Below are 1,097,834 nucleotides of genomic sequence, written 5' to 3'. Positions count from 1 at the left end.
CGCTCCGCTGCGTCATCTAAAACTATGTACATTTAGAAAAGCCCACTCGTCATTAAACACCGGCTGCTGCTGCTGCGCAGGAGCCAGCTGGGGATATTGCAGCCCAGACGACACCGCCGGCGAGGGAATCCCCATCACCAAGTCCAACTTGTTCCCAACCTTGTCGGCGTGGAAGTTGCCCCTCTTGTCGTTCAGCATGAACTCCAAGCCGCCGAAATCCGGCCCGGCGGCACCCATGCACTCTGCCGCCAAGGGCTGGTCGGGGCAGAAAATGTCATCGCAACAGTGACCCGCGTCTGGGAAGTTTTGACAGTTCTCCGACCAGGGGCACAACATGTCCCTTTGCTCGTACGTGGAGGAGAGGAAGAAACCCGAATCATTGTAGTGCGGCACCGGGTCAGGCTCGTACATGGCCTGTGAGGCCGGCCAGTTCTCCTTGTTGACGCAGTGCGACAGCTCCTTGGGCGGGCTAGGGTACTGCTCGGCCGTGGCCTCGTACGTCTGTGATATGAGATCCTCGGAGTCGCGCGACGTCTCCGTCGGGAACATCCAGCTGACTCGCGAGGACTGGGACTGGGCGTCCGGATCGCGATTCCTCCTCTGGGCGAGGGCGGGAGCGGGAGCGGGAGCGGTGGCCTCGTCGCTCATGTCGGAGGCGGCCGAGTTGGTGTCGGCTTGGGACGAGTGCGACACGAGTATGGTTGGGCGCTGGTAGGTAGTTTTGGAGCGGACCGAGTCGGTGGACTGGTTCATCTGCTTCCGGAGGCGACTTAGTTCCTGGGCTAGTTTCCGCTTGGAGCTCTGGCTGTCGCGGAGCTGCTTCTCCAGCTCCATGTTGCGCTTCTCGATAGCCTCAAACTCGAGCTTTTTCCGGTCCCGGAAGGATTGCGCTGCGCGGCGGTTCCGCAGGATGCGCTCGATGCGCCGTTGCTCCTTTTCATCCTCGGTCTTGGCTTGTTTTCTGGTGGAGATTAGCGGGATGGCCCCTTCTTCCTCTCTTTTACTATTTTAGGTTTTTTTTTTTTTTCCTTCTCCTGTTTTTGCTGTGTGATTTTATTGTTTTACTTACCTGGGAGGAAGTTGGGTGATTATTGTGGGAAGAGCCTGACCGCGCGATCCGCGCAACTTGGGAAGCGGCTGTCCCGTCATTGTTAGAGCTAGAGTAAGAGGCTGGTGTGAACATTGCTTCTTCTTCTGCTTACCTTGTGATCTTGATAATCTTGTGTGGAATGACTTGGGCTCTCGTCCCCGCCTGTTGATCCGCCGCTGGAGCCGGCCATGGCTTGGTGGCGATATGTAATGCAATCCGGCATCTAGAAGTAGCAGTAGATATCTCGGAAGGGGCGTCTGCTGGTTGCTGTATCCGTCGACTTGAATGTGGTGGGTGAAGCAGCAAAGTGAAGCAACGAGAATACTGGACCGGGTTAAAAGGTTTCAAGTGATGAACAACCGGTTGTGTAGGCAGCCAGACTCTGTGACTGACTGATTCGGATTTCAAACGTGATTTTATTCATCGAGGGCGGTCACCACATGTGGGCAGCGACCATTTAATAGAAGCTGCCTGGTAGCGCCAACACTGGCATCCAGCCCAAGATGAGGCTTCGATCAACAAGAGCGGAAAAAGTGGAAACTGATCAGGGCTCCCGTAGCCCGGAAGGGTCATGCGAGGCGATTGGTATTGACGAGATTTGAGCTAGTCAGGCGCTCGACGACCGCTAGCGGAAGCCATGGCAGTCAACTAGGACGGGTGCATGCTTACGCTTGCAGCAACGTGGGAATGCAGAGTAAATTGCTGCATGCCCCGACAACGGCCCAAGGAATTCTGGCTGATGAGCGCATCAAGGAGCGGGTTCTGGCCCTGGAGGAGGCGCCACTATTGGGCTGCAGAGCCGCAACCGCAAAGTCCGAATACCATACATACCAACCAGGGGGGGGGGGACGTGAAGCGGGCGTTGCAAGGGAATGCCAAGGGGGGCGAAAGCCACAGGCCGCTACGAGCTGGAAGCGTTGGGACCGGCTCCTCTGGCCAAAGGGGGCTGCGCTGGTGATGATGCTGATGGATGAAGGTGTAGATGCATCCTCTCGACAAACTCGACTCGACTTGGAGTTGGTTTGCGTTCAATGCGTCGGTTGCGTAGGTATTTCCGTGCACTGTGCGTGTTGCACCGTGGATCGGGAATGCTGGACACTGTTCTTGGCTCCGCCGCCTTCCTTCACCTTCCCTGCCGCCATTGCCATCATCAGTCGGGACAATAGCCAAAAAGAAAAAAAAAAAACAAAAACACAGGAATTCATTCATTCATCTGCACCCTGCGGCCCCGAAGCGTCGACAAGCAAGTCATGGCGTCGTCGCAACCGTGGGCCAGGAACAGCCGCCCGCCACAGCGCCATGTCAACAACGCTTCATTTTCCCCTCCTTTGTTTGTTGTGACTGATCAAGGGCTGCCGGCCGCTAACCGCCCTGGAGAAAACACACCTAGCGTCCAAGAACCAAACAAGAAAGGCATGCAATAGCCAAGGTTGGACGCTGGTGGAGCCTCTCGATGCCTCCGCCCGCCAGGCCTGCAGGATTGGCGTGTGCCGGAACAGGAAATAAACATCCGACTTGGCGAATGCAGCCGACATGGACAAGCTCGAGCATGCTTGTGGGGTACGAGACGGAAAGAGGGTTGGCTGGCTGGCACTGGAGGGAGAAGCCGAAAACATCAATGAAAACAAGTCCACCAGACGGCCCGGAAACCGCAGGGTGGAATGTGAAAGGGCTTCTAGGGAGCTGAAGCCTCCTTGAGTTGCTAACCTTGAACGACTTAATTCAGCTGCCGCCCCACCAGACACGATTTGCTTGCGCTGCCTGCCTGCAAGGGCTCACTTACTAGCTCGCAAGCCCAAGCCAAGCCCTCAAGCTCAAGGCACGACATGCCCTCGCTGGTAGTACCGGCGCCGCCGCATCCAGCTTAGTCGTTTGTCGGTACGATGAAATCAGATGAAACGCCCAGCCCAGGGGCTGTCGGTCGGGTCGGGAGTGAGTGAGTGAGTTACGGCATTCTTTGGCCATGACTGAGTTGAATGCTGGATTTCGCGTGGGTGAGTCGACTAAGATGACTCGTGATTCCTGCTTGATGCGTCTGCATCCGTCGCTATTCCCAGCGATGCAGCTGAACTGCCGTGGCGATGGGATGGCAAATACCAGGAAAATTTAGGCCAGAGTAGCCTCATTATTGACTGACATGACATGACCGACAGGGTTTGCTTTATACAGCGCTGCGATGAGCACCGGGTCTTCGACATGCATGCTTCGTGCGTCCACAAGATCATTGTCGAATACGCACATGTCACAGCGGCAAAGGCAGTCGAAACGCCATTCAATGTTCATTGTTTCGAGGCGTCAGCACACGGGGTTGAATTCTAAAACTCCAAGAATCAATTCGCTTTTAATATCACAACTCCAAGACAACAGCATTCATGGTCATTTGCGCCCCGTAACCTGCCATGCGCCAATCCGATTCCATACTTGTCTCCCGTACCCCAATGCCAAGGACAACCCTGTCACTGCAAATCCATCTGTGAGAGTGCAAAAAACATGTTCGATAGCATCTGGTTCCCCGCGTAGCCGACGCAGTTGAGCATCATCATGTTCATCAGGACGATACAAAAGTGGTCGCGCGGACAGGCCGTCTGGCCCCGACCAGCGAGCGTGATCAGGAGTGCCCACGAGTTGGGTTGCTGTCTTTGGTTAGTCATTATATCTAGGAGTAGAGAAGAAGAAGAAGCAGAATCCAGGGCAAATAAAACACACCTGTTCTTGCAGCAGCTTGCCCATGTCGATAAAGGCCCTTTTCAGCTCGACCGAGTGTGCTCCGGCCCCGCTGCCAATTTGCTCCATCAGAACATTGAACTTTGCGCGGACCACGTCCCGCGACTTGGCCTGCTCCTGCTCCAGGAGCTCTTCCGAGATTTTCAGAATCTCCTGCTGAATGCCGTGCTTCTCCCACGTCGTCCACTGGCTGGTGGCGGCGAAGATGTCGCCCAGGATCCTGGGCAGGCCCCTGTTGCGGCTGATGCGTTGCTGCGTGGCTAGGTGGGAGACGTCCTCAAAGGGGCGTATGTAGTACGCCGACACGAGATCATCAAACGAGTTGAAGCCCGCGGCCTCAACCTCTGTCATGATGCGGCGAAACTTGTCGTCAAAGGACGACGGGCCGCCGAGGCAGGGCGGCGGCGAGCCGGTGTGGTTGGCATGCGCGGCGTTTGATGGAACAGGGGCCACACCGGGGTCCTGGCCATCGTGCAAATCCGGGAAAGACGACAGACCGGACCCGATGGGCGTGGGCAGCGGCGTGGGCAGCGGCGTGGGCGCCGAATGGAAAGGCTGTGCTGCTGCCGTTGCTCTGTCAAGATCTGGTCCTGCGTGGGGGTCGTCGTAGTGCAAAACACCGTTGGCCAGGTTTTGACTGGGCCTCATTGGCAACGAAAATGTCTGATACCCTTTGCCTGGAGGTCAGCCATATAATCTCTCGAGACGATGGGATAATGGGATAGGATGGGACACAGGAAGGGGGGGGAGGCTGGACGCGAGAATCACTTACAGTGTGGCACATAGCCCTCGCAGTCGTTTGGGCCGCCATGCGCAGCTTTGACATTATCGCTTCCAACGTCAACACCGGTCTGCATCTGAGGATAGCAGTGTTCCATATCGTTGCTCTGGCCCTGCTCCAGCACGGGCGGGGAGTGACTCTGCTGAAAGGTATCGTGATGATAAGCCGAGGGGCTGGCGCTTTGCCTCGCGCTGTGAAGCTGCGAGCCATCGGCAGGAACAAAGACGTCACCACCAGGTGACGGTTGACCGCATATCTGGGACAGGTGGCCATCTTGGGCCATGGACTTTGACTGTCCGAGTGACAGATCCAGGAGCAGCGGATTCCTATTATACACCGCGTAGTTGTGGTCCTGCCCGTCTTCCTGCCGCATGGTGGCGTGGTCCCCTTCGTCCTTGACTCCATGCTCTGTCCTGGCGCTTTCGAAATACTGATAGCCCTCCACGCTGGGGACAATCCTCGGGTCTATCTGCTGCTGCAAGACCGACCTCTCCAGGCTCTGGCGCCGCAGTTCCTTTAGCCGCGCAAGCTCTGCCATGCGCATCTTCATCCGCTGGCCTGTGGGTTGTCAGCACTTGCATCAACATTGCAGGGCAGAAGTCCAAGGGGAAATGAAGGGGTGAAGGGTGGATTGCCCGGAGGAAGGGGGGGGGGGGGGGGGGGGTTCATTTACGGTACGATCTTTGAGCATTCCGGTTTTGAATCCGCTTCTTTGCCCGAGGATCTGTTGCTTGTGTCCAGTCGTCATCCTGGCCCAAGTACACAGTCCCTTCGTGGGAGAGGTTGGCAGTCTCTGATCCAATCGACATGATGATTGAGTGTGACAGTGCAAGAAATACCCTGGTGCTGAATTGAGATAGGGGTCATTGAAGTCCCGAGGAAGGAGTCATCTCGCGGGATATATATAAATCTCCACGGAGAAGCACAGCCCGGCGTGGGCAGCTGACGTCGGCGACGGCCACTCCAAAGTCGCATTAGCGGGAGGGGAAGTGCCGCCGTCGACGGGTTTTGCAGGAAATTAAACCGAGCCAAGAGAGGTTTGACGCCATTACGCCGCGCGGTAGTCCAATCCCGAGCAGAGCCATCTTTTCCAGAAAGTCAAGGCCCACGGGGCGGCGGACTTGTGGGATGCCAACTAGCTGGATTGGGCCTAGACTTGCAATCCACGCGATATTGACAGGCCACTGACCAAAGAAATGAGGAGAATGAAAAGAAAAGAAAAGAGACAAAAAAAAAAAAAAGAAAGAGAGACAGAGAAGAGGAAGAGGAGGGGGCGGACAGAGAGGCATGACCCCTGCCGGGCCTGAATTTTGCCCAGTTGCTAGCCACCCGCCCTGCCAGGTCCTTGCATCACCATTCTTAATGATAATGTTATTATTTTCCTCGAACCTATCATGGCACGAATCCGGCGATTTTGGTCCCGTTTCCCCAGTCTAGCTAGCCCGGAAAGGGGCTGGTGGTGACAGTCAGGGTCCTTTTGCTCTGCCCACGGCGGGTGGGTACAGCTGCCAACATCCAGAGTGGGCGATATCCAGTGCCAAGCAGTCAAGACTCGGGACATGGTAGAATTGGAAAGAAAAGAGAGAAATTCGGGGAGAAGGGGGGGGGGGAGGGGGGGGATAAGACGCGCGGGATACGAGTAATGGGGGCGTCTGTACGGTGCTGGCAAAAAGCGCCTCTTTGGAAACGAAGCCAGCCTCGACGCAATTCGAGCGGAACGTGCGCTTCTTCTCCCCCCCCTGCCTGCCTGCCCGACAGGAGTCGAGACTTTGGTCTTTTGGCCTCTGGCTGCTCCCGGGCCCCAGGCGGTTAGTAAAGGTTCCAGTAATACGGTTCAGTACGAGCCAACTGCCGCTGGAAACGCGGACGCGAAGCTGGCGAGACTAAAGTCCGCCGCCCCGACCAGCGCCAATGGTCCAAGACTCTACGCCAGCCTGGCTTTGCCGGCCCCCCCCCGCCGCAATGACTCGACTGGCTTGGAGGCTGGACGCGTGGCTTCGGCTCCGGTATCCAAGAGCCAGGCTGCCGGCACCGTCTGGCGGGATGTGATTGGACGGCCGGCCTCCCCTTTGGTTGTCATCTTCAGCACCGCCTCGCACAGGCGACCGGGATGGGATGGATTGCGCAACCTCTCCCCTTCGTTTCCCCCTGGCGACGGCGGCCTCCGCGCTGCTGTGAGGTCTGCGACTGTAAAACGGGGCGCGTCCATGATGCTTGGTGCTTGACGCATGCCATGTCGGTCCACGGTCCAGCATCCCATACAGCCCCCTGGGGAAAACATCCGCCCAGACCAGCGGGCCCAGTCTAGATTTCTCGAGCAGAGGAGAGGCCTCGGACGTGATGGGCCCCTTGGGTCGAAGCAGGTCCTGGGACGGCTTTTGCTGCGCTGTCGATTTGGGCGCGCGCCTGAATGACCTTTGCTACGGGGATACAGTCTGCTTCGTCCGTGGAATCCTCGCTCGAGACATTGTATCAGCCGGCTGCAGATGCGGGAAGGAAAAAAAAAAAAAAAAAAAAAAAAAAACCCGTGAGCGTTCGATTGCGAGCCTGCGCGGTCGTGACATCGTTCCAGTTCCTGCCATGCAGTCTGTTTCTGGGACAAGTCTCGACCTCTACACGAATCATGCCAAGGTCTGCCGATGGGCAACCCCTGCATTTGGAGGCCACCGAGCCTACGGCGGGCGCCTCGAGTCTCTCCAACTTTTAAGCAGGCCCAGCCAGGGATTACTGGGGAATCCTGCTATTTTTACCCGCCGGATCCCCGAGACCCGACAGACAGCCTACCGGGGATGTCGGATATTAGCTAGAGCCATCACATGAGGTCAAGGATGGCTAGCATTTTGATGCTCCTCAGTGGAGCCAACCCACGAGTTGCTTGGGTCCCATGATCCATCCATGATAAAAAAAAATCCCCAGAGTTTCACCTGGAAGACCAGGATTCGCTGCAGGTTCGCTGATGCTCTCTACCCACAACCCTTCCACCCCTTCCCTCCCCAAGCAGGACGGACATGCCGGTCAGGGATTGATAGAATTTGTTGGATTCTGCCCACAAATCCTCCCCCCTTCCCTCCCCAGAAAACATGGACGCACATGCCGGTCAGGAATTCACGTAAATTGTTTGGTTTCTACCCACAATCCTCCAATGGGCCAAGGCAACAGACAGCTCAGGGATTAACGCGAATTGTTGGTTTCTACCCACAAAAGCCCCAATAGGCCAAGACAACAGACAGGTCAGGGATTAACAAAATCTTGCTGATATCCATCCTACCCACAAATTCCCCAACAGGCCAAAGCAACAGAAGGGTCGGGGATTCACAAAATCTTGCTGATATCCTACCCACAAATTCCCCCAAGATTGCCTCGCATGTCAGGGGTACGGGCAGTTGTCAATGGCTTGCCCCCAACTCCCCACCTAGTGTAGTATACCGGTACACCACTCAGGGCTAAGCATCTCGATGCGTTGCCGCCGGCGTCCGTCTTGTTGATTGGTCCTTTCTCGCGTACTAGAACGCGGCGTAAGGGCAGCCACCACGTGCGGCGTAGCCTTAAAAGCATACTCTGAGATGAGGAACCCGTTCGAGAACGCTCGATTCGCTCTAGGCTAGGCCTGTTTAGGAAAGGCAGACCTGTCATGGCGCCAAAGTAGTGGCTCCAAGCCGGCGGTTCGGGTGTTCGCTGGCACCGAACGCTCGGGTTTCCGGCCCCCCCCTCTGCCCACTTCCTCTGCTAATTTTTTTTTTTTTGGATTTCTCCCCCCCTTTTTTCTTTGAATGCTTTGAATGAAAAGGAAGGGGATTAAAGTGGGAAAAGCCAAACCCAGCCTTTCAACCACTGAATCCTTCCCCAAAGCCGCGTCCTGCTGGCCACTCTGCCCGAGTCCGCTCCACCGGCGCATCTATGGTCCGCACGTCCGCGGATGCTGTCGCCGGGTCGCTCTCCCGAGCCCCGACCATTTCATCTGCTCAGAACGGTAGAGTATTGCCCCATTCCCCACTCGACAGGCCCGCTTGGCGCCATCATGGCACTCCCAAGCGGGGACTTCCTGGCCGAAACTGGCTTGACGCCAGTTCCGCAGCCGGGTTTCAGTCCCAGAAGCTAGAACAGACCGTGGGCACCTTGACACATGGCGTCATGCAGCCCATCCGTTTCACCTTACCCGTCTGGCAGATACGCCTCGCACCGGTCACGGGGACAGGCACGAGTAGCTCACCAAAGCACCTGCTAGCCGCCTCCGACGAGGCCGCTGCAGCTGCTTCCCTAAGCAATCCAAACCGGTGGCTTACGGGTTTACAGTCAGGAGTCGGGACTCAGGCCTAGGCCTTTGCAGAGGGTGAATACGACGACGGCATCTGGCTGCCGCGCGAATCCGTGGCGGCGGCCCATCCGCGAGCAACGCTCAAGTCCTCCCCACCCATCGTCAGCAATCTCATCACGCCCTGTCATTATCATTGCGTGTGGAGAGTCCAGCCAGCTATCTGCTGGATGCTACGTGTGATCCATAGCCAGGGGGAAAAGGTGGGGAGGGGGAGAAGGTAGGTGCCCAGGCGAGTTGTTGGGGTCTGGCATTCTTGTGATATACCCTGGCCGCTTCATGGCGCAGACGCATCCATGCGAGGTGCTGCAGAACCCCATCAAAGATTTTTCTCCACACACACTTTCGCCGGAGTTCGGATACTCAGAATCGCTTGCTACACAAGGTCCCAGGCAGGGATCAATGGGGGATCCATACGATGAATCGGCGGAGGTGGCCAGCATGCTGGGGCCCTGGCAGTTGGTTCTCTAACGGATCTGCTCACCATGGCAGGGATGGCATCTCTTTTTCTTCTGCCCGGTTTTGGCCCTCTCGCACGCTCGAATTTGTCTTCACCTGCTCTTCATCTCCATCTGGGGACATGGCTTGCAGCTTGTCGAAGGTTTCTGTGATGGCCCAGACGAAACTGTGGCATACCGTCGACGGCGCAGTGGTGAAGTACACGCGCGTGCAGTGGTCAACATTTGCAATGACGCCCAACTCGCGCCGGAGCAGCGCAAATTTCCCACGCTGAAGCGGGGGCCGCGTCCTGCGTCCTGGGCGTAATCGACCCTAATAGGATAAGCTTGAATAATGCGCAAAATTGTAGCCAGAGATACCCTACCATCGGTGCGGAAGAATCAAAAAAAAAAAAAAAAAAAAAAAAAAAAAAAAAAGAGCCCAGTCCGGGGAGCCGCCTTGTCAAAGAGGCATGCGATGCAACACTACCACAATGAGACGCACAGAAGATCCTGATGAATCGTCGTCGTCGTCATCGTCGTTTCCGTAACCATCGTCAGGCCTCTTGTGCCGGGAAAGTGACACGAGGCTTTTGACGGACGACGCTCTCTCTGACCCCAGAGGCGATCAGGTCGAATTAACGACCTGCGCAGGTGAGATCTTGTACTACGCCTCTTAGAAACGTCACTGACGCTGACTATAGCTGAACCCTTTCCCGATGATACCACAATCCCATAAAATTCTCCGGCCATTCACTTTGCCGCTACCCGCACTCACAACAGCAGTATAGACACAACCGAACGTGCTTGATGCTGGTAAGTCTCTCTTAGGAGCCATCTCGGACGCCACAGGACGTGCATTCTACGCAGACCTCTCAAGGGATGCCCCGAGATAGATGCGTGACCCCCTGGAGTGGGGGGTAACTGCAAAAAGAATTCGTCTGGCCCTTTTCTAGCAACTTTAACCACATGGCGGTGTGAGAATTTCGTCATGTTGATCAAACCTCACTCGGTCGAATATACTGGACCGATCTGTACTGTCCTTCGCTCCTGGCGTCTCAGATCCCCGTGCCCGTGTCTAGAGAATATATCTTATCAGCCAGCTCAAACGCAAATAGATTATAGTCCAATAGCAAACAAGTATCAAGCTCGATTCCAACGCAAAAACCGGTGGGTTGACCCTAAACCTTCGTTGCACCACCATGCGCCAGTATCCCTTGAACCTGCACTTTGTGACGGAGTGACTCCCATTCACCGTGACATGCTGCACATTCTCACAGGCCCAGAATGCAAAGGCTCTTCCCACCATCTGCGCAAGCCGTCACTCAGTCCGTCTGATGCCCAAGGAGTGCAGGGTAAGCTCTGCTTTTTGACGGGGCACATTGGCCTGAACATCCCGGACCCTGATGTATCCGTAAGTTTCTGCGAATTATTGCGGCGGCCTCTTGGAGATTATGTCAGGGCCAGGGACAAGCAGAATGGAGCTGTGTGGTCTCAGGGAATAGTGAAACATGCAGCGTGAAATGGAGCTAGTAGCCTCTCTGGCTGGGTGGTCACACCTTGCACATCGGTTCGTCGTGTGTGACGGGCTCTCGTGGTTTGCGTTTGGCGGCCCTGCTGTTTCATCATTTACAAGATGGCCTGGATTTCGGAACCACTGTCTCGTGGGGGGCGTTCCCGACGACCGGGTGGTCATCATGGTTCAGGGTCTCCTACCAAGCAAGCCAGCTCTGTGTGTGATATGCCTGGCGATCCGTATGGATAATCACTGCCCGAGAAGGAATAAATAAACACTATGCTCCAAAACTTACCGGCACCCCTCGCCATGGGAAAGCTTTAGAGCTTGCCATCACTATCATGTATGCGACTGTTGATCTTGAGACTGTTTCTGGACACCACCGCCGTTGTTGCTTTCCTCTTCGCTGTTCGGTGCTGCTATACCTACTTTTCTCGGCGAGAGTTCTCCGAGCTTCACCTAAAGGCCGATTACCTCATCTTCCTCTAGTCATCTTTACGGAACGGTCTAAATCGCCATCACGACCAAATAGCACCAGGCTTCGTAACCGGGACCACGCGACTGCCATTATGTTCGTATACTGGTGAAGCGGGAAGGTGATCCCCTCGCTGTAATCGCTGCCGGCCTGATTCTGAAATTTCGCATACTGTCGGGCTAGTTTCTGCCTCGTCGCCCAAATAACATTGTATACTGCGATACTGAGCTGCACCACTATCATGGGTTTCAGACTCCTTTCTGAACACAACTCTTTTCACTCCCCAAGAATCTCTGGGCATCAGCTTGACGCACAGGCTAATATACCCGAGTCTTTGCCTACACTCGGTTTGGCATGTTTTCAGATTTCTTCCCAGGAAACCATAGTTAACGCAAGGCTCTATTTAAATGGCGACACGGGCTCCATCGTTTCGACTGCCTTTTGTGGGCGTGCCGTTGGATTTACAGACATTGGCAAGGGTCTTGGCCACACGGTATCAATTAGCTGAAAGATGGCCTCTGGTCCTGCTATTAAATTTATTGGCTGGGTAGCCTTCGACCGGCCAACTCTCGGGTAGCATCAGGACGCCATGCGATTGCGAGGCTGGCCGGCTGAGCCGCTTCGGTGTCGGCTGCAGCAGAGCATATCTGCTTGTCAACCACTTTGCGACAGAGGGTGTAATGACGCAAATCTCGTTCCAATAGCTTGTTCTGCCTTGCTGCCTGAGCCCTGATTCTACTGCTGATGCTGCTACTGCTGATTGCCGGTGCTGTCCTTGCTATTCTGTTCAAGAGTCGACGCCTGCTCCTCAATGCAAGCGACGTAAATATGCTTTCATCAGCAACGAGCGTTTCAACCTTGTAAACCTGCACCTCTGAGTGATCCTAGAAGGCTAAATGGGAAACAGTAGCCGTGCAAAGGACTTTAAGGCTGGTTAGGTCTCGGCGCCTTTTTGCGTACAAGGTTTAGCAGTATTCAGATCGTCTCGATGGACTGCCTTGCATGCTTATTCTCTATTGGTAGCCAGACGGAATGGGAATGGCCATATAATCAACAAATATTGACTTTCAAACGAGGTCTTCTATAGCACGTGAAGAATGAAACCATATCCTAGCCATTCCGAGGTGTTTGCAAATCTCAGGCAAGCTCAGCTTTCCCTAATGACACATGCCGTCGCCAGCAGAGAAACTGCGTCTCGTTTGATTCCCCCAAAGGCAATTCACAATCGCTGTATGAAGGACTATGTTCCATTAACTGTCACCATTGGGCTAACGATCCTTGCCAAGTGTTTATTCCATACCCAACATGTGCGAGCCACCAGCTGCCAATGCACGATAGCACGCATTAGCCTTGAAAAATTCAGCCAGTCTTCCTACTTTCTCATGCTGACGAAAGCGGAATGCTCCAGTGTAACTCGTTTACTGGCGATAATGGATCACTCAATTACTGTAGTCTGCGCACTTTACTTCTTAGAACGACCCTGACAGGTGAACCGCTGAGTACCATTCAAGGACGGCCACGCATGATAATGGTCATTACTGCCTGGGATGACAAGATTAAAATAAAACACTACACGATGTGCTAGTATGGGTACAAAAACAGACACTCGACTCGCCTGGACAACTTCGAATCACGGCCTGTAACGTTTGGTATAATAACAACAGACATTCCTGCCAAGAGATGGTAAGTTTTGATTTCTGTCACTAAAAGCTCCGTTATATTCAAACAAAAGTCGTGACTCCGTTACCTCCTAAGGTAATTTAGAGTCATGCCATCCAATAAGTAGACTATTTACAGAAAAGAGCATTGATAATTACTGACAATGCTATTACGAGTCGAATCTTGAATGAGATACCATGAAGCCGCGTTATATCTCAATAAATTATGAGGCTCCATTTACTCTTGGATCCTGACCTAGGAACAGATCGCCCGTTGTTTTGTCTAGCTCTAGGGCTGAATTGGCAACGGAGCTTCCATCGCCACATCACTAGACAACAGCATGTTTGACAGGAATAGCTCCAAGTATAAATATTAGGTGACATATATCTTTTGATCGATCGGCAAGCTTCCTGGCCCTTTTTTCTTTCTTTTGTTTTTCTTTTCAAGGAAGCATTCCGTCGAGGGTTTTCTCATATACGTCGCGACTAGCTGCCACCTCGGAGACGAAGCTCCCACTGTTGAGATATAGGTCTCAATACGCTCTGGATGAATATTCATTTTTGCATCAACACCACCGACCCAGAGATTTTGCGGAGGTTTTTCTCCCGGCACTCGGGTTTACTCTTTAAATTAGCATCGAGCACTAAATATTGGCCCGGTAAGACGTATATAACTAGACCACCTAGCGTAATACACACACACACACATATATATACATATATACATATAAGTCGTCGAGTGCGATGGAGCATAGAGGTATGACGGGATACGCAAAAAGCGCAACCATGGAAATTCTACTGAATGAATAACAGCACAAGTGATTGCACTCGGATAAAGTAGCCCACCACAAGTGCCAGACTACCGGCTGGTGCCATGTACCGTATCAGTTGCTGCACGTTCAAAGAAGGTCTCATGCTCTTGATCGCCGCTATGCCAACTGTCACTTTAGTCTCGGCCGGCTTGACCAAGTTGGCCTGACCTGCCGCCCCTTGCTCGAATATCAGACAAACAAAGCGTGGATAATTCACCGGCGGTCTGCAGCAGAACCCAATGTTACTATCATGGCAGAGCCAGCAACACACAGGAAGCAAAAGCGCTTCAAAGGCCGGAAACGGCCCAGCCTCCCAATAGCCCGGTGTTCACAGCCAGCCCTCGCCACAGCCGTGGAGCCTGGCGCCTCCGAACCATCAAAGTCTAATGGGGTCCCGTGGAACCGGGACCACGGGTCTTTCGCGGGCTTTTCTTCGGCCCAAAAACGGAGGATTTTTGAGGCCGTCCCATCGTGACAGGGGACTAAAAACGCCTCCATGGAGTGGACGGACAAGACTTGCCAGAAAGTGGCGTCAGGATTCGAACCTACCCTTATGGCTGGCAGAACTACCGGGGAATAGTCGAGCAATGCCCATTCTCCACGGCTAGTGTACCCTCGACGGCGGACGTGTTGGGGCTCTGTTTACCGGGAGGCTTCAGTTCTGGTGTCGTCGCTTGTATGAACGTGCTCATTTTGACACTATTGATTTCGATCTACAGACGGGGACTTCTTACCAAGAGTCGAGGCCTGATCTCAATCAACAAATATCAGTTATCAACAAGGCTAGGGTTCTATAACATTCCAGACGGCGCAGTCCAAACATATGATTTCCTGGCCCCAGGCATTGTTCTAATTTCTGCACCGAGTCAAAAAAAAAAAAAGAAGAAGAAAGTGTTGACTCTTTTGATTGCTCAGGGATGGCTCACAGACTGCGCCCGAGAGGAAAGTTGTTGTAGCCTTGAGTTCCGTTGTTAGTGATGGCCCATCGCCCTCGTGGACAGCGGCGAGACAAAATGCATTCACAGCGAGAAGTTTCATTTATAGTAGTCAAATTATGGTTTTTTACTCTGTCGAGCAAGTGTCATGTTGAAACCTATGTACGAAAGCTGTCTCTCATGTCTAGTGATATAGTGAGATATGAGGCGCTGCGAGATCTATTCTCCGCCTCTTTTCGGCGAAAGTATATGTACACCACCTAGTTTCCAACAGAATCTCACGGTCTACGCTCGCCGCGGTACGAAGGCCAACACTCGTAGCACTGAGAATGGCGCATGGAATCGTCCACAATGCTGCTGTAGCCATGCGGGTAGCCGTAGCCCCGATCCTTCATCCAGAGCGCCTGCTCGCTGTGATTGTGCATTTGGGAAGACAGATGGTGGGGAGAAGGGTAAGAAGCGGTTCTGTATGGTGGGTTGGGGTTGTGACCGTGACTGTAATTGTGGTGTGGGTGTGGGTGTGGGTGTGATGGGTAGGGGCTTGATTCCAAGCTCGCCGGGTGGACGAGAGGGGCATCGGCTGGATCGTTGAACAGCCTATCCCAGTCAAAGTAGCTGAGTTCTGTGGCGGGCGTCGGCATATCGGACGCCAGGTCATAGTTTACACACATGGGATCAGCGTAGGAGCATGTTCTGCTGTCCGTAACCCGGGTGACAGGGGCGTCGTCAAGGCCATAGACGAACGGTGCTTCATGCAGGTCAGATGCCGGACGGGGAATCTTGGCTGGGGGTGTCCCGTACCAGTCATCCTTGGAGTCCGTCAGCATGTAGGGCATCTCAGAGGTGGTGTACTCTAGGGAGGTGGTTGTTGGCGGGCAGGCTTTGGAGGGCAGCGGCTCATACGATGACGAGCCATCCAATGATCGCAGCCAGTCGTTGAGCTTGGGGGGATGAGACGACTCGGAGTCGCTGCCGAAGCAGCTCTTTGGTGTGGCCAGGTCACTGGGAGGTTCCGGGACGCTGGAGGCGTTGTTGTTGCTTTTGCTGCTGCTGCTGTTGTTGCTGCTGTTGCTGTTTCTGTTGCTGTTGTTGTTTTTGTAGCGGTTGGCAGTTTCTGGGGCGAAAGATGGCCGCGGGGAAGCGTTGCTCTTGTCAGAGGCTGCGTCAGAGTGGATGAGAGAGTCGGCAGCCTGGATGGCCCGCTGCTGAAGCCGGCTGACCTCCTCGGCAAGCTGCTTCTTGGAGGTCTGGGCGTCAAGCAAGAGGCTTTCCAGCTCCTGGTTACGCTTCTCCGCGGCTTCGAGCTCCGACTTTTTCCTGTCTCGAAACATTTGCGCGGCGCGGCGGTTCCTCAAGATCCTCTCTATGCGGCGCTGTTCCTTTTCCTCCTCCGTCTTGGCTTGTTTCCTTTGGCTTGCTAGTTAGTCTCGAGGGGTCCCGTTTGAGTTGCGGACGAGGAAAAAACTCACCTGGGGGGCAGCTTGGTGGTTGGTTGGGGGAGAGGCTGCCCTCTTCCCTGCCGCCTGGGGATAACCTTGTCAACCATTGTGACGGGGATGTGATGTGACGAGAGGGATGAGTTGAGTTTAGTTGAGTTGAGGGAGTGTGAGTGGGAGTTTGAGTGTGTGAGCGACAGCGTGTGTATATTGGTCCTGTCTGCCTCCTTGTCGTGTCTGTGTACGGGAGTTGCTTGGGTTGGCTTTTTGTTTCGATTTTGAGTTTCAGTAGGGCATCAGGGGCAGCAGCCTGCAGTATTTATTTTCCATCAAGCAGGTTCCCGCGCGTGCAGGCTCGACCGGGCTGAGGTGTTGGGGGGTTATCCCGACAGTGTGGAACCATGGCGAAAACTCAAAGGCCGCCCAGACCAGCCAGAACTGGGCAAAGATGCCATGCCTGTTTGCGTTTCCTGCTGCTTACCGCATCCGATTATACGATAGTAAGGCTGTCAACGAGTTCCGTCTGGCAGCAGCAGAGGCCTTTTGGGCCCCATCCGCCACGGGGATAGAGCCAGGCTAAGGCTTGGAGCTAGCGCGAATCCGTCATGGGCTGAGACCGTAATAGAACCCAGAGGCTCAGGAGTGGCGTCAAGAGCGCATCGTTAGTGCCGGTCCTGGGGCAGCAAGAGCGGGCTAGCTGCAACGAGCTTTTATCCTGTGGGAATCGACTGATGGCGGCCACACAGTAATTTGGAGGGGGGGAGGGAGGGGGGGAAGCTGGGCCAGGCCCGGCGCAGAGCACGGGACTGGCGCCGATGATTAGAGCAGGGCCCAGGGCTATTGCAGATCAGGTGGATTAGAGTTTGCAGGGAATTCGGGCACGCGTTGGGGCATTTACGGGGAAATCCACGGGGGAGTGTACAGGGGCGTCGGGGCCATGAGCGGCCGGGACCAGCAGCAGGCGGCGGCGGGTTGTCGAGCGACAACACTGCGCGCCAGGAGGCAGGAAAGCAGGATGCCCGGCGGCGGTGCTGGCGCCGTGCTGGGATGGAGAAGAGGCGGCGGGAGCAAAAGAATTCTCCTGGAAGGCGGATTAGGCTCAGGGCAGCCTTCCATTTGCCCTGGGGAACGGTGCTTCCATGCAGGATGGCTTCGCGCGATGAAACAAACTTGCCTCTTTGGGACGGATCGGGATGGGTCGGGATGCAGGTACCGAGCAGCCCTGGACATGGCCGGACGCAGCCAAGCGGAGCAGCCGATAGACCCGAATCTCTCACCCTCTCTTTCTTTCTCTCTCTCTGTCTCTCCGTCTCTCTGACTCTCCGTCTCTACGTCTCTCCGTCTCTCCATCTCTCCATCTCTCTCCGTCTCTCTTTTTTTCTTTTCTTTTCTTTTTTTTTTTTTTTTTTTTCCCCTAAGTTTTCACCGTGGAATCGGAGTCGGGACTTGGAGCGCCACTCAGGGGTACTTCCACGGGGCCCCGGCCAATGGGATGGCCAGGCAGCCCCCCCCCCCACCAATCAGCCAAGCACGCAAAGCCTCGCCCGGCATGGAGAAACCCAGCAGCCCAGCCGGTCGGTGGGGCGGGGGGCAGTTGGGTCGGGGGCCTGCCCCACCGACCAGCTGCCAACCGCCAGGTGCCAACCGCCCAGGTGCCAACCGCCAGCTGCCAACAGGCGACAAGGATGCCAGGGCACCGCACAGTAACACGCGTTTGCGCCACTGCGTTTAAATCCTTGACCCCACCACGAACCTCTCCTCAGCCTTGACCATTCTGCGTTTTTCCTCTTTGTCCTTGCTTTTCCCCCTCTTTTTTCCTTATTTTTATCCCGCCGCCCGGTTTTCCCTCGAGCGTCATTGGTTGGAGTGACGTTGCCGGCGGCTGTCGGGCTCTGCCACGAGTCTTCCGACCAACATCGACTGCCAACCGCGAAGCGCCGCCCCCACCGCCTATGGCAGTGCCGATCATGCAAAACTTTGCAGAAACGCATGGTTTTCTGCTGGGCCGACGTCAAACTCGACAAATTTGAACCCTGTCAAGGCCGACAATGGGGCCGAAACACGACGGAGCGGGGGTCGCATGGGTGCTGTTTGTCTGGCGCTTCGAGTCTTGACGATGCCACACCGGAGGATTACGAGTGCAGATAGTACCTTTCATCACGGCGACTGCTGAGCAGCCCTTGCAGCGCCGGCTGTTTGCTTCCCATCGTTGCTCAGCAGCCTGGGTCGAGGCAGTGTGGGGGAAAGAGGGGAAGGGGGGAAATCCCGGGCACCGGCGTTACTGAAAGTGCCACCGCCCGCTCGCGTTGTTCCAGGTCGAAGCCAACTTTGTCGACGAGCTGCATGCGCGGCCGCGGAGGGCATTCACGGCCGTGGAGGAGGGCGACTATCCCGCTTGCCAGCCAATGGGACGTCATGGACGCCTTCGAAAGGGTAATCGAAACCCGACCCAGGTAGAGCCGCAAAGGGGCAAGGGGCATGCATGGAGACCCTGGGCCAGCAACGCATCTGGGTGGGAGGGGCGGGCTAACGGGCTGCTGCTGGAGTCAGCGTACGGCGATCTGCCCCGCCCAGCGCAGCGCTACAGTAATCGCCGAACTGGTGGGCTATCCCCCCGGAGCCAAGGCCGCGCGACCTCTCTCTCTCACTGATCGCTGCCGCCTTGTTGGTGGGCAAGGGGAGCTGAGCCCAAAGAAAACCCGGCGGGGGGGAGGGGAGGGGGCGACGTTCGGCCTCTTGACCTCTGGATCCAAGCAGCTTCGCAGCAAACCATGACGCCACGGCAGGGACTTGGACGAATAAAGCCAAGGCCGGGAAGAAGGGGGGAAGGCTTGCTGGCTGGCACCGTCGGACTCGACGGGGCTTACTGCTTTTGCCTCGTCCGACTTACGCATCCGGGTTGGAGCCGGGACGCGCAATAACATACGGAGCGTGCTCAGCGGAGAGCGTCTGGCTTCTGGCGTTGGCAGCAGGGGCGGTGGTCTAGACGCCCTTTGAGGATGCGGAAAAGGCGAATCCTGATGCTTCGTCCGGATCCGGATGGCACAAGCAGGCGTGCAGGGCTGACGGGCTAACTCGACACGGTTCAACCATCAATCAGCTGGCTGATTTTCGCTCCCAAAAGCCCAATGCAGAAACAGACGCACGAGAATGCTCGACTTGGACCAGGATCAGCAGGATCAGCAGCCAATTTGTCAGAGCAAACCCCAGTCTCCCCCTCCCCCGGGGGTCGCTGGCCCTCGTCCTCCTCCCGTCGCCTTTCCTTCCGGGGTTTTGTCGAGTCCGGTCAATCTCGGCCAGAATCACCCTCATCAGGCCAGTCGTACTCTACTAAGCTACCGACAGCTAAGGGATGCCCTGATCGAGCCCCTGTCCGATAGTAACTTACTGTTCCCATGGTATCGATCGCGATCGAGAGCAAGGCCCAAGGATCCCTCCTACCCCTCTCCCCTTCCCCCCCGCCCCGCGTGGGGAATTCCTGGCAAGAAAGAGATTGTCATGACAGCCTGCGGAAAAATCCGACGTCTTTCGGGTCGTATGCTAGAGCTTCGGGGACTGTTCGACTCAGTGCCCAGTCCACCAGGCAAGCACGCAATACGCAAGCTCGACGACGCTCCGGACCCTCCGTTACCCCCTCCCCTCCCCTCCTCCCCCCTCCCATCCAAGTCGGCACTGCCCCATCCGATCGCACGTGGAATAAGACCCTAGTGGTCGGGGGTTCAAGGCATTCAAAGTGTTCGTCAGAGGACTGCTGCCAACCTCGACCCTTGACTTATACCGCAGCCTCAGGTTAGTAATCCTGCGACATGAAACTCGCGCCCTTGTCTTTTGCAGGAACCAGCCCGGGCTGACCGGCCCCCTGGTGCGTCAAGTCCATGTTTTCGACTCGGTACTCCGTGCTGAACAGCAACAGTTCACTACATGGCAAGGGGGAGAGCATCAGACGCTTTCGCGGGCGGGCCAGCTGTGTTGTGTGTTGGAGTCAAGTCCGAGAAGAATGACTTGGTGGAGTCAGCTAGCCTTTGCCACGTTTCTCAACCACATTGGGTTTTGGGGTCTGCAGGGATTCCGCGCAAAACCCTACCCACGTACACGTGGGTGGGGGCATTTCCGTTCCAACGCGGTTTTTGCTTGAAGAGAACCAAAACGAGCGTGCTGATAGGTCGACCAGGGTTTTCCGTTTTCAATGGGCTTCCCCGGATCCAGCAGCCGGGCTAATGCACGGAGGAGACTACATATCAACCGACCTATGCCCCCCCCTTGTCATTCGACCCCCCCACAATAACTTAACTGACCTGACCAATGCTCTTTCCTAATATAGAGATACACTAATAAATCCTTTAATCTATAGTAGCCACTAGACTATAAGTATCTTTATATATACTTTTCTATAGTGAGTGACTTCCCTTATGTTTTTACTAGGTACCCCTACCTAAGAACCTAATATTAAAAGTAGATAAAGTACCTTTATATAGACTTTTCTATAGAAAGTGACTTCCTTTCTTTTATTAGGCAGGTACCTAGGTCCCTAGGTACTATACATAGAATAAGTACTTTTATATATATTTTTCTTTATAAAGTGACTTCTTATATTTCTACTAAGTACCTAGTACCTAGGTACTAGGTATAGAAAAAGAGGTACCTTTATATATATATTTCTATAGAAAGTGACTTCTTTAACTTTTTTTACTAGGTACCCCTACTATAGATCCTAAGAAATAGTAGAGAAAGTACTTTCCTATATTATTTTCTATATAAAGTGACTTCTTTAATATTTTTACTAGGTGCCCTTACGTAAGAACCTAATAAAATAGCAGAGAAAGTACTTCTCCTTATATTTTCTAAGGAAAGTGACTTCTTTAATTTCTTTTACTAGGTACCCCTACCTAAGAACCTAGTCAAATATCAGAGAAAGTACTTCTCCATATAGTTTTCTATATAAAGTGACCTGACCCACTATTCCCTAATAAACCAATTATATTAAGAGTATAGCCCACAGCAATGGTCAGGTCAGTTAAGTTATTATGGGGGGGTCGGATGACAAGGGGGGGACACAGGTCGGTTGACCTGTACCCTCTGCACGGAGGGTTTTTTCGCCTCGACGGCTTGGCTCAAGACGACAAACCAAGTGATGGGGTTGCTCCTCGTCGTCGTTTAAGCCCATTCGGTTGAAAGCTGCGATTGGACGGCTTGTTGGGCATGCTGAGCTGAGCTCCGGAAGCTGCTCTGGAATGCATTTTTCCATGTCGGAATCGCCAGAAGCTCCCCGATGCGGGCGCCGTGGCAAACCTGGCGCAAGACATGCCACCATCACAGCTGCACATGTCCAAACGTCCAAACGTCCAAACGTCTCCACAGAACACAATGCCTTCATTTAAGCCGCCGCGTCATGGAAACCACGGTGGGCGTATATTGTTTGAATTTTTTCTACCCGATGTCTCCGTTCAAGCCGCTGCGTCATGGAAGTCACGGTGGGTATGTTCCTTGCTTGAATTTCTTAATCCGGAATCCGGCGGCTTTTTGCTGCGGCCTCGACGATACAAGCAGGGGTAGTAGCGCGGCAAAATAACGAAACCGAAAAAAGGAGAAATCGTACAAAGCATCATCATCGTCGTCGTCGCACTTTGATGCATCTAGAAAAAAAAAACTAAGAACAAAGAAAAAAAAGGAAAAAAAAAAGAAAAACAAGAAAAATGGTTAAGCGATGCTCAAATCAGACTGCGCCCGTTGCCCCCCCCCCTTGTGCCTCTATGCCAGTCGCGCTGCACCCATCTCCCTCCCCCAAGACTGCCATTATCTCTCAAGGGTAGTCGGCAAAGCCAGACGAGTCCCCGTCCCGGCTCACCATGTAGGAAAACTTGTCCTTGTGCCGCGCAATGTGGTCCGGGATGTCGGCGTTGTCGTCGACGCGGTCAAAGATCTCGCTGTCCCGCTCGTACATGTCCTTGCCGGCGCGCACGTGGTCGGCAATCCACGCCGGGTCGCGGTACTTTTCGCCGCTGTACTCGGTGTGCGAGAATGACAGCAGCTTGGTCTGGAACTCCTTGACGGTGCGGAAGCACGACGAGCAGTGCCAGGAGGAGTTGCCGATGCCGCCCTGGGGTACGTCGTCGAGCCCCTTACCGCTGCGCAGGTCGTCGGGCCGCACCGTGTCGATGCCGTTGTAAAAGGTCGCGTGGGGGGCGTGCCAGTCGGTGCCGCGATGGCGGAACTGGAAGCTGTAGTAGAAGAACTGGCTCCAGAGGGTGACGCGCACGGGGATGTCGCAGGCGCGCAGGATCTCGAGCGTGCTGGGCCGCGGCACCTCGTCGGCGTCGGAGACGATGAGCACGTCGCCCAGGCGCGGCTTCTTGGCCGCGGGCAGCTGCTCGACGGCTTGGTCCAGCAGCGCGTTGCGCATGAAGCCCTCCGTCTCCCAGGCGCTCTGCGGCTGGAAGCTGGCCGGCACCTGCACCTGGTGGTAAACCATCTTCTTGTGGAACTTGGCCCACTCGGCCCAGCGGTCCTTGACAATCAGCGGCTTGTCCTTGCCGGTGAAGGTGCGGTTGGACTCGACCACGACGAAGTAGTCGACCTGGTCGTACATGGTGCCCAGGCGGACCTCGAGCCAGTCCGTCTCGGTGTTGATGAGGAACAGGTCGTAGATGCGGCGCCGTCCGCGCTTCGGCGACTCGGGATACACGCTCCACTCGAACTTTTTGCACAGCTCAACCGTATCCTGGGTTTCGAGCGCCGACGGGAACAGCCTGTCAAGCCCGGCGGTCGAGTATGCCACCCGGAGCGGCAGGTGGCCGAGATACCACAGCAGGTAGACGGCAGTCACTGCCGCAAAGGCCAGCAGCGCCGGTCGGCCGCGAAGCATCATGGTCGGTCGTGGGCGGGCGGGGGAGGATGGCGTTGGCGCTGGCGTTGGCAACGGCGTGGAGGAGATGGGATATGAAGCAAGGTCAATCGGCGCGAGGCAAGTAAGAGGCAAGATGGAAAGGCATTAAGTAGCAGCAACGTGGACGCGAGCCCGGGGTGCACGGAACGCCTCTGTTCCCTTGGGAAGGGCCTTGGGAAGGGGAATGCAACGCAATGTAATGCAATGTAATCTACTGTAGCGCAACGCAATCTAATGTAACGTAATGTAAGTCAAATGCAAAACCCACCTGCTGCGGTCCGTTACGTGTCAGATGGTGGTGCACCGTCGGGCTCGTTGTGCGAGCCGCCCTTGACTTGGCTGGCATGGCATGGCTCGAGCATTCCATACTGTGCCCCGTCGGAGCAGAGAGCGCCCATCCCTGGCGAGGGATGGGCAGAGGCAACCTTTGCGCAGACGGCTTCAAGGACCTAAAAAAGTTTGATGCCACCATGGCCCTGGCTCTGCCTCGAACGGACCCGGTTGCTGCCGCTGCTGGGCAGGTACAGGTGCAAGTGTGTATGTATGCCGTAGCGCGTGCCGACGGGGTTTGGTTTGGTTTGGGGTTTTTTTTTTTTTTTGGCTTGCTTTGGTTTGGTAATCTGTCTTGATTCCTTTTAAAAAAAAAACTAAAAAAACTGGGGGGGACGAGCCAGACTGACGGTTGTTGCCGGCGGCGTCGGCATTCCCGCAGCTGGATTCAAGGCTTCAGAACCTCGGGGATTTGGGACGACCCGAGCAAATCAGGGCATTCATCACGGAAAGGCGTGGTTTGCAAAGCTTGCGGCGGCCGTTCCGCTAGCCCAGCCGCTCTGGCTGGTCGCACGCAAAGGCGAAATCAACAAGGGGCCAAAGACGAACGAATCTGCTCAATTCATGTATTGGCCTCGGCGGTGCGTCTTCACCCACCCGCTACACTACTACTACAGAGTGACGACGACAAAAAGTCGCAGAAAGCCGTCCCAGCATCTATCGTCACGAGCCCCGGGGTCTGTAAGCAGGCACCCCCCCGGCCCGCCCCTTTTCCACCCCTTCCCCCTACTCAACGCCCGCGGCCTTCATGCGCGTAAAGCACGCCCGGTACGCCTCCTTGACCTCGGGCACGCTGTAGCCGTACTCCTTGAGCTTGTTGACCAGCTTGGTCGAGTCCAGCTCGCAGTTGCTGCGGCCCGCCTTGATCACCTTGGCCTGCTCCTCGAGGCTAAAGTTGGACCAGGTAAAGGCCGGGCGGACAATCTCCTTGAACAGGCGCAGCACCTCGTTGTGCGAGATGGCGCCCGGGTTGGTGAAGTTGTAGACGCCGACGTCGGCGTGCTCGGCCAGCAGGATAGACGCGGGCAGCAGGTCGTGCAGGATGGTGTTGCTGTTGGGGATGTCGACGACGTGCTTGTACGAGGCGATCTTGGTGACGAAGTTGCGCGGGTGCAGGTCGTCGCTGACGGGCATGCGCAGCCGCAGGATGAGGCAGTTGGGGTAGGAGCTCAGGACCTTTGTTGTGCCGCCACGGCGATGGGACGGATGAGCCACGGCTCGCTGGGCGCAAGGACAGGGCAGGGCAGGGCAGAGCAGGGCAGGTGCAGGTGCAGGTACAGGTACAGGACAGATTCATCTTGGGAAAAAGGGAAAACTCACCGGCTCGACGTGGGCCTTGGTCATGGAGTAGAAGCTGCTGAAAAAGTTGGGCGCGTCCTGCTCGGTGAAGCCCGGCCCGCCGATGGGATGGGCGTCGTCGTAGGCGTAGATGCAGCCCGTGGCGAAGAGGGTGCAGTGGATGCCCAGCCGGAAGCAGTGGTCGACGAGGTTGAGCGTGCCGATGACGTTGGACCGGACCGTGTCGGCCTTGTGGTCCTCGCACCAGTCGACGTTGGGCCGCCCGGTGCAGCCGGCGCTGATGAGCACCCGCGACGGCCGCACGGCCTGCAGCTCCCGGAGCACCTCGGCGCTGTCCTCCATGCGCACCGTCGTGGCGGACACCGTCTTGCCCTGCTGCTCGAGCAGCGTCTTGAGCTGGCCGGCTATCCAGCCGTTGCCGCCCCAGATGAGGAAACGCAGCGGTTCGCCAGCCATGATATGATGTATGATGGCTTCGGTCAAGGATTCGGTGGGGGCAGCCTGGTTCGCTTTTTTTTTGCAAGAACACGGATAAGGACGGGCTGGCCGGGGCTTGCAGGACGCGCGGGCTGGGGCAGCTTTGGGGAAGCAGGCGTGATGGGGGGGGGGGGGGGGGGGGGGGGAAGGAGAATGGGGATGGCAAAGAAGGAGAGCCGCCGCTCGACAACGGGCGTTGCTGACTGGTATTAATCAACGGAATTACACGCGCCCTTTTTGAGGACAAGACAAAGGGAATCGAACAACAAGGTAACCACAATAAAAAAAAAGTAAACAAAAAACCCAGGATGACCCCTAGGGGTCAAACGGGCCGAACAAGGGGAGCGACGCCGATGGAAGCCCGTCGCAAAAGCACGGCAGCATGTGCGAATTGGCCACGTAGCGCTGCGCCGCCCCGGGCCTCGCTGACGAATACAAGGCCAACGCCCTCCCTTGCCAGGCGTTGCAGCCCGCCCTCGCCCTGGGCTGGGCAGCTTTTCTCCCTGGCTTTGGCCTGGTCCGGGGGCGCGGGGGGGGGGGGCGGCGGCGGCGGCGGCGGCGGAGGGAGACGGGGCCGTTTTCAACTTAGCGCGGCGTCCGTCTGGCCCCTCGTCGTCTCCCTCGAGTTGACAGCTCGATGCCACGAGACTAACGCCCGCCACCTTTTTTTTTTTTTTTTTGTTTTTTTTTGTTTTTTTTTTTTTTCCTTTTTTCCGGGGCTCGCGTCTGGGAATCCCCGGCCGCAAGTCGCCGCGCCATGTATAAGCCGTTGAGGTGCCGGCCGCAGCTGATCCCGCGGACAAAGGTCGCCATTGCCGCAGTCAAACACCAAGCGACGCCCCGAGAACCCAGCTCTCTTGCATAAAACACGACCGGTCATCTCACCAAGCCGTCCAGCCGTCCAGCCGTCCAGTCGTCAAGTCGTCAAGTCGTCAAGTCGTCCACGCCGGCTGTGATCCAAGCCCGCCTCTCACGAGCGCAGCACGCAACCGCAGTCCCCCCCCCCCTTGGATTCCACGATTCCGCACAAACCATGAACGGCCAAGCAGGCAGCAGTGAGTGCGCGCACCCCTCGCCCCTGCTTCCCTCGTCTCGCTGACCAGCCGGTGCAGGATCGACGTCGTCCGGCGGACAGCGTCTCTTTGAAGACGTCGGTGTCTGGCAGGATGCGCCGCTGCTGACGGGCAGCACCAAGTTTGAGCCGCGCTCCGACGTCAAGAACATCATGATCACCGGAGGAGCCGGCTTCATGTGCGCAAACCTTTTCCCCCCTTTCCCCCGGCTCCCCCGTCCTCTGCGGACAAGAAGAGGACAACAAGCGGCTAACCTGTGTCAACCTCCAGTGCCTCGTGGGTGGTCCGGCACCTGACGCTGGCGTATCCCGAGGCGTACAACATTGTCTCGTTCGACAAGCTCGACTACTGCTCGTCGCTCAACAACACGCGCGCCATCAACAGCAACCGCAACTTCTTCTTCTACCAGGGCGACATCACGCACTCGGCCGAGGTCATGGACTGCATGGAGCGCTTCAACATCGACACGGTGCTGCACTTTGCCGCGCAGTCGCACGTCGACTTTAGCTTTGGCAACTCGTACAAGTTCACCTACGCCAACGTCTACGGCACCCACGTGGTGCTCGAGAGCGCCATCAACGCCGGCATCAAGCGCTTCATCCACGTCTCCACCGACGAGGTCTACGGCGAGGTCAACGACGACGACGACGACCTGGTCGAGACGAGCATCCTGGCCCCGACCAACCCCTACGCCGCCAGCAAGGCCGCCGCCGAGATGCTGGTGCACTCGTACCAGAAGAGCTTCAACCTGCCGGCCATCATTGTGCGCAGCAACAACGTCTACGGGCCGCACCAGTACCCCGAGAGTGAGTGCTGCCCAAACCCCCCCCCCCCCCCCCCTCCCTCCCCCCTCTTTCCTTCGACATGAACAACGTCTGACGCGGCGGGAGGGCAGAAATCATCCCCAAGTTCATCTGCCTGCTCAACCGCAAGCAGCCCGTGGTGCTCCACGGCGACGGCAGCCCAACCCGGCGCTACCTCTACGCCGGCGACGCCGCCGATGCCTTCGACACCATCTTGCACAAGGGCGAGGTCGGCCAGGTGTACAACGTGGGCTCGTACGACGAAATCTCCAACATGTCCCTGTGCGGCCACCTGCTCACCGAGATGGGCATCCCCCACGACGCGCCCGCCGACTTTGACCGATGGGTCAAGCACACGCGCGACCGGCCCTTCAACGACCACCGCTACGCCGTCGACGGCACCAAGCTGCGCCAGCTGGGGTGGGAGCAAAAGACGTCCTTTGCCAACGGCCTCCGGACGACGGTGGACTGGTACAAGCGCTTCGGCGAGGCCTGGTGGGGGGAGCTGACCAAGGTGCTGTGCCCGTTCCCCCTCGTCGACAAGGCCGATTCGGATTCTGGCTCCGTCGACGGCCGGCGCCAGGGCCAGAGCCAGGACACGGAAAGGCAGGGTCAGCGTGGCCATGGCCATGCGCCGCCGCCGCCGCGGAAGGACACCTGGCAGGCCTCCAAGCCCAAGGCGCTGCTGGCTGACGAGACGGAGACGGTGGCTGTCAACTAGTCGTTTTTCTAGCGTCCAAACTCTAATTTTTCCCTGCTACGTGCCCGTTTTCTCTCTTGCTCGAGCAAAACCCTTTTTGCTTGAGAGGAGGTTTTCCTGTGATTGTGTGTGTGTGCTTTGCCTACGCCCAAGTGTATTGCGCCTTTCGCCGTGATTGCCCGTATGCCCGCGATTGCGATTGTAGAGCGCCTGAACCGAGGGCAGGAAGCCGTGTCAGCCGCCGGGCCACACGTCGACTACGGCCGCCGCAGCCAACCCGCAAAAGGGCCCCCCCCGGTCCGCCCGTCAGGGCTGAGCAAGCCAGCCTCCACGGATTCCGGGACATGCCGGGGCGTTTGGTGACACGTTGGCGGCGCCCAGCTCTGCTAGGCTATGCAGGGGCACGCCACCCCAGACGAGCAAGCCCCTGCTCTTTCGCCTGCGCCAAGAACCAGCTACGCTACGCCGCCAAGGGAGAGACGCCAGGGTTGGCTATGCCGGGGGATGGCGCTGCATCAACCGCTTTGCTGCGGGAACGCTGGGGACGCCGACGCAGCCATAGTGCGCCAGGCGGAGGAGGCCAGGCAACTGTGAATATCATAATCTTGACTGGTTGCCGACCTGCATGGTCTGCATCGAGATCGAGGAACAGAGACACATCAAATGAGCGAATAGAGAGCCGTGTTGCGGTGCCGTGTCGCCCGGCGCGGGAGTCTCAAAGCCAAGTCTCGTAGCAGCATGCGCTGGGCCGTGCAAAGGCAGGCTGCGAGAGCTGGTTTTCCGTAGACGGAACTCGGGAAGGAAATGAAACGACGTGAGAATATCGTCCAAAGGAGTGCGGCAGAGGACGAACGACGAGGAAGAAAGACGCAACGCGCAAGAAACAGTCGTTTGATTTTTGTACTGTAGTCGCGACAATACACGACACTCTCCACTAAGGAGAATCACGAGTCCCGCCAGAACGAACAAGGAAAACGAAAAGAATAACCAGTAGGCGATTGTACTCTGGTAAAATAAAAAAAAAAAATGGAGAGGAATAATGAACTACAAGCACGCCGAGATCCATACTTGTGGTGTACGAGGCACGAGGCAAATGGCAAGACAAACCACTGCATGTTATACCGTCTGGCCATGACAGAAAAAAAAAGCCTCTTGATTTACCAGCTCCCTAAAATGCAAATGCGAATGCAAAAACAGCAGCACCCGCCTAGATAATCTCCCCCTCCTGGTTATCCCCCTGGCAGCGCTCGTTCTCCAGCTTCATGTCCATCACAATGGCCAGCTCCGGGCAGTAGTCAAAGATCTTCCTACGAGTCTCGGGCATCTTCCAGACATCCTTGTTGAGATCCCGGCCCGCCTTGGGCGCGTAGTATCCCATCGGCTTGTCCTTCAGCACGTCCTGAACCGCCAGGGCGCCCTCGCCTCCCTTGGGCACCTTTGCCCCCGGCGTGACCGCGAACCGCTTCCCGTACCACTCATCCTCGGGCTCCGAGTTGTTGTAGCGCTTCTGGAAGCCGAGAATGCTCTGGATGGCCGAGACGCGGCGCAGCGACAGGCCTCCGTATCCCGCAAACTTGTCGTCCTTGGGCCTGCACAACAATAAAAGTCAGCGGGCAAGTTGGAAGCAAAGAAGAAGAAGGGAAGAAAGAAAAAAAAAAAAAAAAACCAGGAAAAGATGCAGGCAAGGCCGCCAGACATACCGTGCGGCCCCGGTAAAGCTCCAGTCCAGCCACTCGTTCAGGCTCGTCTCCGAGTTGGCGCAGAGGATGCTGTCGCGGTCGAAGCGCAGCAGCCACTCGACGCCCGGCAGAAACTCGTCGTAGAAGCGCCTGTCGGTCAGCAGGCGGCTGCGGTGCTCGGCCGACTTGATGATCCACGGCCTGGGCAGCACCTGCAGGTCAATCTTGCCCAGCGACCGCTGGATCTGGACGCCGAAGCTGCGGCCGACGCTGAAGACGCTGTTCCGCGAGCCGATGAAGACGAAGCGCCAGTCCGAGGGGACCACGGCGATCATGTGCAGGATCAGCGGCACCAGGATGGGCAGCGGCTCCGGCTCGATGATGAGCGCGACCTTGGAGGCGTTGTACCGCGCGTGAGGCACCGCCAGGTGCTGCTGCCCCTTGGGCTTGAACGACGGGAGCATGCGGTGCGCGTCCTTGATGCGGGCGTGGAACAGAGACGGGTGCGCGAAGGCAGCTAGCCATCTGCATACGGTCAGCAAGAGGCAAGTTTCTTTGCCGCCGGGTTTTCCGGCTCCGGTTCCGGCTGCGGATGCGGTTCTGCGTCTGGACTTACACGATAAACAGGCCGGCGGCGATGAGGCATCGCGTTCGGGTAATGGCGGGTGACCACGCCGCGCCGTTGGATTTGCCAAACATGGCCAGAGCAGACATTGCTGGCGGCGGGTTTGAGTGACGCGGAGGTTGCAGATGAGCTGCAGCAAAATGTCGCCGACGAGCGCAAAACCAAGCAGGCAGACAAGGGGGAAGATTCCGCACCCGAACCTCGTCGACCAGCTCTTCTTTTTCTGTCCTCTTTTTTTTATTAAATCCCCGCGCCTGGCTTTGCCATCATGCCCTGCTCTATGTATATCCGAGCAGCAAAGGGCGAGCGGGCCAAATTAAAATGGAGAAGTCCATTCCGTTACACATCCCTTGGAATCCTTCCCCTCCCTTGGACGCGCGCCCCCAACCCTGCGCGCTAGCACGCTGGCCGGCCACGTATTCAACGTTTGGCGCCACAGCCGATCTGCTCCTATTTGTCTCAAGGGTTTCCCCCAACGGCAGATTGGATAAAGGGCTCCCTGCGAGCATGGGAAGGAGAAAAGAAAGAAAAGAAGGGGGAAAGCTAGGCTATCTAAGGGGTCTGGTTTCCGCCGGAACGCGTGAGCTAGAGACGGTCAGGCGTACTAGTAGCTTCATCGCTGTTTCGTTCCTGGCAAAAACCGGTCTCGGTTAAAAGAAAGGCGGCTTCATCCCGTTGCTGACGCGCTTCTTGGCCGCCCCCCCCCCCTCTTTCCGCCCAGGCCGTACACTTAACTCGTGGGCTTCCCTCCCCGTCAGGTCCTGACGACAAGCTGGTGGTAGCAAAAGGCGAGCGAACCATGATGAACCCTTTGCTGCGGCAGCCTCCTAACCGGCTGATGGCCGGAGGCGCCATTCTCTTCTTGTAAGTCTTGTCAAACGAGCCCGGATTGAAGAAAAGTAAAAAGAAGAAGAAAAAAAACAAAGGCAAAGCAAAAGCCGGGATGATGATTCCTGGACTGACAGCAACACACGCCCCAGCACCTTGTTCATGTTCTTCGTCTCCAAGTCGCACAACCTGTCCATGCCGGGCCTGTCTCGCACCGCCGCCGCCCCGTCCATGTACAACCAGTCCAAGGTCGCGCTGCTCGTCGAGGACCGGCCGCAGCCGCTCCTGGCCCCCCTCCTGCTGCACTTCATCTACTCCCTGCCGGCCGACTGGACGTTCCGCTTCATGGGGTCCTACAAGTCGGTTCGGCACCTCGCCAAGTCGGCCGCCATCCGCGAACACGTCCGCGCCGGCAAGCTCGACCTGACCTACACGCCCTTCAACATGAGCACCAAGGGCCAGGAGATGATCAGCCGGTTCCTCACGACGCTCTGGCTGTACGACACGGTGCTCCAGCCCGCCGAGCTGCTGCTCGTCTTCCAGTCCGACTCGATGGTCTGCTCCAACTGCAAGCACCACCTGGACGAGTACCTGGACTACGACTGGGTCGGCGCCCCGTGGAACGCCCAGGGCAACTGGGGCGGCAACGGCGGCCTCTCGCTCCGCCGCGTCAGCCGCATCGTCGACGTGCTGCAGAAGCAGAAGCGCAAGGAGGACTCGGATCCCGAGGACGTCTGGCTCTCGGAGCGCCTGGGCCACCACGCCACCGGCAAGGTGGCCAACGGCTCCGTCTCCCTCACCTTCTCGGGCGAGATCAACGGCGGCGAGGTGGAGAGGATCGATCCGGACAGCGACTACACCATCCACGGCGGCGAGCTGTCCCTCGAGGGCGCCGGCCCGGCCGACTTTGTCGCCGGCATCGACGACTGGCGCAACGGCTTCTACGAACCCATGGGCTACCACATTGGCGGCACCGGCTACATGCACGGCGGCATCTGGGGGACGCGCGACAAGCGCAAGCACATTTACCAGTACTGTCCCGAGGCCAAGATGATTTTGCAGATGGACATGGCCAACTATGTGCCGGGAGACTGCGGCAACGACTGGTGATGACGGTGACGGTGACGGTGATGGTGATGATGATGATGATGATGATGTGTTGCTGTTGTTGTCGTCGTTGTGTGGCGTTCAGTCGGTCATGTATTTCTACTTGCTAAAGGTCATAAATTGGGATTTCATCTTGCTTCCAGCTGTGCTGTTACTCTTGACATGTCGGGTAAACGGAATGCAAGCGATTATCCTTGTCGTGTGTCCAGCCCGCAGGCCTTTTCTGCACATGGTCAACGTGAGGAATAGTCAAGCACGTAAACACGGTGAGCAGCATTTCTGGCCCATTGCAAAATTGTGGGTGCAACGTTCTTCAAGGTCCAACGGTGGTTTAGGCATGGATGGAAAGTACCCTCGACTGTGATACAATGGTCAAGTGCAATCTTTTCGAGTCCTTCTGCTCGCGCACTTTGTCGGAAACAGTGCCGATTCAAAACTGCCTCAGGGCCTCTTAATAGATGACAGCCTACGTATAGCCAGGAGATGGACATCAACGCAGTGGATGCCGAGCTTGAATGTCTGCGTCAAACAAGACCAAGAGTCTACTATTACCTACCCTTCTCCCGCTGCATGGCCGAACATGAGGCCAGGTGACTGTGGCTATGAAGGAGATTCAATTGTTTCGTGCTGCAGCCATTCCAGGTTCCGTCTCTGCGCCCCATCGTTGCATGGCGGAAGCGCGATTCTAGCACATCCAATTTGGCTGGCGTTGGTGCTGTCCTGGCCTCGGAGTCGGGCAAATCTCTTAAAAGGTTGGAAACAGCCCAAGCTTCCCAGAGCTGGGCGCTATCCGAGCTTGTCGAGGCTCATGAAGCACAGATACACCATGATGAAAGACTCGGTTGCTTAGCGCATCTCTGTCAGGTGACGATTCTTCCGGCATTAGAAAGGGTACTGAATAGGAGGGGGGGATAGAATAGAGGAAGGCTGCCTCTTGTAGGAGCCTCGTGCTCTTCCGACAGGCCAAAGCTACAGAGCTTAGGCACGGAACACGCTCTCCAGAATTGATTCCCTGCAGCATTCTCCAGCATCACACGCCGCATCATCCTTCCCCCTATCAAAGGGGCTGATTCTGTGAGGAGGGAACAAACGCCCGCATGTCGCCTTTCCCCCGCACACTATGCTGACGTGCCGAGATTCTCGCAACGTGGTGAGCTGTGCATAGCCTTTGGTCTCGTGCTGCGCTTGGGGGGGGGGGGGTGGGGGGGGGTGCTGTGGCATAGACGATTCCAGCTGGAGAAGTAATGCACCTCTAAGCCCACCTGGTCGTGACCACCAGGCACCTTTGCTGCCATTTCGCACGTTGGCTAGGTTGTCGCGCGGGCTACATGGCCGTGGCAGTCTACCATGCAGCATTCGAGCAATATGCAATGTCACAAGCGCTCCAGCAGAAAACTACAAAGGAAGAACCGAGCTTTTTACCCCCGCACAAAGAAGAGATCTGCACGAATGTCCCTGGGAAGCTGGGCAGGTAAAGCTAGTATCTACGCGCGGCTTCTCCCGTTGACAGGAATTTCCAGTGGGCTTTTCTATACGTCTTGGGGTGCGCTATGGTCGCGTTGCAAAAGAGAGGGTCAAGAAGCAATCTCCAACTTGCAGCTTCACTGTCTAGCCTCGTGGTGCAATACGGACCCGGCCGTACGTACGGGCGGCGGCACAGAGATATGGCGCTGTTCATTCCCCGAAGACGAGGGAAAGGCGGCCTACATTTAAATACATCAGCCCGCGGCACACAACTTCACCAAAGCCAAGGCTGCCGTGACATAATAATGGAAGGTGTTGGGAGAAGAAGACTTTTCTGCAAAGCCGATAGAAAGTAATAGGCGCTGAGAACACTCCCGCCACACGCATATTTTCAGCAGACGTGTTCACAGACTGGACATGGCAACGAGTCGCAGAGGGTAAGAGGCGTATTAGCTATTCTGGTGGTTATTCTTGCTTCGACATATCCGCCCACTTAGCAGTCCACGAAGCACTACTTTCCGTGCTTGCTCTGCGCCAGGCTGTTCTTCTTGAGCGTAATGACCGAGTACCTGCATCGCAAACCTCTTGTCAGCATCAGTTCGTCTCTCGGAGGCAAGTCAAGACCTACGCTGCGCTCCCCCCCAGAGCCAGGACCAGCCCTATGGCCGACTTGTCGACAATCGACTTGTTGGAGTACGCCCAGCCAATGGACACAATGACGCAGTTCTTGACATGGCCGACAACCGTGCTGGACACGGGACCAGTCTGAGCAATGACGCAGAATTGGGAAATATTGATGGCCGCCGCAAACAGGCCCGACTGCTCGCTCCGCCGTCAGCATCTCAAAATCAGAAGAACCGAATGGCGGTCGGGAAGACGCGTAGGAGGAGAACCCACGACCAAGAGCACGTACCATGAGAATCAGCACCCAGCGGTTCGGCGTCAGCGTCTCCCACGCCGGCAGCACGTCCACAAAGGGCAGGAAGTAGAGCAGGAAAAAGGCCGAGACGGGGATCTGGTTGAGCAGCAGCTGCATGCTCGACATGTGCAGCTTGCGGTGGTAGCGCGCCACCCACACTGTGTAGATGGACGAGGCGAAGATGCCGCACACGGTGAAGATGATGCCCAGGCTGGAGGTGATGCTCGATTTGCCGTCGTCGGCGGCGGCGGCGGGCTGCTTCTCGTAGTACGACACGATGCCCACGCCGAGGCACGTGGGGATGAGGGCGAGCGCGGCGCTGCGCGGGAGGCCGGCCCGGTAGAAGAAGTAGTTCATGCCGGCGACGCAGGGCGTCAGCAGCGTCCTGGCCACCTGGTAGAAGGTGATGGTCGAGTACGTCAGCGACAGGTTGGTGAAGAGGACGCTGCACGACATGGCGACGGACAGCGGCGCGACCTCGCGGATGGACACGCGGCGCGGCGCAAAGACGGCGAACCGCGGCCGCGACAGCGTGTGCAGGATCAGCCAGGTGATGACGAAGTGGAAGCTCGCAAACGAGAGCTGGGCATTCTTGAGCGACGGGTGCGAAAAGATGGCCTTGTTGGTAAAGACCTGGCTCGGCATCAGCAACGCGCCTCACTCAAACTCACGCTCACCTCGATTTCGGGAAAAAGAAATAAAATAAATAAAATAAAAAATAAAGAAAGAAGGAAGGAAGGAAAGGCTTACAATGCCCACCGTGGCCAGGATATTCACCACGATGAAGAATAGCACCTTGGCCCGCGAGGCCTTTGGCAGTTCCGGCGCCTCCTTGTCCAGCAGGGGGGCTGTCGAGTCCCGTTCCGAGTCGGCTTCGCGGAGCAGGTCAAACTCATCCGGGGGGTCGATGCCGGCCTTTTCCACGTCCGGCCTCTTTTCCACGGGTAAAGGGCCGGACAGCACCGCCTCCTGCGTGAGGGACATGGCGACTAGTATGGGGGAATCAGCAATCGAGAATCAATCGACAAAGTCGAGGTCGAAGTCAAAATCAAGATCAAAATTGAGCAGACCAGCACAGGGGGAAATGCAGTGTTTATTCGGAGAGTAGTTTTTTTTTTTTTCATCCATCCAAACCGCTCGGCCGCTAGACCAGCTGAACTTAACACGTCTCTGACAATCTTCCAGCTCTTTTTTCTCAAATGCCTTGCCTCGAATTTGCCCACAGGCGCAAGGGGCGAATGCCATCCCGGTGCATCATGTTTGACGCCCTGGAATGAAACTTGAGTTTTGCCTGTTTTGTCCATTTTTCTAATTTGCAGGGCAGCGGCAGGCCTTTTTGGCTCTTTCGCTCCCCCTTTTTCAACCCAAGGGCGGCTTCGTTGTGTGAGTCTCCCTTTGCAAGGGCAAGAAAGCCCTTGGAGTTGCGGCTAGTCGCTAACGTCAAGGGCGATGATCTCTAGTTGGATCAGCGAGCGCCCTTAGCCTCCGAGACTTTGTTCGTGGCAGAAATGCATTGGCTCCGCGAGTCTTCGGGGTGCGCTAGTTGGGTGGCGCCGGCAGACGGCAACTGAAGACACGGTTGTCTTGCGCTTCGGGCTATGCGGCATCTTGTTGACGCAATCGTGTCTTGACTTACTTACAGTACTGCTTGTTTTAGTATCAAGACAGAGTCATGTTGGATGGGATTCTTGGACGCACACAACTACATGTATTGCATGTATGACGTGACGCTTTTACCCGGCAGGGGCAGACAATGTCTGGTTTGAGCAGCCGCCAGGACTTTAAGCAATTACGCATGGCAAGAGAGAATAGGGTCCTCGGCCGCTCTAGGACGAGCCACGGGGACAAGTCAAATATCGTGGTCCGCCTCCTCTCGGTCGCTGAATTGAATTGCCCGGACGCCAAACCAACGGCTTGAGCCTCCCAGCGTCAGGTCCGTGTCTCGAAACAAGTCTACAACGGCGCACCACGTGGCCAAATGTCGGCCTCCCAGACCTATTGGCTACTTGACTTGGCGTTTCGCAGCCCGATCCTTCTTGGGTCTAGCTTCGAAGACTTGCTGTTGCAAATGGTGGGCAGCATCGGTTTCCATAAGGCTTAAGACACCGGATATCTCCTTCGGGCTTGACCTTACTTGGGGGTCGCGGCATGACTCGTGGGATGTCGTTGACGTGCAGGAGCTGGCCAGGGCGATCCACGGGGTGGGGAGCGTTGGTGGCTTTATGCAGCATGGGATAAGCATGGGAGTCGCTGCCATGAACTTTGAAGTCAAGCCTGGGCCTCAGGGACAGGGTGGACGAGCTATGCTTGCAACTTGAATATCCAGGACATGTTTGATTTTGCTGTTCGAGTCGATGTAGTGCCGTGTACGGCAGCTGAAACCATAGGCAGATATATTCCCATGGCGTTTTATTGGGGAGAATGCCGAATGCCCCGGAGAACTAGCAGACAGGGAACCGGGATTGGGTTAGGAAAGCAAGACGGACGTGAGTACAGAGTACTCGTCTCGTCCACCCGCTGGAGCCGAATTTGTGTCATCAGAATGAACCTTCTGAAACGCACCGGTCCCAGTTTGCCAAGAAACTACGGCGGAGACTGGAAAGGGCGCGGCAGTAGCCAGCCTATAACACAGGTGAAAACAAGACTGGCTGAGCTAGGATCTCAGCAACAAGCTGGCATAGTGTCATCTTGGCAACTTGCGTACACGCCCCAAGTGGAGATGGCAGCAGGTTGCAAAAAGATGACGGACTGGTTCTGACTTCATTCCCATGTTCCTGTCCACCTTGGGATGGATCTTGGTGGAACTCTTCCAGCCATGCTCACAACCAACCAGAAAACCCTCCAGAGGGGCTTCGACGGGATTGGTAATCTCCAGATACGAGGAAAACCGCAAAACCTGCTGCCCTGGAATAATACCTGTTGGTGCTGAGGCGGTGATACCCCTTTGCCCTGAACTTGGCGCGCGCTTCCTCGGACAATGCTTGCCTCTCGAGTGGCACAAGCACGGCGGATATAGGTAGATAGTATGCAACCGCGGCTTACACCGGGATACACCCACAGCCAACGTGGGCTTGCAGGCTGGGCATTGGACATTGACAGTTGCAGAACCTCTCCATATGGCCCGATGAGCCATGAGATCCGTTTCCCCCCCTCGGCCCGGATCGTGGGTTTGGCTGCTAATCTGGCCAGAAGCATTGGCGGTGCTGTGAATAAGCTTTTCTAGAAGAAAACAGAGCAACTAGTCGGTACGTTAGCGCGCGAAGCCAACTGGGGAAAGGGGCTTCCAAACAAACAAACAAGCAAACACAAACCAGCACTAGACGTCCGAAAGGCCTAGAGCCGTTTCCCCTCTTGAGCAAGCGGTTCTAGAAGGGCAGGTTCACGACGGCCGTGTCCCAAGGTCAGAGGCACCCGAATGAATGAATCGCCCCTGCCACATGACTACATGACAGCGGGATCCTATCGACAGGCTGCCCCTGGGCCATGACTAGCAGGCATAAACCGGATACCGCGCTTCGCTTACTACTGCCGCCCAGGTTACTTTGCCACCAGAGTGGGCACAGCAGCGCTCTTGAAGCAGGCATGATGCAAGCCACCATGTGTCAGACCTTGCTCGATGCATGTCAATATCAGATACTAAATGGGCGTCCCCTTGGCGCGCCGCCTAGGGGACCTGACACGTACTCGCTTCCGTAATGGGAATCGATCCCCAGCTGGGAGAAAAAGGTCGATGGGGGGGGGGGGGGGTGTTCCGGTTGATGAGCAAGTTATATGTAAAGATCACAATGGCTTCTTCTTCGATCTTTTTTTTTCTCTTTTAAAAGGGGGGTTTGCTTGATGGTTTTTTTCTTTGTCCTGGAAAAGAAAGGGAAAGAAAAAAAAACAATCGTCTTTTCTGCCCACTGGATCGCTCCTTCCCGTGGCCATGGCTGGCGTGGTCCGCGGCTACACTCGCCGCAGGTTAGTTACATACCAACCCAACACCCCCCACTGACGACAACCACGCCGCACAGCGCACCATCAACATCAGATACACTGTACAGTATCGAGTGCGCAGTGGAATGCTGATCCCCTTTTGAAGCCTCACAACTGACAATCACAACCACCCAGTCACATCAAGTCTCGCAAGGGCTGCGAGACTTGCAAACGACGGCACATTCGCTGCGACGAAGACTACCCCCAATGGTGAGCTGCCTAACAAGCCCCTTTCACCCTCAACCGTCCGAACTGAGCCCAACCCTCCCTCAACCATCCGAAAGCGAAAGCTCCGTCTTTGGCAAAGCACGCAAAGCTGACCTGGCAAGCCGCAACTGCACAAAACACAAGGTCCGCTGCCCGTACAATGAAGCCCAGACAACCCAGACCACCTGCACGGCAAAGATCACCGAGGTCCAAGCGCCAGAGCAGCCCGCGATGCCCGAGAGTCCTGACTTCATGTGGACGCCGCAGGTGGAAGCCGCCATCATGAGGTGGCAGACGACGGGCGAGTTCCCCTTCCCGTCGCTCGCCATCGAGCCGCCTCCCCTGCCGCACATGTACTCTGTCCAAGAACTGCGTCTCATCTACCACTTTACCGATCTCTACTTCCAGCTATCCGCCGTTGACGCCGTCCATTTTACCTTGTGGACGCGGTACGTTCCCACGTGAGTCATGCGTGAACCTTGCTCCGGATGAGCCGTCCCCTCCCGGGCTGATGCTGAAACTTGCTGCAGCCTCGTTGCCCTCGGGAGCCAGTACTCCTTCGTAATGGACGCGGTGCTGGCCTTTTCTGCCACGCACATTGCCTTTCTCACCGGCTGTCCGCTCGTCGCCGGCATAGCCTGCGAGCATCGCTGCAAGGCTCTCCGCAGTCTTCATGTCGCCATCGGGGCCTTTCGACGCGAGACGTCGGATGGCATCCTGGGGGCTTCCTTGCTTCTTTCCTGGCAGACGACGGACTGGTAGGCCTCTCCGCTCACTTGGCACGCAGTGCAGGTTGCTGATGTTGACACTAGGTCGAACCTGACGCTGCTGCAACAGGGAATCTCGACGGTACGTGAAAAAGGCTAGGCCTTCTCTCTTGCTCGCCATGACCATCAGAAGCAGCTTCTTTTTTTTTTTCCTTCTGCCAGGTACATGGCTGACACGGCGTTCAGGTCGTCCAAGCCATGGAATCCTGGAAGCACGAATCCCAATTCGCCGACTTCTTCACCCACCACAGCGACACCATCTACGCCGCCTCTAAAACCACCACCTCCTCCTCCCACACCAGCCGAAAGTCCAAAAAGCTGCGGCGGGAAGGCATCCAAGCCCTCGAGCACATGTTCACCATGGTGCGCAAAATCGAAGCTCACCTCAAGTACCACGACGGAGACACCACCCAGGTCCGCTGCCTCATCGGCTTCCTCCGCATCTTCCGCACCATCAGCCCCAGCCTCCCCGTCAGCCAAAAGTACGAACGCCTCCAGCCCTTCATCACCTGGCTGTTCTGGATGCCCTCGGGCTACCTGCAGTCTCACCGCGGGTCGCCCGCCTCCCTCGTCGTCATTACCTACCTGTATATCATCGTCCTCCTCATGGAGCGGCTGTTCCCCGAGGTGAGCTCCGGCTACTTTGGCAGCCTGTGCGCCCTGCCCATCGAGGAACTTGCCAACCGCCTGACGTCGCTGAGCGCCATATGCGCCTCCTCGGGCGCCGACGCCCACTGGAAGGCGTGCGGCACCCTCATCGAGCTCACCCTCAATACCATAGACGAGACCAATGGTGGGGGAACCTGGGAGCGCGCCGCCAAGAACGCGTCGCTGCTGCTGCCGCCGCCGCACCAGGCCCCTGGGCTGCCGGCCCATAACGAATATCGCCCGTCGCCCGTGCTGTCGGGCACCTCGTCACCGCCCTACAGCGTGCCCGGCGGCGGCGGCGGCGATGACGGCTGCGGAAACCACTATGTAGGCGCCCCGACCTCGTACCCCGAGGCGTACAGCCCTGCTTGGTCGGCCTTTACGAGCTCCGAGTCGTACAAGGACCCGGAGGAAGGTGGACTGCGCGACGTGGGAGACGCCTCGCCTTACTACAAGATGGAGTAGCTGAGCCACGGCCTTTGCCTCGTACTTTTCTGCACGAGTCGGTGTATCGAAATCATCCGTCAGCAGACTACTATAATCGCATGACGAGACCCGCCGGGAAACGGCAGGCTGTCACAGCCCACCACACTGTCCTCTCTGGACATGACGTCTTGACGGCACGTAGGCCCCTGGAGAGTTTTTTCATTATCACATCAATGCCATTTTTTGCGATGAAGATCGCAAAGCCCGTAGGCACATTCAGCGCCATTATGGGCTGAGACGGAATGTTTGTTGATAAAAATTTGGGTGAAGAGCCGGACTGTGGATTGTTCATGGGCCCCCCTTTTTTTTTCCCCCTCCTTTTTACTGTTTGGTTGTCTGCATCACAAAGCATTGTTAGAAAAAGCATGTCTAGATTACAATCCATACTGTATTATTACCTTGGCCTTGACTAGCGCAAAAGCCGATGCTTGCATCTTGACGGTCTGGTCCTAATGACTTTGGTACTATGATTCTTTCGCGCTTGCGTCGCTGGTCGTGTTGCTACGGAGTCGGGCGTGACGTGCGTGGCCAGTTGCGGAGAGTTTGGATCAGGTTGGTTGTTTGTTGGTTTGTTGGTTTGTCGCCTGTCATGGGTGAGGGTACAGGTCAACCGACCTGTGTTCCCCCCTTGTCATCCGACCCCCCCATAATAACTTAACTGACCTGACCATTGCTGTGGGCTATACTCTTAATATAATTGGTTTATTAGGGAATAGTGGGTCAGGTCACTTTATATAGAAAACTATATAGAGAAGTACTTTCTCTGATATTTTACTAGGTTCTTAGGTAGGGGTACCTAGTAAAAGAAATTAAAGAAGTCACTTTCTTTAGAAAAATATAGGGAGAAGTACTTTCTCTGCTGTTTTATTAGGTTCTTACGTAAGGGTACCTAGTAAGAATATTAAAGAAGTCACTTTCTAAAGAAATATATATATAAAGGTACCTCTTTTTCTATCCCTAGTACCTAGATACTAGGTACCTAGGTACTTAGTAGAAATATAAGAAGTCACTTTATATAGAAAAATATATATAAAGGTACTTTTTCTACGTATAGTACCTAAGGACCTAGGTACCTACCTAATAAAAGAAAGGAAGTCACTTTCGATATAAAAGTCTATATAAAGGTACTTTATCTACTTTTAATATTAGGTTCTTAGGTAGGGATACCTAGTAAAAATATAAGGGAAGTCACTCACTATAGAAAAATATATATAAAGATACTTATAGTCTAGTGGCTACTATAGATTAAGGGATCTACTACTATTTATTAGCGTATCTCTATATTAGGAAAGAGCATTGGTCAGGTCTGTTAAGTTATTATGGGGGGGTCGAATGACTAGGGGGGGGCATAGGTCGGTTGATATGTAGTCTCGTCATGGGTAAACGTCTATCGGATCTGCACCGGGATTAGTGAAACGGGCTTTTTGGAAGTGTCAGCAAGGATCGTCATTGACAGGGACCAAATGTCGAAATATCCGTGGCGCACTATGTACCCCGGCCTGGAGCCCATGGCCCCTGCTTTTTCCAAGTCTATACATAGCTGCAATGGCCAAGAATACGTCGACCCCGTCTTGGCTCTTGAGATGCCAAATGAAAGCAACCGTATTGTCGGCGGAGCCAGAAACCCAAGGACCGGACCGACCGCATGTTTGGGCAATGCCGTGGGCCCCCGGCGGCGGAGTTGCTCATCAACGCGCCCGCCTGTGGAGGTGGGAGAGCGCACAGAGCACAGTTGACAGAGCACAGTTGACAGAGCACAGTTGACATGTGGGCTTTTTCTCCCGGGGGAGCATTCTCGGCACGGTTGATACTATTAATTGATTATTGCAGGTAAATTGATTATATATGTAAGATGGATGATGGCTAGGGCTGCCGTTACGCGGTCCGCAGCGCACTGGCACCCCGCTGTCGCTGCGCCGCGCCAACCAACCAGACAGGTTGCTGCAGGCGGCTGCCGGAACCGGATGGGTCCAGTCAAGTCAATTCATCTCCCCCCTGCCTACCCCGCTCGGTATAGAATCGACGCAAGTTACTCGCTGATACTGTAAGTTGATGGTCAAGGTGGGCAGGGCAGGGCCGGCGTGCTCCGGCATCGGGCCGTCTCGGCGCAAAGCGCGTCTTCCTTGCTCTTTACGGCTCTACATGTACGAGCAGTTTTTCCCGTTGCGCACACGCCTTGCCTGCATCTTTTCCTGTGCGTCCCTGTCGAAGTGATGTTGACTGAGCCGCCTTGGATGAATTGCTACCAGCTGCTTCGAGCGATAAGGCGTTTCCTTGGGGCGAGTTCTGCGAGCGGCCAACTCCGACGGGGCTCCAGCGGGTTGCGGACGGACCTGGACGACGGGGCAGCATTGGCCAGGTACTGTCTGTATATCTGCTCTGCCGTGCAAAGCGTAAAACGTCGCTGTCGCTCTACATTGAAGAATCCGGAAATTTGAACGTGGAGGGAAAAAAAAGGGATTCCTGCATGCTCGACTGCTTACGAAGCCTTAAAGAGTACTCCGTACGTGCGATGAATACAGAAAGAGTGGAATCATGGACCGGAAGTTGCGCTACAAGATCGTTCACAAGATATTGACTGTACCGTACCGTACACTACCGTACGGATTGAGTCGGGCTAGTTTTAGCTACCTAGGTACATACCTGCCAGCTCGGGTGATAAGCCCTCGGCTAATTTTTCGTGCAGTTTTTTAAGCTTTGCAGCTAAGCATGTACCTAACCTAGGAGGTAGTAGGTAGGTGGCGCCTTTTAAATTTTCAATGCGGCAGCGACAGCGTGAGCTTCGGACACAGCACCCCCCGACTCCAACAGTCCTGGTTGTTCGGGCTCAAGCATACTGATGTGACCATCTCGCGATGCATCATCATGTGCCAACCAGTGGCTGGCAGCAGCGGCCTCTGACCATCAGTTGTTTGCTGACAGCTGCTGGCCGACAGCTGCTGGCCGAACAGCTGCATCCAGCGCGAGCAGCCGGCTGATGCATGACGACGCCTGGACCTGCCAACGCCCTCAAATCCGCGGAAGGAACGCCCCCACCACCCCTGGTCCCCTGGCTGGTGGCGTTGTGCGATGTGCCATGATCTCTACGTAAACAACAGGTTGCTACGACTTTAGCATAGTCAAGCTTGGCACGGAATAGCAAGTACGGAGTACCTCGTACAGCAATGGTTGTTCTTATCTGGCTTACGGCCCCTCCCCCACCCTGCCGGTGCGGAAGTGCAAGTCCTGCAAAGGCTGGTCTTACTCGCACAGAGATACGGCCGCCGTAGATAACTCCATACCAGCCCCAGGATTTCTTCACGTTCCTTCCTTCCTTCCTTTTTACGGCTGGAGCGGCAAGATTTGCCGCTGGTCCTCGACCCCCTCGACCCCCGCATCTAGGCATCGTCACCTTGGCAAGACAAGGGCAAGTTCCATCGCGATAACGGCCTCGGCGGGGCTGAGCTTTGCCCGACGGCTGTCCGCTGGGCACGCCTCTTCTTCTTCCTCCCCAGCTACACTACACGTACACGAAACCGTACAACCTCTAGTCCGGCCAGCCCTGGCCACCCGCCGCCTTCGTTACCTCGTTCCCCCCCCCCCTGCTTCGTTTGTTCGCCCGTCAGACGTGCCTCTCGCGGCGCGGCGCTTCCACCCATCTTGAAACCCAGCCGATCTCCACCAGCCGCTCTCCAACCTTGTCCTGCGTCCGTAGGCCAAGTCGCACGTACGAAACGAAGCTGAGGGAACCAACTCTACACACACAGCTTGCAAAGAGAGTCTACAGCCTCCCTGCCAACTTTCACCAGTCAAAAAAAAAAAAAAAAAATAAAAGAATATTAAAAACACACATGTCAAAATTACACCATGATCCGTCCACCATACCGTTGATATCTCGTCATCAATCCTCTATCTACCTAACCGGGTAGGTATTCAGCTTCCGCCATCATCCATCCGTCTCGACTGGAAGGCGGAAGCTTATTTTCATTTTCCCGTCGTGTTCCCGTCTTGTTACGTCTTTTCGACGCCCCTTGAAACCAGACTTGCCCGAGTGGTCAATCTCCCAGGAGAATGACATGAGCCCTCGGGCGGAAAACAGCATGGATCGAGCCAGCCAGCTGTACCAGAAAGCTACCGACGACGTCAACGATCAAGACGCTCGCGATGCGCAAGATCTCGCAGCCCTGGGCCATGCCCAGACCCTTTCTCGCAAGTTCAGCCTGCAGAGCATGTTTGCCCTGGCCTTTTGCGTCCTGGGAACGTGGTCTACCATGGCCCAGGACTTGGCCACCGGTCTGGCCAACGGCGGCCCGGTCGGTATCCTCTGGGGCCTCGTTCTCGTCACCGTGTGCAATACCTGCGTCGCCATTTCCCTGGGGGAGCTGGTCAGCAGCATGCCCACGGCTCTCGGCCAAGGCTACTGGATCTCCCAGCTCTGGAACACGCGCTCGGGCCGTTTTGCGTCGTACATGTGCGCCTGGATCAACACGCTCGGCTGGTGGACTCTGGCGGCTTCTCAGATTGCCTTCATGACGCAGTTCCTGCTGTCGTTGAAGCTCATGTTCGACCCGGACTGGGAGGGTGCCAGCAAGGGATGGCTACAGTTCATCATCTACGTGGGCATCGCCGTCACTTGTACCCTCCTCAACTACTGTGCGTGTCGCAAGGACTGGATCCTCCCGGCCATCAACAACTTTGTCGGAATCACGTTCGCGGGCCTCTTTGTCTCCTTTTCCGTGACTCTCCTCATCTGCGTCGGGACGAGCAGCAGGCTCTCGTATCAGTCGGCTTCGTTCGTCTTTGGCCGCTGGATCAACCAGACGGGATGGGGCGACGGTGTCGTGTGGTTCCTCGGCCTGGTGCAAAGCGCCTACGGCCTCACCGCGTTCGACTCGGTTATACACCTGGTCGAGGAGATGCCAGCGCCCCGACGAAATGCCCCTAGAACAATGTGCCTCGCCGTGCTTTTCGGCGCTCTTTCCGGCTTCGTCTTCATGGTGGTTTGCCTCTTTTGCATCCAGAGCGTTGACGGAATGCTGCAGCCCGCCGCGGGCAATCCCTTTGTCGAGCTATTGCTGTCCACCGTGGGGCCGACTGGCGGCGCGGTCATGGTTGCGCTCTTCATCTTCAACGGCCTGGGCCAGGTGTCGAGCGTGCTCACGTCATCTTCCCGGCTGACGTGGAGCTTCGCCCGAGACGGCGGGTTCCCCTTCGGCCCCTGGATTTCCCAGGTCGACGAGACGTGGAAGGTCCCCGGCCGTGCTCTGTGGCTGCAGTGCTTCATCATCTGCTTCGTCGGCGTGCTCTACCTGTTTGCCAACGCCGTCCTGCAGGCCATTTTGAGCGTGAGCACCATTGCTCTGACCATCTCGTACGCGCTGCCGATTGGGGTGCTAATGGCGGTCGGGCGGGACAAGCTCCCCGCTGGCGGCGAGCTGAGGCTGGGCAGGCTCGGGCCCGTTCTGAACTGGGTCTCGGTCGTCTACTGCTCCATCACGACCGTCTTCTTCTTCTTCCCAAGCTCGCCAGAGCCCGCTCCAAGAGACATGAACTTTGCCATTGCCGTGTTTGGCGTCATGCTCGTGCTGTCGTTGGCCTTTTGGCTCGTCCAGGGCCACGAGACGTTCATGCAGCTGGGGCAAGGGGGAGAGCCAGTCTTGTACGCGCAGCACTGCGGATCGAGCCAGGATGGCACCTCTTCTGCCGAGCTGCGCCACTCATCAGCGTCGGTTCAGCCGCGCAAGCACACCACCAAGATGCGAGTTTCCGCTGGCGACTGAGACGCGATGCAAAAGCACGACGGATGGGCTGGTCCATGCAAGGTCTGGTGCTTGGTGCTTGGTGCTTGGTCTTGGTGCTTGGTTCTTGGTTTTTTTTTCTTTTTTTGTTCTTTTGAAGCCACAACCTTTTCAACCAGCGTTTTATTTTTATTCACGAGCCTTATTATGTGTGAGTGCGTTTTTGGGTTCCCGTGCGGTAGGGTGCTTTTTGGATGTGGATGTGGTGTGTTCTGGGCAACTCACACTTGGGACACTTGGACACGATGATTTTTTTTTTTTTTCTTACCGATGACGGGGTGTCTGTTTGGCATGGTTACGTTGCGTACGTGGCAGTGCTGGTTGGATGCACCGCTGGCTGGTCTGTCTTGGAAAATTTCACGTTGATGCAACCGCTCGGCATCACGCAGATTGGTCGAGATAGCGTGACATTAATCTACTCTGGCAAACTTTGCCAACACATGGCGTCTTTGCCCGACCTTACAGCTTGGACCCCAAATTGATATGCACAGCCTTTGTCTCGGTATAGGCGGCCAGTCCCGCCTCGCCCAGCTCCCTCCCAATGCCGCTCTGCTTGACGCCCCCAAAGGGCACCTGGATCTCGGAGTCGTTGGACGAGTTCACCCACACCATGCCGGCCTCGAGCGCGGCAGCAACTCTGTGCGCACGCTCAATGTTCTGGCTAAACACGGCGGCCCCCAGCCCGTAGATGGAATCGTTGGCCAAGGCGACCGCCTCGGTCTCGTCCTCAAAGGGCGTGATGGTGACCAGGGGGCCAAACACTTCCTCCTTGAAGACGCTCATGTCGGGCGTCACGTTGGAAAAGACGGTCGGCTCGATGAAGAAGCCGTTGCCCAGGCCGCTGCCGCTGCCGTCGTTGCCGCCGCCGCCGCTGCCGCCGACGGCGCTCCGCGCGGAAGAGCCGCCTGCTTCCAGCTTGGCGCCCTGGCTCTTGGCCGACTCGATATAGGCCAGGATCTTGTCGTACTGGGCCTGCGAAACCTGCGGGCCGTGCGTGGTGTCCTCGGCAAAGGGGTCGCCGATCTTGACCGACGACCGGAGGACGTCGAGGAACTCGCGCACAAAGTCGCCGACGACGGGCCGGTGCACCAGGAGGCGCGAGGTGGCGGTGCACACCTGGCCCTGGTTGCTCATGATGCCGACGTAGGCCCAGCGCGCGGCCTGCTGGACGTCGGCGTCGGCAAACACCAGCAGCGGCGACTTGCCGCCCGTCTCGAGGGTGACGTTCTTGAGCGACCCGGCGGCCGCCTTCATGATCTCCCTGCCGGTCGGGGTGGAGCCGGTGAAGGCGACCTTGCGGACGCCCGGGTGCGAGGCCAGCGCGGCGCCGGCCTCCCTGCCCAGCCCGTTGAGCACGTTGACCACGCCGGGCGGGAAGCCGGCCTGGCGGACCAGCGCGGCCAGGTACAGGATCGACAGGGGCGTCTGCTCGGCGGGCTTGAGCACGACGGTGTTGCCGGCCGCGAGGGCGGGGCCCAGCTTCCACGCGGCCATGGCGAGCGGGTAGTTCCACGGGATGATCTGGGCGCACACCCCGACGGGCTGCTTGAGCGTGTAGGCCAGCTTGGCCGCCGGCGCCGCGGTGGGGATGGTCTGCCCGTGGATCTTGTCGGCCCAGCCGGCGTAGTAGCGCAGGCAGCCGGCCACCTCGACGAGGTCCTCGCCCAGCGCCACCGCGTACGGCTTGCCGTTGTCCCACGTCTCGAGCGTGGCCAGCTCCCGGCGGTGCTGCTCGACCAGCTCGGCGAGGCGGAGCATGAGGGCGCCGCGCGCGCCGCCGGCCAGCCCGCGCCACGAGGCGTCGGCAAAGGCCGCCCGGGCCGCCGCCACGGCGCGGTCGACGTCGTCCGCCGACGCGGCCTCGACGGCGCAGATCTCGAGTCCGGAGCTAGTTACGCGGGTGCGGTGTGGTTATTCTTCCGCCTTTGTCTATCTCTCTCTCTGAGCACCCCCGACGGGACGGGACGGGACGGGACGGGACGGGACGGGCTTGATGACGGCGGTGTGTGGGTGCGCGCACCTTGGGCTGACGCTGGTGATTTTGTGCGCCGCCGACCCCTGCACAAACTCGTTGTTGATGAACAGCCCGGTGGGGAGGGTCAGCTGGACGCCGTTGGGCGCCGTGAGGTGCGCCTCCAGAGCCATGATGATGCTGGTGATGCTGGTGCTGGTGCGGATGTTGATGCTGATGCTGATGCTGATGCTGATGCTGATGCTGATGCTGATGATGATGCGGATGCGGGATGCGAGCTCGGCAGAATCAGGCGGGCGCGCGCAGGGCAAAAGCGCAAAGTTATAACGACGGGGGTTCTCGCCACGGCTTGCATGCTGCATGGCTGCATGGCTGCATAGCCCGGCTGGCTGCATGGCTGGCTGCATGGCTGGGGGCTGGGCTCGGGATCCGCGGGCTGCCGGGTGCCGGTGCCGAGCGCCGCGGGCAACCCCTCCCCTCCACCGGGCACGCACCCGCGCCCGAGGGGCGTGCTTGCTGCCCGACGCACCCGGCCGAGAAGCAAGCTCGACCTTTGGATGGGGTTCCTGCTCCTTCTCCCTCTTCTTCTGCGGCCGCGTCACCCGTGGCCGAAATCCGAGGTTTGCAGCCGCGTGTTGAGGAGGCTGGCGTCGTCGACGTCACCCATCCGCCAGGTTTTTCCCCGTTGGGATTGCACGCCCCCGGCGACGGCAGCACGACCAGAGCTGGGCTTTGTATGGGCGAGCGGGAAGAGAAAACCGGGCTGCCGTGCAACTTGGCCCGCTGGGCCCCTGCGATCCTAGGCGAGCCGGACCCGATGAGCGTCGGCGTGGGGGGGCGGCGGCGGCATGGCCATCCTGCAAGGCGTTTGAAAAAATCAGCTGTCGATGACGGGGGGGTACGGAGTATGCTACTGCTGCCTGGATATACAAGGACACGGATGCGCGGCTTCTCGTGCCGCCACACGCACGCCCGCCGCCCAAGCGAGCGGCATCAGATCAGGCCCCCCCGGTGCCGACTGCAGAAGCGCCCGACCTCGTCCACCATCTCCTGCAGCACGCCCTCCTCCTTCCAAAAGTGCCCCGCGCCGCGCACCTCTCGCGCCGCGAACAGCGACGCACCCCCCGAGAGCCTCGCGGCCCACGCCCGCAGCTTGCCCGCCGGCACGAAGACGTCCGCGTCCCCGTAGATGGCCACGGTGGGGTGCCGGACGAGCTTGTCCTCGGCGTCGTCGTCCTTGCGTCGCGTCCACGACATGGTGGCCAGGTGCGTGACCACGCCCTGCAGCGGCGACACCAGCAGATACGCCGGCCGGGGGGGCGGCACCACGTCTGCCGCGGCCAGCTTGGCCGGCGCGTCGCCGCAACCCGTGGCAGCGTCGGCGTCTTCCGTCCCGCCCGGCACCGGGGCCCCGCTTGCCCGTCGCCGCGGCCCGTGCTTCGCCTTCCTCGCCAGAAACTCGTGCACGCCCCGGCGGAACTTGTCCTCCCCGTCGAGCGAGAAGCGCAGGCTGTCGTGGCTCCTGCGTGACGACGACGACGCCGCCCCCGCCGCCGCTCCTCCTCCTCCTCCCTCGCTGCCTCCGACGCGCACCCCGCGTTGTTTTGTCGGGCTCTGCGGCAGCCTGGCCTGCATGGCGGCGCGCACGCTCCCGAGAATCAGGTTCTGCTGCTCAGCCAGGTGCTGGGCCCGGAGCCGGATCTGCGCGGCGGGCGAGTCGGGCTCGGGGCTCGCAAACGGCTGCAACAGAGCCTCCATCGGGGCCAGTTGCGCCGTCACCATCGCGCCGTACGAGTAGCCGCCCAGGATCAGCGCGGGGGGCTCCTCCTCCTCCTCCGCCGCTGCCGCCGGCTGCTGCTGCTTCTCAAACGGGTTTATAATGTGCGCGTAGTACACCATGAAGCCGACCATGCTCGCGTAGTCGTCTCTCTCCGGCTTGGCCGTCCACGAAGTCCGTCCCGCCGAGTGTCCTGCGCCTCTGTCATGTTTTCACGCCCACGCGCACACCGCCCTCTCCTCGTCAGTTTGGAAACTCGTCCTCCGTCCGGACCGCATGGGGGAGCTGAGCAAAAGCGTACCTGAAGTTGAACGTCCCGACCAGGTACCCCTCGGCCAGCAACCTCTTTGCCACGCTCTCCACCACGGAGTCGTCGTAGGAGCCCCCCATGGGCGCGTAGGGGTGCGCGACAATGGCGCCGTGCCGCTTCCACGGCGGGGCCTTGAGGTTCGTGGCCGCCAGCGACGGCGGGTGGTAGACGCGGCAGTCGAGGGGGAGGCCGTCGTGGAGGCTGGGGATGGTGAAGCTCAGCGTCGGCTCGGGGAGCATTTCGGGCGTGGCATGGCCGGGCTGGCCGGGCTGGCCGCGCGAGGGGGCGTGCGGATGGCGTGCCGACGGAAGCAGCGGATGCGGGCCGGCGATGCCTTGGATGAGCGTTGTCTTCAGAAGATGAAGTGAGCGGGAAACCACTCTTGAGAATATGTTGAGGGCTGTTGAGCGCATCGTGACTTTTTTTTTTATTCTTTAATTTTTTTTCCCTCCTTTCTTGGCGTCCTTACGTCATGACGTGGCAGGAGGACGGGCCTCGGGCTGCTCTTGCCTTGCCTGAATTCCCAGTCAGCCGGCTCCACTCTGCACTCCTTTGAAATAGAACACCAGTAGTGACAAAAATCAGCATCATGAAAATTAAAAAAAAAAAAAAAATAATAGGCCAGCGAAAGAACGAGACGAATGAAATACAAAAACATGGCCACATCACCCATCCCGCGTGTTGAAAACGGCAGATGATTTCTCGCACCATTCTTCCTCCCAATACCCAACCAAGCCGAGGCAAAGCAGGCATGCCGACCCAATGGCTGCAGAAGACACATGCACGCATATATTCACCTTCGTTTTTTATGGTCAGCGTGCTAGCCGTCATCTAAAGGACTGCGCCACCAAAGGTTTCATATGCAATGCCCCAGTATATTCAACCAGGCGGCAGAAGCATCATCTCTTGTTCGTGCAAACACGTGTCCATGTCCATTGTTATCCACGTACGGAGTATATACACACACACAAACTACTGGCTCTTTTTTTCTCTTGCCTCCTCTGCTCTTTGCTTCCGTCTCTTGACCCACCTCTTCAACTCGTCAATCAGTCCCAGAACAAGAGGGACTCCCACGGGCCCCAGCAAAGGCAGGTACACGGCAATCTTGTGCTCGTCAGGGAAATAGAGCTGCCCAACCATGCTCTTTTCAAAAAATGCCCTCTCTGCCTCCTTCTCGGCAATCCTGGCGTGCAGGAGGCCCTCCGGTCCTGCCAGGTTTGTGCACGCCTGCTCCAGGTGGTGCAGCGAGCTAGACACGCCGTCGGCGACGCTGGGAGGGATGGAGATGGACGGTAGACTGGGCGCCAGCCGAGCCAGTGAGCCCAGGGAAGACGCTGCCCGGAGCAGCAAGTCGGTCGTGCGGATGCGAGCGAGCGTCGACAGTCGCAGCGGAAGAGAACCAGACACCGGCGTGCCCAGCAGGGTGAGCAAGTGCCCGCCAAACATGAGCAGAGGCTTTTTGAGCGCCTGGACCGAGACGTGCTTCTCGGTCGGCGGCAGGTCCAAGAGGTACACGGAGCCCCATTGCGGGATCATCCAAGATTGCGAACTGCCAACTTGCGCGTCGTCGGAGACGATTGTCTGGTTCCCGACAAAGATGATGAAGTTGACGGTAGGAGCGCCGCCAATCGACGGCGAGAGAGGCCATTCTGCCGCGTTGATGAAGGAAGCCAAATGCTCCTTTCTGAGCACCCGAGACTGCACACCAGGCGTGGCATACAGCTGGACTTGGGTGTCCACGGTGAAGTCATGAATCGGGGCAAGCACGTCCAGCACGGGCTTCATGTACTCGCGGATGGCGCTGTCAATGTCCCACGTGCTGGGGATAGCACCATCTGTAAAGAGAGAGAAGCTCAGATGGTATGTTGGTGCGTAGCGGAGAGACCTTGTCGTGCGCTTCGACAGCGCTTCTGCCGTCTCTGCCGTCAGCCCGCCTTGCAGTCTCGAGGTGGGAGACATGGACGACGTGGACAGCAGGTACGAGATGATTGACCGCTCCTCGGCAAAGATGGACTGCAGTTCATTGGCCATGTAGGTAGCCAGAGCAGACGAGGCCGAGTTGAGCGACGGGGCCATGTTAGGCGCATACGTCATGTCGACGACGGCCGACTGCTCGCTCAACGAAGCCGAGTTGGCCGCGCCAGGAGTAAGATTGATGGTCAAGGTGGACTCGGAATCGGGCCTTGTCGATTCGCCGCCGTCCTTGGAATGCAGCCTGAGCCGCAAATGGTGGCCGGGAAAGTCGTTGAGGTCGTCGAGAGCATGTTGCGTGAGGCGAATGAGATGGCGGGCTTCAGGGTCGGGTATGGCATCGGCGCGAATGGAAATTTGCAGAGGGAAAGCAGGACGACAGGCCTGGAGCGGGTCAGCGATGCTCAAGCCTTGATTGTATTTTTCTTTTTCTTGTTTCTTTTTTTTTTTTGCTGCCCTTCTTCCCTTGCGCACGTCCAGCAAATATCCATGCGGTATGCACTGTTTGCGTGTCTTGCTCACCTTGCCGTCCGCCCACTGCAGCATACGCTCCAGAGGCAAATAGGCGCGGTATATCGACGTCGTCCTCCACCATATCGGCAGCCCGAGCAGTAGCACCAAGAGCCAAAACGAGAGAATGATGAATGTTCGCCGCCGCGCCTCGCTTGGCTTTTCGGGAGGAGGCTGTTTGGCGATGGGTTGCGAGGGCGAGGAAGGAGGCACCGTCGCCTCTGCTGCGGGTGAAGCCATCGCGCTCGGGGGCTGGCAAAGCGCCAAATCCTGCTCAGAACACCGGGTGGCCGCGGGGACGAGTCGACGCAAAGCGACGCGGCGACGCCCAGAATCGGTCGGTGGAATTCGTCGCGACGGGTCGAGGTGACGTGCTGCTCGAGGAGGCCAAGCAAGCGGCCAAGCAAGCGGCCAAGGAAGCAAGCAAGAAAGCAAGCTCCAAGCGGAGGTTTCTTCGTTTTGCCTCCCCGACACAACCCGGCTCGCGCTAGTCAATGACCAATCGCGCTGCCACCAGAAAGGTGGTTGTTAGGTAGGTTATTGATCAGGCTCGACACCCGTGAGTCGTGCCGTGGCATGGAGCACGGAGTTGAGCAAGCTACATACCATTGGTCCCATTGGACCCACCTAGAGTTTCGGCCTATCACAGCGCTCTGGATGGGAAATCATGGAAAATCATGGAAAATCCGCTTCGCAACGATTTACCGCCATGACAACAACAGTCCAACCCATGCAGAAGCAGACGAGGCTTGCAAGAGAGAAAATCACTTCCATGCCGAACTTACAACCGGCCCTGGCGGAGGATCAGCTATGAAACGCCGTCGAGAATGCCAATGCAGCTGCTCCTCAAGCTCACGCGCGCGCTGTGCCCGTACGCAAAAACCGAGTCCCCAGCCGATGCCCATTTCTCTTCTTTTTCATCCTAGAGCGATCCGATCCTGAGATTCGATCGGTGGTCCGCGATCCGAGCAGGTTGCCCTTTGTGGCAGATCTTCTAAAACCCGGTACCCAGTATCCGATCGCCCAGCGACCAATTCAGGCAGCACCATCGTCAATCACTCCAACCGAAGATGCCACAGACAAACCCACACCGACAAGACGACGCCAAAACCCCCATCACTTTGGAACCTTCATCGCCGCGGCACGCCGTACCCATCTCATCTTATCCTGCGCGAGCTTTGCCCCGCCCGTGTCACCGGCTTTCCGCCCTCTCACCCGGCCGCAGCCTCTCGCTCGACACGCGGCCCTCCCCCCCCGGGCAACTCGGCCGGCGCGGATGCAGCACCACCGCGGCCTTTGCGGGGGGCCTCTGCGCCGTGCTCGTGGCTCCCCAGCTCCGTGGGGCTCGTCGCTCGAGGCAGTTCCGCGAACTCGAGGCCGGGACCCCGCTGACCCTGCGCCTCCGTCGCATCCGCAAATGCCGCCGCGCTGTTGGCAGCCGTCGCGGGGCCGGCGGGCTTGCGTCGCTTCTTGGCCGCCAGAGCCCACAGCAAGATCACGAGCAAGCAGGCGAAGATGACGCTGCCCACTATGCCGGCCAGCGCAATCTTGTCGAGCGAGCCGGTTGCTGATTCGGAGTCGGCCGCTCTGGGGGGTGGTGCCGTCTGAGTCGACGTCGGCGGCGGCGGCGTCGGCGTCTCCAGACTGCTGCCCCGGGCGGTGGTCGTCGTCGAGCTCGTGGTCAGCGTCTCCGCACCGTCGTCAATGGTGATTGTGCTCATGGGCAAGTCCTCTTCAGGGCCGATCGGCCGCCTGCTACGACTCCCTCTCTGCAGGCGAATTTCCAGAGCTGGAGCCGAGAGAATGCCATGCCCGGCATGCGTCACGGCGCGTCGTTGATCCTCGTGCGGGTGGTTGTATTCGGTGCTTCTATGCCCTACTTAGCCTCTGGCACGGACCGTCTCACGAGGAGAAACAAAAAAAAAAGCCAAACGTCAACATTGGCAGTTTGCGCCGAAATCTTACTCAGGCACACATGTCACCGCTGCGCCGTCGTCGTCGTCGCCCTTTTGTGCTGGCTGGCCTTTTACTCGTTGCGTCGCCCGCGTACGCTGCGGCTTGTGTCCTTCCAAACACGGGCCCGGGCAGTCGAGCCCGCCGCTGGGCCCGGGCGACGAGCTGCCAGGCATGCTGGGCCGGTCCTGGTCGCGTTGGAGGGTCGGCGGTCGGCGGGCGATGATGTCGGTGGTCGTGGGCGTGCATTGCCCTTGGTCCGTCCGGCTGGTGAGGTTTTCGAAGCTCATTTCAAGGGCGTCTAGCATTCACTCGCTGCACTCCAACAGCAGCAGCAACAACAACAAAAACAACTCCAGGGGTTGTCGGGAAAACAAAGGGGACAGACAGTGCCGCCCTGTCGAAGAGGCGATTTCAAACTTGTCCACGTTCAAAGGCCAGAGTTTGGGATATGTTGCCTGTGTGACAGATAGCTTCACATACAAGCAACTAATGTGTGATCAAGTGATGCCCAAATCTAGTTCCATTCACGGCATGTCAGTATCTCTCCATTTTATTGGCTTTTGCCCTCGATGCAAGTTTCTCATTTCTACACAAAAAATGTGAATATACACCCGGCGATGCATTCCGCCCTTTGTCACGTATTCTGCCGTACCTGGTGTCAAGACAGCATAGCTTCAACGTCCGGCTTTACAGATGCAAAGCATGCCTGCATCATATACAAGATCGCAGCAGGAAAGAAACCCCGGCATGCCCTCCGGGCCGACGTGTAAACGTAAGCAAAATAATGCCTCTAATCCACATCATCCGGCCGTGTATCATCCGCTTCCGGCGCCATCTCCCCCCCAGCTCGCAGGAAAGCCTTTTCCTCGTCATGTTCACCAGGCACAACTGCGCCATCAACATCCTTGACGACCCGCTCCGTCGCACCGTCCTTGAGTGTGCCGTCCTCGTTGACGTCTTCCCGTAGATAAATGGTGAATACGACCACGAGGTACGTCTCCCCTGTTTGCTTGTTTCGTAGCACGTATCTAAGTTCGTGTGAGCGCCTACAAGAAAGACAACCCGGTTAAGCAAAAAAACAAAAAACGACATTATAGAGATGGAAGCAAAATAGCCAGGGTTTGTCTTTTGATGTTGCACGGGGAGGGGGCCGTGAATTCACCAAGTGACACGACAGGAGGCGGCAGCAGCACGGCAAACACTTTTGCCCGAAGAAGAATAAAACAAAAAAAAAAACACACACACAGGGTGGTACAAAACAAGGGGCCAAGTTTGCGCATACCTTAGGCCCTGGCCATCCCAATACTTGACAATAGGCAGATGAAACCCAGGCAGTTTCAACGACAGCTTGGCAAAGTCGAGATACGGGTTGAAAAAGTCCAGCCCGTACGTCTTGCCGTACTCAAACACCCACTTGCTCTTGCTGTCGTCGCGCAACGCCCACTTCATACGGGCCTTGCCATCAGCAGGCGCACCAACCGCCTCCCGCGCTTGCAGGCCTTGCTCGTCGCCGCCCTCGTCGAACCACAAGCCGCCCTTTTGCTCGTCGTACTCGCCGGCCCCGATGTGAACAAGGTTGAAGGAGCTCAGCGCAGGCCCGTACAGATACGGCCGGTCGGCGTAGGCATCTCCCTCCAGACCAGGGTCGATCCACCACCGGACGATGCTGAGGGCCGTGTTGAACCCCGGGGGCAGCCTGTCGCGGATGGGACGGTCAAAGTCGTTTCCGAACTGGAGATGGTGGCCGCTTATCCCCCTGGGCGCCGCCGACTCGCCGCGCACGCCGGTTCCGGGGCCCGGCGAAACGGCAGGCGCCTGGTCCCGGGGCGTGAAGCGGAAGCAGATGCTGTACTGGTCCTGGTTGTAGGCGTGGGGCTCGGTCGAGAAGTAGGGCGATGTGGCTGGCGAGGCCGGCGGCAGGCCGTTGTAGTTTTGGATCCGGACGTTGAGCTCGATGTGCGCGGCGAGGCTGCTGATGCGGACTGGCTGGGGCCTGTTGACGGGCACCTGGACGTGCGTCGACGCGTCGTAGCTTGGCCCTGCGGTGACGCGCAGCATGTACTTGTCTGTCATGCTGGCGTCTGGTGGCGGAGAAGAGAGAAAAAAACTCTGCTAGTTGGTCCTTGAATGAGTACGCGACTGGTCAAGGTGCTGGGGGACGAACGGGCAGGTGCTCAAGCTTCCTTCATCCTCCGTAGCACGCTCGAGGTCCTAGGTCCCGACCGCGCATTGGTTTTTGGGGGTTGTGCCGCTCACTATTATGAGTCCATGACGCCCAGGTGCTGGTTTGTTGGACCTGTGTACGTACGGAGTAAAGTAGTGTCCAGGCCTCTCTGGTTTTTGTGGAGAGGCACTGGGACTTATCCATGATGTCACTGTGCTGTGCTGTCCACTAACAGGCAGCAACTACTTTGGCTGGCTCTTGCCGATTTTAACAGTCTGCTGTATGTCAACTGCGTGGCAGCAGCTGAAAGCGCCGCGACACGACTGGAGCCTACAGATGCCCACCCCAACCCCCAGATAACCAAGCTGATATCCCTATCCCATCCCTATCCCTCTCTCAGGCAGGGGTCAAATTCAACACGTCGTGCCTGCATGTGGCATCTTGTCGCGAAAGGGTTCCTGGTCACGGCGAACCTCGACGACCACCTGAGCATCATCCTCACTAGCAACGTTGTGTTGTGGCAAACCGTTGTTCTCCACGCAAGCATCATTCACGGGTTTCAGCAGTCCAGAAGCCCAACAAACACCAGTTCACCCCCATCATGCTGTGAGCATACGCCGTGTTGAATTCCTTTAGCGATGGCTCTGCCAATGACAAGGCGTCGAGCCTCTCATAAACAGGCCACAAGCTGCTCCAGGTCTTGCTAGCGACTCATCTCACTTAACGACCCGGAATCATACTTAACCATCACTATGATTGCCATAACCGCCCGCAAACTAATTTCATCCTCCTCGTCATATCCTCGTCTTCCGCCACCTGCCCTTTCTACATCACCCATTACCGTCATCTTCTGCAGCACTCTCCTCGCCACATCTCTCATGAACGGAACCGCCAACAAAACTCTGCTGCCCTGACCTTGGCGTGGTGCCGTGTTCGGTCGACTTTTCTTCTAGAAGGAAACCGTTCTTGAAAAGAAGATTTGCTTGATGTTGAAGCTTCGAAAGCTAGCAGCGCCCAGCAACTTTCAAAGTCGACGTCGGAAAACTGCCATTTGCTTTTCCGGGCCGTATCTCATTGTAGACGCTGCTGCTGTTGCCACGTCTTTGACCTCCGAGCCAAAATGCAACACGTACGGGCTTCAATGATGATGTTGCAGAGAACAGTAAGACGGGTGCAGATGGGTGCAGATGGATTCGAGGTTGTGCCTGGCTTTCCCCAGGTTTTGACCATATACCAAAACAAAACCTAAGTCTGACGGTCTTACGGGAGTGACCAAGTAACCCGTCTCATTCAGTCATGTGGCTTAGAAGAAAAAGGCGGCGATGTGGAGAACAAAGGGAAGCATCAGAACAACACTGATGCTTCTTGTAACGTAATCAAGCAGGCTGCCGGATATGTCAAATATCATGACTTCTGGGCCTGGCTGGCTGGTGCTACTTCGTCGCCGCCCCAATCGGCAAGAATGGCACCAACAGGGCGCGGCCCGCCATGAACTACGACGCAAACAAGCTCCACGTCCTGACTATTGACCATCTGATGCTCAGTCCACGCAGGCACGTAGGCAAAGTCCCCGGGGCTAATGTCGTGACTCCGTAATTCAGCGTCAAAGCCTTCGTTTACTATGAGGGTCCCCGTTCCGGAGACGGTATACATGATGGCATCTGCATGAATTGCATTAGCTTCATGGGTCCCCAGTGGCGTTGGCTTGACGCCAAGTTGGTTCAAATAAGCAAAAAGCAACACGTCAAGTACAACGCTCGCTTGGGTTTGTAGAGGTCTGCCTCGACTTTAAGACGAGCCAGTCTTGTGAATTCCACGAACCTTGCTCACTATTATGTCGAACGGGTGTCTTTGATCGGGGTCGAATAGTCATGACTGCTTACAAAAGATTACCATGGAATGGTCAAAGCCTGGAAGAATGGTCTTCACCGAGGAAAAACAGGTGCAAGCAGTAGGAGGCCACGGCTCCAGATTGCACTTACCAGTCGTGCTCATCTTGTCACATTTGCCCACGACGGCAGGCCACACAGTTACGGGCCCGTCTACGCTAGGATTCTCGGGTTCCAACTCCTTGGCTCGCACGACATGGGCCGTGGCGGGCAAAATCATGGGCAGAATTTCCGAAATGAGGGGGAAGAATGATGCCATGGTTCCTGCTCTCCCCTGTGAACGAGGAACCACATCAGCCGGATCCATGACAGCTTCTTTTCTCGTTGAACGAGCATTGAGTTTTATGACTTTGCTTTATTTGGGTATGACAGACGCCTGTAATTGGCAGATTTGTGCCAAAGCGGTTCCAGGGACGGACAAAGAGTCCTGCGCCTGATCTGGTGTTGGGAGAAGGGGGTGGCTACAGGCGAAGATGACAGATGGACAGACGGCTGGGTATCGTTCTCGCTTCGCTCTGCTGGGATGCAACTCTTTGATGCTTCAGGAGCTTCGTCGTCGAGATGCTGCGTAACAGAGAAGCACAAGAACCACAAGAACCACACGAGGACCCTGCAAGAAGGTAAAATGGGGTTTCGCAGCGAGGGTGAGATGTCCAAGGCGGCCCCCACATCGTACGTGAGTACGAGGAAAAGACGGAGTTGACCCATTGAAAACGTTGTCCCAGCGTCACACAGTGCGTAGTGCGCGGAGGACAATATACGGGCAATTGACATGAACTGCCACACGTAATACATTAGGTATTGTAGATCCGTTCTGTCCACTCAGTACAGGTACCTACAGTGGGTGTAGGTACCTAACTCAAAAAACAGGCATAACGACAGCGGCAACCAAATCACTCTGCACTGGCACTGTGCAGTCTAAAAGGCGACGTCATTGGAATATAATTAATGACTGCAGATTCTTCAACAAGAGAGGCCTGGGATGCGGGCTCTACGTTATCTTTCCCCCGTACCTTAGGTACCTGGGCCTAGGCACCTGTTCAAGTCGAGGGATTTGAGCATCTTTGATTGCTGTGCGTCCGTGACCCAGCCAAGTCTCGCACTCACCACCGAAAACAAGAGTAAGCCTCGCTTCAAGACCTGTGCATCCCCCTTCTTTTCGCTTCCCACCCACTCACTCACGTTCTGCAGGTGCCGATAACTCACCAGCTTCGTCTCACTTGAGTCAAGTCCGCGCGTCGCCCCCGACAGCTTGTGTGGATCGGAAAAGGAGTCCGCCCTGCAGCGTGCGGCCGATACCAGTCAGACGCCACTTGTTGGAAGCATAAGGCGGAAGCAGACGGACAAGATACCCTGACCCGGCACAACCAAAGGCACACCCTGCAGATTCCCCTGCCATAGTACATGGAACTAGTATGGACTTTTGCCTTCCAAAAGATCAGCATCCACTTTCCACTTTGCTGCAAGGCAACCTTGACCTTGGCAGCTGAACCGTTGTCGGTTATATTTCATCGTTTCGCTTCGTCCTTTGGGGCTCGGCTCAATCTTCCTCCTCGGCCTGAAATCCCTTGCGTTTCTCCTCAGCGCGGAACACGCAGCTCGAGGACGGAGTGAACCTGGCATAAAGTCGCTCTGTGAGTTACAAGACTGGCGCCAGACTGCTGCCTTCTGAAGTATGCAATGACTGATTAAGCAAATCATAAAGGCAAATGTCCTGTGGAGCTAACCGATGATTGCCAAGCAAACTCAGATACAGCTTCAGCTTCAGTTCCAGCCCCATCTCTACCTTGGTCACACTCGGCGACCCTCAAAGCGTCAGGAGCTGTCTTCGGCCCCTTGGCGGTACAAGCAACAAAAAATAACTCGGGCATACACTTTTTGACCCCTTGGCCCAATTCACCAACAACAGTTACCACATCGCCTTCCAACTGCGTATGTATCAATGCGGAGAACGGAATCGATCCCAGTTTCACCCAAGCTGTCTCGAATGCAGTGAGTAGGTGTACGAATTCTGCTCGGCAAAAATGTCGAGTTGCGACTGGGTCAGCAAGGCCCATCGAAATGAACACATAGAACATGGTAAGCATGCAGATATGTCTCCATCGCTCGAAAAAAGCCTCACAGCCTTTGATCCCTCGGAATGCATGAATCAGCAGGGTTGACAGCAATACATTTAGCCTCGCAGGAGGCGTCACTGGGTGCTTCTCCTGGGGAAGAGATACCCAAACGGAAGGCAAACACGTGCCCTTTTCTCGCTCTACCTCCCGAGTTGATCGATGCTGTTCTGGCGTATTTACCTGCGATACAGCTATCTGCTATTGCAGCAACTTGCCGCAAGCTTTACCAGCAAACAACTGCCGACTTCCACTGGCTTCGTCTAGTGCAGCAGAACGTACCTGGTATCGCCCTGTCTGACCCTGGACCTTGCAAAAGTTTCCGGGAGCTCTACGCTGCACATGACCCAATTTGGTTCTTGCCCAAGTATAAGATCTGGTTTTGCGACAGGGATCTGATGGGTAAGCTGATTGTCGTACGGTTTGACCCGCGACGAGGTTGCATCGAAGGCCATCAACTGTTGGCTGTAAGCAACAGGGACACATTTGAGCACTGGCCGGCGGATAGCCACGTTTTAATTCACGGCTTTGAGCCGCAGGTCAAGTTACATTTGGACAAACCCGTCCTGCAGTTCAATATCCGAGACAAGAAGGAGGTCGGCAAGGCTAACCCAAGAGCCGTCGCTAACCGCTTCGCTGCCGAAGTACCCATGACGTTTGGAAATCGATCAGATCCCATGTTCAGCAATTTCTTGCTCACTCGCCCTTTGGATCCCGAAACGGCAGATGCGAGGCTAGCCCTCGCTTATCCATATGATGGTATTTGGCCGCCGCCAGCTATACCAGCTGGTCATCATGTGTCTGGTGCCAGATCCGGGCAAGCTGTTGCTTGCCTTTCGCCAAGTGACTTGCCTCGTTCCAGGGAGGAGATTTCGGACCAGACCTTCCGTATTCGGCAGTGGATGCAGTTGCCGGGGACACCATCCCCGCCGAGCCTCGTGGGCGGCCAAGCTGGCAATCTTGCGAGCATGGTCCGGGTTCTGAATGGGTTAAGCAACATGGCCAACGGCGTCACACCGTTGGCTGGCGCTGTTGGCGTTCACATTGGCGAGGAAATCACCACTTACTCGACACTAGAACCGGGTCTCTACACACCTACACCTACCAAGCCATGGCGGGGTATTTGGGTTGGGGATTATAGTGGGCATGGATGCGAATTCCTTCTCATCCACCAACCCGAAGATGCTGCCGCATCAGATGAGGAGCTAGGGTTGAGGCGAATCGACGACGAGCCGGATGAGGTTTGGGAAACGAGAAGAGAGGAAGCTCGCGTGTACCGCGGCCGCCTCGAGGCGATTAAACTGACTGGAGATCCGAATGTTCCACGGGGTGAATATACCTTTGTAGCAGAGGACCTTGGCCCAGGAGGTTACATTGGAGTAGCCACAGATGCTCCTTTCGCCGGGGCTAGAGTTGTGAAGAGCAGGGGACATATAGCCGCAACTGGCTTTGTACGAGGTAAGGCGGTCCGGTCCGTCTTCTTGTTGTCTGCGTCGTGGGTGTTTTCGACACATTGCTGTTCTGGCTCGTCACTGACTGTCTCGCGCGCTTGCATAGACAAGTATGTTGAAAGCCAGCTTTTACTTATTGGGCCCAATCGACTGGCCCAATATTGGGTCGGCTTTGGACACATTAGCTTCTTTGAGAGGGTCCAAGTCGATGACTTGCTCACACCGTGACCAGCGCTTAAGAGGGTCCGGTCAATCCGCGGACGAAGCAGGTTTGCCATTGCATGGAGTGAAACAAATTGCTTCATCATTGATATCGGCCTCAACTACAGTGGCCAAGAATTGTAAACGAAACTATTACAATACGGAATTTTTTTTTTTCCTTGGGAACGAAACGGCAAGATATGGCGTCGAAGAAACACTAATCTATGTTCCGAGCTCCCGCGAATGTTGCTCTCATGGCGGGCCTCTCGATCTCGTTTGCTTGCTGTTTTCGAGACGTCGGTGTAGCGTGTCGCCATCTTATGGTGCTGCCATTGCGGTGTCGTCTTTGCCGTTGCTTACCGGCTACGCAAATATACTGCTCTTGCATGAGGCAGTGATGATGCCCAATGAGAGTGTCGGTGCCGAGGCTGCTAGGGCGCTTTATGTCGAGTCTCGTGGTCTGTATTCAACTTGACCGTGTCTCATGCGAATGTCTTGCACTTTCTCTGAGACTTGGGTCGGTCTACAGTGCAGTGTATAAAGGGTATCAGCCCCGCCAGATGGAACAGCGTAGATGAACAAAGCATCCTAGTGTAGCCCTCATCACGTCGACAGATTCAATAGAATACTTTAATGTTGGCTTTGGACTGGACCAGTAGATAGGTGACCCGATGCCATTGAGGCTACGGAGTACATGCATTGACCATTACCGAATTGACGCGTTCCCCGTTTTGAGCGATGCCGATGTGGGGCGGCGCGTTGGTGAAAGGCACGGGCACCTGGTTACTGGCGGCTGCTGAGGGGTCGCGTGGAGCCGCCGCCGCCGCGGTCGGCAAGTAACTCGCTGGAGCCCGCCCGTCTGCGTTTTATCATCGCAAGTCGCAGTCTTTAAATACCCAACTTAGCCACGTCTCCTACCTACTATAAGGCCAGGCCGTCCATCAGCCGGCTTCTTGGTGCAATTTTCCCAACTCGTGGCTTTTGACAGCAGCAGTCTGGTCCAGTCAAGGCCTGGTAGCAGTCGCGTTGTCTCTGCCTCAGGCTGGATGGAGCCATCGAACCAACCACTGGCAACCACCCCTTTTGCTCTTGCCTCCACCCACCCCGACCCCGGCCTGTTTCCAAGTACCGAACCATGCAACTTTGCGTACCAGGTGACCACTTCCACTTCCTTGGCTCGGGCCACACGGCAACCGTCGGTCTTCTCGTGTTCCTTTTTTTTTTCTTTTCTTTTTTTTTCTTCGCCCTGGGTGCCCATCGCGCCTTCAAGTCTGTTAGCTGCATTGCAACTCATTGTTTCCTGGGACATTTTTCCTCTTCAACTCTCGTGGTCGTCTCGTCTGTTCGGCTTGCTACTTGCTGGCTGCGGGAAAGCGATTGGCGCTCATCAAGCTTTCAGCACCCCTGCCTCTCGCGTCGTCGGTTGTCGTCTGCTGTCGTCGTCGGTTGTCGTCGGTTGCTCGAGAAGGGTCATCATCCTCTGCATCACCTCTTGCGCCTATCCACCTCGCCGGCCCTCAACACTGCCAATCGTTCGGTGTTGCCGACTTACGACGACCCTGACAACCCTGACGACCCTGACGATTCGGCTGTTTCGAGCTTCATGCAACTCTCGCAGTCGGCTTGGGACGCGCGACGGGCAATTCCAACTCCCGGCGCGGTAGGAATAAGTCGGCCCGCCATAGTTTGAAGCGACAGGGCGCGCCAGATAGGAAACGCCGCCGTCGCATCCCGGGCTGCGTCCCGTCTCCGTCTTGTCTCTCCGACGGCGCAAAAGACAATGCGTATTGCGTGAAACTATCGCAAAGGAAACACTCCTCGCAAGGCTGCCATGTCCCTCGACTGAGAATTTTCCCCTTTACCTGGAAATCATTGGCGCGGGGTGTTTCACACTTGTTGCGGCAGTCATCTGGATTCTGGAATCTTCACCGTGTCCAGTTATGAATCCTCGCCAACCTTGCCAAGCTGCGCAACAACTTTTGCGCTTGCGCACAACAGCGCAGCTTCCCCTGACATGGCGCACCTTTTCAAAATGCCCTCGGCAACGCGCTTTTACGTCTTCGGTCCCCGGAGCAGCGAGGAATGGGCACAGCAGAGACGGCGGTCCGACCATCCGGGTGCCGGCGGAAACGCATCGGCGTTCGGTTCGGCCCCGTTCGCGGATCGCGGCTTTGGCGGCTTTGGCGGCTGGCGTCGGCCTGCTTTCCATCGCCTTCGCCTTTTATCCTGCTCCGCGCACAGCATTCGACGCTCATTACGCAACTGCACCGCCGGTCGCGGCATCTTCCGGCTTCGAATCCCAACCCTGTCCGTCGCCCCTTGGCCCTGCCGACAACCGGGATCCCAAGCTCCCTCGCTTCCGCATAACGGAGGTCCGTAAACACGGGGCCGACTCGGAGCATCCGTGGGTCATACACGCCGACAAGGTGTATGATATCACCGATTGGATACCGGCTCACCCCGGTGGCCAGGTCATTCTTCAGGCTGCCGGGGGCTCGATAGACCCGTACTGGGACATCTTCACCATCCACAAAAGCCAGTACGTCCATGATATCCTGTCGCAGTATCTCATTGGATACGTCGACCAAGCAGACCTCATCGACGGAAAGCCTGCGCAAGACCAAATCGAGGACCCCTTTCAACACGACCCGGAACGGCATCCCTCCCTCGTTACGCGTACGGCCAAGCCCAGGAACGCGGAGCCGCCCGGAGAAGCCCTCGGCGCCCATTTCTTGACCCCCGCCGACCTGTTTTATGTCCGTAACCACATGTGGGTGCCGCATGTCGAACAGGATCAGACAGATGACCATCGCTTGACCGTCGAACTCCTCGACGGAACCATCAAAGAGTACACACTAGGCGACTTGAAGACCAAGTTCCCGAGGCACAAAGTAACGGCAACGTTGCAGTGCTCCGGCAATCGCCGGAGCCACATGAGCCGAGATTCCGGACGCAAGGCAAACGGCCTTGCCTGGGACGCTGGGGCGATATCAAACGCGACATGGGAGGGCGTCCTCCTGTCCGACGTGCTCGCGCATGCAGGGCTCGACCTGGAAGAAGCTCGAAACGGCCTGAGCGAGACGCAGCACGTCCATTTCACGGGCCTCGAGGCATACGGCTCGTCCATCCCCATCAAGAAAGCCGTCGATCCGCTGGGCGACGTCCTGCTGGCGTACGGCATGAACGAGAAGCCCCTGCCGAGGGACCACGGGTCGCCCCTGAGGGCCATTGTCCCCGGCTACGTTGCGGCCCGGTCTGTCAAATGGCTGAACCGCATTGCCCTCAGCGACGAAGAAAGCACGAGCCAGTGGCAGCGCAAGGACTACAAGTGCTTCGGGCCCAACGAGACAAAGGTCGACTGGGACGCGGCCCCCGCCATCCAGGAACTGCCCGTGCAGAGCGCCATCACGACGCTGCAGCTCGGGAAACGGGTCGGTTCAAAGGCAGAGCCTGACGCGCTGGCAAACGACGAGCAAGACGGCGACGACGGCGACGACGGTTCGTCAGGCACGCCCGGACGGCGCGTAGCCCTGAGCGGCTATGCCTTCTCCGGCGGCGGCCGGTCCATCATCCGCGTCGACGTTTCCCTCGACGGCGGCGCCAGCTGGGACCAAGCACGTCTCCTGCCGGACTGCGTGTCCAAGAACGGGACGCCGTCGCCCTGCCACGGCCACGGCGCATGGTCCTGGAAGCGATGGACGTACGACGGCTCCATCCCGCTCGACAAGTTCACAGAGAACCCGGGCCCCGCGGCCCAGGACGCAGCCTCCGCGGCTGCCAACGCCCCATCCAGGCGCGCCAGGCAGCAGCGCTGCACGACCGTTCTCGTCAAGGCAACCGACGACGCGTACAACACGCAGCCGGAGAGCCACGCCGCCACCTGGAACCTGCGCGGCAACCTCGCCACGGCGTGGCACAAGGTCCAAGTCTGCGCGGACTGCTCGCGCGCGTCGGCAGGGGCAAAACACGCGCACGAGAAACCTTGATCTATTCAAATTTGACGGTCGCACACCCCACCAACACGCGCGCACACACACACACACACACACACACACACATATATATATATATATATGTATATATCTCCTGCAGAGCCGAAATCTCGGCCGCTAAAAATGTATATACTACGGGAACGTCCTTGGTTTTGCCTTGGGCGGCACTTTTCTTGTATTTTTTTTGGAGGGACAAAAAAAGACATGTTTGCTTATGCTCTAGCATATAATGAATGTGCGTATTGGTTTCCGATCATGAATGCATATACTAGTTTCCGATGATAAAATATACATTTAGTTTTCTAGCATTGCATATACACTTGGTCTCTACTGACTACATGTGTCGGTTTCCGATCGACTGCACATTTAGCTTCTGGTTATGAAGATGCATTTGGCTCCGATCCTGAATATATACATCTAGTTTCTAGTGATAGATATATTTATCAGTTTCCATTAAAGAGATATATATTGCTTTTCTGATGATGAATATGTATATTGCTTTCCTGATGTTGAACATGTACTGATTTCCTGGTAATCATATGTTTGGTTTCCGCTGATAAATATTCTTTTGGTATCCGCCAATGTCCCACTGTCGTCTTCATCTGGACTGTCCGTGGAATACCAACATTCCAATAGCGCAGCACGACCAACGCCGAATCCCTGGCTCCCATTCCCCTCTTGGCCGTGCCCGAGATCCAAAGCAGATTGGTGCTTTGACCTCCCTTTGGGTTGGCCGGCGTGACATCTCGCTTCTCCAATGCGGCGGCTAGTGTCGCGACGCTGTGCCGACGCATGTCCCGACGCATGTACGCTGGGCGGTCAAGTATAAATCATCTAGTATGAACAACCCGCGGCCTGTCTATACGTGCGAGCTTGCACCTGACCCCTCGTACTGATACATACCGAATACACGCCCCTGCGAGCCGAATCCCGCGATAGGGGCTCGGGAACGAATTACAAACACCCATCTACGCCCTCCTCCCCTTTGCTCTCCTACTCGTCGTTTGTCTCGCCATCCGACATGTACTCGAATTCTCCAGGGGTCTGCGCTTCCTCATCCCCCTCGCCGTCCTCATCAACCGCTGTCAGCACTCCCGCCGCAGCTGCCGCTCCCAGTCCCCCTTCAAGAGTTCTGGCATTTCCCGGAGTCTGCGGGTCAGCTGGACCATAGGGTGATCGTGCTTGGCTACGTAGCAATTGAGCCATCATCTGGTTTCCAGTGGAGCCTCGCGTTGGGTCGGCAAGTCCCTCCAGAAGAGATCCTCCACCAGACCTTCCGCCGGCGCTGCCTCTGCCTGGGCCAGCGACGGGAGCTCGTTCCGTGGTAGCCTTCTTCAACTTCTCTTCGATAAGCACCTTTGCTTCGTTGGGCTGGGTATCGTCAAGTAAGAGAGGGCCGCCGGTAGGCTGCAAGAAAACACGCACGCAAGTCAGCAAATTTAGCTCGCACGCAAAGCCAGACCGGTGTGGGAGTCAAGCGTTACCTTTTTGACAGGCTTGTAGCGGCCGCCGGCGAAGCTAACATACTTCAGCTGGCTCGGAAGAACCCTCGCCATGTTTTCAATCTCATAGCCCGTCTTCTCCTTTTCAGGCTTCTTCTTCGCATCGGATGGGCTGCTTTCTTTGTCATCGCCTTCCTTCTTCTCCTTTTGATCCTGGTCGTCCGTCTTCTTCTCGTCGTCCACCTCCATCTTGTCACCGGATTTGGAAGGCGCAGGGTCAAGGTCCATGCTTTCTCGGCGTTGAGCACGCTCCTTCTTCTGCGCTCGACGCTTAGCTTGGGCAGTGGTCGATAGGATAGCCGTGGCAATGAGGGCTGGGCCCTCTTCGACCTTGACTTCCTGCTCAGGTGGATAGTCGAACAAGCTTTGACGCGTGGCACAGTGGAACTTGATGTCGGGCATCTCAAGGTCATGGTCGAGGCCAATGATGGCCGTTGGGGAAAAGCTCAAGGACAAGAAATGCGTAAAAGGGAACCAGTACCAATACTGCGTGAAGACGGCCATGCCAACAATTCCAGCCATGTTCAAGTTTCCGGTTTGCGTCTGCAGACCAATGGTACAGTTGCGACCACCAGCGTCAATAATTCCAAGGGCTAGGGCAGCGCCAAACTTCGTCATGGCATCTTCGTGGCGATCACCGACAACCTTCTTTAGCGTCTTGCGAATCGACGGTACTTTGGGGTTCATCACGTCATTCTGCTGAATCATAATCATGGAAAGGGCAATGAGGGCTCCTTGTCTGACAAAGTCAGTAGGATCCTTCATCATAGGCTCGAGAAGGTCAATGGCCTCGTCGAGCCCAGTGCCAGCACAAGAAATTCCGAGTGCCATGGCTGATCCATAGCGAACGTGAGGGTTGTACGATTCGGAGAGCAATTCAACCATTCGCGGCACACTGCCTGGCTTGCGGAACAAAATGAAACCCAAGCTCATGACGGCGATTCGACGAACATCGTCGCTGACATCACTCACGGCGGTGTGCAGGAGCTTCCGAATGGCCTTGTTGCTCCCAGTTCCACAATACGCCATAGCCACGGTCATGATGCCGCCGTATCTCAGAGCGGGATCAGGATCGTGGAGCAGCCCTTCGATGAGGACGTCTGCGCCTTCCTGCCGGCCAAACATAATCAATGCCATGCCCAAGGCAAGTCCACGGACAATCTTCTCATGCGTTGTTTCATGGGCGTAGGTGATCATGTCCTCTAGAGCCTTCACGTTTCCAGTTCCCAACATGATGAGACCCATTGCGAGGCCAACCGCCTCGCCATTGAGCGCAGAATCTTGGAAAAGGATTTCCTTGAGCTTCTCGAAGATGTCAGTGTCGCCTGTGGCCATGCCGGCAATTCCCAGGCCAAGCGCTCCACCATGCTGCACCACCTCTTCCTCCGCTTGGCTAAACTGAGTCTTCAGATAGTCCAAGGCGTCTGCTCCGTGGTTGGCATGGATCAGTCCGTACGCATACAAAGCGCCACCTTGGCTGAAGATGGAGCCGCTGCTGAGGCCTCCTTGGCGGGGAAGGTAGGGCTCCAGGAGTTTCCTGGATTGCGACAGGTTGCCTCGATGAATGACTCCCAACGCTGCAGTTGCGGTAAACTTGGACCAGTTGACAGCCTTGCCTAGCCATTCCAAGTTGTCGCGGAAGAATTTGTCGCTAGTGGTGCCTTGGTTCATAAAAGCGTTGCAGAAAGTGACGGCAATATGGAAGATCGAGTTGCGTCCCTCGAGACTGTCGCGAACCTTGTTCAAGATGCTCAAGTCTGTATGGTTGTTGCGGTAGAGGAACTCGAGGTTAAGCCGAATGGTTTTGGATCCGTCCAGGATGGAGCGGATGTTTCGGTAAACCTTGGTGTCATCGGAGAGGTCGTCTCCAGAAGACGCTTCCTGATTTTCGAGGAGAGGTTTGTTTTCGTCCTGCTGCTCCGAGGTCTCGACTTCCTGTTCAGGCTCCTTGGGAGCGGGCAGAGAAGCAAGAATTTTCCCCAAGAACTCTTGCGTTCCGTTGTCATACAGGTCAAAGGCTATCTGGTACGCATTGGCTATAGATGTGCGGTCTCCGTTGGAAACGAGAGTGCGAAGCATGTGCGATGCTTCCTCATCGGAGTTCAAATAGACGACGCACCTTGCGATGGCGAAGTAATCAGGGTTGGGAATTTCGTTCAAAAGGTCGAGAATCAAGCGCAGAATATCGGTGCGGAAGCTTCGTTCTTGCACAACGTCCATGCAAATGCCCAGGATATAATCCATCAGTTCTTCAGCGGGTCCAGGAACACCGTCTTGAATTTTCGATTTGGCATTCTTCTCATCTTCGCTGGCCTGCTTGATGACGCGCCGAAGAACATGGAGATTTTTGGCTTCTACAGCAATACCAACGACTTGTCTGTAGCGACCTTGCTTCAGGCAGCTTGCGAATAGACGCTCGATGATGCGCTGCAACGAAGCCTCAGTGGCCTTGTCAGGAAGCTCAGTAATCGAGCCCGATCGACCGGGTTTGAAAACTGGCTGGAAAGTGGCGTCGAGTATAGTGTTGTCAAGGGAGGCGCGCGACAGCAGAGACTTTGGAGGCAGCGTCGTATGCGAGAAAGGGGTGGTGGGAGACAAGACAGCGGAGTCGGACGCGCTCGAAAAAGTTGTCGTAAGCTCGGGAAGATCGGTATTTTTGGCGGCTCGTGGCTTGGAGTTCTTTGCAGCGTTGGTAGCGATATACTGATCTACACACTTGGAGATAATGGTCTCTTCGAACTCGCCCGGCGCGTCCAACTTGAAGAGGTCTCCCGCAGCAAGTGCAAAAACCATGCTGTCATTGTACGCTTGGAGATGATAGTACACTTTGGCAAGGACAAGGGCGGCGAGCTGACGTTCAGGGAAGGAATCATCTTCGTACAAGGCCTCACTGGAGACGTAAGTCAGCCGTGATGATCCTTATCTTGGACAGAGTGTAGCAACTTGCATTTGAATCAGAGAGCCAGCAACTTCGGTCCAAACAGTATCAATGTCATCATTGAGGGTTTGCAGAGCGAAAATCTTCAGCTCTGGCTCCTCATCGGCCAGGAAAGCCAGAACGCCGGTGGCCGAGACAAGACCAGGCATAATGAATGTTCAAAGTGGATGAGAAACTAGGCTCGAGGAGGTTGCTTCTGTATGGCTGAGGGCAATACGGCTTCGGTCGGGCAGTATATGGTGACGCGGTGAAGAAGTTGGGTAGGTAGGGAGCTGAAGCAGCGACCAGGACGTACAAAGTCACAAATTATGGGTGGCGGGCGATACGGAGCAGGAGATTGAGTGGGTGGGAAGATGACGAGTTTCGCGCGCAGCAAAGGTCGCCGGTGAAAAAGCACGAGATGGTCCACGTCAGGCACGACCTGCCTGCCTGCCTTGAGCAACGGCGTGCACGGACAAATTTCGCTTTGGCATTCGAGAGCAAGCTGAACCAACGGCTGACAGCTGACGTGTCACGTGACTTGTTAGATTAGTAAGCGGGTAGTCCGCACACGTTTACGGAGTAAAGCTGTGAAGTCATGACGGCTATGCTGCATTAGGTGCACGTACCTACCTACACGACACCATGCCATTCATCAGTCCAAGAATGCGCCTGGCACTGTGAATAAAAAGAGACAAGGCGCTTTCTTATTGGAGGCTGTGAGAATTGATTGGGTACTGGTCCTCCTCTCGTACAAAACAGAAGGAACCCACGTCGACCGAACAGTGCCGTACCAGTTGCAACAGCACAGCTGCAAGGAGAATATAGAGCTTTCTAAGACATAGTCGCCTCTTTTTCTCTTTTTTTCCTGATAGCCAGGGTCCTACCCAGGGTCCTACGACGGTAATGGATTGTTGTCTCTCACACACAGAGGGCTTCGTGTCAGGTTGTTGTGTTTCCTGGACTTGGCGACTTGGCCACGTCGCGAGAAACTAGGCCCAATTGCAGCACTTGATGGGGAGACGATTATTGATTGGTTGGTTACCCAACTATAAGGTTGGCCGTCCTTCGGGTGGTTCCTTCCATCCATATGTACAGTACATACGCAGACGCTGTGACTTGCCTGTTTCCGCACAGTAGCCCAGGGGAGGGCAAAAAAAAAAAAAAAAAAAAAAAAAAGTGTCAACACAGAGGCGCATTCACGTTTGCCCGACTAACCCCCATCTGTTCCCCTTCATCCCTGGCCTTGACACCAACGCAACATCGCCGCCTTGGCGACTCTGACCAGCATTTGCCGACCGCCATGCTCCCGCCGCGGCTGAGATAACCATCCAGCACGATTACTCTTCTGCCTGCGCCAGCTCTCGCAAAACCATCACACAAACGGCGCCCTGCACCAAGCTTTGCCCTGCTCCTCATCACCCAGTCAATCCACAACGCCCGGTTTTGGCATCTCGAAGCCAACAGTTACAGGCACCCAAAACCCGCGACAGCGTCGACAATGTTTACTTGCGATTGCGATTGCGATTCACCGATATCGAACACCTACTTCGCGTCCGCAGTGCCAGTTTAGTCTGCAACCTGTTCGGTTTCCGACATCAATAGCGCATAGATAATATTGGACGAGACCAAGCCGTTGATGTAGCATCTGTTTGATGTGTATCGCGATCCTCCCGCTTCTCTTCCGCGATCCCCTGTCTCGCCCAAACAATAATAAATTCTAAAGGAGCCTTGGCTGCTGCCAGAAACGGCCATCATGGACCTTCGCTCGGTTCTCAACACATCGGATAACGGCGATCGCAGGCCGTCCAAAGCTCCGCCCACTCCTCAGCAGCAACCTCAATCCAGGCCGTCGCAAAGTCCCGCTCCATACGGCTACCGGGAATATGCACAAGCACCACCTCATCCATCTCCAGGCAAACCGGTAGGCCAAGAATATCCTGTCCATGTTCAACAACAGCAACAGCATCAGCCACCTAACCCGTATCTCCCTTCGCCGTACCAGAATGCCGGTCCGCAACATGCAGCGCGTCCTTCGCAGGTTCATCTTCCTCACCATCCCGGATCGTTTCATGACCCACGGTCTCCTGGAGGAATGCCTGCGCCAGCGCAGTCGCCCTACCGACTTGCACCTACCCCAAACCACAACCCTGATGGTTCCTCAGGACACCCGTTTCCTCCGACTCAGGCTTCCCAAATTATGACGAGCCCACATCAACGGCATCAGCATACCCCTGTATATTACGCTCAACAACCGCAAAATCCGGATGCGTATCCGCAAAGGGAGGCTTCTCTTCCGCCGGGCAATTATGTCCAGCAACACCAACTCCAAGTCCCACAAACACCCCCGATCAGCACTGCTACCGGTCCGTCGCAACAGTATTTGCATCAACGGTCTCAGTCTACACAATCAACACCGACGCCCAACTCGACGCACAGCCAGCACCAATTCGGTCCGCCGCATGCCCACGGCAGCCCTGTTCAACCAACACGTGCGAATTCTGAACACCGTCACCCTTCACAACCTCCCACTCCACTCGGTCCACCTCAATCAACTGCTACCCGCCCACATCCTGGACAACTGACGAGCTTGTCACAGCTTCCCAGTTCATATCAGCAAAGGATGGCGTCTGTCAGCAACGGTCAGCCGCCACAATCACCAGCGCAAGCAAATGCGTCTCTCCGTCGAGTATCGGGACCAACACATAGGGAGTTGCCCGCCGGCCAGGCTCACCAACGATCCAGATCGCTTCAATCGCGCGAACAAAGTCCCTCTGTCAGCCCCCGCACTCGAGTTACTTCGATTGCTAGTAGCTCTGACCGAGTAATGGTATCCCCGGTCGACAATGACAAAAAAGCACCTGCTCCTAATTTCCCTTTTGAAGTCGACCGCGTGGTAACACCAGCCAAACGCAAGCTGGGCGACCGCTATCTGAGCCCTAAAGAGCTGGAACATAAAGAACCACGGCCACCACCTGGCGACGTCAATGGCAGTGACGGTACCAATGCAAAATCGTCATCGTCATCGTCTTCCGCTTCTGCGTCGAAGAAGAAGCGTGTCTGCCGTTCACAACCCCCGATTTGGGCTCAGGATGCTGCTATACTTGGCATTAAAATGCCAAATCAAGCGAATTTTGTTCTTCAGAAAAGGGCACATTCGCACCTCAACGGCAGGATGGAGAGCACCGGCAACTGTGGTAAAACGGATCAGCCAAGCCGGCATGCCTCGCCAGACGTCTTTAGGGCGTCCACGTCGGCAACAGCCAAACCGGCTTCTCTTCCGACTGCAGAGCCTGGGCCGCAAAGCATTCTGGGACCATGGGAGGCCAGCATCACCGGTATCAAACCATATGAGGAGATGTCGAAGACGGTGGCCGACTTTATTTTTATTCACGTGGTTAACAACCCGGATATCAAGGAGATCATGAGCCGAGGTGTTCAGTTTGAAATTGAAGCGAAGCTTGGCACCTTGATTGATAAAGACACAAATTACAGAGTGGACAGGCTGCTAGACACGGAGTGCGTTCTTCATGATAATGGCCGAGTTGCCTTCAGAAGTAGCATGACAGAGGTACTGACCCCCTTTTCTTGCGCTGGACGCGTTGCGTCTCCTTTTTAGCGTCTGGGCTAACAGATGCACCATAGGCACATCACAAAGCATTCAACGACTTTCTAAACCAGGTAGTGATTCAGACGGACCCTCGAGCGCCTAATGGCGCAGGTCGAGTTCAAGTACATTATAAGCACAGACGTGAAATCGATCGATACTTTGAGCTCACACCGGAACTGCAGAGCCGACTTCCTGGGTGCGTGCGATCAAGGCTGGGCTCTCGGGTCAGAAACGTGAAGGCCCGAGTGACATATGACCAAAAAACTGGGCAGGTTCTCAACAAGATTGTCAAAGCAAGGGTGGCAGATATCGACATACACATGCCAACGAATCCCATGGATTGCCGATTAAGCATCAACCTAGAAATGGATTGGGATGGGCCATCAGAGGAGCTGGAACAACTTGGACCCCCCCAATTTGATAAATCAGGAGACAGACAAAAAGATCGGCTGAGTTACACGCAGGGGCATTACCAAATCGATCTGACTCAAGTGACTTTGTCGAATGCAGGTCCTGGAGTAAGCCAACACATACATACCTGACTTTTTCAATTTTTTTCCCCCCGTTCCGTAACTGACTTTTGGAAAAACTAGAACACACAAAGAACTGACAAGGAACACGAGCTCGAGATTGAACTAGCCTCCCCCATTGTACTTGATCAAGGTGCCAAGGCAATGAGTGGAGCGCCTCACAGATACCAGGAGCTGATTGAAGGCTTCCTGGACAATGTACGAGTGCTGGCGCGAAAAGCAAGGGAATTCGGGTGACAATGGGGGAGGGGGTGCTCTTGTATTAGTTTTTGCTCCCTTCTCCGTACATATATGTGGAGAGGTCTTCTTTCTTTTTTTTCTTTTTTTTTCCCTTTTTCCCTTTTAAATATCTTCTTTTCTCCTATATGGGATCATCACTTTGATGGCTATTGTGTCTTGATCTTCATCTCACCAGTCAAGTTTCAAGGGGGGGGGGGGGGGTAAAATTGCCCCATTTTAGCGACATGACTCGAATTGAAAAGGCGCCGGGGGACTGATTCAAGAACGGAAAGCTGTATTTAGACGGTTGAAACATTTTCCATCAGTAGCTGGAGAATGAGTGCTCTTGGAATCGGGCGACGGGAAATCGAGGGCTAGCATCTTCTGGGCTCAGATGGCTTCGCGGGCTGCAAAGTCAGCGGGGTGCTCATTGTCATCGCATCGCGACTTTGTTGGAACTTGATCTTGTCGTTAATTTTTGCCTGGTGGTTCCGTCTCCTGAATCGTGCACGGCGGGTTCGAGTTTCGGCTTCGTTCTTGACGGTTGCGGTTGCCAACGGGTCCGTCCTCGGCCACGCGGAAAGATTCGACCTGACAAACGGATCCTTTGGACGGATGATTCCAGTCCGTTCCCAAAACTACAGTAGCATATGTTGCAATCTCCGTGTGGGGGATGACATGGTTCACGTACCTGGTCCCTGCCAAACTTGTATGTGATTGGCCAGGCCGCTTCTGACGGTCTTGATTGTGGGTCGCTCCACCACGATTTGCTTGTTCTGTGGGCAAGTTGCTTGCTTGCTTATCAATGCCTTCCGTCTCTGTCAACAAAACAACATCGACGATAAAACTCTCCAGCAGCATGCAGATAATGCTCCGTCAACTAGACACGATGAGAGCTCGCCAGGAAGCGGAACCTGGCACACCGTCAAATGGCCATCCTGTCCGACGGCAATCCTGCCGACTTTGCCCGTTACGTCTCGAAAGCCAATGGCGTCCACGGCATATGCAGCTCCGTGCCAAACCACCCGCAGCCGACTGGGGCTAGATGCGCGCGGGTGCTCCGTAAACGTGTTATAATTGCCAGCCAGACAATGATTGTTGGCACCGTTGAATCATCAAATGCCACCGAAGCTCGCGCAGAGACTCATTGACAGGCATGTACCAGGTATGTAGATAACTAATCTACGGAGTACCTTGCCTCCTCACCTACCTCCTGTGAGGGTAGATACCTTATGTACTTGGTTCCAGCAGCCCCTCCCCCGCCTTTGCATCCGCCATTAATCTGGGAGGTTGGCGCTGATTGAGGCGCTGATAGCGGCGCTGCTTGCGACGCTGATGACGGCACCATCCTCAGTTCCACCGCACCTGTCGGCTTCCTTATCGCCTTCGGCACCAGCTGATATAGCTTCCTTCAATTACCGACGACACACCAGCTTGAGAGTCCACTCCTTTGCCCCTGCTGTTGCTAGTCTCCATCAAACTTTTGCTTCGCGGCCCCGGCCCCGGCTTCTCCAGATGCCCTCCTGCTACGTTGCATCTCCTTCTCTTCTTGTCCGCAACTGGACGGTTTGTTCAAGTTGAATGCGCGGGTCCCTTCACAAGTCAGAGGCGCCGCTTACCGGATTTCCGGCAATCTTCCACCCCGGCAAGAAAATACGACGACATGGTATAGACCAGACTTGGAAAAGGAGGACACAGGCAGGTACACAAGACATTCCGGCTTCAGCACGGTGTTGGCCATAAACCGCCAGGACTGATGATAACCGCCCGGCCACGACTTGTCCATCCGACCCCAAAATCTTTACATCCATCTCTTTCCTAGCGCAAACCAAACCTGCCCTCCTTTCCACGACAACACCAACATCAATGGACCAAGACCATGCCTCAGATACCATCGTCCCGCCCAATGCAGCAGTCAACCGAGGATATGCTCCGCGCGTCAAGGCTCGCCTTCGACGCGCCGGTCGAGCATTAACCACCCGAGATGGCCTGCTTGGCGACTACGACTATGCTTTTCTCTTCCGGCCCAATCTGCCTTTCATGACCAAGACCTCCCACCGCAGCCCTTTCTTCGGGCTCAACGATAGGATGCCCGTTTTACTCGGCATGCTGCTGGGCTTGCAGCATGCTTTGGCCATGTTGGCTGGTGTTATAGCTCCTCCTCTGATCCTTGGTGGAGCCGGAGGCGCAAACCTTGAGACAGCACAACTACAATATCTCGTCTCTACGGCTCTCATAGTATCAGGACTTTTGTCCAGCGTCCAAATAGCTCGAGTTCGGATCCCAAAGACAAAGTAAGTCTTCAACACTCAAGATCTTACCATGTTGGGAAAGTATTGTTATCAAAGGCCCTGGTCACGTAAAATGCCTCCCGTTGTAACTGGTTCGTTCTTGGCCCTTTTCGATTAACACTTGCCTTCTCTCCACCAATAGATACTTCATCGGCACCGGTGTTCTTTCTGTTGTCGGCATCTCCTTCAGCATCATTCCCATCGGTCAAGGGGCTTTTCGTCAAATGTACGCCAGCGGCTTCTGTCCTTCGGATGCCCGTGGAAATCTCCTCCCATGCCCGCAAGGCTATGGTGCTCTGATCGGCACCTCGGCCATTTGCGCCATCACCGAGATTCTCATCTCCTTCCTCCCGCCCAAGGTCCTCCTCAAAGTTTTCCCTCCCATCGTGACTGGGCCCACGGTGATGCTCATCGGCATCCATCTCGTCGAAGCCGGCTTCAAGGACTGGATGGGGGGCAGCGGACCATGCTCGAATCCTGCCGCATCAGGAGCCCAGGCCGGCTTATTCGCCTTGTGCCCCAACATCAACGCACCGCATGCCTTGCCATGGGGCTCACCCGAATACCTGGGCCTGGGCTTTGCCGTATTCATCACAATCATCATCTGCGAACGCTTCGGCTCTCCCATCGTCAAGTCCACCTCTGTCATCTGGGGGCTGCTTGTCGGATGCATCATCGCCGCAGCCTGCGGCTACTTCAACCGCGCAGGCATCGATTCCGCCCCCGTCGTATCCTTCATCTGGGTCCATACTTTCCCACTGAGCGTCTACGGACCCCTCGTGCTGCCCATAATGGCAGTGTTCGTCGTATGCGCCACCGAGGCGGTGGGTGACATCACCGCGACGTGCGACGTATCCCTCATCGAGCTCCAAGGACGTACGTACGAGTCCCGGATCCAGAGCGGTCTCCTCACGGATGGCATCAACGGCATCGCTGCCGCCCTGATGACCATGACGCCCATGAGCCGATTTGCCCAGAATAACGGCGTCATTGCACTGACTCGATGTGCGAATCGCAAAGCCGGTCTGGCATGCTGCCTCTTCCTCGTCATCATGGGCATCTTTGCCAAGTTCGCCGCTGCTCTCGTGGCTATCCCTTCCTCTGTCCTAGGCGGCATGACGACCTTCCTCTTCAGCGCTGTGGCAGTATCCGGCATGGCAATCATCAACCGCGGGACCACGTTCGACCGACGCACGCGGTTCATCCTTACTGCCGGCCTGGCCTTGGGCTACGGCGCAACACTTGTCCCTACCTACTTTGACCGCATCTTCACCTACTCGGGCGGAAACCACGCACTCAAGGGTCTCCTCGACGCCGTTGTTCTGGTCATGGAGACGGGCTTTGCAGTGACTGCAGCTGTCTGCATGGCTCTCAATCTAGCCCTGCCGGAGGAGTTGGACGACAATATCGACGCTCGAGCTGTGGACTTGACAGTGGCGAATATACCTTTGGCCAAGGAATCTGACGCGGACAAAGGGAAAGTCCCTCGCCATGGACACGAGCATGCTAGCTGAGTTGAGATACTTCGTCATTCGCGGAGCGATATTGTGATTGGCTATGACGGCAGCTCGGCAGCTTGGCCAGCAAGCTGCCATTATCGATATTTGCACGGTTCGAATCACAGTCCTGTTTAGTGCTGGCGCCTCCAGTCACTCGCGGCAGCCAGGTGGGACAGGCCTCGCAACGCTGGGCGACTGAGTAAGAAGCTGGAGACAAACGACCATCAAGTGCACAACCCACCTTCAGCATGGTCCAGATGACCGCTATACGAATTGCGCATTTGCACCTCAGAGATGCCGTCTGACGGATTTACGAAGGCTTTGGATACGCCAAACTTTACGCATTTCCGAGGCATGCTTAATTAAGTGGATAAGCGCAACACGGCTGCATGCCTATTTACAATTGCGACACAGCACATCCGAGCAGTCACTTCATGACACAGCTAGAGAGGGGCCGTCAAGATGTATCGGCCCGTAATGATATTGAACATGAGGGGCCCCCTCTCACAGCAAAGCGCTGCCCGAGGTAAACATGCGATATAAAGCAAAGAACGCCGTGACGCCAGATCGCCGACATCAACTAAACAAAGCGAAAAGAGCTATATCTTGGGCCCTTGTCTGGCTGTGCCATTAAGTGACTGCTCGGATGTGCTGCATCGCGATTACAAATATTCGGCTATACACGCATATATATGCTAACGCAAGCATGCCTCGAAAGTGCTTAAACTCTTGCCTATCCGATGCCTTTGTAAATCCATCTGCCGGCATCCCTGATGTGAAATGTATGCGGTTGGAAAGGTACTCCCCCGTGGGTGCTCCTGTTTCAACCACGTACCTATTTTGTACGTCTGCATGTCTCAACTTGGAATTTAGTCGCTCGTTTTCATCTGCGACCCAGTGGAATCGTCATAGCGGATGTCGCGTATGCAGCAGCGAAGCTGTGTCCATTCCTGACAAACCCGAGTTCTGAGCATCGCAAGGCTGTGGACCGCGCTACCAGATATCTCGTCGTAAGAAACATGTCGCCCTCTGCTACGGGGGAAGCCCAGAGATTCAACGTCAAATCACGAGTGATGCTCCCTGCGCAGATGATCAAGCTACGCGCTGATCCTCGTAAGGCTACTTTGTACCTGATTAAGCTATTCGGAGGGGCCTATTATTTGAAAAGCCACACGCCAGCCCACAATTACAACTTCAACAACAACAAAGTCAGAGGTGCTTGCTTTACAGCAAGCAGCAAAGGGAAACTATGGCTCTTGAGCGCCCTTTTCACCATCCGCGCTTTCGAATTGATGGAGATTGGACACTCCGTCTCGATTGCGTCCATGACCCATACCGGCTTCCTCGAGACCCGCAACGGGTAGAATGGCGTCATTGGAGAAACAAGCATTGCGTATGTTGTGGGCGGCAAATATTGATGCAAACGGGACACGCTTTTTCCATTCGCAACGCGGTGAGCCGTCGGTCTGCGAATAACGTGGAGTGACGGTCCCTCGATGAGCTTGCGCATGGCTGGGTGGCGGCATGTCCTCCTTAACGCCACTTGCACGCGTGCAACGCACGAAAAATCTGAACAAGCGTCGTGGGTATCCTACTTGCGAGCATGGGGGCTTGTTGAAGCTTGCCTCGACCCGCGTCGCCTTGCCAGTTCCTCGCCAGGAACATCCAGGGACATGGTGGATGGGACTGGACTCCCTTGCACAGCCTGCATCTGCAGCGGCATTGACTGCTGCCTTGCCATGCCGTCAGGGCAAGGCAGAGGGGGGGAGGGTATTTACTAGTAGGCCCAGCTGCTCACGGGAGTTGGTCAGTGCCTTGTGAAGCCATCTGCTACTATTATATTAGTGAGTGGGTACACAAGCAAGGTCGCATAATTCTACCGGCATCCTAGTCGTAACCAGCTATGAAACTATCGGCGTGCTTAAGAGCGGTCTTGATGCGCAGCCTATATAGGATAACCAGCCGTATAGTATAGTATAGTATAGTATGTGTATGTAGGTTGCCGCTCTCGAGTGATATTTTGCAATCTAGTTTTAGTCCGAGTCGATATATACGTCGATGTAATAGATGCAGCATTCTTGGCGGCAGAATATAGTGCTGGAAGCTATGCTTTGGTGGACGATGTGGTAAGCGTGTGCTGTTTAGTTGCTTCAGCCAATCGGTCCGCCGAATAGACTTGAGAAAGAGCCCCATGAGGTTCTGCGACTGGGATGCCTGGTTAGGTGGTGCCGTCACCCGTGCCAGTGTACTTATCCAGTGGTGGCACAGCATTCTAACGAAACCGAAAAAACGGGTGTCGCAGAAAACATCATGACACTCTAGAGGGGAGAAAAAGAACGGATACATGCCGCCTCCCAGCGATGCATTTCTCTCGACAACCCGGAGTCTGGCGACAAGTGCCATGGATTGATCGGCAGGGAAAAAGGCCATCATCGTCGTCGTCGTCGTCGTCACCGCAGGCACGCTTACGCTTTCGAGACAAGCCCGTGCATGAGAGCCAACGCACCGGGGCCGCGGCATGGGATGCCTGCCTACCTGGAGGCTGGAACGGAGGGCGGAGTATCTCGACCAGGAAATGGGTTGAGCCTCGTGTGTCCCGTCCCAGCACAAGGCTCAAGCCACCTTGCCACTTCCTGCTTTGGCACAAAAAAATGTGAATGACTCGAGAACTTGGATGGCTCGTCGTCTCCTCGCGCGTGCATTGGGTTGGTTTTTGCGACTTTCGACTTTTGATAGTGCCACTGCCAGGGCTTTGGTGTGGGGTGCGGAGGGGGGAGTTCCTGCAAGACATGGACGAATCAGAAGGCGGTCCAATCGCGCACCGACGAGGACAATTGGACATGGAGCCAAACAGACATTGGCCGTAAAGGTTCCCGCTTACTTGCAGTAGCACTTGACCCAAGCATGAGCACTCCGTACTCCGTACTCCCCAAGCATCTCTCGGGCTTTGCCGGTCTTTCATCACCCGTATCACCGTATCCCTGGTAGGTTAGGTCTGGTGCCTGCCTGTTGCCCAGGTACCTAGGTACTTACTTGCCTGCCTCAGTACCTGCTTGTCGACCATGTGTGGGGCGGGAACGGATCTGTTGGGTTTACCGGTGTGTAGGGATAAGTGGTGCGCCAGGGTGCCAGGGTGCCAGGGTGTTGCAGTACCCTGGAAAAATGTGGGCGTCGATGCTAAAATCCCACCGCAAAAGGATGGCGATTTTGGGAAAAGGTGGTGAATTCCACCAAGATGCCCGTCTTTTCCAGACCCTGATTTCGTACTCTTCCACCCCAGCGTGGCCGGACAGGAATCTCCGTCCTGGCTTTGCCGGCGCGGGACACCCTTGGGCAAGACCAAACCCCCGACCCACACGCCCCCCTGGAGACACCCCCCTCCAGGACACCCCCCTTTTTCCCCACCTCATCCCCTCCTCTAGCAAATCACTGGTCCAGCTTGTCCCACGTCTTGCCTCGCTCCCCCTCCTGCTGCCAACCAATGCAACGCAACGCAACGCCTGGTTTTGGCACTAAAAAATAAAACAACGACTTGTGATCCATTGGGATCCGTCGAGAGGGCGCAACGCCCAGCTTGACCAGCTTGACCATTTGACCCGACTAGAACCAGCTTACCGCAACACATGGGGCCAAAGGTTGGTCGCCAAACCCCCCTCCCCCCACCTTTTCCCCCTGCCAGGGATGGGAAACTGGCTGAAAGGCGACATTAGCACGGCCATCGAGGCCTCCTCAGTCCCTGACTGCTGCTGACCCTGAACGGGAGGAGGAGGGGGGATTGCATTCTGGGTTCCCGCCTTGCCTCTTTCCGTCGCTCCGATGCATTCTTTTTGCCGCTGGTGTGTCCGGTCCCCAGTGTGCCCACTTGGTGCCCATGTTTCTGTGCGCTGTTTCATGGCTCTTGCGGGCATGTCGAGCGACAGATGGATATCAGGGACAAACAAGGATGCCCGAAAATATATTGAGGAGGGGGAGGTGAGGGAGGTAAGGGAGGGAGGTTTCGATACCCGGCCCCATTCATCAGTGCCGACAGTCGCCAACCCGGCCCTCGTCAACCCTTCATACTCGTCAACCCCGACCCGACCAAGCCCCGTTGAGACGCCCGTGACTGCGAAGCCAGGAAAGGTTTTGCTTTGGTTTTGAATCGACACCCGCGGCATCGTCACAAAGGCGCTCGCCTCTTGTTCTGCGAGGGCTTGATGAACACAGACGCCAAACCCAACCCGTCTTCAGCCGGACCGTCGGGCGCAACAAGTGCCTGCTCAGCCGGCTCTGCTGCCCTCTCGCCGACTTCGAACCAGCTGCTGCCGCCCGGGAGCGCCGGCATAGCTGCTGGTGGTAGCTCATCTGCCACTCCTGCAGTTGCTGGCGCTGCTGGAGCCGAGACCAACCGCACCTCGTCCTCAGCACCACCAGCTGGTGGCTCGCGCTCCGGCTCCCAGGCCCGGAAACCGCACGTCAAGTCGCCGCGCTCCGAGTACGGCGCCTCGTCCAAGTCGACACGAACCGAAGGGTCCCACCGGTCCTCCCATCCGGAGACGCCTTCACCCCGGATAGTCTACGGCTCCGGCACGCTCGCGCGCCTGCCGACCGAGCTGGAGCGACTCGGCGTGACCTCGCCGCTCATCGTTTCCAGCCCGTCCAGAATCACGCTCGCCCGCCGGATCCAGGGCCTCATCCCCAGCCTCCACGCCCGGATCCTCGACTCGGCCGTCGTCAACGTGCCTGCGCGCGTCGTCGACGAAGCCGTGGCCCGCATAGACGACCGAGACGTCGTCATCAGCGTGGGCGGCGCCTCGGCCCTGGGCTTGGCCAAAGCCATTGGCTGTCGCAAGGGGATTCCTCACGTCTGCATCCCCACCACCTACAGCGCGTCGGAGATGATGCCTCTCCTCCTCGACGCATGCCCCGCAAGACACGGCAGCGTGTCCGGCAGCAGTGCCGTCGGGGATGCCAGCCGCAGCAGCAGCAGCAGCAGCAGCAGCAAGAGCAAATCAGACAGGCCTCAGCGCCGGGACTCGGCAACCCGGGGCGGCTCTCGTAAATCGCCTCGCACCACGTCCTTTCGCGACCCGAGAGTGCTTCCTGAAGTCATCATATACGACGAAGATTTGACCATGAGCATGCCGAAGCGCTTTTCCGCACCTTCTGGCGATGTAGCCATGGCGCGTTTGACCGAACGACGCGACCAAGATGACACGGCGCAATGGAGCTATCTTCATCTCCCTGGGGTTTGAACGTTCTTCGGCGGGCTTCATGGGCAAATGCAAATTTTACATCCAACAAGCTAGTACCTGGGTGGCATTTTCCCCTCCCCCGGGATATCAAACGGCCGTCCCTTTCTTTTCATCTGTTTTGAGGTCCCTCGGTATCCGAGAATATAACTTGCTTGGTTTTACGCCGCCGTGCGCTTTATTGATTTTATTTTATTTTATTTTATTTTATTTTATTTTATTTTATCTTATCTTCGGATCAAGCCGCCGTTCGAAGCCTCGAATGCCAAGTGCGACATTCCTTTTCTATTTACTAAACGGGGTATTCCACTTTCCATGAAAACGGGCGTTTTCCTACTTGCCATGAAAGTCGGGTGATCCTGGCAGCAACACCTATGCTACAGATACAGAGCAAGAGGCTTTATCAGAGGCAGCCTGAGCAGGTTCAGAATTCCTGTCAGGAGCACTTGTTCGGTGCAGGCCACACCGGAAAGATTCACAAAGCAACCACGACCCTATCCTTCGGGGGAACATACAGGCCGTGTCGTTTCAGGATGCTGTCTGTTCTGCCACATGGCTGCTGTCCACAACGACCCCCAGCTTTCATGCTACCGCCCCCCTTTTGCGACATCAGCGCACAGCATGTGCTTTGCGGCCCCGTCTAGCTACGTGCGAAGCCGAAGACTGTCCGTTCGCAGCACTTACAGCGTCGTTTTGGTTTTGCGCTCCCATGGGTTCAAACATGTCGCCATGGGCGGCATGTCTGTTTTGTGTCAGGGAACATGTTCCACGAAGAGCTTTGCTTGAACTGCATGCATGTATGGAGGGCCAGTGTAGGGAAGGATGCAAAACAGCAAACGCGCGGACTCTTGTTGTCTGCTGCATGGTTTCTCATTTTATTTTCTTTGAAAGAGACGAGATGGAGAGAAGAATAGCCCTTGCGACGTGTGGGAGCCTGTGCCCTTGTCTGTAGATAGCACCAACTATCAACGGTTGGAAACAGGACGGCAAGGAGCCGCATTGCATTTGCGCCAAACTATGCCATCAGGTCGCGGTCATCGGTGTAGAATGCTTTTCCCGTTTCTGCCTAGCAGCTCGTCATGTCATGCCGCAAACTCGATTCAACGCCCATAAACTCGAGACAGTTCCTCGTCCAACTAGTCAATCCCATCAAAGGCCATAATTCCATGAGCACCCATAGGCCCTAGTTTACGCTTTTGCGACTCCTTGCGCCTCTTGGCCCGCTGCTTCATCTCTTGTACGCCATCTCCCTCGCTGTCGTCGTCCTCGTCGTCCTCGTCATCATCATCGCCATCGCCATCGTCATCGTCATCCGATTCAGCCGCCCTTTTCGCATGGCCGCCTCGCTCCTCTTCCTTCTCGATTTTATCATCATCACCCTCGTCGTCACTTTCTTCCTCTTGCAACTCGGACAACTTCCCCCATACTTTGATCATCCTCCCACCGGCACTAATCAGTCTGTTATGACAGTCGAACCCGAGAGACACAACACCTTCCAAGTCATCATGTCGAAGGTTACCCGACCTGTTGACTTCCCGACGGACGAGATCAACGATGCGAAGACTTCCGTCACCAACCCCGCAAACAACCTTTTTCCCCAGCCCCATATCCTGGGGCACTGGGACTATAGCATCGATGCTCTCGCCGCCTCCCTTGCCGCCATCGACTATAACGCGCTCTTGCTGGTCGTCCCATGACCCTTTATCCCAGAGGGTCAGGACGCCGCTTCCGGACCCAATGGCTACGACACCGTTGTTCCGCTTGCTTTTGGGACCCATGCCCGGCATGAAGCACGCACTCAGGAGCTCGTCCTCCTGATCTTCGCTGCGGACTAGGACGCCGCGTCGCACATCAGTTACTGCCAGCGTTGTGCCCCCCGTGCTGACCCATTGCTTGGAGAATCCGCTGGTGCTTTCTTCCGAAGGGGGCAGAGGTGTGACGGACGAGACGTAGTCCGAATGAGGGAAGTGTGTTTGCGCTGGCTTTCTACCCGGGGCGCCATCCCGGAGATCAATTATGTGCAGAGCTCCAGAATCGGTTGCCAAGAGGAGGTGTTGCGGATTGAGGACGTGAAGTAGGGTCGGGGCGTCTGGGACCGACGTCGTGCTTGGAATGGCTACTTTCGAGGCGACTTTTCCGCTACTGGGATCAAAGTATTTCACCAGGGAGTCGGTTCCGGCAGAGTACATGGCTGGGCATATAACGTTAGAAGGCAAGCAACTTGGGGGTAATCGCGAATGTGCTCTCCCTATGTAACCTACCTGTGCCATCATGACCGTAGGCCAGACACCTGCAGCTTCCTTTATGCCTTCTAGTCTTCCAGACAGTGTCTACCATGCCTTTGCCATCGCTCATCACGCTTGTATCTGCGTCGTCATCTGCGTCGGAGCCATTGCTGGGTGGGAGCCGAAACGTCTCTACATGACCGCTCGAGAGACCGACCGTAAGCAGCGGCTCGGTAGGGTGTAAGGCGGTTGCAAACACGTCCGACTGCAAAGGCAGGGTGCAGAGGTTCTCAAACATGGTGCTGTCGCACAGGGCCGCTGGCGGACGGAGCGATGCTGCGGCAGAGGGACGATGCAGGGAAAATAAAAAAATAAAAAAAAACCAAATAACAATCAACTACTCGTGGCTCTCTGCACCTTTGTCATGACTCCTTGGGTTTTGGAGTGGCTGTACTCTGGCAGCCGGGGAATCAACAACTTTGTTGCCAGGGAATCGCGCTGGGCAATTTTTTTTTCTCCTTTTTTTTTTTTTTTTTTTTGCACTTCCGGGCTTGGGGGACTCTCTTTTTGCGATGCTTTGTTTTTTGTCAAACTTGATCAGGACAGTGTGAAAATGCTGGAAGCGGCATTGCGCACGGTGCTTTTCGGTTGGTTTCCAAAACTGCAAGAGTGAGCAAACGTCGGACCTGTGATATCATCAAATCTACGTATATAAAGTTGAGGAAAAGAAAGGGCTTCTGCGCAGAACCGCATATAGTCTTTCAAATCTTACCAACTTTCGAGTCTGTTATCTGCTCCTTTCGGATTTGAGTCAAGCGGCCATATTCGTCAAGCCAACATGAGATGCTCGAAAAGCTGCGCAGTATTTCTGCTTCTGTTTGCCCAGGCCACTATGGCCGTAGCTTCTGATTCTTCTCCTATCAGATGCATCATGTATCTTACAGGGTCAGTGGCAAACTTGCAGGCAAATTTGTACCAGGCCTAACCGTCACAAACAGACAGCACAATGTGGTTCCATCGAATAAGAGCCTGAGAGACCATATCACGCATGTCGCTCTAGCCTTTATGAGGTCTGATGTCTTCAACTCTGAAGATGAACACCCAGACTTTCCACTCTTTACCTCGGTGACGCAGGTACGCAATCAGTTCAATCCGGGAACCAAAATCATGGTGGCGGTTGGCGGGTGGGGTGATTCCCAAGGTTTTGAGACAGCGTGTCGCGACGAAGCTTCAAGATCAAGATGGTGTGGAAATGTGAGGAAAATGATTGACGGTGCTGGTGCTGATGGCGTGGACATTGACTGGGAGTATCCAGGGTGAGATGTCTTGTAGCCAACGATGCAACCTGTCATGCATGGCTGGCTAATCTAAGCTACTCCCACAGCGGCAATCGCGACGACTACAAGATCATTCCAAATGAAAAACGAGCGTGGGAAATTGAAGCTTTCGTGCAGCTGTTGATGGATCTACGCAGGGCGATTGGCCCAGACAAGATATTGTCCATCGCAGTTCCTGGCCTGAGTCGAGACATGATGGCGTTCACGGCGGACACCTTACCGCGCATTGTTGAACAGGTTGACTTTATCAACGTCATGACCTACGACTTGCTCAACAGGCGTGACACAGTCGTCAAACACCACAGCGGCGTTGCAGCATCGTTGGCATCTATCCAGACGTACAGAGAAAGAGGGGCCCCCCCGCAGATGCTGAACCTGGGACTCGCATACTACGTGAAGTGGGCGATGACGGAAGAATGCGATTACGGCGATCCTCTGGCATGTCCGACGCAGGTCCTCGAAGACCCGGACACGGGAGCAGACCTAGGCAGGACTGGTGCTTTTAGCTGGCACGATGCGGTACCCGAGGAACTCGCGCCGTCATTTGCGCGCGCCATGGCCGACGGCAGATACTTTGAAGACGGCAGTTACGGCTACCTGGACCCTGCGGAGAGACGTTGGTGGACATTTGACACGGAAAAGGTGATTCCGCGCAAATTCGACGATATTGTGCGGCCGCAGAGGCTGGGCGGCGTATTCGCTTGGGGGCTGGGAGAAGATGCACCGCAATTTTCCCTGCTTTCAGCCACGGTCGATGAATTGGAAAGGCTAGGGGATAATAATACGGACCGAGATGAGCTGTGACTCTCACTGATGGAGATTGCCGGGGAATAGGCCTACATCGCGAGATAGTCGTGTCAAAATGACGAGGATGACACAGGAGACAGGTCACGGCTTACTATGCAGCGCATTGCATTTGGCGTTTTTATCCATTTCGAAGTTGATGCTACGCTACGGAGTGCGCTGTCGTCGGATTAGGCAAGTGAGTGCTCTACAAGCGCCCGACCTTGCCGTCAATCGAGAAGTCGGATAATCTCTTCCATGCTCTATTATGGCCGTGTGGAAAACTCTCCTAGCCAACAAGAAACGCTCCCTCTCCTGTTCTCAACGGCAATGGAACTCCTGGAGTTCTGTCCCTCGTCGGCTCACACGGCGAACCCGTTACTGGAAGCGGAAGCTAGCTAGCACAGCTAAACATGCACAATAGTTCCCTGCTGTGACACGGTAGGTCTTTGGTACGTAATTCGCCTGGGAAAGTGAAGCTGATGGATAAAAGCCCTGATAAAGGCCAAGGTTCCGGTTGTCTCCCAATCCTGACGAATCACGCTGCTCAACTCGCCCACGCACGACGTCTGTACCACATGTTCGGCGACTTGCCCTTGAACCACAAACATGCGTTGCAGGCCGAGTTCTCTTAAAACCCCATCCCGAAAGCGGCAACTGTTATTGCAGGTGGTTTCAATGCCTCAGCTGGCGAGGTGAGGTGAGCACCCATCTCGTAGCGCGCGCACCCACCGGACACAAAAGCTCTCGCTCTTGTTTGAGGATGAATGTTGGGGCGGATAAAACGCTCTTACGGAATCAGACCCGGGCGTTTCGTGTCAGCCAGATAGATCTACCCAGTGGCGGCCATTTGGCGGAAGAGATCGGCAAGTCCACGTGGGCGGGCTTGGGAGGCCAGGCATCCAGCAGGCCTGCCCTACTACTAGACGAAAAGACTTGCAAAATAACAATCACCCCGGGATTCAAGATATTGGCGGGCGGCCCGTGGAGACTAGTTCACGTCATTCCTGGCTACAGCGCCATCCCGGGTGCATGCTTTTCTGCGGAACAAGCACTAGACGGTTCTGCTCAGGCTTCAATCTGCAAAGCAAACCGTGTGTGTCCAAAGCTCCGTCCGGCTAGGAATGCCTGTCAGATTCGGCGCCTTGGCGAACTCTATCCAAGGCTGGCGGCACGACCGGACTGAAGAAGAGTCGGTGAACTTGGCAGCATATTTTACATACGCGTCCCGCTCTGGGAGGGGGGACACCGGCACCCAAGGACGCATCATTGCTCATCCCTAGATGAAGCATCCGCAACACCATCGCAATGCATGCCGCCGTCTCGTCTCTGCTGGTCGGCGTCGCTGCCGTCAGCTGTGTCTCGGCGTCGCCTTGTCCAGGCCACCGCAACCCCATCGTCATCAGACGTATCGACCTGGGACCAAGACCATACTATCTGGTCAACAACATGACTGAGGGCCCGCTCAAGTCCAGGCTCATGTCCTGCCAAGAGCTGACCATGAGGCCGTCCATGTTCTCAATCGGCCACCGGGGCGGTGCTTGCCTGCAACTCCCCGAACATTCCAAAGAGTCCAACATGGCCGGGGCGCGCATGGGCGCCGGTGTGCTCGAATGCGACGTCACCTTCACCCGGGATCGCCAACTCGTCTGCCGCCACAGCCAGTGCGACTTGCACACGACGACCAACGTGGTAAGCATCCCTAGCCTGAACGCCAAGTGCGCAAAGCCCTTCGCCCCGGCAAGCGACGGCAAGCCAGCCTCGGCGCGATGCTGCACCAGCGACCTCACGCTCGCCGAGTACAAGTCTCTCTGCGCCAAGATGGACGGGTTCAACGCGAGCGCCACGACCCCCGGGGACTTTCTCGGCGGCACCCCCAGCTGGCGCACCGACTTGTACTCGACGTGCGGAAAGCTCCTCGACCTGGAGGAGCACATCGCCATGGTCGAATCGCTGGGCCTTCACCACACGCCCGAGCTCAAGGCTCCCGAGGTGCCCATGCCCTTTGCGGGCAACTACACCCACGACATGTTTGCCCAGCAAATGATTGACGCGTACAAGGGGGCCGGCGTCCCGGCGTCGAGAGTCATGGCTCAGAGCTTCGAACCCGCGTCCGTACGCTACTGGCTCGAGAAGGAGCCGGAATACGGCGCCCACGCCATCCTCCTTGACCAGTCGGGCAACGGGCCGGGCCGGATGGCCGAGGCCGTCGAGAACCTGACGCGCTATGCCAGGGAGGGCATCCGGACGATGGCTCCCCCGATGCACTACCTGGTGGAGGTTGACCGGGGCAGGATGGTGCCGAGTGCGTATGCGAAGAGGGCCAAGGAGCTGGGGCTCCGGCTCATCACCTGGAGCTTGGAGCGATCCGGTCCGCTCGCGGCGGTCCATGCCAAGGGCGACTACTACTACGGCGGCGTGGAGGGGCTGGTCAGCAAGGACGGCGACATGTACGAGTATGTCGACGCGCTGGCGAGGCAGGTGGGTGCGGCGGGCATGTTTTCCGACTGGAGCGGCACGGTGACGTTTTACGCGAACTGTTTCGGGCTGCAGCTGGTGTAGACGGGCGGTTCACATAAAGCAGGGTGAGTTGGTCCGCGACGAGCGGTAGGACTTTGTACGAAGCCATGATGTCGGGACCCGTGAGAACTAACGCTTGCTTGCTCTGTCTGTGTACACCAGCACAGACAGAGACGGGCCCAACCATGCACTGGCGACGAGCGTCAGCGATTGCTGCCAAAGACCGCCGCCCCGCTGGCCCGGCTGCGGTTTTTGTCATCTTTCATCCCGCGAGATTGACCGACTGCATCGACATGGCTGCGGCGCAACGCCGGTCGGGGCTCAAGACCTGCAGCGACACGCTCGCCACAGCAAGAGGCGGGAAAACAGCCTTCTTTTCCTCTTTGCTCCTTGCCGGCCTGCTGGGCACCTGGGCCAACGGGATTCTTGGTGAGCAGCATCTAGCAGCGGCCCGACCGCTTCCGCGGCGTGCAGCGCAAAACGGCATGTCAGCCGGGGCCTGTGGTTGCAGCCCCGACGCGGCAAAAATGGCGTCCTCAGGAAGAGCGCCGTGCCCCATCAACCACGCATCTGACTTGCCCCAAGGACACCAGTCGCCTTCCAACCGCAACACGGCGGGCTGTCCGCCAAAGGACCAGGTCTTGTCGTTCATGAACAGTATCTACTTCGGAATGCTACATGGCATCCTGTCGTCGGCCAGCAATCTTTGTCCTTTTTCGTTTGGTCTCTTGAAAATGCTCTTCGGTGCAGCTTGTAGATATCGCTTTATGTAGGTTGTTCATTGTCACGTTACTTATAGATGGATGGGTTTAGGTGCGCTGCCCGAGCCCACCAAGAACCTTTAGCAGTAAGCAAATCAAGAATACGCTGTCAAGGTGCACCCTCACAGTACATAGAATTCATCTCACAAAGTAAATCTAATCGGGATGCGCTCCCACCGCCTGTTCCAGCTCCTGCAACATCATCCAATGTCATCGCCTTCTATAGCAACTCCAAATGTGCTCGGCAACTCCTCCCCCTAGACTTCGCCGCTTCGCCGCCCCCAGCGACGGAATCATGTCCCAGCAATGCCCAGTCCCACGCGTTGTTGGCCGCTTGGCCCCTGCTGCTGGCCTGGCAAAAAGGCGGCGCCGCCCGTGCCGGTCCTCTCGCGCATCCGGCGTCCCTCCATCAGCCCTCGCAGGCCGCGCTTCTGCAGCCCGATGACGCTGCTGAGCTCGCCGTTCCACACAAAACTCATGTCGCCGTCACTGCCTCCCAGCTCGGAGCCCGGCTCGGAGCCTGGCTCGGACCCGCTCGCGCTCGGGGAAGCCGAGACCTCGCCGCTCAGCGGCCGCCCCGGCTTCTGCGCAGCGTTGTTGGGATTGATGCTCGGGCCAGACGCTGGGCCCCCGCTCGGGTCCGTCCTGGATCCGTCGGCAGTCGGGCCCCCCAGCGAAAAGTCCGAGATGGAGACTGCCGAGCTGACGGGGTCCGCGCTGCCGACGAAGAAGTTGGGGTTCAGGGACCCGTCAATACCGCGACCTCCGCCAGCAGCCATGGCCGTCGCGTTGAAAACCGCCGCCGCGTTCCGGCTGTCCAAGAGCCCGTGCAGACGCTCTACCACGGCCTCCAACAAGCCGTCGACGCGGTAGGGCCGCGCAATCTGTAGCAGAGAGCACAGGATCTGAGGTGTGCACAGCGGCGACGTCGGAGGGGGCAACGAGCTCGTGTACAGGAATTGCAGCAAAGCCTGCACGGTCAGGCACGTATGGGGCAGGTACAGGCATCGCGGCCTCGAGTTGGGCGGCAACGATCGAGGCGTGGGGGCGGCATTCACGGCCGCTGGGTCGAGGCCATCTGCCTGAGAACCGGAAGAGGCGTCCCCTGCGGCATCGGCTATGCTAGACGATCCGCCGCCACTCGGATTTGACCCTGACCCGTTGCTTCCGGCCATCAATGTCGGGAGCATGTCTGCGCCGCCCGACGAAGCAGGTGGTGGCTGAGCTGCGTCCTTGAAGCCGGGCGTAATGGTCACTGCCGAGGCCCGAAGTGGATTGCTCGCCAACCCAGCAGCTCTCAACGTGACTGCATCGCTCCCGTCCTGAGTTGCAGTTCCTTCCCGCAGCAGCTGCACGAAGTAGGGCCCCCACCTCCGCGACACGATCCGGGAGTTGACCGGTATTCTCTCCCCGCCAATGCACAAAATGTCCATGTCGGCAAGCTCGCGCATCGCGAGCGCCTTCTCGCCCAACTCCTCGCTGGCCTTCGAGTGGAAGCGGCCGCCAGCAGTATACCCAGCTTTGCGCGTCAAGCTCAACCCGGGGCCGGAATAAGGGCTGCTCGCGGATATGAATCCCGACATTGGGCTACTCTTGCGCGGATTGTCGTAGAACCCGAACGCTTCCAACTCCACCATGCAGACGTTTGAAAAGTTGATCCGTCGGTGGTTGTAGTCGTCCACGAGGCTCCGTTTTCGATTGCCGAGGATGACAAAGGTGTTCCGTCGGTTCCACAAGACGCCGCGATTCCAGCTGCCTTGGCTAAACACGCTGCCCCCGGCATCGATCCGACTCCAGGTCAGAGTCCGAAGATCGAGAGCCCACAGAGCGTACTCTTGCTTGGAGGACGTCAGGTATGTTCCGCTCACCACAAAGTGCGTGTCAATGACCCCCCCGTTGGGGAAGCGCAGCCCAGGAGGGGAGTACGTTCCCGACATGGGCCGTTCCGCCAACGTGCCACCTGGCGCGCGGATTTGCAGTTCGAGTCTGACGTCCAGAAAGTTGTAGTTGGAGTAGATCAGCATGGATGAGCCGGATTCGCGCGCTTCCTGGTGCATGCCGCCGCCGCCGCCGCCGCCGCCGCCGTCGTGGATCCCGCTTAGGCTTCCGTTGGTGTATACCTTGCCGACCTTTCCCGAGGCCGAGGGCGGTAAAGGCGCGGCGACGCTTCTGTAGGCGCCGCAGCTCTTGCCGAGCGGTTGAGTCGACGTCCACTTGAGGCTTCGAAGGTTGAAGACACTAATCTGTTCAATGTAATGATTGGAGCCATCCTGGCCTCCCACAATGACCATTTCGGCACCGCCGGTTCCGTCAATGTTGATGCCGATCCGGCCTTCGTTTGGGTTCGAGGATGATGGGTTATGTTGCAAGGCGGCAAGAGGAGCTCGACTCGACGAGAAGGAGGTTGATGAAGGAAGGATACAAGCACAGTGAGCATAGCGTCCCTGCGGTGCGTCTTGGGCGGGGAGATGGGTCCATTTTTGCGCTTCAACGTCGTATATGTAGACATCAGACATAACGGAAACCTCGGCTTGCTGCTGCTGCTGATCTTGCATTGACGGTGATGGTTGGTTTGGATTCAACGTTGGGGACATGCCGCCGTAACAAACCATTTTTGTATCACCGAGTGCACACATGGAGTGAAAATACCGCGGAGGGGGCACTTCCCCCCCGGTTTCTAGCTTAATCCAGTGGCGCGAGATGAGATCCAACTGGTAGAGGTCAGATGTCAAGGGAGCAGGACGACTCCTCGACAGAATCCTGCCCCCAAAGACATACAATTTGTCTCCGAGTATAGTCGTGGTGGCACCAACCAGGGGAGGCGGCTCCCGTCCTGTGGTACGATGTACGTTGCACATTAGTCCAGATAAATGTGTTGAAGAAGCCTGAGCCGCAGCCGCACCGACCAGCCTCTCTGCTGGCCCTACGGCTGGCGACGGCGCAGCGGAAGCTGGTCCAGTACCCCTTTGTGGTGGGCCTTCTCTTGCAGCGTCGCCATTCGGATCCTGCCTGACGGAGTTGGTCAGACTGGTCATGCTGCTATTCAAGGCCTGCGTGTTCCCATCTCGGCTGCCATATATCAAGCCTGCAGCAGCAGAGGAGCTGGAGGGGTCCATTGCGCTTGAGCCACGATTCATTCTCGGATGAGTGGATCGTGCCGGGGAAGTCGCAACCGAACCGTCGCATTCGACAGCTGACAAGACGGCAGAATTCGATGAAGCAAAGGGGGTTTGCGGAAGTCGCCTGGCAAGGCTCTGCCTCAGACTCGTTCTCCTTGCAGGCGTGGGCCCAGCTGTAGGCGGCGAGGACCCTTTGCCATCCGACAAATGCGGCTGCGACGGGGGCGAGGGCGAGGGCGACGACGGCGAAGGCGAGGGCGAGGGCAAGCTGGCCTTGGTGACACTTGAGCTGGAGCCAAAGCGGTTTTTCAGGCTTAGCAAAGACTTTTTCCGCAATAACCTCCTCGACGGGAGATTCGATGGATGAAGGGGTTCATGGGCGGCGGAAAAGCCGTCCTTGCTGTCGCGACCAGGTTTGGTGCCGCCGTCACTGCCTGCTTCAGGTTCGAACAAAGAAGAAAAACGGCTCTGGATGCGTGACGGAGACGGTTTCTGTGAGCCAGTCGAGGAGGCTGAAGCACCGCCTGGAGCCATTGTTTAGTCAAGTGCTACGCCACGACCGGGTCGGCAGGCCCCGAAGGCGGAGCGTGTGGCGCGTGGCGCACAAGACTGGAGCCTCTTGGCTGGCGACCTTGGTGCGTGCTGAAAAGAAGGACCGGGTATATAAAAGGGAAAATAAATTGAAAAAAAAAGGAATAAAAAAGGAATAAAAAAGATCGAAAGCGGCCCAGAATGGAACTTATTTCAGGCAATGGCTGTTTTTGAGCAAGAGGAACGCCTCGTTGTTGTTGTTGTTGTTGTTGTTGTTGTTGTTGTTGTTGTTGCAAGGGGTAAATCTCTCCCAAGGCGTTTGCAAATACGGTTCCATCCGCCGACCTTTGCTGTGCAAGGTTTCTCTGCCCTCAGAGCAGCCCAATGTCTTTTGTCAAACATGTGCTGAGTCTACCGGACCCTGACTAGCTAGGCCATCTACAGTAGCCAAAGTCGGGTAGCATGCAAGAGGGAACGGGAGGGGGGCAACTCTCGGCTTGCAGGACAGAGCGAACAGGAAACGTCTATGATGAGGACAGAGATTGGCCCGGCTTACAGAGTAGACTACTCGAGGCTCGCGAGTGCTAATGTATATACTAACTAAGCACAAGGTGCCGCCGCAAGGTATAAAGGAGCCGACGGGTTGGCACCGGGACTCGAATCATGAGCGACCGGTTGGGAACTGACCCTTGATCGCGGACAGAAGTCAGAATAATATGGCGCAAAGGAAGAACAGGCTAATGCAGAGAATTTCAAAGCCAAAGGGGCGGTGTCGTAGGATTATTGACCAGGACGAGGGATTGGCCCGCCTGGGCATCCGATCCGCATAGTACGAAGTTCTCGGTACGGAAATAGGTTTTTTTTCAGTTTTGCGAAGGGCTCAGATTCCAGACAAGAGTCCATGCACCACCATGCGCAGTCAGGAGATTCCATTGCCAACAATAAAGGCGACCAAGAATCCAAAGTGATGAAACAAACTTTGGGTTCCATCAGGCGGGCGGGAGGCTTGGCAGTTGGACCATTGATTGATTGATTGATTGATTGGGGGCAGAGATGACGACGAACCAGCCAGCATGAACAGAAGGAAAAGAAACCGCCAACGGACGCCCAACACCCACCTGGCGGAAAAACAGGAAGGTGGGCAGGCCAGACGGCGCCAGGGCCACGGTTGGAGAGAGAGAGAGAGAGAAGCTTGCGAACGATGGACCTGGCCGTCGGCGTGGCGGAATCCGTTTCTTTCAGCTGAAGCCGCTTCCGTTTTCAAGGGTCAACACCCACCGGAGGATCGGGATCGAGGAGAATGGCTGAACATCTGTACACCTACCTGTGCTGCAGTAACAATGTGACGTCGTGCGCAGATCATGTCTTTTCGCCGCAAGCGAGAGAGGCTGTGCCATGCAGGCTGCAAATGGCGGCGAACTGCATGAAAAGGCATGACACTCTCTGTTAGTCAAGAGTACATACACCATGTTGGAGAGGCAATGTCTGACAGGTGTTTTTGGGAGCTGAGAGGAGCAGGGAGGCCAGCCTTGCTTGACGGTGTTTCTGGCGCCGTCTTGGTGCCGACTTGTTTCCATCCGGCACAGAGAGCTCGAGCCTAGCCTCGAGCAGAGACACGGTGGCCGGAAAGCTGGTGGAAAACATACCTTGGCTTGTGTGGTGATTCCTGCATAAACTACAGTATGTAGTCCGGTGCCTAAGCACAGCACCTGGGGGCGGATGGGCTTAGCGAAGCTCTAAAGGGAGGCGAATCATTACTGCAGCGGCATGCAAGGAGCACAGTGGAGAGAAAGGTCGCCAGACTCGAGCCCGCAGGCCGTCTATCTAGTTTGGTCCTGGTGCCTCATGTGCGTCCGTGGAGTCTGGTCTGGTCTGGTCGTATGCGCAGGCCAGGATGCTGGAATCCAAAATCTGAAATCCGAAATCTATGCCATGTCAAGCAAAACAACACACCACACACCAGGGGGAACCAGACTTGAGCGACGGCCTACCCTGGACACGGCAAGAGCACCCAAGGTTCATTATTGACACTGCAGCAAGTAAGGTTAAGCAGTACGGGTTTGGGCTAGATTGCTCCAGTCCCGTATCTTCCGAAATACAGACGCAAGGATGTCTGACGCAAGGATGTCTGCCGCAAAATGCCATCCATGCGATGCAATGCTACACCACATTGGACATCTGAAACGCGGGGCGTGGGCTCAGGAAAGGGTCCGGTGGGAAGGAGGGGGCAATCGCGTCATTAGAACGCCTTCTCATCGCTGAAGCATGCGTCTTGACTGTCACGAAGCGTCGCGCACACAACGAGCACGTCACTAGAAAACCGGGAGAAAAAAAAACACACACATACACACACACACACACACACACAACAGAGAGCAAGGAAAAAGGGGGAAAACGCAATTTGGTATTTTTCAAGACTGTCCCATGGCAGGCTATCAGCGTCCTTTTTCGTGATTCATGCACGCAGAGATTCCCCTCTTCCGTGGCCCCGCGCAGTGACATTGTTTTGTGGCAGGGCTTGCCTCGTTCACCTGCGTCGAATGAGCAGGACACCATCACCGCCCCCCAAATTTCCCGTATTATTCGTGCTCCCTTTCCGTCCCAGCAGTACAGGCAGGGCATCTCAATTGGGAAAAGCAGTGTACCGAAGATACGGCTTGACGACGCGGAGGTTGGGGAACAAGGCACGGGCCTCGTCGTCCTTGACGCTGTTGGCAACAATGACGTCCTGGCCGGGCAGCCAGTCGATAGGCGTGGCAATCTTGTGCTTGTCCACAGCCTGGAGGGAGTCGACGATGCGAAGCACCTCGGCCGCGTTGCGGCCCGTGGAAGCAGGGTAGGAGAGGATAGTGCGGATCACCTTGCGAGGGTCGATGAAGAAGACGGATCGGATGGTCAGCGGCAGCGAGTTTCTGTCAATGTTCTGCGGGTCCTGATAGTCGATCCTGCCGAGAGAAAAACAAGTCAGCCCAAAGGAAAAGAAAGAAAATAAAAAAAAAAAAAAGAGTGGCATTGCTTTGCCGCCCGCACAATCGACTGACTGTCTCGGGGGTGGGGGGGGGGGGGGGGGGGGGCTTCCGAGCCCAAATACTCACATGTCGTACAGGTTGGCCACCTTGCGATCGGGATCGGCGACGATGGGGAACTTGACCTGGCCGCCCGTCACCTCGGCAATGTCCTTGATCCACGTCTCGTGGCTCTCGGTGGTGTCGGCCGACAAGCCGAGCAGCTTGACGCCGCGCTTGGTGAACTCGGGCTCCAGCTTGGCAAAGGCGCCCAGCTCGGTGGTGCAGACGGGCGTGAAGTCCTGCGGGTGGGAGAAGAGGATGGCCCAGCTGCCGTCAATGTGCTTGTGGAAGTCGATGGGGCCGACGTTGCTGTCGGCAGTGAAGCCGGGGGCTTGGGAGCCGAGACGAAGAGGGCTGGGCATGGTGAAGAGTCGTGCGGGCTTCTGGATTTGTCCGAGGGAGGTGGGAGTGGGTAGGGAGGGAGCGGAGGAGAGGGTTCGACGACTCCCGGCACCTCGCAATGGCGCTTATATATATATTATCTGTCTCGCTGGGAACACATCTGGGAGAATGCCGTCTTCGGGTGGTCAATGTCGCAATGCGGCTGCCATTAACCCGGTGCGGCATTCTAGATTGAGCAAAGGGCATCCACACTGTATCCGTACAATCCGCCCACCCACCCAACTAACCTCTTTTTCACCTGCATGCTGGAAGACTTTCTGCTCCGTCACTGCAAGCCCCCTTGTCCCCTCTTTCTGTCCATGAAACGAAGCCAGCCCGAGCCCGGTCTGGTCCATTGCTCTCTCCCTTTACTCCTTCCTCCCTTTTCTCATCCCAAAGCCCAGCCTTTTGAAAATCCCCAGACTCACCAACTTCCACTGCCGTGAAAAAGAAACTTGATCAACGCCGGCACCCCCCCCCCCCCCCCCGCCACAGCTCCATGCTCCCACCGCCACGGCCCAATGGCGTGCTTCTCCAACCACGTCATTGGCCCGCCCCCGCCTTCTGCCATCCAAGCCTAGCTGACGCAATGGAGGCTCGGGAGACCCTTTCTGTAAATATCGTTGATACAGTACATACTTTCCGCTGCACCGCGCTTTCATTCCCGGACCGTCGGCCAGGCAGCTCGACAGGGAGCACGCAATACAGGTCCGACCTACCGCGAGAGCCGGCAGATGTCTGTCTGTCCACGTGTAACATCTGGGTAGAATCGGTTGACACGTCAACGCCCTGTTTGTGGAACCGATTCAATATATGCATTATTATTACGTGCTGTTCCAGCTGATTATATGAAAATCTCGTCAGCGTCTTGTTCGTACGTTGTAACATGTCCGGTGTATTGTCAGATTTACGGCGACTGCGTCTTTCTCCCTGACGAAAAAGGCGGGCTCGCACTGTTGTTAACCCGCGTTACATTTCCGATTTCTCTTCCCCCACCAACTAGACTATAAGAAATTTTTCCATATGGAAGGAAGAAAGAAGCTTTCTAAAATGACTCGAGGGAGATTCAAAAAAAAAAAAATACCATATACGTCGCCGGAAGCAAAAATACAACTTCCATATGAGTCGACCACGCCAGGAGTCGAACCTGGAATCTCTAGAGAGCCGGAAGCTCGAGAACCGAAATCTAGCGCCTTAGCCATTAGGCCACGCGGCCGAGGTATATCCGTGTAGAAATTGTTCAACACTATAGAGGCTGCGTATTCGTACCAGTGATATACGCACCCAAATTATAGTCTAGAACCCCTCTGTTCCGTGCGACGCAATGCACGGAATAAAACCAGCCTCTGCACATTCAGTAGCGCACGTAAAGACAAGAATCCTGAAATCCTGGCGCTTACTATCCTCTGTCTACATATTTCAAATGCTCATTCCAACTCCAAAGCGATGCACATGTCCACCATGACGGACTGCACCGTATGCACGAGTAGTGTATTAGTGTACTCTTCAAGCCGTCAAATACCCAAAAACGGACTCCCCTCTTCACCACTGAGACATCGCATTGCTGTTCAATAGTGCAAGTGTTTAGGCATTTCTTGGCCTGGCCCCCCTACTCTCCTTCCGCCGTCCCTTGTCCATAAAGAGATCCCATGAGGATGTGTCGTATGGATCCGGGTCACTTTCCTCTGTTGCCAACTCTGCGTCCGCATCGCTCGAGTGACCTTGCTCGCTGGTTTCCACATCATCCGTAGGAGAGGTCGCTTCCCCTCGGACCAGGGCGGAAATCCGCTCCGCCCACACGGTTGGCGCTGCTGCTGCTGCTGCTGCTGCTGCTGCTTGCAGCCGGCCGTCCCTGCTTGTGCTGCGTCGCAGGGGCCCGATCTTGCTTCCGGCTCGTGAGAGCGGCCGCGAAAAGTTGAACTCCGGGACGGCGCGTATATCTTGCCCAGAAGCAGCTGTGGTGGGCAGCGCCTTGTGTTGGGACACGTTGATTACGCTCCTGCTTGATCGTTTTAGTCGTGGCTTGCGGTGAGACCCCGAGGAGGAGCCGCTGACTCCGGTTTGGCTTCGCGACAGCAACTCATCGCGCTCCTCGGCGGCAGTGTCCTCGTCTGTGACCGCCATGTCGAAGCCCAGCCGCGCGTCGCACAAGGCTTGCACGCTGCCACCGGACCGACGGCGCCTGCGGACTTGACCTGCACCAGCCACGGCGTACCCAGCAACAACAGGTGGTGACCGCAAGGTAATCGCAGGCATCATGTTGGTTTGCATGTATCCCATGCCCGTGCTCAGCGCGCGCAGGTTCCGCTGACTTTCGGAAAAGACGACGCGAGTTCGGAGACTATGGACGGCGCGGTCCAGGGCAAGCTCAATGGCACATCGGTCGCGAATGCGGCTTAGTCGCGGCCAGGTTGCCCTTTCACCCGCCACGCACGATCGCAACATGAAATCCACGGTAGGGTTGCTGAGAAGCTTCGGCAAATCATTCATGGCGATTTCGGGCAGGATGGTTATGTCCCCCGAATACTTTTGACTCAGTATTGCCCTACACTTGGTCATGAGGTTGGGAAATATGCCCAGCTCGGCCAGAAAGTGAAGTCGGTGCAGTGCTTCGTCCCTTGCCAAGGTACTCAGCGTGTACGCCCAGTCCAGATCGTCTGAGTGCGAAGCGGGGGATTTCTGCGTTCTGTGTTCTTGCGACAAGACGTCATCTTTCGACAAGAACGGGACAACGTGAGGATTGACTTGGCAGACGATGAAGTGATTCACGTTGAACATTTCAGCCAAGCGAGTCATGGGGAGATCGTTGTCGACAGAGCCGTCGATAAAGTGCTGCGGAGTTGGTGTCCATGGGTGATGCCCGCCAGTGATGGGGTCTTTGACCAGTAACGGCGAGGAGGTGTAGACCAGAGGAAGAGAGCACGACGCAGCGACTGCGGACCAAATCATGACGTTGGGCGCAGTAACATAGTTGAGCAGCCGGGGAAGCTCGTAGATGGACGACGTGGAAACGCAAATGTTGAGGATGCGGCGGGTTCGGTTGTACGCTTCCTGGAAAGTCATGTCTCCCATCATGCCGCGCATTACTCTGGTGAGATTTTCAATGTTTGACCAGCTGCCTTCGGTCAACAAGCGTCGCAGGTGGCCAAGCACGCCGACTTTGCTGTCCTCTGCTTCGAATACGGCCAGGTCGCCGTATGGAAAGTCCCTGATGAGCTCGGGTATCTCCTCGTCTGTTTTCGTGCACATGACGGCGCAGACAATACTGCCTGCACTGGCACCAGATATGATGCGCGGGAGGAGCTGGTGTTCGAACAGCGCCTTCAATACCCCGATGTGCGTCATGCCAAAGGTGCCGCCCCCCGAAAGCAACAAGGCACTGCGACCAAAACTCTGTCGCGAATACAACATGGCTTCCAGGAGGTCTCGGACGTGCAATGTGTGGTGGGTCTTGACTGCGCTCTGAGCGACCAGAGCATCGATGGTTTGAATAGCCGAGTCGACGTAGCGCTCTATGAGCTTCTTGGTGCCAACGTGGCAATGGCGGTACAAGTCAACGTTGTCCATGCCTCCTAGATCTCGACTCAGCTCTGTTCGAATAAGGTACATCATGGTCCGAACGTCGCCAGTCAGTCGGGCTTCGTCAAGCGCACGCAAGCGCTCCTGGATGAGAAGAAAGTCGTATGCGCCAGCTACTGCATCATTCTTCCACTTGTCGTTACCGTCCAGTGTATCAAGTTCCGAAGCAGCAGCTTTCCAATCTGCATATTTTTCGGCCTAGACGCAGAGGTTAGCATCTTGCTTTTGAAGCCCCTGGGCCATGATTGATGTCTTCTCCTCTTACAGTCTTCAAGCGCAGAGAAAGAACGCCCTTCCTCTGGTCCCGTAGAAACATGCACTCACGTTCCTCAGGGGTCAGACCGTCCTTCCAGTACAAAATGGCGTTGTTGACATCCCTCAAGGTTCTCGAGACAGCCTTTTGAAGTGTGCGACATCCGCATTGATAAGGTGACAGCTTCTCTGTTTTTTTTTCGGGAGTAGTTGACGCTTTGGTCTCTGCACCATAGAGGCTAGGAGCCTTGTGCGTCTGAAGGAGAAGATCCGCCATAACGAATCGTTGCGATACGCCAACGGGGCGAAAATCAAGTGTGACACAGCAATATCGGTGATGGCAAATTAATCCATCATCTGACGCGAAAACCGAGATCTGCTTTGTATCATCACGTTGGACGTGTTTCCAAGCCGGTTCTGCCACTTGGGCGTCGACCGCGTTGCGTTGGTGCCAATGTAGAGGTGGAAGCTATTATGATGCAACGTCTTTATGTGTCGGGGCGGCGGCTGTTTGGGCAACAAAGAAGTTTGTCCGTTCCTAAGGTCTTTGCAAGGAGCTGCTCCAACAAGATGTTTTCATGAATGTAGTATCCGGATGCGCGGAATCAATCTGCAACAGGTTCTAGGTGTCTGTAGTAAAAGAGTAGATATAATACAAGCTGCACAAGGTACAAGCCAGCTGAGAGGGCGACTGTTAGCAAATGCTGGAGCGAGTCGAGGAGCAGTGTAGGGACGCGTCTTGATTGAATCTGACGGTGGTGATTCAACGTGCCGGCTAGGTCGAGGTATGATATGATGCTAATTGGTTTGCAATTGCTGAGGAGAGTTTGATAGAAGGCACGATAGGTGCAGAGGGGCGTACGACTCTTAGCGGGGCATTTGGCAATTTTAGGGAAATACTCGAAGAAGAACTTGGGACGGGGCTGGATATTCTGACGCAGATGCAGACGGAGATGCAGAATCGCAACGGGCCAGTTAGAAACTGCTGGATAAGCTTTGGGTAGCGCATGTGAGCAAGAGGGATGCAGCCCACACGTCCTGCTGACCCTTTCCCACCGGCCTAAAGCGGCAAGGTTGACGAGAGACTGGGACCGGGCCTCGATGAAAATGGCGGGGTAATATTGATTTCCGGGGGGTGATGCCAGCGTTTCACCAGCCTTTCACGTATTTCACCGCATTGACACGAGGCCAGCTGTTTAAACTCTGCAGCTCTGTATGTAGAGAGAGGCACTGGCGCCGGCACCTGGCTGACACCTGGCTGACACCTGGCTGGCCCTTGCCCCAGCGCGGGATGCTCGAGTACCTAATGTACCATACAGTACGGAGCACCAGTACCGCGTTCTCGAGTCTTGACTTTCCCTCCTCACTATCCTGGCTGGCGCAACGAACACGTACGGAGCGCATCGCATCGACCACGTAATGACCGTAATGACATGACGGATTTTCCGTAACGTACTGAGAAGACGCCAGCCAGCGTCATCCTTCAATGACGCAGCCGAGTCACACCAGGCAAGGTACCCAAGCAAGCCAAGGCTGAGCGTCTCTGCTGTGCAACATCAGGCCGCGCAGCTGGTCCAAAACAACCAAGCCCGTGACGCCGTGTCTCACCAAAGCAGCCGCAAAGAAAACCGTCGCGCCTGACGCACCACTTGCCTTCTTGCAACACTTCCAGTCTCCCGAGTCCGTACACCGCCCACCCATCTCGAGCCTTAGTAAGCCGCAGGTGTCAGCTTTCGCGCCCAGGTCTGGTGGTGACAGGTCACAGGTCACAGGGCCCAGAGCACTGGTGAGCGGTGACGGAGTTGACGGAGACGCTCCGTTGCCGCCCCCCCTGACCTGCTGCTGCTTCCCTTACGACATAGGGAGCAAGCAGGTCGCTTCAACATCCCCCCCGGCCCAAACCTTCATCCATTGCTCCGTACTCCGTACATCAATGTCAACTATCCTGCCGCTGCGACGGGGGTTAGGGCCGCTGTCACGAATGGGCGGGGTTGCTGTCCGGAATCCAAAAAGGGAGCCCTTGAAAGTTGAGAGGATGCCAGCTTGCACATGCCAGAATCTTGTGCTCTCTGCGCATGAAATCTGGACGAAGCGTTTTTCGAGAGCCTGACGACATATCCCTTGCATCATACTGTACCATGACTCGCTATTATCCTGGATGAGCTAGTCATGCCGGCAGCCTGGTATTGTTCTCGGCTTCTTTCCTGCCCATAGCTTCACTTTTGTCATCACAAGACATTCCATGTCCTTCAACTGGCTCGACCAGACCGATGCTGCGTCGATTACCTCGTAGGCCCGTTGTCCTCTATCGATACTGCACCAGCAAGGGGGTGGTTCAGTCGCCTACCTTCGCATTGGCCAATTGTCCATGCCTCCATGCCTCGTTATAAACTCGCTTGGAGAAAATGACATGCAAAATTACATACACACCTACCTCATAGGTACCCATTTTATCAAGCACCTGTTTACCAACGGGTAGGTAGGTAGGTACCTCGGTATTTACAAAAGTTTGACTCCTATCAACACTGGCTCCCTCCCTGGCCCTGGTTCCCCCTTCCAAGCTCAGGACGTCAATCCCACCAAGTCATGCATACATCCGCCTCATTTCAACGAGTCTGCGCATTCAAGTCCACAGCGCCAACATTGCACGTCAACGGGCGGTACTTTGGCGCCACCAAGGCCCAAGCAAAACCGGGTGCCTGCCGCAACTGCACCTCAGTGCCCTGACATGCCGTTCCCGCGGCTTCTCGCCGTGCCCCTTCTGAAACTAGGCCCCCCAGCCACTTCCACGCCTACTGCCTCGCCAATATCAGTGCACAAGCCAAGCCAAGCCAGCCATCCTCATGGTGGGTGTGTTGAGGAGAATTGACCGAGACGCCTGTCGTTTAGAATTGCGCCTTGCACAGAGCGCCTGTGGCAGATGGTAGAGCAGATGTGCGGACCCGCGGCGAAAATGCCCCTGTCCAGAAACTCTCGTGACAGCCGTGACGTGGTGCGAACCCGGAAAGTCGCCACAGATTGATTGCTCAAGGTGTTGGAATACCACCAAGGGGTACCTAAATATACGTAGCGCGCGCACGGGGTACCGAGATACCGGGTGATCTCGGGTAACACTTTGTTGCATTACTATGATGATTGTTGCTATCTAAAGAGAGAAGGGCAGCGGGGGATTGAAGCTGACGATGTGGCCGCGAGGGTGCCCTTGCTATGGAAAGTGCCCGTGAGGATGCCCTTCATGATCGGCGGGCTCCTCGCTTGCCACTGAGGGGGGCAAAGTCGACGATCCTTAATTCCTCGCTCGTAAGGGCAATAGGGGCTAAAGCTTCCCTGCGAGGGTTAAGGCTTAAAATAAACACTCTTCAATTGTTCTATTCCGCGATCTCTTCCTCGGGCCAAATTGTCACAGATTCTTAGCAGAGGACTTCTGTAAGGGTTCCTATAAAGATTCCTAAAATGCGGCAATTGTTGTTCGTGATAGACAAAGGGGCAAGGTTAGTCTCTGCGATTTATTCCCTGGTAGGCCATGAATTGGCTGATTGGTAGGCGAGCTTCAGCGGGCCTATATGTGAGCGAGCCGGTCGCAGTCCCTTAGTAGCACGAGGTTGCTGTTCCACGTCGTCCCTTCTCAGTGCAATGTAGCCCCTTCAACTCGAGGCAATGTAGCCTTGTCAACAAATACTAAAAGCTTCGCATTACCAAGGTCCAGGGGGATGTATCGTAGGTCGCGGACTTGGTCATCCAGCTGCCACTTCAGAGGCGCTTGTTTAATCGTGCGATATCGACTAGTAGCATGATAACCAAGTCCGCGACCTATGATATATCCCTCTGCACCTTGATAACGCAACGGTCTGTCCGTATTTTCCGTCGTATAAGACCTTGCGGCAGAGTGAAAGGCAATATATATATATATATAAACTTCTGCATTGGCCCTGGAACCGAGAGTAGCTATGCCCTAAAAGAAACATATGACGCAAGTGTGAGAAACAATCATTTGCGACTGCCTAATCAAGGCGTCGAGGCAAGCCAAACTAAAACCGTACATATGAGATCCAAGAAGGGAAAAAAAAAAAAGAGACAAGAAAGGGGCAAAAGAAAGAGGAGAAGAAAAAAAAAAACACCAAGACTCACACCTGCATCCACACCATCGTATTTCGATAACTGGCTTGGCAACGACATCTACAACTTTACCCGACCAACCTCCAGGTCGCTCCATTCAGTATCCCGAAATGGGACGTACGTTTCCCCCCTGAGCCAGTACAAGTCCCCTGGGATAATTGCGTTATTTGGCTTGACCCCAGCAAGACGCAAGGCATGCTTCTGCTGCTTATTCGTACCGGTAGTTTGAGCTGCGCCGCCAACTTCCTTTAGGACGCGGAGGAACAAGGGGCGCGCGTATCCTGGCAGCGCGGCTTTGACGTGGTCAGCTAGACTGCGCAATACGTTCTTGTCCGGGTCCTTGTCAAAAGTGATGGCGACGCAGCCTGCGCGGCCGTCGTGATGAGGGAGCTGGACACCGTAGACGTTGGCTTCTTGAACCGAGGGGTGTCGGCCGACAGCCTCGCTGACTTCGGCGGTTGACACGTTTTCAGCCTTCCATCGGAAGGTGTCGCCGATACGGTCGATGAAGTATACGCGACCCTCCGAGTCCCACCGAGCTATGTCGCCTGTGCGGAACCAGGCATCGCCTTTTTCGAACACTCCTCGCATAATCTTGGAAGACGTGGCGGCTTCGTTTCCGTAGTAACCTTGGAACCGCTGGCTAATGTTGTCAGGGTCAAGTTTGTAGATGAGCTCGCCGGGCTGGTCGGGTTGCACCTTGTTGCAAAAGCCAGTCCTGAGGTTTCGTTTCGGAAGGTCCGTTTCCCAATCCAGCTCGACAAGATTGAGACTCAGGGACTGCAAGCCGCCGTAAATAAGACCGCTTCGGCCGATAGCACCGGCAGCGTAGTCGTTACGGCTAAGGTTCCACATGCCAAAGGGTCCTTCGGTGGCGGCGTAGAATTCGAGAATTGAGTCAATGCCGAATCGATCCTTGAAATCGTTCCAAATGTCAGGACGGAGACCGTTGCCGAACGCTGCTGTGACCCTGTGCTTCTTGTCCAGGCATTCACCAGTCACAGGGTCATGCTGCGGAGGGGCGGCGAGGAGATAGCGCAGCGTCTCGCCGACATATTGAATGATTGTGGCGTTGGACTCCCGCACCTCATTCCAGAACAACTTGGTGGAAAACTTGTGACCGATAGCTTGTGTGCTTCCGGCTAGGATTGTTGCGCAGAATGATAGCAGGGAAGCTGCTGAGTGGTAGAGAGGCATTGACTGCAGCAGCAGAATCTTCGATCAGTCGATAACCTTGACAGAATAAAATAAGGCATGAAGAGGTAAACGTTACAGTGTAGATGATATCATTACCACCACGAGCCAATAGAGTCTCTGCCACGGTGCCGCCCGCAATAACCTTGGCCCATGGGACAACAACTGGTTTCGGCAGTCCAGTCGTTCCCGACGTATAGATCAAAAGGGCCAAATTCGCGAAATCATGTTCCGCCAAATCTGGATCAGATACCCTTACGGGGGTGGTGGCTTCTGCCTGCGCTTGAACTTCTGGGGTGAAAATGACAAAGTTGACAGTGCTTAGTTCAGCTCGCACATCGTCTGCGACATTGGCGGAAACGTTAGGATCAACGAGACAAATCTTGGCTTTGACCGCACGGATGCAATGCGATAAGGGTTCGCCTGCCAGGTTGTAGTTGATGAAGGCGGGCTTCGCGCCAATGCTCCAGAGTCCGAGCCAGACGAGGATGAATTGATCAGAATTCTCAAAGTCCATGGCTACTACATCCTTTGGTCTGATACCGAGACGGTTACGCATCCACGTGCCATAGCGCAACGCCTTGTCGTAAACCTGGGCGTAGGTGAGACGGCGTCCTCGGAATATGAGAAGGTCCTTGTTGGTTGTGGAAGGGTGTTTTGCTCGCTCTTCCAGGTTGTAAAAGAGAGACAGGCGGCCATTTCTTTGCCGAAGGAGCACCCGAACGGCCGTTTTGGCGGTGGATTTGAAAAGCAGGTAGTCGTACCAAAGGGAAGTCTTGGCGTTGATATAGGCCAAGGCTGCGAGGGTAGCCGGAGCCGAAACTATGAGCGGGACTATGCCTCTCGTCAGTAACTCGGCCAGTACGAACGGATATGAAGTGTGAAGCCAAGATATGCAGGGATGTAGAGAAGCATCGGGGAGCAAGTACTTACTTGGCATTTTTGGTTTAGAAATGTGGTTCGTTGCTCGGTGATATCACGCTGAATCGAGAGATTTTCAGTGCATTGGGCGGAGGAACATGAGGCGTAGCAAATGCTAACTTGAGGGTTTTGTTATTATAGTACTGAAAAGAAGGACGGGTGGATGATGACGGTGACAAGCATGACATGAGTATTCGGTCTTTAGCAATAGCAAAAGCATGACAATGCGGTGCCAGCCAGAAAAGTAGCGCAGCTTGGTAAAGTGATATGGGTGATGAACAACTGCAACGACTCCGCAGCAAGCAATGGCCAGAAGGCGACACGAAGTCTTGGCCGCGGTTTGCCGTGTGCCTCCTCATCTGTCGACGAATGACAGGAAGAGGCAGGACCAGAAAGACGCCCTAAAGAGCCCTTGCAGGACGACATGGGTTTGTTGACCAAGCTTTTTCACCGAGGGACGAACTGTGTCGGACTCCAGAAAACGCAAGGTGGCCCAGACTCGCTGCACGTTTGACATGTTTGACACGTTTGATTGCTCGCTAGCCCGGTCTGACCGTCACAATCCCGGTCAAAGTGACAGGCCCCAGGCCGTCGATGTCGCCCTCATGGCAACCTATGTATTGACCCGAGGGATGCGTCCCGAGGAACATTTTCTAATAAAAATACGGGGCCCTGACGGGCTTTTGCCGCAAGGGACCGAGAACGGGGAGAACTCACTATTGATTTATAGTTGGTCCGTAGCATTACATGCACGCGGAGTTGAAACCCGGTGTTACTATGTACAGCTGTCCGAGGTCAGCTCAGGTGTAACTTCCCGCCATGTGGCGGTGGAAATGTACGGATAAAGCCCAAATGCAGTGAAAGTGAAGACTGCACTCCGTAATAAGAATGCAACGACTCTCGAGACGCCTATGGTGGAGAGAAGGGGGTTTATGGATGGAGCACGCGATTGGCTGGTAGATAGAGATGCCTCGGCTGGCGGTGACGTGTGGGCCGAGGAGTGTGGGGTTTGGATACGGTTGGACCTTGGCGCTGGTCAATGAGCGATGTTGATAGATAATGTATCAGGTAGGTAGTGCTGATGGTGATGCATGGGCTCTAATAGGAGTCATATCCGAGCAAGCGAAGGCGAACATTCAAAGTCAAGGCTGTTCGGGATTCCGTGCTTCTCCACGGCCTCCTTGGATGTAAAATTTGAAACGGCAGGAGCGGTTCTCTGGGGAAGAGGTAACCAAGGACAAAGCGACCAATTGCGGACTTCGTCCTCCAGATCTCACCAAACAGATTTTGTTGTTTCGGTAAATCCCGACTAGCAGGGACTACGGAGCCATTATATCAGGAGTAGCGTTCACCACAGCCGCACGCATCATGCAGCACTGTCTCCCTGCATCGTCCCCAGTGGCGTTTCTACAATGACCAACTCGAGGACACTGATTCCAGGTTGTGGCTTTTCCTTTGAAAGAGCTTCCTTCAGAGTCCCCAGAAGCTCGGGTGTACTTCGCCTGTGTCGCAGTATCGTTGCTCCCGCTCGCAAGTTAGGTGGGTTCTTGTGCCGAGTTCGAATCCGTGGTTTGGCGCGGGCTGTTGGGTAAGGCCTCGCTATATGTTGCTACATCTACCTTGCTACTTTCAACTACATGACAAACACATTGACACCACATTTATGCGTCATCGGCGTTAATGCACAGGAATCCATGTTCACCAACTCGGTGCTCACAAGGGTGCTGGGAGGCATGCTCGGGAGGCAGGCATTGCAATTGGTTTATCCGTTATTCCGTGGTTTCGCTGACTTTCTGAGAGGTGTAGACCCAGAAGTAACTCTGCAGTCGCAAGTGATGGTAACAGCTGCAAGATTGTGCGTGGTTGCTGGCGTAGCTTGCAGTCACCGTTTGATGCGCTTGATGGCAGATTTGTATATTCTTGCACAAAATAAATACCGTGAAATCTTGGTATCTGCAGTGTTGGTCGAGTACGATTGGAGGGAAATGACCGGAATATAGATGAGGCTAGAAAATAGCGCTGTTTCCTGGTCTATTTAGAGTACCGATCCTTTAGAATTTAGCATCTGCCAGAAATTATGAGCATATACAAGCATAATTGAAAGGCCTCAAAGGTGGAGGAGAAAGGAAGTTTCTTGGTTGGAATCGCAAATGGTTCGATAGACTTGGCGTTGCTTGCACGGCAGTCAAAGACCAATCCAAGATCACGTAAGATTTGGCCATTTCTTTTTTTTATAATTCCTCACCGACTCGGGAATGAAGACAGCATTGTTTTACTTTGCTTTGCCCTTCTCGGCTTGGTCAAAGATCCAGTCATTAAGTCCTTGTTTGTTTCTATGTCAAGTTAGATCCGAACCACTACACCTTATGGTGTGTAGAATGCCGACCAAATACTTACCTCGCAATCTCAATGGCATAGAATTGCATCCGCGGAACTGGAACACAAGCCTGATTAGACGCCGGTGGACAGAATGGGCAGCAACAACGCCAAAAAAAAAAAAAAAAAGAGTCATACCGAATATGGTAGTATCCTCCTCGTATTCAACCTTGGAATTGTTCCGCACCATGGTACCAAAGTTGTAATCGTCAATCTTCTTCTCGTAGGCCATCATGAAACTCCTCCAGCGTTGCTTGCCATCCTTGCTCTTCATTTCGTCCTCATCTATGGTTGCGGCGGGGTCGAACTCGGGGAATGCTTCTTTGAGGTGGTCGTAGATTTCGTCGTCCATTTTTGTCAAGCGCAGGGTTGATCCTTTGACTTTTTCAAGAATAGACCAATAAGTTTGCATGTGCTGTACGACTGCACTTAGACACTTAGCTGTCATGGGGAGGTTCATATTGGAGACGCGAGGCAGGAAGTACAAACCTTTGACAGCAAATTGTTTCTCCATCTACGATTTGATCAAAATCTTGGTTAGGTGGCGCATCTTAAATTGAGCACTAGGTCCAAATCAAATCTTGATTTTGGACTTACGTCTTCCATGTTTTGAGCGTTCTCGGCATCGAAATCGGTTGGCAAAGCGCCTCCCGACTTGGACATGCTCTCCATGGGATCCATCTTGAATGGTAAGCTCTTTTTCGCTTCTCTACTCGGAGGACTGGAAGCTGCTTGGGCTGTGAGATGTTTGTTTGCGGCCGAAATATGCGATTCCTGTCGTTGAAAGAAAACTGAGCAAGGGTACAAGGGGTTGTTGACGTGGGGTTAGTTTTGCGATTTTTTGGACTTGCAGGTGAAAGTATCTTTACACACATTTCATATACCTAAGATACTCCAGTCAGTTTTCAACAATATTTCTCTCAGTTTACTAAGCCTTACATGGAAATCAAAGCAGTTGACCCTTTCTGGCACAAGCCTTGCGCGACCTAAGAAGTGTCTTTGCCTAATTAAATCTTTGGCGAGGCGCGTTTCCTAAGCCGTCACTTTACATAGAAAGAATATTATTATAGAGACTAGAGGTATATCTTCTATAAAGGCATTATAAAAAGTCGCTTTAGATGGAAATTAGTATGGCGAGGTACAACTCTCACCGTATTTTGTGCCAAGTCTCTCACCAGGTACGGAGTACCTAGATGCCTTTATCTAACGTGTCTGGTAACTTATCCGCCCGTCCATCAGCACGGCTCCCTGCTTCTCTACTCTCGATCCGACTCTCTGGGTGACAATGTCCACCCACACGGCAGTAACAGTAAAGTCACGGCCAGTATGACGTCTGAATTGAATCATTTTTGCCAAGTCTCTTGCTCTCTGAAGCTTTGATCTCACGCTTCTCCGTACGCCGGTTGATTGAGTTACTAGTGAAGCACGGCTCAGCTGCTGCATATGAACAATACCAGACCTAAGCGCAGACAATAAGTGGCTTGGCATCACGGCCTCACATTATCGCATTGACCCGATCGATGGGTCTCGTCGTTCATATAGCAAACGCAAACCGCGTTCTCGGTCCGTCGACATGGCCATCCTCGTGAATGACACAAAGCAAACCTTGGAGACTTTGCCTGCCAGCGGGTTAGCAAAGCGAACTTATCCCTGGTTCAGGACATGACTCTTCCGCTGGAGGCTGACAGAGATGCCAGAGTCGGATACGACATCGGGAACCATTCCCGGCTCCTGTTTCGGTCGGCTTTCAAAGGCCTCTTCACCAGTCGGAAAAGAAAGAGCCGCATTTTCCTGGGTGCATCTCCTCGCTTTCACTCGAAAGAAACATCATGGGATTCTCACGGCAGCACTTGTCGCGACAGCTCTCGTTTCGGCTTCTAGAACTGTGCTGGCAGTGATTTTGGGTCGCATATTTGACATGCTCTCCCAACTCGGTCAAGGCATACAAGCAGGACAAGATCCTGCAACTGGTGTGTCCTTCTGGTGTTCCATTCTCCTAGGACTTGGCATTGGCAGCTGGTTAGCGAATACGTCGTTTCTTGGTTTATGGATTGTTGTCGGGGAACTCCAAGCTGGAGAGGCTCGCCAAAAGATCCACAACAGTTTCGCTTCCAAGCGGGTAGAGTGGCTAGGATCTCTGGATGATGGAGTTGAGGGTCTTCACACAAGAATACACACGTATGTATCACAACTTCTGGATTAGCGACAGCTCTGCCTTTTTCGCAGTCACTGAATGAGTCTAATAGACAAATTCGCGAGCTTCAATCAGCAACTTCCCAGGTTTTGGGATTTCTCATCTGTGACTTGATCACAGCATGTGCATCCATTGGCATCGCCCTTTATTTTTCCTGGAAGCTAGCCTTAGTTCTTCTTTCCACTCTGCCAATATCCTCTATAGTTCTTGGCCTTATTATGCGCAACCTGGACTCTGCGATAACATCGCAGAAACAGTTCTTACAGCAAGCATCTACTTTCGCTGCGGCTTCTCTCAGGGGCATTGATCTTGTCCGAGTCTTCACTGGTTTTGATATAGAAAAAGTTAAATACCGTTCGGCTCTAACGCTTGCTTCGAAGCACTTCTTCAAACAGGCGCGCAGCACGGCACTTCAAATGGGCTACGTTGCTTTCTGGTCGATTGCAATCTTCGTATTAGGCTTCTGGTATGGACTCGTTTTGGTAGAGGAGGGAACATCTCCGGGCCACATCGTAACAACGATTTACTCGGTATTGACAGCCTTTCATAGTGTCGAGGCCCTCGCTGGTCATTGGCTCGTGTTATCGAAAGGAAAGTCTGCTGCCGCCTTCCTGTTGGACCTAGTTCGGAACGAAGATTGGTTGGAAAGTTTCGCGCACAGGAACACGCCGCCTCCTCAAATCCTTGGTGATGTTTGGCTAGATCAGGCAAGTCTGAGCGTACCTACGCCAAGAAATCTCCTTCGACTGACTATATGTGAAGGTAAACTTTGCCTACGCATCTAACCCGGCTACCAATATCCTACAGAATGCCACGGTGCATTTCCCGGCGAAACAAATCACATTCCTCATTGGTCAAAGCGGGTCAGGTAAAAGCACAGTGGGTTGCTTGATCGCGGGTTTGCTCACGCCTGTTTCTGGTGAGGTATATATCGACGGATTCCCTCTTGAGGGTCTGCATTCAAATTGCCTTCGCAATCATGTCACCTTGATACACCAAGACAGCCCCGTTGTGCAAGATTCCTTCCTAAACAACGTGGCTCTCGGACATCGAAATCCCACGCAAGCAACTAGTGTCGACATTCTTCGTGCGTGCTCATTCGCTCAGTTGGAATCAACAATACAACTCCTTCAAGACGGACTGGGGACACTCCTCAGTCCAGACAGTCGACATCTGAGTGGTGGGCAGAGGCAAAGACTTGCGCTAGCTAGAGCTTGGTTACGGGACCCTGCCGTCTTGATACTGGATGAGCCTACAAGTGCGTTGGATCCTGTCACTCAAATCACAATGATGAGAGCCATAAGAGAGTGGCGGCAAGATAAGACCACTATCATCATCACGCATGACATGTCCAACATACAGGATGGCGACTTGGTATACACCATGATAAACGGATCAGTATGCCTCAGACGGTGTCCGGAAGAATTGAAGAGTGTTGCAGGCCTTGGCCCCGAAATAGATGATACTTGCTCGTTTTCCGAAGGAAGTTTGACGCCGAGATCAACCCAACAGGCTTCAGGAGTGAATGAAAAGGTCGACTCCACCAAAAATCGTCACAGCAACGGCCACAAGCGAGAAATATTGTTGCATTCTTCATTTTCAACAAACCCGCCCATCAGCCGACATGCAGACCTCGCGAGTTCTCAGGATGTCTTACGGAGGTCCGTGATTTCCGGATGGCGATTATCGAAAAATTTCAGCATCAATCCGGAGGATTTGTCACATCTCCTGGATAAACGTTTCCGCCTTTTTGAAGACACTTTCAATTTTAAAGAGCCTCAAGAATACCTTGAACCCAACCATTATCCAACGCATATAGCTTATGCAGTGAGAACTGATTGGGATAATGGAAATTCAGCTACCGTGAAAGATGGAGATGGCGAACAGTTGACTGAAAAGAGTCGTTCCGAATGCCAAAACTCAAAAGCTGACAATCCCGTCTCGCAGCGTCCCTCTATGAATTCTGTAGGCAGTATGCTAGGCACCGTGTGGCAGTCTCTTGGACATCGCGACCGTGTCGCGCTCGTGTCTGCCATTCTGCTCTGCCTTGCTGCTGCAGCTACAACGCCCGCCTTTGCCTTCTGTCTGGCTCAACTGCTCAGCGCAATGTGGTCAACCACAAACAAGAGGGAAAAGGGATTAAAGTGGGCACTGTATCTCATTGGCATTGCTTTCGCAGATGGAGTCTGCACGGCTGGTGGGCATTTTCTATTTGAAAAAGTCGGCCAAAGATGGATTGACCGCCTTAGGCAAGATGCTTTCAGTAACGCGCTGGAGCAGTCAAGCTCATGGTTTCGAAGACCCCAAGGTGCACCGGCTCTTCTCGTCCAATGTCTCGACAGGAACGGCCAGGAAATGCGCACCATCATGGGCAAGATAATGCCTATTTTGATAGTGGTGCTTTCAATCATGTGCATATCCATCATTTGGGCACTTGTCATCTGCTGGAAATTAACAATGGTAACGTTAGCCGCTCTGCCGGTCATTTTGCTTGCGATCAAGATGTACTCAACAGTCAGCTCGACATGGGAGAAGAGATGCAATGACAGCGCTTTGACCTCGAGCGCCGTGCTCAGAGAAGTCTTGTTGAACTTTGAATTTGTTCGAGCGTTTTCACTGCATACATATTTCCAGGAAAAGCAGTCGGAGGCTGTCAGACAAGGCCTTCAGATGGGACTGAAAAGAGCTCTGTTCACCAGCCCTACGTTCGGCCTCTATCAATCCATGACCTTGCCTCTTGTTGCCATGGTTTTCTATTACGGCACAACACTTGCCTCGAAGGAAAGCTCTGGTACAACTGTAAATGAGGTTCTCCAGGTCATCAATCTTTTGCTATTCTGCATAGGTAATTCCTTCGAGCTACTGAACAATCTCCCGCAACTCACAGCAGCCAAGGTCGCCGCTGTTGAACTTTTAGCTTATGCTAGGATGCCAAAAACGGTTTCCAGTCGAGGCGTATCAGCCATTCAGCTCAGCTGCCCGCTACCGATACGGCTTCGCAACGTAGACTTTTCACCCGAAGACTCTCCAAAAGTCCTGAAAGGGGTTTGTCTCGAAATCCAACCCGGCTCCTTCTTGGCTGTCGTAGGGTCATCCGGCAGCGGCAAGTCAACCTTGTTATCGCTCCTTCTTGGAACTAATATTCCCGACGGCCTTCCTGAGCATGGCATCGCGTCAGAATTCTCCTTTAACGGGGCTCCATTTTCCGTCGTAGATGTACAACATCTTCAGTCGATGATGGCGTACGTCCCTCAAGCGCCGTTCTTGTTTCCAGGCACCATCAGAGAGAACATTGCGTACGGGATCCAATCAACCTGCCCTGGCGCTTTGCAAAAGGCTGTTACTGAGGCTTCCAAAGCCGCAGGGATACATGACTTTATCGTATCGCTCCCCGACGGATACAGCACGGTGGTGGGAGATGGTGGACAAGCACTATCAGGGGGTCAGGCTCAACGAGTAAACATTGCGCGTGCCTTGGCCAGAAAGCCACGTCTTCTAGTTCTGGATGAGCCGACAAGCGCTCTGGATCCGGAAAGCACGTCTACTTTTCGCGAAATGATAGGATGTTTGATGCGGACGGGGCATGAAGAATGTGCGGGAATGGCGGTAGTTGTTGCGACGCACAGCGTAGAGATGATGCAGATGGTTGACGAAGTTGTGGTTCTAGAGGGAGGACGAAAGGTGGAACAGGGAAGATATGATGATCTGGTTGCCAGACAGGATCATCTATGGCGGCTTGTCAACAGCGAGACATGAGTCCAGAGGCATGAGTCCTTTTGTCGATTTCGCCAGGGTGTTTCGAAGCATATATAGTTACAGATATAGGCATGCTTCGAAGGATATACGACCTTGTTCGTCGCTTCCCCATTTAAAACCACAAAGACGCCAAGTTCAAACGGTAGTCACGAGGCCGTGCAAGCTAGAGCCGGGGGTGTAGCGACTGCAATTGCAGTAGCGCCAATTAGATGCATCATGAAAGGAATCCTGCCGAGAACACGTTCCCCCCGTTTGCACCAAGTGAAAAGGACGAGGTGAAGGACGTCCGTCGCCCTTTGGCCCTCCATAAGATGCCCGGTTGTCATGAGCTCGGATCGTCACCACGTCAAGTATCATATGAGTATTGCAGATGAAATTGAAAGCTCGATGTGACAGGGCAAAGGGAAACGTGGTCAAGGCCGATTGATTCCCGGTGGCTTTGGGTGAGGTTGTACGCAAGGCCGTGTCTGTTTATTATTATTCTTTCTCATCTCGTTGCTATATACGCCATCAGAAATATAATGCCACCAAGAGAAAAAAGCATAGAAATTGAATATTCTTTGTCCCAACATGGCAATGTTCATTTGGTCCTCTCCGGCATGAATTCTCAACAGTAATGGAAAATTGATCGTCTATGTATAATTTCATGGTCATGTCGTCGTTACCAACGTAATACAATTTTTGCGCGGCCGATTGATGCATTTTGTTGAGCTGGAACTTGCCCCAAATTTCTGTGAAGTAAGGGCAGTTGGCCCCCCCCCGCTCATTCTATTTCCATGCTTCGACAGCTCATCTTCGCTTGGATCGTAAGAAACCTTCCCAAGTCAAGCCATGTCTATTGGTTGCCGTGGCTGGTATTGGTCGAGGGGGGTCTACCCAGCCACGTGTTGCGGCTTGTCTTCGACGTGGGTAACGCTCTTGCTCGCGAGGCCGGACCATGTATCTCATGAACGCAGGGTCCTGACTCGGGGGAACGCTGATATTGGTCCTCGTTTGAAGGATAGGATCATCTTTGAGTGTGCTTGGATGGAGCTCTAGGATGTTCTTGCCGATGGAGCGACCAATTCGCGCAGCATCAACTAGTGCCTCGAGGTCTACCCCCTCTCCATCGATTTCGCCGGATCCTTGTGTCACCGCCTCTGATACGTTTCGTATGTGCGTCGAACCTTCGGTATGAGTTGAGCCACTGGTAGGGCGCTTGAAAACCACAGCCTCGGTACCTCTGCTTGTTTCGTCCTCTTTATTGGTAGCCATTTCTTGAGTTTCCTCATCCATGTTCTGTCGAGAGCGAATGTGTAATATAGAAAAGCAGCCACACCAAGTCCGGAAAGGCTGTGTTAGCAAGCGAAGTATTTGTCCGGCTTTTCGAAAGAATGAAGCTACATATTTGTCCGGGAATTGCCGGATCAGAGCACCAAGAGGAATGGTCAGTATGCCAAACAACATGCTCCATCCCCACTGCGCTCCTGTCAAGGGAACAGTGTCAAAAGCTTCGCCGCCCTTGAAGATGATGACAAATTGACCGGCAAGTGTGAGGATCTGGACGCCGATGAACCATGGGTTTCGCAGTACTCCTTGATACCATATATCCAATTTGTTGTCGACCCTGCGGCAGTTGTGTTGGTTGAAAAACTGCATCCAAACGTAAATGTTAAAAACAAGAGTCTGCAGTTTTTCAATCTCTTCGGGGGTATGGGGATCAAAAATGTCCCAGCCCGCATAGTGTACTACAAAAATAACAGCAAGCTGATAAATCGCTTGCCCAATAATCATTTTCCACATTGTGATTGTGATGATTGGAGCATTTCGTGGCTCGGGTTTACGCTTCAGAAAGTCAGGCGAGGGATGGTCCGTGGCAAGGCCCAGTGACGCAAAGATGTCCATGATGAGATTGATCCAAAGCAACTGAACAACCGAGAAGATGGAGTCACCCACGAGCTCTGAAACAATGGCGAGAATACTGGCGGTGATGTTGATGGTGAATTGAAACTATAAAGGGCATCTCACATTAGCTTAATGAGAAACATTGGCGCCAAAAGACGACCCTCCTCTCAGTCGGAACTTACTTGACAAAACTTTTTAACAGCATCGTTAATGGTTCTGCCCCAACCTAGTGACTTAACAATAGACGCAAAGTTGTCATCGAGTAAAATAATGGAGGCGGCTTCCTTGGCAACTTCGGTACCCTGAATCCCCATGGCAAATCCAACATCTGCCGCTTTCAGGGCTAGTGCATCATTGGTGCCATCTCCAGTAACGGCAACGGTCTCCTTCATAGCTCGTAGTTGGGTCACGAGAAGGACTTTGTCTTCTGGACTGGATCTCGCCAAGACTTGCAGCCGGGGAATAACGGCTTCGAGTTGCTCTGGAGAAAGCTTGCGGAATGTTGGTCCATCCATTGCGATGCCCCCTCTGGAGTAAATGCCACATTCAGTCGCAATAGCTTTCGCCGTTAAGAAGTTGTCTCCCGTGACCATACGAACAAAAACCCCAGCCTCTTGGCATTTTCTGACAGAATCAATCACTTCCAGGCGCAGTGGATCACGGATTCCGAAGAAACCAATGAATATCAGGCCCGATGCGAGCCATTCCAGGTTGACTGAAGCGGGATCATCGTCGGGGTTTTCAAAGACGTCGGTTTCGTCAAAGTCTTTGTACGCAATTGCAACCGGACGGAGCATATTTCTAGCATAGTCTTGACTTGTATTTCGAAAACTAATCCTGTCGTCTTCCGTGAGACGGGCAGTTGTCAGCTGATACGTGTGGTCTTCGACGACATACGCGCAGTACTCAAAGACAATCTCGGCTGCACCCTTGACTAAGAGTCTGTATTTTCCACATGGCAATCTGATCAGTGATGCCATCCACTTTCTCGAAGACTCAAAGGGCAGCATTGTAACGACTGGGGTGTTGGCCCTTTCGGTTCTCAAAAGGCCCATACCCAGGTGATCTCGGCTGAACTTTAGTAAAGCTGTTTCAGTACTAGAGCCAAAATATTCTGACGACTTGGAATCATCGCTCTCAAAGGCAGTTGAGTTCAGGGCAACGCTGTCTTTGATAAGATCCTTCACTTCGTGAGACATGGCCGCTGCGAGTTTGGTAGATCCTTCCACCGAGGATGATGGGGGGGCGGACATCGACTGTGGTCGTCCTGTGTCAAAACAGGGTTCCATATCGTGAAACACGCCATCGAGGGCGATGCGACCAGAGACCACAGTCATTTTGTTTTGGGTGAGTGTACCCGTCTTGTCGGAACACACACTCGTAGCATTACCCATAACTTCGCAAGAACGAATGAGTCGAACCAGATTATTGTCGCGGAGCATGCGTGTCGTGGCGAAAGCCAGGGCAACAGTGACATTGAGCGCGAGGCCTTCCGGTACAGTAATAATGACAACGGTGATGGACAAAATGAGGATATGGAAGAACGCCTCAGCTTTGTTTGACGGACCCTTGTTGGCCATCCCTGGCAAGCGAACCAAAAATCGAATGAACAGAATGACAAAGAAGATGGCGCCAGCAATGGCGCCAAACACGATAAGCTGCTTGCCAAGTCGTCCTAGTTTGGCTTGCAACGGAGTTTCTTCGACGTCCTGCCGCAAGGACATGAGGGTTCGACCATAGGTCGAGTTTGCACCTACTGAAACAACAAGGTATCTTCCCACTCCCTGAGTGACAGTGGTTCCGCTCATGATGAAAGGGTCAGCCAGTACGGCGTGAGACACAGGGTGGTCATCAGAAACGGTTTTGTGGACCAAACCAGATTCGCCAGAGATTGATGCCTCATTAATGCGAAGGCCAGAAGCTTGGATGAGAACACCATCGACCGCCACGACATCTCCAGCTTCAATGTGCATCACGTCTCCGACCATGACATCAGTAATGTCGACTTGCCTAGCTTTTCCGGATCGGAAGACTGTGACTTGACGATGCTTCTTGCGCTCATTCAATTTTTCGAATTTGTGGTTCTTTTGCCAGTCATTTGCGGCGCTTGCTAGGACGATGATGACAATGGCTACCACAACTGTTACACCATCGACCCATTCTATATTTGAGTAGCCGGCCTCGGCATTTACGGACTGGTAAATGCCAATAGCCAGGGAGATGCATGCCGATATTGTTAAAAGAATCAGCAGTTTGTCATTGAAAGCGATCCACATGAGTTTGAGGAATGATTTCTGTTTGCGCCGAGGAAGTCGATTGACCCCAAATATTCCTTTTCGGTCGGCGAAGAGGCCTTCAGGCGATTCGCTGAGTCGCAACGCATTGTGAATGCTATGGCTAGTCGGAGGCTGAAGACTCCGTAGTTGAGGTAGGCGTGCCTCGCGGCCTGCGGCTACAGCTTCGTCAAACGAAACTGAGCCGTCAAGTGTATTCTCATCGGCGCTGAGTCCAGAAGCAATGTCGGTTCGAAGACCAGCAGCAAGGCCACGGATGCCGCCAAAAAAATCGAGGGCTGCCAGGCTACGCAACGTTAGGAGCTTGTGCAGCTGTGAAGGGCTAAAGGCGAAATTGTTGGATGGTGCGCCTGAAGCTTCCCGCAGCTCGTCCGCCAAGGAACTGGCATTTTGGTCGGAGGAAGGGCCATGGTGGTCACGGCTCTGGATGGGTTCGACGACAAACGTATCCATCAAAGCCACGGCCCCGTCGGCAGCCGCTTGGGGAATTATGTAGGAACTCGAGTGAGGGGGTCCCGACGCTTCACGAAGTGAGACTGTACCGGCTGCGCATACCTAAGTCGGGAGAGTAGAAGCAATTCGAGGTCTGCCGAGGTTATTCGTCGAGGTATGCAAGTTCTGGGTTCTTTCCTTTCCTTTCCTTCCCTTTCCTTTATTTCTTTCTGCCTTTCTATCTTCTTTTTCTTTTCTTTTCTCCTCTATTCCTTATTTAGCGCTGTCTTGTCAATACTGAGGGCCGGCGGTCAACCATCAAGGGGCCTGCATTTAAACTTCGAAAGTTCAAATAGAACGGGGGTTTTGGAGGAGGGACTCATCGTCATGACCATGGGAACGTTGAGACGGAAATCAATTTACTACGTCGGTACTCCGGTACTCTGTACCTGTCAAGTTACATGGTGTCAAACGTTGTCTGGTTCAGCCCAGGGCAAGAATTCGGCAAAACCCACCTCCAAGAACGGTGTGAGGTGCCAAGAATAAAGCCCCCCTCTTTCCAACCTTGTACTTATACAATCTGACATTTTAGTCTCTGATTCGCTGCAACATCCTGATTCTGGAATCCAGATTGGGATCACGAGAAGGCGGAGAGGGCTTTATGGCCTGCCACATACAGCGGAGTAGACATATTCTTGTGTTTGGTACGGATAGCACGCACGCAGACTCTTCAAGTGTGCAATTTCGCAAATGATCAATCATGACAAAAAAGGTTGCCGAGTTCTTGCCCTCCTTGTTTAGAGAGTTCAATCAGCCGATATTGCTCCTTACCCCTGTGAGCTCTCTGAAAGTGAAGCAACGCAAGTCGGACGGTCTTGCCTCATAATCAGACTCGCCTTACCGCCCCTAGTTGACTGACTACCTCCTATCCTACTTACACCTTTAAAGCTTAGACTTCTCGATTCAGACTCTGCCAACCCCGTTATCGCTCGAATACTCACACCCTATTGTGTCTTGCATCAATGCATATTACTTTTTTTTTCTTTTCCATTTGTACATCTTAGAATGTGTGTTTACTTGTCAGCCATATCAACACACGAACATGTCTATCCGATACGGCTAGTTTATTACTTCGCCGCAATTCACACGACTGATCTTCCCAGACAGAACTAGAAAAACCATGTCATGATGGATGGTTTTCACCAGCCACTGAACTGATTTATGTCCTCGGAGCTGATCCTCGCGTTCCAGCTTCATCTTACCAGGGGGGGTGTAACTGGCTCGTGCTGGGCGGGCTGGTGGACGATGAACCATCAAGGTACATATCAATGCATATTCTACGGAGTAGCACGTACTTGTAGCGTCCAAGGAATGATTGATGCCCCATTTTCATTTGTTGTAAGATCCTCGCACCTCCTTTCGTGATGTCACAGATCGACAATTGACCGAGCCCAACACCTTTACATGTAATGAACAAATACAGCCCACGAAAAGTCCTACCAGTCTTGGGATGACCAATCATTGGTTACTTTAAATCGCGCTTCTATGGTATGGCGGGAGAATACTCCGTCCCGGCCCAAAGGATGTTGAAGACTCAGGCAGGGTATCGCTGTTAGAATGCACAGGGAAAATGCGATAAAATGCTTGATTAAAGGAACCAAGTCCTCTCTAAGAGACTTATGTTCCCAGCTATTTATAGTAGGATAGGGGGTACCCCTAAGGGCTTACTGATCTAGGAAGAACTTCAGCATATCCGACCTCAGATATAACCGATATCCACATTACAGACAAGCCAATTTCCATCCAATACACCCCCTCAGGATATGCTTTCTCTAGGATATCCTACCATATAGCTAAACTTAGTGCAAAGCAAGATAATAAGTAGAAATATCAATCCACTCAAAATAGTTATACGCAAAACATAACGGTGCCCTTATTGAATAGGCTACCTATTCAGGGGTAAATTCGCCTAATAGCACACATATAGCGTAAGAAAATAGCAATAAACCGTAGATTCCAATTTTCCATAGGAAACTAGTGTAGCTATTGAAAAGGCCCTTTTAATCTGATTTTTCAGGGCGTCTTTTAATCCTTATGAGGCTCTTCCTTACTACTAAAATCAATATTGTGAGACTGCGGTTTAGCGTCGTAAGATCCTTTCAAAATAATAAGCCTAAGCTGCCAGCAGAAGATTTCAAATTTCTGGCCTATTAGGGGCTTTATGAAACCGTCAGCAACTATATTGCCCGTTAGAACCTATATAATATCGATCGTTCTTTTTTAAACCTCCTAGCGCAACTAATAGTAATAAATATCTATATAATGAAGCCGTATCACGAGCTTAAAGAATTCCTCCTTTAATAGGCAAATAGTCTAGATATTATCGCATTAAATTGTAGGGATATTAGCACACAATTAAAGCCTAACTTTTTTGTATAATCTCTTAAAGGTGATAACCTCCTTTACTATATAAGATATTATAAGAAGCTCTACCTCTATTAACGATATCGTAATAATATCCTATTGACCCGATTTATATATAATCGGGCCACTAAAGAGCTTAATTATATAGCCCTAACTGCTTTATCGCATTGTAATATTGTTAGTATAAGAAGTATTAGAAAATGCCTCTATTTCTGCTATATTAGCCTGGAACTCTATCGCAGTATTCTTCTACGCGTAGCTATAGTCGAGTGCCTTCCTTATGGCTTATAAATAGTCTAGACCTGGGTTTTAAAGGAATCTTAATAGCTGCGATCTAATATAGCCTAATTTAGGCCTTATAATTATAATTAGATATACTAACGAGCTTACTATTAATTAGTATTGCTTCGTATCGTATGGTTTAGCTATCCTATCGAATGCCTTAAGTCTTACTGCATATAGTAGGTGCTCCAGAAAGCGGTCTTTAGCATTATTAAACGCAGTAAGGTTATATTTTATCGCCAGCTTATTAAAGTAAGCCCTCTATATAAGCTATAACTTTCTAGCCGTACGGTTGCAAATAACCTTAATTGCTAAGAACTACTATAGCTTGCCGAGATCCTTAATCTTAAATGCCTCTATTAATACTATATAAAATAATTCGAATGCCTCTATCCGTAACTTATAATAAAGCACGACTAAATTATCAATATAGAAGAATATAATAAGGAAGCTATTAATAAAGATATAGGGGTCCTTACAGACCTATTTAAAGCCTTATTGCAATAGGAATCGTAATAACTCTTTAAATTATAGTAGCAGAGACCTTTAAAGCCTATATAGGGTATAGAATAACCTAATAAATGTAAAACTATCGTAGAATCTATCGGGTTATTTATAGTAGATAGTCTCATTAAGTAGTATATTAAGAAAGGCCGTAACGAAATTATATTAGTGCGTTTCTAGGTTAAAGAAGTATATTAACGCTATAAGAAGCCGAAATATACATGCCGCAAGTACTACTGCCTAGGTATTACGAAGATTATAGGGTTATTAATCACTATAAATGTATAATTATGCCTTATAACCGGTGAGATACCTATTTTAGTCCTATTTATAGGCAAATACCTACTTTAGGTCTAATAGTTTGATCTAAAGGTCGATAGATAAATTATTTCATTAAATAATATATTTAATCTCCCTATTTATAACCTTTAAATATTCTTCTTTCGTAGTAGCGATAAATTCCTTATATTTAGGGTGCTTCTTAAGCTCCCTCTATATCGCCGGCTCTTTAGGTATATTCGTAATATATAGTGCCTCTATTATAGCTAAAGGCTTCGCGATAGAAGCTGTAAAAATATCATAAGTATTTCCTTCGAGCTTTATAAAGAATATATTATTGAAGGGAGTAATCGGCTTAAGTTTATTATTAGGCTTAGGCAAAAATAGTAGAGATAGCAGTATTACTTAAGCGATAGCTTCTTTAGGGTAGTTTATAACCTTAAGATTAATTTCTATTAATTAAGGGGCATTATTAGTAGCTTTATTTTTTGCCTCTAGTGCCTATTTAATAATAGGATCGTTAGTAAAGATATTTTTAATTAAATTCCTAGATAATATAAGTTCAAAATCGTCAATAATAGGTATTTCTTTAATATTACCGATAAGGCTATTTAGGGCCTCTTTCTATTATTTAGAAATCGGTAAATAGTATTTATCTTAATAGAATATAGTCTCATCGAATATAATATAGCTAGAATTAAACTAATAGCTTCTTTTTAACGAAAGCACCTAAATTAAGTACTAAATAGTCGAGATATAGCCTGCTAAATACCTAATATAAGCTTTTTAGTTAAGCTTCGGGCCTTTTTATAATATCCTATCGCGAGTCATTACAAAAGCCTTATATCTATAGGCGTAAAGGTAGTAAATTTATAGATAAATATCTACCGGTAGGTATTTCTAGGCGGGCTTATTATTACGGAGCTAAAGTTAAAGTATTTAAAAAGGTGATTTCTAATTATCGTAAGGTCTTTCCGACTTCCTAAGGCTTTAATTTAGTAAATATACCGCTGCTTCGGCTATAATAAGCTATAACTCCTTAGGAAAGCCTGCTTATATATTAAGAAAGGCTATCTTCGTCTTTAATACCCCCTTAGAACATTTAGTATAACTATTCTAATATTAGTAACTAGGGCTTGAATTTCGAATTATAATACCTTTCCGCTTAGCTTCTTCCCGATTATTACTAGTCTAAAGTGCTATTTCGTTATTAGAGATAATTATTGCGATTGTTATATTATATAGGCGTAAAACTTGATTCTTAAAAATTAGCTAGTATCTAGGTAGGTCGGTCTTTCTAGGTATCGTAAAAATATACTTTATTCCTATAAATTGGTAGGTAAATAACGCTATATATTTATTACTATTAAAAGTAGTAGCTTATAGAAATAGATCGAAAGAGACTACTTTAAAAGGTTCCTAAGGCATTAAAAGCTTATAAGATAACTATAATATCTACTTTACGATTTTTATACTACTATAAACCTTATAATTTGAAGCTTCTTTTTCCTTAGGCATCTATAATATATCCTTAAAGATATAATCTATTAAATCCCAACCTAAGTGCCTAAAACGCATATGCCAGATAGTATAAGGCGTTTTTATCGAAGTTTTAAGCTAGCGGCTATCTCTTCGAGCTAAATAGGTTTTATTAATAATTAAGGCTTTATTTTAAGCCTTTATGATGAATTTATCTATAGGCATATCGTTTTTACTACTTTAGTAGAGGATATAGGGCCTTTCTTCTACCTAAAAAACTTAAAAGATTACTTCTTATTAACTATTTTTCTGCAAATAAATTTCATCGACTTTATTATTCTAAAATAATCCTTTATTTCTTATCTTTTTTATAGTAAGAAGATTCGCTATAATCGTTAGATTATATAGAATATTAGTAAAGGTAATAGCCCTTCTATCCTATAATATAATTCGAATAGAGCTAATACTAAGAACTTTTAAAATACTATTATAAGCATTATAAATAAAGTACTTATTGATATTATAGTCGATATTAGTAAACTACTTTATATTGTTAAAAATATGCATTAAAGCGCCACTATCGAGTATAATATAAGACTTTAAAAGGCCTAAATTATCTAGGTAAGTTCCTATAGAAAGAATAGATATTATAAATACCTTATCTTCCTTTTCTTTCTCTATTAATCTATCTTCTTCCTTATTATTATTATTATTGCTTTTTTTTTTACCCTTACCCTTATATTTATCTTAAAAGGCTTTAAATACATTTTACACCTCTTTAGATTCCTTTTTTATCTTTTTATATATAGCTTCCTAGCTTTTCTTATTAATCTTATCTTTTAAATAGTTTAAAGCCATTAATAGAGTCAATATCTAATAATTCTTATAATAAGGCCCCTTTACCATATAGGGCTTGCTATAGTATTTACAGGTCTTTTTCTCTACTAAAGATAAAGCCGAAGTATCGCTAGAAGCGGCTTATAACGAAGGTTTAGTATTATTAGTTATAAATGCTATATAACTACTACTAACCTTCCCCTTCTTTTCTAGCTCCTATTTCTACCGAATATATTTAATAATTATTAGAAAATCGAGATATTTATTCCGTTTTTATGCTTTTACCATTCGATTAAGGATTTTTTCCTTAAAGGTAAGATACTTTTAATAAAGAGCTTCTACTAGCTATTTAGTAAGCGTATTCCTATTAATAAGGATCGAGTCTATTCGCACTAATCGCTTATATAATATAGAGATTTCGTTAAACTATTCCTCTATATTATATTTTGCGAGGTTACGCCATATAGCTTACTTGAATTTTTCTTCGAGGTATTCCTAGATAATAAGCTAAACCGGTCATATATATTCTATTAGGCATTAAATTTTTCTTCGAATATTCTAATCACCTACTATTAATATCTTATAGCTAAGGCTCAGTATTAATTCGAACCATACTGTATACGCTTAAAGATTCCGACTAAATATTATATAACGGTCGTTCTAAATATTATACTAAATATTAGCTTATTTTATCCATTCTGCAGTAGTAATACCACTAGGGCATTATATCGGCTTAAAATAGTAATTTTCTTTAATATTCTCGACTTACTGCAGCCGGATTATTCTTATTCTCACTATTAATGCTGCCGATAATGCCCTAACTGCCGATATAGCTCTAGTATTTACAGAAGGGGCACGATCTATAGCTTCTATTAATGAATCTGCTATTACTATAAATATTAGTATTGATGCTAATGCCTGCGTGGAATAGATAGGTTTATCCAATTCCTATGCTAGCAGAAGGGGCATATTTAGTATTTCCGAGCCCTTAGAATCAACGAATATCTAAATATTATTATCTAAAGCACGCTTTTAAATATAATTATACCAGATATCCTAGTCATATCGGGACATTAGCTTAACTGCTAGTTTAGAGCTATTATTAGTAATAGTACCCATTTTCGCTAATAACGATATTCAGGGCACGAATTGATCTGACGAAAATAGCGGTTAAAATGTCTATTGGTTAATTTTTAAAGGAAATATCGCGATTTTCCACCTAAATAGCCTCCTTTTTTGATTAATAAGGCCACACGAGTATATTAGCAACAAGGCTTTTAATAGATTCAATAGGGAATCCTAAGCTTGCTCAAATAGGATCCGGAAAACAGTAGCTTTTACAGCAAAATAAAGATAATAGTTGATCTTAAGGCTAGGCCACAAGGTAAGGGATAACAATAAGGTTTTTATTGTAATATTTACGCAATTGCTACCATATTAGAATGCATAGGGAAAATGCGATAAAATGCTTGATTGAAGGAACCAAGTCCTCTCCAAGAGACTTGTGTTCCCAGCTATTTATAGTGGGATAGGGGGTACCCCTAAGGGCTTACTGATCCAGGGAGAACTTCGGCACATCCGACCTCGGATATGACCGATATCCACATTACAGACAAGCCAATTTCCATCCAACAATCGCCCAGTGCTCACCATGCACCGCCGGGTGACATGAAACATCATGCGTGGTGCTGGATTACCAGGCAAGCAGACCGCCGCGTTCGTCAAAAAACGGAGAGGTCCAATGCTCATCCGCTTGAGTAAGCGAGGCTGCAAGTTAGATCACTCGTCCGAACATCAATGTTTGCTGACCGAAAGCGAATTTACTGATCCGTGTTCGCCCTCGGTGTCACATTCCGACCCGCCCAACAAAAAGAAGCTCGTTCTCAGAACCAGCAGATTGGCTGCCATGATGCTGTCGAAATCGGCGTAGCTTTTTCCTTCCATCTTTCCGAGTTTCTAGCTCGTCGTTTTGAAACAACTCACGTCACGTTGACAATAGCCACCGCACGGTTGTACAAATAATGTCTTCTTTTGTAATCCTGGTCCAAGGTCCCCTGATTGCATGTTTGCAATACGCCACTTCTCACACGATCCTTGCTTCTCCACTGTTGAGGATAGAAGACAGCATTGTCAAAAGGTGTTAAAGAGTACAACAGTTGAGCCTGACCAACTCCCATTATGCCAAAGTACATTATATCGAGATTGTTTCAAAACCATGGGTACGGCATCGCGGGCTGCATTGTAGACTGCATTGTCATGAATAAGCCTGTTACGAAGCCCTCATGCTTTCCCAGAAGAAGAAAACATAGCACGGACGCACTGAGATTATAAAGTAGGGAACCTTGATTACTTCCGGTTAACTCATTGGCTAGGTAGGAAAAGGGCCTTGTTGTATTTGCGTGCCCTTTTCCTTAGATTCGCGTACTGCGGAGCCAAGCAAGGGTCATCATCAGGTATGGCATCACCGAAATTCAAATGAAAACAGCCATGGCCATCCACATCCCTCGCGTAACCTCACACCGGTCGAATGCCAATGAACCAAGAAGAACGGGAACAATGTGCTTAATACCCTGTATTTGTTGGGGGAGAAATGCTACAACTTGATATGAATAGCATCGATCAAGCCATATCTACCTTTCGACCTCATCGTTCATCATGGAACTCTGCAAGATGAGCTTATGTCGAATCCTCTGCCTGATTGCACTCTATGCGCAATGCCAATCCTTAAACTTCGACGACAGTCTGGGAACAGTGGTGGCGCCACAGGTGGTAATAGTCTCAATGGTTAGTGTGCTTCAGTTCAGTAGGAGTATCCCTCTTCATGCTTCGAATTGCTAAACACGCACATTGAGGGAGAAGTGGCACCCAGAAGCACACATTTGGCATACTCGCTTCAATGAGTCGAACCTAGGCAACCTCACTGCAACTTTCGTATCTGTTCCGGGACTTTCCATGCTATACCCTCGTGTCTTTTGCACAAAAACGGGCCACGTCTGCCAGTTGACACTGGGAGAAGGAGAGATAAATTCCGCTGCCTCGATGATGGCATTCCTGATGTCTGCGGAATTCGACCTTCGCAGCGCGTATTTCCTGTTCGCGGGCATTGCCGGTGTCAACCCTCGTCACGGCACTATCGGAAGCGTTGCACTCGCTCGATATGCAGTTCAAGTTGCGCTCCAATACGAGATTGACCCTCGGTCGCTCCCTCAGGAATGGCCGACTGGCTATATTTCTTTTGGACGAGACTACCCTTTTGAATATCCCGCTGTCGCGTATGGCACAGAGGTGTTTGAGGTCAATGATAAATTGCGAGACGCAGCTTTCTCCCTGGCATCCAAGGCAACGCTCACAGACCTGAAAGAGCCTCAAGAGTATCGCTCAAAGTATTCGGGATCAGTCTACCAGCATGCCATGGCAGCAAAGGCTCCAAGTGTTGTCAGATGTGACATCGCCACGAGTGATGTCTACTACTCCGGGACAAAACTCGCTCTAGCGTTCGAAAATACGACCAAGATCTGGACTAACGGCACAGGCATTTACTGTATGAGTGCGCAAGAAGACAATGCAGCACTGGAAGTACTGGTTAGAGGCGCTGTCGAAGGTCTTGTCGACTTCGCAAGAGTTATCATCATGAGGACTGGTAAGCATGCCGGGCAATGAGAGGCTTGAAAACGGGCATTAGACCTCGCTTCCACTAACCACGTTCGCCCCTAGGGTCAAATTTTGATCGGCCCCCGCCTCATATGTCAGACTGGGAGCATCTAACCAGAACGGATCAGAATGGTTTCCAAATCGCCATTGATAACATTTATAATGCGGGGGTGGAGATTGTCAAAGGAATAATCTCGGGCTGGAACTGCACCTATCGGCGGGGGATAAAGCCCACGGGTTACATAGGTGACATTTTTGGCAGCCTCGGGGGCGAGCCGGATTTCGGGTTTGGGAGCTTGAGTCAAGGAAAACGTGTCGAGGGGGCTGGATTGAATCTTGGTTTGGCTACTGTTGAACTCAACAGGCGTCAATACTTCGGATCAAGAGCCATGGTCAGATAAGCTTAAACAGCCTACAGGATCGCAGCTATCTAGTCTTGACTGACTGATGATGAGCAAGTAAGTATGCACACCATCATTCTTACCAGCATTGAGACAGTTTATTCCATTGAGTTTCTGATACAACAGACTCATAAGCTGGTAATCCGGTTTGTGAAGTGATTGAGTTATTGATAGGGCCGTTCAAGGTTGTCAAGCTCGTACCATATGTTGCCTTGTGCCTGAGAAGTTCACATCCACATCGGATGAAGTTGAACACTCTGTCAGCAGAGAATGAAATAGTCTGTATGAGTGTGGCAATACCTCCTTCTGACGGTCGCGGCATCTGCGAAGGTGAAAGCTATCAGAGACAGAAATCAGGTGCTTCCGAACCTTGGTTGCTCTCGCCACTGGGCCCACTCCTCCTGTGGTATCCCAATGCACAATGCGTCCCACCGACGAGCTACCCAAAGGGCGCTGAGATGAAAACTCAGCAGTATTGCTTTGATTCCAATATTCAGCCGATCTCTTCTGCTTCCAAAAGATGATCTACAGTTTCTGTGAGTTTGATGCCGACCGGGTTCGGGATCTGAGCTTGACCAGCCCAGTTCCATAGCGGCAATAACGACCAAAGGTAAACCCACTTCCAGGGTAACCATGTAAGGCCAGCATGGCCGGGTGAGTGTGACTAGCTTGAAAATGAAGATAAGAGCCCGCAGAATGAACTCAGAAGTGGAAATGTTCACCCCAAGCCTGAATATTGTGTTCTGGGTCAGGATTTTCAGTTGATCCAAAAGCTCATCCCGTCGAGATCTGGGGGGTGCCATTAAGAGACGGGGGACATGCTGTTCAATTGACGAAGTAGCTTCTGATGTGCTCTCATGCAATCTTCCTGGGCCATGCCGTTCGGTCTGTTGATCAACTCCAAAGCTCTCATTGTGCCATTCATGACTCAGGCGGGTATCCTCTGGCGATGAAGGCGTGACATCCGGGGACGATCTCTCCATGTCCAGGAAGTGAGAAACAGTGCCAGATTGATCGGCTATCCGAGCTTGTCGCCCTCTGATCTTGTCCTTCTGTGCGTCTGTTCAGTGTCAGCTCGTTGAAAGGAAGAAAAAACAGTTACATGGAACCAACGACATGGTGGGCATTACCTGAAACAGGCGTTCCTGACGGCAAAGGAGCGTCCAAATTCTGAATTCGGTTGCCGCGAAGTGATGGTGAAGAGTTTGTCGTCCAGTCACCCTTGGTAATATTGTCGAAGTTAGTCTCGCTTCTCATTGCTAACAGAACTTCATTTGCACTTGGTCGTTCTGCTGAGTCCAGAGCCAGCAATTTCTTCAGTAGCTTATATAGTTTTGACGGTAAGTCTGGTCGCTCTTGTCGCTCATCCTGGAAGCCTTGCCAGTCCGTGATTTCGGCACGCAATTGGTCCATGTCTTCAAGTTCTTCCTGTATAGCGTTTGCTCCTTGGTACGGAAGCCTCCCAAAGCACATGAAATATAAGATCATGCCGAGCGAGAATATGTCCGACTTAGTTGTAAAGTTTCCGTATTGGCCGGATTTATCCATTCTTAGGACTTCCGGAGCGCAGTATGATATAGTGCCAGTCGACCCTGTGGATTTTCGAATAACATTCTCCGGCTGGACTTCACCGAAGTCACTGATAAGGCATATAACCTTTCCACCCTCGCGGTGGAGTAAACAGTTACTTGGCTTCAGGTCTCGGTGTATATAATTGGCTCCATGAAGGTAGGCCACGCCGGATGTGATGTCCTTGAAAAGCGAGTATATCTCTTCAAAGGAGAGCTGAGGCCGAGCAGAAGTGGATTCATGCGCCGTCTCAGCGTGACCTCTCGACCGTCGTATCATTTGTGCTTTTAATTCTTCCTTAGAAACCTCCTTCGGGGCTCCGCCGACAACATACTGGTGAAGATCGCCGCTATTGCAATACTGCTGAAGGATGAAAGCGCAAGCAACACTAGGGCCAAATCTCGTCAAGCGTACATCCTCAAGCCAAACGTGACGATAGGACACGAGATTTGGGTGGGAAAGTTTTGCAAGGAGTTCAACCTCGACGAGGACCTTTTCCAGCCACGAGTGATCATCTCCGACGGGTACTCTTTTGCATGCAAAGTGTCCTAGAGGGTATCCATCAATCTCGTGGCGTAACAGAAGTACGACGCCCTTGCCCCCTTTTCCGAGTATTCTTTCTTCCACAAAAAAGGTTTTGAGATAATTCGGACTAAAGGCTTCACGCCGGATTCTGCTTCTTTCCGGTTTGGGAACATCATGAACGTTGGCTATGAATCCTGAACCTTCCGGGCCATTCGCGGAGCCCGAAGGAGGAGAAGGATGAAGTTCTTCGTTGCCTACCAAGGCTGGTTCAACAAGCCTTCTTGCAGGACTGGGCGGTGCGCTTCCCTGCGGGAAACCGTGGTTTCCCGCCCTCAGCATTCGAAAATACTCCGGGTCGACAAATTCGTGGTTCAAGTCATATGAGCGTTCAAAAGAACGGTCGGGTGAAGATGCGCTACCCAGCGGTTGGTGGCATGTTGGGCATTCGGATCCTCGAATCTCGAGCCGCTGAGACTCACGATCACGCACTACAACAGCATTGCGATGACGTCTAGAATCGAAACATCTAAGCTAATTGTTCCCCAAAACAAGCCTATATTTTGAAGAGGCCAAGACCGTTGAGCATTAAGACGGGAAAATGGGGATGTGCTTACAAAACAATCTCACGGCCCTCCCTTGGATGATAGGGTATCAACGACATGACGATTCGGCTAGGGTGAGCATTTCGTAGTATCTATCAATGGATAAGCGCTTGCTGGTGTGAGCACAAATTGAATATGCTGTCATCCGCAATCGCCAATAGCAGGTACCTGCATGCCACAGCAACGTCGATCTGCCAGCCCGCAAACTAGAAGGTGAACTATGATCAGTCTGAAGTTTTATGGTTGCACAGGTGATGTAGTCAGAGTACGCAGCGGGCAGTTCTAGCCCCTGCGGAGCCCATAATTTGCCCAACTGTTGTAGCTTCCTATTGACAGGTCACGGCCCCAACGCCGTGACAAGTACAAACTTCGTCATATCAGCAATATTTGGCAGAAATAGAAATAATTTCTGGAGTACAGTACTTCAATGAAAGTCTTATGCATAAAATCATAATTAGGACTCAGAATATTAGGTCGCAACGATACCAGAGCCTCAGACTGACATCGGATAGCTAACGGCTCAAAGGAGTTGATGGCGACTTGCTGACTCAGCATATCAATGGTCAGCCAAGCTTCTGGCGACCGTTAATTCAGATGTTGGAATCTAAATCCACACATAACAGAAGAGGACGAGGTGATCTACATAGGTAGTCATCAGTGAACTCGCCAACTTGAATCGTATTACTATCAATACCTCTTGTTATCCAATTCGGTACCTTGCCTGGGTAGAAAATAATCATGGTGGTACGTTTTATCCGTTTCAAGCTGCGCCGGCTTTGATGACGCCAGACCTATTCTCAGACGAGCAACCTACTCTTTCTTTGAACCTCGGATCTAAGGGCGTTTCACAGCTTCTAAATCTGCTGACGTTTGGACTTTGGTTAAAGGTTGGACGATTAACACACTATGCTTTCGACGCTGTCCTTAGTAAGGATAAAGTGTAGCCCGCTCTGGTCTTGTCACTTGGCTAACGTAACATTTCTTTCGAAGTTTCTGCTTTCTTGGCAGGTATGAGGCGATCGACCGGTTTGACGTGAGTAATTCTTGGATTTCCTGCATGTACAGTGACTGAATTCGCGCTTACGCATGCCCTTCGTCTTGGGATATTCCAGACCCAGTTTCAAGCCAGAGAAAGTCGCCGGTGACAATAAAGAAGTCTCAAGGTGGATTGACAAGTATCTCGGTGTTGGCGAATGGGTGTTGGATCAATCCGTTGCTATCGCAGGCTCAAGCGGGTTCTTTGAACGGAGGCGATGAGATGCTGCTAGCCATGGAAATGCAAGTCACATATCAGTGCCATGTTGCACGACTCGTTTCGAAGCGGCTTGAACATCCATACTCAGGCTTTACATGCACCATAGGAAAACCCGGCCATAAAGTCAGTTCAGAATCGTCCCTCGCGTTCTTCAACCGCGTGTTTCATCTCCTCCTGACTCTCCACTACTGGGGCCAACCTTGACACATTGCAATCACACTTATCACAATGACAATAAACGCTTGTTCTAATCGCCCACTATTCTGCTCCCAATGAACGTGTTAGACTTTATTGGTGGTAAACTGTTTCGATCGCTGAACGGTCGACAATTGCTTCATATGAGCGCCAAGAGTTCCATATTCCATCCAGCTCGCCTTCCCAAAGTCATTCATGCTCGGCCAAAAATTCTAGTGGAACTTCATTCTCGCTATCTTGGCTTTGCGCTCTGTCTCGCCTCGTCTCGTCGCCTCTACTTTCCTCTACAGATACCTCGTCTCCCCGAGAATGACAATGGGTGTTGTTGAGGTGAGACATAAGCAAATCCAAAGGGACGTCATTATCACTTCCATCTGATGTGGAAGCTTGGCGGCCTATCGAACAGGCATTCTGTTTCTCATTCGAGAGCACCACATCTGTGCGTTCCCGCTCTTGTGTAGACTGGGGTAAGATAGCCATGAGCAAGTGGTGAGCTTCCCGGAAAGCTTCGAGTTCGGCACCAATTGCACATATGAGAAGATTCCACCCATTCGACTCAGCCAGGTTCATCGCATGCTCCAAGTCTATGAGAATATTCCTCATGTCGGTGAGTTGTTTTTGAATGACTTCGACTTCCGCTGTGACATTTTCCTTTCCCTTAATAGACATAGCCGACAGTGGTGAGGCGCGATCAGCTCTCATAAAATCTCGGAACTCATTCTCAAAACGTGAAATTATCGCAACAATACCATTCCAGACGGCAATTCCTTCTTCCAGTGCTTTTTGGTCTGCATCCACCCGCTCGATCCTTCTCTTTAAAGTAGCCATTTCGGCTTCCCACCAAGACTTGGCCATGTCCGGAGTCCGATGTTCAGGTACCAGGCTCAGAAACTCACCACCCCGTGACTGACTTTCGTTCATGGTGTCAAAACTTTGATCGTGTAGCCCTTGATCCAGAGGTAAGACGGGTGGTTGCCGCACAAGCAGGCTGACCTCTGAATCAACAACTCTGAGTGCTCCTCTGTAGCCGCTCAAGCCCGCTTCTCGTTTTCCTTCCACATCCTTCATCTTGGCCTCGAGCCACCGCCGTTGGTTTCGCAAGCCAACGAGCTTGTCTTCGAGTGCTTTAATGTCCTTATCCACCGAGGCATATTTTGCCTTCAGCTCGCGCAATTCTCGTCCCAATGGCTCTTCTCCATCAACGTCAAAGGCTTCCAACTCCGACTGGATGTGAAACCGTCTTGTGGATAGACTTTCGAGTTGATGGAGCGCTGCACGCCGTTCCTCCATGGCCCTCATGATATGCTTCCTTTCCTCGCGCCGCAACTCAACAAATGATTCCATAGCTTTTCGTAAGCCACTTCTAGCAGCCCGCAGCCCCGGGGGCCGACCTTCAGCGGGCTGCCGGACGGGAATCAGATCTCCGTTGGAGGTTGACTGGGGTGGCATATACAAGCTCTTCAGCATCTGAGATCTTGACGTTACCGTGGAATAGAACGTTCCAGTTGGGGTACTACTTCCAGTATCACTGTAGGCGCCATGGATATCGCTGGAAGCTTTAGCTTCAGGCTGACTACCAGCCACCAAGCCCTCGGCTTGAAAATCCAGCAATTGTTGAATATCAAGTTCTAGCGTCTGCTCACGCCGCTGCAAACTTCTCCAGATAGAGTCTGCTCTGTGATTATAGGGCTTGTTTCTACGCTGCGGCCGGTCGAAGATGACTTGGCTTATTGATCTCCCCATGATTCGCATGAGCCCAGATCCCTCCTGATTCCATGCATGTTTGTACGACGATGGGTTCGATGTGGACTCCATGGCCATCACGGATTCGGCTATGGGGGGCGGAGGGCCGTGGAAAAGAATTTTCGGCTTGCGCCTAGGGTATGAATCATCTAGATTCTCCCTTTCCTTTCGTTCCGGTTCTGGAGAACCTCCGGTTTGCGTCGCGACAGGTGCGAATGGAAGCTGGAAGCTTCGAGGGCTTTCAATACTGCACCGCTGCAGGGAGATCGGTCGTGGCTCCAGTTGTTGGAGCTGGAATTCCGCTGGTGGCTGCGCAGGAGACGTAGACAAAGACAGTCTTGAAGATCTTCCTGCAACATCATTGAATCGATGGACCAAAGACGGGGATGTATGCGCCATGGCAAAGCATCCCTAAGAGAAGTAAATCGCGGTATAACATGAAGACCAACAATGCAATTATATTTAAGACTTAGATCAAGAGTCCGCGTGCATAATGTATAGTTATTTATGTCAAAAAGGTTCGTCATGTTAAGGGTTGTTGTTCACAAGACCCTTCAGCGAACGGGGCGTGGATTCGGTTAGTCCAAGTCTGGTGCCTAAGGGTGTGTAGTTGCCAGTTGGGGCAGGTGAGCAAGCCCATGTGAACTTAATCTCTATAATTAAACACGCAGTAGCGATTTCTTTTTATCAAGCAACAGTAAGAGTTATAGTTACACAACTTCTTACATATATTCCTAGACTATTTCTCTTTCATTTACTAGGCCTAGAGTAGAAGACATACCTTCCAACGCCTTTCTTATGTACATATACCTACAAAAGCGCAACCCTTGCTCAATCTAAGAAGTTATACTTATAATATAACATATAGCGAGACACGTCTCGCATGATAAAATATCCCGAGTTGCTTTGTTATAGAAAATATCATTTAGGGGCACACCTTCTATTCGGAATAGTACTATAAGAAGCTGGTCACTTTGTACAGGAAATAAGAGAGGCGTAACTCCCACCAGACTTCTGCTTTAGGTTTAGATCCAATTGCATGTAGAGCATCTGGTACCTAACAGTTGACCTATCCTGCCCACCCTTAGGGGGCTGGGATAGTTGACTAGTGCCAAGTTCTAACAGCTACCTACCCCTCTGTACTCCATACTTGCGTCTGTGATAAAGCTGTAGTGCGCTGGGGAGATGCAGCGACACTGTACAGCGCTCAACGGGGAGAGCGGGTAGGTTATTCAGAAACGGCATGTAGATGCAGGAGGAGAGTTAAACAACCTGGTACTCTGCAGCGTATTCATGATTTCACCTTGGCAGGCTCATATCACTGGCGGTTTTGACTGAGGTTAAAGGCATTTCTATCGTGAAGGGAGAATCTGCATGCGGCTTATTCTCGTAATACAACTCCCGTTATTTTGCGGGTCCATCCATGATACCACCTGCCCTTTACCAGAGCAGGTTCCGTCACACCCCAGCAGCGTCTGTCTCAAGGCAGCCTGAAAATCACCTTCAAGGCGGACGCCCTAAGCAACCTCGATGCAAATGCACGTCTCCTCTTGACTTTCATTTACAAGAGCTTAAGATCACTTGGCTTCGCTCGACCCGACCGCAGTGCAAATCCGCCTGTTCCCGACTCTCCCAGCGGAACCGCCTTGTCTGGACCTGCCTGGTTGGCACAACATTGGTCCGCCTTATAGCATCTTCTGGCGTCTGACAAGTATCATCGAGTCAATCAACGAAAAAACACGAGATTACAAGCTGGCTCCCAGGGCCGAAGCCTGTCGATGAGCCAGCCACAGCAACTGCCTCACCCTCGAGGGCAGATTAGCTCAGGTTCATACGGAGGCCACGGAGGCCAGCAGGACGAATTGTACATGCCCAGCATGACCTCAAGCCCACACAGGCAGATTGCATCACACAGAGATTACGCGCCGCAAATCAAGCTTGATCACCCGCCGATGAGTGCCAACCCCACCCAATCTCAACATCACCACTTGCAACAGCCTACTGGTTCAGGTGTGCCGAACGTTCTACAGCCTGGTGGGTTGTCATCACGCCCATCAGTCATGTCCGCTAACACGGCTCCAACCGTTCCTACAATTCACGGTGCTATGCAGCCACTGATCTCAGGGACGTCTACGCAACAGAACCGACATGGTCGACAATCGCCAGCGTTCCACGACTATCAAACGCCGACAAAACCATCTCTTCCCATGTCGCATTCACATACATACTCACGCTCTAGCCCTGTTGCTGGATATGATGCTCCGGCAAATTACCATGCCTATACTCCGACCACACCAGGCGGTTCGTCTTCTCAGCTCACGGCACCTGCGGATGCCAGCAAATACAGTGCTCCTACTTTGCAGAGGACTTTTTCAACCACGCCGCTTGGCCTGGCCGACATAAGACCACGTGCCGATTCCAGTATATCGGACGGTGGACCAGGAGGCCACGGGCAGGATCTTGCGAATACGCAACCCGGACCGAGCAACTATCTTGCGCCATGGGCTGTATATGCATTTGACTGGTGCAAATGGCCCCCGCAGGGTAATGGGGCAGGTAAATTAGCATTGGGCAGCTATCTTGAAGATGGTCATAATTTTGTACGTCTTTTTCAAGACTCATAGCCTTCCCAGCTCACTGTCACCCCCAAAGACACTAACGTCACCAGATCCAAATACTCGACAGCCAAGCCGTAGCCACTGCGCAAGATGTTTTTCCATCGTCGACGTCCAAGTGCAGTCTGGAGTTTACTAAAATTGCCGAAGCAACACATTCGTATCCTGTCACTAGACTTCTCTGGGAGCCTCCCTCATCTCAAAAGCAGTCCACGGATCTGTTAGCTACATCTGGCGATCATTTACGACTCTGGTCTTTGCCTTCCGAGACACCAGCGACCCCGGGTAATAATATAACCGGAGGTGGTAGAGATGCGTCTTTTGTAACAAAGCTTACTCCTCTGGCGCTTCTGTCCAACTCAAAGACCCCAGATCATACGGCGCCTCTTACCTCTCTCGACTGGAATACAGTTTCGCCGAGTCTGATAATTACATCAAGCATTGACACCACGTGTACCATTTGGGACATCCCTTCGCTGACGGCCAAAACCCAGCTCATTGCTCATGACAAGGAAGTATACGACGTGCGATTCTGTGCAAATAGCGTAGATGTTTTCGTGAGTTGCGGCCAGGACGGAAGTGTTCGAATGTTCGACTTGCGCAGTTTGGAACATTCTACGATTATCTATGAGCCGACGGGTAAAGAGGAAAGAGGTAGTTATTCGATCTGTTTCTCATGTCTATTCCCTGCCCTATGCGATGTTCTTGAAGGCTGCCTTCTGGACTCGAGTGCTGATATCATGTACAGACGGCAGTGGGCGGTCAAGTCCTACGCATAGTCAACAGGCGGTTGGCAGCCCTCCACCCCTTTTACGCCTTGCAACATCACCTCATGATACCCACCTATTGGCGACCTTCGCACAAGACTCGAGCACTATCCGGATATTAGATGTTCGTCAACCAGGTCAAGCTCTTCTCGAGCTCAAGGGACATACTGGTCCGATCAACTGTGTGGAATGGTCGCCATCAAGACGGGGGACGCTCGCATCCGGGGGTGACGATTGCCAGGTGCTTATTTGGGATCTGATAAACTCAAACTCGTCTGGCGGACACCCTCTGAACGGGACGCCGCAGCATGAGAATCACAGGAATCCCGTGGCAAGCTGGGAGTGTGATTATGAGGTTGGAAACTTGAGCTGGGTGCCTCATCTTCAGAATGCCGATTACGGCGAGTGGCTTGGTGTCAGCGCTGGTCGAGGCATCTGGGGAACTCGATTGATCTAAGCAGGTGCAGGTGACTAAAAGCGTGCCCTGCTATATCACAAAGACATGTCATCCACGGGGAAGCCAGACGGACACTACGCGAACCTGGACACAGCTGCTATGATGAACCAAGCTCACATAAATTGTCATACGTGCTGCCTCCCTGGTGGCCACAAGCGGCTAACGTTGCTATCAGATTTATCTGGAGGCAAAGGGCTTTGTTTTTACTGGCAGTGCAGAAAGCCCCAGGCTAGCAGGTTATGCAAAAGAAAGGCTGTTTCACCAGAAATGATCAATCGAGACCCCCTGGAAAATCAACCCTTCGAACAGGTCAATTATGTAGAGCAAATTATAGTGTTCATATTACTGCAATAGACAGATTTTTGGGAATATACCTTCCGTCTACATCTAAGCGCTACTCATAATTATTAAATACTTCATTGGGGAAGGAACAGATCAATCATGGAAACGAAGACTTCAACGGCATGAGTGAGCGTTTTCGGAGCCACGAAATGCGAGATGGTGGGGGAGGGACTGTCGCTGAAACAACATCTCGTTCCTCGCTTTAGTGACATTATTTATAAAAAAAAAAAAATAATAATAATAATAATAATAATAAAAAAGGCCCTGCCCTGGTAAGAAGTCTGGACTGCTGATGAAGTGATACTGGGGAATCAAGAACAAACGAGTTACAGTGTGTTTATCGGAGATGGGGGGACAAAATCCACTCAACTATTTTATAGCTCATCACAAATCCCTCAAGGACCAGACCCGATCCGCGGATCATAGCCATAATAGACCATTCGCTTATAAAATCCTGCTCATTCTATTCGACCGCATTTGAATAGAGTGCTTCTATTTTATTCAAGGCTATAGTATAGGCTCTCGTACAAATTCGTCGCACCGTAGTACACACATGCTTAAGGTACTAAAGCCTGGCCCTGTGCCAAAAGACTCCAATTCCTGTTCAGGCAATTAAAGAGTGGTTTAAACAGGCATAGAATAGCAGATCAACTTTCCATGTCCGCAGTTCAAAGTACAAGGTGAATGGCCTGTTCGGGCTATGCATCCAGTTCACCTTTTTTTTTTGCCCCATCAAAAGATAACGAACCAAATATGTTGTGCTACCTTCTCCTCACCGCACCACCAAAGTGACATAACACAATCGAGCAAAGGCAAAGCTGCATTAATCCCCACCAACCCCACCAGCTTCCAATTTCCATTTCCTTTACTCTCTCACTTGATTTTCTTCAACAATTCGTTCAACTATCTGGATTTCCGCAGTCGTCAAGCTCTCTTCACGTCACTTTATCAGAGCTTTGTCGGGAAGCTCTTTTCCCAGGTTCGTTGGCTCATATTCCTGTGCTTCATGTACTACACTGGGGGTTTTGCTGCGCTTTTGTGATTTAATAATTGCTTTCTCACTCAATATAATCCCTCATTTTCACGCTTCTGTTTCGAAACTTTTACTGACAGCCTCCTGGTGATAGGACAAGGAATTGACTACAATGTCAGCGGGTCGCACTCGCTCACTTAGCACCATGGCTGCTACTCAGCAGGACCACCTCAACACTGGCGGGAGAGTCGCATGGCTTGCTTCTCTCGATACTTCTTACAGCCCTGAGCACAACTATCGTCGTTCATCCATTATCTGCACCATTGGTCCCAAAACCAACTCAGTCGAAGCGATCAACAAGCTTCGCGATGCTGGTCTCAACGTTGTTCGGATGAACTTCTCCCATGGGTCATACGATTACCACCAATCTGTTATCGACAACACGCGCAAGGCTGTCGAGTGCCACAATGGTCGGCCAGTTGCTATTGCTCTCGATACGAAGGGTCCCGAGATTCGCACTGGCAACACAGCAAACGATGAAGACATCCCCATCGCTGCTGGCGAAGTGATGAACTTCACTACGGATGAGAAATTTGCCACCAGTTGCAACACTAAGAATATGTGAGTCTATAAAATTATTTTTTCTCACTTTTGTTAGTGAATGCCACTCCTCGTTGGCGTTGCGCCTACTTTCATTGCGAGGCTGATTCATGATCAGTCATTGGGACTGAACTTGTACTAATTTGATGCAAACTAGGTATGTCGACTACAAGAACATTACCAAGGTTATTGAACCTGGCCGTGTTATCTACGTTGATGATGGTGTCCTGGCTTTCGATGTTCTGAGCATCAAGGACGACAAGACCATCGAGGTTCGGGCCAGAAATAATGGTTTCATCTCTTCTCGAAAGGGCGTCAACCTTCCCAACACAGATGTCGACCTTCCTGCCCTGTCCGAAAAGGACAAAGCCGACCTGAGATTTGGCGTTAAGAACAACGTAGACATGGTCTTCGCTTCGTTTATCCGTCGAGCACAAGATATAAAGGATATTCGTGCAGTTCTGGGAGAGGAGGGCAAGCAGATACAGATTATCGCCAAGATCGAGAACCGTCAAGGGCTCAACAACTTCAGGGAGATCCTGGAGGAGACTGATGGCGTCATGGTGGCTAGAGGTGATTTGGGTATCGAAATCCCGGCCGCTGAGGTATTTGCTGCGCAGAAAAAACTCATTGCCATGTGCAACATTGCCGGAAAACCAGTCATTTGCGCTACCCAGATGCTGGAGTCCATGATTAAGAACCCTCGGCCCACTCGCGCTGAAATCAGCGACGTTGGGAACGCGGTCACTGACGGAGCAGACTGTGTTATGCTGTCTGGTGAGACTGCAAAAGGAAGCTACCCTTGCGAGGCCGTTCAAGAAATGCACGAGGCATGCCTTAAGGCCGAGAATTCTATCCCCTATGTTTCTCAATTTGAGGAGATGTGTAACCTTGCGCAGCGACCAGTCAAGATCGCTGAATCTTGCGCCATGGCTGCGGTGCGAGCTTCTCTTGATTTGGCTGCTGGGGGTATCATAGTATTGTCTACTTCAGGCGAATCCGCCAGGCTACTTTCCAAGTACCGCCCAGTCTGCCCCATCTTCATGGTTACCCGAAATGCCACGACATCTCGCTTCAGTCACCTATTTCGCGGAGTTTACCCATTCTTATTTCCGGAAGCTAAGCCTGACTTTAACCAAGTTAATTGGCAGGAAGATGTCGACAAGCGTATCAAGTGGGCTGTCAATAAGGCACTGGAGCTTAATGTTCTGACCGCTGGAGATACTGTCGTTGTTGTACAGGGCTGGAAGGGAGGTATGGGCAACACCAATACTCTGCGAATTGTGCGAGCCGATCCAGACCATCTGGGCATTGGACAGGCCTGAAGCGCAAAAAAAGGTAGGGATTTTTTTTTCCGGTTGACGATGAACGGGCGCAACCCGAATAAAAAAAAAAGAGTGGTTGGGATTGCACAAGATGAATGATTTGATAGACCTCATATAACTACACGGGCATGGCTGGGATCCGCGGTAGTGGGCTTCAGAATAGTTTGCCTTTCCACCTTGTAGGGAGTCCACAGCTCAACTAAGCGTTTTCCCGTATATTGTAAACGGCACGGTACCGGCTTTCTGTGGCACTTATTAGGACAGCCGTTATCGGTTAATTCTACCTCCGCACGAGCTTTTTAAATACTTCACGTAAGTTACTGAAAAGGCTGCTGACCTAGGTAGGTTAGGTACCTAGGTAAGTACCTAGTTTGATGACGCCAGGCTTGCTATTATTGAAGGCTCCACTTAGCATGCCCAGAATTTCCGATACCGGCTGCGATGCTGATGCTTAATATCTGAACCAAAACCGAAAAATGTGACACATCCAGCCTCCAGCTAGGAGGTAGGTACTCCGAAGATATGTCCATTTTATCGGTTCTCCAGAAAAATTGTAGGTACTAGATAAGATTCTTACGTACCTTAGGTGCTTGAGATACTTAATGGAAGGATTTTCGCTTAGTGCGGGTAAAGAAATAGTCTAACTTGATTGTCGCAGCGCTTTAGCTAGGACAATCATTCTTCTAGGCTGTGAATTGCTGCATTCCAGTCGCGGGAAGTAATTTCACAAATGATGCATGTATGTTATTTGTATCGACCAACAATGCACCACTGCACTAGTAGAGCGCCACTTCAGATCCCCGATATCGCGCCTTATCAGAACATGGAATGAATCATCACAGGTACCTAATAAGGGTACTCTACTCCGTAGAGATGATCAAGTTTAGAAGCGCAGGAATCTGTGAGCAATTAGGGACGTACCAGGTTGGTTGGTACTTGTAAGTTCACGCCAATCGCAGAGCGCAGTGGGCTTGGTTGGAATTATCCGGGACTAATCTGTCCATGGTCCGTACATTAACAAGACTGGTGGTGTTCTTTATTAGCTGACACATAGCATGATTTGGCTCTTCCCGCAATAAAAGCGCTGCAAATCTCTTCACCTTTGTCGCATCACCGTCGCCTAATAGCCTGTACTTCCTGCTCCAGTTTTGAAAAGATTTATCATGACACCTTCAGTGGATATAAAGGGGACAGCCGTGCCGCAGAGGACTGTCTCCCATAGCTGGGATCCCAATAATTTGTCGACTTCTCCAACTGCAACGTTTGCATCCCCGCCGAGCGGCTGGAGAGGGGCATTGACCCAGCGTGGTGCACCGAAGCAGCTTAAGCCGTTCAAAACCCAAGATTTTAGAATTTTGCTGTTGGAAAATGTCAATGCAACCGGTCAAGATATTCTCAGGGGGCAGGGTTATCAAGTCGAAGCCCTCAAGACCTCGCTTCCCGAAGATCAGTTGATTGAAAAGATCCGGTCAGTTGCAGAAAAGCTGATTGGCTGCGCAGAGCTCTGGTCTAAATGATGAAAGAAGACTTCGATACTGACTAAGAAGACTTCCAGGGACGTTCAGGTTATCGGAATTCGATCCAAAACTAAACTGAACGAGCGTGTGCTGCGAGAAGCCAAGAACCTATTGGTGGTTGGGTGCTTCTGCATTGGAACGAACCAGGTTGATCTCGACTACGCCGCACGACATGGGATTGCCGTCTTCAACTCGCCTTTTGCCAACTCTCGCAGCGTCGCGGAGCTTGTGATTGCTGAGATTATCTCGCTTGCTCGCCAATTGGGCGATCGCTCGTCTGAAATGCACCGCGGAACTTGGAATAAAGTAAGTGCTAAATGTTGGGAGATTCGAGGTAAAACGCTAGGTAAGCTGCGGCTTCCCTCTCCTGCCATTTCTGCTGCGTCCATCGTGCCTTTACCTATTCATGGGCCAGCATGTCACTGGTAAACGAGTCCTGACGCTTTTTGTGGCAGGCATTGTCGGGTACGGACATATCGGCTCGCAACTGTCGGTCCTTGCAGAAGCTATGGGTATGAGTGTGATCTATTACGACGTGGTGGCCCTGATGGCTCTGGGCACTTCACGACAAGTTTCGTCCTTGGAAAGCCTCTTAGAAGAAGCCGACTTTGTCACCCTGCACGTGCCTGATCTTCCAGAGACAAGGGGCATGATCTCAACCGCTCAATTCGATCGAATGAAACATGGATCATATCTCATCAATGCCAGCAGAGGAACTGTTGTGGATATCCCAGCTCTTGTGAAGGCCATGCGATCCGGACGAATCGCAGGTGCAGCTCTAGATGTGTACCCCAACGAACCAGCGGCAAATGGCGATTACTTCACCAATAGCCTCAACCAGTGGGCTGAGGATCTTCGTTCCTTGACTAACATCATTCTTACGCCTCACATTGGCGGCAGCACCGAGGAGGCTCAGCGTGCAATCGGTATTGAAGGTGAGGACAGGACAAAGCCAGGATTCTCGAAATCATTCAACGGAAGCTCAGCTAATTGATATTTTTTTTTTAATTAGTGGCTGACTCTCTGGTTCGATACATAAACCAGGGAATTACACTGGGAAGTGTGAATTTGCCCGAAGCTCAGCTCCGATCGCTAACACTGGACGAGCCTAATCATGCAAGAGTACGGCCAACTACTCATTGCCAATGTTCTCATATCGCGGGATTAACTAACGTGCGACTTCTTGTAGGTTATTTACATCCATCACAATGTACCCGGAGTGCTTCGTAGAGGTAGGAACAGCAACTGTATCTGTCAATGGTGGTGGCTATTCAGCTTGGCTAATGCCTTTGAAGTCAACGAAATATTGGGAGATCACAATGTCGACAAGCAGATCAGCGATAGCAAAGGCGACGTAAGTCAGCAGGGCTTCTTACCACATAATTGCACAGAGCTGCTAACATATAAATAAACGCGCAGGTCGCCTATTTAATGGCTGACATTAGCAATGTTCGTTATGAAGAAATAAAGGACATAACCGAGAGTCTTGAATCCCTCAACTGTAAGCTGCGCTAAGCTATGCTAACCCAATATATACATGAGTACTGATTTTTCAAAACTTTTCAGCTTGCATCATGACCCGGGTGTTATATTAGCCACGCTTTTCGGCCATTTTTATTTTTTTGTTTTTATTTTTTTTTTAAAAAAAAAAATACCATATGTGTGGGTAATGCGTGGTGGGCTCGAGGCACTGGGCGTGCTTTGTTAAGAAGTGAAAATGGAACTGCTCTCATTTACCGGAGTCAAGATTAGCAGAGACGCGACGATATTTTACCGCCCGCGTTTCGAAAGTGTTGCGGCTAAACTCGTCGGGTGCACTGGGTGAGATTCCGTATTTTTAACCCTATATTAACTAGAACACATGATGTATGGGTTCAAACGATAGATAGATTGATAGAATGACACAGCAGCGGGAGGTAGAAGACGTTGATATTGATGATCATAATTATTGTATCCTCCCATTGCTAAGCGTGATGACCTGCCCCCTTGTACATGTTTGTAAGATGGTCTAAACATCCATAATGTCGATCATCTGGATTAGTTTTGCATTTGCTTGCAGACCTATGTCTGGCTACTCGATCGCATGTCTGGTCGCCATCAATCAAGGTCAAGAGTGAGATTGCTCGTAACAGGTAGGTATGTATGTACCTTAGGTAGGTGCCTAACCTAAGGCACCTAAGGACGAGTGTATACATAGTATCAATTGGTGTCGAGGGGACTACATCTGGCCTATCAGCTCCCCGGACGCCCACGGAAGGCCCGGTAAGTCCTTTCGGCAATGGTGCCGCCGTCGTGCTGCGGCCGGTTATTTAGACACGTCTGCAATTACGTCGGCGAATTCTCTTTGCATTTCCATGGACCATGGTCAGCATCCCCCGGTTTTGCTACCTTGGTTGCGTCTCAGTCACCACTACTCACCCACCACCAGCTTTGCGTCTCTTCCAGGTGACCAGAAAGCCTTCAATACCGCTCAGCTGATTTGGACCAAGCGCGCATTTTTGCGGACAAGTATTAGCCAGTAATTGATCCGGCAGCCGTTCCGTTACTCTTTATCTCAACCATGGCGGCGGCAAAGAATTTAACCTCCCAGCTGAGCTCCAAGTCGCCGACTATACGAAGGATCCGTGAGTGCTTGCTTGGCCACCGAGAAAACAAGTGCCATCGCCATGTTTCTGCCACGAAGCCCTCCGCTCTCCGTGGTTTTGTCCGACTGCTGCTGACAAGTGACAACGGCATCGACCAAGTGCGCGAGGCTGCCGAGATATCTAGCTCTCCTTCTGCAGATTACGCAGCGGAACCTCTCGAATCCGATTTTTTCGAATGGCACTTTACTCTTCGCGGTCCTCCCAACTCCGTCTATGGTGAAGGGCTCTATCATGGACGAATAGTCCTTCCGTCGACGTATCCTTTGCGACCCCCCAGTTTCCGCTTCATGACGCCGAATGGTCGGTTTGAGGCGAACCGGGAGATATGCCTAAGCATCAGTGGTCACCACGAGGAGACATGGCAGCCGGCATGGGGCATAAGGACCGCAATTGTAGCGTAAGTACCAGTTTGTCATGGTGTTTATGCCTTTTATTATCGAATTTTCTGCTAAGTACATATGTGTATATGTTTTATTTTCTGAACGTAGATTGAGGAGCTTCATGGAAACCGACGCTCGTGGACAACTGGGAGGCTTAGATACGACTGACGAAGTGCGGCGTCGTCTAGCTCGCGAATCCCGAGACTTCAGGTGCTCAACATGTGGTCGATCAAACCTTGAGATCATCACTTTATCTGAACAGCAAGTCAGTCAATTGGCTGTGCCTTCTGGAAAGGACATACAAGTTCCGACGGAGCTTAGCATGGCGTGGAAAGATGAAATGATAACGAAGCGTCCAGTTGGCGATGGTCATTCATTGCCCAGTGATCGGCTCGACAACGGGTCGCAAGATGGGGACTCGGATGCTGCTGAAACCACCGAAGTCTTCGCTCAAACATCTGCTAATCCACAAACACGTGGTAAATCCCAGGAGTCGTCGACCCATGGTAATGAGCCGTCGAGTTCTACATCTCCCAGACACGATGAGGGTCATGCGCCGACCACCAGCAGAGTAACTGAGGCAGCGGCGTCAGAACAAGCCTTGACTCGAAGGCCGCCACGTACATTGCAGCCACATGATGAAGGTGTTCCATTGTGGGTGGATCGAGCCATTGTAGCTTTGGTCATTGTCTTGATAGCACTGCTCCTCAAAGTATTAGTAGGTTTTTAACTTTAGCATCGGCGTTGGTGGACCGAATGGGAGCAACTGCTGCTTTCTTCCCTCTGATTCTTATTCTTTTCCTTCTCGTGTCCGCAATGCAAGAGAATCTTCAACTCTGTCAATTGCTGCTCTTTGGCACTCACTATCAGACTCGCCAATCAAGCATTGGTTAATAAAGCCGTGAAAAACCCTACTAGTAAGTTACAAGTCCCATAGCCACGTACGTTCTCGGACGCGCGGAGATATTACATATAAGTCACACAAAAATGGTAGGCTTTGATTCAACGGGATCTAGTAGTTGGGATTTAATTGCCCAGGGAACGAGGGCATTACGTACTGTGCAAGTTCTTTTCCAAACGTCAAAAGTTCTGCTTCGTCCTCTATAATTGGGCTTTGGAGTGTTTCCAGAATCATAACCCTCCTTCCTCATTTCAAGTCTTTGGCCGAAGTCGTTGTCCGTGTCCCATGTCTCTGTTGGCTCATAGCCACGGCACTACCAACCACCACCATTCCCCGACTGCAGAGCCTGTGCCATTGGGCAAATCAGTAAGCACGCCTGTTTTCTTACCCCAGGTGACAATGAGACTCGCCTCAAAGTCATCCAGTATAGGACATAAGGCACTGCAAATTCCCTCGATATCCATAGAGCCTCGGGTAGCCATTGCAAAGCAAACGGCACCGAGTATATCTCGCCAACGTGCCTTGTTTGGCTTGCTAAAAATATCCACCCATTGAGGGAGTTCCCCGTCTTGACTGTCAGATGGTGGCCCAGCATCCACAACAGCTTTTAGAACGTGAATTTGCTCGTTATACAGGTAGACATCTGTAGGCATAGCCTCTATACCAAAGTGGTAGTAAGATTTCGGATACTTGCGACTCTCGTAGTTCCCAGGTTCGAAGCCCAATGGAATGTTGGGCAAGTTTGTAGGCATCAGCCTTATTCGTCCGGCAGCGTTGAGGTTCGTGAGAGCCATCATTGCCCCGTCGTTCAACGTGTAAGGTACAGTCAGCTTTTTTCCCAGCCTGAACGTAGCGTCGAGCCTCATTTTGAACGCAGCAGCGTCACGATACTTCGAGCTTTGCGCCATTTTGCTTAGTGCAGACATGTATCCCTCGCTGAGCCTGTAGGGTCGGCCTCCTAAAGGCGGCTTTTTGCTTCTGCAAATAACTCTTTGCTTGGCCAAGAGCTCAATGGCCTCTTTGAAGAGCTCGGAAGTTTTGCGTTTGTTCCCAGGTAACAGAGTGAAGAACTTGTCTCGGATATCTTCCACGGAGTACTTGCCAATTGACATGCTACAAAGGGACTTGATCCAGGACCTCGCAATGTCCAGTTTGGTTATCTTGAATGATCGCTGCAGTTTGCGTAAATCTCTGTCGACAGGGAAAGCTCCTGGGGTAGAAGTCACCGCCTCGAAGCGTGTGAAAACGGAAGCTTGCACGTGGAAAAAGCGTTCTCGCCAATCATCCGTGGGACCCTTAACATCCTCCAGACTGAAGTGCCTATCCAATAATTTCCGAGATGCAGGAATCTGAAAACCCTCTAGCCGAGGAATTCCCATAGTCCAACGGACGAGATTATCCCAATCATAATCCTGGGGGTTATTGAAGTCGATCATTGGCAATTCATCATGCTTGAATGCTGTCACAACCCTCTCTTGAAATGCCCGCGTAAAATTGGCGATGCAAGGTCCTTGTCGTTTCCGTGTATCGACCCAGAATCTTCGTAACTGCATCAAATCCGCATCCGGAAAAATGATCATAAGAAGGCCCCAATCAATCGTTTTATCTGCGCCACCCAGCAAAGTACGTACTGCAATAAACGCCGCCAATAACTTATCAGGTATATCCATAGGATAGTTCTCGAACTCAATGTCATCTCTGTTAACAGAATTGCATTGCAAACCCTCTAGCGAAGTCAACGAGCGAGTTGCAAGCGCCACACGTTTAATCCTCAAAGTCGAGCTTGCGTGGGAAGCTATTCCAGTGTCTAGCTTTCCGTTCTCCGGGGTTGCGGGAAGGTCTTGCCCCGTTCCCAGTAGAGCACGGCCGTAGGATGTCGGAGTATGTTGCTCTTCTGGAGGCCAGCTTATTTCGCATAGATGTAGAGCTTCTGATTCGATGGGACCGCTGCAGAACCTCAAAAATATGTGATGAGGCCCCGCCGAAGCAAAGGGTGTGTTGGTAAATGTTGAACCCCAAGCCATTTCCGATTCGAGGCAAGCTCGAATCCTACAGTCAAAGAACTGCTCTGAGCTCGCGAGAGCATCGTCATTGTTTGCTTTTTCGGTGTGTAGTTGCGCATGTCTCCTATCCACCATTTGACTAAAAGACTCCCATTGAAACCACTGGGGAGCAGGCATCCAACCACGAACCGTGAAACTACCATCGTGACATTCAAAGAACTGAGTATCTAGCCAAGGCCATATACCATCCTCATCAGTTAGAACAGTCACAGTATTGAGATATTCTTCGGCCTCGAGGCTTTCTGCCCAGGCTTGACTTTCTGCAATCGTTTCATAACTGGCCGTTTGTGGACTCGGAGATCGCACGCTTATCAGGTAGTCGATATCTGGCTCTTCTTCAAGAAAGGTATTTGGCGATAGGAAAAGTATTTTCAAAGCCGGCGCCACTTCTTGCGTTTCGGAATGGAGTTTCTCATGGAGCGCTGCAGGGGCTTGGGATTGTATTACCTTCCGTCGCTTGGAAGGAAATGAAGCGATTTCTTCAACCCCATCTCTCGCTTCTGACTGCTTCGACCTTTTCGCTCGATCGCGTGTATCTGATCCCCGCTCCTTTTTCGCGGCTATTTGAGCCACATACACTGGTGCATGTAACAATGCTACCTCATTGGCCAGCAGCCTTCGCCCACGTCCACCAACTTGTAATTCTGTTGAGGAATTAGTACTTCCGTAGCTGCCGGTCACGGGTCTTGTTGTTGACTCCAATCGTAAAGTTTTGACCTTCTCAAGCAATTGTAGTGACTCGGTAGAAAACGCATCCACACCAGGCGAAGTCAAAAGTTGACATTTTGAAAAGGAACCAGTAGAATCCCGAAACGCATGCCAGTGTTCTGTGATGATGCCTTCCTCTAAAAGAATCCTTAAAGTTGATCGAAACTCATCCCTGTGAGGAACTATCTCTCCAGGATATTCTTGATCCCAAGTGGCCAGAATAGAATCCCAAAGTAACTCACCACCTAAAAGAACCCCGTGTTCCCTTTTCAGTCTTTTCTCGATCAAGTTACGTAAACGTTCGTCAGCTTGCTTAGGTTTTCTTCTGGGCACTTTTGCCTTAGGTTCTGGATCAAGTTTAGCGTTGCCGATGAGACTATGGTCGCGATTTTGATGAAGATCTCTCGAAAGTTTCTGCACTCGGTCATGGTGGTGTTGCACTTCACCTGCAGTCTCCCTCATAGGGTGTCTGGGGAAAGTGTTGGACACGGGCGTTGTGGGCAGAATCAATCCATCATAGTTGCAACGGCTTTCATCGCTGCGTAATTCCTTGACAAGAGAGCAATTTGCTGCGCGATTTCCTAGTCCTAAAACTGAAGTCTGTCTAATCTGATCTGCCAAAGACCGAGAAAGCAGTCCCTGGTCGATGTCAGATGTTGTTAACATGATTGGCCGATTCATCGCAGATGCAGGTCTTCTCCAGGATTTGACGATCCCCAGGGAGGAAGAGTCGATATCAGACTTCGCAGTTACAGGAACTGGGCCCAGAAGAAGGGAGTCAGGACTAGCATTCATTTGCTCCATCCTTGGAGAATCAGTGACAGAATTTCCAGCAACGTTTTGAGGTGTCTCTCTTTCCGGTGTCACCTTGGAAGATTCGTGACTTGACTTTTCGGCTCTAACGCCCTGTGATTTCGATCTAAAAAAGGTTGCTCGTCCACCTCGACGTGCTGTCTCCTGGGTTTCGTGGCTGAATTGGGGGTTGCAAGAGGTTTGCGATTTCTCGAGGTGATACTTTAGTCCAACGTCGTTTTTCCAGCTCCTTCCACAATTATGACATCTCCATGGTCGGGACTTAGGGTTGTCATCGTCGGATATTGTTCTTTCTTGACCTCGACCTCGACCTCGACCTCGACCTCGTCCACGTCCACGTCCAGGGCCAATAACAGGGCTTGATATTGTTCTCTCCAAGGCGGCCTCTCCTGCGAGATCTTGTCCTCTTCTGGAGATAGTCCTTTGGCCTGCTAGATCGATATTGAGAGAATCGGAATTTTCGATGCCCTCGGTTAGTATATTAGGCGGTACCCAGTCCCGAAGCTTTTCAGATGATATGTGCATTGTTACCAGTAGGCTTCGTTTTGTTCGAGAACCGGCATCATGGAATTCTACAGTCCCATCATTTGAGTCCGATCGCCCTGTTGACAACACTATTTCAGATTCAACGGCATGGGAGTGAAGATTCGTTGACTGTTTCTTAGGCTGCCCACGTCGCTTCGGGTTGGCAGCACTATTTAAGTGAGTCTCAGCGATGCCGCTTATGCTTGACAAGGTTGTACTTCTTCCTGTGAACTTTGGCTCAAAAGTACTAGGTGAGAATCCATACAAGTCGCTTGTGGATATCGTAGTGCTGGGTCTGTCTTCTCCCGAAAAATGAGACTCATTAATCGATGACTTCTGAGGTACGTAATACCTATAAGAAGCAATTTTTCCGGTCCTTATATGTTCACTCTCGAGTTGCAGGTATCGAAGTTGCGGCGGTTGGACGTTGGAACTGGCCATGCAGCTAGTCATGGACGAGATGTAGCGATTAAAGGAAGGTCCCAAGGTAAGTACGTAAATCTCGGGGTTTGTCAACCCTACTTCCCCGAATAATTGTGCAGACGTGGCGATTTTTTGTGGCAGCGGATGGTCAACCGACCAGGGAACATAATCTCCCAGTCTGCTTCCATAGATTTGTGAAAAATCTGCTTGCCAATATGAATCTGCTCCTTCAACCGCACCGAGCAAGACTGTCTTGATAGGTTTGCTAGTTCGCTTCCCCGTAGCCAGAAATGTGGACCAATCCTTCGCATTGAGGTCTCTGTTGTATTTGATGCAGTCCTTGAAGATTTTATTGTCCAATTTTGCAGCAACGTACTGGATGGCACCACAAGAGTTAAGAAATCTGCATATCTTTGACACAATCTTCATTTGCCAACGCATACCAAGTACGCCTAGCTTTGCTTTAAGATCCTGAAGACGTATGACCCGCCATTCCTTCGTGACGGCCATGATAGTCGTAGCCAATGCATAAAAATCCATCGACTCTCCTGTCCATCGTGTGTGCCATGGAACCTGATCAAGGTTGGCAGCCAGGGTTTGATATGAGAGATTAATCTCGGCAAGTCGCGATGTATCTGACTCGTCACCTTCTTTTGGGAGGGAAGGAGCAAATGACTTGAGCCATAACTTGCTCGTCTTCGTTCCCCTGACGAGTGTAGTCCTCTTCACAACGTAGCCTTTCTTGACTAGTGAATCCGTTCTCTTGGGCACAGATCGCTTGTCCTGTTCGACGAGACGTCCTAGGTCGCCTTGCAATATGCCCTGAGATCTTGTAGATGATATACCAAGAAGCAGAAGCCATTCAGAACGAGGTAATCTTTTGTAGTTCACTGCGTGGCCGGTGATAGATTCCCACATTAAATCTTCAGATGCGTAGACCCTGATAGCGGAGGAATTCCTTTGGCTGCTCGACTTGATTGATATTGAATTCGATTCAATCTGATCAGATGGGAAGCAATTCCTTTCATTGCCGACTGGAACCTCATGTGACATAGCCCCAGCTAACAATATAAATTCATGAAGAGGTACGCCATTGTATTTCCGGTTTGGTCCTACGGATAAGTTACCCTGGGCAACTAGCCAGTGCCAGATAGTAGCGATAGCATGATCGGAAAGTGGTTCTCCGGCTTTGCAAGTGAAAGACCCTGAAAAGTCAGATAGATGGCGAATTTCATTTATCAGCTCATTTATAGAGCATCCTGTGTCAGCCTGGTCAGTAGGGTGTATTATCTAAGCTTTTAATTGTTTACTTGGAAGCTTCAAGGTAGGAACAAATATCTTTTGTGACATGGAGGATTGTATAAGACAGAATGCCAACTAGAGGTTCGGTTTTCTTACCTTCCTCACCTGCACATGCCACGACCATCAATAGGTGAGAAATCAGGCCCTCGAGATCCCAAGCCATATTGATCGCTCTTTAAGTGTTCTCATGTTGAGAACGATATACAGGATAATTCGGACTAAAAAGTGCAGAAAAATTCTTTGCCTTTGACATCGGGAGTCGAACGTGCGATCAAGAGTTAACTGTACATCAATTGAAGTGGGGAGAGGTTGAGGAGTTTTTTTCCCCTACACACATGCGACGCCCCAGTTTTCTCGCCACCCCCCCCCCCCCCCCACCTCCCCCGGACCGACAATACTACATAGCAAACCGGGCCATAGATTTTCCAGTTTTTTTTAAATCTTCACTCGCGGTATTGTCAGGCAAAATACTAAGATGATAAGATGAACAATTCGGTAGAAGACCAAATATCGCGAGAATAGGAATATTTATCTTGTAGGATAGGGGAAGAGAATTGGGCTTACTATGTTCCGCAGGAGGCTACGAGGCTTTCCTTCGGAACAGCGCATTTACTTGGTATGATATCATATGTGGAGTTACCCTGCAAGTTTCCTATTACCAACACTTATCTACACTTCGATTTGCTGTGCCCGCCGACATGCTGGTGCTAATAGGGCGGTTGTTTGTGATTTAACCGTCGCCGATGCTTCGTGGCCGACATATCATGCAGGGTAGTACTAATGCCCTGGCACAGAATCGCGTATCTCTGATTCAGTCAGAGCTCCTGCAACACAGCACCAGGAGCTTTGCCAGCGCCCGAACCACGTCATCAAGCTCGGAAATAACATCCCGAAGACGACATCCAGCGGGGGAGGCTGATAGGGATATAAAATACAGAAACAGCCTTAAAGTTAAACCACTGAGACGTGAGACCGAGACCGAAATTGAACTCGACAAATCCAAGGATGAACAGAAAGATTATCAGAAACGATACGACCGAGCAGCGAGAAAATGGATGTTGAACATGATAGCCCTCCCGATTTTTCTCGTCACCGGCTATTGTCTATTCGAAAGACGTACGTGCTACCGGGCTAGAACCTCTCGAGCAAACTGGGGAACTTTCAAATGTCATCATTTACTAAATTCGGGTCTTAGTTATCATGGGACATGCTCCTAAAACTTCGCCAAGGATCACGGACAACCGTTGACTTACAGCATAGTCAATGTTCCACTGGTGCTGCGGGAAGTTCTTACTCACAGCACTTTAGGTGGTTAGAGACCAATGCATCCGTCAGAAAAAGGCTGGGCAATGCCGATTATGCTGTCTGTAGATCCTGCTTAGGACACAGCACTTTAGGTGGTTAGAGACCAATGCATCCGTCAGAAAAAGGCTGGGCAATGCCGATTATGCTGTCTGTAGATCCTGCTTAGGACACACGACGAACAAATTCTGCTAGGAACTAGATATCGACAATAGACTTGACCAATTTCACCCGAAATTCAAAGCAGTATTTAGATAGTAGACAAACCTCTGCCCGCAAACTCGATCATCACATAATATAATATATTCTTCTATGGCTTTGAAAGAGGGAGGGACCGCGGCTCTAATTCATATTCTACTGCGCTTTCTTTAGAAGGTATTTTGACTTGGTTGAAAAGGGGTAGACTGTAGCGAATGTTGTGTCTGCGTTGGGAAGCTGCTCCTCGGCACCTTTAACAATGATAACTGCGTGGGAGAACTGGAAATGACATGTGGATAGAGCGGGACAGACATCGACACATGACCAATATAACTTTGTGACCGTTAACGAAAGCAAACTGGTTGCTAGGAAAGTATGCGAGATATTATGCTCTTAATCTCTACACGGCCGTCATTTACCAATGACCTAAGGCACTAAGGTTAATCAGTACCTTAATATGGCCGCTTGCCCCTACCCTCTTCCATATTTCTTTAACAAAAGTTCTTCCCTGCTTATTTTTACTTAAAGCCACGTCGCGCTACGAACACAAGTCACCTAAGCAAGACTGGAGATGGGAGTAGTACTCGGCACTATTCACCTAATAGCATCAAAGGAAAGCATCACGTGAGAGTTACAATCATTATTGAGAACAATATTTATGTATAGCGAGTATTTATTCATAATGGTTATGGCTTAGGCCCTCCAAACTTGGCAATACCGTTCCTGATGCTTGAGTCAACTTTCTTTGCCACTTTCTCTAGTGGGAGACGGTCATCAACCCTCTGAATGGCCCTGGAAATTGGTGGCTCGATACGTTGCACAACGCGTTCGACAGGAGGAGTGAAATATGTAATATTGCGTTCCCATCTGGGTGCCCAGATTGCAGTCTGACGTGCCAGTCTCTCTTCGGCACCAGGCATAATCAGGTATAGTGGGGTCAGAACGCCGACACCAGCTGCACCAATGCATAGAACCTCCGAGGGCTTGGCTCGAGGCAATCTAGGAATTCGATGAGGCATGATGGTTGACCTGAGTTAAAGGGAGGATGAATTATACGACTGTTCTGCACAAGAGTTAGGAAAAGCCACATAGAGGCGTATATACGCTTACTTATTGTGGCCACGAAATTCTTTTAGGACTGGTCAGTTAACTTGAAAGCTTTATAATGCTTGTAGATAGTACGCTATAGTGAAGGATACAGAGTAAGAGTGCGGAGGAAGTGAAAAGAAGAAGAAAGAAGAAGAAATAAAGGTGAGTGCCAGGAGGGGGGTAGAACCTAAATACGTTTTGGTGAACGAATGCGGAGGAGGGAGAAGGGAGGAGGGATAGAGGGCTAAGTACCTACCAGTTTCCCCGCATTTCGGTTGCAAGAAATGGAAGCTGAAGATCCACCAATTAAAACTAATCAATAGTTTCATTACACAATCTATATAATATTCAGTCACGCTATTATCCCCTCGTAGTATATTTAATCAGGCATAGTTCAACTATAATCGTTTCTCTAACCCCAGATGATCGTTGGTTGACCCACTTCCCCAGACTGCCTGCGCCAGCCTGCCCCAGACTGACGTGGTCCATACTCCAGACTGCATACCTGGCCCCATATCAAAGTCCTACAGGGGTAAATACGCAGCTAGTGCGGTCGAATTGGCAAAGTCACTACGCCCCAATTGAGTCAAGTACAGGAATTCCGAGTCAGGACAATTTAATATGACTATCCGCAAAACGCGCGCGAATCTTCACGAAATCATTACGCTGCGGATTTAGGCCGTTATCCCAAGTACCTGCACTAGGCCGCCAAATTTAGCGTACTGGGCATAAATTCATCGCACCTTTATAGAATGGCTAAGCATATGTGGCACACGTTTGTAGAAGCATCCCCACCCCTGCTCACCATGTATCGCGCTAGCAAGGGCCGCTTACTTGCCATCCCTTTGACTGTGTTAAGGTGCAGCTTTTGTAACGGACCAGGGTTTGAGCCAATAGAAAACCGTAAATTAAAGGGTACATTAGCAGACTAGGAAATAGTATAATGATATAAGTACCAGCAATTTCCAGACTTACAAAGAGCTACGTCGCACTTATCGCAACTGTACGGCCCGGCACATAGCGCTGTGAGGCTATTCCCACTATATTAAGCTGCAATTTAGCAGTGATATAGGCAGATAGAAAAGGCGTTATCACTAACTCTTAAGATGTTACTTATTGGCTCTATTGGAAATGCCAGAATTCCTAGTATAAGGATTTTAGTGATAAAGGTTTGGTGACTAGGCCAGTTGCCAAGAGGGTACGGATTTCTAAAGACATATATAGCCTTTAACGCACCCGCAGGGCACATAGGGCGCTATAAGGCAGACGAAAACGCGTTATCTATTAATAGCATCAACGCTTAAGATGTCGCTTATTGGCTCCATTAGAAATGCCGGTATTCTTGATATAAGGGTTTTAGTTATCACGGTTTGGCGGCTGGGCTGGTAGCCAAGGAGGTACCTATAAGGTACATACTACTACTGCCGACAAAGCTATAGACAGCTGATGCTGTTTTATATAAAGCTACTACTCTATCCTTTTCACCTTCAGGCTTCGTATATCCAGGGTTTAGGCTACCTTTTATATTTAAAAAATGTATATATCAAAAGACCAATGAGCTATGTCGGTGCTTATCGTACCCGTCTGAAATTATGAGGTGATTCGGCATTATGAGGTGATTCCGGCCAATTTCAATCGGGCATCAGGGGCACTGACACTCGATACCTCACTTGTTGGCTCTATTACAATTGCCAGAATCACCAAGCCTGCCCTTTCGCACCTTTAAAGGATTTTTTTTTTATCGCACTATATATATATATGCCACTGCCAATACAATAACAATCGAGTCACACTACGATTGGGTGGTCTTCAGCGCTTCTGAATTTATAGGTTATACCACGGTTTTAATTAAAACATGAGGCATTTGTAAATAAAACTGGGCTTACCGCACGGAGTATTAAGCGCCCCTCGAAGCTGCACATATTTAATTAAATACTGTCTTTCTGATGGTAGGTACGTAGAGATCCGAATCTTTTGGGTTGGTCGGGTTCCGAATATAAAAATGCATCGCTGAGTAAAGAAAACCCAAAAAAAAAAAAAAAAAAACAAGCGGATTTGCATATTTCTTTTTCACCATGCTTTCAGAATAGCGCTAGAAAAAAATTTACAGTAAAAAAACCCCTAAAAAAAGGTCAATAAAAGAATAAATTAGCTGCATGCATTCGAGCGCTAAATCAGAAGAAAGCAAGCAAATCTATTTATTTCATGCTTAACATTTCTTTTTAATTACAGGCAGAGTAAATAGATTCCTGCAAACGCGCGAAAACAAAAACAATTAGCACAGTATAGTTTAGCAATAGACCGAATTGAAAAAACAACACTAACCTTGTTAAATTCTACCATTTTCTAATTCGGTCTATTGCTAAACTAGGCTGCTATGACAGACTACGAGCACACGCACACATTAAATAGTGCTAATGATATATTGTATATTGTTATCTTCTTTTATATCGTGTCCGCCTTAATCGCACCGTTATTTAGAAACCTTGCTCCTAGTTGGCAAAGACTTCATAGAGGTAGTACCTTCCTTCGGCAATTCTTTTGCGAAAGGGATAAAGTCTGGCGATCCTGGAAGGTACTTGCGAAGAGGGTCTGGTACTCGAAGACCCTATATATAATTTTGCACCTTTAGTAAAGAATGCGCCGATAATTCATAGCTTCGTAAAAGAATGACCTTACCTCTTCAGTTTGATAGTTCTCTAAAATACAACACATGGTTCTACTGGTAGCACATAAAGTGGAGTTTAGGCAATGAACATATTTCTTCTTAACATCAGTCTGTGTCTTGGTGCCGAAGCGTATTTCGAGGGCGCGCGACTGATAATCGGTGCAGTTGGAGCAAGAGACAAGCTCCTTATACTCCCCTTGAAAGGGAAACCATGCCTCCAAGTCGAACTTTTTGGATGCTGCATTATTTAATGCACCTGACACGATCGAGACAATCCGATATGGAATCTGAAGGGACTTGTAAAATTCTTCAGAAATGGCGATCATATCATTAAATGCTTCCCAAGACTTCTCCGGGTCCGTCAAAAGGAACTGCTCGATCTGAGATTTGAAGTTAGAGACGCTACGGTCACCCAGGAACCGAAAAGCCTTATATATCATACCTTCTCAAACTGGTGAACACGGTAAATTCCCCAAGCATCTCTGCCATGCGAGCCAGCTTCTCTTCGGTAGCAGGTACTATAGCCAGCATATCTGTTCCTGATATTAGCAAAGAGGATCAAAAAGTGAACCCCATATCTTACCGCTCGCATCAATAAATACTGACTTGATTGGAAGTTGTTTGGGAATAAGCCATTCGTCTGCGTGGAATGCCGAGATTGGTTGTTCCGACGTAGCAATTAGATACTTGTCATTTTTTGCTTCCCCGTCGATGACTTTATACAGCTCTTCATCGAATTGCTCCAGTTGAGCAGTCTTGGCCATGTAGTCCTTTAGCATAAATTGCGGCGTTTGCAGGGCACTATAACCGCGATTGCTTAGGAACTCGAGACCATAATTGATTAGGGCCTGGTTAAGAAACACGCCCCATCGATGCAAAAAATATCCTCGATGGCCAACCACCTTAACACCTCGGTCGGGGTCATACCCATCGAGCCTAAGGAGGACTTCATGGTGAGAGAGAATGTTATCGCGTTTCTCGACCGTAGTCCCCTCGGGAGCCCATATACGCTCTACTACATTATTTTCCTACACGACATGGTTAGAGCCTTATTGGAAGGTGTCAGACATGGATGAATGTCATCTGACAAGGATAACGGACTTCGTTATTGCTCACAGGCACGGATTCGTGCACATAATTTCCCACTGTCTTAATTTTAGTTTTCAATGCCGCGTCTTTTTCCAATGCCGATTCAACTAAAGCCTTTTTTTTTTTCTCGAGGTCGATCTTTTCTTTCAATAGCTCATCGGCAGTCTCTTTTGCCTGTACAGGAAGCGTTACGAAGTTAATATTGCACCACAATGTTACAAGCACAGGAGAGTGCACTGCCTCCCTACCTTCTTTCTAGCACCAATCTGCTTCTGGATATCATTTATCTTGCCATTGATCTGCGTAGCGTTGTACTGGGCTGCCCTCCAACAACGGTTATCAGCAACCTGCCTGGTGCGAATGTAGACACGCCCTGCCTTGCTCACTTTTGCGATGGTCATCAAAAAGGGAAATTATTTCATCGACAATGTCTGGATTGGCATATCGACGCCGCTGAGATTCTCGAATCCTTTCGGGATTGCCGCCACGCTCGGCGATAAAATCGAGAACGTCGAGCATTGCTCGGTCTAGTAAAGTTTCCGAAGCGCGTGCGACTCAACTTGATCTGCAAGGGCCAGCTTATAAGTTGCGTGTTAGTATATCCGTAATAACAGATGCGCAACTTGGAGACACACCAGATAATTCCAAAAATAATTCACGCAAAAAAAAATAATATCGTTTCGAGTCCCAGCACGACGAAAGCGAGAAGTCTCTCTCACCAAGTCAGCTGGCTTGTATCAGGTAATTTTTGTTCCCTTTTGGTAAGGTAAGAAAGGAGGGGTACTGGCGGGGTCACAATCGAAGTTCAAATTTGGAATGTGGCTGACTGACTGTAGGTACCTAACTTACTGGAGGGGCACACAGCTGACCTAGCACACTGCAGAGTATCCGTACATCACATAATGAACAACGTATTTGAATTAGCTAAGTTCTTTTAGTTCTTTTTTGGATATTTATCTTTAACTGTATGTTTAGGTATAGAGGGCTAGTTTCATACTAATAGAAGAGCTATATCATGAATTATGATCACCCTTAAGTATGTAACATCGATTGCTCTGATCCGAACTTATCAGCTATCGAGTTTGTCTCGAAGACGATGATTTCGCAAAATAACAGCAATAAAATGCTTAACAGACCGGATTAGCTTTTTCGATGAAGACGAAAACGTTCGACGAATTTCAGAGTAGTTGCCAGTATACGAGACAACCTGACAAATCAATTCAACCGAGTGCGCAAGACCGAGAAGGGCGCAGAGTATGAGTAAATTGCCATTAATAGCGCACTCTTCAACCGGCTATTTCTGCTCAAACGAATGCAAATAAAATCATGGAAATTGCAGTGATTGCGCATATGCGTGTGCTTAAGTTTCCCAAGGGTCGACGAACAAGCTGCCCGCAGCCAAGCCTCTGATGCGATTACATTAGAGCGCAGTTACTCTTTTCTGGAACTTCGCCAGGATTCTGTGATTTCTGGATCTGTGCAATCAGGAGCTCAAAGGCGCGCCCGACATTCTCGTTGTACCGCGCGCTCGCCTCGGTCCAGCCGCATTGGAACTTCTCTGAAAGCTTCCTCCCTTCTTCGGGGCTTACTTGACGTTGCTCGGGCCGTAGGTCGCTTTTATTGCCCACAATTACGATTGGGACCGATTCGCTTCCCTGGAAGAACGGTCAATGTTTAGGCTTCATTAGCCTTTTCCGCCTTGCGTAGCGCTGAGTTTTCATAACACTCACCAGGTGATTGAGGATCTTCTCCCTGATTACTTGGATCATCTCGAACGAAGGTAATGATGAAACAGAGTACACAAGCATATAACCATGTATGCCAATAAAATGCTTTGAGTTTAAGATGCTGTATTCATCCTGCCCAGCTGTATCGACAATCTCGGTAGCATAATCTTGGCTTCTATATCGAATCGTCTTGCTAAACGTGTTCTCGATCGTTGGATAGTAGCTATCAACAAAATGACCATCGACAAATTGCACAGCAAGAGAGGATTTTCCTAGCGAATCGTCAGTACGCTTTCGGGAAATATGCATTTGCAATCATTTGGACTTACCCACGGATCGACTGCCGACAATCGCGACCTTTCTCTGCTTTGGTGCTGCAGGCATCTTTAGGTCCAATATTTCCAACTGGCGGTCGGAGGCTTGGGAATATCAATCAGCTTTGCCACCTGATTCGTCAAAAGAAAAACTATAGCTATAGCGGTCGTCACTGCTGCTTTCGCGATTCGGCAAACACGTTTTCGTCGAATTCCTAGGATCAAGATGTCGTCTGTAACTTTCCCCATCAGCAATACGTAATGCAAGCTAGGAGGTACCTACCTCCTAGGTACCTTACCCACTTGGGCGTGCTAGGCTAGGTTCCTCATACCTTCTACTACCCGCTAGGAGGTACCTACCTCCTACTCAGGGAAGGAATGCGGGTTCCATAGCCGGGGGATCTTGCCGCGGTTCTTCTACCTAGAATTTGAATGCCGAAGTCGTCTGTGTCCTGTGCGACCCGGAGGAATATATGCGGTAGGACTTCCCATGCTAATGCGGGTGTTTCGGGTATGAGTGTCAGTTCAGCTGGGCGATTGTAAGGCTGTGTTTAAAAGGAAGCGAAGATTATCTGCATCAATGTTTGGGCAGAACAGATCAATTGGGGTCTTTTGACGGAGGGGTCGAGGTGACGCTCAAGTCTATTCAGTGATGAGATGTGCTTTGGTATTCGAATCAAAGTCATTGCAGCATAGAGATCCAATATTACCTGGTTGCAAATTGAGCTTTCTAGTACTTTTTAGCTGCATTAAACCACCGTCCATGCGACAACCAAGGCGTACTTCTTGGTTTCTTGGAAATTTTTTTACCCAAGCTGCCAAAGTTCATCCAGCAAAGTATCTAGGGAATAGGCCTTGCTATCCACTGCTTTATACATAGTGGCAAACTGTTGGATTGAACCCCTGAGGGTTTGTAGCCCGCCTGGTCCAAGATAATGCTCGACCTGCTTTCTGACCTGGTCAGAAAGACACATGTATCCGAGTAGCAAAGATAGGTACCCGATAACTACGCTAAGCTTTGACTTCTCAACAGAGTCCGCCTGTATAAAATCAGCCAAAAGAAAACAGAGAATAAGATTTCAAGGTGTCCGAGCACAAGACCTACCTCTCCAACAAATTGCTGATTTTCCTGCCAGAGTCTAATTAGATCATCTATCGCCTCCGCATCAACCATACTTCGTGCTGAAGGACAATACTCCATGATATTAATCATGACACCAAGCATCAGCAATAGCTCATCGTATTTCTCGCTCTTCAACTTCCCAGCCACTATAGCACCTTGAACATCGGTGAATAAATCGCCGATGCTGCAGGCTAGTCTCGTGGAGAGCTCAGGGTCCCCAAAAGCGGCGGCTTCAACTTCCGTGTTAGTGGTATTAAGAGCGAGTTTGAGAATCGCGGAGTCAAGCTCCGCGCGCCCGCTAGGCCATTGCAGGAAAGCCCTTGAAAGCAGTCGAGCGATTCTTGCAGGGTGACCACCGTCACCGTTCAGTCTTGGTGCGACTCCAGCACTAGATTGCGTCTCAAGTGTAAAGACGGTAAGGGCGTAGTCCACTTCACTGTAGGAGCCTTCTTCGCTCGCCCATGTTGCAACAGATATGATATCCTCTTGGGAATCTAGCAATATCTGATCTAGTAATCCTGCATCGACAGAACGGCTAAGCAACGCCATGAGCTGCAGCGACACAGTCCGTGGAGAAATTACGGCAGGTCGGTAGCCATGCCATATCGGTAGTCCTTGCAGGATAGCCTTGACCGCCCCAACCGATGATCGTGACACGCAAGATATGTTCAAGCTCTTCTGAGACGCCACAGTAACAATGTCGTCACCGACCCGGAGAAGAATCGCCAGTAATTTACCAATACCATCGCATGCGAGCTGACGGAGTAAATTGGGTGCTGGACTGGAGGTTAGGAACGAGAGAAGGGCAGACACGAGAGCAAAGCCACAAATAAGATCATCTTCCTTTCCGACACCCTGAGCAACCCTATCACGAGAAGTATGGTCTCGAAATTGGGCCATAAATTCTTTCCGCTGAAGCTTCTGCACGAGTTCACACAGAGCATTTCTTCTCATGAGAGATGAGTCCTTACTCGGTAAACTAATTCTCGAGATTAAGTCGTCCATTTCGTCTGCGAACCTATTCTTCGCGCCGGCACGGCGTAACTCGTGAACACTTTTGATGGCTGGTTGGGCGTTATTCTCTTGGGCGTCAGACTCATCAAGTACAAATGCATCTGTTGGCGGTATTGGCATCGCAAGTGGTTCCGACAGGACGGGATCCAGACCATCCTCAATACCCCGGCCCGCACTTTCAAATACATCCGTAGTTTGTGACTCATTGACAATCCTGCGAGACTGGCTATATGTGAATCGGACTTTTCTGTTGCTCGGTGTTGTACCCCTGCGGTCCACGGCTCTCGTGCGTACGTCTGGCATGGAAAAATTTGTGTGAACGTTTGTCAAATGTCCTTCCCCCCCCCAGACTTTTAGTGATTCTGATTCGTCGAAATTCGCATCTTCAGCTAGCAATGTCCTTTGCGCGGCTAGTGTATCAATCAAACGTCGTCGTTGCCGAGAACGAGAGATATTTGATCCTTCGCTCACTCCTTTCACTAGGAAATCTGAAGATGGGGGGTTCGTGATAGCTGGACCGTGTGTTTTCGAAAACTGTCTCAACCATGGTTGTTGTACCGTAGTATCGAGGTTTGTTTTCTGTTCCATATTATCTCTCTTGTCGCTTTCTGGCGAGTGCGAGGTATGAAGCTCTGTTGATATTGCGACGTCTTGATCATGATTCCACGTAAATGCCGTAGCATGATCCCTCTTGCGCAACTGTCCAGTAGTCAATGAGGAGCCAACGACAGATGATTTGAAAGTAGATCGAACAGCAGCATTCGGCGGATTGCCAGGAAGTGTTTTTGATGGGTTTGACGGCTCGTGTGTACTGTTGTGGTGATGTGGTCTAGAGTCATCGGGAGAGTGACCAAACTTAGATTTCGACCAACCTGGCTCAGCATCAAGGCCAGCTATCATGTTGGATGTTCGTTTACGTGCAAACGCGCCATATGTTATCAACTTTCTCTGGCCCGCACCGCTGATGGGGTTCGTTTTATGTCGCGATGCCATCGTCTGCAAAGAAGTAATCGTAGATATGGGGGATGAGTTGTGGCCGTGGCCAAATTGACAAGTAATCTAGGACATCGATCTTTCGTACAAGTACGAGATTCTTCAACAACTGAGAATGAAAACCGATATACAGCTATTTAGGAGTATGGGAGGTTAGATCATGCAAGGTGAGAATACAACTCAATGTCACAGCAACGGTCTCAAGTGTGGCACTAACTGAGGTCATGGTGGATCCAGGCGCTGCAACTCATTGTTGGACTCTGGAGGCCCTGGCATTGTTAGGGACAAATATTATATACACGAGCATATACCTGTAGGTACCTGTAATCTCCTCAGCTGTCCACTAAGATAGATACCTCTGAGGTACCTAGAGTACCTAAGCCATAATGCTCGCTGCATGTCCTTAAGTATGGGGCTGCGTTCGACAATCCCACCAATGAAAGCCAGGAGGTATGTAACAGCTTTTAACAAGTTTCGCCCCTATTACAAAAGAAGGCAAAATATACTCACATATAGGCCAGCACCTCCCACTAACAAGAGAAAGAAGGAAAATGTTCGTCATATAGATGATATGCTACGGAGACCTTGGCAAGCATTTCACCGAGATGGACGATGATAGGAGCGGAAGAAGAACTCATGAAGACGGAGCACGCAGCTCAGATGGGCCAGTAACTATGTACCGGCTCAATTCCAATCAAAGCATCCCAAGCGTCTTTGAAGATGTTGAAATGGCGCATGATGAGGTAGGCAACGGCTACCCACTTCTGCAAATCAGTAACATATCGACGCAAGTAGGCTAACTGAGCGGTGTGAAGCTTTTCTCCGGCCCCGTCGGCGAGAGTTTGCCGACCAGTGTATCCGCGTTCTCGCATCGCCGCGCGCGAACAGATTCTACAGCTAGCTTTACTTACTATGAGGAGCCCGAGCCATCTCCACAGGCAGAAGACGAGCAAGACATGTTTGCAGGGCTTCATGAAGCTTTCGTGCGACGGAGTGTGAGTGAGATTGGAGACCTGGAATTTGGTGTCGAGGATGACTCTGTCGACAATGAATATTCAGTCACGCCTGGTGATTACATGCTTCGACGTTGCTCATCGACAATTTCAAAAAGCTCCGTACACGCACGTCTTCTCCGAAGGGACAGTATGGCCACAGTCACCAGCGCTCCTCTGAATGGCCGTTCCAGCCAGAAGATTTATATGGCAAACGAAGATCTCACCATTGTCGTCGCAGGTTTTAGGACGAGTGCAATTGGTTTTCTATTGTACATAAGCTTATGTCTTTTGTCCGCAGGTCTAGCATATTTGCTTTTCCGCTGGCTGCCACGCTGGTATATCACCATAGTAGGACGATCTTGTCCGTTGAAAGATTGCCAATGGGCAGTCGTCGAGAACCAATGGAGCGAGCTGGTCATCATACAGGTAAAAATCCAGGAATATGGAAGACCCGTTTCTTCCGTGTTTGGAGTACCAGAAAAACCTTACCTATATGGTCTTGATGATGAGAACGATCCCCTTGTAGATCATTTGCGCTCTTTGGATTATCGCTATATTCGACTGTATTTCCATCCCACCAAAGACAAGTTTGTCATGTCTTCGGGATGGAAAGACCCTGAATGGACAGATGCCCGAATTGTCCGAGCCGGGCTGAGCAGTGATGAGAAGTTTGCGCGCGAAGTTGTATTTGGCTCTAACTTGATAGATATCGAACAGAAGACGGTTGCCCAGTTAATGGTGGAAGAGGTAATTCATGCCTTGGCTTTTACTGCGAATCTCGCCAGTTTTCTATGAGCTGACTCGTCTGACCCAGGTCCTTCACCCGTTCTACATATTTCAGATTGCTAGTTTGGTGCTTTGGTCATTGGATTCATACTACTATTATGCAGTATGCATATTTACAATGTCTGTTGCCAGTATAACGGCAACCTTAATTGAGACTCGAGCTGTAAGTTGGCGCATCAGGGCTATTCAGTCTGTTTGCTGATTCCATAAGACAATGAAACGTCTTCGCGAAATCTCCAGGTTTGAGTGTGATGTTCGAGTTCTTCGTAATGGATTCTGTATGTGTCACTCGCGTCCCGAGGGAGTCGTTCGATACCGTAACTAATTTTTCTGAAGGGAAGTCTGTGTCATCTACCGACTTGGTTCCTGGCGACATCTATGAACTGAGCGATCCGAATTTATTGCAGTTCCCAAGTGATAGCCTCCTGCTTACTGGAGACTGCATCGTGAACGAGAGTATGCTTACAGGTATGAGCTCGCCACATACCGAGCTTCAGAGAATCAACTGACAGAAAAAGGCGAGTCAGTACCTGTTTCCAAACTTCCTGCCACAGATGATACCTTCCGCATGATGGATCTTGCAGCGTCCTCCGTTGCCCCTGAGATTGCACGTCACTTCCTATATTGTGGCACAAAGATCATACGGACAAGACGACCTCAAGAAGATCAGGACGGTGACGCAGTAGCTCTCGCCCTCGTCGTCAGGACGGCGTTCAACACCACGAAGGGTGCTCTTGTACGGTCTATGCTTTTCCCCAAGCCGTCGGGCTTCAAATTTTATCGCGATTCCTTTCGATACATCAGCATCATGGCCCTCATCGCCGCGTTGGGCTTTATTGCATCCTTTGTGAATTTCCTGCGTATGGAACTTGCGTGGCATTTGATTATCACCCGGGCTCTCGATCTGATAACGATTGTTGTTCCCCCAGCTCTTCCAGCAACGCTCACTATCGGGACAAGCTTCGCACTTTCGCGATTGAAAAAGAAGCAGATCTTTTGCATCAGTCCACAGAGAGTCAATGTTGGAGGCAAGCTTGACATCATGTGCTTCGATAAAACAGGTACCCTGACAGAAGATGGACTTGACGTGCTTGGGTTACGTATTGTCTCAGAAACCGACAATACCTTCACTGATCTGCTGTCGAGAGCGCCCCTATCAGGAAGCAAACGTGTTGAGACTGGAAACAAAGGTGCCATGAAAGCCGCCCTCTACACCATGGCAACATGTCACTCTTTGAGAGCCGTCGATGGAGAGCTGGTTGGGGACCCACTCGATAAGAAAATGTTCGAGTTTACCGGCTGGTCCTTCGAGGAAGGAAGTCAAGGGGCAGGAGAAGGTGAAAGCAATGATCAAAGAGGCCTGACGCCATCCGTTGCTCGGCCACCAAACGTATGGACATTGTTGAACCAAGTATACCACTGCCATTAAAACGCTAATATTCGGAGATGCAGAACGTTGTTGAGTTAGGCATTTTGAAGTCATTCGAGTTTTTATCACAACTTCGACGAGCGAGCGTCATTACAAGACAGTTTGGTCAAAAAAATGGTGATATTTTCGTCAAGGGCGCACCCGAAGCGATGAAGGAGATCTGTCGTCCAGATAGCTGTAAGCTTCCATTCCTCTTTGTGAAATTTGACTTCTCGATGGATAAATGTGAAGAAATTTACTGACGTGCTCAAGTTCCCCACGACTACGATGAGTTGCTTTCATACTATACTCACAAAGGTTACAGGGTGATTGGTTGTGCTACGAAGCACCTACCCAAACTTAGCTGGGTCAAGGCGCAAAAGATGAACCGCGCTGACGTTGAAAGTAACCTTGATTTCATTGGCTTCGTTATTTTTGAAAACAAATTGAAGCCCACAACAACCGGCGTTTTGAAAGAGTTACTCAAAGCCAACATTGCCTCTGTAATGGTTACCGGAGACAATATCTTAACAGCTATCAGTGTGGCCCGTGAATGTGGGCTTCTAGATCGACAGGCACACTGTTTTGTGCCCCGTTTCAGTCGAGGTAAATTAGAAAATACTTTGGTACAATATTTTATTGGTTGAACAGTCATTCTAACTGTACTCAGGCGATGCTCGTGATCCACTGGCAGAACTGCAGTGGGAGAGTATTGACAACAGCCAGATGTGTCTAGATAACTCCACTTTGCTTGTAGGTTTCGATACAAACCATATAGTCCGGCAGAATGACCGATTGACATTCTTTTAGCCACGTCCAGCACCACCCGAGGAAGACGTGTCTCTTCCATATGATATATCTAACTTACGAAATTACTCTCTGGCAGTAAGCGGTGAAGCTTTTCGCTGGATCGTGGATTATGCCTCACCCGAAATTCTGCGACGGGTATGTTAAAAGGTTCCCTCTTAACTTCACCTGCGTAGCTGATGTGCTCCGTTGAACAGATTCTCGTCCAAGGAAAGGTTTTCGCCCGCATGTCTCCGGATGAGAAACACGAGCTTGTGGAGAAATTGCAGAGCATTGACTACTGCTGTGGCTTCTGTGGAGACGGAGCGAATGACTGCGGAGCTCTGAAAGCTGCGGATGTTGGCATATCTCTTTCAGAGGCCGAAGCCTCTGTTGCGGCCCCATTTACTTCTCGTGTTTTTGATGTTCGCTGTGTTATTGAAGTAATAAGGTTTGTTGCTCTTCGCCCATGGCAATCCACTTCTCAACTTGTGCTGACACATTTGACAGAGAAGGAAGAGCTGCCCTAGTGACAAGCTTCAGCTGTTTCAAGTACATGAGTTTGTACTCAGCGATACAGTTCACGTCTGTGAGCTTCCTATATGCGAAAGCATCTAACTTGGGGGACTTTCAGTTTCTCTTTATTGATATGCTACTGATATTACCTATCGCTGTCTTCATGGGCTGGGCTGGTCCTGCGCCATTCTTGTGTCGCAAAAGACCAACTGCTGATCTGATTTCCCGCAAGGTCTTGACCCCTCTCCTTGGACTTATGGCGCTCTGCGTATTTATCCAAGTGATTGCCTTACTAACTGTGAGAGAGCAATCATGGTATAAATCACCCAAAGTTGGTCATGACGAACCAAACATAAGAAATTCAGAGAACACGGCTCTCTTCATGTCTTCCTGCTTTGAATACATATTTTCTGGGATTGCGCTCAATGCCGGGCCACCATTTAGAGAGAACAATATGAACAATTGTAAGTTGTAACTTTTGCCATTCAAGGGCCACAAGCTTACTCGCGTGGCTAACATCTGCATAGGGCCATTCACTATAACGGTGGCAGTTGCTTTACTTGTCACGGTTTACATGATATTTTGGCCCGCTCAATGGGTCCAAAACTTAATGGAGCTCAGTCACATCGACTTGAACTTCAAACTATTTCTCATGTTGCTGGGTGTAGTATATTTTATTCTCGCCTGGACTTGTGAGAAGTACTTCGCCATTCCTATAGCAGTGACGGTTGGGCATGTGAAGCGACGAATCACGGGTAAGGCTAAGAAGCGCAAGCAGTATAAAGAGATACGAGAGAGAATGTGGGATTTGTAAATGACGAGGCTGACCCGTGGGCCATACCGGTGAAGTGTACGGAGTACTTGTGATGGCACTGACAGCTTGATGTTGCCCTCCTGTGCACCCTGTGACCGGTGTGAGTGGCTATGTTACATATGATACGAAGCATTTCAGCAACGTGGCTAGATTCCTTGGAGTTAGCAAGCTGTCAGGAAACTTGCAGAAGAACAACTATATTGTAAGAAGGTTAACAAGTACTGACTGATTAGTACTTGCAGCACCAGCTATTTATAGTAGGCACGGGGGTAGCTTTAAGGGGCTACTGGTCTCTCGGTTATATATGCCGCATCCTAGCCGAATATTCCTAATAATTATATAAATCCACTGATATCTCTGCTGACACACCACCCTAAGATATACGTTATTGAGCATATCCTACTATATAGCCAATTCCTATAAATAATAAGATAATAAATAGAACGATAAAAATCATTATTTAGGCCTAGTCTTAGCCCTAGCCTATCCTATAACTAATATAGTATAGCTATTATACTAGATAACTTATACTTTATATAAATAATTACTTACTAGATGTTTAATATTGACCAATTTAACTAATTTTAGCTTATTTAATCTCTTTGATATAATATAGCTAAAAGAGATACTAAATGCCCTCATATAGTCCCCGTATAATTCTTATAGCAATTCTAAAGCAGGAATAGGAAGTCCTAAGAATAAACAAATCTTTTAGGCCCTTTAGCCGAAACTAGTTAATAATTATTATATTAATGTTAAGAGCATTCTTTCCTTCTTTTTCTTCTCCTTCTCTCTCCCTTTTTTTGCTCTCTTTACTGCTTTTTCCCCCTTTATTTTTATCCTACTCCCCCTTTAGAACCTCCCCCTCCTACCTTTGGGCCAAAAGAATCTATAGCAATATAGTATTATTTTTTTTAAGCGCACGCTTAATATATATATATGTATTACTCTAGCTAAGCTATCTAGGGGGGGATAGGTCCTTATCTAGCCTAGTATTAATACCTCTATATCTAATCTATATAGGAAACCCGAGTGCCAGGAGGAAAACCTATATATTATCTACAGTCGATAGTATCCCTTTAAGTTTAAAGGGGATTTACTATATATTACAAGGAGGTATCCTATTGCGTAAGACTAGGTCTAGCAGTAGGGCTAGGAAAATATAGATAATAGGAACGCCTCGGTAGGCGCGGTAGCTTGCATTAGTGGTTATTGGTTTGGCTCTGGGGTGGGTATGCATTAGGTCCGGCGTAAGTAGTATTATTAGGTAGGGGTAATAATGGTGATATTAATATTAAGTAGGCAGCGGTAATATAGTAAGTCGCGCGTTTTATTATTATTAACTTTATCTAATATAGATTAGGGCAGCTGGCGGACGGTTAAGTAATCTAGTGTAGGTATATAGTGGTATAAAGTCTCTTTTACCTGCCCTACTTTTTTATTTCTTTTCCTCTTTCCTTTTTATTCCTTATTAAAAATTACTAAAAATTTTCCTTTACTCCCTTATATATAGCTCCGTCTCGATTGCGCTACTATAGCTTTTATATACCTTTTATACTTTAAAATGCCGAATATTCTAAAGTTAGGTCTTAGTCTAGCTTGAAAATAGCTATATTGTCTCTATATATGCTATAGTACCAATATAGCTGCTTATTATTATAACTAATAGGGTAAAAGGTTTTCTTTAATTATTATCTACTTTTTACTAATAGTAAGTAGGACTTAGGGGTGCCTATTTCGCTTATGATTTGAAGTAGAAGCCTTATTATATTTTTAAGTATAATATTACGAACTATAAACCGGTAGAGAGTATATTTATATTATAAAAGGCTTTTGCTTATAAGTAGGAAGTAAGTATAGCAGCTTATTAGTATCTTTTAACTTTATAGCTAACTTTAGTAGATAGATAAAGACGAGTACTATAAAGTCTAGTAGGCTATATACCGGTCTATTATACCAGTTACCTTAGTTCCCTAAAAAGGCTAAAACGATTCTGCCTTTATAATATAAATATCGGTACTTATAGTTCTAATCGTATTTTTAGCTAATTTCTTTAGTTTTATTAAGAAAGGGGTTTTAGCTTTAGAGTAAGCCTATAGCGGGGGGCTTTAGCCCTTTTTTTCGTTTAAAGAACCTTAGCCTCCTACTACTACTAGTAATATTACTATATATATATATATTACTCTAGCTAAGCTATCTAGAGGGGATGAGTCCCTGTCTGGCCTAGTGCTAATACCTCTATGCCTAATCTATATAGAAAACCCGAGTGCCGGGAGGAAAACCTATATACCGTTCTTAATCGGTAGTATCCCTTTAAATTCAAAGGGGATTTACTATATATTACGAGGAGGTATCCTATCGCGTAAGACTAGGTCTAGCGGCAGGGCTAGGAAAGTATAAATAGTAGGAATACCTTAATAGGCGTAGTAGTATGCGTTAGTGGGCATTAGGTTGGCTCTAGGGTGAGTATATATCGGGTTTGGCGTGGGCAGTATTATTAGGTAGGGGTAGTAGCGATAACGTTAATATTGGGTAGGCAGTAGTAATACGGTAAATCGCGCATTTTATTATTATTGACTTTATCTAATATAGGTTAGGGCAGCTAATAGACGGTCGAGTGATCTAGTGCGGGTATATAGCGGTATAAAGTCTCCCTTACTTGCCCTACCTTTTTATTTTTTTCCTCCTCCCTTTTTGCTCCTTATTAAAAGTTATTAAAAATTTTCCTTTACTCCCTTATATATAGCTCTGCCTTAATTATGCTACTAAAGCTTTTATATGCCCTTTATTCTTTAAAATGCTAAATATTTTAGAATTAGGTCTTAATCTAGCCCGAAAATAGCTGTATCGTCCCTATATATACTATAGTACTAATATAGCCGCTTATTATTATAACTAATAGGGTGAGAGGTTCTCTTTATTTATTATCTGCCTTTTGCTAATAGTAGGTAGGGCTTAAAGATGCTTATTTCGCTTATACTTTAAAGCGGAAGCCTTATTGTATTCTCGAATGTAATACTACAAACTGCAAACCGGTAGAAAGTATAATAATATTATAGAAGGCCTTTACTTACGATTAGGAAGTAAGTATAGCGGCTTACTAGTATTTTTTAACTTAATAGCTGACCTTAGTAGGTAGATAAAGATAAGTATTATAAGGTCTAATAGGCCGTATATCGGTCTATTACGCTAGTTACTTTAGTTCCCTAAAAAGGCTAAAATAATTTTACTATCGTAATATAAATAATAATGCCTATAGTCTTAATCGTATTTTTAGTCGATTTCTTTAGATTTATTAAAAAAGGAGTTTTAGCTCTAGAGCAAGCCTATAACGGGGGGCTTTTACCCTTCTCTATATTTAAAGAGCCTTAGCCTCTTACTACTATTAGTAATATTATTACTGTTACGGGCTCGGGCTACGCCCGCGCCACAATGTGGCTAGAACTCGGGCTGCGCCCGTGTCTAGCCTAAGAAGGGCAATAGACGGAGTCACGGGACTATACTAGGACTCCGATATATATTATAATCGGGATATAAATAGACTAAATAGAAGGTTCCTACTTAAATCCTTTTCCTTCCTCTTTAGTCTATTTAATATATATTATTAACGCCTATTCGCAGCCGCCCTAGGGCTAATCCTTTATATTTAAATAGACTCAGCCTTACTATTATAACTCTATATTATAGAACCAATAATATAAGCGTTATACAATATCGAAATAAGCATACCTAATAAGACGGGGGCAGACGGCACAGGGTAGTAGCGCCCCTAACGTAATATATATACCTAAATGCAGTAACTCTCTAAGGGAATGCAATAGATTTAATCGCAAATAAATTCTTTATAGGCTTATCTCGTAGAGCAGGCGAGTAAACCCTAACCGGAATACCAACCGGTCCTAGTAATATAATAGGGCAGACTTATCCCCCCTATTACTCTTAATGCGGCTTATACCTAACCTAAATATAAGCCGATCTCAATAGGGGACCCTTTTAATAGCAAAAAGATAATATTTACTGCCTAGCAAACTTTTATATAATATAAGCTTAAGGTTAATAAGGATTTTATTAGGGATAAAAAGATATAGTAGATATTTATCTTTTAGAACCTATTTTTTATAGTCTAATTATAAGTCGCAGCCGGAAAAACTTTCGCGATTTCGCCCGCACCTAGGTAGCGGCATAGAACCGCCTCTAAAATCAATTCTAATATTTTTAATCGCTTTTTCTCGTCCGTTTACCCCCCTCACCTATAGCATATCGCGTCCAAAGAGTAGGCGCGGCAGGCGCAAATAAAGTAATAGATATCGACAGAGGGAATAGGGGCGGCATAGCATATAGCCGCCATAACCTTAATACCATAATCGCAAATTATATATAGTGCAACCAGTCCGAGACCGAACCTGCCTAAGGGCGGAAGCAACTAGTAGCCGATATTATTATAGATTTTATAAAAGAGCTTTAGGATTATATTCCCCTAGCAGTACTAAGAAGAGTGCGAGAGGCTATAAACTTTATAGTAGAGACTGCTTAGCAAGAGGCCGACCTAGGCAATATCTATACCCCTATCGGAACCCTTATATAGATAATCGAGACTGTAGTTAATAAGGCTATATAGAATCTCCTAAAACCTACTATAGCCCCTACTATATAGGCATCTATCGCCGTATAAAGGCTTGCAGCCGCTATACTACCCTAATATAGCCTAACTCCCTTTATAATACCCCTTTATATTTACTGCGAAGTCCTTATTAAAGGAAATACTATTAGCGAAATCCTCTAGAATTATACCCTAATTGAAATCGTTAATGCAATCAATAGGGCTACTACTAAAAGAGTAGTAATTATAGCCTATAGGCTCTATAGTAGTAATATAATTATTACCTTTAAAGAAGAAAAAGCGAAGTATATTATAGATATAACCTAGGTATACCCTGCTTTCGGCTAAAAGGCAGAACCTAATTGATGCTTATTTAGTATTATTATTAAAAGCTTTCCGACCTACTATACTGCGAATGCTATAATAAAAGATATCCGGTTGAATCTTACTAAAGTTAATAGAGAGGGCTTTACTAGGGTCTCTCTTTACTGCCTTAAAGGGACTATAATATAGGCGCCCTTAATTATAGGGGTAGACTCTATCGACCTTATAAATAAGCTTTATAAAGCCGGTATTATATACTAAGTAGAGATATTTAAAGCTGAACCTTATAACGATACTATATACTCTTGTTAATACTATAATTGCTTCAAATTCAGCTATATTGCTATATACTATATAATAATAGCTCGCTACGGCTAGTGCGGCTCTAAATACTACCTAGATAGCAATTAAAGTTGCCTAGCTACTATATAGAACTAATGCGAATCCTATCTTAACTATTATAAATTATACCTAGCGTAGTCCCGCCTTTATAAAGTAGCGAATAAATAATAGGAAAAAACTAGAAATTCCTATAGCGATAGACTAAGGCTTTTTGCCTTATATATAGCATTAAACGCTAATACTATCCTAATTGCAGACTAGGGCTACTGCCGTATAGCTAGTAGATCTCCCCTATATAAGCCCTCCCCCTAAAAATAAGGCCAATCGGTCAGAAGCATTAATAGGACCCCCTGTATTAGGGCTAATAGTAGTATTACTGCCTTCCTCTAAGCCGCCCCTATATAAAACTATAGTATAACTATACCTACCCTAGATGCCTAACCTATAGCCACCTCTAATATACCGCTGCTACTAACCCTTTTGCAATTATCTATATAATAATAGTCCTCTATTAGAATATATAGAAAAAAACCACCCTTATAAGACTAGTACTTTATTACTAGTATAAGCCTAATATTATAGCGATTTAAAAACCTACTGCGCCTAGATAGACCCTATTAAGCCTTAGCTTTAGAAGATATATATTAGTAGCATATAGTAGGAGAATAGCGATATATATCTATAAGCGGTATAGGCCCGGTATATAGTCTAGTAATAAAAGAACCAACTAATATAAAATTTCCTTACTATATACTAATATCTACTCTATCTACTCTTTAGGCTATAAGCTAAACTAAATAACCCCCCTTATTGCGCTTGCTAAGCTCCTACCCCGCCCTTATAATACCTTTATTAGGGACTTTAATATATATTACCCTCTTTAGGATAGCCTAGACTAAACCTCGCCTAGTATTAATACTCTCTTTAAACTTACGATATAATAGTAGCTTAGGCTAATTACTCTTTACAGTAAAATAATAAAGAGGGCCCTAAAAAAGAGAAGTAGCACTATCGACTATATATAGGTCACACTAGATATTATAATTAAATATCTTAAAAATACTAACCTTATTAGGTCCGATTATATCCTTTAGCTTATATATATCGAGATCGATAACTATTATATAAAAGCCCCCCCCTTAAAGAATAGCTAAAAGTCCTTTAACCGATACCTTATTTAAACTAAAGCAAAAAACCGATTTACTACTTACTATATTAAGGCCCTACTCCGCTTCCCTACTAAAATAGATATATACGCCAAATAGCTTATTAGCTAACTCTAGAGTATTACCGATATTATAGCACTAAAAAGGGCACCTAAAGCTCCTAGTATAGAGCCCTAATAGAACTCCCGCGCTAAAATAGCCTAAATAGTAGCAAAAAAGGCCTATTGAAAATAGGTAGTATATTATACCCTAGAGAATCTTAGCGCCGCCTAAAAAGTAGGAGCGACTTAATCCTATATTATCTAAAAGGAATAGCGCTAGTTATAATAAGAGGCCCTTAATAAAGCAACCGTATAAAATACCAACCTATAGTCTCTAGAGAAATAGGCTCGCCTATATAGTAGCCTTTTGCCTAAATTAAAAGAGATCCCCCTATTAGAATAAAGCAGTCTAAGCCTAAAGGTAATAATACACGAAGAAAAAGCATAAGTACTCGCCTAATAATTCTTCCCTACCTCTTAGGCTATTTATAATAATATCCCTAACCTAATATTCCCCTAGCTTACTACTATTATATTCCCCCTTATAGACTTTTTTACCTATAAAGAGATATATATTATATTACGCAATATAGTAGGCTAGAAAGCATTAGGCCTTAATAGGCTCCTAATAGGATTCCTTAAAGTATATAGCCCTTTACTTATTTAAACCCTAATATACCTCCTTAATAAAATATACTGCATTAGGTATTACCCGGCCTAATTTTAGGAGGCTAAAATAGTAATACTATAAAAACCTAAGAAAAGGCCTAAGGAATACTTAAAGGCAGGAGGATAAAGACTAATATTATTACTTAACCTAATAGGGAAGGTTATAAAAGCTATAATCGTAAAGCGGCTTACTACTACCCTTAAAAAGGGCAACCTCCTTCCGGATTTTTAAATAGATAATAAAGCAAATTAATTAACTAATATAGCATTAAGTATACTAATAGAGATTATTTATATAATTTAGCACTATAGTAAGATCGCCTTACTCCTTTAATTAGATATATTAGTAGTATTCGATATAATTAACTATACCCGCCTTATCTATTTACTCTTTAATAAAAGGCTTTTACTATAGCTCGCAGTATAAATACGCAGCTTTACTAATTCGCAAATAGTATAAATTTACTTCGAGGGATAGCTTATAAAAAAATTGCTAATTACCGCTAAGGTACTATAAGGGTCCCCCCTCTCTTTTATCCTCTTCTTTATCTATATTATACTACTCTATAAGAGGCTATAAGAGGTAGCCTTAACTATTATACTAGGCTTCGCCAATAATATAAACATTATAGCCTATAGGAGAAATATAGGGAAGATAAAGGTATTATTTAAGAAAGTATGGCTTATCTATAATAGCTAGTTTAAATAAGCCAGACTTAATTTTAACCCTAGTAAAAGCGAGCTTATCTACTTTACCTATATATATAAGGCAGACGAGACTATAATATAGTTTAAGACTATAATAATCTAGCCGAAATAGTATACTAAATTCTTAGGAGTCGAAATCTACTATAAGTTAAAATAAAGGGAATATTATATTAAAATCATAAAGAAACTTAAGTAGTAGCAACTCGCGCTTATAGTAATAGCAGCCTTAATCTAGGGCTACTAATACTAGGAAGTACGCCTAATCTATATATAGGTTATCCAGACCTCTATTGCCTTTAGCGTAAAGGTATAATATACCCCTACCGCCCCTAGAGGGGTAGTAAAAGGTATTATAAAATCCCTAGCTATAAAATAGTCAGCCTACCTCTATATAATTACTAAGGCCTTTAAGGCTATACTATTAAATACCCTCGAGACCGAGGCAGCTATACCCCTAATTAACCTTTATCTTAATTATATCTACTAGTAATTCCTTAAAAGAATAGAAAAAATAGGTATAACCGATAGGATTAACTATATATTAGTAGTAGTAATAGTAATATTTTAATGCTATCGAAAGAAGGGTTACTAAAGACCCTTAGCCTATATATTATTCCCCGATCCTAACCCTAATTAGCTTTTAGCCGAAAAACGACTAATAAAAAATTAATATAACTAATAGTAGAGTAATCAGGCAATAGTAAAGGCAAAATGCCCCTAGTATAAGACCTTAGCGGCCGAAAGAGTATTAGACTTCTAATCTATAGCGAAAATAACCTAACTATATAAAGGTCTATAAAAGTATAAATCGGTAATATTTACCTAACTCTATATAGAAAAAATCGGCTTTAACTCCTTCCTCTACCTCTAATAAATTCCCTTAGTATTATTACCTCTCTGCCGCTATAGGGAAGGCCTAGAAGACCTCTACTATATTATCTTCTTTTATCTAAAGTACTATAGATAAAGGCATATACTCTTTAGGCCTAGTCCCGGCCCTAGCTTACTTTATAACCAATACGGTATATCTATTATACTCGATAAATTATACTTTATATAAATAATCGCTTATTAGATACTTAATATCGACCGACTTAACTAATTTTAACTCGCTTAATCCCTCTAATATAATATAGCTAAAAGCGCTACTAAATATCCCTATATAGCCCCCGCATAATATTTACGGTAATCCCATAGTAGGAACGAAATACACTAAAAACAAGCAAATCTCTTAGGCCCTATAGGCCGAAACTAGTTAATAGTTATTATATTAGCAATAGGGGTATTCTCCCCCTCTTCCTCCCCCTCGCCCTCCCTACTACTCTCCCCCCCTTTATCCCTAGTCTACTCCCCCTCTAAAGCCCCCTCCCCCTCCTCTTAGGCTAGGAAAACCTATAATAATATAGCGATATCCTCTTAGGCATAAGCCTATCATTCTAAAATAAAGACCTTCCTCTCTTTAAGGTCTAGCATCTCTTAGGTTACCCTGGGAGCGCTAAGGCCCCTTATCGCCGCCGCCGCCGCTACTACTACCGCCCGATTATACCCCTAAAAGGCAGATGCTTATTTAGCCCTCTACTAGAGGGCCTTATAGTCATCCACCTAAAGCCAAAGATAGTCAGCCGGTAGCCCGCGCTATATATAAATTAAAAATACACCTTTATCCCCTTAGCAATAGTCTCCTATGCATCTAAAAGCTTTTATATTAAGACCTAATTCCTAGGGGTCCTCTCTAGGGGTATATACGTCTTACCCGCTAAGGCATAGGGATAGTAGGCTATACCAGTCTCTACCTATATTAGCTTCGCTAAAGAGCGGGTACGACCCGGTCTATACCTTATTAACTATAGTATCAATACTTAGGATCCTCCAAGCGCATTAGATATAGCCTATAAAGCTATACGTATAGTTCTCCGGGCTATATCATAAGGGTTAGCTGCAGTCCCGCTATATATAAGACCTATACTTACCCCCTTATCTAATATTACCGACCGCTTAGGCATTTTCGCTATTATTATTTTTATTATTGCTAGTATTGTTATTATTGCTATTATCGATGCTGCTATTGCTGTACTGCTAATAGGGTTAGCACTAGCCCCATACCGCAATAGAGGGGTCATTATATACCTTAAAATTAGCGCTATAAAGGAAAAGAAGAAAAGAAGAAAAGGCACTAAATCAAAGGCATTACTAACCTATATACTAATATAGTGCCTAAGGCTGCCCGCTTTAACCTTTAGAATTAGCTTACGCTAATAGGGTTAGCACTAGCCCCATACCGCAATAGAGGGGTCATTATATACCTTAAAATTGGCGCTATAAAGGAAAAGAAGAAAAGAAGAAAAGGCACTAAATCAAAGGCATTACTAACCTATATACTAATATAGTGCCTAAGGCTGCCCGCTTTAACCTTTAGAATTAGCTTACTTCCTCTTCCGACCTAAAAAAATTAATATATACCGAGAAGCGCCTAGGCTACTATAGATACACGCCCAGCGAGAATACGCCTACCGCGAGTATGCTACTGGCCCTACCCCCCCGGCTTTACCCTCCTCTCATTTCTTACCCAATAAGATCACCAACCTAGACCTGATATTCTAGGATTTCTCGCTCGCACTCTTCCTATATAATACCGCTAGATATGGTCCTAAGCGGTTGCGTACCCTATTCTCTTACGCACTAGATACCTGCCGCCCCTAATGCGGGGCGATAAAAAGCAGAAATCAAGAAAGTAGGAAGGGTTTTCCTCCCAGCTACTAGGTTTTTCCCTTTCCGAATTATCTATATAGAAGTACTAGATAGGTTATTCAGCTTTAAATAGCCTCTAGCGTAATTTAATAATAATATAAGTCGCAGCCTTTTTTAAGAATAGCGAGGCCTACGATTATAATATAGTAAAGTTCTTTAAATACCTCTAATGTCTCTTTAAAGATCTATATCGATAGGATTATATAATTACTAAACTTAAATACTCTTTATACTAAAGCCTTAAAGAACCTTTTGCTGCTTTTTTCATCTAATTTAAGGAAAAATTAGCACTTATAGGAGGAATTAATTAGCCTAAGGAAGTAAAATTTAAATACCTCTGTTCTATATTAAATATTAAGATGGCCGATAAGATTATTAGACTTAAGGTCTCCTATAATAACTACTATATAGTAGTTAACCGCTATCGTTAAATTGTTATTAACCTTAAGATTAGCTTAATAATTAGGTATTACTTTAGTCCTCTTTGCGATCGATAAAATAATAACTAAAATGCAAAAGGTAATATATAGATAATAGGTATTAACTAACTTACTTTAAAGAGTAAGTAATATATAGCTAAATAGGTCTTATAGGAGGTTTTTAATAAGCGATAGGAGAAAGACCTTTACTTTTATTATAGTGCTTCTACCTATTATATATAGAAATACCGTTTATAAAGGACCCGCAGACTAGGAATAGTTAAGGTAGCTATAGTAGACTTTTAGGCTACTAAAAATAATAGTAGCGATAATTCTTAAGGAAAAGATTAGCTCTTAAGCCTAATCTTGCGAGAGGGCTTAAAGTATATACTTAGAACCTTAATTGATTACGAAAAGGATTTTATATAAAAGAGATAAAAAAGATTATAAAATATATAAATAAGCACCCCTTTTTAGTACCAATATTATATAAATCTTATACTTTTATTAATACCTTAATCGACTTAGGTTGTAATTGCTATAGCGCTATAAGCGAAAAAATAGTATAATAGTTAGGTCTCTAACCTATCTGCCTACTATAATATAAGAAAATTAGAATGGCAGTAGAGATTTAGAGCCGTTTAGGGGAATATAAAAAAGCGATTTCCTCTATTATATATATTATTTATATAGATATTAATATTAATAGCTAGCTTTTTATGGTTATACTGTCAAAAAAAGTTTTTCGCCTGCTAAGATAATGCAGTATGCGAAGGATAAAGGCAGTGGAATGGTAAAATTGCAGTAAGGTAAAAGGCACAGATAAGATACGAGACTAAGGCATAGGGACAATCTGATGTGCATTAATTCTGCATACTTGCTTGCATGCCTCCCTCCATACATTCCTTCCCACTATTTGGGTAGGAATATCTAGGGATTTAAATACATAATATTCCAACATAGAATATCCCTAGTGAAATCAATCTGACGTAAATATTCTGACCATACTGTGATATCATAGATATGTGGCGAAATGTGCATTTGTAGTGCATCGAGATTTGCGACGATAAAGTAGTGTGATCAATTTGTGATGCATCATACATTTGCGCGTAAGGGAATGTGTGTAAGTATTAGGTACTCAACTTTGCTAGCAGCCGCCATATAAATATAAGTACTGAATACTTAGTACCTTTTTCAATCTGATGATGCGGCGATACGTAAGAATTGTCGGCGATTAATATCCAAAAATAATAAAATAAAATAACAAATAATTTCATTCTGACATACCCCCCTAGATAGGCTAGAATATAGCTCTATCTAGCTAGTCGGTATCACTCTCGTCATCTTCTGTATTTCGTACTAGGTCCTCAATATCTACTAGGCCTAGTTGGTTGCGGAAGGTAGTAAATCGTTGGCCTATAAGAGCCTTTGTGAGCCCATCCGCTACTATATTATTAGTAGGGATATAAGCTAGGTCGAATAAACCCTGCTGATAAGCCTGTCGCAGCCAGCTGTTGTGGATATCAACATGCTTTAATGCAGTGTTAATACGGGGCATTGTTGTTGTTACTAGGCGTATAGCTTGTAGGTTATCGCACTCAATAGTGACCTTATGATCAAGCTTAAGTCCTAGTTGTTCCATGAGACGGGTTACAGATATAGTGGTCTTAGCAGTTGACGATAGTGCTAGTAGCTCTGCTTCGGTAGAAGATGTAGTAACGGTATGTTGTTTAATGGCTTCCCAATTAATAGGTCCGCCAAATAGGCTGAAGAAAGAGCCTTGGGTAGACTTCCGGGTCTCTTTATCATCGGCAAAAGCAGCATCAGAAGATATTAATAACTCTTTAGTAGAAGGTTGCTGCTGGATATCATCACTTAGTTGTTGTTGTATGGCAGTATATTGAATAGCTAAGTAACGTGTGATATAGAGGTACATTGTGACCCCTATGGCTAGTAGGTAATAGTGAGGGGAAGGGTTGTGTAGATGTTCTGAAAGGCGGGAGACTGCTATAGCAGTATCAGGTCGGGTCATAGTGGTTGGGTAATTTATAGAGCCTATGAGTTTTTGGTACTGGTATATCTCGTGTGCCGTAGCGATACCAGTATATTTATTAAGAGGCTGTTCTGGAATTGGATAGTCTTTATGTGTAATATTTCTTCCTTTTAAGAAATTGTATACAAGCTTTTCCATATAAGAGTCTTGCAATAGCCAGGTCTTAGTAGGCCGATGCCGTATAATTCGGATACCTAGGAACTATTTTAGAGTACTAAGGTCCTTCATTTTATAGGCTGCTTTTAATTTATTAACGAGGGATTCTGCTTTAGGACGATTCTTTAGTTAAAATAGTACTACTATATCATCCACAAAATAAAAGACTACTATAGTGGTAGTAATCATAATGCAAGGGTCTTTTGTGATAAGAGTAAGGTCGAGAGATTTAAGGGTTGATAAAAGCTCTTGTTGCCATAGGTAAGGGGACCTATGAAGACCATATAAGGCGCGTTGTAATAATAGTGCCTATCCAGGTCTTTTAAATCCATCTGGATAATCGATATAGACGACTTCGTCCTGTAGGCTGTTAGTAAATGCCGATATAGCATCCATTTGTATAGTATTAAGGTCGAACTTCGTTATAATAGCTACTAAGATTCGGAAGGATTTAGCAGCTAGTATAGCGGCATAGGTCTCTTTATTACTGTAAGGTTGAAGATCACCACGCACACAAATTCGGGCTTTAAATTTAGTGAGAAAGCCATGTTTATCACACTTATATTTAAACACCCACGTAAGTGGTATAGGCTTATAATTATTAGGAAGGTCTGATAGTTGTGTAGGCTTGAAGGTTCCTTTATTCTAATTATCGCAGAATTCACTCTTTACGGCCTCTTTAAATTCTGGTTCGAAACGGTGACCTTTTAGGTCTTTCCAAAACCTAGGTTTAGGCGGTAGGGATGATCGGTGTAGGCGTTCCTTAGTGCCTAGAAAAGAACTGCTAATAAAAGCCGTACTAGAAGCATTCTTACTAGCCAGCCTAGCTAACCTTCGTAGTATAGGACTAATCTTAGCGCTTGCTTCAGAAGGATGTATAGAAGCTGGGGTAGGTAGCTGGACTGTAAGATGTTGTTGTTTACTAGGAACAGCTTGTTCACTAGTAGGTATAGAAGTCGAAGGTAATGTTATGCTAGTAGAAGGCATGGTAGGACTAGGAATATAAGGCTGAGTAGTGCTAGGGGTAGAAGGAACAGGTATAATAGTAGTAGAAGGGTGAGATATATAGAGTTCGTCTATATCCTTATACTTAGATGCGTTGTCGATATATTGTGGCAGTTGTATCTTAATTCGTTGTGGTATAGTGGCAGTGGCTTTACCACTATAGAAGCTGTTTTTATCGAAAGTAATATCGCGAATTCGTCGTACTTCATAAGGGTCGGGAATCCACACACGGTAGATATTAGTAGAATCGTAACCTACTAAATATCCTATCTCAGCGTGTGGTGCTAGCTTTAATTCTCGTCGATTAGTGCCTTTTAATGCTGTTGTTATTAATGGATAGGCCTTGTAACCGTAAGCCTTGAGGAATGATATAGAAGGCCTAGGATCAGTATATTGGGTATCCCTAGCGTTATTAGCTAGCCAGGAATGAAGTCGTTGATGTGGTGTAATCCACTGAAGGCCTTATTGTGGTGTGCGATTATATAAGAAGGTTGCGGCTTTCTATAGTTCCGGCTATAGATCTTTAGGTAGGTTAGCAGCTAGTCGTAAGGTCCTAGCTTTAGTCCCTATAATACCCCCCGAGTGTTTAGCTGGGCCGTTTTAGGCTAAGGTATAAGGCGCTGTGACTTCATCCTCTATACCTAAGGATGTCTTCCAATTATGGTATTATTGCTAGAAAGCAGGGTTATTATCGCGATGAACAATAGAGATAGCAAGGTTCCACTGGCGCTGTAAATAGTTGTCAAGGTCTGCTAGCTTTCCTAGGATTTCCGACTGGGTCCTAGAATATAAAGGATAACAGAAGATAAATTTAGTATCATCATCCCGTAGTAATAGTACTGTAATAGCACCATTATAAGCTTGGTCTAGTATAAATATATCAATATATACCCGCCAGAAAGGTCTTGGGCTAGGTAGATGGGGCTGCCGGCTGATAATCCTAGTGGCCTTAGATAGTGAGCACTGCTTATAATTAATAGTAAGTAATCCCTTAATTTTAGCGCCGGTAGTCGACTGGACTATCCTTTCTAAGGCTTCCTTATTAGGGTGGCCTAGTCGCTTATGCCATATCGTAGCTGTAGCTTCCGAGGCAGATGCATTATAGGTATCCTTTGAGATAGCCACTGCTGTAGCGGGCGCTGTAGTGGTTGGAATGGGATGAGATGATGTGTATTGTATAGCCGCAGAATTGTTGATTGATGGAGGTATATTTTTATCTGATATAGTAGGGTCTTCCCTACTAATAATAGATGAAGGCGGCGTAGTATCCTTAGAGGTACTAGATGTGGAAGGGCAAGATACTGTAGTATCGTCAGAAGGGTAAGATACCATAGTATCCTCAGTAGTAGTAGTGGTGGCAGCAATAGCGACTTCGCTATACTCAATAACCTGCTGGCTAAACATCCGGTTAGTATAAAATAAACGGTTCTTATTGTGTGTAATCTAGCTAGTCTGTGAGTTCTAGTGGTAATTCGCATGCATAAATCGTTCCAAGCTTGCCACATTAGTATGAAATATCGGTATATATGCTATATATAGTAGCTCGAAGATGCCTTTATTAGTATTTAATCGCACTCTTCTATATCTTAGTATAGAAGGATTAGATTCACTAGCAAATGCTGTTTCGGGCTCGATATTTGGAACGTAATCTAGTAACCGGTCCTTATTATTGGTGATATAAGTGTTGGAGCCACTATCCAGTATCCAGGAATCTTTAAGTAGATAGGGTGTAGTTAAGAGAGATGCCTATAGGCTGGTAATAGATAGGGATGCCTATGGGCTTGCCTATGGGCTGGTAATAGTCATTAACGATATAGTCGGTTCGGGTTGCATAAGGTTGTATAACGTATTACTATCCTTACTAGCAAACGCAATTCCAAGTGATATAAAAGGAGAGGGTGGCTGTAACATAATAGGATTAATTGTGATTCCTTTCGCTTATAATGCTTTAACAACTATATCCTTAAAGCGCTGATCAGATGAAAACTTGGATTGGATTTTATTAAGTATAGTGGTATTAGGCTTCCAATCCTTGGGCGCCTTTTGCTGGTTTAAAACATAATAATCTTCCCAGCGATATAAAAGGCCACAAATGCATGGTTATTTTAGCTTAGTAATGTCAGTTGTTTTTTGTTGATTTTTATTGGTATCTATATCCTAGAAAGAGGCAAAGGCACCTTATGCTCTTTATTGTTATGAGGCAAACTCTTACTCGAATAAATCACTAATATAATGACCGTCGGGTATCTTCTTCTCCTATCCTTCTTTATTATTGCATTGCTTTTCCTTGATTCTATTCTTCTAATAATTAGAAAAGGCTAGTACAATAGATTCCACAGCGTCGATAAAATCCTGGGTTGGTCGGAGTCCTTGTGTATCTAGTATATTGATATTAATAGCTTCTGCAAGGACTTTCTTGTAGGAAGTAATCTAGCTGGATATCTTAGTCCTATTAGGACTTCGCAGTATAGCTGTATAGCGCTGGCGGATATCTTTTTCATAGTCCTAAGTGGTGGGCTGCAAGCATTATTTTAACAGGTATAGCTATGCGGCAACATCATTCTCCTGGCTTATAGTATCGTAGTAGTTGCCTATAGTTGCGATAATCCAGTGTTGGATATTAACGAGAGCTTTTTTCTTATCCTTATAATCCTGTAGGGCAGTCCTATAGACATTCGTTATATACTGCAATTTAGTAAAATCAGAATCGTCGAGGTTAAGGATAGAGGAAGTATGAGGCTTAATGGTAGAAGCGGTAGGCTTAACGGGCTGTTATAAGGTAGGCCTATTAGGTTCCTCCACAGAAAGGTTGATATAGGCCCAGATGTTTTCGTTGATAGCGAACTTCTTAATAATCGAGATCCATTTAAACCAGTCTTTACTGCCTAGCAGTTAGAAGTTTGCTGGGTTCCCTAGGTCGGTATTAGTAGCCATAATAGAATAGGTAGAAAAGGCAGGATAGGTAGGATAGGTAGGATAGGTAGGATAGGTAGGATAGGTAGGATAGGTAGGATAGGTAGGATAGGTAAGATAGATAGGAAAGAATAACAATAAGAAAGAATAATAACCTAGCTTTAGTTAAAGAAAATCTAATGGATAAAAGTCTAAGTAAATCCAAAAGGCAAAATAGTCCCGGTGAATAGTCCTAGGCAAAAGGGATCAATCCAGGTGGTTAATCCAGTCAATCCAGTCACAATATACCATACTTATGGTCTTCCGGTCTTAGTAGTTAAAAGTCGCTTGCCGGCTTCCTAAGTCAGAAGAAATGTTTCGCGCAGGCAAATATGTCGGCACTATTGCGTTCTTTTGGGCTGTGCCTTGTATTAGTAATTTGTATGGCGGCATGGGTGCCCTAGTAGAACTTTTGCCTAAGGCTGATTTCTTCGTCGGAAAGAATATTTAATCGTAGAAAATCGTCTGGTAAGATAGCGATGATATAATAGAAGGTGCGTAGGTAAGCAGTCGGTATGCCTATTGCACGTTATACAGCGAAGGTCGGATTAAGGTGACAGAATTGCAATGTGAAAATGCGCGATTGTGCTGGTTTGCACGCTATTTATCACGCGTTTATACGGTCCTAGTAATAATATTAGCACAGAGGTATAAGAAATATAGCAGCAAGAAAAGATTGATATTGCATAGAATGCGTAATTGCACTCTTGCAAACCTATGCACAGCTGCGTGCAGCTGGCTAAAGTCAGTACGCAGTTGTTTTGCGTATATAATAAAAGGGGGAAACAGCTGGTAATCCGTCGGACCAGCTAGTAATTTGTCGGCGTGCAGCTGGCAATAAATGCACGCGAATAATAGTCGGAAAGAAATCGAAAGGATAAAATAGATAGAATAAAGCGATTTACCGGGTGCAAACCGGGCTTATAACTGTCAAAAAAAGTTTTTCGCCTGCTAAGATAATGCAGTATGCGAAGGATAAAGGCAGTGGAATGGTAAAATCGCAGTAAGGTAAAAGGCACAGATAAGATACGAGACTAAGGCATAGGGACAATCTGATGTGCATTAATTCTGCATACTTGCTTGCATGCCTCCCTCCATACATTCCTTCCCACTATTTGGGTAGGAATATCTAGGGATTTAAATACATAATATTCCAACATAGAATATCCCTAGTGAAATCAATCTGACGTAAATATCCTGACCATACTGTGATATCATAGATATGTGGCGAAATGTGCATTTGTAGTGCATCGAGATTTGCGACGATAAAGTAGTGTGATCAATTTGTGATGCATCATACATTTGCGCGTAAGGGAATGTGTGTAAGTATTAGGTACTCAACTTTGCTAGCAGCCGCCATATAAATATAAGTACTGAATACTTAGTACCTTTTTCAATCTGATGATGCGGCGATGCGTAAGAATTGTCGGCGATTAATATCCAAAAATAATAAAATAAAATAACAAATAATTTCATTCTGACATATACTTTATATAATCTTAGGCCTTACCTATAATATTATCTTAGGTCTTTTTTAGATAGAATACTATAATATTATATTGCAAGCGAAATAATATTAAATATAAATCGGAGCAGTAGGTAATCTTATCGTCTAAAAATCAGTAGTATAATACTTTAGCCCTATTGCGGTTAATATTCTCGGTTTAGTCTTCTATAATATACTTTAGTAGGCGAAGTATTCTAAAGACTAATTGACCTCTTTTATTACTATAAGCCTATAAGAGATAATATATATCCTCTATATTATACTTTTACTATATTAAGACTTTATACTATCTCTATAAAAGCCACGGGTTCTACCCCTAAAGTTATAGGAATTTAGCGACCTATTTAATAAGGAAAAGGCCTCTGGCCTTCTTTTATACTAAGGTATATTAGATTATTATATTCGGCTTAAGAAGGCCTTAGATAGAAGTATACTAGACCTACTTTAGGGCCTATTATATAATATACTATAGGACTAGCTATTTAAGGTTTAGAGATAGGTAACCGACCTTATAAATAAAGGATAGATTTAGGCGAGCTTTTTATTAATAATAGTTTTAATCCTTTTAGTTAGGAAGGGGAATAAAAGGTAGCGTTTTTATATAGATTACCGAGCTCTAAATAAGGTTATAGCCTAAGATTAATACCCCTTTTTGCTAATTAAGGAGACCTTACGATCTTTATCTTAAGCAAAATAGTTTACTAAAATCGATATATATATAGCATTCTATAAAATCTATATTATAAAAGGCAATAAATACCTTACTATATTTTGTATGCGATTTAGCCTCTTTAATGGCTTATTATACCTTTTAGCCTTATTGGAGCCACCATAATATTCTAATAATATATTAATAGGGCCTTAGGAAATATACTTAGGGATTTTGCAATTATATACCTTAATAATATCTTTATTTATACCTTAAGATTAAAAGAGGACTATATAGAATATATTAAGAATATGCTTTAATAACTTTAAGCTGCCGGTCTTAACTTAAACTTAGAAAAGTATAATTTTGCTATAATAGAGGTCTAATATCTAGATTATATTATTATAGTAGGAAAAGAGATCCGCTTAAACCCCGAAAAGATTAAGGCTATTTAAAACTAAAAAGCCCCTATAAAACTAAAGGGGGTTTAAAGCTTCTTTAACTTTATAAATTTTTACTACGATTTTATCCTTAATTTCTCCCGATTTGCTAAACCCCTAATTAAGTTAATAAAGAAGGGGGTTCCTTTCTAATAGTTAGATAAAGAAGAGGCGGTATTCTAAGCGCTTAAATATTATTTTATTTTATACCTAGTTTTCGCCTAATAGGACCCTAATAAAGAGATGATTCTTAAAGTAGATAGCTTTAATACTACTTTTAGTAGCTACCTCTCTTAAATTAGGGAGAATAAAATCTTTTACCCTATCGTATACTACTCTATATGCCTTATAGATGCCGAATAGAACTATATAATTTATAATAAGGAGCTTTTTACTATTATCTCTTATCTTAAGATATAATTAGCTAAATTCCGATTAGTAGCCTCCCTATTTATTATTCTTATAGATTATAAGAATCTAAAGTATTTTATTTAACCCTATAAGATATTAGAACGGCAGGCCTAATAGGCCGAAATATTAGTGCTTTTTAATTTCTATTTTTAGTATAGGCTAAAGTCGTAGGCTTAATACCCTAATGCTTTATCTCGATAGGAATAAAAAGCCGGTAGCATAATACTAAAGATTAGCTAGATTTTAAAACTACTATCGATCTTAATACTCTATTTAGACTTAATTACCGAATTAGTTCCTATAGCTATACTTTTAGGGTTAAGCTTACCTAATAGTTTGTATATTTTCACTGATTCCTACCTTTAGGCACTTTAAGATTAGGCTATTACTAAGGATAAAATATATTAGGTATACTAGGTAGTAGTAGCGATAGGCGAAAGATGCTTCCTAACTAAGGCTTTAATAAGGGAATAAATTACAAATTATACCCTAAATGCATATAGTATGCTTTTCTACTAGAGGTAGATATAGCTCCCTTCTTTTAAACCCCTAACTACTATAGTTATATAGCACTACTATAAATTACCTACTGTAGGCTATCTAGGGAAGAATACTATATTCTAGTTATTATATCGCGATTATTATTTCGATAATATATCTTTAGCGGTAGCAAGATATATTTAGAATTGCCGATACTATAGGGCATATAAGAGCCGATAATTACACTAAGGCCTACTATAGCTATTGGCTATTTTAGACCGATTTTAATTATAGATTTCTATCGACTTTATAATAGATCTTCCCGCATATAATATATTTAACCTGTAATTCCTTATAGTTATTACCGATTGCCTATTAAAGTATATCCAGCTTAAGGCAATATACTCTATAAAAGCGGAAAACTATATAAAATAGTTCTAATAGTACTAATAGTATTTCTATAGGTTCCCTAAAGAAATTATTAGTAACTAAAGGTCTAACTAGGTAGGATAATTTTAGACTATATTTTGCAATTTAGTTAAGACCGAATAACTCCTTTCGATTATATATTACCTTTAGACCAATAGCGGTATAGAATAGATAAACTAAAAGGTCTAGGCTATCTTACGTATTATAGTCTTTTTTAACTAATATAATTAGCTAAAATACCTTACGGTATACTAATTAGCATTAAATAATTAGATATTATTAGTAATTAGTTTTAGTCTTAATCGGCTCCTTAATAGATTTAATATTCTAATAGTTATATTGCCTTTAGATATAATACTGAGTTTAATAACCCTAAAAGGGCAGGCCGCTTTATTTTTAGCTATCCTTTATAAGGGATAAGAAGTAGCCTAAGCTACTATCGCCTTTATATAATAGCGATAGTAGGATGCAACTAACCGTTCGCACTACTTAGCAGAACGTTTTTAAGTTAGGGATTAGGTATAGCTTACCTTATATAATATTAAGATAAACCGGCCTTATAAAAAGCTCGATTAGGTCTCGGTAAAGTATATAATTATAGCTATACTATCTCTGCTTAATATTCGACTTAATATCTTATAGGGTATTTACCTAATTTTTTATATTAATTTAGTCGAATAAGCGGCCTCTAATTTATTTCTAAATTAAAAGCTAACTAATATACGATTTAGTCCCCTATTTATACTATCTTAAGATTCTAATCGGCTATATAAGGAATATAAAGTAGAAGAAATTTTAGCTATAAGGAATACTTAAGGTTAAGGGCGGAATCGTAATATACTCATTAAATAGAAAAAATATAATTTACTTATATAGGAACCCCTAGAGAATTTTTTAGAGATAATGGTATAAGAGGCATTTAAGGCTAAATAGGGGGATATTTAGATATATAATAAACCTATATAGCCTTAGGATTGGATTTTAGACCTATAACTTTAATATCGTCTAATAATATAAAAAAAAAATTAATCCTTTTCTTTTCTAGTAAAGCAATCTAATAAGTTTTAGCATTTATCTTTTATTTCTTAGCAATTCTAGCCCTATTTTTATATTTTTAATTCCTATTGCTCCTACTACCTTTATCTTTGTTGAAATCAGCGCCTTTTTAGCTATATTTTGGTACTGGTCTCGCTACCGTACGACGTCTTTACGTTGAGATATCGCGGTGGCTATACCAGGCGCTATGGTGGGGCACAGCGCCCCACAACGCCGATTACAGTGGGCCACAGCGCCGGTCACGGCACCGGCACAGCGCCCCACAGCCGGCCATAGCGGCCGGTCACAGCGGGCCACAGGGCCCACAACAGGCGGCGCATTTCTACGGGATTACCAAATGGGCAAACCTTGCTAATACCAGCACTTTCGGCCTTCTACATACAGTCACCCGCTACACCGGTCATTTACGGCAGACCGATATAGGGCTTCCGGCCCGTACAGCAGGCTGTTATAGGGCATCCGGCACACCGCTATAAGCCACTGGGCTTGGTTGGGTATGCACTGGGTAGGATATTGGGCACAGACTGGGCACGGTTGGGCAGACCGACTTTTCGTCGAGTTTTTCGCTATTTTTGCGGTTTTTCATTATTTTCAACCACTTTTTCAAGATGGTAGAAATATGCCCAAAATTCCCTCTTTCTAGCTAGAATAACCACCAACAATTAGAATCAGATTTCCCTAACATCTTTGCTCTGGTCAACCTCTTGTGCGCTTTAAATCTTTAACCAGCTCTTATTTTATTCTGCAACGCCTTGTACGCCACTATCGGTATCCAGTATATTTCCAACAGTGTTCTGAATCACCATTTTGCAATAGGTTATGAGCCCGGTGTCTTAAGGCTTCCAGCTTAAGACTTTTTTACGCTAACTTAGGATTTTAACGCATTTGGCAGCTAACCTTCCAGAAATCTACTAACAAGGGACTGATCATCCCAGATTTAGGAACCCAGCTACCACACCAAGCTGCAACACATCCTTGCAACAGGATTTTCTAAGGTTATTCCTTAACGCAGCTTTCTTCTAGTTTTATCTAGATTTTCAGTCTTGATTTTCTTCGCATTTTTAAGACTTTCCAGCACCTTTTCTCTTCCTACAATAGCCAGTCAGAACGTTCCTACCGCCGATAACCCAAGCTATACGGCAGAGGTAGAAGAATCTGATAATAACTAGGAAATTGCCCAGCTCAGGGAAGACCAATAGGAAATGAGAAAAGAATTCAACCATAAATTTAATCGAATTAATTCTAAAATCGATTTTTTGGCTGATAAGGTGGGCACCTTAGTAAATAAACTAATCAAGCCTGCTACTAGCCCACCATCCCAAGATATAATGGATGTGGATACCTTCTAAACTCCTGTGGGTAAGGGAAATACCTCTCTACCCAAAGCCCAGCAACAACCCCTACCGGTCCCATCTAGTATTAGCAGCCAAGTCAGCGCTATAGCTATTAAGGAACTAGCCAAGACAGCCAATAGATTCCAGGAATCCCAAAAGCTAAGGGGGGCATCTAACTTCAACTAATGGAAATAGGCCCTTATGATTCAACTTAGGGCACTTAACATCGCCAAATTTATCGAAGAACCTTCTATTGCTAGCAAGTTCAACGATTCAGAGCAAGCACTTTTACTATTACTTATCAAGAATAGTTGCACAGAAGGACTAGCTGCCGCTATCAACTGGTGTACTAACCTAGAGTCAGCCTTTACGTTACTTACTAAATAGTATTCTCACTCATCAGACGTATAGCAGACCCACCTATACCTTGCCTTCCATCAACTAAATTTTACAGGCTACAAGGGTACCTTAGAATCTTTTAACGCCTCCTTTAATAGCTACCTATCTAGGCTGCAAATTTTAGGCTCCCACATATAACCTTTCGACCAAATCAGCCAGTATTTACATGCTATAGAAGGGGTCTTTTTTCAGTGGGCAGAACGGCACTATATAATGATGAGAATCGCCTATACTTAGGGAAATACATTAAATATTAACCTGCAATTTTATATGGTTGATTTACTGGAAGAATAACGCATTAAAGGGTCATTAGTAGTAAGGGCTACCACCCACCTTGCAAAGGTCAAGGGTGCCGCTACTAACAGCAACAGTAGCAAGCCAGCTAGTAATAACACTAGCAAGGGTAGTAAAAATACTACCACCAACGCCAATAAAAAGAAATAGGGGTCTTCTACCTAATAAGGGTCTTCTTCTGCCACATAAGGCAAGCCGGAAAATAAAAAGAAGAATAAAGAAAAGAAAGATTCAGCTAATAAAGCAGATACCCCACAAAAGACCGACGAAAAGACTATTGATTCCTTCGTATTAGGGAATTATAACACTCTAAGTCTTATACCTAGTGAGACAGCCTATTCTTCCTTCTAAGACCGCGAATGTATGCAATTTCTAGCTACCAGCTATAGTGCACAATCCGGTGGGAAAACGCCAACAGATTCTTTACTCTATAATACTAGTTCTACGGTGTATATCATCAACGATAAAAAGCACTTTACCTACTTCCAACACTATACCGGAAACAGACCAGTCATCAGCACAGGTGGTAGCCCAATTAAGCCCAGTAGGTAGGGCATAGCGCGTTTTATTATGCTATAGGCTACTAACCTACCTCAGTGGGGCACCTTAGAGCTGACCAACGCCCTCTTCATACCAGCTTTTGATATTAATATCTTTAGCGGCGTTAAACACTATTTGAATCGTGGTAGTATTTAGGGCTAAAGCCTAGTTAACAGCAATAATAAGTGCATTAGGCTTCTTAATTTTAAGAAGTATAGCTTCTTTTTACAACAAAAAGGGGTAGATTCGCCGTTTTTACACTATACCAGCCAACCGGCTTCACACAGTATCTCAGTCGAAATACCTGCCCTAGCCAACCCAGAAGAATATAAGGAATATCCCCTGCCAGAGGATTTACCTACCTCACCAGCTAACTCAGACCTTCCACTTCCACCAGCTAATTCGCAAGCTAACCCACTAGCTAGTCCTGGTTTTTCGGTGGTACCAATAGAGGCTGCTATTCCCAATACAGCCCAACTACTATAGAGGGCCCCGGTCGCCCTCAACCCAGCCCCAGTCACAATACCAGCTGCTGATACAGAATATCAAAAGCTGCTATTATTAGCCGGACTTTAGCATATCCGGCTTAGGCACATCGGAATCCAACTTTTAAAGAAAACCTATGCATCAACCACAGGGTTACCTAATCTCAGTAAGGTAAAAGATTCTGATTTTAACTGTATCGCCTATAAAAGGGCAAAGTCAGTTCGGCGTTTTACATCAGGGGCTATACCAGACCCTATGCATTGTTTGGATATTATAGAGGGTGATATCTTCCAAATTAACCCTCTACTATACAATAAACGCCCCATTTGCCTTATCTTAATTAACCGGAAATCACGCTTCCGTTAGGTACATTTACTACCTAATAAGGAGGGACCCACGGTATTCCCAGTATTACAGGGGTTCTTCTAAGGTCTTAGGAATCGCTACAGTAAATCAGCTATTAAATTCCACTATAATGGTAGTAAGGAAATTAACGACATCATTACAGCCTGGCTAGCTCTTAAGGGCATAGATTTTTTAACCTCTTCCCCTTATATTTATAAGCAAAATAGGTTAGCAGAACGCTCTATACGGGTCATCATTAACCGACTTAGAGCTACTATACTTTAGTCTCAATTACCTTCTTACCTTTAGTCTGTAGTAATTCTTAGTATTACTACCTTAGTAAATCTAACAGTAATCTTAAACTGTTCCTTATTACCTTTCGAGGAATTAAAGAAGGACTTTCCGGAAATTATGCACTACTACCTACCCGACCTTACTAGCTTTAGGGCTATTGGTGCGGCTATAGAGGTGCTAATCCCTCCAGAAAAACAGGTTATCAGCTATAAGCTAGCCCCCCGGACCGAATCAGGTAGGTTACTAGCTACGCTAGGTAATGGCACCTACCTCGTCTACATCCTATATCGCCAGGTCGTCACCAAGACCTCTTTCATTACCTTTACCTACCAAAATAAAGGTATAGGCCCTATTTTAAGTGGCCTAAAGGGCACTTTTAATTTCCAACCGCCTTCTAATTTAGAGGGGGTAAATATCGACCAAATTGCTCTAGAAGAGCCTATCTAGAAGTCGCCTCGCCTAAATATGCCTATTTCGTCTAAGACCGACGGTATAGGCCTAATCGAAGGCATAGGCCTACCACAGGCCACGGATCCAACACAGCCCACAGGCCCACTATAAATAGGCCTAATACAGCACACGGATCCACCACAACCAGCGGACCTACCATAACCAATAGGCCTGCTATAACCAGTGGGCCTACTAATTAGCCCGCTATAGCACTCTGCAATATTTCTTAGCAATTCGCCATCCTTCGATTCCAAATCGCTTCAGCCTAACTCAGTTTTTTAGCTTAGGTAAGACGGTCCGCTTTTACCGGCTAAGGAAAATGCGCCTTTTTCCCATACAAAAAGGCTGCAAATGCTAGGAAATATAGAAAGCTCTCATTACTAGGAATCTCAACTATAGAGATTTTCTAAATCCGTCATAAAAGTGGGCATACCCCGCACATATGAAAATTCTGACTCGCCCTATATAGAAAATTTTCAATAGTCCGAATCTTAAAGCCCCATATATACTGATTTTCTGCGACTTTCCGATACAATAGATTCTGCCTTTTCGCCCGGCTTCCTAATAAATACAGCATTTCGCTATAGTAAAACGCTGCCTACACTAGAACATCTAAAATTCGAGAGTCTAGATATCGCCTCAAATGAGAGACCGTAGGAAAAAATATTTCGAGTATTAGAAAAGGTACCTATTCAGCCATACCAGGTTAGGGCTACTAGGGGTAGAATTCGAGGAAGAATACCACAGATATAAGACGTACAAGGTATCCTAGGTTATGGATACTATAGGTCACTTTTGGACCTATAGGCTAACTAACAGCCTAACTTATAGACTGACCAACAGTCTGACTAATAGTCTGACCTACAGACTAACCAATAGGGTGCTTTCCCACCCACCCAGCCGAAAAACGACTAGATTTTCGGATACCTAGGTAGCCCCCCAGAGGCTCCCACATAGGATTTCCCCCCTTCCTATGCTTTTTACCAGCAAATATACGATATTTGCTGTGCAGCAAAGATTAAGGCTGCAAAACGGGCCCCAGAAGGTATGCCTAATAGCTGGAAGGAAGTCTTATATAGCCCACATAAGGATAGCTAGGTAAAAGCCTTATTTTTGGAATTCGAGCAATTAATCGATTTAAATATCTTCTAATTTATTCCTAAGACTAGTGTTCCTACTAATAGGAAAATATTGCGTAACCGGCCTATTTTTCGCGTTAAGAAAGATGCGAATAATAACCCGGTTAAATATAAGGCACGATTAGTTATTAAAGGCTTTATGCAGGTATCTAGGCAAGACTTTACGGAGACCTATGCCTCGACTTCGATCCCACTAATATAGAGGATTATCCTTGCTCTTGCTGCTGCAAATAACTGGGAAATAGAGCAGATCGACTTTATTAATGCCTTTCTAAATAGTAAACTACTGGAGACGATTTATATGGAAATTCTAGCTGGTTTTCTAGAATTTGCAGAAAGCCTACTCTCACCTAACCCAGCCTTATAGTCTGACTAGCAGCGTCGTCGACTTCTAGCCTTACTTACTAAGGTTAGATATAACCCCTCTGCATCACAGGTCATATTATTGAAGAAAGCCTTATATGGGCTAAAATAAGGCCCTCGCGAGTGGCAATTACGGTTAAAAGACCTTCTAGTGTAAGAGGGTTTTAAGCTATTACTTTCTAATGCTGCCGTCTTCTATAATAAAGGAACGCATACCTTTATTGTGACCTATATGGATGACTGCTTAATTATCGGTCTAGACCTTAGCTATATTGACCAGCTTAAGGCTAAGTTCCATAAGGTATATGCTATAGAAGACCGAGGACCTGCCTCCTTTTTTCTAGGAGTGCAAATTATTAGGGATAGAGAAAAGGGCCTGTTATAGCTGCACTAATCGCAATTTATTGCAGAAGTCCTTAAGAAATTCAACTTTAAGGACGCACAACCGCATCTAATCCCGCTATAGCCCGGTATACTTGCTGAGGCTAATGACGATACGCCGCTAGATACTAATAATCAATACTTATTCTAGCAGCTAGTAGGGACATCGATATAGTTGATAATGATGTCAAGACCTGACCTTGCCTTTCTAACGCAATACCTGTTACGATATATGCAATAGGCTTCTACTATACAGCTTAATGCTGCTAAGGGCGCCTTTCGCTACTTAGCTAGTACGGCAAATACAGCCATTTGTTACCGAGCCGCTAAAGCTACCGTAGTATTAGCTGCATTTTCTGATAGTGATTTTGCTAGGTGCCGGCTGACTTCGAAGTCTACTAGTGGTTATCTTACTACCTTGAATGGTGGGCCTATTAGCTAGAGGTCAAAACAGTCTTCGACTGTGGTTTTATCAACGCTTAAAGCCGAGTCTGATGCAATGCTTAAGGCAATTCGCGAAGTGGAGTGGATATCTAATTTATTTAAAGAAATCTAGGTCGATATTCAACGCCCGATACCACTATATTGCGATAACTAAGGGTCTATTTCTAATGCAAATGACCTAAATCAGCATGCCCGTACTAAGCATACCTTGCTTAAATTCCGGTATATACGTGAGAAGGCCCACGGTGGCCTAGTAAAAATATCTTATTTACCCACGATAGATATGCCTGCGGATGGACTTACCAAACCACTTCCAAGCCCGAAATTCCCCATATTTCGGCAGCTATTAGGGCTGCAATCCCTATAGCATCATCATCTTTTTTTCTGATTTTTTACAGGGTTTCTTTCTTTTATTCTAACACTAGGATTAGCCATATTGCTAATCAGAGGGGGTATTGAAATCAGCGCCTTTTTAGCTATATTTTGGTACTGGTCTCGCTACCGTACGACGTCTTTATGTTGAGATATCGCGGTGGCTATACCAGGCGCTATGGTGGGGCACAGCGCCCCACAACGCCGATTACAGTGGGCCACAGCGCCGGTCACGGCACCGGCACAGCGCCCCACAGCCGGCCATAGCGGCCGGTCACAGCGGGCCACAGGGCCCACAACAGGCGGCGCATTTCTACGGGATTACCAAATGGGCAAACCTTGCTAATACCAGCACTTTCGGCCTTCTACATATAGTCACCCGCTACACCGGTCATTTACGGCAGACCGATATAGGGCTTCCGGCCCGTACGGCAGGCTGTTATAGGGCATCCGGCACACCGCTATAAGCCACTGGGCTTGGTTGGGTATGCACTGGGTAGGATATTGGGCACAGACTGGGCACGGTTGGGCAGACCGACTTTTCGTCGGGTTTTTCGCTATTTTTGCGGTTTTTCATTATTTTCAACCACTTTTTCAAGATGGTAGAAATATGCCCAAAATTCCCTCTTTCTAGCTAGAATAACCACCAACAATTAGAATCAGATTTCCCTAACATCTTTGCTCTGGTCAACCTCTTGTGCGCTTTAAATCTTTAACCAGCTCTTGTTTTATTCTGCAACGCCTTGTACGCCACTGTCGGTATCCAGTACATTTCCAACAGTGTTCTGAATCACCATTTTGCAATAATCTTTATTGGCATTCCCTTACCCTCTTATAGGATTTAGTAGGGGGGCATATAGGGGAAAGGGGGGGACTATAGGATAATAAGGTAGGAAAGGTAGCAGCAGTATTAGCGGTATAGTTAGCAGATACTAACTCGGCCTAGTATAGCCTAGGTACCTATAATAAGGCGTAATAGGTTTAGGGGGATATACTTATAATATTAGGCCGGTAGTAATAAAACCGGCCTTAGTTAGTAGCGTGGTTATTAGTATAAGGGCCTAAGGCGAGGCTATACCGGCATATAGGGAAGATGCTAATTAAAAGGAAATAGGCGGAGTATAGGGCGCGGGTATAGTAAAGGTGACCTAATATGCGAAGCTAGTTATCGCTTCCGCTATAATCCGTATATCTTATTATTACTTTGTAAATAATTATATAATAGGCGCTATAGAGTTACCGCTAGCCTATTAAGATTTAGTAGTTAAGGTAGAGGGAATAATAGTCGTTATAGGCGTAATAGGAATCAACCTGCCAATATTAGCAGCCAGGGTATATACAGAAAGGGCCGTTATAGTATACTTTTACGCTATAGCCTATAGTTTATCCTATTGACGATATAGCGTATTAAACTTAGGGTAAAGATAGGTCTTTCGGCCTAAGATATCTCCTATCTTTAGACGGGCGGCCTCCTTAATGCTTTATTTTTTTTATGCTATACAGACGATACACTTTATTACCTACTATAGTTAGGGATTTATCGATATTATACACTTGCACTAAATATACGTCTTATATTTCTAATGGTATCGAATATAAGCCTAAGAGCGATTAAACTATATATAGACGATATATTCTCTGGTATCTATAGTATATTATATATAGGCGATATAGGCATACTCTACCTCTTTAATATCGTTAGTACTTAATCCTTTAAAATCCCTTTAGATAAAAAACTCTCTTATAGTACGCTTTTTTTATAACCGCTAATATAATAATCTAGTAGTAGGTAAGAGCGGCGTTTTCCTAATGCATAAAGGTATCTAGGGCATAATAGTAGATAAGGAGGGAGCTAATAGTACTTTAGATAGGGTCTTAGGGGTAATAGCTATTAAAGAAGAAGCTTTTATTAGTATTACCCCTACTAATAATAAGACTTTTATACAAAAAGGGGCGGGAGAATATAAAGGCGATAATAGGGCTCTTATATTAGGCGATAAAGGTTCTACCAGACTCTTATTATTATCGGAAATAATAATAAGCTTAGAGCTAGGGGGGGAAATATATAATTATCCTAAGGAAGGTATAGACTATAGCAGCTATAATAGTATTTTTAGCTAAAAACCTCTTTTATGCTTAATACTTCTAGAGCTTTTAATAGACGCTTAGGATAGACCTAATAGGGTTATAAAAGGGTCTTAGGCAATAGGTATATTCCTATCTATTAGTCCTCCAGATGATATAGTAATAAATCTAATATAATAGCAAATAAAGGGGGGATTTAAATACCTATTAGTACCAGACGATTTACTATATAGACTTAATACGAACGATTTAAGAACTTTCGATAGCGTAACTCTATTAATAGGGATAATTCTCACGATAGTAGTAATACCATAGATTTATTATTAGGAATAATAGCCTCGGTAATAGTAGGCATAAGAATAGAGAGAGGGAGAAAAAAGTATAAAAGAGAAGTAGATAAAGGAGGAAGCCTTAGTATAAATAGATTTCTAACCGACGGCTAGCAATAAAAATTTTTCTGCTTTACAATAGCTGCAATATAGTTCCTTCTAGCTGATGGCATTATAACCGGCTTCGATAGGATTCCCTTACATCTGCCTAAAGCATACCGATTCTAGCCCCTACTATATTCATATCGGTCATATATCGGTATATCTACACGCCCGATTATTATCCTATATATCTAATTAAAGTTATTTTTAAGGGCTATAAGAGGTTTTAATTGGGGGGCGATATATATAGGGGATAATATTAGATGGTTATTCTTCTGCCTCTAAGGCAGAGGAGGGGGGTATATTATAGGCTTAGGCTACGCCTACGCTATAATGTGGCTAGGACTCGGGCTGCGCCTGCGTCTAGCCTAAGAAGGGTAATAGACGGAGTTACGGGACTATATTAGGACTCTGATACGTATTATAATTAGGATATAAATAGACTAGATAGAAGGTTCCTATTTGGATCCTTTTCCTTCCTCTTTAGTCTATTTAATATATATTATTGACGTCTATTCGCAGCCGCCCTAGGGCTAGTCCTTTATAATTACTGGTAATAAAAGCCCTATTAGTTCTATTATTATTATTAATAACGAGCCTACTTTTAGGCCGGCTATTAAGGGAGAACTGCCTTATAGCGAAGGGGCTTTACTAACCTAATCGGAGAATCCTATATTACCTTTTTCTAGTAAATTATAGTAAATAATTACGTTTTTAAAGTTTATAAAATCTTAAGCGGAGTTATTGCTAGTGGCTTTTGCCTCTAGGGTGCTATCTATACTACTATTATTAAAGCTCCTCCCGCCCGCTATACTATCGCTACTTAAGTAAGCTAAACTGGTAGTTCTATTACTATCTTCCCTTTACCTTTAGGCTAATACCCCTACCCTTTCCCCTTTTAAGTAGAAAAAAGAGGGGTTAAAGGCAATAAAGCTGCCTATAAAGGGGATATTAGGTTTATATACTAGGGTTAAATAAAAGACTTGCTTAACTATAGTATCCCCCTCTTTAGGGGGGAAAAAGAAGGCAAAAAAGAAGGCAAAAATAACTCCTAATAATAGTTATAGTAATAATAAGGGTAATATAAAGTAAATAGAAAATTAGAGAATTAGAGGTATTAAGAAAGCTAAGGGTTTAAAGCTAATAATAGTATAGATAGCTTATATAGAAAGGATATATTTTCTTTATCCGAAAGGTTAGTCGTATTATTACCTATAATTATCTATATATATATATGCATTCTACTCCCCTCGCTCCCCCTACCGCTCTCCCCCCTCTCGTCCCCGGTCTACTCCCCCTCCAAAGCCCCCTTCCCCCCCTCCTAGGCTAGGAAAACCCACAACGATACGGCGATATCCTCTTAGGCGTAGGCCTATCGTTTTAAAGCGAAGACCTTCCTCTCTTCAAGGTCTAGCATCTCCCGGGTTACCCTAAGAGCGCTAAGGCCTCTTACCGCCGCCGCTGCCGCTACTGCCGCCGCCTATCTACGCCCCTAAAAGGCAGACGCCTATTTAGCCTTCTACTAGAGGGCCTTATAGTCATCTACTTAAAGGCAAAGATAGTTAGCCGGTGACCTATACCGTATACGAATCGAAAACACACTTCTACCCCCCCGGCAATTATTTCTTATGCGTCTAGGAGTTTTTATACTAGGACCCGGTTCCTAGGGGTCCTTTCCAAGGGCATATATATCTTGCCTGCTAAGGCGTAGGGATAGCAGGCCGCACTAATCCCTACCTATATTAGCCTCGCCAGCGAGCGGGTATAACCCGGTCTATACCTTATTAGCTGCAGTATCGATACTTAGGATCCTTTAAGCGTATTAGATATAGCCCGTAAGGCTATATGTGTAGTTCTCCGGGCTACTATATAAGGGTTAGCTGCAGTTCCGCCACGCGTAAGACCCGTACTTACCCCCTTATCTAGTATAGCCGACCGTTTAGGCATTTTTGCTATTATTGTTATTATTATTATTATTATCAGTGTAATTGCTATTATTATTGCTACTACTGCCGTACTGCTAATAAGGTCAGTACCGGCCTTATACCGCGATAGAGGGGTTATTATATACCTTAAAATTAGTATTATAAAGGAAAAGAAGAAAAGAAGAAAAGACATTAAATCGGGGGGTATTGCCGACCTATATACTAATATAATGCCTAAGGCTGCCTACTTTAACCTTTAGAATTAGCTTACTTTCTCTTCTAACTAAAAAATTAATATATACTAAGAAGCGCCCGGGCTACTATAGACGCGTGCCCGGCGAGAATATACCTATTGCGAGTGCGCTGTTAGCCCTACCCTCCCTAGCTTTACCCTCCCCTTACTTCTCACCCGATAAGACCACCAACCTAGACCCGATATTCTAAGACTTCTTACTCGCACTCTTCCTATATAATACCGCTAGATATAGTCTTAAGCGGTTGCGTATCCTACCCTCTTACGTACTAGATACCCGCCGCCCTTACTATAGGGCAATAAAAAGTAGAATTTAAAAATGTAGGAAGGGTTTTCCTCCCGGCTATTAGGTTTTTCTTTTCCGAATTATCTTTATAGAAGTACTAGATAGGTTATTTAGCTCTAAATAGCCTCTAGCGTAATTTAATAATAATAATATGTATTCTACTACCGATCAAGGACGGTATATAGGTTTTCCTCCCGGCACTCGGGTTTCTTATATAGATTAGGCATAGAGGTACTAGTACTAGGCTAGACGGGGACTTATCCCCCTAGATAGCTTAGCTAGAGTAATATATATATATATATGCATTCTAGGGTTAGGGTATAATTATATTAGGTTGCTATTAGAGCTGAAGTCTATATAGGCGGTAAATATAATAGCTAAGGTAAACTATTTAAGCCGGCGGGTATTAAAGACCTATTTAATAACCTATTTAGCTAAATCTTTATTTTTAAGTGCTTAGATAATACTATATTTATTTAATATAAGGCGGTTTTAGATATAAAGGAGAAGGTTTCTAAGATAATTACTATTATTATTATTATTATATTACTCTAGAGGCTATTTAAACCTAAATAACCTATCTAGTACTTCTATAAGATAAATCGGAAAGGAAAAACCTGGTGGCCGGGGGGAAAACCCTTCCTGCGTTCTTAATTCCTATTGTGTATCGCCCCGCGGCGGGGGCGACGGGTGTCCGGTGCATAGGAGAGTAGGGTGCGCAACCGCTTAGGACTATATCTGGCGGTATTGCTTGGGAAGAGTGCAAGTATAAGTTCCGGGAGTGTCGGGCCCGGGTCGGATTTCTATCGGGTGCGAAGTGATGGGAAGGTGAGGTTAGGGGGGTGGGGCTAGCGGTGGTCTCGCCGGGCGCGTGCCTAAGATAATTACTATACTTTAGGATTATATATTTAATATTTTCTATATTAGGTTTATATTAATAGTATAGGTGATGAATAGATAGGACCTTTATATTATCTAGGAACTTATTAAGGCCTATTTTTTCTATTTTAAATTAGGTAAAAAAGGAGGATTTATATTTATAGAGGTTTTTATAGAGGTTTAGTATCTTTTTTATAAAGGTAAAATTAAAGGTATATTCGGCAGTAGGGCGGCTTTTTAGTAGGTATTATATTTAGGCAAGTTGCTATTTAGATTACTATCTTTTTATCTATTTAAAAGCTAGAGTATAGGCAAGGGATGGTTTATTATCTTAGAGTAGAATTAAGTCTTTAAAGGCTATATAGTTTAGTATTCTATTTTTAGTTAATTGCCTTTATCTATAAATAGGTTTTTATTATAGCCGAGCCTAGATAATAGTATAAATATTAAAGATAAGGTTAGCTATATTACTTTTTTAGGTACTAATAAAGAATTATTATCGGGCTTAATTAAGGTAGAGGTTAAGTAGGGGGATTACTATTTTGGTTTCTATAATTGCATTAGGTATTACTTAATAGGCTTTTATAACTATATAGAGATATTTCAACTATTCAGCGGCTAGACTATATATAATACCTTTTACTATATCTCCCGGCTTAATAAGAGTATATTAAATTCTAGCTCTAAAGACGATTATAATTCTAATAACCTATATATATAGTAGTTAGGCTTCGCGGAACTAGCAACCCTATATAAAGGCTACTAAAGTAATAAAGGTAAGTTTCTACCTTTTTAGTTTCTTTATTATTTAGGCCTTATAGTTAGACTAATTAAGTTTATAGTTAATCTCTATTTTAAGGAATTAAGTATATTATATAGGCTAAATAGTTATATTATTGATTTGTATTATTATAATATTTAGTCGGTACTATTTAGTAAAGTATATTAGCTCGCTCTTTATTAGGTTAAATTTTAGTCTAGCCTTTACTAATTATTTTTTATAGATCTTTTATACTTTTAAAAGGATTACGATTATATCCTATATTATTTTACTATATATAATTATATTAATATCGTCTATAAATTCTAAGGTTAGCGAGTTATCTACTGCTTTAAGTCTATAGTATAAAAATATAATATAAAAAGGAAAAAGACTAAAGAGATTAGGGAGCCTTAAGGCACTCTTATTATAATTAAAAATTATTAGGTAGATTAGCCTTTAAAGAAGATTTTAGCTAAATATAATATAATAAAGCCTTAGACTTAGGCTATTATCTATCGGGGGATACCGCTTTAAAAGAGGAGGTATATAAGTCTAGTATAATTAATAATATTAAATACCATAGAGATATCCAATTATAGCAGTAATACTATTCTTTTATATTATTAAGTAGTCTTAACTACTTCTACTAAGGTATATAGTGCTATATCTATTAATCTATTTGCTTTATTGTCTATTTATATATCTAATAGTAATTTCTATTCTTCTATAATTATTATTAGTCTCTTTACTACTATTGTTAAAATCCTACAGTAGTCTACTAGACTGCTGGCCCTTCCACCGTCTCTTGGACTCACGACTGTCCCACCGGACTTACAGTGGTCTTACCAATCTTGTGCCGTTACCGTTTACCTTCCGGATTTTCAGTGGATTAGTACTGTATACCAAATAAGGTAGGCCTTTACCGGGCCTTATTTTTGGTAAGGCTTGATATGACGTATCGGGCCTTATTTTTAAAATATATGGTAAGGCGGCATATGACGTACCGGGCCTTATTTAAAATATTTAATACGGCCGGATATTATGTGGGCACACCGGGCCTTATTTAAAAATATTTAATACGGCCGGATATTACGTGGGCACATTGGGCCTTATTTAAAAATATTTAATACGGCTAGATATTACGTGGGCATACCGGGCCTTATTTAAAAAGATATTTAATACGGCTGGATATTACGTGGCACACCAGGCATTATTTAAAATATTTAATACGGCTGGATATTACATGGCACACCGGGCATTATTTTAAATATTTAATACGGCTGGATATTACGTGGCATACCGGGCATTATTTTAAATATTTGGTAAGGCTTGATATGGAGTATCAGACCTTATTTTTAAATATATGGTAAGGCTGGATATATTGTGGTATAATGGGTATTACGAGGAGCTCTCTTACTGGCTACCTTGGATGCCTGGGCCTACCCTCTCTCTTAGATATATTTAGGATAGCTTTTCCCCTTCTTTCTAGATAGTAAAAGGGTAGCACAATCGAACTTCTTAATGCACTATATGCCTCTTGACTCTTTTCACCTTTCCTGCGTTTCTGGTTATTTATATCTGTCTTGCCTTATACTGGCTTCACTTTATATTTACCCTTAGAATTGTAATAGGTTATGAGCCCGGGTTTTACTTCTTTGTTTCACCCTATCTTTTATCACGGGCTCGGGCTACGCCCGCGCCACAATATGGCTAGGACTCGGGCTGCGCCCGCGACTAGCCTAAGGAGTATCGGCACGGGGTCACAAGGGCTCGCTAAGGACTCGGCCCATACTATATACGGGCATAAATAGACTACTTAGAGGCCCCTATTCAGGTCCTCTTCCTTTCCTCCTTAGTCTATTTAATATATTTATTTAATGCCTATTCGCAATAGCCCTAGGGCCAGTCCTTTACATTTAAATAGACTCTCTCAGCCTTACTATTATAACCTCACATTATAGAGCCGATAATATAGGCTATATAAGATATCGAGATAAGTACTCCTAGAGAAACGGGTATAAATAACCCGAGACTATAATGCCCCCAATGTAATATATATACCCGAGTAAAGTAGCTTGCATTAGGGTTATAATAGATAGAGGCGTAGATACAGACTAATGCGTAATACTTTACTGCTATTACTGCCTCGCTATAGACCCTCCTTATAAACTAGTTAAATAGCTCTTAAGCTGCCCCCTAACCGGCCCCGGTCGTATAATAGAACGCCCCCCTCCCTACGGCTTAGGATACCTAGCTAAAACGCAAGCCAATCCCAATAGGGGACCCCTTTAATAGCAAAAAGGCTATATTTACAGCCTAATGGACCTTTATGCAATATAAGCTTAAGGTCGATAAGGATTTTATTAAGGATAAGAAGATTTAATAGATATTTATCTTTTAGAACCTTTCGTCTATAGTCTAATTATAGGTCGCGGCCTTCTTTAAGAATAATGCGGCTTACGATTATAATATAATAAAGTTCTTTAAATACCTCTAATATCTCTTTAAGGACCTATACTAATAGGATCGCGCTATTACTAAGCTTAAGCACTCTTTATGCTAAGGCCCTAAGGAACCTTTTGCTGTTTTTTTTATGCAATTCGAGGAAAAACTTATGCTTACTAGCGGTCTTAATTAGCCTAAGAAAGTTAAGCTTAAATACCTTTAATTGGCGTTTAATGCTCGTATAGCTAATAAGATTATTAGCCTTAGGGTTTCCTATTACGATTACTATTCGGCGGTAGACTATTACTAATAAATTGCTATCGATATTAAGACTAGCTTAACTATTAATTATTATATAGGTTCGATCCGTTCCTAACCGATATACGCCTAGGATTCTAAGGGCGATATATAAATATCGGGTATTAATAAGCTAGACTTAAAGGGTAATTAATATACGCCTAAGGCGATATAAGTCTTTAAAGAATAGTATAAAGATCGTAAGAAGAAAGGCCTTTATTTTTAGTATAGCTTTCTTAATTATTAGATATTTATATACTACCTACTGCTAATAATCCGACCTAATAGAGCTAAAATAGCTTTACTTAACTTATAAGTCGTAGAGGTCAAAAGTAGTAATAAAGATTAGGAAAAAGAATAGCCTTTAAACTTAATCTTATTAGAGGGCTTTAGATATACATATAGACCCTAGCTTAATTATAAAAGGAATTAAAAGAGATCGCAAAACGAATAGATAAATACCTTTTTTTAATACTAATCCTATATAAATTATATACCTTTATTAATATTTTAATCGACTCGGGATATAACTGCTATAATGCTATAAGCGAAAAGATAGTATAATAGTTAAGCCTCTAACCTATCTGCCTACTATAATATAGGGAAATCGGAATAGCAGTAAATATTTAGAGCCATTTAGGAGAATATAAGGTAATATATTCTTTTATTACCTATATTATTTATATAGCGATTAATATCGATAGATAGCTATCTATAGTTATACTTTATATTATCCTAGGCCTTACCTACGATATTATCTTTAGGATGCCTTAAATAGAGCACTATAATATTATACTATAGGCAAAATAGTATTAATTAAAGATTAGATCGGCAGATAGCTTTATCGTTAAAGAATCGATAAAAAGGCGATAGGATCTAACTATAGTAAATATCCTTAGCTTAATCTTTTATAGTATACTAAAGCGGGTGAAATACTTTAGGGACCGGTTGATTTCCTTTATTGCGATAAGCTTATAGGAGATAATACGCATCCTCTATATTATACTATTACCTTATTAAGATTCTACCCTACGATTATAAAAGCTATAGGTACTCCTAATAGAATTATAGGAATTTATCGACCTCTTTAATAAGGAGAAAGCTTCTAGTCTCCCTTTATACTAGGGTATATTAGATTACTATATCTAGCTTAAAAAGACTATAGATAGGAGCCAGCTAGACCTACCTTAGGGCCTATTATATAATATGCCACGAGACTAATTACTTAAGGTTTAGAGATAAGTAATTAACCTAATAGATAAAAGATAAATCTAAGCGAGCTCCTTATTGGTAGTAATACTAATCCTATTAGTTAGAAAGGGGAATAATAGGTAGTATTTTTGCATCGACTATTAGGCCCTTAATAAGGTTATAATCTAAAACCGATACCCTTTCCCTTTAATTAAAAAGACTTTACGATCCCTATCCTAGGCGAAATAGTTTACTAAGGTTAATATATATATAGCGTTCTATAAGATATATATTATAGAGGGCGATAAACACTTAATTATATTCTATATACGATTTAGACTATTTAAATGGCTTATTATACTATTTAGCCTAATTAGGGCCCTTACGATCTTTTAAAGATATATTAATAGGGCCTTAGGGAATATACTAAGAGACTTTATAACTACCTACCTTAATAACATTTTAATTTATACTAGGGGATTAAAGGCAGACTATATAGGGCGCATTAAGGAAGTCCTTCAATAACTATAAAAGGCCGGCTTAAATTTAGATTTTAATAAATACGACTTTATAGTAAAGGAGGTCTAGTATCTAAAATATATTATAATAACTAAAAAGGAAATCCGTTTAGACCCTAAAAAGATTAAGGCTATCTAGAATTAGGAAGCACTTATAAAATTAAAAGGCATTTATAATTTCCTTGGTTTTACTAACTTCTATTGCGATTTTATCCTAGACTTCTCCTATTTTATCGACCCTTTAATTAAATTAATAAAAAAAGGGGTCTTATTCTAATAGCTAAACGAAAAAGAGGCGGCATTTTAAGCGCTTAAATAGTATTTTATATCGTCTTTAGTTCTCGCCTAATAGGACCCTAATAAGGAGATAGTCCTTAAGGCAGATAATTTTAGTACGGCCCTTAGTAGCTATCTATCGTAAATTAGGGAGGATAATATACTCTACCCTATTATATATTATTCCGCTCGCTTATTAGATATAGAATAGAACTATACTATATATAATAAGGAACTCCTCGCTATTATCTTTTACCTTAAGGTATAGTTAATAGAACTTTACTTAATAGCCTCCCTTTTTACTATCCTTACCGACTATAAGAATCTAAAGTACTTCGCCTAATTATAAAAAATATCTAAGCGATAAGCCCGATAGGCTAAGACTCTAGTGCTTTTTAATTTCTATCTTTAGTATAGGCTAGGGTTATAAGCCTAACGCCCTAATATACTTTCTCGATAGGAATAAAAGGCAGATAGGGTAGAACTATAAATCGGCTAGATCCTAAAACTACTATTTATTTTAGTATTCGATATAGATAAAATAGAAGGCGAGATAATACCAACTTTAGCCCTATAGACCACCCTACCTTATGGCCTATATATCTTCGCTGATTCTTACCTTTAAGCTATTTAAAACTAAGCAATATCTAAAGATAGTATATATCGGGCCTAATAGATAATAATCGCAAATAGGAAATAACGATTTCTAGTAGAAGCGGCAATATAAGAATAAATTGCCGACTATATCTTAAATATATATAGCGTGCTCTTTTACCGGGTATAGGTATAACTTCTATCGTTTAAGCCTTTAACCACTATAGTAATCTAATACTACTATAACTCGCCTATTGTAGGCCACCTAGGGAAAAACACTACCTTCTAATTATTACGATAGGATTATTACTTCGATAATATATCGTCTAAAGTAGTAAGATATATTTAGAATTGCCGATGCTATAGGGTATATAAGAGCCGCTAATTGCGCTAGGGGTTATTATAACTGCTACTAATTATAGACTACTTCTAATTATAGATATCAATCGACTTTATAACCGACCTTCCTGCCTATAATGCCTTTAACCTATAATTCCTTATAGTTATTATAAATCGCTTATCGAAGTATATCTAGCTTAAGGCTATATACTTAATAAAAGCAGAAGATTATATAAAATGCTTCTAATAGTGCTAATAGCGCTTTTATAGCTTCTTTAAGGAGATTATTAGTAATTAAAGTTCAGATTAAGTAGGCTAATTTTAGTCTATACTATATAAATCAATTAGGATTAAGTAACTTTTATTAATAGTATACTACCCCTAAACCGATAGCAGTATAAAGCGAACGAACTAAGAGGTATAGGCAGTCCTTTATATTATAGTTTCCTTTAATTAGTATAATTGGCTATACTATCTTGCGGTATATTAACTCGCGTTAAATAACCGGATATTATTTATTATTAGGTTTAGCCTAAACCGGCTGCTTAATAGGTTTAATATTCCGATTATCGCCCTACCTTTAGAGGTAACCTTAAGCCTAATTACCCTAAAGAGGTATATAGCCCTTTTTTTTAATAACCTTAAAAAAGGATAAAAATTAGCTTAGGCTACTATTACCTTCGTATAATAATAATAGTAAGATACTATTAACTATTTATAATACCCGGCTAAGTGCTTTTAGGTTAGTAACTAAATATAATTAAACCTCTAGAATATTAAAACGAACTGCCTATATAAGAAGCTCGATTAAGTCTCTACTAAATATACTATTATTACTATCTTATTACCACTTAATATTTAGCTTAATATCCTATAAGGCATCTATTTAGTTTTCTATATTAATTTAATCGAATAAGCCGCTTTCGATCTATTATTTAGTTAGGTAATAACTAATATATAACCTAGGCCCCTATTTATCCTTCCTTAAGACTCTATAAACCCACATAAAGAGTATAAGGTTAAAAAGATACTTATAGCGAAAAATATATAGGGCTAGAGATAGAAACGCAATATACTCGTAAAATAGAAAGGGTATAATTTATTGATATAGGAACTCCTAAAAAACTTTAAGGATACTATCGCACGAGAAATATTCGAGGCCAAATAGGGAGATATTAGGACTTATAATAGGCCTAGCTAGGTCCCGAAATAGGGTCTATTAGACTAATAAATAACGCTAAACGCCTACTACTATAAGCAAAATATAAAATAATAAAAACACTTCAAAAAAAAAAATATAATAAATTAAACCGGGGCCGATATAGGCTTACCCCTAATATGCCCCCTCTTAGGGCTACTCTCTATCTCCCTAAGCCTCCTCTTATCCTTATAATAGCATATAGGCTAATAATAATAGGGGTCCTTATAGGGCAAGGCGCGTATATAGACTATATATTAGACGGGGATAGTTCCCTATATATCTATAACGTAATAGAGTCTATAGGCTACCGTAAGGCGAATATAGTAGGGGTATATTAAGAGACAATAAGACCTCTTAATAAGATAGGGCTAGGCGATATAGCATCTATAGTAGTAGCTGCGATAAAGACAACGAGGGTATAAGGGGCTATAGAGTAGGTTCTGCCTACTATTATAAAGATTGTAATAGATAACCTTATGCTAGTAGTAGCGGAGCCTCTATATAATACTAGCCGCCCTAGTCGTATAATAGTTCCCCCTCTATATAATATATAGGGAAGGCGGGATAAAATAGGGGCAGGGGCAGCCAAAGATATTAAGCTCTAACCTAATACTGCTTTATCCTAGTATAATATTCCCAGGCTTCTATTTATATTTCCCTTATAATATTTAGCATAAGGGCGAGATTTATAATAGACCTAGCCTAGCGCTAGGAGGGCATTAATACCGCAGATATAGTAGAAACTATACTGGAAGCATCTTATAGCCTAAATGCCAAATATAGGGCGCGGGGGGCCACCTATTCGGCAGCAAAAGCATAATGCTATTAATTATTTAAAGCCCGAAACTTAGGGGTTAGGATAATAATATACGCTTTCTGCGTATCTATTTTAGGATAGGCAGGCTTTATAACAGCCCTCCCTTCTTTTACTGCCTTAATCTAATTGCATAAAATACATTATAGTATAGGGTTCCCCGCGAGATATTAATCAAGCTATATATAGGATGCATAGGAATTAGTATAGCTTTTACACCCCTTTACTCTTCTATAACGCTTATAAATAGGTAGCTCTCCGGTCGCTTATATATATTTAGTATATCTATCGTATAGGAACTCTTTGTCTTTTATATATTAATACTTTTTATCTAAGGAGTCCCCCTCTAAAAGATAGTTACTAATAGTATAATATAGCTTCTAGGGATAAGTAGGACCTGATTCCCCCCCGGCAGGGGTACTACTAGCGGTAGATAAGGATATATTCGGGTTTTAAATAGGGTTAGCATAAGACGCTCGCGATATAGGTAGGGACTTAAGATTTACCAATAGGCTTCATATATAGGCTAAATCAGGTCTCGCTATAAAAGGAGTTAGTAGCTAATTGCAATAAAGACAGAATTTAGTAAGGAATACTAATGCAGAAAGGGCGGAAATAATACTTCAACCGATTAGCATATAATACGGGCTTAATGCGGGATAAAAACTTACGATAATAGGGACCTTTAATGCTTAGTAATAGCCTTAATAAGAAGAAGGGAAGAAGGAAAAGAGCCCTTAGCGAAAAATAATAAAGACTATAGGGAGATTTCCAGCCGGCAGCTAGCGAAAAATTTTTTATAATATTCCTAGCTATACCGGTTAACCTCTAACTAATAGCGCGATGATAAACTTCTATACGCTTCTACTATACTATTCCTAATTGACGACTATACGACTCCTATTAATTATATAGCTATATCTACTATACTTATAGACGAATCCTTCTTATACCTAGTAATTAGCCTATATATTGATTTGAGGATATTACGGTATAGTAATCGGCGATATGATTGGTCCCTAATAGAATACTAATTGATAATAGAAGGCGATTTTCCCGATTCTGAGGCGGAGGAGGGGGGTATATTATAGGCTCGGGCTATACCTGCGCTATAATATGGCTAGGACTCGGGCTGCGCCTGCGATTAGCTTAAGGAGTATCGGCACGGGGTTATAAAGGCTCGCTAAGGACTCGGCCCGTGCTACGTATAGGCATAAATAGACTATTTAGAGGCCCCTATTTGGGTCCTCTTCCTTTCCTCCTTAGTCTATTTAATATATTTATTCGATGCCTATTCGTAGTAGCCCTAGGGCCAGTCCTTTATATCTTTTATATTCAATCTTTAGTCTCTCTTGCTTATTAGTACTACTAATACAGCTAAATCTTTTAATACCTCTCGGCTTACCCTTTGGTATCTCTACTTACCTATTATCACCTTCGGCTAATCCTTTGGTAATCTATAGCGTTATCCTACGGTAATTAACGGTATAACCTTATATCAACCTTTGGCATAACCTTACGGCAACCTACGGCGTAACCTTACGGCACCCTTGGAGTAATCTATAGCACCTACAGATTTTATAAGTGTAATATCTATTATACTATACCACTATATAACACCTTTGCACCTAGTGCACGATACCTACTGCACTTTACGGCACCTGTTATATTATTTTATATATAATATTTGTAGTACGGCACTTACGGTACCCTTATATTAAGGCACTTGCGGCAGTGATAATATTTATATCACGTTACCTACGGCACCTACGGTACTTACGGGATTTACTTCACGGCACCTACGGCACCTACGCATCTGTGCTTTTTCTTATATACTAAGACCTACCGCTATATACTGCGGTTATTAATTATAGTAGGCTACTAGTCATTATATATATTAGTTATTTAATTACTTATTCAACCATTTTACTAGCCAGCAAGCTAGTTATTCCTCTGCTTTTACAACTATCGGCACTATTTTTCAACGACTTTTAACCACTGTAATAGCATAATCAGGGCCTTCCACTTATAAGGTCCCTATAGATTCCGGCTCTGAAGCCGATCCTAATATATAACTATAGTTAGATATGGACGATATGAAGTCTCAGATGAATACCCTAACTAATCTTATATAAGACCTAGTTACTAAGCAAAATAATAACCTATAGACCCCTTAGGCCACCCAGGCTATTAAAAAGGAGCGTACTAATATTACTGAAGCTAGACCTTCCACTAGGATGACCACTACTAAGGATACTGATGAGGATGATGTTATGGAAATAGACTAAGACCAACCTTCTACCCCTATAAGATATAAGGGTAAACAGCCTATTTATAATAACCCAGCACCTACTATTACTAACCAAATTAGTGATGGGGCTATTAAAGAATTAGCTAAGACTGCCAACCGCTTTAAGGAGTCACAGAAGCTAAAAAGTCACTATAATTTCGACCAGTGGAAGCAGGCCTTTATAATACAACTTAGGGCCTTTAAAATAGCTAACTTTATTAACGACCCCTCTATAGCTAGGCATTTTGATAAGTCTGAACAGGCCCTTCTACTACTAATATTAAGAAATAGCTGTGGTGAAGAGGCTGCAGAGGCTATAGACTAGTATAATGACCCAGAGGAAGCCTACCTTTTACTAGTGGCCCAATATTGCCACTCACTAGAAGTACAGCGGGCACACTTATACCCTACTTTTTATACCCTTATATTCACTAGTTATAAGGGCACCTTAGAGGCTTTTAATAGCGAATTTAATAGCTATATTTCTCGCCTTAAAATCCTAGGTTCCAAGATCGACTCTTTCAACTAAATTAACCAGTATTTATAGGCTGTAGAGGGGGTATTTACCTGCTGGACCGAACGCTAACGCTCTATGATTAGGGCTTATAGCGCCCAGGGCGTTATTAATAGCAGCAAATTTAACCTCCAGTATTTTATGGTTGACTTACTAAAAGAATAGCGTTCTAAGGGGTCTAGTAAAGTAGCTGCTAATAATAAAAATCATAAGGCTTCTAAGGACCCTAAGAATAAAGGGTCTGCTAATACCACTTCTACTAATAATAGTAAGAATAATTCTACTAAAAAGAAGCAGTAATAGAAGAAGAAATAAGACTCTAATAATAACTCTAATAATAATAGCTATCAGCAAGATGTTGAGTCCTTTATTATGGGCAATTATAATACCTAGGATACTAATATATCTTATTCTTCTTCCACTATATCACCTGATACCCAGCCCTTAGCTATAAGCTATAGTGCTAAATCAGGCGGCAGGACCCCTAAGGATGCCCTCCTTTACGATATAGGCTCTACTTGTTATATTGTTAATAATAAGAAACATTTCACCACTTTTCACTACTTTGAGAAGGGTGATAAGCCTATAATTACTACTGGTGGTGGCCCTATCTCTCCTACCGGCTGGGGCACAGCACGATTTACTGTGTTATAAGGCATTAATCCTACCAAATGGGGCACTATAGAGCTTAAAAATGCACTATATATTCCTGCTCTAGATATTAATATTATTAGTGGCGTAAAGCACTATGCCGCTAAAGGGGTATTAATTAAAAATCAGCTGTAGTCAGCTAGCCGTAAATGCATCGGCATTTTTAACTTCGAAAAATACGGCTTTTTCCTTCTATAAAAAAGAATAGACACACCACTACTGCATCAACCTTGCAGCCACTATACTAATAGTATAGTAGTGGAGGTCCCCAGCCCTACTAACCCTGCTGATTATAGTGATCCTCTGGATACTACTATTATCCCCGTTCCTACTAATATAAATAGTAAGGAACCTATAGAGGCTACTAGCCCTATTAACCCTCCCGCTATCACGACTAGCGAAGAGCCCGCTATTATAAATAGCGAAGATCCCGTAGAGGTTACTAACTCTACCACGCCTATACAGACTAGTACTACTAGTCCTCCTGCCCCTATAATAGCTAATATAGAATATCAGAAGCTGTTACAATTAGCCGGTATTTAGCATATACAGCTAGGGCATATAGGTATTCAGCTACTTAAAAAGACCTATGCTAATACCCCTAGTTTACCTAATCTTGATAAGGTTAAAGATGCTGATTTTCGCTGCCTAGCCTGTATTTAGGCCAAGAAGGTTAGGCGACCTTCTAAGGATGCGATACCTAATCCAGCTAAATGCCTAGATATTATAGAAGGTGATACTTTTGCTATATCACCCACACCATATAATAAACGACCTATTGCCCTTATATTAGTAGACAGAAAATCCCGATTCCATTGGCTTTATTTACTGCCTAATAGAGAAGGCACCACTGTATTTACAGCATTACAGGGCTTTATACAAAGCCTGCAGGTCAGATATGGTAAAACCCCTATTGAGTTCCACTATAATGGTGGTAACGAAATTAATAAAATGCTCAACAATTGGCTTACCTTATAAGGTATAACGTTTAATACCTCTTGCCCCTATATATACGAATAAAACGGCCTAGCTGAACGTTCTATTAGGGTTATAGCTGATAGGTTACGTGCCACTATGACCTGGTTAAGGTTACCTTCTAACCTTTGGTCCGCCGTAACTACTAGCGTTGTTATGCTGGTAAATATTACGATAGTTACTAATAGACCTTCTAGCCCTTATTTAGAGCTATTAAAAGATTACGACTAAATAACTCCTAAGCACTATCCTGATCTTATTAACCTTAGGGCTATTGGAGCTACTATTGAGGTGCTTATACCACACGAAAAGCGTGTAAAAAGCCGCAAATTAGCGCCCCGAACCGAGCCTAATAGGCTCCTTGCCACTCTAGGTAATAATACCTATTTAGTGTATCTTCTAAAAAAGAAGGTTATTACTAAAACAACCTTTATTATCTTCATCTACTAAAATGAAGGTATAGGCCCTATATCAAGTGGCCTAGAAGAAGACTTTTATAGAGGGCAAAATACAGGTTCAGATAAGGTATCTAGCAGTAAAGAACCTGCTATTTTACTGGATGACCTGGAAAGCATCCCTGACCCTACTAACCTTATTAACATTAATAATACTAATGTTATTCTGGATGACCTAAAAAGCATCCCTGACCCTACTAACATTACTAATAATAATGTTATACTGGATGACCTTAAAAGCGTCCCCGGTATTATTAATATTAATACCACTCCTATAGTTCAGTCCCCAGCTACTGCAAAGGATGACCTTATAGATATCCTTACTAGCCTTAACCCTACCGACCTTGCGGGCCCTACTAATCCTACGGGCCCTACCAACCCTATTGGCCTTACCGACTTATTCCCCCAGGAAGGTAATACCTTACACCACCTAATATGGGATTCCTGCTATACAGCTAAGCGTAAGCTAGCTAAAAAGGCCCCTGATGGTACGCCTAATAACTAGAAGGATATACTATAAAGCCCTGAAAAAGACCTTTGGATAAAAGCACTATTTAAGGAATTCGAGCAGCTTTTAGATACTAAAGTCTTCCAATTTATTCCTAAGTCTAGCGTTCCTATTAATAGGAAAATTATACGCAATAGGCCTGCTTTTCGGGTTAAAAAGGATGCCAATAATCAGCCTATAAAATATAAGGCTAGATTAGTGGTTAAGGGTTTTATGCAAGTCGAAGGAAAGGACTTCTAGCATACCTATGCTTCCACCTCTATCCCACCCACCTGGAGGGTTATACTAGCTTTAGCAGCTAGTAATAATTGGGAAATAGAATAAATCGACTTTATAGGCGTCTTCTTAAATAGCGAACTTTCTGAAACAATTTATATGGATATCCCTAATGGATTTCTTGAATTTATAGAGAGCCTGTTATTAACTGATAGCAAGCTTTGGTCTTATATATAGCGGCAATGGTTACTAACTCTGCTTAAAGAAGCTGGCTTTGACCCTTCTATAAAGCAAGCTATTTTATTGAAGAAGGCCTTATACGGACTAAAACAAGCTCTCCGCGAATAGCAATATCGGCTAAAAGATCTGATTTCTAATAAAGGATTTTTACTATTAGCTTCTGATGCTGCTGTATTTTATAATAAGCAAACCAGCACCTTCATTGTCACTTATGTTGACGACTGCCTTTTAGTTGGTCCAAATATAACTTATATTAACTAGCTAAAAAGGAAATTTCATAAGGTCTATGCTATAGAAGACCGCGGTCCGGCTTCCTTCTTCCTAGGCGTACAGATTATATGGAATAGGAAGGAAGGTTTATTATGGCTACATCAAGCCTAATTTATAGCAGAGGTCCTAGCTAAATTTGGCTTACAGGATGTTAAACCTCAGCTAATTCTACTACAACCAGGGGTTCTAAATGAATCTAGTGGAAAAGACCTTAACCCTACGGATTAAAGCCTTTATCAGAGCCTTACTGGCACTATAATATGGCTTATGATAATGACTAGGCCCGACCTAGCATTTTCTATACAATACCTCTCTCGGTTTATAACTAAGGCAACTACTGTGTATCTAAATGCTGCGAAGAGCGCTTTTAGCTATCTTAAAGGCACTAAGAATATAGCTATTTAATATTGTACTACTAATAGCAAGCAACAGCCTATTATAACCGCTTATTTAGATAGCGATTTTGCTAGCTATAAAGAGACTTCTAAATCAACTGGAGGTTTTCTTACTACTATTAATAGTAGTCCTATTAGCTGGCGTTCTAAGCGAGCCTCTTTAGTAGTACTATCTACTTTAAAAGCCGAATCAGATGCTTTACTTAAGACGATCCGTAAGGTACAGTGGCTATCTAACCTCTGCAAAGAGCTAGATATTAATATAGAACGCCCTATACCGCTATACTGCGATAACCAGGGCTCTATATTAAATTCTAATGACCTCAATCAGCATGCTCGCACCAAGCATACGCTATTAAAATTCCGGTATATTAGGGAGCAAGCCCAGCTGGGCTTGGTTAATATTACCTACTTACCTACTAATAGTATGCCTACTAACAATCTTACCAAACCACTGCCGGGCCCTAAATTTACCAGGTTCCATAAGTTACTAGGCCTTATGGCCTGCTAACTTATATTATTCTTACCAAGGTTTTTTATATATATTTTTCCTTGGTCCTTTTTAATGCATTTTCTTTCCCTATCCTTTATAAACAATTAGCTTGCTACTACAGTAGCTAATCAGAGGGGGTGTTAAAATCCTATAATAGTCTACTAGACTGCTGGCCCTTCTACCGTCTCTTGGACTCACGACTATCCCACCGGACTTACGGTGGTCTTACCAATCTTATGCCGTTACCGTTTACCTTTCGGATTTTCAGTGGATTAATACTGTATACCAAATAAGGTAGGCCTTTACCGGGCCTTATTTTTGGTAAGGCTTGATATGACGTATCGAGCCTTATTTTTAAAATATATGGTAAGGCGGCATATGACGTACCGGGCCTTATTTAAAATATTTAATATGGCCGGATATTATGTGGGCACACCGGGCCTTATTTAAAAAATATTTAATACGGCTGGATATTACGTGGGAACATCGGGCCTTATTTATACGGCTAGATATTACGTGGGCATACCGGGCCTTATTTAAAAAGATATTTAATACGGCTGGATATTACGTGGCACACCAGGCATTATTTAAAATATTTAATACGGCTGGATATTACGTGGCACACCGGGCATTATTTTAAATATTTAATACGGCTGGATATTACGTGGCATACCGGGCATTATTTTAAATATTTGGTAAGGCTTGATATAGAGTATCAGACCTTATTTTTAAATATATAGTAAGGCTGGATATATTGTGGTATAATGGATATTACGAGGAGCTCTCTTACTGGCTACCTTGGATGCCTGGGCCTACCCTCTCTCTTAGATATATTTAGGATAGCTTTTCCCCTTCTTTCTAGATAGTAAAAGGGTAGCACAATCGAACTTCTTAATGCACTATATGCCTCTTGACTCTTTTCACCTTTCCTACGTTTCTAGTTATTTATATCTATCTTGCCTTATACCGGCTTCACTTTATATTTACCCTTAGAATTGTAATAACTATAGCTTTAAATACTTTTCTAAAGAGGTTTAAGAGGGATATTAAGCGTTAGGCTTTAACTCTTTAGTATTCTTTAGGTATTTTACTAGGTTTTCTTAGTATTACGACTTTAGCTTTTTAGAATTATATTAAGTAATAACCGGTTCTATATATAGTATTAAGGAGTATTATTAGGGCTCTAATAATTAATTCTCTATAGGCTTTAAAAAATCCTACCGGTATACTATTAGGGCCTAATGCTTTCTAATTAACTATATATCAGAAGGCATTATAAATATCTATTTTTAAGAATTTATCGTTAAGGGCAAATATTATATTAGTAAGGTAGGGGAATTATAGGTCTAAGATATTATTAAGGATAGCTATTATTATTATTATTATTAAATTACGCTAGAGGCTATTTAGAGCTAAATAACCTATCTAGTACTTCTATAAAGATGATTCGGAAAAGAAAAACCTAATAGCCAAAAGGAAAACCCTTCTTACATTCTTAATTACTGCTTTTTATCGCCCTATAGTAGGGGCGGCAGGTATCTAATGCATAAGAGAGTAGGATGCGCAACCGCTTAAGACTATATCTAGCGGTATTATATAGGAAGAGTGCGAGTAAAAAGTCCTAGAATATCGGGTCTAGGTCGGTAGTTTTATCCGGATGAGAAGTAAGGGGAGGGTAAAGCTAGGGGGGTAGGGCCAGCAGCACGCTTGCGATAGACGTATTCTCGCCGAGCGCGTATCTATAGTGGCCCGGGCGCTTCTCGGTATATATTAATTTTTTAGTTAGAAGAGAAAGTAAGCTAACTCTAAAGGTAGAAGCGGGCGGCCTTAAGTACTATATTAATATATAAGTTAGTAATGCCCCCCAATTTAGTGCCTTTCCTTTTTTTCTTCTTTTCCTCTATAGCGCTAATTTTAAAATATATAATAACCCTTCTATTGCGGTATAGGGCCGGTGCTAACCCTATTAGTAGAACGGCAGCAGTAGTAGCAATAATAGCAGTAGCAATAATAACAATAATAAAAATAATAATAATAAGAATAAAGATACTAAAGCAGTTAGTAATATTAGATAAGGGGGTAAGTACGGATCTTGCGCGCAGTAGAACTATAGCTGACCCTTATATAGTAGCCTGGCGAACTATGCATATAGCTATACGGGCTATATCTAATGCACTTAGAGGATCCTAAATATAGATACTATAGCTAATAAGGTATAAACTAGGTTATACCCGCTCTTTAGCGAGGCTAATATAAGCAGGGACTAATATAGCCTGCTATCTTTATACCCTTACGGGCAAAATATATATACCCCTAGAAAGGACCCTTAGGAACCAGGTCCTAATATAAAAACTCCTAGATGTATAAGAGACTATTACCAGAGGGATAAAAGTGCATTTTCGATTTATATATAGTATAGGTTATCGGCTGACTATTTTTATCTTTAGATAGATAATTATAAGGCCTTTTAGTAGAGGGCTAAATAGGCGTCTACTTCTCGGGGGTATAGCTTGGCGGCAGTAATAGTAGCAGTAGTAGCAATAAGGGGCCTTAGTACTCCTAAGGTAACCCGGCAGATATTAAACTTCGAAAAGAAAAAGGTCTTTATCTTAGAATAATAAGCCTATACCTAAAAGAATATCGCTATATTATTATAGGTTTTTTTTAGCCTAGGAGGGGGGGGAGGGGGCTTTAGAGGGGGAATAAACTAAAAATAAAAGGGGGGAGAATAGTAAAAAGGGCGAGGGGGGGGGAAAAAGGGAGAGAGCCCCTATTACTAATATAATAACTATTAACTAGTTTCGGCCTATAGGGCTTAAGAGATTTACTTATTCTTAGTGCTTTTTGTTCCTATTACGGGATTACTATAAATATTATATAGGGGCTGCATAAGGGTGGTTAGTAGCTATTGCAATTCTCAAGGTTACTACAAAAGCAGAGCCTTACTAGCTAGCTAGATGGCACAAGACTGTCTGCGACCTGTGAACTAATTTTAGTATAATACTAGATTTTTCACTAAGTCTTAAGACTATACAAGTGCTATAAAGCAGGGCAAGTGTAAAGGCAAGGCAAATATAAGATAACCAGAAAACGCAGGGAAGGTAAGAAGTTAAGAGGTATATAGTGCATTAACAGACTCGATTGTGCTGCCCTTCTACTATCTAGAAAGAAGGGGGAAAGCTATCCTATATATATACGAAGGAGGGGTGGGCCTAGGCATCCAAGGTAGCCAGTAAGAAAGCTCCCCGTAATACTCACTTGCCACGTATACAATACGTCAGCAGCCCCGCTATATCCGGCCTTTCCAACCACCCTAACCACCGCACTAGTAATTAGCCACTACGCTAGTGGACTAACCACCACACTAGTGGACTAGCCACCACACTAGTGGACTAGCCACCATGCTAGTGACTAACCACCACACTAGTAGACTAGCCACCACACTAGTAGGCCGCCACCATGCTAGTAGGCCACCACGCTAATTTAGCAATGCCACACCTTTTTTAACAAGGCCTACCTTAAGGCCTACCTTACTTGATATACAGTAAATAATCCACTGAAAATCCTTAAGGTAAAAGGCAAGGGCCTGGGTTGGTAAGACTACCGTAAGTCAAAAAGGCGGTAAGAAGGCCAGCAGCCTAGTAGGCTACTATAGGATTTTAACACCCCCTCTGATTAGCTACTATAGTATCAAGCTAATCGTGTAAAGAATAGGGAAAGAAAATGCAATAAAGGTCCCAAGGAAAAACATAGGAAAAAAAAAAAACCTTAGTAAGTTAGTATAAGTTAGCAGGCCCTAAGGCCTAGTAACTCGCGGAACCTAGTAAATTTAGGGCCCGGTAGTGGCTTGGTAAGACCGTCAGCAGGCATGCTATTAGTAGGTAAGTAGGTAATTTTCACCAAGCCCAGCTGGGCTTGCTCCCTAATATACCGGAATTTTAATAGCGTATGCTTAGTGCGAGCATGCTGATTAGGGTCGTTAGAATTTGAAATAGAGCCCTTGTTATCGCAGTATAGCGGTATAGGGCGTAAGATATCAATTTCTAGCTCCTTAAAAAGGTTAGAAAGCCACTGTACCTCACGGATAGTCTCAAGTAAGGCATCAGATTCAGCTTCTAAAGTAGATAGCACTACTAAAGAGGCTCGTTTAGAACGCCAGCTAATAGGACCACTATTAATAGTAGTTAAGAAGCCTCCAGTATATTTAGAAGTTTCTTTACAGCCAGCAAAATCGCTATCAGAATAAGCGGTTATAATAGGCTGTTGGTTGCTTTTAGTAAAACAAATAGCTAGGTTCTCAGTGCCTTTAAGGTAACTAAAGCTGCCTTTTGCAGCATTTAGATGCACATTAGTTGCTTTCAACATAAACCGGGAGAGGTATTGTGTAGGAAATGCTAGGTCGGGTCTAGTCATCATCATAAGCCACATTATAGTGCCAGTAAGGCTCTGATAAAGGCTCTGATCAGTAGGGCTAAGGTCTTTTCCACTAGATTCATTTAGAATCCCTAGTTGAAGTGGAATAAGCTGAGGTTTAGTATCCTATAGACCGAATTTAGCTAGGACCTCTGCTATAAATTGGGCTTGGTATAGCCATAATAGACCTTCCTTCCTATTTCGTATAATCTGTACGCCTAGGAAGAAGGAAGCCGGACCGCGGTCTTCTATAGCATAGACCTTATGGAATTTCCTTTTTAGCTGGTTAATATAAGTTATATTTAGACCAACTAATAGGCAATCGTCAACATAGGTGACGATAAAGGTGCTGGTTTGCTTATTATAAAAGACGGCAGCATCAGATGCTAAAGGTAAGAAGCCTTCACTAGAAATCAGGTCTTTTAGCCGGTATTGCCATTCGCGGGGTGCTTGTTTTAGCCCGTATAGGGCCTTCTTTAGTAAAATAGCTTGCTTAATAGAGGAATTAAAGCCAGCTTCTTTAAGCAGAATTAGTAGCCGTTGACGCTATATATTAGACCAAAGCTTGCTATCAGTTAGTAGACTTTCCGTAAATTCAAGGAATCCGTCAGGGATATCCATATTGTTAAAATCCTATAGTAGCCTACTAGGCTGCTGGCCTAATGCCCTACTGACTTACTGACCTTCTAGCCCTTATACCGCCTCTTAGACTTACGGTAGTCTTACCAACCTTAGGCCCTTGCCTTTTACCTTAGGATTTTCAGTGGATTATTTACTGTATATCAAGTAAGGTAGGCCTTGTTAAAAAGGTGTGGCATTGCTAAATTAGCGTGGTGGGCCTACTAGTGTGGTGGCGGCCTACTAGCGTAGTGGCTAGTCCACTAGTGTGGTGGTTAGTCACTAGCATGGTGGTTAGTCACTAGCGTGGTGGCTAATTACTAGTGCGGTGGTTAGGGTGGTTGGAAAGGCCGGATATAGTGGGGCTGCTGACGTATCATATACGTGGCATAGTGAGCATTACGGGGAGCTATCTTACTGGCTACCCTGAATGCCTGGGCCCACCCCTCCTTCGTGTATATATAGGATAGCTTTCCCCCTTCTTTTTAGACAGTTGAAGGGCAGCACAATTGAGTCTGTTAATGCACTATATGCCTCTTAACTTCTTACCTTCCCTGCGTTTTCTGGTTATCTTATATTTGCCTTGCCTTTACACTTGCCCTGCTTTATAGCACTTGTATAGTCTTAGGACTTGGTGAAAAATCTAGTATTTATACTAAGATTAGTTCACAGGTCGCAGACAGTCTTGTACTATCTAGCTAGCTAGTAAGGCTCTGCTTTTATAGTGACCTTGAGAATTGCAATACATATAAATAGTCTCAGAAAGTTCGCTATTTAGGAAGGCGCCTATAAAGTCGATCTGCTTTATTTCCCAGTTATTACTAGCTGCCAAAGCCAGTATAACCCTCCAGGTAGGTGGGATAGAGGTGGAAGCATAGGTATGCTGGAAATCCTTTCCTTCGACTTGCATAAAGCCCTTAACAACTAATCTAGCCTTATATTTTATAGGCTGATTATTAGCATCCTTTTTAACCCGAAAAACAGGCCTATTGCGTATAATTTTCCTATCAATAGGAACGCTAGACTTAGGAATAAATTGGAAGACTTTAGTATCCAAAAGCTGCTCGAATTCCTTAAATAGTGCCTTTATCCAAAGGTCTTTTTCTTTTTCAGGGCATCGTAGCACATCCTTCCAGCTATTAGGCGTACCATCAGGGGCCTTTTTAGCTAGCTTACGCTTAGCTGCATAGCAGGAATCCCATATCAGGTGGCATAAATCCTGATTAGGGAATAAGTCAGTAAGGCCAATAGGGTCGGTAGGGCCCGTAGGATTAGTCGGGCCAGCAGGGCCAGTAGGACCAGTAGGGCCAGCAGGGCCAGCAGGGCCAGCAGGGCTAGTAGGGCCAGCAGAGCCAGCAAAGTCGGTAGGATTAAGGCTAGTAAGGATATCTATAAGGTCATCTTTTGCAGTAGCCGGGGACTGTAGTATAGTACGTTCTGACTTAGGAAGGTAATCCACGGTGGCATTAGTATTAGTAATATCATCCGGGGTAGCATTAGTAATGCTAGTAAAATTAGTAGGGTCCGGTATGCTTTCCAGGTCATCCGGTATAACATTAGTGTCAGTAATGTTAGTAAGGTTAGTAGAGTTAGTGGGGTCAGAAATGCTTTCTAGGTCATCCAGTAAAATAGCAGGTTTTCTGCTAGATACCCCCTCTAAACCTATATTTTGCCCTCTATAAAAGTCTCCTTCTGGGCCACTAGAAATAGGGCCTATACCTTCATTTTGGTGGATAAAGGTAATAAAGGTTGTTCTAGTAATATCCTTCTTCTTTAAAGGGTAAACCAGGTAGGTATTAGCACAGGTCTTTTTAAGTAGCTGAATACCTATATGCCCTAGCCGTATATGCCAAATGCCGGCTAATTGTAATAGCTTCTGATATTCTGTATCAGCTGCTATAAGGGCAGGAGTAGGGCTAGTAGCCACTACAGGATTTTCGCTAATCGTAATAGCGGGCTCTTTGCTAGTCGTAATAGCAGGAGGTTGGGTGGTAGGGCTAGTAGCCTCTACAGGTTCCTTACTAGTTGCAGTAGTAGGAACGGGGGTAATAGTGGTATCCTCAGGATCACTATAATCAGCAGGGTTAGTAGGGCTGGGGACCTCTACTGCTATACTATTAGTAACAGTATAATGGCTACAAGATTGATGTAGTAGTAGTGTGTCTATTCCTTTCTGTGGAAGGAAAAAGCCGTATTTATCAAAGTTAAAAATGCCGATGCATTTACGGCTTGCTAACCAAAGCTGATTTTTAATTAGTACCCCTTTAGCGGCATAGTGCTTTACACCGCTAATGATGTTAATATCCAAGGCAGGAATATATAGTGCATTCTTGAGCTCTATAATACCCCATTTCGTAGGATTAATGCCCTGTAGCACAGTAAATCGTGCCGTGCCCCAACTAATAGGGGAAATAGGGCAACCACCAGTAGTAATTACAGGCTTATCATCCTTCTCAAAATGGTGAAAAGTGGTGAAATGCTTTTTATCATTAATAATATGACAAGTGGATCCTGTATCGTAAAGGAGGGCATCCTTAGGGGTCCTACCGCATGATTTAGCACTATAGCTTATATCAGTGGATATAGTGGTAGAAGAAGAGGAATAGGATATATTAGTATCCTGGGTATTATAATTGCCTATAATAAAGGACTCGACATTTTGCTGTTTGCTGCTAGAGTCTTGTTTCTTCTTCTGTTGCTACTTCTTTTTCCTATTATTAGTAGAATTATTCTTGCTATTATTAGTAGAAGCGGCGTTAGTATTAGTAGGACTAGTAGCCTCTACAGGGTCCTTGCTGTTCATATTAGTAGGACCGGAGATAGTAGGGCTAGTAGCCTCTACTAGTTCCTTGCTAATTATAATAGTAGGAACGTTACTATTTCGCCTACTAACTAAGCCTTGTATAAGGATAGTTAGAGTGTTCATCTGGGACTTTATATAGTCTATATCTAGCTGTAGTTGTACAGTAAGATCAGCTTTAGAGTCGGAATCCAAAGTGGCCTTATAGGATCCTGACTCTGCCATAGTGGGCAAAAAGGGTTTGAAAATCCGTTGAAAAATGGTGCCGATAGTTATAATAACAGAGGAATAATTAGCAGAGGAATAACTAGCTAAATAGCTAGCAAAATAGTCGAGTAACTGGTAAAATAGCTAGTAAAATAGTCGAATAACTAGTCGGATTGCCAGTATATATAGTGGCTAGTAGCCTACTATAAAAATAGCCGCAGATTATAGCGGCCGGTCTCAGTATAAAAGCACAGATGCCGTAGGCGTTGTGCAAGTCCGTATTATAGCGTTGGTATTCAAGGTGCTTATATAGTGCCGTAATATAAAGGTGCCGTAAGTGCCGTAGCTGCCGTAGGTGCCGTGGGTGCTATAGGTGCCGTAATATAAAAGGTGCCGTAAATACCGTACCAAAAGTGCTATAAGTGGGAGAGTATAACAGGTGCCGTATAGTGCAGTGGGTGTCGTGCACTAGAGGCAAAAGTGTTATACAGTAGTATAGTGTAGTAGATATCACACTATAAAATCCGTAGGTGCCGTAGGTTACGCCGAAAGTAACGTAAGGTTACGCTAAAAGTGCCGTAAGGTTACGCCGTAAGTTGCCGTTAGGTACGCCGTTGAATGCCGTAGGGTAATACCGTAGGTAATAAGGGTAAGCCAAAGGTGATAATAGGTAAGCCGAAGTTAATAAGGGTAAGCCGAAGATACCAAAGGATAGCTATATTAGTAGTACTAATAAGCAAAAGAGACCAAGGGGTGAACACAAAAAGGTAGGGTTAAAACAAAGAAGTAAAACCCGGGCTCATAACCTATTGCAATTCTCAAGGTTACTACAAAAGCAGAGCCTTACTAGCTAGCTAGATGGCACAAGACTGTCTGCGACCTGTGAACTAATCTTAGTATAATACTAGATTTTTCACTAAGTCCTAAGACTATACAAGTGCTATAAAGCAGGGCAAGTGTAAAGGCAAGGCAAATATAAGATAACTAGAAAACGCAGGGAAGGTAAGAAGTTAAGAGGCATATAGTGCATTAACAGACTCGATTGTGCTGCCCTTCTACTATCTAGAAAGAAGGGGGAAAGCTATCCTATATATACACGAAGGAGGGGTGGGCCTAGGCATCCAAGGTAGCCAGTAAGAAAGCTCCCCGTAATACTCACTTGCCACATATACAATACGTCAGCAGCCCCGCTATATCCGGCCTTTCCAACCACCCTAACCACCGCACTAGTAATTAGCCACTACGCTAGTGGACTAACCACCACACTAGTGGACTAGCCACCACACTAGTGGACTAGCCACCACGCTAGTAACTAACCACCACACTAGTAGACTAGCCACCACACTAGTAGGCCGCCACCACGCTAGTAGGCTACTACGCTAATTTAGCAATGCCACACCTTTTTTAACAAGACCTACCTTAAGGCCTACCTTACTTGATATACAGTAAATAATCTACTGAAAATCCTTAAGGTAAAAGGCAAGGGCCTGGGTTGGTAAGACTACCGTAAGTCAAAAAGGCGGTAAGAAGGCCAGCAGCCTAGTAGGCTACTATAGGATTTTAACAGTAGCGCCTTTAGCTATACTAGCTTAAAGGGATTAAGTAAGCTAGAATTAGTTAAATCGATCGATATTAAGTATCTAATAAGCGATCGTTTATATAAGGCGTAGTTTATCTAGTATAATAGATATACTAAATCGGTTGCAAAATAGGCTAAGGCTAGGACTAGACCTAAAGAGTATATACTTTTACTTATAGTACTTTAGGTAGGAGAGGATAATATAATAGAGGTCTTCTAGACCTTCCTTATAATAATAGAAAGGTAATAACACTAAAGGAACTTATTAGAGGCAGAAAAAAGAGTTAAAGCCGATTTTTTCCGTATAAAGTTAAGTAAGTATTACCAATTTATACTTTTATAGGCCTTTATATAATCGAGTTATTTTCGCTATAGAATAAAAGTCTAATGCCCTTTTAGCCGCTAGGGTTTTATACTAAAGGCGTTTTGCTTTTACTATTATCCGATTATTTTACTATTAATTATATTAGTCTTTTACCAGTCTTTCTTCGGCTAAAAGCTAGTAAAAATTAAGGTCGGGAAATAGGATATAGGTTAGGGGTCTATAATTACCCTTCTTTTATTAGCATTAGAATATTACCGCTACTACTACTAATATACGGTTAATCTTATTAGTTATACCTATTTTAGCTATTCTTTTAAGGAATTACTAATAGATATAATTAAGATAGAGGTCAATTAGAGGTATAGCTGCCTTAATCTTAAGGGTATTTAGCGGTATAGCTTTAAAGGCCTTAGTGATTATATAGAGGTAGGCTGACTATTCTATAGCTAGGGATTTTGCAATACTTTTTGCTACCCCTTTAGAAGCGGTAGAGGTATGCTATACCCCTATACTAAAGGCGATAGAGGTTCGGATAACCTATATATAGATAAGGCATACTTTTTAATATTAGTAGCCCTAGGTAGAGGCCGCTATTACTATAAGCGCGAGTCGCTACCGCTTAAGTTTCTTTATAATTTTAATATAGTATTCCCTCTATTTTAACTTATAGTAGATTTCGACCCCTAAGAATCTAGTATACTATTTCGGCTGTATTATAGCAGTCTTAAGCTGTACTAAGGTCTTATCCGCCTTATGTATATAGGTAAAGTAGATAAGCTCGCTTTTACTAAAGTTGAAATTTAGTCTTACTTACTTAAACTAATTATTATAGATAGCCTATATTTTCTCTAGTAGTACTTTAGTCTCCCCTATATCTCTCCTATAGGCTATAATATTAGTATCATCGGCAAAGCCTAGCGTAATAATTAATATAACCTCCTATAGTCTCTTATAGAGTAGCATAATATAAATAAAAAAGAGGATAAAAAAAAAGGGGGACCCTTAAGGGACTTTAGCGGTAATTAGCAGTTTATTTATAAGTTGCCCCTTAAAGTAGATTCGCACTAAATGCGATTCGGTAAAGCTATATATCTATACCGCTAGCTAAAGTAAAAGCCCTTTCTCTAGTAGTAGGTAGATAAGGCAGGTATAATTAATAATATTAAATATAGCTAATATATTTAATTAAAGTAGTAAAGCGATCCCACTATAGTACTAGGTTATATATATAATTTCGACTAATATGCTTAGTATTATATTAGTTAATTAGTTTACCCTATTGCCTATTTAGAAGTTTAAAAGGAGGTTACCTTTTTCGAGAGTAGTAATAAGCTACTATATGATTATAGCTTCTATAATTTTTTCTATTAGGTTAAAGAGTAATATTAGTCTTTAGCCTCTTGCCTTAAAGTACTCCTCTAGCTTTTTCCTTAATTTCTATAATACTATTACTTTAGCCTCCTAATACTAAGCTAGGTAATACCTAATATAGTATATCTTATTTAGGAGATATATAAAAGTAGTAATAAGTAGGGGGCTATATACTTTAAGGAATCTTATTAGGAGCCTATCGGGGCCTAGTACTTTCTAGCCTGCTATATTGCATAATATAATATATACCTCTTTATGTAAAGGACTGGCCCTAGGGCTACTGCGAATAGGCGTCGAATGAATATATTAAATAGACTAAGGAGGAAAGGAAGAGGACCCGAATAGGGGCCTCTGAGTAGTCTATTTATGCCCGTACGTAGCACGGGCCGAGTCCTTAGCGAGCCCTCGTGACCCCGTGCCGATACTCCTTAGGCTAGTCGCGGGCGCAGCCCGAGTCCTAGCCACATTGTGGCGCGGGCGTAGCCCGAGCCCGTGACACTTTATAAGAAAAGGAATTAATAAAGGGGAATATAGCGGTAGTAAATTAAGGGAATATTGGGTCGGGGATATTATTATAAATAGCTTAAGAGGTAGGGAAGAACTATTTAGCGAGAACTTATGCTTTTTCCTTATATATTATAACTTTTAGGCTTAGGCTGCCTTATTTTAGCGGAGGGATCTTTCTTAATTTAGGCGGGAGGCTACTATATAAATAGACCTATTTCTCTAGGGACTATAGGTTAGTATTTTAAGCGGTAGCTTTATTAAAGGCTTCTCTCTATAATCGGTATTATTCCTTTTATATAATATAAGATTAAATTACCCCTACCTTTTGCGCGGCACTAAAATTCTCTAGGGTATAGCATACTACCTATTTTTAGTAGGCCTTTTTTGCGGTATTTTAGGCCATTTTAGTGCAAGAGTTCTACTAAGGCTCTACGCTAGGGGCTTTAGGTGCCTTCTTTAGGGCTATAATATTAGTAATACTCTAGAGTTAGCCGGTAAGCTATATGGCATATATATTTATCTCGGCAGGGGAATAAAATAGGGTTTTAGTATAAAAGATAGTAAATCGGTTTTTAGTTTCAACCTAAGTAAAGTAACGGTTAAGGGACTTTTAATTATTTTTTATAGGGGGGGCTTTTATATAATAATTGCCGGTCTTAATATATATAAGCTAGAAAAAAAAAATTTTCGCGATTTCGCCCGCACCTCGGTACCGGCGCGAATACACCCCTAAAACAGTTAAAAAGTTGCTAAATTAATCCCTTACCTCGTCTTACCCTATCCGCCGATAGTGTATCGGCACCGGGAGGAAGGCGCAATCGAAGCGGCGGAAATTATAGACTTAGATAGAGGAAATAGGGGTAGACTCAAATCGAGCCACTATAACCACTGTATTACTATCGCCAATAATAATCACAGACGAATTACCGGTAATATCGCACGAACTAATATAGGAACCCGAGAAGAAACCGAATTGCTTAAATAGTATTACTAAAAGATCGTAAATTATATCCCGGTAGCTATACTGGGAAATATATAGAATGTTATCACTAGCCTAGTCGATAGTATTAAATATATTAACCGAATTAATCCCGCCCTAAACCCGAACTCGAACCTTATTACGACTAATAATCTAGAAAAAGTAGTAGAGAGCGCTATAAATAAAGCTTTTGCCTTAAAGACCCCCTTTAGAACGACCTAGGCTAGTATTACTACTAAAGGCATACTAACGACTATACTACTTAAACCGACTACCTTATCTATACCGCCGAAAATCTACCGTAAAATAATAATTAAAGGAGATAGTATTATTAAAAACCTATAATAGAGAACCCCTATTAAGATTATAAAAGTGGTAAATACTACTACTAGAGGTATTAATGCTGTTACCGCTTGCCGACTCTATAGTAGAGATATAGTCGTCACCTTCGCAGAAGCTATATCCTATTTTACTATAGAAACTACCTAAATCCCCCTTATATTCGGTATAAAAGCTATACCAAATATCCGCACTTTTAGTATTATTATTAAAGGATTCTCCACCTAATTCTCTAAGAATATCCCTATTAAAGATATTAAACTAAACCTAGCCTAAGCTAATAGCCCCGGTATTAGTAGAATCGCTATAAGGAAACCCTACGAAGAAGCAATAAGAGCCCCCCTAATTATTAGAGTAACTAATATAAAAGTAGTAAACCGACTCTATAAGACTAGAATTATCTACTAAGTAGAAATCTTTAAGGCTAAACTATATAATAAAACTATCTACCTAAGATAGTACTATTAATACTTTAAATTTAGATATATCGCGAATTACTATATAAAGACCCCTTAATGCGGACGGTATAGTATGGAGAGATACCCTAATAGAGATAAAGACTGCCTTAATATTATTAGTAATAAAAGAGAGTACTACCTTAACTATTAGGGACTTTATCCGGTTTAGTCTCGATTCTACCCTATAGTAAATAGGCAATAAAATATCGCAAAATAGGCTTATAGCACTAGACTAATATAGTTCGCAATTACTAGCACCTTATTAATGCCTCCCCCCCCTATCCTAAAAGATAAAGGCCGTAAATATTTTGCTAGCAACTCCCTAAGGGAAGACTCCTTAAGAAAATAAATCGGCAGACTATATAAAGAAAGCTCTATCGCCTTTAAGAGGACTAATAGCAGTAGCAATATCGCTATATTCTTCTAACCTAACTTATTTAAGCCTACTGCTATTAACGCACTAAAAGCCCTAATCCTTTAGCCTTAATACTAATAATAGAGGTACTATATTAGAATATATAAAAGAAATTACTACTAGTATACCTCGCCTTTAACTATAAATCTAAACCGGATATTATCGCCTTCTAGGAATTTATAGCCTTAGATAGACTCCTTTTACACTCTAGCCTTAGTAGATACTAAATAGCCGCCTATAGCAGATATATAGCAATCTATATCTATAAAAGACACGCTTTTAGCTCTTAGGCAATAGACTTAGGCCTAGACTAGTACTATATTACACTCTAAAATACCGATATTTACTCTATTTACTCCCTAATCCCTTCCCTAAATTAGTCTATCCCCCTTTAGGAATTCGCCTAAACCACCCCTTACCCCTATAGCATCTTTACTAATAACTTTAATATCTACTACCCTATATAAGACCACTCTTATAAAACCTCCCTAAGCTATAATACCCTTCTCGAACTTATATTAAAATAGAAGCTAACCCTTATAATACTATAAGGAGAGATAACCAGATAAGCCCTAGGCAAATATAATAGCACTATCGACTATATATAGAGTATAGGAGACCTTAATATAGAATTTATAGGGGCGGCAGATATTACTAGATCTAACTATATCCCTTAGGTAATTTAAGTAAAAATAGGACTAAATAAGTTTCGTAAATTACTGCTAATATACTAATAGAAGAAACTTAATAAAATCCTCGCTTAAGCTAAAGCTAAAATCAGAATAGCTATCCTATATGCCTTGCACCTACCCTAATCCCCTATAGAGATCGATATTTTCGCCTAATAGCTTACGACCTAACTATAGGCTATTGCTAATATCGCTATGCCTAAAAGAGGAACCAAACCGCTAAAAAGGGCCCTATAGTAGACCTAAGAAGTATAGTCGGCCATAATAGCGGCCTATAAGGCTATAAGAAATTAAAGAAAAAACTATATTAGCCTCAACTAGTTAATAGTATAAAGAGCAGAAATAAATTAAACTAAGGTTATTCAATAGGAAAGGCGCTAGATATAAAGAGAAGCCATCAATAAGGCCATAATAAAAAATATAGACCTATAGTCCCTAGAGAAATAGGCCTAGATACGCAGTAGACTCCCCTTAGAATTAAAAGAAATCCCTATACTTCTCTAAGGCGAAAGAGCCTAAATATAAGAAATAAAAATATATTCCTCTAAAATAGAAGTACTAATAGAAAAATTCTTCCTAATATTAATAGCCACCCTTAATAATATCCTAAACCCGTAATTCCCCTATCTTATTAATATAATATTCGCCCTTAAAGATAAATTCTCTAAAGTAGATATCTATAATGCCCTCCGATATATAGCCAGTTAGAAAGTACTAGGCCCTAATAGTATACTAGTGGGATTTCTTAAAGCCTATAGAAAACCGGTTCTTAGAGCCCTAATAATACTCCTCAACGCTATATATAGAACTAATTACTACCTAATATAATTCTAAGAAGCTAAAGTTATAGTATTAAAAAAAACTTAGTAAAATACCTAAGGAATACTAAAGAGTAGGGAAAGAACTTTTCGCGATTTCGCCCGCACCTCGGTACCGGCGCGAATACACCCCTAAAATAGTTAAAAAGTTGCTAAATTAATCCCTCACCTCGTCTTACCCCGTCCGCTGATAGTATATTGGCACCAAGAGGAAGGCGCGGTCGAGGCAGCGGAAATTATAGACTTAGATAAAGGAAATAGGGGTGGACTCAAGTCGAGCCACTATAACCACCGTATCACTATCGCTAACGATAATCACAAATGAATCAGCGGCAATATCGTATAAACTAATATAGGAACCCAAGAAGAAACCGAATTGCTTAAATAGTATTACCAAAAGATTGCAGACTATATCCCGGCAGCCACGCTAGGAAATATATAGAATGCTGTTACTAGCCTAGTCGATAGCATTAAATGTATTAACCGAACTAATCCCGCCTTAAACCCGAATTTAAACCTTATTACGACTGATAATCTGGAAAAAGTAGTAGAGAGCGCTATAAATAAAGCTTTTGCCTTAAAGACCCCCTTTGGAACGACCTGGGCTAGTATTGCTGCTAAAGGCATACTAACGATTGCACCACCTAGACCGACTATTTTACCTATACTACTAAGAATCCACCGTAAAATAATAATTAAAAGAGATAGTATTGCTAAGAACTTACGATAGAGAACCCCCATTAAGATTATAAAAGCGGTAAATACTACTACTAGAGGTATTAATGCCGTTACTGCTTGCCGATTCTATAGCGGAGATATAGTTATTATTTTTGTAGAAGCCGTATCCCGTTTTACTATAGAAACCACCTAGATCCCCCTCGCATTCGGTATAGGAGCTATACTAAATATCCGTACCTTTAGTATTATTATTAAAGGATTCCCTACTTAATTCTCTAAGAATATCCCTATTAAAGATATTAAACTAAACCTAGCCTAAGCTAATAGCCCCGGCATTAGTAGAGTCGCTATAAGGAAACCCTATAAAGAAGTAATGAAAGCCCTTCCCTACGTGCCGGAAACCCGTCGGCCCCCCCGGGGGCCCGACTCCCCAGTCGTTGTAATTGTACTAGCAGGAAGGGTTTTCCCCCCGGACCTCGGGTTTTTCCCTTCCGGATTATTTGCCGGAGTACTAGATAGGCAATTCTAGCTTAGAATAGCCCCCTAGAGTAATTTAATAATAATAAAGAAGTAATGAAAGCCCCCCTAATTATTAAAGTAACTAATGTAAAAGCAGCAAACCGATTCTATAAGACTAGAGTTATCTACTAAACAGAAATCTTTAAGGCTAAACTATACGATAAAACTATCTACCTAAGATAGTACTACTAATACTTTAAATTCAGATATATTGCGAATTACTGTATAGAGACCCCTTAATGCGGATGGTATAGCGCGGAGAGATACCCTAATAGAGATAAAGACTGCCCTAGTATTATTAGCAATAAAAGAGAGTACTGCCTTAACTGCTAGGGACCCTATCCGGCCTAGTCTCGACTCTACCCTATAGCGAATAGGCAATAAGATATCATAAAACAGGCTTATAGTACTAGACTAATATAGTTCGCAACTATTAGCACCTTATCGATGCCTTCCCCCCCTATCCTAGAGGATAGGGGCTATAGATACCTTACTAGTAACTCCCTAAGGGAGGACTTCCTAAGAAAACGAATTAGTAGACTATATAAAGAAAGCTCTATCGCCCCTAAGAGGACTAATAGTAATAGTAATATCGCTATATTCTTTTAACCTGATTTATCCGAGCCTATTACTATTAATATACCGAGAGCCCCGACCCCCCAGCCCTAATACTAATAATAAAGGTACTATACTAGAATATATAAAAGAAATTACTACTAGCGCACCTTGCCTTTAACTATAAATCCGAACCGGATATTATCGCCTTTTAGGAATTTACAGCCCTAGATAGACTCCCCCTATACTTTAGCCTTAGTAGATACTAAGTAGCCGCCTACGGTAGATATATAGCGATTTATATCTATAAAAGATATACTCCCGGCTTTTAGGCAATAGACTTAGGTCTAAATTAGTGCCATATTATACTCTAAAATACCGATATCTACTCTATTTACTCCTTAATCCTTTCCCTAAATTAATCTACCCCCCTTTAGGAATTCGCCTAAACTACCCCTCGCCCCCATAGTATCTTTACTAGTGACTTTAATATCTACTACCCTATATAGGACCGCTTTTATAGAACCTCCCTAGGCTATAATACCCTCCTCGAACTCGTATTAAAATAAAAGCTAACCCTTATAATACTATAGGGAGAGATAATTAGATAAGCCCTAGGCAAATATAATAGCACTATCGACTATATATAGAGCATAAGAGACCTTAATATAGAGTTTATAGGGGCGGCAGATATTACTAGATCTAATTATATCCTTTAGGTAATCTAGGTAGAAATAGGACTAAACGAGTTTTACAAACTACTACTAATATACTAATAGAAGAAACTTAATAAAATCCTTATTTAAGCTAAAGCTAAAATTAGGATAGCTATCCTATATGCCTCGCATCTACCCTAGTCCCCTATAGAGATTAATGCTTTCGCCTAATAGCTTATAACCTAACTATAGGCTATCGCTAATATTACTATGCCTAAAAGAGGAACTAAACCGCTAAGAAGGGCCCTATAGTAGACCTAGGAAGTATAGTCGGCCATAATAGCGGCCTATAAGGCTATAAGGAATTAGAGAAAAAACCGTACTAGCCTTAATTAGTTAATAGCATAAAGAGTAGAGATAAACTAAACTAAGGTTATCTAATAGGAAAGGCGCTAGATATAGAGAGAAGCCGTTAATAAGGCTATAACGAAAAATGCAGACCTATAGTCCCTAGAGAAATAGGCCCGGATATATAGTAGACTCCCTTTAGAATTAAAAGAAATCCCTATACTTTTCTAAGGCGAAGGAGCCTAAATATAAGAAGCAAAAATATATTCCTCTAAAGCAGAAGTATTAATAGAAAGATTCTTCCCGATATTAATAGCCACCCTTAATAATATCCTAGACCCGCGATTCCCCTGCTTTACTAATGCGATATTCGCCCCTAAAGACGAATTCTCTAAAGTAGATATTTATAATGCCCTCTAATATATAGCTAGCTGGAAAGTACTAGGCCCCGATAGTATACCAATAGGATTCCTTAAAGCCTATAGAAAACCGGTTTTTAGAGCCCTAATAATACTCCTCAATACTATATATAAAACTAGTTACTATCTAATATAATTCTAGGAAGCTAAAGTCGTAGTATTAAGAAAACCCGGTAAAATACCTAAGGAATACTAAAGAATAGGAGCCTAGCGCTTAATATCCCTTTTAAACCTCCTTAGTAAAGTCCTTAAAGCTATAATAGTAAAGAGATTAATAATAATTGTGAAAAAACGGAAATTACTACTAGATATATAAATAGGCAATAGAGCGAATAGATTAATAGATATAGCGCTATATACCCTAGTAGAAGCAGTTAAGGCCACCTAGCAGTATAAAGGAATAGCATTGCTATTATAATTAGATATCTCTGTGGTATTTAATACTATTAACTATATTAGACTTATGCACCTCCTCCTCTAAAGTAGCGCCCCCCGATAGATAGTAGCCTAGGTCTAAAGCTTTACTATATCGTATTTAGCTAAAATCTTCTTTGAAGGCTAACCTACTTAAAGATTCTTAATTATAGTAAGAATACCCTAAGGCTCCTTAATCTCTCTAGTTATTTTCCTCTTCTATATCGCACCCCTATACCGCAGACTTAAAGCAGTAAATAACTCGCTAACCCTAGGATTCGCAGATAATACTAATATAATCGCATATAGTAAAATAATATAAGATATAGTTATAACCCTCTCAAAAGTATAGAAGATCTATAAAAAATAGTTAGTAGAGGCCGGACTAAAATTTAATTTAGTAAAGAGCGAGCTAATATACTTTACTAAATAGTACCGATCGGATACTATAATAATACGACTCGGTAATACGATTATCTAGCCTATATAATACGCCCGATTCCTTAGAGTAAAGATTAACTATAAATTTAGCTAGACTAACTATAGGGCCCGAATAGTAAAGAAGCTGGAAAGGCAGAAGCTCGCCCTTATTGCTCTAGCGGCCTCTATATAGGGATATTAGTTCTACGAAGCCTGACTACTATATATATAGGTCATTAAAACTATAATTGCCTTTAGCACTAGAATCTAGTATACTCCTATTAAGCCGGGAGAAATAATAAAAGGTATTATATATAGTCTAGCTACTAAATAGTCGAAGTGCCTTTATATAGTTATAAGAGCCTATCGAATAATACTTAATGCAATTATAGAAACTAAAGTAATAATCCCCTTACTCGACCTTTACCTTAATCTAGCTTAATAACGATTCCTTACTAAAACCTAAGAAAATAGTATAGCCGATCTTATCTCTAATGTATATACTATTATTTAGACTCGGCTATAATAAAGACCTACCTATAGATAAAGGCAACCGATTAAGAATAGAATACTAAATTATATAGCCCTTAAAGATTCGATTTTATTTTAGGATAATAAACTATCCCCTACTTACTCCCTAGCTTTTAAATAGATAAAAAGATAGCAATCGAAGTAACGATTCGCCTAAATACAATACCCGCTAAAGAACCGCCCTACTACTAAATATACTTTTAACTTTACCTCTATAAAGAAGATACTAGATCTCTATAAAAACCTTTATAAATATAAGTCCTCCCTCCTTACCTAATTTAGAATAGAAAAAATAAGCCTTAATGAGTTCCTATATAAGATAAAGGTCCTATCTATCTGCTACCTATATTGCTAATACGGTCCTAATATAGAAAATATCGAATATATAATCCTAGAGTATAGTAACTATTTTAGAAACCCTCCCCTCTATATCTAAAACCGCCCTATATTAGATAAGTATAATATTACCTAAGTATTTAAAAATAAAGACTTAGTTAAATAGGTTATTAAATAGGTCCTTAATATCCGCCGGCTTAAATAGTTCACCCTAGCTATTGCATTTACTGCCTATATAGACTTCGGCTCTAATAGCAACCCGATACGATTGCACCCCAACCCTAGACTATATATATATATATAGACAATTATAGATAAAAATACAATTGACTATATAGATAAAGGAAGAATATCCTTTTTATATAAGCTATCTATACGGTCGATAGACTTAGACCCCTAATCTTCTTAGTACCTCTAATCCCCTAGACCCCTACTTACTCTATACCACCCTCTCTATTACTATAGCTATTATTAGAAGCCACTTTTATTTTCCCTTTTCTCTTCCCCTTCCCCCCTAGGGAAGGGGAGACTATAGATCTCGAATGCGTTTTTTATTTAACCTTAGTGGCTAGACCTAGCATTCCCTTTATAGGCGACTTTATTATTTTTAACCCCTCTCTCTTCCTCTTAAAGGGGGAAAAGGCGGGGATATTAGCATAGGGACGAGGAGAAAATAACGATAGAACTACTAATTTAGCTTATTTAGGCTGTATTAACTAAATAGTAAATAGGGGAGGCTTCAATAACAGTATAGCTAACGCTCTAGAGGCAGATACTATTAGCTAAGACTCCGCTTAAGACTTTATAAACTTTAAAAATATAACCGTTTACTGTAACTCATTAGAAAATAGTATCGTAGGAGTCTTAGACTATATTAGCGAGACCCCCTCGCTGTGAGGTGGTTTCTTTATAGCAGTAGGCCTAAAAGCAGGCTTATTATCGATATCTAATATAATAACAGAACTAGTAGAGCTTCTATTGCCGGCAGTAGTAGTAGGAGGCTAAGTTCCCTCGACCGATAAAAGAGGCTAAGGCCTGCCGCTATAAGTGCATTCTAAAGCTAAAACCCCTCTCTTAATAAGCCTAAAGAAATCAGCCGGCAGCAAAATTAAAACTATAGGCACCATTATTCGCATTATAATAGCAGAGTCGTTTTAACCCTTTCGAGGTACTAAGGTAATTAGCGCAATAGACCGATATACAGCCTATTAGGCCTTATAGTAATCGTCTTTATCTACCTATTAAAGTTAACTATAAAGTTAAAGGATATCGGCAAACTGATATACTTACTTCTTACTTATAAGCGTAGGCTTTCTATAATATAAGCATACTCTCTATCGGTTCGCGGTTCGTAGTATTACACACTAGGATATAATAAGGCTTCCGCTTCGAAGTATAAGCGAAATAGGCACCCCCGAGCCCTATTTACTATTAAAAAAAAATAGATAACGATTAAAGAGAACCTCTCACTTTATTAGTTATAACAACGAGCGGCTATATTAGCATTGCGGCATATATAGGGATAATACAGCCATTTTCGAGCTAGGCTAAGACCTAACTCTAGAACGGTAGGTATATCGAAGGATAAAGGATGCATAAAAACTACTATAGCGCAATCGAGGCGGAGAAGTAAAGGAAAATTCTTAGTAATTTTCAATAAGGAATAAAAAGGGAAAAGGAAAGGAATTAAAAAAATAAGGCAGGTAAGGGAGACTTTATACCGCTATATGCCCGCACTAGATCACTCGACCGTCCGCCAGCTGCCCTAACCTATATCAGACGAAGCTAATAATAATAAAACGCGCAACTCACCGCGATACCGCCGCTCACCCGATACTAATATCACCGCCGCCTCCTATACCTAATAATATTGACTATATCAGTTCCGATTCATACCTACCCCAGAGCCTGACTAATGCCTAATAACTAATGACTAATAACTACTAAGGCAAATCACCGCGCCTATTAAGGCGCGCCTACTATCTATACTTTCCTAGCCCTGCCGCCAGACCTAGTCTCGCACGATAGGATACCTCTTCGCAATATATAGTAAACCCCTTTCGATTCCGAAGGGATACTATCGACCACGGATAGTATCTAGGTTTTCCTCCCGGCACTCGGGTTTCCTATATAGATTAGGCATAGAGGTACTAGCACTAGGCTAGATGGGGGCTTATCCCCCCCCTAGATAGCTTAGCTAGTGTAATATATATATATACTAAAGAGTAAGAGCCTAGCGCCTAATATCCCTCCTAAACCTCTTTAGTAAAATCCTTAAAGCTATAATAGCAAAAAGACTAATAATAATCGCAGAAAAACGGAAATTACTACTAGATATATAAATAGGCAATAGAGCAAATAGATTAATAGATATAGCACTATATACCCTAATAGAAGCAGTTAAGGCTATTTAGTAGTATAAAGGAATAGTATTGCTACTATAATTAGATATCTCTACGGCATTCGATACTATTAATTACACTAGGCTTATATACCTCCTCCTCTAAAGTAGCGCCCCCCGATAGATAGCAGCCTAAGTCTAAGGCTTTACTATATCGTGCTTAATTAAAATCTTCTTTAAAGGCTAACCTACCTAAAGATTCCTAATTATAATAGGAGTGCCCTAAGGCTTTTTAATCTCCCTAATCCTTTTCCTCTTCTATATTATACCCCTATACTATAGACTTAAAGTAGTAGATAATTTATTAACCTTAGGATTCACAGACGATACTAATATAATCGCATATAGCAAAATAACGCAAAATATAGTCGCAACCCTCTCGAAAGTATAAAAGATCTATAAAAAATAGTCGGCAAAAGCCAGACTAAAATTCAATCTAGCAAAAAGTAAGCTAATACACTTTACTAAATAATACCGACTGGATACTATAATAATACGATTTAGCAATGCGACTATCTAGCCTATATAATACGCCTAATTCCTTAGAGTAGAGATTAACTATAAACTTAGCTAGATTGACTATAGGGCCTAAATAGTAAAAAAGCTAAAAAGGTAGAAGCTTGCCTTTATCGCTCTAGCGGCCTCTATATAGGGATATTAATTCTGCGAAGCCTAATTACTATATATATAGGTTATTAGAACTATAATCGCTTTTAGCGCTAGAATCTAATATACTCCTACTAAGCTAAGAGAAATAGTAAGAGGCATTATATATAGTCTAGCCGCTAAATAGTCGAAGTGCCTCTATATACTTATAAGAGCCTATTAAGTAATACCTAATGCAATTATAGAAACTAAAGTAGTAGTCCCTTTATTCGACCTCTATTTTAACCTGGCCTAATAATAATTCCTTACTAGAACCTAAGAAAGTAGTATAGCCGACCTTATCTTTAATATATATGCTATTATCTAGACTCGGCTATAATAAAGACCTACCTATAGATAAAGGCAACCGACCGAGAATAGAATATTAAATTATATAGCCTTTAAAGATTTAATTCTACTCTAAGATAATAAACTATCCTTTACTTATTTTCTAGCTCTTAAATAGATAAAGAGATAGCAATCAAAGTAATAATTCGCCCGAATATAATACCTACTAAAGAACCACCCTACTACTAAATATACCCCTAATTTCACTTCTGTAAAGAAGATGCTAGATCTCTATAAAAACCTTTATAAATATAAGTCCTCCCTCCTTACCTAACTTAAAATAGAAAAAATAGGCCTTAATAAGTTCCTATATAAAATAAAGGTCCTATCTATCTACTACCTATACTATTAATGCAGTCCTAATATAGAAAACATTAAATATATAATCCTAGAGTATAGTAACTATTTTGGAAACCTTCCTTTCTGCATTTAAGACCGCCCTATACTAGATAAATATAGTATTACCTAAATACTCGAAAATAAAGATTTAGCTAAGCAGGTTATTAAATAGGTCCTTAATACCCGCCGGCTTAAATAGTTTACCTTAGCTATTGCACTTACTGCCTATATAGACTTCGGCTCTAATAGCAACCCGATATAATTATACCCTAACCCTAGACTATATATATATATATATAGATAATTATAGATAAAGATATAATTGACTATATAGATAGGGGAAGAATATCCTTTTTATATAAGCTACCTATATAGTCGATAGACTTAGACCCCTAATCTTCTTAGTACCCTTAACCCCTTAGACCCCTATTTACTCCGCACTACCCTCTCTATTACTATAACTATTATTAGGGGCTACCTTTGCTTTCCCTTTTCCTTTCCCCTTCCCCCCTAGGGAAGGGGATACTATAGATTTTAAACGCATCTTTCGTTTAATCTTAGCGGCTAGACCTAGTATTCCCTTTGTAGGCGACTCTATTATCTTTAACCCCTCCCTCTTCTTTTTAAAGGGGGAGGGGGCGGGGGTATTAGTATAAAGATGAGGAGAAAATAGTAATAGAACTACTAATTTAGCTTACTTAAGCTATACCGATTAAGTAGTAGGTAGGAGAGGCTTTAACGGCGGTATAAATAGCGCTCTAGAGGCAGATACTATTAGCTGAAACTCTACTTAGGGCTTACTATAACTTACTGGAAGATAGTATCGCAGGAGTCTTAAACTATATTAGTAAGACCCCCTCGCTGCAAGGCGGTTCCCCTATAGTAGCAGGCCCGGGAGCAGGCTTATTATCGATATCTAATACAATAATAGAATTAGTAGGGCTTCTATCGCTGGTAGTAATAGTAAGAGACTAAGGTCCCTCGACTAACGAGAGAGACTAAGGCTTACCGCTATAGGCGCACTCTAAAGCTAAAACCCCTCTCTTAATAAGCCTAAAGAAGTCAGCCGGCAGTAAGATTAGGACTATAGGCACCATTATTCGCATTATAATAGTAGAGTCGTCTTAACCCTTTCAAGGTACTAAGGTAACTAATATAATAGACTAATACGCAGCCTACTAGGCCTTATAGTAATTATCTTTATCTACCTACTAAGGTCAATTATAAAGTTAAGGGATACTAGTAAACTAATATACTTACTTCCTACTCGCAAGTATAGGCCTTCTGCAATATAAGTATACTCTCTACCGGTTCGCAGTTCGTAGTATTATGCATTAAGATATAATAAGGCTTCTGCTTTAAAGTATAAGCGAAATAGGCACCCCCGAGCCCTACCTACTATTAGAAAAAGATAGATAATAATTAAAGAGAACCTCTTACCTTATTAGTCATAATAATAAGCGGCTATATTGGCACCGCGGTATACATAGGGATGATACAGCTATTTTCGAGCTAGGCTAAGACCTAACTCTAGAATGGTAGGCATATCGAAGAATAAAGGATATATAAAAACTACTATAACGCAATCGAAGTAGAGAAGTAAAAGAAAATTCTTAATAATTTTCAATAAGGAATAAAAAGGGAAGAGGAAAAGAATTAAAAAGGTAGGGCAGGCAAGAGAGACTTTATACCGCTATATGCCCGCACTAGATTATTCGACCGTCCACTAGCTGCCCTAACCCACATCAGACGAAGTCAATAATAATAAAACGCGCGACTTACCGCGATACCGCCGCCCACCCGATACTAATATTACCGCCGCCTCCTATACCTAACAACATTAATCATATCGGTTCCGATTTATACCCACCCTAGAGCCTGACTAATGCCTAATAACTAATAACTAATGACCACTAAGGCAAATCACCGTGCCTATCGAGGCGTGCCTACTATCCATACTTTCCTAGCCCTGCCGCTAGACCTAGTCTCGTGCGATAGGATACCTCCTTGTAATGTATAGTAAACCCCCTTCGATTCCGAAGGGATACTATCGACCATAGATAGTATATAGGTTTTCCTCCCGGCACCAGGTTTCCTATATAGATTAGGCATAGAGGTACTAGTACTAGGCTAGATAGGGGCTTATCCCCCTCCTAGATAGCTTAGCTAGTGTAATATATATATATATATATATATATAAAGGTGCAATATAGAAGAGGAAAAGGATTAAAGAGATTAGGGCGCCTTAGGGCATTCCTACTATAATTAAGAATTATTAAGTGGGTTAGCTTTTAAAGAAGATTTTAGCTAAATATAATGCAGTAAAGCCTTAGACTTAGGCTGCTATTTATCGGGGGGTGCCGCTTTAAAGGAGGAAATATATAAGTCTAATATAGTTAATAGTATCAAATGCTATAGAGATATCTAATTATAGTAGTAATACTATTCCTTTATATTACTAGGTGGCCTTAACTGCTTTTTCTAGGGTATATAGCGCTATATCTATTAATCTATTTGCTTTATTATCTATTTGTATATCTAATAGCAATTTCTATTCTTTTGCGATTATTATTAGTCTCTTTACTACTATAGCTTTAAGTACTTTTCTAAAGAGGTTTAGAAGGGATATTAAGTGCTAAGCTCTAGCTTTTTAGTATTCTTTAGGTATTTTACTAGGTTTTCTTAATATTACGACTTTAGTTTCCTAAAACTATATTAGGTAGTAATTAGTTCTATATATAATATTAAGGAGTATTATTAAGGCTTTAATAATTAGTTCTCTATAGGCTTTAAAGAATCCCACCGGTATACTATTAAGGCCTAATACTTTCTAACTAGCTATATATCGGAGGGTATTATAAACGTCTGCTATTAAGAATTTATTATTAGGGGCGAATATTATATCGGTAAGGCAGGGGAATCGCAAGTCTAGGATATTATTAAGGATAGCTATTAATATTAGGAAGAATCTTTCTGCTAATACTTTTGCTTTAGAGGAGTATATTTTTAATTTCTATATTTATACTCCTTTGCCTTTAAGAAGTATAAGAATTTCTTTTAATTCTAAAGAGAGTCTACTATACAGCTAGGCCTATTTCTCTAGAGACTATAGGTCTATATTTTTTATTATAGCCTTATTAATAGCTTCTTTCTATATCTAGCGCTTTTCCTATTAGATAACTTTAGTTTAGTTTATCTCGACTCTTTATACTATTAACTAATTAAGGCTAGTATAGTCTTTTCTTTAATTTCTTATAGCCTTATAGGCCGCTATTATGGCCGATTATACTTCTTAGGTCCACTATAGGGCCTTCTAGCGGTTTAGTTCCTCTTTTAGGCATAGTAATATTAGCAATAGCCTATAGTTAGGTCGTAAGCTATTTGGTAAAAGTATCGATCTCTATAGGGGACTAAAATAGGTATAAGGTATATAGGATAGCTATCTTAACTTTAGCTTTATTATAGACGAGAATTTTATTAAGTTTTTTCTATTAGTATATCAATAGTAATTTATAAAACTTATTTAGTCCTATTTCTATTTAGATTACCTAAGGGATATAATTAGATCTAGTAATATCTGCCGCCTCTATAAACTCTATATTAAGGTTGCCTATACTCTATATATAGTCGATAATATTATTACATTTACTTAGGGCTTATCTAGTTATCTCTCCCTATAGTATTATAAGGGTTAGCTTTTATTTTAATATAAGTTTAAAAAGGGTGTTATAGCCTAAGGAGGTTCTATAAGAGCGGTCCTATATAGGGTAATAGATATTAAAGTTATTAGTAAAGATATTATAGGGATAAAGGGGGGTTTAAGCAAATTCCTAAAAGGGGGTAAATTAATTTAGAGAAGGGATTAAAAAGTAAATAGAATAGATATTAGTATTATAAAGCATAATATAGCACTAGTCTATATCTAAGTCTATTGCCTAAAAGCTAGGAGTATATCTTTTATAAATATAGATTGCTATGCGTCTACTATAGGCGGCTACTTAGTATCTACTAAGGCTAAAGTATAAAGGGAGTCTATTTAGAGCCGTAAATTCCTAAAAGGCGATAATATCTAATTTTAATTCGTAATTAAAGGCAAGGTATACTAATAGTAATATGGAAAAAAACTCTCGCGATTTCGCCCGCACCTAGGTAGCGGCACGGAACCGCCTCTAAAATTAATTCTAATATTTCCAATCGCTTTTTCTCGTCCGTTTACCCCCCTCACCTATAGCGCATTGCGTCTAGGGAGTGGGCGCGGCAGGCGCGGATAAAGTGATAGATATCGACGGAGGGAATAAGGGCGGCATAGCATATAGCCGCCACAACCCTAATACTACAATCGCGAATAGTATATAGTGCAACTAGTCCGAGACCGAACCTGCCTAAGGGCGGAAGCGACCAGTAGCTAATATTATTATAGATTTTATAAAAGAGCTTTAGGACTATATTCCCCTAGTGGTACTAGGAAGAGTGCGAGAGGCTATAAACTTTATAGTAGAGACTGCCCGGCAAAAGGCCAATCTAGGCAATATCTGCACCCCCATTAGAACCCTCATATAGACAATCGAGACCGCAATTAATAAGGCTATATAGAATCTCCTAAAACCTACTGTAGCCCCTACTATATGGGCATCTATCGCTGCATAAGGGCTTACAGCCGCTATATTACCCTAACGCAGCCTAGCTCCCCTTATGGTACCCCCTTATATCTACCGCGAAATCCTTATTAAAGGAAATATTATTAGCGAAATCCTCTAGAATTATACCCTAATCGAAATCGTTAATACAATCAATAGGGCTATCGTTAAGGGAGTAGCAGTTGCAGCCTATAGGCTCTATAGTAGTAATACAATCGTTACTTTTAAAAAAGAAAAAGCGAAATATACTATAAATACGACCTAGGTATGCCCCGCCTTCGGCTAAAAGGCAGAACCTAACCGATACTTATTTAGTATTATCGTTAAAAGCTTCCCGAACTACTATACTACGAATGCCGTAATAGAAGATATCTAGTTAAATCTTACTAAAGCTAATAGAGAGGGCTTTACTAGGGTCTCCCCTCGCCGCCCTAGGGGGACTATAATGCAGGCACCCCTAATTATAGGGGTAGACTCTATCAACCTTATAAATAAGCTTTATAAAGCCGGCATTATATACCAAGCAGAGATATTCGAAGCCGAACCTTATAACGATACTATACACCCTCGCTAATACTATAATTGCTTTAAATTCGGCTATATCGCTATATACTATATAACGGCAGCTCGCTATAGCTGGTGCGGCTCCGAATACTACCTAGATAGCAATTAAAGCTGCCTAGTTACTATATAAAACTAACGCGAATCCTGCCTTAACTATTACGGATTACACCTAGTATAGTCCTGCCTCTATAAAGTAGCGAACGAATAATAGGAAAAAGCTAGAAATTCTTATAGCAATAGACTAAGGCTCTTCGCCTCGCATATAGTATTAGATGCTAATGCTATCCTAATTGCGGACTAGGGCTGCTGCTATACAGCTAGTGGATCTCCCTTATGTAAGCCCTCCCCTTAGAAATGAGGCTAACCGGTTGGAAGCATTAATAAGACCCCCCGTATTAGGGCCGATAGTAATATCACTGCCTTCCTCTAAGCCGCCCCTATATAAGACTATAATGCGACCGCACCTGCCCTAAATGCCTAATCTATAGCTACCTCTAATATGCTACTGCTACTAACCCCCTTACGATTATCTATATAATAATAGTCCTCTACTAGAATATATAAAAGAAAACCACCCTCGTAAGACTAGCACTCTATTACTAGCGCGAGCCTAACGTTATAGCGATTTAAAAACCTACTACGCCCGGACAGACCCCATTAAGCCCTAGCCTTAGAAGATATATATTAATAGCATACAGCGGGAGAATAGCGATATATATCTATAAGCAGTACGGGCCCGGCATATAGTCCAGCGATAAAGGAACCGACTAGTGCAAAATATCCCTATTATATACTAATATCTACTCTATCTACTCCTTAGGCTATAAGCTAAACTAGATAACCTTCCTTACTACACTCGCCGAGCTCCTACCCCGCCTTTATAGTGCTTTTATTAGGGACTTTAATATATACCACCCTTTATAGGATAGCTTAGACCGGACCTTACTTAGTATCGATACTCTCTTTAAACTTATAATATAATAGCGGCTTAGGCTAGTTACTCCCCGCAGTAAGGTAATAAGGAGGGCCCTAGGAAAAAGAAATAGTACTATCGACTACGCATAAGTTACACTAGATATTATAATTAAATATTTTAGAAATACTAACCTTACCGGGTCCGACTATATCCCCTAGCTTATATACATTAAGACTAATAACTATTACATAAAAGCCCCCCCTTTAAAGAACGGCTAGAAGTCCCTTAACTAATACCTCGCCTAAGCTAAAGCAAAAAACCGACTTACTACCTACTATACTAAGGCCCTATTCTACTCCCCCGCTAAGATAGATATATACGCCGAATAGCTTACCAGCTAACTCTAGAGTATTATTAATATCGTAGCACTAAAGAGGGCACCTAAAGCTCCTAATATAGAGCCCTAGTAGAACTTTCGCACTAAGATAGCCCAAATAGTAGTAAAAAAGGCCTACTAAAAATAGGTAGTATACTATACCCCGGAGAACCTTAGCGCCGCCTAAAAAGCGGGAGCGACCTAGTCCTATATTATCTAGGAGGAATAGCGCCAGTTATAGCAAAAGGCCCTTAATAAAGTAACCGTATAAAATACCGACCTATAGTCTCTAGAGAAATAGGCTTGCCTATATAGCAGCCTCCTGCCTAAATTAAAAAAGATCCCCCTACTAGAATAAAACAATCTAGGCCTAAAGGCAATAACATATAAAGAAAAGGCATAAATACTCGCCTAACGGTTCTTCCCTACCTTTTAGGCTACTTATAATAATATCTCTAACCCGATATTCCCCTAGCTTACTACTACCGCATTCCCCTCTATAGACTCCTTTACTTATAAAGAGATACACACTATATTACATAATATAGTAGGCTAGAAAGCATTAGGCCTTAATAGGCTCCCGGCAGGATTCCTTAAAGTATATAGCCCTTTACTCGTTTAAGCCTTAATATACCTCCTCAACGAAATATACTGTATTAGGTACTACCCGGCCCAATTCTAGGAGGCTAAAGTAATAATACTATAGAAGCCTAGAAAAAGGCCTAGGAATACTCGAAAGTAGGAGGATAAAGACTAATATTATTACTTAACCTAATAGGGAAGGTTATAGAAGCCATAATCGCAAGGCGGCTTACTACTGCCCTTAAGGAGGGCAACCTCCTTCTAGATCTTTAAATAAATAATAAAGCAAACCAGTTAACTAATATAGTACTAAACACACCAGTAGAGATTATTCGTACGACCTAGCACTATAGCGGGATCGCCTCACTCTTTTAACTAAATATATTAGCAGCATTCGATATAGTTAACTATACCCGCTTTATCTACCTACTCCTTAATAAAGGGCTCCTACTATAGCTTATAGCATAGGTACGCGGCTTTACCGATTCGCGAATAGTATAAATCTACTTTAAGGGACAGCTTATAGAGAAATTACTAATTACCGCCGGGGTACTATAAGGGTCCCCCCTCTCCCTTATCCTCTTCTTTATCTATATCACGCTACTCTACGAGAGGCTATAAAAAGTAGCCTTAATTATTACACTAGGCTTTACTAACGATATAATTATTATAGCCTATAGGAGAGATATAGGGGAGATAAAAGCGCTACTTAAGAAAGCATAGCTTATCTATAATAGCTAGTCTAAATAAGCCAGACTTAACTTCAACCCTAGTAAAAGCAAGCTTATCTACTTTACCTATGCATATAAGGCAGACGAGACTATAGTATAGCTTAGGACCGTAATAATCTAGCCGAAGCAGTATACTAAATTCCTAGGAATCGAAATCTACTATAAGTTAAAATAGAGGGAATACTATATTAAGATCGCAAAGAAACTTAAGTAGTAGTAATTCGCGCTTATAGTAATAGCGGCCTTAACCTAGGGCTACTAATACCAGGAAGTATACCTAATCTATATACAGGTTATCCGGACCTCTATTGCCTTTAGCACGGGGATATAGCATACCCCTACCGCCCTTAGAGGGATAGCGAAAGGCATTATAAAATCCTTAGCTATAAAATAGTTAGCCTGCCTCTATATAATTACCAGGGCCTTTAAGGCTATACCGCTAAACACCCTCAAGACCGAGGCAATTACGCCCCTAATTGACCTCTATTTTAACTATATCTGCTAATAATTCCTTAAAAGAATAGAAAAAATAGGCATAACCAATAGGATTAACCGCGTATTAGTAGTAGTAGCGGTAATACTCCGACGCTATTAAAGGAAGGGTTACTAAAAACCCCTAGCTTATATACCGTTCCTTAATCCCGACCCTAACTAGCTCTCGGCCGAAAAGCAATTAGCAAAAGATTAGCACGACCAATAGTAAAGCAATTAAGTAGTAATAAAGGCAAGACGCCCCTAGTATAGGACCCTAGCAGCCGAAAGGGCACTAGACTTCCAATCTATAGCGAAAATAACCTAACTGCATAAAGGTCTATAGAAGTATAAATCGGCAATACTTATTTAACTCTATACGGAAAAAATCGGCCTTAATTCCTTCCTCTACCTCTAACGAGTTCCCTTAGTACTATTACCTTTCTGCTACTATAAGGAAGGCCTAGAAGACCTCTACTATATTATCCTCTCCTATCTAAAGTACTATAGATAAAAGCGTATACTCCTTAGGCCTAATCCCGGCCCTAATTTGCTTCGCAACTAATATAATATATCTATTATACTCGATAAACTATATTTTATATAAACGATCGCTCGCTAGATGCTTAATATCGGCCGACTTAACTAATTCCAGTTTGCCTAATCCCTCTAATATAGTATAGCTAAAGGCGCCACTAAATACCTCTGTATAGCCCCCGCATAATATTCATAGCAATCCCGCAGTAGGAATAAGGTATACTAGGAATAAGTAAATCTCTTAGGCCCCGCAGGCCGAAACTAATCAATAGTTATTATATTAGCAATAGGGGCACTCTCCCCCCCCTCCCCCCCCTTGCCCTCCCTACTATTCTCCCCCCCTTTATCCCTGGTCTACTCCCCCTCTAAAGCCCCCTCCCCCTCCTCCCAGGCTAAAAAAACCTATAATAATATAGCAATATCCTCTTAGGTATAGGCCTATTATTTTAAGGCAAGGACCTTCCTCTCTTCGAGGTCTAATATCTCCTAAGTTACCCTAGGAGCGCTAAGGCCCCCTACTGCTACTGCTACTACTATTACTGCCGCCCGACTACGCCCCTAAGAGGTAGACGCCTATTTAGCCTTCTGCTAGAAGGCCTTATAGTCGTCCACCTAAAGCCATAGATAATTAGCCGGTAGCCTATACCGCATACGAATCGAAAACACACCTTTATCCCCTTAGTAATAGTCTCCTATATATCTAAGAGCTCTTAGACCGGGATTTAGTTCCTAAGGGTCCTCTCTAGGGGCATACACATCTTACCCGTAAGGGCATAGGGATAGTAGGCCGCATTAATCCCTGCCTATATTAGCTTCGCCAGAAAGCGGGTACAACCCGGTCTATACCTTATTGACTATAGCATTAATACTTGGGATCCTCCGAGCGTATTAAATACAGCCCGTAAGGCTATATATATAGTTCTCCGGGCTATATTATAAGGGTCAGCTGCGGTCCCGCCGCACGTAAGACTTATACTCACCCCCTTATCTAGTATCGCCAACCACTTAGGCATTTTCGCTGCTATTATTTTTATTATTGCTAGTATTATTATTATTGCTATTATTGCTACTACTACTGCCGTACTGCTAATAGGGTTAGTACTGGCCCCGTACCGCGACAGAGGGGTCATTACATACCTTAAAATTAGCGCCATAAAGGAAAAGAAAAAAAGAAGAAAAAGCACTAAATCGGGGGGCATCGCTGACCTATATACTAATGTAGTGCCTAAAGCCGCCCGCTTTAACCTTTAGAATAGGCTCACTTCCTCTTCCGACCTAAAAATTAACGCATACCGAGAAGCGCCTAGGCTACTATAAATGCACGCCCAGCGAGAATATACCCGCCGTATACGCGCTACTGGCCCTACCCCCCCGGCTTTACCCTCCTCTCACTTCTCACCCGACAAGATTACCGACCCAGACTTAATATTCCGGGACTTCTCGCTCGCACTCTTCCTATGCAATACCGCTAGATATAGTCCTAAGCGGTTGCGCACCCTATCCTCTCACGCACTGGATACCCGCCGCCCCTAATGCGGGGCGACAAAAAGCAGAAATCAAGAAAGCAGGAAGGGTTTTCCTCCCGGCTACCGGGTTTTTCCCTTTCCGAATTATCTATATAGAAGTACTAGATAGGTTATTTAGCTTTAAATAGCCTCTAGCGTAATTTAATAATAATAATAATATACTAATAGTAATTTCTTTTATATATTCTAGTATAATACCTCTATTATTAGTATTAGGGCTAGGGGGTTAGGGCTTTTAGTATATTAGTAGTAGTAGGCTTAGATAAATTAGATTAGAAAAATATAGCGATATTGCTATTACTATTATTCCTCTTAGGGGCAATAAAGCTTTCTTTATATAATCTATTAATTCGTTTTCTTAAAGAATCCTTTTTTAGAGAATTATTAATAAAATATCTATAGCCTTTATCCTTTAGGATAAAGGGGGGAGGCATCGATAAGGTACTAATATTTACAAACTATATTAGCCTAGTGCTATAAGCCTATTTTATAATATCCTATTATTGGTTCGCTATAGGATAGAGTTAAGATTAAGCTAGATAGGGTCTTTAGTAGTTAAAGCAGTATTCTCTTTTATTACTAATAATGCTAAGGCAGTCTTTATCTCTATTAGGGTATCTTTTTATGCTATACCATCTGCATTAAGGGGTCTCCCTATAGTAATTTGCAATATATATAAATTTAAAGTATTAGTAGTACTATCTTAGATAAATAGTTTCATTATATAGTTTAGCCTTAAAGATTTCTACTTAATAAATAACTTTAGTCTTATAGAATCGGTTTGCTATTTCTATATTAGTTATTCTAATAATTAGGGGGGCTTTTATTACTTCTTCGTAAGGTTTTTTTATAGTAATTCTGACGATACTAAGGCTATTAGCTTAAGCTAGATTTAATTTAATATCTTTATTAAGGATATTCTTAGAGAATTAAATAGGAAATCCTTTAATAATAATACTAAAGGTATAGATATTTAGTGCGGCTCTTATGCTAAATACAAAGGGGATCTATATAGTTTCTATAATAAAATGGGATGCAGCTTCTATAAAGGTGATAATTATATTTCTACTATAGAGTCGGCGGGCTGCTATAGTATTAATACCTCTGGTAGTGGTATTTACTGCTTTTATAATCTTAATAGGGGTTCTCTATTGTAAGTTCTTAGCAATACTATCTCCTTTAATATTATTTTATAGTAGATTCTTAGCGGTATGAGTAGGGTGGTCAGTCTAGGTAGTATAGTTATTAGTATGCCTTTAGCAGTAATATTAGCCTAAGTCGTTCTAAAGGGGGTCTTTAAGATAAAAGCTTTATTTACGGCGCTTTCTACTACTTTTTCTAAATTATTAATCGTAATAAGGTTCGAGTTTAAATTCGAATTTAGGGCAGGGTTAGTTCGGTTAACATATTTAATACTATCGATTAGGCTAGTAATAGTATTCTATATATTTCCTAATATAGCTGCCGGGATATAGTCTATAATCTTTTAGTAATACTATTTAAGCAATTTAGTTTCTTCTTAGGTTTCTATATTAGTTTGTATAGCGTTGCCGCTAATGTATCTGTAGTTATCGTTAGCGATAGTAATACGGTAGTTATAGTGGCTCGATTTAAGTCTACTCCTATTTCCTCTATCTATATTTATAATTTCTACCGCCTCGACCGTGCCTTCCTCCCGGTGCTGATATGCTATCGGCGGATAAGGTAAGACGAGGTAAGGAATTGATCTAGTAACTTTTTGACTGTTTTAGGGGTGTATTCGCGCCAGTACTAAAGTATGGGCGAAATCACGAAAACTCGCCTATTCCTTTATTTTAGTAGGTGGCTAGATAGTTATATTATTAAGTCGTATTATTAAGGTATTTAATTAGTATTATTTAGTAAAGTATATTAGCTTACTCTTTACTAAATTAAATTTTAGTCTAGCCTCTACTAACTACTTTTTATAGATCTTTTATACTTTTAAGAGGGTTGTAATTATATCCTATATTATTTTGCTATATGCGATTATATTAGTATTATCTATAAATCCTAGGGTTAGTAAGTTATCTACTGCTTTGAGTCTATAGTATAAAGGTATAATATAAAAAAAAAGGACTAAAGAGATTAAAAAGTCTTAGGGAATTTTTATTATAATTAAGAATCATTAGGTAAATTAGCCTTTAAAGAAGATTTTAGCTAAATATAATATAGTAAAGCCTTCCACCTGGGGTTGCTAATATCGGGAAGCACGCCTTATCTATACGCAGGTTATCCAAACCTTTATCGCCTTCGGCGCGGGGGTATGGCATACCCCCACCGCCCCCGGAGGGGTATTAAAAGGCATCGCAAAATCCCTAGCTATAGAATAGTCAGCCTGCCTCCGCATAGTTACCGGGGCCTTTAAGGCTATACCGCTAAATACCCTTAAGACCGAGGCAGCTATACCTCTAATCTATCTCTACCTTAACTATATCTACTAGTAGTTCCTCGAAAGAATAGCTAAAATAGGTATAACTAATAGGATTAACTGTATATTAGTAGCGGTAGCGGCAATACTCTAATGCTGACGAAGGAAAAGTAACTATAGACCCTTAGCCTATACTCTATTTCCCGACCTTAACCCCTACCAGCTCCCGGCCGAAGAAAGACTAGCAAAAAACTAATATAATCGATAATAAAGCAATCAGGCAATAGTAAAGGCGAGATACCCTTAGCATAAAACCCTAGCGGCCGAAAGGGCATTAGACTTCTATTTTATAGCGAAAATAACTCGACTATATAAAGGCCTATAAAAGTATAAATCGGCAATACTTACCTAACTTTAGATAGAAAAAATCGGCTTTAACTCTTTCCTCTACCTCTAATAAGTTCCCTTAGTATTATTATCTTTCTACTACTATAGGGAAGGCCTAGAAGACCTCTATTATATTATCCTCTCTTGCCTAAAGTACTATAGATAAATGTATATACTCCTTAGGTCTAATCCCAGCCTTAGCCTATTTTGCGACCAATTTAGTATATCTATTACACTTGATAAACTCTACCTTATATAAACGATTGCTCGCTAGATACTTAATATTAACCGATTTAATTAATTCTGGCTCGCTTAATCCCTCTAATATAATATAGCTAAAAGCGCTACTAATACCCCTATATAGCCCCCGCATAATATTTATAGTAATCCTATAGTAGGAATAAAGAGCACTAAGAATAAGTAAATCTCTTAAGCCCTACGGGCCGAAACTAGTTAATAGTTATTATATTAGTAATAGGGGTATTCTCCCCCCCTCCCCCCTTTTGTTCTCCTTACTATTCTCCCCCCTTTTATCCCTAATCTATTCCCCCTCTGAAGCCCTTTCCCCCCCCTCTTAGCCTAAAAAAACCTATAATAATATAGTGATATCCTTTTAGGCATAGGCCTATTATTCTAAATTAAAGACCTTCCTTTCTTTAAGGTTTAGTATCTCCTAGGTTGCCTTAAGAGTACTAAAGCCCCCTACTGCTGCTACTACTGCTATTACCGCCGCCTAACTATATCCTTAAGAGGTAGATGCTTATTTAGCCCTCTATTAGAGGGCCTTATAATCGTCTACCTAAAGGTAAAAATAGTCAGCTAGTAACCTATACTATATACGAATCAAAAATATATTTCTACCCCCCTAGTAATTATCTTTTGTATATTTAAGAGTTCTTATATTAGGACCTAGTTCTTAGGGGTCTTTTCTAGGGGTATATATATCTTGCGCGCTAAGGCATAAGGATAATAAGCTATATTAGTCCCTGCTTATACTAGCCTCGCTAAAAAGCGGGTACAACTTAATCCTTACCTTATTAGCTGCGGCATTAATACTTAGGATCCTCTAAGCGTATTAGATATAGCCTATAAGGCTATATATATGATTCTCCGGGCTACTATATAAGGGTTAGCTATAGTTCCGCCGCGCGTAAGACCTATACTTACCCCTTTATCTAATATAGCCGACTATTTAGGCATTTTTGCTACTATTATTCTTATTATTGTTATTGGTATGGTTGCTATTATTATTGCTGCTACTGCTGTACTACTAATAGGGTTAGCACCGGCCTTATACCGCAATAGAGGGGTTATTATATACCTTAAAATTAGCGCTATAAAAGAAAAGAAGAAAAGAAGAAAAGGCATAAAGTCGGGGGGCATTACCGACCTATATACTAATATAATACCTAAGGCTGCCTACTTTAACCTTTAGAGCTGGCTCACTTTCTCTTCCGACTAAAAAATTAATATATACCGAGAAGCGCCTAGGCTACTATAGATATATGCTTAGTAAGAATATGCCTATCGCGAGTGCGCCGCTGGCCCTACCCCCCCGGCTTTACCCTCCCCTTACTTCTCACCCAATAAAACTACCGATTTAGACCTAATATTCCGGGACTTCTTACTCGTACTCTTCCTATACAATACCGCCAGATATAGTCCTAAGCGGTTATACACCTTACCTTCTTACGCACTAGATACCCGCCGCCCCTACTATAGAGCGATAAAAAGTAGAATTTAAGAATGCAGGAAGGGTTTTCCTCCCGGCTGCCGGGTTTTTCCTTTCCAAATTATCTTTATAGAAGTACTAGATAGGTTATTTAGCTCTAAATAGCCTCTAGTGTAATTTAATAATAATAATATAGTAAAGCCTTAGACCTAAGCTACTATCTATTGGGGGGTGCCGCTTTAGAGGAGGAGGTATATAAATTTAGTATAATTAACGGTATTAAATACTATAGAGATATCTAATTATAGTAGCAATACTATTCCTTTATATTACTAGATAGCTTTAACTACTTCTATTAAGGTATATAGAGCTATATCTATTAATCTATTTGCTTTACTACCTTTTTATATATTTAATAGTAGTTTCTATTCTTTTGCGATTATTATTAGTCTCTTTACTATTATAGTTTTAAGAATTTTTCTAAAGAAGTTTAAAAGGGATATTAGGCGCTAAGTTTTAGCTCTTTAATATTCTTTAAGTATTTTACCGGGTTTTTTTAATACTATAACTTTAGCTTTTTAGAACTATATTAGGTAATAATTAGTTTTATATATAGTATTAAGAAGTATTATTAAGGCTCTAATAATTAGTTTTCTATAGGCTTTAAGGAATCCTATTAATATACTATTAGAGCCTAATGCTTTTTAGCTAGCTATTATTATTATTATTATTAAATTACGCTAGAGGCTATTTAGAGCTAAATAATCTATCTAATACTTCTATAAAAATAATTCGGAAAGGAAAAACCTAGTAGCCAGGAGGAAAACCCTTTCTATATTCTTAAATTCTACTGTTTATCGCCCTACAGTAGGGGCAGCGGGTATCTAGTGCGTAAGAAGATAAGGTATATAACCGCTTAGGACTATATCTGGCGGTATTATATAGGAAGAGTACGAGTAAAAAGTCCCGGAATATTACGTCTAGGTTGGTAGTCTTATCGGGTGAGAAGTGAGGGGAGGGTAAAGCCGGGGGGGTAGGGCTAGCAGTGCGCTCGCGATAGGTATATTCTCGCCGTACACGCATCTATAGTAGCCTAGGCGCTTCTTAATATATATTAATTTTTTTTTAGTCGGAAGAGAAAGTAAGCTAACTCTAAAAGTTAAAGCGGGCAGCTTTAGGCACTATATTAGTATATAGGTCGGCGATACCCCCCGATTTAGTGCCTTTTCTTCTTTTCTTCTTTTCCTTTATAGCGCTAATTTTAAGATATATAATAACCCTTTTATTATAGTACGGGGCTAGTGCTAACCCTATTAGCAGTATAGCAGTAGTAGTAATAATAATAGTAACTATACCAATAATAATAATAATAAGAATAATAATAGCGAAAATGCCTAAACGGTCAGCTATACCAGATAAGGGGGTAAATACGGGTCTTACGCGCAGTAGAACTATAGCTAACCCTTATATAATAGCCCAGAGAATTATATATATAGCCTTACGGGCTATATCTAATGCACTTAGAGGATCCTAAGCATTAATGCCGCAGCTAATAAGGTATAGACCGGGTCGTACCTACTTTCTAGCGAGGCTAATATAGGTAGGGATTAATATAGCCTACTATCCTTATGCCTTAGTAGGTAAGATATATATACCCCTAAAAAGGACCCCTAGGAACTAAGTCCTAATATAAGAACTCCTAAACATATAAAAGATAATTATTAAAGGGGTAGAAGTATATTTTCGATTTATATATAGTACGGATTATCGGCTAATTATTTTTTCCTTTAGGTGGATAACTATAAGGCCCTTTAGTAGAGGGCTAAATAGGCGTCTACTTTTTAGGGGTATAATTAGGCAGTAGTAGTAGTAGTAGTAATAGCGGTAGGGGGCCTTAGTACTCCTAAGGCAACTTAGGAGATATTAGACCTTAAAGAAAGGAAGGTCTTTGCCTTAGAATAATAAGCCTATACCTAAAAGGATATTGCTATATTATTATAGGTTTTTTTGGCCTAAGAGGGGGGGAGGGAGCTTTAAAAGGGGAGTAAACTAAAGATAAAAGGGGGGAAAGCGGTAAAAAGAGCGAAAAAGGGGAGGGGGGGGAGAATACCCCTATTACTAATATAATAACTATTAACTAGTTTCGGCCTATAGGGCCTAAAAGATTTGCTTATTCCTAGTGCTTTTTATTCCTACTATAGGATTACCGTAAATATTATATAGGGGCTATATAGGGGTATTTAGTAGCGCCTCTAGCTATACTAAATTAAAGGGATTAGGTAAGCTGAAATTAGTTAAATCGGTTAATATTAAGCATCTAGCAAGTAATCGTCTATATAAAGTATAGTTTATTTAATATAATAGATATACCGAATCGGTCGTAAAGTAGGCTAAAGCTAGGATTAGACCTAAAGAGTATATACTTTTATCTATAGTACTTTAGGCAAAAGAAGATAATATAGTAAAGGTCTTTTAGGCCTTCCCTATAATAGTAGAGAAATAATAGCACTAAAGGAATTTAGTAGAGGTAGAAAAAGGAATTAAAGCCGATTTTTCTATATAGAATTAAATAAGTATTGCCGATTTATACTTTTATAGGCTTTTATATAATCGAATTATTTTTACTATAAAATAGAAGTTTAATACCCTTTTAGCCGCTAGGGTTTTATACTAAAGGCATTTTACCCTTACTGCTATCTAATTACTTTACTATTAGTTATATTAGTTATTTATTAGTCTTTCTTTAGCTAAGAGCTAATAGGAATTAAGGTTGGGAAATAAGGTATAAGCTAAAGGTCTATAGTTACCCTTCTTTTATCGGCATTAGAGTATTATTACTACCGCTATTAATATGCGATTAATCCTATTAGTTATACCTATTTTAGCTATTCTTTTAAGGAACCGCTAATAGATATAATTAAAATAGAAGTCGATTAGGTATATAATTGCCTTAATCTCGAGGGTATCTAGTAGTATAGCCTTAAAGGCCCTAGTAACTATATAAAGGCAGGCTAACTATTCTATAGCTAGGGATTTTATAATACCTTTTGCTATCCCTCTAGGGGCGGTAGGGGTATATTATACTCTTACGCTAAAGGCAATAGAGGTTCGGATAACCTATATATAGATAAGGCATACTTCCTAATATTAGCAGCCCTAAATAGAGGCCGCTATTACTATAAGTGTAAGTCGCTACCGCTTAAGTTTCTTTATAATCTTAATATAGTATTCCCTCTATTTTAGCTTATAGTAGATTTCGACCCCTAAAAATCTAATATATTATTTCGGCTATATCGTAGCGGTCTTAAGCTATACTAAGGTCTTATCCGCCTTATATATATAGGTAAAGTAGATAAGCTCGCTTTTACTAAGGTTAAAATTTAATCCTATTTATTTAGACTAATTATTATAGATAGCCTATACTTTCTTAAATAGCGCTTTAGTCTCCCCTATATCTCTCTTATAGGCTATAATAATAGTATTGTCGGCAAAACCTAGTATAATAATTAATATAACTTTTTATAGTCTCTTATAGAATAGTATAATATAAATAAGAAAGAGGATAAAAGAGAGGGAGGACCTTTAAGGGATCCTAGCGGTAATTAGTAGTTTATCTATAAATTGCCCCTTAAAGTAAATTTATACTAAATACGAGTTAGTAAAGCTATATACCTATACCGCTAGCTAAGGCGGGAGCCCTTTCTTTAGCAATAGGTAGATAAAGCAGGTATAATTAATAGTATCGAATATAGCTAAGATATCTAATTAAAATAGCAAGGCGATCCCACTATAGTGCTAGATCGTATATATAATTTCGATTAATATACTTAATACTATATTAGTTGACCGGTTTGCCTTATTGCCTATTTAGAGGTCTAGGAGGAGGTTACCCTCTTTAAAAGCAATAGTAAGCCGCTATATAATTATAGCTTCTATAACTTTTTCTATTAGGTTGAGGAGCAATATTAGTCTTTAGCCTCTTACCTTAGAATACTCTTTTAGCTTTTTCCCTAGTTTCTATAATACTATTACTTTAGCCTCCCGGTATTAAGCCAGGTAGTACCTAATATAATATATTTTAGTTAGGAGATATATAAAAGCAGTAACGAGTAGAGGGCTATATGCTTTAAAGAATCCTATTAAGAGCCCATTAGGGCCTAATACTTTCCAGCTTACTATATTACGTAATACGATATATACCTCTTTATAGGAAAAGGAATCGATAAGGGGGAATATAATAGTAGTAAGCTAAAGGAATATTAAGTCGGAGATATTATTATAAGTAGCTTAGGAGATAGGGAAGAACCATTTAGTAAAGACCTATACTTTTTCCTTATATATTATAGCTTTTAGGCCTAAGCCGCCTTATTCTAATAGAAGGATCTCTCTTAATTTAGGCGGGAAGCCGCTATATAAATAGGCCTATTTCTCTAGGGACTATAGGTCGGTATTCTAGGCAGTAGCTTTATTAAAGGCTTCTCTTTATAATCGGCACTATTCCTTTTATATAATATAGGGCTAAATCGCCCCTACTTTTTATATAGCACTAAAATTCTCTAGGGTATAATATACTACCCATTTTCGGTAGGCCTTTTTTATAGTATTTTAGGCCATCTTAATATAGGAGTTCTACTAAGGCTTTACGCTAGGAGCTTTAGGTGCCTTCTTTAGGGCTATAATATTAGTAATACTCTAGAATTAGCTGGTAAGCTACGCAGTATATATATCTATCTCAGCAGGGGAGTAGAGTAGGGCCTTAGCGTAAGAGGTAGTAAGTCGGTTTTTAGCTTTAACCTAAATAAGGTATTAATTAAAGGACTTATAACTATTCTTTATAAGGGGGGCTTTTGTATAATAATTACCGGTTTTAATATATATAAGCTAAGGGATATAATCGGATCTAATAAGGTCGGCATTTTTAAGATATTCTACTATAATATCCTATATAACCTATATATAATCGATAGTACTATTTCTCTTCTTAAGTGCCTGCTTTATTACTTTACTATAAAAGGTGGCTAATCTAAGCTGCTATTAAGTTATAAGTTTAAAGAAGGTATTAATCTTAGGCGAGGTCTAGTCTAAACTATCCTAAAGAGGATAGTATATATTAAAATCCCTAATAAAGGTACTATAGTGGTAAAATAAAAGCTTGGTAAGTATAATAAAAGGGGTTATCTAATTTAATTTATAGCCTAAAGAGTAAATCAAATAGATATTAATATATAATAAAGAGATTTTATATTAATTAGGTCCCTTTTCGCTAGATTATATATTAGGCTTATACCGCTTATAGATATATATTGCTACTCTCCCACTATGCGATATTAGTATATATCTTCCGAGGCTAAGGCTTAGCGGGGCCTATTTAAGCACAATAGGTTTTTAGATCGCTATAATATTAGGCTCGCGCTAATAGCAAAATGCTAATCTTATAAAGGTAGTTTTCTTCTATATATTCTAATAAAAGACTATTATTATATAGATAATTGCGAGGGGGTTAGTAGCAGCAGTATATTTAGGGTGGCTATAGGTTAGGTGCCTAAGGCAGGCGCGGTCACACTATAGTCTAGGGCGGGAGCGGCTTAAAGAAAAACAGTAATACTACTTCCGGCTCTAATATAGGGGGTCCTATTAATACTTCCAACTAGGCGACCTTATTTCTAAAAGGAGGGCTTACGCAGGGGAAACCTATTAGCTATACAGCGGTAGCCCTAGTCCGCAATAAGGATAGTATTAGCGGCTAGTATAATATATAAGGCGAAGAGCCTCGGTCTATTACTATAGGAATTTCTAGTATTTTCCTATTATTTATTTGCCACCTTATAGGGGCAGGACCATACTAGGTGAGGTCTATAACAGTTAAGGCAGGATTCGCATTAGTTCTGCATTATAGCTAGGCAACTTTATTCACCCTCTAGGTAGCATTTAGAGCCGCACTAGCTATAGCAGGCTGCTACTATGCAATATATAGCAATATAGCCGAATTTAAAGCAATTATAGCACTAGCAGGGGTATATAGCATTGTTATAGGGTTTAGCTTCGAATATCTCTACCTAGTATATAATATTAGCTTTATAAAGCTTATTCGTAAGGTTGATAGAGTCAACCCCTATAATTAGGGGCGCTTATATTATAGTCCCCCTAGGGCAATAAAAGGAGACTCTAATAAAACCCTCTCTATTAGCTTTAATAAAATTCGATTAGATATCTTCTATCGCAGTATTTATAGTATAATAGATCGGGAAACTCTTAACGATAATATTAAATAAGTATCGATTAAGTTCTACCTCTTAGCTAAAGGCGGGGCAGACCTAGGCCGTATCTATAATATAGCTTATCTTTTCTTCTTTAAAGGTAACGATTATATCGCCACTATAGAGCCTATAGGCCGCAATTGCTGCTCCCTTAGCGGTAACCTTATTAACTGTATTAATAATTTTAATTAGGGCATAGTTTTAAAGGATTCCGCTAATAGTATTTCCTTTAATAAGGACTTTACGGTAAATATAGGGGGGTACCACTAGGGGAGCTAGGCTGCATTAGGGTGGTATAGCAGTAGTATATCCTTATATAGCAATAAATACCTATATGGTAGGGGCTAGCGCAATCTTTAGGAGATTCTATATAGCCTTATTAACTATGGTTTTAATAGTCTGTATTAGGGTTTTTATTGAAATCAGCGCCTTTTTAGCTGTATTTTGGTACTGGTCTCGCTACTATACGACGTCTCTACGTTGAGATATCGCGGTGGCTATACCAGGCGCTATAGTGGGGCACAGCGCCCCACAAACGCCGATTACAGTGGGCCACAGCGCCGGTCACGGCACCGGCACAGCGCCCCACAGCCGGCTACAGCGGCCGGTCATAGCGGGCCACAGGGCCCACAATAGGCGGCGCATTTCTACGGGATTACCAAATGGGCAAATCTTGCTAATACCAGTACTTTCGGCCTTCTATATATAGACACCCGCTATATCGAGCCTTTACGGCACACCGATATAGGGATTCCGGCCCGTACGGCAGGCTGTTATAGGGCATCCGGCACACCGCTATAAGCCACTGGGCTTGGTTGGGTAGGCACTGGGTAGGATATTGGGCACAGACTGGGCACGGTTAGGCAGACCGACTTTTCGTCGGGTTTTTCGCTATTTTTACGGTTTTTCATTATTTTTAACCACTTTTTCAAGATGGTAGAAATATGCCCAAAATTCCCTCTTTCTAGCTAGAATAGTTACCAACAATTAGAATCAGATTTCCCTGACATTTTTGCTCTGGTTAACCTCTCGTGCGCTTTAAATCTTTAACCAGCTCTTTGTTTTATTTTGCAACGCCTTATACGCCACTGTCGGTATCCAGTACATTTCCAATAATGTTCTGAATCACCATTTTGCAATACTTATTATATTAAAATAGTCTTTATCTAAGATTAGGGTATCTTTTTACGCTATACTATCTATATTAAGGGGTCTCTATATAATAATTCGCAATATATCTGAATTTAAAATATTAGTAGTACTATTATAGATAGATAGTTTTATCGTATAATTTAGCCTTAACGATTTCTATTTAGTAGATAATTTTAGTCTTATAAAGATAGTTTACTACTTCTATATTAGTTACTCTAATAATTAAGGGAGCTCTTATTACGTTTTTATAGGGTTTCTTTATAATAACTCTACTAATACTAAAGCTATTAGCTTAGGCTAAGTTTAATTTAATATCTTTAATAGGGATATTCTTAGAGAATTAGGTAGGGAATCCTTTAATAATAATACTAAAAGTATAGATATTTAATACGGCTTTTATACTAAATATAAGGGGGATCTATATAATTTTTATAATAAAATAGGATATAGCTTCTATAAAGATAACGACTATATCGCTACTATAGAATCGGTAGGCTACTATAGCATTAATACCTTTAGTAGTAGTATTTACTGTTTTTATAATCTTAATAGGGGTTCTTTATTATAGGTTCTTAGCGATATTATCTTTTTTAATTATTATTTTACGATGGATTTTTAGCGGTATAGGTAGGGTAGTTGGTCTAAATAGTGTAATCATTAGTATGCTTTTAGTAGCAATATTAGCCTAAGTCATTCTAAGGGGGGTCTTTAAGGCAAAAGTTTTATTTATAGCGTTTTTTATAACTTTTTCTAGATTATTAATTATAATAAGGTTTAAGTTCGAGTTTAGGGTAAGGTTAGTTCGGTTAATATATTTAATATTATTGATTAAATTAATAATACTATTTGTCAGAATGAAATTATTTATTGTTATTTTATTTTATTATTTTTGGATATCTATCGCCGACAATCTCTACGCATCGCCGCATCATCAGATTGAGAAAGGTATTAAGTATTCAGTACTTATATGTATATGGCGGCTGCTAGTAAAGTTGAGTACCCAGTACTTACACACATTCCCTCACGCGCAAACATATAATACATCACAAATTGATCACACCACTTTATTATCGCAAATCTCGATGCACTACAAATGCACATTTCGCCACATATCTATGATATCACAGTATGGTCAGGATATTTACGTCAGATTGATTTCACTAGGGATATTCTATGTTGGAATATTATGTATTTAAATCCCTAGATATTCCTACCCAAATAGTGGGAAGGAATATATGGATGGAGGCACGCAAGCAAGTATGCACAATTAATTCACATCAGATTGTCCCTACGCCTTAGTCTCGTATCTTATCTATACCGTCACTTTGCAGCGATTTTACCATTCCACTGCCTTTATCTTTCGCATACTGTATTATCTTAGCAGGCGAAACCCGTTTGACAATTATAAGCCCGGTTTGCACCCGGTAAATCGCTTTATTCTATCTATTTTATCCTATCGATTTCTCTCCGACTATTATTCGCATGCATTTATTGCCAGCTGCACGCCAACAAATTACCAGCTGGTCCGACGGATTGCCAGCTGCTTCCCCCTTTTTATTGTGCACGCAAACAGCTGCACATTAACATTAGCCAGCTGCACGCAGCTGTGCCTTGGTTGCAAGAGTGCAATTACGCATTCTATGCAATATCAATCTTTTCTTGCTGCTATATTTCTTATACCTCTGTGCTAATATTATTATTAGGACCGTATATCACGCGTTTATATATTGCAATTCTGTCACCTTAATCCGACCTTCGCCGCGCGCCGCGCAATAGGCATACCGACTGCTTACCTGCGCACCTTCTATTATATCGTCGCTATCTTGCCAGACGATTTTCTATAATTAAATATTCTTTCCGACGAAAAAATCAGCCTCGGGCAAAAATTCTACTAGGGCACCCGTGCTGCCATATAAATTGCTAATGCAAAGTATAGCCTAAAAGAACGCAGTAGTGCCGACACATTTGCCTATGCGAAACATTTCTTCTGACTTAGGAAGCCGGCAAGCGACTTTTAACTACTAAAGCCGGAAGACTATAAGTGTGGTATATTGTGACTAGATTAACCACCTGGATTGATCCCTTTTGCCTAGGACTATTTACTGGGACTATTTTGCCCTTTGGATTTACTTAGACCTTTATCCGTTGGATTTTCTTTAACTAAGGCTAGGTTGTTATTCTTTCTTATTATTATTCTTTCCTATCTATCTTATCTATCCTACCTATCCTACCCATTCTACCTATCCTACCTATCCTGCCTTTCCTACCTATTCCATTATAGCTACCAATACCGACCTAGGGAACCCGGCAAACTTCCAACTGCTAGGCAGTAAAGACTAGTTTAAATAGATCTCGATTATTAAAAAGTTCGCTATCAACGAAAATATCTAGGCCTATATCAACCCTTCTGTGCAAGATAGGCCTACCTTATAACAGCCCGTTGAGCCTACTGCTTCTACTATCAAGCCTTATACTTCCTTTATCCTTAACCTCAACGATTCTGATTTTACTAGATTGCAGTATATAACAAATATCTATAGGACTGCCCTATAGGATTATAAGGATAAGAAAAAGGCTCTCATCAATATCCAACAGTAGATTATCGCAACTATAGGCAACTACTACGATACCATAAGCCAGGAGAATAATGTTGCTGCACAGCTATACCTATTAAAACAATGCTTACAGCCCACCACTTAGGACCATGAAAAAGATATCCGCTAGCGCTATATAGCTGTGCTGCGAAGTCCTAATAGGACTAAGATATCTAGTTGGATTACTTCCTATAAGAAAGTCCTTATAGAAGCTATTAAAATCAACCTACTAGATACACAAGGACTCCGACCAACCCAGGATTTTATTAACGCCGTAGAATCTATTGCACCAGCCTTTTCTAATTATTAGAAGAATAGAATCAAGGAAAAGCAATGCAATAATAAAGAAGGATGGGAGAAGAAGATACCTAATGGTCATTATATCAGTAATTTATTTAAGCAAGAGTTTGCTACACAATAAAGAGCATAAGGTGCCTTTGCCTCATTCCAAGATATAGATACCACTATGGATGCAACTAAAAATTAACAAAATCAACAAAAAATAACCAACATTACCAAGCCAAAACAACCATGCATTTGTGGCCTTTTTTACTGCTGGGAAGACTATTATATTTTAAACCAGCAAAAGGCGCCTAAGGATTAGAAGCCTAATACCACTATACTTAATAAATTCTAATCTAAGTTTTCATCTGATCAGCGCTTTAAGGATATAGTTATCAACACATTGCAAGCGAAAGGAATCACAATTAATCCTATTGTGTTACAACTACCCTCTCTTTCTATATCACTAGGAAGTGCGTTTGCTAGCAAAGATAATAATATATTATACAACCTTATGCAACCCAAACCGACTATATCGTTAATACCTATTACCAGCCTATAGGCAAGCCTATAGGCATCTCTATCTATTACCAGCCCATAGGCATCCCTTCTTATTACTAGCCTATAGGCATCTCTCTTAATTACACTCTATCCACTTAAAGATTCCTAGATACTAGATAGTGGTTCTAATATTCATATTACTAATAATAAGGACCGGTTGCTAAATTACATACCAAACATTGAGCCTAAAACAGTATTTGCAGGCGAATCTAATCCTTCTATATTAGGATATAAAAGAGTGCGATTAAATACTAATAAAGGCATCTTCGAGCTACTACACATAGTATATATACCGACATTTTATACTAATATGGCAAGCTTGGAACGATTTATGCATGCGAATTACTACTAGAACTCACAGACTGGCTAGATTATACACAATAAGGACCGTTTATTTTATACCAACCGGATGTTTGGCCAGTAGGTTATTAAGTATAGCGAAATCGCTGTTGCTGCCACTACTACTACTACTAGGGATACTACGGTATCTTACCCAACTGGCACTAGGGATACTACGGTATCTTACCTAACTCGCACCACTATTACTACTGGGGATACTACGGTATCTTACCCAACTGGCACTAGGGATACTATGGTATCTTACCCAACTGAGGATATTATGGTATCTTACCCTTCTGATGATACTATGGTATCTTGCCCTTCTATATCTACTACCTCTAAGGATACTATGCCGCCTTTATCTATTATTAGTAGGGAAGACCCTACTATACTAGATAAAATTATATCTCCATCAATTAATAACTCTGCGGCTACACAATACACATTATCTTATCCCACTCTAACCACTATAGCGCCCGCTGCAGCAGTGGCTATCTCGAAGGATACCTAAAATGCGTCTGCCTCGGAAGCTACGGCTACGATATAGTATAAACGACTAGGTCACCGCGATAAAACATCCTTAGGTATAGAGGATGAAGTCACAGCGCCTTATTCATCGGCATAAAATAGCCTAGCTGTACGCTCGGAGGGTATTACATAAAGTCGCAATATTACCATTAATGAGAACAACTACGATAGTAATAAAGCCGCCGCTATACCATAACGACACCCACCACAATATATCGATAATGCTTCTGAGTATGAGGATATAGATAAGCTCTATATATCTCACCCTTCTACTACTGTTATACCTATCTCTTCTACCCTTACCTAGCCTTATATTCCTAGCCCAACCTTACCTTCGACTCCTATACCTACTAGTAAACAAACTATTCCTAGTAAACAACAACATCTTACAGTTCAGCCACCTACTCTAGCTTCCACACAACCTTCTGAAGTAAGGACTAATAGTCTTATACTATAAAGGTCAGTTAGGCTGGCTAGTAAGAATGCCTCTAGTACGGCTTTTATTAGCAGCTTCTTTCTAGGTACCGAAAAGTGCCTATACCGACCACTTATACCACCTTAACTAGGTAATACCGACTTGCTAGATAGAGCTAGATCCTAGCCTATCTAGGGGGGTATATTAGAATGAAATTATTTATTGTTATTTTATTTTATTATTTTTGGATATCTATCGCCGATAATCTCTACGCATCGCCGCATCATCAGATTGAGAAAGGTATTAAGTATTCAGTACTTATATATATATGGCGGCTGCTAGTAAAGTTGAGTACCCAGTACTTACACACATTCCCTCACGCGCAAACATATAATGCATCACAAATTGATTACACCACTTTATCGTCGCAAATCTCGATGCACTACAAATGCATATTTCGCCACATATCTATGATATCACAGTATGGTCAGGATATTTACGTCAGATTGATTTCACTAGGGATATTCTATATTGGAATATTATGTATTTAAATCCCTAGATATTCCTACCCAAATAGTGGGAAGGAATATATAGATGGAGGCACGTAAGCAAGTATACACAATTAATTCACATCAGATTATCCCTACGCCTTAATCTCGTATCTTATCTATGCCGTCACTTTGCAGCGATTTTACCATTCCACTACCTTTATCTTTCGCATACTATATTATCTTAGCAGGCGAAACCCGTTTGACAGTTATAAGCCCGGTTTGCACCCAGTTAATCGCTTTATTCTATCTATTTTATCCTATCGATTTCTCTCCGACTATTATTCGCATGCATTTATTGCCAGCTGCACGCCAACAAATTACCAGCTGGTCCGACGGATTGCCAGCTACTTCCCCCTTTTTATTATACACGCAAACAGCTGCACATTAACATTAGCCAGCTGCACGCAGCTGTGCCTTAGTTGCAAGAGTGCAATTACGCATTCTATACAATATCAATCTTTTCTTGCTGCTATATTTCTTATACCTCTGTGCTAATATTATTACTAGGACCGTATATCACGCGTTTATATATTGCAATTCTATCACCTTAATCCGACCTTCGCCGCGCGCCGCGCAATAGGCATACCGACTGCTTACCTACGCACCTTCTATTATATCATCGCTATCTTGCCAGACGATTTTCTACGATTAAATATTCTTTCCAATAAAGAAATCAGCCTCAGGCAAAAGTTCTGCTAGGGCACCCGTGCTGCCATACAAATTGCTAGTATAAGGCACAGCCTAAAAGAACGCAGCAGTGCCGACACATTTGCCTACGCGAAACATTTCTTCTAACTTAGGAAGCCGGCAAGCGACTTTTAACTACTAAAGCCAGAAGACCATAAGTATAGTATATTATGACTGGATTAACCACCTAGATTGATCCCTTTTGCCTAGGACTATTTACTAGGACTATTTTGCCCTTTAGATTTACTTAGACCTTTATCCGTTAGATTTTCTTTAACTAAGGCTAGGTTGTTATTCTTTCTTATTATTATTCTTTCCTATCTATCTTATCTATCCTACCTATCCTACCTATCCTACCTATCCTACCTATCCTGCCTTTCCTACCTATTCCATTATAGCTACTAATACCGACCTAGGGAACCCAGCAAACTTCCAACTGCTAGGCAGTAAAGACTAGTTTAAATAGATCTCGATTATTAAGAAGTTCGCTATTAACGAAAATATCTAGGCCTATATCAACCCTTCTATATAAGATAGGCCTACCTTACAATAGCCCGTTAAGCCTACTGCTTCTACTATTAAGCCTTATACTTCCTCTATCCTTGACCTCAACGATTCTAATTTTACTAGGTTGCAGTATATAACGAATATCTATAGGACTGCCCTATAGGATTATAAGGATAAGAAAAAGGCTCTTATTAATATCCAACAGTAGATTATCGCAACTATAGGCAACTACTACGATACCATAAGCCAGGAGAATAATATTGCTGCACAGCTATACCTATTAAAACAACGCTTGCAGCCCACCACTTAGGACCATAAAAAAGATATCCGCCAGCGCTATACAGCTATACTGCAAAGTCCTAATAGGACTAAGATATCCAATTAGATTACTTCCTATAAGAAAGTCCTTACAGAAGCTATTAATATCAACCTACCAGATACACAAGGACTCCGACCAACCTAGGATTTTATCGACGCCATAGAATCTATTACACCAGCCTTTTCTAATTATTAGAAGAATAGAATCAAGGAAAAGCAACGCAATAATAAAGAAGGATAGGAGAAGAAGATACCCGACGGTTATTATATCAGTGATTTATTTAAGCAAGAGTTTGCTACACAACAAAGAGCACAAGGTGCCTTTGCCTCGTTCTAGGATATAGATACCACTATGGATGCAACTAAAAATCAACAAAATCAACAAAAAATAACCAACATTACTAAGCCAAAACAACCATACATTTATAGCCTTTTTCACCGCTAGGAAGACTATTATATTTTAAACCAGCAAAAGGCGCCTAAGGATTAGAAGCCCAATACCACTATACTTAATAAATTCCAATCCAAGTTTTCATCTAATCAGCGCTTTAAGGATATAGTTATCAACATATTATAAGCGAAAGGAATTATAATTAATCCTATTGTATTACAACCACCCTCTCCTTCTACATCACTAGGAAGTGCATTTGCTAGCAAGGATAATAATACGTTATACAACCTTATGCAATCTAAACCGACTATATCGTTAATACCTATTACCAGCCTACAGGCAAGCCTATAGGCATCTCTATCTATTACCAGCCTATAGGCATCCCTTCTTATTACTAGCCCACAGGCATCTCTCTTAATTACACTCTATCTACTCAAAGATTCCTGGATACTAGATAGTAGTTCTAATATTCACATCACTAACAATAAGGACCGGTTGCTAGATTATATACCAAACATCGAGCCTAAAATAGTATTTGCAGGCGAATCTAACCCTTCTATACTAGGATATAGAAGAGTGCGATTAAATACTAATAAAGGCATCTTCGAGCTACTATATATAGCATATATACCGACATTTCATACTAATATGGCAAGCTTAAAACGATTTATGCGTGCGAATTACTACTGGAACTCATAGACTGGCTGGATTACACACAATAAGGACCGTTTATTTTATACTAACCGGATGTTTAGCCAGCAGGTTATTGAGTATAGCGAAGTCGCTGTTGCTGCCACTACTACTACTACTAGGGATACTACGGTATTTTACCCAACTGGCACTAGGGATACTACGGTATCTTACCCAACTCGCACCACTATTACTACTGGGGATACTACGGTATCTTACCCAACTAGCACTAGGGATACTACGGTATCTTACCCAACTGAGGATACTACGGTATCTTACCCTTCTGACGATACTACGGTATCTTGCCCTTCTACATCTACTACCTCTAAGGATACTACGCCGCCTTCATCTATTATTAGTAGGGAAGACCCTACTATACTAGATAAAATTATATCTCCATCAATTAACAACTCTACGGCTATACAATACACATCATCTCATCCCACTCTAACCACTATAGCACCCGCTACAGCAGTGGCTATCTCGAAGGATACCCAAAATGCGTCTGCCTCGGAAGCTACGGCTACGATATGGCATAAACGACTAGGTTACCGCGATAAAACATCCTTAGGTATAGAGGATAAAGTCATAGCGCCTTATTCATCGGCACAAAATAGCCTAGCTGTACGCTCGGGGGGTATTACACAAAGTCGCAATATTACCATTAATGAGAACAACTACGATAGTGGTAAAGCCGCCGCTATACCACAACGACACCCACCACAATATATCGATAATGCTTCTGAGTATGAGGATATAGATAAGCTCTATATATCTCACCCTTCTACTACTGTTATACCTATCTCTTCTACCCTTACCCAGCCTTATATTCCTAGCCCAACCTTACCTTCGACTCCTATACCTACTAGTGAACAAACTATTCCTAGTAAACAACAACATCTTACAGTTCAGCCACCTACTCTAGCTTCCACACAACCTTCTGAAGTAAGGACTAGTAGTCCTATACTACAAAGGTTAGCTAGGCTGGCTAGTAAGAATGCCTCTAGTACGGCTTTTATTAGCAGCTTCTTTCTAGGTACCGAGAAGTGCCTATACCGACCACTTATACCACCTTAACTAAGTAATACCGACTTGCTAGATAGAGCTAGATCCTAGCCTATCTAGGGGGGTATGTCAGAATGAAATTATTTATTATTATTTTATTTTATTATTTTTGGATATCTATCGCCGACAATCTCTACGCATCGCCGCATCATCAGATTGAGAAAGGTATTAAGTATTCAGTACTTATATGTATATGGCGGCTGCTAATAAAGTTGAGTACCCAGTACTTACACACATTCCCTCACGCGCAAACATATAATGTATCACAAATTGATCACACCACTTTATCGTCGCAAATCTCGATGCACTACAAATGCACATTTCGCCACATATCTATGATATCACAGTATGGTCAGGATATTTACGTCAGATTGATTTCACTAGGGATATTCTATATTGGAATATTATGTATTTAAATCCCTAGATATTCCTACCCAAATAGTGGGAAGGAATGTATGGATGGAGGCACGCAAGCAAGTATGCACAATTAATTCACATCAGATTGTCCCTACGCCTTAGTCTCGTATTTTATCTGTGCCGTCACTTTGCAGCGATTTTACCATTCCACTGCCTTTATCTTTCGCATACTGTATTATCTTAGCAGGCGAAACCCGTTTGACAGTATTCTATATATTTTTTAGTATAGCTGCCGGGATATAGTCTGTAATCTTTTAGTAGCACTATTTAAGTAATTCGATTTCTTCTTAGGTTCCTATATTAGTTTATATAGTATTACCGCTAATTCGTCTATAGTTATCGTTAGCGATAGTAATATAGTAATTATAGTGGCTCGACTTAAGTCTACCTTTATTTCTTCTATCTATATCTATAATTTCTGCTGCTTCGACCGTGCCTTCCTCTTAGTGCCGATATACTATCAGCGGACGGAGTAAGATAAGGTAAGGAATTAATCTAGTAACTTTTTAACTGTTTTAGGGGTATATCCGCCATAATACCGAGGTGCGGGCAAAATCGCGAAAGTTTTTTTTTTCACTTGATAATATAATAAAATACTAAATTTTTAAGTTCTTATATGCAATTGAACCTGCTTAATAACTTTATTTTACGTAAGGCTAACTAGAAGATATATCGCACCACATTGGTGGCACTACTAACGCTCTATTAAAGCTAGTTCATTTATTTGTATAATGCATAGCAAATGCTATTTAAGACTTATACGTAAGTTTATACTAAATAAGTCTTAACTAAGTTCTTTTTATTTTATATGCACTATAATATATATATACTAAATATGCAATTAGAGCATTAATATATAAGAGTATAACTCGCTCTTATTTAGATAGTAATCAAGGACTGTTATGCACCTTTGCTAGTAAGCCCCGCATACCACGATACTATAGAAAGTTAACTTCGGTTAGAAGTAGTTAGTTACATGTAACTTCTTGCCATGACTACCTCTTCTTTTAATCTCTAGGTTCCGAAGCATATAGGACCGAACGAGGAATCATTCAGTCATATTAGTGAGTTGCATGCACATCCTATGATTCTAAGAACTGTGCAGCATATGCCGAGGTTAGAAATGGTGAAATCAGCATTATCAAGGCGGGTTTGGATGGGCCATTTGGATATTATGCTTATTGCGAGAACAGGCCTGGCAGAACGGAAAATCGTCAAAATTTAACATGAATTACGGTATGTCCAACCCGCAATTTCAGCTTAGCAGTATATTGAGCATCTGACTGTTTTTTTGGCATGAACAAGACTGGATCTTAGACGGCGGATATTTGCCGCATGCTATCATCAGGTTTGGTATCCGACAACAGCTTCGACATCGCTTGACGACTATTGCGAGCAAGTCTGCAAGCGTCGCTTATGACACAAAAATGTCTTTCATTGAGAGGCTCCGGACACGACCTATGGCGATTGAAACGGATGCGGCAAATAAGCAACATTATGAGGTCGGAACTGGTGTATTTGCTGCTTGCCTAGGGCCACGAATGAAATATTCTTGCTGCTTATATCCTCAGGGTGACGAGACACTTGCCCAGGCAGAAACTGCCATGCTCCGCTCTTATATCGACAAAGCTGATTTGAAAGACGGCATGAGCATCCTTGACCTCGGGTAAGTTGTACTTGCCAGCCGAATAAGACCTTGTCCTTCAAATTTTCGTACCTCTTTTGATAAAATACAACCCGTGAAGGAAAATCATCTGATATTATCGCTAGATGTGGCTGGGGTTCTGGTGCATTGTATTTTGCGGAAATGCTACCTGGATCAGAAATCACGGCATTTTCGAATTCTAGAACTCAAAAACGACACATAGAAACGGAGGCGGCTCGTCGAAATCTTAGCAACATAAAGGTTATTACTGGTGATGTAGTAGATTACGAATTCGAATCTGAGATGTATGATCGGATAGTCTCCATTGAGGCAGGTCTCTCTGATCAACATAACAATGGCTTGGAATGGTCCACTAACTGTGAGAACCAGCTTTTTGAGCACATGAAGAACTACGAGCTTCTAATGGCAAAGGTTTCCCGGGCATTAAGACCTCAAGGCAAGCTCTTTGTGCACATTTTCGCCCACCTCACCACACCGTATGACTATGAAGACGGCTGGATGACGACTCATTTCTTTACAGGAGGCACAATGCCTTCTGCGGATCTGCTGCTCTATTTTCAGAAAGATCTCAGGATCAAGAAGCAATGGTGGGTCAACGGGTTACACTACTCGAAGACTTGTGAGGTGAGTCGTCAGAGGAACGAACCAGAGTAACAGGACATGAAGAAACGAAGCTAAGCGGTGCTATTCAGGACTGGTTATCATCCATGACAGCGAATAAGGCAAGAATGTGGCCCCATTTGATAGAAACTTATGGAGAGAAAGATGCCGCAACTTGGTATTACCGGTGGCACATATTCTACATGGCTTGTTCTGAGTTGTTCGCATACAATGGAGGTGATACATGGGGCGTTTCACACTACTTGTTTGAGAAGCAGGCTTCTGCTTAGATTATGTGTTTAAATCTGAACGTGCACGGCAGCCATCCCGACTCCTCCAAAGATACAGTTGGTTGGATATGACGGAACCAACCTTAACAGGTTCTCCCGTGAATTTGCGAGTCAACGTCTAGTGATCCCAAGGATGCTTCCAACCCATCAAGACTGGGCCTGTTTATCGACGGTCAGTGATAATTCAGAGATAATTTGGAGGACATTGGATGATGATGCCAGGTCCAGCACTGAGGATATTATACAATATGAAGTCTGGATTCGATCGTACCGTCTTTTTTCGCTCTATACATCAACTAAGGTAGTCATGAAAATTGTGTTAGCCAATTAAAAGGACACCTCAGACTCTGCTGGTCAAAGCCTCTTGTATTCAAAAGCCCATCAATGACACGATAGTCCGAGAGGCAAGATTGAAATAATAAGAAGCAGGCGAGGCAACTCACCCAGAACCACATTCCGGCACCTAAAGCTGTAGCAGTCAAGCGGTAAATGGGTGCCACGTGAGGCACGGGAGGCTTGGGTGGTCCCATTTCAAGGAACTACGATCTTGCGCGTCTGATAGACGGTGTTTGTGCCTGGATCGAAAGACTTTCGCCTTTCATAGGAGTTTAGGAAGGAGGACTGGAGTAGCTTGGTCAGCAATTCCATAGTTCAACCGACTTGGGTAAGCGAGTTTCACTTGCAATATGAGCCGCCAAATGTGTTAGCGACTTGACGATGCTTTGAATTGGTATTGGTGTTTAATGTCAAATCACGAATGCAGCAGTATTTCAAAGGTCAAACACAATACCTAGTAGTCCTGGTCAGCAGACTGAGAGTGGCTTAGTCAGCCGAAAGATAAGTCTAACGGCTGCTCCTATCACTTCTATCCATCCCCTGCCACACTTAGTGATCCGGGCCACCCAGGAAAAAGGCCCAGCCGGCTGCCCTATAAGGCGATAAGATAAATAGCTGCCCAGACTAGGGCAATAAGGGGAGCAGTCAGTATTTCAACGACAATCGAAAACCCGAGGTCTAAGGAGATATCCTTTCCCGCTGCCGTTCTTTCTATTATTTTTAGTCTCCCGTCAGGGGCGCCCCTTACCCTGCCCGTGTTAGAACCCGAACACTATGTAAATAGTCAAGGGAAATCAAAATTACAAGTTTTATAAATGCACTTGATTGTCTAAAAGCGCCAATATTTCTTATTGCTTAATACACAGCAGCTTTCCGTAAATAAGTCATCTATTCATCATCGCCGTACCTCGGCCCGTTGGCTGCAGGAGTTTCTGGAGCTCCGGTGTAAGCAGCCGGAGTAGGGGCTTCATAGTAGCTAGTGGCACCAGGAGTTGGAGCGGCGGCGGGAGTTGGCGCAGAATCAACTCCCCAACCGCCTTGCCAACCGCCTCCAGGCGTCGGAGCGTTGGCCGCAGGTGTTGGAGCGGAATAGGCGCCTGGAGTTGGAGCGTTCATGGCACCTGGAGTCGGTGCTCCTGTGGCTGCGCCAGGCGTAGGGGCATCATATGCACCGGTATTGGCACCCGGTGTATAGCCCCAGGATTCATTGCCATGTGCCCCTGGTGTAGGCGCCGAGGCACCCCAAGCAGGTGTTTTCGACCCGGAGACCCAACTATCGGAACCACCACTGGCATATGCAGGTGTTCGTGAACCAGCAACGAAAGCGTCACCGGCTGCCGGGGTTCGGGCACCCGACTGCCACGCCGGAGTACGTGACCCAGAACCGTACGCGGTGCGACTACCGTCATAGGGGTTAACCGTTCTTGAGCCATCTGCCCACGCTGGTGTGCGGGAGCCCGAATAATCTTGTGCTTTCCAAGCCGGTGTTCTACCACCCACAGCAGGAGCTATTCGGAAGGTCAGGTTAAATTCACTCCAGCCCAATAACAAATAAAAGGCAGGTGATGGATACTTACTGCGTGAGCCCCAAGCTGGAACTCTGTCAAAGCCACCAGCGCCCGTGGGAGTTCTAGATCCCCCTTGCCAGGCTGGAACTCGTTCTCCCCCGCCTCGTCCACTCCCACCAGCAGCACCGCGACCTCTACCATTAATGTCAATGGTAGCACCGGTGGTCTTATCTTTAAAGCTCAGGGAGTCACGCGGAACTGTGATTGTTTTACCCTTTGTGTGTAGCTCCACACGAGCATGGGAATCTGTGGTGTCTTTCACAATACCCAGAAGACCTTTGTACGGCCCCTTTTTGATGATTGCCGTCTGGTTGATTGCTCGATCACGCCCGAACATCTTCACAGGTTGGGCAGGCTTATTTTCGAATCCATTCTTATGTATCTTGAGCGCGGGATTCATACTGCTTAAGTCGGGGCCGGTGGCCGCAGCGTTGACACGCCCTCCCTTAGCAGCAATCGTGTTGACCATGCTAGCCTTAGTTACGAACACACCAGCATTCTCGTTGCTATCATTGGTGTGCAAGAAAACATAGGACCGGTATATGTGAATTATTTTGCCCTGCCGATGTTGTCCAGTGAACTCCTTGACAACATCATCAAGACGAATCTCAGAACCATCTCGATCAGCAGCAACAGCCTGCTTTCTTTTGGGCAGCTTGTTGGAAATTTGAGATGGCATCACCTGCCTCGTGTCGCCGTACTGATCAAGGACGACAAGGGATTCGCGATCAATCTTGACAATACAGCCGACAGTGGTCGGGTCAAGCTGCACTAGATCATGCAGCGAAAATTGTCCCAGGGAGCCCTGACCACCGATATCGCTTGCTTCTCTCAAGTCCTTGCTGAAGACCGTTACTTCTGTGTTTGTTTGATCTGTAAGTAGAGTAACGCGATCTTCAGCTATTTTCACCACTGTTCCCACTTCATCACGGAATTTACTGCCACCGATGACTTTGACGTGGTCGCCAATTTTGAATCGTTTGCGTAAACCCTTGGTAGGTACCTCAATAGTTTGTCCTTGCAAATCACCTTCAGTCACAGACATTGTAACAATGTCCCCCTGAACATTTGTCGCTTTACCAACAACACCCTTTTGTTCGCCCGAGTAGACTTCGATTATATCACCCGGAAGATACGTCACAAGCGTATTGCTATCTTTCAGACTGGCGGCAAGAGCTTTCAGGTCCAAGTTTTCCGTGCCATCTTCGGCACCAGAGGCGAACCTTGTCACCTCCTCTAGGGATGGATTCACATCTGTAACAACAAGTTGTTGTATCTTCACATCCTTTACTTGAAAACCATTCTCGAACTCATCGCCCATGTACGACCATGTGTTCGTGGACGGATTGCCTTGAATATAACGAGGGTGTCGCTTTCGGGCCTCGATTTCACTGAAGAGCCTTTGCGGTGGCCGTGGACCTGCAGCGCCAGGCCGCTTCCGTTTACCGTCAGAGCCAATGCTAGATAGAGCATCATCGCGTACACCATAGTCCAATCGTGGAATAAACCGCACTCTCGCCTCGAGGCCATTCTCAGTAACATCAATTACTTGAGCCAGATCTCCGCTATGCTTTGCGGGTCGGCGTAGTCGCACCCAAGCACCCGGTTCCAATGTTGGTGTTTTTGTGATACGAAGTAGTTCTGGCATATCTTTGATATCCACGAGAGTCATTCTTGATCGAGGATAGACGTTCAGCATGCCATCTAGGGCAACGAGAATATCTGTTTGTCGTTGGGCTTCAACGTAGATGAAACCTTTCATGACAGACTGAACGCCGCCGCGCTCAAAGGCGGCAGTAATGGCGAGTTCATCTTTTGTTCCGATACGTTCCTCGATCCGTTTCATAATGGATAAGACGACCTCGCGTTCCTTGCCTTCCTTGCATTTGACAGCCCAAATACTTGGGTCATCGACACTGGGGAGCAATAAGCGCTTGGGTACGACTGCCGAGTCACCGAACCCCTTCGCAGGTCGTCTATTCCCATATCTTTGGCGAAGTATCTCCGCTTGTTTCTCCGCATCAAGACTGGATTCCATTTCACGGCGCCGATCCAGCTCCCGGTGCCTTCGATCATCGTCAAGTCGGGCGCTTTCGGCAACGTCATCTGGGTGCTCATTATCGATAAAATCTTCTATCTCTTCGCCGTCTTTCTCTTCATCTTCTGCCTCGTCTTCGTCGTCTACCTCGGCCTCGATATCGAGGAAAGCATTGCGGCGGTCTCGACGTCTCTTACGGCGATGACCCTGCAGAGAGTTTGAGTAAAGGGCTTAATGTCAATGTCTTCCGCTAGACCCACCTGCTGTATATCTTCGTCTTCGTCGTCTTCATCGTCGTCTTCGTCCTCACCGTCCTCTTCATCTCTTACTTCTTCACCATCTTCACCATTCTGATCATCATCGTAATCTGCGGCACGCCTTCGGCGACCTGTCATGTCGTCATTATCTTCATCGTAGCTTTCTCTAGAATCTGCTTGGCCTGATGATTGATGGGCCTCTCGTCCATTGTTGGTCTGATGACGCGATTTTGCTTTCGATGGTGGGCTGTTGTTGTTGTCGACTAGCTCCTCATCTGATATATCCGCAGGGGCAGGATTGAAATCCTCCTCGTCTTCAGATTCGTCAAACCGTGGTGGTTCGTTTGACGCCATGATGCACTTTCCGGGATAAAAAAAAAATGCACCGTATCTTGTTTATTCGTGAGGGATTCTCAAAAATCAAGCAGCATGGGAAAACAGAAAGAGTAATCAGTTCGACGAGCAGCCTGCCTTTGACAGGGGATGATTAAACCTGTGCTGAACCAACTTGATTAAATTACCCAAGTCAGTTAAGTTGCCTATCTCCTATAGAGGTAAATAAGAGGACTGTATTAGTAGGGCCATTCGGATCCACATAGGTGGGCCGTGATGTTGCCTTACAGCAATTTGTACTAATCGCACTATGTAAACACGTAACTATGGCTGGAATCCGGGCTTTATAGCTCCGGGGCACTGTAAAGCTACCTAAAAGGGGGACCCAAATTGTGGGTCCAAATTGCACCCCTACCTTAGGTGTAACTGGGTCGACAAAGGCCGGTTAATTATCGGTGGGGCCAGTGTTGGGGTAGATGCCTACATGAACCTAGGAGACCGAAAAAAATTTAAAAAGACCAAAACTTTAATGCTTTGAACACATGTAACACATACCCGATTACTACGCTAATACCGCCTAATGATCAAGTAATCAAAAATCGTCCAAATGCCTCATAAACACAAGAGAAAGCGCGGTAATGAGGATATGTGAGCCTTCCTATCCGAATACATGAACGTCTAAATGGAATTCGAACAAAGATCTAAAGGACTGACAAAACTCAGCTACGATCTCCCACCTTCACAAAACGCGCTTCCGCTTCCGATAACTTCCGGTAGGCAAGCCGACAAACGGACCCCCCATCAACCGAATCCAGAGCGACAGAGAAAATATCCCAAGAATGGCAATGATGCTCCTCGGGCTTTCCGAAGGCTCATGGCATATGCCCAAGGCAGAAAGACTCGTCCAGGGCTCGATGATGGAGAGGTTGTCAGCATTAGAAAGCAAACACAAGAGGCTGTTCTCGAAGTACCTCGGATTAAACCAGGTGAAGACTTGAGGTCTTTCTCCGCCCGTGTTGATGCGGCCTTGCCAGTTACAGGTCTGGCAACAAAAGTGAAGATAGTAGATGGTAAGGACTTGCTTGGTCTCAAAGTACAACGTACGCGCAAGGAAAGAAAAATGCATAAATTATATGATCAGTGGCGTGCTGAGGAACAGAAGATTCGGGCAAAGAGAGAAGAGCAGTGTGAGCTTGCAGCCGAAAGAGAAATGGACCCTGATACCACTAGCCTGTTCTCGGAAGCTGGGTTTGGAGATGTCGACGGAAGTAAAAAACGACGAAGACTAGGTAAAGAGCAGGACGACGATCCCTGGCTGGAGTTGATTCGTAAGAGAGGCGAGGCTAAGATTGGGCTGCACGATGTCGCTCAGGCTCCACCTGAAAATCTCCACAAACAAACACGGAAGCAGCTTCAAGTTGGTGGCGCTGTGGTTGATGTAGACAACGTCCCAAAGACAGCTGGAAGTTTACATCGTCGCGAGGAATTACGAGCAGCTCGGGACAATGCAGTTGAGGCGTACAAAAAAATTAAGCAGCACGAGCAAGCAAGGCTTAATTTAAAGAAAAAAATCAACTAGGAAAATTTTTTTCCAATATCCCACAACGTATTATTATCGCAAGAGCAATTCGTGCGTTTTCATGAGACAATGGCTTGCGCTGAGAGAATAGTGGTCTGGTGTAGATTCGGTACCTCCTGGCAATTGGGAGGTCGGCAGGTAAGGTAGGGGGGTGGGTACCTCAAACCTCCCGAGGTAGAGAGGTAGGTAGATGATACCAGCTTCTCTTCCTCAGGTCTGGTAGGGACGCTCGCCTTTCCTGCACATAAACACTTAATATTATACCGTTTACTATCCCCCCTTTCTATACCTATCATCACGGACTGGCCTTACGTCTTGTAGGGTGTAACCTATGTAAAAAGGGCAGCCCTCTTTCCAGAAACCGGCTAATACAGTAATGATGAAGAAGATGTTTCCCATTCAGCCACACTTCGAGGTTCGCTTTTTTCTCAGCTCGTGCAGTGTTTATTGAATGCTAACGTGGGTATTAGGCCAGCCACCTCGGAAAATATGCACATGAAAGCAAAATGCCCGACTGGCTCATTCAAAAATTACTCAGGGGAGGTCAAGTGTGTACAAAGGGTCAGAAGTTCCGTGGCGAACTGGCTGACATCCAGTTTGTTGATAAAGTTTCGCATGTGTCTTACTATCTCTCATATAGATGTTATTCCAGCCCTCAAACAACTTGCTGAAAAGGCCGAGTCAATTAAGTATGCGTATTTTTGTCATCCGGGCGTGCATCATATATCCAAACTGAGTCGAGAAGGTAAGCATGATGACGTCTACGGGGAGTAAGGACATCAATTTGCTCGAGTCGGGAAAAACTGTGCTAAGATTGTTGCTGCTTAGGAGCATTTTGCGGCTACCGGAACATTCAAACTTTGATAACTTACGTGATCGGGACAAGCATGGTGGGATTCGAACATTTTGAAGGCACCCTGCCATCTATCTTTCGAATTCAGGACCTCATCGAAGCCGCCTGGGACTTGGGCTACAACTCAAATGGTCGCGTGGAAACTGGTGGTATTAAGGGGACGAGGAAATACATTGGTACACCAGAGGTGAGGGCTTCTTACTATTTATAGTGCATGATTTGCTCTATTGTTAAGCAATTCGACCACAGGCTCAAGCCTTGTTTAACAGTCTATCAATTCCGTAAGATGCAGTCTACCGACAAGCTCGGGTCAGGAGCATACTGATAAAAAACACAGCTGCTCTGTGAAAGCTTTTCGTCCCATGACAAATGAAAGGGCATACGAAAGTCTGATACATACCATTGAGAATTACTTCGAGCAGGGAATTTTGATGGAACATGATGCCAAAATACGTCAGACCGATCTTCCGCCCGTCTACCTGCAACATCAAGGCATGTAATGTAATTTGGGACGGACCAAAGCCATCATATCAAGCTCCAAAGCTATTTACGACAGAGGTTCACTGACCCTCCGCATACAGGACATTCTCTCACAGTCGTGGGATTCGAAAAGAGTCAAAGGGACGGTTCCTGTCTCTATGTGTTTGATCCATCAAGTAGCAGACCGGATTCAGTAAAGAAGTGCATTGGAAAGAATTTGAGGCTTACAAGTTCAAAAGCTAATTCTGCCATACAACCCTATCGACGTGGAAAGGCTTACCTACGCAAACACAAGGAATTTGAGGTTCTATTGTAAGCTGATTCACTTCTAGTTTATCCATTTTCTTTCCCATGCTGCCTGACTCTTTTGACGAAATGAGCCACAGTCTGCGAAAAACTCCCCCAAGTGACGATAATGCAGTGTAACTACAGTGCTTCTCAGACTTTGTTGTGGAACCACGTCTGCAACTTCTCTAAAGCCCGACTTCGGTGGGAAATTCCATTCTTCTGGGCGCCATCCATTTCCGCAAATCTTTCCGTAAGGGTCAGCATCTTTCACCTACTTTCTTTCTCGAATGGATGTTTTCTCATCTTGTGTGGGAGAAAAAGAGAAAAAGAGAAAAAGAGGACAAGAAATGCAGGGCATTGGTCGCAGATAATGAAAGATATATTAGGGTAACTCACGTTTTACTTTCGTACTCAAAAATAGGATCCCATCCTATAATTTTGTTAATCAGCTTTCTTGACCGTTGCAGTGCGTGATACACCTTACCGAAATGATTGGGTCCTCTTGCAGGCACAATTCTCCCCTGGAAAACAATACCATATTAGGAACATCATCGTAACGCTAGAATAGCGGCCCAAACGAACTTTTGTATGAATTAACTCACTGGGCACCTTCCTTGGAAAATGATGGGTTCGTGTCCTGGTCCTTCGGAGTAGCCAAACGTGCAAACTGCTTCGGCGGATTTATCTGCATAGGCAGCAAGAAGGTTATTAAGGCCTTCATGGCCAATATCTGCCAGAAACCATTTGCTACGTTGAATTAGTGCGTTTGGAGGACATGGTATAAAGAGGGATAACTGCTGAGCTCACATGTACGGTCCAGGCAAGCCGGCTAAGGCGTTGAAGCATAGCGCAGTATCCTCTACAAGTACTGGACCTTTGACAAGTTCAGCAGCTCTACGGCACTTGGATTTGGTGACCTCTTCAATGGTACCCTGGGCCTCCTCGATGTCCAGTGGTCTGCTTCGAACTTCAATCCCAGGTTCCAGTATGGCCTTCACCTCCCGTAACTTGTTGGTGTTGCCAGTCACGAAATTCAAGCACAGCGACATTTTGCCGCCCCTTTCAAGTGGTATGAAGATGTTATAACCCTCACGTGGAGTAGGACAAGAGCAATTTAAGTCCAGTTCTTGGTACAGATTAGTCCAGGGGTAGTGATTTACTCTTGAAAGATTGGTCACACTAAGGCTCAGACAATCCTCTGAATAAAGTGATCGCGCAATTTTCAGAGGAAAACGGAGGCACTCACGCGTCAATTCGATGGCAACAGATACAAGGCGGAGCAGTCAACAGACTTGGCAGAGTACCTGATAAAAGGAAAAGTCAGTCCCTCTAGGACCTGATACTAGTAAACCTAGAACTTAGTACGGAGTACATAACTACATATGTACACCAGCCAGGGCGTGTGTAGGAAAAGATGTTGAGCCTTAGTGCCCCGTTAGTTGCACTGAACTCGGGGTTATGTCGCCCAAGGACTTAGCGAGGTTAATTGCGTGAAAAGGTTAAGCAACAGCGTGCATGCATCTTGTTGTACTAATGCTTTTGGGATCAAATTTTATCATTAAACCGTGTTTCTCTGTTTTTAAATCCGTCCCTTGTATCAGTTTTGATACGTCGATTTAGGCTGCATAGCACTGTTATACACCTTGAGTTGATGCATTGTCAAGTTTCCATTGCTTGACCCAACTCTCGATCCTGTCTAAATTAGACTCCATCTCGTCGGATTTATTGCTGGATAATTCGATGACAATTTCCTCATCAAACGCTTCGCGTGCTTCTTGAAGTAGAATGTCCATGATTTCTGAGTCTAAATTCTCCTGGAGCTTCCCTTCAGAGTAGTTTCTACTCAGCCAATTAATTAGTAAGACTGCCAGTGGGCGAATGCTCCGGAATAAGTGAACCAGAGAGAAGATATTTCTAAAAGTTTCCTGATTACCACCAACTCACCTGGCAGTCAATCTATCGTAAAGTGTGAATGAGTCCACTCTCAACACCACAACAAGGTCTATCCAGCTTCGTGGGAACAAATCACAAGCATGCCAGTCGATAAGACAACCACCAGATTTTACATCCTCTTCGATTGCATCCAGAAGCTGGCGATACAAAGATTAGTTTGCGAGGTATGTTTCATAAACTTATCGACTTGTCACTTAGGACAGAATCGATCAAGTCTTGTTCGCACCTTATCTTCATCCACAATCCAACTCTGGTATTCGTCACTCCAGCCTTCGTGACAGTCTTTATCTTTTACTATTCGGTTGACAGAGACGTGTCGAAGCCCTGTTCGCTCAGCTAGGCTCTCACAGTGAGTGGTCTTGCCTACACCGGGCGTCCCCGTGACAATGATGTTGGGTGATCGACGCATGTTTTTCGCGATTCTGAAATGGACTATACCTCAGTGTCGAAGTTCACTCTCCTCCCTTCCTGCTAACGGGGGGAAATTGAGGGGGAAAATTAAAAAAAAGGGCTAAAAACAAGGCAAAAAAAAAAGAAGGAGCGGTGCATAAGAGACGTTTGACGCTTATTAGTAAACGTTCGTCTAATATCCTCCTGCGCGCACACATACACACACACACTGTGATGAGGTGCAAAATTAATGGTTTGAATCATGCGTCTATGGGGGCACCGCCTCGCTTTGGTGAAACCTCTACATGCAGCCATATGACATGGATATGCAATGCAAGAATAATCGTTAATTTCTATTTTGTTTTTTAAATTTAATTTTAGTTTAAATTCTTGTATTGTTCCGGCAAAGAAGATACCATGATCGAATGATTTAAATTTCAGCCAAGCGTGGATTATGTAGGTACCTAGGTACCTGGTAACTAAGGGTAGTTTCCTGTACCACGAACTGGCCCACTCTTTGCTAGCGTTATGACACTAGCTCTACTCTACTTGCATACTACAGTGGGGTTCCAATAATGCACGAACAAAATCGCGTAGCGCGTAATCTTCACGCCTCAACCAATTTTACCCTTTACATTACAACACCCATAATATACCACAACAATGCCCGGAAATCGTATCTTTAGTACGGAAATATCCGGAAATCGTCAAAGGAATTATGAATTCTCGCCAGTACAAAAAGCTGCTATTGTGGCCGAATTATCGCAAGGTAAAACCCACCGCGCGGTAGCTGCCGCATTTAACACATCGCCATCAACCACGCATAGGATATTTAAACGCTGGAAAGAAGATGCAACCTTAGAAAATAAGCCTCGTTCTGGCCGGCCACCAAAGCTTACAGAGGCCGAAAAACGCTATATTGTTCTTCTTGTCAAAAGGAACCGCAGCATTACATATAGTGCCCTAATTGGCGCTATGGGTGGCCGAATAAGCCGCTCAACCATCCGACGGTGCCTTCGAGGCACCTGGCAACGCAAATGGAAAGCTATAAAAAGAATACCACTATCAAAAAAAACAGCAGCAAATAGGCTTCATTTTGCACGTTATTGGTTACCAAGAGTCGAAGAATTAATGGAGGTAAGTATGATTGAAAATGGCCCCTTTTAATAGCTATTTACTAATATAGTACCCTACTTAGGTTATCTTTTCTGACGAGACTTCTATAGCCAACTAAGTACTAAATATACCAATATGGGTATTCCGGAAGCCTTACGAACGATTTAATAAGGGTCTTATTAACCTTACTTGCCATGTCAAGTCACCATTATCTATTATGGCTTGGGGGGCTATTTATCGCACTGGCCGAAGCCCTATTATTATTATGGAACGCGATGAACAGTCTGCTAGAAAGGGATTTACAGCGCGAAGCTATCAGAAGGCTTTATCTGAAGGTCTTTTACCTATTTTTGACGGCATAAGGCTTTTCCAGCAAGATAACGCGAAAATTCACGTTTGCGCTAGTACGGCTCATTGGCTTTCTGAGCGTGCAATTATCCAGATTGAATGGCCTGCACATTCGCCTGATTTAAACCCTATTGAGTATGTATGGAAAGCTTTAAAGCAGGAATTGGTAACTGCTAACCCTCATCTATCTAATCTTAAAAAGAATGAGGCGCATAAGGCTGAATTGACTGAATGTATTAAAAAAGCGTGGGCAGTAATACCACAGGCCTTAATTACGAGGCTAATTGAGTCAATGCCATGGCGCTTACACGCTGTTATTCGCGCACGTGGTTGGTATACCAAATATTGATCGCAAAAAGCAGGGCTATTTGCCACATCTTGTTTTATTAGAATTAATGCATTACTACCTAAGTTGTGGCTATTTGAATTCTTCCGCGATAATATGGTGATAGTGTTGATGTGGGGTTGTTCGTGCATTAATGAACACCTACTGTACCTGGTATTGGAGAATTAGGAGTTTTGTACACAAAGTCAACCATCGCCTTTGCCATGATAAATCTCACCAACATACGGTCTCTACTGAGGATAAGGAACGTCATCTACATATACGACATGTCCAACGTCCTCATTTCGCTGCCTCAAGCGGCTCTTCTGCTTCAGGGATAGAACCGTTTTGACCCTCAAAATCTTCACCATCCCCGTATTCAAGCTTCTCCTGCTGCGCTAACGCTTGTGCGGATACAATTTCGGCCAGTCTCTTTAAGCGTGGAGTTTGTAGCCCTGAACTGGAGTCAGCCATTCACCTGAAGTTCTATACCAGACAGCAATGAGACATTCGACTTACAGGACGGCGTATATGTCTCAAGAGCGGTAATGGCGCGCGGCTCCGCAATTTCATACGGTCCACTGTCATCCATATCAACCGCTTGAAGAAGGAGGACATCACTTTTCTCTGTGACTCTGGACGCAACAGCTTTCATGATCTCTCCATTTATGGGTTGCTCATAGTCTGCGACAAGATACTGGTTTAACAGCTTTTGGATTTGATTGGGCGATAACCTTGGTCCATGTCAGCAAAAGATCTTTGACTTTTTCAAAAGCGGTCAGACGCATCACTTACATCCAACAGATGTCCTGGATGATCTCGATATCGTTCAGCGTGGCCTTCTTCAATTGAAGTAGTTTGGTCGCTTGCTACACAAGTAAACTTCTTAGCCACGCGCATCTTTGTCACTAAATTCCTGCAGAGAGCTTACCATTAAGTGTTCGAGTTGCAGGGTGCCTTCGGGCATGTCGTGACTTTTGCACCATTCCTCAATACGAGTGATGTTATAGTTAATTTGGAGTCCCCGCTTCCACGACAGGAAGTTGCGGCGCATCAGCAAATCATTGAAGGCAGTGACCCCGACGAGGCGAAGCAGCTCGGTGACGGTTTGAGTGATGATTGAGTCCTCCAAGTAAAAGGCCTTCATGGCGCGGAAGACACTGTTCAGAAGGCTGAGAAGATTATCCATGCTGTATGCTGGGGCAGAATTAGACTGCAAAAGTTTCCCTAAGAACCTGTTGCTCTCGTTTGTAATGAAACCTGGCAGCGACTGCGATTCAATGATGGCTGGAATAATCATCTTCTGTAACTTCTTTTTAAGGACCTTCATCCAAGTGTGGTAAATGTTGAACTCTAAGCTCTCAAGGTCGTGCTTGACAATCTCAAGTAACCGATCATACTCGTAATTGTCAGTTTTCTGCGTCTCGTACCAATCTTCGGCCAGAAAAACAAAGGACAGCATCTCGTGAACATTGGAAAGCCAAAAAGCGCCAGGATTGATTGCTTCATCACCATCATGCTGCATTACTTCCTGCTGAATGGATTGCATGACGTTCGCCAAGAAGCGTTCGGATTCTTTGACAAAGCCATTGTTCCACATTTCTGAAGTGACCAGATTGATGAGGTAAGACGGGAATAATACCTCCTTATCCGACGGAGGCGGTGTCGTGTTCGGTGAAGGAATTTTAAGGTTGCGTATCAATCCCATGGTGACTTCTTCATTAAGTCCGTCTTCATCAGCGAGAAGGGATTCTAATTCCATTTCAATATTATCAACGCCAGGTATGTAAGTTATGCCGGACAAATTTTGGCGATGAGCGGTGTTCGTAACGGCCATGGAGACGGGGCGAGGATTGTAGGCGCCGCTGAAGCGATCCGTATCTCTTGGCTCCGCTCCTGCGCTCCTGCGCTTTGGCTTCTTGGAAGCAACAAGATTAATGAGACCCGTCGCGGATGATATTGCAGCTGTGTTTCCATTAACGAGTTCTCCATTAACAGGGGCACTTCGCTTCGCCACCTCCAGCGCGTCTCGCAGTGCCTCAAGCTCTTGTCGGAGGTTAACGTTGTCCTTCTCTCGTTCGTTGTTTGTCTGCTTGGTAGATTCTAGCTCAGTCGTCGAAAGACGAAGAGATTCTCTCAATTCACGTTCTTCCTCTTGCATGCGTTTAATATTTGCTGTCGACTCATCAAATGCTTGTTGTAGCTTCCTCATTTCATCTTCCATTGCCTGAAGGCGTGCAACAGCAATACCGGCTTGATTTGCCTCCGTCTGAAGTTCCTTAGTTCTGGCCTCAAGAGCATTGTGCCGGTTCTTCCAGGACTTAATTTGGCTTTCATAGTTCTCGACCTGTGCTGCAAGGTTTTTATTTTTCTCTTTCATGGAGCCCAAAGATTGGGTAAGCTCGACAACCTTATTCTCCAGTTTATAGGAAATTTGCTTCAAGTCTCGAGCTTCTTCACGAATCTTCTTGTAACCTCGCCGAGCTCGTTTTCCGCGCCACAAACTTTGAATAAGTGTAATCTTTTTGCGATATTGTCGCCAGGACTGCAATTGCCGACGGGATCGCCAAGCTCGTTGAATTACTAGCGCCGCATTTCCCACTCTGGTTTCCATTATCTGCTTTCGTCGCAAATATCCCTTCGCGGCCGATTCAAACAGAATCATGTCCTTTCTGATGGCCAGGAATTTCTTGAGCTCTTTCTGACCGCGCCATATACGTTGAACTGTAGTGGCTGCTCGAATTTTGCGTAGTTCTTGCGCGTGCCTTCTAGAAATAAATGCCCTAGCTGCCGACTGTGAACGGACAACAGATATGCGGGCATCCAGATATCGTCGTCGATAGTACTTCGCTCGTAGATTCTTCTGTATGAGAATAGCACAATTGTTCAGTCGATTAGTGCGGAGATTCTCCAGAAACGCAAGCATGCCGGCACGGAAGAATATCTTTGTAAGCCCTAACTGATATTTGTCGAGTCCTTTGCCAGTGCTGGTACCCAAGGCTTTTGTTAAAATAGCATCAGCCATGTTGCGAATTTCCGAAGTCCATTGGTCAGAATGAACAAGCATGTAATATCGTAGAGCAAATTCTTCATATGTCCACCTAGTTGGATATCCGGCGCAAGAGATGCGTACGGTCTCCAGAACACCACAAGCACGTAACTGGCTCAAGACCATAGGTCCCTCAAACTGCCAAGCCTCCTTCGCCTCGTTGGGCTTAATGCACCGAATATAATGAACATCTGTGTTGTTGATTGTATTCATTAATTCAATGAGTGAGGATCGGAAGATGCCACCAAGAGTTGGCTTCCTGTTGACAGCCACGCCTATCTTCCTACCAGCAGCGGGCTTCACGGCGTTTGAAGAGGCGGAAGCAACATCCTTTTCCCTCACTGCAGAGGCAGCATCTAGAACTTGTTTCAAGAAGGAGTTTGTAGTCGCTCGAAGGACTGCCATATGTTCATCTGGGACAGTATCTCGGTTCTTTTCTATAAAGCCTTCTGATTCATATGTGACATCGATCGCATAATGGCAGACTGTAAAAGCCGATTTTCCAAATCGTGGTTTTTTGAAGAATCGATGCTGCTTGTCGGCTGTAAAATTGTGATGTAATTTTGTCACAAACTGCTCATCCGACCCCATAGGTAATCGAGATTCTTCGTCCAGTAGTGACAAGACACCAAGCTTGCCCTCGATGAGATCGATACACGGTTGATTATCCGAAAACTCAATGAAAGTCCAGTCGATTTGTTCCTTGAGATATTCCTCTTGCTCTAATTTGAACACATGCTGGTTGAACTCCTGTTGGAGCTTTTCGTTTGCATAATTGATACAGAATTGCTCAAACGAGTTTTTTGCAAAATGCTCGAATCCATAGATATCGAGAACACCGATGAAAGAACTAACACGGTTAAGAACCTCCTCGGTTGCCAAGCTACGGTTGATTATTTCCACAAGCCAGTCAAAGAGGCTAGAATAAACGAACTTTGCGACCGAGTCACGAACCACAATTGCCTGCGCTTGGCTTAAGTTAGAAGTGATTTTCTCTCCACGGGTAATCAACTGCTTTTTCACGATCCATTTAGCGAATTCAGGTGCGTCAACGCCTAAAATAGTACAAGCTTTCTCCAGAGATGGTTCTGTTGGCGCGAGAACACTGTCTGTTCTAGAGGCGGTAATCTTCACGTTACCAAGGTGAAGTAAGCCAGCTAAAAGCTTGAAGATGTCATTTTGTTGTGATTCAGACACACCAATCGTCTGTAGCGACTTTTTGGTGGCTTCAAACTCGGCTTTGTCATCAACGCCATCAATAGTTGGGCAGTTACCCTGATTAAGGTATTCAAACTGCTCGATGGGAAGAATGTTTAGCTCTAATCTTTGATTATCAGAAGCACCAGCCACAAGCTGGTAGAAAATGTGGTAGTTGCGTTCTTTAAGTGGTTGGAAGACAAGTCGTGATCGCTCTAGCAAATAAGTTCTGATCTTGGCGCCAATAATATTCGTATTCTCATCAAACATAATCTCAATGTATTTACCGAACCGTGAAGAATTGTCATTTCGAGTCGTCTTGGCATTACCGAAAGCCTCCATAATGGGGTTGGTAGCAAGAATCTGTTCTTCGGTTTCGCTCATCGACTCCATTCCACGTTTGGCACGAGCCCCTGGCTTCTCGGGTGACTCTCTGGTTGCAAAGTACCGCATAATATACTTCGCGCTCACAGTCTTTCCGGCACCCGACTCGCCAGAAACCACTATGGTTTGGTTTTTGTTGTCTCGGATCATATCCCTTTGCTTTATTAGCGAGTCAACAACACGGGCCAAGCATGACTAGCCCTACATAAATGCTTCCTCGGCAATGGCAAATAAATGCGGAGCTTGCGTTGCTCTCTGCTTCCCAGCATATACCTGGACCATACCTGGGACATATAGGGAGTCGACTCTAGCGAAAGGATTCGTCGCGATCAGAACAATGCCACTGTACGTATATATCTCTTTCTGCATGTATCGTAGCCTGATAGCTTGGAGAACTATATCTTGTCAGCACGACACATATTCGAAAGAATGCAAAACAGGGGGTAGACATAAGATCGCACCCGCCGGCTCGTTCAAGTGAGATAAATTCGTGAGGTCATCACTAGCTTCCAGCATCGTGGGATTCATCAGGGGCGGAAGTGACGGATCATTTCCGCTTTGCAAGGCTTCGACTGACACTTCGATCGCTTTGGTCTATAATCGACGCTGACTTTAGAACTGTTTCACTGACAAGAAACTGCAGTACCAAAAGACTAGTGTATTACCTCGCCGTTTTCAAGCTTGAAGACCAGCTTTGCCCTAGTTCCTTGCACATCTTTGCTGACCATCTCTGAGGCTACCCAGCCCTCAGCAGCGTCAGGCTGCCATGCCCTGGTGCCAACATCGTACGTCGATGCCATGGGTGGGAAACCACGAAGAGAGGATGAAGGCGACTCAGCGGGCTGTGGGAGAAAAGAATATTCTTTCACTTTCGTCGAAGTTGTTCATGGGAGAGGAGTGCTTTGAAGAAAACGTCGCTCCGGAGCAACCCGTCTGTGACGATATGTGGCCCCCAAACACGTTTAAAAAGGGGTGGGTTCGAAATACTGGGTCTGTCAAAGCCGCAAACAAAGGACGTAATGTCACAAGCCCACATGAGCGAGGAAAGAGAACAAACTATATGTTCACAGCAGAGGATGAATAGAAGATCAACAGAGCGAAACCTGTCTTCAACGAAAAGGTTGAACAAGGGGCTGGGTGAAGTTGCAGTCGGCGAATCAAACCATAACCACTGACCGCATGCGTTTCCACTTCTCCAAGACTCCAACCCAGGCCTAAAATAAATTGGCCAACCGCTATAAAGGAACTTGGTGTTGGGTTGGCATTGCCTGAGGAACGTATCAGCGTTTGTGGCGCGTACAATAGCTTAGCGTGTGATCTAGATAAAGGGGTCAGCATCCTTTCTTCAAGACCTTTTATATTACCACAATATATCGATAACGCATCTAAGTATAAGGATATAGACGAGCTCTATATATCTCACCCTTCTACTACTATTATACCTGTTCCTACTACCCAGCCTTCTATGCCTAGCCTAACCTTACCTTCGACTTCTATACCCACTAGTGAACAAGCTATTCCTAGTAAATAACAATATCTTATAGTCTAGCTACCTACCCCAGCTTCTATACATCTTTTTAAAGCAAATGCTAAGACTAGTCTTACACTACAAAGGTCAGCTAGGCTAGCTAGTAAGAATGCTTCTAGTACGGCTTTTATTAGCAGTTTTTTTCTAGGCACTAAGGAACGCCTATACTAATCATCTCTACCGCCTAAACCTAGGTTTTAGAAAGACCTAAAAGGTTACTATTTCGAATTAGAATTTAAAGAGGCCGTAAAGAGCGAATTCTACAATAATTAGAATAAAGGAACCTTTAAGCCTATATAACTATCAGACCTTCCTAATAATTATAAACCTATACCACTTACGTGGGTGATTAAATACAAGTATAATAAATACGGCTTTCTCACTAAATTTAAAGTCTGAATTTGTGTACGTGGTGATCTTCAACCTTATAGTGATAAAGAGACCTATACCGCTACACTAGCTGTTAAATCCTTCCAAATCTTAGTAGCTATTATAATGAAGTTCGACCTTAATATTATACAGATAGATACTATATCGGCATTTACTAATAGCCTATAGGACGAAGTCGTCTATATCGAATATCTAGATAGATTTAAAAGACCTAGATAGGCACTATTATTACAGCGCGCCTTATATAGTCTTCGCAGGTCCCCTTACCTTTGGCAATAAGAGCTTTTATTAACCCTTAAATCCCTCGACCTTACTCTTAATACAGAAGACCCTTGCATTATAATTACTACCACTATAGTAGTCTTTTATTTTGTGGATGATATAGTAGTATTATTTCAACCAAAGAATCGTCCCTAAGTAGAATTCCTCGTCAATAAATTAAAAGCAGCCTATAAAATGAAGGACCTTAGTAATCTAAAATAGTTCCTAGGTATCCAAATTATACGGCATTGGCCTACTAAGACCTGGCTATTATAAGACTCTTATATGGAAAAGCTTACGCACGACTTCTTAAAAGGAAGAAATATTACACATAAAGACTATCCAATTCTAGAATAGCCTCTTAATAAATATACTAGTATCGCTACGGCACACGAGATATACCAGTACTAAAAGCTTATAGGCTCTATAAATTACCTAACCACTATAACCCGACCTAATACTACTATAGCAGTCTCCCGCCTTTTAGAACATCTACACAACCCTTCTTCTTACTATTACCTACTAGCCATAGGAGTCACAATATACCTCTATATCACACGTTACTTAGCTATTTAATATACTGCCATACAACAACCAAGTGATAATATCCAGCAGCAACCGTCTACTAAAGAGCTATTAATATCTTCTAATGCTGCTTTTACCGATAATAAAGAGACCCAGAAGTCTATCTAGGGCTTTTTCTTTAGCCTATTTAGCGGACCTATTAGTTAGGAAGCCACTAAACAATATACCGTTACCACATCTTCCACCAAAGCAGAGCTACTAGCACTATCGTCAACTGCTAAGACTACTATATCTGTAACCCGTCTCATAAAACAATTAGGACTTAAGCTTGATCATAAGGTCACTATTGAGTGCGATAACTTACAAGCTATACGCCTAGTAACAATAACAATGCCCCGTATTAATACTATATTAAAGCATATTGATATCTATAACAGCTGGTTGCGATAGGCTTATCAGTAGGGTTTATTCGACTTTACTTATATTCCTACTAATAATATAGTAGCGGATGGGCTTATAAAGGCTCTTATAGATTAACGATTTACTACCTTCTGTAACTAACTAGGCCTAATAGATATTAAGGACCTAATACGAAAAACAGAAGATGACGAGAGTGATACCAATTAGCTAGATAGAGCTATATTATAGCCTATCTAGGGGGGTATGTCAGAATGAAATTATTTATTGTTATTTTATTTTATTATTTTTGGATATCTATTGCCGACAATCTCTATGCATTGCCGCATCATAGGATTGAAAAATATATTAAGTATTCAGTACTTATATTTATAAGACGGCTGCTAGTAAAGTTGAGTACCTAGTACTTATACATATTCCCTCACACGCAAATGTATAATGCATTACAAATTAATCACACCACTTTATCGTCGCAAATCTCGATGTACTATAAATGCACATTTCGCCATATATCTATAATATCACAGTATGGTCACGATATTTACATCAGATTGATTTCACTAGGGATGTTCTATATTGGAATATTATGTATTTAAATCCCTAGATATTCCTACCCAAATAGTGGGAAGGAAGTATAGATGTATGCATGCAAGCAAGTATGCAGAATTAATGCATATCAGATTGTCTCTACGCCTTAGTCTCGTATCTTATCTGTGCCTTTACCTTACTGCGATTTTACCATTCTACTGCCTTTATCCTTTGTATACTGCATTATCTTAGCAGGCGAAAACCGTTTGACAGCGATAGCTTATAGTTAGGTCGTAAGCTATTAGGCGAAAGTATCGATCTCTACAGGGGATTAGGGTAGGTATAAGGCATATAGAATAGCTATCCTAACTTTAGCTTTAGTATAAGTAAGAATTTTATTAAGTTTCTTCTATTAGTATATTAGTAGTAGTTTATGAAACTTATTTAGTCTTATTTTTATTTAGATTACCTAAAGAATATAATCGGATCCGGTAATATTTACCGCCCCTATAAATTCTGTATTAAGGTCGCCTATACTCTATATGTGGTTAATAATACTATTATATTTGCCTAAAGCTTATTTAGTTATCTCTTCCTATAGTATTATAAAGATTAGCTACTATTTTAACGCGAGTTTAAAGAGGGTATTATAGCCTAAAGAGGTTCTATAAAAGTAGTCCTATATAGGGTAATAGATATTAAAATTACTAGTAAAGATGCTATAGGGATAAAGGGGAGTTTAAGCGAATTCCTAAAAGGGGGTAGATTAATTTAGGGAAGGGATTAGGGAGTAAATAGAGTAGATATTAGTATTATAAAGTATAATACGGCACTAATCTATACCTAAGTCTATTGCCTAAGAGCTAGGAGTATATCTTTTATAGATATAAATTACTATGTATCTATTATATATAGCTATTTAATATCTACTAAGGCTAGGGTATAGAGGGAGTCTATTTAGGGCTGTAAATTCCTAAAAGGCGATAATATCTAGTTTTAATTTATAATTAAAGGCGAGGTATACTAATAGTAATTTCTTTTATTGTTAAAATTCTATGGTAGTCTACTAGACTGCTGGCCCTTCCACCGTCTCTTAGACTCACGACTGTCCCACCGGACATACGGTGGTCTTACCAACCTTAGGCTTTTACCGTTTACCTTCCGGATTTTCAGTGGATAAGTACTGTATACCAAATAAGGTAGGCCTTTATCGGGCCTTATTTTTGGTAAGGCTTGATATGACGTATCAGGCCTTATTTTTAAAATATATGGTAAGGCGGCATATGACGTACCAGGTCTTATTTAAAAGATATTTAATACGGCTGGATATTACGTGGCACACTAGATATTATTTAAAATATTTAATACGGCTGGATATTACGTGGCGCACCAGGCATTATTTAAAATATTTAATATGACTGGATATTACGTGGCACACCGGGCATTATTTAAAATATTTAATACGACTGGATATTACGTGGCACACCGGGCATTATTTAAAATATTTGGTAAGACTTAATATGACTTATCAGACCTTATTTTTTAAATATATGGTAAGGCTGGATATATCGTGGTATAATGGGTATTATGAGGAGCTCTTTTACTGGCTACCTTAGATGCCTAGGCCTACCCTCTCTCTTAGATATATTTATGATAGCTTTTCCCCTTCTTTCTAGATAGTAGAAGGGTAGCACAATCGAGTCTGTTAATGTACTATATGTCTCTTAACTCTTTTCACCTTTCCTGCGTTTCTGGTTATTTATATCTGTCTTGCCTTATACCGGCTTCACTTTATATTTACCCTCAGAATTGTAACATTTATATATTCTAGTATAGTATCTCTATTATTAGTATTAGGGCTAGGAGATTAGGGCTTTTGGTATATTAATAGCAATAAGCTTAGATAAGTTAGTTTAAAAGAATGTAATAATATTACTACTACTATTATTTCTTTTAGGGGCGATAAGGCTTTTTTTATATAATCTGCCGACTTATTTCCTTAGGAAGTCTTCTTTTAGGGAGTTACTAATAAGGTATCTATAGCCCTTATCCTTTAAAATAGGGGAGGAAGGTATTAATAAGGTACTAATATTTACGAACTATATTAGTCTAATACTATAAGCCTATCTTATAATATCCTATTACTAGTTCGCTATAGGGCAAAATTGAGATTATATTAAATAGGGTTTCTAGTAGTTAAAATAGTGCTCTCTTTTATTACTAATAATATTAAGGCAGTCTTTATCTCTATTAGGGTATCTCTTTATGCTATACTATCCGTATCGAGGGGTCTCTATATAGTAATTAGCAATATATCCGAATTTAAAATATTAGTAGTATTATCGTAGATAGATAGTTTCGTCGTATAGCTTAGCCTTAAAGATTTCTATTTAATAGATAACTCTAGTCTTAGAGTCGGTTTACTACTTCTATATTAGTTATTTTAATAATTAGGGGGGCTTTTATTACTTCTTTATAAGGTTTCCTTATAGCGACTCTATTAATGCTAGGGCTATTAGCTTAGGCTAGGTTTAATTTAATATCTTTAATAGGGATATTTTTAGAGAACCAGATAGGGAATCCTTTAATAATAATACTAAAGGTACGGACGTTTAATACGGCTCCTATGCCAAATGCGAGGGGGATCTATATAATTTCTATAATAAAACGGGATATAGCTTCTATGAAGGTAATAATTATATCGCTGCTATAGAGTCGATAGGCTGCTATAGTATTAATACCTCTAGTAGTAGTATTGACCGCTTTTATAATCTTAATAGGGGTTCTCTATCGTAAGTTTTTAGTAATACTATCTCCTTTAATTATTATTTTGCGGTAGATTCTTAGCGGTATAAATAAGGTAGTCGGTCTAGGTAGTATAGTCGTTAGTATGCCTTTAGTAGTAATGCTAGCCTAAGTTATTTTAGAGGGGGTCTTTAAGGCAAAAGCTTTATTTATAGCGTTTTCTATAACTTTTTCCAGATTATTAGTTATAATAAAGTTCGAATTTAAGTTTAAGATAGGGTTAGTTTAGTTAATATATTTAATACTATCAACCAGACCAATAATAGTATTTTATATATTTCCTAGCGTAGCTATTAGAATATAGTCTGCGATCTTTTAGTAATACTAATTAAGCAATTCGGTTTCTTCTTAGGTTTTTATATTAGTTTATTTGGTATTGCCGCTAATTCGTCTATAGTTATCGTTAGCAATAGTGATACAATAGTTATAGTGGCTCGACTTGAGTCTACCGCTATTTCTTCTGTCTATATCTATAATTTCCGCCGCCTTAACTACGCCTTCCTCTTAGTGCCGATGCGCTATCGGCGGATGGGATAAGACGAGGTAAGGAATAAATCTAGCAACTTTTTAACTATTTTAAGGGTGTATTCGCGCCGGTACTAAGGTGCGGGCAAAATCGCGAAAGTTTCCTTCTTATAACTATATTATAAATCTAAAGTATTATATAAAAATAATAATATATATGTATTTATAATATTATAATATTATAAATTATTAAAGCTTTTTAATTACTAATGTATCAATTTCTATACTATTATAATGGAATATTTCTTTGCTAAATAAATTTATTTTAAAAAAAATATTAAGTTAATTATATAATTACTATTATATTATAAATTGGGGAAGTATTATTATATTATTAAAGAATTATAAAAAAGCTATTAAAAGCTACTTTATATAAAAAAAATAGTAAGAGCCGCCCTTTATAGGCCTTGCTTAGTCCTATAGGTGTAATCTAGGATTGCGCTACCCTTTGTATAATATTTATAGCGCGAAAATACTACCTTGTGATACCCGCACCTTTTAACACCAACCGCCCAATTTTTTCCTTAATTGGCCCCACCGAAATTTGGCCAACAGCCATACAGCAGGTTCTCTTCTCAACCTATCTTCCCCATCCCTTCTCAACTGGTTTTACAAACTTACCTTTTCCATCAACCAAACCCCCTGCTTGCTATTCGCACTCGTCGCGCATCTAAAAAGCAAGCAAAATGGCTGAACCCATTCGAAGCAAGCGACCTGATTTGACGGCGCCGTAAGTGACTACTACTTACCATTTACGCGAACCTCGCAGGGCTAATTACCCCACCTCAAGCACGCCGCAGAATACGCCCGCCACCAATGCGCCAATCTCTTCTCATGCCCAACAACCTAGTGTAGCTAGTATTAAAGAAGGTAAAATCCAGACCAGATTCAACTGTAAGGGATAAATAAGTGTCTAATCCTAGCACAGAGGACATGGATCGCGTCGCTGCCGCGGCTATATTTGCTCAAAATCCCAAGCTTGTGCAAATGATTCAAGGTCGCCTAGGCTCCCTTATCGGTCGCTCTTCAGGCTATATCGAATCCCTCCCCCCTGTTGTTCGACGTCGTGTTGCTGGGCTTCGAGCCGTGCAGCAGGAGCACTCAAAACTCGAAGACGAATTCCAGAAAGAAGTCCTTGAACTTGAGAAGAAGTATTTCGCCAAGTTCACCCCTCTCTACGAAAAGCGTTCTGCTATCGTAAACGGCAAAGTAGAGCCTACTGAGGAAGAAGTTAAAGCTGGCGATAACGAACATGTGAAGCTCCATTCTGAAGACGTCTCTGACGTCACCGAGCAGAAGCAAGTTCAAGTCGCTGAGGACGTTGCTGGGATTCCTGAATTCTGGCTCTCCGCCATGAAAAACCAGACAACTTTAGCCGAAATGATCACCGACCGCGATGAAGCTGCTCTAAAGCACTTGACTGATGTTCGCATGGAGTATCTCGACAAACCTGGCTTCCGGCTTATTTTCGAATTTGCCGAGAACGAATTTTTCACAAACAAAATTGTTACCAAGACTTATTTTTACCAGAACGAGAGTGGCTATGGTGGCGATTTTATCTACGATCACGCAGAGGGTGATAAAATTGAATGGTACCCAGGCAGGGATCTGACCGTGCGGGTTGAAGCCAAGAAGCAGAGAAATAAGAGTACGCAACGTTCAACCTCTTACCACTTACAGATCAAGCGCTAATAGACGTATAGACACCAATCAGACTCGCATTGTCAAAAAAACTGTTCCTACCGAATCCTTTTTCAACTTCTTTTCACCACCTCAAGCTCCAGATGATGCGGTTGGAGATGATGAGGGCCTAGGCGATATTGAAGATCGTCTTGAGCTCGACTATCAGCTCGGAGAAGATATCAAGGAAAAGCTCATACCTCGCGCTATTGACTGGTTCACTGGTGAAGCCCTTGCCTTTGAAGACGAATTCGACGAGGATGATTTAGAGGGTGAAGACTTTGACGATGACGAGGATGAGGACGAGGATGATATTAGTGAGGATCATGATGAGGAAGATGAGTCCGATGAGGAGGTCAGTTACATTTCTGCAATCGGGCAGGCAAGGCTGCAATACACTGACCAAAGGTATAGGATGAATCTGGCAAACCTAAACAGGAAGCCGCTGAATGCAAGCAGAGCTGAGACTCCGATAGTTGTGCTACATTTTTTTTAATGTCTTCTTTGTCTTGAATCATAGTGTCGAACCCCAAGATGCAGCGTCTGGGCGAGCCAATTGCATGAAGATAACGTTCAGTAAGCCAGCACGCTATCTTTGGCTGTCTAAGTCCAGCTGCATCATGATGCTGGCAGAGCCAGGCGATTGAGGCACAATGCAGGTTTTAAAAGAGCTCCGGATCTGTTTATTTAAGACTATATGGGCGTGTGAAGATCGGCAGACATGGTTTTTTCCCAGCGGGACGGGAAAGTAAGGGTGGAAAAGTGTAAATTCGGGCTTTAACTGTCAGATAAAATTTGACATCATGAAATCATAAGTCTCTATTTATCACAAATAAATTTCAATAAGATTATTACTATAATAATACTTATAATTATTAATAACTTATTATAGCATATGTTACATCTAGTTTTTAATATAATATAATAAATATGATTTTTTTTAAAAAATAATAATATAAGCGGATTTCTATAGTTTTTATTAAAATTTTCTAATATTATTATTCTACGCCTTAAATTTAAAAAATAGAGATAATTAGGTAAGTAGTACTAAAAATTTTAAACTTATTTTCTTATTTTATTATAAAATAAAGTTTTTGTTAATTATTATTCTTATATTATTACGAAGGGATACCACCGATAATGGACAGTATATAGGTTTTCCTCCCGGCACTCAGGTTTCTTATATAGATTAGGCATAGAGGCACTAGCCCTAGGCTAGATGGGGACTCAATCCCCCCCTAGATAGCTTAGCTAGAGTAATATATATATTATCCTTATATTATTTTAAAAACTATTTTAAATCTAAGTAACCTATTTATAATCTTAAAAAATAATTTAAAAAGAAAAAACTCACGTATTATAAAGTTTATTATATTAGGAGGAGATATACTTTTAGTTTTTAAGCAATTATTTTTATTATTAAATATTTACTATGACTTATATATTATTATAAAACTATATTAAAAGCTGTATAAAGCTAAGTAGCTTATATATATTAATTACTCTAGCGAAGCTATCTGGGGAGAGTTGGGTCCCTGTGTAGCCTAGTACTAGTGCTTTTATACCTAATCTATATAGGAAATCCGAGTGCCGGGAGAAAAACCTATATACTATTCTTTATTAATAGTGTCAGAATGAAAAACATTAATTATTTATTTTATTCATTTATTTTATTATTTTTGGATATCTATCGCCGACAATTTCTACGCATCGCCAAATCATCAGATTGAAAAAGGTATTAAGTATTCAGTACTTATATTTATATGGCGTCTGCTAGTAAAATTGAGTACCTGGTACTTACACACATTTCCTCATGCGCAAATATATAATGCATCACAAATTGATTACACAACTTTATTATCGCAAATCTCGATATACTATAAATGCACATTTTGCCACATATCTATGATATCACAGTATGGTCACGATATTCACGTCAGATTGATTTTACTAGGGATGTTCTATGTTAGACTATTATATATTTAAATCCCTAGATATTCCTACCCAAATAGTGAGAGGAAAGTATGAATGCATGCAAGCAAGTATGCAGAATTAATGCACATCAGATTGTCCCTACGCCTTAGTCTTATATCTTATCTGTGCCGTTACTTTGCAGCAATTATACCATTCTACTGCTTTTATCTTTCGCATACTGCATTATCTTAGCAGGCGAAAACCGAGTGACAGTTATAAGCCTGGGAGGGAAAGTCTTACCAAAACCTATAACTTCCTAATATCTGTGCAAATTGCACGTGGGTTAAGGCTGTAGGTTCGAATCCTAGTCAGATTAATAGTAACCAACCACACCCAAACCCAGTAGCTAAGCTCCAAAAAGTGCTATAATGGGGTAATGCACTTCAAAAATATTCCCTTAATGTAGTGAAGTATATCAGCTTCTTACCTAATGACCTAGCTAGCAAAACTGGGGGATGTATTGCAGTATACAATACCCAATAAAGTCACACATTGTGTGGCGTCATTTTTTTGGTGCAATAAATAGTATCCTTTTGATCCTAAAGGGGATTTACTATGCGTTGTAAGGAGGTATCCTATTATGCAAGACTAGGTCTGGCGGCAGGGCTAGGAAAGTATAAATAATAGGAGCGCCTTAATAGGCATTATAGCTTATATCAGAGTCTTTATAATCATTAGTCTAGCTCTAAGATAGATACGCATTACATCCGGCGTAGGTAGTATTATTAAAGGCGTATATATCAAGGATTCGGGCTACGCCCGTATTATACTAAGAGGCAAGCTTAAGTGCGCGCGCAGTGCCAAAGGGATATAGGTGTCAATTGTACTAAGTATGGTAACTTGGTATAATACGTACTCTTTTGTCTGGCCTAACAGTTAGACAGAAGATTAGGTTTTTACCTGGCGATATACGCAGACACCCGCTTAGGGCCTTAGCTTCCCTCTCCGCAGCCGGCCATATTTAAATAGACTCTCTCAGCCTTGCTATTATAACTCCGTATTATGGAACTAATAATACAAGCGTTATATAACATCGAAATAAGCACGCCCAATAAGACGGGGGCAGACAGCATAGGGCAGTAGTGCCCCCGATATAATATACACACCTAAATACAGCAACTCTCCGAGGAAAAGCAATAGATTCAATCGCAAATAAATTCTTTATAAGCTTATCTTGCAGAATAGGCAAGCAAACCCTAACCGGAATACTAACTGGTCCTAGTAATATAATAGGGTAGACCTATCCCTCTTACTACTCTCGATGCAGCTTATACCCAACCTAAATATAAGCCGATCCCAATAGGGGACCCTTTTAATTGCAAAAAGATAATATTTACTATCTAACAAACCTTTATATAATATAAGCTTAAGATTAATAAAGACTTTATTAGGGACGAAAAGATATAGTAGATATTTATCTTTTAAAACCTATCTTCTATAGTCTAATTATAAATTATAGACTTTTTTAAGAATAGTAAGACCTATAATTATAATATAGTAAAGTTCTTTAAATACCTTTAATATCTCTTTAAGGATTTATATTAATAGGACTATATAATTACTAAACTTAAGTATTTTTTATACTAAGGCCCTAAAGAACTTTTTGCCGCTTTCTTTATTTAATTTAAAGAAAAACTAGCGCTTATAGGAGGAATTAATTAGCCTAAAGAAATAAAATTTAAATACCTTTATTCCATATTAAATACTAAAATAGCCAATAAGATTATTAGACTTAAAGTCTCCCGTAATAACTATTATATAGCAATCGACTGCTATCGTTAAATCGCTATTTACCTTAAGATTAGCCTAATAATTAAGTGCTACTTTAGTCCTCCTTACAATTAATAAAATAATAACTAAAACGCAGAAGATAATATATAGATAATAGGTATTAACTAGCTTACTTTAAAGAGTAAGCAATATATAGCTAAATAAGTCTTATAGAAGGTCTTTAATAAGCAATAAGAGAAAGACCTTTACCTATATTATAGTGCTTCTACCTATTATATATAGAAATACTATTTGCAAAAGGCCTATAGACCGGGAATAGTTAAGGTAGCTATAATAGACTCTTAGGCCATTAAGGATAATAATAGCGATAATTTTTAAGGAAAAGATTAGCCTTTAAGCTTAATCTTACAAAAGGGCTTAAAGTATATACCTAAAACCCTAATTAATTATAAAAAAGACCCTATATAAAAAAGATAAAAAAGATTATAGAATATATAGATAAGCACCCCATTTTAGTATCGATATTATATAAATCTTATACTTTTATTAATACCTTAATTGATTTAGGTTATAATTGCTATAGCACTATAAGCGAAAAAATAGTATAATAGTTAGGTCTCTAACCTATCTGCCTATTATAATATAGGAAAATCGGAATAATAATAGAGATTTAAAGCTATTTAAGGGAATATAAAAAAGCGACTTTCTTTATTATATATATTGTTCGCATGAATATTAATATTAATAATTAGCCTTCTACGGTTATATTTTATATAATCTTAGGCCTTATATTATCTTAAGTCTCCTTTAGATAGAATACTATAATATTATATTATAAGCGAAACGATATTAGATATAGATTAAAGTAGTAAGTAATTTTATTATCTTAGAATTAGTAATACGATACTTTAGCCCTATTATAGTTAATATTCTTAGTTTAATCTTTTATAATATACTCTAGTAAATAAAGTATTCTAAAGACTAATCGACCTTTTTTATTGCTATAAGCCTATAAAAGATAATATATATCCTCTATATTATACTTCTATTATATTAAGACCCTATACTATCTCTATAGAAGCTATAGGTACTACCCCTAGAGTTATAGGAATTTAGCGACTTATTTAATAAGGAAAAAGCCTTTAGCCTTCCTCTATACTAAAGTATATTAGACTATTATATTTAGCTTAAAAAGGCCCTAAATAAAAGTATACTAAACCTACCTTAGGGCCTATTATATAATATACTATAGGACTAACTATTTAAGGTTTAGAGATAAGTAATCGACCTTATAAATAAAAGATAAATTTAGGCGAGCTCCTTATTAGTAGTAGCTTTAGTCTTTTTAGCTAAAAAAGGGAATAAAAAGTAGCATTTTTATATAGATTATTAAGCCCTAAATAAGGTTATAGCCTAAAACTAATACCCCCTCCCGCTAATTAAAGAGACCCTATAATTTTTATCCTAAGCAAAATAGTTTACTAAAGTCGATATATATATAGCATTCCATAAAATCTATATTATAGAAGGCGATAAATACCTTACTATATTCTACATATAGTTTAGCCTCTTTAAGTAGCTTATTATATCTTTTAGCCTTACTAAAGCCCCTATAATATTCTAACGATATATTAATAAGGCTTTAGGAAATACACTTAGGGATTTTACGATTATATACCTTAATAATATCTTTATTTATATCTTGGGATCGAAAGAGGACTATATAGAATGCATTAAGGATATATTCTAATAATTTTAAAATACTAATTTTAATCTAAACTTAGAGAAGTATAATTTTACTATAATAGAGGTCTAGTATTTAGGTTATATTATAATAGTAGGAAAAGAGATCCGCTTAGACCCTAAAAAGATTAAGGCTATTTAAAACTAAAAAGCCCTTATAAAACTAAAGGGGGTCTAAAGCTTCCTTAGCTTTATAAGTTTTTACTATAATTTTATCTTTAATTTCTCCCGATTCGCTAAACCTTTAATTAAGTTAATAAAAAAGGGGTTTCTTTCTAATAATTAGATAAAAAAGAAGAGGCATTCTAAATACTTAAATATTACTTTATTTTATATCTAGTTCTTATTTAATAAGACCTTAATAAAAAGATAATTTTTAAAGTAAATAGCTTTAGTACTATTTTTAGTAGCTACTTTTCTTAAATTAGGGAGGATAAAGTCTTTTACCCTATTATATACTATTTTATACGCCTTATAGATACCGAATGGAATTATATAATTTATAATAAGGAGCTTCTTACTATTATCTCTTATCTTAAGGTATAGTTAACTAAACTTTAATCGGTAGCCTCCCTATTTACTATTCTTATAAACTATAAGAATCTAAAGTATTTTATTCGACCCTATAAGATATTAGAATAATAGGCTAAATAGGCCGAAATATTAGTACTCTTTAATTTCTATCTTTAGTATAGGCTAGGGTTATAAGCTTAACGCCCTAATACTTTATCTTGATAGGAATAAAAAGCTAGTAGTATAATACTAAAGATTAATTAGATCTTAAAATTACTATCGATTTTAGTACTCTCTTTAGACTTAATTATTAAACTAGTTCCTATAGCTATACCTTTAGGATTAAGCTTACCTAATAGCTTATATATTTTTGCTAACTCCTACTATTGCAATTCTCAAGGTCACTATAAAGCAAAGCCTTACTAGCTAGCTAGATGGCACGAGACTGTCTGCGACCTGTGAACTAATCTTAATATAATACTAGATTTTTCACTAAGTCCTAAGACTATACAAGTGCTATAAAGCAGGGCAAGTATAAAGGCAAGGCAAATATAAGATAACTAGAAAACGCAGAGAAGGTAAGAAGTTAAGAGGCATATAGTGCATTAACAGGTTTGATTGTGCTACCCTTCTACTATCTAGAAAGAAGGGGGAAAGCTATCCTATATATACACGAAGAGGGGTGGGCTCAGGCATCTAAGGTAGCCAGTAAGAAAGCTCCCCGTAATACTCACTTGCCACGTATACAATACGTCAGCAGCCCCACTATATCGGGCCTTTTCAACCACCCTAACTACCGTACTAGTAACTAGTCACCGCACTAGTAACTAGCCACCACGCTAGTGACTACCCACCACACTAGTAGACTAGCCACCACACTAGTAGGCCCACCACGCTAGTGACTACCCACTACACTAGTAGACTAGCCACCACACTAGTAGGCCCACCACGCTAATTTAGCAATGCCACACCTTTTTAACAAGGCCTACCTTAAGGCCTACCTTACTTGATATACAGTAAATAATCCACTGAAAATCCTTAAGGTAAAAGGCAAGGGCCTGGGTTGGTAAGACTACCGTAAGTCAAAAAGGCGGTAAGAAGGCCAGCAGCCTAGTAGGCTACTATAGGATTTTAACACCTACCTTTAAGCACTCTAGGATTAAGCTATTGCTAAAGATAAAATATATTAAGCACGCTAGGTAGTAATAGGGATAGGCAAAAGACGCTTCCTAACTAAAGCTTTAATAAAAAAATAGATTATAGATTATACCCTAAATATATATAGCGCGTTTTTCTACTAAGGGTAGATATAGCTCCCTTCTTTTAAACCCCTAACTACTATAGTTATATAGCGCTACTATAAATTACCTACTATAGGCTATCTAGGAAAGAATACTATATTTTAGTTATTATATCGCGATTATTACTTTAATAGTATATCTTTAGTAGTAGTAAGATATATTTAGAATTGCTAATGCTATAGGGTATATAAGAGCCGATAATTACGCTAAGGCTTACTATAGCTATTGCCTATCTTAGACCGATTTTAATCGCAGATTTCTATCGATTTTATAATAGATCTTTCTATATATAATACATCTAACCTATAATTCCTTATAGTTATTACTAATTGCCTATCGAAGTATATCTAGCTTAAGGCAATATACTCTATAAAAGCAGAAGACTATATAGAATAGTTCTAATAGTGCTAATAGCATTTCTATAGGTTCCCTAAAGAAATTATTAGTAACTAAGGGTCTAACTAGGTAGGATAATTTTAGATTATACTTTACAATTTAATTAGGACTAAATAACTCCTTTTAACTATATATTACCCCTAGACCGATAGCAGTATAGAACGGATAAACTAAAAGGTCTAGGCTATCTTACGTATTATAGTCTCTTTTAACTAATATAACTAGCTAAAATACCTTACAGTATACCAATTAGCATTAAATAACTAGATATTATTAGTAACTAGTTTTAGTCTTAATCGGCTCCTTAATAGATTTAATATTCTAATAGTTATATCGCCTCTAGATATGATACTAAATTTAATAACCCTAAAAGGGTAGGCCGCCCTATTTTTAATTACCTTTTATAAGGGATAGGAAGTAGCCTAGGCTGCTATCGCCTTTATATAATAGTACTAGTAAAATGCAATTAACTGTTTGTATTATCTAGTAGAACGTTTTTAAGTTGGGGATTAGATATAGCTTACCTTATATAATATTAAGATAAACCGGCCTTATAAGAAGCTTAATTAAGTCTTAGTAAAGTATATAGTTATAGCTATACTATCTCTACTTAATATTCGACTCGATATCTTATAGGGTATTTACCTAATTTTCTATATTAATCTAATTAAATAAATAGTTTTTAACCTACTATTAAATTAGGAGGTAACTAATATACGACCTAATCCCCTATTTATACTACCTTAGGACTCTAATTAGCTATATAAAGAATATAAAGTAAAAGAGATTTTAGCTATAAAGAATACTTAAGGTTAGAGGCAGAACCGCAATATATTTATTAAATAGAAAGGATATAATTTACCTATATAAGAACCCCTAGAGAACTTCTTAGAAATAGTAGTATAAAAGGCATTTAAGGCTAAATAGGGGGATATTTAGACGTATAATAGACCTATATAGCCTCGGGATTAGATTTTAAACCTATAACCTTAATATCGACTAATAATATATAAAAAAAAAAACTAATCCTTTTCTTTTTTTTTAGTAAAGTAATCTAATAAGTTTTAGCGTTTATTTTTTATTTCTTAGCAACTTTTAATAAATCTAGCCCTATTCCTATATTTTTTAATTCTTACTACCCTTATTACCCTCACCTTTATTAATATTCCCCTATCCCCCTATAGGATTTAATAGGGGGGCATATAGAGGAAAGGGGGGGACTATAGCATAATAAAGCAGGAAAAATAGTAGTAGTATTAGCGGTATAATTAGTAGATACTAATTAGGCATAGTATGGCTCGGGTACCTATAATAAGGCATAATAGGTCTAAGGGGATATACTTATAATACTAGGCCAATAATAATAGAACTAGCCTCGGCTTACAGTACGATTATTAGTATAAGGGCTTAACACGAGGCTATACCGGCATATAGGGAGGACGCTAACTAAAGGGAAGTAGGCAGAGTATAAAATATAGGTATAATAGGGGTAACCTAATATATAAAACTAGTTATTGCCTCTAGAATAATCTATATATCTTATCGTTACTCTGCAAGCAGTTATATAATAAGCGCTATAAAGTTGCCGCTAGCCTATCGGGACCTAGTAGTTAAGGCAGAAGGAATAATAGTTATTATAGGTATAATAAGAATCGACCTGCCGATATTAGTAGCTAAGGCATATATAGAAAGGGCCATTATAGTATACTCTTATGCTATAGCCTATAGTTTATCCCATTAATAATATAGCGTATTAAACTTAAGGCGAAAATAAGCCTTTCGATCTAAGATATCTCCTACCTTCAGATAGGCGGCCTCCTTAATACTTTATTTCTTTTATACTATACAGATGATATGCTTTATTACCTACTATAGTTAGGGATTTATCGATATTATATACTCGCACTAGATATATATCTTATATTTCTAATAGCATTAAATATAAGCCTAAAAGCGACTAAACTATATATAGACGATATATTCTCTGGTATCTATAGTATACTATATATAGGCGATATAAGTATACTCTACCTTTTTAATATTGTTAGCATTTAATCCCTTAAAGTCCCCTTAGATAAAGAACTCTCCTATAGTATACTTTTTTTATAACCGCTAATATAATAATCTAATAATAGGCAAGAGCGGTATTTTCTTTATGCGCAAAAGTATCTAGGGTATAATTATAGATAAGGAGGGAGCTAATAATACTCCTAACAGGATCTTAAGGGTAATAACTACCGAAAAAGAAGCTTTTATTAGTATTACCCCTATTGATAATAAGACTCCTATATAAGAAAGGGCAAAAGAATATAAAAGGGATGATAGGGCCCCTATACTAGGCGATAGGGGCTTTACTAAACTTTCGTTATTATTAGAAATAATAATAAGCTTAAAACTAGGGGGGGGAATATATAACCGTCCTAAAGAGGGTATAGATTATAGTAGCTATAATAGCATTTCTAGCTAGGGACCTCTTCTATACCTAGTACTTCTAAGGCCTTTAGTAGATATTTAGGATAGACCTAATAGGGTTATAAGAGGGTCCTAAGCGATAGGTATATTCCTATCTACTAATCTTATAGATAATATAGCAACAAATCTAATATAATAGCAAACAGGGGGGGACCTAAATACCTATTAGTACTAGACGATTCACTATATAGATGCGATATAAACGATTTAAAAACTTTCGATAGTATAACTCTATTAGTAGGGACGATTCTTACGATAGTAGTAATACTATAGACTTACTATTAGGAATAATGGCCTTAGTAACGGTAGGCATAGGGATAAAAAAAGGGAGAAAGAAGTATAAAAAAGAAGTAGATAAAAAAAGAAGCCTTAGTATAAATAGATTCCTAACCGATAACTAGCGATAAAATTTTTCTACTCCGCGATAGCTATAATACAGACAGCGATATTTTTTTTTTCGCCCGCACCTAGGTAGCGGCATGGAACCGCCTCTAAAATTAAGTCTGATATTTCTAATCGCTTTCTCTCGTCTGTTTACCCCCCTTACCTATAGCGTATTGCGTCTAAGGAGTAGATATAGCAGGCGTAGATAAAGTAATAGATATCGATAGAGGGAATAGGGGCGGCATAGTATACAGCCGCCATAACCCTAATACCACGATCGCGAATAGTATATAGTATAATTAGACTGAGACTGAACCTGCCTAAAAGTAAAAGCAACTAGTAGCCAATATTATTATAGATTTTATAAAAGAGCTATAGGACTATATTCCCTTAGTACTGCTAGGAAGAGTGCGAGAGGCTATAAACTTTATAGTAGAAACGGCCTAGTAAGAGGCCGACCTAGGCAATATCTATACCCCTATTAGAACCTTTATATAGACGATTGAGACTATAATTAATAAGGCTATATAGAATCTCCTAAAAACTACTATAGCCCCTGCTATATAGGCATCTATTACGGTATAAGGACTTGCAGCCGCTATACTACCCTAATATAGCTTAACTCCTTTTATAGTGCCCCCTTATATCTACTGCGAAGTCTTTATTAAAGGTAATATTATTAGTAAAATCCTCTAGAATTACATCCTAATCGAAATCATTAATACAGTTAATAGGGCTACTACTAAAGGAGTAGTAATCGCGGCCTATAGGCTCTATAGCGGCAATATAATTATTACCTTTAAAGAAGAAAAAGCAAAGTATATTATAGGTATAACCTAGGTATGCCCTGCCTTTAGCTAAAAGGCAGAACCTAACCGATACTTATTTAGTATTATTATTAAAAGCTTTCTAACCTATTATACTATAAATGCCGTAATAGAGGATATTTAATTGAATCTTATTAAAGCTAATAGAGAGGGCTTTACTAGGGTCTCTCCACGCCACCTTAAGGGGATTATAATATAGGCGCCCCTAATTATAAGGGTAGACTCTATTAACCTTATAAATAAGCTCTATAAAGCTAGTATTATATACTAAATAGAGATATTCGAAGCTAAACTTTATAACGATATTATATACCCTTACTAGTACTATAATTACTTTAAATTCGGCTATATTGCTATATACTATATAGCGGCAGCCCACTATAGCCGGTGCGGCTCTAAATGCTACCCGGATAGCAATTAAAGCTGCCTAACTATTATATAAAATTAATACGAATCCTGCCTTAACTATTATAAATCCTACCTAGTGTGGTCCCGCCTCTATAAGGTAGTAAATAAATAATAGGAAAAAGCTAGAAATTCCTATAGCGATAGACTAAAGCTTTTTACCTTATATATAGCATTAGACGCTAATACTATCCTAATCGCGGATTAGGGCTGCCGCTATATAGTAAGCGGATCTCCCTTATGCGAGCCCTCCCCTTAGAAATAAAGCCGCCTAATCGGAAGTATTAATAAGACTTCTCGCATTAGGGCCGATAATAGTATTACTACTTTCTTCTAAGCCGCCCCTATATAAAACCTTAGTATAACTATGCCTACCCTAGACGCCTAACCTATAGCCACCTCTAATATACTACTGCTACTAACCCTTTTGCGACTATCTATATAATAATAATCCTCTATTAGAATATATAGAAGAAAACTACCTTTATAAGATTAATACTCTATTACTAATATAAGCCTAACGTTATAGCGATCTAAAAACCTACCGCGCCTAAATAGGCCCTACTAAATCCTAGTCTTAAAAGATATATACTAGTAGTCTATAGCAGGAGAATAGCAATATATATCTATAAGCAGTATAGGCCCGGCATATAGTCTAGCGATAAAAGAATTAATTAATATAAGATTTCCCTATTATATATTAATATCTACTCTATTTACTCTTTAGGCTATAAGCTAAATTAAATAATCCTTTTTACTGCATTTGCTAAACTCTTATCCTGCCCCTGTAGTGCCTTTATTAGGGACTTTAATATATACTACCTTTTCTAAGATAGCCTAGATTAGACCTCGCTTAATATTAATACTCTCTTTAAACTTATAATATAATAGCAGCTTAGGCTAGCTACCCCCTATAGTAAAGTAATAAAGAGGGCTCCTAAAAATAGAAATAGTACTATTAACTATATATAGGTTATATTAGATATTAAAATTAAATATCTCAAAAACGTTAATCTTATTAGGTCCGATTATATCCCCTAGCTTATATATATTAAGACCCGCAATTATTACGTAAAAGCCCCCCCCTTTAAAGAATAGCTAAAAGTCCTTTAATTAATACCTTACCTAAGCTAAAGTAAAAAACCAGCTTACTACCTACTATACTAAAGCCCCGCTCTATTCCCCTACTAAGATAGATATATACGCTAAATAACATACTAATTAACTCTAGAGTATTACCGATATCGCGGCACTAAAGAGGGCACCTAAAGCTCTTAATATAGAGCCCTAGTGGAACTCCTATATAAAAATAGCCTAAATAGTAGCAAAAAAGGCCTACCGAAAATAGGTAGTATATTATATCCTAGAGAACTTTAATACTACCTCAGAAGCGAAAGCGACTTAATCCTATATTATTTAAAAGGAATAATACTAATTATAGTAAAAAGCCCTTAATAAAGCAACCGCTTAGAATGCCAACCTATAGTCCCTAGAGAAATAAGCCCGCCTATATAGTAGCCTCCCGCTTAAATTAAAAGAGATCCCCCTACTAGAATAAAGCAGTCTAAGCCTAAAAGTAATAATATATAAAGAGAAAATATAAGTACTTGCTTAATAGTTCTTCCCTACCTTTTAAGCTACTTATAAGGATATCCCTAACCTAATATTCCCCTAATTTACTATTGCTATATTCCCCCCTATAGACTCCTTTACTTACAAAAAGGTATATACCATATTATATAATATAGTAGGCTAGAAAGCATTAGGCCCCGATAGGCTCTTAATAGGATTCCTTAAAGTATATAGTTTTCTACTCATTTAAACCTTTATATACCTTTTTAATAAAATATACCGTATTAGGTATTACCTAGCTTAATTCTAAGAGGCTAAAGTAATAATATTATAAAAGCCTAAGAAAAGCCTAAGGAATACTTAAAAGTAGAAGGATAAAGATTAATATTATTATTTAACCTAATAAGGAAGGTTATAGAAGCTATAATCGTAAGGCGGCTTACTATTGCCCTTAAGGAGGGTAACCTCCTCCTAGATTTTTAAATAGGTAATAAGGCAAACCGGTCAACCGATATAGCACTAAATACGCTAATTAAGATTATATATATAATTTAGTACTATAGCGGGATCGCCTTACTCCTCTAACTAGATATATTAGTAGCATTTAATATAGTTAACTATACCTGCCTTATCTACCTATTTTTTAATAAAGGGCTCCCGCTATAGCTCGCAGTATAGATACGCGGCTTTACTAACTTATAAATGGCATAAATCTACTTTAAGGGATAGCTTATAGATAAACTGCTAATTACCACTAGAGTACTATAAAGGTCCCCTTTCTCCCCTATCCTCTTCCTTATCTATATTATACCGCTCTATAAGAGGCTGTAAAAAGTAGCTTTAACTATTATACTTAGCTTTACTAACGATATAAACATTACAGCCTATAGAAGAGATATAGGGGAGATAAAGGCGCTACTTAAGAAAGTATAGCTTATATATAATAGCTGGTCTAAGTAAGCTAGATTTAACTTGAATTCTAGTAAAAGTAAGCTTATCTACTTTACCTATATATATAAAGTAGATAAGACTAAGGTATAGCTTAGGACTATAATAATTTAGCCGAAGTAGTATATTAGATTCCTAAGAATCGAAATCTACTATAAGCTAAAATAGAAGGAATACTATATTAAGATCGCAAAAAAACTTAAGTAATAGTAATTCGCACTTATAGTAATTACGGCTTTAACTTAGGACTATTAATACTAGGAAGTATGCCTAGTCTATACGCAGGTTATCTAGACCTTTATAGCTTTTAGCGCAAAAGTATAGTATACCCCTACCGCCCCTAAAGGGGTAGTAAAAGGTATCGCGAAATCCCTAACTATAAAATAGTTAGCCTACCTTTATATAATTACTAAGGTTTTTAAAGCTATACCACTAGATACCCTCGAGATTAAAATAGCTATACCTTTAATTAACCTCTATTTTAACTATATCCGCTAATAGTTCCTAGAAAGAATAGCTAAAATAGGTATAACTAATAGGATTAACTATATATTAATAGCGGTAGCAGTAATACTTTAATACTAATAAAAGAAAGGCTACTAAATACCTTTAGCCTATATATTATTCCCCGATCCTAACCTTAGCTAGCTTTTAGCCGAAAAACGATTAGCAAAAAACTAATATAATTAATAGTAAAGCAATCGAATAGTAGTAAAGGCAAAACGCCCCTAATAGAGGACCTTAGCAGCTAAAAGGGCATTAGATTTCTAATCTATAGCGAAAATAATTTGACTATATAAAGGCCTATAAAAGTATAAATCGGTAATACTTACCTAACTCTATATAGAAAAAATCGGCCTTAACTCCTTTCTCTACCTCTAATAAGTACCCTTAATGCTATTACCTCTCTACTGCTATAAGGAAGGCCTAAAAGACCTCTATTATATTATCCTCTCCTACCTAAAGTACTATAGATAAAAGTATATACTCCTTAGATTTAGTCTTAGCTTTAGTCTATTTCGCAACCGATACAGTATATCTATTATATTTAATAAACTATACCTTATATAAATACTCGCCCGCTAAATGCTTAGTATTAACTAACTTAATTAATTCTGGCTCGCTTAATCCCTTTAATATAATATAGCTAAAAGAGCCACTAAATACCCCTATATAGCCCCTATATAATATTTATAGTAATCCTAAAGTACAAATAAAGAGCCCTAAGAATAAGTAAATCTTTTAGGCCCTATAGGCTAAAACTAATCAATAATTATTATCTTAGTATTAAAGGCATCTTCTTTCCTTTCCCCCCTTTTACTCCCCCTACTATTCTCCCCCCCCCTTTATCCCTATCGTCCCTATTTTACCCCCCCTCTAAAGCCTCCCCCCCCCCTCCTAGGCTAAAAATACCTTTAGTAATATAGCGATATCTTCTTATACTTAAGCCTACTACTCTAAAGCCTCTACTTAGTACTCCTCTAGGTTAAATATCTCTTAGGTCGCCTTAAGAGCGCCTAGGCCCCCTATCGCTATTACTGCTACTACTGCCGCCCGACCGCGCCCCTATAAGGCAGACGCCTATTTAGCCCTTTGCTAAAGGGCCTTATAGTTATCTACCTAAAGGCAAAGATAATCAGCCGGTAACCTACACTATATACAAATTAATAATGTACCTTAATCCCCCTGGTTATTATCTCCTGCATATTAAGGAGTTCCTATATAAAGACCCGATTCTTAAAGGTCCGTTCTAATAGTATATATATCTTACCCGCTAGGGCGTATAGGTAGTATGCCGTACCGGTCCCTACTTATATTAGCCTCGCTAGAGAGCGGGTACGACCTAATCTATACCTTATTAACTGCGGCATTAATACTTAGGGTCCTCTAAATATATTAGATATAGCCCGTATAGCTATATATATAGTTCTCTAGGCTACTATATAAGGGTTAGTAGCAGTTCCGCAGCATATAAGACCCATACTCACCCCCTTATCCAATATCGCCGACCGTTTAGGCAATTTTGCTTTTACTGCTGCTTGTGAAGGACTGGCCCTAGGGCGGCTGCGAATAGGCGTTAATAATATGTATTAAATAGACTAAAGAGGAAGGAAAAGGATCCAAGTAGGAACCTTCTATCTAGTCTATTTATATCCCGATTATGACACGTATCGGAGTCCTAGTATAGTCCCGTGACTCCGTCTGTTGCCCTTCTTAGGCTAGACGCGGGCGCAGCCCGAGTCCTAGCCACATTGTGGCGCGGGCGTAGCCCGAGCCCGTGACACTGCTATTCTTATTATTATTATTGTTATTATAGCTATTGCTATTACTATTATTGCTACTGCTGCCGTTCTACTAATAGGGTTAGTATCGGCCTTATACCGCAATAGAGGGGTCATTATATACCTTATAATTAGCGCTATAAAAGAAAAGAAGAAAAAGAAGAAAAAGCACTAAATCGGGGGGTATTACTGACCTATATACTAACGTAGTGCATAAGGCCAGCTGCTTTTATCTTTAAATCCGGCTCACTTTTGCCTATACACCACAGACTAATGCGCCCGAGATATATCCAGGCCCCTATAGGTATACACCCGGCGAGAATACTGCTGATCCTACCCCCCTAACCTCACCTTCCCCTCACTTTATACCTAATAGTACTCCGACCCGGGCCCAATACTCCCGGAACTTATACTTGTACTCTTCCTAAGCAATACCGCTAGATATAGTCTTAAGCGGTTACGCACCCTACTCTTTTACGCACTAGATACTCGCCGCCCCCGCTGCGGGGCGATATAAAGCAGAAATCAAGAATATAGGAAGGGTTTTCCTTCCGGCTACCGGGTTTTGCCTTTCCGAATCATCTCTATAGAAGTACTAAATAGGTTATTTAGCTCTAAATAGCCTCTAGCGTAATTTAATAATAATAATAGCTGCGATATAGTTCCTTCTAGCTAATAGCACTACGACCGGCTTTAATAAGATTCCATTATATCTACCTAAAGCATACCGACTCTAGCCCCCACTATATTTATATGGGTCACATATTAGTATATTTACACACCCGATTATTATCCTATATATCTAATTAAGGTTATTTTTAAAGGCTATAAGAGGTTTTAATTAGGGGGCGATATATAAAGGGGATGACTTCGGATGGCTTATTTCTCTGACACTAAGGAAGAAGAGGGGGATATATTACGGGCTCGGGCTACGCCCGCGCTATAATATAGCTAGGACTTAGGCTATGCCTACATCTAGCCTAAGAAGGGCAATAGACGGAGTCACGGGACTATACTAAGACTCTAATATATATTATAATCGGGATATAAATAGACTAGATAGAAGGTTTCTACTTAGATTCTTTTCCTTTCTTTTTAGTCTATTTAATATATATTATTGACGCCTACTCGCAGCCGCCCTAGGGCTAGTTCTTTACAGTATATATAGAAGTGGTAGTAGTAATATTAGTATTAAGTGGGCAGTAGTATTACAGTATATCGCGCGACTTATTATTATTGATGTTGTTTGATATAGATTAGAGCGTAAGCAGCTATTAGAATAGCTAGTAGATAGTCGAATAATCCTACGCGGTTATATAGCGGTATAAAGTCTCTCTTACCTACCCTACCTTTTATATTCTTTTTCTTTTTCTTATTATTACAATTCTGAGAGTAAATATAAAGTGAAGCCGGTATAAAGGCAAGACAAATATAAATAACCAAAAACGCAGGAAAGGTGAAAAGAGTTAAGAGGCATATAGTGCATTAACAGACTCGATTGTGCTGCCCTTCTACTATCTAGAAAGAAGGGGAAAAGCCATCCTAAATATATCTAAAGGAGGATAGGCCTAGGCATCCAAGGTAGCTAGTAAGAGAGCCCCTTATAATGCCTGTTATACCATGTTATATCCAGCCTTACCATATATTTTAAAAATAAGGCCCGGTGTGCCACGTAATATCCAGCCGTATTAAATATTTTTCAAATAATGCCCGGTGTGCCACGTAATATCCAGCCGTATTAAATATCTTTTAAATGAGGCCCGGTGTGCCACATAATATCCGGCCTTACTAAATATTTTTACATAAGGCCCGGTACGTTATACTCAGCCTTACTACATAAAAAAAAATAAGGCCCGATACGTCATATCAAGCCTTACCAAATATTTTTAAATAAGGCCTAAACAACGCTTAACTTATTTGGTATACAGTACTAATCCACTGAAAATCCGGAAGGTAAGTGGTAAAGGCTTAAAGTTGGTAAGACTACCGTAAGTCCAGTGAGACAGTCGTAAGTCCAAGAGACGGTGGAAGGGCCAGCAGTCTAGTAGACTACCATAGGATTTTAACAAGATTAATAATATTAAGGAATATATAGATAGATACCCCTTCTTAGTTCTAATATTATATAATAATTCTACCTTTATTGATACTTTAATTAATTTCAGTTATAATTGCTATAGTGCAATAAGCGAAAGAATTATCTAAAGGTTAGGACTCTAACCTATCTATTTATTATTTTAAAGAATACTTAAGACTATAGTAGATATAAAAAGCCGATTAGGGGAGCGCTAAAGTATTACCCTTTTAATTACTTATACTATCTATATTAATATTAATATTGATAGATAGCTATTAGCTATAATACTGTATATCGTCTCAGGCCTTACCTACGATATTATCTTAAGGTTGCCTTAGATAGAGTATTATAATATTAAACTATAAGCGAAATAGCGCTAACTAAAAATTAGAGCTATTAGTAGCCTATTTATTAAGGAATCGACTATTCGATCCTTTAGGCCTACTATAATTAATATTTTTAGATTAGTCTTTTATAATATATTACGATAAGCGGTATATACCTAAAATAATTCGACTTCTTTCTTCTCTATAAGCCTATAAGAGCTTATATATATTCTTTGTATTATACTCCCGTTTTATTAGAATTTAGTTTCCCTTTTAGCCTAGCTATAGACCTTACTACCTAAGCTTTAAGATTTTACTAACCTTTTAAATAAAGTAAAGGCCTCTGGCCTCCTACCGCACTAAGGTATACTTAACTACTATATTAAGCTTAAACCGACCCTAGATAGGGGGCTACCTGACCTTCTATAGGGACTACTATATAATATACCGCGGGACTAATTACTTAAAGTCCGAAGATAAATAACCAACTTTATAGATAAAGGATAGATCTATATAAATTCCTTATCGGCTATAGTATTAGTTTTACTAGCTAGGAAGGGGAATAGAGAGTAGTATTTCTATATCGACTATTAAGCCTTTAATAAGGTTATAGCCTAAGACTAATACCCCCTCCCCCTAATTAAGGAAATACTATAATCTCTATTCTAAGCAAGGTAGTTTACTAAGGTAGATATCTATATAGCATTCTATAAGATCTATATTACCGAAGGCAATAAATACCTAATTGCATTCTATACCTACTTTAGTCTTTTTAAGTGGTTAGTAACCCCCTTTAGCTTAACCGGGGCCCTTACGATATTCTAGTAATATATTAATAAAGTCTTAGGGGACTTATTAGGAGACTTTACTACTATTTATTTAGATAATATTTTAGTCTATACTAGAGGCTTATAAAAGGAATATATAGACCGCATTAGGATTATCTTTAAGCGCCTATAAGATACCGGCCTAAATCTAGATCTAAATAAATGCGATTTCATAGTGAAGGAGGTATACTACCTCGGCTATATTATAATAGTAGGAAAAAAGATCCGCCTAGACCCTAAGAAGATCAAGGCAATTTAAAAGTAGGAAGCCCCTATAAAGTTATAAGGCATTTAAAGCTTTTTAGGGTTTATAAACTTCTACTGTAATTTTATCCCAAATTTCTCCTACCTAATTAAGCCTTTAGTTCGACTAATAAAGAAGGGTATCCCCTTTTAATAGCTTAAAAAGGAAGAAAAGGCCTTTTAGGCACTTAAATAATATTTTATCTTATACCTAATTTTCGCCTAATAAGACCCTAAGAAGAAAATAATCCTTAAGGTAGATAGCTTTAATATAGCTATTAATAGCTGCCTCTTTTAGATTAGGGAGGATAGGATACTTTACCTAATTATATACTACTTAATATAGCTTATAAAGGCTAAATAAAATTATACTATCTACAATAAGGAGCTATTTGCTATTATTTTATGCCTTAAAGCTTAGTTAGCTAAATTCTGCTTTATTACTGCTCTATTTACGATCCTTATAGACTATAAAAACCTTAAGTATTTTACTTAACTAAAAGAGATATTAGAATATTAGGCATAATAGGCCGAGACTTTAGCCCTTGTTAACTTTTATCTTTAATACCGGCCTAGTTTTTAAGCTTAACGTCTTAATACTCTTTTGCAATAGGAATAGGAGGCAGATAATATAGCTCTAAGATTTAGCTAAATCCTTTAGCCGCTATCTATCTCTACTATAGAGGCAGACCTAATAGAAGCTTAATTAGACCTAATAAAGGATGCTAATTTAGGCAAAATAGAGGATATACTAAAAGCGGCCCCTTCGGCTAGTCTCTTTACTAGGTAGCTCCTAGATCTTTACCGATACTTATCTACAGGCACTTTAAAATTAAGCTATAGCTAAGAATAAATGTTACAATTCTGAGGGTAAATATAAAGTGAAGCCGGTATAAAGGCAGGACAAATATAAATAACCAGAAGCGTAGAAAAGGTGAAAAGAGTCAAGAGGCATATAGTGCATTAACAAGTTCAATTGTGCTACCCTTCTATTATTTAGAAAGAAGGGGAAAAGCTATCCTAAATATATCTAAGAGAGAAGGTAGGCCTAGGCATCCAAGATAGCCAGTAAAAGAGCTCCTTATAATACCCATTATACCACAATATATCCAGCCTTACCATATATTTAAAAATAAGGTTTGATACGTCATATCAAGCCTTATCAAATATTTTAAATAATGCCCGGTGTGCCATGTGATATCCAGCCGTATTAAATATCTTTTAAATAAGGCCCGGTGTGCCTACGTAATATCCGGCCGTATTAATTATTTTTAAATAAGACCCGGTGTGCCTACGTAATATCCGGCCGTATTAAATATTTTTTAAATAAGGCCCGGTGTGCCACATAATATCCGGCCGTATGAAATATTTTTTAAATAAGGCCCGGTGTGCCACATAATATCCGGCCGTATTAAATATTTTTTAAATAAGGCTCGGTGTGCTATATAATATCCGGCCTTACCAAATATCTTTTAAATCAGGCCCAGTACGTCATATCCCGCCTTACCATATATTTTAAAAATAAGGCCCAATACGTTATATCAAGCCTTACCAAATTTAAAATAAGGCCTAATAAAGGCCTACTTTATTTGGTATACAGTACTAATCCACTGAAAATCCGGAAGGTAAACGGTAAAGGCCCAAGGTTAGTAAGACCACCGTAAGTCCGGTGGAACAGTCGTGAGTCCAAGAGACGGTGGAAGGGCCAGTAGTCTAGTAGACTACCATAGGATTTTAACAATAAACTATACTATACCCGATAAAAGGCTATAGTAAATAGAGAGCGATAATTCCTAAAAGAGGTAAAAACTAAAGAATAGATTGCAAATTATACCTTAAACGCCTATAGGGCGCTACTCTACTAGGGCTAGATTTAGCTCCCCTTTTTCGAACCGCTAATAACTATGATAATTCAATAATACTATAACTCCCCTACTATAGGGCACCTAAGAAAGGATATAACTTTCTAGCTATTATAGTAGGACTATTACTTCGATAATATATCGTCTAAATTAGTTCAATTTATTTAGAATTACTAATACTATAGGGCGCATAAGAGCTGCTAATTACGTTAAGGCTTACTCTAGCCTTTACTAATCTTAAATCGTTTTTAATCTTAAATTTCTATTAATTTTATAACCAACCTCCTAGCCTATAATACCTCCGACTCATACTACCTAATAGTTATTACCGATTATTTATTAAAATACATTTAGCTTAAAGCGATATACTGAATGCGAGCGGAGGATTATACTAAATAGTTCCTAGACTATTAGTAGCAGCACTATAGGTTCCCCGCCTAGATTAGTAGTAATAGAGGCTTAGACTAGGTAGGCTAATTTTAGACTATAATATATAACGCCATTAGGACTAAATAACTCCTCTCAACTATATACCACCTATAGACTAATAGTAATATAGACCGTATAAACTAAGAGGTCTAGGTTATTTTATATATAAAAATAGTATTCGATTAATATAATTAGCCCTAATATCTCGCGATTGACCAATGTTAAAATCCTATAGTAGCCTACTAGGCTGCTGGGCTAATGCCCTACTAGCCTACTGACTTTCTGGCCCTCATACCACCTCTTAGACTTACGGTAGTCTTACTAACCTTAGGCCTTTGCCTTTTACCTTAAGGATTTTCAATGGATTATTTACTGTATATCAAGTAAGGTAGGCCTTGTTAAAAAAGGTGTGGCATTGCTAAATTAGCGTGGTGGCCTACTAGCGTGGTGGCGGCCTACTAGCGTGGTGGTTGCCTACTAGCGTAGTGGTTAGTCACTAGCGTGGTGGTTGGGGTGGCCGGACATAGCGGGGTTAGTCGGATATAGCGGAATTACTGACGAGCATTACGGGGAGCCTTCTTACTGGCTACCCTGGATGCCTGGGCCCACCCCTTCTTTGTGTATATATAGAATAGCTTTTCCCCTTCTTTCTAGATAGTGGAAGGGCAGCACAATTGAACCTATTAATACACTATATACCTCTTAACTCGCACCTTCCCTGCGTTATTCTGGTTATTCTATATTTGCCTTGCCTTTACACTTGCCTCGCTTTATAGCACTTGTATAGTCTTAGGACTTAATGACGAATCTAGTATTTATACTAAGATTAAGTCATAGGTCGCAGACAGTCTTGTGCCATCTAGCTAGCTAGTAAGGCTTTGCTTTATAGTGACCTTTAAAATTGCAATAACTAATATACTCTAAATAACCGCACTTCCTTAATTACTAAATATAGCCCGAACTATCTCCTAAATAGCTTTAATTCTCCTATTATAACCCTTCCCCCCGATATCTTGCTAAGTTCTATAACCCCTAAGGGGCAGGCAATACGTTTTTTAGCTATAATATAGGAGGAGGGCGAGCTCGCCTAAGCTGTTATCGCTTTTACTTAATAGAGGTAGTAGGATATAATAAACCGTTTCTAACGCCTAGTGGAGTATTACTAAATTAAGGACTAAGTTTAGCTAAGCCTATAGAATATTAAAACTAACCGGCCTTATAAGAAGCTCGATTAGGTATTTATAAAGTATACTATTATAGCTATTCTATCTCCGCTTAACGTCTAACTCGATATCTTTAATAGTATTTACCCGGTTTTTTATATTGATCTTATAAAATATACTGCTTCCGATCTACTGTCGAGCTAAATACTTATAGATATTAGGCCTTATCCCCTACTAGTCCTACTAGAGGACTCTAATACCCTGCATAAGGAATTTAAGGTTGAGGAGATATTAGCTGCGAAAAACGCTTAGGGTTATAGTGGAAAATATAACGTGCTAGTAAAATAGAAGGGATACGATTTACTAATTTAAGAGCCCTTTAAGAACTTTAAGGATATTATAGTATAGGAGGCATTTAAGAATAAATAAGGGGATATTTAGATATATAATAGACCCAGCCGAATCCTATAGCAACCCCGATATAGAAATGGATAAAATTTTTCCTAAAAGAGGGGGGTATATCACAGACTCAGGCTATGCCTATATTATAAGAGTGGCTGAGGCTTAGGCTGCGCCCGTGCCTAGCTCGGGACGGATTATATAAGGCAGACGCGCGGGCCGATAGGGCAATGCTAGGGCTTTAGCTTGCACTACATATAGATATATATAGACTTTAGAGAGACTCCTATTCGGGCCCCTTCTCTTGCTCTTTAGTTTATTAAATATATCCGATTGATGCCTATTCGCAGTCGCTCTAGGGCCAGTCCTTCATACCGGGCTTTAAATAAGGTTATAATATAGGATTAGTAACCCCTCCCCTTAATTAAGGAGATACTATATTCCCTATTATAGGCGAAGTAGTTTATAAAGATAGATATTTAAGTAGTATTCCATAAAATCTATATTACTAAGGGCGATAAGTACCTTACTGTATTCTAAATATACTTTAGCCTCTTTAAGTAACTAATAACCCCTTTTAGTCTGACTAAAGCCCCTATAATATTTTAATATTATATTAATAGGGCCTTAGAGGATATATTAGGGGATTTCGCTATAGCCTATCTAGATAATATTTTGGTCTATATAGGGGGCTTATAGAAGGAGTATTTAGACCGTATAAAGAAGGTCCTTAAGCGGCTATAAGATACCGGCCTAAATTTAGATGTAGATAAATACGAGTTCGCTATAAAAAAGGTATGCTATCTAAGCTATATTATAATAGCTAGTAAAGAGATCCGCCTAGACTCTAAAAAAATTAAAGCAATTTAGGAGTGGGAAGCCTTTATAAAGTTATAGGGTATTTAGAGCTTTTTAAGGTTTATAAACTTCTACTGCAATTTTAATTTAAATTTCTCCTATTTAGCTAAGCCTCTAGTCTAATTAATATAGAAAGATATCTCTTTTTAATAGCTTAAAAAGGAAGAAAAGGCCTTTTAGGCGCTTAAATAGTACTTTATTTTATACCTAGTCTTTGCTTAATAAGACCTTAAGAAGGAAATAATCCTTAAAGCAGATAACTCTAGTATAATTATTAGTAGCTATTATTAAGGAGTCGGGCTACGCCCGTCTCATACTAAGGTTATTAGCTTCAGTAAGTGCGCGCGGCGAAAGGGGATATAGGTGTCAATTGTACTAAGTATGGTAACTAAGTATAATATGTACTCTGTTGTCTGGCCTAATGGTCAGATAGAAGGTTGGTATTGGAATTGCTGTCGCAAGGTGCCCAATTGGGCACATTGCGACGGATGTGCCGCGCACACAATATGGCCCCTTTTGCCCCTTTACCCCTGTGCCCGGCAGGGCACGCGGGCAGCCCGGCCCGACCGCGCCGATGTACGTGACTACGGCACGCACAAAAAGGCCACATCGTGTAATTACTCTTTTGCTTCCTTTCTTTCCTCTTAGATAGTTAGTCATAATCAAAGAAGTAATCATACCTTTAACCGGTGACCTCACGGTACATGATACTACGCGCGCGACCCTACGAATAACTGGGTACCCCGAGTTTATATCAACATTTGGGCTAAAACCCAGACGATATGCGCAGACACCCGCTTAGGGCCCTTTAAGCCACTTCGTTATAGCTATTTCTTTTAAATCAGGGAGGATAAAATACTTTACCTAATTATATACTATTTAGTACGGCTTATAAAAGCTAAATAAAATTATACTATCTATAATAAAGAGCTACTTACTATTATCTTATGCTTTAAGGCATAGTTAGCTAAATTCCGCTTTATTACCGCCTTATTTACGATTTTTATAGATTATAAAAACCTTAAGTACTTTGCTCGACTAAAGGAGATATTAGAATACTAGGTGTAATAGGCTAAGACTTTAGCCCTTTTTAACTTCTACTTTTAGTACCAACCCGACTTATAGGCCTAGCATCTTAATATCCTCTTGCAATAGAAGTAAAAAGTAAATAACGTGGCACTAAGGTTTAGCTAAATTCTTTAATTACTATCTATCTCTATTATAGAGGTAGACCTAATAGAAGACTAGCCAGACCTAATAGGGGATTAGCCGATTATAAACCTAAGTATAATAGAGAATATACTAATAGTAGCTTCTTTAATTAGAGTCTTTTTACCTAATAGCTCCTAAATCTTTACCGATATAAATCTATAGGCACTTTAAGACTAGACTATAGCTAAAAATGAATTATATTAGGCCTAGTAGATGGCTATAGCAAATAAAGAATAATAATCCCTAGTAGAGGCGAAGACTAAGGAGTAGATTGCAAATTATATCCTAAATGCCTATAGAGCGCTATTCTACTAAGGCTAGATTTAGCTCCCCTCTTTTAAGCCACTAATAACTATAGTAATTTAACAATACTATAACTCCCCTATTGTAGGGCACTTAAAGAAGAATATAACCTTCTAATTATTATAATAGGACTACTACTTCAATAATATTTTATCTAAAGTAGCTTAATTCGTTCGAAATTACTAATACTATAAGGCATATAAGAATCGTTAGTTATACTAAGGCTTATTCTAGCCCCTACCGATCCTAGATTATTTTTAGTCTTAAATTTTTATAGACTTTATAACTAACTTTTTTGCCTATAATGCCTTTAACCTATATTACTAATGGTTATTACCAATCGCCTATTAAAGTATATTCAGCTAAAGGTAATATATTTAATATAAGCAGAGGATTATACGGAATATTTCTTAGATTATTAGTAATAGTACTATAGGTTTCCCGCCTAGATTATCTGCAATAAAGGCTTAAACTAAGTAGGCTAACTTTAGACTGTATTATATATAAGGCTATTAGGACTAAATAACTCCTCTCAATTATATACTACCTATAGACCAATAGTAGTATAAAATAGATAAATTAGTTTATATATAAAGGTAGCATTCGATTAATACAATTGGCTTTACTATCTCGCAATTTGCTAATATACTTTAAATAACCGCACCTCTTTTATTACTAGATATAGCCTAAACTGTCTTCTAAATAGCTTTAATTCTTTTATTATAGCCCCTCTCTTTAATATTTTACTAAGCTCTATAACCCTTAAGGGGCGTATTGCAATTCTCAAGGTCACTATAAAGCAGAGCCTTACTAGCTAGCTAGATGGCACAAGACTGTCTGCGACCTGTGAACTAATCTTAGTATAATACTAGATTTTTCACCAAGTCCTAAAACTATACAAGTGCTATAAAGCAGGGCAAGTGTAAAGGCAAGGCAAATATAAGATAACCAGAAAAACGCAGGGAAGGTAAGAAGTTAAGAGGCATATAGTGCATTAACAGACTCGATTGTGCTGCCCTTCTACTATCTAAAAAGAAGGGGGAAAGCTATCCTATATATACACGAAGGAGAGGTGGGCCTAGGCATCCAAGGTAGCCAGTAAGAAAGCTCCCCGTAATGCTCACTTGCCACGTATATAATACGTCAGCAAACCCACTACATCCGGCCTTTCTAACCACCCTAACCACCGCACTAGTAACTAGCCATTACACTAGTAGACTAACCACCACGCTAGTATACTAGCCACCACACTAGTGGACTAGCCACCACGCTAGTGACTAACCACTACATTAGTGGACTAGCCACCACACTAGTAGGCCGCCACCACGCTAGTAGGCCACCACGCTAATTTAGCAATGCCACACCTTTTTTAACAAGGCCTACCTTACTTGATATACAGTGAATAATCCACTGAAAATCCTTAAGGTAAAAGGCAAAGGCCTAAGGTAAGACTACCATAAGTCTAAGAGGCGGTATAATGGTCAGAAGGTTAGTAGGCCAGTAGAGCATTAGGCCAGCAGCCTAGTAGGCTACTATAGGATTTTAACAGAGCGGATAGTATAATTCCTTGCTATAGTATAAGAGGAGGGAGAATTTGTTTAGGCTACTATCGTTTTTACTTAATAAAGGCAGTAGGATATAATAAACTATTCCTAATGTCTAGTAGAGCATTATTAAATTAAAGATCGAATTTAGTTAAGCCTATAGAATATTAAGATTAACCGGCTTTATAAAAAGCTCGATTAGGTATCTACAAAATATACTATTATAGCTGTTTTATCCCCGCTTAATATCTAGCTCAATATCCTTAATAGTATTCACCCTGTCTTTTATATTAATTTTATAGAATAAGCTGCTTCTGGCTTACTACCGAGCTCAATGCTTATGGATACTAGGTCTAGCCCCCTATTAATCCTACTAGAGGACTTTAATACCCTGCATAAGGAATTTAAGGTCGAGGAGATATTAGCCGCGAAAAACGCTTAGAGCTATAGCAGAAAACGTAATATACTAGTAAAATAGAAGGGATATAATTTGCTGATTTAGGAGGTCTTTAAGAACTTTAAGGATACCACAGCGCAAAAGGCATTTAAGGCAAAATAGAGGGATATATAGATATATAATTGACCCGGCCGAACTCTATAGTAATCCTAATACGGTAAATAGGGGAATACTTAGATATATAACGGACTCAGTTAAACTTTATAGCAACCCTAATATAAGAATGGATAAAATTTTTCTTAGAGAAGGGGGGTATATTATAGACTTGGGCTATGCCTATATTATAAGATTGGCTAGGGCTCGGGTTGTACCTATATCTAGCTAGAATAGTTTAGATAGGGCAGATGCGCAGGACTAATAGGGTACTACTAGGGCCCCGTCCTATAAGTATATATAAATATATATGGACCACGGAAGGGACTCGGATCGGGCTCCCCTTCCTTCCTTCTTAGTTTTATTAATATATTCGATTGACGCCTATTCGCAGTCGCCCTAGGGCTAGTCCTTTATAGCGACCTCTGATATTGTCTTTGTCGGCTTTATATCTAAGATATATCCTAGGATCATTTGATTAATTATTAGAGTGCCGCTGAATTCTTTAGTATTAAAAGCAGAGGAAAAGCGGAGTAGCCAGGCGGGTAAATATTAGTCCGGCTTAGCTACTGCTTATTTGCTGTTTTTTTTACTACTCTTTTTACTGTTTTTTTTACTGCATTTTTTACTGCCTCATTTTACCGTCTTTTACTGTTTTTTTACTGCCTTATTTTACCATTTTTACTGCCGTATTTTACCGTCTTTACCTTGCCTTTTTTACTATCTTATTTTACTGTCGTTTTTACTACCCTTTTTACCGCCTTTTTACTTCCTCACTTCACTGCCTTTTACTGCCTTTTTTTACTGCTTTTTTCCTGCCATTTTTACAGTCTTATTTTACTATATTTTTACTGCTTTATTGTATTGTCTTTTTACTGCCTTTTTACTGCCGTATTTTACCGCCTTTACCCTACCTTTTTTACTATCTTATTTTACTGTCGTTTTTACTACCCTTTTTACCGCCTTTATACTACCTTCTTTTTACTTAAATATTTAAATATGATGCATTTTTTATTATTCCCCTCCGGGGGCCCTCCGGGGGCCCTGCCGGGGGCCGCCTGCGGCGGGCTTTTTCGCCTGCAGCAAGCAAGCCTTTGCTTAGGAAGCATGGCAGAATCTATCTCTTCACCGCCTTTTACATAGCAGAATCTCACCGCCTCTTTTGTAGTCTTATAGTATTCAACACTATTTTTTAGTAGAATAAAACATTGCAATACTTTAATGGCAGAATCTGTCTCTTCACCGCCTTTTACACAGCAGAATCTCACCGCCTTTTCTTTGTAGACATATGTTCTTTAGCACTAAGGCTAGCAGAAGTAGAACATTACAGTACTCTACCCGCTTTTTTCGTCTAATCCCCGGTTGATCTGAAAAAATGTCTCTATAGGACGGCCTCACTGTATTTTAAAGAGGGAAAGCGGGAAAGTACTTCCTGGCTTGCCTTCCGATTTCTTCGCAAATCTCCAGGCAAAGCTCCGCTTTCCCTGATAACTGCACATTTCTCGCTTTGCGTTAGGACATATTCGCTAGTATAGACTCGAGTATTCATTATTAACAAGTGGAATATCTGCGACACTACCCAAGGCTCTAAATAAGATCTCCCTTAAAACACATACACGTTGGAATATTGCATGTTGTCCAGCCGAGAGGGCGATTTCCCCAATAGAATCTTATTCATCCCTTACTAAACGTCCTTGGGGTTCGTTATACATACATCCGACCAGCGATGCCTCATCGCCGTCGAGAATTAGAGGTAGAAGAATTGAGCCGCCATTATAGCGCGTACACCACTTGGAAATATTCCACAATCCTCCTATTCCTTCTTTCCCGCTTCCTGGTAGTTTGCTTGTCGCTGCTTGTCTCGAAAGTAGTATTGGCTAGAAGTTCAAGCCGTCCCTTGGATATCAATTCCGGGTTGCGTGTCGAAGGGTATGTAGTGATGGTCTTTACATGACTGTGCAGCCCAGATAGCCTCCCCATCTAGCATTAGCCTCATCATCCTTGGTGATAGGCTTGGTGACGTTGGTCTTGTTCTCGATGGAAGGCATTTTGAGGTATTCGGAGAAATTTGGCACGAAAACTGCGATGTATTAATGACTCTCGGAAAAAGAAAGCTAACAATAAAGAGTAGACTGTGTTGGAGATGCAGAAGCCGATGAAGGGAGAGTCTCACCAACTTATACATTTCGGAGTCTCAAGATTTGCTTCACATGTCCGATACCCTCTACTCACCGAGTCGTGTTGGCAAATATCATTCTGTCTGATGAAAAGCTAGTCTGCTTGGCCAAGATAATTTCATCGTATTGTTACAAGTCATTGTTCTGCAAGAACTACCAGTAGATATTGTCAAGCTCGGGTTAGAAATTAGACACGAATGTCCAGTGTGGGGAGTTGATGGCTTGTGGGCAGACGAGCAGTTCGGACGGCCAGAGCTTGAAAGGGAGGGACCATCATCTTACCAATTTGCATTGAACTGCGCTTCCGAACCATATTGTTCGAAATGTCCACTACAATTTCCAGCCAAGCCCATAGCTCCTCGTTGGCGCAAAACTCCATTGTCTACTTGGTATTGTTCTGCCGCATCCCACACCACAATGTTACTCCCTAGCGGCTGGCGTCAGGTACATGATAACCGGTTGGAAACTGGATGGAAGCTGCACGGCCAAGCATCCAGATATTCTTACGCACACGAGGCAATCGGTTCCGATGTGGCTGTGGTGTATGTGGCATATTGTTCTTTGTCCCTGGCATTTGGGCATACCATACCCGTGTTGTGCTGCGTTGTACTCGGCCAGCCACGACTTCGAAACAAGACCGCAGCAGATGAGTGGGGATTTTTTATTTATTTCATTTAATTTAATTTAATTTTTTTTTTTTTTTTTCAAAACACAAAATTGAAAGTGCCAAGCACAGCAAGATGCGCCGGGAGGATACGGGAGAGGTTTGTCTGCAGCTTCAGCGGCAGTCGGAACTGACTGAACTACATACTCGTCCCTTCCGGCACCAGACCCGCTCCGGAGTACAAGGCCAGGTACCTCATGGTAGCCAAGACGTGATGCTCGTCAGGACACCGGCGGCACCACGCAAGTGGTAACATATCCGTGTAGTACTACTTTACTTGGTGTACATGTAGAATGGTGATGACATTTTCTTCACCGTTATAGCCCGTATATGCCCTGTTCAAAACTCTCCGCAAAATCTCCTGCCTGTCTAGCATTCTATACATCCCCACAGGGGAAAATGCAGTAGATTAGATACATGGGTCGGGAGGAGGGCGGTGTAAGACAATGCGGCAGAATTTCTAGAAGGTTTTTGGGAGTCGAAATATTTTATGTGGTAAACCGACTTGCTTGGTTGCTGCGACGTATGCACCCACCTTTCGTTTCTTCTTTAAACTGCCACCGACTTGCTATTTAGACAGGGGAGGAAATGGTCACTAAAAGCAAGCTTCGCATGGCGATAGCCGCAGAAAGGGGCGTCGATTTCAAGATATTAAAGCAACAGAAAAAACACAGGGAAACATTAAAGCGAAAAAGTTCAACACCCCAGAATGGACGGGCGCCCTTGACTGAAGATGCCCCGGACGAAAAGACGGAACAAGGCGAGGAGGATAGCCAACACATCGATTACAATCATGTACTGCCACCAGCGTCTCTTGAAGTGCAACTGTGTCGGGAAAGGCGGCAGCTAACCCAATCGCAGGTGAATCTTGGTGCTGTAGATGAGACCGACAGCTCCGATTCGGAAATCGAGATGGAAGTCAAGATTGAAAGACGCTCGTCCAAAAAGCCCGCGAGGGATAACAACAAAAATCCAAGTAGGAAAGAAGTTGTCGATGAGGATGAGGATGCTGTCGAGGACGTGGATGAAGAAGAGGAAGATGATGAGGAGGATGTTCCTCTCTCCGATCTCGAAGATCTCGATGACGAAGAAAAGGAGGATTTAATACCTCATACCCGCCTCACCATCAACAATACCTCTGCTCTTCAGTCCGCTCTCGATCGCATATCCATCCCCATCGATAAGACCGCAAAGTTTGCGACTCACCAGTCCGTTGCTTCATCGGTCAAGACCGCCGATTCTATACCTGATGTCTCTGATGACTTGCAGCGGGAGCTCGCTTTCTATTCACAGTGCCTCGAGGCTGCCAAGGAGGGACGCACAAGACTTCTGGCGGAAGGCGTTCCTTTTTCTCGGCCAAAGGACTACTTCGCTGAGATGGTCAAGGAGGATGCCCACATGGAAAAGGTCAAAGCCAAGTTGATTGAAGAAGCTTCAGCCAAGAAGGCCGCCACAGACGCGCGCAAGCTGCGCGACTTGAAAAAATTCGGCAAGCAGGTCCAGGTTGCCAAGCTTCAGGAGCGTCAGAAGGCTAAGCGCGAAACACTGGAAAAGATCAAGACACTCAAGCGAAGTAAGTCTCACCTGCTGTACAGCCGTCGTTACCAATCCCCATCAACATGGCATCACGCCCAGAAGGCCATAAGCTAAGACGTCTTCTTCCCTTGCAGAACGACAAGAGTCGGGTGGTGACATGACTACCAATGAGGCAGACCTTTTCGACGTCAGCGTCGACAATGAGCTTGCCAAGCACTCCCAACGTGCTGGACCTTCTGGGCGCGGCGGTCAATCTAATGGCCCCAACACAAAACGCCAAAAGAAGAACGAAAAGTACGGTTTTGGCGGCAAAAAGCGATATGCTAAATCTGGAGATGCCGCTAGCTCGGGGGACCTGTCAGCATTCAACACAAAGAAGATGAAGGCTGGCGGTGCAAAGGGAAAACCTAAAACGACACGGCCAGGTAAAAGTAGACGTAAGACCAAGGCATCGAGGTAGCCATGGCATATTCCATCTGTAAACCGGCTTGTTATCAACAAAGTTTTTCTGTTCATTCATGTGTACCTTTGCCAGATTGCCCAACTACCTACTACTTACTTACTAGGTAGTTGGACGAGTGATTTCTGTGGCAAGCAGTCCGGGACGCCCAAGAAGAGGTCTTCTATTGCAGAAGCGATGCCCTCAGCCCAAACCTGAAGATGATTGGAAAATACATCAACCAAATGCCAAATGTAGAAGGTAGACTACTCCGATAACATTGTCGTGCTCATCTGTTTGCACAACGCATATTAAATAGTTCCCGTAGCGTTTGTTCACTTCATCACCTTCACATCTGGTTTGTCACCACAGTCCCAAAGTTACGCCGAATAGACCTCGAAAATATCATAATGTCGTTGCGCATTCATCTATGAATCAAAGAAAGATATAAGAGATTCTGAATAGCCCTGTCTCGCTCCAGCTATGGTATAAAACTAATCACACTTAGGCCCACGCCGCCACATAATCCCTGGTGATTCCTCCTCGTGCCCCCCGTATATCATGTCTGCTCCCGCCAATCTTGATGCAGCTTCCCCTGTCCAAAGAGTGTAGAAAATCTGCTTACCTATTACTACCGGCACAGAAGTCCCTGAGTCATTGAGAGAGGTAGAAAATGGCTGAGATTAAGACTACCTGAAGAGACTGACATGAAAACCACAAAACAAACCACATGAATGGTTTATCGTGTCGTGATGTTTACGCTTATGTAATTTGTGTCATTGTTTGTCTCGTCGGGACTGACAAAGGTCCTCGTACATCAGGAGAGCGATGCATCGCAGGCTATGGCATAGCACTGCTCGATTGTCGGCCCCCATGATGAGCTACCTACAGCCTGCGAGCTCGAAACAAAAGAGCAAGTAAGGAAAGAGTAATAGGAAAGACAAGAAAGGTAATGACGAGTAAAGAAAATGGAAGAAAAGGTGGAAAGATGGTAAGTCCAAGGATGGAGTAATGCGCGAATGTCAACTGTTCGCCTGGACGCCGTTGAAACCCCCTGGTATCGAGATAAATGCCTTTCGCTGCTCAATCGCTTTGCTGTACTATGCAGTTGCAACCTTTCTGCAGACCATTGGTGGAGAGAAAGAGGGAAAAAACACGTTGAAAAGAGGAAGAAACCCGGTGCGGCGATCTGATGTGAATTGCCTTGAATTGGCCTCTTGTTTACTGCGACGCGGCTACGCACCAATGGCGATGGAAAGCCCATGCGCTCTTCTGGCATTCCTTACTGCAGTATTTGGTACGCCGACATCGCCGACACTTCGCGAACTGTCTTGTGTACTCTTCCCACTTTCCACATTGATAATAAGCACACTGTCTAATGCCGCCACGGGTATCATCTTTACGGCAGAGATTGCGCATCACAACCCCAGCCCAATACTGCATATCAGTGCTGTGATATCGAACCGTAAACTTTTCCACGAGGGGAAAAAGGTTGAAGTCATTCGGGAGGAGGTACTCTTCGTCAGACTCGTCCACGTCGTCTGCGTCCATGGCTTCGTCGTCCCCGTCCAGAAGAGCTAGGTTTGTACCAAGTGACAACTTCGGTACTAAGTGGCTCCTTTGGAAATAAGATCGTAAGCCACAGTATTTGGAGACATAGGCCAACAGCTGCAAAGACATCAACACATCTTCCTCTCGTGGCATCACGGCGAGCATTTGCGGGGTTGGGGAGAAATGACGGTCCAGGAGGTATCGTGGCACAGTTGTGCTTGGCACCTGCGGTTGAGGTGGTGTAACTATGGCAGGTCGATTTGGGGACAGTCCCGTGGGAGGCGCAGCGGCTGGATTAGCCGTGTTTCCAAGACTTCCGTCCATACCCGTGCGGTGTGTGATATTGAAAGCATCAGTATCTTGGTGCGTGTGTGATACGGTTGGCGTTGTGAGCTCAAGAGATGATCCGGGGAGCATGCTGTCTCCGTCCTCCATGGAAATATCTTGAATGCCTACTGTAGATTGAATCTCAGTATTCCCAGTCATATCGGCATCGGGAGACTCGTCCGACGGCATACTGTCAGCATTCATGTCGTCTGTCTCAACAGTTGAGTTTTGGTGCCGGATAGACGGCCGGCGACGGCTTCGTTCAGTAGCATCAAGCGCAGCAGCCGCGGCCGCCGCGGCCGCCGCCACCGCTGTGACTACGGCATCATTGGCAGCGGGCGAATGTCCCACGGAGGATGATTGGAGTTGGGGAGGGGGAAGTGGTGAAGTTGGTGAAGTTGGCTGAGACGCATTATCGATTTGATTGAAAAGAGACAAGGATGCTAAACGGTCCGAGTCACGAGCGGGTCGTACGAAAGTGTCAATACTATCCACTGCCAACATTGCTGTAGCGAGAGGTTGCATCGAGGAGCCACCTGATAGAGCACCAACACTGCGGCTGTCTGTGCCACGGAAACTGTATCGACGGTGGCTTCCTGTTGTTGCTCGAGGTCGATCTGGCGTGGTTGTGGTAGCCCGAGAGGAGAGGTTCGTAGGTTCGACGCTCGATAGAGCCGTAGTAGATGGGCCAGCATAGGTAGCCGAAACATCTATGGATGGAGGAGGCCCGTGACGGCGAAAGGACCGTTGATCTGGTTCCAGGCGAGTAGACCGACTAGGGAAAGATGCTGAGGTCTTGGAGGAGCTGCGGTGATCGTGGCCACGGTGACGGCGGTGATTGTGTTCGTGACCCTCCTTTTGGCTGGCTTCTTCAGCCTTTTCACGACACTTTTCAATTATTTTGATATAATTGTCAAGTATTGTGGCAATAACGGGAACCATGTCAGCCTCGACTACACGTGTTCGCACATTTTCCGTGCCACGGACGCCAATGTTGACTACACATTGGAAGGCAAGGTTCCACTTCCACATTCCCATCATATCTTTACTTCGGCCTTGTTTCAAAATGCACACAAGGCGCTCGATCCCTCCATCCACAGTCAATATATCGCGGATACGAGCGGATGAGGTTGTCAAGTAGGCAAGATGATTAAGAGAGTTGATGAGTGGTAGTGTAGATGTACAATCGAGGGCTCGTCGGTCATAAAGTGCGGTAGTAATGCCAACCGACGCCTTATTGACGTTCGGAATGCTGAAGTTGACTTCTCTCATGTTGATTGGATAAGCTCGTCCGAGGGAACAAATCGAGAGTAGATTGTAAATTGGCGGTTGTGACAGTAGGTAATGGAGAACGACGTCAAGCCCCTCGGCCGGAGGGGCTGAGCAAAATGGTTATCAACGCCAGGCTGCGTGCTAGAAAGAAGGCGGAGGCTGAATTCTTGATAGTCGAGGTTCTGGTGTTTCGTGTTGCCGATGATGGAATCTAACGATGTGGCTGATCGATGTGCGCAGGTGGCGGTTGCTACCGACCTTCTCGGACGGGAGAGTCGCAACTTGACCGTACAATAGCCGATGTCGAGCCAGGGAAGATCTTGATGGTTGAAGCTAATGAGCAGATGATGAGGAGAGGTCAGGTATGTTCGCTTCCGCCAGCGTCGTTCAGTGATGGTTCCGTAGGGATGGCGTTTCAGGCAAGGCTGGGTTGGGCCTAGCCCAAGAAGGGCTGAGGAGAGCGAAGAGGGAGGATGCAGGGCCACGGATAAATGGATGAACGAAGCCCAGCTAGCGACAGATCAAAGACCAAGATTTTACAGGTAGAGGGCGGATGGCGAAAAGAGTCGCCTTGGAATGGATGCCGAAGATGGGATGTGCAGCAAGAGAAATATGCGGTTCGTGGGCTGCCAACGGGAGAGGATGCGCCGTGCCTATGTTTGCGGCGGACAGGAGTAGAAGAGGTAAGCAGGCAAAGGCAGGGAAGGAGAAACTCGAGGGCTAAGTGAGTTGGGTGCCAGGTGGTGGAGGTTGGCATTAGGCCTTCAGCCAGGCGGGTCCCATCAACCGATGTCTATGTGGTCTGGTCTGCTGGTACATACCTACCTACATAACAACGGCCTAGGGCTTAACGGGGACCACATGCAGTCACCACAAGAGGCTGGCAGCCTACGTTTACAGCGGCTGGGCTGGTCGACGCACGCGCAGGCAAGCCTTAACCCGACGCAGCTTTGTTGGCGTCGTTCCATCACGGCGCCTTACCGTCTCGTCCGTCTTCGTCGTCGTTCCAATCTGCGGGCACTTGGACTCGGCAGTATTTGAACACTGTCTGAGCGCTCCATTAGCTACAACTATGCTAGGCTCCTATTCAATCCGTTCTTGGTTTTTTTTATTTATTTTTATTTATTTTTATTTATTTTTATTTATTTTTTTTTAAATATGCATGTTCATCGGCATTGGAGCCTACCTACCTCCTAGGATCCTAGGAGGTAGGTAGGTACCCAACCTGGTACCTAATCCGTACTACCTGTAGGGTACCTACCTAGTACGCTCTACCTACGCTCTCAAGTTCTGTTAGGCATGCTAGCCCAACCAGGTCGCGCTCTGTAATAGCACTCGAATTATAGGCAGCCAGCTACTAGATATTACCAGACATGATTGACCTATCCAGTTACCTTAACCCTTTATGCAATCATATAAATAAATGGGTGCATACATAACCAAGTCACACGTTGCCCAAATTTTTAATTTCACTCTTGATTTACACCTTACTTCATATATCGAATCCAAACTACCAGGTAGGTAGATATTCATGTTTTACTAATAATAGACCAAGGGCCGGCCATACTCCTGGCTTTCTTTTCTCATTACTCCTTTAGCATGAAAAAGACTTGGCTGTGAGGCACAGGGCTAAAGACGTTACCAGTTTATATTCATATAACATAATAATTATAAGCTCATGTTGAGTAGCTATGAACAGCTTGACGTTTCTATTCATGATGACTGCGTTGAGAAATTGGTAATCCGCCTATTATGTACACTTTGATTTCCAAAGTGACTTGTCTTTGCTACTGAATTATATGGTATTTTATGATGTTTTTATGAGGAGAGTACCGACTTACATAACTGGCTAGAGACATACTAAAGCACCAAAAGATTGACACTTCTCATAAAAGTTCATAATCTGCAGGTGCTTTCGAGTGTCTTCGCATACCAACAGCCCGGCTGATAAGGACTGGGGAGGATGCGGCAGCCTCTATACAGAGTTAGACAATTGAGTTTAGCGAATATCGGCACGCCCGTTGTGCGAGTCGAATTTCGCAAGTACATATCAGGGGAGATCGTCAATGAGCCCATGTGAAATTCCGTCGCAGACATGAGAGGCGGGACAGATGAATAACCTTTCGACAGTTGTGGATTATGATGGGAAACGGGCTTCGAGGTGCAAAGACTGACCGAAGCGGAAATCAGTCGCCGCTTATTTTGGCATGTCGAAAATATTTCATCCCTACCCAGGCAACAACGACCCAGACCCAAGCCATAACCCCCGTCAGAATCATGAGGGCTGGGTAATACCCAACTATAGGCAGAGTCGGGTCATCTTCAAGCTCCGGGGGTGCATATGGTGTCGTGCCCACATCCCATGCCCAGCTCCAGACGTTAAGGCAGGACCCCATTCCTACAACGAAGACAAACCATGTAACCGTCAGAACAACCCAGCCCCACCACTCAGTCTCTGAGTAATCCCAAGCAGTGTTCGAGGCCGGAAGGTTTGTGCTTGAGCTATACGACAGAGGAGACTTTGCCTGTTGGAAGGACCGAGGACGAGAACCTGCGGCGCAACTTGCAAAGTAAGAATCAGATCCAGGGGATGCAGAAATATTGGGCGCAGCCAATCTTTCGTTAGTGTGCATCTGCAAAACGTCCTCCTCGTCGGTAGTTGAGTTGTAAGAATCTTGGCGTATGGTTTCTGGCTCGATTTGGGAAGGAGGCGGAACAATTTTCTCTAAAAGCCGAACTGATTGATTTGAACTGGAGGGTGTGCTTTGATTTTTTGGAAGCGCGCGAGGTGCGAAATCGGATACTTTAAGACCCAAAGCGTTGTGTTCCGCGGTCATTGAGGAAGACGACGTAGTCGTTCCTTCTTCGAATGCGTTGGCGTGTAGAGTATCAATCATCAATGGTTTACTATCTCTCCGCTCTCGCTGCGCGCCGCGTCCAAGAAGTGCAGCCTTCCTAAGAGACCCTCTTCGACGCCGGGTTTTGTGTTGCTGTGTTGCTGCAGACATAGGTGGCGAAGAATCGGCCGTTGGCGTCGATTTACGTGTTTGGTTGACATTTTGCTGCGTTTGAGCGTCGGCTGGTGATTTTATGAAAGGGATTCGAGAGAGAAGCCTCGCATTTGCCGGGTGCAGAGGATGCCCTGAGGCTGGTCTGGGTTGATCGCATGGTCGCACGTCGTTAGCAACGTCGTCCATCGGGAAGGGGCAGCAAATAAAGACGGCGCTCGCGCATGTGAGTCCTAGATCTTTGCGCCTGTTGGTAATGATTAAAGGGTCGACTCCTCATACACGATGCTTGCCAAGTTACATGGAACTTGTGCTCCGTGAGAGCCGGTATGAGAGTCACGATTTGCGAAATACTATTATGACAGCACAAATATCCTTACATAAGTAGGTCATGTTTTGCAGTCCTGGGTGCCGATTTTGGCTAACCCCGACCCGCTGTTTTTGGCACCCTCGACCACCCTTCAGAAGTACCTCCAAGCCCAGGATCCGGGAGTCCGGCTACCCAGGAGATTTAAATCGAGATGCTGTCCTATCGCGCTCCTGTTTAGAAAATTCCAAGAAGAACAGTCAAGTCAGTTTGCCCCCATATTGTATTTGATTTCCTCTGGGACTTCCGCAAAGCATTCGTATTGGAGCTGTTGTGCTTGCGTTGATCGGGTATATCGTGCAACCCTGCCTGGTACTCCGCCTTAATATATGTATTTCGCCCTTTTGAGGGAGATCTCGTGGCGTGTTGTGGCTGGGTTCGCGGCTTGATTCGCCGACACGAGCGCGCTCTTGTGGCTGAAATGGACCCGCTGGACCCGTCCAGAATTGAGCGATATCGACAGGAAACTTCGCGACGAAGAGACTCCCGAACCCGAGCCCTTAGAGGCCCAGGAACTCCATGATGTCTGGCAACAGGGCAACCGGCGCCGCCCAGTGCCACCGAAGCTTTCGGACCGCCACAAGGCCTACCTCGTTCATCTCAAGCGCCGATGGATTACTTTCGCGGCGAAGATGGGGCGCCGAGACTGGAAGGGCCTCATCAAAATCCTCAGCTACGAGAACAAGGGGCTCGGCGAATCGTTCATGCGCTACCTCATGCGACAGGCAGAATTGCAGGGAAAACCGATTAGGAGCGAGAATGCCATCCGCGTGCACACGAGGAAGCTGGGCGGCTTGTACAGGAAGTACAACGCTCACCCGCCGGAGAGGTCGCTCATGGATCACCTTCGGAACGTCATCCGTTCTGAGATTACGCGCAAGTGGGCGCTGAGGCGCGAACCGAAGATCAAGCCTATCATGGGCCCCGACTTCTTCATGTATCACCTCTACTTCCTCTGGGTGCGCGACACCTCGGCGTTCCACATCGGGCTCGACCGGATCGACAATGCGTGCCTTCGGATGTTCTACATGTGGACCGGCTGTCGAAAACACGAGCTGATCTACGCGAAGCCGACAGACCTACCGGCAAAAGTGAAGGAGTATGACGAGGAATCGGATGCCTACGCAGACGTAGAATGCAGCACAGACAAGTACATCAAGCCACGCGTGAAGAGGTGCTAGGTGTGTGACCGTATGGACAACCGCAATAACGACCCGAGGCTCAAGGTCCTCTGCTGGGAGGACATCGACCTCTAGGTCCTCCGCGATCCAGAGGGAACCGGCGGCCAGGACCGCCTGGCCATGCAGGTTCTTCTCCGATACCACAAGGGCGAGAACAACAAGATCGTGCCGACCTAGTATATCTTCATCGAGGAGGCAATCCATGCCCTCTGTCCTATAACCCATATCCTGGCCAAGGCGCTGGCCAACGGCGTCATTGCGAACGAGGGGTACCAGACCAGGGCCGAGACATTCTTTACCACCAAGCTCAACAAACGCGCCCTAAAGATTCGGTGGAAGAAGGAGTGGCTGCATAAACCGGTGTTCCGCAAGACAGAATTGAGAAAGAGCGTAGAAAAGAAATTGGAGATGGAAATCCGGCCTGCCACTCAGCGCAATGCTTTATTTAGCGAGGAGGTTTAGGAGAAGGAAGTGCATAGGGAGGTGCTCAACTTCAGCGACAGCAGCGACTTGTGGGAGAAATCGGACGATGCCCTGACATTCGGCAGTCATTCGGAACGGCTCAGGATCGCCATGGGGCTGCTCGAGAAGTTGGCACAGTACTGTCAACAACGAGGGTATGCAGAATGCGTCGATAGTAAGTCATCGTCAATTATATAGTCTTTCTCGTAGGCATAGATTAGGAAGGCTAGGCGGTTATATAATGCCATAGTGGTAGTATCAGGGGTAATTAGCTCTATTGCAGTAGCCTAATTATTAAGCAAAGCTGTGCCGAAGGTGCAGCGTGCGCTACGTAAGTGCGTAAAGCGTGCCTTCCAGCTTTGCTTCTTTAATGAGAGGCCAGGGGTGCTAAGCCACCACAATCACTAGCCACATGTCATTCAAGCCAGCGATCTGATTGGTCTAGAGGGCACTAAAACGCCCCTATTGGCTGAAAAACCAGAGCCGGTATGTATCTTTGTGGATCCGGTACGTACTCTTAAGAGGCGTAAATGAGGCTGTTGCTACAGCATTTAGTATTGCAAGAGGTCGGGTCTATACTTAATTATGACGAGGTGGCGGAAAAGAAGCTAGCTCTAATAGACTACACAAAACACACATATCGTCGGCTTCATGCAATGCTTTCTAAGCAGCCCGCTGCAGGCGAAAAAGCCCGCTGCAGGCGGAAGCTCGCCGCAGGCGGCCCCCGGCAGGGCCCCCGGAGGGCCCCCGGAGGGGAATAATAAAAAATGCACTATGTTAAAATATTTAAGTAAAAAGAAGGTAGTATAAAGGCGGTAAAAAAAAGGCAGTAAAGGCGGTGAAGTGAGGCAGTAAAAAGGCGGTAAAAAGGGTAGTAAAAACAATAGTAGTAAAAAAAGGCAGAATAAAGGCGGCAAAATACGGCAGTAAAAAAGGCGGTAAAAAGACGGTAAAAAAAGGCAGTAAAAGGCGGTGAAGTGAGGCAGTAAAAAGGCGGTAAAAAGGGTAGTAAAAATAATAATAGTAAAAAAAGCAGGACAAAGGCGGTAAAATACGGCAGTAAAAGATAGTAAAATAAGGCAATAAATAGGCGGTAAAATAAGGCAGTAAAAGGCGGTGAATTAAGGTAGTAAAAAGGCGGTAAAAAGGGTAATAAAAATGATAGTAAAATAAAATAGTAAAAAAGGCAGGGCAAAGGCGGTAAAATACGGCAGTAAAAGATGGTAAAATAAGGCAGTAAAAAGGCAGTAAAAAGGCGGTAAAGGTAAAATAAAGTAGTAAAAAAAGCAGTAAAGAGTAGTGAAAAAGACAGTAAATAAAGCAGTAGCTAAGACGGACTAATATTTACCCGCCTAGCTACTCCGCCTTGGCACCTTAGGGCTACCGCAGCTTTGCGCCTCCTACGATGCCAATAAATTCGGCGCGTCGGCTTAGGTATCGAATAAGGGGGCAAATCAATATTGTTAAAATCCTATAGTAGCCTACTAGGCTGCTGGCCTAATACCCTACTGGCTTACTGACTTTTTGGCCCTTATGCCGCCTCTTAGACTTACGGTAGTCTTTCTTACCTTAGGCCTTTGCCTTTTACCTTAAGGATTTTCAGTGGATTATTTACTGTATATCAAGTAAGGTAGGCCTTGTTAAAAAGGTGTGGCATTGTTAAATTAGCGTGGTGGGCCTACTAGTGTGGTGGCGGCCTACTAGTGTGGTGGCTAGTCTACTAGTGTGGTGGGTAGTCACTAGCGTGGTGGCTAATTACTAGTGCGGTGGTTAGGGTGGTTAGAAAGGCCGGATATAGTGGGGCTGCTGACGTATCATATACGTGGCATAGTGAGCATTACGGGGAGCTATCTTACTGGCTACCCTGAATGCCTGGGCCCACCCCTCCTTCGTGTATATATAGGATAGCTTTCCCCCTTCTTTCTAGATAGTTGAAGGGCAGCATAATCGAGTCTGTTAATGCACTATATGCCTCTTAACTCCCACCTTCCCTGCGTTTCTGGTTATCTTATATTTGCCTTGCCTTTACACTTGCCCTGCTTTATAGCACTTGTATAGTCTTAGGACTTGGTGAAAAATCTAGTATTTATACTAAGATTAGTTCACAGGTCGCAGACAGTCTTGTGCCATCTAGCTAGCTAGTAAGGCTCTGCTTTTATAGTGACCTTGAGAATTGCAATAGGTTATGAGCCCGGGTTTTTACTTCTTTGTTTTTACCCTACCTTTTTGTGTTCACCCCTTGGTCTCTTTTGCTTATTAGTACTACTAATATAGCTATCCTTTGGTATCTTCGGCTTACCTTTATTAACTTTGGCTTACCTATTATTACCTTTGGCTTACCCTCTATTACCTACGGTATTACCCTGCGGCAATCAACGGCGTACCTAACGGCAACTTATGGCGTAACCTCACGGCACTTTTAGCGTAACCTTACGTTATTTTTGGAGTAACCTACGGCACCTACGGACTTTATAGTGTGATATCTATCACACTATACTACTGTATAACACCTTTTCCCCTAGTGCACGACTTGTACTGCACTATACGGCACCTGTTATACTCTCCCACTTATAGCACCTTTGGTATGGTACTTACGGCACCTTTTTATATTACGGCACCTACGGCTTCTACAGCACTTACGGCACCTTTATATTACGGCACAATATAAGCACCTTGAACACTAACGCTATAATACGGACTTGCATAACGCCTACGGCATCTGTGCTTTTATACTGAGACCGGCCGCTATAATCTGCGGCTATTTTTATAGTAGGCTACTAGCCACTATATATACTGGCAATCCGACTAGTTATTCAATTATTTTGCTAGCTATTTAGCTAGTTATTCCTCTGTTTTTACAACTATTGGCACTATTTTTCAACGGATTTTTAAACCCTTTTTGCCCACTATGGCAGAGTCAGGATCCTATAAGGTCCCTGAATCCGATACTGAAGTTGATACTAATGCACAGCTACAGCTAGATATGGACGATATGAAATCCCAGATGAATATACTAACTGACCTTATACAGGGCCTAGTTAGTAGGCAAAATAACGATTCCCAGGCTACCCAGGCTACCCAGGCTATTAATAAGAAGTCTACTAAAGCTACTGAAGCTGGACCTTCCACTAAGACTACCACAAAGGATGATAATAGTGAAGCTGACGTTATGGAAATCGACCAACCTTCCACCCCTATAAAATATAAGGGTAAAGAGCCTATTTACACCACAACAGCACCAACAACAACTATCACCAACCAAATTAGTGATGGGGCTATTAAAGAATTAGCTAAGACTGCCAACCGCTTTAAGGAGTCACAGAAGCTAAAAAGCCCCTATAATTTCGACCAGTGGAAGCAGGCCCTTACTATACAACTTAGGGCCTTTAAAATAGCTAATTTTGTCAACGACCCTTCTATAGTAAGGCACTTTGATGAGTCTGAGCAGGCACTTTTACTACTAATGCTAAAGAATAGCTGTGGTGAAGAAGCTGTAGAGGCTATAGACTGGTGTAACGACCCAGAGGAAGCCTACCTTTTACTGGTGGCCTAGTATTGCTACTCACCAGAAGTACAGCGGGCATACTTATACCCTACCTTTCACACCCTTACATTTACCGGTTATAAGGGCACCTTGGAGGCTTTTAATAGCGAATTTAATAGCTATATTTCTCGCCTTAGAATCCTAGGTTCCAAGATCGACTCTTTCGACTAAGTTAACCAGTATCTTTGGGCTGTAGAGGGGGTATTTACCCGCTGGATGGAACGCCAACGCTCTATGATTAGGGCTTATAGCGCCCAGGGTGTTATTAATAGCAGCAAATTTAACCTCCAGTATTTTATGGTTGACCTACTAGAAGAATAGCGTTCTAAAGGGTCTAATAAAGTAGCTGCTAATAATAACCCTAAGCAGCTTAAGGCTTCCAAAGACTCTAAGAATAAAGGGTCTACTAATACCGCTTCTACTAATAATAGCAAGAATAATTCTACTAATAATAGGAAAAAGAAGCAGCAACAGAAGAAGAAACAGGACTCTAGCAGCAATCAGCAAGACGTTAAGGCCTTTATTATAGGCAACTATAATACCCAGGATACTAATATATCTTATTCTTCTTCCACTATATCCACTGATATAAGCTATAGTGCTAAATCAGGCGGCAGGACCCCTAAGGATGCCCTCCTTTATGATACAGGCTCCACTTGTCATATTGTTAATGATAAGAAGCATTTCACCACTTTTCACCATTTTGAGAAGGATGATAAGCCGGTAATTACTACTGGTGGTGGCCCTATTTACCCTACTGGTTGGGGCACGGCACGATTTACTGTGCTATAGGGCGTTAATCCCACCAAATGGGGTATTATAGAGCTCAAGAATGCCCTATATATTCCTACCTTGGATATTAATATTATTAGCGGTGTAAAGCACTATGCCGCTAAAGGGGTATTAATTAAAAATCAGCTTTGGTCAGCAAGCCGTAAATGCATCGGCATTTTTAACTTTGAAAAATACGGCTTTTTCCTTCCACAGAAAGGAATAGACACACCACTACTGTATCAACCTTGCAGCCATTATACTGTTACTAATAGTATAACAGTAGAGGTCCCCAGCCCTACTAACCCTGCTGATTATAGTGATCCTGAGGATACCACTATTACCCCTGTTCCTACTACTGCAACTAGTAAGGAACCAGTAGAGGCTACTAGCCCTACTACTAACTCTCCCGCTATTACGACTAGCGAAGAGCCTGCTATTACGACTAGCGAAAATCCCGCTATTACGACTAGCGAAAATCCCGTAGTGGCTACTAGCCCTACTTCTGCCCCTATAGCTGCTGATACAGAATATTAGAAGCTATTACAATTAGCCGGCATTTGGCATGTACGGCTAGGGCATATAGGTATTCAGCTACTTAAAAAGACCTGTGCTAATACCCCTGGTCTTCCTAACCTTAATAAGGTTAAAGATGCTGATTTTCGCTGCCTAGCCTGTATCTAGGCTAAGAAGGTTAGAAGACCTTCTAAGGATGCGATACCTAATCCAGCTAAATGCCTGGATATTATAGAAGGTGATACTTTTGCTATATCACCTATGCCATATAACAAACGACCTGTTGCCCTTATATTAGTAGATAGAAAATCCCGATTCCGCTGGCTTTACTTGCTGCCTAATAGGGAAGGCACTATTGTTTTTAAAGCATTACAGAGCTTTATACAGAGCCTACAGGTCAGATATGGTAAAACGCCTGTTGAATTCCACTATGATGGTGGAAATGAAATCAACAAAATGCTTAGTGATTGGCTTGTTGAATAGGGTATAGCTTTTAATACCTTTTGCCCTTATATTCACGAATAAAACGGCCTAGCTGAGCGCTCCATTAGGGTTATAGCTGATAGGCTATGTGCTACTATGGCCTGGTCAAGGCTACCATCTAACCTCTGGTCCGCTGTAATTACTGGCGTTGTTATGCTAGTAAATATAACAGCTGTTACTAATAGACCTTCTAGCCCCTATTAGGAGCTATTAAAGGATTATGACCATATTACGCCGGAGCACTACCCTGATCTTATTAACCTTAGGGCCATTGGAGCAGCTATTGAAGTGCTTATACCATACGAAAAGCGTGTAAAAAGCCGCAAATTAGCGCCCCGTACCGAGCCTGGTAGGCTCCTTGCCACTCTAGGTAATAATATTTACCTAGTCTACCTTCTAAAGAAGAAGGTTGTTACTAAAATAACTTTTATCACCTTTATTTATTAAAATGAAGGTATAGGCCCTATTTCTACTGGCCTAGAAGGAGACTTTCACAGAGGGCAAAATACAGGTTTAGAGGGGGTATCTAGCAGAGAACCTGCTATTTTACTGGATGACCTTGAAAGCATGCCGGACCCTACTAACCTTACTAATATTACTAATACTAATGTTATACCGGATGACCTAGAAAGCATGCCGGACCCTACTAATACTAGCGTTATTAATACTAATGCTACCTTGGATAACCGTCCTATATTACAGTCCCTGGCTACTGCAAAGGATGACCTTATAGATATCCTTACTAGCCTTACTCCTGCCGACCTTGCTGGCCCTGCTGGCCCTACCGACCCTACTAGCCCTACCGACTTATTCCCTAATCAGGATTTATACCACCTGATATGGGATTCCTGCTATGCAGCTAAGCGTAAGCTAGCTAAAAAGGCCCCTGATGGTACGCCTAATAGCTGGAAGGATGTGCTATGAAGCCCTGAAAAAGACCTTTGGATAAAGGTATTATTTAAGGAATTTGAGCAGCTATTGGATACTAAAGTCTTCCAATTTATTCCTAAGTCTAGCGTTCCCATTGATAGGAAAATTATATGCAATAGGCCTGTTTTTCGGGTTAAAAAGGATGCCAATAATCAGCCTATAAAATATAAGGCTAGATTGGTTGTTAAGGGTTTTATGTAAGTCGAAGGAAAGGACTTTTAGTATACCTATGCTTCTACCTTTATCCCACCTACCTGGAGGGTTATACTGGCTTTGGCTGCTAGTAATAACTGGGAAATAGAGCAGATCGACTTTATAGGCGCCTTCCTAAATAGCGAACTTTCTGAGACCATTTATATGGATATTCCTGACGGATTTCTTGAATTTATAGAGAGCCTACTACTAACTAATAGCGATAGCAAGCTTTGGTCTGATATTCAACGGCAACGGCTACTAACTTTACTTAAAGAAGCCGGCTTTAATCCTTCTATTAAGCAAGCTATTTTACTAAAGAAGGCCCTATACGGGCTAAAATAAGCACCCCGCGAATGGCAACACCGGCTAAAAGACCTGATTTCTAGTGAAGGCTTCTTACCTTTAGCATCTGATGCTGCCGTCTTTTATAATAAGCAAACTAGCACCTTTATCGTCACTTATGTTGACGACTGCCTATTAGTTGGTCCAAATATAACTTATATTAACCAGCTAAAAAGGAAATTCCATAAGGTCTATGCTATAGAAGACCGCGGTCTGGCTTCCTTCTTCCTAGGCGTATAGATTATACGAAATAGGAAGGAAGGTCTATTGTGGCTATACCAAGCCCAATTTATAGTAGAGGTTTTAGCTAAATTCGGCTTACAGGATACTAAACCTTAGCTAATTCCACTTCAACCAGGGATTCTAAATGAATCTAGTGGAAAAGACCTCAGCCCTACTGATTAGAGCCTTTATTAGAGCCTTACTGGCACTATAATGTGGCTTATGATGATGACTAGGCCCGACCTAGCATTTCCTACCTAATACCTCTCTCGGTTCATGTCTAAGGCAACTAATGTGCATTTAAATGCTGCGAAAGGCAGCTTTAGCTACCTTAAAGGCACTGAGAACCTAGCTATTTGCTTTACTAAAAGCAATTAACAGCCTATTATAACCGCTTATTCTGATAGCGATTTTGCTGGCTGTAAAGAAACCTCTAAATCTACTGGAGGCTTCCTTACTACTATTAATAGTGGTCCTATTAGCTGGCGTTCTAAGCGAGCCTCTTTAGTAGTGCTATCTACTTTAGAAGCTGAATCTGATGCATTACTTGAGACTATCCGAGAGGTCCAGTGGCTTTCTAACCTTTTTAAGGAGCTGGAAATCGATATTCTACGCCCTATACCGTTATACTGCGATAATTAGGGCTCCATTTCGAATTCTAATGACCTTAATCAGCACGCTCGCACTAAGCATACGCTATTAAAATTCCGGTATATTAGGGAGCAAGCCCAGCTGGGCTTAGTTAAAATTACCTACTTACCTACTAATAGTATGCCTACTGATGGTCTTACGAAGCCACTGCCGGGCCCTAAATTTACTAGGTTCCGCGAGTTACTAGGTCTTAGGGCCTGCTAACTTATACTAACTTATATTAACTTACTAAGGTTTTTCCTATGTTTTTCCTTAGCACTTTTATTGCATTTTCTTTCACTATCCTTTATACGACGATTAGCTTGCTATTACAGTAGCTAATCAGAGGGGGTGTTAAAATCCTATAGTAGCCTACTAGGCTGCTGGCCTAATACCCTACTGGCTTACTGACTTTTTGGCCCTTATACCGCCTCTTAGACTTACGGTAGTCTTTCTTACCTTAGGCCTTTGCCTTTTACCTTAAGGATTTTCAGTGGATTATTTACTGTATATCAAGTAAGGTAGGCCTTGTTAAAAAGGTGTGGCATTGTTAAATTAGCGTGGTGGGCCTACTAGTGTGGTGGCGGCCTACTAGTGTGGTGGCTAGTCTACTAGTGTGGTGGGTAGTCACTAGCGTGGTGGCTAATTACTAGTGCGGTGGTTAGGGTGGTTAGAAAGGCCGGATATAGTGGGGCTGCTGACGTATCATATACGTGGCATAGTGAGCATTACGGGGAGCTATCTTACTGGCTACCCTGAATGCCTGGGCCCACCCCTCCTTCGTGTATATATAGGATAGCTTTCCCCCTTCTTTCTAGATAGTTGAAGGGCAGCACAATCGAGTCTGTTAATGCACTATATGCCTCTTAACTCCCACCTTCCCTGCGTTTCTGGTTATCTTATATTTGCCTTGCCTTTACACTTGCCCTGCTTTATAGCACTTGTATAGTCTTAGGACTTGGTGAAAAATCTAGTATTTATACTAAGATTAGTTCACAGGTCGCAGACAGTCTTGTGCCATCTAGCTAGCTAGTAAGGCTCTGCTTTTATAGTGACCTTGAGAATTGCAATAAATATAATCTTTCGGGTAATACTAGTTGTAATAATAGTAATAGGGCTACTAGGTCCGACGTACTGGTTTTATCGGCAACATAGGAGACGCAAAGCTGTGGTAGCCCTATGCAAGAAATGATTGGTCGGCCTAGCCCCACTTTAAAAAAAAACATAGGGCATATATAGGATTCGAATGCACAACCTTTTAAGGTGCGCGAGCTATTAACGCGCAATAATGATAGATTCCTTATTTTATATGCGATATATTGGAGATATTTTGCACTTATATTCGCAATAGAAAATCTATTCTCTACAGACTATCTATTTAGTCATTATTAAATACCGACCGTATGATTGAAGGGTTACTATATATTATAAAAAAAAGTGGCTACTAATCTAGGTTGTGTGATATATTAATTAGGCGGCTAGCCAGGACTCGATGCTGTATTGCTATAACCGCCTTAGGCACTAGTCTGACGACCCGAAAGCAATATATTATGCAACTTAGATTACTATATAACCGAAACCCCTAGTACACATAGAATATCAATTAGATTAGTAGAATAGTCTTAATTATTTCGGTCGATTAGTTCGGTCGGTCGGTCGGTCGGTCGGTTAGTAATAGTCGGTATAGGGCGTTAGGCATTAATTAGCATTTATTATCATTAGTCGTATCGTCGGTTATTATCAATCATCGTTGGTTATCGTCGGTTATTATTGGTTATTATCGGTTGTTATCGGTTGTTATCGGTCGTATTCTATTATATATTAGTATTACGGTAGAAGGCATATTCAATTACTATCTAAGCTAATCTAATTATATATAATACCCTACTATTACTAATCTAATCTATTATCTTTAACTTCTAACTATAGCAGGGGGGGGTTTCTTCTTTTTGAACTAGGTAAGGAAGCAGCCTTAATCCCTATGCACTTATAAAGAGGTTTACTACATAAAGGCCGGTCTTATATAGCGTTTATCAGCGAATTGGTAATGCCGGCCTTACTACTAACTGCATTAAAACACGACCTCTTTACTTATAGCTTGGGTTGAAATAATATATTAATACTAATTGGAATAGAGGGAGGGAAAGGGGGGGAGGGGGGGGGGATACAAATAAGGTTATCGCGATACTACACTACGTACGTATCACGATATATCGAGACATAATAATAATTATTTTAATTGAGCACTCTATAATTAACTATACAGCTTAATCCTATATCTTTTAATAATCCTGATTTTGACCGTCTTTTAGATACCTATTATCTGTCAAACAAAAACGGTGGTTTTTGCGCCTGCTAAGATAATGCAGTATGCGAAGGATAAAGGCAGTGGAATGGTAAAATCGCAGTAAGGTAAAAGTAACGGCACAGATGAGATACGAGACTAAGGCGTAAGGATAATCTGAATTAATTATGCACTCTTGCTTATATGCATACATCCATACATTCCTCCCACTATTTAGGTAGGAATATCTAGGGATTTAAATACATAATATTCCAACATAGAACATCCCTAGTGAAATCAATCTGACGTGAATGTCATGACTATACTGTGATATCATAGATATGTGGCGAAATGTGCATTTGTAGTGCATCGAGATTTGCAATAATAAAGTGGTGTGATCAATTTGTGATGCATCATATGTTTGCGCGTGAGAGAATGTATGTAAGTACTGGGTACTCAACTTTACTAGCAGCCGCCATATACATATAAGTACTGAATACTTAATACCTTTCTCAATCTAATAATGCGGCGATATATAGAGATTGTCGGCGATAGATATCCAAAAATAATAAACTAAAATAACAATAAATAATTTCATTCTGATATACCCCCCTAGATAGGCTAGGATCTAGCTCTATCTAGCTAGTCGGTATTACTCTCGTTATCTTCTGTTTTTCGTACTAGGTCTTCAATATCTACTAGGCCTAGTTAGTTACGGAAGGTAGTAAATCGTTAACCTATAAGAGCTTTTATAAGCCCATCCGCTACTATATTATTAGTAGGAATATAAGTAAGGTCGAATAAACCCTACTGATAAGCCTATCGCAACTAGCTATTGTGGATATCGATATGCTTTAATGCAGTATTAATACGGGGCATTATTGTTATTACTAGGCGTATAGCTTATAGGTTATCGCACTCAATAGTAACCTTATGATCAAGCTTAAGTCCTAGTTGTTCTATAAGACGGGTTATAGATATAGTGGTCTTAGTAGTTAACGATAGAGCTAGTAGCTCTACTTCGGTAGAAGATATAGTAATAGTATGTTATTTAGTGGCTTCCTAATTAATAGGGCCGCCAAATAGGCTGAAGAAAGATCCCTAGGTAGATTTCCGGGTCTCTTTATTATCGGCAAAAGCAGCATTAGAAGATATTAATAGCTCTCTAGTAGATAGTTACTGCTAGATATTATTATTTGGTTGTTATTATATGGTAGTATATTGAATAGCTAAGTAACGTGTGATATAGAGGTATATTGTGACCCCTATTGCTAGTAGGTAATAGTAAGGGGAAGGGTTGTATAGATATTTTAAAAGGCGGGAGACTGCAACAGCAATATCAGGTCGGGTCATAGTAGTTGGGTAATTTATAGAGCCCATAAGCTTTTAGTACTGGTATATCTCGTATGCCGTAGTAATGCTAGTATATTTATTAAGAGGCTGTTCTAGGATTAGATAGTCTTTATATATAATATTTCTTCTTTTTAAGAAGTCGTATATAAGCTTTTCTATATAAGAGTCTTATAATAGCTAGGTTTTAGTAGGTTGATGCCGTATAATTCGGATACCTAGGAACCATTTTAAAGTACTAAGGTCCTTTATTTTATAGGCTGCTTTTAATTTATTAATGATAGATTCTGCTTTGGGACGATTCTTTAGTTAGAATAGTACTACTATATCATCCACAAAATAAAAGACTACTATAGTAGTAGTAATCATAATATAAGGGTCTTCTGTAATGAGAGTAAGGTCAAAGGATTTAAGGGTTAATAAAAGCTCTTATTGCTATAGGTAAGGAGACCTACGAAGACCATATAAGGCGCGCTATAGTAATAGTGCCCATCTAGGTCTTTTAAATCCATCTGGATATTCTATATAGACGACTTCGTCCTATAGGCTGTTAGTAAATGCCGATATAGCATCTATTTGTATAGTATTAAGGTCGAACTTCGTTATAATAGCTATTAAGATTCGGAAGGACTTAGCAGCTAGTATAGCGGTATAAGTTTCTTTATCACTATAAGGTTAAAGATCACCACGTATACAAATTCGGGCTTTAAATTTGGTAAGAAAGCCGTATTTATTATACTTATATTTAAACACCTATGTAAGTGGTATAGGCTTATAATTATTAGGAAGGTCTAATAGTTGGGTAGGCTTAAAGGTTCCTTTATTCTAATTATTATAGAATTCGCTCTTTACGGCCTTTTTAAATTCTGGTTCAAAACGGTGACCTTTTAGGTCTTTCTAAAACCTTAGTTCAGGCGGTAGGGATGATTGGTATAGGCGTTCCTTAGTGCCTAGAAAAAAACTGCTAATAAAAGCCGTACTAGAAGCATTCTTACTAGCCAGCCTAACTGACCTTTATAGTATAGAACTAGTCTTAGCACTTGCTTCAGAAAGATATATAGAAGCTGAGGTAGGTAGCTAGACTGTAAGATATTATTGTTTACTAGGAATAGCTTGTTTACTAGTGGGTATAGAAGTCGAAGGTAAGGTTGGGCTAGGCATAGAAGGCTGGGTAGTAGGAATAGGTATAACAGTAGTAGAAGGGTAAGATATATAGAGCTCGTCTATATCTTTATACTTAGATGCATTATCGATATATTGTAGTAATTATATTTCAAGTCGTTATGGTATAGCGGCGGATTTACTACTATAGTAACTATTTTCATTAAAGGTAATATTGCGAATTCATCGTACTTTATAAGGGTCGGGAATCTATATATGGTAGATATTAGTAGAATCGTAACCTACTAAATATCCTATCTTAGCGTATAGTGCTAGCTTTAATTCTTATTGATCAGTGCCTTTTAATGCTATTATTATTAATGGATAGGCCTTACAACCGTAAGCCTTGAGGAATAATATAGAAGGCCTAGGGTTAGTATATTAGGTATCCCTAGCGTTATTAGCTAGCCAGGAATGAAGTTGTTAATATAGTATAATCTACTGAAGGCCTTATTATAGTATGCGATTATATAAGAAGGTTGCGGCTTTCTATAGCTCCGGCCATAGATCTTTAGGTAGGTTAGCAGCTAATCGTAAGGTCCTAGCTTTAGTCCCTATAATACCCCCTAAGCGTTCAGCTGGGCCATTTTATGCTAAGGTATAAGGCGCTATGACTTCATCCTCTATACCTAAGGATATCTTCCAATTATAGTATTATTGCTAGAAAGCAGGGTCGTTATCGCGATAAACAATAGAGATAGCAAAGTTCCACTAGCGCTATAAATAGTTATCAAGGTCTGCTAGCTTTCCTAGGATTTCCGATTAAGTCCTAGAATATAAAGGATAACAAAAGATAAATTTAGTATCGTTATCCCATAATAATAATACTGCAACAGCACCATTATAAGCTTAGTCCAGTATAAATATATCAATATATACCCGCCAGAAAGGTCTTAGGCTAGGTAAATGGGGCTGCCGGCTGATAATCCTAGTGGCCTTAGATAGTGAGTACTGCTTACAATCAATAGTAAGTAATCCCTTAATTTTAGCGCTAGTAATCGACTAGACTATCCTTTCTAAGGCTTCCTTATTAGGGTGGCCTAATCGCTTATGCCATATTATAGCCGTAGCTTCCGAGGCAGATGCATTATAGGTATCCTTCGAGATAACTACTGCTATAGCAGGTACTATAGTAGGTTGAGTAGGATGAAATAGTGTGGATTGTGTAGCTGCAGAATTGTTGATTGACGGAGATATATTTTTATCCGGTATAGTAGGGTCTTCCCTACTAATAATAAATGAAGGAGACGTAGTATCTACAGAGGTAGTAGATATAGAAGGGCAAGATACCGTAGTATCGTTAGAAAGGTAAAATACCGTAATATCCCCAGTGGTGGTAGTAGTAGTGGCAGTAGCAATAGCGACTTCGCTATACTCTATAACCTGCTGGCCAAATATCTGGTTAGTATAAAATAAATGGTCCTTATTATGTGTAATTTAGCCAGTCTATAAGTTCTAGTAGTAATTCGCACGCATAAATCGCTCTAGGCTTACCATATTAGTATAAAACGTCGGTATATATGCTATATGTAATAGCTCGAAGATGCCTTTATTAGTATTTAATCGCACTCTTTTATATCCTAATATAGAAGGATTAGATTCACTAGTAAATACTATTTCCGGTTCGATATTTAGAATATAATCTAATAACCGGTCTTTATTATTGGTGATGTGGGTATTGGAACTACTATCCAGTATCCAGGAATCTTTAAGTGGATAGGGTGTAGTCGAGAGAGATGCCTATAGGCTAGTAATAGATAGGAATGCCTATAGGCTGGTAATAGATAGAGATGCCTGTAGGCTTGCCTATAGGCTGGTAATAGTTATTAACGATATAGTCGGTTCGGGTTGCATAAGGTTGTATAACGTATTACTATCCTTACTAGCAAACGCATTTCCTAGTAATATAGAAAGAGAGGGTGGTTATAATACAATAGGATTAATTATGATTCCTTTCGCTTGTAATGCTTTAATAACTATATCCTTAAAGCGCTGATCAGATGAAAACTTAGATTAGATTTTATTAAGTATAGTGGTATTGGGCTTCCAATCCTTAGGCGCCTTTTACTGATTTAAAATATAATAATCCTCCTAGCGATAAAAAAGGCCACAAACGTATAGTTGTTTGGGCTTAATAATATCAGTTATTTTTTATTGATTATTTTATTAATTTTTATTAGTATCTATATCCTAGAAAGAAGCAAAGGCACCTTATGCTCTTTATTATATAGCAAACTCTTGCTTAAATAAATTACTGATATAATGACCGTCGGGTATCTTCTTCTCCTATCCTTCTTTATTATTATATTGCTTTTCCTTAATTCTATTGTTCTAATAATTAGAAAAGGCTGGTTCAATAGATTCCATAGCATCGATAAAATCCTAGGTTGGTCGGAGTCCTTATGTATCTAGTAGGTTGATATTAATAGCTTCTGCAAGGACTTTCTTATAGGAAGTAATCCAGCTAGATATCTTAGTCCTATTAGGACTTCGCAGTACAGCTGTATAGCGCTAGCAGATATCTTTTTCATAGTCCTAAGTGGTAGGCTGCAAGCGTTATTTTAATAGGTATAGCTATACGGCAATATCATTCTCCTGGCTTATAGTATCATAGTAGTTGCCTATAGTTGCGATAATCTAGCGTTGGATATTGATGAGAGCCTTTTTCTTATCCTTATAATCCTATAGGGCAGTCCTATAGATATTCGTTATATACTGCAACCTAGTAAAATCAGAATTATCGAGATCAAGGATAGAGGAAGCATAAGGCTTAATAGTAGAAGCAGTAGGCTCAACGGGCTATTATAAGGTAGGCCTATCTTGCATAGAAGGGTTGATATAGGCCCAGATATTTTCGTTAATAGCGAACTTCTTAATAATCGAGATCTATTTAAACTAATCTTTACTGCCTAGCAGTTAGAAGTTTGCCGGGTTTCCCAGGTCGGTATTAGTAGCTATAGTAGAATAAGTAGGAAGAATAAGTAGAAAGGAAGGATAGGTAGGATAAGTAAGATAGGTAAGATAGATAGGAAAGAATAATAATAGGAAAGAATAATAACCTAGCCTTAGTCAAAGAAAATCCAATAGAATAAAAAGTCCAAGTAAATCTAAAGGGCAAAATAGTCCTAGTAAATAGTCCTAGGCAAAAGGGGTCAATTATCCAGTCATAATATACCATACTTATAGTCTTCCGGCCTTAGTAGTCAAAAGTCGCTTGCCGGCTTCTTAAGTCAGAAGAAATATTTCGCGCAGGCAAATGTGTCGGTATTGCTGCGTTCTTTTGGGCTATGCCTTGCACTAGCAATTTATATAGCAGCACGGGTGCCATAGCAGAACTTTTGCTCGAGGCTGATTTCTTTATCAGAAAGAATATTTAATCGTAGAAAATCATCTAGTAAGATAGCGACGATATAATAGAAGGTGCGCAGGTAAGTAGTTGGTATGCCTATTGCGCGGCGAAGGTCGGAATATAGTGACAGAATTTGCGCGATTATGCAGGTTTGCACGCTATTTATCACGCGTTTATACGGTCCTAGTAATAATATTAGCACAGAGGTATAAGAAATATAGTAGCAAGAAAAGATTGATATTGCATAGAATGCGTAATTGCACTCTTGCAAACCTATGCACAGCTGCGTGCAGCTGGCTAAAGTCAGTACGCAGTTGTTTGCGTATATAATAAAAAGGGGAAAGCAGCTAGCAATCCGTCGGACCAGCTGGTAATTTGTCGGCGTGCAGCTGGCAATAAATGCACGCGAATAATAGTCTGAGAGAAATCGATAGGATAAAATAGATAGAATAAAGCGATTTACCGGGTGCAAACCGGGCTTATAACTGTTGCACTAAAAGTGTGACGCCACTCAATGTGTGACTTTATTGGGTATTATGTACTGCGATACACCCCTCAGTTTTGCTAGCTAGGTCAATAGGTAGTAAGCTGATACACTTCACTACATTAAGGGAATATTTCTTAAGTGCATAACCCCATTATAGCACTTTTTAGAGCTTAGCTACTGGGTTTGGGTGTGGTTGGTTACTAATGATCTGACCAGGATTCGAACCTACAGCCTTGACCCACATGCAATTTGCACAGATATTAGGAAGTTACAGGTTTTGGTAAGACTTTCCCTCCCGGGCTCATAACTGTCAAACAAAAACGGTGGTTTTTACGTCTGCTAAGATAATGCAGTATGCGAAGGATAAAGGCAGTAGAATGGTAAAATCGCAGTAAGGTAAAAGTAACGGCACAGATAAGATACGAGACTAAGGCGTAGGGACAATCTGAATTAATTGTGCACTCTTGCTTATGTGCATACATCTATACATTCCTCCCACTATTTAGGTAGGAATATCTAGGGATTTAAATACATAATATTCCAATATAGAACATCCCTAGTGAAATCAATCTGACGTGAATGTCATGACCATACTGTGATATCATAGATATGTGGCGAAATGTGCATTTGTAGTGCATCGAGATTTGCGACGATAAAGTGGTGTGATCAATTTGTGATGCATCATATGTTTGCGCGTGAGGGAATGTGTGTAAGTACTGGGTACTCAACTTTACTAGCAGCCGCCATATACATATAAGTACTGAATACTTAATACCTTTCTCAATCTGATGATGCGGCGATGTGTAGAGATTGTCGGCGATAGATATCCAAAAATAATAAACTAAAATAACAATAAATAATTTCATTCTGACATTATCTACCCCTTCTGTTAAAGAAGAAATAATATACCGCCTAGATGGCATAGTCGCTTATTAATATAATGCCCGAGCGATATACTATTATTTCTATTAAAGAAGAAATAATATACCGCCTAGTACCTTTTCTATTAAAGAAGAAATAATATACCGTCTATCTAGATGGTGTAGTCGCTTATTAGTATAATGCCTAAGCGATATACTACCTCTTCTATTGAAGAAGAAATAATATACCGCTTAGTACCTCTTCTATTGAAGAAAAAATAATATACCGTTTACCTAGATGGTGCAGTCGCTTATTAATATAATGCCCGAGCGATATACTACCTCTTCTGTTAAAGAAGAAATAATATACTGCATAATGTACTGCCTAAATAGCGCAGTCGCTTATCAATATAATGCCCGAGCGATATACTACCTTTTTTATTAAAGAAGAAATAATATACCGTATAATATACCGCCTAGATGGCGCAGTCGCTTACTGTAATATCTAATTAATATAACGCTCGTAATCCTTTTACCTATTGCTACTATAGGCGCTTCCTCTAATATTAGAATGATCGAAAGTAGCATTAAATATAATGCCCTAAAGAGATATAATGCATAAAATAGCGATATATAAGAGTCCGGCTTAGAAGTCCTATTGCGAGATATCGACTACTACTCTCTTAAGCGTAATACCCTATGATTTATATATAGTGATACTATATGTAATAGTTAAAGGGAACTATAAGCGTGAATATAGTACTGTACCCTTAAGGAAATCGCAAGTAGAATGAAAGATAGAAATTATATTAGTAAGACCTAGGTCTTTAAAGCATTAGGGTCTATTATATCACTTAAATTAGACTAGTATAAATATAGGCTGCTTTATATATAAATCGGTAATTGTAGTATCCTATATAATATTATGAATAGTGCTAATTGCTCTATTGACGAGACTAATAGCAGTCTAAATATTCTCTATCAGTATAATATAAGCTCTAATACATAAAGGAATACATTAATATAAATTGCTAGTAGTTATTAAATTAATATCGGCTGCACCTAGGCTAATATTAGTTACTATAGCTAGTATATATGACACGCGTAGTCGCTCCATATATTCGAGGTTATATTCCTTAACCTATATATTTATTAGATAGATGCGTATAGCCTTATTAAATTTAGCGATTTTATTATCCGGAAGAAGAGCTTGAATATAAATGCAGAGCAGCTTCTAATCTTTAGTAGTTAGACTATTATATTGGAGTCCTTCTAAGGCTTAATGAAAAGCAGCCTATTTATTTCCCTACTGCCGAATAACCTAATTTAGAATAATAGTCTTATCAAAGGCGCGATAAGTATTACGCCCTAGAAGCTTAGTCGGGCTCTTAAGTATAATTATGCTATAAAGTAGCTTTTCTATAATAGGCGGAAGCTAGTAAAAGTCGCTAAGAAGTAGTATACTAAGGCTACCGAAATGACGGTCCTAATAGTATAAAAAGACCTAATATAGTCGTGAATTAATATAGCTAAGAGTCTTAAAGCCGATTATTAACTTTTTATCGAGAATTAAATATTAAATATAGTAAAACTTAGCCTAAAGATCGGATAAATTACTATTTTATAGGAGCGATATAATCGAAGTGTTTCTTAAGATTAGCAGACGAAGAAGAGTATATATTATAGACCTATTAATAGCATTCGCAGCTATACTAGTTAGTGCTACTCGAATAATATACTTTAGCTTTAGTTATTCTAATCGTTAATATAGGGTATAAATTATAAACGACTTTCTAGTTCCTCCTTATCTATCAACCTATACTAATAGTTAAGTAGGAGTTAGTATTATTTCGTCTAAGGCATCTATAAAATAATTAATAAAGAGATCGAATACTAAGTACTATTTTATATTTAATTGATTATAAATATTATTAGATAAGTTATATTCTGAAATATTGTCAAGGATTCGGGCTACGCCCGTCTCATACTAAGGGCAAGCTTAAGTGCGCGTATCGCGCAGCATAGTGCCAAGGGGATATAGGTGTCAATTGTACCAAGTATGGTAACTTGGTACAATACGTACTCTTTTGTCTGGCCTAATGGTCAGACAGAAGGTTGGGCCAAAACCCAGACGATGTGCGCAGACACCCGCTTAGGGCCCAATTGGGCCACTTCGTTACATTTGTACCAAGTTACCTAAGGTCACAGGTTCGAATCCCGCTTGCGCGGAGCACGCACGGGCAATTCACCTGGGCTTACAGAGGATGGGACTAGCCTCTGGGGGGTGCGTGGTATCATATGGCCGGCTGCGGAGAGGGAAGCTATGTCAAGGATTCGGGCTACGCCCGTCTCATACTAAGGGCAAGCTTAAGTGCGCGTATCGCGCAGCATAGTGCCAAGGGGATATAGGTGTCAATTGTACCAAGTATGGTAACTTGGTACAATACGTACTCTTTTGTCTGGCCTAATGGTCAGACAGAAGGTTGGGCCAAAACCCAGACGATGTGCGCAGACACCCGCTTAGGGCCCAATTGGGCCACTTCGTTACAAATATCGATATAGTCTCGCTTTATAATACGCTAAAACTCGCGGCTAGTTGATATAATATTTGGATACCTTCTAATATGAGCAACCTAGGACGCTTATAGATTAATATTATAGTTTCCTAGTAGCTTAATATCTTTAGTTTTAGGACTATACTACGGAAGCTATATAGTAAGCTCTTCCCACTTAGCATTTATAATACTATAGTTATTATAAAGGCTATCTTTAAACTTATCTAGCTCTACCTTAGGAAGGTTTTAATAGTAATTATTAGGGTGAAGACTATTATATATAGCATAATAGTAACTATATGCATTAGTATATATATTAAATTTAGTACTTTTAACCTCCTTTAGCTTATCTAGATATTAATATTTATAGTAAAGGAGCAGCTTTACGCAATAAAAGTTTTTATAGTCTATATGATTAGGAATAGCCTTATATCGAGGGAAGTAGGCTAGCACCCGATTAAGCGCATTATTAAAATATCGCTAGGTTAAAAGAGTAAAATTAACTTTAGTTAAGAACTTAAAGTATATTAGATCCTCCCATTTAGTACCGCGATATAGATACTTCTAATATAGGTTTTTTATCGCTTAAACCTTATCGCTATTGATCTTTATACTATAAAATTATTTATTAAGAGGGTAATAGTCAATATTATATATAGTTCGAGTACTGATTTATAAAGGTAAGTTAAGCAGCAAATAATATACTTCTATTACTAGCTAATCTTTTTTAGCTATAAGCTTATTTATAAAGCGTGCTATAAATCCTTAAAGTCTTTACGATTAATTAACTAAAGGAAGTAATTCTCGAGCGATAGCTTAATAACTTTAACTTTAGGTTTCCGCCTTACTATAATACTTCGCAATATACTAAATAACTGTATGTATTAAGGTATATAGTGATATATTATAATTAGTAAGCCAGCCAACAGCTAATATATTATTATAGTTATTTAAGTGCGAGTTATTATACGCACTATTAAAGGTATAATAATTGACATTAAATAATCGATAAACTTAAGGGCTAGGATAATACTAATACGGGAAATAAAAGCGGCATTTAGGCTGGGCATTAGGACCAATACTATAGCGTTTTCGCAAGCAATAAGTTAAGTTATATTAGTAGCGTTAAACGCAATTAATAATATTAGAGAGAACTTTATATATTAGACCTTTAGTATAAAAGGATATTAATAGATCTCTATCGCCTTAATGACCGACTCGATAAGGCTTAGGATTAAAGGCTATTATAAACTAACCCTAAAAGTCTGTGAAGGCCTAGATTTTCTTAGCGTTAAATAGATTAAGTAATAGATTATCTTTTATCCAAAAGATACTATAAATATATATGCTTCTATGGGCCTGCCACTTATATCGAAACTAGCTATTATTAAAGTGGAACTTTTTAATTAGTACTTCCTTTAAGAATATAGTAAATCGATAGTAGAAGTAATAAGTAACAATATAAGGGTTATCGTATAAGTTTGCGCTTGAGATTTTAAGCTTACGATAAGAGTCTACCTTTAGCTAATCCTAATATAGCGGGAAGTATTTATAAAGACTTGCCTAGTGTAAATCCGTAGTAGAAAAGGTTAGGAAAAGTGCCGGATATCTAAGAGTATATACTTAAGCCTTTAATTAATATTATTTACTACTCTAGAAAGTATAAGTTCCTTATAAGCTCCTAGAGAATTATATAATAGAGTTTAATAGTATATAAGACTTAGGTGTATCTTCATTAAAAGCTTCTTATATAGCGCTAATATTAATAGGTTCTTAATAATTGGATTTCTTTATAAAAAACGAGCTGCGAGTATTAACCTATTATTGTATTAGTGTATTAAATACTATATATTGAAAACGCGGGTGCTGTGTGAAACGTCTGTTATGCCACTTTATAGTATACTTAAGATACTCGCTATATTCGATAGAGCGAGCCTAATGTATAATAAAGTCTGCCTTATTATAGGGATATAGCATAGGGAAAATAAGCGATAAAAGAGCTTATAATTTATTAAACTTATTGAGAGGCGTTAAGCGAATATTAGGCATCTTAATATAAAGCTGTATAGGGACTTACTCTGCTAGCTCCTGCCCTTAGAGCTGATTATAGAGGCATTTAAGATCTAATTAAGCTATAATAAATATTAGAATAGCTGCCTGATTATATATATGTGCGTTATCCTTAGTTGCATAAGCCTCTTCCTTATCTATAGGCTGCTTAAAGTTAATATCTTTAATATCTTAAATAGCTAATTGCGCTATAATATCGCTATCCTTAGGAAGTTTATCAATATAAGTATAGTTAATTATATGAAAAACTAAAACTTTCGCAATTTCGCCCGCACCTAGGTAGCGGCATAGAACCGCCTCTAAAATCAATTCTAATATTTCTAATCGCTTTTTCTCGTCCGTTTACCCCCCTCGCCTATAGTATATCGCATCTAGAGAGTAGGTATAATAGGCGCAAATAAAGTAATAGATATCGACAAAGGGAATAAGGGCGGCATTATATATAGCCGCTATAACCCGACTACTACGATCGCGAATAGCACGCAGTATCATTAGACTGAGGCCGAGCCTACCTAAAGGCGGATATAACTTATAGCCAATATTATTAAAGACTTTATAAAAGAGCTATAGGACTATATCCCCCTAGTAGTACTAGGAAGAATGCAAAAAGCTATAAATTTTATAGTAGAAACCACCTAGCAAAAGGCCGACCTAGGAAATATCTACACCTCTATTGGAACCCTAATGCAGACGATTAAAACCATAGTTAATAAGGCTATATAGAATCTCCTAAAGACTGTACTAGCCCTTACTATATGGGTATCCATCGCTATATAAAGATATACCGCTGCTATACTACCCTAATATAGCCTAGCTCCCCTAGCGGTACCTCCCTATATTTACCGTAAAGTCCTTATTAAAGGAAATACTATTAGCAGAATCCTCTAAAACCGCACCCTAATTAAAATCGTTAATATAATTAATAGGGCTACCGCTAAAAGAGCGGTAGTTATAGCCTATAGGCTCTATAATAGTAATATAATTATTACCTTTAAAGAAAAAAAGGCAAGCTATATTTTAGATACAGCCTAGGTCTATCCTACTTTCGGCTAAAAGGTAGAATTTAACTAATATATATATATATATATATATATTACGCTAGCTAAGCTATCTAGGGGGGGGATAAGCCCCCATCTAGCCTAGTGCTAGTACCTTTATGCCTAATCTATATAGGAAACCCGAGTGCTAGGAGGAAAACCTATATACTATCCGTGGTCGATAGTATCCCTTCGGAATCAAAGGGGGTTTACTATATATTGCGAGGAGGTGTCCTATCGCGCGAGACTAGGTCTGGCGGCAGGGCTAGGAAAGTGTGGATAGTAGGCACGCCTCAATAGGCGCGGTGATTTATATTAGTAGTTATTAGTCATTGGTTATTAGGCATTAGTTAGGCTCTAGGGTAGGTATAAATCGGAACCGACGTGATTAATATTATTAGGTATAAAGGGCGGCGGTAATATTAGTATTAGGTGGGCGGCGGTATCGCAGTAAGTCGCGCGTTTTATTGTTATTGACTTTGTCTAATGTAGGTTAGGGTAGCTAGCAGACGGTCGAGTGATCTAGTATAGGCATATAGCGGTATAAAGTCTCCTTTACCTGCCCTACCTTTTTAATTCCTTTCCTCTTCCCTTTTTATTCCTTATTGAAAATTACTAAGAATTTTCCTTTACTTCTCCGCCTTAATTACGCTATAGTAGTTTTTATGTATCCTTTATTCTTCAATATGCCTATCGTTCTAGAGTTGGGTTTTAGCCTAGCTCGAAAATGGCTATATCGTCCCTGCGTACGCTATAGTACCGATATAGCCGCTTATTATTATAATTAATAAGGTAAGAGGTTCTCTTTAATTGTTATCTATCTTTTTCTAATAATAGGTAGGGCTTAGGGGTGCCTATTTCGCTTATACTTCGAAGTAGAAGCCTTATTATATCCTAGTGTATAATACTATGAATTGCGAACCGATAGAAAGTATGCTTATATTGCAGAAGGCCTATACTTACGAGTAGGAAATAAGTATATTAATTTGCTAGTATCCTTTAATTTTATAGTTGATTTTAGTAGGTAGATGAAGACGATTACTATAAGGCCTAGTAGGCTATATATTGGTCTATTGCGCTAGTCACCTTAGTACCTTAAAAGGGTTAAAACGATTCTACTATTATAATATAAATAACGGTACCTATAGTCTTAATCTCGCTACCGGCCGACTTCTTTAGGCTTATTAAGAGAGGGGTTTTAGCTTTAGAGCGCGCCTATAGTAGCGAGCCCTAGCCTCTTTTATCGGTCGAGGGACTTTAGCCTTTTGCTACTACTGCTAGCGATAGAAGCCCTATTAGTTCTATTATTGCATTAGATATCGATAATAAGCCTACTCTTAGGCCTACTGCTATAGGGGAACCGCCTTATAGCGAGGGGGTCTTACTAATATAGTTTAAGACTCCTATAATACTATCTTCTAGTAAGTTGCAGTAAGTAGTTGCGTTTTTAAAGTTTATAAAGTCCTAAGCGGAGTCTTAGCTAATAGTATCTGCCTCTAGAGCGCTATCTATACTACTATTAAAGCCTTTCTTACCTACTGCTTAGTCGGTATAGCCTAAATAAGCTAAATTAGTAATTTTATTGCTATCCTCTCTTTATCTTTATGCTAATACCTTTACCCCCTCCCCTTTTAAAAAAAAGAGGAAAAGGTTAAAAACAATAAAATTACCTATAAAAGGAACGCTAGGTCTAGCCGCTAGGGTTAAATAAAAGATATATTCGAGATCTATAATATCCCCTTCCTTAGGGGGGAAGGAGAAGGGAAAAAGGAAAGTAAAGATAGCCCCTAATAATAGCTATAGTAATAGAAAGGGTAGTATAAAGTAAATAGGGGTCTAAAGGATTAGGGGTACTAAGAAGATTAAAGGTCTAAATCTATTAACCGTATAGATAGCTTATATAAAAAGGATATTCTTCCCCTATCTATATAATTAGTTATATCTTTATCTATAATTATCTATATATATATATATAGTCTAAGGTTAGGGTATAATTATATTGGGTTGCTATTAAAGCCGAAGTCTATATAGGCGGTAAGTATAATAGCTAAAGTAAACTATTCGAGCCGGTGGGTATTAAGGACCTATTTAATAACCTATTTAGCTAAGTCTTTATTTTCGAGTACTTAGGTAATACTATACTTATTTAGTATAGGGTAGTCTTAAATATAAAGGGGAGGGTTTTTAAAATAATTATTATACTTTAGGATTATATATTCGATATTTTCTATATCGGGACTATATTAGTAATATAGATGGCAGATAGATAGGACCTTTATCTTATATAGGAACTTATTAAAGCCTATTTTTTCTATTCTAAGTTAGGTAAAAAGGGAGGATTTATATTTATAGAGGTTTTTATAGAGATTTAGCATCTTCTTTACAAAGGTAAAATTAGGGGTATATTCGGCAGTAGGGCGGTTCTTTAGCGGGTATTATATTTAGGCGAGTCGTTATTTTAATTGCTATCTTTTTATTTATTTAAGAGCTAGGGAGTAAGTAGGGGATAATTTATCGTTTTAAAATAGAATTAAATCTTTAAGGGTTATATAATTTAGTATTTTATTCTCGGTTAATTGCCTTTATCTATAGGTAGGTCTTTATTGTAGCTAAGTCTAAATAATAGTATATATATTAGAGATAAGGTCGGCTATACTACTTTCTTAGGTTCTAATAAGGAATCGTTATTAGGCTAAATTAAGGTAAAGGTCGAGTAGGGGGACTACTACTTCGGTTTCTACGATTATATTAAGTATTATTTAATAGGCTCTTATGACTATATAAAGGCACTTTAATTATTTAGCGGCTAGACTATATATAATACCTTTTATTACTTCTCCCGGCTTAATAGGAGTATACTAGATTCTAGCGCTAAAGGCGATTATAATTCTAATAACCTATATATACAATAGTCAGGCTTCGCAGAACTAATATCCCTATATAGAGGCCGCTAGAGCGATAAGGGCGAGCTTCTACCTTTCTAGCTTTTTTACTATTTAGGCCCTATAATTAGTCTAATTAAATTTGTAGTTAATTTCTACTCTAAGGAATTAGGCGTATTATATAGGCTAAATAGTCGCATTATTAAATCGTATTATTATAGTGTCTAGTCGGTACTATTTAGTAAAGTATATTAGCTCGCTTTTTACTAGATTAAATTTTAGTCCGGCCTTTACCGACTATTTTTTATAGATCTTTTATACTTTCGAAAGGGTTGCGACTATATCCTATATTATTTTGCCATATATAATTATATTAGTATTATCTACGAATCCTAAGGTTAACGAGTTATCTACTACTTTAAGTCTATAATATAAGGGTATAATATAGAAGAGGAAAAGGACTAAAGAGATTAGGGAGCCTTAGGGCACTCTTATTATAATTAGGAATCTTTAGGTAGGTTAGCCTTTAAAAAAGATTTTAGCTAAATGCAATACAGTAAAGCCTTAGACCTAAGCTGCTATCTATCGGGGGGCGCCACTTTAGAGGAGGAGGTATATAAGCCTAGTATAGTTAATAGTATCAAATGCTATAGAGATATCTAGTTATAGTAGTAATACTATTCCTTTATGCTGCTAAGTAGCCTTAACTGCTTCTACTAGGGTATATAGCGCTATATCTATTAATCTATTTACTCTATTGCCTATTTGTATATCCGGTAGTAATTTCTATTCTTTTGCGATTATTATTAGTCTTTTTGCTATTATAGCTTTAAGGACTTTACCGAAGAGGTTTAGGAGGGATATTAGGCGCTAGGCTCCTACTCTTTAGTATTCCTTAAGTATTTTGCCGGGTTTTTTTAATATTATAACTTTAGCTTCTTAGAACTATATTAGGTAGTAACTAGTTCTATATATAGCGTTGAGGAGTATTATTAAGGCTCTAAGAACCGGTTCTCTATAGGCTTTAAGGAATCCCATTAGTATACTATTAGGGCCTAATATTTTCTAGCTAGCTATATATCGGAGGGTATTATGGATATCTATTTTAGAGAATTCGTCTTTAAGGGCGAATATTATATCGGTAAGGTAGGGGAATCATAGGTCTAGGATATTATTAAAAGTAGCTATTAATATTAGGAAGAATCTTTCTACTAATACTTCTGCTTTAAAGGAATATATTTTTACTTCCTATATTTAGGCTTTTTCGCCTTAGAGAAGTATAAGGATTTCTTTTAATTTTAAGGGGAGTCTACTATATATCTAGGCCTATTTCTCTAGGGACTATAGGTCTAAGTTTTTTATTATAGCCTTATTAATGGCTTCTCTTTATATCTAGCGCCTTTCCTATTAGATAACCTTAGTTTAGTTTATCTCTACTCTTTATGCTATTAACTAGTTAAGGCTAGTATAGTCTTTTCTCTAATTTCTTATAGCCTTACGGGCTGCTATTATAGCCGACTATACTTCTTAGGTCTACTATAGGGCCCTTTCTAGCGGTTTAGTTCCTCTCTTAAGTATAGTAATATTAGTAATAGCCTATAGTTAGGTTATAAGCTATTAGGCGAAAGCATTAATCTCTATAGGGGACTAAGGTGGGTATAAGGCGTATAAGATAGCTATCCTAACTTTAGCTTTAGCTTAAGCGAGGATTTTATTAAGTTTCTTCTATTAGTATATCGGTAGTAGTTTGTAAAACTTATTTAGTCTTATTTCTATTTAGATTACCTAAAGGATATAATTGGATCTAGTAATATCTGCTACTCCTATAAACTCTATATTAAGGTCTCTTATGCTCTATATATAGTCAATAGTGCTATTATATTTGCTTAGGGCTTATTTAGTTATCTCTCCCTATAGTATTATAAGGGTTAGCTTTTATTTTAATATAAGTTCGAAAAGGGTATTATAGCCTAAAGAGGTTCTATAAGAGCGGTCCTATATAAGGTAGTAAATATTAAAGTTACTAGTAAAGATACTATAGGGGCGAGGGGTAGTTTAAGCGAATTCCTAGAGGGGGATAAATTAATTTAAAAAAGGGATTAAAAAGTAAATAGAGTAGATATCGGTATTTTAGAGTATAATATAGCATTAGTCTAGACTTAAGTCTATTACCTAAGAGCCAGGAGTATATCTTTTATAGATATAGATCGCTATATTTCTACTATAGGCAGCTATTTAGTATTTACTAAGGCTGGAATATAGGGGGAGTCTATTTAGGGCTATAAATTCCTAAAGGGCAATAATATCCGGTTCGGATTTATAGTTAAAGGCAAGGTATACTAGTAGTGATTTCTTTTATATATTCTAGTATAATATCTCTATTATTAGTATTAGGGCTGGGGGGTCGGGGCTTTTAGTGCATTAGTAGCAGTAGGCTTAGATAAGTTAGGTTAGAAGAATATAGCGATATTACTACTATTATTAGTCCTCTTAGGGGTAATAGAGCTTTCTTTATATAATCTATCGATTTATTTTCTTAAGGAGTCCTCCTTTAGGGAGTTATTAGCGAGGCATCTACAGCCTTTATCCTCCAGGATAAAGGGGGGAGGCATTAATAAGGTGCCAGTATTTATAAACTATATTAGTCTAGTGCTATAAGCCTATCTTACGATATCTTATTACCTATTTGCTATAAGGTAGAATCGAAATTAAGCCGGATAAGGTCCCTAGTAGTTAAAGTAGTGCTCTCTTTTATTACTAATAATACTAAGGCAGTCTTTATCTCTATTAGGGTGTCTCTCCGCGCTATATTATCTGCATCGAGGGGTCTTTATATAGTAATTCGCAATATATCCGAATTTAAAGTATTAGTAGTACTATCTTAAGTAGATAGTTTTATTATATAGTTTAGCTTTAAAGATTTCTGCTTAGTAGATAACTCTAGTCTTATAGAATCGGTTTACTATTTCTATATTAATTACTCTAATAATTAGGGGGGCTTTTATTGCTTTTTTATAGGGTTTCCTTATAGCAACTCTGCTAATACTAAGGCCGTTAGCTTAGGCTAGGTTTAGTTTAATATCTTTAATAGGGATATTCTTAGAGAATCGGGTGGGGAATCCTTTAATAATAATACTAAAGGTATAGATATTCGGTATAGCTCCTATGCCGAATGCGAGGGGGATCTAGGTAGTTTCTATAGTAAAATAAGATACGGCTTTTATGAAGGTAATAATTATATCTCTACTATAGAGTCGGCGAGCGGCAATAGCGTTAATACCTTTAGTAGTAGTATTTACCGCTTTTATAATCTCGATAGGGGTTCTCTATTGTAGGTTCTTAGTAATACTATCTCCTTTAATTATTATTTTATAGTGGATTCTCGGCGGTATAGGTAAAGTGGTCGGTCTAGGTAGTGCAGTCGTTAGTATACCTTTAGTAGCGATACTAGCCTAAGTTGTTCTAGAGGGGGTCTTTAAGGCAAAAGCTTTTTTTATAGTGCTCTCTACTACTTTTTCTAGATTATTAGTTATAATAAGGTTTGAGTTCGGGTTTAGAGTAAGATTAGTTCGGTTAATGCATTTAATACTATCGACTAGGCTGGTAATAGCATTCTATATATTTCCTAGCGTGGCTACCGGGATATAGTCTGCGATCTTTTAGTAATACTATTTAAGTAATTTGGTTTCTTCTCGGGTTCCTATATTAGTTTATGCGATATTACCGCTAATTCGTCTGTGATTATCGTTAGCGATAGTGATATAGTGGTTATAGTGGCTTGACTTGAGTCTACCCCTATTTCCTCCGTTTAAGTCTATAATTTCCGCCGCCTCGACCGTGCCTTCCTTTTAGTGCTAATGCGCTATCGGCGGATAGGGTAAGACGAGGTAAGGGATTAATCTAGCAACTTTTTGACTGTTTTAGGGGTGTATTCGCGCCGGTACCGAGGTGCGGGCGAAATCGTTGGCAGTCTCGAATTTAACTAATACTTATTTAGTATTATTATTAAAAGTTTCCCAACCTATTATACTGCGAATACTATAATAGAAGATATTTAGTTGAACTTTATTAAAGCTAATAAAGAGGGCTTTACTAGGGTCTCTTTTTGCCGCCCTAAGGGGACTATAATATAAGTGCTTTTAATTATAGGGGTTAACTCTATCGACCTTACAAATAAGCTCTATAAGGCTAGTATTATATATTAGGTAGAGATATTTAAAGCCGAACCCTATAACGATGCTATATACCCCCGCTAGTGCTATAACTACTTTAAATTCGGTTATATCGCTATATATTATATAGTGGTAGCCTAATGCGGCTAATATGGTTCTAAATGCTACCTAAAGGGTAAATAAGGTTGCCTAGCTATAATATAGAACTAATATAAATCCTACCTTAACTATTATAGACCTTACCTAGTATAGTCTTGCTTCTATAAAGTAGCGAATAAATAATAGGAAAATACTAGAAATTCCTATAATAATAGATTAAGGCTTTTTGCCTTATATATTATATTAGCCGCTAATGCTATCCCTATTGCGGATTAGGGCTGCTGCTATATAGCTAATAGGTTTTCCTTATATAAGCCCTCCCCTTAGAAACGAGATTGCCTAGTTAAAAGTATTAATAAGACCCCTTATATTAGGGCTAGAAGTAGTATTACCGCCTTTCTCTAAGCCGCTCCCGCCCTAAACTATAGTATAACTACGCCTGCCTTAGGCACCTAACCTATAGCCACCCCTAATATACTACTGCTACTAACCCCCTTACGACTATCTATATAATAATAGTCCTTTATTAGAATATATAGAAGAAAACCACCCTTATAAGATTAGCACTTTACTATTAGTATAAGCCTAATATTATAGCGATCTAAGAATTTACTGCGCCTAAATAGGCCCTATTAAGCCCTAGCCTCGGAAGATATATATTAGTATTGTATAATAGGAGAGTAGCAATATATATCTATAAGCGGTATAAGCTTGGTATATAGTCTAGCGAGAAAGGACCTAATTAGTATTAGATCTCCTTACTATATACCGATATCTACTTAATTTACTCTTTAGGCTATAAAATAAATTAAATAACCCCCTTTATTGCATTCACTAAGCTTCTACCCTACCCCTATAGTACCTTTATTAGGGACTTTAATATATATTATCCCCTTTAGGATAATTTAGATTAGACCTTACTTAGGATTAATACCCTTTTTAAACTTACGACCTAATAGTAGCTTAAATTAGCCACCCTATATAGTAAGGTAATAAAATAGGCACCTAAGAAGAGAAATAGTACTATCGACTATGTATAGGTTATATAAGATATTATAGTCGAATACCTTAGAAATACCGACCTTATAAGGTCCGATTATATCCCCTAGCTTATATATATTAAGACTAGTAATTACCGCATAAAAGCCCCCCCTTTAAAAAATAGCTAAAAGTCTTTTAATTATTACCTCGCTTAAGCTAAAGTAAAAAATCAATTTACTATTTATTATACTAAAGCCCTGTTTTACTCCCCTACCGAGATAGATATATATACTAAATAGCTTATAGGCTAACTCTAAAGTATCGCCGATATTATAATACCGAAAAAGGCACCTAAAGCTCCCGGTATAAAGCTATAATAGAACTCCCGCGCTAAAATAGCCTAAATAGTAGCGAAGAAGGCCTACCGAAAGTAGGTAGTATATTATACCTTAGAGAATCTTAGCGCCGCCTAAAAAGTAAGAGCAATTTAATCCTATATTATATAGGAGGAATAGCGCTAGTTATAGCGAGAAGCCTTTAATAAAGCCACCGCTTAGAATACCGATCTATAGTCCCTAGAGAAATAGGCCTACTTATATAGTAGCCTCCTATCTAAATTAAGAGAGATCCCCTTATTAAAATAAAGTAGTCTAAGCCTAAAAGTAATAATAAATAAGGAAAAGGCATAAATCTTCGCTAAACGATTCTTCCCTACCTTATAGGCTACCTATAATAATATTCCTAACCTAATATTCCTTTAGCTTGCTAATACTATATTCTCCCCTATTAATTCTTTTACCTATAAAGAGGTATATACTATACTATGCAATATAATAGGCTAAAAAGTATTAGGCCCTAATAGGCTCCCAATAGGATTCTTTAAAGTATATAGCCCTCTACTTATTACCGCCTTTATATACCTCCTAAACGAGATATACTATATTAGGTACTACCTAGCCTAATTCTGGGAGGCTAAAATAGTAGTATTATAAAAACTAAGGAAAAAACTAAAGGAATACTCTAAAGTAGGAGGATAAAAACTAATATTACTATTTAACTTAATAGGAAAGATTATAGAAGCCGCAGTTATATAATGGCTTACTACTACTCTTAAAGAAGGTAATCTCCTTTTAGACTTTTAAATAGGCAATAGGGTAAATCAATTAATTAATATAGCATTAAGTATACTAATCGAAATTATATATATAATTTAGCATTATAGCGGGATCGCTTTACTACTTTAACTAAATATTTTAGCTATATTCAATATAGTTAATTATACCCGCCTTATCTATCTACTATTAGAAAAAGGGCTCCTACTATAGCTAGCGGTATAAGTATATAGCTTTACCGATTTACAATTAGTGCGAATTTACTTTAAAGGGTAATTTATAGACTAACTACTAATTACCGCTAGGGTCCCTTAAAGGTCCTTTTTCTTTTCTATCTTTTTCCTTATCTATATTATACCGCTTTATAAGAGACTATAAGAGGTTATATTAATTATTATTTTAGGCTTCGCTAATAATACTAATATTATAGCCTATAGGAGAGACATAAGGGAGATTAAAGTACTATTTAAAAAAGTATAGGCTATTTGCGATAATTAGTCTAAGTAAGTAGGACTAAATTTTAACCTTAGTAAAAGCGAGCTTATTTACTTTAATTATATATATAAGGCAGATAAGACTTTAGTACGGCTTAGGACTACTATAATATAGCTGAAATAATATACTAGATTCTTAGGGGTCGAAATCTACTATAAGCTGAAATAAAGGGAATACTATATTAAGATCGTAAAGAAATTTAAATAGTAGCGATTCGCCCTTATAGCGATAGCGGCCTCTACCTAAGGCTATTAATATCGGGAAGTATGTTTAGTCTATATATAAGTTATCTAAACCTCTATTGCCTTTAGCGCCAAGGTATAGTATACCCCTACTGCCCCTAAAGGGATAGCAAAAGGTATTATAAAATCCCTAGCTATAGAATAATTAGCCTGCCTCTACATAGTTACTAAGGCCTTTAAGGCTATACCGCTAAATACCCTTAAGATTAAGGCAGCTATACCCCCGATCGACCTCTATTTTAACTATATCTATTAGCGATTTTTTAAAAGAATAGCTAAAATAGGTATAACCGATAGGATTAATTGCATATTAGTAGTAATAGCGGTAATACTCTAATGCTAATAAAGGAAAGGTAACTAAAGACCCCTAGCTTATATTCTATTTCCTAACTTTAACCCCTATTAACTTTTAGCCGAAGAAAGACTAGCAAAAGACTAATATAACTAATAGTAAAGTAATTAGGTAATAGTAAGGGCGAAATACTTTTAGTATAAGACCCTAATAACCAAAAGGGTATTAGATTTCTACTTTATAGCGAAAATAATTCGATTATATAAAGGCCTCTAAAAGTATAAATTAGTAATACTTCTCTAACTCTATATAGAAAAAATTAGCCTTAATTCCTTTTTTTGCTTTTAATATATCCCTTTAGTGCTATTACCCTTTTGCTGCTATAGGGAAGGCCTAAAAGACTTCTATTATATTATCCTTACTTGCCTAAAGTACTATAAATAAAGGTATAAACTTTTTAGGCTTAATCCTAGCTTTAGCCTACTTCGCGACCGATATAATATATTTATTGCATTCAATAAGCTATATTTCGTATAGACGATTGCTTATTAAATATTAAGTATTAATTAATTTAATTAATTCTAATTCGCCTAATCTTTCTAATATAATATAACTAAAGGCAGCCCTAAGTAACCCTATATAGCCCTTGTATAATATTTATAGTAATCCTAAAGTAGGAATAAAAAGCCCTAAGAATAAGTAAATCTTTTAGGCCCTATAGGCTAAAACTAATTAATAGTTATTATCTTAGCATTAGGGGTATCTTTTTTCCTTTCCCCCTTTTTACTCCCCTTATTACCCTCCCCCCCTTTATTTTTATCGCCCTTATTATCCTTATTATCCCTATTTTACCCCCCCTTAAAGCCTCCCCCCCCTTTTATTAGGCTAAAAGCACCTTTAGTAATATAGCGATATCCTTTTATACCTAAGCCTACCGCTCTAGGGCCTTTACCTTTTACTCCTTTAGGTCTAATATCTCTTAGGTTACCTTAAGAGTACTAAAACCTTTTACTGCCGCTACTACTACTACTACCGCTCGACTATATTCTTAGGAGGTAAATGTCTATTTAGCCCTCTATTAGAGGGCTTTATAGCTATCTACCTAGAAAGTCGTTAGCTAATAACCCGCGCTATATACGAATTGGAAATATACCTTAACCCCCTTAGCTATTATCTCCTATATAATAAGGAGTTCCTATATTAGGATCTGGTTCTTAGGGGTCTACTCTAAAGGTATATAAGTTTTGCCCGCTAGGGTATAGGGATAATATACTATACCGGTCCCTGCCTATATTAGCTTTGCTTAAAAGTGGGTATAACCTAATATATACTCTATTAACTCTAATATTAATACTTAGGATCCTCTAAGCGCATTAAATATAGCCTATAAGGCTAGGCATATAACTCCCCTAGCTACTATATAAGGGTTAGCTGCGGCCCTATTGCATATTAAATTTATACTTACCCCTTTATCTAAAGTCGCCAACCGCTTAGGCATTTCATTGCTACTATTATTAGTATTGCTATTATTACTATTATTATTATTACTGCTATTGCTATTATTTCTACTGCTACCGCTCTACTAATAGGGTTAATATCGGTCCTATATTGCGATAGAGGGGTTATTATATACTTTAGATTTGGCGCTATAGAGGAAAAGAAGAAAAGAGGAAAAGGCATTAAATCGGGGGGAATCGCTAACTTATATACTAATATAGTGCCTAAGGCCACCTGCTTCTATTCTTAAGTTCGGCTTACTTTTGCCTACATACCGTAGACTAATGCGCCTAAGATGCGCTTAGGCCCTTATAGGCATATACCTAGCGAGAATACTACTAACCCTACCCCCCCTAACCTTACCTCCCCTTTATTTTATACCCGATAGAACCCCGACTTAAGCCCGATACCCCTGGAATTTATACTTATATTCTTCCTAAGTAATGCCACTAGATATAGTCCTAAGCGGCTACGCACCCTACTCTCTTACGCACTAGATACCTATCGCCCTTGCTATAGGGCGACATATAATAGTATTTAAGACCGTAGGAAGGGTTTTTCTCCCGGCTGCCGGGTTTTTCCTTTCCGATTTATCCTATAGAAGTACTAAATAGGTTATTTAAGTCTAAATAGCCTCTAGAGTAATATAATAATAATAATAATAATAATAATAGTTAATTATAATATTACGATATCTAGGATAATAGTGCTATAGAAACTCTAACTAAATCTTAATATACTGCTTTTATATACGAAACTGGTTTTTAAACTAATGAATTATATAAGATTGATTATTAGTATTCTAAGGTCGAAGAATAATTATATCTAGGTCCTTTAGAAGCAGAAGGAGTTATAAATAAACTATCCTAATATCCCGAAGGAAGTTAATAATATAACCGCAATACTAATATTACTAGCTACGATATTAAAATACCTAGATATATATATAAACTCGTATAATAAACTTTTGCGATTTCGCCCGCACCTAGGTAGCGGTATAGAACCGCCTCTAAAATCAATTCTGATATTTCTAATCGCTTTTTCTCGTCCGTTTACACCCCTCGCCTATAGCATATTGCATCTAAGGAGTAGGCGCAGCAGGCGCAAATAAAGTAATAAATATCAATAGAGGGAATAAAGGCGGCATTATATATAGCTGCTATAACCTAACTACTATAATCGCGAATAGCATGTAGTATTACTAGATTAAGACCGAGCCTACCTAAGGGCGAATACGACCTATAGCTAATATTATTAAAGACTTTATAAAAGAGCTATAAGACTATATCCCCCTAGTAGTGCTAAAAAGAGTGCAAAAGGCTATAAACTTTATAGTAGAAACCGCCTAGTAGGAGACCGACCTAGGAAATATTTATACCCTTATTAGAACTTTAACGCAGACGATTAAAACTATAGTTAATAAGGCTATATAAAATCTCCTAAAGATTGCACTAGCCCTTATTATATGGGCATCTATTGCTATATAAGGATATATTACTACTATACCACCCTAATATAGCCTAGCTCCCCTAGCGGTACCCCCCTATATTTACCGCGAAGTCTTTATTAAAGGAAATACTATTAGCGGAATCCTTTAAAACCGCATCCTAATTGAAATTATTAATATAATTAATAAGGCTATCACTAAAAGAGCGGTAGTTATAGCCTATAGGCTCTATAGTAGTAATATGATTATTACCTTTAAAGAAGAAAAGGTAAGCTATATTATAGATACGGCTTAGGTCTGCCTTACCTTTAGCTAAAAGGCAGAATTTAACCAATATTTATTTAGTATTATTATTAAGAGTTTCCCGATCTATTATACTGCGAATATTATAATAGAAGATATTTAGTCGAACCTTGTTAAAATCCTATAGTAGCCTACTAGGCTGCTGGCCTAATGCCCTACTGGTCTACTAACCTTCTGGCCCTTATACCGTCTTTTAGACTTACGGTGGTCTTACCAACCCAGGCCCTTGCCTTTTACCTTAAGGATTTTCAGTGGATTATTTACTGTATATCAAGTAAGGTAGGCCTTAAGGTAGGCCTTGTTAAAAAAGTGTGGCATTGCTAAATTAGCGTGGTGGGTCTACTAGCGTAGTGGCTAGTCCACTAGTGTAGTGGGTAGTCTACTAGTGTGGTGGGTAGTCACTAGCGTGGTGGCTAGTTACTAGTGCGGTGACTAGTTACTAGTGCGGTGGTTAGGGTGGTTAAAAAGGCCCGATATAGTGGGGCTGCTGACGTATTATATACGTGGCAAAGCGAGCATTACGGGGAGCTTTTTTACTGGCTACCTTGGATACCTGGGCCCACCCCTCCTTCGTGTATATATAGGATAGCTTTCCCCCTTCTTTCTAGATAGTAGAAGGGCAGTACAATTGAGTCTGTTAATGCACTATATGCCTCTTAACTCCCACCTTCCCTGCGTTTCTGGTTATCTTATATTTGCCTTGCCTTTACACTTGCCCTGCTTTATAGCACTTGTATAGTCTTAGGACTTGGTGAAAAATCTAGTATTTATACTAAGATTAGTTCACAGGTCACAGACAGTCTTGTGCCATCTAGCTAGCTAGTAAGGCTCTGCTTTTATAGTGACCTTGAGAATTGCAATAGGTTATGAGCCCGGGTTTTTACTTCTTTGTTTTTACCCTACCTTTTGTGTTCACCCCTTGGTCTCTCTTGCTTATTAGTACTACTAATATAGCTATCCTTTGGTATCCTCGGCTTACTCTTATCACCTTTGGCTTACCCTTTGTTACCTACGGCATTACCCTGCGGCAATCAACGGCGCACCCCTACGGCAACTTACGGCGTAACCTCACGGCATTTTAGCGTAACCTTACATTATTTTCGGCGTAACCTACGGCACCTACGGATTTTATAGTGTAATATCTACTACACTATACCACTGTATAATACTTTTACACCTAGTGCACGATACTTACTGCACTATACGGCACCTGTTATACTCTCCTACTTATAGCACCTTTGGTACGGCACTTACGGCACCTTTTATATTACGGGACCTATGGCACCTACGGCACTTACGGCACCTTTATATTACGGCACTATATAAGCACCTTAAACACCAACGCTATAGTACGGACTTGCATAACGCCTACGGCATCTGTGCTTTTATACTGAGACCTGCCGCTATACTCTGCGGTTATATTTTATAGTAGGCTACTAGCTATTATATTTACTAGCTGTCCAGCTAGTTACTCGACTATTTTGCTAGCTATTTAGCAGGTTATTTATCTGTTCTTACAGCTATTAGCACTATTTTAACGACTTTTAGCCACTATAATGGCACAGTCTAGGCCTTCCACTTATAAGGCCACTTTGGATTCCGACTCTAAAGCTGATCTTACTGTACAACTACAGCTAGATATGGACTATATAAAGTCCCAGATGAACACCCTAACTATCCTTTTACAAGGCTTAGTTAGTAGGCGAAATAGTAACGTTCCTACTATTATAATTAGCAAGGAACTGGTAGAGGCTACTAGCCCTACTATCTCCGGTCCTACTAATATGAACAGCAAGGACCCTGTAGAGGCTACTAGCCGTACTACTACTAATGCCGCTTTTACTAATAATAGCAAGAATAATTCTACTAATAATAGGAAAAAGAAGCAGCAAAAAAAGAAGGAATAGGACTCTAATAATAGCAGTAAACAGCAAAATGTCGAGTCCTTTATTATAGGCAATTATAATACCCAGGATATTAATATATCCTATTCCTCTTCTTCTACCACTATATCCACTAATATAAGCTATAGTGCTAAATCAGGCGGTAGGACCCCTAAGGATGCCCTCCTTTACGATACAGGCTCTACTTGTTATATTGTTAATGATAAGAAGCATTTCACCACTTTTCACTATTTTGAGAAGGATGATAAGCCTATAATTACTACTGGTAGTAGTCCTATTTCCCCTACTGGTTGGGGCACAGCACGATTTACTGTGCTACAGGGCATTAATCCCACTAAATAGGGTATTATAGAGCTTAAGAATGCACTATATATTCCTACCTTGGATATTAACATTATTAGCGGTGTAAAGCACTATGCCGCTAAAGGGGTACTAATTAAAAATCAGCTTTAGTCAGTAAGCTGTAAATGCATCGGCATTTTTAACTTTGATAAATACGGCTTTTTCTTTCTATAGAAAGGAATAGACACACCACTACTACATCAACCTTATAGCCATTATACTGTTACTAATAGTATAACAGTAGAAGTCCCTAGCCCTACTAACCCTGCTGATTATAGTGATCCTGAGGATACTACTATTACCCCCGTTCCTACTACTGCAACTAGTAAGGAACCTGTAGAGGCTACTAGCCCTACCACCCAACCTCCTGCTATTACGACTAGTAAAGAGCCCGCTATTACGATTAGCGAAAATCCTGTAGTGGCTACTAGCCCTACTCCTGCCCTTATAGCAGCTGATACAGAATATCAGAAGCTATTATAATTAGCCGGCATTTAGTATATACGGCTAGGGCATATAGGTATTCAGCTACTTAAAAAGACCTGTGCTAATACCTACCTGGTTTACCCTTTAAAGAAGAAGGATATTACTAGAACAACCTTTATTACCTTTATCCACCAAAATGAAGGTATAGGCCCTATTTCTAGTGGCCTAGAAGGAGACTTTTATAGAGGGCAAAATATAGGTTTAGAGGGGGTATCTAGCAGAGAACCTGCTATTTTATTGGATGACCTAGAAAGCATTTCTGACCCTACTAACTCTACTAACCTTACTAATATTACTGACACTAATGTTATACCGGATGACCTGGAAAGCATACCGGACCCTACTAATTTTACTAGCATTACTAATGCTACCCCGGATGATATTACTAACACTAATGCCACTGTGGATTACCTTCCTAAGTCAGAAGACTTTATAGGCGCCTTTCTAAATAGCGAGCTTTCTGAGACTATTTATATAGATATTCCTGATGGATTCCTTGAATTTACAGAGAGCTTATTACTAACTGATAGCAAGCTTTGGTCTGATATTCAATGGTAACGGCTACTAACTTTACTTAAAGAAGCCGGCTTTAATCCCTCTATTAAGCAAGCTATTTTACTAAAGAAGGCCCTATACGGGCTAAAACAAGCACCCCGCGAATGGCAACATCGGCTAAAAGACCTAATTTCTAATGAAGGCTTTTTACCTTTAGCTTCTGATGCTGCCGTCTTTTATAATAAGCAAACCAGTACCTTTATCGTTACTTATGTTGACGATTGCCTATTAGTTGGTCCAAATATAACTTATATCAATTAGCTAAAAAGGAAATTTCATAAGGTCTATGCTATAGAAGACCGCGGTCTGGCTTCCTTCTTTCTAGGCGTACAGATTATACGAAATAGGAAGGAAGGTCTATTGTGGCTGCACTAAGCCCAATTTATAGCAGAGGCCCTAGCTAAATTCGGCCTACAGGATACTAAACCTTAGCTTATTCCACTTCAACCAGGGATTCTAAATAAATCTAGTAGAAAAGACCTTAGCCCTACTGATCAGAGCCTTTATCAGAGCCTTACTGGCACTATAATGTGGCTTATAATGATGACTAGGCCCGATCTAGCATTTTCTACTCAATACCTCTCTCGGTTTATATCCAAGGCAACTAATGTGCATCTAAATGCTGCAAAAGGCAGCTTTAGCTACCTTAAAGGCACTGAGAACTAAGCTATTTGCTTTACTAAAGGCAACCAACAGCCTATTATAGCCGCTTATTCTGATAGCGATTTTGCTGGCTGTAAAGAAACCTCTAAATCTACTGGAGGCTTCTTGACTACTATTAATAGTGGTCCTATTAGCTGGCGTTCTAAGCGAGCCTCTTTAGTAGTACTATCTACTTTAGAAGCTGAATCTGATGCATTACTTGAGACTATCCGTAAGGTATAGTGGCTTTCTAACCTTTGTAAGGAGCTGGAAATCGATATTTTACGCCCTATATCGTTATACTGCGATAATTAGGGCTCCATTTCGAATTCTAATGACTCTAATCAGCATGCTCGCATTAAGCATACGCTATTAAAATTCCGGTATATTAGGGAGCAAGCCCAGCTGGGCTTGGTTAAAATTACCTACTTACCTACTAATAGTATGCCTGCTGACGGTCTTATAAAGCCACTGCCGGGCCCTAAATTTACTAGGTTCCGCGAGTTACTAGGTCTTAGGGCCTGCTAACTTATACTAACTTTTACTAAGGTTTTTTTCTTATGCTTTTTCCTTAGCACTTTTATTACATTTTCCTTTCCTATCCTTTATACGACGATTAGCTTGATACTACAGTAGCTAATCAGAGGGGGTATTAAAATCCTATAGTAGCCTACTAGGCTGCTGGCCTAATGCCCTACTGGTCTACTAACCTTCTGGCCCTTATACCGTCTTTTAGACTTACGGTGGTCTTACCAACCCAGGCCTTTGCCTTTTACCTTAAGGATTTTCAGTGGATTATTTACTGTATATCAAGTAAGGTAGGCCTTAAGGTAGGCCTTGTTAAAAAGGTGTGGCATTGCTAAATTAGCGTGGTGGGTCTACTAGCGTAGTGGCTAGTCCACTAGTGTAGTGGGTAGTCTACTAGTGTGGTGGGTAGTCACTAGCGTGGTAGCTAGTTACTAGTGCGGTGACTAGTTACTAGTGCGGTGGTTAGGGTGGTTAAAAAGGCCCGATATAGTGGGGCTGCTAACGTATTATATACGTGGCAAAGCGAGCATTACGGGGAGCTTTTTTACTAGCTACCTTAGATGCCTGGGCCCACCCCTCCTTCGTGTATATATAGGATAGCTTTCCCCCTTCTTTCTAGATAGTAGAAGGGCAGCACAATCGAGTCTGTTAATGCACTATATGCCTCTTAACTCCTACCTTCCCTGCGTTTCTGGTTATCTTATATTTGCCTTGCCTTTACACTTGCCCTGCTTTATAGCACTTGTATAGTCTTAGGACTTGGTGAAAAATCTAGTATTTATACTAAGATTAGTTCACAGGTCACAGACAGTCTTGTGCCATCTAGCTAGCTAGTAAGGCTCTGCTTTTATAGTGACCTTGAGAATTGCAATAAACCTTATTAAAGCTAATAAAAAGGGCTTTATTAGAGTCTTTTTTTGCCGCCCTAAAGGGATTATAATATAAATACTTTTAATTATAAAGGTTAACTCTATCGACCTTATGAATAAGCTTTATAAGGCTAGTATTATATATTAAGTAGAGATATTTAAAGCCGAACCCTATAATAATACTATATACCCCCGCTAATACTATAATTGCTTTAAATTCGGCTATATTACTATATATTATATAGTAGGAGCCCGCTATAGCTGGTGCGGTTCTAAATGCCACTTAGAGGGTAAATAAGGTTGCCTAGCTATAATGTAAAACTAATACAAATCCTACTTTAATTATTATAGACCTTACCTAATATAGTCCCGCCTCTATAAGGTAGCAAATTAATAATAGGAAAATACTAGAAATTCCTATAATAATAGACTAAGGCTCTTCGCCTTATATATTATATTAGCCGCTAATACTATCCCTATAATAGACTAGGGCTGCTGCTATATAGCTAATAGGTCTCCTTTATATAAGCCCTCTCTTTAAAAATAAAGTCGCCTGGTTAAAAGTATTAATAAGACTCCCTATATTAAAGCTAGAAGTAATATTACTGCCTTTCTTTAAGCCGCTCCCGCCCTAAATTATAGTATAACCATGCCTACTTTAGGCACCTAACCTATAGCCACCCTAAATATACTACTACTATTAATTCCTTTACGATTATTTATATAATAATAATCCTTTATTAGAATATATAGAAAAAAACTACCCTCGTAAGATTAATACTTTACTACTAGTGCGAGCCTAATATTATAGCAATTTAAGAACTTACTGTATTTAATTAGGCCTTATTAAGCCCTAGCCTTAGAAGATATATACTAATAGTATATAGTAGGAGAATAGCGATAGATATTATTGCAATTCTTAAGGTCACTATAAAAGCAAAGCCTTACTAGCTAGCTAGATAGCACAAGACTGTCTGCGACCTGTGAACTAATCTTAGTATAAATACTAGATTTTTCACTAAGTCCTAAGACTATACAAATGCTATAAAGCAGGGCAAGTGTAAAGGCAAGGCAAATATAAGATAACCAGAAACGCAGGGAAGGTAGAAGTTAAGAGGCATGTAGTATATTAACAGACTCGATTGTGCTACCCTTCTACTATCTAGAAAGAAGGGGGAAAGCTATCCTATATATACACGAAGGAGGGGTGGGCCTAGGCATCCAAAGTAGCCAGTAAGAAAGCTCCTCGTAATGCTCGCTTTGCCACGTATATAATACGTCAGCAGCCCCACTATATCGGGCCTTTTCAACCACCCTAACCACCGCACTAGTAACTAGTCACCGCACTAGTAACTAGCCACCACGCTAGTGACTAACCACCACACTAGTGGACTAGCCACTACGCTAGTAGGCCACTACGCTAATTCAGCAATGCCACACCACGCTAGTAGGCCGCTACCGCGCTAGTAGGCAACCACGCTAGTAGGCCGCCACCATGCTAGTAGGCAACTACGCTAATTTAGTAATGCCACACTTTTTTCAACAAGGCCTACCTTACTTGATATACAGTAAATAATCCACTGAAAATCCTTAAGGTAAAAGGCAAAGGCCTAAGGTAATACTACCATAAGTCCAAGAGGCGGTATAAGGGCCAGAAGGTTAGTAGGCCAGTAGGGCATAAGGTCAGCAGCCTAGTAGGCTACTATAGGATTTTCATACCCCCTCTGATTAGCTACTGTAGTAGCAAGCTAATCGTGTAAAGGATAGGGAAAGAAAATGCAGTAAAAAGTGCTAAGGAAAAACATAGGAAAAAACCTTAGTAAAAATATGTTAGTATAAGTTAGCAGGCCTTAAGGCCTAGTAACTCGCGGAACCTAGTAAATTTAGGGCCCGGCAGTGGCTTAGTAAGACCGTCAGCAGGCATACTATTAGTAGGTAAGTAGGTTATTTTAACTAAGCCTAGCTAGGCTTACTCTCTAATATACCGGAATTTTAATAGAGTATGCTTAGTGCGAGTATGCTAATTAGAGTTATTAGAATTCGAGATGGAGCCCTGATTATCGCAGTATAGCGGTATAGGGCGCAAAATATTAATTTCCAGCTCCTTACAAAGGTTAGAAAGCCACTATATCTTACGGATAGTCTTAAGTAATACATCTGATTTAGCTTCTAAAGTAGATAGCACTACTAAAGAGGCTCGCTTAGAACGCCAGCTAATAGGACTACTATTAATAGTAGTAAGGAAGCCTCCAGTAGATTTAGAGGTTTCTTTACAGCCAGCAAAATCGCTATCAGAATAAGCGGTTATAATAGGCTGTTGGTTGCTTTTAGTAGTACTAAAGCAAATAGCTAGGTTCTCAGTGCCTTTAAGGTAGCTAAAGCTGCCTTTTGCAGCATTTAGATGCATATTAGTTGCCTTAGATATAAACCGAAAGAGGTATTGAGTAGGAAATGCTAGGTCGGGTCTAGTCATCATCATAAGCCACATTATAGTGCCAGTAAGGCTCTAATAAAGGCTTTAATTAGTAGGGCTAAGGTCTTTTCCACTAGATTTATTTAGAATCCCTGGTTGAAGTGGAATAAGCTAAGGTTTAGTATCCTATAAGCCGAATTTAGCTAGAACCTCTGCTATAAATTGGGCTTGGTGTAGCTATAAGAGACCTTCTTTCTTATTTTATATAATCTATACGCCTAGGAAGAAGGAAGTCGGACCGCAGTCTTCTATAGTATAGACCTTATGAAATTTCCTTTTTAGCTGGTTAATATAAGTTATATTTGGACCAACTAATAGGCAATCGTTAATATAAGTAACGATAAAAGTGCTGGTTTGTTTATTATAAAAGACGGTAGTATTAGAAGCTAAAGGTAAAAAACCTTCACTAGAAATCAGGTCTTTTAGCCGGTGTTGCTATTCGCGGGGTGCTTATTTTAGTCCGTATAGGGCCTTCTTTAATAAAATAGCTTGCTTAATAGAAGGGTCAAATCCAGCTTCTTTAAGTAAAGTTAGTAGCCGTTGGCGCTATATATTAGACCAAAGCTTGCTATCAGTTAGTAAACTTTCTGTAAATTTAAGGAATCCATCAGGAATATCCATATAAATAGTCTCAGAAAGTTCGCTATTTAGGAAGGCGCCTATAAAGTCGATCTGCTCTATTTCCCAGTTATTACTAATAGCCAAAGCCAGTATAACCCTCCAGGTGGGTAGGATAGAGGTAGAAGCATAGGTATGCTGGAAGTCTTTTCCTTCGACCTGCATAAAGCCCTTAACAACTAATCTAGCCTTATATTTTATAGGCTGATTATTGGCATCCTTTTTAACCCGAAAAACAGGCCTGTTGCGTATAATTTTCCTATCAATAGGAATGCTAGACTTAGGAATAAATTAGAAGACTTTAGTATCCAATAGCTGCTTAAATTCCTTAAATAATGCCTTTATCCAAAGGTCTTTTTTAGGGCTTTGAAGCATATCCTTCCAGCTATTAGGCGTACCATCAGGAGCCTTTTTAGCTAGCTTACGCTTAGCTGCATAGCAGGAATCCCATATTAGGTGGTATAAATCCTGGTTAGGGAATAAGTCGGTAGGGCTGGTAGGGCTAGCAGGGCCAGTATAGCTAGTAGGGCTAGCAAGGTCGGCAGAAATAAGGCTAGTAAGGATATCTATAAGGTCATCCTTTACAGTAGCCGGGGACTGTAGCGTAATACCTTCTGACTTAGGAAGGTAATCCACGGTAGCATTAGTGTTAATAATATCATCTGGGGTAGCATTAGTATTAGTAACGCTAGTAATATTAGTAGGGTCCGGCATGCTTTCTAGGTCATCCGGTATAGCATTAGTGTTAGTAATGCTAGTAAGGTTAGTAGAGTTAGTAGGGTCAGGAATGCTTTCTAGGTCATCCAGTAAAATAGCAGGTTTTCTGCTAGATACCCCCTCTGAACCTGTATTTTGCCCTCTGTGAAAGTCTCCTTTTAGGCCACTAGAAATAGGGCCTATTCCTTCATTTTGGTGGATAAAGGTGATAAAAGTTATTTTAGTAATAACCTTCTTCTTTAGAAGGTAGACTAGGTAGGTATTATTACCTAGAGTGGCAAGGAGCCTACCAGGCTCGGTACGGGGCGCTAATTTGCGGCTTTTTACACGCTTTTCGTGTGGTATAAGCACCTCAATAGCTGCTCCAATAGCCCTAAGGTTAATAAGGTCAGGGTAGTGCTCCGGTGTTATCTAGTTATAATCCTTTAATAGCTCCTGATAGGGGCTAGAAGGTCTGTTAGTAACAGCTATTATATTTACTAGCATAACAACGCCAGTAATTACAGCAGACCAGAGGTTAGATGGTAGCCTTGACCAGGCCATAGTAGCACGTAGCCTATCAGCTATAACCCTAATGGACCGTTCAGCTAGGCCATTTTATTCGTGAATATAAGGGCAAGATGTATTAAACGTTATGCCCTGTTCAACAAGCTAATCACTAAGCATTTTGTTGATTTCATTTCCACCATTATAGTGGAATTCAACAGGCGTTTTGCCATATCTGACCTTTAGGCTCTATATAAAGCTCTGTAATGCTTTAAATACAACAGTGCCTTCCCTATTAGGCAGTAAGTAAAGCCAGCGGAATCGAGATTTTCTGTCCACTAATATAAGGGCAACAGGTCGTTTGTTATATGGCATAGGTGATATAGCAAAAGTATCACCTTCTATAATATCCAGGCATTTAGCTGGATTAGGTATCGTATCTTTAGAAGGTCTTCTAACCTTCTTAGCCTGTATATAGGCTAGACAGCGAAAATCAGCATCTTTAACCTTATTAAGGTTAGGAAGACCAGGGGTATTAGCACAAGTCTTTTTAAGTAGCTGAATACCTATATGCCCTAGCCATACATGCCAAATGCCGGCTAACTGTAATAGCTTCTGGTATTCTGTATTAGTAGCTATAGGGGCAGGAGTAGGGCTAGTAGCCACTACGGGATTTTTGCTAGTCGTAATAGCGGGATTTTCGCTAGTCGTAATAGCGGGCTCTTCGCTAGTCATAATAGCGGGAGAGTTAGTAGTAGGGCTAGTAGCCTCTACAGGTTCCTTACTAGTCGCAGTAGTAGGAACGGGGGTAATAGTAGTATCCTCAGGATTATTATAATCAGCAGGGTTAGTAGGGCTGGGGACCTCTACTGTTATACTATTAGTAACAGTATAATGGCTGTAAGGTTGATATAGTAGTGGTATGTCTATTCCTTTCTATGGAAGGAAAAAGCCGTATTTTTTAAAGTTAAAAATGCTGATGTATTTACGGCTTGCTGACTAAAGCTGATTTTTAATTAATACCCCTTTAGCGGCATAGTGCTTTATACCGCTAATAATATTAATATCTAAGGTAGGAATATATAGGGCATTTTTGAGCTCTATAATACCCCATTTGGTGGGATTAACGCCCTGTAGCATAGTAAATCGTGCCGTGCCCTAACCAGTAGGGGAAATAGGGCTACCACCAGTAGTAATAACAGGCTTATCATCCTTCTTAAAGTGGTGAAAAATGGTGAAATGCTTCTTATTATTAACAATATGACAAGTGGAGCCTGTATCGTAAAGGAGGGCATCCTTAGGAGTCCTACCGCCTGATTTAGCACTATAGCTTATATTAGTGGATATAGAGGAAGAAGAATAAGATATATTAATATCCTGAGTATTATAGTTGCCTATAATAAAGGCCTCAACATCTTGCTATTTGCTGCTATTATTAGAGTCTTGTTTCTTCTTCTATTGCTGCTTCTTTTTCCTATTATTAGTAGAATTATTCTTGCTATTATTAGTAGTAGAAGCGGCATTAGCAGACCCTTTTTTAGGGTCCTTGGAAGCCTTAAGCTGCTTAGAGTTATTATTAGCAGCCACCTTATTAGACCCTTTAGAACGCTGTTCTTCTAGTAGGTTAACCATAAAATACTGGAAGTTAAATTTGCTGCTATTGATAATACCTTAGGCGCTATAAGCCCTAATCATAGAGCGTTGGCGTTCCATCCAGCAGGTAAATACCCCCTCTACAGCCCAAAGATACTGGTTAACTTGGTCGAAAGAGTCGATCTTGGAACCTAGAATTCTAAGGCGAGAAATATAGCTATTAAATTCGCTATTAAAAGCTTCCAAAGTGCCTTTATAACCGGTAAATATAAGGGTGTAAAAGGTAGGATATAAGTATGCCCGCTGTACTTCTGGTGAGTGGCAGTACTGGGCCACTAGCAAAAGATAGGCTTCCTTTGGGTCATTATACCAGTCTATAGCCTCTGCAGCTTCTTCACTATAGCTATTCTTTAGCATTAGTAGTAGAAGTGCCTGCTCAGACTCATCAAAATGCCTTGCTATAGAGGGGTCGTTAACAAAGTTAGCTATTTTAAAGGCCCTAAGTTGTATTATAAGGGCCTGCTTCCACTGGTCGAAATTATAGGGACTTTTTAGCTTCTGAGACTCCTTAAAGCGGTTGGCAGTCTTAGCTAATTCCTTAATAGCCCCATCACTAATTTGGTTGGTAATAGTTGTTGTTGGTGCTGTTGTGGTATAAATAGGTTCTTTACCCTTATATTTTACAGGGGTAGAAGGTTGGTCGATTTCCATAACGTCAGCTTCACTATTATTATTATCTTTAGTGGTAGTCGTCCTAGTGGAAGGTCCAGCTTTAGTGGCTTTAGTAGGCTTCTTATTAGTAGCCTGGGTAGCCTGGGTGTCGTTATTTTGCCTACTAATTAGGCCCTGTATAAGGTCAGTTAGTATATTCATCTGGGACTTTATATCGTCTATATCTAGCTGTAGTTATGCATTAGTATCAGCTTCAGTATCGGATTCAGGGACCTTATAGGTAGAAGACCCTGATTCTGCTATTGTGGGCAAAAAAGGTTTAAAATTCCGTTGAAAAATGGTGCCGATAGTTGTAAACACAGAGGAATAACTAGCTGAATAGCTAGCAAAATAGTCGAATAACTAGCTAGATAGCCAGTAGTTATAGTGGCTAGTAGCCTACTATAAAAGGTAACCGCAGAATATAGCGGTAGGTCTCAGTATAAAGGCACAGATGCCGAAGGCGTTGTGTAAGTCCGTATTATAGCGTTGGTGTTTTAGGTGCTTATATAGTGCCGTAATATAAAGGTGCCGTAAGTGCCGTAGGTGCCGTGGGTGCCGTGGATGCTATAGGTGCCGTAATATAAAAGGTGCCGTAAGTACTGTACTAAAGGTGCTATAAGTGGGAGAGTATAACAGGTGCCGTATAGTGCAGTAGGTATCGTGCACTAGGTGTAAAGGTGTTATATAGTAGTATAGTGTGGTAGATATCACACTATAAAATCCGTAGGTGCCGTAGGTTACGCCGAAAATAACGTAAGGTTACGCTAAAAGTGCCGTGAGATTACGCCGTAAGTTGCCGTTAGGTACGCCGTTAATTGCCGCAGGGTAATGCCGTAGGTAACAAAAGGTAAGCCAAGGTAATAATAGGTGAGCCGAAGTTAATAAGGGTAAGCCGAAGATACTAAAGGATAGCTATTAGTAATACTAAAAAGCAAAAGAGACCAAGGGGTGAATATAAAAAGGTAGGGTAAAAACAAAAAAGTAAAAACCCGGGCTTATAACCTGTTGCAATTCTCAAGGTCACTATAAAAGTAAAGCCTTACTAGCTAGCTAGATGGCATAAGACTGTCTGCGACCTGTGAACTAATCTTAGTATAAATACTAGATTTTTCACCAAGTCCTAAGACTATACAAGTGCTATAAAGCAGGGCAAGTGTAAAGGCAAGGCAAATATAAGATAACTAGAAACGCAGGGAAGGTGGAAGTTAAGAGGCATGTAGTGTATTAACAGACTCGATTGTGCTACCCTTCTACTATTTAGAAAGAAGGGGGAAAGCTATCCTATATATATACGAAGGAGGGGTGGGCCCAGGCATCCAAGGTAGCTAGTAAGAAAGCTCCTCGTAATGCTCGCTTTGCCATGTATATAATACGTTAGCAGCCCCACTATATCGGGCCTTTTTAACCACCCTAACCACCGCACTAGTAACTAGTCACCGCACTAGTAACTAGCCACTACGCTAGTGACTAACCACCACACTAGTGGACTAGCCACCACGCTAGTAGGCCACTACGCTAATTTAGCAATGCCACACCACGCTAGTAGGCCGCCACCACGCTAGTAGGCAACCACGCTAGTAGGCCGCCACCACGCTAGTAGGCAACCACGCTAATTTAGCAATGCCACACCTTTTTCAATAAGGCCTACCTTACTTGATATACAGTAAATAATCCACTGAAAATCCTTAAGGTAAAAGGCAAAGGCCTAAGATAATACTACCATAAGTCCAAGAGGCGGTATAAGGGCCAGAAGGTTAGTAGGCCAGTAGGGCATAAGGCCAGCAGCCTAGTAGGCTACTATAGGATTTTAACAGATATCTATAAGCAGTATAGGCCTGGCATATATATATATATATATATTACACTAGCTAAGCTATCTAGGGGGGGGATAAGCCCCCATCTAGCCTAGTGCTAGTACCTCTATGCCTAATCTATATAGGAAACCCGAGTGCCGGGAGGAAAACCTATATACTATCTGTGGTCGATAGTATCCCTTCGGAATTAAAAGGGGTTTACTATATATTGCGAGGAGGTATCCTATCGCGCGAGACTAGGTCTAGCGGCAGGGCTAGGAAAGTATAGATAATAGGCACGCCTCGATAGGCACGGTAATTTGCCTTAGTAGTTATTAGTCATTAGTTATTAGGCATTAGTCAGGCTCTAGGGTAGGTATAAATCGAAACCAACGTAATTAATATTATTAGGTATAAGAGGCGGCGGTAACATTAGTATTAGGTAGGCAGCAGTATCGCGGTAAGTCGCGCGTTTTATTATTATTAACTTCGTCTGATATAGGTTGGGGCAGCTAGCAGACGGTCGAGTGATCCAGTGCAGGCATATAGCGGTATAAAGTCTCCCTTACCTGCCCTACCTTTTTAATTCCTTTTCTCTTCCCTTTTTATTCCTCATTAAAAATTACTAAGAATTTTCCTTTATTTCTCCGCCTCGATTGCGCTATAGTAGTTTTTATATATCCTTTATTCTTCAATATGCCTACCGTTCTAGAGTTAGGTCCTAGCCTAGCTCGAAAATAGCCATATCGTCCCTATATACGCTATAGTGCCAATATAGCCGCTTATTATTATAATTAATAAAGTAAGAGGTTCTCTTTAATCGTTATCTATCTTTTTCTAATAGTAGGTAGGGCTTAAAAGTGCCTATTTCGCTTATATTTCGAAGCGGAAGCCTTATTATATCCTAGTGCGTAATACTATAAACCGCAAACTAGTAGAGAGTATACTTATATTATAAAAAGCCTACGCTTATAAGTAGGAAGTAAGTATATTAGTTTGCCGGTATCCCTTAACTTTATAGTTAACCTTAGTAGGTAGATAAAGACAATTACTATAAGGCCTAATAGGCTGCGTATCGATCTATTACGCTAATCACCTTAATACCTCAAAAGGGTTAAAACGACTCTACTATTATAATACAAATAATAGTACCTATAGTCCTAATCTCGCTATTAGCTAACTTCCTTAGGCTTATTAAGAGAGGGGTTTTAGCTTTAGAGCGTACCTATAGCGGTAAGCCTTAGCCTCTCTCGTTAGTTAAAGGACCTCAGCCTCCTACTACTATTACTAGCGATAGAAGCCCTACTAGTTCTATTATTGCATTAGATATCGATAATAAGCCTACTCCTAAGCCTACTACTATAAGGGAACCGCCTTATAGCAAAGGGGTCTTACTAATATAGTCTAAGACTCCTATAATACTATCTTCTAGTAAATTACAGTAAACGGTTATATTTTTAAAGTTTATAAAGTCTTAAGCGGAGTCTTAGCTAATAGTATCTGCCTCTAGAGCACTATTTATATTACTATTAAAGCCTCCCCTGCCTACTGCTTAGTCGGTATAGCCTAAATAAACTAAATTAATAGTTTTATCGCTATCTTCTCCTCGTCCCTATACTAATACCCCTACCCCCTCCCCCTTTAAAAAAAAAAGGAAGGGGTTAAAGATAATAAAATCGCCTATAAAAGGAACGCTAGGTCTAGCCACTAAGGTTAAATAAAAGACGCATTTAAGATCTATAGTATCCCCTTCCCTAGGGGGGAAAAGGAAGGGAAAAAAGAAAGCAAAAGTAGCCCCTAATAATAGCTATAATAATAAAGAGGGTGGTATAAAGTAAATAAGGGTCCGGGGGGTTAAGGGTATTAAGAAGATTAAGGGTCTAAATCTATTAACTATATAAGTAGCTTATATAAAAAGGATATTCTTCCCCTATCTATATAGTCAGTCGTATCTTTATCTATAATTATCTATATATATATATATAGTCTAGGGTTAGGGTGCAATTATATCGGGTTGCTATTGGAGCTAAAGTCTATATAAATAGTAAATATAATAATTAGGATAAACTATTCGAGCCGGCAGGTATTAAGAACCTATTTAATAACCTACTTAGCTAAGTCTTTATTTTTAAGTGCTTAAGTAATACTATACTTATCTAATATAGGGCGGTCTTAAATGCAAAAGGGAGGGTTTCTAAAATAATTACTATACTCTAAGATTATATATTTAATATTTTCTACATCGGGACTATATTAGCAATATAGATAGTAGATAGATAGGACCTTTATCTTATATAGGAACTTATTAAGGCCTATTTTTTCTATTTTAAGTTAGATAAGGAGGGAGGACTTATATTTATAAAGGTTTTTATAAAGATCTAGTATCTTCTTTATAGAGGTAAAATCAAGGGTATATTCGGTAGTAAAGCGGTTCCTTAGCGGGTATTATACTTAGGCGAGTTATTATTTCGATTACTATCTCTTTATCTATTTAAAAGCTAAAGAGTAAGTAAAGGATAATTTATCGTCCTAAAGTAGAATCGAATCTTTAAGGGCTATATAGTTTAGTATTCTATTTTTAGTTAATTGCCCTTATCTATAGGTAGGTCTTTATTGTAGCTAAATTTAGATAATAATATATGCATTAAAGATAAAGTCGGCTATACTACTTTTTTAGGTTCTAGTAAGGAATCATTATCGGGCTAGGTTAAAATAGAGGTTGAATAGGGGGACTACTACTTCGGTTTCTATAATTATATTAGGTATTACTTAATAGGCTCCTATAATTATATAGAGGCACTTCGACTATTTAGTAGCTAGACTATATATAATACCTCTTACTACTTCTCCCGGCTTAATAGGAGTATACTAGATTCTAGCGCTAAAAGCGATTATAGTTCTAATAACCTATATATATAGTAGTCAGGCTTTACGGAATTAATATCCCTATATAGAGGCCGTGTCAGAATGAAATTATTTGTTATTTTATTTTATTATTTTTGGATATTAATCGCCGACAATTCTTACGTATCGCCGCATCATCAGATTGAAAAAGGTATTAAGTATTCAGTACTTATATTTATATGGCGGCTGCTAGCAAAGTTGAGTACCCAATACTTACACACATTCCCTTACGCGCAAATATATAATGCATTACAAATTAATCACACTACTTTATCGTCGCAAATCTCGATGCACTATAAATGCACATTTCGCCACATATCTATGATATCACAGTATGGTCAGGATATTTACGTCAGATTGATTTCACTAGGGATATTCTATGTTGGAATATTATGTATTTAAATCCCTAGATATTCCTACCTAAATAGTGGGAAGGAATGTATGGATGTATGCATGTAAGCAAGTATGCAGAATTAATGCACATCAGATTGTCCCTACGCCTTAGTCTCGTATCTTATCTGTGCCGTTATTTTACCTTACTGCGATTTTACCATTCCACTGCTTTTATCCTTCGCATACTGCATTATCTTAGCAGGCGAAAACGTTTGACAGTTATGAGCCCGGTTTGCACCCGGTAAATCGCTTTATTCTATCTATTTTATCCTTTCGATTTCTCTCCGACTATTATTCGCGTGCATTTATTGCCAGCTGTACGCCGACAAATTACCAGCTAGTCCGACGGATTACCAGCTGTTTCCCCCTTTTATTATATACGCAAACAACTGCATACTGACTTTAGCCAGCTGCACGCAGCTGTGCATAGGTTTGCAAGAGTGCAATTACGCATTCTATGCAATATCAATCTTTTCTTACTGCTATATTTCTTATACCTCTGTGCTAATATTATTACTAGGACCGTATAAACGCGTGATAAATAGCGTGCAAACCAGCATAATCGTGCATTTTCACATTGTAATTCTGTCACCTTAATCCGACCTTCGCCGTGCAACGCGCAATAGGCATACTAACTGCTTACCTACGCACCTTCTATTATATCATCGCTATCTTACCAGACGATTTTCTACGATTAAATATTCTTTCCGACGAAGAAATCAGCCTTAGGCAAAAGTTCTGCTAGGGCACCCGTGCCGCCATACAAATTGCTAGTATAAGGCATAGCCCAAAAGAACGCAGCAGTGCCGACACATTTGCCTGCGCGAAACATTTCTTCTGACTTAGGAAGCCGGCAAGCGACTTTTGACTACTAAGGCCGGAAGACCATAAGTGTGGTATATTGTGACTGGATTGACTGGATTAATCCCTTTTGCCTAAGACTATTTACCGGGACTATTTTGCCCTTTGGATTTACTTGGACCTTTATCCGTTGGATTTTCTTTGACTAAGGCTAGGTTGTTATTCTTTCTTATTGTTATTCTTTCCTATCTATCTTACTTATCCTACCTATCCTACCTATCCTACCTATCCTACCTATCCTGCCTTTCCTACCTATTCCACTATAGCTACTAATACCGACCTAGGGAACCCGGCAAACTTCCAACTGCTAGGCAGTAAAGACTGGTTTAAATGGATCTCAATTATTGAGAAGTTCGCTATCAACGAAAATATCTAGGCCTATATCAACCCTTCTATGCAAGATAGGCCTACTTTATAACAACCCGTTGAGCCTACTGCTTCTACTATTAAGCCTTATGCTTCCTCTATCCTTAACCTCGACGATTCTGATTTTACTAGGTTGCAGTATATAACGAATATCTATAGGACTGCCCTATAGGATTATAAGGATAAGAAAAAGGCTCTCGTCAATATCCAACGTTGGATTATCGCAACTATAGGCAACTACTACGATACCATAAGCCAGGAGAATGATGTTGCCGCACAGCTATACCTGTTAAAACAACGCTTACAGCCCACCACTTGGGACCATGAAAAAGATATCCGCTAGCGCTATACAGCTATACTGCGAAGTCCTAATAGGACTAAGATATCCAGCTGGATTACTTCCTACAAGAAAGTCCTTGCAGAAGCTATTAATATCAATATACTAGATATATAAGGACTCCGACCAACCTAGGATTTTATCGATACCGTGGAATCTATTGCACCAGCCTTTTCTAATTATTGGAAGAATAGAATCAAGGAAAAGCAATATAATAACAAAGAAGGATGGGAGAAGAAGATACCTGATGGTTATTATATTAGTGATTTATTCGAGCAAGAGTTTGCCTCATAACAATAAAGAGCATAAGGTGCCTTTGCCTCTTTCCAGGATATAGATACCAATAAAAATCAACAAAAAATAACTAACATTACCAAGCCAAAACAACCATACATTTATGGCCTTTTATATCGCTAGGAAGATTGTTATGTTTTAAACCAGCAAAAGGCGCCTAAGGATTGGAAGCCTAATACCACTATACTTAACAAAATCCAATCTAAGTTTTCATCTGACTAGCGCTTTAAGGATATAGTTATTAAAGCATTGCAAGCGAAAGGAATCACGATTAATCCTATTGTGTTATAACCACACTCTCCTTCTATATCACTTGGAATTGCGTTTGCTAGCAAGGATAGTAATACATTACATAACGTTGTGCAACCCGAACCGACTATATCGTTAACGACTATTATTAGCCCATAGGCAAGCCCACAGGCATCCCTATCTATTATAAGCCTATAGGCATCCCTATCTATTACCAGCCCACAAGTATCTCTCTCAACCATATCCTATCCACTTAAAGATTCCTGGATACTAGATAATGGTTCCAACACCCACATTACCAACAATAAGGACCGGTTGCTAGATTACGTACTAAATATCGAGCCAGAAATAGTATTTACAGGCGAATCTAATCCTTCTATACTAGGATATGGAAGAGTGCGATTAAATACTAATAAAGGCATCTTCGAGCTATTATACGTAGTATATATACCGATATTTCATACTAATGTGGTAAGCTTAGAGCGATTTATACGTGCAAATTACTACTGGAACTCACAGACTGGCTAGATTATACATAATAAGGACCGTTTATTTTATACCAACCGGATATTTGGCTAGCAGGTTATTGAGTATAGCGAAGTCGCTATTGCCGCCACTACTACTACTTCTGAGGATACTACGCCTCCTTCATCTATTATTAGTAAGGAAGACCCTACTATACTAGATAAAAATATGTCTCCATTAATTAATAATTCTGCGGCTACACAATACACATCATCTCATCCCACTCTAACCAGTATAGCGCCCGCTACAGCAGTGGCTATCTCGAAGGATACCTAAAATGCGTCTGCCTCAGAAGCTACGGCTACGATATGGTATAAACGATTAGGCCACCCTAATAAGGAAGCCTTAGAAAGGATAGTCTAGTCGACTACCGGCGCTAAAATTAAAGGATTACTTACTATTGATTGTAAGCAGTGCTCACTATCTAAGGCTATTAGGATTATCAGCCGGCAGCCCTATTTACCTAGCCTAAGACCTTTCTGGCGGGTATATATTGATATATTTATACTAGACTAAGCTTACAATGGTGCTATTGTAGTACTATTACTACGGGATGATGATACTAAATTTATCTTCTGTTATCCCTTATACTCTAGGACCCAGTCGGAAATCCTAGGAAAGCTAGCAGACCTTGATAATTATTTATAGCGCTAGTGGAACCTTGCTATATCTGTTGTTCATCGCGATAACGACCCTGCTTTCCAGCAATAATACCATAATTGGAAGACATCCTTAGGTATAGAGGATAAAGTCACAGCGCCTTATACTTCAGCCCAAAACGGCCTAGCTAAACGCTTGGGGGGTATTATAGGGACTAAAGTTAGGACCTTACGACTAGCTGCTAACCTACCTGAAGACCTATGGCCGGAGCTATGGAAAGCCGCAACCTTCTTATATAATCGCACACCACAATAAGGCCTTCAGTGGATTACACTATATCAACGACTTCATTCCTAGCTAGCTAATAACGCTAGGGATACCTAATATACTAATCCTAGGCCTTCTATATCATTCCTTAAGGCTTACGGTTGTAAGGCCTATCTATTAACAATAATAGTATTAAAAGGCACTAATCGATGAGAATTAAAGCTAGCACCACACGCTAAGATAGGATATTTAGTAGGTTACGATTCTACTAATATCTATCGTATGTAGATTCCCGACCCTTATGAAGTACGACGAATTCGCGATATTACCTTTAATGAAAATAATTACTATAGTGGTAAATCCGCCGCTATACCACAACGACTTGAAATACAATTACTACAACATATCGATAATGCATCTGAGTATGAGGATATAGACGAGCTCTATATATCTCACCCTTCTACTACTATTATATCTATTCCTTCTACCCCTAGCACTACCCAGCCTTATATTCCTAGTCCTATTATGCCTTCTACTAGCATAATATTACCTTCGACTTCTATACCTACTGGTGAATAAGCGGTTCCTAGTAAACAACAATATCTTATAGTCTAGCTACCTACCCTAGCTTCCACACATCCTTCTGATATATATCCTTCCGAAGCAAGTACTAAGACTAGTAGTAGTCTTATACTACGAAGGTCAGCTAGGCTGGCTAGTAAGAATGCTTCTAGTACGGCTTTTATTAGCAGTTTTTTTCTAGGCACTAAGGAACGCCTATACCGATTATCCTTACCGCCTGAACTAAGGTTTTAGAAAGACCTAAAAGGTTACTATTTCGAACCAGAATTTAAAGAGGCCGCAAAAAGCGAATTCTATGATAACTAGAATAAAGGAACCTTTAAGCCTACCCAACTATCAGACCTTCCAAATAATTATAAGCCTATACTACTTACGTGGGTGTTTAAATATAAGTGTGATAAACACGGCTTTCTCATCAAATTTAAAGCCCGAATTTGTATGCGTGGTGATCTTCAACCTTATAGTGATAAAGAGACTTATGCTACTACGCTAGCTGCTAAATCCTTCCGAATCTTAATAGCTATTATGACAAAGTTCGACCTTGATACTATACAAATGGATGCTGTATCGGCATTTACTAACAGCCTATAGGACGAAGTCGTCTATATCGAATATCCGGATGGATTTAAAAGACCTAGATAGGCACTATTATTACAGCGCGCCTTATATAGTCTTCGCAGGTCCCCTTACCTTTGGCAATAAGAGCTTTTATTAACCCTTATATCCCTCGACCTTACTCTTATCACAGAAGACCCTTACATTATGATTACTACTACTATAGTAATCTTTTATTTTGTGGATGATATAGTAGTACTATTTCAACCAAAGAATCGTCCTAAAGTAGAATCCCTCATCAATAAATTAAAAGCAGCCTATAAAATGAAGGATTTTAGTACTCTGAAATGGTTCCTAGGTATCCGAATTATATGGCATCGGCCTATTAAGACCTGGCTATTATAAGACTCTTATATGGAAAAGCTTGCGCACGACTTCTTAAAAGGAAGAAATATTACACATAAAGACTATCTAATTCCAGAACAGCCTCTTAATAAATATACTAGTATCGCTACGGCATACGAGATATACCAGTACCAAAAGCTTATAGGCTCTATAAATTACCCAACCACTATGACCCAACCTGATACTGCTATAGCAGTCTCCCGCCTTTCAGAACATCTACACAACCCTTCTCCTTACTATTACCTACTAGCCATAGGGGTCACAATATACCTCTATATCACACGTTACTTAGCTATTCAATATACTGCCATATAATAACTAAGTGATGATATCCAGCAGCAACCGTCTACTAAAGAGCTATTAATATCTTCTGATGCTGCTTTTGCCGATGATAAAGAGACCCGAAAGTCTACCCAGGGCTCTTTCTTCAGCCTATTTGGCGGACCTATTAGTTAGGAAGCCACTAAACAACATACCGTTACCACATCTTCCACCGAAGCAGAGCTACTAGCACTATCATCAACTGCTAAGACCACTATATCTGTAACCCGTCTTATGGAACAACTAGGACTTAAGCTTGATCATAAGGTTACTATTGAGTGCGATAACCTATAAGCTATACGCCTAGTAACAACAACAATGCCCCGTATTAACACTGCATTAAAGCATGTTGATATCCACAACAGCTGGCTGCGACAGGCTTATCAGCAGGGTTTATTCGACCTGACTTATATCCCTACTAATAATATAGTAGCAGATGGGCTCATAAAGGCTCTTATAGGTCAACGATTTACTACCTTCCGTAACCAACTAGGCCTAGTAGATATTAAGGACCTAGTACGAAATACAGAAGATGACGAGAGTGATACCGACTAGCTAGATAGAGCTATATTCTAGCCTATCTAGGGGGGTATATCAGAATGAAATTATTTGTTATTTTATTTTATTATTTTTGGATATTAATCGCCGACAATTCTTACGCATCGCCGCATCATCAGATTGAAAAAGGTATTAAGTATTCAGTACTTATATTTATATGGCGGCTGCTAGCAAAGTTGAGTACCCAATACTTACACACATTCCCTTACGCGCAAATGTATGATGCATTACAAATTGATCACACTACTTTATCGTCGCAAATCTCGATGCACTACAAATGCACATTTCGCCACATATCTATGATATCACAGTATGGTCAGGATATTTACGTCAGATTGATTTCACTAGGGATATTCTATGTTGGAATATTATGTATTTAAATCCCTAGATATTCCTACCCAAATAGTGGGAAGGAATGTATGGATGTATGCATGCAAGCAAGTATGCAGAATTAATGCACATCAGATTGTCCCTACGCCTTAGTCTCGTATCTTATCTGTGCCGTTACTTTACCTTACTGCGATTTTACCATTCCACTGCCTTTATCCTTCGCATACTGCATTATCTTAGCAGGCGAAAACGTTTGACAGGCCGCTAGAGCAATAAGGGCAAGCTTTTACTTTTCTAGCTTTTTTATTATTCGGGCCCTATAGTTAGTCTAGCTAAATTTACAGTTAATCTCTACTCTAAGAAATTAAGTATATTATATAAGCTAGATAGTCGTATTACCGAGTCGTATTATTATAGTATCTAATCGGTACTATTTAGTGAAATATATTAGCTTACTTTTTATTAGGTTAAATTTCAATCTAGCCTCTGCCGACTATTTTTTATAGATCTTCTATACTTTCGAAAGGATTATAACTATATCCTATATTATTTTGCTATATATAATTATATTAGTATTATCTGCGAATCCTAAGGTTAGCAAGTTATCTACTACTTTAAGTCTATAGTATAAAGATATAATATAGAAGAGGAAAAAGACTAAAGAGATCGGGGAGCCTTAGGGCACTCTTATTATAATTAAAAATCTTTAGGTAGGTTAGCCTTTAAAGAAGATTTTAGCTAAATATAATATAATAAAGCCTTAGACCTAGGCTACTATCTATTAGGGGGCGCTACTTTAGAAGAGGAGGTATATAAGCTTAGTATAATTAATAGTATCGAATGCTATAGAAATATCTAATTATAATAGCGATACTATTCCTTTATATTACTAAGTGGCCTTAACTGCTTCTACTAGGGTATATAGCACTATATCTATTGATCTATTTACTTTATTACCTATTTGCATATCTAATAGTAATTTCTATTCTTCTATAATTATTATTAATCTTTTTATTATTATAGCTTTAAAGATTTTACTAAAGAGGTTTAAGAGGGATATTAGGCGCTAGGCTCCTACTCTTTAGTATTCTTTAGGTATTTTACTAGGTTTTCTTAATATTATAACTTTAGCTTCCTAGAATTATATTAGGTAATAACTAGTTCTATATATAGCGTTAAGGAGTATTATTAGGGCTCTAAAAACCGGTTCTCTATAGGCTTTAAGGAATCCCGCCGGTATACTATCGGGGCCTAATACTTTCTAGCTGGCTATATATCGGAGGGCATTATAAATATCTATTTTAGAGAATTTATTTTTAGGGGCGAATATTATATCGGTAAGGTAGGGGAATCGCGGGTCTAGGATATTATTAAAGGTAGCTATTAATATCGGGAAGAATCTTTTTACTAATATTTCTACTTTAGAAGAATATATTTTTACTTCCTATATTTAGGCTCTTTTACCTTAAAAAAGTATAGGGATTTCTTTTAATTCTAAGGGGAGTCTATTGCGTATCTAGGCCTATTTCTCTAGGGACTATAAGTCCGCGTTTTTTATTATAGCCTTATTAACGGCTTCTCTCTATATCTAGCGCCTTTCCTATTAGATAACCTTAATTTAGTTTATCTCTACTCTTTATACTATTAACTAGTTAAGGCTAATATAGTCTTTTCTCTAATTTCTTATAGCCTTACGGGCCGCTATTATAGCCGACTATATTTCCTAGGTCTACTATAGGGCCCTTCCTAGCGGTTTAGTTTCTCTCTTAGGCGTAGTAATATTAGCAATAGCCTATAGTTAGGTCGTAAGCTATTAAGTAAAAGTATCGATCTCTATAGGGGATTAAGATAGGTGTAAAGCATATAGGATAGCTATCCTAACTTCAGCTTTAGCTTAAACGAGGATTTTATTAAGTTTCTTCTATTAGTATATCGGCAGTAGTTTATAAAACTTATTTAGTCTTATTTCTACCTAAATTACCTAAGGGATATAATCGGATCTAATAATATCTGCCGCCCCTATAAACTCTATATTAAGGTCTCTTATACTTTATATATAGTCGATAGTACTATTATATTTGCCTAGGGCTTATCTAGTTATCTCTCCCTATAGTATTATAAGGGTTAGCTTCTATTTTAATACGAGTTTAAAGAGGGTATTATAGCCTAAAGAGGTTTTATAAAAGCGGTCCTATATAGAGTAGTAGATATTAAAGTTACTAGTAAAGATACTATAGGGGTGAGGGGTAAATCTCGAAGTATAAAAAATTTTCGCGATTTCGCCCGCACTTAGGTAGCGGCACGGAACCGCCTCTAAAATCAATTCTGATAATCCTAATCGCTTCCTCTTATCCGTTTACCCCCCTCGCCTATAGCGCATCGCGTCTAAGGAGTAGGCGCGGTAGGCGCAAACGAAGTAATAGATATTAATAGAGGGAATAAGGGCGGCATTATATATAGTCGCTATAACCCTACTATCATAATCGCGAATAGCACGCAGTATAACTAGACCGAAACCAAGCCTGCCTAGGAGCAGAAGCGACCTACTACCGTTATAATTAAAGAATCAATAAAAGAGCTTTAGGATTATATCCCCCTAGCGGTACTAAGATAAATACGAGAAATTATAGAAACCATAGCTAATATGGCCCGCGGTAAGGCTACCCTAGACCCTATCGGCACCCTTACCGATATAATTTCGAAGACTATCGAAAAAGCTATTAAATCAGCCCTCTAAAATATCCCGAAATAGGCGCCGGCTACCATTTGGGCAAATATCGCGGTATAAAGACACGCCGCTGCTACTATACTACCCTAATATACTGTCGCCCCCCTTCCGGTCCCGCTATATATCTATAGGGAAATTTTGATTAAAGGCAATAGTATTAGCGAAGTCTTATGCAACTAAATACCGGTCGAAATTATAGATACTATTAATAAAGCTACTACTAGGAACGCTATAATCGCAGTATGCAGGCTATATAGCAGCGATACTATCGTTACCTTTATAGAAGAAGTAGTAAAAAGTCTTATTACCGATACGATTTAGGTCCGACCTGCCTTTAAGTAGGAGGTAGAATTAAACTAATGCTTATTTAGTCTTATTATTAAGAATTTCCCTACTAGCTATATAGTAAATATCGTAATTAAAGAAATTTACTAAAACCTTACTAAAGCGAATAAAAAAGGCTTTATTAGAGCCTCCCCCTACTGCCTATATAGGACCGCTATATATATACCCCTAATTATAGGCATAAACTCTATCGACCTTACTAATAAGCTTTATAAGTTTGGTATTATCTACTAGGCAGAGATATTCGAAGCTGAACTTTATAATAACGCCCTACACCCTAAATAGTGCTATAACTGCTTTAAGTTTGGATATATCGCGGCCTACTATATAATAGCCTTACGGTGCGGCTAATATAGCGCGGAAAGGCACCTAGAAGGGGAGTAAGCCTGCCTAATAATCTCCTATAGATAAAAAGAGTTATGCCTTAACTATAAAGGCCCGCACTTAGTATAATCCCGCCTCTATAGAACCTTAAATAAGCAGTAGGAGTTAGCTAGGAATTCTTATATTAGCCGACCTAGGCTCTTTATAGCGCCTCTTATAATATCTGCAAATGCTATTCCTATTGCGGAACCGAATTAATATAAAGTAGCTAGCGCTTTACCCCTAAGGGAACTAATTGAGCGTATTATTTTAAAAGGATCCTCCCTATATAAATATAGCCGCTGCTTTAGCTAAAGGGGCTTTATCTCTAAAGGAATATTTAATGCTAGATTAAACTATACCCTTACTATATTCTTATAATCGGTCCTAATATTAGGATAGACTAAGACCCTATCGGCCCTAAAGCCTATATCTGCCCTAGCCCCGACCTCTACCTCTACTATAATTATTAATATACTGCTGCTACCGACCCCTATGCGCCTATCTGCATAATATTAATCTTCTACTAGAATATATAGAAGAAAACCTCCCTTATATAAATAGTGCTTTACCACTAAAGCGAACCTAATATTATAGCGATCTAAGAACCTGCCGCGCCTAGCCGCGCCCCGCTAAGCCTAAGCCTTAGTAAATATATATTAGCAGCCTATAGCAGACGAGCGGTAATATATATTTATAAGCGGTATAGTCTTAGTATATAGACCATCGAGAAAGGACCTAATTAGTATAAGGTCCGCCTTATTAAAACCGATATTTACTTTATCTACTCCCTAAGCTATAAATATAACTAGACTACCCCCCTTATAGACCTTATAAGGCTCCCGCCTTAACCCTAAAGCGTATTCATCGGGGACTTTAATATATACCATCCCTTATAGGATAGCCTAAATAGAACCTTATTTAGCATTAATACCCTCTTCGACCTTATAATGCAATAGAGACTCGGCCTAGCGACCCCTTATAGCAAAATCATATAGCAAACGCTAAGTAAAAGAAATAGCACTATAAACTATACCTAGGTTACAGAAGACCTTACTATTAAGTACCTTAGCAATATAGACTTTATTAGGTCCGATTATATCCTATAGCTTATCTATATTAATATTGGCAACCTATAAGCCGCTAAAGCCTACCCGAAAAATAGCTAGAAATCCCTTAATTAATACCTTATTTAGGCAAAAGCTAAAAACCGCCTTATGCCTGCCGCTACTGCGGCCCTACTTAGCTCCCCTAAAGAAATAAATATATATACCGAATAGCTTACTTACTAACTCTAAGAAATTATAGATATTATAGCCCTAAAGAAAACCCTTAAAGCCCCTACTATAGAACCGTAGTAGAATAACCGTATAAAAATAGCTGCTATCGCCGCGAAGAAAGTATACTAGAAGTAGGTAGTATACTATACCCCCGAAAACTATAAGGCCGCCTAAGATATAAAAGCTACTTAAACCTGGGTTATATAAAAAGAGTAATAACACTCTTAAAGAGAGGTATTAAGGAAAGCTATAGTATAAAATATAGACCTTTAGTCCTTAGAATAATAGGCTAAACTATATAATAGCCTCCCCCTTAAGTCTAAAGAGATCTTACTACTTGAATACGCTAGCCCTAGCTACCCCTTAGCAACTATATATAATAATAAAGTATAGGTCCTCGCTTAATATTTCTTCCTTTAATCTTATATAATATTTAAGGATATACTAGACCTAACCTTCCCCTAACTTGCTAATATAGAGTTCCCGCTATATAAAAGATTTATATATAAAGAGGTCTATACCGCCTTTTACTATATAGCTAGCTAGAAGGCCCTTAGACCAAATAGGCTACCTATAGGATTCCTTAAAGTATATAGCCCCCCTTTAATTATAGCTTTTACCTATCTTCTTAATGAGTCTTACTATACTAGGTATTACCCGGCCTAATTTTAGGAGGCCTATATAGTTGTACTAAAAAAGCCGGGAAAAAAACTAAAAGAATACTCTAAAGCGGGAGGCTAAAAACCAATATCTTTATTTAACCTAACCGGTAAAGTCCTAAAAGCTATAATAGTATGCCGGCTTACTGCTGCCCTTAAGGAGGGCAACTTATTCCTAGACCTTTAGATAGGAAATAAAGCTAATCGTTCTATAAATATAGCCTTTAGTATTCTCATAGAAATAGTTCGCATAATATAATACTATAGCGGGATTGCTTTACTCTTTTAGCTTAATATATCTATAGCCTTTAATATAGTAAATTATATTCGATTTATCTATCTATTTTTAGAAAAGGGATTACTACTATAGATTATAGTATAGGTCTGCGGCTTTACCGACTTTTATATAGCGCGAATTCACTTTAAGGGCAAATTAATTAATAACCTACTTATTACCGCTAGGGTCTTATAAGGGTCCCCTTTTTCTTTTATCCTCTTTTTAGTCTATATTATACTATTTTATAAGAGGCTTAAAGAGGTAGCCTTTACTATTACCCTAGGGTTTATAGATAATACTAATATTATAGTATATAAGAGGAGTATAGGGGAGATTTAGACCCTACTTAAAAAGGTATAAATAATCTATAATAAGTAGTCTAAATAAGCTAGGCTTAATTTCAACTTAAGAAAAAGTAAGCTTATCTATTTTACGTATGCTTATAAGGCGGATAAAACGCTAGTCCGACTTAAGACTATAACGATTTAGCTAAAGTAGTATGCCTATTTCCTAAGGGTTAAAATCTACTAAAAACTTTAGTGGCATAAATATTATATAAAAATAGCTAAAAAGCTTAAGTAGTAGCAACTCGCCCTTATAGTAATAGCAGCCTCTATATAGAGATATTAATATAGGGAGGCCCGATTAGTCTATATATAGGTTATTTATATTACTATTGCCTTTAGCGTAAGAGTATAGTATACCCCTATTGCCCCTAGCGGGGTAGCAAAAGGTATTGCAAAATTACTAACTATAGAATAATTATCTTGCCTTTAAATTATTACTAAGGCCTTTAAAGCTATACTAATAGATATCTTTAAAATTAAAACGGCTATACTACCTATCGACTTATACCTAAACTATATCTACTAGCGATTCTTAGAAAGGATAGTAAAAACTAAGATAGCTAAGCGAATTAATTACGCCTCTACTGTAGTAGCGATAATACTCCGATACTATTAGCGGAATAACTATAAAAGACCCTAGATATATATCCTATTTTTAGAACTCGACCTATAGCAGCTAATAGCCGAGGAATACCTAGCAAAAGAGTAGCTTATTAAGTAGTCTAAATACTAAGCCACTATAAGAGTAAAACGGCAGCAATATAGGCTTATAGCGGTAGAGAGGGCCTTAGACTTCTATTCTTTAGTTATAATAATTTAGCTCTATAATAGCCTCTTTAAATATAAATCGGCCGTATTTACCTAGCTTTATATAGAAAAGATCGGATTAAACTCCTTCTTCTATTAGCGCTAAATCCCTATTATACCCTTACCTTTCTATTAATATAAGGAGGCCCTTAAAGACTATTATTACTTAATCCTTTCTTACCTAAAATATAGACGATAGCACTAATAGCTATATAGGATTAGCCTAAGCCTTTTTTAAGACTACTAAAGGATCTCTATTGCCTTTAATAAGCTAAGCCTTACCTACTAACTTATATATTAGATCCTTAGCCTTAACTACTTTAATTAATTCTAGCTTGCCTAATCGCTCTAGCGACCCGCCCCTATAAAGGCATTAGGCCGACCCTAACCGCCCGATACCGCCCCTAATATCTAATAATAATATCTTAATATAGGAGAGAGGAGATATAGTAGGCAGATAAATATAATTAATTCTTAGCTACTCTAAAGCTATAATATTAATATTAGAGCCCCCCTCCTCCCCCCCCTCCCCCTCCCCCGCCGGCCCCTATAGTAGCCCTTTTTCCTTCTTCCCCCTCTCCCCCTCCCCCTCCGCCGCCCTCTTCTGCCCTTAAAAGATAAGTAGCTCTAAGGCGGCCTAAATACCCTTTAATACTTCCACTTTATACTCCTTAAGGTCTAGCGCCTCTTAGGTCACCCTAAAAGTAATACTCCCTTTTATTACTACTGCTGCTGCTACTACCTTCCCCCTACCGCAGGCAGTTAATGCCTACTATACCCTTAACTAGAGGGTATAATAGTTATCGACCTATCTATATTAATACCTATCTTATATAATCCCCGCACCTTATATATATCTCCCCCCCTGCAGTTAGCACCTCTTAGGCACCTAGGAGAATATAAATAGACTTTTAGTTTTTAAGAGTCTATTTAAAGGGTCGGTAGGTCTTCCCCGCCGCAGTATATATAAAATATACCGCCCTAGGCCCTATATAGCACTATACTATATTACTATCGTTCGAATACTAATTAGATTAAGGTTTAATCGGTTAGATCCTATCTTATTAAAAGTAATAATAATACTTAGGGTTTTCGGCTTATATTAGGTAAGGATCATAAGGCTAACCTTATAGCTTATTAGGCTAATAATAAAAGGTTAGTAGCGCTAGCATAATAGGAGCGGGTAATACCTACCCCTTTATCTAAAGATACCGACTTTTTCGGCATACTATTACTATTATTATTATTACTATTACTATAGCTATTATTGCTACTGCTATTACTACTGCTAATGCTACTACTGCTGCTATCGCTAATACTAATACTATTACTAATATTACCGCCCTACTGTATAGGTTAGTATTATCCCTATAGCGCTAGAGAATAAGGCTTAAAGGGATTATATATAGAAAAAATAATAGCTATATAGAAAGGAAGAAAAAAGGATTAAAAAGTCAGGGGGCACCTATACCTTTATATTTTCGCCCGATTAAAGGCCCTTATGCCCTCTCTTTATACTTAGCTCACCCTAACCCCTAACCCGATACCGCTTGCCTTCCACTAAGCACCCCCCCTATAGTCAATTCGCCGCTAATATAGCCCTAATAATAGAAAATTCCCTTACTCTTACTCTAATGCCCCTGCGCGATATATATACCGCGCAGCCGGCGCGTATACTATGCAGCTAGTACTACCCTGCTCGTATAACCCCTACTTTACTTTCGATTTATAGCATACCGACCTAGGGCTACCTCTCCCCTATAAATACTAAACCTACCTTTTTCTAGACCCACTTTCTCTAGATCGCTTTCGCACTCTTCCTAGCACTACCGCTAGGTATGATCCTAAGCGATAGCGCACCTACCTTTCCTATATACTAGAAACCTGTCGGCCCCCTAGGGGGCCCGACTCCCTAATTGTTATAATTATATTAGTAGGAAGGGTTTTCCCCCCGGACCTCGGGTTTTTCCCTTCTAGATTATTTGCCGGAGTACTAAATAGGCATTTCTAGCTTAGAATAGCCCCCTAGAGTAATTTAATAATAATAATAATAGGGGTAAGGGGTGATTTAGGCGAATTCTTAAAGGGGGGTAAACTAATTTAGGGAAAGGATTAGGGAGTAAACAGAATAGATATTAGTATTTTAGAGTATAATACGGCATTAGTCTAGGCCTAAGTCTATTGCCTAAGAGCTGGGAGTATATCTTTTATAGATATAGATCGCTATATATCCGCCGTAGGTAGCTATTTAGTATCTATTAAGGCTAGAGTATAAAGGGAGTCTATCTAAGGCTATAAATTCCTAGAAGGCGATAATATCTAGTTCGGATTTATAGTTAAAGGTAAGATATACTAGTAGTAATTTCTTTTATATATTCTAGTATAATACCTCTATTATTAGTATTAGGGCTAGGGGGTCGGGGCTCTTAGTGCATTAATAGCAATAGGCTTAGATAAATTAGATTAGAAGAATATAGTAATATTATTACTACTATTAGTCCTCTCGGGGGCGATAGAGCTTTTTTTATATAATCTGCCGATTTATTTTCTTAAAGAGTCCTCCCTTAAGGAATTACTAGTAAGGCATCTGCAGCCCCTATCCTCTAGGATAGGGGGGGGAGGCATTAATAAGGTGCTAGTATTTACGAACTATATTAGTCTGGTGCTATAAGCCTATCTTATAATATCCTATTGCCTATTCGCTATAGGGCAGAATCGAGACTAAGCTGGATAGGGTCCCTAGCAATTAAGGCAGTACTCTCTTTTATTACTAATAATACTAAGGCAGTCTTTATCTCCATTAGGGTATCTCTCCGTGCTATACCATCCGCATTAAGGGGTCTCTATATAGTAATTTATAATATATCCGAATTTAAAGTATTAGTAGTACTATTTTAGGTAGATAGTTTTATCGTATGGTTCAGCCTTAAAGATTTCTATTTAGTAGATAATTTTAGTCTTATAGAATCGGTTTACTGCTTCTATATTAGTTATTCTAATAATTAGGGGGGCTTTTATTACTTCTTCGCAGGGTTTCCTTATAGCAATTCTACTAATACTAGGGCTATTAGCTTAAGCTAAATTTAGTTTAATATCTTTAATAGGGATATTCTTAAAGAATTAAATAGGAAATCCTTTAATAATAATACTAAAGGTATAGATATTCGGTGCGGCTCTTATACTAAATATAAGGGGGATTTAGGTGGTTTCTATAGTAAAACGGGATATAGCTTCTACGAAAGTAACGACTATATCTCCACTATAAAATCGGCGAGCGGCAATAGCGTTAATACCTTTAATAGTAGTATTTACCGCTTTTACAATCTCGATAGGGGTTCTCTATTGTAGGTTCTTAGCAATACTATCTCCTTTAATTATTATTTCACGGTAGATTCTCGGCGGTATAGGTAAGGTAGTCGGTCTAAATAGTATAATCGTTAGTATGCCTTTAGTAGTAATACTAGCCTAGGTTATTCTAGAGGGGGTCTTTAAGGCAAAAGCTTTATTTATAGTACTCTCTACTACTTTTTCTAGATTATTAGTCGTAATAAGGTTCAAGTTCGGGTTTAGGGCAAAATTAGTTCGGTTAATGCATTTAATGCTATCGACTAGGCTAGTAATAGCATTCCATATATTTCCTAGTATAGCTGCCGGGATATAGTCTGCAATCTTTTAGTAATACTATTTAAGCAATTTGGTTTCTTCTCGGGTTCCTGTATTAATTTATATAATATTACCGCTAATTCGTTTGTGATTATCGTTAGCGATAGTGACATAGTGGTTATAGTGGCTCGACTCGAGTCTACCCCTATTTCCTCTATCTAAATCTATAATTTCCGCCGCCTCGACCGCGCCTTCCTCCCGGTGCCGATACGCCATCAGCAGATAGGGTAAGACGAGGTAAAGGATTGATTTAGCAACTTTTTAACTGTTTTAGGGGTGTATTCGCGCCGGTACCGAGGTGCGGGCGAAATCGCGAAAACTTTTAGTCTAGGCCTGGCATATAGTCTAGCGAGAAAACACCTAATTAGTATAGGATCTCTTTATTATATATTAATATCTACTCGATTTACTCTTTAAGTTATAAACTAAATTAAATAACCTTTTTTATTATATTCGCTAAGTTTTTATCCTACCCCTATAGTGCCTTTATTAAAGACTTTAATATATACTATTTTTTTTAGGATAGCCTAGACCAGACCTTACTTAAGATTAATACCCTTTTTAAACTTATAACCTAATAGTAGCTTAGATTAACCACCCCTTATAGTAAGGTAATAAGGCAGGCACCTAAGAAGAAAAATAATACTATCGACTATATATAGGTTATATAGGATATTATAGTAAAATATCTTAAAAACGCTAACCTTACTAAATCTAATTATATCCCCTAGCTTATACGCATTAAGACTAATAATTATTATATAAAAGCCCCTTCTATAAAGAATAATTAGAAGTCTCTTAATTAATACTTCGCTTAAATTAAAGCTAAAAACCGATTTACTACCTTTTATATTAAAGCCCTATTTTACTCCCCTACCGAGATAAATATATATACTATATAGCTTACCGGCTAACTCTAGAGTATTACTAATATTATAGCCTTAAAGAAGGCATTTAAAGCTTTTAGTATAGAGCCTTAATAGAACTCCCGCACTAAGATAGCCTAAAATACTATAAAAAAGGCCTACTAAAAATAGGTAGTATATTATATCCTAGAGAATCTTAGTACTATATAAAAGGCGGGGGCAATTTAATCCTATATAGTATAAAAGGAATAGTACCAATTATAGAGAGAAGCCTTTAATAAAGCTACCGCCTAAAATGCCGACCTATAGTCCCTAGAGAAATAGGCCTATCTATATAGCGGCCTCCTGCCTAAATTAAGAGAGATCTTTCTACTAAAATAAAGCGGCCTAAGCCTAAAAGCTATAATATATAAAGAAAAAGTATAGGTCTTTATTAAGTGGTTCTTCTCTACCTTTTAAGCCACTTATAATAATATCCCCAACCTAATATTCCCCTAGCTTATTACTACTATATTTCCCCCTATTAATTCCTTTTCCTATAAAGAGGTATATATTGCATTATACAATATAGTAGGCTAGAAAGCATTAGGCCCTAATAGGCTCTTAATAGGATTCCTTAAAGTATATAGCCCTCTACTTATTACTGCTCTTATATATCTCCTAAACGAGATATATTATATTAGGTATTATCTAGCTTTATACTAGGAGGCTAGAGTAGTAATACTATAGAGCCGGGGAAAAAGCTAGAAGAGTACTCTAAGGTAAAAGGCTAAAGGCTAATATTGCTTTTTAACCTAATAGGAAAAATCTTAGAAGCTATAATTATATAATAGTTTATTATTACTTTTAAAGAGGATAACCTCTTTTTAAACCTTTAAATAGGCAATAGGGTAAACCGGTTAACTAATATAGCTTTAAGTATACTAGTTGAAATTATATATATAACCTAATACTATAGTGGGATCGCTTTACTACTTTAATTAGATATTTTAGCTATATTTAATACTATTAATTATACCTATTTTATCTACTTATTATTAGAGAAAAGGCTCCTGCCTTAACGGTATAGATATATAGCTTTACCGATTTATATTTAATATAAATCTACTTTAAAAGGTAATTTATAAATAAACTGCTAATTACTATTAGGGTCCCTTAAGGGTCCCCCTTTTTTTCTATCCTCTTTTTTATTTATATTATACCGCTCTATAAAAGACTATAAAAGGTTATATTAACTATTATATTAGGCTTTACTAATAATACTAATATTATAGCCTATAGAAGAGATATAGGGGAGACTAAAGTGCTATTTAAGAAAGTATAGGCTATTTATAATAATTAGTCTAAATTGTTAAAATCCTATAGTAGCCTACTAGGCTGCTGGCCTAATGCCCTACTGGCTTACTAACTTTCTGGCCCTTATACCGCCTCTTAGACTTATAGTAGTCTTACCTTAGGCCTTTGCCTTTTACCTTAAGGATTTTCAGTAGATTATTTACTGTATATCAAGTAAGGTAGGCCTTGTTAAAAAGGTGTGGCATTGCTAAATTAGCGTGGTGGCCTACTAGCGTGGTGGCTGCCTACTAGCGTGGTGGCTAGTCTACTAGTGTGGTGGTTAGTCACTAGCGTGGTGGTTAGTCACTAGCTTGGTGGCTAGTCACTAGCGTGGTGGTTGGTTACTAGTGCGGTGGTTGGGGTGGTTGGAAAGGCCGGATATAGCGGGGTTGCTGACGTATCATATACGTGGCATAGCGAGCATTACGGGGAGCTTTCTTACTGGCTACCCTGGATGCCTAGGCCCACCCCTTCTTCGTATATATATAGGATAGCTTTCCCCTTTCTTTCTAGATAGCAGAAGGGTAGCATAATCGAGTCTGTTAATGCACTATATGCCTTTTAACTTCTTACCTTCCCTGCGTTTTCTGGTTATCTTGTATTTGCCTTGCCTTTACACTTGCCTTGCTTTATAGCACTTGTATAGCCTTAGGACTTGGTGAAAAATCTAGTATTTATACTAAGATTAGTTTACAGGTCGCAGACAGTCTTGTGCCATCTAGCTAGCTAGTAAGGCTCTGTTTTTATAGTGACCTTGAGAATTGCAATAGGTTATGAGCCCGGGTTTTACTTCTTTGTTTTAACCCTACCTTTTTGTGTTCACCCTTTGGTCTCTTTTGCTTATTAGTACTACTAATATAGCTATCCTTTGGTATTTTCGGCTTACCCTTATTAACTTCGGCTTACCTATTATCACCTTTGGCTTACCCTTATTACCTACGGTATTACCCTGCGGCAATCAACGGCGTACCTAACGGCAACTTACGGCGTAACCTTACGGCACTTTTAGCATAACCTTACGTTACTTTCGGCGTAACCTACGGCACCTACGGATTTTATAGTGTGATATCTACCACACTATACTACTGTATAACACTTTTGCCTCTAGTGCACGACACCCACTGCACTATACGGCACCTGTTATACTCTCCCACTTATAGCACTTTTGGTATGGCATTTACGGCACCTTTTATATTACGGCACCTATAGCACCCACGGCACCCACGGCACCTACGGCACCTATAGCACCTACGGCACTTACGGCACCTTTATATTACGGCACCATATAAGCACCTTGAATACCAACGCTATAATACGGACTTGCACAACGCCTACGGCATCTGTGCTTTTATACTGAGACCGGCCGCTATAATCTGCGGCTATTTTTATAGTAGGCTACTAGCCACTATATATACTGGCAATCCGACTAGTTATTCGACTATTTTACTAGCTATTTTACCAGTTACTCGACTATTTAGCTAGCTATTTAGCTAGTTATTCTTCTGCTAATTATTCCTCTGTTCTTACAGCTATTGGCATCATTTTTAACGACTTTTAACCACTATAATGGCACAGTCTAGGCCTTCTACTTATAAGGCCACTTTGAATTCCAACTCTAAAACTGATCTTACTGTACAACTACAGCTGGATATGGACGATATAAAGTCCCAGATGAACACCTTAACTATCCTTATACAAGGCCTAGTTAGTAGGCAAAATAGTAACGTTCCTACTATTACAACTAGTAAGGAACTAGTAGAGGCTACTAGCCCTACTATCCCCGGTCCTACTATTACGACTATTAAGGACCCAGTAGAGGCTACTAGCCCTACTACTACTAATGCCGCTTCTACTAATAATAGCAAGAATAATTCTACTAATAATAGGAAAAAGAAGCAGCAACAGAAGAAGAAACATGACTCTAGCAGCAAACAGCAAGATGTCGAGTCCTTTATTAAAGGCAATTATAATACCCAGGATACTAATATATCCTATTCTTCTTCCACTATATCCACTGATATAAGCTATAGTGCTAAATCAGGCGGTAGGACCCCTAAGAATGCCCTCCTTTACGATACAGGCTCCACTTGTCATATTGTTAATGATAAGAAGCATTTCACCACTTTTCACCATTTTAAGAAGGGTGATAAGCCTATAATTACCACTGGTGGTGGCCCTATTTCCCCTATTAGTTAGGGCACAGCACGATTTACTGTGCTACAGGGTGTGAATCCCACCAAATGGGGTATTATAGAGCTCAAGAATGCACTATATATTCCTACCTTGGATATTAACATCATTAGCGGTGTAAAGCACTATGCCACTAAAGGGGTACTAATTAAAAATCAGCTTTGGTTAGCAAGCCGTAAATGTATCGGCATTTTTAACTTTGAAAAATACGGCTTTTTCCTTCCACAGAAAGGAATAGACACACCACTGCTACATCAACCTTGTAGCCACTATACTATTACTAATAGTATAACAGTAGAGGTCCCCAGCCCTACTAACCCTGCTGATTATAGTGATTCTGAGGATACCACTATTACCCCCGTTCCTACTACTGCAACTAGTAAGGAACTAGTAGAGGCTACTAGCCCTACTATCCCTGTTCCTACTACTACGATTAGTAAGGAACCTGTAGAGGCTACTAGCCCTACTACTAACTCTCCCGCTATTACGACTAGCAAAGATCCCGCTATTACGACTAGCAAAGAGCCCGCTATTACGACTAGCGAAAATCCCGTAGTGGCTATTAGCCCTACTCCTGCCCATATAGCTGCTGATACAGAATATCAGAAGTTATTACAATTAGCCGGCATTTGGCATATACGGCTAGGGCATATAGGTATTCAGCTACTTAAAAAGACTTGTGCTAATACCTACCTAGTTTACCCTTTAAAGAAGAAGGATATTACTAAAACAACCTTTATTACCTTTATCCATCAAAATGAAGGTATAGGCCCTATTTCTAGTAGCCTAGAAGGAGACTTTCATAGAGGGCAAAATACAGGTTCAGAGGGGGTATCTAGCAGAGAACCTGTTATTTTACTGGATGACCTTAAAAGCATTTCTGACCCCACTAACCTTACTAGCATTACTAATACTATACCGGATGACCTGGAAAGCATGCCGGACCCTACTAATTTTATTAGCATTACTAATGCTACCCCGGATGATATTACTAACACTAATGCCACCGTGGATTACCTTCCTAAGTCAGAAGGTACTATACTACAGTCCCCGGCTACTGCAAAGGATAACCTTATAGATATCCTTACTAGCCTTACTCCTGCCGACCTTGCTAGCCCTACTGGCTCTGCTGGCCCTGCTAGCCCTGCTGTACCTGCTAGCCCTACCAACCCTACTAGCCCTACCGACTTATTCCCTAATCAGGATTTATACCACCTAATATGGGATTCCTGCTATGCAGCTAAGCGTAAGCTAGCTAAAAAGGCCCCTGATGGTACGTCTAATAGCTGGAAGGATGTGCTACGAAGCCCTGAAAAAGACCTTTGGATAAAGGCACTATTTAAGGAATTTGAGCAGCTTTTGGATACTAAAGTCTTCCAATTTATTCCTAAGTCTAGCGTTTCTATTGATAGGAAAATTATACGCAATAGGCCTGTTTTTCGGGTTAAAAAGGATGCTAATAATCAGCCTATAAAATATAAGGCTAGATTAGTAGTAAAGGGCTTTATGCAAGTCGAAGGAAAGGACTTTTAGTATACCTATGCTTCTACCTCTATTCCACCTACCTAGAGGGTTATACTGGCCTTGGCTGCTAGTAATAACTGGGAAATAGAGCAAATCGACTTTATAGGCGCCTTTCTAAATAGCGAGCTTTCTAAGACCATTTATATAGATATTCCTAACGGATTTCTTGAATTTACAGAAAGCTTACTGCTAACTAATAGCGATAGCAAGCTTTGGTCTGATATTCAACGATAACGGCTACTAACTTTACTTAAAGAAGCCGGCTTTAATCCCTCTGTTAAGCAAGCTATTTTACTAAAAAAGGCCCTATACGGGCTAAAATAAGCACCCCGCGAATAGCAATACCAGCTAAAAGACCTAATTTCTAGTAAAGGCTTCTTACCTTTAGCTTCTGATGCTGCTGTCTTTTATAATAAGCAAACCAGTACTTTTATCGTCACTTATGTTGACGATTGCCTATTAGTTGGTCTAAATATAACTTATATTAACCAGCTAAAAAGGAAATTTCATAAGGTCTATACTATAGAAGACCGCGGTCCGGCTTCTTTCTTCCTAGGCGTATAAATTATACGAAATAGGAAGGAAGGTCTATTATAGCTATACTAAGCCCAATTTATAGTAGAGGTCCTAGCTAAATTCGGCCTATAGGATACTAAACCTTAGCTTATTCTACTTCAACTAGGCATTCTAAATGAATCTAGTGGAAAAGACCTTAGCCCTACTGATCAGAGCCTTTATTAGAGCCTTACTGGCACTATAATGTGGCTTATAATGATGACTAGGCCCGACCTAGCATTTCCTACCCAATACCTTTCTTGGTTTATATCGAAAGCAACTAATATGCATCTAAATGCTGCAAAAGGCAGCTTTAGTTACCTTAAAGGCACTGAGAACCTTGCTATTTGCTTTACTAAAAGCAACTAACAGCCTATTATAACCGCTTATTCTGATAGCGATTTTGCTGGCTATAAAGAAACCTCTAAATCTACTGGAGGCTTCCTTATTACTATTAATAGTGGTCCTATTAGCTGGCGTTCTAAGCGAGCCTCTTTAGTAGTGCTATCTATGTTAGAAGCTGAATCTGATGCATTACTTGAGACTATCCGTGAGGTATAGTGGCTTTCTAACCTTTATAAGGAGCTAGAAATCGATATTTTACGCCCTATACCGCTATACTGCGATAACCAGGGCTCCATTTTAAATTCTAACGATCCTAATCAGCATGCTCGCACTAAGCATACGCTATTAAAATTCCGGTATATTAGGGAGCAAGCCCAGCTGGGCTTAGTGAAAATTACCTACTTACCAACTAATAATATGCCTGCTGATAGTCTTACGAAGCCACTATCGGGCCCTAAATTTATTAGGTTCTGCGAGTTACTAGGTCTTAGGGCCTGCTAACTTATACTACTTTTACTAAGGTTTTTCCTATGTTTTTCCTTAGCACTTTTTACTGCATTTTCTGTCCCTATCCTTTACAGGATTAGCTTGCTACTACAGTAGCTAATCAGAGGGGGTGTTAAAATCCTATAGTAGCCTACTAGGCTGCTGGCCTAATGCCCTACTGGCCTACTAACTTTCTGGCCCTTATACCGCCTCTTGGACTTATAGTAGTCTTACCTTAGGCCTTTGCCTTTTACCTTAAGGATTTTCAGTGGATTATTTACTGTATATCAAGTAAGGTAGGCCTTGTTAAAAAGGTGTGGCATTGCTAAATTAGCGTGGTGGCCTACTAGCGTGGTGGCGGCCTATTAGCGTAGTGGCTGCCTACTAGCGTGGTGGCTAGTCTACTAGTATGGTGGTTAATCACTAGCGTGGTGGTTAGTCACTAGCTTGGTAGCTAGTCACTAGTGTGGTGGTTAGTTACTAGTGCGGTGGTTGGGGTGGTTAGAAAGGCCGGATATAGCGGGGTTGCTGACGTATTATATACGTGGCATAGCGAGCATTACGGGGAGCTTTCTTACTGGCTACCCTGGATGCCTGGGCCCACCCCTTCTTCGTGTATATATAGGATAGCTTTCCCCCTTCTTTCTAAATAGCAGAAGGGTAGCACAATCGAGTCTGTTAATGCACTATATGCCTCTTAACTTCTTACCTTCCCTACGTTTTCTGGTTATCTTATTATTATTATTAAATTACTCTAAGGGGCTATTCTAAGCTAGAATTGCCTATCTAGTACTCCGGCAAATAATCCGGAAGGGAAAAACCCGAGGTCCGGGGGGAAAACCCTTCCTACTAATATAATTATAACGATAGGGGAGTCGGGCCCCCAGGGGGGCCGATAGGTTTCCAGTATATAAGGGAGGTAGGTACGCTATCGCTTAGGATCGTACCTAGCGGTAGTACTAGGAAGAGTGCGAGAGCGATCTAGAGAAAGTAGGTCTAGAAAAAAGTAGGTCTAGTATCTATAGGGGAGGGGTGGTCCTAGGTCGGTACGCTATAAATCGAAAGTAAAATAGAGGTTATATAAGCAGGGTAGCGCCGGCTATATAATACACACGCCGGCTATACAGTATATATATCGCGTAAGGGCATTAGAGCAAGAGTAAGGGAATTTTCTATTATTAGGGCTATATCGGCGGCGTATCGGCTATAGGGGGGGTGCTTAATAGAAGGCAAGCGGTATCGGGTCGGGGGTTAAGGTAAGCCAAATATAAAGAGAGGGCATAAGGGCCTCTAATCGGGCGAAAATATAAAAATATAAGTGCCCCCCGACTTTTTAATCCCTTTTTCTTCCTTTCTATATAGCTATTATTTTTCTATATATAATCCCCTTAAGCCCCGTTCTCTAGCGCTATAGAAACAATACTAACCTATACGGTAGGGCGGTAATAATAGCAGCAGTATTAGCATTAGTAATAGTAGTAGTAATAGCATTAGCAGTAGCAAAAGCAGCAGCAGCAATAGCCATAGCAATAGCAATAATAATAATAGCAGTAGTATGCCGAAAAAGTCGGCATCTTTAGATAAAGGGGTGGGTACTACCCGCTCCCGTTATACTAGCGTTACTGACCCGTTATTACTAGCCTAGCGAGCTATAAGGCTGGCCCTATAACCCTTATCTAATATAAGCCGAAGACCCTAAATATTATTACTACTCTTAAAAAGGTAAAATCTAATCGACCGAACCCTAATCCGACCGGTATTCGAACGATAGTAATATAGCATAATGCTATATAGGGCCCGGGGCGGCGTATTTTATATATATCGCGATAGGGAAGACCTACCGACCCTTTAAATAAACTCCTAAGAACTAGGAGTCTGTTTATGCCCTCCTAAGTGCCTAAGAGGTACTAGCCATAGGGGAGGAGGTATATATAAGGTGCGGGGACTATATAGGATAAATGCTAATATAGATAGGTCGATAACTACTATGCCCTTTAGTTAAGGGTATAATAGGCATTAACTGCTTATAGTAGGGGGAAGGTAGTAGTAGCGGCGGTAGTAATAAGGGGGAGTATCGCTCCTAGGGTAACCTAGGAGGCGCTAGACCTTAAGGAGCATAAAGTAGAAGTATTAAAGGGCATCTAGGCTATATTAGAGCTATTTATCTCTTAGGGGCAGAAAAGGGCGGCAGAGGGGGAGGGGGAGAAGGGGGAGAGGAAAAGAGGGCTACTATAAGGGCCGGCAGGAGAGGGGGAGGGGGAAGGGGAAGGGGGCTCTAATATTAATATTATAGCTTTAGAGTAGCTAAGAATTAATCGTATTTATCCGCCTACTATATCTCCTCTCTCCTGCATCGGGATATTATTATTAGATATTAAGGGCGATATCGGGCGGTTAGGGTCGGCCTAATGCCTCTATAGGGATAGGTCACTAGAGCGATTAAGCGAATTAGAATTAATTGAAGCAGTTAAGGCTAAAGATCTAATATATAAATCGGTAGGTAAGGCTTAGCTTATTAAAGGCAATAGAGATCCCTTAGCGGTCTTAAAAGAGGCTTAGGCCGGTCCTATATAGCTATTAGCGCTATTATCTATATTTTAGGCAAAAGAGGATTAGGTAATAATAATCTTTAAGGGCCTCCCTATATCGGTAGAGAGGTAAAGGTATAGTGGGGACTTAGCGCTAATAGAGGAAGGAGTTTAGTCCAATCTTTTTTATATAAAGCTAGATAAATATAGCCGATTTATATTTAAGGAGGCTATTATAGAGCTGAATTATTATAGCTATAGATTAGAAATCTAGGGCTTTCTCTGCCGCCGTAGGCTTATACCGCCGCTATCTCGCTCTTACGGTAGCTTAGTATTTAGACTACTTAATAAGCCACTCTTTTACTAGATATTCTTTAGCTATTAGCTACTATAGGTCAAGTTCTAGGAATAGGATATATATCTAGGGTCCTTTATAGTCGCTCCACTAATAGCATTAGAGTATTACTGCTACTATAGTAAAGGCGCGGTTAATTCGCTTAGCTATCCTAATCTTTACTATCCTTTCTAAAAATCGCTAGTAGATATAATTTAGATATAAATCGATAGGTAGTATAGCTGCTTTAGTCTTAAGGATATCTATCGGTATAGCTTTAAAGGCCCTAATAATAGTTCGAAAGTAAAATAATTATTCTATAGTTAATAATTTTATAATACCTTTCGCTACCCCGCTAAAGGCAGTAGGGGTATATTAAACTCCCGCGCCGAAGGCAATAGTAGTGCGAATAACCTATATATAGACTAATCGGGCCTCCCTATATTAATATCCCTATATAGAGGCCGCTATCGCTATAAGGGTGAGTTGCTACCGCTCGAGCTTTTTAGCTATTTTTATGCGGTATTTATGCTACTAAAGTTTTCGGTAGATCTTAACCCCTAGGAAATAGGCATACTACTTTAGCTAAATCGTTATAGTCTTAAGTCAGATTAGCGTCTCGTCTGCCTTATAGGCGTATATAAAATAGATAAGCTTACTCTTCCCTAGGTTAAAATTAAGCCTGGCTTATTTAGACCACTCTTTATAAATTATCTATACTTTTTCGAGTAGGGTTTAGGTCTCCCTTATACTCCTCCTATATGCTATAATATTAATATTATCTACGAACCCTAGGGTAATAGTAGAGGCTACTTCTTTAAGCCTTTTATAAAGCGGTACGATATAGACTAAGAAAAGGATAAAGGAAAGGGGGGACCCTTATAGGACCCTAGTAGTAATAAGTAGATTATCGGTTAATTTGCCCTTAAAGTAAATTTATACTATATAAGAGTCGGTAAAGCTGCGGACCTATACTATAGTCTATAGCGATAATCCCTTTTCTAAGAGTAGGTAGGTAAATCAAATATAGTTCACTATATTAAAGGCTATAGATATATTAAGCTAGAGGAGTAAAGTAATCCCGCTATAGTGCTATACCATGCGAACTATTTCTATAAGAGTACTAAGGGCTATATCTATAGAATAATTAGCTCTATTTCCTATCTAAAGGTTTAGGAGTAGGTTGCCCTCCTTAAGGGCGGTAATAAGCCGGCGCGCTACTACAGCTTTTAGGATTTTACCAGTTAGGTTAAATAAAGATATTAGTCTCTAGCCTCCTACTTTAGAGTATTCCTTTAGTTTCTTTCCTAGCTTTCTTAGTATGATTATATAGGCCTCCCGGAATTAAGCTAAATAGTGCCTAGTACGGTAGGACTTATTAAAAAGGTAGGTAAGAGCTATAATTAAAAGGGGGCTGTATACCTTAAGGAATCCTGCAGATAGCCCGTCTAATCTAGGGGCCTTCTAGCTAGCTATATAGTAAAGGGCGGTACAGACCTTTTCGTATATAAATCTCTTATATAGCAGGAATTCTATATTAGCGAATTAGGGGAAGATTAGGTCCGGTATATCTTTAAATATTGCATAAGATTAAGGGAAGAAATATTAAGTAAAGACCTATACTTTTTCGCTATATATAGTTACTAAGGGGTGGCCGGGGCTAGTATATTCGAATAATAGGATCTCTTTAGACTTAAGGGGGAGGCTACTATATAATTTAGCCTATTATTCTAGGGACTAAAGGTCTGTATTCTATATTATAGCTTTCCTTAATGCCTCTCTTTAGGAGTATTATTGCTTTTCTTATATAACTTAGGTTTAGGTAGCTCCTGCGTCTTAAGCGGCCCTATAGTTTTCAGGGGTACGGTATACTGCCTACTTCTAGTATGCTTTCTTCGCGGCGGCAGTAGCTATTTTTATACGGTTATTCTACTACGGTTCTATAGCAGGGGCTCTAGGGGTTTTCTTTAGGGCTACAATATCTATAATTTCTTAAAGTTAGCAAATAAGCTATTTAGTATATATATCTATTTCTTCGGGAGAGCTAAATAGGGCTATAGTAGTAGTAGGCATAAAGCGGTTTTTAGCTTCTGCTTAAGCGAGATATCGGTCGAGGGATTTCTAGTTATTTTTTAGGTAGGCTTTAGCGGCTTATAGGTTACCGGTATTAATATGGATAAGCTATAGGATATAATTAGACCCGGCGAGGTCTATATTACTAAGGTACTTAATAGTAAGGTCTTATATAACCTAGGCATAGTCTATAGTGCTATTTCTTTTACTTAGCGCTTACTATATGATTTCGCTATAGGGGGTCGCTAGGCTGAGTCTCTATCGTATTATAAGGTCGAAGAGGGTATTAATACTAAATAAGGTTCTATCTAGGCTATCCTATAAGGGATAGTATATATTAAAATCCCCGATGAATACACTTTAGGGTTAGGGCAGGAGCTTTATAAAGTCTATAAGGGGGGTGGTCTAATTATATTTATAGCCTAGGGAGTAGATAGAGTAAATATCGGTTTTAAAGAGGTAGACCTTATACTAATTAGGTCCTTTCTTAGTAGTTTATATATTAAGACCATACCGCTTATAGATATATATTGCTGCTTGTCTGCTATAGGCTGCTAATATATATTTGCTAAGGCTTAGGCTTAGTAGGGCGCGGCCAGGCATAATAGGTTCTTAGATCGCTATAATATTAGGTTCGCTTCGGTGGTAAAGCGCTATTCGTATAAGGGAGGTTTTCTTCTATATATTCTAGTAGAGGACTAATATTATACGGATAGGTATATAAGGGTTAATAGCAGCGGCATATCGGTAGTTATAGTAGAGGCAGAGGTCGGGGCTAGGGTAGGTATAGGCTCTAGGGCCGATAGGGTCTTAATCTATCCTAGTATTAGGACCGGTTATAAAAATATAGTAAAGGTGTGGTTTAGTCTGGCGTTAAATATTCCTCTAGAGATAGAGCCCCCTTAGCTTAAGCAGTAGCTATATTTATATAGGGAGGATCCTTTTAAGATAATATACTTAATCGGTTCCCTTAGGGGTAAAATGCTAGCTACTCTATAATAGTTCTATTCTATAATAGGAGTAGTATTTATAGATATTATAGGAGGCGCTATAAAAAGCTTAGGTCGGCTAGCATAAGAATTCCTAGCTAACTCTTACTACTTATTTGAGGTTCTATAGAGGCGGGACTATATTAGGTATAGGCCTTTATAGTTAAGGTATAACTCCCTTTATCCATAGGAGACTATTAGGCAGGCCTACTCTCCTTCTAGGTGCCTTTCTACACTATATCGGCCGCACCATAAGGCCGCTGCATAATAGGCCGCGATATATCTAAACTTAAAGCAGTTATAGTACTATTTGGGGTATAGGGCGTTATTATAAAGTTCAGCTTCGAATATCTCTACCTAATAGATAATACTAGACTTACAGAGCTTATTAGCGAGGTCAATAGAGTTTACGCCTATAATTAGGGGCGCATATATAGCGGTCCTATATAGGCGGCAGGGGGAGGCTTTAATAAAGCCTTCTCCATTTGCTTTAGTAAGGTTTCAGTAGATTTCTTCAGTTACGATATTCGCTATATAGCTAATAGGGAAATTCTTAATAATAAGACTAAATAAGTATTAGTTTAGTTCTGCCTCCTGCCCGAAGGCGGGTCAGACCTAGGTCGTATCGGCGATAAGACTTTTTACTGCTTCTTCTATAAAGGTGACAATAGTATCGCCGCTATATAGCCTATATATTGCGACTGCGGTATTCCTAATGGTAGCTTTATTAACGGTATCTACAATTTCGATTAGTATTCGGTTGCATAAGACCTCGCTAATACTATTGCCTTTGATCAAAATTTCCCTATAGATATATAATAGGACCAGAAGGGGAGCAATAGTATATTAGGGTAGTGCAGTAGTAGTAGTATATCCTCGTGCCGCGATATTTGCCTAAGTAGTAGCCAGCGCCTATTTCGGGATATCCTAGAGGGCCGATTTAACGGCTTTTTCGATAGTCTTCGAAATTATATCAGTAAGGGTACTAATAGGGTCTAGGGTAGCCTTACCGTAGGCCGCATCGGCTACAGTTTCTATAATTTCTCGCACTCGTCCTAATACCACTAGGGGGATATAATCCTAGAGCTCTTTTATCGATTCTTTAATTATAATAGCAATAGGTCGCTTCCGCTCTTAGGCAGGCTTAGTTTCGGTCTAATTACACTACATACTATTCGCGATCGTAGTAGTAGGGTTATAGCGGCTGTATGTAATGCCGCCCCTATTCCCTCCGTTAATATCTATTACTTCGTTCGCGCCTACCGCGCCCACTCCCTAGACGCGATGCACTATAGGCGAGGGGGGTAAATAGATAAGAGGAAGCGATTAGGATTATCAGAATTGATTTTAGAGGCGGTTCTATGCCGCTACCTAGGTGCGGGCGAAATCGCGAAGAGTTTTTCTTTTTCTAGTTATCTTATATTTGCCTTGCCTTTACACTTGCCTTGCTTTATAGCACTTGTATAGTCTTAGGACTTAGTAAAAAATCTAGTATTTATACTAAGATTAGTTCACAGGTTGCAGACAGTCTTATGCCATCTAGCTAGCTAGTAAGGCTCTGCTTTTATAGTGACCTTGAGAATTGCAATATAAATAAATAGGATTAAATTTTAACCCTAATAAGAGTAAGCTTATCTATTTTACCTATATATATAAGGCAGATAAGACCCTAATATAGCTTAGGATCACTATAATATAGCCGAAATAGTATATTAGGTTCTTAGGGGTTAAAATCTATTATAAGTTAAAATAAAGGGAATACTATATTAAAATCGTAAAGAAATTTAAGCGATAGCGATTTATACTTATAGTAATAGCGGCCTCTACTTAAGGCTATTAATATTGGGAAGTATGCCTTATCTATATATAGGTTATTTAAACCTTTATAGCCTTTAGTATAGGGGTATAATATACTCTTACTGCCTTTAGAGGGGTAGTAAAAGGTATCGCAAAATCCCTAGCTATAGAATAGTCAGCCTGCCTTTATATAATTACTAAGGCCTTTAAAGCTATACTACTAGATACCCTTAAGACTAAAGTAGTTATACCCCTAATTGACCTCTATTTTAATTATATCTACTAATAGTTCCTCGCAAAAATAGCTAAAATAGGTATAACCAATAGGATTAATTATATATTAATAGTAGTAGTAGTAATATTTTAATGCCGATAAAGGAAAGGCTACTAAAGACCTTTAGCCTATATACTATTCCCTAATCTTAACCTTAGCTAATTTCTAACTAAAAAGCGATTAGTAAAAGATTAATATAATTAATAATAGAATAATTAGGTAGTAGTAAGGGCAAAATGCCTTTAGTATAGGACCCTAACGGCCGAGAGGGTATTAAACTTTTAATCTATAGCAAAAATAACCCGATTATATAAAGGCCTATAAAAATATAAGTCGGTAATACTTACCTAACTTTATATAGAAAAAATCAGCTTTAACTCCTTCTTCTGCCTCTAATAAATACCTTTAGTACTATTACCTCTTTATTACTATAAGGAAGGCCTAAAAGACCTCTATTATATTATCCTCTCCTACCTAAAGTATTATAGATAAAGGTATATACTCTTTAGACCTAATTTTAGCCCTAGCTTATTTTGCGACCAATATAATATATCTATTGCATTTAATAAATTATACCTTATATAGACGATTGCCTGCTAAATACTTAGTATTAACCGATTTAACTAATTCTAGCTTATTTAATCCCTCTAATATAGTATAGCTAAAAGAGCTATTAAACTCCCCTATATAGCCCCTATATAATATTTATAGTAATCCTATAGTAGGAATAAAGAGCCCTAAGAATAAGTAAATTTTTTAGGCCCTATAGGCTAAAATTAATTAATAGTTATTATTTTAATATTAAGGGTATTCTTTTTTCCTTCCCCCCTTTTACTCCCCCTATTATCCTCCACCCTTTTATCCTTATTATCTTTAGTTTACTTCCCTTCTAAAGCCCCCTCCCCCCCCTTTTAGGCTAGGAAAACCTATAATAATATAGTAATATCCTTTTAAACGTAAGCTTATTATTCTAAAGTAAGGACCTTCCTTTCCTTAAGGTCTAGTATCTCTTAGGTTACTTTAGGAGCGCTAAGGCCCCCTATTGCTGCTACTGCTATTATTATTACCTATTTATACCCCTAAGAGGCGGATGCCTATTTAGCCCTCTACTAAAGGGCCTTATAGTCGTCTACCTAAAGGTAAAGATAATTAGCTAATAACCTATACTATATATAAATCGAAAACGCACTTCTATTCCCCTAATAATAGTCTCTTATGCATTTAGGAGTTTTTATATTAAGACCTAGTTCTTAGGGGTCCTCTCTAGGGGTATATATATTTTGCCTATTAGGGCGTAAAGATAGTAGGCCGCCCCGGTCCCTACCTATATTAGCCTTATTAGAGAGTGGGTATAACCTAGCCTATACCTTATTAATTACGGTATTAATACTTAGGGTCTTTTAAGCGTATTAGATATAGCCCATATAACTATACGTATAGTTCTCTAGGCTACTATATAAGGGTTAGAAGCAGTTCTATAGTATACTAGACTTATACTTACCCCTTTATCTAGTATCGTTAACTGTTTAGGCATTTTTACTTTTACTATTACTATTCTTATTTTTATTATCATTATTATAGCTATTGCTATTGCTATTGTTGCTATTGCTGCTGATCTACTAATAGGGTTAGTATCGGCCTTATACCGTAATAGAGGGGTTATTATATACCTTAGAATTAGCGCTATAAAGGAAAAAAAGAAAAAGAAGAAAAGGTATAAAGCTAAAAGGCATTACTAACCTATATACTAATATAGTGCCTAAGGCTAATCGCTCCTATCTTTAAATTCGGCTTACTTTTACCTATGCACTATAGACTAATGCGCTTAAGATGCATTTAGGCCCCTAAAAGCATGCGCCCGGCGAGAATACCGCTAATCCTACCCTTTTAGCCTTACCTTCCTTTTACTTCGCACCTGATAATACTCTGACCCAGGCCTAATACTCCTAGAACTTATACTCGCACTCTTCCTAAGTAATACTACTAGATATAGTCCTAAGCAGTTATACACCCTACTCTCTTATATACTAGATACCCGCCGCCCCTACTGCGGGGCGATATAAAGCAGAAATTAAGATTATAGGAAGAGTTTTCCTCCCGGCTGCCGGGTTTTTCCTTTCCGAATTATCTCTATAGAAGTACTAAATAGGTTATTTAGCTCTAAATAGTCTCTAGCGTAATTTAATAATAATAATATAAACTCGTATAATTAGTATTTCTTCGACTTATAATAAAAGTAGAAAAAAGTCTAGAATAGTGCTAAAATTAAGGTTGTTTTTTTATAAAAAGAAAGGGGGTTTATCTAGGCCTTTATTTATATTATATCGGCGGCATCTGCGGTAAATATAATTGCGTAGGTCGAGGCCGAACTACTTTATTTTGCATTAAATATAATACTCTATCTCGCAGTTATTAATCTTTATATTCCAGTTAGTAAGGAGAAGAATATCAGATTTATTAATTGCTATTAAAGATAGATTACCTATAAACGTAGGGTTTCCAATAAACTCCCTAGGTTGCACTACTAAGGTAGCTACTACTTACTGTAAACTTTAACCCTATTGAGACGAGAATATAAATAGATTATTAGTACTACTGCTAAAGAATAATGATCTTAGTATAGAACTAGTAGTAGAATGCTTATATCTGCAATTGCAGTAATAAGGGATCTTATTATTATTCGCTGTGAAATATTAAGACCTAGGCCAAATGTTGTGATAATTTAAGTAGACTTGTTGTTTATTTTGATCGTTTGTACTATTAATAGTGCTAATATACTAAATGCATAGGCTATCGGGATATCGATGCGCAGTAGCACAAGTAATTCTATATGCGCTATAAATAAAGAAACTAATATTATTACTATTACTATTACTATCTCGAGATAGAGGCCGAGATAGAGGCTAAGATAGAGGCTAATTATATTAACTTAGTTGCAAAAGGGCTGATAATAGAGGAGTAGCTAAGGGCTACTCGCTAGCTTGGCATTAAACCTAATATTCACGCCGAATAATATCTTATATATATATATTATTATATGATATATCTATATCCACAAAAAAAAACTTCGCGATTTCGCCCGCACCTAAGTAACGGCACGGAACCGCCTTTAAAATCAATTCTGATATTCTTAATCGCTTCCTCTCGTCTATTTACCCCCCCTCGCCTATAACGCACCGCATCTAGGGAGCGGGCGCAGCAGGCGCGAATAAAGTAATAAATATCGACAGAGGGAATAAGGGCGGCATTACATACAGCCGCTACAACCTAACTACTATAATCGCGAATAGCATATAGTGCAATCAGACTAAGACCGAGCCTGCCTAAGTATAGAAGCAACCTACTACTATTATAATTAAAGAATCAATAAAAAAACTCTAGGATTATATCCCTTTAGCAGTGCTAGGATAATTATAAAAATTTATAGAAATTATAGCTAATATAGCCCGCGGTAAGGCTACTTTAGACCCTATTGGCACCCTTACTAATATAATTTTAAAGACTATTGAAAAAGCTATTAAATCAGCCCTTTAAAATATCCCGAAATAGGCATTAGCTACTACTTAGGTAAATATCGCGGCATAAGGATATACCGCTACTGCTATACCACCCCAATATACTATCGCTCCCCTTCCGGTCTCATTATATATCCATAAGGAGATTTTAATTAAAGGCAATAGTATTAGCGAGGTCCTATATAACTAAATACTAGTTAAAATCGTAAATGCCATTAATAGAGTAACTATTAGGAATACTGTAGTCGCGGCATATAAGCTATATAGCGGCGATACTATTATTACCTTTATAAAAGAAGTAGTAAAAAGCCTTATCGCTAATATAACTTAAGTCCGACCTGCCTTTAGGTAGGAGGTAGAACTAAACTATTACTTATTTAGCCTTATTATTAAGAGTTTCCCTATAAGCTATATAGCTAATATCGTAATTAAAGAAATCTACTAAAACTTTACTAAAGTAAATAGCGAAGGCTTTATTAAAGCCTCCCCCTGCTATTTATACGGGACCTTTATATAGGCGCCCCTAATTATAGGTATAAACTCTATCGATCTCGCTAATAAGCTCTATAAGTCTGGTATTATCTATTAAGCAGAGATATTTGAAGCTGAATCCTATAATAATGCTTTATACTTAAAATAATACTATAATTGCTTTAAGTTTAGATATATTACTGTTTACTATATAGTAGTCTTATAGTACGGCCGATATAATACGGAAAGGCACCTAAAAGGGGAGTAGGCTTACCTAATAGTCTCCTATAGATAAAAGGAGTTATACCTTAATTATAAAAGACTGTATTTAATATAATCCTGCCTCTATAGAACTTTAAATAAATAGTAAAAATCTACTAGGAATTTCTATATAAGCCGACTTAGGCTTTTCGTAGCACCCCCTATAATATCTATAAATACTACCCCTATTATAAAGTAAAATTAATACTAAGTAGCTAACGCTTTACCCCTAAGGGAACCTATTAAGTATATTATATTAAGAGGATCCTCTCTATATAAATATAGCCGCTGCCTTAGATTAAGCTAAAGGGGCTTTATCTCTAGAGGAGTATTAAATACTAGACTAAACTATACCTTTATTGCGTTCTTATAACTGGCCTTAATATTAGGATAGATTAGGCCCCTATCGGCCCTAAAGCTTATACCTACCCTAGCTTTAACTTCCGACTTTACTATAACTACTAATATACTGCCGCTACTAATTCTTATATATCTATCTATATAATATTAGTCTTCTACTAGAATATATAGAAGAAAACCTCCCTTATACGAATAGCGCTTTACTATTAAAGCAAACCTAATATTATAGCGATCTAAGAACCTATTATACCTAGCTAAGCCCTATCGAGCCTAAGCCTTAGTAAGTATATATTAGTAGCGTACTATAGATAAGTAGCAATATATATCTATAAGTAGTATAGTCCCGACATATAGACTACTAAAAAGGGACCTAATTAATATAGGGTCTACCTCTTTAAAACTAATATTTACTCTATCTACTCTTTAAGCTATAAATATAATTAAACTACCCCCCTTATAGATTTTATAGGGCTCCCGCTTTAGCCCTAAAGCGTATTTGTTAGGGACTTTAATATATATTATCCCCTATAGGATAGCTTAAATAGAACCTTACCTAATATTAATATCCTTTTTAACCTTATAATATAGTAGAGATTTAGCTTTACGACCCTTTACGGTAAAATTATATAATAAGTACTAAGTAAAAGAAATAGTACTATTAATTATGCCTAGGTTATATAAGACCTTACTATTAAGTATCTCAGTAGTATAGACTTTATTAGGTCCGATTATATCTTATAGCTTATCTATATTAATACTAGCAATCTATATGCCGCCTAAGCCCACCTAAAAAATAGTTAAAAGTCTCTTAACTAATACTTTACTTAAGTAGAAACTAAAAACCGTTTTATACCTATTGCTACTATAGCCCTATTTAGCTCCCCTAAAGAAATAAATATATATACTAAATAGCTTACTTACTAACTTAAAGAGATTATAGATATTATAGCCCTAAAGAAAACCCCTAAAGCCCCTATTATAGAACTATAGTAGAATAACTATACTAAAATGGCTGCTATTACTACGAAAAAAGTATACTAAAAGTAGGCATTATATTATACCCCTAAAAACTATAGGGCCGCTTAGGATATAAGAGCTACTTAAACCTGGGTTATATAAGAAGAAAGATAATACTTTTAAAGAAAGGCATTAAGGAAAGCTATAGTATAAAATATAGACCTTTAGTCCTTAGAATAATAGGCTAGATTATATAGCGGCCTCCCTTTTAAATTTAGGGAAATCTTACTATTTAAGCGTATTAGCCTTAATTACCCTTTAGTAACTATATATAGCAAAAAAGTATAAATCCTCGCTTAATATTTCTTCCTTTAGTCTTATATAATATTCGAAGATATACTAGACCTAACCTTCCTTTAGCTTACTAATATAAAATTCCTACCGTATAAGAGATTTATATATAAAAAGGTCTATACCGCCCTTTACTATATAGCTAGCTAAAAGGCCTTAAGATTAAATAGGCTACCTATAGGATTCTTTAAGGCATATAGCCCCCTTTTAATCGTAACTCTTACCTACCTTCTTAATAAGTTATATTATATTAGGCACTATTTAGCCTAATTTTAAGAGGCCTATATAATCGTATTAAGAAAGCTAAAAAAAAAACTAAAAAAATACTCTAAAGTAAGAGGCTAAAAACTAATATTTTTACTTAATCTAATCGGTAAAGTCTTAAAAGCTATAATAGTATGCCGGCTTATTACCGCCTTTAAAGAGGGTAATTTACTTTTAGACTTTTAGATAGGAAATAAAGCTAATTATTCTATAGATATAGCCTTTAGTACTCTTATAGAAATAGTTTATATAGTATAGCACTATAGTAGGATTACCTTACTTTTCTAGCTTAATATATCTATAGCTTTTAATATAATAAACTATACTTAATTTATTTACCTATTATTAGAAAAAGGATTACTACTATAAATCGTAGTATAAGTCTGCAGTTTTACCGCTTTTTATATAGTATAAATCTATTTTAAGGGTAAATTAACTAATAATTTACCTATTAATATTAGGGTCTTATAAAGGTCTCCCTTTTCTTTTATCTTCTTCTTAGTCTATATTATATTACTTTATAAGAGGCTTAAGGAAATAGCCTCTATTATTACCCTTAGGTTTATAGATAATATTAATATTATAGTATATAAGAGGAGTATAGAGGAGACTTAGGCCTTACTTAAAAAAGTATAGAAGATCTATAATAAATAGTCTAAGTAAGCTAGGCTTAATTTTAACCTAAAGAAAAGTAAGCTTATCTATTTTATATACGCCTATAAAGCGGATAAAATACTAATTTAATTTAAAACTATAACGATTTAGCTAAAGTAGTATACTTACTTCCTAAGGGTTAAGATCTACTATAAACTTTAATAGTATAAATACTATATAAAGATAGCTAAAAAGCTTAAGCGGTAGCGACTCGCCCTTATAGTAATAGCGGCCTTTATATAGGGATATTAATATTAGGAGGCCCGATTAGTCTATATATAGGTTATTCGTACTATTATTGCCTTTAGTATAAGAGTCTAATATACCTTTATTACCCCTAGTAGGATAGCAAAAGGTATTATAAAATCGCTAATTATAGAATAATTATTTTATCTTTAAACTATTATTAGGGCCTTTAAGGCTATACCGATAGATATCTTTAAGATTAAGGTAGCTATACTACCTATCGATTTATACCTAAATTATATCTATTAGCGATTTTTAGAAAGGATAGTAAAGATTAGAATAGCCGAATAAATTAACTATACTTTTACTATAATAATAGTAATATTTTAATACTATCGGTAGAGTAACTATAAAAGACTTTAGATATATACCCTATTTCTAGACTTCGACCTATAATAGCTAATAGCTAAAGAATGCTTAATAAAAGAGTAGCTTACTAAATAATCTAAATACTAAGCTACTATAAGAGTAAGATAGTAGCGATATAGGCCTATAGCGGCAGAAAAGGCCTTAGACTTCTAATCTATAGCTATAATAATTAAGCTCTATAATAGCCTCCTTAAATATAAATCGGCTATATTTATTTAGCTTTATATAGAAAAGATCGGGCTAAATTCCTTCCTTTACTAGCGCTAAGTCCCTATTATACCTTTGCCTTTTTACTAATATAAGGAGGCCCTTAAAGACTATTACTATTTAATCCTTTCCTACCTAAAATATAGATAATAGTATTAATAGCTATATAGGACTAGCCTAAGCCTCTTCTAAAACCGCCTAGGGATCTCTATCGCCTTAAATAAGCTAAGCCTTACCTACTAACTTATATACTAGATCCTTAGCTTCAACTATTTTAATTAGTTTTAGCTTACCTAATTACTCTAGCGACCTATCCTTATAGAGGCCCTAAAATAATCCTAACCACTTAATACTGCCCCTAATATCTAATAATAATAACCTAACGCAAGAGAGAGGAGATATAGTAGGTAGATAAAAATAATTAATTTTTAGCTACTCTAAAGTTATAATATTAATATTAAAGCCCCCCTCCCTCCCCTCCTCCCCCCCCCTTATTAGCCCCTATAGTAGCCCCCCCTCCCTTTCCCCCCTCTCCTTTTCCCCCTCTATTACCCTCTTCTGCCTTTAAGAGATAAATAGCTCTAATATAGCCTAAATGCTTTTTAATACCTTTACTTTATACTCTTTAAGGTTTAGTGCCTCCTAGGTTACTTTAAAAATAATACTCCCCTTTATTACTATTGCTACTACTACTGCCTTCTTTTTACTATAGGCAATTAATACCTATTACGCCCTTAACTAAAAGGTATAATAGTTATCGACCTATCTATATTAGCACATATCCTATATAGCCCCTATACCTTATATATACCTCCCCCCCTGCGGCTAATACCTTTTAGGTATTTAGGAAGGCATAAATAAACTCTTAATTTTTAAGAGTTTATTTAAAAGGATAATAGGTCTTCCCTATTATAATATATATAAAATATACCGCTTTAAGCCTTATACGGTATTACGCTATATTACTATCGTTTAAATATTAGTTAAATTAGGGGTCGATCGGTTAGGTCTTACTTTACTAAAAGTAGTATTAATAGCTAGGGTCTTTAGCTTATATAAAATAAAAGTCATAAGGCTATCTTTACAGCTTATTAGGCTAATAAAGATAGGTTAGTAATACTAGTATAGTAGGAGTAGGGAGTACTTACCCCTTTATCTAAAAACGCTAACTTCTTCGGTATATTACTATTATTATTATTATTGCTACTGCTATAGCTGCTGCTACTATTACTACTAATGCTTCTACTGCTAATACTAATACTGCCGCTACTACTATTACTTTTGCTATTACTATTACTACCGCTATCGCTAATACTACTACTATTACTATTATTATTACCCTACTGTATAAGTTAGTATTATCCCTATAGTACTAGAGAATAAGGCTTAAGGGGATTATATATAGAAAAAATAATAGTCTTATAGAAAAGAAGAAAAAGGGATTAAAAAGTCAGGGGGTATTTATACCTTTATATTTTTACCTAATTAGAGGCCTTTATACCCTTTCTTTATATTTAGCTTACCTTAACCCTCGACTTAATACCACTTGCCTCCTATTAAGCACCCCCTCTATAGCTAATTCGCCGCCAATATAGCCCTAATAATAAAAAATTCCCTTACTCTTAATCTAATGCCTTTACGCGATATATATATTATATAGCCGGCGCGTATACTATATAGCCGGCGTTACCCCGCCTATATAACCTCTATTTTACTTTTGATTTATAGTATACTAACTTAAGACTACCTCTCTCCTATAGATACTAAACCTACCTTTTTCTAGACCTACTTTTTCTAGATCGCTTTTGCACTCTTCCTAGTATTATTGCTAGGTATAACCTTAAGCGATAGTGTACCTACCTTTCTTATATGCCGGAAACCTATTGGCCCCCCTAAGGGCCTGACTTCCTAATTGTTGTAATTATATTAGTAGGAAGGGTTTTCCCCCTAGTCTTTAGGTTTTTCCCTTCTGGATTATCTACCGGAGTACTAAATAGGCATTTCTAGCTTAGAATAGCCCCCTAGAGTAATTTAATAATAATAATAAATATGATATATCTATTAATGGTAAGAGTAAATACCTACTGCCGATATGCCTATACCTGAGTAGGAGTATCATTAGGGCGAATGCCTCTATAGAAGAATTATAATATTAATCGTTTAGCCCTATTAATGAATTAACCGATATATATAAAGGATATGCCTAGACCTTATGATAGAAGAATTAGTCGAAATGGCAATATAGGATCTTATGGCGTATCTAGCCGAGGCATAATAGGAATACCGCGTATGACTTCTTAATGCTCTAGAGATACTAGCTTAGTAGTATTATGCTTCTGCCTATATAATATACTCCTAATTTGCTCTATAATATTCGATAACCGGCTTATCTATAAAAAGAAGAAAAGTATTAAAATCATTTTCTAAAAAGTAGTAAAAAAAATATACCGAAGAGATTCGCTGCCGGCAGTCTAGATAATTCTAGATAAGCTTATTTGGATTTCTCGCCCCTTTAAACTTAGATAAAGGCCTATCTCTCTTATAACGGCTATATTGCTTATGAGGCTTAGAAAGATTAGGAACATTAGGCTATGCTGATAGTAGTGAGGGGGGTGGTGGAGGCGGTTCTAGATTTGCTGCTAATGCAGCTATTGTACGACGATAATACTGATAATTACTTAATGATGAGGCTATTTATGTTGACGAGGCTGTTTGTATTGATGAGGCTTGTGTTAATAAGGCTGCTTGTGTTGATAAGGCTTATATTGATGAGGTTGTGGCGATGGCTAGGCTAGGATCACGCATGAGGGAATTAGAGGCGGGTGTTATTGCGCTATAAATTAGAGTAATTCCTCGTTATTTTATATTAATGGGATAAGATAGGCTTTATGAGGATTTATCTATATATCTTTCTATTGGACCTAGCTTTCTACGTCTCTTTTCCGCCACTTTGTTATAATTAAGTATAAACCCGACCTCTTGCAATACTAAATGCTGTAGCAATAGCCTTATTTATGCCTCTTTAGAGTACGTACTGGATCCATAAAGATATGTGCCGGGTCTGTTTTTTTAGCTAATAAGGGCGTTTTAATGCCCTCTAGACTAATTAGATGGCTGGCTTGAATGATATGTGGCTAGTAATTATAGTGCCTTAGCACCCCTGGCCTCTTATTAAAGAAGTAAAGCTGGAAGGCACGCTTTACGCACTTACGTAGCGCACGCTGCACCTTCGGCACAGCTTTGCTTAATAATATTAAGAGAGGGTTTTTATTATAAAGGGGCTTTTTACCGTAGGGGTAAAAGGAAAGAAAGAGGTAAATAGGGAAGAGATTATAAATCGTTCTTCCTATACGCTAAAGGTATCGTTAAAGATCGTGATATTTAGCGTTATTTTCTTTTCCTTATAATAAACGAAGGTAGAAGAGGTCTAAATTGTTCTTCCTATTAATTAGTAGGGTGACCGTTTAATAGAATAGGTTGTCTGCCTTCCTAATTAGTACGATGTGCAATAGAAATCGTCTCTTCGAGTGATCTTGCTAATCTATAATGCACTATCTTTGCGGGATATAATTATCCTATAAGTGGTGATATTACTACTACTGATCAGTGTTGATAGGAACTCAGTATACTTAGTTGTACGTAGGGTCGCGCGCGTGGTATGATGTATCGGGTGATTACTAAGTAAAGGTATTCTATTACTTTGCTAATGACTATCTATTAAAGGAGGAAAAAGGAAGGAATTACACGATGTGGCCTCTTTTGTGCGTATGCCGTAGTCATGTGCATCGGCGCGGGCCGGGCTGCCCGCGTGCCCTACCGGGCACAGGGGCAAAGGGGCAAAGGGGCAAAAGTGGCCACCACATCGTGCGCAGCGGTGCGCGGCACATCCGTCGCAATGTGCCCAATTGGGCACCTTGCGACAGCGATTCCGACACTCCTTACTACAGTATATTAATTTCTGTCATTCTATTTGCTATCTTATTTTCTATTGGAATTAGCTATATAACAGGATATGCTCGATAAAGCACATCCTAGGGAGGTATATCGCCGGGGATATCAGTGGAATCCATGTAATTGTTGGAAATATTCGGCTAGGATGTGGCATACATAACCGAGGGAGCGGTGGCCACTTAGGGCTACCCCCGTGCCCATTATAAATAGCTGGTGCAACAACCAACAAGTATTGACCAGTCAATACGGTTAACCTTGTTCAATATAGCGTTTTCTCTGCAAGCTTCCTGACACTCTCCCCTTCATTCAGTCCACATGGATTTTTTTCCTTTTTTTCATCAGAATGCATACAACAAATGTGACCAACCTGCCAAGCCAAGTAGTCCTTTCTCATTATGCCCGACGAACTTATGACGCATGATGAAGCTGTGTCGGCACTCCTGGCTTTCGTCTTCTCGGGCGCCATTGGTTCCTCGGAGGGTAAATCTGCCGCGTATTCGCTGGTCGAGGCGACGTCAACCACCTTCTCTTGGTGGGTAGCCCTGGAGAATATGGATGGTCCGGCCGCACCTGTCAACCGGTACCGCATCGAGATCGACCGGCAATCCAAGAGAATCTCACCGCCGCGCCTCATCGAGATTACGGACGCGGAGATGTCGGATGCAATCTTACAAGCCACGGGTCAGCATCTCGCATAGTCGACCCGCTTTATCGACGGTGCGCTGAGCATCTCGTACAAAGTCACGGTCCATGAGTGCCCGGGTGTTGCCTACGTGGTTCAGCTGCGCCATCACGGCAACGTGGCATCCATGGACGCGCTGATGACGTTGATTTCTCGTACGGTTGACCCCCAGCTCTTGCCGGTTCCCCCGGTCTTTTCGATACCGGGAGAAAAGGAGCGACAAAGCACCACGGGCATGGGACGGCAGATTACGCAGTTAATACCTGGCGATGTCGCTTGGACGGTGTATCCTCTAATGCCCCACGACGAGAAGCTCATCTATCTCAGGAGGATAGCTTTGGCATTTCAAGCTTGTTGGGGACTTCCGCTCCCGACGCCTCGTCTTATCGGCGAGCTTGTTGCGACCACCCACGTTGATGGCAAGGTTCTTCTCAGCGTCGGGCCAGATCGACACCACAGTCTCGGGGGGCCCTTCTCGTCGGTGCGAGACTATCTCAAAGCCCATGTCAGATCCGCACTCGTCAGGCTCGAGAAGCAGCAAGGTATAGACGATTATAAGGAGAGGTTTCTCGACCGAGTCAGGAACTTTGTTGATGGTTCACTACACAACATTCCGGCTATCGTCGAACGCATGCCCATCGTCGCCATGCACGCCGACATGGGACCACACAATATCATCGTATCGAGCAGCGAACATAGCGATATTAAGGCCATCATCGACTGGGAATTCGTGGCTAGCGCACCGTTTATGGCACTTCATCGAATCATCGAGATGCATTTTCGCCAGCCTGCTGAGAATGGCTACGGCCGAGAGTACGACCGCGCTGATGAACTCCGGGAGGCGTTCTGGGGTGCCATTCCGGAATGGAAGGTGTGGAACGAGGATGAGTCAACGCTGGTGTTCTTGGAGTGGTTTAGGTTTGGTTTGTTCCTTCGGCCAGAGTGGCGGCCGAATGATCTCCCCGTCCAAGAAGCAGAGGAATTTTGGCGGGAAAACATTCGAGTCGTTGAGGGAATTCTGTTGAAGTATTCATAATTTGTCTAATCATATGCTCCGAATCATACGGGTCTATTGCTGAGTTCTTTCGGAAGAACTCTGTCTGGAAGAGCGGATGACGTCCACGCCTGTTGCCAGCGCCATATGCAGTGAAGCAACAACCTTGAAGATGCTAGATTTGCTGTCGGGGATGTCGTGGTGCAACTGATCTCCAGTGAGAACCACCAGGTCTGGTTTCTCGACATCCAGGACCCTTCTAATGAAGTTAACCGTAAGTAGATCAGCCTCGCACTCTGGCAGATATTTCCCATGGGCCACCGTGATGTCAAGCTTGCAAACATCCTCTACAGGGGCGACGACTTCTTTCTTACAGGTAGCAGGCACCACAGCCCTTAGTAACATCTATACTGGCTGGTTAAACACTGACACCACTTTACAGACTTCGGTATTGCTAAGGCGGTCGATGCTTCAGCGACGATGATGGGAACTCCGGCCTATGCAGCGCCTGAGGTCCACGCATGCCGCGAGCAGACGACAAAGATCGACATTTACGGGCTTGGTGCAACCGTCGTGGAGTGCTTGGTGGGATTTCCGGAGGAAACAGAGATGGGACTTGGCGCGGAAGAGCCGCAGCAAAGCATCATCTCAGATTTCTGGCGTCTCGAGGAAGCCTTCCGGCAGAGGCGGTCGCAACGAGTCGAAAGGAACTTCCAGGGGGGCGGCGGTCCGGGCATTCCTCGAACCGGACGAGGCGGAGCTTTAACGAATACAGAGATACGGAGTATATATGCAGCACTCGTGGCTACGCTCGCCGACTTCCATGTCCACCCGGACACGAGCCTGCAGGTGGTTCAAGCAGTCGGCTCTGCCTTCGCCAAGCGCGGCAGCCTTCGCTTTTCCGGTCAGTCGTAATTTCATATGGAATGGGGAGAGGCCTGCTCGGCCCGCAGTAAGTCTCCGACTGAGATATGTTTGAGAGCAAGCTCCTCTGCAGCCAGGGCACACTGGGTTCCCCTGCCAACACCTGGCCCGCCGATGACGAAGATGATGACCATGTCTAACTTGGTTAACGCGCTTATCGACTTTATCCCATTGTTGGAGGACCTCGTCCAGCCTCCTGCATAAGCCAAGTGTCGGTGATCTCCCGTCTCAGGCCCTTGAACTCGGTAAGGTCGACATCGGGATGTGGTCGTGTGTAGACTTCTGCCAGATAGTCCAGCAACAAAAGCATGCTCATATATCCAGCCGAGTAGCTGTCTGGGTTTCCTATAAGAGACTGGTAGATATTTGCATCACTCGGAGCGGTAAGGCAATTTGAAATATTGACTGATCAGAAACACCGCCGCCTGACTGGTCATCATTCGGAGCGGCAAGGTAATTGGACTTGTCATCTTTCGGAGGAGGCCAAAGGTAACCCTTGGCTCTGCCAGGTGTTACGGCCAGGGGACACGAGTATGGGAGCTGGTAGATTGGCACTACGAACGAAGATTCTAAGCTGAGGAAAGAGGAAGGGTCTGCTCTGCAGGGCAAACTACAGGTGTGCTACGAATCGGTGGGAGGCGGTGTGCTGGCTTAGCTGCCATGACTGGGCAGAACAATATGCCAGCCAGCTAGCTGCCTTTGATTGGCAGGGTCGTGTGGCGGCCATAGCCTGCCTGCATAAGATAGCTGTGACATATCTTCATTTAAATTCGACGCAAAAATATCCTTTCCCGTATTATATTATTGCTGTATATAAAAACTGAGCGGATTTGACTATTTTTAACAGTCATACATAAAGTAAATACATAATTTTGAATACATGTAGGTAAATTTGATTCCCCCCCCGGTTGTATAGCTGCCCAAAGGTTTTACGCCAATAAAAAGTCCATGCGTTTGGCTACGTCCCATTGGAGGCCAAAAGGTCAGGGGCTCACGGATAATATCTCCTTGACGGTGCCCACCACAGAAATGTCGAGGAAGAGTTGGCTCATCCCACACTTGATTTAGAAACCACCACCTATGTCATATGCTTTTACAGCACCACCGTCGCCCAGGAAACTCCATAAAAGAGTTTATTCAGCCTCTCCAGCTCCGGCTCCCATTTCATACCACGCAATCACGAGACGACCGCAAAACACCTCCGCCTCAAAACATGGCCTGGGATCGCTGATGTTACCAGACACAATTAAGTGCAAAGCGCAAAATCACGCCACACGACTTCTTTATCACCGAGGCCTATGGAGTCATTTCAGAACGGTCAATCAAATCAACCATTGAATTCCGGAATCCAACCGCCGCCAACCCTCGTGATTGATGATACGGAACCGAATAGCGCAGCAACCCAGGATCAGTCGTCTGGCCACCTTGAGCCGCGATTTCTCTCGCCGTCATACGCCATGGCCTCAGAAAATCAAGCCGCAGATAATGCGAATGCAAAGGCTCCCAACAATCCCTTTAATTTTCAAACCCAGGTGATTTCTACATCGCCAGTCACATCCGTAGGTGAAGCATCCTCACTGTAACGGTCTTGGACGTCGAGGCACATGCTAACTCGGCACGTTGCAGAACATTGGACAGCGTCGCGGACACAGGTACAAGCATAGTAGCATCTCTGCTCAGCACCAGATTTTCCAAGAACCTCCGCAGCGACCGCCTCCCGTTCTGCCGGCTTCGCTACCTATACCAACAATTTCTGAAGCATGGAAAAGCATGAACAAGGACCAGAGGAAGAGGCTTTACTGGAGTTTGTGCCACCTGGCAGTCGCCATCTTCATATTCTTCAAGTCAGAAGGATCACTCTCCGCAATGGCCTTGTCTCATCTGGTTTTCTTCGACGCAGGCAGTGCTGCTGTATGCGTTGCTGTGGAGGTGCTGGGTAATTTCGAGGTGTGGAAGCGTAGCAGCATCCGCCATCCTTTTGGGCTTGAGAGAGCTGAAGTCCTTGCTGGATTTGCCATGTCCATCTTCCTGCTCTTTGGAGGGTTTGATCTCGTGTCACACAACCTCAAACACTTCCTGGAAACTCTAGGCAATCACGAGGCCCACCATGAACATGGCCATGACCATGTATCTGCTGGTTCGATCGACCTCGTAGCCGCTGTTGCCATTCTCAGCACCCTCACTTCCGCTTATGGTTTGAGAAATCATTCCCGCATTGCCAAGGTCATGAGAGTCTCGTACTTGGCCGCACTGCCTAGTATTCTCTCCAATCCATTCCATTTCCTCACACTGCTCTTCTCTGCTTTCATTGCAGCGCTGCCCCTTTTCTCCATTTCTCTATATACATGGCTGGACAGACTGATCTGTGCTGCCATTGCGGTAGCCATGTTCGGTGTCGGCATACGCGTGGTCATTGCACAAGGCCTGATGTTGCTCCTATCCTACGGCGGAACCAACGGAAATTCAGGGGTTTCCTCAGTTCTACGAGAAATCGAATCAGACTCTACCATCGTCCGCGTGGACGAGTCTCAGTTTTGGCAGGTTCATTACGGCTTATGTATGGCCAACCTGAAAGTCAGAGTACCAAGGGGATACGACGAGGTTACGATAGGTAGATTACGTAGCCGGGTTTCATCCTTGATTCAAAACAGACTCGGAGAGGGTTATGGCGTTGGCGGCAGTATACGTTGGGAGGTGACATTACAGATTACCTCTGAAGGGGGCTCTTGATGAGTCGTCCGAGCTTCCTGGATGTATATTTCCTTTGTTCTCAGTTTTTCGAAACACGAATTACTGGTCGCAATCATGCAGTTTGGGGGTAAAGCATGTTTTATCTCATATATTTCAAAACCTCGCAACAGTACCTCGCCTTGCCCTGTTCAACTGGCATGTCGCGTAATGAAGCTCGTGAAGCACGTATTGTGGTTGTTATCAGGGTATCCTTCACTGAGAGCGCCTACTGGCTATGAGTTATCAGGCTTCGAAAGCATTTGTTGTAAAGTAGATGGATATGAGAGTCTCCCGCTGAATAATAGAAAAGGGAAATCAAACCCCATGAAAACGGGGATGCAAGACTGGCCGAACAGGCACCAAAGAAATGGCCCAGTCAGTGTCGCACTCACATCAGCGTCTCCTAAACAATACTATCCCGAACTCCTAGAAACTGTGTGTCATCGTGCCACTTCCTGGAATCCTTTGACATTCACTCGGATTAACAAAAGAAAGGTGTACAAATCTCTCTTTATCTAGCACGCTGCTTCTCCCCATCGCGTCTTCGGCCCCCAACCAATCGTTCACGCTCTTTGCCTTCAAGCTGTCTCAAGCTGTCCATCTTCTCAAGTACAAGCTCGAGTAGCTCTTTTCTTCGAATAACCTCGAGATGACGCCGGATTTTTGGGTCTTCTTTAGCAAATCTCTCCACTTCAGATTCTGTCAGGTGTCGGCCAAGACGGAGGTCTAGCTCCCTTGGAAAATTGTAGTAGAATTCAGACAGTAGTTCTACGTTGAGAAAAAGTACTGCTGTAGAGGCAAGCTTCGATGCGGCAGCATCAAGGAAAATCTCGGGGCAGTAGTACTTGTTTTTAACAGATGCGCATTGTTTGGATTTGATTGCCATGAGCCGCATCTTAATTATGTCTTCGCGATCGCGAAGGAATAACGCCTCTCGCCCTGCTTGCCAGTCAGATGGGTAATTCAGCCGTATAATGCAATGCTTCTTATGAAATTAAGGAGCACTAACCTTTGACGAGGAGAGCAGCGCTGAAGCCACCAGCACCGCTATGGCCATCTCCTTCGATTACAACATCGCCTTTCCGTGCCTTATCAATGAAGCTCATGACTTCTTTCATCTTCCGATGCCCACCGAACGACGGTTCCAGACTACTAAGTGCTGATTCGCAGTCATGCAATTCCTTTTTGAGGACATCTGCAATATGCTGCCGACCCTGGGTCCATTCGCGCTCCTCAATATCAATCTCAAACTTAAAGGGTTTGATGCAGTTTTCAACCTGATCGCTGGTACTGTAGAATCTCTCGCCAAGAATGCTTGATGCCGCGTCTAAAATCGTTTGGCGAGCGAAAGGGTGCGTTGCAAAGTTAGACTTGTTGAGCAATTGATCAACGTGGCTTTGCAAAGCAGAAGCGACGACCGTGGTGGCGAGACGCCCGACTCCAAGTTTTGTAAGTGCTGAAGATGAAGCATCCAACTGGCGGTGCCAGTATAACGAGTCAGGATCGGCCTTTGGAAGATCAGCGATGTTGTCGGGCTCTATCGGAGAGACGGCCAGATCTGTTATGGGCTTGTTCCAGTACCTGGCGGCAAGAAGATCCAGGACTTTTTGATCCAGCTCGGCCTTAAGTAGTTGTCGCATTTGCAGCCGGCCAAACTCATCGGTAAACTGTTTGAACGAATGTTTGAAAGCATCCAAGCTTTCCGCTAGGTACGACTCCGCGGAAAGCGGTCGGTCATTATATTGCACTTTGAACTCGTACGTAGCTTCTTCGAGCTCTTGCCTTATGGCATCAGTCGTGCTCTGTAGACTGGATGACATGGTTTGCTCGAGCACATGCATGAGCTTCTTACGCAATCTAGTCGTACCCACACTGACACCTGCTTTTGGGCCAAACTCTTGGGGATGTGAAGCGAAAAAGCTGTTTTCATGCTTAGCGATCGCCGACATCAGGTTGGTTGGACCCAACTTGAATAAGCTTTGCGTGGGCGGCGCTTTGGACACCACCCCAACATATCCTAATCTTAGAGGATATTGCTTGTCATTGAGAATTGCAGCCCCTCGGCTCGGGTCGACCAGATCCATTTTGGTTATGACCCCGATGGTTCGTTCACCCCTTGGATCAACTCTACGAGACGCCCGCAAAGCAGCCGAGTTTGCAAGATCCACGTCAGCTGCTGATATGGCGAGGATGACGTTGGGAGGCTGAATATACTTGTCGCATAATTCTGAGATCTTCTGCTTCAGCTGTGAAGGTTGATTTTGACCGATAACTTGTATGTAACCTGGCAAGTCGATGAGGGACAAATCCGGGACATTTGGGGAATATATGGTCAGGTGAATAGGATCGTCGGAAACGCATTCTGTGTCGGAAACAGCCATGTTGAGTTCCGTCAGAGTTCTCTGAATGGATGAAAAATCCGAGATACGTCTTAATCCCAAGTCTGGAAACTCTCCGTACTCTTCCTCGGAGCCGGGCACATTGACAAGTGTGAGCTCGATCGGTCTCCGGGTGACCATGTTTGAGCCCTTTGGAAGGAATTCATGTCCCACGATAGATTCTAAGACTGAGCTCTTTCCGGATGACTGAGAGCCGATAACCACGATGGACGGCAATGTCAGCGAGCTCGATTGCCCGACTTTCTGGAGTATGCTTCGTATTTCGATCATTTTCCGAGTCAGAATCATCATCTGGTCATCCCTTACCACCTCCTCCTCGTCCCTTGGGTCCTTTTCGTCCGAGTTGCCGTAGGCATATGCGGCAGCAGAGGCACCTACGGCCACAGCTCCGCCAGCTCTACTATGTTTCGGGTTCTCATCGCCACCAGGACCGCCAGGACCCCCAGTACCAACTTCTTCATGTATTCGTAAAATCTTCTTCAACCACTCGGGAGTCTCCACCTTCTCTGTGGTACTATCCCAGCCTTGCCGAGTCTGGGCAGCCACGTCTTTGGCAGTGTCAAACAGACTTGTTGCCGTAGAGGTGACAGCATCTCTGGTGGTGCTGAAAAGCTCAATCGCATAGTTACCAGCCTCTGCAAACAGAGTCAGTTCCTGCCTCGAGCATGGCTGATTCAGTTTCAACTTACGAGTCGCTTGATACTGAACCCATGCGAAGGCTGCAACAGCCAAGCCTCCGAACATGGCTGGGATTCTAGCAAACTTGACGACCAGCTTTGGTAAAAACCTGGCGAATGAGGCATTTCGAACAGATACAGCGTTGTGAAAATAGTTTCCGTCGATCCACGCACGTTTTCTAGCTGCGCTAATCGATGTATCTGCTCGTAATAAGCCTCCGGTTGGTATTTTATGCAGTTGTCGAACGGCATGGACAGAATCGCGTCGCGTCGCCCGCCGAAAGCCGGCAGCAATGGTCCGACCGCTCATCGCAACAGAACTGTGAAAAAAAGTTTGATTAGTTCTCACGCGAATCCGCCTTCACCGGGCCCTTGTAAAGAGTGGAGGCATAAAAGATAACCCAGGCGTTGGCAGTTAAAAAGATGCAACTTTTACATTGCATCATATGTCACGGAGGCACTGGCTTAGAGGTTGAAGCTCATCGATCAGTGGGGCATTGATGATGGCGGGTGGTCGTCCGGCCTTATCGGCACGTGATCGGCCTTCCCATCAACTTTTTTTTTTTTTTTCCCGGATTTTTGGAACTAAGGTTGCCCAAGTTGCGGCGCGGGGCTGTCCTCGAAAAACATTTGTCTAACTGCTCTTTTCCAATCGGCATGGCTATTCAAAAGAAGCATGGCAAGGGTCGTCTTGACAAGTGGTATAAGCTCGCCAAGGAGAAAGGCTATCGTGCAAGAGCTGCCTTCAAGCTGATTCAGCTGAACAAGAAATATGGATTTTTGGAGAAAAGCAAGGTCCTGTTGGATCTTTGCGCTGCTCCGGGTGTAAGTCTTCATCCACGCTTCCACTGCAAATGGCTGACCGTTTCTTCAGTCGTGGTGCCAAGTCGCTGCCGAAGTGATGCCTGTGAATAGTCTAATCGTAGGCGTCGATCTGGCGCCAATTAAACCAATCCCCAGGGTCATCACCTTCCAGAGCGACATCACCACCGAGAAGTGCCGCGCTACAATTAGACAGCATTTGAAAACATGGAAAGCCGATACGGTCTTACACGACGGTGCACCGAATGTCGGTACGGCCTGGGCTCAGGACTCTTTCAACCAGGCTGAGCTCGCGCTGCAATCAATGAAACTGGCGACCGAATTTCTTATCGAAGGGGGCACATTTGTGACCAAAGTTTTTCGTTCAAAGGACTATAACCCGTTGCTGTGGGTATTGAACCAGCTTTTCTCAAAAGTGGAGGCCACAAAGCCGCCGTCGTCTCGGAATGTGTCTGCAGAGATCTTTGTCGTATGCAGAGGTTTCAAAGCACCTAAACGCCTCGATCCTCGATTTCTTGACCCACGCTACGTCTTTGCCGAAATTACTGGTGCATCGCAGAATAATGAAGCAAAAGTGTACAACCCTGAGGTCAAGAAACGAAAGCGAGATGGTTATGATGAAGGTGACTATTTACAGTATAAAGAGGTGCTAGCAAGCGAATTCATCCAGTCAATGGACCCTATTGCAATTCTCGGTTCCAGCAACAAACTCACTTTCGAGCAGCCAATAAATGGCGACATGGCTTTGGCTGCATTAGACAAACTTCCCGAAACTACCGACGAAATTCGAAGCTGCTGTCGCGATCTCAAAGTTTTGGGCCGCAAAGACTTTAAGCTCCTTCTGAAGTGGCGACTCAAGGTTAGGGAAATATTCGGGTTCACGACCAAAAAGGATAAGGCAATAGTCAGTGAAGAAGTGGCGGAAGTTGAGCCCATGGACGAAGAGCTTCGAATACAGGAAGAGTTGCAAAACATGAAAAACAAGGAAGCGGCGAAGAGGAAAAGGGAAAAACGGAGGGAAAACGAAAAAAAACAACGCGAGGTCATTCGCATGCAGTTAAATATGGTTGCGCCAATGGACATTGGTATGGAGGAATCCGGACCGATTGGGGAAGGGGCCATGTTCTCGATGAAAGCCGTGGCCAAGCCGGATGCTCTGCAGCGGCTTTCTAGAGGCAAAATGGTAGCAGTACCGAACCAAGCTCCCATCATCCATGAAAATCGTGCAGAAGACTTGAATATTGATGATGGACAAAGCGACGAAGAAGAGGATCGTTTGGAACGGGAGCTTGACTCAATGTACGCAGACTACCGTGAGCGGAAGGCTGAGGCGGATGCGAAGTACCGAGCTAAGAAAGCCAAAGAAGAGCATGATGATGACGAATGGGAGGGTCTCTCTGCTGATGAAAAAGCTGAGCAATCTGATTCAAGTGGTCTGGAAGAGGAGGACTCCTCTGATGAAGACGGCGAACATCCTACGAAGAGTCTTTTGACCGATCTTGATGACAGCGCTCCTCCGACCAACGGTTTATCTAAAAGGGCAGCCGCCTTCTTCAGCCAAGATATCTTCCAGGCTATCACTGGGAACTCCGTGGATTATGAAAGCATTGAGATGAACCCCACCGGGGAAGTCAAAGATACTGTCAACGACGCAGAGTCTTCGAAAAAGTCACGGAACGAGCCCAATAACAGCAACGAGAAGAAGAGGAGGGAAGGGGGTGATCAGAAGCTAGTGAATTTGGGTGAAAACGAGAAAACCGGTTCCAAAGATGACTTTGAGATCGTCAGGCATGCCGATGAAGATGATTGGGAAGAAGAGAAGCGGCTTCCAGACGGCAAACTCGGTGAGTATAATAATGCACAGCTACTTTGCATCCGCAAACGGATTAAGTATTGACTTGTTCATTCAGATATCGACATCATTACCGCCGAAGCAATGACCCTTGCCCATCAACTCGCCACGGGCCAGAAGACCAGTCATGACATGGTTGACGATGGTTTCAACCGGCATGCTTTCCGCGACAAAGATGGTTTACCAGAGTGGTTCATTGACGATGAAACCAAACATGATAAGCCTCATAAACCTATCACCAAGGCTGCGGCAAATGCAATAAAAGAGAAGCTTAGGGCGTTCAACGCTCGACCTATCAAGAAGGTTCGAGAAGCCAAGGCACGGAAGAAGCTCAAGGCCGCCCAGAAGCTGGAAAAACTAAAGAAGAAGTCAGACATGCTCGCAAATGACGAAGGCATGACCGAGAAAGAAAAGGCTACTAGCATAGCGAGGCTTTTAAGCAATGCTGCTCGAAAGAAGCCTTCACAACCCGCAAAGCTCGTGGTGGCACGTGGATTGAATAGAGGAGTGCAAGGCAGACCTAAGGGTGTCAAAGGGCGTTACCGCATGGTGGATCCAAGAATGAAGAAGGAGTTGAGAGCTCAAAAGAGGAGTGCACAGAAAAAGAAGAGGTGAAGTTGCCACCACCATGGCTGGGTTTCACTTCTGCATAGACAGCGAGTTAAAAAAAAAGGGGAGTTTTTCTGATATATATCAAGATCTTGATTCTTCAATTGCGAGTGCTACCATTGGACAGAGCGCGGACGAGAGAAGCCAGGGAATATAACGGGCCACTAAAGTCCATGTCATACCTGACCCTTGAGGTTAGACGCACTCTGCAAAGCACAGATGATTCTTTGTGTGAGACTAACCAGTAATTAATGGCAGCCACAAATCCTTCGCCATTTGGAACATCGGATTGACTCACTTTGTGATACCTGGTGTTCGGTTATGGTAAGGCTAGTAGTCCTAGTGTAATATAGACTTGGGCCTTGTGTCCACTCACCACATGGCTGGTAGATATAGCATATCACCAGGATTCAAAGTAACCTTCATTGGTTGCGCGTACTGAGATAAAGGCGTGGCGTTGACTTGGGGATCTTCAGGGTCCCACGTAGCGATGGGGACTAGATCAGCATCATCATCGAGCCGGATAGACAGCTCAACTCCATCCCGTTTGTATGTAGCTGGCGGGAGTAAAACCTCGTTCATGCAAGGTTGGGACACTGGAGGAAGCAACACGAAATGTTTCCGGCCGACAACTTGAACAAAGATGTTTTCAAAGTTATCTTTATGGACTGCGGTCACTGACTTTGAGTTCCCGATCCACAAATTCACAGCATCGGGACCTTTCCGCAGAGCGATACGGGCAAAAGGTATGTCTCTTTGGGCATCGGGAAACAGACAAGCATACTCGTCTCTAAGATTGTCATTTTCTGCCACGTCTCGTCATCAGTCAAGGAATTTTGGAGAAATGACTGAGCGACAAGGCATCTTGGAGAAAACGTAAAATGCTGAAGAGTAGACTGACGAGTCTGTGCATATCGCACTTCGGAATTTTCTGGAAAGTCGGCCTCTATCTCTTGTCGTATGACATATCCGAGGAATCGGTCAAACATCTGAGGCTCTTCATGCGGTTTAGATAAGACGGTAATGCCATGCTTGGGCGAGAAGGTTGGCGCATCAGCGTTTCTAGGAAGTGACCATGTCAATCAACAAAAAATAAATAAATAATAAATAAATAAATAAAAAACATCTTGATCGATCTGACACCAACATGAATCAAGTGTAGGGCGACGAGGTGCTTCCGAAAGGAATCGAGAAGGTCGGAGGAAACGGTGTAAGTGTGGCATACGAACCCGTGAGGTGTGATGGCGACGTTGACGGTTTGGCCTGCAAGGGCAGATTTGAGATATGCAGCGTCCCATTTCTGGGTGGCTTTCCATGACGAAGCTCCTCCACGAATTACAAACGGGGTATTTCGAGAGACGTATCGCATGAATTCTAGGGGACTTGGTTCGGCATCAAGCTCTTCTATGGCTGAGCTGTTGAGCTCATAATAGTTGGATAACAGATCACGAAGCGTCGTTGTCGCCATTGCAAAGTCTGCATTCATTATCAACGGTATCCCTCTTCCAATACAAGGCAACAACAAGCTAGGTCATGCGACCCACCACCCAACTTCCAATACCTCATCTCACTTGTACCTCGGAACGCCTACAATAACTAGCTCAAAAACATTTATAAGCGGCGTTCCTTATACAATTGACGGATTCCATCCATGATGCCCTCCCCTTGAAATAAGCAAAGCTGTGCTGAATGTGCAGTGTTACGATATGAGTCAACATCAACCAAACCAATCGACCAACCAGCAACCCCATACTGATCCTGTTGACTGGGCCTGCACAGTGTACGGAGTACTGAAGCGGCTGAATCCCTTCTTCGGCTATTGTGCTTCCTTCCTTCCTCTTTCCTACCTTCTCTTTCCTTACTTCCTTCCTTTTCACCTTAATTGATGGCATGATTCCTCAGGACAGGAATACTCTCATTCCGATAAAAGTTTCGGCATTGCGATATTCTTTAAATGCCCGCAACCGGTCAGGGGTGTTCACGATTCCGTCCCCAGTAAATATCCTAGCAATTGCACGGCCCGATATCCAATAAAGGACTTCTTGACGGGCAGAAAGACCAAGCATGTGGAACCTGGCTGAGACCAGGGTGGAACCGCCGATATAAAAGGACAACGTCGTAGTCAGAACAGACAATCAACCTTTCGATTCAAGTACCTAGCTAAGGTAGGTATGTTCGATGCGACCAGATTTCTCCTCACGCTACCAATGGCTTGAAGCGGCGAGGTGACTAATACAGGATGAAGTGAGACAAGCCAATTGAACAGATTGAACAGAGGGGTGGATTAAGAGCGCCCCGTTTGGGATACGCTGAAACAGTGCACTTGCATTGAAACTATATTTACTAGAATACTCTGAAAGCCCCTTCTGTGCCTGGTGTGTTTATTGTCGCTACTGGCCGGCTAACATCCAGATGTCCATGTCTGTTTGGACTTTCAGGCTTGGAACGGACCCGATTATTGCTGCCAATGATTGGGCTTGCACTGGACAGCATAGCAACACTGAGCGCCACTGACGGAACCAGCTCATGCGCAGCAAGCAACATGAAAGGCTGTGGAGTCTGGTAGGTTGTAGCTTTAGGTCTGTGGAGGTAGGCTAGGAGGTACATGGTAGTACGGAGTTGTTTGATTGACGCTTACCATGCGGTATGTACGCTTATTCAAAGACAACAAATCGGATCGATTGCGACCGCAAATGACCTTTATCCTGCCACCACTGCAATCGAATTGTTTGGCGCCTTCCCACAAGCTAACCTCACGCCTTTGATGCAAGATGCGTCGTACGAAGCGGTTCTAAGTCCAAGCAAGACTCGAGGCGGTTCGGCGAGGACACCAACCCACTAACCACGAGCTCTCAAAGCTACTTACCTCTACGGTGGCTGGCCTACGATCTTGGCACAAGGTTCGCTGGTTTTCAAAATCGCAGAACAGTATCCGGAGAAAGGGGCGGTCATCCAGTTCATCCCAAAAGCTGCACAGTTTTGCCTTGGAATACTGAGCTCGAAGACATCCCGCACAGCATCTTAGCGCCTCATGAGTCGTAACTGGGAATCATTACAGGGCTGCCAACTGTAGCTCAAGGTATGAACCAGTTTGTGGTAAATCTAGACGTGGCCAGGGCACTTGGACAGCAGAGAAAATGATTTGGTACTTGCTGTATCCATTTAGAGGGTATGGACGTCTCTTCACTAGGCAGTTCCCACCCCTTAAAAGCCATAATGCAGCAAGTCATACGCGCAGTCGACAAAGTGACGAAATGAAATGGTATATTTGCTGACCTCAGTTGGTTGTAGGACAACGGAGCCCCCAGTTCTGGCGTCTTCACATTGCGTTCGTCGTGTCTTCGCTCGCTATGGACGGTATATTGCCTGCCATGTCATCACCGCGGTTCTAGTCTCAGCATCTGTGGCTACCATTCTTGTTTATCCTATCCCCTACCTATTTACTCGTGACTTTGTCAACGGCGCTTCTTATCTACCTCACCACGTATGGACAGTAGCTCAACCTTTGGCATATGATGCTGCCGTTGAGCCTGATATTTTCACGAGGTCCGTATGGGTGCATTCCAACTACATGGGGGCACTCAACGCCAACTTGCTCTCATCTGCCTTGGACCTTCAAAATGAGCTCCTGGGCGAAACCAAAAACTTCAACCCAAGAGATGCTCTGCGAAACCAGATCAAGAGTACGCATGGCGGTCCGCTATCTCTGGCTGAACGAGATGCGCTTCATATATCCAACGGACTCACCACCCGTTCTTGGTTCTTCCATTCACCATTGATATACTGGCAATACAGTCGCGATATTGTGTTGGCGGATCCTGACATCTTATCCACCATCAACAACAAAAAAAACCTGTCAAACTTCGCCAACACCACCCTCCGCCATTCCGTCGTGTTCAGTGGAAAGCGCTTTGAAGAGAGGAGGTTGGCAGCTGCAGATGCCATCGTCATCACGCTCTTCTACTTGAAAGACTCTCCTGTCGGCAAGGAATGGGAAGCGAAAGCTTCATCTCTTCCGCACAAGGTTGCCGACGAATTCGACGTTTATCCACCAGATGGACAGTCAGCGACGAGTCAGTTATATGAGTTTCAGTTTCGCCCAATATCAGCTCAAGACATCCTCAGCCTGACATTAGCTTACGGGTTGGCCTTGTTCTATCTCCTTTCCAGTCTGTCAAAGTTGAGAGCGTTCAAGTCCAAGTTCGGGCTAATCATTACCATTGTCACGCAAATCGCCTTCTCCATCATGTCCAGTTTCACGATATGCGCCATCTTTAACTTCGATCTTTCTCGGATTCCGCAAGCAGCGTACCCATTGGTGGTACTTTCCATGAGCTTGGAGAACATACTGAGACTTATTAACGCCATTATTCTTACTCCGCTCGAGGACAGCACTTGCAACAGAATTGGCGACGCCTTTGGACAAACTGCTCACACCGCGTTGGCCAGTTCTATGCAGAATGTCTTGATTCTCGTGGGACTGTCTCGCTTGGTATCTCCCGGCGTATCGGCCTTCTGCGTCTTCGCCGCGGTTGCAATCATCTTTGATTTCTTTTATCTGTCGACTTTTTTCCTATCCGTCCTCAGTGTTGACGTAAGAAGAATGGAACTCGGTGATGCACTAAGCAAAGCTACTTTTCGTCAAAGCAGGCTCAAGCATAAAGCCAGTGGCTCTACTGCGTTCCGGTCTGATGGCTTTTTCCAAGGCAAACTATCTCTATCCACCCGCATAGTGGGCACTGTTATCATGATTGGTTTTGTCGTCATCGCTCAATGGCACTTCTTTGGCGACCATCATTTGCTCCATCGCCTTTGGCAGTGTGCCAAAAACTTGAATGGTGCACAAGGAATGCGAAACCCAGAAACGTCTGTTTTCAAAGACTTGCACCAAGCCAGAAGTCACTCCTCTTGGATCCGCAACCAGGACCATGAGACAGCCAAGGAAGTCATTCGAGCCATCAAGCCAACCTCTTATAGCTACGTGGCCAGAGTTTTTGAACCACTGGTGTTTGTGAAGAAGAACTCGGATCGGGTACCTCATAGCAAAGAACCGACGCTCCTGCCTGCTGCATATGACTTCCTACACCACCAACAGAAGGGATTCATCCTGATTATTGTTGCCATCATTTTCGCTATTCGATTGCTCATGAACTATCTTTTGTGGGGCGAAGATGCGGAGCTTGCGGATCGAGAGGATCAGGCCGAATCTCCATTGATCTCCATCAACTCATTGGGTAGTGGTCATGTTCTCGATGTGGCGATGCTGTCCAAGTCAAAATCCGGGCACATTGTGTCCGTAAGTCTCGACCGAGTCATCCGAGTTTGGGATGTCCGTGGCTCTGGAAGCAGCTATGTGGTTGCTGATGGGAATCATGTTGAGCAATGTCCGTTTCCTATACTTTCTATGGCTGTGGATGATACATCTACATGGCTAGCCTTACAGTCATCATCACGGGTGGCGTTTTGGAACATGAAGGACCGCCAATGGTCTAGACCGGTGTATCTGGATGGCTCCGCGCAACGACCAGCCGCTCTATTTTTCGATCCTAATATGAACCTTGAGAAGCCCACCATTGGACTTGTTCGCCAGGATGGTACATTGATGGAACTAACTGCTGGCGAGCAGACAATAAGCAATGTTAGTTCAATTTGTTCAAGTCCAGTCTTGCTAGCCCACAGTGTGGTCAAGACAGGTAAGATAAATAAAGACATTGCTTCTGTCATTCCTGTGTTACTGCTGCCTGTTGTCCAACATGCTGACTGTATGGATTGTTGCAGACGATACCCAAACATTGCTATTCCTTGTCGTTCTATCTAAAGATGGGGAAGTACGTATTGCGAAGAAGCAGAAAAATCGGTGGGAATGCCGCGTCATGGATCTGGGCGCAAGATGCTCGAAATCACATCAGATTCTGCCTTTATCCACTCTAGGAATGTTTCTTTTTGCGGCGAGCTATCGCGTCCATCTTATCGATGCTGACCAAGCTCGGACAATAACAACCTTTGAAACGGAGGAGATGGTTCCCAAGTCCTTACAATCCTCCTTCCTGAGTCATCACACACAAAAGCCGGGGTCAGCGGGCTTAAAGACTCTGACACTGAGCTATTCTGCCTCCGAAACTGGGGACTGTGTTGTGCAGACGTACGTTCCATCGGATGACCATGAAACCATCTATCTCGGCAAAGCCACAGGGGGCACCGATGAGGATGATTGCGGCCAGGAGCCTGTGCAGGTGCTGAAGAAGAGGATCAAAAACCCCGGAACTTGGCAATTACTCTCCGATGGCAGGGTGGTGGGTATAAGACAGGCAGAATGTTCCGGCATCACTAAACATCACGGCAGCCCAGGGAGCCCAGGGAGCCCAGAGTTACGAAGACGCCATGGAACAGTCAAGAGACAGCAATACTCTTTTTCAATGTGGGAAGTGTGGACGTCTTCGCCCTGTGGTCGGCCAGACATGGAAGAGTGTCGAAATCTTTTTTCACAAGGGGACGAATCGAGGCACTTGGTCGTCTCAGGATTAGGACCCAAAATTACGGTTGGTTTGCGATCAGTTGCCTTTGCCTTTGGTAATGTCATCAAGGTGGTCACCGTAGGGGGGCACGAGCAATATGGCGCAGAGGGTGAAAACAAGAACTATGATTCATTGATCAACACTTCCGGCAGACGTCGCAAAGCCGGTCCGGGAAGCAGGTCATCGGCGTTGGGTTGACGAGCGGCGGCGTCGTGGAATGCTCAGATATTTGCCTTGAATCGATTGCCTTCATTACACTACTTCATTGCATTGTTTTGGTCGCAACGCGAATCTATACATCATTGACAAGCAGGAGCGGCTGCTGGTAGTACGGCATATCTGAAACGTTGACTATACCGGTGAAGGGAGGTAGTTTGGTTAATCCGTGCTCCGTACCTGGACGGATTTAGCTCAATAGCAAGGCGACCGTTTCCAAGGGTTCATGCAGGGAGCTAGGGAACTTTGCTTGACACCTGGTTTGGGGCACACATGATGGAAAAAGGTCGGAAACGTGAATATTACGGACCTAAGCCAGTTCGACTGTTAATTATTATGCGCAAGGGAGTGTCGATTGTCTCGAGTCCTGGGTTGTAGAGGTACAACTGGAGAGGTTATCAGTTAAGTGCTAACCTTTGCCTCGTCAAGACTCCGTGCGGGACGACGGAGTACAGAGTCACGGACTACTTGCTCTGTCTCTACTCCGTAGTCCCAAGTCTCCCAACAGCCAGATCCCGGAGCTTATGGTGGAGGTGCATGTAAGTGCACACACCGCTTTTTACCAAGGAGCCAATTCTATCGCAAAGTCAGCGCCACTCCAGGCAAGACTCGAGTGCACAAGACTCGAGGGCACAAGACTCGAGGGCAGACGGCAGACAAAGCTGGGAAAACAAGGAGGCTGGGAAAACATGACCCTGTTATCGTCGCCCACAAGTGGGGAAGGGCAATGGATTGAGAGGTTGTGAGTCTGTGACAGCTTCGCTAGTGCATGGCGGTCGCGTCAAGAGCGGCCAAGTGCCAGTTGTCCACGCATGGCGTACGGAGTAGACGACGGCCAGTGGATAATTCAGCCAGACGGAAATGGTGATGATGGGATCAATGGATATACTGTAAGAACTGGAAGAAATGCTCGCGCTTTTGCCGGCATTCACGGTCTGATGGCATGATAATGCAAGAAGCAATCCAAGGGGATGGAAGTTTGGAGGCATGTGTGGGCTGGGCTAGCCGAGAATATCACCGAGTCCTTCTGTGAGGTACATAAGTCATTTTGACTACGGAGTACAGAGCACCTAATAAGGAAACCTGTGGGGGGTGGGGGTGGGTTCGTCGCGTCTTATTAGTACTCGCTACTCACCAATCATGGCAAGACCCACGCCGTCTGGACCATCTCGGTTGCGCTTGCTTAAACAACAGACGCGAGCGAAGTCGCGCCCCCTATTCCTGTTACCCACGCACTCGTCTTGGGTGCCTGCGCGTATGCGAGCTGCTTGCGTCTTGTGGTATTATGAATTTAATTGTTACGGAGTATCAGTATCATCTTGTCTCAACTTTCTCTTGGCAAGCAATCTCATTGTTCGATTTCGATGACGAGAAAGGCACCTGACTGATTGCGACTGACCTTTGCACGGTTCACCAGGAACCTACTCGGGTACCTAGGTAAGTCCATGCCGCATATCCATCTCATCCCGCGAAGCGGCAAGAGGGCAAAGACGCAAACCGCTGCCTGACAGACAGCCTGTCCTGTCCTCTGTACGTACGTAGTTACCGCCCGTGCAACCATTCGATGGATTCGAAGCAACGTTGAAGGCAAATTCTCTTCAAATCCCCCTCACGGATTCGATCGACCCTTGGCGCCGGAAGACTTTCCGCCTCGAGGGTTACTCTTGCGGGTCCGGGTCCAAGACAAAGCTGGCCAAAACTCTCACGAGTTCTTCTCTCGTCAAACCTTGGTCACGCCAGTCGGCTTCCCTCCATCCCCCCTACCACGCACACTCGGTACTCTCTGAGTCTCTGAACACCGCGATTTCGGATATTTGATAGCTACCTAGGCAAGGTAGGTAGCTTGATTTTCAGGAATCGGGGCCCTCCTTCGGCCGGGTCTGGTTCTGTGAGCCAAGCCGTCTTTCTCACCTGTATAACCTCGGCGATAGCTCCCTACCACCCCAGCTGCGACCAGCCAAGACCGTTGTTTGGCGGTCTCTGAAACGCGATCCGAAGCCATTGAGCGTGAGCGGCCTGGCTCTTTTTTTATGGTCGCTCTTGGCTGTGGCCCCCATTGACTTCTCGCACAGACCGAGGACAGAGAATACGGGGCTACCGATATAGAAGCTGGAGCCTGCCCAGCACCTACATACTACAGTATACTCCCCTCGGGCTCGACTCTTCGGCATAGAAATCGTCGCGGGGACGGAGCACCCCTGTATCGTGACAGCTTCGGGATCCAGGACAAAGTCATGGCGCGAATCACCACAGTCGTAAGTCTCGGAAGCGTTTTCATCACGTCTGGCCTGCAAGCGTTGCCCCACCCCACAGCCCCCGACTTTCAACACAAACACCAGACAGCTTCCCCTGATTTCATCGGCTGGACTGCCCTGCCCCGTTCCGTCCTTGACGAACCCCCCAGCCCCATCCTCCACCGACCGACCCCTTGAAGGCATCGTTACTTGGATGGCCTCAATCGCCGCCCACACGTACGTATTATTATGCATTCACGGAAGGGCTACAATGTACGAGTACAACCATCGTAGCCATTCCCCATGCAACTATGCATGCACTACGCATGCACCACGCGAGCCCTAGCCTCTGGGAGCCCACTCGAGTATAATCAAGATGCCTTACGAGCTTGGTGCGCACAAACCTTGGTTACAGTACATCCAGTCCTGTTCCGCGTTTGTACCTGTCCTGGTGGCCATTGTTTCTTGGGCCATTCGCTCAGGTGCACAGAGCATCCATCACTCGTTGATTTCGTCGTCATCTTGCGTTTTCCCAGCCTGAAGTCTAGATGCGTGCGGTATTTCTTTGTGCTGGCCCCATGGGCCATGACTGATGCTGAAAGCGTCGATTTCTGTAGGGACATGACTGACACGACTGACCATGCGACTGGCTTCTCGGCTTGGGGGTGTTGATGAACCGATGCCGGGACATGGGCGCCATTCCCCTTTTCCGTCAATGGATACACATCATTGTCTCTCTTTTTCCCTCGTCGAACTTTTACCTTGGGACACGAACTCCAGCTATTCACACTTCTTTTCGTTCTTACTTCTCTTCACCGCCCTCGGCACCCCCTGGTAATAACGAGCAAGTTTATAACCAGGCATTGACCAGGGGCTTGGACAGGGGATGTCCACGAGCCTTCGCTCGTCAAATTGATTGTCCCTGCCCACTAGTCATCGTTTGCCCGTCATTGTTCCTGCCAGGTTCGGAAGCCCGCCATCCCGCCATCCCGCCATCCCGTCGTCCTTCTGCCCACCACGATCAGAGAGAGGGTCCCATATGCACCTTCTTAGCAGGAGGAAGCTCTGACAACCAGGATTGTGGCTAGTCACAGCTTGGAGCCTGCCAATTCCCACACAACACTGAAAGCCCAGTTTGCCGGGGTTGTTCTCGAACTCTCCTTTGGTATCTCATCATCCTTCAATCGTTCCTCCTGCAGACTTGCCATGCTCACTTGAGCCCGGCAAGATCATTTCCGGGGTACATTCCGGCAGCCTGCTCTGCAAGTCATCACCAGGGCTCACTGGGAGCTTCACACTCTGCAAGTCGCGCTCGTTGATACCAAGCGGCTGTAGTGTTGTCAGAATTGCCCAATCCACTCATCCTTTGTTTGACCCGACCTCTAAATGCTAGAGCCATTCTGCGAAAGGTCCATCTTCCCCAGCATTACTGGCAGTAATCAGTCGTGGTCTACTCCATTCATCATTGGGATCCAATCACGCTCCGCCAGCTGTCAAGACCTTGTGGCCCGTCTTCCAGCTTTCGTGGTTCTACCTCCGATTCTGTGGACATCAGGTTAAACCCGTGTCTGCAGTCATGCGAGGCCGTTGTTCTCGGGTCTCCATCAATAGTTCAATCATGGTCGCGTTTGCTGCTAACCACTGCTAACCACTTCTCGCTTTTTTTTTTTTTTTTTTTTTTTTTTTTCTAGAAACTTACGGAGAGTTCTGAATCTGTCTCCCGCAATCCTCCTCTTGAATCAGGTCGGCCCCGGAGCGTCAAAGGCAAACAGCCGTACGTTGGGGTCCAACAGGGGCCAGTTGTGCAGAAACCGGACTGGATGGCGTCATCCGAGGTCGACCAGAAGTTCCTGGGCAGGCTTGCCAAAGCTGTTGAGCAAGATAATCCTCTTCTTTCCTCTATGCTCTTCAAAATCCTGGGCCTTTCACTCAATCTTGCCGAGCAGCTCATCGCCGCCAAAAGAGCCAAAAAACCCGACCCCTCTACATCAACCATATACCTCAAGCGCGTATTGCATATAATATGGCTTTCTCGTGAAGGACTGGTCATGCTGCAGCAGTACGTCATCCCCATGGTTGGAAATTACGTCGAGTTGAAGGTCCTGGCCTATAAGTTGCGTGCCAGTTTCCACCACATCTTTGTTCTGTTCCATAACCAGCCTCCTGTTTCCGACATGGCCAGCTGGACACCAGAGGCAAGAGAGGCCACCTTTGCTTCTGTGGCACAGGCAGAAGCTAGCAGAGCTGAAGCATCGGAGGGGGATATCATCTCCAGGTCATCATCCGTCCAACCTACTCATCCTCTAGAAGGCGGCCCGGTCGGCCCACCACCGGGATTCGAAGCTCACGTGGCGTTACTGCCGCCGTCATTCTTGTTACCAGAAGATGACTTTCTCCCGACAGCACACCGACACTTCGCGGAAGCAGTCAAGCTTGCGGATGAGTTACTCTGGGGCTCCCATTCGTTGCGGCTATCTGTCAAGACTGAATACGCCGCCTTTCTTTATGAGTGCGTCCATGACGCTGATGCGAGCCGGAAGCTGGCGAAAGACACCATAGCCGAGGTTTACGATGCTACTGAGGGCATGGACGACGACATGTTCCACGATGCATGCGAACTAGTCACCGTTCTCGGAAAGATGATGAAACGGGGGTTGGCATCCTCAAACAACACATTGCTCGGCAAAGGTCCAGGATCCAGCCAAGTGCTTCTACCCAAAGAAACACAAACGCACCCACCTGGCATGGAAAACGCCATATGATGTTAACCGGCGTGTTCTTTAAGCGATTGAGCCTTTTGTTCTGTTAAGAGCACGAAAACAACCAGGATATGAACGCGGCGCGAATCTTGGAGCCTCCGCCACAGAATCACTTTGGAATGTGGATGACTTACAATAACAGAAAATGGCAATTTACACGAGAAGAAAAAATCGAAATATGGATACCGCCAGGATGTTTCAAGGATGCATGAGTGTTGCCTCGACGACGGCGAACTGTAATTGGACACTGCACCAGTGTCTACACAGACACGACGACTATCTTTCAGTTGATGGGCCATAATTGGAGTGGAGTGGAGCGAGGACGGAAAATAGCCCTTTCACCGTTGTGTTTTCTGCATATCCCATGGTCATTTGTTTTTATGTCACTACGACATTGTACATGTACATTGGATCAGGCTTCATCAAGGGCCGGTGCAGTGCAAAGCCTGGAGTACAAATCGCATTTCCAGGATCATTTTTACCCCGGTTGGGAAAGCAAGCCCTCTGTGTTTTCATACTATTCAAGGATGTATGGGCGGTCATGTTGATGTTGCATTTCACGGTGGCATTCGCAGCCTCGATGGAGTTACCAAGTAAATATTAGATACTTCTGTCTCAGCGTATCCCAGGCATACATGATATGCTCGGGGGACTGCGACGTCCTGTATTTTAATCCATAATTACTACTAGTTAATCATTTATCTATTTACGATTATTTGTGCCAAGATGGAAGCTTTCATCAGTTGTGCGCCTGGGGATGGAAGTTTAGTTTATACCACAATCTTGCGTTCAAAACCGCCATGCAGCAGGACCATCAACAGGTTTATTTTTCGGGGATTCTCTCAAGCAACGCCAGATTTTTTCCGTCTTGTTCCCGAAGCTCTCCGGTATGCTTCCGCTTGCTCTGCTCATTTGGAACATGCAGCGACCAGAACGGCACATGAAAGATTCCTCACGTCTCGCGGGCCCCCTTGAACGGCAAGATATTCTGTCCGTTTCCTCGCCCGCCCCTTCTTTTTCAACTCGGTCTTATTGCGACCCGATCTCCGCTGATGCATTTTTCGCCTGGGGGATCGCAGAATTCGGCTTGCGTCTCTAGCCAGCGGTTGGGCTCGTACTTGCTGTCGACGGACGCGAGTGTTTCGCAATTCGCCTTGCTTCAGCGGTTGAGGCGGAATTACCTTGCTTCAGGGGTTATCTGGTTCGACGCGAATCCTCGGCGCGTAAAAGGCAGGATAGATGCTGGTGCAGAGACACCGCTGCCGAACCAGGTGCTCGTCCTTGAGCGAATTTTCATGGCGAGATCATCAGTGAGCGGATCCGAAAAGGCTCTTGGGCCAGGTGAGCTGTCGTGCGGTGCCCGTCTTTGCTCCTTCGTTTTCTTCGTCATTCTGTCGGCATTTCCGCTGCGGTCGATTCTGGGGGGTTGAGCTGCGCAGCAAGGGCGATCTTGCTTTGACGGAGAATTCGTGATTCCCGAAGCCGCATATTTTGCTTTGCTTGTCTTATTCTCAGCATGGTCCGCTCTGGCCATGCCAGCGCGCAGTGGCTTCGTCATCCCCGCGATGAAGCGAGTTTGCCGACGTCAGTCCGCGAAGGATTACCCCATCCATGGTTTCTTCACGGCCCTCGGCGAGAAATCTTCGCAAAGCGTCCCGGTGGTGCGAGGAAGGGTCTGAGCTTTCCGCTCGTGCAGAGCCGTCGCCCGCGCCAGTTGAGCGACCAGCGGCGGGGGAGCTCTCGGCGCCCGAGGCAGTCGCAGAGGTGCATTCACTCATGGGCCCTTGCTCCGAATCGTCGGGCTTGCCCGGAATCCTGGCAGCACTGCTTCTTGTTCCTGGGAATCTCCGGGGGGCGGAAGCGTCGTCATCGGTGGACAGGGCCGTCCGACTGGCTTGTCCGGCGGATGCATCGGTGCTGGTTCCAAGGGCAGACGAGGCCTTCCTTGCATCTGTGGCCGCGGGCACGCGTGCCGATTATTTTCATCGGGAATTCTTCGCATGCCAAGGTGTCTTTTGTCATGCTGTCGTGGCTGTCGTGGCTGTCAGTCTCTTGGGCTTCGCTATCTGCTTCTTCCTGTGCTTTTGGGGTTTGGGGGCTCCTTCGCGATCGAACGTGGCATGGCGAGATTCGGGCCAGGGCGCCAAGATCATCGTCGGCTGCCAAGACAACGCACGGCCATGCGCACTGCACGGCAACCTGTACATTGCCAATTCGGGCAGAGACGCGCAACGAGGCCGCCATCCGAACCCGGTGAGCAAGTCGCGCAACAGCAGTCCACACAAGGCCCGATGGAGTCGCTGCAAACAGACGGGCCAGTCGGGCAGGAGCGCCGGCTCCGGGGATGGAGCTTGTCGAGGGCCAAAAAAGTGTCGCGTCGGCTGGGAAGGCATGAACTGCCTCTGGAGGCATCAAGTCGAGCCTTTATTTCGTCGGCACGGATGGAGGGAGCTGCCAAGGAGGCGGCGAATCGGCAAACCCGGCCACCAGCCTGTGTCAGGAAGCCGGCCGAGGTACGGTACATGAGTGGTCGGTGCGGCAGCTCGATAGATTCGGGAGATTCGCACGAGGCGACGATCAGACCAAGTCAACTTGGCTGATTCGAGGCGATAACGTGGCCTTGGTGTAGTTCCGCATGCTGGTTCGGGGGAGTCCACAGCTCGGCCGGGGTTCTGCAGGTCCCAACTTGCGTTGAGATATAGGCGCCCGGTTTCTTGGAATCGTCACAAGAGCATCCGTACAGACAAGACAAACCGTGGACGCGACGCGGCGCCCACGATGATTGTCAGGCCGACATCGGCGACTCCACTGGCCAGCCAATCCTCGGACTAATGCCCACCGAAGGCGTTGGCCAGACAAGAGATACATGTAGCACTGCCTACCTCTTGCTGGTCTTTGGCTGCTCCCCCACACCAGACCACTTCTCTCACCATGACTTTCGACATCAACGACACCAGCCGAAACAATCAACTTCCCTCATCAACGCTCGAAGCCAAGTCGTCACCCCTCGCTTCCCCGTCCACAGGGCCAAAACCGCCCATCTCGTCAATCATATCCACCTACGACTTCGAGGCCGTTGCCTACCAAACGCTGTCCCCCAAAACATGGGCTTTCATCTCGTCTGCGGCTGCGGACCTCCACACCAAGGAAAGGAACCGCACGGCTTTCGCCGACATCGCTCTGCGGCCTCGTGCGCTCCGCGATGTCTCCCGGGTAGACACGTCCGTCTCGATGCTGGGCCAGAACCTCCGCCTTCCCCTGTTCTGCAGCCCAGTTGCCATGGCGCACCTTGTGCACGCACAGGGTGAAAAGGACATCGGCAGAGCCTGCAAGGCGTCTGGCGTGGCGCAGTGCATCTCGACCAGCGCCAGCTATCCCCTCGGCGAAATCGTCGCGGCTGTCGAGGAGCACCCCTCGCCGCGGGCCTGCGACGTGCCCATCTTCTTCCAGCTGTACATGGACAAGAACCGGAATCGGTCTCGCGAATTGCTCCAGGCCGCCCAGCGCAGCGGCGTCAAAGCCATCTTCCTGACCATTGACGCACCCGTTCCTGGTAAGAGGGAACTCGACGAGCGAACAAGTCCCGACGTGGCGATATCTTCTCCTCTTTCTGGCGCCACTGCGGGCAGTGACCACAAAGGGAGTTCGTGGGGCCGAACAATGGGTGGCTTCATCGACGCTTCGCTGTCTTGGGGCGATATACCTTGGATAAGAAGTTGCGTGCCGGGACTCCCCATCGTCCTCAAGGGCATACAAACCAGCGAAGATGCCGTCATGGCTATGGAAGCGGGTATGGATGCGATTGTCATTTCAAACCACGGTGGGAGGAGCCTGGACACAGCGCCTGCGAGCATCCTTGTGCTCTTGGAGCTTGCGAGGAATGTCCCGCAAGTCTTCAAGGCAATGGAGGTCTACGTTGACGGCGGCATAAGACGTGGAACGGATATTTTCAAGGCTCTCTGTCTAGGCGCCAGAGCTGTTGGCGTGGGACGTGGTCCGCTCTACGCGGCAAATTACGGCAAGGAAGGCGTGCTTCGCTATTTTGATAGTAAGTGCGCTACCGGCGGTCGCGCGACAACGTGGTCCAAGGCTAACCAGACATGACTTTACTTTCGTCTACATAGTTTTGCGCGACGAGCTAGAGACAACAATGAAAATGTGTGGAGTCACGAGCTTGAATCAGCTTGGCCCGGCCTATTTGAATACTTTGGCAGTGGACCATTTGATCCCCCGTTTGCGGATTTGCCACACCACTGACAAGATCAACAGTCGACTATGAGAGGAAAGCGGCACGTGGGACGCGCTTGGCATTTCATGCATGGGTGTCAAGATGAAAAGAGATTCCAAGAATATTGCTGTCCATACCTACATCAAATTGAGCTGCTTAATACATGTGAATCGTACCCGCTCACAGTTAATCGCTTGAGGCAGGGGCAGCAGTCAACATGGCTTTCGCTTACCGTCTCGACCTGTTTACGAGTTCTATGGCTTGTTGATTATGGCGCGCGTTACCAGTCCTCGGATCATGAGAAGTTCTGACACGCGATTCACGCACTCTATGATTCCGTCGTTTTCGACCTTTGATGCAATGGTGAACGGCGTAGAAGCATGCCGACATCATAGCCATGGCCGCTATAGAGAACCAAATCACATCAGAACCTGACCGGAACGAATCGAATTGCCATATCAGACATTTTCCAACACCGAAAGGACTATACGGACCGACTGCACCCAAAACCACGCCCGCGATGGAAGTGGGTGATGCTGGAAAGGATGGGGATTCCGATTTCGTCGTTGCGGCAAGGCTGGTGCTTGACTGTATGAGGCTTGAGGGCGGCGGCGGCGGCGGCGGCGGCGGCGTCACCATGTTTGGAAGGGAATCAGTCGCCGGGGATGTCGCCGAGGATGCGATGGCTGTATTGGTACCAAGGGTCGAAGTTTGCCCTCCCGTGGTCTTTTCTAACGCTGTCGAGCTGGTACTGAAGGAGGAGATGGGACTTAGTGTCGGCAGATCCTCTCTTGCTGACGACGTCGTGGTAAATCGATAAACGGTCTCGGGTCGTGTATCAGAATCACACACGTATAAAGAATAACCCTCTATATTTGAGTCTCCCCCGAACACGTTCGTCTTGCAATACGGAGATGCAGAACCAGCACTAGTCATTTCCTGTTAGCTCTTGTTGTTTCTCAGAAAGATATTCAGACGACCGGGACCCAACAAGTCCTGGCGCACACATACCAAATCATAGCTGACGCGCTCTCGTTGCTCCAGCCGTCACCGAATCCTGACTCTTTGTCTAGACATGTTGTCGGAAGGGTACAAACTCCACTTGTTGTGGTCCAGCAGCATCCGACAAGGTGGTTCGTGACGTCTTTGGCGCAGCGCTGGCCCGGCAGGCATGTCAAAGGGTACTCTACCAGCGCAATCATTAGTTGACATTTCTCGTCTTTGGTAATGCTGAGCGCATGAATCTGGTGCTTACTGGCGTTTCCTTCTACCCAGCCACATATGTTTGGGGAGGGAACATGTTGTGATACAGAGCCCATGCTCGTTGGCATCAGGTACAGCGAACCTTCGAGTAAAGGCGAGAGATTTGGGCTTCTTTTTCCTAAACCCTCTCAGCGGTGCTGTTTCGGCGGGACAAACCGCAGGCTGAATATACAGCTCAAAGGTCAATATTGCGAAGCGGACAGACGAGCTGGATATCTCGAAAGCCCGTGATGAGAAACGGAATGATTGAGGAGACGTTCGGAAAGACAGTTGAGACGGGAAACATTCGAGCTAATAGACGATTTGGTGTTGTTTGTTTCCCGCCGGGAAAGAGCCATTCATGACTGCGACTGTTTGCTGAGTTTGACGTGGCACTAGTCAGACCAACAATCTGGCGGCCTACAAGTGTGAAGTTTGCTACAGATTCACAATTATCAAGGCTTACGCGGACATCAATCCGCTGTCGGAGTCCGTGAACAGCGCCATTGGCGATGTTGTCGATGATGACGTCTAATCGCCGTGAACCACTATAAACTGAGAGGAATGATGTCTCGATTTCCTCTAACCCTGGGGCAGGGCCGGTGCAACCTATGGACCGACGCTTGCTGTCCATCATCACCCATGAACAGGACGGGGTAAAAGGCTACCTGGCTTGTTCTATCAAGTTAGTACTCAAGTGCCCCCCAATGCGCGTTCGTCAAGTTCCGGTGACGGCTCAAGAAAGACAATGATCCCCAAGTTATGATAGATCGATCCTGGTAGGGATTAACAATCCCTGCATGGGCTCGAGGCCATTGATGGACTGGAGGATCGTCCCAAGGAGCCTCCAGCCCAAGTTCATTTTGCTCACCTATCCTGGGCGCCTGAACCGCTTGCTTGCAACAATGTGAGGATCGCATCAAGGGATTTTCTCCATCCTCGCCTTTCATAAAGAATCTGTCTCCCCACTTAATACCCGCAACCAGTCTTGACAATTATCGCCGTCGGAAGAGGGCGAATCACAAAACAGGTCAAAAGAATCCTAAGCCAGACGATTCCAGTCTTCATTGTTAGCCGCTTGTTTGTGGCTGCATCTGCTTTTTGATGTTGATATCGTTGCTTGCAGGTTTTGAACTCAGAGTTCAACATCAATATATCAGATTTATTTCTGCGGGAAAATCTCTGCCTCAACTTGTGCTCAGTGTAGACTCTGCAGCTGCAGAACTATATCTTGTGTCTATGCCGTCTCTGCGCCTTGCTGGAAGTGAGTGATGCTATGATTCATCTGTTGCTAGTTGTCAGCTGCAAAGCCATCTACATCCTCTCTGGCAGTAAGATTTCCCGGGGAGTTTTCGGGAAGAGGGAGCAAGTGTTGAGCAGGGATGGCGCTGTGATTAGTTGAGAGATGTGGCAAGGTAGTTTCCGCGGAGCGGCTGGATCGATTCAGGCGCTCATGGGCCATGTGTGATGCGATGCATACTCCGGGACGGTTTCCGATGGGTACCAAATAGGAGCTGTCTTTGGAGTTGATCCGAGGCTCGAGCGTACAGAGTCCGGACTGCAGTTAATTATCGTCAGCAAGTCATACCATTTATGCCGTTCTGTGCCTTTTCAATCCAAAGACAGCACCTGACCTGGCTGGGTGAAAAGCGCACCAGATCGGATGAGACGAGACGAGACGAGGCATGGTTGGAAGCCGGCCTGGTTGAAGCCTGGACACGAAGTATATACAATCTGGCACATCGTATCGTACGTGGGGTCTGCCTAGCAATTCAGCGCAAGTCTGTCCGCAGTACGTACACTCCATATTTCCGTAAGCAAAGCGATTTCCAGGGTTGATTGGGGCTTCGGATCGAATCAAGATTCGGCAGGCCAAAAGCTGAATCAGGGATCATCTATCAGCCTACAGCATACCAGAAAGAACCATGCTCCGCGTGGCGCTGTCTGGTCCGAGTGGCAGGTGCCAGGTACGGTAGCACACCCAGCTGGCTCGTGTGCCTGACGGCCCGTCGAAGGTCATGGGATGCGCGTCAACTAGAGGTACCCTACGGAGTACATGAGGTGTTGGCTCTGTTGAGCACGTCCGCACCATAATTGTCCGGTCGCCTGCCTGTAGTGCCTGCCTGTAGTGCCTGCCTGTAGTGCCTGCCTGTAGTGCCTCCAGATTGTGAGTGCCTTGTAGTAAGAAACCGACTTCACTTTGGTGTAATTGGTCTGCGCATCTCTCGAATGGAGTTGCTCCACATCACAGCCGCGGATTTCGCCCCGCGCTGGATTTCACATGCTCTCGTTTATCGTACGAAAGGAAATACAGTAGGCAGAGAGGCGCGTCACTTATAAAGTTCGCATCGGGGCAGGGAACATGCCGCCGTCCATGATATCATTCGCACGTTCACCTGCATACCGAAATACCGGTTCTCTGGCTCAGATAAGCGAGGCAGCCCATTGAGGAGGCAGGCCCCCTGCTATAAGGGAATCCGAACCTTGCTTGGGGCTTCCTCACGCACTGTAGGTAGTGTCGACTGACGGTCAGCTGTTTTCCAGTTTCTCCTGCCAAGGTCAATGTCAATTCCCCCAGTGCTCAAGCTACTTCCTGGGCCGCCTGACAAACACTACATAGCAACAAGAGTCAATATGAACATGACAAAGCCTCGCCTATTGTTCTGCTCCAGTGTCCATCTGGCTGTCTGGTTGTGCGCACTACACACCGAGGGCGCCACAACCCACGTGCCACCTGCCGCGATTAGGGACGCCAGAGTCTGTCCTACCCAGCCAGGTAGGTACAGGTATGTATGTAGGTACATGCTTGGGCGCACCACAGGTTCTGGCACTACCCACCGACTTTTTGACACGCCGTTCAACTGCTGCCCGGTACGCAAGTTATGACGATGTACATATGTATATTCGGTAAAGCAAAAGTTTGCGCGCCTTCACGGTTGGAAAATTCAACAAAGCGAAAAGCAAGCCCGAAATTGCGAAAATACGGTAAATACCCAGCACAAGATTTTCTCCCGTCGGGTTCTTAGACACGGCTGGGATCTTATCCAACTGGCCGTAACTTGTGGGTGGCGGCAAGCTTCTGTCATGCTACGGTGCTGCTTGTGCCTACCGTGATACATGTACCTACAGTAATAACCATGCAGTGCTGGAACGTGAGACAAGGAAGCCGCCACCCCACTAACCTTCCTATCCAGAACGGTGCATGTGGCTGACGGATCTTCCCACCGTTTTGTGATACATCGCTAGAGGGCGACGACTGAAACACACGGCGGCTGGACCGTGGTGCACATGTAGACGGTCAAGTAAAAGGTGTGCTCCGTACCTGCAACGTTGTACTTGAGCCGGTGCGCAATGCAATGGAGAACAACGGCTAGACCGACTGGCAAGGCTGGGGCTGGCGAACTGGGGGATGGTTATGAAGCGGCCAGGCAGGCAGGCAGGAAGTCCAAGACAAGTCCCGCTCATCTCCGCACACGCAGGTTGCCAAAGCGGCTGGGCAACCAGAGTTCACACCAGAGTCACCGCTGATGGACCGAAGACCAATTGGGTTGGCATGGCAGTAAGGTCGTAAGGTCCAGCGGCACTTGCTCATTCAAATGCATCGGCACCCAGTACAGACTTGGCAGTCATGCCACTTACTGTGGGGGTTGCCCCGCCGCCCTGGCCCAGCTTGCAAGTATTGACGCGAGTCGTGACTGCCATCCGGTGCCTCTTTGACATCGTCACACCCACTTTCTGCTGTGTTGGTGTGACATCCCACGTCCCACGTCCCACGTCCCACGTCCTCCTTCCTCCATCCTCCATCCTCCATTCTCACTTTACTTCTGTCCCGTTCAAGCCACTATTGCTGGCCCAATTCGTCTCATCTTCTTGAACTTGGGAGAGATCAAGTGCTGAACGCCCGGAAACGCAAAAGTTCCCCAGTCAAAGGCTGGTTCCCATCTTGACTCTGCCCCAGGACTCCCGTCCTCGTCAGCCAGTTGCAATGCTACGTGATTCTTCTGCACTCAACATGGCCCCGAAGCATTTCCATGGTATGACTCGCCCAGCGCTACCATGTGAAGCTGTGCCTCGAAAAAAATCGTAGAGCAGGTGCCTCTCTTGGTGGGTTTGTCAGTCACTGATTATGGGCTTGACACGGCCCTTATCAACTCTCGCCTTATTCGCTGCCTCCTTTCCAGCCTGTTTTGTTGGACATTGTGCCCGATTTGGGACGGAACTTAACCCACAATTTCTGCCTTGCTGTGTCTGTCTTACTTGCTCTCCTGGGTGTCCAAAACCTGTAGGCTTTCTTGCGACTCGGCGCCATTTGCCCATGCTCACCCGGGGTCTCTCCAGCTTCTTCACAACCTCTCACAAACGCCCAGCAGGATTCACTTGGATTGAATCTCCTACTGCACCTCAATCCTCGACCCCAAGCTACCTAAGCTACCCAGGTGATCCCTTGACTTCTACCCTTGTCCTCGTTCCAACGTTGGAATATAAGGCCCATGTAAGAGACTCTAGGACAATGACGTGTCAGAGTCCCCCGTCCCCTCTCCCATTCAGCATGTGTTGATCTACCAACGCGTTTCCTCGTCACCTTGATTAGAGATGTCAATGATTCAACCTTGACGAGAGCGACTTTGCGGACTAATTTTGCGAGCTTTTATCTGCAAAGGTAACCCCAAGTATAATTTCTTCTGCATCGGAACTTCTTCTTAGAATCCCCTTGTCGGGATACTCCTTTCTAGGTTTAGCATCATCCACCCCGTCGTTTCGTTTCCTCACCAACAACTCGGTCACGTTGCATTCTAATCTCGAGGGCAGCTACAATTTCTTCTTGGTCAAGGTACAACGCCAATCGATCTTCAAGGACGTACTTTCGGCACCAGTCACAACTAAGCGTGACATGAGCTTCGCGGCTGAGTTGCACGCTTGAAGTACGATTCCCAGAAACAAGTCAGCTTCTATAATGCCAACTCAGTTTCAACACGTAAGCCCGGCCCTCAGCACAGACACCCTCCTGATGAGCCGAACGCGAAATCACAATGACTGACAAGGTGAAGCATCAGCCGTTTCAAGAAGGCGAATATGGCATCATTGCGTGGTATCCAAAGTTCCAATCCTGCCACAGGTTCTTCGTTGAGCATGCTCAACACACGGAACCTGTGCAGGCAGTGGCCGCCTGGGTGAACATTCGGTTGCCGTTCCAACAAACGACAGACAATGTGGTGGGCGCAGCCCCAACCCAGAATGAGTGGAAATCGTCAGCAGTAGCAGTAAATCTCCGCGCAACTCTGGTCCCATATATCAGGCGGTTGGTGGTTACGGGATTCGACAACCCTGCCACTCTGTACGGTTTCTTCGGCGAAGACTGGACAGAAGGCATTGGACCGATCCACGAGGCCGAGAGGCGGAATTACCTGTTTGCCGCCAAGAGTGAGACATGGCTGGAAGTGAAGAGAGATTACGACATGGACGATGGCCAGGCAGTTCCTTTCCTGAGACCGTTGATCGGCGTGACGGAGAACGAGATTGTCAACGCCGAGGCACGCTGGAGCGATTGGTTGGCAATGCAAGATTGGATGCTGGGCCCAAGAGCCCCTCTAGGAGACAACGAGTCTCGCTCTCCCAGAGATTCCAGAGATGGATGACTTTTGGAGCGGAAGTCTTGCAACCAAAGAACGCATCACCCACCTGCCTTGAAAGGGCAGACCGTTTCTGGACCAGAAAACTAATTGCTCGAGGGTAAAGCATCCAAATACTTTTTGCTTTTGATCGTGTCATCAAGCCATCCATACACCTCGACGTTCACAAGGCCCTACCATTATTCAATTTATGCATGCCCGCTACATTTGCAAGTCGTCATAGCGGACGCTGCACAGTTCGCCGTCATCAGATGCCGCATGATGAGAACAAAATACGACGTCATTTTTTTTTGGCTTTGTCTTACTGAGCACATTCAAGTTTTGTGTGCCAACGGTTTCATTATGTACAATAGGAGTCGGCCGTCTCAGCGTCGACATAATGATGGGCGGTAGATAATAGAAGAGAAGTTATGAAGAACGAAAAAAAAAAAAAAAAAAAAAAAGAAATTACAAGCCATTTGAAACGCCGCGTCCAGAACACCGTGGGCCCAGAAAATCCCCAAAGCCGTAGTTGAAGAAACTCAAGACTGTGTCTCTTGATTACGAAACTCCCTGGCGCGACACGACTGAAGTTGCACCAAAAACGAACGACAACACAAAAAAAAAAAAAAAAAAGAAGGAAGCAGGCAGCAGAACGGGGTAGGACGCGAGACGAGAAACCGCTTGTCCCTATCTTTACCATCGCCCTCCAAGGGAGAAGAAACACAAAACATACCGTCTCTTCCGTCGACAAAACCCACCAAACGCCACATCCCGGCTGTGATCTAAAGGGCATGCAAAAGGTCATTTGTTTTTTGTTTTTGGTCAGGGGAAAAGAGAAGAGAAAAGACTGTTTTAGAAGAGATTCCAGATTGGGCCCTATTCTCATATTACATAAATGAAACAAAGACTCTGCTGCGTCTCATGGGTTCAGGACCAGACGCGCGTCTTCAAGTTGTGTGAGCAGTCGACGAGCTGGCCAGGATAGCAGGGCCAAGGCCAAGGGCTCTGGCAGGGGTCGTGACGCAATGCACCAAGACGACTGAGGATAACTGGCAACGCCACGCTGGATTCCCCTTAGTTGAGGAAGCCTTTGCACGCGGCTGTATTACAAAGACAAGGAATGCGGTCTAGACTACCGATTTCTCGCTCGAATTTGTAGTCGTATGTCAACTCTTCATCTGCACAAGAGAGCGGGCATTAGTTGTTTATTCCGAATCGGCAGCCTCAGTTTGTTGAAGGTCGCAAACGATGACTTCAACCGGGGGGGGGGGGGGGGGGGCACGGCACCACCACAAACAAAAAAGGGGAAACAAAAACAAACAAGGCACCGCAACTTACTCAGAACAATGTCACGGAGGGCATATATGACGATTCTCTTGCTGCCCTCGACCTTGATAATCTTGGCTGTGCAGTTGGGCATGCAGCTGTGGTTGATGAATCGAGCAATGCCCCCCTTCTTGGTCGCATCGATGACGGTGTCGTCGTCGATGCGGAACAGATAGCTGCTTCCGATGCCGCTCTTGAGGTACCGCTTCTCTCGGATCTCTGCAATCTGCTGGCGCACTTCCTCGCCCACGTACTCGATAATCATGTCGTCCTTGTTGATGTTCTCCATGGCGTACAGGCCCCAGTTGTGAATGGCGGACCGCGCAAACTTGACCGGCTTCTTCCGCTTCTTCAGCTGGTTGAACTTGAACACCTCCGAGTCCTGCCCAAGGGACTTTTTCTGGTCGTTCAAGTCGGCCACGTAGCGGCGGTTCGTTGCGCGATTCGCGCGGGAATTTCCCTTGGCAATCTTCTCGGCGGCGAGTTTGGCAGCCTCCGAGGCGGCCCCCATGCCGTCCTTGGTGTTCTTCTTGGAGCGAGCCTCGCGCTCTTCCCGGGCCTTCTGGACCTTGATGTGATGTGGAAGGTATTTGGACTTTTCAGAATTGAGGATTTTCTTGACCCCTTCAGTTCGGGCGCATCCTGTGGCGCTGGGAACGTAGTATCCCTCGATGGTCACCGGGAAATCCGTAGAATTATCCTCCGAGTTCAACTCTCGGACGCGGTTTCGCTTCCATAACCAAAGCTCCGGGTTTCCGACGTCGCCAACGCCAAACTTCTTCTGCAGCTTGGCGACATCGGGCTTGTCCCTGAGGCCAAGAGCCAGGCCGTGTAGAGAGGAGATGTCTGGTGTAAAGTCATCCGGCAATTCGAGTGCAGTAGTAAGCGCTTCTGTCGAAAAGAGTGCCTCGTTAAACTTTTCAGGCGGTGCCTCGGTCCGGGGTGACTTGACGCCATGAACCCCGTCTGGCAAAGGAGCCTTTTCCAACTCTTCTTCATCAGCCGCGTCAGCCTCTGCCTCCGCTCCAGCTTCCGCTTCTTGCTTCTTCTTCAGTTCTTCCTGCTCTTCCAATAGTTGCTTCTTCGTTTTCTTCTTCGGTTTCACCGCCTTCTTCTTTGCGTCTTTCACGGCGAGCAGTAGCGGCGTTTCAGATCGAGGTACACTGTCCCCATGATCTCCCGCGAAATCAAAGTCAGCCCCAGTCTCCCCAGAAACCCCCCGTGTGTCAACATCTGCGCCGGCGGGGGTGACCCGGACCCCAAACAACTCTTCGTCAGACTTCTTTTGGCGCTTAAAGGCGGTTTCGACGGAACCTTCCAGTTTGCGTTTTTTCGAAGACAATTTATCAACAAAAGCCAGACTAGACTCGGTCATCGAGTCTTCATCGCGGCGGCCCCAAGAGCCAAACTCATCGTCAGTGCTCATACGACTGCGAGGCCGCGATTCAGGTTCTTCCGTGTCGCCAACAGCCAGCGCTCTGGCGTCAGTGTCGTCGTCGGACTCGAAATCGCTGTCGAGGCTCTTGAGGCGATGATGGAGAGACCGAAACGCGGACCTTACGACGGGTTGACGTTTCCGAGAGAAGGGGTCCACAAACATGCTGCGGTGGCCCTTCGCTTTCGCCTTTCGTATCCTGGGGAGCGCCTTCGGTTCGAGGCGGCCGGTTCTTCGTTCAATGGGATCTGTTCCCGAGTTTGGTGTCCTGGCCCCTAGAGAGTTAATGCTATCCTCGTCGTCCTCGTCGTCAGCATGATCGAGATTGAGCTTGCGTCGCTTGGCGACATGGTTTGCTGGGTTGAGAAAGTCGGAGAGACACGGGGCAGCGACTTGAGTCCGAATGTGCCGAATTAAATGCTCAGTCATCTCCCGACGAACCACTTCCACTGCCTCGAAGACCGGGTCAAAGTTCTTAGCTCTTTGCTTCTTTTCTTCTTCGAGATCCGCTTCTTCTTCTCGATGGCGTCGTTTCGATTCCTCGCGCCGTCGGCGGATGGTGGTCGTGCCCTCATCCCTCTCTGTTTCCCTGCCCCTGCCCCTGTACGGGCCGGGACTTCGTTTGCCGTTGTTGGCATCTGATCCGCGGGTCGGACGGGGCAAGCACAGCTGCATCGCCAGGTCGTAATTGAAGAATTCGGTGTGATTGACGGCTCGGTAGCATCGTTCTGCCTCTGATTTCCCTGAGAATGAGTTTCGGAACACGACGTAGAAGCCGGTGCGATCGAGACGAATCTCTTCGAATGCGTAATTCTTCAGCCGTTTCTTCATGTGGGGGATGATGCTGGGTAGAATGGGAACATCTTCAGAGGCAATGAAGATGTAGGGATCGTTTGACAGCACAGAGGCAAGGTTTCGTGACTCAATAGCTCCTTGTAGCCTCTGTTGCTCAACCGTAATGGGTTGCGGAGCTGCAACCACAGCTCCTACGGGGCCTAATCTTTGCGCCGGACACGCTGGTCCCTTAGGTGCCGTTGGTGGAGGTCGCACAAACGGAACGGCCTGGGGCCCTGATTTGGGCCCTGTCGGTGGAGCTTTGGCGGCGGCGGCTTGCTCACGAGCCCTCGTCTCCTTGTTGTATTTTTCTCGCTCTATCTTGAGATGTTCCTCCAGCATGCGCCTGCTCTTGCGCCCCTCTGGATCATACTCAACTCGAACAATATCCGCGTCGATCTTGATGCCTCGGGTTCGGACGGCACGACGCGCGGCGTCGATTGCCGAGACTGGTGGTCTCCCAGGGTGCTTGGCATCCCGATAGCGAATCGTGGCAAAGCCCAAATAGCTTCCTGTATCCGGATGCATCTTGTTGCTGCTCTCGGCAATTTCCCCAAAGGTTGCGAAAACTGCCGTCACCTTGTTAAATGGGACCAGGGGATTGTATCGTGTCACAAGGATTTGCGTTGGCGGACCAGGCCCTATTGATGTCTTGGGATCATACGGATAGGGCTTAAGATTCTCTGGAGCATGCCGTAATCGGGCTTTGGGCAAATAATAATCGGTATTGATATAACCGAGGCGACCTCCGGGCCGTTGCAAACGAGGGTCTGGAGGGGGGGCGTCATCATCCTATCAATAGTCAGTTAGCCGGTTGTATAATGCAGCATGATAACAACGCCCCCCCTCCCCCCCTCCTTTCTTTTTTTTTTTTTCTTTGTTCTTTTCGATTTCTTTTTCCCAGCTGGAAACGCTTGGAAACCAGTTATACTTATACGTACAAGTCCAAATTCTTCGAATACCGGTTTGGCGCTCTTACTGACGCCTTTATTGCGAGCTCGATCGAGGATCGGATCATATGTGCACTTCTTGCCTTTGATTGATGGAAGCGCATCTCGAGCGGGGAGACGGTTGATATGTTGGTTGAGTGAAACCGGAACATCTTGGCGTTGGCTGACAGTTGCGGCATGGGCCTTTCCGAGGCCGTGATCGATCATCGCCAAAGGAGGCATGTCTGATGATTTTGAACATGGAGGGGCGGGTGAGTAAGCCGATGAATCTCGAGGGGCTAGAGGCGTAGTGCTAGTGGATATGTAGGATGAGGCAGCCGCCGTGATTGCCCTTTGCGAATTACTGAACACGGATGAGGCAGTACTTGTATGCGAGCTAGCAGACCCAATGGTATCAAGAATGTCTCCGGAAGGAAGGTCGTGGTCGTCAGACTGAGGGCGGGGGCTATCCGATAAGATGCCGCAATGAGACGGCCCAGCGAGGGCTGCCGCGTTTGCATCCGGCGCACCAGAGGCGGGATCCCTATTGGAATCACGGCCTGGAATGCTGTTGCGACTTGAACGCTCGCGATCTGCCCGGCCCTTGGCTTCTGCCCTCACTTTGGGGGCGTTGGGAAAGAACTGCGCGAAGCTCACGCCGGGAGGGGGCCGAGTCATCTTGTCGATGCGCTCCTGTTATGTTTTGCACCGTGACCTGGTCATGATATCTCGGGTGCGAGCTTGGGCAATTCACGATGCAGGAAACGGCGACGTGTGCCGGGTCGTCCCACGCAGCCCAGCACGCGCCCTTGGTTGAGCCCACGCGACAGAGACGCAGGCAGGTGGGCAGCGTTGGGCGATCGTCAAAAGGGACATTCACCGTCTCGGCAGTAGCGACAGCCGCAGGAAAAAAGAAGATGGGGTGAGAGTAGCAATATATGCGATTGTGGTGCGATGCGGGCGGCACCAGACAACGGCCTGGCGGGCTTTCGGGTTATGAGAAGTATGTAGTTGGATGGAGCACAATGGAGGATGGGTAAGAAGTTCAGCAGGCCCGTCGTCAACAGACCAGACAGGACAGACACTTTCGGTCTGGTCACAGGGATGATGGATGGCTAGAACTCAACTCAACTGAATCGTTGGTGGACCTGCCAGCCACACAGACCACACAGACTGTTGCGCGTGCGCCTTGTTTGAGGGATTCGCTGCGACTTTCGCGCTGGACCGGCTGTACTGTTTTTCCGATTTGCCCCACGTTGCAGCCCGATCCTGGATGACGCAGGCACATCAAGGCAGTGTACTCCGTAGTGTGTGGGTTTTTTCAACGCACCACAAGCATCATGTGTCTCTATTGCTACAAATAGGTGGTTCCTATCGCAGCGTTTATCTATTATCGTTGGGGTTCATCTAGGTGGTTATATTATGCCAGGATATGCTGCTTTTGAGGCCGAAGCCTATCCCGAGGGGATAGCCTGTGTCTCGGGAAAAACGTAGGCCCGGGTCCTTCTGCCCCTATCTCTACAGAATAACTTTCTTCCGGTCCGCAGCCTTCTGCTGCAATTCATCAACTTGATCCAACAAGTGATAGACAAACCCTCGCGCGCAACTTGACAAGGACAGCATCAACGTAACTGCTCCTGGTCAGCCATCCTGTGCGCCTCCCTTAGTAGCGCAGACATTATGGATCACCAAGCCCCGGCTCCAGCGAAGCCAGTTCGGGGTGAGACGGTTACTCTCCTGCCGATGTCCTCGACCGCGACGCGAAAGCCTCGATGATGCTGGCAAGCTTCTGCGCACCCTCGAAAGGTACTGCGTTGTCATTACTCGCACAAATACCACGCAGACTTCGGTGACCTCTCAGCCCAATACGCCCCAGCGCATTACCCTCCTTCAGGAATGCTTCCTCGGCGGCATCGCCACTCTTCATCCTGAAGAAGATATTCATACGCGACCGGACCGTTTTGTCGGGGATAATGCTGTAGATTTCAGGATGGGCATCAACAGCTCTGTAGATGATTTGAGCCTTCTCAGATACAGCCTGCTGTCCTTCAATCTTGTCAGGATACTGTAGCAATAGTGTCTTCGGAACCTGACCCGCGATGTACACGCTACAGGGAAATTAATTAGTCTGAACACCGCAACATCATCTCGAAAAAGTGTGCTTACTCAAATAGTCTCAGTGTATTGTAGAGGCTGTTGTTCTTAGCAATAGTTTCGCACTCAAAGATGCGAGGCGGGGATAGGCAGAGCCAGCTGCTTCATCAAGGCTGCAGAAGGCTGCGGCAGAAAGCTCTTCTTGGACGACAACCGTAATACTTGTTGACCCGAGGTTCTATTGGGCGCCAAAGGAGATGGCTGAGAAATTTCTGGTCGGGATCTTCCTCGAAAAGATATTGGAGCTCATGTCGGCGACAACAACTGGTCCGTCTGGCTCCAGCTCCAAGCATTTGGGAAAGTTGGGGAACATGCCTCTCGTTGTCGCAGTAGTACACCATAGCAGCGTCCCGAGATAGGTTCCAAGTGCTCGTCCGGAATGGTTCTAAACTTGCCGCCGTTCATCTTGCGGCTGTCCGCCAGAATATTAACATGCTCCGACCCAAAAAGCCGCTTGGCTTCGGCCGCTGCCTCCAGATCCTCCGCCCTGCATGAAGAGGATCTCGTAATCATCCGGAATATCGAGGTAAGCGGCAAGATTGGCTTTGGCCTCGTTGATTATGTTGACGGCTATCTGGGAGCGGTGAGCGTGCTCGGCGATGCCTAGACCGGCACCATCATAGTTGATCAGAGCTTTGGCAGCATCCTCGAGCACATCAGTAGGCAGCAAAGCTGGACCTGCACCGAAGCAGATGATGTCTGACCTGGAGGGCCTGGGGTAGAGGAAAGCGGTATTGGCCTTGGGTCACTTGAGTGTAGAGGTGTTACTGGTTCTCGGGAGATGTCGGAAAGTACTGGGAAAACGACATTGCATTGAGTTGAGATGATGAACTCAATCTATACTCGGATTTGTTCTGTTTTTTTAGCGCGTTTCCACTTTTGCAATACCGCAGGAACTTTGCAGGTTTCCCACACTAGACTCTTTCACCATAAATGACGGCAGAGTCGCTTTTTCTTTTGCCGGCTACAACCCTTTTAGGCACCTTCGCGGCCTCTGCTAGCTTGATACATCCTGGACAGGAGTGATACCAGGGGAAATAAAGGCTTGTGCGAGATGTAGGTCCAGTCGTTTTGGGCGACTTCGATACACGAATTCAAGTCTAGCGGCCAGATTATGCACAAAATAGCTTCAATTCGGTGTTTATGTTTTAGCGGAACCTCGAGATAGCTTTATGACCTGAGATCCTGGCAGTTTGGTAGATTCCCATACGCAGCTTATGCGGCTTTGTATGCTTCTTTTCATCGCAAATCAACGTGCTTCAACAGAAACGCGATGGTGACCTCGTGCGGAAGGAAGCTGAATATCTAGGTGTCCCTTGATATACAACAGCCTTTTTTCAGCAAATGGATTTCCTTGCTTAAGTCATTCGTATCCTTTTCACTGCGGTAAGGGCCAAAACTAGGTATAAGAGCGATCGACCTAGAATAACAAGACTTGATAGCGCAAATCACTATTCTATGGCACTACGTAATACCGTGACGGTCTTCATACTTGCAAAGTAATATTGACACTGGCAAGAATATGAGCATCAGCCAACTACTGAGACATGGTGGTCCTACAGCCTGACTGATCGACACTACTTGTGGCCATATCATAATAATAAAACAGATTGCGGTGGCGGGCCTGACTTAAACCGTCACCAGCCTCCATGTTGAGTTGCATGGGACTGTCGTTCTTCCAGATACTGAAGACTTCCGGGGGTTGAAGCATTCTGGTATCTCAGAAATCAGCAAGACAAAATGCTTCAAGGATTCAACTTGACAACTCGTCCTCGAAACCCGCGCATGGTCATAAAAAACTTTCAGTCCGACTGACAAGCGACGTGGGTAGTAAGGCATATGTTGAGAACACGGTTCAGGTAACGCCACAACGCCGGACTTCATCGTATAGAAACGGAATTATTGGTCCTTTTCCCTCCCGACTCCAAGACTCCATGGTCGTTCCGGTCGAACTCAGAGCGTCAGCTTCAGTTCAAACTCATCATCTTCATCATCAGAAGGGAGGAATTGCTTCTGCAACGGCAAGAGATCGTCGTCGTCGGCATCGTCGAAAATGGACATGAATTTGGGCCTCGCGGCTTGCGTGTTGGATGCAGCCGCTTGGCGCAGACGGGCTGGCGTAATGGTCAACTCAGGCTCAACATCGAGTGAGACCGCGTGTCTTGTAGTGTGATTCTGATGTGCATTAGATTGACTTGCACTTCGCGAATGCATCATAGACGAAGCCGAGCGTCCTTTGTTATACCCCAGGGTAGTTCGTGATGCCGTCTCGCCAATGGAGTTGCCTACTGATGGAGACTTTGTTCCAGTCGGCTTGGCAACCTGTGATGCTGAAAAGGCTGACGAGAGCGGCCGCCTCGCCATAGGTTTCGCTGCAAATGACCTTGAGAGGCTGCGGCTCTGTGATTCTGCACGAACAGCGAGGGCTGAAGCTGCTCGTCGGGCGGATAAAGTGGAAGGTTGCTTCTGGGTGACTGACAGGGCAGAGTTTGCTGCCGAGCAAGCCTCTACTTTGTTCCTGATGTGGCCTTGACCAAGATCGGATTCTGTGGCCTCCGAAATATCCTCCGGGCTCCAGTTGATGGCAGCAATATCTTCCGCATTGCAATCCTCGGCCTTTTTGAATAATGCCTTCATCTCGTCGTTGAATTTTTTTTCTATTCGTGAGACTCCGTTTTCGTCTAGAGGATTGTGGAAGTGCTGGTAATACCCCTTGAGGATGTTTGACCTTTTGAGACCGTTGAATGTCAATCCCGCTGCCGGTAAAACGTCAGACTCATAGGGCAGCGGCGTTGGTCTTGGCGGAGCATATTCAGGCTCAGGCGCACCAGCTGTGCCGGTCATATCATCAGGCTGCATTGTCAGCTTCTGAGGCTGAAGATCCACGGGCCTTTGTTTCGGCTTTTGCATGCTGGTTTGCCTGATTTGGGTATTCTCGATTTCCCGAACCCTGTCTTTGACGGCAACTGTGTGACCCGGCCTCGCCTTGGCATTTGTAGTCTTGTTGCCCAGAGGCGCGCGATTTCTGTTCTCTATGCAGTACAGTCAGCGTTCTGAATTTTCGGCATCTTGATCGCAAGACGGAATAGGCGCCTACCCAGGGGAGTAACTAGTGCCTGCCGCTGGCCCGTCGGTTTGCCCAGCACCGATTTGCCATTTCCGGCCATCCTGACTCCGGTATCTGCAGCATTTTTCCCTGCAAAGATACTCGGAGCGTTCTCGTCATTTCGACCAAAGTTTCCAGGCGTTTTCGGATATCTGGCACCGGGAGTCTTCGGCTGTTGTTTGGACGGGGCGTGATGGTGGCCATGCACCAGGTTTTCCTGATCTCGGTGGGCCGCGAGCATGGCGTTTACTATGCTGCTCAAGGGACATTCGTCTGCGATGATGGTACGAGTTGGTATATTGATGGCTTAATCGCCCACAGGACTCGCGACGGGTAAGGCGTTCAGGGGGGCAACTATGATGACGGCACTCTTATTGTTTATTGGAATCCCTTGCGCAGGGGCCGAGGAATGTTGTTGATAAAGCTGGTCGCTCCACAGTTTGCGTTGACCAGGGAACGGTGCTAAATGGGCACGGGTCCTGGGCAGTCGGGGGCCGTGGCACAGGGCCTCTGCGCCGCAGTTGAACTTGGGTGAGGGACATCGTTGGAGCCTTGGAGGGGCATGTATTCGCTCTCCTTTACCTATCCCTTTTTCTTGATCCTAGCATCACAAAGCCGCTTCGTAAACTCGCGTCACGACCGGTATTCATCCGCAAACTGAACCCTTCATCTACAGGACTTTGAACGAAATCACTCTCAAGATGGAGCGCATTAAGGAGGTTCGTCCTTTTGTTGGTTCACACTTGCCAGCGTACAACATCCCTACTCTCTGCTTCGTACCCCACCCAGATCTTGTGTAGAGGGGTAAACGAGCGGTCGTTTGATAGAACTTGATGGCTAAAACTGGTTCATCAGAAAATGAATGCGCTGCAGCTAAAGGCGGAAGAAGCTAGCAGCCAGACAGAAGAGCTCAAAGTCAAAGTCAAGGCACTCGAGCAAGAGAACCTTGCCAAGGAGCAGGAGATTACGTCGCTGCAGCACAAGAACAACTTGCTTGAGAGCGAGGTGGAGAAGCTCGAAACCGCCATCAAGGACTTCAAGAAGGCTGCAGACGAAGGTCAACAACACGGCACTCAGAATGAGACCCTCCAGCGACGACTCCAACTCCTCGAGGAGGAGGCCGAAGATGCAGACAAGACCCTGAGGGAGACCAACGAGAAGTATGCGGCCAGCTTGTTCTACTTTGAACCAACCATTCCAATGGCCCACACGGCCATTTGGTGCTTTCAGAAATGCTGACAGACACCATGACAGGCTTCGGCAGACCGACGTCAAGGCCGGACATTTCGAGCGCAAGGTCCAGGCCCTTGAACAGGAGCGTGATCAATGGGAGCAGAAGTACGAAGAAATGGCAAAGAAGCACACAACCCTCCAAAAGGAATTGGAGGATCTTCAACAAGAAATTGGCAATATTTGAATTACGGGCTTGGCAGGAAAATTAGCCACCGTGTGCGGTATGGGCTATTGCGCACTCTCCGGTAAAGTTCATGGCCAACATTGTCGCTTTCATTTCTTCGATTCGAATGTTCCATATACCGCAGGGACGGCTAGAATCCCATGTACCGTTATATACTATTAATCGGAGTGCCTCCAGCTTGGGGTATTTGCTTCAGTGCCTATCTCTTTCGTTTTATCCAGAAACTCCCATGCAATGCATCCGGTTTTCGACCGTTGTTAACGTGATTTCATCTTCCGCTTCCTGTCTGTCAACTGCCTCTCTGCCTTTGACTCGTACGTGAACTTCTTTCTCTTTTTCTTCGGCCTGGACGATTTCTGAAGTTTCGCCTCAGCCTCAGCCTTCTCGGCAGCCTCTCGTTTCCTGCGCGCTTCCTCTTCTGCCTCATTTTCAAATTGGTCTGGCTTACAGAGTCCATCCCTGGAAACGGCTACTGATTCAATTTTGACCGTAGTATATCGGTCCTCATCGACGTACTCTTCTTCGTGGTCGACGATCTCGAGGTCAGGTTCGTCCGGGAAACCATTCCACTGGTCGGCAACGTCTTCCTCGGAATCATCTTCCCCCACTTGTGAGGTCACTGCCCCGGATTCGCGTAGAAGTTTGTTTACAGTTTCGACGTGTTCCGCGACTTCTCTCCGTCTCTCTTCCCTCGCCTAGGAAAGAGGACTATCAGTACGCGCGGGTGGTTCAATATGCCAGGCGGGAACCGGTACCTTTCTCCGCGTTTCCAACTTTTCCTGGCGCGCTCTTTTCGCAGCCTCTTCCTGCGCATGCTTTATTCTTTGCTGCTTTCGCTTGTGAAACCCAGTTAGAAACTCTTGGCGAGCGCTGTCGTCGAATGATATTTCGTCAATGGCCGACGCCAGTTTTCTCTTCTTGTTAGGCGGCGGCAAGGGACTCTTTTTCGGTCTTGGTTTGGCGAACATGTTGTTGATTGGAAGGACTGCGATGGTCTTGACAGACAGCCGCTACGAAAAATCCGACACAGCAACCAGACGTCAAACAAACTTTGTGCCCCTGCCTGCTTGCCGAGAGCTTTTGCTGCAAAGAGGGCCCCACCCGTTGGAGTTGTGGCTGAAGTTGGCTGGGATCGTTGGTGCGGGAACATGCACCTGTTTACGTAAGATGCCGCGGCGGGATGACCTCCAGCAAGTTACACGGAACCAAGTACGGAGTACGGAGTACCCAAGGTACGGAGTACCACCAACCAGCTAGGATTGCACTGGGCAAGGTTTTGTTTCATGCAAGATTCGACCTCGTCACCTACATCACGACAAAGAGCTGCTAGACAGGTGTGGCCATCCGCAAACATGATTCCACAGTCTTTGGCGAGCGCCTTGGCGCTTTCAGGAGCAGCTTTCGCCTTTTCAGATTCCTCCCCATGGGTGCTATTGTCGACCTCTGAGTAAGAACTCCCCGACTCAAAAGCGCTGTACCACCCCGGGGCGGGATCAATTAACAGACATCTTGTCAGAATGCCCCGTCAACCCAACGCAAACCAGCTACAGACGAGCTCGGAAGTGGCCAAATTCACAAAGGACTTCCTCGGCGGCTGCCCCACCGACCGGTACCTCATTGTCACGCAACCGGGCCTGAGAGCAACCGATCTGGGCCAAGCCGATGGCTGCTCCATGCCTCACCTCTGCCGAATCGTTCAAGACGCCCACGTCAAGGGGCAATACTCTGTCGCAGAGGTGGTCGGAGACGTCACAGGAGCCAGGTATACGGAGCATATCCGCGCAGCTTGCAGCGAGAAGGGCAAAGTCGCTAGCGTGATTCAAGTCCCGTTGGAACCGTTGTCGCCAGACAGCAGAGCGCAAATCCTCGGAAGAAACGGTGCGCCTGGCCTCTTTGCGCCCCCCTCCCTCTCCCGGCTCTTGACGCTGTTGCTGCACCGCACGCGCAAGGCGGCTGACCGTTTCTCAGATGATGCTCTAAGCAAGGAACTCGACGCGACCACGTTGGGAAACAGCTACACCATCTTGCTCTACGCGCCACCCAGGGAACCGCTCTACGATTCTGAGTTCCTCCAGCCGCTGCATCTTGATATGAAGAGAGGGGTCGACGATGCCCCAGTGCCGCGAGCCAACGACACGCAGCGCGACACACGGCCTTTGTTCGAGAAGTACCAGTTCTTCACCCCGGGTAAGCGACGCCGACGGCTACTTTGGTGTTCTGTGACGCTGACCAGCTCCGACAGGTATCTTTATGGGCATAATCGTGGCGCTCGTTTTGCTGTCTATCCTTGGCGCTGGTATCCGTGGTCTCGCCAGCCTCGAAGTGTCATATGGTGCGTTTGACAAAGAGATGGGCCCTGCAGCACAGAAGAAGCAGCAGTAGCTCTCACGAAATCATGGCCTCTTTTTTTTTTCCCTCGTTCTTTTTCAGACAGAGTTTTCAACGCCGAGTTTCCTTCTGTAGCATGTACATCTTCATTGCGGAGTTAAAGGCTGTTTGTTTAATAATGGGAGTCGAGGCCAGCGGTACTATCCCTCGTCTCCGACAGAGAGCATTTAAAGAACCCAAGTGTATTGTGATTATCTTTTCTCGCAGATGTGTGCACATACAAGCATCCCCGGAGATCCCCTCATGAAAGACGCATTCAACTTTCTTTCAAAAAACGCCTTGTACGCCAGTCCAATGCAGCCATCGCCCTCCCATACCTCGAACCTGTCACTTCCCCCCCCCCTCGCCAGCGACACCGGTCAAACCAAATGACTCGGCAGCAGAAAGTTCGCAATCCCCTCCTTCACATGGTACTCGTGCCCGCAGCTCGCGCACACCAGCTTCCCCTCCGCCATCTGCGTCTCCAGCAGCAAGTGGTGCAGATCCTTCAGCATCTTCTCGTCAGCCCGCAGCTGCTCCGCGCTTGGCGCCTGCTCCGGCAGGTCCGGGAACCCGAGCTAGTTTTCCGCACACAACACCCATTAGCACGCGACGTTTTCCAGCGAAAGCCGTAATTCTCGACGCGGTCTTTTCCGGCGAGAATCTACTCGCAATGCCATCTTCTGAAACAGGTTGCAAAAGGGGGAGCCCGCAGCCCGCAGCCCGCAGCCCGCAGCCGGCGAGGCCGCAAGAGCTGGGAAGGGGGGATACGGGGGGGAGGGGCCGCCAAACAGTACCTCGGAGGAAGTGGTTCTCAGCGCCGCCCAGTCCAGGCGCGGCAGCACGTTGATGATCATGTCGGGGTTGAGGTCGATTTCGTCCTGGACTAGTTCGGCGTCTTTGGGGTGCAGAGGGTATGAATCGGATGAGCTCTTGCATGCCTTTGCGGCGCAGGTGACGAAGTTGAGGGTGAGAACCTTCATTGCGGGGGATGGCGAAGGGGGATAGGAAAATGCGCGTGGGTGATGGATGGCTTGGTCGAACTGTTTATGTCTTTTCTTTTGCGATTCGTCAAACCTGCCTATTAAGGTAATAGGTGTAACAAGGTTGGCGAGTTGCGAGGCACTGCGAGACGGATTGTAACCTACGACTTTTTTCGTTGGCGATGCCGCCGCCCGCATCACGGCCCCACGTGACAGGGGTCCGTCGCGTTGCGGTTTTGGTCATGGAAATAGCGACTTCTACTCCGTACACGTCACCCAAAGCGAAACGCGGAATACTGACCTCTAGCATATTGACGACCGCGACAGGCACGCTTATTTCCATTTCCAAACATTCAACGTCTGTTCTTACTGGTGGTACATTTTCTACATCTAATTTTTTTTTCATCATCTAGGCAAGGGGTTTGTTCAAGTCGTATTCCATCTTGCTTGAGGATCTGCGAAGGCGAATGTAAAACAGAGCAGCAGCAACCACAAATCCAAACAAGGCAATCTTTTGCAAAAACGACCAGCCTTCTGTAGCTTTAACTGCACCGTCCACGTCGTTTTCAATTGGTGCGACACCATCAGCCCAGCCAGCTGAGCCTTCGAGGCCTGATTGATACCACACGCATCAGCACATGGGCTACGTACGGGGTGAAGTTCATCAAGTTTGGCTTTGTGCAGCACACCGCAAAGGAATCTTAGAGCTCGACGTGAATACCTTCGGGAGGGACCTCGAGCTCGCCACTCTTGACAATCTTGACAGCCTCTTCAGGCTTGTCGCCTGCCAAGGTCTTTACATTCTCAATCATCTCGACAATAGAGTAGCCCTCGAGCACTTGGCCGAAAACGACGTGACGACCATCGAGCCAGCTGTTTGCACCCCAATTAGCCAGGCCATTTATTTATACATTCATGTATTTATTTCCTTCCTTCTTTCTGTCTCTTCCCTTGACGAGCTCGACAGCAAGAAGAAGAGTGAGTGGGAGAAATGCTTACGAGGTAACAACCGTGGTGATGAAGAATTGGGAGCCATTGGTGTCGGGACCGGCGTTAGCCATGGAAAGCAGACCTTTCATGGTGTGCTTGAGCTTGAAGTTCTCATCCTTGAACTTTTCGCCGTAGACTGCGAGGCACTCCAGTTAGTCAATTGGCCGCGAAAAGGCATCAATTGCATGCACGCTCTTGAGTCCTGCCAAACTTACTGGACTTGCCACCGGTGCCGTCGCCCTTGGTGAAGTCACCACCCTGGATCATGAAGTCCTTGATAACACGGTGGAACATGGAGCCTTCGTAGCCGTAGCCCTTCTCGCCGGTGGCCAGAGCTCGGAAGTTCTCGGCCGTCTCAGGGACAGTCTTCCCGTACAAACCCATGACGATGCGGCCGGCTGGCTTCCCGCCAATCTCAATGTCAAAATAGACCTTGGAGGTGATCCGAGGTCCCTTGGCCGCCTCGGCGGTTTGGGACAAGAGAACCAGGCCGACTCCAACAAGGAGGGCAAAGGAGACCACAAGTCGTCTCAGATTTAACATCTTGAAAAGGCAAGAACTGGACAGAAAAAGATGGAGAATACCAATCTTCGGGAGAGAACAATGAGGGTGAAAGGGAAGAAAGGATGAAGAGTGGCAAGATCAATCGGGAAGGCTGGGTAAGGGCGCACCTGTACCCACTACCAGGTACCACCTACGCCTCTTAGGCAGGTGCCTATGTATCTGGTAGGCTCCGATGCATGCATGACAAGCTTGCTTCGCTGATGGGGAAGCTAGGTTGTTAGGTGGCCTTGCGCAAACGCCCCAGTTTGCCAGACAGCTGGCAAACTGATGAAGCACCCCGCAAGTGGCGTTTCTCAGCAAGGTGAGCACTGAGGGGAGGCACGGGGTGGGGCAAGGGGTGGGGCAAGGGGGGGTGAAGTAGCTGACATTTTGCCGGAGCTTCTCCGATTCCCTCTGATAACGACGGCCTTGGAAAGCCGAAAGCTGGAATGCTGCACAACCAACTGCATTGAAGGACGAGGACTTTGGCATCGTGTTCCAGCATTGACCGTCACGATGGTAAGTCCGAAACTCTCTGTATCTTACCATTTCTCGTCGGTGATTTGGCTTGCTAACTCATCAGGTCTTCATTCTCGGTGTCAACTTCCACGAGGGCAAACTCGTCAAGGTAAAAACCCGCCAGCCTACCCAGCACGACGACAAAACTCGCACTCGGCAAAGGTGTTGCACGATGCTGACAAAATACGGGACTCCTTCGTTCAGAAAGCACTCGAATCATTCTATGCATTAGGGCCCACAACGTCCGCCCGCATCTTGGCAAAATACTCAATACACAATCTCGCCAAGGTCGGATCGCTAAGTCCGAAAACCGTCACGTCCTTAACAGCCGAGCTGTCACAGATGACGATTGAGACGGACGCTAGGAGGGTAGTTCAAGACAATATCAAACGGCTGAAGGACATAGGGTCGTACCGTGGTCGTCGCCATGCCATGGGTCTACCCGTGCGAGGTCAGCGAACAAGGACTCAAACGGCTACAGCCAACAAGCTCAATCGGGTGGATCGCCGGTCCTGAGCGAACACGTCTTTAAACGAGCAGTTCGTCGCTCCCATTTTATGATTCGGCCGAAATTCAGCGGAATTATGGCACTTCGCTCCGTTGGGTTGCCTCGCATTGCTCAACCAAGCCATATTCCACCGGATCAAGGCATGTCAAGGAAAATATCAAATGTAACATATAAGTCTTTTTTTATTGTAGCAATGTAAAGAGTGTATATAGAGTGCTTTCACGGCGATATGAGAATTAGATGGTAGGTAAAAATGAGAGACGCCATATCAATGTTAAGACCGTGCTGACGTCGAGATGGACAGGCACCCTTGAGGCTAGTCGTGTGCAGGGCCGCGAATTGAATCCTCCATTACTGGAGAACTCTCAGCTTTGAGTCGAGCAGAAACTGCGTCGACATCGTGCCACACACGCAGTACGTTGCCGCCTGCAATCTTGGCGGCATCCGTGTCGCTTACTCCGGCTCGTAGCAACGCAGCAATGAGATCGGGATACTTGGTGACGTCGTCGAATCCCTTGGGCAAGCTGTCGATGCCATCAAAGTCGGTGCCGATACCGACGTGGTCAAAACCAATGAGATTCCCGATATGTAGAATGTGTTCTACAACTCGATCCAGCGTAGCGTTGGCTGGGTCTTCCTCTGGAAGCCCGTTTGGGTTGCCGACGGCCCTGCACGAGATGAAATCCGGGCTGACATTGACCATGACTACGGAATTTCGCTTCCTGACGAGCTGCAAGATGCTGTCCTTGACGTTGCGGGGATGCGGGCAAATGCTGTAGGCGGAGCTGTGGGAGAAGATGATGGGGGCCAGAGAGCCAGGCCAATCTTGCCGACCTCCTAGAACATCAAACATGGTGTCCTCGCTGCATCAACAGTTAGGTTTGGTCAGAAGGCAAAACGCCCTCGCATGGTCCCTCATCCTCACTCACCTGACATGAGATAGGTCGACAATCATGCCGATTCGGTTCATCTCGTGAATGAGCTCACGCCCCAATGGGCTAACGCCGTTCCACTTGGGTTCGGCCTTCCTTAGGGGACTCTCCAACAGAGCAGCATCTGCATACTTGTTATGGCAATTATGCGTCAGCGTGGCATATCGAACGCCAAGTTCGTGGAAACGCCGCAGGTTGGCAACATGGTTGCCGATCTGGTGAAGTCCCTCAACGCCAAGGGGAGATATCAGTTTACCCGAGTTGAAGGCGGCCCTGGCGTCCCGACTCTTTACCCTCGGGGCGAAATCATGGGGGAAAGCTTCCATGACTCTGTCCATTACATCAATTTGGTCGAGGGTATATTGTACAACTATGTAGAAAATCCCCATCCAATAAGCAACTTGGCTCGGAAAACGTGTCGAATAAGCAACTTACTCGGTGCAAGGTTGGCATCGGAAAAGTCGTCCCCTTTGTCTGGGCAAGGGGCAAATACACTCCAGAAAGCACCCCCAGACTGGCCTTTGCTCAACCGGTAAAGGTCAACTTGGCCTGGCATAGTGCCATTCTCAAATCTTTGTCTCCATTCATCATTGTCGATCCGGTTGTGGTACAGGGCCCGCAACAGGATCGGTAGGTCGATATGACCATCTGGCAAGTTTGGTGATGAACATTAGCTGCCATTATACAGACCAAAGCGATGCGAACCAAGGTCGGGAATATGGATCAGGAGTGTACCGATGAGAGGGTTGTGGGCAAGTATCTGGCGAGCCTTTTGCTCGACAGTCATGGGCTTTCCGCACACATGTAACGGGATTCCAAGGTTTGTTGTGCCAAGCGGCCCGTGAAGTGCAGCGAGAGATACCAACGCCAAGATCGCGTATAGTACCCCGCGGTACGGGCTCAACCTCTTTGTGGAGGAGGGTTGTACAGATGGTGCATCTGAGTCAGGAGGAGTAGCTTTCGTTGTGGTGATCTCGTGCCAAGACGGGAGGACCGGGTTCTTGTCCGTCGCCATGATCAATGATGCGATGCGCCTGAATGAAGCGCTCAAGGCTCAGGAGAACGACGGGAATGGGCGGCAAGAGGCGAGAGAGATGTGCATAAAGACATGGGGTTGCGCCGATGTAACGGTTGGAGATGCGGAGGGACAATCAAAAGTCCGTCCCGGAACGCTTCACTGCCTGGCCTCGCTGCTTCCGCTGACATCAGGATTCATTGGGCCGTTCTCCGCTACCCGTGACCAGTCGACAACAGGCAGGCCGAAAATGCGCGAGCGAATGCTTAATGATTTGCAAGTCGGAGTTTGCGGCGAAAATGCGCCGGATATTTACAGCTGGCGGAGGCTGTTTTTTGGCTTCACGATGCGAAACCTGGCAATCGAACGAACCACACAGCATCAGCATCAGGGCACACTGTGCATAGTGAATACGCTGGCAAGCTGGACTTTGAAACAAGACAATTCAAATTGAGTTGACGACGGGTGCATGCCGGTTCTAAGTCAGTTGCTGCAGCCCCCTAGGGACTCGGAGCTGCTGCTTTGCCCGCTTGACGCTGGAATGCTTGCAGCTACCGGCACCTGGGAGCTGGCATGTATCAATTGTATCCACTTGAAGGCGGTCAGTGGATGTCGACACAAAACACCTACGTAGCTCTCGGCGTGTCCACAACAGTCAGATGTGGTTGGGCATTTGGCAAGAACAGGCTGCAGCAGCTAAGTGCATGTCAATTGTTGTTGAAACTTCGGTAATCAGCGCTCTGTAGCATGATTTAAGCCTGCAGCCGCCCTCTGGCTGGTAATGGATTTCAAAGTCCAGTTACCGACATTGTGTCTTGTTAGGTGCCTTAGGAGGTACCTTACGTAGGTGTTGGTACCTAAACTTACTAGGGGTCGAAACAACGAGGCAAGGCTCAAGCCAGCCCTTGGTGTTGCACCAAAAGTGTGACGCCACACAATGTGTGACTGTATTGGGTATTATAAGGTACATATACTGCAATACTCCGTACTTGAGGCCACAACGTCACTGAGCCACCACACGTACACCAGAGGAAAAAGTGGCACCTGGCCTGGGCGCTTCGACGCTTACGCAACGTCATGATATAGCGAGCTGGCCCCTGAGCCAACGTTGACCCGCAAACTTCCAAGAGGCCAGACCTGATATGTAGCAGGCTTGTACTCCGTACCGTGCCACCCTGCACCCTATGTACTGTGTACACTTGTGCCCCAGCTCTGCGACTCCGGCAGCTCGGCGTCCACGCAGCAGCCAGCTCAGCCAGCCCAGCCAGCCCAGCCGAGCCACGCTTCTTGGTCACTCTCTGCCTTCACTCAAACTCGTCAACTTGTCTCTATCAACATCTTCAAACAGCTTCATTGTTTTTTGGCTGCCGATTTTTTTTTCTCCTTTTTCTTTTCTACCAGAGCCGGAGTTTTCGTTGTCTTTTGCGGCGTCTCTATTTTCTTTTGGCGGAAATCGTCTTTCGCACGTCGCTCCTTTCTTTCATTGGCCGCACAACTAACCAACTCACTACTACAGTCTATCCTCGAGGCCCGTTTCTCCCAACGTTCCACGTCGACACCCACATCGTCAACTTTCTGGCAGTTCTCCACCTCGTTGGCCAAACATAAACCCCCTTTCTCCCCCTTTCTTTCCTGTGACTACGGCGAGTTCATCATACTTCGAGGCTTGGCATAATCCGCGGGGCCATTGCCATCTTATTGCCTGGTGCCAAGGTGTACGATACGTGCTTGGCTTCGTAAGACCAAGCCGTCCCGTGGAATCCGTTCTGCCTGCTACCGCCAACTCGCCGCTTGGGATTGTGTCGTGCCGGGGCAGTTGAAGAAAAAAAAAATGCCGGGCTTCGCTGATTCCTTCTGGTCGGGCGACTATGCCGCCGGTCAGTGTCCCTGCCCGCCCGTAGGAGCTGTGTGATGGGCTTGGGCCTAACATGAATGATTTGACAGGTCTCGGTATCCTGTTCGGCAAGCTCCAACAGGGCGTCATGGAGAACCGCCAGATTCTCACAATAGCCCGCTTGCGTGCAGAAGCCGAAGAAACCTATGGCCAACGTCTTGCCGAGATTGTGCCATCTGCCGACAAGATCAGCGGTGGTTTCTCGAGAGACGACGGCGCAACCGTCCGGAAAGTAAGTGCAGAGGGAACACGCTCCAGTCTTGGGAAAGTGCGTCGTCGCACTGCCGCGACCAATTCGTTAACTGCCGATTGCCTCCTTCTCCTCAGGCCTATGACGGTATGCGTACCCAAATGCAGGATGCCTCGCGTAGCCACCAGCGAATCGCCCAAGGCATTCGTGACCTGGTAGTCAACCCGTTTTCCCGCTGGTGCGACGCCCACGAAGCCCGTATCCAGGACTCGCAAGACCAGCTGCAAGGCCACATCAAGGCGCATGATCGCCAAGCAGACGCCGTTCGAAAGCTTCGCTCCAACTACTTTAATAAATGCAGGCTTGTAGAGGACCTTGAGGAAGAGAACAAGCTGGGCTTCCAGGATCCGGAAACGAGCCCAAAGCAGAATCAATCCGCGATTCCCGAAATCAAAGTTCAGCCTCTGAAGGAGGAAGAGGAGCGTGAATATGAGGAGCTGTACGAAATCGGGGACGATGTCTATCAGCCTGACCAGCTGAAGAAAATTCTCTCGCAAATGCTCTCGACGATCAAGATGGGTGAAACGAAAGTTGCCATCCTGGGCACGTACTTGAACACGTCAGCAGGCTCCGACATTGTCGAGTATTTGCAACGCAGCATGGGCATCAGCACCGTGAGCTACGCCGAGCGGATTGGTCAGGACCTCATCTCCAACGGTTTGCTGCGGCTTATTGGGAATGTTGGCAACACGTTCGCCAACAGCTCCAAAATGTTTTACCAATGGCGGCCCAAAGCGTTCAAAGTTGCCGGACTGCCCGAGAAGAAGCTGAACAGAACCTTCTCCCTCCCCGTGACCGGCTCGGATGGGGGGTTTGACTCTCCAGTCGTCGGAACCGTGAGCGAATACCTCGCCAACTGGAACATGCTTGGCAACAGAGACCCGAACGAGACGCCGTCCATGCGCTTGCAACGCGAGGCACGGGAAGCCGATGAGAAGTACAAAGCGGGCGTGCGCAAACTGGACCAGCTGAGGTGTACCCTCGAGGAGGCCATCTTTCTGCACCTGAAATTCCTGGAGCGTTGCGAGTTGGACCGATTGAAGGCTGTCAAGACGGTTATCCTTGACTTTTCCGGCGCCATTGGCAACGTCATTCCCAGCTTGCAGTCGACTGTCGACAAGATGGTCTTGTTCCAGGAAACCGTCCAACCTGCGGGCGATTTGCGATACTTGCTGGAAAACTACCGGACCGGCAGCTTCGTTCCCAAAGTCGTGGTGTATGAAAACTATTACAACAAGGTTGACGAGCAAACCTTTGGCATCGACCTGGAGGCTCGCGCCCGGGCGGACAAGAAGCGCGTCCCGATCATTGTCACGACAATCTTGACATATCTGGACCATCACTATCCGGATTTGGAAGGCGACGAAGCGCGGAGGGGTGTTTGGCTCGTCGACGTGCCGCTTGGTCAGGTGCACCAATTGAGAGCCATGGTCAACGACGGCAAGCCAATTTCGCCCGATGTCTTTGACAAGTTTGACGTTCCGACTGTGGCGGCGCTGCTGAAACTCTATCTCTTGGAGCTCCCTGGTAAGTGGCAGATGGTTTCCCTCTCTCCTTCATCAACTCGCTCACCCACGTCATGATGTCAATCGCTGGGTCTTTTGTGTGTGTTTTCAACTTGTTGCTTGCGGGGCATTCGGAAGGCTCATTCACGTATGTTTAGACTCCATTGTCAGCTCGCACGTGTACGAAATCATTCGCACCATTTATACAACCTCTCAGCCCGATCCTATTCTTGTCCTTCAGCAGACATTGGGGCAGCTTCGGCTGACCAACATTGCCACGCTGGACGCTTGCATGAACCATTTCACTCGCTTGATAGACTTGACCTCGGCAGACGAAGAGTACATGTCGTCGCTGGCCTCGTCGCTGGGACCCTGCATTCTGAGACCGCGGACTGAAACGTCACTCACCCTGGAGGAAAAGCACGCGACGCGACTAGTTCGGGAGCTCTTTGCGCACAAGGACACCATATTCAACGAACTGAAGCGGCAGTCCACGCTGAACCATTCGTCGTCCACGAAGGGAGGCACCCGACCCCGCGCCATCAGCACCGACGAGAGCAACAGGAAAGCGCTGGTGGAGGAGCGAAACCGCGCGCTGGTGGAAAAGGCCAACGCCTCGAGGAGCCGGGCGACCAGCCCTGCGTCGGGACCTCGTGGGCATCGGCGCGACAGAAGCAGCGGAGGAGCAGACCGAAGCAGCGGAGGGGCAGACACGCGTTTCCCCATCCAGACGAGCCCGACGTCGGCGGAGCGAAGCCGGTTCAGCTTGGGCAGCATGGGCAGCATCGAATCCCGCATCAAGCGGGCCTCTCTCGACGTGCCAGGCCCTGATGGCGGCGCCGTTGCCGACACCGCAAACGGGTCACCACAGCGCCGGGGGTCCATCAACGACGGAAGCGAGAGGCGGGACAGCGGTCCGCGTGTTGGGACAAAGTTTGTCGGCGGCAAGAGAGTGCCTAGCAGTCCTCCCTTGGACGGCACTCCGGCGAGGGGCGTGACACTCGAGGACAAGCCCATGGACGACTAGTGACTTGCCACGGGCCGGGTTTTCTTTTTTCGCTCGTTTGCTTCGTCTTTATTCCCTGTTTCCTTGTTTTTTCCCACCGAGAATACATGGCCTATCCCGCACTCGGCCCACCACCAAGTGCGAGTCTCATGAATGTCAATAAGAGCGCCCTTTCCTGACCTGACGACGTCACGCAGAATTCCCCCCCTCCTACCTCAATGAAAGAAAAAAAAAAAAAAAAAAAAGGCGGGCTCAGGCAACGCGCAAAGCAGCATGTGCATGTTTGCACGACCCTGCCGAACCGCTCGCCTCGCCTCTTGTTTTGTTTTTTTCTCCTTTCCCCCCCCCTTTTTCTCCGCATCACCCCCCCAACCATATTTTGTGCAAAATGCCGTCTTTTGCGGGACGATTGTCGTGCGGCGAGGTTGCTTGGCTTGCAGAGCGGGTGGACGTCATGTATGCGAGATTACGAGGTGTAGCTTATGATTGATTTATACCCGGGATATGTATGGTACAGCCGCGGACTCCTGCGGATCGCTGCGTCTTGAGGCTACGCAGCCGCGGCGGTCGTGACGAACGTGGTTGATGATGGTCGAGGGCGTGCTTTTGGACAGGCAGAGAGCATCGTACTAGTTAGTACACGCGCAGTTGATTCCGCATTGTGTAGTGTTCTGCCAAGGTGCAGTTGATCATATGTGCAGAGCATCGCCATAAAGTGCGTACAATGAGCCCGGTTGATCTTTGATCCCGCCAGATATGTACGTAGCCTCAACCAAACGTAGCCTCAGCTACACAGCAGCGCATGCACCAACAGCGTACCTCGCAAAACAAGGCGCGCTCCTCACGCCACAAGAGAATACCATACCTACCTACCTACCTACCTGGTAAATGCCCGCGTCCCCGCCCGATATCCGATATGCAAGTTCCCGCGCTTGACCCGTCCAGCCGCGTCGATTGACGACCAAGATGCGGTTCGCCGCGACAAAGGGTGAAGAAGAAAGAATGCACCTGAAGAATGCCAGAGCCCGCAACTTGCGCAAGCTCTCAAATGCTGCAATGCTCGAGAATGATCCCCCGACCCCGAGTTAGAGCTCAAATGCTGCAATGCTCGAGAATGATCCTCCGTCCCCGAGTTAGAGCTCAAATGCTGCAATGCTCGATAATGATCCTACGTCCCCGAGTTAGAGCTCAAATGCTGCAATGCTCGATAATGATCCTACGTCCCCGAGTTAGAGCTCAAATGCTCCAACGCTCCGAGAATGAAGCCCCCCACGCATAAACCGCGCCTAGACGTCCTCAATCTCGGCCATCTTCTTCCTGCCAGCCTTCTTCTTCGGCAGGACAACCGCGTCCGCCGCGGCGGCCGTGCCCACGGGATCAAGGCCCTGGCTGGCCTGGAGCGCCTGCGCAGGCTGAGCCACCACCTCCTCCTCCTCCTCCTCCTCCTTCTTCTTCTTCTTCTTCCGCGGCTTCGCCTCTTCCGTTCCGACGGGAGCGTTGTCCGCCGCCCCCGCGGCCTTCTTCTTCTTCGTCGTCGTCGTCTTCTTCTTCTTCTTCGTCTTGACGACGGCGCCTTGGGCGTCGACGCCCTGGGCGACCTGGATGCGCTCGTTGGCGCGCTGCATCTCCAGACGCAGGCGCTCGACCTCCCTGATGGCCTGCTGCATCTCGGCCTCCTCGCGCTGCTGCTGCTCGTGGTCGAAGCCGTTTGCGCGCGCGCCTTCCAGGCTCAGGGCCCCAATGTGGCTCGAGTCCACCTGCAGCAGGGAGTGCTTGGGCTTCTTCCTGCCGGCCCGCGGCTTGGCCACGCCGTCCGAGTTGTTTTCGGAATCGTACGGCCGGCCGCCGCTGCCGCCGTCGGCTCCCAGGGTTTCGTCGCTGGCAACAATGATTCGCTGCTTGGGCTTGGGCTTGGGCTTGGGCTTGCCTTGGGGCCGTGACGCCGCTGGGCCTGCTGCAGGCCCTGCGACGTTGTCGAGCTCGAGCTTCATGACGGGGATCGAGTCGATGTCGAGATCGGGCCCGTTGCTGCTTTGCAGGATGTTATGGATGGGGGTAGAGGTTCGCGGCACGTCGACGCTGCTGGCTATGTAGAACGGGTCGTCCTTGTTTCTCTCCAGCCTCTCTGCCTTGCGCCTGGCAACAATGTCGGCGTCCAGGTACGTCTCCTCGCTCGGCTGCTGCTGATACGAGTCCGCCATCTCCTCGGCCGTGTTGACCAGTCTCCTCATTGCCGGTGCCGAGGATGATGACGACATGGCCGCGGGGGCGGGTCGCTGATTGTAGTATCCCTCGAACTCATCCGACTCGTCGTCCGCGTCCACGGTGACGGCATCGGCCGACGACAGGAGTCGACCTAGGTTGCGGTGAATGGGCTCGTCCAGGTCGAGCCCCTCGGGCAGCGGCACGTTTCGCTGCGCTCCTCGGGAGACCGAGTTGAGCTCCCAGCCGGTGAACAGCGAGGGGATTGCCTGCGTCAGCAGAAGAGGAGGATCCTGAGGGGCTTCGTCTGTCGAGGCAGGCTGTCCCGCGGCAGCCTCTGCCGTGAGTTTCAACAGCTCCACGAGCTCAACCGCACGCTCCTGCACCTCGAGGTTGGGATGCAAAGCCAGCGGCTCGGCTACGTGCAGAATACGGGCCATGAGGAGCGATATCCTCGACTTCCTCTCCGCCGTCCACGGCTGCGAAGCGTCGCCGGAAATCGAGGCGAAAATCTTGGCAATTGCTAGCAGCGAAGTCGTGCAGGCCTCGGGGCGGGCCGCCCGGGGTACCAGCTGGAGCAGGCTGTTCAACGCGCCGTCCTGGTCGTGAAGCAGGACTGCGTATTCTCCCAGGATCCAGGTCAGGGACGTTAGAGCCCCAGATGTAACCCTGTGGCCCGTAGGAGTATCCGCGTTGAGCTGTGTAAGAATGTCGAAGCCAGCTCTGACCGCCGTGGACCTCATGGCCCTGACTTTGACGGCAACGTTTCGCAGCTCGTCCCCCACTCTTTCCGACATGTCCGCAGCTGGCCTCGACGAGGCGCCCATGCCGCTGGGGTAGTCTTGCTGTCTGGGAATCGGAGCCATGCGGACAAGCTGCGTCAGTACGTCAATGTACCAGTCAAAATCCAGCACGTTGGCATAGTCGTCCTTGGAACACATGAACAGGATTCTTCCAATGACATCCAGCCTGTAGTCTTCCGGCAGCGGCGGCAGTTGGTTTTCGAATCTGCTGGATTGCGCAACGGCCACTTGGGTTTCCGAGTCGGAGTCGGAGCCGGGGCCAGGCGACGGCGTTCCCGGTCGATTCTTCTCCGTGGCTACTTGGGCTGACTTGAGCTGTTTCGTCAACCGACTCACAACAGACACCAGATTATCAGCAGTCACCATTCCTTGGACCAGGCCGAGGACCTGCATCCGAATGGTAATATCGGGGCTGTCAATGCACTCCAATATAACGTCTTCTTGTTGAGCCACCAGGTAGGGATGCGTCACGACAATCTTGTTGAAGGCCAACAAAGCTACATATTTGACTGTAAAATCCGTCGTCAGTCGGGAACGTCCGGAAAAAAAAGAAGAAGCGGGAAAAGAGAAGAAAAATGCCTACGATTCGGATCACCATCAATCATTATCATCCCCCGTAGCTTGGTTACACACAAAGTGGCGATTTCATCAGTGTCTGAAGTGTCGTCTGTGCTTCCCAGAATACCACCTTGAATGATACCATTAATGCACTCGTAAAGCAGAGACATGGCAGGCGTAGTCGCAATTATATTGGTCAGCGGCGGCAGCAGTTTTCGCACAAGCCGCGGCTCCAGTGGCGTCAAGGCGGCAAACTGGGGGGGAGGGAATTCATCAGCATTTCGAGCTTGCGAGAGGGGGCATCGTCGCCTTTGTCCATGGCTTACCAATTTGATGAGCTTTATAGCCATCCAGTTATTTCCACCATCGACAAGCAATTCAAACAGACGAGGCGCAAGGGGCAGGAAGTCGTGTGGTCTGCGCCAGCCCAGCTCGCACACGACATTCACAATCGCCGCCGTCACGCTGGCATCTTCCTCGGGATCCATGAGGCGCTCCTTGATCTTGGGCCACGCCGCAAGCAACGCTTCCGGATACACCAGCGCCAATCGATACAGGGTGACGAGCGTTTTCTTCCGGATGCTGGAGTGGCTGTGGCTCAGGCGGGGAAGGAGATCCGCGAGCGTGGAAAGGGCCAGGGAGGGCGTGATGACGTGGGGAAGCGTGGCAATGGGAAGGGATATAACTGTCTGCGAAGAGGAGCCGAGGTCCTGTTTTCCGGGGGACACATGGGTCAGCTATATATATATATATATATATTCACTCTCCGAGAAGCGCAGAGAGAGGCTGGGCGACGACTTGCCTTTTTCAACAGATTGGTAGCCAGCATGAGAACCTCGGTGTCTGGTCGGAAGCTCTGGACGGCGCCCAGGTATCCCACGCGCTTCTGGTGATATTTGGGAGAGGACATGACCTCCAAAACGTGGAAGGAGGCCCAAGACATGTCGTAGCCTATCATCTCGAGATAGATGAGCTTCAGCAAAGCCGTCGCCTTGACGTCTGTGGAGCGTGGTTTTCCACCGTTAGCTTCCGATATCCTGCCAAACGAGGCAAACACATCCACCAGGTTGACGAACCCATGTCTTGGCTGCGGACCTCGGCGCGGCATTCCTTCAGACTCTTTTGGATATATTCCTTCTCGTTGCCCTTGTGGTTGCGTAGCCCTCGGATGAGGTCGTAGAGTGATTTCTCGAACCTGCAGCTCCCAACGGCCGGTCAGCTACTGCTTCCGTTGGGACGTTTTTGCAGGTCTCTTTCTGCAAGAAAGCCCCCCCCCATCCCCCCCTGGTTCTTGGTCAGGGCCATATATTTCATTGAGCGTACATGTTGCAGGCTTCGACGGGTTGCGCGGCGCGTGGACGATGATGGGACGCTCGATTCGCGGCCACGAGCTGCGGTCGGGAAGATCAGGGACAAGGGTTCGAGAGGCGCATGATGCGCCCTGGTCGGAGCAGAGTCAGTCGCGGCGGCGGGCAAGCGTCTGGTGTGAGAAGTCGAAGCAGCCTGGCCCTTGCGGATGGGAGTTGTCGTGCAATGTGCGATGTGCGATGTGCGATGTGCGATGCAGGCGGGGAGGTACAGTACGTAGGTGCTATGCTGGTGGACCATGGCGGCGGCAACCGCACTACCGCTCCACCTCCTGGCACCAATCGCCCAGCCCGTTCCGGATGTCACCTGCTACATGTACCTAGGTATGTACCTAAGGTACCTAAAGTAGGTACCTAGGTACATACCTTACCTACCTAATGAACGGAGTAGCTCCGTACCTATATACTGCTTTTCTTCGATCCATCTGTGTATCGTATCGACTCTGGCCAGCGTCTCGTCAGCTCTTCAGCCTCATCTATCCTGCCATTGTTCTTCTTTTCCTTTCCACCCATCTGCGCATGCCTACACGCGATGCGCCCTCCCCTCCACATTGACTCCCCGCATCCATCTGCACCGTTCCGCACAATCTCTTCAAACCAGCCGCTTCGCTCTTCCCCAACCCTTTGCGCAGCATGACCCTCTCCACCATCGCGCACAGAACCTCATAAAGACTTTCCCCCCCTCCTCTACGGCGAACCGGCATCCCCCTTCAGCCGCCCTCGTCTTCGATCGCCCACACACCCACGACAGCCATGCCCCCCCGACCCGCGATCCGCCCTCGCCCTCGCCCTCGCCCTTGCCTCTCCAGCCTCCTCCCCGGCGCCTCGCCAACCCGTCGCTCATTCCTCAGCCTCCCCACCCACACCGCCACGCAAACCATAACGGCCACGCGAACCCTCCCCTACGCCGCCCAACCGCTCTACAAGCTCATCGCCGACGTCGACTCCTACTCCGCCTTCGTCCCGTACTGCGCCCGCTCCCGCGTCACCGAGTGGTCTCGGCCCGACGACCAGGGTCGCCAGTGGCCCACGCTGGCTCGTCTCCATGTAGGCTGGGGTGGCTTCAACGAAGTCTTCACCAGCCGCCTGCGCTGCGTGCCCGGCGTGTCTGTCGAAGCCGTCAGCGGCGACCCAGCTGCCGCCGATGCCGAGGCCGCTTCTGCCGTGTTTAAGAGCCTCGTCACCAGGTGGCATCTCAAGTCCGTGTCGCGAGATCCGTCGTCCCCCATGACCCAAGTTCATCTGACTGTCATGTATCAATTCGTCAACCCAATTTATGCTGCCCTGAGTGCTGCTGTCTCCGACAAAGTCGGAGGCTTGATGGTTGAAGCTTTTGAGAAGCGGGCTTCGGAAGAGCTAGGTCAGATGCCAAGAGTATGACGAGAGACTTCATTTGAGGTGTCTTGAACGGGTCAATACGGGTAAGGGCACTCTCTGTCCCTGCTGGGACTTGAATCTTTGCCGCATCTTTGCCTGGCATCGTTGTTTTCCGGCATGGTGTAGCAGGGTAGAGGTAAAGACCGAGGCTTCGATGTTACATATGCACATAAACACACAACTATAGAGTAGTCAGAGCGTACCGTCCGATGTAGAGTAAATGTAACAAAAGGCATGGGCATTCCCAGTAAAGTCATATATATAGAAGTGAGGTATACAAATTTTGCCTGCCAAGCATCCAAATTCAGAATCCAAGTCATCGAGTGGAGAGGCGGGCATTCTCTTCACCAAATTCAACAGCAGCAGCATTACCAACAAAGAGGCAAATACATCACTCATACTACCAAATCATTACGCCTGCCCATCCATCGTGTATCCAATTCCTGCCCTCTGGCCCGTTTTATTGATGCATTTATTGTTTATATTTGGCAGCCATTATCACAGCTTACTGTCCGCCTATTCTACTGCAAGGACCTAGTCGACGCCGAAGAAAAGGCTGAATGAAAACGGAACCGCCGGAGAACCTAGAGAGCAATCCCTTCTTGCGAAAGTTGTCATAGTGCCACAGGAGAAAAAAAAAAAAAAAAGGAAAAAGAAAGGAAATGACTCGCTATTATGTCGGAGAGAGGACAGTGTTGTCATGCATCGTCGTCATGTGATGATAGCAGCGCCGACTTTTCTCATTTTTTGGTAGATCTGTATCCAAAGGAAAGGCAAGCGTCAGTTCTTGTTGCGTCAAACCACTCGTCGGGATACATCCGGGGGACATGTAATCTCACTTCTTCTTGGGCGGCTTGCCAATAAGAAAACTGAGCACATTCGCATTCTTTGACTTGTGCTTGGACGGTTTGGAGTGCCTCGGTTCTGGTTTGGCGTTTATTATGTCAATATTCGGGGGCCGTACAGAACCAGGGATCCAGGGGGGCGGCGGAACCCCGCCACCACCGCCACGAGGAAAGGGAGGCATAGGAACGTTGGGTCGTTTGTTGTTCGGTTGGTTAGGCATGGGAGCCATCTTGGGTAACACAGGCGACGACGGCTTTTGAGTAGGCCACATGGTCATGGTGATGGCCCAGTCCGGTTGAACAACCTTCTCCCAAACAGCCGGCAGGATGATTCCGGGAGGCCCAATCAAATCGTACTGGCCCTGCTGAACTTGCGCTCCGATAATTCCAACATTTAAGAAGGCCTGTTTGATAAGATCCTCCATTCCCTGTCAAAGCGCGGCAAAGAATCAGCTGGTTGGCCTTCGCATGCAAGAGATATGAAAGGAAAACATACCTGCCACGTGGCACAGAGGTGAAATGGAAAACTAAAGTGTCTCCCGAGGGCATCTTTGAACTTGATTGGGGCTTGTGGGACCGATTTGGCTGCCTCTTCCTTCTGCTTGGCCGCCTCTTCCAATTTGGCCTTGGTTTCGTCCTCGATGCGCTTCTTCAATGCCTCCTGTTCGGCCTTGGCGGCCGCTTCAGCCTCAGCTGCCTTCTTGGCAGCTTCCTTTTCCTTTTCAATCTTTTTCAACGTCTCCATTTCCGCTTTGCACTTGGCTTCTTCCCGAGCCAGCTTGAGCCTTTCCGCTTCCTCAGCTGCCTTCTTTTCCGTGGCAGCCTTCGCCTCGGCCTCGGCCTTTATGGCAGCCTCCAGCCGCCTCTGAGCCGCTTCTTCGGCTCTGATGCGAACTTCTTCCTCTTCTTTTCTTCGGGCCTCGGCAGCCTTCATATCAGCTTCCAAGCGTCTTTGAGCAGCTTCTTCGGCCCTGATGCGAGCTTCTTCCTCTTCTTTTCTTCGGGCCTCGGCAGCCTTCCTTTCAGCCTCGAAGCGTTTCTGTACAGCTTCTTCGGCTCTGATGCGAGTTTCTTCCGCTTCAATCCTACGGGCCTCGGCAGCCTTCATCTCGGCCTCGAATTTCGCCCTCGCGCTCTCCTCGGCCCGTTTGATCGCCTCAGCGTGTTGCTTTTGTCTCTCCTCTTCAGCCTTTCGTTCGGCTTCGATTCGCTCCCTGGCCGTGCGCTCAGCTTCGGCTCTAGCCAGTTGAATCTCCTTCTGGGCCTCTTCCTTGGCAATCCTCAACTCTTCCATCCTTCGTTGGAAGGCCTCCTCGGCCTCTTTGCGGATCTGCGCCTCGCGTTCCCGTTGCTCTTTCTCAGCCCTGGCCTTCTCCTCTTGAGCTCTGAGAGCTTCCAGCTCAGCCTCGCGCTTGGCCTCAAGCCTGATTTTCTCCAGGTCGGGCGGCGGTTCCTTGGGGGCAGGAGGGGTCGCTGCTTTTGCTGGCGCTTCTGTGGGCGGAGGCGGAGGTGGGTGAGCCCCAAGATGATACGGCTGGAGCTGGTTAGGCAGACCGAACTGTGGCGGCCCGGGGAAAAAGCCTGGCGGTGGTTGTTGGTACGGCATCATGTCATACACGTGACGCGGTTCGCCCCCAAAGAAACTGGCACCGTTCGAGCTATTACTCATGGGCGTGAATGGGTTTGGCGCATAGCCGCCGTATGGCACAATTTGGTTGCCACCAGGATACCCGCCCATGTAGTGACTCGGTTGCTGCTGTTGAAAAGGTGAGTGCTGGCCACGTCCATTGTAGTAACTTCGGGGACCATGGTGAGGAGGCTGATAGCCTGGGCCAAAATGGCCGTATTCCTCTGAAGGATCCACGCTGGGCGGAGGAATCGGTGCGCGTGAAGGCACCGGAGGATAATTCTGGGGAGGTGGTCGAGCTATTCGGTGGTGGCGCGCAGTCCTAGTGGGGCGCTGCGGCGAGGGTGGAGCGTCGTTGCTTGCTGAAGCCGAATCAGAAGGATGAAGGTCCTCTTCATCGTCCTCGTCCTCCTCTTCTTCTTCGTCGTCCACGTAGTCTTGCCAATCGTCGTCGTCTTCTGCCGGGGAGAAATCAGCCTCGCGATGGGATGATTCGCCTTCGCTGTGATAGGATGTAGAGCGCGAACTCTCGCCGCTGCGATGAATAGTAATGGTAGTGTGCCGTCTGACAAGAACTCGGTCAGTTGTAAGCGGCTTCAATGTTGACAGCAACAATGGAATGCGAAATATGCATGGTATATGACACTCACCGCATAGCAGACAAGTTAGGATGAAGCGCAGTTGCCCTCTACTCTCGACAATCCGCAAGTGATGGTCGGAGTAAAGGCGCTGGTTCGACAGCGTGGTCTGTATGAGGCGAAAGAGGGGACGAGCAACCGTGCAGTGATGGGCTACCGTGGGAGTGGGTTGGGTGGCGGCCGTTGTAGCGCCAAGTGTTGATGCTGACTTCGGCCTGAGGACGAAAGCACTCTGGTGACAACAGGTTGCAATGCTCGGAGGGGGAAGAGGCGGTGATGCCACTAGTGTGAGATTGACCAAGGATCCTGAAGGAAGGCCAAGGGTTGTTGGGCAGGGCAAGCGGACAATATTGTCCAAAGCGAGGTTAGATAGAAAGAGCCGCTCTCGATCGAGTAGACGCTAGCAGTTCCCTCCAATGATAAGGGGCTTTGAAAGAAGAGGCTGGGTGGCCTGACACTTGGTGTGCGGGGTCGAAGATGAGTGACGGCCGAAATTCTTGGTGCTGCCCAGGTTTTGAGCTTGACAGTTTGGCTGTAGGTATCTGGATAGTTGCTTGGTTACAAAACAGTCTAAAGAAATTGGCCAAAGTGGAGCCTTGGGGGTCACAGGATCTCTGGGTGGAGGTGGAAAACGGGCCAGTCGACTAGCCAGAGGAAGACGAAGCAAATGCGCTCTAGCAAAAAGACCACAGAAAGAGAAAAGAAAAAAAAAGGGGAGGGCCGAGAGGGTGAGGGAGCTCACAGGCGTCAGGTTCAGATCGGCGGTGAGCAGTTGAGTGGGTGAAAACGGTAGCGCCTCAGCGCGCTACAAGGGAGTTTAGACTTGCAAAGGCCTGGGTCCAAGAAAGTGCGTTGGTGTTTTTGCTGGCTAGCTGCTGGCCTGCTGTCGGTACGGGCCGTGAGAGACGAAGTTTGACAAGCGAGTTGTCTAGACTCCAAGCCAAGCAAGCAAAAAAGAAAGTGGGAACAAAGGCGTGGTAGTAAATCGGGGAGTGGGAGTGGGTGGGTGGAGAGCAAGGCAGATGACGGTGGACGGCGGGGCGAGCGAGGTGGACAAAAATGTGCGTCGCTGGCTTCTGCTTTGTCAGGAGGAATTGGCCGTGGCCGGTAGGTACCTATGCCGTATTGGTTGAGTACCTGGTAGCTCGAGTTGATTGGTTGTCGAATGAAGCCAACTGGAGGAGCCTCGGCTGGTGCTGGTGGAATCTGAGAAAGTGGAAACGATTGCATTAGCAACACGTCCTTCGAGGAATAGCTTGTCAAGGGCGCAGGAAGCTAGCGGCAATTGAAACCACAAGATTGGAAGCATCTAGATGCGGTGCAAGTCGCCGATGCGCACTCAAATGACCAGTTCCAGCCAACAAACGCAAGCCTGGTTTTGATGGCCAAGCTGGCAAAAGAAGAGCAGAAGGGCGGGGTTGTGGTCGCCCCAGCCCAGCAGTACGGAGTACTTTGCATATACTCGGTAGGTACGGAGTAGAATAAACATAAGGGTAGTATTGCTCAGCGGGGCAAGCGGGTGCTAGGCAACGGCACGGCTTGATAAACAGCAACAAGATGCCGCATGTTCATCCAGCCCAAGGGACATGACGTAGGTACTGGACAGGAGGGACCAGTGAACTCACTTGTAAAAACAGGTTATACCAGACTCTTCCGCTCCGATTGCGGACCTTGCTATCGCCAGCCAAATATCGTCGCAACTGACGTAGTTTAGCAATCACAGTATTTCTGCCTTTTTCCGTCAAGCTCGAGTAAAGGGGTTCTTTTCCTTGCTTTCTTCCTTTTTTCTGGTGTTTCAAGGACGACTTACATGGTAGTAGTAGTAGTGGCTGGCTGGTGTTGATGTGACAATTATTGCCCTCGGTCTACGGAGTACAGGCTCCAGAGTAGACTCCAGAAGAGGTTGCGCCTGCCAATCTGCAAAGGGAGGCCAGTTGTGGCAAAATTACTGCCTGGAGTAGAGAAACGGGGGGAAAAGAGGCAATCTTTCTCGATGGGGGACAGTTCCCTTTTTTTTTGGATTTTTTTTTTTTTGTTTCTTGGTGTGTAGGTGTGGCAAACGATTTGTTGGCACAGCAAGGAGGATTCCGGTTTCGAAGCCGAATGGAACGAGGAGGATAGGTGCAAGCAGGAACCGAAAAGAGAACAAGTTCCGGGGGCGGGCCTCGTGGCGTCCGAGATTGCTCGAGCCACAACCTGCCAGCTTTTGACGAGAAGCGCAGAATTGAGAAACGAGTCCAGCACGGGGTAGGAAAGAGAAGTGAAGAGAAGAGAAGAGGTCTGTCTGGTCAACGAAAAATGAGGTCCAGTGCACCTTTTCTCTGCCTACCTCCTTGCCTATCTCTTGTACCTGCTGCCTCCAGTCTTGTACCGCTCGTACCTGGTTGGGCAGTCAATGACAGGAAGCGGGCACAAACGCAGGCATCAACGCCCCACCTTTTACTCGTCTGGTACCCTCTCGCTTGGCGGTGCCAGCACCAGCTGCTCTGAGCTCGGTGGCTCCAGGTGCTCAGTGCCGTGCCAGGTGGCTCCAGGTGTGCTCAGAGGCTTGAGCCCTCGAGCTGACGGGCCGGGTCTTGCCGTCGACAAGTGCCCGCTCTCAACCGCGGGTTCCGCTCGCTGCAGTGGCTGTGGAAGAGGGAGGAAACAAAGAAGAGGAAAGAAGATGGGAGCGAAATAAAAGGAAACGGGGCCACAATTCTTATGTCAGAATCGGGCCTCACCCCCTTCCCGCGGCTCCTCGTGCTGTCAATATTGACGGGTGTAGACATGATAGTCTGCGGCTCTGCGCACGCTACCTATGTACCTAAGGTATGCAATGCCGTACACGTACAGTATGTGCCGTGCAATAACGCCAGACCTACCTATATGTCTCCTTGCCGGAATCTTGGTGTCCACAATAAGCGCTGATAAGGTTAGGTCAACTTAGGTACCTTAGGTACCTAGGCACCTGGCAAGCGTTGGTTCCTTGGCTCGTCCATGATCGGTTCCCTTGCGGGAACGCAGCACCATGGCTTGAGCGTTGAGAGTCAAGAACCAAGATCCCAGCTCCGGTGCAGATCTAGAAATGCGGCAAGCCCTCGGGATGAAACGGTGCGGCAGGCAAGAACAAATGTGGCTCCGTGTGCAACAGTGGCAGCTCTGTCGTGAAGCCCACGAGCAGAGGAAGCCCAGGACTAGTAGACGATGATCCTGGCCTGATGGTGGCCTCGGTGAGGTTTGGGGCTTCCCCCTCCCCCCTGTTCTTCTTCCCACCTTATCTTTCCTTCCTCTTTCTTTCTTTGCAAGGGGAGATGGACTGGCAAGCAAATCCGATTCTTGGGCGCGATACAGGAAACGCGAATGGTAATGGTACTTTTGCTGAGACAAAAGACGCCCAGCTCCTTTCTCCCTTTGCCTCCCCCCCCCCCCTCTCCCATCATGCTTTGCTGACCAGAGGCAGACGCAGCGGCCCCTTAATAACTTGGCACCACTTGACCTATCGTATCCTATGTACCGAGTAGGACCTCGTCCTTGCCGCCGGAGCGAGTCATCTTTCTTCAACCGAGTTATCCCCTTCCGTGATCCACGTGGCAATAAGCTCGTGTGCGGATTCGTTTTTATCCACTCGACCCTTTGTTTAGTGCATAACTGCGTAGCATCCCCCGCCGATGGGGGCCTATCATTCCATCGTGGCTTGTTGACGGAAACATCTTCTACCACCAGGTAGGTAGGTACCCATGGTACCCAAGGGATGCCACGTTCAACAGCGACTTTTGTCTACTGGCTTTTACATTCCACCAGCGATGACCCGGCGGTTCAAGGTATCAAGTTCTTTCTAAAATCCTGCCAGAGCAGAGTGTAGAACCTCGTAGAACCCCATGGAAGCTGACATCTGGTACCCTGTGATCTGCAGGGTCGGCGCTCGACTTTGGTCCCAGAAATGCTTAGCCAGTAGAATGCAACGTCCAAACAGAGTCGACAGATTAGTATTCCAGCTTCGATGCTGGCTCGTTCCCATCTCGTCACCCTTACATTCAACGATCCGGCCCAAGCCCACCGTGGATTGATCAGCTGCTTTGTCTTTCCAGTTTCTGGGGCCTTGTCGATCTGTGCAACCTCGTCTGCATCATCGCATCCAATTACTCCGTACAGCAGCACCTTTTGTACCCTTGGAAAACCGAAGCACCGAAACACCTGTACAGGGGCAAAGACAACACCTCAAGGGTACGGAGTATGCCAGGTTCAGGCCGCAGACAGCTGTGAGCACGGTTGATGATACGAGTCTCGCCTTCTCCCAAGTTCCTTCACGCGCAACACAAAGCTGACGCGTCAAACAGTTGTTTGATCTGCAGCTACATGTTGTCGGCAAAAAAAATTACAGGCCCAACTTAGGAGGTAGGTAGGTAGGTAGTCAACTGCCGAGGAGGTAGGGGTCTGCGGCGATGGCTTTTACCCCAGACTCATATTGGCGAGTTAGAATATAAACAACACCCTGACGGGACTTTCTGCAACAAAAAAAAAAAAAGGGGGGGAGAGGGGGGGGCGGTTCGGAATAACATGATCAATGCTTTAAACCTCCGTTGAGCGGTTGCCACGGGGCTGATTAGGCACGTATGTCTTGCTAATGCCGCTGCCCTGTTGACAAGGTAGCATTTCGCCCTGCTGCCGGAGAAGCCTCCTGGTGAGCGAGTCTTGCAGAGCTGGGGCTGCCGGTTGCCTGTCGACTACCTACGCCTACGCCGTACATGGAAGGTGGTGTCGAAATGGCCGGGGTCTGGTGGCAGCCAATCAACTGAAACTGCGGCAACTTGGCACCTGCACAAGCCACATCGGCAACCCAGCATCCGCCAAAGCACAGCTGTTTTAGTGCTGACAAAGACAGTCAATTGACATTAGCTAGCTCCAGTCTTGTGCCATTTGATTTGATTCTCTGCAGCCTTGTACGGAGTAAAAGCTTGCCAAAGGCGGTTGCGTCCCAGTCCAACCAACCAACAGGGACCAGGTATGTACCTACCGAGTCCTAACTCCTGACCGCCAGCGCCTGACACGCACGAGTTGAAACCCGACAAGCAAGGATGGCGCAAGCAAAAAAAAAAAAAAAAAAAAAAAAAGAAAAGAAAAGAAAAAGGGCTGACTGACACCAGTCGACGCCGATTCGACGCGTTTTGCCAGAGTGAATCAGGAATTCTGCTTACGTGCATACGAAGCCAAGGCAGCAGCCATAAGAGGAAACAAGGCGAGAATACGGATGTAGAGACCCCCAGGAAAGAGAAAGGAGAAAAAAACCCCCCCCCCCAGGAAAAGAAGAAAAGGACGGAAGGCAAAGGAGGCGGAAAACAAAGCAAAAGTGTCAACCCCCCCCCTCCTGCCTGTTTCCGTGTCTGGCATTCAATATTGATGCCCAGGTGTGGAGAAACTGAGACGCCTTCTTGCCTCGGCCCTCGCGTTATTTTCTTCATCGACGGAGGAGGAGGAAATTCACGCCACGGCACTGCGAACCGAGGGGCCAAATCAAAGTCTGGTCGAACATTGCATTTTTTTTGTTTCGGCTAGAGCAGGCTTTGCCGATGGGAGACGACTACGTTTATGCAATGCAGGTGGATGTGAATCGGCCACACCCTCCTACATGCCACCATCTATCTGCCTAGCTTGGTTATACCTACTGCACACTGCATGCGGTGCTACACTTGCAGATTATCGCGTCGGACGACCAGCCCTGCCGTGAATAGAAGTCTTTACACCTTCTGGGCCTACGGGGGGTTGGCTTTGGCCCGGACGCGAATTCCCTTTGTTTCGAGCAATTGCCATCTTCCCCTCACTCCGGGTTACCCCATTCTCGTTTTCCCCAAATCGCCTGATTTCGCCTCATGGGGGCCGCAACGTATTACTACAGGATGCCCAACTTGTTATTGGCCAATCACGAATTTCCGCCTTCTGGTTCATGCCCAATGTGAAACTATGGAATCGTAACAAAGTGATTTGAGCCCTCCTGTTGACCGGATGGGTCAAAGTGGCAGACGTGTTTGAGGTCTAGACACGGATTGAAACGGTTGGCGAGGCGTCGAGCATCCTCCCCCTTCCGGCTGGTTGCTGACCCGTGTACTATTTTGCTTTCTGCTGACTGAATGATGCCTGACAACGCTCCTGGCCCGCCCATCGGGGCCGAAAGGAGGATATATAGATGAACATGAGCATTGTTTGGGGAATCCGCCTTCTTCACACATGGACGAGGTTCGTCCATGTCGCACTGCACCAGTATGGGAATTCCGGACCACCCGTTCAGACTATGCCGGTATCCTTCGCCACAGAAATAGCCGGCAAGGAAGGAGTGGGGGGATTGATGGCCTTGCTACGTTCCGGATTTTCAACCCACAATGCGTCGATGAGTCACCGCTTACCGCACGACGTTGGCGGAAGAGCTATCCAGGAGCTCCCGAGCGGCTGCGATCTCCCCGGCGTCATATCCTTGCCACAGCTTTTCATTGGCTTGGTTTCGGCGCACGATTTCTGCCAGTCTCGTCGTGGCTACCTGATTCAACTTCTCCACGGTAGCTTGATCAGGTAGTGGAAAGCCCTCCGCGTCTCTTATCAATTTCTGGGGGTTTTCCAGGAGCTTGTCGGTGGCCTAAACGCGGGTGAGATAATGACAGGCAGGCAGGGGGGGTGACTTGTATAAACGCACAAGTTTGAGGCCGTAGTAGCCGCGTAGATAGTCGTCGCAAAGCTCTATGCTTCGGCAAAAGCGCTTGACAGCTTCGGCGTAGTGCTTCGGAGATCCTCCTTCTAGACCGGACGAGGCAGCCATTAACGAGACTTCGCCCAGCCGAGCTTGAATCTGCCGCGCAAGTTATTTTCCCTTGACTTTTTTCCTCAATCGACGAGAGAGCAGTGAAAAAAAATGAAATCTTACATTCCAGGCATTCGGGGACAGAACTAGGACCTCTTCCAAAGCATAGATTGCTTGGGCGTAAAGCCCTTGAGCAGCGTACATGTCGGCAAGCTCAGCCCATGCTTCCGGGTCGGTGGGGCAGGCGTCGAGAAACGAGTTAAGAGCCGCGATGGCATCCGCAGTCCTGCCCATTGATCGGAGAAGAGCTACCCTCCTCTTCAGAATCGGCTGCCTTGATGTTAAGTCTCGCGTTGTCAGATGGTGGAACCCGAGTGCTACCTACGACATTGGCATCATTTTCCTGGAGTAGGGCGTCATATTCCTCTAATATGCTCTGCAACTCTGAGTTGCCGCAAGCGGTAGCCTCTTTTAGCAATCCCCTGAGTGCCAAAACACGCTCGTGCTTATCGCCGAAGCGGAGCGTTATTCTCGCCAAGCATTCATTTGCGGCCTCGTCGTCACCTGTTCGAAGACACGATATCATCAAATTCTCGTATATCGTCCAGGTATCCAACGTTTCGGTGGCGGAAAATAGTGACGACAGAGGCGATGAAGACAAGGCCTTTGGATTTTTCCGCAGTATTTCGGGAGCTCGTCGCGCCAACTTCAGGGTCTCTGCAGGTGAGAGGCTCGCCGCTGGCCGGAGGAGAGACCGTCCCATGGTTGGTTGCCAAGTATATCGTGTTGAGATGGGCCGCGTAGATATTCGACGGATTCCTGGATCCGAGTTTCGCCTTTGACTGGTATAAACCAGAGAAGAGTATACGCCAAACGGAATGGCCGAAGCTGCAATGAAGCCGAATTCGTGGAAACAGCTTCAAGCTCTGGTCCAAAACGTAACCAACAAGTCATGCGAGAGCTTATGCGGGTACCGTGAGCGGAAGGGGGGAATATCCGAAGCCGACTTGCTACATCCAATCACGCGGCGCGACCCGGAAGTAACCCCGCCATGGAATTTTCCAATCAGCTTTTTATAGGGAGAATCACAATTTTTTTTCCCTCTTTCCTTTCACCATTCCCACTTACTCCTTACATCCTCACGCTCGCAGTCGCTAAAGTGGCCACCGGCCTCAGAGCAGCACCCTGTACAGCTTGTTTGTTTCATCTGTACTCGCACCGGGATCATGGCTAGTCCGTGTAGCCTTTCTGGCGAGGATGCTGGCGAAGCAAATGCTGCTGCGCAAAAATTAGCCACGTTGGAGATTGTGGGTGAAGGTGATGCTAGTGCAGGACTGCCACCCCATCGATCACACGATCCCTCTAAAAACCAGAAACGGACAGATCCCTTCCAGTTCGGAAGCCGATACCTGGCCGAAGGGGACGACGTGTTCGAGTTCAATGCTTGGGACCACGTCGAGACTGACGAAGCATACAAAGAACACGCTGAGCGCCAGTATGAGATGCAACGCCAGTCCCCTGTGTCCGACTTTGACAAGAGTAAGTGTTGCACATCGTCTTCCTTTGCTTCTGGCTTCTTTTTCTCTTCTTTCTTCTGTACGGGCAAATCTTTTGCCAGGCGTAATGATGATTACCAAGCAATGCATAGTTCATCTGATACTACTGATGAAACTTTCACCTTCAATAGTCTTTCGCTCCCATCTGATGCCACTTCATTCTTTCCATTTAAATGTGACTGCGAAATGCGCGCTGTCAACGCTAGTGTATCCGTTTGTTTGCTGACGCCAACATTCAGACAGATTTAACGGCAATCCCGCCAAATGGTGGAATCAGTTCTACAAGAATAACACGGCAAACTTTTTCAAAAACCGCAAGTGGCTTCATCAGGAGTTCCCAGTCCTCGCCGAGTTGACAAAAGAGGATGCCGGTCCCAAGATCCTGTTGGAAATTGGTGCTGGCGCTGGTAACACAGCATTCCCAGTTCTTGCCAACAACAAGAACCCCAAGTTGAAGGTGCATGCATGCGACTTCTCCAAGACTGCTGTAGAAGTCATGCGCAGTCATGAGGCATACGACACAAACCACGTCCAGGCTGACGTATGGGATGTCGCTGCGGACTGTCTCCCCCCTGGTGTTGATGAAGGGACCGTAGATGTTGTCATGATGGTGTTCATTTTCTCCGCCTTGTCACCAACCGAGTGGGCACAGGCTGTTCGAAACGTGCATAGAGTGCTAAAGCCCGGCGGCTTGGTCTGCTTCCGAGACTATGGGAGAGGGGACCTTGCTCAGGTTCGCTTCCGAAAGGGGCGTTATCTGGAAGAGAATTTCTACATCAGAGGAGACGGCACGCGCGTCTACTTCTTTGACAAGGATCAACTGGCTGCCATTTGGGCTGGCGAGGCTTCTGGCGAGGCTTCTACCCAGGACGGACAAAAGGCAGACGTGCCGCAATTCGAGATCGAGAACCTCGGCATCGACCGGCGTCTGCTGGTAAACCGAGCGGAAAAGATCAAGATGTATCGATGCTGGCTTCAGGGCCGATTTAGAAAGAAAGAAATAGACCACATGATACCATGATGGTGATGCTCAAGATGTTGGGACAAGATGCTTTGTGTGTGTATGCCATCTCTAATCATGATGGAATCATTGGCACGTCAGTACAACAAGAGCTGGCGCAGGTTTGTCCTCTGCGCCGCGTCAAACCCAATGCCATCCAGATAGTTCTCCAGTCCGCCGTACTGGAGGTCCAGGTGCCCCTTCAGCCCCGACACCATGACTGGTGAGGTAACCGCCCAGTCATCCGTCAAGCCAAGCTGGCGAATCTCGGCGAGCCTCTCCTCCCGATCTGACTCTAGAGCAGCATCTGTAAGTAGATAGTCGTGTTCAATGGCATCGGTGGGGATATCCAAAATCATCAATATCAGGATAATGATGAGACCTTGGGGGAGCACGTTGCCACGTTGCCACGTTAGCAGGTTCACAAAGTCCGGGTCCGGGTGACAAGACGCAAGGAGCAAGTATCGCGGCCGTAAACCCACCCGTTCGGTCTTTGCCCTGCGTGCAATGCACCAATGCCGGCATCGACTGGGGCCAAGAAAAGACAGAAAGCGCCTGGCAGATTTCAGCACCGGAATGATCAACGGTGTCGATGCCAAGTCCGAGGAGGCCCCGAGGAAGCATGACGCGTGTTGCTATCACCTTTACCGCATCGACGCGGTAGCCAAGGATGAACAAGGCCACGACTTTGCTGCCGTTACATTACATTGCATCAGAGCCGGAAGGAGCCGCGTCTTGAAATGCGGGCCAAGGAGGAAGGACAGGTCACACTGGGTGGGAAATGGCCCACGTACAGGAGATTCCACCACGAGAGCTGTCGAAGGAGGTGTATTTCAAACGGACGCCCGGTGATTCTGATGTCCTCGTAGACTATGCCGTCGATGCGAGGGATATCCGGCCTGGGCGAGAACCAAGATGAAGCATGGCTGGCGGCACACGGCTGATACTTGTCGGCTTGCTTGATGAGCTCGGTTCTGGCACGCGGCGCATTAGAAAGACTTTGCGAGGTTGCGAGAGCGAGGGCGGTGGGCGGCAGCAGGTATCCGCCGGGCTCACTTTGTTCGAAGATCGACGACGGTTTTAACCCCGAACTGGTCTCTAATGCGAGTCTGGTCTTGTACGGAAGCATCGTCTACGCAGAATGGGGTCGGTCAACCAGGGCTCCAGCAGGTGGGAAGCGCAGTCGACGCGGGATGCTGACCTAGTCTGGCGGAGCGATAGAGAAGGCCCTGGCGAAGGTACCTAGGATAGTTTTGGTGGTTGGCGATCAATTACCACTACCCGGGCGTGTGGCAAGCTGTGCTCGAGCAATGGTTTGCAGACAAGGGGCTGCGCCTTACCTTTGCCCGAGGTACTTGTTGACGGTTTGGCCGACGTCTCTGAAGTTGGCCACGTGCTGGAGCAGGCTGAGTTGAGCCATGCTTTTTTTTTTTTCTTTCTTTTTTTGCCAAAGAGATTTCTTTTTTTTTTTTTTTTTTTGCGCCTTGGTTCGTTTGCGCGCGCTCTTCGCGGATGGCTTGGCGCCGACGGAGGATGGCAACTTGGATGCGGGCGATGCGAAGGGGGTTTGCTCGGCCATGCCCTGTAGAACCCGGCCCGGCCTTGTGGCCCAGGCTCGTTGCCAGGACGGCTGGGGCTTTGCAGGGGATGGAAGCGGCAGATGCCGAGCGGCGACGCGCCCCCTGGCCCAGATAAACCGGTTTTCCCTGGCTCGTCCGGACTCTGGGGGATTGAGATTGATGAGTGGAGAAAGAAAAGAGAAAGAGAGAGACGGTGATGAGCGCTGCAGTCCGCTATGGAGCAGATTGAGATGGGGCCTTGTGGGGGGGGGGGGGGGGCCCTTGGGGTTAGGGCCGAGGTATGTACGTCATCGCCGACTCCGGCCAGGGCTTGGTCAAGCAATGGAAGCTTTTAGCGGCTCGGCGGTGGGCCCCTCGTCGCACACACTCTTCTGAAAACGGACCAGTTGACCCACGGCTTGGGAGGGGAGCAAGAAGTCGGGGTCCGAGCTGTAGCGCCGGCCCAGCCGTTACGTAACCCTGGGTGTTGGCTGGAAATTTGAAATACAAGAAAGGACTTCATGTTGTTGATGGCGCCGTGCGAGGTGATTGGCAGAAACCTGGGTGTCGGTGCCCGTCACTCTGGCCCATTCGATTGGCGGCGACTGGGAACAAGGGAAACAGCTGCTGCGTCTCCAAGGCCGGTCTCTTTGGGGGGGGGATTTGAAATTGACCTCGGTCAACTAACTGCCTTGCCTGCCCGGGCAAGCCCGTTTGCTTCTGGTGCCGGACATGCGTGTATGTAGAACAGACAAGTATCATTCCTCTCGATGCGCATGGCGTCATGCAGTGTGGTCCGGTGGAGGGTCTCCATGACGTCACAGACAGCAAGCAAGCAAACCCTGCCATCTGCCATCTGCCATATCTCTGCCACCATCTGGGGTAGGGCCAGGCAGGGAGGCTGGGCAAAACGACCAGGTCAGCAGCCCTGGACGCCTCCAGGGATGGGCAACGCTCAGTCGGCCAGTGGGAACCGTCGTCGCATGCCATTGACCACTACCTAGATGCCGCCCCCCCCCTCTCCCAGAAGGCAGGCCGGACGGACATGGGATGAAGAATTGACTGACATGACCAGAAATGTTGCGCCCTCTCTGGTCTGCCGTCGAGCCCCCGTGTCCAGCAGGTTGATAAACCCCCCGACCAGCCCTCCACAGCTGCAGGCTGCAGGACGGACCCGTCAAACCTGCGTCCAGTCTCTTGCACCTTTTGAAACTTTCCCACGCTGAGCGGTGACGGGCATCCATCCCAAAACTTACAGCATCATCTGCGTCCCCGCCGGGCCGTGCTGCTTCCCCCCAGCTGCTCCTCAGAGAACATAACCTGCTCTGCCTGGCCGCCGACGCTCCCCCGCTCCTCGCTCCTCGCCTGGCTTCCTTTCGGACAGTGGCACCACGAGGGGGGGGCCGAGGCTCGTTCCACAGTGGACGGTGCACACCCACACCACCCGGCAGACAAACAAAACTCGGAAGCTTCTCGACAAAGGCAGACAAAGGCAGACAAAGGCAGACAAAGGCAGACCCAGACGACGGCCGTAAAGTCGCAGTCAGCTTTGTCGCAAATCTTCAAACAATCCAAATCGGCAGCCTGACGTTGAATGCCCCCCCCCCCATCGACAACTGCCAACGTCTTGCGCAAACTCTAAGCTCCAGCCGATCCCGCGTGTTAGCCTGTGACGCACTCCGTGCAGTTGCGAACAGCTGCCGGCCCCCAGCCTGGGCAGCAGGCAGCAGGCAGCAGGCAGCAGGCCGCAGGCCGCAGTTATGGCCGCCACAAAAACGCCTGCGCAACAGGCACCACCTCCACAGGCACCTCCCTCAAGTAAGTGCCAGCGCGATCTGCCTCAATTACTGCCGTCATCAGTCGCACCTTGCCCCCGTCACCAGACCTATTCTCTCCTTCGGCTGGTATTCGTGCCTCAACCACTTCAACCTCCTGCGCTCGCCTGTTGGACCAACCCGCTTCCGCACCATCACCCGCACCATCACCCGCACCCGCTTTCCCTGCACTGTTCAAATATCTTGCATGCCCGCCCCCCGCCCACACGTCCATGATGTCCCATCTTCGATAGCTAACCGTACCTGTTTGTTCCACACGATCGTGTGAAGCAGTTCAGAACAACACCGGTCGTATCAAGTACGCCGATCCTCGCAGCTTGCCTAGCTTTCCTTCATCTGGCTTGGCTCCCGACGGTGCTGCCGCCAGCGCCGCCGCGTCGCTTGGCTGGTCTAATCAAAAACCCGTCAACCTCTGGAAGCCGGATCCCTCATCTTCTGCTTCTGCGGCAGCTGTCTTGGCCAAGAATTACAAAATGTCACCACTATGGGAACCATCCGCCCAATCTGACGGGCAGAAAGCTGCGCTACTAGCCGTTGGCTCTGCCGGCGCAGCCCTCAAGTCAAGCACTGCTCATTCTGGCCCGTCCCAAGGAACTTGGGGAAACTCGGCTGCAGTCAAAGCTTTCCACGCCAATCGACCAAGCGACGGGGGTTCAGCGGGTGGTCGGGCGCAACGAAATGCCTCCGCGGCCCAGGCATCCGACGCGAATCAACCCCGGTCACCCAAAAAGGACGAGAGGGCAAAAATCCCCCCTGGAAGCAAGTCGCTCGCTGCCGCCAAGGGCGCCATGAACCGTCCTGTCTCCGTCACCGGACTGAAAGATGTTCAGGCATCTGAAGCAAGCGCCGCCGCCAGCGCGCTCAATGGAGCTACTTTGGCCCATCGACAGTCCATAAAGCAGCAAACGAAGCCAAACCTGGAGGATGTCGGTGCCGTTTCTGTCACAACCATGACTCGAAACATGTTCACTGCTAACCCCCCCGTGAAACCCGAGGTTGACGAGCGCACCTACAACGAAAAAATTCACCAATCTGCAGTGGAAATGGCCAAAAAGATGTATGCACGGCAACAAATCACGGCCGAGCAGACCAAATGCTCCCAGTCCGGCAACTTGGACAAAGCGCAGCCGAATCAGTACTTGAACCTTCAGGATGCGGCCTACAAGCAAGCCCAAGCTCGTCTCGCCAAGCTCCATGACGAATATCAGCAGGGCCGCGAAATGCAGGAATACTACGGCAAAGAGCAGACGAGCCCCAAGCGCCGCTCCTCCATAATCAACAAGCTTCGCCGCAGAGGTTCCGACAGTGATGGCTCCTTGGATGATCGGCAACAGTCCGAAAGGATTCGGGAGCAAATGTCCATGTTTTCCAGCAAGCTGTCGCAAGTGGACAAGGAAAAACGGGACAAGGATCGCGAAGCCCTCATGGCCGCGGCCCAGCGCAACGTCAAAGCCAGGCTTCACGGCATGGACGAAAAAGTATATCAGGACACGGGCAGGGCGACGAGTTCCAGTTTGATGACCGATTGGGAGGCAAAGGCCCACAAGGCCGCGCAAACTCTCCACGTCTCTCACGCAGACAAGAACAAGGACAAGGTTGACATTGGAGGGGGAATGTTCATGACGCAAGAGGAAATCAACGCCATTGCATCCAAAAGGATCCAGCCTGTTCTTGACGATATCAAGGGTAAAGCCGAGACTGAACGCGAGCGACAAGAGGTGCTCAAGCTGGAAGAGCAGGCCAGACGTGAGGAAGCCGAGAAGCAAAAGTTGCGAGACCGCGAAGCCAAAGAAATAGTGAAGAAATCCAAAGGTTGGTCGATTTCGGCCCCGGCTGGTTACGCGATGGACAAACATGAATGGGCACACTGACATTGACTCTGCCACAGAACAAGATAAGCAAGAAGAAAAGGCCAAGAAACTGCAAGGAAAGTTGGAGGAAAAGCAGCGAAAGGACGATGAAAGGGCCAAGAAGGAGGGAGAAAAAGCCGCCAAAGCCGAGCAAAAGCGACTCTCCAAGGAATTGGCAAAAGAAGACAAGCGCAAATCCAAACTTGGCCCCGTGTTAGCCGTCACCGTTGCGACCTCGTCCCTTCAGGAACACCAGGCAGACAACGAAGGCGAGCTGCACTCCAATGCACATGGGGACGACCAGCCCAGGCCTACTGAGAATGTACATTTTGTTGGTGGAGAAAGACCGACGGTCGAGACCAACATTGAGTCGGCCGCATCAGCTCATCAGCAGGGCGAAGTGCAAAGCTCTCCAACGGCGAAAGTGAAGGGGTGGATCAAAACCCGATTCTCTCGTGGCAAATCTTTCGGCGAGCACGACCAGAAAAGACGTAGTTTCTTTGGCGGTGCGTCGATGAAGGATCACGCCACCGCCGCCACTGGTAACGGAAGCGTTGGCAGCATCGAAAATCGATCCTCGAGCATGCACGACGTTGCTCTAGCAGGGAAAGCTGACGAGCAAAATGACAAGGCAGAGGTCAATGTCAAGGACGAACATGGGGAATCCGCGCAGCACTTTGCTGCAACCGACTCTCGAGGTGTCAGCCCGGTGAGCACGTCTCAAGACGATGAGAGAGAGCTCGGGGAAGAGCTGCAGGATGAAGATTTGCCGCAGAAGAAGGAAGAGGATCGCCAAAGTCGTAAAGCGAGCATGGCGCCGCCTCGACCCATTGAGGATCCTGTAGCCCGTACCAGCAGCAGCCCAACCCGTGATTCACGTTTCCGCGAAGAGATGGATCAGTAAAGCTGCGTGGGCCAGACGGACCGATGGCTCTGTTTGGATTTTCCAGCCGAGTTGCCCGCCTGCTGCCGAAAACGGCGGGGACGAACATGGGAAAACTAGCAGACTTTTGTGCCTGCCCAGGACACAATATGCAGCGCAAAGGATGAAGTTGGCGAAATGGTGTGGCAAATGTAAATGAGTTGGGAGAAGTGATGTGAGAAAAATGAGCCTTTCCCTTTGGAATGGCTGGTCACTGTGAAGATGATGTTTGGCGTTTATTTTTGGATAATGTGCTGCTTGGGGGGGGGGCAGGCTTGAACTGGGTAATATGAGAAGACAGCCGTCGGAAATTGCGTCTTTTGCACGGCTGCTTGTGGATCTGGCGAGTAAATATATCTCGATGCTGTGGTGACGGTGACTTGGCGGATGTGAATGAATGCCGATTTCTGCGCCTCACAAGGTTGGCGCGGGTCATGTGACGGACGATTTGAGAACGTTGCATGCATGCATTGTTGTGAAGTGGAGTAGATGGCATTAATACTCGTGCTTTTAGCATGACCTGATTCCAGGACTTGATTATGCATCCAGCTGACACGACGCCAGGGAGAGTGTATCGTGCCAAGGACAGCTCTGCTATCTTGCACGCGGCGTCTGTTTATAAGCGCACCGTCGTCTCTTCTACATCCTGTGGAGAAAGAATGGAACGTGGGGAGATGGCAACGGGAAACGGAAACGGGAAACGGGAAACGGGAAACGGGAAACGGGAAACGGGAAACGGGAAATAATGTATAGTTTTGTATTATTGTTATTTGTTTTATTTTGTATTATTTTTAATTTTTTAAAAAAACAAATTCTAAAAATTCTGCGCATTTCGACCTGCGCCATGGGCAGAATATTCCCGCGCCGCTGCATGGCCGTGGCCGTCCGCTTGGCCGTTTACGTAGGCACGCGCATCCGCATCAGCATCAGCATCGCCGTACGTCCGGAGCCCCATTTCCACCTTGTCGGGCTTGTCGAAGCGCGCAGAGGGCCGTCTCGTGCGCACGGCTGGGCGGAGATCAATGATGAAGGAGGCGATGTAGAAGGTGAAGATGAAGGCAATGACCCATTCGAAGACGGCGGCGACGTTGCGGTTGCGCGTGAAGGAGGTGGACGCGAAGACGACGGCGAGGACGAGCTCGACCAGGATGAAGGCGAGCTTGACCCAGAAGGAGGAGCGGAGGATGCGGTGCTGTCGGTTCTCTGGGATGCTCGGGTCAGCAAGGCAAGCTACTGGGGACTGGAGCAAGAAAAGCCGCCCTCGACGCTCGGTCGTCGTCTGGTTTTGGCGCCGGTGCTTGGCGAGGGGATTGCGGGGAACCCAAGGGTGGAACATACTAATGCCCAGCCGCTGATACTCCCAGCAGGTAAAGACCGCGGAGAGCATGTAGCCCCCGATGAAGAGGAGCAGAAAGCCGTCGTGGAGGTTCTTGTGATGCAGGACGTCAAAGACCGACAGGAGTATCAGGCCGGCGGCGCCGGCGACGGCAAACACGATGCTCAGGCAGACGAGAATCTTCTCGCCGGCGGACTGGTTGGGCACGAGCCGGCCCTGGTGCCGCAGCCAGCGCTCGGCGAAGAAGGCGAGGTCGAGGGTGACGACGGTGACGCAGGAGCCCGCTATGAAGAGGGGCTTGAGCTCGCCGGCGCCAATGTCGCTGATGTAGGCGACGGAGGCGTTGGCGGCCATGGACGGGTAGCGGCGGCGGTGGGTGTTGACGATCCAGTGGAGGAGCATGCCGAGGAGCATGCCGAGCCAGACGAGGGAGGAGAAGACGGGGAGGAGCTGGCGAGCGGGTTAGCTGGCGTGGAGCGGGAATTTCTTCACTTGTTTTCTTTTGTCCATGTCATCATTGTTGTCATCACTTCGGGGAGGGGGCTGTCGCACCCAGTACGAGAGGAAGCCGCGCATAGCCATGGTTTCGAAGCGGCAATGAGGGCTGTCGTGAGATGCGTGCGTCGGCCCTGCGGCAGCCGGAAGGGGGGGGCAGATGCGACGGAGGGGAGCGAGCCGAGCAGAGCGGTCATGGGGAAATAAGGGGGGAAAAAAGTGAGCACTGGTGGTGACGGGCGACGCAGAGCATGCATGGCTTATGACATGTTTGAGGGGGCGGCGGCGAGTTGGCGATGACGTAGGTGAGACAGGCAGAGCGGCGGAGCGAGCTTGATTTTAGTCGTGGGCGGCTTTGTCAGAGGCCCCTTGCATCCATCCATCCGTTTCGTTGCGACGCAGGAACTCGAGGGCGAGGGCGGATGATGCATGTGGGAAACGCGGATTGGTGAGGATTCAACGCAGTTACGAATGGCAATTCCGTCGCCGGGGACGTATTGAACGTCCATGAGATGCGAGCATGAGCATGGAGCATGAAGCATGAAGCATGAAGCATGAAGCATGAAGCAGCGCTGATGAGGCACTGAGGCTGCAGTTTCCCCGCCAGCTGGCCGCCACTTTCGCCGCCGCTCGCCAACAGCTGGTGCTGGTGCTGGTGCGATAAGATACGATAAGATAAGTCGACGTTTAAAGACCCACCCGACGGACTCGGCCGCAGCTCTCCAGCTTCTATGTATCTCATCTTTTCTGCATCTTGCATCTGCGTCTCTGCCATGTAAACCGCCCTTCCGTGGAGGCACCGAGTCCCATGGGCCCGTGGTCAAGCATCGCCCGCCACACCCTCCGCCGCACTCTCCGCCGGTCCCAAGCATGGCCGTCTCGCCCCCCGTCGTAGCCGTCGCCGCCGTCGCCGCCAGCCAAGCCTCGCCCCTCAAGAACCTCGCCTCGGGTCCGACATCCTCCCATGGCACCCCCAAGCAGCCTGCTTCTTCGGCGGCACCCGCGCTGCCGCCTACGCTCGACCTAGCCGAGCAGATGAATGAGGAGGAGAAGCGAAAATACGCCAAAGGTAATCGTGGCCACCCCCCAACCCCCCCCCCCCCCCCCCGGGTTGGCCCCGCAAAGGGCAATAAAAAAAAAAAAAAAAGGAAACAGACGCTGAAAGCAGCCCCCCGGACTAAAAGGCAAAAAACTCGGCGAGGGCACCTACGCCGTCGTCTTCCTCGGCCACCTCCGCGCGCACCCCGGCACCCTCGTGGCCATCAAGAAGATCAAGGTGCAAAAGGAGTACACCGAGGGCATGGCGCCCGACGCGGTCCGCGAGCTCAAGCACCTCCAGGAGCTGCGGCACCCCAACATCATCTCGCTGCTCAGCGTCTTCTCGTCCAAGGACCAGAACCTCAACCTGGTGCTCGAGTACCTGCCCCTGGGCGACCTGGAGATGCTCATCCGCGACACGGACCGCGTGCGCTACGGCGCCGCCGACATCAAGGCCTGGATGGGCATGCTCGCCCGCGCCGTGTGGTTCTGCCACGAAAACTACGTGCTGCACCGCGACATCAAGCCCAACAACCTGCTCATCGCGGCCGACGGCGAGGTCAAGCTGGCCGACTTTGGCCTGGCGCGCGGCTTCGCCGACCCGCACCGCAACATGACGTCCAACGTCATCACGCGCTGGTACCGCCCGCCCGAGCTGCTCTTCGGCGCGCGCCACTACTCGGGCGCCGTCGACGTGTGGTCCGTCGGCGCCGTCTTCGCCGAGCTGGTCCTGCGCGCGCCCTTCCTCCCGGGCAGCAACGAGCTCGACCAGATCAAGATGATTTGCGAGGCCGTCGGCACCCCGGCCGAGGACAACTGGCCCGGCGTCACGCGCCTGCCCGAGTACACCGTCCCGGGGCAGTTCCCCGTCCACGGCAAGGACTGGTACGAGATGAGGTTCGGCGCCGTGGGGCCCGACGGCGTCGACCTGCTCATGAGGACGCTGGCCCTGGACCCGCGGCGGCGCATCACCGCCCGGGACATGCTGCGCCACGGCTGGTGGCACGCCGAGCCCAAGCCGACGCCCAAGCAGCACCTGCCGCGCAAGTCGGCCGAGGACAGGATGGCCGCCGATCTCAAGAGGCGGCCAGGCGTGGTGGAGCACGAGGGGGGCAAGGTTGCGAGGAAGTTGGACTTTGGGGGGCGGTAGCACATGCTCGGGGGTCTGTTTTTTCTCATTTCCTTTGATTCCTACGTTTTCTTTTTTTTCTCTTTTTTCCTCTCTTCGTCTGTACTTGAATTCTTTTTTTTTTTTGTTGCTTCCAGGCAGCAGCACATCGGGTGGCATCACGGCAACATGGGCGTTTCATATATCTACATGAACCTTTTTTTTTTTCCGGCAAATGCTCCTTGTTTCTTTTTTTATCTGATTTGATTTGATTTGATTTGATTTGATTTGATTTTGTTTTATTTCCTTTTTTATTTTTATTTTTAATTTTTTTTCGCACCAAAACACAAGCACCCACGCATCAGGGCCCCCCCCCCCCCCCCATATCTACATGAGCACGCAGTCCATGCCGTACATGGCCCTCTCCACGCTCTTCCGAATGAGGTACCAGTCCGCCCTCCGCTGCGCGTACTCGTACACCTCCTCGGCGCGGAAGACGCCGCCGAAGCGGTCCCCGTCGGCAATCACCGAGGCCAGGTCCCTCGCGTGCGCCTGGTCGACCAGGTAGATCTGGCTCAGCTCGCGCAGGGCGGCAAAGTAGGCCGCCAGGTCCGGGTGGCGCAGGGTGCGCACAAAGTCGGCGTAGAGGTTCATGTCGGCGATGAGCCTGACGGCGCCGGCGGTCGACACGCGCTGCCGCTTGAGGTGCTTGCACAGGGCGGCGAAGAGGCGCAGGCCGACCTCGCCGTTGAAGACGTCGAGCATGGCCTTGTCGGTGGTGCCGGCCAGCATGCTCGTGTGCGAGGAGACGAGGCCGACGATGCGCCGGGCCGTCTGGGAGGGGCCGACGTCGCTGTCGGCGGGGGAGGCGGCGGCGGCGGCGGCGGAAACGGCGGAAACGGCGGCTGCCGCCTCCGGGGGAAGAGGGGAGGAGGACGCGCCGCCCGCGCGCGGGTTGTAGTCGGTCGGGAGCTGCGTCGTCGACGCAATGTACTCGACCTCGTGCATGAGCGCGTCGATGCCCTTGTTGAGGCCGGCCGCCACGCTCTCGTCGAGCATCTGCTCAAACTTCTTCTTGGCCAGCCCCGCCGGGTCGAGGAAGTCGTTCTTGTCGGCGACGCCGGGCGCCGCCAGCTGCTGCTCGTAAAACACGTCAATCATCTGCGATATCAGGTCGCCGACGTTGACGAGCTCGACAAAGGTGACGAGCGGGGCCACGCCCAGCCGCTGCGCGGCGTCGTCGTTGTCGTCGTCGTTGTCGTTGTTGTCGTCGTCGTCGACGTGGTGGCGGCGGCGGCGGTGGCGGCGGTGGTCGCTCATGTCGCGCGGGTTGTACTGCGAGAGGTGCTTGACGGCCGTGTCGAAGCCGCTCCCGACGTGCCGCTGCCCGAGGACCCTCACCAGCACCACAAAGATGCTGGCGCACTGCTCCCGCGCCTCCCCGCCGACCTGCCCGCCGAGGGGGACCAGCACGGCCGCCCGGCCCAGGCTCGTCTTGGCCAGGTGGACGAGGTTGAGCGCCACCTCGATGCTGCACAGCGACTTGATGCCCTCGAGCTTGGAGGCCATGAGCGCCGCCTTGGCCGCCAGCTCATCCGTCGGGGCTTTGCCGCCGGGCATGGGGCTGGCCCTGCCGCCCACGCCGGGCGTTCCCGGCCGGGACGGCGCGGCCAAGGCAGCGGCGGCGGCGGCGGCTGGAGCAGCTGGGGGCTTTGCCGTCGCAAACGGCGAGCCCATGGGAAAGCTGGGCAGCACCGTGACCGGCATCATGACCACCTTTTTGAAGGAGCTCAAAAAGTCCGACTTGTCCGCAGACCGGTTCACGTTGGCCATGTAGAACGATTCCAGGGACGAGTCCTCCTCGGACCGCTTCTTTTCCCACCGAGACACCTCCGCCTCTGCAGCCCTGGTGAAGAAATCCAGCTCCTCCTGCAGGTACAGGTCCAGGTGCGGCTCAAAGACCCTCAAGGCCAGCTGCTTCGCCTTGGAGGCCGCCTCGGAGGCCGCCTCGTCCGCGCGCCGGTCCTCCTGGCCGGCGTCCCGCGGGGGCGCGAGCGACTGGAAGAAGCGCATCGACTGCTCAAACACGCCCGAGACGGCCTTGAGGTACAAGCCGACGCCGCGCTCGTGGCTCTCGTCCAGCAGCGGCGTGGTGTACTCCATGACGATGTCCTCCCTGACCTTGTCGACGAAATCCCAAAACACGCCGCTGGCGTCGGGGAAGATGCGCTCAATGACGCCGGCCTGCTCGTTGACCTTGGCGAGCAAGGTTGCGAAAAACCGTCGGGACGGCTCCAGCGACAGCTCATCCGCCGAGCCGCCGCCGCCGCCGCCGGTCGTCAGGCAGTCGGCGATGGGGTTGCGGGCCAGGTCGGCGTCGGCAAAGATGGGGTGCTTGTGGATGAAGAGGTCGACGCCTCCGCGCGCGCCGTTGAGCGTGTGCAGCACGTGCGCGTACCGGCGCATGCGCCCGTCGACCTCGCGGAACTCGTATCCCTGCTCAAACTCGCGAAGCACGGCGCTCTCGAACAAGCCGACCATGCTGGCGAGCTTGCTCTCGCGCTCGTCGCACCCCGAAGACCAGTCGCTCTTGGCAAAGCGCACCAAGTTGGCCAGCATCTGGGCCTGCTGCTCGGGGTCCCGGAACGCCTTGAAGACGATGGGATCCGCGTGCGTCTGGGCCTTGACAATGTCAAAGTAAAACAGCGCCAGTGCGCCGTAGATTTTGCCGTACTCGTGTCTGGCCCCGCCCCGGACGCTCTTGACGTGCTTGAAGACGTCGAGGTAGGCCTCTGAATCCCGAGGGCCCTGGCTGCTGGCGGCAACGGTGCCGGCTGCTCCGCCGCCAACAGCTAGGGTTTCGAACCCATCTGCAAGCTCCGAGTGCGCTCTCCCATGTCCTTGCCCTTGGCCTTGGCCTTGGCCTTGGCCTTGGGCAGACGCATCGAACAGAGTGGTGGCTTGCGGCTGCGGCTGCGGCTGCGGCTGCGGCTGCGGCTGGCCCCCGGTCGCTGTCGCTGTCGTCGTCGTCGTCGTCGTCGTCGTCGCTGCCGCCGCCGCCGCCCCGTTCGCTTGACCGCTTGGCAGCGAAGCAGCTCGCTGTGCTTCCTCGCGCCTCTTGCGAACAGCCTCTTCGAACCGTCTCCGTGCTTCCCGCTCATCCCAGCAGTTCATGCTCTTGAGCCGCGACACCCACCTCGTATCGTCGTAGACCATTTCCTGCAGTTTTCGCGACGTTTGCGCCACGCGGAGCTGATCCGCCACGGGCAGGTAGTCGAGGAGCGAGTGGAAAATCTCTGCGCCGCCAATCAGAACAACAAGCCATCAGCATTTTGCCGCTGCGGCCGTGATGGAAGCGATCGTGGACGGGACGGGACGGGACGGGACGGGACGGGACGACCTTACCAGCCGGCAGCTTGGACCTCGTGTCAACCATCGCCGTTGCCTGCAGGGCGCTCAGGATGCCGGCACCTCTGGAGGCGCCGACACCCTTGTTTCTGTGCATCTTGCCGGTCTGGCCGGTCGCGAGAGGGCGGGTGTGCCTGGCAGTAGAGGTCGCTCGAGCCGTTGGACGCTGGCTCGCCTCATGGGTGCTTCTCTCACAGGGTCGGATGGAATGGGCCTGAGAGCATGGTTGCGGAGACGCGAGATGCCGAGCGGCTGGTGGTGGAAATCTTGGTCTGGAGGCTGGAGTCTGGAGGCTGGAGGCTGAAGGCTGAAGGCTGGAGTCTCGAGTCTCGAGTCATTCATCAGGAGAGTTCAATATTGGCTGACCGTTTGTGCTCCAGCGGGCCAGCCATTGGCAGTTGCCCCTGGCGGGAGTTGAGCGGAGCTGGCCAGCTCAGGCGCCAAGCTTAGCTAGCCTAGCCTCTCAGTGCTCAGTAGGCATTCAGCGCTCCGTGCCCGGCGCTTAGCGTCGCCCTGCCGTCGCCCTGACCTTCCCCCCAACGGCCAGCGCTCGTGCTCCGTATCCTAACCAGACCCCAGCCTGACCCGCTCTGACGTCCTGGACGGGGACGGCTTCAAACGTTCACACCTTAACTTTGCCTTCAACTTTGCCTTCAACGCCGTCCGGTAGGCAAGTCGGGGTTCATTCACATGGTAATCATTATCTCAATCATGAACATAAAGTCAAGTCAAGTCTGGTCACGTGGCATACTCTCAATCATGTATATCAAGTCTAATCAAACTCTATTCTGCAAGATTTTCCCAAAAAGAAAAAGAAAAAGAGAAAAGAAAAAGAAAAAAGAAAAGTTTTCTAAAAAAAAAAAAAAAAAAACTCCAATCCCGCCATGCTCCCCCCTCCCCATCTCCCAATCATGAACCACTCGCGAATAACGTCCAAGATCCCGCCGCCTTCATGTCATGCATAGGACCGAGTTTTTGCCTCGATCCTCTAAAGAGCTTCACACATTGCCCGCTCCCCCCCCCCCCCCCCCCCCCCACCGCCCGGCGACGTGCAGCGTAGCGTCATGGTGCACACACTGGGCGTGCAGCGCCTCCCCCTTCAGCCAAGAAGCGGCAACATCCTCCCCTCACTCTAGGAACGTGAATAGATGGGTGTGCAAGACGTTCATGGCTCGCGTGGCGTCCCGCGCGTTGATGACGCACGATATGTTGATCTCGCTGGCACCTGCATCAGCATCAGGCGTGTTAGCTAGCAACGATGAGACATGTGTCCCGGCCCGGGGGGACAACACGGGGGACAACACGGGGGACAACCCGGGAACAACAAGGGAACAACAAGGGAACAACAAGGGAACAACAAGGGGGACGGCATCTCGGCATCTCGCATCTCGGCCAAAACGCCCAAGCAGCCTGGCGGCGGCATCGCACCCCACCAAAACCCTTACCTTGGGATATCATTTCCAGGTTGACCCGGTGCTCGCCAAGAGTCGAAAACATCCGGCCAGCCACGCCAATCATGTTCTTCATGTCCGCGCCGACCAGGCTGAGGATGGCCATGTCGGACAGGACGCTGACCTCGCCGCACTCGGCCAGGCTCTTCTTGGCATTGGCAAAGTTGTCGGCCTGCGTGCTGCCCGAGTGGATGGCGAGCGACACGTGCACCTCGGACGTGGAGATGAGATCGACCGAGATGGCGTACCGGTTGAGGATGGAGAAGACGCGGGCGAAGAAGCCGTGCGAGATGGACCGCTTGTTGGAGTGCACGTTGATGACGCTGATGTGGTCCTTGATGGTGACGGCCGTGGGGCGCTTGGGCGCCTTGACCGGCTGCGGCCCCGACGGCTGCGTCTGGTGAAGCTGCTGGCCGGCCGAGAGCACGGGGTCGGGCACCACAATGGTGCCGTTCCCCCGAGGGTTCTTTACGTTCTTGATGCGGATGGGTATGGGGGGCTGAGCGTGGATGACCTGGTCCATGGTGAGGTGGTGGATCACCTCAGAGCCGTAAAACGTCAGCTCCGCTGCCTCGGAGGGCGTGATGGACGGCAGGAGGCGAGCCGTCGGCACCTTGGAGGGATCTGCCGTGAAGATGCCGTCCACCTCCTTCCATATCTGCAGCTCCTCGGCGTGGAGCCCGACGGCGCAGAGGCCGGCGCACAGGTCGGTGTAGCCGCGGCCGATGTCGCCGTCGATGAGGCTGCCGGGGACGTTTCCGAAGAAGCCCGTCACCACGGGAACGCGGTCACCGCACGCCTCGAGCTTTTTGGCAAACGCCGCAGAGGCGGACTTGTAGAAGCCGGCATCCAAAAGGGCTGCGGCGTCGTGGTGGAGCGCGTCGCACAAGTCGACGTATTCCGCGTCAACTCCCTGCATTTCATCATCAGCAGCCAACAACAACAACAACAACAACAACAACAACATCACGCCCGTGGGGGAGGGAGCGACATTGGGGGAAGGGGGCTAATTTTGGAGAGGGCTGCGTGCTGCGACCCCCGGAATCCATCAAAAGTCTATACTTACGACATCTTGCAAGAGAACCGTCATGTACAGACATGCGAGCTTCTCACCAAAGCTAATGACCCGATCCTTGGCTCTCGAGTTGATCTCCAGGTTGAAGCGCTTTGCGGCGGCAATGTACTCGATGAGCTCCTGGCACTGGGCCTCGATGTTGCGGACGAGCGACTCTCTCAGGCTCGCGTCCTTGACCAACGCCTCGGCCGCAAAGACGTGGTCGTTGCAGATGTCCATGATGAGGCCCTTGGCTTGCTCAATGAGGGCGACCTGCGCATCGTGCGAGCCGATGGCATAGGCGAGGCCAACATCTTTTAACCTGCTGTAGACGGCGAGCAGCCTGCAACATGCACACGAGTCAGATTGGGACGCCAGCGAAGAGAACGCGCGCCCTCGGCAAGTCGAAAAGAGCGTGGCAATCGGAGCGGCCTCGTCGCGCCGGAACTCACCGACTCGTGGTGCCCTCGGCTTTCTTTCCAGTGCTCCTCGCCGAGCACACGACCACGACACGGTTTCTCGACAAGCTGGGCCTAGTCAAGCAGCATGGAAGGTGAGAAGAAGGTCGGAGAGAAGTAACATGGAAGTTGTAAGAAAGTCGGGGGAGAGAGAGGGAGAGAAAGACTTTGGCAGTGGCACCGCAGCACCGCATCACCGCATCACGAGGCCAGCAGCTTACTTGACGATATCCCGAGCAATCTATAACCCGAGGTCAGTCGCCGCATTGGACAAGACGCAGCAAGGCCGCCTGGTGAGTCAGAGAACGCACTCGAGACGCCAAAGAAAAGACCAAGAAAAGACCAAGAAAAAAGGAAATAAAAAAGAAGCAAAAAAAAACACACACCTTGTCGGGGAATTTTCCAACACTCGTCCCCCCCGAATTTCTGGACTATCCATCCCCTTTCCGAGGCATTGCTGTACGTTGAGCTCCCCATGCTGCCCTGCGCGTGCGTTTGCGTTTCCGTCTCCGTTTCCGCTTCCGCCCTCCGCAGATGAACGATGCAACGGGCCGGCACCGGAGGCGACAAACAACGTTTTTGCTTTTTTTTTTCCGCCCGTGGGGTCGCCAAAATCGCCAGAGGCCGCGAGAATCAGAGGGCGCGGCCACAGACCGGCGGCGCGTCAGGGGCTGCTCCGTGGCAGGGCGGTGCGCGATGGATCGACGAGGCTCGGGACAGCGGCAGGTGTTTGCATCTGTGCCGCAGGACGAGCTGGATGGTTTGTTTGCATCGGGGTCGCAGGAAAGTTGAGGTCAACTCAACTCAACTCAATCCTTGCCTTGATTGCATGCGGAAAGCGGAGCCCCGAGACGAGGGGAGGGGAGGGGAGGGGAGGGCCAGCGAAGCAACCCCGCGCTAACCGTCCGCGGGGGTATTCTGTACCCCCCCGGTACCAGGATGTCCCCACGTGCTCCGTCCTCGGGCCAGGTACGGAATACTTCAATGTTCCGTACTGTGGACATCTGGTTTGGTGCTTGCACTGCACGAACAAACAACGGATTGGTTGATACATGCAACGTATCGGCTCACGGAGAAACCGAAACCACGGGTAGCGATTGGGTGCGGCATTTACACACACAAAATATCAATTGATCCCATATTGAATCAAAGGCGAAAAAAGAAAAAAAAAAAAAACGCCCTGGCTGGATCCGCTGCTCCGAGACGCGACGCAAATGCGCATGATCCAGATTTCGCTTTTCAGTCCATCCCACAAGCTGTCGTCATGTCGTCGTCCCATCGTCCAACCCACCCCGCCTGGTAATTAGATTCCTTGTCTGCCGCAAATAACAAAACCAAATAAACTAAAATCATGACGCGACATGATGAGCGGGTATTGAAATTGTCCCCTATCCCAAGTATGACCTTCCAAACGCCGCCGTACCATGCTTCCCGACATTGACATGCGCCGGCCCTGAAGAAAGGGAGGGAGAGGTGGGGGGGAAGAGAAGAAAAAAAGAACAATAAGCAGCAGAAAAAAAAAAAGAAAGAAGAAAGGAACAAACAAACAAACACGCAAAGAAATGCACCGCCTACAGACCTGCCCCGGCCGTCAACTCCGCGCCGCCAATCATGCCTCCATTCTCCGTCGCCGCAAAGGTGAACTTGTCCATGGGAAAGTCTTCTTCGGGTGTCCGGATACCAATCCCGCTGTCGTCGTGAGGATCCCCGCCGCTTGCTCCTTCTGATGCCCGATTCGTACTGGGAGGCGGTGGAAATGGCGCTCTCCCCGGCTGCGTCTGAGACACGTTGGATAGGTTCAGGCTGTCGCTGCCGCTATTGTACCCCCGGCTATGGCGATCCGTCGTCTCCTTCTCTGCAGCCTCGGCATTCGTGCTCGTCTCCTTTGCCTGTTGCTTGCGCGCCTTTTGCTTCATGAATCCACCCTGCTCTGCAAGAAAACAGACCATCTCGTCAACCCAAGTCTTGGTCACCCACCAAGAACCAAAGCTCTTGCCTTGGGCAAGAGTGAGGTCTCGCATCACCGCCGTGCCAACTCGCTCAACACACCAGACGATATCCGCGTGCGAGGCATAAGAGAACTTGCCCGGCAGGCTTTGCAGGAAGCTGACCCATCTTTCCAAGACGTTTTGACCACTTGAGCCGCTTCCGCCGCCATCATCGGCTGACCTGCCGCTGCGGGTGGTGACGTCTCCATATATCGTGAGACATTCAACCTCCCATGGTACGTTCATGGGGTCCAGGAGATCCCTCATCTCCGACACCAAGATATCCACAACGTCGTCCATGCCACGCGTCGGCACGCATTCCGCAACCTTGCGCGCGCGAATCATGGTGATCCAGTCCACGTACATCTGGTCTCTGTTGGCCGGGTTCGATAACATGTTGGCTGCTGCGTGTGCCGTCAGGTTCACCCGCAGAGCTCGGTCTAGTAGCCCGGAAAAAATGGCCGCGGGAGCCTCCTTGGCAGCAAGGACGTGCTGAGGCTGTCCTTGGAAGGACTCCCGGATGTGCGGCACTAGCCTCTCCGAGATGTTGCGCAGAGTATCAAGCACCGGTTTGGGAACGACCTGAAGAGTCAGGCCCGCGATGATGCTCATTGTTCGCTGATACAGTATGTAGTCGCATCCCTCAATCCATGGCGCCAAAGCCGCGTGGGCAAACAATTTCTGGACCGGCATCGTCAAGGTGCCCTGGAACGAGGTGTAGAGATGGAAAAACGTCTTTTCTCGGCAGTATCGGATACATTCCACAAGCGACGTGCAATGGGAGCGGTACAGAGCCGACAACGATTTGGCAGCATCGGGATCTGTTCCAGGGGGTAGATACGTCTCGATGGCAGGGAGCGCGAGGACATCGGATTGTGCGAGGATATTGTTGTCTGCGGAGAGAAACGAGAGCTCAAGCTCCGTTTTTGTCGACGTGGTGCGAATATTATCTATGCTAGCCAAATCAGGCATATTATATATACTGTGGCATCTTGCAGATCTTTTGAACCGGCTGGGACCTTTGTCATAATGGCCTGCGTCTTGATGACAAGGCAATGAAGTTTTCCTGGCGCCGTTTGTTTGAACAGATGAACTAGCAATCGTTAATTTTCGAACGCGCAAAGTTGGCAAGCACAGCTCGCGTGCATATTCGTGGCATACCTCAACGCATGTGTTAAGCTGTTGACTTCGGGAAGTGGTGTCGGGACTGGTGGCTGAGAGTCCCTCAAGTCAGGTTGATCGTCGACGAGGGAAAAATTGACATAATGATATTTTGACTCTCCTCTTACGCCAAGACGACGGGTCTTGAGGCCAGGGAAAAGAACACGGACCAGCTTTCCGAAGCTAGCAGGGTTGAGGACTGTGATTCTCTCGGTGGCACAACGGGAGGCGTAGTTTGCATAAACTCGACCACGAGGCACTGAGCCCTTGCCCTTTGAACAGACCGAGTTTATCCTGAGAGAGAGATAGAGCGTTAGCATTTCGTCTTTCCCCCCCACGGCGCAGCATCAAAAGCGGCGGGCTCATACCACAACATGGCAAAAACCTGACGAGTCCGTTCCGAGTTGGGGCCACGTTCGTTGCCGTGGAGTTCAGTTGCAACTTCCTGAAGGTTGCGATGGCGATTGGCGGTAAAGAGCTGTCTCATCTCCAGCTCATTGTTGGCGCTGGATCGTGTCGTGGACGGTTTGGCTGTTGCGGCCTGGCCCGTCATGGAGTCACCGTCTTCGTTTTCGTCGCGATCGAGCACTTGGCCATCGGCTTCGGCGAAACTGGCGTTTGGCGCCGCATACTGATCGGCGGGGAGAGGGTGCCTGGCTATGGCATGTTGCGCTTGGGGTTGTGGTTGGTTTTGCGATTGCGATTGTGGTTGCGGTTGCGGTTGCGGCTGCGGTTGCTGCTGGTGCTGGTAGGTGATATGATGGTGGGCCATGGTTACTCCCATGGAGGCGTCGATGGCGAAGTCGTGGTTCGCGGTTTGCATGTGGGTGGCGGCCTGCATGATCATATCTTCGGGAGATAGTTGAGGTGCCGACCCCATGTCTTTTCCATGAGCATGGTCGTTGGAAATCCACTGGCCAGCAGCGTACATGGCCGACGAGTCTGCAAACCCGGACTGGTCCATTGTTGGTTGCGTCGTGGCGCTGTGAACCGACGTGGTCGAGGCACGGGATAGCGGACGGTTCCTCGACTTTACAGGAGCACGCGCTGCTAGATTGTCTGCAGAGGGACAAGGGCAAGAAAAGAGAGGAACGGTCAGAGCACGTTCTTGTTACGCATGCTGAAGAGCAATTGCCATTATTGTTCAGTCGTATTGGGAGGAGAGGGAAGGGGGGGGGGGGGGGGGGGGGGGGGGGGGTGGGCGGATGTTTGAGGCAAAACAAGGTGCAGCTAGTGACAAGGAAGACATACCTTGCTCCATGTTGTGCTGCTACGCTGTTATGAAATCTTGTGCGGTACCCAAACAACAAAAACATTGACTAGCAAACCGAGAGACAACAGGCTGCCGCAGACGACTTGGCGGCGACGAAGGAAGGCCCCCTCCCCCACCCCCTTCAAGAAAATATTGAAATATGAGAAAAAAAAAAAAAGGGGGCAAAAAAACTGGAAAGAAGAAGCACAGACAGGCGTTTTATCGCAAGAGTCCCGCACAAGGATTCGATCAAGACGATCATTCATCTGGTTGCTCTCGCCTCGTGGTTCGCCGAGCCGACTTGTCGTCGACTTGCAGCAAATGTTGGTGTTGTTTTCTGTTGCGAGGCCAACGAGGGGAGGAAGCAGAATGCACAGAAAAAGCGGGCTGGGGAAGGTGCGTCCCACTTGCGTCCCAGAGCAAAACAAAAAGTCTATCCAGCCAACCAAAGAATGCAGGCCGAGTGGGGGCATAACAACAAATCAAAACAAAACACCGCAGAGGCCTAGGTTTGTTAGGTAAGCGAAGCGGAGCCAGCTTGAGAACGAATTGCCTGCTCGGAATTAAAAATAAATTTGCAAGCAAAACAAGTGCGTGGCTGTTTGGATCTGTTTGCTGTCGGTTTATTACGGAGCAGAGGGTAGTCGGCGTCCAAGCAAGTGGAGCACCGCCGGGGAGGAACCTTGCTGTGGGAAGACGGGTCTGTTCCACTGTCCGTCCAGCTTAACGAGGTGACCGTGGATTTGATTGTGCACGGTAATTTTTGAGGACAGCATGACCGCGAAGGCCGCATCTGGAACGCTTAGTATTGTACAGAGAACCGGGTGCGAGGCGCAGATTCGCCGTTTCTTCTCACTTTGGGCCGCGAACTCGGTCCTGAGCGATGGGGTTGATAACGCGTGATGCTGTGATACTGTCACATGAAAGCTGTCACGTGCTGGCCTCGTCAGGAGCCTTGCTTGCTGGCTTATCTTGGTTGGGGAAGTCGATGACTTATTGTGGCTTGCACACTTGCCGAACCAAGCTTGGGCGCATAAGCCGACCTTTTTTTGCTTCTACCCATCTAAAAGTCAGTGTGGAATCTAAAGGCCGGATTTGATGCCCAAGGAGTCTTTTCCGTATGGTCTTCTTCACAGTTGGTCGGCGTCGTTTGTTCCGGGCGGGCCGGGGGGAAGGCAGTGCATCCGCTGCCCTGTGAGAGACGAGTACATGAAGGCACGGCTCTAGCGAATGCAAATACAGGAGCATTGGCCAGCCTCGTGAAGGGCGTGCGTCAAGGCTCAAGCTTGTCTGTCAGATCTCGGGCCACTACTCCGTACTCTGTACCTTGAGCTAGGGCAGCTGGGAGGCAGCTGATGTCATTATTATTCTTCTTGCTCCCAGTTGACCCATACACCCAACGTCAACGAACACAGAGTCACAGCCTCGCAGCCATCTTGGGCCCCCATGGAAGCTTGCCTTGACAGAGCTACGAAAATAGCGTCGGTAATATCAAGCTCCTGCCGTGATTTCTTGTTGGAATTATCCCATCTTCCAGCTGCCGGGGCAATAGAGCGGCCTATGTACAAAGGGGGATTGACTCATTCCAGGGTGCAAACATGCCCAAGGTTGTCAACGCCGGTACGTGGCAGCAGCCTGGCACGTCCAACTACCTCATACCTAGTTCCGTACGGAGTGCAGTACGGAGTACTCTGCAGTGCTCTTCCCTTTTCCATGTCCGATCTTGCGGCAGGGGAAAAAGAAAAAAGAACAAAAAAAGAAGTAAAAAAAAAAAAAAAAAAAAAAAAAAAAAGAAGCTACTGTTGCAGGTTGTGGGCGGTCTTGCCCTGGCATTTCGTGCCGCTGAAATGGACGAATCAGAGCTTGACCAAGTCACGAGCGGCCGAGCACAACCACGTCAGTCAGTCAGCCCTTGCTTGGTACATTCTACATGCGGAGTACAGTCTGGTAGTAGCAACTTTCTTCGACCCCTCTGTCACAAGCCACTGACCGCCTGGGTCAACCCGGTCACGGTCAGCCCGGTCAACCCGTCAACTGGTCTGGTCAGGTCACTGGCGCTCTCTGCCTTGGCCACACACTGGCATTGACACCAGCCTCGCTCGCTTCCTCTCCCCGCGCCGCCCCGCCGTCCACATTTCGCATGCCGCACGATTAGCTGCCTCCCAACCTAAGCTACCTTACATGCCTCTTACCTCCTACCTCTTACCTCTTACCTCCTAGGCAGTATTTAGTAGCCGCTGGCCTTGGAACTTGACACCTATCTGTCAACTCAAATCTCCTCCCTCTTGCGAAACTCATTCCTCTACAACGACATCCCCGTCACCACTCGACAACTCAACTGCAGCTATTGTGCCACTTCGATCTGCTACCACAACAAAAACGCAGATGAATCCACCCAAAATGTCTGCCCAGGAAAAAGCTACCAATTACATCACCTCGCTCAACAACGAGGTCAGTTTGGCCAGCGCACGCCCGAACCGGGAGGAGCCTCGGGCCAATACGAATTTGTCTTCCAGAACTTTGCTGGCATGTTGAGCTAACATTATTATCTTGTAATTACAGCTTTCCAAATACCCCGCTTTCGACAATCTTGAGAAGCAAACCGGTCTCCCCAAGGCCTATGCCGTCATAGCTGTTGGCGTCCTCTACTTCCTCTTCATCATCTTCAACCTTGGTGGCCAGCTCTTGACCAACCTTGCTGGCTTCGTCATTCCTGGATATTACTCGCTCAACGCCCTCTTCACCGCCAGCAAAGATGATGACACCCAATGGTTGACTGTACGTACCGTCTCACCCCTTCCGACTTGGGTTGTGTGCATTGATGATGCGTAAACCAAAAAAAAAAAAAAAAAAAAAAAAAAAAAAAAAAAAAAAAAAAAAAAAAACTAATCCATGTCCTTTCCGTAGTACTGGGTCGTGTTCTCCTTCTTCACCGTCCTTGAGAGCTTCTTCAACATTGTTTATTGGTTCCCCTTCTACTTTGTCTTCAAGTTCATTTTCCTCCTGTGGTTGTCTTTGCCTGCGTTCCGGTAAGTCCGACAAGATGATCTGTTTCGTTTGGAAACATGTCCGTGTTGACTGATGATGGGAATTGCCAACGTCTGAATTCTAGTGGCGCTGAGATAATTTTCCGATCTTTCCTGGCTCCCACCCTTAGCCGACACTTCCAACAGCCAGCCTCGACTTCTGCTGGCCTGCGCTCCAAGACTGGTGGCGTCGATAAGTCTGACTAAACTTCAGGCTTCACGCGCCCCTCGAGACTTGTTGACTCTGGAAAACGAAGCACCTGTCATTTTGTTTCCCCAGACACTGTTCAATGATGGTGCTTGTCGACGCGCCTTTCTTTGTTCCTCTATTGCTGAATGACGACCATGTACCACAAACGACAATAATGACAACGTAGAGCAACTGATGTGGAAAATTGGCGACGGCTACGGGCACAAACTGGAGCTTCGTTCTTGATGTGAAGGGTATTATTTTTTTTTACCGTGTATGGTAGGGTTTATTGCTGAGTGCAATTGTTTTTTGGTGGGGGCGATCGCAGCACGGAACTCTTTGCCGGCGACGACGGCATTTGATCCGGGGAAGTAGGGTAGCAGGCAGCAGACCGAATGTCAGGGCGCAACGCGGAACGTTTGGGTTTCTCAGCCGTTGATGGAAGAGCGTCAGATGGGTAGGATTTTTGAAAAATTTTGGTTGGCAAGGTGTGCTTTTGTTACCTCTGTTGTACGATTGGCAATGACTTGGTAGTAAGCTCAGGCCATGGTAAGAAGCTTGTGACGGGGACGGCTATGAATTGACTCTTTATCAACAACTTGGGCCGGAGGAGGCGTGCTTTCAGTAGCGAGCGCATGATGGTCTGCTCGCATGATGGTAAATGACACGATGCTTGTGGGTATCTTGAGCCTGTCTTTTTGGCAGAGCCTTTTGGGACAATGTGAGCATGTCTATGTCTGGGAATGGATTGTGAGAGCTTTCTTTTTTCCTTCTGTTTTCTCGTAAATTTAGTGCCTTTCTTCTATTTTCAGAGCATTCTGAATAAATATAAACGTGTTCGTACATAGTATGGGCGCGGATACCCAGGATTGTTGTGTGCGTCGGCAAGTCTGAGCTTGTCATCCGTTTTCCATGTGCTCGGGTTGATGCTTGATTCATGCAGGGCGCTCGTTGGTGGGAAAAGTGGGCCGCCCTCGCTGTATTACTACTCCGTACTCTGCAAAGTGCTTGTGAACATCGTCATCCTCGTCCCTTGGCCGCCGCTTCAACTTTGACTCTTGCAAGCGTCCCTGCACTCTGGATCTTCCGAATCGGGGCAGATCTTGTTGCTCTCGCGCTCCATGTCTTCACCACCACCCACTGTGGCTGAGAAGACATGGGCCATTGATCGCAGTTCCGCGCCCACGCAACCCCTTCCAGCCTACAGGTTTCTTCACAAGACGCATCGTCACGACGGCTCGCCCAGCGCGGGCTTGTAGCCCGATATGTTTCTCAGCCCCTCGGGGCCCCGCCTGGTCGCGTCGCTGGCCGCTGCTTTACGCTTGATGGCGCCGTATGACCTGCTTTCAGTGCCCAGGGGCACCTTGGCCGCCGAACCACCCCTCGGCTCCTTCTCCCCTTCATTGTCCGATTTCGCCGTCATTGAGCAGGACGACAGCGAGGGAGAATCGCCACTGTACGAGTCCGTATTCAACCTTTTCAGCCCGAGTATCCTGGGACGCGCCGGAGACACCACCCCCCTCGAGCTGGACAAGCCGCTGGCCCTCAACATCCAACCAGGCGGCACGCCAATCTGCTACATCGTCAAGAGCGGCTCTCTGGGGACCAACTCCAGCGCGAGCTCGTCCCCGAGCAGGCAGAAGAGAAAAGCAGACGGAGACGGCGACGGCGACCTCGGGGGCGGCGGCTCGGATGCAGGAAGCCAGGCGCCGGACGCGGCAGTCTTCATCTCGGCCAACACGTGCCTGCAGCCAGCTCCCAAGGCCGACGGCACGGCGTCCAGCCCCAGCCCGCCGCAGCTTGTTCTCTTCGTCTCCAACGCAAAGGGCGCGAAATGTCCCGACATCGCGAGCGGAGCCGGCGACGCCCACGCTGCCGGGTTCACGTCGCATGAATTTACCGAAGGTGCTGTCGCCGTCAACGTCAACGGCACCAACGACGTGTATATTGGTGTCTACGCCCCCAAGGTTTCCGACGGCTTCGAGGGATCCTACGGCTACGAGCTGGCGGCGTCTGGCACGCAGTTTTTCCACCAGTACCAAAACGTCAGCGAGGGCGCCAAGCTGCTGTGGATGGACAGCGACTCCACGTCGGCCCTGCTGGTGACTACTCCGCTGACCGAAGACGCGGGCAAGGTGCGGCACATGATGGGCGAGGACCCGCCGTACCAGCTCTATGTGAGCCAGCAAGACTGGCTGGCAACCAAGGGCCTCAGTCGCTCGGCCTGCGGGCTGCAGAAGAATGCGCTCATTGGCGCCAATAACCAAGGCACGGGCAGAAACAACGCCCTGGTCAAGACTACCATGACTCTCCGGGGGTCTGGCGGGATGCCCAAGCAGCAATTCTATGTCGTTGGCTTGAACGCGACCACGACTTACAGAGGAACGATTGTCCGGCCTGCCAACGTCACTGTCAACTCCAAGAGGCTGGATGGCGGCGGCAGCCAGACCCCTCAGAATACCGGTAGCATTGTTTTCCAAGCTACGACGTTCAATACCAGCGCAGGTAAAGTCTAATAACTCTCACCTCCACCAAAAAAAAAAAAAAAAAGAAAAAAAAAGGAAAAGAAAGAAAGGAAGGAAAGCCCGTCTCGCTGATGGATAGCATCAAAACGTGGCTGATGAATGTAAATCTCCTAGCACCGAATTGCAAGGTGGTGTCGGACCTGGAGTTTTGCGACGAGATTCAATATGCCGTGCCCGGAAACGACGTCAAGTACAACAACACAGCGCTTGCGCAAGTGTACGACGACTACGCCAAGTCCATGTACGAGTACTTCCTCAAGGTGATGCAGCAGATTGCATGCGAAACGGACGAAACATCAATCTACTCGCTGGCCAGGACGTGCGACGACTGCAAGCGGGCGTACAAGCGATGGCTCTGCATCGTCAGCCTGCCGCGGTGCGAGGACCTGCAGGGCGGGTCCAGCGTCAGCGTCATCCGAAACGTGAACCAAGCGTTTCCCAACGGGACGACGCTCCCGGCGGACCTGCGGCAAAGGCTCGGCCAGGTGCCGGCCCAGAACGCTTCGAGGAACAGCTTCATCGACCAGACCATCCAGCCTGGGCCGTACCGGGAGTTTATGCCTTGCGACGACCTCTGCTACCAGGTGGTCCGGAGCTGCCCGGCCAAGATTGGGTTCAAGTGTCCGCGCCCGGGCATGCACGCGTTCAACGTCACCTACGGCAGGCGAAAGGACGGCAGCTCCATGCCGACGTGCAACTTCCCCGGCGAGGCAAGGACGCGGATCAGCGATGCGGGGGGGGTGATGCCGAGCCTGGTGTTTTCGGCCGCCATGCTCCTGCTAAGCAGCAGCGTGTTGATGATGTGATGTGAGGCGCGGAACGGGCCGCTCATGTTTATAACGGGGGTGGTGGCCTGGGAAAAGAAGAAGAAGAAGAAGAAGAAGAAGAAGAAGAAGAAGAAAGGAATCGTCGGCTTCGCGTTTGCTCTTCTTGCCGGACCTATTGATGTTACGGGTCAAGGCGAATGAACGTTAGACGGGTTGGAATGGATGGTAGATGTGCTTTATATGTGCTTGGTAGATGAGGACATCAGCAATCGATTGACGGCATTGACCATGATCAGTGGAGCTGCAACACGGGCAAGTCACGGGCAGACGGCCAGCGGCAGGCGCAGCCGCACCGCTCAAGCCATCATTGAAGCTGCCAGCTGCCAGCTGCCAGCTGCCAGCTGCACTGTCACATGTCACTCACGTGACAGCCTCACGTGATAATACCTATATATATATACGCATAGATTAGCTCCCTGTAGACATTAGCTAGAGAGAAGAACCAAGCCTATTACAATACACACTCTAACCTCATTTGATTGTGATAATTAGTAGCAATTGCATAGCACTAGAACCAGAACCAGAACCAAATATATTCTTATTTTTTTCTTTTCCACGCTAATAATACCGTAGAGCCCCGCCGCCGTTTTCCTGCAATATTCCTCCCCGCAGCCATCTAGATAGACGAAATAGATAAGTCTTTAAACCCCCCTTGGTTTTTAAAGCTATTTACGAGAAAGGCAGTATTACCCTAAAACTATTTACGATAAGAATAGTATTATCTATCTTATATATCCTTACATTCCCCTAGTAAAGACTTGATTTTAGATTCGCAGCGTCTCTACGTCTTCTATAAGACGAGTTATCTATAGTCGATATAACTTACTTAATATTAACGAGATACTACTTTACATTTGGCAGAAAATTTCTCGCTACTCGACGCGGATACTATTTACCCTATTAAATAGGTTGAGTTACGCCATTCCTTTACTTCCTTCCTGAAAAGGTAGACTAAAAAGGCCCAGCAATTTGCCCTAACGATAAGTAATATTATCGATACCTAACCTCCTTCCCTAACTTTAGGCACTAATACTCTAGTCGATGACCTTATTAATATATTAAATAATCTATCCATCGAAAAATCAGACTACTCCCTTAATAAGTCAGACTACTTATGCAACTTATATAGAATTCTTAATATCGATAAGTTAGTTTATCTTACTTACCTATTAAGAAGAAAAAGAGCTAGATTACTCTCTACTATTATGCAATCAATTAAAAGGTCTCTATTAACTACTCCCTAGTAGTCCCTATTAATAGAGTAAAACCTATCTAAATAGTCTAAATAGTCTTAAGAACCACTTTAATTAACTATATCGTTTAATACTTCTCAATCTCGATAGCCCTTGGCGGCGCCCTAAGATTTAATAGCCGCCCTCTTTCGTCTAGCCGAATAGATAATAAAATAAAATAAGCAGATTGCCTATTAGAATAATAGCTTAATAACTCTACTTAACCGATAGGCTATTACCTTTACCCCCTTTAGCTCAGGTAATACCTTTAATACTAACGTTACTAATAACTCTTATAATACTCTTAGAGTAGTTAATATTAGATATTTCGACTTAGGCCTAAAAGACCCTAAAAGACTTAAGGTTATATCTAACTCGAAGGCAATAACTTATACCTGCGTTTTTACCTTTACTTAATATCTATAGACTTTAGTATGAGTCGACTCTAAACTCGCTATTAAAAGAGTTTAAATAGCCTATCTCCGAGGATATGCCTTTAACTAGCATACTAGACTCACTATAAAAGCCGATAGGCAGCTCTTCGATAATGCTTCACTCGACGAGCTATATTATATACTTATTAAACGTTTTAAAGAACCCTAATAAAAGGTATTAGCTCGCATTAAAAAAGCTTACTACTCTTTCTGTAAGTATATAGTAAGAGAAGACCTTACTTCTTTTATATATAATCTTCTCTGTAATACTTAAGTAGCTAGGCGTAATATACTCTCTTAGCTTTAGATAGTCTATTTAGGCTTTAAAGCATCTATTTAGGCCTTACTAGACCCTTTAGATACCTATATATCTATTAATAAGTTCCTTATTTCTATCCGAAATAGGGAACCTATAATCTAGTAATTAGCTAGAGAGTATTTCGTCCTTTAAACTGCAGTAACTTAATGCCTTTAATAACTTACCCTATACTCTGCCGGATAATAACCCTTTCAACCTATTTAACCTAGGTTTTTCCTGCAGTAGTACAATAATAATTACTAAAAGCTATACCGCTAGCTATACGCACCTTAATAGCAGCAGGCTTATTAACCTTATTAGTCTCTACCTGCTTCTATGGCTAGACTATCGGCGCTAGGTAATCCTAATTAGCAGCCGAATTAACCTAATAGGCGCTAGCTATTTATAGGTCTAAATAACCCTCTACGATTCAACTAATATAGGCAAAACAACCAATATAGGTAAAACAGGTTTAATAATAACTAATAGCATCGACTATAGAGAGCTATTACCTACTATATTAATAAGGAAGAACTTAATAAGGATGACCTTATTAAACTTAAGGAGCCTCTCCCTTCTAACGAGCAACTATATCTAGATAAAGATTAAATTGATATTGCCTAGTAGGAATTATAGGTAGACCCGCCTCCCCTAACTGCTAATATTCAAAACGTATAATTCGTCGCAATGATTTAACCCCATTTTGCTTAGGGAATGCAGTCCGCCTATCGAATATACTATATAATATTCACTTCTTGCAATGCGCTATTCAAACATTTAGTTAATAAGTATGGCTTTAACTATAAAGATAATAAAGACTCTCTTATTTGCCCTATCGACCCTATATATAATAATTCTGCCTTTTATACTTATATAACGGTAAGCCACTCCCTAATAAATCGGCTATATTACCCTATCCCCCCTTTATATTAGACGGATTAGACTACTTATAAAGCAGAAGCATCTAATTATACTACTTATATAGGATCTTTTTAATCTGACCTAACTAATACCGATTATATAGATATCCTAGTAATTTACTCTTCTATTAATATATAAAGGGATATAAGCCTTAGATTTACTTTTAGGTCCTAGACCTACTTAAGATTCTAGATTTCTCCTGACCTTAATAATCCTTATAACTAGTTCGATATATATACTAATATAGGATACTCTATTAGTCTTATCGATTCTACCTAGCTTATAAAGAACTTCCCTAATAATTAAATTAGAACTTAAGCTTAGCTAGTCACTATTAGCAGTATTAGTTCAGATAAGTATATTATAGATAGATATATAGTACTAATATTGAACTTCTTAGGCAAGAAACCAGATGGTAGTCTAGCTATTATAGTATTTACCCGCGAAATAGTAATTATCGATTTATTCCAAGCTAATATATTAATTGGTATAGACTGCCTTAGTCCTGAATAAATCGATATTATTAATAGTAAAAGATATACTATCCTTACTAAGTATGAGGATATATATATCCTAATATCCGCCTAGTATTAGTTACCTCCTGCTATCCACCTAGTTAAGGCATTTAGCACTATAATCGTCCCTTTATACTCGCGTATGCTAATATTAGTTAATATAAAAGTCCTAAAAGATTACTAAATAATCTTTGAGCTAACTATTACTCTAAATCTATAATAATTCGCTTTTATAGTTGATTATAAAATAGCGTATATTATCGTCTATAATACCTCCCTATAATGCATTTTAATACGCAAAAATTAATTTATAAGATAGATATACCCCATAGATTATTATACCTAAGCCTTTCTTATCGATTATACGAATTCTATAGAAGCAGCTAATTTAGTTACTATCTTAACCTATAACCCTAAGGTTAGAATACTTATATCGGAATATATAGCCACTGACGCTATATTAACCTATATTCACTCTATAGGCATTAATATCTACGATTCGGGCAACCTAAAAGAACTTAATCAATTTTAAAAACTTATTAATAAGTTCGCTAACTTATTTAAGGATAAAGGTTTTACCTATATCCTACTAGAAGAGTAGATATATATCTTATTGCAATTCTCAAGGTCACTATAAAAGCAAAGCCTTACTAGCTAGCTAGATGGCACAAGACTGTCTGCGACCTGTGAACTAATCTTAGTATAATACTAGATTTTTCACTAAGTCCTAAGACTATACAAGTGCTATAAAGCAGGGCAAGTGTAAAGGCAAGGCAAATATAAGATAACCAGAAAACGCAGGGAAGGTAAGAAGTTAAGAGGCATATAGTGCATTAACAGACTCGATTGTGCTACCCTTCTACTATCTAGAAAGAAGGGGAAAAGCTATCCTATATATACACGAAGGAGGGGTGGGCCCAGGCATCCAAGGTAGCCAGTAAGAAAGCTCCCCATAATGCTCGCTATGCCACGTATATAATACGTCAGCAGCCCCACTATATCCGGCCTTTCCAACCACCCTAACCACCGCACTAGTAATTAGCCACCACGCTAGTAACTAACCACCACGCTAGTGACTACCCACCACACTAGTGGACTAGCCACCACGCTAGTAGACCCACCACGCTAATTTAGCAATGCCACACCTTTTTAACAAGGCCTACCTTAAGGCCTACCTTACTTGATATACAGTAAATAATCCACTGAAAATCCTTAAGGTAAAAGGCAAGGGCCTGGGTTGGTAAGACCACCATAAGTCTAAAAGACGGTATAAGGGCCAGAAGGTTAGTAGACCAGTAGGGCATTAGGCCAGCAGCCTAGTAGGCTACTATAGGATTTTAACACCCCCTCTGATTAGCTACTGTAGTAGCAAGCTAATCGTATAAAGGATAGGGAAAGAAAATGCAGTAAAAAATGCTAAGGAAAAACATAAGAAAAACCTTAGTAAAAGTAAGTTAGTATAAGTTAGCAGGCCCTAAGACCTAGTAACTCGCGGAACCTAGTAAATTTAGGGCCCGGCAGTGGCTTCGTAAGACCGTCAGCAGGCATACTATTAGTAGGTAAATAGGTAATTTTAACCAAGCCCAGCTGGGCTTGCTCCCTAATATACCGGAATTTTAATAGCGTATGCTTAGTGCGAGCGTGCTGATTAGGGTCGTTAGAATTCGAAATGGAGCCCTGGTTATCGCAGTATAGCGGTATAGGGCGTAAAATATCAATTTCTAGCTCCTTACAAAGGTTAGAAAGCTACTGTACCTCGCAGATAGTCTCAAGTAATGCATCAGATTCAGCTTCTAAAGTAGATAGCACTACTAAAGAGGCTCGCTTAGAACGCCAGCTAATAGGACCACTATTAATAGTAGTCAGGAAGCCTCTAGTAGATTTAGAGGTTTCTTTACAGCCAGCAAAGTCGCTATCAGAATAAGCGGCTATAATAGGCTGTTGGTTGCTTTTAGTAGCACTAAAGCAGATAGCTAGGTTCTCAGTGCCTTTAAGGTAACTAAAGCTGCCTTTTGCAGCATTTAGATGCACATTAGTTGCTTTCGACATAAACCGAGAAAGGTATTGGATAGGAAATGCTAGGTCGGGTCTAGTTATCATCATAAGCCATATTATAGTGCTAGTAAGGCTCTGATAAAGGCTCTGATCAGTAGGGCTAAGATCTTTTCCACTAGATTCATTAAGAATTCCTGGTTGAAGTGGAATAAGCTGAGGTTTAGTATCCTGTAAGCCGAATTTAGCTAAGACCTCTGCTATAAATTGGGCTTGGTGTAGCCATAATAGACCTTCTTTCCTATTTCGTATAATTTGTACGCTTAGGAAGAAGGAAGCCGGACCGCGGTCTTCTATAGTATAGACCTTATGAAATTTTCTTTTTAGCTGGTTAATATAAGTTATATTTGGACCAACTAATAGGCAATCGTCAACATAGGTAACGATAAAGGTGCTGGTTTGCTTATTATAAAAGACGGCAGCATCAGAGGCTAAAGGTAAAAAACCTTCACTGGAAATCAGGTCTTTTAGCCGGTGTTGCTATTCGCGGGGTGCTTGTTTTAGCCCGTATAGGGCCTTCTTTAGTAAAATAGCTTGCTTAATAGAGGGATTAAAGCCGGCTTCTTTAAGTAAAGTTAGTAGCCGTTACCGTTGAATATTAGACCAAAACTTGCTATCGCTATTAGTTAGTAGTAAGCTCTCTGTAAATTCAAGAAATCCATCAGGAATATCCATATAAATGGTCTCAGAAAGTTCGCTATTTAGGAAGGCGCCTATAAAGTCGATCTGCTCTATTTCCTAGTTATTACTAGCAGCCAAAGCTAGTATAACCCTCTAGGTAGGTGGGATAGAGGTAGAAGCATAGGTATGCTGAAAGTCCTTTCCTTCGACTTGCATAAAACCCTTGACAACTAATCTAGCCTTATATTTTATAGGCTGATTATTAGCATCCTTTTTAACCCGAAAAACAGGCCTATTGCGTATAATTTTCCTATCAATAGGAACGCTAGACTTAGGAATGAATTGGAAGACTTTAGTATCTAAAAGCTGCTCGAATTCCTTAAATAGTGCCTTTATCCAAAGGTCTTTTTCTTTTTCAGGGCATCGTAGCACATCCTTCCAGCTATTAGGCGTACTATCAGGGGCCTTTTTAGCTAGCTTACGCTTAGCTGCATAGCAGGAATCCCATATTAGGTGATATAAATCATAATTAGGGAATAAGTCGGTAGGGCTAGTAGGGTTAGCAGGGCTAGCAGGGCCAACAGGGCCAACAGGGCCAGTAGGGCCAACAGGGCCAGCAGGGCCAACAGGGCCAGTAGGGCTAGTAAGGTCGGCAGGAGTAAGGCTAGTAAGGATATCTATAAGGTCATCCTTTGCAGTAGCCGGGGACTGTAATATAGGACGGTTATCTAAGGTAGGACGGTTATCCAAGGTAGCATTAGTATTAATAACGCTAGTATTAGTAGGGTCCGGCATGCTTTCCAGGTCATCCGGTATAGCATTAGTGTTAGTAATGCTAGTAAGGTTAGTAGAGTTAGTAGGGTCAGGAATGCTTTCTAGGTCATCCAGTAAAATAGCAGGTTCTTTACTGCTAGATACCCCCTCTGAACCTATATTTTGCCCTCTGTGAAAGTCTCCTTCTAGGCCACTAGAAATAGGGCCTATACCTTCATTTTGATAAATAAAGGTAATAAAAGTTGTTTTAGTAACAACCTTCTTCTTTAGAAGGTAGACTAAGTAGGTATTATTACCTAGAGTGGCAAGGAGCCTACCAGGCTCGGTACGGGGCGCTAATTTGCGGCTTTTTACACGCTTTTCGTGTGGTATAAGCACTTCAATAGCTGCTCCAATAGCCCTAAGGTTAATAAGGTCAGGGTAGTGCTCCGGTGTTATCTGGTCGTAATCCTTTAGTAGCTCCTGATAGGGGCTAGAAGGTCTGTTAGTAACTGCTGTTATATTTACTAGCATAATAACGCCAGTAATTACAGCGGACCAGAGGTTAGATGGTAGCCTTGACCAGGCCATAGTAGCACGTAGCCTATCAGCTATAACCCTAATGGAGCGCTCAGCTAGGCCGTTTTGTTCGTGAATATAAGGGCAAGAGGTATTAAAAGCTATACCCTGTTCGACAAGCCAATCACTAAGCATTTTGTTGATTTCATTTCCACCATCATAGTGGAATTCAACAGGCGTTTTACCATATCTGACCTGTAGGCTCTGTATAAAGCTCTGTAATGCTTTAAAAACAACAGTGCCTTCCCTATTAGGCAGTAAGTAAAGCCAACGGAATCGGGATTTTCTGTCCACTAATATAAGGGCAACAGGTCGTTTATTGTATGGTGTGGGTGATATAGCAAAAGTATCACCTTCTATAATATCCAGGCATTTAGCTGGATTAGGTATCGCATCTTTAGAAGGTCTTCTAACCTTCTTAGCCTGTATACAGGCTAGACAGCGAAAATCAGCATCTTTAACCTTATTAAAGTTAGGTAGACCAGGGGTATTAGCACAGGTCTTTTTAAGCAGCTGAATACCTATATGCCCTAGCCGTATATGCCAAATGCCGGCTAATTGTAATAGCTTCTGATATTCTGTATCAGTAGCTATAGGGGCAGGAGTAGGGTTAGTAACCTCTACAGGGTCTTCGCTAGTCGTAATAGCGGAAGGTTGGGTAGTAGGGCTAGTAGCCTCTACAGGTTCCTTATTAGTCGCAGTAGTAGGAACGGGGGTAATAGTGGTATCCTCAGGATCACTATAATCAGTAGGGTTAGTAGGGCTGGGGACCTCTACTACTATACTATTAGTATAGTGGCTGTAAGGTTGATGCAGTAGTGGTGTGTCTATTCCTTTCTGTGGAAGGAAAAAGCCGTATTTTTCGAAGTTAAAAATGCCGATGCATTTACGGCTTGCTGACCAAAGCTGATTTTTAATTAGTACCCCTTTAGCGGCATAGTGCTTTACACCGCTAATGATGTTAATATCCAAGGCAGGAATATATAGTGCATTCTTGAGCTCTATAATACCCCATTTGGTAGGATTAACGCCCTGTAGCACAGTAAATCGTGCTGTGCCCCAACCAGTAGGGGAAATAGGGCCACCACCAGTAGTAATTACCGGCTTATCATCCTTCTCAAAATGGTGAAAAGTGGTGAAATGCTTCTTATTATTAACAATATGATAAGTGGAGCCTGTATCATAAAGGAGGGCATCCTTAGGGGTCCTGCCGCCTGATTTAGCACTATAGCTTATATCAGTGGATATAGTGGTAGAAGAAGAAGAAGAATAGGATATATTAATATCCTGGGTATTATAATTGCCTATAATAAAGGACTCGACATTTTGCTGTTTGCTGCTAATATTAGAGTCCTGTTCCTTCTTCTTTTGCTGCTTCTTTTTCCTATTATTAGTAGAATTATTCTTGCTATTATTAGTAGAAGCGGCATTAGTAGTAGTAGGGCTAGTAGCCTCTATAGGGTCCTTGCTAGTCGTATTAGTAGGACCGGAGATAGTAGGGCTAGTAGCCTCTACCAGTTCCTTGCTAATTATAATAGTAGGAACGTTACTATTTTGCCTACTAACTAAGCCTTGTAAAAGGATAGTTAGGCTGTTCATCTGGGACTTTATATAGTCCATATCTAGCTGTAGTTGTACAGTAAGATTAGCTTTAGAGTCGGAATCCAAAGTGGCCTTATAAGTAGAAGGCCTAGACTGTGCCATTATAGTGGCTAGAAGTCGTTAAAAATGGTGCCGATAGCTGTAAGAACAGATGAATAACCAGCTAAATAGCTGGCAAAATAGTCGAGTAACTAGCTGGACAGCTAGTAAATATAGTGGCTAGTAGCCTACTATAAAAGGTAACCGCAGAGTATAGCGGCAGGTCTCAATATAAAAGCACAGATGCCGTAGGCGTTGTGCAAGTCCGTATTATAGCGTTGGTGTTCAAGGTGCTTATATGGTGCCGTAATATAAAGGTGCCGTGGGTGCCGTGGGTGCTATAGGTGCCGTAATATAAAAAGGTGCCGTAAGTACCGTACCAAAAGTGCTATAAGTGGAAGAGTATAACAGGTGCTGTGCAGTGCAGTGGGTGTCGTGCACTAGGTGCAAAGGTGTTATACAGTAGTATAGTGTGGTAGATATCACACTATAAAATCCGTAGGTGCCGTAGGTTACTCCAAAAATAACGTAAGGTTACGCTAAAAGTGCCGTGAGGTTACACCGTAAGTTGCCGTTAGGTACGCCGTTGATTGCCGCAGGGTAATGCCGTAGGTAACAAAGGGTAAGCCAAAGGTGATAAGGGTAAGCCGAAGATACCAAAGGATAGCTATATTAGTAGTACTAATAAGCAAAAGAGACCAAGGGGTGAACACAAAAGGTAGGGTAAAAACAAAGAAGTAAAAACCCGGGCTCATAACCTATTGCAATTCTCAAGGTCACTATAAAAGCAAAGCCTTACTAGCTAGCTAAATGGCACAAGACTGTCTGCGACCTGTGAACTAATCTTAGTATAATACTAGATTTTTCACTAAGTCCTAAGACTATACAAGTGCTATAAAGCAGGGCAAGTGTAAAGGCAAGGCAAATATAAGATAACCAGAAAACGCAGGGAAGGTAAGAAGTTAAGAGGCATATAGTGCATTAACAGACTCGATTGTGCTACCCTTCTACTATCTAGAAAGAAGGGGAAAAGCTATCCTATATATACACGAAGGAGGGGTGGGCCCAGGCATCCAAGGTAGCCAGTAAGAAAGCTCCCCATAATGCTCGCTATGCCACGTATATAATACGTCAGCAGCCCCACTATATCCGGCCTTTCCAACCACCCTAACCACCGCACTAGTAATTAGCCACCACGCTAGTAACTAACCACCACGCTAGTGACTACCCACCACACTAGTGGACTAGCCACCACGCTAGTAGACCCACCACGCTAATTTAGCAATGCCACACCTTTTTAACAAGGCCTACCTTAAGGCCTACCTTACTTGATATACAGTAAATAATCCACTGAAAATCCTTAAGGTAAAAGGCAAGGGCCTGGGTTGGTAAGACCACCATAAGTCTAAAAGACGGTATAAGGGCCAGAAGGTTAGTAGACCAGTAGGGCATTAGGCCAGCAGCCTAGTAGGCTACTATAGGATTTTAACATATCTAAATAAAACCTAGATGGGAGGATATAATACCTAAGAAGTGCAAAGTTTACCCAATCGGCCCTAACAACCGTAAAATAGTTAAAGATACTATATATAGTCTGGTCGCAAAGGATAAGGCATACTATACTACCTCTTATATCCCTTTTGTATTTCTAGTCTTCGTTATTTAGTAAGGCATAGTAGATAAAAGAAAAGGTCGTATAGTAATCGATATCTAAAGACTTAATTTAATAATAATGCTCGACGCTTACCTAATAAGAAAATAGGAAGATATTATTACTAAGCTAGCCAATGCTACTCATATAACCGTTATTAACGCTATAAATTTCTATTACTAATAGCTTATCTACCTAGACTCTAGATAAGCATTCACCGTTATAACCTATAATAGTTAATATACCTTTTATATCCCTATTCTAGGCTATAAGGGTTCTAACGCCTATATGCAGCATAGGATAGATAATATCCTAAGGGGATTAAATGCCGATATATATTGCGATAATATTATTATTACCTCCTCTTCGTTTTAATAGTATATACTCGACCTAATTGATTTATTCACTCGACTTTTGAAAAATAATATCTCTATTAGCCTAGCTAAGATATTTATCGCTTTCCCTAAAGTAGTAGTATTAGGCAAACTTATCGACTTACTCGGTATAGCCACTACCGATTAAAAACTTATAGTAGTTAGAAATCTATAATTCCCTAAGATATTATATACTCTTAAGTATCTTTTAGGCTTTATAGGCTTACTTTAATATAATATACTAGGTTATGCCTTTATAATTAAACTACTATAGTAACGAAAGATTAACCTTTTATAATTCGCTCGATTAAAAAAAGACCCTCCTAAAAACTTAAAACCGGTAAGGAAGAAATAAGCTATTAGCATTAGAGTATTACTACCTACTAAAGCGGAAGTCGACTCATTTAATATAATTAAAAAGGCCCTTATAAATAATAAGATCCTCCACTTATTTTCCCCTATTAAGCATCTTTTTATAGACTTTAATACCTCGGGAAAAAGAATTAGAGTTATAGTCTATTATATTAAAGACGATACTATTCCTAAACTGAGAACGGATAGTATTATCACTATATATCCCCCGCGCACTAATATATAACTAATAGCTTTCCTCTTAAGGATACTTTTAGATATTAAAAAGAAATACTAGTCTACTAAACTTGAAATTTATAGATATATATAGATGCTAAGAAAGGCTAGATATTAGATCGAGGCAACTAAAAAGCCTCCTATTATTTACTTCACTAATTATTACTTAATCGTTAACCTAACGCGATAGATCGATATAGCTAATACTTCTAGCCGATATACCGTCAATAAGAAAATAATCTATACTTTAGAATATATTAGCCAATTTAATATTAAAGCTATTTATAAACTGGGTAAAGACTATCTTATCCCTAATATATTAAATCGTCTGCCGACTATTTTACCGACTTATAAGTCAATAGCACTTAGTTAACTTAAATAACTTCCCGATAATCAACCAGAGCACTAGATAGATTTCCCCGCCGCTTCTGCCTATAATATGCAATATAATCCCACTTATTTATTACCTATCCCCTCTAATATTATTGCTACTGCTAAAAGGCCTATAATAAACTTAATTAGTATTTCTCTAGAATTTCGTAGACTCTTATAGAAAGGATATAATAAAGACCTAGTATAATCACATATTAAATCTATAATCAATAGTAATAGTTAATTACCTATAGAAGATAAAGCCTCTCTTCCCTTCGAATAGATAAACGATTTACTCTAGAAAATATCCCTAGACTGCCTACTTAGGTTATATATACCTAAGAATGCAATAACTAAAGTCTTCGCCGCTATATATAACGGAAACCATCTAGGTTACTTAAAGTTGAGTAAAACAGTCTAATAGTTTTGCATCTATAAGGGATTATAATATTTTAAAGACTACCTTTAAAGCTATCCCTTCTACTAAATCTACCACCCTTAATGTTATTAATAATATAATAATCTACAACCCCTACTACCTTTACCCTATCCCTATTATATAATTTCTATCGACTTTTTGCTATTATTACTAACCTCCCTTAATAGTAACGACTCTATATTAATTATAATCGATAAATTTAGCAAATAGCTAATAATAGCATCCTATAAAGATACCTTATCTGCATACCAATACGCTTCCCTCCTCTATAATAGACTACTATCCTATAACTAGGGGATCCTAAAGGTAGTTATTAGTAATAGAGATAGGAGATTCTTATCTACTATATAGTCCAGCTTTTGGAAATTAATAGGTACGAAATTACTCTACTCGATAGCCTATTATCCCCAAATAGACGGCCAAACTAAATGAATAATCTAATAGGTTAAATCAATAGTATAAATCTATATTTATTACCTAAAAGACCTATAGTAGTAGGAGATGATTCTACCTAAACTTCAATTTAAATTTAATAATACCTTAAATATATCGACTAAAGCTTCGCTAAACTAAATTATTCTTAGTTTTAACCCTAATAATATTATTAGCGCGCTTATATACCCCCCTATAGATTTATTTAATTGTATCGCAGAACGACTCTAGGCCTATAATGCAATAGCTATTACTACTATACGAATAAAATTATATTATAATAATAAATACTACTTTACCTTCTTTTAATTAGGAGATAAGGTATTTATCTATCTCGACAAAAAAGGATATTTAATTCCGTTATAACTTAGCTAAAAGTATTTAGCTAAATTCATAGGCCCGTTTAAGGTAATAAAATGTATAGGTAGGTCCGCCTATAAGCTTAACCTTTTAGACACTTAGCGAATATACCTAGTTATTTTAATTAACTACCTTAAACTATTTATTCTAGATATATTTAATAGACTAGTACTAATAGTAGCACTAATCCGTCTTACCGATTATAATATATAGCTAATAATCGACTACCGGTATATAACGAATAGAATATAATACTATATTAAGTTTATCGACCTTAATAACTTACATAATTAGTAGTTGATAACTAATATACTATTAAGAAAAACCTTTAGCCTGAAGTTACTTTAAAAATAGAATAATACTCTTTTATTTACCTCTCTATTAGCAAAAGATAATTATTATAATAACCACCTTTAACTTCTAGCCTAATAAGCATTAGACTTACTCGATTAGCCTCCGCTATAGATATAAATAACCTACTAAATATTTTATATAGAATGCTATAGCTAACCTATAATTACTAGGAGATCGATAAATTTTAACGATTTTTTAGTCTAAATACGCCCTATACCTTATTAGCTATTTACTTTTCGTCCTAAAAGCATAAAATTCCACCTTATATACTCGATAAATTGCCTCTAAAATAAATCCTTCCCTATTTCGACCTTTACCGATTAATCGCCTTACCCTAAAATAGCTTCTTTATTAGATAAATTTATATCCTACTCTAAATTAACGATTACTATAGCATTGCCTATACTATAATTGCCAAAATAATCTAAAGAGATTTCTCCTATATTAATAATTAGAAAGCTATCTATTCGATAAATAGCTTATTACTTAATTCTATCGACTAATTCTTCTAATAGCCTTAAAAGAGATAAAGAACCCTATTTAATATATAGAAGAATCGCTAGCCATATAAATAGTAGGATTAAATCACCTAATAGACCTTACTTAAAGCCTAATATAATATAGTATTTAACTATTGAGTCATCTAATCGCATATTTAGCGAGATACTGAAAAACCTAAACTATATAATAATATCTACCTCACCCTAACCTCACTATATACTATATATATAATTTCCCTTTCGCCTTTTTTATACTCTTTATCTTTCCTAACTTAATACCTATAACTTCCTCTATATTAGCGATCCTATAGTCTGCTTAGCCTGCATCTTATTCTAATAATATCTATATAACCTTTAGCACTATAATCCCGGTAGAATATCATTAGCATTATCTAAGCATATAGCCTAAATTCGCTATAATATATCCTTATAAGATATTTCCTTGCATATCGATAGGTATTACTATAGGAGGTTATTAAATTAGCCTCCCTAGCGAATATTATTCTCTTACTTAATCTTGCTAATATATATACTACCCTATTAAATAATACCTTAACTAAAAAACTCTTAGCCGCCCCTTAAGTCCCTAAGGACCTATAGGACATCCTTTAAGCTATTATCTCCAAAATAATCTAGGGACCCACCTTATCGAGAAATACTAAATATCAAAATGTATACCAATACCATTAGGACCTTTTAGATTAGATTCCTCTATATCCTATGCCTATTATTGATGCATAGTAACGCTTCTATCTAGATAAGCCTATAATAGAAATAACGCCCTCTAGCCTAATACTAATTACCTCTTTCACCTTAATCAATTAATAGCAACCTCTGCAGCCTATACCCCCTCTAGTATTATCCCACTTACCCTCCGACGATATCCTTAAAGAATTAATAAATTTAACCCAATATATCTCTAACCTTGCAAAAGGCCTTCCCGCCGCCGATACAGCCTAAGAACTAGTAAAGCTGATTTATATCGCTTCCAACCTACTAAAAGCTATTTATACCCACTTCGCCTAAACTAACCTTATTAAAGAAATGGCAGACTTTAATTATCTAGCACCTCGACTCATCCTTGCTTTAGAGAAACAATTTAAGCAATTACTCTAATATACAGAAGCCCTTAAGCATCACTTAAAACTCATCGAGGAACAGATAACTTAATAGAAACAGCAAATATTCAAACTCACTAAAGCTTTAAATCGTAATGCATCGGCTCTATACTAATTCACTAATGCAATTCACCGCACATCAACCACTAGTATTGCAGAGCCACAATTCACCGATGCGACTCACTATATATCAACCATTAGTATTGCAGAGCTACCATTAGCATCTTCGATACCTAAGCCGATAAAATCTATAACTCCTAAGCTAGTAAAAAAAAGACCTCGTATAATAAAACGAACGACCTATACAGCCTCTATATTAGCAACCGCGATAGAATCGACTTAACCACCCGCCGCTACTATATCCCTCACCCTACCGCTATATAATAACGCCTACTTCGACGAGGCGTGGGGTGACAGATAGGAATAGAATTCAGGCGTTAAAGATAATTAAGTCACAGCGAGGACACTGTTTTTTTTGACGGGCGGCACTTATCATATATCACTCACGTAATAGCCTCACGTGATAATACCCATATATATATACGCATAGATTAGCTCCCTATAGATATTAGCTAGAGAGAAGAACCAAGCCTATTACAACACACACTCTGACCTCATTGATCGTGACATGCACTCACTGCACGGACGCCGAGTGCCAGCCTAGAGGCCACCTCACCTTTCCGCGCCAAGGGCCGCCGCAGCGCCTGAGCCGCCGACGCACCGCCCAAGCTCTCCCTGTCGCGCACCCCCAAGGCCAGCTCGTGCTCAACTGCCTTGCTGGCAAAGCACCCCGTGTTCCCGACCAAACCTCCCTGTTTGCCGCTCCCCGCCCGCCAATCTCCGTCTCTTCTTTACTCCGTAGCTCTCCCTTCTGCTCATCTTTGCCTTCTCTTTTTTTTTTTTTTTTTTTTTTTTCTTATCCCCTTCCCATCTGCCCCAATCATCCCCCCCCCTTTTCCCCTTTTCCAACGCCAGTCGCTGCCTTCTTGATAACCTGCGATTCATCTTCGCCCTCGGCTAACCTGCGTTCGTCCTTTGCCCGCCATGTTGCTCGCCTCGTTGCTTTCCCTGCTCGTCCTGCAGGTCTTTGGCGCGGCTGCGGTATGAGCCTCCCCCCCCCCCTCTTCCCCTCGTCAACGTCCCCCAGCTCCAGCTCAGCTGCTACAGCTCAGCTGCTATCAATCTCTTTACCCCCCTTGCGCTGATCAGAGCTCCCTTCGCTGTTGGGAAGCCCAAGCGCGCCGTTTGCAAAATATGCACTTCCCCCCCCCCCGACTGACTGACTGACTGACTGACGGTGCCGTGTCTAGGCCGATGCTGCTCCCGCCGACGACGATGACGGCACCCCCCCCCGCCAGCCTAGGCTCGCGGCCAGCGTCAAGACCACCTTCCCCGACGGCGACGTCCTCGGCGTCCGCCTCGTCAACGGCCGCCCGACAAAGGCCCTCGTCGAAATCACCAACAAGGAGGACGGCCCCGTCGAGCTCGCCTTCCTGGCCGGCCTCCTCGCCACCACCAAGCAGCTGCCCAAGGACGCCCCCGCGTACCAGTCCATCATCCGCAACTTGACCGCCGTCAAGTACAACCACGAGATCGAGGCCGGCGAGACCAAGGCCTTCCCCTTCTCCTTCGCCCTGGACATGCAGCCGCAGGAGGTGAAGCTGCAGATCGCCGCTGTGTTTGCCAAGGACGGCAAGATGCACCAGCTCAAGGCTCACGACGGCGTGGCATCCATTGTCGAGCCTCCTACCAGCTTCCTCGACCCTCAGATGTATGTTGCAAAAAAGCCCCAGTCTGCGCGTAGCTGCAGGAATTCTTCTTGCTCACTCCCTCGTGCTAACCCCCCCCCCCCCCCCCCTTGTGCTCAGCATCTTCCTGTACCTGGTTCTGTCTGCTGCCTTTGTCGGCACCCTCTACTTCGTCTACAAGACCTGGATCGAGGCTCTCTTCCCCCAGGCTAAGCGCTCCTCCAAGACGTCGGGCGGAAGAAAGACCAAGGCCGTCGATGCCGACGCCTCCCTCTCTGGCTCCGAGTCCGTCGGTGTTTCCACCGGCGCCAAGACCTACGACGAGAGCTGGATCCCCGAACACCACATCAACCGACCGGTTGCGAAGCGCCTCAAGTCCAACCCCAAGAAGAAGGGCGCCGAGTAGAAACCACATGCTGCCGGCACTGTGGTGACGAAACCGAAGCGCTCTGCTGAAAGCCAAAAAAAAGGGGGGGCATACATCCATCACGGGGGTCATTGAGGAAACAACTTGGGCGAGAATGGATGCGATACGACGCGGTGCACGAGGTAGAAAACGCCCTCCGCTAATGATTCTACGCACAAAATGAAAAGGGGGTCAACGTATCTGGAGGTGGCAGGTACCACTGTGAAATGGGGCTCGCCTCTTCAAAAATACCTTTTTTTTTTTATAATTCATACGGATCTTGATTTTTTTTTTTAACTGTATGGGTTTTTTTTTTTTTTTTTTTTTTTTTTTTTTAATAGGTGGGAGGGCCGTCTGCATGAGTCTGGACTGCCACGCAGCTACTGTGCAGTATTGTGCGAATGGGAAAAGCAAATACAAAAAAGATTCATTCAGGCGCACCAAGGCGTGACTCTGGCCGTCTCGGCGTAAGTCTCTCGTGCGCGGGAAAAGTGTCGACGGCAATCCATGTCATGACTCGCCTGGCGACGTCTGCATGGGAATCCGGTAGCTACAGAGAGTCATGTGGCGAGTTGTCGCCGTTGCTGCAAGTTCCCGGGTTTCCCGCCTTCTTGATTCCCGGGTTTTCCTACTTTCTCCCCCCCCCCCTTGGTGTCAGCTCGTAAATGTACAACGAGAGGCTGCTGCATCTATCCCTCGGCCGCGTCACACCCGTCAAACGAAGCAGCCCTCGCCTGGAACGAAACCCCATGACGCAGAACGAGCCACCCCCCCCCCTCAGGCCGCCGCTCTTTGCTCGGCCGCCTCGGCCGCCAGGAAGCTCATGACAGCCTTCTCCTGCACCGTGGCATCGTCCCGCGCCGCTTCCCCCGGCTCCTCGGCAGCACGCCCAAACAGACACTCCCACAGGTCGCCCCTGTCGACCATCTCGCCCGCCGAGCGGTCCTTGCTCATCAGCTTGGAGAGGGCCGCGTGCTCCAGCTCCAGCGTGTTGGCGGCGTCGAAGCGCGCGTCGGGCAGGTCGCAGCAGCCGCCGCCGCCGCCGCCGCCGCCGCCGCCCATGTGGTGCATGCGCCGCCGCACAGAGAGGTTGTGGATGCTCTCCTCGACGGTGCCGGACACGAGGTACAGCCAGACGGTGGTCTCGTGCTGCTGGCCGATGCGGTCGACGCGCGCAATGGCCTGCAGCTCGAGGGCCGTGTGCAGCAGCGGCTCGCACAGGAAGACGTGGCTCGCGTTGACGAGGTTGAGCCCGCTGGCGTGGGCGCGCGCGTGCAGCAGGAACACCTCGGTCGCGGGGTCCTCCTTGAAGGTCTGGATGCCGTGGGCGTCGTCGACCGAGGCGTGGCCGATGCGGAAGCGTCGGAAGGCGTTGCGGAGGACGTGGAGGAAGTCGCGGTACCTGGCAAGATCCACGCGCACACGAGGTCAGAGAGAAGAGAAGAGAAGAGAAGAGAAGAGAGAAAGAAAAAAGATGCATGGGAAAAACTAGACTGACTGGGAGAAAACGACCGACTTGGCCGCAGGGTCCGACTCCCTCAGCCACAGGAGGTGCCGGACCAGCGTGTCCACCTTGGTGGTAAAGGACGGCCCGTCCAGCTCGACGTTTTTGATCTCGGCCAGCTTGTCGGCGTTGAACTCGGAGTAGATGGCCGTCCGGGCGGGCGAGCTGACGGCCCGGCCCGGCCCGGCGCGGTCCCCGGCGCGATCCCCGGCGGAGGGGTCGCTCCGGACCTGCAGCTGCTGCGGCTTGATGGCAATGTCGTGCAGGTTGGAGGGCCTGAGACCTCGCTTGCAGATGGGGCAGTTGTGGTGCGCCTTGAACCACAGCCTCATGCACTCCTTGCAGAACTGGTGCCCGCAGACGGTCAGGACGCCCGTCACAAAGGCCGTCTGGCAGATGACGCAGACGCGCGGCTCGTTGGACCTGCTCCCGGCCTCCTTGAGATTCAAAACTGCAGCCACCGGAGCAACGCCCGGCCATGTTAGCACGGAGGAGAGGGAAGCCAAGCCAATCAATCAGGCCGGGGGGGGGGGCAACCTACGATAGCGGTGCTTGGCCTCGGCCGAGGAGAGCTTCTTGCGCAGCTCGTCCTCTGCCTGCTGGAGCTTGGCGGCGGCGGCGTCGGTCTTGGGCCCCTGCGCCGGGAGCACCGAGTCGGAAACCGCCTGCAGCTGGCGGTAGTACTCGAGGCGCGCGTTCATGGCGGCCTTGAAGGCCTCAATCTCCGACTCGAGCGCCAGGGCCGCCTTGTTCTGCTCGTTGAGCAGGGCCTGCGTGGCCTTGAGCTGGTCCGCCGCGATCCGGGCCTCGGCCGCCTCGCGGCAGCTCGTCGTGCTCGCCGCCGTCATCGTCGTCACCGTCGCTGAGGCGTCGCGCGAAAGCCGCGTCTGCAGCTGGCGAAACTCGGCAATGGCGGCCCGCATGGAGAGGTGCGCCCTCCTGGGCGGCTTGACGGCCGCCCGGTGCCGGAGCATCTCCACCATCCTCTCCGGCGCGGGCCCTTCCCCGGCCTTGGCCAGCCGGAGGCTCGTCTCCGTCTCGTGCCTGGCCAGCTCGTTGGTCTGGCCGGATATGGCGTCCTGCCGGTCGGCAATGGCGGCCCGCAGCGTCGTCACGTACACCATCAGCAGGTCCTGCATCTTGGCCGAGTCGCCCAGCTCTTCGCCCGTCGTCTCGACGCCGTCGTCCTCGTCCACCAGCGGGCGCAGCAGCAGCCGCACCACCTGCTCGCGCCACTCGTCAATGACGTTTGCCTGCTCGTTCAGCTCCCCGTACAGCACCGCCAGGTCGTCCGCGACGCGGCCGCTCTCGATCCCTCCCGCGGGGGGGCTCGCGCAGAGCTCCGGGATTTCCGCAAACGTCTGCGCGGACGCCTTGCGCGCGATTCTGCTCATGAGCTGGCCCGCCTTCCTGTTGCTCTCGCCGAGAATCTCTCTCCTCAGCGCCTTTGCCTCGTTGTAGCCGCCGTCTTCGAGCTGTTTCAGGCGTTCAAACTCTTCCGACCCCGGCCTCGTCATTTCCTTGTTCTCCCTGATTTGGAAATATGCGTTTGCGCAGAAAAACACGGCTCGGTGGTGCAGCTCCAGCGCAGATCGAAGCCTTCGCCGACATTCGCCAATCTTGCCCTTCATTCCAAACTCTTCAGGCTCATCATCATTGTTATCGTCATCATGGAAATCATCACCGTCGTCGTCGTCGTCACCACCACCTTCTTCTGATTTGGCACCATCTTCTGATTTGGGCGCCTCGCGAGCACGCTCCTCGTCCTCGGCCCTCCTCACGGCTTCTTCTCCGCCAACTTCTCGAATGCTGTCCTTGAGATTTGCTCTGGCATCCTCCACAAGCCTCCCCGTCTCCTTCCTCACATCCTGCCACAGCTCCAACGCTTCCTTGACGCGCGGTCCGTTCTCGTACAGCTGGCCCCTATTCAGGCGGGTCTGCAGGTACGCCCTTTCATCCGCCCTGATGGCGTTCTCGCTCTGCTCCAGCATGGCAGTGAGCACTTCGTCAATGGTCCTCATGGGCCGCGCTTTGCTGTAACCCAGCAGACGACGGCTGTAAGTGCCCACCTCGGGATGAAGCGTCGTCTGCCGCAGGCGGTTCAGCCAAACCCTCATGACGTCCTCATACTCCACCGGGTCCCAGTCATCTGCTTTGGGGGAGCCATCGACTTCGAGTCCACACTCGCCAGCCATTTGCTTGAACAACGACTGGTAGTGTTGCTCTTCAACCGCGGTAAACGGCATGCTGACGACGAATCTCTTCTGGGCGGGGAGCTGAATCTCGTCCCGAACTAGTGCCTTTGTATGGCGCAAGGCTATCGAGTTGAATATCTGCTGGAACAGGCTTTTATTGCTAGCGGTCAACGCTTGCCATGTTTGCGGCGACGAGCAATATGGCTCGTATTTCAAAAACAACAGTAGACCGAAAAGATCCTTCACATCGTCCTTTACCGGCGTTCCGGTGATCCCCCAAGCGTTGACACGGGGCAGAACGCGCGCAACGGACGCGGCCTGGCTGTATCCGTTCTCTATCATTTGCGCCTCGTCGAGGCACAGTCTCCACCAGGATATCTTGACCAGCGGCGACGTGGCCCGATGGTACGCTCGTTCGTATCGACGAGACCGCTCAGGTGGCTCAACCGTAAAATGAACTTCGGCTGACAGAACGGAGTACGTGGTGATGACTACGTCGTACCCGCAGAGCTCCTGGATGGCTGACCCTTCATCCCCATCTCGCAGCTTTTTGCATCCCTGGTAATGTTTGACGCGCAAACTCGGGGCGTGCCTTGCCATTTCCGTGATCCACTGCTGTCTTAGGGACTCTGGCGTGACAATCAAGGTGGCGCCCGTCGTTGCCAGATCGCCGTCCGTCTTGACTCCGCTTGGCTGAGTTTGACATTGAATATCGACTCCTCTTTTATGCAGGAGAATGAGCCCAAGAACCTCCAGCGTTTTCCCGAGGCCCATCTCTTCCGCCAAAATGCCGCCTTTCACGCCTTCGGCTGCCGTGTCGTACAGTTCCGTGTCTCTGGCGACGGTCTGAAATACGTCGCTGACAAATACCGTCTTCCCATCAGCGTCCCGCACCGAGCGGAAACTGCTGATTGAGGGAGATTGTAACCTCTGCGGGAGTAGCTGCAGCCTCTCTTCCGGCCGGGACCACTGCACACCTTCTCTTGTCAGCATCCATTGCAGCGTTCTGTTCTGGTACGGGAACAAGCTTGATTCCAGGCCCGGGACGAGAATGTGGAGAGGCTCGTCGTTTTTCGGGGGCACATGTGCGGCTTCGTAAAAGTGCATCGGCGACCTGGCCCCCTCGTCGTGGTCTTCCGCACTGGGCCAGCAATAATCGATGAGCCGGCTCGTCGCTTTCCGATCTTGCAACTTTGGCATTGGCAGAAAGGGCGAGGGCGTCTCGTTCCAATGCAAGCTGAAGGTCATGTCAAACGACACGCGGCCATCCCGACAGGCCAGAGTCAAGACAGCCCCGGCCCAGACGTCGCCGGGGCTGTCGCGTTTGCATCTTGCGCCGGCAATCTCCAGGATACGCACAGCGCCTTCTTCTGCCTCGTTTGGCCTTAGAGCAAAGCTGGCACAAGAGAGCGCCGCCGCGCTGCGCTGGCGGGACGACATGAACAGGACGCCTTGTCGCACGCTGAACTTCAGCACCTGCGCAGCGTCCACGCACGACGCTTCAAAGGCGCCCAAGTCGCCATCCCGCAGGCGGCGAGTAAAAGATATTCGTCCCCTCGCGACGGGAATCGGAAGAAACGGCTCGGTGGCGATCTTGCGACGCTTGGGGTTCGAGCCCGAGTCATTCTGGGCTTGGGTTCGCGAGGCTGAGGCAAGACGGGCGAGACAGTCGACAATCTCACGCGGAACCGCGTCTTGAAGCCATACGTATTAGAAAAGCTCAGCCGTCGTAACTCTGCAAAGGCAGAAATCGACCCACCGTCTACGCCCACCTCCAAGCCTGCTGATGTAGGTTCTTTGAGCGACCTCTGCGCCGCTGCTCTTTTGGGCATCTTGTAGATCAGAGCCACGTATCCGATGCGTCCCGGCTAGGAGCTGACCAAGGAGGACGATTCATGGCGGCCCCGCGTAAGATGCGAGTCGAGATGGGAGTCGTGAGTGGGTGGCTGTTCAACTGCTCATCCGAGGTTTCTTCCTTAAAAAATTTATGATGGATTCAACAAACCTGCCCGCCGCCAGCTGCCCGGCTGCCCAGCTGCCCCACCGTTGTCGCGGCCAGTCGACCAATCTGCAGCTGTCATTTCCGCCACAAGTCTGTCGTTAAGGCAGCCTTGCTTACATAAGGTGCTTGAGGATGTTCCTTTTTCTTCCAGTCGGTGAATTACTTCGAAGAGCCCTTCCTGCCTTTGGACGGGGGTCTTGCATACGCGACAGAAAACTGAGGCATCGGCGTGAGAAAATATTCTGCTAAGCTTACTCCGTACGCCTGCACGGAAGGTAATCAATTACTCGGCTCTGCGCCCGCTTCCCCCGTTTCCCCCCTGCAGTCAATGGCCAAGACCGCACGTCATGAAAGATCGATCATAGCATGCTAAGCCCCCCCCATCCACACAGGTCATCATGAAGGCGTCAAGCCTACGGGCCTCGCTGTCGCTCTTGGCGCCAAAACCCTGCCTGTTCAGCGGCGCCCAGACCAGATTTCTCCACAGGACCAGACCGCCTCACGAGATACCCCAACCGCGACCCTTCGTCCCCGACGTGCCGACTTTTCTGACGCTCATCGGGCGCGGCCTCAGCAAGCACGCATCCAAGTTCCCGTCATGGGAGGCCCTCTTCTCTCTTACCTCGCCCGAACTCAGGGAACTCGGCATCGAGCCGCCTCGGAACCGACGCTATCTCCTCCAGTGGATGCAGCGCTATCGCAAGGGGGCGCTGGGTCCCGGGGGTGATTTCGAGCACGTCAGGGACGGCAAGGCCATCCTGAAGGTGGCTACGCCGCCTGCCTCGGCGGTCAGCGATGCCAAGTGGGTGGTCAACGTCCCCGAAGCCAGCGAAGAGGGAGGCGACGGCGCGGCCCCGGCCCCGGCCTCACAAAGCCTGGTCCGGCCCAGGGGCTACGCAGTCCGCGGTCTGAGGTCAATAGCGGGACCGTACGCCACGCCGCTTCCCGGAGAAGCGGGTGCCATTGTGCAAGTCACCGAGGGCATGTGGGAGCAGCGCCGAGGAAGAAAGGTTGACGGCGGTGAGCGTCGCAGAGCAGAGATCCGTTTCAAGCGTCGCTCTGCTGAGCGCAGGGCAGAGCGGGAGGCCGAGATGATGGCTAAGATGTAGCGGTCAGGCGGAGCTGCGCGGCGGATGTTGCAGACGGATCTGCAATGATCACAGCATACAGCACGGGGTTGCTGGATTGTAAAAGCATTTGTATTTGATAGCACAGCATGAGACGTGTCACGTCCCTCGCCCCCGACATTGGAATATATGAGGTTGCTTGAAGCTCTTGCAAGGAGGGTGCCGAAAGCGATAACCTAATGGGCACATTTTGTGCGTCATCCGATGCCCGGACTTGACTTTTTTTTTTTTTTTTGAATTTCGTTTTTGATTCTGCCTTGGCAAGCAATCGCCACGTCCTCGAGGGCAGCCTGACAGCTCGGCGCACTCGACTTGCCGAGCCCCCAGGCGGCTGGGTTCTTTGAAGCTGGGCTGTAGTCGAGTCAAATCTCCAAGATACGTTTGAAAAGCCCCATGAAGCAAGCTCAAGTGCAACGCCAGCTCACATTCCTTCCACTCCCGGCTGACTCCGCAAGTCCCAGACCTGTCAGTAACGGGCTGGTTCCCAGCTTACTTTGCCTCGTGTCCTAGGGCGGAGCTACGACACACGTTCAAACTCAGCGTCCAAGTTGGCGCTGAGCAAGTGCGGCTTGATTGCTCATGGGGATTACCTGGATACCTCGAGCGTGAGTCAGCGACGCATGCTTGAGTGCAAAACTGTGGCTTCGTTGCCAGCCGGCGCGGATGCCAACTGTTGCGAAACCACGCAGTCGAACAAGCTGGCCTCGGCCAAGGGCAACAATATCTCCTGCTGTATTATTATTCGTGTCACACTCTCCAAAAGGATTCAGTAATGACAAAGTTACCGGAGACCAGAAACTACCCACGATTTCTCGACAGACGCAGCAATCATCCATTCGAGCCATGTGCACACGTACACTGGCAGAACGTCTGCTCATGCTCCGATGAGTATTCCGTACTGCTTGTCCCTTCTCTTGGCGCCAGACTGGCAACTCACACACCCCTTCTCAGCCATGAAGGCCCCGACGTGGAAACACTCAGTCTCTTTCCAAGTGATTCTCCTCCCACACCCTGAGCGAACATGTTCATCTCCGGTTGGTCGATGTAAACGATGGAAAAGAAACGCGGCTGAGAACCAGGGCTGGCGTTGCATTGTGTGCTGCCACAAACACATGCAGACAAGCTTACACTGCATGCTGCAATCAGGGTAGTTCGGGGGGGGGGTGTGGGGGGGACGCGCTGCTTGGTTTTTGCCCCGAGACAAGCCGTAAAGTCGTTAACGGAGAAGTCACCCGAAAGGCCTTAGTTGAGCTACAACCGACAACCGAGAGAAACGAGTGACGACCCTCGGCATGGCGAGTACAAAAGCGTAGTGTGCCTGTCTTGCTGCAGGCTGAGTTCGCAACGCCCAGGAACAGAAGTTGATCAGGAAAGAGGAAAAGTCTCCCAGGCACTTGACGCCCAGGAACAGAAGTTGATCAGGAAAGAGGAAAAAGTCTCCCAGGTACTTGTTGGGTAACGTTGGCTAGCTGTTGAACTCTTGCGATTCCGTGCCATGTTCGTCGAGGCTTTGACTCCCCCTGTTGCAGCTCCATTTTCTTGGTTCAACACACTCCGGCCTGCTCGAATCTGGAATCCGGTGTCAGACGAGAGGACCCTCTCAAGAACTATTCCCTGTCACAGCGTCATGGCAGCGATGGAGCAGGGGCATGCAGGGCGTTGCAGCCATTTGCGTGATGAAGCACGCCCCCCGTCCAACACTTGGATGCAATGCTCCGTACCCACGCAGATGCTCTACAATACTTGGGGAGAGCAAGGGTATGAGCAATAAGCATGTTCTAGACTTTTAGACTTGCCCACAGGGTACGAAGCATGTAGTAGTTACTTGCCGGGCTGTCGCATCTCAGTGCTACGCAACGCAACGCAACGCAACGCGACGCAACCACGCCACGTGCCGTCCAGTCACATCCCGCGCATCTTGTAGGTAGGGCCGAGGCAATGCATGTTTTCGGGCAGTGGGCAACCATCTCTTGTCTGTCGACCCCGGATCCGAACCGTCTTGTTTCCATTGCACTCTTTTTTTTTTCTTTCCCCCGAAGCGCTTTGCAGACAGATTGGCTGAGACATGCAGCCGAGTGTGCGCAGGGCTGATGTCGTTTCCAACGGCCAAAACGTGAAGTCATTTTCACCTCGCCTGAATTGCTGCAGCTCCAAGAGGTATCCGCATCCGCGTCCGCGTCCGGATAGGGGAATCAAACCACACTCAGAAAGGATGGCATCTCGTCGCTGGTCAACTGGGCCGGCTAGAAAGTCTCCATTTGGTCATCCACGGCTGACGGTGAACCTGACGTGTCGCCTCGAGCTTATGCGAGCCAAAATCCTGACTCATTGGCCAAGCGAAAGGCATGAAAGCATGCACCTAGCAAAACTAGGCCCGCAGCTGTTCCGTCCGCTAGCCAATGAAGGGGCAAATCGAGCATGTCTTTCTCATCGAGGACCCCAGGACCCCCCGTTACTTGACATGGCTTTTGCTGGGGAGTGTCGGCGTGGGCAATGTGTTCCGCGCACATGGAGCCCTGAACAAATGCAAGGGAAGAAGAGCACAAGACCATAAGGAGCATGGTTTGTCAAACTTGCGACGGGGAAGCTTCGTCTCCGACGTGACCAAACAGGCAAATGTTTTCTCGACGAGCTGCTCCGAATCGCGCGTGTGCGATTTGCCGTGGCGACGAAACGATGATGGCGATGAGGCGATGATGGCATGACGGGCTGCACCCAGCCCCCCCTCCCCAAAGTGTCAACTGGTTTGAATGAAACGCACGCCCGTCAAAGGGGGCACCGGCCCAACAGGAGGCAGCCACCGTCAGCCCAGCCGTTGGTACTGTGACCTTGTTCCCAAATATACATATATGTTGGCCGCCCCCCCCTGTTTTGCCGCATTTTCAAGCTTTCGAACCGTTTCCCTATTGCGGTAACGCTCTAGGCAGCAGCGAAAAGAACGGGATGGAATGGAGAGACTCTGACACAGCCGAACTGCACTAAGCCATGCAAACGCCCCGTTTGCTCGTAGGGCTGAGTGTGGAGAGACATGTTACAACAAGTTCTTCAAGAAGGGGAAAGCTTCAGCAACAGCATGCCTGTTCAAACGGCAGGGCCTTGATGCTGCCTCGGACCAGTTGTAGGCATACTGGCGCCTGCCACAGCACAGGATGGATGCCCACGCACCCCACGACTGTCAACCAAGCTCGCGACTTTTTGTGGCAAAGGCCGTATTTTGCTGGCAGGCTCCTAGCGGTACCAAATTATATAATCACAGGCATCCGGATTGTCGCAACGGATAGGTGGACCGACCACAAAACCAAAGGGGCATGCCAGGGGGGCAGGGGGGAGGGAAGGGAAGGGGGAAGGGGGGGGTGTTGGTTCCGAGAAAAGAAACCGACTGCTTCGGCACAGTCAGCAGCAATCTTCAGATTCAGCCATTCTCCAGGACCAATCCATCGGACAGATCCAAGGCTGAAACACAAAGAGGACCGGCGTCTTTCTCTCCTTGCAACGTTGCTTACAGGAGCTTTTCTGTGATGTGCACCTGTATCAAGTGGAATAACCGGTTAGGTGAAGGCTATCTCGACAGAGTTCTTGGGGGCATTGCATGCTCGTCGACTCCTGTTTGCCTGCCGCCTTTATAGAGTTCGTCGTCAGTCTGGCAAGTTTCTCCTGCTAAATGAAATTGCGATTTCACACTACGGCAACCAATGTAAGTAATATCTTGTACGTACTTTGCGTCGCAGGCGCCAAATATTCGGCGAGGGGCTGGACACGTCTGGGGTTGAGAGAGTCTGGTTGGTTGATAGATTCTCCAGGCAGGAAGCAACATTAGCATCATGAAATTGAAGCTGGTCTGAACGTTGCTGTCGATGCCGGTAAAAGACGGGCCGGGCCATTCCCATCACGGGGCGGGCAGTTGGCAGGGGGGCGATGACAGTAGGCAGTGGGCAGCAGGCAGTGGGCAGCAGGCAGTTGGCAGTTGGGCAGTTGGGACAGTGAGGGGTCGCGCCTGCCTGCACGCGCACCGTCTGGTGTCAATCTGGTTTGTTCCAGTCTTTAGCGGGAAAGACCAGACCCAGACCCAGACGCAGAGCCAGCCCTCAGCTCAGCCAACAAAGGGAACAAACAAGTCCACGCACGGTGAACAGGGCAACTACCGTCCCTCCCCGCAAACCGTGTATGTAGGTAGGCGTCAACAACGACTGAGCCTTCTTGCTTGGGTCAAATGTATGTATGTAGCCATTGACATGGACCCCCAACTAATAATTGGTGACGCCAGCCACCTCTGGCCACCGTCTCGTCTTCTCGCGGGTTCTGCCCCGGCATGGGCGCGCGCGCCGACGCCGAAAGGGACGGACAAATGCCACGTGTCAACGTTTCTCAACCGTCCGCCGTTCGTCCCACAGCCAAGGCCAAGCCGGCAACTTGATGCGTCCGCCTTGCGAGACGGAATAAGACGGACATTCCTCGCGACATTCCTCACGACTCACGAGAGTTTGGAGCCTGAGTGCCCTTTTCGAGATGACTAATGGAGGAAGAAACATTGCACGTACTCCGCGTCCGGTGCTAGCTGGAATCTTCCGTCTCAGCTGGGGGAAAAATTACACGCACCAACCACGTTTCATACTTTACACCACCAAAAGAACCGTTGCCACTGTGGAATCAACTTTCAGAACCTTACGAGGTAGGTGCAGTACGGAGTGCCTGGTCCACATACAGCAAGCCTCATACCTCATACATACCACGTACATACGGTACTGTACCACTGTACCGTGGTATGTATGCCTGCCTGCCTGCCATCGGAGATGCTGGATGCTGGATGCTGGATGCTCGGTTCAAAGTCACCAAGTCGTGGGTGACCTCTGGTGACTGGTGACGTCCTCCTGTGGACTGACTGACTGACTGACTGACCGACTGACTGACTGACTGACTGACCGACTGACTGACTGTTCAGTGTTCAAGCCGCCGCGCCCGTCTCCCTCCCTGCTTTATCCGACGGGTTGGCCATGACCAAGACTTCAGACGTAAAGATGCGGGGGCCCTTTGTTCCCACCCTCGTATGTAGGTTAGGTTAGGTAGTTGACAGCTAGCTGCTAGTGCGTTATCAGGCTTCGGCACTGGGAAAGGTGGTTCTGGCTTCGCCGTCCGTTGCCGTTCCGAGACTCCGGCAAGCTGTCGGAACAAGTCTGGTAAAATGCCAGGCATCAATCACCCATGGCCGCACAACCGCCACCCGGCGCATCTGGGTTTCCTTTGCGGTTCGTCGGGGGATTGGATGGATGGATGGATGGATGCATGGAAACTGGCACATCGCAGACTGCGAATCGGAGATTTTGCCCTTTCGGCTCCTGCACCCCCCCCCCCCCCTTTCCCCCGTGCATGTCATTCATTGCGTTGCGCAGCCGCAGCTTCTCCAGAAGAGTTAGCCCGGGCTGTTGGCATGATTTGATAGTCCAGAAGCTAAAACCAGAAGAGATGGCGCGTGGCTTTTATTGACATTGCGCACATATATTGTTATAAAGATCTCGATCTACTTACTCCAGGAAGATGTAGTCGTTTGGCACCAGAAAAAACCTACCCCGGCCTGGGGTCTATTTCTTGCTCGCCCGCGAGGCGTGCGCCGGCCAAAAAAAAACTCAAGCATGGTTTCTTTGGGGGGGGGGGGGGGGGGGGGTCCAGGTCAAGGAGTGATATGATGCCAAGGCCGAGTGTCGTCAGTCGCCACCGTGTCAGGCTTGCCGGCCGCGACGACGACGCCGAGGTAGGCTCTGGAGCCCCCGGTCCTGTTATGCGCGAAAGAATGAAATACTGCCTGCCGATTTGAGTCATTGCAAAAGACCGTGAAGGTGAAGTGAAGCACCTTGGCACGGGGTGGCTCACGTAAAGGGGGCTATTGGCAAGGCTACGCAAGGCTAAGGGAATGTTGAGGTCCGGTGTCTGGCATTAGCCATGGTATGGTATGTATGGTATGCTTCCCAAAAAAAAAAGATAAGAAAAAGTCTTGGAACAGGACCGCTTTTTTTTTTTCTCGGCTTTTATCATGGGGCCAACTATTGTCAATAGCGTACGCGCGTTTGTTTGGAGATGCCAGACCCGGGGAAAATCAGTTGACGTCTGTACATAGTAGCGTCTAGTGCATGCGCCGTGCGCGCGCCAGACCAGAACACCGTCATGTCACCAGCCAGCGCAGCCTTCTTTGCATAGTGGCAGTAGTATGCACACGGCCCTTCCCGTTGGCTATAGGACTATACTAGCACGGCTTCCATATGTTTGGTTTCTGTCTGATAGACGCCGAGTGGCTCATTTTCCCCCTCTTCTTCCTTATCTCGGTGCCCGGTAACGGGGACCTGCAATGCAACCACCGCCACCACCACCACCACAACAACCTCCACCACCACCACCACCACGTATTCACGTAGGATGCTTGCTTTGGTACCTAGGAAATAACCTGCACTAACGATGCATCCTGATGTTGACGCCGTGATTGATTCCGGATCGTTGACCTCGTCACCCCCATTTTCAGGGCATGGTGTTGTTGACATGTACGTTGCTCGTTGCTGCTGTGATGCCGCGTGCCCCGAGGCCGAATAACCCCAGGCCGTGATGCGCAATGTTGCATGATACTCACCCGCAAGATGGTGTGGACTGCTCGGCAAGACCGTTGAAATCCCTCCAATGAAGTCAAGGAAACTAGCAAAAGCTTAAATCCTCCCTTCATGGCCACGGAACTGGCAGGGACTTTTCGATGGTGGCAAGGAGTGCCCAACGCCTCAACTTTGATCTATTGAATCATGGTTAACCGCTAGGGAGCGAGGTTGACAAGGCAAAGTCTGCTCATGACACGTCTCGCCATTGCACCAACTATGTATGCCTCGTGACTCGTGAAGCTTTTTCTTCAAGCTTTGGGTGGATGAGAAAACACGGGCGTTGTTGTCGCGTGCTGCATGTAGAGGTTGAGGAAATCCCGAGTCATCCATCAGGCCTCGCGTCCAGATCGTATATTCAACCCCACGATGCTGAGTTCATCGATTTACTTTACTGTTGGCTTTGGTCAAACTTTCCTGGGATCTGGAACCTGGAACCTGGACCCTAGACCCTGGACCCTCGATGCTCTTGCGAATAAACTCGTGGCAGCGACTCGCTGATACTTTGGGCCACGCATGCAGCAAAGGTTCCACGATACCCCGAGGCACCCAAGGTATGTAACCAACCCTTGCCTAGGAGGTAGGAGGCAGGCAGGCTGCTGCCTTTGTTCGTGCTCTGGCGCAACAGATGGATCCAGAATCCTGGGGATTCCAGAATCCAGACGGCAGTTAGACTTCTGCAACGGCCTCGGCAGCGAATCATGCCATCCGGCTTGGGTCAAGTGTCTGGTTGGCATCGGCCCCCGAGGTTGTGATCTGAGACAGGCGAGTTTAGCCCCCCCGGTGGCTACAGGCAGGGGGCGTGAACTCCAGACTTTCATGTTGCAGTCGACATGGACGCCTCACGCGCCAAATGAACGGGTGGCTCGCAGCGCTCTGAGCATCTTTTCTTTTCTTTTCTTTTCTTTTCTTTTTTTTTCCCCCGTGGCGTGGATCGACTCTCGTCCCTAGCTGCTTGCACGTTGTTCAGCACCGCACCGCACCCAACGGGCTGACGTCGCTTTTCTTCATTCTTGGACGAGGCTGGCGCCACAGCCAAACACGCCACCCCCCCAAGCCCCACCCCTCCCCCACCCCCGCCCCCCAGCCTCCACCTCCAGGCTCAGCCCAGTTGACCCTTTGCCCGCGTGGGCTGGCGGTAGTTGGCCTCTGGGAAGGCTGGGAGTACGGAGTACGGAGTACGGATACGGAGTAGTAAAGTGCTGGCCGACATGTGCCCTTTTCCCACTTCTGCCTTGGTAGCGGAGCCAGGGCCCCTGAACCCCGGTTGGTGGTTTCTGTCGGTCTCTGTTTGGTCAATGCAAGACGAACGACATCTGGACACGGCACTGACATCAGCCTCTGGAACTTTTTTTCACCATGCAGGCGGCGACAGCGGCAGCGACAGCGGCAGCACTAGCGCGCAAGCGACGACAGTAGAAGGGATGCGGGCGTCTGCAACGATCAAGGGTCGGGGTGTCTGGTGCGAGGTCGGAACCAGAACCAGAACCAGGGCAGGTAGGTACATCTGGTACGGTACGGTACGGAACCATCAAAGATGGCTACGTAAAGTTGCGCCTTCCCCTGCCCTCAATACGCTCGCGACGACTTGAGACTCGACGTTTTTTTTTTTCCAAAGTTGATCCCTTTTTGGGCCGTGACTCGCGACTTTTTCGCTTCCCAAGCACAAGGTTCGCTTTTTGCCCGACACTTGAGCTTAATCTTGTCTGGAACGCGAGGTACTCAGTCAGTCAGTCAGTCAGTCAGTCAGTCAGTCAGCCATTCAAGCGGCGCAGGATCTGCCCGTGGTGAACCAGACCCTCGGCGAAGAACCGGTTGGTTCTTTCAAGTCCAGTCTAGAATACAAGACTCTTGCGTCGAGATGCCTTTGTTCGCTGCCATTGGTCTTTTCACTCTGGGCTATGCTGGCAGCTGGAATAACATTTGACAACACCCCACGCGTGCCCTGAGCCTTGGCCCCAACTCGTCCATCATTATGAGGTAGGTACCTAGGTACCTAGGTAGGAACGTACACCCCTGTCCGACCGCTCTTCGCTCCTCGGTACCTGGCATGGGGCAAGGACGCCTGAGCCTGCCTCTGCCTTCCCCCCACCCCATTATCCACCACCACCACCCACTTGCCGAGACTAGACAGGACTTGTCTGTACGGATTAGTACTAGCTGCTATTTGACAGCCACTTGAACTTGAGGCATCCGTTCGCCAAGACAAGAAGAGATCATTGATGGATCCTGTCAATCCCGCACACCCACCCACCCAGCGTAAACCTACACCCGTCGTCCCCTATGACCTGTTTTTCCTTCTCTTCCTCTTGTCAACTCCCCATGTCGCTCAAACCGACTTCCAGTTTCCCTAGCCGCCCCCACACCCTCCTCCTCACGCCGGGCAGGCGACAAGGATCATGCTTCCTGCGTCACTGAGCGTGAGCGTATTCTGCCCTACCAGTCAAGGTCCTCACGATTCACCATCATAGACATGGCACCCGTGCCGGCCGCCATCCTTGAAACGCACATGGAGGGGTGCTCCTCAACAGACTCGGGCGGATCGAGGGAGTGGCCGAAGAGAAACGCCCTGGTACTCTGCAGTCTGGGGTCTGCAGTCTGGAGTCTGGAATCTGGAATCTGCATAGTGGTCTGATGGTGAGGGCCAGACGAAAGGTTTATTAGTAGACCGCTTGCTTCCACCTACCCTGACCACGATGCAAAAGCCCCAAACATTTTTCCTTTCATGTATATTCAACTTTGCGTCTCTCCCCCGTCGGCTCTGAAGAAATTCCAGCCTCAAGAACCCTGCTCGGCTACAAAACTCGGTCATTGGGCTGACGACCTGGAGAATTAGACTCTCGTTGTTCATCCCGTTGACACACAAAGCCGATTCTTTTTTTTTTTTTTTTTTTTTCCCTCTCCACGTCTTCGTTTTCTCCTTTTCTTGTCGATTCGCGTTTCCGTGGCAGTGGTCTCGTCACGCGGCTAGGAACATTCGGTTGCCCGAGCATGAGACACGACTGTTACCATCTTGCTTCTGCACATACCACGAACCTATCTATACTCAGCTTCCCGATATTGTTAAATGTCGATACAGACTCATTACGTCTCACCTCCTGCTATACGCACACAGAGTGAATCGCCTAGCCTCCTGGACCTTGCCAACATCGCGTTTAGAAGAGGCGCTCGAAAAGGCACCATCAACAACAGAGCCTACTGTCACGAACAGTCAGAAGTCACTGCTGACACGTTGAAAGAATCGCGTTGGCTCGACCAAGCGGGAAGAAGACCTTGCTTATTTGGCAGATTGGACCGTTTCGGAAACGTCTGCAGAATGACATCCAGAATGACAAGACGAGGTTCCCTCAGTAGCACAAGCAGCCCTCCATCGTACAAGAAGCATGCTACGTCGCCTTCGTGGAGAAAGCCCAGGGCTGGCCCGAAAGATGTAGACTGGACCGACGTGAACGATCCCGAGGAGAGGCGGCGGATCCAAAATAGGATTGCTCAGCGCAAGTTTCGTATGTAGTACAGTACCCCAGACCCTTGGTTCTGCGTCGGTTTCTCTCTAACCACGTCTTCCCGTTAGGCGAGAAAGCGCGAGAAAACAAGGAAAAAGCAGAAAGGGAGCTCCGGAACCAAGAACATGCCGGAAACAGCTACCGAATCCCCTCGCCCACGGATTTTACTCTGGATACCGAGTCGTCAGGGCTTCCTTGGGGAAGCATCAACTGGGGTGTGGTCATCTCAAGAGGACACGAAATACAGAGCCAGCGAAGCAGTGGTCGCGGTACCTACGTCGGAGACGAACACTATCAAGCAGCACAGTTGACCGCGCATGGCGGCGGCCTGCAACAGGCATGGAGCTATGGCAGCAGCAGTGGCGAGGAAGCCTATTATGATGAAGCGAGCTATTTATATGACCCTGCAGGCCTTCGGGCTTACACAGGGGTGATGCGCTGAGCGGCGCAGTCTCTTTGAGTTGTTCGCGGATGTGTTTCTCCCTCCACCTGCAAATGCCTTTTGCCTTTTTGGTGTGGCATACCTTGAGCAGCAGCTTGGTAGGGCGCAAAGGAGACAGGGGGTGTGCTGACTTGACTTGACTTGACAACCTGCATAAGGCATGGATGGCAAAACACACGTCTCGGAACCGGCCCTTTCTGAACACCACCACCATCACTACTATTCACTGCAGGATTATAGCAACCCCCAGAGTTTCTTCTTGGAATCCTGTTTTGGTCATGGGGGGGGGGCAGGTTGGGATTTTTGCTAGACGTAAAGGACGTGTTAGAACGAGACGACGATAGCATGGCGTCAAGTGCGATTCTTTTTGAGGTGTTTCGGGTGGAAGGCGACGAGTTTTTGTTTGCTTTTTTTTTTTTTTTGTCTTTCAAAGATACTGGCAAAGGCTTGCTTGCTTGCTCTCTACTACTGGCTCTCAGTCTCTTCGTTTTACGCAAATAGGCTATATTATATATCTCAGACAATGGCACAATCTAGATTTCCTTCATGGGACGCTGTGGGCCATGACGGCAATCCTGGTCGGCATGCGCCCATGCTTCCTTGAGCTCTGGCCATAAACATCCGGCGACCGGGCTGCCGAGAGTTCTCCGTCATGGCCGAGCGGATGACGACGACGGTGAGAGGCAAGATTGCACGGGAGAAACCGCCTCATCGCCAGACCAAGCAGGACGCAGGGCCGCGGAGCTTGTACCCCGACAGAGCGACAGGTTTGGTGGGCCTTGCATGCACGGCGGGCGGACTCGAGGCTCTGCGCCAGCCGTTCTGCCATGGTTTGTGCGTGCGTGCGTGCGTGCGTGCGTGCGTGCTCTTGATGGGCATGTCGTGCATAGCTGTGCGGGCTGTGCTGCATGGAAGGGGGGGGGGGGGGGTGCTGACGGTGCAGGAGGAGATGGCGGGGAAGGTGGAAGGCGGGTGGAAGGCGTGTGGAAGGCGTGTGGAAAGACGTGTTATCTGGGCAAGGTGCGTAGAATGTACGAAAAGGGTGGTTAAGAAGACGTGCATCTCGAACAAACTGCACACAGCATACCATGAGGCTCGCCGAGAAGACGTGTATCTCGGCGAGCTCCATTCGAACGGCTGCCGCGATTGACCCTGGAGGGAAGCACGACGGGATGCCACGGCTCGTTTGTGTCTCGCGTTTCGGCGCCAGTGCAAGCACAGCTGACTCGACGGCGTTTTGCCCTGGATTCGCAGCCCGCCGGACGACGCGGTGTGACGTCGCGGTATGACGACGTGGTGTGACGACGTGGCATGACGATATCACCGAGACGTCGGACCGCACGCCGACTCAAGCTCAAGTACACCCGTTGGCGGGATACGTTGAAAACAAGAAGCCAAAGACGAAGAGGGGGCTGACGATCTAGAGCGCGAGTCCGCGAGTCCGCGATGCCGCGAGTCGTTAGTTTCCCGTCTATATTGACCGTTGCTAGCCACAAGACTTGGGAAGGGAGCACACCGTTTCGCAGATCCGTATAGTCGACGGGCACGAGCAAGACCATGCAACGGCTGGTGCTGTACTCGGTACTTGGACTAATTATAACTCCATCTTACGCATGCAACGTTTCACCAGCGGCTCCCCTTCAACCAGGGCCAGCCGAATCGGCCTTGTTGCGCCAGCACAGCGTAGCACAGCGTAGCGCAGCGCAGCGCAGCGTCTGCCTTGCCGACCCGTCCGTCCTCGGCAGCCGCTCTTGCGTCGAACAAGAGACCAGGGTCGAGAATCAGGTGTGCGCGGGTACGGCTCCCGGCGGAGCTGTCTTGTCGGTAGGGGCGCGGCTGACGCTAGGGTCTGGCTGGCTTCGATGCGCTGTGCTCTCCAAGTGCAAAGCTAGGCTGGCCATGGTTGATGCTGATGGGCCGGACAGGCAAGCAAGCCGATGATGGCGGCACGGGGAGGGGGGGGAACCTCGGACAGACGGGCGCGCCGAACCTGGCCGGCCCAGCGGCTGCAGACAGTGGGTGCCGGGCAATGATGGCGAAAGCAGCAAAGAAAGACGCTCGGCCGGGGAAATGCGCGTCGCCGTGCGCCAAGCGCCAGCGCCAGCGGGTGAGCGACTCGGAGGGAATTGAGGTTTCCGAAGGTCGACGTGGGGTTGCAGTGTCGACAAGCGAGGAGGAGGAGGTGGAGGTGGATGTACTCCGTAGACGACGGGGCCACCCCCGCCAAAGGCCACTTGCCAGGTACCTACATCGGTAGGCAGCTACATACCTTCCCGCTAGGTAGCTGCTGAGTACTGCTGAGGTGCAGGCTGCAGTGTGGGGCGTGGCGTGGTTGCCAGGCTCGGGAATTAAAGCGCAGCCAAGCCAAGCTGCGCGGAAGCCTGGAAAGATGATTGACAGAAGCTGACGAGAGCCGCCGTGCCGGGCTGGGGTTCCAGTGATGTAATGGGCGCAATCAGACCACACGCCGTCCACGGTCCACCGGTCCACCCCCGACGAGCATCAACAGCCAGGAAGCGCCAATGAGCTGCTCTGCTGCAACGGCCGCTATAGCTGCTGATCTGATGTTCGATTGCCCCGACGACCATCTTGAGCAGTTTGTTCGACGTCGGGGAAAAAAAAAAAAAACAATCTCATCTTTTCCCCCGTCTGCAGTGAACCGGATCCCAGACCCCGTGGAGCCGGCCGCGTCACGGCGCTCCGGAGCACGCTCCAGTCGAATCACCGGCATTCCTGAACCATCGCCGTGATTCAACCGGCGAGACGCAATGTCAGATGCACATGCACATGCAACGAGCAAGTTCATCCCTGCCTGGTGCAGCAGCAGCCCAGCCCCCTTCCCTACCTGCATGTATTTTGTACTCCAGAGTCCGTGCCGAATACCTTGCTGCCAGGAGGTTATCCAAGGTACCCAGATACCTGCCCACCTGCAACCCATCATAGCACGCCCCACTCGCACAGGGGGTCCAGAGTCCAAGGTAGAGAGCTGCCTCACCGCCCGGCATGATTCCGACATTTTTTTTCGTTCCTTTTCTTCCCCCCCCCCCCCCGTGCTCCTTCGAAACACACACCCCCTCCAGTCTCGAAAGTCTCCGATAAACGACAAAAGATCGCGTCCAGACAGTCCGCGGACCTGCAGTCTCACGACAGGTCATCATCCATCAGCTACACAGGCGAGGCCCTTCTCGTTACACTCTGGGACACTCCGTCGCCCAGGTTCCTCCTCAAACGTGTGCCGTTTTTGGCCCCCATACCACGGCGTCGTTTTTTTTTTTTTTCCAACCCCGCGTTTCTTGCCTGGAGGGCCTAGCGCAGCATTTTTTTTTCCCATCATACTCGGGGGCTTTAGCGCACAGGGGAAAAAAGTAGTCTTTGAGCAACAACGTCACCAAATCTGCGACCTCTGCAGCAGGCAAGATGGGTTTAGCCAACAAGACCGAAACCAAAGGTAGCTAGCTAGTCCTTTTGCCCGAAATCGCACCGGCGCGTCTGTCACCTTTTCGGTGGCAACCCTGGGGGGGTGTCTTGCCCGATACTTTGCCCCTTGCCTTTACGCAAAATGCCATCATTTGCACAGGGCTGTCTTGCGCGTATGATGTTGCGCGCTAACCGTTGCATGACGAGCAGGTCCGAAAAAGGCCAAGAAGAGCAAGAAGGCGGGCAAGAAGGGGAGCGAGAAAAAGGCGAAACGTAGCCGTCAGGTCACAGAGGAGCAGCTTGCCATGACCAAAGAGGAGCGGAAGGCCCTGAAAAAGGCCAAGGCAATCGCCAACAAACCTATACGGGACGAAAAAAAGCGCCAGAGGATGCTGAAGAGGTCGAAACAGCTGGAAAGGAAAGCAAACCAGTTCCTTGCCGAGGCCAAGAGAATCGCTCAAGAATACCAAAAGCTGACGGAAGCCAAGAAGGTACGTCCTCGCCACTCAACTTTTGGGAATTGACTTCATGGTAGAAGTGACGCCCTGCCCAGCCGTGGCGGGCTTTCTGTCACACCCCCTCCCCATAGCCGCGTGGCTAACCCAAACCGTCTGCAGTTGACCGACGCCCAAAACGACAAAAAGGAGGGCCAGAGTGACGCGTCCTCGGGTACTTCAATCTCTATCTCGTCTTCTTCAGACACCAATGGTGGCACACCGAGCAAGCAGGACGTGAAAAAGCGTAAACGGGAAAGCGACGCCGCCCTGTTCTACATAGATACTACGGGGGATCCAAAGAAAGCTTCCGGGCCGAAGAAGAGCAAAACTTGTACAGTAGAAAAAAGTCGCAAATCGGACGATGCCAGCGAGTCCGAGTCCGAGTCCACTTCCGATTCCGATTCCGGTTCCGACTCCGAGTCCACTTCCGATTCCGGTTCCGATTCCGGTTCCGAGCCCGAATCCGAGGACGAGCGGGTTGAACAGGAAAAGAAGAAAAGAGCAGAAAAGGAAAAGAAGACGAAAAAGGGCAAGAGCTCCGCAAGGAAACAGGAGAGTAACGAGGACTCGAAAGCCGGCAACGCTGCCGAACAATGGAACGTAGGAAGGCTCGAAGGAGGAGCGGACCGACAGAGCAAGTTTATGAGACTGCTCGGTGGAAAAAAGAGCGGTGGCGCTGCGACCAGCACCAGCACCAGCACCAAGTCGGACTCGATCCAGGCTGAAGCAGACATTCAGCGGCAGTTTGAGGCAGGCATGAAGGCCAAGAATGGCGGCGCCAGCCAACGACGAGGTCTGGGGGCGTAGGTGACCCGAGGGTTTTTCCTCCTGTGCGTGCATTAAACGTGGCGAACAAGGCATCGAGCGACTTTGGCCTGCCCCCAACTTGTCTTTTCACGGCTGGATGGCAGATGCTTGATCTAGCTGATGGTGGCACTGAAGGGGCCGGATGTTTGGAGTTTACCAACTTGAGGCGTAGAGCATTAGCTGTCTGCGGGACGCCCGACTCTGTCTGTCTCCCGAGGAATTAGAATGAGCAGAACAAATCACCATTCCAATATGTAAAACTGTATACACCGTTCATCTTACAATGCCGTCGTAACGCAACGGGTCAGCACGCCATCCAGACACCTCTCAAAGCCCAACGCCGCACGACGGTTCAACAACAGCCAGCCTGCGCGGCGCTCGACGACATGGAAACGGGCCAGATTGACATCCACCAACCTGTCGCTAACATGAATGAGAAAAAAAAAGAACATGAAACGAGCCCACGAACGTCCGTCCAGCTGATGCAAGAGAAAGATATGACACGGGGAGAATTCGGGAGAAGCCAGCGCCGGAGGAAGCAGTCGACGCCCATTACGAAGGGGGGCAATTTTTCCAACTTTCAGGTCGGAGGGGACAGCCACGCGGCCCGCAAGTCTAGCCGAGCATGCGCGAGAGCGCTTCGAAGAGCAAGCCGCCAACGACGAGGAAGCCGAGGACGCCTGGACGGGTGAGCGGTGGACCGGGGAGCAGTGGACCGGGGGTTCGCTGCGGCCTTTCGGGGTGGGGGAACTGACCTATCCAGACGGGCGAGATGGGCGACTTGGGCGTCTCCTTGACGCGCTTCTTGGCCGGGTCTTCGGGCTTGCCCATACGGGCCTCCTGGTCCTTGGCGAACTTTGCGTTTCGGCGACGCTGCTCGAGGGTCTGGGCCTGGAGGGTAGGGTTAGCACGTTCTGGGGGGGGGGGGGGGGTTTGTGCCGCCGGGGGGGGGAGGAACGGACCATGGTGTGTGTGCGTTTTGGGATGGGCAGGGTCGGTGGGCGGTCTCTTTTGCGTCTGTCTGTGTTTTGTCTCGCTGGGGATCTGGGCTCGAGAGACGGGGAGTCGCGGCGGGTGCTGAGGGCGATGGCGAGGTTCGCGCTGGGAAAGTTGAGTTTGTCGTTTGTGCCTCCTGGCTGCGGCAGCGAGGGAGGCGGCGAGTTGACATGTGGCAGGAAGGGGAGTGAAAGCACGCGCCACGAGCGGCAAATGTGGCTGGTGAAGAGCTTGTCTTGTCGGCCGTTGGCCAAGGGCGGGGCGTGGCGGGGCGGGGCGGGGCAAAGCCCGCTGCTTGCCTTGGGGCTGCCGGCAGCTCCGTCGACACACGCCATGCCATGGCTGCGGGATCATCTCGGACGGCGATGGCCAATGGACCGCCAAAGCTGGTTTCCGGGACCGAAAACAATCGGCGGGGGCGGGGGGAGGGGGGATTCGGAGCCCTCCTGACACCGAAAGCATCAATCACGTCTGGCCAAATTTGGGCTGCGGTTTGGCGGTTGGCGGTTGGCGGTTGGCGGTTGGCGGGCGGCTGGCGGGCGGGGCGGGCTGGCGCAGGTGGATGGATTATGATGTGAGCTGTGAGATTGCCGGGATGGATGGATGACCCCGCACTGACGGGCCTATCTATACTCATGCACGTACATGGTAACCTGATCTTTCTTGGACGCAACAACTACTTGATCCCATTTCAACCCCGACGGACCAGACGCCGAATCCGCACCTCGCCTTGTCAACATACCGGCCTGCCACACGTGCCTTGGCCCTCGCGAGCATCACCGTTGTAGAAGCCTCATTCCGCAGGCCCCCAAGGTACCCGCCACAGCCCGGCCAGCAAAACCACCGAGTCCCAAACCCGCCATCGTCCAGCCAGCCCGAATTTGCCGACAGAAACCTTTCCGTCTCGGCAACAGAGACAGCCCTTTTTCTCCCCCCCCCCCCCCCCCCATGCCATCAGACCGGACCGCCGCCCGCCCCCCGTCGCTCCTCCTCCTGCCGCCGCCTCCGCAGCCCGCCCTCGCCGCCACCGTCCGAGCAGCCTTTGGCGCGCCGCTCGAATCCGTCCTGTCGACCCTCAGCCATGAGAACAAGCCGGCTGGCGCGGCACGCACCAGCACCGCGGCGCCGCCCGTGCTCGTCGTCGCCGTCCCGTCGCCGGTGCTGACGGCCCCCGACGCGAGCGGCGCCCGCCAACGCTCCGTGTACTGGCACCAGGCCCAGGCGCTCCTGGCGCAGTTGTACTCGCTCGTGGCGGCCCTGTGCGCCGAGCGCGGCATCGCCAGCGACGTGGGCGCCGCGGACCCGGGCGCCGTCGACGTGCGCGTCGTGCTCGTGCACCACGACGGCTCGGCCTGCCGCCCCGACGTAAACGCAAAGGGCGCCGCCGCCGCCCTCGAGCCCAACAACAACAACAACAACAACAACACGCCCGTCGCGGACCTCGCGGCGTTTGCGTCGTCGGTGCACCCGTGGAGAACCATCTTCCACGCCAGCAGCGAGCCGGGCTACGGCGTCCTCGCCGCCTACCTCGGCCACGCCGACGGCAAGCACAAGCTTCTGCAGAGCCAGCTCGTCGCCGTGCCGGGGGGAATCAGCCTGTCCCGCGCGCCCGGAGGAAGCCCGGACGTGGCTGCGGCGGCGGCGGCGGCGGCCCCGACGCGCGGCTACAGGACGGTCTGCCTGGGCGGCACGTTTGACCACCTCCACCCGGGCCACAAGCTGCTGCTGCACGCGGCCGTGCTGCTGCTGGACACGGGCGCGCGGGCGCGGGGCGGCGGCGGCGACGGCGATGACGTCGACGAGGCAGGTCGTCAGTGCGAGCTGGTTGTCGGCATCTCGGGCGACGAGCTGCTCGCCGGCAAGAAGTACCCGGAGGAGCTGCAGCCGTGGGAGGAGCGGGCGCGCGCAGTGGTCGACTTCCTGTCCACGCTGCTGGCGCTGGGGCGGCGGCGTTCGGGCGCCGCCGCGCAGGCCCCTCGGCGCGGGGAGCTGCGCGCCGGCTTCTGCGACGGCGACGGCGGCGGCGGCGGCGTCGTGGTGCGGTGCGTGGCGATTCGCGACGTGTACGGGCCGACGGTGACGGAGGAGGCCATTCAGGCCCTGGTGGTGTCGGGCGAGACGCGGGCGGGCGGGCGGGCCGTCAACGAGCGGCGCCGGCGCCAGGGGTGGGCGGCCCTCGACGTGTACGAGGTGGACGTGCTGGGGGGGGGCGTGGGCGTCGACGGCGAGGACGCGGGCGCGGGCGCGGGCGCGGCAGAGAGCTTCGCCGGGAAAATCAGCAGCACGGAGATTCGGAGGCAGAAGGCGCAGGGGAGGCGGGCAGCGGCATGTGCACGGTGAAAGGGGGGGGAAGCCACCGGCCACGGGCGAGTCGTTGTTTGCATCCATGCAGCGGTGCAGATGCATTAGTCGGGGAATATCGAGCCAGGTCGTGTTTAACAGTGGCAGCCGATTCACCCAACCACGCCCCCTCGAGCGACAGACACTGACAATAACAGAAGCAGCGGCAGCGGCATCACCATCACCATCACCATCATCACCATCACCATCACCATCACCCTCCCAGTCCGCACGCCCGAAACCCCACGGACCCACAACCCACCAACTTCCAGTGGTGACAGACATGCACGATTGTAAATGCGAGTGTAAGAGGCTTGGATTCTTCTAGCTAAGCTACATACTCTATCTGTGGTGAGCAACCCTACAAATACATGCGGGTCACGTGACAGCGACAGCAGTCTCCTCCCCAACAACCCGCACCGCACCACCGCACCGCATCCTCAACTTCCTTTCCTCTCCTTTCCTCTCCTTTCCTTTCCTCCCATCCCGACAATGCCCTTCCCACGCGCGCGACCCGCCCTCCCAGCGCGAAGATTCTCCTCCGCGCCCCCCTCCCCCCCCAATAACCCAACCGTACGTCCCGTCCCGCCCTGTGCCGCCACGTTCCCCCCCCCCCCCCGGCGACGCGCGCTGACCAAACCCATCACACCACCCCCAGGCGCACTTTTACAGGACCTTCGGGCGGCCGGTCGCCAAGGCGCTCCTCCTGGCCGTTTTCGCGTACCAGCTCGGGTACTGGGGGTGGGCGAAGCTCGAGGCCGACGAGCGGCGCGGCGCGGCAGACGGTGCGTTTGGGGACCCTTTTTTTCTTTTTTATGGCCCCTGGGCGTGCGTGGAGGTGGGTGAGGGCAAGGTTGCTGACGGAGAGTGTGTAGCGGAGATGGCGGATTTGGAGGCGAGGGTGAGGGCGGTGGCGGCGCGCAAGGCGGCGGCTGGGACGGGGGAGTGAGGGAGTGTGACCAACATCTGCCTTGGATAAAGGGCGACAGGACGCGCAAGTCGGCTTCGGTAGACGGGTGACAAACATCTGCCTTGGATGGACGGGCGATACAAGACGCGCAAGATCGGCTTCGCTGGACGGGCGACAGAAAAAGTGAGGGCGACAGCCGCACAAGCACGTGTACCTAGCCCAGAGTCTGCAAGCAGGTTCCGCAAGCAGGGCCCGATGCCATCAGCCTCCCACGATATCATCAGCCTCCCACGACACCATCATCATGTCTACGCACGACCCGACCGCCCCCATCAACAGCCCAGCCCACCACCACCCCCCTCCCTACTCGACGACAATGACCCCCTCCAGCCGGATATCCCGACTGCTCGCCCCGACAAACACGCCGTACTCGCCCCGCTGCACCACCCACGCCTGCAGCCCGACGTGCCACTCGCTCAGGTCCCTCCGCGTCAGGGCGAAGCGCACCCGCGCCGCCTGCCCCGGGGCCAGGCGCACCTTTTGGAACCCGCGCAGCTGCCGCGGCGGGCCGTTGGGGATGCCCACGTACAGCTGCGCGACCTCGTCGCCGGCCACGTCGCCGGCGTTGACCACGACGGCCTGCACCGTGGCCGCCACGCGCCACAGGTCGTCGTCGTCGTCGTCGTCGTCGTCGTCGTCGTCGTCGCTGTTGTCCGCTCCCACGCCGTGACGGCTGCCGCTGCGGCTTCGGCTTCGGCTGCCGCTCGGCCCCGCGCGCAGCAGCAGCCCCCGAGGCGCCTCGGTCCGCACCGACAGATCCCCATACGCAAACGTCGTGTAGCTCAGGCCGTAGCCAAACTCGTACCGCGGCGTCACGTTGCGCGCGTCAAAGGCCCGGTAGTCCAGGTACACCCCCTCGGCGTAGTCGCACTGCGGGCTCGTCGTGTTGTCCCGGCCCCGCCCGCACGGCTCGTACACCGGGTAGTCGGACTCGTTCCGGGCCAGCGTGTAGGGCAGCTTGCCCGAGAAGTTGCTCTCGCCCCAGAGCAGGCTGGCCAGGGCGCGCCCGCTCTCCTGGCCCGGCAGGTGCGCCAGGACGGCCGCCGTGACGTTGGGGTGCTCGATCCACGCGTCGACGAGGCGCGCGCCCGCCGCGTGCACCACGACCACGGTGTTGGCGCACTTGGACGCCACGTTGACGACGAGCCCGTCGCTGAAGCTGTCGCGGAGGCCGGCGCGGTCCCAGCCCTCGGTGGCCATGGCGTTGATGAAGACGAGGCAGGCTTGCGAGGCGCCGTTGACGTCGGGGTCCGACGACCCGACGTCCCAGTTAACCCACGTGTCGTCCTTTTCCGCTCGTTGCTGAATGGCACTGAGGGGCTTGCATCTGTTAGCCTTTTTTTTTCTGGTCTTTTTCTGGTCTTTTTCTGGTCTTTTTCTCGTCTTTTTCTTGTCATTTTCTTTTTATTTTCTTTGTATCCCCCCCCCAAACCCCCTTTTTGTCTTTTTTTTTTTTCAAAATGATATAAAGGAAAAACGTAGAGAAACCAGAAGAAAAGACGGAAAAGGGGCAGGGGCCTGCTACCAACATCGCTTATGTACGCCGGAGCGTTGGAGCCTGCCCGTCCGCCAGACACAATGGTCCCCCCCCGGGCGGCCTGGTCAAAGTGGTACTCCTTGCCGAGCACAGCCTGCCCCATTTCCTTGGACGACATGTACCCCAGCTGGAACAGCGCGTCCGTGTTCTTGGCCTCTGGGACCGCGGCGTCGTATCCGTACACGGATATCATCTTGAGCCGCTTGAGCGGCAGCGCCCTGTCCCGGTTCTTGACGAGCACGTGGCCGGATATCGCGCCCTGCACCAGCACGGGCTTGGACCTGGCGTCTCGCGCGTCCACGGGCTCGTGCGGCTCCGTCAACTTCTTCATGCCGATCCCGGGGGGCGGGAAGTCGTGGTCCTGGCCGACCAGATACCACGCTGCGAGGATCCTGGACATTTCAGTCATTTGGTTCGAGTTGGAAGAAGCTTGCTCTCCCTGACGGTTTATCTTTATTTTTATTTTTAAAATTTTTTTTCGTTCGCGTTCGACGCATGTTTTGGGACTCACCTCGTAGCCATGTCGGTGACCCTGTCCTCGGCAACGGTTCCGTTCCTCACCCCCTCCGTCAGGTTCTGCCCCCACGAACCCCCCAGCGGCATGACCATGTCCAGGCCCGCGTTCGCGCTGTTCAAGTCGTGCTGCGCGTTCCAGTCCAGCAGGACGAATCCCTCAAAGCCCAGCTCGCCTTTGAGCACGCCGTTGAGGAGCTTGCTGTTCTCGCAGGCGTACGTGTTGTTGACCCTGTTGTACGAGCACATGACGGAGGCGGCGCCGGCCCGGACGCCGTCCATGAATGGCCAGAGGTAGTATTCGTGGAGGGTCTTGTCGTCGACGTTGGACGAGGCCGCCTCGACGCCAAAGTACGGCCGACGGTATGTTTCTTGCTCGTTGGCGATAAAGTGCTGGTGTCTCGCCGTGTGTGAGCTCCCTCCCCTGGTGGTGGACAGAGCTGCAGAGTCAAACGACCCGGGGTAAAAGGAAAAGGAGGGGGGGGGGGGGGGGGGGGGGACGGTACCTTGAGATTAGCCATGACGCCAGCATCTTGCATGCCGGAAATGGTCTCTGCGTTCAGACGTCCTGAAAGATACGGATCGACCGAGAAGCCTTCCCAGTACCTGCCGCCGAGGGGTGTTCTGCCCAGAGGACCAGCACTGGGACCCAGCGCGACGTTGACTTGGCACCGTTAGCGAAATCCCTCATATTTGCCCTTTTGCCCTCCTCCCCGTCTCCTGCGTTTCTTCCCCGTCTTCCTTACCTCCCTTCATCCTAAACTCCCTGCCCATCCACAGGCCCCTCTCGTACGCCAGCCCCCCATCCCAGCCCGCCCCGACGTGCAGCCCCGACGCCCACGCGCTCACCATGTCCGTCGCCCGCACGCCGTTGCCCGCGTCCATCAGGCACAACCCCCGCCAGTTGAGGCGCGGCACAGACCCCGTGTTACCCGCGCACGTGTTGTCCCCGGCGTACCCCCTCGTGATGTTGACCTTTTCCTCCAGCGTCATCTGCGCCACCAACGCGCGGGCTCGAGCGTACGCGCTTGCCCAGGAACCTCTGCCCTCCCCTCGAGCTGCGAGCCTCGTGTCAACGCCTGATCAAATGGTTGTTTTTTTGGGCGGGGGGAAAGGGGGAGTTCGAGGGCGGCTGGCGTACGAGAGGGGTAGACGGGCGGTGAGACGGCCGCCGCCGCGGCGAGGGGGAGGAGGTAGTACAGAGGAAGCATCTTTAGGGATGCTTCACCGAGACATTTCGAGAGCGGGGAGAAAGAAAGGATGAGGAAATGTCCAAGTTGGTCAAAAAGGCGGGTTGTGAAAGGGTTGAAGCTGCGGGTGGGAAAGGCGGCCGGTGCCGGTGCTTAGTAACTGGTGGCCCTGGTTGGCCCGTTGCAGATGACGTCACTTCCCCAGACGCGGGATGAGACCCGTTCGATCGGATGACCATGACCCCCCCCCCCCAGCCACTGAACCATGCCATGACTCGATGCAAAATTGCCGGTCAAGGAATTCTGGCAAAGGATCCCCATCTCTCGAGTTCTATGCTACCCTGTACGTCCCGTAGTACTCCAGCATTCGAGCTGCCAGCGGCAAACGCGCTTCATGCCTACAGCTGCGAATGCATACGCTGCATGCTCCGTCAAATCAACTCCCCGTCAAATCCATCCCATCCCACCCAAACATGTCCATGCTCGTGTCCAGCCCTCCAAACAAGTCCCTCTCGCTTGTCGCGTCCAGCCCGACCGCGTCCACCGCCAAGCCGTCGCCCCCGACACCCCCTGCCGCCGCCATGGCATCCACGTCGCCAAGCCCCGGGTTAAGCCCCGGGTCGCCCCCGCCCGTGAGGTCCAGCTGCATGCCTGGTGCTTCCAGAATCGCCTGCGGCTGCGGCAGAGCCACCGTCATGTGCCCCTCGACGCGCCGGTGAAGGCGTATCACAATCTCCGCCAGCACCGCGTCGTCCTCTTGCAGCTTGCCGGCTCGTTGCGCGCACGACCTGAGCACCTGCCGGAGCGTCAGCGCCCGCTGCGCCGACCACGTCACGCTGCCCGACGAGTCCAGCATCTGGCTCGTGGTGGGCGGGCCACCACCCTCGTTGGTTACGTTGGGGGAGCACACCATGGCCCCGACCACGTCAAAGACGACGCTCGCGCTGCCGGCTTCCGACTGGATGCGCGTCTCCTCGAGCAGCACGCCGAGCGTCCGCTTGGCTCCCATGATGCGCACCGCCGCCATCAGCTGCCTGTGCGTGTACGACGTGGGCATGCTGTTCGCCGTCGGGTGCATGGCCCACTGCACCAGACCCTGGATCGTGTGTCGCAAAGCGCCCGACAGGCCCGAGCTCGAGCTGCTGGCCCACGACTCGAGCTCGTGGTGGTCTGCGCCCCCGGTCCGCCGTGATTGGGGGAGGCTGTCTTTGAGCGCCCTCAGCAACGGTTCAATGTCCTGGTTCTTGGGATCCTGCCGCTGGTAGGTGCGCAGCGAGTGCTCCAGGGGCTTCGCAACCAGGCTCCGCACCGAGAACAGCATGGTGCTTGCCTCTCCTGAAATCGAGCTGGGGAGAAGGATCAGCTGCAGAATCTTGATGACGGCCGTTTGCTCCCTTTGCTCCACCCACAAGTAGTCGGTGAGAAATCGTAGCGCAGGCACCAGCGAGGGTAACAGAAACGTGTCGACGAGGTCTGGCAGCGAGTTAGGTTTCATTCATTCGTTTTATTTTTTTTTTTTTTTTGGGGGGGGGGGGGGGGGGTGGCTGCGAGCCGTGAGCACATGTATTCACATAGGCTTGTGCAACTTACACTCTACACCCCCCTTGAGGGCGTCGTCGCTCAGATATCCATATGTGTAAGCCACGACAATGTTTTGAAAGATGGAGGCAACCAGCAAGTAAAAGTCCTGCGGCGGGCACGAAGACATCAAGTCGTCGCCAAGACCGCCAGAGTCGCTATCAAAGAGGCCGTGGATCCAACCGCTGACGTGGCCCTTTTCCTGGTCCGTCAGCTCGTCCCGCTCGCGGCTGACGTGGGCTCTCGTCAAAATTCTGGCAACGGTCGAGTCCGGTGAGGAAATGCCAATGTCCGCCGCAGTGAGGTTATATCGGTAGGCAAACGCCAGCACCAGCAGCAGAATCGAGCCAAACTCTTCGTAGATGGGCTGATATTCTCCTTGATCCTCTTCGTATTGCCAGTTATCCAGCAGCTGACACACAGGTTCCAAAATAGTTGGGAGCCTTTCGAAAAGAAGCAGGATATCCAGGGTCTGCGGCTTTTGCGCCAGCTGGCTGCAGAGCATTTTCAAGGACATGGTCTCCTTGTTTTGGCAAAGCTGACGCATCACCTTTTCAACAGAGTCAGCAACCCGAAACAAGCTCCATTAGATCGTCAAGAAACGAGGAGGGAAGAGAATAAAAAAGAAAAGAAAAAGGGGGGTAAGGAGGGGTCAGCGGGATGAAGTATTTACGTCAACGAGCGCTTGAGCCACGGCGCCGGCATTGCCATCCGTCTTCTCGACGTCTCTTATCAAGCCTTGGATCTTGTCGGCATCTGCCAGGCAATCTTGGACAAGCTTGTCCTTGGCATATTTTTCCAGAGAGGGCTCATAAGACATGGACGTCTCGCCTAGGATCCTCTCGACGTGCTCGCGCTGCACCAATCCGTGAAGGGCGCAAGAGGTGCAAAACTCCTCGCGTACACTTTCTGTGTAGGGATTGTTGTTTCTCGTCTCGTCAAACATGAGAGACGCGGTGGGGAAAATGCTGGTGTCTACTTGGTTCAGAGCTTCCGTGATGCAAAACTCGGACGAGTTGGTGTCGAAGTGGGCAGCAGCAAGCTGGCACAGCAGCAACGGCACTTTGTTGATAAGGAACGACTTCAACACGTGGGCATCTTTGGAGGCTTCGTTGCGAAACACGGCGTTGGCAAGAACGTCAAACGAGGCCAGTATTAGGTCAATGAAGCCAGACTGCGTCTGACCCTGTTTGCGGTAGTTTAGAGACACGCAAGTGTACCTTGTACCGCTGTCAAGAGGCGGGGAGAGGGGAGTCAGAAATTACCTGGTATCGGTTGTGTATATATGACAGTAAAACGTGATCGTCAATCAAGGGACGTCCTGCAAGCTGTCAGGAGTTAGTATCTTGGTCAGGTCTGTTAGTGGATGTGCTCCAAGGCCTTTATTTCCAGTCTCAATGCCTCGTCAAGTCAGGGTATTCCGCAACATACCGATGCATTCAAAAACACGTACAAGGCCGCTCTCGTGTTGGATATGGGCAAGTCTGGAATGACAAAGTTATCCACCCCCATGGTTGTTTCCAGCAGCTCGTCCATGGCCGCATTAGCAGCAGCCTGCTTCTTCTTATCCACAGGATCAAGCTTTGCCAGCGTATCGCTGCGAAAGATTTCCAACCGATCCACAAACGGCGCATGCTGCAAGGTCTGCATAAACCCGGACAAGCTATTCGACAGATGCTTCCTGAAGCCTGTTCCCAAGAGAAGTCAGCAAAACGGAGGAGCAACAGAAATCGAAGTAGAGGAAGAAAACCAGGGTGAGGAGAAGGCACCACCTCTGGCAAAGGGCCTGCTAATGGCCTGCACAAACACGGGCGTCTCGACCAAGCGCAGCAACAGGGGAATAAAAGCAGCTCGCGCAACGTCCATGTCATGAAAGGCCTGCGAGTTGTGCAGAGCGTCGGCCGCAAGAGCGTTGGACGCGAGGGTGAAGAGCTCCATCCACTTGGCTATGGCCTGGCACAGCTCCAGCGCGGACCTGGAGTCTCTCAAGGCGGTCCCCTCCACCATGGTCTTGATGACGTGGTAGAACATGACCTCCTCGGCCCAGGACGAGCCCCTCCAGCGCCTTGGCTCTTTTCCCCGGCCGTCGTCTTGGCCCGGCTCGCGGCCGGGGTCGTGTTGCGACGGCGACGGCGACGGCGACGGCGACTTCTTGATGTGCGCATGCAGCGACGAGAACTTGTAGAGGGCTCGCAGCAATGACGGGGCGTCAATGTACCCCAGGTGGCTGAGGACCTGGATGTAGGGCGGTATTCGCGGATCGAGGCTCACGTCGTTGTCGGGCTGGGGATGGAGGAACAGCTGGGCGACGACGGCGGCAGGGAGAGGGTGGCGGGCGTGGACGAGGGGGACAAAGTCGTGGAAGCGCTGGCTGTCGAGGCGCTGGGCGATGCATCTGGCGACGAAGGTGGACCAGTAGAGGAGTGAATCGAGAAAGGCGCGGCGGGCGTCGATGCCTTGGTTCATGGTGATGGGGGGGCGCGCCGCGGCCTTGGTGAGGGCGATGGACGGGAGGTTGCTGCTGGAGGCTCGAGGCTCGATGCAAGCGCAAAGCGCAACATGGGAAACGAAACCTGAGGATGGGAGGAGTCGGTGGCCGGTGGGGCAGTCGGTGGGGCAGTCGGCACGCAGTGGGCACCTTCCTCCAAGCTGCATGTAGTAACTGGTGTATGTACTCAAGATGTGCCTGGAACCTGCCAACTTCCAAGCCGGCAGACAATCACCCGTGCAGCCGACGTCAAATCATGGCGCCAATCCAGTCACGGCAACTTCCTTTACTCCACAGCTTCCACTCCACAGCTTCCACAGGCGCCGCGCCGGAAAAGCGGGGCTGCGGGCGGTCTCCGGCTCCGCACGCAACGGAGCTGCGTTGCGGCCGGCGTTGCGGGGCCTACCGCCAGCGACTGTTGTCCCCCGGGACGCGAGGCAACGGGCGATGCGGGCAGAATCACTTGTTGGATTCGGCGCTGCCAGTTGGGCCGTGGAGCCGCGTACGTGAACCACACTTGCATGTAGCATCAGATGCTTCACCCCGGCCGACTCACCGCCATGGCGTTCCACCGTGTAGCACGTCCGCGTCATCCATCAAATGCAGCCGAGGAAGCCAAGCGCCCATTCTTTGCTCGTTGATCATTCCACTCTGTCAATCACTAGCTTCGGGCAGTGAGCTTCGGACAATGGCAGGACAGCCGTCGCAGGTGAATCCGCCAGAGGACTCCGAGCGCGCACATTGCACCAGTCACGGAGGTGCCATCCTAGACGGCCCGCAGGAAAAGCCGAAATCTCTTGCCGCGTGGCAGCCAGCATTTTCTTTTTCGCAGTGCCTGTTTGCAGCTACGGCTCGGCTCATATGCCGAGACAAGCTAGGCTTGTCACGTCGGCCTACGTCTGCTCCAGACGCTTTGGGTACTTACATCGTCCCGACTACGTCTACTACATAGGCCCTGCTACGTCTATCATATATTCCTACACGTCTGCTATATACGGTGCTTTCCATGAATTCGGGCGGATACCCAACCACCACGGCTTGTATCGATGCCATAGTTGCAATACACAAATACGAAAGCCTGCAAACAAAGCGCCGAAGCTAAATCCGGCGACTCCAAACCTTTTAAAGTAAAGCTGCGGCTTAGGCACCCTTTCCCCTTCCAAGGATGGGTATTCCACTGCAGCCAGAATGAGCTTCTCTGCAGGTCCAGTCACGGCTGGGAACCCATGTGTCAGTGGCCCAGTGGGATAGCCCGTGATAGGCCGCCATGTCAGACAGAGCCAGCTGGCACCGCCGGATCCTTGCTCGGAAACGAGGGAGCAAGCCGCAGTCCTGCCCAATTTCACCCATCGTTGCATGCGCCGCACGTTTTTACAGCGGGGAAGAACAGCCGGGTCATCTACAATGGGCCATGTCGACTGCATGATGCAACAAAACACAATCAGACATGCTCCAAGTCAACCCACAGAGTGGGCAATTCTCGCAACAGTACAGAAAGCCCACGGGCTGCGCGAAATTTGCTCGACCTTTTTTTCTTTTCGTGTACCCAACTTCACGTACTGTTCTTCATTAAAGCGCGGGATCAGGAACAGCAAAGGCATGCTTGATAGTCCCTATAGTTGCAGGTTTTGCCCTGGCGTGAAGGCGATTCATTGCAACTTCCCCCGATGCCAGCAAGGGATAATGGAAGGGCAAAACGACAGGAAGAAACAAAGCCATATGGAACTTGTGGCAGCGAATACAAATAGATCTTGTAATCGGTACTCGGTGCACCCCTTGCATTTACGTGATGACCCCGTTCGTCATCCGGTGTCACCATGCTTCGTCCCGCGGCCCCCCGTCAAGGAGACGCGGCGGCTGAGATTTGCAAAGTGACGTCTTTAGGTGTGCCTGCAGAGATCCTACGTCGAGAGAGATCCTGGGCCGGGATGACTTGACACTCAACAGGAATAGTACGGAGTAACTCTGGGAACAGCTCCAGATGCCCGGGTTAATCGGTGCCCGACAGGTCAACACACGGAAAAGGACAGGATGGGATGCTTTGCGTACGTTGCTATCCAAGGCAGCGGGTTGCTTTCGATGCCCCCGCTCGACAGAGCGCATCTATAGCGGCCGGGGTGGTGACGGAGTAGTATAAATTGGAACGCAAACAAACAGCATCTGGCAGACTGCGGCATAACAAGGTAGTATTCCAGGTTCCCACCGGTGCCTAAACATGGGTGGAGGATTCGCGGTGCTTTGCAGAGTCGGACACACTGAGCTGATGACGGAGGCATCAAACGGTTTCCACAAATCGATTGAACAGGATTGGTTCCTGTCGATGGATGCCCGCCCTACGTTGTGGGGGGGGGGGGACTTCTCTTCATGACGATGAGCCTTTTTGTGCCTCTGGGGTTCCCCCCCCAGTCATGGCAGTCGACCACACCAAAGCGGCTTATGATGTCAAATCATCCACAATTACTTGCCGTCGGCGGCGAAAAGGATTGGATCGACAACGCGCGAGGCTACTGGTTAGGGCGACAGCGGCCAAGTCTGAGACACACTGCCTCTGTTCGCAACGGGGCCCCATCGCGTGGCAACTGTCCTGGAAGCACACTTTGGATATCAAGGGTTGCCTTTCTCCCCCCAGAGTTTGGGCAAAGGGGCAAGGTGTTCGTGGAAGCTTGTGTGGAGCGCCGGCTGTTGACACTGCTGTGATCGGCGTTGGCTGATAGCCCGTCAGAAGCTTTCGGTAAAATATCAAAACGGCTGCAATTTTAGCTCGGTTGCCGAATGGCGCACCCATGGCCATGCCCCTCCCAAGATCTGGGAGAACGCACGCTCTTGACGGGAATCTGGAACCCATGGTTGGCCAAAGCCCAAGGCGCAGTGGGGACGATGACTCGGACGTCAGGATGACGGTCCGGGGGAAGGGGGGGGGGGGGGGTGTTGCCCGTCGTACGGAGTCTCTGGATCCTGATGACCGTTTTAGTCCGTGGACTTGGTCTGAAACCACAAACACCAAAAGGCAAAAAAGACTCGGGTTAAGGAGACTCAGGAGACGGGGCGTAACCAAACCCTGGTTGGTCCCCCCCCCTTCCGTGCTAGGTTCAGCCGGTGCAGCCTCTGCGAGGTTGTGTCATTTTTGCCATGCTGGCATGTTTGTTGCACGGTAGGCGCCGATGTCGAGACGAGCATTTGTTGACAGCGACGTGGATTGCGGACGTCGTAATGCGACTCGGACGTGCGAGGCCCGAGATTTGGATTCGGCAGCATCAGCATCAGCATCATCAGCATCATCAGCATCATCAGCATCATCAGCATCATCAGCATCATCAGCATCATCAGCATCATCAGCATCATCAGCATCGTCAGCGGTGGTGGTGGGGGGGCGGGCATGATGATTTTTTGCTTCGGGCTGGGTCTTTTCTTTCTTTCTTACTTTCTTTTTTTTTTCCCTTTTTTTTCCCTTTTTTTACCCTTTTTTTTTTTTTTTTTTTTTGCCACCTCGGCTTCGCTGGGCAAAGTTCTGACGGTGGCACAAGAAGACGGACTTTGGGGGGGGGGTCGCTGCTGACGTCGTCGTGCCAATGCCCCAGGTGCCGGCGTCTTGAACGGTGCTGGTGCTGGCTTGGCAGCTGGTCGCGACTTCCATCCTGGCCGTGGCCTTGCGCCTTGTGACATCACTGGCTGACCCGAGGCGAGGGGAGGGGGGAGGGGGAGGGGGGCGCTTAGGCCTCCTCCACCTCGCCAAGCGCCACTTCCAGGTCCCCTAATCTCGGCTGACCGAGAGGACGTTTGCCTCGAGTCGCCATGGGCATCGTCTCTGGCCAGGTCTTCAGCAAACTCGCAGGCTACGGCGGTGCTTTAGGGATGTCTGTCGTTGACTCGCAGCCCCCGGCCGGCGAGGCGGTGCAGGTGACGTTTGCAAAATCGGGTGGCTCAGCAAGCAATATTCTTCGTGGCAGCCAGACAACATCAAGAAGCGGCAGTTGACGAACCCCAAGCATGATGACCTACATGAACCTGGAGGTACATACCTAGGCAGCTAGTGCCTGGGGCATGCAGCGGGGCTTTGCATCTTGCGCATGGGAGCGTCCGGCCGGAAATGGCCATGCCGGGAATATCACCATGGGAATCAGGCCAGACTTGCCATGGCGCAAAAAGGCCTTGCGCAACTTGGAACACGGGAATTTCTGCTCATCAGCTCGCGTCGGCTTGTCTGCGTCGCCCCAGCCGGCTTATACCCGCGCGCCAATCGCTGCGCAAAGCCTCAATTCGAAGGGGGGTCCTGCGGCCAGGTAGGTACATACATACATGTAGGTGACTTGACGATGAGCGGGCTGCCACCGGCCTAGTACCCATGAGACGGGCCTGGGAATCTTGCAGCCTCGAGTCTGTTCTGGAGGCTTTCAACTCAATTGCTCAGAGAGTGGTGCAGTTCCCAAAGTCACCCAGCCGGTCTTGGGTCCCGCAATCCCCCCCCCCCCCCTGGCCCAGATGTGCGAGATGACGAGTTGCACATTGCCGCTCGGCGCATACTCATGCAGCTGTGCAGTCCGCATCCACAGGGCCCAGGCCCAGGCAAGGCCCAGGCATGACATGACAACTTCATGTTGCCTGCCACCAGACAGGATCCGACAAGGGGAAGCAAGACCCCCCCCCCCCCCCCCCCCCGTCTGGACGCTCCAGAATGACACAGCATGACTTCATCCGTGTCTGACCAGCTGTGCCCGCGCAGCCATTCACTGCAGCGTGCACGACGGCACCCTCTTGGCCTCCTCCCCTTTTATCCCCACCCAACTTTGCCCATGACGAGGATGGGAGCCCCATCCCAATTCCCATCAAAGTACCAGACATTGACATGTTGTCACGGTGTCACCAAGCTCAGCGGGCAGCTGGCGGCGGGCAGTGGCACCGGCGCGGTGGCGAGGCAGCCCGTCGTCATAGGTCATAGGATCCACAAGCAGAGATTAATTGATCCCTGTGCGAGCTACGCCATAGATGCCCCAGGCCGCAAGCAGAACAGAACAGAACGGAACGAGAGGATTCACTGTCAATCCACGCCGATCAAGAGGCCTCGAACCACGGAAGCGTCCAGGGCGCCTTTTTTATTTTTTATTTTTTTAAAGCATGCTGTGGCACCTCCCGTCAAGGGCGTTCGTTGTTTGTCCCACAGGCGAGCAGGAAAATACATAGCCAGGAAAGCTTCGGGGCCAAACACCAGGTGATTGATTATTGGCTTTGTCATTGATGTACGGATATTTCAAAAGGCCGACGGCCGGAGCTTGCCCCTAGTCCCCCCCCCGTCTTGTTGGTCCTGCTCGAGATCAACAAGAGGTCAAAGCTTGCTGGTGCTTGCTTTTTCTTCACCACACCCCATCAATCACAGTTGACCTCACTTGACCCGTCACACCCATGCCCAGCCGCCAAGTCAGGGGGTGTGTGGGGCCCTCACACCCCCCAGCAACCCCTAGCTATGCTGGCCCAGCCCACCCACCACCAACACCAAACATGGCAATACCCATCTGGCCATCTCCACAGCTTATCCTGGGAAGCAGCCCAGGCCCGCCCCTTCCTGTGGACACCAAGTCTGGTCCCTTCCGGCACGGCTTATAAAGACCCTGAAATCATCTGCATCGCCTTGTTCTGCCCTCCGCAAGCTCCAACCACAACCACCACAACAACCACAACAACCACAACAACCACAACAACCACAACAACCAACCATTCATTGCCCGCGACAACGACAACCCCCCCTTCAAGACGCTCTTCTTTCCTTCTCTTCCTCGCATACATCAAATCACATCTCATCTACAACACAAAACATCCCACCATGCCAACCGCCCAAGATACGTACACCATCTCCATCCCCGTCTCCCCGCCGCCTCCTCGAAACCTGTCCGCCTACTCGCGGTTCATGCACGACCACACCAAGCGACAAATGGAGGCCAACGGAGCTACCACCACCCGCTCAAGTACAAGCAGCACCTCGTCATCGAGCAGTGCTCTGACGAACGGAACAATCCCTCGCGACTTCCGACCATGAAGTTTGTCGGCGCTGGCGTACTACTCTGCTCCAGCTTTGAAAATTTCTGCTGCGCAGGTTGTCTGCCACGACGTGGGTTTTCAGATTTGCACAAGCCTAGCGGCCGGCCACTGGGTGGAAACTGTATCACCGCTGCTTGGGGAGGGGATAGCGAATTTGTCCAGATGGTGCTTTTGAGCAAGACGTAGGGTTATTTCATGCACACGACGACGGCGTTTGGGGTTTATTTGGGACAACAATGTGCGTTTGGCCGCATTGGGAGCGGACGCGGCAGCAAGGTTGCGATTTCTGAATGGCGTGTTTCATGTTTCTTTTTTGGCGCGTATAGATGCACGACGGCAAATATTAGTTTGAATGCAAGGTCGGCAATTGTATTATGCACCCTATGATGACGAATGCTGCCCAATGACACCAGTGATGGTTTGAGGGACATGTTCCCTGTTTCGACGCGCGTATTGCACCACATCCCGGTATTTCGACAAACAGCGGTTGGAATCACAGGCTGCCCGAGTGACCGTGCCATCATTACAAAGGCCATCCAGACAAAGGAGACTAAAGATGGCAAAACTGGCTTGGGCTGCTCCGTACCAGCAAAGGGCCCTTCAAGGCCACCTACTCTACACCAACGACGGCTTCTTCTTGATGCCCAGCAAAGCAGAATGGTCCTTCTTCTTCTTCACCACCCTCTTGAACGACGGAACAGGTGGCAGCGTCCTGCTTCCATCCGCCGCAGGCTCCGAAGCGGACGGCCATGCCCCCTTCTCGCTCCCAGCGTCAGGCACGGCGTGGGCCCCGACATGATGATCCGCCCCCGCCCTGGCCTCCGCAAAGGCTCTCTTGGCCGCCTCCTCGTCCTCCCGTTCCTGCCGTGCGCGCTCCTCGTCCTCGGCGCGGACGATGGTGTGAGCGTAATCCGTCTCCTCCTTTTCCGACCTGTGTATCCTCGCGTTCCTCTGCCTGATCTCGTCCAGCATGTCCGCCGCCGCCATCTCCCGCCGCGCGTCGGCGTTCTTGGCCTCCAGGTCCGCCATGGCGTTGCGCTCCTCCTCCCCCGCGGCCTCCGCCTCCTCCTGCTCCAGCCGGTCCAGCCTCTCGTCCACCGTCTCCTCCTCGGCCACGCGGTTCCGCCACGGCTCCATGTTGCGCACGGCTCCCTTGACCATGGCGTAGTCCTTGTTCTTGGGGTCGGTGCGGAAGACAATCTCGGCGCTGCACCGCGTGCACTTGATGTACAGGAAGAAGATCTGGATCTTGCCGAGGTACTTTTGCTCCAGGTTCGTTTCCTTGCGCGCGTTGAACTTGCGCCCCTTGTAGATGAATTCGCCGCACGTCGTGCACTTCATGCTGAAGGGGGCCATGAGCCGCACCGCCTGGATGCGCGGCCCGGTGCTGCCCGACTTGGAGCCAGAGCGGCGCGCGATGTCGCGCGGATCAAAGTCCCAAGGGTAGTATTTCTAGGGGGGGGAGGGGATTAGCCGCCGCTGGGGGGGGGAGAGGAGGAGGCGCGAATTTCGTACCTGAAGGACTTTGCGCTCCGACATGGCGGACTAGGTTGCGAGGGGTGTTTATCGTTGGGTGTTTCTTGTTTCTTGCAGAGGGGAGAAGTCGCCAGTGCGACGAGGTTAGTTACCAGGGAACGAAATGTCATGGACGGTTTAATAAGCCAGGACGCCAACCGAACTCGGTTAGAGATGAGTAATCAAGGCATGGTTGTTGGGTGGGGGTGGCCGCCGGTTTCGACCCACTAATTGTGCACCAAACGGGGCTTTCCGATAAGATACGCTCCGCGCGTCATGTCATGCATGCAAGGCTGAGTGAGGTTGGCTGGCTCAGGCCTGCTCAATCTTTGGCAGCAAATCGACAAGAAACCCAACACCCTCATCACAAGGCCCAAAGCATCGTCAAACTCTTTCGCGCACGCTCCTACATCTTTGGCGTTGGCTGAATTTCAACCAGAAACAAACGCCAAAAAAATAAAAAATAAAAAAAAACACGGATGAAAAAACACGGGTAGAAAAACGGAGAGCGCTTAAAGCGCATAAAGCATCTAGGGGGAAAAAAAAAACGAATAGACGAGAAAAAAAAGAAAAAAAAAAAAAAAGGCAAGACTGCGAGAATGCCCAAAGCAGAGGTCGGCTCGACAAAGCACCTCTCCAACAAACTCAAGAGCAAGGGCCTCCAGCGCCTCCGGTGGTACTGCCAAGTGTGCGAGAAGCAATGCCGCGACGCCAACGGCTTCAAGATGCACACGCAGGCGGAGAGCCACGTGCGGCAGATGCTCATCGTCGGCGAGGACCCCAAAAAGTTCATCAACCAGTTCAGCGACGACTTCCTCCGGGACTTTGTGCAGCTGCTCCGGACGGGCCACGGCGAGAAGCAGGTGCACATCAACCAGTTCTACCAGGAGTACATCGCCAACAAGGAGCACATCCACATGAACGCGACGCGGTGGCCGTCGCTGACCGAGTTCGCCAAGCACCTGGGCCGCGAGGGCATCTGCCGGGTCGAGGAGACGGACAAGGGCATCCACGTGGCGTGGATCGACAGCTCGCCCGAGGCGCTGAGGCGGCAGGAGGCCCTGCGGCGCAAGGAGGCGCAGGATCAGGGGGACGAGCAGCTCGAGCGGCGCATCATCAAGGAGCAGATTCGGCGGGCGCAGGCGGGCGCGGGGGTCCGCGTAGGCGAGCAGCGGGACGGGGGCGAGGACCAGGACCGGGACCGCGGGCTCCTGAAGAGGGAGGCTGGGGACAAGGTCACGCTGTCGTTTGGGGCGAAGAAGACGAAGCAGGAGGCCGAGGCCGAGGCCGAGGCTGACTCGACGGCTGACGGCCCGTCGACGGAAGTCGCACCCTCCGCGGACGCAGATAGCGTGTCGGCCGACCAAGAAGGAAAAGCGCGAGAGAGCAGGACGGAGCCCAGGTCATCGGGGCTCGGTAGCGTATCCGTCAAGATGGGGGCGAGGCCGCAAGCCAAAAACGTCTTTGCCCAAGCCAAAAAGAATGCCTTGGCAAGCGCGTCCCACAAGGCCAAGATAATCCAGCAGCCCAAGAAAATAAGCGAAGCCGAGAGAATCATGCGTCAGGAGATGGACAAGAAGAGGTCTCGGGAGTCTGCTGGGTTTGGGTTCAGCATGTCCTCTGGCAAGAAGCAGCGCAGCAGCTGACCAGCACCTTGTTCCTCGACATGTGTCCACGTTAATTTCATGACGTAAATAAAATAAAATATAAATACCAATACCACGCAATGATTCATGACCAGAAATCTGTTTCTTCTTTTTTTCCTTCCCTTCCATTGTCCCTTGCCCACGTTTGCTCCAACGCCCTTGTTCGCCGGGGAGAATCCCAGAATCCCAAATCGAAAAAAAAAAAAAACCCCAGCGCAAAGTCTATGCGTCCGCCTCCGTCTCCGTACCGTCTCTCCTGCCCCGCTCATCAGCAACAGGAACGCACGTAACGCACGACCAGAGCGCTTGCCAAAAACTTACGGAATGTACTGTATCCGATACTCCTCCTCCAGCGTGGACCGGATCTCATCCGGCAGCTGGCCCGAGACCTTGATGGCGTACACGCCCGCCACGTACCCGTCCAAGCGCTGCCATTTCGCCACCCACGACTTGGCCGGGTTGGCGAGCGTGATGACGCCCTCGAAGACCTGGGACGTGCAGCTCTCGATCTGGTCCTGCGACCCGGCGAGGTGCAGGAATTCCTCGCAGTTGGGGCAGCCTTCGTCACGGAAGCGCTGGAAGCCAAGAGTCAGTTTGTCGCAGCACACAAAAACGGCCTGGTCAAGGGGGGGGGGGGGGGGGGGTTCGGCTCGTACGGAATATGTCATGACGATGGAGCAGACCATGCAGGCGCGCAGATAGCGCTGCTGGCCCGGCGTGACGAAGTTGGACATGCTGGCGTCCTAGCGACTGGCGATTCGGGTCCCGTGTAGCGCGCGTCAAAGGCTACGAGTTGACATTGACAAAGGGGAGGGGGGGGAGTTTGGGGGACAAAAGGAAAGCTTGGTGATGGCCAGACTTTCTAGAGTTGGTTACGGAGTAAACTTTGGGAGTCGACATGCTTATATCCGATATGCACGACAACCTGCGCAACCCGGCTCAACCTGGTTAAGTAAATTTCCGATGCTGTAAAATTTCGTCACGAAAACAAGTTGCTTGTCAGAAAACGAAACGAAACGAAACGAAGAAGGAGGGGGAAAAAAAAGAAGCAGTCGAGCCAACGCATGGCGTCCAACACATGGCGTCCGACACTGAACCCGACAGCAAGAGCCCAATCCTCGCAGAACGTGGCCAGGAATCGGCACCGCCCTGGTCCTACGCGCACCTGGAGCTCTTCGCGGACGGCCCGCAGGATATCGTGCTCGATGAAATCACGGTAAAGCTGTACTGCACTGATGCGCTGACTCAGTTCCTGGGCCTCACTGGACAAGCCATCTCAGTCGACATCCTCAAAGCCCAAGGTTCGTCGTGCTGGCTCCGACTCCCCCCCGAGGACATGTCGCGCTTCGCAGCAGCCATCACTGCGTATGGGGGGAAACGCGAAGGCGACACGCGGTACATCTTACGCATCAAGAGACCTTCGGACCGGCTGGGCGTCCTGGTCGGAAGGCAGAGCGAAGATGACCTTGTCAGGAGCTGAAAAACGCCTGACGCAAACTTTGTCGCGCCACTCCGTACGCTGATGCCGATAAATCTCAAAAGGCTACGCCTAAACAGGCCGATATACGATTCTTCATATCTGCAAATCCGGACATCTATGAGTGATTTAATGCACCAACCAATATTGAAACCGAGAGCAAGAACATGCAAATATCGATGCCACCAGCTCCTGACTCCTGGTCAAAATGCCTATTCCCGATCCCATAGTCGTTGATTCTCGATTAACCGGGCCTATTTTTTCTTTCTTTTTTTACTTCTTTCTTTTTTCCTCTCTTTTTTTCGTTTCTTCTTTCATGCCTCAATTCTACATTAAAGATGACATGAGAGAGTTTTGGGCATATGCCTAGTCCGCATCAGTCAGTACACCAGACATGCGCGCCCCCGAGTAAGGAATCGACCTACCATGGGCTTGATGTTCGGATGAGGAACAGCATCAAATTGCTCGTATCGCAGCTTGTAGTCTGATTTGATATTTATGTACGCTCCGCGGTTTTCCGTCGAGTCACAGTACTTGGGCGCCGAGAAAACTGGGACAAATGGGTTTTAGTGGAGTTGGGCCTACGTGTAGAGGGAGAAAGAGGGCAATCAATGGTGGTCATACCGGTTATGCACTTTCCGTCATGCTGGACCTCGTAACCGTCCATGCGGACTTCGTGGCTTCGGATCACAGCCTCCAGGCCATTCCTTTGGCAGAATTTTCTGGTAATGTCGGGGCCGAACTGCATGCCGACACCTCGTTTGCTAGGGCCTCGGCCAGGCTCTTCTTGAGGATCAGCCCACAGCATCTCCATCATGAGACCGGATTGCCCAGGTTGTCTTTGTTTATGACGATTCAACTGGCGAATGTCATCCAAGGTTACGCTGTCGTCGGAAAAGAGGCCGCCGTGCAGGACGAGATACTTGTTGCCAATAAGTGTGGCCAGCGGCAGAGCCGAGAAACTCTCGGAGAAGAGCTTGAAGACTCTGCGCCCTCGGTTAGCGGTGCAATGAGAAGCTTATTAAAGAGAAAAAAAGAAAAAGTCTTGCATGGATTGCGCGACGCACCTCTCGTTGTACTTGGCTTTGCATTCTCCTTCGAATCCGTACACGCGGTTCATGTCGTCCGTTTCATGGTTGCCACGGTTCAGGAAGAAGCCCTTTGGTCTCAGCCACTTGAAGGCATACAGCAGGAGGGCAATTTCGGTCGACCATGAGCCTCGGTCGACAAAGTCGCCGTTGAAGAGGTACCAGTGCTTCTCGTTGGGGGCGCCGTTTCGGCGAAACAGTTCCATCAGATCAAAGTATTGGCCTTTTCCGGGAGTCAGCTTTGACGGGCCTCGACACTTGGATGACGTGGAAAAGGGCGAGCACATACCGTGAGTGTCTCCGCAAACAGTCAACTCGACATGGTCAGGGATTTCCATTTCCACCATGGTAGCCTCCTCGTAGACAATGCTCTTGACCGCAAGGATGATTTGGTAGACGTACTTGCGGTGGATTTTTTTGCCGTTCTTGAATCGCTCCATCATGTCGTCGATGAAGTCCTGGGTCATTTCGTCTTGGAGACGCACGCCGTCGTAGTCGGGCTCTACAACCATGGAATCGAGATCAAGTCCCTCGGCCGCGGAGGGCTCATCACCAACCTCGATGGCGGCGAAGAAGGCGAGCTGGCGCACAATCTTCTTGCATTCCTCCAGCTTGAGTCTAGCATCCTTGTTGTTCGGATCCAATCTGACACATTCTTTGAAGTCATTGAGTGCCTCCTTGGGCTTGAGAATGGCGGCTCGCGCGAGGCCACGTCGATAGTACGCCTAGATATATCAGCAGCGCGGCCAGAGAGTCAGCACCTCATCATTGTTCCAAACGAGAAGAGAGACTACTGGACAAACAAACCTTGACCAGGTTGGGATCGAGATCCAAGGCTTTGCCAGCATCCGCAATAGCATACCCGTATGCTTCGGTCTTGATATAGGCCTGAATTTGGATTCCCCCAAAGGGGGGGGCTTCGAGTCAGTGACACGACTGGGCAAGAGCTTAATCAAGCGTGCAGACGCGACGCGACAAGTTGAAGAGTGACGGACGTACTTGGGCTCGGTTGGTGAAGAAGGTGGGTTCCTTGTCGTTCAGCTTGATGGCCTGGGAGTAGTAGTCGACGGCTGAAGGGTAGTCTCCGGAAGAGAAGGCCTTGTTGCCCTTGCTTTTGAGATGGACGGCTTCCTGGGACATGGCGACAGCGGGGCCAAGCGCGAGCTCAGAGGCGGGGAGGAGGAGCTGTTCGGCCGTGCAAATTTGATTGTTGTTGCGACTCGGGACGCCTGGGAATATAACCAGACGCAAGTACTCGACAGCGGGAAGAGAAGAGAATGGCGGTGGGTGCCAAGGAGGAAAACGAATGGGCGGGAAAAAAAAAAAAAAAAAAAAAAAAAAAAAAAAAAAAAAAAAAAGGGACGAAAACAACAAAATAAAATAAAATAAAATAAAATAAAATAAAATAAAATAAAAACGAAGAAGAACTGAAGAGCCTCTATAGGTCTGCGCTGGGCCAAGGACTGGGTATTCTGCTGGGCGCAATGAGCTAGGAACCAGGGGAAAAACAGGGTTGGACGACAGACGTCGGTAGAAGAAGCTAGAGGTCAGAGGCTAGAATTCTAGCACCAGACTCGAGGTGGACCAGCTCCGAAGACAGGACGGACCGAAGAGAGGCCTGGGAGCACACGACCAGACATCAGCTTTGTGACAGCGTGCGGCCAGCCAATAGCAGCAGGCCCCAGGCCTCCTCCCAGTGGCTGGAGGCTGCCGAAAGCGGGCGGTTCCCGTCATGCAGCCTCCAACCTGTGTGTTATAAAGGCGCGGCAAGGAACTAGCCCCAGACGAGACGCCGGCGCATTGGCTTTTTCATTCTTCTATCCTTTCGCTTCTTTCTTCTCTCGCAGGTAGCACTACGCTACGTGCTCCGTACGGCAGACTCCGTTACCCGCATACTCGGCACGGAAGCTGGCCCATCTACGGTTACTTGCAAGTTGCATACATCGCATCACACATGAGCGCGTCATGAGCTTATTGGCTACGGGATTGCTGACTTGTGAGTTGTGACATGGTAAAACGACAATAAAAATGCTATTTCTCAGCCCTAACTATCAACCCAATCTTCGTGGATCCCCCCATTAATACTCCGTGCCGTCTTTTCCCACGGAAATCATGCAATGACTTGCACTGAAGGCTGCCGCCGCAAACGAGGCCCAAGTACGTGACATGGGGGTGAATGTTCTTTTAGTTGCATATGTGGGGCTCTGGTAAAGTGCGACAATCGCAACATGCATTGCATGCCTTTGATGGCCGGCATGACTCCCATCGACGCCGTTTATGCCATGTTGCTTGTCGCAAACCCTCCTCATCGCAAACGCAAAGGCTTAAAACCCCTCGGGCTTCTTTCTTACCCTGCATCCTTCAAAGTGTCCTTCCCGGTGGCGTCACGTATCCACGCCTTCTCCCTTCCATCATGACACATTCACCGAGCGCCGCCTCGACGGCCCTGATAAGAAAGAGATCTGGCACAGAGTTGATGCCTGCGCCGCCGCCAGTCAAGAAAATCAAACGACCAAACAAAACCTTGGACGAGGATTCTTACACCGAAGCCCTTTCAAAGATCATATCAAGGGACTTCTTTCCCGGACTGTTGGAAACCCAAGTACAGCACGAGTATCTGAATGCTCTTGAATCCAAGGATGCCGCGTGGATATCAAGCGCCAGTCGGCGGCTCCGCCACGTCATGACGCCGGGAAGACACGCAAGATCTGCATCGGCCAAGCCCCTTGACGACTGCGGGCGAACTCCCACCACCTTTGTTGGAGAAACGCCAGCCTCGGCCGCCCCGTCCACCGTCTCCGCGCAACCTCGGCTCGACACCAACGTGAGCCTATCCGAATTCCAAGAGATGTACACAAGCGAGGACAATGAGAGCTTCTACAAGCTTCTCGACAGACAGAATCAAAAAAGGGCCGACAAGTATGCGTGGCTGTGGGCAGGAAACAAACTCTGGTCCAAGATGATGATTAAACAGCAGCAAGTGTGCGACAAGCTTGCCGAGACCCGAAGCCTCGTGGATGACGGGTTCAAGCGGGACAGGCTGGCTATCAGGGACCGTGACGAGCGCCCAGCAAGGCCCGATGCCTGGAATGCGGCCCCGAAAAATGCCCTCATGTTTCAGCCCCAAGGACTGGATGACGGGGTCGTCACCATGGCCCAGAGTGCAGAGGACGCCTCCCGCATGGCTCCCAAGTCGGTCGTGTACGCGAATACTAGAAGGCCGCAGCCTCACTTGCCTCGGAAGTCTCCGCCCCGCACCATGTCGGCGATTCGAGACGCCATTGCTGGCAAGCCTCGGCAGAGCGACCTTGATTCCACCGCGATTGGCGGGGACGAAACCCCCAAGGTGAACGGATACACCTTTGTCGATGATGAGGACGACGAGCCAGAGGCCAAGACGCCCTCTACAATCATCAACCTGGGTCCCGGGGACACGCACAACCCCTTCAAAGTGCAGGAGCAGCGGAAGAGAGAGCTCTTACACGAGCGCATGGTTGACCGGATAGCAAAGTCCAACAAGGAGTCGGCCCGGCACGGCTTCACCGGCAAGGCCCCGACTGCGCAAGTGCCGAAATTCTCGAGCAGCCCCAGAGTGTCGGCCGACCTAACGCCGGCGGCTCAAAGACTCTGGAGTCAGTTGGCGACGCCGAAAAAGAAGACAACCGGCAGCTCTTTCGGCCAAACCACCCCTATGCGCCCTAGAGGATCTCTTTTAAAGAGTGTTAGCCGGCCGGGCTTTAAGCATTGAAATGCGGTGCATGACTCTGGGCAACGCATCATGACCGGTTTTTTTTTTTTTTGGACCGGGGTAGTAATGACTTTTTCCATCTCTCTCCCTTCTTTCCTTCTTTTTTGTTTCTGAGCGGAATAGTTTGGGTTGTTATCGTCGACGGGGTTGGCAGGTATGGCATTTGATACCACGTTGTTTAAAAGTTGAAACACTGTTTCCTATGAGCATCTATTGCTATGGAGCTGTATGTAGCGGCAAGGCCGAAACTCAGGTTGCGTCATGATCCACCCAGAGCAGCCCTTTGCATACAAGTGAAGTTCTGCCCCGATTTGTCCGCGATGCCTCAATTTTATCATGGAATGGAAGTGACTGTTGACTCGTTCGAGAATCGTCAAATCGGGGCGTTGTCCGGACCCGCTTAGCTGCATACGACTTGGCCTGCATACGACTTCGCATGGAAAAGGAAATTGAAAAACCGACGCCTTGCCATTGCTGCGAACCGTTCAGCCCCCCAACACCCAGCGAGAACAGCCAACAGCCCCGTCTTCAATGTCGCCTCGGTGATCCGAGGCTCCAAAGTCCCCCATGAGGTTCGTCGCCCTGGCCACTGATGTTGCCGCATTGCTCAGCGCCTCGCGATCAGTAGCTGCCAAGCACGTCGCCCTGAGGTCTCGCCAGATCGACGCATATCGCAGGACGTGGGAGGCGACCGCGAATAGACCGGAGACCAGCCAGTCGGAGCCCCCCCTTGCCAGGAGCGGAGGCAAAGCAGACGAGCCGCCGGTTCAGCCAGCAGAGAGCCCTCTGAAAGACACCGAGGTTTCCTCAACGGCGGCCCATGCCTCAACGCCGGAATCTCCAGACGCGCAGCCCGAGGCTCCTGTTGCGCAACCGAAACCAAGCAGTGGCGGATTGGGGGCCGAGGACGCATCGGCAGCATATGCGAGGGCGTCGCAAAAGAGACAAGAGGCCTTGAGGGCAGCTGCGGAGCAACGGCATGTGACCGGCGACATCAACGTAAACATTTTCCATACGTCTCACGGCTCGACGATCTTGGGCTCCCTGAGGAAGCGAGAGGGGACTGCTGCGAAGAAGGGACAAGCTGGTGGGCCGGCAAAGGAGCATCCTTTGCGATATTGGCCACATTCGCCGTCGCCGCCGCCGCCGCCGCAGGTCGCGCCGCAGGCACAAACACCAGAGCCAGCGGAGACGAAACCTATACTGGAACAAGATGACGTCGTCGCTCATAAGATCACCTTGCCGCCGGCAGAAGAACCTGCACCGCACAGTGACGCCCCAGAGGCAGACGCTGAGCCGAGGAAAGCAGACTCGGAGGTGGCAGAGCCGCCACAAGCCGTCGCCCAAGCCGCGGCGCCCTTCAACGCCGCTACGCCAGCCTACACGCTTCGGGAATCCAAAGTACCAGCCTCACGCCTCAGCCGGCTGTGGAACTATGGAGGCCTCGCGGCCGGCATGCTGGGAGGCGCCGTGACGGAAGGTGTAAGCCGAGCGTTGGGCGGCGGCGACGGCGGCCAAGGGTCCGCACTGCTCAGCGGCAGGAACATGGAACGCATGGTCGCCAAGCTCTCGCGGATGCGCGGCGCAGCCCTCAAGCTCGGCCAAATGTTGAGCTTCCAGGACTCCAAGATGCTCCCGGGCCCGATCCAAGAGGTCCTGCAGCGAGTGCAAGACAGAGCCGACTACATGCCCGGCTGGCAGCGAGACAAGGTCCTGGCAAGCAACTTGGGAAGCGACTGGCGCGCCCTGTTTGGCGAATTCGAAGAGAAGCCCATTGCGGCCGCGTCGATAGGCCAGGTCCACCAGGCGACCCTCAAGTCGACGGGAAAGAAGGTTGCCGTCAAGATTCAGTTCCCGGGCGTGGCAGACTCCATCAACTCGGACCTGGACAACCTCGGCATCCTGCTCAACGCCACGAAACTGCTGCCCAAGGGCCTGTACCTCGACAAAACCATTGACAACGCGCGGCTCGAGCTCGGCTGGGAATGCGACTATGAGCGGGAGGCCCGGTGCGCCCTGCGGTACAGGCGGCTCCTCCGGGACGAGGGAGCCGTCTTCCTGGCCCCGGACGTGCACCCCGAGGCGTCGGGCAAGCAGGTGCTCACCATGGACTTTATGGACGGAGCCAGCGTCACGCGCGTCGCCTCGTTTACCCAGCAGCAGCGCGACTGGATCGGCACGCAAATCATGCGCCTGTGCCTGCGGGAAATCACCGAGTTCAAGTTCATGCAGACGGACCCCAACTGGACCAACTTCCTGTACGACGCCGGGGCCAACAAGCTCGTTCTTCTCGATTTCGGCGCCTCGCGCGAGTACCCCGACGACTTTGTCCGGCAGTACGTGCGGCTGCTGGACGCCGCGTCGCGCTCGGACCGTCCGGCGGTCAAGCATCTCTCCGAGAGCCTGGGCTACCTGACCGGCCACGAGAGCAGGGCCATGCTGGACGCGCACACCCAGTCCGTCCTGACGCTGGCGGAGCCGTTTATGCGGTCTGCGCCGGATGTGTACGACTTTGAGGACCAGACCATCACGGCGCGCGTCAAGGCCCTGATACCGGTCATGCTGAGGGAGAGGCTGGCGCCTCCGCCCGAGGAGACGTACAGTCTGCATCGGAAGCTGAGCGGCGCGTTTCTGCTGTGCGCGAGGCTGGGGAGCAAGGTTCCTTGCAAGGAGCTGTTTGCGCAGAGTGTCGGAAGGTCTGGATACGTCTGACTGGGAAAAAAAAAAAAAAAAAAAACAGACGAAAACCTGGCCTGCGAGGGCTTGTGTACTATATATATAGTGTATAGACGGGACAAAAATCATGTTTTCAACATCAGGGGTTTACAATAAAGAATGTACACACACACACACACACACACAGAAAGAATATGAGAAAAAAAGATGCACGGTAGATCAATGCGCCGTCGGGTCAAGGCAGAAATCCGCCATCCGGGTATCCCCCCACGCCTGCCGCTCGAAACCCTGCCTCGCCATGCTCGCGCTAAAGCTCCAGCTCCAGCTCCAGCTCCAGCTCCAGCTCCAGCTCCAATCTCACCATCATCATCTCCTTGCCACCAGCCCATCCAGCTCCTTCCGCTCCTTGCCGACAACCTTCTTGCGCTTCCTCTCCATCGCCCTGTCCACCTGGCGCTTGCTCATCTTCTCGTACCGACCCACGAGCAGCTGCCTCTTCTGCTCGCTCTTCTTGAGGTAGAAAGGCGTCTTGCCCTGCGCCACCAGCTCCTTCTCCTTGCGCCGATGCTCCGCCAGCAGCCGCTCCTCCTCGTCCTTCCTCGCCCGGGCCTTCTTCCGGGACTCCATCGACATGAGCTGCCGCTTGAGCTCCTCCTGCACGAGGGGCTGGTTCTTGGCCCTTTTGATCTGGGCCCGCAGGTCGGCCATCTCGCTGTCCCGGTAGTCGTCCAGGAAGGCGTAGGCTTTGCGGGTCCTGGTCTCGTCGAGCTTGCCGGCCAGGGGGTCGAACCGAGGGTCGCGGGGCTTGCGGCGCGTGTCGGGGATGATTTCGCGCAGGCGCGAGACGGGCCGCTTGGAGGTCTGCTCCTGCGGGGCGTGCTTGGAGGAGCGCTTGGGCCGGGGGGTCGCGGAGGCGGGGGCGCGGTGTTGGCGGCGGGCTTCGTCTGTCCTGGGGGCAAGGGTTTCGGGAGGCTGGGCGGCGGGTTTCGGGCGGCGGGACGTGGGGAGGGATTCCTGGGCGCGGGCTAGGGCGCCAAAGGAGACGGCGGAGAGGTTGACTTTGGGGGGTGCGTCTGAGTCGGACTGGTCTGAGTCGGACTGTTGAATTCGGTTGGCAACCTGCGGAGGACACTGACGGGGTCCATTCGGGCCTGAAGAAGATGATTTCCTTTTCAACGTACCAGTGAGCGATGCCGCCGGTGGTCGTCTAGCTCGCTGTCGTCCTCGTCGCCTCCACCGCGGCCAACGCGCTCGTCGGGGGCGCTCTCGGCTTCAGACGACGCCTCGGGGTCGACAGGCGGTTCCGGCGCCGGTGAATCCTGGCGTCGAGGGCGCACCCGGCGCTGCAGCCCGAGCGACGATAGCTTGCGCTTCGAGGACATTGCGCGTCGGTTTGCGCGGGTTGGGGGTCGCCTGATTGCTTGTGGTGACGGCTTTGAGAGCCGTTGACGGGAAGCAAAGCTGCGTCGGGCGAGGCAGACGGAGACTTTTTTTTCTGTGCCAGGGAAACTTGGCACGGATCTTATCGATAAGCGCTGCGCTTGGGAACTAATCGGCTGCGCCTGTTGGCCACCCCCCCCCCCCCCCCCCCCCCCGCTAAGCACCACCCAACCCGCAAAAGCCAATTTCGGTCGACGCTAACCCCAAAAAGGCAAGGCAGCCCTACCCTACGCGAAATCGAACCCGGCGGGGCGACCTCATTCTGCTTTCCCCGATTCACCTCTCCAAGCATGGCGTCAACATCCCTGACATCAACCCTCAATGCCGCCCCGAACCTGCTTTCCGACGTCCCTCCCCGCACGCAGCAGCAGCAGCAGCAGCCGCGGCCGCGTAGCCCAGCGGACGTTCTGCCTCTCCGGCCCGCCACCTCGCCAACCAGCCTCGTCGCGCATATACCCGAGCAGCCCTCGCCCGCCGCCCGGCATGGCCGGCTCCGCGCCCGCTAACCTCGCAAAGACCGCCGGCCCTCACCCCCGGGCAATCGGCCGGAAAGCCGCCCCGGCAACCGCCCGCCCCGGACAGGAGCGATGCCGGGCGCCCCCCTCCCCCGCCTCGGGCGGCGTCCCGACCCCCTCGCCGCTCTACCTCGCGCGGTGCCTCCCCCCGCCCGCGACGCTCTCCTCCCCGCGCCGCGTCCTCGTCATCCTCGACCTCAACGGCACCCTGCTCTACCGGCCCTCGCGCCGCCACCCCTCCCGCTTCGTGGAGCGCCCCCACGCCCGCCCCTTCCTCAGCTACTGCCTCGACACGTTCCACGTGGCCATCTGGTCGTCCGCCCGGCCGCACAACGTGCACAGCATGGTGCGCCAGTTCCTCACGCCCGAGCAGCGCGCCCGGTGCGTCGTCGTCTGGGCCCGCGACCGCCTCGGCCTGTGCGCCGCCGACTACGACGCCCGCGTGCAGGTGTACAAGCGCCTGTCCGTCGTCTGGGCCAGCGACGCCGTGAGGAGGTCCCACCCGGACGCTGCCGCCGGCGGCGCCTGGGACCAGTCCAACACGGTCCTGGTGGACGACTCCCGGGAAAAGGGGCGCAGCGAGCCCTACAACATACTGCCCGTGCCCGAGTTCTCGGGGCTCGGCACGGAACCCGTCGCCGTGCTGCCCCAGGTCCATGATTACCTCAACCGGCTTTGCTATCAGGCCGACGTGAGTCGGTACATGCGCCGCACGCCCTTCCAGCTCGATCCCAACTATACTCTGCCGCAGGGCCCTTGACGTCTTTTTTGGCTGTTCCTTGCGCTTTTCTTGTTCTCCATGACGGCAGATAATAGAGAGGACGATTATATCCTGCAGCAGCTTATTTTCGTTGCCAAAGCAGCGAGTTACCACACAAGGAGAATACCCCCATTGTTGGTATGTTGGCTGGTAGGCTGGTTTGTTTTGGGGGATGGGAATGTATAACATTGTTCAAGATGAGCTTGGAGCTATAGAAAGAGAGGCTTTTAACACGCCCTCACCCCCCGGGACACACTGGCCCAAAGGACCTTGGACCAAGGGTGTTGTTTTATGCGTCGAACTCTTTTTAGCATGATAAATCCCAAAGGGCCCTCGTGTCTTGGTCCCATCGTAAACAGCCATTGCAAGGAGCGTTCTAAGTCGGGCAAAGCGAGCGATCCATGCCTTCCGGGCGTCGTCTCTGTTTGGCAGGATGCATGTTTACTGGTGAAGGCTGGCATTGACAGGAATGAATGATTAGACCAAACGCCGATACAGCTCACATCAAGTCACCGTGCAAGTCAATGTCCACACAGGCCTGTCCTGTCAATGTATTGTATATTCATCAGCACAGAGGCCTGCCTGGTCGTGGGCCATCGTACGTAATTGTGCTGGCTTCCGGTGGCAACACCAAAACACATCGTGGCTTTGGTACGCCATTACACCCCCCCCCCCCTTTCCCCCACGCCTTTACCGCACCATATCATACTCATACGTGCACCATCATCATCATCATCATCACATTATGCTTACTTTTCATGCTTGTCATATTTGAGGCTTATTTGAAGACCTTGCCGCAAGCGTGAGTATACTCCTTGCCATTGACTACAACCGGCTTTTCCCAAGACCACATGTTCTCAACAAAGGCTCGGTCGTCAGCATTGTTGGGGTCGAGCTTGGTAAACTTGTAGCTCTCCCAGTCGGGGGCGACATCAAAAGCGGGCTCGTGCTCCTGACCCCGGATGACAAAAGCTCCCTGGATGACAGAGGCGTTGCTCTCGCCATAGACGGAAGCGCTGCCAAAGATGAACTTTCGTGAGCCCTCCAGGCGGGCAAAGAAGCCGCCAATGAGATTGTTGGACATGAAAGTCAGGGTGAGCTCGTCGTTGTACTTGTAGTCTACGCGCCAGATGGAGAACTCCTCGAAAGGAACATTCTCCCAGAAGTACTTGAGTGCCTCGGGAGTCTCGCTGTTGGAGAACTGACGCTTGTACTCGTCCAGAGGGAAGGTGGCGCGAGGCAGCAAGTCAAGAGGATGCTTAGGCTTGGGCGCGGCGGCCTCCTCCTCCTCAGCGGGAGCAGCAGCAGAGGGCTTGGCGGCCTCCTTGGCGGCTTCAGGCTTCTTGGGAGCCTCGGGCTTCTTGGGGGCGACGTTGGTCAGAGCGGGTTTCTCGAGATACTCGGGCTTCTGAGCAACACCAGTGTAGATGGGCTGGTTGACGACGGTGTCGTACCAACGGGTGACGTTGGGGTGCTGCTGGCGCCACTGCTTGTCGAAGAAGTACTGGAAACCCCGGTTCAGGAAAGGGGCGCAGAAGATGTCAGCAAGGGTGATGCGCTCGCCGGCAAGGAAGGTGTTGTGAAGCAGGTGCTCCTCAACAACATTGATGGCCTTCTCGGTGGCCTGGGCGCCGTCATCGACGTTCTTCTTGTTGTACGGCAGGCGGCCGACCAGAGGTAGGAACCAGGCGGCGAGGGGGTTGAGGATCTCCGTGTTGAAGAAGGACATCCACCTCAAAATGGAAGCGTAGCTGACGGCACGCATGTCAACTTTCGAACCCCGTCAGAACAAGAGGGACAACTCAAAACTTACTCCTGCTTGGTCTTGCCGAGAAGAGTCGTCTTTTCGTTCTGGGAAGTGACTATTGGCCGTGATTAGTTTTCAGTGAGGCTCGCGGAGTCAAAATTGCCCCCCCATAAGAAGGGCACCGTGTGCAATCGAGTTGGGCAAAGATCAGAAAGTAGACGATATCCACACAAGAAACATTTTCTTCAGACAGGGATAACTGATTTGAATAGAAGCTGAGTCATCACATGCAAAGCCCAATAGGCAGACAATATGCTGCAGAACACTCCGAAGCAGACGAACACCGCTTTGAAAGGCGGGGGTTGTGGCAAGACAGGCAACCAAAGGCAGAGAGGGCTTACCATAGATGGCGACAGCGATGCACTCGGACAGAGTGAAGCCGTCCTCGCCAACGAAGGTGGGAATCTTGCCAAGGCCGTTAGCCTTCAGATGCTCAGCAGTAGGCTTGCCAAACTCGACCTCGGATATCTTGAGGTCGAGATTATTGGCCTTGGCAACCGCCTTGATGGCGATGGAGCGGGAGTTGTCCTGCCAGGTTCCACGTGGTTAGCAGCGATTTTTCCCGGAACGGGGGGGGACTACACGACCTGTTTGAAGGTCGGTCTGACGTACGGCGGAGGTGAAGAGAGTGCCGAAAGCCATCTTGTCGGGTCTTTTCTCTGGTATCGAGAGGCAAAAGTAACGATGGTGGTGCTGGTGGGATGGAAGGAACAGGAGGAGGGAATGGCTGGGAAGCAAATTTTCCTTTTTCAAAGAGCGGAGCTTGGAAACGAGCCCCGCGTTACGGACTTGCGGACGAATCGACGACAGGGCCTGGGTGCCCGCACGTGACCGGGCCGTCGGACCCTTCTCCCATGGTTTTTCGGCCAGCTCGATCAACGCAGTCGACGACTTACGCTGCCCGCTGCCGTCCGCTATCGCCGTGTGTGCAGCCATCATGGCGTCACTTTCAAGGGGGCTTTGCCAGTTGAGGTGCCATAGACACCTTGCCAACCCGCAATGGCATCATCAGGTATGGCGCCCAGCAGCGATTTCCCCCTGCGTCAGACACCTCAACACCGACGCAAGAACCGTCGACGCCTCCATCGCCAACTCGCTGGCGCCAGTCGAAACAGTCCAAACCCCCTATCAAGGCATCCAGCATGCCCGAACCGTTCCCGCAACCCCGTCCTATTTCTCCCGAGAGCCCCAGTTCAACGATTCCTACATCCGCATAGCAAACCTGCTGAATCGTTATCAACACCTCCCTACCGTGTCGCCCGGCGAGGCACCGCAGGTTCCCTGGATGAAGCTGGAGGAGATGCGCGCTCAAATGGGTGAGCCCATCAAGGCCCTTCATTACGCCAAGGTCCTTCGGGTAGCCAAGAGGCTGAATCTCATTGAACCTACCCTTCGCCCGGCCGCGGTCAAGCTCGCGCTTCAGGAGTTCACTCGAGACATCAACCCGTTTTCGAACCTGCCGAGGCCAGTGACCGTGGACAAATTCGGTCGAGCTGTCGGCGTAGGGAAGCGAAAGGCTTCGACGGCCCGCGCGTTCCTGGTGGAGGGGAACGGGGAGGTTCTTGTCAACGGAAAGCCTTTGAACCAAGCCTTTGGTCGTGTTCATGACCGTGAGAGCGCTCTTTGGGCCCTTACTTCAACCGAACGGCTAGATAAATACAACGTGTGGGTTCTTGTGGAAGGTGGTGGCACTACCGGCCAGGCTGAGGCTATTACACTAGCAGTCGCGAAAGCCCTGCTCGCTCACGAGCCAGCCCTGAAGCCAGCCTTGAGAAAAGGTATCGACTAAATCCCATCTCCAAATCTCTTTGTCTTGCCCAAGCATCAACGCTAACCCCTATTCAATAGCCGGCTGCATCACGAGAGACCCGAGAACTGTGGAGAGGAAGAAGCATGGCCATGTCAAGGCCCGCAAGATGCCGGCATGGGTGAAGCGATGATTGAACTGGTTTTCTGCTAGAGAGTCATGTATGATTTTGGGAATTAAGGCGATGCCTTGATTTATGGGTCCTGAACTGGCATTGGGGGCCAAGATGCTGGAAACAACAAGGTTTATCCCTCGGTATATCCCGGATCGTATGGACATAAAAAGGCCTGTAGCTGCAGGTTCAAGATATTTTGGTTGAGCGATTGTCTCTGGCCTCTCTGACCGCTCGTGTCAGTGAATACTTGTGTATATGCTCCCAACTGGTCATTGTCACCAACTGCGGGAGGTGATGATGGCTCGGCTATCTTTGAGGACCTACCTAGGAGGTACCTGATAGGGATGCGAGTTCGAGTAACCGCTGCTTTCAGCAGGCGTCATCATCACAGTCGCGCTACTACCACCAATAAATCTGGCCGATGGGAATGGCACGTTCCGTCGTTCCGGCATAGTTTTGTAAAGAATTTTCCTAGCCGGGTAGATTGTTTCGCGATGGGTTTCGCGATTCCGCCCGTCAAGGCGGCATGAGGCCCATGACTATCTCGTGACGACTGTGATGAATCTCCTTTGCAATTTGGAGCAAATCTTCTGGTATGCTGGGGAGCCGATGGGGACGGGTCCCCTCGAAACCTTTGCTTAATCTTCGCCGCTTCAGTCCGTTTTCATTGGCTCTTTGAGCATCAGGTAAAATCTTGCTTTCGCCACGCAACAGCAGTATTGACCGGGTTTGGCGGAGAGTGGCAAAAGTTCCGTTGCGGAATGTCATTTGATGAACATATAAATCCATGAAGGACGGATACTCCACACTCGGTAATGGTTTGTCAAGTGCCACTACCGGGCACGCCGAAATTCGAACACCCCGCGGAAAGAGTACCAGATTCGGAAACAAGGGAGATTGCCTCCCCCCATGAAGCTGATTAACTTATTGCAGCGTCGACCAGTGTTCCGTTCCGTACATAGCGTCATTCTAGAAGATTGTGGCCCCCGATGCCAGCCCGATGATCAATGCGTGTGCACTGACTCTGCAGCGCCTTTGGACTCGGGCACAAATCCCAGTTCGTTGCGGACAGTGACGGCATATGCGGCTGATGAAAAGTCGGCAGAAGACGTATAGGAATGTGACATCTTTTATACACGGCTGCAACACTGGTTCAGCAATTGCCTGATGTTCGTCCAGCACAACAACTTGGTTCCAGTGCTATTCTTGGGCGAGGACGCCTGTTCAACGGCTGGTTGGGAGTAGAAGACGGCCAGGTGTAAGTGTGATGTGCCTGACGCGACGGACGGAGTGAGGTAACTTGTTAGCTAACAAGCCTGCGCAATGGACTAGTAGGCCACGAACTGATTCTCACATTTCCTGGGGTTTGTTGGTGGCTGGGCTGAAATGTTTGAGCTTCAGCGGACGAGGGGGGATCGACATGGGAAGCACGCTTTGACCGTGGACCTGCCCGTCCTGCCGTGAACTGTAGGGATAGGGATACCGAGCAGAACGATTGAGCACGGCCTTTGCCTTCCGAGGCCAAGATAACGATGTTGTCAAGAGAAGGCCGGGGGGTATTCTTGCTCGGGTAGTACTGGGTACAGTGTAGACAGTAGCATGGGAGTACAGTGTAGCATAGGCTGAGTTGCGAGCATCAACACAGTGCAGCCAGCGCGCAGCCGACGTTGGTGTCGCAGTACGTCTGTAGAGCTTGAAAGGCTTGAAAGACGGAATGTTTGAATACAATACATATTCATAACAATCAAAGGCGCAGTACGTATTGCGGAGCAGAAGAGCTGTTCAACCCACTTGAGAGCTTCAAAACAATGCCTTGCAGAATAACACTCGATTATACTTGCTACATTATTTACAATGGTCATTCCATGCTGGCATTTGGCAGTGCGCAGCAGCAGCAAGTAGCTCATCGGCTGCAGACGGTCCTTGCAATTGATTCGTGCTTGAATGTGGTTTCCGTTAGGTACCTGTAGCCTGGTCCTAGCAAGGCCACCTTAGGTACATGTACATGTACCCTACTTGAGCAGGCATGCGTGGATGGATACCTCTGCATGGCCCTTGTGTACGAAGCATCCGTAGCTTCTTGCAATTCCTACGCACCTCTAATATGTAAAAATCGCACAAAGGCTGGCCCTTTCGGAGCACAAGTTCCATGCAACTTGGCCAGCATTGTGCATGACAAGTTGCCCCCCCCTCCTTCCTGGAAAATGCACATTTGCCTGCATATTGTGAGTTCCGGCCGACTTTGTCTCGATGGCCTGGCCTTTCCACACCTTTTCGCACATCGTCGGGGACAATGATTGTTTCGAGACTCGAATACGGAGTGAGATGGGGACAGGGCACCAAATAACGGTACTCCTACCCACTCTCCTATCCACTGTCACTTGTGCACTGTGCGCTGTGCGCTGTGCGCTGCCCGCTGCTGGGTGTCGAGAATGACATGGAGTTGACCAGACCTTTTTGAATACCCGATGGTTAATCAATGGCAGCACATGCAAGATGCATCCCTCAGTACGGAGTAGTGGCTGATGGTTGATGTGAGAAGTCGTGAGCGAAGATCTGCCAATAATCATGTAAATAATAATGAAGACGGAGCTCATGCTCCCATGCTCCCATGCTTATGACCCATGTTCCATGCTTCATGACTTTAATGTTTGGCTTCATTGCACGTCCCGGTTCTCGAAAAGTTATGCACCGGGCAGGCGCGGGCCTTCAATGGTTAATTTCCGTTTCCCCACCTGCCTTCCTCAAACACCCGTGTTTAACTGTTCATCTTTCTCCTCAGGGAAGGAGGATCCTGTCATTTCTGTGGCTCAGCTTGGCAATGGCGTTGGTCGCGCTGACCCCGGTTTTTTCTCCGTCTATAGGAGTCTGTTTGCAACCGCTCAGCAGCTCAAACCAGACGTGATTCTCGATCCAGCTTCAACTCGGACTCGCCGCCATCGTACGCCTCTAGAAGTAGCATCTCGCAGCGCTCGAGCGCGCCAGCATCATGAACCTGACAAGCCATCACAAACCCGACCACGGGTCAAGGTTTGCCTTGCTTGCCCTGCCGCTCAGCGCCTGCCACCCACACTCTCAGGGCAAGCAAGCGTCGTACCAGGCTCGGTCTCATCTTCGATCAGTGGTCTGTCCCGATTGCATCGCTCAGTCGCTCAAATGCTTGGATGACCGTCACAGGGCAGCCGAGGTCTGACCAGGACCGTGCTATCCACCTCCCAGTGGTACGCAAGTACCATTGCATGCATGATTCGTCGCTACGGACGGAGTACGGGCTCTGCTCCCAGGTGGCGGCGGCCGAGGATTCCGGCGGTTGCCATGTACATACCAACGTGCCCGCCCGCTACTGTGCCCGCTACTCTCTGCCAAAAGTCCAAAAGTGACAGACAACAAACAAAAACTGTGCCTGGAGACCAGTCGGTCCTTGCTGTCGCGTGTTGCTGCTACCTGGGCAGCCTCTGCTCTGCTCAGCGAGTCTGGCCCGTCAATACCTTCTATTCATGGATCCCTCGGGGCGTACGGCTCCATCAAGCATCAGAAGTCGGTCGCTTCAGGCTTGCGCTCGGTGTTGACGAATGTCTCGGATCGATCATGACAAAAAGCCTCCAAGTTCTGGTGCTACCCGCATCATGAGGCTGCTCCGTGGCGCGGCAACCTGTCGTGAGTGGCCGGCCATGGTCCCGGTTACTGATCGACGACGGGGTCGTCGCCATCTCGCTCGGATGAGTGGCAGACGAACAGTCTCCCTGGGTATGCTGCTTTGGTTTGCTTGCTCGCGTCAACAAAATCACCACCCCTGCCCAAGCTACTTGGTAGCTTGGGGATGGTCAACAGGGGTCCTACCGTCTACGGCCTGGTATGTATGTATCTACCTCCACGCTCAACTTGCTGGACCGATGTCACGGGAATTCTTCTTTTCCTTTCAACGTGTGACAACATGTTCGTTTCTCTTCGCGAGATGATAACAGCAGTGACAGGTTCAGGAGCAAGGCACACTCGCTACTTATCTCAGGATTCACGTTACCACAGTCCTTGAGATGCTCTCATTTGCGCCCCCATGCGCTGCTGATGGTTTCAGCAGCGTGTCATTCGAGCAAAGGTCACCGAATCGCGTGCATCTAACGCCAAGTGATCTCCATGCATCATGCATGCGACCCGTAGCTAAGCATGGAGATGCAAGAGGACCCGGTGATTCCTTACCGACTCCGCAACGCTGACTCCAACAATACATGGCAGCGTCCTGTATCGCATGGTTTAGTTTTGCGCAACCAAAGTATCCATTTGTGATGGGGAAGACATGGAGCCGAGAGATGAGACATGAACCTGTTCCGTCTCTCGTCTTGATGGGTCATCTTTCCTCTTCATCCCCCGCCTCTTCTACTCTCCGATTCTTGTTCCCTCAAACCCGAAAACCCCCTTTGAGCGCGAATCAAGGAACGGTTGGGCGTGCCTGTTTGCTGGCATTGGCTTGCGCCTGATTTTGAAACCGGCCTGCGTCATCAGCACGCCGCCTACAAGTTGATGATGAAAGTAGTGAGCGGGAGCTTTTCGCTTCTCACTCCCTTTACAGTTTGGTTTTGCTTCTAGTCTCTGGGCGTCAGTTCCATATGAAGCGGAAATACACTCCCGACTAGCACCAGCCGCGGACCAGCGTCCACAGGGGCCTTGATGCAAACCCCCAAAGCTCCCTTGCTTTACATAGTCTCGTCGGCCCAGGCACTAGCCAAAACAGGCCCAGCCCAGTCCTCTGGGCCGGCCACAATCTACGTTGTCCCACTTGGGTCCTCGCGTGGTGTCTTGTGGTTTTGTTCCAACAATCATTCCAGAGCTCTCAGGGCCCCCGACACGCTCGCGCCAAGACATTTATCGCACTTCTTCCAAAGGACGCTGGTTGAATTTCAATCATGGATGGGTACCTGATGTCCTGAGTTTTCCTCCCCCTTTCTACCCCCCCCTCCCCACCCCCCCCTGTTTGTTAGTGCGGACCAGCCTAACGAAGTAGGGATTTTCTCGTAATGTTTGAGCTCGTGGTTATTGCAGTCTATCCGTTGGACAATTTACCTGTGTTCCTTCAATTTTCTCCCTGGGCGTCAGACGTCAGAGTGTCAGAGATTCAGAGCCTTTCATCTGCTGCTGCAGAGTCCTTGAACTATTGTCTTGAAAGAGGTAGCCACTGCTGACTCGACCTGGCGAGTTACGCCGCCGACACCCCGGTGCTGTTTACCACCACCCCGGTAGGTCGGGCTTCTCGCAGGGGAGGAGAATAGTGTCATGCCGGCGGCAAAGCTTGAATGTTCTGGAATACTGATCATTAATTAGCACGAGTCGTAGAACCAAGTACTTGGTACCGGGAGGCTTTTGTGGATGGCCAGCCACACCCATCATCTTGGCTCCGTTGCAACCCGGCCGCCTCAAACGACAAGCTGGGTTGTTTTGCAAAAGACTCTGCGGGACTTTACTACTGGCTGCATAGCAGTGCATGATCTTGTATCCCTATTTTGCAGGGCGTACATTACAACAAGTTTTACCTCTCCTAATCCGCCCTGTTTCGACAACCTCATTTCCCATTGGAGCTGCTAATATGACCCCTCGGGTTGCGACCATGGTCATAGATTCGGTACGAAAGCACCATCAGGCCTAGAGCCAATTTGGTCGCGAGCTGTGTAAAAGAACCCGTCAATGCGTAATTATATGAAAGCCGCCGCCGCCCGGCCCACTACGTCATATAAATGAGCCTGGCTATTACATCGCCAAGTCCTGAGAGAATTGTTTCTCCTCCTGGCTAAGAACCGAACCCGTCTCCGGCAAAGAACCGATTTCCTATTCCCCCCCCCCCCCCCCTTGCCTTCTCTGGGCTATTTCAGCATTGTCGTCACACTCCTTGACAAGACATTTGAAGAAGAAGGAGAAGAAGGAGAAGAAGGAGAAGAAGGAGAAGAAGGAGAAGAAGGAGAAAAGGAGAAGAAGGAGAAGAAGGAGAAGAAGGAGAAGAAGGAGAAGAAGGAGAAGAAGGAGAAGAAGGAGAAGAAGGAGAAGAAGGAAAGGAAGGAGAAGAAGGAGAAGAAGAAGAAGAAGAACAACTTCCGCGTCGTTACCTTTGTACTCGGCTTCCAGCAACCGCCGCCGAGTCAAATCCTCAACGTCTTCAAGAACCCGAGGGTTTGGGGGGAAGGTGGGCAAAGGTGTTCTGCTCCATGGTATGGACCCTCTTGGCCGCGGTGAGAAGCAGAATGAAGATTCAGTCCATCAGACTTCAGAGCACAAGCAAACGTCGCAGGTTTCGTCAGCACAAGACTGCTCAATTGCAAGCCCTTTGGGCAACGATACCGACCAGCGCCGCCATTTCTGTCGACGGCGAACCCTCAAAGCATGGGTACAGATGGCAACTACAGCAGCTACTACCAGAACCAATCGTCTGGATATTCTGCGTCTGCGCCGACAATCCCGTCCATCCTACTGGCTTACGCCAACGCCAACGCCACAGACTATGATGAAGGCGACACACGAAGTCAGACGCCGGGATTGCCCGGGAGTTACAATGCGGATATCATCATGTACAACGTTCCGCATGCGGCGACACAACAGTCCGTCTACGACACGCCGCAGTATACAGCGCGGCAACATGCAGCAATGCAAATATTACCCTCGGACGTGGTCTCGAACTATTTCACCTCGGAAGCAGCTGGCGACGCGGCAACGGCACTGCAAGCGTCAGGCCAAAGCTCGAGCACTCCCACGAATGCGTATCAAGCGCAAAATCCTGGCTTGTCATATTTCAGCAGCATGTCCGACGTAAATGACGGACACCACCAGCAGTCTACAAGCTCCCGAGCCGGACCTGCCGAGGCACGAGAGTATGGTGAGGAAGACGCCGCGGCAGAGAGGTGGGCAACCTTTGAAAGCCAACTGAGAACAGTCTTCCAAGACGTGTCTAGTGGACAGCTGGAGAGAGCCTCGGCCACTCTATGCAGCATAACCAGCTGGATGCTTTCGCATGTCGTGGAACTGGGTATGAATGAATTGACGGCTGCCCCCCCCCCCCCCCCCCCTCGTTTCCTCTCGTCCCCTACGGAACGGCCGTGCGTCAACCTTTTTTTTTTTTTTTTTTTTTTTTTTTTTTTTTTGCCAGCCCTCAACAAAAGACTAACAAAAGATTTAATAAAAACGCGCTAGGCTTACATCAGGACAACTCGGCCTTGCACGAAGATCGATTACGACGCTGGGCTGACTTGAACAACGCATGGCTGGCTTTGGCGTTTCAGCAGAAGGAGCTGATGAGCTCTGGGCAGCAGGAGTCCGGATCGCAAAGCCTGATGAGCGAAGACACGGTCAAGAAGATGGGAGACGAGCTGATCCGACTTTGCGACGGCATAGAGCGACATGGACTGGTCGATTACGAATACGGAGTGTGGGAAGAGCAGATTGAAGCGGGTAGGTGAACAAGATGCGGGCCGTGAACTCGGCACCGGTGTTGAGGCTAATTCTTTGTTTCTCCACTCACTTTTCAGTGTTGGAGGAGTGTTTAGACCTGTTTGACCAAAGAGATGGTCCGGCATGACGACTGCTGGCGAGAGAAGCCGAGAGCCGACGCAATGCAGACCTTGTACGAGCTACGACCTTGGGGAAGAAGGGGGGGGGGGAGAGAGAGGGAGGGTTTGGGGGTTGGATTTCGGCATTCCATTTGATACCAGCCGTCGACTTTTTTTTTTACTTTTTTTTTTTTTTTTTTTTTTTTTTTTTTTTTTTTTTTTCCGCTTTACGATTTTGCTGCTTCTTTTTGCACATGGAGCTTTACCAAACTAATACTGGGGTGAAACCGCACTTTGACAGCCCCCATCAAGGCCCCCGTCAAGGGTGGGATTGGGGGCAGAGGTGCCAAGGGAGGCAGGCACTGGGTGAGGAGGGCGTTTGAGTGGTTTCGTCTTTCCGTGCTTGGAAATACAAACGAACAAACAAACAAACAAACAGCGCTGGCGCTAAATCAAGGGGCATGGCTGGATATGGAGCCGGGGAAAAGGGGGAAAGGCGTTGGGTTTGGGACATGGCGTTGCATCGACCCGCGGCCTTAGCGTACTCGGCAATTTTCTTTCCCTCTTTCTTCCTCTTGGCCTTCTTCTTGTCTTCGCCTCGTCTTTGCCGCTTCTTTTTCGTCCTTTTTTTTTTTTTTTTTTTTCTTCCTTTGTCTTTATCGGGCTCTGCCGAGCGAGGGCGAATCTTGCTTGTTTTTGATGTCGCGATGTCGCGATTGGATGGCCTTTGTGCCGCATGGCCAGGGACACACACATATCTTCCCAGCCCAGCCCAGCCCAGCCAGCAAGCAAGCAAGCAAGCAAGCAAGCAAGCAGGCAGGCAGGCAGGCAGGCAGGCAGGAAAACCCGCGACGGACGGGTGTGGTACGCCGGCCGTCTTGTTGTCGCTCCCCCCCCCCGCCCGTCGTGGTCCAGCAAACAACAGCCCGGGCAGGTACGGAGTAGTCAGTCTGGCCAGTCCTCCTGCTTGAGCTGAGACGAGCAGTTGTCGCATGCAAATAGAAATGAGCCAGCCGCGCCGACGTTTGGTCAAGTGATGAATGCCGGCCGCGCATAAACAAGACGGGGGGGTTTTCCCCCACCAACCTTGGGGGTCTGGTGCGGTCTCTGGTTCCATAGATTGATACAATTTCGGTACTTGACGGCCAAGGCCGCTTTTTCACTTTCAATTTGCTTTTTTACCTTCACCTTCACCTTCACTTTGTGCAGCGGAAGCCAGGCATCACCCGCCAGCCAGCCACATGGCAACCTCGTGTGGCGTGCAGCGTGTGGCGTGCAGCGTGTGGCGTGCGCATGTCTTGGACTAACGTTGCCTCGGCGCTTTCCAGGCGCCTGGCACAAATGCCGGCACAACAGAGGGTCAATACCCTTAGGTACCCGCCACGGCCCAATGCGGGGGACGCAGCCGGAATCCGTCCCATAACTTAGGTACCGGGTACCTAACCTAACCTTGGGTACTACAGATCACGGAGTACATCCGCCATTGCAACTTGCACATTGCTGCACCTGCAACCTAAACTTGAGAACTCACAACGTGCAGTGCGCAACTCAAATCGCCACAGATCCAACTATCCAAAGTACCATCGCCTCTCTTACCGGCTATACGTCGCTTGGCACCCTGGGCTCCCGGGGGTGGGGGGTGAGTACCAGTGACCTCTCGGCCAACCGGAAAGAAGTCTGGTGGTTCAGCGGAGACGCGTCGGCTCCGGGGCAGGCAGGCAGAAGGCAGGCAGGCAGGGCGGGGGGGGGGGGAGGGCAAGGGTTACACACACGACTGGGCTCCGGGGGAAGGGGGGCAAACAACGGGGATTTTGGGCGACGCAATGCGACATATGAAGCTTGTTTGCGTGCGCAACGGGCACGGCAAAGGCGGGGGGCTGCTGTGCTGGCCGGTAGACGATGACGCTAGCGGGGCGGGGGAAAGATACGGGGCGGGGCAGGACGGGACTCGGACTCGGACTCGGACTCGGACTCGGTCACAGTCGTTGACGGTCACGGTCACAGTCACAGTCACAGTCACAGTCACGGTAAAAGTGCACCGGGGCGCCGGCAGCCTCGCTTCGTTTCTCGCGCGATACATGCAGCGGGGGTCTGGAGGCAACATGGCCTCGTGCTAATCATCGTCATCATTGCCGTGGCGTGCGGTGCGCCTACCCCAGCCCCAAGAAGCCATCCGCGGCATGCATCACGTCTCCCAGCCAAGGCCAGCATCTCGAGAACCCCGTGGCCGACTTGCCAAACCAAACGTCTTTAGAACTGGTCTAGACGGGCATCAGCCAGCGAGTCCCGAGCACAGAGTTTCAAACACGCGGCGCAAAATAAAAGAATCCAAGAGCGGGGGAAAGAAAGGGGGGGAAAGGGGAAAAAAAAGGGGGGAAAAAGGGGGAAAAAAAAAAAAAAAAAAGGGAAAAAACCCACCCAGCGTCATGCTCATGCTCACGTCCGTATTCTCCACCATCTTGGTAAACTCGTCAAAGCTGATCTTGCCGTCGTTGTCCAGGTCCGCCTCCATCATGGTCTTGTCCACAATCTGCTGCAGCTGCTGATCCTTGAGGTTGCTACCCACCATCATCTTCAGCACGATAAACAGCTCGCCGTTGCTAATGTACCCGTCGCGATCAATGTCGTACACCTTGAAGGCGAACTGCAGCTTCTGCTCCTTGTTGCCCTTGCTGCTGAAGGCGCTGAGCCCGGACACGAACTCTTGGAAATCGACGTCGCCGCCGCCGTCCTCGTCGAAAATGGCAATCATTCTTCCGAGGAGCACGCACGCACGCAGGCACGCGCGTTTCAGCGTCAGCGACAAGCACCACGAGACACGGCAGAGAGGGGGGCTGGTTGAAGTCGTGGGACGAAGGGAGGGGCGCGAGACGAACCGCGTTGCCAAGGGGTTGGACGATATTTGCGGCAGGCTGAGGAACTCGTCGCGCTCAATGGTTCCCGAGTTATCCTGGCGAAAGAAAAGGGCGCAGGCCTTGGTTAGCATCGGCCCTTTGGTTATTCAGCTGGGCGAGGCGCCAAGGCGAGGTGCCAAGGCGAGGCGCGAAGCCGCCCAGGGGAAGGAGCGTTTACTTTGTCGAGCTTCATGAATCGTTTGCGCAGCCGGTCGACTTCTTCTCGGTCGACTGGCCGGGTCAGCGCCGGGGGCAAAACGTGCGGACGGGAGGAAGAAGCTCTACGCAGCTAGGGCGTGGTTCGCGTACAGTTGGATCCTTGGACGATGGTGTCCAGGACCTGGCTGGTGGTGTTGCCCATCGTGGGCGGCGGCCTGGATCGGGCAGGTGGCCGGTGCGGTGGATGCCAAAAGCGCTCTCGTCGCCCGCGAATGCCTGCGAATCCGGCGGGCAGCAGAGGAGGAGGAGGAGCAGGTCGAGAGAATCCGGGCCGTCGTCGTCGTCGTCGCTCGAAGCCGACGGGTTAGAGTTGGGATGTGTTGGGTGGGCTTGTCTTGTCCGTCGACTTTCCAGTCCCGAGGCCAACAAGGCTCCAGTCTCAGTCTCTCTCCGCGGGGTTCAGTTGGCTGGGCTGGGCGGCCAGCTGCCGCCAGGGCGCACGGGCCAAGTGTGCAGCTGGGTGGCGGGGCTGCCCGTACCAGACGCTTTCTAAACGACGAGGCAGGCAGGCAAGGGATTTCCAAAGTCAGCATTTCACAGAAAAATGGCACCAAGACTTTTGCATCAGGTCGTTTCATTCGGACCACCGTTTTGCAGCAGCTTCCTCCGCAGTCTGCACTTGCGCTGCATTTGCGCTGCACAAGGCGCAAGTCGGAACCAGCACGCGCTCGCAAGCCCCATGTTGCAAGCGAGATGTGGCGCTCATAGACACGAGGCGGAGCAGGCAGCAAGCCACGGCAATACGCCGGTTGTTTGGCTGTTTGGCCTCGTCGTAACCATCCAGAGGGTGTGCTGGGCCTAGCGGCATGCGGCCCCAGTTCAGGGTGTCGTAGCAGCCATTTTACAGGTGGCTAACGCCCTTGGCTAGGCTCCTCTTCAGCGCGCCGGAGCCTAAAAAAGAGGAGGGGGTGCGACAGGAGGCGGGGGCCCCAACGCCAAAAGTAGGTAGCTTCCCCACCCAAAAAGTAGCCAGCAGTGACTTCCCCCCCTCCGGCCCCCTTCCCCCCCCCAAAAAAAAAAAACAATTGAGCGCGTTCCACCCGCTCCTGCACCACCCACTCACTCGTTGCCGTCATCAAACAACCGCCAGCCAAGTCTTCCTGCGGCCTGCAACCTGGCGAAAATTCTTCGCGCGGCAAAACCATCCCCAACGTCACCCCGTCGACCGTGACAACTTCGTCATCAAAAAAAGAGCCGCCACAACGCCTTTTCCATCTCGATTTTGGCAAAAGGCGACTTTTGATGCCTCTTTTTATGACTTGATCGATTTTTTTTGCGGGTTTTCCGCTGGCTTGTTGCCCATCTTGCCCCCGGCCGCCACCATGTCGTCTCGCAAGGTCAGAGTCAAGAAGCTGAGTGTCAAAACCGCTCTTCCTGTGCTTAGAGAGGATCAAATCGATCCCTCCGAGTACGAAGCACTTACCACCGAAAACCAAATCGCCACCGGTGTCGAGCATGCTGAAGAAAAAGTGCGTATATCAAACACCCTTCCCTTCCACCCCCGGGCACAAACTCTGCACTCTGATATCACGTGCTGCGTCACGTGTCACTCCTCTGATGGGATGGGATGAGACTTGGGGGTTCTCGTCAAGTGTCCGAGACCAACTTGCCTTGTAAACTTCATTTTCCTACCTGCATCACCTCACCAACAAGGGCGGTTTGCAGTCTGACTAATGCGTGCTGCGTTTCGTTTTTTTTTTCTTCGCCTTTGTAGGAATTTCACCTTCAAAGCATCCTCAAGGAAACTGGAGTGAGCACCACTCAAGAGATTCCTGTGCCGCCTCCCAAGGAGAGTGACATCAACTATGATGCAATCTACCCCAGTAACTTTCATCAGCCCTCGTCATATATTCGGTTTTCGCAAACTGTAGAGGAATGTATAAGCTGCCAATATGACATGAGCAGTGAGGATGCCGAATTTCTCGCCTCGTATAATGGCAGCAGCCCCGCGGGTGGTTCTCTCTCCGAAGACGACTTTGAACGCATCATGGAAGTGTTCGAGGACGCGGCGGCTGAGCAGACTCCATATGCATCAGTGGACAATACGGTTGTCGCCTATGACATGATGGTTCCGTCTCTCAATCACCTCGAGTCGACTCCAATACTGCAGCATGCCAAAGCAATCTATCAGTACTGGAAGAACCGCCGTCTGGAGACGGGAAACAAGCCTCTTCACCCCATGCTCAAATTCGAGACGCACCAAGAAACAGATGATACCGATCCATACGTCTGCTTCCGCAGAAGAGAAGCTCGACAGACCCGGAAGACGAGAGCTCGTGACAACAAGGTTGCAGAGACGCTCAAGCGTCTGCGGCGGGAGCTCGAAGATGGTCGCCAGCTCGTTCTCTTGTCATTTGAACGGGAGATGACCAAGCGGGACCTGTTGCACATGGACCGAGCCGTTTTCGAGGAACGGACAAAACTGAAGCAGATGAAGCTGAGATTGGGCATCAAGGGCGACGATGAAGAGCTTGTAAATCAAAAGGTAAGAAGCAGTCAAAGGGCAAAAAGGGAAGAGAAGAAGAGGAAAAGTCCACTCACTCACATGAAAACGGTTCTAGCCGCCCAAGCGAAAGGCTGCGGAGCCAGCAGGTGCGCAACGGCAACAAGCTACTCAGCTTCGCGCACCTGTCCGAACCGATGGCCGGTCAAGCGAGCAAGACCTAGTGCTGCTGGCTGACCAACTGGCACAAAAGGAGAACGAGCTCCGAGAGGAAGTCGAGAACAAGGTGCAGAACCACCGGAGATGGAACCAGAATCATATCGATCTCACCCGGGATCCGCTGTCGCCGATCAAGGAACAAGGCATGGAGCTCAAGTTCAGAGCTGCAAAGACTCAATACTTGATGACGCCTCCGGCATCCATCTCTTCGGAGGAGATGGATATTGATGAAGTGCAAGCCGAGCCAATGGACATGGACAAGCCCGACTCATCATTGGCCATGTTCCAGTTCAAGGCGGGTGGCGCCGACAGTGAACAATCGCATGGCAACCAGCCATCCTTCCGAAGACGCATCGGCCGCCTTCAAAGACTTTGGATTGATCGTAGAGGAATGACGAGAGTACCGAGACATGAGAGAAGCGACTATTCTGACCGGTGGAAATATGATTCCGACGATGACGATGACGATCCGCCGGTGTATGAAGTTGATCCGTTCGACACTCGAGCACTCAAGTTTAGAGCCACCATTCCGTTAAATTCGTACATGTTTCGCGGAGGGCGACCGCAGGTTCCTCCAGACGCAGCAGCCGCGGCCTCTGCTGCTGCTGCTGCGGCGGCGGCGGCGGCGGTGGCGGCAGGTGGAAGCAACAGGACTCCGCCGCAACCACCCTCGACAGCAGTTCAAGCGCAAGCGGCATCATAGGGGGATGCTACTGGATTCTTTCCGCGAGCAGCTTGATCTCCAGTGACGGACGGTTTGTAGAATCAAGGGGGACATTAGGAGGCCCCGGGGTCCATGGTGAGGAGCGATTTTGCCTTTTTTTTTTTTTTTCTCCCTCGGCTAGTTTCTGTCCCGCCAAGGGAGACTGAGTCCACGAATGGCGATTCCTGTGGCAGCTGTTCCTCTGGACTGGACGAGTTAGAAGTGTATAGTATAGTATCTTTCGGCACAGCGAGCAAACAGGAGGTTGGGCTGGTGGGTTGACTGGGTCAGGCATTTTGCAAGGAGTCGGGGAGTTGATACATTGCATTTCCCGGGTTGTGTGGTACGGAGTAGAATAGACGGAAGAAGCAGAGGAGCCCTCACCAGGCAAACTGCAACAAGGAAGTAAAATCAGGGTCATCCAAGACCCGTCTAAACAGTTTCACTTGACGGTCTGCTCGGCCGCTGCCATGTGCCAATGCGAGTCGGTCGGGTCGAGGGGGTTGGGTTGGTGTTCTCCCTGCATGTTTGCGGCTCGGCGGCTGCTATGCTGGATGATGGAATAGATGGGAGGAGAAGCGTGCAGGAGTCTCGACTCGACAAAGGGGAAGCATCCGTCCGGTCTTGTCTTTCTCTCGTTGAGCAGCGGGCGGGCAGAGAGAGTCAAGAGGCCAAAGGGTGGTATGGTATACCCCTCAGATGATAGCCATGTTGCATGTTTTTGGATCGAGGCTGAAGAAGCCGGTTGGGAAGAGGACGGATGACATCAAATCGCACAAAATTGGTCAGGTGCAAAGTTGACTAGCGGCGGACCAGTGGCAGCGAGCGTGGGAGAGACTTTGTGCGACGGACGAAATCAGCCGTCGAGGCCAAGCGAGCCGCCACAGAGGAGGGGGCAAAACCTTGCCCCCGAGCCATCCGTTTAGCTGGAGCGGGAGAGAGAGGTGCCGAGAAGATATAGGATGAGAATTGTAGACGGGAAGTGGTGAAGACGATTTGGGATTTTAGATGTCTGGATGTCCGGATGGTTGGATGGTTGGATGTTTGGATTTTTTTTTTTTTTTGGGCCTCGTTTGTTGTAAGCAGATGGCTGGCGGCAAGTTCAATCAGATCCGGCTGGGGTTCGTCTCGGTCGGTGGGGGGCTGCTGGTGAAAAGTTTGGTGGGGTTTTGGTGAATCCACATCCAGCCATCCAGCCATCCATCCAGCCATCCATCCATCATCTCGCGTGTTGGGTATTCGGCCGCTGGAAACGGGTTCTGCGGCGGTGCTTTGCGAATTGTGCGCTGGAGCTAGCCCTGGGGCCGCTGGCAAAAAAAAAAAAAAAAGAAAAAACTCGGTCGGTATATGTACAATTTGTGTATGTGCATGTGGTCTCGCGGCCAGCCACCGCGCCGCAACCATCGCTTCGGGGCAGACAAGGCACGGCAGGCGGCAGGCGGCAGGCGGCAATAAGGCAGGAGCGCTGGTCCGCTGGCAAATAGCCTATAGCCACCACCGCCCTAGATGGATGGACCACAGCAGGCTCGGCCAATCCCGCGCGCCCCAGGCCAGCAAGGCGGCTAAACCCCGCCCCGCGAGTTGGCCACCGACATACATGCAACATACAAAGTACTCCGCACATGGTTACTTGTTGACCGTACCTTGCCTGACAGCAAGCAGCCAGCCAGCAGCCAGCCAGCAGCCAGCCAGCCAGGCCTGGACTTCCAGGCCACCATGACCCGGGCCAGCCACCGTCATGGCAAAGCAAAAACCTCGACCTTTCCTCGCATGCGGCCCTGGCCCGCCCTCGCCCCCTCATCGCTGCGAAGCACCGGGAATGCCAGCCTTGGCTTCTAGCTTGAGTTCTGCGCTGGACGCCTTTCCCTTGCCTTTTTTCTTTTCCTCTTTTTTTTTTTTTTTTTAAATTTTTTTTTCCCCGGCCAGCCGTGTGGGGCAAGGGCGTTGCTTCGCGTTCAATCGCCAGAGCCTGCCCTGCTGTCGCCGGAATCGCTTGACTCAGACTCACCCTTGGCTGCCTGCACTGTGCTGGGGCGGTGGTGCTCCGGAGTCGGGTATAGCAGAAACCACCAGACCAGACCAGACCAGACCAGACGAGACGAGACGAGACGAGACCACACTCTTCCGGCGCCCGCTTTCCTGGCCCTCGCACCTCCATCAAGCGAGCCGTCCCCAAGACCGAGCAACGCGTTGCCTGCATCGTCAGGCGCCGGCCTCTTGTCGACCTCCCCCTCGTACCGGGGAAAAAAAGTTAAAAAAAAATAAAATAAAAAGGAAAACATCATAACAAGTATCAAAACAACAAGAAACAGAAAAAAAAACCCCCAGACAATTTTCAACAGAGCAGGAGCGCAGGCTCCCCGCGGGGCACGGTTCCACGACCATCACCACCACCACCACCACCACCACCACCACCACCATCACCGCCATCACCGCCATCACCGCCAAACCATGGGCAACAACCATTCGTCTGCTGCCAAGTCGGGCTCGTCAGGCTCGCCACCTGGTGCTGCTGCCGCCCCGCAGATCGATTCCGCCAGCTCAACTGGCACCACGTCTACGCCCGTCGACGGACACCTCCATCATCACCACCAGCTCCTGCCCCACCGCAAGGATCCTCGCAATAATCCCGCCGCGCAAGCTGCCCATAGTTCTGCCGCTCCTCCAGAGCCCTCGCTCGCCCAGGCCACCGGCCGCACCATTGTCAATCGTCCAAGGAGCTTGCCAGGCACGGCCGTCTCGTCTCTGAGCGGCTCGCCTCACAGCAACATATCCACGCCGTCGAAACCCACCGAGGCTCGACCCCTTCGGGAGGAGCCATCGAAACCCGTCGATGTGCCCGTCGACTCCAGCTCGCTTCGTTCGCACAAGGAAGCTCAGGCCTCGGCTGCTCAGCAGGCTGGCGGCATCGACGCCTACCTCGTCTCCAACAGCAGCATCACCGACATGTACCTGAGGGGACCCCCGCGGTTACCTCTGCCCATCCAAGAGGAGGTCCACACCCCCGGATCGCCCATCCTAGCCCCCGAGGAGGGACTGCCCGATGTCGAGCTGGGCGAGTCCTCGGATGGCCTGACCAGGAAGAGCTCTGCCCTCAGCGCCACCACGGTCGACGACGAAGAGTACGAGGAGCTGCGTGTCGACAAGACAAGCCCTGTTGTTGCTACAAAGATTGAGTGGAAGCGCGGCGGCGACAAGATTTACGTGACGGGTACTATTTTCCAATGGAACCGCAAGCAGCGGCTGCACCCTGTGTAGGTTGCCCCGGGGGAAAAGAAAAAAAAAAAAGCCTTCTCCTCCATCAGTACTTTCTTTATTTCTGACCAGCGTGTGTGGTTAAACTTAGCGACGGAAAGCCGGGGCATTTTGCGACGACGGTCTACATCCTCCCCGGCACCCACCACCTACGATTTCTGGCGGATGGCATCATGCAGACGTCCCCCGACCTGCCAACGACTGTCGATTTCGGAAACAACCTGGTCAACTACATTGAAGTCAACCCCGACGATGCCCTGCGGGAATCCCAGCAAGGACGGCCCGGGGTCTCCAAGTTAGAGCCGGGCTCGGACGCCGCACAAGCAGGAGCACAGGCCAAGGAACCAGCCAGGCCAAAGGGCAAGCCCGTGTTGCCGCCGGAGTCCTACTCGAGCCAGATTCCCCAGTACCTCGTCGACTTTGACCAGCCCGAGGACTCTTCAGCGTACAAAAACGCCGTCAGCGCCATTGAAAAGCTGCCCACGCCGCCGAGCTTGCCTGGCTTCCTGGGCAAGCCGATTCTCAACGCGGCCACGCTGATGAAGGACGACAACTCGGTGTTGAACATGCCCAACCACACCGTTCTCAACCACCTGGCCACCAGCAGCATCAAGAATAACGTCTTGGCTGTATCGGCGACGACCAGGTACCACAACAAGGTGAGCTCTTGATTAGTCGCGTTGCTCTATTTTTTTTTGATGAACCAGGGAGCATGTGACGGATGGCAAGAGACTTGACTGACTGCGCGTCTAGTATGTCACCACGATAATGTACAAGCCTACATCGACGGATGAAGGTTGAAGCAAGCGCAACGCTGAATGATGATGCGACGACGACGGACGACGGACGATGGGTAAAGCTGTTTGGGGGGATGGCGTTTTCAAAGATTCCCACCTAGTTCTTTGAGCTGGTTTTTTTTGGTTCTTTTTGTTCTTTTGTGTATGTGTGTGTGTGTGTGTGTGTGTGTGTGTGTGTGTCGGCGTGGAGCATGATGAAGAATGGGAAAGCACATTAACAGCAAATTAATGAGGCGTTTCTTTCCTGCTCTTTCTTTTCCGATTCCTCGGTTTCCCGGACGCAATGCGAGCATTTGTGACCGTGCGAGTGACCACCCCGTACAAAGTGCAAAGTTTGGTAGCTTGGGAGCAGCATCTTTGCGATTTTGGCACGTGCCTAAAGTAGTGCAAGATGGCGTGCAACACTTGACAATCTTCCTTGAGGAGGAGGAAGGGGGTTTGCTGCCTCTGTTTGGGCACGTCGGGGTGATGCAAAGAGGGGAAATGCCCTCGTGGGAAGATGAATGGGAGGGGGGGGGATGAAAATGGCCCGGCGCAACCTTTTTTATCTTTTTCCTCCTCCTCCTCCTCCTCCTCTTTTTTCTTCTTCTTCTTTTCTTTTTCCTTTTTTCCTTTTTTCCTTTCTTTTTACCCCCACGTCAGTCCCTCCATGAGACGTACACCTCGTCGGTCCTGTACCGCTGGGTGCACACGCTGTCCTCCAAGGCCGTCCGGTAGCCCGTCTTGTAGGCCAGCAGGCCGGCCTGGGCAATCATGATGCCGTTGTCGATGCAGAAGCGCTCGTCGGTGGCGTAGACGCTGCCGCCCCTCTCGCTGGCCATCTGGCCCATCATGTGCTGCAGGCGCTCGTTGCAGCCGACGCCGCCGACAATCAGGACCTGGCTGCTGCCGACGTGGGCCATGGCCCGCTCGGTGATCTCGACCAGCATGGCGAAGACGGTCTCCTGCAGGGAGAAGCACAGGTCCTCGGGCGTAAAGGGCGGCATCTCCTCCTCCTCGTCGCTGTTGTCGGCGGAACCGGGGCGCGGCCTTAGCTGGGCGGCGAGGGCCTCGGCGGCGGCGAGCACCCCCGAGAAGGAGCAGTCCATGCCCTTGACGCCGTAGGGCAGGTCGAGCAGGCGGGTGCCGCGCTTGGCCATCTGCTCGATGTTGTAGCCCGGGGCCGGGTCGTTGCTGATGGCGAGGGTGCGGGCGAAGCGGTCGAGGCAGTTGCCGACGGCGATGTCGAGCGTCTCGCCAAAGATGCGGTAGCGGCGCTCGGCGTACGCAATGACCTGGGAGTTGCCGCCGCTGACGTACAGCACGACGGGGTCGCGCGCGCCGGTGACGAGGCGGCCCATCTCGACGTGGCCGACGCAGTGGTTGACGCCGACGAGGGGCCGGCCCCAGAGGAGGGCGAGGGCGCGCGCCGCCACGGCCACGGCGGTCAGGGGCGCGCCCATCCCGGGGCCCTGGGTGAAGCAGACGACGTCGACGTCGGCGGGGGTGACGCCCGCGGCGGCGAGGGCCTCGCGCGCCAGGCGGGCAAGGTGGGCGCGGTGGTGGGCGGCCGTGTCGCGGGGCAGGAAGCCGGTGCCGGGGGGCGGGACGAACGTGCGGCGGAGGTTGGCGAGGACGACGGCGCCGCCGGCGGGGGAGTGCTGGATGACGCCGATGCCGAGCTTGTTGGCGGAGCCTTCGCACCCGAGGGCGATGTAGGACTTGGCCATGTTTTGCGGACGGCGACGACGGGTGGTGTTTGGGGTGGTGGTGGGAGGTGGTGGTGGTGGTGAGCGGAAGGCAGAGAATTTTGGACCAGACCAAGCAAGTCGGGCCGGAGGGGCCGGGCGCGAAGGGGGCCTGGGTGGTAGTTATGTGGTCAGGCAGCTGGCGGGGCGGCTGTGGCGGGCGGCGGCCGGATGGCGATTGGCGACTCGCTGCGGCCGCAACGGGGGTTGTCTTTATCTTGCAATGTCTGCAGCCGTCGAGGTTGGCAAGACACATGTAGCAAGCAGCAAGCCGTTTTGGCCTGGGGCGGAAGAAGTTTCACGCGGCTTCGGCAAAGGACATGCCGACGTGGATCAGGTCCCCACCACCCGCACCCTGAACGCCTTAGGCAGTAGGTACCTGACATAAGCTGGTAACTCCAAGCAAAGTTGCCATGCCCAAGTGGGCGGTATGTACCCAGTGCCTCGCAAGTTTCTCTTGCAGCCGCCCGGGTCTTTTTATCCAGCGGCATTCGCGACGCAGAAACGAGCGAATTGGTTGGTTTCGAGTCAAAAAGGTTGGAAAAGACAAAAAAAGAAGGAAGCAAGAGACGGCCGCCGTTGGGCAATCCTGTCGACCCCGGCTCCGGGTCTTGGGAGGCTGCAGGCTGGAGCTGCGGACAATATAGGGAACTTCGGTACTCCGTACTCCGTACAAGCTGCCAGCTGCCAGCTGCCAGCTGCCAGCCGCCACAGCCGTGCCGCGACGTCACCCGTCCGTCGCCCGTCTCCGCAGGCCCCGTATGTACCTGGCGCAGGCGCGGACGAGGTGGCCCACTCCCTCGACCCTTGCCGTCCCATGGATCCATCCCCCATCCCCGTCCGCCCATTTCATCTTCACCCAAACAAACCCTTCCCCCTCCCCCCTCCCCACATCATCACCATGCTCGACCTGTACGGCACCTCCGTCGCAGCCATCGCCTTCCCCCTCCGCATCGCCTGGACCCCCGTCTCCTACGCCGCCCGCCTGCTCAAGACCCTGCTCGCCCCGACCGGCTACCTCCTCCACTACCTCTCCACCTGCGTCGCCGCCCTCGCCGCCTTTCTCGCCAGCCTAGAGGTAAGGCTCGACGTCGCGTCTTTTTCATCTCCTCCCCGCGCGCGCTGCTTGCCTCGACCGCATCGACAACCGCGCCCACCGGAGAATATAACTGCCGCTGAACTGACCGACTGACTGACTGACTGACTGACTGGTTATCGGGACAAAACAGCCCCTCTTTACGTTTGTACGCTCGTCGCCCGACTGGGAAATCGGCCCTCCCCTTGTCTCGTTTTTGCTTGTTCCTCTGACGCGAGCCCTGCAGTTCAGCGTAGCCGCCTTTGTGGGCGTCGTTGCAGGCATCCTGGCGGCCACGCTGTCCGGCCTCCTCACCACCCACCTGGGCATGTACGACGCGCCGGTCGACAGCCGCCGCCGCCTCAAGACGGACTACCTCGACGAGTACCTGGCGCAGCCGCTGCCGCTGCCCCAGCCGCGCCGCTGGGGGGACCACATATCGCGCTTCAGGGTGTCGAGGCTGCAGGGCGAGACCATCCACGAGGAGGATGACTCCGAGTAGGGGCGTTGCTGGGGGCATGGGGGCATGGGGGCATAGACGTGGTGGACGGGCCGGGTTGTTTCTGTCGGCGTTTGCGAGGCTTGGCGGCGCAAATCTAGGAACCGCATCAAGAGGGAGTGTGTATTACATCGCGGCCAATCTATCGGCGAGTGACGTTTAGCATCAGCCGCGATCCATCCCAGACAAGGGATCAGCGAGCGACGTTTAGCATCAGCCGCGATCCATCCCAGCCAATCCATGAGCGAGCGACATTCAGCATCAGCCGTGACTGTATTCCCCCCAACCAATCTATCAGCAGTCAACACCCACCGTCCACATCTATCGTTCCATCGCAACGTGTCAATGCACAGCCCCCGTTCCCTGACCCCCCCACCCCCCGCCACTCCCGCTCTGCCAACGTGGTCTGGTCTGCATGCATTACCGACTGACTATTTTTTTTAAGCCCACTTCTCCGATGCGCATCGTACGTGAAGAAAAAAAAAAGAAAAGGAAAAAGGGGGGGAAGAGGAAGGGAGACACGAACTGTATGCTCGTCATGTCGTCTTTCGTGTCCAACGGCGCCTCTGCGAGCGAATAAAGGGAAACATGCAGAGAAATAAAGAAGAGGAGGAGAAAAAACAGAGAATAAGGAAAATAAGAATAAAAAGAGAAAAAAAAAGAAAAGAAAAGAAAGAAGAAAGAGGGAAAGAAAGAAAGAAAAAAAAATAAAAAAGAGAACAAAATCATGCCCTTGGGTCAATTGTGCGGTCCTCGTGCCCCCAATCACCGTCGGTACATGTCCCGGCTCCGCTCAGGTCCTGGAGACCGGCTTCTGCTCCTCGTCCTGTGGTCCCGGCCGTTCCACCGCTCGTCCTTGCCGCCGTTGTACCGGCGCCGGTCCTCCCACGGTCGCTCGTCTCTTCTGCGCCCCCCTCCCTCGTCACCCCTGTAAGCTGGGATGTACGTGTCCACGTTGTCGGAGCCTCCCTGGCTGGCGGGCGGCGGCCCTCGGCCCGGCACGCGGCTTCGTCGGTGGTCCGCGTCGTCCCTGCTGCTGCTGGCGCTGCCGCCCGCGCCCGGCCTGTCTTGTGGCGCGGGAGGCCGGGCGTGGGGCACCCTATCCCTCTGCCAGGCCGGGCGTCTCTCGTCTCTGTGACGGCTGCCGTTGACGCCGTTGCGGCCGTACGCGTCGCCGCTGGTGAAGCCGGCCGTGGCACCGTTCGCGTCCGGGCCGACGCCCACGGTCCCGCCCTTGGGTGCCGGCGGCAAGTTCGCTTTCCGGTCGTGGAATTTTCTTCGGTCCAGCTCGTGGCTGTCTTCGTATGTCGGGATATCCTCCGGTGCCATGGGCAATGGTGCCATCTTGAAGTACGGGTGCTCCAGGGCGTCTACGGCGTTGATTCGCGTCCTCCAATCAAGCTTCATGAGCTCCTTCAGGAGCGAGATGGCCCCGGAGCCGTATCTGAACACGATAGTTTAGTTGTCCGAACGAATTCGCAACCTTGAATCGTTGGCGCAAATACTTACTCCTTGAAACGGCTCTGCAGGTTGCCGGGTCGCGGCCGCGGCGACAGGTGCTCACCGCCAGGAAGTTGTTTCCATCCAGGCATGACATCGTCGTTGGGCGATCCCGCAAGATCCCATATCAAATCGAGCTGGTGTGCGTCGCTCTCCCCAGCCAGGATTGGCTTCCCAACCAGCATTTCGCCAAAGACGCAGCTAGCAGCGGTTTAGTGGTTTCATGAGGCTGGTGGAAGAAGGGGGAAAGACTGGCTTACCCGACGCCCCAAACATCAATGGCCGTCGTGTACTGTCTCAGCTGCAGCAGCAACTCGGGCGGGCGATACCATCGCGTAACCACCAGCCCCGTATAGTCCCGACGGCCATCGCCCATGGGCCGTCCGGGTCGAGGCGTGGGGCCGTCGTAATGTCTTGCCAGACCGAAATCGGCAATCTGCAGCAGGCCCTTGTTGTCGATGAGCAAGTTTGCCGCCTTCATGTCTCGGTGGAGGATGTGGTTGTCGTGGAGGTAGCAAAGGCCCTCCAACAGCTGCTTGAGGTAGCACTTGATCTGAGCTTCTTTGAAGTGAACCGAGGGGTTGTCGAGGAGACCAGAGAGATCGTGGTCCATGTAGGGCGTAACCATGTACATGATTGGTTTCTTGCGCTTGTCGGCTAGTCTGCAGTCAGCGGAAACATTCGCGACTACACAGAGATGCGCTTTTTATTTTATTTTTCCCGTTTTGAAAGAGGGGGGGGGAACCCACTCGGTCGCGATGGATGCTCGACAGCTATATCCTCGAGGCTGAGTATATTCTTATGCGACAGCAACTTGAGCAGCTTAATCTCTCGCAGTGCTGTAATGGGGAACTGGGTTCCCGAGAGGAGTGCTTGTCAGTAGAGGCGCGAGCACCAGGCGGGCACACGGTCAACCAACGTACGCCATCTTTTTCGTGATGCATGATGATCTTCTTGAGGGCAACGAGAGCACCCGTCTTTTTCGAGCGGGCTTTGTGAACCTCCCTGTCCGACGAGCAGATGGGTTAGCAAAGGGGCAAAGCCAAAGCTGTTGTTGTTGTTGTTGTTGTTGTTGTTGTTGTTGTTGTTGTTGTTGTTGGCATTCCCTCGAACCGGGCGAGGCAGGCCGCGGCATCAGAGTCCCGTCATACCCAAACGTTCCTTCTCCCAGCTTTCCTTGCAGTTCGTAGTCGGAGATGCGCGAGCACCCGGTGAAGCTGTGTTTGGGCCGCAGATGGCCGAGGGCAAAAGTCCGGGGGGACGTGCCATCCGGCGTCGGATCGGGGGGGAGGTCCATGATATGGTGATGGGCCGCAGACGTTATCCGGACAGGGGAGGGGTCAGGCGTCGAGGCGAAATGGCGAAATGGCGAGCCAGGCTTAGGATGGCATTGGCGTGGTCAGGCGGGTTGTGTATGTGTAGATTGACGGATTGATGGTTTGCGCGAAGAAGCGCGGCGGGTCGGGGGGGGGGGGATTTTCGGTAGGGACGAGCGACGGCCGGAGACGCGGCTCGAGCAGGAGGAGAGGGATGGGCAATTTCGGGGAATGCGAATTGGGTCGAGGTCGAGGTCGATGCCGGGATGCCGCGATGCCCCGATGCCGCGATGTCGCGATTCTGCGGGCGAATGATGGCGATGCGATTTAGAGAGACACAGACGGGGTCATGTCAAGGGAATGACGGGATGTGCAAGGGGCTGCCGAAGAGTGACCCAGTGGCCGTGCGGGGAATTGACCAGGCACGGCGTACGTATGTAGTAGTGCTCGCGCTGCCCGGACGATGCTTGCTCGTGCTTTTCGTACGCACTTGCTCGTACCAGGCGTACTGTGTGGCTGGCTGCCTGCACCTGCCTGCACGACGGGCCTGCATGACCTGCAACCGCTATTCCATCCAATCCCAGGCCCCGCCAGGCCCCGCCAGGCCCCTCCGGCCCCGCCGTGGCCCTGCCTGTCCAATCGCCGCTCCGCACCCAGCTGCCCCGCCCTGAAGCGGTCTGGTGTTTACGTTTTTCATCGACTTGAAACGAGTCCAAGGCCGACCTTCGGCGTTGAAGCCGGCGCCGGCCGCAGACCACGATAACGATGCCCTGGGCCAAGCAGCCATCGCGTCCTTTTCCTCCCGCCAAATCCCTCCAGTCGTTTCTCTCTTTCTTTTTTATGATCCCCTCCCCTCGTTCCCCCCTTTGCAATCGGGCAACGTTCGTTCTCCTCCAACCCGCTTCTGCAGCCGCTGTCCCCCCCCCCCCCCCCCCCCCCCCCCCCCGCGAGAAACAATACCATGTCGCCGGCGCAGGCTCTCCCCGACCACGACCAGCCGGCCGGCCTGCCGGAATCCCGCGTGCTCATCATCGGCACCGGCGGCACGATATGCATGCAGGAAGGCCCCGACGGCCTCGCCCCCAGCGAGGGCTTCCTCGAGAGCGCCATGGCGCCCCGGCCGACGTTCAACGACCGGTCCGGGCTGGACGGTGAGCATTGATTACCCCCCCCATTCATGTCATCCGTCTTTCCTTGAACACCCCCTTTGCAACATGCTGGATGGTCCCCGCGCCTAACCACCCAAGCCCCAACCCTTTCTCGGCGCCCTCTTCTCTCCCCCTCCCCCCCCCCCCCCAGTCAAGCTGCCCGCCTACCGTCAGGGCCACCTCATCTCGGTCGACTCGCTCCGCACGCCGCCGACCGCGCACCAGCGCCACATCCGCTACGGCATGCTCGAGTTCAACCCGCTGCTCGACTCGTCGTCCATCTCGGCCGCCGACTGGGCCGCCATGGCCGACTGCGTCAAGCAAAACTACCACCTGTTTGACGGCTTCGTCATCCTCCACGGCACCGACTCGCTGGCCTACACGGCCTCGGCCCTCTCCTTCATCATGTCCAACCTGGGCAAGCCCGTCATCCTGACCGGCTCCCAGGCCCCCATCTTCGCCCTCCAGTCCGACGCCGTCGACAACCTGCTCGGCTCGCTCATCATCGCCGGCACCTTTGTCCTGCCCGAGGTCGGCCTCTTCTTCCACCACAAGCTGTACCGCGGCAACCGCACGACAAAGGTGTCCTCGGCCGCCTTCGAGGCCTTCGCCTCGCCCAACTGCGAGCCCCTGGCCAAGGTCAACGGGCTCGGCATCACGGTCAACTGGCCCCTGGTGCTGCGCCCGACCAGCATCGCCGAGTTCGCCGTCCAGCAGCAGCACCTCGACACCAGCCACGTCGCCTGCCTGCGCGTCTTCCCCGGCATCCGGCCCGAGATGGTCGACGCCGTGCTCCGCCTGCCCGGCCTGCGCGGCCTCATCCTCGAGACCTTTGGCATGGGCAACGTGCCCGGCGGGCCGCGCGGCCGCCTCACCCAGGTCGTCTGCGCCGCCGTCGAGCGCGGCGTCATCGTCGTCAACGTCTCCCAGTGCGTCAGCGGCTTCGTCTCCCCCGTCTACGCCCCGGGCACCCAGCTCGGCCGCGTCGGCGTCATCTTCGGCCTCGACCTCACCGCCGAGGCCGCCCTCGCCAAGCTGTCCCACCTCCTCGCCCTGCCCGGCCTCTCCCGCGACCACGTCGCCCGCCAGCTGTCCCGCTCCCTCCGCGGCGAAATGACCGAGATTGCCCACCCCACCTTCTCGCACCCCGCCGCCGCCCTCGACGACGCCGAAGCCGCCGCCGCCTCGCGCCTGACCGCCGCCGAGGCCGCCTTCGCCGCCCTCGGCTACGCCATCCAGAACAACCAGCCGGCCCTCGTCAGGCAGCTCCTCGACCGCCCGGGCAGCCAGCTCCTCAAGACGGCCGACTACGCCGGCAACACGGCCGTCCACCTGGCCGCCGTCAGCGGCAACCGCGACATCATGCTGGACCTGCTGCAGCGCGGCGCCAGCGTCCACGAGCGGAACCGCGCCGACAACTCGCCCCTGTTCCTGGCCACCCTGTCCGGGAACGAAGACTGCGCGGGCCTGCTGCGCTCCGCTGGCGCTCACTTGTCCATCGAGGAGATTGAGCGAGGGCCCCTGGCCAAATACCGCCGAGAGCAGCTCGCCTAGGGGTTACCATCCATCCCTCAGTTCATCCATCCATCCATCCATCCATTCCCCCCATGCCGTCTACAGACGCCGTCATCTCTCCAAAACTTAAAAAATCTCAATAGAAACTACCGTCCTTTAGACCCGCCCAATCTGGACTTTTGCATCTGCCCAACCACCTTTCTAGCCAACAAACAGCCTTTCCCTCCCTCTCCCCCTTCTCTCCCGCTCCGCATCGTCCCTCTTTCTCGTAGTCGACGGGCACAAAACAGTCCTTCCTATATAGTCTCGTGGCTGATCTGATGGTTCAGGGAAATTCCCATCATACCTGCACACACCACCCACCCCGTGGCACGTGGCACATCTTCTTCCAAATCAAATCTTGAGACAAATCAGCTGGTTCAACCCGTAACCACCTTGACAATGCCGTGGTATCCCGACTAGCGGAAAAGCCCAGACCGAATCATCACGTTACAGCTCTTGGCTTGCCACTATCCACCATCACCATCACCATCACCATCCACCATCCACCATCACGAATCCGTTGGCAAGTCCGAGGCGTGCGACAACACCACCTCAACAATGCGGCGCCGACCCATCACACATCATACATGCCGGTTCTTCACATTGCGCATGTCACCACACCAATAAGCCATCGATTAGCCACCAAAAGTCGCCGTAGCCGCCATCTTGCAACACCAGTCACCGTGATTCTCCCCCCCTCTCCCCCCTTCATGAGCTCATGTAATGACCCGTCTATCATAAAACTATACTCGTTTGAAGCCGCCAACCGCCATTCTGTAGTAGTGTCCTTTCCCTACGAGTCCAAGGCAAAATTGCACAGCTTTTGTCTGCTCATCAACATCAGAGCCGAATATCCCCGTGTATCCAGTGTGTCTACCCTACTCTTGCTTGGCCACCATCTCGCACACGCTCGAAACATGTACGCGCACCACCTTTGGGACAACCTTGACGCCAGCTGGCTCAACAAACATTCACACTCTCTTTGCAACCATCTTGGGATATTCTCCTTGTCCCAAGCCAGTCCGTTATCGCAGGAAAAGGTCTCCAACCCCGTTTCTCAGCGATCTGGTCCTGTCTATGTGGTCCAGCCCGAGGTAATCGTCCTCCGGTGCTGCCAAGTTCCATAGCTCGTCATCTATCACGCAACGTTAATAACCGGCATCATCTGACAGGATGGGCTGCAGAGACAAGGGATGGGAGACTTACCATCGTTGAGGTACTGTGGCTTCGAGTAGTTTGCTCTCCGAACAACCGCGAATTTGATCTTCTCAAAGCTCTTCCCCTTCAAGCCGGTGCGTTTCTCAAGACGCTTCTTGGTGTTGGCAAATTTCTCGCCCTAACAGAGTGTTGGCTGTTTCCAATACAAGCGTTGCCACAACGTTGAATAAAGTAGAAACAAAGGCAGATGGTGGTTAATGAGCCTGGGGCTTGCCTAGACTTACCTCCTTCAATAGAAACTTGAACGGAACACCATGCACCCTGTTGACTTCGTTTTGAAAATGGAAAACTTGGATAAAGTTCTCTTCCGGGGCGGCCACTTCCTCTTCCGTGACTCGCTCGGCATAAATCTGCGTGTATTCATTGAGGTTCATGACTGGGTGGTCACGTCGGGGTTCCCGATAGAATCTGTTTGAACTTGTCTCGTATACTCTTATCCTGCCACCTTCTTGCTCATCCGGGATCTGCGCTTTTTTTATCAGAGCCTGAATCACATCTTCAACAGTGCCAACTTTGGGTACAAGCAGGTCAAAGTGGTCCTATCCAAACTTCCATGTTAGTGAATCTTCGCACGCGCAACACAAGGTGTCGTTAAGCAAGCCGCATGTGCTTCATACCTCTTTGGTGATACCTTCGCTTAACCAAGTAAGCTTGATGTTCTTTCGGGTGTCCAACTCCGCCAAGCTCATTTCCAACACCTCGAAATAGAAAGCATCGCCTCTTTGACTCGAGTTGAGTCCACCTGATCCCATGGGGTTTAAGATTTGTTTCAAACTGGGATTGGTTCCGCGTCGAACAGGCGCTTTCGGGTTATTGGTCGTAGCATTGACAGTCCACAAGCGTATGTGGGTGGGAGGTACATTTAAATAGCTTCCGATTCGGTCAGACAAGACGTCATAGTTGATCTTGGAGTTGAGCACAAGATCAAAGGGTGGATATTGGTCCTGGTCACATCTGGTTGGGTGAGGATGGAACCTGACGGTTCTCTTGTTCTCCAAGAAATCGTAATACTCGCGGGCATCTTCAAAGCGATCCGAAGAGCGTGTCCTGGAAGTATTTAGCAAATCGAGTTTTCAAAGAAAAAAAAAAAGGGCCCTCGCAACTTTGTCCAAACTTACGTTTCCTGAATAGGTTTGTCCTGCCCTTGCACATTGTCCGCCTGGCGCGCAGAAGATCGTTGGAAGCAAATAATGTCGCCGTCTTGTAGCTCAGCCACCTTCAATGTCTGCTTGGGCTTTAAGGGTTCGATCATGGTAGGTTTGATTTCCTGATCAAAAGTCAGTAACAGTGCAGTTCGCAATCCGTAGAAGAAGTAGGGGGGAAAGAGGCAATACATACCTCCCACAGCAAGAGTTTATCATCTGCAGGCAGTTTCTCGCCCCATCCCATCTTCTCCAGAATATGGGGTACCAAATCCTCGACTTTCTTCTCCTTGCCAATATAGACATGGCCAACACCGCGCAGTTTCTGCTCTTCACTGTCGAAATACTTCAGAAAGAGGAGTATGGTTTCGTTTTTGATGACCATGCCATTCGATTGGCTCTGGTACGACGGCCAGATGGGGTCGCCATCCGCATCGAATTCCTCGGCAACCTCGGCCCAGATGCGCAGACTGGAGTCACGGTGAGCCGCAGCTCGGTTATACACCTCTTCTACGGTCGGGCGCAGGTCCATGATCGGTTGATCCGGGCGAATCGTCTTGTTTTGACGATTCACCATCAGCCACAACCGTATCTTGCGCGCCTCTTGGCCCATGTCCTCTGCAATCTGATTTGCGAATTCTTCCACGGTCATGGCCCGACGAATGCGGTAAGTCCGAGGCGAGGATTCTTCAATTTCTTGGTTTGGATCAAAAGTACACAAGTCGGTAGAGCCGTAGCAACGGAACGTGTCATTCGTGATGACTTTTACCATCATGTAAAGGTGAGCTTCTCGCTGTTCGCGTTTCCGAGCCTCTCTCAGGGCGTTTTCCTCGTCAAATCGTTGCTCTAGAGTCATGGGTCAGATTGTGCTCCCGCGCTTTTTTGAAACAAGGGAATAGTCAGGGAATGGCCATACGCAAATGTTCAGGAATGTCATTCTTTCCTACCGGACAGAGAATCTTGTCCAGCTTCGATTGGCGAATATAAACTAGCATGTACGCACTATTCTGGCGAACGATGGGAGCCTTCTTTTGGAGGGGTGCGCGGGTCCCGTTGGGGGTTCTATACACTCCTCCAAAGTTCTCTTCCAATACTTCTCTGGAAGTGGCTCTGGTCACTTTGTCATCATCATAGCGATAGAACCAGCCATCCTTTTCGGGTTTGATGAAGGCATAGTAATGACCCGCGTTAAGGTCGCCACTGTGAACGAGTACTCCATGAAGCTGATATGTCCAGGGTTCAGACTTGTCGGCGTCGTCTATCAGGTACGGAGCAGCGTCGAACACGTCGGGAAACTCATATCGGTCATTGATTTTCATCATCATGTCGCGCTGGATATCGTACTCGAACCGCTTCAGTTGTAGGTGGAGCACATCGGGGAAGCTGGTAAAGATGACACCTTTGTTGGCATCTTGCAACTTGTGCTCGTCTCCGGCAAAGTACTGGTTTTCGCCGTCCATTTTTTCAACCTGGATGTAGTCTTGGAAACTCTCCAGCAGGGTCTTGTTCCCACTAACGTTGAGCTGGATATCCCAAAAGTCCTCGATCCGACTCGACTCGTAATCCACGTTGATACATGAAATATAAGTCTTGATTTTGCCGCTGAACATTTGAGGAAGCACGTTTTCTGCTATCGTGCCCTTCATTTTTTCCTCCATTCGCTCCATCAGTTTCCGGGAGAGTTCTTGAACGTCTTGCTGCTCGAAAATGTGGCGGGTCTCCCAGCCAAAGGACTTTGTGAGCTCGCTAGTACTGACGGCCTGATCAGAGGTTTGAAGTTGGTAGAAGAGTCTCTGCAGCGTATAAGCAGAATTTTGCATGCTTTCGTCATTTTCTGTAGGAATTTCGTAGACAGCCTGGGTGATGCCATTAGTCAAGTTGTAAGCAATTGACAACGATTGGACGGGCCAGGGGGGAGGGGGTTTGTGGGTAATACCTTTCGAAAGGCATTAGTGAAATACAATGACTGAAGAAGACTATTTAGATAGCAAGTGGCGCCTTGATTCTTAAGGCCAACGTAACCAGTTTCTTTCTTTGAGTCGTAGTTGACGAAGTTGTGCCATAGAACACCAGTCTCGTCCTCTACGACACGAACGTAGGCTGTGATGTTGGCGGCATCATTTTCGCAGAGCGGTCGAGTGCCGTGCTCCCAAGGCACGTTGAACATCCTCCTATGCTCAACAAAGCGGGTGAAGCCCCAATCACCTTCCTCCTTGGTAAATCTGTGATTGGCAGCGTGATGGACATATAGGCTCGGGTCGTTGGGGTTCCAGAGCACCAAAGCGAATTGTACACAGCAGCTCCAGTCGTCGGGTATGGCGTCTGGCTCGAAACCATGCTCCAAGTAAATGGAGCATTGGTCGGTGTTGTTACCGTGTGGAAAGAGAAGGATTCGCCTGCAAGACGCGAATGGGTCAATGAATTTTCACTTCAAGCGATACCGCCTAACTATCGAGAAGAGCTGTTCTACGTACCATGGGTAGCCGCCAGCTTGGAAGACCGGGCCATGCTCCCTCTTGCCCATGCTCCTCCAGTTCTCAACAGACCAGGTGTTGTAAGCATCTTGGAGAACCTTGGGTTCGTCCAACAGCGGAGTGAGGGCAAGTTCCTTCATAGCCTCGTCTAATGATTGTGCGTCAGCAGAATGCGTCGTCGTCTTGTTCTGCGCCATGACGTCGAGGTGGAAACAGCTGGGTCAAAGGGCGTCAACGTACAGTCATTTGCCAAGGGAAGGTCCTGCAGCTGTTGGTCTGAATCGCTCTGGTCGAGGCCATCTGGGTTGATGATGGCAACAGATTCCTTGTCGGGACCATTGACGATGCCGACATAGTCATCCGTGTCCACCACCATCTCGTTGGGAGAGTCGACATTGTAGCTCTGATTTTTGGGAACCCTGTCAGCTCTGAACTTGGAACGGTGACTAAGATAACGAGTGCCACAGAACATTGCGGGCCAAGACTCGGAAGAGAAAAGGGAAACGATGGGGTTGTGTTGCGAGGCCGTGTGCAAAGAACCGCAAGAAGAGGAAAATTATCAGCTAGCTGACACGGGTTGAACGGCTGGCAACAGGTTGAAAGAGTCTCGAAACGCCTCGGGACTGTTGGCATGGGTATTCGGTGGCTAAGCAATTGTTTGCTCTGCCGTCGCTTGACGCTTGATGCAAAGCAGGTGGGTAAGAAAGATACTATCGAGACAATGGCTGCCGGAGGGTAGTTTCGTGCCGAAAGAAAAAAAAATATGGTGATGGTGATGATGGTGATGGTGATGGTGATGATGATGATGATGATGATGATGATGATGATGATGGCGCGGGCCGCAAGGCAGATGAATCCAAACAAAGCTCGGCCGGCAGAAAACAAGCAATTTGAAGCAAAGGCTCTCTCCTTCGGGAGGCACAGGGAAATTGCAGAGATCCTGACGCAGCTGGGACAAGATGATGGCCAGGTGACAGCTTTAGGGAAGGTGCAGCTCATCACGTCTGGTAGCGACTAGCGACGATGCTACCCCCGTCAGATTCTGCCGGGTGTCTCTTACCATTTTGAAGGCAACTAGCGAGACGAGGCCAAACCAAGCTTCGCAACGCCCGAATTGACGGCTCGCACAGCCAAGAAGAAAGGCTGGCAGACGCGGCGCCACGCGGAGAATGGGGTTGGGGGAGGTGAAGCGAGGTGGTCGGTCGGTATCGGCAGCAAAATGTGTTATCGCGTTATCTCGTGGGTTTTCGATCGCAAGTCGTCTGAAGCTGACGGGGGGCTCAGTGCAGCCTTTCCGGAGATGCGGCGGGCGGTTCGGTCTGGTGGACGGACTGCGGCGGCGAGGGAGAGGGAGGGGGGGGGGGAGGCGCGCGCGGAGAAAAGGTACGAACTGGCCTGCCTGCGCAGGTGATGGGTTGGGCAGGTAGGAGGTAGGTATGAAGTAGTTGGGAAGAACGACACGTCTCAAGTCAATGCTCGAAACGTCGACAACGGGAAGGAGGGGGGGGGGGGGGGGGGGGGTGATGGATGAGAACTGTGGGCGGCGAATTACGACGACGTCGACGTCAGGCATATGTATAAGCAGCCTGCAAGCATAGTACGTGCCAGGATATGATAGATTCGCACTAAACCAAACCCAGACCCGCTCGCTAGGTGGCTCTCTGAGCGTTAAACTTTTTCAAAGGGCAGCAGCAAGTATGTAGCAAGTAGCAACTGGCAAGTGGCAAGTGGCAAGCGTCAAGTGGCAAGCGTCTGGTGCCAGGGAAAAACCTCGGGGGCCAGCTTGGCAGACGCCAGGCAGATGGCCAATGCCAGATTCCAATGCGGGGGTGGAACAAGGTTGTTGCAGCAGCTGCTGACTTGATGCTGCTTGCTGCTGCGACTGATGCTGCTGCGCTGAACGCTTGCTGCCAGGCTGCGACCAGAACTGGACATATGCTGCTGTCAATTGTCAATGCAAGGTGGTTGGCCTGCGGGGGCTTTGCAAAAGTTTGCACCAGCAGCTGTAGCCGGATGATTTAGCTTTCGGTGTACCTTGGCCCTTGGCTCTTGGCTCTTGGGGTCAGCGGCCGCAGAGCAGGCGGCAACGATCAATTTGCTACGGGGGAGACAGTCGGCCCATCTGGTGCCATGTGGGAAGCAGGGGAGCGTGTTGGTGATGGTTCTTCCGGCTGATTAGATGTTTAGACCAAAGGCTGCGGAGATGCGGCTTTGAAAGCAGAAACTGCATGGATCGACGGCACGGAGTTTTGGGCGGCATCCAGGTTCCACAGTTTGAGCAGCACGAGCATGAGCACGACAGAAGAGTCTTTTCCCGGCGTAGGGCTCACGTATCATCAGTCAGGGGGAAGGGGGGCTGCTGGGTGGGCACGAGGCCACTTGGAACAGAGAGAGCGTCCTTGCTTGTTTGGAAATACGGACTAGACTGGACCGCGCAGGCGGGCAACCGGCCGACTGGAGCTGTGCGACCTTGGCTTTCAATCCTTCTCTTTCTACCGAGTACAGGCCAGCGGTTGCATCTTCAACCGAGAGGGCTCTGGATGAGGCAGGCCAGGCAGGCAGCTTAGCATAGGTTTCCTCGGTACGCCACCCAAGGCTGCCGCGACAATGGCGCGCCTGCATCGTGTCGTCGTCGTCGATGGACCACGGGGAATGTCGATTGACTGGATTCAAAACGAGCCTCGTGGAGTTGGAAAAAGACGACGGCAGAGTTGAGCACTGGATGCCGCCGACATGGCTCATCAAGATGTCAACTGGTATTGATTGATCTGAGCACAGCACAGGCTTGTCAACTGCGCCCATGTTCGTTGCAGCGGTCTGGTGCAGAAGACATGACCGACCACTAAATTTCTCCCTGGGCTCAACCGGCTCAACTGGCTCAACTATTGACAGCTACCTAGCTAGCTACCTGGTACCTGGCAGGTACTGCGCGCAAAGAAGTACCAGGCCAGACCCAGTGCCATCTTCTCCACTTGCCCAGGGCCCAGCCCTGGCCATCTTTCACATGTCGCTACGGCTTGACGCTTGAACTGCGGACATTTGCGTCCCGTGTGTCAAGTGGGCCGCGCAGTGCGGGTATGGGTACGGGTCGCCCGCCCCCCCCCATGCATACCAGGTGCCTAGGTACCTACCAAGGTACCTAAGGTAGGTAGTCTGCGAATGTACCCTTCGAACCATAGTAAACCATCGCGCCACCATGGGTGCAAATGCCGATACCGCTCGGGGGCTTTCAGCCTCTGCGAGTCAAAAGTCCCGGCAATGCCATGGCCGCCTAACCCCAGAGTTGGGCCCGAATCCAGCAGCTCCGCCGAGGCCATGGATGGATGAGCCACGACTTGGCTGGGCTGCTGCACGGCGGGACTACCCTGTGCGCCGTGCACTGTGCCTTGCGACCCGAGCAAAACCACCAGACATCGTCAATGCCATGGTCGCTCGGTTCACGTCCTCCTGGCCGATCTCGCACGCTAGCCCGATCACCCAAGTCCTCTTCTGCCAACAGGCAATCACCAAAGCCTCGAGGCAGCAGCCCAGACAAGGAACGCCGGAGCGCGCGCGTGCCCCTACCGCCGCCCTCTGCTGCATGGAACCGCAGCCATGCTTTCCGTCGCGCTGCGCAAGGCCAGCCAACCGTGCCGAGTGCCCGCCGCCGCCGCCGCCGCCGCCGCAGGAGCCGCAGGAGCCGCAGCTGTCCCCCGGCTCCCGCCGCGCAGGCAGCCGCCGCCGCAGCAGTCCCGGAGGGCTACCAACGGCGCTTGGCGCCCCGTCTCCGTTCTAGATGAGTATGCGCCGCCGTCACGTCACGTCACGTTTGCAGCATCTCCTCTGCCCTCGCGCGCTAACCGCCACGGATTGGCGGCTCCGTAGATGGGTCGCGAGGGAAGCCAGGCCCATCAGCCTGCGGCAGCTCATGGTCTTTGGCCGCTCGTTGACAGAGTCACGACTCATCAGCTCCGCAAACTACGTCCGAACAGAACTCCCGGCGAGGTTTGCCGACTCCCCTTTTCCCCCCTCCTCCATCTCTTTGCCGCGCATGCCGCGCCGTTCGTTTGTTGTTTTCTTCCGCTGACGGAAGGACTCGCCCGGCAGGATAGCTCATCGTCTGCGCGACATGCAGCAGCTGCCGTATGTTGTTGTCACCAATCCGCATATCCAGCAAGTATACGACCTGTACTACAATGCGTTTGATCAGTTCCGCAAAATGAAGGAGATCAAGACGCTGGACGACAACGAGAATCTGTCCCGCATCATCAGACACAACCTGAAGGGCCACTTGACCGTGATACCAAAGCTAGCCATGGGCATCCTCGAATGCCGTGGCCTCATGGATCCCGTCCATCTCGACAATTTCATGAACACCATTCTCAGATCTGTGAGTCGTCAAAGCAAGAAGGCTCAGCCAGAAAGAAAAGACGGGAAAGAAAAAAAAAAAAAAAAAAAGAGAGAGAGAGAGGGGGGGAGAGAAGAAAAGAAAAGAAAAGAAACAAACGCTCTGACACTCGCCACAGCGAATCTCGCGCCGCGTCATCGCCGAACAGCATCTCTCCCTCACCGAAACCTTCAACTCGCCCTCCTTCTCCCCCGGCGCTAATCTCTCCGAGGCCGACTTCATCGGCGAGGTCTTCATCAAGTGCTCCGCCAAGGACGTCATCTCGAGATGCGCAAAGGCCGTCACCGCCCTCGCCCGCTCCACCAACGGCCCCGACGTCCCCATCCCCGCCGTCAACGTCGTCGGCCACCTGGACGCCAGCTTCCCCTACATCCTCAGCCACATCGAGTACATCGTCGGCGAGCTCCTGCGCAACTCCGTCCAGGCCGTCATCGACCGCCACCAGAAGCTAGGCGCCGCCGAGCCCCCTCCCCCCGTCGAGGTCACCATCTGCGAGGCCCAGGACCACGTCATCTTCCGCATATCCGACCGCGGCGGCGGCATCCCCCGCGCCGAGCTCCCCTACCTGTGGTCCTTTTCCAAGGGCCCCAACTCGCAGCACCGGCTGGAAAACCTCGGCCAGGTGCCCCGCATGGCCGCCACCATGCAGGAGCTGCACGTCGAGGACGAGCTGGGCCGCGCCGACCTCAAGACGCCCGCCTACCAGAGCTCCCTCTCCTCCCTGACCAGCAGGCCCCCCAACCTGAGATTGGGCATGGGTCTGCCCCTCAGCAGAGTGTACGCAGAGTACTGGGCCGGCAACTTGAACCTCCACAGCCTGGAAGGATACGGCGTCGATGCCTTTCTGCAAATCTCGCGGCTGGGCAACAAAAACGAGCAGCTAGTTACGAGGGCGAGCATGGACTCTGTTTAAGCTTGACCGAAGACAACAACAAGAAGAGAAAAAAAGAAATCGAAAACGAAAACGGAAACGAAACGGAAAGCAAAGACAAAACGTCCCATTCCTTCACCATATACTCCCAACATTGGCAGTCGATAGCCGCGCAGAATCGCATGTCTTTACGCTTCTCTTTGGCGTGTAGCGAGCATCAAGTATTAGCAATCTCAGTCTTTTATACTCGACTGGCATATTTAATAGCGGACGGTAGTGGCGGAGTGGGTTGTCACGTCACCCCCCACCACTTCATCGCGGGTTTGCCCATCCTGTATTTCCCCTTTTCTCCCCATCGGGCCAGCCGATTTCTGCGTTATTACATCTTTCCATACTGGTCTCTACTGAGAAGCGCCATGTCAAGTAGTTGTTCCGGATCTGAGATGATGTTTTTCTGCTTGCTGGTCACAAAAGCTGTGCGCCATCCAGATAAATGAATGCATCATGCACGCACCAATATGCACAGGAAGCCCTCATTTTGGCTTCATGCTTCAACCACGTGTACAATCTAATTCGGTGGTGATTGGGTCATGTTAGGCAAGTGAACTGCCGAGCTGATCAAAGACATGGTCCTTGAATAAAATCCGAGGCAATCAAAGACGAGGGGAAAAAAAAAAAAAAAAAAAACACTTCATTAAGATACACAACTTAAAAAGAAAAGAAAAAAAAAAGAAAGGCTTGCATTCCGCGCGCCTCAATCCTGTTCTTCAATTAAAAACAGGCTGGGTCATACTTTTTTTCCCCCGTAATTGCACATCTAGACGACCCCGAGACACAGAGAGAAAGTCAAGCCCTCTTGATGATTCCGCTGACCCCCTTTCAAAATAAAGAGTCCGGTAGGGGTGTGTGCATCTCCCAAAGCCTTCAGAGACTCCCCTAGTACAACCAGGTACCTTGTTCGTATCCATAATGCCGTTTCCCCCTCCAGTGTGGTATTAATCAACCATTATCATGGGAGAGTGCCATTGCTTCCCTGAATCCTTGCTAACATAGTCATGAGCATGGAAAAGCAGCAAAGAAAGTAGATGAGCGTTTCATCTTTACAAGGCTGACTATAGTAAGCGCATCGGCACTAGCGGCGGCCGTGGCTGCGGACGGCACTGCCTTGCATCTGCTCGAGCTCGGTTTCCAGCTGCTTGATCTGGGCGTGGGTTTGTTCGAGATCCTTGTTGAGACGGTCGCGCTCGGCAATGAGTTTCTGCTCCCATTGTCGGAATCGCTGCTCCTCGATCTTGACTTGCTCGGTAAAGCGCTTGCGGAGAGCCTCCTCCTCCTCCTTGAATTTGGGGTTGTCCAGCTTACGGGGACGAGCCTCGCCAAACTTGCGAGTTTCCATCTGCTGAGCACGGTAGGCTTCATAGTGCAGCTCCTCAGTGGTGTGGATGAGATCGAGCATATGGGTTCGGATCAGGATTGATCGGAGCTTCTTGAAGTCGCAGTGGTCCTCGTTCTCGACCTCGGCGACGCCCCAGGAGTACTGACGACCCTTGACGATGCGGCCGTCGCTGGTCTTGACATCCTTTTCAGAGCCGATGACGGCAAAAGGCATAGCAGCCATGAGGCTTCGAGCGTGCTGGGCGGCAGCTTCATCGTCCTCTTCGATGGGTGGTTGGTAGCTCTTGATGTTCTGGGCCTCGATGACGGAGATGATCTGAGCCCTCATGTGTCAGCCGGCCTATCCGTTGGTATGGACATGGAAACCATGACGGATTGTTCAGTTTTTTGAAGGAAAAAAAAAAAAAAAAAAAAAAAAAAAGACACTCACCCTTTGCTTGAATCTGGCCAGGTCAGCTGGGCTCAAAGTGTCGGCCTTGGCAATGACAGGGATCAAGTTAACGCGAGAGCTGAGTCTCTTCATAACTTCGATGTCGAGGGGCTTCAGCGTGTGGCCAGTAGGGCGAATAAAATACAGGCAGGCGTGGACGCGAAGGTCAATCTTGTCCTGGCGGCGAGGCTGCTGCTCCTGAAGCATGTACGATTCATGTTGGTCGTCGAGGAACTCGATGATGGGCATCCAGGAGTCGCGGTTGTTGACGTAGTCACCGAATCCAGGGGTGTCGATGACAGTCAGGCGAACTAGGGTGCTGGTTAGCGAGCCTAGGAGATGCTCGTGCGCGGTAGGTAGGTGAAGCCATGCGTGTCACGTACCCTTGAAAAACTTCTCCTCCAGCTCGGCCTTTGTGATCTCAATCTCGACCGTCTTGTCCACCTGCTTCTGGTGCCGACGCTTGTGGTCGGCATAGTTCTTGATGGTGGTGGAGAAGAGAGTGTTGATGAACGTGGTCTTTCCCAGGCCCGATTCGCCAGCAACCTACACATCATGATCCGGGTCAGTCAGTGTGCAGCTATTTCGACGTCGAGACCTCGGAAGAAGAATTGATAGGATGCAGGCAGCCTTGGAGGGAACGATACCATGATGGTGAAGCTGGCTCCACGCTTAGCGACAATCTTGTGTCGCTGGTTGGGGAGGTTGGCAATGCCAATTGGTGAAGCGCTCTCCGCAGCTGGGGCCATCTTGAGCAAATGGGAAATGTAAGGTTACGGAAATATCGGGAAAATTGCACGGCCTTGAATCCGGAAAACAAACAAGCACAACGGTGGCGTAGTAGCTCAGAGGGAACGGCAAAAGGACGCCGGAATCGAAGAAAGTCAATCAGATTGAAGGATGGAAGGTGGAGGGAGGATGGCATGCAAGCAAGCTGGATGGGCAAGCAATCCGATGTACTTCAGGGGCACGCACCAGGCCTCAACTGGGAGAAGAGAAGAGGAGGGGGGGGTGTTGTCGGGGGGGGGGGGGGTTGTCGGGGCGGAGGGCCTGGCAGTGCGGCCTGGTTGTTGCTTCTGTTGCGTGCTTGGCAGCGCCAGCTGTTGCACCTCAGTGGGCAACAACTGACCGATTGGCTGGCTGACTGAGCTGCCCGGCGTTTCCTAGGACGTGACAGGGGCAAGTGCTGAGTGCTGGGCTGGCAGGTTGATGTCCCTTTGGTCTCTTTGCTTTTCTCTTCCCCCGGCGGCGGGACCATCAAGCGCTTAGCCCGATTAAGCTTTGGGCAGGCTCGAGGAACAATTATCTGCCGGGCCCTCGGCATGATGGCCAATGGGGGGCCACGGTTAGCTCAGGGAACCAATACGGAAGTGCAGAAAATCTGCTGTGTGGTTATCGATAACAAGTCGCGGATGAAATTAATTTTGGCAGCTGGAAACAAGAAAGCAAGGCAAAAGGCAAGCATACCAGCGGGATGGTTACTGCAGGCGGCCTCACAACATGAAGACTGACTTCAAGGTAGGAACTCGGCGCAACCTGCTTGTCCATGCGCTTCTCTGAAGGGCGGGCTGGGTTAACGTTGGCAAACAGTTTTCAAACTTGCTGGGCACCGTCTACTGTCAGGGCAACCTGCTCTTCAGTCCCGACGGCACCCATCTCTTCTCGCCGGTGGGCAATCGAGTGACCGTCTTCAATCTTGTAGAGTAAGTAAATCCGCGGGGGTTGTCGGATAGAAGGCAGAAAAAGCAGAGAACCCGCTGACCTGATTCTCTCTTCAGAAATAAATCATACACCTTGCCCTTTGCGCACCGGAAAAACATTGCTCGAACGGGCCTGACCCCCCGCGGCAACCTGCTTCTTACCGTCGACGAGGATGGCCAGGCCATCTTGACAAACGTCCCTCGCAGGATCCCCATCTACCACTTTTCTTTCAAATCGCAGGTCACGGCGCTGGCCTTCTCTCCCTCGGGCAGACATTTCGCCGTTGGCCTGGGTCGCAAGGTGGAAGTCTGGCATGTGCCCTCCACACCGGACACAAACTCGGATGGCGGGCTCGAGTTTGCGCCGTTTGTCAGACACCACAATCACACTCTTCACTTCGATACTGTCCGGCATATCGAGTGGTCTAGCGACTCGCGATTTTTCCTCACCGCATCCAACGATTTGACCGCGCGGATATGGAGCCTGGATCACGAAGAGGGGTTCACGCCTACCGTCTTGTCCGGCCACAAGCAAGCCGTTATCGGTGCCTGGTTCTCTCAGGATCAGGAGACCATCTACACCGTTAGCAAGGACGGCGCCGTTTTCCACTGGCGTTACGTCAAGCCCCTCCATCCAAAAGAGGACGAGGGGACGCCCGATCCTGACGATGACTCCGACATGAGATGGCGAATCGTCCAGAAACACTATTTCATGCAGGGGAGTGCCCACGTTCGATGCGCCGCCTTCCATCCGGAGACGAATCTCTTGGTCGCAGGGCTCTCCAACGGCACCTTTGGACTGTACGAGATGCCCGACTTTAACAATATCCACAAGCTCAGCATATCCCAGAATGACATCGACTTTGTCACCGTCAACAAAAGCGGGGAGTGGCTTGCGTTTGGAGCGTCCAAGCTGGGCCAGCTGCTGGTGTGGGAGTGGCAGTCGGAGTCGTATATTCTGAAGCAGCAGGGCCACTTTGATTCCATGAACTCCCTGGTCTACTCGCCGGACGGGCAGCGCATCATCACCACTGCAGACGACGGCAAGATCAAGGTCTGGGATATCCGGTCAGGCTTCTGCATCGTGACGTTTACAGAACACACGAGCGGCGTGACGGCGTGCGAGTTTGCCAGGAAAGGAAACGTGCTCTTCACAGCCAGCTTGGACGGCTCCGTCCGAGCGTGGGACCTGCTCAGGTACCGGAACTTCCGCACCTTCACGGCGCCGACGCGATTGTCCTTCTCCTGCATGGCCGTGGACCCCAGCGGCGAGGTTGTCGCAGCGGGCTCCCTGGACTCTTTCGACATCCACATCTGGTCCGTGCAGACGGGCCAGCTACTGGACCAGCTGTCAGGGCACGAAGGGCCCGTATCAGCCTTGGCGTTCTCGCCCAATGGCGACTCCCTGGTCAGCGGGAGCTGGGATCGCACGGCGCGGATCTGGTCCATCTTCAGCAGAACGCAGACGAGCGAGCCGCTTCAGCTGCAAGCCGACGTGCTGGACGTTGCCGTGCGGCCCGACTCCCTCCAGCTCGCCGTGTCGACGCTCGACGGCCAGCTGACGTTCTGGGCCGTGGCGGACGCGGAGCAGGTGGCCGGCCTGGACGGGCGGCGGGACGTGTCTGGCGGACGCAAGTTTGGCGACCGCAGAACAGCGGCCAACGTGTCGGGGACCAAGAGCTTCAGCACGATACGCTACAGCACCGACGGGAGCTGCCTCCTGGCGGGCGGCAACAGCAAGTACATCTGCCTGTACTCGGTGACGACGATGGTCCTGCTCAAGAAGTTCACCGTCAGCGTGAACCTCTCGCTCTCGGGAACCCAGGAGTTCCTCAACAGCGGCCGGCTCACCGAAGCCGGGCCCGCGGACGAGATGGACGACCAAGGCGAAGCGTCGGACCGGCAAGACCGCGCAGACTCGCGCCTCCCGGGCTCCAGGCGAGGAGGCGGCGACCCGTCGGCGCGCAAGAAGCTCCCGGCCGTGCGGGTCAGCAGCGTGGGCTTCTCGCCGGCGGGGACCGATTTCTGCGCCGCGTCAACAGAGGGCCTGCTGATCTACAGCCTCGACAGCGCGGTCGAGTTCGACCCGTTCGACCTCAGCATGGAAATCACGCCCGCGGCCACGCTGGGGGTGCTGGAAGCCGAGGGCGACTGCCTCAAGGCCCTGGTCATGGCCTTTCGCCTCAACGAGGCCGGCCTGATGAAGCGCGTGTTCCAGGCGGTCCCGGCGCCCGACGTGGCCCTCACGGTGGCCGGCCTGCCGACCGTCTACGTGCCGAGGCTGCTGCGGTTCGTGGCCGCCCAGGCCGACGAGTCGCCCCACATGGAGTTTTGCCTGTTGTGGATCAAGGCGCTGGTCGACAAGCACGGCGCCTGGCTGGCTGCCAACAGGGGCAAGGTGGATGTCGAGCTGCGAGTGGCGGCGCGCGCCGTGGCCCGGATCAAGGACGAGATCCGGCGGTTGGCCGACGAGAACGCGTACATGGCGGATTACCTGCTGGGCCAGGCGGGCCGGGCGGGCCAGAGGGGACTGGAAGCGACGGACAAGAGCGCCAGGCTTGTCGGGGCCGACGAGGCGGCGATGGAGATGGACGCGCGGGTCGAAGGCGACGACGAGTCGCATGATGATGATGATGAGGATGAGGATGAATGGCTGGGATTGGAATAGGCGCGCCACGTGTATATACAACGGGGATTATGTTTTTTTTTTTTTTCTTTTTCATTTTCATTTTCATTTTCTTCATTTTATTCTTTTTTTTTTCTTTTCCTTTTCGTTCTCTACACTTGGGAAATTCCACAAAAAAAAAAAAAAAAAAAAAAAAAAAAGGCAGCCCCAAGGCGACTGACCGTGTGTAAATACTAGAGCGATTGCATTCTGTCCATCCGGCCGATGATGTCTCGCACGTCACCCAGCTTTTCGGCCATGCCCCCATCGTCATCCCTCGCCACCCGCCATGCAGAATGAACACACACGCACAACATTCCCCCCCCCCCCCCCCGCCAACCAGCTCTCACAGCTCTGGAACGTCCTTCCAAGCCTCTTGGAAACCCGCCCCCATGACCCACAGGGTCTTCTGGCCCTCGACCCCCCTCAGCAACATGTGATGGACGTTGAGCCAATCACGCCCGTCCTGGAGCCTGATCCACGGCCTCCCTTTCCACTTGCCCGATTCCTGCTCGGCCAGGAGCAGCGCCCTCGCCACCTTGACGAGGTGCCCGTCATCGGGGACGGCGTGGTACCGGGGAAGCAGGTCTTGGGGCCGGGCGGCAGCCGACGCGTCGTCGCGGGACACGCGAAAATCCCGGATGGGCTGGACGCCGAGCGGGGGGCTCCCGCGGGCAATGTACTGCATCAGGTCGAAGCGCATCTTGTGCTCGAGCATGCGGACCCGGGCGCGGAGCGGGATAAAGGGCTTGTTGAACGAGAGGACAAAGGGCGCCGATGTCAGGCTGTGACTGGAAGGGGGGGGGGTGATTCGGTCAGTCAAGCTCGCCCATCAAGAGCGACGAGGGCGGGGGGAGAACACAAGAGAGAGGGAGAGAGGGGGGGGGGGGGGAGGGGGGGAGAGCGCGACGTACAGCAGGAAAAAGTCAAACTTGGGGAGATGCGGCGGATGCCCCGCGGCGGCGGCGGCGGCGACGTAGGCGTTGAGGTGCAGCAGCTCTGCGGTCCTCTCGTCGACGTCGTCCTCGCCGACGGTCAGGGTTGCCGCCAGCTCGACCGCCTCCTGCAGGCCGGTCCCCAGCACGCCGTTGTACAGCGGGTTGTCGTCGTTGAACGTGGCGGTGGCCACCAGGTCCGGGTGGTCAGCCCGCACGGCCTCGCAAACCTCGGCCAGGCTCCTGCGCGACGGCGCCGGCGCGGCCGTGGCCGTGGCCTTGTCGACCTTGTCGAAGAACTCGCCCAGCCGGTTCGGATGGACGGCCGCCTGGGCCAGGCCGGCGGCCACGAGCGCCGGCTGCTCCCACTCCAGCCCGTAGGCGAGGTGGATCATGGGGTGGGCGATGCCGGAAAACAGGCGCTGGACCATGTCGCGCGACTGCGGGGTGTCGCGGCACAGGTGCTCCTCGACGACGGCCTGCCAGCCGCGGCGCTCGATCTCGCGCTGGAAGTGGCTCAGGAAGTCGGGGTAGTGGTCGCCGCGGCCGAGGAACGAGGGGGCGTTGGCGGGCCAGTCCTGGAGGAGGGCGACGACGCTGTCCCGGACGGGCTTGGCCGCCAGCTGGTAGGTGCGGTTGGCGTCGTAGGCGGCCTGCAGCGTGGAGGGCGCGGCGCCGGTGCCGTAGAGGGTGAGGAGTTGGTGGGCGAGCTAAGCTTGGGGCCGCGACGTTTCTTTTGGTCAGCGAGTCGGGAACTTTTGGCTGGGGTTGGTGCTTTGACAAGGAAGGGGGTGTTTTGCGGTGTTTTGCGGTGTTTTGCGGTGTTCAAGGGGGAGAGAGGGTCAAGCAGAAAAGCATACGTGGTTGTGAAAGCCCGAATCGTTGAAAAAGGTGTGGTGTTTCTGCAGATCCTCCTGGAGCAGCTCCGAGACCTTGGAGGCGGCCTCCTCGGTCTGCTGCACCTTGCACAGGCGAGTGCCGCTTGCCCGGACGGCGATCTTGTAGGCGGTGGCCATGGCAAAAGTTGGGGGGGGATGTCCGTGATGTCCGGGATATCTGGAATATCAGGAGGAGTAGATGGAGTACCCGGCGTATCTGGAATATCTGGAATATATGTATATGTGGGGGAGTCGAGTCTGGCTAATGATAGCGACGACCGCTGGCACTACCGGCCAGTGCGTATATAAAAAAAAAAGGAGGGTACAGGTACAGGAACAGGTACAGGTGTGCCGCTGCAAAGCCGAAAAGGAAAAAAAGAAAGACATGGAAGAGGCGAGGCGCAGCGTCTCGTGCTCTATATACTGTACCCAGCAGGCCAGGCAAAACCATTTCCCACGGAGGAAACACAGGCTCCACGTCGCGAGCACCGGCACCGGCATCGGCATCGGCCCCAGCCCCAAGTAGCCAGCTGTCTCCAGCCAGCCAGTTATTTCTCTTGTATTTGAAAACACACGAGTCTGACATGGCTGTTTTCGGCAGCCACCAGACAGACGCATTACGTAGCGGACCCAGGAGCCGGGAGCCACCTTGGCCGGGAGCCCATCACACTGTGGGCCCCCGGGATTTTCGGGGATTCCCCCCCCCCCCCACCCCCAACGTTGCCAGCGCGAAACCCAGCATCTAGACGCAGGCCCCCGGCCCGCCATGAGGATCATGGCCCAGCTCTTTCAAATGGCGGCGACGTTTGCGGCGGCGTACGGCGTCGGCCATTGTGCGGGGCAAAAGTCGACTGTGTTGTTGCCTGCTAATAACCTTCTCAAGGTGGCGGCGCTAAGGAGCCACAACGGGCTAGCTTGCCCCACCCCCGCCGCTTTCAACAGGGTGTCAAACAGGTGTCCACAAGTGTCAACAGGTGTCCACAGGGTGTCAACAGGTAGGAAGGAAAATATATCGCAGTACATAATACCCAATAAAGTCACACATTGTGTGGCGTCACACTTTTGGTGCAACAAAATATATGGTGTGCGAGCAGAAAGAAGAGACATGGTACGGTACGTGGGTGCGTGGGTGGGTAGGTACCTAGGTAGGTACGTAGCTGCCTGTAGAAATTGTCCGTGTACCAAGCAAGGTACTTACTTCATGTACGGGCCTCCCGCTCTGCGGCTTAGCGGGCACGACGTGCTCCAAAAATCTGAAGCACTGAAAAAAACCCCCGAGGGGCCGGGGGTCCCGGAAAAAAAAATGCTCGATGCGGTGGTTGGATCATGCTCTAAGCGAACACATTCCTTCGTGTTCCTTTTGCACTACTACTCCGTACTCCGCCCGCATTGAACCTACCTCGCTTACGTACCGCCTTGAATGTGCCCTCGTCATTGGCCGGAGCTTTACGCTCGTGGGGCATGGGCCATGGCTTCCCCCGCACTTACCACGTTAGGACCCATCTTGAAAGGTGCTCCGCTCCGTACACAGTACTCTGCAACTCGGCAGGATCCACCCACCTTATTCATCGTCCCCACATGGCGCACAGACAGACAAGGCTGCCAGGGCAACCCGCCATGCAGCCCGTCATCCCCTTGAAGGTGCTAAGGCGCAGCTTCTGTACTGGACCCACTTTTTGCTAAGTACATACCTAGCAGGCACCTCCTTCTTACTAGACTGCTAAATATTAGGCACTGAAATCCTTATATTAGTAATCGTAGTATTTACGATATACCTGCTAATGACTAATATCAGGAGGTATAATAGCGGCTAAAAGCAGGCTATTAGTAAGGGCATAACGCCTATTTTCTATGGCTAAATTAGGAAATCGCCTTATAGCGCGCTATGTCGTACGGGGAGTGGCATGTAGCGCTTTATAACTCTGCATATTGTGGGAATTTCTGCTACTATACTACTTCATCGTCTGCCGATATACCCTTTAATATCCGGCTTTCTATTGGCTTGAACCCTGGTCCAGTACAAAAGCTGCGCCTTTGCACCTTAAAGGGATACGCGTAGCTCGTCATGAGGCGACGTTTGTTCAACGACAACCCCCCCAAGCGGCACACAGCTGCACTGTGATACCGGGCTTCAACGCTCACAAAACCATGTTGCCACAGGAGCAACACGCAAAGTGCGCTTCCGTCTTGTTCATTGCCCCTTTCGCTCCTCACGTAGCCCCGCCGGCCGTGCCGGTCCGTAACAAGACCCTCCTCCTTCAGCAACCTCACTCCTCGCAGCAATCCCAGCCTTTTCCGCCTCGCTCGTTTGCGTCGTCGAGAGCACGAATTCCTCCTTGTCGATATGGCGGAACATTAGCCACTGTTTTCCCGTTAGTCCAAACTGCCTCGTCATCCAGGCAACTGCGCCGTAAGCGGGAACACGTACGAAGCCGACAGTGACAAAAACACCCACAACGGCAGGGACCCCAAAGGCCCGGATCAGATAAGGATCGACAACGACAGACGAGCAAAGCAGGTTGGCAATTTCTGCGAAACCAATGGCGAAAAGACTCAAGGCCTGGAGCAAGCCTCTCATGTTCTCCGGGGAACGCGAGTACGCAATGCTGTAGGCTGCGTACTACATGTTAGCGGCTTGTCCCAGAAAACTCACCCCCGTACTTGGAGCACTTGTGTCTCTCCCAGCATCACGCCATCAACGTACAAGGCACATCGATAAACAGCTCCGATAATCCTCCGAGAGCATACGGAATCACCTGCCACCATAACGAAATCGGGGACATCAGACCCTCATTAACGCACTTGGCATCAGATGAACCATACCAGCCGCAAGGTGACGTCTGGTAAGCCTTGTAACACAAGACGGTGTTGCCGACACCCGCAAGCGTGCTCAGGAAGAAACCGGTCGTGAGGCGGGAAACAGGGCCGTAGCGTATTCTGGCCTTGCGCAGCAGGGGGTAAACTGCGTACTGGTTCGAAATTTTTCGCCTTAGCAACAGCCTCGTGTCCGGAACAAGGGAGACGGGAAGGGGAAAGGACATCATAGCAAAAGCACCGTCGAGTCTCAGAAGGAACACTCACGTTGAGAGCAAAGCCAAACACAATGACGCTCACACAGTTAAAGTTGCCAACAACGTCATTGGGAACACCGTTGCCAGTCAACATGGTGCCCAGGAAGTTGGAAGCGCTTCCGAAGCTGTGGTTTTTTTTTTCAGCCTAGTTCTCAGCCAGCAGCTTTTGCTTTTTCATGGGCAAACTTGGCAGGGTTGTCAACATACCCTGTGCTGTTCCAATATTGCACCGGGAAGAAGAAAAACATGCTGGCAGCCTGCAAGGTTCGCTGGACATCCACGACAAACTCGTCTGGGTAGTGGTCTTCTGGAGGTAACCCCTTCCGAGCTCTACTAGACGGTTTGGCATTTTCCCACCATCCCGACCGACCAATCCGGAATACACCGCCGTCGGCAAGGCCATGGCCGATGACACGAAACGTGTTGGGCAGGTCAGAACCACCTGGCTTGCGCAGCTTGAGGCGAGGCTTGAGCCACAGGAGGAGGAGAGGTAGAGGGAGGTACAGGAGAAGAGGGAGCAAAAAGGCCAGCCACCAGCCCACGTATCTGGCTGAATACGAAGTCGCCGTCGACATCAAGCCGCCGACGTTGGTCATGAGGTAGAACCACAGCATGACTCTCTCGCTGCCGTGCTCGGGATCCTCAATGACACGTTCTCCCGATTCAAGAATCTTCACAACGGGCACATGGGATTGCATCTGATCGAGAATAAGCGGGCTAAGCACGGGCTTGAACATGGCTGGATTGCTGTCGTGTCAGCGTACCACGGTCGCTGTTTCGAATGGGAAAGCAGAGGCCCAGACCCCAAAGACGAGCAACATACCCGCTCCGACAGCAAGGATGTAGACGCCGATGAAAAAGGGAATCTTGGCCGTGCCGTTGTCCAAGAGCTGCTTGGCACCTCCAGCAACGATGAAAGCGTGGCCGACACCACTGGTAATGACACCCCAGAAAATCATGGGAAATCGGCCAAATCGGGTATCACCGAGGTGACCAAACAGAAGCGGCAGGGAGTAAGCCAGCAAACTGAAGGATTGAGTGGTGGCATTCTGGTTTCCCAAGAGTCAGTCGACGTACAACGGCAATCATCCATGACAAGGCAGCATCCACGGTCGCGGTAGCTTACGTACAGCAATTTGTTCGCCCATGCCCAGAGCGCCTTGGGTGGCTTGACTTCCACCTGCAACAGCTCCATATCCGTTGCCGCCTTTGGGAAGAGGACGATTGATGTAGTTTGTCCAAACTTGAGCGCAACCTAATCGAGGCGAGCAAGGGTCAATACCTGTCTTGTCATTGGCTCCGGCCAAAGGAAATGAGGTAAAAGTAACATGAAACAAGAGCAAAAAAAGATCATCTGGTCCACCACTCAAGCCTGGGGAGAGGCTCACCGATGTAAGACGCTCGTTCGCAAAACTCCACTATACAGAGGAGATAGGCGATGGTGGGGATCTGGACGGGAACTCGGCGCAAGTTTTTAAATTCCTCATCGGTCGGCTTGCCCTCATACCCTTGGTTGAGGATGGCAATGTCGCCGTGATGGGAGTTGGGGGTAGTAGGCTCAAGCGTCTTCGTCTCGCCGCTCACGGGCTGGGGCTGAGGTACTGTGGTGTTGGCTGGAGTCTCATCTGCTAGCCGCATCAGTATCGGTGCAAGCGGTGGTCAGGTTTTGCGGCAAATGCACTGGATTACGAGGGTTGGACGTTGGCGTGGCAGGATGATGCGCACGAGACAGTCCTTTCCTTACCCATTGGTGCTCGGAATGCCTAGCCCCGGGAGAAAGAAGAGCTGAAGCAGTCCACCACGGCAATTCAAGACAGAGGGCCCTATTCTGGCCATTTCTCGCGGCCACGGCAGCCGCCGTCTCTTTGTATAAATGTCCACATGCCGAGACGAAATAGATGGCTTTGGCCCGTCGGTCCTCGGGATGCGCGTGGCCGAAAGATCGGGGAGTCGGCTATTGATGATGAGCCGACCGTGCACGACCAAGGGGAAACTGGGTCTGTTGGTAAGAAATTCCGTGCCGCGAGTACAAAGCTGCGTTTTCATCAATGCCAGCCGGCAGATGGAAGTCAAGGTGCAGTCAAGGTGCTTGCAGCGTGATAGTTGCGTTGAGTGCCAGGCAGCACCAACGTGTTTCTGCCCTTGACGCCTTGCCTCGCGTTTTTGATGCCTGGTGCATCATTAGAGGTGATGCTGGGAAGGTGCGCCCCTGGTCTACCCCGACGAACCAATATATCCTCCCGGTCGCAGTTGCCTCGACTGCACCCATCATCATCATGGTAAGGTAAACTGTACCTATGTACTAGGTACATACCTAAGCTGGGCTGATGGCCCAGCCTATGGTGTGTATAAACTCGAGTAAAGCAGAATCCTATAACTGTATGAAGCAAAACCCCGGATTCCGCATCGTCTACCCCGATGGCAGGGACGCTTTGCATGCTGCACGTCGGCAGTGGCTCTAATCCATCACCGAGACTATGCATGTGCCGACAGCGGCAGGTCAGGCCAGGGTGGTTCGGTACCTGCACCTAGGTCATGAAAATCAACATGACCGAGACGGACAAGTGCCGGCAGCCAAACGTCTCTGTGAACTTTTGGCTGCCGGTCCGCAGTCCCGCTGCATATTTTGCATTCCAACCTCAACCTGTGTGCTCGCTCATCTAGACTTCCATCTCGGCGCAGCAACAATAGACAGACACGCACAAAGGCATGCAAGGGCGAGCCCCCCCCGGAAAAGGCTAAAGAAGCAGCTTCAAAGCAAGATTAACGAGCTGCGTGCATGGCACGGCGTCTGGAGCCGGCCCCAATCTCTGGACATGACTGCAAGCTCTGCCGTCTGGTTGCATCTGGCAATGCTGCTGTTGCTGATGTACGCGATGTTGCCACTGATGCCACTGATGCCACTGTTGCCGCTGTTGCCACTGTTACTGCAGCAGACCTCTACTCTAGATCCCGCGGCCCGTCGCATCTGATTAAAAATCACCCGTCTCCGCTCCGCTGGAAAGCTGCCGTTTGACAGAGGGAAAGCCGGAAACCGCACCCCCGAACCCCCCCCCCCGCTTTGCCGACGATGCTTACTAATCCCCGCGCGCTGTCAATCCATTCAAACGGAAAACAAACTTGAGATGATCTGGGCAGGCTCCAGCGATTTTTCATTTTTTAACTCTCGCCTCCGCACTTTTGGTGCCGGGAACCTTGCTCGATTCGCTTAGCACCCTGACACTTTGGCCGACCCTGCCGACTTGCTCAGTTTTGAAAACTGTCGTAGATGGTAGAAGACGAGATGGAAACCCTCTGCGACTACACGAGTTACTCCCACGTGCATCCATGTCCTGATGGGCGATATATGCCACGCACGCCATCATCATACTGGAGGAACTGCGCCATGCCAGCACCGATCAACAGCGGTCTTGCTGCTCCCTTGACGACACGGTGCCGCCCTCGGTTTCGGCGGCGTCTAGCAGCATCGGGAACATGCTCGACAGATGCTGTCACGTAGCAAGTGTCTCCTGCGCCTCCTGCGCCTCTGATGCGTACCTCTAGGGATCGCAAATCTCATCATCTGCACAAGATACGAAAACGCCAGTTGACGTGGTGCCTCGCATCCATACGTCGGGCACCTGCCACGGCTGAAACCGGCGAGTCAAGAAAAAACGGCAACTAGTAGGAAATTTCCATTCGCGTGCTCAGCTTTTGTGAGCGGGTAATCTGTTTTCCAGGTCTAAACCCGAAACAAAAATCCGTCGTTGAAAACAGGGGGGTGAAAAGACAAAAAAAAAAACCCCCCAGAAAATGATGTGGAAAAAGAAAAAAAGTCCGTCAAAGCATCAAAACATAGGCATCGTTTTAGCAGGGACATGTTCCAGGTCCAAAACATTAGGAATCTCCTCCAATACCTTTGACAGTACACGCTGCTGCCTGCCCCCCTTCACTCGGCCATTTCTTCATCCTCATCCTCATCCTCAAAGTCCATCTCGCTGAGGGCGGCCAGCTCCTCCCCCTCGCGGAAGTAGCGGATAGCCTCTGGCCACAGGTCCTCGGCAATGGTGAGGGCGACATCGTCAGCATTGGGGAAGATTTCGAACTCGTACTCGCCGTCGTCCTCGTCCTCGTCCTCGTCCGCATCGAGCTTGGCCTCGTCGACTTCCTTGCCCTCCTTGCGAGCCTTGCGCTTCTCCTCTTCGGCGCGGGCAGCCTCGCGGCTCTCCTCCTCGGTGATGAAGCGGCCGCGGAAACCGAAAAAGTTGAAGAAGCTGACGGCGTCGAGGCTGGTGGTCTCGAGCTTCTTGATGAGCTCCTTCTTGGCCGGGGTCTGCTCCTCGCGCTTGCCGGCCTTGTCCTCTTGGTGGATCTTGTTGGCGAGGCTGAGCAGCCCGTTGGTCAGGTCCTTGTTGGGCTTCCAGTTGATGTCGACGGGCTCCGAAACCATGCCCTCCCAGCCGTCCTTGGCGTGGCGCCACCAGAACTTCTTCTCGAGCGTGGTGTTTTCAAAGTAGTCGTTTTCGGCAAACTCGAACTTGATGGAGACGCTGCGCGGGTGGCCGTTGGGCAGCTCGAAGCGCTCGACGGAGAGGCTCTTGAGAGACGCAATGACGGCGGCGTCGGTGGGCTGGATATACTCGTCGATCTCGGGAGGGGCGCGCTCAAAGACGAGAGGCCAGAAATTGGGGATCTGACAGATGGTCTTTTCACGCTTGGCGAAGAGGTCACGGGTCATCTTGTCCTGGATACGCACTAGGATATAGGTAAGTTTTGATGTTTTTAACCAACCAGCTTGTCATGGTTGATATGGTCGCAAGCCGTTTTCACGACGGATGTGGCAAGCCGATAGGTTTCTGGGGGGAATTTCCTTTCTCTTTCTTTGTCTCTTTCTCCCTTTTTTTTTTCTTTTTTTCTTTTTTTTTAAAAGAAAAAGGAAAGGGGGGGAAGACTCACGGATCTCAAGATCGACCTGGTCAAAGTCATCCTCGAGGTCGTCGAGCTGCTCGTAGTGGACGGTGTTATCAACGTCTTCGGCAGACATATTGTCGGTAGCGATGATCTTTTTTTTTTCTTTTCTTTTTTTTTTTTTGTGAGGGAATACGTGTGGGATGGACGGAAGCGAGGAAGCGAGGAGGCGAGGATGGGAGAGCAAAGAGTGATTGATGCAAGTGATGAGTGATGGATGAATGATGCAAGCTGAGTAGGTCGATTCAATTTTTTTTCAGAAAAAAAAAAAAAAAAAAGTTTTCCTGATAGACTACAACAGCACAGATAAAATGGAGCCACGACCTGGTTTCATTGGGCGCCTGGCCAACGAGAAGGTCTGGTGCACTGGAAAATTTTGCCGCAGGCCTGCAGAGCCCAAACGGATTGGTTCCTGGGAGTCTGGCCAAAGAAAAGACGGCCTTTTTTTTTTTTTTTTTTTTTTTTTTTTTTTTTTCCTTTCCCTTCCCCGGACGGTGAGAGAAGAGGGCACGGAGCTCATTTGGCAAGCGGAGAAGCTGGCGACCGGGGGGGGGGGAGGCAAGGGGGATGGGTGAGAGCATCTCAGTGCCGGGTTCTGGATTCTGTTGGTGGGCTCAACAGAGGGGCGCAGAGCAGAACAGCACACAGCCCTCAGAGGCAGAGGCAGAGGCAGAGGCAGAGGCGGTCCAGCAGGCTGCACGTGCAGCACTAGGACGTCAACTGGGGTTTGCGGTCGTTGGGCGACTGGGCCCCGCTGGAACCCTGCAGGGCGGGGGCTGTTGCCCATCCACGGCGCCTGTTGCCTGTTCCTGTTTTTGCCCGGCTTTTGCGCGTCTGCCCGGGCAACCAGGACGAGGCGGAAGAGGCAAACGGGGCAACGAGCGAATGCCGAAAAACTCTGCGCCCTCCCTCCTCTTTTCTTTTCTTTCCTTTGCTTTCCTTTTTTTTTTTTTTTTTTTTTTTTTTTTCCTCCCCTTTATCCCCAGCCCTTTTGTATTTTTTTCATGGCCCACCAGAAGACGACTCCCACGCCAGACAAAGCTAGCGCCAGGCACCTCCCCAAACAGGCGGGGTTTCTCGTTTTTGCTGCACCGCTCGATTCTGTCTCAACTTTTTTTTTTTTTTTTTTTCCCTGCCCGCGCTAACGAGAAAAAAAAAAAAAACCCTGGGGTCAATGGTCGATTCTGCTGTGGGCCCGCCGCCAAGACAGCGGCACCTACGGGCTAGGGTCAAGTGCCCCGCAGTTCCAAAGTACGTGCCGCGCACCGCGCTCAGAAGCCGAGAGCCAAGACACGACACGACAAGACAATCCTCCGCAGGCCAGGCTGTATCGCGCAAAAAAAAAAAAAAAAAAAAAAAAAAAAAGAAAGAAAGAAAATCACCAATTTCCGCGGCCCCAAGCCCCGAGGCACATACGCAGTGGCTCCCCCCCCCAATCCCCATATGGTTCTTCCTGCTGCGTTTGGCAACGCTCAGCGCAGCCCAAGAGGGGGGCATCTGCCGTCTCCCCTCTGCAGGTTTCCTGCTTCGGCTTTATTTTACTTCCTTGTGATGTTTTACTTTTTTTTTTTTTCATCTTATTTTTCTTTTATTTTTGTGTGTGCGGTGGTTGCTGGGTGCGCCCCCGTTCAAACTTTAGCTGCGACGCTGCGTCGCCCTCCCTCGACAGCTGGCCTGGTTGACCGCTCTTCACCACGGCTCGCTTGACAGTTGCTACGAGGGGGCCTGGTAGCCGTGACCACACTTGTTGTGACGAATCGTAGCACCCGAGGCCAAGGGCTGTCCGACCCGACGTACTCCGTCCACCCGTCCAAGTGAGCTGCACAGCGGCTGGCGCTGGTGGTCAGCCAGCCAGCCAATGCCGGCGCGCTGCTCCTGCTAATGGCCCCTTTGTGCTCGACAAAAAAGACCACATTGATTCGATGCCTGGTGATGGATATACGGGGGTGCAAGCAAAGATGTAGCCGGCTGCCATGCCATATGCGTGTGAGGGGCACGATTGTGACATGAAAGAGGCTTGATTGGGATACGTGATGGTTGATGGTGGAGCGCCTACGTAGGCAAGGTCATGTGACAATGCCATGTGCCATGGCGCCTGGGATGATGAGACAACAGTACCCGAATCGCCGCCTCACCCGCCCCCGCCCCCACCGGCCATCAATCAAGTTCCCGTTATCCGTACAGCTGGCCCTGGCCCCACCACCACCCGGAGCCAAGTGCCCGTGTCACGACATGGAGTCACCACCGGCGAGGAGAAAAAGGTCGTTCACCACCAAGACCTCAACTCTTTGGCCGCGCGTGCCAGAACCAAGCAACTTTGTCAACTTGGACGGGACGGGTTTGGCATCCTCCAAAGGCAGCTCCGCAGCTCTTTCCAGTCTCGACGCAAACAAAGTCCTGCATCGCCAATCCCCGCCCGCCATGAATCCCTAATCCCCCCCTTCCCATCCTTCCAACCCTCCGCCATCAACATCAGCATCAACATCAGCATCAACATCAACATCAACCAACATCACCATCACCACCACCATCACCACCACCATCACCACCACCATCACCACCACCACCAACCATGCCCGACACCTACACCAAGCTGCCCCTCGAGGTCGCCACCTTCTCCGGCGACTCCATGCTCAAGGCCCAGGCGCAAGCCGCCTCGCGCGTCGAGCTCAACGCCCCCGGCTCGTACCCCCTCGGCGGCACCACACCCCCCGTGTCCGAGCTCGCCCGCGTCGCCCGCCGCATCACCATCCCCGTGCGCATCATGATCCGCCCGCGCGGCCCCCCCGCCGACGGCTCCCCCGACTTCGTCTACTCCCCCGACTTCGTCTACTCCCCCGCCGAGGTCGACCAGATGGCCCGCTCCGTGCTCGCCTTCAAGCGCTCCGGCCTGATGGATCCCCTCCGCGGCGACGGCTTCGTCTTCGGCCTCCTCGCCCCGCCCGACCTGTCCGTCGACCGCCCCAGCTGCCGCCGCCTCGTGCGCCTGGCCCGCCCGTACGGCTGCGTCTTCCACCGCGCCTTCGACCGCCTCGCCGCCCGCACGCGCGGCGGACCCCTCGACCCCCTCGACCCCCTCGACGCCCTCGACGCCCTCGTCGACCTGGGCTTCCAGGGCGTCCTGACCGCCGGCGGGCCCGGCCCCTGCGCCGCCAACGTCGACACCATCGCCCACCTGTGCCACCGCTGGGCCGGGCGGCTGCAGATCGTGGTGGGCGGCGGCCTGCGCCACCACAACGTCGCGGCCGTGGCCGGGAGCCTGACCGGCTACGAGGACGACGCCGTCTGGCTGCACACGGCGGCTCTGACGGGCAGGCCCGACCATCCCGACGAGGAGATTGACTCGGACGAGCTGGTCCGCTTGGTGACCCAGCTGGGCTCCGTGCCTGCGCCGTGCGCCGCCGCGGGGAGGACTCGCGACCCGCAGGACAGGGCGGTATGTTTGTCGCCTCCTCCCCCTGGGTCCTGGGCCCTGGGCCCTGGCTTGCGGAAGCACAATTGGCCCTTTGCTAACCTGACCGGGGAAATTCCTCCCCCACTGCCTAGTTTGATTCCTAGCTATGCGCTGCCGTCGTGACTCGTGGGGATAAAGGAGAAAGAATTAACAGTCTTTGGGTGGTGGAACAGAAAACACGTCACTTCGCGCAGCAAGCCGCGTAGGGCCGGCATCCAAAATCGCATGCTTTTCCAAGGCTGTCGCTCTTTTATTTCACAGCGGCGGCACGCCAACCACGTCTTTGCGGATGCCGCCATACATCCCACCGGTTTTCGTACTGATTCCCCTCACCAGAGACACGACATCGCACGCCTATTGCCCAACGCGCGAATCCCGCTCCGACAAGGAACCCTTGTGTCATCAACCTTTGTGGGTTGACTTTATCCCGTTTCGTCGACCATGCCAGACAGCTACGAGCACGTGGCATGCTGTATTATTCGCATCACGTCACGTCGCAATAATCACGCTCTACTCTCCCATCATCTCTCTCCGTACAAGGTTTCCCCCCCAACACAACGGGCCAATGGTTGCTGAAAACAGGGGGTGGACGAGAAAAAAAAATGAAAAAAAGACGGGCAAGTTTCGCTTCGCCTCGGATTTACCCGGTGTAAGGACGAGCAAGACCCAGGCAAGAGGCCATCTTGTAGAAAATATCAACGTTGTTAAAGGTGCCGCCAAAGGTCTCCTGGCAAGGGCCCATGGCGAACACGGGAACGTCGGTCAGGGAGTGGACACCCTGGGCCTCGCTGGTCGGTAGGGTGCCGTTGATGACGATGCCGTCGGGGGCATCCTTGGGGTTGACGACGTAGCCGTCGCTGCTCTTGACGGCGGGCACGCGTGAACCGCTCTTGTGCACCTTGTAGTCCTCTCGACGGTCCGGAGCGGCGCCGACGCCGCCAGCTATGGCGTACCGGGGCTCCCAGTTGGCGGGAAAGTTGACCCCGGTGCCGTAGTTGACATCCTTGGGCTTGACGGTGTACTGGGACAAGCCGGACTGTTCGTAGACGCCAATGGCGTCGCGCTTGGCGCGCTCGTCCCGCTGCTTGGCGAGGTACTCGGTATCAGCTGATCCCCAGACACTGAAGCACGCGAGGTCAGCGTTGAACATGTACAACTAGTATACATATATATATATATATATATGATAAGTCGCCGTGTGGCAAAAACTCACTCGAACCCGTGGCCGTGATCGGCTGAGACGACTACCAACGTCTCGTCGAGAATCTTCATGTCCTTGAGCTTGTTGATGGTGGCGCGGACAGTGTCGTCCAGCTCCAGGAGGTCGCCCAGGGCACGATCGTAGTCCAGAGCGTGCATCTGCTTGTCCACGGAGGCGGCTTCGGACATGAGGAAGAAGCCCCTGTCACCACCGCGCTTGTGGAGCACCTCGACAGCCTTGAGGGTCATGTCCTTGAGTCCGGGAAGATCGAGAGCGGGCTCCTTGCCGCCCTTGGGGTCGTTCTTGAAAGCTCGCAGGTTCTCCGTGTACACGTTGCGGTCCAGCCAGACGGGCAGGTTGCTCTGGCAGAAGACGCCGAGGGCCCTTTTGCTCGTGTCAATCTTCCCCAGCGACGTCTTGTTCAAGCTGATGGTGTAGCCCTTGTTGGCAAACTCGCCGTAGTAGTCCTTGCCCTGGTAGGTGCCCTTGCCGGCAAAGAACTGCTCTGCGCCAGCGCCAAAGTAGACGTCGGGGCCGCCGTGGTTGGTCCAGCTGTAGTTGGTCACGCCGTGCAGAGCCTGGTCAACGAGAGGTCCGTACTCGTTACGGCGGCGGGTATGGCCAGTGAGGGCAGTTGGGGTCGCGTCTGCCAGGAAGGCGGTAGAAACAGCGCCCCATGCGCCTTTCTGCGAGATATGCGAGTCAGTTGTTATCTCGGGACTCTCGCTTGCAGGGGAGGGAAACCCAAAACGTACGGTAACTCGGCGGAAGATTTCAACAATTGTCTCGACCTTGGGATCATCAAATGGATCGGGCGAGGAGTCGGCATGGACGCTTGTTCAGCTGTCAATTCACAGGGTCTTTTTCCCGTTCTTCGTTTTCACCCAATCTAAACTCCCCCAAAGGACTCGAGGACGCAAACTCACCCCATGGCGTTGACAGTGCTCTTGTGGCCAGAATACAGAGCGGAGGCGGAATTGGCCGAGTCGGTGATGTAGCTGTCAATGGAGTGGGTCATCTGGTGACCGAGGACAGGGAACTGGTCCATCTGCATTTGAGTCTGGTACTTGCCGTTGATGCTCTTGTGTCCGAGCAGACGGGCAGCGGTAATCTGTCGTGGTTGGAGAGATTAGGGTCCAACTTTCCACCTTTGTCGGTTCTCCCACGTCGCGTGGCTGCCGCAGCAGACCTGAGGGTCAAGGTTACTTACCATGTTGGTAGTCATGCCGTCACCGATGAAGAAGATGACATTTTTGGCCCTTCTGTGCTTGGCGATGGGTCGGACGACCCATTCGGCCGTGGTCTTTTCGCCGCCGTAGTACTCGAGGGTGACGGTGTACTTTCCCGGCTCGTCGAGAGAGAGCTTGCGGTAGATCTTGGAGGAGACATTGACGACCGAGGGTGTTTTTCTGTCTCGGGCAAACAAGTCCTCGTACCAGTCGAAAGTCCACTTCTCCAGCGGGGGCTCCTCGACCTTGAAGGCCGCGGCAATGTCCCGGGGAGCATGGCCGTCCCTGGCAATAGTGACCTTGAACTTGTCGTCAGGCCTGCCGTCGTGAGCGGCCTCGCTGCCGTTGACGGGCGCGTGGACCTCGACCCGCAGGTCAAAGAGCTGGCCGGGGAGAAAGTCGCTCTGGTCGGGCGGGAGGAGACAGCCGAGAGTCGGGCAGGTGCCCAGGCGCTGGTACGTCTGGGCCGCGACAGCCGACAGCGAAGCCGAAGCCGCCAGAACAGCAGCGACGTCGAGCTTGGCAAGCATGACGACGACGACGACGACGATGTGGGGAAGCGCCGAAGCAGAGGAGCGCAGGTCGACGACTGGGGTGGGCTTTGCAATGCAGGCACGAGGAAACGACGGGGAGGAGGGGCCGCGCAGACGCATGCGAGAGGGATGCGAGCGTGGATGCGAGCCTTGCCGATGCTATATATATACTCGGGAGTCCCGGGGGGGTCCCGTGGCGACCATGGCAAAGTTCGAGATTGCTTTTCCGGCCTCACGCTGCGGAGCAACGGCATTCACCCACCAATGGGGGTGCGGGAGTCGACGGACCGGGTGGTTTACCGTTCTGACGACGGGGCTGGATGGAACCATTTGTGTGCCACAGGCCACATGGCGACAATTGTCTGCATGAACGACCTGGGCTCCTGGGGTTCTCGGGCCAGACGGGATGCTTTGGTGATACCTCGAGGGCTGGGGCCCTTTGAAATCCGCGTCTGGGAGCCGCAGCACGTGCTGGGTGGTGGTGGTGGTGATGGTGGTGGTGCTTTAAGCTTTGATGCTGCCAATGAAAACTGGATCCCGCTGCCCGTGCACCTTCCTTTGCAGCCGCGTGTGTGCCTCGGGGGCTGCCGATAGGCGGGATTCTCGTTTTTCCATCTTCTTCTTCTTCTTCTTCTTCTTCTTCTTCTTCTTCTTCTTCTTCTTCGTCGTCGTCGTCGTCTTTCTTCTCGCATTGACTAGCCTGGACTCTGCCTGGAATCCGCCTGGAATCCCCATGTTGATCATCATCGACAGGCGTAATCGGCAGGCAACATACATGCATGGCCAGAGAGTCGCCAAGCCCGGGGCTGAGCTAGTGCCATGTACGTCTGCAGCAGCTCCCAGCCATCACACCAGGCTGCCATCAGTTGCCCATTTGGGGCACCTTCCAGGCCGTGGCTCGCTAGCGCACAGCGGCCAGCGCCCCTGCCATCAGGACTTGACTGGAGCAGGATTGTCTGGTTGAGGCATCGTGGCCGCACCGGCGCCTTCCATTGGCCAGCGGGGACCCAGTCACCCATGCAAACCCCCCCAACCTTGAGTTTGATGATGGATTGGGGGGTCGACGGAGGCGTTGCGTTGCTTTGCGAGGCTGCGTTGGAGAAAAGTTGAGACCAAGGAAGCATGAGGGAATTTTATTGGAAATTTCGACAGAGGCGTTGATCCGCTGCTACCAACTGCACCAACTGCGCCAACTGCACCAACTGCGCCAACTGCAGCTGTCCAGGTTCCGCCGGGGTGCGCGGATTCGTTCACCGACCATGCGAAGCCATCACCTGCCTGCAGCTCGTGCTAGGTGCAGCAACACAACCTTGAACCGGCCCTCTAAAATCAGACTTTTCGTCGCACCGGGACGGCGCGAAAGGAGCAGCTGGGTCAGAAATCTTCGCCTGTTTGCGCCATTCGCGGGGACCCAAGACAAAGGCGGTGGCTGCTCGTGTCCTCTCGCTTTCGGCCCTTTGTTCTTCTTCACTCGCATCGGCTCTATCGGGCGTTTAGGTGCCGCCGCCTTCTGCCTGATCCGCGTGCCCGTTTGGCAAACCGCCCTCAAAATCCGCCACCCAGGTTGACTTGTTGATCTTTGCCTGCCCTGCCTCACTCTTGAAGTGGTATCCTCGTGCCCTCGGTCTCGCGCCCGTCCCTTCCGGCAACTCGGGCTCATACGCTGCCAGGAATGCCTTCCTGCTCTCTTCAAAGACGTCGAGGCCCCTGGCCAACTCGGAGCGGATGCCCTCGAAGAATTTCCCCACGACGTAGTGATTGTGCATCTGCAGCAGGTTCCACCCGACCATCTCCTTGGCATTGAGGCAATGCCGCACATAGGCCCTGTGATGGTTCGAGCAGGCGAAGCATCGGCATCCTTCCTGCAGCGGCGCCAACGCGGCGTTGTGTTCCTCCGACCACATGTCGACGGCCAGGGGCTGGGCAGGCCGCGCGTGCGGCGGTGGCGCGGGGAACACAAAGGTGAGCGCAACTCCAGCATCGGAGACGCTGTTTACGAACGGCAGAGCGCAGAGATCCACGCCCAGCGACACTTGGCGCAGTATGTCGTGCGGCGATTTGGGAAGGTCCAAGGAGAGCCTCGGCAAGAACCGCAGCGGCTCGTAGGCTTGCAGCTCCGGAAGAATGCCGGCGTCGTAGACGGCCAAGCCCGCCAGGTGCTCCGCCACGTCTTCCGCCAGATGGCGCAGGTAGTCCCACTGGATGGGGAGCTCGACCGGCAGGACGGGCGCAAAGACGGAGACAGCAGCGCCCGGCGCATGATCCGGGCCCTCCCGGCTTTCGAGCTGGCGCAGAAAGTCGTCCACCCACTCCTCGGTGCGCTCCACCATCTTGATGAGCTTCTTGGACGACGGCGTCTTGCTGGTGTGCAGCGAATCGGCAAGGGGCACCACCACGTCGGGCTGCAGGTCCCTGACAGCAGCGACGTACTGAGACACGGTGACGTGGGCGAATCCAGTCGAGGTGAAGAGCGTGACGGACTTGGCGCCGTTACCCATGGGGGTGATGACGGGCGGGCATCTCCGCGCACCGAGCACCACGGTCGTATCCGGCGCTAGGGCCGCGAAGCCGTGCAGCCGGCCAAGATTTCCACGCGAAGGCGTGTTGTAGATGGGTGGCTCCTGCCGCTCAACGACTAACCGCCCCGTGTCAGTCGCCTCGCCAGCTCTTGGGGAGACTAGGACGCTTCGCGCAAGGGGTGTGGGGGGCGCGAGGGGGGGACCACTTACAGTCCTCGAGAGCCATGTACGCAGAGCCCACGCCTGTATGCTTGCTCACGTTGTCGGGGGTGAGGTGAGGTACGGCACCGCGGGAGGTGACTGCAGTGTAGTTGGGGGTGTCGATCGGTCTTCTGCCTGGCATGGACAGACGGCCGAGACGAGCAGCGCAGCCGTCTGCGACCGTGGCGCCCAGGAGCTCAAAGACCTTTCGGGCGGGCATCGTCGAGCCTTTGGTGGTTTCCGTCGCGCTCATTTCGACATGCTATCACACGGGTGCATGCAAATTGTGTTGTCCCCGTGTCATGCGAAGAACGGAGTAGACTTTTTTTGCCAGAGGGGGGGGTTTGGGGGGGTGAGGGGCTAAAGAGAGTGATTGGACAGGTAGGGCTTCTTCGGAGGAGGTGCAGCACCTCGCTTTGCCCAAGGATATATAAGTCAATGAGACGTCCCGGAGGAACACGCAGGCCGTGGTTGAGACGCTCATTCAAGCGGGTTGATGATGATTGAGTTTGTCTACAATACTTTCTTCTCGGGGAGAAACTGGCACGTGGGAAAGCCCGGTCAGCCAATGAGCGAGCGGAACAGCTCCTGCCCGTGGTTGTTGTGTGTGAGTTGTTTGAATGGCTGCCGACGTTAACCCGGCTGCAAACAAGGCAGGTACCGCAGACTCCATCCCCCCGACAAGGGTCGCGGAGTACCGGTACCTGGGGGCAAGTGGGCCAAAGTCCGTGGCCGGCCAGACCCTTGCGCCTGCCAGGGCCAGCATGATTCGGCGACAGACCCAAGTTGCCTGCATATTATTTTTTGACTTTTGAAACAATCAATCAGCCCTACAGAATCGCTTGCGGGGACTGCAGCCGACTTCCACCTCGTTCAATCTTGGGCGTCGGCTGAGGTGAGATGCCGGCCGACTGGGAAAACTTCAGTTTCTGGGCTGACATGCGCATACGCACGCAAGGCACACGGTTTACCGACGTTTAAGCTCGGTTGCTAGCACGAGGCTTCCGGCACTACTTTCCTGCCACCTTGGCTTGTTAACGGACGGGTAGGATCAAGGTCCCTTTTGGTCCAGCCAGCCCTTTTGGTCCGGCCCTTTTGGTCCAGTCCTCCTGGCCCAGTCCTCTTTGGTCCAGCCAGCCCTCTTGGTCGTCTTGTTGGTCCTTTTGCAGGCTGACTGACCCCACTTCTGGCGTCCGGAGTCCGGAGCTGGCTGGCTGGGCATCGTCAAGCAGTCCTCCTGAGCTGGTTTCTTCTTTCTCCTCCTCTCTGCCTGCCAGCAATGGTCGATCATTATGAGGGCCAAGACCAGCCCCTGATGACGGACCCGGAGAGACGCGAGACCCCCGCCGGCAACGACGCTGGTGTTAACGACGCTGGTGGCGAAGACGCTTCTGGCAACGACGTCCCCCCCGCCAACAGCCAGAATCAACATCGTCAACACAGTGACAGCCAGCGCGGCCTCCGCCCCCGTACCGACCTGACCGCCGCCGGACATCCAGACGCACCGCTTGGCGCCGCCGATGACGACGACAACGACGGCACGCTTCAGCTGCAAGACGACAGCGATCCGCCCACGCCGCGCTTCCTCCAAGACGAGAACGCCTGGAAGAGATGGAGGTGGGTTCCCTACCCCGTCCGCCGCGCGCTGCGAGCCCTCGGCAAATGGTCCGTCGGCCCTCCCAACCCGCAGCCGTACCGGATCAAGCCCCTGTTCCCCCTGGTGCAGGAGTACCCCCTGTTCCTGGCGGACAAGCTGCTCGCCACGCCCAAGCGGCGCTTCTGGCTCCTGCTCCTCTTCTTCTCCGCGTGGATCACGTCGTTTGTGCTCGTAAAGAGACAGGGCGAGATGGCCACCGAGATCGCGGGATGGGGCCAGCCGCGGACCATCGGGTGCGGCGCGACGTACTGGGGCTCCGGAAACACGTGCGGCGTGGACGGGAACAGCTGCAGGCCCTTTGAGGGCGGCGGCTTCGCGTTCCGCTGCCCGGCCAACTGCGCCAGCTACCAGGTCCTGAACCCGCACGCGGTCGGGGACCAGGAGGTCGTCTACCGGCCCATCGTCGTGGGCGGGCCGCCGAGCCTCGACGCCGCGCTCGAGAACGCCACGTACCGCGGCGATTCGTACATTTGCGGAGCCGCCATCCACGCCGGCGTCGTCTCCAACGCAAACGGGGGGTGCGGCGTGGTCCGGCTCGTCGGCGCGCGCCGCGGCTACCGGAGCACGCGGCGCAACGGCATCACGAGCGTGGGCTTCGATTCGCACTTTCCCCTGTCGTTCCAGTTCCTGCCGGGCATCCAGTGCGGCGGCAGCGGCGGCGGCGGCGCCCAGGACGCGCGGTGGTCGCTGCTCGCCATCTCGGTCGTCTTCACCGCCCTCCTCTCGCTCTTCACCGCGTCGCCCGCCTGGTTCTTCTTCCCCTGCTTCACCGGCATCTTCTGGACGGTGGGCATGGCTCTCGACCCCCCGCCGCACAGGTCCGTCGCGGCCCTGTTCTCCAACATCTCGGGCAAGTTCCTGCCGGCCATGTTTGTCGCCTGGGTCGTCTACGACCGGATGGGCGTGCGGCGCGCGCTCGCCGGCCTGACGGCGCAGGTGGAAAAGACGGTGCTGTGGCTCGGCGCCTGCTGGGTCGGCGCCCTGGACAACTACACCCTGAGCTTCATCCCGATCCAGCGCCTCAGCGCGCACGACCTGCAGCAGCAGCCCGGCGCCAAGGCCGCCCTCGCCGCCGTCATCGTGGTCCTGGTGGCCGCCGCCGCCGCCCAGGCGTGGTTCCTCCGCCAGGAAGCCCGCTTCGTCGGGCTCGCCAAGCTGTACGCCCTGCTGCTGCTCGGCATCGTCGTCGCCCTCGTCCTGCCGGGCCTGCAGCTCCGGCTCCACCACTACGTCCTGGCGCTGCTCCTGCTCCCCGGGACCGGGCTGCAGACGCGGCCGTCCCTGCTGTACCAGGGCCTCCTCGTCGGCCTGCTGGTCAACGGCGTCGCCCGGTGGGGGTTCGACCCGGTGCTGCAGACGCCCGCGGCCCTGCGCGGCGACGCGCACAAGGGCACCCCGCTGCCCGTCGTGGGCGCCCCCGTCGTGGACGCGTCCAACGCCACCATCTCGCTGACCTGGGAGAAGCCGCAGCTGGTGCAGTACGACGGCATCAGCGTCCTCGTCAACGACGTCGAGCGCTTCAGGACCTACTTTGCCGACGCCGACGCCAGGGACGCGTTCGTGTGGTCCCGGAGCAAGACGCTCGGCCTGCCCGAGTATTTCCGGTTTGCGTTTATGGATGGCAGCGAGAGCGGCGACTACACCAGGGCGGGGGTCTGGACGGCGGACGGCCAGTGGGTGGACATGAAGCCGGGGCCGTCCAGGCGCAGGGCTGGTGGTCGGGGGCTGGACGACCTAGTTGAACGCTGATGACGTTTACTCGACTTGTTCGATGCTGTTGTACTACGTGATTGCCGGTTAATAGAGTCTGTCTCCCTCCCTCTCTCCTTTCCCTCTCTCCTTTTTTTTCTTTTAATTTTATTTTATTTTATTTATTTTTTCCCGATTACGCACCGCGTTCCAGAAAAGCACGTCAAATGCATATACACACGTGCGCCCTTGGCCCTGGGTGCCGCCTCATTGCAGTTTTGAAGCCAAACCCCCGTCATCCCCACCTCACTTCTGCACATCATACAGTAGGTAGGTACCTAGGTACCTAAGGTACCTTCGGAAGTCGAACCACCCGACCCACCCAACCTCATACTCATCTCTCAACTCTCACCCTCACCCTCACCATCACCCTCACCCTCATCCTCCGCGACAATCCCCCCCCCAAAAAAAACAAAAAAAAAAGACACAAAACATGCCCCCGAAAATACCCACCCAAGCCGACCTCGCCATCTCCCTCCCCCTGGCCGCGCACTTCCCCAACCCGCCCGAGTCCACCACCGCCTTCCTCATCCTCTTCCACGGCCTGGGCGACTCGGAAACCCCCTTCGCCGCCTTCGCCCGCAACCTCGCCCTCCCCGGCGTTCTGGCCATCGCCGTCCGCGGCACAAGCCCTCTCGCGTCTCTTGTCGGCGGCGACGACGACCCCCGCCGCTACTACCACTGGGGCGACGACCTGGCGCTCGACCCGCAGACGGGGGAGCTGGACCCCGACCCCGGGTTCGAGACGGCCTCGCGTCTCGTCATGGAGAAGCTGATACGGGGCGTCATCGTCGACAAGTGCGGGTGGGAGACGAGCGACGTCATGCTGTTCGGCTTCGGGCAGGGGGGCTCCTTGGCGTTGGGCATGGCGGCCAGGCTGGCGGCCGACGGGGCCAATGCCAGGTTCAAGGGGGTGGTTTCCGTGGGGGGCGCGCTGCCCATGAGCATGGTGTCGAGCCGCAGCGGGAGGGGCAAGGGCGCTACGCACGCCTTGCTGTGCCAGGTTGGCGAGGAGGGCGAGGAGAGCGCAAGGAGGGAATTCCAGGACGTGGCGGTTGTCAGGTGGGCGAGGAGAGAGGTTGGCATGCCGACGAGCAGGGAGGAGGCGTTTCCCATCATCAAGTTCTTTGCGGATAGGCTCAAGGATGGCTGGGTGTAGGAGGTTTTGCAGGCCCGACGGCATTTTTGTCATGCGTCTAGAGCTGCCACAGGTTATTGCGGTGGAGCAGACGAGAAAAAAAGGGAGAGGGGGGGGAAAGGCGGCAAAGATGCGCTTTGGCAACCGTTTTTGACAAATATCCAGCGGGAGGCTTGTGGGGGGGGCTTGCTCATTCGTTCGGGTAGCCTGCTTGAAGCATGTCCGCGAGCATGTCCCACTTGGCGGATTGCGCGTCGCTCGTCGCACGCGCAACGCTACGTAGGCCCTCTCGTGTGAAGCGTATCTGGCCCTCGGCTTCCTCCTTGATATCTCTCAAGCAGCGCTGCTCGCGCCTCGTGCCCGTGGCGCCATCGCTTCGGGTATCGGTCGCCCCGCTTGGAGTACGCTCCAGCTTGAGCGCCAGGTCCAGCACGTCTAGGATGCTGTCGCGGATCGGGGCCAGTCTGCGCCCCAGACACGCTTGGTCCACCATTGCCTTGAGCGCTCTGTCGTGCGTGCAAATCATCTCGTCCATGTCGTTTGCGGCGACCATGTCTCGACGCAGCTGAGCGACAGCGGGGGCCAGGACGAGCGTGGTCAGGTACGTCTGCACCGTGGAGCAGAACCACAGGAGCGTGCTCCGTGCAGAGTAAAATGCGTCTGCGGCGCCCCGGTTGTCGCGGTCTGTCCAGTAGTTGTCCAGAATCCTGGGCCTGCCGAGGGCGTGGGCGGCGCGTTTGAGCTGCAGCTGAAACGTAAAGAGGGACTGGTAGTGCTCGAGGCTGGCGTCTGTCAGGGTCATCCGCAACGGCCAGGGCAGCCTGTAGTCCATCTTGATGCCGCTGAGCGCTGCCCTTACCGAGTCGCGTGCTTGCGTCGGGCCCGGGGGCGGCAAAGCGGCTTCGACGCGTACTGCGAGACGGCCAGGGTCCATTATGGATGCGAAGCTGTCCTGAGCTGCCATCGTGAGCGCGTAGCGATCCAACCAGCCAGCCCCGAGCTCGTCCAGCTTGGGGAAGAGGCTCTCGGCAAACGCCGCCGCCGACGAACCATCCGACATGAAATATATCTTGTGAAGCGAGTCCAAGACGGACATCAGAGACCAGTCTTGGAAGAGGCATTCCTTCAGAGTCCTCGATGTCTCACGATACTTGCTTTGGATCCAACGATCGAATGCAATGTCAAAGAGTTCCGAAAACGGCACAAGCTCTTGGCCAGGTGCGCAGATGGCTTCGTAGTCCAGCGATGGCTCGATTTTCTGCTTGCGGGCAATGGCCGCATCATGCTTGCCCAGCAGCTTCAACACGACGACGTTCTTTCCAGCGTTGTAGATGTTGCTGACGGCCGCGCGAAGAAACGCGGGGCTGTGCAGAGTTCCGTCCGCAGTTTCGCGCAGCTTGTATCCGTCCTTCCAGGTGCTGTGCAGCGGCGTGGTCGAGGCTGTCTCGGCAACGAAAAATAGGTCGCTCGCTGACAGCAGCTTTCCTTGATCCATCCACAGTCGTATCGGTCGCAGGTAGACCCGGAAACAGTCGGAAAATATGCGACCGAGGAACTCGTACACCTGGGAATTTCCGGTGAGCTGCGCAAGACAGGTCTCGTCAAAGATCAGTTCCAGATAACGAAAGGGTGTCGGCTGTGGTTCGGCTTCGATTGACGAGACAATGTCTGCCAGGGTGCAGAACGGCTCCAGGCACGCTGTGAGATCCGCCTTGATCTTGATCACGCTCAGCACGTATTCGCCTCGAGGTGCCCCAAGCGCTGCCTGCAGCTCGGAGATGCGAGACTCCAGTTTGCGCAGCCGATCGGCTATGCAGTCCTGCAGAGCTTGCAGGTGAGGGACATCCAGACGTTCCGCCACGAAGGAGCGAAGGGTGCCGAGGTGTTTCCCATAGTCCGCAAAACCCTGCATCATCGCCCGGAAAGTATCCCATTGCATATTTTCCAGCTGAAATGACGGGACGGCAGTAAAGTCTCGTTCAAAGAGCGTGCAGTCGAGGCCCTGCAGCATGAATAAAACATCTCGAACAACCTGCATTTCGGGCACTGCGACCTTCCTCGGTTGCTGCCGCAGTGATTCGTCGGAGGAGGCTGCGCTCCGCCAACTTTGAGCCGACCGCACCAGCTCGAATGAACCTTGGTCTTCTGGGTGAACGATGTGCGAATGTGCACTGTACATGGTGTGCTGTGCCTCGTCGAGCATGGAAGTAGCCTCCGAGTTGCCGGCGGAGCCTTGCTCAAACGCCTCGTCGTCGGAGTCATCGCTGTAGTCGACGGATCTCCACAACAAGTCGTCCTCTTCCCAGCCATCCTCCTTGGCTATGTCTTCCCAGCGTAGAGTCGGAGGCGGTTCGACGTCTGTCTGCTTCAACGAGTCTAGGTCACTGAGCCTGGATTTGAACGTTGGCTGGTCGGAAAGCTCCAGAAGAAAAAGCAGGATATCCGGGAGAGATTGAGATTTGGGCGCGAGGTTCTTGAGCGCATGCAAGCGCGCAAGCAAGGCGTCGGCGAGGTCATCACGGTTGTTCACGCGGAAGCGCTCATCGAGTCCATCCAAGGCCTTTTCCACCTCAAAGGGGTTTGCTTGGAGATACGTATGGCACTTGAGCCTTCTCAACGCGACATCGCGCAGCTTGTCCAGTTTCCGAGACTCGCTCTACGCAAACGCGGTTAGCAAGATGTCGCGACAACGCGTGGTAGATGGGGGAACGAACCTACCTGAGAGGAAGATGGCAACAGCACTTGGAGCAGCTCATGCGTTAGAGCTCCGAGTTGTGACGCAAAAGACATGCCCGGCGGCTACGCAGTTTCCATTTTCACTCGAGCTTGGTCCACCTGCACAACCATCGAGTCAATCAAACAGAGTAAAGTGGCTGGCTAAAGGCAGACAGTGATGGAGTTTGATTTCAGTTCAATCCACGACGGAGCCAAAGACGGCGCTGAAGGGTACATGTACCTACATCTAGTACCTAAGGTACCTCAGGTAGGTAGCCAGTACTTCTCCACCTAACCTAACCGAACCTAACCTAACCAGACCTAACCTAGGTACCTAACCTTCTAGGGCAGGCACCTTGGGCACTTACCAAGCTTGGGTAAGCTGGTAGGTTCCGAGGTATTTGGTCCAAGCGACCTGGTGGCTACGCACCGCCCCGAGCGAGCCCCACCTTTTCCGGTTCCGACTTGCTAGCACCACCCCTTGGCTTGGCCCTCGAACTTGGGCAGAAGCAAACTCGGGATTCAAGGCGCCTGGGCAGCTGATACTAGCAGCTACCTACCTACCTACCTCCCTCCATGCAAGGCTGGCTAAATGTGGTCGCCGCCACACTTAGCGTGGCATGAAAGCGAATCCAGCCAGACATCAGTCGCCCCTTGTTGATCCGAAAATCGAGCGAGGCCTTCTCCTGGACTCGCCAGAACGCTCAACCGTCCCGTCGAAACTCGTTGATCGTAAAGATCGTTTCCTCTTCCATCCACACGCCTGTCTGGCTTCCCATCGGCCCCAGAACCTCCCACGTCATAATCGACGGGGCTACGCCAACGGACCCGGTGACTACTCGTAGTCAGGACCCTCGTGACGACCCGAAGCTGTTCCAGCCGCCCTCATGGCCCTCGCGCGGCCCGTCCGGGTCTTGCTCTTGGCCGCCGCCCTTCTTTGGTGTCTTTTCCTCTACCAAGTGTTTCGGCCGTCGCCAGGACTCCATGGACCTGGGGGACGATATGTGAACTTTGAGAGGGATCCCAACTTGGATCGTGAGTCGCAGTCGTCTTGACATTGTTGCCTCTTCCTCGTCGACCGCACACGACTAACGCGTTGGCGGCTGCAGCTACGGGAGAGCCACCTGGTGTTCTTGTGCGCACCTCGGAAAAGTACGCGCCCGACGCCCAAGACACCGACCGCGTCAATGCCACTCTGTTGGCGCTCGTGCGAAATTCAGAAGTCAATGAAATGGTTGCCTCGATGGAGGACCTGGAAAGGACATGGAATTCCAAATTCAACTATCCGTGGACTTTCTTCAACGACGAACCCTTTTCGGAGGAGTTCATGGCCAAGACCAAAGCTGCCACAAAGGCCAAGTGCAACTACGGTATGTATGCCCTCACCTTGTTTGCGCTGCGCTGGTTGGTCGGCATCTGCCATCTAACCGTGCCAAAGAAATCATTCCCAAGGAGCATTGGGCGGTACCATCTTGGATCGATCAACAGCTATACGACGAATCCGCCTCTATTCTTGAAAAAGCCGGCGTCCAGTATGCCAAGCTGATTTCATACCATCAGATGTGTCGGTGGAATAGCGGCATATTCTACAAGCATCCGGCTCTGCAGAACGTCCGATGGTACTGGCGAGTCGAACCCAAGGTCCACTTCTTCTGCGACGTCGACTACGATGTGTTTCGATATATGCAAGACAACAACAAGACTTATGGCTTCACCATTGCGCTCTACGATGACCCCAAGACGCTCCCGACGATTTGGCCCGAGACGATCAAGTTTCTTGCCGACCATCCCAACTACATCCACAAAAATAGCGCTGTGAAGTGGCTCACAGACGCCGAACGACGACCAGAGCACAACAAAGGCGCCCAGGGCTACTCCACATGTCATTTCTGGAGCAATTTTGAAGTCGCCGATATGGATTTCTGGAGAAGTAAGCCCTACGAGGACTACTTCAACCATTTGGACCGGGCTGGGGGCTTCTTCTACGAACGCTGGGGCGATGCCCCTGTTCACAGCATCGGCGTCTCTCTCTTTGAAGACCGGAGCAAAATTCACTGGTAAGAGGGGGGGAAGGGGGCCGCAGCTTTCAGGTTGAGCTGCCTCGGCTAACCGTGCAACAGGTTCCGGGACATTGGATACCAGCATATCCCGTTTTTCAACTGCCCCAACTCGCCAAAATGTAGTGGGTGTGTCACTGGTCAGCTTACAGATGGCGAGGCTTTCCTACACCACGAAGACTGTAGACCAACTTGGTTCAAGTATGCTGGCATGGGCTAACGAATGTGGCCGCCAGTTTTGACTCCTTTGGGGCCACAGTACCTGTACAGCTGATTAATTGAGACTTGGAAAAAGAGGATATGAACATCAGTGGCGCGCCATGTTTTTGATACGAAAGCCATTTCATATTGGGCTCTGGGTGTTATTGGTTCTTGCCAGTTTGGAGGCATTCGGTCTTTTTGGCGTCTTGAAATGCTGCGGCAAGGTATGGGGCTTGTTCGAGCCAGTAATTGTGTGCAGCCATCGGCTCGAATCAGTGTATCGATATGAATGAATTGACGAAGAACAGGACGTGTTGCGGCTTTCTCGAGAGCATCTAGTCTCTCATCAGTCGGAGAGAAGGGGATCTCATGTACATTATAATGCTCTGCTAGATGCGGAACACTGTCACAACCCCTGACGTGCCGCCTGCGCAAAATTGATCTCCCCACCCATCTTCCCTCCATGCTATGCAGCTGATGATGTTGCTGCGTACTCTTTCCCTTCCATCCTTTCCAATGCTTCTCCTCTTCTGCTCGTATCCTTCGGGTCCCCATGGCACAGGTATTTTGGCAACAACCTTGCCGGTGAGCAGATCCCATGCCAAAATTCGCCCCTCGCCGTTGCTGCCAGGCTCGGCAGTCATCTCATCGCCTGCAATCACGTACTTTTCCCGATGACCCAGCACGGACTGTATCCGGATTTCCTCGTTCTTCCAGGACGGATCGGAATATGCCCGCAGGCAGGTGCCATTATCGCGATCCATCAACCGCACCTTGCTGTCTAGGGTGCTCACCAACATCGTCCTGCCATCCTTGGTCAGGTCTAAGCTGGTGACACTGCCGCACATCACGTCTGTCGTGCACTTGCCCATCCGTACGTCGTAACTCCTGACACGTCCGTCAACGCTACCCGTCACGATCTCGGGCCCTCGGACCACTAAGCACGTTATGGCATCTCGAGCCTCGCCCAGGACCTGTATTGGTTTCACGCTGCCGCTTTTCGCATCCCATATTCGAGTGGACGTGTCGAATCCACCGCTCACCACCAAAGAGTCCTCTTCCCCCGCAAACCGCACACAGTTGATGCGAGCTGTGTGGCCATGGACATTGCCTCCAAATCGTCTTGTTGTGACGGCAGTGGCGACATCCCAAAGGAAGACGGCTCGGTCACCTCCTCCGGATACGAATTTCTCATTGTTTGCCGCCACGTCAAGACTCAGGACTTCATAACCGTGCGCCGCGTAGGTTTGAATCAGCCGACCCTGCGGCACTGGCCCTTTAGCATATGCTTCTGCCTGAGCTTTGCTGGGGAATGGATTGTAGAGCCGTATTGCGCGATCTGCTGAGCCTGTCAAGATGTATGACCCAGGGGACGCCGAGTAGCTGACTGCATGGACAGGGCCTGTGAGGTAAGTTGAGCCAACGAGCTACGAGGAGGGTAGCCCCAGGGTTGATTTTGTCTGTTAGCTTTTCGACATACCATTCGAACCAAGCAGATACGCCGCTGGTCTATCTGGAAGATTCATATTTACAGCAGCCAACCATCGTGTCGCTTGACTTTAGATCGCCAGTTTACTTGGTTTATTTATTTGATTTTATCTTGTTCCAAGTTTGTCCACGGTTCCAGAACTATGTGGCCTTTCTTGTTGGAAGTAAACCCAGCGGTGGTGCCTTCCTTTGCCTCAAACGTTGATGAGGTAAGCAACGATTTTCTTTTTCGACAAGAGTTGGGTCATCTTATTGGCTGGTCGCTTCGCATCATCAAAATACCTGCCTGGACTCACGATCAGCCTGCAATCCAGTAGCGTGTTTCCGGTACGCTTTAACATTATCAACGAGACTTTTTTTTCTCTCAATCAATCACCTATCGTTTTGCATCTGCATTTGCAGACATTCAAGTTTTTGCGTATAGTATACAAGTTTGTCCCTCTCTATTGCAGTCCACTGACTGGTCTAAATCCTCCATGGCACCATCCGTGAGGATACACTTCATATCACGCTTTTCGCCCCAAACTGAATGCGGAAATTATATACAAGTGAAAAATGTTTCCAGGTCTCGTCAAAGAATCCAGACTATGCATCAAGATCTTGGCCTTGTGGCTGACCAGTTAGCCATAAAAAGAAACAATCATCATAAGCGCCGAGCAATGCAACAATATTTACAGCCCGATAAAGAGAAAAAATAGGGAAAATAAAACCACCGAGAAGGAGGAACACTCAATGGTAAGAGCAATAGACCACATCCATATCACTAGGATACGTTCGCTCAAGAGGCCAGTAAATTTGCCAGCGATGCTCCGATGCATTCCCTGACAGATTGCCGGTCCTATAGTCTTCAGACATGAGAGGTTGGGTGCCTCTGTCTCGAATTCTGCACAATTTTTGCAGACGCTGGTCAAGGGCTAGTTGAGATGCACGCGCGTGCTCCCAAGTCTTAGCAGTGCTCTCAACTGCCGTCTTCGCAACTTTCAAGCTGTCAACAATGTCATTGATGGCACTCAGAGGCCCGTTCGAAGTCAAAACGTCCATGGCAGTTGTTACAGCAATCGACATTGTGGGTGGTGGTGTACTCAAAATGGTGGGACGGACACGCAGGATCCGATCCAAGCAGCAAACGATATCGACAATGCCTTTTGCATTTTCATGGCATTCTTGGAAATGACTCGTACGATACTCCACGGATAGCTTGCCAACCGACAAATGATATCGGTTTAGTTGAATGAGAGCATGATGGCGAAGCAGATGCATCGTCAAAAACGAACCGACTTTGCCAGCAAACGCAGCAGACTCGAGGTTGGAACCGTTAAAAACCAGCCTGTTAGGCAAGCCATTATGCCAATCGTGTATTCTTTTTATCAAGCTTCGAATCCTCAGCCCTTCAGCATCGGAAGCACTCGGTCTGCTGGCCAATCGATGGATCGTCGACTGGCTGGAAGACCAAATGTGGACCATCTCGACGAGGTGACTGGCGATTTCTGTTGGTCGTCCGCTCGCGGCAGTAGGACTGCGTTCATATGGATTGAAAAATGGCATTCCTGCATCCACCTCCTTTTCGAAGCTCTCAGAGTCCGAAGGCAATCGAATGTAAACATCTTCGGCGTGTATCATGGTCGCACGATCCGGAAACAAGGGGCTCAGTCTTTCAAGCATGAATATCGACCACAAGGTCCGCCGTCGTGACTCTGCATAGCCGGTCCTGCTCATACCAAAGGGATACGTAGTTAAGCTTGCATCTCTCGAGCGGTCAATTTCCTGGTTTAATTGGAGACAAGACCCAGTCGCTGTCGCAGACGATATCAACTCATTGGCATCCCAAAATCGAGATACTGCGACATTGTACAGCGCAAGGAGTACTCTGCATTGAACCAGTTGAAGCGAAGCGGTCGTCGCAAACTTCTGGGCAAAGTGGGCAACTTGCGCATATTCAAACGCAACATGTCTAGGTCCAGCAGAAAGAGCGGCCCCCATGGCCAACACACTGTACAGCAACATCATGTCATCCGGGGACTTGCGATTGACGGAGCTGGTAACCCAGGTTTTGAAAATATCCTCGGGGAGAAAGCGAATCACCATGGTGTTGTCGATATGACCGAAGAAATGAGAGAGAACAGTATTGACGGACTGGGGATCAGATTCATATGGATCCGTTCGCCAAGCTCTATACAGAACATCATCCGGGATTCGCGGCATATCAGAAGCGGGTCGTTGAGGTGAAAGCACTGATTTGGAGTGATCCATGGTCTGGCCGAGAGCAGTTGATGCTTCGCCATTTGCGACATGAGAATCCGAGCCTGTCTTGAGCCTCTTGTTTGGAAACCCTATTTCCGGAGACGCTTCATGCAACAAAGGCCGAGGTGAAACTGGAGACGATGGTTCACTGGCTGCATATCCTGCGTCGCTCTGCCGGATCAGACTTCCATCTTTGCTCTTCTCATCCAATTCTGCCGGCGGGGTGGAAGGAGATGTATTGTGACCGCCCCGTGGCCTAAAGGAGTTGTTAAAACGACGACAGTAACAAAGCATCTGTTCCGGATCATCACTCACGCATTTTTAAACTTGCAAATTCGCCCAAACTTCTCGCATTGTACACATCTGGGGTAATCGGGATCGCACTTTATCTTCTTTTCTCTGCAAGTGATGCAGGCAATAGCGAGTCTCTTCCGGGGTTTGCCTGCTTTTGTGACTCCCCAGTGGGCATTCACGGCCTCGCCGTCAATCACCGTTTTGCAGTGGCTTCCGTCGTCATAGAAGTAGCACAGCCCCTCACCAGGTACTTCGGAGGCACGGACAAATCGAGGCAGGAAATGAGTTCCCGTCCATATCTTGGGACCCAGACCGTCCTTGGTTGGTGCGCCTTCGGATACAACCGAATTATCCCGGGTCGGACGCATGTTTGAACTTGGCTGCGCAGTTGGTGGACCAGAGTAGTCCGTTGAGGCAGGAAGCTGAATTCTCAGGCGATTTTCTGGTGAGCGGAACGACGCATCCTTGGAGGACAAAGAGTACTCCTGCCTGCCTGCCTCTTGTTTTATCGACCATCTGCTACTCGCTGATTCAGGTCGAGAATCAGATCTGTTTCGTTGCGGTTCACCATACTTGGGAGACCGAGGCCCCGAGAAGGAAGGGATCAGAGAAAGGGTATCTGACCGAGCATCATACGTGCTGCGCGGCTGGGAGACGGGAGGAGAAGAAATGGAAGATAGGTAGGAATTCGTGCTGGAACCGCCTCCTGGTGAGATGCCCGGACGGTCCAGAGAAGATTTTGCAAGATAAGCCGTCTCTCTTTCCGAAGCGGAATGAAGACGTATGGCAGATGGAGGGCCAAAGAGGCTGTGTAATGACGGAAGCTGTTGTCGAGAAGAAACCTGATTGCTCGACTCCGGTCTGCCACGACAGGTGCGCTGCTCTCCGCCAACTGCTACCGGCCTGCCGGCACTAGAGGCCTTGTCATAGTTAGACATGGGAAGGGAAGCCGGGCTTCTCTGGATCCAGCCTTGCTCCGTTAATGGAGAAGATCTAGAAGAAACGGTCGAGGCACCAGGACTTTCCAGCTCGGGCGGGGTATCTGGAAACTCCAAACGGCGACAGGGCTCCAATCTTGATAAACTCCCCATTGAAAAAGGCTTCGGGGTGTCGATCAAGAAGAGTAAGCCGGGCTCCAAACTTTCTGGCTCTGTTCAACCTATCGACGGCGGAATCCACGATGAATGCTAAACGATGCTAAACGTCGCAGGTGGTTGTCGGGCTGCGTTCAAAAGGGGGGGGGGAGGGGGAAACTGGAAGTTCTTTGGCGGCAAGGACGCTGTCGTTGAATCCTTTGGATATGAATCCCGGATGAAACAACGGCTTATATGAGGGTTTGCTGAAAAGGCGTAAGGCGTAAAATCCTACTCTTGAAAGTCGTTCCTCCTGAGCTGTCCGAGTACTGATGACTGTATAGAAGGTCTAGGAACCATGTCTGAACGTCCTCATTCTCACGAAACCAGCAATACGAAACAAAGTTGAGAAGAAACTACGAGGGCTTTTGGGGGGGGGGTGTGTGTTGCTTTTGAGTTGCCTGATGGGCTGATGTTAGAGAACAATAACCAACAGGCCAATCTCGGCAACGTACAGGGACTGATAAGCGGGCGAACGAGGGTCCAGAAGTGCCACGCTTGGGCTGGATTTGGCTGCTTGACCAAGACCCGAAAATACCCACGACAAAGAGCACCGGGCAACGAACGTCATGCGGCAAGTGGGAGCCGCCGCACGTGTTTTTTGCCTTTCCTGGGCACCACGCCAGGGCACCGCTCCAGGACAATGGCTGGCGACTGGTATAGCCTTCTCGACGTGGCAAGTGGCCGGCAGGGACGGTATTTGCACTAGTCGGCTAGGGGTCAGAACTTAGCAGCACTAGTGCCAGTCTTGCAACGGCTGTCACTTCTCGGCTAGGGGTGTCCGGGCGCCGGGGGAGTGGAAGACTTTGATCTTGGTGGTCAGCTGAAGAACGGAGGCTCCACTCTGACCGACCGGGGGAGGGGGGTGCAGGGACTTGCCCGCGCTCACGGTACGCGACGGTACGACGTCTGTTGCTCTTGTTGCTCTTGTTGCTCTTGCTGCTCGGGGCTGACCGCTGGCTGGCGTTTGGGAACGCGCAAGCTTCTTGGACCGTTACATGTTACATGGACCCAGCCGCACTTTGCGTTCAGGTGCGGGAATGGGAATAACATCGTCAAGCGTCACGACTCACGACTCATGACTCAACCCCTTTGCAGGACTCTATTTGATCGGCACTGGTGGCATCCGCGCGATGTCGCAATGCATGCCATGGGCGAGAAGCAGGACAATTCCAGCTACTTTCGGCAAGTCAGAGACACGCAGCGTTTGACCGCACCATCACGTCGTTGAATGCTACGTCGAGGATACGGCATGGCAGCTCTGGGCCTCTGACCGGGTTGACAGGACGGGCTCGAAACGGACAGCTTGAGCGGAAATAACACCAGCGACACGACACGGCTGACATGCCCATAAAGGATGGTGATGCTGGGGAGCCCCCCTGCTGAACTTGACACGGCGGCCCCGGGCAGTCACAGGGCGGGCAAAAGTACCCGTCGGGCCAGCCTTCTGCTAAAGCGTATCATCATATCGGCACAGCCCTCCGTCCAATCCACCGAAGCCAAGGCCAAACAAGCAGGGGATTCGGACAAGCACAAGCAGCAAGGGGCTGTTAGTCGGCAGCCCATCCGGTTGCTTGGTACGGAGTACAGTACTGGTTTGTTCACAACTTTTCTTTTTTTTTTTTGCCGCAATAAAAGCTCTGGGCATTCCATGGCCCAGAGAAGAACGGGAGTTCACGTTTATGCATGTATCATGGCATTGCGTCTCGGGAAATGCCTGTTGTACCCGCCAACATTGATCATTTAGATTCCAACGAGCCATTGCTGGATTTGCTGCATTCTCCCCTCCGCTGCCTGCTGACAAGCATGGTCACGCCGAGGAAGTGGCCTCGGCCCACAGGGGCGAATGCAGAGAGAAGAGGTTGAGGCCAAGATGCAAGCACGAAAGCCAGTAGTCGCCGCGCAAAAGTGACGACTAGTACCAAGCATTTCGCTTAACACCCAAAGAATTTCCCGATCCGGCCATATGCAGTAAACTATTTTGCGGTAAAACTAGTTATTTGCATGGGCCCTCATGAGTAATAAAATGCTCTCTTCCGCCCCCTCCCCGAGAAGCTAAGTATGGTACAATCCCGGCTCTGGCCGGCCGAGCATCGATCAAAGAGCACACGCAATTACGGCGTAACGGTACCTTCCTTATATCCGTGTCCATCAGTTCTCCATGCCGCCGGGATGTTGTCTCCTTTTCAACAGGGAGCATGGTCATATCGGTTTTTGACCGTGCCACGCCTCGGACCATGTCGGCAGGTTGCGTGTGCAGTGAGGAGTAGAATAACCGAGGATGTTCGGAGGCATTGCTTTAAACAAAATTCTGGATGCCCTAGCATCCCTGATCCGAGAGAGAGGTCCAGGTTTCAGCGGTAGCTGAGACAATGCCAGCAGGCTAATACATCGATTCCTTGGCCCATTGTCGCGGTAGGATGACGATGCCAGATGTTTTGAATTTGGAAACGAGCCTGATATGAAGCCGCCAAAGAGGGCATAACTTCAGATGCGACGGGTCCTGTGGCTGGACGAGCTGTCGCGGCTACAAACTTGGACTAGCAGCTACCGGCACCTTCCCGCAGGGCAATGGCAGTCGATGTGGGATTAGCGATGAACAAGAACCGAGCGTCTCCAAGCTGGTGCCTCTCCCGGCCATGTTGATATATGGAGGTGTGAGCCCAGCGAGACCTGTCTCGTGGGGGCGAGATGCGAGCCATGCATGCTATCTAGCATGAGCACAGGAATAAGTTGCGCCAAGTTTGCGACACTTGCACCAAAGTATATCTGAGAATGACGTGCTGCGTCAAGCACCATTGGCCAACCTCGACATTACATCGGCAGATACTCGCGAGTCGCAACCTAGCCTACTCTGTAAGAAAATGAAGTCGCCGCAGATACTAGGCATAGGGCTTGGAATGAAGACCAATATCAACGGGCTCGGCGGTAAGTAATCTGGGGTTGGCCCACCATCTCCGCCTGCCCATCAGGAATGCCACCCGCCACTACATGCCACGGTCTCTACGAGTGGGTGTCTGACACTTCGTTCTCCTGAGAATGCTACCATCACGGTGTATTTATTGTCATTTTTTTTTTTTTGCTTTGTTTTATCTCGCTAAAGAATAGCACCACGCCATCCATGAAAAGCATGAGAGCCCGGGATGCATGCTTTTAATTCGATACATGACTGCATAAGCAGCAATGCCACTGAAGCAAGACAGCAACGACGGGATCAAACGAGTCTCACGATCTGGAGCGTGCTACCGGCCGTCAGTGTCGCAATTTGCAAAACACCGTGCTATGAGTGGGAGGATAATGGGCCAACTCATTGCCGTCACACGTTTGGCCATCAGTGTTTACTGTCTACAGACAGACAAGAAGGAGGAAATCCGCGGACTGACCCGCCAATAGGGTCGAGCCAAGCCACAGGAACAATGAATGCCAAGCGTGGACATCCGACAATTTCCGGGAGGGCACACCCTGTCAGAAACCCCAGGGCCCTTTCTTATCGCATTTGGTTGGATTTAGCGACAGAGCGACTTGACCCACCATAGCTCATCAGTAAGGAATCATCAGGACGGGTAGGATACGACACGCCGCAGCCAGTCGCCGAGATGCCCGCGCCGAGATGCCCGCGTTGTGTATTGTTTCGACAAACCGCCAAGAAACTCATATTGTAATCCACGGCTCCGTTGAAATCCGCGTATATGGCCGTATGCCGTAGGTTAGAAAAGGCTTCTCGAGGAAAAGGAATCCCCTCCAGCTGCAGCTCATCTTCGGGCTTGGTATGAGGTCAAGGACAACCTGGAGTAAAGCAGCGGCTATCACAAACCCCCCCCCCCCCCCCCCCCAATTCCTGAGCCTGACATTGTTGACCGACGCGGAGATTTTGGCCAACAAGCTCAGGTAATTTATTTTTAGGGCCAGCAGTAAAGCATGGTCTTTGCTGCAAACAGTGGGCAGTTCTTGGCGAGAGAGAGCTGTGCAACATGGCGGTGTACCGGACAAGGTTCATGACCAGGGGCTTCGTGATCTACCGGGGGACTTGCGAGGCAACGTTTACTTGCCGTCCTGTAGTACTGGCTGTGGGAATCCCATGCCATGCCCCCCCCCCCCCGTTCAAATACGGCGGGCATCTGCCACTTTCCTCGGTCCCGGCGTCACACTTGCACCCTTTTCCAACCCGAAAGCCGAACCGTCGGAACGTCAAACGTCAAACGTCAAACGTCGATGGGCTGAGTGAGGGCTGAGGCATGTGGTCTGAGTGGTGGACTTTTTCGGCAGACCGATTTATTGGAAACAGAAGCTTGAAGCTGCATCAACCATCGGCACTCAGTTGGAAGGATGCCGGCACTGAGTCAAGTGGACTGAACCATGATATCATGCAAGGGGTGACGGATCCCGCGCATAGTACGGTATCGCGGCAGAGGCAGTTTTTTTTTTTTTTTTGTGTTTTTCTCTTCCGGACCTCGAGATCGCCGCTTTCATACTGCCGACTTCTACGCGTTCCAAGCGTTGGCAGTACACAAATAAGGATTGGGCTGTTCGGTGAGTAATGGCCAGTGTTGATCCCCCGATTTGATGCTCAGTCACTCCGTACTCCGTACCACGTTGCCATTGACCATTCGGGCCCCACGTTGGCGAGACTTGATAATTGCGCATTGTCATTGGTCCTAATACGGAACGGCTGGCTAGGTACCTAAGTTACCTAGTACTTGAACAAAAGGGTCACCTTTGACGTACCGAATACGGAGTCCGGAGTCCGGAGTATTCCGCGGCCTGGACGAGGACATGTGTGTACCTGTGGCTGGTGCGGCAGACCAACTAAACTAACGAGCTACGACGGCGTACCAGGACGATGAGAAAGCTAACTACTAGACTCGCTCGCTCTCCATGAAGAATGTTGTCAAATAGGTAATTACCGAGCGACCCGGTTTCAGCCCCGGGGGGTCGGCGGGGGGGATATTGCCATTGAATATAAACTAGTGCCGGGGGGTTGAATCTAAGGGTTCTCTACGGAGAACTCCGAACCCGTTCGCCCAAACACGCACGGCAAGCGATGACGGCGGCGAGTACCAAGGGGCCAGCGGCTACGAATGGCATTCTTGCCAAAAGGGAGTTGCGAAGCAACCAAAAACGAAACGGGGGCTTGGACTCGTCGGTGTTACTTACGTACCACGGGCACTGGTATGACGTGGCCAGGTCCTGTACCTGCTCTGCTGTTCACTCCCAAAGGATCTTGGCTCTTGGGGATCATGACTCTTGGGATCTTGGCTCTCGGGATCTTGACCCTTGGCTCTTACTAGCCCTCGGCCATGGCTGCCACCAGATTGCGGCGTGGGGCCTGCCCCTAACTGTGCCGAGAGTGGTTGGTTACGGTGTTACGTAGTAGGTACGAGGGACGGCGCAGGAGACAGACATTCTTTTGCTGTGGTTGCAAGCAACGACACCATGGAATCGCCGTCGAGGAATTCCACTTCAAGGCCGCATCGGCAACAACAAGGCAAGAGTTAGTTGCCTTGCACAAAAACCAACCACAAAGCTCCGAGAGGAGGGCGATGATAGGCAAGGGGCGCAGCGAGTTGCGGCCAAGACTGATTATTGCTACAGATTGATCTGATCAATTGGCTTTTTCCCCAAGGCCCCTTGTCCAACAAGATGCGGCATGGGCAGTGGGCAGTGGGCGGGCAATGGGCGGTGGGCACCATCATGTGGCACTCGTCTTTGCTGTTTTGTTTTCCGAAACCCTTGCAAGTTTCTCCCTACAGCGACAACCGACAGGCTCGCCTTCCGAGTGCATCAGCACCGTTGGACCTGGTGTCGATACTACTACGGAGTAGTAAGTGGCGGTCTCACAAGCGAGCAGGGCCCAGACGGCGACTCGGGCGGGAGTTTTGGGCTTCGCCATGCCGCTTGAACCAACGGCGGGCGGGCTTTGGTGAAGCAACGACCTGGGGCTGGCTAGCAGTTGGCAGTAGCCAGTAGGCAGTACGGAGTAGGTAGTTGGTAGTTGGTAGTTGGTCGCAGCGCACTACGGAGTGCCGGAGGTCTGGTAACGCGGAAGCCGGGGCCGGGGGGGGGGGGGGGGTGAGCTCAAGTGGTTTTGGACGGCCTTTTGGCACGGAGTTGGTTCGTGATCGGTAGTTGCAGGAAATTGCGCCGGCCCCATCTCCACTTCCGACGGCGTCGAGCAAAGGCCTCCGCCTCCAGCCTTTTTTTTTTTTTTTCTTCTTCTTCTTCTTCTTCCTTGTTTTGGTTGGAGGAAGCGGGTACGTACGGAGACAAAGAAAGAAGAAGGAAAAGGACAGAAGGCAGGGGGGAAGGAAAAAGAGAAAAGACAACGGGACGGGCAAGGCTTCCCAGTCCCGTTAGGTTACCCGTGTAGTCGGTAGCCTCTAGGGGCCAAGCACGGTACGGAGTATCCGCGGCAACCGGGGGAGGAGGAGGGGGGGGGGGGTGTGGTGAGGGCGGTGGTGGGCAGCAGATGCCGCTGCAGCTGTAGAGTAGAATAGAGCAGCTGGTGGAGTCACCAGAGTCACCAGACCAGACCCAGACCGCATACGGACGTACGGTCGCGTTGGTTGATCAGCCGCCGCCGCCTGTCAAAGATCCGTGCAACTGCAATCCCAGCTGCCAGTTCGTACAGTGCCGAGTCCACCATCCACCGTGTCCACCGCCACCACCCAGCCATGCACCACCACCACCACTGTGCACTACCACCACCACCGCCACCACCACCACCATCCACCATCCACCATCCACCATCCACCATCCTCCCAGCCATTCATCATCATCATTCATGACTGCATCTCCAGTGCCCCACCGTCAAGGGTCTCGGAAAACTTCCCACCCCTTGCATCCTCCCATCCTCAAGCAGGAGGGCGTGTCCGTCCCAGGATAACGCACTACGGAGTACGGAGTACCGATGCAATCAATCGACCACGCTACGCGGCAGGCAGAGCCACCATTGAGAACAAGGTCCAGCATCTTTGTCTTGCTCGGCACCTTCCCAATGCAAGTGCCGCTGATGGATCCCCCCTCCCCTTCCCCTTCCCCTTCCCCTTCCCCTCCCCTTCCGTGCATCAGGACCAGCCAGAACGGGCGGCATCTTGACAGACCAAAAGTTCGTGGATGCGCGGGCGGCAGGGAGGGCGCCAGGCCGGCTCCAAAGACGGAATCCGTCGCCTGTTGACGGGGGATTCTGCCGAGATTGCTGGACCCAATGTACCCGAGTCGGACGGAAAAAAAGGGAAAGAAAAACCACCAAAGCGAAAAGCAAAAACCTCCGTCGACAGAAATGCATTCCTGCGCCAGAGTCCTTCGGCCAACGTTTACTGATCCGATCCATCGTCATCGTCTTTGCCGCGCAAATGACAAGGCGCCACGGAAGTGCGCGTTTTTTTTTTTTTTTTTTTTTTTTCTTTTATCAAGCAACACAGACATTGTCCGTCGACGGGACCTCGTCAACGGCTGTCCTGTCTGTACCCCCAAACACGCCGTCGGATTCCGTCCGTGCCTGGGAATGGAGCTAACCTCCCTTCCTCCCCTCCACCCTGCGGCCCCTGCGGCCCACCGGCCCTGTCCTATCGCCCTGACGGGCCAAGCAAACTTGCCACCTGCCGAAGCGAGCAAAGAGTCCCCAGTTGCGCCACCCCTGACTATTTACACAAAACATGTTCGGTAGTGGCTCTGGTCAGCCCGAGCCTAACCAGAAAGGGCAATTAAACGCGCCCTTATTGCCGACGCCCTCCTCGCAACAAAACTTGCGCTTCTTCACGGCAATCCATGACTCCATGGCACTACTTGCAATAACAAAAGTACAGGCTGGAGAAGGGGTGGGGTGCGATTTTGCCCAAGCCAGCCTGTATTGTTGGAAATGTGGCCTTCGCGTGGCATCCTGGCACGTTTCGAAGCATGGTTATCTACTACACCACGGAGTACGGAGTACGGGACGGAGTACATACCCTGGCCTCGTCAAGTCTGAGCCGGCAGTCCGAACTCTGTTGTGATTCTGGATGCTGACTTGACCCGACCTGAATCCCAGCCCGCCAGCGGGCCAGCGGCAAGGAAAAGGAGGTGGGTGGGGGAGAGCTGACGTGCAGGGGTGGTGAAATTGTCCGGCACTCCCCCCCCCTGCCATCTCGCCGCATCTTTACATTGTTTTGATGTACGGAGTACTACCGGCACATGGGCGTCACATCGCACGTACGTCGCGTGGCTTTGCTGAGCGCATCAACACGACACGTTGCGGCTCGCTTATCCAGATCAAAGGGGCACTGTGCCTGCCAAGGGACGGCGTCTGTTTGCGTTCAAGTCGCACAATCTTGGGAGATTTGCTGTTTGTCGATCAACGATTGCGCGGTGCCGCACCAAAAATAAAAAATAAAAATACAAAAAAAAAAAGAGAACGAGATCACACGAATGACAAGTCGATAGTCTTGTTTCCCTCGAATATGGCTGTTTCGCTTCCCTCTTTGGGGCTTGGCAACCACCATGTGACGGGACACCAAACACCCAGGGACTAGTACCCGTTCCGGACTACGGCCCAAAAGCCGCGCTACGGCTATATTAGCCTGCATGACAAATCATCGGCAAGAGGAATGAATTTTCAGAAAAAAAAAGAAAAAGAAGAAAAAAAGAAACTTCTTTGACAGCCCTTCGCTGCTTGCAAGGAGGCAGCCTACAGGGACGCGAGTGAGACCCGCACAGCTATTGACTCGTGCGTGACTTGACGTGCGTGACTTGACGTGCGTGACTTGACGTGCCTGACATGAACGAAAACAAGCCGTGGGTTTTCTTTTTTTTCTTTCTTTTTTCTTTCTTTTTTTTTGTGAACTTGCTACGCTGCTGCTGCGTGAAGAATAGACGGTTTGCCTTCCAACCAACCCGATTTACAAGCTCTCTTCTCTGTACCGTGTGTGGGAATTGCGCAAGAAGGATCACGGTGGACTTTGGCATGCTGTACAATCTTAAGCGAGCTGCCGTGTCCGATTCCACCCTCGACGTCGTCGAAACTCGCTACACACGACACGATACCAATCGGGGAGAGCGACGTCCCGGATCATCCGCGAGGGTGTCTGGGTTCTGTGGCTGAATAAATGATCATCTGCATCGCGCGCAGCCACTGATCCAGGTAGGACGTAAGCCATGACGAATGGTTGGTGCTTGGATGGGTTGCCATCGGCGTCAATGCCGCCATGAAGCTCGGGGCTAACTGCCTAGTCGAACACACACACCAAGCATGGCCACGTGAGCGCATGATTCAATCGGCCGAGGTAAGCTTACAACGGCTGGGCATGCCACCGCCTCGACGAATTATCTGAAACAAAAGACCATCAGCCCCTCCTATCGAGGGTGCTCTACGCCGACTGCAAACGGCCCTTTTCCAGGTCGGGTTGCGTAGAAACGAGCGTCGAATCATGACGTGGTTACGTGTTGAAATATCGACTTGAGGGTTCCAGACGTCCATTGCGGGGTTGACCTTTTGCAGTTATGGACAAATCAGGCAGGTCTCGGTTTCTCAGGCGGCAGCATTTGTCACGGACTTGGGCCGGAAAGACCTGCTGCGCGGCAGGGCGTTTGACGAAGCAACTCGATTCACATGGCGTTGGGGATTCGGAATCCAGTGGGTCTCGACTGCTAGCGTCCTGGCTCTTGCAGCGACACGAACGCGTCCTCGGAAGTGTGGACATGATTGCGTGGAAGCATCACGGAGTACTCGGCATGCTGGGCGGGATCTGAAACTCCGCCCGATCTGACTCACAGCCTTTTCCTGGAACGAGATGGCCGCAAGAAGAATGGGGGTGGGGGCATACATCTGGAGCACCGGTGACCTTGATGGGGGGTTCGTGATGGGTTTTTATTCCGTTTTGCGACGATTCGAACCAGTGGCTCTGGGCATGTTCACACGAAGCTGTTTGTGACGTTGGCGAGTCGGGGGGCATGCCTGAAGGAAGAATCACGTCCTCGTCGCGGCGGCGGGGGCGGGGGCGGCGGAAACCCGCCGAGGTCAAGCTTCTTTCCAGACGTGGCCACCACTTGCGGCGTCGCATGCTGAAGCCGGGTCACGGGCCCATCCCATGTTGTCGGGTCCAACGGCAAGCCGTGCCTTTTGGGTGGTCAACTTTGGTATGTATGTACGTTTTGTTGGCAGCAGCGGCGGTGTGTGGGGTTTTTGTTTGGCGGACTGCAACGCAACGCAACGCAACCTGCCTTGGTTGTTCTGGAAGCCGCAGGCGGGCGGGAACTTTTGGTCGTTGCTACTGCTACGGGAGTGTGCATCCTCTCTGACCTGACCGTCGCGCGCGGACAGACTTGCCAGGCCCGCTGCGTCACCAGATGAAAATGCAAGGGCGGAAAGTCCAGCGCCGTTTCTCCCCTTTCTTTTCCTTGTCTTGGGCCGCGCGGCTCGGCACAGCTGCTGATTCGACTTTTGTTCTGGCGAAAAAGGCCGCCCTGCCTGCCCCCTTGCCACCCCAGCGAGCCACGGGAGTGGTAAGATTTGCTTCTACTCGGACTAAGACAACTAACTACCCGACGCAAATGAGACGGAGATGACAAGTTTTTTATTTTACTTTATTTTATTTTATTTATTTATTTTTAATATTTAATATTTAATATTTAATATTTAATTTTTTTTTGTTGATTATTTATTTTACTTGTTACGACTAAATCATTTCGGGCTGGCAGAAGCCGGTGGGGTCTTGTTTCTTGCTGGCGGGGCCGGGAGCTGGCCAATCGGCACCCAGGCCACAAGGAAGGCAGGCAAGCGCACCTGGCGGAAGTCGCCGTGCACGGCGGCGGAAGCAAAAGTACTCCTGGGCGGCAGGTAGCCGAGGTCTGCTGGAGGCCCCCATTTTCCCTTTTCCACAGGGGCCCGGGGGGGGGGATTCTGACAAGCACGGCGCGGCCTCGACGAGGCTGTCGGGAAGCTGCCATGCAAGCCCGCGTCCACGCTGGCCTCGTCTCGTCTCGTCTCGTCTCGTCTCGTCTCGTCTCGTCTCGTCTCGTTTTGGGCAGGTTTGCCGTCGGAAAAAAAAAAAAAAAAAGAAAAAAAAGGAAAAGGAAAAAGGAAACCGGACCGACTGGGGCTGGGAGTGGGCTTCTGACGTACCGACGACCGACGTACTGACGTGCATTATCCGTCTGGCACTCACTCCATCGGCAATTCGACTTGTCGGGCAGGGATGTGCGAACAACAACGACAGCAACGACAGCAACGACAACAGCGTCAACAACAACAAACAACATGGGCAATGGGTGCAATTTGCCAAGTGGTCGCATTGCCACTGCAACTGCAACAATGCCCACGCCAAGCAAAACCGAGGACCGTCATGCCACGCTCCAAGTGCCAACCACTGTACCAAGGTACCTACTCACCAGACCAGACTGACTACCAGGTAAGGTACATACCTAGGTATTCACCAGGGACGGGGACCGCAGTGCGTTGCAGTAAGCGGCAAGTGCTCTCGGTTTCCTTGCCCGTTGCACTTGCCACGGGGGCTCGTCAGAGAGCTGGCTGCCTTGCTGCAGACACGCCACACACCCGTGGGAAACCGGCTCCGCTGGCGTCTGGTCCTTTGCACCCCACCCCCCTCCCCAAACTCCCATCGGCCCATCCCATGGCCATCCCATGCCATGCCATGCCATCCATCCATCCATGCCATGCCATCCACCCCATGCTCATGCTCAGTTTCTCTTGCCACTCCCATCTATCCGGTGTATCTCGTTCAATCTTGCCGTGGCCGTCTGCGTTCCGCTCTGCCCCCTTTTCCGAAACCCCCTCGGCGGAGCTCGTCCCGTCTTGTGCTAGAGCCCTGTGCCAGGCCCCAGAGCCCAGATTCCAGAGACAGAAATCACTGCCGTCCGTCACCTCCAGGCTCCAAGCAACGACACAAAAAGCCCCCCAGGGTGGTGGGGGGGGGGGGCGCGGGAGGCCGACGAGGCCCAGAGCCGAAGCTTGGGGGCCCCCTTCCATCTGCGCAGTGCGGAGTGCGGACCATCACGATGCGCCACCGACTTCCGGCCATGCTGATTCTGCTGATTCGATTCTGCACAAATGCCATTTCCATTCACGGGGGCCCACCAGAGGGGCTGGCTGCCATGATGGGATTCGAATCGAATCGGCTCTGTCTGCGGCGAGTAATAGCCTGCCCACTTTTGCCCCCCCCCCTCCCCCCCCCTTAGCACCTTGGGGCGCGAAGCCTGCCAGCCACGAGGCGCGCGTTGTCCCCGCCGACGAAGCACGAGGACGGCCAGCAAGCCATCGATTACATACGAAACAGCCAGAGAGGGGGGGGGGCGGCGGTTCCACGTCTCGGTTTTCGGTAGAAACAGAGCCACCACGGCTCGGCATTACTACGCTGTACCGCAACGCAACTCAGGCCCAAGAGCTTGCAACAGTCCGGCGAGGCGGGCCATGATAGGCTTTGACGTGGGGGAAGGCAAGGCGACCTGTGATTCGCCCAGATACGACAGCCTGTCCCGAACAGGATATTGATGGCCCGTTGATGTAGCAAGAATTTATTTATTTATTTATTTATTTATTTTGCGTTTTTATTATTATTATTATTACTTTTTCTTTTATTTTTTTTTTCAGGTGTGCGTTGTTGCGTTGCGTTGCATTTCTTTTCTAGACCCCGTGACGGAGGCCCGCTTGGCAAAATGCTATTTGGCGCCGTCGCCAACGGGGTTGTGGCCCAGCATATTTAGGCCTTTTTTTTTTTTTTTTTTTTTTTTTTTTTTTTTTTTTTTATTTCTCCCCTCGGTGGCCTGCGTCTGATGCGACGGAGAGCGGCCCCTTTCTCCCAGCTTTTCCTAGGAACTAGACTCGGTGCTATTTTGATGCCATGTCCCTTCTGTGTTTGATTATTAGCTGCCCACAGCGCTGCCTCTAGACTACCGACCGACCGCACTTGGGCTACGCCCGGGCATAGTCGGCGGCAAGTGTCTCACTTCGCGGGCTTTCCTTGCGCTCCGCGACCCCGACCGACGGTGGTTCGCGCAAAGTCCTGCCACAGGTTTTTCAGTTCCGCCCGTCCGGACGCCTCTGCCTCTTTTTAGTTGCACGCGCGCGCACAAAATGTCTCTGTTGGCTCCGTACCTACCAGGTACACCTACCCTACCCTACCCAAGGTACATGTATGCCTGCATGCATGCACACACGTCGTTCTTGGTGAAAGCCAGCCCCCGCCGGCCCCCTTGCTGCTTCTTTTTTTAACGATGCAAACTATCGATGAGACATTGGCCCCGGGAATGCTGAAATGACCATCTGCGGATGCTGCCCCGGCCGGCCGAGGAGGGCTATATTGCCTGACGTTGCCTGCCTGCCTGCCTGCCTGCCTGACGTTGCCTGACGTTGCCGGGGCGGTTGGCCGCGTGCCACTGGGACTCGACGGGAAGTGAGTGACTCGCGAAGGCGTCAATCAATATCAATTAACCCGCGTGCTTGCGGTGCGGCGCAGTGCGTGCGTGCGTAGCACGAGGCCCCGTACTGCGGAGGGCGGAGTCGTCCGCCTCTTGGCCTCTGTGCAGGGTAAGCTGCTGCTGCGCAAGGAGTCGAGTCGAGTCGAGCCGAGCCGAGTCGATCATCAAGACGGGGTTTGGCGAGCCTGGGTGCAGGGTACATGGCTTGATGTCGGGCTTTACCCCGAGATGATGCAGGTCAGGAAGATGAACCAGTCAAGTGGTTGGTAGCCAGGTCCCTGCCATGCTTGCTCTTTCGTCCCGTTTGTTCCTTTTTCCTTTTCTTCTTTGCTTTTCCTCCATCTCTGATATGCGCGGCTAGGGTAGGGTGGGCATGGATAGCGGCAAGCTGGCGTATTCCGTAGGTGGGATGCACGCTGCATGTAGCCCTGGGGGGAAAAGGTAAGCAAGGCAGAGTGAAGCAAGGCAGACGCAGGGGCGAGACTGGACTCTCGGGCTCGGGGATGGCAAAGGAGTCACGGCGGCATGTGTGTGGTGCAGAGGAGATATGGCTGGAGGGCAAGGCGAGCAAGACTCAAGAGGAGGAGGCTAGACGAGCAGACTAGATGAGCAGACTAGATGAGCAGGCTCAACACACGCAAGAGCAAGATGGCTGAGACGCGATATGCAGCTCACTCAGAAGAGGAAACGGAAACACCCAGCCAAGCATTGCCAGGCATTGCCAGGCATTGCCCGGCATTCCCCAAGTGCCGTGTCCATCCCTGGGCCCGACTACAGCCAAGCAAGACGTGAAGCAACAGTCGACCCGACTTCAGCTAGCACTCGCGACAACGCGTGCGTGTGGCGAGCTCGCCTCGCTCCAGGAAGCTTTACTACCTCGTGGATAGTTGACTTGGGTAGCAGCCAAGGACAGCAAGCATGACGGGCTCTCCGGCCCAGATTTGTCCCAGCGAATGATACAAAAGGTCCTGAACCAGAGCGGCTCGCAAGTGAGCGGCACTTTAGCCGATGGGTTCAAAAGCAGCTCATCGTATGGGCCAAGCATCATACCATTTCTGGCATCTTAGCGGTCATCCTCGGTTCAGAAGAACAGACGTGCATGGGGCTCCAGCTCGGGTCCTCAGATTTCCGCATCGTCAACTTGGTATTGGCACGTGTGCTTGGCCAGCAGAGTCCGCAAGGCGACAGAGCTACACCCGTCTCGGATAGTAGCGTGTCTGACGAGTCGGTGACAGGTGGTTTTTTTCTCGCGCGAGAATACTGCGTGATGCGCTCGTTGATCTGCAAGAGGATGGTTGTGAAAGTCGTGGTATAGCTTTCCTAGATGATTCAAGAATGAAGACAAGCCGAAGAAAAAAGAAGAAGAAAAAGAAAAAGAAAAAGAAAAAGAAAAAGAAAAAGAAAAAGAAAAAGAAAAAGAAAAAGGGGAAAAGCAAAAAATGTGGGCAAAGACGAGAGGGAAAACAAAACAAACATACACATTGAAGGCTTGAAGCTCACAAGCGAATAAATGTCGTCAAGCAGTCCTGTAGAAAAGCAGACCTCTTCACAGGGCTGTCGCAAGCCGGGTGCGTACACGCTCCCATATTCCGCTTGCTTGCAGCGACTGCCCGCCGAGCCGATCCCTCCTGGCTCCCAATACCACTTTGCCCGAAGTTTGGTTGATAATCTATCGCGAGAAGCTCTGATTAGAATCGATTCAGGTACGTATGAAGGATGCAGGGTGCTCGCAGTGCTTACTCTCCAGCGATGGGACCAAACTGGCGCACCAGCCATGGACGCACTTGGCTGGCGATGAGTATGGAGATGCCACTTACACACGTGGATTGCCAATCGGTGAGGTGAGCAGGGTGAGCATTACACTCGAGGCATTTGCAATTCTTGTCTGTGCCAAAAGGACTGAACTGCATGTGCGCGACACGAAAATACTATCCAGTCAACTGACTCTACGGAGTACATATTGTATTGTACCGAAAGGGCGGTCGGTTTGCGTTGCACTTGTGGAAGGAAGGGGTGACGCATCGCACCTTCCAAAAGTCGCAAGTACCGAGCAGATGCCGCAGGCAGGCCAAACCATTCACTCGACTGACGTTTCTGAAGACGATTTTGCATCGACGTCGACTTTTCAGACGGCCCATACTCAACTCCCGCAAGCCCGTGTGCATACATCTTGAAGCAGTTGTTTACAATCTACGTTGCTGTTGGGGCACCGCCAGGGGAGGGAGGGTGGCGGCGGACTTGGCGATTGGTGCGGGTGCGGGTGCGGGTGCCTAAGGCAGTGGTGTGTGCCATGTGCCGGCTGAACTGGAAGCAACGCCCCGACTACAACACCACATTGATGAATGTCACGAAGAGAGGGGCGTACCACTCAGTAACCAGGCCGACACCTTTCGTATCAGCGAGGCTTCCGGGCTTCCTCTCATGGCTGGCTGATTCAATCACGGCCAGCGACAAGAACCACATACAAGTTGTGGCAACGGGTGCTTTCCCGTGCCAACAAGGGGCCAATCAGAACCGCCGCCAGGTACCAAACAAACCCAGACTAGACGACGCCAACCACCACCCCGTAGTGGCGGACTTCAGCAAGGGAGAAGAAAAAAAATAAGATCAACAAGCCATCGGATCTTTGTCGCCTTGTCCAACACTCGTTTGTTTCGCGTCGTTGCATATTTGATTGCATATTTGGTTGCATGTTTGATTTGCATCCGGCTAATGCGAATGGGCTCGCTGCGGCGGACTTGATCTTTTTTTCTTTTTCTTACGACGTCTCTTTCCTACCCGCCCACTGTCTCTTCCGCACCATCCTGTCGTATCGACCCCCGTTTGAAGAAGAAAAGACGAAGACGAAGAAAAGACGAAGAAAAGACGAAGAAAAGACCCAGAAAAGACGAAGAAACGACGAAGAAAAAAGGAAGAAAATACGAAGAAAAGACAAAGACAAAGACGGAATCGAAACGCGACATGACTTGGCTCACCGCGCTGACGGGCTTCGCCGCCCCCTTTTTCATCGTCATGTCGCCCGTCATTTCTTACGGCGACCAGATCGTGTCCATGCATCGGAGCAAATCAAGCGCGGGCTTTTCTCTCGACATCCCCCTGATCATGCTGGTAGCTTCCCTATTAAGGTATACCTTGCAGCCCCAGTCCATGATTGCTACTGCCTTTGTCGCGCACAATATCAGACTGCGTCATCAGAAGCGCTGGGCTTGCGATGAGGGAGGAGAGACAAAAAGAAAGCAAAACAAGTAAAAGCCCCTGCTAATGCAATGCGCGCATCGGCAGAATCTTTTACTGGCCCGGCGCTCGATTTGACGCCAGCCTATTGGTGCAATCGTTACTTATGGTCGTGGTACAGCTCATCTTGCTCAAGACGGCCCTCGACCATCGACCATTGCCCGCTACTAAGGGAGGCGAAGGCAGCGCGCCGTTTTCTGGACTCGAAGCAGGCAGCTCTTTTGCCATCCCGCGACCTTATAACTTTTGGCAGTGGCGATCACATAAGCCGTACGTAAAAAAAAATAAACTCGTCATGATTCGTCTGTTCTGGCAACTGACTGTTTCCGCTTCATTGCGCATGTAGATATTGGCACTTTCTTCTCTACCTCCTCGCGACTCTCATCGTCTTGCAAGGCCTCCTTCGACCCATGGCACCCATCTACGACACGTATTCCGTCCTGATCGGATACCTCGGCCTTTCCATCGAGGCGACCTTGCCCATCCCTCAGCTGGTTTCCAACGCCCAGTCGCAGTCATGCAAAGGTTTCCGACTTTCCGTCCTCGCCAGCTGGATTGGCGGCGATGCCATGAAGGTCTTTTGGTTCTTTACCTCTACGAGCGAGATACCCGTGGCGTTCAAAGTGTGCGGCTGCTTCCAAGCCGCATGCGACTGCCTCTTGGGCATTCAATACTTTGTCTATGGTGCTGGAGACAACGACGTCGTCCTGAAGGAGCACGCTATGGAAGAGGCTCACTGGGCGCGAAGTCATCGCACTCCACGCCCAAATGCGCGGAGCCTATCGGTCACCAAGCGACCAGCCATGTTCAGCGAAGCCGAGACGGAATAGATTGCCGTCCTGGGAGTAGTTGTCAGCTGGCTACGTGGAGCGCAGGGCACAGTTACTGACAGCCTTCATGCTTTGACGGAGGTCGGGGCGTAAAACGCTACGAAGCAGCCACGGCGGGCTCGGCTACACATGCTTTGCCTTTGAATGTATGATGTTTGACGGGCTGCTTGGTACGTCTGCAGTGGAAGGCCGCGAGAACTGCATACGAGACGTGGGGCTGGATGGCGAACATCATATCGATCACCTTTTGTGCATCATGATTCTCCCCCCTCCCCGCCCTCTTTTGGGGTCCTGAGGACGTGTGGAGTCGTTTGGGACAAATGTGAGGCATGTCGGCCTGAGCACTCGAGGCGTTAAGTCATGATAGAGCGGTACATGCCAAGTCCGCGCGTGGCCCTGGGTTTTACTTGACCAGGGACCCCAAAGGCACGTATACAGTAATTTAATACGGCTCAAGAGGCATTGGCATTGGATACAACAGGACACAGCCGGTTTCCTCTTGATGTACGGACCTAGCTGGCGGGCCGTGGCTTGACGAGGGGGCGCAATTTTTCAAATCCAAGTAGCGGCTATCTCGCCTTCACCCAGGCAGCCCAGGCAGCACCGGGTGGTGGTGGCCCTGGAGCCCCAGCCCCCTCACTTTTGCAACATGCTTGACGCGAGACCGACCAGCCGACGCTTGTCGTTGTTGCGCGCCGGTGTTTGCGGTGTTTGTCTGCTGCGGTGTGTCTGGCGTGTGTCTGCGGTGTGTCTGCGGTGTGTCTGTGTCTGGCCGTGAAAGTCAAGTTGAGTGGCTCAGCACATGCAGCTTTCCTACCTTTGCAACGGCTACCACGACCAAGACGCACGATTTTGCACCAACCAATGCCACCAATGCCTGCCAAGAATTGAGCACGGCTGGTGAAATGGCTGTTTGACTCGAGCATTTCTCCGCCCATCCCAGACGAGGCCGTATGGTATGCTTTCTATTGCCCGCCAACGACATTGCAAAGGACAAGAGGACTTTTGGATTTTGGAGCTCGGGGGGTTGCGCGTTGCGAAACATTTGTCAAGCCGGTTACTTGGACCTCTTGCGTGCCGAGTTGGGGTCGTCGGCTCTGTCGTCGGGCAAGACGAGCAAGCCATTGATGGGAGCAACTCCTGCAGACTCCACGATTGTGATTGCAAAAAAAAAGAAAACGTCGGGTCGAAATTTCAAGCTCTGCACCCACGACGCCGGGGGGGGGCCAATGCGCAGCAGCGTCGACCTCCGCAACGCCGCCGTGTCTATTGATGCTGTCTACGATAGATCGCCGCAGGAAACCGCACCAGGAAACGCTCAGCAAACCGAGCCAACCTGCGATCGATCCATGCCCGCCCGTCTGGCCAACACCGGTCGTCGACGAGCTCGTCCAGGCAAGTCCTGCTTCTCGCTCTCTCCGCCGCCTCACTCCAACCTCACCTCTTTGCTGCCGCGCCAGGCCTGGCAGCTGGCCGTAGAGGCTCGCAGCCCGGCGACACCTGGGCGCTGCTGCGAGACGGTTCCATCTGCCGCCTGGCCCAAGATATAACCTCCAGTCGTCAACGACAACCCACAACCCACAGCCCACAACATACACACATTTCTTTGCCTTTCCCCTGCCCCCCTTGCCTACTAGAACGCATCAACTCCCCTTCGTTTTACTCGCTGGGTTATTCTCGACGCCAGCTAACGTGGAGAGCAGCATCGCATGCCAACCGCCGCTTCACACCGGCCGCGTCTTTTGGTAGCTTGGTCCTAGTTTCTTCCCGCACCCCGTCTCACTTCCGCCGCTCTCCTCTTTTTTGCAAAATCCCAGCAGCCGGGTTGCGAGACGACATTTGCCATGGCTCCCTCCAGCCAAAAGGCCAACTACCGGACCTACGAGGCGCAGGCCCGTATGGTGAGGGCCATTGTTGCCGCCCACCCAGAGGTTAAATGGAACTACAAAGGTGAGCATGCAGTTTTTTCTCATCACCCCTCTCTTCACGCCTGCGTTGCGTCCGTATGCTACTCCTTTAGACCCTCGTGCTCGGCGGATGTCTGTTGTTGCCCCCTTTTTCTTTTTCGTTTCTTTTTTTTTTTTTTCACCCACGTACCTGTCCGTCATGTCTTCGTTTCAGAAGCACGGGGGTTGTTGACCTTGTTATTCCTCCCCCCCCCCCCCAGAAATCGCGTCTTGCTACGGATCAGACATGACTGAGCATGCTCTCAACCACCGGTTCCGCAAAACCAAAGCCCACGCGGTCATCATCAAGGAGGGCCGTGCTCTAGGCTTTGACATGAAGAATCTGTCTGTGGACGAGAATGAGTTGCCGACGACTAAAGAGGCAGTCGATAAGAACAGTAGGCCATGCCAACTGCATATTCCACCAACATGCTGCCGTTTTGAGCACATGTTTTTCATGGGGTTTCCTGATATATACCGATATTTCCCCATAGTTCCTTCCTTGTCTTATTTTTATTTATTTGTTTCTTTGTCTGCTTCATCTTCTTCCTCTTGTACACTCCCCGTTGCGGCTGCCTTGATCCCGACTAACAGTAACCAGACATTGCCAAGTACTTTGGCCAGTCCACCGCCGACGGAATGCAATTCCAGTTCCGCAGCATCAAAAAGGACGCCGAGCACATACGAGCCGTCGAAGCCTCTGGCGGCGACGTAGCCAACTGCCTCCCCCTGTCCAGCAGTGCCTTGAACACGCCCTCGAAACCCAAGGCACCAGCTCGCGCAACCCCCACCACCGGAACCGCCCGCAAGCGACAGCGCGTCGAAATCAAGCGCTCGTCCTCGGACGAAGAGGCCCTAGACACAGAGGACCACTCCGAAAAGGACGACACCCCGTCCAAGAGACCGTCCAAGCACCCGCAGATTCCCAACAGGGACTGCACCCCTTCCCGCCGGGCTGCATCCAAAGCCAGCGCCACCATCGCCAGGCTCTCCGCCCGATTGGAAAGAGAAAACACATCTGACGGGGATGGCGCCGAGGAGAATGATCGGCCCTACCACTCCATCTTTGGGGACAGCGACGTGAAACCCGTCGTATGCAACGGGCGCATCCAATCCGACGGCCCCGCAGCATATGGGCACGGGCACGCCCCCGGCGTTGCTGCGCTTGCAAACACGTCTCCCGATCCGTTCATGTTTGCTGCGTACGCCGACAGCTTCTACCGCCCGGGTGAGACGGGGGACTACGGCGATGGAGAAATCTGACAAAGATACTGCGATGTTGTCCTGGGGGTGTCTTCTCCATCTTTCGTTTTCGCCATATTGTCGCCGGTTGGTTGGTTGGTTGGTTGGTTGGTTTTTCTTTTTCGTTCTTTCTTTCTTTCTTTCTTTTTTCTTTCTTTTTTTTTTCTTGCAACATAGGTAGCTAGGATTAGGTGTTGGGTGGCGCGAGTCTTGAACAGCCGGGGGCGGGATGCATTGCTTGTTTTTCTTCTTCTCATCATGGAGTTGCTGTCACCGCTTCGTCGGTCTTTCCTGTGAACTCGGTAGCAATGCGCCAGGTGGAAGGATTACTCGCTCCAAATCAGGGACACACTGAGAAGCACATGGAAAAAGGAAGCATGTCAGGCACTGGACGTGGCTGCCCAAAATTTAAAAAAAAAAAAAAAAAAAAAAAAAAAAAAAAGACCTTTGCTGAAATACGCCCTGTGCCAGGTGTATGACCACAGAGAAGACGTGGTATGGATACTCGTGACGAAATGCATCTCTTGTCCGGCAGACCTGGCCGCGGAAACGGAAACTGGGAATGGCTTACTATATATATGTAGAGTAGTACCTGGCGATGGGGCTTACTTTTACTTGAACCAGGCTGCCCGCTAAAGAGGCCTCGCCGTCTCAACCGCAGTTGTGCGTGTGCGTGCGTGTGTTTTCTTTTCTTCCCCCTCCATTTTTTTTGTATCTTTTTCCTTCTTCTTTGGCAGTCGCATTTACCCTAGCAGCAATCTCCACAGCGCGTCCTTGTCCATGTAGTCGTGGTGGATGATGTTGACGAGCCAGTAATCTGAGCGGATCGCGCTCAGCACCGCTTCGCTCTCCGACCCTCGTGCGTACACCTTGGCCCATTCCCCCCACAGGCCAAAGGCCTCCTCGCTCCATGCCTTGAAGCTGACCTCCTCAATGATTGTCGGGGTGATGATCTCTTTGCCGGGAAACACGCCCCACGTCACGGCGTTGGTGCTCGCTGCCACGGTTCGAGCCGAGGCGCCGCCCGTAGCGTCCGACGACGCAAAGTCGCCTCGGGCGTTGGCCGCGTAGAAGCAGACGCTGCCGCTGCAGTCGGGGCCCGCCAGCTTGCCCGCCAGCGCACGCCAGTCCGCCGAGGGCAGGAAGAACTCTGCAAAGGCCTTCTGGAACACGAAGCCGTTCTCTGGGCCCCATCCAAACGTCCTGTCGCTGGAGGGGATGCCGTTGACGGCGGGCTGCGAGGCCACGGTAAGCCACCCCTTAGTGTTCATTTCCACGAGGCGAGGCTGGATGGTGGACGATTCTGCCGACAGGCCCTCCTCGCTCCACGGAATCGCCTCAATCTCTCCTTTGATGTGCCTGACAAAGACGTCGTCGACGTCCTCGCGCGTTTTGGGATGCCCCCAGAGGGTCACGGCTCGGGTAATGGACACGTGCAGGCTCACGCCATATCCGTCAATCTCTCCGTACGCGGGGGATCTAGAGTCGCCGAAACGACCGTTGGGGAAATCATCCCATGTAGCCTCGCGCCCCAAAACACCTTCGCCCTCGGATATCGCCAGCGTGTTTGCTCTCGAGTTTATGCCCTCGGCGGGAACGCCGGCTTCTTGGCCGGTTGCCTCCCATTCGGGGTGTGTTGCTGGACGACCACCCACGATGACCCGGTTGTAGGGATCCGAGCCGACAGAGGAACGCCTCCTGGAAGCCCTCGAATGGCTCGAGGTGCGCGAGGTGCGGGCGGTGCCATTGACCCGAAGCGCTAGCGGTGCGCGCGGATAGTCGTCAGTGACTGCTTCGTCCTGGTCAGCCGCATCAGGAATCAGGCCGCTTCTCTCGGTGATGAGGGACACGGCTTTTTCCAGGTTGAGCGTATAGAAATGGAACCCTTTGCGACCGGGGGATCGGTTTTTGATTGTCCTGATCTGCTCAATCAGTTCGCTGATTATGTCCACACCGACAAGCTTGACCTTTTCGTCATCTCCCTTGACAGCATCGAGCCGACTCATGATGGCAGGTGGAATTCTGGCATGGCTGAGCTTTGTCGTTCTTTTGATCATTTGGTAGCTTTGGATGGGCATCAGGCCGGGTATGATGGGTATCGTCTCCAAGGCGCCGCTCGGATGCTCCCGGAGCGTCTTCTCGAAATGATCGTATGCGGTCCTGTCGAAGAAGAGCTGGGTCATGATGAAATCCGCGCCGGCCCGGACCTTGTCGACCAGATACGGCAGGTCTTTCTCCAGGCTCTGCCCCTGAGGATGGCTCTCGTCGGAATGACCTTCCGGGTAGCTAGCAACGCCGATGCAAAAGTAGTCGCCATGTCTCTTGCGAATGTATTTGACGAGGTCAATGGCCCATGTAAAGTCGGCTGAACCGTCGTCTTCGGGGCCGTGGCCGTTGGCGTCGCGGTATTCTTCCTTGCGGGGGGGGTCGCCTCGCAAGGCGAGAATGTTGCGGATCCCAATCACCTTGGCGTCGTCGAGAGCCTTGTCGATGAGGTGCTTACTCATGTTGGTGCAGGTAAGATGCAGACATGTGGTGAGGCCCAACTGGCGTTGGCAGAGCTCCGCCAGCTCCAGCGACTTGGCCGCCGTCGAACCGCCAGCTCCCCAGGTGACATTGACAAAAAGCGGTTTCAGGGCTTGCTCCATGCGTTGCAGTCGATGACGCAAGTTGGAAAATCCCATGGCGGTTTTGGGAGGAAAGAACTCGAGAGAGAAGTAGTCTCTGTCGGCCGGCAGGGCGGCGATTTTGTCTGTAATCTTGTCCATGCTGCAAGATGCCGATGGAAAGGACTTGCAGTGAGCGCAGGAGATGATGCGACTTGAAAGCGACGGCGGGTTTCAAGAAGTCGTAACAGCAGTAAGTAACTTGTGTCAATTGTTGCCAAATGGAGGGGAAGTGGGATGGGGATGGGGATGGGGATGGGGATGGCGCGGATGGCGGCACTGGCTGGCCACAGCGGCAGTCCGGGCAGACAGCGCACCGCAGACAGACGGCCTTGAACTGCAAAATGCGCTGCCAAACACCACGAAGCGGGCGGGCTGGAGCTTTGTGTGCGGAGGACAGGCGAGAGAAGCACGTTGACGTTGACGTTGACGCTTGATGAGATGAAGTCGGCACCTTGCTTGGGGGGAAATATCAGGGCATTTTCGTGTCCGAGGAAGGAGCACATCTCGGCGGCGCAACCCAATGCGTCAAATGACTTCCGTCGCAAACGGCACGGCATGGCGGGGCAGCCTGCCAGACCCTTCTCTAGTACGTACCCCCAGCCGTGATGCGTTAGGTATGTACCTGGTATACTGCGTTTTTCGTACGGAGTACAATCGCTGCGTGATAGTGTGTCCATCCCCTGTTTTGGACCAGGTACAGTCTGGTACCTATGTACCTGCTATAGCGGGGCTTGAACGGCTGGCTTCTCTCATCAAAGCCCAATGACGCACAGTGCATGGAAACGGCAGGAGCCCCTGCAGGTCCTGCCGTCCTGCCGTACTGCCTCCAGTCTCCTTCCCAACTTGAAAATTCCGTCATCGTCATCTTCGTGTCTTTGTGCCACGCGTTGAAGCTTTCTTCAAAGCAGCCAAGCTCGTAACCAAGCTTTCAGCATTCTGCTCTTTTCCCACCCAACCTCGCACAATGCACCTGCCATCATGTACGCGACGTGCGCAAAGCTGAGGACCTGCAAAGGAGTCAGTCCAGCTCTACGGGCAGCTTTTCATGGAGTAAGCCGCAACGGCAACGGGTCTGGAGCGCGTCACCCTCAGCTACGTGCTTCTACTGTATGGAGCCCGTCGTCCCGGAGATGGTATGCGGTTGACTTGAACTCGTTGGACAGCAAATGGAGGCAGAAGTGGAAAGAAGAGGAAGCGGCGCCGAGGCTGCAACGCAAGGTCGCCACGCCGCAGCAGGACAACCGCCCGGGGACAAAGTATGTCCTGCCAATGTTCCCGTACCCTTCTGGTAGCCTACACCTCGGGCACTTGCGAGTCTACACTATCGCCGACGTGGTCGCTCGATATCATAGACTACAAGGAGACGACGTCCTTTTGCCAATGGGCTGGGATGCCTTTGGCCTGCCGGCTGAGAATGCTGCTCTCGAACGAGGCATTGCGCCAGGGGATTGGACGAGGACCAACATTGCGAAAATGAGGGAGCAGCTGGATGTTATGAATGGCAGCTGGGACTGGAGCCGTGTGAGCTGGCTTCCATGCTTCCTTCTTCTACCCTTCGCACAAGGGCTTGCTGACTGACTGACTGACTGATTGTTTTTTTTTTTTTTTTTTTTTTTTTTTTTTTTTTTTTTTTTTTTTTACTATTGTGCAGGAGGTTACAGCTTGCGAACCCGACTTTTACAAACACACACAAAAGCTCTTTCTCATGTTGCATGAAAGAGGGCTTGCCTACCAAGCTGAAGCCGAGGTCAACTACGATCCCATCGATAAGACCGTCTTGGCCAATGAACAGGTTGATGCCAGTGGCTGCTCGTGGAGGTCCGGGGCCAAGGTCGAAAAGAAAAAGCTGAAGCAATGGTTCTTCCGCACCTCGGCGTATCGAGATGCTCTTCTGAGAGACTTGGATGAACTCGCAAAGGGAAATGCCTGGCCGGAGCGCGTAATTTCGCAGCAAAAGAATTGGCTAGGAAAATCCACCGGAGCCATGGTCAAGTTCCCTATAATGGCCCTCGGTGGTGTCAATGTCGGGGCAGCAATCGAGGTCTTCACCACTCGGCCGGATACACTCTTTGGGGTCCAGTACATTGCTCTAGCTGCGTCGCACCCCGTGGTTGGTCAATTGGCACAGAGTGATGCTGAGCTCCAAGCCTTCTTGGACACCCTCCCAGGCCTGCCACCTGATTCCAAGGTTGGTTATCTGTTGCCCCAACTGCGCGCCATCAATCCACTGGCATACCATGACGACACCCCTGACGCTACAAAGGCGTCGCTCCCCATCTATGTTGCGCCGTACGTCCTGGGCGATTATGGTGAAGGCGCTGTCATGGGTGTCCCAGGCCATGATGTGCGCGATCATTCATTCTGGAAGACGCATCATGCCGATCAGCCCATACGAATGGTGCTTGCAGCATCGGAAGACGAGAGCACAACCGTCTTCCCCTACGAGAGGCCCTTTGTGGCCCATGGCGTCATGACCCAGCACAGTGGCGCCTTCAAGGGGAAGCTTTCACAAGAAGCTGGCCAGACCATGGTGCGCATGCTAGAGGCAGCAAACTTGGCAAAGCCCGTCGAGAGGTGGCGTCTACGGGACTGGCTCATTAGCCGCCAACGGTATTGGGGAACGCCGATCCCGATTATCCATTGCGACTCTTGCGGTGCGGTGCCGGTACCGGACGGAGACTTGCCCGTCAAGCTGCCGACTGTTCCGGAGCACTGGTCCGGGGGTAAGACGGGAAATCCGCTCGAGTCCCTTGCCGAGTTTGTGAAGGCCGACTGCCCCAAGTGCAAAGGACCTGCTCGCCGGGATACGGATACCATGGATACGTTTGTTGACTCGAGCTGGTACTATGCACGCTTCGCGGACCCGCACAACGCCGAGCAGCTGTTCTCCCCGGAAGCCAGCAAGATTCTGCCGGTAGACACATACATTGGAGGCATCGAACATGCCATCTTGCATCTCCTGTATGCTCGGTTCATCTACAAGTTCTTGGCCTCGACTCCGCTGATGGCAGGCTTCACGGAGCAGACGTCGTCGTCAGCGGAACCGTTCAAGCGCCTGATTACGCAGGGAATGGTGCATGGAAAGACGTACATCAATCCTGACAATGGCGCCTTTCTGAAACCCAGCGAAGTCGATCTCTCCGACCCGGCATCCCCCAAGGTCGTGGCCACCGGTGCGGATGCCACAGTAGCCTTTGAGAAGATGTCCAAGTCCAAGCACAACGGCGTTGATCCCACGGAATTCATTGCCAAGTACGGCGCTGATGCCACCAGAGCTCACATGCTCTTTCAGGCACCGGTCGGGGATGTGCTGAACTGGGATGAAGCCAAAATCTCGGGAGTCACCCGCTGGCTGCAGAGATTGCACGACCAGGTCGTGGCACTGTCGGCGTCGCCAGAAGAACCAGGACAAGCCAGGGACCTGTTGGAGTCGAGCTTTCAGAAAGTGGGCTCGATGAGTGCGCGCGAGCTGGCACAGTGGGATGCCGACACTGCGTTGTGGCGACACGTGCAGCGGACAATCGCCTCGGTGACGCACTCGTACGACGACGTCTACTCGCTGAACACCATCGTGTCGGATCTGATGAGTCTCACCAACGCTCTGCTGAGCTCGAAAGCGGACGACAATTACAAAAGGCATGCGACCAGCACCCTCACCAAGCTGCTGGCGCCTATCGCACCTGCCTTTGCCGAAGAGTGCTGGAGCGTGTTGCATCCCTCGAGAGGGTCTGTCTTCAGCACGACACGTTTCCCCACACAGGACGGCACGCTGGGATCCGCCATGCTCCAGCCTCGGAAGCAGCCTTGCGCTGTACAGATCAACGGGAAAGTCCGGGGCGTAGTGGACGTGGCTCCTCCTCCTGCGGGACTGCAGGGTGACGAGCTGAAGCAGTGGATGATAACCGCAATCCTCGACAGCCAGCTGGGCAAGGAGCGGTTCAGCGGCGGGAAATACGACTTGAAGAAGGCCAAGACGGCCATTGCTGTGCGCGGAGGGCGAGTCATGAGTTTTGTCGTGTAGTCGTGTAAATACATTAAATACCCCAAGCGTAGAGACGCCTGTACCACTACTAGATGTTGTATTCTCTTGTGGGGGGATGGGGAAAGGGGCACAAAGGGGCATAAAGGGGCATAAAGGGGCATAGATGGTGTGGGGGATATGAGATGATGGGGGTGTGTACTTGTACGAGAGCATACCAGGGAGTCGAGGCTGCAAAAGTCTTTGGTCAAGCGAGCCCAGCCAACAAGTCAATTCAATTTCCTGTCCCAAGACTTTTGTCGTCTTTGTCTTGTCTTGTCTTGTCTTGTCTTGTCTTGTCTTGTTTGTCTTGTCTTGTTTGTCCTGTCTTGTTTGTCTTGTCTCGTCGTCCCTCGCCCGAGCATGTGTCATCGGGGTTCGTCCATCTGTTTGTCCTTGTGACAGACGTTGAATGGTCGAGCAAGAGTATGTGTTTCTGTTGGTTCTCCAGCTTGCTTGCCTTGTGCCGTATCGTTGACGAATACCCAGTAAACCATCCGGGGCAGGCAGGTAGAGAGACAGACGGACGTAAACACCCGGTACAAAAAGACCCCCAATTATACACCGCCCCAATATAAAGACCCAACACAAAGCCCCCATTACATAGCAGCAAGATGGAAACTGCAACGCACAGCAAGCGGCACGCGGCATCGTCCCCTCAAAACACTCTCAGAAATCAAGCTTGACCCAGCGGCGAGATATCCACTCAATCTTGGCCTCGCGATGCAGCGAAAAGTCAAAGTTGTCATCCAGGTGCAGCACAATCTGGTTGAGCGCATTCTCCCCCGTCTTGCGCAGCTCGGGCAGGGAGTCGGGAAACCAGAAAATGACCTGTCCGTTGCCGGGGCACCGGAGAGGCTGCAGCACCGCGTCGGGGTCATCCCGGAACAGCTGGCCGTTCCTCGCGGCGGTCCGTTCATTCTTCTTCCTGTGGGACGAGGGTTAGTTAGTCTTTGAGCCCGCCGAGTGCGCGGCCGGGTGGGATGTACTGTACGTACGCTGCACTGGCGCGCGGCCATCGCCGAAGAGAATGAGAGGATGCCTCGCCTGCCTGCTGGTCCTGGGGCGGGTGGCCGATGCTGATGTACGACTCGTAGCCGCGCACCTCCTCTGCCAGCTCGGCGAAGTTCTGGTCCTCGGCGGCGGGGGTGATGTGGAAGTTGCTGAGGGCGTCGTTGATTTCTTGCCATTTGCGTTGCTGCTCCTCGCGGCGGAGGTCGGCGAGCTGCTGCTGCTGGAGCTTGAAGGTCTGCAGGCGCTGGGGGAGGGACTGCGATGTGGATGTGGCCTGGGGAGGCTCCTCGGAGGGAGGGAGAGCGCCGTTCATGAGGAGAGTCATTTTGAAAGTGTCTGAAAGCTTTGATGGCTCTGAAGGCTCTGATGGCTCTGATGGCTCTGAAGGCTCTGATGGCTTTAAAGGCTTTGATAGCTTTCAAGGATTTGATTGCTTTGAAGAACGACAGGGATAACTGGATGGCCAGGTAGATATGGTTGCGGGTGAAGAGGATGGGCTTATATAGACCATCTAGCTTTTCCCCCGGGAAATATAGTTTGAGGGAGAGGACAGCCTGCGTAGTCTATTTGGCGAAGATGGATGTAGCAGAGTTCAGGGTGGTGATGGTAGGGAGCGGACTGTCAGTGGTTCTGATGGACAGAGGCAGAGGCCGTGGTTGCAGACTTGGGAAGCACCTCGCGGTTTGGCCGACATCGACAACATGATCCCAAAGCTCCGTATGAGCCCGTACTGCCTTGACATGATGCGCAGTCTGAAAAAAGGGACTTGGATCTCGCGGTCCCGGCAGTTTGACTGGACGGATTCATGAACCCCCAATGGGCAGCAAGGGCTACTTGTAAGCAAGGTTCATGCGCAACGCCCAAGGAAAAGGTACGTTCACTGACTCTGGGGTTACAGTTTGGATGACTTGGTGAGGCCAAACCATAGTTTGCCGCGGGGCGGTCGTGTGCGGCACACGCGGGTTGCTCGTCTGTGGTTGATATAGTTTGCGCATCGTGCATTTGCCAAAGTATGGCTGCAAGCGAGACGGTCCAGACGGATGGCTTGCGTAAGCACCTGTGCGACGCTGCATTTTTCTCCGAGTGGACGTGATTGTGGTGCCAAAGGCAACTCTAAGAGCCTTGCTGCAGCTCGAACGCGCCGACTGGTTTGGATTCGCAAGTTGCCGTGTCTGGGAAAGGGTGTTTGAGCCCCAGTTGGCTTTTGTTGATGTGCGGAGCAAGCAATCAATGGGCCAAACCATCCATACGGGTAGAAGAGCGCCAAATGTCTACCAGCCCCCGACTTGGTGATGCGCATCAGATCAGATTGGCATGAGTAACTGAGAAAAGACGGGGCTGCCAGTTGCTTGTGCCGGTGACGATTGCCGGCTCGACAAAACAAAGTGCTGGTGTTTTGTTGGTGACGGGGAGTTTCTCGGGGCGGAAGTCCTTTGAGGATCCGCGAGATGGAATAAATTCTCACGCCAGACCGTAGTTCTCATTATCGCAGCAGGTCTGGCTCGGAGCTTTCATACGTCTACGAGAAAAGGTTTGCATCGAATATTTTTGCGCCCCAATACATTCCAGGTTGGAGAATCTACCGCCACACACATGTTATTAAGCGTAGTACACAGCTTCGTCTAGCATACAGTTCTTCATGTACGCACCTAGTCTACCCGTCCCTGCCGTTCGTCCTCATCCACCAGCAGAGAGTCTTCCTCCAAGCTCCCGCGTGTAGCATGAGACCCGCTGTACAGAACGTAATGCTGGGCAAAAAAGACGCAGTCATACACCATGCTAACGTTGCCCAGGGCGAACTTGACCGGATTGCCCGTGAGACCGCTCCAGTCATGCTGCAGATAACTGTCGATGGCCTGCTGGGCCACGCTTAGGACGCCGCCGGCAAAATCCAACGTGATTTGCCATATGCTCCAGCCCTTTGTGCTTTTGTTGCGATAGTTGACGAGGATCTGCGGCGTGAACTTGACGAGCGTGATGATGAGCTTCACGTAGCCCAGCGCGTAGACGACATCCAGCTCGCACCAGTCCTCGGCCGGGTCAATGTGGCCCTTGGCGGCAGCGGACGCGACCATCAAGTAGGTGGCAACAAGGCCGGCAACGCACCCTGCGGCGACACCGAGGATGAAGCGACTGGGGCGGTGGGCGGGGGTCTGGGAGAAGCCCCAGAGAGGCCGCAAGAGGTACTGCGACAGGGTGATGCAAGAGACGACGGAGGCGTGCAGCGCAAAGGCGATGTCGTTGAACTGGACGGTCGGGGTGAGACGGTTGTGTCTGGCGGCGTACTGCTTGCGGATGGCGGGGGAGTAGTAGAAGGCAGTGTTGGAGGCGAAATAAGCAAGGAATCCTGCGTCTCCTTGTCAGCACCCGGCCGTCGTCTGCTTCGTCTTCCTCGCAGGGACATGACAAGCATGCTTTTGGCGCGCCATACCTAACGAGTTGATGAAGGGAAAGTCGACGGTGGTGCCCGCGGTGCTCTTGTTGCCAAGATTGAGTAGTAGCTGGGGGTAAAACGATGCGCTCCAGCAAAAGGTGTAGATCCAGCCAACGAGGCCGGACAGGGCCTGGAGAAAGCTCATGCTGAATGAATGCTGGCCCGGGTTGGCCACCTTTTAGGCGTCAATGGCCAAGAGAGTGTGTGAAGCAGACAGAATCCGTCGTCCTCCAAGGATTCAATCGAGTCTGGCAGAAGAGCGGGGGAACCAATGACAGTCAGTCGTTGTCCGTCCTGGCCCCTGGTGGCGCCTTCCACCAGTAGTTTTGGCAAGGCACTCCCTCCGTAGGCAGCTGTTGTTACTGTACGGAGTACGGAGTAGTCGTTGCTCGATTGCGCCTTCCTGGGCGGGGCAGGCGGAGTGACTTGGCTCAAGCCGCTTGCAACGTCACCGTCAGTGTCACCGTCAACGTCACCGCCGAATATCGGATCAATTCCGCATCTGCCGCCGATTCAAAGCCCAGTCGCAATTACTCCGTACACATTGCGAGACATTGACGTGTGTTATCCAAGGATGCTATCGCTCAATATAAACACTTCGTATCTTGGTATATATACTCAATAAGCATTTGAGCGCCCGTTCTATTTTCCTGAAATAGAGTATACGCATCAAAACATCTCCAACTCGAAGGTCAAAGATCCAACGAGCTTGCAGGTTACAATAAATACATTGTGCCGCCACGAATACACAGCATCGTGATCCTATCATGAACATGAACATGAACCCCGCCCCCCGACCCGTGACAATTCTTAATTTCCTTTGCTGGCGGGAATGGTGTGTGACAAGCCTCCGATAACACGATCTTCAACACCATTGAGCCCAGTGCCAGTAATATCCTTGGTGACTTCTCCAACAAAAGGCAGCTTATTGACCAGTCCATCGACACCTGGGATCATGTCTCGCTTAATACCGCCAACGATAGGGAGCTTGTCGATAGGGAGATCCTTGGTGACTTCTCCAACAAAAGGCAGCTTATCGACCAGTCCATCGACACCTGGGATCATGTCTCGCTTAACACCGCCAACGATAGGAAGCTTATCGATAGGGAGCTTGTCGACAGGGAGATCCTTGGTGACTTCTCCAACAAAAGGCAGCTTATCGACTAGTCCATCGACACCTGGGATAATGTCTCGCTTAATACCGCCAACGATAGGGAGCTTGTTAATAGGAAGCTTATCGACAGGGAGCTTGTCGACAGGGAGATCCTTGGTGACTTCTCCAACAAAAGGCAGCTTATCGACCAGTCCATCGACACCTGGGATAATGTCTCGCTTAATACCGCCAACGATAGGGAGCTTGTTAATAGGAAGCTTATCGACAGGGAGCTTGTCGACAGGGAGATCCTTGGTGACTTCTCCAACAAAAGGCAGCTTATCGACTAGTCCATCGACACCTGGGATAATGTCTCGCTTAATACCGCCAACGATAGGGAGCTTGTTAATAGGAAGCTTATCGACAGGGAGCTTGTCGACAGGGAGATCCTTGGTGACTTCTCCAACAAAAGGCAGCTTATCGACCAGTCCATCGACACCTGGGATAATGTCTCGCTTAATACCGCCAACGATAGGGAGCTTGTTAATAGGAAGCTTATCGACAGGGAGCTTGTCGACAGGGAGATCCTTGGTGACTTCTCCAACAAAAGGCAGCTTATCGACCAGTCCATCGACACCTGGGATAATATCTCGCTTAATACCGCCAACGATAGGGAGCTTGTTAATAGGAAGCTTATCGACAGGGAGCTTGTCGATCGGGAGCTTGTCGATCGGGAGCTTGTCGATCGGGAGCTTGTCGATCGGGAGCTTGTCGATCGGGAGATCCTTGGTGACTTCTCCAGCAAAAGGCAGCTTATTGACCAGTCCATCGACACCTGGGATGATATCTCGCTTAACACCGCCAACGATAGGGAGCTTGTCGATTGGGAGCTTGTCAATCGGGAGCTTGTCGACAGGGAGATCCTTGGTGACTTCTCCAAAAGGCAGCTTGTCGACCAGTCCATCGACACCTGGGATGACTTGTCGACGCAAGACGGTTGCATCGACATTGGCAAGGGCGTCCACATCGACAACGTCCTTCTTGGTTATGACAGGGGCGGATCCAAGGTCCACGCCCTTGGCTAAATCCCCAGCAGCAGAAGCAACGTTGCTCCAGCCCGCGAGGACATTGCCAGTATTGACAATGGGAGCACCGAAGGAGCTGCCGTAAAGGCAGGTGAGGAGAACGGCGTAAACTGAGGAATGCATCGTGAAATTCGTCGACGCGTATAAGCAGATTTGGAAAGGACTGACTAGAGGTTAGATAGCGAATGACGAATGTATGAACAAGTTTGCTAAACACGCTGCTGAAAGGAAGGATATCTTGCTGCGGCCAACAGCTAAAGGAGCGGCAGACGACACATGTCTTTATATGCCCGCTGTCGTGGATGGAGACGAGGGGGCGGATGAGACGAGACTTTGCTTTTGCCATGGCAGTCAAGCATGCCTGTCCCTGTCTCTTGCGCCTGCATCTTGTCATGAGCTGGAGAGATCCGAAGCAGCGCACAGACTGGTTGGCGGTGATTGCCGACCGGTAATTGGGTGGTGCGGGCACCGGGGTGGTGATGATGTTTGAGACTTGTTTTGCGGGCAAATTGCGCGATGCCTGCGAAACCGCCCTTTCGGCATGGCATGCAACCGTTGCCAAGGGGGAGGCTTGCTTCCGACCATGGTCCCCAGAGCAGGCCAAGCAGGGGATTTCTGCATGCCGTCTGCCTCGGGCAGTTGGTTGGCGAAGCCGGAAGGGAGCCAGCCCTGATTTCCAGCGTCAGCGCCGCGCTCTGCCTCGTCGTCATCAATCGCGCAGTAGACACGACAGACAAGACACGTCCGCCGAGAAGGGTCTACGGCGGCGAAGTCGTTTTGCGGCATCCTGCCACACACCCCGGCGGGCAGACGCCGCTGTGGCCCATCGAGGCTTGGGGAAGAGGACTGGCATGTGGCATTGGGAGTAGAGGTTCCGGTATAATTGGCGGCGCAGATTCGGGCTAGAAGGGCGTCGTCGTGCGCTCTGCTAGTGCGTTTTGGAAAAGAGCCGTGGCGTTTCGGTCGCAGCTTCCGCGCTAGGAAAGATTAGTTAGGAGCGCGTGCATTCTGCAGGAGCGATTCTCTCGTCTGGCCGGGGGCAAGTGCGAGTTGGCCTGGCCGTTGCCTGGATAAAAAAAAATAAATAAATAAATAAATAAATAAAAAAAAGAGCAAAAAAGGAAAAAAGGGAAAAAAAAAAAAAGCAACCAGCAAATGAATGATTGAATAATCGCATAAATGAATCCCCAATGATAAAACAAACAAGCAAGCTACCCAGTCACCTACGTGATGAGATGAGGAAACAAGCACACAGACAAAGTGCATAAGTAACCCTAGAATCTAGATGGGCCGGTCTGTCTTCCTTCTGCAGCCCACGTGGCCCTGGTTGAGACCCTCGGACCCCTCAGATGCCGGCCTCGCAAACCCCCCCCCCCCCACCCCATCCAGGCAGGGCCCAGGGGTCCAGCTCCAGCAACGGCAGACTGCATGTGCATTCCCAACCTCGTTTCTGCATGGCTATCCCCCCCCCCCAGGAGGCAAATTGCACAAGTGCGCGCGCGTCCCAACGCGCCTCGCCCCGATTGGACGCCGGCGACGATCTTCCCCCACGGCGCCGCTCGGAAGCCCCCTGCAGGGGGAAAACAATGGTCGGCTGCGACATGGTTGAAGAACTGCAATGAGACATAGGGACCCCGTGCGAGCTCGGCCGACCAAGCTTGCCAAACAGCGGCATCCCGGACGGATATGCCGAGCCTGTGCGTCCGCCTTTGCCGGCGTCGACGATCACCCTGCGGGAAATGAGCAATGGAGCGTCCGACCTGGTCTATTTGCGAGATAAATGAAATGAATCAAGTCGTGGGGCCTGTCCACCCGCCCAGCCCCGTCTTGGTGATGATGCGTGGGCAAGCGCGCCCATTCTATCCAGCAGGAAAACCTCGAATCAAATTTCCCACTTGCGTCATGAAAAGAAAAAAAAAGGGGGGGGAAAGGGGGAGATCTACATAGGTAGGTAGTAGAGAAGAGAAAAGTACGTGGTGGAAACAGAGATGGCAGGATACGCAGAGCAAAATGGGCTGCGATGCTGAAACAGCAAAAAAAAAAAAAAAACCCCGGCCTCCTTCCCCCCCAACAACAACCTCCCCAACGCCAGTATCTGATGCGATAGAGTAAAGAGATAGGGAAACGAAAAGAAAAAAAAAAGAGAAAAACATAGTAGTGGTGGGTGGTTGAACTCTGCTCCCTGGACACAGTGCAGGCGACCTCCGTGTGGGGGTCCTGTTGATAAAGGCCGTGACCACATTCTTGCCAGGCATCACCATGGGCATGTCATCCGCGCTGCTATTCATGATCAGATCGACTATCGGAGTGGTCACCAGAAGAGGCGTGTTCTCGAGTGGAGCGCGTGAGTTCATCCCCGCCATCTTTTCGATGGAATCCAGACCCTTTGCGCCCTCCTTTTTTCCTTTCATGGGCTCCCGCCACCCCCGATAGCCCTAGGCAGTCCCTTCCAGGTCCTGGCGTCGGGGATCCTGGCGCGGCCAAAGTCCTCGTCCAGGTCCAGGATGATCTTGAGGGCGTTTCTGCTGCGCGACAAGGGCGACGACGAGTCCGGGCCGCCGGGCCCCGGGCCGGCCGCCAGGGTCGTCGGCATCGACGCCTCGTCGTCCCGGCTCCTGCCCGGCATGGGGAGCACGTTCTGCAGGACCTCGTAGGCGGCGAGGGTGAAGCCGAACTGCGGCGAGGACCGGAAGATGCGGGCCGGGCCTCCCTTGAAGAAGGCGGTGAAGCCCTCCTCCCTCCAGATGGTGCGGGCGGCGTGCCGGAGCCCCGTGTACGAGGCCTCGCCCTTGCGCGCCTCGACCTGCAGCCGCGTCTTGATGACGTCGCACGGCGTGGTCAGGTACGCCGCCGGCATGCCGGCGATGGCGCCCGCCGTCAGGAGCTGCAGCACGCCCAGCTTCTTGGTGGGCGACTCGCCGAAAAAGTCCTTCTTCAGGTGGTTGTACGTGGGGAAGTAGATGGCGGAGAAGGGCACGTCGCGCAGCAGGCACGCCGAGGCTCCCTTGTAGAGGCCGACCAGCCCGAGGTTGCGCACGATCCACATGGCCGACCGCCGGGGGGCGCCCTCGACCGACTTGGCCACCTCGCCCTGGACCTGAAGACGAATCTTGACGATTTCGAGGGGGTTGGTGAAGACCTGGAGAGTAGGTTAGCCGGGGGATATTCCGGAAACAAAGAAGGAAAGAAAGAAAAGTAAGGAAGAAAAAAAAAGTTTCATCCAAACTACTCACCACTTGGCACCCTCCGGCACTGGCGCCGGCCAGAATCTCGGCGCTCAGCGGAATGCGCCCCTGCTTGTCGGTAAAGTGCCGGCGCACAAGGTCGTTGACGGTCAGCTTGATGGCCTTTTCGGGAGCCACGCCAACCAGCTGCGGCAAAACACCCGAGTACAAGCCTCGCAGGCCCTCGTTGCGGAACACCTTTTGGAAGCAGTCGATCGAGTTCTTGTACAGCCTCTGGCCGGGCTGGGCGCCGCGCTGGTTCTGCAGGCGCGTCTTGACCAGGTCGATGGGGTACACCATGAAGGCGCCGAAAGCGCCGGCCAGACTCCCCAGGGCAAAGTTGTAGGCCGACTCGGCGGCGCCCTTCAGGAGAGAGCCCTTGGCCGCCGCGGCGGGCTTGAGCCCGGGCCCGGACTCGTCCGCCTCGTACATGGGGCTCCGCCACGAGGGGTCGAGGACCTTGGCAAAGTCCCGCAGGCTCAGGCGGCCCGAGGGCTCGTCCAGGCTGGCAAAGTGGAACAAGACGTCGGCCTCCATGGGGGTGAAGAGGGAGAAGCGCGTGACCTTGGCGGCCTCGTGGGCAAACTCGGCGCGGGTGATCTTGCCGTCGGAGCTCTTGGCGAGGGCGCGGCGCACAATGAGCTCGACCAGGTCCATCTCCTGGATCATGTTCTGGAAGGCGCGGACGTTGGCGTAGGAGATCTTGCTGCCGGTCGAGATGTTGCAGAGCGTGTGCAGGTTGTTGAGCACGTGGTCCGACAGCTTGTGCTTGGACGTCTCGCGGATGATGCGCTCAAACTCCTCCGGGTCGATGTACCCGTCGCCGTCCTTGTCGAGCAGCTGGAAGGCCTGGCGGATGCGCTCGCCCTGCAGGCCGCGCAGCATCTGCGAGAACTGGGGGTAGCTCAGGCTGTGGCGCTTCTTCTTGCTGCCGAGGTACAGCTTGGCCCACTCGCAGTCCCAGTCAAAGGGGATGCTGTCGGGGCCTTTGTTGAGCTCGTAGAGGCGTCGGAAGTCGTCGTACTTGACGTCGCCGGTGCGGTCGACGTCAAAGACGCGGAACGCGATTTCGTACTCGGCATCGGGCTTCAGCAAGAGGTTCTCAAAGACGCCCCAGTCCGTCAGGCTGACGCGTCCGGAGCCCTTGTTGTCGGCGACGCGGAAGAGGATCGAGTACTGGTCTCGCTTGATTTTGTGCTGTCCCATTCACGCCAGTGTAAGAATTTTTTGAAACCAAACGTTTTGCCTTTTCCTTTTGCTCCGCCCAGACACTCTTGTCTGTTCTGCGGTTCTTTTTCCTTCTTTTTTTCTTTTTTTTCTTTTTTTTTCGCCTCTTCCTTTCCCTTATTTTCCCCACGGAAGCCTCGCGACACTCACATAATCTTCGTCCTTGGGCGCAATGGCATTGATAAACTCGTCCTGCCCCATGTACAGCTCGCCCGTCTCGGGGTCATTGACAGCATGCGCGTTGAAGCGCGCTCTGCTCTGCGCCGAAAGCTGAGCACCCGGCTCCTCGACCTCGGAGCCCACGAGCGTCTCCTTGACAGCTTCCTTGATCACCGCCGAAGGACTGGCCATGATGAAGGAGTCACGAGGATGGACGTGCGTGCGTGGGGGAGGGTGAGAATTGATTTTTTTTTTCTTTTTTTTTTGGTTCTTCTTCTTCTCTTTTGACGTGCAAGAGATCTATCCAAGGTCGCAGCCAAATCCACTCGTCGGTTAACGTGTCGGTACCCAAAACTGGACACCTAAGAGCAAGCCGAAGTCCAAATCAGGAAACCCTCGAGGGAGCAGAGCATCAACCGGATCGCTTCTTCTCTGCAGCCGTAGACGATGGCCAAGGTAAACGAGCGCGGCGCGTGCCTAGGATAAATGAACGGATCCCCTCTCCTGTCTTTTGTTTTCTTTTTGTTTTCTCCGATGATGGAGAACCATAGGTAGGGAGGATCTGTCAATTGGATTTTTGGCAGAAGTGGGCTCAGGAGGACGGGGTTTCCCTCCCTTGTCTGCTGCTATTCGCTAGTCGAGGGGACACGGAACCGAGCAGGCGGGTCCAGTCACGGGGGAATTTATAAAATAAAGCAAAAATAAAAAATAAAAAATAAACTGCTCCAAACAATCGAAAAGTCGCGCAAGGCCAGGTAGTGCAGCGATTGCAAAGGATTCGAACGCGAGAAGCACGCAATGCGACGACGTCCAGGCGGCGCGAGGGCGGACAAACGCAGGCAGGCAGGCAGACAAAGGCAAGCGGAACGAGGCACGGGGGAGAAAATTTTCTCCTGGATGCGGATGGCGGCGCGGGAGGCTTGAAGGAGTGTGGCCCCGGCGACAATCGGATTGTGTGGCAACAAACTTCTGCTGTAGACTTAACAAGTGGCTTGTGCGGGCGGACCTGCCAGGGGGGGGGGGGAGCAAGGCACGTGTCGCGGACAAACGATTGCCCGTGTAAGTCCATGCTCGCCTCAACATCACCGGCCGCAACGTGCCATTGCCGATGAACCCCCATCGTTTGTTGCCTCGCTGATGTCTGTGTAGGACATTGCCGGCGGAGGGAGCCGAGGTTGGCTTGGATGCGCGGATGCTGATTGAAAATACACAAGAGTAATGATCAACAAGGGTGTAAATCCGGTATCGTCATATGAGCCGGCTCGGACGCACCAGCTCGGATGCACCAGCTTGCATGCTGATTGAAAATACAGAGTAATCCTCAACAAGGGCCAGAATCCATCTATGAGCCGGGAAATAAAGACACTTCACTCCACGTTGTTCAGTTTCAACACGGGATATCCCTTCCACAGCCAGTTCTTTCTTCTTCTGAAATAACATATCAAGTAAAAAAAGAAAAAAAGAAAAAAAAAAAAAAAAAAAAAAAAAAAAAAAAAAAAAAAAAAAAAACAGGTCCGTCACGTGTAACAGCAAGCCCGGAAACGCCAGAAATGGTAAGCGAGAAGAAGAAGAAAAAAAGAAAAGAAAAAAAAAAAAAGGTGAAGAAAAAGGTGAAATGCAGAACCATCTTCTTGGCCCAAGCGGTACCGAGAAAAACTTGCAACAAGACAATGCAGAAAAAGTCATGTATCTCGTAAAAAAAAAAAAAAAAAAAAAAGGTAAAAAAGAACAGGCAAAGAGGAAAAGAGGAAAAGGGGCCAAACGCTGTCGGACGAATCCTCTGCGTTTCGAGAGCCGTCAAGTGTCAATTGCAGAGGACCCGGCAGCAGTTCCTATTAGTCACTGATGGAGCAAACTTTCGTCTGCAGTTGCTCCCGCCAACATACATGTGGGTATAACGTGATGCGGATTAAATAAGTTTGGTGACACGCTCCAGCTTGCCTTTCCATCCCAAATCCCGACAGAAAGCATTCCGCAGCTGGCCATGCTGTATATTATGTGCAAAAAACAGGCGGGGTCTCGACAAGTGGGAAACATGTACAACTCGCGCCGCGCTCGTCATGCCTAGCCCTCAGTGGACACGAGCAAGCTGCTCGGATACTGAAGCGCGTCGGGCACGTCTTCGACCCGCGCGCGGAGAGGTCGAATCGGGACGCTGTGGTGAGGCAGCGTGAAGCCCGCGTCCAAGGCGTGCTGAACAATCGTCGAAGCCTCCTTGAACCTCTTTTCTTGATACTTTTCGAACACGGCGGCATGGTGAAGGCGAGGCTGTTCGCAGCACTCAATCATCATCGTTACAAGCGGCCGTAGTTGGGTCCAGGTGTACCCCGAATAGTGAACGTGCGCCTTGCTCTGGAATTTTCAAAACAAAAGTCAGCAACCCGAATCTGCCACATCATTCTTCTCCCACCCTTTGCACCACGTACCCAGTCGCCCTTTTTCAAAACCAGCCGAGACAGGCAGTGTGCTCCTGCGGCCAAGAAGCTCGGGGGCGAGGCCACAAAACGCTCATCCATTATGGTCAGCTCGAGGAAATATTTGGCCAGCGTGCGCGTGTCGAGATCGTAGTCGTCGGCTTTGCTCACTCGGCGAAGAAAGCTCATCGGTCCTGGCCAACCAAGTTCAAAGCTCAGCATGCTCAGCATGAATCGTTCGGCCTTGAGAATCTCCTCCGTCGTGTAGCCGCCGTCCACCATGTAGACTATCTCGTCGAGCGAGGGGCAGTTGATTTCCTCGTACTTGGAGGCGACTAGGATGGCGGTGGCACCAACCAGCTGCAGTTTCCCAATCGACACGATTTTGCACGACAGAAACCGGTCAATGTAGTTGACCGTGAGGAAAAGAGTCTCTGGCAGCAAGCTAAACCTGTTGTGAACCTGCACCAGCCAGTCCATCAAGACAGAGCGCATAGACCACTGGATCTCTGTCTGCATCTCCATGTAATGAGGGTTTGGCTGCATCTTGATCTGCACATGCAAAAAGAAAGGAATCAGTTAGCAGACCGACCAGAGGGTAAATGCTAGGGAAAATGCAAAAAAAAAAAAAAAAAGTAGAAAAAAAAGACGGGACAAAACCGCACATACCTCCAGCTCACGCATGTACTCGAAGATTTCTTCTCCATACTCGGCAACCATGCTGACATCCCACATCTCCTCTTCAATGTCGTCCAGCGATCGAGTCTGCTGAACTTGTAGCTTTGCTTCTTCCAGCTCACGCTGCACTTTGGTCGTAACTCGAGGAGCGAGAATGGTGGTGACGCCACCTGTGGTGAGGTTCTGGGAGCGGAAGGAATGGGCAGTGGTGTAAGCTTGGTCTTGGTCTTCGTAGTCGTCATCTTCTTCCTCATCCCAGTACTCCTCGGGTTCCGAAAGCGCCTGCGTCTGGGACTCCTTGGATGGGACGACGTGAATGTGTTGTTGCGCCTCTTCTGAAATGTGATGCATCCTCGGGTGAATCCCGGCGTAGCCGTCAGCATGATTCACGTGGTGCAGCAGCTCGTCTTGATCCAGCTCGTGGGAAAGGTCATCGTAAGCGGCTTGCTCCTCGGCGATTCGGGACGGCACGCGACCCGGATCTGTAGAGACGGCTGACCTGGTTGCCTTGTCGGCGGGGAGGTCCACCATCTCAAATTGCCTGCTTTGCGTTCGGCGAAGCAGCGGCGGTTGTCTTTGCTGCTGCTTGAGATGTGGCTGACTCTTGTGATGGCGTGGTTGCAAGGGCGGAGCGTCAAAGGAAACCGAGGCGGCAGGCAGAATAGTCTCTCGACCCAGTGCATTCGCGGTTCGAGGTCGCGCGAGGCCGGCAGCCGGGTTCCCGGCGCTTGCCAGCGCCATCGATGTTGCAGTGTTGACGTCGTGAACGACGCCAACAGCTGCCGGCTGCTTTCTGCCAGGTTCAGAAATCATGACCACGCCGGGCTTACTTGATAATGCGGCGCTCGGTCGTTGTGCGGGACGGGCAGCAAAGGAATCCTTGCCTCCTCGGCTATAGGGGGCATTTTCCTTGTTGATCAAGGCGGCGCTCACCAGGCCGGTAGCTGTCTGCACCTTGGCAAGCTTCCCGTCTTGACTTTTACCGAGCACGATTTTGGTGTTGGTCACGTCGCCAAAGGCAGCCCGTTTCGCCGGGCCGCGAAAACCAGCCGTGACAGTGGCCGCCGCAGCCATTGTCAGGTTGCCGGTTGATTTATGTCTATGATGGATAGGCTGTAAGGCGTTTTCGGTGCCGCGTGGTCGAAAGGGCTAGAAGCGTGAAGAATGCATGATTAGCAGACACCTCGAGATGGTTGTATAGCAAGATACAGCAGGGGAGGAGGAAGGGGGAAAATAAAAAGAGAAGGGCAGCTGCGTGGAGCAGCGACAAGGGGAAAGGAGATTGCGAGTGCCCGAGGTAACATACTCTGGCGTCCATGGTCCTTTGTGCAAAGAGAGAACAAGGGGATGGATGGAGGAAAACGAATACAACGAGGCGTGCCGCGTAAGGATATTGGGCGAATCTTATTCGAGGGCGCGAAGCTCAGCTTTGACAAGCAATTCTCGTCAGGGAGAGTCGAGCTTGTAGCCCTCGTCTTGTCGATTGCGTACCGATCGAGTGGAGGCTATCATGCGAAAAGGAGAAGAGAAGATGAAATCCGATCAATGGACGATGAAATAAAAAGGATGATGAAGCAACCTCTTTGCGTTTGGGGAGGATGCCGCCCTTCTTCTATTCTCCTTTTTTTTTTATTTTTTTTTATTTTGTCTCTTTTCCTTGTGTTTGTTTCCCCCTTTGGCCTGTAGTTGGCCTGTAGTAAATCGTCGAGAGGAACACGAATGCTGAGACTTGCACACGCCGCGGTAGCTGATGGGATGAAAGCACCGTGGCCTTTCCTACAAGCTGATGTATTAAAAAAAAAGAAAAACACCATCCAAGATTAGCAAAGACGAGTGAAGAAATTAAGAGGATGCCAAACGGGCAGGTGCAAGACGGGCGGGATATGGTAGTTGCATGCAAAAAAAAAAAAAAAAAAAAAAAAAAAAAAAAAAAAAAAAAAAAAGAAGTCACCAGTGTGATGTAATGGTGGTGATGTGATGTGAAGGGAGGTGGTGATGTGATGGGGGGATTGTTTTTGGGACGCGCGAGGTTGCAACGTACCTGAAAGCGGAAATGGAAGCGGAAATGGAAAACGGGACTGGGACTGGGACTGGGACTGGGACGACTGGGAATGGGAATGGGCCGCTGTGTTTGCCTGTGCAATCGGTGCGCAAGTGAGCCCTGGGTGAAGGGAGGCCGAGAAAAAGGGATGATGTCGCGGTATGTATGTATCCAGGCTAACGTCTTTTCGGTCGTGAAGCCAAGGTGAGCAGGCGAGGGGGCAAAAGAAAAAAGCAAGGAAAAGGACGTTGACATGAGCGACGGCAGCAGCTTCTGGCTGGGGCGGCCACTGATGATGGTGACTGCTGGGGGGTGGTGACTGGGGGTGGTCGCTGGCGGTGGTCGCTGGCGGTGGTCGCTGGCGGTGGTCACTGGCAGTGGTCACAGGCAGTGGTCTGGCCTGGTAGATTCAATCTCGCCAATTTAAAACATCAATGCCTGGCAGATCCCCAACAAGTCCCCTGGACAAGAACTCTCGGGCTTTGCACGAGACAATGGGCAGGGCAAAGATCAAAGATGCCTGCCGGTGGTGATGATGCGGCGCGACTTGGGAATGCTGTTTGTTGCTGTTGCTGTTGCTGTTGCTGTTGCTGTTGTTCTGCGTTCAAAGTGAAATAAAAGAGTCTGGTGCCAAAACGTGCAAGGTCGGCAAAATACAAAAAAGCATGGCGAGGCAACCGAGACAACATCAACAACAACAACAACAACAAAGCCGTGCAGAAATTCACGGCAGCCATGTGACTTGACGTGCTGCGTGAGCAGAGGAGGTATGTGGGTGAGTGAGGCTTGGGCTTGACAACATTGACGCTGCCGAGCCAAGCAAAGCAGAGCAGAGCACATGGCATCGGCTCGCCCGTCGCCATGGGCACCCGCGGCCATCATCATGCATGCAGTTGCAGCATATCCAATTGACTCCACAGCTCCACTTGCCTGCGGCAATGGGAGCCGTCAATCTATCGGGTTGCAAGTTGATGGCTTGGGGGTGGTTCTTGTTGTTGCTGTTGTTATTGTTGTTGTTGTTGTTGTTGTTGTTATTATTTGTTTGTTTACCGCACCAGACAACTCACGAGACTACCCAAGTTGACAGCTGCTCCCCAGCCCCAAGCCCAGCCCTTTCCGGCAGGTCCTGTGGACGTCTCCCCCCGCCCCACCCAGACCTACCGGGCCGTACGGAGCAACATGGTACCAGACGGTACGGCACCCCATCCATAGCCCGTAGCCCGTACAGTACGCAGTACACAGTACACCCGTAGGGATACAAGCCGTCAGCCAACACCGTCTGACTAACCCGCGTCTCCAAGGCAGCCGGCTCGGTAAAAAGGCACGAATCGCACGGCGCCACTTCTGCGACCGGCAACAAACAGCTGAAACGGGGTCCGCCCTCCTCTCCTGCGCCTTGTTTGCCGTCTGGTCGTCTGGACGATCAAGATCGCGGGTCCTGCCCGCCCTGCCCTGCCCTGCCCTGCCATTTCTGGAATAAAACAGCGAAAAATGACGGAAAGCCTCCTCGCGCTAGTCCCAGTCCGGACGGGTGCCATGGCTGGCCCGCTTTTCCCGTCGCGTCTGCCCGGCACAAACGTCCGCCAAGTGCCGCGCGCACCGAAACCTACGCGCTGGCACGTGACGTGCGTGCGTGCGTGCGTGCCCCCGTCGCAGTCAAGTTGACCCGCCACGGCGCCACCACTCACCACCCAATGCGAAAAACAGAGGGGTGAAAAAAAAACAACAAATTGTGGCGTACCTCGGCGCAAGCTGGGACGGAGCTTGCCTCGAGGTTCCCGTCATCCAACGGCGCAAACGTGGCTAGCCGAAAAGACAAACCCGTCAAAGAGCCTGCCGGTGTGGCGCGCATTCAAATCCTTCCTTCTCCTAGGCGCAACTCGTGTGTAGTTCGCGCGGCCGCACGGCAAGGGAAGGCAGGGCTCGCTTGCTCTCAGGCCAAGGCGCCGTTTGGAACTCGGCCAGGCGAACGCCGCATCCACAAGTAACCGTACAGCATCCATCGTCTTCCATCGTCTCTTGGCAGTCGCAAAGGCTTCGGTCAGCGCGGCGACATCTCATCCTCGCAGGCGTTGCTGCGACGTCACCCCATCCCCGTTGGCGCATTTGCGCAGGACTTGCGCGCGGCGGTCGACTTGTAACCCCGGCATGCGCCAGTTGCGCAGCGCCGAGTTTTGCGCACGCGCTAAACGCTCGTCTTTCTTTGTCTTGTCCAACCCCAACCCCCATCCCCAACCGCTGCCTTGCTTGATTGGCGAGTCGCGCAAGCTGCGCAAGCTGCGCACACGGCGCACACGGCTCCTGGTGTTGGCTTCGCTCTCAGGGCCACGGCCATGTTCTTTCTTCGTCGCGTAGCCGCCCGCCGGAGAAACTTGCGCCGCTTGGGCGCAAATCAACGTGATGCGAGAATGAGAATGCCGCCCCTCGGGAATAAGACCGCAAAGCAAAGCGTGATTGAGCTGTCGCGCAGAGGACATGTCGTTCTGACTCATTGAAATAAGCCCGGCATGCGGCCTTTGGTCGCAGAACGTGTGCAGTGGACGCCGCGCCCACGGCCTTGGTTATCCCGTCTTTTTTTTTTTTTTTTTTTTTTTTTTTTTTTCTTCATTCTCATTTTGCGCCATCTCATTCGCATTGTCCAGACGAGGGGGGGCCAGTGCTAAAGCAGAGGGCCGCAGTACCAACTTCGCCAATGAAAAGTTGCGCGCCGCAGAATCCAGTTTCGCCGTCGCCAATGGTTGCATCCTTCCGCAGGGCAAACATGAGATATGCTTCAGAGTTCAGCAGAGTTTCCTTGCGCCACCACGCCCCGTGTCTGTAAAGGTTTCGCTTATCAGGTCTACCTACTTGGGTCGTCATCAACTCATCGGTCTAGAACCTCGATTTTACTCGGCAGAAAGTCCCCCCCCCCTCCCCACTAAAATGGTGTTTCCAAAGGGGCTTGTTCTTTGCCCTGTTGCCCACAATCCATCCCTTCATCACGGCAACCCCAGTCGGCCAAGGCTGGTCGGCCCAAGCATGGCATCGAGGCGGCCTTGTTTGCGCGTTGGCTGTATCAGTATCAGGGTCAGGACCGCGACTTGTGGGATTAGTTGGCGACGCTTTTTGCTCCCCTTTGCTCCGGTCCGTTGCGCTTATAACATGGTCGCAATCCAAGCAGCCCCAGTGGGACTTGGCAGGGGGGGACGTGCCGATCCACCACCAAAAAGTCCTGGCTCTCTCCGTCTGTGCTATGTATGCATGTACATGTAGCCAGGGTCTTGGAAACAGGACAGAGAGCGAGGTCGGGAGCGAGGTTGGGAGCGAGGTTGGGAGCGAGGTCGGGAAGCAAGCAATGACTGCGGACGCTTTCGCCCGGGCCGTCGCCGCCGCCAGGCGAATGCGCGTTCTGGGCCGCAGGAGCTGGGCCGCAGGAGCTGGGCCGCAGGAGGTCGTTCTGAACAGCGCCTGGCATCATTTAGATAGCTTGTCTGTACTCCGTAACATACCCTAGCCTGATTGAATGCAGAGGCGAAACAAGCGATCGACTTGATGAAATCATCCTCTTGCGGCCGGCCCCTCCTCGACCACCATCCGGAACCCCCCTCCTCTTCGCTACACCGTATTCTTGCGTGCCGCCCAAACCCACATTCGAGTGGCAGGCAAATGCGCTGCGCGCTGGCCTCATGCTCGCCCGCCGTTGTGTGCCAGGTAGTTGATACGGCAAGCTTCGGGATCGACTGCCCAGCCCAGTTCAGGATAGGGCAGATGGCAAAAATCGGTGACAAAGACGCCTGATGCGGAAACACCGTCTCGAGAACATTGGGCATCTTTCATTGGATCCGGGGGTTCGACTATTAGTGCTTGCATCGCTCGTCGCAGTCCAAGCCCGGTTCAATACAATGAATAGCGTTACTTTTGTCGTGCGCCGGCCAGTAGACATGCACGGAGCGATGAACAATCATCTGCGCGTGCGCGGTACGGGTGATTGCGCCCTGAAACTTGCTTCACCCATTCGCCTTCCATTCGATATCGGGGGCCGTCTACAGTTGAGCGCATCATCCGCCATCATAAGCTGCCGCCATATCGCCCGTGCTGCGTTGTCTTCAGCAACGAGTCCCAGGGTCACGCTCGGATGGATTGAAGTTGGTCGTCCGGGTTGGATCAGAGTTCTCCAAGATGATTGCATGGCCTTACTTTGCTTTGCAGTGTTCCCGGTGTCTGATAACGCGCACATGCGATTTTTTTGCCGGAAACAGGGTCGCTGAGAGTTTGCAACAAGTTGTCGCGCCCCTCATGGTTCGTAGTACTACAGGTCTCTCTCCCTCTCTGGTCAAGCACGGAGCCGGCGGTTGCGTTCCTAGCAAAAGAGTTTGGTCGCGAGTCGTTTGGTTTGACGGCCAAGCCAGCGTCTGTCTCCGTGAGATAAGCGACGTGGTGTGTTCCTCGGACGGACTGACGGGGATGACGTGGGGTCAATAACCACCTACATACAGTAGATGAGGTACCTAAGGCAGTTATTATTAATCTTTCCACGGGCCTGGGCTTGCATTGATGCCTTTTGGCCGCACGCTCCAAACGAACGCTTCCAGTGCCAGACAGACCAGACGCAGCGGAGATGCGGCGGGCAAGGGCAACAAAGAACAAAAGTTTGACTGGACATTTCGACGGCCGGTACGTACGGAGTACTCCTTACACTTAGGTTAGGTCAGGTCTGGTCTGGTCTGGTACGTACCTCCTAGGTACCTAACATTCAATCAACCCCACCATCAAGATCCCTGCAGGTCGGCGGGCGGCTGGCGCTGGACCTAGCTGGCGGGCGGCTGTAGGCACTGGGGCGGCAGCAGGCAGGCGAGCAGGGCATTCTTGATTGGCCGCGAACGTCTGGTCCAGTCCTGTTCTTTGCACGAGGCACGACGAAGCGCGAAGCGCCTAGGCCGCCAAGCGAGCGACCTCCAGACAGGTTCGAACTTGGAAGGGCTGCGCAAAAGAGGTCAACCATCGAGATGCATCAACACGGCCAATGACCCATGCCAACGTGCGGTGAGTTTGGAATGCACTGAGATTGAGGCTTGCAACATTAATAAGTTGCAGCCCAACCAGACCAGTCAGGTTGCGGGGGACAGAACAGCAGCCATTGGCCAGCTACTGTACTCCGCCCCGTAACCACGCTTGCTTGCGGGTGAGGTGAGCCAGCCAGGCCCAACCAGAGCATGGCAGGCAGGCACGACCAACCAGACGCGCGACCCACCCACCTAGGTACCCATGGATGGAAGTCGACGGACGTGCCGTCACGTCAAGGTTTCTGCTCCATCACGGTACAATGTCTGTCTTCTTGCCCGTGCCACATCAAGGTGTGGCACACAGCAAAGACGCGGACGTCTCTTATTCGCAGAAGGCTAGCCTACTAGGTAGGCAGGTTGGAAGCTAGCGCGGAGTTGCGGAGGTGCAGTCTGGTAGGAACGACGACGACGACGACGACGACGAAGACGACCACAAGTCCAGCCCAAACTTGCGCTGCGCTGCGCTGCGCTGCGCTGCTCTGCACGTCAGTGAAGCAGCCCCTCCCCGGCCAGAGGTGGGGCCAAGGCGTGTGTTGCTGCAGCCCGGCCAGCCAATGAGAACCAGAGAACTGCCTTGGCGTTGTCGGGATATTCGTTGTGCCCTTGAACTCGCCCTCTCAGTACTCCGTACGGAGTGGTCCGCGCCTAGGTACCTAGGTACTTGCTATATACGGAGTGCTCCCGAGTCCATAGTAATAGCAGGTCATTGCCGTGAGTCTTCTGTGCCACCGCGGCTGAAATGAGGAACTGTCAGCGGTCACTGGTCCAGCGGCACCCACTCTGGGTATATTACATATGTACTTGCCCGCTGGCCGCCGGCTGCGACAGTGCGACTCACCCCACCAAGGGTCGACTGGGTGGGTTGTGTGGAGAGAAAACATGGGGCAATTGGGCGCAACGGCCGATGGCGTCGCCAGCCGAAAGCTACAATGAAAAAGGGCATGGGAGACGCACTGCGCAACGCATTGTGCGTCTGGCATGGTTTCCTGGCTTCATTTGCTCGCCGCTCGTCGCTCGGTTTCTTTTTTTTTTTTTTTTTTTTTTTCGCGGCGCGGGCACCGAGGGTGGAAAGCGAGAGCCAAGGCTCGAGTCAATTGCGCCTGCGGAGCCGGCTGGGGTGTGGCTTGTCGCGAACCATGCGGCGCCCGAGACGCCAAAAGACGCACGTTGTTTCACACAGCTAAAACCATCTCGGAGGACGGCGGAGCAAGTTGATGATGAGGCGGCGAACATGGAGAGGGAGGGAGAGAGAGGGAGAAAGAAACCTCTTGCAGACCAGACAAGAAGAAAATCTTTGCCAGTGCTCAAGCTTGCTTGCAGCTGGCGACGCGCAGCTTGGCGCAGGAAGGGAGCGGCGGCATCAAGTCACATCGGTACATGTACCTTTGTAACTGCCATTGCAGCTTCCTGGTGCCCACACCATCAAAGAAAGAAAGTCTTGTGCTCCTTCCCTCCATGTCCCCTTGCGTTTCCCAACGCACCTGCTCAAGCAAGAGCAAGGACCAGTCAGTTAGTCAGTCAGTCAGTCAGTCAGGGAGACTTGGGACATTTGATGTCAATTTCCAGCGCACCCTGCGCCAAATCGACAGGCCAGCGGGAAGGGACATGGAGGTACCTAGTGGGACCAGCGCTGCGCTGCGCCACGGGTTCCGTCAACCGCTCGACATCAAAGTTGGCGGTCTCCTCCTGGCTGTCTCCTCCTCGTACGACTTGGACGCAGAAGCCAGAGACCACGGCGGGTTTTTCGCTGAAGGAGGGGGGAGGGGGAGAGGGGGAGAAGGGAAGAAAAAAAGGCGCACGCGATCAGGAGCCCGTGTTGGATTGCGACAGCCAGCAGGGCCATCCCGCGCGGACATTGAGCCAGGCCGTCAAGACGGGTGCGGTGCCGGTGCAGTCTGGGCTGGGCTGGTCGCAGCAACAGGCTTCAATCGCTCGCCGTAGGCTGTGCTGTTTGCTTGCTCCCAGTCTTTCCAGCCCGCGGCGTGCGATGGATTCATTGGATGGACCGGACCGGACCAGAACCGTTTTGACTGGACACAACGGGGGTCCTCGACGTGGCCCTCGACGTGGCCCTCGACGTGCGCATCCCTCTGGGATCTTGCTTGCGGGCGAGCGAGCGAGCGCTGCTCACGGGCTGGAGTCAATCTGCACAGGGTCACCACGATTGACCAGTTGATTGATTGATTGATTGATTGATTGACGCTGGACGCTGGACGCTGGACGCTATATTCCAGCTCCTCAAGCGCTGGGAGGAGCACCCAGCCGCGCCCGGTTGGCAAAAGTAGCCACTGCGAGGCCGCCTGGAGCCGCCTGGAGCGCCTTCGCCAAGTCGCCCCCGGCGATCCCCCCCCAGAGCAGGCCTGGGCCCCCAAAGCAGGCCCCCCCCCCTCCCCTCCCCAATGGCAGGCAGTTGAGCCCAGCCGGCAACAAAATCGTTCCACCTCGCCAACCTGCTCCTCTTCTCCTCATGCTCTCCAGAGATTCTCCCGCCTTGGCCGCCATCAAACAGCCGCCCGAGCCACTCCTGATCCTTCTGGTAAGTTTCCTGGTCTCTATCGTCGTGCGCGATCACCGTCAACGCCCATTTTGAGCAATCCAAACCCCCCCCGTGTCGCTTCTTTGCCGTCCTGGTTGCCGAGCCAGGCTCCCAGGCCTGCCTTGCCTGCCTGCCATACATAAACCGCAGGTTGAGCCGCTCGTTGTCGACGGACCAGCCAGGCATGAAAACGGCCCTCCAGCCCCGTCATTCCAGGCTTGAATACCGACTTCCGGTGCTGACCCGTTTTCTCTCGTGTTTAGGACCTGCGTTGGTCTTGGCCGCATCCTCCTTACCAGCTGTCGCTGCCGTCGCGCAAACCTGACAACCAGATACCGACTCTGGCGCTTTACCGCCTGCAACGACCACTTGGCCGTGCCCTCAACCGTCCCTGGCTCGCTCGCAGCCGGAGAGGACTGGAGTCATCGAACACTTCCCCGAAACTACACATCGAGATACACGGGAAACGTCAAGAGGAGACGGGATGAAACCAGAGTCTCTTTAAGCGACTCTGACCATCTTCCCTTCCGCTTCCTCTTCCCATATTGACGCCAGCCTGCGGTAACCGACCGACGCGCACACAACACACACAGCACACACAACACACACAACACACACACACAACACATACACACAACACACACGCACGCACGCACCCACAGACCCATCCCATCCATCCATACAACTTCCTCAGTCGGACAAAATCCCATTTCAACCCCGTTTCCCCCCCCCCCCCCCCCCAAACCATCCTATCCCGCCCAGGCCTCGCCTGACCGCTCGTTTCACCCCGGGGCTATACCACAAGGAAAACAATCCGCACACGCACCAGGTGCCATGGCATCCACGTTGCCCGTCAATTCTGCCGTGGCCATGCCGGGCGATTCCCCCAACGGCGGCAGCGTCTCCCCGCGATTGACCACGCCAAAGAATGTCGCATTTGAGCTTCTGTTTCTGGACTCGCCGCAGTATCGTGCGCGCTTGCCCATGCGGGTTCAGATTTACCCCCATGACACCACCGACTCAATAGTCACCACCGTCAAGAACTTTTACGGCTTGTACTCTGGTCCCACAGGGTCCAAGGGTGTGAGCTTTGAGGATGAACATGGCAACACCCTCATTGCTCGATACGAGAACTTTAGCAACAACATGGTTGTCTACGTGCGGGTGATTGAAGAACCGCCCGTGACGTCTAGCTCCATCGGGCAACAGTCCACGTTCCAGCAGGCTCCCTCTACCGCGCCTGCCGAGCCCTACTACGAGCAGGATGGCTATCAGTTTCACCAAGCGCAACACCAGCGCTACGTCCAAGATGCAGCTAGACCCAGCTCCAGAGGCTCCAGGCGACGTAGCCCGTCCCCCAGCAGCGGCAATGGCCATGGCCGGAGAAGCGCGCACGCCGATGCTTATAGTGACAGCATGAACGGCTACAGCAGCGGCGACGGTGCCCCCAGCAGCACCTCGGCCAAGGTCAAGGAGCAACTTGGCACAACCGACATCAGCGTCGAGAATATCGTCGAGGGCGGGCGCCGGAAGCGAGCCAAGTTTGAAAGCTCGGTAAGACTGCACTGATCAAGCGATCCAAGGGGGGAAATAAAAAAAAAAAGGAAACAAGGAAACAAACAATAGTCTTGTTTCTAGCCCAGCTCATGGACTTTCAATCTTTGCTGACCACTGGCCGTTGCACAGGAATTGCCACTATTCGCACCACCTCAGATGCCCGCAGCCACTTCCAATCCATCCGTCTCACCCGCTCGCCGCATTGAACACCACCGACCATCTCTGCCGTTTGTCCATCCCGGCCAAAATCCGTTTTCGAACCCACGGCCGTTGCAATCCCCGCAAAGCTACAGCAACGGCAATCCTTCTGCTTATGCCACCCCCGCGCATGGCCATCGCTCCCGCGACAGCATTGGCTATGCCAGCAACGGCAGCGGTGTGGGCTCTGGCATGGGCGTCCTTCCCACACCTGACCCCACCGTCGGCAGCTGCATGTCGGAAGAGGACAAGGATGTCGCCATACAGCTCATGCGTCTGGGGGAGATGTCCAATGTTTCTCACGGTCGCACCTCGGCATCAACGCTGGACGACACCTTTAGCGGCCGCGCTGATGTCGCGTCGTCCACCGGAGCCACCAGCGATGGCGACAGCCACAGCGAAGACGACATGCCAGCCTCCCGCCGGCAAAGGCTGGACCCCAATGGTACCGCTCGATTAATTTACCCATCCACCGAGACTCCCTTCGCCCCCGCCCCCGCCGAAGCTGTTGATGTCGGCGCGGATGTCGCCGGTTATGAGCACAGCACCTCTGGCGCCGTGTGCGCAGGCGGCAGCAGCGGCAGCAGCGGCAGCAGCGGCAGCAGCAGCAAGAGCAGTTCGGCGGCCAAAAGCAAGCCTACTTCTGCCAAGCACAAGAGCTCTGCCGCCGCAGCGCCCAAGCCAACGACGCAAAAGGCACCCAAGGCCCCTCGCCCTGCGACTGGCGCCAAGGCCAACAAGAAACCGCCCCTCGTCGCCAATGCCCCTCCTTCTGCCGTCCACGCAACGTCGCTGGCGACGGCGATGGCGACGGCGACGGCTGCCTCCCTTGTCCCGATGTCGCCTGCTTCCACAACGCACTCGAGGAAACAGTCGGTCGCGTCGGTTGGACTCATTGCCCTGCCCGGTGAGGAGGAGCAGCCTGATCTTTCCACGAAGCCTCGGTGCCAACGCTGCCGCAAGAGCAAGAAGGGATGCGATCGTCAGCGCCCATGCGGACGCTGTCGAGATGCGGGACTTTCGGCTGATCAATGCATCAGCGAAGATGAGGGCAACGGTCGCAAGGGTCGATATGGTCGCCATATGGGAGTGCCCATCAAGAAGGAGGAAGTGACCGCTTCATCACAGCCTGCTCTCCTACCCGCGGCCCCAATCACGACAGCTGCCATGGCTGCCGACAAGGCCAAGAAGCGTAAGAGGTAGTAGTCGCGATATTGCAAATGTGCAAGGGGAAAAGGAAAAAAAAATAAACCGACTCGGAAGCCTGCGCCTTAGTATGCCTGCTTTGCGCAGTAAGCAAGCTGGCAAAAATCAAGCCCGAGTAGTCAAAAGACGCGGAATAAACACAAACAAACTCGAGAAGAAAATGTCCTTTGATCTTGCACCCATGAGTGCTTCACTCTGGTGTAAGCGACTCGAAGTGGTGACGCGTTTGATGGAGTTTTATCTCATCCTCTCCATACTTTTCTATTTCTTCCCCTTTTCGAATGGGACCGTTGGCCCATGTTCATGACTTCAAGGAGTATGTAATTACGACGGTCGATATTTGGCAAGACCATTACGCTCCTTACATGGCGTTTGGGACAGAGGATATGTCGGAGTTGTTTTTGTTTTTCAGTACAAGACGGTGTCGAGTTTTTTCTACTTTCTTCTTTCTTCATGGCTTATTTCGGAGCTTTGCTTTCTTGAGACTCATTGATCGGATGGATCCTGCGCAGTCACGTTTCGGCCGCGTCCATGGAGTAGCTTTCTCAGAAGCACCCACGACATTGGGCTTGGGTATGCAAACGAAATGGAATCGACTTGCGCGGCTCAGACGGCATTATCGACTAGGACCCCCCCCCCCGCATCGCATCGCAACGGCGATGTACAAGGGGGGGGCTCCCTGCCGAAGACGAAAGCTGCCATGGTGGCAACATATTTCTTTTGGCAAGCGACCTCTCTCGACAGACATGTGTACGGTGATGTGAACGCAACTGGGTGGATAGTACAGGGGAAATTTCAGAGAAATCCGGGCCAGATAAGGCAAACCAAAAAGGGGAAGGGAGGGTGATTTTGACCGCCTAGTCTTGTACTCTGTTGCCTTGTGTGTGTGTTTTGTTTTATTTATTTATTTTTAGTTTTTTTTTTTTTTTTATTTCTTGGCTGGCACCTTGTTTGATTTCCATCTTCTCCTTTTATCTTGTCATCAGTATTGACTCTTTTACCTTTTTTTTTTTTTTGTTGCTGGGCTGGATCTATTTCGGTGATGTTCCGGAAATCACAAAAAAGAAAAGGAAAAAAAAAATTGTGGTGACCAGGTGGGACGGTCAATTCGGCGGCTGTTACATCCGAGGCTATGGTTCTGTTCCTTGACCTCTGTTTTGGCTCAATTTTGCCGTGCCCTTTTCCGCTGTGACGCCTTTCTATACCTTCACTCTTGCCTCCTTTTTCTTTTTCTTTTTTTTTTTTGGCGCAAACCACACCGCGGGCTCAGTCAGTTTCGTCGCATTTTTGGTCGCATGTCGACAATTGGCAGCGCCCGGTGCGGGCACTGACTGAAACGCATCAACAAGACCTGCCTCTGACGCCGCCGCGGCGTCGCGCAACGCTGTCGACTGCCGCGCCGCTCGCGCTCCATCTCCGCCTCCGTCGCTGCGTCGTCTCGAAAAGAGACCGCGACTGCGGTACCTAATTTACCGTTGGCAAAATCCGACGGTTTTCGCGCGCGGGAAAAAACCCCCCCTCCCATGCTGCGGTGCGCCCGATGCCTATCCGAGCTTAGCGGCTTCAGGTTTCGGGAAAAGCCGTTGGTGGGGGCTTTCCTCGGCAGCGATCCGATTGGCTTATGCACGTGACTTACGTGCGCAGCCCAGTCGTAGAAATGACGTCACGGCACCCCGCAGAGGGGTAGGTTCGCGCGGGCGGGGTTGGTTGCAACGGGAGGGGTGGGGTCGTGTTGCGCGGCGCCGATGGGTGGGAGGGTGCTGGCGACCTACGGAGTACGGAGTAAGGGGATGTTACTGTGGAGTGAGGGGATGTTTGATCAAGGTTGGGTTGGAGGGGTGGAGGCTGGGAGGTGTGGTTTGGCGCGCATGGTGTTCTGCAGGTGACGGGACAAGGATTCGGTGGTGTTGTGATGTGGTCGTTCTGGACCCCTTGGTACTGGTGAACCGGTGGCGTTTTCCGGTGATGCGTGGGTGTATAACGGCGCGGCTGGATTCGATGTACATTCACATGTATGACGTCGGAATCAAGCCTTGTTGGTCCGCGGCCAAGATTGCTGCCCGTCAGCAAAACACAGTCCGTCCGAGCTCCACGAGCGTGCTGGCCTGGCCCCCCCCCCCCAAATATATCAAGAAGGCTCGCAACGCCAAGCGCATTGTCGCGGGGAGGAGAATCGCGCGGCGCCGATTTCAGCGTTGAAACGCAGAAGTTGCCGGCAAGCTCGGCTTGCATCCATCTGGACGGGTGGCGGAAGCATCCCCGTCCCGAGGCTACTCTGAACGTATATTTGGCAGACAGCGATGGCAAGATGGCATGTTCTGAACGGCAGCGGCTGATGGTATTTCGAACGAGGCCGAGGAAACAGAAGAAAGAGGGGAAAAAAAAAAAAACACCCGTGTTCTTGCATGGGCCACCAGCTGTCTCGCAGTCGAGCAGGACGACGTACCATGGGAGTATCTTGCCCAGAATAGCCGGAGAAATCTTGGATCCCCTGCAAGCCAAGAAGCCGCACATGGCGCCATTCTGAAGCCCACAGCAGAACTGAAACTGGCCCTGGGCCTTGTCTCGCGGAGCCGTTTCGCTATGGTGCAGCTGCATCAACAAGCATCGGGCCTACTGGGCCCTGACGCCCGACTCCCGACGCCCGAGAGGTCCGGGGCCGGCAAGCGGTACTGGTCCAAGCCACAGTCATGACGGACGGACTTGGCCAAAGGCGACTCTGAACATTGGATGCATCTCGCATTTTGCACCTGCATTTGCACCTGCATTTGCATTTGCACTTGAATTTGAATTTGCATTTGCATTTGCATTTGCATTTCCATTTTCCTAGGAGGCGCAACCGACTCTCTCACTCATTGCTATGCATATCCCCGGCCTAGGTCGGCCTGGCGGGAAGGAGCGAGCAGTGGGGCTTCGCACCTACCCTACATAGCACAGATGAAGAAGGTGGGATGCGCAATCGAAAATGGCCACCTCTTTCCTCGTTTCCTTGTGGCTTGGTCTTCCAGGAGTGTCGTCTTGGGAGTCACTGGGGATGCATCAAGTCTTTCTTCGCATTCTCCGTCATGTCATGTTCCTGCGCGTCAAGTGGCCTCCCTGCCGTCCTGTTCTGCTACAGTACGTACCTCCGAGGCTCCAACACTTGCAGAAAGTCTTCCTTGCGTGCCCCAACAGCACCTTGGCTAGAAAACATCCGCAACCGCTAGTATAGCCGGGCCCGGGCGGCCCCCCAAAGCGACGCATCATACTGTAATCAACGAACATGGGGCTTGGGGCCAGAGTCGAGCTGCACCCGGCGACGTTCGCTCTCGCCCTCCGTCGTCGGACCAGACAGACACCAGCCCTGGACCAGGAACCCAGCCTCGCAGCAAACTTCAAACTTGCCCTGCAAGGTACGAGACCAGGGTCTTGAGATGGCTTCGACTTCCTTTCCGCCTGCTCCTGGATGACCCGAAACACGTGGCAAGTTCCGAAACCAGCTGCTCGAGGACCATGGAAAATCCAAGGCATGGACGGACCTTCTGAACTTTATCGTCCGAACGCCCGGAACTCAAAGGTTCGCATCGGGTTCTCGAACAGGGCTGGGTGGAATGTGGCAAGATGGTTTGGTAGGTGGTCTGCACCCCTGGCTGGCTCAAGGCGACGTGATGATCCCTTGATCATCGGCAGCTTCCATAAGCTGGGCCAGCGACAGCGAGGTCCGACGTCCTCGAGGGGAAATTGACGGGATTTAATCCTCAGTCAATGCCATGGCCATGGAAGCGGTCAAGCTCCCTTGACGTTTTACGCCTCGGATACTCCATACAACGAAGCAAATTACAGTACATGGCAGACGGAGACGGATCGAGCCCGGTTCATTTTACCTTTGCTCACTAATCGAGCAAGTGTCCCGCCCGACGACCCCAAGACATTTCCCGCCCACGGCCCTGTTTCCCTACGGAGTAACCGTCGAAACTTTGTCAAGGTTCTTTATTGGTGGCTGCTGCTGCTGCTGCTGCTGCTCCACTTCCTTGTCTCCAATGGAAACTTCACAGGATCCCAATGATAGCTACCTTTGTATCACGGTTCTTACATGGGCCCATCTAGCCGACTGCTGCAGCAGCCGTCAGCATGTCGTTTCTCCTTTTCCTTTGCAGAAATTGTCACCTTTTTTTTCTTTTGTAACTTTTTGCTTGCGAAATTTCGGCGTGCAGTTCATATTTCGGCATCGTGTAATTATACCGTCTTTCGACCAACCTATACAGCCGAGCCCGATATTTCCAACACAACGAATCCTGGCACCGTCTCCGTCTCTTAGTTTCGATTCGGCCCCATTTAAAAAAAAAACGCCACCCATCACCCGGGAGTTTCCTTCCCAGAGAGATAACGAGTGCGCGGTGGTTATGATCCAAGGTTAAGAGCTGCGGAGCAGACGGTTGTGCGCTATAAGCCATGGCTGGCAAGGCAGTCGATCTGAATGAATACAATGGAGGGCCCTTGGTCGGAACAAGTATAGCATTGTTGACTACCAGCTGGGTAGCTATTGGGCTTCGATTGTATACACGACTAGTGTTTGTCAAGAGCTACAACGTGGACGATTGGCTGATTCTAGTTGCTCAAGTTGGTGTGCCCGAATCCATGGGTTGCCAAGCTTGCCAGGGGGACATGTTTTCGTGTTTTGCGCTAACAGTCTTTTACACCAGTTGCTTTTCACAAGCGCCTGCGTATCCGCTCTGGAAAGCGTACGGTACGGCGTAGGCAAGCACAATGATGCTATTCCGAGTCTGGATGACCGAGTGGCCGCGCTGATGGTAGGTCTCCTTCCGATGCTTGCAAAGGTACTCCCCCGAGACCGCGGGGCAGTTAACCAACGAGGGCTTCTTCCAGTGGCAATCCATCACGATCGCTTTTTACCTTTTATGCATGATGTTTGTCAAACTGAGCATCGGCCTGTTTCTGCTGCGACTGGCCACGCAAAAGTCGTACATTTGGACTCTTCGGATCGCTCTGGTCATTGTTACTCTGTGGACCACGGTCATCTTCATCTGGAACATGTTCCAGTGTACCCCTGTCCAGAAGCAATGGGACTTTCGCATTCGAGATGGTTACTGTGCAGGACCCGACGAAGTCATCTCAGCTGCGTACGCGCTGACTGTCATGGTGGTTTTGTCGGATTGGTTCTTTGTAAGTGCTGGCAGCAATCAATGCACGGCGCATCATCGCACGGCGCATCAACACATGGCGCATCAACGCACGGTGCATCATACTTTAGCAGGTCCTGACGCGCGGAGCTACAGGCCCTCATCCCAATTCCTTTGCTTTGGGGCGTCGATATGACCAAGCAAGCCAAGGTCACTGTTATTGTTATTTTGGGTCTCGGTGTTTTGTAAGGGCACAGCCGCGCGAAACCTCGGACTTTTCTCATCCCTTTGCCCTTCTTCGTACTGACTGCTGTGGCTCAGCGCCAGTATCGCCACGCTTATCCGACTCAAGTTTCTGGCGGGACTACAATCTTCGGAGGATCTCATGTGTAAGTATTTTCGCAATAATGTCTCGTCTCCTTTCTTGCAGAGAGGTTGAGGGAAACGGTCACGGTTTTTTGGGTTTTCAGTTAACCGGTCCCAGTCTCGGTGACGGACGCCACTGTTTGGACATTGGTGGAACCAGGCTTCGCCATTATCGCGACAAGCTTAGCGACCATCCGGCCTCTGCTGCGGTCGCTAAGAATCCGGGGGTTCCTGTCGACGGACAGGGCTTCAACCGGCCGCCTTTCTGAGCCCGGCACCCGAAATGGGTATGGGTCCATGCCCGGTTACCGTTCTCTCCACAGCGTGACTGGTGTGACTGGCGTTGGCATCGCGATGGACGAGCATCCTTCGCCCACGAACGAAGATGCAGGCAAGAAGCAGACATGATTGAAATGGACGAAGGACACTGATAAAGGCCGCAAGATTTTCCGGCGTGGAGCAACTCTGGAGTCGCTGATAGCTTGTAAGTCTGGAGATGCTGGGCCGCTGGGCCGCTGGGCCGCTGGTTCTCCTGGTTCTCTCGCCCACGGGATATTCAGCAGAGTCACTGTGAGAAATTCATAAACTACACTTTTCACGTACAGCACAGCACGTGCGTGGTATTTGCGCACGAGTCAAGGACCCAACCTCATTTGGTGGTGCTAGGCTGCGCTTACCTAGGGTAGAAGAGTAGCTGGGACCATGGCGTTTCTTTGGAGGAGTCATTTTTTTTTTGCGCAATCTTGGAGATGCTTTGCCTCTTAGAAGATGAAGACATTGACGAGTCCGTCTGCGTCAAGGTGCTCTCCCTAGCTGACTGCCACGTGCGTTTCTGCATCGTTGTTGCGTTATTTGCAGCTCGACGCTTCACCATGCTGGCTTTTCAACCGTCGGACGATTCCCTCTGTCGGTGACGGAATCCCGCACACCCGATCCTCTCCAGATCCTCTTCAAGTCCTCTTCAAGTCCTCTCCAAACCCTCTCCAGATCCCTCTTCAAGCCTTCTCCAAACCCTCTCCGACGCCTCTTTCTGCTTCTTTCCCCTCGCCTTCTCATTCGCTCTTGACATTTCTCGGCTACGGTGGGGCTGGCGCGTTCCTACGGACAAGTAAGTTCCCACTCTGCGCGAATCCACATGCGTCGCAAGCCGTGATCCTTTTCTGCCGCCCCTGGCTTTTCCAGCAGCGCTGCATCGGCTACCCCTCCCGTCCACCCACTTCCGCGGGTGGCCAGGTCCGGCATCCGGCCAGGAGGGTGTTTCTTGCGAAAAAGAGATGGGAGACAGGCTTCGTTGGCGAGCGTGCGGGATGGACAAGTAGGCGCGACGTGGACGTAAACATGGTTTCATCAGTCGAGCGGACGGGATTCACAAGTAGGCGCGACGTGGCGCGTGCCGCGTGCCGCGTTTCAACGTGCTTGGGTATGCGCGAGCAAACCCCGGGCGAAAGGGCAATTGAATGAGCTGGCTGATCCTATGGACATTCCCACCCGCGGCGCCTGGTGACTGGGCCTCGCACCAGTATACTCCGTACAGAAGACCCGGGGGGCGCCGGAAAAAGAAGAAAGGAACAGGCAAGCTGCGCGGGCGTAGGCAAGTCCCCCACTGGGATCCGTCCACCTCGGCCCTTGCCACGCGCCCGCTCCCCCCCCCCCCCCCCCCCCCCCCCCCCCGGGCGCTTATTGAGGCGGGAGCAGGTCGTCCGGCGCAACGTCCCAGTCCTCCTCGTCGCTCCACGTGGGCGCCAGGACAAACCGGCCCATGATCTTGCCCATGCCGATGCTTTCGCCGCCCGCCGCGCCCTGCTGGGCCTTCTCGTCGCTCTCCTCCACCATGACGGCGGTGGTGAGGAAGCTCATGCCGGCGGCGGGGCTCATCTCAAGCGTCATGCCGCCCCAGTCGAGCTGGACTCTGCCGGACCGGCGGACGTGCAGCTTGCCGACGGCGCCGCCGCGCGGCAGGAACTGGGAGCGGAACCCCTCTGCTTCTTCTTCTTCTTCTTCTCGGTCTTCTTGGTCTTCTTGGTCTTCTTGTTCCCCTTGCGGCTCGTCGTCTGCGTGCTCGTGCGCCAGGTCCGCGGCCTCGCGTTTGACTCGGGGGTCGGCGGCCGCCTCTCTGAGGGGGGGGATGAGAGGCGGGAACTGGAACAGGTACAGCCGTCCGTCCTTGTTGGCGGGCTCCTCGGTCCGCGTGCCGCCCGCGTCGTCGGTGACGGTGACGGCGCCCAGCTCGCCTGCCAGGAGGTCCAGGTCCGTCTGGATGGTCCGCTCCTCGGGGTCCCTGGGCAGGTCCTTTTTGGCGCTCGGCAGCGGCGGCGGCGGCGGCGGCGCCTGAGCCTCGTCGTCGTCGTCGTCGTCGTCGTCTGTGGGCGCGGGCTTGATGTCGGCGTCCAGGTCCATGAGGTCTTCCGAGCCAGGCTCCTTCTTAATGGTGACTGGCTTGGCGTCCGTGTCCCAGACGCCGTCTTCCGGCGCGTCGACGGGCGGCAGGGCCCCCGAGGCGTCCCCGTCGACCCACAGGCTCTCTTCCTCGCCCGCGGCGGCCTTCTCGGCGGCCTCCAGCTCGGCCGTGGTGGCCACCACGACGCCCTGCTCCCGGTGCTGCCGGCGGTAGATGCCCATGGGCATGGTGCTCGCGGCGCGGCTGCTCAGCGCGGCCATCATGGCCTCGTCCTCGCTGTCGAGCTCGTCGTCGTCTTCGGCAGTCATGACGTGCAGCTTGTCGGCGTTGATGCGGGCCTCGCGCCGTCGGGCGTCGCCCTGGCCGAACCCCTTGCCCTTGGAGTCGGGCTGGGCGCCTCGGCCGCCGTAGCCTGCTCCTCCTGCTCCTGCTCCTGCTCCTGCTCCGCCGAACCAACCGCCACCGGGGGCGCCTGCTGCACGCCAGAAGTAGTCAGCATTTCAATGAACGGAGCGGGGGAAGGACAAAAGCAAGAGGCGGCGAAAAAGAAACCCTCCCCCCCCAGAAAAGAAAAAAGATACAAAAAAAAAGGAAGAAAATAAGATACAAGAAAATAAGAAGAAAATAAAAAGAAAAGGATAGAAAAGAAAGAAAAGAAAGGGGAGAGGATGAGAACGAGGATAAAACGTAGACACACCTCCTGCAAAGCCGCTGGAAAAGGGGCCGCTCGCCGTCGTGATGCCGCCCCTGCCGCCCCTGGCACCCATGGCGTCGCCCCGACTTCTCCTGCTTCGATTCCGCGAGCGGCCGCGCGCCCTCCTCTCGGCGGCCGCCCTGTCGTTTGCCTTCTTCTCCTCCTGGCGCGCCAGCTTGTCCCTCTCGACCTCGTCTCGTCGCAGGATCTTGGGCCGCAGACGGCCGCCGGAGACGGTTCGGGCTCCGGCCGCCGGGGGGCCGCCGCGCCGCGCCGGTGCGCTGGTCGACGACGACGCCGCCGCCGATGCCGAGGCGATGGCTTCATCCAGAGTCGCGGGGGTAGCTGCGGGAGGCGCGGTGCAAGGCGCGGTGGCCGGGGCGCCGTCGCTGCCGCCTGCTGCAGCGGTGCCCCGGCGGCTTGTCCCCCTGCCAGGCGCCCGGGCGCGCACCATGTCGTTGGGTTTTTTTTTCTTTTTTTTTTTTCCTTATTCTTTCTTTGGGTCGTCGCGTCTGGCGCGGGTTGCTGCTGTGACGGGGCGCGACGGAAGGGCCGAGGGAGGGGATGGGAACGTGGGTGGCAGACGCGCGACGTGGGAGATGGGAGGTTGGAGGATAACTTTGAATTGGAGATTGGAGATTGGAAAATTGTTGGGTTGAGCAACAACTTCCTGCCGCCGCTGCAGGAAAGCTCGGGCGGTGGAACAAGCTGGACGCGGAGCAAGGTGGGGGGGGGGAGGGGAGGGGGGGCACGACGACGACGATGATGCTGGATACTCCGTACACTCGTAGATTGAATTGATCCGTGCCGTGCCATTGAGGCTCTGCCCGCGTTGCGCAGCCCCCACCATGGCGAGCGAGCTGCTGCCACGCATCCGTCGCAAGCAGACGACGACTGTCTGGCGACGACGCCGGAATTCAGGACCCGATTATGGGTTCGTTGACGTCGGATATCTTCCATACATGATATGATGCCAATTTCCATTTCCATTCCATTTCCATCTGGATTCTGTGTGCAATTCTCACCCTTCAGCTACGCGGACTGCCGCCAGGTGTCGTCAGGCTTCATCCATACTTGGTCTATGCCGCGGATGCAACAGAGCTCTTGCAACACACTGCTCGGTGCTTTACTTGACACACATCAAGGCCTCGTCCCCAAAGCGCGCGCAAATGCTTCCTTCCTTGATCAGCATGGCCCCGATCCATTCCCGGCCAGCCTCGACCGTCGCGCTCCCAAACTTGACGACGACACAGCCTCTGACGCGGGCTGCAGACCACAAGACGCCCCGGTCCGCCTCGTACTCGACCCGTCTCGCTCGCCATCTCTCAAAGTCCGTCATCCTCTGCGCCGCCTTGTCGCGGTCCTCTTGCGTGCCAAAGTCGCGGGCCCCTAGCCTGGGCAGAGCCGCAAACTCGGCCAGGAAAAAATCCCCCAGGCTCTCCACCGCGCCGCCGCGCAGGATCAAGGATCCGAAAACGCTCATGTTGTGCATCGCGCCGCCGAGTGGCTGGCCAACGGCCCGTGCGCCGTCTTGGGAAAGAACCACGGCGTCCCTCACCAAGAGACGGCTCCCGCGAGCCTCGTCGTCGCTCTGGAGCCACACCTCGTTCCGGCCGGTCCACTTGACCAAGCTCCAGCTTTCTCCGCGCGCCGTCCGGCCGGCCGTGACCCAGTCGAGGAGACACAGGGACGCCCCTGCTGCCAGGCGGAATATTTGCGTCTGCCTGTACACGCTGTCCTGGAACGGCTGCACGGGGTCCGGAAGCAGGCACAGCGCGGCTCCACTGCCGACCTGGACATTGATGAGCTGGCTCGTCACCACGTCGGCAGAGGGCGACCTAAAGACCTTGGTGTGGCCTTGGGTGACGAGGCTCAGGCTCGTATTGGCTCGGACGTGGATCGAGAGCTCGACGGCGTCCCCTCCCACCAGGCCGCCGCCGTAGGACAAGAGGAAGACCAGGACGCTTTTCTGACCGCTCGCGGGCGAGTTTGGCGAGATGAGCTTCAACGGGTACTGATACGAGATGGACTCGAGGCCGTTGCCGCCACCCGGGAGCATCTTGGTGACGATGTGGCCTTGACCAGGGACGGACGACGATTTCGGAAACGGCGGCGTCATCGCAAAACCATGGGTCTCGGACGAGCTCGTAGTAGTACGCCCTTGAAAGCTTGCCGTCGGCTGTCCGTACCCGTACCGTGCCGCAGCCAGACTAGACCTGACCAGGCCATTGCAGGGAGGGGAGGGGGAGATGCGGAGAAAGTTGCACAAAGCAAAGGCGTTGCAGAGGCAACATGTTGACGGCGCAACTCCGTCGAGCGAAGTCGACTTACGGAGCATCAGGCAAAGGAAACAATCATTGGCTGGCTCCTTGGCCGAGCGGGGCAGCGACCTGACCTATGGGCGGCATTGCCGATGTTGGCCCGAGGCAGCCCCGTTTTAGCGGGTCTTTCCCCCACCCACCGCTGCTCCCCTCGGCGGCCACCCCCCCCCTCTCTCCCCCCACCCCTCCCCTTCCGAAAAACTTGGCCCAGCGAGGAAACGAGACACAACACGCGCCGTCAATTGCCCAACAGCCCCCCCGTCCCTCCGTTGCGATTCAGGCTTCAGGAATCGCCAACCTGCACTGCTGCAAGGCAAGCCCGCGAATGCGCCGTCTGCAAGGCTTTCCCATCTTTTCCTCCGAGCAAACACAAACACAATCATGGACGTTGGCGCCAGCGAAACTCCAGAGCCAGATGCGACGTCGCGTACCCGCCGTTCGGGACGCGTCGTCAAAGCGCCGGCCAAGTACGCGCCGGAACCAACCACCACCGTAGCTTCGAAGCGCAAGAGAGGGGGGCAAGAAGCCAACGACGACGAAAACGGCCTCTCATCGGATGAGCCAGCCAGCGACGACAGTGGCGACGACAGTGGCGACGACAACTCGAGCGATCAAGATCATCCCGCCCCGAGGTCGCGAAAACCCGCCAGCCGCGCCAAGAAGCCCTCCAACAAGAAGCCCAAGATCAATGGCACGCAGCCGGCTGGGCTTCACCAGGTCTCCCACATCCCTAGCCGACCGAAAAAGACTGTTAGAATCGACGCTGGAGAGAAGGGTTCCGGCCTGTTTGGTACGTTAGCACAACTTAACCTGGCTCCCTGCCTGATGGACGAAGAAGAAGACCTTAGACGTTGACCTTTTTTTTTTTTTTTTTTTTCTTTTTCCTTTCTCTTGTCGCAGCCGATATTTTCGGATCCGGAGACTCTTCAGACTCCGTCGCCCAGCAATGGTTGGAAAGGCACAAGGCTGATGGCCCTTCTGCCTTGGCAGATCTCATCAACAGTATCCTCCAATCTACTGGCTGCGATTTGCAAGTTACTGTCGATGATGTTGGCGACCCGGAGAATATCCCCAATAGGCTGGTAGACCTGCAAAACGTTTATCAAGAGGTATAAAAGTGGTTTCTTGCTTTTCTTTTCTTTTCTTTTCTTTTCTCTTCTCCCTCCCCCCCCTTCCCGGGCCCCCGCAAAATACTCATCACCTTTTTTTTGCTAATCCAGAATGCAACAGCAACAAATCACAGACTACCCGTTGATATCCAAGGCAAAAAGCACAAGGTCCTTTCGCGATATGCTCATCGGCTTCTATCACTCACTGGTCCAGTTGCTGCACGAAACTGATGTCATGTACAAGGACACCGACCTGATGGACAACCTGCATGCTTGGCTGGCGAGCATGTCATCCTCGTCCTTGCGGCCTTTCCGCCACACGGCAACGACCATTGCCTTGGCCGTCGAAACCGGCCTGGTAGGCGTTGCGAGCATACTCGATCGGAGAATAGCAAACATCGAGCAGCAGCTTCAGGCAGCCAAGAGGGGCAAGAACAAGGCCAAGTCGGCGGAGCTGCAACGGACCTTGAACGACGCCAATGGCTATCGCAAGATCTGCAGCGAAGGCATCCAATCTTTTTTCGACACGGTGTTTGTGCACCGATACCGCGATGTAGATCCCAAGATTCGCACCGAATGCGTAGACGCACTCGGCACCTGGATCCTGGGTCTGCCGACCGTCTTCATGGAGCCAGGCTGTCTGCGATATCTGGGCTGGATGCTGTCCGACACCAACGCGTCCACTCGGCAGGAGGTGCTGAAGCAGCTGCTCAAGGTCTTTCGGCGCGACGCACAGCAACTCGGCCATTTCATAGACAGATTCCGCCCGCGCCTGATCGAGATGGCCACTCTCGACTCGGAGATATCCGTGCGCGTCACCGCCATCTCCGTGATTGACACTCTGAGATCGGCCGCCATGCTCGAGCCAAACGAAATCGACGCGATTGGAAAGCTCATCTTTGACACGGAGCTGCGCATCCGCAAAGCCGTCGTCGGCTTCTTTGTCGCCTGCGTCAACGACGTCCTCGAGGGAAAGAAGGAAGAGATTGGCGGATCCGAGGTGCTGGAGGAGCTGGATGACGTTGAGGACGACGATTTCGAGACTCCGCGGAGAGAATGGATCAACATCAAGTGTCTCGCCGAGACCCTGGCAATCTACGACGCTCAGATTGAGGAGGGACATCATCATCAACAACAACAGCAACAACAACAACACCACGACGGCATAGCCGGCTTTGACGCCACCGTGGAGCTCTTGACCGGTGCCAAAACAGACACCAGAATCTCTCTCGCGGCGCAGGCACTGTACGAAAAGGTGCCGGAAGTAAACACCTGGGAGATGATTGCCGGCTACCTTCTCTACGACCACACCACAAGCGCCAAGTCAAACTCAACGTCCAAAGCAAAGGAAACATCCCCGGAGGCAGCCTTCAAGAAGGCCGTTGTCCCTACTGCCGAAGAGGAATCCATCCTTCTCGACATCCTCAGCTCCGCAGTCAAATCCAGCCTGACCCTGACGGCCGACCACGACAAGGGCAAACGGCGACTAGGTCGATCCGAGGCAGCCGAGGCCCAAGAGGAAGTCGCCCTCGAGCTGACCACCACCATTCCGCGGTTGCTGAGCAAGTTTGGGGCCGAGCCAAAGACGGCCGCAATTGTACTCCGTCTCGAGAGGTTTCTCAACCTCGATACGTTTCAGCAACTTCGTCAAGACACTAGCAAGTTGGAGAGGCTCCTTGACGAAATCACCACCCAGTTCAACAGACACGACGATAAGAGAGTCTTGTCCGAAGCCACCGCAGCTCTCCTGCACGCCCGTCAGCACGAAGAGCTGGAGGAGTTGACGGACGGCAAGATCTCACTGCTATGGGAGAATGCCCTCAACTCGCTCCGCAACTTTGAACGGTCCTGCGAGCTGGCTGTCCGCGGCAATCTGCCCCAAGCGCCGCTGCGCGAGCTGTCGACTGTCCTGATGAAGATTAGCAAGCTCGCGAGTATATCGGATTGCGTCGACGTCCTGGAAACCCAGTCGCAACCGTCAGACGCCGGCTCCTCCGCCATCCAGCTCCTGAGCAACATTGTGCATCGCGGCAAGTTCGAGCCTCAGGAAGACGAGATTGACGACCTGGAAGACGAGGTGGTCACCTTTGCCATCAAGGCGTGCCAGTTCTACTTTATGTGGAAAACGAGAGCCCTGGCCAAGCTCCTGTCAGCGGGCACAGGCCTGTCCGACCAGCACCTGGACGAGCTGTCCGTGCTGCGCCAGTCGTACAGACGGCACCTGATTGAGACCTTTTCCTCCCGCGCCGCCATTGACCAGCTCCGGCTCTTCTCCACCGGCAGTCTCTGCGACCTCCACCTCACCCTCGCCACGCTGCGGCCCTGCATCAAGGACTTCCGACCGGCATCCGAAGCCGCGGCCGACCGCGGCGACAAGCTGCGGGTCCTGCTGCAGGACATTGAGCCCGGCCTCGTGCCCGAGCTGATTGCCATCTTTGACGGCGCGGAAAAGCAGTACGCCAAAAAGGCCAAGCGGGACAAGACGCTCAACGAACCCGCCGAGGACGAGGACCCCGTGTCGGACGACGAGGACCTCGCCGCCGACGACGACGACGACGACGACGACGACGACGCCGGCCTGTCGCAGGAGGAGTGCTACGCGACCGAGCTCCAGGCCGAGCGGGCCTTTTGCGAACTAGCGGCCAAGTACGTCCTCGCCATCGCGGCCAAGCTCATCGACCGCGGGCCCATGGCCAGCAAGCTGCGCCGCAGGATCCTGCGCAACGAGACCAAGCTCGGCAACAACTTCAAAGAGGTGGTGGCGTACCTGGACGAGGAGAAAATGGCCAGGCGGCACAAGAAGCCCGCCCCCAGCAGCAAGCCGCCGCAACCGGCAAAGGACAGGCCGGCCCCGGAGACGAACGCGGGCGACGAAAACGACGGCGGCGGCGTGTTTGATGACGCGGAGCCCGAGGAAGGCTCGCGGGAGGACCTGCGGCGGCGAGAGCTGCTGGAGGACGAGGCCGTTGACGAGGGAGACGATGCCGCCGTCGAGCTGAATAACGAGGATGACGATGATGATGATGGTCTAGGCGATTAAGGCTTTTCTTTTTTTGATCTTTCGTTCTTTCTTTCTTTCTTCTATTTTCTTTATTTCGTTACTTTTTCCCTTTTCTCTTTGTTTTATTTTTCTTTTTGGTTCTTTTCGTGGTTTTTTTTTTTCCCATCTCTTTATCTTTCTCTCTTCTTTTTCGTATCTTTTCCCCCAAAAAGAACCGGAAATTGTGACCCTTTGCGATGCGGTATGGCGCGTTGTTATCCCACGTCTCTGCTGTCATGTGTAGGACTCCCAACAATACAAGGATGTGTTTCCTAAGCGAGGAATTCCGCCTTTATCCCTCCCCGTTCTTTTACCTTGCGAGCCCGAGAATCAGGACAGCCGGGCTGGGGCTGGGCTTCGCGGGATGTATGTAGGGACTGGCTTCGAGGCTGGATTGGCCCTGGCGTTGTGATGAGTCCAGTATATTACACGCATGCATTTTATACATGGTATTCGGATCGGCTTCTCGCCAAGGGGGCATTGCATACGTGGCAAAGGAACAGGAACAAGCACCAGAGCAAGGAATGCCAGGCATGAGAATGACCTTGCTATGCAACTACAGCCACGGCGGCTCACGGCGCGCATATCCTCGTCCCGAATAGACCAAACATTCGCTGCCAGCGTCCACCGCCGCCGGCATCTGCGCGCCCCTCGTCGTCTTCCTTGACTCTGACGCCGTACTGGCGGATGCAGCAGGCAAACGGACGGTTGGAGACCCCCAGCTGCCGCCGCACCGCCTTGGCCCTGCTTTGCGCTTCGCCCTCGTCGTCAGAGTCCGCGGGGGGTCGGTCGTCGCCCCGACGTCTGCCCACCGGTGCCTGGTCCTCCAGCGTGATCTGGTACTCCTCCAGGTCGCCCCAGAGGAGGAACAGCCTTTGCCGCAGCTGGCCGAGGTTCTCGTCGTCGTTTCGCAGGTCGGATGCGTCGAGGTTGAGAAGCATCTGGGCGGATTGGTTGTCGACAGCCACCCAGAGAGACGGCCTGGCCTGCTGCTCGTCGGGGCTGGCATCCTCGAGTTTCAGGGAAAAGCGCCATTCCCAGCTCTTCGCGGCTGGAAGGGCCTTTTGCTCGCTTTCCGATCCACACGACGAGTCCGAGTCGGATTCTCCCGCGTCTGACAAGACGGCGTATTCTGCGGCGGCTTGCGTCCTGGGGCGGGCAAAATCCTCCAGTTTGCGAGGCATGAACTCGACGACCCGGGCGTGGGTGCGATGGTTGGCGTTGACAAATGGCAAAGGGATCTTGACCTCGTCGCCGTCAATCGTGGCTTCATGGAATACTGGCTTCAGGATGTCGGTGATAGAAGTTGTCGGCTGGTTGGCGTTTTCACATTTGACTATTGATGTTAGGGTTTCTAGACTCGCTGGCAATGGAAACGCATTGCTGCATGGATGTGTTTCTCTTGTGGGGAAAAATATGTATATATAAAAAAAAAATCACCTTGTGTGTTCAAATCTTTTGGTACGCCAGTCGGAACCATGTCTTCTGAAGAAGAGGCATCATTCTGTTGCCCTCGCTTTTGCTTGTATGCTTGTTGTTTGGCGGCTCGGTTGGCATTCCTCTTTGCCTTTGAATTAGGCATTTTCGCCCGCCCAGCATCCAAGCCTGTGTCTCCTGGGCGCTTTAGGCCGGCGGTGGCGGCCGCGGTAATGGCCCTTAACTGATCCTTCCGCAACTTCTCATAGTCGCGCTTTCGCCGCAAAGCATTCTTCAGCTCTGTCTTGGTGGTTTCCGAATCCACAGCGTGCTCTTCCGACACGTTAATCTTCTGTCCCTGGACGCCGCGGTCTTCTCTCAGGTATCCCTCCAAGTTGTTCAAGTCGCGCCCCAGCTTGACTTGCAAGTTTCGTAGAAAGAGCCATGTTCCCTTGGTGAAATTATGTTCGCGGATCGCTGAAGCATGTGGATCGAAGCAAGTGATCTGCAGGCTTCGCTTCCCGAATGGCCCAGCCCACTCCGACTTTGGTTGCCAACTGCCGACTTTCTTCGAGTACCCATGCGAATCGGTCTTTTGTCCTCCGACAGACGCGCCGCCCGTGAATTTGTGATGATAAAATTGATCATTCTCCGTGTAGTCCGAGACCCACAATGTCACTTTGTCGCCCGCGTCGTAGGGTTCTTTGACAACCTCCGCGATTGTATTGATGAACATGCCCTCGCGAACGTCTTTCAGCTCGGAGAACTTTTTCTTCACATTTTTCGAGTTCATCTTCATAATCTCAAATTCGGATTCCGTCGGAACTTTTTCCTTGTTAATGGATCCGTACAGAATGCTGACAAACTCGTTCTCAGTTTTGTTCGGCTGACGACCGATCCGGCTCCGATTCGATGGACGCAAGGCTCTTGAGGCATCATTTCCTGGTTTCGGGATTTTAGTCGAGTCGTATATGAGGACATCCGTCACCTTATTGGTACATAGCGAAAACGCGGATTCGTAGCATTGCACCTAGACGTTCGCTTGGTTAATGTCGCGTTTGAGAAATAAGGCTGATGCCAAGGAAGGGTGCTGACCTTGGCGCCAAATACTATGACTAGATCGCCGCATTTGACATCGGGCATCTCATCCTTCGGCCAGAATATGTTGAGTAGTACTGAGTCATGGGCATTATCCTCAACAGACTGATCATACATCCGAATCTGGCATTTCCAGTCTGTCAAAGAATCTCTGTGTAAGTGAATGAGCAAGCGGGATAGACGACAAAAAAAAAGAAGAAAAAAAACAACAAAAGCAGGCATACCCTCGCCCCGTGTAGGAATTGGAGCAAGAAAGTCCGTCACTATTCCCATAACATTGATTCTGGATCCTTGGCGCAATCTACCATCAAGAAGGTTTCGAATAGTTGCAAAGCCGGGCGGTGAGCCCTGTTTTGCAACAGAACGTGTAGTTGCCATGCAACTTGGGGATGCCCCCTTCTGTGACAAAGACTTGGACGGAGTAGGTTAACCACGTCTCATCATGGTTGGCTTCACCGCACGTTCTCCGCTCCTGTCCATCGACGCGCGCGGGGAAAAAAAAAAAGAGGCAAAAAAAAAGAGCGATGATATTCGCGTCAGCTTGTGATCGCGTCAACCTGAGTTGGCGCGGTCACACGTGATGGCAACTGAAGGCGAGGGCCTTTGCAGTGGGGAAGGAGCGAATGGTAGGCCCATCCGGGTTTCCAAATCAGTCATCCCACTAGCAAGCGGTACCTCGGATGGCGCAGCGTTTCAGCCGTAAAGTGAGGTGCTTTAGTTTGGCGAGCTGCCCGTGAGCCCTATGGCCTATGTGGCCTGAGGCAACAAGCCCAGTGAACCCCCCCAGGGTCTCCAAAGGAAAGCGGAGGGTGGTGGGTTTGCAGGCCCAGGCCCAGGCTTCTCTAGCAACGGGGTCCAGCAAAAAGACAATCACTTCTTTTCGACCTCTTTCTCTCCCCATCCCCCCTCCATCAAACGAAGCATTCTTCGATTCTTCTTCAAGGACTCCGTCTCGTGCCGCATCATAGCCGCACCATTTGCAGAGAGACGCTAACCCAGTGTGGCACATAAACTTTTCTTCTTGGCTCCCTACGAATCATTTCTGGGGCATTGTTCTTTTCTGACAACATCAACCCCCGCACTACGTGTGTTGCCGTCTTCTCTCCCCAAATACAAACCACAACGCAATGGCGGAACGATATATCCCAGAGCATCGTCGAACGCAGTTCAAGGCGAAGAACACCTTTAAGCCTGAGGAACTGCGTCGTCGTCGTGAAGAGCAGCAGGTCGAGATCCGCAAGGCTAAAAGAGAAGAGAATCTTGCCAAACGTCGAGGTATCGGAACCGGTGAGAACAGACCTGGTGCCGCTCTCGGTGCCGCTCCGGATAGCGACGATGATACCGCTCCTACAGAATCTCAGGTAAGGACTCAGCTGCTTCTTTTGCAAACCTGTGATTTATCGATAGCTTCTGCCATCTGGTGGCAATACTTTGCAGTGTCCAGACACATCTGCTGGGCCAAGAGTTTGTCTTCGTCGTTTGATGTGGGGTCTTGCATGTGTTTGTCGAACCCCACATCGGCGCTTGCGTTTTTGGAAGAAGTCGATGGTTACAAATTAACCCCTGCTAAACCCGGCAACGTTCATTTCGTTGGCCTATTGCTTCAAGTCGCTTTTCTACCATAGGAGTTGGTTATGTCTTCTGATGCTGACTTGGTTTGCGCTAGTTGAACGAGGACCTCCCTCAAATGGTTCAAGGAGTCTTTTCAGACCAAGTTGACTTGCAGATTCAAGCCACTACCAAGTTCCGTAAGCTGTTGTCCAAGGAACGCAATCCCCCGATCGAAGAGGTCATCAAGACCGGTGTCGTTAGTCGCTTCGTCGAATTCTTGCGGTCTCGTCATACTTTGGTGCAGTTTGAGGCTGCTTGGGCCTTGACCAACATTGCTTCTGGTTCCGCCACCCAGACGCAGGTGGTTATCGAGGCTGGTGCCGTCCCCATCTTTGTCGAACTCTTGGCAAGTCCTGAGCCAGATGTCAGAGAACAAGCGGTCTGGGCGTTGGGCAATATTGCCGGCGACAGCCCTCAGTGCCGTGACTACGTCTTGAGTTGCGGTGCTCTCAAGCCCTTACTCAATTTGCTCGGTGACAGCCGCAAGCTCAGCATGCTTCGCAATGCCACCTGGACTCTGAGCAATTTCTGCCGAGGCAAGATGCCTCAGCCTGATTGGAATACTGTACGTAGTCGGCGGCATCGCATGCGAGTGCGTATCAAGATAAAAGCCGGACGCTAACAAACTGTCCAGATTGCTCCCGCGCTCCCGGTCTTGTCAAAGCTCGTTTACTCTCTGGACGATGAGGTTCTCATCGACGCTTGCTGGGCCATCTCGTATCTATCTGACGGCTCCAACGACAAGATTCAGGCCGTCATTGAGGCAGGCATCCCTCGCCGGTTGGTAGAGCTTCTAATGCACGCCTCCACCTCAGTCCAGACCCCTGCCCTTCGATCGGTCGGCAATATTGTTACCGGCGACGACGTTCAAACCCAAGTCATCATCAACTGTGGCGCTCTTCCTTGCCTCTTGTCTCTGTTAAGCTCCACCAAGGACGGAATCCGCAAGGAAGCCTGCTGGACTATCTCCAACATCACCGCTGGCAACACGTCTCAGATCCAGGCTGTGATTGATGCCAACATCATTCCTCCTCTGATCCACCTCCTACAGAACGGCGACCTCAAGACTCGAAAGGAAGCTTGTTGGGCAATTAGCAACGCTACTTCCGGTGCTTTGCAGAAGCCCGAGCAAATCCGCTATCTTGTGGCTCAGGGCTGTATCAAGCCTCTCTGCGACCTCTTGACTTGCCCTGACAATAAGATCATCCAAGTCGCCCTCGACGGTCTTGAGAACATTCTCAAGATTGGCGATCTTGACAAGCAGGCGGCTGGTGAGGGTGCCGAGGCAATCAACCGATTCGCTCTCTTCATTGAAGAGTGCGATGGCATGGAGAAGATTCACGACTGCCAGAACAACGCCAACGAGGACATCTACATGAAGGCTTACAACATTATTGAGAAGTACTTCTCTGATGATGAGGAGAACGCAGACGAGGGCATGGCCCAACCTGCTGGGCCTAACGGTACCTTTGGATTTGGCACCAACGGCGCCCCTCAGTCGAGTGGTTTCAACTTTGCCAACGGAGGCGACTCCATGGACATGTAAAACCGGTCCCAGATTGTTCACCATTTAATGTAGAGGGAAATGCCGGCACAAAAGGTCGTTTCTCGAAGTACAGTACTCACGAAGTCGGGTACTCCCCTCTTTCACCTACACGTCTGCCCCAAAACATGCGGCCCAAGTCTGGGGCAGAAACGCTTCCCTTTCCCCCTCCCCCAAGACCCCAATTTTTCCCCCTATCGTCCCATAACACCCACCTGTCCTTTTTATCTGGCATGAAGATTTGCGTATGTGGGAGAGCAAGGTGAAGTAGTCGCAGGATACTACTATGCAGGCCCTATGGTAGCTTGAAAGCTCCAGCCTGCGAGATAGACGAATGGATGATGCACGCTTAAAGATGACCCGGGGAAAAATGATTGGATCTTTTTTTGACCCATGGGGTGCCCGGGATGGAGCCAGTTGCGGGCGGGCTGCGCGGGCTGATCATGAGTCGGAGAAGGCGGTTCAGAAACGGTCTCGTCATGCGAGCGGCGAGGGCGTGCCATGAATTACTACGATGGCATTGCCATGCAAACGCTCTGGGTGTGTATAGCGTAAAGAAAGCTAATGTTAGTGCATTCGCTTTTTCGAGGGAAAACCATCTGGTGGGAAACCACGTCGCAATGGCGCCGATGTCATGACCAAGTGGTTATGTGTCTCTGTCGGCAGCAACGCCGACCGACGTAGCGAACAAATGAAAATCAAATGACGTATTTTTGCAGCTCTGGCAATCTTTTCGGTTGGGGACATTTGCTGCTTGGGCCTGTTTCCGAAAGCAGAGAGGGAGTCTTGGGGAGTCTTTTGGAGTCTTGGAGTCTCGGTTTGGGTTGTGCATCTGAACTGCAAGGGGACGATGTGGCTGACTCAGTAAGCCCGTCTGGTAACTTGTAACTTGTACGTACTGTAAGGTCGCGCGGCCTGTCGCCACGCGACTATACAGTACGAACCACAGGACGCACAGTCCCTTGTCGCGGAGTGAAATCCACCCAGACCAGACCAGACCCTTTGACAAAATCCCCTTGCTCCAGAGTCCAGCAGTCCGTCCGTACGTACCCCAGTTCTCAGCATGACCTTGCGACAACAACCGCAAGGGACGAATCCATGGCTCCTGGGATGGTGAAAAAGGGCAAGGCCAAGGCTGAAAAGCCGGCCCAGGCTTCTTCTGCTCAGGCGTGCAAAGAAGGCGCAAAGGCCAAAAAGGGACAGAAAGCCGAACCGTCAGCGGCTGAACTACCAGCGGCAGCACCACCGAGACCCACGGTCAAGCAACTCATCGGGGGCTCGTCATGGACCGGAAAGCTTCCAGTCAACCTTTTGAGCGAATACTGCCAGAAGCAAAAGTGGGAGAAGCCCGACTATGACACCAGGAAAACCCCAGAAGGGTTTTCCGTCTGGGTCACGCTGAGTGCAAGGGACGTCAAGACGCAGCAACTCACCAGGTTGGATCCCTTCAAGATCCCGCCCAGCCATAAGCACCTCCTTTTGCGCGACACGGCCCTAGAGGCCAAGCATGCTGCGGCGACCTATGCCCTTTTCAGGGTGTGCAGCATGCAGAACAAGCACACTGTGCTTCCCCCAGACCACAAATCTCTCTGGAGGGACTTCCAGGCCCTGAAAACGCAGGATGTAAAGGACGGGAAAGGCTGGATGTACGATGCGGATCCGTTCAAGGCTCTCCAAGAAAGGCAAGAAGCCAAAGCTGCCGCCGAGAAGAAGCGAAAGGAGCTCGAGCAAGCCAAGGCCAAGGCCAAGGAGATGCCCGGTGCTGCGGGCTTGGTCCTGATGAGCAACTCGGCCGGAGACGGGAAATCCTCCTTTGACCCCATGAGGGGATGGGAAACAGCGCCAAAAGTTGAAATGGGGCGTGAAACTAGAGCGCAGCTGGAGGCGCTGCTGCGGAAGAGAGTATCGTGGAACCCGCACAGAGTACGGATGCAACGAAGCCTGAAGGAGGCGATTGTTGCGGACCTCGGCAGATTGGGGTTCAGGAAAAGCCACATCGCAGAAGCCGTAGAGCACTGCAAGGACCGTGAGGAGACCCTCGAGTGGCTCTTGATCCATGTTCCAGAAGATGACCTCCCTCGCTGGGCTATGCCCGAGAGCTACTCTGCCGGGGTCTCGATCGGGTCGACGGACCTGAAGAGGGAAGGCATCATCAAGTCTCTTTCGGAAACGGGATACTCCGTCGAGCTTTGTGCGCGCGTTCTGGATGAAAACGATGGCGACGAGAGCAAAGCAGCCGAGGCGTTGCAGCGCCTCCTCCTCTCTTCCAATGTCGCAGAAACGACGGCTTCCGACGACTTTCTAGACTTGGGATCTCCGGACGAACAGTGGAAGGACGAGGTCACCAGCTTGGAAGCCATGTATGGCGAAGGCTTTCGTCAAGAGTCTGGTGACGTGATTACGATCAAGCTGGAAGCAGTCAAGGATGCAATGAGCGGCAAAGGGAGCCAGGTTGAGACATTCCTGCAGGTCAGGAGACCATCGAGCTATCCGAAGCACCTGATCATTGCCATAACCGCGAAGCTGCCTTCCTACATCAAACTCAGCATCGTGAGACAAGCGCTTGCTTACATGGAGGAGTCTCTGCAAGAGGAGCCGATGAAGATTTACCTCGTCACGGATTGGATTCAGCAAAACATCAATAGAGTGATTGAAAACCCCGGGAACCTGGTAGACATCTCAGCCGTTTCCTCAGCCGCCTCAGATGCAAGACCCAGAGAGCAGCGACAGAGCAGAGGCAAAAGATGCCACAAACCTCGAGCGGTGGTCCATTGGCTGCCGGACACCAAGAGTAAAGAAGAGTGGCTTCAGCGTCAAGAAAGCCCGCGGTGGAAGGACATGGTCTCGAAACGGCAGAAACTCCCTGCTTGGCAGATGCGGCAACGAATCGTGGAAACAGTCGACCGGAACCAGGTTACCATTATCAGCGGCGAGACCGGTTCCGGCAAGTCAACGCAGTCTGTGCAATTTATTCTAGACGATCTCTACGCCAAGGGCTTGGGGGGTTGCGCGAACATGATTGTGACGCAGCCTCGCCGCATCTCGGCGCTCGGGCTGGCGGACCGTGTGGCGGAAGAAAGATGCTCCAAGGTGGGGGGAGAGGTTGGATACGTCATTCGCGGCGAGTCTCGACAGTCCAAGGACACGAGAATCACGTTTGTCACGACTGGTGTTTTGCTGAGACGCCTCCAAACTTCGGGGGGCCGGGTGGAAGATGTGGTTGCTTCTCTGGCCGATGTCAGCCACGTCATCATTGACGAGGTCCATGAGCGCAGCCTCGACACCGACTTCCTGCTCACCTTGCTCCGGGAAGTGATGAAGATGAAGAAGAAGAATGCGCTCAAGCTGATGCTCATGTCAGCCACGCTGGACGCTGCCGCTTTCATGGACTACTTTGCTGCCGAAGGACTGAGCGTAGGCGCTGTCGAGATTGCGGGGAGGACGTTCCCAGTGGAGGAGTACTACCTCGACGACGTCATCCGCATGACTGGCTTCGATGCCGGAAAACCCGAGGCTGGATTCACCACGGACGAGGCGATGGGCAAGATTATCCAGAAACTGGGACACCGCATCAACTACAACCTGATTGTGGAGGCGGTCAAGGCGATAGACTACGAACTATCCTACGAGAAGAAGTGCGGCGGCATACTCATATTCCTGCCGGGGGTTGGCGAGATCAACCACGCCTGCAACCAGCTGCGGTCCATCCATTGCTTGCACGTGCTGCCTCTGCATGCCTCGCTGGAAACCCGAGAGCAGAAGAGGGTCTTTTCAGGTCCGCCTACTGGGAAGCGCAAGGTGGTGGTGGCCACCAACGTCGCGGAAACGTCCATCACCATCGACGACATTGTCGTCGTCATCGACAGCGGCAAAGTCAAGGAGACGAGCCTCGACCCGCAGAGCAGCATGAGGAAGCTGGAGGAGGCGTGGGCCTCTCGGGCTGCCTGCAAACAGCGTCGCGGGCGAGCCGGCCGTGTCCAAGAGGGGAAATGCTTCAAGCTGTACACGCAGAAGCTGGAGCAGCAGCAAATGGCCGAACGGCCCGAGCCGGAGATCAGGAGAGTGCCTCTGGAACAGCTGTGCCTGTCCGTCCGGGCCATGGGAATGCGAGACGTGGCCGGGTTCCTGGGGCGATCACCCACGCCGCCGGAAGCGCAGGCCATCGAAGGAGCCATGAAGCTGCTGGGGCGCATGGGCGCCTTGGACGGGGACGAGCTCACGGCCATGGGCCAGCAGCTGGCTACGCTCCCGGCCGATCTGCGGTGCGCCAAGCTGATGGTGTTCGGAGCCATCCTGGGCTGCCTGGACGATTGCGTAACCATGGCGGCCATCCTGAGCACGCGGAGCCCGTTTATCTCGCCGCAGGACAGGCGGGAGGAGTCGCGCCAGGCCCGCATGCGCTTCTCCAGCGGCGACGGGGATCTGATTACAGACCTGGACGCGTTCCAGGAATGGCACGGCATGACGAGAGACGGCCATGTTGCTCAGCGACAGGTGCGCTCGTTCTGCGACGCAAACTTTCTGTCTTACCAGACCTTGTCGGACATTTCCAACACGAGGTCGCAGTACTACGAGGCGCTGAAGGAGACGGGCATGGCGTCAGAAGCCCCCGAGCAGCTTGGCGCTCTCGGCGCTCTCGGCGGCGGCGGCGGCACCGGCGGCGGGCACCGGCGTCGCAACGCGCGGCTTCTCCGAGCGCTCATTGCCGCAGCCTTCACGCCGCAAGTCGCCAGGATCCAGTACCCGGACAAGAAGTACGCAAGCTCCATGTCTGGCGCGATGGCGCTCGACCCGGAGGCCAAAGCCATCAAGTACTTTACCCAGGAGAACGGCCGGGTGTTTGTGCACCCGAGCAGCACCGTGTTTGACAGCAAGGGATGCGCGGACAACGCGGCCTACATGTCGTACTTTAGCATCATGGCCACCAGCAAGGTTTTCATCCGGGATCTGACACGTAAGTTTATGTTTTTCTCACCCTCTTCCCCCCCCCCCCCTATCTTCCCCTCCCCGATGCTACTTTGGCAGCAACCGGCCACCGCAGTTTCTAAAAAAAAAAAAAAAAAAAAAAAAAAAAAAAAAAAAAAAACTCCTCGCGCAGCGTTCAACGTCTTTACGCTGCTGCTCTTCTCGGGCCCGATTGAGCTGGACACGCTGGGCCGCGGGCTGCTCGTGGACGGATGGCTGAGGCTCCGGGGGTGGGCGCGCATCGGCGTGCTGGTGGCCCGGCTGAGGGGCATGGTGGACGACTTGATTGCGCAAAAGGTGGAGAGTCCGGGGCAGGACGTCGGCGGCGGCGGCGACAACGGCGGCGGCGGCGGCGGCGTGATTGAAATGGTGATCAAGCTGATAGAGCTGAACGGCCTCGATGCGTGACGGCGGCGCGAGGCAGCAGCTAGCCATGCCAGCGATGGCGGGCGGGCACGCGGTTGCTGCCCGTGTCAACCAAGTCGTCCATTGCTTCTTCAAAAGGCCCTCTCTTCCCCCGGCACAGCTGGCTGGCTCCAAGAAACGCGGCCGAGCCAAGCGAAGCGTTGTGCGACCGAGAATGCGCTGCCCTCGACGTTCGGCCCGGGTGGGGAACGCTGCTCTGTCGTCAACCGACTAAAGTTGGCCCAACCCGAGCTCACCTCGACCTCGACCTCTTACCCATCCTACCACCCACCACCCACCACCCATCCATCCATCCTTCCACCTTCCACCTTCCATCCATCCATCGATTCCCACAACCCGCCATCACCCACCGCCTGCAAATGGACTCGCCCCCCGACCAGGCCATCATCACCCGGGACCAAACCCCCAGCGGCACCGCGCCTCCCTCCCCTCGCAACGCCTGTAAGCAAAACACCCCCCGACACCGCTACCACAAACCACAACCACAACCGCAACCACAACCGCAACCACAGCAACAACATCAACAACCCCCGTCTCACGCAACGACCAAGAAAAACAGTCTCGGTCCTCATGGCCTCCGTCCAGCAGCCCTCGCGCGCCCCTCCGCCCCGATTCCACGGCCGCCTCGCCCTGGGCGCCTACACCGCCGACCCGTCGTCCTCGTCGCCGTCCTCGTCCTCGTCCTCGTCCTCGACCGTCATCTACCGCAACGACGACTTCGTCGCCATCCACGACAAGTACCCCAAGGCGACGGTCCACGCGCTCCTGCTCCCCCGCTCCGCCGCCCACAACCTGCTCCACCCGTTCGAGGCCTTCCGCGACGCGGCCTTCCTGGCCGCGGTGCAGGCCGAGACGGCGCGGCTGAGGGCCCTCGTGGCGGCGGAGCTGCAGCGCCGGCTGGGCCGGTACAGCCGCTCCGAAAGGCAGCGGCAGGCGGTCCTGGACGGCGTCGAGGAGGAGCCGCCGCCCGCGCAGGGGCTGCCGCTGCTGCCGCTGCCGCTGCCGCCGGGGAGGGACTGGGCCGCCGAGGTCATCTGCGGGGTGCACGCGGTGCCGAGCATGAGCCACCTGCACGTGCATGTGCTGTCGAGGGACATGCGCTCGGGGTGCGTGCGGCACAGGAAGCACTACAACTCGTTTACGACGCCGTTCTTTGTGGACCTGATGGATTTCCCGCTGCGCGAGGGCGACGCGAGGCTGGACCCCCGGGGGGGAGGCTACCTGCGGAGCGAGCTGAGGTGCTGGCGGTGCGGCAAGGGGTTTGGCAACGCGTTTGCGAGGCTGAAGGAGCATTTGGAAGGCGAGTTTGTGAGCTGGAGGGCAGAGTAGAGCCCCAAGACGAGTTCAAGGCAAGGCAAGGCAAGGCAAGGCAAGGCAAGGCGTTGGGGCATTGAAGCATTGCTGCAGGTGACGTGATATGGGCACAGACACAGATACAGACGCGGACATGCCATTGCATCATCATGAGTGATGGGCAAGAAAATGGATTATCGAGATTCCACCATAGTATACACATATCAAAGGCACTGCCGTCCCAACTCCCAACTTGTAAACGAAGGAAACCCGAAAAAAAAGCCATGTTTCCCGAGCGAAGCAAAGTTACCATGGGAAAATAAAAGAAACGTCCCGACATGCCGCACGGGGTAAAGACGGGCATCGGATTCACCATCTGCCAAGCTCGGATCCGGATCCAAAGCGGCACGCCTTAATCAATCGTCCATCGTCATCATCATCATCATCATCAGGAGGGGTTCCCCGCGGGGCTTTTTGCATCAACCAAAGTATCCAGTCAGTTTTGAGAGCCACGGCGACTGACCGGTCATCTCATCTGGGGCTGATGTCGGTGCTCCTAGTGGTTCCCAAGGGAGTTTGAGACACGAATGATAAGGGCAGACTGATGCGGCGTTGAGAGGCAGTGCGTGACTACTCACCACTGATGTCCTCGTCTTCCTCGCCTTCGGCGTCTTCAGCGTCCCCGACCACCTCGGCGTAGTGTGCGTCTTCGTCGACCTCATCGGAATCATCAGCAGCGGCAACTGGCTCAAGGGGCGTGACGACTTTTCTGGGCCGGCCCCTTCCATTCTTGGTCTTGGTGACGGGAGTTTCAGCCTTTGCAGAGGCAGAAGGAGAGGCAGCATCCGATTTGCGCGGCCTGCCGCGTTTGCCTGTTCTTGTGCCCGTGGCCGTGGTTGTGGCCGTGCCGGTGCCGGTGCCTGTGCCTGCGCCTGCGCCTGTGCCTGTGCTCTGCGCCTTGGCTGGCGTCTTGCCCTCCTCAGTTTTCTTGAAGCTGCCCTTGGGACGACCGCGTGGTCTACCGCTGGGAGTCTTGGGAGTCGCCGTCCTGGGTCTGCCGCGTGGCCGGCCAGTGGGAACGTAGGGCGCTTTGGCGACGCGTCCCTCCAGAGTGCGAGGGCGACCTCTTTTGCGAGGCTCTCCGTCTGCAGGGGCAGGACTGGCGTATTCCTTCGCCATTGTGTGGTGCGGGAAAGGATGCAAGAAAAAGAAAAAAAAAAAAAAAAAAAAAAAAAAAAAAAAAGGAAAAAAAATGTGGATTTTTTTTTTCTGGCTTGGGGTATGCTTTGGTCGCGCGTTGCGACAAAATAACGGTTTGTGTGGTCCTTTTTGTTATCTTCTTTGGTCTCCTTTTTTTTTCCGTGGTGGCAGAGAGGAGGGAGGGGGGGGAGGAGGCAAGTTGGGATGATTAAAGGGGAAAAAAAAAAAAAAGGGAAAAAAAATGCGGGTGGCAGGGGAAGGCGGGTTTATATGCCAGGCAGTACGTTAGTTGCCCGAATGTACCAAATCACACCTTGTGGCACTCGATCCGTTTGGGCAACAGGGTCCGGGAAAACAACCAGAACCTGCTCTTTCTCGGGGGGCGGGGGGAAAGGAAAGGAAAGGGGACGGACGAAAAGGAAGACAGGCCAGGCCAGGCCAGGCACAGGCATAAGGCATAGGCGCAGGCGCAGGTGCAGGCTAGAGACGGACGGTGATTTCTCTCTCTCTCTCTCTCTCTCTCTCTCTCCTCTTCTCTCTCTCTTTTTTTTTTTTTTTTTTCTTTTCCCCTTTCTCTCCCTGTTTGCTTGGATCCGGTCGAGCGGAAACACCAAGAGGAAATTGGAATGGGCGCCGCAAAGCAAAGAAAGACGAAACGAAACGAAACGAAACATCAACACGAGCCAAGAGCTGGATGGAAATGGATGGACGGACCGGACCCATGGATGGATCAAGGAGCGACGTTGGGCGCATGCGACGGGAAAAGAAAAAAGAAGCATCCGTCATTCAACGACTCGACTTGGCTACGGGCTGATTGATTGGCGCAAACAGACCAGACGCGACGCCACGCCACGCCAGAACGCGCGGGCAACTGTTGGCCCCGGGGCCTCTCTCTCTCTCTCTCTCTCTCTCTCTCTTCTCTGGTCGTGAATCGCGCGCGAGGCTGGTTCGTTTCAACAGTGCTGTACGTTACGCCGTACTGTGTACGGGGCACGATGCGCGCAAGTGGCTGCTGCTGCTGCCGCTGCTGCTGCTGCTGCCGCTGCTGCTCCTGCTGCTCCTGCTGCTCCTGCTGGCTTGGCTGCACCTGCTGGCTGGTGACGGGATGCTCCTGCCTCCTAAGCCTACTGTGGCTGTGGCCCCAGCCCCACTCGCGGATGCAACCCACCACCGGCTGCCGCTGGAGCTCCTTCCCTCCCCGCTGTTGACCCTGGCAACAGAGTGACACTAGTAAACAACCCCCCGTCGAAAAAGGACGTTGCACCCCAGATGCCTTCCGTTCTTGCTAGCTACCTCCTACCTAGCCATGGTTGACTCCACAAGCCATATCATCCCATGTCATTCTCTTCCCCCGATTACTTTCTTTTTTTAAAAAAGAAAGGAAAGAAAGAAAGAAAGAGAGAAAAAAAAAATAGAAAGGAAGAAAGGAAGAAAGGAAGAAAGAAAGAAAGAAAGAAAGGAAAGACTGACAGACAAGAGGAGAAGCAGAAGAAAAGAAATTCCGTCCGCGGCCCGGATAATGTAGTGTCTTCTCCGCCAACGACTTCATCACGACATCTTGCTCATCCATCAGACGCTGCATACCATGGCTCTCGATGCGAGATTGATGCCACCCACTGCAACGCCCCAAAACCGCCAAGTTCGTTCGTCTGCTTCAACTCCCTCGCTTCGATCCCGAGATGGTAGTCTGCCTCTGCTCTCCAGAATGGACGGAGCCGCAAATGTCAGGGTCGTTGTCCGCGTGAGGGCATTTTTAAAACGGGGTAGGGCAAAGACACTCTAATGGATAGCGCATATTTGCACACACTCACTCACGCAACGCTCACACAACGCTCACACAACGCTCACACACACGTCTCATCTAGAGCTCGATCGAAAAACGCGGTGTCTCATCCGCATGGACCCCATCACGCAGCTCACCACGTTGCAAGCTCCCGGTCAGGACGCCGTCGACAGTTCCATACCAAAGTCTCGCAAGATTATAGAAGACAAAACGTTCACGTTCGACAACTCCTTCTGGAGTCACAACATCCACGACGCCCACTACGCCCACCAGGAAGACGTGTACAACAGCTTGGGGGAAGAGTTCCTCGATCACAACTTCGAGGGCTATCACACCTGCATCTTCGCCTACGGCCAGACCGGTTCCGGCAAGAGTTATACAATGATGGGGACGCCGGACCAACCCGGCCTCATTCCCCGGACTTGCCAGGATTTGTTCGAGCGCATCAACGCCGCCCACAACGAAAACTCAAACATTGCCTACAATGTCAGAGTGTCGTATTTTGAAGTGTACAACGAACACGTCCGCGACCTTCTCGTACCCGTCACACCCAATGCTCCTCCCAACTACCTCAAAATCCGCGAGTCGCCCACCGAGGGACCCTACGTCAAGGATCTGACCGAGGTTCCTGTCCGCAACATCAACGAGATCCTGCGCTACATGAAGAACGGGGACGAGTCCCGCACCACGGCAAGCACCAAGATGAATGACACGAGCAGTCGAAGCCACGCCGTCTTCACCATCATGCTGAAGCAGATTCATCACGACATGGAGACGGACGAGACGACGGAACGCAGCTCCCGCATCAGGCTGGTGGACTTGGCAGGCAGCGAGAGGGCAAAGTCAACCGAGGCCACCGGCGCACGACTTCGAGAGGGCAGCAACATCAACAAGTCACTGACCACGCTGGGCCGTGTGATTGCAGCCTTGGCGGACCCCAAAGCGTTGCGGTCGGGCAAGAGAAAGGACGTGGTGCCGTACCGAGACTCGATCCTGACGTGGCTTCTCAAGGATTCGCTGGGCGGGAACAGCAAAACGGCCATGATTGCCTGCATTGCGCCGTCGGATTACGATGAAACCCTGTCCACGCTGCGATACGCCGACCAGGCCAAGCGTATCCGCACTCGCGCCGTCGTCAACCAGGACCACATCTCGACCGCCGAGCGTGACGCACAGATTGCCGCCATGGCGGAAGAGATCCGCGCGCTGCAGCTGTCCGTCTCCGACTCGCGGCAGCGCGAAAAGAATGCCAAGGAAGCCGAGGAGAAACTGGAGGAGTATCAGAACCGCGTCACCGCCATGCAGCGCATGATGGAGGAACGCAGCATGGTGGCCGAGAGCAAGATCAAGAAGCTGCAGACGGAGAACGAGGCCCTGAAGCTGCATCTCAAGCTGGCCATTGAAAGCCTCAAGAACCCGATTCCTCCCGTCACCATCAAGCCGCAGCCGGCAGGCGAGGCCGGCAGGGACAAGATGGGACAAGACGTCTCAGACGACGACGGCGGCGACGAAGACGATGCCCATTACTACGATGGAGAGTACGACTCGGACGTGACCGCAGGCGGCGACGACGACTTGCAGGACGAGATGCACCGGTACCTGCAAGACATGGGGAACCTGAGGAAGCTCATTGACGGGGATCTGCACCGCTTCCGGAACGAGCAAACCGTCCGGATGCCCCTGGGGGCGAGGGAGAATGTCTAGGCGGGAAAGATGACGCGTACATGGCCAACAGGTCGGCACGGATGAAGGACACGAAAGGAAGCAAGCGCTGGTGTTTGGGAGTGGCTCTCTCTCTCTCTCTCTCTCTCCCCCCCCTCCCCCCCCTTTTGTTTTTTTTTTTTTTTTTTCCTTTCATGGTCCTGTTTAGCTTTTTTTTTTTCCCTTGGCCTCTTCTTCTTAACTAGCAAGGGCAGCAAGCAAGCAAGCAAGCAAGCAAGTGCTCTTGAATAAAGGATGGTTTGAATTACCCATGACCACCAGCAAGCTATACGTATGCCAATCTGCCTTGACTTGTAGATACACACATCCTACACACATCCCACCCACACCCGTTCTTTTTGTCCGACCGAGCCATTATATTCTGACGCACCGCAGCACCACAGGTTGCACATCACAACGTCCTTTTCTCGACCGCCCCCGTTCAGAACAGCCACCTCCAAGGCACCCATCCAGCCAGCAGCGCTCCTATCCACCAAAACCCCATTCTCACCGCGGCATGCAACCGCGCAACCACCCCTCCAGGCAGGAACCTGCCCGCCCTCCCCGCGAGTCATAGCACCCACCGCGTCATCACCACATCCTCCCCATTCCCGACATCCGTATCAATCGCCATTACCGACGAGTCGTCCCCGTCCTCGTCGAGCCCGTCGCCGTTCTCCACCCCGCCCATCTGCACATCCACGTCCCGCAACCGCCTCTCCAGAACGGCTTTGTCCATGCCGTCCCCCGGCGCAAGCCTCGCCAGGTGGACCATGATGTCGGGGATGTAGAAAACCAGGGGCGTGTACCCCACGTCCGCCGCCGTGACGGGCACCCTCCATCTCCCGTAGTCGTCAGCCTGTTGCCCGTGTACCGCCTGCTCGTTGTGCAGCCTGTTGACCATTTCATATATCTCATAGTCCTCCAGGAGCGTGGGCTCAAGACAGTCCGGAAACGGGAGCGTTTGGTCGCCGTCCGCGTCCGTCTCTTGGGCGAAAGCGGCGCGGTGTTGGAGGCGCTGCCAGGAGGGGATGCCGAGGTCGAAGAGGTGAGGGTGGGCGGCAACGAGCTCCGGCGGGGCGTGGCATGGCGGCGTGTCGGTTTTGAAGTAGGACTTGCACCAAGTTTGGGCCTGGGTCCTGATTTGAGCGAGCTCAGAGGGGGTGTTGCCGGCGTTGAAGTAGTGGATGATGAGGGCGAGGGCCGGAAGGTAAGTTTCCTGAGTGATGGTCACGTTGTTGTTGGCTGTCTGAAGCGAACTTTTGAACTGATTCTGAAGGGTAGTCATGGCTGACTTGATCTTCAAAGCGTAGTTTTGTATCTCCCACATGAGGCAATCGATAGGGACAACTTGCAGAGTACCGCGACGACTGGCGCAGTTCGGCACGCGAATGGAGGGTTTCGATTTGCCTATTCTTCAGAGAATCACGAGATGATGGGCGTTGCTGCAACATAACGATGGTCTTTAGACACGCCTTTTATAAATAGACGGTTTGACAATGAGACCTTGTTTGAGACGTGAATGTAGATAGTTTCTATATGGTGATGTCGTTGAAGTTTATTTTGATAGACCCAAGAGACTAGGCTGCCTGCGGGTGAACCTGGAAGTACGACACTCCGGGGCTAGGTTACAGGTCCTTCGAAAACCCAGAGTTTAAAAAAAGTCTTTGAAAGGATGACTGACTTTGTAACTTTGTGCTGGTCCGCGCATCAAGCGTCGTGGGGTGCCCTAAGGTTCAGATACCCACGACTTGTACGATGTCAGTCGAGGCATATCATGAACAGAAGAAAAGCAAAATCGACACTAGAGAAGGAAACCCTCGAGCAAAAAAAAAAAAAATAGAAGACAAAAGAAGAGAAAAGAAAAGAAAAAGAAGGGGGTGAAAGAAGGTTTTGGGGAAAGGAGAGTTGACAAGCTTTTTCAGAGTCTGCGCAAGTGAGAACGCTGGGGATACGCACTCGCACACAATACATCGTGACCGGACTGCACAGCGTGTGTCCTTTTCTGGGCGCGTTCCTGAGCCAAGCTGTACGGCTGTGTCTGGATGCACTGTCTGGAGGCTGGGCGAAAAAAACTGGTTGTGCGATACTAAGCTGCGAATGAGTGCTCAGCGGATGAAGAAGGGCGGGTGCCTACGCGGGCTTTTCAATCCAAGCGCATGCCATGCTGTTGGGGTTTGGATTTTGCGTCGATGAGGGCTGTTGCTCTAGTTAAAATGACGATTTTCCGTTACAGTTGAGCGCCCGACTGGTGATATTTGCTTGTCGTCCACTTCAAAGCCCGGCTGCTTATTTCCTGCTGTTGTGAGAGATCCCACCAATCTGCAGACATGCATTCAGTTCTGCGGATATAACCTGGAAGGATCAAAAGATGGCCCGTCCGCATCACCGTAGAAGAGTCCTGCGTCTTCTCTGCTTTCTTGAGGTGGCCGCTTCCAAACACTATGCATCTTGCAAAAGTGTCACCCCCTGACCACCAACACCATGCTCCCTCGATGCTCGCGCCGCTTCCTGCCAAGCTGGAGCTTCAGGACGGCTGAATATGCCATCAGAACTTCCGAGACAGACTTGACCAAGCAGTGAATACCCCATCGCCTTGATGCTTCAAGGTACTTGACCAGGGAGTGCCTTTTTGCCTTTTATTAAGGCGGCCAAGGCGTTGGTTCGAGGAAATCGAAGGCGTAGCCAGGCCGGTCTGTGCCATTGAGGTCTGGATAGAGGAAGCAACAAGGATTTTGGAGGCTGGTAGCACTCGCAGATGAGCTCAAGCAGAGAGCTTTTAGGCATGGTAGCACAAGGTAAAGGTAGGGTCCCAGCTGTTATCAAGCATCCATCCCAGCATCCCGTCTGGCGTAAACGGCACCACCTGTTTTAGGTAGGAGGGTTTCCCGGCCGGTATCGTGTAACCCGACTGCGCGGATATGATGCCATTGATACTATTACTGTCCTCAACCGTCAGTATAATTGACGCTAGTGGTGTCGCCACAGTACCGGTAGCATATCCGATACCGAAGGGGCCTAAAACCACAAAAGGTGGCGGCGCTTACGCTGGAAGGCGATGCTTGACGAAACCGACTCCAAAAGCAACGCGGAGATTTCTGGTGCAAAAGCAGCTCCTTCACGGCAGTACGCCGCTTGAAGACAGGAAGCAAAGAGAGGAAGCAACCCGCGGCGAAACGAATCAAAGGGGATCGAGGTTGTCCGGGTGGGTCCCCGTCTGTACGGAGTAGGTCCGGCTGCTAAGGAAGGAGCAGCTCGGTGTCACAGAGCTCCTGCTGGTCTGGTCGGTGGCAGCAGGTATCAAGAGGAGGTGCCGCCTGCGACAGGGGAGTGCCGCAGCCGGTACTTCCTTCTTTGTCCTCGGGCCGTTCCCCTCCACACAAATGACCTCGCTCGCAGGGACGTTCCTTCCTTGACAAAAGCCCTCAAATTATTAATACAACCAAGGCCTTCTCGTTCCCCGTTGAAACAAACCCGCCGCAGTCCGCCTACTCTGCCCGAGTTGAGTCCTTCTCATCAGCACTTCCTCATCTCCAGGCCTCCTTCCCGCCCAGACAATGTCGATGCGCCCCCAGCTCTTCACGCGCGGCCTGTCCGGCCTGTCGCAGAGCACCTCTGCCTCTGCCACTGACGCCCAGTCCCCCGCCGAGCAGCGCGACGATGCCAAGCGCAACTTCTTAAAGACGATGCGGCCGCTCCCTACGCAGCACTACTGGAGCGTCTACTTTGACAGGTAAGAAGACGGCGGTCCATGGATATCTCTGCTCCAAATCAGCGAAAAAACCCCGCACCAGGTCGACGACAACGCTCTAACATGACGCTCTCCCCCTCCCCACTCGCACCCCGGGCGACCCAAGCAAGGCAATCCAAAGATGACCAATCCAGCCGCGACGGCGGATACACCGTTCAGCTCCAACAGCTCGGCACGCAGATTGAATCCGTCCAGGACTTCTGGAGGTACAACAACAACACGCCCGTCGACCAGATCAAGATGCGCGAGTCCATCTACCTCTTCAAGCAGGGCTTCAAGCCCATCTGGGAGGATCGTCGGAACCTCAACGGCGGCAGCTGGACCTTTCGCGTCCCCAAGGCGGCAGGGCCTGACGTGTGGACGCGAGTGCAGCTCTTGGCAATAGGCGAGAAGCTCGAGAGCGTTCTGAACGAGCGTAAGTCCCAGAAAAATGGCCGGCCCGCGGCTTCCCCCTCTGCCCTGCGACCTGAGAAGTGAAAACAAAAAAAATCTCTAGATGATCAGCTCTGTGGAGTCGGCCTGTCGGCCCGCTTCAACTCGCATCTCATCACCGTGTGGCACCGTGACTCGTCCAAGCAGAAGTCGATTGACGGCATCCTGGCCTGCGTGCTGGAGGAGATTCCCCCGGAAACTCGGCCGAAACCCGAAAACTACTTTTACAAGAAGCACCGCGATCACGCAGGCTTCAAGGCGCCGCCCGAGCTACAGGCTGTGCTGGATTCTCAAGACCGCGCCGACAGGAAGGCTACTGTCGCGTCGGCCGATCAGCCCCTGCTCACCGTAAATGCTCCCTCAGAGTAGAGCGGATACGAGATGCCTTTTCTTTGCATAAGACTTTTTTTTTCTTCTTGTGTAGCCCCCCCCCCCCCTTTTTTTTTGGGGCAGTTTCAAGGCGTCAGTATAGCATTGGGAATTTCGGTCAAGGTCTGGGCTGCCCCTCGGTGAGGTGGACTCGGACCCCAGTTGAGTGGCCTTTGCAAAGAACAACGACGTAAGAAGGAGGTTAACCCAACTTTGGTGGTCGGGCGAGATATCCGGGGCGGATTGACGTTGTTTCCACTCGCGCTCCCTTGACTCGACGTGATTTACACCCGGATGTTGATTCCCTGGCCACGATCTACCACGGCCCCGTCAACTGGCCAACTGATCTTGGCCGAAAAGAGGCCCTCCCGTATTCCAGCGGACAGTAATGAGACATGATTCCGTCTTTATTCTTTCGTCTTTCTTTTCTTCCCCGAAATAGGAGGGAAAAAAGAGCCTCGTTGCAAATTCACAATGCCTTTACAATGCCCAACGCCCATGTAGCATGCTAAATCAAAAACGCCCCTGACCAAACGTCATCTCCAGACCCCAGCACTCCTCATGACCTCGTCAAACTCGTCCATCCTCACGCCCCTCGCCACGCCCGCCCCGCCGTTCGCCTCGAGAATCATATCCTTGAGCACCTCGTCGTCCACGTCCTCCCTCAGCACCGCCGCCACCCGCTTCAGATGCGCCAGCGTGATGGGGCCCTCCTGCCCATTCGTGAACAGGCGGTACGCCTCGTCGACCTGCGCCCGGCGCGCCGCCTCGGAGCCGTCCCGCTCACGGGCATGAAACTTGAGCGCGCAGATGGCGAAGAAGGGCTCGAACGTCGCGAACCCGTCCGCCTCGGGGTCCAGAATCTCGGTGAACTCGCGCAGCTCGGCCTGCGACGCCGGCGGCACGCCCAGCGCGCTTTGCCGGGGGAAAAATCTTTTCAGCCTCACCCGTTCCTTTTCTCTCATCTCTTTTGTTGTTGCTGTTGTTGTTGTTTTTTTTTTTTTTCCTTCGCGCAGGGGAAGAAAAAAGGGGGAAAGGGGGGGGGGGGTTCTTCAGGGGGGGGGAGGGGGAAACGTACGTGAGGGCGGACTTGACGTCGTCGATGGGCAGCACGCCGTCCTTCTCGCCGTCCATGGGCTCGGCAAACAGGCTCCAGGCCTCTCTGATCTCGCCCTCCTCCTGGGCTGTGATGTTGTGCTCCTTGGCGAGCTTGGACGGACGGGCTTTGGTAGGGGCGCTGCTCGCCCCTGGTTTGCGCTTCGGCGGCTGACGGGGCGGCGTTAGCGAGTGCTCTTGCCGGCGGGCGCGGAAATGGGCAGACGGCTGCGTACCATTGGGGGGAAGGGGGGGGGAGGGAGCTGGAGCGCTGGCGCGCAGAGGACACGAGATCTTGAGGTCGGATTTGTATGACGTGTGTTTGGTCAGTTACGGAGATGGAGGTTGGCACAGTGTGGATTGGTGGCCCGGGCGGGTTCGCACCGTGCGGGTCCTGCTTTTTTTTTTTTTACTCTCGGCAGCAATTTGTTTTCTTGCGATTTTCTTGCGCGACTTGGTTCTTTCTCCCTTTACTATTTTTTTTTCTGCCTAGCAACAACCGCATCGATACCGAGTTCCTGCAATGGATGAGCTCGGCCCTTGGCCTTGAGCTCTGATTAATCCGCAGCTCGTTCCTCCCAGAATAACTCAATCTCACCTTGGTTTGGGAAAATTAAACAAAAAAGAAAGAAAGAACGAAAGAAAGAAAGAAACGAAAGAAAAGAAAGAGCATCCGCTTCAAAATTTGCTAGAGCTTGCCGTTCGTTTCCCACAGCGAGCAAGTGTGGACAGTGAAGCAAGATGGATTCGTGGTCACTGCTCTACGTACTTTGACTGTCCTACTGGTAGCTTGCGGTGCTTGTTTTACAAGTTGCCGAGCTGTCCTGGGAAACATTTTTGCCCCTGCGCTCCCTGGTCATCGTGAACGTATGCAAACTGTGGCTGCTACATGTGCGAGATTGCGCTGGGCTGAAGCCACCACGTCAGGCCAAGCTGCTGCCAGTTGGACGATGTCGCCGTCTCACTTGAAGTTGTTCTTCATTTCGCGCAGCTTGGCCATGACGTCCACGGGGTCGGTGGCACCGGTGGCTTTTTGCACGGCTGGATCCTGGGATGCGAATGCGAGTCAGCATCAATCACGGGCCGGCGCAGACGCAGACGCAGACGCAGACGCAGACGCAGACGTCCGAGAGGCGGTCCGTGTAGAATGGCGGGATCGCTTACATCGAGACGCATGAATACGTTGTGTTTCTGTTGCCGTTAGCACCGGATTCTTTTCCTTTCCGTACTTCACTCGGGGGATATTTCCTCTCTCTCTCTCGCTCTCTCCAGACGCACCTTTTCGTCGGCAAGGGTAAACTCGCCCGTCGTGACCTGGTTGCTGGCCGCGAACTCCTCCAGTTTCTTGACCGGCTCGCTCTGCAGGACCGAAATGGCAAACTTGACGTTGGATTTGGTGTACTCGTGACCAGGCTGCGTGCGCCGTCAGTGACCATGAATCGGGTGTCCCAACGACCACGACCCGTGCAGCTGCGCATCCCACGTACATATACAACAGTGTCGTCGGGCAGGGACCCGAGCCTCTTGTTCAGCGCCTCGTGCATCTCCGCGGCATTGCCCTCGAAGAACTTGCCGCAGCCTGCGGGCGGTCAGCAATCGCGGCCAACGCTGGATGCAGCGCGAAAATGAAAGCAAAAAGGGCCGGGGAAGGGGGGCTAAAGCAGGCTGGAAATGTCGAGAAGCAGCAACTCGGACCGCATACCGCTGACGAAGAGCGTGTCGCCTGTGAAAACAGCCCTCCCGGTCCCGTCCTCCATGAAGAAGCAAATGCTATCCTGCGTGTGGCACGGCGTATGCACGCTCGTCACCTTGATGTCGCCTAGCTGAAAGACCTCCTCATGGGCAGGCGTCTTGGTGACGCCCTCGCAGTCTTTGCCGCCAACAATCGCCAGGCCCGGGGTGCCCAGCTCCGCCAGCTATCAGTGTGTCGCGTTAGCCGGTCCCGACTTGAGGCTGTCTGTCCCCTCCTCGCACCCACTCACAAGCTTCTTGTTGCCGCCTGCATGGTCCCCATGGCTACAAGTCGTCGTCAGCCCACCATTGTGTGTTTCCCGCGCCGGGGGGAAAAGGAAAAAGAAGAAGAAAAAAAAAAACCAGCGCCCGTTCCCGTCTCCCTTACTGATGCGTGTTCACAACGGCCGTCAGGTTGATTTTCCCCGAGGATATGGCTTCTTTCAGGATTGGCGCGACCCTACGTCGGACGTTAGCCCGTGTTCCAAAAGTCCGCGTTGCCTCGATACACCGGCGCCCCGGCTCCGTACTCTGGCGGGTTGGCGGGATCGATAATCACCGCATCCTTGGATCTGTCGTCCACGACGAGGTAGGCGTAGTTGTTGCCACTCCCAACCCCTGGGACGGGTCAGCCGGCGAAGCAAACTTTGGTGGAGGACTTGACACTGAAAATGTGCGGAAACATACACATGGGAATCGACTGGATATGCATGTTGCGCTTGTTGACCACCTGCCAGCGAGCACGGTGAGTAAAGGCACGAAGCTGATAAGAACCAAGACGAGTCGACGTACAGCTCTCGGGAACGATCTGAATATCTGCCTCGCAGCGGAAGCTCCTTGGAACATGACCTTGAGATGATGACGATGCATACTGCGTAGGGTAGCTCAGCCTATCCGGACTCTCTTTGAAGTGTGCCAAGGTGCAGTTTAGGCCAATAGAAAGCCGTATAGTAAGGTATACGTCAGCAGATAATAAATTAGTATGATACTGTAGCACAAGTACCCGCATTATCCACACTTATCAAGAGCTGCATATCAGTTCTGGTAGGGCATGTGGGGCGCCATAAGCTGATTCCTACTAATTTAGCCACAGGCAATAGATCTCTTTATACCCTCATTGATAGGCCGCATTTAGCAGATATTACACCTCCTTATATCAGTAACTATTAGGCTCTATTGTAAGTGCTATAATCTCCAAGATGAAAATTCTAGTGATGAAGGCTTAGCGGCTGGACCGGCTGCTTTAGGCACTTGGGAGGTGCGGAGCGGAGCACCTGCCAAGTATCCAGCGATAAGTGGGCCCCATACAAAAGCCGCACCTTGCCACCTTCAAATGGATAGAGCACGTGACAAGGGCGCAGTCATACAGTGTGAAGAAGAAAAAAAAACATGCACCGTGCACTTTTGCCGACCGGCTTGTCTTGTCTCCATGTCTCAAGTCAAGACATTCTCCATCAGGCTACGTCTGCAGTGCAAGTCGCGTGCATCCTGCCGTTCCAGAGCTTCGTTCAGCAAAAGGTAGAACTGGATCGCATTCCGACCAATCTGGCGCGACGGCGACAGTAAAACAGGCCGGTATGAGTGTACTGGCAGCCTCACTCTGGCACTGGCCGCGGCTTCAAGTCCAGCTTCCATCTCTGCAACGGACGTCGGATGCCGTCTTGGGAAATCACACAGCTGTATGCGGTGCGATGTGGAGGTGTCCAGGCTTGTTGGTCTCGGAGTGGCGGCAGGTTGTAGTCGACTTGGATTTCCTGCTCCCATCAGCCACGACGGCAAGACGAGCATGCGTGATGCGCAGACATGCACCAGGCATTTGCAGGATCGGGACCAACAACATCCTGCTTCTACCTTGCCGGGGAATAAAGTCGCAGGAATGCCCGCAGCTCGTGCCGAGCCACCTTATCCCTGCAACGGTAACTTGAGCCTTTGTCTCTCGACCTCGTTCCTTATATGAAACAGATTGCGGCCGACTTGCTGTCGTAGGAGAGAACAGGTCTTGGTATGGCACAGGGAAGTCGCGTCGGCGGCCATCGCTCACACCATACCAATCGGCTTAGGCTTCCATACTCCCGGGTACAGCGACCATCCAGAGCTGGATTCAGCGTCTTCATCGCCAGACATGGCCGTCGCACCATCGGATTCGAGAGCGTGTTGGACAAGACTCGGCTTGTCGACTTGCTCCTCCTGCCTCGTCATAATCTCCTTGGACAGCTTCAGGCATCTCAGATACACCTGATTCCCAGGTAAGCTGTGCTGCAGCTCCCCAATCACAGCCAGTATCCGCCGCGTGTCGTACAGGTGCAGGTCCTTCATCGTCTTTGCTCTCCGAGGTTCATCGTCCACCCCGTGAAGATAGTCCAGTACTGCTGCTCTGCATGGATCAAGCGTCTTGGAAGGGCTTGGGCTTTGGTCATCCAAGTCTTTCCAGTAGTAGTCCCAGATCCAGGCCAAGGCGTTCCGGGCGGCAGATCGTAACTTGGCTAATGACGGGAGTTGCTCATGCGTGGCCTGGTGACGGAGCTCTACAAACGTGGCAGGGAGACCAATGTTCTTGGCAACGGAATACATGCTCTGTTTGCGTTGTTTGTCCTGATGGCCGTCCAAAAGCCCAGTGACGAAACTGCAAAAGTGTTTCAGTCAGCATACGTTTTCTCTCTTGCAGAATGCTGTTGCGTTGTATTCCTGATGTGTAGCAACGGTGCATGTCTCGTTAGCCGGCCGGATAAGCCTCATTGTGCAACGGCCCTCGCAATCTCGCTGTGCGTTACGGTCGGAACCTCCTGCGTCGCATCAAAGCAGTGTTTGCTGGTCATGGATCAAGCTTGTCCCACGTCGTAATGCATCCGCTCATGACAGCAGAAAGCCGATGCAACCAAAAGTAAAAACACAGTGAGAGGCGGGGACCGTCACCCCCAAGTCCAAGTTGGCCTTTGGGGCACTTGACTCGGTTGAGGCTGGGAACTCGGCCACGCTCTCCTCCCCCCCCCCCCTTTGTTGTCCCTTTCTGTCTCTTTTATTTTTTTTAATTCATTATTTTTTCTTATTTTTTCTTTTTTTTTCTGTTGGCTGAGGAATCGCCCCGTGGTTTCAGTTTCAGAGAAATGGTTGCAAAACTTACCGACTGAATGCCGCCGAATATGCGGCTCGGACAGCATAGGTAGTCGAGCCAGCATGATGCGTCTCACCAAGGGCATCCTCGTCGCTCAAGACGGCAGCCATAAGCAGAGCCGTCGACTCCACCATGTGTGGGCAATTCCCGCGCTGCATCCACATGGAAACACGAGCGACAGCTCTTCGCTGGCGGTGCTTCCTCTGCTGCGCACCTTCCTCTACCGTCGTCGCCGCCGCCGCCGCCGCGGCGACGGTCATGGTCATGGTCCCTGTCGTCAGAGGGGTGACTTGACCTGGCGGCCGCTTATCCCCATGACGCCGATTCACGTCGCTGTCTGCTGCATAATCTTGTTGATGCAGGTTGCCTGGCAAGGCATCGACGACGGGGGCGGCCGCACCAGGCGTCGCCGCGCAAATACCTGCGGGCTCTTGCTGTCCCACCACGCAGCCATAGCCATGGCCATCGGGACGGGCATGCGAATCCAAATCCCTGAGGGGGCTCGGCGTCGTCCTTTGCTGGTGCTGGCGCTGGCGCTGGCGCTGATCGCCCCTCAGCTCGGGGTCAGTGGCGGCAGTGGCGGTAGTGGGAGTGCCGCCGTAAAACTGCTCGCGGACTAGGCAAAGCTCGTCGCGGTTCCGCCATGGAGTGAGGATATACTGCACCATGGCTGGTAAAGTGTTCCAGCGAGAGGGAAGGGGGGGGGGGGGGGGAGACGGGGGCAGGAAAAAAAGGGGGGGAGGGCGGTTTCGAGTCAGACAAAGGCAGAAGAAGGTCTTGGGGTTTCTGTTTCCGGCTTACTTTGCCTTGGTCCTTGTCTGGGGTTTCCCAAACGCCCGAGGCGGGGGGCCTTTTGATGAGGGGAGGAACGTAATGGAGGAATGATAGGACGAGCTAGAAAAGAAGCTGCTTCTTATTGCGGGAGTATGTAGGATGGATGATTGCTGAATGTGACGGGCGAGTCGCGGCGAGGGGCGTGTGCAGCGAGAAGGATGGATGGGGTGGGGGAGGGGGGGGGGCGTGAGTGACGTTGCCAGCTGGTCGGTGATTCTGGTAGCTTGGAATGAAGCAAGGAAGCAGAGCAGGGTTTGCCTGGACCCAGCCAAACGAGCACAGCCAAACGAGCACAGCCAAAGCGAGCCAAATGAATGAACATGGAGCCAAATGAGTCCAAATGCACGCGCCGGTTCCGCGTCGTGTAAAGGAACCACCATTAGGCGAAGCGGTGGTTAGCACGTACCGGGTACCAGGTGACACTTGTCCCGCACCTGGCAGGCGGGCACGTACCCACTATGTACCTACCACCCAGTGCGGAGCAACTAAAAGTCGTCTCTGCCGTCGGCAGGGCAGCCCCGTGCTGAATCCCAAGGTCAATGGACCAGACCAGACCAGACCAGACCAGACCAGACCCAACAAGGCGTGCTGCTGCCTGCCGAAGGGTCGGTCCTCTGAGCGACTTACTTTCTCACTTTCTCATAACCAAATTGCGCATCGTCGTTATCAAGGCCAAACTTGGCAGCAGTGCCCACCGAGTCGCGCACAGTGCACAGCCCGAGTCCAACCACTCTGGAGCCGGCGCCAAGGCCACGGGGGTTTCTATTTCGAACCCGCGCCTTACTAAGCTTTGCCACGGGCCATCGTGACGGGTCAACTTGCAGGGTTTGCTGTGTTAGGTACCTGGTTAAACTCCAACATACCGTGGACAACAGGGCTTTTGCCATATCAACCACCCGCGGCCAACACCACCGTCAGAGTTGCCGGCGGATCTCGGTGCGAGGGGTGCTTGGATGCCTTTGTCTCCCGAGCGCAGCGTTAGGCAGGCAGCGGCAGCAACTGGGACGAGACGCTTCGTATCGTCCAAGCCAGTTCCACCGAGATGCCCATCTTTTCGGGTCTAACGCGACACATTGTTAGCTGGCTCAATATCAGATCATTTTTCCACGCCGAGGGGCCAAAGTGGAAGGGGGGGGAGGGGGCGTGCTAGCAATCCTCTGAAAGCACGCCCCCCCGCACAAAGGAGCAAGCAAGGTCGCGGCTGTGGCTGACGTGGCTGACCGAAAAAAAAAAAAAACAAAATATCAGGAAAGGGTGCGCAAGACGGGGGCGTGGGTTTTCGGGGCTTTCTTTATTTCTTTCCTACCAGACCCCCCCCTGTGGGGGGTTCAGGAGGAAGAATTTATTGCCCCAAGCCAGCTGTAGAAGGCGCTGACTGGGCAACTGGGCACTGGGGCGGGCTCGACAGGCCACGCAGTCCGAGTTCCACAAGCCACTTTGACAAAAGAGCCCCACGACGGATTTTGGATTTTGCCAGCCATGTTTGTTGTACTCGGGACCAGGGCAGCTCTTCCGGCGGCTAAAGAAATTGATACCAGAGCGGAGTACCGCCTTGACGCAGCAAACCCCAGCCAACCCCCCCCCCCCCCCACCTCGTCTCCTTTAGCCCTCGGCCGGGGGAGGCTCTGCCTGCGGATTTCACGGATGCGCAGACGCAAAACGTCCCATTTCTTACTACTTTCTGGGGAAACGTTGCCCTCTGGTTTCATTCCTTCCTGCGAGGACAAAGTCAGCCTGCAGACGACAGGCATCATGTTCCTTATGGGCCTTTTCCCGTTGAAAGGCGGTGCCACGGATGGCCCATGCTACCCTATCCGAGAGAATTCACCAGCCACCTTGGTTCCAGTCGTGAGGGAGATATTTCATCCCCCACCCCCTCCACCCACCAATTGACTGCAGCCCCCGTTCCACCCCCAACCCAATCCCACCATTACGGAAACAACCCCGTAGGCCAACAGCCCGGCAGGCAAGACCCAGCCAGGCCAGGCGGGTCGTCACAAGTCCATGACGGCAATTACGCCCCCGCGCCCCCACCCCTGAACCAACCAACGCCCACCACCGGCACCAAAATTGTCAGCTGCACGAGGGTCGTCCTGGCCTGCCTGCTCCACCCGTCCTCGGCCCCGTGCAACCAAAAAAAAGTTAAATGCGAGATCTTCCTCTCGGAGGAAGGAAAAGCCCCCCACGGCGAAGCGCCCCCTTCCCCAAGCGCCACGTCCGGCGACCGTGCGCAGCAACACGCAGCGCAGCAACACGCAGCGCAGCAACACGCAGCGCAGCAACACGCAGCGCAGCAACACGGCGCAGCAACGCAACGCATAGCAAAGTTAGCGGCATGCAGATCCATCAGGGAATAAAACCGTGTGGGGAAACCCAACTCGGTCCCCTTCTTTTTTCTTTTTCTTCTTCTTTTCTTCTTTTCTTCTATTTTTAAAAAGAAATATTTTCTTTCTTTGAAAAAAAATAAAAAAATGGTGCAAATAAACTTGGCGGTTCTCGTCATCCCCCCCAAAGCTCAATACAATCACAGGCACGCCTCTTGGTTTTCCCAGCGCCACCCCCCCCCCCCCCCCCAATTGCCGCACGGGCCCTGCTGCCACACATGCACCTTGTCCCGCAGGGGGATTCCGTTCGGGTTTCCCAGGGTATTTCCCAGCATTTCCCAGCATTTCCCAAGGTTTTCCCACGGACAAAGGGGACGTGCATGCGGGCTACGCATAAATAAACCCGGCGGCATCTGGGGGACGGTGAGGCCATAATGCACGGGTGCACGGTGCTCAGGGGATCCTGGGACCCGCGCGAGGAAAAACATGACGCACCGGCCGCCCGCCCATATTCGCGCTGCAAAGCACCAGGCACTTTGAACCGAAACATCGAACAAGCGCTGGGAGCTTGGTGGTACCCTTTCGCTAGCAAGGCTGGATTCAGTTTGCGGAGCGCCAAGGCTGTGGTGGCCCAGCCCAGGAAAGGAAGAACACTTGAAGTCCTGTAGCGCTCAAAGCCAAGACAAGACGGTCGAGTCCCCAAAAAAAAAAAAAAAAGTAGAAATAAAAAAGAAGAAGAAGAAGAAGAAGAAATAAAAAAGGGTCAAAGAACCGCAACGGCTCATGCGGCTGGGCCTAGCCAGATTGGGTTGTTGACCAGGCAGGAAACTCAACCCAAGGTAACCTACCTACCTACCTGGTACCTGGCCGAGTGCGAAGTAGGCTCTCTACATTCAAGCTTGCACAGTCGAGGCTACCACGTCGAGCTACCTTTGTTCAGGCATGCCATGGTACTAGTTGCATCATCATCGCGCGCCACCCCTGATTCTAGTGGCAGGTGTACCGTTTCCCAATCGTCAGACAGCTCAACCTAGTCACCGAGAGGGTCTACGGCTGCGGCTACATACATACCGACCTACCAACCTGTACAGGTTGGTATGTACCTACCTGGTAGGCACGGAGTACGGACTAGCAGCTTGTTTGCTACGTCTTAGTAGAGCTGACCCAAGGGGCGCGCAACCTTCACCAAGAGCCGATCCAGCCTGGCGCGCCATTAGGTACCGGCACGCAGAGCAAACGTGAGCCTCGACAAGTGTCTAACCCTTTTCGGACATCCGATCATGAACATCCCTGGCCAGGCCCAGGGGGTCTTCTTAGCACCGACAACTGACCTTGACACAATCCCCACTCGATACGTGCTCTACGTGCCCCGTATGTCCTCGCTTCCAAGTTCAGACTATCCTATCCAATGGTGTGTGCAAAAAATAGGCCAGCCAAATAAATATCTGGCAGCCGGCGGACAAGGTACGGGCATCACATCACGGTCAAAGTGGCAAATGGTCACACAGGGGAAAGATGACCGGCGTCAGATAGCGCCCAGACCACTGGCTTTCATTGAAGATGTACTGTACAGTATACAATCCATGGCCTTTGCCTGCCAGACAATCAACAACAAAATATTGCTTTCGCTTGAAGTCATTAAACATCCTCATCGTCATCCTCATCGTCATCATCATCGTCATCATCATCGTCATCATCAGCATCAGCATCAGCATCATCAGCATCAGCATCATCATCATCATCATCATCATCATCGTCTTCTTCTTCTTCTGCGTCTCCATCCTCTTCCTCCGAGTCATCCTCGGCTTGGGGAGGTTCCCATGTCTCCTCCAGCTTTAGTCCCCTGCCCTCGGCTTCTCGCAGGCGATAGGGGGATCCCAGAAGCGACGAGACCGTAGAACGGTAGTTGTTCAGGTGCGGGTCCTCGTAAAACTTGTCGGGCGTGTCGTACAGTCCCATGCCGACGAGAATTTCCCCTTCTTCCTCGGGTTCGTCCAAGGGTTGGTAGGGTACTGCATCCTCGGACACAGCGGGATGATGAGCATGTTGAGGCTGCGAAAAGGCCTCTGGAGTTGGCGGAGTTGTGCTATTGTACCCTTGAAGGACAAAGGAATTCCAGTCTAGGCCGCCAGGTGCCACGCTCCTAGCATCTGCTGACCCGTTATCCAACATGGCAAAGGACTCCCTCATGACCAGATCATCGTCGGGCGTGCAAGTAGAAGCGGACGCTTGAGGCTCGTCCCATCCGTCAGTCTGCACGAATTGAGCAACGTCAGACGAGGTGAAGAGGGGGAGCGGCGACAATGTTGAAGTTGGAGACGTATTGTTGGAGTAAGAGACCAGGTTGGGAGAAAATGACGGCTGACAGCCACAGAGGTCGTAGAGTTCGGACCTGCACGAGTTTGCCGAGGGGTAAGCGTAGCCCGACGCTTGTTGGAGATGCTGCTGGTGCTGCTGTACTTGGGGCTGTGACGGATGAGGAGGTGAGATTATCGGGAGGTAAGACGCGGGATGCCAGCTGACAGGGCGAGAGTTCTGTCTGTTCTGTCTGTGAGGCACCAAGAAATAATCCATCACTTGTTGTTGCCTGTGAGGAGCCCATCCGTCACCACCCATCACGGTACGTCTCAGGGGACCCGTGCTCGATGATCCAGGGCTGTTGTTGGCGCTACTTGGTTTCGACACTCTCATGGCATTCCCCGATCGTTGCTGGGCACCCCTTGATAGCCTCCAGTAGTTCTGCTGTGGAACGGTTCTTTGCGCCGGCAGAGTATGGAGGAGAGTTTCTTGCGCATAAGGAAGGGCATCAGGAGTCTGCGCTGAAAGGTCGGGATACATCTTGTTGATTCGCCAAAGCCGATACTATCTCGGGTTTCTGCTATAGCATCACCATCAACACCGCTGCCGAAAAGCGTTGGGGACTGCAAGGACGTCGTTGACGTGGGTGAGCCGCGTGAAAATCCGCACTTCCGTGACTGAAACCAGGCAAAGAAGAGACGATGTCGAGGGTGTGTTCTCGAGTTTATGGGAGGGGAATTGTCGGAGGTTGTGTTGCTGCTGCTGCTGCTATTGCTGCTGCTGCAAAACGAGAGATTTATATCTGCCAAAGGATTGCTTTTGGTTATGTAGTCGGAAATTCATCTGTTGTAGGTTCGGGGGCAGGGAGTGTGGTCTCCAGGGGGAAGGGGGGGTGTGGTTACAGAGATCGGGCTAACAAAGAAGGCGCGCCCCTTCCCCCCCCCGACCGACGGGTCTGAAGGGAAAAAGGGCAGGCGTCTAGTCTAGCTCTTGAGTGGAGGAGGCACCTGGGTGGAGCTGAGATGCAAACCCGAGCACAGGACTGCCAGGACTAAACTTGACGATCATGGATCTGGGAGTGGACCAGGGTCACCAGGCAGGACCGGAGGACTGGAGGACTGGAGGACTAGAGTTAGAGACAACAGGCTCGTCTTCTTAGCGCTGGAGTTGGTTGCATAAGGTAGGTACCTACGTGCATGGGCATGATACTGTATGATGTAGCTCGGTGCCTTGGAGCCAGACACCCCACCCCGACTTTGTCAGGCTCGTCGGTTAATAGCTCTTGGCTCGCAGTGGGAAGCAGCCTTCAAGTCAAAGGTGCCAGCCAGCTGGTGAGGGCGTGGGTGGCGAGTCTTTCTTTTCATTCTTTTTCTCTTTTGTGTCTTTGTCTTTGCTTCGTTTTTTACTTTTTCTTTTTTTTTTTTTTCCTTTTTTTTTCTTCTTTTTCTTCTATTTTATTTTATTTTATTTTATTTTCTTTTCTTTCCTCCCCTTTGAGCGGCGGGGGTATGTAATGCGCAGGCTGGTGGGTAAAGGCTGTTTGATGTACCTTGTCTAGCCAAAGCGCTCGCAGGAAGCAAGGCCAGGCCAGGCCAGGCCAGGCAAAGCAAGGCAAGGCGAGGCGAGGCGAGGCGAGGCAATGAAGGCGCAAGGCAAGGGTTGGTGTTGCACTAAAACGGGTCAGTTGGCAAAGCCAAAAAAGTCCAGAAATTGACGGAAGGTGCTGGGCCACTGCTGTGCCGCAAAAGCAAAACTCCATTCCTCATCCAGGGGCACAGTGGACTGCAGACAGGGGATACAGTGGATACAAGAAAACAAGACAGTGGACGCCAGACGGCCGTGGCCCACGCATTGACTGCACTGCACAGGTCCAACCAGGCCAGCAGAGTCGTACCAACCAAGCGCGGCATGGGAACGCTTCACTGTTTCTTTTTTTTTTTTTTTTTTTTTTTTTTTTCTTTTCGCCTCGACGACCACACCCCCCCTCCGCCTCCCACGATATAACGGGTGGAGCGGGTTCCAATTACCTACCTACCTTAGGCTAGGTACCTGGGTACCTGGGCACTCTTTACTCTTCGTCAGTTTGGTGAATGGCGCTGCAATCAGGCAATTGACCTGTTTCATTCCTCAGGCCAAGGCCATGGCAGGCTGACAGGTATTCATTTAACCACGGATCGTCAGTGAAGATGAAATTGATCGCGTTAGACGCAAAGCAAAGTCAAAGTCTGTGGTCAAATAGATTTCCTGCAGATTCCTGCTGCTAGAACCCCTTTTTTTTTCTTTTTTTTTTCTTTTTTTTTTTTCCCCTTTGTGTTGTTCATTTGCGAGACTTGCCCAATCCGCAAAGGCAGACGCACGAGTCGAGCGAGACACGTGCAATTGCACTGTGCGCTACGTGGTGATGCAAAGTCTACGGCTGACCAAGCATTCTGATTCAACCATGTCACCGCGTGTAGGCCCCCAAGTGAGCCGTGAAATAGTGATGACCTTGCCCGGGCGGAGAAACAGGCAGCAGGAGCGACGGTGTGGTGGTGACTTGCGGTCCGCCCAAGTCAGCGCAAGCACCGAACCAGAGCCAAGCACTGAAAGCACCGAGGGTGCCACCGACACGGGCGCCGCTCAAGGTCTGGTGCAAGCAAGCCCGCTAGTGCCACTCCACACTGGTGGCCTGTAGATCGTACTCCGTATCCGTAGACTCTGACGATAGTAGTCTGATGACTCTGATCAAATAGCCGAGCCCTCCATACCGATGGAACCAGGAACTCGGTGGAGGGTGTAGGTGTGATGCCTCCCCCACCCCCACCCCCCTCCCCCGGCCATGGAAGGAAGGGAGAAGGATCTGTGTGGTGGATAGCCTCGCCCCAGGCGTGTCTGACGATGGCCTGCTGTGCCGGATGGTCAGCCAGCAAGCAGTGAGCAAGGAGCAAGTCGGGTGCAGGTGTGGGGAGGAGACGGGGGCGTCTTTCAATAGCCAGCCCCAGGATGGAAATGGTTGGGTTGTGCTATATTCCCCCTCCCCCACCCCTTTACCCCACCCGGGGCCACGAGCCTAACACCCAGTACCCGGGGCTTTTTTTTATTTATTTTTTATTTTATTTTTTATTTTTTTTTACAAGGCCAACTTCCCAGCAAAAAAAAAGTACGATTGCTTGTGGTCTCCCCCTGCTTTCGTTTCTATACGTATTGCGATTTCGGCATGCTGAGGCCCCTGTGGGCCCTGGGGTAGAATCGGGGTGTGGGCCCTTCCACTCGTGCCTGTAAATGAGTGGTGGTGAGGCCATGGCCATGACCATGACTGAATGGAAAAAGATGCACGTCACAAAACGCTGGGTTGTTGGCCAAAGCGAACGGGCCGTCCATACTGCATCTCCCAAAGCCGGCCAGTTTTCGGGCCCCGACTGAAGGGGGTGTGGGTGTGTCAAAGGCAACCTGCAGCTTTGTTAGAGAAGGGGGGTTGGGGAGGGGTGAGTGAGTTGGGTAAAGGTCAACGGTACGGTCAATACCTTGTGTACGGAGAACGTAGTGCCCAGTGCTCCGTACCGAGCACCCGTTGCAACGCTGCCTGCCATGCAGGCCCCCAGGTGCAGAGAAAGCTGCGTTGCGCTGCCAATGCGCCAGCTCGCCCAAATATCCCGTCTACACTTTTGCGCGCATGTCGCTGCCGCTGCCGCTGCCGCTGCCGCTGTGACGAAATGTTCATGTTGGCAAGTAGTTGGTAATTTCAATACCACCAGACTGCCTCCCTCCTCGCTGACTCTATTGCGTGCGTTGCTGGCACTGGCAGTTGCCGACGGCCCTGCCACGGAGTCAGTCACTGATGGAATCCATGGGGCGCTCCTGACTTGCGCTGACCAGCTGGCGGAAGGAAAGGCCATTCATTGGTGGCAAGACGGTGGCAAGACGGAAGACGCCAGGCACCTGCTGGTTCCCCAGTTTGCTGGGCCGCAAAGGCCGCACAGCACAGTACGGACTCTGGAGTGCCTAGACTTGCCAAGGTACAAGCATGTAGCTAGGTACCTATTGTGCCGGTCACAGTAGCGCGCAGCACATTTCTGCGCAAGACAAATTGGCACGTCGTAAGTGAGTACAGTAACCAACTAACCACGTACGGGATACACGGCAGTCTGTAATCCGGACAAGTTCCCACTCGCGCGTGCGTGATTCATGAAACATGGGGCGCCCAGGGGTGAGTCGTGAGCCGCTTTAGCCTGCTGGCTTTTGCCCATCTTGGGCGCCTTTGAAAAGGAGGCGAGAACAGGTATCTCTGTCTGGTCCCATCCCGCTAGCAACACACACATTTGTGTACCTATTCGCGATGTGGAGTACGGAGAATTGTACAGAGCAGAGTACGGAGTACATGGACAGCGGTAACCAGACGTGCACGGCCCTTGGTGCATTGCATCAGAGGCAGGAGCCAGTCGAGAGACTGGCTGGGGGTGGATGGTGGGCCGGCCAGCAGTTGAAACAGCAAGACTCAACATCAACACCGCCAGCAGACGGATGTGCAACCTCGATTCTTGTTGATTCTTGACTTCTGGCCTCTCCCAATGGTCGTCAGCACCGAGCTGCATCCGCAAGGGCCCACAAGGCCTTCCGTTCCGCCGCTATGCCCCGGCCCCTCGGCTGCTCCTTGCAGACTTCGCACCAGCAACCAACCCATCCCGGAGACACGAATGCCTCGCCTCGTTTGCCGCAGGAGGCAGGTCCCCAAGACTCCCCGGCTGCGATTCCGAGTCGGGCCGGGGCCATGACTGCATTGTCGGACGTTGCACACGTTGCACATGTTGCGATGCTGACGCTGACTCTCTTGCTGCCTTTCGGCACGACGGTGCTTTCGTTGTCGTCTGCGGAATCTGATATTCACCCTCGCCAGGCCTGGCAGGCCCAGGCAGCGTGATGCACCGGGACGGCTCAAGTCTCATCAGTCCATCAACCCGACCTGCAGCTGCCGCTGTACACGGAGTGCGTGCGCAACTTGCGGACCACGGGCAGCTTCGCAGCTTCACCCCCAGGTGCTCCCTCCTCCTGCTGCTGCGGGTACTCTCAGTGGCGTCACTTTCCCGGGCGCAGCAGTCGGTAAGATTAGCCCCCCCCCCCCCCTCCCCATCAACGTCCAACGTCGTGCAAAACTTGGACAAAGCTGCTTTGCAGTCCCCATCAAAGGAGCGTGAGAGCGTGGGAGCGTGTGAGCGTGTGACAACAACTTGCAGAGATGGGTGGCATGGGCTCTGCAAGGTCCAGGCCGTCCGTCCAGGCCCCTGCTAGCACGCTAACGTGCACGGCCTGGATGCGTCCTTGGCTCGCGCCGGATGGTGAGGCGGGTTGCTAGAGGCCCCAGGTGCCAGTAGTAGGACTTGCGAGAGGCAAGTCTGGTATGTATGTAGCAGTTGCAGCTCCTTGGCCTGGCCAAAGGGCCAACTGGCCTTGGGCTACCATGCCGTCTGGTTGTAAGTTATGGGTCCCGTTGTGCATTTTGGGGCTGTGTATTGACTTACTTTATGTTTTTTCTTCAGCGTAGAAGATTGAGTCACCGCCAAAAGCAGTCCAAACACCCCCAGAGGCCGCTAAAGGATGGGGAGCACCGCACCAGCACGGCGGGCAAACAAGACAAACGACAAACAACGTGCCACAGCCAGGGAGACCAGGCGTAAGCCAGGCAAAGGAAAGGCCAGGGTTGCCCGTCAGCCTGATGCGACCGACGACAGCTTTGACTTTGAGAGACAACGACACCGGCATCAGACGACGGGGAAAAGTCTGGTGGTGGTGCATACTTTCCGTTTCACCCAAAAAAAAGAAAAAAAAAAACAATTTCCATGTGCGAAACGGAGCCGGCCTCTGGGCGTCTGTTTGTCTGGACGTCCCCGCTATTGCTCTGCTCATGTTGCCGAGCCCCAAAAGTTGCAGCCCGGCCAGCGACCAAGACGAAAGGGGTTTTATGATGGATGCGTCATGGTCGTGGGCCACTCGCGCCAAGGAGAGCCACCCTTTGGCTGGGTTCCTGAATCCCAAGTGCGTCGATCCCCAAGGCAAAGGGGCCTGGGAAGTTTGTCCGTACGTACTGCGGACTCTGGAGCAACAGGGCTTCGCCTCCCACACCCCTTGCGCGGGCATAGCAGGCCATCCAAGGTACTCCGTACCAGACCTCGTCAAAGGACCCGGTTGCCGCAGGCTCGGCAATTCCAACGCAGCCAAACCCCGTCTGCCCAGCGCCCACTGTCGGAGGAAAACAGCGCATTTACCGCTGCACACCGCCCTGCACTGGGTAACCAAGACGTTCTGGGTCGGTGGCAGCCCCAGGCGGCGGGTCTGCCAGCCGTGGGATTTGGGTTGGGCCCGCGCTCGGCGAGATGGTCGTTTGAGACAATGGCACGGTGCTGGGGTGCGAGCGGTGCCCGTTGGGAGGGGCAGGGGGGCAGGGGGGCAGGGGTGTGGGCTTACACCATCGACGTAATGCTCATCGTACCAGTCTCCGCATGAGCGCGTGTTTCTTGTTCGAAAAAGCGCACCAGACAGCTCCGCTGCATGGATATGGATGGATCTGCAAGAACTCGCGAGAAGTCCCGCGAGAAGTCCCCGGCAAGGGGAGAGGCAAGTCTTGCGAAATGCTAGCCCCGGCCTGGCTGGATTTGGATTTTGGCAAAAACCCATGGAAGACACGTCCGAGACTCGGTGCACTTGCTCCGTATAAGACATGTCGTCACGCAGCCCGCGATGCTAAAGGACCCCTTTCCCCAGCTGCAATAACCGCACGCCCGGGGGTGCGGTTTCCATCCTGTCCATGTCCATTTCAAACTGGAGCGAGTGCACCCCACCCCCCCCCCTCCCCCGGGCGCTCTACTATGTGCACCCCGCTAGCCACCAGCCCCCGTTTGCGCGCACGCTTCTGGAATACTCGTGGCCAGGCTGTAGGCGATGATAATCATCTACACACCCTCCCCCCTCCCCCCTTTTCCCCATCATCCATACGTATTGTGTGGCCTTTTCGGGTTGATGAGCCGGGTCGGCCAGACGGCTGTTTGGATCCTTGCAGTCGCCGGTGGCTTTTCTCTTCTTCTTTTTTTTTTTTTTCTTTCTTTCTTTTTTTTGCTCCCTTTTTTTATTCTGGTATCTTCATAATCGAGCCACCTTTCACGTGCTACGACGACATCATCGTCGTCAAGCAGCGGCATTTGACGGCGCCACCTCCCTCTCTGTCGTATGTTGTCAGAGACGTTTGACCACCGGCCTGCCGACCAAAGCCTCGGTGCAAAGGGGGGGACGGGGGGGGAATCGACGCCGTTGGTTGTCAGAAACCAGTTTCCGCAAATGTAAGCAATGATACTGCTCCTACGCAACGAGCGACAGGACGGTATGAAGCCTCGGCGCGGGGGGTGAGGCGGGATAAGTCGGGTGCAGTGACCCAGCCGCCGCGCAGTCGAGGCCTGGCCCCTTTTGCGTAAACTGGTTGCAGTCTGGCTGCAGTCTGGCTGCAGCCTGGTTGCAGCGAGATTTGGTTGTTGGTGGAGGCTTGGTTTTTGTGCCGGGTGGGGAACATGGAGGGAGGTTGAAAATGGCTCTCGCTGTGGTGCATGCTCCGTACGGCTGGGAGGCACAACGTCGAGGATTGACTGTTTATGCGCCGCACTGCGCTGCACTGCGCTGCGCGGAGTAAAGGCCCAAATGGGCGTGGGCACGCGGTCCACGACTTGTTCACGCCAAGGGGAACTGGACCCGGGCCATTTTCAGCTGCTACCAGACCTCTCTACATGGAGCATGTGTTGACTGTTCAACATACAACACAGCAAGTCGGCCTCTGGGACCGCTCGAGTTGCTGCTCCCTTGTCTTTGCCTTTTTTGCTGCAACTTGACCAGACTCGGCACATTGCCCCCTCCAATGACCTCGGACGCTCCATAGTCGGACGCTCCATAGTCGGACATTCCATAGTCGGACGCTCCATATCTAGTCGGACTAACTCTGTAACCCCGAGTGCTCCTTTTATCCCGTTGTCCTGGGTAGCCAGCCCAGCCCGTCTGATCAGGGTGGGTTTGTCAAGCCCTCGACCGCAGTGCAACGGTCTACCGTGTTCCGCGAGCATGTGTCGCCAAAAAGCCTTAATTTATAATTTCCCAGGCGGCACAAGTAGTATGCACTCCGTGCCTTGCGGAATCAACGCAGGCGCGGGAGGGGGGGAACAACCCGGCCAGAGAAATATTGTTGGATCAGCCCAGAATGCTGGCAAAAAAAAAAAAAAAAAAACCCCCAAAAGTTTACTGCTCAAACGTGTTATGTACCCAGATCCGGGCCAGAGCTTGCCCACGCACCCCCCCCCCCCCTTCTTTTCGAAATTTCCCGCTTCTCACCTCGTTGGCAAGCGACTCCTTTAGCCCGGCAAACCCGTCCTGCTGCACCTTGAGCGTGGCCAACGCGACGGCAAAGGACACGGCGGACTCGACGTTGACCGAGGGCCAGTCGCCGGCGACAAAGCAGCGCCAGAGCATCCCTGCTATGAATGTGTCTCCAGCACCGATTGGACTACATAAATGCGCCTCGAGCCCGACAAAGGGGGGCGAAAGCAGAGCGCAAACTAGTCAGCCATGTCCCATGATGAATCCGTCCCTTCCTTGGGGGGGGGGGGGGGGGGGGTTTGTTCGCTTTCTCGTTGTGCACAATGACAAAAACAAAAAAAAAAAAAAGACAAGAAAAGAAAAGAAAGGAAACTCACTCAATGACTGATATCTGGTCGGCGGCTCCCTGGACAGGGCAGTGAAGCGGCTCGCCAGTTGCCTGAGACATGGCCGTGGCCCCGGCTGCACCCCAGGTGCACAGTCCGAGCGATCTGCGTGACTGTTTAGTGTAATTCCTTCATCCATGGAAAACCCCTTCTCCTTCTTCCCGTGATTTCTTCTTCTTTTGTGGGGAAAAAAAAAGGAGAGAAATGAAACGAGGAAAGAGGATGCAGTCCAGAAAGGCCATCATGCTTGTTCTTACCCTGGACGACGATGCTCCTTTCTTAGGCATTCTTCAGCAGACGCGTAGCCTCGGCTCTAACCCCCCCCCCCCCCCCCCAGGTGTGAGTTTGTGCGAGAGCAGCACGACGGGAGATGCGGCCCTTTTCTTCCTTTTCAAAACGACTTGTCATGAAAAGCATGGAGCGGGTTTCCAGCGCAGGCGGAGCAACAAAGGCCCAGATGCTGCGCTGCGGGTCCTTGTTACGCACCTCGGCCCAGGATTGCGAGTAAAAGACAATGTCTGCTCGAGCCGCAAGATCCAGCAGCCCTTGCCTTCCAGGCTTCTCAATCTCGACGCTGATTCTCGCTCTGGGATGACGCCGTCGTATCAACTCGATACACGCCAACGTCGTACCTGGATTCCGGCCCTGCATCCCGTTTGGTCAGTCAGCCAGCTCGGGCCGGATCGACAGATCGACCAGAACGGACTGTTTTTGGTCGACCAAACGGAGCGGCGGGTTCACGAGCACGAGGCGAAAAAAAAAAAAAAAAAAAAACCAACCTCGAAATGCCACCACGTTTCCTCGTCCTCGCGAAACCCGTCCACCACGCTCGCGAATTCGCCGACCTGCATCTCGGGCAGCCCATTGTAGTTCACGATGGTCCGGCTACCGCTCGCCTCGCTCCTGACGATGTAGCTGCTCGCCGCGTCGTCCTCGTCTCGGAAGAGGCAATGGTCAAAGCGGATCCTGCAGTCGGGCCCGAAGGACGATAGTATGCGCTCCGTGTCGGGGGAGCCCTCGCGCGGGAGGCAGGACACGAGGTGCAGGCAGGCGTCGCCGAGGTCGAACTGCTGCAAAACTTGTAGGGAGTTGGCGCAGTTGCCGCCGCGGCGAAGCTCCAGCTTGGTGGCCCGCAGCTTGGAGTCCTCGGCGGGGAAGTAGGGCACGCTGCGGGCCAAAAAGGATTAGGCTGGGCAGGCAGAGGGAGGGTACGTCTGGAGGAGGGGGAGGGGATTGTGCCTTAGGATCGTGTCGAGGTAGGTTGCTCCTGTGAGGATGAGGTGTTTCATGGCGTGCGTGGGCCTTGGGGACGGTGTTTTTCTGGGGGGTTGGAAACGGGCGCGGAGGCGCGGCGGGCAGGTTTGTTGACTGACGTCGAGATGTCAGCCGACTTGGGGGGTTGTCGACGACTTGGTGCTGCTTTTACTCCAGACTCGAGCTGGAGCCAGCCGCGATTCGGGTTTGCACGTCTGGAGCAGCCATTTGAAACTCGGGAAGGAAAACTCAACCCCCGGCGGCACGCGAAAAATGCCTGGCACCAGCCTGTTGCACCATGATTGACCCCTCCTCCACCCCTCCTCCACTGCCCCAACTACAGATGGGCAAGATGATTAAGTTTCCTCGCCATCCTGCAGGCATCCATCGACCGACCTGCCTCTCTCCATGACGGCCGGCCCCCGGGCTTGGCCGGTTTTCTTGGCCGGCATGAAAACGGGAAACAAATGAAACGAGATGACCTGCGGCAGGCACGGCCGACAGTCATCCCGGGGATGCGATGCTGCGGGCGTTTTTGTTTGCACTGCAAGCGCAAAACCAACCCGCGACATGTGAACATGGGCGTGTTCCTGCCAACGAGCTAGTCGTGTCGACCACCAACCAGCACGGAACGTCCGCACTGAGTACAGACAGAGTACATGGACCAACAAAGACTGGGACCGAGAATGGCAGCTCACCTCCAGTTTCCGCCCCAAGTTTGTCGAACCGAGTTGTGCCGGACGCGACGCGACGCGACATGTCACCTGTTGGTGATGTGACCAACCTGAAATGGCAACGAGGAAATGATACCTGCCGCAAATGCCGCTCCCCAATGAAGCGATCATTTTCGTGCTCAGCCGCAGCGCGGCGGGCCGAAAGCCTGCCCGATGCCTCACAAGCGATGACACGCCGAGTCCTGCCCTGCAGTGTGCGTCGTTTGCCTCCCTCGGCGTCTCACCGAGCCAACAAACCAAGGCCATGTTCATGTTGTTCCTGGATCCTGGGGTATTTGCCCTCGCCCTTTGCTGGAAACTCCGGGCCCGGCTCGGTTTGATGCCCGTGCGCAGCGGGCTCTCAAACTCGAAATAGTTCTCTCATCTAATGTCGGCCAGCGCCGTCTCAGCTTCTGGCAAGTTGGAACCCTAACGATGCGATGGTGGGGGAGACCAAGTACTCGCAAAAGGATTAGCAGGCTATATTCTAGCCTACACACTTCCTTTTATCCTTCGAGCAGGTAGGTATTCGGGTACCCGGGCCCTTTGCCTGCCATCTACGGAGTACCGCGCATCCCACCCCTGCATTTGGTCGATAACCAAGCTGCCCGATTCTGGCATGATGCTCTTTCATCAGCAGCAGGGCCAGTGGAAGACCACGCCATGGCCCCCTCACGTCGGATACGATATGCTGACGCTAGTTTCGCCGCCGGAGGAAAGTCTCGATGCATGCCGTGCTTCCCCTTGTATCATGCTGCCCGAATTTACGGGTTCCTGCTCTTCAACGATGGGAGTCGTGGTGACCCCTGGCTGCGTAAGCCGAGGCTTGGTGTGAACACGTGTGAGGCAGATCTAAAGCGAGGCCGGAGAGTAGAAAACAGTCTGGTCAGACTGCGATGAGCGGCTTCACTTCTGACGTGCGTCACGTTAACTAGCATTCACGAGTTGGAGACGTCGTACGGGTGTTCTGACAACCAAGTGTTTGTGTTGAAACCTCGCGGAATGTGGTGGTGCGCGAAACCGACGACGCGAGAGGAAAGCAGAGATTCCCAAGTTGGAAACAAGTTTGATGTGAATAGTGTATAGGTACCTACCCCGTACCTCCAAAGCAGGTGGCTGCCCTGGATGATAGTGCGCAGTACGAGCCTACCAGGAAGTACGCATAAAGTACCCAGGAACCTATTGCCCTTTGCGATGCTAGCAGCGGAGTCATCATCCAAATCCCATTGATGCTTCCGAGGCTTCGGTTCTGCATCTTCTGCATTCTGCTTGCATCCCGCTTCTGCATCCTGCATTGTGCATTCCACATTCCACATTCCACATTCCACATTCTGCCAACCGTGCCATCTGCTGCTCGGCAACGCCTGCTTCGCATCTGACGTCGAAAGCCGCCAACCTCTCTCCAAGTATCGCATCGACATCTGCTGCGCCTGCGAAGCCCCAAGGCGCCCTTGCCCTGTCGCACCAACCCCCCCCCTCCATCACTGCGCGACGTCACGGCCCTGCAGGCCAGGTTGACCTAGAAGACGGACGTTTTGGGAAGGGAAAGAGGTTAAAAAAAAAAAAAAGAAAAGAAAACCGGGGAAAAACCGCGAGATACAACGGCTCCGAGACTTTTGTCACCCGCATAGTGCCGCCGCCATGAAGGATGGCAGTGGCGAGTCGGAACGCGAGGCCGCAAGTGCGCAGCAGGCTAGTGTCGCGGATGCGCCAAGAATCACCGACGGATCTGTAGGGGATAGCGATCAAGACGCCGAACCTCTCGAGGTGAGTTGCTGCCTGCCGTGCGTGCCGGAAGACCGGTGGCTGCCTCGACTAAATACGCGTTGGACGGATGCCGCCGCTGGCAACTTGCTAGGTGACGTTTGACTCGTCGAATCCCTACAGACGCAAGAGCTCTCTGGTGTCGTCGGAAGCTGCCCTGCCCGACGCGTACCGGGCCGCCAGCCGCCGCGACCAATGCCTCGTCCACCAGCTGCTCGACATGAGACGCCTCACGAGCGCGCCGGCGGGCGACTCTGCGCAAAGGAGCCACCACCACGTGCACCCGGTCCACGCGCACCCGGTCCACGCGCACCCGTCCCGCGCTGGCCCCGGGGAGCACGACGAGCACGTCTTGGACATGACCAAGGAGGAGCATCAGCGGAACGCCGTCCAGCCGAAACATCGGCCGAGACAGCCGTGCCGGGTGGAGATTGACCCGACGAGCCTCGACGGCGACCAGATCGGACAGGCGGACCAGGAGGCATGGGCGCGCGAGATGACCAAGAGCATGTCGCAGATGGACGTGACGAGCTACGACGACGACGACGTCGTCCACAGCCGCATGCTCACCAAGAAGCAGCTCACCGACATGGCCTGGGGGGTGCGCGGGCTGAGCCGGCGGCTGAGCAGCATGCGGATCCGATTCCGCGTCAGGACCATCTTCCTGCTCACCAAGCTCCACGACCAGGACCTGATACCGAAAGCGCGCGAGCTGACCGCCTGGCTGCTGGGCAAGGACCGCGACGCGCCGTACGTCGTCTACGTGCAGGACAAGCTCAGGACGAGCAAGAAGTTTGACGTGGCCGGCATCGTGGACGACGTGGCCGGCGAGTGGGCGGGTGCGGCCGACGGGCACGCCGCGGACATGGCGACGGCCAGGGCGGGCGTCGAGCGGCGGCTGCGGTACTGGGACGAGCCGCTGTGCAGGTCGCACCCGCACGCGTTCGACCTGGTCATCACGCTCGGCGGCGACGGAACGGTGCTGTACGCGAGCTGGCTGTTTCAGCGCATCGTCCCGCCCGTGCTGAGCTTCGCCCTCGGCAGCCTGGGATTCCTGACCAAGTTTGACTACGAAGACTACGAGCGCATCCTCGGCTCGACCTTTGCAAAGGGCGTCACGGTGAGCCTGCGCCTCCGGTTCGAGAGCACCGTCATGCGAAGCATCAGGCGAAGGCACCCCGACGACAACGACGACGACAAGGAATCCGGCGAGGACGACGAGCACCTCCACCTCCACCGACGGAGGGACCTAGTCGAGGAGCTGATTGGGGAAGAGAGGGAAGATGACCACACGCACAGACCGGACGGGACGTACGAGATACTCAACGAAGTCGTCGTCGACCGCGGGCCCAATCCAAGTGAGTCTGCTTCTTTTTTTTTTTTTTTTTTTTTTTTTTTTGTTGGGTTGGGAAACGGCCGAAAGACCAGACGTCTGCCCCTGCCCCTGCCCCTGCCCCAAAGTGAAGCCCATCTGAACCGCGAACCGCTGCTGGGGAATCTTCTTTGTCTAACACCGGGGGGCCCTTTCCCTTCTTCCCCCCCCCCCCCCCCCTTTCGCCAGCCATGTCGACGGTCGAGATATTCGGCGACGACGAGCACTTCACCTCTGTGCTCGCCGACGGCATCTGCGTGTCCACGCCGACCGGGTCGACGGCGTACAACCTGGCGGCCGGGGGCTCGCTCTGCCACCCCGAGAACCCCGTGATGCTCGTGGGCGCCATCTGCGCCCACACGCTCTCGTTCCGGCCCATCATCCTGCCCGACACCATCGTGCTGCGCGTCGGCGTGCCCTACGGCGCGCGCACGTCGTCGTGGGCCAGCTTCGACGGGCGCGAGCGCGTGGAGCTCGCGCCGGGCGACTACGTGACCATCAGCGCGAGCCGGTTCCCGTTTGCGTCGGTGCAGGCCGAGGGGCGGCGCAGCGAGGACTGGGTCAACAGCATCAGCGGCAAGCTGGGCTGGAACACGAGGCAGAAGCAAAAGGAGTATAAGCAGTGGCAGTGAAGCGTGCGAGGGGGGGGGGGGGGTTCGATGACTTTTAGGGGCGTTGATCAGAATCTAGGGGCGTTCAATTCTAGGGGCGCTGTTCAAACCTAGGGGCGTTGTTCAAAATCTAGGAGCGTTGTGTTGTTTTGTTTTCGCCTCTTGCTTTTGGTCGTGAATGCATTGCGTCGTCCGTCCTCTGTCTGGTCCGTGCGGCAGCCTGCTTCCCCTGGTACGTACCCCCCCCCCCGGGCCGGCCTCACGATGCCGCAACCCGCTCCAGCCCCCCCCGACCGATCATCGCCAACCCGCGACATCCATCACCCGCCCCCGACTTCATCCCTCCCATCCCCAAAACCATGGCCGACCTCCCCCCCGAACTGTGGGACGCCACCGCCGTCGCCTCCTTCCTCGCCACCGCCGCCATCCTCCTCGCCGCCTCCCTCGCGTCCGCCTCCGCGTTGCCCGCGACCACCTCCCCCCCGCTCCGCTTCCTCTTCGCCTGGCACCTCGCCGACGCGCTGTGCCACTTTCTCCTCGAGGGCGGCTTCCTCTACCACTGCTTCTTCTCCCACGTGCGCCGCGACGCCGCCGCCGCCGCCGCCGCCGCCGACCTCGCGAGCCTGTTCCCCACGCCCTACAACTTCCTGGGCTGGGGGGCCGAGCGCATCTACGGGCCGCAGAGCGGCGGGGACAGCCCCCTCGCGCAGCTGTGGATGGTGTACGCCAGGGCGGACAGGCGCTGGGCGGGGGTCGATCTCGTGCGTCTGGCTCTTTGCGAAATCGGTTCCCGTGCATGCCCCTCTGGCGTTTTGCCGCGACGACCGTGTGGGAGGCGCGCCCCGGGGGGGAGGGGAAAGGGGAAGAGCACCAGAAACACTTTTCTTTGTCTTGCTGACTCGGCTTGCGTAGGGCGTCGTCAGTCTCGAGCTTCTTACCGTCTTCTTCGCTGGCCCGGTTGCCTGCCTCGTCTGCTACTTGATCAGGAAGCAGAGCCCCAAGGCGTGCTTTTGGATGATTGTCCTGGCCACGGCTGAGCTGTACGGAGGTGCGCTGTCTTTCCACGTCTCTCTTTTTTTTTTTTTTTTTTTCTCTTTTTTTGTCTGACAGCTGCTGTAGGCTTCATGACGTTTTGCCCCGAGTGGCTCACGGGCAATCTGAATCTGAACGGCAGCAACTTCATGTACATGTGGGTGTATCTGGTCTTTTTCAACGGTCTTTGGGTCGTCGTTCCCCTGTACGCCATTTGGTACTCGTACGGCCAGATTTGCAATGCGTTTGCTGCCCAGGCTGCGAGGAAGGACCTTTAATCACCACGACGCAGTGTGCGGCTGCAACACCAAAGGAACCAGACCACGAATATACGAGGGGCGCGGCATGTCGACTGATTTGGGGGGTTTCACATCATCAGCTGCACAATGCCAGCAGATCTGTACACACGAAAAATCATTTCAAACTGGCCCAGCTTGGCAAGGCAGCACTTTGTTTTTGAATTGCTAGGTTTATCTAGGGGTATAATTATGCGTGCACGTCATTCCGCAAAGCCAGCAACAACCCATGTATGCTCCCGTCTCCCTCAAGCCGTCGTCGCATCATCACCATCCCTCGTCCCAAGTTGACCCGATTTAGATCTGCTGCTTGTGGGCCGCGGCCTTGCCTTCATGCTTGTGCTCGTTCACCTTGTCGCCGAGGGCATCCTTGGCGGCAGAGGCGCTAACATCACCGCAAGTCAGTAAAAAAAAAAAAAAACAAAAAAAAAAAAAAACAGCACGCTTTGAGAGCATCGAGTACGGGGCGAACCTACCGAGTGCCGATGCTGGCGTCGGAATCCTTGGCCACCTCCTTGTTGGTCTCCTTGGAGACACCGCTGGTGGCCTGCTTGACAGTCTCGGAGACGTAGGTGGCACCTTGCTTGACAGCATCCATTTTGCTTGGAAAAAAAAAAAAAGGTGTTTGTTTTTTTGGCGAAGAAGAGAGTTTCTTGGTTGTTTGGGGAAGAACTGAAAGCTGATTTTGTTTACGTCTTGTTGCGATGTGGCAGAGGTGATGGGGACGATGAGAGGTTGTGATGGGACTCGGGGTCGTTTTTATACACACAGCTTCCCCCCCCCCCGATTTTCATAGACAAACGAAGCAAGGCTCCTTCTAGCTGCAAGATGGGGGGGCTCTCACATGGTCAGGTTGAAAGAGATGAATTGCGTCATGGGTAGATTCAGGTACATCGCACCGGCTCAGGCTCATGCAGGGCCTGGCGTGGTTCTCGCATCATGATGGTGTCGGGGTAGATGCTCCGGAGACGAGATTGGCCCACGACGGCGGGGGAAGGCGTCGGCGCCGAGGATGCCACTGAACTGATTCGCCGCACCAAGCAAGGGCTGCTGCAGCCCGTCAGGACTCAGGACCAGCTCGGTACGAGGGGCCTCTGGCCAAAGGCGCGGGTGGATGCACCCGGGGGGGGGGAAGGGGGGGATGCCCAAGCTGTTTGCGCCCGCCGCCGGGCACACTTGCTTGCCTTGACCACCAGCAGGAGGAGACGACGAAAATGACGTCGGCAGAATTTTGGATCTGTATCGAGGACGCGCGGTGAATCACGAAATCTCGAAACGTGCAGGTACGTACAATGTGTGTACTACATATGTATACGTCATGGCAAGTCCAGGCGTGCTTGGACGGGGTCTGCCTGTGCCGATCGAGATATGGCTGCTCTGCGGACGTTTGCCTCCGGAGACGGAGGGTTGGGGCAAATGCACGCACGCGAGATGCAGGCAGGAGGATCAAGGGCTGCTGCGTGTGCCTCTTCCCGGGCCGGTTGCGCATCACCGAGTGAGTGCATCTACGGATTTGGGAAGCTACACCACCGACTTTTACCACAAAGAGGTGTCTATATCAGGAAAATACCAGGAACTGTTTAGGGATCCCGTCATGCCGTCATGCCGTCATCCCAAGGGTCCAGGGTTCCCCTGGCTGCCATTCACGTAGTCATTCTCGGCCTTTTGTCCAATGTTGCTGCCAGCTGAGAGATGCCGCAATGACGACATCCAGGGAAACAACATGGACCGTCAACGGGCCACACAGAGACGCCTTCATAAGCAAGCAAAGTTGGACAGGCCTCCAGCCTCGGATCGGACCTTTGCTGCAACGATACAATGAGAAGGCCGGGGTTGGAAGGGGTGGGGGGGAGGAGGGTTTCGCTCAGTGCATCATGTCGGGGCAAACGGCTGCTTCAGAAAGCGCGCGGAGATGCTTGGCCCTGCTACGAACCAGTTCGAAACCAAGCCCATCTGCTGCCGTCTGCTGCCGTCTGCTGCCGTCTGATGCCGTCTGATGCCGTCTGATGCCGTCTGACGCCGTCTGATGCCGTCTGATGCCGTCTGACGCCGTCTGATGCCGCCGGAATGCATGAGCCTAGGAGGTCGCGGTCGCCTGCACGACGCCGAGGCGCGGCTTTCCCCATCCGAGCTTGGGCAGGAGGTTAGGCTTTGCGACATGCAGGCAAAGCGCTCTTTTCTTGTCCTCGGTGGATGTGATGTGACGTGATGTGTGAGATGTGTGAGATGTGTGTGATGTGTGTGATGTGTGTGATGTGATGCACCCACCCATCTGGGTCTGATTACTGTTCAATGTTGTCATTAGGCATGCAGCCGATGCGACCGACTCGATCATCGGGGTCTGGTGTTCTTTGGTCGGGGTCTCGCAGTGGTGGCATTCCCTCACCAGTGGGCGCAAACAACGCCGACGCCTTGTCGTCTTGTATTTTGGGAAACGGAAACGGAATCGGAATCGGAATCGGAATCGGAATCGGAATCGGAATCGGAAAGAAACGGAAACGGGGGTTGGTTGATTCGTGTCAAACTTGATTCGTGTCAAACCGATTCTTTTCTCTACTGCCACGACGTCTGCTCCCGTGACCTCGAGGGCCTGATTCACGACATCTTCCGGTTTAGGTTTAGTCTAGAGTTTCGATTCCCCACTCGTCAATGCCGCCACGTTCCATTTCACCAAGGCTTCAATTGCTTCAATCTCGAGCCAAACTCCTCCAACAGCCAAAACCCTACAGTCTTTTCTCGTCCTTGCCGCACAACGGCCCCAGCAAATCTCGAGCGCTTTCGCAGCGCTTTCGCGCAACATAGCAACACAAATGGCAAAAGTGGCGTGACGTCTCGTCTCGCATTTGACGGCAGGCTGTCCTGCCTCGACGTCTCGACTCGTGGAGAGTAGTGCTCGCTACCTGCTGTGCCTCCAGCCTCAGGCGTATCGCCAGCGATGGACCCCGGACCTCTTGAAACCTATCGACTCGCCTTCTTTAGCAGAATCATCCTGCCTCTGTTTACGGATACGCCCTCAGCTTGGCGCTGCTGTGGCTAGCCCGTGCAGGGCTTAAAGGGTTACGCCGGATGGGAAGACTGGGGTCCAAGGAGGCTAACGAGCTCATCATCCCCAGGATGAATGCCATCATGCTGCCTTCCAGAAAACCTGGCCACCCTCTGGCCACGAGGCTGCCTCTGCGACCACCCCTGATTTCCCTCGGACGGCCTGGCGTCAGTTCGGTGTCCAGGTCACAAGGTCCTCCTCATCCTCAACCTCGGGACCTGACTAACATGTCGGCTGTCTGGACGGCGACAATCAGCTTCTTATGCATCCATCACCTTGGACACGGTTTCAAGTCTCGGTTTCGTTTGGTTTCTTCTCGAACCTAGCCGCCATTCTCCTCCCGAAACTTGTCTAGCTTTTCCAAAATCACGTCTACGTTTCTGTCCCCCCTCTTGTGCCACGTCCGTCTCTGGTCTCGACGTCGCTGTCCCTGCCATGAACGAAAAACTATTAGCTTACACTTGGCTTACACTTGGCTTACACTGGCTCGACGTCATCATGGATCTGCAAGCTGTGCAGATGCGCTTCGCAGGTCGGCGTTATGTTCCGGCTGCAGAGCCCAAATACTTTGGGACTGTTACTTGCATGCTTGCATGCGAGAAGGGAAAATCCACACTCCGAGTTCACGTGCGCCCCAGACCTTCCGAATCCCGGACGTCACAAAAAACACTGACATGTCTCGAGACATTCTCATACGGGGTTGATTGGCCCTAGCGCAGTTGTTCCCCTTTGTTCTGGCCTTGGCCTTGGTCTTCCAGGCCATCGTCTTTGCACCAATCCAGTCATGTGGTGTTAAATCTCTGTTCTTCTTGGGCTACACACCCTTTGGCAAGCAATGCTTCCTGGTGAGCATCTACCCTGAGACTGATAGGAGCCTACGCCCGATTCCAACTCGCACCTGATATCTGTTTCACGTCTATTGTCTTCTTGCTCAGACGATGGGCCATCGGGTGCTTCGGTTGACTCTTTGGGATCGCTTCCGCTCTGCTCTTGGGCGGGGGCTGGCTATCTTTTCCCGGCTGTACAGTGTCTCAGCAATTTGGCGAGCAACAGAGAATCACGGCGTCATGGGTGGCCTGGCGCATGGTTGTTGGAGCCCAAATGATGGTACGTTGATCTGGCAACAAGGCAGGTCCGGTACGATGTACAGCTGCGCTCATGCCGACTTGGCGGGATTGGGCGCAAGGGCTGTCGTGAGTTTTACTCACGGGGCTGCCTGCCCGACAGCAAATTTAACGTAGCAGGTAGAGCCGAACGCTCGGAGAGAATGATGCGGACTAAATCTAGGAACCTGCGCCTTGCCGCCAACCTACCTGGACCTATGCCCCGAGCTATGGAGGGCAGCTACTCTCCTTTACGTCCGTACACCACATCAGGCCCTTGACTGGATTCCCGACTCCTACAAATTCAGACGCATTCGCGAGGTTATTTTCGACGTTATTTTCTATAGTGGTGCCAAGGCCACTGAATCGCCGCAACGCATCAAAGTCGTCTGAAGGAAATTTTTTTATTAAATTATTTTCCTTATTTACCAAACATTACTGTCATATATCATTACGTGTCGCCACTTTACCCTTTTTTTTAAAAAAAACGGTAAAAGTGGCGATACGTAATGATATATGACAGTAATGCTTGGTATATAATGAAAGTAATTAATAAAAATTGAATATAACGGGTGATGGGAATAGTGGTCTAGGCAGTAGAGGGCTGCGCAAGACGCATTTTCTGTTACCCGACTTGCGGATCACTTCGGCCTTGGATTGAAAGACAGAAATGACTATCAAACGCGATGATTACAGGCCATGCGCCTTTTCCCCTTGGATATGCCACGCATAAAGACCGCCCTTAAGCATGTCGACATTTATAAACATGACGCAAACCCATCGTTACGAAGCAAAATCAAGCGGGCCGTTCCACTTGAGCTCATCTGCCGTAGCAGCAGCAGCAACAGCAGCAGCAGGAGGAGGAGCAAAACTAACAGTTTTGAAAAGAAACATGGTCGCAAGGATTCCTACCCCCGCCTCGCTTTTCAGTCGGCAAACGCACCCATGTCCCGTCTGCTGGACCTTCAGCCACCGTACCCATTGGTCTCCGGCTCTCCAGCATACACGACCTGCCACCAGCTCAATCATTCTACCACATGCCTGCCTCTTCTGTCAGGACACAGCGTCAAAACGGACCAACTTCCCACTGCTCCACTTGCCGTGGGGGAAAATCTTCGCGACAACGGCGAATTGCGCTTGAGCCCAACAGTGTATAATCGATGGAAGACACCGAAATCCAGGCGCCGGGCTGCGAGCCTCGAAACAAGCCCGCCTCCACGACCTGCTTGGACATTGGGCAATCTACGCCTCGAGTCGACCAAGCTGACTGAGTCTGAAGCCTGCTGCACGCACAATTCTCCCAGATGACCTGGCGTTTGGATCTTGTACGTTGCCCCGGTCGTCACGGGTGGGGGGGGGGGGGGGGGGCTTTAAAGGTTTGCACTTGGGTGCAGGGATTTATTCAAGACAGTCAACTTTCCTGCCGAAAGGACCCAAGAGGCGGGATTTCTGGCTTCCAGCAGCTTGATGCGTGACGTGTCTTTCTTGGAGCTTCGTTCTATCGCAGGGTATCGCAAATGTATTAACCATAAGAAGAAAAGAAAGAAAAGAAAAGCCACGGCCGCACCTCGGATCCGCGGAGTATCTTTTCTAGTAGAAATTTAGAAAGAAAAAAAATAAAAATAATGAAAGCACCTTTGCATCAGCCCGTCTTCGTCTTGTCCGTCTGCCGCAGCTGCCACTTCTCCCACCCCGCCTGGCACAAGTCCTCACTCACAATCAGGTCCCTCACCCTCAGGGCCTTGGCGACTGGCAGGTCCAGCCCCCAGGCCAGCAAGCCCGCGCGCCTCAGGACAGCCGTGGCGGCAAACCAGGCCAGGGCGACGGCGACGCCGGCCCCAAACCCGACGAGGACCTGCCTCGGCGTGTGGTAGCCGAGGTAGATCCTGCTCCAGGCGGTGGCGGCCGCGGCGCCGGCCGCGGCGGCACTCAGCGCCAGCCTCTCGGGCAGGGACCACGGGCGATGGCGGCCGCGGCGGCCGGCGACGGCCCGCGGCGGGGGCTGATGGCGCACCAGGAGGAACAGGGCGAGCGAGACGCTCCAGAAGGCGAGGAACTGCGCGTGCGAGCTGGGCATGCCGTACCCCTTGCCGTGGATCCTGCGCGGGCGGTCCTCCTTGATGAGCCGCTTGAGGAAGAAGTTGAGGGCCTCGCAGCCCAGCTGGCCGGCGAACATGAGCAGGATCTCCACCTCGCGCGTGAAGAGGATGAGCGTGGCGTAGACGACGCAGAGCGCCTGGGGCAGCAGGGCGAGGTACGCGCACAGCAGGGAGACGGCATCGTCTGGGTCCTGGGCGTAGCGGGGCGGTGGTTCAGCGGCGGCAACCGTTGGCGTGTAGCGTCGCGTTGTAGCTGGGGAAAAGGGGGAGGGGGGGGGTCAACGTACGTAGTAGACGTGGGTGAGGGAGAGGGACGCCAGCGGCGCGGTGCTGTCGGACATGGCTGCGTGTGTAGAGGTCGAAAAGGGGGGAGGTTGCGCGTGTCTATGGGCGGTTGTGTGTGAGCATGTCGAAATTGGCGACGGGGGTAGGGGTTGTTTGCTTGTTTGCAGTCGGGAGGTGATGTCCAGCTGATGATGGTGATGTTTGCAGGGCGACCTTGGTTGGTGATGTCGAGGAAGCTAATAGATGTTTAGACTTTGCGGCAGATGAGCCTCACCGCCTGCCGGGTGCGGCGAGGCCCCCCGTACCTCGGGCCGGCCTTGCAGCTGCGCGCACTGTCTGCCCTGCCCATCCCAGCTGCGGAAGCATGCATGGTGAAGCATCAAGTTAGAAACCGAGACACCCGCCAGCACAATCACACGTCAGTCACATGCACTGCACCATTTTGTCTGGCGGTATAGAATCCCCCCAAGGCCCGGCTCCGCTACTCGCCATCCCCGTCCCCCCCTTGCGACGCCTTCGTCTCCCTGTCCCGGGCCCTCCGTCTCAACTTCTTGGCCCGGTTCAGCCGCTTCTTCTTCTCCTTCAGGTGCTCCTCCTTGCCCAGCGCCCTGCTCGCATCCGCCGCCTCCTTGTCCCGCAGTGCCTTGATCCTCGCCCGCACCGCGATCCGCCTCCTCTTGCCCAGCCGTTTCGTGCGCGCGCGCCGCCCGCCCTCCTCGCTGCCTCTCGCCGCCGCCGCCGCGGCGTCCTGGTCGCCCGGTCCGGCCTTGCGCGTCACGGCAACACGCTCCACTTTCCAGGGGAGTTGGAGGCCCCAGCACGGCCGGGCCGAGCGGGCCAGGACGTGCTCCCCGCTCACCGCGGCGAGGCGGTACTCCTGCCGCCGGGCGTCCGGCACGCGCGGCAGGTAGGACGACGGGTCGCGGCGGCGCACCAGGCCGCCCGGGGCTTGCTGGGCCGTGGGCTCCTGCTCGAGGACCACCCTGGCGGGCGCGCCGGCCGAGCGGAAGAGGCGGAAGTCGAACTCGCCGACGTCGGCGTCCGCCGCGCCGTGTCCGTCGTCTTCTCTCGGCTGGTTGGGGGGGGGCGGCGCCGCATCGGGAACGTGCGCGTGCGTGTGCATGCCTAGCGACTTGGCCATCTGGGCGTCCAGCCGCGCCTGCAGCTCGGCATGCAGGGCGGCGTCGGCGGCATCGCCGGACGCCAGGCCGTCCGGCTGGTTGAGGTCCTCGCGGCGTACTCTTGCGGCCGGTCAGATGAAAAAGCTGCCCAAAGGCCCGTGCGGTGGGCTGGCAGAGAAGGGGAGGGAAGGGGGGGGGGGGGCGCACCTCTTTGCGTCGGGCAAGGCAAACATTTCGGCGGCGTGCGGCACCCACTGCTTGTGGGAAGCTCTATGCCGGGTGATTTCTTGCCGGCCTACTTTTATTTTGGCGGGGAGAGCTGGCGATGGCGATGGCGATGGCGGAGGACGTTGTAGGCGACGAGTCAAATCAATGCAGCGCTCTCCCGACAAGTGGTCTGCTTAGTCGCAAATCCCCGCTATTCCAATAGCTCTAGCGGGACAGTGAATGTGCTCCGTATTTCGACGTAATCTTGTCGCTAGTGGGCCCAAGGCCCCGATGTTGCATTGCGCAGCCGATAAAGTAAGCGGGGATCATCAGACGCCTGCTAGCTACCCGGTACCTGCTATACTCCACTCCCTCCGCAGAGGCATCAACTACCTACCTAACCTACTACCTACACGAGCGGCGTGGTTGACCCTCGACTGGGCCGTCACCAACAATACTCGTACAGCACCCTGAGTAGCAGCTTCACCACCAAAATAGGCCTACATGCCCTTGCGAAGAGCCAAAGAATGCATTTCCCGGAACCACCACTTCCCGCGGCGTCAATACTCGGCCCAGCATTCGATCCGGCCATGCCTGCCCCGAGCACCTTGAGGACTGTGTGTGGGAACGGCCAGGCAGAAGCCAAGGACCAAGGCTGCCCTAACCCCTCACGCCAAACTGGCCATCATTCTCGGCAACTATTCCTATACAGGCACCGGCAACCGGGGCATACAAGCGGCCCCTGCTAGCGCTACATCGTTGAACGGAGTCTTTGGTGCAGTGACCCGTGCGTGGGACGCTGGCCATAGAGTCGGGCCGGCCGTAGACCCATCCCTGCTAGGTCTGGTAAGGTCTGGTCAAGCCATGAATCTTGGGCCTGGTCGAACGCTTGCGTCCCTGGCACGGACTAATCCGCAGTTACAGCCGCCCAACACGCCGCCGACTGGACCAGAGCCAGCCCACACCACGCTGAAACAAACGGGCCCTCGTCCAACCGCCGCCAACGCCAAAGACGTTTTGACCGTTGCGTATTGAACGATACCCGACGACGTCGTCATCATCAAGAGGGAGCTTCGGTATTTCCCCCCCCCGGTAGTTTGAGATTCAGCTGTGGGAGGGGGGCGGCTTGGACTACTTGGCGAAGCAGGAGGTTTACAGGCAGGCGAAATCGCCTGAGCTCGGCTTCTTCTTCGGACTCGCGCCAGAGCATCTGAAAAACTGCCTCCCGCGTCCCCCAGAACCGTCAGTTGATGCCTGATGATGATTGATTGCGCTGGTTGGTCGGCCTAGGCTGACAGGGTTAAAACATCTAGTGCTCACGCGCTTATAGCGGGTGGCGGGACCGTGCTGGCTGCCAAGTCGGGTGAAAACCCTCCTGCCTACAATTTACCACAGCTCTCATGTATTCCATGCCCGTGGATATCGCCCGTTATTTCCAGTACATCCGGCACCGGCCTTGTCACGCTCCGAATACTCCGTCCTCGTACCTACTCAATGCTAGCTGGCCTCTCTGTCACCGACAACTTCCCCGCCGTCAACCACAGCCCAACGCCAATGATTGGATGCGCAGCCGAACCGGCAACTCAACCAACTGGTTGACTGTGCCAATGTTGTGCACGACGATATCGCACAAGGCTTCGTTTATTGTTCGTTTACCACTACGGGATAGCCAAGTCTGGCACCTACGCAGTGCGCAGGTCATCAACGTCCTGTGACACCACCAGCCTTGCGACGCCCGGAACCCGAGCCATGGATGCCTCAGGCCGACCCCTTCAATTACCACCAACGTTGACCTCAGCAGCTGATGCAAGCCAATTCGTAAACCGTCGCCCGACGCCATCGCCTTTCCGTCAACACATCGCCCAAACTCAATGCCAGTCTCGTGGGGCCGCGACGCCAGCCAGACTTGCTAAAGACCAGTTGGCGGGGCTTGATAACCATCTCGGCAGAATCGAGCCGCCCCGCAGCATCAAGAGCTCTGTGCTCTTCATAAACGCAAGGACGAGAATGTAATCACGGAAATGGTACAGCACAGTACAGAACAATACAGTACAGTTGAAAGCAATATGTATGTGAAGCTGTTGATTTACACGACATGACCATCCCTGATGCCGCTGCTGCAAAGCAAAAGTAGGAAATTGATCACGAATCCACCATAACCACCTCTTACCCCCGTCGGCCCTCATCATTCCCATCGACCCCATCGACTCGTCTAGGAGAAATCCGACCCGACGCCTTGCCAACTTCCAAATCCAGTAGCGTACCAGCTCGTACAGCTCCTTGTCCGGGAATGTCACGGCGCAGACGGCCACAACACGCTGTATTCGACGTTGCCGTGCTGCCTAGCCGCCTCCCACCTCGGTAGCCGCAAACTCCAGCCAAGTAAAAGAGAGAAGAAAGGAAAAGAGGTAAAGAAAGAAAGAACACCAAAGACGAGGCTTTCCCTGCCCGTACCACAGCACACTGCATTAGGCATTCGAGGTTCGCCTGGTGAACCAAAGCTAAAGGACTCGTCTCTCTCGCAGCTCTTGGCCAGGAAAGTCCTCCCTCGACTAGTTTTCGCAGCCCGCGTCTCGCCGTGCATGCCATGATAACGGATTCAAAGGAGTTGCTTTGGGATAGCTTGCGCTCCAGGCTAAATTCAATGTGTAAACCCCTCAAACCGAAAAACGTGGGCATGGACTTCAACGCGAGGAGCGAGACACGCCAGACAAATGACTGCCGGCTGGGGGTGTCGTGATCGACCCGTGTCATGCGATTCGGGATCTGACGAGGCGGGTGCTTTTTGTTGTAGAACCATACAGCAAAGCTCTCAAGAGATTTCGCTTTCCTGATTTTCCAAAAACAAAACAACCCCGGCCTTTTCCCCCCCCGTCTTCTTCTCTTCTCTTTTTTTTTTTTTTTTTTTTTTTTTTTTTTTTTTTTTTTTCCGCGTGCTGTGAGAGCCGCCTCCCCTTTTTACGCAGCAGTCCATGAATAGTTGTTCATGCTCTCGAATGGACCTCGAGTGCTGCTGCTATAAGGCGGAGCCTCATGTTTCAAGGGAGGAACAGCCGAGTATGGCCTGCTCTCGTGGCCGGCGTAGGCAAGATTCGAGCTTGGTTCGGCTGCTGTGCTTGTCCACGTGCTGACAGATGGATAGTAGTCTCTCGTGGCTGGCGCGTTACCTCCAGGCGAAACGTCGCCGTTGCCGCTGGTCAGACCTCGAAAGGAGCTGTACCTGTAATCCGGTCCCTCGGCAGGTATGGAACTGCTGCTATGAATGGATTGGTGTCCCTGATGTCGAGGGCTTTTTGACGGCCTCGGGTTACCGTCAACGTAACGGGGAATGCTAAAGTTGCTGTCAGCTCCGATGGTGACGGTGCTGGCAGGGAGATGTGCGGTTGACGTTGGGGCGTAGTTGTACTGAGATCGGATGCCTGGTGGGCCATGATCGGATGTAGACAGGGGAAGGGGCACCGAGGGCGCCATCGATGACTGGAGTGGCAGCTCCTGCGAGTCGTTGGTGAAGTTTGATGACCCAGACAGGGGCAACTTGGAGTAACTGTCAGACGCTACGGTCGAAGGAACCTGTGAGTTCCATCCGGGATAGGAACTAAGATTTGACACAAACAGGTTAGTTTTTCTTGCCACATGGCCCCCCTTCCCCCAGTGTTTGGCCTTGTTCTCTCGTGGCCCCAGAAGCTTGGCAAGAGAATGCTCTGGAGAGACTTACCTTGTTCTCATGGTGCCGAGGCTTGAGGGGTGAGATTTCGGCGGGCTAAAGGTAAAGGCGGATCGAGGAACCTGCATGTCAATACTTCTGGGTTTCCCGTCCTGCTTGATGCTGATGGCGCTGGCAGCGACACCCAGCCCTGTCTCCACCAGAGCCTGCCCCCGAGAGCCCGCGCTAGAACCCAGTAGAGGTATTTCTTTGCGGGCTTGGAAGTTTCGTGGGCTGCGGCCGCGGACGACGATAGGAGCTGTGATGGATTCCGACACGACAACCTTGGAGTTGTCAGAAAGGGTACCGAAAACCTTCAAATGCAGTACAAAATGCTGCTGGAGTTCCTTTCTTCGGCCGTTGTTGGCTGTTGCACTGCAAAACGCGGCGTCAGCACCAGAAGGAATCACCGCCAAGTCAAGTCCACAGGGGCATGTCAAAGAAAAGAAAAAAGAAATAGGAGAAGGAAAAGACCCACATTCGAAATTGAAGACGGCGCCAGCCGACGGGGTAGACGGCAAACTCTCCATCTGCATCGGACCCGTCCTCCTGGAACGGAATTAGAGGCAAAGGGGCTGGCTCCTGGTCGGGGCCCTGGTTGATCTCGGGAGAGTTTGGCGGCGGCGTTTTCCAAGGAATGACAATGAGACGGACGGGATTGCCGTCGACGGATTCTATGGCCGAAACGGCGACTTCCATGTTGGTTATCGGCAGAGTCTCGTTGGCCTCGTTGACGACGGATAGCTGCCCCCTGGGTATGACCAACGAGCCACTGATTTGGAACAAGTTGCGTCGGTAGCAGGTGAGTTCGGGTTGCAGCGACGAGCCGTCGTTGTTGCTGGCCGGCATCTCGGACAAAAAGAACATGCCGTGCAACTGTGCTGACAACTCGAGTTGTTGTACACGGCCTTGCTGGTCAACGACGGTAGACTTGTCCTGCGAACGCCTGAACGACAGCAGCTTGTGATCCTGGTTCACGGTGAGACGAGAGCCGTCGTCCCGCATGTCATGGACGAGCTCCTGGTAGGGAGGCTGCTCGGTTTGGGAAAAGGACCTCTTGAGGCTAGAATATGAGTTTTGGCGCTCGTAAGAGGCCGGCTCGTCCTGAGAGTACCGGCTATACGGGTACGACTGGTCTACGTCGCTCCTGGGTCTCGAGGAGAGATGCGCCGACGAATGGCTGTGAATAGACGAATCCATACTCCCGAGTCGACTGGAGAGATGGGAAGAGCCGCCGTAGTTGGGCCAGAGGCTGGAGTGAGGAGGCTCCCCTCGAAGTTCTGCCATGGTGGCTGCTGGGTATGCTGCTGTGGTCATCATGAGTACATGTCCTGTCGAGCGATGTCCAAGAACCCGGGGAAGAGGTGAAGAAGCAAGACTGCTTTGTTCAACAGGTATCGCAGAGATGGATGAGGAAAAGGATAAATATGAGCCAGTTCAAGACAATGCCACTTTTTTTTTTCCTGCTCTCTGCAGTGTGGCAAATCAGGAATAGTGATAAAAGGACAAAGGGCGGCTTGGAGAAGAACGAGGTCGATGACTGTGACAAGAAAGAATAAGGAAGCAAATAAAATAATACAGTCGTGAAACTTTGTCGACGACCATGAGGCGGGTAACAAGGCGTGGTCTTTAGTTGTCTCATGGGCCGAATCGTAGGGATAGGTCAGTACTTGTATGGCCGGCTGACAATCAACGGCAAGGAAGATCTAAAGAAAGAGTCTTGTTTCTTGCGTGTATAGGCCGATGGGTCCTCCCCAGGACGGCAGATGCTGTGAATGGTGTGGATGCTGCGGATGCTTTGGAGGGGGGGTGCGATTCGAAAGGGGCCCGGCACTGAGCCGGGTACATTTGTGATTTGCTAACCAGGGCCGGCGTTGGCAAGCCAGGAACGGAACCCAGGTGTTGCAGATAGGGTCTCCCGAGATTCCCATGCTTGTAATCCTTCTTTTCCCGCTCGGCTCGCGGTAATTCGAGTCAAGCATCGGCATCGTGTTGCTGCTGCGGGCTGGCGTCAACAGCCCGGGACGCTGGGGGGATGAGGCAAGTCATTCAACCGTGAGAGACGTGTGTGCGTGTGAGGGAGGGAGGGCGTTGCCAGGCGTTGCCAATACCTCGCCCAGTGCAAGTGTCTGCTCTTGGAAGGAGAAGCACATTGGAGGAGTGCCAAGCTGGCAGGGAAACCAGACATTGCAGAGGCGGCGAGGTGGCATGAGATTGGGCATCTCTCTTGTTCTCTGATGGTGTGAAGCACCTTGTCTCGACGGCCGCGAACAAGGCGACCAGGAAAAAAAAAATGAATCAACCACTCTAATCGCAATCTGAGTTGAGTTTGGCGGCTATCTACACGCTTCACACACCGGCGTCTTTTTCTGTCATGCAGAAAGGGTGAACTTGCCCCAAAGAGCGTAAAAAGGGGACTCGAAGCCCTAAACTGTCGCCCTTGACAGATGGACCGTTACGTTGGGGGCGAGATCAAGTCCGACAGTACGGGAGGTGCTGCCGTGGGATGGCACATAACTGTGGACATGGGGCCAGGACATCATGGGTGCCAGGACCCAGGTGCACTGGAGCAGTACGAGATCAACGGTCGCTGCCCCAGCCAAAGTTCCTTCTGGCGCATGCTGATGAAGGGGGCAGGCCGCTTCTGAACACACACCCCATGCTCCATATTCCATGATCCATGCATGGTCCATGGTCCATGCTCATGCTGGTCGACGCCGTTGACCTGCCGAATGTTTGCCGAAGAGGGGATAGTCGTGGTTCCTTGTCTGGTCAGAAGGCACAAGGGTCAGAAGGTCAGGACGGGTGGTGGGGGGGGGGGGGATGCACATCAAGAACCACGGAAGTCATCCTATGCAGAACGGTAGGACCTTGGCTGAGGGGAATCGACGCCAAGACGGGGGACGAGACAGCAGGGGGCATGCCTGCGGGTCGGGAGGGGGACCAAAAACCGTCTAGTTCTCATCAATGTCGAGCTTCACGGACCTCATGGCTCAAAGCGCACATGCATTCCAAATGAAAGCAAGGGCTTTCGATGCAGTCGTACCAGTGCCCAGACCGATGTCCAGACCCGCGATTCTTCTAGAAAATCACGGCCGTTGATGCAATGGTTGAGTAGGGGAGGGAAAAAAAAAGGGGGGGGAAAGGGAAAAAAAAACAAGAAAGATGCAGCAGACTCCTCGGAGCAAGCCAATGGCGAAAGCTTGCCGATGGCTCCCCGCGATTTTGAACTTCGGGGGCGCATGTGCAAACCCCGAGCCACGACGCCATGTGCTTTTTGTGTCGCCGCTTGACGGTGGTGAATGACTGACTAGTCAAATTCGTTTGTGCAGTTGCCAGCTGCAACTTGCGGCCCTTTCTTTCTCGGCTTCATGAGCAAATGACTGCCAGAACAGGGCCTTGGCCTGGCTGGTGCTCACTGCTCATGCTCACTTGCTCATGCTCGCTTGCTCACTTGCTCACGGCTGACCGGACTCGGCCGATAAGAGGTTAGCTTCGGGGGAGCAGCAGCTATGTAACACCAAGATCAGCCCCCAAGGATCATGGCAAACCATCTGTCTGTGATATTTTGTGCTTTTCGAGGTTGCACTCTCCGGCATTTGACGGGTTTTGCTAGCACAACTCTGTAACATGGCCTTGTCCGTGTCGGCCGAGAGCAGCTGAGGTTGTGCAAAGGCAGATATGGAACGTCAGGGACTCGGGGGCGACCGGCGGCCTCGGGTTGATGCCGGATTTTGACGGAATTTGGCGGGAATCGCTGCCAAGGTGACAAAGCAGGCAAGGCCTCTTTTCATTTTCATTTTTTCTATTTTTTTTTTTCAGCTTTTTCGGCCGGGCCGACTGGAAACCCGCTGTTCGGCCACTTGATATGGAACGGATAAATCAGGACCAATTCTTCATGTTCCAGGTGGTTCTGAGGCATGGACAAGTCCGATTCTCCGACCCTCAAAGAGGGACAAGGCTATACCCCACTCACTGGTGGCGTCACTGCGTCGGGCGGGCTGACAGAAGAGAGTCACAGAAGCGCCCCCGGTCGAGAACCCATCTCCGTAATCATCGCAGTCGTCAAGTCGTGGCAGCAGGAGTGTCGGAGAGTGGGCATGTTTCGGCACGATTACTGGTCAACGATGGAAACGATACTCCGTAAGAGGGGGGATGGTGGGGGTCTTGCTCAACAACCCTGGCGCGGGTGTGGTTGGGTTGGTTGATGAAGAAGGGGTCGCCGTCGCCGCCTTGCTTGAGATGATGCGTGAGGAGTCAAGTTGCCTTGCAGCAAAGTGCGTGACACTGTGTGCACTTTGTCACTTGGCCCACGGAAGATGGCCTTGGCTGGCCAAGAGAAACATGTCGCGCTGCCGCACGCATGCCCCTCCCCCTTCCTTCCTTCCCCCTTCCCCCCCCCCCCCCCCACACCTTCCGCCAGGCTGTGCCAGGATGCACCTGGGCCCTGATTGGCCCGTCATCCACAGCCATGTCTTGTATTACTATTCAAAGACATGTTTGGGGGTGGGCGCCCGAGGCTGGCCAAAGTGCTGTCGAGGTTGAAGAAAGCGAGAACGCTGTCGACGCGGTTGACTCATTCCTGCTGAATCGTTGGGAGGGCAAAAAGAAGGATTGGTTGACAAAAAGCATCGATACCTTAGGTAACTGTTACCTGTTACCTTAGGTACCTTGGGTAGCATGGGGCCATTGCAGAAATAAGCTACAAGTTAATATCCCGGGCTACCTGCGGAAGCTGGATGCGGGGCAAAGGTACGGACGCGACTTGCATTGACCACGGCGTTGGCCACTGCATGCACCACTGCATTGACCAGTCCTCACGAAATTTACAAGCGGACAGACAATTTTCCGGCGAGTCACGTCAGTCGTCAGTCGTCAGTCGTGCATTCATGAACAAGCGTGCTCAATCGTTTCTTTGCTCCACGTTCAGCCGATGGGTGTCAACTGTGATCAAAGTCGACCAAATCAATTCGATTTGTACGGGTATTACTCCGCCCTCCGCCGGGACCAATGCTCTGCCGCTAATGACAGGTTTCTAGAGAGAGCCGCTGAGACGGACGAAACACCCCCCTCCTCTCTTCCCTCGGTTGCAAGCCTCCAGCATTTCCAGGGCGCGTAGATAGTGATGGCGATGACAAGGCTTCTCTAGCCGCATGCTTAGCGGCTACCACAAAGCGGGCACTAACAGGACTGTCGGGATGCAAAAAAGCAAAAAAAAAAAAAAAAAAAAAAAAAAAAAGAAACAAACACAAAACTACGGAGTAGCCCTGCCAGAATTGCCAAATACGAGACACAGCAAAGCGCCTTGGCGGTGTGTCAAGCTGTACAACGCAAAGCTTGACAAGACGTCAAGACGCGGAAAAGCCCGGACGGCAAAGAATTCTCACGCTTGAGGCATTTGCGGACCGACTGGTTGGCGCCATGGCTGATTGCATGATCGCAGCCTAGTAGAGCCACGATGGGTGGTTAGCCCTGCCTGTCAGGTGCCGGGCGTCATTGCGCCGATTGCGCCGATTGCGCCATACCATCTTGGCCACGGTGCTGGCGGAATGAAGCCGTCCTGTGCTATGCAGCTCCGGTGCGTTGCTTCATCAGGAGTAGAAGAGGCCTGGGAACATGGCAAAAAGGGCAAAAGGGGGCCAGGCAGGGTAGGACCGATAATCCGCGCCCTTTTTCCTTTCTTTTTTTTCCCCCATTGTCCTTTTTTTTTTTTTTTTTTTTTTTTTTTTTTTTTTTTTCCCCTTTTTGCCCAGTCCTGTTTATCTTTGTCATTCTTTTATTCGTGTCCCCTTTTCCCCGTTCGAGATGGTTGTTGGTTGTTGCGTGACACCTCGCCTCGTGGACTCGGGCATCAGGTGCTTCGCAGTCCGGGGCTCGTCTCTTCATCCACCCCCCTCTCAAACAATGACGTGAAGGGAGCTCAAAAGAATGAGCCAAGCACTGTAACGTTTCAACCTGTCAGGAATATTCCATCGGGCAGTGGCTTTGAGGGTTAGTTCAACTTAGTTGTCTGGGCCGAAAAGTCCAGGGTACAAGGTTGCGATATCTTTGCTCGGCGGCGACAAACATCCAGCAGCCTAGAGGTAACTACAGGTAGCAAAGAAAGCTTGGCAGAGGCGCAAAGTCGTGCCAATACCTTATCAACACGTCGATTTCTTGCTGGCATACAGGTACCTCATCTCAAAACCTTTAGAGCCAACCAATCTGCCGCTTCTCACAAGGCTGCGCAGCTGGCAGGGCCGCCTGGACATGGCAGGGCCGAAAGCCAACCAACCGTCCACGTCCGGCCCTCCTTCCCAGTTCAGTTGCCTTGCCCATATGCGCATATCTCTGGGGAATTGAGGGCAGGAGGAACCCACACCGAGCTGGGGCGGAAGGTGCCACATGCTGGTGTAGGTCAGCGTCAACCCCAAACAAGCCAAACTTGTCGAGTCTGAAGGGTTCATTACAACGACGAGTCGAATCTCAACTTGGAAGCAGGAAGAGCCACAGCACAGCAGCGCAGCGGCGAGCTGTCACATGAAGTGGACATTCGCAAAAGAACTGGACGAGAGCAGCTGGAGCATCGAACCCGCGAAGATTGCCCCTTTGCGGCTCAAACTCTGGCTGTGAAGATGCATCTTGGGTCACGACTCACGACTTGATTCCCGCGCAATACCCGACAAGCCATTATCCATCAGCGACGAGAACAAGCCCCCCCCCCCCCCTGACGCAGCGTACGTACTACGTATATCAGCAAAGTGCAATACCAGCCGCTAATTGGTTTTTTTTTTTTTTTTTTTTTTTTGCCAAGGCTCGAAAGCTTTAATGACTGCTTTCTGCAGAGACATGGATGGCTAGGGCAGAGTCGTCCAAGGGGGGATTGACTTGTTTGCGCAAAGTCCGCTCCGAACGAGCATTCGGGTACGAGGCCAGCAGGACAAGACCATCGGCCGGCAAGGCAAGGAAAGGCATCGAGTCTTCGACGGGCCTGCCGGCAGAATTCGTCATCACGCTATTCGGCAGCTCTGGGATTGGATATCCTCCCTGACCTTGGCATCACCGTCATTAGCCCCTGTTTCCCTGATCCTGGCCAGGACGCACGGGTGGCCGCCTGCTGAACCACCCTCCCCCCCCCCCTGCTGGCTCAAAATGTCTCTGGTGCGCTGCGCTGACCTTTCTCCTCATGTGAGTGAGTCGGCCACCTGGTCGCGGTACGTACAAGCTTACAGCCCTTGCAGCAACATGCCATAAACTTTATTCATCATAGTGCGCTGCACATAGTAGCATCCGGAATTGCTCGCCGCGCAGACCCACCTCATGCCTCTACCAACGCTTGCATGAGTGATATTGACATGACGGCAGGACAATTACCTGCCACGTACACTGTCGGTGGGGGGTTTCTGCAGCTCACGACCTGGGGCCTGGTTCCCGTCCACAGCTGATGGCCTGGGCGCTGGTGAAAAAGACCAAACGAGGCATACCAGCCGGGTAGCCGGGGGACTCTGGACTTTACGAGCCTACAGGTTGAGGGGCATAATTAGAGTGCGAATCTTGCATGCACAGCCGCAGCACAGCTGGGAAGACGGGGTATTTTCGAAATTCGTCGGGCTCACAAGACGAAGAAAGGGGCAGGGTGCTGTACGGAGTACATGCTAACATTATTACAGGCCTAGGTGGATGGAAGCAGTCACGTCAAGAACGCACGTATACATGCATGGCATGTTTTATCTAAACCAAACGTTGGGGTACGCCGAACTCGGTATAGCAGCCCTGACGTCACCGGTTGACGTTGTTGCACAGCAGAGACAACTGCCGCTGGGCGAACAACTTCGACTGCCACTGCCACTGCCACTGCCACGCTGACCAGACCTCTTGCCGTTTCAACAGTTAAGGTTGGTCGGTGGCGGTAATTGCATCGAAGCAAGCTCGCGCGGACCCAAATGCTCGGGGCAGGCAATTCAAGAATGCAAGGAGTCAGGACAAGTCTCGCTCCGTCAGCGTCAGCAACCAACCTGGAGGGGGCCGGGGCCTGCCGCCTGGCCGCCTGGGCGCTAGGGCCTTGCCACCCACTCGGCCGAGCCAGGGTGCCGTTTCTGCGCTGCGCGGGCCTCTGGCTGCACTGCGACCAGACGCCAGCTTCATCAGGGGTAGCAGTGCCCTGCGCACGACAGCCTTTCATAAGATCGGCCACTTTGATAAGCTCGAGCCTCTCTCTCCAAGTCTCTCTCTCTCTCTATCTCTCTCCCCCCCCCCACCTGTCTCCTTGCCTTGTCCTTTGGAAATTACGTGGCAGACATCGAATTTGGGGTTTCCCGCCCGTCCAGCCCCGCCGAGCAAAAATGCCGATGGAGGGCAAAAGTCCTCGGGAAGCGGATGATTTCAAAAGACGCCTTGGCGGCTGGGGACGTTGAACCCTTTTGATGGTAGCAGAAGACTTGCCATGTGCGGACAGTGCATGCGAATGTGGTTTATTTTAATATTGGTTTTTAGACTTGTGACACAGCAAGCTTTGCACGGAGTACGGAGTACCCGTTTCTTTTTCTTCGCCCGAGCGCAGATTTCGAAAGAGTAGTTTTTCCGTCTTGGCCGACGGTCTTGGCATGCGACGAGACAAGCCCGGGGGGGTGGAAAAGCAAGACACGCGGGGCAAATAGCCAACAGCAGCAAAACGGTTATGCTTCGTCTCCGTACGGACCACGCAGGTAGACCCTGTCGGACCGTCGCCAACGACGAAGTTACCCCCAGATGGAGGGAATTGACCCAAGGTGACTGTCATCCTCGGCTTACGTGAAGCAACGGCTGGGAATTGCTGATCAATCAGAGCCCGTCCACCTACGGGGGCGAGGGGGGGGGCCCTTCACTCACTGCCCATCAAAAAAATTTGTTGCTTTTTTTGTTTTTTTCGACAGGCAAAACTCTTTACTATCACGGAATGGCAGAGGGGAGGGGAGAACAAGACGAGAGAAGAAAAAAGAAGAAAAATAAAACAGAAAAATAAAACAGAAATAACTCCGGGATCTGGGTTTTTCGCCTTGCAGAGCAGGGAGCTGCGTCGCCCGGACGGAGCACTTTGAAGCCGACAAAAGATCCCACAGAAGATGCCACAGATGAAAGAAAGGCAAGGCAAGGCAAGGCAAGGCAAGGGTTCTACAGAATACAGTACAGAATACTCGGTGATGAAAAAGCAATCAGCCAGCGGCGACATGATTGGCCAAGGCGACGTTGGCCGAAAGTTGGCCTAAGGGTGGGCATGCCTTCCATGCTCGGCCGGCCCACTGTTTCAACTCTGCTGCAATTCTTTTTTCGTCCCCGTCTCCGCGCGCTTATACAGCAACATTCTACCAGATACATGTACAGGGTACAATGCTGCGAGCCGCTACGAGCTACCCGCTACGAGCCAGGTACAAGGGACTCCGTGCCCAAAGTCGAAGTCGCACGCCCCCCCGTTGAGCCAGCCACCGATGAGAAATATAAGGGGGGGGGAGGGGGGGGGGGCACGCATCCATCGATCAGTCGGCCGAAAGTGCAGCGACGCCCCCCTCCCCACCCCGAAGGCACCCATGATCCCTCGCCTCCCCTCTCTTCCCCCCCCCCCCCGCGCCACAACCCCAAACCCAACCCCGTGAAAGCCCGTCTGTCTTTATTCTCCTTTTGGCGACGCCCAGTTCTGTTACAAGTCAAGTGCAACATTTCCATGTGGTTGCTCGGGCTGGAGCAGACCACGTCCGTCCTGCGACGCTGCGACGCGAGCCACCATCGGTCAGCCGCCTCAAAGCCCCCAGAAGAGTTGGGTGCCCCCGCCTTTTCCGGCATAGAGAAACTCTTTTTGATCACGGAGCCCAAGACTGACGGGTGACTGTGTTTGATGGCGACAGAACCAGACCAGACAACATGGGGAGAACAAAGGGCCGGGCAGAAGCAAGGCGAAGCAAGGCGAATCAAGGCAAAGCATCAAGCAAGGCAAAGCATGCAAGCCCCGCAGTTCGATTCTGCTCGATTCTGCCCAGGCCGTGCTTTGTGCCCTGTGCCCTGTGCCCTGTGCCCTGTGCTGTGCCCGGTACGACGGCGACTCGACGCGATTCAGCAGAGGGCGCGGAGGGCGACGCACATGACTCGTCGAGCGGCGAGGTGACGTGCGTCGATTCTGCCTGGCTGCCGAGCGAGCCCGCCAACGTCATGTCATGTCATGCCATGCCATGCCATGCCATGTCATGCTGCAGACGCGAAAAAAAAAAGAAAAGGCTAAAAAACACCAGCCAGCCAGCCAGCCAGCCAGCCAGTGGTATGGGGGAAAAGCAACTGCCGGCCTTGTCTTGGGCCCGTGGGATTAAGCTCAAAGGCAGTGGGCACCAGACGAGAAGGGAGTCTCGACCAGCTGCAGCGCCTGGCCTCGGGCCTTGGGGCGCTTGGCGGCGACAGCGACAGCGACAGCGACAGCGACGACGCATAAATGGCTTCAAGTCTCCGTGCAGCCAGCCACCTGGCAAGGCAAGGCACCGCTCGTGACAAAGCCACAGCTCGCCCGCCCGACCAACCAAACCAGGGGACGCGCAAAAGCGACCAAGAAAAAGGTTCTGGTCACTGACGCAAAGCCGCAAAAGCGAAACAACGCTGGCTCCGCGCCCTCGGATCCGACTGCGGCAATCCCCCGACATGTGTGGCGGCGGCTCGCCTGGTGGGCTGGGCTGGGCTGGGCTGGGCTGGGCTGGCCTTCTTCCCCCGCCCAGGCCGCCCGTTTATGATTTTCCTCCTTGCTGCAAGTCTGCAAAGACGCAAAACCGGATTTGGCCGGCGGAAGAAGGGGAGGGGGGGGGAGGCAGCGCCCTGGGGCCAGGTGACTCTGGGCGGCGCCAAGCCGCACAGCAAAGGAGGGAATGACTTGCGAGGGCAGCCATTGAAAGGTGAAGATTGGAGGCTCCTGATGACAACATGCCTGTCGCCAGTGACTGGTTGTCAACCAACTTGCGCCCGACAAGCAAGGGGCTGGGTGGGAGCCCTGCCGGGTCGGCGCAGCGGGTAAACAGGTTGCTTGCAGCAGCCCGCACCGGATTGACGATTGATGTCTGGTCCACGGACGCCATGACGTCGGACGGCGCCAGGTGAAGAAGAAAGCATCTGCAAAGACTTTGCACGGGGAAAGAAGAAACGACACGACACGACATAACACGATATAGCAATTTTACACGACCCGATATAGCACGAAACGACACGACATGACACGAAACGAAACGAAACACAGCAAAAGGAAATAGATCATGACCCCCGTGGTTTCATCAATGCCGATGAGATCCCCTCCCCCCGGCCCGGCGCCAGGCTCGGCTTTGCCCTCAAAGGCCCGAATACCAAGTTGACCAGTTCGCGACACTGCGCAACGCCCCCCAGGGCTCCTGTCATCTGCCGCGGGCTGCGGCCCGGACGCGGCTAAATCCTGGATATGCAACATTACATTTGAGGACGAGATGTAAAAAAAGATTACTGCGTTTACGATTTTCCCCTTTTTTTTGTGGCAACCCCCCCAGCAGGCGGCCCCCCTCCCCTTTTTTTTTCCCTGAGGCGTTTTATTTGTTATTTTATTATTATTATTATTATTATTATTATTATTATTTTTTTTTTTTTTTTAAAATATTTCCCTTAGCGCAACGGCAATGGCGCGCGAGAATGTCACGTCTGGTCGCGACTGCGCAGCGCGACCACATGTCTCGCATGGGTGACGGGGCCGGGGCACGCCGCAGTTGCACCAGTTGCCTCCAGGCCAGAACCAGTGGGCGTTGACGGCTTTGTCATTTGGGCGTGGCTGGGTGGCTGGGTGGCTGGGTGGCTGCTGTGTGGCTGTGTGGCCCAGGCCGATTCCTTTCTGCGCTTGTCGCCCCAATAGGCTGGCTGGGCTGGGGCGCTGTCTTTTTCATGTCCCCAACCAGACTGGCCCTGGTGGAAAGTCACATGCACCAGACGGCCGCAGGGGAATAATCCCTCTCTTTTTTTACTCCAAGTATTTCATTCACTTTAAGCAGAAAAAACATCCAAGCTGGGAAAAAAAAAAAAAAAAAAAAAAAAAAAAAGACAAGAGTAAGCAGAACGAAAAGAGAAAGGCGGAGGAGAGGAGGCAGAAAAAAAGGACCCGGATCGCACGCAAAAGACAAGAGCAGGGCAGGGCAGAGCTTCCGCTGCGAGCCGGCAACAATTGACGTCTGGTCTGGGTCTGGTCCGGTCTGGTTGGCCGCTTGGCCCGGGGCCCAGCGCTTAAGGGGGGGAAAAAAAAAGAAAGAAAAAAAAAACCGAAAACCGAAAGCCGAAAACCGAAAACCCAGGCCTCCATCCCTGGCTTTCTCTTTCTTTTTCTTTTTCTTTTTCTCCTTCTATTTCTTTGTTGCCGTCGTGCAGCCTGCTCTCTTGGCCGGTGTCTACTGTATTCTTTATTCGGCAGACAGACCCTTGCAGGGCGGCGGCAAACTAAAACACTTCATTTTGGGGGAGCCTGTCGGTTCTCTTGTTTTCGTACCAGACGCGTGGTGGCGTGATTGCGTGTGTGTGTGTGTTTTTATTCCTTATTTTGTATTTTTTTTGGGGGGAGGGGAAGAAAGGGGGGGGGGGGGGGGGTGCGATGGACGGGCCCGGGCCTGAGCCTGAGCCCTCGAGTTGAGGTGAGGGATGAGGGATTTCAAGAGGGAGCCAAAGAGGAGAAACCAGACAATAACAACAAGAATAAAACCAATAAAAACAATAAAAACACACAGCACAAGACAGAACAGGCACAAGACAGAACAGGCAGACAGGCAGACAGGCAGACGCCCCCATTCCGGGGCAAAGCAACCCGCCGGGCTCGTGACTCGACTTAGGTAACCGTATCTCGGCCCGCAAGGGGGGCGGGGGCGGGGGGGGGGGGGGGGGGGTGAGGTATTTATGTGGCGAGGACAGTGGCCCCGGACGAGGCGGGGGGGGGGCGTGGCGTCGGTCGTCCATTTCACAGGGGAACAAAAGGGTAAAAAGTAAAAAGTTGCACCGGGGCCGAGACTACATATCAACCGACCTATGCCCCCCCCTAGTCATTCGACCCCCCCATAATAACTTAACAGACCTGACCAATGCTCTTTCCTAATATAGAGATACGCTAATAAATAGTAGTAGATCCTTTAATCTATAGTAGCCACTAGACTATAAGTATCTTTATATATATTTTTCTATAGTGAGTGATTTCCCTTATATTTTTACTAGGTATCCCTACCTAAGAACCTAATATTAAAAGTAGATAAAGTACTATTATATAGACTTTTCTATAGAAAGTGACTTCCTTTCTTTTATTAGGTAGGTACCTAGGTCCTTAGGTACTATACATAGAAAAGGTACCTTTATATATATTTTTCTATATAAAGTGACTTCTTATATTTCTACTAAGTACCTAGTACCTAGGTACCTACTAGGGATAGAAAAAGAGGTATCTTTATATATATATATCTATAGAAAGTGACTTCTTTAACTTCTTTTACTAGGTACCCCTACTATAGAACCTAAGAAATAGTAGAGAAAGTACTTTCCTATACTATTTTCTATATAAAGTGACTTCTTTAGTACTATTACTAGGTACCCTTACGTAAGAACCTAATAAAACAGTAGAGAAAGTACTTCTCCTTATATTTTATAAGGAAAGTAACTTCTTTAATTTCTTTTACTAGGTACCCCTACCTAAGAACCTAGTAAAATATCAGAGAAAGTACTTCTCCATATAGTTTTCTATATAAAGTGACCTGACCCACTACTCCCTAATAAACCAATTATATTAAGAGTATAGCCCACAGCAATGGTCAGGTCAGTTAAGTTATTATGGGGGGGTCGGATGATAAGGGGGGGACATAGGTCGGTTGACCTGTACCCTCACCGGGGCCCAGCTGATGATGATGCTGGGGGGGCAAAAGAAAAAACAAAATGAAATGAAGGCGACAATGCTTGGTTTTGATGGAGAAGATGGGAGGTGGGAGATGGGAGATGGGAGGGCAGAGCAGAGCAGGACAATGACATCACGGCATCAATGATACGATACATGTGTGTGCGCAAAGGCGCCAAACTCCGGAACGCGAGGACGCGGCCACCCCTTTGGCCAGTCCGTCGGCAAGGCGCAAACGCTAACAAAAAAAAAAGAAGAAGAAGAAGAAGTTGAAGAACAAAAAGAAAAAGAAAAAGAAAAATCACCGGATCCGCCAGTTCCCGTCGTCCGAGTCGGACTCTCCGCCTGGCACTTGGTCTTCGGCATCCACCAGCGCCATCCGCACGAAGCGCCTGACCCAGGCTTCTTGCGCGGCGTCCAGGCCACCGCCGTCAGGCTGCGCCGGCTGCTGGCCTGCCGGGTGGCCCTGCGGCCCGCGCGCTGCTCCGCCGGCTGCTCTTTGTCCTCGACGACGACGAAGACGACGACGCTGCTGCTGCTGCTGCTGCTGCTGCTGCTGCTGTCCCTGCGCTCGGGCCGGCGGTGCGCGCTGACCCCTTTCACGTGCGCCGTCGCCTCGCCTTCTGCCTCCGGGACCCTGCTGGCCACGACGGGCTTGGTTGCCCATCAGTCGGAGAACGAGCGGTGCTTCGAGCGCTGCGGCCACGTTGGCGTTTGGCTGCTCAGCGTCTTCGTCGGCGGAGTTGTCGGCTACGTCGGCTTCGTCGTCGTCGCCATGGCCGTCGACCTCACCATTGCCGTTGCCGTTGCCGTTGCCGTTGCCATCACCCTCGCCATCGCCATCGCCATCGCCGCCGCCTGCTTCGCCCCCCCGTGGCCCACCACCGCCTACGAATCCCAGCCCCACGTCATCTCCATCGCCGCCCTCCAGCTCCCACAGCCTCATGTAGCAGGACGTCACCTTGCCGTCGGCTTGCTGATTGTAGTGCTTGTACGGGTTCCCAGGGTCCAGCCACGACGAGCACAGGTAGCAGAAGTGCGTGTCGCACCGCGAGCAGATCATGTGGTTGCAGCCGTGTGTCTTTTGCGCGGGCGCGTTGCACGTCGGGCAGGGACTCGTGTGCAGCTGCATGTATTCCAACGATGCCTTCTCCTCCTCGCTGAGCTCGTCCCCGTTCCGCTTGGGCGCGCAGCGAACAAACTCGCCGTGCCATGTTTGCAAGCAGCGGCTGCAAAACGCAAACCCGCACTCCTCGCAGATGCAGAGCAGATCGGCCGGGTCAAACTTTTTTTGGCCCTCCTTTTGCTTCCTCTGCCCAGCTGCCCTCTCGTCTATTCCATCACCATGCTCCGCGTCGTCGCCGTCGCCGCCGTCGCCGCCGCCGTCGTCATCCTGGCCGTCGTCGCCACCGGATGATTGTGCAAACTGGAGGCCTTCTGGTTTCTTGTGCCTCTTGGACCGTGCCGCCCCGTTGCACCATTGTCGAGGGCAGTAGACTGTATCCTTGTCGGCTTCAAGCTCAGTCTTGTATTTCAGAGTGACGTATCGCTTGACCATGTCCTCGGAGAGACCGATTTGGAGCAGTTCGCTGGGGCTGATGGCTGCCTTGGACGGAGATTTTGCCTTTGCCGCCGAGTCGGACGCCCGCTCCCTCGCACACTGAGGTGCAGCGCACCGCACTGCAGCCAGAACTCCCTCCTTTATGGCGTTGGCGTAAAAGTCCTGCAGGCATCCAAGACAGAATATATGGCCGCAATCCATCATTCTGTGGCATCTTGAGCCCTTTTTGGGGTCTGTGATGCTGTCAGTCGAATCGTCCCATGATTTGGTTGGTATCGCGTCAAATGGCACGCCACGACGCTGCGTGGGCAGAAAATCTCACCCAGGCATATCCCACACTCAAACGTTTCCTTCTCAAAAGCCGCCTTCTTGGCATTCATGTCGAAGTCCAGCACGGCCAGCTTGTGCTCCGAATCCACCTCCAATGCGCCTCCAGAGCCAATCATCCCAAACACATTGTCGGCTTCTCGTTGAACATGGTCGATGTATGTGAAAGCTACCATGTCCCTCCCCGCTTCCTCCCACAGCCGCGGTCCATCGTCTTCCAACGCCCGCAACGTCCGGCTCGCGAGCCATGGAGGGGTGGTGGAAATGGCAACCTGCGGTGGCTTCTCGTAGGGGTACCCGTCCGGAAGCGTGAATCTCAGGGACAGCGGAGGAAGATGAGAAACCAAGAGCGAATCGAGCGGCTCGGCGGAAGCGCCTGTTTCCGCCAAACCTGCTGCTGCTGCTGCTGATCCCTCGCCAACAGGAGCCCGTTCATCACGAGGCGCATGCGAAGCAGATGATGCGGCTGGGAAGACGACGGTTACGGGCTGCGCCGGTTCAACCGGAAGTTCCAGCTCAAAACAAAAGCGAGACTCAATCCCGCTTGCTCCGAGACCAGGGTTCTGGGATTGCCGCATCTCTGGATAAATGGCTTCAAGCGTCTCCAGTTCCGTGCAACGGGGGTCCGCATCAAACCCCGCGTCCGCGTGATTCATGGCGAAAGCTCATAAATATTCCAGGATCCAAGGCCATTCATTGTCTGTCCTTGAGGGGGTGAGTTTCAAGGAGAATAACCTTGGAAGGGAAATTGCTACGAGCAGGTAAACAAGAATGTCCGAGTCATCGAAAATGGCGACGACTGAGGGAGACTGCAGTCACGAAAAATAAGAGACCCAAGAGTAGACGCCGACTTGGGCCGATCCTTGAGGTGTAGAGGGAACCAAAAAAAAATCACCGGTACATTGGTGCGGTGGTCGATCTGTCATTCAGAGCCGGATCTCGGATCCCGTTTTCATTTTCTCTTGGCGACGGGATGTTATCGAAGGGATTCGGAAAAATTGAAAAATTGCGCCGAGGAATGACTCACTGGGTGAAGCTGTTAAGCGGGTATGTTGGTGTCAGGTGACATGCTCCCCACGCATGGTGTCCACAATCAGGCACCTATGTACTAAAGCACCTACCAAGGCACCTACCAAGGCACCTAATCTACCAAGATTCTCTATTTCAAAGCGTATAGTGAGGATGTCGGCCGAGATTGGAGCTTAGAATTGATATGTTTAGACTTGAATTGCAATTTTCCGGCCCTATTTTGACGATAGCCACGACATGATGGGACACACAATAGGGCATCAAGCACACGAGGGTACGGGGGGAAGGCGGTGAGATTCTGCCGTAATTATGATGGCTCCCATTGACGGCATCAACCAGGCACAAGTCAGCACCGTTTGCAGTACGGTAGTCAGTCAACAGGCTGGACACGTAGTGTCGCCGTTGGCTTACAAGGCTTACAAAAAAGCTGAAGGATCGGAAGAATCTGACGAAAATATTCAACTACGGAATTCTTGCCACAATGTCGGACTCATCCAGTCATCCAGTCATCATTGATCCCTCATTGTATGTATCTGGTCAGCCCCGAGTCCGGCTCCTCGGAGCGCTGGCGCATAGCGATTAGCGGAGCTGTCGCCAGCGCTGAAGGTGCTGCTTTTACAGCAGTCACTGGCCTGGGTGCTGCCAAATGACATCCCAGGCCTGCACCACCATCAAATTGATGTCAACTGCTGGCAAGTGCCAGGCCTTGCCTTGCCAGACGGCTGGCCCCTCCGAAACGCAAAGTTTCCAGCTGCCAACTCCGATTCCCGACTTCCGCAACCAGCTCTCGCGCGATATTTTCCAGCCGAGCACAAACGAGCGTGTCCACGGGAAAGACGCGGATCGAATGGACTAATCTTGGCATAGCTCCTTTTTTTTTTTTTCCCCCCATCCTTGGGGGACGCACCATGCGCCAGGCTGCCTGCCGTTGACCATCGCCGCGACTTGCTGAGCAAAAGCCCACCAGACGCCGCCACAGACATCACAGCAGCCTCAACCCAAGCATGTGGTCGACCGCCAGGCCGGTCCAGGAGTCCGCTCCTGAGCCGCCAAACCCGACTGAAGACGTGGCAGATACGGGTGAAGCTGCTGGCGGGGTGAGAGGATCCGAACAGCTCATCAAGCCTCCCGTTCCAATGCCGCCCTCAAGACCGGGCCTTCAACGGCATTCACTCCCAGCTGGCCTCGCGGGAGCACCAGGCCCGGCGCAAGGCATGCAACCTCAGCCGCAGCGGCAGCAGCAGCATCAGCAGCAGAATAACAGCGGCAACCCCGGCCCTACCGACTCCCTATCGCTGCTTCAGCTGCGCCGCATGGTCGCCGAAGTGAACCGAGCCGAGCCCGTCGTCTACAATTTTGCCTACTCGGACATGGGACCCCATGCCGAGGAAATCGACGAGTGGTTTGTCTATCAGTTCTGGCAGTGGGTTCGGCTCAACGCCGCTCAAAGGGCCTTCGAATGGCACTGGAGCCAGGAGTCGGATGGGCAGCACTCGTGGGACGACGCCGACCGCGACATGAGAGCCAGGTTCATACAGGCTGCCATTGCAGGCGTGCAATCCAACGATGCGGCTCTGCGGTCCGCATCGATCGGAAAGCTTGTGTACCTGGTCTTGGGCCGTTGGGGAGACACAGCCATGCCCAACGCTGCAGACCGCGATGGTCGCTCCATCGCGAGCTTGTCCCAGCTGCAAGCTGTCAAGGCCGGTGTGGAGTGCTTGGCCTCTTTGGAAGGCATTCCCGTCATATGGGATGCGCTGAGGAGCTGCTTCGAACTGCATTGGTAAGGGGAAAGTGGCCGGCAAATGCGGCGGCAGAGGATTGTTGGCTAACTCTTCGACGACAAAGGTCAGGAGATGCCCAACAACAGGCGAGCCCGCAAGAAGCACAAGACGAGCTCATGAACCTCATGACCATCATGTACATTGCCATTCAAGAGACGCTAAATAGTCCGTCGGACATGTCTCTGTCGCACAAGGCTTTGTGTAAGCAAATTTCTTTGACGGTTAATGTCTTGGAGGTTGTGGCCTGACTAACCGGGGGTGTCCCCCCGCGCGGTTGATGCAGTCGACTTGGATCCTTCCTTGGTCGACTTTATGCTCACTGCTACTTCGAAACTGCGTTGGGACGAGTCAAATTCCATGCCGCTTACACAGGTACGTCTTGTTATCGATGTGCGTGGGTGGAGTGAACGAGGAAGACGACTGAAACTCGGAATTAGATTTTCCTGCTGTTCTGGAAATCTATCCTCCTAGTCTTTGGCGGGACAAAGGACCTGGCAGATCTCAAGGCCGCCATGAGCGAAACCAAGGGTCTTCAGAAGGACACAATTACCGCCTCTCCCCTCGACTATCACGTCTTTCGGCAAGAGATTACATCGAAATATCCTGCATACGTTCCCCCGCAACCCCTGATACCTTTGGAGGATGAGAACACGTCGTCTCTTCTCCCCCCCATACCGAGTCAATTCGTACGGAATAACGGCGCCGGCGGAATCATATCTACCCCTGGGCAATCCCAAAACGGCGGCGCTTCTATCCTGAACCAACCCGTCCACATTGCCACGCCGGCGCCGTCACCGCCGCCATCCCCCGGCGTTGGTGGAAAGTCGGGAAAGAAGCAAAACTACCAAACCAACCAAAATTTCCCCTTCATGTACCCTCCCCTAGATGCCACTAGCAACAGCGCTGGAGGAAAGGGAATGGCGGGAATCGACGATTCAATCGTCAGCCGCAGGTGGGAAGGAAGCGACATTCCCGCCTCGATTCTCGAAGCTGGCGAGCTCTTCTCAACCAGGGTCCGGATGACACGAGCCACGCGGCAAATGTGGGAGGAGCGAGAGCAATTCCTGAGATTCGAGCGAGGCTGGGCCGATGACGACGGCTCTGATGATGGCATTGACAATCTCGATCTCAGCGAGCTAACCCTGGAGGAGAGGGAAGTTCTCAAAGAGCTCAGAGCCGAAGACAAGCCAAAGAAGGCAACGGCGCATAGCCATGCTGAGTTCCAGGTCGACTTTGGGCCACACCCTGAAAGGTTGTCCGACAGAGACAAGCAAAGACTGCAGGCAGTTGAGAGATTCTACGTAAGTGCCACGTTGGCAAAAACCGATCAATCATAGGACAAGAGAAAAAGGAAGACAAAAAAACGCCTTCACGATGAGCTGCCGTTTCCCATGTTGGCTAACGCGCTTTCGGAACAAATAGAAACAAGCACTCCCACACTTGCAGTCGCTGGTCATTGTCCTGCTCCGGCCAATACTAGTCAACGTGACTGCTATTGTGGCCCAGCAGGCCGGCCAGATGCCCAACGGCGCGGCAACGAGAGGCAACAACCCAGGAATGAGCGGCGGCGGCGGCGGCCATGCTGGACCAAGACCTTCCGATGCGAACGCCCAGATGGCGGCGCAGGACGAGGCGGATCCGTCGCCCGAGGAGGTTGACGCAGCGCGAACACGTGAGATCACGTCCAAGGCCACCACTGCAATACTGCTTTTACTGCTCAAGTGGCTGCGTTTATCCCGTGAGTGAACCCGGGGGAAGGGGGGTCTCAACGGAACGAGCGCTAACCATGCGCGCAGACCTGCTCAAATTCGAGTACCTTACACAGCTGCTCCTCGACTCCAACTACGTCCCCCTGGTTCTGAAGCTCTTTGCGCATCAGGATGTGCAGCAGGTAGTCGACAGCAAGATGGACCGAGTCGAAAACAGGTGCGACGCTATTTTTGCCGTTTTTTTTTTTTTTTGCTTCTTCTTCTACTTCTTCTTCTTCTACTTCTCCTTGTTCTTCCCCAAACGCGTGGGCCAACTCGAAGCTGATTTTTCTGTTTTTATCATGACGCTTGTTTTATTTTTCTAGCTTCTTTCAATTCTGCAACTTGCGTTCCAAGTTCAAGGACCGGACCGGCAATGACGCGCCCCCCGAGGAGGAGGAGGATGACGAGGCGGACAAGGCTGCTGCAGACCAGAAACCCCAGGACCTGTCCGGCCAAGAAGCCATAGTCGACAGCGAAGACGACGCCGCCCCCCCGCCCATCAGGAAGCACCGCTCGCCGGCCGCCGCCCATGGCAAGCCAGAGGCTCCGGACGGACCAGAAGCAGGCGCCGACGACGACGACCAAGCCGCCTCGCGGCCGGAAGTCGACGAGCTCGGCTACCCCGTCAACCCGCTCCCGGAGGAGCCCATCACCGACTTCTCCTGGCGCAACTTCTTCTCCCTCATCAACTACCTCCGCGTCCTCCACAAGACCTGCAAGAACAAGGCGCACAGGAACCTCCTCCTCGTGCAGTACAAGTCGTCCACCATCCTGCGCAAGTCGCTGCGCGTGCCGCAGCCCGAGCTGCGCCTCTACACGCTCAAGCTGTTCAAGAACCAGGTCCCCTACTGCGGGCGCAAGTGGCGCCAGTCAAACATGCGCGTCATCACGGCGGTGTACCTGCACTGCAGGCCGGAGCTGCGGGACGAGTGGCTGGCGGGCAGCGACGTGGACGCCGAGGTTGACGCGGCGCTGCCCCTGGAGCAGGCGCTGCGGAGTCTGACGCACTGGTTCAACGTGCGGCGGTACCCTGAGCAGATTGCGCCGGACATCAGGGTGGCCTTGAGAGAGGAGCACGACTTCTTCAGCAGGGAGTTGGAGAAGCTGGATGGAGGGGGGTGGGCAGACGACAGGGGAGACGAGATGAGCGACTGGGACCATGGGGAGGGGTGGGCCTGAGTTTCTGCCGTGCTGCAAAGACCAAGGCGTGCCATTTTATTCACAAAGGCTGGTGGGAACGAATGAACGTCGGGGGATAGGCCAGGGGATTTCCTTGTTCTTCTCTCAAGAGCCTCGGGAGATTTGGACTGCCGCGCGCTGTCAACGGCGACTGACTTTTTATCGCTGCACCTTTTGGCCCGGTTTATCAAGTATAGAGTACAGACACGGTGCCGGCCATGTACCAATATCGGTCAATGCGAGTGAACTTTAATCAATACGAACGTGTGTTTACGAATCGTTGCCGTTCTTGATCAGGGCATTGAGCGAACGGACGACTTTACTTGAGCAGTAGCCATGTCACAACGGCGTGGACGGGGGGGTTGGTTTTGATGTGTTTTAAGTATTCAATAACTCAACTACCTCGCCACTGTTAGGTTCAGGTCTCGTTGGCGTGATGGAACGGCTTGACTCTTGATCCGTATGCTATTGTTTTATTTTTATTTATTTCCTATTTTTATTTTTGTTGTTTTGTTTTTTTCACGGATGTTCGTAAATCCCATCGTCGTATTTGTAACTGGCCGGTGGAGGTCTGATCAGGGCGGCAGTTTGCCATCCGCCATGCGCAGGAACCGTCGTCGCACCAGGCTGGTAAGCGTACCCCGTCTCCTGCTTGACATACTCGGCGCCGAGGCCGTGGCCGTCTGGGTTCACGGCCGTGTGGTCAGTAGCGTAACTATGACGAGAATCTGCCAGCTGGTCAGGATGAGTATGCTCGGGCAGACGACTCGTTTCGTCATACAGACCGCCCTTGTTTCGACGACGGAATCGGCCCCAGAAACCCCGCTGTCGAGTTCCCAGGCCGAAAAAGAAGCTTTTCTGGGCTCCCGGACCAAACATCTTCTCGTTGCGACGATGGCGGACAAGAGCCATTTCCGTGGGCATGGAGAAGATGAAGAAGAAACTGCGCCGCGGTTAGACTTGTCTCGAGCCTGGTCGTGGTCGTCGAACGAGAGCTGCAACCTACATGGCAATGATGGATACCGCCATACAGGCCGTCTGCAGCCGACAGGCAGTGTGGAAGCTTGGCAGCGCCGTGAAGCCGCCCGGCGCAGACGCCGTGTCACCCGATGGTCCGCGGCCAAAGGGCGTGTCGACATAGCCGCGGCAAGTGCTGGCGCCGTTCCTGTTCACGACGGCAACATACACGAAGCAAGCGGCGAAGCAGAAGTCCAAGACCATGGCGACAAAGGAGGTGAAGGTGAGCCCGGCCACGCAGCAGAGGAAGACGAGTCCGAGGAGGGTGTACAAGGCGGCAGCACCCGAGATGCCCGCGACGGCACGGACGCTCGTGTCAGTTTGGAGGTCGTGGTTATGCAAGGCCGCCAAAAAGTAGGAGAAGATGCCGAGAACGATGATGGCGCAGAGGAACTGGACGCCTCGGAAGAACCATTGCAGTGATTTGAGGGCCATGCCCGACTTGGCACCCATCGTGCGGGCGCTCGAGATGGCGTTCCAAGCAGGAAGGGGGACGGGGCCGCCAACTACAACAGGTTGCAAGAAGACTTCTTCTGTATCGTAGAAGACGCCAAGAAAGGCCGTATGGTGAGACCGGAAACCTTGGGGAGAAGGACGAAGGGGGTTGCAGTACTGAGTGAGGTGGTTGGGATGAGTTGTGGGTTTAAAAGCCCGGCATAGGTGTTGAAAGCATTGATGGCTTCTTTCCTCGACTTGACAGAGTGTATGATGCAATCCATGCCGAGCAAAGATTTAGCCACCCGTTGCAGTCATTGGGTGGTCTTGAGAGGTTGCCGACATTGCGACGCAACAGGAAGCAGGGACCGACAGATGGAGCGATGATGGAGATCCGAATCGGGGCAGCCTTTCTTCGCCATCGCCCAGCCAAGCAGCGTCTGGACTGTGGTCTGTCCAGTTGCCATCCACAGAAGGAACTCGCATTGTCGCTGATGTTCCCCCCCCCCCCTCCAAAACCCAAAGGCTTGAAGCCATGCCCGATTAAAGCTTGGGTGTCGTCGGGCTACACTTGATTCGATAGTCAGGCCATGATGGAAGGAGGCCTCCAATCCGGGGCGGGATGACGAAAGATTTGTGGCTGGGGAGGAGGGCAGTGTGGTGATGCAGCGGCGTGTCTGTGGCTGTGCAGTATTTGGGGTGCTGCGCTGGGCAATGATGGGTGGTGTGATTGGTGTGATTGGTGTGATTGGGTGTGGCGTTTGGGATGGGCCACCCCATCCGAGCCACAGCCTTGCGCGTCCGTGTTGGGCCAGCCAGGAGGAGCGCAGACTAGTGCAAGAGCCGCCGTAGAAAGGTCAATGGATTCGGGAACCACCACAGACGGACCTTCAAGCCCCACCAACCACAAGTTAGCGTCTGGACCACTTGAGAGCCGGCGATTCTGTTGACTCTGTGAAATGTGAAGCCCTCGCCAAACCAGTATTTCCAGAAATTCGGGCCGCCCGATCAACTGAAGCAAGTACAGCAATTTTTCCCCCATTGCTCAAGACCAGATCTCTGGGTAGTCTAGTTGGTTTATGGCGTCTGACTGTAATGGAATCGGCTCAATCAGAATGTCGCGTGTTCGAATCACGCCCTGGAGAGTTCTTTTTTTTTTTTTTTTGTCTCACTCCCTAACGGGGCTGGGGCACCCCCAGTTTGCTTAATAGGTTATGCATAAATTTTAGTGCCGAGTACTCCGTATGCGGATTTGGTTTAGATTGAGGACTTCGATTCCATTCAACGACGTGTTTGTGGCTGCACGATTATCCCAAGGACAATTATCCCAAGGACAATAGTGTTGTGTTATGCGGAGTACTGTTACCGACACAGGATAGTCCGTGGAGTGGCTGACTTCTTTCAGGAACCAGTGGGTGCAGTGACGACGAAAATACGAAATCTAGACAACACGGTGGGTGGGTGCATCGAGACAGGATGAGAAACATCCCGGCCGTGATTGGCTGCCTGGGGTGGGGTTGTTTCCGGCCAATCGGTCCCTCAGTTCGCGCCACCACGCGCCGAAGGCCGAGCCGAGACATCTTACATCTTGTACTGATGAAAGCCCTGCGGGAGACAGCTCCGGTGCGGTGCGTACGAATTATGTCTTGATGATATCCGAGCCGCAGAGAGCATTTACGATTGAAACATCAGTCACCTGCTTCCACGGCCATCTTTGCTCCGATGTTGACAGAGAAGGAGAAACCAGATCAGGTGAGGAGCTGGGCGGAGACTTGGTAAGAGAATCAGAGTAGGAAGGATGACGAGGGCACCGACCGATATGTGCAAGGTAAGGTTGCATGCGTCAAAGACCCTACGGAGTAAGTTGAAGCCTCCTCCTGCCAGTTACCTCTTTTGCTCTCTTCTTGGGCGTAAACATGTCATGAAAACAGGGGAACCAGGCTGGGCTATTGAATATTGAGGCTATTTGTGCAACAATCAGTTCATGACAAGGCGAGAGGCCCTGGGCAAAAAAAAAAAAAAGGAAAAAAAAGAAAAAGAAAAAAAAAGATTCCGTACGTCAAATACCACCTACCTGTTACGGAAGACGGGGAAAAGCGTTGATTTGCGTGCGCCTTTGCGATGACCCAATAATGGTCTGCATGACGCACTGAAGGAGCAAAGTGGCGGCTCGCAAGGGTCGACCCGTCCGCGTCTATGGGGTGACGAGCGAGGCTGGAGGAGGCTCCTCCAGTCTCGAATCTGGAAGTCTGCATGCTCGAGCTATCGGATTTGAACCATGCATATGCGATGCAGCAAAAAGGAAGGTCCCTGACCAAACCAGGGCTTGCTGGCTTGAGCTTGGCTGACTGGGCCCGCCAACCAGGCGGAGGCGCCATCCGGTTCCAGACGGGGCAGATGCGTTGGAACAGGACGAGACGGGGCTATTGGGAGCTTTGGGAGCTGAGCTGGCCGGCATCGCATCGTAGGAATGACGGACTTGGCTGGATTTATTACTGTCTTGTGAAGGCAATATTTTGCAGCTCTGGAAGAGTTTGTGGTTTGTTGGGGGCGGTCAGGTGCGGGTTTCCCTGCCGCCACATCGGGCGAAGATGGCGCACCTTCCGGAGCACAGATGGGAAGATGGCTCAGGTGCGGCGCAAGGCGCAGACGCAGGCGCAGACGCAGGTGCAGGCACAGGCAGCAGGTGCGGCTCAGGTGCGGCCAGCTGGCGCGAGGGAGCAACAAGGTTGCCCCGCCACTCATCACCCCCCTCCACCCCCACCCAACCTCTCCTCCCAGGCGTGGCGGAAGAAAGCTCGCCGTCGTTACGTTGTACCTAATTGCCCAGTGATGGTGACGATTTTGACCAACGGAGTGAAACTGATGAAGCAGCATCCCCGCGTTCAAATCTTGGAGTCAGTCATCTACGGAGTAGGACTCCGTGCAGAGGTCTCAGTCAGACCTGGTTAGCTTTCTCGAATGGAGCCCATCTTGGCAACCCCCAGCCCTTGCTGACCAGTCGTCCATCTAGTTTGATGGCAAGTCGCGTGGTGTGGGTTTCTTGGCTTTTGCGGTGCCTTTTATTATTACACAGAACATATTGATGATACCTTGCCTATTGGTGGTACCTTGGTGGTGCCTTTGTGGTGGTGCCTTTGTGGTGCCTTAGCGGGGCCCTTTGTGGTGCCTGGCCCTTGTGGCCCCTCGTGATTGCCCACCTGGTATGTAGTACATAGTAATGTGCTGGGGGGGTCCAGGGAGGGGGGCTTTTATGTGGCACCACAGTCGACCACAGTCGACCCCCTTTGGGTCCATCAAATGTCTGGTCATTTTCACCAGCACCAGCAACTTCCGTGCTTCCATGCTACACTATGTAGTGCTCTCTACTCTCCATCCGCGTCCACCTCGGTCCATCCGCGTCCTTCAACAACGCCAGCTTGCAGCTACAGCTACGTACGAGCGGCAAGGGAAGCCTTGACCTCCAAACAGCCGCCTCGCTTCCCCCCTTGGATGGGACATGATTCGGCCGCCCACACCGCGATGGATAACTCCGGAGTCAGTGGGCCAATCCCTCTACCCATCGACAGCCACCTGGGCAGGGCAAACCTGTCGTGTTGCGTCCAGCGACGTCTAGGGCATCCTGGAATACGTGCCTTATGACATGACCTGCAACATGAATGCACGGAGCAAGCAGTCCAATCATCAATAGCCATAGGCAAATGAAAAGCAATCGGCAACGCGCACAGCTGAATTTATTCCTCCCAACGACCCCCCCCCCCCCCCCCTCACCCGCTCTGGAGTGAGTCTGGACTCGCAGACCCGGAAATGCACCAGTGGGAACCGGTCAAAACTACTGACCCATGCCGTACGCGGTGTGGTATAGCTCATCAATCAACTGCCAAGAAGACGCGGGGCCGTCATCCTGGAACAGGGGATTCATCATCAGAGTCCGGCGTCGGGTCCAAAAGAGGAATTTTGGCGGCCAACCGTCACGCTCGTAGACAGCCAGCCAGCCTGGGCCGAGATGCTCCGTCCGATACGGCTACTGCGAGCTGCCAGCGCCGAAAGACAACGACACAAAGGAATAAAGAAACAATGGAACAGGGATATCCTTGGGAGTGCTGCGGCTCACCCGTGCTTCTAGTCTGGACTCTGTACAATCAGACGCCACCAACCCGACGACCCAAAGAGGGCCACGACCCCTGGGCGGCTAATGCATGGTCACCCACCCATGGTGCACCAAAATAACCAAGAATACGAGCCACCGGCAGACAGGGGAGTCAATAATGCATCCGTACCACATGGTCAAGAGACTTCTCACAGCTCCTTTCGCACAAACCAACCCCCCCCCCCTCCCCCTTCCCATCCCTCCACCCGGTTCGACAACGGCCAACCCCATGTGCTCCGCACCGCACCGCACCGCACCGCACCGCAATGTTGCCTCGCCGTACGGAAACGCATTGAAATTTCAGGCTGGGCCTTGGCGGGCGCCTGGCCCTCTTCGGCGCTTGGTGCCTGGCTCCTGGCCAATTCTCGATGTGCATGCATGACGACTGAAATCGTAATCCGACCATGTTGCCGTCACCCGTTTCTATCCCGTTCATGATGAGCAGGCTAGATTTTCTTTTTTTTCCCCTCCTCTTTTCGGTTCTGGTGTGATTCTTCAGGCCTTTAATAATCCTCTTTCGCTCTCTCCCTGGAGGTCCGGTTTGTTTCGTCTCGAATCGTCGCCGTTCGTTCAATCCGCATGTGGATTTCACTCGCCTTATTGGCCCCTTTGCTTTTTTAGAAGAAAAAGATAAAAAGAGAGCAAGAAAAGAAACTGCTTGCTTTGCTTGCTTGCAGCAGCTCTCAATGTGCCATAGTTTTCCGGCTTTAAATACCCGAGGCTGAAACAGCGAAAGCACCCTGATTCGCTCAAGTTGAACTGCTTCACCGTTTCTGCGCTTCCCTTCGACAACGGCAATGAGACTCTCACCCGTTTTGCTTGGCCTGCTTGGCCTGGCTGGATCCGCTGCGGCGGACCGAACGTGGCCTTCCAACGTTGACGAACTCGAGGAGATCATGTTCCAGATCAAATCGTTTCGATCCCGCAAATTTGCCGACACTGTGCATCCCTGCTCCAGCGAAACTTCAGGTCCGGGTCGACATGCTGCCGCCGAGTGGCTCCGATCCGCATTCCATGACATGTCAACCGCCAACACCTATTTCAAAATCGGTGGTCTCGATGCTTCCCTGCAGTACGAACTGGACAACGGCGAGAACACGGGCCCCGGGCACAGGACGACACTGACGTTCATGGGACCCTACGTGACAAGTCGCTCCAGCCTGGCCGATTTGCTGGCTCTAGGAGTCTACATGTCTGTTCGGTCCTGCGGCGGCCCTGGCGGTCCCATCGTCCCTTTCCGTGCCGGTAGGAAGGACGCTCATGGACCCGGCCCCATGGGCGTGCCTCAGCCCCAGAATTCGCCCCAGACGCTCCTGCAACAGTTTGACCGCATGGGTTTCAACGCCGAGGAGATGATCAGGGTTACGGCTTGTGGCCACACCATCGGAGGTGTCCATGCTCCCGAGTTCCCCGAGCTGATGCCCCCCCGGGGCGTTGTGAATGGCAACGCGCCGCTGGATTCCACAGACACCTTCTTTGACAACAAGGTTGTGACCGAGTACCTTTCTGGAACCACGCGCAACCCCCTCGTCGTCGGCAACTCGGTCAGGATCCACAAGAACTCCGACTTCAAGGTGTACAACATTGACGGCAACAAGACCATGTCGACCCTGGCCGACCCCGACACCTTCAAGAATTCGTGCCAGGGCGTCTTGGAGAAGATGATCAACGTGGTGCCTCCCGGAGTCTATCTGACTGACCCCATCGCTCCCTACACCGTCAAGCCTGTGGATCTTCAGCTCACGCTCACGAATGGCGGAAAGAGCCTCCAGTTCACGGGCTATATTCGCGTCAGGACCACCGGTCTCGGCGCCGATGCAATCAAGTCTGTTGCCATCACCTACAAAAACCGGAAGGGGTCGGCCGACTGCGGATCCAGCTCGTGCACCTTCACGAGCACCGTCCAAGGGGTAGGCAAGGGGTTTGACGATACCTTCAGCTTCTACCCAATCGAGGCAGTCATCCCCGCCTCCCAAGGTATTTCCTCCTTCACCGTGACCGTCAACAAGGCCGACGGCACAAGCAAGCTGCACGACAACAATGGAAAGGGCTACCCTCTTCAAGACGACGTCTTGTTCCAGGCGCCTCAAAGCTGCATCTCAGGCAAGTCTGGCGTCCTCACCGTTGTAGCTGCCGTCCGCAACGATGTGGCTGGCAACGGCGCCAAGGCCAGCATCTGGTACAAGGTACCCCAGCCCAACAGTCCTGTTCCTCACTTGGAGAACACCGTCGTGCCCCTCAGAAAGGACACCTGTGCCGGCAAGTACACCTTGTTCTCCGCCGACTTCCACGTCCCCGGTGGCTCGCCCTACCAATCTCGAGTCGACGTCATTGCCGGGGACAAGGCCGACACTTTCAAGCCAGTCACCCACATTGGCGGGACCTGCGCCGCCTTCGCAGGCGCCAGGGCCTGCGGAGGTTGGAAGCCGCAGGAGCCGCGTGACAATCCCACAACCGCTTCGAGCTCCGGATCCGTGCCTTCCCCCGCGGCCAACGGCACCGTCGCCACCACGTCCGCGGACCAGCCTTCGAGCACGCAAGCTGGAGCCCCCACGCACCGCGCGACCGTCGGCGGGTACAAGTATGTTTCTTGCTGGAGCGAAGGCGTCGGTGCTCGGGCTCTAAGTGGAGGAGTTGGATTTGCCAACGACACCATGACTCTGGAGAAGTGCGCCGCCTACTGCAGCGCTTATACTTACTGGGGTACCGAGTACGGTCGCGAATGTAAGTTGCCGGGACGAGTCAGCTCGTTTTCTTTCCCTCTTATTCCCCTTCCCTCCCCTCTGTTTCGGGCGCGGTTTTAGCCTCCTGGGCACTGACACACACGATGCTAGGCTATTGCGGAAACTCGATTGACAAGTCCAGCGCAGAAGCCTCTGTCGGTGAGTGCAACATGGTTTGCGGAGGCGATGCGGGCGAGTACTGCGGCGGCAGCAACCGGCTTGCATTATACTCAACCACCAGCGCTCCCGCCTCAGCCACCCCTACGGCCACGTTGAGCCACAAGGCCAACGTGTCGCCATATACGCTGGTGGGTTGCTGGGCCGAGGGCAACGACGCCCGAGCGCTCAAGCAAAACTTTACAACGAGCGACAAGATGACGCTGGAGGCCTGCGCGACGTTCTGCAAGTCGTACAAGTACTTTGGCACCGAGTACGGGAGCGAGTGCTACTGCGGCAGCTACCTGACGGGCGGCAGCAAGTCGGCGCCCTCGGAGGAGTGCAACATGGCATGCTCCGGCGACCCGTACCAGTACTGCGGCAGCGCCAGCCGTCTGGAGCTGTACCGGAACCCGAACGTGACGACTGGCAATCCCGAGCAAGCGGCTGCCGTCGGGGACTACGCCCTGGTAGGGTGCCAGACGGAGGGCAACGGAACGCGCGCCTTGGGGGCATCGAGCCTGGCGCAGGACGACATGACCAACGAGGTGTGCGCCAACTGGTGCAAGGACTACGACTACTTTGGCACCGAGTACGGACGAGAGTGCTACTGCGGAAACAAGCTGGATGCCTCGTCCGCCGCGGCTCCGGCTGCGGAATGCGGGATGCTCTGCGCGGGCAGCGAAGCCGCGTACTGCGGCGCCAGCAACAGACTGTCGGTTTACAAGAAGAAGAAGCAGCAGCAAACGGCCGCATCTCGACGCGGCTCTGGCGGCGGGGAGGCGCCACAGGGCAGAGAGCAAAGGAAAAGATGGTGATGGTGATGGTGATGGTGATGACGACGATGATGATGATGATGATGCGCGTGTGCGCGCTGAAAGAGGGCAAAATATATGATGGCATGTAAGAAGAAGCTGTGTATGTATGTGTTTGGTTATTTGTATACTCGATCATTTCTTGGCTCGATGAAGACGAAGAAGGGTTCAAGGTTTGTCTGTCTGCTCTATATAATATACGTCTGGTAAGAGAAATAAAAGAATATCTTTTTATAAGCGCATCACTTTGAGGCTTAAGAAGAAGCACAAGGGTTACCTGCTCATCGGTCAAGACACGTCTGGTAAGAAGGGGATACTCGATGACACTTTTTAGCTCGACCAAGGACCGGGTTTGTCTGCTCTTGTTGCTATTCGTCTGGCGCATAAAGCCATGATTGGCAATTTTTCCTTCTCTCTCTATCATGTCCTGTTTACCCACCGACACCACCCAGTCCAGCTGGCCAGTCCCACGCATCCATCCATCCATCCATCGCATCACCATCACCGCCCCACCCCACCCTTCATCACCAACCCTTTCTCCATCAAACCTCCATCCCTTCATCCCGCCCTCCATGGCCGACCACGACGCCCGCGAGGTAGCCAACCCCCCCTCCCCCCCCCCGACAGCAACCGACTAACCGCCCACCCCCGCAGCGCCTCAAAGCCGCCCTCTGGTTCGCCGTCGGCCGCATCGTCGACGAGGAATGCCTCCGGCGCAACCGCAACGCCACCCCGCAGTTCATAGGGGCCCTGACCGAGATGGTCTGGACGCAGATCGGCAAGAGCAGACCCCCCCCCCTTCCACACCCCCCCTTTTTTTTTTCCTCCTCCGGCGCGCCCCCGGGACAGGAACCAGCGCTGACGCCGACGCGCGGGGAGGCGGGGCAGGGGCAGAGAACGTGGCCGTCGACCTGGAGAGCTTTGCCAACCACGCGGGCAGGGCGAACGTGACGACTGAGGATGTGGTGCTGCTGGCGAGGCGGAACCCGGACCTGCAGCGCATCGTGGGGGCGTTTGTGGAGGAGCGCAAGGCGGTTAAGCGGCGCGGGTAGAGAGAGAGGGGGGGGGGGATGGTGCCCGCTGCGAGGGCATGTTTCTGTCTAGACAATTGACGACGTTTCCGTTGCTGGTCATGGTCGTGGTCGTGGTCGTGGTCATGGTCATGCCGACCAGAGAGGGGAGGTCGGCATCATGGATGCGCTCCGTCACATTGAGCCCCGCTGTTGGCTTCGCGATGATGAAACTACAAAAAAAAAACTACTGTGAATACACTCCGGCATCGGCGTGCCGGCAGCGTGGGCGAGGGCGCCTCCATCAGCGCCTCGGCTCGTTTTGCGTGATTCTTTGTCTATGGTCGTCAGACCAGAATATACATGTACATCAGATGCCCCGTCAGTCGCGCCGCGAAAGTTTCCGTCTCATTAAAACTTGTTTTGTCCCCAGGTACTTTCTTGATGCCCATACACATTCATGCATAAAAATCTCAACCCGCTTACATGTCTAAAACAATCCCAGAAGAAGAAGCAAGAAAAAAGCAAAAAAGAACCAAAGAAAAAATAGTTACAAAAAAAATAATCACGACGCCAGTGAAACCTAGACCTTGATGGGCGTCTTGGATGCGTACTCCCGAACATATTGGTTGAGAATGCCAAGAGTGACGCCGGAACCACCGCACACAATGAGGACAATGTTCTTGCGAGCCCACTCGGCGTCGCCGAGGCCGCGTCCGAGCCGGTCGCGCAAGTCGCCCCTGTACACGGTGGCCAAGGCGGCGCCGCAAGACACCTCGACCAGATGGCGAGCGTCGTCGGCGAAGCGCACGCAGCTGATGGCAGCATCGGCATCCGTCACAACCAGACTGTGGGTGTTGGGATACTGGCACCATTTCCACGTCTCGGCAGACACGCGGGAGCAACCGAGCGACGTCGCAATGGACGTGATTTCCGGCAGAGTAATGTGGGCATTGGCCCTCAGAGAGGCGTTCATGCTGTCGGCGCCCAGCGTCTCGACGCCAACCACCTCGGGCTTGGAGCCAGACCAGGGGAAGCTCTCGATTCCCTGCATGAGGCCGTTGAACAGGCCGCCGCCTCCGACGCTGCACACGATGGCGTCAATGGGCTCATCCATCTGATCTCGTAGCTCGGGGATAATCGTCGACGCGCCGTCCCAGACGTGGGGGTGGTCAAACGGGGGCACATAGACCCCGTGGGGATCCTTGGCCAGCAGCTCTGTGCGGAGGTACTCGTCGGCAGCAGCCAGGTTCTTGCCGGTCTGGTGAACTTCGACTCCGAGGTCCAGCAGCTTGTTCTTCATCATCTCCGACGTGGTCATGGGAATGACAATCGTGGCAGGTCGCTGAAGAGCAACGGCCGACGTGGCGCAAGCAAGACCCGCGTTGCCGCCAGAAGAGCAGTAGAAATGAACATGGCCAGGGCTCTCGGCAACGGCGCGGGTCATGAGGTTTCCAATCCCACGGGACTTGAAAGATCCACTGGGTTGAAGGTTGTCGAGCTTCAGGTAGATGTTGCTGGCCCAAAACAAACAAAAAAAAAAAAAAAAAAAAAAAAAAAAAAAAAAAAAAACCCACTGTCAGTGACGTTTTCTCAAGCCTCGTCTTCACGCAGGCCTCGGGACAGAGAGATTGGTGGTGTCAACTAACCAACCTGCAATGCGAGTAAGCTGAGGACTCAAGACGCAAGGAGTCTTGTTCCAGGGCAGCTTGGGTTCACAGCCGAGGGAGCCCATCTTGGACCGTAAGGGAAGCCAACAGGATCAAGAAACGAGTGTTTGCGCCTGTGTCCCACACAAGAGAGCGACACTGACGTGAGCGGGAGCGGGAGCGGGCCAGTTGAAAAGGATCCCGATGTGTTGAAGAGAAAGCCAACCGCTACCGATTGAGAATGTTGAAGACTCGTGTGTTTCAAATACTGTCGATAGCGGTGATGAGTGGGTTAAACAGTGGGCGACGGCCTTGATATAAGTGTTTCCACAAGACGGGCTCTGAGTCCCTAGCTTTTCAGTTCGTTACGCAGGTATGTATCCGCCGGAAGCCGACCGGGGAGGTTGTCCACGGCGGTGGCCTCCAAGGTACTTGCTTCCACGTGGAGAGAATGTGCTAAGAGGCAAGTATTCAAACACACACCTCACCACGAGCAGCACTTTAGTCCCCGGGGGTGAAAGAAGGGGGGGGGGGGCGTGTACGACTAGTAAGAGGATTTTTCTTGAAACTTTGACTCCCTTATTCGAGTTCGTGTGGACGGGACAGCTCCCCTTTCGTGCCGTCATATTTCACTGGGTGTGTACTTTGTACTCCCGGGTCCGTACTTGCATCTGTACTCTGTATTCTCGTACAATTCAGAAAGATAAGGCTGCCCTGGCCACCTGAGATTCGCCATTTGGCAAGGATGCAGATAACAAACTCTAAAGTCATGTTCATGTACACGGCTAGCCATCCCAAGGTTGTCGCAGTGACAACGGGGAAGTTGATGATGTCTTTCGGGCTGATTGCGACGACATTTGGTCGGACTCTTTTGCCGGCTAACAAAGTTTGAGGTCGCTAGCCAGTTGCCGCGCAAACGAATCCGTGGTGAAGTTGTGAGGGTTGTGAGTCGTACGTCCCCACACACCCCGCGTGCAGATAACCCTAAGCCGAGCGTGGCAAGTTTAACAGCAGCGCGCTGCAAAGTAATAACCTGCGGTGGGCGGGCACTGTGCACTGGGCACTGGGCAGCGGGCCCGTTTTGGGACGAGATTCACTGTGGAGAAGGTGGTCGGATTGATCGTGCGAGTTGTCATTGGGTGAATCGATGGCTCTGTTTGTGTCTGTTTGTGTCTGTTTGTGTTGATGTTCTGAGCAGACAGATTCCAGAGCTTGGCTTCTGTTTTAAGTCGGGGAGGGGAGCACGCACGGCCTCGGCGATACGGAGACAGGTGGGTGTCTCTATCCTGATAACACGCTCGCGAACTCGTGGTGGAGGGAAACCCGTTGATAGGGCAGTTATTTCTGTTGCTGGAGCAAAGGCTGGAGCAAAGGCAAAGTCGTGATAAGAAACAAGCCATGATGATGATGCCGGGAATGCGGGAGTGCAAGCTGCGAGTTCCAAGTTGCAATGCAAGCTGCAAGATGCGAGCTGGAAACAGAAAAACGAAAAAAAAAAAAAAAAAAAAAAAAAAAAAAGGACATGAAGGAGCGGGCGGGCGGGCAAGAGCGGGGAGAGCACTTTCCCATGTCTCTTCCTGGTGAGGGCTTCCACAGTCCAGAGTTGGTCGCCTTGCTCAACGGTCAACGGTCAATGGTCAATGGTCAAGTGAGGTCAGGCTGACGAGGAAAAGGAAAAATCTTGCTGCGCTCGCTCTCAGCCTTGTTTGTCATCAGCGCTCACCCAGCAGCTTCACGGGGAGGGCTCCGGCCCAGATTCAGGCATAGGCATGGGCGAATCGAAAAGTCTCGCTCGATTGGCACCGCGCGCGCGGTCCCAGGGTTAATGCCGGTTGAGGGATAAGCGCTTGACATCAATTCCGCACCGACCTGGACTCCGAGGCTAACTAAAAGGTACGGACGGAGTTGGACTTGACTTTTTGCAAGTGTTTGATGCGTCGCCTCATGCCACCTCCCTCCCTGTCACTTCGGGCTCCTCTAGCGGTCTGGGTTATGCCCCGTTGGGAAGCTTCATGCGCCATATTACGTTGTTATAGGGTAAAAATTAGATTCTATGGGGTAATCAAACCCAAGTTATAGGGTAAAAGCCTCCTAAAAGGGGATTACGATCCAGCTTCCGGGCCCCACCACTGTCCGGGGGCCCCAATTGAGGCGTGTTGGGGTGGGGTGGGGTGGGGGGGGGTGTGTGTATTTGTGTTTTGTGTTTGTGTTGGGGGAGGGGGTGGGCGTGGATGAGTGGGCGGGAGGGAAAAAAAACGAGAGGCCAGTGGGGAAGGGGGAGGAAAAGAAAAAAGAAAAAGAAAAGAAAATGGCAACAAAAGAAGGAAACCAAGGAAAAAGGAAAAAGCAACGACGGACGTTGTGGTGCTCGAGCGAGCTTATTTTGGGCCATTGAATGGATGGCCTTGTCCTGTCCGTTCCGCCATCGCCGCCGAGCACGATGCGCCCGTGCAGGCAACCGCCACGACATCAATTCAATCAAATCGTTCGGACATAGTTCGGCGTTTGTGGCTCGACTGCGCGCCGCCCCCCGTCTCTCAACACAACACGCCTTGGACAGCTGGATGAATCCGATCCCCTTCGAACACGGGGGGCCAGAGTTGGCTCAGAGACCAACAAGCAAGCATTGAAGCAATCTGCAGTCTGGTCCCTCCTGCGTCGCAGAGCCCCTAATCACCACCGGGCCAGGGCGCAGGAGTCCAGGGCCCGGCCACCCAAATTTCGTCGTTGTCGTAGAGATGATATCTCTGCGCCGCTGGAATGCGCACACGGGGGGCTTTTTTTTATAAATTAAAAATAGCTTTATCGGATGTGACTGACCCAACACGGGAGACGGCATGCCCGTCCCCGAGCTTGACCGCAAGATAAGCAAATCCCCGTGCGCCGTTGGATCGGAAGCCTGCGCGGCTTGTCTTGTCATGCGTCGTCGCGTCCGTCAATCCATCTTGGTTTGGATCAAATCAAAGTAACGCAGAACCACGCAGTCAGCATCTGCGCATGCGCCGTCAAGCGCGATGCTGACTGCGGATTCCGAGCATTGCTCCCACCGTGCCGGACGGACCACACGCTTTCTTTCTCCCGGATTGTCTGAACTGTGTGTAATTGTCCAATAACTACCAACTTGGCCCTGCCCTGACCTTGCCGACACGACCGAGAGGTAAATTGACGACGGAGAGGTAAATTGCAAGCCGGTTCTACCGAGTTGTCAGAGCCAGAGTCTCAACAGAAGTTGCGTGTCGGGTCGAATGGGAGTTTTACATGATTTTCTCGCCTAGCCTCAGGGGTTGTCAGGTCAGGTCAGCAGGTCAGCCAGCTCAAGTTGGCGCGTTGTCGAGGCTGGGTGTTGACAGCAATAATGTATGCTGCATCTCGATATCTGGAGACGAAACCCAATATCAACCATCCTTTGCAGGGCTATTATTTATCAGCCGTACTCTTTGGCCTTGCTCCCTCGGTCACTTGCAGGTTGCCAGCCACAAAAAAAACAAAAAAAGATTGAGAGAAAAAAGAAAGAAAGAAAGATAGATAGAAAAAAAAAAAGAAGTCGTCTGGCTCACGGTGAGTCTGTTGCAGCCAAGCCAGCCACCCGGCCACCTGCGCCCACACACGCCGCCTTCAACCGACTGCCACATAGCCAGCTGCCAGCTGCCAGCTGCCCGAGGGATTGACTGCCTTGCTCAACAGGTACATACATCAATCACTTCATCCTCCGGCCCTATCCCTTGTTCTCATTTCCTTTTGGTGACCTTTCCTGCCAGCTTCAATCTGCTCGAAAACTCTAGCTTTGCAAAGGGGGATTTTGCTGAACTCTGCGTCGCATTCCCCCCCTCCCGGCTTCCGCGCGTGCTTCTTCTCCCCAGGTCCAACACCCTTCGCTCGCAAGGCACCATGGGAGCGCCAGTGCTCCAGCCAAGTCGCAAGCAATCCATTGACTCAAGCCCTCAACACCAGGAAACAGAACTTGCCCAAGACCTGGCTTTGGGCGCCAGGCTCGCCTGTGTAAAGTCGGTCGACAGCCATGGCGAACCACCTCCCTCAATGCCGACGGGTTTCGCGCAAAGCTCCCTGTCAAAACCCAAACCCTGTGAGACTGCGAGAAAACTCGTGTGAGCCGATGGACTCCGCAACCAGCCAAGCCGATGTGAAACAGGGTAGTAGGGCGCCGGCCAGTTGTGGCATGGCCGGCAAACCAGCAAGCAACAAGTCGGCAAATCCAGCAGGGCCAAATCCAGCAGGGGCAAGCGATGCTGCGACGAGCATGCCGCCTGAACTGCTAAACTGGAGCCTTCTATTAGCAAAGTATCGGGAGGACGACAATTAGGAATTGGCGCCGCTACCACTGCTGAGAGCACCCGTGAAGAAAGCTCGCCCCCCCCGCATCCCAGACCCATCGGATGACGGCGCAACGCCCGCAGACGACGAGGGATGGGACCAAGACGAAGAGAATGACGACGAACCCGCGACTCCTAACAATGATCAAGACGAAAGCAACTGTGCTCCTTCGCCGCCGCCACGCTCCGTGGCCAAACGGCGTTCCGCAAACCACACGAGGACTCGTGCAAAATCCGAGCCCAAACGCCCACCGTCCGACTTGGACAGGCTCCCCGGCGAGATTCGATACCTCATCTATAAAGAACTCCTGGTGTCAGACAAAGCCGTTCGCGTCCGGGGCCACTGGAAGATCGTATACAAGCGTCAAGGGCTTGCCATACCAACCAGCATCTTACGCACATGCCGCCGCGTCTACAATGAAGCAATCGGCGTCTTGTACGGCTGCAACACGTTTCTGTATCTAATGAGGGACAGCAACAAAGGCGTCACGGATGTTGACCGAGTCGCCCTACTCGACCAGGACGGCGCAAGGCTCCCCATGAGCACCAGTGCTGACGACGAAGCTGGATATGAGGACCTCGACGATGCCGCGGATGGCAGCCACGACGACTCGGAATGGCAAGAAGAAAGTGTCGCCCCCACTCGTCCTCGACGACGAAGACCCCGCCGAGCCGCGAAACCTGCCGATGACGACGACGACATCAAGGTTGGCAAATATCTCCACTTGTTTCGAAACATTGCCATTGAGGCAGAGAAGAACATGTTCTCACGGTCCACCAAGAAATTGATGGCTGCGGCCCTGAAGCCCTTCGCATACAAGGGCAAGAAGACCACGCCCTCGTCCGCGCCCAGCTCGCCGACGAATATCCAAACACTCACGATACGAGTAGCCCCGGAGTGGGATGCCATTGGCGGCCAAGACGGATTCGGCTGCTTCACCTTCGCAGACTTCTTCGACAAGGACTCTGTCACCATGAAGGCAATCCTATCCGTGGACTGCCGTTTTCTGCGCATCGACATATCGACAAAGTACCAAACCGGTGCTAGCCTCTTCCCCGGCCGCGGCTTCACCATAGATCTCACCTGCGCGCGTATCATGAGATTGGTGAGCCGCACCGGGAGGGACCCGTGGAAGCATGACATGGCTATGCAGGAACAGAGATGGAAAAAGTGTCAAGCAGCAAGAGAGGCGTTGGGCTCGCTGGCCCCTAGATTCTCCGAGTTTTGCGAAAAATTCCTGGAGCGGGAGACGCGGGACGATGATGAGGCGTTCTGAGCTGATGATGGTTGCGCGCATCGACTACTGGCGGGAAGCGTCTTTTTTTTTTTTATATATATAGAAATTGACAATTGTCTTGCCAAGTTTTCTATTTGGCTGGGTAGTTAGCCGTAGACACTTCGTAGATGCTGCAATTCTAGTTCATGAGGGTCGATTTAATCTCCCATCATTTCGAGTTGTCCCCGTCATATTTTGCGAAACTAACTACCGACACTTCCAATGTTTCCATATCCACAAGCACCACCTCTTTCGTGTCGGCAAAGGATGGAACAGTAACGAGTCGAACGGCTTGACCTTCGGGTCCGGTAATGACCTTTGTTGAGAATTCCGGCTGGCATCCTACGAAAAAAAGATGCGGACACGTTTTCATAACAAAGGGGTCATCCTCCTGGAACGGATAGCTCCCTAGGAAGTAGTCAGTCGTACAGCTCCTCAGGTAACCGCCGTGGAAAAACACCAGCGTGGATGACCCAACTTACACAATGTGTCTGGTGCTGTCGGGGCGCAACATCTCCAGCGACACATGGCCTCCATCATGCCCAGTCTATCGTCACTATCGACATATCTGAACACGTCGTCAACGTTTTGCCCACCCGTGCCCAGTACTCTCCACCCTTCGATTTCTGCCTCCCACGGATTTGTAACAGAATCGAGCCATCCTGGTTGTTTTTTGGCTGTGGGATCCGGCGCGTACAGTTTTGCGTTGCGTAGCATGGCCATATGGATAGGTTGCTGGGGATAACTGGCATTGGCGGGATCCTGTGCTCCAGGAAGCAGCGTTATGGGTATCGAGGGGAGAAGATCATCGATATACTCATCAAATAGTTGGACGGGCATGGCGTTGTAAGCGCTGGAGTCGTACCCGTACTTTTTATTCGCCTTCTTCTCCAGGGGCAAGGCTTGTTTGCGATCGGGCGCGGCCGTAGAAATGGAGTCTCCAGCGATGATGAGGCGGCTTATGTTCGCGACTTCGGCCTGGTCGTTGGCGGAAAGTGCCTCGCCGAGAAGGTATTCCTGAAGCAGGGCGAGTTCCATGGCATGGTCGGCATCCATAGTAGAGAAGAACAGCCCGGAAACAACGGCAATTTTTTTCCCGGGCTGGCAATCAGACATTTCTTCATCCGAGCCCGAGCCTTCGTCTTCAACCCGGTCAATTTTCCGCGCGGACTTGCCCTTTCCGTTTGTGGATCCTGGCTTTGACAGGGACCATCTCTCGGGCTGTGGTGGCAGGTCCGGGAACTTGATGTCGATTATTTCAAACTCTCCACTGCTATTCTCGGTCCCCATGACGGCTACAATACAGCCCGTGACGAGGGGAACCTTTTCCAAGAGGTCGCCGACGAGACGAATACGGCCGGAGTCGTCTTCAAGCATGGTCTGATCAGACCCGTCCAGAGAAAAGTACGGCTCTTGGCTGTTGATGGGGGCCGAGATCCATTTCTGCACGCCTGCCTGTTAGCGTATTGAGCAGGGAACAAGGCGAGGAAGAGCACACTGGAATACATTGGAGTCGCCCATTCTCTTTTTCTTCAGATGATTGGGTTCCTGGAGCATTAGGGCCGAGAGACGTGCAGAATGGGATATCTTACGTCTTTGGAAACGTCCTCGAGAATGTTGGGTTTAAGGGGCATGTCCATGTATATTGTGCCAGCTACCCAGCACAGTTCTCCCTGCCGGACGTCGAGCACGCGCTCAACTTTCTTCACTTCCTCCCCGCCGATTTTCGTGCCTTCCCATGCTTTGGCGGCGACTTGTTCCACGGCGGGTTTGATCTTGGCGAGGCGGAGGAAATACATGTCTCCATACTGCTGCTTATAGGAGCGGTTCTTGTCGAGTTGGAACGTGCAGAGGGACTTATAGGAGTCGGCGACACGAGTAGGCGTGGCGTGGGCGCCGTCGCTAGGTTCAAGGACCGTCAGACAAGAAGGGACGTCGAGAAAAATAAACCTACGTCGAATTTTTGGGGATGAGTCCCGATACTTCCTCTAGGGTCACCATGCCGGGTGTGCGAGGCAGACGGTACCAGCTATTTTGGAGGTTTTGGTGACAAGCCCTTTACGCTGAGCAGCAAAAAGCCGTCAGGCGCGCTTGTGATAAAGATGGCGGGAGCACGCGTAAAGTGGGTGGGTCCAACCAAGTGCACGTCTGCTACGTCCAATGAAATCCAATGACAGGGGGACTGCCTTGGATGGGCGGACCGTCCTCCGTAGGGCGGGCATGGTTGGGGGTCGAGACAGCTGTCGATGGCAGTTGCCAGGTCTGGCGGGTGCAGCTGTTCCCCGGTGCTACCTGCCTCCTAAGGCACCTAATATAATAACTGTTACGGATCACATGTTTGGTGACTCATGTCCCTCGTCATCTTTCTCGGCTGGTCGCTCTTGGAAATGGAAACTGCTTATCTGCTAGGAAAATTGAGGAAATCTGCCGGAGAGTAGGGCCCCTCTAGGCTCGTCACAGTCAATCATGCAAGGGCTGGGTGGGTGTCGCGTCGGGCGAAATCGAGACAAACAGCCTGCCTCTTTGCATCAAGAACAAGGACATCCCAAGACGGAACATGCGCCTTCCGATGATCATTAAATCGTTGGATAGAGGGATTGAAGATGGAGAAGCGAGCAACATCAGCTTTACTAATTGAGGCCAGGTTGCTGACAGGGCGAGTCCTCCAGGCAGACAAGACAGCTAACAACTATGCTGTGCGACGTTGGCGACTTGTCGTGGCGCCAAATGACTTCATCCATGACATTAGCAGGCTACGGGACGAGATGTGACACGCCAGCGCTTCCGTTGAAAGATGGGTCAAGGGAACTGCCTGTAGCTTCAGCCGAACGTGTATGCGAATTCTACACTTTCTACACTGGTACCAGAATCGTAGACGAACAAGGTACTATTTGTTTGAAAAACAGACATCATACAAAGAGGCCAAAGACATGATACAACCGCCGCTCTACCAACATTGAAATACAGTAGAGACTGACTCGTAAGCAGGCTGCGGGCTGGAAACAAAATTGAAGAAAGAAACCAACATGAAGCTACAGCGTGGGAAAGACTGAGGATTTCGTTTACCGTTGACAGCGAGCGACAAAGTAAACAGACAGACGGACCACGTTCAAGTCACCACCTCACACGTCCACCACAAGCGGGGTGCTTTGTGTTTTCTCGACGGCATCCTTGACATCCTTGGCACCCTCGACACCCTCGACATCCTCGACTTCCTCGACATCCTCGACTTCCTCGATATTCTCGACATTCTTGGAGACAGCAGATGCGGCAAGGGAATGCGAGCGAGAGGACGCCGACGGAGCATAACCCTTCAAGATGGTCAAGAAGTTGGAGTACGCAGCACCATAAGGAGGCTCGAGGCTGAACTGATAGTTCCCCCACCAGGGGCCGGCTCCCCACCAGATGGCACCTTTCCAGACATCAGCGTTCTTGGCCATGGTGTCGAGGAGTCCCTTGACGGCGTCGTGGCAGACGCTGTTGGGGCCAGCGGCATATTCGCCAATGACGCCCTTCTTCTTGTTAACCCGGAGCCACTTGGTGGCTTCCTTGATGCGGTCTTGTCCGATGGTGGAGCTGACGCAGTTGGGGGAAGTTCCAGACGAGTCAGCATCGAGGTACTGGTGCATTTCGTAGACAATCTTGTTTTTGGGATCCTTGAGATGCTTGAGGTTGTCGTTGGTGGCTGTCCAGCTCCAAGCGCCGGACCAGGCGTTGCCCTCTACAAAGATGTACTGGGACGTGGCGCCGGCGGCCCGGATAGCGTTGATGGCAGCCTGGTTGAGCTTCAGGACGAGAGTCTGGTTGAGACCATAGTACTCGTTGTCTGTTTTTGAGCATTGGATTAGCCGGGTTTACACCAAGTGGCAGTGCGGAAAATCCAAAAAAAAGAAAAAGAAAAAAGGAAGAGAAAGAGGAGAAAAGATGATGAAGAAGAACAAGAAAGAGCAAAGGGACGGGGTGCACTCCTTGGTTTGACGCACTGGTGTCGAAAATGACCTTTGGATTTTTGGCAAACACCTTGGCAACGGTGGTCCAGAACGCCGCAAAGTCGGCCGTGGAAGTGATGATGTTGCCATAGCTGGGTTGGGCCACTCGTGTCAGTCCGCATCCGGAGTTTGGCACGAGAAGGAAACAAGATCTTACTATCGGCCGCTGTTATGCGGGTCAACAACCGCATACGCACCAAGGCGGGTGATGGTCTCGACGGTGGCTTTCAGCGACCCCAGGTACTTTGGATCCGGACTACCCGTCATCTTGTTCGGTACAAGCCTTTCCATCCGGAAGGGCACGCGGAACGTGTTCATGCCCGCACGGCGAAGCGTCTGGATGCTGGCAGCCTTGGGCCAGGTGTAGTCCCGGCCAAGAGTTCCCGGGATACAGTCACCGCCAAACTCGGCGCCGGACTGACTGGCACCGAACCCTAGACGGATCATGAGGTGAGTCAATCACTAGCTCGCCCTTGGGGTAGGTGGAGAGGCGCCAAACGTACAGAGAAATCGGGATGAGTTGGTTGGCGCAGCCAACGCAGTGGAAATGGTCGCCAAAGCCCATGTTGCGAGCTTCATTCTGCAGACTACTTTTGCACAGCGGGGAGGATGGTCCTGGACTGACTTGGGAAATAACAGGCTTAAGGATCACCACAAAAGCAAAGGGCGGGCGGAAGGCAGAGCAGCTTGATATACACGGATTCGCAAGTATATCAGACGCCTCTCACGACCGAAGCAGGAATAGAAAGGGGAACAGGACCGTGCGATACAGCTGGGTGGGAAAAAGCCCAGAAAGGCTCTGCCCCCCTTTCTGTGCCGAGTGACACGATGATGATGCATGTGTGCGTTGCAGTGAATATATCCATAACAGCACGCAACTATAGTGTTTCGACAAGTTCCAGTGAGCCACAGAAATGGCGATTCTACCAAAAACTCCGTCAACGGGCTTAGCTTGTCTTAGCACCGAGAAATAGGGTTGGTTGTTCAGGTTGGTTGTTCAACGTCACCTCGGGCAAGGCATCCAGCTTGGGGTAAGGAGCTGCGGATGTTGCGAGCTTACGGGGAGCCGACATGACCGGTGTTAGTGTCGACTTGCCCATAGTCTGCCGTATCGCGACATGCCCTACGATGGTGTTCCGGCCTGTGAGCATTACCTCGGGAGCTGCGTAATGGGCTGCGATAGAAGCTGCAAGCAGGCTGTATCGCAGACCATATCGCGGCCTACGTCATCGGCGATAACATCGAGTTGCAGGATGCTCGCTAGCACGGGTCGGTTTTTACACAAACTGGTAGCAACATGATGGAGCAGCTCAGCGGCCGCAGACGGGTACCAGCACAAGTCTCCGTCTGCGTAAACATGAAGGGGGATGATGGATGGAACGCATTGAACGAGGCCGATAGGGTTGGTTTGGACGGATGACGGCAGGACGGGGTTGCGAATTGGTTGCGAAGGGTTGCGAAGGGTTGCGATGGGTTGCGATGGGTCGGGCATCCCCGACATCAGATGGACGGATGTACACGCGCAAGAGGCAGTGCAGCGGCTGGCGAGTGCTGTGCAAAGCAATATATTACATGGATTGTCCTGGAGGCAGAATTGTTTCATTTTCAGTGCGTACCAAGTATTCCTCCACCAGCGCTCACGCGACAGTCCGCCAGCCAGCAACCTTTTTAGATCCTCGGGGTCGGTTCGTGTCAGCTTCGCATACTGATGATATTGGAGCGGAACACTCGCTGGCTGGTTTACGGGTAGTAGCGTCAGCAGGCATGTGTGAGGGGGTGATGGGAGGAAGTTGGGTTGATTCAGTTCAGTCAGCAGCTTGTGTGGTGGTTGGAGTGACTAGAAGTCATCTACTTCGTCAGCTGGCACGTGACATCAAAGATTGACGTTGCACCGGACGGCAAGAGCTCTGGAGTACGGGCGGAATCAGGCGGTACATCGAGCAGCGGCGGCCAAAAGATCTGCCAGGACATGTGCTGTCACTCGCACCAGACTGCACCTTGCATCCACCAGTACGGAGTACCACCAGTATAATTCAGACTTCAGACCCCAGACTCCAGACCCCAGATCAACCGCGCATTGCAGCTACCTGCTGCTGGTAAAGGTAAGGTAGGTACCCCCGGATCGACCCACTCCTACATATCTTGGCTAACCTGCAAGTTGTCAGTCAGTCAGTCTTGGGAGCCGCGCGAAGCCCCACAAAGAGTCTTCTTCCAAACTTCCAAAGTTACGGGGTTTTTGGCGCACAGACATCACAACTGCTCCTGATATGCGGCAGTACAGGAGCAAGCTGGTCGTTTATCTCTTGTCGCTGGACAAAGGACCAGCAAGCTAAGCCCGATGCCGATTGTTTCGCGCCTCGTTTCTTCGACAGGTGTCGTCATCGCGAGCCGTGACGGTTATACAGGCGCCAGGCACACACGATGGACTGACCCGCCCCCTGCAAGTTGTCAGATCAACCCGACACTGGCAGCCCCTGGTCAAAGGGATAAATACAGAGAGACTGGAGTCGGAGAAGGATTTTATCATAAAAGTACCAGCTGCCTGGCCCCCTGGCGGCCTGTCCCTCCCCTGGTGACGGCGGCCCGCCATATCTTTGTGGGGTCCTTGCCGGGATTCTGACCCGAAAGCAAGGGCCACGAGGCAAGGGGCGTTGGTGGCCTTGGATTCGCATCGGTTTCCTCATCGTGGCAGTGGCAGCGCTGTACTCGGCCTCTTCAACCGTCATCCCGCAGTGTCGAAGACAGGCAGGCAGGCACGTTGGCGATGGCCGTGGACGCGGCATGTCGGATGTCGTCTAGCAGAGCTGCCTTGCCGTCGTGATGCCCTTAGAACTAACTACACACTGCGGCTCAGCCATGCCAGACGGCCGAGCTCCATCAACTCGCGACCCGCTTGCGCAAACAGGCTGAAGTGGTTTCAAGACGTTTGCTTACCCGGCCGGTGTTGAAGGAAGCGCGTGCAAGGCGACACGGATTCGGAACCCTTTGTCGACGCCAGTCAGTATCGCAGCCGTGATATCTGGGCTGCTGAAGGAAGCAAGGCCCCTGGGTGGGTTCTTCTAAAAAGGCCGCTCAACCCCCGGAACGCCCCTGGGATCGCAACGTGGAAGGTCAACTCCTCCCCCACCCAAGGTGACGATGCCACGACGTTGATGCGCCCATCACAAGGGATTCCCTCCCCTGATCTGCACCCAGGACTGACGACATCGGTCCGGAATGCACAGGGGCTTGCGTGCGTCGTCTTTCGGGTCCGATACTGTGGGCAAGGCGAGTTATTCTAAATCTGCCACTGTGAAACATTCTCCACACCCCATCTTTTTCTTCCTCGGCTGAAGTAAGATGGGAAGCTCGACTGGCATAAAACCGCTCGTCGAGGGAGTTTCAGCCCCAAGTCATGACATGACATGAAAACTGTTGTGCCTTGCTGCTGCTCTGTCTTTTCTCAGTCTCTCCTTTTTCATCTCGTTCCGTTTGTTCATATTTTCCCATTCTTATTCCATCATCCTCGTCTGCACGCTTGGTCGTCGCTGCCGTTGCAACGAGACGAATCTGTTCTCTCTAGAACCTTTACGCTCCTTTACGCTCCTTTCAGAAAAGACAATGGCTTTGCTTGCGCTTCTGCTAGCGGCTTGGGCGGCAGCTGTCGGCGCCGTCCCAACCCGGTCGGATTGTACCTTTACAGACGCAGCCGAGGCTATGAAGGAGAAGAACGCATGCAGCACCATACGGCTCCATGATCTTCATGTCCCCGCTGGCGTTACTCTGGACCTGAGCAATCTCAACGACGGCACGAAGGTGAGTAAACAGGAAGCCCCCAAGTCTGAGGACCGGTGTACTAACGCAAGAAATTCTCTCTGTTTGCCAACCAACCAAGGTCCTCATCTCCGGACGCATGAGGTTTGGCTTCAAAAACTGGCACGGGCCCTTGATGTCGGTTTCCGGCAGAAACATTCTCGTGCAGGGCCAAGCCTCGAGCGTCATCGACGGCCAAGGCTACCGCTGGTGGGACGGAAAGGGCAACAACGGCGGAAAGTCGAAGCCCAGCTTGTTCCTGGCTAATCACCTCGTCGATTCCAGGATCGAGTCGTTGAGCGTCTTGAACACGCCCGTCAACGCCTTTACCATCACGCGCGCGGACAACCTCTACATCCACAACGTCAGAATCGACAACTCCCTAGGCGATAAAAAGGGCGCGCACAACAGCGACGGCTTCAACATTGGGCTATCGACGGGCGTCTACATTGACGGCGCGCGCGTGTACAACCAAGACGACTGTTTTGCCGCCAACTCGGGCACCAACATCACCTTTATCAACGGGTTTTGCGAGGGCGGCCACGGCATCTCTGTGGGCTCCATCGGCCACCGATTGTCCAACGTCGTCAAGGGCGTTCGCGTCTTGAACTCCAAGGTTGTCAACTCGGACAACGGGGTTCGCATCAAGACCATTGCCGGCGCTTCCGGGTCTGTGTCCGATGTGGTCTTTAAGGACATTACCCTGTCTGGCATTTCCAAAAACGGCATTGTTGTGCAGCAGGACTACAAGAACTCTTCCCCCACGGGTGTTCCCACCTCTGGCGTGCCCATCACCGAGCTGACGGTTGAGAATGTGTCTGGGACCATAAAGCCGGGTGGAACGAACGTCTATATCATGTGCGCCTCTTGCTCGCAATGGACTTGGGAGAACAATAATGTCACTGGTGGCGAGAAGATCAAGGAGAACAAGGGCGTTCCACCAGAGATCGAGCTGTGATCTGTACCATACCTTGAGCGTATTTTTTTCTTTGTCCCCGGCGGCAACAACTATCGGACGCGTTGGCAGTTGGTGTATATGGCTCATGAGAAACCTTTGCAGGCTGTGAGTCTTTTGAGTGCGTGATTTGCGTGTCGGTGGGGACAGGATTCCTGCCAAAGCTTCGCCGTCGCTCAGACCTTGCTTTCCGACTCTCTGTATCAAACACCGCTCCAGCCAGTTTGCGCAGAATGAATTTGCTGAGCCGGGGGAGGGGGGGGGGAGGGAAGCATGAGCCATTGTTTCTGCTGATGCATGCTGGCCCGAGCATCTTGTTTGTTTCAACTGATAAAATACCAGGGGGGTGCCGACGCGCTGACCACCGAGTTACCGACCGACAACTTTTCTCTGCCTGGGCGAAGACAGACTCGCAACAAAGTGACGTGTTACTGCTCCCTTTTTACCAAAAACGCTCACTGACGCCTTAGTCCCCGGCGGCTCCCTGCCGAACCGGTGTCTTGTGTGTCGTGACCAACCCGACGGGGGGGGAGAAGGGGGTGCGCATCCTAATTCAATATTTCTTCTTCGTCTTCCGTTTTTTTCTTTTTTTTTCTTTTCCCGCGCCCGGAATTTCCGTCCAGCAGGCTGAAATTAGACACTTACGTCCAACGGACGGAGGCACCACCAGGGTCATATATAAACAGGGGGGCTTTTCTTGTGGCGCCAACGAGCGCGGTCCTCGTACAACTCCAACGCTTGACGTCTGCCCAACGGATGAACATACACGCCCCTCCCCGGCTTCAGGCCAGCCTCGTTCTCGTTCGCTGCAGCTGGCTGAACGGAGGGCAGGTAGCCGTTCCGCGGCGCCCATGCTGCTGTTGGCTCAACCCCCGGGTTTTGTCTGAACGGGTCCTGGTTAATAAGCCCTCGGCGTGATTGCTTCGCGCGAACGCTCGCTGGCCCGGGGTCCGGGAGGGGGGAATGGACAAGATAAACAAGAACACGGTCGTTTGCCGTATTTCCATTGCCCTGCTTTTGGTTTGCTCTCCTCGTGCCCTCTCTCGCCTCCCGACGACCTGTTCCCGCCGGGTCCTCGCCCCCTTATTCCCGTAGATTCCCTCGTCGCGCCCCTGGTTTCTCTTCCCCCCCCCCTTCCCCCCCTTTCTTTTGCGAATTCGCTCCTCCGACGCGCCCCCGAGCTGGCGAGAGCGCCTCACAATGCTGCGGAAACACGCAGTCTCGCTGGCCCTGCTGCTGCCCGCGAGAGAGGCGGCTGCCGCCCGGCTCGACGGCCAGACCATCTGCGACTACTACGCGGCGGAGCGGTTCGGGGCGAGCAACGCGACGACGCAGCTGCGCCTGATGCAGAGCATCGTCTCGCTCGCGTACGCCGGCGTCGACTCGCAAAACACGGGCATCTTCAACTGGGGCACGTATGCAGGCCGCGACGTCTATCTCCGGCCGTGGTTTGACGGGTCAAGTACGCATATCTATCTATCCTGACTGGGGGGGGGGGCGGCATGATATATATAACCTCCGGGTTAAAAGGGGGGCGGCACCCAGCAAAGAACCCCCCCCAAAAAGATAAAAGAGGCCGGGCTGTTGCTGACAAAGGCCAACGTCTTAACGCCGCTCCGTCGGAATGACTAGATGCGACGACGAACGCGAACGGCGCCGCCGTGCGCACCGACTGGCTGGACGGGGGCGGCCTCGATCCCCTGCTCGCCTTCTTGAACGGCTCCACGTCTGCCCCGGACATCAAGCCCGGGTCGAATCAGTAGTAAGTACCGGCGCCGTGCCGCGTTTATTTTACTTCCGGCCAGAAGGGCGGGTGAGAGTATCGGCCGGGCTGACCGCGACGGACGGAAACAAAAACCTGGCAGCACCCTCTTCAGCCACTGGTACTTTGCCTTTGGCAAGATCTACTCGTGCTCCGAGTACAAGAGCTTCGCCGAGGCCTTCGACCCGTTGAACCCGGCCTACGTCCACAAGTACATGGACCTGAACCAGACGCACATTGGGTATTTCATCGAGCAGCTCATCAGCGCCAGCCAGTCCTTTGGCTTCTCCGACACCGACGCCACCACCCTCAGCAACTACATGAACTCCAAGTACAACCTGCGGTGCATCCCGCCGGACCACGACCAGCTCACCTCCATCTGCTTGGCGAGGGACTGTCCGCTGGCAGCTCCGGCCCCCAAGTGCGACGCCTACAACGACATTCCCATCCGCGGCGTCGGCGTGGGCAGCAGCGGCGGCAGCAGCGGCGGCAGCAGCAACAACGGCAGCACCACCACCACCGCCGCCGCCGCCACGAGCAGCACCGGCAGCTCGGCACCATCCCCTTCCAGCACCGCGGCTGCTGGCGGCGGCCATTCCTCCTCGTCCTCGTCCTCGTCCTCCGGCCTCTCGGCTGGCGCCATCGCAGGCATCGCCATTGGCGCCGCGGCCGTCGTCCTGCTCGCCCTCGCCCTGGGGTTGTTCTTCCGTCGCCAAACCAAGCCCCGAGCCGGCGTCGATCCCGGCGGTGCCCAGACCGTCGGCGACTATCCTGCCTCGCTGCCCCAGTCGCCGCCTCCTCACAGCATAAACACCCTCAGCGGCTACTACGACCAGAGCGCCAACCACTCCTACGTCTCGCCTCGCCTGGGGAGTCCGCCGCCGCCGAAATGGCCCGAGCACAGCAGTCCCGTGCAGGAGCTCGGGACCGTCGGCCACGAAACCGCATCTGCCACGACGCCCGTCATGACCAACGGCGGCTTCGGCTTCGCTTCTGCCGTGGCGACGTCTCCCGTGCAGCAGCACCCGCCTGCGCCTGCGCCTGCGCCTGACGTGCTCGTGGGCGGTATAGCCGAGATGGAGAGTCCAGAGCCGCCTTCCGGGTGGGACCATTACGCCAACCGGGCCTGAGTCCGAGACATGGCGGGAAGAGGGAGAGCCGCGATGGCCTATGGGGGATGCAACTTGAGAAGAAGAAGTCGAACGGGCTGCCTACCTTTTGGCGTTGACCTGGTGTTGAACTCTTCGTTTTTTTTTTTTGTTTGTTTGTTCCCAGAAGAAATGATGTTGTTACCCTGCAGTATTATATATAGCCACGTGATACACACAAAAGGTCAGGTCGTGGAATAGCACAAGTTTCCGAAAATGGGATAGCGCCAGAATTGTGCTCATCTTGTGAATGCAACCTACCAAATACAAATAACCCGCCTCGCCCTCGACAGGGATCAGGATCAATATCATCAATCATCATCTTGGGCCGGCAAGGCACCCGGCAAGTCGGTCGACTCGTCAACTGCCAACGCTCCTGTCGACAACCATGGATTTCTCCAGCCCAGGCGATCCCTCTGCCCACTTCTCCCCATCCGTTTCCCGAATGGCCGCGTCCGCCGCCAAGGACTGGTCGTACGTAGACTCGTGGCTCGCCTCCAAGTTTCCTTCGGGCCAGGTCCCCCCGTTCGAGCGCAACCCGGCCACTCTCCAAGCGCTGATGGCCACAGCGGCAGTCAGCGAGTCCGTCGACGAAACCAGCGACATGCTGGCCGGCCTGAATGCGGCTTCTTCTTCTCAACGCACCTCCTCCGTCAACGACGACGAGACGGTTGGTCAGCCCGACGCCCGCTCGACGCTGAGGACCGAAATCTTGCTCAGAGTGGCTGATCACCTCAGCCAGGAGGGACGGGCCGCTCTCGAGGCGCTCGCGCTGACGGCTGCGCAGCAAGGCATCGGTTGCCCAGACACGGATAGCCTGGTGCGCAATTTCCTCGCCATGCAGTCGTCTCTGTTCGAGACGGAGCAGATGCTCGCGCGGGTCGGCGCTGTCAGAGCGCTCCTCTCGCGAGAGGCTAGTGGTGTTGCGGAAACCCTGGCCGCCTCCCAGGATGCCCGTCACCTCGTACCGTCAGAGTCGGAGCTGCCGAGGGAGAACTTGGAGCTGCAGCGGAAGACCAGGGTGGCCGCCAAGCAGCTTGTAGATGGTAAAGACGATTTGGCGGTCGCGCCGTCGATTCGGCTCCCTCATCCGACCATCCGTTGTGTCTTGGACGATGAAGAAGAACTCTTGGCACTATTAAAGGAGAAAAAGAGGCTTGATGCTCAAATGGCCGTCTTTGCAGGTTTGTCAAGTGACCCGGACAGGGCCAAAAGCCAGGTCGAGGACTCGGAGCAGCTGCTCTTGGCCTTGAGGACCACACGAGACGAAATGTTTGAAAGCCTTGTCGAAAAGGCTAGTCCGGTCAAACGCTCTTGAGGCTAGCAAGTTTCGCAAGTGCAGCAAATTTTGGAAACTACCTAGTCCAGGTGCCGCCCTTCAAAATCTTCCAACGGCATTGCTTTGCCATGGTGATTAACCGCTCCTTGCTTTACACTAACTTCTCCTGTTCTTGCCGGAGACGGCGCCACCGAGCCTTCCGAATTGTCTTCCCAGGCCAGTCTTCTTAGCCGCTGGAGTTGGCCCCATGTCCTTTGTCGACGTCATCTGCGCATTCCCCGCTGGCGGAACTCGGGCATTATTCTTTGGCTCCAATGAAGCGTCTCCCAGGCGGAGATCGGCCATGTCTGCCGAAGATACGTCTTCACTCCCCGCATTGTGTCGTTGTACTCTCCTTGCCCTGTCTTGCACACTTCGGAACTTCTCTAGGAGCTCGACCCACCTGATTCCCCCTTCTTCGCGTCCCTTGAGCCGATTCGGGCGGTCATAGTTCGAGCTGCTTGACGGCACAGCCGCGCTGGCCATGGCAACGTTAGCGAATCAAGGCGTGCACGGGCAACGGTTGGGGATTCTACAAGACACGGCTACAGGTCTGAGTCTGACTAGAGGAGGGGACCTGTTGCTTACCCGCGGGGCGAAACATGGAGATAGCCTATGGAGCTTACACTGTTGAGCCTATTTTTAAGAGCCGCAAACGCCGAGGACTGTGGTAAAAGCATCAGGATTCCATACATGCATTTGTACAGATATGGAAATTTCTCAGGCTCCAGAAGCTGAAGCCTCAGGTCTAAACGTCGTGTTAGCGGTAAAGATGAACGCAAGCCCGGTGTTGCCGCCCCGAGAACTTGAACTTGACTGACAGGTGAATACTGGGGACTCGATAAGCTGGACCAGCTTGTCTACCTGAATCAAGAGATTGACCGTCATGTCTAGCTCACCACTTGCTCGAGTTAGCACCCTCGAAAACAGACACGGCCGTGGTTGTTTGCTCGGATAGTCATACAATATCTGGAGTAGATTGTAGGCTTGCTCGTATGCTTGCGCCAGTAAGCATAATGAAAATGTAGCGACTGCGTTGTAACACCATGAACGGAACAGGGCCACAAAGAGCGTCTGTCCATCCTTGGCCTCTAGATTGCGCAATCGCTTGCGCACGTCCGCCAGCTGTGGTGCCGTGATCAAATTGTTGTTCAGGTTCTGTACCATGATACTGGCAAACTCAACATCCTCTTCCTTTTCTATGCAATCGGCGAGCGTACGATATATCCGTTCGGGACTCAGGCTGATGCACAGCTGCCGTATAATGAGATTTCCCCGCGTCTCCAACAGTTTGCGATCGGTGGAGAATAGCTGCAGCAAGTTGACCATGAAATTGGCAAAGTAATCATCCTCACTATTTCGGGATATCTGCGACAGCAATTGTAGGTCTTTAGTGACGACGGCGTCGGATGGGTCGGAGAGAGTTTTCAGAAGAGCTGGGAAGGTGCCGTCATTGAATGCCAAGACTTTCCGAGGGGCCTTTCTGTGTAGCATGATTAGCCACGTCAGCGAAGCAACTCTCGTGGCTTCGTGGTCGTTGAGAAACAGCAGAGTGAGGGAGTTCACTGCAGCGTTATAGTCCAGGTCAGCTTGTGGCGGCTCCGACAGGGCACCGAATGTTGCAGATCGAACGCGGTCCGGACCGAGGCTTGGAACATCCTGTTCGCGAATGCCTGAGAGCGATGCTCTGTTGCTGTGGGGGTCCTCCGGTTTATCCATGATCGAAGCAAGCCGAGAGGTGGAACGAGATTGTGCCTGTGGGCCGTTCAAACTTGATTCATCGGAGAGAGACACCACGTAGTCCATAAGACAAGTGTTGACTCGCGTTGCGGCCTGGTGAATGGTCTCTTTGCTACTTGCCATCGCCGGCAGCATGTGAGCGAGGATTTTGGGGGTAAAAGGCAGTACCTCCTCCGGCGATATGTCAAGAAACTCAACGACCCAGCGAAGAGACTCTAGCAGGCAGTCCTCTTCTGCTTGTCTTCTTAGTATCAAACGCGGCTAAGTTATGCGGAGAGGGCTGGATGAAACCAACCTAATGGAGAGTCGAGCGTCGCGGTAAGAATCTCCAGGATTTTCTTGTAGTTGATTTCAACGTCTTGGCCAGGGATCCAGTCCTCTTCAGAGCTGTCCTCCTCTTCTTCTTCGCATGCCTCGGAGTCTAATTCATCACCTTCTCGTAGGTCTGGCTGAATGCTTTCCGTGTCTATCGATTCTTGTCGCTTCCTCTTGCCACCTTCCCTGGATCTCTTGCTCTCCAATATGCCCTTCCTTACGCGGGAAATTCTCTTGATTTCGTTTAGAAATTTGTCAAGACAGGATTGGGTCGCAGTCCGCACGTCTGTGTTCTGGTCACCGAGAAATTTGAGCAAACCACCGAGGAAGTCAGGAAGATGGGCGACGAGCTCAAGATCTGGTATAGAGTCCAGGAGGGTTATCCAGCCGACGAGAAATTGCCGGGTGAATGGATTGATGACCCAAATCCGTTCTTTCAAGAGCGGTATGAAGTTTGTTAGCGAAAACGCGGTGGGCAGATTTATGCGACGATCTTCCATGGAAACCTTGTCATCATCAAAGCCAGGCGGCGCCTCCAACACCGAAACGTACGACGCCGCAGACTCGGAGACGATGTCCTTTACGAGTCGGTCAAGTAACTCGGCGCCATTTTTTACCGAGAGTTCAGAATCTGCTCCAAGCTGCACACCTGTTAGTATGACCAATTCATGGTTCGACTGGGGATCGCGAAGGGTAGCAAAGTCCTTACTCGGCAGAGCTGATCAAATATGCTGTTGAAATAGACCAAAATCTCGCCCTTTGCAACCTTGGCAATGTTGTACATGGCCTCGCATGCATAATACCTCACACGAGCATCTTGATCCGTAAAGCAAGCCAAGACTGGTGGAACAATCTTGGCAAGATACCGAGGGAGGTCCTGGACAGCACAAGGAGAAACATCAATAACACTATACAATGAGAGATCGCAAAGAGGGCAAAGCAACTCATGACCCGTTGTCGCCGCGAGCCCATGTACGATGCATGAAGGAACAGAGATGGATTTCCGGCCGGGAACGGGATGACATTTGATTGCCGAAGCAGGGTTGACTTACTGGGCCAAGAGCAATGGCTGCTGCTGCTAGGCCGATGAGTCCTCCATTCCTGGCATGAGGCTGGTGAACTGCGTAGGCGTAGTCGTTGCAAAGTTGCTCGAGGATATCGTGCACTCGCTGATAGTCCTTGGAAACAACTAATTCTCGGATTACCCTTTCCAACCTGTTTCAGAAGAGGGATATCAGGAACAAGAGCCACAGTCTCACCGAGCAGTCAAGATGCGCGAGGGACAGGCAGCGTATGGAGGGACATTTGAGGACATTTGGGGACATTTGGGGATATTTGGGGAGTGGGGGGGAGGAAGGATTTCGATCAACGTCACATACTCAAGGGCCCCGACCTTGCGCTTGTCGTAGAGTTTGTCATTCAAGGCGCGTTGTATGTTCGCATCCATATCGTCTTCGGCGCATGCTCTGCCGCCCAGAATTGCGCCAAACGAGCCAAAGGACAAAGAAAAAGGAGAGAAAGGCTAACGTGTGCTGGTGCTAAGTGACGGAACCAACTCGCTCATCACCAAGTACCAAGACGAGAAGTGCCTTCCCCGAGAAGGCTTTCCCGTAATAAAGCGAGACGGCAAGGAAAGCTGGTCTGGTCATCAACTAGCTCGAGTCAAGACAGGTGTATAGCTGCGGGCTTTGAGATGTCAACGCAGCGCTGCTGCTTATGGAGCTTGGGTGGTGAGAGTCACTGGAAGTAGCCACTAGAAATCATTCTGGCGTCATGTCGTAGACAGGTATCTGGTGACGACATCTGGAATAGGATTGAAAAGTAAAACCAAGGAAAATAAGTTAAATAATATTTAAAAACGCGTAATAAGTACTTGCAGCAAGGAAATACACTTGCAATATTTTAAAATATCTCTTATTTACTTTTTTTTTTTTCAGTTATTTAAGCGGTGTAAAAATTCGATTACAAATTAAAAATAAAATACATAAAATTACTATTGATATTAATATAAAAATTTTAACTTTTTCTATAAAGAGGTGTAGGAAGCTTAATATGTAATAAAAATCACTTAAATGTTAAAAGCCTAAAGATATATATTATAATAAGTCTATACATATATAATATTTTAAAACCAAAAAAATATTATTTTTAAAAATATTTTTGTCAAAATATCTTTATATTATTATGTAGTATATTTTTATTAAAGTTGAATAGTAAAAAAGGTATTATAATACTTGAGATTTTTTTTTGGAAAGGTATTCAAATGCAAAAACTTAAAGCCTGCAGTAGGACTTGCTTTCCCCACCGACTGCAGCCCTGTTTTACTGGAACCCAGTTGCCTAGGACGCCTAGACACCTTCTGTGTCGGCCCAGGCTCTTAAAGCTGGCCACTGTCAACTACAGCTGGGAAGCTATGGGATCTGGGCCGTGCTCCAAGGCCGCGAACGGAGCATCCCAGTACAGAAATTTTTACGAGATCAATCTCTTGGCTTCACCCAACCCTCCCCGAGTCCCGACATCATGAATTGACCTCGGCTTTGTTGCTTGCTTATCTTTTCGCTCCAATCTGCCTTCTCGTCCGCCACTGCTCCTGGAGCAGTGATTAAAATCCGACACCTTCATCACCCCTGGTACGTCGGTTTCTCTTGACGCCCTTTTCCCTCCGCTTCATTCACTTGACCACCCCTAGAACAGGATAGTACGACACTCTGGCAGGCTTCTGTTTGGACTAAACGACTGCGGGCAGCTCTCTTCTATCAAAGTTTTCCAGCACCGGCTACATCTCACATCCTCTTTCGTCGGCTGCTCCGAGACACGCGCTGCCAAACTGGCTGCTCTAGACGCCAAAGCCTTCGGCAGAGCTTCCGAAGCTGTGGCCGAAATGGCCCAGCCAGTTGCCGACTCAGGCGAGGATTATGAGTAATTGCCTCCTCGCATTTCCATTTCCTGCCTAGGAGATGCTGACGTTGATTCCTTGCAAAGCTACGAATCCCTGCCCCCCAACTTTTCCTTGTTGCAAAATATGGCAGCCGGGGCCTTTGCCGGCATTGCGGTACGTCCAAGTCCTTGGCTTCTTATTCCTGCGCCAATACGTGGCTGCTTTTATCGGTCATAATGCACCAAAGTTGACTCATAAATCTGGTTAGGAACATACTGTCATGTATCCCATCGATGCGATCAAGGTATGGTGTAGAGGCTCAACGAGACCGTTATGCGAGACCTTTGTTCACCGACGGATTTTCACAGCAGCAGGCTAAGTAATGACGTTTTAGACAAGGATGCAAGTTCTCAATCCGAATTCTACGACAGCTTATAGGGGCGTTCTTCGCAGTACCTATCAGATAGCATCAAGAGAAGGTTTCTTCAGCTTGTGGCGCGGAATGTCTAGTGTCATAGTAGGAGCGGGTATGCTTACGCAGTTTTATATATTTCCGAACGGGCATTCCATAAGCTGAACATTGCTAGGACCGGCGCATGCCGTATATTTTGCCACATACGAAGCTGTCAAGCATGCTATGGGCGGAAACAAGGCCGGAGTGCATCATCCCTTTGCCGCCGGTAAGTCTGGCATGCTTGCCTAGCCCTGCATCATAACGACTACGAAATGCATGGTGTTGACCATGCTATAGCCACAAGTGGTGCTGCTGCCACCATTGCCAGCGACGCTTTTATGAATCCTTTTGACGGTATGGTTTATCCAGCCTTGGCCTTCGCGCCTTGACTTTGGCGGAGCAACGGCTTATCACACCCTGTCCAGTCATCAAACAACGAATGCAAATTCAAGACTCGAGCAAGATGTATCGATCGATGGTTGACTGCGCGAAATATGTCTACCGAAACGAAGGCATAGGCGCGTTCTACATATCATACCCTACCACCTTGTCCATGACGGTGCCGTTCACTGCGTTACAATTCCTTGCATACGAATCTATTTCAACCGCCATGAACCCAGAGAAGGAGTATGACCCCGTAACGCATTGCCTGGCGGGAGCCATCGCAGGAGGACTCGCTGCCGGCCTTACCACTCCCATGGACGTGATCAAGACGATTTTGCAGACCCGGGGTACGTCGACGGACCCGCAAGTACGGAACGTTAACGGCTTCCTGGGAGGATGCCAGCTACTCTACCAGAGGGAAGGCTTTCGAGGATTTTTCAAGGGCGTACGGCCACGAGTAGTCACCACTATGCCTAGCACAGCCATCTGCTGGTCTGCATATGAGTTCTCAAAGTATGGAAAGCAAACGAGCAACTTGTTCGAATTCGGTCTGGATAGCTGGCTGACCCGAACACTTTAGGGCATATTTCATTAAGCGAAACGACTCTTCGTGACAAGAAATACCTTGAAAACTTGGCCCAATAATGGTACGCGTGACAAAGAAGGAGCAACTTTGTCACCATCCTTCAGTGGCGGTAATCACAGAGGTCTTGAATCACTGCCTTGCGTTTTATCGTCGCTCCCAAATATTTATAATTACACAACTTACGTCTGTCTTGGCAGTACGCTTCATTACTTTCACCAAGACACCGTGTCCGCTATTTTTCGAACGAGGTAGGCATAATTGATGTAAATAGATCGTCATGGCTGTTTATGGAATTCATGGCTACAAAAACCGGAGAAGGGGGTTAGGATCATCTTGACTGCAGTTAAAAGTCAGCTATTTCGATTGACACTGGGGTACTTTTATGGAGATGCCAGCGGAAATGCCTCGAGGAGAGATGTCAAAAATTCGAGCTGAATTTGTGCGACTGGTTTGATACGAGCTTTTGGTTGTTTTATTATGCGGCGGCGTTCGCTGTTGGACAAAAGACATGCGGGCCTCGGGTCTAGGGGCCAGGGCTTTCGCGTTGCAGTCCCGCCCAGCTGCTTACAGGGGGTCAGGATATCGAAAATATCGGCAGACTAGGCTACTTGACCCTATCCCGAATCACCAATACTATTTATTACCCAGGATACAAGCTTTTCAATGGTCCGAGCTCACCTGGCGCTGCTGATGTTTGCGGTGAGTATTTCTCCCATTGGCTGATGGGATTGGAATTTTGGTTGGGCGATCAAAACAACAAGACGTCCTCAGGCTGATGTAAAAAGTTATCCACATTCCGAGGTAAACATTTTGGCAATTAGGAAACACATGCACGTAGCTTTTCTGTCTTTGGGCTACCCGGCGCCGAATCGCCGCTGATGGCGCTGGTACCCCAGCATAGCTTGCTATCCCGGGAAGAACGGCCCTCCGAAACGGGGTCCTTGTCACTGGCCCCGACCAGGATGGAGGGCGGATTTTTCAAGCATTTCTAATCTTGCGTGATGTTCAGTGTTGAGGTTGAGCTAGTCTCCTTGAATCAGACATATAAGTACCCAAAGCCTCAGCTTCACGGTAGGATGGAGGGAGGGGGGGGGGGGAGGGTTGCATTGGGGAGGGAATAGCACCTTCAAGGAAACCATAAGCGACGGTTCAGCGCGAGGATCATCGAGTAGCGCGGATCACGAGACTTGTCGCATACCAATTGAATGTGTCGGCACTGGCTGGCAAAACGTCTTTATTTTCTCCCACACTATAATATACAAGAATTCCACCTTCAGCATACCGCAGCACTGCCTCAGAATCCAAAGGGGCCACCTCCGCCAGGGAACTGGAATTTAAAGTTGGCGCCGCCTCCTTGTTGGAACATGAACGGGTGCCCTCCGCCAAAGGGACTGCCCTGGTACGGGTTGGCCTGTTGTTGCGAATTGGGGTCGTCTCCCCGATCAAAGCGCGCGCGGAGTTCTGGGTTGCTGAGCACTTCGTACGCCTCGTTGATGGAGGCCATTTTCTTCTCGGCATCCTCCTTGCTGATGCCTTGTTTGGCGGCCTTGTCCGGGTGGTACTGCTTGGATGCCTTGCGATACGCGGATTTGATTTGCCTCTCGTCGGCATCATTGGCCACTCCCAGCACTTTGTAGTAGTCCTTTGTTTTGCTGCGCTTGAGAGCGATGTGCGCCTTTTCCAGAATGGCGTTGACCTTGTCCCTCTTGTCAGGCCACCGTTCCGCAGCCTTTTCGAGCGCCCGAATGGCTGCCTCGTACTCCTCGCGCTTGTAGAGCGATTTGCCCCGGTACAGAAGGCCCCAGAAAGATTCGGGATCCGCTTCAATGGCTTCCTCGCAGTATTTGGAAGCTTCTTTGTGGTTTGACTAGCAACAGCTGTTAGCTTCTTTGCGATTCGTCAAGGGACCCGCGGGGGAAAGGGCGGTGGCAATTGGGGTGTGGATGGTGTAACAAAGGGGGGGAAATTGGCGACAGATGGGGAGTTCGTTATTCACCTCCGAATAAGCATGGCACACCATTTCAACCACCTTGTCAGACAGCCTTGTTCTTGCATTCACGGGTATTCTACCAGCCTGCCTCAGCTCCTGTATCTGCTCCTTGACAGTGGTAAGCAGGCCAGGCTCATCGCTCGTTCCTACCAGCGCCCGCCCAGCTGTGGTGAATTGACCACGGTTCAGTTGGCTTTCGGCCTTGGAAAACGCCTTTTGCACACGCTTCTCCTGCTTGTGGAGGCTTTTGCAGACCTTGGAGTCGGGATCCGAGTGCAGGCACTTCCTCACTTGCGCCAAGCCGTTGTCAAGGTCCGCGAGTCCGTAGAAAGTAGTTGCGGATATAAAGACGTGAGGATCGATGTCGCCGGGCCGAAGCTGCAAAAGGTGATGCAAATCGCTCATGCCCTCCTCGATCTCGCCGCGTTCGAACCTGCAGCGGGAGCGCAATTGGCGTAGAGACGGCGCTCGAGAGGCAACGAGGATGGCCGTACCTGCGTAGCTCACGCACTCCTCCCATTGCTGCAGCTTTACCGCATCGTTGGCTAGCTCGGCAGCCTTCTGGGCTTCGGCAAGCGCCTGGAACTCGGGAGACTCTGCGCCTTTGGCGACAGACAAGTACTCGGCTCGCGCGCCATCCCAGTCGGCAACCTTGGCCTTGATCTTGGCCAGCTGCAAGTGCGCCTGTTCGAATTCCGGCTTCAGTTCTAGAACTCGCCCAAAGTCCTGACTGGCCTGGTGAGAGCGGCCCAGGGAGAGATACGTGGTGGCACGCTTGAACAGGGTCAAGTAGTTTGCCGGGTCCTTGGCAATGGCAGCGTCATAATACGCCAGAGCCTCGTTTGTTTCGCCTCTAGCAAGATGCGATTGCGCCGAGGTCAATAACGCGGAAATCGGCAGGTCGGCAGGGATATCTTGGGCAACGCAGGTTCTGACGGATGCAAGCAAGCCTGCGGTGACGGCCAGGTTGGAAAAGTCGACTCGCATTATCGACGAGGGAAAGGCGACAACGCAAGCCAAGTCTCGCTGCGATGATTTATTGTACGGAGAAAGACCAACAAAAGGGAATCTGATGGTGTAGTTCGCATGTAGTCTTCGAGCTCGGGAAATTGAACCCACTCGGAAATCTGGCTCCACGAAGCGGGAATCCGAGCGGCCGGCGCCAACTTGGATTTGAGTTTGCGGTTGTAGGATCTAGGCCTCTGTTACGGTGGCCTGGATGGCAACTTGATGAGTCGAGCCGGGAGCGACCACGGCTTTGAGTATACTCCGTACAGTGAATCTTGACGAAAGGGAACGCTTCCAGAACCGGTAACAAGATGAAATCGAGGAGGCTAGTCTTCGCGGAAGAGGAACCCGAGGCCAGACCAGAGTTACATTTCAGGATACGGTGTCAATTCAACGCGTCTCAACACCTGTGTAACGAATGAGAAAAGTAAACGTGTACTAAATTTACTAGGAGCCGCCAGCTGGCAGGGCACGTACCCAGGTACCTCCCGGCATATCCCTGTGAGGTAGCGAATGCCCGCCCCACCATTGAGCCTGGGACGATTTTTCCTCCTGTATGCAGTTATCGGGGCAGGAGTAACGTCCATATTTTTTTTTATTTTTTTTTTATTTTTTTTTGGACGGCCTAACGGAGGCACTCCATTCTCTGTGCAACGTCTTCGTATTGACTTCCAAGTACCTAGCCTTTTCGGCATCTTTGGAGCAGGAACGCTTTCATGGTTTGGCTGCCCTAAGTCGATGATATACTGCTGATAATGCAACTAAATATATTATAGTACTGATAATAATACTGCTAATAATGCCGCACGTCATGTTTACTCTTCTAGTCATGGTGAACCTGCTGGTATCTCTGCCACTTTCCGATACCGGGGGGAGGGAGGGGGGATCTTACAACCACCAGGGCAAACGCCGGCGAACCAATCAGCATTAGCTACATACCTCCTAAGGAGATAGTAGCTTAGTAACCACCTAAGGTACTAGTACTTGTGCGCACCTCGACCCACCTTCATTGGACTGTTTTTTTTTTCGTAAATTTCTTCTCTACTGTAGAGATCTGGTCACCGAATCCCACAGTTAATCTGCTGGCATTTACGTCTTTCAAGCACTTGGGTCACCCTTGTCTTTTCCGTGAACGAAACCCATGAGCGCAACACTATAATCGAGCTTCCTGTGTTGGAAAAATTGTGTGCTCTTGTGTGAATATATCCAAATTCGCTCGAGACCTTCGGCGTTATAGGCTCCCATGTAGAAAAGTCTGCTAAGCCTGAAAAGACATGCCAGCAAATTCGCTCCCGGAGCTGCAGCAGAAGCTGTACAAGCGCATGGGCATATGTCCAAACTCAAGTAGTAAGAACACGGCAGCTCAATCTAGGTTGCTACCTGCTCAGTCTCGAAACACTTCGCGCAAAGAGATCCGGAGACGGCTGAGGACCGATAAAAAGCTTCGGAGATACTCAAAACAGTATGTTGAAGAAACTGGAAGAGAAGACATAATCCCTACGGCATCTCGTCCAGCACAAAAGTCGTCTTCGTCACATAAAGCAAAGTCGGCACTAAATGATAGCCATGCAGAAATCGGTGGCCGGGCAGTCCATGACCAAGATGACACTGACGACTCAGACTCGCCGGACGACGCATCAGGTGATGAATCGATAGAGCAGTATGAAGACGACGAGCATTACGAAGAGTCAACAGATGAACCAGGGACACCTAATGTCCTCCGGACACAGCTCGCCCAGGACGATGCTGAGATTGCAGAGCTCGAGAGGAAGCTTGGCATCAAGAAAGGCCGTCGGTCTCTGCCACAAGCCTTCAAAGATGACGGTCTTGACGAACTGCTCGAACAGGTTCAACAAAACGAGTCAAGTAGCGAGGACGAGATGAAGAAGCGAAAATCGGCATATGACGACTGGCTGTCTTCGAAAAGAAGAAAGGTCGATTCTGCCAACGAGATAGCTGTTGATTACCGTCAGCCATCCGAGGACGTTGCCGAATCGACAAACCGCCAACGACCTAACGGCCACGTTGTGGATTCCGTCGCGCTTGATCTCTCCGAGTCAGAGGCGGTCGAGAATGACTTTGGTCACGCCGTCGATGAATGTGGTTCCGATACCGAAACCCCTAAAAGTACGCAATTTCTACAAAGGGAGAACCCCTACGTCGCCCCAAAGGTACACAATGCGAATCTCAAGTACGTGCCACCATCAAAGAGGCATGGTGACGACATTCAGAGATCTCAAGCCAGTGGCCTTTTGCAAAAAAAGATCCAAGGCCTCATCAATCGTTTAACAGACGCAAATCTTCTTTCAATCGTGCAGTCTGTTGAGAAAATCTACCAGTCACATGCCCGAGCTGATGTCACTGAGACTCTCGTCGACGTCATTCTGGCTCAAATGCGGAAGTCGGAAAGCTTGCCAGATCAGTTTTTCGTTCTAACTGGAGGCTTCTCGGCGGCAATTTATAAGATTATGGGTTCCAGCTTTGGATCGCATTTAGTCCGCGAAGTCGTGAAGGAGTTCACCCAACAGTATCAGCTTGCTTCCAACGAAGCCGATGGTTCAGCAGTCATCAAAAAAGAACCTGCAAACTTTCTCACCTTTTTAACGCAGATGTACGTGTTCGAGATCCTTGGGTGCGGCATCATTTTTGATTACATGGAGAAATTGCTGGATCGCCTTTCAGAACTCAACGTGGAACTTCTCCTGAGAATCTGCCGGATGGCTGGAAGGCTGATGAGAAGAGACGACCCCAAGGCACTCAAGCATGTATCTCATATCCTTGCCACATCTGTTTCAAAGATGGATCGCGCGAATATCTCTGCGCGGACCAAATTCATGGTTGAAACAATCCACGGCCTCAGCAGCACCAAAGCCAAGACTAAAGGAGCGGATTCCACAACCGTATCCGAGCATGTGATTCGCATGAAGAAAAATCTCGGAGAACTCAAATCCCAGTCTCGACGACTAGATGGGTTGGCACCTATGGGCATACGCCTGAAAGATGTTGAAGATGTGGAGAGACATGGGAAGTGGTGGTTGGTGGGGGCCAGTGTCCCCGAATATCGCGACGCAGCTGAAAGAGCAAAGATGAAGTCTAAAGCGGTGACGGCTGGCGACGATGCCGTGCCAGACGACGACGAGGACATGGACTTTGTCTTGCCCGACTATCCCAAGAAGGCAAGGGCTCAAGGATTGACTAGTTCGGTCCAAATCGCCATATTTAGCGCCCTTATGTCAGCCATGGACTACGAACATGGGTACCGTCAATTCTTGGATCTCAACCTAAAGAGGGATGACCAGCTCGAAGTCACTCGTGTGTTGCTCCAATGCGTTGGAAGCGAGCTGGACTACAACGACTATTATGCCTTGGTGGGGAAACAAGCTTGCACCAATAGCAGGATCAGGTTCTCGTTTCAGGATCGGCTGTGGAGGATATTCCGCGGTCTAGGCGAATCCTTGTTTGGCGAAGGGGAGGATGATGAAAGCACTTTGGAGGGAGAAAGGATGAAGAACGAACGGCGATTAAGCCACGTTGCCCGATTCTACGCGTCACTCGTGGCTGAAGGCGCGCTGAGTATCAACCTCCTCAAACCGGTGGAACTTGCGAAGATGAATCAATGGACTTGCCTGTTTGTGGAAACGCTCTTGCTCGGCTTGTTGCGTAAATGCAGGAGAGAAAAGCGTCAACAAGACGCAACAATGGAGCGCATCTTCGGCCCTTCGAGAGACCTACCTACTCTTGCCGCGAGTCTACACTGGTTTCTGAGGAAGAAACTGTCCAAAACCAAGCTCACCACCGACAAGGAGCGCAAGGGAATCCAGAGAGTGAGAGAGAGGGTCCAGGCACTGCTTCAAATATAAAGAGCTGGCATCGACGAGCAAGAAAGCAAACAATATAGCAATATGTTACTCTACAAGCAGGCGAGCAATGACGAAGTCGAGCAGCTAGAGTTGCAAACTCTATGAATTAAGATAAGACACACTCATCCGCTGCAGGGCTGGAAATTTGCATGCAATCGTCAAGTGAACAGAGTTGAGCTGCCAGTTAGCTATGGCGGCGATACTACTAGTATCTCTTACTATTGGCAAATGAGCTGGAATAATCTCTATAATATCTCTTATAGCTAAGGCAGCTATTGTAGCTATTGCTGCCAGTTGGAATGCCGCTACATTATACGGCAATTCCGACCGTTAACTGAAAGACTGCGGCAAATTGGCACACGTTTGGCCACTATTCCTTCTACCGGGCAGGTAAGCTGTTGCATCAGGGCCGCAGTTTACTACATGCCAATAGAAAGGACTTGACTTGGCGGCTACAATCGCCTCAAGACGGCAGTAAGACGGCAGTTGGACTGCCCAACCTGAGGCACCAAGGCGCCAGGCATGCATTATTAATATCTTATGGGGCAAAAACTCACTGGGGATACGTACCGGATGGTTTGGGGGTTTGGGTTGGGGCCCGGCCGGGGGGAGGCGCTGGGTCCAGTCTGGTGCCATGAAAAATCAATTGCCATTTCTGCTCTGGGGCTCTAGGGCTCCCTAAATCTGGCGCAAAGCCTCCCCAGAAGCTCTCCGCCTCTCCGTTTCCCTCCACAACATCACTGCCATCCCGCACCCGTTGACCGATTCGTTTTCGGAGATACCGGCGCTTGAAAATGCTCGCTAGCCGGTTCTTATCTCGAAAAGCCGTTAGGCTATCGTCCTGGCAGCAGTCAACGTGAGTCCACCACGGCTTGGAAGCTCAACGCTTGGCCTGGTCGTGTCATTCGACTAATTGCAGCTTACGTCTCAGGTTACCCACAGTTATTCCCTCGGCGTCGATGCGATGGAGTCGTGGGTTTGCGTCAAGTTCTGGTCTGTCCATTGTATCGCTACCGTACTTTGATAAACCGGTCCCGAGGACTGACAAACCAATTTGCAGAAGAAAAGGATCTGGTCATCATTGGAGGTGGTGTCGCTGGATACGTCGCCGCCATCAAGGCCGGACAGGAAGGCTTGAAGGTATGTTGGCTACCCGGATGAAGCAGCTGTGCCCTTTTCTTTTTTCTCTTTTTCTTTTTCTTTTTATTTTTGTTTTTTTTTCGTATTCTTCCCCAGGATCCTAACCCGGGCCCTCAGGTTGCCTGTATCGAGAAGCGTGGCACCCTCGGCGGAACCTGCCTCAACGTGGGCTGCATCCCCTCGAAATCGCTCCTGAATAACTCGCACTTGTACCACCAGATTCTGCACGACACCAAAAATCGTGGCATCGAGGTTGGCGATGTCAAGCTCAACCTGGCCAACTTCATGAAAGCGAAGGAAACGGCTGTCAACGGTCTCACCAAAGGTGTGGAGTTCCTCTTGAAGAAGAATGGTGTCGAGTATATCAAGGGCGCAGGCTCCTTTATCAACGAGAACGATATCAAGGTGGCACTCAATGATGGTGGCGAGACGACTGTGCGGGGCAAGAACATTCTTATCGCCACTGGTTCAGAAGCTACTCCCTTTCCCGGGCTCGAAGTGGACGAGAAGCGTGTCGTTACCAGCACTGGTGCTATAGCCTTGGAAAAGATTCCCGAAACCATGATTGTCATTGGAGGCGGCATTATCGGCCTCGAGATGGCGTCGGTGTGGTCCCGGCTTGGAACAAAGGTCACTGTTGTGGAGTTCCTTGGCCAGATTGGCGGCCCTGGGATGGATACAGAGATTGCAAAGGCCACGCAAAAACTCTTGAAGAAGCAAGGCATGGATTTCAAGTTGAACACCAAAGTCGTTGGCGGCGATAAATCCGGGGACAAGGTCAAATTGGATGTCGATGCCGCAAAAGGTGGCAAACCGGAGACTGTGAGTACTACTGTTAACGTCCCAGCACAAAAACGTGACACCGCCTTGCAGAAAGTAGGGAGAGTGGTCAGAAGCGCTAATCTTGAAACAAGCTCGACGCCGAGGTTGTTCTCGTCGCTATTGGCCGACGCCCATACACCCAAGGGTTAGGCCTGGAAAACATTGGCATGGAGCTTGACGACCGCGGCCGGGTCATTATTGACTCGGAGTACCGAACCAAGATCCCGCACATTCGATGCGTCGGAGACGTCACCTTTGGTCCAATGCTTGCTCACAAGGCGGAAGAGGAAGCTGTTGCGGTTGTCGAGTACATCAAGAAGGGCTACGGCCACGTCAACTACGGCTGCATCCCCTCGGTCATGTATACCTATCCCGAAGTGGCCTGGGTCGGTCAGAACGAGCAAGAGCTCAAGGATCAGAAGATCCCGTATCGAGTCGGCACGTTCCCCTTTAGCGCCAACTCGCGCGCCAAGACCAATCTAGATACCGACGGCCTGGTCAAGATGCTGGCCGACCCGGAAACCGACAGACTGCTCGGCGTGCACATCATCGGACCCAATGCTGGCGAAATGATTGCGGAAGGAACTTTGGCCCTAGAGTACGGAGCATCCACCGAGGACATTGCCAGGACATGCCATGCGCACCCGACTCTCGCCGAGGCGTTCAAGGAGGCTGCCATGGCCACCAGCTCCAAGGCTATCCATTTCTAAAGCGACCTAGAAGTGTAGAGAAAAGAAAAGAAAAAAAAAAGGGGGTGGGGGGGAAGCCAGCGATGACCTAGGGTGCCTGGTTAGAAGAGCCAGGTGCTGGATGAGGCTTGATGGCGGTCACGGAAAAGAGATTCTTTTTAGCATCCACCTGCCCTCGTTTCAAGGGGCCCGGCCCTCTGTATACATTTATATTCCAGAGTGTAAAATAGTAATCGTACGCTGTCTTGGCCAAGGAAGGCATGGGAGACGCGCTGCTTGCTTGCTTGCTTGCTTGCTTGCTCCGTGTCTCGTGTTATTCCTGTACTCTGTTTACTCTGATTACTCTGCTTAGTCCTGACCTGAACCTGGCAAGCCGCGCATTTGACGCGCAGTTGCAAGAGCTTGTAGCCCTGCATGGAGGGTATATTATATCGGTCAGACGGAAGCGTGCAATGTCATTTGAATTTGAATCTGGGGAATAATTTCGGATGTGAACACTACATGCGCGACCTGTACTGCCGGTCTCGCTGGTTCATTTCAGACAGGATATACCTTTTTTTGCTTCCAATGTTGGACTATTTACCCCAAGTTGATGGCAAACAGCAAAGGTGGATAGACGGATCTACAGGTGACGCCCACCCGTGACCACCCGTGACCACTCCCGTGACCACCTGCCACCTTTGGCTGTCATGACGCCCCACCTTGACTCGACCCCTGAGGTTCAACGCCAAACGCGCTCGACTGCGTTCAATGTTCAATGCTCTGTTCTGTGCTGCAACGCAACCATCGACAGCACTTGACACAAACCCAGCCCCCAAACGCCCATCGCCAAGTCATGACACGACACGACATGACGTGACGCCTGGATGCAAGCAAGCCAAAGTTGCTTCACACGAGCGCGCGTTGAGAGTGTATCCCCCCTTTGCTTTCCAGTGCGCAACATGTCGACGCCATCCTGCGACGCCCAAGCAGCAAACAAGTCGTTCGTTTCGACTGCGTCGCCTCCCGCCAGCCTGGCCTCGCATCCCCGGATGGGCTCGCAATCACCACCCCGGGCCGGGCAGGCGCGGGAATACCCGCTCATGACCCGAGACGAAATCGAGGTGCTGATCGCCCGCGGCCTCAAGATCGTCATCCTCAACCAGCATGTCCTAAAGGTCGATGCGTGGCTTCCCTATCACCCGGGCGGGGACAAGGCCTTGTTGCACATGGTGGGCAAAGATGCCACGGATGAGATCCAGGCGTAAGCTGTTGATGACACCCCCCCCCCCCCCCTTTTTTTTTATGGTCGAGTTGAGAGTGCGAAGCGTACTAACCGTAGCGGTGTTGGTGCGGCATGCCAGGCTGCATTCGCAAGAGGCCCAGCAGCGGATGATGCGTTATCGAATCGGCAGGATCAGCGGCACGTGGACCAACTTTACGCCGCCGATCCAAGGAGGTCAGTTCCGGGCGTTTATAGACGTCGACGACGCCACGTGCGGCGGTGAATCGGGTGCTGGGCAAGCGACGGAATCAAGCCCAAGGCCAAGCAGCTCGCGGTCGCGGTCGCGGTCGCGGGAAATCAGCGGCAGCGACGGGCCGCCACCGCGGAGGCGAAAGCACGGCCAAGAACGAGCTGCCTCCCCGGGGGCGGTGTCGTCGTCGTCGTCGTCGCAGTCAAGCGCGGGGCCCGGCACGAGCGCAATGGCGTACATAGACGCCATCACGCGCGAGAAGATCAGCCTGGACGCCGAAAAGTATCCCGCCGTCGACGCGGCCACGCAGCAGGAGATTGCGGCCAAGTACCGGGCCCTGCACCGGCGGATAGCCGACGAGGGCCTCTACGAGTGCAGCCGGACCGCCTACGTCTACGAATGCTGCCGATACGTCGGCCTGTTCAGCCTGATGCTCCTGCTCCTCCGATGCGGGCACTACACGCTGAGCGCCGTGTGCATGGGGCTGACGTGGCACCAGCTCGTGTTCCTCGCCCACGACGCGGGCCACATGGGCGTCACGCACAACTACCAGGTGGACACGGTCATTGGCATCGTGGTGGCCGACTTTGTCGGCGGGCTGTCGCTGGGCTGGTGGAAGCGGAGCCACAACGTGCACCACATCGTGACCAACGCGCCGGAGCACGACCCGGACATTGAGCACATGCCCCTGTTTGCCGTGTCGCACCGGCTGCTGGGCAGCCTGCGGTCGTCGTACTACGACCGCGTCATGGAGTACGACGCCGTGGCCAAGGTGATGCTGCGGATCCAGCCGTGGACCTACTACCCGCTGCTCGCCCTCGGCCGCTTCAACCTGTACCGCCTGTCGTGGGACTACCTGGCCGCCCGGCGGGGGCCGAGGCGCGGCCCCGGCGCCTGGCACTGGTACCTCGAGCTCGCCGGCCACGTCTTCTTCTGGGCCTGGTTCGGCTACGGCCTCGTGTACCGGGCGCTGCCGAGCAACGGGGCGCGCCTGGCCTTCGTCCTGGTCAGCCACGTGGTGTCGTCGCCGCTGCACGTGCAGATTGTGCTGTCGCACTTTGCCATGAGCACGGCGGACCTGGGCCCGCAGGAGTCGTTTGCCCAGCGCATGCTGCGCACCACCATGGACGTCGACTGCCCGCCGTGGCTGGACTTTGTGCACGGCGGGCTGCAGTTCCAGGCCGTCCACCACCTGTTCCCGCGCGTGCCGCGGCACAACCTGCGCCGGGCGCAGGGGCTCGTCGTCGACTTTTGCCGCGACGCGGGCATACCCTACGCCCTGTGCGGCTTCGCCGACGGCAACAGCGCCGTCGTCGGCCGCCTGTCCGAGGTGGCCCGGCAGGCCGCCATCCTGGCCGAGTGTCAGCGAAGCCTGGCGGGGTGACGTGCGTGAGTTGACGGTGGTGTCTCTGCCGGACGCGGCTGAACGCGCCACCAAAAGCGTAGCTGGGTACGAGTGCTTTGTGTACTGGTTGTCATCTGAGTCGTCGACGGCAAGCCCCGGCTACTGCCCGGGCAGTTTTTCTCTGTGCCTCTTGTTTCTTGTTTCCTGTTTCCTGTTTCCTGTTTCCTGTTTCCTGTCCGTAGGAAAGCCCGAGTGCCGGGGGAGACCTCCCGTCGCCCTTTGCATGCACCCGGCACTAACAGATAGACGACAGCTTTCCCTTTCCAATACGACGCAGAGACTCACTCCCCGACTTTTGGACACGAGCCTGTCTGCCAGACACCCATCCAAGCCTAGTGCTCCGTATGTACATGCACCTCGTTCTCTTTTTGAAAGTAGGCACCTAGGTAAATAAGAGGTTCCTAACGGGATGTAACGTGGGCGAACGCAAGAGTGAGCACAAGCGCTCAGGGCCCGAGCGAAGCCGGACAAGAACCTGTGGCAAGACTCACAAAGACTCACAAAAAAAGGGGGAAAAAAAGAGAAACAAACAAAAAAAAAAGAGCCACCCACACAGTCAAATGTACAGAGTCAGGTCACTGACAATTTCGCAGCCCAGCAAGAACAAGACTCCCACGTCGTCCGGCTAAAAATGCGGGGGCTCCTGTTCGTGCCAGGCTAGCCAATCGCGCATTCCCATCCCCCCACCTGAAAGCGGGCCCCATCGCCAAGCAATCCTCCTTGCCATTTATTTTCTCCGCGCCCTCATCCTCCACCAAACATCTCTCAAACCCGCAACATCGTCGCCCACCATGCCGGCCGACCTCCCCCACGACGAGGTACCATCCCCCTTCCCCCCTCCCCCCCCCCCAACGATAAACATAAACACCGCTGACCCTTTCCCCCTTCCCCCCCCCCCCCAGTTCTTCAGCAAACTCGCCCTCCTGTTCAGCCAAAGGCGCGACACGCCCCACGGCGCCATCTACCTCTCCCAGAAGCGCCGTACGTAGCGCTACCCTCCCCCCCCCTCCCAACCGCCCGCTCCCTTTGCTGACCGCGCAAAGTGTCCTTCGGCCAGGCGGGAACCGACGCGGAATCCGGCACCGGCACCGGCACCGGCACCCCCTTCCCCGTCATTGTGCGCGCGTCCAACGGCAAGTCGAAGCAGCGGCGGGCGGACAAGGTCAAGCTGTCGACGGTGGTGCAGCCGCACGACCTGGACGCCTTTTACGCCCGCTACGCTGACGTCTGCAAGGCCGGCATGGCGGCGCTGAAGCCGCGCGATCGGAGCAAGAAGCGCGCCAAGGCGAAGAAGAAGAAGGCCGCGTCGTGAGGGTCGAGGCGTCGCGGCGTGACTGGGCTCGGCTTGCGGCTCGCAAGACTGCGTCCAGGGCGGCGTCCAAGACGAGGTCCAAGACGAGGTCCAAGACGGCGTCCAAGACGGCGTCCAAGACGTCCAAGCCGGGGGTTCAAGCAAGACGTCTTGGCGCGCTTTGCTCGGGATGAGGAGCCAGGGACGGCGGGCGACATGAGCGGGCGACGGGCGTGCACCCCGTGTGCTATGGAAAGCTCCATGTCCGTGGCCGTTTGTACACAGAGCCTGGCCGGATTCGCTGCATCCTACCTATTAGGTACCCTGGGCAGGTGTGTACGTCAACCCGAGACACGTTCTCTTCCCAGTCCTTGCTACGTGCATTGCCATTGCGTGTGGTGTCTGTCGTCTTGGAAGGGGAGGAGAGGAGCACACTACACTCCTTCATGTTGTGAGCCGCATCATCATGCGACGCCCAAGAAGCGCCCCCCTGGACAGAGACAATGGCGCGACCTTGATCAACATAAGCCCCCCCTTTTCACACCAATTGATTGCCTGTCCAGTTTGGACCAATACAACCCCCAAAGACTGCGTGCGTAACGTAACCAAACTTCACCCAATTGCTAAGCATCGTCACATCAACCCCCCCAACAAGCACCGTCAAAAACTTGGTCATGCATATTATGAGCTCGTCCCCGACTCTTCTCCCCAGAGCTGAGACGAAAATAAGCACTCTGAAACCTCGCGGCTGATTGATAGCGCAGGCCGTACGTAGCCTGTCTGAGCAGTCCCGTCCGCAATAACATCCAACCATTTCTTTTTTTTTTCAGACAAGATCTCCATCAAAAAAAGGCGAGAGAAAAGACAAAGTTCCGAATAAGTTTAACACGGAAGAACCATAGCGCATAGCTGGGTCATGGCATCAAGACGCCTCCAAATCTGCTGCAAATTTTGAGTGTCTCCCTTTACCGTCGTGACTCCCCCCAACGGGTCGACCAAGCATTTTCGTCCTCGTCACATAGCCCGCAATCCTAAACTCAAAACCCTGCCTACATAATCTGGTCCTGAGTGAGACCGCCGTGAGTATCGGTATCCATGCTCTCGCCGCCCGGCTGGTTGAGATATTTGACGAAGCTGAGGTTGAGAGGGCGGCCACCGTACTGGTATCCCTGGAACTTGGTGATTGCCGTCTCGGCCGTGTCCGCCGTGTCGAAACGAACGACACCCGTGCCCCTGGAACGACCACTGGGCTCGTACTGTATCTCGGCTTGTTCCACTTTGCCAATGGTAGTAAACAGGTCGACTAGGTCGTCATTGCTCGTCGACCATGGGAGCTGATGATGGATCGCATCAGTCACCTACACGCCAATCAAAAAGAAAATGGGGCTAAGGGGTGGGTTTGCTGTCCACTCACATTGCGGACGTAGATGGTCTCGCTCTTGTCAGTTCCTGCGACAGCCCCGTCAGTGAAGGGGTTGGGAGGCACTGCGGCGGCAGGCGTAGCAGCTTCGTAGCCCGCGCCGCCAGGGAAGCCGCCTCGGCCACCGCCGAATCCGAATCCTCCACGGCCACCGCCGTAACCTCCGCGAGCGAATCCGCCACCAAAACCGCCCCTCGCACCGCCCCCGTAGCCACCGCGTCCGGAAAAGTTCATTCCGCCAGCTCCGGCATAGCGATCTTCGCGAACCTCCAGCATCCTGCCTTGCCAGTCGTAGCCGTTGAACTGTTGAATGGCGTTTCGCGCATCGTCCGGATTCTCAAAAACAACAATACCTGAACCCTTTGGACGGCCATCCGGACCGCTGTGGACATCAGCACGAATAACGCCGCCGTTTCGAGCTGCGCAGGGTTGGTTAGACATGGGAATTTCCAGGCCAAAGGCTAGACCACGCGGTGGAGTGGATGGGACATGTTGCTTACCTGCTTGGCGAAACAGGTCTTTCAAGTCTTGCCATCCGACATTGAATGGAAGCTACATCTGGTCAGCAACGCATAGCCGGCAAGACAGGGGGACTGCGTGGGAAGCACCCCCCCCCCCCCCCAATAAAAAAAAAGCAAAGACAAAGAAGGAAGAAAAAAAAAACTCACATTGGCCACATAGATCTGTCGGCCAGCTCCTCCAGGAGGAGCGGCGCCGCCGCCGCCGCCGCCGCCGTAGGCCCCCTGGGCGTGGTTGAAGCCAGCCGACATTCCTCCACCGAAACCACCACGGTTGCCACCAGTGGCGCCAATAAAGCGCGGTTCCGCCTCACGATCCTAAGGACCGCAATCAGCTCTTCTGCTCTTGCTTCATCGGAGCCACGATTATGCTACCAACCTCTCGAACATAGACCAAACGACCCATCAAGTTTTGGTTGCTGAGTTGAGCAACAGCTTGCTGAGCCTGGTCTCTCGTTGCATACTCCACAATTCTGCCACAACGTGTGAGCAACAAGCCAGAAAAGGGTTGCAAGTGCATCGGGGACATCAAAAGAGTAAACTCACCCGCAGCCCTACAATCACCCAGGACAAGTGTCCGAACCCGTCAACCCAACCATCCATCAAAGCCAGCGAGCATGTATGTGCGGTAAACAAGAGGGAGGAAGAAGAAGAAGAAGAAGAAAGGACGCCAGCCAAGAACTATGCGATTAAGCCCACCTTCGACATTCCATTGGGAAGAAGTAGCACATCTGCAAAAAGCACTTCTCCAGCTATGTACCGACAGTCAGCTCGCTGAAAACCCCCAGATCCCTCAACGCCCCTTACCCTGTCTCATGAAATCTTTGAGGTGGTGCCATTTGACGTCGTAGGAAAGATTTCCGACGTAGACACGGCGGTCCTGTTGTGACGTTTCACGGATGCTGTTCATCATTTGCTCCCTTGCTGCAGCTCGCTCCTCATACGATCGATGTGGTGCTTGTCCACCGTAGCCTGTACTGGATCCTCCGCTGGGAGCTCCTGTTCCGGTCATGGGCGAGCGATCGCGGCCGCGACGATAATCGTCCCTGCTATTCGACCTGCTGCGTGGCGAGAATGATCGTCGGCGAGATTGTCGGCCTGGACTTCTGGAGCGTCGGCGGGGTGAACGAGACCTCTCTCGCTATCATGAGTTAGCGTCGGATTGGTTTCCCAAGGCGAGCGGATAGATGTCTTGTAGACACGTTTTTGAGGGTTGGCAAGTAGACGGCCATGTTGGGAGCATCACGCTGGGCCTTGCCAGCTCATGGAGAAGCTCTACTAGTCAAGATGGACAGTCGCCATGACGCCAAGCATGACACGTCCTGCGTGAATGGAACGGAGCCTGCCTGCCTGCCTGCCTGACAGGTCATGGGGGGTGGTGTTGCTCGGGGTGAAGAGATTTCCGCGCGCTATTTTGCGCTTTTGGAGTATCTTGCCTTGAAACAAAGCGACATGACCAAGACAGGCGCGTCGTGGGCAAAGGGGAGGAAAGGGATTTTGCGTGGTGGATGCAATGCTAGCAGGAAAAACTTACCGGTCGATAGGTGTCGCCTGAGTCAGCTGTTGGGAGGAAAGAAAGGGTTAGATTCGAAACAGTGGGTTTTCGCCTTTGGAGGCACAAGGCAAAGTAGATGGCAGTCGGGAAGTGAGAGCCCAACTGAGGAGTGGTGTGAAAGGGTTGGTTGGTTGTTGGGGAGGGAAGAGGAAGGGGGGGGGGGGGGGCTGCGCAGGGATGGAGTGGTTTGGGCAATTAAAAATCGGAAGAACATGCAGGTAAGGGGGGCCGTGTGATAATGCAGTGAAGTGTGTGGTAAGGGCCAAGGCGAGGAGAAAGAGGTCGGCGTTGTGCGAGTGAGCGAGTTGACAAGAAGCAGGCAGAGCCGGAAAGGTAGGATTGATGAGACGAGGGCGAGGAGAAAGTCACCTTGACTTGATGATGCGGTGATGAATCGTAGCCTTCACACACAGTCGACCGATGCCGTCCTCCCGAGCCCGGGGGGGAAGGGAGAGGGGAAAAAAATGAAATGAAATGAGAAAATTGAAGGGGGCTGTCAGGTAGGACGGTGACTTGAAGCACGTAAAATCGCAAACCGGAGGGAGAGCAGTAGGGAGTACAAAAAGTGGCCATACAGGTAGGCATGTGGGAGGTTGTAGTCGGTCGGGGGGGGGAGGGGATGGGCGGAGGCAGCAGAGGGGAGAGGGGAGAAGGGATGGCTGGCTGGCTGGCTGGCTTGGTTGGCTGGCTGGCTGGCTGGCTGGCTGGCTGGACAGAAGAGCGTACGTACCCATGGCCAAAGTCTAAGCGTTGGCAAAACAACGAAAACGAGGCTCCGTGCCCGATGCTCGGTCAGAGGGCGAGCGAGCGGCTGTCTTGTCTCAACAGAGAGGGAGGGTAGCTCAACCTGGGGATGCGGGCGGGCTCTCGTCAGGAATATGACTGAGGCAAGCGGCTGGAAACAAGTCAACAGACAGGATGAAACCCGCGCTGCTCCGTCGACGCAAGCGCAGATGCAAGCGTAAGATGCAAGCGCAAGATGCAAGCGTAAGATGCACGCGTCTGGTAGATGCAAGCGGAGATGCAAGCTAGATGCAACAAACGTCGGAATCGGGATGGTGGAGGCGTCGTCAGGAAGGGGTGGGAGGACAATTGGCGTCGACTGGCCAGCTTTTTCGCCCGGAGCAGGTTGATTGAGGGAAGAAAACAACGCGCTGCCGGCTTCCAACGAGGGGAGGGGGGGGGGGGGGGAATAAGGCAGCGAATAGGGCGGCGGCCTGAGGGAGGCGACCAGGCAAGGATTGGGGGGGGGGGGGGGGACGTGACGAAAGGGCAAAAAAAAAAAAGGAAAAAAGAAAAAAAAAAAAAAGGGCAGAGAGATTGACTGGAGTCTGGAGTCTGGAGTCTGGGCCTCGCGTTGAAGCAAAGGCTTCCCCCCGGCGGAAGCAGTTGGATGTATTTTGTTTTGCTGCAGGAGCTGGCTGCAGGGTTGCTTCTCAGTAGGCGCCCAGCATGAGCAAAAGGGGAAAAAAAAAAAAAAAAAAAAAAGGGAAAAGGAGAATAAAAGGGGGGGGAAAGGAAGGAAGGGGAAAAAAAAAAAAAAAGAGAGAGACACAGAGGTAGAGAGAGGACGGCCAGGTGGTTCGTGCATGGGCAGGAAGGTACCTGGGCCTGGGTACCTGCGACTCCCCAGTCCTGGACTCCTGGCAAGTCAGCAACACGGAGGCTGAGACCTTGCGGGCTGGGGGGGAAAAAAAAAAAGAGGAAAAAAAAAAGGAAAGAAAAAGAAAAAGAAAGCAGCAAAGAAGACATCACACTCTGGGGAAGAATCCAAGACAAAGTCAAAGGAGAGCAGCAACTCTGAGCCCCCGAGGCCGCGGAAGCTCGCTGGAGAATATACATACCAGACAAAACCCAGTGCCGCCTTGGCCTTGTAGCCCGCTAAACCGCCCAGAACTGGCTAGACCGAGCCGGGTTTTGGCCTAGCGGGCTGGTACCAGCTGCCAAGTCAGGAACCAGCCGACTTCCTCACAGAGTACTCCGTAGAGCCGTACTAGCAGCAACGACTCGGAAGCTTGCAACGACTCCGCGGTCCGTACCTGCTACCTCGTTCCCTGCCCCTGCCTCCCTGCCTGGCGAGGTAACTCATGGCTTGCTGCCGTCACTTGCAGGCCGTCCGTCCGTCCGTCCGCCACTTGCAGGCCCGTCACTTGCAGCCGTCACTTGCAGCCGTCACTTGCAGCCGTCGCCCCACCCGGGTTCCACAACGTGCTGCCAGCCCAATAAACTGGGCCCAACCAGCAGCAGCTCTGCTCTATGCGGTGGGGCTCTCCGTCGTCGGATTCAATTCATCACTCGCATCCCTCCCTCCCAAGATTCCCAAAATCCAATCCAAATCTCCCACGAAGCTCCCATCCGGCAGCCAGACAAATGTCCTCGCGCTCCGTCGCGCCCTCGCTGCGCCGCGCCGCCCACCGCACGCGCATCCCCCTCCTCCGGACCTCGTTCCACTCGCACCAGCATCCCGCGTCCGCGTCCGCGTCCGCATCCCCCCCGTCCCCCGGACCCGCCGAGCTCGCCATCCTTCGCGCGGCCTACCGCCACGTGCCGCAGCATGGCTTCTCCCGCCGCGCCCTAAACCTCGGCGCCCGCGACGCCGGCTATCTCGACATCAGCCCCAGCGTCCTCCCGGACGGCGCCTTCAGCCTCGTCCGCTTCCACCTCGAGACCCAGCGGCTCGCGCTCGCGCACACCAGCCGCGCCTTGTCCGGCAACCAGCCCGGCAGCGCGCTGCGAAGCAAGGTCGCCGCCATCACGTGGGCGAGGTTGATCGCCAACCGGGATATACTACACGAATGGCAAGACGTAAGCTGTCCGGGGAAGGAGAGGAAGGGGGGGGATATCCCGTTGCCCCGTATCCCCCCCCCCCATTCTCTTCCCCCGGTTTCAAATTCGAATGCGCCCTCCCCCACTGGCAGCCGACTGACCGACTGATACACCGCGGTAGGCGCTTGCCATGATGGCCCAGCCGGGCCACCTGTCCGATTCGTTGCGGGAGCTCGCGCTGCTGTCCGACGAGATACTCTACCTCGCGGGAGATGAATCCGTCGACTCGTCGTGGTATTCTAAACGGGCGTCGTTGTCAATGATTTACAGCGCCAGCGAGCTGTACATGACCACCGACCGGTCGCCCGGCTTTGCCAACACAAACAGATTCCTGACGAGCAGGTTGGAGGAAGCAAATCTTGTCGGGGGGCTGATTGGGGACTTGACAACCTGGACAAGCTTTACAGCAAACGCTGCAGTCAACGTGCTCAGAAGCAGAGGACTGCCTATATAAGAGTTGTCTGCAGAGCAGCTTTGCGCCCCAACTAGAACCATCCTAATCAAAATGTCAAAATGCATTTTATTTTTAGACTCCTGTACAAGTGTTTCTCTCAATACGCCAGCGCAGCGAATAAAGTCAAGTCAATGGCCAAAACAAGTCTAGTATATCGTTCACACGTGTCTTCTACTTTGGCGAGCAATCGCTTCTCTGGTACTCTCCGTACTGCAGCCAAGCAGGACAGGGCAATGGCTGCCGACTTTACGCCGTCTGCGAGAACCACGGCGGAAAACAAAACAGAACGGGCAGCTCAAAAGGCCAGTTTACTACACTGGTTCAAAGTGAGGACCCCCTCCAACAACTACCCCCCCCCCCCAATGTCATGTCTGGCAAGCAACCCCATGATCGCTCAGCGGAATGAAGCCAAGGTGCGCTGCCGAGGATCGGTGAGCCTGTGATAGCTGCGTTAGCAATTGTTCCCGCGTCGTCTCCGACGCACACTGCGGGAGCATACCGGATAATTTTCACGTCCTTCTCAAGTCTAGCTCGACCCTCGATGGCGTTGGGGGTGATCAAAATGTACTGCCTCGACACTGAACGACGCGCGGTGTCGACCTTTTTCCCCAAAGAACAAAAGGAAAAAAAAAAAAAACTCTCGTCAGTCGCTTTCATTGGTCTAAAAAAAACACTTTGCAAGGCATGGGTCAGGACTCAAAGGCCACTGGCACTTACCAGCATGTTGGTGCTGATTGCTCGGTTGACATTGTCCATGAAGACGTCAAATTCATCGAGGCAGCGGATAGGAGAGCCGATTGCCTCCCACACCGACAGCAGCATGCAGATGGACGAAAACGACTTTTCTCCTCCAGACAACGTCTTGGTGTTTCGGCCAACCGAGCTTTTCCTCGTCTCGTCCGGCTCGATGTGGATGTTGACCTTTCTGTTGGGGTGGTCGAGATCTATCTTGCCCCGAAAGCCACGCTCGCTCAGCAGGTAGTTGAACTGGATTCGGATGCGAGCGCTGATCTGCCTCTGGAACTGACGCCACAGGTTGAGGCGGTCCGCAATGGCGTATTTCAGCGACTTGACCGTCTGGTCGACGTCCTGCGTCTGCCTCACAAAGTCGTCGTACTTGGCTTTGGCTTCGTGCGCGCGGTTGAAGATTTGCTCGTCGGTGGCACCTTGTCTGGCCTCGCGTTGCAGCAGCTGCTCGCGTATCTTTTCGTACTTCTTCTCTATGCTTCGGTAGTCTTCGTCCTCTGGGACGTGGACACGGTCTGGGGCTACTTCTTCGGCTTGGCGGATAAAGTCCTCGACTGCTTCCCGCTTCTTGACGCGTTTCGACTCGGCCCGGCGGAGCTCCGACTTCTCAATGTCGACGCTTTCGTACGCTGCGTTCTTCTCCATGAGAGCGATTCGTCTCATGTTTTCGAGTTTCCGAACCTTCTCGTCTGCCTTGTGGACGCGGTTCTGGAAATCCTTTTGCTCCTGTCTCACTTCGTCCAGCTTCTTCTTGGCCTCTTCGGCCTTGGTGCTGAGCTCTCGTTTTCCCAGTTTCAAGTTGCCGTACTGGTTGCCGAGCTGTTCTTCCTCTGCCTTCTTCATATCCCGTTCGGCCCGGAGCGAGTCCAGCCGCGCGTCAATGCCTTCGAAACTGTCCAACTCTTCCAGTACTTTTTCAACGTCAGCGTCGGTTCGGCGCAGCTCGTTTTCGACGTCTTTGACCGTGTTCTTCTGCTGCTCCAGCTCCGAATTGGTGCGTTTCAGTTCTTGTCGCGCCCTGCGATCCTCCGCGTTGATGTCCAGGAGTTCCAGCTCAAGCTGTTTCAGGTCGTCTCGCTGTAGATCGAGCTGCCGAGCCGAGTCGGACTGCATCCTTGATCGCAGGTTCTGGGTCACGACAGGACTTGACCCTATCGTTCCGCCTCGGTTCGTGTATCGCAACCCTTGACCGCGCTTCCCCTTGCCGTCATGGAAGCAAAGGCAGGCCGCAACATTGGGCGGCGGCCCATTGTCGATCATGACCCTCTGCGCCTCCACCCGCTCCTTGATGAGAATCACCTTCTCAATCTGGTTGTTGATGATAAATTGCGAACGAACCACTTCTTCATCAAAGTCCAGGACCCGTAGAATGGTGTCAAACTCTGCCGGTGGCTCCTGGCTTGTCGTTTCGATGCGCCCCCCATATGCGATGTAAACCGGCGGCGGCTTTCTCATGTTTAACCGACGCATCAGCGCGGACAGGCGAGACTGATCCCTCTTGCTCCTGACCACAAAAGCATTGAGCGCTTCGCCCAGGGTCTTGTCCAGAATCCCGGCCCATTCGGGCTTGAGAAGCTTGACGTAGGCGCCCAAGGGTCCTAGCGGTTTGTTTTCGAAGCCTGGATCCGAGGCGACCGCTCTCGCCAATTGCGGGATTTCACGATCGAAGCCGTCGTACTTGGAGCCGGTGCTCCTTTTCAGCTCTTGTACTCTTTGCTCGGCGAGCACAATGTCCTTGCGCTTGTTTTCCTGGAGCCGTTGTTGCTCCGCGACAGCTTGCTCTGCCTCCGCTTTCCGAGACTGGAGGACGGGCGTTTTCAGCCGTTCGTCGTCGATGCGGCGCATCAGCTCCGTCTGTCGCTCCTTGAATCTGTCGCGCTCCGATTCCTTTTCGGCGCGAGCAGGACCGCTGGACTCGTTGAGCTTCTGCAGCTCTCCTTGAATCTTGGTGTCGAACGTTGCAATCCCGCTCCTCAACGCCGTCAGGCGCGAGTGAGCATCTCTTTCCTCCAGAAGCTGGTCTTGCAACTCTTTCTTGGCCTTGGTCCAAACTTCTTCCGCTGCCTGGATGGATTCTTCCACGGCACCGGACTCTTCATTCAAGCCCTCTCGCAGCTTCTTGCTTCGCTCCAGCTTCTCCTGCACATCGTCAAACGCCTTTGCTTTTCCTACGCAGTCGTTTTCCAGCTCGAGAATCTTTGCCGCCCGGGCCTCTAGTTCTTCGGTGATCTTTTCAAGGCCCCGTTCCTGTTCAACGACCTGCGACCAGATCATTTGGTTGCGATAATGCCGAGCCCTCTCGCGCAGACTGCTATTCTTGGAAACTATATTCGCCAGCCTGTGGGACTCCTCCATCTCCTTCTTGACTAGCTCCAGCTTCCCTTGGAGGTCTTCTTGCAGGATAAGCGTCCGATCCAGGGTGTCCTGGGACATTTTGTAGTCGTTGTCGAGTTGCTCCAGCTGGACCCCCGAAACAAAGTACTTGTACTTCTGAGCGGGCGTGGCCGAGTTCAAGAACTGCCGGGCATTGTCTTGGGAGAGCACCATCAAGGGATTGCCCATCTGCAGAGCGTACCATTCGGAGATCTCGTCCACCTCCTGCTTCTTGGTCGATATGATGCGACCCTTGTCATTCTTGATCTTGAAACCACTGCTGCCCGTCCTGGAAAAGTATCGCTCGACGACGATGAAGTTGCCGTAGACGTCGGGCTGATACGCGTCGGAGCCGGCGTTTTTTATCCTGACCACCAAACTCGCATGATCCCGGCCTTCCTTTACAAACGACTTTAAGCTGCCGCCTCTGTTGGTGTCGCTGGCCTTGCCTCCCAGACACAACGTCAACGCAGTGAGCACCGCGCTCTTGCCGCTACCGTTCTCCCCGACGATGAAGTTGATCAAAGGCCCGAGCTCCACGTGCAGGCGCTCGTGGCACATGAAGTTGTAGCAAGTGATGCTCTCGATGATGCCGCTCTCGGCAGCCATGTTGTTGCCCACGCTGGTTGGGCGCTGGTTGAGCTTTTGCGTAGCCTCGAGATCGTCCTTGTCGGTATTCTGCAGGTGCCTGAAGCCGGCATCTCTCATGAGCTCATACTGCGTCTGCGGCGGCGAAGGGGCCCCCACGGCCGCTTCATCCTCGACATCTTCGTCGGAACTTTCTTCCGCGTCAGGATTGTTGGACCCGTCGCGCGAGACTACCGACTGTGCTTCTGGGGAAAGACGCCGCCGTTTCTGGTGTTTCCCGTGTCAGCCAACGGACGCTTTGAAAGGGGGTTTGCGAACGAGCCTCACCAGCTGCGATTCCGACAAATGGTTTGGTCTCGCCGCGCGAGTCTCTGGAGTGTGCCAGACATCGCTTGGTTCCTGACTGTCTGCGGCCGACCTTGTCCGCTTCCCAGGCGCCATCGTCTCGGGCCCCCTTCCCCCTCTTTTCTTCCTTTTTTTTTTTTTTTTTTTTTTTTTTTTGGAGTTTCCTGATGCCCAACGGGAGAGCAGTCAATCTGGCGGATGGGCTACCATGCAAATTCCAGAGTAAGAGAGGTTTGGGTCCAAAAGACTTGGCACATTGCATGCAGGCACGGACGTGCTGATATCAGATACGGGGTATGAATATGTTGATGCGATCACGTAGCTGGAGTCATCAACACGCCTCGTAACGACGACGCGACTGGGCGCCCTCCACGAGCGTGAAGCGTGTCAAACCGCGAGCTGGTTTTCGCAGCGCAAAGTCCTGCGGGCACGAAAGCCCCCACCAAAGCCCAAAGCCCGCCGAGGAAGGCTATCTATCATTTGTAACTGCATGTGCCTTCTAGGTGAATACATAGGGGTGGGAGGCTGCTTAGCACATGCATGTATGCATCTTTGCAGTTTTTGCTTTTAAGCGGTCTTTCTATTGAACCCACCCAAACCCCACCACCTAGCGAAAGTACCAGTACGGGTAACTACGGCCTTCTGGAGGGCTGAATCCACGGGTCGCTTACGTAATACACACTTCCAAGCTCTCTGGGCAGGACGTCTCAAGATTCTGATTGTTTTCACTTTCATCACCAGAGCAGTAACTGCGTACCATGTGCGTCAGAGGTAGTATCGACCATGCCTGCCAGGCTGTATCTATGCTGTAGCATCACCTTGCCAAGAGAGGTTCCGGTTGTTTGACGACTTGGCCCGCGTCCTCGCGGCAACTCCACAACCCAGCCTCGAAACCTTCCCTCTTCCCCTGGTCCGACTACAAGCTACAAACTGCAAAACCACACCCTGAGCTATAACGAAACGACGACACTGGAGCCGGCTTCTCCAACAGCGCAACTCGTACTCCGTACTCACCCGGCACCAATCACCCGGCACTAGAGTGGACGAGTCGCCTCCAGCAGCAGCCAAAAGCCCAAACGCAAAGCCAAGTCACGCCACGCCGCCCGCAAAGGTGGCTGGGCAACAAGCCCTGCCAACAGCCTGCCATACCGAGTACAACGTCTCGGAGAGAAATGGAGTGCCGCGAGCCGTCTCTCCCGGATGTAGACGCTGGTCGCCGGCACGCCAACGAGTGCCGCGTCGAGTATTTCCTCTTCATCATCGACCGCCGAGCAGATGGCAGGAGGCTTACTGAGCAACTGGGCGCGCTTCAGAAAGCAGCCCTGGAGCTCTGCCGCAGCCTCGCTGACAACTACATCTGGCAGCGGGACGAGTTCCGCCTGGAACTAAAGACCGGGCAAGGTGGGGGAGAGCTACACACACGTCCACGGTGCAATAACACACCACGTTGCTGACATTCCCGGGGGCAGGTCAAGCATTTCTTTACGGCGCAACAGACTACGGTGATGCCGTCGAGGACGAGTGGCTCATTGTGTACATGCTGCGCGAACTGACCAAGACGTTTCGCCACCTCTGGGTCCGCGTCGCCGACTCTGACGGCGAATTCTTGTTGATAGAGGCAGCCGGCGTCCTGCCGGCATGGATCAGTCCAGACACGGATGAAAACCGGGTCTGGATTCACGACTCAAAACTGCTCATCATACCATCATCATCTGCCCAGGACCACCAACCTGGCCAGCTTCCACAGCAAGGGGCTATTAGCCTCCGCGCCGCCGTCGAGTTTCTGAAAAGCAAGCCGAGCGCGCTGGTCCATTCTCCCATGATAGAGTCAGAGGCCTTCTACAGACTGGAAAAGTATCCAGAGCACATAGTCTCCTCTGCTCATCATTCTCTCGTCACCATCCCCAGAACACTCGCGTACGTCCTGCACGAGTTACCGAAATCTATCTCGATGGCTGTGGAATCGTTTTATCTCCGGGACGTCGTCGCGTTGAAGCAAATCATGTCTGTGTCCGGTCCGCTGACCTTTCCTCCGGAAGACCTGGTCACAACGAGCGTCCAGTTTAGCAGGGTGCTCTTCGCACAGTTAAAGTCGCAGCGTTTTGAGCCCCCGCCAAGATGGAAAGCCCTCTTCGAAACCGCGTATTCCTCGTCCAACGGAAAACGGCTGCCTCGACTTGAAATGGGCATGAAACTGACATGTGGATATGAAATTCTCTCTAAACGTGCACACCAAAGTCGGCATCGCGTGGTCCAGCAATTGGGGATCCTGTTGCAAGACCTCGCGGAAGACGGCCCCGGAGTTCTGCCCACCGACCGGGAGATTCGGTCGTGGCCGAATCAAGAGCGCAATGACGACGAGGGCTGGATGGAAATCGATTTCGACGAGTTTGAGCGTGGTCTCGCACAACAAGGAGCACCCGGTCAGTCAAAGACGGAGGAGAGTGCTCGTCCTGGTAACTCTCAGATTCAAACGGATCTTAGCAAGATGGTGTCTCGGTTCGAAGCGTTTCTGAATGATGACAAATCCGGCCTGGACGGGGCCTCCATCGACGGGGAGGGAAATGACGATGAAGCGGAAATGTCGGACGAAGACAGCGAGTACGAAGACAAAATCATCAGCTTTGACGACGAAGAATTTGCAAAGATGATGAGGGATATGATGGGTCTTCCGGACCAAGGTGCTGGGAGCACGTCAGCTGTAGCCTTGGGTGAGCCGCACAACACCCTCCCGCCGAGTGCACAAGGTTTGGACGACGATTCCGGTGAACTGCAGCAACTTTCTCTTCAGCTGGAGGCTGAATTGAAGCAGAATGGTGCCTTGAACCTGGTCTCGGATGCCGGCAGACGACCAATGCCAACTCAAGCATCACGCCGAGATGCTGTGCGGCAAGTCAAGGCAACTGTTGATCCAGAAGATGGGGAAGGGATAGTAGATGTCGACTACCACCTGGCTCAGAACATTCTCGAAAGTTTCAAAGGGCAGGCTGGCATGGCTGGGCCTGCGGGTAATCTCTTGGGCATGATGGGATTGACGCTGCCAAGAGACGATGAGGATGAGTCATGACATTGCAAGAATGTTTACAAGACGCAAGGCGAGGCGCCGGTCCGAGACGAGAAAACCGGATTGATCAAAGTCACCCCACCCGGGTATGTGATGTCACGCCGAGTTCAATTCCAGGTGTCTGCGGAAGGCCTGCGATAATGGTCCGAGATTCGCCTCTCACGCCGTATGTCTGGTCTGGTCTGCGACGGGGGAGGCGAGTCCGAAGTCTCCCTCTTCTGTCGTTTGGCCACCGGTGCTGGTGAGCTGGCGTTGGTTTGTTTCTTCTCTCTGGAAGCGTCGAGCTTATCCAGTTCAGCCAATACTTGTACAAGCCTCCTCCTCGCAGGTAGCTCTCGATCATCACTGTCGATACTCATGCGATAGTATTCGGTAACTATCGCTGTGACTGCATGATAGCACTCATACAGCAGTCGGCGGACACGAGGTTTCTCGCCCTTGTTCCCTAAACCGTCCGCTTCGTCCCTCTCTGCGAACGTCGCATCATGAGTCAGAGACCGAACTCCGTCCCACACAACTGAATCCTCACTCTTGGTCAGAACCAGCGCAAAGCTCGGGTCTCCAAAGACGCTATTGTGCCAGTCCCGGATGCCTATAACCGCTGGTGCACGGTTTTCGCTGCTGCAGGTGTCCTCTCTCGCTGCTCCGGTTGCATGCTCATCATCTCCATCAGAGACTTGATTAGCAGCGATCGAGTGGGGTTCTTGATCTGTCGGGGGTGGGGAAAGATGCGCATCGTTTGCATCGGCGGCGTCCTCGCTCGTGCTCTCCGTTACCGAGAAAGACTTCATCTCGTTGTGTCCAGGAGGGGTAATGAGCGTGTTGGAGTCCAGGCCGGCATCAAGTACTACCAGACTAGGTACTGTCACCTCATCGAGTACGTGCTTGAAGCGCCGGGCATGATGTCGGATCTTTTCGTACTGAACAGACACGGCAGCGTCCTCGGCGTCCCTCAAGACAGACTCCAGTAAAGACAGGAAGGCCTCTGACCAGCAAGTGTAAACGCGATTGCGTGTGCATGTGGCGGGAACTCGGTGTGAACTGGGGTGGCCTTGTCTGCTGAGCTCCAAAACAGCAGAAGTGTTGCCAAATCTCCCGCAAGGCGATTTATGCAGTGATATGCGGTGAATCAGTTGTCCTATCTGGTAGTTGACAGATTTGCGGTGGCTTTGGGAGAGTTTCTGGGCAAGAGTTGAAAGAGGAACTCCCTGGGCTTGTTTGGTCAAGAGATACTCAAGACCGTGCGGTACCTTTGCATACCCATGTTTGACGATGTCGGGGACGAAGTCGGGAACGCGGTCGGGAAGAGGTTGCGGGCGTTTTGAGCAGCCATGGTCGTCTCCGTTGCTGTTGCCTTGACTGGGATTCATGGGCAGCTGCTGACAGTTGCAGTATTTGCCCTGCGTGGAAAGGTCGAGGTGCAGGTCGGCCAGCCATTGCAAAAGCAGGGCCTCGGATCTTAATGACCGGTATTCGAAGCGGAGCGGTCGTGCCGAAGCGGGAGCCAACTTCAAAACCATGGGGGGTTCACCATCACCTGAGGTTGCAAGGTAATGCAGGTGAAGTTTAGGGGGGTTGGCCGAGTCGAGTTTTCTCAGCACATGGTGACGAGAGCCATCAAGGACGACGCCATGTTCTTGAAGCTCGCCCATGCCCTGACTGCTACGCTGAATGGTTCCAGGTGAGGTGGCGGCATTACCACGCTTGGCGCGAAAGTCGGTGTCTCTGTGTAGCACGTCGCGAACTTTGGCGGCTGGCATATGTCAAAGTAGCAGCTGACTGGCTGGAACGGTTCTTGTAGGAGCGGTGGAGAATATTGTGTCATGTAAGCTATATGCGGAATTGTCACCAACGGGGTCAAGTTCTGATTAGGCCGGACGGAGGGGCAGTCATACTTATAGGCGTTGCTCAATAAACCCAGAATGTGTCCCTGAGGTGATGCCCTGGGTCTTGGCCTCGGATTCACAACACGGTTTGATGCCGACGTGAAAAGTGATGAGGTGTAGAACGTCATTGCGAGCAAGGCTTGGCTCGGCAATGAGACGACGGACCAAAACAAAAGGAGGCTTGAGGGCTCGATTGCTCACCAGGGCAAATAGCAGCAGCAGCAGCAGCAGCATCCGCCCTTGAACCTGCCCCCTCCTGTTGTTCGGGGCTGATCCGATAGAACGTAAGCCGCGGACTAAAGATTGAAGCTAAAATAACCGCCATGACGGGGGAATTGTTGCTGCTTCACTCGCACCCCGGGGGCCAAGGGCTTGCCGACTCGGCCTAGAACATGGCTGAGGCGCGCACCCTCGGACGGACCTGAACAACAGAAGAGACTGGAAGCAGCTGAGAGGGCAGCACTTGGGGAACTTTTGCATCAGCCACGAAGCTGAACACGGTCCTGTTCTAGTCGCAAACTGACCACGGTGCAAAAGCCCAAGTGTGCAACAATGGCTCAGCACGTTTCACCCTCCGGCCGGCTACTGACATGGGACCCATCAGAAGGTTTATTAGCATCGTGGGGGCAAGGGGGGAGGAGGGAAATTGTCCGACAGGGCGAGCCTTTTGCTTCGTATGGCGTCCAGGCTACTACTGCCCACCAAGATTGGGGCGTGGATAGACCCCGGTTCCTTGACAGCAGGAAGCATCATTCTCCGTATGCGGTGCGGTGCGGTGCGAGGCGAGGCGAGGCGAGGCGACGTGGACAAGTTGTGGCACCATTGGCTCTGCCTAGCGAGCTTTTGACGTTCTGGTGATGATGCGCACAGCAATGAGTTCCGTACTAAATTCGGCAGCGTGTAGCGCCGGGTATCGTGGCAAGCAGGGCAAAGCAAGGCCAGTATGCAGATGCCGGCCGGCAAGTTACGTCTGGGTACCTCGGTGAGGCGCCCGTTAGTGCGGACACTTGTTGGCGTAGGAGGCCAAACTGATGATGCCTGTTCGGGATAATGTAAGCGAGCACCTGTGAGTTCTGACCTTTGTGCGGACTAACCCGAGCGCTCCACCATGGATTTGATGAGACGACGACGTCGATGAAACAAGTGCAGGAGACGGGAGATGGGCGCGTTCTCAGCCCGCCCTGCCGATGCTCGGCCTGTCCTGCCATCGAGAGCGGTGTCGGCGGGCCAAGTGCAAGATGAGGACATGGGAGCCAATTGGGCTCAAGGGAGGGGCCAGCTGATTGGCCACCGTAAGCGAGGACGGATTTGCGGTTGCATCCCGCGGCCCACGTGGGACCGGAAACCCCCGGGGGCTGTGACTGTGAGTATCCAAATGTCAATCAAACTTACTCCGTAGGCCACATGAGCACAATTCGATACGTGATGTCAGGTCCCCCCCCCCCAGGATTCAGGATTCAGGAGTCAAGACGCAGGAACTGGCACTATTTCGAACCCATGCACCACCACATCTCTGGTCACAAAAGACCAGTTGACCCGTTTGGCTTCCCATCATTCTCCACTGCGTTTTGTCCTAGCATGAGCATGACTTTGGCATGCACCGCCTCTGCGGACAAAGGCGAGACGAGACGGTGCGCAGCTATTCAGGCAGCCACTGCTCCGTAGATGTGTGCATGTTGCCATTTGCGGTAGCAGCACCAGGTCAAAATCCCGATTCCTGCATTCCTGCATTCCCGCATTCCCGCATTCCTGCCACAAGCTCGAGCTCTCTTCCCAAAGTGCAGATATGCATGCCCATCTTGGAGTCTCTCCTGGGCGTCACTGGCTCGGCATCGACTTGCAGTAGTACGGAATGCACTACTTGCCAATACGAGACCTGTAGAGGGACGTGCATGGCTGCTTCATTCCGTCTCCCTCTTTGTCCACGCTGATGAATGAGCTGATGGGCCTGATGGTCGCTGAACAAACCGCCCCCCATCCTCCTCCTTGCGCCAGTCTCGCGTGCTCCACGTAAACCTCTCGATTCATTCTGACGTGAGGCATTCCGTCCTGCTGTCTGTCGACTTCAATCCTCCGACTCCTTCGTCTCCGGTAACCCCCAGGCTATAAAGCGCATTCATGTTGTATCGTTTCAGCGCCTCCCACTCTTCCCCGTCCACGACAGATACTCCACAGAAGAGCTGTTTTGTTGTGGTTTTTTTCTTTCATCAGATTTCGAAGCTAAAACCCTGCAAGAGGGAGCGAGGTCGGACAAACCTGAAATATCTCAATGAGTATCACCTTGTCCGGCTTGCCCAGGTTGACCTTGTGCTTCTTCTCATCTATGAGGCTGGCAACCTTTCTGATGACCTCGTCGGATTTAAACACGGTATGGCTGCGTATGTTGTAGCGGATTGCGTACTGTTGAGACATGGGTGTGAGAGAGTATTAGCTGGCCATTCGCGGGTTCGCTTGCACGACCCCAAGGAGGAACGCCCCCATTTTACGTACTGTCGACGCTGGGCGCGATGTTGATGGCTGAGCTTCGGCCCCGTGCGTGCTCTCTTCCGTCCGTCCGTCGCTGAGGTCAAACCACGGAGACAGCACGGTGCGAGCCACTTTGGTGATGCCGTTTTCCGTAGCCTTGTCTGTGTCCGAGACTGGCGTCAACCGGTTGATATACTTGCACTTGCGTTGTCGGGGATCCAAACAGTCGCGAGCGTCCTGGCACATCCTCCTGACCAGCGCTGCGGCATCGACTGGGCTGGTGGTTTTCATGAAAAACAGGCATTCAACGCCTGTGGAAATCGGCGTGAACATCTGCCTCGTTTTGCTCTTCTGGGCTGCTCTCATGCTGTTCAGCTCCGCTTCGATGGCTGCCTCTACATCCTGACCTTCTTCCACTTCACTGGCGCTTTCGTAGCCGTCGGGGATCTCAACGCCATACATTGTCTTGCCGTACTTTTTTGTGCAAAAGAAATTCCGGGTTAGTCCGATGCATGCCCGCACGACACCTGTCTCGTCTGGTTTTTTTTTTTTTTTTTTTTTTTTTTTTTTTTGTGTTTGTTTTGGGTAGAAGGAACAGGCCGGGCCGGACGCCGTGCCGAGGAATTTACGTATAATTACCTCGTTGCAAAGTTGGGTAAACTCCCGCACGGCCTTTGCCCTCATGCCCCTGGCGAACGTAACCCAGATGCCTTGGTCCCCAACGTCAAGGGCCGTGCCCAGCTCAACCTTCTCGGCCTTCTTCACCTTGTGATGGGGCGTCTTCCATTTCCCGCCGCTTCCTCCCTGCTCGGCGCGAACTTGTCAGACACTGTCCGCGCCGGGCCACGGCAAGTAGTCTCATCATGCATGACCTGCGTGTCAAGGAAAACATACCTTGCTCTTCTTGAAGGCACGGCCGGTGCTCGCTCCAGGAGGTCCTTGTTTCCGTTTTTGAGTGACGCTAGACATGGTCCTTTGAATGAAAGGTGAGAATAAAGGTTTGGGTCAATGACTTGGTGGCACCAAGGCAAGGAGGATCCTGCTCCTCTTCTGGCGAGCGCGACAGGGACGTCAAGTCTGCGAGGCTGATGCTGGGTTGGAGAAATGTTCATGGGCTTTTGTGCTTGGGGTGGTGGTGGTGGGGGCTCGCTGCCCATTGCGCTGTCCAATGGGATGACATGATCGACGATTGACAGCTTAAAGCAGTATTGAGCCTCCCTCAATCGCTTCTGGACCCGGGAAGGTGCTTAGGTGCAGCTTTGGTGATGGACCAGTGTTTGAGTAAATAGAAACTCGTATAGTAAAGGGTATGTTAGCAGGCTAAGAGATAGTACAATAGTATAAGTGCCTACTAATAATTTCTAGATTTACAAAGAGCTACATCGCACTTATCGCACCCCGTAGGACACATAGGGCGCTGTAAGGCGATTCCCGCTAATTTGGCCCTAGGCAATAAGCCCCGTTGTGCCCTCGTCAATGGGCTGATTAATTTAGCAGGCATCAACCCTCAAAATGTGAGTTATCAGCTCTATTGTAAATGCCGGAATCAACTGATGTCAGGATTTTGCTGATCAAGGTTTGGCGGCTGGACCGGTGCAAGGAGGTTCGGAGTACCTGCCAGGTACTCCATACCTTAGGTACCTAGGTACCTAGGTACCTAACCTAACCTAACCTGCCTCCTAATTCAGCGAAGAGCGGGTCCAATACAAAGGCTGCACCTCAGCAGCCTTGAAAAGAATGGCAGTAACCAATGCAATGAATCAGTATTAAGCAGAGCAAATGCGCATCAAAGGTCTTTGCATAGAACTACGAGGTCAAGGGTGGCCTCGACGCTTTTCCCATGACCCGCCGTCAGTTACCACCAATGAGTTCTCATCTCAGGGCTCGTTAATAAGCGAGAGATTTCTACATCTTTAGTATCTATAAGATACTTTCAGGCCTTTTAGTTCCATCATAAGCACCATGACTCTCAACATTGTCAAATACTAGTGACTTCCACCATATGAAAATTCCTACAGCCGAAGCCAGAATAAGAAAGCTCGTCGCGTTGGCATACCGTGCAGCCCGTGATCAGCAGCCTTATCCAAAAGCCATCTTCATTAAATAAGTAAGCTTTTATTAGCCCAAGGCTTATCCCGCAACTACAAATTGATAGCAGAAGCGAGCGGCGACTCTACGATCGAAGAGAAGAGTGCAAGAATCGACTGCTGGGCCTTCGGGCGTGAAACAATGACGACGGCATCGAGGACAAATGGGAGACAAGAAGAGAATGAGACGAATGATGAACAGGGAAGATGATGCAATGATCAGAGCTGCAAGAAATATTGCTGATGCAATGAGACAGGGCTTTGATAAGATTGCAGAGGCTATGAAGGAATAACTTTGCTGATGGGAACAGTTCCTTTTTTTTGCTTTTGATGATGATATGAAAACTTTCTTTTTCTTTTTTGAGGGTGTTGTGGTCAACACCACTGTGAGAGGAGGCACCCTGCTGAGAAGGGTTATGGAAGACTCAGTCTCTGATCCACAGATCGCTACTTAACCATTCTTTTACGGAAACTCAGCTGTACTGTCTCCTAAGCTACAGAAGCTAGGAGATATCTAAGACCTTGTCGATATCCTCCCTTTTGCTATCTATGTACGAATGCTCTCCCGCTCATTTTTAGCAAATCCACTCACTTATCATTCTTAACATTTAGGATAAGATAGCGGAAGCTTGACAGAAACTTGGCTTAGGCGAAGACATAAGGCCATACTCTGCGGGTCAACGGCCACTTCGACCGACTCAACCAAGGTACTTCCCGCAGTCGTCATTTCAACACTACAATAACTATCAGAAACCGTATCGGCAGCCATAATCAACTCAGCAACCCCGGGCTCGTTCTCAACCTTACCAGGCTCAACCAACATCATCTGCTGGCCCTTCAGCACAAGCCAATAGCAATCAACCGTCAACTCAACCAGACAGACGTCAACCTTTAAGGGCCCAAATAATCCTCCACGTTTCAATCAATATGGGCAAAATAGGTTCAATCAAGGAAACAGTCAATGGCGTCGACCACAGCGGGCTATTGCCTATCACGTCGACGACGACTCTCAAGAGCTTAACGAAAAAGACCTGTATCGACAATAGTAACAACATTTCTAGAGATAAAGCTCTATCTGAACTCGCTCTTTGTTTATTATAAAGCTATATACTATCAATCTGTCAGTGCTTCAGAGGCAGCCTGGAATGATGGCGTTGTAAGCTATATTCTGTTTCTTGCACTGCGGAATATACCAGGTGTTCGTCACCACAAAATGCAAGTCCTTCGTTTTGTTGCACATATCTCACGTTTCTTACATTTTTCTTAGAACGGCTACGCATCCTGAGAAATGCCTACTCCCCCAAGACTGCAGCGGAAACTTCTTCAACAGTAAGCTCGTAGACTACTCAATCAACCTTGTACTTACTCCAAGAACCGAAACGATGATTCAGAGTGATCCTTTTACCGTTCTTCAAGATTAGAGGTGCTCTGATCTATTTTGCGTTGGTCCTGGCGCTAGCCTCCGCCGTCGTCTTGAGTGCTTCCGGCGCATCCTTCTTCGGCACGTACAGTTCCACAAACTGCATCTCCTTGGGCGAATGGAAAGCAGGATCCGCAAACAGCTTGTTCAGCTCCTGCCTTTTGCCCACGGCATAAGTTCGAGCCTTGCCACGGCCCCCGAGAGCATCAACGAGGCCTCTATTGTCCCACTTGGCAATGTCGTTGTACGGGGCGTCCATGCCGTGAATGTATCGTTCGATGGTGAAGCCGTCGTTGCAGATGACGAAGCTGCAGGTGATTGTCAGCCAGCCACTGGAATCAAGAACGGGAATCGTGCCTCGCCAAAAGGGGAAAACCTACACGATTGGATTCAGCCCGTGGCGAATCATTGTGCTCACTTCCTGAGCGCTAAGCTGGAACGACCCGTCTCCGACAAAGAGAATCACTCTTCGCGTACCGCCGTGTTCCTTTGCCGCGAGTGCCGCCCCCTGGCAAGCGCCGACGGACCAGCCTATGCTCCCCCAGAGGACTTGGCTCAGGGCGGTAACTCCCGGAGGAAATTTGGTATGCCAGATGCCAAAGTTGGCAGTCCCTGTTTCGGTCACCACAATGTCGTCGTCGCGGAGAAATTCCCCGACCCTGGGCCACAGCCAATGCTGGGTAATTCCTTCGGATTCGTCATGGCCATGTTCGACGTTGACTGCATTCCCAGCGACGTGAGTGGGCTGCCGGACTAGGGAGAATTGCGCTTCGTCGATCCTCTCAACAAGTCTTCGCAAAACACCCTTCATCCTCACCCGCGGGTATGTAGAATACCTCACAACACAGTGGTCACTGTGGAGGTTGATCGTTTTCAACTGTGACGTCCTGTACGAGAAACCAGCGGTATTGAAATCACTCTGCATGCCCATGCCCATGCCCATGCCCATGCGTCAGTAAAAAAGCAAGGCATAGACTTTTTTCCCGGGGAAAAGGGGGGGACATGCAAAGCGTACCTTGAGAGCACCAATCGAGATAACAAGGTCCGAAGACTCGACAATATCCTTGACTCCCGAAGGATAAGAGCCGCTGCCAGCATACACGCCGCCATAATTGCGGTGATTTTCGTTGATGGCACTTTTACCCATTGGGGTCACAAAGACGGGCAAGTTGGCCTTTTCGACAAGATCATGTACCTCTGGGAGGACACGATGGCGGACGGCGCATGCGTCAACCAGCACGACTGGATCCTTTGCCGCAGTGAGATACCTCATGACGACGTCGACAACGTAAGCCTCCTCTTCTGGCGCATTGGATGGCTCGGAGAGGTCGATTGGCTCCCGCAATCGAGCGCCTTCCAGCTTTTCCTGGACCATGTCGGTGGGCAGGGTAATGTACACTGGTCGAGATTGAATCCAGCACTGGCGCAGGGCATGGTCGATCTGGCCCGCGATTTCTGCCGGCCTGTTGAGCTTGACAACGTCGCATGAGACCTGGGCGTTCATCTTCTCAAAGACGGTGAAGTCGCCGTTTCCCAGCGTGTGATGAAGAAGCATGCCATTTCGCTGGGAAACGGTCGACGGGTAGCCAACTATGTGCACGACGGGGATGTGCTCGGAGAAGGCCCCCGCAATGCCGTTTATGGCAGACAGTTCTCCTACGCCAAAAGTCGTGATGACGGCTCCGATCTTGTTTACTCGAGCGTATCCGTCCGCGGCATATGCTGCCAAAAGCCGTGCGTTAGAAGGGATCGATCCAATCCTTTCCTTTTGAGGACGCGGAGGACGTGGTGGTGGAAAATGGGGGCAAATCCAAGCATCTCGTCTGCAGTCTCGACACGTTGACAAGCACACAAACAAAAAAAAAAAAAAAAAAACTCACCGGCGTTGAGCTCGTTTACGCTCCCGACCCATCGCAGCTGACATTGGGCGAGGTAGTCCAGAGCCACCAGGTTGTAGTCGCCGGGTACGCCGTGCACCGAACGAACCCCAACCTCGTGGAGTCTGCGGAACAGGTACTCGCACACGTCAACGGGATCCTGGAGGCTCTGCGCCCGTACGTCCGACATGGTCAAGGATCTGCCTGGCGTAAAGCCCGCCCGTGGTCGAGGATGACGAAATGTCGTACGGAGGAGCACAGGGTTACAGCCGTGGAACCAATGATGTTCCGGTGACTGGGATGGTTTCTATCATGGAGTGGTGTACAGAGTATCGTGCGGTGCGTAAAAGTCAAGCTCGCGAACGCAGTTGTTGAGCTGCGGCCGTGTTGCTAATGCCAATGCCAAAGGGAGGAAGAAGAAAAAAAAAGAGCTAAAACCAGAGAAGATTATGTGCCCCTTTCAGCTGTCGATGTAGGCTCTTGTTAATCCCTGGCGTGTCAAGGCGTGTCAACGTGATGTCATGGATTATGGTATCTGGTGAGCTGCAAGACTCGCCCCACAAGGCTTGACCTTGACCGCACGTCACGGCCGCGCTTCGGGTTGCTCAGCGGACGCTTGATAAACATCAAAGCCGCATGTCGAGGCAGACGACGACATGATTGCCAGCAGACAGCCCCATCATTTGCTGGCATGCGGCTCTACAGAATTCCCACAGCGGGTCGGGTCGCCTTCCATGTTTGCCGCCCATGGCGCCAATTAATAAAATAAAATAAAATAAACGCACAAGTAGAGAGGAGAGGGGGGGGGCGACCCATGGTCCACACGGAGGACGCCGCAGAGGACATGAAGTCAGGGGGGCGTGCCGCTCCCAAGTCTCCGACGGAACGGGGGCATCGTTCTTGCTGGATTCCCACAAAGACGCATTACGCCATCGCGTGGTATGCGTTATTGCCGAGCCTTGCCAAAAATCGACAAACCCATTTGCCTGTTTCTCGTCGGGCTTGGTTGGACGCGCAGCGCAATCTTTGGCCCCCCTGATGGATGTGCGTCATGGAGCAGCGTCGTCGCGGAGGGTTTTCAATCGCAACGCCCGTCGCGCCAGCCCGTCCGCCAGCGCTCCTGCCACCGCGAGCAGTCAAAGTCGGGCTTGCCTAGTTTTCTGTTCACCTCGTTGTGAGCCTCGCACAACCACGTGCCGAACTCGTCGCGGCTCTGGACGCGCGGCACCCGTTTCCCGAGGTAGGTTTGGAAATCCTCGGCGCAGGCCCCGCACGGGTAAAGCTTGGCGAAGAGCTTGACAAAGCCCGCGAGGTCGGTCTGCTGCGCTCTGGACGGGGCGTCCGGGTAGCTGGCCGCGACGGAGTGGAGCAGAGTCCAGCTTGCGCGGCCGAGCACGTCCACGTCCGGGGGGCAGTCGGGGGGGGCGACCGCGGGGGCGACCGCGGGAGCGTTGCGAGCTGCGGCTGCTGACGTGCCGCCGGTTTGCTTTGCCTTGTCCTTGGTCATGGCGGCCCATGCGGCAAACGACGTGCAGCTTCGGCATCTGGCGGAGAGCGGCCACGTTAGCAAAAAGCCCAACCCAGCCCGGGGCGTGGAGAAGTTTGGGCGGGCATGAAACGGGGGAAGCGGCAAGGGGGGGGGAGTACTGACGGATTGCCGTCTTTTCCGAGGACGACGCCCTTTGGAAACCTTTTGACCTGATCATCCTCTCGGGAACTCGGTGCAGCAGTCGGTGCAGCGGTTGTGGCGGCCTCGTTGTCCCCCGTCTCCTCCGCCATGCTCGACCAGCCCAGCCTGTCGGGGTGATTCAAGTGATTGCTCTGCGGCGAGCAATTGTTCTTGCGGGGAAGCAATGTATGAGTGCGCGAGATGTAGTGTTCTGATCGTTTCGAAATTGAGTTGGCTCGGGCCTGTTTATCCAGTTATCCGATAGATTTGTCGGGGAGGATGGATGGAAAAGTTTCTGGCCAGGCAAGTACAGGGGGGAGTGGCAGCGAGAGCGTTATCGATAAGACGCCGGCAATTTTGCCCCGCCAGGTTGGGTCTTGGGACATGGTGACTTTTGACCTCGGCACAGGGTATGTATTGATGGGCTGCTTGTCACTTCCGGCATCGAATTGAATCGTGGTAATTGACGCTTTCACCGCTTCAAGAGTCAATTCCTCCTTTCTTTCTCCCTTTCCTTTCCACGTTCTTTCCTGACATGCCGTCTGCGGCAGAACACGCCGCCGACGCCGACCGCACCGACAAAGTGCCCGTGCTGCTGCTCAAGACGAAATCAGCCCCGACCGACGCCTACGAAGAAACACTACGCTCCGCCAGCTTCCCCCGCGGGGAATTCGATCCGCGCTTCGTGCCCGTGCTGCGGCATGTTTTCGACGCGGCCGGGACCCAGCGGCTCAAGTCCCTCCTGGAGGCGAGGCAGATTGACAGCCGAGCAGGCAGCCGGTACGGAGGCATCGTCTTCACGTCCCAGCGGGCAGTCGAGGCGTTCTCCCAGGCACTCTCGGACAGCAAAGGTGCGCGCGGAGAATGATGCTTAAAAAACGGGGAAAAAAAAAAGAGAGAAGGAAATAAAGAAAGAAAGAAAGAAAGAAAGAAAGAAAGAAAAGAAGCAGAAAACGAAGAGGAAACGGGCCGGCCAACCGGGGCGGCGTGGCTCGCGCTCGCTTCCGCCGCCGTGCTTTAATTTTTCTTTTTTTTTTTTTTTTCGGGCAAAAAAACTAACAAAGAAACGGTCAAGACGCAGCGCCCGCAGGCGGCGAGGGCTGGCCGAGCCTCCCAGGCGTGCCCATCTACAGCGTCGGGCCGGCGACGACCCGCGCCCTGAGGGCCATCCGCGCCGCGCCGCCGCTCGACATCTCCGGCCACCACACGGGCAACGGCGACGCCCTGGCCGCCTACATCCTCCGCCATTACGCGCAGCGCTACCGCGACCGCGACGCCAGGCCGGCGCTCCTCTTCCCCGTGGGCGAGCAGCGCCGCGACGTCATCCCCCGGGCCTTGGCGGACGCGCGCCTGCCCCCCGCGGACAGGATCCCCGTCGACGAGCTCGTCGTCTACAGGACCGGCGTCATGGACTCCTTCCCCGCCGACTACGGCGCCGTGCTCCGCAGCACCAGCCACCTGCCGCAGCGCTGGGTCGTCGTCTTTTCGCCAGCCGGGTGCGACAGCGTGCTCCGCGGGCTCGGCCTGCTGGACCCTCAGACGGGCAGGGCCAGCCTGGGCCGAAGGGACGGCAAGACCTTCCTCGCGACCATCGGCCCGACGACCAGGGCGCACCTGCTTGAGCAGTTTGGCCTCGAGCCCGACGTGTGCGCCGAGACCCCCAGTCCTGACGGTGTCCTTTGCGGCATAATGGAGTACCGGTCAAGAGCAGCTCCCAGGTAGAGACTACTCTGAAACGAGCTTTTCATTTCAGGAGCAGGACCTGGGTTCTATCTAGCTCGTACCCTGAGTGGGATGCCTCCCGTATTATCAGCGGGCAGAAATCTTCCCCGCTCGTATAGACAGACAGACCCCTTTGAGCTCAGGCTGACGTGGGGAGGGAGCACCGGTCAAGACCCGTTGCAAAAGGAAAAAAAAAAGAACTACAATTCGGTCTTGTTCTTGTTTCAGGAGCATGCTTTTCAAATTCCACCGCCCCTGAAGATGCCCTCCTTGTTCTCATCAGCGGAAGTTGGGACCAGCTCCTCCGAGCGGACATTTTCCAGTCTAGAACATGGGCTGGATATGGGCATAACAGCGAAAGGGCATTGAATGTACTCGAGGGAAGCCCCTCGAGGCCCTTGTAAATAAACTAAATCTCGTCGTGAACCGTCACTACAACTCCGTTCATCCCAAATCAAATCAGCTGCATGCATCGGCCGCGATGGGGAGCAGACTCTCAGTCTGGGCATATGTTGCCAAACGTTTGTTTGCCTCTGCCAATCCCGATTTCCATGCCATATACTCGGGCTACTCTACTGACATGTCTAGAGCCCTTTTTTTTTTGTTTTTGTTTTTTTCTTTTTCCCTCCCCTTTACCTTTCTGGCCAAGTAGTTGCCGCAAGGGTCCAGGATATCGTCGTATAGTCTTTTGTTTACTCTGTCCAGCAGGAAAAGTCCGGGTAAAAAAAGGGACCAAAATCTTCAACGGGTAGCAGTTTACTTGTCGACTTGTCGAAAAAGAAAGAAAAAAAAAAGGAAAAAAAAACCTCGTCGAGGATTTCAAGGACCTACGCACCCAAGGCCCATATTTCCACACCCCAGACCCCAAACTTTTCACCTGCATCGCTAAGCGGTTCGTTGCCAAACGTGTCACATTGCGAACTATGCCCAATGTCTAGAGAGTCGTCTAGCCACAGGCCATAGTGGCCCCCACCAGAGCCCACGGAGAGGAAGCCATTTTCGCAGTTTATATAGCAGTCATTCAACCCACTGTAAGGAAAGGCCTTGAATCTGATACTGTCGGAAGGGGTACAAGTCCCGCTCCCCGGGGGCACTCTTGGCGCCAGCGTTGTGCTTCGCGAGAGATTTGCAGCATCAGCCGACGGAGGCAAGGGCAGAGAAGCAAGTGTGGAAGCCCGCCACAGAAAGCACTCCCCATTGCCAAAGTAGGACGGAGCTGGGCGAGGATACTCGGACAAGTACGCGCCGAACGTCTGGAGGAATACTTTGTTAGCCCATGGCTGCGAAGACGAGCATCGCTGGTGCGCGCGTGCGCGTGTGCGCGTGCGTATATGAGAACAAACACCGCCGCTCCCCAACCAAAGACGAATATCAAAGGCTCCAGAGGAACAGACAGACAGACTCACTCCTCCTTCCTGATCTCTGACAACTAGCACAAAGCCAGCTCTTCGGCCCTCATAGTGCCGACATTTCTGGTACAAGGTAGATAGACTAGCCCCGTCCTGCTCGAGGCTGTACACCAAGTGCCAGTCCTCGGCGATACGAAGCCGTTCCGGTATCATGGCCCGGATCTCCTCGGCCACGACGGGAGTCAGAAGTCGCGCGGAGCTCTGTGTGCTTTCGCGATAGCCATGCAGGATGAGCGGCTCGAGCGGGGGAGGTCGAAAGGGACTCACGGTACCAGTCTTCCGACCTGCCGGCGTAAAGACTCCGTTCACACCATCCTTGCCACGCTCGCCATCACGGCCATGTTGCTGTTCGGCGTCAACTTGTGTGTCTTCGGTCGAGAAGCGCCGGATCAACCCTGTCCACATGCTGGTCCGAATATCTCACCCCAAGTACCAAGGGTGGGGGACGGGGACAAGTCAGTATATCTGGGGAGGGACGGAGGCAACTAGTTGTCTTGAACGATACCGTTATCGTAATGGCATGCGGTTGTCGTAAGGCGATATAGCCAGGGCGGGATTTCACAAGTGATCCGCTGCAGGTGGGGACCAGTTATGACCTCGTGCGTTGAGCTGTCCCGCAAAAGGGGGATGTATAAGAATGGCGGTAGTTGGCAGCAGCTTGCCTATGTTGATCCCTGGGTAGCTGCCGGTGGAGGAAAGGGTGATGGGATGTTGGAGAAGAGTAATGAACACGCCGGGGGGGGGGTGAAACTGATCGAATCGGTCTGGTCGGTTGGAGAGGGAAAGACAAACTGCCGAGCATATCGAAGCAGTACGAGTACGGAGTACTCGGTTGCAGCGGTTGCAGGCCGAGCTGCATGCGGCAGGTTTGGCCTGGGCTTCTGAGGCGAGTTACTGCTACATAACCCAGGCACGTGGCGGGTATTTTGCCCGAGTCCCCAGTACATCAGTAGTAGCTGAAGCCGAGTGGGTCCTGCCGGCGTTCCAACCGCGCCATGTGCTGTTGGTTCATCGGCGGCAAACAGTAGACAGTACCAGTACAGCACGTACACGACGTACTGCCGAGGGCAGACTAGTAGGAGGTAGGTACCGGTACCTGTCTGGTCCGTAGCTGCCTCTGTTGCACCAAAATGCGACGCCACACAAAGTGCGGCTTTATTGGGCTTCATACTCCGTTCATGCATGTTATGCCGCGACACGCTTCCAGTCCCTTTCCGTTACACTAGGTGGCGCCACTATTGACTTGGACCATCCATCTGTCGTAGGACGATGAATCAGCACATCACGGGCATACCATACTATACTGACCAGGGGTCCACGACTGATAAATTTGCATTTTGCCATCAAGCAATGTCTTGTGACGCGCAGCTTCCGAGCCTGCGCATGGACGCCGGGAGCCAGCCCAGCGCAGCGCGCCATTGGACAGCTCCAGTCCTTTGCCAGACCCACCCAGCCTTTGCAACAGGCCCATGATGAAAGTGGGTTTGCATCCCCCAAACGTGAAAATGAGGCGCGAAAACGAAATGATGATGATAATAACAACAAAACCGATTTAAATATTTCAAAAGTTGAAAAAAAAAAGGGGGGGAAGGGGAAAAAAAAAAAAAAAAAAAAAAAGAGACAGGCATCAGGCTAAGCCGTGCAACTAGGTAGATTCTGCAGGTTGAACCAAATCTGCCCTATTGACGTATGTAGTACACTGACCAGGTAAAGGAAGGTACTCTGTCCACGGCAAAAGTTGTAGCCCGTATTTGAACAAGTGTCTGTCTGGGTGGATTGCATCAATCCTATGTAGTCTGAGCCTCGGTAACCTCAAACTTCCGACCACACTCCCGTCGAAAAAAAAAAAAAAAAAGAAAAGTCGTGCTTATGTTAGCCCACCGCCAGCTACCTCTTTCAACGCTCTTTTCCTCTTTAAAATTCCTGCTTCACACACAAAGTTCATATTTGCTGCGATGCGCGCTGGTGACGAGAGATTCGGCCTTGCGGTCGTGCAAATAGGCGATGAGATAGAGAGAGAAGATGGCTGAGTTATGTCATGTATTTCCAATTGTCATCTTTGCCTGCCATCGGTCACAAAATAATTCATCTCATGATTTCCTCGTAAATAAGTTGTTTCAGTTGTTCCTTGCTCAAGTTATCCTTGTGCTTGTCAAAGTCGAAAAACTCCTCGGGAATCGGGGGTGCCGTCGGCTCGTCGTCCGGATCATGGTAAGGCTCGAGATAGGGATGCTTCAAGGCTTCTTCGACGGTGATGCGCTTGACAGGATTGAAAGCCAAGAGCTTCTCCAGCAGATCAAGTGCCAGGTCTGACGTCTTGGGGAACAGCGTCCTAAACGGCACCTTCTTCTTGAATGGCAGGGACCGGATGTATTCTCGGGCACGTCGCGACTTGATGCCGTAGTAGTCTTCCATTGTCGGGGTGCCAAGGACGTCCAGAATGAGGGTCAGCTGGTGATGGTCTGGGGGGTGGTGTTGTTTGTTTGTTAGCGCTTGTCGTGTATGGTTTGGGCAGCATGGAAATGCCCGCGCCAAGGGACATTGCAGACCCGAGGACACACAAAGGAACAGTCAACATTGTTGCATCTCACGTACAGTCTTTGCCAGGGAACAAGGGCTTGCCGCTCAGCATCTCGGCCAGGATGCAGCCGACGGACCAAACGTCAATGGCTTTGGTGTATTCCTTAAAGGTCAACATGATCTCGGGCGCGCGATACCAACGGGTGGCAACGTATTCGGTCATGAAGCCAGAGTTGTCCTCTTGCGAGGCAGCCGAACGAGCCAGCCCGAAATCGCACACCTTTAAATCGCAGTTTGCATTGAGCAGCAGGTTGGACGGTTTCAGATCACGGTGAAGCACGTTGGCGGAATGCATCGCCTTGAGAGCCCGCAACGTCTGGTAGATGAAGTACTGGCAATGGTCGTCGGAAAGGTCTTGTGTGCGAATGACGCGGTGCATGTCCGTTTCCATGAGCTCCTTGGACCGGGGGAAGCGGGAATCAGCTTGAAAAGTTCTCGGGAGCCGGCGTGAAGCGAAGCCTGTCTACAGGAAACGCGGGGGGGGGGCTGCTCACCTGGATGAGGTAGACCTCGTTGAAGCTATCATAGCTTCGGGGCTTCTGAATGTCAAGGATCGAAATGATGTTTTCATGGTTAAAATAGCGCAACAGCTTCATTTCGCGCAGAGTCCGGAGGCAGAACATGGAATGATCAAAGGGGGTAATCTTCTTGATGGCGACTTTCTGGCCGGATGGCTTGTGTATGGCAGAGCTGCATCATGTCGCAAGATCAGCAACTGGCAAAACAAAACTTCTGAGCCTGGCTGATCTGAGCCATTCACCGGGGGGAGGTTGGAAGGGAAAGTCGAGTGTCCGATGTCCGACCGGCCCATGTTCAGGTGCACATACCAAACCACTCCATATGCGCCTTCGCCGACGACGTCTTGTATGTCGTACTGCTCGCTGACGTTGAAGGAGATCTTGCGGGAGCTTCCCGCGTTCGGGGGGTTTGAGCGAGACATGATGTTGGGAGGCAGTCGGCAGTGAGTGTCGGATGGGCCAGGCTGGTGCTGGTTTATTGTCAAGTCAATCCGTCCGTCCCTTGGTGGGGGTAAAATGAAGCTCCTCCTCGAGAGGGGTTCGGCGGCGGGCTGCAAAGCAGAGAGCAGCCTTGATCGGGCGACGACGGCGGATGAACGGGATGGAAGCTGCACAAATAAAGAACTTGCCGCTGCTGGTTGATTTCTACGCAAAATGGCAGCCGTCTGAGTCCAGCCGAGAAAGAGAAAAGGACTGCAACCAGGAGAGAAAGAATCAAAGGGAGGGCGGGAAAAGTGCGGCGGCCTGGACTCTCTCTGTGAATGTACCAAGTGCTCCGTAGATGGGGGTTGGAGTCTGGACGCTGGTACGCGCGGCACGAGGCACAAGGCGCGCTGCTCCGTACCTTAGGTACCTAGGTACCGACCTACCTCCTAACCCGACCATTTTCGTCAGGTGCCTAGGTAAGGTACCTAAGGTATCGCAGTATAGAATACCCAATAAAGTCTCGCATTGTGTGGCGTCACAATTTTGGTGCAACACTACCTAGGTACCTACCTAACACACGTACAAACATCTCATCTAAACCTGAACCGCCCCTTGCAGGGATGGAGCCTCGCCCCCCCAAGGACCTGTGAACCAGGCCAGGCCAACAGACCGTTTCTTGAAGCGTCAAGTCGACGATTCCGTCCAGCGTCACCAGCGCCCCCGTCGGCAGGGCCCGTCCCGCTCCAACCAGACCAGCAGACCTAGCACCCTCCAGACAATCAACTCGTCCAGGGGGGTCGCCGGGCACTTTTGGCCCGCCTTTGTCGTGGCCGCGACATCGTGGAATGAGCTGGCCGGCACATGACAGCCAGCCGCCTCGTGCCAAGGAGTCCGCCGCCTCTCTCTGGTCATCCCAGGCCCATCATCATCTCCGCCGTCCTTCTGGCCAGCGGCACGCCGTCCACTCGCCGTCTGTTTCACCCATGCGCTTTCAAATGAAATGTCGCCATCCGAGCACAGCGCCAGGCTTGTTCTTTGTCCGCCAATAACCGCGCCAGGCACGGAGGGCTGGTCGGACAGCCGTCATGCCCTTGCCCGACCGGAACCCATCCAGAGGCCCAAACTACCAGCCCATCCCAGGCCAGTGCCAGACATGACCCGTCCGACGTCTCGGCTGACTCCTCTTGTAATTCAGCCCGACACGGCTTCCGCGCGCATATCTCTCGTCTCGTCGTCTCTTCCTCAGCTTCGCGGGAAACAAAGCCCGGCGGCGTCACGTACGGCACCCGTCTCGTGGCCAGCGCAAAAAAAAAATCAAAAAAAAAAAATCACCTTGGCCCTCGCTCGACTGCTCCGGGGATGAGGCGTCTTGTACTCTTGATTACTGTCCTTACCTTTGAGCTGGAAAATAGCAACAACATGTCAGGTCTAGTCTGGACAAAAAGCGCGTCGGAATCCGGCCTTTTTTCACGACGTGATCCTCCACTCCTGCTTTTTACCCCCCCCCGACTTTATCCCCTGCCCTTATTCTGCCCACTGCACGTCTGTCTTTCTTCTTTTCTTCACAAACCCCAACGCCGACTGAGAAAACACACAGTGCGGTTTCCGTGACAACCCACATGTCCTGCTGCCAATGTTCCCGCGAGACTTGCAGAAAGGTATTCCTGCTTTTGGGTCGACTCGATTTTACCATCATTGCACAACCTGTTGCAACCTGTTAGCATTGCGTACTCTTTGCGAAGCCAGGGGTTGAAAAGGAAGGGGACCAAAAAAGGGAAGGAAAAAGCGACCAAAAAAAAAAAAAAAATAAAGACAGAGAGAGAGACAGTGAGAAAAAGAGACAGGAGGGGGAGAGGGAGAAATTGTGCCACGTGACATACCTTCTCCCGCAACACACCGAGCCATTGAGCCGCGCTGACCCCTTGATCTGCGCGGTCTTCCACCAGCAGGGTCTGAGCCCAGAGCTTCAGACTTGGCTCTCCATCTTCTCGGACCACGTACAGATGCGGCACCGTAATGCTTCCCACTCCCAGAGACTTGTGGTCCTTGCTCTTTTGGATAACGGCCCTGACTCTCTCGTTAAAGTCGTTGTCCAGCTCCGGAACCCGGCTCTTGCCAACCTGCACCTGCGTGCGATCCTCGACGCCAAAAACATCGGCGACAAGCTGAGGAACGGCGTCGCGTCCAATCCACAGGAACTGGGTCTGGCCGTCGTCGATGAGGTACAGGCCGTACGTAACGAGGCGCTCCGATGACAGGTTGATGGCCGGGGGCAAAACGATTTGCCCCGTCACCTCGTCGGGCGTCCCGGCATTGTCCGGCATGTCATGCAGCGAGTACATTCGGGGGTAGATGTATCTCGTCAGCAACGGCACCGGCAGCGTCGAGAGCAGGCACAGGGCCGCCGAGCGAATGTCCGAGGGAATCTGGGTTGATTTGCGGAGGCCGACGTGCTTGATCAGGCCCAGAAACAGCACTGGCAGGCCGCGCAGGTTGGCGGGGAACTGGAGCCCGCCGCCGCCCATGCTGCCACCCGCGAGTTCCTTCTTGAACGTCTGCAACAGTTCCGTGAGCTTGGCTTGCAGCGCGTCCCTGGCCGCTTCCAGGCCGCTGTCAAGAGTCCGCTCCACCGCTTTGTGGCTGAAGTAGGCAGTGACGGCGCACTGGTCCGAGGACGCGTAAACGTCGGAAAGGTTCGCGGTCGTGGGGAGAGCCAGGGTCAACACTCTGATGCGGCGTTCTCCGTTGCACGTGGTGTGAAGCACGGCAGCCTGCAAGCACACAAAGTTCTTGCTGAGGTTCTCCTCAATGGCCACCTCCACCACGTAGCACTGGTCACGGGGAAAGGCTGGGAACGCGCACAGGTCAGAGCTGCGGTTGAAAAAGTTGCCGTAGAATGCATTCATCCGCAAGCCCGTCGTGGCACGGACACGGAGCACGGCCTCGAGACCAATCTCGGACGAGAGGTAGTCGCTGAACTCGGACGCGAACTTCAGAGCATCCTCTGGGCGTGAGGCGTGCCAGCCAGGGTAGAACCAGGTCTGGCCGCCGGTATATCTCGGCAGGTTGCTCAGCGAGGCCACGTCCTGATACTGCGAGGAGAAGAGGAACATGTCAATCGAGACTTGGTTCTTGGAGCACTCGACCGCGAAACTCTTGTAGAAGCTGTTGGCAGTCTGCAGCAGCCCTCCTTCTCTCGATGTGCCCAAAAGCTTCTTGTCTTCTCTCATCTCGAGCTTTCCGTCGCCAATGTTGGGTAACGAGGCGGTCAGGACGACAATCTTGCCGCCAAGAGCGGAAATGAGCTTGTGGCCGGCTCGGAGGGCGGAGCCCATGCAGGAGCCGTTGCTGTGGTTGCTCTGAAACATGTCCGGCAGCCTTTGCAGGAACTTTTCAATGGTCTGACGGCTTTCGGTCAAGGAGACGAGCAGGTCGTGAGGGACCGGGAGAAACGGCTCTTCCAGGTCGCTGACGACCAGCATGTTGGTTTCGGCGTTCTCATCCTCGTCCTTGGGTATGGAGAAGTAGTGCAAGCTGCTGTCCACTGCGAGAAATCCAAGCCTGGTGCGTCTATCGGCATTGGGTATTCTGCTGAGGCTGTCGAGAATGGTGCGGGCACTGGTTGCCAGCATGCCGTTTGAGACTGCAGCGTGGCTCACGTCGAAGAGGAACAGGTAGACCAGGGGCTGTGGCGGACGGACCATGTACTCCTGAGGCGCCACGAATTCCACGACGGAGTGGTTGAGCTCAGGTCGTTGCATCCTGTCGACGGCCTGCTGGGCCGCAGCGTCCCAATCGAATGCTTGAGGAACGTCGTTGCTGAGGTTGCACATGTTGCATCTCCAGCGATGGCCGTGGTCCAGAAAGGTGACAAAAGGGTTGATGTAGGTTCTGCAACGGCGACAGCGCGCGATAACCTGGTCCTGCACAACGGGAATCTGGTCCTCATCATCGTGCAGCGCGCCATACGGCTGAATGACGAGGGCAAGCGGCAGTTTGGACTTTTTCAGCAGCGAGTTGGTCGTAGGAACGGCGTTGAGGGTGGAGCGAATGTACCGTGGCGAGCAATTGGCGTTGTGAGAAGGAGTTACGCTGGACTAGAAAGCATGCGAACAGTTTTGTAAGCCACTTCAAGTTCAAACAAACATTCCCCCGGGAGAGGGGGGGAGAAGGGGGGAGAAGGGGGGAGCGGGCTCGTCTCTTGTTCTTTTCCCTGTCCCGAAAGTAACAGGCTGACTTACGTTTGGTGGCAACACGATTGGCGGCGGCGGCAAGTCTAGTTCCGACACAGAGAAGGGGTTGTTCATCAGATCGGTGGGATAGAGCTGGTTAAGAGGGCCAGCTCGAGCGGGTTGCTGAGCTGTAGCAGCAGCTCCTGGCTGCTGGTACAGTTGTTGTTGAGGCTGTCCACCGACCTGCATCCCGCCCATGCCTTGGGTGATTGCTGAAACGCCCGCCGCACCGGACAGAGCGGCAGCATTGCTGTATCCTTGGTCGGGAGCTTGATATCCGCCGTAGGGCGCTGGCTGCTGAGGCTGGGGCCCGCCTTGAGAGTACTGGTAGCCTTGGCCAACGACAGCTTGCTGAACATCGGGTTGGGGATAGCCTCCATACACGGCAGCGGCAGGCTGTTGGGCGGCAGGCATTCCATACTGCTGGCCGCCGCCTGGCAACTGGCCGCCAACAGCAGCGTTGGCGCCGGCCCCAACCTCGAAAGCCTGCGCAGCGTAGCCTCTCTTCTTCTTTTTCGACGGGGCGGCCGCGGCATCCAGTGGAGCAAAGCCGCCTTGGACCGACGGGTCCTGCTGCTGCTGCTGCTGCTGCTGCTCGGCGGAATACTGGCCAGGCCCGTCGTAGGGAGGTGCAGACATGGCGACGAAAGGTTGGTGTGGAGGAGGAGAATGGCAGGAGGATGGTGGTGAGAGATGCTCCGGAGCCACCAGACCAAAGGGAGGCGGGGGTTGGTGGGACAGTGACGGATAAAGCGGTCAGGGAGGTCGAAGAGCCGGATAATGAAGCTTCGCCAGAGTCGCGGGCGCGGTCAGAATGGGGGACGCAGATGCTGGGTCGAGGTCTAGCTTGACAGGTGGTTGACCCACAAGAGGAAATCAAGGGAGGTTTGACGAGAGGACTGGATGTCCCAGCAAGGCCTGAGACCTGGTGGTGATTCGGCCTGGGCTGGCGGTGGCGAGGCTGCACATGGCAGTCTGGTCTGGTCTGGCGACTTGGGGCTGGGGTCCAATGGGCCAGCAGCACCAGCCAGCGGCCGGCCCACTGAATAATGGTGGGCAGCGGCTCGGTGGCCACTGTAACGCGGGGCTCGGCACGCCGTACGGGCTCTGTAAGAGGGCACGGGCTGGGCCAGGCACCGTCTGGTCTTGCCGAGCGAGCTGTCCTTTGCCAGTGCCTTGTTGGTCGCCAGAGATGCAGTTGGGTTGCTGGTACGCGCATGGCGGGGTTGTCCATGCTGTTGCGCGTGCAAACACAGATGGAAGACCAAGTACCTGATACTCCTCCTGCAAGGCGCTTCCTTCCGTGTTCCTTTCCTCGAATAGACGTTGATTGACGTGTGAGCTAAACCAGTTCACAAAGTCATAGATAGATAGACTCGAGCCACCCGGAACTAAGTGGATGGCTGTGGTTTTTTCTTCTTCTTTTTTCTTAGTTTTTTTTCTTCTTTTTTGGGGGGGAGGGGCGCTTCGAGAGGTGATGCACAGGATGCTGCGCGCTGCTCACTCATCACCTCGTCAGCATGATACTCAATCCCCAAAACCAAGCCGCGTAGCTTCTGCTTCTCCCTCTCCCTCTCCCTCTCCGTGCATCAAGGGCCTCCTCGACTTGCTGCAAACTTCCAAGGTCGGTGCGTCAATCCAAGTGCCAAGCTCAGTGGCACGCTGCTACTGGGACCAATCCAAGACCAACGACTAGGCTCGGCAAGTCCTCGCCGCCAATGTTCCTCCCCAAGCGACCTCGATAAGCCCTGGCGCGGAGTTGACTCGACCAGACTTCTTCTTGCCCCCGAGTGCCTGACACAGACAGGCGCGTCCCGCTTGCTGCAAGGGCCGACTTATCAGTCAGTCTGCCACCAGACCTTCGCAAAGCTCGCATCTTCTCCCTCGTCGCAACACTCCAACGCGGCATCGACAAGTCTGCTTTGCTTCCAAACGGTCGTCCTCCAGCACACCGAGCCTCGTACTACCATCAACTCCTCTCGCCAGACGCAAGACGGACGGTCTGCCTGGGGGGTTTCCGCCATACATCATCACCATCTGCAATCGTCAGCCACCCACCCACCTCACTGCCCTTGGCATTCGTCCCCCAAAGCCCTCTCCGGCTCTCCGTCCCTGAACGCCGTCTATATCCATTCTCCCATCAACGCTTTTGCACGTCCTCATCTCCTGCCGCACTCAGCATCATGGCCTCAACAATCGGGTGAGTCGCCGCCACACGCTCTCGCCCCCGAGATCCAAGCGCGAGATTTGCTGCCCTCTGCCACCCTGCCACCCGGAACTTGCGCTCTGACGTTGCTCAATTTTTACCGCGCGCAGAAAACTCGTGCCTCTCATCGTCGCCGTCATTATCGTCTCGGCCATCGGCTGGGTCCTCTACCAAGTCTACGACTCGGCCACCAAGTTTCGCGACTCCGCCTCGGAGCGCATGGGAAAGAAGAATGTTGTCTTCACCAAGGACGGCGTGCGAGTGGGCGTCAGACACGTGCAGAACGAGAACTATGTGGACAAGACCCAGAGCTGGGTAGTCAAGGCTTGGAATTTGGGACAACCCAAGCCTGATGCCGACTTGTACGTTCCCCCCTTGTGCGCGCTGTCGCAGACCTAGGTCCCCTCACGCGTATACGGGCGCGACGCGTCCGCTAACGGCTGATGTACATGCAGGCAGAAACGAAAGAAATAATGATGCTCTCCTCTCCTCGGATCAAGGGAGGAGGGGGAGAGGCTGGACCGCAAATTCTGGGGGTTTCCTTTTTTTTTTTTTTTCCCCTTTTTTCTTTGGCCTTTTTTTTACTTTTTCCATTTTTTCAAGGCGCTCACAGCTAAGGGAAACAAACTGAGACAAAACTAAGGAGGGATTACGTACTACTCGACCAACAATCGGTGCTGGAACACTTTTTGATGTCTCGTAAAGGTACAAGGATGGTTCTCAACCTGGATAACGAATCTTTCGGTGGAGAAGAATGCCGCCGATCATCTGGAAAAGCCAATGATTGACTTTGTCCAGAGTCGGTGTTTTTCAAATTCGACGATACATTCATTGGTCGCAGTCGCGTCACGCGTCGCTTGCCCCTGCCTGCCTGTGAGCAATCGAACAACTTGTTTTGTATTCCAGAGAGGAGTTTGGTGGCAGTGTTGACCAAGTCTGAGTGGCGTTTGAACCAACAACCTTGCCAAAATCCGACGTCCATCTCACAGCACTAGTACCACGGAACATGGCCGTCCTAATGAGGACGTTGAGGCATGTATCATGCTAGATGTGAGAGAGAGAGAGAGAGAGAGAGAGAGAGCGAGAGAAAAGAAACTCCATCACAATTGGCCAGCCCGACAGAACGCCCAACAATGCATGCTACCGCACTGCAGTCCCAACACTACGTGACATCACGCTCATCTGTTCCACCTCTTTTCACAACCAACTTGAACGCTGAATCAAGAAGGGGGCGCTCGTTACTCCGATCCAGATACCACGGCGCCTTTACGTACAAAATGACTTGCAACATACCCTTTGCGGCAAAAGTTCGACTGCGAAATGCAAGTAAAATTATTTAGAAAAAAAAAAAAAAAAAAAAAAAAAAAAAAAAAAAAAAAAGAAAGAAAGAAAGAAAGGCTGCCAAAACCGGTGCTTTACCCCAAGATCGCTCTCAGATTGCTGTTGTCTTGAGGTGCTCAAACTCGAGCCATCTCTTTGTTCTCCACTCGCTGTTGTTGGCGGATGCGGGCAAAGCTTTGGCAAGTCTATCGGCAGCTTCTTTGTCCAGCTTGGCCTTTTCCACCGTTTCTTGTTGGGGCACCAGGGGGCTTGCTAGGAAGCTTGGCGTCGGACGGGCCATGTTTGCGGGAGCTTGCTTCTGGAGCTCGTGCGACAAAGGCAACGGCCTTGTTATCATCACATCTCTACAGATGAGCATTGACGGAATACGAATATTCAACTACAAAATATGGAAGCATCGGTTAGCCCAGCCTTTGAGTATTCTTTGCAGGGAAGCCAACTTTGGGAAAGAAGTGGCCACGAATTTGGAGTTTTTGTAAATGGCAAAAAAAAATAAAAATAAGGGGAAGGGGGGGGGGAGAAGAGGGCGCACCTGAGTGAGGAGTGTGGCGTAGCGAACCCCCAAGTGCGAACCTATGTATTCAAGTCGGCCACGGACCCAGATTCGCTGCGAATCCGTCAGATAATCCAAAGACTGTATGAGCGCAAGCGGCCACGTCATAAAGTAGCCGCACAGTCCCTTTGAGGAATCGTCCTCTCCACAGGCAAATGTCGACAGGTTGGCGCGGTCGAGGAGGTCCTTGCGTTTGCAGAACCAGCCAAGTTGATAGGGCACGGAGGAGATGACGTCAGTAATAATGTCGACCGTCGTACGAGCAGCGTTGGCGTATTCCGGCGTAGTCCGATAGTCGACCGGAGCACATACCCAGGCAGCGCTGCGGACAATGATGGAGTTCAAGACGATTCGCGCGCAACGCAACATGTTCCACACAGTCGCGACCCATAAATCGTTGTACACATCGACCCGACCTGGATATACCTCAGCTTTCGCGTAGTCTCCGTTGGGAATATTGTCCTCCCAGGTCGCTGTCTTGCATTGGAAGTAGTCGGGAAGGTTCTTGCACCAGCTGGCACACGCCTGGTCCTGGGCCTGGCAGCGTCGAATCATGTCAATGACAATCTCCATACTATCCGGCGTCCGCGAGACGGTTGTGAGTAGTCGATTAGCCTCCGACCTGAGCTCCCCTACTTTGATACAGAGCCTTTGACACTCTGTGGCGTGCCTGTCCCTCACTGCGTCTTCGATCCACCACGACGTATCCATGGTAGGAGCCTTGGAAGTGCTGAGGCTATGGATTATCTGTTGTCGTCATGTCAGCTTCCCGATGTACACTACCGTGCATAGGAGAGCTTGACCAGCAGCAAGCACAAGCAATACATGGTTTGATTGTGGAAGCATGGCTTGCAAGCCCGATGCTCAAACGACTCACCATTTGCGTACGGACTGCAATGAACATGTTGAGCCCGACTTTGGTCCGTAATTGCTGCCGTCCGCGAGCCTTGGCCAATTGGATCGCACCCTCAATATGTGAGCCCCAGGCAAGCATGCCCATAGTCTTGGCTGTGATGTTTTCGAACAGACCCAGGAGAAGGACCGCGGCGAGCGTGGCATCTTCCTTGGCCACCTCGGGGTCGCGCAAAGCAGCAAAAGTGGTCGACAACGCCTTGGTGTATTTTCCAAGAGCCTGCTTTTCAAAGTGATTCCGGTTACCCACTCCGTTGTTCAGAGACGCCAAACCGCAGGCCTGGAAAGCGTACTGGTAGTGGAGAGGTACTTTTTCGGCTTTGAGCAACGGCACCACAAACTCCATGAAACCTATGAGACTGCCATGCCGTGGAACCTGCACGTAGTTGGAGATGAAATGACAAGCTGCCTGATCCTCCAGGGGTATTTGGGGGGCAGCCGAAACGCGTAGCTGGGAGTTTGGAGTAGTCGGGGAAACTGAGCAGCCGCTGTCGGATGAGGATGAAGATGAAGACGACGGCGACGGCGAAGCGCCCCGATCTGCTTCCCGTCCTTGTCTGTGAGCGAGGGATTTCTTGGTAGCTCTTCTTGCTCTTCTTTCTGTCGCCTGAGTCTCGTTGCGGAACACTAGATCGAATTCGTCCTTGTAGCCAGGACAGATTCTCCGGCTCTTGGAACATTGGTTACAGGTAGGTTTTGTCTCATCGCACTATGTGAAAATGATGACAAGTCAATAGGGCGGGCCAGTCCACGCAAGCGCCCTTTGGTCTCGCGGGGGAAGTAGGAATGGAACCATACCTTTATGCGGCGGGTTCTGCACATCTGACACCCCCTTGAGGGTTTGCCGCAGTAAACCATGACCAATCTTCTGCCCTCACGCAGCAGCAGATGCGTCCAGGAATGAGCCAAGATGGCAGCAACAGCGCGCAAACATATACCAGCAATTGAAACAACGTATCCCGGATAATATATGATCCTGACGTCACACTAGGAGGCTCCGCTATCAAAAGGCTCAGCGTTTCGGGCCCTGCGTAAGAAAGACGACGGCTTGGTCAGTTGGCAAGGAGACCAGGGAACGGTTTCGAAATATCCAGATTTACTTGGTTCTCGACTTGAGCTAGATTGACGGGTGGCTTCGGCAACAAGTGTATGGCTGAGGAAACCTAATGGCAAGTATGAGTCATTTCGAGGAGGGCGGGGATATAAGACCACTGGGTTGACGAGAGTTTTTGTTGAATTTCAGGACGGGATCGAGGGTCTAGGACTCTAGGTGCTAGGTGACCTTCAGCGGGCCGAGGCCGTGGTTATTATGTAGTAATGCAAATGCAATCGCTGGCCGTGGGGGGAGGGGGGGGGCTGCCACACCCACGAGCAAGCATGCTTTTGCAGGGGGCCTGGCGTTTTAGGTTAAGTTGCAGTACTCTAGGACGAGCGCGCAGCAGTCAGTCGATCGCCTGTCAAGCCATTCACTTCTCGTAACGGATAAGTGGCCAACGAAACCGGATCATGTCTTGAGCGGGGCGGGTGAGGTGAGGTGTGGGCAGAGCAACGTACCTAGGTACCTTACCTAAGGTCGTGCGCTGCTTGTAGGCAGTGGGCACGATCATGGACGAAGGGGGGACGTCCTGGCAGGCACTACCGACTCCCCAGCACGGCGGTACTGAGTCGTACCGTCCCCCCGTTTTAGAGGGAAATGACGCTCGACACCCCAGCCATGACGGGGTGGGATGGTGATGCAGGCGCAGGCGCAGACGCAGACGCAGACGCAGACGCAACGCAGATGAGCTTTTAACCTCCGTGGCGAACATGAAGCCGCGTGACTTTGATTGTCTAGAGCCTCTAGGTGGTTGTCAAACCTCCCCCCCCCACAGCATCGCCCCGAAAGCAGAAGCAGCACCCAGCCTCTTATTATTCGGGTGTAATGACCCCGTTCGGCGCCAAGTACTACATAGGTACATGCATGTACCTACGGCGAGAAAATAAGGCTTCCATAAGCTAGGGGTTGTAGAGGACCAGATACTCGATAGATTGCGATATTTACCTGTCGAGCGCCACCTCTACATTATGATATCGCCATGCCTTGTTATTATTCCGATAGCCCCTGCCCTGTACTCCGTAACGGCCATGGCCTCGGATTCCTGGTTCCCTTGCACCTTCCTAGCCTTGCTCCTTCCTATTCCATGCCGTTCTATGCGCCTCCTACAAATTGCCAATGACGTGTCGTAGTGGTCTTTTTTTTTTTTTTCCGCGTTCGCAACATTGAAGTTTCTATGAATCCTTGAATTCTGCAAATGCTCGAGCTTGGAGGCCTATCACGTAACCAGACAACTCGAGTCGGCCGCAATGCACCCGTTGAACCATTTACAGGTCATGTTACCTCCCCCCACCCCCCTGCTGTCCCCTTTTTATGGCTGGTCCCTTCAGCCCTCCACGTTGCGAACCCTTCCTTCCTCTAAAGACTGAAGAAGTCTGTTCTAATGCTCTCGTAAAACAGAACAGGCCCTAATCTCTTGTCATGGTCACACCTTTCCGGTCCCGCAAGAACGATCGTACCTTGACCGAAACTCTGCCCAGAATAGGAGATCCGATTTCAGTAGCCCTGGGATGTTTCCTTGCTGCCTGGTGATTCTCCGCTGCTCACATGCCATGCTTGCAACTGGGTCAACAACCGTCGTCTACTTGCACTGACGCCTGTACGAACAGGCGGATTTGCCATGCTTCCCGATGCGGGACAGGATTAGCGCCGGTAGATATAGCATCTAAAGGCGCAAGGCAAAAACGCGAAGGCCCTTCACCTTGTCCAAGCATTCATCAAACGTCGTTTCGTTCCTGGAGCACGGCACTTGCCTCGGGATGGAACCTCCAAGGACCTACCTAACCTTCCTAGTAGGAGGTAGGAGGTTGATGTAGGAGGTAGGTAGGTAGGCACGCAAGCCAGGCCTTGGCTGCCTCACCACTGCAATGCTGGCTGGCATCAACACAAAGTATATACTGAATATACTATATTGCCTATACTGTAACATATTACCCTCAACTCTATTGCGGCGGGTTGGGCTTGTCGCCGACCACTTGGTGTCCCGAATATACTAATGCGAGCTGCCCATCCCCAGCAACTAAACACGCAGCAGTCGTCATTTCTAAACATGCATGCAGCAAGAGGTATCTCTATCTATACTTTATCTAGACAGGTACCTGAAAATCTTTCTTACGTTGGCCGTTGGCTACGGTAGGTGCTTACCATAGGAGACATACCTTCCCTCACCTCTTTCATTTAAAGGTACAGTACTTCTCGCACGAGTAATACCATCCCGTAATATAACAAGCCTAATAAGCCACTTTAGACAAGTAGCGGTTTAGATAAGCATACCTTCCTTCTCGCGCGCGATATGGCGAGGTACAGCTTCAAAGATCCCATTTCTATCCGAGTTTAGCTCCTACTGCTCGTTCACGAAATGACTTTCTGCGTGTTTGTTAGGGTACCTGAGAGGTAAGTGCATGTGGCTCGCTCACCTTCCCCGTTACCTGACAACTACCAGGTACAGGTAGGTACCTGAGGGTATGTACCTGAGGTATGCTATGGCACCACTAAATCGGACCGACGATCTCCTTGTTCAATACTCTCAACTACTTTACCAAGCACAATGCTCCAACTCGGACAAAAGAATCCTTTTCATGTAGATGTATTGCGCAGCTGAGCCTAAAGCTAGGATATCTCGCCTTCGACCCAGGCATGCCATGTCATTCACCACCCCCCGGCCTGCTTTTTCAACCTTCGCCAAATCATCTTGCGGACCACTTATTCAACACACGCGCCTCCTGTCTCTGGATGCCGCTTCCTCACGAACCGTTCTTCTGTGGACTCACGTCTCTTGTCTCCGAAAGGCCATGGAAAGCGGGGGCCCGAACATACATACATGCCATGCCGTTGCTTGGGTCCCCCCCCCCCCTTTTCCCTCCCCTATTGCCCAAGGAGACCGCCCACTTGCTCATGAATCCAAGCCAAGTAGAAATATACATCTCGTTGTCTGTACCATGCACCTCGACACCAGACCCAACGAAACCATGCTTCCTTCCCCCATATCTATACCTCTGGCAACCCAGGCCTGCGGCGACATGTCCGACGTGAGCTGCGCCGTCATCACTCGCACTCCTAACCACCAAACAGGTTGGACACCGCTTCCAAAGCATCCGGGGTTGATCCCCGAGCCGCAGGCAATCCGCTTCCCCCCGTGAGACCGGCCTCGCCGTCTGCGGAGGCATTCATGAACCCCTGCGCCATCTTGCTTCGGTGGCCTCGCTTGCTTCGTGAAGACCCGCCAAAGTCAGCAGACTTGGCCACCCTGCCCATTTCAGACACACTGACGCCTTTTAGATCCTTGAGAAGATCCAGCACAATCGCGCGCTGTTGGCGGGTGTGAGCCTCTGGCTTGGCCATGTACGGTCGCAGGCGTTCTAATCCGCTTGCGTCGACGTTGGGAAGGGACAGAAGGACGTCTCTGGGCGTTGACGACAGCGGGCTGTAATAGGCTACTATGGTTGCAATCAGGGCGGCAAGATCCTTCTGTATCTCGACAAAGTACGGTTCATGAAATGACGTCAAGCAGGCCTTGAGAACGTCCGAAGATATGTATTCCCGAATGACGGACGCGATCTCGGCAGGCACCGCCGTCGTCTCCGCTTGCGTGCAAGCGTCGCTTCTGCCGTGAGGGCTTGCCGCTGGCTGATCTTGTCCTTGAACGGCCCGAAACTCGGGAACTATAGATATGAATAGGCGCATAATCATACCACAGCATCGCGTATCTCTCATCCTAATGACATGGGTGCAGAACACCAGCAAGGGTTCTACAACTTCCTGTCTCGTGAGACAAAACTTGCGAAGAGATGGGTAGGAGCCGGAAGCAGAAGCATTTGCCGGCTCTGTTGCTGGTCCCTTCCGACTTCGAGACTCAAGAGTGGGCGGGTCTGTAGGCAAAGTCAGCTATGCGCGCCCCCATTTTCCCAACAGTTTGCTTCCTTCTTTTTTTTTTTTTCTTTCATTTTTTCCTCGTGGAAGGCGGGCTCTTGTGACTGACTAGCTTTTGTGGGATCCAGGAAATCCGCAATCATCATGACCGCAGTATATGTGACTTGACGTAGAATGCTCTCCGCCTTCATTTCTTCTTTGAGTCCTGCCTCATCCTCCACCACGGTGGTTTCCTGCTTCTCCATCTTGTCCCATTCGCCGTGGATCTTGGCATCCGTTTGGCGGAAGCATGCCGTCAAAAGTTGAGGAAGGAATCTCGTCCGGTGGTCCACAGGGCAGTCATCGACCAAGTACCGCACCAAGTTTAATAGATTGTTTTGCTGATGGGTCGAGAGCCACGTCGAGTCCGAGAACAAAGCATCGGATAGCGGGCCGGAAAGGCCGTCGAAGCCGTAAAATTGCAGATCCAGCCTGCTCATGCAATATATGATGGCGTATGCCGTCTCTCTCACGAAGCGGATGGAGCCGCGAATGGTGGAGGCCAGCCCTTCCATCGTCTTCTTCTTGTCCAGGACGCGTGCATAAAAGTCGTCTTTGCTTCCCTCCGATATGCCTGATTGCCAGAACCTGTCGCAGAGAACCCGGTCGACCATGCCTCGCCTCTCCGTCGGCCAGTCCGTCCAGCTCGCGGGGTTGTGAGTAGCGTGAGCATACCTGACGCCGCATGAGCCTGATTTCAAAACGCACACTTTGTATTTGTACACCACAGATTGCTCACCTCAGATACTCGAGGACGTCGGCGAGTATGCCAGAGAAGCCCTCCTGCCAGAGGGCGCAGGAAGCTTGAAATGCTGGGGAAGCCTTGTCCAGTCTTTCCACGGAAAAGGCCAGGAACGACTTTGTGGGTCTCAAGGGCAGAGTCTTGCTTCGGTCCTCAGTACAAATGGCTCAATGCAAAAGACCAGGGGGGGATATCATTACATAGGACAGACAGACCTTTAAGCGTTCTTCCAGCTCAGCTTGAAGCGATAAGCCCTCGGCATCCAATTCGCAAGAACCCCAGTCGCTCACTTCGTGCGCGCGTCTGCTTGCCAAGTATCCCCGAGCCTTGTCTAGCCCAAGGCATTGACAGAAATGGGCGTAGGACTTGAGCGACGTACGGACCGCGTCAGTTTGCCACTGTGCCTTGACGGGTTCAATAAACTCCGAGAGCTTCTGTGTTTTGGTCTGAATGTCGACACCATCGGCTCGGTGTCTAAAGGCAAATAAACGTCAGTGGTCTTGCCTAGTTCCAACAAGAAAAGGGAACATTTCGGCCATTTGCTCGTGGATATATACCTACATTATGAGGAAAAGGAAGCTCTTGTAAGCTAAAGATCGTTTCTCATCCAGCGCACCCGAGGCCATCATTTCGCTGACCCGACTCTCAATCTGGTCGTAAACTCCCTGTGCACAAACAGATTCAGCGGGTGAGGCAGACTTCATCTTTGGCGTTTGTCGCATCTTACTAGCAGGTGATCGGGAACCTCTACGGCCAGCCGCTGCAGCTCAATCATACTATCGCTCTGAAGGTCCTTAACTGCATCATTGTAAGCGCGGTGGTCGGGCTCAAGCGTAGGCCAGGTGAGCAAGATGTGTTGGAGAACTTTTAGCATGAAACCAGCGTTTTGGTTCAAGGCAGTGGTGGAAAAGAACACGAGGAGTTGCAGTGAGCGCTTGCGAATCATTGGGTCCTGTTATCCAGATCACGCCTGTATTAGCAAAGCTTCAGTCATTGCTTTCGCTCGTTTTTCTTCTTCTTCTTCTCTTTCTTTCTTTCTCTCTTTTTTGCCCTTTTCTCCTTCGAGGGCCTTACCTGAAAGTTCATTTCTAGTAGTTTGTTGCACCAAGCTTCAAGATTCGACTCAATCTCGGCAACCTGTTGCTCCTGTTGCTAGATGGTTAGTCTCCTTGTACCAACTGAGACGCCAAGGGAACGTACATGATCCCGGACGTGGTATAATCTCCACTTGACGTATCCTTTCAAGGTCGCCTCGATGACCGTGAAATGAGAGTCGACCCTCAAAGCAGGCATGGAGTGCTTCTTGTACGTTTGTTCTGTGATTTGGGTGTTAGCGGAAAAGGCCGGAGCAAGAAATGTCGGGGACCGAGCGCTCCTACTGTCAAATGCCGGTTGACCCTCGTAAAGGTTCTGAAGAATGTACTCGGTTCGGCCTAGAATGTACGATATAGCGTCCACTAGCTTCAACTGCACGATTTGCTCAATAATTTGTGAGCTGTATCGGCGATAATTCCCCAGAAACGCATGTCGTTCGGGAACTGTATCCGTATCTTCCATGAGGAACAGATACGTAGCATCATTCGAGTCGTCTGGTAGATTCTCGTACCGCACGAGCCTCGAGCTGCAAACCTCCAGGAGAGGGGCGATGGTTGACGACACTAAATCACTCGGTCCCAAGGTTCTGTGACTAAGGATCCTCGTCCATGTCACAAGGATGGGTATTGAAACCATCAGGCTGGGGTTTTGTGCTACTTCGATCAGCAGCTGCAGGAACTCGGAGCTAGCGGCGTTGTGAGGAACCTCTTCAAATTTGCGCTCGAGGTGATCGCCAAGACATGATAACATCTGAGATAGGCCTGGTCAACGAACATGGACAGTCGGGAAGAAAGCATCGCCACGTCGAGCAACGACGTACCTCGGAAAGCTTCTTCAGGATTTGGTACCGATCTTCGTTGATATCCTCCGGGTCGACAGCCGCCCAGTGACAGAGGTTTCTGCACAAACTGACGGAGTTGTGGCTATACATTGGCAACACAAGATGGCGGAATTCTTCGTCGGAGAAATTGGTGCGGCAGTACAGTGCGTGTAGTGCATCCAAAGAGGCCTGAAGGAAGAGAATCTCAGTCATCATCTTGTGCAGCCGCTTTCGAGGACTGCCATCTCTTACCTTTTGGACTTCGACGTGCGAGGACGCCAGACCGGTCGTCATGACATTCACACATTGAGCAGCTGCTATGGCCTTCGGAATTGCCCAGGGCATCAGTGACAGGAATACGGAAAGAGCTTTAAGAGCACAGCCCTTGGCTTCAACATCGTCCTTCCTATCAGAGTTGATGCAAAAGTTGAGGAAGTCAGATACACGGCCGAGCCATCCTTGAGCATCATGGCGAACGTCCGGACCTGGTTGGCGATTTGGAAATGCTTCAGCCAATACGGACGTAGGGGTGAATATCTCAACGCACGCCTTGCTAAGCACGCCTTCTCGCATGGCCACCACGGAGTCATCACCCGTGAAAACTTCATCAGAAAGGGTCTCGAGAACAAACATTACAAGCTCCTTGTGAACTGCAGAGTCTGGCATTTGCCATAGCTGGAAAAGCTGAGAGTCCATGTCCATCCATTCTGCCCCCCAAGATCTCTTTGCCACTTCAACCCACAGCTGCGCTGTTTTATTTCTCAGAAATGTAGGGTCTTGTCTCGAAACGGCCTGGCTCAGTTCTAGGACCCAGTTCCGCAAGGTCGTGGATTGTTCCTCACTGTAAGTGGACCAACGATATCGTATTGCATGCTCGAGTAGGGACAGGGCATAGTGGCGCACGACGGAAGGCTGAGACTTGTCTGAAGCCAGTCTGTATCCTTGAAAGGGTGCGGTGGATACATCTTTGACTTCCTCGAGGAACGACTGAGCCTGCCGGCGAGCATCGTTGCTGGAATATGGACTGTGGACAACCTCCAGGGCTTGATGGATTCTGGACAAGATCTGCCCGTCCTCACCATGAGGCGGATCACCGCCAGATGTCAGAGAGGCCCCGCCAGCATGTAAACTCATTGCTCAAACGTGAGCCCTTGGGGATTGTCGAGCTCGTGGAGACTGCGGAACACGCGATCGGTTGTCGTATTTTAAGTTCGAAAAAGAGGAAGAGCGTGACGATTTTTAGGCAGACACAAGGCTGGGCCAGGTTCGAACCAGCTTTCCTCCAACGAATCGCAGCTTAGTTAGTTGGGAAGACAAAATCTTCGCGAGATGAGAAACGTGGAGGTTGAAGAGGCAAGTTTCATCAGGCGATGGAAGTCGAACAACGATGTGGGTGCGTGAGTCGTAAAGTATAACAAGGTGGAAAAAACAAGGCTGGAAGTCTCGAATGACGCGAAGAAATCAGAGTTGAAAAAAAAAAAGAAAAGAAAAGAAAAGAAAAGAAGAACGAAGGGTAAAAAAGAAGACCAAGGGAAAAGACGAATGACACTAGCCAGACCAATCAATACCCGAGTCCATTAACGGATATAGATAAGCTGACCATGAAGCAGCAGACAGCAGGATTCAGAATCGAATGGCTGAATGCTGTCAATGTTTACTGGTTTAAGATTGATGCGATGCCGGCTGGAAGGTTGCCTGATGGATGGATGGATGGGTGGATGGATGGGTGGATGGGTGGATGGTTCGTTCGTACCAGCGAAAGAACCTGGGCAGGCAGGTTCCATGTCTCAAGCTGGTCTGGTCAGTGCTGTCCAGCTCAAGCTGGTTGCAAAGTACAGGCGCAAGTGGTGGGGTGCTCAGGTGCAGGTGCTGGATGGCAACGTGAAGTGGGGTCGACAAAGGTGACGGAGCAGCAGCAGCAAGGCGTAAATGGCTCTTTCCATCTTTTGTCTCAAATTGATCCGTAGGCTCGTACGGAGCATGCTGTCTATGAGCGCTGGCCAGCGCGAGCAGTTTAACTGGATGAGCTTCATTCGGTGCAGGACTGGCCATTGCACCGGCCATCAGCTGTCAGGCTCGAGGAGGAGGCGGTGCAGGCAGGGTTCTTGTTGCCGATCGATTGATCTCGGCATGGTTTGATACCTCGAATTTCCATGTTGGATTGCCCAGCTTGGTATAAGCCCAATTCCGCGCATTTAGCAACCCTGTTTCTGCGAGTTTGGCTTGCTGCATAATCCCCGCCAAGTGCTGGGAACGTAACGAAACCCACGAAACCCCAGGTATCAGATCCATTCTCCTGATGTTGGCTGGGCTGGCTGGGCTGGCTGTACGTGGCCAGCTGGATGGCGTATAGTAAACCGTACGGCAACTTCCTACTCGCACACTCTCGACCGGTGAAAACATATCTCGAACCGGAAAAGAAAAACAGCCTCCCGGGCGGCTGCTCAACCGATTTCGACAGTTCCACCTTCTTACACCATCCTGACGGTGACCCAGCTTTTCATGCGCAAGACACCGGGGGGGGGGGGGGGGGGGAGACAGTTTGCGCAAAAACACGCCCAAAACACGCTCACAAGCTTGTGGTGACGGACGAAGGGACGACGGGTCATTCCTGCGGCAACCTAACCTGCGAGCCTCCACATGGACTGGACGGATATTCCCATAAGCATAGCAATCTGTCGTAGAAACTCGTGGAGATGCATGCCAGCCCTTTGCCGTCCCGTTTACGGACAAAGTCTGCGGCGTAGTTCATGCTCTTGTGCTCTTCAAACCTGGCCAGAAGCTCACATGTCCACGTTTGCCCATCGTCCGTATGTATCCCAACTATTCTAACACCGGCATGCATACAAGACGCCAGCACGCGTACAGCAACCCCCGCGGTGTGTGATCCCCTGGGATGCATGTCAATCAAGTCGAGCCTCCATACGCCGCCGCCGAGATTGATGTCTCCAAGTAACTGCGCCTTCTTCGCCCCGTGACTCTCGTGCAAGTCGTGTATCGCCAAGACACGTAGGTGATCGTCGTAACTTCCGGTCAAGACGACCCGGCCCCCGCCAGCCGCCCAGCGCGGGAGAGGAAGGATTGCGGTTACGCCGGCATCATGGCAGCCTCTGATGCTAGCAACGGGGTGGACTGCATCAGATGTTTGGGCGCCATGACCATGGCTACAAGACCACGACGTGTATCTCATGATGGAGTCATCACCACCACAGTAAACAGTTGTCGGCTGGTTTGCTTCCCCTTTGCTGTTGGTTGAATCGGAGAAAGCCACGGACCAAGCTTCCAGGGTGTTTTGGATTCCTAGGTCTGTCCACTCCGTAATGCACCAATTCTCGTCTAGATACAACAGTCGTGCCAGTCCACTAGATGTTGTGACTGCAATCGTACGTTTGGCAGCAGGGTGCCAGTTGCATTGTAGAAACAGTACGTCCTCGCCTATGTCGTCGCATCGGCTCGTGGCCAGATGTTGTAGCAGAGGATGACGCTCGGGGTTGAGGGCGAAGATGGCCAGGGAGCCAGTGCTGGAGACGACAGCGACAATGCTTTTGCCACCTATTTTGTTGCCATGAAACTTGAGGTCCAAGACAGCCGAGGGCTGCGACTCTGTTTGAACTTTAACCCTACACCATGAATCAGGCCTATTCGACTTCGAAGCCGCCCCAGTACTAGCATCGGTGCAAAGCTCGGGCTCGAGTCTGGATAAACTTACACCTTGTCATCATCATCCAACCGAAACAGGACCAGAGTCCCATTCCGATCCTGCTTCTTTTTCGTCGCAGTCTCGGTAGCCTCGAGCTCCTCGTCTGCGCCAGCAATGGCTTGAGCAACGCTATTCTCTAGGTTATACGTGCCCACAATGAAATACGACGGATCAAACGGGCAAACCTGCACGCAGCTTGGCGGTAGGTCCAACTGCAACTGTTTGACAGAAGAGATGGGCGATAAGCTGCACATGGCTACTCTTTCGGCGAGTGGTAACAGAAAGACAAGCAAGCTTTGGGTGCTTATGACTGCTTGGCCAATGGACGGTTTGGTTTCGGAAATCTCACGCAAACCACCGCGATAATCTGTCAACCGAGGTTTGGATTGGAAAAGGTTGTCAGGAATCAGGATCCATAGTAGCTGATGTACCCGGTACCACCGTGGCGCGCCACAGGCGCTTGTGGCGCAAGGCAACGGGTGGCACTTGCACGGTGCAGATGATTACCCAGACTTGTTGGTCAAGCTCCCAGTGGTAGCGAGTACCTAACCTTAGTTAGTAAGTGAACGTTGAAGTCGTATAAAAATCGACAACAACCAACTTAGGTACCGTAGGTACCTGTCAAGCCATGCCATGCCAGGCAGGGGTTCATGGCTGCGGGACGTGCCGAACAGGCCTGGACGGGGCTGTGGGCACCTGTGGTCGTCCTTCTTTTTTTTTTTTATTTAAGCATGTACTCCGTACCTCCGTACGACCGGATCGTTACAATTCAACGTTGAACAGTTTTGTGCTGGATATGGTTCGGGGACATGCCAAGCTTGCAAGTTGAAGGGAAAAACAAGTCCAGAAATCTAATTTTTTTTTTCTCATCTCTTCCTGGCTTTTCGGAGAAACTCGGGCAATGAACTGGATGGATAGTGTCGAGCGATGTATCAGCAGTTGGGAACCACGAGCATCTCACCCATATAGCATGTAGTACCCCGTAGTGCCGAGTACCAAAATTCTTTTTTGTGTCGACGTTTTGACGAGAATTGCTACTGCGCCACAAAACATCCACAGAGCTTACGGGCATAGTTGTCTTGGTAAGAGGCATCCCAACGTTTTGGTTACTCACTTGACGCAAGCTCCGGACTTGACAAGGCAGATGGCTTCGAGCGACTGTCACTTTTACGGTACGTCTCTCCCTAGTTCCTCGGCTACTGATGAGCTGATAAAGGCCTTCTCAAGGACCTGAAGAGGAAAAGCAGAGACTGGAAGCCCGAGTAGAAAAGTTCGATGCTTCTGCCTGGTTACGCCAGCGCAACACGCTGTTATTTGGCTGCCCTTCCCGAAAGCCGTCCGCTTTCATCGACTCGAGCTCGTCAAGACTACACAACCCTTACGCCGGCGTAGGCTATGCGTGGCAGCTCACCGAGACGCTTGAAGCCTTTCTGACGCGGCTGCCCCCGGCGACGACTGATCGCACCGACGATGTGCCGTGGATCTTCATTTGCAACCCGTACGTCTCATCCCGTGAAAGACAGACGCGGGATGGTGGGCCTCTAGAAGGGAACCAAGACGAGGCCCCCGCAGAGAAGGGCGGCCAACTTCATCTTGTAGCTCGAGGCGCTGCGGAGAGACTGGAGCTGCTGGCCGACTTGACGCAGAAAGTGACATCGAGCGGAGCATCTCCCACCTTCATCGCGCGGGAACTTTCTTCAGCGCGAGCGCAAGCCGCCGCAGACATACTCAACCTGGCCCACGCAGGAAGAGTTCGGACGGGCAAGGTGAGAGAGAGAGAGCCTTTGCCGCGTAAATGTCAACCGGCGTGTGGGGATTCGACAGACTAACGGCTTTTTTTTTTATGGTGTCATCGGTGGCCATAAGTGGATGCTTTTTCATCCCGCTGTCGCTGTGAACGAGGTGTGGGAGTTGGTGGCCAGAGCCACAGCCAACAACGAGCTTGGTGTGGCAGCCAAGGTTGCTCCCCGCGCGCCGTTTGACGACGTCAGAAGCGATAGACTCGTATGCATCTATACGGCCGATTTCATGGATCGATGCGATGTCGGTCGTGTTCTCAAGAGGTTGAGGGAGCTCAAGCTTGCTGGATCTGACCAAAGACGCATTTACTACAAACCTGGTGAGTGGACACGACACGTTGGGTGGCGAGGGCCTGCCAAGGACGCTTTTTCTTGGGCCAGAAAGCGACAGGCGACAACGCCCGCTGACGGTGTCTTAGACATTTACACGTACATTGGTATATCCAGCGGTAATCCCTGGGGACTAAGTGCCTCGATTTACAACTCTGGAGATTTCTCCTGACATACACACGACGGGTCGAGGAGCTTGGTTATCCCAGGATCTGACGCAACCCTCCTAAAACGTGCTGACTCCTGAGTAGAGCTTAGCCGAGGGGACGATGCATCGTCTTCTCATTTAGCCCAACGTGTCGAGATGTAACATGAAACAGAATGTGAAACGTGATGGCATAACATGAGACGACATGTGAACTCTGCTTTCTGCCCGCTCCACAACGCCACCAGCCTTTACAATAAGACTTGCTCAGATAATCTCGCTGTTGTGATAGCCCGGACCCGTGCCTGGATCCAAGGCTCTGAGAGGAAGGACAAGGCGATATGCGCTGTTTCCGTTGAGATAATAGCGATGCAGCTTTTTTGACCGAATAAAGCCCAGCCTTTCGTAAAGTTTCATTGCTGGAACATTGGATTCCTCCGTCTCCAGCACAATTTCGTCCGCGTTTCGTTTTGCCATGGATTCAACCGCTCGCTTGACCAGAGCCGTCGCGATGCCAAGTCCTCGGTAAGCGGAGTCGACGGCAAGCATAGCAATATAACCTCGGCGCGTGGGCGGAGAATGAGACGAGTGGACTTCTAATTTGCAGACAATGACGCCAATGAGACTCGCATCCTGCGGGTTTATGGCCTTGAATTTCAAATCTAGTCAACAGTTTGTAGCGAGACACACACACACACACACACACACACACACAAACTCATTGCCGTACCAGAGGAGAAATCGATCGCAATTCGACGACCCAGCAGCACTTACCATGAAACACAGGTGTGCCCACTGGCAAAGAAAGTATCTATACACATAGATGCTGTAAGGTTCGCTTAAATCCTTGGATATGAGCGAGCGTATAGCTGGTAGATAACGAGATTCGAGCTCGTGCTGATACTGGATGTACCGCAGCTCCAGGTCTACGTCTTGTTTCTTGGGTAAAGCCATACCGCCGCCGGACGTCCATTCACGATTTTAGGGGAATGGTGCGGAAAGAACGGTATGCTTTGAAGGCGACTGAGAAGCGATGCAGAGACAGGCGCAGATGATGCGGATGATGCGATTTATGGAGAGACGTGCAAGCCGGAGCCATCAGGCGAGGCTTGTGGGAAAAGTTGAACCTCGCCGCCACGTTGGGCTCCAACCCGCTTCCGATATCGCGCCCGGTTATGTCACTTTGCTAGGGGCTCAAGAGCGATGGCTCGCGTCGTCAGGTTTGGGAGTCTCCGGGGAAAATACGCACGGCTCCGGGCCGTCCGTGTTCGCTAGCAAAGACGAAATGACGCTTGCGGCCGCCGTTCGGGACGAGGCTAGCTTTGGCCAGAGGGATGCCCTCCTCGACAAGTTTGTTCAAGGGAAAAAGAGGGAAGCAGTCGCGGGCGGCCGGGAGACATGCGTGGGACAATGCGGCAGCGCTGCCATCAGCCTGCAGGCTCGTATTTTCGGATTTTCGGATTTTCGTCTTCTCGTCTTCTCGTCTTCTCGTCTTCTCGTCTTCTCGTCTTCTCGTCTTCTCGTCTTCTCGTCCTTGGGCGCGCAGGTAATCTGGTTCTGGTGGGATAAGGTTCCATCATGGAATGTTTACGCCAGGCAGCGGGTAGCAGGGATCTGTGGGAGGGAAAAAAAGAAGAGGCGACGGAACGTGCAAGGACCTCCGACCAGTCACCATTCACCAGCCCCGCATTCGCATGTGATTGTGGTGGGCGGAGTGGGACTAGCCAGACTGCTTCGGTCTTGGCAACATGAAGAAGCCCACAGTACGGAGTAGGTATATCGTTGCGGAACTCTGGAGCTAGCTCCTGCTTGCTTCCTGGCGGGCATCCCTCCCATGCGTTAGCTGCAAGCTCGCATTTCGTGGCGCATTGGATTTCTTTGGTCGCTGGCGCGATCGCTAAGTCTTCGCCCTGCAATCGATAGACCCGGACCACCATACCATGGAAGCGTTCCGGCTCTGAACCCTTGGAGTCTGTCCGCTCCATCAATGCCGAGATCAGCTCGCCAGCGGCCACCACGTCGACCGAAATAGATAAGCTGACCCAACACAACCTATGCCGGGTCCAACTCCTTCTCTTGCGAACCTAAACTCCGCTCATCGCGCGAACCGAGTTGCAGGACGTTGGCTCGTCTGCGCAACCCCGATCGGCCCGAGGACCGAACATCACCTCGCCTGCAAGACATCGTGGCAACGAGTCACTTGTTGACGCGTAGAATGGCCACAACACTACGCCGCCGCGGGCAACAACGCAAGACGCGCCTGGCCGAAGATGACTCCCAAATAGACCATGACTCCAAAGTCGACGATGAATGCCCGGCTCAACCTGCGACCCACATACATGTCGTGGAAACGGCACCAAAGCGTACGCGCAAGCGGCGAAATACCTTCATTTTCATGCTCGGTGGTCTTTGCGGACTGTTCGCGGCCGGCTTCTTTGCCAAATCCAACGACCTCATAGACTTTCCGGAGATTGGGGAGCTGAGCATGGACAGTTTCTTCGACGTCCTTCCTGCGGGCTTGATACGCGATATGCGCGATCTGGTCCAGGGAGAACGCGAGGTCACCGCCGCCTATGACTCCTTCTCAGTGGGCCTCAAGGTACGAGCCGAAGGCTTGCACGCACACCATCCCATGATCATGATACCCGGCGTCATCTCCACCGGTCTCGAGTCGTGGGGAACAGCCAACACGTCCCGCCAATACTTCAGGAAGCGCTTGTGGGGTAGCTGGACCATGATGAAAGCCTTGGTGATGGATAAGGAGTCGTGGAAGAAGCACATCATGCTCGACAAGAAGACGGGGCTGGATCCGCCGGGCATCAAACTGCGTGCCGCGCAGGGCTTTGACGCCACAGACTTCTTCATCACGGGGTACTGGATCTGGAACAAGATATTCGAAAACCTGGCGACCATCGGATACGACCCTACAAACTCCTTCACAGCGGCGTACGACTGGAGACTGTCATACCCGAACCTGGAGGTGAGAGATCGGTACTTTTCCCGGCTAAAGACGCATATCGAATCCGCCGTGCAGTACGACGGGGAAAAGGTGGTTTTGGCATCGCACAGCATGGGAAGCCAAGTGGTCTTCTACTTCTTCCACTGGGTTCAATCCGACCAAGGGGGCCGCGGCGGGGAGGATTGGGTCGACCGCCACGTCGGGTCCTGGATCAACATCAGCGGCTGCATGCTCGGTGCCGTCAAGGATCTCACGGCGGTGCTGTCGGGCGAGATGCGTGATACAGCTCAGCTGAACGCGTTTGCCGTGTACGGCCTGGAAAAGTTTCTGAGAAAGGAAGAGCGAGCAGAGATTTTCCGCGCCATGCCCGGACTGTCCTCCATGCTGCCGCTCGGCGGCAATGCCGTATGGGGAGACCTTGACTGGGCCCCCGACGACAGGCCAAATCAGAACTTCACTTTTGGCTCGTTGCTCAATTTCAAGGCTGGTGCCAACTGGTCCACGCCGGACAGGAACATGACTGTCGAGGAGTCCTTGCAGTACCTCCTTGACACGTCGGACGGTTGGTACTCGAAATCCGTCAGAGGCAGCTACTCCCACGGCGTCGCGCAAACGGCGAAGGAGGTCGAGGCCAACGAAAAGGACCCGCTCAAGTGGATAAACCCGCTGGAAACCCGGCTTCCCAACGCCCCGAACCTGAAGATATACTGCTTTTACGGCGTAGGAAAGCCGACGGAACGGGCGTACTACTACCGGACAACCGAACAACCGACAAGCACCAAGCTGAAAATCACCATTGACACGGGACTCACCGAGGACGAGGTCGACCACGGCGTCGTCATGGGCGAAGGGGACGGAACCGTCAATCTCTTGAGCACCGGGTACATGTGCAACCGGGGCTGGCACATGAAGCGATACAACCCGGGCGGGGCGCGAATCACCGTTGTGGAAATGCCTCACGAGCCAGAACGGTTCAATCCCAGGGGAGGACCGAAAACAGCCGATCACGTCGACATTCTGGGTCGCCAAAATCTGAACGAGCTCATTCTCAGAGTCGCGTCGGGAAAGGGGGACACGATTGCGAGTTACGTCGTGAGCAATATCAGCGAGTATGCAGCCAAAGTCAAGGTATACGATGACGAGGATGATGCGGTTGGGGGGGCACGATGGGGATGATGGGGGGCTGCGTTTCCCGACCTGCGGCTCTGTCGGCAACCCCGGCAGTTATGAATCCCGAATCCTGATGGCAGGGGTCTTCTTTTCTTGTTCGCGCTTGGCGGCGGTTTGGCGGTTTGGCGGTTTCGTCGCGAGCCCGTCTTTTCCCTCCCTGTACGGACGACCGAGGTAAGAAGCGACATTTCTCACTTGGTACCTAAGGCACCCCCACCGTCTCGCTCCGGCCCTCATCTCTGGTTCGGAGCTGAGGTTAGGAAGTAGCTAGCATTCAGAGTCTTGATGGCTATTTCAGGATAATTCCCTGTCTGTTGGTCACTGCAATATAACTACTACCTCCTAGGGAGGACCAATAATCACCAACGACAGTACATGAGGTAGTTGCCAGGACCTATTAGCCCGCGGAGACCCAAGGTCAACTACATACATACCTCCTAGGTAGGTAGGTATGTTCCAGCAGGTTTTGTTGCACCAAAAGTGTGACGCCACACAATGCGTGACTCTATTGGGTATTATATATACTGCGATAGGTTTCACGCCGGTTTTAGCACAGGTCTTAAAAGTGGAACACGGCGGTATCATGTACCTAAGTTAGTGGCCGACCTCCTGCGGCAACCCCGTACGGAGTACTCGTAAAACAAAGTATGTATGTAATAAAACAAAGGGGCAGGCGGGGTCCGGTTGGCCTTCGGACAAGCTGGTGGATGCTTTCTCGTGTCTTGTCTGTCATGCCTTGAGAAAGCAACTTCATTTCATGCTTTCCCATGTTCTTGAGAAGCAAGCTTTGAGAAGCAACTTTCAGTTGCCCCACCAGCCAACTGTTTGGCAAAATCCCTTCGTGAGATGCAGCGTCTGCTTCTACTATGATGCCCGTATTTGCTCAACTCTTCCCTGGCCAGCCCAAACTACATACCGGCGTCGCATCCTTTCTTCTCGCGCTCGCTCGATTTTCGCCGTCTGTTGGTTTGAATGCGGCCACATGTCGCCATTGCTGCGGTTGCCCCTGAAACGCAGTCATGGAGGCCTACGACGCCACGGTGGATGTGTCGACATCTGAGGATGAAGGACGACTTTGGAAAGGTATGCGATTGGACGCTGCGGACCGGTGCTTCGTTGACGCAGCTCTCTCAGCTTCGTGGAAGAAGGTTGACGTGGACTTTCTCAGAGATGGCCGAGTGCCTCATCACGGACGGCAACAGCCATGAAGCCATCGACGATGCCCTCCGCAAATGGCTCGACATGACGGCCTGCCATCTTCGAGGCAGCGCCTCGGCCCCCCAGCTTGACTCCTTCACCTGCGCACACGTGCTTCTGGAGAGCGAGACTTTCAGGATCAACAAAGACTACGTTCGAACCCAAATAATACATAGCCTTTTGCAGGAAGACGAGGCTGGACCTCTGCACGCTATTGCTAGTGTCCTGTATCTAGACGGCTGCCGCCACGAGCTGACATTTCCCCAAATGATTGAGGAATCCTGCTTTCCACGACTCCTAGAGCTCATTCTCGCCCGCCGCCAAAAGCAACCTGATGCACGGCTGCATCGCCTGCTGCTCCAGCTGATGTATGAAATGTCCCGGGTCGAACGGCTCAAGGTGCAAGATTTAATGCTGGTTGACGATGCCTTTGTCCATCACCTTTTTGGAATCATTGAAGGCGTCTCTGACGACGTGCAAGATCCTTACCACTACCCCACCATACGAGTTCTGGTAAGTCGGAATACCTCCCGTGCATCCCACCCACGTGAAGCCAGCTGTCTTTATATATATATATATATATATATATTTCACAGCTTCACGTGTTGCTCGTGTCTCTTGGCGCCTCAGAGCTGACCCGTCGATAGCTTGTTCTGAACGAGCAGTACATGCTGGCCTCGACAGATGCGGCTGCGGATGGTGGCACGGCACAGCCGCCCATGACTAACCGCATAGTCAAGTGCTTAAGCCTTCACGGGCCTCTGTTTAGGACTTTTGGCGAGAACGTGATTCTGCTCTTGAATCGAGAAACGGAAACATCACTCCAACTCTTGATTTTGAAGCTCCTCTATCTTCTTTTCACAACGCGAGCAACATATGAGTACTTTTACACCAACGATCTGAAAGTCCTCTTGGACGTCATCATTCGCAATTTGATGGATTTGCCCGACGAGAAAATATCGCTGCGGCACACATACCTCCGAGTCATGTACCCGCTCTTGGCTCACACGCAGCTCAATCAACCGCCTCACTACAAACGGGATGAGGTGCTGCGGGTGCTCCGAATACTACGCGGATCTCACAACGCGCATTTCGCGCCCGCGGATGAGACGACACTACGGCTGGTGGCTAGAGTAGCCAAAGTCAAGTGGATAGAGGAGAAGGAGCCTGAGAGAGAGGGTTCAGGACAGGCCGAGGTGGCTCGTCAGATTCTTGGAATCAGCCTGTCGCCATCACAGTATGCAAGCAGCGTCAGTGTGGGCGACGTAGCGGGGGTAAAGGAGCGGCCAGGAGTGCAAACTCCCAGCCGGCGAGCTTCCACCTTGTCAAACTCAAACGGTGAAGCGGGGGCAGACTCGCAAGCATCGAACCCGCCTAGCAAGGCTAGGAAACCGCTGCCCGCTGTTCCCAAACACCGTCACGGCGTCCCGTTTGCGCAGACACCCAAAGCTCACGTCGGCGCGAACGGTGAGGGTAAGAAAGTACCGCCCAAGGCGCCGCCGCCACGGAGACGGGGTCGGCTCAAGAGCAGTGCAGAGCCGTTGGAAGAAGCAGCAGACGAGGCTCATACACGGTGAAGAAACGGGCTGGCCGGACCATCTAGAAGCTCGCGGTATCCGATATTGGGTGCTGCGGGTTGCGGGCTGCAGACTTCTTGATGGCGATGGAAGAAATGGCGTGACCCAGTGAACTGGAAGGCCTCCGGTCGCAAAAGGGTATACGATACGTATCATCCAGCATCCCATGTAGAGGGGGAAAGTATCAAATATTTCACGGCAAAAGACCAGCAGCCCGTCGGGTTTGTATAGCAAAAGCCGTGCTCGAGAGGGTAGCCATTCTGTGCAGTTTTCTGTTGGCACATTACGAGGGGAGGCGGGACAAATCTTGCGCGGTTCCAGGAACAGACGTCGAGGTAGCTTCGACAAGACCGACCAGGCCCTGGCAACACAATCTCACCAGGCTTGCCGGGTACTTGGGGGGGGAGGAAGATGTCACATGTCTACTGGTCATATTTAACAGCATTCATTGTCATGGAGTGCTTCTTCAAGTCGAATCCAGAAGAATCCTCGATTGCGACATGAAAAAAAAAATAAATTAAAATTAAAAATAAAATAAAATAAATAAAAAAAAAGAAGAAGAAGAAGAAGAAGCAGCAACTAGTTGCCCGCGTTGCCTGCGTTGCCCTCTCGTCCGGGGTATTGAAGTGCTGACGTCACTGGTGTGGGGACATAACATGGAAAACTTGCGGGTGGTTTGTCGTTGTTGTCGTTTGTTTGTTCGTCAGAGGGTGACCAGAAGTGGCGAAATACGGAGCGGAGCATACGGAGCGCACGGAGCGCACGGAGCGCATGGAGCGCAGGTTCCAGCAGCAGCAGCAGCAGCTTGCTGCGGGGAAAAGATGGAGCCTTTCACGATGGCCGTCACCAGTAGTGGTAGGCAAAGTCAAGTCTTTGACGGGTGAGGAAAACGAACATGAAGCTACACGTGATGCGTGGCTAGATGGGCCGAGGAAATCGACGAGGAGGACTTGAATAAGGACATCAACAAATGATAAAGGAACGGGGTTAGGGTAGTCCATGCCATGCCGACTTTGCCGCAAGCAAGCAGGGATGGACGGATGAGCAACAAGCGCCTCGGCCAAATTCGGCAGCGGCAGCACCCCGCCCTGGGGCTCCGCTCACCGACTTGCACGCGCAGTGCAGTATGTACCTGCCCCGGCCGGCAAGTACCAGGAGGTACCGAGGTTACCGTGTAGGTACCTGGGCTTGTACCCCCCCCCCCAGAGATGTACGCCGTACTTGCTACATACTCCGTACTCGGAGGCGCTTCCCACACATGCATGCATCGGCGCCTTGCCTGATTTTTATTCAAGCTGGCGGCCAACGAGGAAGCAGCCATGACGTCAAACTCGGCATCGCTTGAAAGCTGGCGACGCAACCCGTGAGCCGCGAGGTTAGGTTGACGATGCCTGAGCAGAGGTGGACGGCCCACCCCAGACAAGCTTCCGCACGCTCACCACCCGCAAACAAGGTCTGATCTGATCCGATGCATGCCAAGGCTAAGTGGATGCCCAGCCCAAAGACAGAGTTTGACCCGGCCACCGTGACCCAACAAGAAAGACGGCGGCGGCGGCCTTGGCGGCGTCGCGATACTCTGGCTGCTGCGCACGCGCACATTTTTCACGGCCGTCGCCGCGGTAAGGGCAAGGGGCCGATGTCCAAGGGCCACCGTCGCTCGTCGCTCGTCGCTCGTTGCTGGGCTGGGGATTCGCTCTGTTTTTTTTTTTTTTTGTGCTTTTTTTGCTTGGCGGCCGCGGCAGCTTTTAGTTTTCTTGAACCTAGAGAACTTGAAGCTATTGACTGACCAGATGTTATATGTTGTCGATTGGGTGCAGCAAGCATCTGACACAAGGTTGTCGTCAACATCCCCATTCTCACCCCCCACCCAAACCGCCATCAGCTCAACAAATGATTGGCTGGCCGGTTCTCCTTTGGCGTTAAAGACCGTTGTGCAAGCCTGTGCTGGTCAATAGTCAGTACCTAGTCAATACTTTGCGCGAGCAGGTGCTGGCGCTGGCGCCTGCCTTCCGAGCAACTCAGCGGGCGGTGTGTTCAGCTATGCCAGCCAGCCAGGCTGTTGAAGGGATAAATAGTGGGGGGTTTTAGATTAGATTAGCTCGAAAAACCAACCCTCCTACACAACACATTTTTGGCCCCATGGTCAGTGGAAGGAATTCATGGTGATGAGACTGGGACGATTTCACTCCGCTACGACGTTATTGCATCATCATCATCCTTTCTTTTTTTTCTTCTTCCTAAGGTTTTTTTTTTTTTTTTTTTTTTTTTTTTCGATAAACCGCATATCCATCGTACCTTAGCACTCAAGCAAAGCTGTGGTTGCCGGCGCCTTTGGTGGCATTACCTCTACTTTCCGAGACCGAATACTACGAACGACCGAATAATTATAATCATAATGCAAAAAAATCCTAGCTGCGGTTAGGTCAGGTCTATAGCTGCGCGTGAAGGCCTGCAGAGCCCCTGGCTGCGGTCAGAAAAATCCTAGCTGCGGTTAGGTCAGGTCTATAGCTGCGCGTGAAGGCCTGCAGAGTTCCTGGCTGCGGTCAGAAAAATCCTAGCTGCGGTTAGGTCAGGTCTATAGCTGCGAGTGAAGGCCTGCAAAGTTCCTGGCTGCGGTCAGAATAATTCAGCTGCGGTTGAATCGAATGATTAGACCGATAGCTGCGTGTGAGGGTCTATATCGAATTTGGTGGCTGCGGTCACTCCTGCGATGCCTGGCTGCGGTCAGAAGAATTCGGCTGCGGTTAAATTGAGATCCTACGATGCCTGGCTGCGGTTGAAAGAATTCGGCTGCGGTTGAATTAAGAAAATACGATTTAATACGATTTCTATAGTTATTCCTGCGATGCCTGGCTGCGGTCAGAAGAATTCGGCTGCGGTTGAATTAAGAAAATACAATTTGATACGACTTTATCCTTACGATACTACGAAGCTACGAGACTACGATTTAAGACAGATGATGGAACTACTAGCGATAAAGGCAGATATAGAGCCAGATTGACTTAAAGTTGTAAGCTGCTAGAATTGCTGATTATAACAGAAACCTATGGTTTGAGTTATAAATTGAGATATACTTGAGCTAAGCCGGATTGAGGATGGGGCACTAAACTTTGGGGCAATTTTGTTGGGGCAAGTGGCGAGATTGTGAAGATGCGCCTGATATGCCACTTGCCCTAGTGTAATGATATGAGGCTATGTTGCTTGAAAAGTGGGAAGGAAGGAAGAAGTTTATACTTACGACCTGGGCAAGACGTAAGGGAGAATTTTTTTTTTTTGGAGGAGGGACTTTACTTTCTTTTCTCTTCTTTTTTTCGGTGTAGTATAGTAGAGTGGAATTAGTCTAGTTTGATCTAGTGGAATGGTCTGTGGAACTTATGAACGATTTTTGTGATTAATTAGTGGAATGATCAAAGAATTATCAGTCTTTAAAGAAATTGACTTGTTATTTGAACCCTTTAAAGTCTAACCCTTTGTTTTTCTCTTTCTTTTTCCCTTTTCTCTCCTCTTTTCTTCCCTTACTAACTAAGTTTAAAAACCTGTAAAACCGTCTTTGACAGTGGAAACTTTTAAACCTTTTAAATACAGCAATACTAAACTTTCGTTAGTTGATAATCGACTATCTGGATTTTTATAAAAACCTGTGAAACCGTCTTTAACAGTAGAAACTTTTAAACCTTTCAAATATAGCAATACCAAACTTTCGTCAGTTGATAATCGACTATCTGGATTTTCATTTAGATTTTTATCCTGCCCTCCCTTCTATTATCTAAATATCTATATCCTACGATTAAGATATAGATTAGGGCATTATTCTAACCCCTCTCTTATAGTTCTTAAGACTATTATTTATTGAACTAAAAGATAATTAGGAATACTAAATTTATTTACTACTAGATCTATCTTCTTTTAGTTTATCTTTTCCTACTTATTAATATCCTTATTTAGTTCCTCTAAAAACGGAACTTAATAGAGAATTAGCAAAAGAATCTAAATTAGTATAAGCCGAATTAATAAAAGAATCTAACTTAATAAACGAATCCGAATTAATAAAATAACCGGCAATTATACAGAATATAATACCTTCCCCTTTCCCTATAGCTATAGGAATAGGCGTGACTTTATTCGCTAGATATCCTAAGGATAGACTACTATAAGATTATATCGATAATTATTTAGTAATATCTACTATAGTAGGCGGCTATATGACCGCTTACTACGATATTATTATAAAGAATATTTTTATTGCCGGCCTAAAAGGAAAGGCCTTTGCTTGGTATAAAAACTTAGACTATAATAAACGAAAATAGTCCGATTTAGTAACGAATTTTATTAAGAAATTTAAAGATCTGGACCCTTATATTAAAGTGATGATTCGAAGGGAAGTTTTTGATTTCTATCGAAAGAAGGGTGAAATATTAAAAGCGTATATAACCTATATAGATAAGCTCTCTGCAAAGGTTAAGTCTATTAATAAATAACTACTATTTACCAATATGGTTCTTAGTATACCTAATAGAGAGGTTGATTAACGCTTATATAAAAGAGTCGCTAATTGCCTTTATAGTAGAGGACTTTAGAAAGGCACTATAGCAATAACTGATTTAACGATGTTAGACCTGAAAAGTATCATTTATAGATGCTAAGTATTATTTAGTAAGAAATTACTTCCTTTAGAAGATAATAATAAACTAGCCTTAAGCTTAAACCCCCTTCGAATGATGCTAAACTAATAGGCCAAAAGAGATAAGAAAATAATATATTAAATGGAATAAAATGTAAAGATAGAAGAAAAGATATTTAACCTTATCTAACGACTAGAGGCCTTTAATATAATGCAACCAGCTAAAGGCATAAAACCATATAGTCAATACGGAAAATCTAAATATAATAATATACTATCGACTAGTAAATCAAATTTAGGACCTAGTATAGGTACTTATGCTAGGAATACCGAATTTTAATTAAATGCAGATTATTATTAGTGCTTTAACTGCGGAGAATAGGGCTATATAGGCTACTAATATTCCTTAAAGAATCATATTAATCTAACCGAATTTAATAGATATCGATAATAATAGATAGAAATTAGTAAATAAATAAGATGTAATAGACGAAAGGAACTAAATTTAGTAAAGAACTAATAGACCCTTTTAGTTACTAATTTAGTATAAATAGTTAGAGACTCGATAGATATTTTACTAAATAGCTTTGAGAAACGTTTAGCTCGTACAGCCTATACTATTGGAACCATTCTATATCGATTTCTATATTATATTAAGATTAATAACGAAAGTAATAAGAAAACTATAGCCGCTATAAGAGGAAAGGAAAGTCACCTGGTAATAACTAGGGGCCTAAATAAAATAATATACAAAAATACACTAAAGGCGATAATAAATTTCGAGGGCATTAACCGATATTGCATTAAAGAATTTTTAAACCTAGAGGATGAACTAGAAATATAGATATAGACTATAGGATAGTTTATTCTAATTTATTTTCTACTAATCATCCTAATTAATTATAAATAGGCTCCAGCTTAGGCATAGATAATGCCAAAAATTACAATAAAATAATTCTAATAAATACTCTTATTACTACGATTATATTTAGAGCATATTTTAGGAACCTCTAATATGCCCTCTTTAAATCTATAAGTTCCGCTACTAACTCTAGCTATATTAATTTATCTTCTACTAATTATTCTATATTAGATATAAGATGAAGATATAGTTATATAGGAACCACCTCGAAAGGAATTGCTATAATTATATCGACGATTAGAATTAAAAAAAATTCGAGCGATAGAAGAATATAATATCCCACTATTCGACTTAAAGTAATATTTAAAGAATATAATTATACTAATTAATATATTATAACTCCTTTAAATCGCACTAATTATTAGATACTAGCTTTCACACCTTATACAGTATAGACGCAAGCTTAAAAGTAATACTGCAAAAGCTATTATTTCACACCTTATAATACTATTTTGTGATGATAAGGAGAATAGAAAAAGATAAGTGGTAGGTAGAACGAATTATATTATTGCCTTTAATAATATTGCGAAACCTAAGGGTTAAGTGGCAACTACTTTAGGATATATTACCGCCTATATTAAAGGAGTGTAATACGATTTTATCCTAATAGATAGCAGATTGAATATCAACTTAATCAATAAGGCTTTCTTAATAAAATATAAAATTCTATAATTATAACTATAAAAACCAATAAAGGTTAAGATAGCAAATGATAATAAATATACTATTACTACTTGCGTATATATATAGGTAGTAGTAGGCGGCATTCTGGCATTAATTCGCTTCTATATTATACTAGCTTAAGAAGAATAGGATATTTTATTAGGAAAGGTTTAGCTATAAAGAATAAGTATAGTAGAATATTATAAAGAAGATAAACTTACGCTTAAAGGCACTAGAGGAGTCTTATAGGTTCTGCCGATATACCTATATCTAGACCTATTCTAATAAGTTAAAGTTCGATATTTAGCTTCTCTAAAATAGGCCTCATCTAATAATAAAGTTAAATTTATTAAAGATAACCGAAAAATTCTAAAAGAAATAGAAAAGACTCTACGAAATATAAATAAAGAAGCTTATAAACTGGCAATAGTCGCTATAGATATATATACTACTTTATCGAAAAAATGATTACCGTAGATAATAATACTAGCGATTATTCGCGGATTTTTACTTTATAGTATTAATAAAAGCTGGCTATAGAGGAACTTAAAATAGTATTAGGTATAAAAGGGATTAATAGAATAAATAAAGGAATTAATAATTCGAAAGCCCTAGTATTATAGAAACCATTATTAATAAACTTATTGCTTTACTACTTAGTATCTTTTAAACTAATTTTTAGTAATTAGAAACTTATATAGAGTCAATTTAACCGATAAAATATAGGGAGATACTCCTATATTAGGAAAGATATTATTCTTATAATAATTGCAGAAAGAGAAAATAAATATTCGGAATTTAAGTAGGCGATTAAATAAAAAGAGGAAAATAACCTAAAGAGATAAGAAAATTAAAAATTAGATTTATTCGAAATTTTTTATATATCTACTAGTAATAATCAATAGTATTTAGAATAAAAGGATAAGATATACCTTTCTAATATAAAACCGATAATATATTTACCTAATTTAAAGATATCTAACTTCTTAAAGCTATATAAAAGCAAGATAGAGTATATAACGCTAATAGATAAAGCTAGATAACTAACCTTACTAATTTATATAGGAAAACCACTTTTAAAGGGGTACCCCTTTCGATTTCGAAATTTATATATAAATCGACTATTAATAACTATACCGGATGAAACGGTCTATTTATAGTTTAAATAGTCTAGCATTTCGTTAAGGAATAGGGCGGGGTCAATAACTTAATAAATGCTTATTAAACAGCTATACTATATATATAAAGACTATTTTATTAATAAACTAGAGGATATTCGCACTATAGACTTAATATAATACTATATCCCTCTTATACCAGATGCTAAACTAAAGAAAGTAAAATAGTTTCGCTATATAATAGCTTATCGATAATTCTCTAAAAAGGTTTTCCCAGCAATAGAGAAAGTAATAGTAATATATCAAAATATTTCTAAATAGATAGTGCCGATACTTTTTATTAATAAGCTAGGATAAAAGAAAGTCTTACTATCTAAAAAGGTTTTTCGTATAGTTTATAACTTCCGAGATATAAATAATAATTCAATTAAACCCGCTTATCTATATTACAATATAGAGGCAGATATAGATTCGGTTTACTGCGGAAGGTCAATAATTTTCTTATAAGTAAATGCTTCGAATGGATTCTAGGCTATAAAAGTATACCCACTAAATAAACACAAAACGGCATTTTCCTGCCCTAATAGTATATATATTTACAATAATATGCCATAAGGCTTAATAGGGTCACCTGCGATATATACCCGATTTAGAGATATAGTATTTAGATACCTTTTCTTCTAGGATAGAATAGAATTGGAATTAATTCTAGGCTATATAGAGGATATCCAAATATTATTCTCTATCTATATAGATAACTACTATATCGCATTAGAGACTTAAGAAGACTATTTTAATTTCTTATAGAAGAGATATTTTCTAAGAGTAGCCTAGGCACGGATCGGCTTAAGCGGGAAAAAGATTACTTTCTTCGCATCAAAAGTAGATTATATTAGGTTTTCTATTAAAGATAGCAGAATATAACTAGTAAAGAAATATAGGGAAAGATTCATTTAAATAATAAAATACTTTAATAAAAATCCATTAAAGACCTAAGATAAGGTTCTAACCCTTATATATTTAACTCTATTCTTATATAAATTTATTCTAGGAAAGTTAGATTTAGTTCGAATGGTTAAATCAGTATTCTTTTATATTAATTATAAAATAACGAAAATAGGTAGATAATCTATATAAAAAGAGGAAATACTTTGAGATTAACTAGTTTAGATAACTAAAGCAAGTTTAGCACTCTTAGCTATCTATTATAGTATTTAGGTAAATACTACTTTTAGTGCCTGGCTAGGAACCTAATTCCACTTTATAATAGATGCCTTAGATACTAGTATAAGGGGTATTCTATTTTAGTTAGAAGACACTAAATTTAGAATACTAATAGATAATTTAAATTAGATAAAGGTTAAAATTATTATATAGCTATTATATAAATTAGGAAACGCCGAGAAATATTATACTATACTAGAAAAAGAGATATTAGTTATTATAGTAGGACTTATTGCAATTCTCAAGGTCACTATAAAGCAAAGCCTTACTAGCTAGCTAGATGGCACAAGACTGTCTGCGACCTGTGAACTAATCTTAGTATAAATACTAGATTTTTCACCAAGTCCTAAGACTATACAAGTGCTATAAAGCAGGGCAAGTGTAAAGGCAAGGCAAATATAAGATAACCAGAAACGCAGGGAAGGTGGAAGTTAAGAGGCATATAGTGCATTAACAGACTCGATTGTGCTGCCCTTCTACTATCTAGAAAGAAGGGGAAAAGCTATCCTATATATACACGAAGGAGGGGTGGGCCCAGGCATCCAGGGAAGCCAGTAAGAGGGCTCCCTGTAATGCTCGCTATGATACGTCAGCAACCCTGCTATATCCGACCTTTCCAACCACCCTAACCACCGCACTAGTAATTAGTCACCACGCTAGTGACTAACTACCACACTAGTGGACTAGCCACCACGCTAGTAGGCCACCATGCTAATTTAGCAATGCCACACCACGCTAGTAGGCCGCCACCACGCTAGTAGGCAACCACGCTAATTTAGCAATGCCACACCACGCTAGTAGGCCGCCACCACGCTAGTAGGCAACCACGCTAATTTAGCAATGCCACACCTTTTCAACAAGGCCTACCTTACTTGATATACAGTAAATAATCCACTGAAAATCCTTAAGGTAAAAGGCAAAGGCCTAAGGTGATACTACCATAAGTCCAAGAGGCGGTATAAGGGCCAGAAGGTTAGTAGGCCAGTAGGGCATAAGGCCAGCAGCCTAGTAGGCTACTATAGGATTTTAACACCCCCTCTGATTAGCTACTGTAATAGCAAGCTAATCGTCGTATAAAGGATAGTGAAAGAAAATGCAATAAAAGTGCTAAGGAAAAACATAGGAAAAACCTTAGTAAGTTAATATAAGTTAGTATAAGTTAGCAGGCCCTAAGACCTAATAACTCGCGGAACCTAGTAAATTTAGGGCCCGGCAGTGGCTTCGTAAGACCATCAGCAGGCATACTATTAGTAGGTAAGTAGGTAATTTTAACCAAGCCCAGCTGGGCTTGCTCCCTAATATACCGGAATTTTAATAGCGTATGCTTAGTGCGAGCATGCTAATTAGGGTCGTTAGAATTCGAAATGGAGCCCTAGTTATCGCAGTATAGCGGTATAGGGCGTACAATATCAATTTCCAGCTTCTTACAAAGGTTAGAAAGCCACTGTACCTCACGGATAGTCTTAAGTAATGCATCAGATTCAGCTTCTAAAGTAGAAAGCACTACTAAAGAGGCTCTCTTAGAACGCCAGCTAATAGGACCACTATTAATAGTAGTCAAGAAGCCTCCAGTGGATTTAGAGGTTTCTTTACAGCCAGCAAAGTCGCTATCAGAATAAGCGGTTATAATAGGCTGTTGATTGCTTTTAGTAGTACTAAAGCAAATAGCTAGGTTCTTAGTGCCTTTAAGGTAGCTAAAGCTGCCTTTCGCAGCATTTAGATGTATATTAGTTGCCTTGGACATAAACCGGGAGAGGTATTGGGTAGGAAATGCTAGGTCGGGCCTAGTCATTATTATAAGCCACATTATAATACTAGTAAGGCTCTAATAAAGGCTCTGATTAGTAGGGCTAAGGTCTTTTCCACTAGATTCATTTAGAATCCCTAGTTGAAGTGGAATAAGCTGAGGTTTAGTATCCTATAAGCCGAATTTAGCTAAGACCTCTGCTATAAATTGGGCTTGGTGTAGCCACAATAAACCTTCCTTCCTATTTCGTATAATTTATACGCCTAAGAAAAAGGAAGCCGGACCGCGGTCTTCTATAGCATAGACCTTATGAAATTTCCTTTTTAGCTGGTTAATATAAGTTATATTTGGACCAACTAATAGGCAATCGTCAACATAGGTAATAATAAAGGTGCTAGTTTGCTTATTATAAAAGACGGCAGCATCAGAGGCTAAAGGTAAAAAACCTTCACTAGAAATTAGGTCTTTAAGCCGGTGTTGCCATTCGCGGGGTGCTTATTTTAGCCTATATAGGGCCTTCTTTAGTAAGATAGCTTGCTTAATAGAAGGGTTAAATCCAGCTTCTTTAAGCAAAGTTAGTAGCCGTTATCGCTGAATATCAGACCAAAGCTTGCTATCGCTATTAGTTAGTAGGCTTTTTGTAAATTTAAGAAATCCGTCAGGGATATCCATATAAATAGTCTCAGAAAGCTCGCTATTCAGAAAGGCACCTATAAAGTCAATTTGCTCTATTTCCCAGTTATTACTAGTAGCTAAAGCCAGTATAACCCTCTAGGTAGGTGGAATAGAGGTAGAAGTATAAGTATGCTGAAAATCCTTTCCTTCGACTTATATAAAGCCCTTAACAACTAATCTAGCCTTATATTTTATAGGCTGATTATTAGCATCCTTTTTAACCCGAAAAACAGGCCTATTACGTATAATTTTCCTATCAATAGGAACGCTAGACTTAAGAATAAATTGAAAGACTTTAGTATCCAATAGCTGCTCAAATTCCTTAAATAATGCCTTTATCCAAAGGTCTTTTTTAGGGCTTTGTAGCACATCCTTCCAGCTATTAGGCGTACTATCGGGGGCCTTTTTAGCTAGCTTACGCTTAGCTGTATAGCAGGAATCCCATATCAGGTGGTATAAGATATTACCTTCCTGAGGGAATAAGTCGGTAGGGCTAGTAGGGTCGGTAGGGCTAGCTAGGCTAATAGGGCCAGCAAGGTCGGCAGGAGTAAGGCTAGTAAGGATATCTATAAGGTCATCCTTTACAGTAGCCGGGGACTATAATATAGGACGGTTATCCAAGGTAGCATTAGTATTAATAACGCTAGTATTAGTAGGGTCCGACATACTTTCCAGGTCATCCGGTATAGCATTAGTATTAGTAATGCTAGTAAGGTTAGTAGAGTTAGTAGGGTCAGGAATGCTTTCTAGGTCATCCAGTAAAATAGCAGGTTCTCTGCTAAATACCCCCTCTGAACCTATATTTTGCCCTCTGTGAAAGTCTCCTTTTAGGCCATTAGAAATAGGGCCTATACCTTCATTTTAATAAATAAAGGTAATAAAAGTTATTTTAATAACAACCTTCTTCTTTAGAAGGTAGACTAGGTAAGTATTATTACCTAGAGTGGTAAGGAGCCTACTAGGCTCGGTACGGGGCGCTAATTTGCGGCTTTTTATACGCTTTTCGTGTGGTATAAACACTTTAATAGCTGCTCTAATAGCCCTAAGGTTAATAAGATCAGGGTAGTGCTCCAGCGTAATATGGTCATAATCCTTTAGTAGCTCCTGATAGGGGCTAGAAGGTCTGTTAGTAATAGCTATTATATTTACTAGCATAATAACGCCGGTAATAACAGCAGACCAGAGGTTAGATGGTAGTCTTGACCAAGCCATAGTAGCACGTAGCCTATTAGCTATAACCCTAATAGACCGCTCAGCTAGGCCGTTTTGTTTGTAAATATAAGGGCAAGATGTATTAAAAGTTATACCCTATTCGACAAGCCAATTATTAAGCATTTTATTGATTTCATTTCCACCATCATTATTGCAATTCTCAAGGTCACTATAAAAGCAGAGCCTTACTAGCTAGCTAGATGGCACAAGACTGTCTGCGACCTGTGAACTAATCTTAGTATAATACTAGATTTTTCACTAAGTCCTAAGACTATACAAGTGCTATAAAGCAAGGCAAGTGTAAAGGCAAGGCAAATATAAGATAACCAGAAAACGCAGGGAAGGTAAGAAGTTAAGAGGCATATAGTGCATTAACAGACTCGATTGTGCTACCCTTCTACTATCTAGAAAGAAGGGGAAAAGCTATCCTATATATACACGAAGGAGGGGTGGGCCCAGGCATCCAAGGTAGCCAGTAAGAAAGCTCCCCGTAATGCTCGCTATGCCACGTATATAATACGTCAGCAGCCCCACTATATCCAGCCTTTCCAACCACCCTAACCACCGCACTAGTAATTAGCCACCACGCTAGTGACTAACCACCACGCTAGTAACTACCCACCACACTAGTGGACTAGCCACCACACTAGTAGGCCCACCACGCTAATTTAGCAATGCCACACCTTTTTTAATAAGGCCTACCTTACTTGATATACAGTAAATAATCCACTGAAAATCCTAAGGTAAAAGGCAAAGGCCTAAGGTTGGTAAGACTACCGTAAGTCCAAGAGGCGGTATAAGGACTAGAAGGTCAGTAAGCCAGTAGGGCATTAGGCCAGCAGCCTAGTAGGCTACTATAGGATTTTAACACCCCCTCTGATTAGCTACTGTAGTAGCAAGCTAATCGTCGTATAACGGATAGGGAAAGAAAATGCAGTAAAAGTGCTAAGGAAAAACATAGGAAAAACCTTAGTAAGTTAGTATAAGTTAGCAGGCCCTAAGGCCTAGTAACTCACGGAACCTAGTAAATTTAGGGTCCGGTAGTGGCTCACGGATAGTCTTAAGTAATGCATCAGATTCGGCTTCTAAAGTAGATAGCACTACTAAAGAGGCTCGCTTAGAACGCCAGCTAATAGGACCACTATTAATAGTAGTCAAGAAGCCTCCAGTAGATTTAGAGGTTTCTTTACAGCCAGCAAAATCGCTATCAGAATAAACGGTTATAATAGGCTGTTGGTTGCTTTTAGTAGCACTAAAGCAAATAGCTAGGTTCTCAGTGCCTTTAAGGTAGCTAAAGCTGCCCTTTGCAGTATTTAGATGCACATTAGTTGCTTTAGACATAAACCGAGAAAGGTATTGAGTAGGAAATGCTAGGTCGGGCCTAGTCATCATCATAAGCCACATTATAGTGCCAGTAAGGCTCTGATAAAGGCTCTGATCAGTAGGGCTAAGGTCTTTTCCACTAGATTCATTTAGAATCCCTGGTTGAGGTGGAATAAGCTGAGGTTTAGTATCCTGTAGGCCGAATTTAGCTAGGACCTCTGCTATAAATTGGGCTTGGTGCAGCCACAATAGACCTTCCTTCCTATTTCGTATAATCTATACGCCTAGGAAGAAGAAAGCCGGACCGCGGTCTTCTATAGCATAGACCTTATGAAATTTCCTTTTTAGCTGGTTGATATAAGTTATATTTAGACCAACTAATAGGCAATCGTCAACATAAGTAACGATAAAGGTACTGGTTTGCTTATTATAAAAGACGGCAGCATCAGAAGCTAAAGGTAAGAAGCCTTCATTAGAAATAAGGTCTTTTAGCCGGTGTTGCCATTCGCGGGGTGCTTGTTTTAGCCCGTATAGGGCCTTCTTTAGTAAAATAGCTTGCTTAATAGAGGGATTAAAGCCGGCTTCTTTAAGTAAAGTTAATAGCCGTTGTCGTTGAATATCAGACCAAAGCTTGCTATCAGTTAGTAATAAGCTCTCTGTAAATTCAAGGAATCCATCAGGAATATCCATATAAATGGTCTCAGAAAGCTCGCTATTTGGAAAGGCGCCTATAAAGTCTTCTGACTTAGGAAGGTAATCCACGGTGGCATTAGTGCCAGTAATATCATCCGGGGTAGCATTAGTAATGCTAGTAAAATTAATAGGGTCCGGCATGCTTTCTAGGTCATCCGGTATAGCATTAGTGTTAGTAATGCTAGTAAGGTTAGTAGAGTTAGTAGGGTCAGGAATGCTTTCTAGGTCATCCAGTAAAATAGCAGGTTCTTTACTGCTAAATACCCCCTCTGAACCTATATTTTGCCCTTTGTGAAAGTCTCCTTTTAGACCACTAGAAATAGGGCCTATACCTTCATTTTGGTGCATAAAGGTAATAAAGGTTGTTTTAGTAATAACCTTCTTCTTTAGAAGGTAGACAAGGTAGGTATTAGCATAGGTCTTTTTAAGTAGCTGAATACCTATATGCCCTAGCCGTACATGCCAAATGCCGGCTAATTGTAATAGCTTCTGATATTCTGTATCAGCTGCTATAAGGGCAGGAGTAGGGCTAGTAGCCACTACAGGATTTTTGCTAGTCGTAATAGCGGGATTTTCGCTAGTCGTAATAGCGGGATTTTCGCTAGTCGTAATAGCGGGATTTTCGCTAGTTGTAATAGCGGGAGAGTTAGTAGTAGGGCTGGTAGCCTCTACAGGGTCTTCGCTAGTTGTGGTAGCGGGCTGGTTAGTAGTAGGGCTAGTAGCCTCTACAGGTTCCTTACTAGTCTCAGTAGTAGGAACGGGGGTAATAGTAGTATCCTCAGGATTACTATAATCAGCAGGGTTAGTAGGGCTGGGGACCTCTACTGATATACTATTAGTAATAGTATAATGGCTACAAGGTTGATGTAGTAGTGGTGTGTCTATTCCTTTCTGTGGAAGGAAAAAGCCGTATTTATTAAAGTTAAAAATGCCGATGCATTTACGGCTTGCTGACCAAAGCTGATTTTTAATTAGTACCCCTTTAGCGGTATAGTGCTTTACACCGCTAATGATGTTAATATCCAAGGCAGGAATATATAGTGCATTCTTGAGCTCTATAATACCCCATTTCGTAGGATTAATGCCCTGTAGCACAGTAAATCGTGCCGTACCCCAACCAGTAGGGGAAATAGGGCCACCACCAGTAGTAATTACAGGCTTATCATTCTTTTCAAAATGGTGAAAAGTGGTGAAATGCTTCTTATCATTAACAATATGACAAGTAGATCCTGTATTGTAAAGGAGGGCATCCTTAGGGGTCCTACCGCCTGATTTAGCACTATAGCTTATATCAGTGGATATAGTGGTAGAAGAAGAGGAATAGGATATATTAGTATCCTGGGTATTATAATTGCCTATAATAAAGGACTCGATATTTTGCTGTTTGCTGCTATTATTAGAGTCCTGTTCCTTCTTCTTTTGCTGCTTCTTTTTCCTATTATTAGTAGAATTATTCTTGCTATTATTAATAGAAGCGGCATTAATAGTAGTAGGGCTAGTAGCCTCTACAGGGTCCTTGCTAGTCGTAATAGCAGAAGGTTGGATAGTAGGGCTAGTAGCCTCTACAGGGTCCTTACTGTTCATATTAGTAGGACCGGAGATAGTAGGGCTAGTAGCCTCTACTAGTTCCTTGCTAATTGTAATAGTAGGAACGTTACTATTTTGCCTACTAACTAAGCCTTGTATAAGGGTAGTTAGGGTATTCATCTGGGACTTTATATAGTCCATATCTAGCTGTAGTCGTGCAGTAAGATCAGCTTTAGAGTTGGAATCTAAAGTGGCCTTATAAGTAGAAGGCCTAGACTATGCCATTATAGTGGTTAAAAGTCGTTAAAAATGGTGCCAATAGCTGTAGGAACAGATGAATAACCAGCTAAATAGCTGGCAAAATAGTCGAGTAACTAGCTGGACAGCTAGTAAATATAGTGGCTAGTAGCCTACTATAAAAGGTAACCGCAGAATATAGCGGTAGGTCTCAGTATAAAATCACAGATGCCGTAGGCGTTGTGCAAGTCCAGAATATAGCGTTAGTATTTAAGGTGCTTATGTGGTGCCGTAATATAAAGGTGCCGTAAGTGCCGTAGGTGCCGTAGGTGCCGTAGGTGCTATAGGTGCCGTAATATAAAAGGTGCCGTAAGTGCCGTACCAAAAGTGCTATAAGTGGAAGAGTATAACAGGTGCCGTATAGTGCAGTAGGTGTCGTGCACTAGGTGCAAAGGTGTTATACAGTGGTATAGTGTGGTAGATATCACACTATAAAATCCGTAGGTGCCGTAGGTTACTCCGAAAATAACGTAAGGTTACGCTAAAAGTGCCGTAAGGTTACGCTAAAAGTGCCGTAAGGTTACGCCGTAAGTTGCCGTAGGGGTACGCCGTTGATTGCCGCAGGGTAATGCCGTAGGTAACAAAGGGTAAGCCAAAGGTGATAAGGGTAAGCCAAGGATACCAAAGGATAGCTATATTAGTAGTACTAATAAGCAAGAGAGACCAAGGGGTGAACACAAAAGAGGTAGGGTAAAAACAAAGAAGTAAAACCCGGGCTCATAACCTATTGCAATTCTCAAGGTCACTATAAAAGCAGAGCCTTACTAGCTAGCTAGATGGCACAAGACTGTCTGCGACCTGTGAACTAATCTTAGTATAATACTAGATTTTTCACTAAGTCCTAAGACTATACAAGTGCTATAAAGCAAGGCAAGTGTAAAGGCAAGGCAAATATAAGATAACCAGAAAACGCAGGGAAGGTAAGAAGTTAAGAGGCATATAGTGCATTAACAGACTCGATTGTGCTACCCTTCTACTATCTAGAAAGAAGGGGAAAAGCTATCCTATATATACACGAAGGAGGGGTGGGCCCAGGCATCCAAGGTAGCCAGTAAGAAAGCTCCCCGTAATGCTCGCTATGCCACGTATATAATACGTCAGCAGCCCCACTATATCCAGCCTTTCCAACCACCCTAACCACCGCACTAGTAATTAGCCACCACGCTAGTGACTAACCACCACGCTAGTGACTACCCACCACACTAGTGGACTAGCCACCACACTAGTAGGCCCACCACGCTAATTTAGCAATGCCACACCTTTTTTAATAAGGCCTACCTTACTTGATATACAGTAAATAATCCACTGAAAATCCTAAGGTAAAAGGCAAAGGCCTAAGGTTGGTAAGACTACCGTAAGTCCAAGAGGCGGTATAAGGACTAGAAGGTCAGTAAGCCAGTAGGGCATTAGGCCAGCAGCCTAGTAGGCTACTATAGGATTTTAACAATCATAGTGGAATTCAATAGGCGTTTTACCATATCTGACCTATAGGCTCTATATAAAGCTCTATAATGCTTTAAATATAATAGTGCCTTCCCTATTAGGCAGTAAGTATAGCCAACGAAATCGGGATTTTCTGTCCACTAATATAAAGGCAACAGGTCGTTTGTTATATGGCATAGGTGATATAGCAAAAGTATCACCTTCTATAATATCCAGGCATTTAGCTGGATTAGGTATCGCATCCTTAGAAGGTCTTCTAACCTTCTTAGCCTGGATATAGGCTAGGCAGCGAAAATCAGCATCTTTAACCTTATTAAGGTTAGGAAGACCAGGGGTATTAGCACAGGTCTTTTTAAGTAGCTGAATACCTATATGCCCTAGCCGTACATGCCAAATGCCGGCTAATTGTAATAGCTTCTGATATTCATTAGCTGCTATAGGGGCAGGAGTAGGGCTAGTAGCCACTATAGGATTTTCGCTAGTCGTAATAGCGGGCTCTTCGCTAGTCGTAATAGCGGGAGAGTTGGTAGTAGGGCTAGTAGCCTCTACAGGTTCCTTACTAGTCGTAGTAGTAGGAACGGGGGTAATAGTGGTTTCTTCAGGATCACTATAATCAGCAGGGTTAATAGGGCTAGGGACCTCTACTACTATACTATTAGTATAGTGGCTGTAAGGTTGATGCAGTAGTGGTGTATCTATTCCTTTCTGTGGAAGGAAAAAGCCGTATTTTTCGAAGTTAAAAATGCCGATGCATTTACGGCTTACTGACCAAAGCTGATTTTTAATTAGTACCCCTTTAGCGGCATAGTGCTTTACACCGCTAATAATGTTAATATCTAAGGTAGGAATATATAGGGCATTTTTGAGCTCTATAATACCCCATTTCGTAGGATTAACGCCCTATAGTATAGTAAATCGTGCTATGCCCTAACCAGTAGGGGAAATAGGGCCGCCACCAATAGTAATTACAGGCTTATCATTCTTCTCAAAATGGTGAAAAGTAGTAAAATACTTCTTATCATTAACAATATGATAAGTGGAGCCTGTATCGTAAAGGAGGGCATCCTTTAGGGTCCTACCGCCTGATTTAGCACTATAGCTTATAGCTAAGGGCTGGTTATTAGTAGATATAGTGGAAGAAGAATAAGATATATTAGTATCCTGGGTATTATAGTTGCCTATAATAAAGGCCTCAACATCTTGCTGTTTGCTGCTATTGTTAGAGTCTTGTTTCTTCTTCTGTTGCTGCTTCTTTTTCCTATTATTAGTAGAATTATTCTTGCTATTATTAGTAGAAGCGGCATTAGTAGACCCTTTCTTAGGGTCCTTGGAAGCCTTAAGCTGCTTAGGGTTATTAGCAGCTACCTTAGAAGACCCTTTAGAACGCTATTCTTCTAGTAGGTCAACTATAAAATACTAGAGGTTAAATTTGCTGCTGTTAATAATACCTTGGGCGCTATAAGCCCTAATTATAGAGCGTTAGCATTCCGTTTAGCGGGTAAATACCCCCTCTACAGCCTAAAGATACTAGTTAACTTGGTCGAAAGAGTCGATTTTAGAACCTAGAATTCTAAAGCGAGAAATATAGCTGTTAAATTCGCTATTAAAAGCCTCTAAAGTGCCTTTATAACCGGTAAGTATAAAGGTGTGAAAGGTAGGGTATAAGTATGCCTGCTGTACTTCTGGTGAGTGGTAGTACTAGGCTACTAGTAGAAGGTAAGCTTCCTCTGGGTCATTATACCAGTCTATAGCCTCTACAGCTTCTTCACTATAGCTATTCTTTAGCATTAGTAGTAGAAGTGCCTGCTTAGACTCATCAAAATGCCTTGCTATAGAGGGGTCGTTAACAAAGTTAGCTATTTTAAAGGCCCTGAGTTGTATTGTAAGGGCCTGCTTCTATTAGTCGAAATTATAGGGGCTTTTTAGCTTTTAGGACTCTTTAAAGCGGTTGGCAGTCTTAGCTAATTCCTTAATAGCCCCATTACTAATTTGGTTGGTGATAGTTGTTGGTGGCATTATATAAATAGGCTCTTTACCCTTATATTTTATAGGCGTAAAAGGTTAGTCGATTTCTATAACGTCAGCTTCACTATCATCATCTTTAGTGGTAGTCTTAGTGGAAGGTCTAGCTTCAGTAGCTTTAGTAGGCTTCTTATTAGTAGCCTAGGTAGCCTAGGTGTCGTTATTTTGCCTACTAACTAGGCCCTATATAAGGTCAGTTAGTATATTCATCTGGGATTTCATATCGTCCATATCTAGCTATAGCTGTGCATTAGTATCAACTTCAGTATCGGATTCAGGGACCTTATAGGATCCTAACTCTGCTATAGTAGGCAAGAAGGGTTTAAAAATCCGTTGAAAAATAGTGCCGATAGTTGTAATAATAGAGGAATAATTAGCAGAGGAATAACTAGCTAAATAGCTAGCAAAATAGTCGAGTAACTGGTAAAATAGCTAGTAAAAATAGTCGAATAACTAGTCGGATTGCCAGTATATATAGTGGCTAGTAGCCTACTATAAAAATAGCCGCAGATTATAGCGGCCGGTCTCAGTATAAAAGCACAGATGCCGTAGGCGTTATGCAAGTCCGTATTATAGCGTTGATATTTAAGGTGCTTATATGGTGCCGTAATATAAAGGTGCCGTAAGTGCCGTAGGTGCCGTAGGTGCCGTGGGTGCTATAGGTGCCGTAATATAAAAGGTGCCGTAAATGCCGTACCAAAAGTGCTATAAGTGGGAGAGTATAACAGGTGCCGTATGGTGCAGTGGGTGTCGTGCACTAGGTGCAAAGGTGTTATACAGTGGTATAGTGTGATAGATATCACACTATAAAGTCCGTAGGTGCCGTAGGTTACTCCAAAAATAACGTAAGGTTACGCTAAAAGTGCCGTGAGGTTACGCCGTAAGTTGCCGTTAGGTACGCCATTGATTGCCGCAGGGTAATACCGTAGGTAACAAGAGGTAAGCCAAAGGTGATAATAGGTAAGCCGAAGTTAATAAGGGTAAGCCGAAGATACTAAAGGATAGCTATATTAGTAGTACTAATAAGCAAAAGAGACTAAGGGGTGAATATAAAAAGGTAGGGTAAAAACAAAGAAGTAAAAACCCGGGCTCATAACCTATTGCAATTCTCAAGGTCACTATAAAGCAAAGCCTTACTAGCTAGCTAGATGGCATAAGACTATCTGCGACCTGTGAACTAATCTTAGTATAAATACTAGATTTTTCACCAAGTCCTAAGACTATACAAGTGCTATAAAGCAGGGCAAGTGTAAAGGCAAGGCAAATATAAGATAACCAGAAACGCAGGGAAGGTGGAAGTTAAGAGGCATATAGTGCATTAACAGACTCGATTGTGCTGCCCTTCTACTATCTAGAAAGAAGGGGAAAAGCTATCCTATATATACACGAAGGAGGGGTAGGCCCAGGCATCCAGGGAAGCCAGTAAGAGGGCTCCCTGTAATGCTCGCTATGATACGTCAGCAACCCCGCTATATCCGACCTTTCCAACCACCCTAACCACCGCACTAGTAATTAGTCACCACGCTAGTGACTAACTACCACACTAGTGGACTAGCCACCACGCTAGTAGGCCACCATGCTAATTTAGCAATGCCACACCACGCTAGTAGGCCGCCACCACGCTAGTAGGCAACCACGCTAATTTAGCAATGCCACACCACGCTAGTAGGCCGCCACCACGCTAGTAGGCAACCACGCTAATTTAGCAATGCCACACCTTTTCAACAAGGCCTACCTTACTTGATATACAGTAAATAATCCACTGAAAATCCTTAAGGTAAAAGGCAAAGGCCTAAGGTGATACTACCATAAGTCCAAGAGGCGGTATAAGGGCCAGAAGGTTAGTAGGCCAGTAGGGCATAAGGCCAGCAGCCTAGTAGGCTACTATAGGATTTTAACAGGACTAAAAGAAGTTAAATAGCTAATAGAAGGATCCCTATACCTAATTAAGGTCTATATAGACTATAAGGGGATTATAGATTCTATAGTAAATTTAGAAGAAATTTATGGGAAAGTTATAAAATAGATTAATTTACTATAAGAATCTAATATCGAATATATTTATCGGCTGAATATAATAAAAATTATAAAAATTACAGATAGAATATCTAGACTACTAAATGTATTAAGATTAGAACTTATAGAATTAAAATAGAGAATAGGAATAGAAGTTAAATTAGGACCAACAAAATTAATAGTAAATATTATAATAGAATCTAAATTAGTACTACTAGAAGGAAGAATATTAGATCGAAATACTATTAAGAAATTATCTATTAAGCTTCGCCTATAGCTTAAATTAGCCTAATACGGAGAGATACTTATAGCAATAATATACAGCTATAATACTATTACTTTAGACCGAAGAAGACTTATATAGAGATATTCGTTAAAATATCGATTTATCGATCGAAGGTTATATTGGCTAGAAATAAATAAATCTTTAGCTAAATATATTTTAGAAGGTAGGGTATCGACTAAACTATAAGCCTTCTATAATACAAAGGGATACTTTAGTCTAATAATTATATTATAGGCTATTCGAGGGAAATTCTATTGGCCTTTAAGAACTAAAGACGTTAAGATATATTATCGGTTATATTTAGTATATTAATAAATAAAACCTAGGATCGCAAGAGCTAATCTAAAATCTATTATAGTTTTAGAACCGTAGGAGATAATTGCAATAGACTATTTAGGCCCTATTATACTAAAAACGAGAGAGGAAGAAATATATATTCTAATAGTAGTAGACTATACTACTAGATTTCTTTTAATATAGACTTATATTAAGGCAATAGGAATCGCGGTAATAGAAGCTTAGGGAAAATACTAAAGATTAATATTCGGATAGCCAAAAAGGATCTATTATAATAATAGATCCTATTTTAAAAATTAACTTTTTTAAGCTATAAGAGAAAAATATAAAATATAGGTAACTTTCGGACTAATCTTATACCTAGCTTTTATAGGATTAGCCGAAAGAAATATATAACTTATAAAGAACTAACTAATAAAGTAGGCTATAGAAAGGAATAGAATATTATTAGAATCGTAGAATTAAGCTATCCCTTCTATTATAGTAATACTAAATAATCGATATATAACTATAGTTAGAATATCTCTAGCTATATTGATGTTCGGTTTCAAACTATTTTCCTAATATAATAGCGTGACTAAATAGGATTAGGATAAGGCTAATAAGCTAGAGATAACTAATAATAAATTTATTCGAGATATAAATTTATTAATAATCGACCGAAGAGAGGAGAGATAGGAAAAAGTGCGAAACTAAAGAGTATCCCTTCTATCTAATAAAGTCAATAAAGTTCTATATAACTTTAAAGTTAGCGATAGAGTTTAGAAGAAAATAGATAAGGAAAATAAGTAAAAAGGAAAATTTTATAAAACTTAGAGAAACCTATTAAGAGTCGTTGAAGTTCTATTATTGGTTATTTATATAATAAAGCCGATTTAGGGAAGAATAAAGAAAAAGATATATATAGACGATTTAAAAGGTATTATCGATTGGCTGGAATATTTATAACCTTTACGACTAAATATATAAAATCTAGTAGAATAGTTAGATAAAAGAGAGGCTAAAAATCTAGAAGAATGATATAGAAAATTAAAAGTTATAGCTAGGGATAGCTACAATAGCTTTCCTTACTTTATCTTTACCTTTATAAGATAAGGCAGATAATACCTATATATTATATATTTGCCTTTTCTTCTCTTTTTTTCCTTTTCTCCCTTTTATATTTCTTTAATATAACTTTCGGTCCTAATAGTAGTAGTTTCTTTTTTTATTTTCCTCTCCTAGTATTAATAGTTCTTCCTTTTATATTTCTTTACTACGAAATTCAGACCTTATAATAGCAGCACGATGTACCTTTGCTTCTTGCAATAATAATACGGTATTTTTTTTTTACCTTAAAGATAAATCTAGAAATATTTGAGGGCAGTGCTATATTTACTAAAACGGGAAAGGTTCTTTCTTCAAATAAAGACTATATCGAGTAAATAGGAGAAAAAGCTATAACTAACGATACCACTATGCCTAATAATGCTGCCGTTAAAGGTATATATGAAAATATAGAGGAAGTAAGAAATTACTCCCTTAGAAGGCTATATACCGAATTTGCGCATTATTTTCGAGAATAACTTAAGTATCTTCCCTTACTATTAAGAAAAATCGAAATACAATAAGTATTCAATATGATATCATTCGCTCTATTATCAAAAATCCCTATAAAGAATAAATTAATTATAGGGATAAAGTCACTAAACAGGATATATAACCCAGATATAATAATTCGGTCTACTATTGTAAAGATTCTATAAAAGGAAGATATCCTCGTTCGATGCAACAAATAGGATAAAGCAAATGCTATCGAATATTATGCAAAAGTGCTAGAAAAGATCCACTACTGTAGAGTAAACTTATTTAATTTGCTGCGAAAACCGAAGGAGACTATAATAGTATGGTCTAAGAAAAGAAAAACGAATAAAGTAATAGAAGAAGGCGCAAATATTGCGAAAAGAATAAGATATACGAATAATAAGAAAGATAATATAATTAGAGCAGCTATTATTATTGCAGAGGCAATAAAAATAGGGCTCGAAAAGATCGCTAATGTATTAAGGGAGTAAATTTGTTATCGATAATGGTTTTTATTTTTTGCTTGTATTTGCTAGAAGGAATATTATTCTTTTGTATTGGTAGTGTTATGGGCAATACTATAAAAGAAAGGAGGGATCCTATTGAAGGGATAAATAGTGGGGGGTTTTAGATTAGATTAGCTCGAAAAACCAACCCTCCTACACAACACATTTTTGGCCCCATGGTCAGTGGAAGGAATTCAAGGCCGCCAGCCGTACTCGGTCGGGTTGTCCCTGTGTCCCTCCCTACCTTAGGTACCTAGGTTCGTACCTACCTATGTTAGGTACCTAGGTACTTAAGCTCCAGCCCTTTCCCCTTCGTTCCCCACACCCCCTTCCCTCCATCTCCCTGATTTCTGAATCCCATCCCATCCCATCCCATCCCCTCCCCCCCGCACCACCCTCCCATCCCTCCCCATCTCCCCATCCGTTTCCGTCACCTTGACTTCTTGCTTGGAAAGTGACTAACTTGGTTTGGTGGGTTGCCCTGCCTTGCCTTGCCGCACGCACAGTGGTCTCGGTCTCGCTCAATGGCGTCCTCGATCGGAATCTGGCACCTTTTCTCAGAAAGCCGAAAACCTTGATTGAACCTGCGAACCCGCCTTGTGTCCCGCCTTGCGTCCCGCCTGCCTCCCTCCTGCAAGCCTGCGTCCCTCTTGCAAGCCCTTATTAACTTGACGCCCGGCATCCGTTCTCCGTCATGGAGAGTCGCTCCTCCGCCTCCTCCTCCTCTCATCCGGCACCGTCGCCTCCGTCACCACGGCTCCCTTCTCGTTCCCTCCCCAACCCCAACCCCCTCTCGCCTGCACTTGGACTTGGACTTGGACTTGGCCAGCGCAATCCAGCAAGTAAAAAGGGCTCGTCTGCGACGCCCGCCGGCGCCGGCAAGTTTACTGAGGAGTGGGACGCGAGCCAGCGCGGAAGCTCCATCATTGATGAGAGCTACTACCACTACTACAACAACAACGACAACAACAACAACAACAACAATAACAGGTTCAACGCCGCCGTCATGCAGCGCTCCAACTCGGTCCACAGCTTTGCTGCCGGCAACGACGAGCACCAGCTTCCTGTGCGCAGCAGCAACACTCTGAAAAAGTCATCCCACCGAGCCAACAGTCTGAGACGCAGCAGCAGCCGTCGAAGCCATAGAGCTGGCAGCGTCCGGAGCCTGGTTCTGCACTCGGCCGCCGACCCAGATGATGCCCACAGCGCATTCTTCTGCCCCATTCCAACATCCGGTAACCCTACTGACGTTCTCGCCAACAGGTTCCAGAGTAAGTCGAGAATGCTGTGATGCTGTGCATTGGGGAAAACTCCCTTCTAATCTCTGCTCTTTGCCTTGCTCAGCCTGGCGGAAAGTCCTCAAGGATCTCATAAACTACTTCCGGGAGATTCAGTCGCACTACGAGCAAAAGTCAAAGTCCTTTTCCAAGCTTTTAAACCTTTCAAACAGTATAACAACTCCACCGCAGTTCCTCCACTCGGCGGGTATAGACGATGCACTTCAATCCATCCGCAGCTACAACAGCGCCGCCATGCAAGAAGCTCTCAAGGCCAGGGAAATAGAGGAGGACGTCTTACTGGCGCTCATAGGGTTGAGAAGCGATCTTCAGCAAAAAATCAAAGAGATTAAACGCTTGTCTGGCGATTTCAAGAACTCGGTGGAGCGCGAAATGGAAAACACTGCAAAGGCTGTTCGCGCTCTTGCCGACGTGCTCAACAAGACGGAAATCGATTCATCCTCGACTACTGGCAAGCAAGATCCATATCTGTTGCGATTGGCTGTCGATCGACAGGTCGAGCGCCAAATCGAGGAAGAAAATTACCTGCATCAAGTAAGCCCAACAACCCCCCATAACCTTGCTTTGTGCTTTGAGTCAGCTTTATTACGTCTCGAGGGCTTGCTGACGGAGGGGGGGTGGACCAACCGCTCGGCGCCAGGCTTACCTGAATCTTGAAGGGTCCGGTCGTGAACTGGAATCCATCATCGTCGGGGAGATTCAAAAGGCGTATAATGCCTACGCCGGCATTCTGAAGCGCGAGGCAGATAATTCCCATGCGGTCATCGAAGAACTTCGGGAAGGCCCCATCGCCATGCCCAAGGACCAGGAGTGGATTCATTTTGTAACACACGAGGAGCAAATGGTTGACCCCACGACTCCCATTCGCTCCGTGAGTCAAATACATTATCCTGGGCAAGATCACGTACTGGCCCAGGAGATCAGAGCCGGCTTGTTGGAGCGCAAGAGCAAATATCTGAAGAGCTACGCGCCTGGATGGTGAGTGACATGAGCACCCTACTCATCATCATGTTCTTCTTCCCTTGCCAAATACTGTATATATGGTACTTGCTGCTCTTCCCGCGGCATTCTTCCGCCCTCTCTAGTTTGAGCTGCTTGTACCAAGCAAGCTTTACTGATAGTCTCTAGGTATGTGCTCTCCACAACGCACCTGCACGAGTTCAAGTCCGCGGACAAGGCCCAAGCTCCCGTCATGTCCCTCTTTCTGCCCGAGCAGAAGCTGGGATCACACTCGAGTGAAGGGGGCTCATCGAACAAGTTTATTCTCAAGGGTCGACAAACTGGCACGATGCACCGCGGACATACGTGGGTCTTCCGTGCCGAAAGCCACGACACGATGATGGCCTGGTACGAGGATATCAAAGCATTGACCGAGAACACGGCCGAGGAGCGGACTCATTTCGTACGCACTCACTCTCGGAGCCTTAGCCAAGGGTCCCGCCGGTCAGTCAGCAGTGACGGCATCGTTGACGAGGACGATGACGAACCTTTTGCCGCAAATCCACTGCATGTCAACCCGGAGCCACGAGACGAAGCGGCGACTCGGCGACCTGAACCAGGTGGGCGGTTTCCATCCGATCTCCAAGTCAACGCTCAGCGCGGCTTACAGGCGCCACACTCGCCATCTAGTGTAAGTTCTGGCCAGCCGGATCACCCAGCGGATCACCCAGCAGATCACCCAGCGGATGCGCCAATGGATGCAGCCAGGCAACATGATCGGCAACATCAGCAAGTGAATCATATGGGCTACGGAGGCACCGACCAGACGCCGATGGAGCACATGCCGTCCCAGGCCGCCATTGCCAGCCAGCAGGCACACGACGACGGTATTAACCCGTACACGAGCGAACCTGTGTCTCACTCGTCACACAAAGACGGGGGATATTTCGCCGGTGCGGTGGTCGCGACGCAGGGCTACCACCAGGACGAACCTGCCAGCAACTACGGTGGCGACGGCGTAGTGCCCCAGTTGCCGAACGAGCTTGAACAAGACCAAGACGTTGCGGTGTGGCGCCCGGAAACAGACACGAGCGGTTTGAGCTCGAGCGTCGCCCACAGGGAGACGTGTGTCAGCGGCCCGGAGCAGAAGAATGCAGCGAATGCAGCGGCATATACTGTCGACACGATTCCCCGATCCGATGCGCAGCGAGAGGCCTTGCTCCAAGCCGTTCCGGAAGCGAGCTCGGCCGACCACAGCACTCCGGTCGGAACCCCTCTTGGGCGGATGAGGATGGGCGACGGAGAGAAGGACTTTAGGACAAACAGCCTTGCAACCATTTCGAATCTCCCGATTCCCGGACGGTTTCCGAAAGCCAGCAGCGTTGCGTCGCCGTGAGGTGCGTGTGCGCCGCCGCTATGGCTGTGGGGTGGGTGACTGAACGGTGCGGAACTGCTGAAATTGTCAAGTTGGGCATGTGTCGTGTGAAGGCAACGACTTTTTCTTCTTCTTTTTCTTTTCCTTTTTCTATTTATTGTTATCGTTGCAAGGTTCTTGTTCCAAGGGTTTGTTTTGGCCTGTTTTTGGTATGCTTTTGTAGTTTTCCTGCCTGGGCCCTGAACGAACGTCTCGTATTTCGCAAGATGCAAGCTCTCCTTGGAATGTTGGTCTCTGTGAACAAATGTGCCGTGACTACCTGAACACGCCCTAAAATCGCCATGTTGTTGCCTGGTTCTGCCTGTTGATTCCTGTTTCTGGTATTTCCTGTTTCTGTTATTTCCTGTTTCTGTCTAATGTTTCCTGTTCCTGTCTGTTTCTCCCTGTTTCTGTTTGTTGCTTCCTGTTTCTATTCTATTGCCTCCTGTTTCTGTCTGTTATTTCCTGTTTCTGTCTGTTGCCTCTTGTTTCTATCCTATTGCCCCCTGTTTCTGTCTCTGCTGCTGTCTGCTTCCTTTCCCCCATGCCTCATGTGCACCGATTCTCGTCTCTTTCCTTTGTATCCAGCCGTCGCCAACGTGCATGTTGCCGCGGCAAAAGACTGCGCGACGGCTGCCCGGGGTGATGGATGGACGACGGCCAGAGTCACTCCGTGCCCAATCTGCCATGGCATTCGCTTGGGAGACTCGTGTGTCTCATCAGGGCGGTTGAGCTGTGCCGGCCGCGCTCCCAAGGCTTCGAATCGGATAACGGCTGCGTGTTTCAACACTATGCCTTCAGTGCTATGTCGGTGTTGTTGGTGCCGCCCGTACTCCAGCTAGGGCTTCGAACCGGGCTTCGAACCGGATAGGATAGGAGCTGCGTGTTTTCCCTCTTTACATCATGGCATTGACGTCATGTGAAAACGCCGAGGGCCGTCGACCAGACCGCGAGGGACCGAGCCCGCCGTTTCAACTACGTCACGAGAATTCACGGCACGTATGCGGCCGAGTCTCGACGGGATGCCGCAAGGAACAGACACCGGTGGACACTCTACACTACGCCAGGGCATGACGTCACGTGGGACTGCCTTGGCTGGGGGTTATCGTAGCGCGTTGGATTGGGTTTCCCTCTCCCTCCCCGTGCGAAGCAAAAGCTGCTGCGTTGCATTTGCAGTGTGCATATATGTGTGTATGTATGAATGTATGCATGTATGTATGCATGTATGTATGCATGTATGTAACGGATCATGACTGCCGCCCCCGGCCGTGGGTGTTCTTTTCTTTTCTTTTCAGTTATTTCTTTGTTTACTATACATCTTGTTCATGCTTGTTTGTACCTGTTTTTGCCGCCGGGATGGGAAACCCCCAAGCATGGTGCCAGAAGCCACTGTCGGCAACGCGCCATGTCGCCAGTCAGGCGTGCGAGTGCGCGCATCGTGTCCCACCAAGATTTCGCTCGCCAGTCTGCCTCGCATCGTTCGTTAGTTGCCTGGACGAAGGGGGAGAGAGAGGCGGGTTCAGACGAACGAACCATGCTGCTGCTCCCTGCGGCGGAGAGACTTTGCTTCTTTGGAAAATAAAACATAAAAATAGAAATGAAAGAAAGACGCAAACACGCGAGAAAAGTCACGACGAGGGGGTGGTTTCCTAGGGCTTAGGAATGCGAATGGTCTTGCTGGTCATCAGGCAGCCGTGCAGCATGAACAAGAGCACGGCCGGGTGGAACTCCAAGACACTGCCTGGGAAGACGGCCCCCCAGGGCAGCTGGTCCAGGATCCAGCGGTTGTGCAGCCAGTAGGCCATGACGGCGTCCAGGAACAGCGACGTCGGGATGGGCGTCCCCTCAAAGAACTTGCTCTTGCCGGAGGCGTCCTTGGGGAGCACCGAGACGGTGACGTTGAAGCGGGCGAGGCGGGCGAGGCCGCACAGGACGAAGAAGGTGAGCCCGACGGTGTCGAGGACCGAGCGGCAGCCGATGGTGAAGGCGACCATGGCGGGCGCCACGCCAAACGAGATCTATTCACATTGTCAGCGGGCGGCGGCGGCGGCGGCGGCGGCGGCTGCGGCGGCAGCTCAAGACGCAAAAAGAACGAGTCAATCGTACCAAGTCTGCCAGGGAGTCCAGCTCCTGTCCCATGAGGCTGCTCTTGTTGCGCCACCGGGCGACCCTGCCGTCCAAGAAATCAAAGAAGAGCCCAAAGGGCAGGAAAGCCAGCGCCAGCCACACCTTGTCGAGCGAGTCCGCATCGCCGAGGCAGTACCGCAGCGACGCGAAGATGGACATGACGCCGCTGAAACCTAAAAAAAAAAAAAAAGCCCGAGATTAACCCCCCACGCCCGCGAGCAGCACACGACTTTCCACGACACATTCCCCCGCGCCCCGGGAGGCAAGCCATTTACCGTTCATCAGCGTTATCAGGTCGGCGAGATGCATCGCCCGCACCAGGGAAAAGTGCCCCACGTCGGCGGAAAGCAGCGTCTTCTGCTTATCGACAGCTAACGACGGGACCGGCAAAGTTCGGGCATCCAAAGTCAGCGTTTGCCCAAGGGAAGTCGAAAAGATGGGGGGCGGGTGAGAGGGCAAAGGCAAGCATATCAGCACCCCGTCGCGGCGCGTACCTGGCTGACTGGGGCTGATGGCGGATCTGCCGGCGTCCCCGTTGGCGCTGGGGGGCGCGACGCTGCTTCGTTTCGACATGATCAAGGCTTGGGGCGTGGTTCTTGTGGGTTGTTGTTGCGTTGGCGGACTGGGAAGGACTGGAGGAGCCGGGTCGTGCGAGCGGTGAGCGGGCAGCGGGCGGCGGAGTGAGGGCGAAGAAAGGAATTGAGGCAAATCAAGTGAGTCGGTCACGCGGCGTGTTGCACTTTGCACAATCAACGCGCATAGATGGATAAGGGATGATATGTATGATTGAGTTGATAGAGGTTGCACGTTGGACTTGACTTGGCGTGACGTGACGTTGGGTGAATATAGGGCACGCACGACGAGTTGGCGGCCTTGGCTTTGGGGCAGAATCAATCAAGTTCTCTGTACGTACGGACTACTCGTGCCACGCCCCACCTCATCTCTATTTAGGTGGGGCGTGGCACGAGTTTGGGGCAACGTCGGGTGGGCGGGGCAGGGCTGTTGTGCTCCGTGCATACAGGTACGTACCTAGTACCTACCAGACCAGATCTATGGCTAACGTGTCTTTGGCTGCGGCTTGGAACTTGCAACTTGGCACTTGGCTAAAAGCCAAAAGCCTGGCCGGACCAGAGCATGCCGCCCTGCCCAATGTGGCTAGTGCTACTCCGCGGCACGCCAGGCAGTACCAGCAACTGCTGCAGCAGCAACAGCAGCAGCAACAGCAGCAGCAACAGCAGCAGCAACAGCAGCAGCAACAGCAGCCGCAACAACAACAAACAACAAACAACAACAAGGACATGACGTCATCGTGCTTGGCTCAGCTCCCTTGCACGGCGGGGCCCACAAAACTGGCACTTGTGACTGACGTTGTGACTGACGTGTCCATTCATGGCACTCCATCTGCATCTTGCCGCCTGGCAATGCCTCGCCTTCTGAATCAAGTCTGTCATCGACATCATTCCGGGCCAAATCTTCTTCTTCGTACCATGTTCCTTCAATGCCCATTATTCATCCTCTACGTACCTACTCGTACCTACTCGTACCTACTCGTATCTACTCTACTTTGACCTCGTCGGCTTACTCGGCTTGTCTTGTACCTCCCCATCAACACCATAGCATCCCACGTCGTATTCTGCCAATGCTCTGCATCCCCAGACTCGCCCAACAGACGCAGATTTGAAACCCCAAAAGTAAACAAAACAATAACAACTGCCATATCAGAATGCCGTAGAAGCTCGTCATATCCCGTTGGCACCTTCAAATGGGGCGCACCACAAACACAGAATGGTGGCCAACTCCAGACGCCGTGCGTGTTCTTTTGATTTGCCATGAATCATGCCGTTTGAAGCTTTTCCGCAGCTCCGGTACACAATGAAATTCCAAATTAAGAGTCGTGGCTGAGAAGAGGGAGAGGGGAAAAAAAAGGGGAAAAAAAAAAGAGGTTAACATGCTCCCCCGTCAATGTCGTTTCTTTTTTCTTTTATATTTTCTCCATAATGGAGCACTTCGATTAGGGGCTTCATCGTTTGATCAAGACAGAAAGGCCCGTGACCCATGACCCGCATGAGCCCGAGATACCGCAGATGCTGTAGCCGCGCGGCGGGATGATATTATGTCTGCAGCCCCAAGGCTCGAGTCAGTAAAACGTAACCCACCAGCGTTCAGGTGGCCAAGGGTAAGCAGCAACATACGCGGTTCCTCCATGGGCGTTGCCAAACGTGGGTGATTTGCGACCCAAACTGGTCAAAATCTGAACGCCCTCGATGCGCGACCCGGCTCTGACTAATAGCCCGCTCAGGTACTCGCCGCGGCGAACATCTGGCACCTGTTAGCTTCAAGGCCCGGCGGGGGGGGGGGGGGGGGTAGGCCGGAGCGGCTAGCCCAGGCATTCTTACCAAATTCAAACGAGTCGCACTCTCTCTTTGATCCCTGCTTGCCCAGTAGCTGGGACGTGTTGTCGTCGTACACAAACTCGAGCCCATTCAGCACAGAGCCGTGGTATGCAATGATTTGTGACATGACCCTGTCCTGTTTGCTAGCGCTCGTAAAGATGAACTCTTGCGTCTCACAGTCCTCGGTTTGCGATGCGCCCACTCGTTGGCTTCGGGACGCCAGTTTGCCGCTTCCCAGCTTGACCATGGACGCTTTCGCGGTAAAGCCGCCAAAGTCGTCAATGGACAGATGACCGCCGCCGTGGGATTTGATCGATATCGACATGCGCCCTTTCCGCTTCGCCTCGGGTAAGCGTGCCCGTAAGTCTTGTTCGTTGAGTGCAAGCTGACGTTGCACTGGGCCGCTCTCGGTGGTGTACTCCAGCCAGCTGTGGCACACGTCGTCTCCTTCGGCCAAAATCTCCACAAACGAGATGCCGGTTGCTGCCGTGGCTAGGACCACGCCGTTTTCCGTCGCAAATGCTTGCACACTGTCGTCAGCATTCAGGGGCGCATCGCTCGGCAGCCTGAACGCAGGATGAGCTCGGAATCGGAGACAGTCTAGGCGATGCCATCCACACTCATCGCTCTGCTGCACCACACCGCCTTTCGACTTCATCCTCGTCGAATAGGCCTCTCGCGACACAAAGGAGCGGTTCAGGACAACGTAGTCCCTCTGCATGATCCCCGACTCTTGGTGCGGGCAGCCGAACAAGTGTCCAGTCTCGTGTAGGTGGGCCCCGATGCCGATATTGGCTACCTCCCAGGAACTTCCGGCCTCGTTGTTCTCGTTGGCAACACAGCTTGCATCGGTCGGCGTACAGTCTGTGAAAGCCGGCACCACTTCCTCAAAACTGGAAGGGTAACTATGCAGGCAATGCGAGCCAAAAATGGCGAGTTGCAAGTCACCACTGCTTCCGCCCATTGCGGCGTGACCCGCAACAACCTTCTCTTCAGAGCTCCAATGAGCGTCGAGAAAGAGAGCTGACACATAGTTCTTCTGACCGGGAAGAGGGTTGAAGTATGCCTTGATCTCGTCGGCGGCCAAGTCGAACAAAGCCTGGTTAGCGGCCGTCTTGTCAGACTCTCGAGTCTCGTTGAGACTGCGAATCTGCGCCGCCGACTTTTTTGATCGTATGACGTGAACCCTTGCTTCGGAACGCATGGTGCCATTTTCCCGGTCGCGGTAGTTGGCCGTTCCCAGGCCCCATTCCTCCTCGTACCGGAAGCTTCTTCGTCCCAGCTTATTTCTCCACATCTGCTCGGCAGTGAATGCCTGCCAGAGATAGGCGGCCATTCGGAACTTTCTGATTGCCGTCTGCAAGCCATTCCCCTCCTTCTCCACTCGTGCTGGTGGTGCATCAAATTGCTCGGGCGAGTCGCACCCAACAATAATGGCGAGCTGCAACGGCGGGGTGTTCATTGGTGGTATCATGTGCAGCGTCAAATACGAGGCGTGGATGGGATTAGAAGAGCAACTATTGGCGAGCTTTGGGCTGGAAAAGTCGAGTCGAAATTTGTTGGGTCCAGGCTGGAGGTAGAGAAGCACCTTGACGTGCGATTCGCACACTGGCCAACTAATGGCGGGGAAGTTGTCATCGTATCGGCTCACGGTTACGGTGCCGTCAATTGAGTGTTTGCCAGGTTCGCCAATGGTTCCTAGAACCAACAAGATCTTCTGATGCACCTGGTGAAAGCATGTCAACAAAAACAATTGACCGGAAAATGAGAAGCATCGCACTATATGTAAAAAAAAAAAAAAAAAAAAAAAAAAAAAAAAAAAAAAAAAAGGAGAAATAAATAAAATAAAGGGAAGAAAAAAAATAAAGGGAAGAAAAAAAAAACATGTCCGCAAGAGTCTTTGCATGATTTACTCACCCAAGAGTTTTCCGATATGTTGTGTATCCGTGGCGCGTATTGTGACAAGGTCACGTTATTGCGTCCACCAGCAGGGTGAGCACCTACACCAGACATGCCAAACATGCTGTGTCTGCTGCTGTTTCCAACAGACATGGTGGGACGGAGTGACTGAGACGTCTGTGCCTGATGTGGCTGCATGATTTTGCCTGCCTTTATTTGGAGAGGCAGCGCAGGATCGGAATGGTGGCCTACGGATGGAGGTGTTACGGAGCCGCTTGAGGGTGAAGTCCCCTGGCTGGCTGTTCCATCACTAGACGCGTCGGTTGAGTTGTCAGTCCGCCAGCTGGCTCTCGACCGACGACGAAGCTCTTTGAGAAATGTAGGAGCCATGGTGAACGACGTGACTCGGCGATGGGTTGTCCTATCGATGACGGAGAGTTTTTTGGGCTCTCGGCCGTCACAGGTGGCTGAAAAGTCGCTGGACACGCGCCGCCTTTTCTATTAAAATGAGCCAGTTGCTGGACCGGTTGGTTGTCCAAGAGGGGAAAAAAAAAAAAAAAAAGGAGGGAAATGAAACGAAAGACTGCTCCGAAAATGGTCAAACTGGTAGTGAGACAGGGGTAACGAAGGAGATTGGAAACAAGAGCGAAAGTGTAATGCTATGCCGGCTGATCCAGATGCCTTGTTTTTGTTGATCCGTTGGTGATGTGATGGCGCTGATGGGGTTGCGAGCCTCCAGCTTTCCCAGGGGCGCAACAAGGCTTGGATCTCGAATGGGTAAGATTGCGGAAGGAGGTATGGCTAGCGCAAAGCCAATCGGGGCCAATCAATGAACGGGCTGGAAATCGAAAAGGCAACGACGTCGTCTCGGAGGGGAAGGAGGAGCCCAGGAGCAGCAACGGCAAAGGACAGCGAACGATTGAAAGAACAGGAAATACGAAGAACAGGGGAGAAAAAAAAAAGGAAAAAAAAGGAAAGGCCAAGGGGGGAGAACGAACAAGATTTGCTAAAAATGCAATGGTTGGGGGGCGAAGGATTGTCTCGGGCAAGCAGGTTCAAAGGTTGATGAGGTGTTTGTGGCAGCGACGGGCTGACAAGCTTGCGTGGAGACTTTGTGGAGATCAACAACAACCTGGGAGGCTTTTAGCGGCGGAAAGGTGGATGGATGTGATGTGGATGGGATGTGGATGGGATGTGGATGGATGTGGATGGATTGCAGCGTGGGCGCAGCATGGATGCAGCGCGCATGTGGACGATGGGAAGCCGTCAAGTACCCCCGTACTCCGTGCTCTCTGCAGAAAGAAGGCAGAAAAAAAAAAAAAAAAAAAGAGAGAAGAAACCGGAAAAAAAACACAACCACCTGGCACCCACCGGCAGCAGAAGTCCCAGGCCAACCAACGGTCCAACACCAGCCAGACTCCAGGGCACACAATGAATGGGCCAGTCATACTGTCTGTCTGTGCGACCAGCTAACCTGCGCAAGTGCCCGGAGCATCCAGCATTCCCCGTTGATGGTGGATGGCGTTGATCATTGATGAATGGAGGCGCTGCCTTTGACAACAACCCGACAAGGGACGCCAAATCACCCCGGCACAACCGCAACCACAACCACCAGCAATGCGACGTCACGTCCGCAGTGCACACCTCGCTCTCACTTTCCCAGCTCTCGAGTTACAGTTTGGTGGGTAACAATCTGCTCCAGCCGTGGAGGCGTGATTGGAGAAAATGACCAGACTTTTCCACACACTGGGGTAAACGAGTCTCAGACGATGATGCGCAGTACGCAGTACGCAGTACGCAGCACACAGTGCATGTACGTGTGCACCCAGGTATCCAAGGTTAGATTAGATGCTGGAAGCGTCTTGGGGTCTGGTCAATACCTGCTCAGTGGCCGACTGACTGGAGCTTGCTTAGGATTGACTGGTCCCTGCCAGGTAATCTACACAAGACGCAGAATACTCTCCGTACGAATTATAGCGTTTTAGTGCCACTGCTCTTCGTGCTGCCTGCCCAGCAGTCCCGACACCCATGGCCGCTTGGTTTCAAGCCCGAGGGCTTGACGGGGCCCTCGTTGTCTTGGATCGACTTGTTGGTCTTAGATGATGGATCCGATCTCACTCGCAGTTTGCAAAAGACCAGGGTATTGAGGACCCAGTCAGTACGCACCAACGAAGCAGTCAGTATGACGTCGCCGTTGTTCTCAACAAGTCTCAGCTGATACGGCATGCAGGTGCAGGGAGCAGGGAGCAGGGAGCAGGGGTGCGGGGCCGGAGTTGCTGCGGACGGTACTCGCGCACAGTGCGTAATGAGCGGTTCCTTTCGTCCTGACTGATAAGCAGCTTCTCCTTGTAAGAAATCCTTGTACGAAGCTTAAAAAAAAGAAAAAGAAAAAGAAAAAGAAAAGAAGAAGAAGAAGAAGAAGAAGAAGAAGAAGAAGAAGAAGAAGAAGAAGAAGAAGAAGAAGAAGAAGAAGAAGAAGAAGAAGAAGAAGAGGAGGGAAATAGACATCCGTCCGTTGCAATTCCGCCGCGTTTTCATCAAAGATGATGTGGCCCTGCCATGGCAAGAGGGGGCAGTGGTTCATGCCAGGAATGAGGCACGCCTTGGTCATGGTCAGAGAGGGGTTGGATGAGGATGAACCGGAGGTCTCGTCAGCCATTCGGTGGAAATCATCAACAGGTATGGTCAAGTAACCTAGGCGTCGAATCATCCACCTTGAATAGTGCGAGCTTGCCATTGCTCAACCTTAAACTGCTTCCCTCGACTGGTGAGGTCAGGATCGGCTCGTAACTCTCCCAAGTCTTAGGGTTTACCTTAAAAGTTAGCGAGGCCACAAGTCTCAGCATGCACACCTTTACAATGTGCCTTGCGTTTCACAGCCGACAGGATGCCAAAAGGCGCAGCTTCCCGGGTTTGTCGTCTGGCGCCAGGGTTGATGAAAGAAACGTCGACAGAAACCAGACATTGAATGATGGATGATGTGTGTGTCGGCGATCCATGGTCTGATCTGATTACCTCCTGTACGCGTACGTGCACTTTGAAGAAGCGGCAATAGAGGTACATAGGTACCTAGGTACAGGAGGTAGGAGGTACTGTACTCGGAGGCCAGAGGCAGAGGGTACGTTTATTGGCTCCTGCTCCTCACTCGCTGCCCAGGTACTCAGTACTTGTTAGCATTCATCACCCTCTGGGCGTCGTCGACCTTACCTAACGCAAGTCAAGGGATGGCTGGTCCAATGGTCCAAGCGCCAGCTTGTCCCAACCGACATTCCCGCCCAAAAACACCGCCAATGCTCCGTACACCGGCCAATACACCGCCCTTTCACCTGCGCCCTGGCTTAGTCAGTCACCCGGCCTCATCAACAGAACTTGGGCTTTCCCAACCCCCATCAGCTGCTCGTGCTTCACACAAAACGCCCATCGTTGGCATCCTGCATCTCCTGCATCTCTCACGTCCTCTTGCGGAAAGGAAAGCATTGCATACCAAGACGAAGACGCGTAGTACTCGAACAACGCCCCTTGTCGCCCGTGCTTCAACTCTGGCCCGCGGACGGAGAGTCGCAGGCCACGGGACCGTCGCTAGTGACCTTCGCGATAAGGCGGGGCTCGCGCCAAACGTTGGACGGGGGGGAGGGGGTGCCGTCATCTTGATCGCATCATCAAACCACCCGGCCCTGTTGAGTCCAACGTGTCTTTGGTTGTCCAAGTCCCAGGTCCCCCGAAGTCGACGCGCATCTCCCTGGCGCTGCTACGAACCGCCCAGAGTCCTCGACAAGTGATGCTGCACATCATCAACCATGGAGCAGAATAAACCAAGCCAGCCCAAGCCCAGCCAGCCTGCCTGCAGCCTTCCCCACGCCGGCACCTCCAGATCTAGTCCCGGCCTATCGCAGCCTCGACGGTTCGAAGGTAAATCATCGTCATCGCTCCCCTCTTCTCTTCAGCCGCGGTGTCCCAGCTAGCTGATCGGTCGCAGAATCCTGGGTTGAAGTCGCCTCTCAACCCTCGTCGTCCTCGCTTTCCAGCATTGGCGACGAGATAGTCACCACTGGCCTAAGGGTCCGAGGTCTGCACAATCCTCCTCGTCGTCGTTTACAGCCTCCTGCGCGATCCCTGCCTCGACAGCAGACAGCCGTGCCTGTTGCAGGCACCAGCAGCCAGGATGAGTCTGATGAAAGCGACAGCGACGGCAGCGACGGCAGCGACGGCAGCGACGACGGCGGGCTGATGGCGAGCTCCCCGGAACACTCTCAAGCTGCCGCCGACGTTGCGGACCGCGTGTCCGACGCCGACTCCGACACAGACGGCGATGATGCGACGGCCCTCGGCCGTGCTTCGAACAGACCCGTGTTTCGGCCGCAGCCAAATGCCTTTTCTCACCCGTCGGCACATGTCCCGCAGAGAAGCCATTCAGCAACCGCAAGCATGCCTCCCCACCCCCACAGCGGCTTCACGAGGCCCTCCTTCTCCCAAAGATCCCAGACCAGAGTGCACCGCAGCGGGCCGTCATTCATGTCTCCGTCAGTTCGCGAGGACAACGACGCTGCTCTGCGCGCCTCCCTGACGACTCTGTTATCGTGCGCCGCCGCGGCCAGAGGCTTGCCCAAATCCAAAGAAGAGGCCGAGACCTGCCGTGCCAAAACTCGCAACGGCGTCGGGCCCAGCGACCAGCCCATGGAACTCTGCTTCGTTCCCGAGTCCGAGTTGATGAGCGAAAAGACGACACACTCGCAAGGGCCCGGGCCCGGGCCCGGGCCCGCATCCCCATCTCGGAGACGGAACTCGTCCACACAGTCGTCGACGCGAGAGGACGCCTCAGCTGGTAGGGTCAAGAGATCCGTCTCGGCCGGCCGCCATCACAGGGCAAGCTGCAAGAAGAAAAAGATGGTCGCCCCTTCAGAAGAGACCTTCATCTCTCCCACCCTGTTCACGTGGGCGGTCAGCGCTGGCGTCGTCGTCCTCGTGTCGGTAGTCGGCTTCGGTGCTGGCTACGTGATCGGACGGGAAGTCGGTCGGCAAGAAGCGCAAGACGCCTTCTCGGCGAGCATCACCGCCGCAAACGAGACATCGCACACGGGTCGCGAGGTCATTCGTAGTTCTGGCGGCTTTCGAAAGCTGCGTTGGGGAGCCGGCGCTGTTGGCCGCAGCATTGTTGCACAGGCCTAGACTTTAACCACCACCACTACGAACTACTACGGGCTACCGAGAAGGAAGAGCTCCCTTTTCTTCCGTCCTTGCTTCTCTCTTTCTTTCTTTCTTTCTTTCTTTCTTTCTTTTTTTCATATTTGATGCGGCTGCCGAGTCCTTGAATCCATGCTTTGAACGGTTGTATTGAGAATCCAACGGCAGAGTCTCGGAGAACGCAAAGGATATGTCATGTTACTGGGACGATATTTTATTGGACATGACCCTTTTCTTCTTTTTTTCCTTTTTTTTTTTTTCTCCCACTCAAGGCACGGATATTGGCCCCGCACATGGGATGCAAGAGGGGTGTCGAGCTCGCTCCAGTGTCCCGAGGCCATACCATCTTGGGCTTTTCTGCTTCCTTCGTTACGGTCGCCTGTCGGAGTTGCGGCTCATTGCCGTGGATTTGGGCCATGTTTGGTTTCTTTCCCCCCCTGCGGGATACCTAGGGTTGTTTATTCGGTTGGCTTAGGTAGTTTTAATTCAAGTGCGGATGGCACTCAGTTACTAGTTTGCTGGCGCTCACGATCCGCTACCGACTGCCATGCGGCGAAAAGTCGCCCACTTTGCCAAGATACACACTGCCTGACTGATGACGCGTGCGCAGATCGCGACGATATACATATACATATATATATATATAAAACGCCGCAATATATTAATTTGAATTACTTTTCCGAGCCTAAACACCCGAGACTATGAAAAGACGCAAAGCATTTTGCAATTGTCGACACTCACCTGAGATGGCATGGCAATAGAAGAAAAAAGGAGATGAAAGAAGATGATGCAATACGGAATAGTAAGAAACGGCAGCCGGAACAGGCTTCGGGATCGGACATGGTACAGGTCTTCAGTGGCGCGAGGTCGTCGTCATTCACGAGCTCCAAAGTGGTTGCGGTGCAGAAAGCCCCCAGGTCTCGTAGAAGTCTTTCGTGCGCTCCCCCCGGATGGTGAAGCCCTGGCTGTCGAGACGATGTGCTCGGCAGACCAGGAGCCCTACCGTCAAGAGGCAAGCCCGTCAAAATCCCTCAGAACCCCCATTGGTATATGCATTGTCGTCGTGACGACGCAATTTGTCAAGTAGCCCACGTCAAAAAGCCATAGCAATGCCATCTGGCGCCTGCTTTCCCTCCTGGTGAGAAGGCAGGGTCGCCACGAGCCCACGGATCAAGTGTGTGCAGAACCCGCCGAGAGGTTTTCCCGTCAAAGTATCAACGGCATTTCCCCCAAAGCCAACAGGCTCGTGCTGGGGGAAAACGCAGCAGTCAACTTGCTTCGGAAGCAACAAGCCCACAGAAACCCACTGACGCAAAGCCCGCTGAAGCCACGACGTACGGTCAACCCTCCTTTTAGTCAAAGGTCATCTTGGAGCCAGAGAAACTCGAAGTAGTTCGGTTGGCACCAGTTCCGAATCCGCCACGACCTCCACGGCCGCGATCACCGCCTCGGCCACGGCCACCTCCGCGGCCGCCTCCGCGTCCACCACGTCCACCGCGTCCGCCAAAGCCCCCGCCGCTGCCGCCCTGAGGACGAGTACTAGCGAAGTCGAGACGCAGCGAGCGAGCTCCTCTACCTTCACCGAATGGGACGCCGTTGGTCTTCTCCAACACTGACTTGGCGTCGTCGATGGAATTGAAGCTGACGTAGCCAAAGCCCTTGAAATTGCCGGTTTCACTAGTTTTGCATGTTAATGACCATTCTTTCCATCTCAAGGAATCAAGGAACCAAGGCAAAAAAACTTACGGATCCGTCGGCAAACGAACACTGGAGATCTCGGCATACTCGCTGAAGAACTGGTGGACGGCATCCTGCTCAACGTTAAAAGGCAGATTGCCAACGAAAAGAGTGTCGCTCGGAGGGCTGATGGCATCGCCATGCTTCTTGGCACGGTCGGCAGCGCGTTCATGGGGGTTAGACTCGGCGGCGCGCGCATTGGCGTAATCCAGATTGAGAGCGCGGTTGTCAAGCTCGAAGCCCTTCATGGCCTCGTAAGCCTTGGTGGCGGCAGCCGGACTGTCAAAGTCAACGTAACCAAACCCGCGGCTGCGGCCGCCCATCTTATCAGTGACAACACGGGCATTGGTCAAGCCCTCGAAATCCTTAAAGGCCTCGTACAAAGCATTGTCATCGATGTTCCAGCTCAGGTTGCCGGCGAACAAGGTGCTGGCTCCTTCAGATTCCGTCTTGGCTTTTTTGGAGGGGGAGTCAGTGTCATCGCCAGCTTTGCGCTTCTTGGAAGCAGTGGCGTCTTCAAGTTTGGCCTCAGGCTTCTCAGACTCATCGTCGCTGCCATCCGAGTCTTCGTCGGAATCATCTGAATCAGAAGTCTGCATTATGGTTAGCAAGATAGGTAGGAGAGCTGGAAGGGGGGGGGGGTTGGTTACCTCAGCAGCGGCTTTCTTGACGCCCACCTTCTCGTCAGAGTCAGGTGAATCTGAGGAGTCCGAAGATTCTTCCTCGGCCTTGACCTTGCCATTCACCTTGGGCTTGGTAGTTTCCTCGTCCGACTCGCTGTCAGAATCAGGGTCGGAGTCGGAGTCGGAGTCGGATTCTGACGCAGCAGCCTTCTTGGTCTCTTCCCCAGACTCGCTATCGGAGTCAGAGTCGGATTCAGACGCAGCAGCAGCCTTCTTGGCCTTGCCATTTTTGGCAGACTTTTTGGTATCTTCCTCGGACTCGCTGTCGGAGTCGGAGCCTGATTCGGATTCGGATTCAGATTCAACCTTTTTGGCTTTCCCCTTGGCAGCAGCCTTCTTCTCAATCTTCTTGTCGGCTTTCTTCTCAGCTTCAGATTCAGACTCCGACTCGCTCTCGCTCTGGCTCTCGCTCTCAGAGTCGGATTCATCTGAAGAGGGCTCAGGCTCGACAACCTTCTTCTTCTTCTTGGGAACATCCTTCTCCTTGACTACCTTCTTGGCAGCGGCTTTGGAGACGTCCTTGGACTTTGCCTTGGAGGACTGAGAAGGCTTGCTGGCGGCGACATTTTTGACAGCAGACGAAGTACCAACCTTCTTGCTCTCCTTGCTCTTCGATTTAGCCATCGTATATAGATTGCTTACTAGATACTAGTAAGCTAGAGGCGTGCGCAAGAAAATATTCAAAGATGAGAATGTTGAAAAGTAAAGTAAAAAAAAATAAAAATCCACCAAAGTCGAAAGCAAGCGAAGGAGAGAGGGTATGGGGGAGGCGGACGCTTTTCAACTTCTTCGGCAGAGACAGAATTTTCTTGCTCAAATTTTTTTATTCTGCAACGCAAAAAGGTGGGTCGTCTATAAGGCGGTGAGAAGTATAGAGGGGCATGTATCCGGAGCGCCTAAACACACGTATCAGGTGCCTAGGATTATCTCGGAAGAATTTGCCTTAATATTGAGGCAGCAACGTCTATTGCTGCTTGAGGCTTGAAACACTGGAACCTCCGGTGATTATGATTGCCGGGGGAACATCAAGATCGCCATCTTTTGCACGGCCATCCACCCAACATTGAAACGGCATCTGGTTGAGGAACGCGAGCATCCGATTCGATTGCATTCGCCACGATGCCAACCGCCGAATCGGAGCTCTTCAAGAGCCAGAAGCCTACCGTTGCGCCTACCTTTAACGGAGTTGACTACGACGACACCAAAGCCTTCAAGGCTGCCGAGGATGCCATCATCAGAGAACAATGGGTCGAAGCCATGAAGACGCGGCTGGTTCAGCAGGAACTGGGAAAGTGCTATAGGCGCGAGGGTGTTAATCATCTGGAAAACTGCGGCGAGTTGCGAGGTAGGAGTCAAATTGCTGGTGCAGATTTCAATATTCCTCATACTGACAGAGGGGGCCCTTCCCAGAAAAATATCTGCAACTGCTCGCTACGAACAAGATCAAGGGGACTAAATTCATCCAACAAAACTACATCGAACAGAAGGATCAGGAGCTCGACCTTGCGGCCAAGGTGCACACCTCTGACAAGATACGCAGATTGAACCAAGGCCGATTCTCTTCATAGTAGCCAGAAGCAAGGAGACTTGACTATAAATATACTTGTGTGCATTACTTTTAAATGGCGCCAAGCTTGCGGTGGCGAGTGAAGGCTGGCGAAGTTCAGAAAGGAGCCTTTGGTGGCATCGCTTAGAAGCAAGATGCAGCCGAGTGTCTGTATGGGTGCCCGCCCAAAGCGGAAAACCATCTTGAAACACAATCTCCGGCAAAATCCAAAATTGCCAAGCTGATTCTTTCAATGCATAGGACAGCAAGAATGCTGCTGCACCAGAGCTACTCGAGTCCCCAATTGACAAGCCTGCACGAGACGCCGCCTGCGGCCTGGCCAGCACGCCCATTGGTCCTGGCCACCGGTCCCCACCTAAATTTCGACAATCCCAACTCGTCAAGCCGCCTTTCTTCCAGCCTCGACAACTTATGACGAGGTCAAAATCCTTTGGACGCAGCACAACCAACAATGTTCTGCGCGAGATGCGTCCGCACCGTCACAGTACGCCAAAGGCTTCCTTTGGCTCGCCGATTGAACACATCAACGCAATTGCGCTACGCTGAGCCGAAGCTGTCAACGCCCGTTACAGGGGCAGATGCTACGCCTCCCGAAACACCTGCTGCTCGATCAATCTGCATCGAAGGCACGACTCTCACGGGTTTAAACTACCTGAAAGGCGGCCAAGACCCCGTAGCCAAAAAGGATGAAGAGTACCCCGAATGGCTATGGTCATGCCTGGATGTTTTGAAGAAAACAGACACGACGGATGAGAACGCCGGCGACGAGTTTTGTACGTCTCCCGCCTTTCTAGGGCTGCCACTTCTATTCAGCCACACCTGTGGGCGACCGTCGCTAGGAGGCTACGTGCTGCTGACACAGATAACTTAGCCAAGTCCAAGAAGCAACGAAAAATAGCTGCCAAGCGTCAAAAGGCCGTCGAAGCCAAGTTGGCTGCCGAAGGAAATCTCGAGGCATTAGCCCCGAAAATCCCTCTTCAGCACCAGTCCATCAACCTACCTGGTAAGGAGGGAGGAAGTGTGGAGGACAATATCCTCGCCGCGGAGAAACGACTCGAACTGAAGAAGGCCATGCGCAAGGAAAGAAAAGCCAAGATTAAGGAAGCCAACTACCTCAAGTCCATGTAAAATAGGGGAGAATATCATTTGAGGCATTGTATGATAAGCGGGAGCAACATGTTACACTTGACGCATACAGAACGCTTCGCGATGGCGGCCAATCGCTGCTAAGTCTTCGTGTGCCACATTTTTTAACAGGAACATGTGGCCTGCGTGACTGAGTCACTTGAGCTGCCTTGAACTATCCTTACAAAGCATTCAAATCTAACGGCACACTACTCCCTCTTCCCGCTCTATACTTTTTGGGTCCTCCAGTGAAATCTCTAGGTTTCGGAAGCAAGCTTTCATCCTTGAACTGCCATCTCGAATCGTTGATAATGAACCGCGAATAGTTGCTTAGAGTTGGTGAATGAGAGTGGTGTGGGCTCGGGCTCGGTGAGTTGGCGCCATTGGCAGACAGAGTGTAAGAACTCGGGTCCAGCATGGATTGTAGTAAAGAGGCTCCTCGGCTTCGTGATTGAGGCGGTGTGGGTGGGGAGTGTGATACCGGCAGAGCCGGCGCTGCGCTGGGGGGGGGCGGAGGCGGTGCTGCGCTTGGAGACAGAGCAGATGCCGAGCTCACGGGAAGGGAGGGCGGTGGAGGAGGTTGAGATCGGGGCGTTGGAGAAATTGCAGGCAAAGGAGGCGCTGAGGCAGGTGGTGGAGGAGGAGGTGCTGCTGAGAAAGGTGCTGAGGAGGCCAGGGAAGGAGGAGGAGGAGGAGGAGGAGGTCCGGAGGGAGTTGGCGCTGCACTCGACGGCGGCGGCGGAGGAGGAGGTGCTGGAGCAGCTCCCAGCGCCGGAACTGTCTTTGATGATGGTTTCCTGGAAGTTGGCAGAGGCGGCGGTTTTTTCCCTATCGGCGGTGGAGGTGGCTTTGACCCCCCCAGGGGTGTAATCTTTCGCAAACTACCCGGTATCGCGGGAGCAGCTCCTCCTGGAGCCTTTGGGACACCGGGAAGTTTAGGCGCTGAAATCCTTGATTCTCCAGGATCGGAGAGATACGAGGCCTCCGAGGTTGCTCCGGTGTCGACGCCGCCTCCACGCTTCTTCAACTTGGGCATGCCACCCGCGAACAAGCCACCGAGTTGAGGCGCTGAATCCACTACGACTGCTCCATTTTGGGTTGATCCTTGATCGCTATTCCTTCTTGCCCGACTTTCAAGTACCGGAGGCGCCAGTCCGCCAGGGACCGGGGGTGCACTTCCCACAGGAGGGCCTCCTGAAGAGGATGTTTTGCCTACAACAGGCGCAGATCGATCGTTGGTGACGGCTTTTTTGAGGGACCTTCCCTTTTGGATATCGGAGAGCAGAGCATTCTGGGGGGGCAGAGAAACGTCAGTAAGTTGGGTGCTCATAAAGGAGTTATGTCCTTGCGTACCCTATTACCGGAACCTGCAGGCAACCGTGCTGGAAGTCCAGCCCCGGGGACTCCCCCAGGCGGTGGAGGAGGGGGTGGAGGAGGAGGGGGGTGGCATGCTGGATCGTGTATAGGTCTTTGGCAGATGTGGTTGGGGAGTCTCAGACCGAGTCGAGCTGTCATCTACTGCCCGGGATGTCCGAGATGCTGTCGAGTTCAGAAAGAGTCAGGCTCAGGTGGCCAGCAGTTTGCTGCTATGGCTTCGCAGAGCAGAGGAATAAGCTGGGAAGGCGAATGTATTGGATATGGAAAATCGACACCGAGAGGGAGAATCCTATTCAAGGGGGCACAAGTCATCAAGATTGAGTGCAGGAGAATGAACGGCTGTGTCGAGAGATGTTGATGTTCGTTCTGGCTTTGCGCTAGGTTTCGTCATCTCTTGGACGGGGGGAGGAAAGAATGGAACCGATGGCAGGTACGGAATACGGAGTACACCGGATGCTTCCTGGTTCCTCCTGCCTCCCCGGTAGGCTCGGTACGTACCTCCTAAGATCCAGGTATCGCAGTATGATGCCCAAGCCTCACTGTTTTGTGTGGCGTCACGTTTTAGTGCAAAACCAGGCTTAGCCTTGGGTAGCTCAAGTACCGGGTACATGCTTATTCAAGCTTCAATGAGGCATTCGAGCAAGCACAAGTCTGCCTGCGTGGGCTCAGGCCCGTTATTTAGCAACAAAGAAAAAGAAACACTAGACAAAGAAATAAGCCTGCAAAAAAACCTTCAAGCCGCTCAGCTCAGCCATGATGTCGTTACCCAGCTCATTCTTCCGTTTCGTTCATGTCTCAGCAGGCATAACACGAGGACTGTGTGCATTAGGTAGGTACCTATGGACCCTGCAAGAACTGGTTCCTGCCGTCTCCCAAGTAGCCGGTACCTGCCAAGGCACCTAATCTAGCATCCATCCCACAGCACCGTCACCAAACTTCCGTCTTCCAACCCTCACGGACAACCCGACATCAAACCGCAACCACACCTGGAAAGGCGTCCGTCCCGCGATGCGACGTGCGTCGGCCAACCGTCTGCGCTTCGTCTGCGAATCATGTGCGTTGACGCGCACGTCCTCCCGGCCGCCCATCAGCTTCGGACTGGCCCGAATCCGAACCGTCAAAAACGCAAAGCCCTCGACTTGGAAAACAGCGTCCGCAGCAACGAGATGGGCTTCCACTGCGGCTGCCGGCCCCGCGACCGAGCAGGGGCTCCCAATCGCCGCCAAGTCTAGTCAGTTGAACCAAGACATTCCCGCTCGTATCCCCGAACCCGCCGAACTCGCCCGGGTCGCCCAAGATGGCGAGAAGAAGCTCCTCTCTGTGGATGGTATCCCGGCAAGCCAGCTGACCACTGCGGCCCTTGAATCCTGTCTCCGTGCTGCCACTGTCCTTCATCCTCAGCTGAAGCGCGCGGAAGCGCAGTCTAGGGCCGCGGCATCCAAACTCGTCACTCTGGGCGCCGAGCGAACCGGCTCCAAGATACCAATCGATGCCAAGATCCAAGATGCTGTCCATCGGATATCACACTCGGCGTATGCAATCATTACGCACCCAAATGTCGAAATGAAACCCGAGTTCCTCGAGCTTTATGTCCAGGTCCAGGCCCAGCTAGGCCGCCCGGAATCTCTTCCCTCCGTGCTGGGCCTGTACGCCACCAAGCCGAAACCCGTCGTCAAGGGCGGCCAAATCGCCTACGTCAAACAGAATCCCAACGCAGCCTCACGGGCCATTGAGCAAGGGGTCGCCGAGCTTGCCCTGCAGACGGCCATTGATGCCAAAAACCTAGATGCCTCCTTGGGCATCATTGAGGCTGCATACTGCGTGCCGGCTTTCAAGCGACAGAAGCTGGTTAGGCACGGAACTGCCCCGGCCTTTGGCCTGGCCACCTTGCCGCTTGGCATTTTCGGCTTATCCACGGCGTATGCCGCCTATTGGCAAAACACAATGGACGTCTCGACAGCGACTGGAATCTGCGTCGCGGGCATATCGGGGTACTTCTTCGTGGTGGGGTCCTTGGGCGTCATCGCCAAGTTGAGTAACAAGGACCAGATGAAGCGAGTCACCTGGACCCCTGGGACTCCGCTCCGCTACCGGTGGCTGAGGGAAGACGAGCGAGCTGCCCTGGACAAGGTTGCCTGCGCCTGGGGCTTCAAGGAACCTTGGCGACATGGCGAGGAGTCTGGTCCCGAGTGGGAAGGGCTAAAGGAGTACATGGGATACAGACAGATGCTCCTTGATCGCGTCGAGTTTATGGACGGCATGAGTTGAAAAGACGTCTTGATTTGATGTGCTGTTGTTTTTGCCGCCTCACCGGCCCCTTTATTATCTTTCTTTTTTTTTTCTTTTTTTTGGGTTTTATTTCACGAGAGCTGTGCTATATTTGTCCCGTGCATGTTGGTGGTCCCTCTGTAGCATAAAAATCACATATATACCGATCCACGGCTACATATTGCCCCCCAGACAAGAAGCGACCATACTTACCAGTGCTAGCTAAACACCAAGGCATTCTCCCCACCCAGAGCAACGCTTACGTCAACAAGCAAGCTGTACATATATTGCAGTTCTCCGCCTACCTACCAAGCCATCATGACGCATTTGCAGGCCCATTATATCATGTCGTTGCGTAAAGGAATGCCCAATTGATTAGAAACAGAATAGTGGAAACGAAAGATGTGTGCAAAGTTCAGAAATCGGACGTCTGATAAACTCCAGTGATGGCTTGCACTTGAGCCCGCCCAGACATATTTAAACTTGTCCGCTACAACTAGGTCAATGGATTGCTTGCTGGCAGACTCCCACTAGGCAAGTGTCGTGTTCTCAACTGATGCTTTCGAGTAAAGACGACACGAATATTCAAAAACAAAACGCGCACCGGCTGGCTACTGCTCTTCATTGTTCATGGTCAAGATCGCTCTTGGCTGTAGAGGGCTACCCACTTGTTACCAAGGCATTCGAAGGGCACCGCAAAGCGGCAACCAAAAATACAGTGGTAAGTAGATAGGACCGGCGCCGAACGTCCATGGGTTCGAGTGTGGCTCGGCAGATGCTGGGTGTTTCATCGGACGACTGATTGAACCGTTTTCCATCAACACTCATGGCTAAATCGAATTACCCCCTTCTTTTGGAGAATGGGCTGCAGGCTGCGGGTTTTGTCGTTGACGGGCTTCTCAGGCGGATGGATTGGATGGTTGGAAAGGAATGGCGCATATGGGCCAGATGAAAGGCCGAATATACGTGGCCGATCGACTTCCCGATGGGCATGCTCACTTGGAGTAATGGCATGTCTTTTGCCTGGAATGCCGAATGGTGTGAGTTCCGTTCCCAAGTCACATATGCAAAACTCGCTCGAACCTGTGAGGTTGTCTGGCGGCTGGCCTGTCTACCTCGGCCTTCCCGCTTCAAGCAAGGTTCGGCGGCGAGTCGTAACCAATGCTGTGAGGCATGATGATGAAGTTCTCATGGCAAAATCTATTGCCCCCAGTAGAAACCCATTTCGGGGGGGGAGGGGGGGGAGGGGGGGGGGGGGGGGGGGGAGAGAATCTGCAATCCGTGCTTTTACCCGAACTGGCTGCTTTCGAGCGCCGTCCTTGCGACTATGACTCCTTTAGCATGGTATCCCGACCGAATGAGGTATGTAAATATACTCAGAAGAACCTCGGCTGGCTGAATTCAACTGCCCAGTGGTCTTGAAGTTATCGCCCGACTCTGTCGATGCTGTTTTCCAGAGAAACGAATTGACGAAGCGTCCATCTCCAGCTGGCAAGGCAAGCAGTTGGACCGTGTGATGCTGGCAACCCCTGCCCAAAAATGGAGCTTTTGCCATTTAATGAAACTTCGAACCGGGCAGAAGCAGAGAGGCAGATGAGAGATGAGGTAGATGGATGTTGGTCCAAGCAAGGACATTGCTACCCTAAGGCAGGTATGGGTATGTATGTACCTTACCTAGCGTACTTGCCTGGTGAGTTACATAAGCTACTACTGCCAACTTGTGGTTTTCCTTGCCAAGATGTTGTCCCTGACTGCTTTCATCTACAGGTATCCAACTCCACGTCTCGACACCTCGGGTAAGGTACGTATCCCTTAAACAGCCTGCTGGATGCCGACATGGCTTTCAGAGATGCGTATCAAGAGACTTTGATTGACCTGGCTGCGGCTGGTGTGGTGTGACGACGGTCTTTCCAGCGATGAGAGTAGAAGCATTTGAAAGCCAGTCCTTCGCAGAACGAGTTATCCTGCCAGTTCAAAAGCGGAAAAAGAGCCCGCTGGGGACAACACAAGACACAAATTATACCAAATGCGTCGTCGAGATGAGCCATCCAAGCTCAAGCTCAAGCGAGGAGTTGGGGAGTCTGAAATCCTAAACAGGGGGTCACCCTCTGGAGTTCTGAGCATTCCGTGCCGTACCGCTTAACCCCTCGTCATGTTCGATCAGCCTTGGTTACTTGCGCCTTCTGTCACTGCTGCTCAAGCCGAAACACGAAAAAGAAGCTCTGAAAGAGAGCACAGACAAACTAGGCCAATGGTTTATGCTTCATGCAAAGCCCGTTTCCGGGTGCCGAGCTTGACCCCTTGCCTATTGATATCAGCAATTCCCCCCTTTTTTTTTTGGACAACTCGCCGCATGCTTGCTGGTAATAAATTGCAGCACGATGCACCATGGCCCAGATATTATGGAGGTACTGCACCTTTCCATTCCAAGCCGTTACCCAAAACTTTCGCCTGGAGGCATACGGAGTACCATACCTTGGGATGAAAGGCCACGGTCTCGCAGGCGATGCAGGTTTCTGCAACCTCCCATTATTCCTGCAGCTCTGAAAAATAAGCTTTAGGGATGGACTCACCTTCACACGCAACGGCGGAAAGGTGGAAAACATTACATCATCAGCTCGCAGAACGAACTAGGCGACCCCATCAACACCGTCGCAGGTGTTGAAGATGATTTGCCCTGGAAATCGACGGACGTGTTCCCCTGCTCGAATCCATGGATTCATTCCGCGGTCAAGTCCGCCTGCGGATTACGTTGGGGGAAGCTCAATTCTCCCGCCAGCCAATGCCGCAAGGAAAGCGGTTCGTCATGCTCAAGTTCTTTTTGCTGCTTGGCTTGGCCACGGTTTGGTTGTGCGCTCGGTCAACGACTGTCGAGCCAACCGGCACCATTGATCATGGTCTTTCCACGGTTGCCTCAAATGGCTCCAACTTGACCCATCCCTGGCCATTCCACGTATTCAGGTACCAGCCAGGAGCAGCATCTCTAAATGGCATTCATGGACGTCAAGCCACCTTCACCTTCCAGTCGATTCGTGCCTATGAGCAGACCGTCTACTACGTCGGTCGCTGGCAAGAGTCCTACGGTGCGTGCACCCAACATGCTTATCAACATTTACAACGGCCCCAAGCGCAATGCCTATGTAAGGAGCCAGGCCCAGGTTGTCGACATGGTCTTGGCCTCTCCCGTGGTCCTCTACCTTGGCGTTAGCGAACCGCAAACGCTGTTCATTGTTGGTGGCAAGGACCAGACTGCCATTGCCATACAGTGGGCTCCTCCTGAAGTTGCCGCAAAGTTGGGCCATTTTTGATGTCCTTGGTCCCCAAGTCGCCAACAGCTGCAAGACGGGGAGCTGTATCAGTTCCCCAATTCCTGGTCACGCATCTCAGATTTCCGGCCCAGATGCTTTAGATCGAGTTGTGCTCAGGTTCCTCGCCGGTCGAAAGAATGTCTTGTACATTTCCTGGTCGTCACGTCTATATACCTTGGTGCCTTGGCAATGCAAGAAACGCATCACAGAGTTTGAAAGACCCGTGCCTCCACTATCCATGAATTTCTAGCACGTCCTGTTGTCGGACCGCGTGTCACGGTTCCACGGTTCTCCGACAAGCTGCAAATCACCGAACCCCAATACTGAATAAATACACGGACCAAGGTTAATCACCGTGAGCCTGTGCGCTGCGATGGCATCACGTCAATCAGTATCAAATCACTCAAAGTCATTCATCGAATTCCTTGTGTACTATCCTCCCCCGACATCGAGCAACAGCCTCTCCGCAAACGCCCTTGCCATTTACAACACGTGGCCTGTCGTCCTTCTTCAAGTGAATCCCCTTGATGCTCCAGCCACCCAGCTCGTCCAGGTCTCCTGGCGATGACCTCCGGCCGCTGCGTCAACGTGAACATGGCGCCCAACAGTCTGAATCCCCCTCGTCGGCTCTCTGATTCTCCAGCAACTATTAATCTGTTTCCTACCCCTTCACACCTGCAGCGCTCAACTCGTGTCAAGGCCCTCCTCTCGCAACTAAAGATAAAGTATCCAGCCAGTTCGCCTCGCCTCCGCCTCATCCCTCATATCTCCAAGCAAACCGTGGCCCGCCCCCCAAATGAGCGAAAATGTCGGAAATGTCCAACTGCACCGTTATCCGCAGCCAAACCTCCCAGAACCACCGGTTCCAACCTTCCAACATTACCGTCCAAGCGCAGTGCCCGCACATCGCCATCCCTCGTCGCATCTACCTATCTCCCACCCCGCAAGCCATCCAGTTCCACAAGTGGACCTTTTCCGTCTCGCAGATCGCCCTGGACGACGAGACCCTCCCCGCTCGCATCTACTGCCTGGACTTCTTCCACCGGGCGTTTACCCGGTTCCCTCTTCCGCACACGCAACCCCCCGGGCCGGCTGTTCTGCCCTACGAGACCTTCAACATGGTGCCCGGGCAATGGAGCCCGACGCGGTGGCTCGACTTCCACGCCGACATTGGGGAGTGGCAGCACGTCATGTTCCCGTACGACGGGCTGGAGGGCTGCTTCGCCGATGCCCCCTACCGGCCCACGTCTGATCTGCTCATCCGCCTGTCGACAGGCGGCGACGCGAACCAGCACGGCGAAGGAGCCATCTACGGCGGCCCGCACAACAAGCTGGTCTTTACGTCGAGAAAGTCTATCCCCTATGGGAGTTTCTGGCGGTTCGCCTTTGAGTTCGCCTTTGTCGGGGACCCGCAGTCTTTTCTCTCGCAGCAGGATATCGCGGTGCCGCGAGCGAATGTGGACTCGGTGCCTCGAGACTCTTCGTTGTTCGGGGACTCGGTCCAGATATGGGTCACGCATAATGGCTTCGAATCCGCGGCTTCTTTTCATTATACCTTTGTCAAGACGTTCCACGGTACGGCGGCGGGAGATGATGTGACGGCGCTACTGTTTTGCGTCGCTGGCGTGGAACACATAAGGGACACCGTGGTGTCGAATCGCCTGTTCCAGTCCTTGTATCGTGTCAAGCTCGCGCCTATTCCTGAGCAGACGTATTTGTAGCTTTTGCCTTGACTGTTTTGATCTCGGCGTTTGTGTTGGTTCTCTACAAGGTAGCAAAGCATGCTTTGGAATTTCAGCCTAGAGGCATATCAACATCTCTGTCTAGACAGAGGAGGAAAGGAAGAAACCGCTCCGACAACCCTAAAAAAAATAAAAAAAATAAAAATAAAAACGATGACGGTTATGGGACCCTTGCTCCCAGCCAATTCATAAAGTCATCAGAAGCACCAGCGTTTCTGCAGACATCGTTCCATCATGTTCAAAGGAAAACCGCAGAGCTCACCCCATCCAAGTGCTTTGTGCGGACGCCCAAGCTCAAAACCCAGCGACTGTCTTTTCATGCGCCACAAAAACTCGGCGTTCCATACAGCAAGCCCCTTTTGGTCACGCGGCTAGCCTTCGCACCCACAACGTCGTGGGCTCGTACTCGGCGTCCTTGTCCTGACGCTTATACGCGCGGTGCAGCTGCAAGCCCAGCTGGTGCTCCTCCCTCTGGACGTCGGCAAGCTCTCGGCGAAGCTTCTCGACCTTTTGCTTCTCCTCCTCTCGTCTGCGAAGCACCTCGTCGCTGGCGAGCAGGTTGTCCTGGGGCATGAGCTCCGTCATCTGCTTGATGATCCTCTGGATGTTGACTCGGCGGTGGAGCAGGGCGTCGCTCTGGATCTTCAGATGGGTGATGCGGTCGTTGCTCGGGGACATTTCGGGCGGTGCGGGCGGGAGGGGCTTGGACATGGACGACGACGCGGTGGACAGGATAGATGCCCGGCAATCTGGTGGCTTTGCTTCGCTGACGGATCGGTTGTGCGGGCTGTGTCTGAGGAGGTGACGCGTGCCATGTGGTGGTGGTGGCTCCGTTGGCTTGCGCGCGCTCGACAGGGCTATGAGTGTGGGCTCTTGCGAGCCCGACGGGGTGGTTCGTCGGCTGGCCACAGGCCTGGTGCGATCGAGGACGCCGACAGCTGGTGGCTGGGGGGTTGGCGGAGACGGGGTCTTTTCGCTCGATGGACCTGGGCCGGGGCTGCCGCCAGGATTGGAGGTTGCGCAGGTGGTCATGCTGAAGCGCGAGCTGGGCTGCTGGGCGCGACACGTAGGGTCCGGTCGGACGGGGCACGGCGACGGGGCGGAGCTGGGCAAGCTCTCGGCGTTGCCGGCGCGACCTGCGGGCGGAGTGCTTGGCAGCAGGGGATCCGACGCCGGACCGGCATGGGCCGACGTAGGTGCGGGCTTCCTCCTGATGGCGTTGGCGTTCAAGGAGGCCGAGATATGCGCGGGGGCACGGGGCCTCGAGGATTGGCGCGGCTGGTCCTCGCGCAGCGCGTCACCACAAGACTTGGCTTCCGGCACGGACACATCGCCCTCGAGAGGACTGGGATACGACTTTCCGGCCGCCCGCGTTCGCTGCTCCGCAGCGGCTGCTGCTGCTGCTGCTGCTGCTGCCCGGGTCGACGGCGTTGCCGATGCCCTGGTTTTGTGCTTGGAGGCCAGAGGGAGCAATTTCCGCATGGCGCTGCCAGCGCCGCGGGCACCGGACGCTTGGGGCTCAGTGGGCGCTGAGGCGAGGGCCGCCGCTGGGCTGGATTTCCTGCTGCTCTTGGGAGGAAGCGACAGCGGCGCGACGCCCAGGTTGTCGCGCATCGGGCGCAACATCGCAGAGCGGCCGCTGGCACCATGCCACGGCGGACGGTTTTCCATCGGGTCTGGTTTCGCCGCCAACGCTGCCCGCGTTCGCTGTCCAGCAGAGCGAGATGGGTCATTCGCGCGGGAAGCGAGCGGGCGAGGGGCTGCTGAGCGGACTCGGAGGGCGTGGTCAGGCCCGGCCTTGGGGTATAAAGAGCCGCCGTGGTCAGAAGAAGACAAGGCTGGGGCTTGACGAGCCGGCTGGCCCCATTCCGGGTTCGCGGCGGGCCGGAGAGCCTGAGCGTCCGAAGCATCGGTGCCTCCGTGATGTTGCGGAGCGCTCCGAAACGGCCTTGATTCAATACCAGCGTGAGGTTGCTGGAGGGGCGCCGCGAGCGTGTCACAACGGTCGCCTCTCAAGGCCTGCTGCTGAGAGCCGTCAAACTCATCAATAGGCGAGACATCACCCGCGGTGAGGCTGCGCGAAAAAAAAAAAAAATACAAAGTCAGCAAGGCCGTGCTAGGCATGAGCGGCGAGATTCCGTCAACTTACCCGTCATGGGGGGCATTCGACTCCGGTGAGCTCGGTGGAGAGACCAGCTCCGTGGCCGATCCGGCGGAACGGTGAGTAGACGCCAGCTTGTAATGCTGTGTCGGAGTCGACACTTGGCTGTCGTCGTGGTCGTAAGTTGAGGGCGCTGGGCGCCAGGTCGAGTTGGGGCTGCTCCGCGGCAAACGTCGCGAACTTTGCCGTGGAGGAATTAAATCAGCTTGCGCAGATGTGTACGGGTTCTGAGAAGGCAGCACGCTACAGATGAAACAATGAAAGGGTTAGAGTTTTGGAGAGGTGACCTGAGGTGCTGTGAATGGAAAACGCGCCGCCTTGCTCAACTGCACCCTGCGTTTCGGCCACGGCAGCTTCTGAATATGGCAGGCCTGGATAGAATGATCCGTGCTGTACAGCACCGTACTGCGACATGATGCGCCATGAAGAGCATTTGCTCTTGCGCGTCACTTGAACAGGAAACAATAAGGCGGTGGGGGCCGGTTCAGCCCGACGTGTGCAAAACCAGGCCAGGTTTGAACTGAAAATAGCACAACGGCCCATGTGCCAATGGGAAGGGGGTGTGCCACGTACACAAAAAATAAAAAAAAAGACAAAGGAAAAAAGAATTGAACAATGCAGCGGAGGGAGGGGAGGGGGACATCCGACAAGGGCTACTTACATGCCAATATGCTGGTGCTGAGGCACAACTCTGCCTCGCTGGACGGCGTATCTACCGGGGCCCCTGGTGCTGGAAATGCCCAAAGCGTCGAGGGGTTGGAGGATATTGTCATTGTCAAGCTCGGCCCAGTACGCTCCGTCGGGCCTCACGACGCGGGTGTGTTTCGGAGCCGCGCGGAGCCTATTTTGGGCGCCGCGGGCATGACGTGCCGGCAAGGGCTGACGGAGGGCCGCGACGTCGGTGGGCAAAGGCGTGGTCGACAGCTGGTCCCACATGGCGGGCAGAAGGCCGAATGCGAGTGCGAGTGCGAGTGCTCAGGGCTTTGAAGAAGCAGTAGCGGCTGATAACATGAAAGCAGCGGGTTCGATGATGGCTGGCCCCAAGGTCCGAACGAGGGACGGAAATAGCAGCAAAGGGGAGCGAGCGGGCTCCGCTGCGGCGACTATTCTGACTAGCAATTAGTGTTGGTGTCAATGGTTCGTGGGGCTTTGCCAGCACGTCTTGTCTGTCGGCTCGTCAAAATGTGCCGAAAATGGACGACAATGCAGTCCAGTCCAGTCCAGTCCAGTCCAGTCCCCGGATTGTGGCAGCCGAGGGCGTCGCGATGCGTGACGGTTCCGTTGGGTTGACAGACAAGGTGTGGTGTCTCAAGACCGCGTCAAGACGGGCCCTCTTTTGTTTTATTTTTCTTTCCTTCTTTCTTTCTTTCTGTCTTTCTCTTTTTCCTTTTTCCCCCCTCGGCGAACCGTTGGTCGGTACAGAGGTTGGCGTGAGCAGCTCCTCCTTGAGCCCTAGGATAAAAGACAGAAGCACGGACGCACAAGAGCTCGAGAGGTAATGGTGATCTCGGATGAGCCTACGAGGCAACGGGCTGACACGCAGCGACGAGCCCCCGACGCACGCGCTCTACTTCTACTCTCCCAGTCACTGCGTTGTGGTGAGCCGGTTTCGGTGCAGTCAGACCCGGCAGGGCAGGGCAGAGCAGGGCAGGGCAGGGGCCACCAGAGCATCCAAGTTGCCGACTGGGGGCGTGTTAGTTTGTATCGTATCGCGGATTCGCCGTCGGGGGATATGGTTTGCTCCAAGCTCGACGTTTGGCTGCCGGCAGTGAGTGCAGACGAGCTGGACTTTGACGCTGCTGTGTTTGGACGGTCAGCGGGCAAGAGACGACAAGAGACAATGGCATGGCCAAAAAGGGCAGCGGCAGAGGAATGCACGTACTGTAATATACCACCAGGTGCGGGTAATGGAAAAAGGAACGGCGCCAGAACGTTGCGAGTGATTTATCCAGCAAAACGGCCGGGGGCGGATGAATATGGATGGGTATGGTCATGGCATGTATGTATGTACGCGGTTCTATGTACATTACATGTATCAATGTGGCCATTTGATGCAGCCGGTTCCAGTCAGCCGGTCGGTCATCTGGGCATCTGGGAGACGACTGACTGCACACTGCACAGTACAGTCTGGCGGAAGCTGCCAGGCCCCTGTTGCTGTCAGCTGGTTCAACTGCGCTCAACAGCCACCGCGCGGCCGCAACGCAACGCAACGCAACGCAACGCAACGCAACGCAACGCAACGCAACGCAACGCAACTAGCTGACAGCTGGGCGCGTCTGTGCAATTGGCACTGGCGCTCGGCTGATCTGTTCGGCGCCAGACAGACGGGCAGCGCCAACCAGACACCGCCAGACGCACGCGGTTTCAGAAACAAGGCCCCGGCTATTGTCATTGGCCCGTGCACGCGGACGCGTCGGCCTGAAACATGAAAACATAAACACGCAGCAGTTGGGACTTTCGATTCCTGCGAGGAAAGCCTGCTGCCGTCGCTGAAACAAGCCGCAGCCGCCGCCGCCGCCGCTTGTTTCAGCGCCCTTGCGCCCGTCCAGTTGTCCGCAGCTCCAGAAACATAATCTCTGTCAACATGCACACAAATGCAGAGCATCGAGCCAAAGCGATCCGTGAATCCGGTGTTTCCTTTTTTTTTTTTTTTTTTTTTTTTTTTTTTTTTCCAACCAACGCCTGCCTGCTGCTTGACATCGGGCCCCTGGTTGTTGTGCAAAGTTTCAACCTGGTGGTACCTGGCAAGGATTCGCCCACAAGCAAATTCCCCCCCAAAGCCCATCCCATCCATCCCGTGCATCCCACCCACCCGTCATCGTCATCGTCATCGTATCGCATCGGATAGATAAAGTATCGAGTGCGTCGCCCGGCCGTCGGTCGCGAGAAACCCGGGCCCGTCTCCGTCTCCGTCTCCGTCTCCGTCTCCATCAACCAGCAAGGGTCCGCCATGACGCCAAGGCGAGAAGCCCAATGGCCAAGCTTCCATCCACTCCTTTGCGGCCCGCCGAGCTCGTCGTAAAGCCGCCCCCGGAGCCGCTTGCGCCCCAAGAACCGTCGGCGCCCCCATCGCGCTGGACCCTGAACTCGACCGTGTGTCCCGAGGGAGTGCATATCGTCCCCGAGGCGCAGTTCATCACCGCGCTCCACTGTCCACTTGCGCAGCGCTGAAAGGACCTGGTCATGCAGTTCCATTGACCCTCTGGAGAGCAAGATGATCCCACGGCCTCGGCTCGCTTGGACATTCGACTAGCTGCGGTGTCCCGACTTGCCGCTGCCGACGGCGGTGCACTCTGCGCATGACCGCACGAGAAGGTTGCGAATAGCATCGTGACGGCAAGTAGCAAGCTGGGGAGCCCGAGGCGGGGGTAAGCCATGCGTGCCCTTTGCGTCAACTTTTGCGTAGGCCACGGTTTCCTGCGGGCCACCTGCAAGCAAGAATGTCGAAATGGTGGCGGGCATTCGGCTGGACCAGATGGAAGAAGCCAGTGCGTTGACGTTGATGTTCAAAGGCATGCCATGCCGGTGGCGCTGGCCAACTTGGTTTTTTGCCTTTGTTTATATATATATATATATCCCTTTTCAGGTCAGATTCGCCATATCGTGCCGCTCTAAAAAGGGTTCTGACGACATGTCGGGCTGGAAGCGAGAGGACATGTCAGGCTTGGACGGGTAAAACGGGTAAAACGGGTAAATTGCTGCCCGGCTGTGAGGCTGGCTCAAGTATGGCGGACATTGCACAACATGCCTGGAATCTCTGATTGTCAATGTTGGGTGGGATTCGGAAATACCCGAGCAGTACTCGAGGCCCAAGCATGCGACATGCGTTTTGGATGCATTCGAATCTGGGCAGTTCAGCGCAGACGTCGCCAGTTCAGCTCTGCATCAACCAGCAAACCGCACCAAAGCATGTTGCATCATGCATCATGCATCAGGCATCATCGTTCCTTCCGTACCTGCCCGACCATGGCGCCCAGAGTCTGGTAACTGCCAACACCATCCGTCATCCCCAGCCTGTACCCGTCCGATCCATCCCATCCATCCCATCCATCCCATCCATCCCATCCATCCCATCCATCCCATCCATCCCATCCATCCCATCCATCCCATCCATCCCATCCATCCCATCCATCCCATCCATCCCATCCATCCCGTCCAACGTCGACGCCTGGCCTTTCCCCCAAATTCCATCTATACGTGCACCGCGCCCGCGCCGTCCTTGGCCTGCGCCGAGCCGGCACCCGTCTTCCCCGCCCGCCGCATCTCGCGCGCGATGAGCACAAACGTCACCCCCATCAAGACGACGGCTGCGATGCACGTCACGAGCAGCGAAATAATCACCACCGTCTGCGTTCCCTCCTGGTCCGACCCTTGGATCGCCACCAGGGTCTTGTTGGAGAAGTCCTCCGCGTTGAACATGCTGTCCGCCTTGAACGATGGCCTGGGCACGATGTATGGACCGCGGTTTCGTTAGCTTTGACGTCCATCTCGGGAGCAATGAGCTGCACGCCATCTTACTGTTTATATGGGTGTACGTCTGCCAAATACTGTATTTGATTTCCCCCTGGACTCGTTGGCGATACTTGCCGTGAAGATGAAACTCCTTTTAGTACCTTGCGATATTGGAGGCGTTTTTATTTTTTTTTTCAGCGACCCCCCTTCCTCCCCAATCGTCTTCTTATAAAGCGTTTGTATGCGCCAGAAATGAAATCCTGCGATATGGGAAATGAGGGAATAATTTTTTGGCACCTTGGCATTGTCTTTGAAAGTCGCATTATGACGCGCTGTACGGAGGAGGACCTTGACGATAATGCAATGACTGGGCATTGTCGTTAGCAGGCGACTCTACAAGTGAAGTGAAACAGGGGCCGTCCATGGGCCGTCAGCAAGATGCCTGGCCCTTGAATAATAGTACTGAGCAACAATGTGAAATAGTGAAAACTTGATCTGATTGCGTACTCTTCTAATCTACGACTGGCGTCATTTAGCATGTCTATCAAATTAAGCGACAACACAATCCAGCGCTTGGTGCGTGTTGACGAGATTCCTAACCTCCTATTACCCCTCCTCCGCAACTTCCCCAAGGTTCGTGACTGTTACTGTGCTTCTCCTCCCATTATGCTTTCGTCCAAGTGTGCGACCCTCCATCACAGCTCAATTTTCCATTCTCCAAAGGCCACAACATGTCTGGTCAAATATGAACATCATTGACGCAATGAATTCTTATTTCATGCCCAACGTAGCAGCGTCCAAGCCGTTACTGACGTCGCATTCTATACCGAGCAGTTCCGTTCCACGGCGGGTAAGACGTGTGCCAATGCCCGTCATCGTAAGTTTTGGTTGTTGACATGGACGAAATTGCTGAACTGACTAAAACGGTGCTAAACGTGGTAGGGACTGCATTGACTGATGTGCCTGCACTTGATTCCTCGCTGCTTCTGGTCATTTTTGCGGTGGATACAGCGGTTTGGGTTTGGGCTGACGCGGCGGACGAGCTCACTGCGACGGTGGTGTTGTAGGTGCTGGGACCGGCCCAGGTGGTTACTGGAATTTGTGAGAGAGTACTTATCCCCGAAGGTGTGAATTGCGTTGTGATGGAGGAGTTGGTAGGAGGAACAGCGGCATCTGAGGTGAGAGTGCTGCAGGTAGTGAAATTCTGAGCAGTTCTCGTCGTCACTGACATGGTTGATTCGGTGGGGATGGGGGACGTGGAGAATGCCGTCGAGGTTGCCTGCTTGGCCACCGTGGCAGTGGTGCTGTGGTTGCCCGCAACGGGAGCAAGGGAAACGGCACTGTGCGTCGAGGTTGCTGTTGAGGTTACTTGCTGGGCAGCAGAGGTGGTGGTATTATGGTTTGCTGTTTTGGGGACTGTGGAAATGGCTGTGGACGTCGAGAATGCCCTGGAGGTTGGTTGCTTTGTATCCGTGGCCGTGGCCGTAGCCGTGGCCGTGGCATTATCATTGCCTCCAATGGGGACAATTGAAATGGCTGTGGACGTCGGGACTGCCTTTGAGGTTGCTTGCTGTGTATGCGTGGCCGTAGCCGTGGCATTATCATTGCCTCCAATGGGGACAATTGAAATGGCTGTGGACGTCGGGACTGCCTTTGAGGTTGCTTGCTGTGTATGCGTGGCCGTAGCCGTGGCATTATCATTGCCTCCAATGGGGACAATTGAAATGGCTGTGGACGTCGGGACTGCCTTTGAGGTTGCTTGCTGTGTATGCGTGGCCGTAGCCGTGGCATTATCATTGCCTCCAATGGGGACAATTGAAATGGCTGTGGACGTCGAGACTGCCTTTGAGGTTGCTTGCTCTGTATGCGTGGCGGTGGCTTTGACTGTGGTACCATCGTTGCCTCCAATGGGGACAATGGAAATGGCTGCAGACGTCGCGACTGCCCTTGAGGTTGCTTTCGCTGTGGCCGTGGCCATGACCGTGGTATCATCGTTGCCTGCAATGGGGACGACTGAAATGGCCGTGGACGTCGAGACTGCAGTAGCCGTGGCCGTGACCGTGGAATCGTCGTTCCCTGGCTTGGGGGCAATTGAAACGGCCGTGGACGTCGAGGCTGCGGTAACCGTTGCTTGCTCTGCACCCGTGACCGTGACCGTGACCGTGGCATTATCATTGCCCGCAATGGGAACGATGGCGATTCCCGTCCATGTTGTCGGGTTTGCTGCTGACGAAGAAACCTGCTGCGTAACCGTGACCGTGACTTGATCGTTGCCTGCAATGGGGACGATGGATATGCTTAGGGCAGCCACCTGGGCGCCATTGCCCCCGTAGCTGTCCGGGTCGTCACCGCCTGGCTCAAGGGGAACCACCGAGTATCTTGGTCTTAAGGCGGCATCTGCTGCTGCCCGGGGGAGAGCGTCGGGGTGAGGAAGCGCGTAGCTCGCGGTAGCGATGGCCGACAGGACAGTGACCAGCGATGCAAATCCACGCGCTTGCATCTTGGCTGAGGATGGGGCCGATGTGGCTGTGGCTTAGCAGTGGCTGGGTGGGGGGTGGTTAATGCGTGAGATGGGCAAGAGGCTAATAACTTGTCGGATCTGTTTACTCCCTCTTCTCCTGGGCCACGAGCGTTTTGGAAATATTGGATGGATGGATATGAAGGGAAGAAGAAGAAGAACAAGAGCAAAAACAACAACAAGAAGAAGCATACGACATAGGTCAATCAGGGAAAAAGAAAAACCACATTGCCCGAATGCTTTTTCATGGCCGGTCGGTCATTCCTCGCTGTGGTTGCGCTTTGAATCTTCCCGTTTTATCGGTGGCTGGTAAAATATGTGGCTCGGGTGGTTGGTGGTTGTTTGATTGATGCATGCTGGCTGCAAACGACGAGGCACCACGTTTTGATTGGTTCCGACAACGCGGAGCTGGCAGCCCCCCCCAGGCGGGGGGCAGGGGCGCAGCCGCATCGCGAACCAGTCCGCCCAGCCACCCCGGACATGTGGAAAACCGAAAAGCCCGAATTCCTCAGTGCTCACTGCGGCTGGAGAGCACGCGCGGTCGAATCTCGCCGGCGCTCCTCATTGCTCAAAGGGACAAGTCGTGAACCTTGATTTTCATTAATCTATCAAACGCAAGTTAAGCATGACGGGCTCTAAATCCGACTTGTCGGGGACAAAAGAAAAAGAAAAAGAAAAAAAAAGAAAAAAAAAAGGTCTCCGCATTCGGCATCCCACCAGGTGGCAGTGCAAGTGTGGCTGCTGGTTGAGACTGGTCTTTGCACAGCCACCAGCAGCTCCCTTTGCGGGCAAATAAATCGACTACTGATTAGGTAGGGGTCCTGTTCAGGATGTTTTTCCTATTGAGACGCTTGGTAGGATATGGTGTCTCGCCATTCCGAATATTGGGAACTGGGAAGCCTTCCGCCTTTGCCGGCCGCGGCAGTGCTTGTGGCAAGGGTCAATAATCGTCAACTGTGCGATGCGACGTGCAGCGTCATGTGTCTGGTGTCAAGAGGCAATAAAGGTTCAATGTTGCCTTCGATTAGGTGCCTGGGTACTTGCTAGCTGCCAGACAAATTCAAGATCTCATGCTTCAAAACCGTGTAAAAATTACTCAGGATGCCCCCCTCTTTGTCCAAGTAACACGGAGCACTCCACACATGGCCTATATCGAAAGCAGCAAGAGTAGAAAAGGAGTACGGAGTAGCCGCACTTGTACTCCGTAAATTCCAATAAGGGGCCTACCTCATCAGGATGGGTGTCGAGTACCAAATTCCTCCTAGCCTAGGTACCTAAGGTACCTCCCCACCCGGAAGGCAGGGCGCGGCTGACAGCTGGGTCCTGCCAAAATCTGCCTGTCACGATACCATACACCATACCTGCCGTGGGTTGCCGCCAAGACCCATGGCCATGCATTCAATCCTCCCACCTTGCTTTGGCGTCATCACCAACACTACGTCTTACGCAGCTATCCTCCCTTCACCTATAAACAACCACCCCCCCCCCAGGGACGCTTGCGTTTGCCATCCGGTCCAGTCACAGGACCCTTGCTTGACTGACGCCTGCTCCTCGAGAAAAAGCAACCCACTCGCCCCGCCTGTCCTTGTTATCTGTTATCTGTTATCTGTTCTCCTCCCCTCGCCACCAATCTTGCGTCATCATGTCCCACTACAACCATGGTCAATCCTACGGCCGTAAGTAAATTTGCAGCACCAAGCTTCCTTCTTTGTCTTTCTCGTCGCTGGTAACTGACTGTTCGCTTTCCTCTGGCCTCGAAAGAACCGCCACAGCAAGGCTACGGTCAATACCCCCCTTCGCAGCCGGCACAGTACCCTCCTGCTGCCGCGCAATATCCCCCACCTCAACATCAACACCACATGCCAGGTGGATATTACCAGCAACCGCCACCTCAGGGCCAGTATCCCCCCCCTCCTCCTCAACAACAACAGCCCTATGGCCAGCCACCTCCACCATCTCATCACTACGGCGCTCCTCCTCCTCCCTTGACAACGTCATATGGTCATCACTCACGGGCGCCGCCTACAGCTCCTTATGGCGGCAGTCCATATGGCGCGCCCTCTTCTCAGCAAGGCGCTGCTCCGTATGGAGGTGTGCCACCTCCGCAGCAGTACGGTCCTCCAGTGCCCGTGACGCCCCCAAGTCTGGGATATGGTGCTCCACAGATCATTCAGTGGGATGCCAATCCTGATGCGCAAGCCTTGCGGAGTGCAATGAAGGGCTTTGGCACCGACGAAAAAGCCCTGATTCGGTCCCTGTCCAGCAAAGACCCTTTACAGATTGACTTGGTCCGGTCGACCTTTGACCGTACCTTCAGGCGGAACCTGATCAGAGACTTGAAGGATGAAACGAGCGGCTGGCTTGAACAGGGCTTGGTGCAGCTGGCCTACGGTCCACTGCTTTCCGACGTGCACAACCTATACAATGCCATGGCAGGCCCCGGCACCAAGGAAGTCGTTCTGAACGACATTCTGCTGGGCCGGTCCAATGCCGACATGAAAGCAATAAAGGGAGCCTACTACCAGACCTTCCACAGGAGCCTGGAAGACACTGTCAAGGGTGATTTGAGCATGAAGACTGAGCGACACTTCCTGATGGTTCTCGCGGCCAACCGGGCCGAAGATGCAGCTCCAGTTGTTCCTCGGCAGATAGACGACGACGTGATGCAAATCTACAAGGCGACCGAGGGCAAGATGGGCACAGACGAACTTCTCGTTTGCCATATCCTGAGCAGCAGAAACGATAATCAGATTCGTGCAATCGCGCACTCGTACCAGCAAAAGTTCAATCGCGACTTGGATAAAGTCATCAAATCCGTGAGTTCAATGCAGCCTCTTGCCCAATGTCTGGACATGTTGGCTGATGATTGCTGGGGCAGGAGTTCTCCGGACATATGCGAGATGCTTTGCTCTTCCAGCTGCGCCATGCCGTGGACAAGTACATGCACGCCGCGGAACTTCTAGAAGAATCCATGGCTGGAATGGGAACCAAGGACCATCTGCTCGTCGCTCGCGTGGTCCGTTTCCACTGGGACCACACCATGTTGTCAAACGTCAAGGCTGCCTACCAGCAGCGCTATCGAAAAAGCCTGGCTAATCGGATCAAGGGAGAGACATCTGGGGATTACGAAAAACTGATGCTGGCGTGCATTGGCGAGTGGCGCTAATGCAAAGCAATGAAACTATCTGGGTCCGGCTGGCGTTTCTGTTCTTCTTGACTCCCCTCTCCCTCTCCTTCTCAGAAACTGGGCGAGTATTGTTATGCTTTAGTGTACCGGTTTGCTGGAAATCTGGCGTCAAGGGAGCACGGGAGCCGCGGGTGCTTGCTCCGTTGCGTCATCTAATGTTGGAACTAACGATGCATGTGGTCTCGAAACCAACCTAGCCCAAGCTCATTGACCGCGTCCGTGGACTTTTGCACCCAGAGAGAGTATCCAAGTATCCAAGGCTGAGGCTTGGATGCGAGCTACGAGAGTTTCCACCCGCCCTGGACCCGACAATCTGGGAAGCGTTGCATGCCTCGCACCCACCCACACAAGATATTCAGAAATGTTAATCGATAGTTTGGTAGTTGAAGAATTTGCGCCTCATGTGTGGTTTTCTGGTACTCCGTGGTACATGCGACAGGCCTTTCCAAGACGTGCCGATTGCTTTTGCTGCATCGACTGAAAAAGCTCGCATAACCTCCTTCATCAAGTGGTGGGACGTGCGTGGCCGGACAGCTGTTACCATCTTATGAATTGATCAAGAGATTAAATCCAATTTCAAAAGTACCCGCAGGGCGTAATGGACGGGCCACTTAGCAGCTTGTCTAGGCTCTATCAAGTTTAATGCGTCTTATAGTCCCAGTTTTCCCCACTAAATTACCTGTTAAATTACGGGACTAAATAAATAGCGTAAATGACTTGGGTAATTGACATACGTGTCAGTATTACAGTGGTGAGTATATTCTACCGACTAGTATTAGACTAAATATAATATTATAAAAATAAGAATATAAGGCCTCGTTTTATAATCCTGGAGCAGGACACTGGGCAGGACCATAGTGGTCGGCGACTACGAGGCTACTAGCGCGCCGGAGCGCAAAGCCCTCGCACTAGCAGCGAGTTATATGGGGCTCGCTTATATCTAGCCACATAGTCGGGATAACTTTTTCTCCTTTCTTAAGCTTTAGTCTAATATGCTATATTAATCCTATCTTAACCTTCTTACTCTTTATAGAGGAAATACATATATCGGAATTGCTATATATGCTAAGAATTCAGGCCATATTCATATCCGAGGTTTAACCGAAGTTTAACCGAAGTTTAACCGGGTAATTATGTGAATGTTATATATGTGTCTATTTGCTAAATATGATAATTTAGTATATTACGTATTTTTTCGGCGTATTTAGCAAGGGTAAAGAGTTGACATAATCTGATAATATATGCAAGTATCTATTTAGGGCTTTTTGGGCCACTATATTACAGTCTTGTGCAAATTCTTTCTTTTTAATAATGGATATAAATATTAGTATTTTTTATTTTAGAGCTTATAAATTTAGTCTCTAACTGCAGTTTAATATCTTATATAGACTTTTTTACATTATAAATAAGATATAAATACAAAATATGTGCGCTTAATATACTAGTATATTATTATTATTATAAAAAGCTTATAAATGAAGTAAGAATAAGGACTTATATTATTAATATTTATATTATATACTAGTACGTTAAATAATTTAGTGTACTAACTTACTGCTATTATATATTAAATTTAATGCGCCAGACGCACTTACTTGGATCTGGGCCTAAGGTCAGGTGAAAATTTATTGCCAGAAACTGCAAGTCTCCATTTTAATTTAACACGTGTTCCTTGTTTTTGCAAAACATCCAAAACATTTAATTTAAGAATCTATAATACTATACGCGTAAGCAGTACTCCTAGTGCTTTTGCCCCAGTGGAAAAAGGTGAAGGTTTAAATAATGTGGGCTCGCGTATTAGTAAACTAATTGCTTGTCCTCAACACGCTGAGTTATTTGTCAGGTGGCACGGTGATCTGGCGTAATTAGTTTATTGAATGCAAGGGCCCCACTTGGTGACGTGCATCAGCCAATTACCACGCGCGTTCAACCGCGAACCCATGGCAGCAGAGAATATTTCTGCCTGATTATCCAGACAGAAAGACGACAAGGGTGCGTGACGGACCTATCAAATGCTTTGTTGCCTCGAACAATGCGCTCTGTTTCTATTAAATGCCCCTCTCCTTATTTTCTTGTTAGAAATCATCCTGATATTCAGTGCTGGCTCTGCGACGGGGAAAAAAGGACCACGACGCACCTAATCGGTTCTCCTGTCGATTTAACCTCTTTTAAGCTTCCATTGCTCTACTCACGTGCCGTGGCGGTTCAAGCGCGTCCTCAACCTCCAGATCAGTCGTGGAGAACTGTCCTGACTCTCAATTTCTCAACTGTGAGTCATGGAATCATTCATTCATTCCAGATTCCGGGGCCTGTGTTCAGCCTTCCCTATTTCCCCAAAGGCTCGACATCAAATTCTTATCAGTCCTCAAGGATCCTGACCGCCGCCGTGTTCCGTGCGTGCTTCGGTCTTTTGCTTCTCACTTGCAGTCGCCCTTTAGTCCCGGAGCTTTTGCAGATGCGATTCTGTGCAAACCCCATCTAACCTTCTGAATGCTAGATCTTCTCTTCCAGCAAACGCGTGCGCATAGTGCGCATAACTGGGGACACCCGGGTATGTTCGATGTTGGTTATCATCAACACTCCGCAAACAAACCCGTCTCGCCAAGCTTGACCTCGACTGCTACATCGGTTGCTGCTTTACCTTCGCCGGATGCCAGCGACTGGAAATCGCACTCCAGCGAAGCCGCCCCTCGTGTGTCACCCGGAGGCGTTGGCGCATCCTCCGCGGCGTCAATAGCACCCACTATGACCGGAAACATTAATGCTGGTTATCCTCCTCTATACGTTCGACCAGAAGCTCCGCCTAAGACGCATGAGCAGAACGTTGCTGCCAGGCAGCTGTCTTCAATGCTGCCTTCGAACAGGACCCCCACGCAACTATTATCTCCGACTGTGTCGGTGCCGTCGAATATTCCACCGCAGTCGGTCTCCTTTCCAGCCCCAGGACACGCTTTACCTTCCCCTACTCAGCTACATCCTCATTTGCAACATGTCCACGGCCAGGCACCCCCCCACCGCCACCACCAGCAGCAGCAGCAGCAGCAGCAACATGTGCAGCCGCAGCAACATGTGCAGCCGCAGCAACATGTGCAGCCGCAGCATCAGCAAGGACAGCCTCCGTCGTTTGCAGCTTCGAGGGTGATCTCATTTCCATCCCCAAGCCCAACAGCCGGCGCAGACACGTCCAGCACTGCACAGTATACAGAACTTTTGAATCTCATCAGGAGAACCGACCCAGCAATAGTTCGACAAGTCGTACGGGTCACACACGAGACGAGTTTGAACGGCTCGGAATACCACTACTCGTTCATGGTGAGCAACCACACAAGTCTCCAAGGCTCTAGCGACGGCGCAAACGTGCTGGCGCAACGATGAATTTTGGACACTGACACCTGTATTCAGCTAAACATTGCCTTGCATAAAGCCTCACGAGGCACTTTGGATCAAGCGATTTCTTCATTCGGTGAAAAAATCACGAAACCCCTCAGAGCCCAGGTCTTGGCGCATCTGACACAACAAGAATTGGATGCTGCTGCGGATACACTCCTGTCCAAGGTTAGCAACTCCTTTCTAGATAAAGCTCTGGCAAAGCGGCTGGAGACCATTCGAGCCCGCTCGCTCGTGAACGCGCTCGCAAAGGCAGAAAGGCTTGGTTACGATGTAAAGGACGACGTCGAAGAGAGGAGAGATGGGACGGAAAACGTCATTCCATACTTGAAACAAAATGAGGCCCAGCTCTCTACACACCAGCAACAGAGACCCTCGCACTCACTTAAGCGAACATCAGCGCCAGCGTTCGAAGATCAAGCTGAAACTCTTACGCCGCCGTTGGCACATCATGTCCCCAAAAAAGGCTCAACAGCAAATGGTGACTCTGGGAATCTCGTGCGATGCAGCACTTGTGACCGCCCATGTTCGGGGGCACTTGCACTCCGCTACGTATGTACTTGTTTCTTTTTTCCTCCCCCTCATCTCCCTTCTGTTTGATCTGCAGGAAACATTGCTCATTTCACCACAGCACGAGGTGAACGGGGCTTGCAAGGTTCGCGGGACCTTTTCAAGAGTTAACAAGGACATGTGCCCACACTGCGGATGCGAGTTTGCCACTACCGTTCTCCTTCAGGACCATGCCAGGTCACGTCCGTGTGGCAAATACACGACGACTGATGTTCAAGCCTTGATACCAGCGCTTAAAACGTTTTACGACGGCATTGATCGTGGAGCAAAAGGGGCTAGAGGCGGCCCGTCAGCGGAAAACAGAAACGGAGCGCGGGAGGGCGAGAAGCAACGGAGAACAAGCTACGTCGGCTCGACTACTCCTGTCTCAGGTGCCTCGTCTCCTCGAGATGCGGATGCAAAAGCGAACAATCCATACGCCCACCTCTCTCCCGAGGAAAGAGCCAACTTTGAGGCTGAAATGAGGCAAGTAGAAGAGAAGTACGGGGGTGCGATGAGCCTGGCCATGTCGCTTCCGCCGGAGAAGCGTATTCCGGAGCTAAACAGGGTCAAGAACATGCTCACCTCGAAGCAAAGTTTGACGAGGAAGAAGTACGGAATCAGGCTACGGGAAAGACGACCAAAGGCTGAGATTGATGCGGAACGCAGTCGGCTTATGTCATTGTCTTTGGAAACCCCTCCAATGGAAACACGCGTGGAACCATGGGATAGAACGAACGCGCTGCAGGGTGGCTCTGCACTCAAAAGATTACGGTCAAACAACCAGGGGGAAAGAATCATTACCTCACCACCAGCTGATCCGGGCTCGGCGGCGGAGTTGCCGAGAAAGATGCCGGGCAAGGATGGGGACAAGTCGAGGGACTCGGCAAGGTTCAGCCAACAGAAGCACCCTACTCCGTCTTCAGCCTCTACTCAAGCAGCATCATCAAACGCGACACCAACGCGTGCAATAGGTGAACCTAGATCCAACCCAAGCGGCGGCGGTCCGAGAACGTCAGCGGGCACAAGAAACGACCCGATGCAACTCGATGACCTGACCGATGAAAGTTCGGATTCGGAGGATGAGGACGACGACATTCCGGCTTTTTTGCCACCCAAAACACAGTAGAGGCGGAAGAAGGAGTTAAGAGTTGGTGCTTTTCTGTCTACCGCCCTATCCTGTGCGCTGCACTTGCCGCATATTTCCGTATATATGTTTTTTTGGAACGATGTGACGAAGCGGTGGTACTGAAGCGGGTTGCCGGTTGCCGCGGCCTTTTTCCCCTCCCGCCTCCCGTGGCATTCATTCTGGCGTGGGCTAGGTAGGGATGGGGTCTCTGAGCGGAAGAGTTGAAGGACATGGGAAAATGGGACCCTGGGTTGAGTGGCTGGCATCATGACATGGACGTGAGGAACCAGGGTTGCTGTCTATTTGTCGCGAGGGGAATTTTAGGATTAGGATGAAGCACGCAAGAAGACGCGGGACGAGTTTACACTATTAGCCGGGACGCGTTAGACTACTGTAGTACTGATGATGGGTGTTGGGCACATGTTGTGAGATTGATACATGATGTCTGATTGAGACGCGGGTGTTGATGAGCGAGACGCTTTGACTTGTGGACCTGTAGGGTAGCTAACTACCGGAGGTAGGTAGTTGGGCCTGGCCGACGGCGGACCCGAATTACACGAGATACGATAGCCATGGACCATGTTGACCTGTCGACACGAGAATGCGAGAATGTCTGTCTGGTAATTTTGGTGGTTACTGGCATGCCGGTACAGTTGCCGTGGTGTCGCACACGCACCCTGATGGACAATTGCAATTCATGATGGGAGAGGCTGGCACGATGAGTCAGGGAATCTGATGAGTCAGGAAATACGATGAGTCAGCGCCAGGACGCGGCAGACATGCAATTGGGTACGTACGGAGCGCAAGTTGAAACTGCTCCCTGCCACCTTGGCAGCCCGTGGCAGGGTGGGTGCCAGGTGGGTGACGACTGGAGCCTTGGCGACGCTAGCTTTGGTGCTACGGCTTCTGACACAGGAATGATACCGGGGGGGGGCGATGGCGCGGAGGGCTGGAAACGCGGTGCAGCACGTCTAGTAAGTAAGGTAGTTGACCAGACCTTTTGCGAGTTCGAGACAGGTCAGGCGTCGAGCTAGAGGTTCTGCCGTACCCGAGGCGGTCGAGCTAAGATGAAGTCCGGTCTGGTTAGCCCCGGCATGTGCCGAAGCTGCAACGTAGCAGGAGGCGGTACAACCTCCCGCTGTAGCGACTACCTATGGCACGCACTATTAGGTACATGTACCTTAGGTGCCTGCTAATGCAGCAGGTACCAGACAGTAATGCACGAGGCAGGGCAGTACGGACTACGGACGTAGTACGAGCACCTCTGGAAAACTGGGGGTGCAAAAAAGGTGGGGAAGGAAAGAAGGGAAAAAGCTACTCTCGCCTCCGCGCACAACGAGGAGACTTCTCCCTCCCCCTTGAATGTGACGTGACCATCAGGCCAGCCCCTTGTTCTGGTCCGACTTGCATCGCTCTCAGGGGTTCTTATCTGTCTATTCTCAGAGACCAGACGGTTCTGCTTCGGGTGCCGCTGTACTCGGTAAGCCAGCCGGCATGAATGAAAAACAAACAGCATGGCTTCGCTTCTCGAGGGAAACCACCACCAGCTTGGTGAAATGCGTCAGCTTCAGGGCTTGGCGAACCATGGCCGAGAGCACGAACCCATCATCCATTTGCCGTGCGAGCCGCCGGCTATCTTGATCCTGCCCTCTTGGATGGGCCCTTGTCGACTCCAACAGACCCAACGTGGGATGAAAGTCATGCAGGACCAAGGGTTGGCCTCACGATCCAGCACGACCCCCGTGTAGATGAAACGCTCGGCCGGCCGGAGGCCCCCCTGGGATTGGTTGTCGAACTGCAGCATCGTCCCTGGGCATCGTCCCTGGGCATTATCCCTGGCAGCCGGCTGAGCGGCGTGGGAGCCCCCCACGACGTCTTCACGATGGCTTCCTTGTATCAGGCGAGCCCGCCACAGGGCTGTTCGACCTGCCTGCACCGAGTGTCAGCATCAGCGAGAACATACCCCCCGCGTGCGCTGTTTTTGCTCCGTCTTGGGCTCGGGTTTGTTTGTCCTGCTCGTTGATCATGCGGCTGACCGTCCGTTTTCTCCCATCACATTTCCCATCATAACACGACCAAAAAAAAAGAAAAAAACACGACGCGCACACAGCAGTTGGCGCGCGCTAGCCGCCGAATTCATATTGCCGATGATGGATCCTGCCATGGCCGTCACCATGATGCCGTCGGCTTCCCTGGCCGAAAGGGAGGATGGAATGGCGACGGTCCTCGAGGGAGCCAGACAGCAGCCGTTCCGCGTCAACAGAAAGCTCCTATGCGAAGCCTCGCCCTTCTTTTGCCAACGGCTTCAGAACCACGGTCGTCCAAGACGGGCAGCTTGCCTCTGGCTTCCCGGCGAGTCCTGCACCACGTTTGCCCTTTTCCTACACTGGGTGCACTCGCCCCAGACGTTCCGACACGTGCTCGAGGCCTCCGTCTCTGCGGCTCTCGAGACTAGCCAACGGGCTTCCCAGGACGTGCACTGGGCCCTCATTCGTCTGCACCTCTTGGCTTCGCGTCTCGACCTACGCCGGCTGCAGGACCTGGCCATGGACTGCGTCCAAGACCTCTATCTGACGTGCGACTGGGACGTGCCCCCAAGCTTGATAGCCTATCTCTACACCCGGTGCGAGGCCGTCCCAGCGGTTCGCGCTCGTCGCTGGGCAGTCGCCATGGTTGCCTTTTCGTGCAGCCACGGGGGTGACGACCGCCTCGTGCGGCTCGGCCATCGTCCCCAGGACTCGGCGGCGGCGGCGGCGGCCACCTCTGACACGGCGCGCTTCCGCTCTCTGCTCAGCCTTGTCCCCGAGTTCGCGGCCGACTATGCCGCGCACGTGCGCAAGATGGAGGCTGCGGGCCTGGACATCAGGTTCAAGAACCCGCAGCTGCGCATAGCGGCGAACAAGCTGCGCAACGAGCAGCGTCTGTTCGGGTTCCGAGAATGCTCCTTCCACTCACACCGCGCCACCGTTGGCCAGGCGCGGTGTCCGCATCACGCGGTGCCGCCGACCTCCGTCCGCAAGGCCCCGATGCACAGGGAATCCGCCTGTGTGCCCAAGCCCTTGTTTTGGAATCGCGAAGCGTGATGCATGCGAGATGGGAGCTTGCAGCGGGCAGCGGGCTTGTTGGGGGGCGACGGGTGTCATGACGGTCACGTTTTCATTCACGGGCGTGCTTGTTTGATCTACTGCGACGAGATTACGGGACACTCATGACCATTTCACCGGTACGTGTGAATCCAACCAAGTCATCTCTTCTTCCATCATCTCAAAATGGCCCAAACGCGACAAGATTCTACACTCTTTGCTTTTCTAGGCAGTCAGTCTGGCGCCCCTCATCACGCATCCATAATGGTCATTAAAATAACCCGGTCCAAATCCAGCAGTGCGTCCGCACAGCTCATTTCCCTGTCCAAGCAAGCAATAATCCTTCCATGTACATATGCGGACTGCGCGCAAAGAAGGGGCCCCAGCGCCGAATTCTCAAGAAGCACACACAACCGCAAGACCCCGAGAGCAGGTTTCAAGAAAAGCCGGGCAAGTCGGAACTACGTTGTGAGTGACTTGACGCTGGTGACGACGTGGTACATGGGTGCCCGAGGTGGCTTTTCGGATAAAGGAAAAAAAACCAAGAGAAGAAAAGAAGAAGAAGAAGAAAGGAAAGGAAAGAAAAGGAAAGGAAAGGAAGGAGCGCGCAAGATGGAGAATTAGATAGAGAGAAAACAAGAAATTGCAGTGGCAGCAACATAAAGCTTTCAGGTGCGAGGTCCGTGGAGCCTCCCGTCGTTGTTCGTTTACATCATAAATCGTCAAGTCATGGCCGGCAACGCTGGAGCGGCCATCCAGGGAGGGCAAGCATCCGCGGTTGTGGCATTGGGGTTCAATGTAGATTATATTCCCGGGGGGTTGTGTGTACAAATGGGGCGGCGGGTGGGAAGGGAGAAGGAAAAGACGCGCCGTTTCTTTCTCTTTTACTTTCTTTTTTTTTTTCTCGTTTATAAAGGAGACTGCGAGCGGCGGCTGCTGGCGCCCCGTTGGCGAAAGTCCTTGAGGCGTTGGTCAATGTACGCCAGGCGGTTGGCGAGGGGCGCCCTGGTGCAAGGAGTGGCCGCGGCGGTGGTCGCGCCCGTGGCCGACTTTTCCATGGGCGGGTGGACGGTGGCAAAGGGCCGCGAGACGGCGCGGAGATCAATCGACGACACGCTGCAGTGTCTGTTGGGGAAGGAGTGGGCGGAGAAGGGAGAGCCGAGCCTGGCGGGGACGGTGTGCGAGAGCGGCAGCATCGTCGTGGGCGGTGGGTTGGAGGCTTCAAACAGCTCCTGCAGGTTGGTGCGGGGGACAAACAGGTTGTCGCGCTGCTTGCAGTCGGTCGAGCTGTACTCGGGGAACTCGGCCGCGGACTGGGACCGGGGCCGGGACCGGGACTGCGGCTGCGGCTGCGATCGCGACTGGGACTGGGACTGCGACTGCGACTGCGACTGAGACTGCGACTGCGGCTGCGGCTGCGGCTGCGACCGGGCATTGTCGCCGCTCGATGGGTCGGTCCAAAAGTCGGACCCTAGGCTGGGCCGCTTGATGCGCCGCGGCTCCGGCACCGGCTGCCGCGACCTGCGCTTCTGGGTGCTCGTGCGGCCCTGGTCCATCTGCACGGGGGATCCGAGCCCGCGGCGAGTGCCGACCGTCCGGGCCTGCCGCTGGACCATTGGGCTCGAGCTCAACCCGCCAGCCAGGTCCGACGACGAGCTCGGTCCATAGCTCCTGGCCGTCGAGGGCGAGCCGGGCCTGGGCCTGGGCTGCTCCAGGCTTGCGCCAAAGGTGAATACGGCCTGCTCGGACGCCGCCGCCGCCGACGCCGAGCTTGTCGACGGCGGCAGTTGGCGCCGCGAGCTCGTCAGCTGCGCCAGAGGTCCTTGGAGCTGCATCGAGTCCGAGGTGCACACGGTCAGCGACATGGCCATGTCGGAGCTGGAGAAGACGGACGGAGACCGCGTCGTCGCCCTCGTCATCGTCGTCGCCGCCGCCGCCGCCGCCGCCGCCGCTGCCGCCGATCGACGGTTCCAGAACCGGTTGCCAGTCTTGCCGAACGGGGTCGGGCTGCTGGACAGGTACCGGGCGTGGCGCGCGGTCGAACCCACGTGGGCTTTGCAGAGCTCGCGGAGATGGCCCCTGGTGGCGGCGCACGTGTGAGGCCACTGGATGAAATGGCAGGCCGGGCCCGCAGTGGGCGTCGAGCTGCCGCTCTTGCTGTCGGGGTCGGGGCCGGGGTCGGGGTCGGCCAAGGAGCGGGAACCTTTCCAGCTTCTCTTGGCTTCCCTCGCAACGCGCATGCACACTCCCGACGGAGGAATGCCGCTCTTGCCGACTCGAAACGGGGTCACCTTGGGATCCTGCAGATACGTCATGTACGTTGACCACAGATGGCGAGACATTGCCTTGGTCCACAGGCCTCTCCTCCGCGACCTTGCAGACCTCCTGGGGGCTAGTGCGGGCTTGATGGTCCTGTCGACGTCTCCGGGCGAAAGAAAGCGGCCGAAACGCTCGCTCTGCTCCCTCTCGGGGCTTTCGCATCGACTCAAGTCTTCCGATGCCGGCGAAAAGCGGCTGAACAGGGACGAGCTTGTCTGCGTTGATCGGGCGGTAGAAGGCCGGCTGCTTTCGTAGTCTGGGCTGGACTCCAGACTTCCAAAGGCGGCATCGAGGGACCAGTCTGGAAATCGCTGTGGTGGTAACAATGGTGCAAGGCCGGGGGCTGGGGTTTTTGGCGAAGTAAAAGCCCTGCCGCGGCTCTGTTGCTCCGCCAAAGAGACGTCGTGGTCGTCGTCGTCAATGCCGTCGAGCTGGGGGATCACGGGGTAGGCGATGCTGAGCATGTCTTCGTCGTCATAAACCTGGGGTTCTTCTATACTGGGGATGGGGACGTCTGCGGCGGCAACCGAGGCCAGGAATTGCTGGGTAGGAGCGTTGAGGTGCGCCGCAACCCGCCTCCGTAGGCGCAACCTTTGTCGAGGAGGCGAACAAGGCTGCGCCTGGCCATGGGTAGAGGGATCAGGGGTTTTGGGCGTGGGCGAAGGATCCCGGCGTCTAGGGCGAGCGGCCCGGAAGGGTTCGGAGGACGACATTGTGCGGACGTGGCTGAAGTGGTATGCGACGACGCTGTCTGGTGCGCTCTTTAGGAACGCTCTCTAGAGACGCTCTCTAGCGGGGTCGGTAGAATAGTCTGGTCCCAAGAGAGAAGGGAGCCGCCGGTCAAGAGACAAAGAGGAAGCTCGGCGCCCAAAGTCGCAATAAGAAATGCGCCCAAGGGTCGTCTGAATCCAACTTGGACGTCTTACGATTCGGCCGCCGAGTAGCGAGTGATATAAAGGTGGTTTGGGGGGTCTCGAAGCCGAATCGCGGTAGGCGGCAAGACCGGCGTGATGGCGGAGGTCGACGAGCGCGGCTCAAGTCAGATCGTTGTCGGACTGGAATGCACAAAAAGTGTCGAGTCCACAAGTCTGGGCACGCGCCCGGCGGCAGGGGTTTCGGATCACGACGAGTTGCGAAAAGGAACGGTGTCGAGTCATGGACACTGCCACAAGATGAAAATAGATGACCGCTCGTGCACGGGGTTGCTTGCGGGTGTGGTTCGCGAAGACGGCAAGTCGACAGTGCGGTGACGAGGTGGTGAGAAGACGGGGGCCGTCCAGGTTCCTGCATGCATGCACGACTCGAATGAGAGGGGAAGCAATAGGCAGGTTGTGCCGGGCGGTCCAGGTCCAACTCGACGGCTGGGTAAAACGAAGACGAATATGCGATAGCCGGGATAGCGACAGAGACAGAGGATGGGGGAGCAAGCTCTGCCCGCTGGCAGAGGCGCGCGAAGGGGACGGGCGACCGAAAAGGAGGGACTGGAACGATGAAGACGAGCGAGAGGAGTCGGACCAGAGGAGTCGGACCAGACAAGTCGGACCCCAGGGTTCATGGATGGTGTGGATGGTGTGGATGGTGGGAGGGCCAAGTTACTAGGTGCAGTCCTCGGTATGGCGGTGGAGATGGCCGTGCTCCATCGGAGAGGGGGGGGGTGGGCGTAGCTGGACTTGTCCAGGCCAGTCAGGATGTACCGCGAAGGTACCTGCAAGCAGGAGTTGCAGTTCGCGCTTGCCAGTGCTGTTTAATAGCTTCCAGTTTTCCGATTGTTCTTGGAGGTCGTTGGTCGTAGTGGGTACTCTTGAATGTTGCAGGTGGGAGCCCATAGCAAGGTTCCCGGTACTTGCGTTAGTTGGTTGGGGTCGGGGGTAAGTGGGCCCGGGTCGGTCTAGACTCCTCGAGACCTCGACTATCCGCTAGTGGATGCAACCCAGTGGTAAAGTTAGGTACCAGGTAAGTACTTGCATGGCAGAGTAGCATGCACCAGCGCCAGTGGGCCGAAGAAAGAGCTGGGTGACTCCAGCCACTCCAGCCCCACCGGGACTTGAAGCACAGGGGGGTGGGGGTGGGTGACGGCGGCACCAACAACCTGCCAAGCTCCCTCCCCCCACCAAAGGTCGCGCAGGTCGCGCAGGTCGCGCACGGGTCCCAGAAGCTCTGCGCTAGTACTCCGAACTCGAGGCAGCGGTACCTAGATACCTACCTATATACCTCACGGTCGAGTCGGCAAAGTTGGGCGGGAAAATAAGTCGGAGGACTTGACACGGCCAGGCGGCGGCGGACATTGAAAGCACATAAAACTGGCGCATCAACTACCGGTGCAGGAACGAAGGGCGTCCAAGAAAGGGCCGACATGTGGAGCAGCAGCAGCAGCAGCAAGAGCCAGCAGCAGCAAGAGCCAGCAGCAGCAAGAGCCAGCAGCAGCAAGAGCAGCGTCAACTGCCCGGTACTATTATGTTTGCCGCTGGGTTGGCAGAGGACGTCGTCGTTGTCGCTGATAGGTGGCACCTGCTTCGAACGTGATTGACGGTTGCGAGGAAATGTCTGGTGGTCAGTGATACTCTGCGCTCCTCCGACTGGTCGGTCCGTCATTGGATCACTGGACATGGCACAGAGTGCAGTGACCACCATTGTCAGAGGCTGGACTTGGACGAGCAACAAGGGCAGAGAGATGCGTCGATGAGAAAGGTTGAATCATTTAGCGTCAATGACTGCTTCTGGTTGTTAATTGATGTTGCTTCTTGTCACACGGGGTGGTGAGTCCGAAACAAACCAGCATGATTGGGGGGGGGGGGGGGGGGTTGATTTTCTGGTCCAACGTGCTGATGCAAACAATGGGTGCGTGCTCTCTAGACTTGGCGGTGGACAGGCATTTATTTCTGGTGCTGAAGATTTTTTTTATTTTTTTTTTTGGGCACAGTGCTCATCTGCGGCCTGCCCGATCTATTTATTGTTCGGAGCCTCTCAGCAGACCTGGCAATCGATCCCCAACCACCCGTTCGCGGCACGATGCTCCCATGATCCATCTACCGAGGGCAGATGCAAGGGGGCCGAGGGCTCGGCAGCCCCTCTGGGGGGACTGGCCGCTGGACATGGCGGCACCAGTCACCCCCACAGCAGCACAGCAGGGCACGATCGATGGATCGGGGGCTGGTGAATCGCCGTGATGAAGAAAAATCACCTGCCAGTCTCGAGGCAAACATTGAACATTGGCTTGGGAGGCGGGAAAGCGGCCAACAGCGGCCAAACGACGTCTGCACTCGGCCCTCGCCGTGGGGCTCGCAGGTTCCTTGCACGTCCCAATGTCATGTCTCGCGCGTTCGAAAATGTCCAACAATGCTGCATCAAGCTGAGACAATCTTTCAGCACAAAAGAGCACATCTACAATCAACAATCAAACAATGGGAAGCATTTTGCAAAAGAGTGGGCGGTCATTCACGTTGCCGCCGCTCCTCCTTTCGCGGGGGTGGGCAGAGTAGAGGGCGGGCGGGCTGATGCAGCTACTGCCCTGCCCTGCCCTGCCCTGCCCTGCCCAGTCGCGAGGTACGTGATAACCCGTTCGGATTGCATTCATTCATCAGTCAAATCAGTCGACTGGAGTTGCTACTATTCTCGTCGCAGACGCACGGGCATCGGGGCAAGCAGAACAACGTCTCTATTCTTCTTCCCTTTTTTTTTTTTCTTCTTTTTTTTTTATGGCCAGCTCAGGTTTGTGTGCGATTGTGCTCCACACAGTACGGGCACTGTGGAAGCCGCGATATCGCGTTGCGAAGTTGACGCGTTCCAAAGGCGGGGGGGAACCGTGCAACTCGACTCGACCGACGCCTTGACAACCGACAATAACAACTCCCTCCGCACGAGCTGCACGTGCACGACACGATGCAGCCGTTCGACGGTCCGATTGTGGCCGCGGTGGGCCCGGTACAATGAAGCCGCTAAGCACGGAATCGAAGGATGCCTTGGGTAACTCCAATGCGAGAGTGAGTCGACGAGTCGACGAGCCGAGCGAGAGAGACTCGAGACTCGAGGGCAGACGTGAATCCATCACTACTGGCGTCACTGGACGCAGCAGGCCCCTGCCCCTGCCCCTGCTGCTGCTGCGGAAACTCGGGGTGTGGAGAGATTTCCTTGTTGAACAAGGCCGTCGCTGGGGTTGTTGTTCCCGCTTGCCCAACTTCAAACTCCTGGCCAATGGTTCTCGTTCATGACGGACGGCATCTGCCTCCTCTTGGGAGCTGCTGTCGCGTTGCACTGGACGTTTCCGAATCCTATGTCGCCTCGGGACCTCGACTCCTGTCCTGGTCCATCTGCCATGCTACATGATACACATCCGCTGGCGCTGCCTCTTGGTTATGCACACAACTTGCTTGCGGTCGCTGATGCCCAAAGGTTGCAGCAAACTACCGAGTGCTATTCATGATTCCGAAGCGCGCCCCCGCCAATGGCCAGCATGTCAACTGTCTTGGTCTTGGTCTTGGTCTCGGTCTCGGTCTTGGTCTTGGCCGTCGAACAGCGTGCCGTCTCCCTTCCAGCAGCCCAGCCCCATGCTGCCCTGCCCTGCCCTGCCCTCCGTTCATGCCCAATAGGCTCTTCTGGCGTCAATGCGTCCGTCTCTCTGCCACGAACGAGCCTTGGCTTCGCCCACACGAGACCCGTTTTATAAGAGCGTGGCAAGACATTGGCCGGCCACCTCGCGTGTCCATTCTTTGAATTACTTGCAAATGCCCCTTCTTCCGATGCCGCACGGCTACTACTTCTGTACCTCGTGGATGGCTGAAGCCGCCAAACATGACAAGTCGGCGACAAGTGACAATTTTTTTGCCATTCTTACTCTCCTCCCACCTTTTTCTTCCCCTTACCCCAGCAACTCTACGGAGAGAAGCCCCCAAGGGCAAAACGTACTTCGGTGGGCGCAGGGTATGTAGCTACCAAGAGCCTTTCCTTAGGTTCCTCCCCCTAAGGCAATTCTAGATAGAGATACCTGGTACCCCTGGTACCAGGTAGGAGGTACATGGCGCCTGACCTCGGCCACTACTACATATATCCATTGCTGTGGTGGATCGTCGCCGCAAATATCTGTCCCTTTAGACTCGGGCATGGAAATAGACGCACAAGACGTCGGCTTTGATTAACCTCCATATCCCATCCCTCCCTCCAGTCCTACCAGGCGCTCATGCCACCATGTCTGGGATTTCTGCTTCGTACATAGTGTAGCTACCAGCAAGCAGTTTGACAGCATCAAGAACCAGACAGCCCCACTTTGCCTACCATGTAGAATGACTTCACCAATTCACCAATTCACCAATTTTTGTGGGCGGGGGAGCCTTCACCATTCAAGTTTCAAACCTCAGTCCCCCCGTCGTACGTGTGACTTTTTCCACCTCGTTCCACCGGCCCAGCCATTCCTCTCTACCAGACTCTACATCGTCGTAAACCTCGTTTCTCCACCTTGGGTGACCCAGCTGACGGTGGCCGTCCTCCAACAAACACCCCCCCCCCCAAATCGCCGTCTCAACATGCCCGCCGCAGACATCATCACTCTGGCGAATCTCCTTGACAAGCTTCCACCATGGCACCCCGATGATGAGAATCACCTCTACGCCATTGTCGACATGGGAAGGTTTGTTCACGCCTGCTGGCTTCCGTGACTCTGCCCGAAGCCGTAGTTGATCTCGAACCAAAATACAGCAATGGTATCCGGTTTTCAATCACTTCCATGGAACCTCCGACAACGAGGCTGCTCACGCCCATCTTTTCCAGTCGGGCACCCATATCTCTGTTTGATGCCCTGGAACCGTCAGCCAGCGGGCTGATCTTCCCCTCCGAGACCGTCGAAGCTGTCGCGTCTGCTCTGTCGGGATTCCGCCAGGTGGCCCTGATGCACGGCGTGCCCCAGTCGCAGATGCTGATTTTGGCCACCGAAGCGATGCGCCGCGCGTCAAACGGGGGTCAAATGCTCGAGGCCATAGCAGCTGCCACGAATGGGCTTGGAGTGCTAATCTTGGACCCCGCCGTTGAAACCCTCCTTGGTGCAGTCATGGGCTCGCGAAGCAATCTGGCCCATGTCCCCGACGGGGGCGCACTCTTTCTCGACCTGGGCGGTGGTAGCCTGCAGATGACGTGGGTCGATGCCACCAAGGAGAATTACGAGTTTGACGCTGCCATGGCTGGCGAGAGCCTTCCCTACGGCGCTGCCAAACTCGCAAATCGTATCCGGGGGCAATCCGCCCAGGCCCAGGCAGAGGAGACGAAAACGCTGCAGGACGGGATCGCGCGCATTTACGCCAGCCTATGCGACAAGTTCCCTACCCTCCAAGCCACAAGGGAGGCTCAGGATGGCGGAGACGATGCAGCAGTCGTCGATGTTTACATGTGCGGTGGTGGATTCCGCGGCTACGGAAGCATGCTGATGCACAACGACCCAATCTCACCCTACCCAATCCATTCGACCAGCACATACTCTGTCCCGGCATCTCAGTTCAAGCAGCCAACCAAGATGCGCCAAGTCAACGAGGAGCATGTCGGAAAGATTCATGGCATGTCCAAGAGGAGACGCCAGCATTTTCCCGCAATCGCTGCCGTCATCGAAGCCTTCATCGCCGTCGTGCCCAACATCCGCCGAGTCACGTTCTGCGGCGGGTCCAATCGACAGGGAGCATTGATGATGAAGATGCCCAAGGAAATTCGTGAGAGCAACCCACTCGAAGCTCTGGCAGGTGTTAAAGACGGCGAAAGACCAGTCTTCGATGCTGTTGTCAACCTGCTGTCCGCTTCGCTCCCTGCGGCTGAGACAAACTTCCAAAACATGCCGACTGTGTTGGCTCGTGGACTGGCCGCCTTGTTCATCCGCCAGATCTGGACACGAGCAGGATACAGTTCCAGCTGCAACACGTCGTTCGCCCTGCATCATTCCGTTGTGCGCGATTCAGACTGTCCCGGTTTGACCCATCTCGGTCGTGCACTACTAGCTGTAACCTTGTGCGCGAGATGGGGCAACGATATCGGGCCCTCTGATGAAGCCTTGTACAGGGGCCTCTGGGGGATAATTGAAAACCATCAAACAGACGCGGTCTTCTGGGCTCTCTACATTGGCGCCGTGTCCAACCTTTTGACCTCGGTGTTTCCGGTGATGCCCAGAGAGCCAGGGACCCTCGTGTCTGCACTTGGGTAAGTTGATTGATTGATTGATCGGGGTGAGATGACTTGCGACTTGTCGTCTTTCCTCCCTTGCCTTCTATGGCCCAAACTAAATGGTTTTGATTCACAGGTTCAGCTCGCACGTCTCAAAGATAAAGGCAGGCCGGAATAAAGTGGAATTAACTATCCAACTATCAGCGGAAATTGCCAAAAGGATCAATCTAGAGCAACTCGCTGACACCTTCAAGAGCACCACCAAGAACAAGGGAGGCAAAACTGGATACAAAGCATCTCTCAACGCCTCTTTTCTTCTCTGAGGCAGAACAAATGCCAAAAGTTCATCAGTCATCTCATACTCGATTCAGCATTTTTTTCCTTCCCTTTCGTTTCTATTTGTTGAATCATCCCTTCACCACCCACCCCCGGCTCAAGCCCCAAAAGTCATAAGCAACCAATGGCTGACTGCCTGTTGGAAAACTAGCCTGTCATTGGTCATCAAGTTCGTCGTCATCTTGCCGCGATTTCTTGGATTTGGAGCCTGATCCTTTCGGATTACGCTTCCGAGCGTTCATCTTCTTCACCTCGTGCTCGACGACAAAAGTCCACAGCATCTTGTCCACGTCAACCGTGTCTGCTGAAGATTCAATGTAACCATCTGCGGCTTCGTTAGCTTGGCACAAAGTGCACCTGTCAGCCGCTTTCGCACAACTTACAAAGACTTGCTCTCGAGACAAGCAATTGCTGGCCAATGCAACGAATGTTGTCCTTGTCCTCACGTGGTACCGAGGACGATGGCATTCCGTCCAGCCAGTCGAAAGATAGCTCGATGCTTTTCCTGGTTCGGAACTGATAATGATAAAAGATGGCGAGGAGGGGATAGAAGTTATCAACGAGACGCCGGTGTTGCTGAGTCTGGGAAGTGACTGCTCAGAATCATCAGAATCATGGTTGAACCCGGCATCCCAAAACCGATGGCACGACTGACTGAATTCATCAGGGGAGCTTGGGTCCCGCTTCATTTGGCCAAGATGGGCCTTGTACGCGATCAAGAGCTCTCTGTACATGAGCATGAGCTGCCACATGCTCACCCAAATGGCAACGCGCTCATCTGCCTTTGGCGAGCCCTGTTGGCTGAGGCAGTCGTCCAACATCTTGAATACATCATACTCCAACCGGTCTAGCGCCTTTCTGGCGATGCTTCTCAGCTGCGCCTGAACCGAAACCGGGAGGGGAACTAGCTTCTTGGAAGGGTCTATGCACAAGAACGCGGGCATTTTCCAGATTCTGAAAAAGCAATTCATCTTGTGAACCTTGCTCACCAAATCGTACTGCGTCCAAGTTAGCCAAGGTAGGCACATCCCCGCCGGTGGTACTGCTTCAGAAGCGGACATGATGACAGACCTTGGGCATTTTTTGCAGATCGTCTTTGGAGTATACTCGCAGAAAGTTTTGCAACAGGAGACCGAACTCTGCGCCGGCCTCACGCTTGATTTGCTCTTCAACCCATCGCTGGAGCCTTGGATGACTGGGGACCTTCTCTCGAGGAAACGCAGCAGTTCTCGGACATCCGGTCTCATCATGGTTATTGGTGGACCTGTATGCCTGGACTGTGGCATACAACGAAGGCGAATGCTTCTCATTGCTGAACAAGATGGCGATATCCCTTGGGCTGCCGGTGAAAAACCGGGGACCGGAACAGAGATACTGCTCCTCAGCAGCAAAGCTGGACCAAAAGTCTGGTGGGGGAGTAAATCTGTCAATAAAGATGGTCCAGCCAACCTCTTCCTTTCTTCTCCCTTTCTTTCTGGCGGCAGGGAGAAAGAAGGGGGATGGGGGGGGGGGGGGGGGGGGAGAAGAAGAAGTCAAGTCACCATGTACACACCTGGTACCTTGGCCATGACTGGCCAAGCCGTCGCGGGAGTCAAGCGAGTGCAGATGAGATGAGAATGGTTCGGAAACGCCTTTCTGCATGTGGGACAGACACCACTGTCATGACACTGAGACAGATGGTCAGTCAGTCAAAAGATGTCTCCTGGTGTGGATATGCATGATAGTGTCTTACCCTGGTCTTGGTTACTCGACATGGCACACATGCCCCACTCTTGCGGACGTCTGCCGTCTGGACAGGGTCAACTAACTGCCTGGGCCTCTTGTCGATGTCCTTGATGGAGCGTCGACGCTTTGTTCCAGCAGCTTGCCTCGACTGAAGCCCAGTACAGTCTCCCTGAACGAGAATGTGGGAAGGGTAGCCCGGACGAACGGGTTTGAGGGCGTCTTCGGTCTGTGGATAAGTCCACTCATCATCTTGGGCTTGGACTTCATGAAGGGTAACATCAGCTGGGTGGGGACGCTCTTCAACGTGGTCGAGGAAGACAGATCCGGAGTGGTCCGAAGGAGATGTGCTGCCTCCTTCCTGGACCAACTCGGGAGGGGAGTGTGCCGAGTAGTCCGAGGTGGAGGTGGTGGGCGTGTCATCATCAGGCCGGAACTGAGTCTTCATTTTGTAGAGCTCGGGTTGGAGGTCACTGATGGCAAGAGTGTCAAGGTCAAGAGATGGGGGAGCGAAATGGGTTATGAGCTTGGACAGGCCCTGCGGCGTCTGGCGGCCGGGCAAGTGGGACGGTTCTAGCTCCCGGGTGGACTCGCAGTAGAGACGCCAATCGAATATCTGGTCGAAAAGCTCCTCAACGACCGGGGATGAAGAAAGCCGGGGGCTCTCTTGCCCAAGACGGGAATACGCCATGCTTGTCCTTGCATCCATGTTTGATATCCCGTGTAAGCACGGTATGCAGTGGGACCTTGGCTAGCCCTTGAGGGGGGAACGAATTGGACAACGAAGAAAATAAAATAAAAATAAAAAAAATTTAAAAAAAAGGGGGGAGGGAGGGGGAGGGGGAGTGGGAGGGGAGGGGGGTTTGGTTGGTTTCCTGACAGATTGGTAATTTGAGGCGAAGATGCCCAATATCTTCCGGGTATTTTTCTGTGCAAGACCTTTTTTTTTTTTTTTTTTTTTTCTTTTTTTTTCGCGCGGCTTCAGCCAGCAGCTTTTTTCGCCTGACGCGGGAGAAGGTTATAACCTGGCGTCTTTGCGGAGGAGGCTCTGGCTGGTCTGACCGGCGACTTACACCATCCCCCCCCGGGGGCGGGCGTTTTCGGTAGAGGATGGGGGGCTTGATTGGTCGAGGCGGCGGTCCGACCCACCGCGCAGGGCCAATGGCAACCATGTCCCACACCGGGTCTTGACAGTTTTTTTCTCTTGGCTCCGGGGGCCCGCATTCCGAGGGAGGTCAGGTGACGAGGCCGAGGAAGCAAAAGCGCAGGCCTGCGAGCAAGCAAGCAAGCAAACTCGCGAGGAAGGAGCGATGCTTGGGAAAAGAGTCAGGTCACGCTGTGATGTCGATTACGGGAGCATCAAGGGCGGTGCAGCGCGGGTCGGGGGCCGCAACGTTTACAAGACAACGGCAACGGCAACGGCAAACGGCAACGGCAAACGGCCACGCGATGCTCGGCGTCAACGGACGACCCAAGTACTCCGTACTATTGCCGCGCAGGCTCACTCCACGCCCAGCCACCGAAACGACTCAAACCCAACAAACAGGCACCAGACTGCCGACCAGCGACGACTTAGGGGTCGAACCGACACTCCACGGCCGGCTTCCCGCCAACTTGTTGCGATTCTTGACGTTGACGTTGAAGCACCCAGGCACAAATGAGCCGGCGGCATGTGGGGTGCGCGGCGCCACCAGCCCCCCCCACCACCTTGGCAGATCCGGCCAACCGGGTTGGATGGCAGATCCGGGTGCAACCAGACGGTCGGTAACACGATCTGCCGGCTCCCTGCCGGGCTGGGGAGGGGGCGAAGTCTAACAACGCCGACGACGGCACTGCACGGCACGGCACGGAACGGCACTTGACGTGGGAGAGCGTCGCGCGTTTGAGGTTGTCTGCCTCCGATGTGTCTGTCTGTCTGTCGCACGTCCCAAACAGGCAATACGCTACGGTGCGGGGGTTGCCGCCCCGTGGAACTTCTGGAACATTGCCTAAAACATGCGGTGCGGTGAACCATGGCGTGCAGTGCAGTGCGGCGCAGTGCAAGTGCAAGTGCTCTAGTTGGCCGCGATGAGGCCACGCTCTCCGATCGAGTGGGCAGTTACCCGAAGGGATATTGTATTTCTCCAGGGAGCAATCGCCAGCAGCTGACACTAAGAATCGCCTACGGGGGGGTGCGCTACCGAGTCTAGCTAGGCTCGGCATGTCGTCCGCCTGGGCTGAACAACCCAAACCAGTTAGCAGCTACTGGGCTGCATGCCCGATAGCCGCACATCCTAGCCGACCGATGACTTTGCCCAACTGACAGCACCCAGCTGCTCCTTCTGCCACCTTTGGTCCACGCTAACGTCCTTTGCCGAGGGCTTTTACGGAACCCGCACTGCAACATGTCGGAACGGGGTACATGGCGACAATCTTGATGGGACGTACACTGTTGGAAAGCACGTGCTGACGAGCAGTCATGGAAGCGAGTCGGCATGTCGAAGCCGCGTGGTGCGCTCAAGGTAAGTAAAGCGTCGTGGCCATGGCCTCGCAGCTGCTACCCGTCGCCAAGGGGCTCGATGGCAAAAGCGCATCAGGGAAGCCCGTTGGGTGTTTATGGGCACCGCCTCAATCTTGGTACTTGGCTGCTGCGGGTGCCTTCTGCCCTTGTTCCTGGATGCACAGGGGTCGTCGCCCTTGTGCTCCTTACCCAGTCTTGGCTACTTACCGGGATGCCCTCTGTTTCTTGATCGGCATCTCACCCGCCCTTTCTCCGATCACGACGGCAGACTTGGACGAGCCGGCTGGGAGGGCAGCCGGCATAGTGTCCAATCTGCACCAGATGGAACCTCTTGTTGGCGCGAGGTGGCCACGTGCAAAAGACCGGCAGGGCAGCCAGCAGGGCGGCAAGTCCCGAGGTCGGTTGACGCTGGAGTTGTGGATGACAGGAAGCCGCCGATGGGCTTTTGCTGGTGACGCGGTCTGCGGCCTGCTGTCTGCTGGGTCAGCACCCGGGGGGGGGGAAGGGGGGGGGGGGCCGAGGATGAGACGAGCAAAGTCGTGGATGTGCCGGCAGCGTTGGAACAAAGGGATCCAGGGTCGGAGACGTGGGCCGTCTATAATCGATGTTGGCGTTGATCCACGTGATTACGGGTTGACTAATGCCGCAGCTTTGCCACTTATTAGATGGGCCGCTCTAAGAGAGGCGGAGCAGGACGGGGCCGTGGCCGTGGCCGTGGCCGTGGCTGTGCAGCGTGTCGCTGACGCACGACACGGGCTTCGCAGCCTCGAGGGGCACAGAGAAACCTGGAAACGCGTGGAAAAGGAAGTGCGCCGTCGGGAACACCAAAAAAACCAAGTTGCCCTAACCATTTACTTGCTATCCGGATTATAACACCGTCTGCTGGGCTTGGCCGTCGTCGAGGCCCCGCTGCCGCAGCAGATGGATGCGCGTAAAAAAATAAAAGCATGGCCATGTCACGAGTACTCCGTGTCCGCACGTAAAACAGTATAGGTAGGTACCTAGGTACCTTTTCCCCGAGGCCGTACGTACCCATAAACCCCCAGGCCCGTACCCGCGACCTGATGTCATGCTGCGCACTAGTCCCAGGCTTGCTTAGCGCCGTCGTGGCAAATTGATTGTTTTGCCACCAGGCCCCGGCCTCGCCCATGCCCATGCTCGTGATATTTCCTGCATGATTTCAGTTCAACTGTCAACTTTGGCACTCGCGCCGACCCATGTCGAGAACGGTCCGAGATACAGTACGATGAGACGGCTGCATTCAATCACCTTTGGCTCCAGACGTCTGCAGTGCTGGAACTCGTGGGCCGATTCCTGCTCAATTGGCTGTCTGGGCTGGCCGTCTGGGCTGGCTGTCTCTGAGTCTGCCCTAGTTCGCGAGGCTGGCAGCAAAAGGAGGACCGTCTGCTCCGTCGGTCTCTTCCCGGGGTCTTCTTCGCAGCCTTGTCGTGGAAATGTCCTCCGAGATTGGTGCTGCGACCTGCCGTTGGCCATGAGCCGGTTCATTAGCCATTTGCTCGATGAACTGGCTGGCAAACGTCATCCGCCCCTTGTCGGTCCTTGTCGGTCCTTGTCACGTCTCCACAAACTGGATCCTCGGATTTTTTTTTTTTTTTTTTAAAAGAACAAGTAACAAGCATCTTTTTTTCTGTCGGCGCTATTTTCGGCTCCCGCCCTAACCTACCTGAGATGGCTCGGCACCTGGCTGATGGCTTGATCGTCTCTTCTAGACCCACGCACGAACTTCAATGCGCAGCTCAAGCAACACTGTTCTGCAACAAGCTCTGAACCACCAGACAGAAGCCGTGTACGGAGTACGGAATACGCCAGCCATCTCGTGTTGGGCTCCCCGAGGCCGGCCGGTGTTGTCTGCTGTCCTCCCGCACTGGCAGACCCAATCCATGTCCAGCGAACAAGGTACTCTGCACTAGGGTACTCCGGACGCGACATGGAGGCAACCAAGAGATTTGCACGCCACATTTGTGTCTGGTAGTATGCAGGGCCGCTTGCTGGGCTGTGCTGGTGTAAATTTGACGACACGGCTGATGCGATGGAGCAGCAGGAAGAAGCAGGCTGAGCTGAGCTGAGCTGGGTTGTTTTGTTTCCTGTTGCTCTGCCATGTCTGGGGAGGTTTTTTTTTTTTTTTTTTTTTTTTTTTTTGTTTTTGCTCTTCTTTTCTTTTCCCCCTCACTCGCGTACGGACTACTTTGACAACCTTCTTCTTTCTTGGTCCCGAGTCACTCGGTTCGCTGCATGTCACAGGCTTCTTCGTTCGCTACGCCGCCTGCTGCCTGCCATTGATCTTCGCTTGCGCCGCCCGCCGTTTCCCGTTCCAGCCTGAATCCCCCATACCCGATCCCCATTCGCAATCCAACATCATCCCGGAGAAACACTGCGGCAAACCGGAACGCGAAAGGTCTGTATCAATAGCACTCCGTACATATCTTCTGCATCCGGCCGGACCAGGAAGCCGGTTGCAAGGAAAGAGCCGCTTCTCTTGCTCCTTCCGTCTGGCTCTGGCACCCCCACAGCCACAACTTGACGTATCCTCTATATCCACAAATCTCCAAAACGAAACGTCCGCATCCTCCTCATCCTCATCCTCATCCTCATCCTCCTCCTCATCCTCCTCCTCCTCCTCCTCATCCTCATCCTCATCCTCCTCCTCATCCTCGCCCTCCTCCTCCTCTTCCTCCTCGTGGTTGCAAACACTGCTTGTCAACCCTTGGGTCTCGCGCTTACACCTGAAGCAAAACAGCCTCGTCCTCTTCACCACATCCCCACCCATCGGAACCAGCATGTCGCTGCCTCAGATACCACCGCCTCCGCCCTACGTTGCCGTTGCTGCCGACGTTGGTGACGAGGCATGCAATCCGCGATACAAGGCCCTCAGCTTGGAGCCTCTGCAAAAAGACCTCGCTTCCATCCAGCACGAGAATCCTTTGCCGTCGCAAAATAATCCACCATTTCCCGATCTCTCGCAAATTCCCGAATTCTCCTTCTCCTTCTCAGCCCACCAGCCTCCAGAACTCGTCCAACCCATGCCGGACCAGCCATCCACCACTCCTCCATCCGACGCAACAGACACTCGTCATCCCGGTAGCGATACCGAGTCACCCCATCAGAGCATCTCACCTACCCGAGTCCCCAAGTCACGTTCAACAAACGACTTATTGTTCCCTTCAGGTCAACGGCCTCGCGCCACCATCCAGGCCCGATCAACGTCGCCGCTCCCCGAATCTAGGGGCCGTCGGACCGTATCCGCTCAGACCCAACTCTCCCCTCCTGCATCGTTGGCCTCCCACCCACGTTCTGCCTCGTCGCATGATGGCAGCCAAAGTCCGGCAAGAGGCAGGTTGCGTCGCAGTTGGCGTCCGGGGGGTAAGCGATCTTGCTCCTCCTCACTCGATGCTGAAAACCCAGGCAAATTTGAGGCATGGATCATATCGGATGACACACGAGCTGAATATAATCCATCATTTTTGAGGAAAGGCGAAAAGGTAAAGTAATTCGAGTAATCCGACCCAGCCTGCTCAGCATCAAGCAGAAGCTGACATCTCCCCCCCCCTTTTGCGCTTGATCCTATCGACAAGGTTCCTGAATTGTGGAATGAGAATGGAAACATCCTCGTCTACTTATACCCCCGCGGCAGTGGCTGCGGACCTTCCTTCAAAGTACCGGAATCTGTGGCGGCAACTTCGTTCGTCTTTAGCGAGCTGCTTCATGCCGACCGCCCCCGACACGCCGGACACGCCACGCCGTCAACGAGTCGAACAACTAGTGTAAGTGGTCGAAACAGCCCAAGTGCTGACGATGCCAGCAAGACCACATCCCTCACGATTGGACCCCCCGTGTTGGGCGATCCGAACCACCCTCTTCGGCTTTACCTCCCCGCCGCCCCACCATCCGCCTCTGTCCACTTGTCGGCCCCGGGATCCGGAACCCAAGGCGAGTTGGACAGGCTGATTGCTATCCGAAACCTTTTTGCGTTCCTTACAGGACAGCCGCTAGTAGGAACAAGGACCAACCCCAAGGTCTTCCAGGCCTTTGTCGAAATTGCGGGCCTGCTGGAGGAATTCGGATTTTCAAGCCCTGACGGCAGCAATTTCGGTGAGGCAGTGGAGTTGAGCTTTGGCTTTTACTCGGAGCAGCTGGGGCTTTCCGACTGCAGACACAGCCGCGAAAAGACGGTAGAGGCGCTCATTCTCGGCGAACGGATGCGATGTGTTGACTTGTACAACGAGGCGTTTGCTCACGCGGCGGGCAAATACTCGGCCATCATTGACCTGCAGTTGCCCCTCTATGGCAGAGTATCGCCACTGACGCGACAAAGGCTCGAGCGAGCGCACTTGGATTTGGTCAACAGGCAGCACAATGCCAACGAGCACTTGGAAGCCTTCGAGTTTCCATCGCTCTTTGCGGGCATCGCCAACTCAACCTCGATCCCCGAATTGAAGCAAGTGCGCTTCAAGGCATGGCGCAACTCGTTTGGCAGAATGCGGCAGTTTCTGCTGGGCTACTACAAGTCAAAGTTTGGCAGCTGGCCGCCAAAAGCTAGCAACAGGAAGAGTCCGTTCGCCGAGAGCGGCCTCAACAGACTGGTCCTGAACGCGCTCTACTCAGACATGTGCGTCTTGTATGACTTGCTGGTGGACCGGACCAATCTCACCTCACGGGTAATGGACGAAGCCCCGGCCATCTCAGGCGCACCGGAAAAGATGACAATGTCTGCGCTGAGGAACATGCTGTCCGAATTCGACCGGTCCAAGCCACCCGTCCTGCCACCCATACCGTTCGACCTACCTCAGCTCCCGTCAATCAAGGTGATTCGCGAGGTATTTGGTAGCAAGTCGGCCAAGGACCAGAACAGAATGGAGAAGAAGATGAAGGATCACGACCTCGTCCTCGTTCTGCAGGCGACGTACAACCATGACACGAGTCGCGTCAAAGCGCCTTTCCTGGACCAATTCAAGGATTTCGAGAAACGCGAGGGCAGAGGCAAGGGTTGCCAGGACCTTGCGGACCAACGCATTGGCTACTGGCTGTTTCTCTACGTGGTCCTTCAGTCACTTCCCATGTTGGTTGTGGACGCCCCCGGAGTAAGGCACACGGAGGGGGTCGAGTACTTCTTGTGCGAGCCTCCGATGGGAAACCTGCCCTGGGTGGAGGACCGGCAAGTGGTGCGCAAGATGTGGTATGAGGTCGCTGGCGGAGGCGGCCTCGTCGAGCTCTCAGCAGATGCCGTCATGTTCAGTGTCGAGGCTACGTATCATCGCACGCACTGCTGGCTTGCGGCCAAGAAGTGGGAGGGCCTGGTCGACGGAGCAGACGCGCGCCCAGAGGAGCCTCCTATTTCCCCGCTGCTGCAGCCCCCAGCACCCATCTTGCCCGGCGCGGAGCCATCGAGGGGTGCACCGCTACCACCAGCCGGCGACGTGGCTGACGCTCCCTCATCGTCACCGGGGGGACGGCAACCAGCCCTGCGTCCCAGAAACCTCTTGCCTCATCAACCGTCACGCCAGCCCCATCGCTCCAGTATCATGATGGGACTAGAGCCTGTGCCACTTGAGCCACCGGGTAGCTGTGCTTTCCAGAGCCGCAACCGAAGCAGCTCGACCGGTCCGCCTCCGACGAGCAGTCTGTTTGGGAATCGGACCTCGTCAGTAGGCAACCTTGTCCACTGGCCAGCCCAGAGTGGCAGCCCAGCACCGCCGGCATCCAAACCGGAAGCCAAATCAGGCGCGACCTTTGATGATATTTTGGGCAAAGCGCCTCAGAACGAAAAGACGAGCTTGACAAAGAAGATGGGCAGGTTCTTTTAAAGAAAGAGAAGAACAAAACTAAAAAGAAAAATTTTTTTTTTCTTTTTTTTTTGATGAAACCGGGTTTTCCGTTTGACCAAGGCGCCCTTTCCGCCCCCTCGAATCGACGATTTTTCTCTGTTAGACTTTGGACATGTACATGGGTGTATCTATCAAGGGGTTTTGGATGGAACATGTAAACTACCATTTCATGCAGCAAGTGGCGCACGCGAAACACGCAGAGGGGAACGAGTTTCCATGACGATATGATTTTCTGCAACGCACATAATGTAGACGCGGGGTAATATCCCCCTTTTGTTCGGAGTCATCCAGATGAACTGCTGGGGTGCGGAGTAGACGGTGTGGTTGCACGAGGACGTGGCGAAAAGATGGACTGTCTTTGAGCTGACTGAACTGTCTTTGGGCTGAAATATCTTCAAGTTGAGCCGTCATTAAGCCAAAACATCTTGAAGCTGAGCCGTCTTTAAGCTAAAATATCTTCAAACTGAGCTGTCCTCAAGCTGAGCTCTCTTCAAGCTGAACTGCCTTTCACGGGAATAGCAACATTGCTACTGGCACAAGGATTCACGCATCCAAACTGAAACAGCTGCAAACTCTGCACACGCAACCCGCATCTTGAGCCCCACTCTGGCCGTACTTTTCGCCCGCGGCAGGGCTTCCGTCCTTGTGGTCCGTGGAGACCTGCACCGGGATAGGAGGCACTGGCTGGCGGGATGCAAAAGCCCCTGCACGCGTCGTCGCCTTCCCCATCACCCATCACCCACCCGTCTAGCCCCCGGTGGTCTCGTCAGAATCAGCCAGCCGCGCGAAGCGAATCCGTCGGCGGGGCCGGCCGCACCGCCCGTCTGCCGTGGGCTGCTCCCCCCCATCATGCAGCCGCTTCGCCGGGACGGTGGGCTCGGCCCCTTGTGCGCAAGCAGCCGTCTCCGGCGTCGGACGGCCGCGCGACGAGTTCAAAGCGCCCTCGTCCGCGTCAGGGGCTCTCGCGAAGACGGGCTGCGGCGGTCGCAAGTCGACCATGTGGGCTGGCATGCTGGCCTCCTCCATCCGCGGCAGGTCGAGGATTGTCGCGTTCTTGATCCAGTTGTATATGGGGCGGACGTCGAGGAGGGACTTGACCTGGCCGTGCTCGGCCTGCGTCATGTGCTGCTTGCGCTCGAGGATCACCTCGTCGATGCTGTCCCTCAGCACAAGCGTCTCGACGGACACGGCTCGGTGCTGGCTGATGCGCCTGGCTCGCCCGATGGCCTGGGCCTCGACTTGCGGGTTGAGGACGGGGTTGATGAAGTAGATCCGGGAGGCCTCGTGCATGTCTAGCCCAAAGGCTGCTTGGGATACGTCCATGAGAAGGACTCTGCAGGAGTTTTAGAACACGTCGTTGTGTGAGATTTCCGTCTTGTTGGGAAAGGGTTGGGAAAGGGGGACCCTACCTGAACACGTGGTTGTGATTGAACGCGTCTACGTACTGCGCTTTCCGCTCCGTTGATAGGGACTTTGCGTAAATGAGATGCTGTACTAGAAGCTATGGCGTGTAAGGCTGACGATTCGCTTACGCGCCAAGGCGGGCAGAAAAACTCAGGGAGACAAAGGGGAAACACCCACCACGTCTAGCATGCTCGCAAGATACCAGGCGACATTTTCATTTTCGTAAAAAATAATGATTTTCTCGTCCTTTTGATGGTGCAAAACCCCGTCAATCAGATACGAAAGCTTTGCGGATACCGTTGATGCAACCTTTGCCCGCCGGAGACTTGCTGGCAGGCCGTCGATGAAAAGTCCATCCATAGGCTCCAGGCCATGGGGACCATGCGTCCGAGACTGCGGGCGCCGCGTATCGCTGCCGAGTTTTGTGTTTCCAGCCAGAAGCAGCTCTTTCTTCTTGGCCGCCGTCTTCTTGGCCGCCGCAGGCGATTCCTGCGCTGCCAGCATCTTGTCCCTTTCTAGCAGGCCCTCGTGGATCAGACCCCCGTTCAGCAACGAGTTCAGCCGTTCCGCTTCATGAGAAGCGCTGGCGAGGAGCCGTTGAAGAGAGAGAAGCAGGCTGGCCGAAGTGCATATGCTGTCGCCGCCCTCGCCGTCCAGAGACCACGCGTGGCTGGCGCTGCCCAGAGGTCCACGCACCAGGAGCGGCATTTCGTGGAAGCGGTTGCTGAGGTTGCGAAGCTTGTCGCGGACGGCAACCCTTCCGAGCTTGATGGCTTGGCAGAGAAGAGCCCTGTCCTCGGCGCTGATGGGGACCTTGCCCTCGGCCAGGAAGGCCTCCGCAGTACCCACGGATTTGGCAATCTCTTCCGAGGTGAAGAACGACGCTCCAAAGAAGCTGGATTGCTTGAGGTTGTGCACAATTTCCAACAGGCTCTTGCGCTGCCGCGGGTGGAAAAAGTAGTCAACGTCCGTTCGTTGCGACTGAACCGAGTTGAAGATGATCATCATGGCAAAAAGATTCAACGACAGCCGATCCTGGTACGACCCGTCAAGCACAACCACTTTCTCGTCGACAGGCGGCAGCAGGTTTCCAATCTCGGACAGCCGATGCCTGATGATGAGGGAGTTGAGGGTTGCCTTCAAACAGTCCCAACTGCCGTGGCTGTTTTTGCTATGCCTTGGCAGCAGCATATACGCAGCCCAGCTGGCGCCGCCGTCTCCATGCTCTGTGGTGCAATTCGCCCAGGGTCTAGCTTTCAGGTACAAGGACATTATTGAGCCAAGCCGCTCCAAGTCTCTCTTCTCCATCTCCGCCGTTGCGCGTCGCGGTTGACTGTCAGGCCGTATCCGAGACTCGGCGGCGTTTAGGCTCGGCAGCTTGTCCAGAGCCAGGTCATCGACACCGTAGAGACCATGCGAAGGCGTTCCGGTGACGATCCACTTTGATGAAAAGGTCAGACTATCCAGCTCGATGAGCAGGTTGCTTTTGCGGCTAATCTTGGAATTACCGAGCTTGTGACCTTCGTCGACGATGCATCTTTTGAAGTGGACCGAGGTCAGCAGGTACGCCAGGCATTCAAAACACGACTGCGAAAACAGCAGAATGTCAAGGTCCAGCAGGTCTTTGCGAGGTGGAAGATCGTCGTACTTGGCGAGAATGCAGACTTTCAGGCCACTGGTGTGCTTTGCCATCTCTTGCCTCCACTGAGACACCAAGTTGTTCGGGACCACAATCAAGGTTGCGTTGCTGAGGAACATTTTGACGGGGGGCGGCTCCTCAAATGATGAGTAACGAAGCTTGCGACGACGCAGGTTAGGTCGAGGCTGAAGGTAGTATCCCGGATTCCGGCGAATAGCTTGCTCGCACCGAGCGAAGTCGTAACCCAGCTCACGTCTCCAGGTCTCAAAGTACAGTCTCCATGGAAGGTCGTTGCGGGTGACGCATGATGCTGCCATGTCAGCCAGCGTGCCAATTTCCCTTCTCCTCGGACGAGATTTGACCCTGAACATCTCTGGCGGGTATGTAGGCAGGTTTCTTGTTGCCAAGATCAGGGCAAGGCAAATGATGGTCTTTCCGGACCCCATCTCTTCCGCTAATATGCCCCCAGCAACATTGTCGCAATAGCGCGGCTCCCTCAAAACTGTCCCCACCACGGGATCCATGAAATATGTCGATCCATCCTGACTTTCCATGGTCAGCAGTCTCGGGTCCAAGACCACGCCGGGATCCGACTCCTTTTGCAGCATGGCTGCTGTAGACCTGCGCTGATATGGGAGTAGATCGGTTGTCAAACCAGTAATAGCACCGTGCAAAAGGTCATTCATCGCGTCTCGAAAGAGCGCCTTGCTGACCAAACTCTGGTCCGGGACAGGAGAAGGTATTGTGTTGAAGACTTGCAGAAGAGTGTAATCTTGCTCTCCGGCACCGTCCTTGGGCGCAAAGGGAGAGTTTTTCCCAATCAATGCGGTCGAGGTTCCTTCCCAGGTAGACCTTGAGTAGTCCAGAAGTCGGAGGAGGCGTTTTCGAGCCTTCTCCAAGCCATGCATGGCCCGTTCAGCCACCTCGTGTTGTGCGTCGTCAGGCAGCACATGTACTCGAACAATGCCGGACGCGCCCCCCGGATCCGCACAGAATTCCAAGTCTATCCATCCAAACTCGAAAAGTCGCCTAGCAAATTTCAATGCTTTCGAATCGAAAATCCGACTTTGAAATTCCGGCGACAGGAACTCTCGGTCCGCCTCTGCTTTCGTCGCGCATTGATCCACGAGGAGTTGTTTGGATGCGAAGCGTTTCCACGTCTTGAGAGCGTCGGCCTCCCAGTCCTCTTGGCATATCTCAGTATCATGGTGAGGAATTCCGAGGCATCCTATAGGGATGTAATCTTGCCTTGGCACGTAAACTTGACCCAGGTGCGAGAGTTTACTTGAAGTCATCATCTGCGAGAGAAGTCTGAGAACCTAACCCCTGCGTACCCGATGACGACCATCGGGTCACCAGAAGAGGAGGGCAATTGAGGCTCGAAGACGGACTCGAGAGACGGGCAACAAGATGATCAAAAGTAAAGTGGAAAGGTCACACAGGTGCGGTGGTGGGTGGCTTGTCGTCATCGCCCACCCGAAGCAAGCCGACACTGTGCATGCTGCAAAGCATAGTGTGCATTCACAGTGTTGTTGACACGGTACACGCACCCCACGCCCGCCTGACGCAAATGGTGGATAAACTCGTTACATTTGGGTAGTCTTGCTCTTGAGCTCCGGCCACTTAACCAATCCTAAAAGTTATTATTCCATCTGTCTAGAAGGCCGACATGCCATTCCTTGAAGCATCTCTCTCTTTCCGGGAGCAACAAGCTACTCGACTCCAGAGCGTGCCGAACCAGGTGAATGGTGGCACTTGGAAGGTTCAGTTCCTGCACGTCAGAAGCTATAGATTCCACGAGTCTTTTCCCATCCTGTGAGGTCACTTGTCGGTATAGGATCTTCATTGCCGTCCTTTTGCCGCCGGCAGAGGACGACGAGTACACGACGTTGAAGTTCAAGACCCAGAGGAAAAGTAGCAGTTGCGAATCCTGGTTTCCTTCAGACAGGTGCGAAGATATCAAGGATTTTGCACAACCTGACCTGGAAATGTTGGCAAGGAGAGACGCTGCCAAACACTCCGGCCCGGTTGGCGCGGGTTCTGCAGGCGTCTTGGTGCTGCAATTGACTTGCCACTTAAATAGCGATACGGAGCCCACTCGCTTGCTGAACTCGCCAACTTCCGCGGTGCATTTGTTGCAGAGTATCTGCAGAAACTTTCCTGGATGAGTCGAGTACACCAGAGGTTCGGAACTGCACTTTGAGGTTTCGGCACCTGAAGTAGAGAACTGACAACAGGTAAGCAAGTGCAGGGCTTTGGGAATTTGCATCTTGGATGTTTCGGAGACTGGCTGGTGAGTACATGTACCTCTTGTAAATCCCCCAGCATCCACAGCTCTGGATACTGAGATGAAATGAAGAGGCTCACCATTCAACCTGACCACCAGAACCCGTCCGTCCCTTCAAGGAGGAGGATTTGCAGGCAGAGGTCTCCCTGAGGCAGGGACTGGTATGATGGACATTATTGGGGAAGCGTATCGATGACCAGACCACGGAGCTGCTCGAGAAGCCGATTTGACCACCTTCTAGTTCCCCGGGCTTAACCGTACATGCAGCACCAGACCGAACAAAACAAAACGAAAAAAAAAAAAAAAAAAAAAAAAAAGGAGACCAAAATAGTGGGATTGAGTACGTACCAGCAGATTTCGGCAGTCGCCATGGTCAAACATGAACGAAGTCATGTCGACAAAGCCAATTCCGGTTTGGGCGGTAATCGTGCTGTTGGCACCGTATCCCTTGTCTGGGAGGGCATCGTCCTGGTGCTGGCCCTGATGGTGCGGTTTGTGGCAGTGCCAAAACTCCATCATCTCAGCCCAGTTTTCACTCGGCAAATCCTTCCAGTGCTTGATGACCCCTTGTGGTAGGAAGGTAGTGTTACAGGCGCGACACCAAACGCCGGATCCGCTTTCGAGGTCCACGGCAGCCCATGGAGCGGTTTGGTTCTCCAGGGAGAATTGAGGCAGCGGTGTTGACGTTTGCGACAGGGGCAACCGCCACGTCAGATCACAAGACGTCTTTTGAGCAACTGGCAGGTGAGACGGCCCGGCTACCGTGCCGGGCAGGTCGAGGGTCTCGGCTTGGCCGTCATGCTCGAGGCATAGACGCTGCCCGTGATGGCTGATTCTGGCCCTCGTGGTCGCATTTGATGGCAAGGGTAACGTCGCTGCAATGGATACCTGCCGGATGTTTGAAAGCAGTTCGGCGTATAAGGTTATCGGCGCGTCCTTGTTGGGAACGGTCATGTCGCCGCTGTTGCGTACATTTGGAGGCAACGGTGACAAGAGCCACCGATATTTCCAGCAAGCTTTATGGCTGACTGACTGTGTGACTCGGCAGAGGGTAGAGACTGGAAGAAAGGGCCAGGCTGGACGTTGATTTTATTTTTTTCAAGGTGACGGGTTAGCCTGCCCCCGCTTTGTACCAGACACCACGGGGTTATATGTACCTACCTAGGTAGGTAGGTACCTTATGTAGGTTAGGTACGGTACCTAGGTACCTAAGTTGACCGTTATGAGAAGGCTGCGGTGTCGCAGTACTGTACAGTGTATATAGAGCCCAATTAAGCCGCACACATTGTGTGGCGTCACACATTTGGTGCAACATTCGGCCCTGGAATAAAGGCAAGTACCCAGTACCTAGGTAAGTATCATGGTGTGTCAAGCGAGCACAGGACCAAAGTCTCCAAAGCATGAATAGAGTTATATAAACCTGCTATGGAGTTGTTTTTACCGAATACAGATAAGTCGTGATACTTTCAAAGCCCAGCTTCTTCAAGTCATTCATCGTCGGTAGCATGGTCAAATCACCGCATGTCTACCTAGGTACCTAGGTACCTTACCTCTAATGTAGGCACGGGCTAAGTGTGCCCATCCTCAGGTACCTAGGTAGGTAGTAGGTACAGTACAATGGACAGTCAATATCATCATGCCGCCACCTCAACGCCTTCAACATCAATACTCGATTTTACAGTCCCCCGAGTCCCTTCAGGCCCTGCTGCGGCACCACACCCGGGGACAGTGGCAAGACGCAAAATTCGCAAACATGTCTGGATTACTAGCCTTCGTCCTTGGCGGAGATGGCAAGAACTCCGCCATCGACTTGCCCGCAGTGGATGTGCATCACATAGAGACCAACCCTGAACGTCCTGCTCGGTCTCTCAAACATCTTCTCAAAGCCAACCACGTCAACTACGCCGTACTGTGCAGTCAATCCCGGTCTGGCAACGAAACTGCCCACGCCCTTGCTTCAGCGTACTTGCTAGGTGCCACTGCGACCCAACTCCAGGACATGTACGAGGAGCAGGTCAAAGAACTGGAGCCTTGGAAGCCGTCTCCTGCCGAGGTCGTGGACAATGACTGGGTCGACTTTCTAGGAGACGATCGTTATCAGCGAGGGTTTCTCGACTTCTTCGAGGACAAACTAGCCATGGAATATGCCTACGACTGGAAGAAAGTGGTTGAGCACTTTCTCTTCTCGTCTGAACGGCCGCTGGTCCACGGATTGATATGCGGGTGTAAGAAACATGCCAATCTTGCGTGCGCGAGCCGCCTCAACACTGCTAACGGTGTCTTAGTCGGTCATCCTCTCACCCATCTAGGATATGCTTATGAGATGGACAGTAAGGAAGTAGCCATGGAAGCTCTGACATTGGCGTCGGTACAGCACAGCTTCCTCTACAAGTACACAAGTGACCCGTCCTGCACCAGGCAGTCCTCCAAACGTACCAGCGCCTCTGTTCTCGAACTGCTCGTTCAATTGTCTGACGACGAGGCCCTGAGAGATTTGCCCGAGGCTATTGAGCCTCGCGAGTTGGAAAGCACGATTTCCAAGTATGAGGGTACGGTTCTGGACTACTGGAACGCCTGGGATATTTCCGAACCCGTCAAGGATTTCGAAAAGTCACAGCAGGCTGCAGTGGGCCTGTTTGTTTCATCAGTTGACCCGACCCTCCACGAGTACAGCTTGCTGTTTGCCGACTTGTTGACAACTAGCTATGCGGTACGGGTCCTTCTTTCATTCTTCCCGGCCCGATATCACGTCAGCCTCGTGAAGGAGTGGTGGCTGTTGGTCGTTGCTGTATTCATCCTCAAGGGACGACCGCGCCCCAAACCTGGAACCGAGAGAAAGGATGCAGCCGGGCGCGACTGGAACCATGTGCAACAAAAGGCGCTGCAGTCGCCGCACTTGAACGATGCACACTATGCCAAAGGTACGCCGTTGACACCTGATGCTCCATGTAACGAGGTTGAGCCACTCGACTGACGATTCGGGCTCAGCGGTGCGTGTGATGAGGGATTTGGCCAGGACATGGGGGGATGATGATGACTTCTATCTTCTGGCCGCTGCGACCTTTGTGGATAACTTCCGAGGGTGGGCATCCTAAGCGATGAGCGTGGGTTATTGGGGTGCTAGCTATCAAGACATCACAGGGAGCAGTGAACTTGACGGCTTCAAAGGACGTAACAGACAGTGTTTGACCAAAAAGTAAAGCAATGGTTGACAAGAAGTAAATGCTGCACTGCACGCAGGCCTTTGACTTTATTTTCAACACGTCGACGGGGGTTCGAATCGTTCGATTACGTGGGCGACAGTGAGTGGGCCCTGATCCATCAATCCCATTGGCCTGAACCGGCCCCGGCTTTCAACTTGGCCGCCGTCTGCCAGACCTTGCGATTCGACCCGTCCGTCACCTACGACCTTCTCGTTCAACATTCGCCATCGCCGACATATTCCTGTCCCCGATACAGTCATCAGCACCTCGAGCCGAGTCGGACAACCCCCCCAGCACGCATGGACCCCACGATACTCAGGTGCTCCATCATTCGCTTTAATGGCTCCGCCCGCCAAACGCCGCAGACGGAACCCTCTTGATGCCTCTGATGACGAGGAACAGCCTCAGGCCAACAACACCCTTGCCAACTTTCTGCTCTCTTCACCAGTCTCCCTCTCCCCCCCCAAACATCGAGTTTCCACCCCGTCCCCCAGCCCTCTCAAAGCAAGAATCGCATCGCGGCCGTCCGCTAGCAGCCCGTCACCTCCCAAGACGAGGCGGGGAGGAGCCTCGCACAAGATTGGCCGTGGGTCCAATGCGACAAAATCCAGAGATGCCGGACGGAGCGAAGAAAAAAAGGGCAAGACTGCCGATCTCAAGACTCTCTTCTCCAATCAGGCCCAGCGAGCTTCGACAGCCAGAAGCAACGCCGAAACGAGGCCGTCGCCCGTCAACGACCCCATAAGTGACCCCATTTCCGAGGACGACGAGATATCCTCGCTCAAGGCTAGCTCGTCCAGCCTGGTCGGTCAACATGCTCGCAAACGGCTGAGAAACGGTAGCGTCGCCACGTCAGGCGAGCCTTTGAGTGCCGGCCTCAAGTTCTTCAAGCCACCCAAACCCACAAACCCCATCGGCGCGGATGACGAGCTGCGACCATGGCCCGAACGGTTCGGACCTCTGAACCTGGACGAGTTGGCAGTGCACAAAAAGAAAGTCGCCAATGTCCGGAGATGGCTGGAAGAAGTCATGGCGGGTCGCTTGCGTCAGCGGCTCCTGGTATTGAAAGGACCAGCTGGCTCCGGCAAGACGACCACAGTACGTCTGCTTGCCAACGATTTGGGATGCGAGCTCCTGGAATGGAAGAATCCGGCCACAACCGCTGGCCCAGGCTTCCTTTCTGCTTCTGCGCAGTTTGGCGAATTTCTAGGTCGAGGAGGCAAGTTCGGAACCCTGGAGACGGACGGCTCGTCTAGCGCAATCTCGCCCATCTCGCATGGCAACGGGAACGGCAACGACCCAAGTAAAGCCAGACGCATCATGCTCGTCGAAGAATTCCCAAACACATTCTCTCGATCATCCTCAGCATTGAGCTCCTTCCGCGGCGTTATCCTGGAATACCTAGCTGCGCATGCGTCTTCATCTCTTGCCCAGTCTGGAGCGATGGCTCAACATAGGACAGGTCCTGCCAGCCCAATCGTTCTGGTCATATCGGAGACTCTGTTGACCACAACATCCGCATCAGCTGATAGCCTGACCGCCCATCGACTGCTTGGCCCGGAGATTCTTGGTCATCCCGGTGTCGGGATGATAGAGTTCAACGCCGTTGCGCCCTCTATTCTTACCAAGGCTCTAGAGCTTGTCGTTGTCAAAGAAGCGAGAAAGTCGGGCCGCAGAATGACTCCTGGTCCCCAAGTTCTTCAGAGGCTGGGGGAAATCGGAGATATCCGCAACGCTGTTTCGTCGCTAGAGTTTCTTTGCCTGAAAGGGGATGAAAACTCGGACTGGGGAGCCAAGATTGCCTTTAAAAAGCCCAAGAAGAGCGTCAGGGGCCTCATCGGCTTAACCAAAGGCGAGTCTGAAAGCCTCCAGTCAATTTCCCAGCGCGAAGCAAGCCTGGGCATCTTCCACGCGGTGGGCAAAGTCGTATATAACAAACGAGACGAAGCCGCCCCGTCCACTGACACGGTCGAGACCTTGCCGCCGTTTCTGTCGCAAAACGCCCGCCCCAAAAGATCGCAGGTGTCGGTCGACTCTCTGATTGACGAGACGGGCACGGACACGGACACGTTCATTTCCGCCTTGCACGAGAATTACATCCTGTCGTGTGAGAGCACAGGCCCGATGGACCTGTCGACCCCGATGGATTACGTCAACGACTGCATAGAGCATCTTTCCGAAAGCGACCTTCTCTGTCCGTCCAGAGACGTTTTCTCGCGAGGTCGAGGCGGCTTCGGCGGCTGGGATTCGAGCAGCCATGTTTTGCGCCAGGACGAGATCACTTTCCACGTAGCTGTGCGCGGCATGCTCTTCTCGTTGCCCAATCCAGTCAAACGCAAGACAACGACAATGGCAAAGGGCAGCGACGCCTTCAAGATGTTCTACCCAACAAGCCTGAAGCTGTGGAAGGCCAAGGAGGAGATTGAGGGCATGGTGGGCCTGTGGTCGTCCAAGATTCTGAAGGGGGAATTGCAGCATCCAACAAAGAATCTCACCGATGGTGCCGGCGCCTTTCTGCCGACCCAGCCGTCTGGTGAATCAGCGTCGTGGATGCAGCGGCAGCAACAAGCACGCAGCGCCGCTGCCGCGAAGCCTCAAGGACGAGGCGGCGAAGAGGGATCGGAGCCGTCGCCGCCACTGCTCTCCCTAGGAAGTGCCGCTCAGCGAGAGATGCTCCTCGATCGTTTGCCTTTTATGGCTCACATAGCGCGAGGCCGCAACATCGGCGTTCGCGCACGAGATGTCGAAAAGATGGTGTCGTTCCACGGGATATCCGTGGCGGGTGACCAAGAAGAGTCCGAGGCCGAGGACGATTTCGCATCGGGAGAACCCTGGGCAACAGACAGGCCTTGCGAAGAGCGCAGTCCGCGCAAGAGGAGGGCGGGCATCAAAACCAGCGCCATGTCTGGCATGCTGGCACGAAAACTGGTGTTGAGCGATGACGATATCGAGGATTAGAGATGTTGCTGCGGGGCCGTCTGTTTTCACAAGCTTGTACTATATGACGTATGCATCCATGGGCAGGGGCAGGGGCATGGGCATGGGGGTTTGGCAAACACCAGGCGTTTGTGTATTTGCTTGCTGGGAGTGAAGCCGTCTTCTTTGGCGCGCCTTATAAACCTATTCTGTCGGGGAATACAGCAGAGCACATGGCCAGGAACGGCGCACGCGAAGCAAGTCAAACGAAAAAGTCATTTCCGGTTCCCAGCTGAGCATGTAGGCCCAAGAGATTGATTCCCCCCGGATACCTCGTTGCATGCAAACGGGGCTTCTTCCATTGCGCATGGTTGAAGATGCATCACACGAAAAAAGAAAGACAAGTCGAGTTTCCAGCATCCGTGGCAGTTGCTCCCCATTCCTCGCTCATGAAACATTTTGCTTTTTGTCTCCCTGCCGAAGGCCAGTCTCGAAAAAAAAAAAACACCGCCACCGCCTTTTCCGCGTCATGGGCCAAAAAAGAAAAAAAAAAGAAATCTATACTAGTCGGATGTGCGTATTCCAGCGTTTGAGAAAGCGAGAGAGAGGGACGAAATAAAAAAAAAAAATCGAGACACCCACCATCTGTTAGTGATGGAAGAGCCGAGTGTTTTGTTGAACAAAGGTGATGCCGAGCTTTTCGGCCGTCTCCAAGACAGCGTTGTCGTTCTGGCTGCCGCTGGGGGCGGCGATGTACTTGACGCCTGAGCGGGAGGCGCGGAAGACGTTGTCGATAAAGGGGAACTAGAAGAGCGAACACGGTCGAGCGGTTAGCGGTTAGCGGTTAGCGAGTCGGATTCAATTGCTCACATGAGCTTTGCCCAGGCGATGCTGCTTAGCACCCGGGAAGGACTGGGAGGAGGGGGGGGTTTCCTGCACTTACAAAAGCGTCGCTGGAGACGCAGACGTTGTCGAGCTGCCTCATCCACGCCGCCCTCTCCTCGTCGGTAAAGGCAGGCGGGACTTTTTCAAAGACGGCCTCGAAGGCCTCGCGCTCGGGGCCCGACTGCGGCAGCTCGCCGCTGACCAGCAGGTCGATGGCGTTGCTCTTGTCGGGGCGCTTGGTGCCCCTTTTCCACTTGATGTGCAGGACGCGCTCGTGGAAGCGCATCCACCAGTTGTCGGCCTTGTCGCCGGCCAGGCGGGTGCAGTGGATGCGCGACTGCTGGCCGGCGCCCAGGCCGATGACCTGGCCGTTGACGGCGTAGCAGACCGAGTTGCTCTGGGTGTACTTGAGGGTGATGGTGGCGACGGTCAGGTCGCGGGCGGCGCTGTCGGGAAGGGGGGCGGCGGCGGCGGCGGCGGCGGCGGCAAAGGACTTGGGGGAGATTTCGACGTCGTTGCGGCGCTGCTGCAGCGTGACGCCGTAGACGGTGCGGGTCTCGGCCGGGGCGGGGGTGTAGTCGGGGTCCATCTGCAGGACGAGGTAGCGGCCGCCCTTCTTCTTGCGCAGGATGTCGAGGGCGGCGTCGTCGTAGCCGGGCGCGATGACGCCGTCGGAGACCTCCTTGGCGATGATGGCGGCGGTGGGGACGTCGACCACGTCGCTGAGGGCGATGACGTCGCCGAAGCTGCTCATGCGGTCGGCGCCGCGGGCGCGCGCGTAGGCCTGGGCGAGCGGCGACGTCTCGATGCCCTCGACGTCGTTGACGAAGTAGGCCCTGCGCTCTTCGGGGCTGAGGGGCAGGCCGATGGCGGCGCCGGCGGGCGAGACGTGCTTGAAGCTGGCGGCGGCGGGCCTGCCCAGGGCCTGCTTCAGCTCCCTGACCAGGGGCCAGGCGTTGAGGGCGTCGAGGAGGTTGATGTAGCCGGGCGAGCCGCAGAGCACCTTGAACGGGAGCCGCTGGGAGACGGCGTAGGCGGCGGCCGGCTTCTGGTGCGGGTTGGCGCCGTAGCGCAGGGCCAGGTGCTGCTCGCCGCGGCCGGCGTACTCGGCGCGGAAGAAGCCGGCGATGGCGGCGTCGTAGTCGGCCGTGTGCTCAAACGCCTTGAGGGCGTACCGGTTCCGGCTCGCGTCCGAGATGCCGCCGCCGCCGCCGCCGCCGCCGCCCTGGGCGAGCTCCTGCAGGAAGCCGGGGTAGTCGCGCGGGTCGCTGAGGATGGTCACGCGCGCGTGGTTCTTGGCGGCGGCGCGGATGAGCGTCACGCCGCCAATGTCGATCTCCTCGACGGCCTCGGGGACGCCGACGCCGCCGGCCTTGGCCACGGTTTGCTTGAACGGGTACAGGTTGCAGACGACGTAGTCGACCTTGGCGATGCCCTGCGCGGCGAGGTCCTGGTCGTCGGCGTCGAGGTTGCGGGCGAGGATGCCGCCGTGCACGGCGGGATGCAGGGTCTTGACGCGGCCGCCCAGCATCTCGGGGGCGCCGGTGATGGCGCTGACGTCTCTTGATGGAGGAGACGAGGGGAGCGATGGTTAGCTATCCTCTTGCGTTTTTGCCAATGCGGCGGCGTGGTGGGGGAGAGAAGAATGAGTAAAAAATAAACCACCAAAAAAAAAAAAAAAAAAAGAAAAAGAAAAAGAAACGAAAGAAAGAAAAGAAAGAATAAGAATGGCATACTCGACAGGCATGCCGGCATCGCGAATCATGCGGCTGGTGCCGCCAGACGCAACAAGGCGGACATTCTGCTCGGCCAGGCCCTTGGCCAGGTCCAGCAGCCCCGTCTTGTCGTAGACGGAGAGAATGGCAATCTTTTGGCTGGCAGACATTGTGCCGGGCAGGTTGTTGTCGACGGCTGCGTCTGCGCCGCGATCGATTCGACGGGGTAGATGTGAGAACGAAGGACTCGGTGGGAAGAGCAAAGAGAAACGTAAAAAAAAAAAAAAGGATAAAAAAAAAAGAAAAGAAAAGAAAAGAAAACAAAGGCGGGGTACGATGGCGCTTGGCGATGCGGGCTGCAGCCCCAGTTGGGGTTTGGGGTTTTCTTAGGGACACCCCCGCGTTGACCAGACGTAACTCTGTTCATGGACGTGGGCATTGGAAGCTACGAGTACTTGCTGCTGCATCGTTTTGGCATTTTTCAATGTTGTCTATCTTCCCTATCTTTTTCCTCCCTTTTTTTTTTTCATTTTTTTGCCTTGTTTGGGCAGCGACGGGGTGCGCGCAACATCAAAGCGGGGCAGCAGCTGCTCCGTGCTCCGTATCGGAGGCCGTTATCAGCGGAGGGGGCCACACGTCAAAGACGGTGGGGGCGACGGTGGGGGCGGGGGTAGCGGGCGCTCTACGCGCCAAGCCGCTTGGGGCGTAGCCGTCCCTCGTTGCTGTTTTTTTTTTTTCTCTTCTTCTTTTTATCTTCTTCTTCTTTGATTCTTCGGCCGAAAAGGTCTAGGAAATGCAAAGACCTGCAAGGCAACTCGTCTGGGCATCGCCGATGACGGGATGGGGACGGCGCAGCGGGGCTTGCCAGCCTGGTGCTTGCTAGATAGATGCCTAGGCGCCTGTCGCACGCGGGGTGGCGTATAATTGGTGGCGTGTACCTGCCGCCAACGCCGCCCAGGTACTCCGTACTTGCCAGCTTAAGGCTTAAGCCTCGGGCCCGACGCCAGCCAGATCCAGATCCACGCCTTGACCCACGACATCCATGACCACCACGACGACATCCATGACCAAGACCTCCATGACCACGACCTCCATGACCACGACCTCCATGACCACGACCTCCATGACCACGACCTTCCATGACTCGACAACACCAGCGCGCCCTCCACCAAGCACAAGCACAGCCATGGCCACCCGCTCCCTCGACATTCTCTGCTTCGGCGACTCCCTCACCTCGGGCTTCTACGCCTACGGCCTCGGGTCGCACCCGTACTCCATCCGGCTCCAGGCCAGGCTGCAGGCCGCGCTGCCAGAGACAACCGTACGCGTCCACACCAACGGCCGGCCGGGAGACTACGCAGCCTTTGACGGCTTTCGAACCAGGCTCGAGGCTGAATGTCGGTTCGCCCCTTTTTCTTTTCGTCTTCATGCAGTCTCTCTCTCTGTTTATATACAGACATGTATTTTATTCATTTGTCTGCTTATTTTGATTTCTGGCCCCCCTCCCTCTCCCGACCTGCGAAACCCACGTCCCGTCAACCGCTGACCGTGCTTCATTCACTTCACCACAGGCAGCAAACAACACTTTGACTGGGTCATCATCCTAGGAGGCACAAAGTACGTCCCCCCCCCCCCCCTTCTTTGTCCCGCGGCTTCACGGCACGTCCCGCGGCTTCACGGCACGTCCCGCGCCTTCTGACGCGCACAAACCCCATCCCCCCCCCCCCTCCCCCCAGCGACCTGGCGCTGCACGTGGAGCCGCCGCAAATGTACGCAGCCTTCCGGCGCAGCTGGGCGATACCGCTTTCCCAAGGCAGCCGCGTGCTCGCTCTGACTGTCCCGGAGACCGAGTGCCGAGCAGCTCGGCTCGTGAGCGAGAGGGCCCATCTCAACCGGCTGATCCTGGCGCACCGGGAACCAAACTTGTGAGTTGGCACGGCCCGTTCCCCCAACCGACCCGACTGTTCCCGCACCGCGCACCACACGCACCAGAGTCCTTGTTTTTGCCCCGGATGTTCCGCGGGCAAAAGGGGGGGAGGCGAAGGAGGGGTCGGAAAGCTGAACCTGCCGGCCCTGTAGTCATTCCTTCGATCTTCACTCCAGCCTGCCTTTCCACTCGTTGTCGGACGATGAAAAATCCAGGTACTGGGACGACGGGGTTCATCTGACGGACAAGGGGTACGACTGGATGGGCGGCCTGGTTGCCGACGCGCTGCTGGAAGCCTTTTCCTCTGCCGATTCCGCGGAAGCGACGTGTCCTCGGTCGCAGGGCCCAAACTCGCCCGGCACGGCGCGCCATGAAGCTCTGCTTGAGGAAGAGGGCGGCGACCCGCGCAAGCTCAGCGAGGGATACGTGGTGGTGCGGAAGAAGGATCTGTGGTAACGGGGCCGCTCGCCGGGACACACAAGGCTCACGGCTAGTTCAGTTCTGCGTGATTGTTGATTGTTGCGAGAAGAAACAAGAAACGTGGACGCCCACTCCGCAAGACTCCCCAGCATTCATTCCTAGCGCTCGGTTTTCTTGTAAACGCCATGCAATTCGTGTAAAAAAGGAAAAAAAAGTAAAAGAAGAGAAGAGGATAAAATAAAAAAAAAAAGAGAAAAAGAAAAGGAAAAAAACCTCGCTAAATCAAATGCCGCCGTGACAAGTCTCACACAACCAGATTGGCTGCCACAAAATCCTGTGTTGCACCACCCGTCAATATCGCATGCGTGCCGGGCCGTTTCTACGACCAAGGAAAGGGGAGGGAAAAAAAAAAAAAAAAAAAAAAAAAAAAAAAAAAAAAAAAAAAAAAAAAAAAAAAAAAACTTACCGGAAACTTCCTTTGCAAAGAATTGGTCACGTTCTCAACCTCCTCGGACAGACTCTCCACGTTGGCATCCCATCTTCGAATCTCCTTGCCGGCAACGGCCTCGGCCCTGCCGCTGCCCCTTTCGCCCGACGCCTCCCCGCCCTCGAACCAGACGATGGCGTCGAGCTGATCCATGCGTCCCACCAGCCGGCCCTGCTCAATCATGCGGGCCGTCGTCTCCTCGGCCTTGTCCGGGTCCAGCCCCAGCAGGGAACCCAAGGCCTCGAAGCGGATGTTGGTGTACAGCCGCGAAGCGCCCAGCAGGTTGTGCTCGACGACGGCCTTGGCGAGCACGGTCGAGCCGTCGGCCGTGGTGGCCAGCTGGTGCGGCTGCAGGCCCTCGGCGAACTTGTCCACCTCGGCCGGGGACAGCAGCCGGTCGAGGAACATCTTCTCGAGCATGCCGAACTCGTCGAGCTGGGCGGCCCGCTCGTCCTTGTACAGCCGCCCGAGCATGCGGCTCCTCGAGGGCCCGGCGGGGGCCAGGATGGCGCACTTGATGGCCATGCTCAGCGTGTGCAGGCGCTCCTCCTCGGCGACGGCGGGCGAGAGGCTGATCTCGTGGTAGCGCTGCGAGGCCGGCAGGAAGCTCCTCTGGGCGTCCTGGATGCGCGCCTGGGACAGGCGGAAGTGCAGGTCCAGGTCCGGGTCGGATACCGTGTGCATCATGTTCTTGAGCTTGTTGACGTACGTCTCGGCGGCGGTCGAGTCGTCCACCTCGAGGTAGTTGCGCACGATGCGGATCCACACCCTGGCCTTGTCCTCGTCGGTGACCTTGCGCTGGGCGTTGTCGAGGGGCATGTCGGCGAGGGCCTTGGCGGCCTCGAGGAAGTCCTGGTTGGCCTCGTGGGCGGTGGCCACGAGCTCGCCCAGGGCGGCGGCGGCGTCGAGGAACGACGACGGCTGCGACGAGAGGGCCGACAGGGTGCGCGTGCCGACCTGGATCCACAGGTGGTCGTCGTTTCCGAGCGCTTTGAGGGTGGACACGAAGGCGCTCAGGACCGATCTCGTGGCGACGACCCCGAGGGCCTGGCCCAGGAACGAGTCGGCAATGGCGTTGAGGTCGTCGACGGCGGCGCCCGGCGAGGACAGGCTTCCGACGTTGGAGAGGAGGGCTTCGTAGACGGGGGCCTTGTCGCCCGCCGCCGCCTCGGCCTGGACGAGGGCCTGGGCGACTTTTGCGCTTGGCGCCATGGGGGGGGGGGGGGCGGTTTTTGGTGAAGCTGAAGACTCAGGTTGCTGTCGCGGAGGGTCAACTTGGGTTGGTGGTGGTGTCTGGTATGTGGGAAAGGAAACAGGAGTTGCTAGCTGTGAGGATGACTTTTGTGCAAGGAGACTCGGGAGCTTTCCCGAATGCTGAGGCAGAAAAGCCGAGGGTGGGGGGCTGTGGCTGTGGGGGGGAGGGCGCCACGGGTGCTCTGTGCAGGCACCTACAGTGTAGTGAGCTGACGGCACAGGGGTGAACGAAGCCTGGGGCAAAGCACAGGCTTCCCACATGAACTTACCGGGACTGGACTGGGACTGGACGTGACGGACACGGCCGAGTGACAGCATTATTGCACGACAATGTGACGCCACACAAAGTGCGGCTCTGTTGGGCTTCATACACTGCGACAAGTATTATTTGCATGCAAAGACATGATTTCATGTCCCCCAAGATGCGCGACAACAACCACCCAGGCATGGCCAGGCGACCCTACAAGTCAAGTCGTAGCCGTGTCGTGTCATTCCTCCCACACATGACACTCTACACAAACGGCACCCAGATCCTTCCCACGATGAATTGAAGACGAAGAAAAAAAAAAAAAAAGAAAAAAAAAAGAGAGAAATAAAAAGGCCTAAGGAAAGAAAACTACTTGTTATGCCACAGCAGCGTGCGCAGGGAATCCCACTCGTCGCAGTCCTTGTATATGTACGTCATGCTGCTGCGCAGGCTCGACTGCAGCTCTTCCGGGTGCGTCTTGAACAGCAGCATGACCAGCCCCCACGACAGAGACGCAAACGCCGGCCAGGCGTAGTAGCTGATGCGGGAGTGCAGCGGCTCCCTGGAGACCACGGCGAGCCCGTGGCCGGGCTTGACGGCCAGCCGCGCCAGCGCCAGCGCCACGCGCGCAAAGATGTAGATGACAATCTGCTGGCTGACCGACGAGATGTTGCCGCTGCGCCGGGAGCGCTGGCCAAAGACGACGTAGCCGCCCAGCAGGCCGCCGATGAAGCTGTCGTAAGGACCTGTCGTGCCGTGTCGTGTCGTGTCGTGTCGTGTCGCGGGGGATTATCAGCAACAGCAACAGAGAGGGTGGAGGGGGGGGGGGGGGGTGAGGATGGATGGGAGACGGCGCCGGCCTACCCTCTTTGCCCTGGTTGGGGCCGTAATGCTTGAGCGCAAGCGTCGTCAGCTTATATATCGTCGCGAACCGGGCCAGATTCGAGGCGTGCTTCTTGGTGGCCCTCAGAACGAGCGCAATCTTTTGCCGGACGCTACACAGCGAGCCCCATGCCGTCTGTCAGTCGGGCCAAAAAGAAAAATCCATCCATTTGCGAGGATTGGGAGGACAAAGGAGGGGGGGGAGCCAGCAAGACGACAGCCCCGACGACGTACGTTCCCGACCGGAAGAGGAAAATCATTCTGCGCAGGGGTTCCGGGTCAAGTCAGCGTTTCTTTTTTTTATTTTCTTTTTTTTTTCGGACGGTGCGACGAACCGAGCCCCGAGCACAGCGAAAAAACTTACACCAGCGCGTGTGGAAAGCGCACCTTTGTTCCGTAGACGGCGCCATTGCGGGCCGTCTTGAGCAGCGACAGCAGGTCGTGATAGCGCGGGTCGAGGACGACTTGCTCCAGAGCGCGCTGCGCCAGATGGATGATCTCGGTCGTCAGTTGCCAAAGGACTGGACACCCGCGTTCCGGGCCGCAAGCTCAGCTTAGCATAGCGTACCTGGAGAGCCACGAGCGCCGTCGCCATCGTTGTGCCTCGGCAAGAGGGCGCGAAGGGACGGGGAGGGAAAACAGAGACGACGACGCGGGCGGCACCACTTGCTCTGCTCGGCTTTGTAGAGGGCGCGGGCGACGGCAGACAAGTCGTCGAGCTGGCTGGCTGGTGGTGCAAATGTTCAGACCATCGGGAGTCCTTGCGTGAGGAGGGCGGGAGAGGTGACGAGCGGAGGGGAGCAGCAGGACGGCGGCGAAAGAGTTGCAGGTGATGGCGGCGTTTCGTTTGGTGGCCTCAATGTTGACTTGGAGCCTCGGGATGCGCGCGGCTGGCTTTGGGCCGGGGCTTGCGGCCAGGGGCTGGCAGGCAGCTGGCAGGCAGCTGGCAGGCAGCTGTCTGGCGATTGGGCCCCGTTCGGTGCGGGCCCCTCGGGTACTCGGTGTACCAGAACTCGTCTTCACATGTCAAAGGTAAATGTACCCAGGGCGGGCGGCGGGCGGCGGGGTCAGCGCTCGTGACAATTGATGCAAACCTCGTCTCGCCGTCTCGCCGTCTCGCCGTCTCACAGCAGGCCAACCGTCTGCTGTCTCACCGTCTGGCTGGCTGCTTGCGGCTGTTACATACATGGCAACATCCGAGCCTTGATGGTTTGACATGTCCATGCCGCCAATGTATCCCGGCATCACGCATCACGCATCACGCATCACGCATCAACCAACCGCGCGTCAACACCATCGCTCATGCGGCTCCCGCCACGCCACCCCCAGAATCTCGAATATCCTCCTCTCGTCCCTCCCCTCCACCAGCTCCCCCGCATGCAGATTCTCCCGCTCCGCCCCCCTCATCACGTCCCTGTAAAGCCCCCTCTGGTTCAGCCGCATCCCCTTCTTCGACGCCAGCAGCCGCAGGCTGCGGTTGAAGACGTCGTTGCCCGTAAAGTAAATCAGCGCCCCGCCCATCTCCGTCTCCGGCACCAGCAGGAAGTCTATCCGCCTCCACACCGGCCGGCAGCCTCCTCGGTCGTCGACGCCCCGCGTCCGCGTCTGCGTCTGCGTCTGCGTCTGCGTCTGCGGCAGCACGCAGCACCCGTGCCACTTGCTCCCGTCCCCCGCGGCGCGCGACGAGGCCAGCCGCGCCGTGACGACCCCGTCGCTCCTCAGCGCGCCCACCAGCTCCGCCAGAAACGGCCTCAGCTGCGCGGCAGCGTCGGTCCCCGCCCGCGTCACCATCACGTCGACGTCGTGGGACGAGTCGGCCCCGCGGCGGTAGCTCCCCCCGATAATCACCTCCACCCGCGCGTCGATGCGCGCCGCGGCCCTCTTCACCGCGGCCCCGAGGGCCTCCACCTCCGCCCGCGGGATCCTGGTGTTGAGGTCGTCGTAGTGGTCGATGCCGATCTGCTGGCTGGCGCTGAGCCTCGCCCCGGCCCGGAGATCCTCCAGCGTCCGGTGGCCCTGCGAGATCCACCGCTGCGCTTGCTTGGCGCCCACGCCGTAGATCCCCAGGAACAGCTGGAGCGCGCGGTCCGTCGGCTCCGCCTGCGCGTGCTCGAGCCTCCGAAGCCGGTCCGTCGTGGCAATCTCCTCAATCTTCTTGGCGATCCGTCGACCGACGTGCGGCAGCTCGTAGGCTGCCTCCTCCGTGGCTATCTTGACGCTCTGCCTCTTCAACGTCGCAATCGCCTTGCGGTACCCGATTGTTCTCCACTGGTCGCCGACCCGGCTGTAGTACGACGCCATGCTCTGCAGGACCTCGATCGTCCGAGAGTTTGGGTTGTCCAGCGAGGCATGCTGCGCGCCTGCCGAGTGGCAGCCGAACCGGTCCTCGAATCGCAGCTGCTTGCGTCTGCTTGCCGAGCGCAAGCGCATCTTGTCTGTCTTGAGATGCTCGCCCTCGCCTTCGCCCTCGTCCTCGGACGGGCCGCACTCCTCCGACCCCTCCGAGGCGGACGGGTGTTGGGCCTGGTTGGCTGTGGAGCGAGACTCGTCCTCCTCTTCGTCCTTGTCCAGTGGCAGATGCCTGTACTCCTGCACCATTGCGATGAGACTCGACAGCTCGTCATTCCCCCCGTGCTTGTGCTCGTGCGGCACATTGCCCTGCGGGGTTGCCCCGGCGTCTGCCCCGGCGTCTGCGGCGCCGTCTTTACTCGCGTCTGGCGGTTTCGACGACGGCGCAGTTTCTTCTTCTCTTGGGCTGGCCAGCTTCGAATCAGGATGCGGCGGGGCACCGCCGACTGCACTCGCATCGCTTGGTTCCAGGCTCCGGGACAGCCTTGCCGGATCCGGTCTGTGTTGGTCTCCAGGTCGCGGCTTCAGCTGTAGCGATGTTTCCGGTTCGTTTGAACCGCTCGGGACCTCGTCCCCCGCCGCGGCATCGTTGCCGTCCAGCTCCTCGCGCGGTTGGCCAGGAATCCGGTACTTCTTCTGCGTGTGGTCCAGGATCGAGCGAAAGCGTATGCAGTCTATGGGGTAATCCTCGTTCACCACCTTTGCGCCGTGATGGCTCCCAATGGCCTTTTCGACGTGCTCGTAATGAAGGCCCTTGTCCACAATGACATGCGTGGCCGTCCGCGGGTCGGTCGACCAGGCAGCCCCGTATTCGCGCGACTTGTTGATCCGTAGCCTCCTCGCCGGCGCAATGTCGTTGTTGGGGATGTAGTACAGCGACAGGCCCTGGAAGACCTGTTCGTGCTCTGGGCGTACCTTGACCGGGTGCTCCCGTTTTCGTTTTCTCGTCTTTGCAGTGCTCACCGAGGGCGACTCGGCTGCGGCGCAAGAAGTGCGTAGAGCCTGCCGCTGGGGCTCCTTGGCCCTGGCTGTGTCTGGCACGGCCGTCTCGTCTGCTGCCGGATCCAGCAGCAAGCGGTGTGCGCGAGCTCTGGTGACGCGCGGCTGCGGCTGGGTAGCTTGGACGGTGTGCGTCGGAGCACCCGGCCCGTCGCTCGCAGCTGCTCGGCCTGCAACTTCTTTCCCTTGTGCGTCTGCCAGACCGGCGACGGCGACGGCGACGGCGACGGAGATGGAGATGGAGTCCTTGCCTGGGCGCGGCACCCGAGATGTCAGACCTGAACGTTCGTCCTTGTTGAAGAACCGCGTACGAGCTCGGCGATCCTGCTCCTCCCGCATGCCAGCGTCGCCGTCGTCCTCAGAATCTCCTTGCTCCCGAAGCCTCTCCAGCTGGGCAAAGTATACGACTTTCTCACTCAAGGGAGGCTGTTTGAGAGCCATTTTGCTGCTTGTTTCGTTGTGCTGCTCTGGGCCTGAGTGTGCGTCAGTGAACCACGGCCCTGCCAACCCGTCTAGACTCGAGATGCATTCCCGTCAGCATCGGTGGTCCCAGGGCGAAAAAGACTTGGTGCTCGAGGGAACTTACGGGTTACACTGGCACATTTTTGTGTTGTGCTGTGTTGAACCGTTCCCCTCAGCCTGCCTCCAGTTCTTGTGCGAGCATAAGCATTCGTAAGCGGGTATCAAAGCGCCGCCTGCAGAAGTAGACACTCATGCGGTACTTGGAGGCACCAACCAGCTGTATTGGGGCACTATACTAGGATCACTAGCAGCGCCGCGCCCCGGCCAGGCCAGCGTCGCTTACTGTCGCTGCTTATAATCTCTTTCATCAAGCATAGGCCACGCCAGCCTGGCTAGATTTCCTTTATTTCCAAGCCTTTTCTCTACTTACTATGTAAGATGGAGCAGTATATATAGGGAGGGGGCATAACTCGCCCTTGATTCAAAGGTAGTAAGTAGTGATCAAGGACCAGACTTTTATGCATCCTGCGCTAGTGACCCCCGCTCAGCGCGATATGCGTACCCCCACGTACCGAGCTAGTAGGTACCTCTACCTCCCATTCTGCGACGCTACCGATTACCTTAATTCTCTCCCGTTTATCGTCATTCGCAACGATACATGTAGCTCAGAACAATTCACCAAGAGAGAGGTCTAGTACCGTATTTACCTCTCCCTATCAGAACTGGCCATCACGGCAGGTAATTGATGTCCATCTTTGGCCGAAGCTACCCAGTACATCCCATCGTGTTGCAGGCTCGAGTCCCCTCCCCATAATAAACTTCTCCATCTGGCCTCCAGTTGTCAAAGGATACAATACAGCCCCCAGCCGAGCCATACATATCCCAGCCATACTTGACAGTTATATATTACAACAAAAACATTACCAGGTAGTCCGCCATGCACATGGTCTGATGGCAAACAGCATTGACGGCCCATGTCAGGTTGCGGGCCAGTCAGTTTGACTACCAACTAAGGTCTGCATGATAGCGAAATAGCTTCAGTGACCAGTCTCGGGAGCCCACGCGCAGCAATGCATACTTGAGTGTGAAAGTGTATCATCATAACCCGACTGTCCGAGGGTTCCATGGCCCACGCGTCTTTCAATGCAACGCAAACACCTTGCAGGCTGGTATCACATCAGTCCCCCATGCAACATTGATAGAGCGTACCTCCATAGGGATGCAAGCAAAAACCAGGGGGGAAATGCGAAAGAACGCGGCGAGAAAAAAAAAAAAAGGAAAAGGAAAAGGAAAAGAAAAAGAAAAAGAAAGAAAGAAGTGAAGAGGAAAAAGTTAAAAAGTTTAGGGAAAAAAAAAAAAAAAAAAAAAAAAAAAAAAAAAAAAAAAAAAAAAACTCCAGTCGCTAAATGCAGCACACCTGTTCCCTTCTCCGCCATACATTTTCCCCTGGCCCAACATCTGAGCAAGGCTTCGGCTGCTATTCTCTTTGTAACCCTTTGCGACCATCCGTGGTTATTATTCCGTTCTCGCCAACTCATCGACTTCGTCAAGTCTTCCAGGCGGTGTGAGCTTGGCCTCTTCAAGCATCTTCTGTAGTCGCCGAGTCTCTCGAGCAGCCGTTTCGCGTTCTTCCTGGAGGCTCAAAACCTCAATCTGCGCCTCGTTCATCTTAGCAACGACTTGCTGAATCTCGCTTTCGGCGTCCGCGAGAGCCTTCTCGAGCTCCACGACACGGGCACGGAGAGTCTTAATTTCAACCTCATCCTCAAAGCTCTTCGCTTTAATGGTCTGCGATGAGCGGCCTAACATCGTCGTCGCAGCGACTCCGGCTTTCAAGAGCGAGCCATTGCGGGCGCCAACACCAACGCCGCCGCCGCTGTTGATGCGGCGAAGCTGCTCATTATGGGCCTCCCGGAGTTGGAAAATCTCCTCTTCATGTCGGCCGACGCGATCCTCGGAAGCAGTTTGAGCCACCACGAGCTGCTCCTCAAGCTCGTGCAGCCGTGCTTGAAGCTCAGTGATGCGTTCCGAGTTCATCTTACGGTCCGTATCGCCCCTTGCCACAGTGTCGGCGAGGCGCTTACGCAGCTCAGCGTTGGTCGTCAACTGCTGTTGCACTTGGGCGGCAAGCTGCTCCACACGCTGCGCAGATTCGCTCAGTTGATCCGCCAAGGCCGTTTCTCGTTCCACGTTCCGCGACTCTCCGGCTGACAGCTCATCCACCCGAGTCTGAAGGCTGTCTAGATGCCGCCAGGCAGCCTCTCGTTCCGAGACTGCAGATGCGAGAGATTGTTCGAGGCGCTCGACGGCAAGCCTGGTCTTCGCGTCCGACGCAGCGTCACCCGTGTTAAGTTCCAATCTCTTAATGCGCTCCAATGACTCGGTGTATGCGCTTTGCAATTCCTGATAGGCTTTCTGAAGGGATTCCGATGTGACCGGTGGGGGGCTCGCCGCACCATCAAACGCCATACTCGACCGGGCCAGACATGGGGGGATGAGAATGTCCTTCTCCTGCAGAAGCGATCGAAGGGAGGCGATTTCCTCCTCGGCTCTATCGAGGTCCATCTTGAGGCCGCCCAGACCCTTCTCCACTTGCCACTTTTGTTCCAATGCATCCTCTGCCCGACGTCGCAGCACGTTGATCTCGGTGCGCAGGCTGGAAATCTCTCTGTCGAATCCCGCTTTGCGTGGTTCCAGTATAAGACGTTGGCGTTCTGCTTCGAGGATTCTGATCTTCTTGTTGTTCTCGCGGTTCTGGAACTCCTGTCTTTCGAGGAGGTTTTTCAGCGCACCGTGTAGGGCATCCCGTTGAGCCTCGACATCCTTCAGTCGCTCAGCGAGAGCTTCCCTTGACTCGGACTGGGCGTTCTTGACGCTTGCAGACCGGGACAAGCCCCCAAACGTGGGCGGTGGGCCTCTGGCCTTGAACGATCTGGTAGTCACAGAGTTGGACCTCGTCAAGGCAACGTCTTCCGGGCCCATCGAGTTGCGGAGCGAGGAGTTTTCCTGTTTCAGGGACTGAAGCTGCTGCTGCATCTTGGTTGATTCATACGTCAAGGTGGCGTACGAGGCTGCCTGAGCCTCAAGGCCTTCCACCCTGGCTCGCAACTGAGGGACAACCTCGTCTCGAAGGTTGTCGCGCTCGTTACAAGCTTCTTGGAGTTCACTCTTCAGCCCGGAGAGTAGATCCTCGAAATTTGCCGTGGATTCGCGTTCCTCCGAGAGGCGGCGTCTGAGGTCCTCGCACGATTTCTCCAAGTCTCTCACACGATCATTGGCATCCAGGCTGTTCATGTGTGCGAGGTCCATTTGGGAAGCCTTTTCAGCCAAGTCCTTGATTTGTTGGTCAAGAATCTTCCTTCGAGACCTTTCATCCTGCAGCTTGTTACTCAACTCCAATCGGATAGATGCCTTTTCTTGCTCCGATCGCCTCTGTATCTTTTCGATTTCATCTCTACTTTGATCGTAGTCGCTGACTTTGGTGGAGCTGTAGCCCGAGTCTGAGAAATAGTCGCTTGAACGCTTGCTAGGCGCTTGGGGGTTGTTGACTTGCTCTTGAAGCCTATCTACGAGGTCTTCGAGATCCATTTCACGACGAATGGAAGCAGCCAGCTCGGAGCTGATGGCCTTGAGTTCGTCTTCCATCTCGTCGAGTAACAGAGATGATTCCGCCGTACCAGGTGGTGGGGTCGATAGGAATGATTCGCAGTATCCGATCGGGTTCGATGCGGCAGCATTGGAGTTGCTCGATGATAAATTCGATATGCTGTTTCTTGAAGATGCGAGGACTTCGTTGACGGGTTTGCTAGGCGATAGAGGAGACGGGATGGATGAGAATTCCGTGACAGAAGGCGAGATGTTGGGCCAGCCAAACAAGGTTGCGAATGGCGAAGTCTGGCTTGGAGATCTGGGCAACGGTTTGTTCAGTTGTGGAGATGCCACTAGTTTAGCCGAATCAGGACTGCCAGGCTCCCCATTCGGTTCCAGCTCGCTATCAGAAGGTGGCGTTTCGACAGTGTTGAGTTGTAGATGGGGAGGTGCCGGTTTTGGAGCATGCATGGGAGGTAATGGGAAAGGGCCAAGATGATCTCCGCATAATGATTCTACCCCCTCGGAGTTGCTGTCCTCGGGCGCTTCATCAGAACTCGAGTTCCGAGCAGCACCTTTATCCGGCATCGACGAATCGATTTCTCGAAAAATAAAGTCCTCGTATACAGAAAGCACTTCGGATAGCTCCGCGGAATTTCTATGTTGAGGCTCGACGGCTTGAATGTTGCCAACCGCCGATGTTCTCTTGTGTGGAGATGCGAAGGGAGCGATTGGGGTTCTGCAAGTGGGCATTCCAGTCAGTAGAGACCTAATTGAGATTGTCTTTTTCCAGTGGTGCTTCGGAGCACCACGGTGGCATTGCGAGCTTAGCGTGCCTCTAGTCGAATTGGGCGCATTCCTGAAAGCAGACATGAAACACTTTCGGATGGAAGGCCAAGACGGCCCGGCGAAAGAGATAGAACAACCACCGACGGATAGGAGAAAAAGAAGCGAGAGACATTTACCCGGACAGAGACAAAATCCAAGATGATGGCACATGATTGGGAAAGGTGATGGATACTGGCGGAACTCACTTGCAATAAGGCACTGATGTCCGAAGCGGACGTGGATAGTCGTAAATGGTCGGACTGTCGACAGATGATGGCCTGGCAAACCTCTGATCTGGCCTGGGAAAGAGCTCAGTGTTCAAATGAGGTGCAGTGCCAGTCGAATCGCGCAAGTTTAGAGAAGCGGTCAAGGATAAGGCGGATGGGGCGGGTGAGGACACCGGCTTTCGCTTGATCGGGGTTCTCGAGGTAAGAGAAGGAGGATAGTAAGTTGAGCCACGGGTGGTACCAGACGCAAGGGGAGGTGAAGTCGTGACAGGAGTAGGCGGTGACGTGAAAGAGCCAAGACTGTTCGTCACGCTCTGTCCAGTAGGTAAGGTATGGTGGGTGTGGTGAGTCGTATCAGTGTCAGATGCGGTTTGATTGTAAGTCTTTTCGAACGAGTCAGATTCCTCCTGCTGCTGTTCCTGTTGTTTCAGTTTGCTTTCCTGGGAGTGACGGAGCTGGTGGCATGTAGATGGAGCCTTGTTGTGCCTGGGAGTATCAGACGGAGCCGATGCGGCATCGGCAAAGAGGATGGACTGCTGCTGCTGCTCCTCCTCCTCCTCCTCCTCCTCCTCCTGCTGCTGCTGCTGCTGCTGCTGGAGGGCCGCAGGGCCATGACCCGAAACAAAGGGCGCCATCTTGGGTCTGGATGAAGGGCGTGACAAATAGAGCCGAGCAATAATGTCTTATCGCTGGGTTGTTAAATTGGCCATGAAAAGGGATGTAAGTGGTATCGGTACAGGCCATTCGACGATCAAGAAGGGGGAGAACAAGCCACCACCTTGGACGAAGGGAGCTACCAGCCACTAGGCCTTGGGGTGGATCCAAGCGAGACGACGGCTGACCGGACCACTGACCACTTGGGTTGGACTTGGCGTGCATGGGTTGTGAGCGCCTGTTGGCCCAAAGCAGCTTAGCGGCAGGTACCCAGACGAGACAGGGGAGGCGGCCTGGGCGTCTCCGTTTCTTCCTTGCCGCCGTGTCCAAAAGGGGCCAGACATGCCAACGCGCCCCATTCGACGAGGTGAAGGCAGGTGCATGTTTGTCCCAGCGCCAAAGTACCTGCCGAGTGAAAATGGCTGCGCGCCGGCCTGCCCGAACTCTGACCAGTCGCGAGGCTGTTGTGACAGCTCGAGAGTCGGCAACGCCCATACCAGGCTCTTTCTCCGTAGTGAATGTGGCCATTGGCTCTGTCGCCTTATCCAATTTCTGGTGATTTCGCTGAAGTACGGAGCATTATACGCGGTAAGCTACGGAGCACTCCGTACGTCCAAGAGTTCGAAGCTCTGACGCGAGACCGGGGTTGCGCGCGTAGGGAGGTACCCAGGTACCTGAGCCGGCAGTAACCTTGCAGGGGTCAGCGCGCTAAGGGGGTTTTGGCAAATTTCGTCACGTCGTTAGTCAGTCCATCGCGCCTCCACTTTCCTTGTGACGGACATAATACGGCAAGAGCGCTCGCCGCTCACTCTGTAATTAATTGCCTTGGTAAAGATATCTGGGTGCCAATCTTGTCGAATTAGAGAAATCCGTGGAAATCGTGTAAAAGGTAAGGTGCTATTCAAAAGTTGCTTAGAACTTTGAATTGATTGCTATTTGGGGGTTTCATCGCTGTTTCTCTTTTTTTTTTTTTTTTTTTTTTTTTTTGTTCCCGAGCGGCTGCTGTGCTGTGCTAGTGTGCAGCAGTTGGAGCGTTTTTGCCCCTGTTGGGATTGAAAAGAGAGACCCGCGCAATGACGCTTACTTGCTATGTACTCTGGAGTCTGATGGTTTTGGCAAGTGCTCCGCTATTCCTTGGATATGCACCTGGAGACCATTGGTCAGGATATTGTCCTAGCCTGCCCTGGGCTTCCTTGGCGCTTTCCATCTCCTCCCTCTTTGGATCCTGTGGCGCAGGTACCTGGTTGATCCAGGATTTCCTCTTTTTGGATGCTCCCCGATTCCGGTGCTCTTTAAACTTCATCTCAAATACCGACGTAGCCATATGACAAAGGATCAGTGAGTAAGGTAGAATTTAGGTATCAGTTAGTGCTTCTAGATGCTTCTCATGTGTATAGACCGATGGTTGCGTATATTGGTTGATAGATCAGGTATTCGGGTACGGTTTTGCGGGGGTGTGATGTTACACGTACCGGTACGTAAACTGGGCACGGATTGGATCATGCTCTTAATTAGGATGCAGTGATTTGTGAGAACTGCGCGCTTGTGGTCTGGCCAATGGAAAGCCCAAGAGGCGGCTATAACGACAACATCGAAGCACCCAAGCAGACAAGTTGGCGCCCTTGATTGACACAAGCTCGCCAAGACCCGGTCTACAGACTGCCTTTGCTCCCTGGCAAACTTGGTACATAATGTAGATGGCATATCCTCCCTCCTTGAATCCTTCGTGGGGGTTGGCGGCTGACCCCCTTTTACCTGAGCGCCGACAAACAGCCAGCCGTGCTGTGCTGTGCTGCGACTTTGCGACAAACGTAAGTGTCCGTCCGCTTGCCCGGGTTGACTGACCATATGCCGTACAAGACACCGTCTGGTTGGCACTCGCTTGCAGCGTCTTGTCAATCGGCTTCTAGCCCCGTGCCTTCAAAGCAGAGTACGTGACACAGTTCTGATGGTTTCAGCAGCCTTTTGCTGTTTTGCCGCCGTGTCCATAGGGAGGTACGGACTATGCTATGCTGTACGGCTTGGCTTCACCATGGATGCCCTCGTCACGACCGACCAATACATGAATTCACGCAAGCACAATGTCCCTCCTCTCATCACCCATCCCCCGCTACATCGTCCCATCGCTTTGTAACCGCAGAAGCTGGCTGGTCCCAGGGTGCCGAGTGTGCCATGTCTGCCAAGATCCCAACCGAGAACCAGCACCAAGCAGAGCACCTGGACGCCCAACCAACAACCTACCGGGAACTTGGGCCTGAATCGTCACAGAACCAGCTTCCCCTTGGGTAGCAGGGCCCAGTAGCCACCGCACGAGCACTTGCGTTGCTGACCGAGAACAAACGTGTAGCCCGGACGGCTTCCAAACACGTCTTCCATGACTGAAGCACACCGTGCGCATCTTCTCCATCTGGCGCCTCCAGATCCGCTTCGTAGCTCCACCTTCTTGAACATGTCTACATAGACGCCCTTGGCTCTCCTGGCCGCCAGGCTCCTCTTATCCTCTTGTACGCCCAGCAGTTCAAAATCCGCAAAGAAAAGCTTTGCCGGATCGGCAACTTTGCGCAAAGCCGGAACGTCTTTGGCAAACAGCTTCTTGACGACCGGAAGAAAAAAGGGCGGCAGGGAGCTGCAGAGCAGCATGGCCACCTCAAACTGGATCTGCGTCGTCTTAAGGGCAACATCCAGGTGCTTCCCCTGCGGCGCCTTCGCCTGGCTCTTGACCATTTGCGGTAGGTAAGTTGCGTAAGCTTGTCTGATGTCCTGGCCGAGTACGTTCAACAGCTTCTCCATCTCGGCGACCTTGATGACGCTTGTTGATGTAACTCTTTGCATCCTTTGGTATGCCTGCTGGAGCTGCGGGTTGATGGCCTTGCCACCTGCGGGCGAATCCCCCGATGCTTGCTCTTTGTAGAACTCCATCGCTTTGTTGCTGATGGCTTCAAGCAGCGCCACCCTGCGACATACTGCCGATAAGAAACTGCGGCTCGAAGACGCGAGCAGCAAGTGTAACGATACATCGTTTCTCTCCTGAAGATACCCATTCAGCTCGGAAAATCGCTGCGGAACCACGCGTTGCGTGAACTCTTCATCGTTCATGAGCTCAAACAGACAATCGACCAGCCAAGACAGGAGCTCCACCGACCACTTTGCGCAGCCTGCCAAAGCATCCACAACCTCTGTTTCATGTTCCAGTCAGCACCCAGCACTGTGTCCGTCCAAGCCCCATGGACTCCGCCTCGATCAATCAAATTCGCTTACCATGTTCATCGAGTGGGCTCATCTTTTCTCGAATGTTGATCGGCGTGTTGCTTGCAAGAGTGATGAGTATCACGACATTTCGGAGGTTCAAATTCAGCCTTGCAAACTTGCTCTGGAAAGATCTCGGCCGAGTTTCGCCCCTGAAGCCCAAACTAGCCATTATACTGAGACAGGACTGCAATGATGAGTTTCTCATAAGTGCGTCGTGGTGCATCTCATCCGAGTAGTCGACTTGAATCTTGAGTATGCGAACGAGTTCGCTGACCCAATCTAGAACGAATCCTGCTTTCAATTTTAGTGTCATTGTCCCGGACATGGGCGTAATCCCAGGAACGTCCAATTCATACTCTTCTTGGTCGCCATTGGCTGAACAACTGCGAGGAGGTCGTCATAGTTGCTCTGATACCATATTGTTGATGCAGCAGTGATGGTGATGGACGCGATTGTAGCCGAGTAGTTCTCTAGATCATTTGTTAGAGGGGATGGGCTATCCTGGTTGGTTATAAGCTTCAATGCGCATAGCTTGCGTCACCTTACCGTCTTGAATAGAGCTTCCCAAATCGCCCAGAGAATACTGGAGCTGGTTCCACTTGACCTTTCCGTCGTCCCCAACTTGTATCATCGAACAGCAAGTGGGCGATAACGCGGCTTGCAGGCCTACTTGACGTTAAAGGCTATCGCACATTTTATAAATCAAAATCCATCCTACAAGGCGTATGCTTACAAGGTCCCTCGTCGGAAAATGACCATCCAGCCTGCCGCATGGTCATTATTCTAGCGACGTCGTGATTCCCGCAAATCTCTTCAAATGTGTCTCTATCACGATACTCAATCGAGCCGTCAGACATTGCCAAGATTACTGTTTTACCGAAGTGAATAACTTCGACACCAATGACAGTCTTGTTGACGACGATAGGTTCCAGCTTCTTCAGTTTCGTGATATTTGGGGGCTCTGACGAGATGCTTCTCCGGTTGCCGAGTTGCTCGAATGCGGGGTCAAGGCTCTGCTTGGATTCGACAACTTCCCATCGATCCAAAATAGTTTGAGCTTCTTGATAAGTCTCGCTCTCGCTTCTCGATCTCAGCGTTAATATCAGAGGGGTAGCTGTGCTGGGTCCGGCATTGTCCGCGATGGCAGGCAAGACCTTGATGAAGGATAGTTTGGAGATGGAAGCATCCACATTGATGTCGTTGGGTCCGCCGTAGAGCCAGTTAGCTGAAGCGACATGTGTCTCAACAATTGCTGGGCTTAATCGGGCATTTTGAGGCAATGCGTTCTTTTCCGACGATGACCCAGGACCCGCCCACTGAATCTCGATTCTCAGGAGTCGCAGTTGGCTGGAAGATGTTGCAATGGCAGCAAGCAGGTATTCTGGGTGAGGTTAGTGTGGGTATTTCAACACGTTGTAATGGATGGGAAGGGCGCCTACTCTTGTCAGATGAGAAGGCAGCATGTGTAACCAGCTCGTCGGAAGCGTTGACGCTCTCAAGCTCCATCGCGGTCTCTTCCATCCTGTTGTTGTTTTGCGACCAGTACATCTTCAGCGTGCCCGCCATTGTGACACAAAATAAGGCACTTTTGGCAGAGTGTGGATGACACGGACCGAGGGTATATACGAGGGAGCTCTCATAATGATAACTGTGGCCTTGCTTGTTGGCAGGGCCGTACATGAGGTGAAAGGGTTTCTTGGTCGGTCAGCCACGTGAAGGACGCAACTCAACCGGGCGCGTGGCACAAACACTCTCACCTGCGGGTTTGGTGGTGCTGTGGGAAGCCAGAAGCAGCCTACGATTCCATGGCAATCATCAATGGAATCAGCATCCCACTTCCTAGTGATGAAGGGATGATTCAGCGAGATGGCAAAGCTCACGATGGCGACTCTGCCAGCGGCATCCACAACGGCCAGCTCTGGACTGTTTGTCGTGCTCCATTCCAAGTGCACAAGGGGAACGGTGGAAGTGCCTTTGACGAGGTCGCAAGTGGTGGGTTCACTGAGACCCCATGCTCCGCTGTCAGGATGGCTTCTCAAAAACCGGAGCTCAAGGTTCTGCCGATCAGGAGTCAGCGAAGCGATGGTGCCAGATCTTGACCAGGCTACGGCCCTGAGTCATGTCAGTGAGCATACGACGGAGGGAACAGAGCAAAAGCTGATGAGAACCCATACTGGCAGCACCCCCGATTTCTGACATCGTCCAGCCGTTGTTGCAGCGGTTGGCCCCGGGACCTAACGGGAAGTTGCAAAGGAACATCATCTCCGAAAAGTTCATCGACGTTGTTGAGGTCCACCGGCAATGCATTGTCCAAAATCAAAGGCATCTTTTCGGCCGTCATGACAGCGGTGTTGGTCTGCGAAAGGTATAGACAGTGACACAATGCGGCTGGCAAACCGACATGAAGGGGCATAAAATATCGTGCCGAGGAAACGCACGACTAGTGAAAGATTCAAGCTGCACCTAGGGTTTTGGAGCAATATTCGTGTGGCCCTTTTCCCTTGGACACGTTTTGGGTTGAAATGACGCCAGACTGTCCAGCCCAAGGGTCTGTCTGGCACCTTCTTCACGACTCGTCGACGACTTGTCGTTGAGAAGGAAGGTAACAAGTGACTGACTGACTGACTTAGGTACCTGCGGTACGGAGTACTGCGTAGCATGTACCTGCCCAACAGAACCAGGGCTTGTTAGACCAATGGGAGGGGTTAAGTATACGTCGCGCAAGCGAAAAGGCTGCGGCAAAATCTCGGCATGTCTGAAAGTCCATGTGGGGCTGGACTGGAAGAGCGGCCCGGAGCCGTAGTAGTTCCAGCACAAAGAGGAGACATTTTGGACCGTTTGAAAAGTACAAAGAGCAAATTACCCGCAGACTCGACTGCGAGTTTTCAGTTTGCTTTCAAAAACACTCTGTAGCTTAGTGAACGATGCTGGAAATGAAGTGCAGTCCGGAGCTCTCTTTGTCGGCAGTTGAAAAGGAAGGGCACGCCTTGTGCTGCCTCGTGCGGAGCACTTGAGGTTGGTGCTGTTAGGCAAGCGATGATGCCTTCCAAAGCTCCTTTGTGGTGTTGAGGTTACACAGTGCACCACAAGGTAGGACCCCGCAAGGGTCGGCTGGTTTGATGCACGTACTGTGTATGAGATACCTGCCAAGTACCTACCTACCTAATAGCAACCCTGGATGAACCAAGGTACCTACCTCGTGTGCAAGGGTGTATCTCCATTTTGTACTGAGCTCCCAAGCGCACAGTGCTGACAACCGCTCTCATTTCCAAGTTCATCAGCACGTGATTACTGACACCGGGAATATTCCCGGCCTTCTTGGCAGGATCCCTTGCCTTTTGTCGTTGGCAAATATCCAGAAAACAGGCAAGCCCAGCTCTGCGACTTCGAGTCTGACCTCTGGGCCCACACATGCAGCAGGAAAAAGCATAGGGCCGCTCGGTTTGCGACAGATCAACATTTAGTGTGAGACTACTCCAGATCTTGTCAAGACGGTCGTGCCGTTGCGCCATGAAGCTGGTCGCTGGCTTGCTACGGATCGGTGCCAAAGATTGTCGCGGCCCCAAGTTCGTGGCCGGCCGCTCGGCTGCATTGCGCTTCGCATCCACGTCTGCGAGAGCAACCACCTCAACTTGGAAAGCAAAATATGTAGCCGTCGGGCTGGTGGTTGGGGCGGCCCTGGGATCTACAATTTTCACATCTTCGTCTGACGGGCGATGGAACGGCAAAGTCCCCAGGTGGCAGGTTGCTCATGCCGCTCAGCACGGCTCAACTCGCAAGTATGCTGACAAGAAGACCATGCTCAAGGTTTGTTGTACTCGATTCTGCTTAGATGAGAGACGGATACCTAAGATCCCCTTCCCCTTCTCAGGCAGTTGACGAAATCCGTACATTGCTGGGAGAAGACGCAGTTAGCCTGGAGGACTCGGACATTGAAGAGCACAGTTTCTCCGAATGGTCTACATCCAATACCGAAGAGAAGCCTGTTGCCATTGTCCGGCCACAGTCAACCGAACAAGTGTCTGCCATTGCAAGGGTTTGCACAAAGTACAAGGTGCCAATGGTTCCTTACGGCGCCGGTTCGAGCGTCGAAGGCAATTTCAGCTCCCCCTACTCAGGCATTTGCATCGACCTGTCGAGCATGGACAAGATCTTGGCATTCCACCCCGAAGACTTGGACGTGGTGGTTCAGCCTGGGGTGAACTGGACCCAGCTGAATAACGACATCCGAGATTCCGGCCTATTCTTCCCTCTGGACCCAAGCCCCACTGCCCTCGTTGGAGGCATGGTAGCAACCAACTGCAGCGGTACAAACGCGACCAGATATGGCACCATGAAGGACTATGTCGTGAACTTGACGGTGGTTCTGGCGGACGGTTCGGTTATCAAGACCCGCAACCGCCCTCGCAAAACGTCGGCAGGATACAACCTGAACGGCCTCTTTACTGGCTCGGAGGGGACTCTGGGCATCATTACGGAGATTACTCTCAAACTAGTCACCATACCTGCTTGCCATAGCGTTGCCACAGTCACGTTCTCGAGTATAAGACAAGCCACCAGCGCCGCATCCCATATAATTCGGTCCGGGGTACCGGTGGCTGCCCTGGAGCTCATGGATGAAGTACAAATGCAAATCATCAACAAGAACGGAGGCTCTGGAGGCCGGATGTGGCCGGAATCCCCCACGCTATTTATCAAGTAAGGGCGCCGAGAGGCACAACGGGGTTGCCGGGGCATTCTAATCACAACTCTCGGCTAATGGTTATGCCTGTACAGATTCTCTGGGACTGACGGCACGGTAAAGGACAACATCAAGTCTGTCCAGGCGATGGTGAAGTCATTCGATTGTAGATCCTTCGAATTCGCGAGCACCCGCGAGCAAATGGAGTCCCTGTGGTCGGCTAGGAAACAAGCCCTCTGGTCGTCACTAGCGGTAAAACCAGCAGGGACCAAAGTTTGGTCCACCGATGTTGCCGTGCCGATTTCGCGCCTGGCCGAGCTGGTTGGCAAGTTGAGACCCTCACCAGTTGATAACTTGAAGATGCGTGGCTGATGGCGTACCAGAACTTTCCAGAGAAAGAGCCGGCAAGCTTGGTTTGTTCAGCAGCTTGCTCGGCCATGTTGGTGACGGAAACTTTCACCAGATGATCATGTACAACCCAGACGCTCCGCAAGAGAAGACGGCGGTTGCCGAGTGCGTGCATATGATGGTGAGGGATGCGCTAGCCATGGAAGGCACCGTTTCGGTGAGCTCAGCCCGCGGGGACCTGATGAGTATCCTTTTCCTCAATGTGCTGATGATCTGGTGTGAAAGGGTGAGCACGGAATCGGACTCGGGAAGAAGGCAAGTAGGATTGGTTTGACTGAATTCGACGTGTGCAAGAGACGGCTCCATCTAACCGGGCACTCTAGCACTATTTGGCCGAGGAGTTGGATGGGCCTACCCTCGGGGTCATGAAGGCGTTGAAAGACACGCTTGATCCGCAGTAAGCAACCTGCATGTGCTCACTGACGAGCGGATCTCGCTGACAGGGCTACAGCTGGTTGCTAAATCCTGGCAAAATGTTCGACGAATGAGGGCTAAATCATCAACATGAACGGAATGCCTCTTTGCATCCTTGGTGAAGGAGCATGACGGTTGAAGGAGCGTTGCAGGATCTTTCATCGCGATTTGCTTTATGCGCATATGAAACAGGACTTATGGAGAGCTACATTTACTCTCAAGAATGAGAATCACCAGCGGAGCCATCTGGGGGTTTGGAATTTTTGGAAAGCTACGTATAATTGGGAAAACAGGAATTACCAAGGGGGTGATCACATCAGTGCCGGGAGTTTTGTCGCCTTGGGTTTCTCGCTTGGCAGATGGCGTAGCAGATGCAAGACGACAAGGTGGGATGGCGGCAAATCCTGCTTTCTTAGCCCTGGAGGCATCATCACCACCATCCTTCTTCCCGACGATAATCTCGAGTTACAGCATGCACATTGCCTCCAAGAAGTCTACAACGAGCGTCCCTGGAGGCAATGTGCATGTTATAACTGAGATCATCGCCGGGAAGAATGTATTGCCCAGCTCCATACCACGGCACTTTCATAATACTCACACTGCAAAGTGGCTGCCTCTCTGGACTGCTGCGTTGAACTCCAAGACGCATCCAACTTCAAGTCGAACGATGCTTTGGTCAAGCCCAACGGCACAAACCTCCACGTGAGTATGCGCCGGAGGGGTTCTCGTCGTCTTCAACCAAGACCAGTCGGGCAATCGGGCAATTGACAACAAGCTTTGATTGTCCTTGCAGTTGGATTGGGTAGCCTCGCCGCGCAGGCTATCTGATATATTGGAACGTGCAGTCGGCGACACACAACCGTTGAAGTTGGTGACTTGTCCATACGGTTCTGGCTGCCGATCCGCCGCTTGATCAACTTCAAGGACGTCCTGGCTGTGCGTCGTAGCAGTGGTTTTGTGCGCCACCTCTAAGCCTCTTTCTTCCCTTGTATCCTTGTCTCAAAACTCTTCCTCGGACACGAGGAGGGTAGTGACGCGGGAGCGAGGTGAAATGCCCCCAACATGCATACCATCTTGACGTGCACGTTTTCAATCACAGGAATCGTGTCCAGTCTCGCACCCTGTCCTTTTTCGGGTGAGAATCAGTGTGAGATGAATCTACTCGCTGAAAGGCAGCCTCCCGGTTCTGAGGAGCCAAGTGGCATGACAGATAAACAGTCACAGTCACAAGTGTCGGCTGCTGAACGAGAAGGGTGGCGGAGACGCAGTTGCTGGTTGGCTTCTTATCCGAGCTTGGTCTGTTCTTACCTGGCGATGCCCAATCTCAGCTGCCAAATCTCAGACCAGTGAACGAATCACACGGCTCATCTTGTCGAGGCATAAATGAAAACTAACACGTCAACAGGAGTGCTCCTGAGACTCGAGCTTCTTCGCTTTTCACGCGGAACGGTATGAAGTCGGACTCGCCTCAATCAATGGATTCGCGGCACCGTGTCGCTCACTTGATCGCTGTACCGTGATGTTCCCCGGTCACCTGCCTCCCATAAATAGGGAGCGTTGTGTCACTCGGCGGGCAAAGCTGGACACGCAGGCCTCGACAGAATGCGTTCCGGCCCAGGCTGCATTTAGGTACGGAGTATCCGTAGATGGGCAGAAAGACAGTTCATATGTGTCTCGGTTCCTAAAATGAAAGCGGGACACGATGAATGGTTGGAACCAAGGAAAAGCTTTCAGAGTTGGGTCTTGTTGCCGTGTCCTTGCCAGACAAATGGCCCGAGTAAGGAGAAGAATGCCAGCTTGTGCGACCGCCGACACAGCATTGGCTAGCCGCGATTCTTGGTCACAAAATGCTGCATGGATTTAGATCAGAGTCTGTGCGAGCAACCACGTGTAGGAGTGGACTTCGCGGGCCGTGAGTCGTGACCACACACGTTATGTCATCTCTCATTTCGAGCGAGCGAAACCCCTGTTTTCACAGCCTGGCGCTGTATCGAACCGTCCGTCATGTATGCGTACATTGAAGTTCGTAGTCCGTAGTGCGTAGTACGTACGTCCGTAGTCCAGGTCTTTTCCAAGAGGTAGGGTTCGTGGGTTCACAACAACCCCTTTGTTTTCTCCCTTTTCAAAAGAAGTTGCCCCTTGCCGCCACGTCGCTCAAGTAACATTATGCCTCATTTCATGTTTAGGCAGTTATAACTTGCGATGGATACTCCCTCCCTGCGGTTGTCTCACCACCCACATCACCAATCCGCTCTTGACTACCTCGTAGATGCGAATTGCCTGCCTAGGTAGGTGTCTAGCGGCTGGGTCGATAGACTGCTCCTTGTTGGCCATATGAAAAGCCAATGAGCAGAAATATTGCAGAATGCGGTGCCTGTGTCGCAGTGGAAGCGAAATACAGAGTTCACAAAAGGTGTCGTGGCCTGCACCCTGGATCTTCAGACTTCTCGTGCTGAGTATCTTGATTGCGGCGGTATCAACCAAGCAACGGACTCATTCCACTGCCACGTGTGCAGACGTCAACATGATCAAGGCCAAATACGTCTCTTCTTTCGTGGCAACAGTGCTTTCCATTGTGCCAACAGGTACAACGTGTGGAAGGAGAATGCGCAAAAGGAGTAGAGGGCTTATTGTATTGAGGGGACGTCTGCCGAGGTAGACCGACTCCACAGCACAACAGCGCTTCCATGTCCATGATGGAACCTAATGAAAGTCAAATCATCGACTGTATTAGTCGTACTGTTAACCGATGTCGGCACAGAACTTTGCTGTACACAGATGGAGTACACAGATGGAAGATGGACTGGATTTCGCACCCGACCTGACAAATAAGTGAGAGGTATTGCCCCCGTCTCACGAGGGCGGTCCCTTTCTTTTCGGCATCGTTAGCTAAGTTAAAGTAGTAGTCTC

At 50.2% G+C, this 1,097,834-nt stretch overlaps 271 protein-coding genes across 271 annotated transcripts; 129 read left to right on the top strand and 142 right to left on the bottom strand.

Annotated features, from left to right (window-relative positions):
• Positions 1-12: 12 nt before the first annotated feature.
• Positions 13-1,280, bottom strand: UV8b_03268 (uncharacterized protein; the record flags this gene model as incomplete). The annotated part of the gene is made up of 3 exons (XM_043140766.1): positions 13-961; positions 1,070-1,137; positions 1,203-1,280. The coding sequence occupies 3 exons, from the start codon at positions 1,278-1,280 to the stop codon at positions 13-15; spliced, it is 1,095 nt and encodes a 364-aa protein (XP_042996700.1).
• A 2,266-nt stretch (positions 1,281-3,546) lies between these two features.
• UV8b_03267 (uncharacterized protein) lies at positions 3,547-5,404 on the bottom strand (the record flags this gene model as incomplete). The annotated part of the gene is made up of 4 exons (XM_043140765.1): positions 3,547-3,723; positions 3,797-4,491; positions 4,587-5,153; positions 5,269-5,404. 4 exons carry the CDS (start codon positions 5,402-5,404, stop codon positions 3,547-3,549), a joined length of 1,575 nt encoding a protein of 524 aa, XP_042996699.1.
• Positions 5,405-8,492: 3,088 nt separating this feature from the next.
• Positions 8,493-8,912, top strand: UV8b_03266 (uncharacterized protein; the record flags this gene model as incomplete). Its single annotated transcript, XM_043140764.1, has 1 exon — positions 8,493-8,912. The coding sequence occupies one exon, from the start codon at positions 8,493-8,495 to the stop codon at positions 8,910-8,912; it is 420 nt and encodes a 139-aa protein (XP_042996698.1).
• A 6,106-nt stretch (positions 8,913-15,018) lies between these two features.
• On the bottom strand, positions 15,019-16,286 carry UV8b_03265 (uncharacterized protein; the record flags this gene model as incomplete). Its single annotated transcript, XM_043140763.1, has 2 exons — positions 15,019-16,147; positions 16,210-16,286. The coding sequence occupies 2 exons, from the start codon at positions 16,284-16,286 to the stop codon at positions 15,019-15,021; spliced, it is 1,206 nt and encodes a 401-aa protein (XP_042996697.1).
• A 3,040-nt stretch (positions 16,287-19,326) lies between these two features.
• On the top strand, positions 19,327-19,884 carry UV8b_03264 (uncharacterized protein; the record flags this gene model as incomplete). Its single annotated transcript, XM_043140762.1, has 1 exon — positions 19,327-19,884. One exon carries the CDS (start codon positions 19,327-19,329, stop codon positions 19,882-19,884), a length of 558 nt encoding a protein of 185 aa, XP_042996696.1.
• Positions 19,885-21,976: 2,092 nt separating this feature from the next.
• UV8b_03263 (uncharacterized protein) lies at positions 21,977-23,041 on the bottom strand (the record flags this gene model as incomplete). The annotated part of the gene is made up of 2 exons (XM_043140761.1): positions 21,977-22,922; positions 22,977-23,041. The coding sequence occupies 2 exons, from the start codon at positions 23,039-23,041 to the stop codon at positions 21,977-21,979; spliced, it is 1,011 nt and encodes a 336-aa protein (XP_042996695.1).
• Positions 23,042-24,115: 1,074 nt separating this feature from the next.
• Positions 24,116-25,144, bottom strand: UV8b_03262 (uncharacterized protein; the record flags this gene model as incomplete). Its single annotated transcript, XM_043140760.1, has 2 exons — positions 24,116-24,565; positions 24,710-25,144. The coding sequence occupies 2 exons, from the start codon at positions 25,142-25,144 to the stop codon at positions 24,116-24,118; spliced, it is 885 nt and encodes a 294-aa protein (XP_042996694.1).
• A 1,054-nt stretch (positions 25,145-26,198) lies between these two features.
• UV8b_03261 (uncharacterized protein) lies at positions 26,199-27,762 on the top strand (the record flags this gene model as incomplete). The annotated part of the gene is made up of 4 exons (XM_043140759.1): positions 26,199-26,220; positions 26,278-26,416; positions 26,509-27,044; positions 27,134-27,762. 4 exons carry the CDS (start codon positions 26,199-26,201, stop codon positions 27,760-27,762), a joined length of 1,326 nt encoding a protein of 441 aa, XP_042996693.1.
• Positions 27,763-28,948: 1,186 nt separating this feature from the next.
• Positions 28,949-30,134, bottom strand: UV8b_03260 (uncharacterized protein; the record flags this gene model as incomplete). The annotated part of the gene is made up of 3 exons (XM_043140758.1): positions 28,949-29,330; positions 29,442-29,945; positions 30,037-30,134. 3 exons carry the CDS (start codon positions 30,132-30,134, stop codon positions 28,949-28,951), a joined length of 984 nt encoding a protein of 327 aa, XP_042996692.1.
• A 713-nt stretch (positions 30,135-30,847) lies between these two features.
• Positions 30,848-31,983, top strand: UV8b_03259 (uncharacterized protein; the record flags this gene model as incomplete). Its single annotated transcript, XM_043140757.1, has 2 exons — positions 30,848-30,909; positions 31,026-31,983. 2 exons carry the CDS (start codon positions 30,848-30,850, stop codon positions 31,981-31,983), a joined length of 1,020 nt encoding a protein of 339 aa, XP_042996691.1.
• A 1,972-nt stretch (positions 31,984-33,955) lies between these two features.
• Positions 33,956-35,347, bottom strand: UV8b_03258 (uncharacterized protein; the record flags this gene model as incomplete). The annotated part of the gene is made up of 4 exons (XM_043140756.1): positions 33,956-34,013; positions 34,073-34,263; positions 34,358-34,996; positions 35,114-35,347. The coding sequence occupies 4 exons, from the start codon at positions 35,345-35,347 to the stop codon at positions 33,956-33,958; spliced, it is 1,122 nt and encodes a 373-aa protein (XP_042996690.1).
• A 2,941-nt stretch (positions 35,348-38,288) lies between these two features.
• Positions 38,289-40,425, top strand: UV8b_03257 (uncharacterized protein; the record flags this gene model as incomplete). The annotated part of the gene is made up of 6 exons (XM_043140755.1): positions 38,289-38,323; positions 38,474-38,548; positions 38,668-39,006; positions 39,076-39,303; positions 39,358-39,394; positions 39,499-40,425. 6 exons carry the CDS (start codon positions 38,289-38,291, stop codon positions 40,423-40,425), a joined length of 1,641 nt encoding a protein of 546 aa, XP_042996689.1.
• Positions 40,426-44,525: 4,100 nt separating this feature from the next.
• UV8b_03256 (uncharacterized protein) lies at positions 44,526-46,205 on the top strand (the record flags this gene model as incomplete). The annotated part of the gene is made up of 1 exon (XM_043140754.1): positions 44,526-46,205. The coding sequence occupies one exon, from the start codon at positions 44,526-44,528 to the stop codon at positions 46,203-46,205; it is 1,680 nt and encodes a 559-aa protein (XP_042996688.1).
• A 477-nt stretch (positions 46,206-46,682) lies between these two features.
• On the bottom strand, positions 46,683-48,602 carry UV8b_03255 (uncharacterized protein; the record flags this gene model as incomplete). Its single annotated transcript, XM_043140753.1, has 2 exons — positions 46,683-48,111; positions 48,244-48,602. The coding sequence occupies 2 exons, from the start codon at positions 48,600-48,602 to the stop codon at positions 46,683-46,685; spliced, it is 1,788 nt and encodes a 595-aa protein (XP_042996687.1).
• Positions 48,603-49,188: 586 nt separating this feature from the next.
• On the bottom strand, positions 49,189-50,695 carry UV8b_03254 (uncharacterized protein; the record flags this gene model as incomplete). Its single annotated transcript, XM_043140752.1, has 2 exons — positions 49,189-50,173; positions 50,274-50,695. 2 exons carry the CDS (start codon positions 50,693-50,695, stop codon positions 49,189-49,191), a joined length of 1,407 nt encoding a protein of 468 aa, XP_042996686.1.
• Positions 50,696-51,254: 559 nt separating this feature from the next.
• Positions 51,255-53,003, bottom strand: UV8b_03253 (uncharacterized protein; the record flags this gene model as incomplete). The annotated part of the gene is made up of 2 exons (XM_043140751.1): positions 51,255-52,637; positions 52,776-53,003. 2 exons carry the CDS (start codon positions 53,001-53,003, stop codon positions 51,255-51,257), a joined length of 1,611 nt encoding a protein of 536 aa, XP_042996685.1.
• Positions 53,004-53,974: 971 nt separating this feature from the next.
• UV8b_03252 (uncharacterized protein) lies at positions 53,975-55,006 on the bottom strand (the record flags this gene model as incomplete). The annotated part of the gene is made up of 2 exons (XM_043140750.1): positions 53,975-54,632; positions 54,729-55,006. 2 exons carry the CDS (start codon positions 55,004-55,006, stop codon positions 53,975-53,977), a joined length of 936 nt encoding a protein of 311 aa, XP_042996684.1.
• Positions 55,007-55,509: 503 nt separating this feature from the next.
• Positions 55,510-56,792, bottom strand: UV8b_03251 (uncharacterized protein; the record flags this gene model as incomplete). The annotated part of the gene is made up of 2 exons (XM_043140749.1): positions 55,510-55,747; positions 56,002-56,792. 2 exons carry the CDS (start codon positions 56,790-56,792, stop codon positions 55,510-55,512), a joined length of 1,029 nt encoding a protein of 342 aa, XP_042996683.1.
• A 1,495-nt stretch (positions 56,793-58,287) lies between these two features.
• Positions 58,288-59,031, bottom strand: UV8b_03250 (uncharacterized protein; the record flags this gene model as incomplete). Its single annotated transcript, XM_043140748.1, has 3 exons — positions 58,288-58,544; positions 58,705-58,758; positions 58,866-59,031. 3 exons carry the CDS (start codon positions 59,029-59,031, stop codon positions 58,288-58,290), a joined length of 477 nt encoding a protein of 158 aa, XP_042996682.1.
• Positions 59,032-60,796: 1,765 nt separating this feature from the next.
• On the top strand, positions 60,797-62,565 carry UV8b_03249 (uncharacterized protein; the record flags this gene model as incomplete). Its single annotated transcript, XM_043140747.1, has 3 exons — positions 60,797-60,851; positions 60,950-62,344; positions 62,444-62,565. The coding sequence occupies 3 exons, from the start codon at positions 60,797-60,799 to the stop codon at positions 62,563-62,565; spliced, it is 1,572 nt and encodes a 523-aa protein (XP_042996681.1).
• A 1,913-nt stretch (positions 62,566-64,478) lies between these two features.
• UV8b_03248 (uncharacterized protein) lies at positions 64,479-66,524 on the top strand (the record flags this gene model as incomplete). The annotated part of the gene is made up of 1 exon (XM_043140746.1): positions 64,479-66,524. One exon carries the CDS (start codon positions 64,479-64,481, stop codon positions 66,522-66,524), a length of 2,046 nt encoding a protein of 681 aa, XP_042996680.1.
• Positions 66,525-67,523: 999 nt separating this feature from the next.
• Positions 67,524-71,119, bottom strand: UV8b_03247 (uncharacterized protein; the record flags this gene model as incomplete). The annotated part of the gene is made up of 3 exons (XM_043140745.1): positions 67,524-67,937; positions 68,015-70,922; positions 70,980-71,119. 3 exons carry the CDS (start codon positions 71,117-71,119, stop codon positions 67,524-67,526), a joined length of 3,462 nt encoding a protein of 1,153 aa, XP_042996679.1.
• A 1,586-nt stretch (positions 71,120-72,705) lies between these two features.
• UV8b_03246 (uncharacterized protein) lies at positions 72,706-75,326 on the top strand (the record flags this gene model as incomplete). Its single annotated transcript, XM_043140744.1, has 3 exons — positions 72,706-74,520; positions 74,595-75,077; positions 75,153-75,326. 3 exons carry the CDS (start codon positions 72,706-72,708, stop codon positions 75,324-75,326), a joined length of 2,472 nt encoding a protein of 823 aa, XP_042996678.1.
• Positions 75,327-75,682: 356 nt separating this feature from the next.
• Positions 75,683-76,169, bottom strand: UV8b_03245 (uncharacterized protein; the record flags this gene model as incomplete). Its single annotated transcript, XM_043140743.1, has 2 exons — positions 75,683-75,899; positions 76,000-76,169. 2 exons carry the CDS (start codon positions 76,167-76,169, stop codon positions 75,683-75,685), a joined length of 387 nt encoding a protein of 128 aa, XP_042996677.1.
• A 1,005-nt stretch (positions 76,170-77,174) lies between these two features.
• Positions 77,175-79,113, top strand: UV8b_03244 (uncharacterized protein; the record flags this gene model as incomplete). The annotated part of the gene is made up of 2 exons (XM_043140742.1): positions 77,175-77,602; positions 77,742-79,113. The coding sequence occupies 2 exons, from the start codon at positions 77,175-77,177 to the stop codon at positions 79,111-79,113; spliced, it is 1,800 nt and encodes a 599-aa protein (XP_042996676.1).
• Positions 79,114-80,117: 1,004 nt separating this feature from the next.
• On the top strand, positions 80,118-80,462 carry UV8b_03243 (uncharacterized protein; the record flags this gene model as incomplete). Its single annotated transcript, XM_043140741.1, has 1 exon — positions 80,118-80,462. One exon carries the CDS (start codon positions 80,118-80,120, stop codon positions 80,460-80,462), a length of 345 nt encoding a protein of 114 aa, XP_042996675.1.
• Positions 80,463-83,294: 2,832 nt separating this feature from the next.
• Positions 83,295-84,332, top strand: UV8b_03242 (uncharacterized protein; the record flags this gene model as incomplete). The annotated part of the gene is made up of 1 exon (XM_043140740.1): positions 83,295-84,332. One exon carries the CDS (start codon positions 83,295-83,297, stop codon positions 84,330-84,332), a length of 1,038 nt encoding a protein of 345 aa, XP_042996674.1.
• Positions 84,333-85,465: 1,133 nt separating this feature from the next.
• UV8b_03241 (uncharacterized protein) lies at positions 85,466-86,852 on the bottom strand (the record flags this gene model as incomplete). Its single annotated transcript, XM_043140739.1, has 2 exons — positions 85,466-86,520; positions 86,591-86,852. The coding sequence occupies 2 exons, from the start codon at positions 86,850-86,852 to the stop codon at positions 85,466-85,468; spliced, it is 1,317 nt and encodes a 438-aa protein (XP_042996673.1).
• A 540-nt stretch (positions 86,853-87,392) lies between these two features.
• UV8b_03240 (uncharacterized protein) lies at positions 87,393-88,695 on the top strand (the record flags this gene model as incomplete). Its single annotated transcript, XM_043140738.1, has 3 exons — positions 87,393-87,499; positions 87,553-87,870; positions 87,939-88,695. 3 exons carry the CDS (start codon positions 87,393-87,395, stop codon positions 88,693-88,695), a joined length of 1,182 nt encoding a protein of 393 aa, XP_042996672.1.
• A 1,287-nt stretch (positions 88,696-89,982) lies between these two features.
• Positions 89,983-91,236, top strand: UV8b_03239 (uncharacterized protein; the record flags this gene model as incomplete). Its single annotated transcript, XM_043140737.1, has 1 exon — positions 89,983-91,236. The coding sequence occupies one exon, from the start codon at positions 89,983-89,985 to the stop codon at positions 91,234-91,236; it is 1,254 nt and encodes a 417-aa protein (XP_042996671.1).
• A 143-nt stretch (positions 91,237-91,379) lies between these two features.
• On the top strand, positions 91,380-91,951 carry UV8b_03238 (uncharacterized protein; the record flags this gene model as incomplete). The annotated part of the gene is made up of 2 exons (XM_043140736.1): positions 91,380-91,623; positions 91,788-91,951. The coding sequence occupies 2 exons, from the start codon at positions 91,380-91,382 to the stop codon at positions 91,949-91,951; spliced, it is 408 nt and encodes a 135-aa protein (XP_042996670.1).
• A 297-nt stretch (positions 91,952-92,248) lies between these two features.
• Positions 92,249-95,608, bottom strand: UV8b_03237 (uncharacterized protein; the record flags this gene model as incomplete). The annotated part of the gene is made up of 1 exon (XM_043140735.1): positions 92,249-95,608. The coding sequence occupies one exon, from the start codon at positions 95,606-95,608 to the stop codon at positions 92,249-92,251; it is 3,360 nt and encodes a 1,119-aa protein (XP_042996669.1).
• Positions 95,609-98,228: 2,620 nt separating this feature from the next.
• Positions 98,229-99,035, bottom strand: UV8b_03236 (uncharacterized protein; the record flags this gene model as incomplete). Its single annotated transcript, XM_043140734.1, has 2 exons — positions 98,229-98,550; positions 98,701-99,035. The coding sequence occupies 2 exons, from the start codon at positions 99,033-99,035 to the stop codon at positions 98,229-98,231; spliced, it is 657 nt and encodes a 218-aa protein (XP_042996668.1).
• A 1,603-nt stretch (positions 99,036-100,638) lies between these two features.
• Positions 100,639-103,162, bottom strand: UV8b_03235 (uncharacterized protein; the record flags this gene model as incomplete). Its single annotated transcript, XM_043140733.1, has 2 exons — positions 100,639-102,831; positions 102,899-103,162. 2 exons carry the CDS (start codon positions 103,160-103,162, stop codon positions 100,639-100,641), a joined length of 2,457 nt encoding a protein of 818 aa, XP_042996667.1.
• Positions 103,163-107,061: 3,899 nt separating this feature from the next.
• On the bottom strand, positions 107,062-109,135 carry UV8b_03234 (uncharacterized protein; the record flags this gene model as incomplete). The annotated part of the gene is made up of 3 exons (XM_043140732.1): positions 107,062-108,201; positions 108,275-109,029; positions 109,129-109,135. The coding sequence occupies 3 exons, from the start codon at positions 109,133-109,135 to the stop codon at positions 107,062-107,064; spliced, it is 1,902 nt and encodes a 633-aa protein (XP_042996666.1).
• A 2,253-nt stretch (positions 109,136-111,388) lies between these two features.
• UV8b_03233 (uncharacterized protein) lies at positions 111,389-112,173 on the bottom strand (the record flags this gene model as incomplete). The annotated part of the gene is made up of 5 exons (XM_043140731.1): positions 111,389-111,449; positions 111,514-111,550; positions 111,631-111,915; positions 111,982-112,006; positions 112,090-112,173. 5 exons carry the CDS (start codon positions 112,171-112,173, stop codon positions 111,389-111,391), a joined length of 492 nt encoding a protein of 163 aa, XP_042996665.1.
• A 1,237-nt stretch (positions 112,174-113,410) lies between these two features.
• On the top strand, positions 113,411-117,442 carry UV8b_03232 (uncharacterized protein; the record flags this gene model as incomplete). The annotated part of the gene is made up of 5 exons (XM_043140730.1): positions 113,411-113,670; positions 113,739-114,152; positions 114,237-114,393; positions 114,449-114,554; positions 115,545-117,442. 5 exons carry the CDS (start codon positions 113,411-113,413, stop codon positions 117,440-117,442), a joined length of 2,835 nt encoding a protein of 944 aa, XP_042996664.1.
• A 789-nt stretch (positions 117,443-118,231) lies between these two features.
• On the bottom strand, positions 118,232-122,073 carry UV8b_03231 (uncharacterized protein; the record flags this gene model as incomplete). The annotated part of the gene is made up of 2 exons (XM_043140729.1): positions 118,232-119,431; positions 119,509-122,073. 2 exons carry the CDS (start codon positions 122,071-122,073, stop codon positions 118,232-118,234), a joined length of 3,765 nt encoding a protein of 1,254 aa, XP_042996663.1.
• A 7,462-nt stretch (positions 122,074-129,535) lies between these two features.
• Positions 129,536-129,879, top strand: UV8b_03230 (uncharacterized protein; the record flags this gene model as incomplete). Its single annotated transcript, XM_043140728.1, has 2 exons — positions 129,536-129,614; positions 129,731-129,879. 2 exons carry the CDS (start codon positions 129,536-129,538, stop codon positions 129,877-129,879), a joined length of 228 nt encoding a protein of 75 aa, XP_042996662.1.
• A 633-nt stretch (positions 129,880-130,512) lies between these two features.
• UV8b_03229 (uncharacterized protein) lies at positions 130,513-131,909 on the top strand (the record flags this gene model as incomplete). The annotated part of the gene is made up of 3 exons (XM_043140727.1): positions 130,513-130,641; positions 130,717-131,497; positions 131,572-131,909. The coding sequence occupies 3 exons, from the start codon at positions 130,513-130,515 to the stop codon at positions 131,907-131,909; spliced, it is 1,248 nt and encodes a 415-aa protein (XP_042996661.1).
• A 353-nt stretch (positions 131,910-132,262) lies between these two features.
• UV8b_03228 (uncharacterized protein) lies at positions 132,263-134,664 on the bottom strand (the record flags this gene model as incomplete). The annotated part of the gene is made up of 3 exons (XM_043140726.1): positions 132,263-132,969; positions 133,040-134,514; positions 134,618-134,664. The coding sequence occupies 3 exons, from the start codon at positions 134,662-134,664 to the stop codon at positions 132,263-132,265; spliced, it is 2,229 nt and encodes a 742-aa protein (XP_042996660.1).
• Positions 134,665-135,343: 679 nt separating this feature from the next.
• On the top strand, positions 135,344-135,862 carry UV8b_03227 (uncharacterized protein; the record flags this gene model as incomplete). Its single annotated transcript, XM_043140725.1, has 4 exons — positions 135,344-135,349; positions 135,493-135,532; positions 135,596-135,638; positions 135,718-135,862. The coding sequence occupies 4 exons, from the start codon at positions 135,344-135,346 to the stop codon at positions 135,860-135,862; spliced, it is 234 nt and encodes a 77-aa protein (XP_042996659.1).
• A 382-nt stretch (positions 135,863-136,244) lies between these two features.
• Positions 136,245-138,197, bottom strand: UV8b_03226 (uncharacterized protein; the record flags this gene model as incomplete). Its single annotated transcript, XM_043140724.1, has 1 exon — positions 136,245-138,197. One exon carries the CDS (start codon positions 138,195-138,197, stop codon positions 136,245-136,247), a length of 1,953 nt encoding a protein of 650 aa, XP_042996658.1.
• A 1,379-nt stretch (positions 138,198-139,576) lies between these two features.
• UV8b_03225 (uncharacterized protein) lies at positions 139,577-141,637 on the top strand (the record flags this gene model as incomplete). Its single annotated transcript, XM_043140723.1, has 3 exons — positions 139,577-140,398; positions 140,467-141,067; positions 141,162-141,637. 3 exons carry the CDS (start codon positions 139,577-139,579, stop codon positions 141,635-141,637), a joined length of 1,899 nt encoding a protein of 632 aa, XP_042996657.1.
• A 1,520-nt stretch (positions 141,638-143,157) lies between these two features.
• UV8b_03224 (uncharacterized protein) lies at positions 143,158-144,877 on the top strand (the record flags this gene model as incomplete). Its single annotated transcript, XM_043140722.1, has 2 exons — positions 143,158-143,573; positions 143,710-144,877. 2 exons carry the CDS (start codon positions 143,158-143,160, stop codon positions 144,875-144,877), a joined length of 1,584 nt encoding a protein of 527 aa, XP_042996656.1.
• Positions 144,878-146,040: 1,163 nt separating this feature from the next.
• Positions 146,041-147,989, top strand: UV8b_03223 (uncharacterized protein; the record flags this gene model as incomplete). The annotated part of the gene is made up of 8 exons (XM_043140721.1): positions 146,041-146,345; positions 146,433-146,740; positions 146,850-147,329; positions 147,407-147,516; positions 147,584-147,626; positions 147,690-147,748; positions 147,814-147,895; positions 147,961-147,989. 8 exons carry the CDS (start codon positions 146,041-146,043, stop codon positions 147,987-147,989), a joined length of 1,416 nt encoding a protein of 471 aa, XP_042996655.1.
• Positions 147,990-148,954: 965 nt separating this feature from the next.
• Positions 148,955-150,149, top strand: UV8b_03222 (uncharacterized protein; the record flags this gene model as incomplete). The annotated part of the gene is made up of 3 exons (XM_043140720.1): positions 148,955-149,018; positions 149,139-149,436; positions 149,528-150,149. 3 exons carry the CDS (start codon positions 148,955-148,957, stop codon positions 150,147-150,149), a joined length of 984 nt encoding a protein of 327 aa, XP_042996654.1.
• A 470-nt stretch (positions 150,150-150,619) lies between these two features.
• On the bottom strand, positions 150,620-153,553 carry UV8b_03221 (uncharacterized protein; the record flags this gene model as incomplete). Its single annotated transcript, XM_043140719.1, has 2 exons — positions 150,620-153,027; positions 153,334-153,553. The coding sequence occupies 2 exons, from the start codon at positions 153,551-153,553 to the stop codon at positions 150,620-150,622; spliced, it is 2,628 nt and encodes an 875-aa protein (XP_042996653.1).
• Positions 153,554-154,107: 554 nt separating this feature from the next.
• On the bottom strand, positions 154,108-156,317 carry UV8b_03220 (uncharacterized protein; the record flags this gene model as incomplete). Its single annotated transcript, XM_043140718.1, has 4 exons — positions 154,108-154,335; positions 154,436-154,506; positions 155,092-156,111; positions 156,251-156,317. 4 exons carry the CDS (start codon positions 156,315-156,317, stop codon positions 154,108-154,110), a joined length of 1,386 nt encoding a protein of 461 aa, XP_042996652.1.
• Positions 156,318-156,719: 402 nt separating this feature from the next.
• UV8b_03219 (uncharacterized protein) lies at positions 156,720-157,559 on the top strand (the record flags this gene model as incomplete). The annotated part of the gene is made up of 4 exons (XM_043140717.1): positions 156,720-156,770; positions 156,949-157,270; positions 157,350-157,397; positions 157,471-157,559. The coding sequence occupies 4 exons, from the start codon at positions 156,720-156,722 to the stop codon at positions 157,557-157,559; spliced, it is 510 nt and encodes a 169-aa protein (XP_042996651.1).
• Positions 157,560-158,340: 781 nt separating this feature from the next.
• UV8b_03218 (uncharacterized protein) lies at positions 158,341-159,013 on the bottom strand (the record flags this gene model as incomplete). The annotated part of the gene is made up of 4 exons (XM_043140716.1): positions 158,341-158,683; positions 158,765-158,792; positions 158,854-158,930; positions 159,000-159,013. The coding sequence occupies 4 exons, from the start codon at positions 159,011-159,013 to the stop codon at positions 158,341-158,343; spliced, it is 462 nt and encodes a 153-aa protein (XP_042996650.1).
• A 2,203-nt stretch (positions 159,014-161,216) lies between these two features.
• Positions 161,217-163,019, bottom strand: UV8b_03217 (uncharacterized protein; the record flags this gene model as incomplete). Its single annotated transcript, XM_043140715.1, has 7 exons — positions 161,217-161,351; positions 161,423-161,791; positions 161,854-161,944; positions 162,018-162,439; positions 162,513-162,674; positions 162,749-162,819; positions 162,887-163,019. 7 exons carry the CDS (start codon positions 163,017-163,019, stop codon positions 161,217-161,219), a joined length of 1,383 nt encoding a protein of 460 aa, XP_042996649.1.
• An 896-nt stretch (positions 163,020-163,915) lies between these two features.
• UV8b_03216 (uncharacterized protein) lies at positions 163,916-164,611 on the bottom strand (the record flags this gene model as incomplete). The annotated part of the gene is made up of 3 exons (XM_043140714.1): positions 163,916-164,155; positions 164,231-164,499; positions 164,557-164,611. The coding sequence occupies 3 exons, from the start codon at positions 164,609-164,611 to the stop codon at positions 163,916-163,918; spliced, it is 564 nt and encodes a 187-aa protein (XP_042996648.1).
• A 736-nt stretch (positions 164,612-165,347) lies between these two features.
• Positions 165,348-166,981, bottom strand: UV8b_03215 (uncharacterized protein; the record flags this gene model as incomplete). The annotated part of the gene is made up of 3 exons (XM_043140713.1): positions 165,348-165,581; positions 165,647-166,529; positions 166,683-166,981. 3 exons carry the CDS (start codon positions 166,979-166,981, stop codon positions 165,348-165,350), a joined length of 1,416 nt encoding a protein of 471 aa, XP_042996647.1.
• A 1,256-nt stretch (positions 166,982-168,237) lies between these two features.
• UV8b_03214 (uncharacterized protein) lies at positions 168,238-172,976 on the top strand (the record flags this gene model as incomplete). The annotated part of the gene is made up of 13 exons (XM_043140712.1): positions 168,238-168,414; positions 168,487-169,413; positions 169,481-169,615; positions 169,664-169,730; positions 169,789-169,920; positions 169,971-170,842; positions 170,905-171,058; positions 171,134-171,466; positions 171,531-171,613; positions 171,671-171,805; positions 171,865-172,097; positions 172,157-172,626; positions 172,690-172,976. 13 exons carry the CDS (start codon positions 168,238-168,240, stop codon positions 172,974-172,976), a joined length of 4,005 nt encoding a protein of 1,334 aa, XP_042996646.1.
• Positions 172,977-185,314: 12,338 nt separating this feature from the next.
• Positions 185,315-185,551, bottom strand: UV8b_03213 (uncharacterized protein; the record flags this gene model as incomplete). The annotated part of the gene is made up of 1 exon (XM_043140711.1): positions 185,315-185,551. The coding sequence occupies one exon, from the start codon at positions 185,549-185,551 to the stop codon at positions 185,315-185,317; it is 237 nt and encodes a 78-aa protein (XP_042996645.1).
• Positions 185,552-279,687: 94,136 nt separating this feature from the next.
• Positions 279,688-281,501, top strand: UV8b_03212 (uncharacterized protein; the record flags this gene model as incomplete). The annotated part of the gene is made up of 8 exons (XM_043140710.1): positions 279,688-279,707; positions 279,863-279,902; positions 280,041-280,061; positions 280,139-280,181; positions 280,251-280,611; positions 280,716-280,920; positions 280,981-281,235; positions 281,304-281,501. 8 exons carry the CDS (start codon positions 279,688-279,690, stop codon positions 281,499-281,501), a joined length of 1,143 nt encoding a protein of 380 aa, XP_042996644.1.
• Positions 281,502-282,725: 1,224 nt separating this feature from the next.
• Positions 282,726-286,054, bottom strand: UV8b_03211 (uncharacterized protein; the record flags this gene model as incomplete). The annotated part of the gene is made up of 3 exons (XM_043140709.1): positions 282,726-283,345; positions 283,415-285,650; positions 285,704-286,054. The coding sequence occupies 3 exons, from the start codon at positions 286,052-286,054 to the stop codon at positions 282,726-282,728; spliced, it is 3,207 nt and encodes a 1,068-aa protein (XP_042996643.1).
• A 586-nt stretch (positions 286,055-286,640) lies between these two features.
• On the top strand, positions 286,641-287,612 carry UV8b_03210 (uncharacterized protein; the record flags this gene model as incomplete). The annotated part of the gene is made up of 2 exons (XM_043140708.1): positions 286,641-286,681; positions 286,757-287,612. The coding sequence occupies 2 exons, from the start codon at positions 286,641-286,643 to the stop codon at positions 287,610-287,612; spliced, it is 897 nt and encodes a 298-aa protein (XP_042996642.1).
• Positions 287,613-287,988: 376 nt separating this feature from the next.
• Positions 287,989-289,371, top strand: UV8b_03209 (uncharacterized protein; the record flags this gene model as incomplete). The annotated part of the gene is made up of 8 exons (XM_043140707.1): positions 287,989-288,027; positions 288,083-288,173; positions 288,253-288,357; positions 288,441-288,652; positions 288,715-288,746; positions 288,803-288,957; positions 289,047-289,257; positions 289,332-289,371. 8 exons carry the CDS (start codon positions 287,989-287,991, stop codon positions 289,369-289,371), a joined length of 885 nt encoding a protein of 294 aa, XP_042996641.1.
• A 12-nt stretch (positions 289,372-289,383) lies between these two features.
• UV8b_03208 (uncharacterized protein) lies at positions 289,384-290,282 on the bottom strand (the record flags this gene model as incomplete). The annotated part of the gene is made up of 5 exons (XM_043140706.1): positions 289,384-289,477; positions 289,630-289,663; positions 289,718-289,754; positions 289,836-289,980; positions 290,041-290,282. 5 exons carry the CDS (start codon positions 290,280-290,282, stop codon positions 289,384-289,386), a joined length of 552 nt encoding a protein of 183 aa, XP_042996640.1.
• Positions 290,283-290,867: 585 nt separating this feature from the next.
• On the bottom strand, positions 290,868-291,595 carry UV8b_03207 (uncharacterized protein; the record flags this gene model as incomplete). The annotated part of the gene is made up of 3 exons (XM_043140705.1): positions 290,868-291,072; positions 291,178-291,323; positions 291,413-291,595. The coding sequence occupies 3 exons, from the start codon at positions 291,593-291,595 to the stop codon at positions 290,868-290,870; spliced, it is 534 nt and encodes a 177-aa protein (XP_042996639.1).
• Positions 291,596-293,665: 2,070 nt separating this feature from the next.
• On the bottom strand, positions 293,666-298,795 carry UV8b_03206 (uncharacterized protein; the record flags this gene model as incomplete). Its single annotated transcript, XM_043140704.1, has 7 exons — positions 293,666-293,820; positions 293,885-294,099; positions 294,161-294,234; positions 294,297-298,149; positions 298,201-298,390; positions 298,457-298,589; positions 298,661-298,795. The coding sequence occupies 7 exons, from the start codon at positions 298,793-298,795 to the stop codon at positions 293,666-293,668; spliced, it is 4,755 nt and encodes a 1,584-aa protein (XP_042996638.1).
• Positions 298,796-305,660: 6,865 nt separating this feature from the next.
• On the top strand, positions 305,661-307,119 carry UV8b_03205 (uncharacterized protein; the record flags this gene model as incomplete). The annotated part of the gene is made up of 5 exons (XM_043140703.1): positions 305,661-305,704; positions 305,765-305,844; positions 305,903-306,622; positions 306,678-307,009; positions 307,069-307,119. 5 exons carry the CDS (start codon positions 305,661-305,663, stop codon positions 307,117-307,119), a joined length of 1,227 nt encoding a protein of 408 aa, XP_042996637.1.
• Positions 307,120-338,424: 31,305 nt separating this feature from the next.
• Positions 338,425-339,832, top strand: UV8b_03204 (uncharacterized protein; the record flags this gene model as incomplete). Its single annotated transcript, XM_043140702.1, has 3 exons — positions 338,425-338,631; positions 338,698-339,409; positions 339,507-339,832. The coding sequence occupies 3 exons, from the start codon at positions 338,425-338,427 to the stop codon at positions 339,830-339,832; spliced, it is 1,245 nt and encodes a 414-aa protein (XP_042996636.1).
• Positions 339,833-341,032: 1,200 nt separating this feature from the next.
• Positions 341,033-342,961, bottom strand: UV8b_03203 (uncharacterized protein; the record flags this gene model as incomplete). Its single annotated transcript, XM_043140701.1, has 1 exon — positions 341,033-342,961. The coding sequence occupies one exon, from the start codon at positions 342,959-342,961 to the stop codon at positions 341,033-341,035; it is 1,929 nt and encodes a 642-aa protein (XP_042996635.1).
• Positions 342,962-345,147: 2,186 nt separating this feature from the next.
• UV8b_03202 (uncharacterized protein) lies at positions 345,148-346,158 on the bottom strand (the record flags this gene model as incomplete). The annotated part of the gene is made up of 1 exon (XM_043140700.1): positions 345,148-346,158. The coding sequence occupies one exon, from the start codon at positions 346,156-346,158 to the stop codon at positions 345,148-345,150; it is 1,011 nt and encodes a 336-aa protein (XP_042996634.1).
• An 810-nt stretch (positions 346,159-346,968) lies between these two features.
• On the top strand, positions 346,969-347,979 carry UV8b_03201 (uncharacterized protein; the record flags this gene model as incomplete). The annotated part of the gene is made up of 2 exons (XM_043140699.1): positions 346,969-347,502; positions 347,695-347,979. The coding sequence occupies 2 exons, from the start codon at positions 346,969-346,971 to the stop codon at positions 347,977-347,979; spliced, it is 819 nt and encodes a 272-aa protein (XP_042996633.1).
• Positions 347,980-445,320: 97,341 nt separating this feature from the next.
• UV8b_03200 (uncharacterized protein) lies at positions 445,321-447,516 on the top strand (the record flags this gene model as incomplete). Its single annotated transcript, XM_043140698.1, has 4 exons — positions 445,321-445,606; positions 445,667-446,633; positions 446,781-446,875; positions 447,044-447,516. 4 exons carry the CDS (start codon positions 445,321-445,323, stop codon positions 447,514-447,516), a joined length of 1,821 nt encoding a protein of 606 aa, XP_042996632.1.
• Positions 447,517-448,982: 1,466 nt separating this feature from the next.
• UV8b_03199 (uncharacterized protein) lies at positions 448,983-450,255 on the top strand (the record flags this gene model as incomplete). The annotated part of the gene is made up of 2 exons (XM_043140697.1): positions 448,983-449,084; positions 449,152-450,255. The coding sequence occupies 2 exons, from the start codon at positions 448,983-448,985 to the stop codon at positions 450,253-450,255; spliced, it is 1,206 nt and encodes a 401-aa protein (XP_042996631.1).
• Positions 450,256-450,766: 511 nt separating this feature from the next.
• Positions 450,767-453,641, bottom strand: UV8b_03198 (uncharacterized protein; the record flags this gene model as incomplete). The annotated part of the gene is made up of 3 exons (XM_043140696.1): positions 450,767-451,194; positions 451,265-453,289; positions 453,344-453,641. 3 exons carry the CDS (start codon positions 453,639-453,641, stop codon positions 450,767-450,769), a joined length of 2,751 nt encoding a protein of 916 aa, XP_042996630.1.
• A 347-nt stretch (positions 453,642-453,988) lies between these two features.
• UV8b_03197 (uncharacterized protein) lies at positions 453,989-456,620 on the top strand (the record flags this gene model as incomplete). The annotated part of the gene is made up of 3 exons (XM_043140695.1): positions 453,989-454,156; positions 454,206-455,997; positions 456,064-456,620. The coding sequence occupies 3 exons, from the start codon at positions 453,989-453,991 to the stop codon at positions 456,618-456,620; spliced, it is 2,517 nt and encodes an 838-aa protein (XP_042996629.1).
• A 94-nt stretch (positions 456,621-456,714) lies between these two features.
• UV8b_03196 (uncharacterized protein) lies at positions 456,715-458,100 on the bottom strand (the record flags this gene model as incomplete). Its single annotated transcript, XM_043140694.1, has 5 exons — positions 456,715-456,796; positions 456,857-456,922; positions 456,991-457,420; positions 457,516-457,676; positions 457,844-458,100. The coding sequence occupies 5 exons, from the start codon at positions 458,098-458,100 to the stop codon at positions 456,715-456,717; spliced, it is 996 nt and encodes a 331-aa protein (XP_042996628.1).
• A 1,651-nt stretch (positions 458,101-459,751) lies between these two features.
• UV8b_03195 (uncharacterized protein) lies at positions 459,752-463,327 on the top strand (the record flags this gene model as incomplete). The annotated part of the gene is made up of 3 exons (XM_043140693.1): positions 459,752-459,783; positions 459,906-462,307; positions 462,393-463,327. 3 exons carry the CDS (start codon positions 459,752-459,754, stop codon positions 463,325-463,327), a joined length of 3,369 nt encoding a protein of 1,122 aa, XP_042996627.1.
• A 4,072-nt stretch (positions 463,328-467,399) lies between these two features.
• On the top strand, positions 467,400-468,341 carry UV8b_03194 (uncharacterized protein; the record flags this gene model as incomplete). Its single annotated transcript, XM_043140692.1, has 1 exon — positions 467,400-468,341. One exon carries the CDS (start codon positions 467,400-467,402, stop codon positions 468,339-468,341), a length of 942 nt encoding a protein of 313 aa, XP_042996626.1.
• Positions 468,342-471,269: 2,928 nt separating this feature from the next.
• UV8b_03193 (uncharacterized protein) lies at positions 471,270-472,617 on the top strand (the record flags this gene model as incomplete). Its single annotated transcript, XM_043140691.1, has 2 exons — positions 471,270-472,386; positions 472,463-472,617. 2 exons carry the CDS (start codon positions 471,270-471,272, stop codon positions 472,615-472,617), a joined length of 1,272 nt encoding a protein of 423 aa, XP_042996625.1.
• A 177-nt stretch (positions 472,618-472,794) lies between these two features.
• UV8b_03192 (uncharacterized protein) lies at positions 472,795-473,897 on the bottom strand (the record flags this gene model as incomplete). The annotated part of the gene is made up of 4 exons (XM_043140690.1): positions 472,795-472,970; positions 473,061-473,494; positions 473,578-473,752; positions 473,822-473,897. The coding sequence occupies 4 exons, from the start codon at positions 473,895-473,897 to the stop codon at positions 472,795-472,797; spliced, it is 861 nt and encodes a 286-aa protein (XP_042996624.1).
• A 4,865-nt stretch (positions 473,898-478,762) lies between these two features.
• Positions 478,763-479,444, top strand: UV8b_03191 (uncharacterized protein; the record flags this gene model as incomplete). Its single annotated transcript, XM_043140689.1, has 2 exons — positions 478,763-478,783; positions 478,863-479,444. 2 exons carry the CDS (start codon positions 478,763-478,765, stop codon positions 479,442-479,444), a joined length of 603 nt encoding a protein of 200 aa, XP_042996623.1.
• A 1,050-nt stretch (positions 479,445-480,494) lies between these two features.
• On the bottom strand, positions 480,495-484,622 carry UV8b_03190 (uncharacterized protein; the record flags this gene model as incomplete). Its single annotated transcript, XM_043140688.1, has 3 exons — positions 480,495-480,598; positions 480,759-483,807; positions 483,957-484,622. 3 exons carry the CDS (start codon positions 484,620-484,622, stop codon positions 480,495-480,497), a joined length of 3,819 nt encoding a protein of 1,272 aa, XP_042996622.1.
• Positions 484,623-485,673: 1,051 nt separating this feature from the next.
• UV8b_03189 (uncharacterized protein) lies at positions 485,674-486,907 on the bottom strand (the record flags this gene model as incomplete). The annotated part of the gene is made up of 4 exons (XM_043140687.1): positions 485,674-486,052; positions 486,111-486,145; positions 486,541-486,802; positions 486,867-486,907. The coding sequence occupies 4 exons, from the start codon at positions 486,905-486,907 to the stop codon at positions 485,674-485,676; spliced, it is 717 nt and encodes a 238-aa protein (XP_042996621.1).
• A 1,144-nt stretch (positions 486,908-488,051) lies between these two features.
• On the bottom strand, positions 488,052-489,445 carry UV8b_03188 (uncharacterized protein; the record flags this gene model as incomplete). The annotated part of the gene is made up of 2 exons (XM_043140686.1): positions 488,052-489,130; positions 489,196-489,445. The coding sequence occupies 2 exons, from the start codon at positions 489,443-489,445 to the stop codon at positions 488,052-488,054; spliced, it is 1,329 nt and encodes a 442-aa protein (XP_042996620.1).
• Positions 489,446-489,905: 460 nt separating this feature from the next.
• UV8b_03187 (uncharacterized protein) lies at positions 489,906-490,621 on the top strand (the record flags this gene model as incomplete). The annotated part of the gene is made up of 3 exons (XM_043140685.1): positions 489,906-489,923; positions 490,060-490,364; positions 490,459-490,621. 3 exons carry the CDS (start codon positions 489,906-489,908, stop codon positions 490,619-490,621), a joined length of 486 nt encoding a protein of 161 aa, XP_042996619.1.
• Positions 490,622-490,878: 257 nt separating this feature from the next.
• On the bottom strand, positions 490,879-491,589 carry UV8b_03186 (uncharacterized protein; the record flags this gene model as incomplete). The annotated part of the gene is made up of 2 exons (XM_043140684.1): positions 490,879-491,316; positions 491,377-491,589. 2 exons carry the CDS (start codon positions 491,587-491,589, stop codon positions 490,879-490,881), a joined length of 651 nt encoding a protein of 216 aa, XP_042996618.1.
• A 384-nt stretch (positions 491,590-491,973) lies between these two features.
• On the top strand, positions 491,974-493,003 carry UV8b_03185 (uncharacterized protein; the record flags this gene model as incomplete). Its single annotated transcript, XM_043140683.1, has 4 exons — positions 491,974-492,068; positions 492,138-492,499; positions 492,590-492,808; positions 492,864-493,003. The coding sequence occupies 4 exons, from the start codon at positions 491,974-491,976 to the stop codon at positions 493,001-493,003; spliced, it is 816 nt and encodes a 271-aa protein (XP_042996617.1).
• Positions 493,004-493,368: 365 nt separating this feature from the next.
• Positions 493,369-493,971, bottom strand: UV8b_03184 (uncharacterized protein; the record flags this gene model as incomplete). Its single annotated transcript, XM_043140682.1, has 2 exons — positions 493,369-493,566; positions 493,786-493,971. 2 exons carry the CDS (start codon positions 493,969-493,971, stop codon positions 493,369-493,371), a joined length of 384 nt encoding a protein of 127 aa, XP_042996616.1.
• A 409-nt stretch (positions 493,972-494,380) lies between these two features.
• UV8b_03183 (uncharacterized protein) lies at positions 494,381-495,504 on the bottom strand (the record flags this gene model as incomplete). The annotated part of the gene is made up of 4 exons (XM_043140681.1): positions 494,381-494,583; positions 494,693-494,844; positions 494,971-495,097; positions 495,177-495,504. 4 exons carry the CDS (start codon positions 495,502-495,504, stop codon positions 494,381-494,383), a joined length of 810 nt encoding a protein of 269 aa, XP_042996615.1.
• Positions 495,505-496,020: 516 nt separating this feature from the next.
• Positions 496,021-496,539, top strand: UV8b_03182 (uncharacterized protein; the record flags this gene model as incomplete). Its single annotated transcript, XM_043140680.1, has 3 exons — positions 496,021-496,023; positions 496,088-496,132; positions 496,228-496,539. 3 exons carry the CDS (start codon positions 496,021-496,023, stop codon positions 496,537-496,539), a joined length of 360 nt encoding a protein of 119 aa, XP_042996614.1.
• A 308-nt stretch (positions 496,540-496,847) lies between these two features.
• UV8b_03181 (uncharacterized protein) lies at positions 496,848-498,478 on the bottom strand (the record flags this gene model as incomplete). Its single annotated transcript, XM_043140679.1, has 4 exons — positions 496,848-497,394; positions 497,461-497,833; positions 497,899-498,111; positions 498,199-498,478. 4 exons carry the CDS (start codon positions 498,476-498,478, stop codon positions 496,848-496,850), a joined length of 1,413 nt encoding a protein of 470 aa, XP_042996613.1.
• Positions 498,479-500,309: 1,831 nt separating this feature from the next.
• UV8b_03180 (uncharacterized protein) lies at positions 500,310-503,154 on the top strand (the record flags this gene model as incomplete). The annotated part of the gene is made up of 4 exons (XM_043140678.1): positions 500,310-500,355; positions 500,423-500,604; positions 500,700-502,149; positions 502,286-503,154. The coding sequence occupies 4 exons, from the start codon at positions 500,310-500,312 to the stop codon at positions 503,152-503,154; spliced, it is 2,547 nt and encodes an 848-aa protein (XP_042996612.1).
• A 1,265-nt stretch (positions 503,155-504,419) lies between these two features.
• UV8b_03179 (uncharacterized protein) lies at positions 504,420-508,304 on the bottom strand (the record flags this gene model as incomplete). Its single annotated transcript, XM_043140677.1, has 7 exons — positions 504,420-506,647; positions 506,722-506,950; positions 507,023-507,406; positions 507,499-507,695; positions 507,773-507,891; positions 508,020-508,087; positions 508,281-508,304. 7 exons carry the CDS (start codon positions 508,302-508,304, stop codon positions 504,420-504,422), a joined length of 3,249 nt encoding a protein of 1,082 aa, XP_042996611.1.
• A 512-nt stretch (positions 508,305-508,816) lies between these two features.
• UV8b_03178 (uncharacterized protein) lies at positions 508,817-509,443 on the top strand (the record flags this gene model as incomplete). The annotated part of the gene is made up of 1 exon (XM_043140676.1): positions 508,817-509,443. The coding sequence occupies one exon, from the start codon at positions 508,817-508,819 to the stop codon at positions 509,441-509,443; it is 627 nt and encodes a 208-aa protein (XP_042996610.1).
• A 737-nt stretch (positions 509,444-510,180) lies between these two features.
• On the bottom strand, positions 510,181-512,567 carry UV8b_03177 (uncharacterized protein; the record flags this gene model as incomplete). Its single annotated transcript, XM_043140675.1, has 4 exons — positions 510,181-510,196; positions 510,280-510,713; positions 510,782-512,477; positions 512,563-512,567. 4 exons carry the CDS (start codon positions 512,565-512,567, stop codon positions 510,181-510,183), a joined length of 2,151 nt encoding a protein of 716 aa, XP_042996609.1.
• Positions 512,568-512,832: 265 nt separating this feature from the next.
• UV8b_03176 (uncharacterized protein) lies at positions 512,833-515,562 on the bottom strand (the record flags this gene model as incomplete). The annotated part of the gene is made up of 6 exons (XM_043140674.1): positions 512,833-513,092; positions 513,293-513,346; positions 513,666-513,756; positions 514,176-514,250; positions 514,361-514,467; positions 515,493-515,562. 6 exons carry the CDS (start codon positions 515,560-515,562, stop codon positions 512,833-512,835), a joined length of 657 nt encoding a protein of 218 aa, XP_042996608.1.
• A 3,364-nt stretch (positions 515,563-518,926) lies between these two features.
• On the bottom strand, positions 518,927-520,082 carry UV8b_03175 (uncharacterized protein; the record flags this gene model as incomplete). Its single annotated transcript, XM_043140673.1, has 4 exons — positions 518,927-519,157; positions 519,215-519,367; positions 519,443-519,649; positions 519,705-520,082. 4 exons carry the CDS (start codon positions 520,080-520,082, stop codon positions 518,927-518,929), a joined length of 969 nt encoding a protein of 322 aa, XP_042996607.1.
• Positions 520,083-520,545: 463 nt separating this feature from the next.
• UV8b_03174 (uncharacterized protein) lies at positions 520,546-521,896 on the top strand (the record flags this gene model as incomplete). Its single annotated transcript, XM_043140672.1, has 2 exons — positions 520,546-520,858; positions 521,115-521,896. The coding sequence occupies 2 exons, from the start codon at positions 520,546-520,548 to the stop codon at positions 521,894-521,896; spliced, it is 1,095 nt and encodes a 364-aa protein (XP_042996606.1).
• A 77-nt stretch (positions 521,897-521,973) lies between these two features.
• On the bottom strand, positions 521,974-523,295 carry UV8b_03173 (uncharacterized protein; the record flags this gene model as incomplete). Its single annotated transcript, XM_043140671.1, has 6 exons — positions 521,974-522,257; positions 522,358-522,566; positions 522,670-522,849; positions 522,932-523,007; positions 523,077-523,117; positions 523,216-523,295. 6 exons carry the CDS (start codon positions 523,293-523,295, stop codon positions 521,974-521,976), a joined length of 870 nt encoding a protein of 289 aa, XP_042996605.1.
• A 1,899-nt stretch (positions 523,296-525,194) lies between these two features.
• Positions 525,195-528,023, top strand: UV8b_03172 (uncharacterized protein; the record flags this gene model as incomplete). The annotated part of the gene is made up of 3 exons (XM_043140670.1): positions 525,195-525,252; positions 525,543-527,081; positions 527,158-528,023. 3 exons carry the CDS (start codon positions 525,195-525,197, stop codon positions 528,021-528,023), a joined length of 2,463 nt encoding a protein of 820 aa, XP_042996604.1.
• An 832-nt stretch (positions 528,024-528,855) lies between these two features.
• UV8b_03171 (uncharacterized protein) lies at positions 528,856-529,959 on the bottom strand (the record flags this gene model as incomplete). Its single annotated transcript, XM_043140669.1, has 3 exons — positions 528,856-529,244; positions 529,380-529,827; positions 529,930-529,959. 3 exons carry the CDS (start codon positions 529,957-529,959, stop codon positions 528,856-528,858), a joined length of 867 nt encoding a protein of 288 aa, XP_042996603.1.
• A 783-nt stretch (positions 529,960-530,742) lies between these two features.
• Positions 530,743-532,060, top strand: UV8b_03170 (uncharacterized protein; the record flags this gene model as incomplete). Its single annotated transcript, XM_043140668.1, has 2 exons — positions 530,743-530,941; positions 531,057-532,060. 2 exons carry the CDS (start codon positions 530,743-530,745, stop codon positions 532,058-532,060), a joined length of 1,203 nt encoding a protein of 400 aa, XP_042996602.1.
• Positions 532,061-532,405: 345 nt separating this feature from the next.
• On the bottom strand, positions 532,406-535,523 carry UV8b_03169 (uncharacterized protein; the record flags this gene model as incomplete). Its single annotated transcript, XM_043140667.1, has 2 exons — positions 532,406-535,314; positions 535,424-535,523. The coding sequence occupies 2 exons, from the start codon at positions 535,521-535,523 to the stop codon at positions 532,406-532,408; spliced, it is 3,009 nt and encodes a 1,002-aa protein (XP_042996601.1).
• Positions 535,524-536,553: 1,030 nt separating this feature from the next.
• On the bottom strand, positions 536,554-538,828 carry UV8b_03168 (uncharacterized protein; the record flags this gene model as incomplete). The annotated part of the gene is made up of 5 exons (XM_043140666.1): positions 536,554-536,651; positions 536,872-537,790; positions 537,944-538,274; positions 538,384-538,464; positions 538,776-538,828. 5 exons carry the CDS (start codon positions 538,826-538,828, stop codon positions 536,554-536,556), a joined length of 1,482 nt encoding a protein of 493 aa, XP_042996600.1.
• Positions 538,829-539,960: 1,132 nt separating this feature from the next.
• UV8b_03167 (uncharacterized protein) lies at positions 539,961-542,799 on the bottom strand (the record flags this gene model as incomplete). The annotated part of the gene is made up of 4 exons (XM_043140665.1): positions 539,961-541,470; positions 541,539-541,832; positions 541,907-542,597; positions 542,790-542,799. The coding sequence occupies 4 exons, from the start codon at positions 542,797-542,799 to the stop codon at positions 539,961-539,963; spliced, it is 2,505 nt and encodes an 834-aa protein (XP_042996599.1).
• Positions 542,800-545,190: 2,391 nt separating this feature from the next.
• UV8b_03166 (uncharacterized protein) lies at positions 545,191-546,023 on the top strand (the record flags this gene model as incomplete). The annotated part of the gene is made up of 4 exons (XM_043140664.1): positions 545,191-545,241; positions 545,353-545,568; positions 545,698-545,819; positions 545,903-546,023. The coding sequence occupies 4 exons, from the start codon at positions 545,191-545,193 to the stop codon at positions 546,021-546,023; spliced, it is 510 nt and encodes a 169-aa protein (XP_042996598.1).
• A 1,248-nt stretch (positions 546,024-547,271) lies between these two features.
• UV8b_03165 (uncharacterized protein) lies at positions 547,272-549,337 on the top strand (the record flags this gene model as incomplete). Its single annotated transcript, XM_043140663.1, has 2 exons — positions 547,272-548,511; positions 548,646-549,337. The coding sequence occupies 2 exons, from the start codon at positions 547,272-547,274 to the stop codon at positions 549,335-549,337; spliced, it is 1,932 nt and encodes a 643-aa protein (XP_042996597.1).
• A 16,299-nt stretch (positions 549,338-565,636) lies between these two features.
• UV8b_03164 (uncharacterized protein) lies at positions 565,637-566,746 on the top strand (the record flags this gene model as incomplete). Its single annotated transcript, XM_043140662.1, has 3 exons — positions 565,637-565,693; positions 565,903-566,363; positions 566,461-566,746. 3 exons carry the CDS (start codon positions 565,637-565,639, stop codon positions 566,744-566,746), a joined length of 804 nt encoding a protein of 267 aa, XP_042996596.1.
• A 777-nt stretch (positions 566,747-567,523) lies between these two features.
• UV8b_03163 (uncharacterized protein) lies at positions 567,524-572,277 on the bottom strand (the record flags this gene model as incomplete). The annotated part of the gene is made up of 4 exons (XM_043140661.1): positions 567,524-568,148; positions 568,245-568,701; positions 568,792-572,139; positions 572,205-572,277. The coding sequence occupies 4 exons, from the start codon at positions 572,275-572,277 to the stop codon at positions 567,524-567,526; spliced, it is 4,503 nt and encodes a 1,500-aa protein (XP_042996595.1).
• A 568-nt stretch (positions 572,278-572,845) lies between these two features.
• Positions 572,846-573,556, top strand: UV8b_03162 (uncharacterized protein; the record flags this gene model as incomplete). Its single annotated transcript, XM_043140660.1, has 1 exon — positions 572,846-573,556. One exon carries the CDS (start codon positions 572,846-572,848, stop codon positions 573,554-573,556), a length of 711 nt encoding a protein of 236 aa, XP_042996594.1.
• A 3,679-nt stretch (positions 573,557-577,235) lies between these two features.
• On the top strand, positions 577,236-578,634 carry UV8b_03161 (uncharacterized protein; the record flags this gene model as incomplete). The annotated part of the gene is made up of 4 exons (XM_043140659.1): positions 577,236-577,268; positions 577,375-577,410; positions 578,203-578,243; positions 578,514-578,634. 4 exons carry the CDS (start codon positions 577,236-577,238, stop codon positions 578,632-578,634), a joined length of 231 nt encoding a protein of 76 aa, XP_042996593.1.
• A 4,897-nt stretch (positions 578,635-583,531) lies between these two features.
• UV8b_03160 (uncharacterized protein) lies at positions 583,532-584,148 on the top strand (the record flags this gene model as incomplete). Its single annotated transcript, XM_043140658.1, has 2 exons — positions 583,532-583,706; positions 583,775-584,148. The coding sequence occupies 2 exons, from the start codon at positions 583,532-583,534 to the stop codon at positions 584,146-584,148; spliced, it is 549 nt and encodes a 182-aa protein (XP_042996592.1).
• Positions 584,149-584,692: 544 nt separating this feature from the next.
• UV8b_03159 (uncharacterized protein) lies at positions 584,693-585,058 on the bottom strand (the record flags this gene model as incomplete). Its single annotated transcript, XM_043140657.1, has 1 exon — positions 584,693-585,058. The coding sequence occupies one exon, from the start codon at positions 585,056-585,058 to the stop codon at positions 584,693-584,695; it is 366 nt and encodes a 121-aa protein (XP_042996591.1).
• A 2,507-nt stretch (positions 585,059-587,565) lies between these two features.
• On the top strand, positions 587,566-588,869 carry UV8b_03158 (uncharacterized protein; the record flags this gene model as incomplete). Its single annotated transcript, XM_043140656.1, has 3 exons — positions 587,566-587,596; positions 587,776-588,056; positions 588,183-588,869. 3 exons carry the CDS (start codon positions 587,566-587,568, stop codon positions 588,867-588,869), a joined length of 999 nt encoding a protein of 332 aa, XP_042996590.1.
• A 615-nt stretch (positions 588,870-589,484) lies between these two features.
• UV8b_03157 (uncharacterized protein) lies at positions 589,485-590,200 on the bottom strand (the record flags this gene model as incomplete). Its single annotated transcript, XM_043140655.1, has 3 exons — positions 589,485-589,549; positions 589,625-589,760; positions 589,832-590,200. 3 exons carry the CDS (start codon positions 590,198-590,200, stop codon positions 589,485-589,487), a joined length of 570 nt encoding a protein of 189 aa, XP_042996589.1.
• Positions 590,201-590,813: 613 nt separating this feature from the next.
• UV8b_03156 (uncharacterized protein) lies at positions 590,814-592,502 on the top strand (the record flags this gene model as incomplete). The annotated part of the gene is made up of 2 exons (XM_043140654.1): positions 590,814-592,201; positions 592,364-592,502. 2 exons carry the CDS (start codon positions 590,814-590,816, stop codon positions 592,500-592,502), a joined length of 1,527 nt encoding a protein of 508 aa, XP_042996588.1.
• A 195-nt stretch (positions 592,503-592,697) lies between these two features.
• Positions 592,698-593,154, top strand: UV8b_03155 (uncharacterized protein; the record flags this gene model as incomplete). Its single annotated transcript, XM_043140653.1, has 3 exons — positions 592,698-592,778; positions 592,864-592,990; positions 593,081-593,154. 3 exons carry the CDS (start codon positions 592,698-592,700, stop codon positions 593,152-593,154), a joined length of 282 nt encoding a protein of 93 aa, XP_042996587.1.
• A 324-nt stretch (positions 593,155-593,478) lies between these two features.
• UV8b_03154 (uncharacterized protein) lies at positions 593,479-596,436 on the bottom strand (the record flags this gene model as incomplete). Its single annotated transcript, XM_043140652.1, has 6 exons — positions 593,479-594,495; positions 594,705-595,104; positions 595,224-595,618; positions 595,732-595,889; positions 595,972-596,283; positions 596,367-596,436. 6 exons carry the CDS (start codon positions 596,434-596,436, stop codon positions 593,479-593,481), a joined length of 2,352 nt encoding a protein of 783 aa, XP_042996586.1.
• A 415-nt stretch (positions 596,437-596,851) lies between these two features.
• UV8b_03153 (uncharacterized protein) lies at positions 596,852-600,459 on the bottom strand (the record flags this gene model as incomplete). Its single annotated transcript, XM_043140651.1, has 6 exons — positions 596,852-597,888; positions 598,006-598,543; positions 598,667-599,179; positions 599,259-599,321; positions 599,425-599,681; positions 599,766-600,459. 6 exons carry the CDS (start codon positions 600,457-600,459, stop codon positions 596,852-596,854), a joined length of 3,102 nt encoding a protein of 1,033 aa, XP_042996585.1.
• Positions 600,460-605,878: 5,419 nt separating this feature from the next.
• Positions 605,879-606,697, top strand: UV8b_03152 (uncharacterized protein; the record flags this gene model as incomplete). Its single annotated transcript, XM_043140650.1, has 2 exons — positions 605,879-605,901; positions 606,124-606,697. 2 exons carry the CDS (start codon positions 605,879-605,881, stop codon positions 606,695-606,697), a joined length of 597 nt encoding a protein of 198 aa, XP_042996584.1.
• A 429-nt stretch (positions 606,698-607,126) lies between these two features.
• On the bottom strand, positions 607,127-608,050 carry UV8b_03151 (uncharacterized protein; the record flags this gene model as incomplete). Its single annotated transcript, XM_043140649.1, has 2 exons — positions 607,127-607,963; positions 608,027-608,050. The coding sequence occupies 2 exons, from the start codon at positions 608,048-608,050 to the stop codon at positions 607,127-607,129; spliced, it is 861 nt and encodes a 286-aa protein (XP_042996583.1).
• Positions 608,051-608,625: 575 nt separating this feature from the next.
• Positions 608,626-609,672, top strand: UV8b_03150 (uncharacterized protein; the record flags this gene model as incomplete). The annotated part of the gene is made up of 1 exon (XM_043140648.1): positions 608,626-609,672. One exon carries the CDS (start codon positions 608,626-608,628, stop codon positions 609,670-609,672), a length of 1,047 nt encoding a protein of 348 aa, XP_042996582.1.
• A 222-nt stretch (positions 609,673-609,894) lies between these two features.
• Positions 609,895-610,406, bottom strand: UV8b_03149 (uncharacterized protein; the record flags this gene model as incomplete). The annotated part of the gene is made up of 3 exons (XM_043140647.1): positions 609,895-609,928; positions 609,994-610,247; positions 610,329-610,406. The coding sequence occupies 3 exons, from the start codon at positions 610,404-610,406 to the stop codon at positions 609,895-609,897; spliced, it is 366 nt and encodes a 121-aa protein (XP_042996581.1).
• Positions 610,407-610,750: 344 nt separating this feature from the next.
• On the top strand, positions 610,751-611,152 carry UV8b_03148 (uncharacterized protein; the record flags this gene model as incomplete). The annotated part of the gene is made up of 1 exon (XM_043140646.1): positions 610,751-611,152. One exon carries the CDS (start codon positions 610,751-610,753, stop codon positions 611,150-611,152), a length of 402 nt encoding a protein of 133 aa, XP_042996580.1.
• Positions 611,153-611,476: 324 nt separating this feature from the next.
• On the bottom strand, positions 611,477-613,377 carry UV8b_03147 (uncharacterized protein; the record flags this gene model as incomplete). The annotated part of the gene is made up of 7 exons (XM_043140645.1): positions 611,477-611,515; positions 611,575-611,699; positions 611,774-612,135; positions 612,217-612,460; positions 612,527-612,962; positions 613,045-613,125; positions 613,237-613,377. 7 exons carry the CDS (start codon positions 613,375-613,377, stop codon positions 611,477-611,479), a joined length of 1,428 nt encoding a protein of 475 aa, XP_042996579.1.
• Positions 613,378-614,650: 1,273 nt separating this feature from the next.
• On the top strand, positions 614,651-615,985 carry UV8b_03146 (uncharacterized protein; the record flags this gene model as incomplete). Its single annotated transcript, XM_043140644.1, has 1 exon — positions 614,651-615,985. One exon carries the CDS (start codon positions 614,651-614,653, stop codon positions 615,983-615,985), a length of 1,335 nt encoding a protein of 444 aa, XP_042996578.1.
• A 567-nt stretch (positions 615,986-616,552) lies between these two features.
• UV8b_03145 (uncharacterized protein) lies at positions 616,553-618,697 on the top strand (the record flags this gene model as incomplete). Its single annotated transcript, XM_043140643.1, has 1 exon — positions 616,553-618,697. One exon carries the CDS (start codon positions 616,553-616,555, stop codon positions 618,695-618,697), a length of 2,145 nt encoding a protein of 714 aa, XP_042996577.1.
• A 330-nt stretch (positions 618,698-619,027) lies between these two features.
• UV8b_03144 (uncharacterized protein) lies at positions 619,028-620,043 on the bottom strand (the record flags this gene model as incomplete). Its single annotated transcript, XM_043140642.1, has 2 exons — positions 619,028-619,759; positions 619,843-620,043. The coding sequence occupies 2 exons, from the start codon at positions 620,041-620,043 to the stop codon at positions 619,028-619,030; spliced, it is 933 nt and encodes a 310-aa protein (XP_042996576.1).
• Positions 620,044-620,422: 379 nt separating this feature from the next.
• Positions 620,423-621,376, top strand: UV8b_03143 (uncharacterized protein; the record flags this gene model as incomplete). The annotated part of the gene is made up of 1 exon (XM_043140641.1): positions 620,423-621,376. The coding sequence occupies one exon, from the start codon at positions 620,423-620,425 to the stop codon at positions 621,374-621,376; it is 954 nt and encodes a 317-aa protein (XP_042996575.1).
• Positions 621,377-622,154: 778 nt separating this feature from the next.
• Positions 622,155-623,825, bottom strand: UV8b_03142 (uncharacterized protein; the record flags this gene model as incomplete). Its single annotated transcript, XM_043140640.1, has 4 exons — positions 622,155-623,127; positions 623,190-623,238; positions 623,525-623,711; positions 623,796-623,825. 4 exons carry the CDS (start codon positions 623,823-623,825, stop codon positions 622,155-622,157), a joined length of 1,239 nt encoding a protein of 412 aa, XP_042996574.1.
• A 295-nt stretch (positions 623,826-624,120) lies between these two features.
• Positions 624,121-625,123, top strand: UV8b_03141 (uncharacterized protein; the record flags this gene model as incomplete). The annotated part of the gene is made up of 2 exons (XM_043140639.1): positions 624,121-624,961; positions 625,032-625,123. 2 exons carry the CDS (start codon positions 624,121-624,123, stop codon positions 625,121-625,123), a joined length of 933 nt encoding a protein of 310 aa, XP_042996573.1.
• A 5,560-nt stretch (positions 625,124-630,683) lies between these two features.
• On the top strand, positions 630,684-632,660 carry UV8b_03140 (uncharacterized protein; the record flags this gene model as incomplete). The annotated part of the gene is made up of 5 exons (XM_043140638.1): positions 630,684-630,719; positions 630,992-631,299; positions 631,390-632,111; positions 632,276-632,533; positions 632,611-632,660. 5 exons carry the CDS (start codon positions 630,684-630,686, stop codon positions 632,658-632,660), a joined length of 1,374 nt encoding a protein of 457 aa, XP_042996572.1.
• A 2,221-nt stretch (positions 632,661-634,881) lies between these two features.
• UV8b_03139 (uncharacterized protein) lies at positions 634,882-635,886 on the bottom strand (the record flags this gene model as incomplete). The annotated part of the gene is made up of 5 exons (XM_043140637.1): positions 634,882-634,892; positions 635,050-635,384; positions 635,508-635,581; positions 635,704-635,756; positions 635,835-635,886. The coding sequence occupies 5 exons, from the start codon at positions 635,884-635,886 to the stop codon at positions 634,882-634,884; spliced, it is 525 nt and encodes a 174-aa protein (XP_042996571.1).
• Positions 635,887-637,066: 1,180 nt separating this feature from the next.
• On the top strand, positions 637,067-639,109 carry UV8b_03138 (uncharacterized protein; the record flags this gene model as incomplete). Its single annotated transcript, XM_043140636.1, has 3 exons — positions 637,067-637,213; positions 637,459-638,229; positions 638,306-639,109. The coding sequence occupies 3 exons, from the start codon at positions 637,067-637,069 to the stop codon at positions 639,107-639,109; spliced, it is 1,722 nt and encodes a 573-aa protein (XP_042996570.1).
• A 2,451-nt stretch (positions 639,110-641,560) lies between these two features.
• UV8b_03137 (uncharacterized protein) lies at positions 641,561-643,165 on the top strand (the record flags this gene model as incomplete). The annotated part of the gene is made up of 3 exons (XM_043140635.1): positions 641,561-642,363; positions 642,456-643,023; positions 643,118-643,165. The coding sequence occupies 3 exons, from the start codon at positions 641,561-641,563 to the stop codon at positions 643,163-643,165; spliced, it is 1,419 nt and encodes a 472-aa protein (XP_042996569.1).
• A 634-nt stretch (positions 643,166-643,799) lies between these two features.
• UV8b_03136 (uncharacterized protein) lies at positions 643,800-644,870 on the bottom strand (the record flags this gene model as incomplete). Its single annotated transcript, XM_043140634.1, has 1 exon — positions 643,800-644,870. One exon carries the CDS (start codon positions 644,868-644,870, stop codon positions 643,800-643,802), a length of 1,071 nt encoding a protein of 356 aa, XP_042996568.1.
• A 919-nt stretch (positions 644,871-645,789) lies between these two features.
• UV8b_03135 (uncharacterized protein) lies at positions 645,790-646,465 on the top strand (the record flags this gene model as incomplete). Its single annotated transcript, XM_043140633.1, has 3 exons — positions 645,790-645,966; positions 646,118-646,132; positions 646,211-646,465. 3 exons carry the CDS (start codon positions 645,790-645,792, stop codon positions 646,463-646,465), a joined length of 447 nt encoding a protein of 148 aa, XP_042996567.1.
• Positions 646,466-647,227: 762 nt separating this feature from the next.
• On the bottom strand, positions 647,228-649,259 carry UV8b_03134 (uncharacterized protein; the record flags this gene model as incomplete). Its single annotated transcript, XM_043140632.1, has 6 exons — positions 647,228-647,906; positions 647,972-648,163; positions 648,223-648,619; positions 648,712-648,814; positions 648,886-648,967; positions 649,114-649,259. The coding sequence occupies 6 exons, from the start codon at positions 649,257-649,259 to the stop codon at positions 647,228-647,230; spliced, it is 1,599 nt and encodes a 532-aa protein (XP_042996566.1).
• Positions 649,260-650,239: 980 nt separating this feature from the next.
• Positions 650,240-651,980, top strand: UV8b_03133 (uncharacterized protein; the record flags this gene model as incomplete). Its single annotated transcript, XM_043140631.1, has 2 exons — positions 650,240-650,429; positions 650,578-651,980. The coding sequence occupies 2 exons, from the start codon at positions 650,240-650,242 to the stop codon at positions 651,978-651,980; spliced, it is 1,593 nt and encodes a 530-aa protein (XP_042996565.1).
• A 1,028-nt stretch (positions 651,981-653,008) lies between these two features.
• Positions 653,009-657,289, bottom strand: UV8b_03132 (uncharacterized protein; the record flags this gene model as incomplete). The annotated part of the gene is made up of 10 exons (XM_043140630.1): positions 653,009-653,118; positions 653,190-653,319; positions 653,426-653,740; positions 653,819-654,248; positions 654,320-654,468; positions 654,540-655,189; positions 655,260-656,199; positions 656,280-656,739; positions 656,818-656,965; positions 657,058-657,289. The coding sequence occupies 10 exons, from the start codon at positions 657,287-657,289 to the stop codon at positions 653,009-653,011; spliced, it is 3,564 nt and encodes a 1,187-aa protein (XP_042996564.1).
• Positions 657,290-660,411: 3,122 nt separating this feature from the next.
• UV8b_03131 (uncharacterized protein) lies at positions 660,412-662,117 on the top strand (the record flags this gene model as incomplete). Its single annotated transcript, XM_043140629.1, has 4 exons — positions 660,412-660,596; positions 660,682-660,801; positions 660,904-661,186; positions 661,323-662,117. The coding sequence occupies 4 exons, from the start codon at positions 660,412-660,414 to the stop codon at positions 662,115-662,117; spliced, it is 1,383 nt and encodes a 460-aa protein (XP_042996563.1).
• A 1,090-nt stretch (positions 662,118-663,207) lies between these two features.
• Positions 663,208-664,649, bottom strand: UV8b_03130 (uncharacterized protein; the record flags this gene model as incomplete). Its single annotated transcript, XM_043140628.1, has 4 exons — positions 663,208-663,786; positions 663,901-664,211; positions 664,284-664,446; positions 664,548-664,649. 4 exons carry the CDS (start codon positions 664,647-664,649, stop codon positions 663,208-663,210), a joined length of 1,155 nt encoding a protein of 384 aa, XP_042996562.1.
• A 751-nt stretch (positions 664,650-665,400) lies between these two features.
• On the top strand, positions 665,401-668,268 carry UV8b_03129 (uncharacterized protein; the record flags this gene model as incomplete). The annotated part of the gene is made up of 3 exons (XM_043140627.1): positions 665,401-665,418; positions 665,491-665,603; positions 665,679-668,268. The coding sequence occupies 3 exons, from the start codon at positions 665,401-665,403 to the stop codon at positions 668,266-668,268; spliced, it is 2,721 nt and encodes a 906-aa protein (XP_042996561.1).
• Positions 668,269-668,611: 343 nt separating this feature from the next.
• Positions 668,612-670,216, bottom strand: UV8b_03128 (uncharacterized protein; the record flags this gene model as incomplete). The annotated part of the gene is made up of 3 exons (XM_043140626.1): positions 668,612-669,056; positions 669,180-669,910; positions 670,061-670,216. 3 exons carry the CDS (start codon positions 670,214-670,216, stop codon positions 668,612-668,614), a joined length of 1,332 nt encoding a protein of 443 aa, XP_042996560.1.
• A 2,053-nt stretch (positions 670,217-672,269) lies between these two features.
• On the bottom strand, positions 672,270-674,897 carry UV8b_03127 (uncharacterized protein; the record flags this gene model as incomplete). Its single annotated transcript, XM_043140625.1, has 9 exons — positions 672,270-672,440; positions 672,507-672,691; positions 672,783-673,047; positions 673,160-673,274; positions 673,357-673,888; positions 673,973-674,198; positions 674,280-674,404; positions 674,538-674,774; positions 674,894-674,897. 9 exons carry the CDS (start codon positions 674,895-674,897, stop codon positions 672,270-672,272), a joined length of 1,860 nt encoding a protein of 619 aa, XP_042996559.1.
• Positions 674,898-677,077: 2,180 nt separating this feature from the next.
• Positions 677,078-678,172, bottom strand: UV8b_03126 (uncharacterized protein; the record flags this gene model as incomplete). The annotated part of the gene is made up of 2 exons (XM_043140624.1): positions 677,078-677,883; positions 678,085-678,172. The coding sequence occupies 2 exons, from the start codon at positions 678,170-678,172 to the stop codon at positions 677,078-677,080; spliced, it is 894 nt and encodes a 297-aa protein (XP_042996558.1).
• Positions 678,173-680,668: 2,496 nt separating this feature from the next.
• UV8b_03125 (uncharacterized protein) lies at positions 680,669-681,654 on the top strand (the record flags this gene model as incomplete). Its single annotated transcript, XM_043140623.1, has 2 exons — positions 680,669-681,532; positions 681,643-681,654. The coding sequence occupies 2 exons, from the start codon at positions 680,669-680,671 to the stop codon at positions 681,652-681,654; spliced, it is 876 nt and encodes a 291-aa protein (XP_042996557.1).
• A 536-nt stretch (positions 681,655-682,190) lies between these two features.
• Positions 682,191-684,510, bottom strand: UV8b_03124 (uncharacterized protein; the record flags this gene model as incomplete). The annotated part of the gene is made up of 5 exons (XM_043140622.1): positions 682,191-682,671; positions 682,764-683,437; positions 683,507-683,585; positions 683,678-683,862; positions 683,962-684,510. The coding sequence occupies 5 exons, from the start codon at positions 684,508-684,510 to the stop codon at positions 682,191-682,193; spliced, it is 1,968 nt and encodes a 655-aa protein (XP_042996556.1).
• Positions 684,511-686,006: 1,496 nt separating this feature from the next.
• UV8b_03123 (uncharacterized protein) lies at positions 686,007-687,486 on the bottom strand (the record flags this gene model as incomplete). The annotated part of the gene is made up of 2 exons (XM_043140621.1): positions 686,007-687,148; positions 687,243-687,486. The coding sequence occupies 2 exons, from the start codon at positions 687,484-687,486 to the stop codon at positions 686,007-686,009; spliced, it is 1,386 nt and encodes a 461-aa protein (XP_042996555.1).
• Positions 687,487-688,512: 1,026 nt separating this feature from the next.
• Positions 688,513-690,639, top strand: UV8b_03122 (uncharacterized protein; the record flags this gene model as incomplete). The annotated part of the gene is made up of 1 exon (XM_043140620.1): positions 688,513-690,639. One exon carries the CDS (start codon positions 688,513-688,515, stop codon positions 690,637-690,639), a length of 2,127 nt encoding a protein of 708 aa, XP_042996554.1.
• A 433-nt stretch (positions 690,640-691,072) lies between these two features.
• On the top strand, positions 691,073-691,798 carry UV8b_03121 (uncharacterized protein; the record flags this gene model as incomplete). The annotated part of the gene is made up of 1 exon (XM_043140619.1): positions 691,073-691,798. One exon carries the CDS (start codon positions 691,073-691,075, stop codon positions 691,796-691,798), a length of 726 nt encoding a protein of 241 aa, XP_042996553.1.
• A 169-nt stretch (positions 691,799-691,967) lies between these two features.
• UV8b_03120 (uncharacterized protein) lies at positions 691,968-694,567 on the bottom strand (the record flags this gene model as incomplete). Its single annotated transcript, XM_043140618.1, has 2 exons — positions 691,968-694,433; positions 694,496-694,567. The coding sequence occupies 2 exons, from the start codon at positions 694,565-694,567 to the stop codon at positions 691,968-691,970; spliced, it is 2,538 nt and encodes an 845-aa protein (XP_042996552.1).
• Positions 694,568-695,379: 812 nt separating this feature from the next.
• On the top strand, positions 695,380-696,769 carry UV8b_03119 (uncharacterized protein; the record flags this gene model as incomplete). The annotated part of the gene is made up of 4 exons (XM_043140617.1): positions 695,380-695,527; positions 695,602-695,862; positions 695,931-696,549; positions 696,613-696,769. 4 exons carry the CDS (start codon positions 695,380-695,382, stop codon positions 696,767-696,769), a joined length of 1,185 nt encoding a protein of 394 aa, XP_042996551.1.
• A 370-nt stretch (positions 696,770-697,139) lies between these two features.
• Positions 697,140-698,276, bottom strand: UV8b_03118 (uncharacterized protein; the record flags this gene model as incomplete). Its single annotated transcript, XM_043140616.1, has 2 exons — positions 697,140-698,152; positions 698,231-698,276. The coding sequence occupies 2 exons, from the start codon at positions 698,274-698,276 to the stop codon at positions 697,140-697,142; spliced, it is 1,059 nt and encodes a 352-aa protein (XP_042996550.1).
• Positions 698,277-698,967: 691 nt separating this feature from the next.
• Positions 698,968-701,864, bottom strand: UV8b_03117 (uncharacterized protein; the record flags this gene model as incomplete). The annotated part of the gene is made up of 2 exons (XM_043140615.1): positions 698,968-700,735; positions 700,795-701,864. 2 exons carry the CDS (start codon positions 701,862-701,864, stop codon positions 698,968-698,970), a joined length of 2,838 nt encoding a protein of 945 aa, XP_042996549.1.
• Positions 701,865-711,527: 9,663 nt separating this feature from the next.
• On the bottom strand, positions 711,528-711,940 carry UV8b_03116 (uncharacterized protein; the record flags this gene model as incomplete). Its single annotated transcript, XM_043140614.1, has 2 exons — positions 711,528-711,614; positions 711,704-711,940. The coding sequence occupies 2 exons, from the start codon at positions 711,938-711,940 to the stop codon at positions 711,528-711,530; spliced, it is 324 nt and encodes a 107-aa protein (XP_042996548.1).
• Positions 711,941-716,185: 4,245 nt separating this feature from the next.
• On the bottom strand, positions 716,186-717,223 carry UV8b_03115 (uncharacterized protein; the record flags this gene model as incomplete). The annotated part of the gene is made up of 4 exons (XM_043140613.1): positions 716,186-716,281; positions 716,364-716,633; positions 716,890-716,982; positions 717,131-717,223. 4 exons carry the CDS (start codon positions 717,221-717,223, stop codon positions 716,186-716,188), a joined length of 552 nt encoding a protein of 183 aa, XP_042996547.1.
• A 1,051-nt stretch (positions 717,224-718,274) lies between these two features.
• On the top strand, positions 718,275-719,377 carry UV8b_03114 (uncharacterized protein; the record flags this gene model as incomplete). Its single annotated transcript, XM_043140612.1, has 3 exons — positions 718,275-718,438; positions 718,596-718,817; positions 718,894-719,377. The coding sequence occupies 3 exons, from the start codon at positions 718,275-718,277 to the stop codon at positions 719,375-719,377; spliced, it is 870 nt and encodes a 289-aa protein (XP_042996546.1).
• A 1,844-nt stretch (positions 719,378-721,221) lies between these two features.
• UV8b_03113 (uncharacterized protein) lies at positions 721,222-722,586 on the top strand (the record flags this gene model as incomplete). The annotated part of the gene is made up of 3 exons (XM_043140611.1): positions 721,222-721,327; positions 721,545-721,721; positions 721,925-722,586. 3 exons carry the CDS (start codon positions 721,222-721,224, stop codon positions 722,584-722,586), a joined length of 945 nt encoding a protein of 314 aa, XP_042996545.1.
• A 722-nt stretch (positions 722,587-723,308) lies between these two features.
• On the bottom strand, positions 723,309-725,333 carry UV8b_03112 (uncharacterized protein; the record flags this gene model as incomplete). The annotated part of the gene is made up of 1 exon (XM_043140610.1): positions 723,309-725,333. One exon carries the CDS (start codon positions 725,331-725,333, stop codon positions 723,309-723,311), a length of 2,025 nt encoding a protein of 674 aa, XP_042996544.1.
• Positions 725,334-725,452: 119 nt separating this feature from the next.
• On the top strand, positions 725,453-725,668 carry UV8b_03111 (uncharacterized protein; the record flags this gene model as incomplete). Its single annotated transcript, XM_043140609.1, has 1 exon — positions 725,453-725,668. One exon carries the CDS (start codon positions 725,453-725,455, stop codon positions 725,666-725,668), a length of 216 nt encoding a protein of 71 aa, XP_042996543.1.
• Positions 725,669-726,212: 544 nt separating this feature from the next.
• Positions 726,213-729,255, top strand: UV8b_03110 (uncharacterized protein; the record flags this gene model as incomplete). The annotated part of the gene is made up of 2 exons (XM_043140608.1): positions 726,213-726,755; positions 726,886-729,255. 2 exons carry the CDS (start codon positions 726,213-726,215, stop codon positions 729,253-729,255), a joined length of 2,913 nt encoding a protein of 970 aa, XP_042996542.1.
• A 666-nt stretch (positions 729,256-729,921) lies between these two features.
• Positions 729,922-730,591, bottom strand: UV8b_03109 (uncharacterized protein; the record flags this gene model as incomplete). Its single annotated transcript, XM_043140607.1, has 2 exons — positions 729,922-730,180; positions 730,251-730,591. 2 exons carry the CDS (start codon positions 730,589-730,591, stop codon positions 729,922-729,924), a joined length of 600 nt encoding a protein of 199 aa, XP_042996541.1.
• Positions 730,592-730,858: 267 nt separating this feature from the next.
• Positions 730,859-731,268, bottom strand: UV8b_03108 (uncharacterized protein; the record flags this gene model as incomplete). The annotated part of the gene is made up of 2 exons (XM_043140606.1): positions 730,859-731,059; positions 731,152-731,268. 2 exons carry the CDS (start codon positions 731,266-731,268, stop codon positions 730,859-730,861), a joined length of 318 nt encoding a protein of 105 aa, XP_042996540.1.
• Positions 731,269-731,915: 647 nt separating this feature from the next.
• UV8b_03107 (uncharacterized protein) lies at positions 731,916-732,845 on the bottom strand (the record flags this gene model as incomplete). The annotated part of the gene is made up of 2 exons (XM_043140605.1): positions 731,916-732,613; positions 732,698-732,845. 2 exons carry the CDS (start codon positions 732,843-732,845, stop codon positions 731,916-731,918), a joined length of 846 nt encoding a protein of 281 aa, XP_042996539.1.
• Positions 732,846-733,510: 665 nt separating this feature from the next.
• UV8b_03106 (uncharacterized protein) lies at positions 733,511-735,001 on the bottom strand (the record flags this gene model as incomplete). The annotated part of the gene is made up of 1 exon (XM_043140604.1): positions 733,511-735,001. The coding sequence occupies one exon, from the start codon at positions 734,999-735,001 to the stop codon at positions 733,511-733,513; it is 1,491 nt and encodes a 496-aa protein (XP_042996538.1).
• A 2,284-nt stretch (positions 735,002-737,285) lies between these two features.
• UV8b_03105 (uncharacterized protein) lies at positions 737,286-739,680 on the bottom strand (the record flags this gene model as incomplete). The annotated part of the gene is made up of 3 exons (XM_043140603.1): positions 737,286-738,017; positions 738,112-739,299; positions 739,480-739,680. The coding sequence occupies 3 exons, from the start codon at positions 739,678-739,680 to the stop codon at positions 737,286-737,288; spliced, it is 2,121 nt and encodes a 706-aa protein (XP_042996537.1).
• Positions 739,681-741,552: 1,872 nt separating this feature from the next.
• UV8b_03104 (uncharacterized protein) lies at positions 741,553-743,898 on the bottom strand (the record flags this gene model as incomplete). Its single annotated transcript, XM_043140602.1, has 4 exons — positions 741,553-741,840; positions 741,915-742,454; positions 742,572-743,729; positions 743,887-743,898. The coding sequence occupies 4 exons, from the start codon at positions 743,896-743,898 to the stop codon at positions 741,553-741,555; spliced, it is 1,998 nt and encodes a 665-aa protein (XP_042996536.1).
• Positions 743,899-752,130: 8,232 nt separating this feature from the next.
• On the top strand, positions 752,131-752,687 carry UV8b_03103 (uncharacterized protein; the record flags this gene model as incomplete). Its single annotated transcript, XM_043140601.1, has 2 exons — positions 752,131-752,199; positions 752,463-752,687. The coding sequence occupies 2 exons, from the start codon at positions 752,131-752,133 to the stop codon at positions 752,685-752,687; spliced, it is 294 nt and encodes a 97-aa protein (XP_042996535.1).
• A 346-nt stretch (positions 752,688-753,033) lies between these two features.
• Positions 753,034-755,157, top strand: UV8b_03102 (uncharacterized protein; the record flags this gene model as incomplete). Its single annotated transcript, XM_043140600.1, has 2 exons — positions 753,034-753,753; positions 753,886-755,157. The coding sequence occupies 2 exons, from the start codon at positions 753,034-753,036 to the stop codon at positions 755,155-755,157; spliced, it is 1,992 nt and encodes a 663-aa protein (XP_042996534.1).
• A 4,434-nt stretch (positions 755,158-759,591) lies between these two features.
• Positions 759,592-761,054, top strand: UV8b_03101 (uncharacterized protein; the record flags this gene model as incomplete). Its single annotated transcript, XM_043140599.1, has 6 exons — positions 759,592-759,759; positions 759,843-759,950; positions 760,027-760,323; positions 760,437-760,525; positions 760,602-760,669; positions 760,765-761,054. 6 exons carry the CDS (start codon positions 759,592-759,594, stop codon positions 761,052-761,054), a joined length of 1,020 nt encoding a protein of 339 aa, XP_042996533.1.
• Positions 761,055-762,323: 1,269 nt separating this feature from the next.
• UV8b_03100 (uncharacterized protein) lies at positions 762,324-764,192 on the bottom strand (the record flags this gene model as incomplete). Its single annotated transcript, XM_043140598.1, has 2 exons — positions 762,324-763,519; positions 763,742-764,192. The coding sequence occupies 2 exons, from the start codon at positions 764,190-764,192 to the stop codon at positions 762,324-762,326; spliced, it is 1,647 nt and encodes a 548-aa protein (XP_042996532.1).
• Positions 764,193-764,864: 672 nt separating this feature from the next.
• Positions 764,865-765,857, bottom strand: UV8b_03099 (uncharacterized protein; the record flags this gene model as incomplete). Its single annotated transcript, XM_043140597.1, has 1 exon — positions 764,865-765,857. One exon carries the CDS (start codon positions 765,855-765,857, stop codon positions 764,865-764,867), a length of 993 nt encoding a protein of 330 aa, XP_042996531.1.
• Positions 765,858-766,440: 583 nt separating this feature from the next.
• Positions 766,441-770,208, top strand: UV8b_03098 (uncharacterized protein; the record flags this gene model as incomplete). Its single annotated transcript, XM_043140596.1, has 3 exons — positions 766,441-766,849; positions 766,960-767,168; positions 767,290-770,208. The coding sequence occupies 3 exons, from the start codon at positions 766,441-766,443 to the stop codon at positions 770,206-770,208; spliced, it is 3,537 nt and encodes a 1,178-aa protein (XP_042996530.1).
• Positions 770,209-770,780: 572 nt separating this feature from the next.
• Positions 770,781-772,767, bottom strand: UV8b_03097 (uncharacterized protein; the record flags this gene model as incomplete). The annotated part of the gene is made up of 3 exons (XM_043140595.1): positions 770,781-771,544; positions 771,649-772,654; positions 772,720-772,767. The coding sequence occupies 3 exons, from the start codon at positions 772,765-772,767 to the stop codon at positions 770,781-770,783; spliced, it is 1,818 nt and encodes a 605-aa protein (XP_042996529.1).
• A 1,082-nt stretch (positions 772,768-773,849) lies between these two features.
• On the top strand, positions 773,850-775,879 carry UV8b_03096 (uncharacterized protein; the record flags this gene model as incomplete). The annotated part of the gene is made up of 3 exons (XM_043140594.1): positions 773,850-774,083; positions 774,389-774,898; positions 774,968-775,879. 3 exons carry the CDS (start codon positions 773,850-773,852, stop codon positions 775,877-775,879), a joined length of 1,656 nt encoding a protein of 551 aa, XP_042996528.1.
• Positions 775,880-776,974: 1,095 nt separating this feature from the next.
• UV8b_03095 (uncharacterized protein) lies at positions 776,975-781,249 on the top strand (the record flags this gene model as incomplete). Its single annotated transcript, XM_043140593.1, has 2 exons — positions 776,975-780,830; positions 780,975-781,249. The coding sequence occupies 2 exons, from the start codon at positions 776,975-776,977 to the stop codon at positions 781,247-781,249; spliced, it is 4,131 nt and encodes a 1,376-aa protein (XP_042996527.1).
• A 377-nt stretch (positions 781,250-781,626) lies between these two features.
• Positions 781,627-782,596, top strand: UV8b_03094 (uncharacterized protein; the record flags this gene model as incomplete). The annotated part of the gene is made up of 2 exons (XM_043140592.1): positions 781,627-781,708; positions 781,827-782,596. 2 exons carry the CDS (start codon positions 781,627-781,629, stop codon positions 782,594-782,596), a joined length of 852 nt encoding a protein of 283 aa, XP_042996526.1.
• A 443-nt stretch (positions 782,597-783,039) lies between these two features.
• On the bottom strand, positions 783,040-783,739 carry UV8b_03093 (uncharacterized protein; the record flags this gene model as incomplete). Its single annotated transcript, XM_043140591.1, has 2 exons — positions 783,040-783,116; positions 783,199-783,739. 2 exons carry the CDS (start codon positions 783,737-783,739, stop codon positions 783,040-783,042), a joined length of 618 nt encoding a protein of 205 aa, XP_042996525.1.
• Positions 783,740-785,345: 1,606 nt separating this feature from the next.
• UV8b_03092 (uncharacterized protein) lies at positions 785,346-787,247 on the top strand (the record flags this gene model as incomplete). The annotated part of the gene is made up of 2 exons (XM_043140590.1): positions 785,346-785,523; positions 785,626-787,247. 2 exons carry the CDS (start codon positions 785,346-785,348, stop codon positions 787,245-787,247), a joined length of 1,800 nt encoding a protein of 599 aa, XP_042996524.1.
• Positions 787,248-787,815: 568 nt separating this feature from the next.
• Positions 787,816-788,532, bottom strand: UV8b_03091 (uncharacterized protein; the record flags this gene model as incomplete). The annotated part of the gene is made up of 1 exon (XM_043140589.1): positions 787,816-788,532. The coding sequence occupies one exon, from the start codon at positions 788,530-788,532 to the stop codon at positions 787,816-787,818; it is 717 nt and encodes a 238-aa protein (XP_042996523.1).
• Positions 788,533-790,801: 2,269 nt separating this feature from the next.
• UV8b_03090 (uncharacterized protein) lies at positions 790,802-791,796 on the top strand (the record flags this gene model as incomplete). The annotated part of the gene is made up of 3 exons (XM_043140588.1): positions 790,802-790,977; positions 791,106-791,410; positions 791,492-791,796. 3 exons carry the CDS (start codon positions 790,802-790,804, stop codon positions 791,794-791,796), a joined length of 786 nt encoding a protein of 261 aa, XP_042996522.1.
• A 536-nt stretch (positions 791,797-792,332) lies between these two features.
• UV8b_03089 (uncharacterized protein) lies at positions 792,333-793,130 on the bottom strand (the record flags this gene model as incomplete). Its single annotated transcript, XM_043140587.1, has 3 exons — positions 792,333-792,711; positions 792,875-793,062; positions 793,128-793,130. 3 exons carry the CDS (start codon positions 793,128-793,130, stop codon positions 792,333-792,335), a joined length of 570 nt encoding a protein of 189 aa, XP_042996521.1.
• A 722-nt stretch (positions 793,131-793,852) lies between these two features.
• On the bottom strand, positions 793,853-795,492 carry UV8b_03088 (uncharacterized protein; the record flags this gene model as incomplete). The annotated part of the gene is made up of 10 exons (XM_043140586.1): positions 793,853-793,939; positions 794,056-794,082; positions 794,170-794,304; positions 794,379-794,470; positions 794,594-794,807; positions 794,874-794,907; positions 795,011-795,082; positions 795,153-795,240; positions 795,310-795,352; positions 795,415-795,492. The coding sequence occupies 10 exons, from the start codon at positions 795,490-795,492 to the stop codon at positions 793,853-793,855; spliced, it is 870 nt and encodes a 289-aa protein (XP_042996520.1).
• Positions 795,493-796,659: 1,167 nt separating this feature from the next.
• Positions 796,660-798,402, bottom strand: UV8b_03087 (uncharacterized protein; the record flags this gene model as incomplete). Its single annotated transcript, XM_043140585.1, has 2 exons — positions 796,660-797,245; positions 797,744-798,402. 2 exons carry the CDS (start codon positions 798,400-798,402, stop codon positions 796,660-796,662), a joined length of 1,245 nt encoding a protein of 414 aa, XP_042996519.1.
• Positions 798,403-802,530: 4,128 nt separating this feature from the next.
• On the bottom strand, positions 802,531-803,730 carry UV8b_03086 (uncharacterized protein; the record flags this gene model as incomplete). The annotated part of the gene is made up of 1 exon (XM_043140584.1): positions 802,531-803,730. The coding sequence occupies one exon, from the start codon at positions 803,728-803,730 to the stop codon at positions 802,531-802,533; it is 1,200 nt and encodes a 399-aa protein (XP_042996518.1).
• Positions 803,731-811,437: 7,707 nt separating this feature from the next.
• Positions 811,438-813,190, bottom strand: UV8b_03085 (uncharacterized protein; the record flags this gene model as incomplete). The annotated part of the gene is made up of 7 exons (XM_043140583.1): positions 811,438-811,440; positions 811,531-811,702; positions 811,893-812,006; positions 812,159-812,214; positions 812,388-812,546; positions 812,681-813,068; positions 813,141-813,190. 7 exons carry the CDS (start codon positions 813,188-813,190, stop codon positions 811,438-811,440), a joined length of 942 nt encoding a protein of 313 aa, XP_042996517.1.
• Positions 813,191-813,974: 784 nt separating this feature from the next.
• On the top strand, positions 813,975-814,344 carry UV8b_03084 (uncharacterized protein; the record flags this gene model as incomplete). Its single annotated transcript, XM_043140582.1, has 2 exons — positions 813,975-814,203; positions 814,268-814,344. The coding sequence occupies 2 exons, from the start codon at positions 813,975-813,977 to the stop codon at positions 814,342-814,344; spliced, it is 306 nt and encodes a 101-aa protein (XP_042996516.1).
• Positions 814,345-815,509: 1,165 nt separating this feature from the next.
• On the top strand, positions 815,510-817,636 carry UV8b_03083 (uncharacterized protein; the record flags this gene model as incomplete). The annotated part of the gene is made up of 3 exons (XM_043140581.1): positions 815,510-815,635; positions 815,727-816,990; positions 817,194-817,636. The coding sequence occupies 3 exons, from the start codon at positions 815,510-815,512 to the stop codon at positions 817,634-817,636; spliced, it is 1,833 nt and encodes a 610-aa protein (XP_042996515.1).
• A 338-nt stretch (positions 817,637-817,974) lies between these two features.
• UV8b_03082 (uncharacterized protein) lies at positions 817,975-818,925 on the top strand (the record flags this gene model as incomplete). Its single annotated transcript, XM_043140580.1, has 3 exons — positions 817,975-818,376; positions 818,528-818,663; positions 818,735-818,925. The coding sequence occupies 3 exons, from the start codon at positions 817,975-817,977 to the stop codon at positions 818,923-818,925; spliced, it is 729 nt and encodes a 242-aa protein (XP_042996514.1).
• A 315-nt stretch (positions 818,926-819,240) lies between these two features.
• Positions 819,241-819,541, bottom strand: UV8b_03081 (uncharacterized protein; the record flags this gene model as incomplete). The annotated part of the gene is made up of 2 exons (XM_043140579.1): positions 819,241-819,328; positions 819,420-819,541. 2 exons carry the CDS (start codon positions 819,539-819,541, stop codon positions 819,241-819,243), a joined length of 210 nt encoding a protein of 69 aa, XP_042996513.1.
• A 2,880-nt stretch (positions 819,542-822,421) lies between these two features.
• Positions 822,422-824,397, top strand: UV8b_03080 (uncharacterized protein; the record flags this gene model as incomplete). Its single annotated transcript, XM_043140578.1, has 3 exons — positions 822,422-822,613; positions 822,706-822,831; positions 823,786-824,397. 3 exons carry the CDS (start codon positions 822,422-822,424, stop codon positions 824,395-824,397), a joined length of 930 nt encoding a protein of 309 aa, XP_042996512.1.
• A 334-nt stretch (positions 824,398-824,731) lies between these two features.
• UV8b_03079 (uncharacterized protein) lies at positions 824,732-825,529 on the bottom strand (the record flags this gene model as incomplete). The annotated part of the gene is made up of 2 exons (XM_043140577.1): positions 824,732-825,379; positions 825,476-825,529. 2 exons carry the CDS (start codon positions 825,527-825,529, stop codon positions 824,732-824,734), a joined length of 702 nt encoding a protein of 233 aa, XP_042996511.1.
• Positions 825,530-825,954: 425 nt separating this feature from the next.
• On the bottom strand, positions 825,955-826,827 carry UV8b_03078 (uncharacterized protein; the record flags this gene model as incomplete). Its single annotated transcript, XM_043140576.1, has 2 exons — positions 825,955-826,714; positions 826,802-826,827. 2 exons carry the CDS (start codon positions 826,825-826,827, stop codon positions 825,955-825,957), a joined length of 786 nt encoding a protein of 261 aa, XP_042996510.1.
• A 2,932-nt stretch (positions 826,828-829,759) lies between these two features.
• Positions 829,760-831,791, bottom strand: UV8b_03077 (uncharacterized protein; the record flags this gene model as incomplete). The annotated part of the gene is made up of 3 exons (XM_043140575.1): positions 829,760-830,396; positions 830,517-830,879; positions 830,983-831,791. The coding sequence occupies 3 exons, from the start codon at positions 831,789-831,791 to the stop codon at positions 829,760-829,762; spliced, it is 1,809 nt and encodes a 602-aa protein (XP_042996509.1).
• Positions 831,792-837,635: 5,844 nt separating this feature from the next.
• On the top strand, positions 837,636-837,928 carry UV8b_03076 (uncharacterized protein; the record flags this gene model as incomplete). The annotated part of the gene is made up of 2 exons (XM_043140574.1): positions 837,636-837,671; positions 837,725-837,928. The coding sequence occupies 2 exons, from the start codon at positions 837,636-837,638 to the stop codon at positions 837,926-837,928; spliced, it is 240 nt and encodes a 79-aa protein (XP_042996508.1).
• A 6,738-nt stretch (positions 837,929-844,666) lies between these two features.
• On the bottom strand, positions 844,667-846,909 carry UV8b_03075 (uncharacterized protein; the record flags this gene model as incomplete). The annotated part of the gene is made up of 2 exons (XM_043140573.1): positions 844,667-846,159; positions 846,249-846,909. 2 exons carry the CDS (start codon positions 846,907-846,909, stop codon positions 844,667-844,669), a joined length of 2,154 nt encoding a protein of 717 aa, XP_042996507.1.
• A 1,377-nt stretch (positions 846,910-848,286) lies between these two features.
• UV8b_03074 (uncharacterized protein) lies at positions 848,287-851,996 on the top strand (the record flags this gene model as incomplete). The annotated part of the gene is made up of 7 exons (XM_043140572.1): positions 848,287-849,065; positions 849,131-849,267; positions 849,350-849,438; positions 849,504-850,367; positions 850,489-850,804; positions 850,863-850,992; positions 851,141-851,996. The coding sequence occupies 7 exons, from the start codon at positions 848,287-848,289 to the stop codon at positions 851,994-851,996; spliced, it is 3,171 nt and encodes a 1,056-aa protein (XP_042996506.1).
• A 519-nt stretch (positions 851,997-852,515) lies between these two features.
• Positions 852,516-853,466, bottom strand: UV8b_03073 (uncharacterized protein; the record flags this gene model as incomplete). Its single annotated transcript, XM_043140571.1, has 2 exons — positions 852,516-852,939; positions 853,003-853,466. 2 exons carry the CDS (start codon positions 853,464-853,466, stop codon positions 852,516-852,518), a joined length of 888 nt encoding a protein of 295 aa, XP_042996505.1.
• A 279-nt stretch (positions 853,467-853,745) lies between these two features.
• On the bottom strand, positions 853,746-853,934 carry UV8b_03072 (uncharacterized protein; the record flags this gene model as incomplete). The annotated part of the gene is made up of 1 exon (XM_043140570.1): positions 853,746-853,934. The coding sequence occupies one exon, from the start codon at positions 853,932-853,934 to the stop codon at positions 853,746-853,748; it is 189 nt and encodes a 62-aa protein (XP_042996504.1).
• A 4,461-nt stretch (positions 853,935-858,395) lies between these two features.
• On the top strand, positions 858,396-861,295 carry UV8b_03071 (uncharacterized protein; the record flags this gene model as incomplete). Its single annotated transcript, XM_043140569.1, has 2 exons — positions 858,396-860,322; positions 860,433-861,295. 2 exons carry the CDS (start codon positions 858,396-858,398, stop codon positions 861,293-861,295), a joined length of 2,790 nt encoding a protein of 929 aa, XP_042996503.1.
• Positions 861,296-861,864: 569 nt separating this feature from the next.
• UV8b_03070 (uncharacterized protein) lies at positions 861,865-862,344 on the top strand (the record flags this gene model as incomplete). Its single annotated transcript, XM_043140568.1, has 3 exons — positions 861,865-861,888; positions 861,947-862,070; positions 862,187-862,344. The coding sequence occupies 3 exons, from the start codon at positions 861,865-861,867 to the stop codon at positions 862,342-862,344; spliced, it is 306 nt and encodes a 101-aa protein (XP_042996502.1).
• A 541-nt stretch (positions 862,345-862,885) lies between these two features.
• Positions 862,886-864,037, bottom strand: UV8b_03069 (uncharacterized protein; the record flags this gene model as incomplete). The annotated part of the gene is made up of 2 exons (XM_043140567.1): positions 862,886-863,819; positions 863,952-864,037. The coding sequence occupies 2 exons, from the start codon at positions 864,035-864,037 to the stop codon at positions 862,886-862,888; spliced, it is 1,020 nt and encodes a 339-aa protein (XP_042996501.1).
• Positions 864,038-867,209: 3,172 nt separating this feature from the next.
• Positions 867,210-869,559, top strand: UV8b_03068 (uncharacterized protein; the record flags this gene model as incomplete). Its single annotated transcript, XM_043140566.1, has 4 exons — positions 867,210-867,247; positions 867,597-867,635; positions 867,710-868,035; positions 868,337-869,559. 4 exons carry the CDS (start codon positions 867,210-867,212, stop codon positions 869,557-869,559), a joined length of 1,626 nt encoding a protein of 541 aa, XP_042996500.1.
• A 169-nt stretch (positions 869,560-869,728) lies between these two features.
• Positions 869,729-871,560, bottom strand: UV8b_03067 (uncharacterized protein; the record flags this gene model as incomplete). Its single annotated transcript, XM_043140565.1, has 4 exons — positions 869,729-869,967; positions 870,042-871,002; positions 871,152-871,461; positions 871,514-871,560. The coding sequence occupies 4 exons, from the start codon at positions 871,558-871,560 to the stop codon at positions 869,729-869,731; spliced, it is 1,557 nt and encodes a 518-aa protein (XP_042996499.1).
• A 1,121-nt stretch (positions 871,561-872,681) lies between these two features.
• UV8b_03066 (uncharacterized protein) lies at positions 872,682-873,995 on the bottom strand (the record flags this gene model as incomplete). Its single annotated transcript, XM_043140564.1, has 3 exons — positions 872,682-873,385; positions 873,543-873,640; positions 873,706-873,995. The coding sequence occupies 3 exons, from the start codon at positions 873,993-873,995 to the stop codon at positions 872,682-872,684; spliced, it is 1,092 nt and encodes a 363-aa protein (XP_042996498.1).
• A 3,153-nt stretch (positions 873,996-877,148) lies between these two features.
• On the top strand, positions 877,149-878,298 carry UV8b_03065 (uncharacterized protein; the record flags this gene model as incomplete). Its single annotated transcript, XM_043140563.1, has 2 exons — positions 877,149-877,343; positions 877,423-878,298. The coding sequence occupies 2 exons, from the start codon at positions 877,149-877,151 to the stop codon at positions 878,296-878,298; spliced, it is 1,071 nt and encodes a 356-aa protein (XP_042996497.1).
• A 1,197-nt stretch (positions 878,299-879,495) lies between these two features.
• UV8b_03064 (uncharacterized protein) lies at positions 879,496-881,187 on the top strand (the record flags this gene model as incomplete). The annotated part of the gene is made up of 3 exons (XM_043140562.1): positions 879,496-879,757; positions 879,928-880,057; positions 880,161-881,187. 3 exons carry the CDS (start codon positions 879,496-879,498, stop codon positions 881,185-881,187), a joined length of 1,419 nt encoding a protein of 472 aa, XP_042996496.1.
• A 406-nt stretch (positions 881,188-881,593) lies between these two features.
• UV8b_03063 (uncharacterized protein) lies at positions 881,594-882,523 on the top strand (the record flags this gene model as incomplete). The annotated part of the gene is made up of 1 exon (XM_043140561.1): positions 881,594-882,523. One exon carries the CDS (start codon positions 881,594-881,596, stop codon positions 882,521-882,523), a length of 930 nt encoding a protein of 309 aa, XP_042996495.1.
• Positions 882,524-882,640: 117 nt separating this feature from the next.
• Positions 882,641-886,025, bottom strand: UV8b_03062 (uncharacterized protein; the record flags this gene model as incomplete). The annotated part of the gene is made up of 8 exons (XM_043140560.1): positions 882,641-883,001; positions 883,112-883,271; positions 883,345-883,424; positions 883,488-884,496; positions 884,559-885,219; positions 885,288-885,455; positions 885,631-885,793; positions 885,958-886,025. 8 exons carry the CDS (start codon positions 886,023-886,025, stop codon positions 882,641-882,643), a joined length of 2,670 nt encoding a protein of 889 aa, XP_042996494.1.
• A 1,434-nt stretch (positions 886,026-887,459) lies between these two features.
• On the top strand, positions 887,460-888,908 carry UV8b_03061 (uncharacterized protein; the record flags this gene model as incomplete). Its single annotated transcript, XM_043140559.1, has 8 exons — positions 887,460-887,497; positions 887,561-887,630; positions 887,725-887,760; positions 887,851-887,983; positions 888,044-888,136; positions 888,208-888,264; positions 888,336-888,807; positions 888,875-888,908. The coding sequence occupies 8 exons, from the start codon at positions 887,460-887,462 to the stop codon at positions 888,906-888,908; spliced, it is 933 nt and encodes a 310-aa protein (XP_042996493.1).
• A 1,266-nt stretch (positions 888,909-890,174) lies between these two features.
• On the bottom strand, positions 890,175-891,857 carry UV8b_03060 (uncharacterized protein; the record flags this gene model as incomplete). Its single annotated transcript, XM_043140558.1, has 2 exons — positions 890,175-890,747; positions 890,877-891,857. 2 exons carry the CDS (start codon positions 891,855-891,857, stop codon positions 890,175-890,177), a joined length of 1,554 nt encoding a protein of 517 aa, XP_042996492.1.
• A 1,295-nt stretch (positions 891,858-893,152) lies between these two features.
• Positions 893,153-895,738, top strand: UV8b_03059 (uncharacterized protein; the record flags this gene model as incomplete). The annotated part of the gene is made up of 1 exon (XM_043140557.1): positions 893,153-895,738. The coding sequence occupies one exon, from the start codon at positions 893,153-893,155 to the stop codon at positions 895,736-895,738; it is 2,586 nt and encodes an 861-aa protein (XP_042996491.1).
• A 794-nt stretch (positions 895,739-896,532) lies between these two features.
• Positions 896,533-898,410, top strand: UV8b_03058 (uncharacterized protein; the record flags this gene model as incomplete). Its single annotated transcript, XM_043140556.1, has 5 exons — positions 896,533-896,594; positions 896,670-896,731; positions 896,799-896,878; positions 896,996-897,700; positions 897,793-898,410. 5 exons carry the CDS (start codon positions 896,533-896,535, stop codon positions 898,408-898,410), a joined length of 1,527 nt encoding a protein of 508 aa, XP_042996490.1.
• Positions 898,411-899,330: 920 nt separating this feature from the next.
• On the top strand, positions 899,331-901,227 carry UV8b_03057 (uncharacterized protein; the record flags this gene model as incomplete). Its single annotated transcript, XM_043140555.1, has 2 exons — positions 899,331-899,632; positions 899,733-901,227. The coding sequence occupies 2 exons, from the start codon at positions 899,331-899,333 to the stop codon at positions 901,225-901,227; spliced, it is 1,797 nt and encodes a 598-aa protein (XP_042996489.1).
• An 812-nt stretch (positions 901,228-902,039) lies between these two features.
• Positions 902,040-902,560, top strand: UV8b_03056 (uncharacterized protein; the record flags this gene model as incomplete). Its single annotated transcript, XM_043140554.1, has 3 exons — positions 902,040-902,066; positions 902,151-902,229; positions 902,292-902,560. 3 exons carry the CDS (start codon positions 902,040-902,042, stop codon positions 902,558-902,560), a joined length of 375 nt encoding a protein of 124 aa, XP_042996488.1.
• A 1,028-nt stretch (positions 902,561-903,588) lies between these two features.
• UV8b_03055 (uncharacterized protein) lies at positions 903,589-906,766 on the bottom strand (the record flags this gene model as incomplete). The annotated part of the gene is made up of 10 exons (XM_043140553.1): positions 903,589-903,873; positions 903,954-904,378; positions 904,460-904,511; positions 904,628-904,795; positions 904,857-904,950; positions 905,024-905,031; positions 905,177-905,229; positions 905,285-905,618; positions 906,012-906,037; positions 906,763-906,766. 10 exons carry the CDS (start codon positions 906,764-906,766, stop codon positions 903,589-903,591), a joined length of 1,449 nt encoding a protein of 482 aa, XP_042996487.1.
• Positions 906,767-908,402: 1,636 nt separating this feature from the next.
• Positions 908,403-909,312, top strand: UV8b_03054 (uncharacterized protein; the record flags this gene model as incomplete). The annotated part of the gene is made up of 2 exons (XM_043140552.1): positions 908,403-908,837; positions 908,980-909,312. 2 exons carry the CDS (start codon positions 908,403-908,405, stop codon positions 909,310-909,312), a joined length of 768 nt encoding a protein of 255 aa, XP_042996486.1.
• Positions 909,313-909,706: 394 nt separating this feature from the next.
• Positions 909,707-913,461, bottom strand: UV8b_03053 (uncharacterized protein; the record flags this gene model as incomplete). Its single annotated transcript, XM_043140551.1, has 4 exons — positions 909,707-909,749; positions 909,812-909,912; positions 910,030-913,287; positions 913,348-913,461. 4 exons carry the CDS (start codon positions 913,459-913,461, stop codon positions 909,707-909,709), a joined length of 3,516 nt encoding a protein of 1,171 aa, XP_042996485.1.
• A 1,076-nt stretch (positions 913,462-914,537) lies between these two features.
• Positions 914,538-916,432, top strand: UV8b_03052 (uncharacterized protein; the record flags this gene model as incomplete). The annotated part of the gene is made up of 2 exons (XM_043140550.1): positions 914,538-914,766; positions 914,835-916,432. 2 exons carry the CDS (start codon positions 914,538-914,540, stop codon positions 916,430-916,432), a joined length of 1,827 nt encoding a protein of 608 aa, XP_042996484.1.
• Positions 916,433-916,536: 104 nt separating this feature from the next.
• UV8b_03051 (uncharacterized protein) lies at positions 916,537-918,189 on the bottom strand (the record flags this gene model as incomplete). The annotated part of the gene is made up of 1 exon (XM_043140549.1): positions 916,537-918,189. The coding sequence occupies one exon, from the start codon at positions 918,187-918,189 to the stop codon at positions 916,537-916,539; it is 1,653 nt and encodes a 550-aa protein (XP_042996483.1).
• A 2,150-nt stretch (positions 918,190-920,339) lies between these two features.
• On the bottom strand, positions 920,340-921,750 carry UV8b_03050 (uncharacterized protein; the record flags this gene model as incomplete). The annotated part of the gene is made up of 5 exons (XM_043140548.1): positions 920,340-920,495; positions 920,572-920,715; positions 920,806-921,255; positions 921,421-921,585; positions 921,676-921,750. The coding sequence occupies 5 exons, from the start codon at positions 921,748-921,750 to the stop codon at positions 920,340-920,342; spliced, it is 990 nt and encodes a 329-aa protein (XP_042996482.1).
• A 2,551-nt stretch (positions 921,751-924,301) lies between these two features.
• Positions 924,302-926,355, bottom strand: UV8b_03049 (uncharacterized protein; the record flags this gene model as incomplete). Its single annotated transcript, XM_043140547.1, has 4 exons — positions 924,302-924,596; positions 924,669-925,207; positions 925,304-926,010; positions 926,169-926,355. 4 exons carry the CDS (start codon positions 926,353-926,355, stop codon positions 924,302-924,304), a joined length of 1,728 nt encoding a protein of 575 aa, XP_042996481.1.
• An 888-nt stretch (positions 926,356-927,243) lies between these two features.
• On the bottom strand, positions 927,244-927,944 carry UV8b_03048 (uncharacterized protein; the record flags this gene model as incomplete). Its single annotated transcript, XM_043140546.1, has 2 exons — positions 927,244-927,709; positions 927,817-927,944. The coding sequence occupies 2 exons, from the start codon at positions 927,942-927,944 to the stop codon at positions 927,244-927,246; spliced, it is 594 nt and encodes a 197-aa protein (XP_042996480.1).
• Positions 927,945-928,369: 425 nt separating this feature from the next.
• Positions 928,370-929,556, top strand: UV8b_03047 (uncharacterized protein; the record flags this gene model as incomplete). The annotated part of the gene is made up of 2 exons (XM_043140545.1): positions 928,370-928,685; positions 928,925-929,556. The coding sequence occupies 2 exons, from the start codon at positions 928,370-928,372 to the stop codon at positions 929,554-929,556; spliced, it is 948 nt and encodes a 315-aa protein (XP_042996479.1).
• An 827-nt stretch (positions 929,557-930,383) lies between these two features.
• Positions 930,384-931,370, bottom strand: UV8b_03046 (uncharacterized protein; the record flags this gene model as incomplete). Its single annotated transcript, XM_043140544.1, has 2 exons — positions 930,384-930,809; positions 930,963-931,370. 2 exons carry the CDS (start codon positions 931,368-931,370, stop codon positions 930,384-930,386), a joined length of 834 nt encoding a protein of 277 aa, XP_042996478.1.
• Positions 931,371-933,050: 1,680 nt separating this feature from the next.
• On the bottom strand, positions 933,051-934,485 carry UV8b_03045 (uncharacterized protein; the record flags this gene model as incomplete). Its single annotated transcript, XM_043140543.1, has 4 exons — positions 933,051-933,427; positions 933,561-933,942; positions 934,040-934,235; positions 934,373-934,485. 4 exons carry the CDS (start codon positions 934,483-934,485, stop codon positions 933,051-933,053), a joined length of 1,068 nt encoding a protein of 355 aa, XP_042996477.1.
• A 1,696-nt stretch (positions 934,486-936,181) lies between these two features.
• On the bottom strand, positions 936,182-939,360 carry UV8b_03044 (uncharacterized protein; the record flags this gene model as incomplete). Its single annotated transcript, XM_043140542.1, has 3 exons — positions 936,182-936,193; positions 936,370-938,586; positions 938,731-939,360. 3 exons carry the CDS (start codon positions 939,358-939,360, stop codon positions 936,182-936,184), a joined length of 2,859 nt encoding a protein of 952 aa, XP_042996476.1.
• Positions 939,361-940,207: 847 nt separating this feature from the next.
• UV8b_03043 (uncharacterized protein) lies at positions 940,208-940,417 on the top strand (the record flags this gene model as incomplete). Its single annotated transcript, XM_043140541.1, has 1 exon — positions 940,208-940,417. One exon carries the CDS (start codon positions 940,208-940,210, stop codon positions 940,415-940,417), a length of 210 nt encoding a protein of 69 aa, XP_042996475.1.
• A 487-nt stretch (positions 940,418-940,904) lies between these two features.
• Positions 940,905-941,401, top strand: UV8b_03042 (uncharacterized protein; the record flags this gene model as incomplete). Its single annotated transcript, XM_043140540.1, has 3 exons — positions 940,905-940,921; positions 941,038-941,289; positions 941,383-941,401. The coding sequence occupies 3 exons, from the start codon at positions 940,905-940,907 to the stop codon at positions 941,399-941,401; spliced, it is 288 nt and encodes a 95-aa protein (XP_042996474.1).
• A 958-nt stretch (positions 941,402-942,359) lies between these two features.
• Positions 942,360-944,555, bottom strand: UV8b_03041 (uncharacterized protein; the record flags this gene model as incomplete). The annotated part of the gene is made up of 4 exons (XM_043140539.1): positions 942,360-942,647; positions 942,801-943,568; positions 943,699-944,442; positions 944,532-944,555. The coding sequence occupies 4 exons, from the start codon at positions 944,553-944,555 to the stop codon at positions 942,360-942,362; spliced, it is 1,824 nt and encodes a 607-aa protein (XP_042996473.1).
• Positions 944,556-946,076: 1,521 nt separating this feature from the next.
• Positions 946,077-946,421, top strand: UV8b_03040 (uncharacterized protein; the record flags this gene model as incomplete). Its single annotated transcript, XM_043140538.1, has 2 exons — positions 946,077-946,100; positions 946,233-946,421. 2 exons carry the CDS (start codon positions 946,077-946,079, stop codon positions 946,419-946,421), a joined length of 213 nt encoding a protein of 70 aa, XP_042996472.1.
• Positions 946,422-947,883: 1,462 nt separating this feature from the next.
• UV8b_03039 (uncharacterized protein) lies at positions 947,884-952,526 on the bottom strand (the record flags this gene model as incomplete). Its single annotated transcript, XM_043140537.1, has 11 exons — positions 947,884-948,695; positions 948,806-949,410; positions 949,475-949,617; positions 949,693-949,951; positions 950,039-950,142; positions 950,205-950,429; positions 950,552-950,623; positions 950,678-950,793; positions 950,857-951,322; positions 951,393-951,581; positions 951,645-952,526. 11 exons carry the CDS (start codon positions 952,524-952,526, stop codon positions 947,884-947,886), a joined length of 3,873 nt encoding a protein of 1,290 aa, XP_042996471.1.
• Positions 952,527-953,054: 528 nt separating this feature from the next.
• Positions 953,055-953,456, bottom strand: UV8b_03038 (uncharacterized protein; the record flags this gene model as incomplete). Its single annotated transcript, XM_043140536.1, has 1 exon — positions 953,055-953,456. One exon carries the CDS (start codon positions 953,454-953,456, stop codon positions 953,055-953,057), a length of 402 nt encoding a protein of 133 aa, XP_042996470.1.
• Positions 953,457-953,997: 541 nt separating this feature from the next.
• UV8b_03037 (uncharacterized protein) lies at positions 953,998-955,346 on the bottom strand (the record flags this gene model as incomplete). The annotated part of the gene is made up of 2 exons (XM_043140535.1): positions 953,998-955,012; positions 955,102-955,346. The coding sequence occupies 2 exons, from the start codon at positions 955,344-955,346 to the stop codon at positions 953,998-954,000; spliced, it is 1,260 nt and encodes a 419-aa protein (XP_042996469.1).
• An 890-nt stretch (positions 955,347-956,236) lies between these two features.
• UV8b_03036 (uncharacterized protein) lies at positions 956,237-957,393 on the top strand (the record flags this gene model as incomplete). The annotated part of the gene is made up of 4 exons (XM_043140534.1): positions 956,237-956,264; positions 956,320-956,858; positions 956,959-957,211; positions 957,311-957,393. 4 exons carry the CDS (start codon positions 956,237-956,239, stop codon positions 957,391-957,393), a joined length of 903 nt encoding a protein of 300 aa, XP_042996468.1.
• Positions 957,394-957,633: 240 nt separating this feature from the next.
• Positions 957,634-958,320, bottom strand: UV8b_03035 (uncharacterized protein; the record flags this gene model as incomplete). The annotated part of the gene is made up of 2 exons (XM_043140533.1): positions 957,634-958,014; positions 958,141-958,320. 2 exons carry the CDS (start codon positions 958,318-958,320, stop codon positions 957,634-957,636), a joined length of 561 nt encoding a protein of 186 aa, XP_042996467.1.
• Positions 958,321-959,581: 1,261 nt separating this feature from the next.
• On the top strand, positions 959,582-961,501 carry UV8b_03034 (uncharacterized protein; the record flags this gene model as incomplete). Its single annotated transcript, XM_043140532.1, has 1 exon — positions 959,582-961,501. The coding sequence occupies one exon, from the start codon at positions 959,582-959,584 to the stop codon at positions 961,499-961,501; it is 1,920 nt and encodes a 639-aa protein (XP_042996466.1).
• Positions 961,502-962,514: 1,013 nt separating this feature from the next.
• Positions 962,515-964,269, top strand: UV8b_03033 (uncharacterized protein; the record flags this gene model as incomplete). The annotated part of the gene is made up of 3 exons (XM_043140531.1): positions 962,515-962,578; positions 962,664-963,205; positions 963,340-964,269. 3 exons carry the CDS (start codon positions 962,515-962,517, stop codon positions 964,267-964,269), a joined length of 1,536 nt encoding a protein of 511 aa, XP_042996465.1.
• A 24,849-nt stretch (positions 964,270-989,118) lies between these two features.
• Positions 989,119-992,057, top strand: UV8b_03032 (uncharacterized protein; the record flags this gene model as incomplete). The annotated part of the gene is made up of 4 exons (XM_043140530.1): positions 989,119-989,695; positions 989,769-990,256; positions 990,363-990,700; positions 990,851-992,057. The coding sequence occupies 4 exons, from the start codon at positions 989,119-989,121 to the stop codon at positions 992,055-992,057; spliced, it is 2,610 nt and encodes an 869-aa protein (XP_042996464.1).
• Positions 992,058-993,724: 1,667 nt separating this feature from the next.
• Positions 993,725-994,775, bottom strand: UV8b_03031 (uncharacterized protein; the record flags this gene model as incomplete). The annotated part of the gene is made up of 4 exons (XM_043140529.1): positions 993,725-994,093; positions 994,182-994,375; positions 994,478-994,573; positions 994,697-994,775. 4 exons carry the CDS (start codon positions 994,773-994,775, stop codon positions 993,725-993,727), a joined length of 738 nt encoding a protein of 245 aa, XP_042996463.1.
• A 588-nt stretch (positions 994,776-995,363) lies between these two features.
• On the bottom strand, positions 995,364-995,708 carry UV8b_03030 (uncharacterized protein; the record flags this gene model as incomplete). Its single annotated transcript, XM_043140528.1, has 1 exon — positions 995,364-995,708. The coding sequence occupies one exon, from the start codon at positions 995,706-995,708 to the stop codon at positions 995,364-995,366; it is 345 nt and encodes a 114-aa protein (XP_042996462.1).
• A 514-nt stretch (positions 995,709-996,222) lies between these two features.
• On the bottom strand, positions 996,223-998,884 carry UV8b_03029 (uncharacterized protein; the record flags this gene model as incomplete). The annotated part of the gene is made up of 4 exons (XM_043140527.1): positions 996,223-996,319; positions 996,395-996,521; positions 996,599-998,321; positions 998,513-998,884. 4 exons carry the CDS (start codon positions 998,882-998,884, stop codon positions 996,223-996,225), a joined length of 2,319 nt encoding a protein of 772 aa, XP_042996461.1.
• Positions 998,885-1,002,291: 3,407 nt separating this feature from the next.
• UV8b_03028 (uncharacterized protein) lies at positions 1,002,292-1,003,660 on the top strand (the record flags this gene model as incomplete). Its single annotated transcript, XM_043140526.1, has 2 exons — positions 1,002,292-1,002,403; positions 1,002,471-1,003,660. 2 exons carry the CDS (start codon positions 1,002,292-1,002,294, stop codon positions 1,003,658-1,003,660), a joined length of 1,302 nt encoding a protein of 433 aa, XP_042996460.1.
• A 1,367-nt stretch (positions 1,003,661-1,005,027) lies between these two features.
• On the bottom strand, positions 1,005,028-1,006,719 carry UV8b_03027 (uncharacterized protein; the record flags this gene model as incomplete). The annotated part of the gene is made up of 3 exons (XM_043140525.1): positions 1,005,028-1,005,352; positions 1,005,422-1,006,005; positions 1,006,063-1,006,719. The coding sequence occupies 3 exons, from the start codon at positions 1,006,717-1,006,719 to the stop codon at positions 1,005,028-1,005,030; spliced, it is 1,566 nt and encodes a 521-aa protein (XP_042996459.1).
• Positions 1,006,720-1,007,214: 495 nt separating this feature from the next.
• Positions 1,007,215-1,007,663, top strand: UV8b_03026 (uncharacterized protein; the record flags this gene model as incomplete). Its single annotated transcript, XM_043140524.1, has 2 exons — positions 1,007,215-1,007,440; positions 1,007,506-1,007,663. The coding sequence occupies 2 exons, from the start codon at positions 1,007,215-1,007,217 to the stop codon at positions 1,007,661-1,007,663; spliced, it is 384 nt and encodes a 127-aa protein (XP_042996458.1).
• Positions 1,007,664-1,008,113: 450 nt separating this feature from the next.
• On the top strand, positions 1,008,114-1,008,790 carry UV8b_03025 (uncharacterized protein; the record flags this gene model as incomplete). The annotated part of the gene is made up of 2 exons (XM_043140523.1): positions 1,008,114-1,008,435; positions 1,008,534-1,008,790. 2 exons carry the CDS (start codon positions 1,008,114-1,008,116, stop codon positions 1,008,788-1,008,790), a joined length of 579 nt encoding a protein of 192 aa, XP_042996457.1.
• Positions 1,008,791-1,008,968: 178 nt separating this feature from the next.
• Positions 1,008,969-1,010,302, bottom strand: UV8b_03024 (uncharacterized protein; the record flags this gene model as incomplete). The annotated part of the gene is made up of 2 exons (XM_043140522.1): positions 1,008,969-1,010,078; positions 1,010,141-1,010,302. The coding sequence occupies 2 exons, from the start codon at positions 1,010,300-1,010,302 to the stop codon at positions 1,008,969-1,008,971; spliced, it is 1,272 nt and encodes a 423-aa protein (XP_042996456.1).
• An 870-nt stretch (positions 1,010,303-1,011,172) lies between these two features.
• UV8b_03023 (uncharacterized protein) lies at positions 1,011,173-1,012,432 on the top strand (the record flags this gene model as incomplete). The annotated part of the gene is made up of 1 exon (XM_043140521.1): positions 1,011,173-1,012,432. The coding sequence occupies one exon, from the start codon at positions 1,011,173-1,011,175 to the stop codon at positions 1,012,430-1,012,432; it is 1,260 nt and encodes a 419-aa protein (XP_042996455.1).
• A 2,987-nt stretch (positions 1,012,433-1,015,419) lies between these two features.
• On the top strand, positions 1,015,420-1,015,740 carry UV8b_03022 (uncharacterized protein; the record flags this gene model as incomplete). The annotated part of the gene is made up of 1 exon (XM_043140520.1): positions 1,015,420-1,015,740. One exon carries the CDS (start codon positions 1,015,420-1,015,422, stop codon positions 1,015,738-1,015,740), a length of 321 nt encoding a protein of 106 aa, XP_042996454.1.
• An 806-nt stretch (positions 1,015,741-1,016,546) lies between these two features.
• Positions 1,016,547-1,017,461, top strand: UV8b_03021 (uncharacterized protein; the record flags this gene model as incomplete). The annotated part of the gene is made up of 1 exon (XM_043140519.1): positions 1,016,547-1,017,461. The coding sequence occupies one exon, from the start codon at positions 1,016,547-1,016,549 to the stop codon at positions 1,017,459-1,017,461; it is 915 nt and encodes a 304-aa protein (XP_042996453.1).
• Positions 1,017,462-1,017,845: 384 nt separating this feature from the next.
• Positions 1,017,846-1,020,579, bottom strand: UV8b_03020 (uncharacterized protein; the record flags this gene model as incomplete). The annotated part of the gene is made up of 3 exons (XM_043140518.1): positions 1,017,846-1,019,556; positions 1,019,632-1,019,886; positions 1,020,305-1,020,579. The coding sequence occupies 3 exons, from the start codon at positions 1,020,577-1,020,579 to the stop codon at positions 1,017,846-1,017,848; spliced, it is 2,241 nt and encodes a 746-aa protein (XP_042996452.1).
• Positions 1,020,580-1,022,573: 1,994 nt separating this feature from the next.
• On the bottom strand, positions 1,022,574-1,023,020 carry UV8b_03019 (uncharacterized protein; the record flags this gene model as incomplete). The annotated part of the gene is made up of 1 exon (XM_043140517.1): positions 1,022,574-1,023,020. The coding sequence occupies one exon, from the start codon at positions 1,023,018-1,023,020 to the stop codon at positions 1,022,574-1,022,576; it is 447 nt and encodes a 148-aa protein (XP_042996451.1).
• An 814-nt stretch (positions 1,023,021-1,023,834) lies between these two features.
• UV8b_03018 (uncharacterized protein) lies at positions 1,023,835-1,026,595 on the bottom strand (the record flags this gene model as incomplete). Its single annotated transcript, XM_043140516.1, has 2 exons — positions 1,023,835-1,024,084; positions 1,025,325-1,026,595. 2 exons carry the CDS (start codon positions 1,026,593-1,026,595, stop codon positions 1,023,835-1,023,837), a joined length of 1,521 nt encoding a protein of 506 aa, XP_042996450.1.
• Positions 1,026,596-1,028,255: 1,660 nt separating this feature from the next.
• Positions 1,028,256-1,029,779, top strand: UV8b_03017 (uncharacterized protein; the record flags this gene model as incomplete). The annotated part of the gene is made up of 3 exons (XM_043140515.1): positions 1,028,256-1,028,289; positions 1,028,375-1,029,429; positions 1,029,492-1,029,779. The coding sequence occupies 3 exons, from the start codon at positions 1,028,256-1,028,258 to the stop codon at positions 1,029,777-1,029,779; spliced, it is 1,377 nt and encodes a 458-aa protein (XP_042996449.1).
• A 2,574-nt stretch (positions 1,029,780-1,032,353) lies between these two features.
• UV8b_03016 (uncharacterized protein) lies at positions 1,032,354-1,034,865 on the top strand (the record flags this gene model as incomplete). The annotated part of the gene is made up of 3 exons (XM_043140514.1): positions 1,032,354-1,033,112; positions 1,033,203-1,033,685; positions 1,033,795-1,034,865. The coding sequence occupies 3 exons, from the start codon at positions 1,032,354-1,032,356 to the stop codon at positions 1,034,863-1,034,865; spliced, it is 2,313 nt and encodes a 770-aa protein (XP_042996448.1).
• A 2,162-nt stretch (positions 1,034,866-1,037,027) lies between these two features.
• UV8b_03015 (uncharacterized protein) lies at positions 1,037,028-1,037,948 on the top strand (the record flags this gene model as incomplete). The annotated part of the gene is made up of 1 exon (XM_043140513.1): positions 1,037,028-1,037,948. One exon carries the CDS (start codon positions 1,037,028-1,037,030, stop codon positions 1,037,946-1,037,948), a length of 921 nt encoding a protein of 306 aa, XP_042996447.1.
• Positions 1,037,949-1,038,856: 908 nt separating this feature from the next.
• UV8b_03014 (uncharacterized protein) lies at positions 1,038,857-1,040,980 on the bottom strand (the record flags this gene model as incomplete). The annotated part of the gene is made up of 1 exon (XM_043140512.1): positions 1,038,857-1,040,980. One exon carries the CDS (start codon positions 1,040,978-1,040,980, stop codon positions 1,038,857-1,038,859), a length of 2,124 nt encoding a protein of 707 aa, XP_042996446.1.
• Positions 1,040,981-1,045,783: 4,803 nt separating this feature from the next.
• On the top strand, positions 1,045,784-1,047,721 carry UV8b_03013 (uncharacterized protein; the record flags this gene model as incomplete). The annotated part of the gene is made up of 3 exons (XM_043140511.1): positions 1,045,784-1,045,887; positions 1,045,956-1,047,434; positions 1,047,535-1,047,721. The coding sequence occupies 3 exons, from the start codon at positions 1,045,784-1,045,786 to the stop codon at positions 1,047,719-1,047,721; spliced, it is 1,770 nt and encodes a 589-aa protein (XP_042996445.1).
• A 168-nt stretch (positions 1,047,722-1,047,889) lies between these two features.
• UV8b_03012 (uncharacterized protein) lies at positions 1,047,890-1,050,165 on the bottom strand (the record flags this gene model as incomplete). Its single annotated transcript, XM_043140510.1, has 6 exons — positions 1,047,890-1,048,059; positions 1,048,118-1,048,327; positions 1,048,390-1,048,732; positions 1,048,806-1,049,140; positions 1,049,287-1,049,401; positions 1,049,467-1,050,165. The coding sequence occupies 6 exons, from the start codon at positions 1,050,163-1,050,165 to the stop codon at positions 1,047,890-1,047,892; spliced, it is 1,872 nt and encodes a 623-aa protein (XP_042996444.1).
• Positions 1,050,166-1,054,754: 4,589 nt separating this feature from the next.
• On the top strand, positions 1,054,755-1,057,778 carry UV8b_03011 (uncharacterized protein; the record flags this gene model as incomplete). The annotated part of the gene is made up of 3 exons (XM_043140509.1): positions 1,054,755-1,055,142; positions 1,055,380-1,055,456; positions 1,055,550-1,057,778. The coding sequence occupies 3 exons, from the start codon at positions 1,054,755-1,054,757 to the stop codon at positions 1,057,776-1,057,778; spliced, it is 2,694 nt and encodes an 897-aa protein (XP_042996443.1).
• A 768-nt stretch (positions 1,057,779-1,058,546) lies between these two features.
• UV8b_03010 (uncharacterized protein) lies at positions 1,058,547-1,062,140 on the bottom strand (the record flags this gene model as incomplete). The annotated part of the gene is made up of 3 exons (XM_043140508.1): positions 1,058,547-1,059,132; positions 1,059,209-1,059,300; positions 1,059,381-1,062,140. 3 exons carry the CDS (start codon positions 1,062,138-1,062,140, stop codon positions 1,058,547-1,058,549), a joined length of 3,438 nt encoding a protein of 1,145 aa, XP_042996442.1.
• A 335-nt stretch (positions 1,062,141-1,062,475) lies between these two features.
• Positions 1,062,476-1,064,083, bottom strand: UV8b_03009 (uncharacterized protein; the record flags this gene model as incomplete). Its single annotated transcript, XM_043140507.1, has 2 exons — positions 1,062,476-1,063,069; positions 1,063,478-1,064,083. 2 exons carry the CDS (start codon positions 1,064,081-1,064,083, stop codon positions 1,062,476-1,062,478), a joined length of 1,200 nt encoding a protein of 399 aa, XP_042996441.1.
• Positions 1,064,084-1,064,765: 682 nt separating this feature from the next.
• Positions 1,064,766-1,066,224, top strand: UV8b_03008 (uncharacterized protein; the record flags this gene model as incomplete). The annotated part of the gene is made up of 3 exons (XM_043140506.1): positions 1,064,766-1,065,354; positions 1,065,415-1,066,050; positions 1,066,118-1,066,224. 3 exons carry the CDS (start codon positions 1,064,766-1,064,768, stop codon positions 1,066,222-1,066,224), a joined length of 1,332 nt encoding a protein of 443 aa, XP_042996440.1.
• Positions 1,066,225-1,066,671: 447 nt separating this feature from the next.
• On the top strand, positions 1,066,672-1,069,290 carry UV8b_03007 (uncharacterized protein; the record flags this gene model as incomplete). The annotated part of the gene is made up of 1 exon (XM_043140505.1): positions 1,066,672-1,069,290. One exon carries the CDS (start codon positions 1,066,672-1,066,674, stop codon positions 1,069,288-1,069,290), a length of 2,619 nt encoding a protein of 872 aa, XP_042996439.1.
• Positions 1,069,291-1,069,896: 606 nt separating this feature from the next.
• UV8b_03006 (uncharacterized protein) lies at positions 1,069,897-1,072,018 on the bottom strand (the record flags this gene model as incomplete). The annotated part of the gene is made up of 3 exons (XM_043140504.1): positions 1,069,897-1,070,052; positions 1,070,192-1,071,695; positions 1,071,870-1,072,018. 3 exons carry the CDS (start codon positions 1,072,016-1,072,018, stop codon positions 1,069,897-1,069,899), a joined length of 1,809 nt encoding a protein of 602 aa, XP_042996438.1.
• Positions 1,072,019-1,072,890: 872 nt separating this feature from the next.
• Positions 1,072,891-1,074,231, top strand: UV8b_03005 (uncharacterized protein; the record flags this gene model as incomplete). Its single annotated transcript, XM_043140503.1, has 4 exons — positions 1,072,891-1,073,245; positions 1,073,420-1,073,465; positions 1,073,585-1,073,773; positions 1,073,928-1,074,231. 4 exons carry the CDS (start codon positions 1,072,891-1,072,893, stop codon positions 1,074,229-1,074,231), a joined length of 894 nt encoding a protein of 297 aa, XP_042996437.1.
• Positions 1,074,232-1,074,499: 268 nt separating this feature from the next.
• On the bottom strand, positions 1,074,500-1,075,894 carry UV8b_03004 (uncharacterized protein; the record flags this gene model as incomplete). Its single annotated transcript, XM_043140502.1, has 2 exons — positions 1,074,500-1,074,529; positions 1,074,662-1,075,894. The coding sequence occupies 2 exons, from the start codon at positions 1,075,892-1,075,894 to the stop codon at positions 1,074,500-1,074,502; spliced, it is 1,263 nt and encodes a 420-aa protein (XP_042996436.1).
• Positions 1,075,895-1,076,552: 658 nt separating this feature from the next.
• UV8b_03003 (uncharacterized protein) lies at positions 1,076,553-1,077,660 on the bottom strand (the record flags this gene model as incomplete). Its single annotated transcript, XM_043140501.1, has 5 exons — positions 1,076,553-1,076,929; positions 1,077,048-1,077,178; positions 1,077,300-1,077,326; positions 1,077,430-1,077,545; positions 1,077,634-1,077,660. The coding sequence occupies 5 exons, from the start codon at positions 1,077,658-1,077,660 to the stop codon at positions 1,076,553-1,076,555; spliced, it is 678 nt and encodes a 225-aa protein (XP_042996435.1).
• Positions 1,077,661-1,078,352: 692 nt separating this feature from the next.
• Positions 1,078,353-1,080,854, bottom strand: UV8b_03002 (uncharacterized protein; the record flags this gene model as incomplete). Its single annotated transcript, XM_043140500.1, has 1 exon — positions 1,078,353-1,080,854. The coding sequence occupies one exon, from the start codon at positions 1,080,852-1,080,854 to the stop codon at positions 1,078,353-1,078,355; it is 2,502 nt and encodes an 833-aa protein (XP_042996434.1).
• Positions 1,080,855-1,082,390: 1,536 nt separating this feature from the next.
• Positions 1,082,391-1,086,153, bottom strand: UV8b_03001 (uncharacterized protein; the record flags this gene model as incomplete). Its single annotated transcript, XM_043140499.1, has 2 exons — positions 1,082,391-1,085,202; positions 1,085,498-1,086,153. 2 exons carry the CDS (start codon positions 1,086,151-1,086,153, stop codon positions 1,082,391-1,082,393), a joined length of 3,468 nt encoding a protein of 1,155 aa, XP_042996433.1.
• A 1,343-nt stretch (positions 1,086,154-1,087,496) lies between these two features.
• UV8b_03000 (uncharacterized protein) lies at positions 1,087,497-1,088,306 on the top strand (the record flags this gene model as incomplete). Its single annotated transcript, XM_043140498.1, has 3 exons — positions 1,087,497-1,087,510; positions 1,087,946-1,087,983; positions 1,088,134-1,088,306. The coding sequence occupies 3 exons, from the start codon at positions 1,087,497-1,087,499 to the stop codon at positions 1,088,304-1,088,306; spliced, it is 225 nt and encodes a 74-aa protein (XP_042996432.1).
• A 128-nt stretch (positions 1,088,307-1,088,434) lies between these two features.
• On the bottom strand, positions 1,088,435-1,091,762 carry UV8b_02999 (uncharacterized protein; the record flags this gene model as incomplete). The annotated part of the gene is made up of 8 exons (XM_043140497.1): positions 1,088,435-1,089,348; positions 1,089,431-1,089,712; positions 1,089,778-1,089,891; positions 1,089,968-1,090,087; positions 1,090,155-1,090,802; positions 1,090,861-1,091,116; positions 1,091,179-1,091,533; positions 1,091,596-1,091,762. The coding sequence occupies 8 exons, from the start codon at positions 1,091,760-1,091,762 to the stop codon at positions 1,088,435-1,088,437; spliced, it is 2,856 nt and encodes a 951-aa protein (XP_042996431.1).
• A 1,169-nt stretch (positions 1,091,763-1,092,931) lies between these two features.
• Positions 1,092,932-1,094,998, top strand: UV8b_02998 (uncharacterized protein; the record flags this gene model as incomplete). The annotated part of the gene is made up of 7 exons (XM_043140496.1): positions 1,092,932-1,093,228; positions 1,093,293-1,094,119; positions 1,094,198-1,094,427; positions 1,094,486-1,094,667; positions 1,094,736-1,094,765; positions 1,094,834-1,094,907; positions 1,094,962-1,094,998. The coding sequence occupies 7 exons, from the start codon at positions 1,092,932-1,092,934 to the stop codon at positions 1,094,996-1,094,998; spliced, it is 1,677 nt and encodes a 558-aa protein (XP_042996430.1).
• Between the last annotated feature and the right edge of the window lie 2,836 nt (positions 1,094,999-1,097,834).

This window comes from Ustilaginoidea virens, chromosome 2 (genome assembly GCF_000687475.1).
Source record: "Ustilaginoidea virens chromosome 2, complete sequence".
Taxonomy (NCBI): Eukaryota; Fungi; Ascomycota; class Sordariomycetes; order Hypocreales; family Clavicipitaceae; genus Ustilaginoidea; species Ustilaginoidea virens.
This window is presented reverse-complemented; position numbering and strand designations above follow the sequence as displayed.